At 46.8% G+C, this 1153433-nt stretch overlaps 2 protein-coding genes and 3 long non-coding RNA genes across 5 annotated transcripts; 1 reads left to right on the top strand and 4 right to left on the bottom strand.

The window, feature by feature from the left end:
- Nucleotides 1-53883: 53883 nt before the first annotated feature.
- LOC146756836 (uncharacterized) lies at nucleotides 53884-61561 on the bottom strand. The gene is made up of 3 exons (XR_014937158.1): nucleotides 61434-61561; nucleotides 59502-59672; nucleotides 53884-54126 (listed from the first exon to the last, which is right to left on the bottom strand). It is a non-coding gene; the product is annotated as an uncharacterized LOC146756836 (long non-coding RNA).
- A 360235-nt stretch (nucleotides 61562-421796) lies between these two features.
- On the top strand, nucleotides 421797-423488 carry LOC146756835 (uncharacterized). Its single transcript, XM_085523821.1, has one exon. The coding sequence runs from the start codon at nucleotides 421797-421799 to the stop codon at nucleotides 423456-423458; it is 1662 nt and encodes a 553-aa protein (XP_085379947.1). The 3' UTR covers nucleotides 423459-423488.
- A 46071-nt stretch (nucleotides 423489-469559) lies between these two features.
- Nucleotides 469560-474970, bottom strand: LOC146756834 (uncharacterized). The gene is made up of 4 exons (XR_014937203.1): nucleotides 474772-474970; nucleotides 473037-473108; nucleotides 472442-472596; nucleotides 469560-469605 (listed from the first exon to the last, which is right to left on the bottom strand). It is a non-coding gene; the product is annotated as an uncharacterized LOC146756834 (long non-coding RNA).
- A 402028-nt stretch (nucleotides 474971-876998) lies between these two features.
- LOC146756833 (uncharacterized) lies at nucleotides 876999-877552 on the bottom strand. The gene is made up of 2 exons (XR_014937217.1): nucleotides 877413-877552; nucleotides 876999-877296 (listed from the first exon to the last, which is right to left on the bottom strand). It is a non-coding gene; the product is annotated as an uncharacterized LOC146756833 (long non-coding RNA).
- Nucleotides 877553-878482: 930 nt separating this feature from the next.
- Nucleotides 878483-881789, bottom strand: LOC146756832 (uncharacterized). The gene is made up of 2 exons (XM_085523929.1): nucleotides 881381-881789; nucleotides 878483-881264 (listed from the first exon to the last, which is right to left on the bottom strand). The coding sequence occupies exon 2, from the start codon at nucleotides 880233-880235 to the stop codon at nucleotides 879255-879257; it is 981 nt and encodes a 326-aa protein (XP_085380055.1). The 5' UTR covers nucleotides 880236-881264; nucleotides 881381-881789; the 3' UTR covers nucleotides 878483-879254.
- Nucleotides 881790-1153433: the final 271644 nt, after the last annotated feature.

Raw genomic sequence — 1153433 nt, 5'->3', positions numbered from 1 at the left:
ATCACCTCCCTATCCCTGCTGACCACCCCTCTCCTGATGGAGCCCAGGATCCCATTTGCTTTCCGGGCTGCCAGAGCGCACTGCTGGCTCATGTTAAGTTTCTCATCTATCAGGACCCCTAGGTCTTTTTCAGCCGAGCTGCTCTCAAGGACAACTCCTCCCAGCCTGTACAGGTGCCTGGGGTTCTTCCGGCCCAAGTGCAAAACCTTGCACTTTGCCGTGTTGAACCTCATTAGGTTCACCCGAGCCCAGCTTTCCAGCCTGTCAAGGTCCCTCTGAATGGCATCTGTTCCCTCCACCGTATCGACTGCACCACTCAGCTTGGTGTCATCAGCAAACTTGCTGAGGGTGCACTCCATTCCCTCATCGATGTCATTAATAAAGATGTTAAAGAGCACCGGTCCCAAGACAGACCCTTGAGGGACGCCGCTCGTTACCGGCCTCCACCTGGACATAGAGCCATTGACCACCACCCTCTGTCTGCGGCCTTTCAACCAATTGCTTATCCATCTAGTTGTCCACCCATCAAATCCACCTCCCTCCAATTTGGAGATGAGGATGTGATGGGGGACCATGTCAAAGGCCTTGCTCAGGTCCAGGTAAATGACATCGGTCGCCTTCCCTTCATCCACCAACGCCGTCACTCCATCATAGAAGGCCATAAGATTAGTTAAGCATGACCTTCCCCTGGTGAAGCCATGCTGGCTGTCTCGGATCACATGCTTATTCTTTATGCGATCAAGCATGTTGTCCAGGAGGATCTGTTCCATAATCTTCCCAGGCACAGAGGTGAGACTCACCGGCCTGTAGTTACCCGGGTCGTCCCTGCTCCCCTTCTTGTAAATGGGAGTGACGTGACCCTTCCTCCAATCATCCGGGACCTCACCTGACAGCCACGACTTCTCAAATATGATGGAGAGCGACTCAGCAACCACCTCAGCCAGCTCCTTCAGGACCCTGGGATGCACGCCATCTGGCCCCATAGACTTATACTCATTCAGTCTAAGGAGGCACTCTCGGACTTGCTCTACCCTTACAGTGGGGAGGGATTTACCTCCTTGGTCCCCACATGGAGGTATGGGGGTGCAAGACTTAGGGACGTGAAAAAGACTAGAATCCTGGCCACCAGTGAAGACCGAGGTGAAGAACTCATTCAGCACCTCAGCTTTCTCTTCATCTGTTGAAGCCATTTCTCCTTTTAAATTTACCAGAGTAGGCACGCCCATTTTGGCCTGTCTCTTCTGGCCAATGTACCTGTAGAAGGTTTTCTTGTTGTTTTTCACATCCCTCGCCAAGTTCAGTTCTGCCTGAGCCTTGGCTTTCCTGATCCCACATCTGCAAGTTCGGACGGCATCCCTGTATTCTTCCCGGGTGACACAGCCTTGTTTCCAGAGCTTGTACACCCCTTTCTTCACCCTCAGTTCTCTTAGCAGGTCCTTGCTGAGCCATGCCGGTTTTCTACCTCTCCTGCCCACTTTCTTAATCAGGGGAATGGAGACCTCTTGTGCTGCCAGGAGGGCATCCTTGAACAGTAGCCAGCTCTCCTCAACGTCCTTATCTTTGAGGGCAGCGCGCCAGGGGATCTTGGCCAGCATTCCATTGAGTAGCTTGAAGTCTGCTCTTCTAAAGTTGAGCATCCTGGTCCTGCTCTTTGCCAGGCCCACATCGCTTGAGATCACAAACTCAACCAGGGCATGATCGCTGGAGCCCAGGCAGCCTCCAACCTTGACGCCTTTGATGATCTCCTCAGCGTTGGTGAGCAGCAGGTCCAGCAACGCTTGACCTCTGGTCGGTCTGTCCAATACCTTCCCTTCTGCTTGGTGTGCTTAATGCTTGGCCCACAAAGTTATTCCCAGTGCAGTCCAGCAGTCTCTCAGACAGCTTGCAGCCAGCCATGCTGATTTCCCAGCCTGACTGGAATCCCCCATCAAGTTGAGAGTCAGTGAGCGCGGTGCTTCTGGTAGCTGCAGTAAGCAGGGCCCAAGAACAGGCTCCCTTGACCAGGCGGCCTGGAGCAGACCCTCACCTCCAGAAGCCCATTATTGGTTCAGTCCCGAATTTTACCCGCAAGTTCTCAACGTGATCGTGGCTGTTCTTAGTCCTTTGCAGTCAGCTTCTTCATAGAGAGGGCAAATACCTTGCCCTCCGGAATTCCATAGTAACAATCATGTCTCCTTTATGTCAGGTGAGGTGTTTTTTGTTGTTGTTGTTTTTTGTTTGCTTGTTTGTTTGTTTTCCATTTTCTAGGTAGAAAATTTAATTTCTGAGCCAGGAGAAGAAGAAGTGCAACATGTAACAATCTTCCTGGCACTGTGCAGTTTGCATGAGTAGCCAAGTGCTCCTCAGGTAACGTGTGCTGCAGAGCTGACCTTGGTGGCAGGGGTTGTGTCTTCATTTTCTTCCTGTCATGTGGGAACATAAGAAGACTCTTCAGAGCAGGAGCTGCAGAGGAAGATGAACGGCATGAGAAGGTAAGGCTAGGAACCAAGGACACCTCCAGAAAGAACAGAAAAACTAAGTCATTTAAGATGCATTATGGCCGTGTGATACTGTCCGTGACTGGAGGAGAAGCACATGGCTAGGAATGACTGATGGCTCTGGTGGGATGAGTGCCTACGTGCGCCATAAAGGAGAGTTTGTGGGATGTTCTGTGGACATGTGAAGGCTGTGGGAAAGTTAAGAGAGAAAACGTGTGAATTCACAGAAGTGGTATTAGAACCTGGAAACCATTTGGATCACTCACATCTGAGTCCGTGCCAGATTGTCGCACTGTCAGAACCTGAGGCCTGGGATTTTCCTTTAGTAGTGCCAACTGCCTGTTGTAAATGAGAAAAGATATTACTAAACATAGCTTCCCTCCTTGTAGTTTTGATATTTCTGTCTTTGCATTCCTTTAGCACCCAGGGTGTTGATGCAGCTGCACAAATCCGCTGTACTGTCCTCCTGTTTTGCATGGAAGAATGGTAAAATAGCAATCTCTGGGTGAAATTTTGTTCAGGCGTTTTCCTTTCTGTGCCCCTAGGAAGCAATGGCTTGGAAATGGCAGTGCCGCCTGGGAACCCACACAGCAACCCAGTATCTCATTGTCTGGGTCTGTGAAAAACCACAATGATGACAAAAGATGTTTCAATTCTGTCTGTGCTGTCAGTGCAGCCCTGAGGAGCGGTGTGGGCATGGCATGGCAGGGAGAAGGGATTTCCCTTCCAATGGGAAAGTGCCTGTTCATGTGTTGGTATGTAACCGCTCCATGGCCTGCTCCATGTGCTTCTGAATGGGCAGCTCAACTTTTGTGTCACTTAGCCACCTGTGGCAGAGGTCAGGATTAGTGCCTTTCAAGGAGCTGAGAAGCATTTCTTGCTCAAGTCCTGCTTCCAAGCTTAACCACCTACAATGAAGTAGATGTCGTTTTTCTGGTGTCCTTCAATTCCGTGTCCGCATTTTCCCAAAAGCAAAAGAATTTGGAGTTAACCAGCTGCAGTGAAGTGAGCGATTTCAGTGCCTATTTCTGATGGTGGCAATGAGTTCAGAGGTCACACTTAATTGACGGTGCCTGTTTCCATTCTGACAAAGGCTGTAGTTTCAGCTGACTTCCCGAGGCTGCCATGTGTGGTGGTGACACAGCCTTGGGCTTGTGCGTTTGCATGACTCCCACCTTTCCTTTCTGTGTCTTGCAGGTCAGCTGGTGCTGGAAGCGGCCGGTATCTGAGTAGGAATGAAGGTGAGTGCAGGAGCAGCTGCTGAGGGGAGGAAGGAAGTCCCTGCTAATGAGCTCTGAAGCATCTGCGGGTCCGGTACCAGAATAGGCAGCAGTGATGCAGGGGGCTCCTCGGCAGGAAGCTGGCTGATCCAAATGCTTGCTGAGAGTTTGGAAGCCCAAACCCTTATGGTCTCTGTAAGGGTGGTTAATAAAAAGATATTAACCAAGATGGTGGTAAATAGCCTAAGGTTATTAGCAAAGGGAAACTCACCAATATCGATACCTTGACTAGAAAGCTGAGGCAGCCTCAACTAGGGAGCAATCTCTAAGACATGCTGTCTCAGTGGTGGTCAGCCTTTAAATGAGGTCTCAGAGGAGGTTGAGTCGAGGTCCACCCCTTCTGGGAGCACAGCTAGATTACTCTCACCTGTGCTCCCGCAGCTGACCCAATACTTGCCTCAGCTGATTAATCAGAGGTTCAAGCTGTGATTTCCCATACAGTCTCTAAGCTGAAGGCAGCATCTCCTTGATCTGATGGTGGTGTGCCTGAGTGAGGGAGTGATCCAAGCTGGATGCAGAAGAGTCATCTTAATTTCTCTGCTATTTTACTTCAGATGACACCTATTGGGTGTTGGTTTCTTAAAATTTGGATCTAGGAGGTGGTCTCTTCCTTTGCTTCTGATGAAAGCACAGAAGTGCAGCAGGAGTAGAAGACAAAGAGGTTTTCTTGGTGACAGGAACACCAATTATTTGATTCAAATGTGTAACTGATGTAGATGGTGAAGAACAGATCTGCCTCAAAGACATGCTTGATCACATAAGAAATGAGCATGTGATCCAAGACAGGCAGCGTGGCTTTAGCAGGGGAAGGCCATGCCTAACCAGTCTGGTGGCCTTCTATGATGGAGTGACGGCATTTGTGGACAAAAGGAAGGTAACAGATGTCATTGACCTGGACTTGAGCAAGATCTTTGACATTGCCCTCCACCACATCCTTATCTCTAAACTGGAGGGATGTGGATTTGACAGGTGGACCACCTGGTGGATAAGGGATTGGTTGAAAGGCCACAGACAGAGGGTGGTGATTCATGGTTCTATGTCCAGGTGGAGGCCGATAACAAGTGGTGTCATCCAGGAGTCTGTCTTGGGACCAGTGCTTTTTTACATGGTTATCAGAGACACCAATGATGCAATGGAGTGCACCCTCTGCTGTTTGCTGAGTGGTGCGGCTGACGCAGTGGAAGGAAGGGATGCCATTCAGAGGGAGCTCAACCGAGAGGTTGGCCTACGTGAATCTAATGAGGTTGAACACAGCAAAGTGCAAGGTTTTGCACTTGGGCTGGAGGAATCCCAGGCATTTCTACAGACTGGGAGGAGCAGTCCTTAAGAGAAGCCCCGCAGAGAAGGACCTGGGGGTCCTGGTGGATGAAAAACAGAACGTGAGCCATCAGCGTGCTCTTGCAGCTCAGAGAGCAAATGGTCCCCTGGGCTCCATCAGAAGAGGGGATGGCCAGCAGGGACAGGGAGGTGATTGATCTTCATGATCCTTGAGGTCCCTTCCAACCCGGGCCATTCTATGATTCTGTGATTACACTCGCTGTCAGAAAGAATGGCAGCTGTACAGAAGCTGGATATATTTTGGGACAGTTCTTGTAACCAGTTGATTTTAAGACCTTGCCCGAGTCAAGAGTCTAAATTGAGTGTCAGAAGAAAGCTGGTAAAGTGGCTATTGCTCATTCTTTTTCATTTGCTGATTCTTTCATTCGGGTTCCTTTTCCAAAGGAGATTCTGGTGATGGAAGCAATTGAAGAAAGAACCAAAGCAGCTCTTGCCAAGAGTGCTTGAAGTCCCTGTGGAGAGAAGCAAAGAACTTGGGCTTCCTCTGGGATGCTCCCCACCATGTCTCAGGAAGGAGACAACTGCTGTTCCACTTTCTGCTCTGTGTGTGGAAAGGTACGTCTGGGTTTCTTCTGCTTGTTTATTCTTTCTTTTTCAGGCTTTGAAGGAGAAGGGGTGGAGCAACGGGAGACTCACTGGTCGTTTGTTACCTCAAGAACAGGATGGATTCTGCATTCACTGTGAGAAACCTGGGCTAGTAGCATGGGCATGTTTCAGGCTGGACTTTTCCTTCTTGGTTTCCTTTTGGCTACAGGGAGACAGCTGTCTAAAGGTGTGTTTTCATACCCACTCTCCAAAACCATGTTTCATTGTTGCAGGTGGTTCAGTGTGCTCTTGCAGTGCAGATGCTGTAGTTTGCTGTAGAATCTGAATTGTTTCTGTTCCTAGGGGAGGACTGGGAGGAGGTAGTGAGAAGAGAATTCAATGCCTTAGGTGTATCTTAGTGAGAAATGTTGGCATGAGGTGCTGAAAGTCTTGAGTTGTCAAAGGCCAGTGAGGCTCAGACTCCTTAACCTGCTGGAGCAGGGTGGAAGCAAGGAGTGGGCACTGCCGTCCCACAAGCTGCACTTGGTTCTGGTCTGCCAGGTCTGTGCTGGCCTGGATTTCTTCTGAGAAGTTTGTTGGAGCTGCTTGGAGTAGTGAAGGGTGGGGAGGAAGTGCTGCTCAAGAGCTAAGGCTCTGCATGATCATCTTGGATGGTTTTAACCATGATATCTGAAGACATAGTTTCCATCAGAATGATCCCAACATTGTGCGAGTGTCTCAGATGTATGAGAGCACCCGCCTCCTCCAGCTGAGCCATAGGAAAGCTAACTGTGCCCAGTAATTACAGCTTCTGCAGATTGAATATGCTTCCAAGTGTTTTCCTTAGTGATCAATAATGTCCCAGCACTCTGAGATTCCATCTCTGGCACAGTCTGGAGCATCTCTGCAATCCTTGGTTGCTGGAGGGCACGTGGTGAGTGCATGGCCAGGGTGGCACAAACGCGTGCGTGTGCTGAGGAGTTGGGTTGCACACAGGTGCACACAAAGGGGTGTTTGTGGAAGGTGTAGGCACGTAGGTGTTCCCAGGGATGGTTTGCACACGTCTGTGAATGCAAAGGAGGGCACACGATGCAGAGTGTGCATGGGGGTGTGCAAAGCAGGCAGGGTGGTGAATGGGTGTGCGTGTGCACATGGATAGGGGAAGGTTGGGGTTACAGGTTGACCTGTGCTGAGGTGAGTGGGGACTCACGGTGTTGCTCAGTGGTAGATTGGTTCACACTGAGTGCTAACAGGAAACTCGCACACCCTTTTTGTTTCAGCTGTGCCAGCGCTGTGATCCCTTGCTGCAGGGATGGGGTGTTGGAAGGATGGTGTGCGTGCCGAGCTCCCATCTCTTGCAGGAATCAAGTGTAGAGCAAAAGGGATGTTTGGGCCAGGTGACTGTAAGAAGGCTGGCTGCTTTGGATGGTGGTAGCTGATGGAAACAGGTGCTCTGGGGACCGTTCAGCTTTTAACAGAAGACAGGGGTCCTGCAGCAAGAACGACTAGGTTCTCAAATGGCTTCAGACGTGCACACCGACTACATCCCCGCAGACATTTACCGGTAGGTGGCTCTTGCAGAAGAAGATTCAAGCAGCAGAACCTTTTGCTCAGCTACAGCACACAAATGCTACAAAAGCAGGAACAACCTGCAAGCTCTGGGTCTGTTTGTCTTGCACAGGCATGCACTAACTGCGTTTGATGGTACCCCCCATCCTTGATTTCCTTCCCTGCTTCTTGTCTGATGACGCTGCTGAGCCAGGAACAAGCTGCCCAGTGTGGCAGAGCATGGTGCAGAGCTGTGCTGGGACCTCCTCCCCTTCATCTGCTGCAGATCAGTGCCCCACACGTGCCATTGGGATGCTCTGGCACGGGATGTGCCTCCAACCCAAAGCTCCTTCCCACCTCCCAAGGAAAAACAAAGCAACCCAAGCATCTCCAGCAAAGCTGCCCAGCAGACAGCAGGGAATGCAAACAGCTTCTGGCTGCTCCCCTACACTCCCGTCCTAAGTAAGAGACCCTATGAGGACTGGCTGGGAAATCAGTGCATGACACACGTGAGTGTGCACAGGATTGTGCAAAGCAGTGGGGTTCCACGAGTTTGTGTGTGTGTGTATCTCAGCTGTTATGAAAGCATGGGAAGACTTACTGAGTCCCAGATAATTACTTATCCTCAAATGATTTTTCCTGGCCAAAGTTAGAGCCTCTCACAGGTAATCGAGATCAACAGGCTGTTGTTGCACAATCAACAGACACAATCTAGATGATCAGCTGAGGAAAATAAAGCATCATACGAAGGGTACTAGATAAGTGAGCAGCTTGAGATCTGCACATTTATGTGATGCTCATGGTCTTAGACAATATTTGCCTAGAGAGGTCACATTGAATGAAAGCAAACTCTAAGATGAATGAAAATATGCACAGGAGAAGAAGCCTCTGAGGCTTCTCAAGTGTTATGACCAGAAGACATAAACTCTGTTAAAGCAAACGTTTCTCTCTATTTTTTGTGTTATTCCAGGCAGGCCTTGATTACCGCCTGAACACATGCTGTGGAAGCCCAGCTTATGCAGCACCAGAGCTAATCCAGGGCAAAGTGTCTATTGGCTCAGAGGGATGTAGAGTGGTGTTTGTTTTCCCCTCTTTCCCTTCCCTCTCCACAGAGCATTTAAAGGCAGTGGAGCTCAGGTAGGCTCTCTTGGTTTCCCTTCTGAATTCTGCTAGGTTGCATCGCTTGGTAGCTCTCAGAAGCTGTCAGTGGCCACAGACTAGAAAAGTGCAATTGGTCTCAGTTCACACAGCTGGCTGGTTTGTCTCAGGCTAATCCTGAACTGCCTCAAGCGACTGCTTTGGTGCTCTACAGAACAGCAACTTCAGAGATCTCTTTCTATTACTAAGTTTTTGAAAGAGCAATTTGCTCTGTTAATTATCCATCATTTTTGTGCAGTCTGTTTTGTCAGACTTGTCTTTAGCTTCCAAGTTGTATGTGAAGAATTGTTTCCGTTGTAATGCACAATGTACTAAAAATTGAGAGATGAAAATGTGAAGAGTTTTTCCAGCTTTGATTTCATGTCTGGAATTTTGGAACCCACTACTTGCAGTTGTTAATCTGTCCAAACTGGTCTGGTTTGGAATGCCCTCATCCTTCTTGAATCGCTGTTAAAGGCGGAGCAATTCCTACAAGTGCCATGGCCCCACTGTTGTTCTAATTCTTGTTTCTTTGTTTTCCACACGCTGCTTTTCAAGCCTCCTTTTTCTTTACAGTCAAAGTGAGAACTGCACTGTGAGGTGTCTGAACCTTGTTGTGCCTCTACATAAAGAGAACCGAACAGCAGCAAAGCCAGACAGGTGACTGTGCTGACAGCTCTCGTAGCCAGTAACACGTAACTGTGCTAAATCCCTTGTGACGGCTTTGATTTCATTTTTGCCAGTGAAATCCTTGTAAAAGGAACTGCAGCAGTGTGATGAGCTAAGGTGAAGATGCTGGTTTTAGTAGTGCTCTAAGCTGAGTGAAAGGGCAATTGAATGAGGGTTATATGCTTTCTCTGGGACGATAAGGTTTTATTTCCTGAGGGAAAGAGCCAGCTTTTCATGGGCTATATGTGGGCTTTGGCAAGGGCAGACAATCCAGTCTGTCAGGAAGCCATTTGAGGTGCTTCAGGTTTGTAAGCTTGTCTTTTTGTTTTTCAGGCGGATATTTGGAGCATGGGTGTAGTGCTGTATGCTCTGCTGTGTGGGTTTTTCCTTTGGATGATGACAATATGATGGCACTCTACAGGAGGATACCAGTGGGTATCAGTGGTGCTAGAATACACTGAGAAGGGAAATAGCTGAGCTTGACAAGAGGCCTTGCTTTTCGGATGGCAGAACATGCTGAGCTGTGGGTAGAAAGGCCACAGCACAGTCTGCTGAATATTGTCCCTGTTTTTGCTGCTTTGTCTACCAGTATTTTGTGGATTTGGTTCTACGCTTGGTTGGCCTATGTGGCACTGTAGCCTAATTCTGTACCATGATAGCATACAGAATTTAAGGAGAAGTATTTTCCTGCCAATGGGCTGGATTTTTTTGTATCTGGTTCTTCAACTGGCTGCTCCCTATACTATCTGTAGTAAAAATATAGACACATCATTTGATTTCCCTGAAATGAATGTTCCTAAATGCCAGCTCTTCTCATGTCTACAAAGATCAAAGTTCTGCATTTGCTATTAGAATTTCCTCTTCCAGAATCAGGAGGTAATGTAGGACCCCACAGATTGCCTTCAGAATCCAACAGTTAGTTCTGTTTCCTTTCGGAGTGCATAACAACCTGAGCACATGAATTGAATGACGTGGCTTGTTAGTCTGGTACAAACTCTGCTGTACACTGAAACCTGGTCCATTTGTAAGCAGGACTTTGTCCATCTCTGCAGGACAGCAGAAAACCCTTTGTGCTAATCATGATGCCAAGAAGCAGAATGCGGCAAATGGCAGATGATCCAACTGCTTCAGGTGTTCATTTCCTTAAAACTGTGAATAGTTTTGGACTGAGAGTTTGTAAGCAGAACAGAGCTCTTAAAGCTGTCAGAGATTATTTCTGCACTGTTCAATTCTATCTGCCTAACATACACCGGATCTCAGAACTGCATTGCTTGAACTGGTGGAACTTGTTGAAGTGAACTGGGATGAGCAAGTTTTAGAACTTAGTCAGAATGCAGTAAAAAATGGATAATCTCATGAGTATTAAGGTACAGGCTTGCTATTTCTGCACTGAATTTGTTTTTATTTTACATGGCTGTGATCTGAAAGTTGCTTGAAACGCAGGCACCTAGGCACTGTTGTGTAACTGAATTTCACACGATAGGTCCTGAAATATCCTGGAATCAAAAACTCTGACTTGTTTTAAGTCTGCTGCTTGAGTCTAATCAGGGTCATAGTGTCTGTGTGCAGTGTTTCTTTCCCTGTAATGCTCCACATCATTTCATTTTGGGAATATTGAAGGAAATGGACTATGTGCCATAACTGTTGTTAGAACAAAGTATGTCTGGTGTGATCTTATGCATAGGTTCTGTAACTGCTCTTCACAGCTCAGGTGTTTGACCTTCCTTTTGGTGAAGTGATGAAATACTGCTGGTTTCTATTTGTGCTTCTAGGCACCTTGAAGCTCTTAGGAATAGAACAATTGTCTCCAGTTCTTTTCAATGATATCAGTAACAGCTCGAGTGTTGCTGCCCACTAGGTAGACCCAAAGAAGCAGATTACAGTGAAACAACACACGAGCTGGACCTGAATGAGGATCACTTTCAAGACAGTGGCTATGCTGCTTCAAGCCTACTTGCTTCTTCCTGCCGCCACTCTATTACCAAGTATCAACAACCTTTCATGATTCAACTTGCAAATGTTTGAAACTAACCCTTGTGTTTCTATGCCTTCCTAGGTGATTCGAGCCCTTGTCAACCCCAAAGATCCAAACCAAGCAGTGTCTTTCCATCAATGGAGAGTTCTTATTAAGCATGAATCGCTGCAATTCGGATGACAGCCTTCCACATGGTAACAGTGATGGACACAAGGGGCTCATCCACGTTCATGCTCTCATATCTCCTGGCTCTGCTGAAGCTCCTGACCTGAGCCTGCCAGACACAGCAGTCACCTGCCTGGATTGTGACCCAGCGCCTTTGCAGTGCTGCCCATCCCAAGCACAGCCCGAGTGTCCCAGCAGCAGCACCACCATGCAGGAGCAGGGCAGCATCAGTGAGGTGAAGCTGAGCATCTTAGATGGGGACTTAGAGTCAGGCTGACAGTCCCAGGCACCAGGCAGCAGCACCAGCTCTGAGCCACTCTCATCTTGACAAGAGGAGTCCCATCTTCACCCTTGACCTCTCAAGCCCTCCTGTCTTTTATTGAATAAAGTCACTCTCATGCTCAGTCATCGCCTCGACTGCATTCTGAGTCTTCAATCACAGGGATTGGGATGAATGCAACAAACAGCAAGGCAGCTCAGCTTGCAATGCTATGGCTGTGGGGTTCGTGCAGGCAGAGCTCTGGGTTCCCATTTTGCCTGGCTTTGGGATGTCTGCAGCAAGATCTCTACCATTTTGTATGGGAGCAAATAATCTCTAGCATCCAGGTTGCTGCTCATGATATATCCCAGTCTTCCTGGCTGTCACTTTGTGATACTTTTCAAAGCCTTCTGATACTCTTTGATGCCTTGGCTGCTCCCTAACACCTCTGCCCTCCTGCCATGTTGACTCACGTCTCCCACTTTTAAGCTGGCTTTGCAGATCATCTCCAGCCCTGTCATCATCACGCTGCAGCAGGAGGTGCTCACCTGGCCCAATGTCTGGCAGTACTGCTTGTTCTGCAGATGAGCAGCTGCCTCCTCATCTCTTCAGCTACAGTAGTTTTTCTCAGGGCAGTTAGATGCAGTCATGCTCCTCTGGATTTGGTGTGTTAAATCCATGCTGCATGGCAGCAGTCAGTGCAATACAAAGGTGTTCTGTGTGCCATAGCATTTCTCCAGGGGCTGCCAAAGGTAGAAGCACAACACAGCACCATCCTTCTGACAGTAATGTCTGTGAGTGTTAGACATGTGAGCACTGCATCATCCCCAGCGTGTCAGTGCTTTTCCACACCAACCTGACTCTCACACTCTGCACTGAATGTAACTCTGCTCTTGTGGAGACAAATGCTTTCTGTCACATCCTCCATCCCTGCAACCATTTGCCGGTAGGCAGCTCTTGCAGAAGAATCAAGCAGCAGAACCTTGTGCTCACCCTACAGCATGCAAATGCTATGAAAGCAGAAATAACCTGGCATGCTCTGGGTCTGCAAGGCTGCACAGATGGGAGAGGTAGATTGTGTTTTTGCAGTGGAAGTTTCCAGTATTTTCAGTACATAGTGTAGGCCCTAACTGAATGTATAACCCTCTTGTAAAACAGCTGTATAAGTAGTTTTTCCACCAAGAAAGTTGCTGAACAGAATTAAGTTCAGACTGGGGGCATTCTGACATGGGGAGAATTGAGACAAGCACAAGATAAATACAGGGTGGGTAGAGCCCAGCACAGGACAGAATGAATGTACTGACTTTTGGAAACATTGCCCTTCTCTGTCCGCAGAAAAGTACAAGGCAGACCTAAAAACAAGAGGTTGGTAATTGACCTTCTATGGAAATGAATCCTAGCCACAGTCTCGAGGAGTCTGTGAGCCTGAGATGCTCAACCAATGAGAGCCATGAGAGCATCACCTGCAGTGGGTTTAGGGCACAGAACAGAATTGATTTCACTGACTGGTGTGCAGTTTCTCCCTTGCCAATAGGGGATGTGCGCGCAGTATTGCAATAATGAATAAGCACTGCTGCTATCGCTGCCATCTTTGCCTAACTAGAAATCTTTGACTTTGAGAGTTTCTCACACAAGGGGAGAGGGTAAGAAAGTAAAGAGGCACAGAAAACTAAGGGAAACTGCTCTTCTTTATCTTATCTATAAAAATTGATACGATGCTGTTGTGCATTTTTTTTAATTTTATTTTTAATTTTTTGCTAATGTCAGTTAGATTGTTTTAAAATATCCACACACCAAAATCTGACTACCAAGCAAATGTAATGAAAATGAAATGAAGGTGAGTTAGTGGAAAGCACAAGGCCATATTATATTAGGCTCCAGCAAATTTACAGGCAGTCACTGCACGAAGAGGTAGATCTGAGTTGCACATTATATGATTCCCACAAAGATTAAGGAAATCTGAAGCTTTCAATATATTTTTTTAATTCTTTTTTCATTTCATTTTTAAACACCTGACCCAGACCCCAACCCTCACAGGAGCTGTAAAGATTACAGCATTAACCAGCAATGTAACTCTAATCCTAACCCTTACCCTGATTCTAAAATCGTCCCTAACTCCAAATGTAACAAAAAAAAATGATGCTAGAAGTTTGTAGCAAAAGGAACCTTAACCCTGATCATAATCCAAAAAAAAAATCATTATGGTAACAATAATCTTTACCTTAAGAGTAATATTAATCAGAGCCCAGATGATGCCTGCATCCAATCAGAAGCATGCTTTGCATTATTTAAGAGTTGTATTTTTTCCAATGAACTCTCTCTATTATCACGTTTATAAAGTAACAGAGTCTGTTCTTTTTCTCCTGACACTGTGCCTTACTCCTGACATCCCCTGGAAATGACCCAGATAGGGCACCATCAAAGTAATGCTAATAGTAATGTCAATCCTAAGGGTATCTCTAGCCTCAGTGTTAATGGGACGCTAACAACAATCCCAACAGCCTTAAACATTCTGGTGGTGTGAAAGAGGTGCTGCCTTGCACATGCTGGGCAGTCCCATTGCCTGTTAAATGCAGGCGGCAGCGTAGAAACATGATGCCCGTGGTCAGAATGCCCTGTGGCAGATCCTGGCACCGGAGAACTGACCGGAGAACCATGAGAGAACTGACAACAAATCACGCGACATCAGAACCGACCCAGTGGTTATTTACAAGCCTTGGGAGACCCAGACAGGATCTCAGAGTGGTGAATGTAGGTACAGAAGTTGTTACTACTCTGTTTTCTTCTAAAAGAAGTGTTTTTTTTTCATCTCAGAAGTTGGGGGGGGGGGGGGGGGGGGGGGGGGGGGGCGGGAAAGGGATATCAATTTAATTACTCATTAATTTATTGACAGACATTCACGTTTGCTACGTTTGGAGAAGTTTTTATTTGTTTGCTGTGGTTTGATTTTTTTTTTTCTTTTTTTTTTCCCCCTTCCCTCCTCTTCCATCTTTGTGTTCTTCCCCTATAATCAAAAGAACGGATCCCCAGGGATTGTCCCGCAGACGTTCTTTCCGTGGTCTCTGCTGCCACCTGCTGGCCAATAAGCGGAACTGCCACTGTTGGGCGTTTGGTGCCGCAGGAAGCACAACGCAGATCTGAGTTCTGACCGGTCTACGCAGCAAATCCGCCAATCTTTATTGCGATAAGCCCTCCAGACAAGAGCATAAAGTCTTTGCCTGAGGGCAGGGTTAGTAGTAATGGATGTCAGTTTTGAAATTTCCAGTCCATTCACCATAGCACTTTCTGCCTCCATGTCCCATAACCAGAGCAGCTATGCTGGCATGCTCTCTTGGTTTCTGTCTAAACCACTGTACTATATCCATCAGTTCAGCTGCTGTATTATGGGCAGCAGGGTTTGGGGGGTGGACACTGGTCAGGGCACTCCCACCAGCCTATCCTGCATTTTTTTATTTTTTTTTTTTTCATTTTTGGGTTACAATCAGTCAGATCTCAAATAGATCTAGTCCAAATGGAACCTCAAAATCTGACCTTTTAGTGCCTTCATTTACAGAGTCCATTTTATACAGATTCCCTTGTACAGGGCCCCCATGGTCCTCCAGACAGTTGTTACTGATCTTCCATAGGAGAATGATTGAATTAGGTTTTTTCCCATCAAAACTGCCACCTGTCTTTCCAATTTTTCAACACTATCATTCAATAGCTGATTTGCATCAGCCTGAGCCTTTTCAGTTATGTTCAGACAGTTCAAGGCCATTAAAAGTGGCCATGCCACCATGAACACAGCTAACTGTCATTCTCAAGTTGTAAGTATGTCTTTGCTAAGACCATGGAAATACTCAGTCAGGTGGGCCAGGGACTCATGGACCCTCCCTCCGTCCCACACAGGGCCCCATTTTTCAGTGACAGAAGCAGTGCTGCATTTTGAGGATCCTAGGAATCCCAGGACATGCCCTGACAAAAGGTCATTCAAAGGGGTAGTCTTTCCCCATCCAAACAACTCCATGATATTCACAGAATCACAGAATTGTAGGGGTTGGAAGGGACCTCCAGAGACCACTGAGTCCAGTCCCCCTGCCAAAGCAGGTTCCCTACACCACGTTGCACAGCTCAGCATCCAGGCAGGTCTTGAATATCTCCAGAGAAGGAGATTCCACAACCACCCTAGGCAGCCTGTTCCAGTGCTCTGTCACTCTCACCATAAAGAAGTTATTGCACACATTAGTGCAGAATTTCCTATGGTGCAGTTTCTGTCTGTTTCCCATTGTCCCTCCTCGACACACTGCTGAAAAGAGTCTGGCCTCACCTCTTTGCCCCCCACACCTCAAATATTTATAGACCTGGATCAGGTCCCCTCTCAGCCTTCTTTTCTCAAGGCTAAACAGACCCAGTTCCCTAAGTCTCTCCTCATAGGGGAGATGCTCCAGGCCCTTCACCATCTTTGTGGTCCTCCACTGGACTCTTTCCAAGAGATCCCTGTCTTTTTTGTACTGGGGAGCCCAGAACTGGACACAATATTCCAGATGAGGCCTCACCAGGGCAGAGTAGAGGGGGAGGATCACCTCCTTCGACCTGCTGGACACGCTCTTTTTAATGCACCCCAGGATGCCATTGGCTTTTTTGGCTACAAGGGCACACTGCTGGCTCATGGTCAATCTGTCGTCCACCAGGACGCCCAGATCCCTCTCAGCAGAGCTCCTCCCCAGCAGCTCTTCCCCCAGCCTGTACTGGTGCATGCAATTATTTCTACCCAGGTGCAAGACTCTACACTTGCTTTTGTTAAACCTCATCCGGTGTCTTACTGCCCAGCTCTCCAGCCTGTCCAGGTCTCGCTGAATGGCAGCACAGCCTTCAGGCGTGTCAGCCAATCCTCCCAACTTCGTGTCATCAGCAAACTTGCTGAGGGTGGTCACTATCCCCTCATCAAGGTCGTTGATGAAGATGTTGAACAAGACCGGACCCAGCACAGACCCCTGGGGGACGCCGCTAGTTACAGCCCTGCAGCCAGACACTGCATCGCCAACGACAACCCTCTGCACTCTGCCAGTCAGCCAGTTCTCGACCCACTTCACTGTCCAATCACCTATCCCATACTTCCTCAGCTTTGGTATAAGTATGTCATGGGAGACTGTATCAGTTATAGAGGTTATAGAGTTCAATTCCTGTAGTCAATTTGGCGGCCCAGGTGGGACCAGCTCTGTTCGCTGCAGGACCAGCTGAGAGGGAGACACTTTTGGCGCACCCTGAGATTTCTCTGAAGGACTCCCTTCCTCACCTGATCACTGCAGGGACAGACAAGGACCACCCATAGGTGGACCAGGTATGTGTATGGTAAGTGGAGCCCATATGTCTTGAGGAGACATCCTACACAGTTTACAGCCATACGTGCTGCTCCCAGGGAGGTGAGCTCATGGCTTTGGTTGCCAGCTGGGTAGGAAGACTCCTTGGGTGAGTTCCTATGAAAGGGAACTGTATGTCATATGAATGGAAACAAGAACAAATACTCTCTCCCAGGTAGTTGACAATAGGAGGGACCTAGGTTGGTCTCTCCTACGGGTATGGGATATAGTGGATAGCCTGTCAAATGGTAGCCTGGGTTCTCCAAGTTGTAATCACGGGGGTTATAGGTTGTATGTTCAATATTATCATCTGCTTTAAGTGTTTGGTACCGTGTGTCAAGCCGACTCTGGGAAAAACATTAACGTTTGCAACTGGTCGACCAGAGTATGAGTGTTATTAAGATTCCAGCTAGAAAACGTTGTCAGCATTGTGTAGTATGAATAAACCATGGTTTTTGATCTAAATGTCAGAGTGAGTGTGGTGTGAGTGAGACACAGAACAGCTGCAGGGTGAGTGCCGAGTCCCGATCCATGTTTCCTTCCTCCTGTGAGGGAAATGGCCAGACACGGACAAAGTGAAAGACTGTGTTGTCTGTCCACTCATATGTACTTTCTGCTTGTATGTAAGAAGACGGGAGTTTGTACTCTGTAGATTAGTAAGATTGTCCTGAGGAGAGGTGTACATTCCACGCGACCAATGAATGTCAACCCATTTATGTAATACTATGTACTGCTTGCGAGGAAGTGTGTGAGGGAGGTGGTTCAATCAGTGCTGGTTCTGTGGCACAGTGTTTATAACTGAAGAATACAGACTGTATTAAGGGAGTTTATGTGAACTGAAGAACTGTACTGTTTGACAAACAGTTTTGATGGTATAAGAAAGTGTAATTGTTAATGATATATGGAAGTGTAGTTGAGGGAATGTGGAAGTGTATCTGAGCATAGAAATAGAGGAAGCATTTACAGAGTGAGTTTACCTGCACTGACATGAGAGCAACACCCTGAACCTCTGCCCTGTGAGCTGAGCAGAGCAGAGCAGAGACACAGTCCTCATGTATCAGGTAGTGTTATTCTGCTTACCAAATGAATGAGTTCACTACAGAAGAGGCAAATCTTCCCCTCTGCTCCATTTGTGGCATACTCTGGAGTTCAAGACATTGCAAAGCTATGGCACATCTGCTTTCTTTCAATGATGACGCCTTAGTATGCTCTGGGCTGTCATTTCAATTGCATCTAAAGAAGTCTAGGGTCATGCCAGCTGACAGGAAGCTGGCAAATGTTGTCTCATTGTAAGGAAGAGCAAGAAAGATGACATGGGCAATTATGGACCTGTCAGTCCAGAGCCTGGTAAAATTATGGAGAAAATGATGGTGGGAGTTATGGAAAAACAGCTGAAGGACAATTCTGTCATTGGTTGCAGCCAACACAAGTTTGTGAGGCGAAGGTCCTGTTTAATTTAAGCTCATTCTGTGACACAGTTATCCGTTTAGTTGACCAAGGGAAGCCAGTTGATGTAATCCTTGAGGATTTCAGTGGAGATTTTGATACTGTTTCTCACAACAACCTTCTGGACAGAATGTTCTGCATATGGCTAGACAGAAACACAATGTGGTGGGTGAGCAGTTGGCCAGTAGGTCAGTCCCAAAGGATTATAGTCAGTTTTTTCCATCAGGCTGGTAGATGGTCACTGTCGGGGTCCCCAGGGTTCCATTTTGGGGCCACTTTCCTTTCATGTTTATGCAGATGACTTGAATGCAGGACTAGAAGAAGTTCTGAGCAAGTTTGCTGATGAGACCAGATGAGGAGGTGCTGTTGCCTCCACTGAGGGTGGAGAGGACTTGCAGAGAGATGTGGACAAGTCAGAGAAGTGGGTACCAGTTGGTATTAAGCACCAAGTGCATAACGTATAACAAGAACAAGTGCCTGATTGTGCACCGCAGAACATAAAGGACTTCAAACTCTGGGAGAATGTGCAAACGAGGGCACTGGAACTGAGAGATCTGAAGTTCAGAGTTTCACAGGGATTGACTGCTTGTTCAGACTGGGCCCTTCTCACATCCCTTCTCACATCCTGCAATGAAACATAGGTCTCATATGGGACATGAACCTCACAGCGTCCTTGCACCACATGTAGAGCCTGGGATCTTCTGTCCCCATGTCTTTCATTTAACATCATACAAAATTCCAACACATTGCCCCAGGAAATGCCCAGAGCCAACATGACATACAGGACCTCTCTACCACTGGTCTTGCAATCAGGGCTTGACCTGTCTGCTTTGTAAGGCAAAGGAGAGGTTTCTTAGCATGCCAGTGCCTTTGCCTGCCTGTAGTCATGGCTTCCAGTTATCTTCTCTAACAAGTCCCTTGGGAAGCTTACTTGGTAATGTTCCTCAGCGGGCCCATTAATACTCCAAGAAACTTCACTGTTACTTCTGACTTTGTCTTGTTGAGCACTTTGTGCAAACTTCTCTCTGCACTAGAGGCTGATGAACTCAGCATCAAATGCACCCTGGGACCATTATAACCTAAAGAATCTCCTGTGCCTTATGCCATCTTGTTATCTTCTTCAGGTTATCAGAACTTGTTCAGCAAAAAGGAGGGATATCTGGAGAGAGCTTAAAGAATCCAGTATAAATTTATTGTCTATTTATTTATAGTTGGGTTTAAAGAAGACATTAAAGCAGCACTGTGCAACTGATACCAATCCAGGATGTCCCAATGAGTTCTGTACTGTTACTGTGTTTACAAAGGTCCTTATCAACCTCCCCACACAATTTCTGCTCACAATGGACCTATGGGACTTGCATCACTTTTCTTCACATCACTCTTCTCCTCTGCATTCATCCGCTCAGTGTTAAAACTGCTTTGCAGCAACTCCCACTGGCTTTCCTCAGAGAACCAGCTACACATGGAAAAGGAAAGATTTCTCTTTTTTATCTGGCCAGCAAATGGAAAGAAAGGTGATGCAATTGAATGAACAGTAAAACACAGTGATCAACTGCATGCCATGTTCAAGCGGCATCTATTGAAGTTTGTCTTTCATATGAAATATTTTTAAAAGAAATGATTTATTCTGAGGTAGGATAGGATAGATTGAATCACAGTGAAGTAGTTGACAACAGAGGCCATCAGACTCTGAGAGATGGAGCAAATTCCAGTAATCTTCCTGGGGTAGATCAGCCAGGTAGTTGAGAGGTATCAACTTAAAACTGATCAGGACTTGTGAGTATTTCACACATCGAGATGGGTTAACACATTCTCATTGATTTATATCTTTGTCTCCAACTCTGTTTTTCACTTTTACTGACATTAATGAACATCTTTCAGACTTCGTGCCTTAATAAAAAAGAGACAGTGATTGAGAAAAAGAAAAAGTATAAGAAGAAAAAGAAAAAGAATAGATAGGAAGGGATAGATCAAATCACAGTGAAGGAGTTGACAACACATTCCATCAGACTTTGGGGAGATGGAACAAATTCCAGTAATCCCCCTGAAGGTCAGAAATCAGACAGATAATTGGGAGGTATCTGACTGAACAAAGAGCAAGGGATGGAGAAATCTGGAGGGCGGTGGGAGTAGTGTGTGCCCAAATGGCCTGCTGAAAACATGCCCTTAACCATGGCCATTTCTTTAGGAGAGCTGAAAAAACTTGGAGGATGAGGCACATCAAATAGGCAGCAGGGAAGAGTAGTGCTGGGCACCAGGCTACAGTCACAGGGCATTGGCACTGGCACCGCTGTCTGTGTCTCTGAACCTGAAGGCATTTGTGTCCAGCGAACACAGTTCTGGAAAACATTGTAGTTTCAGTAAAAGAAAAAAAAAGACATCAAATCACCTCAAAGATTCATATTTACAACTTAAAATGGAACAAGACTCATGAGAATTTTTCATGTTGAGAAGGGTTAACACATTTTCATTGATTTCCATCTTTGTCTTCAATTATTTGTTTCAGTTTTATTGACATTTATGATCAACTATTAAGCTTACAGCCTCAAAATAAATAAATAAATTAAAAGAGATACATTTGCATCTTGCACATGGCCTGATGCCCCTTTCACCTTCACAGTTCCCACAAGTCCTTCCATGCCGGAGAGTATGAGATCCAGCAGAGCACCTCTCCTCTTTGGTTCCTCCACTGCTTGGTCAAGAAGCTGCCATCTGTGCTCTCCATGGATCTGCTGGATGCCACATGCCCTGCTGTGCTGTCCCTGCCACAGATAATGGAGTGACAAAGGCCACCAAATGGGACAAGGGACAGACAACATCAGATTCCCATCTGTCTGCAGAGGGCACCTTCCATTTACTCTCCCTGATCAGGAAGACAGGAAAAGACACTGATGGTCTCCTCTGTTTGCCATTTCCATTAGCTCTGACCTGTCTGCTCTTCCATCCCCAGGCAGAGCTCAGTGCACTCTCACAGAGGGCAGTCGCCCTTCTTTGTCTCCTCGCCCATCCATCCTAAAGACTCGGTATCCCCCTTGTGCTACAGTGCAGTTGTGGAAACCATTAAACTGTGTCCCCATGGTCCAAACAGGAGCTCAGGCCTGCAGCTCTACCAAGATTTCTAGCTTCTTGTGTGTTGGTGTTTGCATTAGTGCAAAAGCACAGAAGTAAATATCCTAATTGAAAAGCATCACTGGACATTGCCTGACTGGATAGCTCATCTATAGAATCAGTGTGCAGAAGGTGGCACACAAACATTAGACCGATCGTGGGTCTTGGAGGTGACGTAGCAGCACGGACACACCATGGGCATGGCTTTCCTGAAGGCCCTGTGCTGCTCTTGCAGCTGTGAGTGAATTCACCGGACAGCCGGTGCTATCCCCTCTCTGGCCCTCAGCTGATGCCCAGGAAGGAGGTGTCTATCTCAGGGATTTCCCACACGGTTTACAAGCACTTGCAAACATCAGGAGCAGCCCAGGCACCTTGGGCATCACCCAGTGTCTGTGTGTGAGCTGCTGCCTCCCAGCTGAAGGACCGAGGACTCAGAGCAGGAGCTCACATGCAGGCAACTCCTTGTGCACTTCTGAACTGAACCAGAGAAATCCCAGCTCCTGTGGTTCTGTGGGGAGCCGAATCCCATTTCAGCTCCAGGATTTCTGTCAAGGGATGAGACTCCTGCGCTGCCTCAGCTGGATCACTGCCCTGCACAGGGAAAGTCCAAACCTCGCCTTCCTTGTCTGGTTGCCCTTATTGTTTCATCAAACGATCTCTGGGAGCACTCCCCATATGTCTCCAATCAGTCACTGACCACTGGACATGTGGTGGTTAATTGAGTGGATTTCAAAGCACAGTCATGATGCTGTTGTCTTTCAGGAGCTGTTGGCCATGAGGACCCAGGGACATGTCAGGGGAAATGAGTGGGAAGGATAAAAATGACATAATCTGCTGCTTGCTTGTCCAGGTTCCTGGGACACAGGGAGCTCATAAAAGTGGGCAGAGCTGCAGAGAGACAGCTGTGCCCAGGAGCAGATCTCGTGCACAGCACAGCCTGCAGGTGACAGAAGGAGAGGAGAGAAATTGGAGAGAGCTTGCAGGATGTGTGTGGTGTGAGCGGGCTGTGAACTCACTGCAGGAGCATTGCTCACAGACCATGACAAGGTAAGTCTCACAGCTGACCATGAGCTGCTTTTAATTAAGGGGTAACTATAACTGGGACATCCCATAGGAGATCTGACTGCAGGCACTGCATGTTTCTTTACAGTGGAAAAAGCTTTCTGCTCCAGCTGAGACGGGTGCCCAGGGCTGTCCTGCAGAGCAGGGTCCCTGCTGTGCCCCAGGGGCTGTGTGCCGGGTATGGGACTCTGCCGCCTGCCAGGCTCAGCACTCAGCCTGCCCGGGGAGCTGCCCAGGGCGCTGCGGGGAGACGTGTGGGGTAAGGAGCCCCCGGCAGGGTTTGTGCTGCCACAGCTGCTGCCTGGGGCAGGGGATCACAACTCCACTGCACAACTGAATGTTTCTGAGGGCACTTTGCAAGAGGAGAGCCAAGGCAGGGGGTTTCCATTTCCTGTTCTGAGGCAAAGAGGTTTGGAGTCAGAAATCTAAAAGGGGCAATAAGAGTTCTGAGAATTTTTCATCAATCAATTGCTTGTTTTGTGAACACTCACACATGATGTGCTTTCAGTCTCCCCTTTCTCGAAGGATGGAATTATCATCATTTTCTGTAGGCATGAATAATTCACTTATCCTACAAACAGGCAGCATTTTCTAACTGAAACTGAATGCCACAGAAGCTCGGGTAGGGGGCTCTAAGAGCACTTGGGGTAAAGATATGAGACATGAAACAGATGAAAATATCCAGGGAGAAGGCATAAGAAAATAAAAGGAAGGTTAGAGCTCCATATGCTGCTTCTGCTTAAGGAATGCTGATCTACATGAAATTAAATGCAAGTAATGGTGCTAAATGTACACTGTTGTAAGAGAATAAAAACATTTCATATTATAGCAGGAGGAGTGTGTCTGAGAATGGTCTGGACTTGTCATTATCTTCTGCACTCTGAGCAGGACTCCAAGCCCAACAACAGCAGATGCCCAACAGCAGCTCCATCAGTGAGTTCCTCCTGCTGCCGTTGGCAGACACGCGGCAGCTGCAGCTCCTGCACTTCTGGCTCTTCCTGGGCATCTACCTGGCTGCCCTCCTGGGCAACGGCCTCATCAGCACAGCCGTAGCCTGCGACCGCCGCCTGCACACCCCCATGTACTTCTTCCTCCTCAACCTGGCCCTCCTCGACCTGGGCAGCATCTCCACCACTCTCCCCAAAGCCATGCCCAACGCCCTCTGGGACAACAGGGCCATCTCCTACACAGGATGTGCTGCACAGCTCTTTTTCTTTACCTTCTTCATGTCAGCAGAGTATTCCCTTCTCACCATCATGTCCTATGACCGCTACGTTGCCATCTGCAAGCCCCTGCACTACGGGACCTTGATGGACAGCAGAGCTTGTGCCACCATGGCAGCAGCTGCCTGGGGCACTGGGGTTCTCAATTCCCTGCTGCACACTGCCAGTACGTTTTCACTGCCTCTCTGCCAAGGCAATGTTGTCAACCAGTTTTTCTGTGAAATTCCCCAGATCCTCAAGCTCTCCTGCTCAGAATCAAATCTCAGGGAAGTTGTGTTTCTCATTTTTACTATCAGTTTAGACGTAGGCTGCTATGTTTTCATAGTTGTGTCCTATGTGCAGATCTTCGTGGCTGTGCTGAGGATGCCCTCTGAGCAGGGACGGCGCAAAGCCTTCTCCACGTGCCTCCCTCACCTGGCCGTGGTCTCCCTGTTTCTCAGCACTGGTGCTTTTGCCTACCTGAAGCCCCCCTCCATTCCCTCCCCACTCCTGGATCTGACAGTGGCACTTCTGTACTCAGTGGTTCCTCCAACACTGAACCCTATTATCTACAGCATGAGGAACAGGGAGATCAAGCACGCTCTCAGGAAGGTGTTGCAATACTCACTATTCCCGCTTCAATAAAGTGCACATCTTCATCGCATGATTCCCAGTGATGGTTCTTCATCTTTTATGCATCTTTGATTGATTGATTATGTGAGATATAGCAACGTGCAAAAAAATGTTATTGAACTTATAAATAAAAATTTGTTTCACTTCTTTCACACCTACTATCCATTTTCTCACTCCAAGAGCTCATGTAAACATGGAACCAGATTCCCCGAATAGGTTAAGAGAAAAATAAATAGCATTCAAAATACGCTTTTCCTTAGCTCTTCTCTTATCCAGCTTTGTCTGGATTTGGGGAAGGTACAGCCACAGATAGAAGCACAACTAGTTCTTTTCATTCCTCCTCTCTTTACACTGATACAGTGCACAGAGGATTCGAGTCCTCTCATTTCTACAGGCCTGAAGGTCTTGTGTGTCTCACAGCAGTCCCGTCGTCTCTACAGCAGCACTCAGTGGTTTGCTTAATTTTCTTATCTCAATACTTGGAACAGCTACAGGACCTGTAGCATAAGTGACCGCAGAGCTCCTTATGAGGGGTGGAGTGACAGTGGGATCTGTCCAGAGCTTGGAGCAACTGCAGGATGTGTAGCAAAAACTTGGAGCTATTGCAGGGACTGTGCCAGGAGTTGCAGAGGCTGCAGCAATGTCAGCAGATCCAGCTCTCTTCCCCTTGAAGATGCTGAATAGTGTTGAACACAGCTCAGTAGGTGTGGGCCAGGCCCTGGCACACTGCAGTCATTTGGGCCTTTTTAGGATTACCAGTGCCACAGCAGACCTGTCTCCAATATTCTACCAGTTTCTCAGGATCCTGCAGTTGCTCGGAGATGAAGTTCCAAAGCCCTGGGGGTGCCCACCACTCCAGGCAGCTGCCCAGACTGTCCCACACCCCCTGCCATGCAGAGCCTTCTCACCTTGGGGCAGATCTCTCACTGATATTCCTGAATAATTGTTTAACCTCAATCCTAGAATCATAGAATCACCAAGGCTGGAAAAGGCCTGAAAGATCATCCAATCCAACCGTTCACCTATTACCTATAGCTCCCACTTAACCATGTCCCTCAACACAATATCCAGTCTCTCCTTGAATACCCCTGGTCTCCCAGAGACGACAGTGTAAAATGTGTAATTCCTAATCATACCAACAATATTACTTCCAAAACCCAAAGATGTCCAAAGAGCTGAATGTGCACAAAACTTCACTTTGCCAATTTTATCGTGGTACAAACCAAGGTCAAACAGCATAGCAAAATAAATACCCTAATCCAGCATCCAGAGTTGACAAATGATGCAGCAGGGAAAACAAGCAGCAAGCAAGGAGCTGTGAAATGCAGCTTCATGAGAAGACTCAGCAAGCTTCACAAATAGGGAAACTATCAGCACCATGGCCTGCACATCTCCAACTCCCACAAAGCCCTGTCCACTCTGGACAGATGTGCTGTTACCACAACCCTTGGAGCCTCACATCAGGCACCAAAATGACTGTGGTTGTTGAACCCAACATGTGGCTCAGCAGCTCACAGTGCTTTGTGCACTGCCCCATTCCCAGTGGGATGGGGATGAGAACTGGGAAAAAGAGTACAACTTCTGGGTTGTAACAAAGCAGTTTACTAAGAGAGATAAAAGGAGAGGAGTAATAGTAATCACTATATATCCGTTGATATAGAATCGTATGTAACAACTGATGCACAAGCACTTGCTCAGCACCACCAGACTGATGCTCAGCTGGGCCCTGAGCAGTGAAGAGACTGAGATGAACTCCCACCCCTTTCAATACAATTTCTGCTTGCTGTCAGCTGATAGAGAACGTCCCTTTGGCCACTATCAGTCAGCTGTCCTCACTCTGTTCCCTCCCAGCTCCATGTGCCCTCCACTGACCATGGCCTTGGCTCTGTACAACACTGCTTAGCAGCAGCTGTAAACATCAGAGTGTTATCAATGGTTTTCTCCTAGAACCAAAACACTGCACCACAGCAGACAGTCTGAAGAAAACAATTCCATCCCAGCTGTAACTCAGATTCCTGCCTGTCCCCTCTTCTTGTTCTTCCTGATCAGGAAGCAAGGAACAGAATCTGCCGCTCTCCTCTCTGAGCCCTTTCCATCAGTTCTCAGCTGGCTCCTCTGCCATCCCCAGGCAGAGCTCAGTGCCCTCTCATGGATGGCAGCAGCCTTTTCTCTTCTTCCTTGCCCATCCGTCATGCAGAATCTGTACCCCATTTGCTACAGTACAGAGCTGAGAATCAACCCACCGTGTCTCTGTGAACCAAACAAGACCCTAGGCCTGCAAAGGCACAGAGATTTGGAGTTCGCTGAGTGAATGTTTGTGGTCCTCTCATTAGTGTAAGGATTCTTCAGAAAGCATCCCCTTCCAGAAGCATGCTTTGATTTAGCCTGTCTGGGTCTTGCATCTACACTGTGGTACTGATGTTCAGGGCCTTGCTCAGAATCAGCAGCCTGCATGAAAGGAAAAGCTCTGTGGTTTTCTCTTGATTTGTCCCGTTTATTTCCCATGCTACCCGCACTGGTCTACAGGCACTTTAGGGCAGCAGTAGGTTGGGGTTACCCCCAGAGGGTACACAGTAAGATTTAGGACGGGGTATTGGCAACAAGACTTTCTCTGAGGAATCCTCACACAATCCTATAGAACAACTCAGAGGCTTTCCATTCAATCTCCAACAGCAACAATATCCCTCAGCCCTTCTCTGTCACATCCAATTCCCCACCCTTCCCCATTTGGACCTGGTTTAAAGCCCTATAATCAATCAGTGCAGGAGCATTTCAGATGGGGTCATGGAGGAGGCAGACTGCCATTCTTGGGGTGGCCATTTTCCCAGGAGGGCGTGGTGGGAGGGCTTTGTCCCATCTGGTTCCACCAACACTTGCATCCACCCAGCAGAAGGCTGTGCCCTCTGTGTCCCACTTGAACTCTGCATGGAGCTTACAGTTGGCAGTGACATGGCTGAGAAGCTCTGGGCATGGATTAAGGGACAGGGAATTAATGTGCCTTCCTAACTTCCTCCCTGCATGCTTTAGCAACTTCCTTGTAATCTCCCCAAGTACCCAGCCCCTTCTTCCAGAGGACGGAGATTCTCTTTTTCTTCCTGAGTCTCAATAGTTTTCCCCAGTTCATCTGCACTGGTCTTCTTCCCCTATGGCTCACCTTATGGCATTCAGGGACAGCCTGATCTCGTGCCTTTAAGATTTCCATCTTGAGGAGTGTCCAGGCTTCCTGGACCCCTTTACCCATAAGGAGCGACTCCCAAGGGACCTGTGCTACAAGTGTCCTGAACAGGTCAAAGTCCGCCCTCTAGAAGTTCAGGATAGTAGTTTTGCTAGTCACCCTTCTGACATCTCCAAGAATAGAGAATTCTACCATTTCATGGCCACTCTGCCCAAGACAGTCCCCAACCTTCTCAACTCCTACCAGTCCTTCACTGTTAGTGAAGAGCAGGTCTAGCAAGGAACCACCCCTGGTAGGACTTCATACCAGCTGTGTAAGGAAGCTGTCTTGCATGCAATCTATAAACCTCTTGGACTGATTCCTCTGCTATTTATTATATTCCCAGCATATATCAGAGAAGTTGTAGTCTCCCAAGAAAATGAGTGCTGGCAATCTTGCGACTTCAGTAAGCTGCTCATAGAATGCCTCACCCATCAATTAGGCGGTCTATAAGAAACCTTTAGCAAGATGTCACACTTACAGGCCTTTCCCCCGATCCTTACAAACATGCACTTCATTCTGAAGCCCAAGCTCTTCAACATCAAAACTCTCTTTAATATAAAGGGCCACACCACCACCCTTCCTTCTTCCTCTATCCCTTCTGAAGAGCTTGTAACCATCCATCACAGCACTCCAGTCATGGCAGTGGTCCCACCATGGGTCGGTAATAGCAACTAGGTCATGGTTTGTCAGATGCACAGTTGCTTCCAGCTCCTCTTGCTTGTTGACCAAGCTGCGTGCGTTGGTGTAGACGCACTTCAGCTGAGGCATCTGCCTCTCTCCCAGCTCAAACAGCATTTCCCTAGGCTTATCTCTGGTAAGCCCTGTTTTGTCCACTCCCCCATCGTAGCTAGTTTAAAGCTCTTTCGATAAGCCCCGCTACCGTCTATGCTAGGATTCACTTCCCCCTTTGAGACAGTTGGGTTCCATTCATGGATAACAGACCATGGGCCAAGTAAACTGTCCTGTGATCAAAGAACTCAAAGTTTCTGGCTCAGTACCAACCTCTGAGACAATTGTTCATTGCTTTGCTTTCCAAGCCTGCTCTGTGTCCCTCACTGCCACTGAAGGTATAGAACAAAAAATCACTTGATCTCCCACTTTGTGAACTAAATGGCCTAAATTCCTGAAATCTCTTTTTATAGTTTGTAGTCTTATCTAAGAAATTTCATCACTGCCCACCTAAACTATGAGTAGTGGAAAATAATCAGTGGACCTAACCAGCATTGGGAGTTTCCTCATTATGTCCCTGACCTGAAACCAAGAAGGCAGCAGACTTACTGACAACTGGGGTCCAGTCTGCAAATGGGGCCCTCTATTCCTCTGAGAAGGGAGTCACCCACCACGGCCACCCTTCTTTCTTTCATGGCAGAGGAAGTCACAAGGCTTGGTAGTGACTGCCTTGCATTAGGTTTCCTCCTAGGCAGATCCTCCATTGCCTCCCCATTCTTATCTCCTTCAGATTTCAGAGTGTCAAACCTGTTGCTTAGATGGATCAGGGGTCGAGGGCTAGGCAGGCATGGGGGAGCTCCTGTGATGTTGAGTTGGGACTCTCTTCCAACCCTTCTCATCAGTCAGGTCTGTCTGACTGTGACAGGGCAGGGAGTCAACCACTTTTCTGGGGGTATCTGCCTGGCAGCCTTCCCTCGGGGATGCCAGCAAGTCACTCCACCAGCCCATCTCCCGATCACACTCCCTGATGGTAAACTGTGAGTAAAACCTTGAGTAAAGTGAGAGTTCACCTAGACAAAAGTATGAGTAGAAACATGGACTGACGTGAGGGTAAACCCAGAGTAAACCCAGGATCCCATCCATTGGGCATGCACAGCCTCTGAGGGCAACTTTTTCCAGTGTTGCTGTGTAAAAATATAGGTTCCTCACATCTAACCTATGTCTCCCCTTTTTAATTTAAATCCGTTTCCATTTGTCCTGTTATCAACAGACCATCCCATCCTTATTCTAGCGTTAGGCATCTCATCCTCAGATGGAAACCCTGGGGCTGAATTGGGATCAGTTTTTCAAAGAACCACAGGAGCTACAAGTTCACCTAGCTGAGTTCAGATGTGCACAGTGAGGTGTCTGTGTGTGAGTCCCTCATCTGAATCCTTGGTTTTTATTCCACAGGGACTGCACTACTCATACACAGTCTCTCAGTGATGCCCAAGATGCCTTGGGTGATCCTAGTTTTGTGCTAGTGCTTGTAAACTGTGACGGAAAATCTATGAGATAGACACCTCCTTCTGGAGCATCAGCTGAGGGCCAGAAGGGAGGTATTCTTGGCCATCCTAAATACCACCTCAGCCACGTGCTTAGGGCACCCATTGTGTCTTTTGCACCTGACCCCATGGAGTATGTAGTGATATTCAGCTTATCAAAAGGATGAGCTCAGAACAGAAGAGGCAGATCTTCCTCTCTGCTCCATCTGTGGCATAGTCTGGATTTCAAGGCATTGCAAAGCTATGGCACATCTACGTTCTTGCACTGATGACACTTTAGCATGCTCTGGGCTCGCATTTCAATGGCATCTAATAAATCTAGGGTCATACCTGTTGACAGGAAGCTGGCAAATGTTGTCTCATTGTAAGGAAGAGCAAGAAAGATGACACGGGCAACTATGGACCTGTCAGTCTCACTACAGTGCTTGGTAAAATTATGGAGAAAATGATGGTGGGAGTTATGGAAAAACAACTGAAGGACAGGTCACAGACAACACAAGATACAGAGGGGAAGGTCCTATTTAATTTCAGGTCTTTTTATGACACCTTTATCCATTGAGCTGAACAAGGGAAGGCAGTTGATGTAATCCTTGAGGATTTCAGTAGAGCTTTTGATACTATTTCTCCAGCACCCTTCTGGACAGAAATTCCTGCATACAGCTAGACAGAAACAGAACGTGGTGTGTTGTAATACAAGAAGAATTTTACAGAGCAGCAGCCATGGATTGAGATAAGGAGTTCACAGAGCAGCAGCTGCGGAGCAGGATAAACAGCATGAGAACAAAGGACATCTCTAGGAAAAGAATGAATGGCTCGTGGCTTTGAAGGGGGGTTATAGGGTTGTTATTGCAGTAGCTTTCCTCCAACTAGCGTGTGTGATTTTTGGACACCCTTGTCTGTCTCCTATAAAAGTCTGGCTTTCGGGCAATAAATTGATGCAGCTATATGTAACTATATTGGTGTTTCTCTGTTTGACCCAGCACGCTGACATTTTGCCTTTCAGGTTCACCAGCAGTGGTGGGTGAGCAGTTGGCCAGTAGTTCTGTCCCAAAGGATTATAGTCAGTGGGTTCCATTGGGCTGGTAGATGGTCACTGTCAGAGCTCCCCAGGGTTCCATTTTAGGGCCACTTTCCTTTCATGTTTATGCAGATGACTTGCATGCAGGACTAGAAGATGTTCTGAGCAAGTTTGCTGATGAGACCAGATGAGGAGGTGTTGTTGCCTCCACTGAGGGTGGAGAGGACTTGCAGAGAGATGTGGACAAGTCAGAGAAGTGGGTACCAGTTGGTACTAAGCACCAAGTGCATAAAGTATAACAAGAACAAGTGCCTGATTGTGCACCTGGGTATGGGCAACCCTGGACATAAACACTGTCTGTATATTGGACACATGAGAGACGTCTGACTGAAAAGGATTGGGGGTCCTGCTCAACATAAAATTTTAAGTGAGTCAGCAGTGTGCCCAGCCAGCCAAGAAGGCCAACAGTCCCCTAAAGTGCATCAAGCAATTTATTGCCAGCTGGGTGGGAGAAAGGTTTGTCCCTCTTTGCTCTGCATTGCTACTGCCTCACCTGGAGCAGTGGGTGCACTTCTGGGCAATGCAGAACATAAAGAACATCAAACTATGGGAGAGTGTGCACAGGAGGGCACTGGAACTGAGAGATCTGAAGTTCAGAGTTTCACTGGGATTGACTGCTTGTTCAGACTGGGCCCTTCTCACACCCCACATCCTGTGATGAGACACAGGGCACATGTGGGATATGAACTTTAACAGCATCCTTGCACCACATGCAAATGCTTTTCCCAGTGCTTCAGTGTTCCACCACCCATTGCTTTCAACATAGTTTTCGACACCCCATTGTATCTTTTAATTTTACCAGAAGCTGGTGCATGGTAGGGGATATGATAAATCCACTCAATGCCATGAACTTTGGCCCAAGTATTTATTAAGGGAATTTTTGAAATGTGTCCCATTATGAGACTCAGTTCTTTCTGAGGTGTCATGTCTCTATAGGACTTGTTTCTAACAACCCAATATTGTGTTTCTGGCAGTAGCATGGGGTACTGCGTATGTTTCAAGCCACCCAGTGGTTGCTTCCACCATGGTAAGCACAAAACGCTTATCATTATGAGATCCTGGCAAGGTGACATCATTCACCTGTCACTCCTCCCCATATTTATACTTTTGCCTTGGCCTTCCCCCCAGAGAGGCTTCATATTCTTGGCTTGTTTAATTATGGCACATGATTCACAGTCATGAATAACCAGTGCAATAGCATCCATAGTTAAGTCCACCCCTCAGTCTCTAGCCCAATTATATGTTATGTCCATTCCTTGATGGCCTGAGGTCTCATGGAACCATCAAGCTTGAAATAATTCACTCTTGTTCTGCCAGTCCAAGTCTATTTGAGCCACCTCAATTCTGGCAGCTCGACCTACCTGATGGTTGTTTTGTTGTTCTGCAATAGCCCGACTCTTGGGCAAGTGTGCATCCACGTGACACACCTTTACAATCATATCTTTTTTTTGAGCAGTTATGTTTTTCTACAGTTCAGCAGCCCAAATAGGTTTACACCTCCGTTGCCAGTTATTTTGTTCCCACTGCTGTAACAACCCCCATAAGGCATTTGCCACCATCCATGAGTCAGTATAAAGATAAAGCATTGGCCACCTCTCCCGTTCAGCCACATCTAAGGTCAGCTGGACAGCTTTTACCTCTGCAAACTGACTTGATTCTCCTTTACCTTCAGTGGCCTCTGCGACCTGTCGTGTGGGGCTCCAAACAGCAGCTTTCCATCTCCGATGCTTCCCTACAATATGAAATGATCCATCAGTGAAAAGAGCATATTTCTTTTCATTTTCTGGTAGTTCGATGTATGGTGGGGCCGCTTTAGCACATGACACCTCTTCTCCTGGTGATGTTCCAAACTTTTTATCTTCAGTCCAGTTCATGATCACTTCTAAAATTCCTGGACGATTGAGGTTCCCCATCCGCGCTTGTTGTCTAATCAGTGCAATCCACTTGCTCCAGGTGGCATCGGTAGCATGATGGGTGGAGAGAACCTCCCCTTTCAACATCCGGTTCATCATTGACAGTCGAGGTGCCAGAAAGAGCTGCATTTCAGTACCAGCTACTTCGGAAGCAGCCCGAGCCCCCTCATACGCGGCTAAGATCTCCTTCTCAGTTGGAGTGTAGCACTCTTCAGACCCCTTGTACGCTCAGCTCCAGAATCCCAGGGGTCGGCCTTGGGTCCCTCCTGAGGCTCTTTGCCACAAACTCCAAGTGGGACCTTTCTCTCCAGCAGCAGTATAGAGGATGTTCTTTACATCCTGTCCAGTCCGTACTGGCCCCAGGTCCATGGCACAGGCTATCTCCTGTTTAATCTGTTCAAAAGCCTGCTGCTGCTCTGGGCCCTATGCAAAATCATTCTTCTTCTGCATCACCTGATAAAGGGGGTTTACAATGAGGCTGTAGTTTGGAATGTGCATCCTCCAAAAGCCCACTGCACCCAGGAAAGATTGTGTCTCTTTCTTGCTAGTTGGTGGAGACATGGCAGTGATTTTGTCAGTCACTGTTGGGATGTGATGACATCCATCCTGCCACTTTATACCTAAGAACTGAATTTCCTGGGCAGGCCCTTTTACTTTGCTTCACTTAATAGCAAAACTGGCTCATAGAAGAATTTGAATTATTTGCTCTCCAGCACAGCAGCACTCAGTGGGGGTGTGACCTCATTCAGGCCACGGTAGTCTACTGTCAGCCTCCATTCTCCACTGGCTTTACGCACTGGCCATATGGAGCTGTTAAAAGGTGAGTGAGTTTTACTGATCACTCCCTGATTCTCCAACTGGCGAATCAAATCATGAATGGGGAGCAAGGAATCCCTGTTGGTGCGATACTGCCGTCTGTGCACTGTCTTTGTAGCAATCGGTACCTGCTGCTCTTTTATTTTTACTCGTAGCAGCCTCACAACAGACGGGTCCTCTGACAGGCCAGGCAAAACAGACAGCTGCTTAATGTTGTCCATATCTACAGCAGCGATTCCAAAGGCCCAGTGATACCCCTTAGTATCCTTGAAATGCCCTCTTCTGAGGTATCCTCAATACCAAGTATGAACGGAAACCCTGGACCACTCACATAGGATGTTTTTTCCAGTCTTTACCAGTGAGGCTTATTTCAGCTTCCAACACAGTCAATTCTTGAGAGATATCCAGAAATATGGATTGATTCTGTCCCTTCATGACTGGAGGGCATTAGGGTGCACTGTGCACCAGTATCCACCAGTGCCTTATATTTCTGTGGTTCTGATGTGCTAGGCCATCAAATCCACACAGTCCAATAAACTCTATTATCCCTTCCACTCCCTTGAATGAGGGCAGGGCCCCTCTATTGGTTACCTGTGATAACTGGAGCAGCCGTACTGGTGGTTGGACTGTTTTGTAGTTCCCTCACCCGTGCTCATAGTACAGGAGTAGGCTGGTCATGCCACTTCCTCGTGTCTTCTCTGTGGTCACGTAGGTAACACCACAAGGAAACACACAGTGCAATTTACTGTTGTTCCTTGCTCAATCTGGAAAGCGCTTGTGTCTAATAGCTGAGAATTTTAATGATACACATGAAGGCTTTATGGTCGTTAATTTCTTTACGTTCTCTCGCCTTCAACTGAAGCAGCAGCTAGGCCAATTACCAAGTGACACCAAGGAGATGAAGTGGCAAAATGGCGATTTATTGAAACAGACACATCCTTATATAACCTACGCCTTTTTGTCTACACCCACTGTATTACACTAAGATTCTTCCAGAATATGGGGAAGGGCCTGTCACATCACAACAAGCTACCGTCCCAGCTGTCCCAACAGCGAAGCAACCAGGTAACAAGAGATTCATTCTGGTGCCGTGTGAACTCCTTTCTTACGCCTTCGATTTCAGTCATCTTCAGGGATCGACAAACAGTAACAGAGATTTCCTCCTCATCACTCTCTTCTTCATGACACTTTTCCTTTTTCCTTTCTCGGTACTTATCCAGACCTGTCACCTGGATCTTCTGTTGCCTCCTCCTCCACTTCTTTTTTCCGTTCTAGACGTGAGGACACCCATTTCCATTTCTTGCCTTCCACAAGGGCAACTGATATTGTTACTGGTGCCTCCTGTGACTGATCAAAATTGACTTGGGGATTTCCCTTTTTGGCTAGAACCTCAGCTCGGAAATTCTCTCTTTTTGGAACAGTGTTATATAGAGCACGGTAAGCACAAGCCAAGCCCCAAATAAGTCATACCCCCTTAGATCTATCTAGGCTGCGCCATCCCTGACTCAAATACTGGCTTAGTTTCTCGGGATCCCACAGGTGTTCAAGAGTTAAATCCCATGACATTGCGGGCCCCCATGTGTTGGCGAACCTGAAGGCAAAAGTCAGCGTTCTAGGACAAACAACCACACACCAATATAGTTAAATATAGCTGTGTCCATCTATTGCCTGAAGAGCCGTACTTTTATAGCAAACAAACAAGGGTGTTCAAAAATCACACGTACTAATTGGAAGAAAGCTTCTGCAATAAGAACCCTAAAACCCCGCTTCAAAGCCACGAGCCTTTCACTCTTTTGCTAGAGGTGTCCTTGGTTCTCATGCTGTTTATCCTGCTCTGCAGCTGCTGCTCTGTAAAGTGCTTATCTTGATCCATGGCTGCTGCTCTGTAAAATTCTTCTTGTATTACAACAGAATGGCAGTTCCCTGGGGTCTCCAGCACACCCCCAGCCAGCTGGCAAATGCCACTGAGGACCTTTAGGAAAGACATGCCCTGGGTAGTGACAATGTTCACTGGACAACTGTGAGCCCCACAATGGGTCTCGTACCTGTGTGCCATCTTCTGAACACCAGTAGCACGGTGTAGATGCAAGGCCCAGCCAGGCAAAATCAAAACATGCTTCTGGAAGGGGATCCTTTCTGAAGAGTCGTTACACTAATGAGAGGACCACAAACATTCACTCAGCGAACTCCAAATCTCTGTGCCTTTGCAGGCCTAGGGTCTTGTTTGGTTCACAGAGACATGGTGGGTTGATTCTCAGCTCTGTACTGTAGCAAATGGGGTACAGATTCTGCATGACGGATGGGCAAGGAAGAAGAGAAAAGGCTGCTGCCATCCATGAGAGGGCACTGAGCTCTGCCTGGGGATGGCAGAGGAGCCAGCTGAGAACTGATGGAAAGGGCTCAGAGAGGAGAGCGGCAGATTCTGTTCCTTGCTTCCTGATCAGGAAGAACAAGAAGAGGGGACAGGCAGGAATCTGAGTTACAGCTGGAATGGAATTGTTTTCTTCAGACTGTCTGCTGTGGTGCAGTGTTTTGGTTCTAGGAGAAAACCATTGATAACACTCTGATGTTTACAGCTGCTGCTAAGCAGTGTTGTACAGAGCCAAGGCCATGGTCAGTGGAGGGCACATGGAGCTGGGAGGGAACAGAGTGAGGACAGCTGACTGATAGTGGCCAAAGGGACGTTCTCTATCAGCTGACAGCAAGCAGAAATTGTATTGAAAGGGGTGGGAGTTCATCTCAGTCTCTTCACTGCTCAGGGCCCAGCTGAGCATCAGTCTGGTGGTGCTGAGCAAGTGCTTGTGCATCAGTTGTTACATACAATTCCATATCAACGGATATATAGTGATAACTATTACTCCACTTCTTTTATCTCTCTTAGTAAACTGCTTTGTTACATCCCAGAAGTTGTACTCTTTTTCCCAGTTCTCATCCCCATCCCACTGGGAATTGGGCAGTGCACAAAGCACTGTGTGCTGCTGAGCCACATGTTGGGTTCAACAACCACTGTCATTTTGGTGCCTGATGTGAGGCTCCAAGGGTTGAGATAGCAGCACATCTGTCCAGAGCGGACAGGGCTTTGTGGGAGCTGGAGAAGTGCAGGCCATGGTGCTGATATGTGTGGATGTGCTCCCTATGTGTGGAGCTTGTTGAGTCTTCTCATGAAGCTTCACTGCACAGCTCCTTACTTGGTGCTTGGATGCTGCATTAGGGTATTTATTTTGCTATGCTGTTTGACCTCAGTTTGTACCACGATAAAATTGGCAGCTGACAAAGTGAAGTTTTGTGCACATTCAGCTCTGCGGTCATCTTTGGGTTTTGGAAGTAATATTGTCCATATGATTAGGAATTACACAATTTACATTGTCGCCTCTGTGAGTCCGGGGGTGTACTGGATATTGTGTTGAGGGACATGGTTTAGTGGGAGCTATAGGTAATAGGTGAACGGTTGGACTGGATGATCTTTTAGGCCTTTTCCAACCTTGGTGATTCTATGAATCTATGATTGAGGTTAAACAATTATTCAGGAATATCAGTGAGAGATCTGCCCCAAGGTGAGAAGGCTCTGCATGGCAGAGGGTGTGGGACGGTCTGGGCAGCTGCCTGGAGTGGTGGGCACCCCCAGGGCTTTGGAACTTCATCTCCGAGCAACTGCAGGATCCTGAGAAACTGGTAGAATATTGGGGGCAGGTCTGCTGTGGCACTGGTAACCCCCAAGAGGCACAAATGACTGCAGTGTGCCAGATCCAGAGAGCTGGATCTGCTGACAGTGCTGCAGCCTCTGCAACTCCTGGCACAGACCATGCAGCAGCTCCAAGGTTTTGCTACACGTCCTGCAGTTGCTCCAAGCTCTGGGCAGATCCCTCTGTCACTCCACCCCTCATAATGAGCTCTGCAGTTACTCCTGCTACGGGTCCTGTAGCTGTTCCAAGTATGGTAATAAGAAAATGGTACAAATTCCTCCCAAGGGAGGAAGTACAGCCCTGCGGTGGCTCCAACCCCTCCAATGAGCCCAGTGGCTGCTCCAACATAGTCACAGGTCCTGTGGTGGTTCCAGCTCTGGCAATGAACTCTGAGGTCACTTCAACTCCTGCAACAGCCCAACAGCCACTTCAGCTCCTACAGTGAACCCTGTGGCTGTTAAAACCCCTGCAACTAATCCTGGACTTGCAGACAGATGCGCATAGGGATTAGTTCATATATGTTTGCAACTGCATATGTTGTATATGTGTGAAAATACACTAAATATATTATATATGTATAAATACATTTGTCATAATTATTATCCTTTTCTTTTTCTCTTTGTCTCAACCCATAAACCTTAAACCACAGCACTGCCTTGAGATGCTTACGGATCTCCTTGGGACTATTCAATCTGATCTGGTCACACAGTGAAGAGCACCTGAAGATCTCAAGGTTTTCTCAGGGAGCAGCTCCTGAGGTATATTCCTTACACCAGCTTTGGAAGAGGCCTCCCTCCAGTTCTCTGGTCCTGCTCTAAAGGGGCCCTCTTGTTATGGCAGTGCCAGCAAGGAGACCAGCTCTGACAGACCTGTTCATATTGCCGGCTACTGACTGCAGCCCTGGATTGCTGCTGTAGAGGCAACAGGACTGTTGTGAGACACACAAGACCTTCAGGACTGCACAAATGAGAGGACTCAAGAGCACTGCAGCACTGGTAAGAGCACATGAATGAAAAGAGCACGTTGAGCTGCTGTCTGTGGCTGTACCTCCCCAAATCCAGGCAAAGTAGGAAGAAAGAAAATCTAAGTAAGTCTATTTTGAAAGCTTTTTAGGTATCTTATAACATATTCAGGGAATCTGGTTCCATGTTTACATGAGTTCTTGGAGTGAGAAAATGGAAATTAGGTAGGAAAGAATTTAAATACATTTTTATTTATAAGTTCAATAACATTTTTTTTTTGCACATTCCTATATCTCACATAATCAAACAGACAAAGATGCATAAAACATAAAGAACCACCACTGGGAATCCTATTGAGGAAGTTGTGCATTTTATTGTAGCTGGAATAGTGCTTATTGCAACACCTTCCTGAAAGCGTGCTTGATCTCCCTGTTCCTCATGCTGTAGATAATAGGGTTTAGTGTTGGAGGAACCACTGCATACAGAAGTGCCACTGTCAGATCCAGGAGTGGGGAGGAAATGGACGGGGGCTTCAGGTAGGCAAAAGCACCAGTGCTGAGAAACAGGGAGACCACAGCCAGGTGAGGGAGGCACATGGAGAAGGCTTTGTGCCGTCCCTGCTTAGAGGGCATCCTCAGCACAGCCATGAAGATGTGCACATAGGACACAACTATGAAAACAAAGCAACCAAAGCCTAAACTGACACCAAAAAAGAGAAATACAAATTCCATGAGGTAGGAGCCAGAGCAGGAGAGCTTGAGGATCTGTGGGATTTCACAGAAAAACTGGTTGACAACATTGCCTTGGCAGAGAGGCAGTGAAAACGTACTGGCAGTGTGCAGCAGGGAATAGAGAACCCCAGTGCCCCAGGCAGCTGCTGCCATGGTGGCACAAGCTCTGCTGTCCATCAAGGTCCCGTAGTGCAGGGGCTTGCAGATGGCAACGTAGCGGTCATAGGACATGATGGTGAGAAGGGAATACTCTGCTGAGAGGAAGAAGGAAAAGAAAAAGAGCTGTGCAGCACATCCTGTGTAGGAGATGGCCCTGGTGTCCCAGAGGGCGTTGGCCATGGCTTTGGGGAGAGTGGTGGAGATGCTGCCCAGGTCGAGGAGGGCCAGGTTGAGGAGGAAGAAGCACATGGGGGTGTGCAGGCGGCGGTCGCAGGCTACGGCTGTGCTGATGAGGTCGTTGCCCAGGAGGGCAGCCAGGTAGATGCCCAGGAAGAGCCAGAAGTGCAGGAGCTGCAGCTGCCGCGTGTCTGCCAACGGCAGCAGGAGGAACTCGCTGATGGAGCTGCTGTTGGACATCTGCTGTTGTTGGGCTTGGAGTCCTGCTCAGAGTGCAGAAGATAATGACAAGTCCAGACCATTCTCAGACACACTCCTCCTGCTATAATATGAAATGTTTTTATTCTCTTACAACAGTGTACATTTAGCACCATTACTTGCATTTAATTTCATGTATTTCAGCATTCCTTAAGCAGAAGCAGCATATGGAGCTCTAACCTTCCTTTTATTTTCTTATGCCTTCTCCCTGGATATTTTCATCTGTTTCATGTCTCATATCTTTACCCCAAGTGCTCTTAGAGCCCCCTACCCGAGCTTCTGTGGCATTCAGTTTCAGTTAGAAAATGCTGACTGTTTGTAGGATAAGTGAATTATTCATGCCTACAGAAAATGATGATAATTCCATCCTTCGAGAAAGGGGAGACTGAAAGCACATCATGTGTGAGTGTTCACAAAACAAGCAATTGATTGATGAAAAATTCTCAGAACTCTTATTGCCCCTTTTAGATTTCTGACTCCAAACCTCTTTGCCTCAGAACAGGAAATGGAAACCCCCTGCCTTGGCTCTCCTCTTGCAAAGTGCCCTCAGAAACATTCCGTTGTGCAGTGGAGTTGTGATCCCCTGCCCCAGGCAGCAGCTGTGGCAGCACAAGCCCTGCCGGGGGGCTCCTTCCCCCCACCCGTCTCCCCGCAGCACCCTGGGCAGCTCCCCGGGCAGGCTCAGTGCTGAGCCTGGCAGGCGGCAGAGTCCCATACCCGGCACACAGCCGCTGGGGCACAGCAGGGACCCTGCTCTGCAGGACAGCCCTGGGCACCCGCCTGCAGCCCCGGCTGCACAGCCTGCAGCCGTGCTGGGACATGCAGCCCTCAGGGCTGTGATTTCATACTGCAGTATGGAAGCCCTCAGCTGGAGCAGAAGGCTTTTTCCACAGTAAAGAAACATGCAGTGCCTGCATCCAGATCTCCTATGGGATATCCCAAATTAAGTTGACCCTCTATGAAAAGCAGCTCATGGTCTGCAGTGAGACTTACCCTGTCATGGTCTGTGAGCAATGCTCCTGCAGTGAGCTCACAGCCCGCTCACACCACACACATCCTGCAAGCTCTCTTCAGTTTCTCTCCTCTCCTTCTGTCACCTGCAGGCTGTGCTGTGCACAAGAGCTGCTCCTGGGCACAGCTGTCTCTCTGCAGCTCTGCCCACTTTTATGAGCTCCCTGTGTCCCAGGAGCCTGGACAGGCAAGCAGCAGATTATGTCATTTTTATCTTTCCGACTTGTCTCCCCTGACATGTCCCTGGGTCCTCATGGCCAACAGCTCCTGAAAGACAACAGCATCATGACTGTGCTTTGAAATTCGCTCAATTAACCACCACATGTCCAGTGGTCAGTGACTGATTGGAGACATATGGGGAGTGCTCCCAGAGATCGTTTGATGAAACAATAAGGGCAACCAGACAAGGAAGGCAAGGTTTGGACTTTCCCTGTGCAGGGCAGTGATCCAGCTGAGGCAGTGCAGGAGTCTCATCCCTTGACAGAAATCCTGGAGCTGAAATGGGATTCAGCTCCCTACACACCCACAGGAGCTGGGATTCCTCTGGTTCAGTTCAGAAGAGCACAAGGAGTTGCCTGCATGTGAGCTCCTGCTCTGAGTCCTCGGACCTTCAGCTGGGAGGCAGCTGCTCACACACAGACACTGGGTGATGCCCAAGGTGCCTGGGCTGCTCCTGATGTGTGCCAGTGCTTGTAAACCATGTGGGAAATCCGTGAGATAGACAGCTTTTTCCTGGGCATCAGCCGAGGGCCAGAGAGGGGATAGCACTGGCTGTCTGGTGAATTCACTCACAGCTGCAAGAGCAGCACAGGGCCTTCAGGAAAGCCATGCCCATGGTGTGACCATGTTGCTGTGTCAACTCCAAGGCCCACGATCAGTCTAATGTTTGTGTGCCACCTTCTGCACACTGATACCATAGATGAGCTATCCAGTCAGGCTATGTCCAGTGATGCTTTCCAATTAGGATGTTTACTTCTGTGGTTTTGCACTAATGCAAACACCAACACACAAGAAGCTAGAAATCTTGATAGAGCTGCAGGCCTGAGCTCCTGTTTGGACCATGGGGACACAGTTTAATGGCTTCCACAACTGCACTGTAGCACAAGGGGGATACCGAGTCTTTAGGATGGATGGGCGAGGAGATAAAGAAGGGTGAATGCCCTCTGTGAGAGTGCACTGAGCTCTGCCTGGGGATGGAAGAGCAGACAGGTCAGAGCTAATGGAAATGGCAAACAGAGGAGACCATCAGTGTCTTTTCCTGTCTTCCTGATCAGGGAGAGTAAATGGAAGGTGCCCTCTGCAGACAGATGGGAATCTGATGTTGTCTGTCCCTTGTCCCATTTGGTGGCCTTTGTCACTCCATTATCTGCAGCAGGGACAGCACAGCAGGGCATGTGGCATCCAGCAGATCCCTGGAGAGCACAGATGGCAGCTTCTTGACCAAGCAGTGGAGGAACCAAAGAGGAGAGGTGCTCTGCTGGATCTCATACTCTCCGGCATGGAAGGACTTGTGGGAACTGCGAAGGTGAAAGGGGCATCAGGCCACGTGCAAGATGCAAATGTATCTCTTTTTATTTATTTTGAGGCTGTAAGCTTAATAGTTGATCATAAATGTCAATAAAACTGAAACAAATAATTGAAGACAAAGATGGAAATCAATGAAAATGTGTTAACCCTTCTCAACATGAAAAATTCTCATGAGTCTTGTTCCATTTTAAGTTGTAAATATGAATCTTTGAGGTGATTTGATGTCTTTTTTTTTTCTTTTACTGAAACTACAATGTTTTCCAGAACTGTGTTCGCTGGACACAAATGTCTTCAGATTCAGAGACACAGACAGTGGTGCCAGTGCCAATGCCCTGTGACTATAGCCCGGTGCCCAGCACTACTCTTCCCTGCTGCCTATTTGATGTGTCTCATCCTCCAAGTTTTTTCAGCTCTCCTAAAGAAATGGCCATGGTTAAGGGCATGTTTTCAGCAGGCCATTTGGGCACAAACTACTCCCACTGCCCTCCAGATTTCTCCATCCCTTGCTCTTTGTTCAGTCAGATACCTCCCAATTATCTGTCTGATTTCTGACTTTCAGGGGGATTACTGGAATTTGTTCCATCTCCCCAAAGTCTGAGAATCAGTGAGAATGTGTTAACCCGTCTCAATGTGTGAAATACTCACAAGTCCTGATCAATTTTAAGTTGATACCTCTCAACTACCTGGCTGATCTATCCCAGGGAGATTACTGGAATTTGCTCTATCTACCAGAGTCTGATGGCCTCTGTTGTCAACTACTTCACTGTGATTCAATCTATCCTATCCTACCTCAGAATAAATCATTTCTTTTAAAAGTATTCCATATTGAAGACAAACTTCAATAGATGCAGCTTGAACATGGCATGCAGTTGATCACTGTGTTTTACTGTTCATTCAATTGCATCACCTTTCTTTCCATTTGCTGGCCAGATAAAAAAGAGAAATCTTTCCTTTTCCATGTGTAGCTGGTTCTCTGAGGAAAGCCAGTGGGAGTTGGTGCAAAGCAGTTTTAACACTGAGCGGATGAATGCAGAGGAGAAGAGTGATGTGAAGAAAAGTGATGCAAGTCCCATAGGTCCATTGTGAGCAGAAATTGGGTGGGGAGGTTGAGAAGGACCTTTGTCAACACAGTAACAGTACAGAACTCATTGGGACATCCTGGATTGGTATCAGTTGCACAGTGCTGCTTTAATGTCTTCTTTAAACCCAACTATAAATAAATAGACAATAAATTTATACTGGATTCTTTAAGCTCTCTCCAGATATCCCTCCTTTTTGCTGAACAAGTTCTGATAACCTGAAGAAGATAACAAGATGGCATAAGGCACAGGAGATTCTTTAGGTTATAATGGTCCCAGGGTGCATTTGATGCTGAGTTCATCAGCCTCTAGTGCAGAGAGAAGTTTGCACAAAGTGCTCAACAAGACAAAGTCAGAAGTAACAGTGAAGTTTCTTGGAGTATTAATGGGCCAGCTGAGGAACATTACCAAGTAAGCTTCCCAAGGGACTTGTTAGAGAAGATAACTGGAAGCCATGACTACAGGCAGGCAAAGGCACTGGCATGCTAAGAAACCTCTCCTTTGCCTTACAAAGCAGACAGGTCAAGCCCTGATTGCAAGACCAGTGGTAGAGAGGTCCTGTATGTCATGTTGGCTCTGGGCATTTCCTGAGGCAATGTGTTGGAATTTTGTATGATGTTAAATGAAAGACATGGGGACAGAAGATCCCAGGCTCTACATGTGGTGCAAGGACGCTGTGAGGTTCATGTCCCATATGAGACCTATGTTTCATTGCAGGATGTGAGCAGGGATGTGAGAAGGGCCCAGTCTGAACAAGCAGCCAATCCTTGTGAAACTCTGAACTTCAGATCTCTCGGTTTCAGTGCCCTCCTTTGCACATTCTCCCAGAGTTTGAAGTCCTTTATGTTCTGTGGTGCCCAGAACATAGTGAGGCAGTAGCAATGCAGAGCAGAGGGACAACCCTTTCCCTCACCCAGCTGGCAATAAGTTGCTTCATGCACTCCAGGGGACTGTTGTCTTTCCTGGCTGCCTTGGCACACTGCTGACTCACATTCAGTGTGATGCTGACCAGCACCCCAACCCTTTCCAGTCAGAATCCTCTCCAGTGTCCCATATCCAGTCAGTGTGTATGTCCAGCATTGCCCCTACCCAGGTGCACAATCAGGCACTTGTTCTTGTTATACGTTATGCACTTGGTGCTTAATACCAACTGGTACCCACTTCTCTGACTTGTCCACATCTCTCTGCAAGTCCTCTCCACCCTCAGTGGAGGCAACAGCACCTCCTCATCTGGTCTCATCAGCAAACTTGCTCAGAACGTCTTCTAGTCCTGCATGCAAGTCATCTGCATAAACATGAAAGGAAAGTGGCCCCAAAATGGAACCCTGGGGACCCCGACAGTGACCATCTACCAGCCTGATGGAAAAAACTGACTATAATCCTTTGGGACTGACCTACTGGCCAACTGCTCACCCACCACATTGTGTTTCTGTCTAGCCATATGCAGAACATTCTGTCCAGAAGGTTGTTGTGAGAAACAGTATCAAAATCTCCACTGAAATCCTCAAGGATTACATCAACTGGCTTCCCTTGGTCAACTAAACGGATAACTGTGTCACAAAATGAGCTTAAATTAAACAGGACCTTTGCCTCACAAACTTGTGTTGGCTGCGACCAATGACAGAATTGTCCTTCAGCTGTTTTTCCATAACCCCCACCATCATTTTCTCCATAATTTTACCAGGCTCTGGACTGACAGGTCCATAATTGCCCATGTCATCTTTCTTGCTCTTCCTTACAATGAGACAACATTTGCCAGCTTCCTGTCAGCTGGCATGACCCTAGACTTCTTTAGATGCAATTGAAATGAGAGCCCAGAGCACACTAAGTTTTCATCATTGAAAGAAAGTAGATGTGCCATAGCTTTGCAATGCCTTGAACTCCAGAGTATGCCACAGATGGAGCAGAGGGGAAGATTTGCCTCTTCTGTAGTGAACTCATTCTTTTGGTAAGCAGAATAACACTACCTGATACATGGGGACTGTGTCTCTGCTCTGCTCTGCTCAGCTCACAGGGCAGCGGTCTGGCAGGGTGTTGCTCTCATGTCAATGCAGGTAAACTCACTTTAATCCTTTTTCCTCTGTAAATGCTTCCTCTATTTCTATGCTCAGATACACTTCCACATTCCCTCAACTACACTTTCATATATCATTAACAATTACACTTTCTTATACCATCAAAACAGTTTGTCAAAACGTACAGTTCTTCAGTTCACATAAACTCCCTTAATACAGTCTGTATTCTTCAGTTATAAACACTGTGCCACAGAACCAGCACTGATTGAACCACCTCCCTCACACACTTCCTCGCAAGCAGTACATAGTATTACATAAATGGGTTGACACTCATTGGTCGGGTGGAATGTACACCTCTCCTCAGGACAATCTTACTAATCTACAGAGTACAAACTCCCGTCTTCTTACATACAAGCAGAAAGTACATATGAGTGGACAGACAACACAGTCTTTCACTTTGTCCGTGTCTGGCCATTTCCCTCACAGGAGGAAGGAAACATGGATCGGGACTCGGCACTCACCCTGCAGCTGTTCTGTGTCTCACTCACACCACACTCACTCTGACATTTAGATCAAAAACCATGGTTTATTCATACTACACAATGCTGACAACGTTTTCTAGCTGGAATCTTAATAACACTCATACTCTGGTCGACCAGTTGCAAACGTTAATGTTTTTCCCAGAGTCGGCTTGACACACGGTACCAAACACTTAAAGCAGATGATAATATTGAACATACAACCTATAACCCCCGTGATTACAACTTGGAGAACCCAGGCTACCATTTGACAGGCTATCCACTATATCCCATACCCGTAGGAGAGACCAACCTAGGTCCCTCCTATTGTCACCCACCTGGGAGAGAGTACTTGTTCTTGTTTCCATTCATATGACATACAGTTCCCTTTCATAGGAACACACCCAAGGAGTCTTCCTACCCCAGCTGGCAACCAAAGCCATGAGCTCACCTCCCTGGGAGCAGCACGTATGGCTGTAAACTGTGTAGGATGTCTCCTCAAGACATATGGGCTCCACTTACCATACACATACCTGGTCCACCTATGGGTGGTCCTTGTCTGTCCCTGCAGTGATCAGGTGAGGAAGGGAGTCCTTCAGAGAAATCTCAGGGTGCGCCAAAAGTGTCTCCCTCTCAGCTGGTCCTGCAGCGAACAGAGCTGGTCCCACCTGGGCCGCCAAATTGACTACAGGAATTGAACTCTATAACCTCTATAACTGATACAGTCTCCCATGACAGCCTTATAACAAAGCTGAGGAAGTATGGGATAGGTGATTGGACAGTGAAGTGGGTCGAGAATTGGCTGACTGGCAGAGTGCAGAGTGTTGTCGTTGGCGGTGCAGTGTCTGGCTGAGGGCCTGTAACGAGCGGCATCCCCCAGGGGTCTGTGCTCAGTCCGGTCTTGTTCAACATCTTCATCAATGACCACCCTCAGCAAGTTTGCTGATGACACGAAGTTGGGAGGATTGGCTGACACGCCTGAAGGCTGTGCTGCCATTCAGCGAGACCTGGACAGGCTGGAGAGCCGGGCAGTAAGAAACCGGATGAGGTTTAACAAAAGCAAGTGTAGAGTCTTGCACCTAGGGAGAAATAATTGCATGCACCGGTACAGGCTGGGGGAAGAGCTGCTGGGGAGGAGCTCTGCTGAGAGGGACCTGGGCGTCCTGGTGGACGACAGATTAACCATGAGCCAGCAGTGTGCCCTTGTAGCCAAAAAAGCCAATGGCATCCTGGGGTGCATTAAAAAGAGCGTGTCCAGCAGGTCGAAGGAGGTGATCCTCCCCCTCTACTCTGCCCTGGTGAGGCCTCATCTGGAATATTGTGTCCAGTTCTGGGCTCCCCAGTAAAAAAAAGACAGGGATTTCTTAGAAAGAGTCCAGCAGAGGGCCACTAAGATGGTGAAGGGCCTGGAGCATCTCCCCAATGAGGAGAGACTGAGGGAACTGGGTCTGTTTAGCCTTGAGAAAAGAAGGCTGAGAGGGGACAGGATCCAGGTTCTATAAATATTTGAGGTGTGGGGGGCAAAGTGTTGAGGCCAGACTCTTTTCAGCAGTGTGTGGAGACGGGACAAGGGGAAACAGACAGAAACTGCACCATAGGAAGTTCTGCACTAATGTGTGCAATAACTTCTTTACGGTGAGAGTGACAGAGCACTGGAACAGGCTGCCTAGGGTGGTTGTGGAATCTCCTTCTCTGGAGATATTCAAGACCTGCCTGGATGCTGAGCTGTGCAACGTGGTGTAGGGAACCTGCTTTGGCAGGGGGCTGGACTCAGTGGTCTCTGGAGGTCCCTTCCAACCCCTACAATTCTGTGATTCTGTGAATATCATGGAGTTGTTTGGATGGGGAAAGACTACCCCTTTGAATGACCTTTTGTCAGGGCATGTCCTGGGATTCCTAGGATCCTCAAAATGCAGCACTGCTTCTGTCACTGAAAAATGGGGCCCTGTGTGGGACGGAGGGAGGGTCCATGAGTCCCTGGCCCACCTGACTGAGTATTTCCATGGTCTTAGCAAAGACATACTTACAACTTGAGAATGACAGTTAGCTGTGTTCATGGTGGCATGGCCACTTTTAATGGCCTTGAACTGTCTGAACATAACTGAAGAGGCTCAGGCTGATGCAAATCAGCTATTGAATGATAGTGTTGAAAAACTGGAAAGACAGGTGGCAGTTTTGATGGGGAAAAAACCTAATTCAATCATTCTCCTATGGAAGATCAGGAACATCTCTCTGGAAGACCATGGGGACCCTGTACAAGGGAATCTGTATAAAATGGACTCTGTAAATGAAGGCACTAAAAGGTCAGATTTTGAGGTTCCATTTGGTCTAGATCTATTTGAGATCTGACTGATTGTAACCCAAAAATGAAAAAAAAAAAAAAAAAAAATGCAGGATAGGCTGGTGGGAGTGCCCTGACCAGTATCCAACCCCCCAAACCCTGCTGCCCATAATACAGCAGCTGAACTGATGGATATAGTACAGTGGTTTAGACAGAAACCAAGAGAGCATGCCAGCATAGCTGCTCTGGTTATGGGACATGGAGGCAGAAAGCGCTGTGGTGAATGGACTGGAAATTTCAAAACTGACATCCATTACTACTCACCCTGCCCTCAGGCAAAGACTGTATGCTCTGTCCAACATAATGAGGATAGCCATTTGATCAGTGAATGATTTATGGCTGTGTGTCATATAACATGGCCAAATAAGAATGACATACCATTAAATATCAGCCTGTGGTCCTCTATGGAGGACTAACAAAATTATATTAGAGAATTAGGCATGAAAGAGGCAATCTATGAAGATGATTTTGAGAGCCCAGTCAATAAATTTTTCATCAGGAACGAGGGATCTCATCCTACAGCCATCACCTTTACATCAGTATGGGTCTATGTTATCCATACTGAACCCCCCAGTGGCCCTCAGGTGCTGTAATACAACAGGCTGCCCAATTGATGGGGAGACAAGAGTGCCTACGGCCAGATGCAGGCTCTGAATGGTGGTGGAAAGGTCTGAGAAAGGCAGAGAACCATCTGCTGCCATGACTTAGGCGTCCAGCCCCTAAGGTAATCCAGTCTGGATCCATTAGGGTCTTGAGACAACAAATGTTTAAAGACCAGATTAGAGCAGGAGTTCAGTTTAAAAAGATTGATGGACAGCATAATCAGGAAAAAATATCTGTTAAACAGGCCCAAGCACTGAGTATTTATAGTCCAACCTTTTCAGCCAAACTAGATGTGAATGTAACTCAAGAAGGGTCTGGATGGGGGCTCTGGCAGAGCCAGAGTTCTTTGTGAACCCCTATGAGGTTTTGGCCACAGGTTTGGCATGGAGCAGAATAAAGATACATCACAGTTGAAAAGCATTTATTGGCTACCTATTCTACACTACAGGTGGTAGAACCAGTAGCTCAGATTTCAGAGGTTATCGTTAAACAACAAGGCCAGTCCAGGGGTGGGTAAAAGATCTAACACACATCTCTATGATGGGGGTGGCCCAATCACAAGCAGTGGTGCGCTCAGTTGTTCTGCTTGCCTGCTCCTCAAGGAGTTAAGAGAAATCTATGCCTGTTGCGTGTTCGAGTGCATGCGCAATGCCATGTGGAGGGCTTATCACAATAAAGATTGGCGGATTTGCTGCGTAGACCGGTCAGAACTCAGATCTGCGTTGTGCTTCCTGTGGCACCAAACGCCCAACAGTGGCAGTTCCGTGTATTGGCCAGCAGGTGGCAGCAGAGACCACGGAAAGAACGTCTGAGGGCCAGACCCTGGGGATCCGTTCTCTTTTGATTATAGGGGAAGAACACAAAGATGGAAGAGGAGGGAAGGGGGAAAAAAAAAAGAAAAAAAGAAAAAACCAAACCACAGCAAACAAATAAAAACTTCTCTAAATGTAGCAAACTTGAATGTCTGTCAATAAATAAATGAGTAATTGAATTGATGTCCGTTTCAGACAGTCCCCTGTAGAATCAGGGTAAGGGTTAGGATTAGAGTTACATTGCAGGTTAATGCTGTTATCTTTAGAGCTCCTGTGAGGGTTGGGGTCTGGGTCAGGTGTTTAAAAAATGAAATGAAAAAAGAATTAAAAAAATATATTGAAAGCTTCAGATTTCCTTAATCTTTGTGGGAATCATATAATGTGCAACTCAGATCTACCTCTTCGTACCTCTTTTGTGGTGTAGGGAACCTGCTTTGGCAGGGGGACTGGACTCAGTGGTCTCTGGAGGTCCCTTCCAACCCCTACAATTCTGTGATTCTGTGAATATCATGGAGTTGTTTGGATGGGGAAAGACTACCCCTTTGAATGACCTTTTGTCAGGGCATGTCCTGGGATTCCTAGGATCCTCAAAATGCAGCACTGCTTCTGTCACTGAAAAATGGGGCCCTGTGTGGGACGGAGGGAGGGTCCATGAGTCCCTGGCCCACCTGACTGAGTATTTCCATGGTCTTAGCAAAGACATACTTACAACTTGAGAATGACAGTTAGCTGTGTTCATGGTGGCATGGCCACTTTTAATGGCCTTGAACTGTCTGAACATAACTGAAGAGGCTCAGGCTGATGCAAATCAGCTATTGAATGATAGTGTTGAAAAATTGGAAAGACAGGTGGCAGTTTTGATGGGAAAAAACCTAATTCAATCATTCTCCTATGGAAGATCAGTAACAACTGTCTGGAGGACCATGGGGGCCCTGTACAAGGGAATCTGTATAAAATGGACTCTGTAAATGAAGGCACTAAAAGGTCAGATTTTGAGGTTCCATTTGGACTAGATCTATTTGAGATCTGACTGATTGTAACCCAAAAATGAAAAAAAAAAAAAAAAAAAAATGCAGGATAGGCTGGTGGGAGTGCCCTGACCAGTGTCCACCCCCCAAACCCTGCTGCCCATAATACAGCATCTGAACTGATGGATATAGTACAGTGGTTTAGACAGAAACCAAGAGAGCATGCCAGCATAGCTGCTCTGGTTATGGGACATGGAGGCAGAAAGTGCTATGGTGAATGGACTGGAAATTTCAAAACTGACATCCATTACTACTAACCCTGCCCTCAGGCAAAGACTTTATGCTCTTGTCTGGAGGGCTTATCGCAATAAAGATTGGCGGATTTGCTGCGTAGACCGGTCAGAACTCAGATCTGCGTTGTGCTTCCTGCGGCACCAAACGCCCAACAGTGGCAGTTCCGCTTATTGGCCAGCAGGTGGCAGCAGAGACCACGGAAAGAACGTCTGCGGGACAAACCCTGGGGATCCGTTCTTTTGATTATAGGGGAAGAACACAAAGATGGAAGAGGAGGGAAGGGGGAAAAAAAAAAGAAAAAAAAAAATCAAACCACAGCAAACAAATAAAAACTTCTCCAAACGTAGCAAACGTGAATGTCTGTCAATAAATTAATGAGTAATTAAATTGATATCCCTTTCCCGCCCCCCCCCCCCCCCCCCCCCCCAACTTCTGAGATGAAAAAAAAACACTTCTTTTAGAAGAAAACAGAGTAGTAACAACTTCTGTACCTACATTCACCACTCTGAGATCCTGTCTGGGTCTCCCAAGGCTTGTAAATAACCACTGGGTCGGTTCTGATGTCGCGTGATTTGTTGTCAGTTCTCTCATGGTTCTCCGGTCAGTTCTCCGGTGCCAGGATCTGCCACAGGGCATTCTGACCACGGGCATCATGTTTCTACGCTGCCGCCTGCATTTAACAGGCAATGGGACTGCCCAGCATGTGCAAGGCAGCACCTCTTTCACACCACCAGAATGTTTAAGGCTGTTGGGATTGTTGTTAGCGTCCCATTAACACTGAGGCTAGAGATACCCTTAGGATTGACATTACTATTAGCATTACTTTGATGGTGCCCTATCTGGGTCATTTCCAGGGGATGTCAGGAGTAAGGCACAGTGTCAGGAGAAAAAGAACAGACTCTGTTACTTTATAAACGTGATAATAGAGAGAGTTCATTGGAAAAAATACAACTCTTAAATAATGCAAAGCATGCTTCTGATTGGATGCAGGCATCATCTGGGCTCTGATTAATATTACTCTTAAGGTAAAGATTATTGTTACCATAATGATTTTTTTTTTGGATTATGATCAGGGTTAAGGTTCCTTTTGCTACAAACTTCTAGCATCATTTTTGTTGTTGCATTTGGAGTTAGGGACGATTTTAGAATCAGGGTAAGGGTTAGGATTAGAGTTACATTGCTGGTTAATGCTGTTATCTTTACAGCTCCTGTGAGGGTTGGGGTCTGGGTCAGGTGTTTAAAAATGAAATGAAAAAAGAATTAAAAAAATATATTGAAAGCTTCAGATTTCCTTAATCTTTGTGGGAATCATATAATCTGCAACTCAGATCTACCTCTTCGTGCAGTGACTGCCTGTAAATTTGCTGGAGCCTAATATAATATGGCCTTGTGCTTTCCACTAACTCACCTTCATTTCATTTTCATTACATTTGCTTGGTAGTCAGATTTTGGTGTGTGGATATTTTAAAACAATCTGACTGACATTAGCAAAAAATTAAAAATAAAATTAAAAAAAATGCACAACAGCATCGTATCAATTTTTATAGATAAGATAAAGAAGAGCAGTTTCCCTTAGTTTTCTGTGCCTCTTTACTTTCTTACCCTCTCCCCTTGTGTGAGAAACTCTCAAAGTCAAAGATTTCTAGTTAGGCAAAGATGGCAGCGATAGCAGCAGTGCTTATTCATTATTGCAATACTGCGCGCACATCCCCTATTGGCAAGGGAGAAACTGCACACCAGTCAGTGAAATCAATTCTGTTCTGTGCCCTAAACCCACTGCAGGTGATGCTCTCATGGCTCTCATTGGTTGAGCATCTCAGGCTCACAGACTCCTCGAGACTGTGGCTAGGATTCATTTCCATAGAAGGTCAATTACCAACCTCTTGTTTTTAGGTCTGCCTTGTACTTTTCTGCGGACAGAGAAGGGCAATGTTTCCAAAAGTCACTACATTCATTCTGTCCTGTGCTGGGCTCTACCCACCCTGTATTTATCTTGTGCTTGTCTCAATTCTCCCCATGTCAGAATGCCCCCAGTCTGAACTTAATTCTGTTCAGCAACTTTCTTGGTGGAAAAACTACTTATACAGCTGTTTTACAAGAGGGTTATACATTCAGTTAGGGCCTACACTATGTACTGAAAATACTGGAAACTTCCACTGCAAAAACACAATCTACCTCTCCCATCTGTGCAGCCTTGCAGACCCAGAGCATGCCAGGTTATTTCTGCTTTCATAGCATTTGCATGCTGTAGGGTGAGCACAAGGTTCTGCTGCTTGATTCTTCTGCAAGAGCTGCCTACCGGCAAATGGTTGCAGGGATGGAGGATGTGACAGAAAGCATTTGTCTCCACAAGAGCAGAGTTACATTCAGTGCAGAGTGTGAGCGTCAGGTTGGTGTGGAAAAGCACTGACACGCTGGGGATGATGCAGTGCTCACATGTCTAACACTCACAGACATTACTGTCAGAAGGATGGTGCTGTGTTGTGCTTCTACCTTTGGCAGCCCCTGGAGAAATGCTATGGCACACAGAACACCTTTGTATTGCACTGACTGCTGCCATGCAGCATGGATTTAACACACCAAATCCAGAGGAGCATGACTGCATCTAACTGCCCTGAGAAAAACTACTGTAGCTGAAGAGATGAGGAGGCAGCTGCTCATCTGCAGAACAAGCAGTACTGCCAGACATTGGGCCAGGTGAGCACCTCCTGCTGCAGCGTGATGATGACAGGGCTGGAGATGATCTGCAAAGCCAGCTTAAAAGTGGGAGACGTGAGTCAACATGGCAGGAGGACAGAGGTGTTAGGGAGCAGCCAAGGCATCAAAGAGTATCAGAAGGCTTTGAAAAGTATCACAAAGTGACAGCCAGGAAGACTGGGATATATCATGAGCAGCAACCTGGATGCTAGAGATTATTTGCTCCCATACAAAATGGTAGAGATCTTGCTGCAGACATCCCAAAGCCAGGCAAAATGGGAACCCAGAGCTCTGCCTGCACGAACCCCACAGCCATAGCATTGCAAGCTGAGCTGCCTTGCTGTTTGTTGCATTCATCCCAATCCCTGTGATTGAAGACTCAGAATGCAGTCGAGGCGATGACTGAGCATGAGAGTGACTTTATTCAATAAAAGACAGGAGGGCTTGAGAGGTCAAGGGTGAAGATGGGACTCCTCTTGTCAAGATGAGAGTGGCTCAGAGCTGGTGCTGCTGCCTGGTGCCTGGGACTGGCAGCCTGACTCTAAGTCCCCATCTAAGATGCTCAGCTTCACCTCACTGATGCTGCCCTGCTCCTGCATGGTGGTGCTGCTGCTGGGACACTCGGGCTGTGCTTGGGATGGGCAGCACTGCAAAGGCGCTGGGTCACAATCCAGGCAGGTGACTGCTGTGTCTGGCAGGCTCAGGTCAGGAGCTTCAGCAGAGCCAGGAGATATGAGAGCATGAACGTGGATGAGCCCCTTGTGTCCATCACTGTTACCATGTGGAAGGCTGTCATCCGAATTGCAGCGATTCATGCTTAATAAGAACTCTCCATTGATGGAAAGACACTGCTTGGTTTGGATCTTTGGGGTTGACAAGGGCTCGAATCACCTAGGAAGGCATAGAAACACAAGGGTTAGTTTCAAACATTTGCAAGTTGAATCATGAAAGGTTGTTGATACTTGGTAATAGAGTGGCGGCAGGAAGAAGCAAGTAGGCTTGAAGCAGCATAGCCACTGTCTTGAAAGTGATCCTCATTCAGGTCCAGCTCGTGTGTTGTTTCACTGTAATCTGCTTCTTTGGGTCTACCTAGTGGGCAGCAACACTCGAGCTGTTACTGATATCATTGAAAAGAACTGGAGACAATTGTTCTATTCCTAAGAGCTTCAAGGTGCCTAGAAGCACAAATAGAAACCAGCAGTATTTCATCACTTCACCAAAAGGAAGGTCAAACACCTGAGCTGTGAAGAGCAGTTACAGAACCTATGCATAAGATCACACCAGACATACTTTGTTCTAACAACAGTTATGGCACATAGTCCATTTCCTTCAATATTCCCAAAATGAAATGATGTGGAGCATTACAGGGAAAGAAACACTGCACACAGACACTATGACCCTGATTAGACTCAAGCAGCAGACTTAAAACAAGTCAGAGTTTTTGATTCCAGGATATTTCAGGACCTATCGTGTGAAATTCAGTTACACAACAGTGCCTAGGTGCCTGCGTTTCAAGCAACTTTCAGATCACAGCCATGTAAAATAAAAACAAATTCAGTGCAGAAATAGCAAGCCTGTACCTTAATACTCATGAGATTATCCATTTTTTACTGCATTCTGACTAAGTTCTAAAACTTGCTCATCCCAGTTCACTTCAACAAGTTCCACCAGTTCAAGCAATGCAGTTCTGAGATCCGGTGTATGTTAGGCAGATAGAATTGAACAGTGCAGAAATAATCTCTGACAGCTTTAAGAGCTCTGTTCTGCTTACAAACTCTCAGTCCAAAACTATTCACAGTTTTAAGGAAATGAACACCTGAAGCAGTTGGATCATCTGCCATTTGCCGCATTCTGCTTCTTGGCATCATGATTAGCACAAAGGGTTTTCTGCTGTCCTGCAGAGATGGACAAAGTCCTGCTTACAAATGGACCAGGTTTCAGTGTACAGCAGAGTTTGTACCAGACTAACAAGCCACGTCATTCAATTCATGTGCTCAGGTTGTTATGCACTCCGAAAGGAAACAGAACTAACTGTTGGATTCTGAAGGCAATCTGTGGGGTCCTACATTACCTCCTGATTCTGGAAGAGGAAATTCTAATAGCAAATGCAGAACTTTGATCTTTGTAGACATGAGAAGACCTGGCATTTAGGAACATTCATTTCAGGGAAATCAAATGATGTGTCTATATTTTTACTACAGATAGTATAGGGAGCAGCCAGTTGAAGAACCAGATACAAAAAAATCCAGCCCATTGGCAGGAAAATACTTCTCCTTAAATTCTGTATGCTATCATGGTACAGAATTAGGCTACAGTGCCACATAGGCCAACCAAGCGTAGAACCAAATCCACAAAATACTGGTAGACAAAGCAGCAAAAACAGGGACAATATTCAGCAGACTGTGCTGTGGCCTTTCTACCCACAGCTCAGCATGTTCTGCCATCCGAAAAGCAAGGCCTCTTGTCAAGCTCAGCTATTTCCCTTCTCAGTGTATTCTAGCACCACTGATACCCACTGGTATCCTCCTGTAGAGTGCCATCATATTGTCATCATCCAAAGGAAAAACCCACACAGCAGAGCATACAGCACTACACCCATGCTCCAAATATCCGCCTGAAAAACAAAAAGACAAGCTTACAAACCTGAAGCACCTCAAATGGCTTCCTGACAGACTGGATTGTCTGCCCTTGCCAAAGCCCACATATAGCCCATGAAAAGCTGGCTCTTTCACTCAGGAAAAAGAGCCTTATCGTCCCAGAGAAAGCATATAACCCTCATTCAATTGCCCTTCCACTCAGCTTAGAGCACTACTAAAACCAGCATCTTCACCTTAGCTCATCACACTGCTGCACTTCCTTTTACAAGGATTTCACTGGCAAAAATGAAATCAAAGCCGTCACAAGGGATTTAGCACAGTTACGTGTTACTGGCTACGAGAGCTGTCAGCACAGTCACCTGTCTGGCTTTGCTGCTGTTCGGTTCTCTTTATGTAGAGGCACAACAAGGTTCAGACACAGTGCAGTTCTCACTTTGACTGTAAAGAAAAAGGAGGCTTGAAAAGCAGCGTGTGGAAAACAAAGAAACAAGAATTAGAACAACAGTGGGGCCATGGCACTTGTAGGAATTGCTCCGCCTTTAACAGCGATTCAAGAAGTACGAGGGCATCCCAAACCAGACCAGTTTGGACAGATTAACAACTGCAAGTAGTGGGTTCCAAAATTCCAGACATGAAATCAAAGCTGGAAAAACTCTTCACATTTTCATCTCTCAATTTTTAGTACATTGTGCATTACAACGGAAACAATTCTTCACATACAACTTGGAAGCTAAAGACAAGTCTGACAAAACAGACTGCACAGAAATGATGGATAATTAACAGAGCAAATTGCTCTTTCAAACACTTAGTAATAGAAAGAGATCTCTGAAGTTGCTGTTCTGTAGAGCCCCAAAGCAGTCGCTTGAGGCAGTTCAGGATTAGCCAGAGACAAACCAGCCAGCTGTGTGAACTGAGACCAATTGCACTTTTCTAGTCTGTGGCCACTGACAGCTTCTGAGAGCTACCAAGCGATGCAACCTAGCAGAATTCAGAAGGGAAACCAAGAGAGCCTACCTGAGCTCCACTGCCTTTAAATGCTCTGTGGAGAGGGAAGGGAAAGAGGGGAAAACAAACACCGCTCTACATCCCTCTGAGCCAACAGACACTTTGCCCTGGATTAGCTCTGGTGCTGCATAAGCTGGGCTTCCACAGCATGTGTTCAGGCGGTAATCAAGGCCTGCCTGGAATAACACAAAAAATAGAGAGAAACGTTTGCTTTAACAGAGTTTATGTCTTCTGGTCATAACACTTGAGAAGCCTCAGAGGCTTCTTCTCCTGTGCATATTTTCATTCATCTTAGAGTTTGCTTTCATTCAATGTGACCTCTCTAGGCAAATATTGTCTAAGACCATGAGCATCACATAAATGTGCAGATCTCAAGCTGCTCACTTATCTAGTACCCTTCGCATGATGCTTTATTTTCCTCAGCTGATCATCTAGATTTTGTCTGTTGATTGTGCAACAACAGCCTGTTGATCTCGATTACCTGTGAGAGGCTCTAACTTTGGCCAGGAAAAATCATTTGAGGATCAGTAATTATCTGGGACTCAGTAAGTCTTCCCATGCTTTCATAACAGCAGAGATACACACACACACAAACTCGTGGAACCCCACTGCTTTGCACAATCCTGTGCACACTCACGTGTGTCATGCACTGATTTCCCAGCCAGTCCTCATAGGGTCTCTTACTTAGGACGGGAGTGTAGGGGAGCAGCCAGAAGCTGTTTGCATTCCCTGCTGTCTGCTGGGCAGCTTTGCTGGAGATGCTTGGGTTGCTTTGTTTTTCCTTGGGAGGTGGGAAGGAGCTTTGGGTTGGAGGCACATCCCGTGCCAGAGCATCCCAATGGCACGTGTGGGGCACTGATCTGCAGCAGATGAAGGGGAGGAGGTCCCAGCACAGCTCTGCACCATGCTCTGCCACACTGGGCAGCTTGTTCCTGGCTCAGCAGCGTCATCAGACAAGAAGCAGGGAAGGAAATCAAGGATGGGGGGTACCATCAAACGCAGTTAGTGCATGCCTGTGCAAGACAAACAGACCCAGAGCTTGCAGGTTGTTCCTGCTTTTGTAGCATTTGTGTGCTGTAGCTGAGCAAAAGGTTCTGCTGCTTGAATCTTCTTCTGCAAGAGCCACCTACCGGTAAATGTCTGCGGGGATGTAGTCGGTGTGCACATCTGAAGCCATTTGAGAACCTAGTCGTTCTTGCTGCAGGACCCCTGTCTTCTGTTAAAAGCTGAACGGTCCCCAGAGCACCTGTTTCCATCAGCTACCACCATCCAAAGCAGCCAGCCTTCTTACAGTCACCTGGCCCAAACATCCCTTTTGCTCTACACTTGATTCCTGCAAGAGATGGGAGCTCGGCACGCACACCATCCTTCCAACACCCCATCCCTGCAGCAAGGGATCACAGCGCTGGCACAGCTGAAACAAAAAGGGTGTGCGAGTTTCCTGTTAGCACTCAGTGTGAACCAATCTACCACTGAGCAACACCGTGAGTCCCCACTCACCTCAGCACAGGTCAACCTGTAACCCCAACCTTCCCCTATCCATGTGCACACGCACACCCATTCACCACCCTGCCTGCTTTGCACACCCCCATGCACACTCTGCATCGTGTGCCCTCCTTTGCATTCACAGACGTGTGCAAACCATCCCTGGGAACACCTACGTGCCTACACCTTCCACAAACACCCCTTTGTGTGCACCTGTGTGCAACCCAACTCCTCAGCACACGCACGCGTTTGTGCCACCCTGGCCATGCACTCACCACGTGCCCTCCAGCAACCAAGGATTGCAGAGATGCTCCAGACTGTGCCAGAGATGGAATCTCAGAGTGCTGGGACATTATTGATCACTAAGGAAAACACTTGGAAGCATATTCAATCTGCAGAAGCTGTAATTACTGGGCACAGTTAGCTTTCCTATGGCTCAGCTGGAGGAGGCGGGTGCTCTCATACATCTGAGACACTCGCACAATGTTGGGATCATTCTGATGGAAACTATGTCTTCAGATATCATGGTTAAAACCATCCAAGATGATCATGCAGAGCCTTAGCTCTTGAGCAGCACTTCCTCCCCACCCTTCACTACTCCAAGCAGCTCCAACAAACTTCTCAGAAGAAATCCAGGCCAGCACAGACCTGGCAGACCAGAACCAAGTGCAGCTTGTGGGACGGCAGTGCCCACTCCTTGCTTCCACCCTGCTCCAGCAGGTTAAGGAGTCTGAGCCTCACTGGCCTTTGACAACTCAAGACTTTCAGCACCTCATGCCAACATTTCTCACTAAGATACACCTAAGGCATTGAATTCTCTTCTCACTACCTCCTCCCAGTCCTCCCCTAGGAACAGAAACAATTCAGATTCTACAGCAAACTACAGCATCTGCACTGCAAGAGCACACTGAACCACCTGCAACAATGAAACATGGTTTTGGAGAGTGGGTATGAAAACACACCTTTAGACAGCTGTCTCCCTGTAGCCAAAAGGAAACCAAGAAGGAAAAGTCCAGCCTGAAACATGCCCATGCTACTAGCCCAGGTTTTTCACAGTCAATGCAGAATCCATCCTGTTCTTGAGGTAACAAACGACCAGTGAGTCTCCCGTTGCTCCACCCCTTCTCCTTCAAAGCCTGAAAAAGAAAGAATAAACAAGCAGAAGAAACCCAGACGTACCTTTCCACACACAGAGCAGAAAGTGGAACAGCAGTTGTCTCCTTCCTGAGACATGGTGGGGAGCATCCCAGAGGAAGCCCAAGTTCTTTGCTTCTCTCCACAGGGACTTCAAGCACTCTTGGCAAGAGCTGCTTTGGTTCTTTCTTCAATTGCTTCCATCACCAGAATCTCCTTTGGAAAAGGAACCCGAATGAAAGAATCAGCAAATGAAAAAGAATGAGCAATAGCCACTTTACCAGCTTTCTTCTGACACTCAATTTAGACTCTTGACTCGGGCAAGGTCTTAAAATCAACTGGTTACAAGAACTGTCCCAAAATATATCCAGCTTCTGTACAGCTGCCATTCTTTCTGACAGCGAGTGTAATCACAGAATCATAGAATGGCCCGGGTTGGAAGGGACCTCAAGGATCATGAAGATCAATCACCTCCCTGTCCCTGCTGGCCATCCCCTCTTCTGATGGAGCCCAGGGGACCATTTGCTCTCTGAGCTGCAAGAGCACGCTGATGGCTCACGTTCTGTTTTTCATCCACCAGGACCCCCAGGTCCTTCTCTGCGGGGCTTCTCTTAAGGACTGCTCCTCCCAGTCTGTAGAAATGCCTGGGATTCCTCCAGCCCAAGTGCAAAACCTTGCACTTTGCTGTGTTCAACCTCATTAGATTCACGTAGGCCAACCTCTCGGTTGAGCTCCCTCTGAATGGCATCCCTTCCTTCCACTGCGTCAGCCGCACCACTCAGCAAACAGCAGAAGGTGCACTCCATTGCATCATTGGTGTCTCTGATAACCATGTAAAAAAGCACTGGTCCCAAGACAGACTCCTGGATGACACCACTTGTTATCGGCCTCCACCTGGACATAGAACCATGAATCACCACCCTCTGTCTGTGGCCTTTCAACCAATCCCTTATCCACCAGGTGGTCCACCTGTCAAATCCACATCCCTCCAGTTTAGAGATAAGGATGTGGTGGAGGGCAATGTCAAAGATCTTGCTCAAGTCCAGGTCAATGACATCTGTTACCTTCCTTTTGTCCACAAATGCCGTCACTCCATCATAGAAGGCCACCAGACTGGTTAGGCATGGCCTTCCCCTGCTAAAGCCACGCTGCCTGTCTTGGATCACATGCTCATTTCTTATGTGATCAAGCATGTCTTTGAGGCAGATCTGTTCTTCACCATCTACATCAGTTACACATTTGAATCAAATAATTGGTGTTCCTGTCACCAAGAAAACCTCTTTGTCTTCTACTCCTGCTGCACTTCTGTGCTTTCATCAGAAGCAAAGGAAGAGACCACCTCCTAGATCCAAATTTTAAGAAACCAACACCCAATAGGTGTCATCTGAAGTAAAATAGCAGAGAAATTAAGATGACTCTTCTGCATCCAGCTTGGATCACTCCCTCACTCAGGCACACCACCATCAGATCAAGGAGATGCTGCCTTCAGCTTAGAGACTGTATGGGAAATCACAGCTTGAACCTCTGATTAATCAGCTGAGGCAAGTATTGGGTCAGCTGCGGGAGCACAGGTGAGAGTAATCTAGCTGTGCTCCCAGAAGGGGTGGACCTCGACTCAACCTCCTCTGAGACCTCATTTAAAGGCTGACCACCACTGAGACAGCATGTCTTAGAGATTGCTCCCTAGTTGAGGCTGCCTCAGCTTTCTAGTCAAGGTATCGATATTGGTGAGTTTCCCTTTGCTAATAACCTTAGGCTATTTACCACCATCTTGGTTAATATCTTTTTATTAACCACCCTTACAGAGACCATAAGGGTTTGGGCTTCCAAACTCTCAGCAAGCATTTGGATCAGCCAGCTTCCTGCCGAGGAGCCCCCTGCATCACTGCTGCCTATTCTGGTACCGGACCCGCAGATGCTTCAGAGCTCATTAGCAGGGACTTCCTTCCTCCCCTCAGCAGCTGCTCCTGCACTCACCTTCATTCCTACTCAGATACCGGCCGCTTCCAGCACCAGCTGACCTGCAAGACACAGAAAGGAAAGGTGGGAGTCATGCAAACGCACAAGCCCAAGGCTGTGTCACCACCACACATGGCAGCCTCGGGAAGTCAGCTGAAACTACAGCCTTTGTCAGAATGGAAACAGGCACCGTCAATTAAGTGTGACCTCTGAACTCATTGCCACCATCAGAAATAGGCACTGAAATCGCTCACTTCACTGCAGCTGGTTAACTCCAAATTCTTTTGCTTTTGGGAAAATGCGGACACGGAATTGAAGGACACCAGAAAAACGACATCTACTTCATTGTAGGTGGTTAAGCTTGGAAGCAGGACTTGAGCAAGAAATGCTTCTCAGCTCCTTGAAAGGCACTAATCCTGACCTCTGCCACAGGTGGCTGAGTGACACAAAAGTTGAGCTGCCCATTCAGAAGCACATGGAGCAGGCCATGGAGCGGTTACATACCAACACATGAACAGGCACTTTCCCATTGGAAGGGAAATCCCTTCTCCCTGCCATGCCATGCCCACACCGCTCCTCAGGGCTGCACTGACAGCACAGACAGAATTGAAACATCTTTTGTCATCATTGTGGTTTTTCACAGACCCAGACAATGAGATACTGGGTTGCTGTGTGGGTTCCCAGGCGGCACTGCCATTTCCAAGCCATTGCTTCCTAGGGGCACAGAAAGGAAAACGCCTGAACAAAATTTCACCCAGAGATTGCTATTTTACCATTCTTCCATGCAAAACAGGAGGACAGTACAGCGGATTTGTGCAGCTGCATCAACACCCTGGGTGCTAAAGGAATGCAAAGACAGAAATATCAAAACTACAAGGAGGGAAGCTATGTTTAGTAATATCTTTTCTCATTTACAACAGGCAGTTGGCACTACTAAAGGAAAATCCCAGGCCTCAGGTTCTGACAGTGCGACAATCTGGCACGGACTCAGATGTGAGTGATCCAAATGGTTTATTCCAGGTTCTAATACCACTTCTGTGAATTCACACGTTTTCTCTCTTAACTTTCCCACAGCCTTCACATGTCCACAGAACATCCCACAAACTCTCCTTTACGGCGCACGTAGGCACTCATCCCACCAGAGCCATCAGTCATTCCTAGCCATGTGCTTCTCCTCCAGTCACGGACAGTATCACACGGCCATAATGCATCTTAAATGACTTAGTTTTTCTGTTCTTTCTGGAGGTGTCCTTGGTTCCTAGCCTTACCTTCTCATGCCGTTCATCTTCCTCTGCAGCTCCTGCTCTGAAGAGTCTTCTTATGTTCCCACATGACAGGAAGAAAATGAAGACACAACCCCTGCCACCAAGGTCAGCTCTGCAGCACACGTTACCTGAGGAGCACTTGGCTACTCATGCAAACTGCACAGTGCCAGGAAGATTGTTACATGTTGCACTTCTTCTTCTCCTGGCTCAGAAATTAAATTTTCTACCTAGAAAATGGAAAACAAACAAACAAGCAAACAAAAAACAACAACAACAAAAAACACCTCACCTGACATAAAGGAGACATGATTGTTACTATGGAATTCCGGAGGGCAAGGTATTTGCCCTCTCTATGAAGAAGCTGACTGCAAAGGACTAAGAACAGCCACGATCACGTTGAGAACTTGCGGGTAAAATTCGGGACTGAACCAATAATGGGCTTCTGGAGGTGAGGGTCTGCTCCAGGCCGCCTGGTCAAGGGAGCCTGTTGATGGGCCCTGCTTACTGCAGCTACCAGAAGCACCGCGCTCACTGACTCTCAACTTGATGGGGGATTCCAGTCAGGCTGGGAAATCAGCATGGCTGGCTGCAAGCTGTCTGAGAGACTGCTGGACTGCACTGGGAATAACTTTGTGGGCCAAGCATTAAGCACACCAAGCAGAAGGGAAGGTATTGGACAGACCGACCAGAGGTCAAGCGTTGCTGGACCTGCTGCTCACCAACGCTGAGGAGATCATCAAAGGCGTCAAGGTTGGAGGCTGCCTGGGCTCCAGCGATCATGCCCTGGTTGAGTTTGTGATCTCAAGCGATGTGGGCCTGGCAAAGAGCAGGACCAGGATGCTCAACTTTAGAAGAGCAGACTTCAAGCTACTCAATGGAATGCTGGCCAAGATCCCCTGGCGCGCTGCCCTCAAAGATAAGGACGTTGAGGAGAGCTGGCTACTGTTCAAGGATGCCCTCCTGGCAGCACAAGAGGTCTCCATTCCCCTGATTAAGAAAGTGGGCAGGAGAGGTAGAAAACCGGCATGGCTCAGCAAGGACCTGCTAAGAGAACTGAGGGTGAAGAAAGGGGTGTACAAGCTCTGGAAACAAGGCTGTGTCACCCGGGAAGAATACAGGGATGCCGTCCGAACTTGCAGATGTGGGATCAGGAAAGCCAAGGCTCAGGCAGAACTGAACTTGGCGAGGGATGTGAAAAACAACAAGAAAACCTTCTACAGGTACATTGGCCAGAAGAGACAGGCCAAAATGGGCGTGCCTACTCTGGTAAATTTAAAAGGAGAAATGGCTTCAACAGACGAAGAGAAAGCTGAGGTGCTGAATGAGTTCTTCACCTCGGTCTTCACTGGTGGCCAGGATTCTAGTCTTTTTCACGTCCCTAAGTCTTGCACCCCCATACCTCCATGTGGGGACCAAGGAGGTAAATCCCTCCCACTGTAAGGGTAGAGCAAGTCCGAGAGTGCCTCCTTAGACTGAATGAGTATAAGTCTATGGGGCCAGATGGCGTGCATCCCAGGGTCCTGAAGGAGCTGGCTGAGGTGGTTGCTGAGCCGCTCTCCATCATATTTGAGAAGTCATGGCTGTCAGGTGAGGTCCCGGATGATTGGAGGAAGGGTCACGTCACTCCCATTTACAAGAAGGGGAGCAGGGACGACCCGGGTAACTACAGGCCGGTGAGTCTCACCTCTGTGCCTGGGAAGATTATGGAACAGATCCTCCTGGACAACATGCTTGATCGCATAAAGAACAAGCATGTGATCCGAGACAGCCAGCATGGCTTCACCAGGGGAAGGTCATGCTTAACTAATCTTGTGGCCTTCTATGATGGAGTGGTGGCGTTGGTGGATGAAGGGAAGGCGACCGATGTCATTTACCTGGACCTGAGCAAGGCCTTTGACATGGTCCCCCATCACATCCTCATCTCCAAATTGGAGGGAGGTGGATTTGATGGGTGGACAACTAGATGGATAAGCAATTGGTTGAAAGGCCGCAGACAGAGGGTGGTGGTCAATGGCTCTATGTCCAGGTGGAGGCCGGTAACGAGCGGCGTCCCTCAAGGGTCTGTCTTGGGACCGGTGCTCTTTAACATCTTTATTAATGACATCGATGAGGGAATGGAGTGCACCCTCAGCAAGTTTGCTGATGACACCAAGCTGAGTGGTGCAGTCGATACGGTGGAGGGAACAGATGCCATTCAGAGGGACCTTGACAGGCTGGAAAGCTGGGCTCGGGTGAACCTAATGAGGTTCAACACGGCAAAGTGCAAAGTTTTGCACTTGGGCCGGAAGAACCCCAGGCACCTGTACAGGCTGGGAGGAGTTGTCCTTGAGAGCAGCTCGGCTGAAAAAGACCTAGGGGTCCTGATAGATGAGAAACTTAACATGAGCCAGCAGTGCGCTCTGGCAGCCCGGAAAGCAAATGGGATCCTGGGCTCCATCAGGAGAGGGGTGGTCAGCAGGGATAGGGAGGTGATCGTCCCTCTCTACTCTGCTCTTGTGAGGCCCCATCTGGAGTACTGTGTCCAGGTGTGGAGCCCTCAGTACAAAAAAGATATGGAAATTTTGGAAAGGGTCCAGAGGAGGGCCACAAAGATGATCAGGGGGCTGGAGCACCTCCCCTATGAGGACAGGCTGAGGGAGTTGGGTTTGTTCAGCCTGGAGAAGAGAAGGTTGCGAGGTGACCTCATTGCAGCCTTTCAGTACCTGAAGGGAACTTACTCGCAGGAGGGGAGTAAACTCTTCGAAAGGGCTGATAATAGCAGGACTAGGGGAAATGGTTTTAAGTTGAAGGAGGGAAGATTTAGGTTGGATGTTAGGGGAAAGTTCTTTACTAGAAGGGTGGTTAGGTCCTGGAACAGGCTGCCCAGTGAGGTTGTGGATGCCCCGTCCTTGGAGGTGTTCAAGACCAGGTTGGACAGGGCCCTGGGCAACCTGATCTAGTAAATGTGTATGTTTGGTGGCCCTGCTAGGCACGGGGGTTGGAACTACATGATCCTTGAGGTCCCTTCCAACCTGGGTAATTCTGTGATTCTGTGAAGGGAAGCATTACTGGACATGCTGCACAGCAGGGGTTAAGACTGGAGGTGGTCAGGGCTGTAGTGACCATGCCCTCCTAGAGTTCCTCATCTCAAGGAATGCGGGCCTGGCAAAAAGCAAAGTCAGGACCCTGAGCTTCAGGAGAGTCAGCTGCAGCCTGTTCAAAGAATTCTTGGACGAGAGACACTGGAAAACTGTTCTTAGGGGCAAAGGGTTCAAACATCCCTTTGTGTGCACCTGTGTGCAGCCCAACTCCTCAGCACAGCCCTGTGCAAGCACACATTTGTGCCACCGCATCCACGCACTATCTATGTGCTCACACACACTCACACAACCACATCCCTTAGTGCAGCCCTGTGCGCACACACACTCACACATGTGTAACCCCTTCCTTTCACTCCCAAAGTGCACGCACACACCGGTACCACAATGTCCTTGTGCAGCTCCAACACTCTGCACACCCCTGTGCACGTACATATATGTGCATGCTCGTCCTTGCACACATACCCACAGACCTACACACACCTGAGCAACACCACTGGTTTGTACACTCATGGACACAAATGTGTGTACAACACCATCCATGCACAAATACACACACACACACACGGATCCCCACTGCTTTGCACAATGCTGTGCACACTCACGTGTGTCATGCACTGATTTCCCATCCAGTCCTCGAGGGGTCACTTACTTAGGACAGGAGTGCAGGGGAGCAGCCAGAAGCTGTTTGCATTCCCTGCTGTCTGCTGGGCAGCTTTGCTGGAGATGCTTGAGTTGCTTTGCTTTTCCTTGGGAGGTGGGAAGGAGCTTTGAATTTGAGGCACATCCCGTGCCAGAGCATCCCGATGGCACAAGGGGGATCAGGGCCCCTCTATTGGTTACCTCGGTGGCTTGCAGCAACTGGAACTTTTTGCCTATTGAGAAAGCTAAAAAGTGTGAGTTCCTCCTGACCCATATCAACAAAAATCTCAACCATAAAAAAGAGACGTCTTCGTATTCAAGCAAATGACAACAGTAAGACCATGCATGTTGTTTTGTTGTATTTCCTCTGTAATCATGGGGAGGATATGAAGAAGTGGTATAATTCATCCACTTCTGCACTTCAGGCACAAGTTCCTTAGAATTGGAAGAGACCCTTAAAGGCCATCTAGCCCAGCTCCCCTGCAATAAAAAGGGACATTCACAGCTAGATCAGGTTGCTCACAGCCTGGTCATTAGTCATCCCAGAGGCAAAACACACACTGAATGATCTCTCCTTCAGTCATAAATCCTTGGAGACAACAGCATTGACACTGCATGTTACTGAAGCAGTAAAAGAAATTGCTCCTGTAACTCTCCTTGTGTTAAGTAAAATGATGATAAAAAGCAATGGAATGCTTTGGCAGGACACCAAAACCATCCTCCTTCCTTGATATCTGCTGCAATGGAACCTTCCACTGGAAGAAAGCCTCTGATGACTTGTCACCCCAGAGAGGTCAGCTTTAGAAGCAGGACTGCTGCACAATAGAATGAACTGGAGCTCCTTAGCATCTCTTACATCCAGGAGGGGTGTGATCAGACCCACCTATCACCTTCAGGTGCGCTTTCTGACACCTTGTCTGACTTCACTGTCACTGTGCCAGCATCCTCAGGCTTAACCTGCTTCATTGTCAGTGTGCAGCAATTGCCAACGTTCTTGATGTCATTGTAATTGTTGGTGTAAAGGAGGTTGCCATTCAGGAACCATTCCACGTCCTCGTCATTATGGGACAGCTCGCAGGAGAAGACAGCAGAGCTCTCTTCTTCAATTTCTACATCCTGCAGGTGCTTCGTTACTTCTACATTGCGGGCTGTGGGGAAACAAGGTGAACTGTTACCACTGTTACTATAAATCATACTGGGATGTGGTAGAATGGTTGGACTAGATGATCTTTGTGTAATCATCTATGTGAAGATAATACATGTATAAAGTTAGCAGGAGAGAACGGCAGAAGTCAACCTCAAGAAGAGAAATCTGAAGTGAAATAGGACATGGAAGAGGCCACCCTCCCTGCTCATACCTTCAGCTGTCAGCGTGGCCTCAGTCTCTGCAATTCCTGCCTTGCACTTGTACACACCAGCATCATCGGGCTTCAGCTTCAGAATTCTGAGCTCTACTGAATGCTTATCCCTCTTGATCTTGTACTTCTCAGAGGGCTCGATGGGTGTGCGGCCCTTGAACCATTTCACAACCTTTGGAGAAGGCCTGAAGTCACAGGACAGGATGACAGAATGACGTTCCAAAGCTGTCTTGTCCTCCAACTTCCTGGTGATTTCTATATGGTAATCTGCAAAGCAGGGGTGGAAGAGAAGAAAGGATGAGGACAATTGGAAGAAGAGGAAAGTCTCTTGCGTGTATTCCATTCCAATTAATGTCAAGTTCACAATGGTTCTTTGAACGACTCTAAAGATAAAACAAACGATTGTCTATAGGGAATGCCATTGACTACATTTCTATGAAGTAATACTGTACAGTATCTACCAAATGCAAGGTCCAGCTCTTGTTCTGTGCTTATTAAATTGCTCCCAATTGTTGAGGCTTTTATTCAAATAAGAGTGAGTTGAAAATATAACAAGTACTTTAGGATGTGAATGGATAATCTTACGCTGGGGACAACAGCAGATAAAAAGCCTGCAAGTTTCTTTCAGATGAAATCAATGACAAACCGCACCAAATTTAGGTGCTACCAAACTTAAACTTGTCTAGTTCAGAAATACAATTAATTTCACCTGATTTGACTTCTTTGCTATAGCCAAGGACAAAACCTCAGCTCTGTAAATCTGAATAGTAAGCACATCACAGCTATTCAAACACATCTTTTACTGAGATGCAGCTGTCTCATTTAGTGTCCAACGACTTTGAACTGGAAATGGAGCAGACCAAAGCAGAATCTAAACATGGCTTCTACAAGGACTGATCAAATGCGGCCACCGTCAAATTCAAAGTATCTGATACAGAAGGATCACACTCACTGTCAGACAAAACCTCTTTGGAGAGGTGAACTGACTGCCCTGTTCACCCCCACTTTGGAAATAACTGCACTCATTTCCTACCTGCTCCCAGCAGTGTGGGATGGTGGGATAGCATCACACTTCCCACACTAAGCATCCCACCATGTCACTTGTTCCACCTAAACCTCAGTCCCAAAACAAAAGGGGAACTCGCTTCTGAACCCTCTTCACTTCATTTCAGATGTCTTATATGCTTGATCTCCAACCCACCCCCCACTCAGGAGAAAGACCCCCCGCTTACACCCTACCATCTTGTTGCATTCTGATGTTGTCATCAGCCTTCAGCTTGTTGTCCTCTTTGTACCACTGGGTCTGAACCTCATCGTGTGAAATCTCACAGACAAAAGATGCACTCCCATATTCATTCACTTCCACATCTTCCAGTGCTTTAACAATCTTGATATCTCCAGCTGTGAAACAGTAGAGATATATTTGTCAGGGTATTTCCAGAACTGAGTGCAGCATCTTTTCCTTACACATATTTGCATAGAAAATAAGTAGGATTATGTTTTATTCTAAACCATCATCCATTCCTGAGTCATTTCTCTCTTCAACACAGTCAATGCATTATTGCCCTTGAACTTAAAGACAGACCTACTAGCTACAATGGAGCTCCCTGAAAACAGTTTTCATGGAAACCAGAATCTCATTTATTCTAAAACCTTTCAAGCAAAATTAAGGGTAGAAAAACAATAGAACTGACTGAATCTTTAAGGTCATTTAGTTCCAGTCCCCCTGCTATAGGCAGGGACACCTCCCTCCACACCAACTCTTCTCCTCAGGGTCAAGGCTTCTCTCAAATCATTCTCCTCTAAGCCTGTGCCTGTGCTTGGGATTGCCCTGACCCAGGTGCAGGGCCTTGTACTTGGCCACACTCAAGTTCATGAGGCTGCCAAGGGCCCACCTCTCCAGCCTGTCCAGGTCCCTCTGAGTAGCATCCCTTCCCTCTAGCACATCAACAGCACCGCTCAGCTTGGTGTCATCTGCAAACTTGCTGAGGCTGCATTTGATTCCACTCTCCATGTTGCCTACAAAAATGTTAAATAACACTGGTCCCAACACCACCCTCCACCTGGACACTGAGCTATTGACTGCAGCTCTCTGAGTGTGACCATCCAGACAGTTCCCTATCCTGCAACTGGTCCATCCATCAAAACCATTTTTCTCCAGTTTGGTGACCAGGATGTCATGCAGGACGGGATCAAATGCTCTGCACAAGTCCAAGTAGATGATGTCAGTTGCTCTCCCATTATCCACTGATGCTGTTACTCCATCATGAAAGGCCACCAAGTTTGTCAGACATGGCTTGACCTTGATGAAGCCATATTGGTTACCACCAATTACCTCATCTTTATTTTCCAAACTATGCCAAGGAGAACTAGACAGAACTCTACAGTGTTGTGTCACTACAAACCTGTCTGAACCATTGGCTTCTCTGCATGCTCATCACTAGTCTCTCCTTAGCTTGTGTGCCTACAAACAATGTATGGGGAATGTCAGCCACAAATCTTACCTAGGGGACATCTTTGCTTCAAAATCCTTTGAACATCACACAATCCCTTTTAACTCTCCAGGTCTGCATTTAGTTATGTCAGAATCAGGCCATATTTCTGTGCTGCTATATCCCTTTCCTTCTGAAGGGCCTGGATACAACTTGGATTAACCTCAGGAGAAGAGTTCCTGCATAGAATCATAGATTTACCCAGGTTGGAAAAGACATTGAAGATCATCAAGTCCAACCGCAGCCTAACCAGTACCCTAACTCTAAAAACCCTACACTAAATCACATCCCTGAGTACCACATCCAAAAGGCTCTTAAATACAACCAGGGATGGTGATTCAACCACCTTTCTGGGGAGCCTATTCCAGTACCTAAAATCTCTAGTATCTAAATCTCTCTAAAAGAGCACAGGTATTAATCTGACCAGAAAGGTTCCTGTTTGTTTATAAAATGAGCCTTTTCTGCTCCATCTTGCATAGGCCACTGGGCACAGGGTAGCTGGGAGACCACAGAAAAAGTGGTTCTGTGAGCAATAGGGAAACTACTGCCTAATCCAACTCCTCCAATCTCTGCGCTCTGCCAGCATGTCTAAATAGGGTGGCAGATACACACAGGAGATAAATATTTCCACTTCCCTCAGCCAACACTGCTCTGAATTTCTATGGGACACACAGTTAGATGAAAAGGCATTTGACAAAGAAGGAAATGAAAGAGTTTAATCTGCTGTGTCATTCTCTCGGTAGCCAGAATAACTAACCCTCGCCAGTGTTAGTTCAAAGAATAGGCAGATTTTATCTCCTGACATGAGCAGTAATTCAAAGAAGCTGGTATATGATCCAGTATCCTGCATATTCACTGCAGGCAGGAAAAGACATTATGAGATAAGGGAGATCTACACATCACTTGTTATGAACACCTCATAAAGATAAAACCACACACAAGAGGAGAGTTTAGGAAGAGGACCACTCTTGGACTACTTTCCAAGAGGCATCAATTAGTAACTCTCTTCGCTCATTTTTCACACTACTCCACAGTGTCCTCCTGAGCCCCCTTACTCCTGTTGCCAACTGCTGATGCAGGGAATCCTGAGGAACCAAGGATTCATAGTTGTTCCATCAGTAGTCCTTGGTCAGCTCTCCCTCCCTGCCCCTTCTGTTTTGATCCCACTAACCAAATTTTAGTTAGTCTGAAAAGAGGATGGAAACCTCCGCAGCAATTAGTTTCTAAATATCTTGCAATGGGCAGCTTGTAGGAGCCCCATCTCAATGCCCACAGCACAGGAGGCAGGACTGCTTAGCCCATGCACTAGTGCATTTACCAGCACAGATGTAAGCCCAGATCTATGCACACCAAATACAGGCTCTCAGTTTGCACAAGGAGGCATCCATGGAGCTGAAGTATTAGGCAGATATTGTGGTGGGGCAGCAGTTATTGAGACGCCAGACAGAAAGGACACAGATAACGTGGCAACTCAGCTTTACCATTATGACTGATGATGGAACATCTAATTTCACTGCTCAAAAGAGAACTTCCATATAACTGGAAAGAATGAAATTCACAGGGGAAACCACACACAGACACACACAAAAGCAATACAAAGGAGATGAAGGATGGTTCACATACTAGTGATTCACTCTGAGACGCAAGCAAATGAAAGAGTATCCCCAACCATTTGCCTCCTAAAATGCTAAGTACATAAACTCATTGCTGTGATAACTCTGCCAGACGTGAGTCATACACTGTAAAACCTTATGGGGTCAATCAGTTTAACTTCATAAATTCATTACACCAACAAAAACAGACCATCGTGTCCAGGCTGGTTCATTTCAGCTCTTCAAAGCTGTTGGTAAAACTGCCTGAGAGCTGAAATGCTTACCAGCAAAAGCTAAAAACTGTAAATCAAATGTAATAGGCTGGCTTTGTCTACTGTATAGAAATGATGCCTGAAAAAAAGAAAATAAAAAAGAACGTAAACCAGAACAAATGGAATGGCTACATAAAACAGCCAGTACTGAAACAGCAACCCAACCTGGTTGCAGAATGAGAGAGAAAATGAGAGTTCACCAAAGTCATGGGACAGGACACATGTTCATGTTCATGCTAACACTGAACCCAAGTGGCCACATGAGGACAGCATCTAGTAGGAAATCAGAAAAAAGCATCCTTTCATACGTCCCTTGGGAAGGTGGCATCTACCAGGGCACAACAGACCCATGTGTTCAGTAACAAGTCTGATGCTTCAGAGCCCAATGATGAGCTACAAACTGGGGTTTAACCAATGCAACACATGGAGGGAAAATCTGTCTTGAGCATAAAGAAGAAAGAGAAAGGTATCCAAAAGGACTAACCAAGAAATGCCCAAACTGCCCATGAAGCATTTCTTCCCGTGGTGCAAAATACCACAAGAGGATTTATTTGCTCTTTCAGTTAAACATAAAATGAACCTTTAGGGTAGCTGATGTCTTGTCTTAGGCTGCTCAGCATGTGGATGTTCCCTGATCTTCATATTCACACTTGTGAATAATGAGACTTCTCTTATTTCCCTGGGAAGTAATGCCCACTTTTTTACTTTGACAGAGCTCCTTCCCATCCTAGAAGGGAAAATATCAAGTCAGATCTCCATTAGTCCTTCCATCTCTGCACTCAGCAAAGGGAGCCTTCAGATCTATGCTTAATTCACCCACTCCCCTAGAATTAATGGAACTGTGCTTACTGGAACATATGCTGAAGCTTAAGCACAGTGCAGTGTTTTCAACATGAAGGAATGGCTATAGAACATGCATAAATTCTGGCTGACCTATGACAGCTTAAAGCACTGCGGAGGACTGTTAACAAGCCTGTTTGGACATCACCTTGAATAAATGACGTTATCCCCAAGTAAGGGAAGGAACAGCTGAGCACCGGGGAGGTACACAAAGTGCCAGAGCAAATTCTCACACTGTCAGGTGCAAAGAAAACTGAGATTTCACCCCAAAAACCCAGTTCACAACAAGGCTACAAAATCCCGGCTGAGAATTTCTGTGTTAGACTTGAAGCTCAAGACTGTACTGTAGTTCAACCAACAATATTTTGTGCAGCATGACCTAAAAAGTTCACAATAAAACCAAAACAAACTTCAATTTCAACTTGATAAATGAACTCAGGACATAATAACAAAGAGTGCTGATCTGGGCAAATAAAAGAGCATAAAGAAAAGAGAGCAGTGAAAAAGCTATCAAGGAAAAGCTCAGACTCGCATCCCTTGGAAGTGAAATTAAAGGCTCTCATTCATTTCCAGAGAAGTCAGAAAGGAAAATACCATTACATGCCATACCTTGAACCACTTGACGTCCATGTTGGGCCTGGACAGCTCACACTCAAATGTGACCTTGTCCTTCTCAATGACGCTACTGTCTGCCAATGGTTTGCTGATTTTCACAGGCAATTCTGAGAAGGAGAAAGAAGAATGTGGATTTAGTTGGGAACTTAGTTTTGTTCATAACCAGGTCCATGGGTGCTGTTAAATGGATCCTTCCAGATGGAAAAAACATTTCAGGTGGCCTCCTAGATTTTACCCCTTTTTGTGTTGCACGCAAGACTGAAAAAAAAAATTACTTCTGCAAAGTTCTTCTTGTCATAAGGAAACAAATATTTGGGGAATGGCAGAACCAGGTAAAATTTTCCTTCACGTCAAGAAAGTATAAATTTCACTCTCATGCTCTTGGTGTGGTTTCTGCTATGATTATTTGGACTAATTAAGCTTCTCCCTGATGAAAGCCTAGAAGTATATCACAAGAAGGACCAACTTACCCGTGACCTTTTATTTGTCTTACTCAAGCATCTCCTCCTGACCAAAACTGACAATAAAAGATTCAGCCAGACTACAGGTTTGAGCAGCTGAGTTGTTTCTAGGATCTCCTGCAATCTCAAGCTTGGAACACACACTTGTCTTTTGACTAAGTGTCTCTTATAGTGCAGTAAAACAACAGGTTTTCACACGGCGATTCCTCATTTACCTTGATCTGAAATCATTCTCAAACCATGTGGGATCAGTCCAGGGAGAAGGGGAGGAGAGGGGAAGGGAAAGGGGAAGTCCACAGTCCTCTAAAATCAGGCTTCTTAGCCTAAAGCTCAACAGCAAATAGCAGTCCACTTCCCCACATTGCTAGACTCCGAGCATTTAAAGAACATCAGCTGACCTCATTATGAGCTCTAACATAGCCAAAGGAATTCATATATTCAAATATTCTCTTGAGTGATGAGAAATATGGAGCATAACTTCAGACTTCTGCTGTTAAACTCTCACTTCTATCATAAACCAGAGTAAGAGTTCAATGCTGTTTTAGATGGAGGACTCATATTTTAAATAACTCATCTCATTAAGGCTTGGATTCCCTACTACAATTAGTTAAATTCCAGTTTGGATCATGCTTCACCTTGGATCACTTAGGGCTTCAGCCACTTATTGGAACTAACTCAATTTGTCTACAGAGAAGCTGTTTTCTATAGCAACAATAAGCTGTGATTGCAACTGGATGTCGGGAGAGCACAAATCCCGCAGTTATCCTGTACCAACATCCTCTCCTTCCATCAGAACAGCAAGTTTTTAAACCAGACTCATGCAAGCTTGCATGACACACCTTGTGTAAAACTGTTGGCAGCCATCAGGACAGCCAGTTGCTTCCTGTATAGACACTGTTCCATCAGTTTTGTTTTTTTGTCTCGCTAGAACAACAGCCAGTGTCTGAAAACTCCCACAACTGAAGCAACCACGCTGATATACCGCAGTCACTGGAGGTGCTCAAGAGCCACGGGTATGTGGCACTGGGGACGTGGTTAGTAAGTCCAGTGAGGGTGGGCTGGGTTGGACTCAGCTATCTCAGTGGTCTTTTCCAGCCTTGGGTGCAACTTGTAAGAGGGAATGAAGCAGCAAACTGCCCAGCACTGAGCTGCATTCTTCTGACACATGGTATCAGTGAACTGCTGTATTTCCCTATCTTCTCTGGAGCTATTGATCTAACCTAACTGAAAAAGTAAGCCTGAACCTAGATATAAATCAGGATCATAGTCACCCATGGTTGCTTATATATTCAGAAAGACACTCCAGAGGGTAATTCAGCGCATCTAGAAATTAAAGTAGAAGTTCCTTAGTCAAAAATATTCCACAGCCAGATTTTCACCTCGCTACCACTACATTAAAAAGGAGAATCCAACTTGTGGTGTGGGTCATTGATGTTGTTCCGGGGGGAATTGTGGCTGTTCCATGCCCACAGGGTAGAAGACAGCCAGTCTTCCTCTAAGCCACATAAAAAGCTGCTTAGTGCTCCCAAAGCGAATGCTCACCAGTTGTTTCCAACTTGAAGGTCATCTTCTGGCCAGCAGCCTCGCAGATGTATTCTCCAGCATCTTTCTTCTCCAGCTGCTCCACAACCAGACGCCGTGTTTTGCCCACAGATTCCATTCTGAACTTTCTGGAGGAGGCAAGCAGTCTTCCATCCTTGTACCATTTTACTTCTGTTGGATCCTGTGCTACTTCACAGCTGAGGGAGGCACTTGCTGCCAGGGCAGCACTCACCTCTTTCTGCACCTGCTCCTGGTTTATAAACACAGGTTTTGGCTCTGAGGGAAGAAAAGAAAAAGTATTGACTGAAGGACCGAAATGAGACCAACTTGCAGGTTTGTATGTACAGGTTGGAACAGGTTTAGGTTACCACTTGTGCCCAAACTAATAGCCTTCACTAGAGAATATCAGCTCTTCTGTTGAAACAAAGTGTCAAATCTAGGCAAGAAAGAACCTAGGAACTGAAGGAACCAAGAGGGTCCTTGAACACCAGTCCCATGGTTGCAAGTCACTATGCAAACATATTGAACCCAAAAGAACATCTGTCCTGCAGGCAACCAAAACCTGAGTTCCTTTTACTTAAGACCCACTGTGAAACATCAAAACACATAAACATGTGATAGTCAAACCACTGGCTGCCTTTTCATGACCCAGAACAGTACTCCTGGCTTCCTGAACAGACTCCTCATGGCCTCTACCATTGCCACAACTGTGACTGTCAAAGGCACAAAGGAAATATGCTCACCAACGCAGTCCTTTGTTCTTTGTGTGTGATTTGCAGATATCTATCTTACTTTGAGCTCTGGCAATAGTCAGCTCTACCAGGTCTCTTACTGTGAGTAGCAGACTCACCTATCCAGATGCAGCCTCCAACATAAAGGCATAGTAAAAAGGCAGTGTACTACTAGGAGAAGTTCCTGCTTCTCCTGCCATGAAAGGCTGCACGTAGAACATGCACTCCAGCCTCACTGCACATACTTATCTTAGTCAAATGTTTAGGTGAACAAGAATTACAGTTTGGGATCTCAGGCACAGGAGAGATTTGAATAATATCTTGAATATTGCTTCCACTGTACATATATTACTAATTATTGCTCTACAGACAGACTGAAACAGGTCTTTGTGTCATACTGAAACCAAATACTTTCTACAAACCCAGGCAATCAAGTCTAGGGAAAAAACCTCAGCACAGACTACAGTGATCCAGGTGCAGTATAATAGAAACTAGATTTTACTTTACTGTTCTCTGCTGTATTTCATACAACACCTGTCTTACCTGTGACATGAATCTTGAAGGTGAGTTTCTGGCCAGCAGCCTCGCAGCTGTACTCCCCTGCATCTTTCTTCTCCACCTGGCTCACCACCAGCCGACGCTGTTTGCCCTCTGACTCTACCTTGAACTTCTTGCTCGAGGTGATCAGTTTCCCCTCCTTTTATCACTTGACCTCTGTGATAAAATGTTTGCTCATTAAGACCGGGATGTGGTAGCATTGTGGTGGAGTGCTTGTTCATTAGGACCGGGATATAATGGTGGAATATGGAGGCCACAAAGGTTGCAGAACACTCTAATTTTATGGGTAGATTGTGTACTCTGCGTAGTTACAGGCAAAGCGCGCCCCGAAGGATACAAAGTTCCACGGAAGGACCAACCAAGGAACGACACACCAAGTCGCACGATCACAACCGACCAATTAAAGGACAATACGCTCGGGATGGACAATAAAAAAGAAGTTGCAAGGGATGGGACAGCGCGGCAGTTGGAGGAACAATAAACCCCCTGTCGCCCAGCGCTGAATTGCCTTTTAGTTTTACCCGCTACAATTAATAAAAGTTTATAATTGGAACATTATTGGCTCATTGCTTATAAATTGATGACAACCTCCATCTTCTCCTGGGCCACCTCGCAGCTCAGCGTGGCATTTTTCTGTTGTGCAGCCTTCACCACCTTCTGTACCTTCTCCTTGTTTGTAAATACAAATTCTGGCTCTGAAAAGAGAGAGATACATTAGTTTGGCCTCTTGAAAGAAGAGCAGGTTTTGGGGAAGGAGTCAGAAAAATGAATCAGTTCTCCCAGTCTGATGCCCCAAGAGAATGATGTGGAGAGAAGTTGTGCAATTTATGGATGCCCCATCCCTGAAAACATTCAAGTCTAGGCTGGATGGGTGTTAGAGCAACCTAGTCTCAAAGAATGTGTTCCTTTCCAGGACAGAGATTGGAACTGGATGATCCTCCAGGTCCCTTCCAACAAAAGGCATTCTGTGATGCTTCTTGTATGACTCTCATGACTCTTTCGTCCCCTAGCTGCCATTTACTTATGTCTTCAAAACATCAACTTATACAAAACATTCCTGTAGTATTCTCTCCCATGCTAAATGAGCCCTTCCAAGACAAAAACATGTTACATAGAGCACACCCCCTAGTGCTTGACACAAAGCCCCTGTTCTGAAACTTCCTGAGACGCAGCTGCATTGCAGAGTTGTTCTAGTGGTACAGGCACGTGGGAATGGAGAAGTGCAATCAGAACTTTCTTGTCTATGGCCTCATTCCCACAGCAAAAGGAAATTCCTGAAGATTTTAAAAGATGGAGCTGCCTCACAACTGTATTTAGAATAATTTGTTCAATTTCCTCATCAGAAATTAACCACCCCAAAGTTCAGCTCCAAAAATTTTAAGCATAGCAGGGAAAACTTACAAACTAATGACCGTTTTCTAAAACATTCTAGAATGAAAGGCCAAAATGTGTTCTCTCTCACCTGTGACATGAATCTTGAAGGTGAGTTTCTGGCCAGCAGCCTCGCAGCTGTACTCCCCTGCATCTTTCTTCTCTACCTGGATCACCACCAGCCGACACTGTTTGCCCTCTGACTCCACCTTGAACTTCTTGCTCGAGGTGATCAGTTTCCCCTCCTTGTACCACTTCACCTCCATCTTCTCCTGGGCCACCTCGCAGCTCAGCGTGGCATTTTGAGTCAGTGCAGCCTTCACCTCCTTTTGTACCTTGTCCTTGTTTGTAAACACGTCTTCTTTCTCTGCAGGGACATCACAACAGTCACACCATTTTGCTGTAGTCTGCTGCAGAGCTTACTCCAGTTCCCCATTTTCATTATACTTGCCCTTCACAGGGACCATCATGATGCCTCATTAAGACAGGAAAATACTTTCCCCTCTATTTTGCCTTGGGAAATGAATAGGCATATCATTTCATATCATATCATAAATCTAAACATTTCGCAGTCTGATAGCAGATTTGGACATGAGATTTAGAACACCTGCATGCACTGCTGAACCTCCTCCCTTCTCTTTGTTTCTTCTGATGTCTCTCTACATTTCCAGTAAATCAGAAGGGAATGGCCCTCTAGAACAGGTTGCCCAAGGAGACTGTGGATGCTCCATCCCTGCAGGCATTCAAGGCCAGGCTGGATGTGGTTCTGGGCAGCCTGGGCTGCTGGTTGGCAACCCTGCACATAGGAAGAAGGGGGTTGGAACTGGATGAGCACTGTGGGCCTTTGCAACCCAGGCCATTTATGAGTCTGATTAGTGGCATTTTCCACCTCATTGTGTCATTCAAATTTTGTAACCAGATCTCATCAAACACCTCCCCTTTTCTCACTCCTTGCATGCCTGGTGTGCTCTTGCACTGTAACCCTGCAGACACCAGCTGACTACAAGAGCTGCACAAGTTACCCTCCTTGCCTATTGTTTGTTGCAGTAATTCATTCCTGGATGGAAAAGCACATGTAGAAAAGTGTTGCTATGACACTAGATGACAAAGAAAGTCCTATAGCCAAAATGTTTTGCACCAGAGAGGCTGTAAGTTGATCCTCCAAATGCAAGACACACAAAATGAAGTGTTCCTTTATCTCTGGGATTCCAAGCATTTTCTCACCTCTGACTTTCACTTGGAATGTTGCTTTGTCATCTTTTGTTTCACAGCTGTAGCTCCCTTGGTCTTTCAGGGTCACATTTTTGACCATGAGCTTGCGGTGCGTCCCCTGGGAGATGATGGTTGTCCTCTGGTCCTGCTTCACCTCTATTTGATCTTTCTTCTATACGACAGCTCCGCTTGCAGCTGACACCTCACACACCAGCTCCAGGTCTTCAGAAGGACTGACTGATATTTCTGGAGTCGTTTTGGACTTGCTGACAAAATTAATGGCTTCATCTGAAGAAAAAAAGAGAAAGTGGTTTACATCCTGACTCAGGCTTATTCAGCACAGCATTAAGATACAGTTTGAACTGATTGTAATGTCTCTGCTCATTACATCTGGGGGATCAAGTTTCACCTCTGGAGGTACTCACATACAAACGTGTGCTTGATTCTCCTGTGTAAGGAAAGAGTAAGTTCTATGCAGACAGTTCTTATTTCTTCTAATCAATTCTGTATTCTGCACATGTTCTTCTGAAGCTAAAATGAAGGCAGCTAAGTAACCTGTTTGCAATACATGAACAAACCAATTCAACACCTTGTCTCTAAGCTAACTAGCAGCGTTTGATGAGCACATCAGTATTTCATGCCCTTCATTCCATCCAGACTGTATTGGCAATAACTATGCTGGTATTAACAAGGATAGCAATTACAAGCAAAATGGTAGAAATACAGAAGATATAAGGAAAAGGGAACTCACCAGAGCTGCGGCGATCCTCCCTGGTGAGCGATCTCCAAGAGATGCTGCCTCAGTGAGGGTCAACCCTTAAATGAGGTCTCAGAGGAGGTGGAGTCGAACTCCACCCCTCCAGGGAGCACAGCTACATAACTTTCACCTGTGCTCCCACAGCTGACCCCACACTTGCCTCAGCTGATCAATCAGTGGTTCACATTGTGATCTCCCATACACTCCACCCCTTCACAACGTGAACCAATGATTAGGTGAGTTCCCCTTATTACAGAGACCCAATCACGACGCTGATACAATCTCCCGTCGCATTAGATGTTGATATTATTCAAATGATGATGATTGGATGGGTGTTTATGATCTTCCATGGGCCAGTGCTTGATAGATGTTACCGGAGACAAATCATCTTGAAGTGCAGGTCCGTCTGCGTTTCATCAGTCCAGAGTAATGGTCCTAGAGGCTTAGAATCAATCTTAAGGGGAGTAATATAGATGTTTCAAGGGTACTAGGAGGGGAAGATCCGCCCTCCAGGGCAAGATACAGGCCGTATTCTTATCTTGGGTCAATACTTCTGCTTGTACTGGATTATGTCCCGGCCTCCGATACCATACCCTCTGGCCAGATATCTGTGGCTGTATAACTATATCTGGCACCAGAGGAGGAGTCTTGATCTGCCATAGGGACATAATAGGTGTTCCTTTAGCAATAAAGGCCGGAGTATTGACCACGATGTCAGTAGGCCATGTACCTATCACCGAGGGGGTGACTGAACCTCCCACCTCCAATAATCTCCCCCAAGGTGCAAGTAGGCCACACCATTTGGGTCCTACCTGCACCTTCCAAGGCCAATTTATCTTATGGATTCCCGGTTCTAAATTCTCAGGGGCAGGGAGCAGAAGATTATTTTCAGTACCAACCTGCGGTTTTACCTTATTATCGGTGCCTGTAATTTGGATCCTAAGAGGGGAGGCCCATATAGTTTGTAACATTTTCAGGGCACTGGGTCTGCCATCCCGAGGTCTTTCATTCAGGTCCTGCACGGTTTCATATAATCTTTTTGTCCACCCCTGCAGGGACTGAGAGTCTGTTTTCAGGGCAGCCTTAAGGATACCATTATAACGTTCAATAAGGCCTGCCCCTGTTGGGTTATATGGCAGGTGGAATCGCCATTCAATGTTGTTTTCTTCTGCCCAGCGCTGTATCATCGCTCCAGTGAAGTGAGTCCCTTGGTCACTCTCGATAACTTGAGGTGTCCCGTATGCAGACATCAGTTTAGTAAGTGCCTTAATTGTGTATGCTTGATTTGCCTTTGGTACAGGATAGGCTTGCAGCAGTCCACTTACAGTGTCAACGCAGGTCAGGGCATATCTCGCCCCCTCAGACCGAGGGAGGGGCCCAATGTAGTCGACCTGCCATCTCTGAAGAGGACTATATCCTCTAGCAATGTGGGATGTTGTTTCAGGCAACGGTCTCGGTCTCATCTTTGAGCAAGCATCGCAATCCTGACATGCTTGAACGATATCAGATAGTTGTACAGGCAGCCCCCATGCTTTAGCAGCTGCCCACATTATCTTCTGTCCAGCATGCCGTAGCTTCTGATGTAACCAACGGGCAATATTTTCAGATTGTGAATTCTCAATCCATCGGATTCGGGCCAGTGTGTCAGCTTCATCATTTCCTGGTGACTGCAAGGGTTGATGACCAGAGACATGGTAGACACATACTGTCCTGTGTTTGACCGTATTCCAAATGTCTACCCACATGTCTTTACCCCAAATCGGTCGGGCGTGGATAGTCCATTCCTGGGTAGCCCATTGCGTAATCCACAGAGTGAGCCCCCGGTACACAGCCCAACTATCTGTACAGATGTTCAGGACGCCGTCACCAGGTTCTTTAGTTATAACCATCCACACGGCTCGCAATTCTGCCCATTGGCTGCTTTGACCATCCCCCTCATCAAACCAGATGGTCTCAGTAGAGGGATGGTATGCTATTGCTCGCCACTTGCTCGGGTTGCCTCTGCTGGACCCATCCGTATACCAGGCATCTTCAGGAATAGGATATCTTCCTTCCTGAACGGGACTCTTCTCTGGTGGAGCAACCATCGGTTCTTTTGATGTATCACTGTGATACGTCACTGGGCCTAGGATCTTCTGTAGTTCTTCTTTAAGTGGAGATGAAGACAGACTGCTTCTCTGGCTTAGATAGGCGACCCATCGTGCCACCGTTTGTGCTTGGGCCACCCCCGTCTTAGGAAGGTGAGTCAAATCTCTCACCCACCCCTGGATTGGTAATGAAGTCTTAACTATGACCTCTGCTGTTTGCGTTATCGGCTCTACTGCTTGTAATGCCGAATAGGCAGCCAATAACTGTTTCTCAATCATGCTATATCGTTCTTCTGCTCCGTGCCAAACCTGAGACCAGAATCCAATGGGGGTTCGAACAGAACTCTGGCGTTGCCACAGGCCCCAGCCAAAACCATCTTGAGTAACATGAACATCTAGTTCAGCTGGGAGGGTCGGATCAAATATACCCAACGCCTGAGCTTGTTTAACTGCCAGTTTTGCCTGTTGGAAAGCATCCTGTTCTATCTTTCCCCAATTCCATGATTGACCCTTCTTTGTAAGCTTGTATAATGGCCTTAATAGCTGAGCTAAATGAGGTATAAAGGAGCGCCAATACCCCAATATACCCAAACATTCTTGCAATTGTTTTGATGTTGTAGGGACTGGAAACGCTTGGACTTTATCTACTACCGCACTGGGTAGTACTTTGGTTTTCCCGGACCAAATCACTCCCAGGAATTTTACAGATAGCCCCGGACCTTGCACCTTCTGTGGGTTTATAGCCCACCCTCTTTTCTGCAGGTAAGCTATCAACAAATCTGCTGCTTGTCTCACCGCCTCTAACGAATCGGATGTTAACAGGAGGTCATCAATATAATGATATAAATTGACATTATTTGGCTTTTCCCACTTAGCCAGATCACGTGCCACTAAATTATGACAAAAAGTGGGCGAATGTACGTACCCTTGGGGTAGGACCTGGAAAGTCCATTGCCTCCCTTCCCATGTAAATGCAAACTGATCTTGCGATTCTTCACTGATTGGAATACTGAAGAATGCATTCGCCAAATCCAAGACACAGTGATATGTTTTGATTTCCCTGCTTAGTGTGTCCATTAGGGAGGCAATATTGGGTACAGCTGCATGAACAGGTGGCGTGACCTTATTTAATTCCCTATAGTCTACTGTCATCCTCCATGTTCCATCCAGTTTTCGCACTGGCCATATTGGGGAGTTATATGGGCTATGTGCAGGCCTTATAATACCCACTCTTTCTAATTCCTGCACCGTCTTTGTTATTTCATCCTGCCCACCCGGGAGTCTGTACTGTTTCACATTAGTAATCCGGCGTGGCTTCGGCAAACAAATAGGCTCATGTTTTGCATGGCCTCTCAATATTGTCTGGATTGCCCGGATACTAATGCATCTCTGCCGCAATCGGAACTCTCCCACTGTTGTATGGAGAGCCAGACCCCACAGGATATCAATTCCTAATATATACTCTGGAATTGGGGCAATGGATACCTTGTACTCCCGTGGTGGAAGACGCCCGACCCCCAGTTTTACCCAGGTTTGGGTGACCGGAATGGTTTGTCCCCCAAAACCTCCAATCATCACTCTATTACCTTTAAATTTAGTTGGGTCTCCATATATTATAGATGTCTCTGCCCCGGTATCAACTAGGGCCATAACCTTCTGTATATTCTTTCGGGACCAGTATATCGTCAGTTCCACATAGGGCCTCCGGTCCCGTCTAGAGGCCCTAGGAGGACTGACATCCCTCGTCAAGCCATGAACTGAGCCAGATTCAAGTCTTTTACCTCCGATACCTCCGGTGTCATAACCCGAGGCACCTGAGGTGGCTTCTTTTTCCTATTTGGAACTATAAAATCTTCTAAATTCCATGTTGTTGTTGGTCGCCGCTCTATAAATCTTATCCCTGGCCTTTTGGGTTTATTCTGAAATTTTTGTTCATCCTTCAGTTGCTTCCACAACTGAAGGAGAACCTGATTGGGCTGCCCATCAATTTTTGAAAACTGAACGCCTGCCCGGAGCAGATCATTAAACATTTGTTTCCGGGATACCCTAACAGGTCCTGCCCGAGAAGTTCGCGGGGCCGATCTTCTGGCTCGCACTATTGGAAAAGCCTCGGCATCCTCAATCACCCTGATATTGCACTTAGCTCGTAAACGCTCAGTTTCTCCGAGGTCTGCTACCAATTGGGCGGCTTGTTGGACTACTGCCTCTGCGGATACTACTGGATTAAGTATGGAAACCAAGGTTCCATACATATGAGAGGGTGCTTACTGTAAAATTAGGTCCCTCATTCCCGCAGAAAATTTAACCATATCAGGGCTATCGAATGTGTCTTCGTAGATAGCCTCTCTCATACCTAATTCGCGTATATAATTTTGAAGGTCTTCCATAGAAGACCACATCCCTGTGTTTACTGGCATGTCAGTTTTATTTGTCCACACCATGCGGCAAGCAGCCATTATCCATTCTACAATTGAATGGTTTTCTTCAGGGAACTGAGTCCCAGCATACAGTCTCTGCCGAAGGGCAGGATGTACTGTTATTGTGGCCAACTTAGATACTTCGGGGCCACTAACCAGTACACTATCTGCCCCTGAATCCCATAACCGTAATAACCAAGCCGGAACACTTTCCCTTGGCCTTTGCCTAAATCGTTGCACTAGGTCCATGAGTTCAGTAGGCGTATATGGACGGGCTGTTACATGTAAAACAGATTCGGCAGGGGGCCATTGATCAGGAGGCACTCCTGCTGGTCGATCTTGAATTTTCTTTGTTTTTTGAGTTATTACTGGACGGACTTCTAGTGAGTCCGTCTCAGATGGTTTTTCTAGATCAGATTTAGTGATCTTATTTTGATTCATTTCTTCAGGATCTTGATCGTCATTAAATGAAATGTATCTAATTTGAGGGTTGGAGGAAGAAAATGACGGTTTTTTTCCTGTCAATAGATTGATCTCACCCTCCAATTTTTCAATACGGGCCTTTAACAATTCATTTTCATGTGCAATGTTGTTTGATTTTAACTCTGCCCGATTTAAAGCATTTAATAATGGCCAGGCTGCCATAGATGCAGCCATTCGCTTTTCTTTTGTAATTAAGATATCTTTTTGTAGTCCTAGAAAGTAATCAGTTAGACAATAGGCGTCCATGTTATTTGGTACTCTTAAAGGGCCCCATTGTTCAATAATTGTTGCTAATTGGTAATATGGGGACGCCTCAAAACCTGGAATTTGTCCAGGAAGGCATGTCCCTAAGGGGGTGGTCTTCTCCCCCTTGTACCAATTAAAGATTTTCCACACAAAGGACATTTTTTTTTTTCCTTATATTTCTAGATGCCAAGTCAGTGGCTCCTGCCTGGCTTGCCAAATGTATTGGCAATAACTATGCTGGTATTAACAAGGATAGCAATTACAAGTAAAATGGTAGAAATACAGAAGATATAAGGAAAAGGGAACTCACCAGAGCTGAGGTGATCCTCCCTGGTGAGCAATCCCCAAGAGATGCTGCCTCAGTGAGGGTCAGCCCTTAAATGAGGTCTCAGAGGAGGTGGAGTCGAACTCCACCCCTCCAGGGAGCACAGCTACATAACTTTCACCTGTGCTCCCACAGCTGACCCCACACTTGCCTCAGCTGATCAATCAGTGGTTCACATTGTGATCTCCCATACACAGACAGAACCTGCCTGAGGAGCAAGCTGATGGCTGTCAGCTACAGGCAGACCTAGCTTTGTACTGCATTTCTTAGAGCAACAACTGTTGCTTTCAGTCACTGAATATACCAAGGCCAATTACGATGCCAGGAACATTTATGGCATCAGTGAACAAAAAATGCGTTAAAAATTGTAATAGACAGGAGCCATTTATTCTTTTATAACTAGGTGACCAAAGAACAACAGTCCTTCTAGAGTCAAGCTGTTAAGAACTAATAGCATCAATCAATATCACATAGATAGATTACTTCCCTGCCCTAAGACCATCTTGCGACCATTTGGTGCTCCTAATTAAGCCCTCTTGATGGCATTTTGTCTGAGCCTGCGACATTTTGTGATAGGAGTTACTGCTAGTGTTCCCTTAACCCTACACCAAAGTAGGAGGCATCCATTCTCAGGGAATCATGCAGGCTTCCTCTGTATTTGATGCTCAGAGACAGCCCCAGAACTTTTTAAATCTTAGCTTAGCTCTCATCCAATAATGTTCATCAAACAGTGCAACTTGTCCTTTGGGGATGCCTTTGTTCTGCATCAACCAGTTCCAACGGAGTCTTCTTGGCTTGTTTTAGATCAGTTTTTCAACAGATAAAGCCAGGGTCTTTGAATTACAAAGTGAAATTGCAGAATGCATGATTCTCAACCAAACAGAACAGCAGGTGGGATGCAGGGTGAATACCTGAACCAACACCACCTGCAAGCAATCCTTCAATATCTTAGGAATCTCTAGCCACCCCAAATCCAGTGTTGTGCTTGATCTATCATCTCTGCTGAGTTTTTAGCTAAGCTGATGGTGAGCATCACGGTGGTGATGGGTGAGCAGTCAGACTAGAGGGTCTTAATCAACCGTAAGGATCCTGTGATCAGAGGAACGTGAATGTGCTGTTAAAGGTCACAAGCGCTGCACTGCAGCATGAGCATACACAGCGAAAGGCTTTCAGTAGAGCTTCAGTTCATAAATGAGGACTGGGTTATGGAAAATAGGCTCAAGATATAAAACAGAAAACAGATCTTAACGCCAGGTTCTGTGAATGCAACCAGCTGAATTTCACAGATATTGAATTTCAATGACAATTTCTTGTGTTATTTTACCCTCCAGCTCCACCCTGAACAGGAACATGTCAGTGACAAGCATTACTCCTCCAGGCTTGACCTAACAGTGCTTTACTTGCACTATGAGCTAATGGCTGTGCTTACAGCACCTCAGGGAGACACCTCAGAGATCACAATGTCCTTCGGGTACAGCAGGAGACACTCAACTCTCCAAATGTGGAGTTTAATTTGTCCAAAGAGGAGACAGGATTCCCATGCTAATAACTTAGGACCATTTCAGTCATAGGTTTAAAGATGATGTAAGTGCTGAGGCAATACATGAACTAGATGAATGAAGCCCAGATGTCAGGGCTCAAGTCGTGACTCCAGCCCCAGCTGGAGCTAAGGCTGTCTTGAATTCATCACAACACAGTTACATTATTTGCTCATACTGTGGATTTGCATAGGGACAACAGGAAGGTCAGAATTGCTTCAATAGAGCTATGCAATCTTTGTCCTAAATACTGGAAACCCACAGCGTTGGACAAATAAAATGAATTAAGTCTGAAGTGCTTTACATGGATTGTGATCCTATGTTTGCCTCACAAACTTACCTGAGACTTTCCAATCAAAAATCAGAGTGTCATCTCCAATTGTGTAGATGTATGTTCCCTCGTCTTCTTTCGTTACAGCTGAAGCCACAAGCTTATGCAGTTTCCCTTTATCTTCCATTGTGAATTTCTTACTGGTCTTGATTTCTTTGCCATTTTTGTACCACTTCACCATGACATTGGCTTCAGAGGTCTCAGAAACAAATTCAGCTTGTTTTCCAGCAACGGCCCTGATTACTCCTCCACTTGTCTCTTTGATTACGAAGTTTGCCAGTGCTGAAACAAAATATGAAGACACAAAATACATATGATGGTAAAGAACTGCAGGGACATTGGTGACCATGAGGCATTCATTTATCATAAGATCAAACGTGCACGTTTAGTCCTAGTTCTAATTGCTAGATTCTAATTCAGAAGCTGGCAAATTGGCAGCTTTTATAAACCACGTGCCAGATTACCTTATCTCCACAAGTTGAAGGACGTACACTGTACAGGGGACAGAGCCAAAGGAAGAAGCCCAAGGCTTCAAGAAAATGTCTAAAATAGGAAAACTGAGGAAAGAATTGGAACAAGCAAACTAGAAGGAAATCAATGGAGGGGGTATCTATTACTGCACTGTAACCCCCTGGCAAACAAATCGAGCCTAAAAGATAGAGATATCACTTAGGACTGAAAAGAAAAAAGAAAAAAAAGAATTCCTTTATGGAAATTAATTGGAGTGCAAAAGTTAGATGATAAAACTGGCCCTTATTAACACACAGTGGAATAATTGACTTCAAAGATTCAAAATCTCACCACTGTCTTAGCCAAAAGTTCAAGCCTAAGTCCACGGTCCTATTTTACTGAGGGTAATTGAGCTTGTTTTCCAACTTCTTGTTAACATATCATTTCAAAACAGCGCACACAACTGAGTTGGGTCTGTTGAGACAGCGCAGTCAGAGCTGCTAAAATCAAAGTCTGGATTATGCATGCATTTGTTCTGCAGTTCCAAGAACACGCATGTATAATACAAATTCAACAACGTTCTACAGAATGCCTGTATTTAGGAGCTCGAGAGCCAGCTGATGGACACTGGGATGACTGAGATCCTGTCAATACATTTAACTCCATCCTATCATACAGTCAAATTTCATTCATTTTTTCAGGAACTGTCTCTTATCATTGTAGTCCCGTCACCACTGCTGGATGTGAGCCCAACCACACAAAAGCAGCTGCTGGTTTTCACTGCAGATACTGCAGTAAGGAGAAACAGCCTCCAGACTGGACCAGCTGAGCGTGGCCCTACCAGGATTTGCTCCAAAGGTCTTATTACCAGTAGTGCTTCCCGATGAAATACATGGGGGTCCTCCTTTGATTCCAACCCCAACCCACCCCACCATGCCCCCTGATAACAACCATCAGGGCCACATCTCGACAGCTCCTGAACACCTCCAGGGATCCCACCACCTACCTGGGCAGCCTGTGCCAGTTAATTCTATGGGCAGACCTGCCAGTATGAAATATTATGCTAACATGACAAAGAGAGAGAAGAAAAGCAAAATTAAGACTAGCTGACAAGCCTTGGCAGGAAGTTCTGCTCTCCATCAATTTAGTCCCTGTGACTCTTCACAGGTGTTTTCTACATTTGGGATCACTGCTACAAAAAGAGATGTTGACATCATCTCTTGTGGCCACCCTGACAGAAGAGCAGGAAGGCTGGGATGCTCTTTTTCCTGTCTTTCCCTTGATTTCCTCTATATCTTAGGGACGAATCACAGGACAGAACACAGAAATCAAATGGCTCTACAAAGCAGATTGGCCAGTTCAAGTCAAAACAGCCACTGAAAACACCCCAGATGCTGTCTGACAACAGCTGGACTGTCGGGGAGTCAGGTGAATGCAGTCTGCTGGCCCTGGGCAGGAAGAGGACAGCCCAGACTGTCACATACCTTTCACTGAAAGCTGATAGAGCATTTTATCCCCCTCACAGATGCACTGATAACTTGCAGCATCATCCATTGAGTCGTTGTGAATTTTCAGGGTGTGTTTCTTCCCCACAATTTGCAGTTCATAATTTTCACTGGCCTTGAGCTCCTTCCCATCCTTCATCCACTCCACAGTAGCGCCTGTGTCTGAAAGCTCAGCCTGCAGTTTGGCTTCCTCACGCAGCCAAGCGCAGATCTTTTCTACATCTTTGCTCTTCTTGGTAAATCTCACTGCAGCACCTGTCAGGAGCAAAGGCCTCGTTATTTCAATTTAGATCAGGCTAACGTGGTCAATGTTTGCTGCAACATCTCTGAAAAAGTATCACCTTCTGTTCCTGCACTCATCATTGTGTCAGTGCTGAGCAATTCACGATATTTCATTTGGTCTTCTTGCTGGATTTACTAAGTAAAAATCAACCAAACATCTCCTTCTACTGATTAATAATGCTCTAAACATGCTTCTGCAGAGGTTTCCACCCAATGACAAACAGGTCCTCCCATCATGAATGTTTATTTGTTCTACTTTGTCATGCAAAGCTGATTGATAGAGATATTATTGGAATGATTGCTCCCCTACTTCTAAACTATTCCAGTGCAATCAGAAAGGCTGTCTGAACCTGCAGCTGAAAGTACTTCTCTATGGTCATGCAGTGGTAAACCTGGTGACTGAATGCACTGGCCAATAGCTGTGAACTGCAGACATTCATCAGCTGGCATGCTTGCACGTTGTTGTAAGGTCAATAGTAAACATGGCATCCCCTCCAGGTACAGCTTCACCAGTTGTTAGGGGGGATTTCACAGCCAGGACTGGGTCTGAGGAAGAACATGTATGTCTTAATGCTCTTTAGATGCAAGTCTGGTATCTCATTTAGAGATGGAAGATTAAATCATAGGTACATTTCTACTTCTCCCTTTGCATGAGTGCTAGAAGAAGCACTTCTGTGCTTAAGATCTGTTACAGAAAGTTCTGCCTCTTGCACATGTGAGATATCAAAAGATAAGGATATTCATGTCTCTGTCACAGAAACAACTCGTATCACTTTAGTGGTAGCTGGAGGTTGATAGGAGATAGGAGAACTAGGAATAAAGGAAAGCCTTTGGTGTGTTAATGCACTGCTAACCTTAAAGTCAAAGGAAGCATCTTTAGGGAACCAACACAGCTGCTCAGCACACACTGACCCATTTCCATTGGGGTTTTTGTGCTTACCAAGGTGCACGCTCCCTGGGAATTCCAGAGACGGGCTCTGTCCATGCGCATTGGCTGCAGACACTCGGAACTGATCATCAGTCTCTTCAGACAGATTGCTCACCGTGAACTCTGGGACGGGGACATGAGACTCGTGGCACCTCACCCAGGTGAAGCCAGTTAGTTTCTTGCATTCCACAATGTAGCCATCGACTGGAATGGGGCGGTGCATCTTCGGAGGGGACCATGCCAGCGTCACTGAGGTTTCTGTTTTATTTTTCACCACGGGGTCAGTTGGGGGCTGGGTGGGAGGTTTTCTGGGAGCTGAACAGAAATAAATTTCAGAAATATTAGCATAAGGTCATGTAGGCTGGAAAAGACCTTCAAAAGACCTTCAAAATCAGCAGACTCAACTTTCAGCATGACCTACTGAGTCCCACCATTAACTACTGTGGTACCTGAGGACATACATGACAAGCTTATTCCTGCAGGTATTTACATAGTGAATATATTCACCCTCTGGTTGCTTTGGAACATTTTAGAGGTTAAAATCCCATCAGACTTTTTCACTGTGTGCAGCCACTGATACAGGCAGGAGGCTGGGAATTACCTGATGGGCTCTAGTTACAGACTACTGACACAGTAAAGGATTGATTTCATTTAATTTTGGCCATCAGAAAGTTTGGTGTCTGGTTTCAGTCACCCATCTGGACTCCAATTATAATCATATGGAGAACAGCACATTCAGGAGAACTCATCTCAATAAACCTGAATGAAATCACAGAATCATAGGATCATGGGAGGGCTTGGGTTGGAAGAAACCTTCAAGATCATTAAGTGCTAGATGCCAAAGGTCCCACTAACACAGTATTAAGCCAAAAGCTAGATGCTGGAATCAGATCTCCTGACCTTACCATCAGAAACTGAGATGTCATATTTTGCTCAGAGGTGCCTGCTTGTAGGAGGGACAGCTTCCGAGCTTTTTCTGCTCCAGGAACCAGCTCGAGCTTCAGAATTTAAACAGCAGTCAGAAATTAAACTGAGCTTTGTCACCTCCATCAAATAGAAGGAGTGGTTGGGTGGTACAGCTTTCCAAATCACTTAGAAACTGTCACAACAATCAGATGCCTACCTTTCCTTTTTTAACTTGTTAATACATAGAGCTTAATAGCATCAGAATGCCCCAAGCACTTCAGACAACAGGACAGCTGTAAACCCTTCTTTAAGGATTCCTTTGTTTAACCACTGAGTAACTGTAATTCAGTGGTGCTGGTAGGAGAAGGGAAGTCCTAATCTTCCCAGATGGTGAACAGAGTTGATGTTCACATGCAGACTGGTGCTGCAGCAGAGCCAGAAACCACTCATTTGGGAAACACAGCACCAAGAAAATAATGGGAATAGCTTCATAAAATCAGGAGCTTCACTCAAATTTCATGTCAGATCTATAATTCTTCCTATTTTCAGGAAGAAATGATTTCCCTTTTTCTTGTAGTTTTATTTTCTTTTCCTTTCCAGCAAGCAGCTTTGTAGCTTACAAATTGTTTTCTAATCACCTCCTGGTGTGGACAAATCACACAGGTCTGACTCCATGTTTTACATAGTTAGCATATTATATTTGTTCCACTATGGAACTGTACAGTCATAGAATGGCCTGGGTTGAAAAGGATCCCAAAGATCATCCAGTTCCAACCCCCTGCTATGTGCAGGGACGCCATCCACCAGACCAGGCTGCCCAGAGCCACATCCAGCCTGGCCTTGAATGCCTGCAGGGATGGGGCATCCACAGCCTCCTTGGGCAACCTGTTCCAGTGCGTCACCACCCTCTGAGTGAAAAACATCTTCCTAAGATCCAACCTGATCCACAACCCCTACACACCCTCAGAGCCCCCTAGAGCCCCTAGTCCTCCTATTGCCCACCACAGCCCCATATGCCCACTAGAGTCCCCCTCAACTCTCTTTACAGGCCCTGCACAGCTCTATATAACAGTCTTATAGAACTACCTCTAGTAGAAGCAATCTCCACACAGAGATCCTTTCCCAGCACACTGCGCCACGGGGGGAGCAAAACGGGGGGGGGGCACATACACACACAGCGCCGGGGGGGCCCGTAACCGACCCCCACCCATCCTTTAAAGGGGTGGGGGGTCCGTTTTAATGGGGGGGGGGGCGAGATCACCTTCACCCCCCACCCCCCCATCCCCACCCCATCCTTTAAAAGGGGGGTGTCCATTTTGGTGTTGGGGGGCAGTGACAATCCGCCCCCCCACCCCATCGTTTAAAGGAGGGGGGGTCCGAGACCACCCCCCCCACCCCATCTTTTAAGGGGGGGGGTCAGGGGCTCATGGGGGGCAGCACATCGTGCACAACATTGTGGGGGGGGGGGCTTTAAAAGGGGGGGGTTACAAAAAGCATAGCTCTCAACTATAGATGGGATTGGGGGGGGCTCAATCGATGGGGGGGGGCCCTTCATGCAGGGGGGGCACAGCGTAAGTCAGCGGCTTTGAGGGGGGGTGTTGGGGCTGTTTGGCCTTTGGGGGGGTTATTGTGTGCCCCACCCCCACCACCCCCACACACAATGGGGTGTTAATGTGGGGGGGGGGGGCTTAGATTAGTTGCGTTCCCTATAGCACTGCCCCCCCCCGTCATTAACCCCCCCGCTTTATCCTTACGGCTGAGCCCCCCCCCGACAGCGCCCCATTCATCTTGATGGGGGGGGGGTTTGTCACACGACCCCGGCGCGGCTTACGGGACATCTTCGACCCCACCCCACCCCCCATAACCCCACCCGGGGGGGGAGGGGGCGATGTGGTGAGTGGGGGGGGGTTCCGGAGGTGGGGGTGAGCAAAGCGCAATATGGGGGGGGGGGTCCTATAACTGGAGGGCAGCGGCTGCACAAAGAGCCCGCGGGGGTCGGAGAGCAGCACTTTGGCTGGGGGGGGTCCACGGGGTCCGGGGGTAATGCTGCCCCACCCCCTCCCCCACCCCCCACTGCCGACCCCCCCCCCGCGTTGCCCCCCCGCCCCAACGTCAGCTCCTGCGGCAGCTCCTCGTCGCTCTCCTCCTCCTCTTCCTCGTCTGGGGGGTCAATATGTGGGGGGGGGGGTCCCATCGGGCAGCGGCAGCTCCGCCGGCTCCGATTGGCTGAGCCGCAGTGCGCGGGAGCGGCTGTTGTGTGCCGGTCGGTGGAGGGGAGGCTCTTCATGGAGCTGCCCCGCAGCCAACAACAGCCTGAATGAGATCCTGGAGTCCCAGACGCTGGAGGATGAGCTGGGAAAGAGCAGAGGCTCCCCACAGAAGGGCAAATCACGTCTGATAACGTGAGTGTGGAGCACAGCCAGCCCCTTCCTCACATGTGTGGGGCTTCCATGTTCCTCTGTGCCCATTGCAATGTGCCACCCCAATCCTGCTGCCCAGCCAGGAGTGGATGGGATGAGCAGGTTGGGATGCACAGAGCAGTGCTCAGACATTGCTGGGACATTTGTGCACTGCTGTTGAGCTTCCCTTTGTGCAGCAGGGGAGAGGATGGAGGTTTACAGGTGGATGGTTGTTATTTCTATGGCATTGCACAGGTGGTAGAACCATGTCCATTCCCAAACTTATTCCAGGGCATGCGGGAATTTGTGCAGTTGTAGTTCCTGAATTGTGCTATTTAAAACCCTCCTGTAAATGGGGATGTTTTGTAATGCCTGCTGGGGCTGCAGGCAGCATTGCCTTCCTCCTTAGGGGGCAGGTTTAATCACAAGCCTCCCTATTTCCTATCACAAACGTCCTACAAACCATGTCTGGGCATTGCTGTCTCGGCCTGGATCTCAGCTCCTGAGACTGTCAGATGTGAAGCAGCAGCAGCTGGGACAGGGCTGGCTCTGTGTGCCCTCTCTGGGTCTGTGGGCACAGAGTGGGGCAGAGGGATGACTGTGAGAGGGAGGAATTGCCCAGCCACAAGAAAGAGGAAATCAGCTGAAAAGGGGAGATTTGAGAAGCACTGAGGCTGTGGCTGCTTTGACAGTAAGAAGAAACCAAGCTGTCACTGTGCAGATGGGAACTCCAGTAGGAGAGCTGTGGTGGCTTTACAGATGGCAGACAGCAGCTGGAGTGTAGAGCCAAGGGTAGGGGGGGGATCTTCCTCTTAGCAATGCCATGCAAAGAATGATGCAGACTCCTGCAGGGTCGGCTTTGCTGTGTGACCCTGGGTGGAAGCAGCTGGAAGGTCTCAGCCCTTCTGCATTATCCCAGGAGCTGGGGCAGTGCTCGGTCTCATCCCACCTCTGCTAATAGCAAATGCAGAATCCCTTATCTGAGTGCCCTTTTCTCTCATGTAGAGTCACCAACCCTGGGAAGTTCACAAAAAGTTTGGGTGTTGTGTTGAGGGATGTGATTTAACTGGGAAGTATTGGTGATGGTTGGACTGGATGATCATAAGATCATCCAGATCATAAGATCTGAGATCATAAGATCATAAGATCATCCAGGTCTTTTCCAACCTTGAAAATTCTATGGAGTTGTAGCAGATTGTGGGGGTGTAGGTGTGGTATATATATGTACACAGATGGGAATATCCGTATGGAAAAGATAGATCCATGTGTGTTCTGGGCTGCACTGAAAAAGGGGTGGCCAGCAGGAGAGGGAGGTGATTGTCCACTCCTGCTCAGCTCTTGTGAGGCCATATTTGCAGCACTGTGTCCAGGCCTGGGAAGGATGTGGAGCTGTTGGGGGGGGTCCAGAGGAGGGCCACTGTGATGATCAGAGGGCTGGAGCAGCTCTCCTATGTGGAAAGGTGGAGGGATCTGGGCTTGTTTAGCCTGGAGAATGGAAGGCTGTGGGGAGACCTCATTGTGGCCTTTGAGTACTTGAAGGGAGCGTATAAACAGGAGGGGGAATGGCTGTTTATGAGGGTGGATAATGATAGGACAAGGGGGAATGGTTTAAAACTGAGACTGGGGAGGTATAGGTTGGATCTTAGGTAGATGTTTTTTGCTCAGAGGGTGGTGACACACTGGAACAGGTTGCCCAAGGAGGCTGTGGATGCCCCATTCAAGGCCTGCAGGCATTCAAGGCCAGGTTGGATGGGCTCTGTCCATGAGCATTGACTGCAGACACTTGGAACTGATCATCACCCTCTGCAGACAGATTTACAGCCCCTGCACAGCTCTATATAACAGTCTTATAGAACTACCTCTAGTAGAAGCAATCTCCACACAGAGATCTTTTCCCAGCGCCCCTTTGTGACATCATAATGCCCCTTTGTGACATCATAACACCCTTTGTGACATCATAATGCACCTTTCTGATGTCATAATGCCCCTTTCTGACGTCATAATGACCCATTGTGATGTCTTAATGCCCCTTTGTGACGTCATAATGCCCTTTGTGATGTCATAATGCCATTTGAGACGTCATAAGGCTCCTTTGTTTTCATAATGCCTCTTTGTGACGTGATAATGCCTCTTTGTGACGTCATAATGCCCTTTGTGACGTCTTAATTCCCCTTTGTGATGTCTTAATGCTCTTTTGTGATGTCACAATACCCCTTTGTGATGTCATAACACCCCTTTGTGACATCATAATGCCCCTTTCAGACGTCATAATGACCCTTTTTTGACGTCATAATTCCCCTTTGTGATGTCATAATGCTTCTTTGTGGTGTCATAACGCCCTTTGTGACGTCATAATGCCCTTTGAGACGTCATAATGCTCCTTTGTGATGTCATAATGCTCCTTTGTGATTCATAATGCCCTTTGTGATGTCATAATGCCCTTTCTGACGTCATAATGCCCCTTTGTGGTGTCATAATGCTTCTTTGTGAGGTATCTGTGGTGCCATTGATAATGAAGTGTGATGAACTGGAAGGCTTTCAGTAGAATTGCAGCCCTAACATAAACAATGACTTGAACTCTGGAATTCTGTGTAAAATCATTAGCTAGCTTGTGGTCCGGGTCTTCAAACCAAAGGCTGTGAGGTGCTGCTCTTGTTGACGCAGGCTGTGAAAGATGACTTGAGCTCTAAGAGTAATTTCCCTTCTGCTCTTTATATGAACGTCAAATCCACAATTAGAATATTAAGAAGATAATATAAAATTTTGTGCTGCTGGACTGAGGACTTCCATTAGCTGTTAGCCATAGTTTGGAACTTGCAAAGCAATCATATTGGAGCCTTGCTGGGCAACCTGCTCCAGTGTCTCACCACACCCACAGTAAAGCATTTCTTCCTAATATCCAATCCTAATCTACCTTCTTCCCATGTAAAGCCATTTCCCCTCATTCTGTTGCTACCTGCCCTTATGAAAAGTCCCTCCCCAGCCTTCCCTGTAGGCCCTCTTCAGATACTGGAAGGCCACTCTAAGGTCTCCTTGGAGTCTTCTCCAGGCTGAAGAGCCCCATCTCTCTCAGCCTGTGCACATAGTAGAGGTGCTTTCAGCCCTCTCTGATCACCTTCATGGCCCTCCTCTGGACCTGCCTGAACATCTCCAAGTCCTTCTTGTGTTGAGGGCTCCAGAACTGCGTGCAGTGCTCCAGATGGGGTTTCAATGAGAGGAGTGTGGAGGGGGAGCACCACCTCCCTCGACCTGCTGGTCATGCTTCTGTGCTTTAAGCTTATGCTTTAAGGTCCTATATGCTTTAAGGTTTAGATAGTGCAGTCGCCTCACCTCTTCAGGTTTATCTGTGAAGGTCCCTTCCAAGTGAACCGTGCTGATCCAGACAGTTCGGATTGCTCATTAAAGTGTTTTAGTAAGTTGGGCTGGTCCTACGAAGCAGTATGACTGCAGTAAGCAGTGTACATGGTGCGCTGTGAGTACTGCACACATTCCTCTTGGCAGCTTGTGGAACAGAAACTGTGCATTGTTTGGATTGTGTAAGTATTCCTGTTGGTCTCTTGTGATGCTTACCTTCTTAGAGCACCTTTCCTCGTTTGGCTCTACATATTTTGGTACCTTACTTGTTCTGTTTGGCTTAGCAGGGAAGGTCTTCTTCTGAAGCATCCTCAGTCTTGGTCTGGGCAGCATACTTAGAAATGACATGGACGTTACATGAGTGGGTGGTCAAAGGGGGGAAGAACTCACCTTTCTGATCTGTTTCCTTTTAGAACACAGTCCTGGAGAGGATTTGCTTTCCTTGTTTCCTGGAGACTTGGATTCTTAGATGGTTTTGACTGCAGCTATTTCTGATGTTAATTCCTTTTTCTGTACTTTAGTAGCCAAGTGCAAGTGGAGTGCTTTGGGAATTGTCTGAAGTTGCCAGGTTGCGTGTGATCACATATGTAACGTGGAGTTATGTGTGGTGCCAGTGATAATTAAGTGTGATGAACTTGAAGGCTTTCAGTACAATTTCAGCCCTAATGTAAACAGTGACTTGAACTCTGGAATTCTGTGTAAAATCATTAGCTAGCTTGTGGTCCAGGTCTTGAAACCAAAGGCTATGAGGTGCTGCTCTTGTTGACGCAGGCTGTGAAAGATGACTTGAGCTCTAAGAGTAATTTCCCTTCTGCTCTTTATATGAACGTCATATCAACAATTAGAATATTAAGAACATAATATAAAAGTTGTTGCTGCTGGCCTGTGGACTTCCATTAGCTGTTAGCCATAGTTTGGAACTTGCAAACCAATCTTATTTAGACTTTAGTGGTGAAATCTTCTGATGAAATCTTCCTTCTAATTCTGCAAAAGAATCTCGGTGGAACATTTCTGTCTGAAAAGGCTCTGGCATATGAAGATGTGCCAGACTGCAGCCATGTGCCAGATGCGTTTGGATCCATGGAATTTTCTGATGTAGCTTCAGTGTTTGAAGAATCTCCACTCGATCTAAATACTCAGAAAACAAAGCAGGTGTGTGAAGATGTACAGCTAGTTTCTTACAGAAAAAATACAGCTCTTAATCTAGAAATCTGCTTCTCATTGTATCTAGTGCTTACTCCATATTTAAGTATCTAGTGGACCTTGACCAAAGGAAGATAAAGATAGAGCAAAGAAGTATGTTAAGCATAAATTTTGTTGCCTTCTACCTGTAGGCCATGGTTGGTTTGACGTGATCCCTAACTCCAGTGTTTGGTTTGCACAGAAACAGCAAGCAAGGGAACAAGTAAAGGAGTCAGTGAGGATTTTAAAACACAATGGGAAGCGATAAGGCACAGTTAATAAGATTCTGGAGTTAGGCTGGAGGTAGGCAGAGGTTGAAAGGTACCGAAAGAAATTCAATCTTACTGTGTTGGACAACAAAATCCACTGTGATATTATTCAAATTTTTAACTAAACCAAGTGATAATTCATATTTATGTTTAGATAAGCTGGTGAGGGTTAATCCTCAATGGAGAATTGAGATGAACAAATAAAAAAATGGTGTTTGACAGTCTATAAGAAACGAACTTATTCTAGGAGAGAATCAGAGTTTTCAACTGTTTTGTTCAATAGCCAAATAATGTATGATATTTTTATAAGCATTGTGTCTGACCTTCTCAGCTGTTAGAATTTCTTTGACAGTAACTTCTCCGGCTGTGATCAGAAAACCTTTTGTTCCGTCTCTGGCACCATTCGAGGCATGATACTCAACTGGGTGATATGGAATTCACACTGTCAACTCCAGTGACAAGAAAAGTGGCATCTAAGAAGCGTGCAAACACAGAGAATGTTGATGCAGAGTCAGTGTTAAGAAATGAGCTGCCCTTTGCATTTCCTGCTCCAAAGGCCTTCTTTTCGAAGAGCCAGACAGAGAAGCAAGTAGAAGGCATATCTTTTTAGGCGCCTACTTCCAAAGGTATGTTGTATCTAACAAATGGAAACCTAGAACATGTGTAGCTTAGGAATTTTTTACTTTTAATATGAATGCAGTACTTGTAGGTCCTAAAATTCTGAAAGGTTTCAGTGTGGGGTTTATTTGGTCACAGCACATACAGCTGCCATCCTGTACATCTGACAGTGCACTGCAAGCGGTTTAACCATATATCAGGGCATGGTACACGTCTGTTAATGATAGAAGTTCTCACAGTTTCACAAGGAGCATGCCTTGAGATGCATTCAGATAATGAGATAAGTGCTGTGTTCCTAAAACTAGCATGTGTCTCCACTCTCCATCGAGATTTAGTAGATAATTTCTTTAACAATTATGATGAGAGTTTTGTTTTGTTTTTATTTTTTTCTGGGCTATTATTTTGAGTGAAAGAAAAGGGTATGCTTTTATTTAAGCGAGCTTTTGATTGCATCATGCTTCTAAATTAAATGTAACCTACCTAATTCCTCATGATAGCATACGAGTACTTGCGTGTATCTGTTCTCCCTAATAGAGGGAGAAGAGACTCAGTGAACCTGGACAGTGTTACCCAGGGTTGTGAGAACAGCTAAATGATTGTTGAGAACTGGTCAACTCGTGAGCCTGAGACCTGGGATCCTCCATCCTAGGGTGGAACTTTACTGGAGCACGTGGGTGCCACAGCAAAAAAAGGACTGTGTACAATAGACTGAGAGTTTGCTGAGTTTCTTGGTTTACAGAAAGCACAAATAACTCAGCAGCAAGTGACGTATTTGGGATAGGAGATGACAGCTGGACTTTGAACCTTAAGGACTGCCAAGAAAGAAGCCATCTGCTCAACCCCTGAGCTGCAAACTGCCAAGGAACTCCATACGTTGCCAGGAATGACAGGAGGGTGTCAACCATGGATACACAGCTACGGACTGATGGTAAACTTGAAACAGCTTGAAGTGAGTAAGGGATATCCAGGGTGCACTGGTGCTCAATATTCAAGAAGCCCATCAATCTACACTGGGCCAAAGGATACCAGTTTTAATATCTCATGCAGTGTTTACTGTATTGGAGGCAAAAGGGGGACATTGGCTTTCACCCCACAGAATCACAGAATCACAGAATTACCCGGGTTGGAAGGGACCTCAAGGATCATGTAGTTCCAACCCCCCTGCCTAGCAGGGCCACCAAACATACACATTTACTAGATCAGGTTGCCCAGGGCCCCGTCCAACCTGGTCTTGAACACCTCCAAGGACGGGGCATCCACAACCTCACTGGGCAGCCTGTTCCAGGACCTAACCACCCTTCTAGTAAAGAACTTTCCCCTAACATCCAACCTAAATCTTCCCTCCTTCAACTTAAAACCATTTCCCCTAGTCCTGCTATTATCAGCCCTTTCGAAGAGTTTACTCCCCTCCTGGGAGTAAGTTCCCTTCAGGTACTGAAAGGCTGCAATGAGGTCACCCCGCAACCTTCCCTTCTCCAGGCTGAACAAACCCAACTCCCTCAGCCTGTCCTCATAGGGGAGGTGCTCCAGCCCCCTGATCATCTTCCTGTACCTCCTCTGGACCCTTTCCAAAATCTCCATATCTTTTTTGTACTGAGGGCTCCACACCTGGACACAGTACTCCAGATGGGGCCTCACAAGAGCAGAGTAGAGAGGGACGATCACCTCCCTATCCCTGCTGACCACCCCTCTCCTGATGGAGCCCAGGATCCCATTTGCTTTCTGGGCTGCCAGAGCGCACTGCTGGCTCATGTTAAGTTTCTCATCTATCAGGACCCCTAGGTCTTTTTCAGCCGAGCTGCTCTCAAGGACAACTCCTCCCAGCCTGTACAGGTGCCTGGGGTTCTTCCGGCCCAAGTGCAAAACCTTGCACTTTGCTGTGTTGAACCTCATTAGGTTCACCCGAGCCCAGCTTTCCAGCCTGTCAAGGTCCCTCTGAATGGCATCTGTTCACCCCAAAGATTCCCGAAATACCAGGCCATCCTGGTAGAGCAGGGTGATATAGAAATAATTGTAACTACTATTGCCAACCCAGTATCTTTCCTTAGCAGAACTCCCCTGGTGGAGAACCAGGATGACATCACTGCTTTGAAACAACTGATGCTGCACATTACATCCAGTCGGTTGGAGCTGAAGGACGAACCCTTAGAAGATGCAGAAGACGCCTGATTTACCAGCAGCTGCAGTTTTGTGAGACAAGGAGGCTTTAAGGCAGGACATGCAGTAACTGCTACTGAGCAGGGAATGGAAGCACAACCATCAGCCATGGGGACTACCCCTCAGAAGGCTGAAATAACTGCCTTGACGAGAGCCTTAATGATATGGACAGATGCTAAATATGTGTTTGGGGTGTCACACGCTCATAGTACCATCTGAAAAGAGCAAGGATTGCTCACACACAAGGAAAAGAGCGTGATGTAAATGTACCTATGTTGTAGGGCACAGTTCTCTATCCAGGCCCAAGTCTGTGTGGGTGTCTCCTCTATCCACAAAGCTGCTCACACTGCAGGAGGCACAGGCTGAGAGGAGAGGCCAGAGCAGCTCTCCCACTGTGACACGGAGCAGCAGAATACAAGTAAAGGAAGGCCCCACAGCTGTACTGGGAAGATTCCACACAGTCATCAATTTTTCATCTGAAAGGTAAAGAGGAATTCCCTTTTCTGCCCCTATCATCATTGGTCGGGTGAGTAGCAATGATGCCCGGTGTGCTTCCATCAATGGAGCAGAATAGGCGGAAGGCTGGGGTGCAGGCTGACCTCTGCTGAGGTGAGTGGGGGCTCAGGGTGTTGCTCAGTGGTAGATTTGTTCACACTGAGTTCTAACAGGAAACTTGCTCAACATCGAAGGCCTTGCAAAAGTCTGGCTGAGTGATGTCAGTTGCTTTTCCTTTCCCTACTGATGCTGTCACTCCACTGTAGAAGGCCACCAAAGCGACCAGGCTGCATGTCTCCGTTTCCGCTGTTTCTCCATTTCCTTCTTGTTGCTCCCTGTAACCAGCAGGTTCAGCCATGCTGCTTTCCTGCCTCCTCTACTGTGTTTCATGTGGTCGGGATGGAGCTCAGAGCTCCAGCTCTGAGTAAGGTTTTCTGAGAAAGTTACCATCTCTTTTCCATTCCTTTACCCCTAAAAACAGTTTTCCAGTGTCTCTCATGCAAGAATTCTTTGAACAGCCTGCAGCTGACTCTCCTGAAGCTCAGGATCCTGACTTTGCTTTTTGCCAGGCCTGCATTCCTTGAGATGAGGAACTCTAGGAGGGCATGGTCACTACAGCCCTGACCACCTCCAGTCTTAACCCCTGCTGTGCACCATGTCCAGTAATGCTTCCCTTCTGCTTGGTGTGCTTAATACTTGACCCACAAAGTTATTGTCAGTGCACTCCAGCAGGCTCTCAGACAGCTTGCAGCAACTGGGATTGGTGCTGGGTGGTTGCTGGGAGGTGTCTCAGCAGAAAAGCTGGGCTGGGGTGGGTGTGCTATGTCAGTCCTCATCGCAGCTGGCAGAGAGAGTTAGAGGAGGGTGATGGGTGCTGCCTGCTCTCAGTGCTACTGCACTGCATTTGGGGCACAGCAGCACACTGGTGAGTGAGCTGGGAGGGAGACGGACTGCTGCTGTGCATGGCTAGGCCAGAGCTGGAGGATTGTCAAACGTGAGTCATGCTGGTGCAGCCATTTCAGCTGCAGCAGGAGTAGAAGACAAAGAGGTTTTGTAGAGGACAGAGGGTGGTGATTCATGGTTTGATGTCCAGGTGGAGGCCGATAACAAGTGGTGTCATCCAGGAGTCTGTCTTGGGACCAGTGCTTTTTTACATGGTTATCAGAGACACCAATGATGCAATGGAGTGCACCCTCTGCTGTTTGCTGAGTGGTGCGGCTGACGCAGTGGAAGGAAGGGATGCCATTCAGAGGGAGCTCAACCGAGAGGTTGGCCTACGTGAATCTAATGAGGTTGAACACAGCAAAGTGCAAGGTTTTGCACTTGGGCTGGAGGAATCCCAGGCATTTCTACGGACTGGGAGGAGCAGTCCTTAAGAGAAGCCCCGCAGAGAAGGACCTGGGGGTCCTGGTGGATGAAAAACAGAACGTGAGCCATCAGCGTGCTCTTGCAGCTCAGAGAGCAAATGGTCCCCTGGGCTCCATCAGAAGAGGGGATGGCCAGCAGGGACAGGGAGGTGATTGATCTTCATGATCCTTGAGGTCCCTTCCAACCCGGGCCATTCTATGATTCTGTGATTACACTCGCTGTCAGAAATAACAGCAGCTGTACAGAAGCTGGATATATTTTGGGACAGTTCTTGTAACCAGCTGATTTTAAGACCTTGCCCGAATTGGGGGTCTAAATTGCATGTTAGGAGAAAGCTGGTAAAGTGGCTATTGCTCATTCTTTTTCATTTGCTGATTCTTTCATTCGGGTTCCTTTTCCAAAGGAGATTCTGGTGATGGAAGCAATTGAAGAAAGAACAAAAGCAGCTCTTGCCAAGAATGCTTGAAGTCCCTGTGGAGAGAAGCAAAGAACTTGGGCTTCCTCTGGGATGCTCCCCACCATGTCTCAGGAAGGAGACAACTGCTGTTCCACTTTCTGCTCTTTGTGTGGAAAGGTACGTCTGGGTTTTCTTCTACCTGTTTTTCTTTTTCTGGCTTTGAAGGAGAAGGGGAGGAGCAAGAGGAGAATCACTGGTCATTTGTTACCTCAAGAACAGGATGGATTCTGCATTCACTGTGAGAAACTTGGGCTAGTAGCATGGGCATGTTTCAGGCTGGACTCTTCTTTTGCTACTTGGTTTCCTTTTGGCTACAGGGAGACAGCTGTCTAAAGGCGTGTTTTCAGACCCACTCTCCAAAACCATGTTTCATTGTTGCAGGTGGTTCAGTGTGCTCTTGCAGGGTAGATGCTGTAGTTTGCTGTAGAATCTAAATGGTTTCTGTTCCTAGGGGAGGACTGAGAGGAGGTAGTGAGAAGAGAATTCAATGCCTTAGGTGTATCTTAGTGAGAAATGTTGGCATGAGGTGCTGAAAGTCTTGAGTTGTCAAAGGCCAGTGATGCTCAGACTCCTTAACCTGCTGGAGCAGGGTGGAAGCAAGGAGTGGGCACTGCCGTCCCACAAGCTGCACTTGGTTCTGGTCTGCCAGGTCTGTGCTGGCCTGGATTTCTTCTGAGAAGTTTGTTGGAGCTGCTTGGAGTAGTGAAGGGTGGGGAAGAAGTGCTGCTCCAGAGCTATGAGACGTGCAGCTCCTTCTGAAGTGCTCCTGATAAGGACGGAGCGCATTTGCTGCAGCTTTCTCTGCAGATGTGCTCCTCACCTTGAAATCCTCCTGGTTTGTCCTCAGCTCCTGACCACGGCCTGTTCTCTGTTTTGCAGGCTGATAACATGCAGAAGCCGCAGCTGGTGCGTGCTATGTCATCTTTAAACGTACCAGCATTTGCGGCAGCCCATGTTATTAAGAGCCACGTCACCCAGGGGCCAGATGAGCTCTCTCTGGAGGTAAGCAGTTCCAGGCATTCCGTGTTGTCGTGCATAGAAGAGGGCAGTCCTTTCTGCTTTGTTTTCCTACCAGATTAGCTGAATCTGGGATTGATGTTTCAATCTCTTTCAGGTCAGAGATCTGGTGAGCATTGTTGATATGAGGACATATCAACAGGCTGAGCCCCTGGTGGAGAGGCAAGCGTGGCTTTGAGGTAGGCACACGTTTTTGACTAGAGAGCACAACTTCAGTAGAGTTGGGAATCTCAGCTTGGAGCTGCTCTGCCTGCAACGGATGGCTGCTGGATGCAAACAGTTGCCCTGTGTCACTGTCAGTGGACCTTCCCTTTGGCTCTGGGCTCGGGCTAATGCTCACCTGTCTTTTTGTTCTAATTACAGGTTGGGCTTTTCCCTGGTGAGTGCATGGAACTCATCAGCGGAAAAGTTCCCGATTCCCTCCTCAATTCATTGCCAAAGCCAGGTGCGTAATTTACATTTGATAACGCGAGTTAGTCAAATAGGGTCAGAATGTTACTTTCAGGGGGTTTGTTTATGCCCAAGTTCAGCAAGCTTAGAAAGAGAACTACAGTAATCTCCTTGGGCACCTCCAGGGATGGGGAAAATCCATTCTTACGTGTCCTTGTTGGGAATGTTCTTCCCGTTGTTACATGCTCTGTCGAATGCATTGCGCTCAGCTTCGTCCAACCGAGCCAGGCCTGAAATGAACTGGTTTCTTTGTTTTGTTGCGCAGAGCCAAAGAAATGGGGCAAGCTCATCAACGGCCTTTGTTCCCTGGTGAAGGCCAGCCCCGGGAGAGCAAAGCAGCCTGAGCCTCCGACATTCTCCGGATCCATGTCCTTGCTTGACATCGTTGAGAGGTATTTAGCCTTGAGGACTTGAGGGCTGAGCTGTAGGAATGGAAGCATCCTCTGCTGTTTGAAACAGAGGGCGTTTCTAAGCTGTGTTTCAGCAGAAAGCAGGCAGTGCCCAGAACAGGCAACTTTTGGCCAGGGCTCGGTGCAGCTCTTCCATCACCCTGCACCACGTCTGACAGCATGCTCTGTTTTCTCTGCAGAATTAGTTCTCCCAGTAAGAGGGCAGAGTCAGCAGCTGGCAGTTGGTGTTCCTGCTTCTGCCTGGGCAAACCATCCCCTGTGGCCAAACACCAACTGCAGAGCAGTGCCAGGGAGCCCTCTGAAGCAGAAGTCTTGGTCCTGGCAGGTAAGGGTGCAAGTCCAGCTTACAAAACACTGCTTGTCAGCAACACAGGTAGAATTCATGCTTTCAGTGGGCTTGTACCTCCTTCTGGCATTCAAGCCCGTCTTGATCCCTGTCTTTCCCAAATGAGTCTCTTGTCAACACAAGAGCTGGACCTGCACGTGGATCACTTTCAAGACAGTGACACTGTTGCTAGAAGCCTATTTGCTTCTGCCCACCACCACTACATAGCCAAATGTCAAGAATCTCCATGGTTCATCTTATGAACGTTCGACACTAACTGCTGTACATCTGCTCCTTCCTAGGTGACCCGAGCCCTTGTATATCCCCAAGACGCAGGGCATGTTATGATGACGCATCTTCCATCAATGAAGAGTTGTTACTAAGCACAGAATGCTGCAGTTCAGATGAAAGCCTTCCGTATAACATCAGCTATCAAGAGAAGAAGGTCATCATCGTTGAAGCCTTCATTCATCCCATCCCTACTGAAGCTGCTGACCTGAGCCCACCAGACACCTCAGGCACCAGCCTGGACTCAATGTCTCTGCAGTGCAGCCCAGCCCAAGCACAGCCCGAGTGCCCCGACAGCAGCACCACCATGCAGGCTCAGGTCAGCATCACCGAGGAGAAGCTGAGCATCTCGCAGGGGGGCACAGAATCAGGACACGAGTCCCAGGCTCTGGGCAACAGCACGGTCTCTGAGCAGCTCTCATGATTACAAGAGAGGATGAGTCCCATCTTTCCTCCAGACCTCACACCCCCTCCTTTCTCCTATTGAATAAAGGCACGCTCGTGCTCAATCAACGCCTTGACTGAATTCCGAGTTTTCATTCGCAGAGATTGGGATGAGTGCAAGAAACTGCAAGGCAGCTCAGCTTACAACACTCTGGCTGTGGGGTTTGTGCAGCCGAGCTCTGGGTGTGTTCCCATTTTGCCTGACTTTGGGATGCCTGCAGCGAGAGCTCTGCTGCCGTTGTGTATGGCAGCAAATAGTCTCTAGCATCCTGGATGCTGCTCATGAAAACCCCAAGCTTCCTGGCTGTGGCTGTGATGCTTTTCAGGGCCTTTTGATGCTCTTTGATGCCGTGGCTGCTCCCTAACACCTCTGTCCTCCCGCCGTGTCCATTCCTGGCTCTCACCTGTGAGCTGTCCCTGCAGATCATCTCCAGCCCTGCCATCATCGTGCTGCGGCAGGAGGAACTCGCCCTGACCAACATCAGGCAGTGCTGCCTGCCTCTCTCACTCTCTAGACCAAGTGTAACTACGCTGTCATGGAGACAAATGCTTCTGTCACATCCTCCATCCCTGCAGACATTTACCGGTAGGTGGCTCTTGCAGAAGAAGATTCAAGCAGCAGAACCTTTTGCTCAGCTACAGCACACAAATGCTACAAAAGCAGGAATAACCCGCAAGCTCTGGGTCTGTTTGTCTTGCACAGGCATGCACTAACTGCGTTTGATGGTACCCCCCATCCTTGATTTCCTTCCCTGCTCCTTGTCTGATGGCGCTGCTGAGCCAGGAACAAGCTGCCCAGTGTGGCAGAGCATGGTGCAGGGCTGTGCTGGGACCTCCTCCCCTTCATCTGCTGCAGATCAGTGCCACACACGTGCCATCGAGATGCTCTGGCACGGGATGTGCCTCCAACCCAAAGCTCCTTCCCACCTCCCAAGGAAAAGCAAAGCAACCCAAGCATCTCCAGCAAAGCTGCCCAGCAGACAGCAGGGAATGCAAACAGCTTCTGGCTGCTCCCCTACACTCCTGTCCTAAGTAATAGACCCCATGAGGACTGGCTGGGAAATCAGTGCATGACACATGTGAGTGTGCACAGGATTGTGCAAAGCAGTGGGGTTCCATGAGTTTGTGTGTGTGTGTATCTCTGCTGTTATGAAAGCATGGGAAGACTGCCTTACTGAGTCCCAGATAATTACTTATCCTCAAATGATTTTTCCTGGCCAAAGTTAGAGCCTCTCACAGGTAATCGAGACCAACAGGCTGTTGTTGCACAATCAACAGACACAATCTAGATGAATAGCTGAGGAAAATAAAGCATCATGCCAAGGGTACTAGATAAGTGAGCAGCTTGAGATCTGCACATTTATGTGATACTCATGGTCTTAGACAATATTTGCTTAGTGAGGTCACATAGAATGAAAGTAAAATAGAAGAAGTGCAATTGGTCTCAGTTCACAGCTGGCTGGTTCGTCTCAGGCTAATCCTGAACTGCCTCAAGCGACTGCTTTGGTGCTCTACAGAACAGCAACTTCAGAGATCTCTTTCTATTACTAAGTGTTTGAAAGAGCAATTTGCTCTGTTAATTATCCATCATTTCTGTGCAGTCTGTTTTGTCAGACTTGTCTTTAGTTTCCAAGTTGTATGTGAAGAATTGTTTCCGTTGTAATGCACAATGTACTAAAAATTGAGAGATGAAAATGTGAAGAGTTTTTCCAGCTTTGATTTCATGTCTGGAATTTTGGAACCCACTACTTGCAGTTGTTAATCTGTCCAAACTGGTCTGGTTTGGAATGCCCTCATCCTTCTTGAATCGCTGTTAAAGGCGGAGCAATTCCTACAAGTGCCATGGCCCCACTGTTGTTCTAATTCTTGTTTCTTTGTTTTCCACACGCTGCTTTTCAAGCCTCCTTTTTCTTTACAGTCAAAGTGAGAACTGCACTGTGTCTGAACCTTGTTGTGCCTCTACATAAAGAGAACCGAACAGCAGCAAAGCCAGACAGGTGACTGTGCTGACAGCTCTCGTAGCCAGTAACACGTAACTGTGCTAAATCCCTTGTGACGGCTTTGATTTAATTTTTGCCAGTGAAATCCTTGTAAAAGGAACTGCAGCAGTGTGATGAGCTAAGGTGAAGATGCTGGTTTTAGTAGTGCTCTAAGCTGAGTGAAAGGGCAATTGAATGAGGGTTATATGCTTTCTCTGGGACGATAAGGTTTTATTTCCTGAGTGAAAGAGCCAGCTTTTCATGGGCTATATGTGGGCTTTGGCAAGGGCAGACAATCCAGTCTGTCAGGAAGCCATTTGAGGTGCTTCAGGTTTGTAAGCTTGTCTTTTTGTTTTTCAGGCGGATATTTGGAGCATGGGTGTACTGCTGTATGCTCTGCTGTGTGGGTTTTTCCTTTGGATGATGACAATATGATGGCACTCTACAGGAGGATACCAGTGGGTATCAGTGGTGCTAGAATACACTGAGAAGGGAAATAGCTGAGCTTGACAAGAGGCCTTGCTTTTCGGATGGCAGAACATGCTGAGCTGTGGGTAGAAAGGCCTGTCTGCTGAATATTGTCCCTGTTTTTGCTGCTTTGTCTACCAGTATTTTGTGGATTTGGTTCTACACTTGGTTGGCCTATGTGGCACTGTAGCCTAATTCTGTACCATGATAGCATACAGAATTTAAGGAGAAGTATTTTCTTGCCAATGGGCTGGATTTTTTGTATCTGGTTCTTCAACTGGCTGCTCCCTATACTATCTGTAGTAAAAAATACAGACACATCATTTGATTTCCCTGAAATGAATGTTCCTAAATGCCAGCTCTTCTCATGTCTACAAAGATCAAAGTTCTGCATTTGCTATTAGAATTTCCTCTTCCAGAATCAGGAGGTAATGTAGGACCCCACAGATTGCCTTCAGAATCCAACAGTTAGTTCTGTTTCCTTTCGGAGTGCATAACAACCTGAGCACATGAATTGAATGGCATGGCTTTTTAGTCTGGTACAAACTCTGCTGTACACTGAAACTTGGTCCATTTGTAAGCAGGACTTTTTCCATCTCTGCAGGACAGCAGAAAACCCTTTGTGCTAATCATGATGCCAAGAAGCAGAATGCGGCAGATGATCCAACTGCTTCAGGTGTTCATTTCCTTAAAACTGAGAATAGTTTTGGACTGAGAGTTTGTAAGCAGAACAGAGCTCTTAAAGCTGTCAGAGATTATTTCTGCACTGTTCAATTCTATCTGCACAACATACACAGGATCTCAGAACTGCGTTGCTTGAATTGGTGGAACTTGCTGAAGTGAACTGGGATGAGCAAGTTTTAGAACTTAGTCAGAGTGCTGTAAAAAATGGATAATCTCATGAGTATTAAGGTACAGGCTTGCTATTTCTGCACTGAATTTGTTTTTATTTTACATGGCTGTGATCTGAAAGTTGCTTGAAACGCAGGCACCTAGGCACTGTTGTATAACTGAATTTCACACGATAGGTCCTGAAATATCCTGGAATCAAAAACTCTGACTTGTTTTAAGTCTGCTGCTTGAGTCTAATCAGGGTCATAGTGTCTGTGTGCAGTGTTTCTTTCCCTGTAATGCTCCACATCATTTCATTTTGGGAATATTGAAGGAAATGGACTATGTGCCATAACTGTTGTTAGAACAAAGTATGTCTGGTGTGATCTTATGCATAGGTTCTGTAACTGCTCTTCACAGCTCAGGTGTTTGACCTTCCTTTTGGTGAAGTGATGAAATACTGCTGGTTTCTATTTGTGCTTCTAGGCACCTTGAAGCTCTTAGGAATAGAACAATTGTCTCCAGTTCTTTTCAATGATATCAGTAACAGCTCGAGTGTTGCTGCCCACTAGGTAGACCCAAAGAAGCAGATTACAGTGAAACAACACACGAGCTGGACCTGAATGAGGATCACTTTCAAGACAGTGGCTATGCTGCTTCAAGCCTACTTGCTTCTTCCTGCCGCCACTCTATTACCAAGTATCAACAACCTTTCATGATTCAACTTGCAAATGTTTGAAACTAACCCTTGTGTTTCTATGCCTTCCTAGGTGATTCGAGCCCTTGTCAACCCCAAAGATCCAAACCAAGCAGTGTCTTTCCATCAATGGAGAGTTCTTATTAAGCATGAATCGCTGCAATTCGGATGACAGCCTTCCACATGGTAACAGTGATGGACACAAGGGGCTCATCCACGTTCATGCTCTCATATCTCCTGGCTCTGCTGAAGCTCCTGACCTGAGCCTGCCAGACACAGCAGTCACCTGCCTGGATTGTGACCCAGCGCCTTTGCAGTGCTGCCCATCCCAAGCACAGCCCGAGTGTCCCAGCAGCAGCACCACCATGCAGGAGCAGGGCAGCATCAGTGAGGTGAAGCTGAGCATCTTAGATGGGGACTTAGAGTCAGGCTGCCAGTCCCAGGCACCAGGCAGCAGCACCAGCTCTGAGCCACTCTCATCTTGACAAGAGGAGTCCCATCTTCACCCTTGACCTCTCAAGCCCTCCTGTCTTTTATTGAATAAAGTCACTCTCATGCTCAGTCATCGCCTCGACTGCATTCTGAGTCTTCAATCACAGGGATTGGGATGAATGCAACAAACAGCAAGGCAGCTCAGCTTGCAATGCTATGGCTGTGGGGTTCGTGCAGGCAGAGCTCTGGGTTCCCATTTTGCCTGGCTTTGGGATGTCTGCAGCAAGATCTCTACCATTTTGTATGGGAGCAAATAATCTCTAGCATCCAGGTTGCTGCTCATGATATATCCCAGTCTTCCTGGCTGTCACTTTGTGATACTTTTCAAAGCCTTCTGATACTCTTTGATGCCTTGGCTGCTCCCTAACACCTCTGTCCTCCTGCCATGTTGACTCACGTCTCCCACTTTTAAGCTGGCTTTGCAGATCATCTCCAGCCCTGTCATCATCACGCTGCAGCAGGAGGTGCTCACCTGGCCCAATGTCTGGCAGTACTGCTTGTTCTGCAGATGAGCAGCTGCCTCCTCATCTCTTCAGCTACAGTAGTTTTTCTCAGGGCAGTTAGATGCAGTCATGCTCCTCTGGATTTGGTGTGTTAAATCCATGATGCATGGCAGCAGTCAGTGCAATACAAAGGTGTTCTGTGTGCCATAGCATTTCTCCAGGGGCTGCCAAAGGTAGAAGCACAACACAGCACCATCCTTCTGACAGTAATGTCTGTGAGTGTTAGACATGTGAGCACTGCATCATCCCCAGCGTGTCAGTGCTTTTCCACACCAACCTGACTCTCACACTCTGCACTGAATGTAACTCTGCTCTTGTGGAGACAAATGCTTTCTGTCACATCCTCCATCCCTGCAACCATTTGCCGGTAGGCAGCTCTTGCAGAAGAATCAAGCAGCAGAACCTTGTGCTCACCCTACAGCATGCAAATGCTATGAAAGCAGAAATAACCTGGCATGCTCTGGGTCTGCAAGGCTGCACAGATGGGAGAGGTAGATTGTGTTTTTGCAGTGGAAGTTTCCAGTATTTTCAGTACATAGTGTAGGCCCTAACTGAATGTATAACCCTCTTGTAAAACAGCTGTATAAGTAGTTTTTCCACCAAGAAAGTTGCTGAACAGAATTAAGTTCAGACTGGGGGCATTCTGACATGGGGAGAATTGAGACAAGCACAAGATAAATACAGGGTGGGTAGAGCCCAGCACAGGACAGAATGAATGTACTGACTTTTGGAAACATTGCCCTTCTCTGTCCGCAGAAAAGTACAAGGCAGACCTAAAAACAAGAGGTTGGTAATTGACCTTCTATGGAAATGAATCCTAGCCACAGTCTCGAGGAGTCTGTGAGCCTGAGATGCTCAACCAATGAGAGCCATGAGAGCATCACCTGCAGTGGGTTTAGGGCACAGAACAGAATTGATTTCACTGACTGGTGTGCAGTTTCTCCCTTGCCAATAGGGGATGTGCGCGCAGTATTGCAATAATGAATAAGCACTGCTGCTATCGCTGCCATCTTTGCCTAACTAGAAATCTTTGACTTTGAGAGTTTCTCACACAAGGGGAGAGGGTAAGAAAGTAAAGAGGCACAGAAAACTAAGGGAAACTGCTCTTCTTTATCTTATCTATAAAAATTGATACGATGCTGTTGTGCATTTTTTTTAATTTTATTTTTAATTTTTTGCTAATGTCAGTCAGATTGTTTTAAAATATCCACACACCAAAATCTGACTACCAAGCAAATGTAATGAAAATGAAATGAAGGTGAGTTAGTGGAAAGCACAAGGCCATATTATATTAGGCTCCAGCAAATTTACAGGCAGTCACTGCACGAAGAGGTAGATCTGAGTTGCACATTATATGATTCCCACAAAGATTAAGGAAATCTGAAGCTTTCAATATATTTTTTTAATTCTTTTTTCATTTCATTTTTAAACACCTGACCCAGACCCCAACCCTCACAGGAGCTGTAAAGATAACAGCATTAACCAGCAATGTAACTCTAATCCTAACCCTTACCCTGATTCTAAAATCGTCCCTAACTCCAAATGCAACAACAAAAATGATGCTAGAAGTCTGTAGCAAAAGGAACCTTAACCCTGATCATAATCCAAAAAAAAAATCATTATGGTAACAATAATCTTTACCTTAAGAGTAATATTAATCAGAGCCCAGATGATGCCTGCATCCAATCAGAAGCATGCTTTGCATTATTTAAGAGTTGTATTTTTTCCAATGAACTCTCTCTATTATCACGTTTATAAAGTAACAGAGTCTGTTCTTTTTCTCCTGACACTGTGCCTTACTCCTGACATCCCCTGGAAATGACCCAGATAGGGCACCATCAAAGTAATGCTAATAGTAATGTCAATCCTAAGGGTATCTCTAGCCTCAGTGTTAATGGGACGCTAACAACAATCCCAACAGCCTTAAACATTCTGGTGGTGTGAAAGAGGTGCTGCCTTGCACATGCTGGGCAGTCCCATTGCCTGTTAAATGCAGGCGGCAGCGTAGAAACATGATGCCCGTGGTCAGAATGCCCTGTGGCAGATCCTGGCACCGGAGAACTGACCGGAGAACCATGAGAGAACTGACAACAAATCACGCGACATCAGAACCGACCCAGTGGTTATTTACAAGCCTTGGGAGACCCAGACAGGATCTCAGAGTGGTGAATGTAGGTACAGAAGTTGTTACTACTCTGTTTTCTTCTAAAAGAAGTGGTTTTTTTTCATCTCAGAAGTTGGGGGGGGGGGGGGGGGGGGGGGGGCGGGAAAGGGATATCAATTTAATTACTCATTAATTTATTGACAGACATTCACGTTTGCTACGTTTGGAGAAGTTTTTATTTGTTTGCTGTGGTTTGGTTTTTCTTTTTTTCTTTTTTTTTTCCCCCTTCCCTCCTCTTCCATCTTTGTGTTCTTCCCCTATAATCAAAAGAACGGATCCCCAGGGTTTGTCCCGCAGACGTTCTTTCCGTGGTCTCTGCTGCCACCTGCTGGCCAATAAGCGGAACTGCCACTGTTGGGCGTTTGGTGCCGCAGGAAGCACAACGCAGATCTGAGTTCTGACCGGTCTACGCAGCAAATCCGCCAATCTTTATTGCGATAAGCCCTCCAGACAAGAGCATAAAGTCTTTGCCTGAGGGCAGGGTTAGTAGTAATGGATGTCAGTTTTGAAATTTCCAGTCCATTCACCATAGCACTTTCTGCCTCTATGTCCCATAACCAGAGCAGCTATGCTGGCATGCTCTCTTGGTTTCTGTCTAAACCACTGTACTATATCCATCAATTCAGCTGCTGTATTATGGGCAGCAGGGTTTGGGGGGTGGACACTGGTCAGGGCACTCCCACCAGCCTATCCTGCATTTTTTTTTTTTTTTTTTCATTTTTGGGTTACAATCAGTCAGATCTCAAATAGATCTAGTCATAATGGAACCTCAAAATCTGACCTTTTAGTGCCTTCATTTACAGAGTCCATTTTATACAGATTCCCTTGTACAGGGCCCCCATGGTCCTCCAGACAGTTGTTACTGATCTTCCATAGGAGAATGATTGAATTAGGTTTTTTCCCATCAAAACTGCCACCTGTCTTTCCAATTTTTCAACACTATCATTCAATAGCTGATTTGCATCAGCCTGAGCCTTTTCAGTTATGTTCAGACAATTCAAGGCCATTAAAAGTGGCCATGCCACCATGAATACAGCTAACTGTCATTCTCAAGTTGTAAGTATGTCTTTGCTAAGACCATGGAAATACTCAGTCAGGTGGGCCAGGGACTCATGGACCCTCCCTCCGTCCCACACAGGGCCCCATTTTTCAGTGACAGAAGCAGTGCTGCATTTTGAGGATCCTAGGAATCCCAGGACATGCCCTGACAAAAGGTCATTCAAAGGGGTAGTCTTTCCCCATCCAAACAACTCCATGATATTCACAGAATCACAGAATTGTAGGGGTTGGAAGGGACCTCCAGAGACCACTGAGTCCAGTCCCCCTGCCAAAGCAGGTTCCCTACACCACAAAAGAGGTACGAAGAGGTAGATCTGAGTTGCACATTATATGATTCCCACAAAGATTAAGGAAATCTGAAGCTTTCAATATATTTTTTTAATTCTTTTTTCATTTCATTTTTTAAACACCTGACCCATACCCCAACCCTCACAGGAGCTGTAAAGATAACAGCATTAACCTGCAATGTAACTCTAATCCTAACCCTTACCCTGATTCTACAGGGGACTGTCTGAAACGGACATCAATTCAATTACTCATTTATTTATTGACAGACATTCAAGTTTGCTACGTTTGGAGAAGTTTTTATTTGTTTGCTGTGGTTTGGTTTTTTCTTTTTTTCTTTTTTTTTCCCCCCTTCCCTCCTCTTCCATCTTTGTGTTCTTCCCCTATAATCAAAAGAGAACGGATCCCCAGGGTCTGTCCCGCAGACGTTCTTTCCGTGGTCTCTGCTGCCACCTGCTGGCCAATACACGGAACTGCCACTGTTGGGCGTTTGGTGCCACAGGAAGCACAACGCAGATCTGAGTTCTGACCGGTCTACGCAGCAAATCCGCCAATCTTTATTGTGATAAGCCCTCCACATGGCATTGCGCATGCACTCGAACACGCAACAGGCATAGATTTCTCTTAACTCCTTGAGGAGCAGGCAAGCAGAACAACTGAGCGCACCACTGCTTGTGATTGGGCCACCCCCATCATAGAGATGTGTGTTAGATCTTTTACCCACCCCTGGACTGGCCTTGTTGTTTAACGATAACCTCTGAAATCTGAGCTACTGGTTCTACCACCTGTAGTGTAGAATAGGTAGCCAATAAATGCTTTTCAACTGTGATGTATCTTTATTCTGCTCCATGCCAAACCTGTGGCCAAAACCTCATAGGGGTTCACAAAGAACTCTGGCTCTGCCAGAGCCCCCATCCAGACCCTTCTTGAGTTACATTCACATCTAGTTTGGCTGAAAAGGTTGGACTATAAATACTCAGTGCTTGGGCCTGTTTAACAGATATTTTTTCCTGATTATGCTGTCCATCGATCTTTTTAAACTGAACTCCTGCTCTAATCTGGTCTTTAAACATTTGTTGTCTCAAGACCCTAATGGGTCCAGACTGGATTACCTTAGGGGCTGGACGCCTAAGTCATGGCAGCAGATGGTTCTCTGCCTTTCTCAGACCTTTCCACCACCATTCAGAGCCTGCATCTGGCCGTAGGCACTCTTGTCTCCCCATCAATTGGGCAGCCTGTTGTATTACAGCACCTGAGGGCCACTGGGGGGTTCAGTATGGATAACATAGACCCATACTGATGTAAAGGTGATGGCTGTAGGATGAGATCCCTCGTTCCTGATGAAAAATTTATTGACTGGGCTCTCAAAATCATCTTCATAGATTGCCTCTTTCATGCCTAATTCTCTAATATAATTTTGTTAGTCCTCCATAGAGGACCACAGGCTGATATTTAATGGTATGTCATTCTTATTTGGCCATGTTATATGACACACAGCCATAAATCATTCACTGATCAAATGGCTATCCTCATTATGTTGGACAGAGCATACAGTCTTTGCCTGAGGGCAGGGTGAGTAGTAATGGATGTCAGTTTTGAAATTTCCAGTCCATTCACCACAGCGCTTTCTGCCTCCATGTCCCATAACCAAAGCAGCTATGCTGACATGCTCTCTTGGTTTCTGTCTAAACCACTGTACTATATCCATCAGTTCAGCTGCTGTATTATGGGCAGCAGGGTTTGGGGGGTTGGATACTGGTCAGGGCACTCCCACCAGCCTATCCTGCATTTTTTTTTTTTTTTTTTTTCATTTTTGGGTTACAATCAGTCAGATCTCAAATAGATCTAGACCAAATGGAACCTCAAAATCTGACCTTTTAGTGCCTTCATTTACAGAGTCCATTTTATACAGATTCCCTTGTACAGGGTCCCCATGGTCTTCCAGAGAGATGTTCCTGATCTTCCATAGGAGAATGATTGAATTAGGTTTTTTCCCCATCAAAACTGCCACCTGTCTTTCCAGTTTTTCAACACTATCATTCAATAGCTGATTTGCATCAGCCTGAGCCTCTTCAGTTATGTTCAGACAATTCAAGGCCATTAAAAGTGGCCATGCCACCATGAACACAGCTAACTGTCATTCTCAAGTTGTAAGTATGTCTTTGCTAAGACCATGGAAATACTCAGTCAGGTGGGCCAGGGACTCATGGACCCTCCCTCCGTCCCACACACGGCCCCATTTTTCAGTGACAGAAGCAGTGCTGCATTTTGAGGATCCTAGGAATCCCAGGACATGCCCTGACAAAAGGTCATTCAAAGGGGTAGTCTTTCCCCATCCAAACAACTCCATGATATTCACAGAATCACAGAATTGTAGGGGTTGGAAGGGACCTCCAGAGACCACTGAGTCCAGCCCCCTGCCAAAGCAGGTTCCCTACACCACGTTGCACAGCTCAGCATCCAGGCAGGTCTTGAATATCTCCAGAGAAGGAGATTCCACAACCACCCTAGGCAGCCTGTTCCAGTGCCCTGTCACTCTCACCGTAAAGAAGTTATTGCACACATTAGTGCAGAACTTCCTATGGTGCAGTTTCTGTCTGTTTCCCCTTGTCCCGTCTCCACACACTGCTGAAAAGAGTCTGGCCTCAACACTTTGCCCCCCACACCTCAAATATTTATAGAACCTGGATCCTGTCCCCTCTCAGCCTTCTTTTCTCAAGGCTAAACAGACCCAGTTCCCTCAGTCTCTCCTCATTGGGGAGATGCTCCAGGCCCTTCACCATCTTAGTGGCCCTCTGCTGGACTCTTTCTAAGAAATCCCTGTCTTTTTTTTACTGGGGAGCCCAGAACTGGACACAATATTCCAGATGAGGCCTCACCAGGGCAGAGTAGAGGGGGAGGATCACCTCCTTCGACCTGCTGGACACGCTCTTTTTAATGCACCCCAGGATGCCATTGGCTTTTTTGGCTACAAGGGCACACTGCTGGCTCATGGTTAATCTGTCGTCCACCAGGACGCCCAGGTCCCTCTCAGCAGAGCTCCTCCCCAGCAGCTCTTCCCCCAGCCTGTACCGGTGCATGCAATTATTTCTCCCTAGGTGCAAGACTCTACACTTGCTTTTGTTAAACCTCATCCGGTTTCTTACTGCCCGGCTCTCCAGCCTGTCCAGGTCTCGCTGAATGGCAGCACAGCCTTCAGGCGTGTCAGCCAATCCTCCCAACTTCGTGTCATCAGCAAACTTGCTGAGGGTGGTCATTGATGAAGATGTTGAACAAGACCGGACTGAGCACAGACCCCTGGGGGATGCCGCTCGTTACAGGCCCTCAGCCAGACACTGCACCGCCAACGACAACACTCTGCACTCTGCCAGTCAGCCAATTCTCGACCCACTTCACTGTCCAATCACCTATCCCATACTTCCTCAGCTTTGTTATAAGGATGTCATGGGAGACTGTATCAGTTATAGAGGTTATAGAGTTCAATTCCTGTAGTCAATTTGGCGGCCCAGGTGGGACCAGCTCTGTTCGCTGCAGGACCAGCTGAGAGGGAGACACTTTTGGCGCACCCTGAGATTTCTCTGAAGGACTCCCTTCCTCACCTGATCACTGCAGGGACAGACAAGGACCACCCATAGGTGGACCAGGTATGTGTATGGTAAGTGGAGCCCATATGTCTTGAGGAGACATCCTACACAGTTTACAGCCATACGTGCTGCTCCCAGGGAGGTGAGCTCATGGCTTTGGTTGCCAGCTGGGGTAGGAAGACTCCTTGGGTGTGTTCCTATGAAAGGGAACTGTATGTCATATGAATGGAAACAAGAACAAGTACTCTCTCCCAGGTGGGTGACAATAGGAGGGACCTAGGTTGGTCTCTCCTACGGGTATGGGATATAGTGGATAGCCTGTCAAATGGTAGCCTGGGTTCTCCAAGTTGTAATCACGGGGGTTATAGGTTGTATGTTCAATATTATCATCTGCTTTAAGTGTTTGGTACCGTGTGTCAAGCCGACTCTGGGAAAAACATTAACGTTTGCAACTGGTCGACCAGAGTATGAGTGTTATTAAGATTCCAGCTAGAAAACGTTGTCAGCATTGTGTAGTATGAATAAACCATGGTTTTTGATCTAAATGTCAGAGTGAGTGTGGTGTGAGTGAGACACAGAACAGCTGCAGGGTGAGTGCCGAGTCCCGATCCATGTTTCCTTCCTCCTGTGAGGGAAATGGCCAGACACGGACAAAGTGAAAGACTGTGTTGTCTGTCCACTCATATGTACTTTCTGCTTGTATGTAAGAAGACGGGAGTTTGTACTCTGTAGATTAGTAAGATTGTCCTGAGGAGAGGTGTACATTCCACCCGACCAATGAGTGTCAACCCATTTATGTAATACTATGTACTGCTTGCGAGGAAGTGTGTGAGGGAGGTGGTTCAATCAGTGCTGGTTCTGTGGCACAGTGTTTATAACTGAAGAATACAGACTGTATTAAGGGAGTTTATGTGAACTGAAGAACTGTACGTTTTGACAAACTGTTTTGATGGTATAAGAAAGTGTAATTGTTAATGATATATGAAAGTGTAGTTGAGGGAATGTGGAAGTGTATCTGAGCATAGAAATAGAGGAAGCATTTACAGAGGAAAAAGGATTAAAGTGAGTTTACCTGCATTGACATGAGAGCAACACCCTGCCAGACCGCTGCCCTGTGAGCTGAGCAGAGCAGAGCAGAGACACAGTCCCCATGTATCAGGTAGTGTTATTCTGCTTACCAAAAGAATGAGTTCACTACAGAAGAGGCAAATCTTCCCCTCTGCTCCATCTGTGGCATACTCTGGAGTTCAAGGCATTGCAAAGCTATGGCACATCTACTTTCTTTCAATGATGAAAACTTAGTGTGCTCTGGGCTCTCATTTCAATTGCATCTAAAGAAGTCTAGGGTCATGCCAGCTGACAGGAAGCTGGCAAATGTTGTCTCATTGTAAGGAAGAGCAAGAAAGATGACATGGGCAATTATGGACCTGTCAGTCCAGAGCCTGGTAAAATTATGGAGAAAATGATGGTGGGAGTTATGGAAAAACAGCTGAAGGACAATTCTGTCATTGGTCGCAGCCAACACAAGTTTGTGAGGCAAAGGTCCTGTTTAATTTAAGCTCATTTTGTGACACAGTTATCCGTTTAGTTGACCAAGGGAAGCCAGTTGATGTAATCCTTGAGGATTTCAGTGGAGATTTTGATACTGTTTCTCACAACAACCTTCTGGACAGAATGTTCTGCATATGGCTAGACAGAAACACAATGTGGTGGGTGAGCAGTTGGCCAGTAGGTCAGTCCCAAAGGATTATAGTCAGTTTTTTCCATCAGGCTGGTAGATGGTCACTGTCGGGGTCCCCAGGGTTCCATTTTGGGGCCACTTTCCTTTCATGTTTATGCAGATGACTTGAATGCAGGACTAGAAGACGTTCTGAGCAAGTTTGCTGATGAGACCAGATGAGGAGGTGCTGTTGCCTCCACTGAGGGTGGAGAGGACTTGCAGAGAGATGTGGACAAGTCAGAGAAGTGGGTACCAGTTGGTACTAAGCACCAAGTGCATAAAGTATAACAAGAACAAGTGCCTGATTGTGCACCTGGGTAGGGGCAATGCTGGACATACACACTGACTGGATATGGGACACTGGAGAGGATTCTGACTGGAAAGGGTTGGGGTGCTGGTCAGCATCACACTGAATGTGAGTCAGCAGTGTGCCAAGGCAGCCAGGAAAGACAACAGTCCCCTGGAGTGCATGAAGCAACTTATTGCCAGCTGGGTGAGGGAAAGGGTTGTCCCTCTGCTCTGCATTGCTACTGCCTCACTATGTTCTGGGCACCACAGAACATAAAGGACTTCAAACTCTGGGAGAATGTGCAAAGGAGGGCACTGAAACCGAGAGATCTGAAGTTCAGAGTTTCACAGGGATTGGCTGCTTGTTCAGACTGGGCTCTTCTCACATCCCTGCTCACATCCTGCAATGAAACATAGGTCTCATATGGGACATGAACCTCACAGCGTCCTTGCACCACATGTAGAGCCTGGGATCTTCTGTCCCCATGTCTTTCATTTAACATCATACAAAATTCCAACACATTGCCCCAGGAAATGCCCAGAGCCAACATGACATACAGGACCTCTCTACCACTGGTCTTGCAATCAGGGCTTGACCTGTCTGCTTTGTAAGGCAAAGGAGAGGTTTCTTAGCATGCCAGTGCCTTTGCCTGCCTGTAGTCATGGCTTCCAGTTATCTTCTCTAACAAGTCCCTTGGGAAGCTTACTTGGTAATGTTCCTCAGCGGGCCCATTAATACTCCAAGAAACTTCACTGTTACTTCTGACTTTGTCTTGTTGAGCACTTTGTGCAAACTTCTCTCTGCACTAGAGGCTGATGAACTCAGCATCAAATGCACCCTGGGACCATTATAACCTAAAGAATCTCCTGTGCCTTATGCCATCTTGTTATCTTCTTCAGGTTATCAGAACTTGTTCAGCAAAAAGGAGGGATATCTGGAGAGAGCTTAAAGAATCCAGTATAAATTTATTGTCTATTTATTTATAGTTGGGTTTAAAGAAGACATTAAAGCAGCACTGTGCAACTGATACCAATCCAGGATGTCCCAATGAGTTCTGTACTGTTACTGTGTTGACAAAGGTCCTTCTCAACCTCCCCACCCAATTTCTGCTCACAATGGACCTATGGGACTTGCATCACTTTTCTTCACATCACTCTTCTCCTCTGCATTCATCCGCTCAGTGTTAAAACTGCTTTGCACCAACTCCCACTGGCTTTCCTCAGAGAACCAGCTACACATGGAAAAGGAAAGATTTCTCTTTTTTATCTGGCCAGCAAATGGAAAGAAAGGTGATGCAATTGAATGAACAGTAAAACACAGTGATCAACTGCATGCCATGTTCAAGCTGCATCTATTGAAGTTTGTCTTTCATATGGAATACTTTTAAAAGAAATGATTTATTCTGAGGTAGGATAGGATAGATTGAATCACAGTGAAGTAGTTGACAACAGAGGCCATCAGACTCTGGTAGATAGAGCAAATTCCAGTAATCTCCCTGGGATAGATCAGCCAGGTAGTTGAGAGGTATCAACTTAAAATTGATCAGGACTTGTGAGTATTTCACACATTGAGACGGGTTAACACATTCTCACTGATTCTCAGACTTTGGGGAGATGGAACAAATTCCAGTAATCCCCCTGAAAGTCAGAAATCAGACAGATACTTGGGAGGTATCTGACTGAACAAAGAGCAAGGGATGGAGAAATCTGGAGGGCAGTGGGAGTAGTTTGTGCCCAAATGGCCTGCTGAAAACATGCCCTTAACCATGGCCATTTCTTTAGGAGAGCTGAAAAAACTTGGAGGATGAGACACATCAAATAGGCAGCAGGGAAGAGTAGTGCTGGGCACCGGGCTATAGTCACAGGGCATTGGCACTGGCACCACTGTCTGTGTCTCTGAATCTGAAGACATTTGTGTCCAGCGAACACAGTTCTGGAAAACATTGTAGTTTCAGTAAAAGAAAAAAAAAGACATCAAATCACCTCAAAGATTCATATTTACAACTTAAAATGGAACAAGACTCATGAGAATTTTTCATGTTGAGAAGGGTTAACACAATTTCAATGATTTCCATCTTTGTCTTCAATTATTTGTTTCAGTTTTATTGACATTTATGATCAACTATTAAGCTTACAGCCTCAAAATAAATAAAAAGAGATACATTTGCATCTTGCACGTGGCCTGATGCCCCTTTCACCTTCGCAGTTCCCACAAGTCCTTCCATGCCGGAGAGTATGAGATCCAGCAGAGCACCTCTCCTCTTTGGTTCCTCCACTGCTTGGTCAAGAAGCTGCCATCTGTGCTCTCCATGGATCTGCTGGATGCCACATGCCCTGCTGTGCTGTCCCTGCTGCAGATAATGGAGTGACAAAGGCCACCAAATGGGACAAGGGACAGACAACATCAGATTCCCATCTGTCTGCAGAGGGCACCTTCCATTTACTCTCCCTGATCAGGAAGACAGGAAAAGACACTGATGGTCTCCTCTGTTTGCCATTTCCATTAGCTCTGACCTGTCTGCTCTTCCATCCCCAGGCAGAGCTCAGTGCACTCTCACAGAGGGCATTCACCCTTCTTTATCTCCTCGCCCATCCATCCTAAAGACTCGGTATCCCCCTTGTGCTACAGTGCAGTTGTGGAAGCCATTAAACTGTGTCCCCATGGTCCAAACAGGAGCTCAGGCCTGCAGCTCTATCAAGATTTCTAGCTTCTTGTGTGTTGGTGTTTGCATTAGTGCAAAACCACAGAAGTAAACATCCTAATTGGAAAGCATCACTGGACATAGCCTGACTGGATAGCTAATCTATGGTATCAGTGTGCAGAAGGTGGCACACAAACATTAGACTGATCGTGGGTCTTGGAGTTGACACAGCAACATGGTCACACCATGGGCATGGCTTTCCTGAAGGCCCTGTGCTGCTCTTGCAGCTGTGAGTGAATTCACCAGACAGCCAGTGCTATCCCCTCTCTGGCCCTCGGCTGATGCCCAGGAAGGAGCTGTCTATCTCAGGGATTTCCCACATGGTTTACAAGCACTGGCACACATCAGGAGCAGCCCAGGCACCTTGGGCATCACCCAGTGTCTGTGTGTGAGCAGCTGCCTCCCAGCTGAAGGTCCGAGGACTCAGAGCAGGAGCTCACATGCAGGCAACTCCTTGTGCTCTTCTGAACTGAACCAGAGGAATCCCAGCTCCTGTGGGTGTGTAGGGAGCTGAATCCCATTTCAGCTCCAGGATTTCTGTCAAGGGATGAGACTCCTGCACTGCCTCAGCTGGATCACTGCCCTGCACAGGGAAAGTCCAAACCTTGCCTTCCTTGTCTGGTTGCCCTTATTGTTTCATCAAACGATCTCTGGGAGCACTCCCCATATGTCTCCAATCAGTCACTGACCACTGGACATGTGGTGGTTAATTGAGCGAATTTCAAAGCACAGTCATGATGCTGTTGTCTTTCAGGAGCTGTTGGCCATGAGGACCCAGGGACATGTCAGGGGAGACAAGTCGGAAAGATAAAAATGACATAATCTGCTGCTTGCCTGTCCAGGCTCCTGGGACACAGGGAGCTCATAAAAGTGTGCAGGGCTGCAGAGAGACAGCTGTGCCCAGGAGCAGCTCTTGTGCACAGCACAGCCTGCAGGTGACAGAAGGAGAGGAGAGAAACTGAAGAGAGCTTGCAGGATGTGTGTGGTGTGAGCGGGCTGTGAGCTCACTGCAGGAGCATTGCTCACAGACCATGACAGGGTAAGTCTCACTGCAGACCATGAGCTGCTTTTCATAGAGGGTCAACTTAATTTGGGACATCCCATAGGAGATCTGGATGCAGGCACTGCATGTTTCTTTACTGTGGAAAAAGCCTTCTGCTCCAGCTGAGGGCTTCCATACTGCAGTATGAAATCACAGCCCTGAGGGCTGCATGTCCCAGCACGGCTGCAGGCTGTGCAGCCGGGGCTGCAGGCGGGTGCCCAGGGCTGTCCTGCAGAGCAGGGTCCCTGCTGTGCCCCAGGGGCTGTGTGCCGGGTATGGGACTCTGCCGCCTGCCAGGCTCAGCACTCAGCCTGCCCGGGGAGCTGCCCAGGGTGCTGCAGGGAGACGGGTGGGGGGAAGGAGCCCCCCGGCAGGGCTTGTGCTGCCACAGCTGCTGCCTGGGGCAGGGGATCACAACTCCACTGCACAACGGAATGTTTCTGAGGGCACTTTGCAAGAGGAGAGCCAAGGCAGGGGGTTTCCATTTCCTGTTCTGAGGCAAAGAGGTTTGGAGTCAGAAATCTAAAAGGGGCAATAAGAGTTCTGAGAATTTTTCATCAATCAATTGCTTGTTTTGTGAACACTCACACATGATGTGCTTTCAGTCTCCCCTTTCTCGAAGGATGGAATTATCATCATTTTCTGTAGGCATGAATAATTCACTTATCCTACAAACAGGCAGCATTTTCTAACTGAAACTGAATGCCACAGAAGCTCGGGTAGGGGGCTCTAAGAGCACTTGGGGTAAAGATATGAGACATGAAACAGATGAAAATATCCAGGGAGAAGGCATAAGAAAATAAAAGGAAGGTTAGAGCTCCATATGCTGCTTCTGCTTAAGGAATGCTGAAATACATGAAATTAAATGCAAGTAATGGTGCTAAATGTACACTGTTGTAAGAGAATAAAAACATTTCATATTATAGCAGGAGGAGTGTGTCTGAGAATGGTCTGGACTTGTCATTATCTTCTGCACTCTGAGCAGGACTCCAAGCCCAACAACAGCAGATGTCCAACAGCAGCTCCATCAGCGAGTTCCTCCTGCTGCCGTTGGCAGACACGCAGCAGCTGCAGCTCCTGCACTTCTGGCTCTTCCTGGGCATCTACCTGGCTGCCCTCCTGGGCAACGGCCTCATCAGCACAGCCGTAGCCTGCGACCGCCGCCTGCACACCCCCATGTACTTCTTCCTCCTCAACCTGGCCCTCCTCGACCTGGGCTGCATCTCCACCACTCTCCCCAAAGCCATGGCCAACGCCCTCTGGGACACCAGGGCCATCTCCTACACAGGATGTGCTGCACAGCTCTTTTTCTTTTCCTTCTTCCTCTCAGCAGAGTATTCCCTTCTCACCATCATGTCCTATGAACGCTACGTTGCGATCTGCAAGCCCCTGCACTACGGGACCTTGATGGACAGCAGAGCTTGTGCCACCATGGCAGCAGCTGCCTGGGGCACTGGGGTTCTCTATTCCCTGCTGCACACTGCCAGTACGTTTTCACTGCCTCTCTGCCAAGGCAATGTTGTCAACCAGTTTTTCTGTGAAATCCCACAGATCCTCAAGCTCTCCTGCTCTGGCTCCTACCTCATGGAATTTTTATTTCTCTTTTTTGGTGTCAGTTTAGGCTTTGGTTGCTTTGTTTTCATAGTTGTGTCCTATGTGCACATCTTCATGGCTGTGCTGAGGATGCCCTCTGAGCAGGGACGGCACAAAGCCTTCTCCATGTGCCTCCCTCACCTGGCTGTGGTCTCCCTGTTTCTCAGCACTGGTGCTTTTGCCTACCTGAAGCCCCCGTCCATTTCCTCCCCACTCCTGGATCTGACAGTGGCACTTCTGTATGCAGTGGTTCCTCCAACACTAAACCCTATTATCTACAGCATGAGGAACAGGGAGATCAAGCACGCTTTCAGGAAGGTGTTGCAATAAGCACTATTCCAGCTACAATAAAATGCACAACTTCCTCAATAGGATTCCCAGTGGTGGTTCTTTATGTTTTATGCATCTTTGTCTGTTTGATTATGTGAGATATAGGAATGTGCAAAAAAAAAAATGTTATTGAACTTATAAATAAAAATGTATTTAAATTCTTTCCTACCTAATTTCCATTTTCTCACTCCAAGAACTCATGTAAACATGGAACCAGATTCCCTGAATATGTTATAAGATACCTAAAAAGCTTTCAAAATAGACTTACTTAGATTTTCTTTCTTCCTACTTTGCCTGGATTTGGGGAGGTACAGCCACAGACAGCAGCTCAACGTGCTCTTTTCATTCATGTGCTCTTACCAGTGCTGCAGTGCTCTTGAGTCCTCTCATTTGTGCAGTCCTGAAGGTCTTGTGTGTCTCACAACAGTCCTGTTGCCTCTACAGCAGCAATCCAGGGCTGCAGTCAGTAGCCGGCAATATGAACAGGTCTGTCAGAGCTGGTCTCCTTGCTGGCACTGCCATAACAAGAGGGCCCCTTTAGAGCAGGACCAGAGAACTGGAGGGAGGCCTCTTCCAAAGCTGGTGTAAGGAATATACCTCAGGAGCTGCTCCCTGAGAAAACCTTGAGATCTTCAGGTGCTCTTCACTGTGTGACCAGATCAGATTGAATAGTCCCAAGGAGATCCGTAAGCATCTCAAGGCAGTGCTGTGGTTTAAGGTTTATGGGTTGAGACAAAGAGAAAAAGAAAAGGATAATAATTATGACAAATGTATTTATACATATATAATATATTTAGTGTATTTTCACACATATACAACATATGCAGTTGCAAACATATATGAACTAATCCCTATGCGCATCTGTCTGCAAGTCCAGGATTAGTTGCAGGGGTTTTAACAGCCACAGGGTTCACTGTAGGAGCTGAAGTGGCTGTTGGGCTGTTGCAGGAGTTGAAGTGACCTCAGAGTTCATTGCCAGAGCTGGAACCACCACAGGACCTGTGACTATGTTGGAGCAGCCACTGGGCTCATTGGAGGGGTTGGAGCCACCGCAGGGCTGTACTTCCTCCCTTGGGAGGAATTTGTACCATTTTCTTATTACCATACTTGGAACAGCTACAGGACCCGTAGCAGGAGTAACTGCAGAGCTCATTATGAGGGGTGGAGTGACAGAGGGATCTGCCCAGAGCTTGGAGCAACTGCAGGACGTGTAGCAAAACCTTGGAGCTGCTGCATGGTCTGTGCCAGGAGTTGCAGAGGCTGCAGCACTGTCAGCAGATCCAGCTCTCTGGATCTGGCACACTGCAGTCATTTGTGCCTCTTGGGGGTTACCAGTGCCACAGCAGACCTGCCCCCAATATTCTACCAGTTTCTCAGGATCCTGCAGTTGCTCGGAGATGAAGTTCCAAAGCCCTGGGGGTGCCCACCACTCCAGGCAGCTGCCCAGACCGTCCCACACCCTCTGCCATGCAGAGCCTTCTCACCTTGGGGCAGATCTCTCACTGATATTCCTGAATAATTGTTTAACCTCAATCATAGATTCATAGAATCACCAAGGTTGGAAAAGGCCTAAAAGATCATCCAGTCCAACCGTTCACCTATTACCTATAGCTCCCACTAAACCATGTCCCTCAACACAATATCCAGTACACCCCCGGACTCACAGAGGCGACAATGTAAATTGTGTAATTCCTAATCATATGGACAATATTACTTCCAAAACCCAAAGATGACCGCAGAGCTGAATGTGCACAAAACTTCACTTTGTCAGCTGCCAATTTTATCGTGGTACAAACTGAGGTCAAACAGCATAGCAAAATAAATACCCTAATGCAGCATCCAAGCACCAAGTAAGGAGCTGTGCAGTGAAGCTTCATGAGAAGACTCAACAAGCTCCACACATAGGGAGCACATCCACACATATCAGCACCATGGCCTGCACTTCTCCAGCTCCCACAAAGCCCTGTCCGCTCTGGACAGATGTGCTGCTATCTCAACCCTTGGAGCCTCACATCAGGCACCAAAATGACAGTGGTTGTTGAACCCAACATGTGGCTCAGCAGCACACAGTGCTTTGTGCACTGCCCAATTCCCAGTGGGATGGGGATGAGAACTGGGAAAAAGAGTACAACATCTGGGATGTAACAAAGCAGTTTACTAAGTGAGATAAAAGAAGTGGAGTAATAGTTATCACTATATATCCGTTGATATGGAATTGTATGTAACAACTGATGCACAAGCACTTGCTCAGCACCACCAGACTGATGCTCAGCTGGGCCCTGAGCAGTGAAGAGACTGAGATGAACTCCCACCCCTTTCAATACAATTTCTGCTTGCTGTCAGCTGATAGAGAACGTCCCTTTGGCCACTATCAGTCAGCTGTCCTCACTCTGTTCCCTCCCAGCTCCATGTGCCCTCCACTGACCATGGCCTTGGCTCTGTACAACACTGCTTAGCAGCAGCTGTAAACATCAGAGTGTTATCAATGGTTTTCTCCTAGAACCAAAACACTGCACCACAGCAGACAGTCTGAAGAAAACAATTCCATCCCAGCTGTAACTCAGATTCCTGCCTGTCCCCTCTTCTTGTTCTTCCTGATCAGGAAGCAAGGAACAGAATCTGCCGCTCTCCTCTCTGAGCCCTTTCCATCAGTTCTCAGCTGGCTCCTCTGCCATCCCCAGGCAGAGCTCAGTGCCCTCTCATGGATGGCAGCAGCCTTTTCTCTTCTTCCTTGCCCATCCGTCATGCAGAATCTGTACCCCATTTGCTACAGTACAGAGCTGAGAATCAACCCACCATGTCTCTGTGAACCAAACAAGACCCTAGGCCTGCAAAGGCACAGAGATTTGGAGTTCGCTGAGTGAATGTTTGTGGTCCTCTCATTAGTGTAACGACTCTTCAGAAAGGATCCCCTTCCAGAAGCATGTTTTGATTTTGCCTGGCTGGGCCTTGCATCTACACCGTGCTACTGGTGTTCAGAAGATGGCACACAGGTACGAGACCCATTGTGGGGCTCACAGTTGTCCAGTGAACATTGTCACTACCCAGGGCATGTCTTTCCTAAAGGTCCTCAGTGGCATTTGCCAGCTGGCTGGGGGTGTGCTGGAGACCCCAGGGAACTGCCATTCTGTTGTAATACAAGAAGAATTTTACAGAGCAGCAGCCATGGATCAAGATAAGCACTTTACAGAGCAGCAGCTGCAGAGCAGGATAAACAGCATGAGAACCAAGGACACCTCTAGCAAAAGAGTGAAAGGCTCGTGGCTTTGAAGCGGGGTTTTAGGGTTCTTATTGCAGAAGCTTTCTTCCAATTAGTACGTGTGATTTTTGAACACCCTTGTTTGTTTGCTATAAAAGTACGGCTCTTCAGGCAATAGATGGACACAGCTATATTTAACTATATTGGTGTGTGGTTGTTTGTCCTAGAACGCTGACTTTTGCCTTCAGGTTCGCCAACACATGGGGGCCCGCAATGTCATGGGATTTAACTCTTGAACACCTGTGGGATCCCGAGAAACTAAGCCAGTATTTGAGTCAGGGATGGTGCAGCCTAGATAGATCTAAGGGGGTATGACTTATTTGGGGCTTGGCTTGTGCTTACCGTGCTCTATATAACACTGTTCCGAAAAGAGAGAATTTCCGAGCTGAGGTTCTAGCCAAAAAGGGAAATCCCCAAGTCAATTTTGATCAGTCACAGGAGGCACCAGTAACAATATCAGTTGCCCTTGTGGAAGGCAAGAAATGGAAATGGGTGTCCTCACGTCTAGAACGGAAAAAAGAAGTGGAGGAGGAGGCAACAGAAGATCCAGGTGACAGGTCTGGATAAGTACCGAGAAAGGAAAAAGGAAAAGTGTCATGAAGAAGAGAGTGATGAGGAGGAAATCTCTGTTACTGTTTGTCGATCCCTGAAGATGACTGAAATCGAAGGCGTAAGAAAGGAGTTCACACGGCACCAGAATGAATCTCTTGTTACCTGGTTGCTTCGCTGTTGGGACAGCTGGGACGGTAGCTTGTTGTGATGTGACAGGCCCTTCCCCATATTCTGGAAGAATCTTAGTGTAATACAGTGGGTGTAGACAAAAAGGCGTAGGTTATATAAGGATGTGTCTGTTTCAATAAATCGCCATTTTGCCACTTCATCTCCTTGGTGTCACTTGGTAATTGGCCTAGCTGCTGCTTCAGTTGAAGGCGAGAGATCGTAAAGAAATTAACGACCATAAAGCCTTCATGTGTATCATTAAAATTCTCAGCTATTAGACACAAGCGCTTTCCAGATTGAGCAAGGAACAACAGTAAATTGCACTGTGTGTTTCCTTGTGGTGTTACCTACGTGACCACAGAGAAGACACGAGGAAGTGGCATGACCAGCCTACTCCTGTACTATGAGCACGGGTGAGGGAACTACAAAACAGTCCAACCACCAGTACGGCTGCTCCAGTTATCACAGGTAACCAATAGAGGGGCCCTGCCCTCATTCAAGGGAGTGGAAGGGATAATAGAGTTTATTGGACTGTGTGGATTTGATGGCCTAGCACATCAGAACCACAGAAATATAAGGCACTGGTGGATACTGGTGCACAGTGCACCCTAATGCCCTCCAGTCATGAAGGGACAGAATCAATCCATATTTCTGGATATCTCTCAAGAATTGACTGTGTTGGAGGCTGAAATAAGCCTCACTGGTAAAGACTGGAAAAAACATCCTATGTGAGTGGTCCAGGGTTTCCGTTCATACTTGGTATTGAGGATACCTCAGAAGAGGGCATTTCAAGGATACTAAGGGGTATCACTGGGCCTTTGGAATCGCTGCTGTAGATATGGACAACATTAAGCAGCTGTCTGTTTTGCCTGGCCTGTCAGAGGACCCGTCTGTTGTGAGGCTGCTACGAGTAAAAATAAAAGAGCAGCAGGTACCGATTGCTACAAAGACAGTGCACAGACGGCAGTATCGCACCAACAGGGATTCCTTGCTCCCCATTCATGATTTGATTCGCCAGTTGGAGAATCAGGGAGTGATCAGTAAAACTCACTCACCTTTTAACAGCTCCATATGGCCAGTGCATAAAGCCAGTGGAGAATGGAGGCTGACAGTAGACTACCGTGGCCTGAATGAGGTCACACCCCCACTGAGTGCTGCTGTGCTGGAGAGCAAATAATTCAAATTCTTCTATGAGCCAGTTTTGCTATTAAGTGAAGCAAAGTAAAAGGGCCTGCCCAGGAAATTCAGTTCTTAGGTATAAAGTGGCAGGATGGATGTCATCACATCCAAACAGTGATTGACAAAATCACTGCCATGTCTCCACCAACTAGCAAGAAAGAGACACAATCTTTCCTGGGTGCAGTGGGCTTTTGGAGGATGCACATTCCAAACTACAGCCTCATTGTAAGCCCCCTTTATCAGGTGATGCAGAAGAAGAATGATTTTGCATAGGGCCCAGAGCAGCAGCAGGCTTTTGAACAGATTAAACAGGAGATAGCCTGTGCCATGGACCTGGGGCCAGTACGGACTGGACAGGATGTAAAGAACATCCTCTATACTGCTGCTGGAGAGAAAGGTCCCACTTGGAGTTTGTGGCAAAGAGCCTCAGGAGGGACCCAAGGCCGACCCCTGGGATTCTGGAGCTGAGCGTACAAGGGGTCTGAAGAGTGCTACACTCCAACTGAGAAGGAGATCTTAGCCGCGTATGAGGGGGCTCGGGCTGCTTCCGAAGTAGCTGGTACTGAAATGCAGCTCTTTCTGGCACCTCGACTGTCAATGATGAACCGGATGTTGAAAGGGGAGGTTCTCTCCACCCATCATGCTACCGATGCCACCTGGAGCAAGTGGATTGCACTGATTAGACAACAAGCGCGGATGGGGAACCTCAATCGTCCAGGAATTTTAGAAGTGATCATGAACTGGACTGAAGATAAAAAGTTTGGAACATCACCAGGAGAAGAGGTGTCATGTGCTAAAGCGGCCCCACCATACATCGAACTACCAGAAAATGAAAAGAAATATGCTCTTTTCACTGATGGATCATTTCATATTGTAGGGAAGCATCGGAGATGGAAAGCTGCTGTTTGGAGCCCCACACGACAGGTCGCAGAGGCCACTGAAGGTAAAGGAGAATCAAGTCAGTTTGCAGAGGTAAAAGCTGTCCAGCTGACCTTAGATGTGGCTGAACGGGAGAGGTGGCCAATGCTTTATCTTTATACTGACTCATGGATGGTGGCAAATGCCTTATGGGGGTTGTTACAGCAGTGGGAACAAAATAACTGGCAACGGAGGTGTAAACCTATTTGGGCTGCTGAACTGTAGAAAAACATAACTGCTCAAAAAAAAGATATGATTGTAAAGGTGTGTCACGTGGATGCACACTTGCCCAAGAGTCGGGCTATTGCAGAACAACAAAACAACCATCAGGTAGGTCGAGCTGCCAGAATTGAGGTGGCTCAAATAGACTTGGACTGGCAGAACAAGAGTGAATTATTTCAAGCTTGATGGTTCCATGAGACCTCAGGCCATCAAGGAATGGACATAACATATAATTGGGCTAGAGACTGAGGGGTGGACTTAACTATGGATGCTATTGCACTGGTTATTCATGACTGTGAATCATGTGCCATAATTAAACAAGCCAAGAATATGAAGCCTCTCTGGGGGGAAGGCCAAGGCAAAAGTATAAATATGGGGAGGAGTGACAGGTGAATGATGTCACCTTGCCAGGATCTCATAATGATAAGCGTTTTGTGCTTACCATGGTGGAAGCAACCACTGGGTGGCTTGAAACATACGCAGTACCCCATGCTACTGCCAGAAACACAATATTGGGTTGTTAGAAACAAGTCCTATAGAGACATGACACCTCAGAAAGAACTGAGTCTCATAATGGGACACATTTCAAAAATTCCCTTAATAAATACTTGGGCCAAAGTTCATGGCATTGAGTGGATTTATCATATCCCCTACCATGCACCAGCTTCTGGTAAAATTAAAAGATACAATGGGGTGTTGAAAACTATGTTGAAAGCAATGGGTGGTGGAACACTGAAGCACTGGGAAAAGCATTTGCATGTGGTGCAAGGATGCTGTTAAAGTTCATATCCCACATGTGCCCTGTGTCTCATCACAGGATGTGGGGTGTGAGAAGGGCCCAGTCTGAACAAGCAGTCAATCCCAGTGAAACTCTGAACTTCAGATCTCTCAGTTCCAGTGCCCTCCTGTGCACACTCTCCCATAGTTTGATGTTCTTTATGTTCTGCATTGCCCAGAAGTGCACCCAGTGCTCCAGGTGAGGCAGTAGCAATGCAGAGCAAAGAGGGACAAACCTTTCTCCCACCCAGCTGGCAATAAATTGCTTGATGCACTTTAGGGGACTGTTGGCCTTCTTGGCTGGCTGGGCACACTGCTGACTCACTTAAAATTTTATGTTGAGCAGGACCCCCAATCCTTTTCAGTCAGACGTCTCTCATGTGTCCAATATACAGACAGTGTTTATGTCCAGGGTTGCCCATACCCAGGTGCACAATCAGGCACTTGTTCTTGTTATACTTTATGCACTTGGTGCTTAGTACCAACTGGTACCCACTTCTCTGACTTGTCCACATCTCTCTGCAAGTCCTCTCCACCCTCAGTGGAGGCAACAACACCTCCTCATCTGGTCTCATCAGCAAACTTGCTCAGAACATCTTCTAGTCCTGCATGCAAGTCATCTGCATAAACATGAAAGGAAAGTGGCCCTAAAATGGAACCCTGGGGAGCTCTGACAGTGACCATCTACCAGCCCAATGGAACCCACGGACTATAATCCTTTGGGACAGAACTACTGGCCAACTGCTCACCCACCACTGCTGGTGAACCTGAAAGGCAAAATGTCAGCGTGCTGGGTCAAACAGAGAAACACCAATATAGTTACATATAGCTGCATCAATTTATTGCCCGAAAGCCAGACTTTTATAGGAGACAGACAAGGGTGTCCAAAAATCACACACGCTAGTTGGAGGAAAGCTACTGCAATAACAACCCTATAACCCCCCTTCAAAGCCACGAGCCATTCATTCTTTTCCTAGAGATGTCCTTTGTTCTCATGCTGTTTATCCTGCTCCGCAGCTGCTGCTCTGTGAACTCCTTATCTCAATCCATGGCTGCTGCTCTGTAAAATTCTTCTTGTATTACAACACACCACGTTCTGTTTCTGTCTAGCTGTATGCAGGAATTTCTGTCCAGAAGGGTGCTGGAGAAATAGTATCAAAAGCTCTACTGAAATCCTCAAGGATTACATCAACTGCCTTCCCTTGTTCAGCTCAATGGATAAAGGTGTCATAAAAAGACCTGAAATTAAATAGGACCTTCCCCTCTGTATCTTGTGTTGTCTGTGACCTGTCCTTCAGTTGTTTTTCCATAACTCCCACCATCATTTTCTCCATAATTTTACCAAGCACTGTAGTGAGACTGACAGGTCCATAGTTGCCCGTGTCATCTTTCTTGCTCTTCCTTACAATGAGACAACATTTGCCAGCTTCCTGTCAACAGGTATGACCCTAGATTTATTAGATGCCATTGAAATGCGAGCCCAGAGCATGCTAAAGTGTCATCAGTGCAAGAACGTAGATGTGCCATAGCTTTGCAATGCCTTGAAATCCAGACTATGCCACAGATGGAGCAGAGAGGAAGATCTGCCTCTTCTGTTCTGAGCTCATCCTTTTGATAAGCTGAATATCACTACATACTCCATGGGGTCAGGTGCAAAAGACACAATGGGTGCCCTAAGCACGTGGCTGAGGTGGTATTTAGGATGGCCAAGAATACCTCCCTTCTGGCCCTCAGCTGATGCTCCAGAAGGAGGTGTCTATCTCATAGATTTTCCGTCACAGTTTACAAGCACTAGCACAAAACTAGGATCACCCAAGGCATCTTGGGCATCACTGAGAGACTGTGTATGAGTAGTGCAGTCCCTGTGGAATAAAAACCAAGGATTCAGATGAGGGACTCACACACAGACACCTCACTGTGCACATCTGAACTCAGCTAGGTGAACTTGTAGCTCCTGTGGTTCTTTGAAAAACTGATCCCAATTCAGCCCCAGGGTTTCCATCTGAGGATGAGATGCCTAACGCTAGAATAAGGATGGGATGGTCTGTTGATAACAGGACAAATGGAAACGGATTTAAATTAAAAAGGGGAGACATAGGTTAGATGTGAGGAACCTATATTTTTACACAGCAACACTGGAAAAAGTTGCCCTCAGAGGCTGTGCATGCCCAATGGATGGGATCCTGGGTTTACTCTGGGTTTACCCTCACGTCAGTCCATGTTTCTACTCATACTTTTGTCTAGGTGAACTCTCACTTTACTCAAGGTTTTACTCACAGTTTACCATCAGGGAGTGTGATCGGGAGATGGGCTGGTGGAGTGACTTGCTGGCATCCCCGAGGGAAGGCTGCCAGGCAGATACCCCCAGAAAAGTGGTTGACTCCCTGCCCTGTCACAGTCAGACAGACCTGACTGATGAGAAGGGTTGGAAGAGAGTCCCAACTCAACATCACAGGAGCTCCCCCATGCCTGCCTAGCCCTCGACCCCTGATCCATCTAAGCAACAGGTTTGACACTCTGAAATCTGAAGGAGATAAGAATGGGGAGGCAATGGAGGATCTGCCTAGGAGGAAACCTAATGCAAGGCAGTCACTACCAAGCCTTGTGACTTCCTCTGCCATGAAAGAAAGAAGGGTGGCCGTGGTGGGTGACTCCCTTCTCAGAGGAATAGAGGGCCCCATTTGCAGACTGGACCCCAGTTGTCAGTAAGTCTGCTGCCTTCTTGGTTTCAGGTCAGGGACATAATGAGGAAACTCCCAGTGCTGGTTAGGTCCACTGATTATTTTCCACTACTCATAGTTTAGGTGGGCAGTGATGAAATTTCTTAGATAAGACTACAAACTATAAAAAGAGATTTCAGGAATTTAGGCCATTTAGTTCACAAAGTGGGAGATCAAGTGATTTTTTGTTCTATACCTTCAGTGGCAGTGAGGGACACAGAGCAGGCTTGGAAAGCAAAGCAATGAACAATTGTCTCAGAGGTTGGTACTGAGCCAGAAACTTTGAGTTCTTTGATCACAGGACAGTTTACTTGGCCCATGGTCTGTTATCCATGAATGGAACCCAACTGTCTCAAAGGGGGAAGTGAATCCTAGCATAGACGGTAGCGGGGCTTATCGAAAGAGCTTTAAACTAGCTACGATGGGGGAGTGGACAAAACAGGGCTTACCAGAGATAAGCCTAGGGAAATGCTGTTTGAGCTGGGAGAGAGGCAGATGCCTCAGCTGAAGTGCATCTACACCAACGCACGCAGCTTGGTCAACAAGCAAGAGGAGCTGGAAGCAACTGTGCATCTGACAAACCATGACCTAGTTGCTATTACCGACCCATGGTGGGACCACTGCCATGACTGGAGTGCTGTGATGGATGGTTACAAGCTCTTCAGAAGGGATAGAGGAGGAAGGAAGGGTGGTGGTGTGGCCCTTTATATTAAAGAGAGTTTTGATGTTGAAGAGCTTGGGCTTCAGAATGAAGTGCATGTTTGTAAGGATCGGGGGAAAGGCCTGTAAGTGTGACATCTTGCTAAAGGTTTCTTATAGACCGCCTAATTGATGGGTGAGGCATTCTATGAGCAGCTTACTGAAGTCGCAAGATTGCCAGCACTCATTTTCTTGGGAGACTACAACTTCTCTGATATATGCTGGGAATATAATAAATAGCAGAGGAATCAGTCCAAGAGGTTTATAGATTGCATGCAAGACAGCTTCCTTACACAGCTGGTATGAAGTCCTACCAGGGGTGGTTCCTTGCTAGACCTGCTCTTCACTAACAGTGAAGGACTGGTAGGAGTTGAGAAGGTTGGGGACTGTCTTGGGCAGAGTGGCCATGAAATGGTAGAATTCTCTATTCTTGGAGATGTCAGAAGGGTGACTAGCAAAACTACTATCCTGAACTTCTAGAGGGCGGACTTTGACCTGTTCAGGACACTTGTAGCACAGGTCCCTTGGGAGTCGCTCCTTATGGGTAAAGGGGTCCAGGAAGCCTGGACACTCCTCAAGATGGAAATCTTAAAGGCACGAGATCAGGCTGTCCCTGAATGCCATAAGGTGAGCCATAGGGGAAGAAGACCAGTGCAGATGAACTGGGAAAAACTATTGAGACTCAGGAAGAAAAAGAGAATCTCCGTCCTCTGGAAGAAGGGGCTGGGTACTTGGGGAGATTACAAGGAAGTTGCTAAGGCATGCAGGGAGGAAGTTAGGAAGGCACATTAATTCCCTGTCCCTTAATCCATGCCCAGAGCTTCTCAGCCATGTCACTGCCAACTGTAAGCTCCATGCAGAGTTCAAGTGGGACACAGAGGGCACAGCCTTCTGCTGGGTGGATGCAAGTGTTGGTGGAACCAGATGGGACAAAGCCCTCCCACCATGCCCTCCTGGGAAAATGGCCACCCCAAGAATGGCAGTCTGCCTCCTCCATGACCCCATCTGAAATGCTCCTGCACTGATTGATTATAGGGCTTTAAACCAGGTCCAAATGGGGAAGGGTGGGGAATTGGATGTGACAGAGAAGGGCTGAGGGATATTGTTGCTGTTGGAGATTGAATGGAAAGCCTCTGAGTTGTTCTATAGGATTGTGTGAGGATTCCTCAGAGAAAGTCTTGTTGCCAATACCCCGTCCTAAATCTTACTGTGTACCCTCTGGGGGTAACCCCAACCTACTGCTGCCCTAAAGTGCCTGTAGACCAGTGCGGGTAGCATGGGAAATAAACGGGACAAATCAAGAGAAAACCACAGAGCTTTTCCTTTCATGCAGGCTGCTGATTCTGAGCAAGGCCCTGAACATCAGTACCACAGTGTAGATGCAAGACCCAGACAGGCTAAATCAAAGCATGCTTCTGGAAGGGGATGCTTTCTGAAGAATCCTTACACTAATGAGAGGACCACAAACATTCACTCAGCGAACTCCAAATCTCTGTGCCTTTGCAGGCCTAGGGTCTTGTTTGGTTCACAGAGACACGGTGGGTTGATTCTCAGCTCTGTACTGTAGCAAATGGGGTACAGATTCTGCATGACGGATGGGCAAGGAAGAAGAGAAAAGGCTGCTGCCATCCATGAGAGGGCACTGAGCTCTGCCTGGGGATGGCAGAGGAGCCAGCTGAGAACTGATGGAAAGGGCTCAGAGAGGAGAGCGGCAGATTCTGTTCCTTGCTTCCTGATCAGGAAGAACAAGAAGAGGGGACAGGCAGGAATCTGGGTTACAGCTGGGATGGAATTGTTTTCTTCAGACTGTCTGCTGTGGTGCAGTGTTTTGGTTCTAGGAGAAAACCATTGATAACACTCTGATGTTTACAGCTGCTGCTAAGCAGTGTTGTACAGAGCCAAGGCCATGGTCAGTGGAGGGCACATGGAGCTGGGAGGGAACAGAGTGAGGACAGCTGACTGATAGTGGCCAAAGGGACGTTCTCTATCAGCTGACAGCAAGCAGAAATTGTATTGAAAGGGGTGGGAGTTCATCTCAGTCTCTTCACTGCTCAGGGCCCAGCTGAGCATCAGTCTGGTGGTGCTGAGCAAGTGCTTGTGCATCAGTTGTTACATACGATTCTATATCAACGGATATATAGTGATTACTATTACTCCTCTCCTTTTATCTCTCCTAGTAAACTGCTTTGTTACAACCCAGAAGTTGTACTCTTTTTCCCAGTTCTCATCCCCATCCCACTGGGAATGGGGCAGTGCACAAAGCACTGTGAGCTGCTGAGCCACATGTTGGGTTCAACAACCACAGTCATTTTGGTGCCTGATGTGAGGCTCCAAGGGTTGTGGTAACAGCACATCTGTCCAGAGTGGACAGGGCTTTGTGGGAGTTGGAGATGTGCAGGCCATGGTGCTGATAGTTTCCCTATTTGTGAAGCTTGCTGAGTCTTCTCATGAAGCTGCATTTCACAGCTCCTTGCTTGCTGCTTGTTTTCCCTGCTGCATCATTTGTCAACTCTGGATGCTGGATTAGGGTATTTATTTTGCTATGCTGTTTGACCTTGGTTTGTACCACGATAAAATTGGCAAAGTGAAGTTTTGTGCACATTCAGCTCTTTGGACATCTTTGGGTTTTGGAAGTAATATTGTTGGTATGATTAGGAATTACACATTTTACACTGTCGTCCCTGGGAGACCAGGGGTATTCAAGGAGAGACTGGATATTGTGTTGAGGGACATGGTTAAGTGGGAGCTATTGGTAATAGGTGAACGGTTGGATTGGATGATCTTTCAGGCCTTTTCCAGCCTTGGTGATTCTATGATTCTAGGATGGAGGTTAAACAATTATTCAGGAATATCAGTGAGAGATCTGCCCCAAGGTGAGAAGGCTCTGCATGGCAGGGGGTGTGGGACAGTCTGGGCAGCTGCCTGGAGTGGTGGGCACCCCCAGGGCTTTGGAACTTCATCTCCGAGCAACTGCAGGATCCTGAGAAACTGGTAGAATATTGGAGACAGGTCTGCTGTGGCACTGGTAATCCTAAAAAGGCCCAAATGACTGCAGTGTGCCAGGGCCTGGCCCACACCTACTGAGCTGTGTTCAACACTATTCAGCATCTTCAAGGGGAAGAGAGCTGGATCTGCTGACATTGCTGCAGCTTCTGCAACTCCTGGCACAGTCCCTGCAATAGCTCCAAGTTTTTGCTACACATCCTGCAGTTGCTCCAAGCTCTGGACAGATCCCACTGTCACTCCACCCCTCATAAGGAGCTCTGCGGTCACTTATGCTACAGGTCCTGTAGCTGTTCCAAGTATTGAGATAAGAAAATTAAGCAAACCACTGAGTGCTGCTGTAGAGACGACGGGACTGCTGTGAGACACACAAGACCTTCAGGCCTGTAGAAATGAGAGGACTCGAATCCTCTGTGCACTGTATCAGTGTAAAGAGAGGAGGAATGAAAAGAACTAGTTGTGCTTCTATCTGTGGCTGTACCTTCCCCAAATCCAGACAAAGTTGGATAAGATAAGAGCTAAGGAAAAGCGTATTTTGAATGCTATTTATTTATCTCTTAACCTATTCGGGGAATCTGGTTCCATGTTTACATGAGCTCTTGGAGTGAGAAAATGGATAGTAGGTGTGAAAGAAGTGAAACAAATTTTTATTTATAAGTTCAATAACATTTTTTTGCACATTGCTTTATCTCACATAATCAATCAATCAAAGATGCATAAAAGATGAAGAACCATCACTGGGAATCATGCGATGAAGATGTGCACTTTATTGAAGCGGGAATAGTGAGTATTGCAACACCTTCCTGAGAGCGTGCTTGATCTCCCTGTTCCTCATGCTGTAGATAATAGGGTTCAGTGTTGGAGGAACCACTGAGTACAGAAGTGCCACTGTCAGATCCAGGAGTGGGGAGGGAATGGAGGGGGGCTTCAGGTAGGCAAAAGCACCAGTGCTGAGAAACAGGGAGACCACGGCCAGGTGAGGGAGGCACGTGGAGAAGGCTTTGCGCCGTCCCTGCTCAGAGGGCATCCTCAGCACAGCCACGAAGATCTGCACATAGGACACAACTATGAAAACATAGCAGCCTACGTCTAAACTGATAGTAAAAATGAGAAACACAACTTCCCTGAGATTTGATTCTGAGCAGGAGAGCTTGAGGATCTGGGGAATTTCACAGAAAAACTGGTTGACAACATTGCCTTGGCAGAGAGGCAGTGAAAACGTACTGGCAGTGTGCAGCAGGGAATTGAGAACCCCAGTGCCCCAGGCAGCTGCTGCCATGGTGGCACAAGCTCTGCTGTCCATCAAGGTCCCGTAGTGCAGGGGCTTGCAGATGGCAACATAGCGGTCATAGGACATGATGGTGAGAAGGGAATACTCTGCTGAGAGGAAGAAGGTAAAGAAAAAGAGCTGTGCAGCACATCCTGTGTAGGAGATGGCCCTGTTGTCCCAGAGGGCGTTGGGCATGGCTTTGGGGAGAGTGGTGGAGATGCTGCCCAGGTCGAGGAGGGCCAGGTTGAGAAGGAAGAAGTACATGGGGGTGTGCAGGCGGCGGTCGCAGGCTACGGCTGTGCTGATGAGGCCGTTGCCCAGGAGGGCAGCCAGGTAGATGCCCAGGAAGAGCCAGAAGTGCAGGAGCTGCAGCTGCCGCGTGTCTGCCAACGGCAGCAGGAGGAACCCACTGATGGAGCTGCTGTTGGGCATCTGCTGTTGTTGGGCTTGGAGTCCTGCTCAGAGTGCAGAAGATAATGACAAGTCCAGACCATTCTCAGAGGCACTACTCCTGCTATACTATGAAATGTTTTAATTCTCCTACAACAGTGTACATTTAGCACCATTACTTGCATTTAATTTCATGTATTTCAGCATTCCTTAAGCAGAAGCAGCATATGGAGCTCTAACCTTCCTCTTATTTTCTTATCCCTTCTCCCTGGATATTTTCATCTGTTTCATGTCTCATATCTTTACCCCAAGTGCTCTTAGAGCCCCCTACCCGAGCTTCTGTGGCATTCAGTTTCAGTTAGAAAATGCTGCCTGTTTGTAGGATAAGTGAATTATTCATGCCTACAGAAAATGAAGATAATTCCATCCTTCGAGAAAGGGGAGACTGAAAGCACATCATGTGTGAGTGTTCACAAAACAAGCAATTGATTGATGAAAAATTCTCAGAACTCTTATTGCCCCTTTTAGATTTCTGACTCCAATCCTCTTTGCCTCAGAACAGGAAATGGAAACCCCCTGCCTTGGCTCTCCTCTTGCAAAGTGCCCTCAGAAACATTCAGTTGTGCAGTGGAGCTGTGATCCCCTGCCCCAGGCAGCAGCTGTGGCAGCACAAACCCTGCCGGGGGCTCCTTACCCCACACGTCTCCCCGCAGCGCCCTGGGCAGCTCCCCGGGCAGGCTGAGTGCTGAGCCTGGCAGGCGGCAGAGTCCCATACCCGGCACACAGCCCCTGGGGCACAGCAGGGACCCTGCTCTGCAGGACAGCCCTGGGCACCCGTCTCAGCTGGAGCAGAAAGCTTTTTCCACAGTAAAGAAACATGCAGTGCCTGCAGTCAGATCTCCTATGGGATGTCCCAGTTATAGTTACCCCTTAATTAAAAGCAGCTCATGGTCAGCTGTGAGACTTACCTTGTCATGGTCTGTGAGCAATGCTCCTGCAGTGAGTTCACAGCCCGCTCACACCACACACATCCTGCAAGCTCTCTCCAATTTCTCTCCTCTCCTTCTGTCACCTGCAGGCTGTGCTGTGCACGGGATCTGCTCCTGGGCACAGCTGTCTCTCTGCAGCTCTGCCCACTTTTATGAGCTCCCTGTGTCCCAGGAACCTGGACAAGCAAGCAGCAGATTATGTCATTTTTATCCTTCCCACTCATTTCCCCTGACATGTCCCTGGGTCCTCATGGCCAACAGCTCCTGAAAGACAACAGCATCATGACTGTGCTTTGAAATCCACTCAATTAACCACCACATGTCCAGTGGTCAGTGACTGATTGGAGACATATGGGGAGTGCTCCCAGAGATCGTTTGATGAAACAATAAGGGCAACCAGACAAGGAAGGCGAGGTTTGGACTTTCCCTGTGCAGGGCAGTGATCCAGCTGAGGCAGCGCAGGAGTCTCATCCCTTGACAGAAATCCTGGAGCTGAAATGGGATTCGGCTCCCCACAGAACCACAGGAGCTGGGATTTCTCTGGTTCAGTTCAGAAGTGCACAAGGAGTTGCCTGCATGTGAGCTCCTGCTCTGAGTCCTCGGTCCTTCAGCTGGGAGGCAGCAGCTCACACACAGACACTGGGTGATGCCCAAGGTGCCTGGGCTGCTCCTGATGTTTGCAAGTGCTTGTAAACCGTGTGGGAAATCCCTGAGATAGACACCTCCTTCCTGGGCATCAGCTGAGGGCCAGAGAGGGGATAGCACCGGCTGTCCGGTGAATTCACTCACAGCTACAAGAGCAGCACAGGGCCTTCAGGAAAGCCATGCCCATGGTGTGTCCGTGCTGCTACGTCACCTCCAAGACCCACGATCGGTCTAATGTTTGTGTGCCACCTTCTGCACACTGATTCTATAGATGAGCTATCCAGTCAGGCAATGTCCAGTGATGCTTTTCAATTAGGATATTTACTTCTGTGCTTTTGCACTAATGCAAACACCAACACACAAGAAGCTAGAAATCTTGGTAGAGCTGCAGGCCTGAGCTCCTGTTTGGACCATGGGGACACAGTTTAATGGTTTCCACAACTGCACTGTAGCACAAGGGGGATACCGAGTCTTTAGGATGGATGGGCGAGGAGACAAAGAAGGGCGACTGCCCTCTGTGAGAGTGCACTGAGCTCTGCCTGGGGATGGAAGAGCAGACAGGTCAGAGCTAATGGAAATGGCAAACAGAGGAGACCATCAGTGTCTTTTCCTGTCTTCCTGATCAGGGAGAGTAAATGGAAGGTGCCCTCTGCAGACAGATGGGAATCTGATGTTGTCTGTCCCTTGTCCCATTTGGTGGCCTTTGTCACTCCATTATCTGTGGCAGGGACAGCACAGCAGGGCATGTGGCATCCAGCAGATCCATGGAGAGCACAGATGGCAGCTTCTTGACCAAGCAGTGGAGGAACCAAAGAGGAGAGGTGCTCTGCTGGATCTCATACTCTCCGGCATGGAAGGACTTGTGGGAACTGTGAAGGTGAAAGGGGCATCAGGCCATGTGCAAGATGCAAATGTATCTCTTTTAATTTATTTATTTATTTTGAGGCTGTAAGCTTAATAGTTGATCATAAATGTCAATAAAACTGAAACAAATAATTGAAGACAAAGATGGAAATCAATGAAAATGTGTTAACCCTTCTCAACATGAAAAATTCTCATGAGTCTTGTTCCATTTTAAGTTGTAAATATGAATCTTTGAGGTGATTTGATGTCTTTTTTTTTCTTTTACTGAAACTACAATGTTTTCCAGAACTGTGTTCGCTGGACACAAATGCCTTCAGGTTCAGAGACACAGACAGCGGTGCCAGTGCCAATGCCCTGTGACTGTAGCCTGGTGCCCAGCACTACTCTTCCCTGCTGCCTATTTGATGTGCCTCATCCTCCAAGTTTTTTCAGCTCTCCTAAAGAAATGGCCATGGTTAAGGGCATGTTTTCAGCAGGCCATTTGGGCACACACTACTCCCACTGCCCTCCAGATTTCTCCATCCCTTGCTCTTTGTTCAGTCAGATACCTCCCAATTATCTGTCTGATTTCTGACTTTCAGGGGGATTACTGGAATTTGTTCCATCTCCCCAAAGTCTGATGGAATGTGTTGTCAACTCCTTCACTGTGATTTGATCTATCCCTTCCTATCTATTCTTTTTCTTTTTCTTCTTATACTTTTTCTTTTTCTCAATCACTGTCTCTTTTTTATTAAGGCACGAAGTCTGAAAGATGTTCATTAATGTCAGTAAAAGTGAAAAACAGAGTTGGAGACAAAGATATAAATCAATGAGAATGTGTTAACCCATCTCAATGTGTGAAATACTCACAAGTCCTGATCAGTTTTAAGTTGATACCTCTCAACTACCTGGCTGATCTATCCCAGGAAGATTACTGGAATTTGCTCCATCTCTCAGAGTCTGATGGCCTCTGTTGTCAACTACTTCACTGTGATTCAATCTATCCTATCCTACCTCAGAATAAATCATTTCTTTTAAAAATATTCCATATGAAAGACAAACTTCAATAGATGCCGCTTGAACATGGCATGCAGTTGATCACTGTGTTTTACTGTTCATTCAATTGCATCACCTTTCTTTCCATTTGCTGGCCAGATAAAAAAGAGAAATCTTTCCTTTTCCATGTGTAGCTGGTTCTCTGAGGAAAGCCAGTGGGAGTTGGTGCAAAGCAGTTTTAACACTGAGCGGATGAATGCAGAGGAGAAGAGTGATGTGAAGAAAAGTGATGCAAGTCCCATAGGTCCATTGTGAGCAGAAATTGGGTGGGGAGGTTGAGAAGGACCTTTGTCAACACAGTAACAGTACAGAACTCATTGGGACATCCTGGATTGGTATCAGTTGCACAGTGCTGCTTTAATGTCTTCTTTAAACCCAACTATAAATAAATAGACAATAAATTTATACTGGATTCTTTAAGCTCTCTCCAGATATCCCTCCTTTTTGCTGAACAAGTGTCACGGGTTACTTAGATTTACCTATGCCCGTGACAGGGGAAGCCACCCCGTGGGCCCCCCTCCCGGGGCCCGGAAAGGAGGGGGAAAAAGGGAGTGGGATAAAACAGCGACAATCTAAGGAGGAAAAACTTATTTTACTAAATATGATACCGAAATACAAGATAACACAATATAATATAATTGAGGCTAACAAATTGAACGAAACAGAGAGAGAGAGTCCCCGAAAACCGAGAGGCCTACTGTGAACTCTAGGCGACACGGCTGGAACGCTTCCCACTCACCGAGAAGTTCGAGAGAAGGAGGAGGGCACTCCAGCCTGGGAACGAGATTATACAGCATCCTGGTCCCGTGACTTATCATTAACCCTGTTGTTCTCTGGGATATGTAGTCTTCTTCTGTGGACTGCACATTCAATAGAAGTATCCATACTTTACATGATGTTATGATGTGGAATACTGATAGCAGAATTACAAAATTACAAAACCATGACAACAAGTTCTGATAACCTGAAGAAGATAACAAGATGGCATAAGGCACAGGAGACTCTTTAGGTTATAATGGGCCCCAGGGTGCATTTGATGCTGAGTTCATCAGCCTCTAGTGCAGAGAGAAGTTTGCACAAAGTGCTCAACAAGACAAAGTCAGAAGTAACAGTGAAGTTTCTTGGAGTATTAATGGGCCCACTGAGGGCCATTACCAAGTAAGCTTCCCAAGGGACTTGTTAGAGAAGATAACTGGAAGCCATGACTACAGGCAGGCAAAGGCACTGGCATGCTAAGAAACCTCTCCTTTGCCTTACGAAGCAGACAGGTCAAGCCCTGATTGCAAGACCAGTGGTAGAGAGATCCTGTCTCTCATGTTGGCTCCTGGCATTTCCTGGGGCAATGGGTTGGAGGTCCGTATGATGTTAAATGAAAGACATGGGGACAGAAGATCCCAGGCTCTACATGTGGTGCAAGGACGCTGTGAGGTTCATGTCCCATATGAGACCTATGTTTCATTGCAGGATGTGAGAAGGGATGTGAGAAGGGCCCAGTCTGAACAAGCAGTCAATCCCTGTGAAACTCTGAACTTCAGATCTCTCAGTTCCAGTGCCCTCGTTTGCACATTCTCCCAGAGTTTGAAGTCCTTTATGTTCTGCGGTGCACAATCAGGCACTTGTTCTTGTTATACGTTATGCACTTGGTGCTTAGTACCAACTGGTACCCACTTCTCTGACTTGTCCACATCTCTCTGCAAGTCCTCTCCACCCTCAGTGGAGGCAACAGCACCTCCTCATCTGGTCTCATCAGCAAACTTGCTCAGAACGTCTTCTAGTCCTGCATTCAAGTCATCTGCATAAACATGAAAGGAAAGTGGCCCCAAAATGGAACCCTGGGGACCCCGACAGTGACCATCTACCAGCCTGATGGAAAAAACTGACTATAATCCTTTGGGACTGACCTACTGGCCAACTGCTCACCCACCACATTGTGTTTCTGTCTAGCCATATGCAGAACATTCTGTCCAGAAGGTTGTTGTGAGAAACAGTATCAAAATCTCCACTGAAATCCTCAAGGATTACATCAACTGGCTTCCCTTGGTCAACTAAACGGATAACTGTGTCACAGAATGAGCTTAAATTAAACAGGACCTTCGCCTCACAAACTTGTGTTGGCTGCAACCAATGACAGAATTGTCCTTCAGCTGTTTTTCCATAACTCCCACCATCATTTTCTCCATAATTTTACCAGGCTCTGGACTGACAGGTCCATAATTGCCCATGTCATCTTTCTTGCTCTTCCTTACAATGAGACAACATTTGCCAGCTTCCTGTCAGCTGGCATGACCCTAGACTTCTTTAGATGCAATTGAAATGACAGCCCAGAGCATACTAAGGCGTCATCATTGAAAGAAAGTAGATGTGCCATAGCTTTGCAATGTCTTGAACTCCAGAGTATGCCACAAATGGAGCAGAGGGGAAGATTTGCCTCTTCTGTAGTGAACTCATTCATTTGGTAAGCAGAATAACACTACCTGATACATGAGGACTGTGTCTCTGCTCTGCTCTGCTCAGCTCACAGGGCAGAGGTTCAGGGTGTTGCTCTCATGTCAGTGCAGGTAAACTCACTTTAACCTTTTTTCTTCTGTAAATGCTTCCTCTGTTTGTATGCTCAGATACACTTCCACATTCCCTCAAGTACACTTCCATATATCATTAACAATTAAACTTTCTTATACCATCAAAAATGTTTGTCAAACAGTACAGTTCTACAGTTCACATAAACTCCCTTAATACAGTCTGTATTCTTCAGTTATAAACACTGTGCCACAGAACCAGCACTGATTGAACCACCTCCCTCACACACTTCCTCGCAAGCAGTACATAGTATTACATAAATGGGTTGACATTCATTGGTCGCGTGGAATGTACACCTCTCCTCAGGACAATCTTACTAATCTACAGAGTACAAACTCCCGTCTTCTTACATACAAGCAGAAAGTACATATGAGTGGACAGACAACACAGTCTTTCACTTTGTCCGTGTCTGGCCATTTCCCTCACAGGAGGAAGGAAACATGGATCGGGACTCGGCACTCACCCTGCAGCTGTTCTGTGTCTCACTCACACCACACTCACTCTGACATTTAGATCAAAAACCATGGTTTATTCATACTACACAATGCTGACAACGTTTTCTAGCTGGAATCTTAATAACACTCATACTCTGGTCGACCAGTTGCAAACGTTAATGTTTTTCCCAGAGTCGGCTTGACACACGGTACCAAACACTTAAAGCAGATGATAATATTGAACATACAACCTATAACCCCCGTGATTACAACTTGGAGAACCCAGGCTACCATTTGACAGGCTATCCACTATATCCCATACCCGTAGGAGAGACCAACCTAGGTCCCTCCTATTGTCAACTACCTGGGAGAGAGTATTTGTTCTTGTTTCCATTCATATGACATACAGTTCCCTTTCATAGGAACTCACCCAAGGAGTCTTCCTACCCAGCTGGCAACCAAAGCCATGAGCTCACCTCCCTGGGAGCAGCACGTATGGCTGTAAACTGTGTAGGATGTCTCCTCAAGACATATGGGCTCTACTTACCATACACATACCTGGTCCACCTATGGGTGGTCCTTGTCTGTCCCTGCAGTGATCAGGTGAGGAAGGGAGTCCTTCAGAGAAATCTCAGGGTGCGCCAAAAGTGTCTCCCTCTCAGCTGGTCCTGCAGCGAACAGAGCTGGTCCCACCTGGGCCGCCAAATTGACTACAGGAATTGAACTCTATAACCTCTATAACTGATACAGTCTCCCATGACATACTTATAACAAAGCTGAGGAAGTATGGGATAGGTGATTGGACAGTGAAGTGGGTCGAGAACTGGCTGACTGGCAGAGTGCAGAGGGTTGTCGTTGGCGATGCAGTGTCTGGCTGCAGGGCTGTAACTAGCGGCGTCCCCCAGGGGTCTGTGCTGGGTCCGGTCTTGTTCAACATCTTCATCAACGACCTTGATGAGGGGATAGTGACCACCCTCAGCAAGTTTGCTGATGACACGAAGTTGGGAGGATTGGCTGACACGCCTGAAGGCTGTGCTGCCATTCAGCGAGACCTGGATAGGCTGGAGAGCTGGGCAGTAAGACACCGGATGAGGTTTAACAAAAGCAAGTGTAGAGTCTTGCACCTGGGTAGAAATAATTGCATGCACCAGTACAGGCTGGGGGAAGAGCTGCTGGAGAGGAGCTCTGCTGAGAGGGATCTGGGCGTCCTGGTGGACGACAGATTGACCATGAGCCAGCAGTGTGCCCTTGTAGCCAAAAAAGCCAATGGCATCCTGGGGTGCATTAAAAAGAGCGTGTCCAGCAGGTCGAAGGAGGTGATCCTCCCCCTCTACTCTGCCCTGGTGAGGCCTCATCTGGAATATTGTGTCCAGTTCTGGGCTCCCCAGTACAAAAAAGACAGGGATCTCTTGGAAAGAGTCCAGTGGAGGACCACAAAGATGGTGAAGGGCCTGGAGCATCTCCCCTATGAGGAGAGACTTAGGGAACTGGGTCTGTTTAGCCTTGAGAAAAGAAGGCTGAGAGGGGACCTGATCCAGGTCTATAAATATTTGAGGTGTGGGGGGCAAAGAGGTGAGGCCAGACTCTTTTCAGCAGTGTGTGGAGGAGGGACAAGGGGAAACAGACAGAAACTGCACCATAGGAAATTCTGCACTAATGTGTGCAATAACTTCTTTATGGTGAGAGTGACAGAGCACTGGAACAGGCTGCCTAGGGTGGTTGTGGAATCTCCTTCTCTGGAGATATTCAAGACCTGCCTGGATGCTGAGCTGTGCAACGTGGTGTAGGGAACCTGCTTTGGCAGGGGGACTGGACTCAGTGGTCTCTGGAGGTCCCTTCCAACCCCTACAATTCTGTGATTCTGTGAATATCATGGAGTTGTTTGGATGGGGAAAGACTACCCCTTTGAATGACCTTTTGTCAGGGCATGTCCTGGGATTCCTAGGATCCTCAAAATGCAGCACTGCTTCTGTCACTGAAAAATGGGGCCCTGTGTGGGACGGAGGGAGGGTCCATGAGTCCCTGGCCCACCTGACTGAGTATTTCCATGGTCTTAGCAAAGACATACTTACAACTTGAGAATGACAGTTAGCTGTGTTCATGGTGGCATGGCCACTTTTAATGGCCTTGAACTGTCTGAACATAACTGAAGAGGCTCAGGCTGATGCAAATCAGCTATTGAATGATAGTGTTGAAAAACTGGAAAGACAGGTGGCAGTTTTGATGGGGAAAAAACCTAATTCAATCATTCTCCTATGGAAGATCAGGAACATCTCTCTGGAAGACCATGGGGACCCTGTACAAGGGAATCTGTATAAAATGGACTCTGTAAATGAAGGCACTAAAAGGTCAGATTTTGAGGTTCCATTTGGTCTAGATCTATTTGAGATCTGACTGATTGTAACCCAAAAATGAAAAAAAAAAAAAAAAAAAATGCAGGATAGGCTGGTGGGAGTGCCCTGACCAGTATCCAACCCCCCAAACCCTGCTGCCCATAATACAGCAGCTGAACTGATGGATATAGTACAGTGGTTTAGACAGAAACCAAGAGAGCATGTCAGCATAGCTGCTTTGGTTATGGGACATGGAGGCAGAAAGCGCTGTGGTGAATGGACTGGAAATTTCAAAACTGACATCCATTACTACTCACCCTGCCCTCAGGCAAAGACTGTATGCTCTGTCCAACATAATGAGGATAGCCATTTGATCAGTGAATGATTTATGGCTGTGTGTCATATAACATGGCCAAATAAGAATGACATACCATTAAATATCAGCCTGTGGTCCTCTATGGAGGACTAACAAAATTATATTAGAGAATTAGGCATGAAAGAGGCAATCTATGAAGATGATTTTGAGAGCCCAGTCAATAAATTTTTCATCAGGAACGAGGGATCTCATCCTACAGCCATCACCTTTACATCAGTATGGGTCTATGTTATCCATACTGAACCCCCCAGTGGCCCTCAGGTGCTGTAATACAACAGGCTGCCCAATTGATGGGGAGACAAGAGTGCCTACGGCCAGATGCAGGCTCTGAATGGTGGTGGAAAGGTCTGAGAAAGGCAGAGAACCATCTGCTGCCATGACTTAGGCGTCCAGCCCCTAAGGTAATCCAGTCTGGACCCATTAGGGTCTTGAGACAACAAATGTTTAAAGACCAGATTAGAGCAGGAGTTCAGTTTAAAAAGATCGATGGACAGCATAATCAGGAAAAAATATCTGTTAAACAGGCCCAAGCACTGAGTATTTATAGTCCAACCTTTTCAGCCAAACTAGATGTGAATGTAACTCAAGAAGGGTCTGGATGGGGGCTCTGGCAGAGCCAGAGTTCTTTGTGAACCCCTATGAGGTTTTGGCCACAGGTTTGGCATGGAGCAGAATAAAGATACATCACAGTTGAAAAGCATTTATTGGCTACCTATTCTACACTACAGGTGGTAGAACCAGTAGCTCAGATTTCAGAGGTTATCGTTAAACAACAAGGCCAGTCCAGGGGTGGGTAAAAGATCTAACACACATCTCTATGATGGGGGTGGCCCAATCACAAGCAGTGGTGCGCTCAGTTGTTCTGCTTGCCTGCTCCTCAAGGAGTTAAGAGAAATCTATGCCTGTTGCGAGTTCGAGTGCATGCGCAATGCCATGTGGAGGGCTTATCACAATAAAGATTGGCGGATTTGCTGCGTAGACCGGTCAGAACTCAGATCTGCGTTGTGCTTCCTGTGGCACCAAACGCCCAACAGTGGCAGTTCCGTGTATTGGCCAGCAGGTGGCAGCAGAGACCACGGAAAGAACGTCTGCGGGACAGACCCTGGGGATCCGTTCTCTTTTGATTATAGGGGAAGAACACAAAGATGGAAGAGGAGGGAAGGGGGGAAAAAAAAAGAAAAAAAGAAAAAACCAAACCACAGCAAACAAATAAAAACTTCTCCAAACGTAGCAAACTTGAATGTCTGTCAATAAATAAATGAGTAATTGAATTGATGTCCGTTTCAGACAGTCCCCTGTAGAATCAGGGTAAGGGTTAGGATTAGAGTTACATTGCAGGTTAATGCTGTTATCTTTACAGCTCCTGTGAGGGTTGGGGTATGGGTCAGGTGTTTAAAAAATGAAATGAAAAAAGAATTAAAAAAATATATTGAAAGCTTCAGATTTCCTTAATCTTTGTGGGAATCATATAATGTGCAACTCAGATCTACCTCTTCGTGCAGTGACTGCCTGTAAATTTGCTGGAGCCTAATATAATATGGCCTTGTGCTTTCCACTAACTCACCTTCATTTCATTTTCATTACATTTGCTTGGTAGTCAGATTTTGGTGTGTGGATATTTTAAAACAATCTGACTGACATTAGCAAAAAATTAAAAATAAAATTAAAAAAAATGCACAACAGCATCGTATCAATTTTTATAGATAAGATAAAGAAGAGCAGTTTCCCTTAGTTTTCTGTGCCTCTTTACTTTCTTACCCTCTCCCCTTGTGTGAGAAACTCTCAAAGTCAAAGATTTCTAGTTAGGCAAAGATGGCAGCGATAGCAGCAGTGCTTATTCATTATTGCAATACTGCGCGCACATCCCCTATTGGCAAGGGAGAAACTGCACACCAGTCAGTGAAATCAATTCTGTTCTGTGCCCTAAACCCACTGCAGGTGATGCTCTCATGGCTCTCATTGGTTGAGCATCTCAGGCTCACAGACTCCTCGAGACTGTGGCTAGGATTCATTTCCATAGAAGGTCAATTACCAACCTCTTGTTTTTAGGTCTGCCTTGTACTTTTCTGCGGACAGAGAAGGGCAATGTTTCCAAAAGTCAGTACATTCATTCTGTCCTGTGCTGGGCTCTACCCACCCTGTATTTATCTTGTGCTTGTCTCAATTCTCCCCATGTCAGAATGCCCCCAGTCTGAACTTAATTCTGTTCAGCAACTTTCTTGGTGGAAAAACTACTTATACAGCTGTTTTACAAGAGGGTTATACATTCAGTTAGGGCCTACACTATGTACTGAAAATACTGGAAACTTCCACTGCAAAAACACAATCTACCTCTCCCATCTGTGCAGCCTTGCAGACCCAGAGCATGCCAGGTTATTTCTGCTTTCATAGCATTTGCATGCTGTAGGGTGAGCACAAGGTTCTGCTGCTTGATTCTTCTGCAAGAGCTGCCTACCGGCAAATGGTTGCAGGGATGGAGGATGTGACAGAAAGCATTTGTCTCCACAAGAGCAGAGTTACATTCAGTGCAGAGTGTGAGAGTCAGGTTGGTGTGGAAAAGCACTGACACGCTGGGGATGATGCAGTGCTCACATGTCTAACACTCACAGACATTACTGTCAGAAGGATGGTGCTGTGTTGTGCTTCTACCTTTGGCAGCCCCTGGAGAAATGCTATGGCACACAGAACACCTTTGTATTGCACTGACTGCTGCCATGCATCATGGATTTAACACACCAAATCCAGAGGAGCATGACTGCATCTAACTGCCCTGAGAAAAACTACTGTAGCTGAAGAGATGAGGAGGCAGCTGCTCATCTGCAGAACAAGCAGTACTGCCAGACATTGGGCCAGGTGAGCACCTCCTGCTGCAGCGTGATGATGACAGGGCTGGAGATGATCTGCAAAGCCAGCTTAAAAGTGGGAGACGTGAGTCAACATGGCACGAGGACAGAGGTGTTAGGGAGCAGCCAAGGCATCAAAGAGTATCAGAAGGCTTTGAAAAGTATCACAAAGTGACAGCCAGGAAGACTGGGATATATCATGAGCAGCAACCTGGATGCTAGAGATTATTTGCTCCCATACAAAATGGTAGAGATCTTGCTGCAGACATCCCAAAGCCAGGCAAAATGGGAACCCAGAGCTCTGCCTGCACGAACCCCACAGCCATAGCATTGCAAGCTGAGCTGCCTTGCTGTTTGTTGCATTCATCCCAATCCCTGTGATTGAAGACTCAGAATGCAGTCGAGGCGATGACTGAGCATGAGAGTGACTTTATTCAATAAAAGACAGGAGGGCTTGAGAGGTCAAGGGTGAAGATGGGACTCCTCTTGTCAAGATGAGAGTGGCTCAGAGCTGGTGCTGCTGCCTGGTGCCTGGGACTGGCAGCCTGACTCTAAGTCCCCATCTAAGATGCTCAGCTTCACCTCACTGATGCTGCCCTGCTCCTGCATGGTGGTGCTGCTGCTGGGACACTCGGGCTGTGCTTGGGATGGGCAGCACTGCAAAGGCGCTGGGTCACAATCCAGGCAGGTGACTGCTGTGTCTGGCAGGCTCAGGTCAGGAGCTTCAGCAGAGCCAGGAGATATGAGAGCATGAACGTGGATGAGCCCCTTGTGTCCATCACTGTTACCATGTGGAAGGCTGTCATCCGAATTGCAGCGATTCATGCTTAATAAGAACTCTCCATTGATGGAAAGACACTGCTTGGTTTGGATCTTTGGGGTTGACAAGGGCTCGAATCACCTAGGAAGGCATAGAAACACAAGGGTTAGTTTCAAACATTTGCAAGTTGAATCATGAAAGGTTGTTGATACTTGGTAATAGAGTGGCGGCAGGAAGAAGCAAGTAGGCTTGAAGCAGCATAGCCACTGTCTTGAAAGTGATCCTCATTCAGGTCCAGCTCGTGTGTTGTTTCACTGTGATCTGCTTCTTTGGGTCTACCTAGTGGGCAGCAACACTCGAGCTGTTACTGATATCATTGAAAAGAACTGGAGACAATTGTTCTATTCCTAAGAGCTTCAAGGTGCCTAGAAGCACAAATAGAAACCAGCAGTATTTCATCACTTCACCAAAAGGAAGGTCAAACACCTGAGCTGTGAAGAGCAGTTACAGAACCTATGCATAAGATCACACCAGACATACTTTGTTCTAACAACAGTTATGGCACATAGTCCATTTCCTTCAATATTCCCAAAATGAAATGATGTGGAGCATTACAGGGAAAGAAACACTGCACACAGACACTATGACCCTGATTAGACTCAAGCAGCAGACTTAAAACAAGTCAGAGTTTTTGATTCCAGGATATTTCAGGACCTATCGTGTGAAATTCAGTTACACAACAGTGCCTAGGTGCCTGCGTTTCAAGCAACTTTCAGATCACAGCCATGTAAAATAAAAACAAATTCAGTGCAGAAATAGCAAGCCTGTACCTTAATACTCATGAGATTATCCATTTTTTACAGCACTCTGACTAAGTTCTAAAACTTGCTCATCCCAGTTCACTTCAGCAAGTTCCACCAATTCAAGCAACGCAGTTCTGAGATCCTGTGTATGTTGTGCAGATAGAATTGAACAGTGCAGAAATAATCTCTGACAGCTTTAAGAGCTCTGTTCTGCTTACAAACTCTCAGTCCAAAACTATTCTCAGTTTTAAGGAAATGAACACCTGAAGCAGTTGGATCATCTGCCGCATTCTGCTTCTTGGCATCATGATTAGCACAAAGGGTTTTCTGCTGTCCTGCAGAGATGGACAAAGTCCTGCTTACAAATGGACCAGGTTTCAGTGTACAGCAGAGTTTGTACCAGACTAACAAGCCACGTCATTCAATTCATGTGCTCAGGTTGTTATGCACTCCGAAAGGAAACAGAACTAACTGTTGGATTCTGAAGGCAATCTGTGGGGTCCTACATTACCTCCTGATTCTGGAAGAGGAAATTCTAATAGCAAATGCAGAACTTTGATCTTTGTAGACATGAGAAGAGCTGGCATTTAGGAACATTCATTTCAGGGAAATCAAATGATGTGTCTATATTTTTACTACAGATAGTATAGGGAGCAGCCAGTTGAAGAACCAGATACAAAAAAATCCAGCCCATTGGCAGGAAAATACTTCTCCTTAAATTCTGTATGCTATCATGGTACAGAATTAGGCTACAGTGCCACATAGGCCAACCAAGCGTAGAACCAAATCCACAAAATACTGGTAGACAAAGCAGCAAAAACAGGGACAATATTCAGCAGACTGTGCTGTGGCCTTTCTACCCACAGCTCAGCATGTTCTGCCATCCGAAAAGCAAGGCCTCTTGTCAAGCTCAGCTATTTCCCTTCTCAGTGTATTCTAGCACCACTGATACACACTGGTATCCTCCTGTAGAGTGCCATCATATTGTCATCATCCAAAGGAAAAACCCACACAGCAGAGCATACAGCAGTACACCCATGCTCCAAATATCCGCCTGAAAAACTAAAAGACAAGCTTACAAACCTGAAGCACCTCAAATGGCTTCCTGACAGACTGGATTGTCTGCCCTTGCCAAAGCCCACATATAGCCCATGAAAAGCTGGCTCTTTCCCTCAGGAAATAAAACCTTATCGTCCCAGAGAAAGCATATAACCCTCATTCAATTGCCCTTTCACTCAGCTTAGAGCACTACTAAAACCAGCATCTTCACCTTAGCTCATCACACTGCTGCACTTCCTTTTACAAGGATTTCACTGGCAAAAATTAAATCAAAGCCGTCACAAGGGATTTAGCACAGTTACGTGTTACTGGCTATGAGAGCTGTCAGCACAGTCACCTGTCAGGCTTTGCTGCTGTTCTATTTATGTAGAGGCACAACAAGGTTCAGACACCTCACAGTGCAGTTCTCACTTTGACTGTAAAGAAAAAGGAGGCTTGAAAAGCAGTGTGTGGAAAACAAAGAAACAAGAATTAGAACAACAGTGGGGCAATGGCACTTGTAGGAATTGCTCCGCCTTTAACAGCGATTCAAGAAGGATGAGGGCATTCCAAACCAGACCAGTTTGGACAGATTAACAACTGCAAGTAGTGGGTTCCAAAATTCCAGACATGAAATCAAAGCTGGAAAAACTCTTCACATTTTTATCTCTCAATTTTTAGTACATAGTGCATTACAACGGAAACAATTCTTCACATACAACTTGGAAGCTAAAGACAAGTCTGACAAAACAGACTGCACAGAAATGATGGATAATTAACAGAGCAAATTGCTCTTTCAAACACTTAGTAATAGAAAGAGATCTCTGAAGTTGCTGTTCTGTAGAGCACCAAAGCAGTCGCTTGAGGCAGTTCAGAATTAGCCTGAGGCGAACCAGCCAGCTGTGAACTGAGACCAATTGCACTTCTTCTATTTTACTTTCATTCTATGTGACCTCACTAAGCAAATATTGTCTAAGACCATGAGTATCACATAAATGTGCAGATCTCAAGCTGCTCACTTATCTAGTACCCTTGGCATGATGCTTTATTTTCCTCAGCTATTCATCTAGATTGTGTCTGTTGATTGTGCAACAACAGCCTGTTGGTCTCGATTACCTGTGAGAGGCTCTAACTTTGGCCAGGAAAAATCATTTGAGGATAAGTAATTATCTGGGACTCTGTAAGGCAGTCTTCCCATGCTTTCATAACAGCAGAGATACACACACACACAAACTCGTGGAACCCCACTGCTTTGCACAATCCTGTGCACACTCACATGTGTCATGCACTGATTTCCCAGCCAGTCCTCATGGGGTCTATTACTTAGGACAGGAGTGTAGGGGAGCAGCCAGAAGCTGTTTGCATTCCCTGCTGTCTGCTGGGCAGCTTTGCTGGAGATGCTTGGGTTGCTTTGCTTTTCCTTGGGAGGTGGGAAGGAGCTTTGGGTTGGAGGCACATCCCGTGCCAGAGCATCTCGATGGCACGTGTGTGGCACTGATCTGCAGCAGATGAAGGGGAGGAGGTCCCAGCACAGCCCTGCACCATGCTCTGCCACACTGGGCAGCTTGTTCCTGGCTCAGCAGCGCCATCAGACAAGGAGCAGGGAAGGAAATCAAGGATGGGGGGTACCATCAAACGCAGTTAGTGCATGCCTGTGCAAGACAAACAGACCCAGAGCTTGCGGGTTATTCCTGCTTTTGTAGCATTTGTGTGCTGTAGCTGAGCAAAAGGTTCTGCTGCTTGAATCTTCTTCTGCAAGAGCCACCTACCGGTAAATGTCTGCAGGGATGGAGGATGTGACAGAAGCATTTGTCTCCATGACAGCGTAGTTACACTTGGTCTAGAGAGTGAGAGAGGCAGGCAGCACTGCCTGATGTTGGTCAGGGCGAGTTCCTCCTGCCGCAGCACGATGATGGCAGGGCTGGAGATGATCTGCAGGGACAGCTCACAGGTGAGAGCCAGGAATGGACACGGCGGGAGGACAGAGGTGTTAGGGAGCAGCCACAGCATCAAAGAGCATCAAAAGGCCCTGAAAAGCATCACAGCCACAGCCAGGAAGCTTGGGGTTTTCATGAGCAACATCCAGGATGCTAGAGACTATTTGCTGCCATACACAACGGCAGCAGAGCTCTCGCTGCAGGCATCCCAAAGTCAGGCAAAATGGGAACACACCCAGAGCTCGGCTGCACAAACCCCACAGCCAGAGTGTTGTAAGCTGAGCTGCCTTGCAGTTTCTTGCACTCATCCCAATCTCTGCGAATGAAAACTCGGAATTCAGTCAAGGCGTTGATTGAGCACGAGCGTGCCTTTATTCAATAGGAGAAAGGAGGGGGTGTGAGGTCTGGAGGAAAGATGGGACTCATCCTCTCTTGTAATCATGAGAGCTGCTCAGAGACCGTGCTGTTGCCCGGAGCCTGGGACTCGTGTCCTGATTCTGTGCCCCCCTGCGAGATGCTCAGCTTCTCCTCGGTGATGCTGACCTGAGCCTGCATGGTGGTGCTGCTGTCGGGGCACTCGGGCTGTGCTTGGGCTGGGCTGCACTGCAGAGACATTGAGTCCAGGCTGGTGCCTGAGGTGTCTGGTGGGCTCAGGTCAGCAGCTTCAGTAGGGATGGGATGAATGAAGGCTTCAACGATGATGACCTTCTTCTCTTGATAGCTGATGTTATACGGAAGGCTTTCATCTGAACTGCAGCATTCTGTGCTTAGTAACAACTCTTCATTGATGGAAGATGTGTCATCGTAACATGCCCTGCGTCTTGGGGATATACAAGGGCTCGGGTCACCTAGGAAGGAGCAGATGTACAGCAGTTAGTGTCGAACGTTCATAAGATGAACCATGGAGATTCTTGACATTTGGCTATGTAGTGGTGGTGGGCAGAAGCAAATAGGCTTCTAGCAACAGTGTCACTGTCTTGAAAGTGATCCACGTGCAGGTCCAGCTCTTGTGTTGACAAGAGACTCATTTGGGAAAGACAGGGATCAAGACGGGCTTGAACGCCAGAAGGAGGTACAAGCCCACTGAAAGCATGAATTCTACCTGTGTTGCTGACAAGCAGTGTTTTGTAAGCTGGACTTGCACCCTTACCTGCCAGGACCAAGACTTCTGCTTCAGAGGGCTCCCTGGCACTGCTCTGCAGTTGGCGTTTGGCCACAGGGGATGGTTTGCCCAGGCAGAAGCAGGAACACCAACTGCCAGCTGCTGACTCTGCCCTCTTACTGGGAGAACTCATTCTGCAGAGAAAACAGAGCATGCTGTCAGACGTGGTGCAGGGTGATGGAAGAGCTGCACCGAGCCCTGGCCAAAAGTTGCCTGTTCTGGGCACTGCCTGCTTTCTGCTGAAACACAGCTTAGAAACGCCCTCTGTTTCAAACAGCAGAGGATGCTTCCATTCCTACAGCTCAGCCCTCAAGTCCTGAAGGCTAAATACCTCTCAACGATGTCAAGCAAGGACATGGATCCGGAGAATGTCGGAGGCTCAGGCTGCTTTGCTCTCCCGGGGCTGGCCTTCACCAGGGAACAAAGGCCGTTGATGAGCTTGCCCCATTTCTTTGGCTCTGCGCAACAAAACAAAGAAACCAGTTCATTTCAGGCCTGGCTCGGTTGGACGAAGCTGAGCGCAATGCATTCGACAGAGCATGTAACAACGGGAAGAACATTCCCAACAAGGACACGCAAGAATGGATTTTCCCCATCCCTGGAGGTGCCCAAGGAGATTACTGTAGTTCTCTTTCTAAGCTTGCTGAACTTGGGCATAAACAAACCCCCTGAAAGTAACGTTCTGACTCTATTTGACTAACTCGCGTTGTCAAATGTAAATTACGCACCTGGCTTTGGCAATGAATTGAGGAGGGAATCGGGAACTTTTCCGCTGATGAGTTCCATGCACTCACCAGGGAAAAGCCCAACCTGTAATTAGAACAAAAAGACAGGTGAGCATTAGCCCGAGCCCAGAGCCAAAGGGAAGGTCCACTGACAGTGACACAGGGCAACTGTTTGCATCCAGCAGCCATCCGTTGCAGGCAGAGCAGCTCCAAGCTGAGATTCCCAAGTCTACTGAAGTTGCGCTCTCTAGTCAAAAACGTGTGCCTACCTCAAAGCCACGCTTGCCTCTCCACCAGGGGCTCAGCCTGTTGATATGTCCTCATATCAACAATGCTCACCAGATCTCTGACCTGAAAGAGATTGAAACATCAATCCCAGATTCAGCTAATCTGGTAGGAAAACAAAGCAGAAAGGACTGCCCTCTTCTATGCACGACAACACGGAATGTCTGGAACTGCTTACCTCCAGAGAGAGCTCATCTGGCCCCTGGGTGACGTGGCTCTTAATAACATGGTCTGCCGCAAATGCTGGTACGTTTAAAGATGACATAGCACGCACCAGCTGCGGCTTCTGCATGTTATCAGCCTGCAAAACAGAGAACAGGCCGTGGTCAGGAGCTGAGGACAAACCAGGAGGATTTCAAGGTGAGGAGCACATCTGCAGAGAAAGCTGCAGCAAATGCGCTCCGTCCTTATCAGGAGCACTTCAGAAGGAGCTGCACGTCTCATAGCTCTGGAGCAGCACTTCTTCCCCACCCTTCACTACTCCAAGCAGCTCCAACAAACTTCTCAGAAGAAATCCAGGCCAGCACAGACCTGGCAGACCAGAACCAAGTGCAGCTTGTGTGACGGCAGTGCCCACTCCTTGCTTCCACCCTGCTCCAGCAGGTTAAGGAGTCTGAGCATCACTGGCCTTTGACAACTCAAGACTTTCAGCACCTCATGCCAACATTTCTCACTAAGATACACCTAAGGCATTGAATTCTCTTCTCACTACCTCCTCTCAGTCCTCCCCTAGGAACAGAAACCATTTAGATTCTACAGCAAACTACAGCATCTACCCTGCAAGAGCACATTGAACCACCTGCAACAATGAAACATGGTTTTGGAGAGTGGGTCTGAAAACACACCTTTAGACAGCTGTCTCCCTGTAGCCAAAAGGAAACCAAGTAGCAAAAGAAGAGTCCAGCCTGAAACATGCCCATGCTACTAGCCCAAGTTTCTCACAGTGAATGCAGAATCCATCCTGTTCTTGAGGTAACAAATGACCAGTGGGTCTCCTCTTGCTCCACCCCTTCTCCTTCAAAGCCAGAAAAAGAAAAACAGGTAGAAGAAAACCCAGACGTACCTTTCCACACAAAGAGCAGAAAGTGGAACAGCAGTTGTCTCCTTCCTGAGACATGGTGGGGAGCATCCCAGAGGAAGCCCAAGTTCTTTGCTTCTCTCCACAGGGACCTCAAGCATTCTTGGCAAGAGCTGCTTTTGTTCTTTCTTCAATTGCTTCCATCACCAGAATCTCCTTTGGAAAAGGAACCCGAATGAAAGAATCAGCAAATGAAAAAGAATGAGCAATAAAACCACTTTACCAGCTTTCTCCTAACATGCAATTTAGACCTCCAATTCGGGCAAGGTCTTAAAATCAGCTGGTTACAAGAACTGTCCCAAAATATATCCAGCTTCTGTACAGCTGCTGTTATTTCTGACAGTGAGTGTAATCACAGAATCATAGAATGGCCCGGGTTGGAAGGGACCTCAAGGATCATGAAGATCAATCACCTCCCTGTCCCTGCTGGCCATCCCCTCTTCTGATGGAGCCCAGGGGACCATTTGCTCTCTGAGCTGCAAGAGCACGCTGATGGCTCACGTTCTGTTTTTCATCCACCAGGACCCCCAGGTCCTTCTCTGCGGGGCTTCTCTTAAGGACTGCTCCTCCCAGTCTGTAGAAATGCCTGGGATTCCTCCAGCCCAAGTGCAAAACCTTGCACTTTGCTGTGTTCAACCTCATTAGATTCACGTAGGCCAACCTCTCGGTTGAGCTCCCTCTGAATGGCATCCCTTCCTTCCACTGCGTCAGCCGCACCACTCAGCAAACAGCAGAGGGTGCACTCCATTGCATCATTGGTGTCTCTGATAACCATGTAAAAAAGCACTGGTCCCAAGACAGACTCCTGGATGACACCACTTGTTATCGGCCTCCACCTGGACATCAAACCATGAATCACCACCCTCTGTCCTCTACAAAACCTCTTTGTCTTCTACTCCTGCTGCAGCTGCAATGGCTGCACCAGCATGACTCACGTTTGACAATCCTCCAGCTCTGGCCTAGCCATGCACAGCAGCAGTCCGTCTCCCTCCCAGCTCACTCACCAGTGTGCTGCTGTGCCCCAAATTCAGTGCAGTAGCACTGAGAGCAGGCAGCACCCATCACCCTCCTCTAACTCTCTCTGCCAGCTGCGATGAGGACTGACATAGCACGCCCACCCCAGCCCAGCTTTTCTGCTGAGACACCTCCCAGCAACCACCCAGCACCAATCCCAGTTGCTGCAAGCTGTCTGAGAGCCTGCTGGAGTGCACTGACAATAACTTTGTGGGTCAAGTATTAAGCACACCAAGCAGAAGGGAAGCATTACTGGACATGGTGCACAGCAGGGGTTAAGACTGGAGGTGGTCAGGGCTGTAGTGACCATGCCCTCCTAGAGTTCCTCATCTCAAGGAATGCAGGCCTGGCAAAAAGCAAAGTCAGGATCCTGAGCTTCAGGAGAGTCAGCTGCAGGCTGTTCAAAGAATTCTTGCATGAGAGACACTGGAAAACTGTTTTTAGGGGTAAAGGAATGGAAAAGAGATGGTAACTTTCTCAGAAAACCTTACTCAGAGCTGGAGCTCTGAGCTCCATCCCGACCACACGAAACACAGTAGAGGAGGCAGGAAAGCAGCATGGCTGAACCTGCTGGTTACAGGGAGCAACAAGAAGGAAATGGAGAAACAGCGGAAACGGAGACATGCAGCCTGGTCGCTTTGGTGGCCTTCTACAGTGGAGTGACAGCATCAGTAGGGAAAGGAAAAGCAACTGACATCACTCAGCCAGACTTTTGCAAGGCCTTCGATGTTGAGCAAGTTTCCTGTTAGAACTCAGTGTGAACAAATCTACCACTGAGCAACACCCTGAGCCCCTACTCACCTCAGCAGAGGTCAGCCTGCACCCCAGCCTTCCGCCTATTCTGCTCCATTGATGGAAGCACACCGGGCATCATTGCTACTCACCCGACCAATGATGATAGGGGCAGAAAAAGGTATTCCTCTTTACCTTTCAGATGAAAAATTGATGACTGTGTGGAATCTTCCCAGTACAGCTGTGGGGCCTTCCTTTACTTGTATCCTGCTGCTCCGTGTCACAGTGGGAGAGCTGCTCTGGCCTCTCCTCTCAGCCTGTGCCTCCTGCAGTGTGAGCAGCTTTGTGGATAGAGGAGACACCCACACAGACTTGGGCCTGGATAGAGAACTGTGCCCTACAACATAGGTACATTTACATCACGCTCTTTTCCTTGTGTGTGAGCAATCCTTGCTCTTTTCAGATGGTACTATGAGCGTGTGACACCCCAAACACATATTTAGCATCTGTCCATATCATTAAGGCTCTCGTCAAGGCAGTTATTTCAGCCTTCTGAGGGGTAGTCCCCATGGCTGATGGTTGTGCTTCCATTCCCTGCTCAGTAGCAGTTACTGCATGTCCTGCCTTAAAGCCTCCTTGTCTCACAAAACTGCAGCTGCTGGTAAATCAGGCGTCTTCTGCATCTTCTAAGGGTTCGTCCTTCAGCTCCAACCGACTGGATGTAATGTGCAGCATCAGTTGTTTCAAAGCAGTGATGTCATCCTGGTTCTCCACCAGGGGAGTTCCGCTAAGGAAAGATACTGGGTTGGCAATAGTAGTTACAATTATTTCTATATCACCCTGCTCTACCAGGATGGCCTGGTATTTCGGGAATCTTTGGGGTGAACAGATGCCATTCAGAGGGACCTTGACAGGCTGGAAAGCTGGACTCGGGTGAACCTAATGAGGTTCAACACAGCAAAGTGCAAGGTTTTGCACTTGGGCCGGAAGAACCCCAGGCACCTGTACAGGCTGGGAGGAGTTGTCCTTGAGAGCAGCTCGGCTGAAAAAGACCTAGGGGTCCTGATAGATGAGAAACTTAACATGAGCCAGCAGTGCGCTCTGGCAGCCCGGAAAGCAAATGGGATCCTGGGCTCCATCAGGAGAGGGGTGGTCAGCAGGGATAGGGAGGTGATCGTCCCTCTCTACTCTGCTCTTGTGAGGCCCCATCTGGAGTACTGTGTCCAGGTGCGGAGCCCTCAGTACAAAAAAGATATGGAGATTTTGGAAAGGGTCCAGAGGAGGGACAGGAAGATGATCAGGGGGCTGGAGCACCTCCCCTATGAGGACAGGCTGAGGGAGTTGGGTTTGTTCAGCCTGGAGAAGAGAAGGTTGCGGGGTGACCTCATTGCAGCCTTTCAGTACCTGAAGGGAACTTACTCCCAGGAGGGGAGTAAACTCTTCGAAAGGGCTGATAATAGCAGGACTAGGGGAAATGGTTTTAAGTTGAAGGAGGGAAGATTTAGGTTGGATGTTAGGGGAAAGTTCTTTACTAGAAGGGTGGTTAGGTCCTGGAACAGGCTGCCCAGTGAGGTTGTGGATGCCCCGTCCTTGGAGGTGTTCAAGACCAGGTTGGACGGGGCCCTGGGCAACCTGATCTAGTAAAGGCGTATGTTTGGTGGCCCTGCTAGGCAGGGGGGTTGGAACTACATGATCCTTGAGGTCCCTTCCAACCCGGGTAATTCTGTGATTCTGTGATTCTGTGGGGTGAAAGCCAATGTCCCCCTTTTGCCTCCAATACAGTAAACACTGCATGAGATATTAAAACTGGTATCCTTTGGCCCAGTGTAGATTGATGGGCTTCTTGAATATTGAGCACCAGTGCACCCTGGATATCCCTTACTCACTTCAAGCTGTTTCAAGTTTACCATCAGTCCGTAGCTGTGTATCCATGGTTGGCACCCTCCTGTCATTCCTGGCAACGTATGGAGTTCCTTGGCAGTTTGCAGCTCAGGGGTTGAGCAGATGGCTTCTTTCTTGGCAGTCCTTAAGGTTCAAAGTCCAGCTGTCATCTCCTATCCCAAATACGTCACTTGCTGCTGAGTTATTTGTGCTTTCTGTAAACCAAGAAACTCAGCAAACTCTCAGTCTATTGTACACAGTCCTTTTTTTGCTGTGGCACCCACGTGCTCCAGTAAAGTTCCACCCTAGGATGGAGGATCCCAGGTCTCAGGCTCACGAGTTGACCAGTTCTCAACAATCATTTAGCTGTTCTCACAACCCTGGGTAACACTGTCCAGGTTCACTGAGTCTCTTCTCCCTCTATTAGGGAGAACAGATACACGCAAGTACTCGTATGCTATCATGAGGAATTCAGTAGGTTACATTTAATTTAGAAGCATGATGCAATCAAAAGCTCGCTTAAATAAAAGCATACCCTTTTCTTTCACTCAAAATAATAGCCCAGAAAAAAATAAAAACAAAACAAAACTCTCATCATAATTGTTAAAGAAATTATCTACTAAATCTCGATGGAGAGTGGAGACACATGCTAGTTTTAGGAACACAGCACTTATCTCATTATCTGAATGCATCTCAAGGCATGCTCCTTGTGAAACTGTGAGAACTTCTATCATTAACAGACGTGTACCATGCCCTGATATATGGTTAAACCGCTTGCAGTGCACTGTCAGATGTACAGGATGGCAGCTGTATGTGCTGTGACCAAATAAACCCCACACTGAAACCTTTCAGAATTTTAGGACCTACAAGTACTGCATTCATATTAAAAGTAAAAAATTCCTAAGCTACACATGTTCTAGGTTTCCATTTGTTAGATACAACATACCTTTGGAAGTAGGCGCCTAAAAAGATATGCCTTCTACTTGCTTCTCTGTCTGGCTCTTCGAAAAGAAGGCCTTTGGAGCAGGAAATGCAAAGGGCAGCTCATTTCTTAACACTGACTCTGCATCAACATTCTCTGTGTTTGCACGCTTCTTAGATGCCACTTTTCTTGTCACTGGAGTTGACAGTGTGAATTCCATATCACCCAGTTGAGTATCATGCCTCGAATGGTGCCAGAGACGGAACAAAAGGTTTTCTGATCACAGCCGGAGAAGTTACTGTCAAAGAAATTCTAACAGCTGAGAAGGTCAGACACAATGCTTATAAAAATATCATACATTATTTGGCTATTGAACAAAACAGCTGAAAACTCTGATTCTCTCCTAGAATAAGTTCGTTTCTTATAGACTGTCAAACACCATTTTTTTATTTGTTCATCTCAATTCTCCATTGAGGATTAACCCTCACCAGCTTATCTAAACATAAATATGAATTATCACTTGGTTTAGTTAAAAATTTGAATAATATCACAGTGGATTTTGTTGTCCAACACAGTAAGATTGAATTTCTTTCGGTACCTTTCAACCTCTGCCTACCTCCAGCCTAACTCCAGAATCTTATTAACTGTGCCTTATCGCTTCCCATTGTGTTTTAAAATCCTCACTGACTCCTTTACTTGTTCCCTTGCTTGCTGTTTCTGTGCAAACCAAACACTGGAGTTAGGGATCACGTCAAACCAACCATGGCCTACAGGTAGAAGGCAACAAAATTTATGCTTAACATACTTCTTTGCTCTATCTTTATCTTCCTTTGGTCAAGGTCCACTAGATACTTAAATATGGAGTAAGCACTAGATACAATGAGAAGCAGATTTCTAGATTAAGAGCTGTATTTTTTCTGTAAGAAACTAGCTGTACATCTTCACACACCTGCTTTGTTTTCTGAGTATTTAGATCGAGTGGAGATTCTTCAAACACTGAAGCTACATCAGAAAATTCCATGGATCCAAACGCATCTGGCACATGGCTGCAGTCTGGCACATCTTCATATGCCAGAGCCTTTTCAGACAGAAATGTTCCACCGAGATTCTTTTGCAGAATTAGAAGGAAGATTTCATCAGAAGATTTCACCACTAAAGTCTAAATATGATTGGTTTGCAAGTTCCAAACTATGGCTAACAGCTAATGGAAGTCCACAGGCCAGCAGCAACAACTTTTATATTATGTTCTTAATATTCTAATTGTTGATATGACGTTCATATAAAGAGCAGAAGGGAAATTACTCTTAGAGCTCAAGTCATCTTTCACAGCCTGCGTCAACAAGAGCAGCACCTCATAGCCTTTGGTTTCAAGACCTGGACCACAAGCTAGCTAATGATTTTACACAGAATTCCAGAGTTCAAGTCACTGTTTACATTAGGGCTGAAATTGTACTGAAAGCCTTCAAGTTCATCACACTTAATTATCACTGGCACCACACATAACTCCACGTTACATATGTGATCACACGCAACCTGGCAACTTCAGACAATTCCCAAAGCACTCCACTTGCACTTGGCTACTAAAGTACAGAAAAAGGAATGAACATCAGAAATAGCTGCAGTCAAAACCATCTAAGAATCCAAGTCTCCAGGAAACAAGGAAAGCAAATCCTCTCCAGGACTGTGTTCTAAAAGGAAACAGATCAGAAAGGTGAGTTCTTCCCCCCTTTGACCACCCACTCATGTAACGTCCATGTCATTTCTAAGTATGCTGCCCAGACCAAGACTGAGGATGCTTCAGAAGAAGACCTTCCCTGCTAAGCCAAACAGAACAAGTAAGGTACCAAAATATGTAGAGCCAAACGAGGAAAGGTGCTCTAAGAAGGTAAGCATCACAAGAGACCAACAGGAATACTTACACAATCCAAACAATGCACAGTTTCTGTTCCACAAGCTGCCAAGAGGAATGTGTGCAGTACTCACAGCGCACCATGTACACTGCTTACTGCAGTCATACTGCTTCGTAGGACCAGCCCAACTTACTAAAACACTTTAATGAGCAATCCGAACTGTCTGGATCAGCACGGTTCACTTGGAAGGGACCTTCACAGATAAACCTGAAGAGGTGAGGCGACTGCACTATCTAAACCTTAAAGCATATAGGACCTTAAAGCATAAGCTTAAAGCACAGAAGCATGACCAGCAGGTCGAGGGAGGTGGTGCTGCCCCTCCACACTCCTCTCATTGAAACCCCATCTGGAGCACTGCACGCAGTTCTGGAGCCCTCAACACAAGAAGGACTTGGAGATGTTCAGGCAGGTCCAGAGGAGGGCCATGAAGGTGATCAGAGAGGGCTGAAAGCACCTCTACTATGTGCACAGGCTGAGAGAGATGGGGCTCTTCAGCCTGGAGAAGACTCCAAGGAGACCTTAGAGTGGCCTTCCAGTATCTGAAGAGGGCCTACAGGGAAGGCTGGGGAGGGACTTTTCATAAGGGCAGGTAGCAACAGAATGAGGGGAAATGGCTTTACATGGGAAGAAGGTAGATTAGGATTGGATATTAGGAAGAAATGCTTTACTGTGGGTGTGGTGAGACACTGGAGCAGGTTGCCCAGCAAGGCTCCAATATGATTGCTTTGCAAGTTCCAAACTATGGCTAACAGCTAATGGAAGTCCTCAGTCCAGCAGCACAAAATTTTATATTATCTTCTTAATATTCTAATTGTGGATTTGACGTTCATATAAAGAGCAGAAGGGAAATTACTCTTAGAGCTCAAGTCATCTTTCACAGCCTGCGTCAACAAGAGCAGCACCTCACAGCCTTTGGTTTGAAGACCCGGACCACAAGCTAGCTAATGATTTTACACAGAATTCCAGAGTTCAAGTCATTGTTTATGTTAGGGCTGCAATTCTACTGAAAGCCTTCCAGTTCATCACACTTCATTATCAATGGCACCACAGATACCTCACAAAGAAGCATTATGACACCACAAAGGGGCATTATGACGTCAGAAAGGGCATTATGACATCACAAAGGGCATTATGAATCACAAAGGAGCATTATGACATCACAAAGGAGCATTATGACGTCTCAAAGGGCATTATGACGTCACAAAGGGCGTTATGACACCACAAAGAAGCATTATGACATCACAAAGGGGAATTATGACGTCAAAAAGGGTCATTATGACGTCTGAAAGGGGCATTATGATGTCACAAAGGGGTGTTATGACATCACAAAGGGGTATTGTGACATCACAAAAGAGCATTAAGACATCACAAAGGGGAATTAAGACGTCACAAAGGGCATTATGACGTCACAAAGAGGCATTATCACGTCACAAAGAGGCATTATGAAAACAAAGGAGCCTTATGACGTCTCAAATGGCATTATGACATCACAAAGGGCATTATGACGTCACAAAGGGGCATTAAGACATCACAATGGGTCATTATGACGTCAGAAAGGGGCATTATGACATCAGAAAGGTGCATTATGATGTCACAAAGGGTGTTATGATGTCACAAAGGGGCATTATGATGTCACAAAGGGGCGCTGGGAAAAGATCTCTGTGTGGAGATTGCTTCTACTAGAGGTAGTTCTATAAGACTGTTATATAGAGCTGTGCAGGGGCTGTAAATCTGTCTGCAGAGGGTGATGATCAGTTCCAAGTGTCTGCAGTCAATGCTCATGGACAGAGCCCATCCAACCTGGCCTTGAATGCCTGCAGGCCTTGAATGGGGCATCCACAGCCTCCTTGGGCAACCTGTTCCAGTGTGTCACCACCCTCTGAGCAAAAAACATCTACCTAAGATCCAACCTATACCTCCCCAGTCTCAGTTTTAAACCATTCCCCCTTGTCCTATCATTATCCACCCTCATAAACAGCCATTCCCCCTCCTGTTTATACGCTCCCTTCAAGTACTCAAAGGCCACAATGAGGTCTCCCCACAGCCTTCCATTCTCCAGGCTAAACAAGCCCAGATCCCTCCACCTTTCCACATAGGAGAGCTGCTCCAGCCCTCTGATCATCACAGTGGCCCTCCTCTGGACCCCCCCCAACAGCTCCACATCCTTCCCAGGCCTGGACACAGTGCTGCAAATATGGCCTCACAAGAGCTGAGCAGGAGTGGACAATCACCTCCCTCTCCTGCTGGCCACCCCTTTTTCAGTGCAGCCCAGAACACACATGGATCTATCTTTTCCATACGGATATTCCCATCTGTGTACATATATATACCACACCTACACCCCCACAATCTGCTACAACTCCATAGAATTTTCAAGGTTGGAAAAGACCTGGATGATCTTATGATCTTATGATCTCAGATCTTATGATCTGGATGATCTTATGATCATCCAGTCCAACCATCACCAATACTTCCCAGTTAAATCACATCCCTCAACACAACACCCAAACTTTTTGTGAACTTCCCAGGGTTGGTGACTCTACATGAGAGAAAAGGGCACTCAGATAAGGGATTCTGCATTTGCTATTAGCAGAGGTGGGATGAGACCGAGCACTGCCCCAGTTCCTGGGATAATGCAGAAGGGCTGAGACCTTCCAGCTGCTTCCACCCAGGGTCACACAGCAAAGCCGACCCTGCAGGAGTCTGCATCATTCTTTGCATGGCATTGCTAAGAGGAAGATCCCCCCCCTACCCTTGGCTCTACACTCCAGCTGCTGTCTGCCATCTGTAAAGCCACCACAGCTCTCCTACTGGAGTTCCCATCTGCACAGTGACAGCTTGGTTTCTTCTTACTGTCAAAGCAGCCACAGCCTCAGTGCTTCTCAAATCTCCCCTTTTCAGCTGATTTCCTCTTTCTTGTGGCTGGGCAATTCCTCCCTCTCACAGTCATCCCTCTGCCCCACTCTGTGCCCACAGACCCAGAGAGGGCACACAGAGCCAGCCCTGTCCCAGCTGCTGCTGCTTCACATCTGACAGTCTCAGGAGCTGAGATCCAGGCCGAGACAGCAATGCCCAGACATGGTTTGTAGGACGTTTGTGATAGGAAATAGGGAGGCTTGTGATTAAACCTGCCCCCTAAGGAGGAAGGCAATGCTGCCTGCAGCCCCAGCAGGCATTACAAAACATCCCCATTTACAGGAGGGTTTTAAATAGCACAATTCAGGAACTACAACTGCACAAATTCCCGCATGCCCTGGAATAAGTTTGGGAATGGACATGGTTCTACCACCTGTGCAATGCCATAGAAATAACAACCATCCACCTGTAAACCTCCATCCTCTCCCCTGCTGCACAAAGGGAAGCTCAACAGCAGTGCACAAATGTCCCAGCAATGTCTGAGCACTGCTCTGTGCATCCCAACCTGCTCATCCCATCCACTCCTGGCTGGGCAGCAGGATTGGGGTGGCACATTGCAATGGGCACAGAGGAACATGGAAGCCCCACACATGTGAGGAAGGGGCTGGCTGTGCTCCACACTCACGTTATCAGACGTGATTTGCCCTTCTGTGGGGAGCCTCTGCTCTTTCCCAGCTCATCCTCCAGCGTCTGGGACTCCAGGATCTCATTCAGGCTGTTGTTGGCTGCGGGGCAGCTCCATGAAGAGCCTCCCCTCCACCGACCGGCACACAACAGCCGCTCCCGCGCACTGCGGCTCAGCCAATCGGAGCCGGCGGAGCTGCCGCTGCCCGATGGGACCCCCCCCCCCACATATTGACCCCCCAGACGAGGAAGAGGAGGAGGAGAGCGACGAGGAGCTGCCGCAGGAGCTGACGTTGGGGCGGGGGGGCAACGCGGGGGGGGGGTCGGCAGTGGGGGGTGGGGGAGGGGGTGGGGCAGCATTACCCCCGGACCCCGTGGACCCCCCCCAGCCAAAGTGCTGCTCTCCGACCCCCGCGGGCTCTTTGTGCAGCCGCTGCCCTCCAGTTATAGGACCCCCCCCCCCATATTGCGCTTTGCTCACCCCCACCTCCGGAACCCCCCCCCACTCACCACATCGCCCCCTCCCCCCCCGGGTGGGGTTATGGGGGGTGGGGTGGGGTCGAAGATGTCCCGTAAGCCGCGCCGGGGTCGTGTGACAAACCCCCCCCCCATCAAGATGAATGGGGCGCTGTCGGGGGGGGGCTCAGCCGTAAGGATAAAGCGGGGGGGTTAATGACGGGGGGGGGCAGTGCTATAGGGAACGCAACTAATCTAAGCCCCCCCCCCCCACATTAACACCCCATTGTGTGTGGGGGTGGTGGGGGTGGGGCACACAATAACCCCCCCAAAGGCCAAACAGCCCCAACACCCCCCCTCAAAGCCGCTGACTTACGCTGTGCCCCCCCTGCATGAAGGGCCCCCCCCCATTGATTGAGCCCCCCCCAATCCCATCTATAGTTGAGAGCTATGCTTTTTGTAACCCCCCCCTTTTAAAGCCCCCCCCCCCACAATGTTGTGCACGATGTGCTGCCCCCCATGAGCCCCTGACCCCCCCCCTTAAAAGATGGGGTGGGGGGGGTGGTCTCGGACCCCCCCTCCTTTAAACGATGGGGTGGGGGGGCGGATTGTCACTGCCCCCCAACACCAAAATGGACACCCCCCTTTTAAAGGATGGGGTGGGGATGGGGGGGTGGGGGGTGAAGGTGATCTCGCCCCCCCCCCCATTAAAACGGACCCCCCACCCCTTTAAAGGATGGGTGGGGGTCGGTTACGGGCCCCCCCGGCGCTGTGTGTGTATGTGCCCCCCCCCCGTTTTGCTCCCCCCGTGGCGCAGTGTGCTGGGAAAGGATCTCTGTGTGGAGATTGCTTCTACTAGAGGTAGTTCTATAAGACTGTTATATAGAGCTGTGCAGGGCCTGTAAAGAGAGTTGAGGGGGACTCTAGTGGGCATATGGGGCTGTGGTGGGCAATAGGAGGACTAGGGGCTCTAGGGGGCTCTGAGGGTGTGTAGGGGTTGTGGATCAGGTTGGATCTTAGGAAGATGTTTTTCACTCAGAGGGTGGTGACGCACTGGAACAGGTTGCCCAAGGAGGCTGTGGATGCCCCATCCCTGCAGGCATTCAAGGCCAGGCTGGATGTGGCTCTGGGCAGCCTGGTCTGGTGGATGGCGTCCCTGCACATAGCAGGGGGTTGGAACTGGATGATCTTTGGGATCCTTTTCAACCCAGGCCATTCTATGACTGTACAGTTCCATAGTGGAACAAATATAATATGCTAACTATGTAAAACATGGAGTCAGACCTGTGTGATTTGTCCACACCAGGAGGTGATTAGAAAACAATTTGTAAGCTACAAAGCTGCTTGCTGGAAAGGAAAAGAAAATAAAACTACAAGAAAAAGGGAAATCATTTCTTCCTGAAAATAGGAAGAATTATAGATCTGACATGAAATTTGAGTGAAGCTCCTGATTTTATGAAGCTATTCCCATTATTTTCTTGGTGCTGTGTTTCCCAAATGAGTGGTTTCTGGCTCTGCTGCAGCACCAGTCTGCATGTGAACATCAACTCTGTTCACCATCTGGGAAGATTAGGACTTCCCTTCTCCTACCAGCACCACTGAATTACAGTTACTCAGTGGTTAAACAAAGGAATCCTTAAAGAAGGGTTTACAGCTGTCCTGTTGTCTGAAGTGCTTGGGGCATTCTGATGCTATTAAGCTCTATGTATTAACAAGTTAAAAAAGAAAAGGTAGGCATCTGATTGTTGTGACAGTTTCTAAGCGATTTGGAAAGCTGTACCACCCAACCACTCCTTCTATTTGATGGAGGTGACAAAGCTCAGTTTAATTTCTGACTGCTGTTTAAATTCTGAAGCTCGAGCTGGTTCCTGGAGCAGAAAAAGCTCGGAAGCTGTCCCTCCTACAAGCAGGCACCTCTGAGCAAAATATGACATCTCAGTTTCTGATGGTAAGGTCAGGAGATCTGATTCCAGCATCTAGCTTTTGGCTTAATACTGTGTTAGTGGGACCTTTGGCATCTAGCACTTAATGATCTTGAAGGTTTCTTCCAACCCAAGCCCTCCCATGATCCTATGATTCTGTGATTTCATTCAGGTTTATTGAGATGAGTTCTCCTGAATGTGCTGTTCTCCATATGATTATAATTGGAGTCCAGATGGGTGACTGAAACCAGACACCAAACTTTCTGATGGCCAAAATTAAATGAAATCAATCCTTTACTGTGTCAGTAGTCTGTAACTAGAGCCCATCAGGTAATTCCCAGCCTCCTGCCTGTATCAGTGGCTGCACACAGTGAAAAAGTCTGATGGGATTTTAACCTCTAAAATGTTCCAAAGCAACCAGAGGGTGAATATATTCACTATGTAAATACCTGCAGGAATAAGCTTGTCATGTATGTCCTCAGGTACCACAGTAGTTAATGGTGGGACTCAGTAGGTCATGCTGAAAGTTGAGTCTGCTGATTTTGAAGGTCTTTTGAAGGTCTTTTCCAGCCTACATGACCTTATGCTAATATTTCTGAAATTTATTTCTGTTCAGCTCCCAGAAAACCTCCCACCCAGCCCCCAACTGACCCCGTGGTGAAAAATAAAACAGAAACCTCAGTGACGCTGGCATGGTCCCCTCCGAAGATGCACCGCCCCATTCCAGTCGATGGCTACATTGTGGAATGCAAGAAACTAACTGGCTTCACCTGGGTGAGGTGCCACGAGTCTCATGTCCCCGTCCCAGAGTTCACGGTGAGCAATCTGTCTGAAGAGGCTGATGATCAGTTCCGAGTGTCTGCAGTCAATGCGCATGGACAGAGCCCGTCTCTGGAATTCCCAGGGAGCGTGCACCTTGGTAAGCACAAAAACCCCAATGGAAATGGGTCAGTGTGTGCTGAGCAGCTGTGTTGGTTCCCTAAAGATGCTTCCTTTGACTTTAAGGTTAGCAGTGCATTAACACACCAAAGGCTTTCCTTTATTCCTAGTTCTCCTATCTCCTATCAACCTCCAGCTACCACTAAAGTGATACGAGTTGTTTCTGTGACAGAGACATGAATATCCTTATCTTTTGATATCTCACATGTGCAAGAGGCAGAACTTTCTGTAACAGATCTTAAGCACAGAAGTGCTTCTTCTAGCACTCATGCAAAGGGAGAAGTAGAAATGTACCTATGATTTAATCTTCCATCTCTAAATGAGATACCAGACTTGCATCTAAAGAGCATTAAGACATACATGTTCTTCCTCAGACCCAGTCCTGGCTGTGAAATCCCCCCTAACAACTGGTGAAGCTGTACCTGGAGGGGATGCCATGTTTACTATTGACCTTACAACAACGTGCAAGCATGCCAGCTGATGAATGTCTGCAGTTCACAGCTATTGGCCAGTGCATTCAGTCACCAGGTTTACCACTGCATGACCATAGAGAAGTACTTTCAGCTGCAGGTTCAGACAGCCTTTCTGATTGCACTGGAATAGTTTAGAAGTAGGGGAGCAATCATTCCAATAATATCTCTATCAATCAGCTTTGCATGACAAAGTAGAACAAATAAACATTCATGATGGGAGGACCTGTTTGTCATTGGGTGGAAACCTCTGCAGAAGCATGTTTAGAGCATTATTAATCAGTAGAAGGAGATGTTTGGTTGATTTTTACTTAGTAAATCCAGCAAGAAGACCAAATGAAATATCGTGAATTGCTCAGCACTGACACAATGATGAGTGCAGGAACAGAAGGTGATACTTTTTCAGAGATGTTGCAGCAAACATTGACCACGTTAGCCTGATATAAATTGAAATAACGAGGCCTTTGCTCCTGACAGGTGCTGCAGTGAGATTTACCAAGAAGAGCAAAGATGTAGAAAAGATCTGCGCTTGGCTGCGTGAGGAAGCCAAACTGCAGGCTGAGCTTTCAGACACAGGCGCTACTGTGGAGTGGATGAAGGATGGGAAGGAGCTCAAGGCCAGTGAAAATTATGAACTGCAAATTGTGGGGAAGAAACACACCCTGAAAATTCACAACGACTCAATGGATGATGCTGCAAGTTATCAGTGCATCTGTGAGGGGGATAAAATGCTCTATCAGCTTTCAGTGAAAGGTATGTGACAGTCTGGGCTGTCCTCTTCCTGCCCAGGGCCAGCAGACTGCATTCACCTGACTCCCCGACAGTCCAGCTGTTGTCAGACAGCATCTGGGGTGTTTTCAGTGGCTGTTTTGACTTGAACTGGCCAATCTGCTTTGTAGAGCCATTTGATTTCTGTGTTCTGTCCTGTGATTCGTCCCTAAGATATAGAGGAAATCAAGGGAAAGACAGGAAAAAGAGCATCCCAGCCTTCCTGCTCTTCTGTCAGGGTGGCCACAAGAGATGATGTCAACATCTCTTTTTGTAGCAGTGATCCCAAATGTAGAAAACACCTGTGAAGAGTCACAGGGACTAAATTGATGGAGAGCAGAACTTCCTGCCAAGGCTTGTCAGCTAGTCTTAATTTTGCTTTTCTTCTCTCTCTTTGTCATGTTAGCATAATATTTCATACTGGCAGGTCTGCCCATAGAATTAACTGGCACAGGCTGCCCAGGTAGGTGGTGGGATCCCTGGAGGTGTTCAGGAGCTGTCGAGATGTGGCCCTGATGGATGTTATCAGGGGGCATGGTGGGGTGGGTTGGGGTTGGAATCAAAGGAGGACCCCCATGTATTTCATCGGGAAGCACTACTGGTAATAAGACCTTTGGAGCAAATCCTGGTAGGGCCACGCTCAGCTGGTCCAGTCTGGAGGCTGTTTCTCCTTACTGCAGTATCTGCAGTGAAAACCAGCAGCTGCTTTTGTGTGGTTGGGCTCACATCCAGCAGTGGTGACGGGACTACAATGATAAGAGACAGTTCCTGAAAAAATGAATGAAATTTGACTGTATGATAGGATGGAGTTAAATGTATTGACAGGATCTCAGTCATCCCAGTGTCCATCAGCTGGCTCTCGAGCTCCTAAATACAGGCATTCTGTAGAACGTTGTTGAATTTGTATTATACATGCATGTTCTTGGAACTGCAGAACAAATGCATGCATAATCCAGACTTTGATTTTAGCAGCTCTGACTGCGCTGTCTCAACAGACCCAACTCAGTTGTGTGCGCTGTTTTGAAATGATATGTTAACAAGAAGTTGGAAAACAAGCTCAATTACCCTCAGTAAAATAGGACCGTGGACTTAGGCTTGAACTTTTGGCTAAGACAGTGGTGAGATTTTGAATCTTTGAAGTCAATTATTCCACTGTGTGTTAATAAGGGCCAGTTTTATCATCTAACTTTTGCACTCCAATTAATTTCCATAAAGGAATTCTTTTTTTTCTTTTTTCTTTTCAGTCCTAAGTGATATCTCTATCTTTTAGGCTTGATTTGTTTGCCAGGGGGTTACAGTGCAGTAATAGATACCCCCTCCATTGATTTCCTTCTAGTTTGCTTGTTCCAATTCTTTCCTCAGTTTTCCTATTTTAGACATTTTCTTGAAGCCTTGGGCTTCTTCCTTTGGCTCTGTCCCCTGTACAGTGTATGTCCTTCAACTTGTGGAGATAAGGTAATCTGGTACGTGGTTTATAAAAGCTGCCAATTTGCCAGCTTCTGAATTAGAATCTAGCAATTAGAACTAGGACTAAACGTGCACGTTTGATCTTATGATAAATGAATGCCTCATGGTCACCAATGTCCCTGCAGTTCTTTACCATCATATGTATTTTGTGTCTTCATATTTTGTTTCAGCACTGGCAAACTTCGTAATCAAAGAGACAAGTGGAGGAGTAATCAGGGCCGTTGCTGGAAAACAAGCTGAATTTGTTTCTGAGACCTCTGAAGCCAATGTCATGGTGAAGTGGTACAAAAATGGCAAAGAAATCAAGACCAGTAAGAAATTCACAATGGAAGATAAAGGGAAACTGCATAAGCTTGTGGCTTCAGCTGTAACGAAAGAAGACGAGGGAACATACATCTACACAATTGGAGATGACACTCTGATTTTTGATTGGAAAGTCTCAGGTAAGTTTGTGAGGCAAACATAGGATCACAATCCACGTAAAGCACTTCAGACTTAATTCATTTTATTTGTCCAACGCTGTGGGTTTCCAGTATTTAGGACAAAGATTGCATAGCTCTATTGAAGCAATTCTGACCTTCCTGTTGTCCCTATGCAAATCCACAGTATGAGCAAATAATGTAACTGTGTTGTGATGAATTCAAGACAGCCTTAGCTCCAGCTGGGGCTGGAGTCACGACTTGAGCCCTGACATCTGGGCTTCATTCATCTAGTTCATGTATTGCCTCAGCACTTACATCATCTTTAAACCTATGACTGAAATGGTCCTAAGTTATTAGCATGGGAATCCTGTCTCCTCTTTGGACAAATTAAACTCCACATTTGGAGAGTTGAGTGTCTCCTGCTGTACCCGAAGGACATTGTGATCTCTGAGGTGTCTCCCTGAGGTGCTGTAAGCACAGCCATTAGCTCATAGTGCAAGTAAAGCACTGTTAGGTCAAGCCTGGAGGAGTAATGCTTGTCACTGACATGTTCCTGTTCAGGGTGGAGCTGGAGGGTAAAATAACACAAGAAATTGTCATTGAAATTCAATATCTGTGAAATTCAGCTGGTTGCATTCACAGAACCTGGCGTTAAGATCTGTTTTCTGTTTTATATCTTGAGCCTATTTTCCATAACCCAGTCCTCATTTATGAACTGAAGCTCTACTGAAAGCCTTTCGCTGTGTATGCTCATGCTGCAGTGCAGCGCTTGTGACCTTTAACAGCACATTCACGTTCCTCTGATCACAGGATCCTTACGGTTGATTAAGACCCTCTAGTCTGACTGCTCACCCATCACCACCGTGATGCTCACCATCAGCTTAGCTAAAAACTCAGCAGAGATGATAGATCAAGCACAACACTGGATTTGGGGTGGCTAGAGATTCCTAAGATATTGAAGGATTGCTTGCAGGTGGTGTTGGTTCAGGTATTCACCCTGCATCCCACCTGCTGTTCTGTTTGGTTGAGAATCATGTATTCTGCAATTTCACTTTGTAATTCAAAGACCCTGGCTTTATCTGTTGAAAAACTGATCTAAAACAAGCCAAGAAGACTCCGTTGGAACTGGTTGATGCAGAACAAAGGCATCCCCAAAGGACAAGTTGCACTGTTTGATGAACATTATTGGATGAGAGCTAAGCTAAGATTTAAAAAGTTCTGGGGCTGTCTCTGAGCATCAAATACAGAGGAAGCCTGCATGATTCCCTGAGAATGGATACCTTAATCCTACTTTGGTGTAGGGTTAAGGGAACACTAGCAGTAACTCCTATCACAAAATGTCGCATGGCTCAGACAAAATGCCATCAAGAGGGCTTAATTAGGAGCACCAAATGGTCGCAAGATGGTCTTAGGGCAGGGAAGTAATCTATCTATGTGATATTGATTGATGCTATTAGTTCTTAACAGCTTGACTCTAGAAGGACTGTTGTTCTTTGGTCACCTAGTTATAAAAGAATAAATGGCTCCTGTCTATTACAATTTTTAACGCATTTTTTGTTCACTGATGCCATAAATGTTCCTGGCATAGTAATTGGCCTTGGTATATTCAGTGACTGAAAGCAACAGTTGTTGCTCTAAGAAATGCAGTACAAAGCTAGGTCTGCCTGTAGCTGACAGCCATCAGCTTGCTCCTCAGGCAGGTTCTGTCTGTGTATGGGAGATCACAATGTGAACCACTGATTGATCAGCTGAGGCAAGTGTGGGGTCAGCTGTGGGAGCACAGGTGAAAGTTATGTAGCTGTGCTCCCTGGAGGGGTGGAGTTCGACTCCACCTCCTCTGAGACCTCATTTAAGGGCTGACCCTCACTGAGGCAGCATCTCTTGGAGATTGCTCACCAGGGAGGATCGCCTCAGCTCTGGTGAGTTCCCTTTTCCTTATATCTTCTGTATTTCTACCATTTTACTTGTAATTGCTATCCTTGTTAATACCAGCATAGTTATTGCCAATACATTTGGCAAGCCAGGCAGGAGCCACTGACTTGGCATCTAGAAATATAAGGAAAAAAAAAAATGTCCTTTGTGTGGAAAATCTTTAATTGGTACAAGGGGGAGAAGACCACCCCCTTAGGGACATGCCTTCCTGGACAAATTCCAGGTTTTGAGGCGTCCCCATATTACCAATTAGCAACAATTATTGAACAATGGGGCCCTTTAAGAGTACCAAATAACATGGACGCCTATTGTCTAACTGATTACTTTCTAGGACTACAAAAAGATATCTTAATTACAAAAGAAAAGCGAATGGCTGCATCTATGGCAGCCTGGCCATTATTAAATGCTTTAAATCGGGCAGAGATAAAATCAAACAACATTGCACATGAAAATGAATTGTTAAAGGCCCGTATTGAAAAATTGGAGGGTGAGATCAATCTATTGACAGGAAAAAAACCGTCATTTTCTTCCTCCAACCCTCAAATTAGATACATTTCATTTAATGACGATCAAGATCCTGAAGAAATGAATCAAAATAAGATCACTAAATCTGATCTAGAAAAACCATCTGAGACGGACTCACTAGAAGTCCGTCCAGTAATAACTCAAAAAACAAAGAAAATTCAAGATCGACCAGCAGGAGTGCCTCCTGATCAATGCCCCCCTGCCGAATCTGTTTTACATGTAACAGCCCGTCCATATACGCCTACTGAACTCATGGACCTAGTGCAACGATTTAGGCAAAGGCCAAGGGAAAGTGTTCCGGCTTGGTTATTACGGTTATGGGATTCAGGGGCAGATAGTGTACTGGTTAGTGGCCCCGAAGTATCTAAGTTGGCCACAATAACAGTACATCCTGCCCTTCGGCAGAGACTGTATGCTGGGACTCAGTTCCCTGAAGAAAACCATTCAATTGTAGAATGGATAATGGCTGCTTGCCGCATGGTGTGGACAAATAAAACTGACATGCCAGTAAACACAGGGATGTGGTCTTCTATGGAAGACCTTCAAAATTATATACGCGAATTAGGTATGAGAGAGGCTATCTACGAAGACACATTCGATAGCCCTGATATGGTTAAATTTTCTGCGGGAATGAGGGACCTAATTTTACAGTAAGCACCCTCTCATATGTATGGAACCTTGGTTTCCATACTTAATCCAGTAGTATCCGCAGAGGCAGTAGTCCAACAAGCCGCCCAATTGGTAGCAGACCTCGGAGAAACTGAGCGTTTACGAGCTAAGTGCAATATCAGGGTGATTGAGGATGCCGAGGCTTTTCCAATAGTGCGAGCCAGAAGATCGGCCCCGCGAACTTCTCGGGCAGGACCTGTTAGGGTATCCCGGAAACAAATGTTTAATGATCTGCTCCGGGCAGGCGTTCAGTTTTCAAAAATTGATGGGCAGCCCAATCAGGTTCTCCTTCAGTTGTGGAAGCAACTGAAGGATGAACAAAAATTTCAGAATAAACCCAAAAGGCCAGGGATAAGATTTATAGAGCGGCGACCAACAACAACATGGAATTTAGAAGATTTTATAGTTCCAAATAGGAAAAAGAAGCCACCTCAGGTGCCTCGGGTTATGACACCGGAGGTATCGGAGGTAAAAGACTTGAATCTGGCTCAGTTCATGGCTTGACGAGGGATGTCAGTCCTCCTAGGGCCTCTAGACGGGACCGGAGGCCCTATGTGGAACTGACGATATACTGGTCCCGAAAGAATATACAGAAGGTTATGGCCCTAGTTGATACCGGGGCAGAGACATCTATAATATATGGAGACCCAACTAAATTTAAAGGTAATAGAGTGATGATTGGAGGTTTTGGGGGACAAACCATTCCGGTCACCCAAACCTGGGTAAAACTGGGGGTCGGGCGTCTTCCACCACGGGAGTACAAGGTATCCATTGCCCCAATTCCAGAGTATATATTAGGAATTGATATCCTGTGGGGTCTGGCTCTCCATACAACAGTGGGAGAGTTCCGATTGCGGCAGAGATGCATTAGTATCCGGGCAATCCAGACAATATTGAGAGGCCATGCAAAACATGAGCCTATTTGTTTGCCGAAGCCACGCCGGATTACTAATGTGAAACAGTACAGACTCCCGGGTGGGCAGGATGAAATAACAAAGACGGTGCAGGAATTAGAAAGAGTGGGTATTATAAGGCCTGCACATAGCCCATATAACTCCCCAATATGGCCAGTGCGAAAACCGGATGGAACATGGAGGATGACAGTAGACTATAGGGAATTAAATAAGGTCACGCCACCTGTTCATGCGGCTGTACCCAATATTGCCTCCCTAATGGACACACTAAGCAGGGAAATCAAAACATATCACTGTGTCTTGGATTTGGCGAATGCATTCTTCAGTATTCCAATCAGTGAAGAATCGCAAGATCAGTTTGCATTTACATGGGAAGGGAGGCAATGGACTTTCCAGGTCCTACCCCAAGGGTACGTACATTCGCCCACTTTTTGTCATAATTTAGTGGCACGTGATCTGGCTAAGTGGGAAAAGCCAAATAATGTCAATTTATATCATTATATTGATGACCTCCTGTTAACATCCGATTCGTTAGAGGCGGTGAGACAAGCAGCAGATTTGTTGATAGCTTACCTGCAGAAAAGAGGGTGGGCTATAAACCCACAGAAGGTGCAAGGTCCGGGGCTATCTGTAAAATTCCTGGGAGTAATTTGGTCCGGGAAAACCAAAGTACTACCCAGTGCAGTAGTAGATAAAGTCCAAGCGTTTCCAGTCCCTACAACATCAAAACAATTGCAAGAATGTTTGGGTATATTGGGGTATTGGCGCTCCTTTATACCTCATTTAGCTCAGCTATTAAGGCCATTATACAAGCTTACAAAGAAGGGTCAATCATGGAATTGGGGAAAGATAGAACAGGATGCTTTCCAACAGGCAAAACTGGCAGTTAAACAAGCTCAGGCGTTGGGTATATTTGATCCGACCCTCCCAGCTGAACTAGATGTTCATGTTACTCAAGATGGTTTTGGCTGGGGCCTGTGGCAACGCCAGAGTTCTGTTCGAACCCCCATTGGATTCTGGTCTCAGGTTTGGCACGGAGCAGAAGAACGATATAGCATGATTGAGAAACAGTTATTGGCTGCCTATTCGGCATTACAAGCAGTAGAGCCGATAACGCAAACAGCAGAGGTCATAGTTAAGACTTCATTACCAATCCAGGGGTGGGTGAGAGATTTGACTCACCTTCCTAAGACGGGGGTGGCCCAAGCACAAACGGTGGCACGATGGGTCGCCTATCTAAGCCAGAGAAGCAGTCTGTCTTCATCTCCACTTAAAGAAGAACTACAGAAGATCCTAGGCCCAGTGACGTATCACAGTGATACATCAAAAGAACCGATGGTTGCTCCACCAGAGAAGAGTCCCGTTCAGGAAGGAAGATATCCTATTCCTGAAGATGCCTGGTATACGGATGGGTCCAGCAGAGGCAACCCGAGCAAGTGGCGAGCAATAGCATACCATCCCTCTACTGAGACCATCTGGTTTGATGAGGGGGATGGTCAAAGCAGCCAATGGGCAGAATTGCGAGCCGTGTGGATGGTTATAACTAAAGAACCTGGTGACGGCGTCCTGAACATCTGTACAGATAGTTGGGCTGTGTACCGGGGGCTCACTCTGTGGATTACGCAATGGGCTACCCAGGAATGGACTATCCACGCCCGACCGATTTGGGGTAAAGACATGTGGGTAGACATTTGGAATACGGTCAAACACAGGACAGTATGTGTCTACCATGTCTCTGGTCATCAACCCTTGCAGTCACCAGGAAATGATGAAGCTGACACACTGGCCCGAATCCGATGGATTGAGAATTCACAATCTGAAAATATTGCCCGTTGGTTACATCAGAAGCTACGGCATGCTGGACAGAAGATAATGTGGGCAGCTGCTAAAGCATGGGGGCTGCCTGTACAACTATCTGATATCGTTCAAGCATGTCAGGATTGCGATGCTTGCTCAAAGATGAGACCGAGACCGTTGCCTGAAACAACATCCCACATTGCTAGAGGATATAGTCCTCTTCAGAGATGGCAGGTCGACTACATTGGGCCCCTCCCTCGGTCTGAGGGGGCGAGATATGCCCTGACCTGCGTTGACACTGTAAGTGGACTGCTGCAAGCCTATCCTGTACCAAAGGCAAATCAAGCATACACAATTAAGGCACTTACTAAACTGATGTCTGCATACGGGACACCTCAAGTTATCGAGAGTGACCAAGGGACTCACTTCACTGGAGCGATGATACAGCGCTGGGCAGAAGAAAACAACATTGAATGGCGATTCCACCTGCCATATAACCCAACAGGGGCAGGCCTTATTGAACGTTATAATGGTATCCTTAAGGCTGCCCTGAAAACAGACTCTCAGTCCCTGCAGGGGCGGACAAAAAGATTATATGAAACCGTGCGGGACCTGAATGAAAGACCTCGGGATGGCAGACCCAGTGCCCTGAAAATGTTACAAACTATATGGGCCTCCCCTCTTAGGATTCAAATTACAGGCACCGATAATAAGGTAAAACCGCAGGTTGGTACTGAAAATAATCTTCTGCTCCCTGCCCCTGAGAATTTAGAACCGGGAATCCATAAGATAAATTGGCCTTGGAAGGTGCAGGTAGGACCCAAATGGTGTGGCCTACTTGCACCTTGGGGGAGATTATTGGAGGTGGGAGGTTCAGTCACCCCCTCGGTGATAGGTACATGGCCTACTGACATCGTGGTCAATACTCCGGCCTTTATTGCTAAAGGAACACCTATTATGTCCCTATGGCAGATCAAGACTCCTCCTCTGGTGCCAGATATAGTTATACAGCCACAGATATCTGGCCAGAGGGTATGGTATCGGAGGCCGGGACATAATCCAGTACAAGCAGAAGTATTGACCCAAGATAAGAATACGGCCTGTATCTTGCCCTGGAGGGCGGATCTTCCCCTCCTAGTACCCTTGAAACATCTATATTACTCCCCTTAAGATTGATTCTAAGCCTCTAGGACCATTACTCTGGACTGATGAAACGCAGACAGACCTGCACTTCAAGATGATTTGTCTCCGGTAACATCTATCAAGCACTGGCCCATGGAAGATCATAAACACCCATCCAATCATCATCATTTGAATAATATCAACATCTAATGCGACGGGAGATTGTATCAGCGTCGTGATTGGGTCTCTGTAATAAGGGGAACTCACCTAATCATTGGTTCACGTTGTGAAGGGGTGGAGTGTATGGGAGATCACAATGTGAACCACTGATTGATCATCTGAGGCAAGTGTGGGGTCAGCTGTGGGAGCACAGGTGAAAGTTATGTAGCTGTGCTCCCTGGAGGGGTGGAGTTCGACTCCACCTCCTCTGAGACCTCATTTAAGGGCTGACCCTCACTGAGGCAGCATCTCTTGGAGATCGCTCACCAGGGAGGATCGCCTCAGCTCTGGTGAGTTCCCTTTTCCTTATATCTTCTGTATTTCTACCATTTTGCTTGTAATTGCTATCCTTGTTAATACCAGCATAGTTATTGCCAATACAGTCTGGATGGAATGAAGGGCATGAAATACTGATGTGCTCATCAAACGCTGCTTGTTAGCTTAGAGACAAGGTGTTGAATTGGTTTGTTCATGTATTGCAAACAGGTTACTTAGCTGCCTTCATTTTAGCTTCAGAAGAACATGTGCAGAATACAGAATTGATTAGAAGAAATAAGAACTGTCTGCATAGAACTTACTCTTTCCTTACACAGGAGAATCAAGCACACGTTTGTATGTGAGTACCTTCAGAGGTGAAACTTGATCCCCCAGATGTAATGAGCAGAGACATTACAATCAGTTCAAACTGTATCTTAATGCTGTGCTGAATAAGCCTGAGTCAGGATGTAAACCACTTTCTCTTTTTTTCTTCAGATGAAGCCATTAATTTTGTCAGCAAGTCCAAAACGACTCCAGAAATATCAGTCAGTCCTTCTGAAGACCTGGAGCTGGTGTGTGAGGTGTCAGCTGCAAGCGGAGCTGTCGTATAGAAGAAAGATCAAATAGAGGTGAAGCAGGACCAGAGGACAACCATCATCTCCCAGGGGACACACCGCAAGCTCATGGTCAAAAATGTGACCCTGAAAGACCAAGGGAGCTACAGCTGTGAAACAAAAGATGACAAAGCAACATTCCAAGTGAAAGTCAGAGGTGAGAAAATGCTTGGAATCCCAGAGATAAAGGAACACTTCATTTTGTGTGTCTTGCATTTGGAGGATCAACTTACAGCCTCTCTGGTGCAAAACATTTTGGCTATAGGACTTTCTTTGTCATCTAGTGTCATAGCAACACTTTTCTACATGTGCTTTTCCATCCAGGAATGAATTACTGCAACAAACAATAGGCAAGGAGGGTAACTTGTGCAGCTCTTGTAGTCAGCTGGTGTCTGCAGGGTTACAGTGCAAGAGCACACCAGGCATGCAAGGAGTGAGAAAAGGGGAGGTGTTTGATGAGATCTGGTTACAAAATTTGAATGACACAATGAGGTGGAAAATGCCACTAATCAGACTCATAAATGGCCTGGGTTGCAAAGGCCCACAGTGCTCATCCAGTTCCAACCCCCTTCTTCCTATGTGCAGGGTTGCCAACCAGCAGCCCAGGCTGCCCAGAACCACATCCAGCCTGGCCTTGAATGCCTGCAGGGATGGAGCATCCACAGTCTCCTTGGGCAACCTGTTCTAGAGGGCCATTCCCTTCTGATTTACTGGAAATGTAGAGAGACATCAGAAGAAACAAAGAGAAGGGAGGAGGTTCAGCAGTGCATGCAGGTGTTCTAAATCTCATGTCCAAATCTGCTATCAGACTGCGAAATGTTTAGATTTATGATATGATATGAAATGATATGCCTATTCATTTCCCAAGGCAAAATAGAGGGGAAAGTATTTTCCTGTCTTAATGAGGCATCATGATGGTCCCTGTGAAGGGCAAGTATAATGAAAATGGGGAACTGGAGTAAGCTCTGCAGCAGACTACAGCAAAATGGTGTGACTGTTGTGATGTCCCTGCAGAGAAAGAAGCCGTGTTTACAAACAAGGACAAGGTACAAAAGGAGGTGAAGGCTGCACTGACTCAAAATGCCACGCTGAGCTGCGAGGTGGCCCAGGAGAAGATGGAGGTGAAGTGGTACAAGGAGGGGAAACTGATCACCTCGAGCAAGAAGTTCAAGGTGGAGTCAGAGGGCAAACAGTGTTGGCTGGTGGTGATCCAGGTAGAGAAGAAAGATGCAGGGGAGTACAGCTGCGAGGCTGCTGGCCAGAAACTCACCTTCAAGATTCATGTCACAGGTGAGAGAGAACACATTTTGGCCTTTCATTCTAGAATGTTTTAGAAAACGGTCATTAGTTTGTAAGTTTTCCCTGCTATGCTTAAAATTTTTGGAGCTGAACCTTGGGGTGGTTAATTTCTGATGAGGAAATTGAACAAATTATTCTAAATACAGTTGTGAGGCAGCTCCATCTTTTAAAATCTTCAGGAATTTCCTTTTGCTGTGGGAATGAGGCCATAGACAAGAAAGTTCTGATTGCACTTCTCCATTCCCACGTGCCTGTACCACTAGAACAACTCTGCAATGCAGCTGCGTCTCAGGAAGTTTCAGAACAGGGGCTTTGTGTCAAGCACTAGGGGGTTTGCTCTATGTAACATGTTTTTGTCTTGGAAGGGCTCATTTAGCATGGGAGAGAATACTACAGGAATGTTTTGTATAAGTTGATGTTTTGAAGACATAAGTAAATGGCAGCTAGGGGACGAAAGAGTCATGAGAGTCATACAAGAAGCATCACAGAATGCCTTTTGTTGGAAGGGACCTGGAGGATCATCCAGTTCCAATCTCTGTCCTGGAAAGGAACACATTCTTTGAGACTAGGTTGCTCTAACACCCATCCAGCCTAGACTTGAATGTTTTCAGGGATGGGGCATCCATAAATTGCACAACTTCTCTCCACATCATTCTCTTGGGGCATCAGACTGGGAGAACTGATTCATTTTTCTGACTCCTTCCCCAAAACCTGCTCTTCTTTCAAGAGGCCAAACTAATGTATCTCTCTCTTTTCAGAGCCAGAATTTGTATTTACAAACAAGGAGAAGGTACAGAAGGTGGTGAAGGCTGCAACAACAGAAAAATGCCACGCTGAGCTGCGAGGTGGCCCAGGAGAAGATGGAGGTTGTCATCAATTTATAAGCAATGAGCCAATAATGTTCCAATTATAAACTTTTATTAATTGTAGCGGGTAAAACTAAAAGGCAATTCAGCGCTGGGCGACAGGGGAATCCTCGTTCCTCCAACTGCCGCGCCTTCCCGTCCCTTGCAACTTCTTTTGTAAGGTCCATCCCGAGTGTATTGTCCTTTAATTGGTCGGTCGTGATCGTGCCACTTGGTGTGTCGTTCCTTGGTTGGTCCTTCCGTGAAACTTTGTATCCATCGGGGCGCGCTTTGCCTGTAACTACGCAGAGTACACAATCTACCCATAAAATTAGAGTGTTCTGCAACCTTTGTGGCCTCCATATTCCACCATTATATCCTGGTCCTAATGAACAAGCACTCCACCACAATGCTACCACATCCCGGTCTTAATGAGCAAACATTTTATCACAGAGGTCAAGTGATAAAAGGAGGGGAAACTGATCACCTCGAGCAAGAAGTTCAAGGTAGAGTCAGAGGGCAAACAGCGTCGGCTGGTGGTGAGCCAGGTGGAGAAGAAAGATGCAGGGGAGTACAGCTGCGAGGCTGCTGGCCAGAAACTCACCTTCAAGATTCATGTCACAGGTAAGACAGGTGTTGTATGAAATACAGCAGAGAACAGTAAAGTAAAATCTAGTTTCTATTATACTGCACCTGGATCACTGTAGTCTGTGCTGAGGTTTTTTCCCTAGACTTGATTGCCTGGGTTTGTAGAAAGTATTTGGTTTCAGTATGACACAAAGACCTGTTTCAGTCTGTCTGTAGAGCAATAATTAGTAATATATGTACAGTGGAAGCAATATTCAAGATTGTGATAAAATGTTTGCTCATTAAGACCGGGATGTAGTAGCATTGTGGTGGAGTGCTTGTTCATTAGGACCGGGATGTGATGGTGGAATATGGAGGCCACAAGGGTTGCAGAACACTCTAATTTTATGGGTAGATTGTGTACTCTGCATAGTTACAGGCAAAGCGCGCCCCGATGGATACAAAGTTTCACGGAAGGACCAACCAAGGAACGACACACCAAGTGGCACGATCACGACCGACCAATTAAAGGACAATACACTCGGGATGGACCTTACAAAAGAAGTTGCAAGGGACGGGAAGGCGCGGCAGTTGGAGGAACGAGGATTCCCCTGTCGCCCAGCGCTGAATTGCCTTTTTGTTTTACCCGCTACAATTAATAAAAGTTTCTAATTGGAACATTATCGGCTCATTGCTTATAAATTGATGACAAAGATATTATTCAAATCTCTCCTGTGCCTGAGATCCCAAACTGTAATTCTTGTTCACCTAAACATTTGACTAAGATAAGTATGTGCAGTGAGGCTGGAGTGCATGTTCTACGTGCAGCCTTTCATGGCAGGAGAAGCAGGAACTTCTCCTAGTAGTACACTGCCTTTTTACTATGCCTTTATGTTGGAGGCTGCATCTGGATAGGTGAGTCTGCTACTCACAGTAAGAGACCTGGTAGAGCTGACTATTGCCAGAGCTCAAAGTAAGATAGATATCTGCAAATCACACACAAAGAACAAAGGACTGCGTTGGTGAGCATATTTCCTTTGTGCCTTTGACAGTCACAGTTGTGGCAATGGTAGAGGCCATGAGGAGTCTGTTCAGGAAGCCAGGAGTACTGTTCTGGGTCATGAAAAGGCAGCCAGTGGTTTGACTATCACATGTTTATGTGTTTTGATGTTTCACAGTGGGTCTTAAGTAAAAGGAACTCAGGTTTTGGTTGCCTGCAGGACAGATGTTCTTTTGGGTTCAATATGTTTGCATAGTGACTTGCAACCATGGGACTGGTGTTCAAGGACCCTCTTGGTTCCTTCAGTTCCTAGGTTCTTTCTTGCCTAGATTTGACACTTTGTTTCAACAGAAGAGCTGATATTCTCTAGTGAAGGCTATTAGTTTGGGCACAAGTGGTAACCTAAACCTGTTCCAACCTGTACATACAAACCTGCAAGTTGGTCTCATTTCGGTCCCTCAGTCAATACTTTTTCTTTTCTTCCCTCAGAGCCAAAACCTGTGTTTATAAACCAGGAGCAGGTGCAGAAAGAGGTGAGTGCTGCCCTGGCAGCAAGTGCCTCCCTCAGCTGTGAAGTAGCACAGGATCCAACAGAAGTAAAATGGTACAAGGATGGAAGACGGCTTGCCTCCTCCATAAAGTTCAGAATGGAATCTGTGGGCAAAACACGGCGTCTGGTTGTGGAGCAGCTGGAGAAGAAAGATGCTGGAGAATACATCTGCGAGGCTGCTGGCCAGAAGATGACCTTCAAGTTGGAAACAACTGGTGAGCATTCGCTTTGGGAGCACTAAGCAGCTTTTTATGTGGCTTAGAGGAAGACTGGCTGTCTTCTACCCTGTGGGCATGGAACAGCCACAATTCCCCCCGGAACAACATCAATGACCCACACCACAAGTTGGATTCTCCTTTTTAATGTAGTGGTAGCGAGGTGAAAATCTGGCTGTGGAATATTTTTGACTAAGGAACTTCTACTTTAATTTCTAGATGCGCTGAATTACCCTCTGGAGTGTCTTTCTGAATATATAAGCAACCATGGGTGACTATGATCCTGATTTATATCTAGGTTCAGGCTTACTTTTTCAGTTAGGTTAGATCAATAGCTCCAGAGAAGATAGGGAAATACAGCAGTTCACTGATACCATGTGTCAGAAGAATGCAGCTCAGTGCTGGGCAGTTTGCTGCTTCATTCCCTCTTACAAGTTGCACCCAAGGCTGGAAAAGACCACTGAGATAGCTGAGTCCAACCCAGCCCACCCTCACTGGACTTACTAACCACGTCCCCAGTGCCACATACCCGTGGCTCTTGAGCACCTCCAGTGACTGCGGTATATCAGCGTGGTTGCTTCAGTTGTGGGAGTTTTCAGACACTGGCTGTTGTTCTAGCGAGACAAAAAACCAAAACTGATGGAACAGTGTCTATACAGGAAGCAACTGGCTGTCCTGATGGCTGCCAACAGTTTTACACAAGGTGTGTCATGCAAGCTTGCATGAGTCTGGTTTAAAAACTTGCTGTTCTGATGGAAGGAGAGGATGTTGGTACAGGATAACTGCGGGATTTGTGCTCTCCCGACATCCAGTTGCAATCACAGCTTATTGTTGCTATAGAAAACAGCTTCTCTGTAGACAAATTGAGTTAGTTCCAATAAGTGGCTGAAGCCCTAAGTGATCCAAGGTGAAGCATGATCCAAACTGGAATTTAACTAATTGTAGTAGGGAATCCAAGCCTTAATGAGATGAGTTATTTAAAATATGAGTCCTCCATCTAAAACAGCATTGAACTCTTACTCTGGTTTATGATAGAAGTGAGAGTTTAACAGCAGAAGTCTGAAGTTATGCTCCATATTTCTCATCACTCAAGAGAATATTTGAATATATGAATTCCTTTGGCTATGTTAGAGCTCATCATGAGGTCAGCTGATGTTCTTTAAATGCTCGGAGTCTAGCAATGTGGGGAAGTGGACTGCTATTTGCTGTTGAGCTTTAGGCTAAGAAGCCTGATTTTAGAGGACTGTGGACTTCCCCTTTCCCTTCCCCTCTCCTCCCCTTCTCCCTGGACTGATCCCACATGGTTTGAGAATGATTTCAGATCAAGGTAAATGAGGAATCGCCGTGTGAAAACCTGTTGTTTTACTGCACTATAAGAGACACTTAGTCAAAAGACAAGTGTGTGTTCCAAGCTTGAGATTGCAGGAGATCCTAGAAACAACTCAGCTGCTCAAACCTGTAGTCTGGCTGAATCTTTTATTGTCAGTTTTGGTCAGGAGGAGATGCTTGAGTAAGACAAATAAAAGGTCACGGGTAAGTTGGTCCTTCTTGTGATATACTTCTAGGCTTTCATCAGGGAGAAGCTTAATTAGTCCAAATAATCATAGCAGAAACCACACCAAGAGCATGAGAGTGAAATTTATACTTTCTTGACGTGAAGGAAAATTTTACCTGGTTCTGCCATTCCCCAAATATTTGTTTCCTTATGACAAGAAGAACTTTGCAGAAGTAATTTTTTTTTTCAGTCTTGCGTGCAACACAAAAAGGGGTAAAATCTAGGAGGCCACCTGAAATGTTTTTTCCATCTGGAAGGATCCATTTAACAGCACCCATGGACCTGGTTATGAACAAAACTAAGTTCCCAACTAAATCCACATTCTTCTTTCTCCTTCTCAGAACTGCCTGTGAAAATCAGCAAACCATTGGCAGACAGTAGCGTCATTGAGAAGGACAAGGTCACATTTGAGTGTGAGCTGTCCAGGCCCAACATGGACGTCAAGTGGTTCAAGGTATGGCATGTAATGGTATTTTCCTTTCTGACTTCTCTGGAAATGAATGAGAGCCTTTAATTTCACTTCCAAGGGATGCGAGTCTGAGCTTTTCCTTGATAGCTTTTTCACTGCTCTCTTTTCTTTATGCTCTTTTATTTGCCCAGATCAGCACTCTTTGTTATTATGTCCTGAGTTCATTTATCAAGTTGAAATTGAAGTTTGTTTTGGTTTTATTGTGAACTTTTTAGGTCATGCTGCACAAAATATTGTTGGTTGAACAATACAATTGGTTGAACTGTACAATTGAACTACAGTACAGTCTTGAGCTTCAAGTCTAACACAGAAATTCTCAGCCGGGATTTTGTAGCCTTGTTGTGAACTGGGTTTTTGGGGTGAAATCTCAGTTTTCTTTGCACCTGACAGTGTGAGAATTTGCTCTGGCACTTTGTGTACCTCCCTGGTGCTCAGCTGTTCCTTCCCTTACTTGGGGATAACGTCATTTATTCAAGGTGATGTCCAAACAGGCTTGTTAACAGTCCTCCGCAGTGCTTTAAGCTGTCATAGGTCAGCCAGAATTTATGCATGTTCTATAGCCATTCCTTCATGTTGAAAACACTGCACTGTGCTTAAGCTTCAGCATATGTTCCAGTAAGCACAGTTCCATTAATTCTAGGGGAGTGGGTGAATTAAGCATAGATCTGAAGGCTCCCTTTGCTGAGTGCAGAGATGGAAGGACTAATGGAGATCTGACTTGATATTTTTTCTTCTAGGATGGGAAGGAGCTCTGTCAAAGTAAAAAAGTGGGCATTACTTCCCAGGGAAATAAGAGAAGTCTCATTATTCACAAGTGTGAATATGAAGATCAGGGAACATCCACATGCTGAGCAGCCTAAGACAAGACATCAGCTACCCTAAAGGTTCATTTTATGTTTAACTGAAAGAGCAAATAAATCCTCTTGTGGTATTTTGCACCACGGGAAGAAATGCTTCATGGGCAGTTTGGGCATTTCTTGGTTAGTCCTTTTGGATACCTTTCTCTTTCTTCTTTATGCTCAAGACAGATTTTCCCTCCATGTGTTGCATTGGTTAAACCCCAGTTTGTAGCTCATCATTGGGCTCTGAAGCATCAGACTTGTTACTGAACACATGGGTCTGCTGTGCCCTGGTAGATGCCACCTTCCCAAGGGACGTATGAAAGGATGCTTTTTTCTGATTTCCTACTAGATGCTGTCCTCATGTGGCCACTTGGGTTCAGTGTTAGCATGAACATGAACATGTGTCCTGTCCCATGACTTTGGTGAACTCTCATTTTCTCTCTCATTCTGCAACCAGGTTGGGTTGCTGTTTCAGTACTGGCTGTTTTATGTAGCCATTCCATTTGTTCTGGTTTACGTTCTTTTTTATTTTCTTTTTTTCAGGCATCATTTCTATACAGTAGACAAAGCCAGCCTATTACATTTGATTTACAGTTTTTAGCTTTTGCTGGTAAGCATTTCAGCTCTCAGGCAGTTTTACCAACAGCTTTGAAGAGCTGAAATGAACCAGCCTGGACACGATGGTCTGTTTTTGTTGGTGTAATGAATTTATGAAGTTAAACTGATTGACCCCATAAGGTTTTACAGTGTATGACTCACGTCTGGCAGAGTTATCACAGCAATGAGTTTATATACTTAGCATTTCAGGAGGCAAATGGTTGGGGATACTCTTTCATTTGCTTGCGTCTCAGAGTGAATCACTAGTATGTGAACCATCCTTCATCTCCTTTGTATTGCTTTTGTGTGTGTCTGTGTGTGGTTTCCCCTGTGAATTTCATTCTTTCCAGTTATATGGAAGTTCTCTTTTGAGCAGTGAAATTAGATGTTCCATCATCAGTCATAATGGTAAAGCTGAGTTGCCACGTTATCTGTGTCCTTTCTGTCTGGCGTCTCAATAACTGCTGCCCCACCACAATATCTGCCTAATACTTCAGCTCCATGGATGCCTCCTTGTGCAAACTGAGAGCCTGTATTTGGTGTGCATAGATCTGGGCTTACATCTGTGCTGGTAAATGCACTAGTGCATGGGCTAAGCAGTCCTGCCTCCTGTGCTGTGGGCATTGAGATGGGGCTCCTACAAGCTGCCCATTGCAAGATATTTAGAAACTAATTGCTGCGGAGGTTTCCATCCTCTTTTCAGACTAACTAAAATTTGGTTAGTGGGATCAAAACAGAAGGGGCAGGGAGGGAGAGCTGACCAAGGACTACTGATGGAACAACTATGAATCCTTGGTTCCTCAGGATTCCCTGCATCAGCAGTTGGCAACAGGAGTAAGGGGGCTCAGGAGGACACTGTGGAGTAGTGTGAAAAATGAGCGAAGAGAGTTACTAATTGATGCCTCTTGGAAAGTAGTCCAAGAGTGGTCCTCTTCCTAAACTCTCCTCTTGTGTGTGGTTTTATCTTTATGAGGTGTTCATAACAAGTGATGTGTAGATCTCCCTTATCTCATAATGTCTTTTCCTGCCTGCAGTGAATATGCAGGATACTGGATCATATACCAGCTTCTTTGAATTACTGCTCATGTCAGGAGATAAAATCTGCCTATTCTTTGAACTAACACTGGCGAGGGTTAGTTATTCTGGCTACCGAGAGAATGACACAGCAGATTAAACTCTTTCATTTCCTTCTTTGTCAAATGCCTTTTCATCTAACTGTGTGTCCCATAGAAATTCAGAGCAGTGTTGGCTGAGGGAAGTGGAAATATTTATCTCCTGTGTGTATCTGCCACCCTATTTAGACATGCTGGCAGAGCGCAGAGATTGGAGGAGTTGGATTAGGCAGTAGTTTCCCTATTGCTCACAGAACCACTTTTTCTGTGGTCTCCCAGCTACCCTGTGCCCAGTGACCTATGCAAGATGGAGCGGAAAAGGCTCATTTTATGAACAAACAGGAACCTTTCTGGTCAGATTAATACCTGTGCTCTTTTAGAGAGATTTAGATACTAGAGATTTTAGGTACTGGAATAGGCTCCCCAGAAAGGTGGTTGAATCACCATCCCTGGTTGTGTTTAAGAGCCTTTTGGATGTGGTACTCAGGGATATGATTTAGTGTAGGGTTTTTAGAGTTAGGGTACTGGTTAGGCTGCGGTTGGACTTGATGATCTTCAATGTCTTTTCCAACCTGGGTAAATCTATGATTCTATGCAGGAACTCTTCTCCTGAGGTTAATCCAAGTTGTATCGAGGCCCTTCAGAAGGAAAGGGATATAGCAGCACAGAAATATGGCCTGATTCTGACATAACTAAATGCAGACCTGGAGAGTTAAAAGGGATTGTGTGATGTTCAAAGGATTTTGAAGCAAAGATGTCCCCTAGGTAAGATTTGTGGCTGACATTCCCCATACATTGTTTGTAGGCACACAAGCTAAGGAGAGACTAGTGATGAGCATGCAGAGAAGCCAATGGTTCAGACAGGTTTGTAGTGACACAACACTGTAGAGTTCTGTCTAGTTCTCCTTGGCATAGTTTGGAAAATAAAGATGAGGTAATTGGTGGTAACCAATATGGCTTCATCAAGGTCAAGCCATGTCTGACAAACTTGGTGGCCTTTCATGATGGAGTAACAGCATCAGTGGATAATGGGAGAGCAACTGACATCATCTACTTGGACTTGTGCAGAGCATTTGATCCCGTCCTGCATGACATCCTGGTCACCAAACTGGAGAAAAATGGTTTTGATGGATGGACCAGTTGCAGGATAGGGAACTGTCTGGATGGTCACACTCAGAGAGCTGCAGTCAATAGCTCAGTGTCCAGGTGGAGGGTGGTGTTGGGACCAGTGTTATTTAACATTTTTGTAGGCAACATGGAGAGTGGAATCAAATGCAGCCTCAGCAAGTTTGCAGATGACACCAAGCTGAGCGGTGCTGTTGATGTGCTAGAGGGAAGGGATGCTACTCAGAGGGACCTGGACAGGCTGGAGAGGTGGGCCCTTGGCAGCCTCATGAACTTGAGTGTGGCCAAGTACAAGGCCCTGCACCTGGGTCAGGGCAATCCCAAGCACAGGCACAGGCTTAGAGGAGAATGATTTGAGAGAAGCCTTGACCCTGAGGAGAAGAGTTGGTGTGGAGGGAGGTGTCCCTGCCTATAGCAGGGGGACTGGAACTAAATGACCTTAAAGATTCAGTCAGTTCTATTGTTTTTCTACCCTTAATTTTGCTTGAAAGGTTTTAGAATAAATGAGATTCTGGTTTCCATGAAAACTGTTTGCAGGGAGCTCCATTGTAGCTAGTAGGTCTGTCTTTAAGTTCAAGGGCAATAATGCATTGACTGTGTTGAAGAGAGAAATGACTCAGGAATGGATGATGGTTTAGAATAAAACATAATCCTACTTATTTTCTATGCAAATATGTGTAAGGAAAAGATGCTGCACTCAGTTCTGGAAATACCCTGACAAATATATCTCTACTGTTTCACAGCTGGAGATATCAAGATTGTTAAAGCACTGGAAGATGTGGAAGTGAATGAATATGGGAGTGCATCTTTTGTCTGTGAGATTTCACACGATGAGGTTCAGACCCAGTGGTACAAAGAGGACAACAAGCTGAAGGCTGATGACAACATCAGAATGCAACAAGATGGTAGGGTGTAAGCGGGGGGTCTTTCTCCTGAGTGGGGGGTGGGTTGGAGATCAAGCATATAAGACATCTGAAATGAAGTGAAGAGGGTTCAGAAGCGAGTTCCTCTTTTGTTTTGGGACTGAGGTTTAGGTGGAACAAGTGACATGGTGGGATGCTTAGTGTGGGAAGTGTGATGCTATCCCACCATCCCACACTGCTGGGAGCAGGTAGGAAATGAGTGCAGTTATTTCCAAAGTGGGGGTGAACAGGGCAGTCAGTTCACCTCTCCAAAGAGGTTTTGTCTGACAGTGAGTGTGATCCTTCTGTATCAGATACTTTGAATTTGACGGTGGCCGCATTTGATCAGTCCTTGTAGAAGCCATGTTTAGATTCTGCTTTGGTCTGCTCCATTTCCAGTTCAAAGTCGTTGGACACTAAATGAGACAGCTGCATCTCAGTAAAAGATGTGTTTGAATAGCTGTGATGTGCTTACTATTCAGATTTACAGAGCTGAGGTTTTGTCCTTGGCTATAGCAAAGAAGTCAAATCAGGTGAAATTAATTGTATTTCTGAACTAGACAAGTTTAAGTTTGGTAGCACCTAAATTTGGTGCGGTTTGTCATTGATTTCATCTGAAAGAAACTTGCAGGCTTTTTATCTGCTGTTGTCCCCAGCGTAAGATTATCCATTCACATCCTAAAGTACTTGTTATATTTTCAACTCACTCTTATTTGAATAAAAGCCTCAACAATTGGGAGCAATTTAATAAGCACAGAACAAGAGCTGGACCTTGCATTTGGTAGATACTGTACAGTATTACTTCATAGAAATGTAGTCAATGGCATTCCCTATAGACAATCGTTTGTTTTATCTTTAGAGTCGTTCAAAGAACCATTGTGAACTTGACATTAATTGGAATGGAATACACGCAAGAGACTTTCCTCTTCTTCCAATTGTCCTCATCCTTTCTTCTCTTCCACCCCTGCTTTGCAGATTACCATATAGAAATCACCAGGAAGTTGGAGGACAAGACAGCTTTGGAACGTCATTCTGTCATCCTGTCCTGTGACTTCAGGCCTTCTCCAAAGGTTGTGAAATGGTTCAAGGGCCGCACACCCATCGAGCCCTCTGAGAAGTACAAGATCAAGAGGGATAAGCATTCAGTAGAGCTCAGAATTCTGAAGCTGAAGCCCGATGATGCTGGTGTGTACAAGTGCAAGGCAGGAATTGCAGAGACTGAGGCCACGCTGACAGCTGAAGGTATGAGCAGGGAGGGTGGCCTCTTCCATGTCCTATTTCACCTCAGATTTCTCTTCTTGAGGTTGACTTCTGCCGTTCTCTCCTGCTAACTTTATACATGTATTATCTTCACATAGATGATTACACAAAGATCATCTAGTCCAACCATTCTACCACATCCCAGTATGATTTATAGTAACAGTGGTAACAGTTCACCTTGTTTCCCCACAGCCCGCAATGTAGAAGTAACGAAGCACCTGCAGGATGTAGAAATTGAAGAAGAGAGCTCTGCTGTCTTCTCCTGCGAGCTGTCCCATAATGACGAGGACGTGGAATGGTTCCTGAATGGCAACCTCCTTTACACCAACAATTACAATGACATCAAGAACGTTGGCAATTGCTGCACACTGACAATGAAGCAGGTTAAGCCTGAGGATGCTGGCACAGTGACAGTGAAGTCAGACAAGGTGTCAGAAAGCGCACCTGAAGGTGATAGGTGGGTCTGATCACACCCCTCCTGGATGTAAGAGATGCTAAGGAGCTCCAGTTCATTCTATTGTGCAGCAGTCCTGCTTCTAAAGCTGACCTCTCTGGGGTGACAAGTCATCAGAGGCTTTCTTCCAGTGGAAGGTTCCATTGCAGCAGATATCAAGGAAGGAGGATGGTTTTGGTGTCCTGCCAAAGCATTCCATTGCTTTTTATCATCATTTTACTTAACACAAGGAGAGTTACAGGAGCAATTTCTTTTACTGCTTCAGTAACATGCAGTGTCAATGCTGTTGTCTCCAAGGATTTATGACTGAAGGAGAGATCATTCAGTGTGTGTTTTGCCTCTGGGATGACTAATGACCAGGCTGTGAGCAACCTGATCTAGCTGTGAATGTCCCTTTTTATTGCAGGGGAGCTGGGCTAGATGGCCTTTAAGGGTCTCTTCCAATTCTAAGGAACTTGTGCCTGAAGTGCAGAAGTGGATGAATTACACCACTTCTTCATATCCTCCCCATGATTACAGAGGAAATACAACAAAACAACATGCATGGTCTTACTGTTGTCATTTGCTTGAATACGAAGACGTCTCTTTTTTATGGTTGAGATTTTTGTTGATATGGGTCAGGAGGAACTCACACTTTTTAGCTTTCTCAATAGGCAAAAAGTTCCAGTTGCTGCAAGCCACCGAGGTAACCAATAGAGGGGCCCTGATCCCCCTTGTGCCATCGGGATGCTCTGGCACGGGATGTGCCTCAAATTCAAAGCTCCTTCCCACCTCCCAAGGAAAAGCAAAGCAACTCAAGCATCTCCAGCAAAGCTGCCCAGCAGACAGCAGGGAATGCAAACAGCTTCTGGCTGCTCCCCTGCACTCCTGTCCTAAGTAAGTGACCCCTCGAGGACTGGATGGGAAATCAGTGCATGACACACGTGAGTGTGCACAGCATTGTGCAAAGCAGTGGGGATCCGTGTGTGTGTGTGTGTATTTGTGCATGGATGGTGTTGTACACACATTTGTGTCCATGAGTGTACAAACCAGTGGTGTTGCTCAGGTGTGTGTAGGTCTGTGGGTATGTGTGCAAGGACGAGCATGCACATATATGTACGTGCACAGGGGTGTGCAGAGTGTTGGAGCTGCACAAGGACATTGTGGTACCGGTGTGTGCGTGCACTTTGGGAGTGAAAGGAAGGGGTTACACATGTGTGAGTGTGTGTGCGCACAGGGCTGCACTAAGGGATGTGGTTGTGTGAGTGTGTGTGAGCACATAGATAGTGCGTGGATGCGGTGGCACAAATGTGTGCTTGCACAGGGCTGTGCTGAGGAGTTGGGCTGCACACAGGTGCACACAAAGGGATGTTTGAACCCTTTGCCCCTAAGAACAGTTTTCCAGTGTCTCTCGTCCAAGAATTCTTTGAACAGGCTGCAGCTGACTCTCCTGAAGCTCAGGGTCCTGACTTTGCTTTTTGCCAGGCCCGCATTCCTTGAGATGAGGAACTCTAGGAGGGCATGGTCACTACAGCCCTGACCACCTCCAGTCTTAACCCCTGCTGTGCAGCATGTCCAGTAATGCTTCCCTTCACAGAATCACAGAATCACAGAATTACCCGGGTTGGAAGGGACCTCAAGGATCATGTAGTTCCAACCCCCCTGCCTAGCAGGGCCACCAAACTTACACATTTACTAGATCAGGTTGCCCAGGGCCCTGTCCAACCTGGTCTTGAACACCTCCAAGGACGGGGCATCCACAACCTCACTGGGCAGCCTGTTCCAGGACCTAACCACCCTTCTAGTAAAGAACTTTCCCCTAACATCCAACCTAAATCTTCCCTCCTTCAACTTAAAACCATTTCCCCTAGTCCTGCTATTATCAGCCCTTTCGAAGAGTTTACTCCCCTCCTGGGAGTAAGTTCCCTTCAGGTATTGAAAGGCTGCAATGAGGTCACCTCGCAACCTTCTCTTCTCCAGGCTGAACAAACCCAACTCCCTCAGCCTGTCCTCATAGGGGAGGTGCTCCAGCCCCCTGATCATCTTTGTGGCCCTCCTCTGGACCCTTTCCAAAATTTCCATATCTTTTTTGTACTGAGGGCTCCACACCTGGACACAGTACTCCAGATGGGGCCTCACAAGAGCAGAGTAGAGAGGGACGATCACCTCCCTATCCCTGCTGACCACCCCTCTCCTGATGGAGCCCAGGATCCCATTTGCTTTCCGGGCTGCCAGAGCGCACTGCTGGCTCATGTTAAGTTTCTCATCTATCAGGACCCCTAGGTCTTTTTCAGCCGAGCTGCTCTCAAGGACAACTCCTCCCAGCCTGTACAGGTGCCTGGGGTTCTTCCGGCCCAAGTGCAAAACCTTGCACTTTGCCGTGTTGAACCTCATTAGGTTCACCCGAGCCCAGCTTTCCAGCCTGTCAAGGTCCCTCTGAATGGCATCTGTTCCCTCCACCGTATCGACTGCACCACTCAGCTTGGTGTCATCAGCAAACTTGCTGAGGGTGCACTCCATTCCCTCATCGATGTCATTAATAAAGATGTTAAAGAGCACCGGTCCCAAGACAGACCCTTGAGGGACGCCGCTCGTTACCGGCCTCCACCTGGACATAGAGCCATTGACCACCACCCTCTGTCTGCGGCCTTTCAACCAATTGCTTATCCATCTAGTTGTCCACCCATCAAATCCACCTCCCTCCAATTTGGAGATGAGGATGTGATGGGGGACCATGTCAAAGGCCTTGCTCAGGTCCAGGTAAATGACATCGGTCGCCTTCCCTTCATCCACCAACGCCGTCACTCCATCATAGAAGGCCACAAGATTAGTTAAGCATGACCTTCCCCTGGTGAAGCCATGCTGGCTGTCTCGGATCACATGCTTGTTCTTTATGCGATCAAGCATGTTGTCCAGGAGGATCTGTTCCATAATCTTCCCAGGCACAGAGGTGAGACTCACCGGCCTGTAGTTACCCGGGTCGTCCCTGCTCCCCTTCTTGTAAATGGGAGTGACGTGACCCTTCCTCCAATCATCCGGGACCTCACCTGACAGCCACGACTTCTCAAATATGATGGAGAGCGGCTCAGCAACCACCTCAGCCAGCTCCTTCAGGACCCTGGGATGCACGCCATCTGGCCCCATAGACTTATACTCATTCAGTCTAAGGAGGCACTCTCGGACTTGCTCTACCCTTACAGTGGGGAGGGATTTACCTCCTTGGTCCCCACATGGAGGTATGGGGGTGCAAGACTTAGGGACGTGGAAAAGACTAGAATCCTGGCCACCAGTGAAGACCGAGGTGAAGAACTCATTCAGCACCTCAGCTTTCTCTTCATCTGTTGAAGCCATTTCTCCTTTTAAATTTACCAGAGTAGGCACGCCCATTTTGGCCTGTCTCTTCTGGCCAATGTACCTGTAGAAGGTTTTCTTGTTGTTTTTCACATCCCTCGCCAAGTTCAGTTCTGCCTGAGCCTTGGCTTTCCTGATCCCACATCTGCAAGTTCGGACGGCATCCCTGTATTCTTCCCGGGTGACACAGCCTTGTTTCCAGAGCTTGTACACCCCTTTCTTCACCCTCAGTTCTCTTAGCAGGTCCTTGCTGAGCCATGCCGGTTTTCTACCTCTCCTGCCCACTTTCTTAATCAGGGGAATGGAGACCTCTTGTGCTGCCAGGAGGGCATCCTTGAACAGTAGCCAGCTCTCCTCAACGTCCTTATCTTTGAGGGCAGCGCGCCAGGGGATCTTGGCCAGCATTCCATTGAGTAGCTTGAAGTCTGCTCTTCTAAAGTTGAGCATCCTGGTCCTGCTCTTTGCCAGGCCCACATCGCTTGAGATCACAAACTCAACCAGGGCATGATCGCTGGAGCCCAGGCAGCCTCCAACCTTGACGCCTTTGATGATCTCCTCAGCGTTGGTGAGCAGCAGGTCCAGCAACGCTTGACCTCTGGTCGGTCTGTCCAATACCTTCCCTTCTGCTTGGTGTGCTTAATGCTTGGCCCACAAAGTTATTCCCAGTGCAGTCCAGCAGTCTCTCAGACAGCTTGCAGCCAGCCATGCTGATTTCCCAGCCTGACTGGAATCCCCCATCAAGTTGAGAGTCAGTGAGCGCGGTGCTTCTGGTAGCTGCAGTAAGCAGGGCCCATCAACAGGCTCCCTTGACCAGGCGGCCTGGAGCAGACCCTCACCTCCAGAAGCCCATTATTGGTTCAGTCCCGAATTTTACCCGCAAGTTCTCAACGTGATCGTGGCTGTTCTTAGTCCTTTGCAGTCAGCTTCTTCATAGAGAGGGCAAATACCTTGCCCTCCGGAATTCCATAGTAACAATCATGTCTCCTTTATGTCAGGTGAGGTGTTTTTTGTTGTTGTTGTTTTTTGTTTGCTTGTTTGTTTGTTTTCCATTTTCTAGGTAGAAAATTTAATTTCTGAGCCAGGAGAAGAAGAAGTGCAACATGTAACAATCTTCCTGGCACTGTGCAGTTTGCATGAGTAGCCAAGTGCTCCTCAGGTAACGTGTGCTGCAGAGCTGACCTTGGTGGCAGGGGTTGTGTCTTCATTTTCTTCCTGTCATGTGGGAACATAAGAAGACTCTTCAGAGCAGGAGCTGCAGAGGAAGATGAACGGCATGAGAAGGTAAGGCTAGGAACCAAGGACACCTCCAGAAAGAACAGAAAAACTAAGTCATTTAAGATGCATTATGGCCGTGTGATACTGTCCGTGACTGGAGGAGAAGCACATGGCTAGGAATGACTGATGGCTCTGGTGGGATGAGTGCCTACGTGCGCCGTAAAGGAGAGTTTGTGGGATGTTCTGTGGACATGTGAAGGCTGTGGGAAAGTTAAGAGAGAAAACGTGTGAATTCACAGAAGTGGTATTAGAACCTGGAATAAACCATTTGGATCACTCACATCTGAGTCCGTGCCAGATTGTCGCACTGTCAGAACCTGAGGCCTGGGATTTTCCTTTAGTAGTGCCAACTGCCTGTTGTAAATGAGAAAAGATATTACTAAACATAGCTTCCCTCCTTGTAGTTTTGATATTTCTGTCTTTGCATTCCTTTAGCACCCAGGGTGTTGATGCAGCTGCACAAATCCGCTGTACTGTCCTCCTGTTTTGCATGGAAGAATGGTAAAATAGCAATCTCTGGGTGAAATTTTGTTCAGGCGTTTTCCTTTCTGTGCCCCTAGGAAGCAATGGCTTGGAAATGGCACTGCCGCCTGGGAACCCACACAGCAACCCAGTATCTCATTGTCTGGGTCTGTGAAAAACCACAATGATGACAAAAGATGTTTCAATTCTGTCTGTGCTGTCAGTGCAGCCCTGAGGAGCGGTGTGGGCATGGCATGGCAGGGAGAAGGGATTTCCCTTCCAATGGGAAAGTGCCTGTTCATGTGTTGGTATGTAACCGCTCCATGGCCTGCTCCATGTGCTTCTGAATGGGCAGCTCAACTTTTGTGTCACTCAGCCACCTGTGGCAGAGGTCAGGATTAGTGCCTTTCAAGGAGCTGAGAAGCATTTCTTGCTCAAGTCCTGCTTCCAAGCTTAACCACCTACAATGAAGTAGATGTCGTTTTTCTGGTGTCCTTCAATTCCGTGTCCGCATTTTCCCAAAAGCAAAAGAATTTGGAGTTAACCAGCTGCAGTGAAGTGAGCGATTTCAGTGCCTATTTCTGATGGTGGCAATGAGTTCAGAGGTCACACTTAATTGACGGTGCCTGTTTCCATTCTGACAAAGGCTGTAGTTTCAGCTGACTTCCCGAGGCTGCCATGTGTGGTGGTGACACAGCCTTGGGCTTGTGCGTTTGCATGACTCCCACCTTTCCTTTCTGTGTCTTGCAGGTCAGCTGGTGCTGGAAGCGGCCGGTATCTGAGTAGGAATGAAGGTGAGTGCAGGAGCAGCTGCTGAGGGGAGGAAGGAAGTCCATGCTAATGAGCTCTGAAGCATCTGCGGGTCCAGTACCAGAATAGGCAGCAGTGATGCAGGGGGCTCCTCGGCAGGAAGCTGGCTGATTCAAATGCTTGCTGAGAGTTTGGAAGCCCAAACCCTTATGGTCTCTGTAAGGGTGGTTAATAAAAAGATATTAACCAAGATGGTGGTAAATAGCCTAAGGTTATTAGCAAAGGGAAACTCACCAATATCGATACCTTGACTAGAAAGCTGAGGCAGCCTCAACTAGGGAGCAATCTCTAAGACATGCTGTCTAAGTGGTGGTCAGCCTTTAAATGAGGTCTCAGAGGAGGTTGAGTCGAGGTCCACCCCTTCTGGGAGCACAGCTAGATTACTCTCACCTGTGCTCCCGCAGCTGACCCAATACTTGCCTCAGCTGATTAATCAGAGGTTCAAGCTGTGATTTCCCATACAGTCTCTAAGCTGAAGGCAGCATCTCCTTGATCTGATGGTGGTGTGCCTGAGTGAGGGAGTGATCCAAGCTGGATGCAGAAGAGTCATCTTAATTTCTCTGCTATTTTACTTCAGATGACACCTATTGGGTGTTGGTTTCTTAAAATTTGGATCTAGGAGGTGGTCTCTTCCTTTGCTTCTGATGAAAGCACAGAAGTGCAGCAGGAGTAGAAGACAAAGAGGTTTTCTTGGTGACAGGAACACCAATTATTTGATTCAAATGTGTAACTGATGTAGATGGTGAAGAACAGATCTGCCTCAAAGACATGCTTGATCACATAAGAAATGAGCATGTGATCCAAGACAGGCAGCGTGGCTTTAGCAGGGGAAGGCCATGCCTAACCAGTCTGGTGGCCTTCTATGATGGAGTGACGGCATTTGTGGACAAAAGGAAGGTAACAGATGTCATTGACCTGGACTTGAGCAAGATCTTTGACATTGCCCTCCACCACATCCTTATCTCTAAACTGGAGGGATGTGGATTTGACAGGTGGACCACCTGGTGGATAAGGGATTGGTTGAAAGGCCACAGACAGAGGGTGGTGATTCATGGTTCTATGTCCAGGTGGAGGCCGATAACAAGTGGTGTCATCCAGGAGTCTGTCTTGGGACCAGTGCTTTTTTACATGGTTATCAGAGACACCAATGATGCAATGGAGTGCACCTTCTGCTGTTTGCTGAGTGGTGCGGCTGATGCAGTGGAAGGAAGGGATGCCATTCAGAGGGAGCTCAACCGAGAGGTTGGCCTACGTGAATCTAATGAGGTTGAACACAGCAAAGTGCAAGGTTTTGCACTTGGGCTGGAGGAATCCCAGGCATTTCTACAGACTGGGAGGAGCAGTCCTTAAGAGAAGCCCCGCAGAGAAGGACCTGGGGGTCCTGGTGGATGAAAAACAGAACGTGAGCCATCAGCGTGCTCTTGCAGCTCAGAGAGCAAATGGTCCCCTGGGCTCCATCAGAAGAGGGGATGGCCAGCAGGGACAGGGAGGTGATTGATCTTCATGATCCTTGAGGTCCCTTCCAACCCGGGCCATTCTATGATTCTGTGATTACACTCGCTGTCAGAAAGAATGGCAGCTGTACAGAAGCTGGATATATTTTGGGACAGTTCTTGTAACCAGTTGATTTTAAGACCTTGCCCGAGTCAAGAGTCTAAATTGAGTGTCAGAAGAAAGCTGGTAAAGTGGCTATTGCTCATTCTTTTTCATTTGCTGATTCTTTCATTCGGGTTCCTTTTCCAAAGGAGATTCTGGTGATGGAAGCAATTGAAGAAAGAACCAAAGCAGCTCTTGCCAAGAGTGCTTGAAGTCCCTGTGGAGAGAAGCAAAGAACTTGGGCTTCCTCTGGGATGCTCCCCACCATGTCTCAGGAAGGAGACAACTGCTGTTCCACTTTCTGCTCTGTGTGTGGAAAGGTACGTCTGGGTTTCTTCTGCTTGTTTATTCTTTCTTTTTCAGGCTTTGAAGGAGAAGGGGTGGAGCAACGGGAGACTCACTGGTCGTTTGTTACCTCAAGAACAGGATGGATTCTGCATTGACTGTGAAAAACCTGGGCTAGTAGCATGGGCATGTTTCAGGCTGGACTTTTCCTTCTTGGTTTCCTTTTGGCTACAGGGAGACAGCTGTCTAAAGGTGTGTTTTCATACCCACTCTCCAAAACCATGTTTCATTGTTGCAGGTGGTTCAGTGTGCTCTTGCAGTGCAGATGCTGTAGTTTGCTGTAGAATCTGAGTTGTTTCTGTTCCTAGGGGAGGACTGGGAGGAGGTAGTGAGAAGAGAATTCAATGCCTTAGGTGTATCTTAGTGAGAAATGTTGGCATGAGGTGCTGAAAGTCTTGAGTTGTCAAAGGCCAGTGAGGCTCAGACTCCTTAACCTGCTGGAGCAGGGTGGAAGCAAGGAGTGGGCACTGCCGTCCCACAAGCTGCACTTGGTTCTGGTCTGCCAGGTCTGTGCTGGCCTGGATTTCTTCTGAGAAGTTTGTTGGAGCTGCTTGGAGTAGTGAAGGGTGGGGAGGAAGTGCTGCTCAAGAGCTAAGGCTCTGCATGATCATCTTGGATGGTTTTAACCATGATATCTGAAGACATAGTTTCCATCAGAATGATCCCAACATTGTGCGAGTGTCTCAGATGTATGAGAGCACCCGCCTCCTCCAGCTGAGCCATAGGAAAGCTAACTGTGCCCAGTAATTACAGCTTCTGCAGATTGAATATGCTTCCAAGTGTTTTCCTTAGTGATCAATAATGTCCCAGCACTCTGAGATTCCATCTCTGGCACAGTCTGGAGCATCTCTGCAATCCTTGGTTGCTGGAGGGCACGTGGTGAGTGCATGGACAGGGTGGCACAAACGCGTGCGTGTGCTGAGGAGTTGGGTTGCACACAGGTGCACACAAAGGGGTGTTTGTGGAAGGTGTAGGCACATAGGTGTTCCCAGGGATGGTTTGCACACGTCTGTGAATGCAAAGGAGGGCTCACGATGCAGAGTGTGCATGGGGGTGTGCAAAGCAGGCAGGGTGGTGAATGGGTGTGCGTGTGCACATGGATAGGGGAAGGTTGGGGTTACAGGTTGACCTGTGCTGAGGTGAGTGGGGACTCACGGTGTTGCTCAGTGGTAGATTGGTTCACACTGAGTGCTAACAGGAAACTCGCACACCCTTTTTGTTTCAGCTGTGCCAGCGCTGTGATCCCTTGCTGCAGGGATGGGGTGTTGGAAGGATGGTGTGCGTGCCGAGCTCCCATCTCTTGCAGGAATCAAGTGTAGAGCAAAAGGGATGTTTGGGCCAGGTGACTGTAAGAAGGCTGGCTGCTTTGGATGGTGGTAGCTGATGGAAACAGGTGCTCTGGGGACCGTTCAGCTTTTAACAGAAGACAGGGGTCCTGCAGCAAGAACGACTAGGTTCTCAAATGGCTTCAGACGTGCACACCGACTACATCCCCGCAGACATTTACCGGTAGGTGGCTCTTGCAGAAGAAGATTCAAGCAGCAGAACCTTTTGCTCAGCTACAGCACACAAATGCTACAAAAGCAGGAACAACCTGCAAGCTCTGGGTCTGTTTGTCTTGCACAGGCATGCACTAACTGCGTTTGATGGTACCCCCCATCCTTGATTTCCTTCCCTGCTTCTTGTCTGATGACGCTGCTGAGCCAGGAACAAGCTGCCCAGTGTGGCAGAGCATGGTGCAGAGCTGTGCTGGGACCTCCTCCCCTTCATCTGCTGCAGATCAGTGCCCCACACGTGCCATTGGGATGCTCTGGCACGGGATGTGCCTCCAACCCAAAGCTCCTTCCCACCTCCCAAGGAAAAACAAAGCAACCCAAGCATCTCCAGCAAAGCTGCCCAGCAGACAGCAGGGAATGCAAACAGCTTCTGGCTGCTCCCCTACACTCCCGTCCTAAGTAAGAGACCCTATGAGGACTGGCTGGGAAATCAGTGCATGACACACGTGAGTGTGCACAGGATTGTGCAAAGCAGTGGGGTTCCACGAGTTTGTGTGTGTGTGTATCTCTGCTGTTATGAAAGCATGGGAAGACTTACTGAGTCCCAGATAATTACTGATCCTCAAATGATTTTTCCTGGCCAAAGTTAGAGCCTCTCACAGGTAATCGAGATCAACAGGCTGTTGTTGCACAATCAACAGACACAATCTAGATGATCAGCTGAGGAAAATAAAGCATCATGCGAAGGGTACTAGATAAGTGAGCAGCTTGAGATCTGCACATTTATGTGATGCTCATGGTCTTAGACAATATTTGCCTAGAGAGGTAACATTGAATGAAAGCAAACTCTAAGATGAATGAAACTATGCACAGGAGAAGAAGCCTCTGAGGCTTCTCAAGTGTTATGACCAGAAGACATAAACTCTGTTAAAGCAAACGTTTCTCTCTATTTTTTGTGTTATTCCAGGCAGGCCTTGATTACCGCCTGAACACATGCTGTGGAAGCCCAGCTTATGCAGCACCAGAGCTAATCCAGGGCAAAGTGTCTATTGGCTCAGAGGGATGTAGAGCGGTGTTTGTTTTCCCCTCTTTCCCTTCCCTCTCCACAGAGCATTTAAAGGCAGTGGAGCTCAGGTAGGCTCTCTTGGTTTCCCTTCTGAATTCTGCTAGGTTGCATCGCTTGGTAGCTCTCAGAAGCTGTCAGTGGCCACAGACTAGAAAAGTGCAATTGGTCTCAGTTCACACAGCTGGCTGGTTTGTCTCAGGCTAATCCTGAACTGCCTCAAGCGACTGCTTTGGGGCTCTACAGAACAGCAACTTCAGAGATCTCTTTCTATTACTAAGTGTTTGAAAGAGCAATTTGCTCTGTTAATTATCCATCATTTCTGTGCAGTCTGTTTTGTCAGACTTGTCTTTAGCTTCCAAGTTGTATGTGAAGAATTGTTTCCGTTGTAATGCACAATGAACTAAAAATTGAGAGATGAAAATGTGAAGAGTTTTTCCAGCTTTGATTTCATGTCTGGAATTTTGGAACCCACTACTTGCAGTTGTTAATCTGTCCAAACTGGTCTGGTTTGGGATGCCCTCATCCTTCTTGAATCGCTTTTAAAGGCGGAGCAATTCCTACAAGTGCCATGGCCCCACTGTTGTTCTAATTCTTGTTTCTTTGTTTTCCACACGCTGCTTTTCAAGCCTCCTTTTTCTTTACAGTCAAAGTGAGAACTGCACTGTGTCTGAACCTTGTTGTGCCTCTACATAAAGAGAACCGAACAGCAGCAAAGCCAGACAGGTGACTGTGCTGACAGCTCTCGTAGCCAGTAACACGTAACTGTGCTAAATCCCTTGTGACGGCTTTGATTTAATTTTTGCCAGTGAAATCCTTGTAAAAGGAACTGCAGCAGTGTGATGAGCTAAGGTGAAGATGCTGGTTTTAGTAGTGCTCTAAGCTGAGTGAAAGGGCAATTGAATGAGGGTTATATGCTTTCTCTGGGACGATAAGGTTTTATTTCCTGAGTGAAAGAGCCAGCTTTTCATGGGCTATATGTGGGCTTTGGCAAGGGCAGACAATCCAGTCTGTCAGGAAGCCATTTGAGGTGCTTCAGGTTTGTAAGCTTGTCTTTTTGTTTTTCAGGCGGATATTTGGAGCATGGGTGTACTGCTGTATGCTCTGCTGTGTGGGTTTTTCCTTTGGATGATGACAATATGATGGCACTCTACAGGAGGATACCAGTGGGTATCAGTGGTGCTAGAATACACTGAGAAGGGAAATAGCTGAGCTTGACAAGAGGCCTTGCTTTTCGGATGGCAGAACATGCTGAGCTGTGGGTAGAAAGGCCACAGCACAGTCTGCTGAATATTGTCCCTGTTTTTGCTGCTTTGTCTACCAGTATTTTGTGGATTTGGTTCTACGCTTGGTTGGCCTATGTGGCACTGTAGCCTAATTCTGTACCATGATAGCATACAGAATTTAAGGAGAAGTATTTTCCTGCCAATGGGCTGGATTTTTTTGTATCTGGTTCTTCAACTGGCTGCTCCCTATACTATCTGTAGTAAAAATATAGACACATCATTTGATTTCCCTGAAATGAATGTTCCTAAATGCCAGCTCTTCTCATGTCTACAAAGATCAAAGTTCTGCATTTGCTATTAGAATTTCCTCTTCCAGAATCAGGAGGTAATGTAGGACCCCACAGATTGCCTTCAGAATCCAACAGTTAGTTCTGTTTCCTTTCGGAGTGCATAACAACCTGAGCACATGAATTGAATGACGTGGCTTGTTAGTCTGGTACAAACTCTGCTGTACACTGAAACCTGGTCCATTTGTAAGCAGGACTTTGTTCATCTCTGCAGGTCAGCAGAAAACCCTTTGTGCTAATCATGATGCCAAGAAGCAGAATGCGGCAAATGGCAGATGATCCAACTGCTTCAGGTGTTCATTTCCTTAAAACTGTGAATAGTTTTGGACTGAGAGTTTGTAAGCAGAACAGAGCTCTTAAAGCTGTCAGAGATTATTTCTGCACTGTTCAATTCTATCTGCCTAACATACACCGGATCTCAGAACTGCATTGCTTGAACTGGTGGAACTTGTTGAAGTGAACTGGGATGAGCAAGTTTTAGAACTTAGTCAGAATGCAGTAAAAAATGGATAATCTCATGAGTATTAAGGTACAGGCTTGCTATTTCTGCACTGAATTTGTTTTTATTTTACATGGCTGTGATCTGAAAGTTGCTTGAAACGCAGGCACCTAGGCACTGTTGTGTAACTGAATTTCACACGATAGGTCCTGAAATATCCTGGAATCAAAAACTCTGACTTGTTTTAAGTCTGCTGCTTGAGTCTAATCAGGGTCATAGTGTCTGTGTGCAGTGTTTCTTTCCCTGTAATGCTCCACATCATTTCATTTTGGGAATATTGAAGGAAATGGACTATGTGCCATAACTGTTGTTAGAACAAAGTATGTCTGGTGTGATCTTATGCATAGGTTCTGTAACTGCTCTTCACAGCTCAGGTGTTTGACCTTCCTTTTGGTGAAGTGATGAAATACTGCTGGTTTCTATTTGTGCTTCTAGGCACCTTGAAGCTCTTAGGAATAGAACAATTGTCTCCAGTTCTTTTCAATGATATCAGTAACAGCTCGAGTGTTGCTGCCCACTAGGTAGACCCAAAGAAGCAGATTACAGTGAAACAACACACGAGCTGGACCTGAATGAGGATCACTTTCAAGACAGTGGCTATGCTGCTTCAAGCCTACTTGCTTCTTCCTGCCGCCACTCTATTACCAAGTATCAACAACCTTTCATGATTCAACTTGCAAATGTTTGAAACTAACCCTTGTGTTTCTATGCCTTCCTAGGTGATTCGAGCCCTTGTCAACCCCAAAGATCCAAACCAAGCAGTGTCTTTCCATCAATGGAGAGTTCCTATTAAGCATGAATCGCTGCAATTCGGATGACAGCCTTCCACATGGTAACAGTGATGGACACAAGGGGCTCATCCACGTTCATGCTCTCATATCTCCTGGCTCTGCTGAAGCTCCTGACCTGAGCCTGCCAGACACAGCAGTCACCTGCCTGGATTGTGACCCAGCGCCTTTGCAGTGCTGCCCATCCCAAGCACAGCCCGAGTGTCCCAGCAGCAGCACCACCATGCAGGAGCAGGGCAGCATCAGTGAGGTGAAGCTGAGCATCTTAGATGGGGACTTAGAGTCAGGCTGCCAGTCCCAGGCACCAGGCAGCAGCACCAGCTCTGAGCCACTCTCATCTTGACAAGAGGAGTCCCATCTTCACCCTTGACCTCTCAAGCCCTCCTGTCTTTTATTGAATAAAGTCACTCTCATGCTCAGTCATCGCCTCGACTGCATTCTGAGTCTTCAATCACAGGGATTGGGATGAATGCAACAAACAGCAAGGCAGCTCAGCTTGCAATGCTATGGCTGTGGGGTTCGTGCAGGCAGAGCTCTGGGTTCCCATTTTGCCTGGCTTTGGGATGTCTGCAGCAAGATCTCTACCATTTTGTATGGGAGCAAATAATCTCTAGCATCCAGGTTGCTGCTCATGATATATCCCAGTCTTCCTGGCTGTCACTTTGTGATACTTTTCAAAGCCTTTTGATACTCTTTGATGCCTTGGCTGCTCCCTAACACCTCTGTCCTCCTGCCATGTTGACTCGCGTCTCCCACTTTTAAGCTGGCTTTGCAGATCATCTCCAGCCCTGTCATCATCACGCTGCAGCAGGAGGTGCTCACCTGGCCCAATGTCTGGCAGTACTGCTTGTTCTGCAGATGAGCAGCTGCCTCCTCATCTCTTCAGCTACAGTAGTTTTTCTCAGGGCAGTTAGATGCAGTCATGCTCCTCTGGATTTGGTGTGTTAAATCCATGCTGCATGGCAGCAGTCAGTGCAATACAAAGGTGTTCTGTGTGCCATAGCATTTCTCCAGGGGCTGCCAAAGGTAGAAGCACAACACAGCACCATCCTTCTGACAGTAATGTCTGTGAGTGTTAGACATGTGAGCACTGCATCATCCCCAGCGTGTCAGTGCTTTTCCACACCAACCTGACTCTCATACTCTGCACTGAATGTAACTCTGCTCTTGTGGAGACAAATGCTTTCTGTCACATCCTCCATCCCTGCAACCATTTGCTGGTAGGCAGCTCTTGCAGAAGAATCAAGCAGCAGAACCTTGTGCTCACCCTACAGCATGCAAATGCTATGAAAGCAGAAATAACCTGGCATGCTCTGGGTCTGCAAGGCTGCACAGATGGGAGAGGTAGATTGTGTTTTTGCAGTGGAAGTTTCCAGTATTTTCAGTACATAGTGTAGGCCCTAACTGAATGTATAACCCTCTTGTAAAACAGCTGTATAAGTAGTTTTTCCACCAAGAAAGTTGCTGAACAGAATTAAGTTCAGACTGGGGGCATTCTGACATGGGGAGAATTGAGACAAGCACAAGATAAATACAGGGTGGGTAGAGCCCAGCACAGGACAGAATGAATGTACTGACTTTTGGAAACATTGCCCTTCTCTGTCCGCAGAAAAGTACAAGGCAGACCTAAAAACAAGAGGTTGGTAATTGACCTTCTATGGAAATGAATCCTAGCCACAGTCTCGAGGAGTCTGTGAGCCTGAGATGCTCAACCAATGAGAGCCATGAGAGCATCACCTGCAGTGGGTTTAGGGCACAGAACAGAATTGATTTCACTGACTGGTGTGCAGTTTCTCCCTTGCCAATAGGGGATGTGCGCGCAGTATTGCAATAATGAATAAGCACTGCTGCTATCGCTGCCATCTTTGCCTAACTAGAAATCTTTGACTTTGAGAGTTTCTCACACAAGGGGAGAGGGTAAGAAAGTAAAGAGGCACAGAAAACTAAGGGAAACTGCTCTTCTTTATCTTATCTATAAAAATTGATACGATGCTGTTGTGCATTTTTTTTAATTTTATTTTTAATTTTTTGCTAATGTCAGTTAGATTGTTTTAAAATATCCACACACCAAAATCTGACTACCAAGCAAATGTAATGAAAATGAAATGAAGGTGAGTTAGTGGAAAGCACAAGGCCATATTATATTAGGCTCCAGCAAATTTACAGGCAGTCACTGCACGAAGAGGTAGATCTGAGTTGCACATTATATGATTCCCACAAAGATTAAGGAAATCTGAAGCTTTCAATATATTTTTTTAATTCTTTTTTCATTTCATTTTTAAACACCTGACCCAGACCCCAACCCTCACAGGAGCTGTAAAGATAACAGCATTAACCAGCAATGTAACTCTAATCCTAACCCTTACCCTGATTCTAAAATCGTCCCTAACTCCAAATGCAACAACAAAAATGATGCTAGAAGTTTGTAGCAAAAGGAACCTTAACCCTGATCATAATCCAAAAAAAAAATCATTATGGTAACAATAATCTTTACCTTAAGAGTAATATTAATCAGAGCCCAGATGATGCCTGCATCCAATCAGAAGCATGCTTTGCATTATTTAAGAGTTGTATTTTTTCCAATGAACTCTCTCTATTATCACGTTTATAAAGTAACAGAGTCTGTTCTTTTTCTCCTGACACTGTGCCTTACTCCTGACATCCCCTGGAAATGACCCAGATAGGGCACCATCGAAGTAATGCTAATAGTAATGTCAATCCTAAGGGTATCTCTAGCCTCAGTGTTAATGGGACGCTAACAACAATCCCAACAGCCTTAAACATTCTGGTGGTGTGAAAGAGGTGCTGCCTTGCACATGCTGGGCAGTCCCATTGCCTGTTAAATGCAGGCGGCAGCGTAGAAACATGATGCCCGTGGTCAGAATGCCCTGTGGCAGATCCTGGCACCGGAGAACTGACCTGAGAACCATGAGAGAACTGACAACAAATCACGCGACATCAGAACCGACCCAGTGGTTATTTACAAGCCTTGGGAGACCCAGACAGGATCTCAGAGTGGTGAATGTAGGTACAGAAGTTGTTACTACTCTGTTTTCTTCTAAAAGAATTGGTTTTTTTTCATCTCAGAAGTTTGGGGGGGGGGGGGGGGGGGGGGGGCGGGAAAGGGATATCAATTTAATTACTCATTAATTTATTGACAGACATTCACGTTTGCTACGTTTGGAGAAGTTTTTATTTGTTTGCTGTGGTTTGATTTTTTTTTCTTCTTTTTTTTTTCCCCCTTCCCTCCTCTTCCATCTTTGTGTTCTTCCCCTATAATCAAAAGAACGGATCCCCAGGGTCTGTCCCGCAGACGTTCTTTCCGTGGTCTCTGCTGCCACCTGCTGGCCAATAAGCGGAACTGCCACTGTTGGGCGTTTGGTGCCGCAGGAAGCACGACGCAGATCTGAGTTCTGACCGGTCTACGCAGCAAATCCGCCAATCTTTATTGCGATAAGCCCTCCAGACAAGAGCATAACGTCTTTGCCCGAGGGCAGGGTTAGTAGTAATGGATGTCAGTTTTGAAATTTCCAGTCCATTCACCATAGCACTTTCTGCCTCCATGTCCCATAACCAAAGCAGCTATGCTGGCATGCTCTCTTGGTTTCTGTCTAAACCACTGTACTATATCCATCAGTTCAGCTGCTGTATTATGGGCAGCAGGGTTTGGGGGGTGGACACTGGTCAGGGCACTCCCACCAGCCTATCCTGCATTTTTTTTTTTTTTTTTTTTTCATTTTTGGGTTACAATCAGTCAGATCTCAAATAGATCTAGTCCAAATGGAACCTCAAAATCTGACCTTTTAGTGCCTTCATTTACAGAGTCCATTTTATACAGATTCCCTTGTACAGGGCCCCCACGGTCCTCCAGACAGTTGTTACTGATCTTCCATAGGAGAATGATTGAATTAGGTTTTTTCCCATCAAAACTGCCACCTGTCTTTCCAATTTTTCAACACTATCATTCAATAGCTGATTTGCATCAGCCTGAGCCTCTTCAGTTATGTTCAGACAGTTCAAGGCCATTAAAAGTGGCCATGCCACCATGAACACAGCTAACTGTCATTCTCAAGTTGTAAGTATGTCTTTGCTAAGACCATGGAAATACTCAGTCAGGTGGGCCAGGGACTCATGGACCCTCCCTCCGTCCCACACAGGGCCCCATTTTTCAGTGACAGAAGCAGTGCTGCATTTTGAGGATCCTAGGAATCCCAGGACATGCCCTGACAAAAGGTCATTCAAAGGGGTAGTCTTTCCCCATCCAAACAACTCCATGATATTCACAGAATCACAGAATTGTAGGGGTTGGAAGGGACCTCCAGAGACCTCTGAGTCCAGTCCCCCTGCCACAGCAGGTTCCCTACACCACGTTGCACAGCTCAGCATCCAGGCAGGTCTTGAATATCTCCAGAGAAGGAGATTCCACAACCACCCTAGGCAGCCTGTTCCAGTGCTCTGTCACTCTCACCATAAAGAAGTTATTGCACACATTAGTGCAGAATTTCCTATGGTGCAGTTTCTGTCTGTTTCCCATTGTCCCTCCTCCACACACTGCTGAAAAGAGTCTGGCCTCACCTCTTTGCCCCCCACACCTCAAATATTTATAGACCTGGATCAGGTCCCCTCTCAGCCTTCTTTTCTCAAGGCTAAACAGACCCAGTTCCCTAAGTCTCTCCTCATAGGGGAGATGCTCCAGGCCCTTCACCATCTTTGTGGTCCTCCACTGGACTCTTTCCAAGAGATCCCTGTCTTTTTTGTACTGGGGAGCCCAGAACTGGACACAATATTCCAGATGAGGCCTCACCAGGGCAGAGTAGAGGGGGAGGATCACCTCCTTCGACCTGCTGGACACGCTCTTTTTAATGCACCCCAGGATGCCATTGGCTTTTTTGGCTACAAGGGCACACTGCTGGCTCATGGTCAATCTGTCATCCACCAGGACGACCAGATCCCTCTCAGCAGAGCTCCTCTCCAGCAGCTCTTCCCCCAGCCTGTACTGGTGCATGCAATTATTTCTACCCAGGTGCAAGACTCTACACTTGCTTTTGTTAAACCTCATCCGGTGTCTTACTGCCCAGCTCTCCAGCCTGTCCAGGTCTCGCTGAATGGCAGCACAGCCTTCAGGCATGTCAGCCAATCCTCCCAACTTCGTGTCATCAGCAAACTTGCTGAGGGTGGTCACACAGCTAGAAAACGTTGTCAGCATTGTGTAGTATGAATAAACCATGGTTTTTGATCTAAATGTCAGAGTGAGTGTGGTGTGAGTGAGACACAGAACAGCTGCAGGGTGAGTGCCGAGTCCCGATCCATGTTTCCTTCCTCCTGTGAGGGAAATGGCCAGACACGGACAAAGTGAAAGACTGTGTTGTCTGTCCACTCATATGTACTTTCTGCTTGTATGTAAGAAGACGGGAGTTTGTACTCTGTAGATTAGTAAGATTGTCCTGAGGAGAGGTGTACATTCCACCCGACCAATGAGTGTCAACCCATTTATGTAATACTATGTACTGCTTGCGAGGAAGTGTGTGAGGGAGGTGGTTCAATCAGTGCTGGTTCTGTGGCACAGTGTTTATAACTGAAGAATACAGACTGTATTAAGGGAGTTTATGTGAACTGAAGAACTGTACGTTTTGACAAACTGTTTTGATGGTATAAGAAAGTGTAATTGTTAATGATATATGGAAGTGTACTTGAGGGAATGTGGAAGTGTATCTGAGCATACAAACAGAGGAAGCATTTACAGAAGAAAAAAGGTTAAAGTGAGTTTACCTGCACTGACATGAGAGCAACACCCTGAACCTCTGCCCTGTGAGCTGAGCAGAGCAGAGCAGAGACACAGTCCTCATGTATCAGGTAGTGTTATTCTGCTTACCAAAAGAATGAGTTCACTACAGAAGAGGCAAATCTTCCCCTCTGCTCCATTTGTGGCATACTCTGGAGTTCAAGACATTGCAAAGCTATGGCACATCTACTTTCTTTCAATGATGACGCCTTAGTATGCTCTGGGCTGTCATTTCAATTGCATCTAAAGAAGTCTAGGGTCATGCCAGCTGACAGGAAGCTGGCAAATGTTGTCTCATTGTAAGGAAGAGCAAGAAAGATGACATGGGCAATTATGGACCTGTCAGTCCAGAGCCTGGTAAAATTATGGAGAAAATGATGGTGGGAGTTATGGAAAAACAGCTGAAGGACAATTCTGTCATTGGTTGCAGCCAACACAAGTTTGTGAGGCGAAGGTCCTGTTTAATTTAAGCTCATTCTGTGACACAGTTATCCGTTTAGTTGACCAAGGGAAGCCAGTTGATGTAATCCTTGAGGATTTCAGTGGAGATTTTGATACTGTTTCTCACAACAACCTTCTGGACAGAATGTTCTGCATATGGCTAGACAGAAACACAATGTGGTGGGTGAGCAGTTGGCCAGTAGGTCAGTCCCAAAGGATTATAGTCAGTTTTTTCCATCAGGCTGGTAGATGGTCACTGTCGGGGTCCCCAGGGTTCCATTTTGGGGCCACTTTCCTTTCATGTTTATGCAGATGACTTGAATGCAGGACTAGAAGACGTTCTGAGCAAGTTTGCTGATGAGACCAGATGAGGAGGTGCTGTTGCCTCCACTGAGGGTGGAGAGGACTTGCAGAGAGATGTGGACAAGTCAGAGAAGTGGGTACCAGTTGGTACTAAGCACCAAGTTCATAACGTATAACAAGAACAAGTGCCTGATTGTGCACCGCAGAACATAAAGGACTTCAAACTCTGGGAGAATGTGCAAACGAGGGCACTGGAACTGAGAGATCTGAAGTTCAGAGTTTCACAGGGATTGACTGCTTGTTCAGACTGGGCCCTTCTCACATCCCTGCTCACATCCTGCAATGAAACATAGGTCTCATATGGGACATGAACCTCACAGCGTCCTTGCACCACATGTAGAGCCTGGGATCTTCTGTCCCCATGTCTTTCATTTAACATCATACGGACCTCCAACCCATTGCCCCAGGAAATGCCAGGAGCCAACATGAGAGACAGGATCTCTCTACCACTGGTCTTGCAATCAGGGCTTGACCTGTCTGCTTCGTAAGGCAAAGGAGAGGTTTCTTAGCATGCCAGTGCCTTTGCCTGCCTGTAGTCATGGCTTCCAGTTATCTTCTCTAACAAGTCCCTTGGGAAGCTTACTTGGTAATGGCCCTCAGTGGGCCCATTAATACTCCAAGAAACTTCACTGTTACTTCCGACTTTGTCTTGTTGAGCACTTTGTGCAAACTTCTCTCTGCACTAGAGGCTGATGAACTCAGCATCAAATGCACCCTGGGGCCCATTATAACCTAAAGAATCTCCTGTGCCTTATGCCATCTTGTTATCTTCTTCAGGTTATCAGAACTTGTTCAGCAAAAAGGAGGGATATCTGGAGAGAGCTTAAAGAATCCAGTATAAATTTATTGTCTATTTATTTATAGTTGGGTTTAAAGAAGACATTAAAGCAGCACTGTGCAACTGATACCAATCCAGGATGTCCCAATGAGTTCTGTACTGTTACTGTGTTGACAAAGGTCCTTCTCAACCTCCCCACCCAATTTCTGCTCACAATGGACCTATGGGACTTGCATCACTTTTCTTCACATCACTCTTCTCCTCTGCATTCATCCGCTCAGTGTTAAAACTGCTTTGCACCAACTCCCACTGGCTTTCCTCAGAGAACCAGCTACACATGGAAAAGGAAAGATTTCTCTTTTTTATCTGGCCAGCAAATGGAAAGAAAGGTGATGCAATTGAATGAACAGTAAAACACAGTGATCAACTGCATGCCATGTTCAAGCGGCATCTATTGAAGTTTGTCTTTCATATGGAATATTTTTAAAAGAAATGATTTATTCTGAGGTAGGATAGGATAGATTGAATCACAGTGAAGTAGTTGACAACAGAGGCCATCAGACTCTGAGAGATGGAGCAAATTCCAGTAATCTTCCTGGGATAGATCAGCCAGGTAGTTGAGAGGTATCAACTTAAAACTGATCAGGACTTGTGAGTATTTCACACATTGAGATGGGTTAACACATTCTCATTGATTTATATCTTTGTCTCCAACTCTGTTTTTCACTTTTACTGACATTAATGAACATCTTTCAGACTTCGTGCCTTAATAAAAAAGAGACAGTGATTGAGAAAAAGAAAAAGTATAAGAAGAAAAAGAAAAAGAATAGATAGGAAGGGATAGATCAAATCACAGTGAAGGAGCTGACAACACATTCCATCAGACTTTGGGGAGATGGAACAAATTCCAGTAATCCCCCTGAAAGTCAGAAATCAGACAGATAATTGGGAGGTATCTGACTGAACAAAGAGCAAGGGATGGAGAAATCTGGAGGGCAGTGGGAGTAGTGTGTGCCCAAATGGCCTGCTGAAAACATGCCCTTAACCATGGCCATTTCTTTAGGAGAGCTGAAAAAACTTGGAGGATGAGGCACATCAAATAGGCAGCAGGGAAGAGTAGTGCTGGGCACCAGGCTACAGTCACAGGGCATTGGCACTGGCACCGCTGTCTGTGTCTCTGAACCTGAAGGCATTTGTGTCCAGCGAACACAGTTCTGGAAAACATTGTAGTTTCAGTAAAAGAAAAAAAAAGACATCAAATCACCTCAAAGATTCATATTTACAACTTAAAATGGAACAAGACTCATGAGAATTTTTCATGTTGAGAAGGGTTAACACATTTTCATTGATTTCCATCTTTGTCTTCAATTATTTGTTTCAGTTTTATTGACATTTATGATCAACTATTAAGCTTACAGCCTCAAAATAAATAAATAAATTAAAAGAGATACATTTGCATCTTGCACATGGCCTGATGCCCCTTTCACCTTCACAGTTCCCACAAGTCCTTCCATGCCGGAGAGTATGAGATCCAGCAGAGCACCTCTCCTCTTTGGTTCCTCCACTGCTTGGTCAAGAAGCTGCCATCTGTGCTCTCCATGGATCTGCTGGATGCCACATGCCCTGCTGTGCTGTCCCTGCCACAGATAATGGAGTGACAAAGGCCACCAAATGGGACAAGGGACAGACAACATCAGATTCCCATCTGTCTGCAGAGGGCACCTTCCATTTACTCTCCCTGATCAGGAAGACAGGAAAAGACACTGATGGTCTCCTCTGTTTGCCATTTCCATTAGCTCTGACCTGTCTGCTCTTCCATCCCCAGGCAGAGCTCAGTGCACTCTCACAGAGGGCAGTCGCCCTTCTTTGTCTCCTCGCCCATCCATCCTAAAGACTCGGTATCCCCCTTGTGCTACAGTGCAGTTGTGGAAACCATTAAACTGTGTCCCCATGGTCCAAACAGGAGCTCAGGCCTGCAGCTCTACCAAGATTTCTAGCTTCTTGTGTGTTGGTGTTTGCATTAGTGCAAAAGCACAGAAGTAAACATCCTAATTGAAAAGCATCACTGGACATTGCCTGACTGGATAGCTCATCTATAGAATCAGTGTGCAGAAGGTGGCACACAAACATTAGACCGATCGTGGGTCTTGGAGGTGACGTAGCAGCACGGACACACCATGGGCATGGCTTTCCTGAAGGCCCTGTGCTGCTCTTGTAGCTGTGAGTGAATTCACCGGACAGCCGGTGCTATCCCCTCTCTGGCCCTCAGCTGATGCCCAGGAAGGAGGTGTCTATCTCAGGGATTTCCCACACGGTTTACAAGCACTTGCAAACATCAGGAGCAGCCCAGGCACCTTGGGCATCACCCAGTGTCTGTGTGTGAGCTGCTGCCTCCCAGCTGAAGGACCGAGGACTCAGAGCAGGAGCTCACATGCAGGCAACTCCTTGTGCACTTCTGAACTGAACCAGAGAAATCCCAGCTCCTGTGGTTCTGTGGGGAGCCGAATCCCATTTCAGCTCCAGGATTTCTGTCAAGGGATGAGACTCCTGCGCTGCCTCAGCTGGATCACTGCCCTGCACAGGGAAAGTCCAAACCTCGCCTTCCTTGTCTGGTTGCCCTTATTGTTTCATCAAACGATCTCTGGGAGCACTCCCCATATGTCTCCAATCAGTCACTGACCACTGGACATGTGGTGGTTAATTGAGTGGATTTCAAAGCACAGTCATGATGCTGTTGTCTTTCAGGAGCTGTTGGCCATGAGGACCCAGGGACATGTCAGGGGAAATGAGTGGGAAGGATAAAAATGACATAATCTGCTGCTTGCTTGTCCAGGTTCCTGGGACACAGGGAGCTCATAAAAGTGGGCAGAGCTGCAGAGAGACAGCTGTGCCCAGGAGCAGATCTCGTGCACAGCACAGCCTGCAGGTGACAGAAGGAGAGGAGAGAAATTGGAGAGAGCTTGCAGGATGTGTGTGGTGTGAGCGGGCTGTGAACTCACTGCAGGAGCATTGCTCACAGACCATGACAAGGTAAGTCTCACAGCTGACCATGAGCTGCTTTTAATTAAGGGGTAACTATAACTGGGACATCCCATAGGAGATCTGACTGCAGGCACTGCATGTTTCTTTACTGTGGAAAAAGCTTTCTGCTCCAGCTGAGACGGGTGCCCAGGGCTGTCCTGCAGAGCAGGGTCCCTGCTGTGCCCCAGGGGCTGTGTGCCGGGTATGGGACTCTGCCGCCTGCCAGGCTCAGCACTCAGCCTGCCCAGGGAGCTGCCCAGGGCGCTGCGGGGAGACGTGTGGGGTAAGGAGCCCCCGGCAGGGTTTGTGCTGCCACAGCTGCTGCCTGGGGCAGGGGATCACAGCTCCACTTCACAACTGAATGTTTCTGAGGGCACTTTGCAAGAGGAGAGCCAAGGCAGGGGGTTTCCATTTCCTGTTCTGAGGCAAAGAGGTTTGGAGTCAGAAATCTAAAAGGGGCAATAAGAGTTCTGAGAATTTTTCATCAATCAATTGCTTGTTTTGTGAACACTCACACATGATGTGCTTTCAGTCTCCCCTTTCTCGAAGGATGGAATTATCTTCATTTTCTGTAGGCATGAATAATTCACTTATCCTACAAACAGGCAGCATTTTCTAACTGAAACTGAATGCCACAGAAGCTCGGGTAGGGGGCTCTAAGAGCACTTGGGGTAAAGATATGAGACATGAAACAGATGAAAATATCCAGGGAGAAGGGATAAGAAAATAAGAGGAAGGTTAGAGCTCCATATGCTGCTTCTGCTTAAGGAATGCTGATCTACATGAAATTAAATGCAAGTAATGGTGCTAAATGTACACTGTTGTAGGAGAATTAAAACATTTCATAGTATAGCAGGAGTAGTGCCTCTGAGAATGGTCTGGACTTGTCATTATCTTCTGCACTCTGAGCAGGACTCCAAGCCCAACAACAGCAGATGCCCAACAGCAGCTCCATCAGCGAGTTCCTCCTGCTGCCGTTGGCAGACACGCGGCAGCTGCAGCTCCTGCACTTCTGGCTCTTCCTGGGCATCTACCTGGCTGCCCTCCTGGGCAACGGCCTCATCAGCACAGCCGTAGCCTGCGACCGCCGCCTGCACACCCCCATGTACTTCTTCCTCCTCAACCTGGCCCTCCTCGACCTGGGCAGCATCTCCACCACTCTCCCCAAAGCCATGCCCAACGCCCTCTGGGACAACAGGGCCATCTCCTACACAGGATGTGCTGCACAGCTCTTTTTCTTTACCTTCTTCATGTCAGCAGAGTATTCCCTTCTCACCATCATGTCCTATGACCGCTATGTTGCCATCTGCAAGCCCCTGCACTACGGGACCTTGATGGACAGCAGAGCTTGTGCCACCATGGCAGCAGCTGCCTGGGGCACTGGGGTTCTCAATTCCCTGCTGCACACTGCCAGTACGTTTTCACTGCCTCTCTGCCAAGGCAATGTTGTCAACCAGTTTTTCTGTGAAATTCCCCAGATCCTCAAGCTCTCCTGCTCAGAATCAAATCTCAGGGAAGTTGTGTTTCTCATTTTTACTATCAGTTTAGACGTAGGCTGCTATGTTTTCATAGTTGTGTCCTATGTGCAGATCTTCATGGCTGTGCTGAGGATGCCCTCTGAGCAGGGACGGCGCAAAGCCTTCTCCATGTGCCTCCCTCACCTGGCCGTGGTCTCCCTGTTTCTCAGCACTGGTGCTTTTGCCTACCTGAAGCCCCCCTCCATTCCCTCCCCACTCCTGGATCTGACAGTGGCACTTCTGTACTCAGTGGTTCCTCCAACACTGAACCCTATTATCTACAGCATGAGGAACAGGGAGATCAAGCACGCTCTCAGGAAGGTGTTGCAATACTCACTATTCCCGCTTCAATAAAGTGCACATCTTCATCGCATGATTCCCAGTGATGGTTCTTCATCTTTTATGCATCTTTGATTGATTGATTATGTGAGATATAGCAACGTGCAAAAAAATGTTATTGAACTTATAAATAAAAATTTGTTTCACTTCTTTCACACCTACTATCCATTTTCTCACTCCAAGAGCTCATGTAAACATGGAACCAGATTCCCCGAATAGGTTAAGAGATAAATAAATAGCATTCAAAATACGCTTTTCCTTAGCTCTTCTCTTATCCAACTTTGTCTGGATTTGGGGAAGGTACAGCCACAGATAGAAGCACAACTAGTTCTTTTCATTCCTCCTCTCTTTACACTGATACAGTGCACAGAGGATTCGAGTCCTCTCATTTCTACAGGCCTGAAGGTCTTGTGTGTCTCACAGCAGTCCCGTCGTCTCTACAGCAGCACTCAGTGGTTTGCTTAATTTTCTTATCTCAATACTTGGAACAGCTACAGGACCTGTAGCATAAGTGACCGCAGAGCTCCTTATGAGGGGTGGAGTGACAGTGGGATCTGTCCAGAGCTTGGAGCAACTGCAGGATGTGTAGCAAAAACTTGGAGCTATTGCAGGGACTGTGCCAGGAGTTGCAGAGGCTGCAGCAATGTCAGCAGATCCAGCTCTCTTCCCCTTGAAGATGCTGAATAGTGTTGAACACAGCTCAGTAGGTGTGGGCCAGGCCCTGGCACACTGCAGTCATTTGGGCCTTTTTAGGATTACCAGTGCCACAGCAGACCTGTCTCCAATATTCTACCAGTTTCTCAGGATCCTGCAGTTGCTCGGAGATGAAGTTCCAAAGCCCTGGGGGTGCCCACCACTCCAGGCAGCTGCCCAGACTGTCCCACACCCCCTGCCATGCAGAGCCTTCTCACCTTGGGGCAGATCTCTCACTGATATTCCTGAATAATTGTTTAACCTCAATCCTAGAATCATAGAATCACCAAGGCTGGAAAAGGCCTGAAAGATCATCCAATCCAACCGTTCACCTATTACCAATAGCTCCCACTTAACCATGTCCCTCAACACAATATCCAGTCTCTCCTTGAATACCCCTGGTCTCCCAGAGACGACAGTGTAAAATGTGTAATTCCTAATCATACCAACAATATTACTTCCAAAACCCAAAGATGTCCAAAGAGCTGAATGTGCACAAAACTTCACTTTGCCAATTTTATCGTGGTACAAACCAAGGTCAAACAGCATAGCAAAATAAATACCCTAATCCAGCATCCAGAGTTGACAAATGATGCAGCAGGGAAAACAAGCAGCAAGCAAGGAGCTGTGAAATGCAGCTTCATGAGAAGACTCAGCAAGCTTCACAAATAGGGAAACTATCAGCACCATGGCCTGCACATCTCCAACTCCCACAAAGCCCTGTCCACTCTGGACAGATGTGCTGTTACCACAACCCTTGGAGCCTCACATCAGGCACCAAAATGACTGTGGTTGTTGAACCCAACATGTGGCTCAGCAGCTCACAGTGCTTTGTGCACTGCCCCATTCCCAGTGGGATGGGGATGAGAACTGGGAAAAAGAGTACAACTTCTGGGTTGTAACAAAGCAGTTTACTAAGAGAGATAAAAGGAGAGGAGTAATAGTAATCACTATATATCCGTTGATATAGAATCGTATGTAACAACTGATGCACAAGCACTTGCTCAGCACCACCAGACTGATGCTCAGCTGGGCCCTGAGCAGTGAAGAGACTGAGATGAACTCCCACCCCTTTCAATACAATTTCTGCTTGCTGTCAGCTGATAGAGAACGTCCCTTTGGCCACTATCAGTCAGCTGTCCTCACTCTGTTCCCTCCCAGCTCCATGTGCCCTCCACTGACCATGGCCTTGGCTCTGTACAACACTGCTTAGCAGCAGCTGTAAACATCAGAGTGTTATCAATGGTTTTCTCCTAGAACCAAAACACTGCACCACAGCAGACAGTCTGAAGAAAACAATTCCATCCCAGCTGTAACTCAGATTCCTGCCTGTCCCCTCTTCTTGTTCTTCCTGATCAGGAAGCAAGGAACAGAATCTGCCGCTCTCCTCTCTGAGCCCTTTCCATCAGTTCTCAGCTGGCTCCTCTGCCATCCCCAGGCAGAGCTCAGTGCCCTCTCATGGATGGCAGCAGCCTTTTCTCTTCTTCCTTGCCCATCCGTCATGCAGAATCTGTACCCCATTTGCTACAGTACAGAGCTGAGAATCAACCCACCGTGTCTCTGTGAACCAAACAAGACCCTAGGCCTGCAAAGGCACAGAGATTTGGAGTTCGCTGAGTGAATGTTTGTGGTCCTCTCATTAGTGTAAGGATTCTTCAGAAAGCATCCCCTTCCAGAAGCATGCTTTGATTTAGCCTGTCTGGGTCTTGCATCTACACTGTGGTACTGATGTTCAGGGCCTTGCTCAGAATCAGCAGCCTGCATGAAAGGAAAAGCTCTGTGGTTTTCTCTTGATTTGTCCCGTTTATTTCCCATGCTACCCGCACTGGTCTACAGGCACTTTAGGGCAGCAGTAGGTTGGGGTTACCCCCAGAGGGTACACAGTAAGATTTAGGACGGGGTATTGGCAACAAGACTTTCTCTGAGGAATCCTCACACAATCCTATAGAACAACTCAGAGGCTTTCCATTCAATCTCCAACAGCAACAATATCCCTCAGCCCTTCTCTGTCACATCCAATTCCCCACCCTTCCCCATTTGGACCTGGTTTAAAGCCCTATAATCAATCAGTGCAGGAGCATTTCAGATGGGGTCATGGAGGAGGCAGACTGCCATTCTTGGGGTGGCCATTTTCCCAGGAGGGCATGGTGGGAGGGCTTTGTCCCATCTGGTTCCACCAACACTTGCATCCACCCAGCAGAAGGCTGTGCCCTCTGTGTCCCACTTGAACTCTGCATGGAGCTTACAGTTGGCAGTGACATGGCTGAGAAGCTCTGGGCATGGATTAAGGGACAGGGAATTAATGTGCCTTCCTAACTTCCTCCCTGCATGCCTTAGCAACTTCCTTGTAATCTCCCCAAGTACCCAGCCCCTTCTTCCAGAGGACGGAGATTCTCTTTTTCTTCCTGAGTCTCAATAGTTTTTCCCAGTTCATCTGCACTGGTCTTCTTCCCCTATGGCTCACCTTATGGCATTCAGGGACAGCCTGATCTCGTGCCTTTAAGATTTCCATCTTGAGGAGTGTCCAGGCTTCCTGGACCCCTTTACCCATAAGGAGCGACTCCCAAGGGACCTGTGCTACAAGTGTCCTGAACAGGTCAAAGTCCGCCCTCTAGAAGTTCAGGATAGTAGTTTTGCTAGTCACCCTTCTGACATCTCCAAGAATAGAGAATTCTACCATTTCATGGCCACTCTGCCCAAGACAGTCCCCAACCTTCTCAACTCCTACCAGTCCTTCACTGTTAGTGAAGAGCAGGTCTAGCAAGGAACCACCCCTGGTAGGACTTCATACCAGCTGTGTAAGGAAGCTGTCTTGCATGCAATCTATAAACCTCTTGGACTGATTCCTCTGCTATTTATTATATTCCCAGCATATATCAGAGAAGTTGTAGTCTCCCAAGAAAATGAGTGCTGGCAATCTTGCGACTTCAGTAAGCTGCTCATAGAATGCCTCACCCATCAATTAGGCGGTCTATAAGAAACCTTTAGCAAGATGTCACACTTACAGGCCTTTCCCCCGATCCTTACAAACATGCACTTCATTCTGAAGCCCAAGCTCTTCAACATCAAAACTCTCTTTAATATAAAGGGCCACACCACCACCCTTCCTTCCTCCTCTATCCCTTCTGAAGAGCTTGTAACCATCCATCACAGCACTCCAGTCATGGCAGTGGTCCCACCATGGGTCGGTAATAGCAACTAGGTCATGGTTTGTCAGATGCACAGTTGCTTCCAGCTCCTCTTGCTTGTTGACCAAGCTGCGTGCGTTGGTGTAGACGCACTTCAGCTGAGGCATCTGCCTCTCTCCCAGCTCAAACAGCATTTCCCTAGGCTTATCTCTGGTAAGCCCTGTTTTGTCCATTCCCCCATCGTAGCTAGTTTAAAGCTCTTTCGATAAGCCCCGCTACCGTCTATGCTAGGATTCACTTCCCCCTTTGAGACAGTTGGGTTCCATTCATGGATAACAGACCATGGGCCAAGTAAACTGTCCTGTGATCAAAGAACTCAAAGTTTCTGGCTCAGTACCAACCTCTGAGACAATTGTTCATTGCTTTGCTTTCCAAGCCTGCTCTGTGTCCCTCACTGCCACTGAAGGTATAGAACAAAAAATCACTTGATCTCCCACTTTGTGAACTAAATGGCCTAAATTCCTGAAATCTCTTTTTATAGTTTGTAGTCTTATCTAAGAAATTTCATCACTGCCAACCTAAACTATGAGTAGTGGAAAATAATCAGTGGACCTAGCCAGCATTGGGAGTTTCCTCATTATGTCCCTGACCTGAAACCAAGAAGGCAGCAGACTTACTGACAACTGGGGTCCAGTCTGCAAATGGGGCCCTCTATTCCTCTGAGAAGGGAGTCACCCACCACGGCCACCCTTCATTCTTTCATGGCAGAGGAAGTCACAAGGCTTGGTAGTGACTGCCTTGCATTAGGTTTCCTCCTAGGCAGATCCTCCATTGCCTCCCCATTCTTATCTCCTTCAGATTTCAGAGTGTCAAACCTGTTGCTTAGATGGATCAGGGGTCGAGGGCTAGGCAGGCATGGGGGGGCTCCTGTGATGTTGAGTTGGGACTCTCTTCCAACCCTTCTCATCAGTCAGGTCTGTCTGACTGTGACAGGGCAGGGAGTCAACCACTTTTCTGGGGGTATCTGCCTGGCAGCCTTCCCTCGGGGATGCCAGCAAGTCACTCCACCAGCCCATCTCCCGATCACACTCCCTGATGGTAAACTGTGAGTAAAACCTTGAGTAAAGTGAGAGTTCACCTAGACAAAAGTATGAGTAGAAACATGGACTGACGTGAGGGTAAACCCAGAGTAAACCCAGGATCCCATCCATTGGGCATGCACAGCCTCTGAGGGCAACTTTTTCCAGTGTTGCTGTGTAAAAATATAGGTTCCTCACATCTAACCTATGTCTCCCCTTTTTAATTTAAATCCGTTTCCATTTGTCCTGTTATCAACAGACCATCCCATCCTTATTCTAGCGTTAGGCATCTCATCCTCAGATGGAAACCCTGGGGCTGAATTGGGATCAGTTTTTCAAAGAACCACAGGAGCTACAAGTTCACCTAGCTGAGTTCAGATGTGCACAGTGAGGTGTCTGTGTGTGAGTCCCTCATCTGAATCCTTGGTTTTTATTCCACAGGGACTGCACTACTCATACACAGTCTCTCAGTGATGCCCAAGATGCCTTGGGTGATCCTAGTTTTGTGCTAGTGCTTGTAAACTGTGACGGAAAATCTATGAGATAGACACCTCCTTCTGGAGCATCAGCTGAGGGCCAGAAGGGAGGTATTCTTGGCCATCCTAAATACCACCTCAGCCACGTGCTTAGGGCACCCATTGTGTCTTTTGCACCTGACCCCATGGAGTATGTAGTGATATTCAGCTTATCAAAAGGATGAGCTCAGAACAGAAGAGGCAGATCTTCCTCTCTGCTCCATCTGTGGCATAGTCTGGATTTCAAGGCATTGCAAAGCTATGGCACATCTACGTTCTTGCACTGATGACACTTTAGCATGCTCTGGGCTCGCATTTCAATGGCATCTAATAAATCTAGGGTCATACCTGTTGACAGGAAGCTGGCAAATGTTGTCTCATTGTAAGGAAGAGCAAGAAAGATGACACGGGCAACTATGGACCTGTCAGTCTCACTACAGTGCTTGGTAAAATTATGGAGAAAATGATGGTGGGAGTTATGGAAAAACAACTGAAGGACAGGTCACAGACAACACAAGATACAGAGGGGAAGGTCCTATTTAATTTCAGGTCTTTTTATGACACCTTTATCCATTGAGCTGAACAAGGGAAGGCAGTTGATGTAATCCTTGAGGATTTCAGTAGAGCTTTTGATACTATTTCTCCAGCACCCTTCTGGACAGAAATTCCTGCATACAGCTAGACAGAAACAGAACGTGGTGTGTTGTAATACAAGAAGAATTTTACAGAGCAGCAGCCATGGATTGAGATAAGGAGTTCACAGAGCAGCAGCTGCGGAGCAGGATAAACAGCATGAGAACAAAGGACATCTCTAGGAAAAGAATGAATGGCTCGTGGCTTTGAAGGGGGGTTATAGGGTTGTTATTGCAGTAGCTTTCCTCCAACTAGCGTGTGTGATTTTTGGACACCCTTGTCTGTCTCCTATAAAAGTCTGGCTTTCGGGCAATAAATTGATGCAGCTATATGTAACTATATTGGTGTTTCTCTGTTTGACCCAGCACGCTGACATTTTGCCTTTCAGGTTCACCAGCAGTGGTGGGTGAGCAGTTGGCCAGTAGTTCTGTCCCAAAGGATTATAGTCCGTGGGTTCCATTGGGCTGGTAGATGGTCACTGTCAGAGCTCCCCAGGGTTCCATTTTAGGGCCACTTTCCTTTCATGTTTATGCAGATGACTTGCATGCAGGACTAGAAGATGTTCTGAGCAAGTTTGCTGATGAGACCAGATGAGGAGGTGTTGTTGCCTCCACTTAGGGTGGAGAGGACTTGCAGAGAGATGTGGACAAGTCAGAGAAGTGGGTACCAGTTGGTACTAAGCACCAAGTGCATAACGCATAACAAGAACAAGTGCCTGATTGTGCACCTGGGTATGGGCAACCCTGGACATAAACACTGTCTGTATATTGGACACATGAGAGACGTCTGACTGAAAAGGATTGGGGGTCCTGCTCAACATAAAATTTTAAGTGAGTCAGCAGTGTGCCCAGCCAGCCAAGAAGGCCAACAGTCCCCTAAAGTGCATCAAGCAATCTATTGCCAGCTGGGTGGGAGAAAGGTTTGTCCCTCTTTGCTCTGCATTGCTACTGCCTCACCTGGAGCACTGGGTGCACTTCTGGGCAATGCAGAACATAAAGAACATCAAACTATGGGAGAGTGTGCACAGGAGGGCACTGGAACTGAGAGATCTGAAGTTCAGAGTTTCACTGGGATTGACTGCTTGTTCAGACTGGGCCCTTCTCACACCCCACATCCTGTGATGAGACACAGGGCACATGTGGGATATGAACTTTAACAGCATCCTTGCACCACATGCAAATGCTTTTCCCAGTGCTTCAGTGTTCCACCACCCATTGCTTTCAACATAGTTTTCAACACCCCATTGTATCTTTTAATTTTACCAGAAACTGGTGCATGGTAGGGGATATGATAAATCCACTCAATGCCATGAACTTTGGCCCAAGTATTTATTAAGGGAATTTTTGAAATGTGTCCCATTATGAGACTCAGTTCTTTCTGAGGTGTCATGTCTCTATAGGACTTGTTTCTAACAACCCAATATTGTGTTTCTGGCAGTAGCATGGGGTACTGCGTATGTTTCAAGCCACCCAGTGGTTGCTTCCACCATGGTAAGCACAAAACGCTTATCATTATGAGATCCTGGCAAGGTGACATCATTCACCTGTCACTCCTCCCCATATTTATACTTTTGCCTTGGCCTTCCCCCCAGAGAGGCTTCATATTCTTGGCTTGTTTAATTATGGCACATGATTCACAGTCATGAATAACCAGTGCAATAGCATCCATAGTTAAGTCCACCCCTCAGTCTCTAGCCCAATTATATGTTATGTCCATTCCTTGATGGCCTGAGGTCTCATGGAACCATCAAGCTTGAAATAATTCACTCTTGTTCTGCCAGTCCAAGTCTATTTGAGCCACCTCAATTCTGGCAAAACTACCTGATGGTTGTTTTGTTGTTCTGCAATAGCCCGACTCTTGGGCAAGTGTGCATCCACGTGACACACCTTTACAATCATATCTTTTTTTTGAGCAGTTATGTTTTTCTACAGTTCAGCAGCCCAAATAGGTTTACACCTCCGTTGCCAGTTATTTTGTTCCCACTGCTGTAACAACCCCCATAAGGCATTTGCCACCATCCATGAGTCAGTATAAAGATAAAACATTGGCCACCTCTCCCGTTCAGCCACATCTAAGGTCAGCTGGACAGCTTTTACCTCTGCAAACTGACTTGATTCTCCTTTACCTTCAGTGGCCTCTGCGACCTGTCGTGTGGGGCTCCAAACAGCAGCTTTCCATCTCCGATGCTTCCCTACAATATGAAATGATCCATCAGTGAAAAGAGCATATTTCTTTTCATTTTCTGGTAGTTCGATGTATGGTGGGGCCGCTTTAGCACATGACACCTCTTCTCCTGGTGATGTTCCAAACTTTTTATCTTCAGTCCAGTTCATGATCACTTCTAAAATTCCTGGACGATTGAGGTTCCCCATCCGCGCTTGTTGTCTAATCAGTGCAATCCACTTGCTCCAGGTGGCATCGGTAGCATGATGGGTGGAGAGAACCTCCCCTTTCAACATCCGGTTCATCATTGACAGTCGAGGTGCCAGAAAGAGCTGCATTTCAGTACCAGCTACTTCGGAAGCAGCCCGAGCCCCCTCATACGCGGCTAAGATCTCCTTCTCAGTTGGAGTGTAGCACTCTTCAGACCCCTTGTACGCTCAGCTCCAGAATCCCAGGGGTCGGCCTTGGGTCCCTCCTGAGGCTCTTTGCCACAAACTCCAAGTGGGACCTTTCCCTCCAGCAGCAGTATAGAGGATGTTCTTTACATCCTGTCCAGTCCGTACTGGCCCCAGGTCCATGGCACAAGCTATCTCCTGTTTAATCTGTTCAAAAGCCTGCTGCTGCTCTGGGCCCTATGCAAAATCATTCTTCTTCTGCATCACCTGATAAAGGGGGCTTACAATGAGGCTGTAGTTTGGAATGTGCATCCTCCAAAAGCCCACTGCACCCAGGAAAGATTGTGTCTCTTTCTTGCTAGTTGGTGGAGACATGGCAGTGATTTTGTCAATCACTGTTGGGATGTGATGACATCCATCCTGCCACTTTATACCTAAGAACTGAATTTCCTGGGCAGGCCCTTTTACTTTGCTTCACTTAATAGCAAAACTGGCTCATAGAAGAATTTGAATTATTTGCTCTCCAGCACAGCAGCACTCAGTGGGGGTGTGACCTCATTCAGGCCACGGTAGTCTACTGTCAGCCTCCATTCTCCACTGGCTTTACGCACTGGCCATATGGAGCTGTTAAAAGGTGAGTGAGTTTTACTGATCACTCCCTGATTCTCCAACTGGCGAATCAAATCATGAATGGGGAGCAAGGAATCCCTGTTGGTGCGATACTGCCGTCTGTGCACTGTCTTTGTAGCAATCGGTACCTGCTGCTCTTTTATTTTTACTCGTAGCAGCCTCACAACAGACGGGTCCTCTGACAGGCCAGGCAAAACAGACAGCTGCTTAATGTTGTCCATATCTACAGCAGCGATTCCAAAAGCCCAGTGATACCCCTTAGTATCCTTGAAATGCCCTCTTCTGAGGTATCCTCAATACCAAGTATGAACGGAAACCCTGGACCACTCACATAGGATGTTTTTTCCAGTCTTTACCAGTGAGGCTTATTTCAGCCTCCAACACAGTCAATTCTTGAGAGATATCCAGAAATATGGATTGATTCTGTCCCTTCATGACTGGAGGGCATTAGGGTGCACTGTGCACCAGTATCCACCAGTGCCTTATATTTCTGTGGTTCTGATGTGCTAGGCCATCAAATCCACACAGTCCAATAAACTCTATTATCCCTTCCACTCCCTTGAATGAGGGCAGGGCCCCTCTATTGGTTACCTGTGATAACTGGAGCAGCCGTACTGGTGGTTGGACTGTTTTGTAGTTCCCTCACCCGTGCTCATAGTACAGGAGTAGGCTGGTCATGCCACTTCCTCGTGTCTTCTCTGTGGTCACGTAGGTAACACCACAAGGAAACACACAGTGCAATTTACTGTTGTTCCTTGCTCAATCTGGAAAGCGCTTGTGTCTAATAGCTGAGAATTTTAATGATACACATGAAGGCTTTATGGTCGTTAATTTCTTTACGATCTCTCGCCTTCAACTGAAGCAGCAGCTAGGCCAATTACCAAGTGACACCAAGGAGATGAAGTGGCAAAATGGCGATTTATTGAAACAGACACATCCTTATATAACCTACGCCTTTTTGTCTACACCCACTGTATTACACTAAGATTCTTCCAGAATATGGGGAAGGGCCTGTCACATCACAACAAGCTACCGTCCCAGCTGTCCCAACAGCGAAGCAACCAGGTAACAAGAGATTCATTCTGGTGCCGTGTGAACTCCTTTCTTACGCCTTCGATTTCAGTCATCTTCAGGGATCGACAAACAGTAACAGAGATTTCCTCCTCATCACTCTCTTCTTCATGACACTTTTCCTTTTTCCTTTCTCGGTACTTATCCAGACCTGTCACCTGGATCTTCTGTTGCCTCCTCCTCCACTTCTTTTTTCCGTTCTAGACATGAGGACACCCATTTCCATTTCTTGCCTTCCACAAGGGCAACTGATATTGTTACTGGTGCCTCCTGTGACTGATCAAAATTGACTTGGGGATTTCCCTTTTTGGCTAGAACCTCAGCTCGGAAATTCTCTCTTTTCGGAACAGTGTTATATAGAGCACGGTAAGCACAAGCCAAGCCCCAAATAAGTCATACCCCCTTAGATCTATCTAGGCTGCGCCATCCCTGACTCAAATACTGGCTTAGTTTCTCGGGATCCCACAGGTGTTCAAGAGTTAAATCCCATGACATTGCGGGCCCCCATGTGTTGGCGAACCTGAAGGCAAAAGTCAGCGTTCTAGGACAAACAACCACACACCAATATAGTTAAATATAGCTGTGTCCATCTATTGCCTGAAGAGCCGTACTTTTATAGCAAACAAACAAGGGTGTTCAAAAATCACACGTACTAATTGGAAGAAAGCTTCTGCAATAAGAACCCTAAAACCCCACTTCAAAGCCACGAGCCTTTCACTCTTTTGCTAGAGGTGTCCTTGGTTCTCATGCTGTTTATCCTGCTCTGCAGCTGCTGCTCTGTAAAGTGCTTATCTTGATCCATGGCTGCTGCTCTGTAAAATTCTTCTTGTATTACAACAGAATGGCAGTTCCCTGGGGTCTCCAGCACACCCCCAGCCAGCTGGCAAATGCCACTGAGGACCTTTAGGAAAGACATGCCCTGGGTAGTGACAATGTTCACTGGACAACTGTGAGCCCCACAATAGGTCTCGTACCTGTGTGCCATCTTCTGAACACCAGTAGCACGGTGTAGATGCAAGGCCCAGACAGGCAAAATCAAAACATGCTTCTGGAAGGGGATCCTTTCTGAAGAGTCGTTACACTAATGAGAGGACCACAAACATTCACTCAGCGAACTCCAAATCTCTGTGCCTTTGCAGGCCTAGGGTCTTGTTTGGTTCACAGAGACATGGTGGGTTGATTCTCAGCTCTGTACTGTAGCAAATGGGGTACAGATTCTGCATGACGGATGGGCAAGGAAGAAGAGAAAAGGCTGCTGCCATCCATGAGAGGGCACTGAGCTCTGCCTGGGGATGGCAGAGGAGCCAGCTGAGAACTGATGGAAAGGGCTCAGAGAGGAGAGCGGCAGATTCTGTTCCTTGCTTCCTGATCAGGAAGAACAAGAAGAGGGGACAGGCAGGAATCTGAGTTACAGCTGGGATGGAATTGTTTTCTTCAGACTGTCTGCTGTGGTGCAGTGTTTTGGTTCTAGGAGAAAACCATTGATAACACTCTGATGTTTACAGCTGCTGCTAAGCAGTGTTGTACAGAGCCAAGGCCATGGTCAGTGGAGGGCACATGGAGCTGGGAGGGAACAGAGTGAGGACAGCTGACTGATAGTGGCCAAAGGGACGTTCTCTATCAGCTGACAGCAAGCAGAAATTGTATTGAAAGGGGTGGGAGTTCATCTCAGTCTCTTCACTGCCCAGGGTCCAGCTGAGCATCAGTCTGGTGGTGCTGAGCAAGTGCTTGTGCATCAGTTGTTACATACAATTCCATATCAACGGATATATAGTGATAACTATTACTCCACTTCTTTTATCTCTCTTAGTAAACTGCTTTGTTACATCCCAGAAGTTGTACTCTTTTTCCCATTTCTCATCCCCATCCCACTGGGAATTGGGCAGTGCACAAAGCACTGTGTGCTGCTGAGCCACATGTTGGGTTCAACAACCACTGTCATTTTGGTGCCTGATGTGAGGCTCCAAGGGTTGAGATAGCAGCACATCTGTCCAGAGCGGACAGGGCTTTGTGGGAGCTGGAGAAGTGCAGGCCATGGTGCTGATATGTGTGGATGTGCTCCCTATGTGTGGAGCTTGTTGAGTCTTCTCATGAAGCTTCACTGCACAGCTCCTTACTTGGTGCTTGGATGCTGCATTAGGGTATTTATTTTGCTATGCTGTTTGACCTCAGTTTGTACCACGATAAAATTGGCAGCTGACAAAGTGAAGTTTTGTGCACATTCAGCTCTGCGGTCATCTTTGGGTTTTGGAAGTAATATTGTCCATATGATTAGGAATTACACAATTTACATTGTCGCCTCTGTGAGTCCGGGGGTGTACTGGATATTGTGTTGAGGGACATGGTTTAGTGGGAGCTATAGGTAATAGGTGAACGGTTGGACTGGATGATCTTTTAGGCCTTTTCCAACCTTGGTGATTCTATGAATCTATGATTGAGGTTAAACAATTATTCAGGAATATCAGTGAGAGATCTGCCCCAAGGTGAGAAGGCTCTGCATGGCAGAGGGTGTGGGACGGTCTGGGCAGCTGCCTGGAGTGGTGGGCACCCCCAGGGCTTTGGAACTTCATCTCCGAGCAACTGCAGGATCCTGAGAAACTGGTAGAATATTGGGGGCAGGTCTGCTGTGGCACTGGTAACCCCCAAGAGGCACAAATGACTGCAGTGTGCCAGATCCAGAGAGCTGGATCTGCTGACAGTGCTGCAGCCTCTGCAACTCCTGGCACAGACCATGCAGCAGCTCCAAGGTTTTGCTACACGTCCTGCAGTTGCTCCAAGCTCTGGGCAGATCCCTCTGTCACTCCACCCCTCATAATGAGCTCTGCAGTTACTCCTGCTACGGGTCCTGTAGCTGTTCCAAGTATGGTAATAAGAAAATGGTACAAATTCCTCCCAAGGGAGGAAGTACAGCCCTGCGGTGGCTCCAACCCCTCCAATGAGCCCAGTGGCTGCTCCAACATAGTCACAGGTCCTGTGGTGGTTCCAGCTCTGGCAATGAACTCTGAGGTCACTTCAACTCCTGCAACAGCCCAACAGCCACTTCAGCTCCTACAGTGAACCCTGTGGCTGTTAAAACCCCTGCAACTAATCCTGGACTTGCAGACAGATGCGCATAGGGATTAGTTCATATATGTTTGCAACTGCATATGTTGTATATGTGTGAAAATACACTAAATATATTATATATGTATAAATACATTTGTCATAATTATTATCCTTTTCTTTTTCTCTTTGTCTCAACCCATAAACCTTAAACCACAGCACTGCCTTGAGATGCTTACGGATCTCCTTGGGACTATTCAATCTGATCTGGTCACACAGTGAAGAGCACCTGAAGATCTCAAGGTTTTCTCAGGGAGCAGCTCCTGAGGTATATTCCTTACACCAGCTTTGGAAGAGGCCTCCCTCCAGTTCTCTGGTCCTGCTCTAAAGGGGCCCTCTTGTTATGGCAGTGCCAGCAAGGAGACCAGCTCTGACAGACCTGTTCATATTGCCGGCTACTGACTGCAGCCCTGGATTGCTGCTGTAGAGGCAACAGGACTGTTGTGAGACACACAAGACCTTCAGGACTGCACAAATGAGAGGACTCAAGAGCACTGCAGCACTGGTAAGAGCACATGAATGAAAAGAGCACGTTGAGCTGCTGTCTGTGGCTGTACCTCCCCAAATCCAGGCAAAGTAGGAAGAAAGAAAATCTAAGTAAGTCTATTTTGAAAGCTTTTTAGGTATCTTATAACATATTCAGGGAATCTGGTTCCATGTTTACATGAGTTCTTGGAGTGAGAAAATGGAAATTAGGTAGGAAAGAATTTAAATACATTTTTATTTATAAGTTCAATAACATTTTTTTTTTTGCACATTCCTATATCTCACATAATCAAACAGACAAAGATGCATAAAACATAAAGAACCACCACTGGGAATCCTATTGAGGAAGTTGTGCATTTTATTGTAGCTGGAATAGTGCTTATTGCAACACCTTCCTGAAAGCGTGCTTGATCTCCCTGTTCCTCATGCTGTAGATAATAGGGTTTAGTGTTGGAGGAACCACTGCATACAGAAGTGCCACTGTCAGATCCAGGAGTGGGGAGGAAATGGACGGGGGCTTCAGGTAGGCAAAAGCACCAGTGCTGAGAAACAGGGAGACCACAGCCAGGTGAGGGAGGCACATGGAGAAGGCTTTGTGCCGTCCCTGCTCAGAGGGCATCCTCAGCACAGCCATGAAGATGTGCACATAGGACACAACTATGAAAACAAAGCAACCAAAGCCTAAACTGACACCAAAAAAGAGAAATACAAATTCCATGAGGTAGGAGCCAGAGCAGGAGAGCTTGAGGATCTGTGGGATTTCACAGAAAAACTGGTTGACAACATTGCCTTGGCAGAGAGGCAGTGAAAACGTACTGGCAGTGTGCAGCAGGGAATAGAGAACCCCAGTGCCCCAGGCAGCTGCTGCCATGGTGGCACAAGCTCTGCTGTCCATCAAGGTCCCGTAGTGCAGGGGCTTGCAGATGGCAACATAGCGGTCATAGGACATGATGGTGAGAAGGGAATACTCTGCTGAGAGGAAGAAGGAAAAGAAAAAGAGCTGTGCAGCACATCCTGTGTAGGAGATGGCCCTGGTGTCCCAGAGGGCGTTGGCCATGGCTTTGGGGAGAGTGGTGGAGATGCAGCCCAGGTCGAGGAGGGCCAGGTTGAGGAGGAAGAAGTACATGGGGGTGTGCAGGCGGCAGTCGCAGGCTACGGCTGTGCTGATGAGGCCGTTGCCCAGGAGGGCAGCCAGGTAGATGCCCAGGAAGAGCCAGAAGTGCAGGAGCTGCAGCTGCCGCGTGTCTGCCAACGGCAGCAGGAGGAACTCGCTGATGGAGCTGCTGTTGGACATCTGCTGTTGTTGGGCTTGGAGTCCTGCTCAGAGTGCAGAAGATAATGACAAGTCCAGACCATTCTCAGACACACTCCTCCTGCTATAATATGAAATGTTTTTATTCTCTTACAACAGTGTACATTTAGCACCATTACTTGCATTTAATTTCATGTATTTCAGCATTCCTTAAGCAGAAGCAGCATATGGAGCTCTAACCTTCCTTTTATTTTCTTATGCCTTCTCCCTGGATATTTTCATTTGTTTCATGTCTCTTATCTTTACCCCAAGTGCTCTTAGAGCCCCCTACCCGAGCTTCTGTGGCATTCAGTTTCAGTTAGAAAATGCTGCCTGTTTGTAGGATAAGTGAATTATTCATGCCTACAGAAAATGAAGATAATTCCATCCTTCGAGAAAGGGGAGACTGAAAGCACATCATGTGTGAGTGTTCACAAAACAAGCAATTGATTGATGAAAAATTCTCAGAACTCTTATTGCCCCTTTTAGATTTCTGACTCCAAACCTCTTTGCCTCAGAACAGGAAATGGAAACCCCCTGCCTTGGCTCTCCTCTTGCAAAGTGCCCTCAGAAACATTCCGTTGTGCAGTGGAGTTGTGATCCCCTGCCCCAGGCAGCAGCTGTGGCAGCACAAGCCCTGCCGGGGGGCTCCTTCCCCCCACCCGTCTCCCTGCAGCACCCTGGGCAGCTCCCCGGGCAGGCTGAGTGCTGAGCCTGGCAGGCGGCAGAGTCCCATACCCGGCACACAGCCCCTGGGGCACAGCAGGGACCCTGCTCTGCAGGACAGCCCTGGGCACCCGCCTGCAGCCCCGGCTGCACAGCCTGCAGCCGTGCTGGGACATGCAGCCCTCAGGGCTGTGATTTCATACTGCAGTATGGAAGCCCTCAGCTGGAGCAGAAGGCTTTTTCCACAGTAAAGAAACATGCAGTGCCTGCATCCAGATCTCCTATGGGATGTCCCAAATTAAGTTGACCCTCTATGAAAAGCAGCTCATGGTCTGCAGTGAGACTTACCCTGTCATGGTCTGTGAGCAATGCTCCTGCAGTGAGTTCACAGCCCGCTCACACCACACACATCCTGCAAGCTCTCTTCAGTTTCTCTCCTCTCCTTCTGTCACCTGCAGGCTGTGCTGTGCACAAGAGCTGCTCCTGGGCACAGCTGTCTCTCTGCAGCCCTGCACACTTTTATGAGCTCCCTGTGTCCCAGGAGCCTGGACAGGCAAGCAGCAGATTATGTCATTTTTATCTTTCCGACTTGTCTCCCCTGACATGTCCCTGGGTCCTCATGGCCAACAGCTCCTGAAAGACAACAGCATCATGACTGTGCTTTGAAATTCGCTCAATTAACCACCACATGTCCAGTGGTCAGTGACTGATTGGAGACATATGGGGAGTGCTCCCAGAGATCGTTTGATGAAACAATAAGGGCAACCAGACAAGGAAGGCAAGGTTTGGACTTTCCCTGTGCAGGGCAGTGATCCAGCTGAGGCAGTGCAGGAGTCTCATCCCTTGACAGAAATCCTGGAGCTGAAATGGGATTCAGCTCCCTACACACCCACAGGAGCTGGGATTCCTCTGGTTCAGTTCAGAAGAGCACAAGGAGTTGCCTGCATGTGAGCTCCTGCTCTGAGTCCTCGGACCTTCAGCTGGGAGGCAGCTGCTCACACACAGACACTGGGTGATGCCCAAGGTGCCTGGGCTGCTCCTGATGTGTGCCAGTGCTTGTAAACCATGTGGGAAATCCCTGAGATAGACAGCTCCTTCCTGGGCATCAGCCGAGGGCCAGAGAGGGGATAGCACTGGCTGTCTGGTGAATTCACTCACAGCTGCAAGAGCAGCACAGGGCCTTCAGGAAAGCCATGCCCATGGTGGGACCATGTTGCTGTGTCAACTCCAAGGCCCACGATCAGTCTAATGTTTGTGTGCCACCTTCTGCACACTGATACCATAGATTAGCTATCCAGTCAGGCTATGTCCAGTGATGCTTTCCAATTAGGATGTTTACTTCTGTGGTTTTGCACTAATGCAAACACCAACACACAAGAAGCTAGAAATCTTGATAGAGCTGCAGGCCTGAGCTCCTGTTTGGACCATGGGGACACAGTTTAATGGCTTCCACAACTGCACTGTAGCACAAGGGGGATACCGAGTCTTTAGGATGGATGGGCGAGGAGATAAAGAAGGGTGAATGCCCTCTGTGAGAGTGCACTGAGCTCTGCCTGGGGATGGAAGAGCAGACAGGTCAGAGCTAATGGAAATGGCAAACAGAGGAGACCATCAGTGTCTTTTCCTGTCTTCCTGATCAGGGAGAGTAAATGGAAGGTGCCCTCTGCAGACAGATGGGAATCTGATGTTGTCTGTCCCTTGTCCCATTTGGTGGCCTTTGTCACTCCATTATCTGCGGCAGGGACAGCACAGCAGGGCATGTGGCATCCAGCAGATCCCTGGAGAGCACAGATGGCAGCTTCTTGACCAAGCAGTGGAGGAACCAAAGAGGAGAGGTGCCCTGCTGGATCTCATACTCTCCGGCATGGAAGGACTTGTGGGAACTGCGAAGGTGAAAGGGGCATCAGGCCACGTGCAAGATGCAAATGTATCTCTTTTTATTTATTTTGAGGCTGTAAGCTTAATAGTTGATCATAAATGTCAATAAAACTGAAACAAATAATTGAAGACAAAGATGGAAATCATTGAAATTGTGTTAACCCTTCTCAACATGAAAAATTCTCATGAGTCTTGTTCCATTTTAAGTTGTAAATATGAATCTTTGAGGTGATTTGATGTCTTTTTTTTTCTTTTACTGAAACTACAATGTTTTCCAGAACTCTGTTCGCTGGACACAAATGTCTTCAGATTCAGAGACACAGACAGTGGTGCCAGTGCCAATGCCCTGTGACTATAGCCCGGTGCCCAGCACTACTCTTCCCTGCTGCCTATTTGATGTGTCTCATCCTCCAAGTTTTTTCAGCTCTCCTAAATAAATGGCCATGGTTAAGGGCATGTTTTCAGCAGGCCATTTGGGCACAAACTACTCCCACTGCCCTCCAGATTTCTCCATCCCTTGCTCTTTGTTCAGTCAGATACCTCCCAATTATCTGTCTGATTTCTGACTTTCAGGGGGATTACTGGAATTTGTTCCATCTCCCCAAAGTCTGAGAATCAGTGAGAATGTGTTAACCCGTCTCAATGTGTGAAATACTCAGAAGTCCTGATCAATTTTAAGTTGATATCTCTCAACTACCTGGCTGATCTATCCCAGGGAGATTACTGGAATTTGCTCTATCTACCAGAGTCTGATGGCCTCTGTTGTCAACTACTTCACTGTGATTCAATCTATCCTATCCTACCTCAGAATAAATCATTTCTTTTAAAAGTATTCCATATGAAAGACAAACTTCAATAGATGCAGCTTGAACATGGCATGCAGTTGATCACTGTGTTTTACTGTTCATTCAATTGCATCACCTTTCTTTCCATTTGCTGGCCAGATAAAAAAGAGAAATCTTTCCTTTTCCATGTGTAGCTGGTTCTCTGAGGAAAGCCAGTGGGAGTTGGTGCAAAGCAGTTTTAACACTGAGCGGATGAATGCAGAGGAGAAGAGTGATGTGAAGAAAAGTGATGCAAGTCCCATAGGTCCATTGTGAGCAGAAATTGTGTGGGGAGGTTGAGAAGGACCTTTGTCAACACAGTAACAGTACAGAACTCATTGGGACATCCTGGATTGGTATCAGTTGCACAGTGCTGCTTTAATGTCTTCTTTAAACCCAACTATAAATAAATAGACAATAAATTTATACTGGATTCTTTAAGCTCTCTCCAGATATCCCTCCTTTTTGCTGAACAAGTTCTGATAACCTGAAGAAGATAACAAGATGGCATAAGGCACAGGAGATTCTTTAGGTTATAATGGTCCCAGGGTGCATTTGATGCTGAGTTCATCAGCCTCTAGTGCAGAGAGAAGTTTGCACAAAGTGCTCAACAAGACAAAGTCAGAAGTAACAGTGAAGTTTCTTGGAGTATTAATGGGCCCGCTGAGGAACATTACCAAGTAAGCTTCCCAAGGGACTTGTTAGAGAAGATAACTGGAAGCCATGACTACAGGCAGGCAAAGGTACTGGCATGCTAAGAAACCTCTCCTTTGCCTTACAAAGCAGACAGGTCAAGCCCTGATTGCAAGACCAGTGGTAGAGAGGTCCTGTATGTCATGTTGGCTCTGGGCATTTCCTGGGGCAATGTGTTGGAATTTTGTATGATGTTAAATGAAAGACATGGGGACAGAAGATCCCAGGCTCTACATGTGGTGCAAGGATGCTGTGAGGTTCATGTCCCATATGAGACCTATGTTTCATTGCAGGATGTGAGCAGGGATGTGAGAAGGGCCCAGTCTGAACAAGCAGCCAATCCCTGTGAAACTCTGAACTTCAGATCTCTCGGTTTCAGTGCCCTCCTTTGCACATTCTCCCAGAGTTTGAAGTCCTTTATGTTCTGTGGTGCCCAGAACATAGTGAGGCAGTAGCAATGCAGAGCAGAGGGACAACCCTTTCCCTCACCCAGCTGGCTATAAGTTGCTTCATGCACTCCAGGGGACTGTTGTCTTTCCTGGCTGCCTTGGCACACTGCTGACTCACATTCAGTGTGATGCTGACCAGCACCCCAACCCTTTCCAGTCAGAATCCTCTCCAGTGTCCCATATCCAGTCAGTGTGTATGTCCAGCATTGCCCCTACCCAGGTGCACAATCAGGCACTTGTTCTTGTTATACTTTATGCACTTGGTGCTTAGTACCAACTGGTACCCACTTCTATGACTTGTCCACATCTCTCTGCAAGTCCTCTCCACCCTCAGTGGAGGCAACAGCACCTCCTCATCTGGTCTCATCAGCAAACTTGCTCAGAACGTCTTCTAGTCCTGCATTCAAGTCATCTGCATAAACATGAAAGGAAAGTGGCCCCAAAATGGAACCCTGGGGACCCCGACAGTGACCATCTACCAGCCTGATGGAAAAAACTGACTATAATCCTTTGGGACTGACCTACTGGCCAACTGCTCACCCACCACATTGTGTTTCTGTCTAGCCATATGCAGAACATTCTGTCCAGAAGGTTGTTGTGAGAAACAGAATCAAAATCTCCACTGAAATCCTCAAGGATTACATCAACTGGCTTCCCTTGGTCAACTAAACGGATAACTGTGTCACAAAATGAGCTTAAATTAAACAGGACCTTTGCCTCACAAACTTGTGTTGTCTGCGACCAATGACAGAATTGTCCTTCAGCTGTTTTTCCATAACTCCCACCATCATTTTCTCCATAATTTTACCAGGCTCTGGACTGACAGGTCCATAATTGCCCATGTCATCTTTCTTGCTTTTCCTTACAATGAGACAACATTTGCCAGCTTCCTGTCAGCTGGCATGACCCTAGACTTCTTTAGATGCAATTGAAATGAGAGCCCAGAGCACACTAAGTTTTCATCATTGAAAGAAAGTAGATGTGCCATAGCTTTGCAATGCCTTGAACTCCAGAGTATGCCACAGATGGAGCAGAGGGGAAGATTTGCCTCTTCTGTAGTGAACTCATTCTTTTGGTAAGCAGAATAACACTACCTGATACATGGGGACTGTGTCTCTGCTCTGCTCTGCTCAGCTCACAGGGCAGCGGTCTGGCAGGGTGTTGCTCTCATGTCAATGCAGGTAAACTCACTTTAATCCTTTTTCCTCTGTAAATGCTTCCTCTATTTCTATGCTCAGATACACTTCCACATTCCCTCAAGTACACTTTCATATATCATTAACAATTACACTTTCTTATACCATCAAAACAGTTTGTCAAAACGTACAGTTCTTCAGTTCACATAAACTCCCTTAATACAGTCTGTATTCTTCAGTTATAAACACTGTGCCACAGAACCAGCACTGATTGAACCACCTCCCTCACACACTTCCTCGCAAGCAGTACATAGTATTACATAAATGGGTTGACACTCATTGGTCGGGTGGAATGTACACCTCTCCTCAGGACAATCTTACTAATCTACAGAGTACAAACTCCCGTCTTCTTACATACAAGCAGAAAGTACATATGAGTGGACAGACAACACAGTCTTTCACTTTGTCCGTGTCTGGCCATTTCCCTCACAGGAGGAAGGAAACATGGATCGGGACTCGGCACTCACCCTGCAGCTGTTCTGTGTCTCACTCACACCACACTCACTCTGACATTTAGATCAAAAACCATGGTTTATTCATACTACACAATGCTGACAACGTTTTCTAGCTGGAATCTTAATAACACTCATACTCTGGTCGACCAGTTGCAAACGTTAATGTTTTTCCCAGAGTCGGCTTGACACACGGTACCAAACACTTAAAGCAGATGATAATATTGAACATACAACCTATAACCCCCGTGATTACAACTTGGAGAACCCAGGCTACCATTTGACAGGCTATCCACTATATCCCATACCCGTAGGAGAGACCAACCTAGGTCCCTCCTATTGTCACCCACCTGGGAGAGAGTACTTGTTCTTGTTTCCATTCATATGACATACAGTTCCCTTTCATAGGAACTCACCCAAGGAGTCTTCCTACCCCAGCTGGCAACCAAAGCCATGAGCTCACCTCCCTGGGAGCAGCACGTATGGCTGTAAACTGTGTAGGATGTCTCCTCAAGACATATGGGCTCCACTTACCATACACATACCTGGTCCACCTATGGGTGGTCCTTGTCTGTCCCTGCAGTGATCAGGTGAGGAAGGGAGTCCTTCAGAGAAATCTCAGGGTGCGCCAAAAGTGTCTCCCTCTCAGCTGGTCCTGCAGCGAACAGAGCTGGTCCCACCTGGGCCGCCAAATTGACTACAGGAATTGAACTCTATAACCTCTATAACTGATACAGTCTCCCATGACATACTTATACCAAAGCTGAGGAAGTATGGGATAGGTGATTGGACAGTGAAGTGGGTCGAGAATTGGCTGACTGGCAGAGTGCAGAGTGTTGTCGTTGGCGGTGCAGTGTCTGGCTGAGGGCCTGTAACGAGCGGCATCCCCCAGGGGTCTGTGCTCAGTCCGGTCTTGTTCAACATCTTCATCAATGACCACCCTCAGCAAGTTTGCTGATGACACGAAGTTGGGAGGATTGGCTGACACACCTGAAGGCTGTGCTGCCATTCAGCGAGACCTGGACAGGCTGGAGAGCCGGGCAGTAAGAAACCGGATGAGGTTTAACAAAAGCAAGTGTAGAGTCTTGCACCTAGGGAGAAATAATTGCATGCACCGGTACAGGCTGGGAGAAGAGCTGCTGGGGAGGAGCTCTGCTGAGAGGGACCTGGGCGTCCTGGTGGACGACAGATTGACCATGAGCCAGCAGTGTGCCCTTGTAGCCAAAAAAGCCAATGGCATCCTGGGGTGCATTAAAAAGAGCGTGTCCAGCAGGTCGAAGGAGGTGATCCTCCCCCTCTACTCTGCCCTGGTGAGGCCTCATCTGGAATATTGTGTCCAGTTCTGGGCTCCCCAGTACAAAAAAGACAGGGATCTCTTGGAAAGAGTCCAGTGGAGGACCACAAAGATGGTGAAGGGCCTGGAGCATCTCCCCAATGAGGAGAGACTGAGGGAACTGGGTCTGTTTAGCCTTGAGAAAAGAAGGCTGAGAGGGGACAGGATCCAGGTTCTATAAATATTTGAGGTGTGGGGGGCAAAGTGTTGAGGCCAGACTCTTTTCAGCAGTGTGTGGAGACGGGACAAGGGGAAACAGACAGAAACTGCACCATAGGAAGTTCTGCACTAATGTGTGCAATAACTTCTTTACGGTGAGAGTGACAGAGCACTGGAACAGGCTGCCTAGGGTGGTTGTGGAATCTCCTTCTCTGGAGATATTCAAGACCTGCCTGGATGCTGAGCTGTGCAACGTGGTGTAGGGAACCTGCTTTGGCAGGGGGACTGGACTCAGTGGTCTCTGGAGGTCCCTTCCAACCCCTACAATTCTGTGATTCTGTGAATATCATGGAGTTGTTTGGATGGGGAAAGACTACCCCTTTGAATGACCTTTTGTCAGGGCATGTCCTGGGATTCCTAGGATCCTCAAAATGCAGCACTGCTTCTGTCACTGAAAAATGGGGCCCTGTGTGGGACGGAGGGAGGGTCCATGAGTCCCTGGCCCACCTGACTGAGTATTTCCATGGTCTTAGCAAAGACATACTTACAACTTGAGAATGACAGTTAGCTGTGTTCATGGTGGCATGGCCACTTTTAATGGCCTTGAACTGTCTGAACATAACTGAAGAGGCTCAGGCTGATGCAAATCAGCTATTGAATGATAGTGTTGAAAAACTGGAAAGACAGGTGGCAGTTTTGATGGGGAAAAAACCTAATTCAATCATTCTCCTATGGAAGATCAGGAACATCTCTCTGGAAGACCATGGGGACCCTGTACAAGGGAATCTGTATAAAATGGACTCTGTAAATGAAGGCACTAAAAGGTCAGATTTTGAGGTTCCATTTGGACTAGATCTATTTGAGATCTGACTGATTGTAACCCAAAAATGAAAAAAAAAAAAAAAAAAATGCAGGATAGGCTGGTGGGAGTGCCCTGACCAGTATCCAACCCCCCAAACCCTGCTGCCCATAATACAGTAGCTGAACTGATGGATATAGTACAGTGGTTTAGACAGAAACCAAGAGAGCATGCCAGCATAGCTGCTCTGGTTATGGGACATGGAGGCAGAAAGCGCTGTGGTGAATGGACTGGAAATTTCAAAACTGACATCCATTACTACTCACCCTGCCCTCAGGCAAAGACTGTATGCTCTGTCCAACATAATGAGGATAGCCATTTGATCAGTGAATGATTTATGGCTGTGTGTCATATAACATGGCCAAATAAGAATGACATACCATTAAATATCAGCCTGTGGTCCTCTATGGAGGACTAACAAAATTATATTAGAGAATTAGGCATGAAAGAGGCAATCTATGAAGATGATTTTGAAAGCCCAGTCAATAAATTTTTCATCAGGAACGAGGGATCTCATCCTACAGCCATCACCTTTACATCAGTATGGGTCTATGTTATCCATACTGAACCCCCCAGTGGCCCTCAGGTGCTGTAATACAACAGGCTGCCCAATTGATGGGGAGACAAGAGTGCCTACGGCCAGATGCAGGCTCTGAATGGTGGTGGAAAGGTCTGAGAAAGGCAGAGAACCATCTGCTGCCATGACTTAGGCGTCCAGCCCCTAAGGTAATCCAGTCTGGACCCATTAGGGTCTTGAGACAACAAATGTTTAAAGACCAGATTAGAGCAGGAGTTCAGTTTAAAAAGATCGATGGACAGCATAATCAGGAAAAAATATCTGTTAAACAGGCCCAAGCACTGAGTATTTATAGTCCAACCTTTTCAGCCAAACTAGATGTGAATGTAACTCAAGAAGGGTCTGGATGGGGGCTCTGGCAGAGCCAGAGTTCTTTGTGAACCCCTATGAGGTTTTGGCCACAGGTTTGGCATGGAGCAGAATAAAGATACATCACAGTTGAAAAGCATTTATTGGCTACCTATTCTACACTACAGGTGGTAGAACCAGTAGCTCAGATTTCAGAGGTTATCGTTAAACAACAAGGCCAGTCCAGGGGTGGGTAAAAGATCTAACACACATCTCTATGATGGGGGTGGCCCAATCACAAGCAGTGGTGCGCTCAGTTGTTCTGCTTGCCTGCTCCTCAAGGAGTTAAGAGAAATCTATGCCTGTTGCGTGTTCGAGTGCATGCGCAATGCCATGTGGAGGGCTTATCACAATAAAGATTGGCGGATTTGCTGCGTAGACCGGTCAGAACTCAGATCTGCGTTGTGCTTCCTGTGGCACCAAACGCCCAACAGTGGCAGTTCCGTGTATTGGCCAGCAGGTGGCAGCAGAGACCACGGAAAGAACGTTTGCGGGACAGACCCTGGGGATCCGTTCTCTTTTGATTATAGGGGAAGAACACAAAGATGGAAGAGGAGGGAAGGGGGAAAAAAAAAAGAAAAAAAGAAAAAACCAAACCACAGCACACAAATAAAAACTTCTCCAAACGTAGCAAACTTGAATGTCTGTCAATAAATAAATGAGTAATTGAATTGATGTCCGTTTCAGACAGTCCCCTGTAGAATCAGGGTAAGGGTTAGGATTAGAGTTACATTGCAGGTTAATGCTGTTATCTTTACAGCTCCTGTGAGGGTTGGGGTCTGGGTCAGGTGTTTAAAAAATGAAATGAAAAAAGAATTAAAAAAATATATTGAAAACTTCAGATTTCCTTAATCTTTGTGGGAATCATATAATGTGCAACTCAGACCTACCTCTTCGTGCAGTGACTGCCTGTAAATTTGCTAGAGCCCAATATAATATGGCCTTGTGCTTTACGCTAACTCACCTTCATTTCATTTTCATTAAATTTGCTTGGTAGTCAGATTTTGGTGTGTGGATATTTTAAAACAATCTGACATTGGCAAAAAATTAAAAATAAATAAATAAATGCACGACAGCATCAATTGTATCAATTTTTATAGATAAGAAGAGCAGTTTTCCTTAGTTTTCTGTGCCTCTTTACTTTCTTACCCTCTCCCCTTGTGTGAGAAACTCTCAAAGTCAAAGATTTCTAGTTAGGCAAAGATGGCAGCGATAGCAGCAGTGCTTATTCATTATTGCAATACTGCGCGCACATCCCCTATTGGCAAGGGAGAAACTGCACACCAGTCAGTGAAATCAATTCTGTTCTGTGCCCTAAACCCACTGCAGGTGACGCTCTCATGGCTCTCATTGGTTGAGCATCTCAGGCTCACAGACTCCTCGAGACTGTGGCTAGGATTCATTTCCATAGAAGGTCAATTACCAACCTCTTGTTTTTAGGTCTGCCTTGTACTTTTCTGCGGACAGAGAAGGGCAATGTTTCCAAAAGTCAGTACATTCATTCTGTCCTGTGCTGGGCTCTACCCACCCTGTATTTATCTTGTGCTTGTCTCAATTCTCCCCATGTCAGAATGCCCCCAGTCTGAACTTAACTCTGTTCAGCAACTTTCTTGGTGGAAAAACTACTTATACAGCTGTTTTACAAGAGGGTTATACATTCAGTTAGGGCCTACACTATGTACTGAAAATACTGGAAACTTCCACTGCAAAAACACAATCTACCTCTCCCATCTGTGCAGCCTTGCAGACCCAGAGCATGCCAGGTTATTTCTGCTTTCATAGCATTTGCATGCTGTAGGGTGAGCACAAGGTTCTGCTGCTTGATTCTTCTGCAAGAGCTGCCTACCGGCAAATGGTTGCAGGGATGGAGGATGTGACAGAAAGCATTTGTCTCCACAAGAGCAGAGTTACATTCAGTGCAGAGTGTGAGAGTCAGGTTGGTGTGGAAAAGCACTGACACGCTGGGGATGATGCAGTGCTCACATGTCTAACACTCACAGACATTACTGTCAGAAGGATGGTGCTGTGTTGTGCTTCTACCTTTGGCAGCCCCTGGAGAAATGCTATGGCACACAGAACACCTTTGTATTGCACTGACTGCTGCCATGCAACATGGATTTAACACACCAAATCCAGAGGAGCATGACTGCATCTAACTGCCCTGAGAAAAACTACTGTAGCTGAAGAGATGAGGAGGCAGCTGCTCATCTGCAGAACAAGCAGTACTGCCAGACATTGGGCTTGGTGAGCACCTCCTGCTGCAGCGTGATGATGACAGTGCTGGAGATCTGCAAAGCCAGCTTAAAAGTGGGAGACGTGAGTCAACATGGCAGGAGGACAGAGGTGTTAGGGAGCAGCCAAGGCATCAAAGAGTATCAGAAGGCTTTGAAAGGTATCACAAAGCAACAGCCAGGAAGACTGGGATTATCATGAGCAGCAACCTGGATGCTAGAGATTATTTGCTCCCATACAAAATGGTAGAGATCTTGCTGCAGACATCCCAAAGCCAGGCAAAATGGGAACCCAGAGCTCTGCCTGCACGAACCCCACAGCCAGAGTGTTGCAAGCTGAGCTGCCTTGCTGTTTGTTGCATTCATCCCAATCCCTGTGAATGAAGACTCAGAATGCAGTCAAGGCGATGATTGAGCATGTAAGTGACTTAATTCAATAAAAGACAGGAGGGCTTGAGAGGTCAAGGGTGAAGATGGGACTCCTCTTGTCAAGATGAGAGTGGCTCAGAGCTTGTGCTGCTGCCTGGTGCCTGGGACTGGCAGCCTGACTCTAAGTCCCCATCTAAGATGCTCAGCTTCACCTCACTGATGCTGCCCTGCTCCTGCATGGTGGTGCTGCTGCTGGGGCACTCGGGCTGTGCTTGGGATGGGCAGCACTGCAAAGGCGCTGGGTCACAATCCAGGCAGGTGACTGCTGTGTCTGGCAGGCTCAGGTCAGCATCTTCAGCAGAGCCAGGAGATATGAGAGAATGAACGTGGATGAGCCCCTTGTGTCCATCACTGTTACCATGTGGAAGGCTGTCATCCAAATTGCAGCGATTCGTGCTTAATAAGAACTCTCCATTGATGGAAACACACTGCACATCACTACTTGGTTTGGATCTTTGGGGTTGACAAGGGCTCGAATTACCTAGGAAGGCATAGAAACACAAGGGTTAGTGTCAAACGTTTGCAAGTTGAATCATGAAAGAGGTTGTTGATATTTGGTAATAGAGTGGCGGCAGGAAGAAGCAAATAGGCTTCAAGCAACAGAGCCACTGTCTTGAAAGTGATCCTCATTCAGGTCCAGCTCGTGTGTTGTTTCACTGTAATCTGCTTCTTTGGGTCTACCTAGTGGGCAGCAGCACTCGAGCTGTTACTGATATCACTGAAAAGAACTGGAGACAATTGTTCTATTCCTAAGAGCTTCAAGGTGCCCAGAAGCACAAATAGAAACCAGCAGTATTTAATCACTTCACCAAAAGGAAGGTCAAACACCTGAGCTGTGAAGAGCAGTTACAGAACCTATGCATAAGATCACACCAGACATACTTTGTTCTAACAACAGTTATGGCACATAGTCCATTTCCTTCAATATTCCCAAAATGAAATGATGTGGAGCATTACAGGGAAAGAAACACTGCACACAGACACTATGACCCTGATTATACTCAAGCAGCAGACTTAAAACAAGTCAGAGTTTTTGATTCCAGGATATTTCAGGACCTATCACGTGTGAAATTCAGTTACACAACAGTGCCTAGGTGCCTGCGTTTCAAGCAACTTTCAGATCACAGCCATGTAAAATAAAAACAAATTCAGTGCAGAAATAGCAATCCTGTACCTTAATACTCATGAGATTATCCATTTTTTACTGCATTCTGACTAAGTTCTAAAACTTGCTCATCCCAGTTCACTTCAACAAGTTCCACCAATTCAAGCAACGCAGTTCTGAGATCCTGTGTATGTTGTGCAGATAGAATTGAACAGTGCAGAAATAGTCTCTGACAGCTTTAAGAGCTCCGTTCTGCTTACAAACTCTCAGTCCAAAACTATTCAGTTTTAAGGAAATGAACACCTGAAGCAGTTGGATCATCTGCCGCATTCTGCTTCTTGGCATCATGATTAGCACAAAGGGTTTTCTGCTGTCCTGCAGAGATGGAAAAAGTCCTGCTTACAAATGGACCAAGTTTCAGTGTACAGCAGAGTTTGTACCAGACTAATAAGCCACGTCATTCAATTCATGTGCTCAGGTTGTTATGCACTCCGAAAGGAAACAGAACTAACTGCTGGATTCTGAAGGCAATCTGTGGGGTCCTACATTACCTCCTGATTCTGGAAGAGGAAATTCTAATAGCAAATGCAGAACTTCGATCTTTGTAGACATGAGAAGAGCTGGCATTTAGGAACATTCATTTCAGGGAAATCAAATGATGTGTCTGTATTTTTACTACAGATAGTATAGGGAGCAGCCAGTTGAAGAACCAGATACAAAAAATCCAGACCATTGGCAAGAAAATACTTCTCCTTAAATTCTGTATGCTATCATGGTACAGAATTAGGCTACAGTGCCACATAGGCCAACCAAGCGTAGAACAAATTCCACTAAATACTGGGAGACAAAGCAGCAAAAACAGGGACAATATTCAGCAGACAGGCCTTTCTACTCACAGCTCAGCATGTTCTGCCATCCGAAAAGCAAGGCCTCTTGTCAAGCTCAGCTATTTCCCTTCTCAGTGTATTCTAGCACCACTGATACCCACTGGTATCCTCCTGTAGAGTGCCATCATATTGTCATCATCCAAAGGAAAAACCCACACAGCAGAGCATACAGCACTACACCCATGCTCCAAATATCCGCCTGAAAAACAAAAAGACAAGCTTACAAACCTGAAGCACCTCAAATGGCTTCCTGACAGACTGTATTGTCTGCCCTTGCCAAAGCCCACATATAGCCCATGAAAAGCTGGCTCTTTCCCTCAGGAAAAAAAACCTTATCGTCCCAGAGAAAGCATATAACCCTCATTCAATTGCCCTTCCACTCAGCTTAGAGCACTACTAAAACCAGCATCTTCACCTTAGCTCATCACACTGCTGCAGTTCCTTTTACAAGGATCTCACTGGCAAAAATGAAATCAAAGCTGTCACAAGGGATTTAGCACAGTTACGTGTTACTGGCTACGAGAGCTGTCAGCACAGTCACCTGTCAGGCTTTGCTGCTGTTCTCTTTATGTAGAGGCACAACAAGGTTCAGACACCTCACAGTGCAGTTCTCACTTTGACTGTAAAGAAAAAGGAGGCTTGAAAAGCATTGTGTGGAAAACAAAGAAACAAGAATTAGAACAACAGTGGGGCCAAGGCACTTGTAGGAATTGCTTCGCCTTTAACAGCAGAGCGATTCAAGAAGGATGAGGGCATTCCAAACCAAACCAGTTTGGACAGATTAACAACTGCAAGTAGTGGGTTCCAAAATTCCAGACATGAAATCAAAGCTGGAAAAACTCTTTGCATTTACATCTCTCAATTTTTAGTACATTGTGCATTACAACGGAAACAATTCTTCACATACAACTTGGAAGCTAAAGACAAGTCTGACAACACAGACTGCACAGAAATGATGGATAATTAACAGAGCAAATTGCTCTTTCAAACACTTAGTAATAGAAAGAGATCTCTGAAGCTGCTGTTCTGTAGAGACCCAAAGCAGTCACTTGAGGCAGTTCATGATTAGCCAGAGACAAACCAGCCAGCTGTGTGAACTGAGACCAATTGCACTTTTCTAGTCTGTGGCCACTGACAGCTTCTGAGATCTACCAAGCGATGCAACCTAGCAGAATTCAGAAGGGAAACCAAGAGAGCCTACCTGAGCTCCACTGCCTTTAAATGCTCTGTGGAGAGGGAAGGGAAAGAGGGGAAAACAAACACCGCTCTACATCCCTCTGAGCCAATAGACGCTTTGCCCTGGATTAGCTCTGGTGCTGCATAAGCTGGGCTTCCACAGCATGTGTTCAGGCGGTAATCAAGGCCTGCCTGGAATAACACAAAAAATAGAGAGAAACGTTTGCTTTAACAGAGTTTATGTCTTCTGGTCATAACACTTGAGAAGCCTCAGAGGCTTCTTCTCCTGTGCATATTTTCATTCATCTTAGATTTTGCTTTCATTCAATGTGACCTCTCTAGGCAAATATTGTCTAAGACCATGAGTATCACATAAATGTGCAGATCTCAAGCTGCTCACTTATCTAGTACCCTTTGCATGATGCTTTATTTTCCTCAGCTAATCATCTAGATTGTGCCTGTTGATTGTGCAACAACAGCTTGTTGGTCTCGATTACCTGTGAGAGGCTCTAAATTTGGCCAGGAAAAATCATTTGAGGATAAGTAATTATCTGGGACTCAGTAAGTCTTCCCATGCTTTCATAACAGCAGAGATACACACACACACAAACTCGTGGAACCCCACTGCTTTGCACAATCCTGTGCACACTCACGTGTGTCATGCACTGATTTCCCATCCAGTCCTCGAGGGGTCACTTACTTAGGACAGGAGTGCAGGGGAGCAGCCAGAAGCTGTTTGCATTCCCTGCTGTCTGCTGGGCAGCTTTGCTGGAGATGCTTGGGTTGCTTTGTTTTTCCTTGGGAGGTGGGAAGGAGCTTTGGGTTGGAGGCACATCCCGTGCCAGAGCATCCCAATGGCACGTGTGGGGCACTGATCTGCAGCAGATGAAGGGGAGGAGGTCCCAGCACAGCTCTGCACCATGCTCTGCCACACTGGGCAGCTTGTTCCTGGCTCAGCAGCGTCATCAGACAAGAAGCAGGGAAGGAAATCAAGGATGGGGGGTACTATCAAACGCAGTTAGTGCATGCCTGTGCAAGACAAACAGACCCAGAGCTTGCGGGTTGTTCCTGCTTTTGTACCATTTGTGTGCTGTAGCTGAGCAAAAGGTTCTGCTGCTTGAATCTTCTTCTGCAAGAGCCACCTACCGGTAAATGTCTGCGGGGATGTACTCGGTGTGCACTTCTGAAGCCATTTGAGAACCTAGTCGTTCTTGCTGCAGGACCCCTGTCTTCTGTTAAAAGCTGAACGGTCCCCAGAGCACCTGTTTCCATCAGCTACCACCATCCAAAGCAGCCAGCCTTCTTACAGTCACCTGGCCCAAACATCCCTTTTGCTCTACACTTGATTCCTGCAAGAGATGGGAGCTTGGCACGCACACCATCATTCCAACACCCCACCCCAGCAGCAAGGGATCACAGCGCTGGCACAGCTGAAACAAAAAGGGTGTGTGAGTTTCCTGTTAGCACTCAGTGTGAACAAATCTACCACTGAGCAACACCGTGAACCCCCACTCACCTCAGCACAGGTCAACCTGTAACCCCAGCCTTCCCCTATCCATGTACACACGCACACCCATTCACCACCCTGCCTGCTTTGCACACCCCCATGCACGCACTGCATCGTGTGCCCTCCTTTGCATTCACAGACATGTGCCAACCACCCCTGGGAACACGTACGTGCCTACACCTTCCACAAACACCCCTTTGTGTGCACCTGTGTGCAACCCAACTCCTCAGCACACGCACACGTTTGTGCCACACTGTCTACGCACTCACCACGTGCCCTCCAGCACCCAAGGATTGCAGAGATGCTCCAGACTGTGCCAGAGATGAAATATCACAGTGCTGGGACATGATTGATCACTAAGGAAAACACTTGGAAGCATATTCAATCTGTGGAAGCTGTAATTACTGGGCACAGTTAGCTTTCCTATGGCTCAGCTGGAGGAGGCGGGTGCTCTCAGACATCTGAGACACTTCCACAATGCTGGGATCATTCTGACGGAAACTATGTCTTCAGATATCATGGTTAAAACCATCCAAGATGATCATGCAGAGCCTTAGCTCTTGAGCAGCACTTCTTCCCCACCCTTCACTACTCCAAGCAGCTCCAACAAACTTCTCAGAAGAAATCCAGGCCAGCACAGACCTGGCAGACCAGAACCAAGTGCAGCTTGCGGGAGGGCAGTGCCCACTCCTTGCTTCCACCCTGCTCCAGCAGGTTAAGGAGTCTGAGCCTCACTGGCCTTTGACAGCTCAAGACTTTCAGCACCTCATGCCAACATTTCTCACTAAGATACACCTCAGGCATTGAATTCTCTTCTCACTACCTCCTCCCAGTCCCCCCCTAACAACCGAAACAATTCAGATTCTACAGCAAACACATCTACCTTGCAAGAGCACACTGAACTACCTGCAACAATGAAACATGGTTTTGGAGAGTGGGTTTGAAAACACACCTTTAGACAGCTGTCTCCCTGTAGCCAAAAGGAAACCAAGTAGCAAAAGATGAGTCCAGCCTGAAACATGCCCGTGCTACTAGCCCAGGTTTTTCACAGTGAATGCAGAATCCATCCTGTTCTTGAGGTAACAAACGACCAGTGAGTCTCCCGTTGCTCCACCCCTTCTCCTTCAAAGCCTGAAAAAGAAAGAAAAAACAAGCAGAAGAAACCCAGACGCACCTTTCCACACACAGAGCAGAAAGTGAAACAGCAGTTGTCTCCTTCCTGAGACATGGTGGGGAGCACCCCAGAGGAAGCCCAAGTTCTTTGCTTCTCTCCACAGGGACTTCAAGCACTCTTGGCAAGAGCTGCTTTGGTTCTTTCTTCAACTGCTTCCATCACCAGAATCTCCTTTGGAAAAGGAACCCTAGAGAAAGAATCAGCAAATGAAAAAGAATGAGCAATAACCACTTTCCCAGCATTCTTCTGACATGCAATTAATACTCTTGACTCGGGCAAGGTCTTAAAATCAGCTGGTTACAAGAACTGTCCCAAAATATATCCAGCTTCTGTACAGCTGCCGTTATTTCTGACAGCGAGTGTAATCACAGAATCATAGATTGGCCTGGGTTGGAAGGGACCTCAAGGATCATGAAGATCAATCACCTCCCTGTCCCTGCTGGCCATCCCCTCTTCTGATGGAGCCCAGGGGACCATTTGCTCTCTGAGCTGCAAGAGCACGCTGATAGCTCACGTTCTGTTTTTCATCCACCAGGACCCCCAGGTCCTTCTCTGCGGGGCTTCTCTTAAGGACTGCTCCTCCCAGTCTGTAGAAATGCCTGGGATTCCTCCAGCCCAAGTGCAAAACCTTGCACTTTGCTGTGTTGAACCTCATTAAATTCACCTAGGCCAACCTCTCGGTTGAGCTCCCTCTGAATGGCATCCCTTCCTTCCACTGCGTCAGCCGCACCACTCAGCAAACAGCAGTGGGTGCACTCCATTGCATCATTGGTGTCTCTGATAACCATGTAAAAAAGCACTGGTCCCAAGACAGACTCCTGGATGACACCACTTGTTATCGGCCTCCACCTGGACATCAAACCATGAGTCACCACCCTCTGTCCTTTACAAAACCTCTTTGTCTTCTACTCCTGCTGCAGCTGCAATGGCTGCACCAGCATGACTCACGTGTTTGACAATCCTCCAGCTCTGGCCTAGCCATGCACAGCAGCAGTCCGTCTCCCTCCCAGCTCACTCACCAGTGTGCTGCTGTGCCCCAAATTCAGTGCAGCAGCATTGAGAGCAGGCAGCACCCATCACCCTCCTCTAACTCTCTCTGCCAGCTGCGATGAGGACTGACACAGCACGCCCACCCCAGCCCAGCTTTTCTGCTGAGACACCTCCCAGCAACCACCCAGCACCAATCCCAGTTGCTGCAAACTGTCTGAGAGCCTGCTGGAGTGCACTGACAATAACTTTGTGGGCCAAGCATTAAGCACACCAAGCAGAAGGGAAGCATTACTGGACATGCTGAACAGCAGGGGTTAAGACTGGAGGTGGTCAGGGCTGTAGTGACCATGCCCTCCTAGAGTTCCTCATCTCAAGGAATGTGTGCCTGGCAAAAAGCAAAGTCAGGACCCTGAGCTTCAGGAGAGTCAGCTGCAGGCTGTTCAAAGAATTCTTGCATGAGAGACACTGGAAAACTGTTTTTAGGGGTAAAGGAATGGAAAAGAGATGGTAACTTTCTCAGAAAACCTTTCTCAGAGCTGGAGCTCTGAGCTCCATCCCGACCACACGAAACACAGCAGAGGAGGCAGGAAAGCAGCATGGCTGAACCTGCTGGTTACAGGGAGCAACAAGAAGGAAATGGAGAAACAGCGGAAACGGAGACATGCAGCCTGGTCGCTTTGGTGGCCTTCTACAGTGGAGTGACAGCATCAGTAGGGAAAGGAAAAGCAACTGACATCACTCAGCCAGACTTTTGCAAGGCCTTCGATGTTGAGCAAGTTTCCTGTTAGAACTCAGTGTGAACAAATCTACTACTGAGCAACACCCTGAGCCCCCACTCACCTCAGCAGAGGAAAGCCTGCACCCCAGCCTTCCGCCTATTCTGCTCCATTGATGGAAGCACACCGGGCATCATTGCTACTCACCCGACCAATGATGATAGGGGCAGAAAAGGGAATTCCTCTTTACCTTTCAGATGAAAAATTGATGACTGTGTGGAATCTTCCCAGTACCGCTGCGGGGCCTTCCTTTACTTGTATCCTGCTGCTCCGTGTCACAGTGGGAGAGCTGCTCTGGCCTCTCCTCTCAGCCTGTGCCTCCTGCAGTGTGAGCAGCTTTGTGGATAGAGGAGAAACCCACACAGACTTGGGCCTGGATAGAGAACTGTGCCCTACAACATAGGTACATTTACATCATGCTCTTTTCCTTGTGTGTGAGCAATCCTTGCTCTTTTCAGATGGTACTATGAGCGTGTGACACCCCAAACACATAGTTAGCATCTGTCCATATCATTAAGGCTCTCGTCAAGGCAGTTATTTCAGCCTTCTGAGGGGTAGTCCCCACGGCTGATGGTTGTGCTTCCATTCCCTGCTCAGTAGCAGTTACTGCATGTCCTGCCTTACAGCCTCCTTGTCTCACAAAACTGCAGCTGCTGGTAAACCAGGCGTCTTCTGTATCTTCTAAGGGTTCGTCCTTCAGCTCCGACCGACTGGATGTAATGTGCAGCATCAGTTGTTTCAAAGCAGTGATGTCATCCTGGTTCTCCACCAGGGGAGTTCCACTAAGGAAAGATACTGGGTTGGCAATAGTAGTTACAATTATTTCTATATCACCCTGCTCTACCAGGATGGCCTGGTATTTCGGGAATCTTTGGGGTGAAAGCCAATGTCCCCCTTTTGCCTCCAATACAGTAAACACTGCATGAGATATTAAAACTGGTATCCTTTGGCCCAGTGTAGATTGATGGGCTTCTTGAATATTGAGCACCAGTGCACCCTGGATATCCCTTACTCACTTCAAGCTGTTTCAAGTTTACCATCAGTCCATAGCTGTGTATCCATGGTCGGCACCCTCCTGTCATTCCTGGCAACGTATGGAGTTCCTTGGCAGTTTGCAGCTCAGGGGTTGAGCAGATGGCTTCTTTCTTGGCAGTCCTTAAGGTTCAAAGTCCAGCTGTCATCTCCTATCCCAAATACGTCACTTGCTGCTGAGTTATTTGTGCTTTCTGTCAACCAAGAAACTCAGCAAACTCTCAGTCTATTGTACACAGTCCTTTTGTTGCTGTGGCACCCACGTGCTCCAGTAAAGTTCCACCCTAGGATGGAGGATGCCAGGTCTCAGGCTCACGAGTTGACCAGTTCTCAACAATCATTCAGCTGTTCTCACAACCCTGGGTAACACTGTCCAGGTTCACTGAGTCTCTTCTCCCTCTATTAGGGAGAACAGATACACGCAAGTACTCGTATGCTATCATGAGGAATCCAGTAGGTTACATTTAATTTAGAAGCATGATGCAATCAAAAGCTCGCTTAAATAAAAGCATACCCTTTTCTTTCACTCAAAATAATAGCCCAGAAAAAAATAAAAACAAAACAAAACCCTCATCATAATTGTTAAAGAAATTATCTACTAGATCTCAATGGAGAGTGGAGACACATGCTAGTTTTAGGAACACAGCGCTTATCTCATTATCTGAATGCATCTCAAGGCATGCTCCTTGTGAAACTGTGAGAACTTCTATCATTAACAGACATGTACCGTGCCCTGATATATGGTTAAACCGCTTGCAGTGCACTGTCAGATGTACAGGCTGGCAGCTGTATGTGCTGTGACCAAATAAACCCCACACTGAAACCTTTCAGAATTTTAGGATCTACAAGTATTGCATTCATATTTAAAGTAAAAAATTCCTAAGCTACACATGTTCTAGGTTTCCATTTGTTAGATACAACATACCTTTGGAAGTAGGCGCCTGAAAGGATATGCCTTCTACTTGCTTCTCTGTCTGGCTCTTCGAAAAGAAGGCCTTTGGAGCAGGAAATGCAAAGGGCAGCTCATTTCTTAACGCTGACTCTGCATCAACATTCTCTGTGTTTGCACGCTGCTTAGATGCCACTTTTCTTGTCACTGGAGTTGACAGTGTGAATTCCATATCACCCAGTTGAGTATCATGCCTCGAATGCTGCCAGAGACGGAACAAAAGGTTTTCTGATCACAGCCGGAGAAGTTACTGTCAAAGAAATTCTAACAGCTGAGAAGGTCAGACACAATGCTTATAAAAATATCATACATTATTTGGCTATTGAACAAAACAGTTGAAAACTCTGATTCTCTCCTAGAATAAGTTCGTTTCTTATAGACTGTCAAACAACATTTTTTTATTTGTTCATCTCAATTCTCCATTGAGGATTAACCCTAACCAGCTTATCTAACCATAAATATGAATTATCACTTGGTTTAGTTAAAAATTTGAATAATATCACAGTGGATTTTTTTGTCCAACACAGTAAGATTGAATTTCTTTCGATACCTTTCAACCTCTGCCTACCTCCAGCCTAACTCCAGAATCTTATTAACTGTGCCTTATCTCTTCCCATTGTGTTTTAAAATCCTCACTGACTCCTTTACTTGTTCCCTTGCTTGCTGTTTCTGTGCAAACCAAACACTGGAGTTAGGGATCACGTCAAACCAACCATGGCCTACAGGTAGAAGGCAACAAAATTTATGCTTAACATACTTCTTTGCTCTATCTTTATCTTCCTTTGGTCAAGGTCCACTAGATACTTAAATATGGAGTAAGCACTAGATACAATGAGAAGCAGATTTCTAGATTAAGAGCTGTATTTTTTCTGTAAGAAACTAGCTGTACATCTTCACACACCTGCTTTGTTTTCTGAGTATTTAGATCGAGTGGAGATTCTTCAAACACTGAAGCTACATCAGAAAATTCCATGGATCCAAACGCATCTGGCACATGGCTACAGTCTGGCACATCTTCATATGCCAGAGCCTTTTCAGACGGAAATGTTCCATCGAGATTCTTTTGCAGAATTAGAAGGAAGATTTCATCAGAAGATTTCATCACCAAAGTCTAAATACGATTGCTTTGCAAGTTCCAAACTATGGCTAACAGCTAATGGAAGCCCACAGGCCAGCAGCACAAACTTTTATATTATGTTCTTAATATTCTAATTGTTGATATGACGTTCCTATCAAGAGCAGAAGGGAAATTACTCTTAGAGCTCAAGTCATCTTTCACAGCCTGTGTCAACAAGAGCAGCACCTCATACCCTTTGGTTTCAAGACCCGGACCACAAGCTAGCTAATGATTTTACACAGAATTCCAGAGTTCATGTCACTGTTTACATTAGGGCTGAAATTGTACTGAAAGCCTTCAAGTTCATCACACTTAATTATCACTGGCACCACACATAACTCCATGTTACATATGTGATCACACGCAACCTGGCAACTTCAGACAATTTCCAAAGCACTCCACTTGCACTTGGCTACTAAAGTACAGAAAAAGGAATTAACATCAGAAATAGCTGCAGTCAAAACCATCTAACAATCCAAGTCTCCAGGAAACAAGGAAAGCAAATCCTCTCCAGGACTGTGTTCTAAAAGGAAACAGATCAGAAAGGTGAGTTCTTCCCCCCTTTGACCACCCACTCATGTAACGTCCATGTCATTTCTAAGTATGCTGCCCAGACCAAGACTGAGGATGCTTCAGAAGAAGACCTTCCCTGCTAAGCCAAACAGAACAAGTAAGGTACCAAAATATGTAGAGCCAAACGAGGAAAGGTGCTCTAAGAAGGTAAGCATCACAAGAGACCAACAGGAATACTTACACAATCCAAACAATGCACAATTTCTGTTCCACAAGCTGCCAAGAGGAATGTGTGCAGTACTCACAGCGCACCATGTACACTGCTTACTGCAGTCATACTGCTTCGTAGGACCAGCCCAACTTACTAAAACATTTTAATGAGCAGTCCGAACTGTCTGGGTCAGCACGGTTCACTTGGAAGGGACCTTCACAGATAAACCTGAAGAGGTGAGGCGACTGCACTATCTAAACCTTAAAGCATATAGGACCTTAAAGCATAAGCTTAAAGCACAGAAGCATGACCAGCAGGTCGAGGGAGGTGGTGCTGCCCCTCCACACTCCTCTCATTGAAACCCCATCTGGAGCACTGCACGCAGTTCTGGAGCCCTCAACACAAGAAGGACTTGGAGATGTTCAGGCAGGTCCAGAGGAGGGCCATGAAGGTGATCAGAGAGGGCTGAAAGCACCTCTACTATGTGCACAGGCTGAGAGAGATGGGGCTCTTCAGCCTGGAGAAGACTCCAAGGAGACCTTAGAGTGGCCTTCCAGTATCTGAAGAGGGCCTACAGGGAAGGCTGGGGAGGGACTTTTCATAAGGGCAGGTAGCAACAGAATGAGGGGAAATGGCTTTACATGGGAAGAAGGTAGATTAGGATTGGATATTAGGAAGAAATGCTTTACTGTGGGTGTGGTGAGACACTGGAGCAGGTTGCCCAGCAAGGCTCCAATATGATTGCTTTGCAAGTTCCAAACTATGGCTAACAGCTAATGGAAGTCCTCAGTCCAGCAGCACAAAATTTTATATTATCTTCTTAATATTCTAATTGTGGATTTGACGTTCATATAAAGAGCAGAAGGGAAATTACTCTTAGAGCTCAAGTCATCTTTCACAGCCTGCGTCAACAAGAGCAGCACCTCACAGCCTTTGGTTTGAAGACCCGGACCACAAGCTAGCTAATGATTTTACACAGAATTCCAGAGTTCAAGTCATTGTTTATGTTAGGGCTGCAATTCTACTGAAAGCCTTCCAGTTCATCACACTTCATTATCAATGGCACCACAGATACCTCACAAAGAAGCATTATGACACCACAAAGGGGCATTATGACGTCAGAAAGGGCATTATGACATCACAAAGGGCATTATGAATCACAAAGGAGCATTATGACATCACAAAGGAGCATTATGACGTCTCAAAGGGCATTATGACGTCACAAAGGGCGTTATGACACCACAAAGAAGCATTATGACATCACAAAGGGGAATTATGACGTCAAAAAAGGGTCATTATGACGTCTGAAAGGGGCATTGTGATGTCACAAAGGGGTGTTATGACATCACAAAGGGGTATTGTGACATCACAAAAGAGCATTAAGACATCACAAAGGGGAATTAAGACGTCACAAAGGGCATTATGACGTCACAAAGAGGCATTATCACGTCACAAAGAGGCATTATGAAAACAAAGGAGCCTTATGACGTCTCAAATGGCATTATGACATCACAAAGGGCATTATGACGTCACAAAGGGGCATTAAGACATCACAATGGGTCATTATGACGTCAGAAAGGGGCATTATGGCATCAGAAAGGTGCATTATGATGTCACAAAGGGTGTTATGATGTCACAAAGGGGCATTATGATGTCACAAAGGGGCGCTGGGAAAAGATCTCTGTGTGGAGATTGCTTCTACTAGAGGTAGTTCTATAAGACTGTTATATAGAGCTGTGCAGGGGCTGTAAATCTGTCTGCAGAGGGTGATGATCAGTTCCAAGTGTCTGCAGTCAATGCTCATGGACAGAGCCCATCCAACCTGGCCTTGAATGCCTGCAGGCCTTGAATGGGGCATCCACAGCCTCCTTGGGCAACCTGTTCCAGTGTGTCACCACCCTCTGAGCAAAAAACATCTACCTAAGATCCAACCTATACCTCCCCAGTCTCAGTTTTAAACCATCCCCCCTTGTCCTATCATTATCCACCCTCATAAACAGCCATTCCCCCTCCTGTTTATACGCTCCCTTCAAGTACTCAAAGGCCACAATGAGGTCTCCCCACAGCCTTCCATTCTCCAGGCTAAACAAGCCCAGATCCCTCCACCTTTCCTCATAGGAGAGCTGCTCCAGCCCTCTGATCATCACAGTGGCCCTCCTCTGGACCCCCCCCAACAGCTCCACATCCTTCCCAGGCCTGGACACAGTGCTGCAAATATGGCCTCACAAGAGCTGAGCAGGAGTGGACAATCACCTCCCTCTCCTGCTGGCCACCCCTTTTTCAGTGCAGCCCAGAACACACATGGATCTATCTTTTCCATACGGATATTCCCATCTGTGTACATATATATACCACACCTACACCCCCACAATCTGCTACAACTCCATAGAATTTTCAAGGTTGGAAAAGACCTGGATGATCTTATGATCTTATGATCTCAGATCTTATGATCTGGATGATCTTATGATCATCCAGTCCAACCATCACCAATACTTCCCAGTTAAATCACATCCCTCAACACAACACCCAAACTTTTTGTGAACTTCCCAGGGTTGGTGACTCTACATGAGAGAAAAGGGCACTCAGATAAGGGATTCTGCATTTGCTATTAGCAGAGGTGGGATGAGACCGAGCACTGCCCCAGCTCCTGGGATAATGCAGAAGGGCTGAGACCTTCCAGCTGCTTCCACCCAGGGTCACACAGCAAAGCCGACCCTGCAGGAGTCTGCATCATTCTTTGCATGGCATTGCTAAGAGGAAGATCCCCCCCCTACCCTTGGCTCTACACTCCAGCTGCTGTCTGCCATCTGTAAAGCCACCACAGCTCTCCTACTGGAGTTCCCATCTGCACAGTGACAGCTTGGTTTCTTCTTACTGTCAAAGCAGCCACAGCCTCAGTGCTTCTCAAATCTCCCCTTTTCAGCTGATTTCCTCTTTCTTGTGGCTGGGCAATTCCTCCCTCTCACAGTCATCCCTCTGCCCCACTCTGTGCCCACAGACCCAGAGAGGGCACACAGAGCCAGCCCTGTCCCAGCTGCTGCTGCTTCACATCTGACAGTCTCAGGAGCTGAGATCCAGGCCGAGACAGCAATGCCCAGACATGGTTTGTAGGACGTTTGTGATAGGAAATAGGGAGGCTTGTGATTAAACCTGCCCCCTAAGGAGGAAGGCAATGCTGCCTGCAGCCCCAGCAGGCATTACAAAACATCCCCATTTACAGGAGGGTTTTAAATAGCACAATTCAGGAACTACAACTGCACAAATTCCCGCATGCCCTGGAATAAGTTTGGGAATGGACATGGTTCTACCACCTGTGCAATGCCATAGAAATAACAACCATCCACCTGTAAACCTCCATCCTCTCCCCTGCTGCACAAAGGGAAGCTCAACAGCAGTGCACAAATGTCCCAGCAATGTCTGAGCACTGCTCTGTGCATCCCAACCTGCTCATCCCATCCACTCCTGGCTGGGCAGCAGGATTGGGGTGGCACATTGCAATGGGCACAGAGGAACATGGAAGCCCCACACATGTGAGGAAGGGGCTGGCTGTGCTCCACACTCACGTTATCAGACGTGATTTGCCCTTCTGTGGGGAGCCTCTGCTCTTTCCCAGCTCATCCTCCAGCGTCTGGGACTCCAGGATCTCATTCAGGCTGTTGTTGGCTGCGGGGCAGCTCCATGAAGAGCCGCCCCTCCACCGACCGGCACACAACAGCCGCTCCCGCGCACTGCGGCTCAGCCAATCGGAGCCGGCGGAGCTGCCGCTGCCCGATGGGAGCCCCCCCTCCACATATTGACCCCCCAGACGAGGAAGAGGAGGAGGAGAGTGACGAGGAGCTGCCGCAGGAGCTGACGTTGGGGCGGGGGGGCAACGCGGGGGGGGGGTCGGCAGTGGGGGGTGGGGGAGGGGGTGGGGCAGCATTACCCCCGGACCCCGTGGACCCCCCCCAGCCAAAGTGCTGCTCTCCGACCCCCGCGGGCTCTTTGTGCAGCCGCTGCCCTCCAGTTATAGGACCCCCCCCCATATTGCGCTTTGCTCACCCCCACCTCCGGAACCCCCCCCCCCACTCACCACATCGCCCCCTCCCCCCCCGGGTGGGGTTATGGGGGGTGGGGTGGTGTTGACGATGTGCCGTAAGCCGCGCCGGGGTCGTGTGACAAACCCCCCCCCCCATCAAGATGAATGGGGCGCTGTCGGGGGGGGGGCTCAGCCGTAAGGATAAAGCGGGGGGGTTAATGACGGGGGGGGGCAGTGCTATAGGGAACGCAACTAATCTAAGCCCCCCCCCCCCACATTAACACCCCATTGTGTGTGGGGGTGGTGGGGGTGGGGCACACAATAACCCCCCCAAAGGCCAAACAGCCCCAACACCCTCCCTCAAAGCCGCTGACTTACGCTGTGCCCCCCCTGCATGAAGGGCCCCCCCCCATCGATTGAGCCCCCCCCAATCCCATCTATAGTTGAGAGCTATGCTTTTTGTAACCCCCTGCTTTTAAAGCCCCCCCCCCCCACAATGTTGTGCACGATGTGCTGCCCCCCATGAGCCCCTGACCCCCCCCCTTAAAAGATGGGGTGGGGGGGGTGGTCTTGGACCCCCCCTCCTTTAAATGATGGGGTGGGGGGGCGGATTGTCACTGCCCCCCAACACCAAAATGGACACCCCCCTTTTAAAGGATGGGGTGGGGATGGGGGGGTGGGGGTTGAAGGTGATCTCGGCCCCCCCCCCATTAAAACGGACCCCCCACCCCTTTAAAGGATGGGTGGGGGTCGGTTACGGGCCCCCCCGGCGCTGTGTATGTGCCCCCCCCCGTTTTGCTCCCCCCGTGGCGCAGTGTGCTGGGAAAGGATCTCTGTGTGGAGATTGCTTCTACTAGAGGTAGTTCTATAAGACTGTTATATAGAGCTGTGCAGGGCCTGTAAAGAGAGTTGAGGGGGACTCTAGTGGGCATATGGGGCTGTGGTGGGCAATAGGAGGACTAGGGGCTCTAGGGGGCTCTGAGGGTGTGTAGGGGTTGTGGATCAGGTTGGATCTTAGGAAGATGTTTTTCACTCAGAGGGTGGTGACGCACTGGAACAGGTTGCCCAAGGAGGCTGTGGATGCCCCATCCCTGCAGGCATTCAAGGCCAGGCTGGATGTGGCTCTGGGCAGCCTGGTCTGGTGGATGGCGTCCCTGCACATAGCAGGGGGTTGGAACTGGATGATCTTTGGGATCCTTTTCAACCCAGGCCATTCTATGACTGTACAGTTCCATAGTGGAACAAATATAATATGCTAACTATGTAAAACATGGAGTCAGACCTGTGTGATTTGTCCACACCAGGAGGTGATTAGAAAACAATTTGTAAGCTACAAAGCTGCTTGCTGGAAAGGAAAAGAAAATAAAACTACAAGAAAAAGGGAAATCATTTCTTCCTGAAAATAGGAAGAATTATAGATCTGACATGAAATTTGAGTGAAGCTCCTGATTTTATGAAGCTATTCCCATTATTTTCTTGGTGCTGTGTTTCCCAAATGAGTGGTTTCTGGCTCTGCTGCAGCACCAGTCTGCATGTGAACATCAACTCTGTTCACCATCTGGGAAGATTAGGACTTCCCTTCTCCTACCAGCACCACTGAATTACAGTTACTCAGTGGTTAAACAAAGGAATCCTTAAAGAAGGGTTTACAGCTGTCCTGTTGTCTGAAGTGCTTGGGGCATTCTGATGCTATTAAGCTCTATGTATTAACAAGTTAAAAAAGAAAAGGTAGGCATCTGATTGTTGTGACAGTTTCTAAGCGATTTGGAAAGCTGTACCACCCAACCACTCCTTCTATTTGATGGAGGTGACAAAGCTCAGTTTAATTTCTGACTGCTGTTTAAATTCTGAAGCTCGAGCTGGTTCCTGGAGCAGAAAAAGCTCGGAAGCTGTCCCTCCTACAAGCAGGCACCTCTGAGCAAAATATGACATCTCAGTTTCTGATGGTAAGGTCAGGAGATCTGATTCCAGCATCTAGCTTTTGGCTTAATTCTGTGTTAGTGGGACCTTTGGCATCTAGCACTTAATGATCTTGAAGGTTTCTTCCAACCCAAGCCCTCCCATGATCCTATGATTCTGTGATTTCATTCAGGTTTATTGAGATGAGTTCTCCTGAATGTGCTGTTCTCCATATGATTATAATTGGAGTCCAGATGGGTGACTGAAACCAGACACCAAACTTTCTGATGGCCAAAATTAAATGAAATCAATCCTTTACTGTGTCAGTAGTCTGTAACTAGAGCCCATCAGGTAATTCCCAGCCTCCTGCCTGTATCAGTGGCTGCACACAGTGAAAAAGTCTGATGGGCTTTTAACCTCTAAAATGTTCCAAAGCAACCAGAGGGTGAATATATTCACTATGTAAATACCTGCAGGAATAAGCTTGTCATGTATGTCCTCAGGTACCACAGTAGTTAATGGTGGGACTCAGTAGGTCATGCTGAAAGTTGAGTCTGCTGATTTTGAAGGTCTTTTGAAGGTCTTTTCCAGCCTACATGACCTTATGCTAATATTTCTGAAATTTATTTCTGTTCAGCTCCCAGAAAACCTCCCACCCAGCCCCCAACTGACCCCGTGGTGAAAAATAAAACAGAAACCTCAGTGACGCTGGCATGGTCCCCTCCGAAGATGCACCGCCCCATTCCAGTCGATGGCTACATTGTGGAATGCAAGAAACTAACTGGCTTCACCTGGGTGAGGTGCCACGAGTCTCATGTCCCCGTCCCAGAGTTCACGGTGAGCAATCTGTCTGAAGAGGCTGATGATCAGTTCCGAGTGTCTGCAGTCAATGCGCATGGACAGAGCCCGTCTCTGGAATTCCCAGGGAGCGTGCACCTTGGTAAGCACAAAAACCCCAATGGAAATGGGTCAGTGTGTGCTGAGCAGCTGTGTTGGTTCCCTAAAGATGCTTCCTTTGACTTTAAGGTTAGCAGTGCATTAACACACCAAAGGCTTTCCTTTATTCCTAGTTCTCCTATCTCCTATCAACCTCCAGCTACCACTAAAGTGATACGAGTTGTTTCTGTGACAGAGACATGAATATCCTTATCTTTTGATATCTCACATGTGCAAGAGGCAGAACTTTCTGTAACAGATCTTAAGCACAGAAGTGCTTCTTCTAGCACTCATGCAAAGGGAGAAGTAGAAATGTACCTATGATTTAATCTTCCATCTCTAAATGAGATACCAGACTTGCATCTAAAGAGCATTAAGACATACATGTTCTTCCTCAGACCCAGTCCTGGCTGTGAAATCCCCCCTAACAACTGGTGAAGCTGTACCTGGAGGGGATGCCATGTTTACTATTGACCTTACAACAACGTGCAAGCATGCCAGCTGATGAATGTCTGCAGTTCACAGCTATTGGCCAGTGCATTCAGTCACCAGGTTTACCACTGCATGACCATAGAGCAGTACTTTCAGCTGCAGGTTCAGACAGCCTTTCTGATTGCACTGGAATAGTTTAGAAGTAGGGGAGCAATCATTCCAATAATATCTCTATCAATCAGCTTTGCATGACAAAGTAGAACAAATAAACATTCATGATGGGAGGACCTGTTTGTCATTGGGTGGAAACCTCTGCAGAAGCATGTTTAGAGCATTATTAATCAGTAGAAGGAGATGTTTGGTTGATTTTTACTTAGTAAATCCAGCAAGAAGACCAAATGAAATATCGTGAATTGCTCAGCACTGACACAATGATGAGTGCAGGAACAGAAGGTGATACTTTTTCAGAGATGTTGCAGCAAACATTGACCACGTTAGCCTGATATAAATTGAAATAACGCGGCCTTTGCTCCTGACAGGTGCTGCAGTGAGATTTACCAAGAAGAGCAAAGATGTAGAAAAGATCTGCGCTTGGCTGCGTGAGGAAGCCAAACTGCAGGCTGAGCTTTCAGACACAGGCGCTACTGTGGAGTGGATGAAGGATGGGAAGGAGCTCAAGGCCAGTGAAAATTATGAACTGCAAATTGTGGGGAAGAAACACACCCTGAAAATTCACAACGACTCAATGGATGATGCTGCAAGTTATCAGTGCATCTGTGAGGGGGATAAAATGCTCTATCAGCTTTCAGTGAAAGGTATGTGACAGTCTGGGCTGTCCTCTTCCTGCCCAGGGCCAGCAGACTGTATTCACCTGACTCCCCGACAGTCCAGCTGTTGTCAGACAGCATCTGGGGTGTTTTCAGTGGCTGTTTTGACTTGAACTGGCCAATCTGCTTTGTAGAGCCATTTGATTTCTGTGTTCTGTCCTGTGATTCGTCCCTAAGATATAGAGGAAATCAAGGGAAAGACAGGAAAAAGAGCATCCCAGCCTTCCTGCTCTTCTGTCAGGGTGGCCACAAGAGATGATGTCAACATCTCTTTTTGTAGCAGTGATCCCAAATGTAGAAAACACCTGTGAAGAGTCACAGGGACTAAATTGATGGAGAGCAGAACTTCCTGCCAAGGCTTGTCAGCTAGTCTTAATTTTGCTTTTCTTCTCTCTCTTTGTCATGTTAGCATAATATTTCATACTGGCAGGTCTGCCCATAGAATTAACTGGCACAGGCTGCCCAGGTAGGTGGTGGGATCCCTGGAGGTGTTCAGGAGCTGTCGAGATGTGGCCCTGATGGATGTTATCAGGGGGCATGGTGGGGTGGGTTGGGGTTGGAATCAAAGGAGGACCCCCATGTATTTCATCGGGAAGCACTACTGGTAATAAGACCTTTGGAGCAAATCCTGGTAGGGCCACGCTCAGCTGGTCCAGTCTGGAGGCTGTTTCTCCTTACTGCAGTATCTGCAGTGAAAACCAGCAGCTGCTTTTGTGTGGTTGGGCTCACATCCAGCAGTGGTGACGGGACTACAATGATAAGAGACAGTTCCTGAAAAAATGAATGAAATTTGACTGTATGATAGGATGGAGTTAAATGTATTGACAGGATCTCAGTCATCCCAGTGTCCATCAGCTGGCTCTCGAGCTCCTAAATACAGGCATTCTGTAGAACGTTGTTGAATTTGTATTATACATGCGTGTTCTTGGAACTGCAGAACAAATGCATGCATAATCCAGACTTTGATTTTAGCAGCTCTGACTGCGCTGTCTCAACAGACCCAACTCAGTTGTGTGCGCTGTTTTGAAATGATATGTTAACAAGAAGTTGGAAAACAAGCTCAATTACCCTCAGTAAAATAGGACCGTGGACTTAGGCTTGAACTTTTGGCTAAGACAGTGGTGAGATTTTGAATCTTTGAAGTCAATTATTCCACTGTGTGTTAATAAGGGCCAGTTTTATCATCTAACTTTTGCACTCCAATTAATTTCCATAAAGGAATTCTTTTTTTTCTTTTTTCTTTTCAGTCCTAAGTGATATCTCTATCTTTTAGGCTTGATTTGTTTGCCAGGGGGTTACAGTGCAGTAATAGATACCCCCTCCATTGATTTCCTTCTAGTTTGCTTGTTCCAATTCTTTCCTCAGTTTTCCTATTTTAGACATTTTCTTGAAGCCTTGGGCTTCTTCCTTTGGCTCTGTCCCCTGTACAGTGTACGTCCTTCAACTTGTGGAGATAAGGTAATCTGGTACGTGGTTTATAAAAGCTGCCAATTTGCCAGCTTCTGAATTAGAATCTAGCAATTAGAACTAGGATTAAACGTGCACGTTTGATCTTATGATAAATGAATGCCTCATGGTCACCAATGTCCCTGCAGTTCTTTACCATCATATGTATTTTGTGTCTTCATATTTTGTTTCAGCACTGGCAAACTTCGTAATCAAAGAGACAAGTGGAGGAGTAATCAGGGCCGTTGCTGGAAAACAAGCTGAATTTGTTTCTGAGACCTCTGAAGCCAATGTCATGGTGAAGTGGTACAAAAATGGCAAAGAAATCAAGACCAGTAAGAAATTCACAATGGAAGATAAAGGGAAACTGCATAAGCTTGTGGCTTCAGCTGTAACGAAAGAAGACGAGGGAACATACATCTACACAATTGGAGATGACACTCTGATTTTTGATTGGAAAGTCTCAGGTAAGTTTGTGAGGCAAACATAGGATCACAATCCATGTAAAGCACTTCAGACTTAATTCATTTTATTTGTCCAACGCTGTGGGTTTCCAGTATTTAGGACAAAGATTGCATAGCTCTATTGAAGCAATTCTGACCTTCCTGTTGTCCCTATGCAAATCCACAGTATGAGCAAATAATGTAACTGTGTTGTGATGAATTCAAGACAGCCTTAGCTCCAGCTGGGGCTGGAGTCACGACTTGAGCCCTGACATCTGGGCTTCATTCATCTAGTTCATGTATTGCCTCAGCACTTACATCATCTTTAAACCTATGACTGAAATGGTCCTAAGTTATTAGCATGGGAATCCTGTCTCCTCTTTGGACAAATTAAACTCCACATTTGGAGAGTTGAGTGTCTCCTGCTGTACCCGAAGGACATTGTGATCTCTGAGGTGTCTCCCTGAGGTGCTGTAAGCACAGCCATTAGCTCATAGTGCAAGTAAAGCACTGTTAGGTCAAGCCTGGAGGAGTAATGCTTGTCACTGACATGTTCCTGTTCAGGGTGGAGCTGGAGGGTAAAATAACACAAGAAATTGTCATTGAAATTCAATATCTGTGAAATTCAGCTGGTTGCATTCACAGAACCTGGCGTTAAGATCTGTTTTCTGTTTTATATCTTGAGCCTATTTTCCATAACCCAGTCCTCATTTATGAACTGAAGCTCTACTGAAAGCCTTTCGCTGTGTATGCTCATGCTGCAGTGCAGCGCTTGTGACCTTTAACAGCACATTCACGTTCCTCTGATCACAGGATCCTTACGGTTGATTAAGACCCTCTAGTCTGACTGCTCACCCATCACCACCGTGATGCTCACCATCAGCTTAGCTAAAAACTCAGCAGAGATGATAGATCAAGCACAATACTGGATTTGGGGTGGCTAGAGATTCCTAAGATATTGAAGGATTGCTTGCAGGTGGTGTTGGTTCAGGTATTCACCCTGCATCCCACCTGCTGTTCTGTTTGGTTGAGAATCATGCATTCTGCAATTTCACTTTGTAATTCAAAGACCCTGGCTTTATCTGTTGAAAAACTGATCTAAAACAAGCCAAGAAGACTCCGTTGGAACTGGTTGATGCAGAACAAAGGCATCCCCAAAGGACAAGTTGCACTGTTTGATGAACATTATTGGATGAGAGCTAAGCTAAGATTTAAAAAGTTCTGGGGCTGTCTCTGAGCATCAAATACAGAGGAAGCCTGCATGATTCCCTGAGAATGGATACCTCCTACTTTGGTGTAGGGTTAAGGGAACACTAGCAGTAACTCCTATCACAAAATGTCGCATGGCTCAGACAAAATGCCATCAAGAGGGCTTAATTAGGAGCACCAAATGGTCGCAAGATGGTCTTAGGGCAGGGAAGTAATCTATCTATGTGATATTGATTGATGCTATTAGTTCTTAACAGCTTGACTCTAGAAGGACTGTTGTTCTTTGGTCACCTAGTTATAAAAGAATAAATGGCTCCTGTCTATTACAATTTTTAACGCATTTTTTGTTCACTGATGCCATAAATGTTCCTGGCATAGTAATTGGCCTTGGTATATTCAGTGACTGAAAGCAACAGTTGTTGCTCTAAGAAATGCAGTACAAAGCTAGGTCTGCCTGTAGCTGACATCCATCAGCTTGCTCCTCAGGCAGGTTCTGTCTGTGTATGGGAGATCACAATGTGAACCACTGATTGATCAGCTGAGGCAAGTGTGGGGTCAGCTGTGGGAGCACAGGTGAAAGTTATGTAGCTGTGCTCCCTGGAGGGGTGGAGTTCGACTCCACCTCCTCTGAGACCTCATTTAAGGGCTGACCCTCACTGAGGCAGCATCTCTTGGAGATTGCTCACCAGGGAGGATCACCTCAGCTCTGGTGAGTTCCCTTTTCCTTATATCTTCTGTATTTCTACCATTTTACTTGTAATTGCTATCCTTGTTAATACCAGCATAGTTATTGCCAATACATTTGGCAAGCCAGGCAGGAGCCACTGACTTGGCATCTAGAAATATAAGGAAAAAAAAAAATGTCCTTTGTGTGGAAAATCTTTAATTGGTACAAGGGGGAGAAGACCACCCCCTTAGGGACATGCCTTCCTGGACAAATTCCAGGTTTTGAGGCGTCCCCATATTACCAATTAGCAACAATTATTGAACAATGGGGCCCTTTAAGAGTACCAAATAACATGGACGCCTATTGTCTAACTGATTACTTTCTAGGACTACAAAAAGATATCTTAATTACAAAAGAAAAGCGAATGGCTGCATCTATGGCAGCCTGGCCATTATTAAATGCTTTAAATCGGGCAGAGATAAAATCAAACAACATTGCACATGAAAATGAATTGTTAAAGGCCCATATTGAAAAATTGGAGGGTGAGATCAATCTATTGACAGGAAAAAAACCGTCATTTTCTTCCTCCAACCCTCAAATTAGATACATTTCATTTAATGACGATCAAGATCCTGAAGAAATGAATCAAAATAAGATCACTAAATCTGATCTAGAAAAACCATCTGAGACGGACTCACTAGAAGTCCGTCCAGTAATAACTCAAAAAACAAAGAAAATTCAAGATCGACCAGCAGGAGTGCCTCCTGATCAATGGCCCCCTGCCGAATCTGTTTTACATGTAACAGCCCGTCCATATACACCTACTGAACTCATGGACCTAGTGCAACGATTTAGGCAAAGGCCAAGGGAAAGTGTTCCGGCTTGGTTATTACGGTTATGGGATTCAGGGGCAGATAGTGTACTGGTTAGTGGCCCCGAAGTATCTAAGTTGGCCACAATAACAGTACATCCTGCCCTTCGGCAGAGACTGTATGCTGGGACTCAGTTCCCTGAAGAAAACCATTCAATTGTAGAATGGATAATGGCTGCTTGCCGCATGGTGTGGACAAATAAAACTGACATGCCAGTAAACACAGGGATGTGGTCTTCTATGGAAGACCTTCAAAATTATATACGCGAATTAGGTATGAGAGAGGCTATCTACGAAGACACATTCGATAGCCCTGATATGGTTAAATTTTCTGCGGGAATGAGGGACCTAATTTTACAGCAAGCACCCTCTCATATGTATGGAACCTTGGTTTCCATACTTAATCCAGTAGTATCCGCAGAGGCAGTAGTCCAACAAGCCGCCCAATTGGTAGCAGACCTCGGAGAAACTGAGCGTTTACGAGCTAAGCGCAATATCAGGGTGATTGAGGATGCCGAGGCTTTTCCAATAGTGCGAGCCAGAAGATCGGCCCCGCGAACTTCTCGGGCAGGACCTGTTAGGGTATCCCGGAAACAAATGTTTAATGATCTGCTCCGGGCAGGCGTTCAGTTTTCAAAAATTGATGGGCAGCCCAATCAGGTTCTCCTTCAGTTGTGGAAGCAACTGAAGGATGAACAAAAATTTCAGAATAAACCCAAAAGGCCAGGGATAAGATTTATAGAGCGGCGACCAACAACAACATGGAATTTAGAAGATTTTATAGTTCCAAATAGGAAAAAGAAGCCACCTCAGGTGCCTCGGGTTATGACACCGGAGGTATCGGAGGTAAAAGACTTGAATCTGGCTCAGTTCATGGCTTGACGAGGGATGTCAGTCCTCCTAGGGCCTCTAGACGGGACCGGAGGCCCTATGTGGAACTGACGATATACTGGTCCCGAAAGAATATACAGAAGGTTATGGCCCTAGTTGATACCGGGGCAGAGACATCTATAATATATGGAGACCCAACTAAATTTAAAGGTAATAGAGTGATGATTGGAGGTTTTGGGGGACAAACCATTCTGGTCACCCAAACCTGGGTAAAACTGGGGGTCGGGCGTCTTCCACCACGGGAGTACAAGGTATCCATTGCCCCAATTCCAGAGTATATATTAGGAATTGATATCCTGTGGGGTCTGGCTCTCCATACAACAGTGGGAGAGTTCCGATTGCAGCAGAGATGCATTAGTATCCGGGCAATCCAGACAATATTGAGAGGCCATGCAAAACATGAGCCTATTTGTTTGCCGAAGCCACGCCGGATTACTAATGTGAAACAGTACAGACTCCCGGGTGGGCAGGATGAAATAACAAAGACGGTGCAGGAATTAGAAAGAGTGGGTATTATAAGGCCTGCACATAGCCCATATAACTCCCCAATATGGCCAGTGCGAAAACCGGATGGAACATGGAGGATGACAGTAGACTATAGGGAATTAAATAAGGTCACGCCACCTGTTCATGCGGCTGTACCCAATATTGCCTCCCTAATGGACACACTAAGCAGGGAAATCAAAACATATCACTGTGTCTTGGATTTGGCGAATGCATTCTTCAGTATTCCAATCAGTGAAGAATCGCAAGATCAGTTTGCATTTACATGGGAAGGGAGGCAATGGACTTTCCAGGTCCTACCCCAAGGGTACGTACATTCGCCCACTTTTTGTCATAATTTAGTGGCACGTGATCTGGCTAAGTGGGAAAAGCCAAATAATGTCAATTTATATCATTATATTGATGACCTCCTGTTAACATCCGATTCGTTAGAGGCGGTGAGACAAGCAGCAGATTTGTTGATAGCTTACCTGCAGAAAAGAGGGTGGGCTATAAACCCACAGAAGGTGCAAGGTCCGGGGCTATCTGTAAAATTCCTGGGAGTAATTTGGTCCGGGAAAACCAAAGTACTACCCAGTGCGGTAGTAGATAAAGTCCAAGCGTTTCCAGTCCCTACAACATCAAAACAATTGCAAGAATGTTTGGGTATATTGGGGTATTGGCGCTCCTTTATACCTCATTTAGCTCAGCTATTAAGGCCATTATACAAGCTTACAAAGAAGGGTCAATCATGGAATTGGGGAAAGATAGAACAGGATGCTTTCCAACAGGCAAAACTGGCAGTTAAACAAGCTCAGGCGTTGGGTATATTTGATCCGACCCTCCCAGCTGAACTAGATGTTCATGTTACTCAAGATGGTTTTGGCTGGGGCCTGTGGCAACGCCAGAGTTCTGTTCGAACCCGCATTGGATTCTGGTCTCAGGTTTGGCACGGAGCAGAAGAACGATATAGCATGATTGAGAAACAGTTATTGGCTGCCTATTCGGCATTACAAGCAGTAGAGCCGATAACGCAAACAGCAGAGGTCATAGTTAAGACTTCATTACCAATCCAGGGGTGGGTGAGAGATTTGACTCACCTTCCTAAGACGGGGGTGGCCCAAGCACAAACGGTGGCACGATGGGTCGCCTATCTAAGCCAGAGAAGCAGTCTGTCTTCATCTCCACTTAAAGAAGAACTACAGAAGATCCTAGGCCCAGTGACGTATCACAGTGATACATCAAAAGAACCGATGGTTGCTCCACCAGAGAAGAGTCCCGTTCAGGAAGGAAGATATCCTATTCCTGAAGATGCCTGGTATACGGATGGGTCCAGCAGAGGCAACCCGAGCAAGTGGCGAGCAATAGCATACCATCCCTCTACTGAGACCATCTGGTTTGATGAGGGGGATGGTCAAAGCAGCCAATGGGCAGAATTGCGAGCCGTGTGGATGGTTATAACTAAAGAACCTGGTGACGGCGTCCTGAACATCTGTACAGATAGTTGGGCTGTGTACCGGGGGCTCACTCTGTGGATTACGCAATGGGCTACCCAGGAATGGACTATCCACGCCCGACCGATTTGGGGTAAAGACATGTGGGTAGACATTTGGAATACGGTCAAACACAGGACAGTATGTGTCTACCATGTCTCTGGTCATCAACCCTTGCAGTCACCAGGAAATGATGAAGCTGACACACTGGCCCGAATCCGATGGATTGAGAATTCACAATCTGAAAATATTGCCCGTTGGTTACATCAGAAGCTATGGCATGCTGGACAGAAGATAATGTGGGCAGCTGCTAAAGCATGGGGGCTGCCTGTACAACTATCTGATATCGTTCAAGCATGTCAGGATTGCGATGCTTGCTCAAAGATGAGACCGAGACCGTTGCCTGAAACAACATCCCACATTGCTAGAGGATATAGTCCTCTTCAGAGATGGCAGGTCGACTACATTGGGCCCCTCCCTCGGTCTGAGGGGGCGAGATATGCCCTGACCTGCGTTGACACTGTAAGTGGACTGCTGCAAGCCTATCCTGTACCAAAGGCAAATCAAGCATACACAATTAAGGCACTTACTAAACTGATGTCTGCATACGGGACACCTCAAGTTATCGAGAGTGACCAAGGGACTCACTTCACTGGAGCGATGATACAGCGCTGGGCAGAAGAAAACAACATTGAATGGCGATTCCACCTGCCATATAACCCAACAGGGGCAGGCCTTATTGAGCGTTATAATGGTATCCTTAAGGCTGCCCTGAAAACAGACTCTCAGTCCCTGCAGGGGTGGACAAAAAGATTATATGAAACCGTGCGGGACCTGAATGAAAGACCTTGGGATGGCAGACCCAGTGCCCTGAAAATGTTACAAACTATATGGGCCTCCCCTCTTAGGATCCAAATTACAGGCACCGATAATAAGGTAAAACCGCAGGTTGGTACTGAAAATAATCTTCTGCTCCCTGCCCCTGAGAATTTAGAACCGGGAATCCATAAGATAAATTGGCCTTGGAAGGTGCAGGTAGGACCCAAATGGTGTGGCCTACTTGCACCTTGGGGGAGATTATTGGAGGTGGGAGGTTCAGTCACCCCCTCGGTGATAGGTACATGGCCTACTGACATCGTGGTCAATACTCCGGCCTTTATTGCTAAAGGAACACCTATTATGTCCCTATGGCAGATCAAGACTCCTCCTCTGGTGCCAGATATAGTTATACAGCCACAGATATCTGGCCAGAGGGTATGGTATCGGAGGCCGGGACATAATCCAGTACAAGCAGAAGTATTGACCCAAGATAAGAATACGGCCTGTATCTTGCCCTGGAGGGCGGATCTTCCCCTCCTAGTACCCTTGAAACATCTATATTACTCCCCTTAAGATTGATTCTAAGCCTCTAGGACCATTACTCTGGACTGATGAAACGCAGACAGACCTGCACTTCAAGATGATTTGTCTCCGGTAACATCTATCAAGCACTGGCCCATGGAAGATCATAAACACCCATCCAATCATCATCATTTGAATAATATCAACATCTAATGCGACGGGAGATTGTATCAGCGTCGTGATTGGGTCTCTGTAATAAGGGGAACTCACCTAATCATTGGTTCACGTTGTGAAGGGGTGGAGTGTATGGGAGATCACAATGTGAACCACTGATTGATCAGCTGAGGCAAGTGTGGGGTCAGCTGTGGGAGCACAGGTGAAAGTTATGTAGCTGTGCTCCCTGGAGGGGTGGAGTTCGACTCCACCTCCTCTGAGACCTCATTTAAGGGCTGACCCTCACTGAGGCAGCATCTCTTGGAGATTGCTCACCAGGGAGGATCGCCTCAGCTCTGGTGAGTTCCCTTTTCCTTATATCTTCTGTATTTCTACCATTTTGCTTGTAATTGCTATCCTTGTTAATACCAGCATAGTTATTGCCAATACAGTCTGGATGGAATGAAGGGCATGAAATACTGATGTGCTCATCAAACGCTGCTTGTTAGCTTAGAGACAAGGTGTTGAATTGGTTTGTTCATGTATTGCAAACAGGTTACTTAGCTGCCTTCATTTTAGCTTCAGAAGAACATGTGCAGAATACAGAATTGATTAAAAGAAATAAGAACTGTCTGCATAGAACTTACTCTTTCCTTACACAGGAGAATCAAGCACACGTTTGTATGTGAGTACCTCCAGAGGTGAAACTTGATCCCCCAGATGTAATGAGCAGAGACATTACAATCAGTTCTAACTGTATCTTAATGCTGTGCTGAATAAGCCTGAGTCAGGATGTAAACCACTTTCTCTTTTTTTCTTCAGATGAAGCCATTAATTTTGTCAGCAAGTCCAAAACGACTCCAGAAATATCAGTCAGTCCTTCTGAAGACCTGGAGCTGGTGTGTGAGGTGTCAGCTGCAAGCGGAGCTGTCGTATAGAAGAAAGATCAAATAGAGGTGAAGCAGGACCAGAGGACAACCATCATCTCCCAGGGGACGCACCGCAAGCTCATGGTCAAAAATGTGACCCTGAAAGACCAAGGGAGCTACAGCTGTGAAACAAAAGATGACAAAGCAACATTCCAAGTGAAAGTCAGAGGTGAGAAAATGCTTGGAATCCCAGAGATAAAGGAACACTTCATTTTGTGTGTCTTGCATTTGGAGGATCAACTTACAGCCTCTCTGGTGCAAAACATTTTGGCTATAGGACTTTCTTTGTCATCTAGTGTCATAGCAACACTTTTCTACATGTGCTTTTCCATCCAGGAATGAATTACTGCAACAAACAATAGGCAAGGAGGGTAACTTGTGCAGCTCTTGTAGTCAGCTGGTGTCTGCAGGGTTACAGTGCAAGAGCACACCAGGCATGCAAGGAGTGAGAAAAGGGGAGGTGTTTGATGAGATCTGGTTACAAAATTTGAATGACACAATGAGGTGGAAAATGCCACTAATCAGACTCATAAATGGCCTGGGTTGCAAAGGCCCACAGTGCTCATCCAGTTCCAACCCCCTTCTTCCTATGTGCAGGGTTGCCAACCAGCAGCCCAGGCTGCCCAGAACCACATCCAGCCTGGCCTTGAATGCCTGCAGGGATGGAGCATCCACAGTCTCCTTGGGCAACCTGTTCTAGAGGGCCATTCCCTTCTGATTTACTGGAAATGTAGAGAGACATCAGAAGAAACAAAGAGAAGGGAGGAGGTTCAGCAGTGCATGCAGGTGTTCTAAATCTCATGTCCAAATCTGCTATCAGACTGCGAAATGTTTAGATTTATGATATGATATGAAATGATATGCCTATTCATTTCCCAAGGCAAAATAGAGGGGAAAGTATTTTCCTGTCTTAATGAGGCATCATGATGGTCCCTGTGAAGGGCAAGTATAATGAAAATGGGGAACTGGAGTAAGCTCTGCAGCAGACTACAGCAAAATGGTGTGACTGTTGTGATGTCCCTGCAGAGAAAGAAGACGTGTTTACAAACAAGGACAAGGTACAAAAGGAGGTGAAGGCTGCACTGACTCAAAATGCCGCGCTGAGCTGCGAGGTGGCCCAGGAGAAGATGGAGGTGAAGTGGTACAAGGAGGGGAAACTGATCACCTCGAGCAAGAAGTTCAAGGTGGAGTCAGAGGGCAAACAGTGTCGGCTGGTGGTGATCCAGGTAGAGAAGAAAGATGCAGGGGAGTACAGCTGCGAGGCTGCTGGCCAGAAACTCACCTTCAAGATTCATGTCACAGGTGAGAGAGAACACATTTTGGCCTTTCATTCTAGAATGTTTTAGAAAACGGTCATTAGTTTGTAAGTTTTCCCTGCTATGCTTAAAATTTTTGGAGCTGAACTTTGGGGTGGTTAATTTCTGATGAGGAAATTGAACAAATTATTCTAAATACAGTTGTGAGGCAGCTCCATCTTTTAAAATCTTCAGGAATTTCCTTTTGCTGTGGGAATGAGGCCATAGACAAGAAAGTTCTGATTGCACTTCTCCATTCCCACGTGCCTGTACCACTAGAACAACTCTGCAATGCAGCTGCGTCTCAGGAAGTTTCAGAACAGGGGCTTTGTGTCAAGCACTAGGGGGTGTGCTCTATGTAACATGTTTTTGTCTTGGAAGGGCTCATTTAGCATGGGAGAGAATACTACAGGAATGTTTTGTATAAGTTGATGTTTTGAAGACATAAGTAAATGGCAGCTAGGGGACGAAAGAGTCATGAGAGTCATACAAGAAGCATCACAGAATGCCTTTTGTTGGAAGGGACCTGGAGGATCATCCAGTTCCAATCTCTGTCCTGGAAAGGAACACATTCTTTGAGACTAGGTTGCTCTAACACCCATCCAGCCTAGACTTGAATGTTTTCAGGGATGGGGCATCCATAAATTGCACAACTTCTCTCCACATCATTCTCTTGGGGCATCAGACTGGGAGAACTGATTCATGTTTCTGACTCCTTCCCCAAAACCTGCTCTTCTTTCAAGAGGCCAAACTAATGTATCTCTCTCTTTTCAGAGCCAGAATTTGTATTTACAAACAAGGAGAAGGTACAGAAGGTGGTGAAGGCTGCAACAACAGAAAAATGCCACGCTGAGCTGCGAGGTGGCGCAGGAGAAGATGGAGGTTGTCATCAATTTATAAGCAATGAGCCAATAATGTTCCAATTATAAACTTTTATTAATTGTAGCGGGTAAAACTAAAAGGCAATTCAGCGCTGGGCGACAGGGGGATTATTGTTCCTCCAACTGCCGCGCCGTCCCGTCCCTTGCAACTTCTTTTGTATTGTCCATCCCGAGCGTATTGTCCTTTAATTGGTCGGTTGTGATCGTGCGACTTGGTGTGTCGTTCCTTGGTTGGTCCTTCCGTGGAACTTTGTATCCATCGGGGCGCGCTTTGCCTGTAACTACGCAGAGTACACAATCTACCCATAAAATTAGAGTGTTCTGCAACCTTTGTGGCCTCCATATTCCACCATTATATCCCGGTCCTAATGAACAAGCACTCCACCACAATGCTACCACATCCCGGTCTTAATGAGCAAACATTTTATCACAGAGGTCAAGTGATAAAAGGAGGGGAAACTGATCACCTCGAGCAAGAAGTTCAAGGTAGAGTCAGAGGGCAAACAGCGTCGGCTGGTGGTGAGCCAGGTGGAGAAGAAAGATGCAGGGGAGTACAGCTGCGAGGCTGCTGGCCAGAAACTCACCTTCAAGATTCATGTCACAGGTAAGACAGGTGTTGTATGAAATACAGCAGAGAACAGTAAAGTAAAATCTAGTTTCTATTATACTGCACCTGGATCACTGTAGTCTGTGCTGAGGTTTTTTCCCTAGACTTGATTGCCTGGGTTTGTAGAAAGTATTTGGTTTCAGTATGACACAAAGACCTGTTTCAGTCTGTCTGTAGAGCAATAATTAGTAATATATGTACAGTGGAAGCAATATTCAAGATATTATTCAAATCTCTCCTGTGCCTGAGATCCCAAACTGTAATTCTTGTTCACCTAAACATTTGACTAAGATAAGTATGTGCAGTGAGGCTGGAGTGCATGTTCTACGTGCAGCCTTTCATGGCAGGAGAAGCAGGAACTTCTCCTAGTAGTACACTGCCTTTTTACTATGCCTTTATGTTGGAGGCTGCATCTGGATAGGTGAGTCTGCTACTCACAGTAAGAGACCTGGTAGAGCTGACTATTGCCAGAGCTCAAAGTAAGATAGATATCTGCAAATCACACACAAAGAACAAAGGACTGCGTTGGTGAGCATATTTCCTTTGTGCCTTTGACAGTCACAGTTGTGGCAATGGTAGAGGCCATGAGGAGTCTGTTCAGGAAGCCAGGAGTACTGTTCTGGGTCATGAAAAGGCAGCCAGTGGTTTGACTATCACATGTTTATGTGTTTTGATGTTTCACAGTGGGTCTTAAGTAAAAGGAACTCAGGTTTTGGTTGCCTGCAGGACAGATGTTCTTTTGGGTTCAATATGTTTGCATAGTGACTTGCAACCATGGGACTGGTGTTCAAGGACCCTCTTGGTTCCTTCAGTTCCTAGGTTCTTTCTTGCCTAGATTTGACACTTTGTTTCAACAGAAGAGCTGATATTCTCTAGTGAAGGCTATTAGTTTGGGCACAAGTGGTAACCTAAACCTGTTCCAACCTGTACATACAAACCTGCAAGTTGGTCTCATTTCGGCCCCTCAGTCAATACTTTTTCTTTTCTTCCCTCAGAGCCAAAACCTGTGTTTATAAACCAGGAGCAGGTGCAGAAAGAGGTGAGTGCTGCCCTGGCAGCAAGTGCCTCCCTCAGCTGTGAAGTAGCACAGGATCCAACCGAAGTAAAATGGTACAAGGATGGAAGACTGCTTGCCTCCTCCAGAAAGTTCAGAATGGAATCTGTGGGCAAAACACGGCGTCTGGTTGTGGAGCAGCTGGAGAAGAAAGATGCTGGAGAATACATCTGCGAGGCTGCTGGCCAGAAGATGACCTTCAAGTTGGAAACAACTGGTGAGCATTCGCTTTGGGAGCACTAAGCAGCTTTTTATGTGGCTTAGAGGAAGACTGGCTGTCTTCTACCCTGTGGGCATGGAACAGCCACAATTCCCCCCGGAACAACATCAATGACCCACACCACAAGTTGGATTCTCCTTTTTAATGTAGTGGTAGCGAGGTGAAAATCTGGCTGTGGAATATTTTTGACTAAGGAACTTCTACTTTAATTTCTAGATGCGCTGAATTACCCTCTGGAGTGTCTTTCTGAATATATAAGCAACCATGGGTGACTATGATCCTGATTTATATCTAGGTTCAGGCTTACTTTTTCAGTTAGGTTAGATCAATAGCTCCAGAGAAGATAGGGAAATACAGCAGTTCACTGATACCATGTGTCAGAAGAATGCAGCTCAGTGCTGGGCAGTTTGCTGCTTCATTCCCTCTTACAAGTTGCACCCAAGGCTGGAAAAGACCACTGAGATAGCTGAGTCCAACCCAGCCCACCCTCACTGGACTTACTAACCACGTCCCCAGTGCCACATACCCGTGGCTCTTGAGCACCTCCAGTGACTGCGGTATATCAGCGTGGTTGCTTCAGTTGTGGGAGTTTTCAGACACTGGCTGTTGTTCTAGCGAGACAAAAAACCAAAACTGATGGAACAGTGTCTATACAGGAAGCAACTGGCTGTCCTGATGGCTGCCAACAGTTTTACACAAGGTGTGTCATGCAAGCTTGCATGAGTCTGGTTTAAAAACTTGCTGTTCTGATGGAAGGAGAGGATGTTGGTACAGGATAACTGCGGGATTTGTGCTCTCCCGACATCCAGTTGCAATCACAGCTTATTGTTGCTATAGAAAACAGCTTCTCTGTAGACAAATTGAGTTAGTTCCAATAAGTGGCTGAAGCCCTAAGTGATCCAAGGTGAAGCATGATCCAAACTGGAATTTAACTAATTGTAGTAGGGAATCCAAGCCTTAATGAGATGAGTTATTTAAAATATGAGTCCTCCATCTAAAACAGCATTGAACTCTTACTCTGGTTTATGATAGAAGTGAGAGTTTAACAGCAGAAGTCTGAAGTTATGCTCCATATTTCTCATCACTCAAGAGAATATTTGAATATATGAATTCCTTTGGCTATGTTAGAGCTCATAATGAGGTCAGCTGATGTTCTTTAAATGCTCGGAGTCTAGCAATGTGGGGAAGTGGACTGCTATTTGCTGTTGAGCTTTAGGCTAAGAAGCCTGATTTTAGAGGACTGTGGACTTCCCCTTTCCCTTCCCCTCTCCTCCCCTTCTCCCTGGACTGATCCCACATGGTTTGAGAATGATTTCAGATCAAGGTAAATGAGGAATCGCTGTGTGAAAACCTGTTGTTTTACTGCACTATAAGAGACACTTAGTCAAAAGACAAGTGTGTGTTCCAAGCTTGAGATTGCAGGAGATCCTAGAAACAACTCAGCTGCTCAAACCTGTAGTCTGGCTGAATCTTTTATTGTCAGTTTTGGTCAGGAGGAGATGCTTGAGTAAGACAAATAAAAGGTCACGGGTAAGTTGGTCCTTCTTGTGATATACTTCTAGGCTTTCATCAGGGAGAAGCTTAATTAGTCCAAATAATCATAGCAGAAACCACACCAAGAGCATGAGAGTGAAATTTATACTTTCTTGACGTGAAGGAAAATTTTACCTGGTTCTGCCATTCCCCAAATATTTGTTTCCTTATGACAAGAAGAACTTTGCAGAAGTAATTTTTTTTTTCAGTCTTGCGTGCAACACAAAAAGGGGTAAAATCTAGGAGGCCACCTGAAATGTTTTTTCCATCTGGAAGGATCCATTTAACAGCACCCATGGACCTGGTTATGAACAAAACTAAGTTCCCAACTAAATCCACATTCTTCTTTCTCCTTCTCAGAATTGCCTGTGAAAATCAGCAAACCATTGGCAGACAGTAGCGTCATTGAGAAGGACAAGGTCACATTTGAGTGTGAGCTGTCCAGGCCCAACATGGACGTCAAGTGGTTCAAGGTATGGCATGTAATGGTATTTTCCTTTCTGACTTCTCTGGAAATGAATAAGAGCCTTTAATTTCACTTCCAAGGGATGCGAGTCTGAGCTTTTCCTTGATAGCTTTTTCACTGCTCTCTTTTCTTTATGCTCTTTTATTTGCCCAGATCAGCACTCTTTGTTATTATGTCCTGAGTTCATTTATCAAGTTGAAATTGAAGTTTGTTTTGGTTTTATTGTGAACTTTTTAGGTCATGCTGCACAAAATATTGTTGGTTGAACTACAGTACAGTCTTGAGCTTCAAGTCTAACACAGAAATTCTCAGCCGGGATTTTGTAGCCTTGTTGTGAACTGGGTTTTTGGGGTGAAATCTCAGTTTTCTTTGCACCTGACAGTGTGAGAATTTGCTCTGGCACTTTGTGTACCTCCCCGATGCTCAGCTGTTCCTTCCCTTACTTGGGGATAACGTCATTTATTCAAGGTGATGTCCAAACAGGCTTGTTAACAGTCCTCCGCAGTGCTTTAAGCTGTCATAGGTCAGCCAGAATTTATGCATGTTCTATAGCCATTCCTTCATGTTGAAAACACTGCACTGTGCTTAAGCTTCAGCATATGTTCCAGTAAGCACAGTTCCATTAATTCTAGGGGAGTGGGTGAATTAAGCATAGATCTGAAGGCTCCCTTTGCTGAGTGCAGAGATGGAAGGACTAATGGAGATCTGACTTGATATTTTCCCTTCTAGGATGGGAAGGAGCTCTGTCAAAGTAAAAAAGTGGGCATTACTTCCCAGGGAAATAAGAGAAGTCTCATTATTCACAAGTGTGAATATGAAGATCAGGGAACATCCACATGCTGAGCAGCCTAAGACAAGACATCAGCTACCCTAAAGGTTCATTTTATGTTTAACTGAAAGAGCAAATAAATCCTCTTGTGGTATTTTGCACCACGGGAAGAAATGCTTCATGGGCAGTTTGGGCATTTCTTGGTTAGTCCTTTTGGATACCTTTCTCTTTCTTCTTTATGCTCAAGACAGATTTTCCCTCCATGTGTTGCATTGGTTAAACCCCAGTTTGTAGCTCATCATTGGGCTCTGAAGCATCAGACTTGTTACTGAACACATGGGTCTGCTGTGCCCTGGTAGATGCCACCTTCCCAAGGGACGTATGAAAGGATGCTTTTTTCTGATTTCCTACTAGATGCTGTCCTCATGTGGCCACTTGGGTTCAGTGTTAGCATGAACATGAACATGTGTCCTGTCCCATGACTTTGGTGAACTCTCATTTTCTCTCTCATTCTGCAACCAGGTTGGGTTGCTGTTTCAGTACTGGCTGTTTTATGTAGCCATTCCATTTGTTCTGGTTTACGTTCTTTTTTATTTTCTTTTTTTCAGGCATCATTTCTATACAGTAGACAAAGCCAGCCTATTACATTTGATTTACAGTTTTTAGCTTTTGCTGGTAAGCATTTCAGCTCTCAGGCAGTTTTACCAACAGCTTTGAAGAGCTGAAATGAACCAGCCTGGACACGATGGTCTGTTTTTGTTGGTGTAATGAATTTATGAAGTTAAACTGATTGACCCCATAAGGTTTTACAGTGTATGACTCACGTCTGGCAGAGTTATCACAGCAATGAGTTTATATACTTAGCATTTCAGGAGGCAAATGGTTGGGGATACTCTTTCATTTGCTTGCATCTCAGAGTGAATCACTAGTATGTGAACCATCCTTCATCTCCTTTGTATTGCTTTTGTGTGTGTCTGTGTGTGGTTTCCCCTGTGAATTTCATTCTTTCCAGTTATATGGAAGTTCTCTTTTGAGCAGTGAAATTAGATGTTCCATCATCAGTCATAATGGTAAAGCTGAGTTGCCACGTTATCTGTGTCCTTTCTGTCTGGCGTCTCAATAACTGCTGCCCCACCACAATATCTGCCTAATACTTCAGCTCCATGGATGCCTCCTTGTGCAAACTGAGAGCCTGTATTTGGTGTGCATAGATCTGGGCTTACATCTGTGCTGGTAAATGCACTAGTGCATGGGCTAAGCAGTCCTGCCTCCTGTGCTGTGGGCATTGAGATGGGGCTCCTACAAGCTGCCCATTGCAAGATATTTAGAAACTAATTGCTGCGGAGGTTTCCATCCTCTTTTCAGACTAACTAAAATTTGGTTAGTGGGATCAAAACAGAAGGGGCAGGGAGGGAGAGCTGACCAAGGACTACTGATGGAACAACTATGAATCCTTGGTTCCTCAGGATTCCCTGCATCAGCAGTTGGCAACAGGAGTAAGGGGGCTCAGGAGGACACTGTGGAGTAGTGTGAAAAATGAGCGAAGAGAGTTACTAATTGATGCCTCTTGGAAAGTAGTCCAAGAGTGGTCCTCTTCCTAAACTCTCCTCTTGTGTGTGGTTTTATCTTTATGAGGTGTTCATAACAAGTGATGTGTAGATCTCCCTTATCTCATAATGTCTTTTCCTGCCTGCAGTGAATATGCAGGATACTGGATCATATACCAGCTTCTTTGAATTACTGCTCATGTCAGGAGATAAAATCTGCCTATTCTTTGAACCAACACTGGCGAGGGTTAGTTATTCTGGCTACCGAGAGAATGACACAGCAGATTAAACTCTTTCATTTCCTTCTTTGTCAAATGCCTTTTCATCTAACTGTGTGTCCCATAGAAATTCAGAGCAGTGTTGGCTGAGGGAAGTGGAAATATTTATCTCCTGTGTGTATCTGCCACCCTATTTAGACATGCTGGCAGAGCGCAGAGATTGGAGGAGTTGGATTAGGCAGTAGTTTCCCTATTGCTCACAGAACCACTTTTTCTGTGGTCTCCCAGCTACCCTGTGCCCAGTGGCCTATGCAAGATGGAGCGGAAAAGGCTCATTTTATGAACAAACAGGAACCTTTCTGGTCAGATTAATACCTGTGCTCTTTTAGAGAGATTTAGATACTAGAGATTTTAGGTACTGGAATAGGCTCCCCAGAAAGGTGGTTGAATCACCATCCCTGGTTGTGTTTAAGAGCCTTTTGGATGTGGTACTCAGGGATATGATTTAGTGTAGGGTTTTTAGAGTTAGGGTACTGGTTAGGCTGCGGTTGGACTTGATAATCTTCAATGTCTTTTCCAACCTGGGTAAATCTATGATTCTATGCAGGAACTCTTCTCCTGAGGTTAATCCAAGTTGTATCCAGGCCCTTCAGAAGGAAAGGGATATAGCAGCACAAAAATATGGCCTGATTCTGACATAACTAAATGCAGACCTGGAGAGTTAAAAGGGATTGTGTGATGTTCAAAGGATTTTGAAGCAAAGTTGTCCCCTAGGTAAGATTTGTGGCTGACATTCCCCATACATTGTTTGTAGGCACACAAGCTAAGGAGAGACTAGTGATGAGCATGCAGAGAAGCCAATGGTTCAGACAGGTTTGTAGTGACACAACACTGTAGAGTTCTGTCTAGTTCTCCTTGGCATAGTTTGGAAAATAAAGATGAGGTAATTGGTGGTAACCAATATGGCTTCATCAAGGTCAAGCCATGTCTGACAAACTTGGTGGCCTTTCATGATGGAGTAACAGCATCAGTGGATAATGGGAGAGCAACTGACATCATCTACTTGGACTTGTGCAGAGCATTTGATCCCGTCCTGCATGACATCCTGGTCACCAAACTGGAGAAAAATGGTTTTGATGGATGGACCAGTTGCAGGATAGGGAACTGTCTGGATGGTCACACTCAGAGAGCTGCAGTCAATAGCTCAGTGTCCAGGTGGAGGGTGGTGTTGGGACCAGTGTTATTTAACATTTTTGTAGGCAACATGGAGAGTGGAATCAAATGCAGCCTCAGCAAGTTTGCAGATGACACCAAGCTGAGCGGTGCTGTTGATGTGCTAGAGGGAAGGGATGCTACTCAGAGGGACCTGGACAGGCTGGAGAGGTGGGCCCTTGGCAGCCTCATGAACTTGAGTGTGGCCAAGTACAAGGCCCTGCACCTGGGTCAGGGCAATCCCAAGCACAGGCACAGGCTTAGAGGAGAATGATTTGAGAGAAGCCTTGACCCTGAGGAGAAGAGTTGTTGTGGAGGGAGGTGTCCCTGCCTATAGCAGGGGGACTGGAACTAAATGACCTTAAAGATTCAGTCAGTTATATTGTTTTTCTACCCTTAATTTTGCTTGAAAGGTTTTAGAATAAATGAGATTCTGGTTTCCATGAAAACTGTTTGCAGGGAGCTCCATTGTAGCTAGTAGGTCTGTCTTTAAGTTCAAGGGCAATAATGCATTGACTGTGTTGAAGAGAGAAATGACTCAGGAATGGATGATGGTTTAGAATAAAACATAATCCTACTTATTTTCTATGCAAGTATGTGTAAGGAAAAGATGCTGCACTCAGTTCTGGAAATACCCTGACAAATATATCTCTACTGTTTCACAGCTGGAGATATCAAGATTGTTAAAGCACTGGAAGATGTGGAAGTGAATGAATATGGGAGTGCATCTTTTGTCTGTGAGATTTCACACGATGAGGTTCAGACCCAGTGGTACAAAGAGGACAACAAGCTGAAGGCTGATGACAACATCAGAATGCAACAAGACGGTAGGGTGTAAGCGGGGGGTCTTTCTCCTGAGTGGGGGGTGGGTTGGAGATCAAGCATATAAGACATCTGAAATGAAGTGAAGAGGGTTCAGAAGCGAGTTCCCCTTTTGTTTTGGGACTGAGGTTTAGGTGGAACAAGTGACATGGTGGGATGCTTAGTGTGGGACGTGTGATGCTATCCCACCATCCCACACTGCTGGGAGCAGGTAGGAAATGAGTGCAGTTATTTCCAAAGTGGGGGTGAACAGGGCAGTCAGTTCACCTCTCCAAAGAGGTTTTGTCTGACAGTGAGTGTGATCCTTCTGTATCAGATACTTTGAATTTGACGGTGGCCGCATTTGATCAGTCCTTGTGGAAGCCATGTTTAGATTCTGCTTTGGTCTGCTCCATTTCCAGTTCAAAGTCGTTGGACACTAAATGAGACAGCTGCATCTCAGTAAAAGATGTGTTTGAATAGCTGTGATGTGCTTACTATTCAGATTTACAGAGCTGAGGTTTTGTCCTTGGCTATAGCAAAGAAGTCAAATCAGGTGAAATTAATTGTATTTCTGAACTAGACAAGTTTAAGTTTGGTAGCACCTAAATTTGGTGCGGTTTGTCATTGATTTCATCTGAAAGAAACTTGCAGGCTTTTTATCTGCTGTTGTCCCCAGCGTAAGATTATCCATTCACATCCTAAAGTACTTGTTATATTTTCAACTCACTCTTATTTGAATAAAAGCCTCAACAATTGGGAGCAATTTAATAAGCACAGAACAAGAGCTGGACCTTGCATTTGGTAGATACTGTACAGTATTACTTCATAGAAATGTAGTCAATGGCATTCCCTATAGACAATCGTTTGTTTTATCTTTAGAGTCGTTCAAAGAACCATTGTGAACTTGACATTAATTGGAATGGAATACACGCAAGAGACTTTCCTCTTCTTCCAATTGTCCTCATCCTTTCTTCTCTTCCACCCCTGCTTTGCAGATTACCATATAGAAATCACCAGGAAGTTGGAGGACAAGACAGCTTTGGAACGTCATTCTGTCATCCTGTCCTGTGACTTCAGGCCTTCTCCAAAGGTTGTGAAATGGTTCAAGGGCCGCACACCCATCGAGCCCTCTGAGAAGTACAAGATCAAGAGGGATAAGCATTCAGTAGAGCTCAGAATTCTGAAGCTGAAGCCCGATGATGCTGGTGTGTACAAGTGCAAGGCAGGAATTGCAGAGACTGAGGCCACGCTGACAGCTGAAGGTATGAGCAGGGAGGGTGGCCTCTTCCATGTCCTATTTCACCTCAGATTTCTCTTCTTGAGGTTGACTTCTGCCGTTCTCTCCTGCTAACTTTATATATGTATTATCTTCACATAGATGATTACACAAAGATCATCTAGTCCAACCATTCTACCACATCCCAGTATGATTTATAGTAACAGTGGTAACAGTTCACCTTGTTTCCCCACAGCCCGCAATGTAGAAGTAACGAAGCACCTGCAGGATGTAGAAATTGAAGAAGAGAGCTCTGCTGTCTTCTCCTGCGAGCTGTCCCATAATGACGAGGACGTGGAATGGTTCCTGAATGGCAACCTCCTTTACACCAACAATTACAATGACATCAAGAACGTTGGCAATTGCTGCACACTGACAATGAAGCAGGTTAAGCCTGAGGATGCTGGCACAGTGACAGTGAAGTCAGACAAGGTGTCAGAAAGCGCACCTGAAGGTGATAGGTGGGTCTGATCACACCCCTCCTGGATGTAAGAGATGCTAAGGAGCTCCAGTTCATTCTATTGTGCAGCAGTCCTGCTTCTAAAGCTGACCTCTCTGGGGTGACAAGTCATCAGAGGCTTTCTTCCAGTGGAAGGTTCCATTGCAGCAGATATCAAGGAAGGAGGATGGTTTTGGTGTCCTGCCAAAGCATTCCATTGCTTTTTATCATCATTTTACTTAACACAAGGAGAGCTACAGGAGCAATTTCTTTTACTGCTTCAGTAACATGCAGTGTCAATGCTGTTTTCTCCAAGGATTTATGACTGAAGGAGAGATCATTCAGTGTGTGTTTTGCCTCTGGGATGACTAATGACCAGGCTGTGAGCAACCTGATCTAGCTGTGAATGTCCCTTTTTATTGCAGGGGAGCTGGGCTAGATGGCCTTTAAGGGTCTCTTCCAATTCTAAGGAACTTGTGCCTGAAGTGCAGAAGTGGATGAATTATACCACTTCTTCATATCCTCCCCATGATTACAGAGGAAATACAACAAAACAACATGCATGGTCTTACTGTTGTCATTTGCTTGAATACGAAGACGTCTCTTTTTTATGGTTGAGATTTTTGTTGATATGGGTCAGGAGGAACTCACACTTTTTAGCTTTCTCAATAGGCAAAAAGTTCCAGTTGCTGCAAGCCACCGAGGTAACCAATAGAGGGGCCCTGATCCCCCTTGTGCCATCGGGATGCTCTGGCACGGGATATGCCTCAAATTCAAAGCTCCTTCCCACCTCCCAAGGAAAAGCAAAGCAACTCAAGCATCTCCAGCAAAGCTGCCCAGCAGACAGCAGGGAATGCAAACAGCTTCTGGCTGCTCCCCTGCACTCCTGTCCTAAGTAAGTGACCCCTCGAGGACTGGATGGGAAATCAGTGCATGACACACGTGAGTGTGCACAGCATTGTGCAAAGCAGTGGGGATCCATGTGTGTGTGTGTGTGTGTGTATTTGTTCATGGATGGTGTTGTACACACATTTGTGTCCATGAGTGTACAAACCAGTGGTGTTGCTCAGGTGTGTGTAGGTCTGTGGGTATGTGTGCAAGGACGAGCATGCACATATATGTACGTGCACAGGGGTGTGCAGAGTGTTGGAGCTGCACAAGGACATTGTGGTACCGGTGTGTGCGTGCACTTTGGGAGTGAAAGGAAGGGGTTACACATGTGTGAGTGTGTGTGCGCACAGGGCTGCACTAAGGGATGTGGTTGTGTGAGTGTGTGTGAGCACATAGATAGTGCGTGGATGCGGTGGCACAAATGTGTGCTTGCACAGGGCTGTGCTGAGGAGTTGGGCTGCACACAGGTGCACACAAAGGGATGTTTGAACCCTTTGCCCCTAAGAACAGTTTTCCAGTGTCTCTCGTCCAAGAATTCTTTGAACAGCCTGCAGCTGACTCTCCTGAAGCTCAGGGTCCTGACTTTGCTTTTTGCCAGGCCCGCATTCCTTGAGATGAGGAACTCTAGGAGGGCATGGTCACTACAGCCCTGACCACCTCCAGTCTTAACCCCTGCTGTGCAGCATGTCCAGTAATGCTTCCCTTCACAGAATCACAGAATCACAGAATTACCCGGGTTGGAAGGGACCTCAAGGATCATGTAGTTCCAACCCCCCTGCCTAGCAGGGCCACCAAACATACACATTTACTAGATCAGGTTGCCCAGGGCCCTGTCCAACCTGGTCTTGAACACCTCCAAGGACGGGGCATCCACAACCTCACTGGGCAGCCTGTTCCAGGACCTAACCACCCTTCTAGTAAAGAACTTTCCCCTAACATCCAACCTAAATCTTCCCTCCTTCAACTTAAAACCATTTCCCCTAGTCCTGCTATTATCAGCCCTTTCGAAGAGTTTACTCCCCTCCTGGGAGTAAGTTCCCTTCAGGTATTGAAAGGCTGCAATGAGGTCACCTCGCAACCTTCTCTTCTCCAGGCTGAACAAACCCAACTCCCTCAGCCTGTCCTCATAGGGGAGGTGCTCCAGCCCCCTGATCATCTTTGTGGCCCTCTTCTGGACCCTTTCCAAAATTTCCATATCTTTTTTGTACTGAGGGCTCCACACCTGGACACAGTACTCCAGATGGGGCCTCACAAGAGCAGAGTAGAGAGGGACGATCACCTCCCTATCCCTGCTGACCACCCCTCTCCTGATGGAGCCCAGGATCCCATTTGCTTTCCGGGCTGCCAGAGCGCACTGCTGGCTCATGTTAAGTTTCTCATCTATCAGGACCCCTAGGTCTTTTTCAGCCGAGCTGCTCTCAAGGACAACTCCTCCCAGCCTGTACAGGTGCCTGGGGTTCTTCCGGCCCAAGTGCAAAACCTTGCACTTTGCCGTGTTGAACCTCATTAGGTTCACCCGAGCCCAGCTTTCCAGCCTGTCAAGGTCCCTCTGAATGGCATCTGTTCCCTCCACCGTATCGACTGCACCACTCAGCTTGGTGTCATCAGCAAACTTGCTGAGGGTGCACTCCATTCCCTCATCGATGTCATTAATAAAGATGTTAAAGAGCACCGGTCCCAAGACAGACCCTTGAGGGACGCCGCTCGTTACCGGCCTCCACCTGGACATAGAGCCATTGACCACCACCCTCTGTCTGCGGCCTTTCAACCAATTGCTTATCCATCTAGTTGTCCACCCATCAAATCCACCTCCCTCCAATTTGGAGATGAGGATGTGATGGGGGACCATGTCAAAGGCCTTGCTCAGGTCCAGGTAAATGACATCGGTCGCCTTCCCTTCATCCACCAACGCCGTCACTCCATCATAGAAGGCCACAAGATTAGTTAAGCATGACCTTCCCCTGGTGAAGCCATGCTGGCTGTCTCGGATCACATGCTTGTTCTTTATGCGATCAAGCATGTTGTCCAGGAGGATCTGTTCCATAATCTTCCCAGGCACAGAGGTGAGACTCACCGGCCTGTAGTTACCCGGGTCGTCCCTGCTCCCCTTCTTGTAAATGGGAGTGACGTGACCCTTCCTCCAATCATCCGGGACCTCACCTGACAGCCACGACTTCTCAAATATGATGGAGAGCGGCTCAGCAACCACCTCAGCCAGCTCCTTCAGGACCCTGGGATGCACGCCATCTGGCCCCATAGACTTATACTCATTCAGTCTAAGGAGGCGCTCTCGGACTTGCTCTACCCTTACAGTGGGGAGGGATTTACCTCCTTGGTCCCCACATGGAGGTATGGGGGTGCAAGACTTAGGGACGTGAAAAAGACTAGAATCCTGGCCACCAGTGAAGACCGAGGTGAAGAACTCATTCAGCACCTCAGCTTTCTCTTCATCTGTTGAAGCCATTTCTCCTTTTAAATTTACCAGAGTAGGCACGCCCATTTTGGCCTGTCTCTTCTGGCCAATGTACCTGTAGAAGGTTTTCTTGTTGTTTTTCACATCCCTCGCCAAGTTCAGTTCTGCCTGAGCCTTGGCTTTCCTGATCCCACATCTGCAAGTTCGGACGGCATCCCTGTATTCTTCCCGGGTGACACAGCCTTGTTTCCAGAGCTTGTACACCCCTTTCTTCACCCTCAGTTCTCTTAGCAGGTCCTTGCTGAGCCATGCCGGTTTTCTACCTCTCCTGCCCACTTTCTTAATCAGGGGAATGGAGAACTCTTGTGCTGCCAGGAGGGCATCCTTGAACAGTAGCCAGCTCTCCTCAACGTCCTTATCTTTGAGGGCAGCGCGCCAGGGGATCTTGGCCAGCATTCCATTGAGTAGCTTGAAGTCTGCTCTTCTAAAGTTGAGCATCCTGGTCCTGCTCTTTGCCAGGCCCACATCGCTTGAGATCACAAACTCAACCAGGGCATGATCGCTGGAGCCCAGGCAGCCTCCAACCTTGACGCCTTTGATGATCTCCTCAGCGTTGGTGAGCAGCAGGTCCAGCAACGCTTGACCTCTGGTCGGTCTGTCCAATACCTTCCCTTCTGCTTGGTGTGCTTAATGCTTGGCCCACAAAGTTATTCCCAGTGCAGTCCAGCAGTCTCTCAGACAGCTTGCAGCCAGCCATGCTGATTTCCCAGCCTGACTGGAATCCCCCATCAAGTTGAGAGTCAGTGAGCGCGGTGCTTCTGGTAGCTGCAGTAAGCAGGGCCCATCAACAGGCTCCCTTGACCAGGCGGCCTGGAGCAGACCCTCACCTCCAGAAGCCCATTATTGGTTCAGTCCCGAATTTTACCCGCAAGTTCTCAACGTGATCATGGCTGTTCTTAGTCCTTTGCAGTCAGCTTCTTCATAGAGAGGGCAAATACCTTGCCCTCCGGAATTCCATAGTAACAATCATGTCTCCTTTATGTCAGGTGAGGTGTTTTTTGTTGTTGTTGTTTTTTGTTTGCTTGTTTGTTTGTTTTCCATTTTCTAGGTAGAAAATTTAATTTCTGAGCCAGGAGAAGAAGAAGTGCAACATGTAACAATCTTCCTGGCACTGTGCAGTTTGCATGAGTAGCCAAGTGCTCCTCAGGTAACGTGTGCTGCAGAGCTGACCTTGGTGGCAGGGGTTGTGTCTTCATTTTCTTCCTGTCATGTGGGAACATAAGAAGACTCTTCAGAGCAGGAGCTGCAGAGGAAGATGAACGGCATGAGAAGGTAAGGCTAGGAACCAAGGACACCTCCAGAAAGAACAGAAAAACTAAGTCATTTAAGATGCATGATGGCCGTGTGATACTGTCCGTGACTGGAGGAGAAGCACATGGCTAGGAATGACTGATGGCTCTGGTGGGATGAGTGCCTACGTGCGCCGTAAAGGAGAGTTTGTGGGATGTTCTGTGGACATGTGAAGGCTGTGGGAAAGTTAAGAGAGAAAACGTGTGAATTCACAGAAGTGGTATTAGAACCTGGAATAAACCATTTGGATCACTCACATCTGAGTCCGTGCCAGATTGTCGCACTGTCAGAACCTGAGGCCTGGGATTTTCCTTTAGTAGTGCCAACTGCCTGTTGTAAATGAGAAAAGATATTACTAAACATAGCTTCCCTCCTTGTAGTTTTGATATTTCTGTCTTTGCATTCCTTTAGCACCCAGGGTGTTGATGCAGCTGCACAAATCCGCTGTACTGTCCTCCTGTTTTGCATGGAAGAATGGTAAAATAGCAATCTCTGGGTGAAATTTTGTTCAGGCGTTTTCCTTTCTGTGCCCCTAGGAAGCAATGGCTTGGAAATGGCAGTGCCGCCTGGGAACCCACACAGCAACCCAGTATCTCATTGTCTGGGTCTGTGAAAAACCACAATGATGACAAAAGATGTTTCAATTCTGTCTGTGCTGTCAGTGCAGCCCTGAGGAGCGGTGTGGGCATGGCATGGCAGGGAGAAGGGATTTCCCTTCCAATGGGAAAGTTGCTGTTCATGTGTTGGTATGTAACCGCTCCATGGCCTGCTCCATGTGCTTCTGAATGGGCAGCTCAACTTTTGTGTCACTCAGCCACCTGTGGCAGAGGTCAGGATTAGTGCCTTTCAAGTAGCTGAGAAGCATTTCTTGCTCAAGTCCTGCTTCCAAGCTTAACCACCTACAATGAAGTAGATGTCGTTTTTCTGGTGTCCTTCAAGTCCGTGTCCGCATTTTCCCAAAAGCAAAAGAATTTGGAGTTAACCAGCTGCAGTGAAGTGAGCGATTTCAGTGCCTATTTCTGATGGTGGCAATGAGTTCAGAGGTCACACTTAATTGACGGTGCCTGTTTCCATTCTGACAAAGGCTGTAGTTTCAGCTGACTTCCCGAGGCTGCCATGTGTGGTGGTGACACAGCCTTGGGCTTGTGCGTTTGCATGACTCCCACCTTTCCTTTCTGTGTCTTGCAGGTCAGCTGGTGCTGGAAGCGGCCGGTATCTGAGTAGGAATGAAGGTGAGTGCAGGAGCAGCTGCTGAGGGGAGGAAGGAAGTCCATGCTAATGAGCTCTGAAGCATCTGCGGGTCCGGTACCAGAATAGGCAGCAGTGATGCAGGGGGCTCCTCGGCAGGAAGCTGGCTGATCCAAATGCTTGCTGAGAGTTTGGAAGCCCAAACCCTTATGGTCTCTGTAAGGGTGGTTAATAAAAAGATATTAACCAAGATGGTGGTAAATAGCCTAAGGTTATTAGCAAAGGGAAACTCACCAATATCGATACCTTGACTAGAAAGCTGAGGCAGCCTCAACTAGGGAGCAATCTCTAAGACATGCTGTCTCAGTGGTGGTCAGCCTTTAAATGAGGTCTCAGAGGAGGTTGAGTCGAGGTCCACCCCTTCTGGGAGCACAGCTAGATTACTCTCACCTGTGCTCCCGCAGCTGACCCAATACTTGCCTCAGCTGATTAATCAGAGGTTCAAGCTGTGATTTCCCATACAGTCTCTAAGCTGAAGGCAGCATCTCCTTGATCTGATGGTGGTGTGCCTGAGTGAGGGAGTGATCCAAGCTGGATGCAGAAGAGTCATCTTAATTTCTCTGCTATTTTACTTCAGATGACACCTATTGGGTGTTGGTTTCTTAAAATTTGGATCTAGGAGGTGGTCTCTTCCTTTGCTTCTGATGAAAGCACAGAAGTGCAGCAGGAGTAGAAGACAAAGAGGTTTTCTTGGTGACAGGAACACCAATTATTTGATTCAAATGTGTAACTGATGTAGATGGTGAAGAACAGATCTGCCTCAAAGACATGCTTGATCACATAAGAAATGAGCATGTGATCCAAGACAGGCAGCATGGCTTTAGCAGGGGAAGGCCATGCCTAACCAGTCTGGTGGCCTTCTATGATGGAGTGACGGCATTTGTGGACAAAAGGAAGGTAACAGATGTCATTGACCTGGACTTGAGCAAGATCTTTGACATTGCCCTCCACCACATCCTTATCTCTAAACTGGAGGGATGTGGATTTGACAGGTGGACCACCTGGTGGATAAGGGATTGGTTGAAAGGCCACAGACAGAGGGTGGTGATTCATGGTTCTATGTCCAGGTGGAGGCCGATAACAAGTGGTGTCATCCAGGAGTCTGTCTTGGGACCAGTGCTTTTTTACATGGTTATCAGAGACACCAATGATGCAATGGAGTGCACCTTCTGCTGTTTGCTGAGTGGTGCGGCTGACGCAGTGGAAGGAAGGGATGCCATTCAGAGGGAGCTCAACTGAGAGGTTGGCCTACGTGAATCTAATGAGGTTGAACACAGCAAAGTGCAAGGTTTTGCACTTGGGCTGGAGGAATCCCAGGCATTTCTACAGACTGGGAGGAGCAGTCCTTAAGAGAAGCCCCGCAGAGAAGGACCTGGGGGTCCTGGTGGATGAAAAACAGAACGTGAGCCATCAGCGTGCTCTTGCAGCTCAGAGAGCAAATGGTCCCCTGGGCTCCATCAGAAGAGGGGATGGCCAGCAGGGACAGGGAGGTGATTGATCTTCATGATCCTTGAGGTCCCTTCCAACCCGGGCCATTCTATGATTCTGTGATTACACTCGCTGTCAGAAAGAATGGCAGCTGTACAGAAGCTGGATATATTTTGGGACAGTTCTTGTAACCAGTTGATTTTAAGACCTTGCCCGAGTCAAGAGTCTAAATTGAGTGTCAGAAGAAAGCTGGTAAAGTGGCTATTGCTCATTCTTTTTCATTTGCTGATTCTTTCATTCGGGTTCCTTTTCCAAAGGAGATTCTGGTGATGGAAGCAATTGAAGAAAGAACCAAAGCAGCTCTTGCCAAGAGTGCTTGAAGTCCCTGTGGAGAGAAGCAAAGAACTTGGGCTTCCTCTGGGATGCTCCCCACCATGTCTCAGGAAGGAGACAACTGCTGTTCCACTTTCTGCTCTGTGTGTGGAAAGGTACGTCTGGGTTTCTTCTGCTTGTTTATTCTTTCTTTTTCAGGCTTTGAAGGAGAAGGGGTGGAGCAACGGGAGACTCACTGGTCGTTTGTTACCTCAAGAACAGGATGGATTCTGCATTGACTGTGAAAAACCTGGGCTAGTAGCATGGGCATGTTTCAGGCTGGACTTTTCCTTCTTGGTTTCCTTTTGGCTACAGGGAGACAGCTGTCTAAAGGTGTGTTTTCATACCCACTCTCCAAAACCATGTTTCATTGTTGCAGGTGGTTCAGTGTGCTCTTGCAGTGCAGATGCTGTAGTTTGCTGTAGAATCTGAATTGTTTCTGTTCCTAGGGGAGGACTGGGAGGAGGTAGTGAGAAGAGAATTCAATGCCTTAGGTGTATCTTAGTGAGAAATGTTGGCATGAGGTGCTGAAAGTCTTGAGTTGTCAAAGGCCAGTGAGGCTCAGACTCCTTAACCTGCTGGAGCAGGGTGGAAGCAAGGAGTGGGCACTGCCGTCCCACAAGCTGCACTTGGTTCTGGTCTGCCAGGTCTGTGCTGGCCTGGATTTCTTCTGAGAAGTTTGTTGGAGCTGCTTGGAGTAGTGAAGGGTGGGGAGGAAGTGCTGCTCAAGAGCTAAGGCTCTGCATGATCATCTTGGATGGTTTTAACCATGATATCTGAAGACATAGTTTCCATCAGAATGATCCCAACATTGTGCGAGTGTCTCAGATGTATGAGAGCACCCGCCTCCTCCAGCTGAGCCATAGGAAAGCTAACTGTGCCCAGTAATTACAGCTTCTGCAGATTGAATATGCTTCCAAGTGTTTTCCTTAGTGATCAATAATGTCCCAGCACTCTGAGATTCCATCTCTGGCACAGTCTGGAGCATCTCTGCAATCCTTGGTTGCTGGAGGGCACGTGGTGAGTGCATGGACAGGGTGGCACAAACGCGTGCGTGTGCTGAGGAGTTGGGTTGCACACAGGTGCACACAAAGGGGTGTTTGTGGAAGGTGTAGGCACGTAGGTGTTCCCAGGGATGGTTTGCACACGTCTGTGAATGCAAAGGAGGGCACACGATGCAGAGTGTGCATGGGGGTGTGCAAAGCAGGCAGGGTGGTGAATGGGTGTGCGTGTGCACATGGATAGGGGAAGGTTGGGGTTACAGGTTGACCTGTGCTGAGGTGAGTGGGGACTCACGGTGTTGCTCAGTGGTAGATTGGTTCACACTGAGTGCTAACAGGAAACTCGCACACCCTTTTTGTTTCAGCTGTGCCAGCGCTGTGATCCCTTGCTGCAGGGATGGGGTGTTGGAAGGATGGTGTGCGTGCCGAGCTCCCATCTCTTGCAGGAATCAAGTGTAGAGCAAAAGGGATGTTTGGGCCAGGTGACTGTAAGAAGGCTGGCTGCTTTGGATGGTGGTAGCTGATGGAAACAGGTGCTCTGGGGACCGTTCAGCTTTTAACAGAAGACAGGGGTCCTGCAGCAAGAACGACTAGGTTCTCAAATGGCTTCAGACGTGCACACCGACTACATCCCCGCAGACATTTACCGGTAGGTGGCTCTTGCAGAAGAAGATTCAAGCAGCAGAACCTTTTGCTCAGCTACAGCACACAAATGCTACAAAAGCAGGAACAACCTGCAAGCTCTGGGTCTGTTTGTCTTGCACAGGCATGCACTAACTGCGTTTGATGGTACCCCCCATCCTTGATTTCCTTCCCTGCTTCTTGTCTGATGACGCTGCTGAGCCAGGAACAAGCTGCCCAGTGTGGCAGAGCATGGTGCAGAGCTGTGCTGGGACCTCCTCCCCTTCATCTGCTGCAGATCAGTGCCCCACACGTGCCATTGGGATGCTCTGGCACGGGATGTGCCTCCAACCCAAAGCTCCTTCCCACCTCCCAAGGAAAAACAAAGCAACCCAAGCATCTCCAGCAAAGCTGCCCAGCAGACAGCAGGGAATGCAAACAGCTTCTGGCTGCTCCCCTACACTCCCGTCCTAAGTAAGAGACCCTATGAGGACTGGCTGGGAAATCAGTGCATGACACACGTGAGTGTGCACAGGATTGTGCAAAGCAGTGGGGTTCCACGAGTTTGTGTGTGTGTGTATCTCGGCTGTTATGAAAGCATGGGAAGACTGCCTTACTGAGTCCCAGATAATTACTTATCCTCAAATGATTTTTCCTGGCCAAAGTTAGAGCCTCTCACAGGTAATCGAGATCAACAGGCTGTTGTTGCACAATCAACAGACACAATCTAGATGATCAGCTGAGGAAAATAAAGCATCATGCGAAGGGTACTAGATAAGTGAGCAGCTTGAGATCTGCACATTTATGTGATGCTCATGGTCTTAGACAATATTTGCCTAGAGAGGTCACATTGAATGAAAGCAAACTCTAAGATGAATGAAAATATGCACAGGAGAAGAAGCCTCTGAGGCTTCTCAAGTGTTATGACCAGAAGACATAAACTCTGTTAAAGCAAGCGTTTCTCTCTATTTTTTGTGTTATTCCAGGCAGGCCTTGATTACCGCCTGAACACATGCTGTGGAAGCCCAGCTTATGCAGCACCAGAGCTAATCCAGGGCAAAGTGTCTATTGGCTCAGAGGGATGTAGAGCGGTGTTTGTTTTCCCCTCTTTCCCTTCCCTCTCCACAGAGCATTTAAAGGCAGTGGAGCTCAGGTAGGCTCTCTTGGTTTCCCTTCTGAATTCTGCTAGGTTGCACACTTCTTTTAGAAGTATTTCGCACATTGAGATGGGTTAACACATTCTCATTGATTTATATCTTTGTCTCCAACTCTGTTTTTCACTTTTACTGACATTAATGAACATCTTTCAGACTTCGTGCCTTAATAAAAAAGAGACAGTGATTGAGAAAAAGAAAAAGTATAAGAAGAAAAAGAAAAAGAATAGATAGGAAGGGATAGATCAAATCACAGTGAAGGAGTTGACAACACATTCCATCAGACTTTGGGGAGATGGAACAAATTCCAGTAATCCCCCTGAAAGTCAGAAATCAGACAGATAATTGGGAGGTATCTGACTGAACAAAGAGCAAGGGATGGAGAAATCTGGAGGGCAGTGGGAGTAGGTTGTGCCCAAATGGCCTGCTGAAAACATGCCCTTAACCATGGCCATTTCTTTAGGAGAGCTGAAAAAACTTGGAGGATGAGACACATCAAATAGGCAGCAGGGAAGAGTAGTGCTGGGCACCGGGCTATAGTCACAGGGCATTGGCACTGGCACCACTGTCTGTGTCTCTGAATCTGAAGACATTTGTGTCCAGCGAACACAGTTCTGGAAAACATTGTAGTTTCAGTAAAAGAAAAAAAAAGACATCAAATCACCTCAAAGATTCATATTTACAACTTAAAATGGAACAAGACTCATGAGAATTTTTCATGTTGAGAAGGGTTAACACAATTTCAATGATTTCCATCTTTGTCTTCAATTATTTGTTTCAGTTTTATTGACATTTATGATCAACTATTAAGCTTACAGCCTCAAAATTTATAAAAAGAGATACATTTGCATCTTGCACGTGGCCTGATGCCCCTTTCACCTTCGCAGTTCCCACAAGTCCTTCCATGCCGGAGAGTATGAGATCCAGCAGAGCACCTCTCCTCTTTGGTTCCTCCACTGCTTGGTCAAGAAGCTGCCATCTGTGCTCTCCAGGGATCTGCTGGATGCCACATGCCCTGCTGTGCTGTCCCTGCTGCAGATAATGGAGTGACAAAGGCCACCAAATGGGACAAGGGACAGACAACATCAGATTCCCATCTGTCTGCAGAGGGCACCTTCCATTTACTCTCCCTGATCAGGAAGACAGGAAAAGACACTGATGGTCTCCTCTGTTTGCCATTTCCATTAGCTCTGACCTGTCTGCTCTTCCATCCCCAGGCAGAGCTCAGTGCACTCTCACAGAGGGTATTCACCCTTCTTTATCTCCTTGCCCATCCATCCTAAAGACTTGGTATCCCCCTTGTGCTACAGTGCAGTTGTGGAAGCCATTAAACTGTGTCCCCATGGTCCAAACAGGAGCTCAGGCCTGCAGCTCTATCAAGATTTCTAGCTTCTTGTGTGTTGGTGTTTGCATTAGTGCAAAACCACAGAAGTAAACATCCTAATTGGAAAGCATCACTGGACATAGCCTGACTGGATAGCTAATCTATGGTATCAGTGTGCAGAAGGTGGCACACAAACATTAGACTGATCGTGGGCCTTGGAGTTGACACAGCAACATGGTCACACCATGGGCATGGCTTTCCTGAAGGCCCTGTGCTGCTCTTGCAGCTGTGAGTGAATTCACCAGACAGCCAGTGCTATCCCCTCTCTGGCCCTCGGCTGATGCCCAGGAAGGAGCTGTCTATCTCAGGGATTTCCCACATGGTTTACAAGCACTGGCACACATCAGGAGCAGCCCAGGCACCTTGGGCATCACCCAGTGTCTGTGTGTGAGCAACTGCCTCCCAGCTGAAGGTCCGAGGACTCAGAGCAGGAGCTCACATGCAGGCAACTCCTTGTGCTCTTCTGAACTGAACCAGAGGAATCCCAGCTCCTGTGGGTGTGTAGGGAGCTGAATCCCATTTCAGCTCCAGGATTTCTGTCAAGGGATGAGACTCCTGCGCTGCCTCAGCTGGATCACTGCCCTGCACAGGGAAAGTCCAAACCTTGCCTTCCTTGTCTGGTTGCCCTTATTGTTTCATCAAACGATCTCTGGGAGCACTCCCCATATGTCTCCAATCAGTCACTGACCACTGGACATGTGGTGGTTAATTGAGCGAATTTCAAAGCACAGTCATGATGCTGTTGTCTTTCAGGAGCTGTTGGCCATGAGGACCCAGGGACATGTCAGGGGAGACAAGTTGGAAAGATAAAAATGACATAATCTGCTGCTTGCTTGTCCAGGCTCCTGGGACACAGGGAGCTCATAAAAGTGTGCAGGGCTGCAGAGAGACAGCTGTGCCCAGGAGCAGCTCTTGTGCACAGCACAGCCTGCAGGTGACAGAAGGAGAGGAGAGAAACTGAAGAGAGCTTGCAGGATGTGTGTGGTGTGAGCGGGCTGTGAGCTCACTGCAGGAGCATTGCTCACAGACCATGACAGGGTAAGTCTCACTGCAGACCATGAGCTGCTTTTCATAGAGGGTCAACTTAATTTGGGACATCCCATAGGAGATCTGGATGCAGGCACTGCATGTTTCTTTACTGTGGAAAAAGCCTTCTGCTCCAGCTGAGGGCTTCCATACTGCAGTATGAAATCACAGCCCTGAGGGCTGCATGTCCCAGCACGGCTGCAGGCTGTGCGGCCGGGGCTGCAGGCGGGTGCCCAGGGCTGTCCTGCAGAGCAGGGTCCCTGCTGTGCCCCAGGGGCTGTGTGCCGGGTATGGGACTCTGCCGCCTGCCAGGCTCAGCACTCAGCCTGCCCGGGGAGCTGCCCAGGGTGCTGCAGGGAGACAGGTGGGGGGAAGGAGCCCCCCGGCAGGGCTTGTGCTGCCACAGCTGCTGCCTGGGGCAGGGGATCACAACTCCACAACACAAGGGAATGTTTCTGAGGGCACTTTGCAAGAGGAGAGCCAAGGCAGGGGGTTTCCATTTCCTGTTCTGAGGCAAAGAGGTTTGGAGTCAGAAATCTAAAAGGGGCAATAAGAGTTCTGAGAATTTTTCATCAATCAATTGCTTGTTTTGTGAACACTCACACATGATGTGCTTTCAGTCTCCCCTTTCTCGAAGGATGGAATTATCATCATTTTCTGTAGGCATGAATAATTCACTTATCCTACAAACAGGCAGCATTTTCTAACTGAAACTGAATGCCACAGAAGCTCGGGTAGGGGGCTCTAAGAGCACTTGGGGTAAAGATATGAGACATGAAACAGATGAAAATATCCAGGGAGAAGGCATAAGAAAATAAAAGGAAGGTTAGAGCTCCATATGCTGCTTCTGCTTAAGGAATGCTGAAATACATGAAATTAAATGCAAGTAATGGTGCTAAATGTACACTGTTGTAAGAGAATAAAAACATTTCATATTATAGCAGGAGGAGTGTGTCTGAGAATGGTCTGGACTTGTCATTATCTTCTGCACTCTGAGCAGGACTCCAAGCCCAACAACAGCAGATGTCCAACAGCAGCTCCATCAGCGAGTTCCTCCTGCTGCCGTTGGCAGACACGCGGCAGCTGCAGCTCCTGCACTTCTGGCTCTTCCTGGGCATCTACCTGGCTGCCCTCCTGGGCAACGGCCTCATCAGCACAGCCGTAGCCTGCGACCGCCGCCTGCACACCCCCATGTACTTCTTCCTCCTCAACCTGGCCCTCCTCGACCTGGGCAGCATCTCCACCACTCTCCCCAAAGCCATGCCCAACGCCCTCTGGGACACCAGGGCCATCTCCTACACAGGATGTGCTGCACAGCTCTTTTTCTTTACCTTCTTCCTCTCAGCAGAGTATTCCCTTCTCACCATCATGTCCTATGAACGCTACGTTGCGATCTGCAAGCCCCTGCACTACGGGACCTTGATGGACAGCAGAGCTTGTGCCACCATGGCAGCAGCTGCCTGGGGCACTGGGGTTCTCTATTCCCTGCTGCACACTGCCAGTACGTTTTCACTGCCTCTCTGCCAAGGCAATGTTGTCAACCAGTTTTTCTGTGAAATCCCACAGATCCTCAAGCTCTCCTGCTCTGGCTCCTACCTCATGGAATTTGTATTTCTCTTTTTTGGTGTCAGTTTAGGCTTTGGTTGCTTTGTTTTCATAGTTGTGTCCTATGTGCACATCTTCATGGCTGTGCTGAGGATGCCCTCTGAGCAGGGACGGCACAAAGCCTTCTCCATGTGCCTCCCTCACCTGGCTGTGGTCTCCCTGTTTCTCAGCACTGGTGCTTTTGCCTACCTGAAGCCCCCGTCCATTTCCTCCCCACTCCTGGATCTGACAGTGGCACTTCTGTATGCAGTGATTCCTCCAACACTAAACCCTATTATCTACAGCATGAGGAACAGGGAGATCAAGCACGCTTTCAGGAAGGTGTTGCAATAAGCACTATTCCAGCTACAATAAAATGCACAACTTCCTCAATAGGATTCCCAGTGGTGGTTCTTTATGTTTTATGCATCTTTGTCTGTTTGATTATGTGAGATATAGGAATGTGCAAAAAAAAAATGTTATTGAACTTATAAATAAAAATGTATTTAAATTCTTTCCTACCTAATTTCCATTTTCTCACTCCAAGAACTCATGTAAACATGGAACCAGATTCCCTGAATATGTTATAAGATACCTAAAAAGCTTTCAAAATAGACTTACTTAGATTTTCTTTCTTCCTACTTTGCCTGGATTTGGGGAGGTACAGCCACAGACAGCAGCTCAACGTGCTCTTTTCATTCATGTGCTCTTACCAGTGCTGCAGTGCTCTTGAGTCCTCTCATTTGTGCAGTCCTGAAGGTCGTGTGTGTCTCACAACAGTCCTGTTGCCTCTACAGCAGCAATCCAGGGCTGCAGTCAGTAGCCGGCAATATGAACAGGTCTGTCAGAGCTGGTCTCCTTGCTGGCACTGCCATAACAAGAGGGCCCCTTTAGAGCAGGACCAGAGAACTGGAGGGAGGCCTCTTCCAAAGCTGGTGTAAGGAATATACCTCAGGAGCTGCTCCCTGAGAAAACCTTGAGATCTTCAGGTGCTCTTCACTGTGTGACCAGATCAGATTGAATAGTCCCAAGGAGATCCGTAAGCATCTCAAGGCAGTGCTGTGGTTTAAGGTTTATGGGTTGAGACAAAGAGAAAAAGAAAAGGATAATAATTATGACAAATGTATTTATACATATATAATATATTTAGTGTATTTTCACACATATACAACATATGCAGTTGCAAACATATATGAACTAATCCCTATGCGCATCTGTCTGCAAGTCCAGGATTAGTTGCAGGGGTTTTAACAGCCACAGGGTTCACTGTAGGAGCTGAAGTGGCTGTTGGGCTGTTGCAGGAGTTGAAGTGACCTCAGAGTTCATTGCCAGAGCTGGAACCACCACAGGACCTGTGACTATGTTGGAGCAGCCACTGGGCTCATTGGAGGGGTTGGAGCCACCGCAGGGCTGTACTTCCTCCCTTGGGAGGAATTTGTACCATTTTCTTATTACCATACTTGGAACAGCTACAGGACCCGTAGCAGGAGTAACTGCAGAGCTCATTATGAGGGGTGGAGTGACAGAGGGATCTGCCCAGAGCTTGGAGCAACTGCAGGACATGTAGCAAAACCTTGGAGCTGCTGCATGGTCTGTGCCAGGAGTTGCAGAGGCTGCAGCACTGTCAGCAGATCCAGCTCTCTGGATCTGGCACACTGCAGTCATTTGTGCCTCTTGGGGGTTACCAGTGCCACAGCAGACCTGCCCCCAATATTCTACCAGTTTATCAGGATCCTGCAGTTGCTCGGAGATGAAGTTCCAAAGCCCTGGGGGTGCCCACCACTCCAGGCAGCTGCCCAGACCGTCCCACACCCTCTGCCATGCAGAGCCTTCTCACCTTGGGGCAGATCTCTCACTGATATTCCTGAATAATTGTTTAACCTCAATCATAGATTCATAGAATCACCAAGGTTGGAAAAGGCCTAAAAGATCATCCAGTCCAACCGTTCACCTATTACCTATAGCTCCCACTAAACCATGTCCCTCAACACAATATCCAGTACACCCCCGGACTCACAGAGGCGACAATGTAAATTGTGTAATTCCTAATCATATGGACAATATTACTTCCAAAACCCAAAGATGACCGCAGAGCTGAATGTGCACAAAACTTCACTTTGTCAGCTGCCAATTTTATCGTGGTACAAACTGAGGTCAAACAGCATAGCAAAATAAATACCCTAATGCAGCATCCAAGCACCAAGTAAGGAGCTGTGCAGTGAAGCTTCATGAGAAGACTCAACAAGCTCCACACATAGGGAGCACATCCACACATATCAGCACCATGGCCTGCACTTCTCCAGCTCCCACAAAGCCCTGTCCGCTCTGGACAGATGTGCTGCTATCTCAACCCTTGGAGCCTCACATCAGGCACCAAAATGACAGTGGTTGTTGAACCCAACATGTGGCTCAGCAGCACACAGTGCTTTGTGCACTGCCCAATTCCCAGTGGGATGGGGATGAGAACTGGGAAAAAGAGTACAACTTCTGGGATGTAACAAAGCAGTTTACTAAGAGAGATAAAAGAAGTGGAGTAATAGTTATCACTGTATATCCGTTGATATGGAATTGTATGTAACAACTGATGCACAAGCACTTGCTCAGCACCACCAGACTGATGCTCAGCTGGACCCTGGGCAGTGAAGAGACTGAGATGAACTCCCACCCCTTTCAATACAATTTCTGCTTGCTGTCAGCTGATAGAGAACGTCCCTTTGGCCACTATCAGTCAGCTGTCCTCACTCTGTTCCCTCCCAGCTCCATGTGCCCTCCACTGACCATGGCCTTGGCTCTGTACAACACTGCTTAGCAGCAGCTGTAAACATCAGAGTGTTATCAATGGTTTTCTCCTAGAACCAAAACACTGCACCACAGCAGACAGTCTGAAGAAAACAATTCCATTCCAGCTGTAACTCAGATTCCTGCCTGTCCCCTCTTCTTGTTCTTCCTGATCAGGAAGCAAGGAACAGAATCTGCCGCTCTCCTCTCTGAGCCCTTTCCATCAGTTCTCAGCTGGCTCCTCTGCCATCCCCAGGCAGAGCTCAGTGCCCTCTCATGGATGGCAGCAGCCTTTTCTCTTCTTCCTTGCCCATCCGTCATGCAGAATCTGTACCCCATTTGCTACAGTACAGAGCTGAGAATCAACCCACCATGTCTCTGTGAACCAAACAAGACCCTAGGCCTGCAAAGGCACAGAGATTTGGAGTTCGCTGAGTGAATGTTTGTGGTCCTCTCATTAGTGTAAGGATTCTTCAGAAAGGATCCCCTTCCAGAAGCATGTTTTGATTTTGCCTGGCTGAGCCTTGCATCTACACCGTGCTACTGGTGTTCAGAAGATGGCACACAGATACGAGACCCATTGTGGGGCTCACAGTTGTCCAGTGAACATTGTCACTACCCAGGGCATGTCTTTCCTAAAGGTCCTCAGTGGCATTTGCCAGCTGGCTGGGGGTGTGCTGGAGACCCCAGGGAACTGCCATTCTGTTGTAATACAAGAAGAATTTTACAGAGCAGCAGCCATGGATCAAGATAAGCACTTTACAGAGCAGCAGCTGCAGAGCAGGATAAACAGCATGAGAACCAAGGACACCTCTAGCAAAAGAGTGAAAGGCTCGTGGCTTTGAAGCGGGGTTTTAGGGTTCTTATTGCAGAAGCTTTCTTCCAATTAGTACGTGTGATTTTTGAACACCCTTGTTTGTTTGCTATAAAAGTACGGCTCTTCAGGCAATAGATGGACACAGCTATATTTAACTATATTGGTGTGTGGTTGTTTGTCCTAGAACGCTGACTTTTGCCTTCAGGTTCGCCAACACATGGGGGCCCGCAATGTCATGGGATTTAACTCTTGAACACCTGTGGGATCCCGAGAAACTAAGCCAGTATTTGAGTCAGGGATGGCGCAGCCTAGATAGATCTAAGGGGGTATGACTTATTTGGGGCTTGGCTTGTGCTTACCGTGCTCTATATAACACTGTTCCGAAAAGAGAGAATTTCCGAGCTGAGGTTCTAGCCAAAAAGGGAAATCCCCAAGTCAATTTTGATCAGTCACAGGAGGCACCAGTAACAATATCAGTTGCCCTTGTGGAAGGCAAGAAATGGAAATGGGTGTCCTCACGTCTAGAACGGAAAAAAGAAGTGGAGGAGGAGGCAACAGAAGATCCAGGTGACAGGTCTGGATAAGTACCGAGAAAGGAAAAAGGAAAAGTGTCATGAAGAAGAGAGTGATGAGGAGGAAATCTCTGTTACTGTTTGTCGATCCCTGAAGATGACTGAAATCGAAGGCGTAAGAAAGGAGTTCACACGGCACCAGAATGAATCTCTTGTTACCTGGTTGCTTCGCTGTTGGGACAGCTGGGACGGTAGCTTGTTGTGATGTGACAGGCCCTTCCCCATATTCTGGAAGAATCTTAGTGTAATACAGTGGGTGTAGACAAAAAGGCGTAGGTTATATAAGGATGTGTCTGTTTCAATAAATCGCCATTTTGCCACTTCATCTCCTTGGTGTCACTTGGTAATTGGCCTAGCTGCTGCTTCAGTTGAAGGCGAGAGATCGTAAAGAAATTAACGACCATAAAGCCTTCATGTGTATCATTAAAATTCTCAGCTATTAGACACAAGCGCTTTCCAGATTGAGCAAGGAACAACAGTAAATTGCACTGTGTGTTTCCTTGTGGTGTTACCTACGTGACCACAGAGAAGACACGAGGAAGTGGCATGACCAGCCTACTCCTGTACTATGAGCACGGGTGAGGGAACTACAAAACAGTCCAACCACCAGTACGGCTGCTCCAGTTATCACAGGTAACCAATAGAGGGGCCCTGCCCTCATTCAAGGGAGTGGAAGGGATAATAGAGTTTATTGGACTGTGTGGATTTGATGGCCTAGCACATCAGAACCACAGAAATATAAGGCACTGGTGGATACTGGTGCACAGTGCACCCTAATGCCCTCCAGTCATGAAGGGACAGAATCAATCCATATTTCTGGATATCTCTCAAGAATTGACTGTGTTGGAGGCTGAAATAAGCCTCACTGGTAAAGACTGGAAAAAACATCCTATGTGAGTGGTCCAGGGTTTCCGTTCATACTTGGTATTGAGGATACCTCAGAAGAGGGCATTTCAAGGATACTAAGGGGTATCACTGGGCCTTTGGAATCGCTGCTGTAGATATGGACAACATTAAGCAGCTGTCTGTTTTGCCTGGCCTGTCAGAGGACCCGTCTGTTGTGAGGCTGCTACGAGTAAAAATAAAAGAGCAGCAGGTACCGATTGCTACAAAGACAGTGCACAGACGGCAGTATCGCACCAACAGGGATTCCTTGCTCCCCATTCATGATTTGATTCGCCAGTTGGAGAATCAGGGAGTGATCAGTAAAACTCACTCACCTTTTAACAGCTCCATATGGCCAGTGCGTAAAGCCAGTGGAGAATGGAGGCTGACAGTAGACTACCGTGGCCTGAATGAGGTCACACCCCCACTGAGTGCTGCTGTGCTGGAGAGCAAATAATTCAAATTCTTCTATGAGCCAGTTTTGCTATTAAGTGAAGCAAAGTAAAAGGGCCTGCCCAGGAAATTCAGTTCTTAGGTATAAAGTGGCAGGATGGATGTCATCACATCCCAACAGTGATTGACAAAATCACTGCCATGTCTCCACCAACTAGCAAGAAAGAGACACAATCTTTCCTGGGTGCAGTGGGCTTTTGGAGGATGCACATTCCAAACTACAGCCTCATTGTAAGCCCCCTTTATCAGGTGATGCAGAAGAAGAATGATTTTGCATAGGGCCCAGAGCAGCAGCAGGCTTTTGAACAGATTAAACAGGAGATAGCCTGTGCCATGGACCTGGGGCCAGTACGGACTGGACAGGATGTAAAGAACATCCTCTATACTGCTGCTGGAGAGAAAGGTCCCACTTGGAGTTTGTGGCAAAGAGCCTCAGGAGGGACCCAAGGCCGACCCCTGGGATTCTGGAGCTGAGCGTACAAGGGGTCTGAAGAGTGCTACACTCCAACTGAGAAGGAGATCTTAGCCGCGTATGAGGGGGCTCGGGCTGCTTCCGAAGTAGCTGGTACTGAAATGCAGCTCTTTCTGGCACCTCGACTGTCAATGATGAACCGGATGTTGAAAGGGGAGGTTCTCTCCACCCATCATGCTACCGATGCCACCTGGAGCAAGTGGATTGCACTGATTAGACAACAAGCGCGGATGGGGAACCTCAATCGTCCAGGAATTTTAGAAGTGATCATGAACTGGACTGAAGATAAAAAGTTTGGAACATCACCAGGAGAAGAGGTGTCATGTGCTAAAGCGGCCCCACCATACATCGAACTACCAGAAAATGAAAAGAAATATGCTCTTTTCACTGATGGATCATTTCATATTGTAGGGAAGCATCGGAGATGGAAAGCTGCTGTTTGGAGCCCCACACGACAGGTCGCAGAGGCCACTGAAGGTAAAGGAGAATCAAGTCAGTTTGCAGAGGTAAAAGCTGTCCAGCTGACCTTAGATGTGGCTGAACGGGAGAGGTGGCCAATGCTTTATCTTTATACTGACTCATGGATGGTGGCAAATGCCTTATGGGGGTTGTTACAGCAGTGGGAACAAAATAACTGGCAACGGAGGTGTAAACCTATTTGGGCTGCTGAACTGTAGAAAAACATAACTGCTCAAAAAAAAGATATGATTGTAAAGGTGTGTCACGTGGATGCACACTTGCCCAAGAGTCGGGCTATTGCAGAACAACAAAACAACCATCAGGTAGGTCGAGCTGCCAGAATTGAGGTGGCTCAAATAGACTTGGACTGGCAGAACAAGAGTGAATTATTTCAAGCTTGATGGTTCCATGAGACCTCAAGCCATCAAGGAATGGACATAACATATAATTGAGCTAGAGACTGAGGGGTGGACTTAACTATGGATGCTATTGCACTGGTTATTCATGACTGTGAATCATGTGCCATAATTAAACAAGCCAAGAATATGAAGCCTCTCTGGGGGGAAGGCCAAGGCAAAAGTATAAATATGGGGAGGAGTGACAGGTGAATGATGTCACCTTGCCAGGATCTCATAATGATAAGCGTTTTGTGCTTACCATGGTGGAAGCAACCACTGGGTGGCTTGAAACATACGCAGTACCCCATGCTACTGCCAGAAACACAATATTGGGTTGTTAGAAACAAGTCCTATAGAGACATGACACCTCAGAAAGAACTGAGTCTCATAATGGGACACATTTCAAAAATTCCCTTAATAAATACTTGGGCCAAAGTTCATGGCATTGAGTGGATTTATCATATCCCCTACCATGCACCAGCTTCTGGTAAAATTAAAAGATACAATGGGGTGTTGAAAACTATGTTGAAAGCAATGGGTGGTGGAACACTGAAGCACTGGGAAAAGCATTTGCATGTGGTGCAAGGATGCTGTTAAAGTTCATATCCCACATGTGCCCTGTGTCTCATCACAGGATGTGGGGTGTGAGAAGGGCCCAGTCTGAACAAGCAGTCAATCCCAGTGAAACTCTGAACTTCAGATCTCTCAGTTCCAGTGCCCTCCTGTGCACACTCTCCCATAGTTTGATGTTCTTTATGTTCTGCATTGCCCAGAAGTGCACCCAGTGCTCCAGGTGAGGCAGTAGCAATGCAGAGCAAAGAGGGACAAACCTCTCTCCCACCCAGCTGGCAATAAATTGCTTGATGCACTTTAGGGGACTGTTGGCCTTCTTGGCTGGCTGGGCACACTGCTGACTCACTTAAAATTTTATGTTGAGCAGGACCCCCAATCCTTTTCAGTCAGACGTCTCTCATGTGTCCAATATACAGACAGTGTTTATGTCCAGGGTTGCCCATACCCAGGTGCACAATCAGGCACTTGTTCTTGTTATACTTTATGCACTTGGTGCTTAGTACCAACTGGTACCCACTTCTCTGACTTGTCCACATCTCTCTGCAAGTCCTCTCCACCCTCAGTGGAGGCAACAACACCTCCTCATCTGGTCTCATCAGCAAACTTGCTCAGAACATCTTCTAGTCCTGCATGCAAGTCATCTGCATAAACATGAAAGGAAAGTGGCCCTAAAATGGAACCCTGGGGAGCTCTGACAGTGACCATCTACCAGCCCAATGGAACCCACGGACTATAATCCTTTGGGACAGAACTACTGGCCAACTGCTCACCCACCACTGCTGGTGAACCTGAAAGGCAAAATGTCAGCGTGCTGGGTCAAACAGAGAAACACCAATATAGTTACATATAGCTGCATCAATTTATTGCCCGAAAGCCAGACTTTTATAGGAGACAGACAAGGGTGTCCAAAAATCACACACGCTAGTTGGAGGAAAGCTACTGCAATAACAACCCTATAACCCCCCTTCAAAGCCACGAGCCATTCATTCTTTTCCTAGAGATGTCCTTTGTTCTCATGCTGTTTATCCTGCTCCGCAGCTGCTGCTCTGTGAACTCCTTATCTCAATCCATGGCTGCTGCTCTGTAAAATTCTTCTTGTATTACAACACACCACGTTCTGTTTCTGTCTAGCTGTATGCAGGAATTTCTGTCCAGAAGGGTGCTGGAGAAATAGTATCAAAAGCTCTACTGAAATCCTCAAGGATTACATCAACTGCCTTCCCTTGTTCAGCTCAATGGATAAAGGTGTCATAAAAAGACCTGAAATTAAATAGGACCTTCCCCTCTGTATCTTGTGTTGTCTGTGACCTGTCCTTCAGTTGTTTTTCCATAACTCCCACCATCATTTTCTCCATAATTTTACCAAGCACTGTAGTGAGACTGACAGGTCCATAGTTGCCCGTGTCATCTTTCTTGCTCTTCCTTACAATGAGACAACATTTGCCAGCTTCCTGTCAACAGGTATGACCCTAGATTTATTAGATGCCATTGAAATGCGAGCCCAGAGCATGCTAAAGTGTCATCAGTGCAAGAACGTAGATGTGCCATAGCTTTGCAATGCCTTGAAATCCAGACTATGCCACAGATGGAGCAGAGAGGAAGATCTGCCTCTTCTGTTCTGAGCTCATCCTTTTGATAAGCTGAATATCACTACATACTCCATGGGGTCAGGTGCAAAAGACACAATGGGTGCCCTAAGCACGTGGCTGAGGTGGTATTTAGGATGGCCAAGAATACCTCCCTTCTGGCCCTCAGCTGATGCTCCAGAAGGAGGTGTCTATCTCATAGATTTTCCGTCACAGTTTACAAGCACTAGCACAAAACTAGGATCACCCAAGGCATCTTGGGCATCACTGAGAGACTGTGTATGAGTAGTGCAGTCCCTGTGGAATAAAAACCAAGGATTCAGATGAGGGACTCACACACAGACACCTCACTGTGCACATCTGAACTCAGCTAGGTGAACTTGTAGCTCCTGTGGTTCTTTGAAAAACTGATCCCAATTCAGCCCCAGGGTTTCCATCTGAGGATGAGATGCCTAACGCTAGAATAAGGATGGGATGGTCTGTTGATAACAGGACAAATGGAAACGGATTTAAATTAAAAAGGGGAGACATAGGTTAGATGTGAGGAACCTATATTTTTACACAGCAACACTGGAAAAAGTTGCCCTCAGAGGCTGTGCATGCCCAATGGATGGGATCCTGGGTTTACTCTGGGTTTACCCTCACGTCAGTCCATGTTTCTACTCATACTTTTGTCTAGGTGAACTCTCACTTTACTCAAGGTTTTACTCACAGTTTACCATCAGGGAGTGTGATCGGGAGATGGGCTGGTGGAGTGACTTGCTGGCATCCCCGAGGGAAGGCTGCCAGGCAGATACCCCCAGAAAAGTGGTTGACTCCCTGCCCTGTCACAGTCAGACAGACCTGACTGATGAGAAGGGTTGGAAGAGAGTCCCAATTCAACATCACAGGAGCCCCCCCATGCCTGCCTAGCCTTCGACCCCTGATCCATCTAAGCAACAGGTTTGACACTCTGAAATCTGAAGGAGATAAGAATGGGGAGGCAATGGAGGATCTGCCTAGGAGGAAACCTAATGCAAGGCAGTCACTACCAAGCCTTGTGACTTCCTCTGCCATGAAAGAAAGAAGGGTGGCCGTGGTGGGTGACTCCCTTCTCAGAGGAATAGAGGGCCCCATTTGCAGACTGGACCCCAGTTGTCAGTAAGTCTGCTGCCTTCTTGGTTTCAGGTCAGGGACATAATGAGGAAACTCCCAATGCTGGTTAGGTCCACTGATTATTTTCCACTACTCATAGTTTAGGTGGGCAGTGATGAAATTTCTTAGATAAGACTACAAACTATAAAAAGAGATTTCAGGAATTTAGGCCATTTAGTTCACAAAGTGGGAGATCAAGTGATTTTTTGTTCTATACCTTCAGTGGCAGTGAGGGACACAGAGCAGGCTTGGAAAGCAAAGCAATGAACAATTGTCTCAGAGGTTGGTACTGAGCCAGAAACTTTGAGTTCTTTGATCACAGGACAGTTTACTTGGCCCATGGTCTGTTATCCATGAATGGAACCCAACTGTCTCAAAGGGGGAAGTGAATCCTAGCATAGACGGTAGCGGGGCTTATCGAAAGAGCTTTAAACTAGCTACGATGGGGGAGTGGACAAAACAGGGCTTACCAGAGATAAGCCTAGGGAAATGCTGTTTGAGCTGGGAGAGAGGCAGATGCCTCAGCTGAAGTGCGTCTACACCAACGCACGCAGCTTGGTCAACAAGCAAGAGGAGCTGGAAGCAACTGTGCATCTGACAAACCATGACCTAGTTGCTATTACCGACCCATGGTGGGACCACTGCCATGACTGGAGTGCTGTGATGGATGGTTACAAGCTCTTCAGAAGGGATAGAGGAGGAAGGAAGGGTGGTGGTGTGGCCCTTTATATTAAAGAGAGTTTTGATGTTGAAGAGCTTGGGCTTCAGAATGAAGTGCATGTTTGTAAGGATCGGGGGAAAGGCCTGTAAGTGTGACATCTTGCTAAAGGTTTCTTATAGACCGCCTAATTGATGGGTGAGGCATTCTATGAGCAGCTTACTGAAGTCGCAAGATTGCCAGCACTCATTTTCTTGGGAGACTACAACTTCTCTGATATATGCTGGGAATATAATAAATAGCAGAGGAATCAGTCCAAGAGGTTTATAGATTGCATGCAAGACAGCTTCCTTACACAGCTGGTATGAAGTCCTACCAGGGGTGGTTCCTTGCTAGACCTGCTCTTCACTAACAGTGAAGGACTGGTAGGAGTTGAGAAGGTTGGGGACTGTCTTGGGCAGAGTGGCCATGAAATGGTAGAATTCTCTATTCTTGGAGATGTCAGAAGGGTGACTAGCAAAACTACTATCCTGAACTTCTAGAGGGCGGACTTTGACCTGTTCAGGACACTTGTAGCACAGGTCCCTTGGGAGTCGCTCCTTATGGGTAAAGGGGTCCAGGAAGCCTGGACACTCCTCAAGATGGAAATCTTAAAGGCACGAGATCAGGCTGTCCCTGAATGCCATAAGGTGAGCCATAGGGGAAGAAGACCAGTGCAGATGAACTGGGAAAAACTATTGAGACTCAGGAAGAAAAAGAGAATCTCCGTCCTCTGGAAGAAGGGGCTGGGTACTTGGGGAGATTACAAGGAAGTTGCTAAGGCATGCAGGGAGGAAGTTAGGAAGGCACATTAATTCCCTGTCCCTTAATCCATGCCCAGAGCTTCTCAGCCATGTCACTGCCAACTGTAAGCTCCATGCAGAGTTCAAGTGGGACACAGAGGGCACAGCCTTCTGCTGGGTGGATGCAAGTGTTGGTGGAACCAGATGGGACAAAGCCCTCCCACCATGCCCTCCTGGGAAAATGGCCACCCCAAGAATGGCAGTCTGCCTCCTCCATGACCCCATCTGAAATGCTCCTGCACTGATTGATTATAGGGCTTTAAACCAGGTCCAAATGGGGAAGGGTGGGGAATTGGATGTGACAGAGAAGGGCTGAGGGATATTGTTGCTGTTGGAGATTGAATGGAAAGCCTCTGAGTTGTTCTATAGGATTGTGTGAGGATTCCTCAGAGAAAGTCTTGTTGCCAATACCCCGTCCTAAATCTTACTGTGTACCCTCTGGGGGTAACCCCAACCTACTGCTGCCCTAAAGTGCCTGTAGACCAGTGCGGGTAGCATGGGAAATAAACGGGACAAATCAAGAGAAAACCACAGAGCTTTTCCTTTCATGCAGGCTGCTGATTCTGAGCAAGGCCCTGAACATCAGTACCACAGTGTAGATGCAAGACCCAGACAGGCTAAATCAAAGCATGCTTCTGGAAGGGGATGCTTTCTGAAGAATCCTTACACTAATGAGAGGACCACAAACATTCACTCAGCGAACTCCAAATCTCTGTGCCTTTGCAGGCCTAGGGTCTTGTTTGGTTCACAGAGACACGGTGGGTTGATTCTCAGCTCTGTACTGTAGCAAATGGGGTACAGATTCTGCATGACGGATGGGCAAGGAAGAAGAGAAAAGGCTGCTGCCATCCATGAGAGGGCACTGAGCTCTGCCTGGGGATGGCAGAGGAGCCAGCTGAGAACTGATGGAAAGGGCTCAGAGAGGAGAGCGGCAGATTCTGTTCCTTGCTTCCTGATCAGGAAGAACAAGAAGAGGGGACAGGCAGGAATCTGAGTTACAGCTGGGATGGAATTGTTTTCTTCAGACTGTCTGCTGTGGTGCAGTGTTTTGGTTCTAGGAGAAAACCATTGATAACACTCTGATGTTTACAGCTGCTGCTAAGCAGTGTTGTACAGAGCCAAGGCCACGGTCAGTGGAGGGCACATGGAGCTGGGAGGGAACAGAGTGAGGACAGCTGACTGATAGTGGCCAAAGGGACGTTCTCTATCAGCTGACAGCAAGCAGAAATTGTATTGAAAGGGGTGGGAGTTCATCTCAGTCTCTTCACTGCCCAGGGTCCAGCTGAGCATCAGTCTGGTGGTGCTGAGCAAGTGCTTGTGCATCAGTTGTTACATACGATTCTATATCAACGGATATATAGTGATTACTATTACTCCTCTCCTTTTATCTCTCTTAGTAAACTGTTTTGTTACAACCCAGAAGTTGTACTCTTTTTCCCAGTTCTCATCCCCATCCCACTGGGAATGGGGCAGTGCACAAAGCACTGTGAGCTGCTGAGCCACATGTTGGGTTCAACAACCACAGTCATTTTGGTGCCTGATGTGAGGCTCCAAGGGTTGTGGTAACAGCACATCTGTCCAGAGTGGACAGGGCTTTGTGGGAGTTGGAGATGTGCAGGCCATGGTGCTGATAGTTTCCCTATTTGTGAAGCTTGCTGAGTCTTCTCATGAAGCTGCATTTCACAGCTCCTTGCTTGCTGCTTGTTTTCCCTGCTGCATCATTTGTCAACTCTGGATGCTGGATTAGGGTATTTATTTTGCTATGCTGTTTGACCTTGGTTTGTACCACGATAAAATTGGCAAAGTGAAGTTTTGTGCACATTCAGCTCTTTGGACATCTTTGGGTTTTGGAAGTAATATTGTTGGTATGATTAGGAATTACACATTTTACACTGTCGTCTCTGGGAGACCAGGGGTATTCAAGGAGAGACTGGATATTGTGTTGAGGGACATGGTTAAGTGGGAGCTATTGGTAATAGGTGAACGGTTGGATTGGATGATCTTTCAGGCCTTTTCCAGCCTTGGTGATTCTATGATTCTAGGATTGAGGTTAAACAATTATTCAGGAATATCAGTGAGAGATCTGCCCCAAGGTGAGAAGGCTCTGCATGGCAGGGGGTGTGGGACAGTCTGGGCAGCTGCCTGGAGTGGTGGGCACCCCCAGGGCTTTGGAACTTCATCTCCGAGCAACTGCAGGATCCTGAGAAACTGGTAGAATATTGGAGACAGGTCTGCTGTGGCACTGGTAATCCTAAAAAGGCCCAAATGACTGCAGTGTGCCAGGGCCTGGCCCACACCTACTGAGCTGTGTTCAACACTATTCAGCATCTTCAAGGGGAAGAGAGCTGGATCTGCTGACATTGCTGCAGCCTCTGCAACTCCTGGCACAGTCCCTGCAATAGCTCCAAGTTTTTGCTACACATCCTGCAGTTGCTCCAAGCTCTGGACAGATCCCACTGTCACTCCACCCCTCATAAGGAGCTCTGCGGTCACTTATGCTACAGGTCCTGTAGCTGTTCCAAGTATTGAGATAAGAAAATTAAGCAAACCCCTGAGTGCTGCTGTAGAGACGACGGGACTGCTGTGAGACACACAAGACCTTCAGGCCTGTAGAAATGAGAGGACTCGAATCCTCTGTGCACTGTATCAGTGTAAAGAGAGGAGGAATGAAAAGAACTAGTTGTGCTTCTATCTGTGGCTGTACCTTCCCCAAATCCAGACAAAGTTGGATAAGATAAGAGCTAAGGAAAAGCGTATTTTGAATGCTATTTATTTATCTCTTAACCTATTCGGGGAATCTGGTTCCATGTTTACATGAGCTCTTGGAGTGAGAAAATGGATAGTAGGTGTGAAAGAAGTGAAACAAATTTTTATTTATAAGTTCAATAACATTTTTTTGCACGTTGCTATATCTCACATAATCAATCAATCAAAGATGCATAAAAGATGAAGAACCATCACTGGGAATCATGCGATGAAGATGTGCACTTTATTGAAGCGGGAATAGTGAGTATTGCAACACCTTCCTGAGAGCGTGCTTGATCTCCCTGTTCCTCATGCTGTAGATAATAGGGTTCAGTGTTGGAGGAACCACTGAGTACAGAAGTGCCACTGTCAGATCCAGGAGTGGGGAGGGAATGGAGGGGGGCTTCAGGTAGGCAAAAGCACCAGTGCTGAGAAACAGGGAGACCACGGCCAGGTGAGGGAGGCACGTGGAGAAGGCTTTGCGCCGTCCCTGCTCAGAGGGCATCCTCAGCACAGCCACGAAGATCTGCACATAGGACACAACTATGAAAACATAGCAGCCTACGTCTAAACTGATAGTAAAAATGAGAAACACAACTTCCCTGAGATTTGATTCTGAGCAGGAGAGCTTGAGGATCTGGGGAATTTCACAGAAAAACTGGTTGAAAAAAATTGCCTTGGCAGAGAGGCAGTGAAAACGTACTGGCAGTGTGCAGCAGGGAATTGAGAACCCCAGTGCCCCAGGCAGCTGCTGCCATGGTGGCACAAGCTCTGCTGTCCATCAAGGTCCCGTAGTGCAGGGGCTTGCAGATGGCAACATAGCGGTCATAGGACATGATGGTGAGAAGGGAATACTCTGCTGACATGAAGAAGGTAAAGAAAAAGAGCTGTGCAGCACATCCTGTGTAGGAGATGGCCCTGTTGTCCCAGAGGGCGTTGGCCATGGCTTTGGGGAGAGTGGTGGAGATGCTGCCCAGGTTGAGGAGGGCCAGGTTGAGGAGGAAGAAGTACATGGGGGTGTGCAGGCGGCGGTCGCAGGCTACGGCTGTGCTGATGAGGCCGTTGCCCAGGAGGGCAGCCAGGTAGATGCCCAGGAAGAGCCAGAAGTGCAGGAGCTGCAGCTGCCGCGTGTCTGCCAACGGCAGCAGGAGGAACTCACTGATGGAGCTGCTGTTGGGCATCTGCTGTTGTTGGGCTTGGAGTCCTGCTCAGAGTGCAGAAGATAATGACAAGTCCAGACCATTCTCAGAGGCACTACTCCTGCTATACTATGAAATGTTTTAATTCTCCTACAACAGTGTACATTTAGCACCATTACTTGCATTTAATTTCATGTAGATCAGCATTCCTTAAGCAGAAGCAGCATATGGAGCTCTAACCTTCCTCTTATTTTCTTATCCCTTCTCCCTGGATATTTTCATCTGTTTCATGTCTCATATCTTTACCCCAAGTGCTCTTAGAGCCCCCTACCCGAGCTTCTGTGGCATTCAGTTTCAGTTAGAAAATGCTGCCTGTTTGTAGGATAAGTGAATTATTCATGCCTACAGAAAATGAAGATAATTCCATCCTTCGAGAAAGGGGAGACTGAAAGCACATCATGTGTGAGTGTTCACAAAACAAGCAATTGATTGATGAAAAATTCTCAGAACTCTTATTGCCCCTTTTAGATTTCTGACTCCAAACCTCTTTGCCTCAGAACAGGAAATGGAAACCCCCTGCCTTGGCTCTCCTCTTGCAAAGTGCCCTCAGAAACATTCAGTTGTGCAGTGGAGCTGTGATCCCCTGGCCCAGGCAGCAGCTGTGGCAGCACAAACCCTGCCGGGGGCTCCTTACCCCACACGTCTCCCCGCAGCGCCCTGGGCAGCTCCCCGGGCAGGCTGAGTGCTGAGCCTGGCAGGCGGCAGAGTCCCATACCCGGCACACAGCCCCTGGGGCACAGCAGGGACCCTGCTCTGCAGGACAGCCCTGGGCACCCGTCTCAGCTGGAGCAGAAAGCTTTTTCCACAGTAAAGAAACATGCAGTGCCTGCAGTCAGATCTCCTATGGGATGTCCCAGTTATAGTTACCCCTTAATTAAAAGCAGCTCATGGTCAGCTGTGAGACTTACCTTGTCATGGTCTGTGAGCAATGCTCCTGCAGTGAGTTCACAGCCCGCTCACACCACACACATCCTGCAAGCTCTCTCCAATTTCTCTCCTCTCCTTCTGTCACCTGCAGGCTGTGCTGTGCACGAGATCTGCTCCTGGGCACAGCTGTCTCTCTGCAGCTCTGCCCACTTTTATGAGCTCCCTGTGTCCCAGGAACCTGGACAAGCAAGCAGCAGATTATGTCATTTTTATCCTTCCCACTCATTTCCCCTGACATGTCCCTGGGTCCTCATGGCCAACAGCTCCTGAAAGACAACAGCATCATGACTGTGCTTTGAAATCCACTCAATTAACCACCACATGTCCAGTGGTCAGTGACTGATTGGAGACATATGGGGAGTGCTCCCAGAGATCGTTTGATGAAACAATAAGGGCAACCAGACAAGGAAGGCGAGGTTTGGACTTTCCCTGTGCAGGGCAGTGATCCAGCTGAGGCAGCGCAGGAGTCTCATCCCTTGACAGAAATCCTGGAGCTGAAATGGGATTCGGCTCCCCACAGAACCACAGGAGCTGGGATTTCTCTGGTTCAGTTCAGAAGTGCACAAGGAGTTGCCTGCATGTGAGCTCCTGCTCTGAGTCCTCGGTCCTTCAGCTGGGAGGCAGCTGCTCACACACAGACACTGGGTGATGCCCAAGGTGCCTGGGCTGCTCCTGATGTTTGCAAGTGCTTGTAAACCGAGTGGGAAATCCCTGAGATAGACACCTCCTTCCTGGGCATCAGCTGAGGGCCAGAGAGGGGATAGCACCGGCTGTCCGGTGAATTCACTCACAGCTACAAGAGCAGCACAGGGCCTTCAGGAAAGCCATGCCCATGGTGTGTCCGTGATGCTACGTCACCTCCAAGACCCACGATCGGTCTAATGTTTGTGTGCCACCTTCTGCACACTGATTCTATAGATGAGCTATCCAGTCAGGCAATGTCCAGTGATGCTTTTCAATTAGGATATTTACTTCTGTGCTTTTGCACTAATGCAAACACCAACACACAAGAAGCTAGAAATCTTGGTAGAGCTGCAGGCCTGAGCTCCTGTTTGGACCATGGGGACACAGTTTAATGGTTTCCACAACTGCACTGTAGCACAAGGGGGATACCGAGTCTTTAGGATGGATGGGCGAGGAGACAAAGAAGGGCGACTGCCCTCTGTGAGAGTGCACTGAGCTCTGCCTGGGGATGGAAGAGCAGACAGGTCAGAGCTAATGGAAATGGCAAACAGAGGAGACCATCAGTGTCTTTTCCTGTCTTCCTGATCAGGGAGAGTAAATGGAAGGTGCCCTCTGCAGACAGATGGGAATCTGATGTTGTCTGTCCCTTGTCCCATTTGGTGGCCTTTGTCACTCCATTATCTGTGGCAGGGACAGCACAGCAGGGCATGTGGCATCCAGCAGATCCATGGAGAGCACAGATGGCAGCTTCTTGACCAAGCAGTGGAGGAACCAAAGAGGAGAGGTGCTCTGCTGGATCTCATACTCTCCGGCATGGAAGGACTTGTGGGAACTGTGAAGGTGAAAGGGGCATCAGGCCATGTGCAAGATGCAAATGTATCTCTTTTAATTTATTTATTTATTTTGAGGCTGTAAGCTTAATAGTTGATCATAAATGTCAATAAAACTGAAACAAATAATTGAAGACAAAGATGGAAATCAATGAAAATGTGTTAACCCTTCTCAACATGAAAAATTCTCATGAGTCTTGTTCCATTTTAAGTTGTAAATATGAATCTTTGAGGTGATTTGATGTCTTTTTTTTTCTTTTACTGAAACTACAATGTTTTCCAGAACTGTGTTCGCTGGACACAAATGCCTTCAGGTTCAGAGACACAGACAGCGGTGCCAGTGCCAATGCCCTGTGACTGTAGCCTGGTGCCCAGCACTACTCTTCCCTGCTGCCTATTTGATGTGTCTCATCCTCCAAGTTTTTTCAGCTCTCCTAAAGAAATGGCCATGGTTAAGGGCATGTTTTCAGCAGGCCATTTGGGCACAAACTACTCCCACTGCCCTCCAGATTTCTCCATCCCTTGCTCTTTGTTCAGTCAGATACCTCCCAATTATCTGTCTGATTTCTGACTTTCAGGGGGATTACTGGAATTTGTTCTATCTCCCCAAAGTCTGATGGAATGTGTTGTCAACTCCTTCACTGTGATTTGATCTATCCCTTCCTATCTATTCTTTTTCTTTTTCTTCTTATACTTTTTCTTTTTCTCAATCACTGTCTCTTTTTTATTAAGGCACGAAGTCTGAAAGATGTTCATTAATGTCAGTAAAAGTGAAAAACAGAGTTGGAGACAAAGATATAAATCAATGAGAATGTGTTAACCCATCTCAATGTGTGAAATACTCACAAGTCCTGATCAGTTTTAAGTTGATACCTCTCAACTACCTGGCTGATCTATCCCAGGAAGATTACTGGAATTTGCTCCATCTCTCAGAGTCTGATGGCCTCTGTTGTCAACTACTTCACTGTGATTCAATCTATCCTATCCTACCTCAGAATAAATCATTTCTTTTAAAAGTATTCCATATGAAAGACAAACTTCAATAGATGCCGCTTGAACATGGCATGCAGTTGATCACTGTGTTTTACTGTTCATTCAATTGCATCACCTTTCTTTCCATTTGCTGGCCAGATAAAAAAGAGAAATCTTTCCTTTTCCATGTGTAGCTGGTTCTCTGAGGAAAGCCAGTGGGAGTTGGTGCAAAGCAGTTTTAACACTGAGCGGATGAATGCAGAGGAGAAGAGTGATGTGAAGAAAAGTGATGCAAGTCCCATAGGTCCATTGTGAGCAGAAATTGGGTGGGGAGGTTGAGAAGGACCTTTGTCAACACAGTAACAGTACAGAACTCATTGGGACATCCTGGATTGGTATCAGTTGCACAGTGCTGCTTTAATGTCTTCTTTAAACCCAACTATAAATAAATAGACAATAAATTTATACTGGATTCTTTAAGCTCTCTCCAGATATCCCTCCTTTTTGCTGAACAAGTTCTGATAACCTGAAGAAGATAACAAGATGGCATAAGGCACAGGAGATTCTTTAGGTTATAATGGGCCCCAGGGTGCATTTGATGCTGAGTTCATCAGCCTCTAGTGCAGAGAGAAGTTTGCACAAAGTGCTCAACAAGACAAAGTCAGAAGTAACAGTGAAGTTTCTTGGAGTATTAATGGGCCCGCTGAGGAACATTACCAAGTAAGCTTCCCAAGGGACTTGTTAGAGAAGATAACTGGAAGCCATGACTACAGGCAGGCAAAGGCACTGGCATGCTAAGAAACCTCTCCTTTGCCTTACGAAGCAGACAGGTCAAGCCCTGATTGCAAGACCAGTGGTAGAGAGATCCTGTCTCTCATGTTGGCTCCTGGCATTTCCTGGGGCAATGGGTTGGAGGTCCGTATGATGTTAAATGAAAGACATGGGGACAGAAGATCCCAGGCTCTACATGTGGTGCAAGGACGCTGTGAGGTTCATGTCCCATATGAGACCTATGTTTCATTGCAGGATGTGAGCAGGGATGTGAGAAGGGCCCAGTCTGAACAAGCAGCCAATCCCTGTGAAACTCTGAACTTCAGATCTCTCAGTTCCAGTGCCCTCGTTTGCACATTCTCCCAGAGTTTGAAGTCCTTTATGTTCTGCGGTGCACAATCAGGCACTTGTTCTTGTTATACGTTATGCACTTGGTGCTTAGTACCAACTGGTACCCACTTCTCTGACTTGTCCACATCTCTCTGCAAGTCCTCTCCACCCTCAGTGGAGGCAACAGCACCTCCTCATCTGGTCTCATCAGCAAACTTGCTCAGAACGTCTTCTAGTCCTGCATTCAAGTCATCTGCATAAACATGAAAGGAAAGTGGCCCCAAAATGGAACCCTGGGGACCCCGACAGTGACCATCTACCAGCCTGATGGAAAAAACTGACTATAATCCTTTGGGACTGACCTACTGGCCAACTGCTCACCCACCACATTGTGTTTCTGTCTAGCCATATGCAGAACATTCTGTCCAGAAGGTTGTTGTGAGAAACAGTATCAAAATCTCCACTGAAATCCTCAAGGATTACATCAACTGGCTTCCCTTGGTCAACTAAACGGATAACTGTGTCACAAAATGAGCTTAAATTAAACAGGACCTTTGCCTCACAAACTTGTGTTGGCTGCGACCAATGACAGAATTGTCCTTCAGCTGTTTTTCCATAACTCCCACCATCATTTTCTCCATAATTTTACCAGGCTCTGGACTGACAGGTCCATAATTGCCCATGTCATCTTTCTTGCTCTTCCTTACAATGAGACAACATTTGCCAGCTTCCTGTCAGCTGGCATGACCCTAGACTTCTTTAGATGCAATTGAAATGACAGCCCAGAGCATACTAAGGCGTCATCATTGAAAGAAAGTAGATGTGCCATAGCTTTGCAATGCCTTGAACTCCAGAGTATGCCACAAATGGAGCAGAGGGGAAGATTTGCCTCTTCTGTAGTGAACTCGTTCTTTTGGTAAGCAGAATAACACTACCTGATACATGAGGACTGTGTCTCTGCTCTGCTCTGCTCAGCTCACAGGGCAGAGGTTCAGGGTGTTGCTCTCATGTCAGTGCAGGTAAACTCACTTTAACCTTTTTTCTTCTGTAAATGCTTCCTCTGTTTGTATGCTCAGATACACTTCCACATTCCCTCAAGTACACTTCTATATATCATTAACAATTAAACTTTCTTATACCATCAAAACTGTTTGTCAAACAGTACAGTTCTACAGTTAACATAAACTCCCTTAATACAGTCTGTATTCTTCAGTTATAAACACTGTGCCACAGAACCAGCACTGATTGAACCACCTCCCTCACACACTTCCTCGCAAGCAGTACATAGTATTACATAAATGGGTTGACATTCATTGGTTGGGTGGAATGTACACCTCTCCTCAGGACAATCTTACTAATCTACAGACTACAAACTCCCGTCTTCTTACATACAAGCAGAAAGTACATATGAGTGGACAGACAACACAGTCTTTCACTTTGTCCGTGTCTGGCCATTTCCCTCACAGGAGGAAGGAAACATGGATCGGGACTCGGCACTCACCCTGCAGCTGTTCTGTGTCTCACTCACACCACACTCACTCTGACATTTAGATCAAAAACCATGGTTTATTCATACTACACAATGCTGACAACGTTTTCTAGCTGGAATCTTAATAACACTCATACTCTGGTCGACCAGTTGCAAACGTTAATGTTTTTCCCAGAGTCGGCTTGACACACGGTACCAAACACTTAAAGCAGATGATAATATTGAACATACAACCTATAACCCCCGTGATTACAACTTGGAGAACCCAGGCTACCATTTGACAGGCTATCCACTATATCCCATACCCGTAGGAGAGACCAACCTAGGTCCCTCCTATTGTCAACTACCTGGGAGAGAGTATTTGTTCTTGTTTCCATTCATATGACATACAGTTCCCTTTCATAGGAACACACCCAAGGAGTCTTCCTACCCCAGCTGGCAACCAAAGCCATGAGCTCACCTCCCTGGGAGCAGCACGTATGGCTGTAAACTGTGTAGGATGTCTCCTCAAGACATATGGGCTCCACTTACCATACACATACCTGGTCCACCTATGGGTGGTCCTTGTCTGTCCCTGCAGTGATCAGGTGAGGAAGGGAGTCCTTCAGAGAAATCTCAGGGTGCGCCAAAAGTGTCTCCCTCTCAGCTGGTCCTGCAGCGAACAGAGCTGGTCCCACCTGGGCCGCCAAATTGACTACAGGAATTGAACTCTATAACCTCTATAACTGATACAGTCTCCCATGACATACTTATACCAAAGCTGAGGAAGTATGGGATAGGTGATTGGACAGTGAAGTGGGTCGAGAACTGGCTGACTGGCAGAGTGCAGAGGATTGTCGTTGGCGGTGCAGTGTCTGGCTGCAGGGCTGTAACTAGCGGCGTCCCCCAGGGGTCTGTGCTCAGTCCGGTCTTGTTCAACATCTTCATCAACGACCTTGATGAGGGGATAGTGACCACCCTCAGCAAGTTTGCTGATGACACGAAGTTGGGAGGATTGGCTGACACGCCTGAAGGCTGTGCTGCCATTCAGCGAGACCTGGACAGGCTGGAGAGCCGGGCAGTAAGAAACCGGATGAGGTTTAACAAAAGCAAGTGTAGAGTCTTGCACCTGGGTAGAAATAATTGCATGCACCAGTACAGGCTGGGGGAAGAGCTGCTGGAGAGGAGCTCTGCTGAGAGGGACCTGGGCGTCCTGGTGGACGACAGATTGACCATGAGCCAGCAGTGTGCCCTTGTAGCCAAAAAAGCCAATGGCATCCTGGGGTGCATTTAAAAGAGCGTGTCCAGCAGGTCGAAGGAGGTGATCCTCCCCCTCTACTCTGCCCTGGTGAGGCCTCATCTGGAATATTGTGTCCAGTTTTGGGCTCCCCAGTACAAAAAAGACAGGGATCTCTTGGAAAGAGTCCAGTGGAGGACCACAAAGATGGTGAAGGGCCTGGAGCATCTCCCCTATGAGGAGAGACTTAGGGAACTGGGTCTGTTTAGCCTTGAGAAAAGAAGGCTGAGAGGGGACCTGATCCAGGTCTAAAATATTTGAGGTGTGGGGGGCAAAGAGGTGAGGCCAGACTCTTTTCAGCAGTGTGTGGAGGAGGGACAAGGGGAAACAGACAGAAACTGCACCATAGGAAATTCTGCACTAATGTGTGCAATAACTTCTTTACGGTGAGAGTGACAGAGCACTGGAACAGGCTGCCTAGGGTGGTTGTGGAATCTCCTTCTCTGGAGATATTCAAGACCTGCCTGGATGCTGAGCAACGTAGTGTAGGGAACCTGCTTTGGCAGGGGGCTGGACTCAGTGGTCTCTGGAGGTCCCTTCCAACCCCTACAATTCTGTGATTCTGTGAATATCATGGAGTTGTTTGGATGGGGAAAGACTACCCCTTTGAATGACCTTTTGTCAGGGCATGTCCTGGGATTCCTAGGATCCTCAAAATGCAGCACTGCTTCTGTCACTGAAAAATGGGGCCCTGTGTGGGACGGAGGGAGGGTCCATGAGTCCCTGGCCCACCTGACTGAGTATTTCCATGGTCTTAGCAAAGACATACTTACAACTTGAGAATGATAGTTAGCTGTGTTCATGGTGGCATGGCCACTTTTAATGGCCTTGAACTGTCTGAACATAACTGAAGAAGCTCAGGCTGATGCAAATCAGCTATTGAATGATAGTGTTGAAAAATTGGAAAGACAGGTGGCAGTTTTGATGGGAAAAAACCTAATTCAATCATTCTCCTATGGAAGATCAGTAACAACTGTCTGGAGGACCATGGGGGCCCTGTACAAGGGAATCTGTATAAAATGGACTCTGTAAATGAAGGCACTAAAAGATCAGATTTTGAGGTTCCATTTGGACTAGATCTATTTGAGATCTGACTGATTGTAACCCAAAAATGAAAAAAAAAAAAAAAAAAAATGCAGGATAGGCTGGTGGGAGTGCCCTGACCAGTGTCCACCCCCCAAACCCTGCTGCCCATAATACAGCAGCTGAACTGATGGATATAGTACAGTGGTTTAGACAGAAACCAAGAGAGCATGCCAGCATAGCTGCTCTGGTTATGGGACATGGAGCCAGAAAGTGCTATGGTGAATGGACTGGAAATTTCAAAACTGACATCCATTACTACTAACCCTGCCCTCAGGCAAAGACTTTATGCTCTTGTCTGGAGGGCTTATCGCAATAAAGATTGGCGGATTTGCTGCGTAGACCGGTCAGAACTCAGATCTGCGTTGTGCTTCCTGCGGCACCAAACGCCCAACAGTGGCAGTTCCGTGTATTGGCCAGCAGGTGGCAGCAGAGACCACGGAAAGAACGTCTCCTCTGTGGAAGAGGAGGGAAGGGGGAAAAAAAAAAGAAAAAAAAAAAATCAAACCACAGCAAACAAATAAAAACTTCTCCAAACGTAGCAAACGTGAATGTCTGTCAATAAATTAATGAGTAATTAAATTGATATCCCTTTCCCGCCCCCCCCCCCCCCCCCCCCCAACTTCTGAGATGAAAAAAAAACACTTCTTTTAGAAGAAAACAGAGTAGTAACAACTTCTGTATCTACATTCCCCACTCTGAGATTCTGTCTGGGTCTCCCAAGGCTTGTAAATAACCACTGGGTCGGTTCTGATGTCGCGTGATTTGTTGTCAGTTCTCTCATGGTTCTCCGGTCAGTTCTCCGGTGCCAGGATCTGCCACAGGGCATTCTGACCACGGGCATCATGTTTCTACGCTGCCGCCTGCATTTAACAGGCAATGGGACTGCCCAGCATGTGCAAGGCAGCACCTCTTTCACACCACCAGAATGTTTAAGGCCTTTGGGATTGTTGTTAGCGTCCCATTAACACTGAGGCTAGAGATACCTTTAGGATTGACATTACTATTAGCATTACTTTGATGGTGCCCTATCTGGGTCATTTCCAGGGGATGTCAGGAGTAAGGCACAGTGTCAGGAGAAAAAGAACAGACTCTGTTACTTTATAAACGTGATAATAGAGAGAGTTCATTGGAAAAAATACAACTCTTAAATAATGCAAAGCATGCTTCTGATTGGATGCAGGCATCATCTGGGCTCTGATTAATATTACTCTTAAGGTAAAGAGTAATACCATAATGTAAAGTGTTACCATAATGATTTTTTTTTTGGATTATGATCAGGGTTAAGGTTCCTTTTGCTACAAACTTCTAGCATCATTTTTGTTGTTGCATTTGGAGTTAGGGACGATTTTAGAATCAGGGTAAGGGTTAGGATTAGAGTTACATTGCTGGTTAATGCTGTTATCTTTACAGCTCCTGTGAGGGTTGGGGTCTGGGTCAGGTGTTTAAAAATGAAATGAAAAAAGAATTAAAAAAATATATTGAAAGCTTCAGATTTCCTTAATCTTTGTGGGAATCATATAATGTGCAACTCAGATCTACCTCTTCGTGCAGTGACTGCCTGTAAATTTGCTGGAGCCTAATATAATATGGCCTTGTGCTTTCCACTAACTCACCTTCATTTCATTTTCATTACATTTGCTTGGTAGTCAGATTTTGGTGTATGGATATTTTAAAACAATCTAACTGACATTAGCAAAAAATTAAAAATAAAATTAAAAAAAATGCACAACAGCATCGTATCAATTTTTATAGATAAGATAAAGAAGAGCAGTTTCCCTTAGTTTTCTGTGCCTCTTTACTTTCTTACCCTCTCCCCTTGTGTGAGAAACTCTCAAAGTCAAAGATTTCTAGTTAGGCAAAGATGGCAGCGATAGCAGCAGTGCTTATTCATTATTGCAATACTGCGCGCACATCCCCTATTGGCAAGGGAGAAACTGCACACCAGTCAGTGAAATCAATTCTGTTCTGTGCCCTAAACCCACTGCAGGTGATGCTCTCATGGCTCTCATTGGTTGAGCATCTCAGGCTCACAGACTCCTCGAGACTGTGGCTAGGATTCATTTCCATAGAAGGTCAATTACCAACCTCTTGTTTTTAGGTCTGCCTTGTACTTTTCTGCGGACAGAGAAGGGCAATGTTTCCAAAAGTCAGTACATTCATTCTGTCCTGTGCTGGGCTCTACCCACCCTGTATTTATCTTGTGCTTGTCTCAATTCTCCCCATGTCAGAATGCCCCCAGTCTGAACTTAATTCTGTTCAGCAACTTTCTTGGTGGAAAAACTACTTATACAGCTGTTTTACAAGAGGGTTATACATTCAGTTAGGGCCTACACTATGTACTGAAAATACTGGAAACTTCCACTGCAAAAACACAATCTACCTCTCCCATCTGTGCAGCCTTGCAGACCCAGAGCATGCCAGGTTATTTCTGCTTTCATAGCATTTGCATGCTGTAGGGTGAGCACAAGGTTCTGCTGCTTGATTCTTCTGCAAGAGCTGCCTACCGGCAAATGGTTGCAGGGATGGAGGATGTGACAGAAAGCATTTGTCTCCACAAGAGCAGAGTTACATTCAGTGCAGAGTGTGAGAGTCAGGTTGGTGTGGAAAAGCACTGACACGCTGGGGATGATGCAGTGCTCACATGTCTAACACTCACAGACATTACTGTCAGAAGGATGGTGCTGTGTTGTGCTTCTACCTTTGGCAGCCCCTGGAGAAATGCTATGGCACACAGAACACCTTTGTATTGCACTGACTGCTGCCATGCAGCATGGATTTAACACACCAAATCCAGAGGAGCATGACTGCATCTAACTGCCCTGAGAAAAACTACTGTAGCTGAAGAGATGAGGAGGCAGCTGCTCATCTGCAGAACAAGCAGTACTGCCAGACATTGGGCCAGGTGAGCACCTCCTGCTGCAGCGTGATGATGACAGGGCTGGAGATGATCTGCAAAGCCAGCTTAAAAGTGGGAGACGTGAGTCAACATGGCAGGAGGACAGAGGTGTTAGGGAGCAGCCAAGGCATCAAAGAGTATCAGAAGGCTTTGAAAAGTATCACAAAGTGACAGCCAGGAAGACTGGGATATATCATGAGCAGCAACCTGGATGCTAGAGATTATTTGCTCCCATACAAAATGGTAGAGATCTTGCTGCAGACATCCCAAAGCCAGGCAAAATGGGAACCCAGAGCTCTGCCTGCACGAACCCCACAGCCATAGCATTGCAAGCTGAGCTGCCTTGCTGTTTGTTGCATTCATCCCAATCCCTGTGATTGAAGACTCAGAATGCAGTCGAGGCGATGACTGAGCATGAGAGTGACTTTATTCAATAAAAGACAGGAGGGCTTGAGAGGTCAAGGGTGAAGATGGGACTCCTCTTGTCAAGATGAGAGTGGCTCAGAGCTGGTGCTGCTGCCTGGTGCCTGGGACTGGCAGCCTGACTCTAAGTCCCCATCTAAGATGCTCAGCTTCACCTCACTGATGCTGCCCTGCTCCTGCATGGTGGTGCTGCTGCTGGGACACTCGGGCTGTGCTTGGGATGGGCAGCACTGCAAAGGCGCTGGGTCACAATCCAGGCAGGTGACTGCTGTGTCTGGCAGGCTCAGGTCAGGAGCTTCAGCAGAGCCAGGAGATATGAGAGCATGAACGTGGATGAGCCCCTTGTGTCCATCACTGTTACCATGTGGAAGGCTGTCATCCGAATTGCAGCGATTCATGCTTAATAAGAACTCTCCATTGATGGAAAGACACTGCTTGGTTTGGATCTTTGGGGTTGACAAGGGCTCGAATCACCTAGGAAGGCATAGAAACACAAGGGTTAGTTTCAAACATTTGCAAGTTGAATCATGAAAGGTTGTTGATACTTGGTAATAGAGTGGCGGCAGGAAGAAGCAAGTAGGCTTGAAGCAGCATAGCCACTGTCTTGAAAGTGATCCTCATTCAGGTCCAGCTCGTGTGTTGTTTCACTGTAATCTGCTTCTTTGGGTCTACCTAGTGGGCAGCAACACTCGAGCTGTTACTGATATCATTGAAAAGAACTGGAGACAATTGTTCTATTCCTAAGAGCTTCAAGGTGCCTAGAAGCACAAATAGAAACCAGCAGTATTTCATCACTTCACCAAAAGGAAGGTCAAACACCTGAGCTGTGAAGAGCAGTTACAGAACCTATGCATAAGATCACACCAGACATACTTTGTTCTAACAACAGTTATGGCACATAGTCCATTTCCTTCAATATTCCCAAAATGAAATGATGTGGAGCATTACAGGGAAAGAAACACTGCACACAGACACTATGACCCTGATTAGACTCAAGCAGCAGACTTAAAACAAGTCAGAGTTTTTGATTCCAGGATATTTCAGGACCTATCGTGTGAAATTCAGTTACACAACAGTGCCTAGGTGCCTGCGTTTCAAGCAACTTTCAGATCACAGCCATGTAAAATAAAAACAAATTCAGTGCAGAAATAGCAAGCCTGTACCTTAATACTCATGAGATTATCCATTTTTTACTGCACTCTGACTAAGTTCTAAAACTTGCTCATCCCAGTTCACTTCAGCAAGTTCCACCAATTCAAGCAACGCAGTTCTGAGATCCTGTGTATGTTGTGCAGATAGAATTGAACAGTGCAGAAATAATCTCTGACAGCTTTAAGAGCTCTGTTCTGCTTACAAACTCTCAGTCCAAAACTATTCTCAGTTTTAAGGAAATGAACACCTGAAGCAGTTGGATCATCTGCCGCATTCTGCTTCTTGGCATCATGATTAGCACAAAGGGTTTTCTGCTGTCCTGCAGAGATGGAAAAAGTCCTGCTTACAAATGGACCAAGTTTCAGTGTACAGCAGAGTTTGTACCAGACTAAAAAGCCACGCCATTCAATTCATGTGCTCAGGTTGTTATGCACTCCGAAAGGAAACAGAACTAACTGTTGGATTCTGAAGGCAATCTGTGGGGTCCTACATTACCTCCTGATTCTGGAAGAGGAAATTCTAATAGCAAATGCAGAACTTTGATCTTTGTAGACATGAGAAGAGCTGGCATTTAGGAACATTCATTTCAGGGAAATCAAATGATGTGTCTGCATTTTTTACTACAGATAGTATAGGGAGCAGCCAGTTGAAGAACCAGATACAAAAAATCCAGCCCATTGGCAAGAAAATACTTCTCCTTAAATTCTGTATGCTATCATGGTACAGAATTAGGCTACAGTGCCACATAGGCCAACCAAGTGTAGAACCAATTCCACTAAATACTGGTAGACAAAGCAGCAAAAACAGGGACAATATTCAGCAGACAGGCCTTTCTACCCACAGCTCAGCATGTTCTGCCATCCGAAAAGCAAGGCCTCTTGTCAAGCTCAGCTATTTCCCTTCTCAGTGTATTCTAGCACCACTGATACCCACTGGTATCCTCCTGTATAGTGCCATCATATTGTCATCATCCAAAGGGAAAACCCACACAGCAGAGCATACAGCACTACACCCATGCTCCAAATATCCGCCTGAAAAACAAAAAGACAAGCTTACAAACCTGAAGCACCTCAAATGGCTTCCTGACAGACTGGATTGTCTGCCCTTGCCAAAGCCCACATATAGCCCATGAAAAGCTGGCTCTTTCCCTCAGGAAATAAAACCTTATCGTCCCAGAGAAAGCATATAACCCTCATTCAATTGCCCTTTCACTCAGCTTAGAGCACTACTAAAACCAGCATCTTCACCTTAGCTCATCACACTGCTGCAGTTCCTTTTACAAGGATTTCACTGGCAAAAATGAAATCAAAGCCGTCACAAGGGATTTAGCACAGTTACATGTTACTGGCTACGAGAGCTGTCAGCACAGTCACCTGTCAGGCTTTGCTGCTGTTCTATTTATGTAGAGGCACAACAAGGTTCAGACACCTCACAGTGCAGTTCTCACTTTGACTGTAAAGAAAAAGGAGGCTTGAAAAGCAGTGTGTGGAAAACAAAGAAACAAGAATTAGAACAACAGTGGGGCCATGGCACTTGTAGGAATTGCTCCGCCTTTAACAGCGATTCAAGAAGGATGAGGGCATTCCAAACCAGACCAGTTTGGACAGATTAACAACTGCAAGTAGTGGGTTCCAAAATTCCAGACATGAAATCAAAGCTGGAAAAACTCTTCACATTTTCATCTCTCAATTTTTAGTTCATTGTGCATTACAACGGAAACAATTCTTCACATACAACTTGGAAGCTAAAGACAAGTCTGACAAAACAGACTGCACAGAAATGATGGATAATTAACAGAGCAAATTGCTCTTTCAAACACTTAGTAATAGAAAGAGATCTCTGAAGTTGCTGTTCTGTAGAGCACCAAAGCAGTCGCTTGAGGCAGTTCAGGATTAGCCTGAGACGAACCAGCCAGCTGTGAACTGAGACCAATTGCACTTCTTCTATTTTACTTTCATTCTATGTGACCTCACTAAGCAAATATTGTCTAAGACCATGAGTATCACATAAATGTGCAGATCTCAAGCTGCTCACTTATCTAGTACCCTTGGCATGATGCTTTATTTTCCTCAGCTATTCATCTAGATTGTGTCTGTTGATTGTGCAACAACAGCCTGTTGGTCTCGATTACCTGTGAGAGGCTCTAACTTTGGCCAGGAAAAATCATTTGAGGATAAGTAATTATGTGGGACTCAGTAAGGCAGTCTTCCCATGCTTTCATAACAGCAGAGATACACACACACACAAACTCATGGAACCCCACTGCTTTGCACAATCCTGTGCACACTCACATGTGTCATGCACTGATTTCCCAGCCAGTCCTCATGGGGTCTATTACTTAGGACAGGAGTGCAGGGGAGCAGCCAGAAGCTGTTTGCATTCCCTGCTGTCTGCTGGGCAGCTTTGCTGGAGATGCTTGGGTTGCTTTGCTTTTCCTTGGGAGGTGGGAAGGAGCTTTGGGTTGGAGGCACATCCCGTGCCAGAGCATCTCGATGGCACGTGTGTGGCACTGATCTGCAGCAGATGAAGGGGAGGAGGTCCCAGCACAGCCCTGCACCATGCTCTGCCACACTGGGCAGCTTGTTCCTGGCTCAGCAGCGCCATCAGACAAGGAGCAGGGAAGGAAATCAAGGATGGGGGGTACCATCAAACGCAGTTAGTGCATGCCTGTGCAAGACAAACAGACCCAGAGCTTGCGGGTTATTCCTGCTTTTGTAGCATTTGTGTGCTGTAGCTGAGCAAAAGGTTCTGCTGCTTGAATCTTCTTCTGCAAGAGCCACCTACCGGTAAATGTCTGCAGGGATGGAGGATGTGACAGAAGCATTTGTCTCCATGACAGCGTAGTTACACTTGGTCTAGAGAGTGAGAGAGGCAGGCAGCACTGCCTGATGTTGGTCAGGGCGAGTTCCTCCTGCCGCAGCACGATGATGGCAGGGCTGGAGATGATCTGCAGGGACAGCTCACAGGTGAGAGCCAGGAATGGACACGGCGGGAGGACAGAGGTGTTAGGGAGCAGCCACGGCATCAAAGAGCATCAAAAGGCCCTGAAAAGCATCACAGCCACAGCCAGGAAGCTTGGGGTTTTCATGAGCAGCATCCAGGATGCTAGAGACTATTTGCTGCCATACACAACGGCAGCAGAGCTCTCGCTGCAGGCATCCCAAAGTCAGGCAAAATGGGAACACACCCAGAGCTCGGCTGCACAAACCCCACAGCCAGAGTGTTGTAAGCTGAGCTGCCTTGCAGTTTCTTGCACTCATCCCAATCTCTGCGAATGAAAACTCGGAATTCAGTCAAGGCGTTGATTGAGCACGAGCGTGCCTTTATTCAATAGGAGAAAGGAGGGGGTGTGAGGTCTGGAGGAAAGATGGGACTCATCCTCTCTTGTAATCATGAGAGCTGCTCAGAGACCGTGCTGTTGCCCGGAGCCTGGGACTCGTGTCCTGATTCTGTGCCCCCCTGCGAGATGCTCAGCTTCTCCTCGGTGATGCTGACCTGAGCCTGCATGGTGGTGCTGCTGTCGGGGTACTCGGGCTGTGCTTGGGCTGGGCTGCACTGCACAGACATTGAGTCCAGGCTGGTGCCTGAGGTGTCTGGTGGGCTCAGGTCAGCAGCTTCAGTAGGGATGGGATGAATGAAGGCTTCAACGATGATGACCTTCTTCTCTTGATAGCTGATGTTATACGGAAGGCTTTCATCTGAACTGCAGCATTCTGTGCTTAGTAACAACTCTTCATTGATGGAAGATGCGTCATCGTAACATGCCCTGCGTCTTGGGGATATACAAGGGCTCGGGTCACCTAGGAAGGAGCAGATGTACAGCAGTTAGTGTCGAACGTTCACAAGATGAACCATGGAGATTCTTGACATTTGGCTATGTAGTGGTGGTGGGCAGAAGCAAATAGGCTTCTAGCAACAGTGTCACTGTCTTGAAAGTGATCCACGTGCAGGTCCAGCTCTTGTGTTGACAAGAGACTCATTTGGGAAAGACAGGGATCAAGACGGGCTTGAACGCCAGAAGGAGGTACAAGCCCACTGAAAGAATGAATTCTACCTGTGTTGCTGACAAGCAGTGTTTTGTAAGCTGGACTTGCACCCTTACCTGCCAGGACCAAGACTTCTGCTTCAGAGGGCTCCCTGGCACTGCTCTGCAGTTGGCGTTTGGCCACAGGGGATGGTTTGCCCAGGCAGAAGCAGGAACACCAACTGCCAGCTGCTGACTCTGCCCTCTTACTGGGAGAACTCATTCTGCAGAGAAAACAGAGCATGCTGTCAGACGTGGTGCAGGGTGATGGAAGAGCTGCACCGAGCCCTGGCCAAAAGTTGCCTGTTCTGGGCACTGCCTGCTTTCTGCTGAAACACAGCTTAGAAACGCCCTCTGTTTCAAACAGCAGAGGATGCTTCCATTCCTACAGCTCAGCCCTCAAGTCCTGAAGGCTAAATACCTCTCAACGATGTCAAGCAAGGACATGGATCCGGAGAATGTCGGAGGCTCAGGCTGCTTTGCTCTCCCGGGGCTGGCCTTCACCAGGGAACAAAGGCCGTTGATGAGCTTGCCCCATTTCTTTGGCTCTGCGCAACAAAACAAAGAAACCAGTTCATTTCAGGCCTGGCTCGGTTGGACGAAGCTGAGCGCAATGCATTCGACAGAGCATGTAACAACGGGAAGAACATTCCCAACAAGGACACGCAAGAATGGATTTTCCCCATCCCTGGAGGTGCCCAAGGAGATTACTGTAGTTCTCTTTCTAAGCTTGCTGAACTTGGGCATAAACAAACCCCCTGAAAGTAACGTTCTGACTCTATTTGACTAACTCGCGTTGTCAAATGTAAATTACGCACCTGGCTTTGGCAATGAATTGAGGAGGGAATCGGGAACTTTTCCGCTGATGAGTTCCATGCACTCACCAGGGAAAAGCCCAACCTGTAATTAGAACAAAAAGACAGGTGAGCATTAGCCCGAGCCCAGAGCCAAAGGGAAGGTCCACTGACAGTGACACAGGGCAACTGTTTGCATCCAGCAGCCATCCTGTGCAGGCAGAGCAGCTCCAAGCTGAGATTCCCAACTCTACTGAAGTTGTGCTCTCTAGTCAAAAACGTGTGCCTACCTCAAAGCCACGCTTGCCTCTCCACCAGGGGCTCAGCCTGTTGATATGTCCTCATATCAACAATGCTCACCAGATCTCTGACCTGAAAGAGATTGAAACATCAATCCCAGATTCAGCAAATCTGGTAGGAAAACAAAGCAGAAAGGACTGCCCTCTTCTATGCACGACAACACGGAATGCCTGGAACTGCTTACCTCCAGAGAGAGCTCATCTGGCCCCTGGGTGACGTGGCTCTTAATAACATGGGCTGCCGCAAATGCTGGTACGTTTAAAGATGACATAGCACGCACCAGCTGCGGCTTCTGCATGTTATCAGCCTGCAAAACAGAGAACAGGCCGTGGTCAGGAGCTGAGGACAAACCAGGAGGATTTCAAGGTGAGGAGCACATCTGCAGAGAAAGCTGCAGCAAATGCGCTCCGTCCTTATCAGGAGCACTTCAGAAGGAGCTGCACGTCTCATAGCTCTGGAGCAGCACTTCTTCCCCACCCTTCACTACTCCAAGCAGCTCCAACAAACTTCTCAGAAGAAATCCAGGCCAGCACAGACCTGGCAGACCAGAACCAAGTGCAGCTTGTGTGACGGCAGTGCCCACTCCTTGCTTCCACCCTGCTCCAGCAGGTTAAGGAGTCTGAGCATCACTGGCCTTTGACAACTCAAGACTTTCAGCACCTCATGCCAACATTTCTCACTAAGATACACCTAAGGCATTGAATTCTCTTCTCACTACCTCCTCTCAGTCCTCCCCTAGGAACAGAAACCATTTAGATTCTACAGCAAACTACAGCATCTACCCTGCAAGAGCACACTGAACCACCTGCAACAATGAAACATGGTTTTGGAGAGTGGGTCTGAAAACACGCCTTTAGACAGCTGTCTCCCTGTAGCCAAAAGGAAACCAAGTAGCAAAAGAAGAGTCCAGCCTGAAACATGCCCATGCTACTAGCCCAAGTTTCTCACAGTGAATGCAGAATCCATCCTGTTCTTGAGGTAACAAATGACCAGTGGGTCTCCTCTTGCTCCACCCCTTCTCCTTCAAAGCCAGAAAAAGAAAAACAGGTAGAAGAAAACCCAGACGTACCTTTCCACACAAAGAGCAGAAAGTGGAACAGCAGTTGTCTCCTTCCTGAGACATGGTGGGGAGCATCCCAGAGGAAGCCCAAGTTCTTTGCTTCTCTCCACAGGGACTTCAAGCATTCTTGGCAAGAGCTGCTTTGGTTCTTTCTTCAATTGCTTCCATCACCAGAATCTCCTTTGGAAAAGGAACCCGAATGAAAGAATCAGCAAATGAAAAAGAATGAGCAATAGCCACTTTACCAGCTTTCTCCTAACATGCAATTTAGACCCCCAATTCGGGCAAGGTCTTAAAATCAGCTGGTTACAAGAACTGTCCCAAAATATATCCAGCTTCTGTACAGCTGCTGTTATTTCTGACAGCAAGTGTAATCACAGAATCATAGAATGGCCCGGGTTGGAAGGGACCTCAAGGATCATGAAGATCAATCACCTCCCTGTCCCTGCTGGCCATCCCCTCTTCTGATAGAGCCCAGGGGACCATTTGCTCTCTGAGCTGCAAGAGCACGCTGATGGCTCACGTTCTGTTTTTCATCCACCAGGACCCCCAGGTCCTTCTCTGCGGGGCTTCTCTTAAGGACTGCTCCTCCCAGGCTGTAGAAATGCCTGGGATTCCTCCAGCCCAAGTGCAAAACCTTGCACTTTGCTGTGTTCAACCTCATTAGATTCACGTAGGCCAACCTCTCGGTTGAGCTCCCTCTGAATGGCATCCCTTCCTTCCACTGCGTCAGCCGCACCACTCAGCAAACAGCAGAGGGTGCACTCCATTGCATCATTGGTGTCTCTGATAACCATGTAAAAAAGCACTGGTCCCAAGACAGACTCCTGGATGACACCACTTGTTATCGGCCTCCACCTGGACATCAAACCATGAATCACCACCCTCTGTCCTCTACAAAACCTCTTTGTCTTCTACTCCTGCTGCAGCTGCAATGGCTGCACCAGCATGACTCACGTTTGACAATCCTCCAGCTCTGGCCTAGCCATGCACAGCAGCAGTCCATCTCCCTCCCAGCTCACTCACCAGTGTGCTGCTGTGCCCCAAATTCAGTGCAGTAGCACTGAGAGCAGGCAGCACCCATCACCCTCCTCTAACTCTCTCTGCCAGCTGCGATGAGGACTGACATAGCACGCCCACCCCAGCCCAGCTTTTCTGCTGAGACACCTCCCAGCAACCACCCAGCACCAATCCCAGTTGCTGCAAGCTGTCTGAGAGCCTGCTGGTGTGCACTGACAATAACTTTGTGGGTCAAGTATTAAGCACACCAAGCAGAAGGGAAGCATTACTGGACATGGTGCACAGCAGGGGTTAAGACTGGAGGTGGTCAGGGCTGTAGTGACCATGCCCTCCTAGAGTTCCTCATCTCAAGGAATGCGGGCCTGGCAAAAAGCAAAGTCAGGATCCTGAGCTTCAGGAGAGTCAGCTGCAGGCTGTTCAAAGAATTCTTGCATGAGAGACACTGGAAAACTGTTTTTAGGGGTAAAGGAATGGAAAAGAGATGGTAACTTTCTCAGAAAACCTTACTCAGAGCTGGAGCTCTGAGCTCCATCCCGACCACACGAAACACAGTAGAGGAGGCAGGAAAGCAGCATGGCTGAACCTGCTGGTTACAGGGAGCAACAAGAAGGAAATGGAGAAACAGCGGAAACGGAGACATGCAGCCTGGTCGCTTTGGTGGCCTTCTACAGTGGAGTGACAGCATCAGTAGGGAAAGGAAAAGCAACTGACATCACTCAGCCAGACTTTTGCAAGGCCTTCGATGTTGAGCAAGTTTCCTGTTAGAACTCAGTGTGAACAAATCTACCACTGAGCAACACCCTGAGCCCCCACTCACCTCAGCAGAGGTCAGCCTGCACCCCAGCCTTCCGCCTATTCTGCTCCATTGATGGAAGCACACCGGGCATCATTGCTACTCACCCGACCAATGATGATAGGGGCAGAAAAGGGAATTCCTCTTTACCTTTCAGATGAAAAATTGATGACTGTGTGGAATCTTCCCAGTACAGCTGTGGGGCCTTCCTTTACTTGTATCCTGCTGCTCCGTGTCACAGTGGGAGAGCTGCTCTGGCCTCTCCTCTCAGCCTGTGCCTCCTGCAGTGTGAGCAGCTTTGTGGATAGAGGAGACACCCACACAGACTTGGGCCTGGATAGAGAACTGTGCCCTACAACATAGGTACATTTACATCACGCTCTTTTCCTTGTGTGTGAGCAATCCTTGCTCTTTTCAGATGGTACTATGAGCGTGTGACACCCCAAACACATAGTTAGCATCTGTCCATATCATTAAGGCTCTCGTCAAGGCAGTTATTTCAGCCTTCTGAGGGGTAGTCCCCATGGCTGATGGTTGTGCTTCCATTCCCTGCTCAGTAGCAGTTACTGCATGTCCTGCCTTAAAGCCTCCTTGTCTCACAAAACTGCAGCTGCTGGTAAATCAGGCGTCTTCTGCATCTTCTAAGGGTTCGTCCTTCAGCTCCAACCGACTGGATGTAATGTGCAGCATCAGTTGTTTCAAAGCAGTGATGTCATCCTGGTTCTCCACCAGGGGAGTTCCGCTAAGGAAAGATACTGGGTTGGCAATAGTAGTTACAATTATTTCTATATCACCCTGCTCTACCAGGATGGCCTGGTATTTCGGGAATCTTTGGGGTGAACAGATGCCATTCAGAGGGACCTTGACAGGCTGGAAAGCTGGGCTCGGGTGAACCTAATGAGGTTCAACACAGCAAAGTGCAAGGTTTTGCACTTGGGCCGGAAGAACCCCAGGCACCTGTACAGGCTGGGAGGAGTTGTCCTTGAGAGCAGCTCGGCTGAAAAAGACCTAGGGGTCCTGATAGATGAGAAACTTAACATGAGCCAGCAGTGCGCTCTGGCAGCCCGGAAAGCAAATGGGATCCTGGGCTCCATCAGGAGAGGGGTGGTCAGCAGGGATAGGGAGGTGATCGTCCCTCTCTACTCTGCTCTTGTGAGGCCCCATCTGGAGTACTGTGTCCAGGTGCGGAGCCCTCAGTACAAAAAAGATATGGAGATTTTGGAAAGGGTCCAGAGGAGGGACAGGAAGATGATCAGGGGGCTGGAGCACCTCCCCTATGAGGACAGGCTGAGGGAGTTGGGTTTGTTCAGCCTGGAGAAGAGAAGGTTGCGGGGTGACCTCATTGCAGCCTTTCAGTACCTGAAGGGAACTTACTCCCAGGAGGGGAGTAAACTCTTCGAAAGGGCTGATAATAGCAGGACTAGGGGAAATGGTTTAAAGTTGAAGGAGGGAAGATTTAGGTTGGATGTTAGGGGAAAGTTCTTTACTAGAAGGGTGGTTAGGTCCTGGAACAGGCTGCCCAGTGAGGTTGTGGATGCCCCGTCCTTGGAGGTGTTCAAGACCAGGTTGGACGGGGCCCTGGGCAACCTGATCTAGTAAAGGCGTATGTTTGGTGGCCCTGCTAGGCAGGGGGGTTGGAACTACATGATCCTTGAGGTCCCTTCCAACCCGGGTAATTCTGTGATTCTGTGATTCTGTGGGGTGAAAGCCAATGTCCCCCTTTTGCCTCCAATACAGTAAACACTGCATGAGATATTAAAACTGGTATCCTTTGGCCCAGTGTAGATTGATGGGCTTCTTGAATATTGAGCACCAGTGCACCCTGGATATCCCTTACTCACTTCAAGCTGTTTCAAGTTTACCATCAGTCCGTAGCTGTGTATCCATGGTTGGCACCCTCCTGTCATTCCTGGCAACGTATGGAGTTCCTTGGCAGTTTGCAGCTCAGGGGTTGAGCAGATGGCTTCTTTCTTGGCAGTCCTTAAGGTTCAAAGTCCAGCTGTCATCTCCTATCCCAAATACGTCACTTGCTGCTGAGTTATTTGTGCTTTCTGTAAACCAAGAAACTCAGCAAACTCTCAGTCTATTGTACACAGTCCTTTTTTTGCTGTGGCACCCACGTGCTCCAGTAAAGTTCCACCCTAGGATGGAGGATCCCAGGTCTCAGGCTCACGAGTTGACCAGTTCTCAACAATCATTTAGCTGTTCTCACAACCCTGGGTAACACTGTCCAGGTTCACTGAGTCTCTTCTCCCTCTATTAGGGAGAACAGATACACGCAAGTACTCGTATGCTATCATGAGGAATTCAGTAGGTTACATTTAATTTAGAAGCATGATGCAATCAAAAGCTCGCTTAAATAAAAGCATACCCTTTTCTTTCACTCAAAATAATAGCCCAGAAAAAAATAAAAACAAAACAAAACTCTCATCATAATTGTTAAAGAAATTATCTACTAAATCTCGATGGAGAGTGGAGACACATGCTAGTTTTAGGAACACAGCACTTATCTCATTATCTGAATGCATCTCAAGGCATGCTCCTTGTGAAACTGTGAGAACTTCTATCATTAACAGACGTGTACCATGCCCTGATATATGGTTAAACCGCTTGCAGTGCACTGTCAGATGTACAGGATGGCAGCTGTATGTGCTGTGACCAAATAAACCCCACACTGAAACCTTTCAGAATTTTAGGACCTACAAGTACTGCATTCATATTAAAAGTAAAAAATTCCTAAGCTACACATGTTCTAGGTTTCCATTTGTTAGATACAACATACCTTTGGAAGTAGGCGCCTAAAAAGATATGCCTTCTACTTGCTTCTCTGTCTGGCTCTTCGAAAAGAAGGCCTTTGGAGCAGGAAATGCAAAGGGCAGCTCATTTCTTAACACTGACTCTGCATCAACATTCTCTGTGTTTGCACGCTTCTTAGATGCCACTTTTCTTGTCACTGGAGTTGACAGTGTGAATTCCATATCACCCAGTTGAGTATCATGCCTCGAATGGTGCCAGAGACGGAACAAAAGGTTTTCTGATCACAGCCGGAGAAGTTACTGTCAAAGAAATTCTAACAGCTGAGAAGGTCAGACACAATGCTTATAAAAATATCATACATTATTTGGCTATTGAACAAAACAGTTGAAAACTCTGATTCTCTCCTAGAATAAGTTCGTTTCTTATAGACTGTCAAACACCATTTTTTTATTTGTTCATCTCAATTCTCCATTGAGGATTAACCCTCACCAGCTTATCTAAACATAAATATGAATTATCACTTGGTTTAGTTAAAAATTTGAATAATATCACAGTGGATTTTGTTGTCCAACACAGTAAGATTGAATTTCTTTCGGTACCTTTCAACCTCTGCCTACCTCCAGCCTAACTCCAGAATCTTATTAACTGTGCCTTATCGCTTCCCATTGTGTTTTAAAATCCTCACTGACTCCTTTACTTGTTCCCTTGCTTGCTGTTTCTGTGCAAACCAAACACTGGAGTTAGGGATCACGTCAAACCAACCATGGCCTACAGGTAGAAGGCAACAAAATTTATGCTTAACATACTTCTTTGCTCTATCTTTATCTTCCTTTGGTCAAGGTCCACTAGATACTTAAATATGGAGTAAGCACTAGATACAATGAGAAGCAGATTTCTAGATTAAGAGCTGTATTTTTTCTGTAAGAAACTAGCTGTACATCTTCACACACCTGCTTTGTTTTCTGAGTATTTAGATCGAGTGGAGATTCTTCAAACACTGAAGCTACATCAGAAAATTCCATGGATCCAAACGCATCTGGCACATGGCTACAGTCTGGCACATCTTCATATGCCAGAGCCTTTTCAGACAGAAATGTTCCACCGAGATTCTTTTGCAGAATTAGAAGGAAGATTTCATCAGAAGATTTCACCACTAAAGTCTAAATAAGATTGGTTTGCAAGTTCCAAACTATGGCTAACAGCTAATGGAAGTCCACAGGCCAGCAGCAACAACTTTTATATTATGTTCTTAATATTCTAATTGTTGATATGACGTTCATATAAAGAGCAGAAGGGAAATTACTCTTAGAGCTCAAGTCATCTTTCACAGCCTGCGTCAACAAGAGCAGCACCTCATAGCCTTTGGTTTCAAGACCTGGACCACAAGCTAGCTAATGATTTTACACAGAATTCCAGAGTTCAAGTCATTGTTTACATTAGGGCTGAAATTGTACTGAAAGCCTTCAAGTTCATCACACTTAATTATCACTGGCACCACACATAACTCCACGTTACATATGTGATCACACGCAACCTGGCAACTTCAGACAATTCCCAAAGCACTCCACTTGCACTTGGCTACTAAAGTACAGAAAAAGGAATTAACATCAGAAATAGCTGCAGTCAAAACCATCTAAGAATCCAAGTCTCCAGGAAACAAGGAAAGCAAATCCTCTCCAGGACTGTGTTCTAAAAGGAAACAGATCAGAAAGGTAAGTTCTTCCCCCCTTTGACCACCCACTCATGTAACGTCCATGTCATTTCTAAGTATGCTGCCCAGACCAAGACTGAGGATGCTTCAGAAGAAGACCTTCCCTGCTAAGCCAAACAGAACAAGTAAGGTACCAAAATATGTAGAGCCAAACGAGGAAAGGTGCTCTAAGAAGGTAAGCATCACAAGAGACCAACAGGAATACTTACACAATCCAAACAATGCACAGTTTCTGTTCCACAAGCTGCCAAGAGGAATGTGTGCAGTACTCACAGCGCACCATGTACACTGCTTACTGCAGTCATACTGCTTCGTAGGACCAGCCCAACTTACTAAAACACTTTAATGAGCAATCCGAACTGTCTGGATCAGCACGGTTCACTTGGAAGGGACCTTCACAGATAAACCTGAAGAGGTGAGGCGACTGCACTATCTAAACCTTAAAGCATATAGGACCTTAAAGCATAAGCTTAAAGCACAGAAGCATGACCAGCAGGTCGAGGGAGGTGGTGCTGCCCCTCCACACTCCTCTCATTGAAACCCCATCTGGAGCACTGCACGCAGTTCTGGAGCCCTCAACACAAGAAGGACTTGGAGATGTTCAGGCAGGTCCAGAGGAGGGCCATGAAGGTGATCAGAGAGGGCTGAAAGCACCTCTACTATGTGCACAGGCTGAGAGAGATGGGGCTCTTCAGCCTGGAGAAGACTCCAAGGAGACCTTAGAGTGGCCTTCCAGTATCTGAAGAGGGCCTACAGGGAAGGCTGGGGAGGGACTTTTCATAAGGGCAGGTAGCAACAGAATGAGGGGAAATGGCTTTACATGGGAAGAAGGTAGATTAGGATTGGATATTAGGAAGAAATGCTTTACTGTGGGTGTGGTGAGACACTGGAGCAGGTTGCCCAGCAAGGCTCCAATATGATTGCTTTGCAAGTTCCAAACTATGTCTAACAGCTAATGGAAGTCCTCAGTCCAGCAGCACAAAATTTTATATTATCTTCTTAATATTCTAATTGTGGATTTGACGTTCATATAAAGAGCAGAAGGGAAATTACTCTTAGAGCTCAAGTCACCTTTCACAGCCTGCGTCAACAAGAGCAGCACCTCACAGCCTTTGGTTTGAAGACCCGGACCACAAGCTAGCTAATGATTTTACACAGAATTCCAGAGTTCAAGTCATTGTTTATGTTAGGGCTGCAATTCTACTGAAAGCCTTCCAGTTCATCACACTTCATTATCAATGGCACCACAGATACCTCACAAAGAAGCATTATGACACCACAAAGGGGCATTATGACGTCAGAAAGGGCATTATGACATCACAAAGGGCATTATGAATCACAAAGGAGCATTATGACATCACAAAGGAGCATTATGACGTCTCAAAGGGCATTATGACGTCACAAAGGGCGTTATGACGTCACAAAGTAGCATTATGACATCACAAAGAAGCATTATGACACCACAAAGAAGCATTATGACATCACAAAGGGGAACTATGACGTCAAAAAGGGTCATTATGACGTCTGAAAGGGGCATTATGATGTCACAAAGGGGTGTTATGACATCACAAAGGGGTATTGTGACATCACAAAAGAGCATTAAGACCTCACAAAGGGGAATTAAGACGTCACAAAGGGCATTATGACGTCACAAAGAGGCATTATCACGTCACAAAGAGGCATTATGAAAACAAAGGAGCCTTATGACGTCTCAAATGGCATTATGACATCACAAAGGGCATTATGACGTCACAAAGGGGCATTAAGACATCACAATGGGTCATTATGACGTCAGAAAGGGGCATTATGACATCAGAAAGGTGCATTATGATGTCACAAAGGGTGTTATGATGTCACAAAGGGGCATTATGATGTCACAAAGGGGCGCTGGGAAAAGATCTCTGTGTGGAGATTGCTTCTACTAGAGGTAGTTCTATAAGACTGTTATATAGAGCTGTGCAGGGGCTGTAAATCTGTCTGCAGAGGGTGATGATCAGTTCCAAGTGTCTGCAGTCAATGCTCATGGACAGAGCCCATCCAACCTGGCCTTGAATGCCTGCAGGCCTTGAATGGGGCATCCACAGCCTCCTTGGGCAACCTGTTCCAGTGTGTCACCACCCTCTGAGCAAAAAACATCTACCTAAGATCCAACCTATACCTCCCCAGTCTCAGTTTTAAACCATCCCCCCTTGTCCTATCATTATCCACCCTCATAAACAGCCATTCCCCCTCCTGTTTATACGCTCCCTTCAAGTACTCAAAGGCCACAATGAGGTCTCCCCACAGCCTTCCATTCTCCAGGCTAAACAAGCCCAGATCCCTCCACCTTTCCTCATAGGAGAGCTGCTCCAGCCCTCTGATCATCACAGTGGCCCTCCTCTGGACCCCCCCCAACAGCTCCACATCCTTCCCAGGCCTGGACACAGTGCTGCAAATATGGCCTCACAAGAGCTGAGCAGGAGTGGACAATCACCTCCCTCTCCTGCTGGCCACCCCTTTTTCAGTGCAGCCCAGAACACACATGGATCTATCTTTTCCATACGGATATTCCCATCTGTGTACATATATATACCACACCTACACCCCCACAATCTGCTACAACTCCATAGAATTTTCAAGGTTGGAAAAGACCTGGATGATCTTATGATCTTATGATCTCAGATCTTATGATCTGGATGATCTTATGATCATCCAGTCCAACCATCACCAATACTTCCCAGTTAAATCACATCCCTCAACACAACACCCAAACTTTTTGTGAACTTCCCAGGGTTGGTGACTCTACATGAGAGAAAAGGGCACTCAGATAAGGGATTCTGCATTTGCTATTAGCAGAGGTGGGATGAGACCGAGCACTGCCCCAGCTCCTGGGATAATGCAGAAGGGCTGAGACCTTCCAGCTGCTTCCACCCAGGGTCACACAGCAAAGCCGACCCTGCAGGAGTCTGCATCATTCTTTGCATGGCATTGCTAAGAGGAAGATCCCCCCCCTACCCTTGGCTCTACACTCCAGCTGCTGTCTGCCATCTGTAAAGCCACCACAGCTCTCCTACTGGAGTTCCCATCTGCACAGTGACAGCTTGGTTTCTTCTTACTGTCAAAGCAGCCACAGCCTCAGTGCTTCTCAAATCTCCCCTTTTCAGCTGATTTCCTCTTTCTTGTGGCTGGGCAATTCCTCCCTCTCACAGTCATCCCTCTGCCCCACTCTGTGCCCACAGACCCAGAGAGGGCACACAGAGCCAGCCCTGTCCCAGCTGCTGCTGCTTCACATCTGACAGTCTCAGGAGCTGAGATCCAGGCCGAGACAGCAATGCCCAGACATGGTTTGTAGGACGTTTGTGATAGGAAATAGGGAGGCTTGTGATTAAACCTGCCCCCTAAGGAGGAAGGCAATGCTGCCTGCAGCCCCAGCAGGCATTACAAAACATCCCCATTTACAGGAGGGTTTTAAATAGCACAATTCAGGAACTACAACTGCACAAATTCCCGCATGCCCTGGAATAAGTTTGGGAATGGACATGGTTCTACCACCTGTGCAATGCCATCGAAATAACAACCATCCACCTGTAAACCTCCATCCTCTCCCCTGCTGCACAAAGGGAAGCTCAACAGCAGTGCACAAATGTCCCAGCAATGTCTGAGCACTGCTCTGTGCATCCCAACCTGCTCATCCCATCCACTCCTGGCTGGGCAGCAGGATTGGGGTGGCACATTGCAATGGGCACAGAAGAACATGGAAGCCCCACACATGTGAGGAAGGGGCTGGCTGTGCTCCACACTCACGTTATCAGACGTGATTTGCCCTTCTGTGGGGAGCCTCTGCTCTTTCCCAGCTCATCCTCCAGCATCTGGGACTCCAGGATCTCATTCAGGCTGTTGTTGGCTGCGGGGCAGCTCCATGAAGAGCCGCCCCTCCACCGACCGGCACACAACAGCCGCTCCCGCGCACTGCGGCTCAGCCAATCGGAGCCGGCGGAGCTGCCGCTGCCCGATGGGACCCCCCCCCCACATATTGACCCCCCAGACGAGGAAGAGGAGGAGGAGAGCGACGAGGAGCTGCCGCAGGAGCTGACGTTGGGGCGGGGGGGCAACGCGGGGGGGGGGTCGGCAGTGGGGTGTGGGGGAGGGGGTGGGGCAGCATTACCCCCAGACCCCGTGGACCCCCCCCAGCCAAAGTGCTGCTCTCCGACCCCCGCGGGCTCTTTGTGCAGCCGCTGCCCTCCAGTTATAGGACCCCCCCCCCCATATTGCGCTTTGCTCACCCCCACCTCCGGAACCCCCCCCCCCACTCACCACATCACCCCCTCCCCCCCCGGGTGGGGTTATGGGGGGTGGGGTGGGGTCGACGATGTGCCGTAAGCCGCGCCGGGGTCGTGTGACAAACCCCCCACCCCATCAAGATGAATGGGGCGCTGTCGGGGGGGGGCTCAGCCGTAAGGATAAAGCGGGGGGGTTAATGACGGGGGGGGGCAGTGCTATAGGGAATGCAACTAATCTAAGCCCCCCCCCCCCACATTAACACCCCATTGTGTGTGGGGGTGGTGGGGGTGGGGCACACAATAACCCCCCCAAAAGGCCAAACAGCCCCAACACCCCCCCTCAAAGCCGCTGACTTACGCTGTGCCCCCCCTGCATGAAGGGGCCCCCCCCATCGATTGAGCCCCCCCCAATCCCATCTATAGTTGAGAGCTATGCTTTTTGTAACCCCCCCCTTTTAAAGCCCCCCCCCCCCACAATGTTGTGCACGATGTGCTGCCCCCCATGAGCCCCTGACCCCCCCCCTTAAAAGATGGGGTGGGGGGGGTGGTCTTGGACCCCCCCTCCTTTAAACGATGGGGTGGGGGGGCGGATTGTCACTGCCCCCCAACACCAAAATGGACACCCCCCTTTTAAAGGATGGGGTGGGGATGGGGGGGTGGGGGGTGAAGGTGATCTCGGCCCCCCCCCCATTAAAACGGACCCCCCACCCCTTTAAAGGATGGGTGGGGGTCGGTTACGGGCCCCCCCGGCGCTGTGTGTGTATGTGCCCCCCCCCGTTTTGCTCCCCCCGTGGCGCAGTGTGCTGGGAAAGGATCTCTGTGTGGAGATTGCTTCTACTAGAGGTAGTTCTATAAGACTGTTATATAGAGCTGTGCAGGGCCTGTAAAGAGAGTTGAGGGGGACTCTAGTGGGCATATGGGGCTGTGGTGGGCAATAGGAGGACTAGGGGCTCTAGGGGGCTCTGAGGGTGTGTAGGGGTTGTGGATCAGGTTGGATCTTAGGAAGATGTTTTTCGCTCAGAGGGTGGTGACGCACTGGAACAGGTTGCCCAAGGAGGCTGTGGATGCCCCATCCCTGCAGGCATTCAAGGCCAGGCTGGATGTGGCTCTGGGCAGCCTGGTCTGGTGGATGGCGTCCCTGCACATAGCAGGGGGTTGGAACTGGATGATCTTTGGGATCCTTTTCAACCCAGGCCATTCTATGACTGTACAGTTCCATAGTGGAACAAATATAAAATGCTAACTATGTAAAACATGGAGTCAGACCTGTGTGATTTGTCCACACCAGGAGGTGATTAGAAAACAATTTGTAAGCTACAAAGCTGCTTGCTGGAAAGGAAAAGAAAATAAAACTACAAGAAAAAGGGAAATCATTTCTTCCTGAAAATAGGAAGAATTATAGATCTGACATGAAATTTGAGTGAAGCTCCTGATTTTATGAAGCTATTCCCATTATTTTCTTGGTGCTGTGTTTCCCAAATGAGTGGTTTCTGGCTCTGCTGCAGCACCAGTCTGCATGTGAACATCAACTCTGTTCACCATCTGGGAAGATTAGAACTTCCCTTCTCCTACCAGCACCACTGAATTACAGTTACTCAGTGGTTAAACAAAGGAATCCTTAAAGAAGGGTTTACAGCTGTCCTGTTGTCTGAAGTGCTTGGGGCATTCTGATGCTATTAAGCTCTATGTATTAACAAGTTAAAAAAGAAAAGGTAGGCATCTGATTGTTGTGACAGTTTCTAAGCGATTTGGAAAGCTGTAGAACCCAACCACTCCTTCTATTTGATGGAGGTGACAAAGCTCAGTTTAATTTCTGACTGCTGTTTAAATTCTGAAGCTCGAGCTGGTTCCTGGAGCAGAAAAAGCTCGGAAGCTGTCCCTCCTACAAGCAGGCACCTCTGAGCAAAATATGACATCTCAGTTTCTGATGGTAAGGTCAGGAGATCTGATTCCAGCATCTAGCTTTTGGCTTAATACTGTGTTAGTGGGACCTTTGGCATCTAGCACTTAATGATCTTGAAGGTTTCTTCCAACCCAAGCCCTCCCATGATCGTATGATTCTGTGATTTCATTCAGGTTTATTGAGATGAGTTCTCCTGAATGTGCTGTTCTCCATATGATTATAATTGGAGTCCAGATGGGTGACTGAAACCAGACACCAAACTTTCTGATGGCCAAAATTAAATGAAATCAATCCTTTACTGTGTCAGTAGTCTGTAACTAGAGCCCATCAGGTAATTCCCAGCCTCCTGCCTGTATCAGTGGCTGCACACAGTGAAAAAGTCTGATGGGATTTTAACCTCTAAAATGTTCCAAAGCAACCAGAGGGTGAATATATTCACTATGTAAATACCTGCAGGAATAAGCTTGTCATGTATGTCCTCAGGTACCACAGTAGTTAATGGTGGGACTCAGTAGGTCATGCTGAAAGTTGAGTCTGCTGATTTTGAAGGTCTTTTGAAGGTCTTTTCCAGCCTACATGACCTTATGCTAATATTTCTGTATTTATTTCTGTTCAGCTCCCAGAAAACCTCCTACCCAGCCCCCAACTGACCCCGTGGTGAAAAATAAAACAGAAACCTCAGTGACGCTGGCATGGTCCCCTCCGAAGATGCACCGCCCCATTCCAGTCGATGGCTACATTGTGGAATGCAAGAAACGAACTGGCTTCACCTGGGTGAGGTGCCACGAGTCTCATGTCCCCGTCCCAGAGTTCACTGTGAGCAATCTGTCTGAAGAGGCTGATGATCAGTTCCGAGTGTCTGCAGTCAATGCGCATGGACAGAGCCCGTCTCTGGAATTCGCAGGGAGCGTGCACCTTGGTAAGCACAAAAACCCCAATGGAAATGGGTCAGTGTGTGCTGAGCAGCTGTGTTGGTTCCCTAAAGATGCTTCAATTGACTTTAAGGATAGCAGTGCATTAACACACCAAAGGCTTTCCTTTATTCCTAGTTCTCCTATCTCCTATCAACCTCCAGCTACCACTAAAGTGATACGAGTTGTTTCTGTGACAGAGACATGAATATCCTTATCTTTTGATATCTCACATGTGCAAGAGGCAGAACTTTCTGTAACAGATCTTAAGCACAGAAGTGCTTCTTCTAGCACTCATGCAAAGGGAGAAGTAGAAATGTACCTATGATTTAATCTTCCATCTCTAAATGAGATACCAGACTTGCATCTAAAGAGCATTAAGACATACATGTTCTTCCTCAGACCCAGTCCTGGCTGTGAAATCCCCCCTAACAACTGGTGAAGCTGTACCTGGAGGGGATGCCATGTTTACTATTGACCTTACAACAACGTGCAAGCATGCCAGCTGATGAATGTCTGCAGTTCACAGCTATTGGCCAGTGCATTCAGTCACCAGGTTTACCACTGCATGACCATAGAGCAGTACTTTCAGCTGCAGGTTCAGACAGCCTTTCTGATTGCACTGGAATAGTTTAGAAGTAGGGGAGCAATCATTCCAATAATATCTCTATCAATCAGCTTTGCATGACAAAGTAGAACAAATAAACATTCATGATGGGAGGACCTGTTTGTCATTGGGTGGAAACCTCTGCAGAAGCATGTTTAGAGCATTATTAATCAGTAGAAGGAGATGTTTGGTTGATTTTTACTTAGTAAATCCAGCAAGAAGACCAAATGAAATATCGTGAATTGCTCAGCACTGACACAATGATGAGTGCAGGAACAGAAGGTGATACTTTTTCAGAGATGTTGCAGCAAACATTGACCACGTTAGCCTGATATCAATTGAAATAACGAGGCCTTTGCTCCTGACAGGTGCTGCAGTGAGATTTACCAAGAAGAGCAAAGATGTAGAAAAGATCTGCGCTTGGCTGCGTGAGGAAGCCAAACTGCAGGCTGAGCTTTCAGACACAGGTGCTACTGTGGAGTGGATGAAGGATGGGAAGGAGCTCAAGGCCAGTGAAAATTATGAACTGCAAATTGTGGGGAAGAAACACACCCTGAAAATTCACAACGACTCAATGGATGATGCTGCAAGTTATCAGTGCATCTGTGAGGGGGATAAAATGCTCTATCAGCTTTCAGTGAAAGGTATGTGACAGTCCGGGCTGTCCTCTTCCTGCCCAGGGCCAGCAGACTGCATTCACCTGACTCCCCGACAGTCCAGCTGTTGTCAGACAGCATCTGGGGTGTTTTCAGTGGCTGTTTTGACTTGAACTGGCCAATCTGCTTTGTAGAGCCATTTGATTTCTGTGTTCTGTCCTGTGATTTGTCCCTAAGATATAGAGGAAATCAAGGGAAAGACAGGAAAAAGAGCATCCCAGCCTTCCTGCTCTTCTGTCAGGGTGGCCACAAGAGATGATGTCAACATCTCTTTTTGTAGCAGTGATCCCAAATGTAGAAAACACCTGTGAAGAGTCACAGGGACTAAATTGATGGAGAGCAGAACTTCCTGCCAAGGCTTGTCAGCTAGTCTTAATTTTGCTTTTCTTCTCTCTCTTTGTCATGTTAGCATAATATTTCATACTGGCAGGTCTGCCCACAGAATTAACTGGCACAGGCTGCCCAGGGAGATGGTGGGATCCCTGGAGGTGTTCAGGAGCTGTCGAGATGTGGCCCTGATGGATGTTATCAGGGGGCATGGTGGGGTGGGTTGGGGTTGGAATCAAAGGAGGACCCCCATGTATTTCATCAGGAAGCACTACTGGTAATAAGACCTGTGGAGCAAATCCTGGTAGGGCCACGCTCAGCTGGTCCAGTCTGGAGGCTGTTTCTCCTTACTGCAGTATCTGCAGTGAAAACCAGCAGCTGCTTTTGTGTGGTTGGGCTCACATCCAGCAGTGGTGACGGGACTACAATGATAAGAGACAGTTCCTGAAAAAATGAATGAAATTTGACTATATGATAGGATGGAGTTAAATGTATTGACAGGATCTCAGTCATCCCAGTGTCCATCAGCTGGCTCTCGAGCTCCTAAATACAGGCATTCTGTAGAACGTAGTTGAATTTGTATTATACATGCGTGTTCTTGGAACTGCAGAACAAATGCATGCATAATCCAGACTTTGATTTTAGCAGCTCTGACTGCGCTGTCTCAACAGACCCAACTCAGTTGTGTGCGCTGTTTTGAAATGATATGTTAACAGGAAGTTGGAAAACAAGCTCAATTACCCTCAGTAAAATAGGACCGTGGACTTAGGCTTGAACTTTTGGCTAAGACAGTGGTGAGATTTTGAATCTTTGAAGTCAATTATTCCACTGTGTGTTAATAAGGGCCAGTTTTATCATCTAACTTTTGCACTCCAATTAATTTCCATAAAGGAATTCTTTTTTTTCTTTTTCCTTTTCAGTCCTAAGTGATATCTCTATCTTTTAGGATGATTTGTTTGCCAGGGGGTTACAGTGCAGTAATAGATACCCCCTCCATTGATTTCCTTCTAGTTTGCTTGTTCCAATTCTTTCCTCAGTTTTCCTATTTTAGACATTTTCTTGAAGCCTTGGGCTTCTTCCTTTGGCTCTGTCCCCTGTACAGTGTACGTCCTTCAACTTGTGGAGATAAGGTAATCTGGTACGTGGTTTATAAAAGCTGCCAATTTGCCAGCTTCTGAATTAGAATCTAGCAATTAGAACTAGGATTAAACGTGCACGTTTGATCTTATGATAAATGAATGCCTCATGGTCACCAATGTCCCTGCAGTTCTTTACCATCATATGTATTTTGTGTCTTCATATTTTGTTTCAGCACTGGCAAACTTTGTAATCAAAGAGACAACTGGAGGAGTAATCAGGGCCGTTGCTGGAAAACAAGCTGAATTTGTTTCTGAGACCTCTGAAGCCAATGTCATGGTGAAGTGGTACAAAAATGGCAAAGAAATCAAGACCAGTAAGAAATTCACAATGGAAGATAAAGGGAAACTGCATAAGCTTGTGGCTTCAGCTGTAACGAAAGAAGACGAGGGAACATACATCTACACAATTGGAGATGACACTCTGATTTTTGATTGGAAAGTCTCAGGTAAGTTTGTGAGGCAAACATAGGATCACAATCCATGTAAAGCACTTCAGAGTTAATTCATTTTATTTGTCCAACGCTGTGGGTTTCCAGTATTTAGGACAAAGATTGCATAGCTCTATTGAAGCAATTCTGACCTTCCTGTTGTCCCTATGCAAATCCACAGGATGAGCAAATAATGTAACTGTGTTGTGATGAATTCAAGACAGCCTTAGCTCCAGCTGGGGCTGGAGTCACGACTTGAGCCCTGACATCTGGGCTTCATTCATCTAGTTCATGTATTGCCTCAGCACTTACATCATCTTTAAACCTATGACTGAAATGGTCCTAAGTTATTAGCATGGGAATCCTGTCTCCTCTTTGGACAAATTAAACTCCACATTTGGAGAGTTGAGTGTCTCCTGCTGTACCCGAAGGACATTGTGATCTCTGAGGTGTCTCCCTGAGGTGCTGTAAGCACAGCCATTAGCTCATAGTGCAAGTAAAGCACTGTTAGGTCAAGCCTGGAGGAGTAATGCTTGTCACTGACATGTTCCTGTTCAGGGTGGAGCTGGAGGGTAAAATAACACAAGAAATTGTCATTGAAATTCAATATCTGTGAAATTCAGCTGGTTGCATTCACAGAACCTGGCGTTAAGATCTGTTTTCTGTTTTATATCTTGAGCCTATTTTCCATAACCCAGTCCTCATTTATGAACTGAAGCTCTACTGAAAGCCTTTCGCTGTGTATGCTCATGCTGCAGTGCAGCGCTTGTGACCTTTAACAGCACATTCACGTTCCTCTGATCACAGGATCCTTACGGTTGATTAAGACCCTTTAGTCCGACTGCTCACCCATCACCACCGTGATGCTCACCATCAGCTTAGCTAAAAACTCAGCAGAGATGATAGATCAAGCACAACACTGGATTTGGGGTGGCTAGAGATTCCTAAGATACTGAAGGATTGCTTGCAGGTGGTGTTGGCTCAGGTATTCACCCTGCATCCCACCTGCTGTTCTGTTTGGTTGAGAATCATGCATTCTGCAATTTCACTTTGTAATTCAAAGACCCTGGCTTTATCTGTTGAAAAACTGATCTAAAACAAGCCAAGAAGACTCCGTTGGAACTGGTTGATGCAGAACAAAGGCATCCCCAAAGGACAAGTTGCACTGTTTGATGAACATTATTGGATGAGAGCTAAGCTAAGATTTAAAAAGTTCTGGGGCTGTCTCTGAGCATCAAATACAGAGGAAGCCTGCATGATTCCCTGAGAATGGATACCTCCTACTTTGGTGTAGGGTTAAGGGAACACTAGCAGTAACTCCTATCACAAAATGTCGCATGGCTCAGACAAAATGCCATCAAGAGGGCTTAATTAGGAGCACCAAATGGTCGCAAGATGGTCTTAGGGCAGGGAAGTAATCTATCTATGTGATATTGATTGATGCTATTAGTTCTTAACAGCTTGACTCTAGAAGGACTGTTGTTCTTTGGTCACCTAGTTATAAAAGAATAAATGGCTCCTGTCTATTACAATTTTTAACGCATTTTTTGTTCACTGATGCCATAAATGTTCCTAGCATAGTAATTGGCCTTGGTATATTCAGTGACTGAAAGCAACAGTTGTTGCTCTAAGAAATGCAGTACAAAGCTAGGTCTGCCTGTAGCTGACAGCCATCAGCTTGCTCCTCAGGCAGGTTCTGTCTGTGTATGGGAGATCACAATGTGAACCACTGATTGATCAGCTGAGGCAAGTGTGGGGTCAGCTGTGGGAGCACAGGTGAAAGTTATGTAGCTGTGCTCCCTGGAGGGGTGGAGTTCGACTCCACCTCCTCTGAGACCTCATTTAAGGGCTGACCCTCACTGAGGCAGCATCTCTTGGAGATTGCTCACCAGGGAGGATCGCCTCAGCTCTGGTGAGTTCCCTTTTCCTTATATCTTCTGTATTTCTACCATTTTGCTTGTAATTGCTATCCTTGTTAATACCAGCATAGTTATTGCCAATACATTTGGCGAGCCAGGCAGGAGCCACTGACTTGGCATCTAGAAATATAAGGAAAAAAAAAATGTCCTTTGTGTGGAAAATCTTTAATTGGTACAAGGGGGAGAAGACCACCCCCTTAGGGACATGCCTTCCTGGACAAATTCCAGGTTTTGAGGCGTCCCCATATTACCAATTAGCAACAATTATTGAACAATGGGGCCCTTTAAGAGTACCAAATAACATGGACGCCTATTGTCTAACTGATTACTTTCTAGGACTACAAAAAGATATCTTAATTACAAAAGAAAAGCGAATGGCTGCATCTATGGCAGCCTGGCCATTATTAAATGCTTTAAATCGGGCAGAGATAAAATCAAACAACATTGCACATGAAAATGAATTGTTAAAGGCCCGTATTGAAAAATTGGAGGGTGAGATCAGTCTATTGACAGGAAAAAAAACGTCATTTTCTTCCTCCAACCCTCAAATTAGATACATTTCATTTAATGACGATCAAGATCCTGAAGAAATGAATCAAAATAAGATCACTAAATCTGATCTAGAAAAACCATCTGAGACGGACTCACTAGAAGTCCGTCCAGTAATAACTCAAAAAACAAAGAAAATTCAAGATCGACCAGCAGGAGTGCCTCCTGATCAATGGCCCCCTGCCGAATCTGTTTTACATGTAACAGCCCGTCCATATACGCCTACTGAACTCATGAACCTAGTGCAACGATTTAGGCAAAGGCCAAGGGAAAGTGTTCCGGCTTGGTTATTACGGTTATGGGATTCAGGGGCAGATAGTGTACTGGTTAGTGGCCCCGAAGTATCTAAGTTGGCCACAATAACAGTACATCCCGCCCTTTGGCAGAGACTGTATGCTGGGACTCAGTTCCCTGAAGAAAACCATTCAATTGTAGAATGGATAACGGCTGCTTGCCGCATGGTGTGGACAAATAAAACTGACATGCCAGTAAACACAGGGATGTGGTCTTCTATGGAAGACCTTCAAAATTATATACGCGAATTAGGTATGAGAGAGGCTATCTACGAAGACACATTCGATAGCCCTGATATGGTTAAATTTTCTGCGGGAATGAGGGACCTAATTTTACAGCAAGCACCCTCTCATATGTATGGAACCTTGGTTTCCATACTTAATCCAGTAGTATCCGCAGAGGCAGTAGTCCAACAAGCCGCCCAATTGGTAGCAGACCTCGGAGAAACTGAGCGTTTACGAGCTAAGCGCAATATCAGGGTGATTGAGGATGCCGAGGCTTTTCCAATAGTGCGAGCCAGAAGATCGGCCCCGCGAACTTCTTGGGCAGGACCTGTTAGGGTATCCCGGAAACAAATGTTTAATGATCTGTTCCGGGCAGGCGTTCAGTTTTCAAAAATTGATGGGCAGCCCAATCAGGTTCTCCTTCAGTTGTGGAAGCAACTGAAGGATGAACAAAAATTTCAGAATAAACCCAAAAGGCCAGGGATAAGATTTATAGAGCGGCAACCAACAACAACATGGAATTTAGAAGATTTTATAGTTCCAAATAGGAAAAAGAAGCCACCTCAGGTGCCTCGGGTTACGACACCGGAGGTATCGGAGGTAAAAGGCTTGAATCTGGCTCAGTTCATGGCTTGACGAGGGATGTCAGTCCTCCTAGGGCCTCTAGACGGGACCGGAGGCCCTATGTGGAACTGACGATATACTGGTCCCGAAAGAATATACAGAAGGTTATGGCCCTAGTTGATACCGGGGCAGAGACATCTATAATATATGGAGACCCAACTAAATTTAAAGGTAATAGAGTGATGATTGGAGGTTTTGGGGGACAAACCATTCCGGTCACCCAAACCTGGGTAAAACTGGGGGTCGGGCGTCTTCCACCACGGGAGTACAAGGTATCCATTGCCCCAATTCCAGAGTATATATTAGGAATTGATATCCTGTGGGGTCTGGCTCTCCATACAACAGTGGGAGAGTTCCGATTGCGGCAGAGATGCATTAGTATCCGGGCAATCCAGACAATATTGAGAGGCCATGCAAAACATGAGCCTATTTGTTTGCCGAAGCCACGCCGGATTACTAATGTGAAACAGTACAGACTCCCGGGTGGGCAGGATGAAATAACAAAGACGGTGCAGGAATTAGAAAGAGTGGGTATTATAAGGCCTGCACATAGCCCATATAACTCCCCAATATGGCCAGTGCGAAAACCGGATGGAACATGGAGGATGACAGTAGACTATAGGGAATTAAATAAGGTCACGCCACCTGTTCATGCGGCTGTACCCAATATTGCCTCCCTAATGGACACACTAAGCAGGGAAATCAAAACATACCACTGTGTCTTGGATTTGGCGAATGCATTCTTCAGTATTCCAATCAGTGAAGAATCGCAAGATCAGTTTGCATTTACATGGGAAGGGAGGCAATGGACTTTCCAGGTCCTACCCCAAGGGTACGTACATTCGCCCACTTTTTGTCATAATTTAGTGGCACGTGATCTGGCTAAGTGGGAAAAGCCAAATAATGTCAATTTATATCATTATATTGATGACCTCCTGTTAACATCCGATTCGTTAGAGGCGGTGAGACAAGCAGCAGATTTGTTGATAGCTTACCTGCAGAAAAGAGGGTGGGCTATAAACCCACAGAAGGTGCAAGGTCCAGGGCTATCTGTAAAATTCCTGGGAGTAATTTGGTCCGGGAAAACCAAAGTACTACCCAGTGCGGTAGTAGATAAGGTCCAAGCGTTTCCAGTCCCTACAACATCAAAACAATTGCAAGAATGTTTGGGTATATTGGGGTATTGGCGCTCCTTTATACCTCATTTAGCTCAGCTATTAAGGCCATTATACAAGCTTACAAAGAAGGGTCAATCATGGAATTGGGGAAAGATAGAACAGGATGCTTTCCAACAGGCAAAACTGGCAGTTAAACAAGCTCAGGCGTTGGGTATATTTGATCCGACCCTCCCAGCTGAACTAGATGTTCATGTTACTCAAGATGGTTTTGGCTGGGGCCTGTGGCAACGCCAGAGTTCTGTTCGAACCCCCATTGGATTCTGGTCTCAGGTTTGGCACGGAGCAGAAGAACGATATAGCATGATTGAGAAACAGTTATTGGCTGCCTATTCGGCATTACAAGCAGTAGAGCCGATAATGCAAACAGCAGAGGTCATAGTTAAGACTTCATTACCAATCCAGGGGTGGGTGAGAGATTTGACTCACCTTCCTAAGACGGGGGTGGCCCAAGCACAAACGGTGGCACGATGGGTCGCCTATCTAAGCCAGAGAAGCAGTCTGTCTTCATCTCCACTTAAAGAAGAACTACAGAAGATCCTAGGCCCAGTGACGTATCACAGTGATACATCAAAAGAACCGATGGTTGCTCCACCAGAGAAGAGTCCCGTTCAGGAAGGAAGATATCCTATTCCTGAAGATGCCTGGTATACGGATGGGTCCAGCAGAGGCAACCCGAGCAAGTGGCGAGCAATAGCATACCATCCCTCTACTGAGACCATCTGGTTTGATGAGGGGGATGGTCAAAGCAGCCAATGGGCAGAATTGCGAGCCGTGTGGATGGTTATAACTAAAGAACCTGGTGACGGCGTCCTGAACATCTGTACAGATAGTTGGGCTGTGTACCGGGGGCTCACTCTGTGGATTACGCAATGGGCTACCCAGGAATGGACTATCCACGCCCGACCGATTTGGGGTAAAGACATGTGGGTAGACATTTGGAATACGGTCAAACACAGGACAGTATGTGTCTACCATGTCTCTGGTCATCAACCCTTGCAGTCACCAGGAAATGATGAAGCTGACACACTGGCCCGAATCCGATGGATTGAGAATTCACAATCTGAAAATATTGCCCGTTGGTTACATCAGAAGCTACGGCATGCTGGACAGAAGATAATGTGGGCAGCTGCTAAAGCATGGGGGCTGCCTGTACAACTATCTGATATCGTTCAAGCATGTCAGGATTGCGATGCTTGCTCAAAGATGAGACCGAGACCGTTGCCTGAAACAACATCCCACATTGCTAGAGGATATAGTCCTCTTCAGAGATGGCAGATCGACTACATTGGGCCCCTCCCTCGGTCTGAGGGGGCGAGATATGCCCTGACCTGCGTTGACACTGTAAGTGGACTGCTGCAAGCCTATCCTGTACCAAAGGCAAATCAAGCATACACAATTAAGGCACTTACTAAACTGATGTCTGCATACGGGACACCTCAAGTTATCGAGAGTGACCAAGGGACTCACTTCACTGGAGCGATGATACAGCGCTGGGCAGAAGAAAACAACATTGAATGGCAATTCCACCTGCCATATAACCCAACAGGGGCAGGCCTTATTGAACGTTATAATGGTATCCTTAAGGCTGCCCTGAAAACAGACTCTCAGTCCCTGCAGGGGTGGACAAAAAGATTATATGAAACCGTGCGGGACCTGAATGAAAGACCTCGGGATGGCAGACCCAGTGCCCTGAAAATGTTACAAACTATATGGGCCTCCCCTCTTAGGATCCAAATTACAGGCACCGATAATAAGGTAAAACCGCAGGTTGGTACTGAAAATAATCTTCTGCTCCCTGCCCCTGAGAATTTAGAACCGGGAATCCATAAGATAAATTGGCCTTGGAAGGTGCAGGTAGGACCCAAATGGTGTGGCCTACTTGCACCTTGGGGGAGATTATTGGAGGTGGGAGGTTCAGTCACCCCCTCGGTGATAGGTACATGGCCTACTGACATCGTGGTCAATACTCCGGCCTTTATTGCTAAAGGAACACCTATTATGTCCCTATGGCAGATCAAGACTCCTCCTCTGGTGCCAGATATAGTTATACAGCCACAGATATCTGGCCAGAGGGTATGGTATCGGAGGCCGGGACATAATCCAGTACAAGCAGAAGTATTGACCCAAGATAAGAATACGGCCTGTATCTTGCCCTGGAGGGCGGATCTTCCCCTCCTAGTACCCTTGAAACATCTATATTACTCCCCTTAAGATTGATTCTAAGCCTCTAGGACCATTACTCTGGACTGATGAAACTCAGACGGACCTGCACTTCAAGATGATTTGTCTCCGGTAACATCTATCAAGCACTGGCCCATGGAAGATCATAAACACCCATCCAATCATCATCATTTGAATAATATCAACATCTAATGCGACGGGAGATTGTATCAGCGTCGTGATTGGGTCTCTGTAATAAGGGGAACTCACCTAATCATTGGTTCACGTTGTGAAGGGGTGGAGTGTATGGGAGATCACAATGTGAACCACTGATTGATCAGCTGAGGCAAGTGTGGGGTCAGCTGTGGGAGCACAGGTGAAAGTTATGTAGCTGTGCTCCCTGGAGGGGTGGAGTTCGACTCCACCTCCTCTGAGACCTCATTTAAGGGCTGACCCTCACTGAGGCAGCATCTCTTGGAGATCGCTCACCAGGGAGGATCGCCTCAGCTCTGGTGAGTTCCCTTTTCCTTATATCTTCTGTATTTCTACCATTTTGCTTGTAATTGCTATCCTTGTTAATACCAGCATAGTTATTGCCAATACAGTCTGGATGGAATGAAGGGCATGAAATACTGATGTGCTCATCAAACGCTGCTTGTTAGCTTAGAGACAAGGTGTTGAATGTTACCTCGATCTGGTAAGCTGCAAAGTCAAGTCCCTTTGTGAATGTGTATCGACGGCCCCGACCAAGTCACAGCTGTTTGTTACACCATTATGGTGAGCTGTAAAATGGCGTTTATTGGAATGTGAGGGTCCCTTATATAGGTATCCAGTTTCATCCTTACCTTTTTTACATATGCATGACCCAGCAGGGGAGGGCCTATCACGTTACATCCCGAGGGTCCGATTTCGCCTAATACAACATCTCCCTCTCCCCATGCTTAACAAAACCATGCCCCGTTACAACGCAAGCTCCAATCCTAATCCTAGTATATAAAAGTGTTAGTACTTATATAAATTTTTGTGGTGAGTTATTTAAAAAGTGACGTAAACATGCAGAGGTATGTGGTGCAGAGTGTAATAATGTTAGTGCTTCTTTAGTTAGTATTTTCAAGGCATCTTGGGCTATATTATACAGTTCATCCTTCTGCTCAAAGCTTCTCATATATCTGCTGGAACTCCATTTTCTCATTCAAAGTCCTTTCACCTGTGCCTCTTGAGCCAGCAGCAGGAAATCTATTGCAGCTCTTTTCTGTAAAACAGCATGCCTGAAAGAAAAGTACTCAGCATTCGATTAGTTTTCTGTTTCTCCCAGACCGCCCTTTTGGGTGATCACTGCATCAGGTTTTACTTTTCTCGATGGGACCCATAAAATTTTTCCCGATTCTCTGTCCTTTACTGTGGCATAACCTCTTCGTTCAAAATGATTGATTGCATAATGTGCTGTGCCAATACTTCAGCCTGCTGGGCTACCAGGATCCTACCTCTGTGACCCTCCCGCTCCCCAAGGACACGTATCTTGTCCTTCAGGAGACGGTTGGTCCTTTCCACAATTGCTTGTCCCTGGGAATTCCCAGCGATGCCTGTTGAATGAGATATTCCCCAATGCTCCTTGAGTAGATCTCGAGATGAAGCACGAGCCATTGTCTGTCTTGATGTGTCGCAGCACACCAAGGACCATGATGGCAGTGGCCCAGTGTCGCTGAGCTGCAGGGGACTTAAATGTTAACATAACCATCACTCAATCAAAACCTTCACTGATAATACACTAAACAGAAGATTACATGTAACGTCATAATTTTTGAGTTGACATATTGTCACGGGTTACTTAGATTTACCTATGCCCGTGACAGGGGAAGCCACCCCACGCCCCCCCCCCGGGGCCCGGAAAGGAGGGGGAAGGGGAGTGGGATAAAACAGCGACAATCTAAGGAGGAAAAACTTATTTTACTAAATATGATATCGAAATACAAGATAACACAATATAATATAATTAAGGCTAACAAAATCGAACGAAACAGAGAGAGAGAGAGTCTCCGAAAACCGAGAGGCCTACTGTGAACTCTAGGCGACACGGCTGGAACGCTTCCCACTCTCCGAGAAGTTCGAGAGAAGAAGGAGAGCACTCCAGCCTGGGAACGAGATTATATAGAGTCCTGGTCCCGTGACTTATTGTTACTCCTGTTGTTCTCTGGGATATGTAGTCTTCTTCTGTGGACTGCACATTCAACAGAAGTATCCATACTTGACATGATGTTATGATGTGGAATACTGATAGCAAAATTACAAAATTACAAAACCATGACATTCCACCCCTTATTCTACATTATTACATCATGGTTAATATATACATATATATACATATATATACACGTATGTAAAATTGTGATAGCTAAATAGTAGAATTGCATGTAACATAACTAAATGTACAACTATAATAACTAAAATACACTACACATGCAAACATATATATATATATATAGATACATAAAATTATTGACTGCATTCCCCCAGCATCAAATTCCCTTGTGGCACACATTGAACATCCCCATCCTTCTGCATTACCCACCAAGTGCACCCAGGTCCCTGGGCAAAGACAGTTCCACGGATAGGTTTGCCCTTTCCAGAAGCTGGAAGGACCCAAACAGCTTTTCCCAACATGTTCTTTACATGTATAACAGGGACCTTATCTCCTTCTACAGTGTGTAGGGGGCTAGATTGACTAGGACCATCACGATTGACAGATCCTCTAGTATTGACCAACCAAGTGGCTTCTGCCAGATTCTTCTCCCAGTGCTTAAATGTTCCACCACCCATTGCTTTCAACATAGTTTTCAACAACCCATTATATCGTTCAATTTTACCAGAAGCTGGTGCATGGTAGGGAATATGATAAATCCACTCAATGCCATGATCTTTGGCCCAAGTATTTATAAGAGAATTTTTGAAATGTGTCCCATTATCAGATTCAATTCTTTCTGGGGTGCCATGTCGCCACAGGACTTGTTTCTCAAGACCTAATATGGTGTTTCGAGCAGTAGCATGGGGTACTGCGTATGTTTCAAGCCACCCAGTGGTTGCCTCTACCATAGTGAGTACATAACACTTACCACTGCGAGATCGTGGCAAGGTGATATAATCAACCTGCCACGCCTCCCCATATTTATACTTTTGCCATCGCCCTTCCTCCCAGAGAGGTTTCATCCTTCTGGCTTGTTTAATTATGGCACATGTTTCACAATCATGAATAACCTGCGCAATAGCGTCCATGGTTAAGTCCACCCCTCGGTCTCTGGCCCACTTATATGTCGCGTCTCTTCCTTGATGACCTGAGGTCTCATGAGCCCATCGAGCTAGAAATAATTCACCCTTATTCTGCCAGTCCAAGTCAATTTGAGCCACCTCAATTTTGGCAGCTTTATCTACCTGATGGTTGTTTTGTTGTTCTTCAGTAGCCCGACTTTTGGGCACATGTGCATCCACATGACGCACCTTTACAACCATATTCTTTGTTCGGGAAGCAATGTCCTTCCATAGTTCAGCGGCCCAAACAGATTTTCCCCTCCGTTGCCAGTTATTTTGTTCCCACCGCTGTAACCACCCCCATAAGGCATTTGCCACCATCCATGAGTCAGTATAAAGATACAGCATTGGCCACCTCTCCCGTTCAGCAACATCTAAGGCCAGCTGGACAGCTTTTACCTCTGCAAACTGACTTGATTCTCCCTTACCTTCGGTGGCCTCTGCAACCTGTCGTGTGGGGCTCCACACAGCAGCTTTCCATTTGCGATGCTTCCCTACAATGCGACATGATCCGTCAGTGAATAGGGCATATTTCTTTTCATTTTCTGGTAATTCGTTGTATGGTGGGGCCTCTTTAGCACGTGATACCTCTTCTGCTGGTGATGTTCCAAACTTTTTATCTTCAGGCCAGTCCATGATTACCTCTAGGATTCCTGGACGATTGAGGTTTCCCATTCGCGCTCGCTGTGTAATCAGCGTAATCCACTTGCTCCAGGTGACATCGGTAGCATGATGGGTGGAGGGAACCTGTCCTTTGAACATCCAGTTCAGCACTGGCAGTCGAGGTGCCAACAGGAGCTGTGTTTCAGTCCCGACTACTTCGGAAGCAGCCCGAACCCCCTCATACGCGGCTAAGATCTCCTTCTCAGTTGGAGTGTAGCACTCTTCAGACCCCTTATATGATCGACTCCAGAATCCCAGGGGTCGGCCTCGGGTCTCTCCTGAGGCTCTTTGCCACAAACTCCAAGTGGGGCCTTTCTCTCCAGCAGCAGTATAGAGGATGTTCTTTACATCCTGTCCAGTCCGTACTGGCCCCAGGGCTACAGCACGGGCTATCTCTTGTTTAATCTGTTCAAAAGCCTGCTGCTGCTCAGGGCCCCATGCAAAATCATTCTTCTTCCGCGTTACCTGATAAAGGGGGCTTACAATGAGGCTGTAGTTTGGAATGTGCATCCTCCAAAAGCCCACTGCACCCAGGAAAGATTGTGTCTCTTTCTTGCTAGTTGGTGGAGACATGGCAGTGATTTTGTCGATCACATCTGCTGGGATGTGACGACGTCCATCCTGCCACTTAATACCTAAGAACTGAATTTCCTGGGCAGGTCCTTTTACTTTGCTTCGCTTAATAGCAAAGCCAGCTTGTAGAAGAATCCGGATTATCTGCTCTCCTTTTGTAAAAACTTCTTCTGCTGTATCGCCCCACACAACAATGTCATCAATGTACTGCAGGTGTTCAGGAGCACCACCCTGTTCCAGTACAGTTTGGACCAACCCATGGCAAATGGTTGGGCTGTGTTTCCACCCCTGGGGCAAACGGTTCCAAGTATACTGAATGCCCCTCCAGGTGAAGGCAAACTGTGGCTTGCATTCTGCGGCCAAAGGAATAGAGAAGAAGGCATTGGCAATGTCAATGGTGGCATACCATTTGGCTGCTTTTGACTCCAGCTCGTACTGGAGTTCCAACATGTCCGGCACAGCAGCGCTCAATGGGGGTGTGACCTCATTCAGGCCACGGTAGTCTACTGTCAGCCTCCATTCTCCACTGGCTTTACGCACTGGCCATATGGGACTGTTAAAAGGTGAGTGAGTTTTACTGATCACTCCCTGATTCTCCAACTGGCGAATCAAATCATGAATGGGGAGCAAGGAATCCCTGTTGGTGCGATACTGCCGTCTGTGCACTGTCTTTGTAGCAATCGGTACCTGCTGCTCTTTTACTCGTAGCAGCCCCACAACAGACGGGTCCTCTGACAGGCCAGGCAAAACAGACAGCTGCTTAATGTTGTCCATGTCTACAGCAGCTATCCCAAAGGCCCATCGATACCCCTTAGGATCCTTGAAATGCCCCGTTCTGAGGTAATCAATACCCAGTATACATGGAGCCCCTGGGCCAGTCACAATAGGATGTTTTTGCCAGTCTTTGCCAGTGAGGCTTATTTCAGCCTCCAGCACAGTCAATTCTTGAGAGCCCCCAGTCACTCCAGAAATATGGATTGATTCTGTCCCTTCATGACTGGAGGGCATTAGGGTGCACTGTGCACCGGTATCCACCAGTGCCTTATATTTCTGTGGTTCTGATGTGCCAGGCCATCGAATCCACACAGTCCAATAAACTCTATTATCCCTTTCCCTCCCCTGACTGAGGGCAGGGCCCCTCTATTGGTTACCTGTGATGACTGGAGCAACTCCACTGGTGGTTGGTATGTCTAGTAGTTCTTTCACCCGTGCTCGTAGTGCAGACGTGGGCTGATCATGCCACTTCCTCATGTCTTCTCCACGGTCACGTAGGTAGCGCCACATGGAAACACGCGGTGCAATCGTACTGTTGTTCTTTGCTCGAGCTGGGAAGCGTGTGCGTTTAACAGCTGAGACCTTTGATGATGCAGGTGGGGAGTAGGACTGGACTAGTTTGATCAGATCCTTCATTAGACCTGGTGGCCCGTACGAGGATTGACCTTCATCAGTTGTTTCTGATACTGTTACGGGATCATTACAATTAGTTGATGGAAACAATTTCTTGCACATTTCATCTACTCGGTTTTCTAGCCGTGAGATGGCAGAAACTGCGGCATGCAGTTGGGGGAGCTGCTGATCGGTGGTTTGAAGCATTATAATCAGCTCAACAACTCGGGGCCATCTGTCCACGAACCCTTTAGAACCTGTTACCAATGACTGTGCCATTCTCTCTGGTGCTGTACTTGTGATTTTCTGCCACATGTCAGGATCGGCCCTCACTCTCTCAGGGTCAAGTTCGCTTGGATCAGGGCTGTACAACATTTTCGCCATGGCCAATTCCCTCAGGCGCTGAGTACCTTTTTGGACGGTATTCCAACTATCAAATTTAGGCTTCAAAGCATCCTTATAGGGGTACCTTTCTCTCACGGCTTCTAACAGCCGCAACCAGAGAGTGGCAGCTCCATCCGAACATCTGCTAATCCCTCTGTCGATACCTGCATCTTGGGCAATGCTTCCTAGTTGGCGAGCTTCATTACCATCTAGAGACAAGCTGTTGGCCCCGTTGTCCCAGCAGCGAAGCAACCAAGCAAGGATACCTTCATCTTGACGCCGTGTGAACTCCTTTCTTGAGCCTTGGATTTCAGTCAGCTTCAGAGGTCGACAATAGGTGATTTCCTCCTCATCATCAGTCTCTTCTTCATGCCTCTTGGTTTTTGCCTTTGCTTTTTTCGGTACTGCTCCATGCCCGGCACCTGGGTCTTCTGCAGCCCCCCCCTGTGCTTCTCCTTCTTTTCGTTCTAGACGCGTGGACACCCGTTTCCATTTCTTGCCTTCCACAGGGGCAACTGATATTGCTACTGATGCCTCCTGTGACTGATCAGAATTAACTTGGGCTTGAATCTCAGATCGGAAACTCTCTCTCTCCAGAATAGTATGATACAAAGCACGGTATGCATAAGCCAAACCCCACATAAGGTTTACCTCCTTAGATCTCTGACCCAAATACTCACTTAATTTTTTAGGGTCCCTTAGGTGTTCAAGAGTGAAATCCCATGACACTGCGGGTCCCCATGCTTCTAAGACTTTTCCTAAACCTTTCCATATTCCCTGCCAGTCATCATTCTCTGGTTCTGGAGGAGACTTCCGCATAGAACGAATGCATAGGAACATATATGCATGCATTGATAGTGATAACATGAATGCAAGTATGAACCCTATCTCAGTTATTGAAAAGCGTGTGGAAATCTGAGAGTACAACCTAAATAAAAAGGGTTTTTTTAGCCTGTACAATGAATTAAACATGGTGGTGTTTGTAAAATTGCCTGTTCCATCTGGGATGCAAGTATTTGTAAAATTGCCTGTTCCATCTGGGATGCAAGTGTTTGTAAGATTCACAATTCCATCTGGGGTGTAGATGCCAAAATTCTGACCATACCACATCTCGTAAAAGTACCAGGCAGGTGTCTCCATCAGTATCCACCTTATTAGGCTATATATCTGCACAATTCCACAACACCAAATTATGGTGTTAATAGTTGACCAATACTTTAAGAAGATCATAATTGCTTTCAATCCCTTAAACAGAGCAACTGGGATGAAGAGTGGATTCATAGCTGGCAGGCTCTGTAAAAGTCAGAGCTAGCTAGCTTTGCTCTAAGGGAGAAAGAAATCCCTTTGTTTTCTACACAAAAGTTAGATAGCGGTGCTGAGAATGTGCAGCAGCCCTTAATGTTGACAATTTGTCTGGTATTTCAAGGTCACGTTCTCTGTGAGCAGCTACGGAAAGATAACACTCCCAACACTCCCGTAACGAAGCTCTTTAAGAGCAAAGAGAGAGTTGTTCTAAAAGCTAAAAAGCTCTATGCCCGCATTCTCCACCAAAAAATCTGTCACGGGTTACTTAGATTTACCTATGCCCGTGACAGGGGAAGCCACCCCACGCCCCCCCCCCGGGGCCCGGAAAGGAGGGGGAAGGGGAGTGGGATAAAACAGCGACAATCTAAGGAGGAAAAACTTATTTTACTAAATATGATATCGAAATACAAGATAACACAATATAATATAATTAAGGCTAACAAAATTGAACGAAACAGAGAGAGAGAGAGTCTCCGAAAACCGAGAGGCCTACTGTGAACTCTAGGCGACACGGCTGGAACGCTTCCCACCCTCCGAGAAGTTCGAGAGAAGAAGGAGAGCACTCCAGCCTGGGAACGAGATTATATAGAGTCCTGGTCCCGTGACTTATTGTTACTCCTGTTGTTCTCTGGGATATGTAGTCTTCTTCTGTGGACTGCACATTCAACAGAAGTATCCATACTTGACATGATGTTATGATGTGGAATACTGATAGCAAAATTACAAAATTACAAAACCATGACACATATACACACTCATTCCAGCATTCATTTTAGACAATTCTATAAATGAAAATTTCTAAGCTAATGTATTATTACTTATCGATAACTATGAGGTGGCAAACCACCAAAAGGAGAGAGAAGGAACACAGTAGTGGTGGATGCGATAGGCAGTGCCTGCAGGGCGTCCCCTGCTTCAAAGTGCAGTTTGCCTTTCTCACCCATCACAGATTCTCTCCTGTGCAGGTTTTTTTTTTCACATGTACTCCATATATGCATGGCCAGTGCATGATACAGAGCCCAGGTGGAACACCTGCTCTGAAAAGATAACAAACCACTATATTAGATCTCTCTACAATACAAACTACTCAGAAAAGTTATTAACAGCTATAGTCACTTATTTCTATTGTTACTTGCTTCACCCTTAGCTTTCTTCTTTTTTCTTTTAATTGGTAAGCTTTTTCTTGTTGACCTACTCCTACTATAGTTACAAAAATCATCTATGGGTAATAATTCTTGATGCAGTATAGAGTGAGATGCACCTGAAACTGTCAGAAAACAAATATCTTTGCACTGCTGTGAGCACATTGCATTCAGCCCACTACGGGCAAAACTCATCCTGGGATCTTCAGGACCTGCTCTAGTACGGCTGCCACCGTTCCATCCAACTCCACCACCACAATTCCCCCTCCATTCAATTTCAAGCTCCATCAACAAATTTGTCCAAGTCCCTACCCTAGTTCCCTAAATGTGTATATTATTGGGAGAAAATGAAGGCATTCTTGCTCCGACTAGCAAGAGATACTTCTAATGTCTTGCTTTTGTCCCCATTCGGAAGTAACGATTTGTTTACTTTCACAAGCGGCGGAGCCGAGGGGTGGGGGGGGGGTAAGCAGTGAGGGGGGGGCAGCGCGGGGGTTTGCATTCTCTTGCTGGCACTTAAACTTCTCAGGCTAGAGCAGATCACATTCAATATTTTAACTCACTGTTCTTCTGTAACCTTTTGCTGTTTTTTGTTTTTCATAATTCCACTACTCGAACCCTCAATTACACTTCCATGTAACATTAATAATTCCACTTCCATATAGCATTCATGTTTACACATCCCTATAACATTAACAGTTCCATATACCATTTGCATTTATACTTTCATATACCATAAACATTTAACAATCACAAAGACAGTGACAATAATCAATACAGTTTATCCTAAGTATTCTTCCTCTCCTCCAAGTTGTCAGCAGGAGTTTAACCGACTCCAACTCGGGCTAAAGTAGCTCGCTCGTCAGCTGATCTTGTTTCTGCTTCAGAGACTCCACTCCAGCCCGGGGCCCCCTGACCGGGCCCCCAATTAACGATAAAAAGGAATGCCTCCCTTATCTTTGACCAATCCGAGACTTGGTCGCTCTTGTTCTCCCCTCTCCCTCCCCCCAGGTAGAGCTGGACCAGTAGCCCACCCTCTTGGGGAAGGGTTATGATGATTAGGAACGCCTCTGCCTCCGCCCCCGCTGATGCGGATTGGCTTCCATCTTGGTTAGTCCTATCCACCCCGCCCCACGGGGCGGAACCACACCCACTACCCATCCCATCTCGAGGAAAGGACCCATCCTCCCGCCCCTGCTGACTCCCCTTCCCCACCCCCAAGGATGGGCGAAGGAGTGCAGAAGATACCGGTTGCTTTGGATACCGATATGGGGCCTCAGAGGAAGGCTTCTCCTGCTCAAGAGATAAGGATGTGGAATGTGTGGAATGCTGTGGGACGGGGCCATCTGCTCGTTGTTCAGCCGGAGTGATGGGTGCGGTCGGGATGGCTCGCGCCACCTTGTCTTTGTCTTTCAAATCCTCACATCTGCAAGAGAAAAAGCTTCCCGACCCACATTCCGCCGTCCCAACCTGAGTTTCAGTCTTCCCCTCTTTCCGAGCCGCTTTCAATGCCCGTAGCACCAATGCCCACGTTTTGAGCTCAGAAGCTTTTTGCTCATTCATTGCGCGCTCAAAGAGCGAAAAAGTTAAAGAGTCCCGCTTATTGTGATCCAAAATCACCCGAGGAGAGGAAAGCTCCCTCTCCTTTTCAAGACAACTAATGACGACTGTAATGTCCTTCTTAGAAGGCGTATCTTTCCTACCATAGTAGGTTTTACAAAGTTGCAATACTACTCTAATGACGGAATACATTTACCCAGAGACCTGAAGTCTTCCTGGTCTTCTACGAACTATCGGCCATAGGATAGGCGCAGCGCTGCATTCCCCTTTGCACCCCACCGAGAGTGCTTCCACGGGCTCGAACCGTGGATACCGCATCCGTCAGCGCGGTTTTAGCCGTCGCACACTCACCTCCAGGACTTTGCCTCACACGGGGCACCATTTGTTACCTCGATCTGGTAACCTGGAAAGTCAAGTCCCTTTGTGAATGTGTATCGACGGCCCCGACCAAGTCACAGCTGTTTGTTACACCATTATGGTGAGCTGTAAAATGGCGTTTATTGGAATGTGAGGGTCCCTTATATAGGTATCCAGTTTCATCCTTACCTTTTTTACATATGCATGACCCAGCAGGGGAGGGCCTATCACGTTACATCCCGAGGGTCCGATTTCGCCTAATACAACAGTTGAATTGGTTTGTTCATGTATTGCAAACAGGTTACTTAGCTGCCTTAATTTTAGCTTCAGAAGAACATGTGCAGAATACAGAATTGATTAAAAGAAATAAGAACTGTCTGCATAGAACTTACTCTTTCCTTACACAGGAGAATCAAGCACACGTTTGTATGTGAGTACCTCCAGAGGTGAAACTTGATCCCCCAGATGTAATGAGCAGAGACATTACAATCAGTTCTAACTGTATCTTAATGCTGTGCTGAATAAGCCTGAGTCAGGATGTAAACCACTTTCTCTTTTTTTCTTCAGATGAAGCCATTAATTTTGTCAGCAAGTCCAAAACGACTCCAGAAATATCAGTCAGTCCTTCTGAAGACCTGGAGCTGGTGTGTGAGGTGTCAGCTGCAAGCGGAGCTGTCGTATAGAAGAAAGATCAAATAGAGGTGAAGCAGGACCAGAGGACAACCATCATCTCCCAGGGGACGCACCGCAAGCTCATGGTCAAAAATGTGACCCTGAAAGACCAAGGGAGCTACAGCTGTGAAACAAAAGATGACAAAGCAACATTCCAAGTGAAAGTCAGAGGTGAGAAAATGCTTGGAATCCCAGAGATAAAGGAACACTTCATTTTGTGTGTCTTGCATTTGGAGGATCAACTTACAGCCTCTCTGGTGCAAAACATTTTGGCTATAGGACTTTCTTTGTCATCTAGTGTCATAGCAACACTTTTCTACATGTGCTTTTCCATCCAGGAATGAATTACTGCAACAAACAATAGGCAAGGAGGGTAACTTGTGCAGCTCTTGTAGTCAGCTGGTGTCTGCAGGGTTACAGTGCAAGAGCACACCAGGCATGCAAGGAGTGAGAAAAGGGGAGGTGTTTGATGAGATCTGGTTACAAAATTTGAATGACACAATGAGGTGGAAAATGCCACTAATCAGACTCATAAATGGCCTGGGTTGCAAAGGCCCACAGTGCTCATCCAGTTCCAACCCCCTTCTTCCTATGTGCAGGGTTGCCAACCAGCAGCCCAGGCTGCCCAGAACCACATCCTTGAATGCCTGCAGGGATGGAGCATCCACAGTCTCCTTGGGCAACCTGTTCTAGAGGGCCATTCCCTTCTGATTTACTGGAAATGTAGAGAGACATCAGAAGAAACAAAGAGAAGGGAGGAGGTTCAGCAGTGCATGCAGGTGTTCTAAATCTCATGTCCAAATCTGCTATCAGACTGCGAAATGTTTAGATTTATGATATGATATGAAATGATATGCCTATTCATTTCCCAAGGTAAAATAGAGGGGAAAGTATTTTCCTGTCTTAATGAGGCATCATGATGGTCCCTGTGAAGGGCAAGTATAATGAAAATGGGGAACTGGAGTAAGCTCTGCAGCAGACTACAGCAAAATGGTGTGACTGTTGTGATGTCCCTACAGAGAAAGAAGACGTGTTTACAAACAAGGACAAGGTACAAAAGGAGGTGAAGGCTGCACTGACTCAAAATGCCGCGCTGAGCTGCGAGGTGGCCCAGGAGAAGATGGAGGTGAAGTGGTACAAGGAGGGGAAACTGATCACCTCGAGCAAGAAGTTCAAGGTGGAGTCAGAGGGCAAACAGTGTCGGCTGGTGGTGATCCAGGTAGAGAAGAAAGATGCAGGGGAGTACAGCTGCGAGGCTGCTGGCCAGAAACTCACCTTCAAGATTCATGTCACAGGTGAGAGAGAACACATTTTGGCCTTTCATTCTAGAATGTTTTAGAAAACGGTCATTAGTTTGTAAGTTTTCCCTGCTATGCTTAAAATTTTTGGAGCTGAACTTTGGGGTGGTTAATTTCTGATGAGGAAATTGAACAAATTATTCTAAATACAGTTGTGAGGCAGCTCCATCTTTTAAAATCTTCAGGAATTTCCTTTTGCTGTGGGAATGAGGCCATAGACAAGAAAGTTCTGATTGCACTTCTCCATTCCCACGTGTCTGTACCACTAGAACAACTCTGCAATGCAGCTGCGTCTCAGGAAGTTTCAGAACAGGGGCTTTGTGTCAAGCACTAGGGGGTGTGCTCTATGTAACATGTTTTTGTCTTGGAAGGGCTCATTTAGCATGGGAGAGAATACTACAGGAATGTTTTGTATAAGTTGATGTTTTGAAGACATAAGTAAATGGCAGCTAGGGGACGAAAGAGTCATGAGAGTCATACAAGAAGCATCACAGAATGCCTTTTGTTGGAAGGGACCTGGAGGATCATCCAGTTCCAATCTCTGTCCTGGAAAGGAACACATTCTTTGAGACTAGCTTGCTCTAACACCCATCCAGCCTAGACTTGAACGTTTTCAGGGATGGGGCATCCATAAATTGCACAACTTCTCTCCACATCATTCTCTTGGGGCATCAGACTGGGAGAACTGATTCATTTTTCTGACTCCTTCCCCAAAACCTGCTCTTCTTTCAAGAGGCCAAACTAATGTATCTCTCTCTTTTCAGAGCCAGAATTTGTATTTACAAACAAGGAGAAGGTACAGAAGGTGGTGAAGGCTGCAACAACAGAAAATGCCACGCTGAGCTGCGAGGTGGCCCAGGAGAAGATGGAGGTTGTCACCAATTTATAAGCAATGAGCCAATAATGTTCCAATTATAAACTTTTATTAATTGTAGCGGGTAAAACAAAAAGGCAATTCAGCGCTGGGCGACAGGGGGATTATTGTTCCTCCAACTGCCGCGCCGTCCCGTCCCTTGCAACTTCTTTTGTATTGTCCATCCCGAGCGTATTGTCCTTTAATTGGTCGGTTGTGATCGTGCGACTTGGTGTGTCGTTCCTTGGTTGGTCCTTCCGTGGAACTTTGTATCCATCGGGGCGCGCTTTGCCTGTAACTATGCAGAGTACACAATCTACCCATAAAATTAGAGTGTTCTGCAACCCTTGTGGCCTCCATATTCCACCATCATATCCCGGTCCTAATGAACAAGCACTCCACCACAATGCTACCACATCCCGGTCTTAATGAGCAAACATTTTATCACAGAGGTCAAGTGATAAAAGGAGGGGAAACTGATCACCTCGAGCAAGGAGTTCAAGGTAGAGTCAGAGGGCAAACAGCGTCGGCTGGTGGTGAGCCAGGTGGAGAAGAAAGATGCAGGGGAGTACAGCTGCGAGGCTGCTGGCCAGAAACTCACCTTCAAGATTCATGTCACAGGTAAGACAGGTGTTGTATGAAATACAGCAGAGAACAGTAAAGTAAAATCTAGTTTCTATTATACAGTGATCCAGGTGCAGTAGTCTGTGCTGAGGTTTTTTCCCTAGACTTGATTGCCTGGGTTTGTAGAAAGTATTTGGTTTCAGTATGACACAAAGACCTGTTTCAGTCTGTCTGTAGAGCAATAATTAGTAATATATGTACAGTGGAAGCAATATTCAAGATATTATTCAAATCTCTCCTGTGCCTGAGATCCCAAACTGTAATTCTTGTTCACCTAAATATTTGACTAAGCTAAGTATGTGCAGTGAGGCTGGAGTGCATGTTCTACGTGCAGCCTTTCATGGCAGGAGAAGCAGGAACTTCTCCTAGTAGTACACTGCCTTTTTACTATGCCTTTATGTTGGAGGCTGCATCTGGATAGGTGAGTCTGCTACTCACAGTAAGAGACCTGGTAGAGCTGACTATTCCCAGAGCTCAAAGTAAGATAGATATCTGCAAATCACACACAAAGAACAAAGGACTGCGTTGGTGAGCATATTTCCTTTGTGCCTTTGACAGTCACAGTTGTGGCAATGGTAGAGGCCATGAGGAGTCTGTTCAGGAAGCCAGGAGTACTGTTCTGGGTCATGAAAAGGCAGCCAGTGGTTTGACTATCACATGTTTATGTGTTTTGATGTTTCACAGTGGGTCTTAAGTAAAAGGAACTCAGGTTTTGGTTGCCTGCAGGACAGATGTTCTTTTGGGTTCAATATGTTTGCATAGTGACTTGCAACCATGGGACTGGTGTTCAAGGACCCTCTTGGTTCCTTCAGTTCCTAGGTTCTTTCTTGCCTAGATTTGACACTTTGTTTCAACAGAAGAGCTGATATTCTCTAGTGAAGGCTATTAGTTTGGGCACAAGTGGTAACCTAAACCTGTTCCAACCTGTACATACAAACCTGCAAGTTGGTCTCATTTCGGTCCCTCAGTCAATACTTTTTCTTTTCTTCCCTCAGAGCCAAAACCTGTGTTTATAAACCAGGAGCAGGTGCAGAAAGAGGTGAGTGCTGCCCTGGCAGCAAGTGCCTCCCTCAGCTGTGAAGTAGCACAGGATCCAACCGAAGTAAAATGGTACAAGGATGGAAGACTGCTTGCCTCCTCCAGAAAGTTCAGAATGGAATCTGTGGGCAAAACACGGCGTCTGGTTGTGGAGCAGCTGGAGAAGAAAGATGCTGGAGAATACATCTGCGAGGCTGCTGGCCAGAAGATGACCTTCAAGTTGGAAACAACTGGTGAGCATTCGCTTTGGGAGCACTAAGCAGCTGTTTATGTGGCTTAGAGGAAGACTGGCTGTCTTCTACCCTGTGGGCATGGAACAGCCACAATTCCCCCCGGAACAACATCAATGACCCACACCACAAGTTGGATTCTCCTTTTTAATGTAGTGGTAGCGAGGTGAAAATCTGGCTGTGGAATATTTTTGACTAAGGAACTTCTACTTTAATTTCTAGATGCGCTGAATTACCCTCTGGAGTGTCTTTCTGAATATATAAGCAACCATGGGTGACTATGATCCTGATTTATATCTAGGTTCAGGCTTACTTTTTCAGTTAGGTTAGATCAATAGCTCCAGAGAAGATAGGGAAATACAGCAGTTCACTGATACCATGTGTCAGAAGAATGCAGCTCAGTGCTGGGCAGTTTGCTGCTTCATTCCCTCTTACAAGTTGCACCCAAGGCTGGAAAAGACCACTGAGATAGCTGAGTCCAACCCAGCCCACCCTCACTGGACTTACTAACCACGTCCCCAGTGCCACATACCCGTGGCTCTTGAGCACCTCCAGTGACTGCGGTATATCAGCGTGGTTGCTTCAGTTGTGGGAGTTTTCAGACACTGGCTGTTGTTCTAGCGAGACAAAAAACCAAAACTGATGGAACAGTGTCTATACAGGAAGCAACTGGCTGTCCTGATGGCTGCCAACAGTTTTACACAAGGTGTGTCATGCAAGCTTGCATGAGTCTGGTTTAAAAACTTGCTGTTCTGATGGAAGGAGAGGATGTTGGTACAGGATAACTGCGGGATTTGTGCTCTCCCGACATCCAGTTGCAATCACAGCTTATTGTTGCTATAGAAAACAGCTTCTCTGTAGACAAATTGAGTTAGTTCCAATAAGTGGCTGAAGCCCTAAGTGATCCAAGGTGAAGCATGATCCAAACTGGAATTTAACTAATTGTAGTAGGGAATCCAAGCCTTAATGAGATGAGTTATTTAAAATATGAGTCCTCCATCTAAAACAGCATTGAACTCTTACTCTGGTTTATGATAGAAGTGAGAGTTTAACAGCAGAAGTCTGAAGTTATGCTCCATATTTCTCATCACTCAAGAGAATATTTGAATATATGAATTCCTTTGGCTATGTTAGAGCTCATAATGAGGTCAGCTGATGTTCTTTAAATGCTCGGAGTCTAGCAATGTGGAGAAGTGGACTGCTATTTGCTGTTGAGCTTTAGGCTAAGAAGCCTGATTTTAGAGGACTGTGGACTTCCCCTTTCCCTTCCCCTCTCCTCCCCTTCTCCCTAGACTGATCCCACATGGTTTGAGAATGATTTCAGATCAAGGTAAATGAGGAATCGCCGTGTGAAAACCTGTTGTTTTACTGCACTATAAGAGACACTTAGTCAAAAGACAAGTGTGTGTTCCAAGCTTGAGATTGCAGGAGATCCGAGAAACAACTCAGCTGCTCAAACCTGTAGTCTGGCTGAATCTTTTATTGTCAGTTTTGGTCAGGAGGAGATGCTTGAGTAAGACAAATAAAAGGTCACGGGTAAGTTGGTCCTTCTTGTGATATACTTCTAGGCTTTCATCAGGGAGAAGCTTAATTAGTCCAAATAATCATAGCAGAAACCACACCAAGAGCATGAGAGTGAAATTTATACTTTCTTGACGTGATGGAAAATTTTACCTGGTTCTGCCATTCCCCAAATATTTGTTTCCTTATGACAAGAAGAACTTTGCAGAAGTAATTTTTTTTTTCAGTCTTGCGTGCAACACAAAAAGGGGTAAAATCTAGGAGGCCACCTGAAATGTTTTTTCCATCTGGAAGGATCCATTTAACAGCACCCATGGACCTGGTTATGAACAAAACTAAGTTCCCAACTAAATCCACATTCTTCTTTCTCCTTCTCAGAATTGCCTGTGAAAATCAGCAAACCATTGGCAGACAGTAGCGTCATTGAGAAGGACAAGGTCACATTTGAGTGTGAGCTGTCCAGGCCCAACATGGACGTCAAGTGGTTCAAGGTATGGCATGAAATGGTATTTTCCTTTCTGACTTCTCTGGAAATGAATGAGAGCCTTTAATTTCACTTCCAAGGGATGCGAGTCTGAGCTTTTCCTTGATAGCTTTTTCACTGCTCTCTTTTCTTTATGCTCTTTTATTTGCCCAGATCAGCACTCTTTGTTATTATGTCCTGAGTTCATTTATCAAGTTGAAATTGAAGTTTGTTTTGGTTTTATTGTGAACTTTTTAGGTCATGCTGCACAAAATATTGTTGGTTGAACTACAGTACAGTCTTGAGCTTCAAGTCTAACACAGAAATTCTCAGCCGGGATTTTGTAGCCTTGTTGTGAACTGGGTTTTTGGGGTGAAATCTCAGTTTTCTTTGCACCTGACAGTGTGAGAATTTGCTCTGGCACTTTGTGTACCTCCCTGGTGCTCAGCTGTTCCTTCCCTTACTTGGGGATAACGTCATTTATTCAAGGTGATGTCCAAACAGGCTTGTTAACAGTCCTCCGCAGTGCTTTAAGCTGTCATAGGTCAGCCAGAATTTATGCATGTTCTATAGCCATTCCTTCATGTTGAAAACACTGCACTGTGCTTAAGCTTCAGCATATGTTCCAGTAAGCACAGTTCCATTAATTCTAGGGGAGTGGGTGAATTAAGCATAGATCTGAAGGCTCCCTTTGCTGAGTGCAAAGATGGAAGGACTAATGGAGATCTGACTTGATATTTTCCCTTCTAGGATGGGAAGGAGCTCTGTCAAAGTAAAAAAGTGGGCATTACTTCCCAGGGAAATAAGAGAAGTCTCATTATTCACAAGTGTGAATATGAAGATCAGGGAACATCCACATGCTGAGCAGCCTAAGACAAGACATCAGCTACCCTAAAGGTTCATTTTATGTTTAACTGAAAGAGCAAATAAATCCTCTTGTGGTATTTTGCACCACGGGAAGAAATGCTTCATGGGCAGTTTGGGCATTTCTTGGTTAGTCCTTTTGGATACCTTTCTCTTTCTTCTTTATGCTCAAGACAGATTTTCCCTCCATGTGTTGCATTGGTTAAACCCCAGTTTGTAGCTCATCATTGGGCTCTGAAGCATCAGACTTGTTACCGAACACACGGGTCTGCTGTGCCCTGGTAGATGCCACCTTCCCAAGGGACGTATGAAAGGATGCTTTTTTCTGATTTCCTACTAGATGCTGTCCTCATGTGGCCACTTGGGTTCAGTGTTAGCATGAACATGAACATGTGTCCTGTCCCATGACTTTGGTGAACTCTCATTTTCTCTCTCATTCTGCAACCAGGTTGGGTTGCTGTTTCAGTACTGGCTGTTTTATGTAGCCATTCCATTTGTTCTGGTTTACGTTCTTTTTTATTTTCTTTTTTTCAGGCATCATTTCTATACAGTAGACAAAGCCAGCCTATTACATTTGATTTACAGATTTTAGCTTTTGCTGGTAAGCATTTCAGCTCTCAGGCAGTTTTACCAACAGCTTTGAAGAGCTGAAATGAACCTGCCTGGACACGATGGTCTGTTTTTGTTGGTGTAATGAATTTATGAAGTTAAACTGATTGACCCCATAAGGTTTTACAGTGTATGACTCACGTCTGGCGGAGTTATCACAGCAACGAGTTTATATATTTAGCATTTCAGGAGGCAAATGGTTGGGGATACTCTTTCATTTGCTTGCGTCTCAGAGTGAATCACTAGTATGTGAACCATCCTTCATCTCCTTTGTATTGCTTTTGTGTGTGTCTGTGTGTGGTTTCCCCTGTGAATTTCATCCTTTCCAGTTATATGGAAGTTCTCTTTTGAGCAGTGAAATTAGATGTTCCATCAGCAGTCATAATGGTAAAGCTGAGTTGCCACGTTATCTGTGTCCTTTCTGTCTGGCGTCTTAATAACTGCTGCCCCACCACAATATCTGTCTAATACTTCAGCTCCATGGATGCCTCCTTGTGCAAACTGAGAGCCTGTATTTGGTGTGCATAGATCTGGGCTTACATCTGTGCTGGTAAATGCACTAGTGCATGGGCTAAGCAGTCCTGCCTCCTGTGCTGTGGGCATTGAGATGGGGCTCCTACAAGCTGCCCATTGCAAGATATTTAGAAACTAATTGCTGCGGAGGTTTCCATCCTCTTTTCAGACTAACTAAAATTTGGTTAGTGGGATCAAAACAGAAGGGGCAGGGAGGGAGAGCTGACCAAGGACTACTGATGGAACAACTATGAATCCTTGGTTCCTCAGGATTCCCTGCATCAGCAGTTGGCAACAGGAGTAAGGGGGCTCAGGAGGACACTGTAGAGTAGTGTGAAAAATGAGCGAAGAGAGTTACTAATTGATGCCTCTTGGAAAGTAGTCCAAGAGTAGTCCTCTTCATAAACTCTCCTCTTGTGTGTGGTTTTATCTTTATGAGGTGTTCATAACAAGTGATGTGTAGATCTCCCTTATCTCATAATGTCTTTTCCTGCCTGCAGTGAATATGCAGGATACTGGATCATATACCAGCTTCTTTGAATTACTGCTCATGTCAGGAGATAAAATCTGCCTATTCTTTGAACTAACACTGGCGAGGGTTAGTTATTCTGGCTACCGAGAGAATGACACAGCAGATTAAACTCTTTCATTTCCTTCTTTGTCAAATGCCTTTTCATCCAACTGTGTGTCCCATAGAAATTCAGAGCAGTGTTGGCTGAGGGAAGTGGAAATATTTATCTCCTGTGTGTATCTGCCACCCTATTTAGACATGCTGGCAGAGCGCAGAGATTGGAGGAGTTGGATTAGGCAGTAGTTTCCCTATTGCTCACAGAACCACTTTTTCTGTGGTCTCCCAGCTACCCTGTGCCCAGTGGCCTATGCAAGATGGAGCAGAAAAGGCTCATTTTATGAACAAACAGGAACCTTTCTGGTCAGATTAATACCTGTGCTCTTTTAGAGAGATTTAGGTACTAGAGATTTTAGGTACTGGAATAGGCTCCCCAGAAAGGTGGTTGAATCGCCATCCCTGGTTGTGTTTAAGAGCCTTTTGGATGTGGTACTCAGGGATATGATTTAGTGTAGGGTTTTTAGAGTTAGGGTACTGGTTAGGCTGCGATTGGACTTGATGATCTTCAATGTCTTTTCCAACCTGGGTAAATCTATGATTCTATACAGGAACTCTTCTCCTGAGGTTAATCCAAGTTGTATCCAGGCCCTTCAGAAGGAAAGGGATATAGCAGCACAGAAATATGGCCTGATTCTGACATAAATAAATGCAGACCTGGAGAGTTAAAAGGGATTGTGTGATGTTCAAGGGATTTTGAAGCAAAGATGTCCCCTAGGTAAGATTTGTGGCTGACATTCCCCATACATTGTTTGTGGGCACACAAGCTAAGGAGAGACTAGTGATGAGCATGCAGAGAAGCCAATGGTTCAGACAGGTTTGTAGTGACACGACATTGTAGAGTTCTGTCTATTTCTCCTTGGCATAGTTTGGAAAATAAAGATGAGGTAATTGGTGGTAACCAATATGGCTTCCTCAAAGTCAAGCCATGCCTGACAAACTTGGTGGCCTTTCATGATGGAGTAACAGCATCAGTGGATAATGGGAGAGCAACTGACATCATCTACTGGGACTTGTGCTGAGCATTTGATCCCGTCCTGCATGACATCCTGGTCACCAAACTGGAGAAAAATGGTTTTGATGGATGGACCAGTTGCAGGATAGGGAACTGTCTGGATGGTCACACTCAGAGAGTTGCAGTGAGTAGCTGAGTGTCCAGGTGGAGGGTGGTGTTGGGACCAGTGTTCTTTAACATTTTTGTAGGCAACATGGAGAGTGGAATCAAATGCAGCCTCAGCAAGTTTGCAGATGACACCAAGCTGAGCGGTGCTGTTGATGTGCTAGAGGGAAGGGATGCTACCCAGAGGGACCTGGACAGGCTGGAGAGGTGGGCCCTTGGCAGCCTCATGAACTTGAGTGAGGCCAAGTACAAGGCCCTGCACCTGGGTCAGGGCAATCCCAAGCACGGGCACAGGCTTAGAGGAGAATGATTTGAGAGAAGCCTTGACCCTGAGGAGAAGAGATGGTCTGGAGGGAGGTGTCCCTGCCTATAGCAGGGGGACTGGAACTAAATGACCTTAAAGATTCAGTCAGTTCTATTGTTTTTCTACCCTTAATTTTGCTTGAAAGGTTTTAGAATAAATGAGATTCTGGTTTCCATGAAAACTGTTTGCAGGGAGCTCCATTGTAGCTAGTAAGTCTGTCTTTAAGTTCAAGGGCAATAATGCATTGACTGTGTTGAAGAGAGAAATGACTCAGGAATGGATGATGGTTTAGAATAAAACATAATCCTACTTATTTTCTATGCAAATATGCGTAAGGAAAAGATGCTGCACTCAGTTCTGGAAATACCCTGACAAATATGTCTCTACTGTTTCACAGCTGGAGATATCAAGATTGTTAAACCACTGGAAGATGTGGAAGTGAATGAATATGGGAGTGCATCTTTTGTCTGTGAGATTTCACACGATGAGGTTCAGACCCAGTGGTACGAAGAGGACAACAAGCTGAAGGCTGATGACAACATCAGAATGCAACAAGATGGTAGGGTGTAAGCGGGGGATCGTTCTCCTGAGTGGGGGGTGGGTTGGAGATCAAGCATATAAGACATCTGAAATGAAGTGAAGAGGGTTCAGAAGCGAGTTCCCCTTTTGTTTTGGGACTGAGGTTTAGGTGGAACAAGTGACATGGTGGGATGCTTAGTGTGGGAAGTGTGATGCTATCCCACCATCCCACACTGCTGGGAGCAGGTAGGAAATGAGTGCAGTTATTTCCAAAGTGGGGGTGAACAGGGCAGTCAGTTCACCTCTCCAAAGAGGTTTTGTCTGACAGTGAGTGTGATCCTTCTGTATCAGGTACTTTGATGGTGACGACAGCCACATTTGGTCAGTCCTTGTAGAAGCCATGTTTAGATTCTGCTTTGGTCTGCTCCATTTCCAGTTCAAAGTCGTTGGACACTAAATGAGACAGCTGCATCTCAGTAAAAGATCTGTTTGAATAGCTGTGATGTGCTTACTATTCAGATTTACAGAGCTGAGGTTTTGTCCTTGGCTATAGCAAAGAAGTCAAATCAGGTGAAATTAATTGTATTTCTGAACTAGACAAGTTTAAGTTCGGTAGCACCTAAATTTGGTGCGGTTTGTCATTGATTTCATCTGAAAGAAACTTGCAGGCTTTTTATCTGCTGTTGTCCCCAGCGTAAGATTATCCATTCACATCCTAAAGTACTTGTTATATTTTCAACTCACTCTTATTTGAATAAAAGCCTCAACTGGGAGCAATTTAATACGCACAAAACAAGAGCTGGACCTTGCATTTGGTAGATACTGTACAGTATTACTTCATAGAAATGTAGTCAATGGCATTCCCTATAGACAATCGTTTGTTTTATCTTTAGAGTCGTTCAAAGAACCGATGTGAACATGAAATTAAATGGAATGGAATACACGCAAGGGACTTTCCTCTTCTTCCAATTGTCCTCATCCTTTCTTCTCTTCCACCCCTGCTTTGCAGATTACCATATAGAAATCACCAGGAAGTTGGAGGACAAGACAGCTTTGGAATGTCATTCTGTCATCCTGTCCTGTGACTTCAGGCCTTCTCCAAAGGTTGTGAAATGGTTCAAGGGCCGCACACCCATCGAGCCCTCTGAGAAGTACAAGATCAAGAGGGATAAGCATTCAGTAGAGCTCAGAATTCTGAAGCTGAAGCCCGATGATGCTGGTGTGTACGAGTGCAAGGCAGGAATTGCAGAGACTGAGGCCACGCTGACAGCTGAAGGTATGAGCAGGGAGGGTGGCCTCTTCCATGTCCTATTTCACCTCAGATTTCTCTTCTTGAGGTTGACTTCTGCCATTCTCTCCTGCTAACTTTATAAATGTATTATCTTCACATAGATGATTACACAAAGATCATCTAGTCCAACCATTCTACCACATCCCAGTATCATTTATAGTAACAGTGGTAACAGTTCACCTTGTTTCCCCACAGCCCGCAATGTAGAAGTAACGAAGCACCTGCAGGATGTAGAAATTGAAGAAGAGAGCTCTGCTGTCTTCTCCTGCGAGCTGTCCCATAATGACGAGGACGTGGAATGGTTCCTGAATGGCAACTTCCTTTACACCAACAATTACAATGACATCAAGAACGTTGGCAATTGCTGCACACTGACAATGAAGCAGGTTAAGCCTGAGGATGCTGGCACAGTGACAGTGAAGTCAGACAAGGTGTCAGAAAGCGCACCTGAAGGTGATAGGTGGGTCTGATCACACCCCTCCTGGATGTAAGAGATGCTAAGGAGCTCCAGTTCATTCTATTGTGCAGCAGTCCTGCTTCTAAAGCTGACCTCTCTGGGGTGACAAGTCATCAGAGGCTTTCTTCCAGTGGAAGGTTCCATTGCAGCAGATATCAAGGAAGGAGGATGGTTTTGGTGTCCTGCCAAAGCATTCCATTGCTTTTTATCATCATTTTACTTAACACAAGGAGAGTTACACGAGCAATTTCTTCTACTGCTTCAGTAACATGCAGTGTCAATGCTGTTGTCTCCAAGGATTTATGACTGAAGGAGAGATCATTCAGTGTGTGTTTTGCCTCTGGGATGACTAATGACCAGGCTGTGAGCAACCTGATCTAGCTGTGAATGTCCCTTTTTATTGCAGGGGAGCTGGGCTAGATGGCCTTTAAGGGTCTCTTCCAATTCTAAGGAACTTGTGCCTGAAGTGCAGAAGTGGATGAATTATACCACTTCTTCATAACCTCCCCATGATTACAGAGGAAATACAACAAAACAACATGCATGGTCTTACTGTTGTCATTTGCTTGAATACGAAGACGTCTCTTTTTTATGGTTGAGATTTTTGTTGATATGGGTCAGGAGGAACTCACACTTTTTAGCTTTCTCAATAGGCAAAAAGTTCCAGTTGCTGCAAGCCACCGAGGTAACCAATAGAGGGGCCCTGATCCCCCTTGTGCCATCGGGATGCTCTGGCACGGGATGTGCCTCAAATTCAAAGCTCCTTCCCACCTCCCAAGGAAAAGCAAAGCAACTCAAGCATCTCCAGCAAAGCTGCCCAGCAGACAGCAGGGAATGCAAACAGCTTCTGGCTGCTCCCCTGCACTCCTGTCCTAAGTAAGTGACCCCTTGAGGACTGGATGGGAAATCAGTGCATGACACACGTGAGTGTGCACAGCATTGTGCAAAGCAGTGGGGATCCATGTGTGTGTGTGTGTGTATTTGTGCATGGATGGTGTTGTACACACATTTGTGTCCATGAGTGTACAAACCAGTGGTGTTGCTCAGGTGTGTGTAGGTCTGTGGGTATGTGTGCAAGGACGAGCATGCACATATATGTACGTGCACAGGGGTGTGCAGAGTGTTGGAGCTGCACAAGGACATTGTGGTACCGGTGTGTGCGTGCACTTCGGGAGTGAAAGGAAGGGGTTACACATGTGTGAGTGTGTGTGCGCACAGGGCTGCACTAAGGGATGTGGTTGTGTGAGTGTGTGTGAGCACATAGATAGTGCGTGGATGCGGTGGCACAAATGTGTGCTTGCACAGGGCTGTGCTGAGGAGTTGGGCTGCACACAGGTGCACACAAAGGGATGTTTGAACCCTTTGCCCCTAAGAACAGTTTTCCAGTGTCTCTCGTCCAAGAATTCTTTGAACAGCCTGCAGCTGACTCTCCTGAAGCTCAGGGTCCTGACTTTGCTTTTTGCCAGGCCCGCATTCCTTGAGATGAGGAACTCTAGGAGGGCATGGTCACTACAGCCCTGACCACCTCCAGTCTTAACCCCCGCTGTGCAGCATGTCCAGTAATGCTTCCCTTCTGCTTGGTGTGCTTAATGCTTGGCCCACAAAGTTATTCCCAGTGCAGTCCAGCAGTCTCTCAGACAGCTTGCAGCCAGCCATGCTGATTTCCCAGCCTGACTGGAATCCCCCAGCAAGTTGAGAGTCAGTGAGCGCAGTGCTTCTGGTAGCTGCAGTAAGCAGGGCCCATCAACAGGCTCCCTTGACCAGGCGGCCTGGAGCAGACCCTCACCTCCAGAAGCCCATTATTGGTTCAGTCCCGAATTTTACCCGCAAGTTCTCAACGTGATCATGGCTGTTCTTAGTCCTTTGCAGTCAGCTTCTTCATAGAGAGGGCAAATACCTTGCCCTCCGGAATTCCATAGTAACAATCATGTCTCCTTTATGTCAGGTGAGGTGTTTTTTGTTGTTGTTGTTTTTTGTTTGCTTGTTTGTTTGTTTTCCATTTTCTAGGTAGAAAATTTAATTTCTGAGCCAGGAGAAGAAGAAGTGCAACATGTAACAATCTTCCTGGCACTGTGCAGTTTGCATGAGTAGCCAAGTGCTCCTCAGGTAACGTGTGCTGCAGAGCTGACCTTGGTGGCAGGGGTTGTGTCTTCATTTTCTTCCTGTCATGTGGGAACATAAGAAGACTCTTCAGAGCAGGAGCTGCAGAGGAAGATGAACGGCATGAGAAGGTAAGGCTAGGAACCAAGGACACCTCCAGAAAGAACAGAAAAACTAAGTCATTTAAGATGCATGATGGCCGTGTGATACTGTCCGTGACTGGAGGAGAAGCACATGGCTAGGAATGACTGATGGCTCTGGTGGGATGAGTGCCTTCGTGCGCCGTAAAGGAGAGTTTGTGGGATGTTCTGTGGACATGTGAAGGCTGTGGGAAAGTTAAGAGAGAAAACGTGTGAATTCACAGAAGTGGTATTAGAACCTGGAATAAACCATTTGGATCACTCACATCTGAGTCCGTGCCAGATTGTCGCACTGTCAGAACCTGAGGCCCGGGATTTTACTTTAGTAGTGCCAACTGCCTGTTGTAAATGAGAAAAGATATTACTAAACATAGCTTCCCTCCTTGTAGGTTTGATATTTCTGTCTTTGCATTCCTTTAGCACCCAGGGTGTTGATGCAGCTGCACAAATCCGCTGTACTGTCCTCCTGTTTTGCATGGAAGAATGGTAAAATAGCAATCTCTGGGTGAAATTTTGTTCAGGCGTTTTCCTTTCTGTGCCCCTAGGAAGCAATGGCTTGGAAATGGCAGTGCCGCCTGGGAACCCACACAGCAACCCAGTATCTCATTGTCTGGGTCTGTGAAAAACCACAATGATGACAAAAGATGTTTCAATTCTGTCTGTGCTGTCAGTGCAGCCCTGAGGAGCGGTGTGGGCATGGCATGGCAGGGAGAAGGGATTTCCCTTCCAATGGGAAAGTGCCTGTTCATGTGTTGGTATGTAACCGCTCCATGGCCTGCTCCACGTGCTTCTGAATGGGCAGCTCAACTTTTGTGTCACTCAGCCACCTGTGGCAGAGGTCAGGATTAGTGCCTTTCAAGGAGCTGAGAAGCATTTCTTGCTCAAGTCCTGCTTCCAAGCTTAACCACCTACAATGAAGTAGATGTCGTTTTTCTGGTGTCCTTCAATTCCGTGTCCGCATTTTCCCAAAAGCAAAAGAATTTGGAGTTAACCAGCTGCAGTGAAGTGAGCGATTTCAGTGCCTATTTCTGATGGTGGCAATGAGTTCAGAGGTCACACTTAATTGACGGTGCCTGTTTCCATTCTGACAAAGGCTGTAGTTTCAGCTGACTTCCCGAGGCTGCCATATGTGGTGGTGACACAGCCTTGGGCTTGTGCGTTTGCATGACTCCCACCTTTCCTTTCTGTGTCTTGCAGGTCAGCTGGTGCTGGAAGCGGCCGGTATCTGAGTAGGAATGAAGGTGAGTGCAGGAGCAGCTGCTGAGGGGAGGAAGGAAGTCCATGCTAATGAGCTCTGAAGCATCTGCGGGTCCGGTACCAGAATAGGCAGCAGTGATGCAGGGGGCTCCTCGGCAGGAAGCTGGCTGATCCAAATGCTTGCTGAGAGTTTGGAAGCCCAAACCCTTATGGTCTCTGTAAAGGTGGTTAATAAAAAGATATTAACCAAGATGGTGGTAAATAGCCTAAGGTTATTAGCAAAGGGAAACTCACCAATATCGATACCTTGACTAGAAAGCTGAGGCAGCCTCAACTAGGGAGCAATCTCTAAGACATGCTGTCTCAGTGGTGGTCAGCCTTTAAATGAGGTCTCAGAGGAGGTTGAGTCGAGGTCCACCCCTTCTGGGAGCACAGCTAGATTACTCTCACCTGTGCTCCCGCAGCTGACCCAACACTTGCCTCAGCTGATTAATCAGAGGTTCAAGCTATGATTTCCCATACAGTCTCTAAGCTGAAGGCAGCATCTCCTTGATCTGATGGTGGTGTGCCTGAGTGAGGGAGTGATCCAAGCTGGATGCAGAAGAGTCATCTTAATTTCTCTGCTATTTTACTTCAGATGACACCTATTGGGTGTTGGTTTCTTAAAATTTGGATCTAGGAGGTGGTCTTTTCCTTTGCTTCTGATGAAAGCACAGAAGTGCAGCAGGAGTAGAAGACAAAGAGGTTTTCTTGGTGACAGGAACACCAATTATTTGATTCAAATGTGTAACTGATGTAGATGGTGAAGAACAGATCTGCCTCAAAGACATGCTTGATCACATAAGAAATGAGCATTTGATCCAAGACAGCCAGCGTGGCTTTCGCAGGGGAAGGCCATGCCTAACCAGTCTGGTGGCCTTCTATGATGGAGTGACGGCATTTGTGGACAAAAGGAAGGTAACAGATGTCATTGACCTGGACTTGAGCAAGATCTTTGACATTGCCCTCCACCACATCCTTATCTCTAAACTGGAGGGATGTGGATTTGACAGGTGGACCACCTGGTGGATAAGGGATTGGTTGAAAGGCCACAGACAGAGGGTGGTGATTCATGGTTCTATGTCCAGGTGGAGGCCGATAACAAGTGGTGTCATCCAGGAGTCTGTCTTGGGACCAGTGCTTTTTTACATGGTTATCAGAGACACCAATGATGCAATGGAGTGCACCCTCTGCTGTTTGCTGAGTGGTGCGGCTGACGCAGTGGAAGGAAGGGATGCCATTCAGAGGGAGCTCAACCGAGAGGTTGGCCTACGTGAATCTAATGAGGTTGAACACAGCAAAGGTTTTGCACTTGGGCTGGAGGAATCCCAGGCATTTCTACAGCCTGGGAGGAGCAGTCCTTAAGAGAAGCCCCGCAGAGAAGGACCTGGGGGTCCTGGTGGATGAAAAACAGAACGTGAGCCATCAGCGTGCTCTTGCAGCTCAGAGAGCAAATGGTCCCCTGGGCTCCATCAGAAGAGGGGATGGCCAGCAGGGACAGGGAGGTGATTGATCTTCATGATCCTTGAGGTCCCTTCCAACCCGGGCCATTCTATGATTCTGTGATTACACTCGCTGTCAGAAAGAATAGCAGCTGTACAGATGTTGGATATATTTTGGGACAGTTCTTGTAACCAGTTGATTTTAAGACCTTGCCCGAGTCAAGTGTCTAAATTGAGTGTCAGAAGAAAGCTGGTAAAGTGGCTATTGCTCATTCTTTTTCATTTGCTGATTCTTTCATTCGGGTTCCTTTTCCAAAGGAGATTCTGGTGATGGAAGCAATTGAAGAAAGAACCAAAGCAGCTCTTGCCAAGAGTGCTTGAAGTCCCTGTGGAGAGAAGCAAAGAACTTGGGCTTCCTCTGGGATGCTCCCCACCATGTCTCAGGAAGGAGACAACTGCTGTTCCACTTTCTGCTCTGTGTGTGGAAAGGTACGTCTGGGTTTCTTCTGCTTGTTTATTCTTTCTTTTTCAGGCTTTGAAGGAGAAGGGGTGGAGCAACGGGAGACTCACTGGTCGTTTGTTACCTCAAGAACAGGATGGATTCTGCATTGACTGTGAAAAACCTGGGCTAGTAGCATGGGCATGTTTCAGGCTGGACTTTTCCTTCTTGGTTTCCTTTTGGCTACAGGGAGACAGCTGTCTAAAGGTGTGTTTTCATACCCACTCTCCAAAACCATGTTTCATTGTTGCAGGTGGTTCAGTGTGCTCTTGCAGGGTAGATGCTGTAGTTTGCTGTAGAATCTGAATGGTTTCTGTTCCTAGGGGAGGACTGGGAGGAGGTAGTGAGAAGAGAATTCAATGCCTTAGGTGTATCTTAGTGAGAAATGTTGGCATGAGGTGCTGAAAGTCTTGAGTTGTCAAAGGCCAGTGAGGCTCAGACTCCTTAACCTGCTGGAGCAGGGTGGAAGCAAGGAGTGGGCACTGCCGTCCCACAAGCTGCACTTGGTTCTGGTCTGCCAGGTCTGTGCTGGCCTGGATTTCTTCTGAGAAGTTTGTTGGAGCTGCTTGGAGTAGTGAAGGGTGGGGAGGAAGTGCTGCTCAAGAGCTAAGGCTCTGCATGATCATCTTGGATGGTTTTAACCATGATATCTGAAGACATAGTTTCCATCAGAATGATCCCAACATTGTGCGAGTGTCTCAGATGTATGAGAGCACCCGCCTCCTCCAGCTGAGCCATAGGAAAGCTAACTGTGCCCAGTAATTACAGCTTCTGCAGATTGAATATGCTTCCAAGTGTTTTCCTTAGTGATCAATCATGTCCCAGCACTCTGAGATTCCATCTCTGGCACAGTCTGGAGCATCTCTGCAATCCTTGGTTGCTGGAGTGCACGTGGTGAGTGCATGGACAGGGTGGCACAAACGCGTGCGTGTGCTGAGGAGTTGGGTTGCACACAGGTGTACACAAAGGGGTGTTTGTGGAAGGTGTAGGCACGTACGTGTTCCCAGGGGTGGTTGGCACACGTCTGTGAATGCAAAGGAGGGCACACGATGCAGAGTGTGCATGGGGGTGTGCAAAGCAGGCAGGGTGGTGAATGGGTGTGCGTGTGCACATGGATAGGGGAAGGTTGGGGTTACAGGTTGACCTGTGCTGAGGTGAGTGGGGACTCACGGTGTTGCTCAGTGGTAGATTGGTTCACACTGAGTGCTAACAGGAAACTCGCACACCCTTTTTGTTTCAGCTGTGCCAGCGCTGTGATCCCTTGCTGCAGGGATGGGGTGTTGGAAGGATGGTGTGCGTGCCGAGCTCCCATCTCTTGCAGGAATCAAATGTAGAGCAAAAGGGATGTTTGGGCCAGGTGACTGTAAGAAGGCTGGCTGCTTTGGATGGTGGTAGCTGATGGAAACAGGTGCTCTGGGGACCGTTCAGCTTTTAACAGAAGACAGGGGTCCTGCAGCAAGAACGACTAGGTTCTCAAATGGCTTCAGACGTGCACACCGAGTACATCCCCGCAGACATTTACCGGTAGGCGGCTCTTGCAGAAGAAGATTCAAGCAGCAGAACCTTTTGCTCAGCTACAGCACACAAATGCTACAAAAGCAGGAACAACCTGCAAGCTCTGGGTCTGTTTGTCTTGCACAGGCATGCACTAACTGCGTTTGATGGTACCCCCCATCCTTGATTTCCTTCCCTGCTTCTTGTCTGATGATGCTGCTGAGCCAGGAACAAGCTGCCCAGTGTGGGAGAGCATGGTGCAGGGCTGTGCTGGGACCTCCTCCCCTTCATCTGCTGCAGATCAGTGCCCCACACGTGCCATTGGGATGCTCTGGCACGGGATGTGCCTCCAACCCAAAGCTCCTTCCCACCTCCCAAGGAAAAACAAAGCAACCCAAGCATCTCCAGCAAAGCTGCCCAGCAGACAGCAGGGAATGCAAACAGCTTCTGGCTGCTCCCCTACACTCCCGTCCTAAGTAAGAGACCCTATGAGGACTGGCTGGGAAATCAGTGCATGACACACGTGAGTGTGCACAGGATTGTGCAAAGCAGTGGGGTTCCACGAGTTTGTGTGTGTGTGTATCTCTGCTGTTATGAAAGCATGGGAAGACTTACTGAGTCCCAGATAATTACTTATCCTCAAATGATTTTTCCTGGCCAAAGTTAGAGCCTCTCACAGGTAATCGAGATCGACAGGCTGTTGTTGCACAATCAACAGGCACAATCTAGATGATCAGCTGAGGAAAATAAAGCATCATGCGAAGGGTACTAGATAAGTGAGCAGCTTGAGATCTGCACATTTATGTGATGCTCATGGTCTTAGACAATATTTGCCTAGAGAGGTCACATTGAATGAAAGCAAACTCTAAGATGAATGAAAATATGCACAGGAGAAGAAGCCTCTGAGGCTTCTCAAGTGTTATGACCAGAAGACATAAACTCTGTTAAAGCAAACGTTTCTCTCTATTTTTTGTGTTATTCCAGGCAGGCCTTGATTACCGCCTGAATACATGCTGTGGAAGCCCAGCTTATGCAGCACCAGAGCTAATCCAGGGCAAAGCGTCTATTGGCTCAGAGGGATGTAGAGCGGTGTTTGTTTTCCCCTCTTTCCCTTCCCTCTGCACAGAGCATTGAAAGGCAGTGGAGCTCAGGTAGGCTCTCTTGGTTTCCCTTCTGAATTCTGCTAGGTTGCATCGCTTGGTAGCTCTCAGAAGCTGTCAGTGGCCACAGACTAGAAAAGTGCAATTGGTCTCAGTTCACACAGCTGGCTGGTTTGTCTCAGGCTAATCCTGAACTGCCTCAAGCGACTGCTTTGGGGCTCTACAAAACAGCAGCTTCAGAGATCTCTTTCTATTACTAAGTTTTTGAAAGAGCAATTTTCTCTGTTAATTATCCATCATTTCTGTGCAGTCTGTTTTGTCAGACTTGTCTTTAGCTTCCAAGTTGTATGTGAAGACTTGTTTCCGTTGTAATGCACAATGTACTAAAAATTGAGAGATGAAAATGTGAAGAGTTTTTCCAGCTTTGATTTCATGTCTGGAATTTTGGAACCCACTACTTGCAGTTGTTAATCTGTCCAAACTGGTCTGGTTTGGGATGCCCTCATCCTTCTTGAATCGCTGTTAAAGGCGGAGCAATTCCTACAAGTGCCATGGCCCCACTGTTGTTCTATTTCTTGTTTCTTTGTTTTCCACACGCTGCTTTTCAAGCCTCCTTTTTCTTTACAGTCAAAGTGAGAATTGCACTGTGAGGTGTCTGAACCTTGTTGTGCCTGTACATAAATAGAACAGCAGCAAAGCCAGACAGGTGACTGTGCTGACAGCTCTCGTAGCCAGTAACACGTAACTGTGCTAAATCCCTTGTGACGGCTTTGATTTCATTTTTGCCAGTGAAATCCTTGTAAAAGGAACTGCAGCAGTGTGATGAGCTAAGGTGAAGATGCTGGTTTTAGTATTGCTCTGAGCTGAGTGGAAGGGCAATTGAATGAGGGTTATATGCTTTCTCTGGGACGATAAGGTTTTATTTCCTGAGGGAAAGAGCCAGCTTTTCATGGGCTATATGTGGGCTTTGGCAAGGGCAGACAATCCAGTCTGTCAGGAAGCCATTTGAGGTGCTTCAGGTTTGTAAGCTTGTCTTTTAGTTTTTCAGGCGGATATTTGGAGCATGGGTGTACTGCTGTATGCTCTGCTGTGTGGGTTTTTCCTTTGGATGATGACAATATGATGGCACTCTACAGGAGGATACCAGTGGGTATCAGTGGTGCTAGAATACACTGAGAAGGGAAATAGCTGAGCTTGACAAGAGGCCTTGCTTTTCGGATGGCAGAACATGCTGAGCTGTGGGTAGAAAGGCCACAGCACAGTCTGCTGAATATTGTCCCTGTTTTTGCTGCTTTGTCTACCAGTATTTTGTGGATTTGGTTCTACGCTTGGTTGGCCTATGTGGCACTGTAGCCTAATTCTGTACCATGATAGCATACAGAATTTAAGGAGAAGTATTTTCCTGCCAATGGGCTGGATTTTTTTGTATCTGGTTCTTCAACTGGCTGCTCCCTATACTATCTGTAGTAAAAATATAGACAGATCATTTGATTTCCCTGAAATGAATGTTCCTAAATGCCAGCTCTTCTCATGTCTACAAAGATCAAAGTTCTGCATTTGCTATTAGAATTTCCTCTTCCAGAATCAGGAGGTAATGTAGGACCCCACAGATTGCCTTCAGAATCCAACAGTTAGTTCTGTTTCCTTTCGGAGTGCATAACAACCTGAGCACATGAATTGAATGACGTGGCTTGTTAGTCTGGTACAAACTCTGCTGTACACTGAAACCTGGTCCATTTGTAAGCAGGACTTTGTCCATCTCTGCAGGACAGCAGAAAACCCTTCGTGCTAATCATGATGCCAAGAAGCAGAATGCGGCAAATGGCAGATGATCCAACTGCTTCAGGTGTTCATTTCCTTAAAACTGAGAATAGTTTTGGACTGAGAGTTTGTAAGCAGAACGGAGCTCTTAAAGCTGTCAGAGACTATTTCTGCACTGTTCAATTCTATCTGCCTAACATACAGAGGATCTCAGAACTGCATTTCTTGAACTGGTGGAACTTGTTGAAGTGAACTGGGATGAGCAAGTTTTAGAACTTAGTCAGAATGCAGTAAAAAATGGATAATCTCATGAGTATTAAGGTACAGGCTTGCTATTTCTGCACTGAATTTGTTTTTATTTTACATGGCTGTGATCTGAAAGTTGCTTGAAACGCAGGCACCTAGGCACTGTTGTGTAACTGAATTTCACACGATAGGTCCTGAAATATCCTGGAATCAAAAACTCTGACTTGTTTTAAGTCTGCTGCTTGAGTCTAATCAGGGTCATAGTGTCTGTGTGCAGTGTTTCTTTCCCTGTAATGCTCCACATCATTTCATTTTGGGAATATTGAAGGAAATGGACTATGTGCCATAACTGTTGTTAGAACAAAGTATGTCTGGTGTGATCTTATGCATAGGTTCTGTAACTGCTCTTCACAGCTCAGGTGTTTGACCTTCCTTTTGGTGAAGTGATGAAATACTGCTGGTTTCTATTTGTGCTTCTAGGCACCTTGAAGCTCTTAGGAATAGAACAATTGTCTCCAGTTCTTTTCAATGATATCAGTAACAGCTCGAGTGTTGCTGCCCACTAGGTAGACCCAAAGAAGCAGATTACAGTGAAACAACACACGAGCTGGACCTGCATGAGGATCACTTTCAAGACAGTGGCTATGCTGCTTCAAGCCTACTTGCTTCTTCCTGCCGCCACTCTATTACCAAGTATCAACAACCTTTCATGATTCAACTTGCAAATGTTTGAAACTAACCCTTGTGTTTCTATGCCTTCCTAGGTGATTCGAGCCCTTGTCAACCCCGAAGATCCAAACCAAGCAGTGTCTTTCCATCAATGGAGAGTTCTTATTAAGCATGAATCGCTGCAATTCGGATGACAGCCTTCCACATGGTAACAGTGATGGACACGAGCGGCTCATCCACGTTCATGCTCTCATATCTCCTGGCTCTGCTGAAGCTCCTGACCTGAGCCTGCCAGACACAGCAGTCACCTGCCTGGATTGTGACCCAGCGCCTTTGCAGTGCTGCCCATCCCAAGCACAGCCCGAGTGTCCCAGCAGCAGCACCACCATGCAGGAGCAGGGCAGCATCAGTGAGGTGAAGCTGAGCATCTTAGATGGGGACTTAGAGTCAGGCTGCCAGTCCCAGGCACCAGGCAGCAGCACCAGCTCTGAGCCACTCTCATCTTGACAAGAGGAGTCCCATCTTCACCCTTGACCTCTCAAGCCCTCCTGTCATTTATTGAATAAAGTCACTCTCATGCTCAATCATCGCCTTGGCTGCATTCCGAGTCTTCAATCACAGGGATTGGGATGAATGCAACAAACAGCAAGGCAGCTCAGCTTGCAATGCTATGGCTGTGGGGTTCGTGCAGGCAGAGCTCTGGGTTCCCATTTTGCCTGGCTTTGGGATGTCTGCAGCAAGATCTCTACCATTTTGTATGGGAGCAAATAATCTCTAGCATCCAGGTTGCTGCTCATGATAATCCCAGTCTTCCTGGCTGTCACTTTGTGATACTTTTCAAAGCCTTTTGATACTCTTTGATGCCTTGGCTGCTCCCTAACACCTCTGTCCTCCTGCCATGTTGACTCACGTCTCCCACTTTTAAGCTGGCTTTGCAGATCATCTCCAGCACTGTCATCATCACGCTGCAGCAGGAGGTGCTCACCTGGCCCAATGTCTGGCAGTACTGCTTGTTCTGCAGATGAGCAGCTGCCTCCTCATCTCTTCAGCTACAGTAGTTTTTCTCAGGGCAGTTAGATGCAGTCATGCTCCTCTGGATTTGGTGTGTTAAATCCATGCTGCATGGCAGCAGTCAGTGCAATACAAAGGTGTTCTGTGTGCCATAGCATTTCTCCAGGGGCTGCCAAAGGTAGAAGCACAACACAGCACCATCCTTCTGACAGTAATGTCTGTGAGTGTTAGACATGTGAGCACTGCATCATCCCCAGCGTGTCAGTGCTTTTCCACACCAACCTGAATCTCACACTCTGCACTGAATGTAACTCTGCTCTTGTGGAGACAAATGCTTTCTGTCACATCCTCCATCCCTGCAACCATTTGCCGGTAGGCAGCTCTTGCAGAAGAATCAAGCAGCAGAACCTTGTGCTCACCCTACAGCATGCAAATGCTATGAAAGCAGAAATAACCTGGCATGCTCTGGGTCTGCAAGGCTGCACAGATGGGAGAGGTAGATTGTGTTTTTGCAGTGGAAGTTTCCAGTATTTTCAGTACATAGTGTAGGCCCTAACTGAATGTATAACCCTCTTGTAAAACAGCTGTATAAGTAGTTTTTCCACCAAGAAAGTTGCTGAACAGAATTAAGTTCAGACTGGGGGCATTCTGACATGGGGAGAATTGAGACAAGCACAAGATAAATACAGGGTGGGTAGAGCCCAGCACAGGACAGAATGAATGTACTGACTTTTGGAAACATTGCCCTTCTCTGTCCGCAGAAAAGTACAAGGCAGACCTAAAAACAAGAGGTTGGTAATTGACCTTATATGGAAATGAATCCTAGCCACAGTCTCGAGGAGTCTGTGAGCCTGAGATGCTCAACCAATGAGAGCCATGAGAGCATCACCTGCATTGGGTTTAGGGCACAGAACAGAATTGATTTCACTGACTGGTGTGCAGTTTCTCCCTTGCCAATAGGGGATGTGCGCGCAGTATTACAATAATGAATAAGCACTGCTGCTATCGCTGCCATCTTTGCCTAACTAGAAATCTTTGACTTTGAGAGTTTCTCACACAAGGGGAGAGGGTAAGAAAGTAAAGAGGCACAGAAAACTAAGGGAAACTGCTCTTCTTTATCTTATCTATAAAAATTGATACGATGCTGTTGTGCATTTTTTTAATTTTATTTTTAATTTTTTGCCAATGTCAGTTAGATTGTTTTAAAATATCCACACACCAAAATCTGACTACCAAGCAAATTTAATGAAAATGAAATGAAGGTGAGTTAGTGGAAAGCACAAGGCCATATTATATTAGGCTCCAGCAAATTTACAGGCAGTCACTGCACGAAGAGGTAGATCTGAGTTGCACATTATATGATTCCCACAAAGATTAAGGAAATCTGAAGCTTTCAATATATTTTTTTAATTCTTTTTTCATTTCATTTTTAAACACCTGACCCAGACCCCAACCCTCACAGGAGCTGTAAAGATAACAGCATTAACCAGCAATGTAACTCTAATCCTAACCCTTACCCTGATTCTAAAATCGTCCCTAACTCCAAATGTAACAACAAAAATGATGCTAGAAGTTTGTAGCAAAAGGAACCTTAACCCTGATCATAATCCAAAAAAAAAATCATTATGGTAACAATAATCTTTACCTTAAGAGTAATATTAATCAGAGCCCAGATGATGCCTGCATCCAATCAGAAGCATGCTTTGCATTATTTAAGAGTTGTATTTTTTCCAATGAACTCTCTCTATTATCACGTTTATAAAGTAACAGAGTCTGTTCTTTTTCTCCTGACACTGTGCCTTACTCCTGACATCCCCTGGAAATGACCCAGATAGGGCACCATCAAAGTAATGCTAATAGTAATGTCAATCCTAAAGGTATCTCTAGCCTCAGTGTTAATGGGATGCTAACAACAATCCCAACAGCCTTAAACATTCTGGTGGTGTGAAAGAGGTGCTGCCTTGCACATGCTGGGCAGTCCCATTGCCTGTTAAATGCAGGCGGCAGCGTAGAAACATGATGCCCGTGGTCAGAATGCCCTGTGGCAGATCCTGATCTCTCTCCGGAGAACTGACCGGAGAACCATGAGAGAACTGACACCAAATCACGCGACATCAGAACCGACCCAGTGGTTATTTACAAGCCTTGGGTGACCCAGACAGGATCTCAGAGTGGTGAATGTAGGTACAGAAGTTGTTACTACTCTGTTCTCTTCTAAAAGAAGTGTTTTTTTTTCATCTCAGAAGTTGGGGGGGGGGGGGGGGGGGGGGGGGGCGGGAAAGGGATATCAATTTAATTACTCATTAATTTATTGACAGACATTCACGTTTGCTACGTTTGGAGAAGTTTTTATTTGTTTGCTGTGGTTTGATTTTTTTTTTTCTTTTTTTTTTCCCCCTTCCCTCCTCTTTTATCTTTGTGTTCTTCCCCTATAATCAAAAGAGAACGGATCCCCAGGGTCTGTCCCGCAGACGTTCTTTCCGTGGTCTCTGCTGCCACCTGCTGGCCAATACGCGGAACTGCCACTGTTGGGCGTTTGGTGCCGCAGGAAGCACAACGCAGATCTGAGTTCTGACCGGTCTACGCAGCAAATCCGCCAATCTTTATTGCGATAAGCCCTCCAGACAAGAGCATAAAGTCTTTGCCTGAGGGCAGGGTTAGTAGTAATGGATGTCAGTTTTGAAATTTCCAGTCCATTCACCATAGCACTTTCTGCCTCCATGTCCCATAACCAGAGCAGCTATGCTGGCATGCTCTCTTGGTTTCTGTCTAAACCACTGTACTATATCCATCAGTTCAGCTGCTGTATTATGGGCAGCAGGGTTTGGGGGGTGGACACTGGTCAGGGCACTCCCACCAGCCTATCCTGCATTTTTTTTTTTTTTTTTTTTTCATTTATGGGTTACAATCAGTCAGATCTCAAATAGATCTAGTCCAAATGGAACCTCAAAATCTGACCTTCTAGTGCCTTCATTTACAGAGTCCATTTTATACAGATTCCCTTGTACAGGGCCCCCATGGTCCTCCAGACAGTTGTTACTGATCTTCCATAGGAGAATGATTGAATTAGGTTTTTTTCCCATCAAAACTGCCACCTGTCTTTCCAGTTTTTCAACACTATCATTCAATAGCTGATTTGCATCAGCCTGAGCCTCTTCAGTTATGTTCAGACAGTTCAAGGCCATTAAAAGTGGCCATGCCACCATGAACACAGCTAACTGTCATTCTCAAGTTGTAAGTATGTCTTTGCTAAGACCATGGAAATACTCAGTCAGGTGGGCCAGGGACTCATGGACCCTCCCTCCGTCCCACACAGGGCACCATTTTTCAGTGACAGAAGCAGTGTTGCATTTTGAGGATCCTAGGAATCCCAGGACATGCCCTGACAAAAGGTCATTCAAAGGGGTAGTCTTTCCCCATCCAAACCACCCCATGATATTCACAGAATCACAGAATTGTAGGGGTTGGAAGGGACCTCCAGAGACCACTGAGTCCAGTCCCCCTGCCAAAGCAGGTTCCCTACACCACGTTGCACAGCTCAGCATCCAGGCAGGTCTTGAATATCTCCAGAGAAGGAGATTCCACAACCACCCTAGGCAGCCTGTTCCAGTGCTCTGTCAATCTCACCATAAAGAAGTTATTGCACACATTAGTGCAGAACTTCCTATGGTGCAGTTTCTGTCTGTTTCCCCTTGTCCCTCCTCCACACACTGCTGAAAAGAGTCTGGCCTCACCTCTTTGCCCCCCCCACCTCAAATATTTATAAACCTGGATCAGGTCCCCTCTCAGCCTTCTTTTCTCAAGGCTAAACAGACCCAGTTCCCTAAGTCTCTCCTCATAGGGGAGATGCTCCAGGCCCTTCACCATCTTTGTGGTCCTCCACTGGACTCTTTCCAAGAGATCCCTGTCTTTTTTGTACTGGGGAGCCCAGAACTGGATACAGTATTCCATATGAGGCCTCACCAGGGCAGAGTAGAGGGGGAGGATCACCTCCTTCGACCTGCTGGACATGCTCTTTTTAATGCACCCCAGGATGCCATTGGCTTTTTTGGCTACAAGGGCACACTGCTGGCTCATGGTCAATCTGTCGTCCACCAGGACGCCCAGATCCCTCTCAGCAGAGCTCCTCTCCAGCAGCTCTTCCCCCAGCCTGTACTGGTGCATGCAATTATTTCTACCCAGGTGCAAGACTCTACACTTGCTTTTGTTAAACCTCATCTGGTTTCTTACTGCCCAGCTCTCCAGCCTGTCCAGGTCTCGCTGAATGGCAGCACAGCCTTCAGGCGTGTCAGCCAATCCTCCCAACTTCGTGTCATCAGCAAACTTGCTGAGGGTGGTCACTATCCCCTCATCAAGGTCGTTGATGAAGATGTTGAACAAGACCGGACCCAGCACAGACCCCTGGGGGACGCCGCTAGTTACAGCCCTGCAGCCAGACACTGCACCGCCAACGACAACCCTCTGCACTCTGCCAGTCAGCCAGTTCTCGACCCACTTCACTGTCCAATCACCTATCCCATACTTCCTCAGCTTTGGTATAAGTATGTCATGGGAGACTGTATCAGTTATAGAGGTTATAGAGTTCAATTCCTGTAGTCAATTTGGCGGCCCAGGTGGGACCAGCTCTGTTCGCTGCAGGACCAGCTGAGAGGGAGACACTTTTGGCGCACCCTGAGATTTCTCTGAAGGACTCCCTTCCTCACCTGATCACTGCAGGGACAGACAAGGACCACCCATAGGTGGACCAGGTATGTGTATGGTAAGTGGAGCCCATATGTCTTGAGGAGACATCCTACACAGTTTACAGCCATACGTGCTGCTCCCAGGGAGGTGAGCTCATGGCTTTGGTTGCCAGCTGGGTAGGAAGACTCCTTGGGTGAGTTCCTATGAAAGGGAACTGTATGTCATATGAATGGAAACAAGAACAAATACTCTCTCCCAGGTAGTTGACAATAGGAGGGACCTAGGTTGGTCTCTCCTACGGGTATGGGATATAGTGGATAGCCTGTCAAATGGTAGCCTGGGTTCTCCAAGTTGTAATCACGGGGGTTATAGGTTGTATGTTCAATATTATCATCTGCTTTAAGTGTTTGGTACCGTGTGTCAAGCCGACTCTGGGAAAAACATTAACGTTTGCAACTGGTCGACCAGAGTATGAGTGTTATTAAGATTCCAGCTAGAAAACGTTGTCAGCATTGTGTAGTATGAATAAACCATGGTTTTTGATCTAAATGTCAGAGTGAGTGTGGTGTGAGTGAGACACAGAACAGCTGCAGGGTGAGTGCCGAGTCCCGATCCATGTTTCCTTCCTCCTGTGAGGGAAATGGCCAGACACGGACAAAGTGAAAGACTGTGTTGTCTGTCCACTCATATGTACTTTCTGCTTGTATGTAAGAAGACGGGAGTTTGTACTCTGTAGATTAGTAAGATTGTCCTGAGGAGAGGTGTACATTCCACCCAACCAATGAATGTCAACCCATTTATGTAATACTATGTACTGCTTGCGAGGAAGTGTGTGAGGGAGGTGGTTCAATCAGTGCTGGTTCTGTGGCACAGTGTTTATAACTGAAGAATACAGACTGTATTAAGGGAGTTTATGTGAACTGAAGAACTGTACTGTTTGACAAACTGTTTTGATGGTATAAGAAAGTGTAATTGTTAATGATATATGGAAGTGTACGTGAGGGAATGTGGAAGTATATCTGAGCATAGAAATAGAGGAAGCATTTACAGAAGAAAAAAGGTTAAAGTGAGTTTACCTGCACTGACATGAGAGCAACACCCTGCACTGCAGCCCTGTGAGCTGAGCAGAGCAGAGCAGAGACACAGTCCTCATGTATCAGGTAGTGTTATTCTGCTTACCAAATGAATGAGTTCACTACAGAAGAGGCAAATCTTCCCCTCTGCTCCATTTGTGGCATACTCTGGAGTTCAAGGCATTGCAAAGCTATGGCACATCTACTTTCTTTCAATGATGACACCTTAGTATGCTCTGGGCTGTCATTTCAATTGCATCTAAAGAAGTCTAGGGTCATACCAGCTGACAGGAAGCTGGCAAATGTTGTCTCATTGTAAGGAAGAGCAAGAAAGATGACATGGGCAATTATGGACCTGTCAGTCCAGAGCCTGGTAAAATTATGGAGAAAATGATGGTGGGAGTTATGGAAAAACAGCTGAAGGACAATTCTGTCATTGGTTGCAGCCAACACAAGTTTGTGAGGCGAAGGTCCTGTTTAATTTAAGCTCATTCTGTGACACAGTTATCCGTTTAGTTGACCAAGGGAAGCCAGTTGATGTAATCCTTGAGGATTTCAGTGGAGATTTTGATACTGTTTCTCACAACAACCTTCTGGACAGAATGTTCTGCATATGGCTAGACAGAAACACAATGTGGTGGGTGAGCAGTTGGCCAGTAGGTCAGTCCCAAAGGATTATAGTCAGTTTTTTCCATCAGGCTGGTAGATGGTCACTGTCGGGGTCCCCAGGGTTCCATTTTGGGGCCACTTTCCTTTCATGTTTATGCAGATGACTTGCATGCAGGACTAGAAGATGTTCTGAGCAAGTTTGCTGATGAGACCAGATGAGGAGGTGCTGTTGCCTCGACTGAGGGTGGAGAGGACTTGCAGAGAGATGTGGACAAGTCAGAGAAGTGGGTACCAGTTGGTACTAAGCACCAAGTGCATAACGTATAACAAGAACAAGTGCCTGATTGTGCACCGCAGAACATAAAGGACATCAAACTCTGGGAGAATGTGCAAACGAGGGCACTGGAACTGAGAGATCTGAAGTTCAGAGTTTCACAGGGATTGACTGCTTGTTCAGACTGGGCCCTTCTCACATCCCTTCTCACATCCTGCAATGAAACATAGGTCTCATATGGGACATGAACCTCACAGCGTCCTTGCACCACATGTAGAGCCTGGGATCTTCTGTCCCCATGTCTTTCATTTAACATCATACGGACCTCCAACCCATTGCCCCAGGAAATGCCAGGAGCCAACATGAGAGACAGGATCTCTCTACCACTGGTCTTGCAATCAGGGCTTGACCTGTCTGCTTCGTAAGGCAAAGGAGAGGTTTCTTAGCATGCCAGTGCCTTTGCCTGCCTGTAGTCATGGCTTCCAGTTATCTTCTCTAACAAGTCCCTTGGGAAGCTTACTTGGTAATGGCCCTCAGTGGGCCCATTAATACTCCAAGAAACTTCACTGTTACTTCTGACTTTGTCTTGTTGAGCACTTTGTGCAAACTTCTCTCTGCACTAGAGGCTGATGAACTCAGCATCAAATGCACCCTGGGGCCCATTATAACCTAAAGAATCTCCTGTGCCTTATGCCATCTTGTTATCTTCTTCAGGTTATCAGAACTTGTTCAGCAAAAAGGAGGGATATCTGGAGAGAGCTTAAAGAATCCAGTATAAATTTATTGTCTATTTATTTATAGTTGGGTTTAAAGAAGACATTAAAGCAGCACTGTGCAACTGATACCAATCCAGGTTGTCCCAATGAGTTCTGTACTGTTACTGTGTTGACAAAGGTCCTTCTCAACCTCCCCACCCAATTTCTGCTCACAATGGACCTATGGGACTTGCATCACTTTTCTTCACATCACTCTTCTCCTCTGCATTCATCCGCTCAGTGTTAAAACTGCTTTGCACCAACTCCCACTGTCTTTCCTCAGAGAACCAGCTACACATGGAAAAGGAAAGATTTCTCTTTTTTATCTGGCCAGCAAATGGAAAGAAAGGTGATGCAATTGAATGAACAGTAAAACACAGTGATCAACTGCATGCCATGTTCAAGCGGCATCTATTGAAGTTTGTCTTTCGTATGGAATATTTTTAAAAGAAATGATTTATTCTGAGGTAGGATAGGATAGATTGAATCACAGTGAAGTAGTTGACAACAGAGGCCATCAGACTCTCAGAGATGGAGCAAATTCCAGTAATCTTCCTGGAATAGATCAGCCAGGTAGTTGAGAGGTATCAACTTAAAATTGATCAGGACTTGTGAGTATTTCACACATTGAGATGGGTTAACACATTCTCATTGATTTATATCCTTGTCTCCAACTCTGTTTTTCACTTTTACTGACATTAATGAACATCTTTCAGACTTCGTGCCTTAATAAAAAAGAGACAGTGATTGAGAAAAAGAAAAAGTATAAGAAGAAAAAGAAAAAGAATAGATAGGAAGGGATAGATCAAATCACAGTGAAGGAGTTGACAACACATTCCATCAGACTTTGGGGAGATGGAACAAATTCCAGTAATCCCCCTGAAAGTCAGAAATCAGACAGATAATTGGGAGGTATCTGACTGAACAAAGAGCAAGGGATGGAGAAATCTGGAGGGCAGTGGGAGTAGTGTGTGCCCAAATGGCCTGCTGAAAACATGCCCTTAACCATGGCCATTTCTTTAGGAGAGCTGAAAAAACTTGGAGGATGAGGCACATCAAATAGGAAGCAGGGAAGAGTAGTGCTGGGCACCGGGCTATAGTCACAGGGCATTGGCACTGGCACCGCTGTCTGTGTCTCTGAATCTGAAGACATTTGTGTCCAGCGAACACAGTTCTGGAAAACATTGTAGTTTCAGTAAAAGAAAAAAAAAGATATCAAATCACCTCAAAGATTCATATTTACAACTTAAAATGGAACAAGACTCATGAGAATTTTTCATGTTGAGAAGGGTTAACACAATTTCAATGATTTCCATCTTTGTCTTCAATTATTTGTTTCAGTTTTATTGACATTTATGATCAACTATTAAGCTTACAGCCTCAAAATAAATAAATAAATTAAAAGAGATACATTTGCATCTTGCACATGGCCTGATGCCCCTTTCACCTTTGCAGTTCCCACAAGTCCTTCCATGCCGGAGAGTATGAGATCCAGCAGAGCACCTCTCCTCTTTGGTTCCTCCATGGCTTGGTCAAGAAGCTTCCATCTGTGCTCTCCAGGGATCTGCTGGATGCCACATGCCCTGCTGTGCTGTCCCTGCCACAGATAATGGAGTGACAAAGGCCACCAAATGGGACAAGGGACAGACAACATCAGATTCCCATCTGTCTGCAGAGGGCACCTTCCATTTATTCTCCCTGATCAGGAAGACAGGAAAAGACACTGATGGTCTCCTCTGTTTGCCATTTCCATTAGCTCTGACCTGTCTGCTCTTCCATCCCCAGGCAGAGCTCAGTGCACTCTCACAGAGGGCAGTCGCCCTTCTTTGTCTCCTCGCCCATCCATCCTAAAGACTCGGTATCCCCCTTGTGCTACAGTGCAGTTGTGGAAACCATTATTTGGCGAGGGATGTGAAAAACAACAAGAAAACCTTCTACAGGTACATTGGCCAGAAGAGACAGGCCAAAATGGGCGTGCCTACTCTGGTAAATTTAAAAGGAGAAATGGCTTCAACAGATGAAGAGAAAGCTGAGGTGCTGAATGAGTTCTTCACCTCGGTCTTCACTGGTGGCCAGGATTCTAGTCTTTTTCACGTCCCTAAGTCTTGCACCCCCATACCTCCATGTGGGGACCAAGGAGGTAAATCCCTCCCCACTGTAAGGGTAGAGCAAGTCCGAGAGTGCCTCCTTAGACTGAATGAGTATAAGTCTATGGGGCCAGATGGCGTGCATCCCAGGGTCCTGAAGGTGCTGGCTGAGGTGGTTGCTGAGCCGCTCTCCATCATATTTGAGAAGTCGTGGCTGTCAGGTGAGGTCCCGGATGATTGGAGGAAGGGTCACATCACTCCCATTTACAAGAAGGGGAGCAGGGACGACCCGGGTAACTACAGGCCGGTGAGTCTCACCTCTGTGCCTGGGAAGATTATGGAACAGATCCTCCTGGACAACATGCTTGATCGCATAAAGAACAAGCATGTGATCCGAGACAGCCAGCATGGCTTCACCAGGGGAAGGTCATGCTTAACTAATCTTGTGGCCTTCTATGATGGAGTGACGGCGTTGGTGGATGAAGGGAAGGCGACCGATGTCATTTACCTGGACCTGAGCAAGGCCTTTGACATGGTCCCCCATCACATCCTCATCTCCAAATTGGAGGGAGGTGGATTTGATGGGTGGACAACTAGATGGATAAGCAATTGGTTGAAAGGCCGCAGACAGAGGGTGGTGGTCAATGGCTCTATGTCCAGGTGGAGGCCGGTAACGAGCGGCGTCCCTCAAGGGTCTGTCTTGGGACCGGTGCTCTTTAACATCGTTATTAATGACATCGATGAGGGAATGGAGTGCACCCTCAGCAAGTTTGCTGATGACACCAAGCTGAGTGGTGCAGTCGATACGGTGGAGGGAACAGATGCCATTCAGAGGGACCTTGACAGGCTGGAAAGCTGGGCTCGGGTGAACCTAATGAGGTTCAACACGGCAAAGTGCAAGGTTTTGCACTTGGGCCGGAAGAACCCCAGGCACCTGTACAGGCTGGGAGGAGTTGTCCTTGAGAGCAGCTCGGCTGAAAAAGACCTAGGGGTCCTGATAGATGAGAAACTTAACATGAGCCAGCAGTGCGCTCTGGCAGCCCGGAAAGCAAACGGGATCCTGGGCTCCATCAGGAGAGGGGTGGTCAGCAGGGATAGGGAGGTGATTGTCCCTCTCTACTCTGCTCTTGTGAGGCCCCATCTGGAGTACTGTGTCCAGGTGTGGAGCCCTCAGTACAAAAAAGATATGGAGATTTTGGAAAGGGTCCAGAGGAGGGCCACAAAGATGATCAGGGGGCTTGAGCACCTCCCCTATGAGGACAGGCTGAGGGAGTTGGGTTTGTTCAGCCTGGAGAAGAGAAGGTTGCGAGGTGACCTCATTGCAGCCTTTCAATACCTGAAGGGAACTTACTCCCAGGAGGGGAGTAAACTCTTCGAAAGGGCTGATAATAGCAGGACTAGGGGAAATGGTTTTAAGTTGAAGGAGGGAAGATTTAGGTTGGATGTTAGGGGAAAGTTCTTTACTAGAAGGGTGGTTAGGTCCTGGAACAGGCTGCCCAGTGAGGTTGTGGATGCCCCATCCTTGGAGGTGTTCAAGACCAGGTTGGACAGGGCCCTGGGCAACCTGATCTAGTAAATGTGTATTGTTTGGTGGCCCTGCTAGGCAGGGGGGTTGGAACTACATGATCCTTGAGGTCCCTTCCAACCCGGGTAATTCTGTGATTCTGTGATTCTGTGATTCTGTGATTAAACTGTGTCCCCATGGTCCAAACAGGAGCTCAGGCCTGCAGCTCTACCAAGATTTCTAGCTTCTTGTGTGTTGCTGTTTGCATTAGTGCAAAAGCACAGAAGTAAATATCCTAATTGAAAAGCATCACTGGACATTGCCTGACTGGATAGCTCATCTATAGAAGCAGTGTGCAGAAGGTGGCACACAAACATTAGACCGATCGTGGGTCTTGGAGGTGACGTAGCAGCATGGACACACCATGGGCATGGCTTTCCTGAAGGCCCTGTGCTGCTCTTGTAGCTGTGAGTGAATTCACCGGACAGCCAGTACTATCCCCTCTCTGGCCCTCAGCTGATGCCCAGGAAGGAGGTGTCTATCTCAGGGATTTCCCACACGGTTTACAAGCACTTGCAAACATCAGGAGCAGCCCAGGCACCTTGGGCATCACCCAGTGTCTGTGTGTGAGCAGCTGCCTCCCAGCTGAAGGACCGAGGACTCAGAGCAGGAGCTCACATGCAGGCAACTCCTTGTGCACTTCTGAGCTGAACCAGAGGAATCCCAGCTCCTGTGGTTCTGTGGGGAGTTGAATCCCATTTCAGCTCCAGGATTTCTGTCAAGGGATGAGACTTCTGCGCTGCCTCAGCTGGATCACTGCCCTGCACAGGGAAAGTCCAAACCTCGCCTTCCTTGTCTGGTTGCCCTTATTGTTTCATCAAACGATCTCTGGGAGCACTCCCCATATGTCTCCAATCAGTCACTGACCACTGGACATGTGGTGGTTAATTGAGCGGATTTCAAAGCACAGTCATGATGCTGTTGTCTTTCAGGAGCTGTTGGCCATGAGGACCCAGGGACATGTCAGGGGAAATGAGTGGGAAGGATAAAAATGACATAATCTGCTGCTTGCTTGTCCAGGTTCCTGGGACACAGGAGCTCATAAAAGTGGGCAGAGCTGCAGAGAGACAGCTGTGCCCAGGAGCAGATCTCGTGCACAGCACAGCCTGCAGGTGACAGAAGGAGAGGAGAGAAATTGGAGAGAGCTTGCAGGATGTGTGTGGTGTGAGCGGGCTGTGAACTCACTGCAGGAGCATTGCTCACAGACCATGACAGGGTAAGTCTCACAGCTGACCATGAGCTGCTTTTAATTAAGGGGTAACTATAACTGGGACATCCCATAGGAGATCTGACTGCAGGCACTGCATGTTTCTTTACTGTGGAAAAAGCTTTCTGCTCCAGCTGAGACGGGTGCCCAGGGCTGTCCTGCAGAGCAGGGTCCCTGCTGTGCCCCAGGGGCTGTGTGCCGGGTATGGGACTCTGCCGCCTGCCAGGCTCAGCACTCAGCCTGCCCGGGGAGCTGCCCAGGGCGCTGCGGGGAGACGGGTGGGGGGAAGGAGCCCCCGGCAGGGTTTGTGCTGCCACAGCTGCTGCCTGGGGCAGGGGATCACAGCTCCACTGCACAACTGAATGTTTCTGAGGGCACTTTGCAAGAGGAGAACCAAGGCAGGGGGTTTTCATTTCCTGTTCTGAGGCAAAGAGGTTTGGAGTCAGAAATCTAAAAGGGGCAATAAGAGTTCTGAGAATTTTTCATCAATCAATTGCTTGTTTTGTGAACACTCACACATGATGTGCTTTCACTCTCCCCTTTCTCGAAGGATGGAATTATCATCATTTTCTGTAGGCATGAATAATTCACTTATCCTACAAACAGGCAGCTCTAAGAGCACTTGGGGTAAAGATATGAGACTTGAAACAGATGAAAATATCCAGGGAGAAGGGATAAGAAAATAAGAGGAAGGTTAGAGCTCCATATGCTGCTTCTGCTTAAGGAATGCTGATCTACATGAAATTAAATGCAAGTAATGGTGCTAAATGTACACTGTTGTAGGAGAATTAAAACATTTCATAGTATAGCAGGAGTAGTGCCTCTGAGAATGGTCTGGACTTGTCATTATCTTCTGCACTCTGAGCAGGACTCCAAGCCCAACAACAGCAGATGCCCAACAGCAGCTCCATCAGTGAGTTCCTCCTGCTGCCGTTGGCAGACACGCGGCAGCTGCAGCTCCTGCACTTCTGGCTCTTCCTGGGCATCTACCTGGCTGCCCTCCTGGGCAACGGCCTCATCAGCACAGCCGTAGCCTGCGACCGCCGCCTGCACACCCCCATGTACTTCTTCCTCCTCAACCTGGCCCTCCTCGACCTGGGCAGCATCTCCACCACTCTCCCCAAAGCCATGCCCAACGCCCTCTGGGTCAACAGGGCCATCTCCTACACAGGATGTGCTGCACAGCTCTTTTTCTTCTCCTTCTTCCTCTCAGCAGAGTATTCCCTTCTCACCATCATGTCCTATAACCGCTACGTTGCCATCTGCAAGCCCCTGCACTACGGGACCTTGATGGACAGCAGAGCTTGTGCCACCATGGCAGCAGCTGCCTGGGGCACTGGGGTTCTCAATTCCCTGCTGCACACTGCCAGTACATTTTCACTGCCTCTCTGCCAAGGCAATGTTGTCAACCAGTTTTTCTGTGAAATTCCCCAGATCCTCAAGCTCTCCTGCTCAGAATCAAATCTCAGGGAAGTTGTGTTTCTCATTTTTACTATCAGTTTAGACGTAGGCTGCTATGTTTTCATAGTTGTGTCCTATGTGCAGATCTTCGTGGCTGTGCTGAGGATGCCCTCTGAGCAGGGACGGCACAAAGCCTTCTCCACGTGCCTCCCTCACCTGGCCGTGGTCTCCCTGTTTCTCAGCACTGGTGCTTTTGCCTACCTGAAGCCCCCCTCCATTCCCTCCACACTCCTGGATCTGACAGTGGCACTTCTGTACTCAGTGGTTCCTCCAACACTGAACCCTATTATCTACAGCATGAGGAACAGGGAGATCAAGCACGCTCTCAGGAAGGTGTTGCAATACTCACTATTCCCGCTTCAATAAAGTGCACATCTTCATCGCATGATTCCCAGTGATGGTTCTTCATCTTTTATGCATCTTTGATTGATTGATTATGTGAGATATAGCAACGTGCAAAAAAATGTTATTGAACTTATAAATAAAAATTTGTTTCACTTCTTTCACACCTACTATCCATTTTCTCACTCCAAGAACTCATGTAAACATGGAACCAGATTCCCCGAATAGGTTAAGAGATAAATAAATAGCATTCAAAATACGCTTTTCCTTAGCTCTTCTCTTATCCAACTTTGTCTGGATTTGGGGAAGGTACAGCCACAGATAGAAGCACAACTAATTCTTTTCATTCCTCCTCTCTTTACACTGATACAGTGCACAGAGGATTCGAGTCCTCTCATTTCTACAGGCCTGAAGGTCTTGTGTGTCTCACAGCAGTCCCGTCGTCTCTACAGCAGCACTCAGGGGTTTGCTTAATTTTCTTATCTCAATACTTGGAACAGCTACAGGACCTGTAGCATAAGTGACCGCAGAGCTCCTTATGAGGGGTGGAGTGACAGTGGGATCTGTCCAGAGCTTGGAGCAACTGCAGGATGTGTAGCAAAAACTTGGAGCTATTGCAGGGACTGTGCCAGGAGTTGCAGAGGCTGCAGCACTGTCAGCAGATCCAGCTCTCTTCCCCTTGAAGATGCTGAATAGTGTTGAACACAGCTCAGTAGGTGTGGGCCAGGCCCTGGCACACTGCAGTCATTTGGGCCTTTTCAGGATTACCAGTGCCACAGCAGACCTGTCTCCAATATTCTACCAGTTTCTCAGGATCCTGCAGTTGCTCGGAGATGAAGTTCCAAAGCCCTGGGGGTGCCCACCACTCCAGGCAGCTGCCCAGACTGTCCCACACCCCCTGCCATGCAGAGCCTTCTCACCTTGGGGCAGATCTCTCACTGATATTCCTGAATAATTGTTTAACCTCAATCCTAGAATCATAGAATCACCAAGGCTGGAAAAGGCCTGAAAGATCATCCAATCCAACCGTTCACCTATTACCAATAGCTCCCACTTAACCATGTCCCTCAACACAATATCCAGTCTCTCCTTGAATACCCCTGGTCTCCCAGAGACGACAGTGTAAAATGTGTAATTCCTAATCATACCAACAATATTACTTCCAAAACCCAAAGATGTCCAAAGAGCTGAATGTGCACAAAACTTCACTTTGCCAATTTTATCGTGGTACAAACCAAGGTCAAACAGCATAGCAAAATAAATACCCTAATCCAGCATCCAGAGTTGACAAATGATGCAGCAGGGAAAACAAGCAGCAAGCAAGGAGCTGTGAAATGCAGCTTCATGAGAAGACTCAGCAAGCTTCACACATAGGGAAACTATCAGCACCATGGCCTGCACATCTCCAACTCCCACAAAGCCCTGTCCACTCTGGACAGATGTGCTGTTACCACAACCCTTGGAGCCTCACATCAGGCACCAAAATGACTGTGGTTGTTGAACCCAACATGTGGCTCAGCAGCTCACAGTGCTTTGTGCACTGCCCCATTCCCAGTGGGATGGGGATGAGAACTGGGAAAAAGAGTACAACTTCTGGGTTGTAACAAAACAGTTTACTAAGAGATAAAAGGAGAGGAGTAATAGTTATCACTATAAATCCGTTGATATAGAATCGTATGTAACAACTGATGCACAAGCACTTGCTCAGCACCACCAGACTGATGCTCAGCTGGGCCCTGAGCAGTGAAGAGACTGAGATGAACTCCCACCCATTTCAATACAATTTCTGCTTGCTGTCAGCTGATAGACAACATCTCTTTGGCCACTATCAGTCAGCTGTCCTCACTCTGTTCCCTCCCAGCTCCATGTGCCCTTTACTGACCATGGCCTTGGCTCCGTACAACACTGCTTAGCAGCAGCTGTAAACATCAGAGTGTTATCAATGGTTTTCTCCTAGAACCAAAACACTGCACCATAGCAGGCAGTCTGAAGAAAAAAAATTCTTCTGAGCTGTAACTCAGATTCCTGCCTGTCCCCCTCCTCTTGTTCTTCCTGATCAGGAAGCAAGGAACAAAATATGCTGCTCTTCTTTTTGAAACCTTTTCATAAGTTCTCAGCTGGCTCCTCTGCCATCCCCGGGCAGAGCTCAGTGCACTCTCACAGATGGCAGCAGCCTTTCTTCATCTTCATTGCCTACTCATAATGAAGAGTCTGTACCTACTTTGCTACAGTTCAGAGGTGGGAACCATTCCACCATGTCTCTGTGAGACAAACAAGACCCTAGGCCTGCAAAGGCACGGAGATTTGGAGTTCACTGAGTGAATGTTTGTGGTCCTCTCATTAGTGTAAGGATTCTTCAGAAAGCATCCCCTTCCAGAAGCATGTTTTGATTTAGCCTGTCTGGGTCTTGCATCTACACTGTGGTACTGATGTTCAGGGCCTTGCTCAGAATCAGCAGCCTGCATGGAAGGAAAAGCTCTGTGGTTTTCTCTTGATTTGTCCCGTTTATTTCCCATGCTACCCGCACTGGTCTACAGGCACTTTAGGGCAGCAGTAGGTTGGGGTTACCCCCAGAGGGTACACAGTAAGATTTAGGACGGGGTATTGGCAACAAGACTTTCTCTGAGGAATCCTCACACAATCCTATAGAACAACTCAGAGGCTTTCCATTCAATCTCCAACAGCAACAATATCCCTCAGCCCTTCTCTGTCACATCCAATTCCCCACCCTTCCCCATTTGGACCTGGTTTAAAGCCCTATAATCAATCAGTGCAGGAGCATTTCAGATGGGGTCATGGAGGAGGCAGACTGCCATTCTTGGGGTGGCCATTTTCCCAGGAGGGGATGGTGGGAGGGCTTTGTCCCATCTGGTTCCACCAACACTTGCATCCACCCAGCAGAAGGCTGTGCCCTCTGTGTCCCACTTGACCTCTGCATGGAGCTTACAGTTGGCAGTGACATGGCTGAGAGGCTCTGGGCATGGATTAAGGGACAGGGAAGTAATGTGCCTTCCTAACTTCCTCCCTGCATACCTTAGCAACTTCCTTGTAATCTCCCCAAGCATCCTGCCCCTTCTTCCAGAGGCCGTAGATTCTCTTTTTCTTCCTGAGTCTCAATAGTTTTTCCCAGTTCATCTGCACTGGTCTTCTTCCCCTATGGCTCACCTTATGGCATTCAGGGACAGCCTGATCTCGTGCCTTTAAGATTTCCATCTTGAGGAGTGTCCAGGCTTCCTGGACCCCTTTACCCATAAGGAGCGACTCCCAAGGGACCTGTGCTACAAGTGTCCTGAACAGGTCAAAGTCCGCCCTCTAGAAGTTCAGGATAGTAGTTTTGCTAGTCACCCTTCTGACATCTCCAAGAATAGAGAATTCTACCATTTCATGGCCACTCTGCCCAAGACAGTCCCCAACCTTCTCAACTCCTACCAGTCCTTCACTGTTAGTGAAGAGCAGGTCTAGCAAGGAACCACCCCTGGTAGGACTTCATACCAGCTGCATAAGGAAGCTGTCTTCCATACAATCTAGAAACCTCTTGGACTGATTCCTCTGCTCTTTATTATATTCCCAGCATATATCAGGGAGGTTGAAGTCTCCCAAGAGAATGAATGCTGGCGATTGTGCGACTTCAGTAAGCTGCTCATAGAATGCCTCACCCATCAATTAGGCGGTCTATAAGAAACCTTTAGCAAGATGTCACACTTACAGGCCTTTCCCCCGATCCTTACAAACATGCACTTCATTCTGAAGCCCAAGCTCTACAACATCAAAACTCTCTTTAATATAAAGGGCCACACCACCACCCTTCCTTCCTCCTCTATCCCTTCTGAAGAGCTTGTAACCATCCATCACAGCACTCCAGTCATGGCAGTGGTCCCACCATGGGTCGGTAATAGCAACTAGGTTATGGTTTGTCAGATGCACAGTTGCTTCCAGCTCCTCCTGCTTGTTGACCAAGCTGCATGCGTTGGTGTAGACGCACTTCAGCTGAGGCATCTGCCTCTCTCCCAGTTCAAACAGCATTTCCCTAGGCTTATCTCTGGTAAGCCTTGTTTTGTCCACTCCCCCATCATAGCTAGTTTAAAGCTCTTTCGATAAGCCCCGCTACCGTCTGTGCTAGGATTCATTTCCCCCTTTGAGACAGTTGGGTTCCATTCATGGATAACAGACCATGGGCCAAGTAAACTGTCCTGTGATCAAAGAACTCAAAGTTTCTGGCTCAGTACCAACCTCTGAGACAATTGTTCATTGCTTTGCTTTCCAAGCCTGCTCCGTGTCCCTCACTGCCCCTGAAGGTATAGAACAAAAAATCACTTGATCTCCCACTTTGTGAACTAAATGGCCTAAATTCCTGAAATCTCTTTTTATAGTTTGTAGTCTTATCTAAGAAATTTCATCACTGCCCACCTAAACTATGAGTAGTGGAAAATAATCAGTGGACCTAACCAGCATTGGGAGTTTCCTCATTATGTCCCTGACCTGAAGCCAAGAAGGCAGCAGACTTCCTGACGGCTCGGGTCCAGTCTGCAAATGGGGCCCTCTATTCCTCTGAGAAGGGAGTCACCCACCACTGCCACCCTTCTTTCTTTCATGGCAGAGGAAGTCACAAGGCTTGGTAGTGACTGCCTTGCATTAGGTTCCCTCCTAGGCAGATCCTCCATTGCCTCCCCATTCTTATCTCCTTCAGATTTCAGAGTGTCAAAACTGTTGCTTAGATGGATCAGGGGTCGAGGGCTAGGCAGGCATGGGGGGGCTCCTGTGACGTTGAGTTGGGACTCTCTTCCAACCCTCCTCATCAGTCAGGTCTGTCTGACTGTGACAGGGCAGGGAGTCAACCACTTTTCTGGGGGTATCTGCCTGGCAGCCTTCCCTCGGGGATGCCAGCAAGTCACTCCACCAGCCCATCTCCCGATCACACACCCTGATGGTAAATTGTGAGTAAAACCTTGAGTAAAGTGAGAGTTCAGCTAGAGAAAAGTATGAGTAGAAACCTGGATTGACGTGAGGGTAAACCCAGAGTAAAACCAGGATCCCATCCATCATCATGCTCAGCCTCTAAGGGGAACATTTTCCAGTGTTGCTGTGTAAAAAAATAGGTTCCTCACATCTAACCTATGTCTCCCCTTTTTAATTTAAATCCATTTCCATTTGTCCTGTTATCATCAGACCATCCCATCCTTATTCTAGTGTTAGGCATCTCATCCTCAGATGGAAACCCTGGGGCTGAATTGGGATCAGTTTTTCAAAGAACCACAGGAGTTGCAAATTCACCTAGCTGAGTTCAGATGTGCACAGTGAGGTGTCTGTGTGTGAGTCCCTCATCTGAATCCTTGGTTTTTATTCCACAGGGACTGCACTGCTCATACACAGTCTCTCAGTGATGCCCAAGGTGCCTTGGGTGATCCTAGTTTTGTGCCAGTGCTTGTAAACTGTGACGGAAAATCTATGAGATAGACACCTCCTTCTGAAGCATCAGCTGAGGGCCAGAATGGAGGTATTCTTGGCCATCCTAAATACCACTGCAGCCCCGTGCTTAGGGCACCCATTGTGTCTTTTGCACCTGTCCCTATGGAGCATGTAGTGATATTCTGCTTACCAAATGGATGAGATCAGAACAGAAGAGGCAGATTTTCCTCTCTGCTCCATCTGTGGCATAGTCTGGATTTCAAGGCTTTGCAAAGCTATGGCACATCTACGTTCTTGCACTGATGACACTTTAGCATGCTCTGGGCTCGCATTTCAATGGCATCTAATAAATCTAGGGTCATACCAGTGTTGTATTAGGCGAAATACGGGGATGTTATCGGGCTGTGACGTGACAGGCCCTTCCCCATATTCTGGAAGAATCTTGCTACGTGTAATACAGTAGGAGTAGACGAAGTGGACAAAGGTTATATAAGGTCGTGTGTGCTTCAATAAATCGCCATTTTACCACGCTACCACCTTGGTGTCACTTGGTAATTGGTCTAACTACTGCTTCAGTTGGAGGCGAGAGATCGTAAAGCCATTAACGATCATAAAGCCTTCAAATGGTGACCGCCGACGTGATTCGTCACGATTAGGCGTGATTAGGGACTTTAGGAGGAAGGTAGTTGTCTGCTAAACGGCAGCAGGATCCCACTGCGGTAGCGAATCCTCTCGTCGCGGAGTAGTGGAAGCCCAGGGTCGAAGAGGAGTGGCCATCACTCTTCGACTGGTGGGAGAGCGAGCTCGGAATCCCGGAATCTCGGAATCTCGGGGACCCCCAGGAACCTTCGGGGAAGCGCCAGGGAGCGGCCAGGAGAACTACGTTCGGCCGGGGCGACATGGAAGCCGTTATCAAGGTAATTCTTCACGCTTGCAAACTTCACTGTGGGAAACAGGCTCCTTCCAAAAAGGAGGTAACAGCAGTTCTTTCGCTGCTGGAAAAGGAAGGGCTTTTAACAAACCCGTCTGATTTATACAATCCTGGCAGATGGGATGGAATTACGGCCGCACTATCTCAAAGGTCGCTGGCCACTCGAAAAGTATCAGAATTCAAAGTATGGGGACTTATCTTGGAGGCGCTGAAAGCAGCACGGGAGGAGAAGCTAGCAAAACAACGTGCTAGAGACATTCTGGGTTTGGAGACGGGGGGAGGCCGGGGGGGGAGTCTTGACTCTCTTACAGATTCAGTGCAAGGCAAGATGGCGCCAGCTCCCCCGAACACACCTGTTCCTTCGCCTGAGACGGACATTCCAGAAGGCAGCCCTGAACAGGAGGACACCCCGCCTCCGCCCCCCTATCCTAACTCCTCGTATCCTTCATTGGACGCCTACAGGGATGAAGGGGGAGGGAAGCCCCTCGAGGAATGCGATGTTGCTACTGTACCTGATAAGAACAAGGACAAGGGAGAGAGAAAGGGGGGAGGCATGGTGGTGCCACCAGAGCTGAAAGGAGGAGGTGTGGTCCCACCAGAGCTGAAAGGGGGAGGTGTGGTGTCACCAAGGAAAAGTGTAAGGAGGGGTGGTACTTCTTCGTTGTCGGGTCCCGCCTGTTGCTGTGCGTATGCCGAGAAAGGGGGGGATTGTGCCAACCCATGTGATAGTGAAGGTGAATGTGGGTGTGATGATTTCATGTGGCCCGCCCAAGGGGCTGGCCAAGCCGCCCAAGGTGCCACCCAAGGGGGATGTGGTCCTGCGTGGGCCGCCCAGGGGGCCGCCCAAGGGGGATGTGGCCCCACGGCACCCGTACCGTGGAGCCCACCCACTTTCACTGATTGGGCCCAGACAAGGGAGGACCTCCAGACAGCCGACCCGGAAACAACAGCTTTTGCCCTCCCGATAATAGTGAAACAGGACGGTCCGGCTTGGACCCCTCTGGATTCCAAGGCGATTACTCGCCTTGCAGAGTTAGTTAAGAACAAGGGCTTGCGTTCTCCGGTAACTATGTCAGCAATTGAGGCTCTCATGGCCTCAAGTCTCCTGCCGTACGATGTGGTCAGTCTCATGAGAGTGATTCTTGAGCCCGTGCAGTACACGCTGTGGTATGATGAATGGAATAGATTGCTTCAGGCTGTTGTCGCTGAGGCAGCTCGTAATAACAATCATCCGGCTAATGCGCATACAGGTCAGGGCCGTGGAGCTAGGGTTGAAAGAACTACTCTCTTGCGCCTTCAGGGACTAGCAGATGGTATGGTGGGGTCCCCGGAGGGTCAAGCAAGAGGGCTGAGAGCGGGGGAGTTAGCTGCGCTTACAAAGGCAGCCCTTCAGGCGCTGCGGACAGTGGCTAAAGTTGCGGAGCCTGTGCTCCCGTGGTCCGACATCAAACAGGAGCCTTCTGAGTCATTTTCTGATTTTGCAAATCGCTTGATTCGTGCCATTGAAGGGTCTGACCTCCCGAAGGGAGTCCAGCCTTTGGTTGTGATAGACTGTCTCAAGCAAAAGTCGCTCCCGGACGTTCAGCAGATAATTAGGGCAGCTCCTGGAACTTTGAACACCCCAGGGTAGATTATCAAATATGTGCTAGATCATCAGAAAAATACTCCCTCCAATAATGATGGCTTGGCAACTGCCGTGCAGGGAATGGCTGCCGAAGTCAGCTCTGCGATTAAATCTGCAGTGATGATGGCAGCTCACACTGGGGATGAGAAGGGAAAAGGTCCGTGTTTCAAGTGTGGGCAGCATGGTCATTTTAAAGCACAATGCCCCAAGAAAGCTGGGCAGAGCAAGCCGCAAGGAAAACGTTGTCAGTTGTGCAATGGGGTTGGACATGTTGCGCGTCACTGTCGAAAATTTGAGGTTTTGCCGCAGGGAAACTGGAACGGGAGGGTGCCAGCGGCACGGTGGCGCTGACCATGGATCTAAGTGATAGGCCATTGGTGAGGGTCATGATGACGTTGGACCCTGGAGTGCCTACACTAGGTCCTAGGACGGTGTACCTTACAGCTTTGTTGGACTCTGGTGCAGATGTTACTGTTATTGCAGAGCGCGATTGGCCATTCCAGTGGCCAAAGGTTGCAACATCAAAGGTCCTGATAGGGGTGGGGGGTGAAATGACCACCTCTGTGTCGGATGCGGAAGTGGGAATTTCAATCATCAATCGAGATGGCTCAATAGAAAAAACTGTTTTCATCACCCCCAATATAGCTCCGATCAGGGGATCTCTGCTAGGCAGAGATCTTCTTCTTCTCATTGGGTTACGGCTGACAAATTTATCCTAAGGGCCACTGTCCACCACTTGGCGCTGCAGCATGCGATTCCGCTGCGTTGGAAACAGGATACATCTCCTGTTTGGGTGGATCAGTGGCCCATTCCTGCTAAAAAATTGGCAGCGCTCATACAGCTTGTTTCCAGAGAACTTGCACTAGGCCATATAGAGTCATCGCTTAGCAATTGGAACACGCCCATCTTTGTCATTCAGAAGGCCTCTGGATCGTTTCGGCTGCTCCACGATCTCCGAGCAGTCAATTCACAGATCATCCCCTTTGGTCCTGTCCAGCAAGGGGGACCTTTGTTGTCAGCAGTCCCACAGGGATGGCCTCTGATGGTCATTGATCTAAAGGATTGTTTCTTCTCTATCCCATTGGCTAAACAGGATAGGGAAGCCTTTGCATTCACAGTTCCGGTTGTAAATAATCGAGAGCCAGCTCAGAGGTACCAGTGGAAGGTTCTTCCGCAAGGTATGGTCTGTTCACCTACGATCTGTCAACTTGTGGTGAGCAGAGTCATAGAACCAGTGAGAAAGGCACTGCCAGGATGCCAAATCGCCCATTACATGGATGATTTGCTGCTTGTTGCACCTGATGATGCTCAGTTGAAAACGTTGGAGGGGCAGATCGTCCGCACCCTCATCTCTGCAGGGTTTGTGATCTCTCAGGAAAAGATCCAGAGAGAACCAGGGATTGAATTCCTGGGCTATAAATTTGGATCTTCCACAGTAATCCCGGAGGGGCTGGAGATTAAGCCTCAAATTACAAACTTATGGGATGTGCAGAAGTTGGTGGGGGCACTGCAATGGGTGAGGAATGCCATTGGCATCCCTCCGCGCCTCATGAAACCTTTCTATGATCAACTGAAGGGATCAGTCCCACAAGAGGAGAGGCATTGGAATCCAGAGATGGAGTCAGCCTGGCAGGAGATACTGTCAGCCTGCTCCACCAATGCCCTTGCCAGGTGGGAACCTGATCGCCCGTTGGAGGCTGCGGTCACTAGGTGCCAGCATGGTTCAGCTGCAGTGATTGGGCATGCTTTGAACTCTCGGCCACGCCCACTGTCATGGTTATTTTCTGCTCAGCCGGTGAGAGCATTTACCACATGGCTAGAACAGCTGTCATATTTGCTGCGAAAGGCTCGCCTCACTGCGATCAGAGCTTTCGGGAAGGACTTGGAAGTCATCTATTTACCAGGAGCTTTTCGAAATGTGCAACCTCTGCCAGATGAGGTGTCATTGGCTGTTTATGACTTCAGCGGAAAGTTTTGCTATTCAGACTCACTGCCAATTTTTGAACTGGCAAAACCCCTCCAGATATCATTGCGACACAGGGTCCTGGACACCCCTGTGAACGGTCCTACAGTCTTCACTGATGCTTCGTCATCAACGGGCCAGGGGGTGGCTGTGTGGCAAACAGTTGAGGGTGGCTGGAGTTACAAGATGATAACAGACAAGACAGCAAGTGTTCAGATGCTCGAGGCTAGGGCTATGGCAGTGGCACTACATCTTTGGCCCACGAAGCCTTGCAATGCTGTCACGGATTCTGTGTTCGTGGCAAAAATGCTGCTACGGATGGGAAAGGAAGGGCAACCGAGTACAGCAGCTGCAGCCCTGTTAGAGGATGCTTTAGCTATCAGGGTTGCACCCGTTGCCATCCTTCATGTTCGCAGCCACTCTGAGGTGCCAGGTTTCTTTACAGCAGGAAACGACATGGCTGATCGGATAGCAGGGAACCAGGTGTGCACTTTGCAGGAAGCTCGTGATCTTCATTCAGCACTTCACATAGGGGCCAAGGCACTGGCTCGAGCCTGTTCTATCCCGATTACAGTCGCTAGGGAGGTAGTGCAAACCTGCCCTCACTGTAATTCTGCGCCAGCTTTAGGAGCGGGGGTTAATCCTCGTGGTCTCGCTCCATTAGACGTCTGGCAAACAGACTTCACAATGGAACCACGGATGGCCCCACGACAGTGGCTGGCTGTGACTATTGACACGTCCTCTACCGTCATTGTAGCCACACAACATGGTCGTGTCAGTTCTACAGCAGCACGACACCATTGGGCCACGGCTATAGCAGTTTTGGGAATGCCGCGCCACATAAAAACAGACAATGGTTCTTGCTTTATTTCGCGTTCGTCCAAAGATTGGTTAGCTCGCTGGAATATCACACACACCACAGGCATTCCGGGAAATTCGCAGGGCCAAGCTATCGTCGAAAGGGCTAACCGCCTCCTCAAAGAAAAGATTCGTGTCCTTGGGGAGGGGGAAGGCTATTCGGGAAAGATCCCAGTATCACAACAAGGGGAAATCTTGGCCCGCGCACTGTATGCACTAAATCACTTTGAGCGAGGAGAAAATTCCAGGACCCCCACCCAGAAACATTGGCGGCCAAGAATCATTGAAGAAGGCCCGCCAGTAAAGATCAAGGTGGATAATGGGTCCTGGGAGTCGGGATGGTCCATACTAGTCTGGGGAAGGGGGTACGCAGCAGTAAAATGCAAAGGCACAGGAGACATACGTTGGGTGCCATCGAGAAAAATTAAGCCAGAGGTTGGTGGTGAAAAAGAAAATGTCAGGGAAATAACAAGAGCTGAGTATCCTCTTCCAGGACCTCTTGATCGGCCGCCCAAGGAATCCTGAACTGGTGGAGCGCAGAAGAAGATCTTTCATCTGGATACCGAAGAAATTCTTGAGACTCAAGAACCCAAAGGACCCAGAGAAACAACCCCTGCTGCCAACGAGAGACACCATTTTGATGCTGCTATGTCTTTTGTCTTTATGTTGGTCGCCGGTGGGGGGTGTTCACTTGATCCAACAACCTGGGAATCTGTGGGTTACTTGGGCGAAACAAACAGGCAGGACGGATTTCTGTCTTAGCCTGCAATCAACTACCTCGCCATTTCAAACATGTTTAATTGGGATTCCTATATGGGGGAACTCCTCTGAGTTTCAGGGATACGTAAGATCATATAATCCCATACAAGATCCATGCAGAGAATTCTGTGCACTAACAGCTATTAACATCACACGCAGAGATTTAGGGAATGACACTGTAATCCTTGTGAAACAAGGTCCGTGAAACAAGCTAACATGACTTCCACACTGCTGAGTGAGCTACTTGAAGACACTGACAGTATTAGATATGCTATGCTTCAAAACAGAGCAGCAATTGATTTCTTGCTTCTCGCACAGGGTCATGGTTGTAAAGACTTTGATGGGATGTGTTGTTTTAACTTGAGTGATCATAGTGAGTCATTGCACAAGAAGTTGGAGTGGTTAAAAGATCACACCAAGAAGATTGGCATCCAAGATGATCCTTTTGGTAACTGGTTGGAGAGTTGGTTTGGTGGTATTGCACCATGGTTCAAGCAATTGCTTAAGGTAGTGCTGATAGGGCTTCTCATATTCCTCGCATTTATGGCTTGTGTGCCGTGTGTGTTTCAATGCTTGCTAGGCTGCCTGCAACGCATGGCTGAAAGAATGGTTAATACGCAAATAGAGTATCATAAGATGCAAGATAGGCTTTAAGGTGAGATTTAGGTGTTAAGATTTAAAGAGAACTTTATACATTTTATAAGTCTATAGAGTTTGTAGATTTCACACATATATACAAGGTCACACATTTATAGGTCTATAAGTTTATAGATTTATATTGTTGCGTATTGTAACGGGTTAAGCCTTTTAAGCATGGGGAGGGGGAAATGTTGTATTAGGCGAAATACGGGGATGTTATCGGGCTGTGACGTGACAGGCCCTTCCCCATATTCTGGAAGAATCTTGCTACGTGTAATACAGTAGGCGTAGACGAAGTGGACAAAGGTTATATAAGGTCGTGTGTGCTTCAATAAATCGCCATTTTACCACGCTACCACCTTGGTGTCACTTGGTAATTGGTCTAACTACTGCTTCAGTTGGAGGCGAGAGATCGTAAAGCCATTAACGATCATAAAGCCTTCATACCAGTTGACAGGAAGCTGGAAAATGTTGTCACATTGTAAGGAAGAACAAGAAAGATGACACGCCAATTATGGACCTGTCAGTCTCACTACAGTGCCTGGTAAAATTATGGAGAAAATGATGGTGGGAGTTATGGAAAAACACCTGAAGGACAATTCTGTCATTGGTCACAGACAACACAAGATCCTGAGAGGAAGGTCCTATTTAATTTCAGGTCTTTTTATGATACCTTTATCCATTGAGCTGAACAAGGGAAGGCAGTTGATGTAATCCTTGAGGATTTCAGTAGAGATTTTGATACTATTTCTCCAGCACCCTTCTGGACAGAAATTCCTGCATACAGCTAGACAGAAACATTACGTGGTGTGTTGTAATACAAGAAGAATTTTACAGAGCAGCAGCCATGGATTGAGATAAGGAGTTCACAGAGCAGCAGCTGCGGAGCAGGATAAACAGCATGAGAACAAAGGACATCTCTAGGAAAAGAATGAATGGCTCGTGGCTTTGAAGGGGGGTTATAGGGTTGTTAATGCAGTAGCTTTCCTCCAATTAGCGTGTGTGATTTTTGGACGCCCCTGTCTGTCTCCTATAAAAGTATGGCTTTTCGGGTAATAAATTGATGCAGCTATATGTAACCATATTGGTGTTTGTCTGTTTGTCCCAGCACGCTGACATTTTGCCTTTCAGGTTCACCAGCAGTGGTGGGTGAGCAGTTGGACAGTAGTTCTGTCCCAAAGGATTATAGTCAGTGGGTTCCATTGGGCTGGTATATGGTCACTGTCAGAGTTTCCCAGGGCTCCACTTTAGGGCCACTTTCCTTTAATGTTTATGCAGATGACTTGCATGCAGGACTAGAAGATGTTCTGAGCAAGTTTGCTGATGAGACCAGATGAGGAGGTGCTGTTGCCTCCACTGAGGGTGGAGAGGACTTGCAGAGAGATGTGGACAAGTCAGAGAAGTGGGTATCAGTTGGTACTAAGCACCAAGTGCATAACACATAACAAGAACAAGTGCCTGATTGTGCACCTGGGTATGGGCAACCCTGGACATACACACTGACTGGATATGGGACACATGAGAGAGGTCTGACTGAAAAGCATTGGGGGTCCTTCTCAACATAAAATTGGAAGTGAGTCAGCAGTGTGCCCAGGCAGCCAAGAAGGCCAACGGTACCCTGGAGCGCATAAAGCAATTTATTGCCAGCTGGGTGAGAGAAAGGGTTGTCCCTCTTTGCTCTGCATTGCTACAGCCTCACCTGGAGCACTGGGTGCACTTCTGCTCACTGCATAACATAAAGGACATAAAACTATGGGAGAGTGTGCACTGGAGGGCATTGGAACTGAGAGATCTGAAGTTCAGAGTTTCACAGGGATTGACTGCTTGTTCAGACTGGGCCCTTCTCACATCCCACATCCTGCAATGAGACACAGGGCACATGTGGGATAGGAACTTAACAGCATCCTTGCACCACATGCAGAGCCTGGGATCTTCCGTTCCTATGTCTTTCACTTAACATCATATAGACTTCCAACTCACTGCCACAGGAAGTGCCCTGAGCCAACATGAGAGACAGGATTTCCCTACTTCTGGTCTTGCAATTGGGGCTTGACCAGTCTGCTTCGTAAGGCAAAGGAGATGTTTCTTAGCATGCCAGTGCCTTTGCCTGCCTGTAGTCATGGCTTCCAGTTATCTTCTCTAACTAGTCTGTTGGGAAGCTTGCTTGTTAATGTTCCTCAGTGGGCCCATTAATACTCCAAGAAACTTCACTGTTACTTCTGACTTTGTCTTCTTGAGCACTTTGTGCAAACTTCTCTCTGCACTGGAGGTTGATGGACTCAGCACCAAATGCTCACTGGGGCCCATTATAACCTAAAGAGCCTCTTGTGCCTTGTACCTTCCTGTTCTCTCCTTCAGGTTTTCAGAATGTGCTCAGCAAAATGGAGAGAGCTTAAAGAGCAATTATCCAAAATGCATTTATTGTCTATTTATTTATAGTTTGTTTTATACAAGAAGTTAAAGAAGCACTTTGCAAATGATGTCTATCCAGGATGTCCCAATGAGTTCTGTACTGTTACTGTGTTGACAAAGTTCCTCCTCAACCTCCCCATCCCACTCCTACTCACACTGGCCCCATGGGACTTGCATCACTTTTCCTCACATCACTCTTCTCCTCTACTGTCACCCGCTCAGTGTTAAACCTCCTTTGTACCAACTCCCACTGGCTTTCCACAGAGAACCAGCTGCACACAGAAAAAGAAAGAATTCTCTTTATTTACGGCCAACAAACAGAAGTAAATGTGATGCAATTGAATGAACAGTAAAACACAGTGATCAACTGCATGCCATGTCCAAGCAGCTTCTATCGAGGTTTATTTTTCATAGGGAATATTTGCACAAGAAATGAGTTAGAAACAGATAGGATGGGATAGATAGATAGAATCACGGTGAAGGATTTGACAACAGACTTTTGAGGAATGGAGCAAATTTCAGTAATCTCCCTTGGATAGATCAGCCAGCGAGTTGGGAGTTATCAACTTAGAATTGAACAGGACTCGTGAGTATTTCACACACTGAGACGGGTTAACACTTTATTCTTGATTTCTATCTTTGTCTTCAACTCTTTTTTTCACTTTTACTGACATTAATGAACATCTTTCAGAATTCATGCTTTCTTTAAAGCATGAAAAAATGAAAGAGAGAAAGAGAAAAAAAAAGAAATGGAAATAGAAAAATGAAAAAAAAGGATATGGAAAGGGAAAAGGAAAAAGAAAAGGAAAAGGAAAAAGAAAACGAAAAGGAAAAGGAAAAGCAAAAGGAGAAGAAAACGACATAGAAAAAGAAAAAGTAAGAGAAAAAGAAAAAGTAAGAGAAAAAGAAAAGATAGGAAGGGATAGATAGAATCACAGTGAAGGAGTTGACAACACAGTCCATCAGTCTTTGGTGAGATGGAGCAAATTTTAGTCATCCCCCTTAAAGTCAGAAATCAGACAGAAAATTGGGAGGTATCTAACTGAACAATAAGAAAGGGATGGGGAAATCTGGCAGGCTGTGGCAGGAGCATGTGTCTAAATGGCCTGCTGAAAACATGCCTTTAACCACGACCATTTATTTAGGACAGCTGGAGACACCTGGAGGATGAGGGACATCAAATAGGCAGCAGGGAAGAGCAGCGGTGGGCGCCGGGATTTAGTCACAGGGCAATGATGGCACTGGCATCGCCGTCTGTGTCTCTGTACCTGAAAGCATCTGAATTAAAGGAAAAAAAGAAAAAAAAAAAAAAAAAAAAAGACACAAAATCCCTACAAAGACTCATATTTACAACTAAAAATGGAACAAGACTCATGAGAATTTCTCATGTTAAAAAGGGTTAACACATTTTCATTGATTTCTATCTTTGTCTTCAATTCTTTGTTTCAGTTTTATTGACATATATGTTCATCTTTTAAGCTTACAGCCTCAAAATAAATAAATAAATACATAAATAAAATTAGATCCTTTTGTCTTTTGCACGTGGCCTGATGCCCCTTTCATTTTCACAGTTCCCACCAGACCTTCCATGCTGGAGAGTATGAGATCCAGCAGAGCACCTCTCCTCTTTGGTTCCTCCACTGCTTGGTCAAGAAGCTGCCATCTGTGCTCTCCATGGATCTGCTGGATGGCACATGCCCTGCTGTGCTGTCCCTGCAGCACATACTGGAGTGAAAAAGGCTCCCAAAGGGGACAATGGCCAGACAACATGAGACTCCCATCTGTCTGCAGAGGGCACCATCCACTTGCTCTCCCTGATCAGGAAGACAGGTACAGACACTGTTGGTCTCCTCTGTTTGTCATTTCCATTAGGTCTGACCTGGCTGCTCTGCCATCCCCAGGCAGTGCTCAGTGCACTCTCACAGAGGGCAGTCGCTCTTCCTTGTCTCCTCGCCCATCCATCCTAAAGACTCTGTATCCCCCTTGTGCTACAGTGCAGTTGTGGAAGCCATTAAACTGTGTCCCTGTGGTCCAAACAGGAGCTCAGGCCTGCAGCTCTATCAAGATTTCTAGCTTACTGTTTATTGGTGTTTGCATTAGTGCAAAACCACAAAAGTAAACATCCTAATTGAAAAGCATCACTGGACATAGCCTGACTGGATAGCTCATCTATGGTATCAGTGTGCAGAAGGTGGTACACAGACATTAGAGCAATTGTGGGTCTTGGAGGTGACGTAGCAGCACGGACACACCATGGGCATGGCTTCCTGAAGGCCCTGTGCTGCACTTGCAGCTGAGTGTGAATTCACCAGACAGCCGGTGCTATCCCCTCTCTGGCCCTCAGCTGATGCCCAGGAAGGAGGTGTCTATCTCAGGGATTTCCCACATGGTTTACAAGCTCTAGCACACATCAGGAGCAGCCCAGGCACCTTGGGCATCACCCAGTGTCTGTGTGTGAGCAACTGCCTCCCAGCTGAAGAACCGAGGACTCAGAGCAGGAGCTCACATGCAGGCAACTCCTTGTGCACTTCTGAACTGAACCAGAGGAATCCCAGCTCCTGTGGGTGTGTAGGGAGCTGAATCCCATTTCAGCTCCAGGATTTCTGTCAACGGATGACACTCCTGCACTGCCTCAGCTGGATCACTGTCCTGCACAGGGAAAGTCCAAACCTCGCCTTCCTTGTCTGGGTGCCCTTATTGTTTCATCAAACGAACTCTGGGAGCACTCCCCATATGTCTCCAATCAGTCACTGACCACTGGACATGTGGTGGTTAATTGAGCAGATTTCAAAGCACAGTCATGACGCTGTTGTCTTTCAGGAGCTGTTGGCCATGAGGACCCAGGGACATGTCAGGGGAGACGAGTGGGAAGGATAAAAATGACATCATCTGCTGCTTGCCTGTCCAGGCTCCTGGGACACAGGGAGCTCATAAAAGTGGGCAGAGCTGCAGAGAGACAGCTGTGCCCAGGAGCAGATCTCGTGCAAAGCACAGCCTGCAGCTGACAGAAGGAGAGGAGAGAAACTGGAGAGAGCTTGCAGGATGTGTGTGGTGTGAGCGGGCTGTGAGCTCACTGCAGGAGCATTGCTCACAGACCATGACAGGGTAAGTCTCACTGCAGACCATGAGCTGCTTTTCATAGAGGGTCAACTTAATTTGGGATATCCCATAGCAAATCTGGATGTAGGCACCGCATGTTTCTTTACTATGTTAAAAGCCTTCTGCTCCAGCTGAGGGCTTCCATACTGCAGTGTCAGAGCACAGCCCTGAGGGCTGCGTGTCCCAGCACGGCTGCAGGCTGTGCAGCCGGGGCTGCAGGCGGGTGCCCAGGGCTGTCCTGCAGAGCAGGGTCCCTGCTGTGCCCCAGGGGTTGTGTGCCGGGTATGGGACTCTGCCGCCTGCCAGGCTCAGCACTCAGCCTGCCCGGGGAGTTGCCCAGGGGAGACGTGTGGGGGGAAGGAGGCCCCCAGCAGCGCTTGTGCTGCCACAGCTGCTGCCTGGGGCAGGGGGATCACAGCTCCACTGCACAACGGATTGTTTTTTAAGGTACTTTGCAAGAGGAGTGCCACGGCAGGAGGTTTCCATTTCCTGTTCTGAGGAAAAGAGGATTGGAAAGAGAAATGTAAAAGGAGCTATCAGAGATCTGTGAATTTTTCTTCAATAAATTGCTTGTGGCCTGAACAGACAGACGTGATGTGCATTCAGTCCCCCCTTTCTCAGAAGATGGAACCAGTTGTAATTATCATCATTTTCTGTAGGCATGAATAATTCACTTATCCTACAAACAGGCAGCATTTTCTAACTGAAACTGAAAGTCACAGATGCTGGGGTAGGGGGCACTAAGGGGGGCACTTGGGGTAAAGATATGAGACATGAAACAGATGAAAATATACAGGGAGAAGGGATAAGAAAATAAAAGGAAGGTTAGAGCTCCATATGCTGCTTCTGCTTAAGGAATGTTGAAATACATGAAATTAAATGCAAGTAATGGTGCTAAATGTACACTGTTGTAAGAGAATAAAAACATTTCATAGTATAGTAGGAGGAGTGTCTCTGAGAATGGTTTGGACTTGTCATTACCTTCTGCACTCTGAGCAGGACTTCAAGCCCAGGAACAACAGCAGATGCCCAACAGCAGCTCCATCAGCGAGTTCCTCCTGCTGCTGTTGGCAGACACGCGGCAGCTGCAGCTCCTGCACTTCTGGCTCTTCCTGGGCATCTACCTGGCTGCCCTCCTGGGCAACGGCCTCATCAGCACAGCCGTAGCCTGCGACCGCCGCCTGCACACCCCCATGTACTTCTTCCTCCTCAACCTGGCCCTCCTCGACCTGGGCTGCATCTCCACCACTCTCCCCAAAGCCATGGCCAACGCCCTCTGGGACACCAGGGCCATCTCCTACACAGGATGTGCTGCACAGCTCTTTTTCTTTGTCTTCTTCATGTCAGCAGAGTTGTCCCTTCTCACCATCATGTCCTATGACCGCTATGTTGCCATCTGCAAGCCCCTGCACTACGGGACCTTGATGGACAGCAGAGCTTGTGCCACCATGGCAGCAGCTGCCTGGGGCACTGGGGTTCTCAATTCCCTGCTGCACACTGCCAGTACGTTTTCACTGCCTCTCTGCCAAGGCAATGTTGTCAACCAGTTTTTCTGTGAAATCCCACAGATCCTCAAGCTCTCCTGCTCAGAATCAAATCTCAGGGAAATTGTGATTCTCATTTTTGGTTCCAGCTTAGCCTTTGGCTGCTTTGTTTTCATAGTGTTGTCCTATGTGCAGATCTTCCTGGCTGTGCTGAGGATGCCCTCTGAGCAGGGACGGCACAAAGCCTTCTCCACGTGCCTCCCTCACCTGGCCGTGGTCTCCCTCTTTCTCAGCACTGGCTTTTTTGCCCACCTGAAGCCTCAATCCATTTCCTCCCCACTCCTAGATCTGACAATTGCACTTCTGTACGCAGTGGTTCCTCCAACACTGAACCCTGTTATCTACAGCATGAGGAACAGGGAGATCAAGCACGCTCTAAGGAAGGTGTTGCAATAAGCACTATTCCAGCTTCCATAAAATGGACAACTTCCTCATAGGATTCCCAGTGATGGTTCTTCATGTTTTATGCATCTTTGATTGTTTGATTATGTGAGATATCGCAACGTGCAAAAAATCTGTTATTGGACTTATAAATAAAAATGTATTACACTTCTTTCCTACCTAATTTCCATTTTGTCACTTTAGGAGCTCATGTAAACATGTATCCAGATTCCCCGAATACGTTAAAATATACCTAAAAATGTTTCAAAATAGACTTTTACTTAGCTTTTCTTTTTTCCTATTTTGTCTGGATTTGGGGAGGTACAGCCACAGACAGCAGCTCAATGTGGTCTTTTCATTTCTGATCTCTTTACACCATCACAGTGCTCTCAACCCCTCTCATTTGTGCAGTCCTGAAGGTCTTGTGTGTCTCACGACAGTCCTGTTGTCTCTACAGCAGCACTCCAGGGCTGCAGTCAGTAGCCGGCAATATGAACAGGTCTGTCAGAGCTGGTCTCCTTGCTGGCACTGCCATAACAAGAGGGCCCCTTTAGAGCAGGACCAGAGAACTGGAGGGAGGCCTCTTCCAAAGCTGGTGTAAGGAATATACCTGAGGAGCTGCTCCCTGAGAAAACCTTGAGATCTTCAGGTGCTCTTCAGTGTGTGACCAGATCAGATTGAATAGCCCCAAGGAAATACTTAAGCGTCTCGGGACAGTGCTGTGGTTTAAATTTTATGGGTTGAGACAAGGAGAAAAAGAAAAGGATAATAATTATGACAAATGTATTTATACATATATAATATATTTAGTGTATTTTCACACATATACAACATATGCAGTTGCAAACGTATATGAACTAATCCCTATGCGCATCTGTTTGCAAGTCCACGACTAATTGCAGGGGTTTTAACAGCCACAGGGTTCACTGTAGGAGCTGAAGTGGTTGTTGGGCTGTTGCAGGAGTTGAAGTGACCTCAGAGTTCATTGCCAGAGCTGGAATCACCACAGGACCTGTGACTATGTTGGAGCAGCCACTGGGCTCATTGGAGGGGTTGGAGCCACCGCAGGGCTGTATTTCCTCCCTTGGGGGGAATTTGTTTCATTTTCTTATAGCAATACTTGGAACAGCTACAGGACCCATAGCAGGAGTGACTGCTGAGCTCATATGAGGGGTGGAGTGACAGGGGGATCTGTCCCAGAGCATGGAGCAACTGCAGGACGTGTAGCAAAACCTTGGAGCTGCTGCAAGGTCTGTGCCAGGAGTTGCAGAGGCTGCAGCACTCTCAGCAGATCCAGCTCTCTGGATCTGGCACACTGCAGTCATTTGTGTTCCTTGGGGGTTACCAGTGCCACAGCAGACCTGCCCCCACTATTCTACCAGTTTATCAGGATCCTGCAGTTGCTCGGAGATGAAGTTCCAAAGCCCTGGGGGTGCCCACCGCTCCAGGGAGCTGCCCAGACCGTCCCACACCCTCTGCCATGCAGAGCCTTCTCACCTTGGGGCAGATCTCTCAGTGATATTCCTGAATAATTGTTTAACATCAATCCTAGAATCATAGAATCACCAAGGCTGGAAAAGGCCTGAAAGATCATCCAGTCCAACCGTTCACCTATTACCAATAGCTCCCACTTAACTATGTCCCTCAACACATTATCCAGTCTCTCCTTGAATACCCCTGGGCTCCCAGAGACGACAGTGTAAAATGTGTAATTCCTAATCATATGGACAATATTACTTCCAAAACCCAAAGATGTCCAAAGAGCTGAATGTGCACAAAAGTTCACTTTGCCAATTTTATTGTGGTACAAACCAAGGTCAAACAGCATAGCAAAATAAATACCCTAATCCAGCATCCAGAGTTGACAAATAATGCAGCAGGGAAAACAAGCAGCAAGCAAGGAGCTGTGAAATGCAGCTTCATGAGAAGACTCAGCAAGCTTCACAAATAGGGAAACTATTATAGGGAAACCATGGCCTGCACATCTCCAACTCCCACAAAGCCCTATCTGCTCAGGACAGATGTGCTGTTACCACAACCCTTGGAGCCTCACATCAGGCACCAAAATGACTGTGGTTGTTGAACCCAACATGTGGCTCAGCAGCTCACAGTGCTTTGTGCACTGCCCCATTCCCAGTGGGATAGGGATGAGAACTGGGAAAAACAGTACAACTTCTGGGTTGTAACAAAGCAATTTACTAAGAGAGATAAAAGGAAAGGAGTAATAGTTATCACTATATATCCGTTGATATGGAATCGTATGTAACAACTGATGCACAAGCACTTGCTCAGCACCACCAGACTGATGCTCAGCTGGACCCTGGGCAGTGAAGAGACTGAGATGAACTCCCACCCGTTTCAATACAATTTCTGCTTGCTGTCAGGTGATAGAGAACGGCCCTTTGGCCACTATCAGTCAGCTGTCCTCACTCTGTTCCCTCCCAGCTCCATGTGCCCTCCACTGACCATGGCCTTGGCTCTGTACAACACTGCTTAGCAGCAGCTGTAAACATCAGAGTGTTATCAATGGTTTTCTCCAAGAACCAAAACACTGCACCGTAGCAGGAAGTCTGAAGAAAACAATTCCATCCCAGCTGTAACTCAGATTCCTGCCTGTCCCCTCTTCTTGTTCTTCCTGATCAGGAAGCAAACAGAATCTGCTGCTCTCCTTTCTGAGCCCTTTCCATCAGTTCTCAGCTGGCTCCTCTGCCATCCCCAGGCAGAGCTCAGTGCCCTCTCATGGATGGCAGCAGCCTTTCTTCTTCTTCCTTGCCCATCCGTCATGCAGAATCTGTACCCCATTTGCTACAGTACAGAGCTGAGAATCAACCCACCATGTCTCTGTGAACCAAACAAGACCCTAGGCCTGCAAAGGCACAGAGATTTGGAGTTAGCTGAGTGAATGTTTGTGGCCCTCTCATTAGTGTAAGGATTCTTCAGAATGCATCCCCTTCCAGAAGCATGTTTTGATTTTGCCTGGCTGGGCCTTGCATCTACACCGTGCTACTGGTGTTCAGAAGATGGCACACAGGTACCAGACCCATTGTGGGGCTCACAGTTGTCCAGTGGACATTGTCATTACCCAGGGCATTTCTTTCCTGAAGGTCCTCAGCAGCATTTGCCAGCTGGCTGGGGGTGTGCTGGAGACCCCAGGGAACTGCCATTCTGTTGTAATACAAGAAGAATTTTACAGAGCAGCAACCATGGATCAAGATAAGCACTTTTCAGAGCAGCAGCTGCGGAGCAGGATAAACAGCATGAGAACCAAGGACACCTCTAGCAAAAGAGTGAAAGGCTCGTGGCTTTGAAGCGGGGTTTTAAGATTCTTATTGCAGAAGCTTTCTTCCAATTAGTACGTGTGATTTTTGAACACCCTTGTTTGTTTGCTATAAAAGTACGGCTTTTCAGGCAATAGATGGACACAGCTATATTGAAATATATTGGTGTGTGGTTGTTTGTCCTAGAACGCTGACTTTTGCCTTCAGGTTCGCCAAGACGTGGGGGCCCGCAATGGGATTTGACTCTTGAACACCTGTGGGATCCCGAGAAACTAAGCCAGTATTTGAGTCAGGGATGGTGCAGCCTAGATAGATCTATGGGGGTACGACTTATTTGGGGCTTGGCTTGTGCTCACCGTGCTCTATAGAACACTGTTCCGAAAAGAGAGAGTTTCCGAGCTGAGGTTCAAGCCAAAAAGGGAAATCCCCAAGTCAATTTTGATCAGTCACAGGAGGCACCAGTAACAATATCAGTTGCCCTTGTGGAAGGCAAGAAATGGAAATGGATGTCCTCACGTCTAGAACGGAAAAAAGAAGTGGAGGAGGAGGCAACAGAAGATCCAGGTGACAGGTCTGGATCAGTACCGAGAAAGGCAAAAGGAAAAGTGGCATGAAGAAGAGAATGATGAGGAGGAAATCTCTATTACTGTTTGTCGACCCCTGAAGATGACTGAAATCGAAGGCGTAAGAAAGGAGTTCACACGGCACCAGAATGAATCTCTTGTTACCTGGTTGCTTCGCTGTTGGGACAGCTGGGACGGTAGCTTGTTGTGATGTGACAGGCCCTTCCCCATATTCTGGAAGAATCTTAGTGTAATACAGTGGGTGTAGACAAAAAGGGGGTAGGTTATATAAGGATGTGTCTGTTTCAATAAATCGCCATTTTGCCACTTCATCTCCTTGGTGTCACTTGGTAATTGGCCTAGCTGCTGCTTCAGTTGAAGGCGAGAGATCGTAAAGAAATTAACGACCATAAAGCCTTCATGTGTATCATTAAAAATCTCAGCTATTAGACATATGCGCTTTCCAGATCGAGCAAGGAACAACAGTAAATTGCACTGCGTGTTTCCTTGTGGCGTTACCTACGTGACCACAGAGAAGACATGAGGAAGTGGCATGACCAGCCTACTCCTGTACTATGAGCACGGGTGAGGGAACTACAAAACAGTCCAACCACCAGTACGGCTGCTCCAGTTATCACAGGTAACCAATAGAGGGGCCCTGCCCTCAGTCAAGGGAGTGGAAGGGATAATAGAGTTTATTGGACTGTGTGGATTTGATGGCCTGGCACATCAGAACCACAGAAATATAAGGCACTGGTGGATACGGGTGCACAGTGCACCCTAATGCCCTCCAGTCATGAAGGGACAGAATCAATCCATATTTCTGGATATCTCTCAAGAATTGACTGTGTTGGAGGCTGAAATAAGCCTCACTGGTAAAGACTGGCAAAAACATCCTATTGTGACTGGCCCAGGGGCTCCATGTATACTGGGTATTGATTACCTCAGAAGGGGCCATTTCTAGGATCCTAAGGGGTATCGATGGGCCTTTGGGATAGCTGCTGTAGACATGGACAACATTAAGCAGCTGTCTGTTTTGCCTGGCCTGTCAGAGGACCCGTCTGTTGTGGGGCTGCTACGAGTAAAAGAGCAGCAGGTACCGATTGCTACAAAGACAGTGCACAGACGGCAGTATCGCACCAACAGGGATTCCTTGCTCCCCATTCATGATTTGATTCGCCAGTTGGAGAATCAGGGAGTGATCAGTAAAACTCACTCACCTTTTAACAGCTCCATATGGCCAGTGCATAAAGCCAGTGGAGAATGGATGCTGACAGTAGACTACCGTGGCCTGAATGAAATCACACCCCCACTGAGCGCTGCTGTGCTGGAGAGCAAATAATTCAAATTCTTCTATGAGCCAGTTTTGCTATTAAGTGAAGCAAAGTAAAAGGGCCTGCCCAGGAAATTCAGTTCTTAGGTATAAAGTGGCAGGATGGATGTCATCACATCCCAACAGTGATCGACAAAATCACTGCCATGTCTCCACCAACTAGCAAGAAAGAGACACAATCTTTCCTGGGTGCAGTGGGCTTTTGGAGGATGCACATTCCAAACTACAGCCTCATTGTAAGCCCCCTTTATCAGGTGATGCAGAAGAAGAATGATTTTGCATAGGGCCCAGAGCAGCAGCAGGCTTTTGAACAGATTAAACAGGAGATAGCCTGTGCCGTGGACCTGGGGCCAGTACGGACTGGACAGGATGTGAAGAACATCCTCTATACTGCTGCTGGAGAGAAAGGTCCCACTTGGAGTTTGTGGCAAAGAGCCTCAGGAGGGACCCAAGGCCGACCCCTGGGATTTTGGAGCTGAGCGTACAAGGGGTCTGAAGAGTGCTACACTCCAACTGAGAAGGAGATCTTAGCCACGTATAAGGGGGCTCGGGCTGCTTCCGAAGTAGCTGGTACTGAAATGCAGCTCTTTCTGGCACCTCGACTGTCAATGATGAACCGGATGTTGAAAGGGGAGGTTCCCTCCACCCATCATGCTACCGATGCCACCTGGAGCAAGTGGATTGCACTGATTAGACAACAAGCGCGGATGGGGAACCTCAATCGTCCAGGAATTTTAGAAGTGATCATGAACTGGCCTGAAGATAAAAAGTTTGGAACATCACCAGGAGAAGAGGTGTCATGTGCTAAAGCGGCCCCACCATACATCGAACTACCAGAAAATGAAAAGAAATATGCTCTTTTCACTGATGGATCATTTCATATTGTAGGGAAGCATCGGAGATGGAAAGCTGCTGTTTGGAGCCCCACACGACAGGTTGCAGAGGCCACTGAAGGTAAAGGAGAATCAAGTCAGTTTGCAGAGGTAAAAGCTGTCCAGCTGACCTTAGATGTTGCTAAACGGGAGAGGTGGCCAATGCTTTATCTTTATACTGACTCATGGATGGTGGCAAGTGCCTTATGGGGGTTGTTACAGCAGTGGGAACAAAATAACTGGCAACGGAGGTGTAAACCTATTTGGGCTGCTGAACTGTAGAAAAACATAACTGCTCAAAAAAAAGATATGATTGTAAAGGAGTGTCACGTGGATGCACACTTGCCCAAGAGTCGGGCTATTGCAGAACAACAAAACAACCATCAGGTAGATCGAGCTGCCAGAATTGAGGTGGCTCAAATAGACTTGGACTGGCAGAACAAGAGTGAATTATTTCAAGCTTGATGGTTCCATGAGACCTCAGGCCATCAAGGAATGGACATAACATATAATTGGGCTAGAGACTGAGGGGTGGACTTAACTATGGATGCTATTGCACTGGTTATTCATGACTGTGAATCATGTGCCATAATTAAACAAGCCAAGAATATGAAGCCTCTCTGGAGGGAAGGCCAAGGCAAAAGTATAAATATGGGGAGGAGTGACAGGTGAATGATGTCACCTTGCCAGGATCTCATAATGATAAGCGTTTTGTGCTTACCATGGTGGAAGCAACCACTGGGTGGCTTGAAACATACGCAGTACCCCATGCTACTGCCAGAAACACAATATTGGGTTGTTAGAAACAAGTCCTATAGAGACATGACACCTCAGAAAGAACTGAGTCTCATAATGGGACACATTTCAAAAATTCCCTTAATAAATACTTGGGCCAAAGTTCATGGCATTGAGTGGATTTATCATATCTCCTACCATGCGCCAGCTTCTGGTAAAATTAAAAGATACAATGGGGTGTTGAAACTATGTTGAAAGCAATGGGTGGTGGAACACTGAAGCACTGGGAAAAGCATTTGCATGTGGTGCAAGGATGCTGTTAAAGTTCATATCCCACATGTGCCCTGTGTCTCATCACAGGATGTGGGGTGTGAGAAGGGCCCAGTCTGAACAAGCAGTCAATCCCTGTGAAACTCTGAACTTCAGATCTCTCAGTTCCAGTGCCCTCCTGTGCACACTCTCCCATAGTTTGATGTTCTTTATGTTCTGCATTGCCCAGAAGTGCACCCAGTGCTCCAGGTGAGGCTGTAGCAATGCAGAGCAGAGAGGGACAAACCTCTCTCCCACCCAGCTGGCAATAAATTGCTTGATGCACTTTAGGGGACTGTTGGCCTTCTTGGCTGGCTGGGCACACTGCTGACTCACTTAAAATTTTATGTTGAGCAGGACCCCCAATCCTTTTCAGTCAGACGTCTCTCATGTGTCCAATATGCAGACAGTGTTTATGTCCAGGGTTGCCCATACCCAGGTGCACAATCAGGCACTTGTTCTTGTTATACGTTATGCACTTGGTGCTTAGTACCAACTGATACCCACTTCTCTGACTTGTCCACATCTCTCTGCAAGTCCTCTCCACCCTCAGTGGAGGCAACAGCACCTCCTCATCTGGTCTCATCAGCAAACTTGCTCAGAACATCTTCTAGTCCTGCATGCAAGTCATCTGCATAAACATGAAAGGAAAGTGGCCCTAAAATGGAACCCTGGGGAACTCTGGAAGTGACCATCTACCAGCCCGATGGAACCCACTGACTATAATCCTTTGGGACAGAACTACTGGCCAACTGCTCACCCACCACTGCTGGTGAACCTGAAAGGCAAAATGTCAGCGTGCTGGGACAAACAGACAAACACCAATATGGTTACATATAGCTGCGTCAATTTATTGCCCGAAAAGCCATGATTTTAAAGGAGACAGACAAGGGTGTCCAAAAATCACACACGCTAATTGGAGGAAAGCTACTGCAATAACAACCCTATAACCCCCCTTCAAAGCCACGAGCCATTCATTCTTTTCCTAGAGATGTCCTTTGTTCTCATTCTGTTTATCCTGCTCTGCAGCTGCTGCTCTGTAAAATTCTTCTTGTATTACAACACACCACGTTCTGTTTCTGTCTAGCTGTATGCAGGAATTTCTGTCCAGAAGGGTGCTGGAGAAATAGTATCAAAAGCTCTACTGAAATCCTCAAGGATTACATCAACTGCCTTCCCTTGTTCAGCTCAATGGATAAAGGTGTCATAAAAAGACCTGAAATTAAATAGGACCTTTCTCTCAGGATCTTGTGTTGTCTGTGACCAATGACAGAATTGTCCTTCAGCTGTTTTTCCATAACTCCCACCATCATTTTCTCCATAATTTTACCAGGCACTGGAGTGAGACTGACAGGTCCATAATTGGCGTGTCATCTTTCTTGTTCTTCCTTACAATGAGACAACATTTGCCAGCTTCCTGTCAACAGGTATGACCCTAGATTTATTAGATGCCATTGAAATGCGAGCCCAGAGCATGCTAAAGTGTCATCAGTGCAAGAACGTAGATGTGCCATAGCTTTGCAATGCCTTGAAATCCAGACTATGCCACAGATGGAGCAGAGAGGAAGATCTGCCTCTTCTGTTGTGAGCTCATCCTTTCAGTAAGCTGAATATCACTACGTACTCCATGGGGACAGGTGCAAAAGACACACTGGGTGCCCTAAGCACGGGGCTGCAGTGGTATTTAGGATGGCCAAGAATACCTCCCTTCTGGCCCTCAGCTGATGCTCCAGAAGGAGGTGTCTATCTCATAGATTTTCCGTCACAGTTTACAAGCACTAGCACAAAACTAGGATCACCCAAGGAAGCTTGGGCATCTCTGAGAGACTGTGTACGAGCAGTGCAGTCCCTGTGGAATAAAAACCAAGGATTCAGATGAGGGACTCACACACAGACACCTCACTGTGCACATCTGAACTCAGCTAGGTGAATTTGCAGCTCCCGCGGTTCTTTGAAAAACTGATCCCAATTCAGCCCCAGGGTTTCCATCTGAGGATGAGATGCCTAACACTAGAATAAGGATGGGATGGTCTGTTGATAACAGGACAAATGGAAATGGATTTAAATTAAAAAGGGGAGACATAGGTTAGATGTGAGGAACCTATTTTTTTACACAGCAACACTGGAAAAGGTTGCCCTTAGAGGCTGTGCATGCCCGATGGATGGGATCCTGGGTTTACTCTGGGTTTACCCTCACGTAAATCCAGGTTTCTACTCATACTTTTCTCTAGCTGAACTCTCACTTTACTCAAGGTTTTACTCACAATTCACCATCAGGGTGTGTGATCGGGAGATGGGCTGGTGGAGTGACTTGCTGGCATCCCCGAGGGAAGGCTGCCAGGCAGATACCCCCAGAAAAGTGGTTGACTCCCTGCCCTGTCACAGTCGGACAGACCTGACTGATGAGGAGGGTTGGAAGAGAGTCCCAACTCAACATCACAGGAGCCCCCCCATGCCTGCCTAGCCCTCGACCCCTGATCCATCTAATCAACAGGTTTGACACTCTGAAATCTGAAGGAGATAAGAATAGGGAGGCAATGGAGGATCTGCCTAGGAGGGAACCTAATGCACGGCAGTCACTACCAAGCCTTGTGACTTCCTCTGCCATGAAAGAAAGAAGGGTGGCCGTGGTGGGTGACTCCCTTCTCAGAGGAATAGAGGGTTCCATTTGCAGACTGGACCCGAGTTGTCAGGAAGTCTGCTGCCTTCTTGGCTTCAGGTCAGGGACATAATGAGGAAACTCCCAATGCTGGTTAGGTCCACTGATTATTTTCCACTACTTATAGTTTAGGTGGGCAGTGATGAAATTTCTTAGATAAGACTACAAACTATAAAAAGAGATTTCAGGAATTTAGGCCATTTAGTTCACAAAGTGGGAGATCAAGTGATTTTTTGTTCTATACCTTCAGGGGCAGTGAGGGACATGGAGCAGGCTTGGAAAGCAAAGCAATGAACAGTTGTCTCAGAGGTTGGTAACTGATCCAGAAACTTTGGGTTCTTTGATCACAGGACAGTTTACTTGGCCCATGGCCTGTTATCCATGAATGGAACCCAACTGTCTCAAAGGGGGAAGTGAATCCTAGCACAGACGGTAGCGGGGCTTATCAAAAGAGAATTTATTTTCTTCAGACTGCCTGCTGTGGTGCAGTGTTTTGGTTCTAGGAGAAAATCAATGATAACACTCTGATGTTTACAGCTGCTGCTAAGCAGCGTTGTACAGAGCCAAGGCCATGGTCAGTAAAGGGCACATGGAGCTGGGAGGGAACAGAGTGAGGACAGCTGACTGATAGTGGCCAAAGGGACGTTCTCTATCAGCTGACAGCAAGCAGAAATTGTATTGAAATGGGTGGGAGTTCATCTCAGTCTCTTCACTGCCCAGGGCCCAGCTGAGCATCAGTCTGGTGGTGCTGAGTAAGTGCTTATGCATCAGTTGTTACATACGATTCCATATCAACGGATATATAGTGATAACTATTACTCCTCTCCTTTTATCTCTCTTAGTAAACTGCTTTGTTACAACCCAGAAGTTGTACTTTTTTTCCCAGTTCTCATCCCCATCCCACTGGGAATTGGGCAGTGCACAAAGCACTGTGTGCTGCTGAGCCACATGTTGGGTTCAACAACCAACGTCATTTTGGTGCCTGATGTGAGACTCCAAGGGTTGAGATAGCAGCACAACTGTCCAGAGCGAGATAACTCAGGGCTTTGTGGGAGCTGGACAAGTGCAGGCCATAGTGCTGATATGTGTGGATGTGCTCCCTATGTGTGGAGCTTGTTGAGTCTTCTCATGAAGCTTCACTGCACAGCTCCTTACTTGGTGCTTGGATGCTTGATTAGGGTATTTATTTTGCTATGCTGTTTGACCTCAGTTTGTACCACGATAAATTTGGCAGCTGACAAAGTGAAGTTTTGTGCACATTCAGCTCTGCGGTCATCTTTGGGTTTTGGAAATAATATTGTCCATATGATTAGGAATTACACAATTTACATTGTCGCCTATGTGAGTCCGGGGGTGTACTGGATATTGTGTTGAGGGACATGGTTAAGTGGGAGCTATAGGTAATAGGTGAACGGTTGGACTGGATGATCTTTTAGGCCTTTTTCAATCTTGGTGATTCTATGATTCTAGGTTTGATGTTAAACAATTATTCAGGAATATCACTGAGAGATCTGCCCCAAGGTGAGAAGGCTCTGCATGGCAGAGGGTGTGGGACGGTCTGGGCAGCTCCCTGGAGCGGTGGGCACCCCCAGGGCTTTGGAACTTCATCTCCGAGCAACTGCAGGATCCTGAGAAACTGGTAGAATATTGGGGGCAGGTCTGCTGTGGCTCTGGTAATCCCAAACAGGCACAAATGACTGCAGTGTGCCAGATCCAGAGAGCTGGAAATGCTGACAGTGCTGCAGCCTCTGCAGCTCCTGGCACAGACCCTGCAGCAGCTCCAAGGTTTTGCTACACGTCCTGCAGTTTCTCCAAGCTCTGGGACAGATCCCACTGTCACTCCATCCCTCATAATGAGCTCTGCAGTTACTCGTGCTATGGGTCCTGTAGCTGTTCCAAGTATGGTAATAAGAAAATGGTACAAATTCCTCCCAAGGGAGGAAGTACAGCCCTGCGGTGGCTCCAACCCCTCCAATGAGCCCAGTGGCTGCTCCAACATAGTCACAGGTCCTGTGGTGGTTCCAGCTCTGGCAATGAACTCTGAGGTCACTTCAACTCCTGCAACAGCCCAACAGCCATTTCAGCTCCTACAGTGAACCCTGTGGCTGTTAAAACCCCTGCAACTTGTCCTGGCCTTGCAAACAGATATGCATATGTATTAGTATCTGTGCATATGTGTTTGCAACTGCATATGTTGTATATGTGTGAAAATACACTAAATATATTATATGTGTATAAATACATTTGTCATAATTATTATCCTTTTCTTTTTCTCTTTGTCTCAACCCATAAACCTTAAACCACAGCACTGCCCCGAGACGCTTACGGATTTCCTTGGGACTATTCAATCTGATCTGGTCACACAGTGAAGAACACTAGATGATCTCGAGGTTTTCTCAGCGAGCAGCTCCTGAGGTATATTCCTTATACCAGCTTTGGAAGAGGCCTCTTTCATATTCTCTGGTCCTGCACTAAAGGGGCCCTCTTGTTATGGCAGTGCCAGCAAGGAGACCAGCTCTGACAGACCTGTTCATATTGCCGGCTACTGACTGCAGCCCCAGAGTGCAGCTGTAGAGGCAACAGGACTGTCGTGAGACACACAAGACCTTCAGGCCTGCACAAATGAGAGAACTTGAGAGCACTGTGGTGGTGTAAAGAGATCAGAAATGAAAAGAGCACGTTGAGCTGCTGTCTGTGGCTGTACCTCCCCAAATCCAGACAAAGTAGGAAAAAAGAAAAGCTAAGTAAAAGTCTATTTTGAAACCTTTTTAGGTATACTTTAACGTATTCGGGGAATCTGGATACATGTTTACATGAGCTCTTGGAGTGAAAAAATGGAAATTAGGTAGGAAAAAAGTGTAATACATTTTTATTTATAAGTTCAATAACATTTTTTTGCATGTTGCTATATCACACACAATCGAACAATCAAAGATGCATAAAACATGAAGAACCATCACTGGGAATCCTATGAGGAAGTTGTGCATTTTATGGAAGCTGGAATAGTGCGTATTGCAAGATCTTCCTGAGAACGTGCTTGATCTCCCTGTTCCTCATGCTGTAGATAATAGGGTTCAGTGTTGGAGGAACCACTGAGTACAGAAGTGCCACTGTCAGATCCAGGAGTGGGGAGGAAATGGATGGGGGCTTCAGGTAGGCAAAAAAGCCAGTGCTGAGAAACAGGGAGACCACAGCCAGGTAAGGGAGACACGTGGAGAAGGCTTTGTGCCGTCCCTGCTCAGAGGGCATCTTCAGCACAGCCACGAAGATCTGCACATAGGACACAACTATGAAAACAAAGCAGCCTACGTCTAAACTGACAGTAAAAATGAGAAACACAACTTCCCTGAGATTTGATTCTGAGCAGGAGAGCTTGAGGATCTGTGGGATTTCACAGAAAAACTGGTTGACAACATTGCCTTGGCAGAGAGGCAGTGAAAACGTACTGGCAGTGTGCAGCAGGGAACAGAGTACCCCAGTGCCCCAGGCAGCTGCTGCCATGGTGGCACAAGCTCTGCTGTCCATCAAGGTCCCGTAGTGCAGGGGCTTGCAGATGGCAACGTAGCGGTCATAGGACATGATGGTGAGAAGGGAATACTCTGCTGAGATGAAGAAGAGAAAGAAAAAGAGCTGTGCAGCACATCCTGCATAGGAGATGGCCCTGGTGTCCCAGAGGGCGTTGGCCATGGCTTTGGGGAGAGTGGTGGAGATGCTGCCCAGGTCGAGGAGGGCCAGGTTGAGGAGGAAGAAGTACATGGGGGTGTGCAGGCGGCGGTCGCAGGCTACGGCTGTGCTGATGAGGCCGTTGCCCAGGAGGGCAGCCAGGTAGATGCCCAGGAAGAGCCAGAAGTGCAGGAGCTGCAGCTGCCGCGTGTCTGCCAACGGCAGCAGGAGGAACTCGCTGATGGAGCTGCTGTTGGGCATCTGCTGTTGTTGGGCTTGGAGTCCTGCTCAGAGTGCAGAAGATAATGACAAGCCCAGACCATTCTGAGAGACACTCCTCCTGCTATAATATGAAATGTTTTCATTCTCCTACAACAGTGTACATTTAGCACCATTACTTGCATTTAATTTCATGTAGTTCAGCATTCCTTAAGCAGAAGCAGCAGATGGAGCTCTAACCTTCCTCTTATAATCTTATCCCTTCTCCCTGGATATTTCCTTCTGTTTCTTGTCTTATCTTTACCCCAAGTGCTCTTAGAGCCCCCTACCCCAGCTTCAGTGGCATTCAGTTTCAGTTAGATAATGCTACCTGTTTTTATGATAAGTGAATTATTCATGCCTGCAGAAAATGAAGATAATTACAACTGGTTCCATCCTTAGGGAAGGGGTAGACTGAGAGCACATCATGTGTGACTGTTCACAAAACAAGCAATTGATTGATGAAAAATTCTCAGATATCTGACAGCCCCTTTTAGATTTCTGACTCCAATCCTTTTTGCCTCAGAACAGGAAATGGAAACCTCCTGCCTTCACTCTCCTCTTGCCAAGGGCCTTCGCAAACATACTATTGTGCAGTGGAGATGCAGTCTCCCTGCCCCAGGCAGCAGCTGTGGCAGCACAAGCCCTGCTGGGGGCTCCTTCCCCCCACCCGTCTCCCCGCAGCGCCCTGGGCAGGTCCCCGGGCAGGCTGAGTGCTGAGCCTGGCAGGCGGCAGAGTCCCATACCCGGCACACAGCCCCTAGGGCACAGCAGGGACCCTGCTCTGCAGGACAGCCCTGGGCACCCGCCTGCAGCCCCGGCTGCACGGCCTGCAGCCGTGCTGGGACACGCAGCCCTCAGGGCTGTGCTCTGACACTGCAGCATGGTAACCCTGAGCTGGAGCGAAAGGCTTTTTCCACAGTAAAAAGCATGCAGTACCTGCAGATGGATGTGCTATGGAATGACCAAGATTAAGTTAACCCTCTATGAAAAGCAGCTGCATGGTCTTCATTGAGACTTACCCTGTCATGGTCTGTGAGCAAACCTCCTGCAGTGAGCCCGAAGCCCTCTCACACCACACACATCCTGTAAGCTCTCTCCAGTTTCTCTCCTCTTCTTCTGTCAGCTGCAGGCTGTGCTGTGCACAAGAGCTGCTCCTGGGCACAGCTGTCTCTCTGCAGCTCTGCTCAGTTTTATGAGCTCCCTGTGTCCCAGGAGCCTGGACAAGCAAGCAGCAGATGATGTCATTTTTATCCTTCCCACTCATCTCCCCTGACATGTCCCTGGGTCCTCATGGCCAACAGCTCCTGAAAGACAACAGCGTCATAACTGTGCTTTGAAATCCGCTCAATTAACCTCCACATGTCCAGTGGTCAGTGACTGATTGGAGACATATAGCGAGTACTATCAGAGTTCGTTTGATGAAGCACAAAGAGCACCTAGACAAAGACGGGGAGGTTTGGACTTTCCCTGTGCAGGGCAGTGATCCAGCTGAGGCAGTGCAGGAGTCTCATCCCTTGACAGAAATCCTGGAGCTGAAATGGGATTCAGCTCCGTACACACCCACAGGATCTGGGATTCCTCTGGTTCAGTTCAGAAGTGCACAAGGAGTTGCCTGCATGTGAGCTCCTGCTCTCAATCCTCGGCCATTCAGCAGGGACGTAGCTGCTTGCACACAGACACTGGGTGATGCCCAAGGTGCCTGGGCTGCTCCTGATGTGTGCCAGTGCTTGTAAACTGTGTGGGAAGTCTCTGTTCTCTGCTGGATCTCATACTCTCCGGCAATGACAGTCTGGTGGGAACTGTGAAGGTCAATGAGGCATCAGGCCAAGTGCAAGACGCAAATGGATCTCTTTTTATTTATTTATTTATCTATCTATCTATTTATTTATTTGTTTGTTTGTTTGTTTGTTTGTATTTAGGCCGTAAGCTTAAAAGATGTTCATTAATGTCAGTCAAACTGAGACAAAAAATTGAAAACAGATATCAAAATCAATGAATATGTGTTAACCCTTCTCAACATGAGAAATTCTCATGAGTCTTGTTTAATTTTAAGTTGTACATATGAATCTTTGGCGTGATATGATGACTTTTTTTTTTATTTTTTAGTTCTTTTTCTGAAACTACGATGTTTTCCACAACTGTGTTTGTTGGACACAAATGCCTTCAGGTTCAGGGACACAGACAGTGGTGCCAGTGCCAATGCCCTGTTATGAAGTCCTGGCGTGGCCATTGCTCTTCCCTGCTGCCTATTTGATGTCCCTCATCCTCCAGATGTCTTCAGCTCTCCTAAATAAATGGCCGAGGTTAAGGGCATGTTTTCAGCAGGCCACTTAGACACATGCTCCTGCCACAGCCTGCCAGATTTCCCCATCCCTTTCTCTTTGTTCAGTCAGATACCTCCCAATTATCTGTCTGATTTCAGATTTTTAGGGGGATGACTCAAATTTGCTCCATCTCGCTAAGGTCTGATGGACTGTGTTGTCAACTCCTTTACTGTGATTCTATCTAGCCCTTCCTATCTTTTCTTTTTCTCTTTCTTTATTTTTCTATGTCATTTCCTTTTCCTTTTTCACTTTCTTTTTTTCCCTTTTTCTCTTTCTCTTTCTCTTTCTCTTTCTCTTTCTATTTCTCTTTCTCTTTATCTTTCTCTTTCTCTTTCTCTTTCTTTTTCTCTTCTCTTTCTCTTCTCTTTTTTTTTTTATTTTTCATGCTTTTAAAAAAAGCATGAATTCTGAAAGATGTTCATTAATGTCAGTAAAAGTGAAAAAAAGTTGAAGATAAATAGAAATCAAGAAGAATGTGTTAGCCCGTCTCAATTTCTGAAATACTCACGGGTCCTGTTCAATTTTAAGTTGATACCTCCCAACTCCCTGGCTGATCTATCCAGGGTGATTACTGGAATTTGCTCCATTCCTCAAAAGTCTGCTTTCAACTCCTTCACCGTGATTCTATCTATCCCATCCTATCTGTGTCTAACTCATTTCTTGTGCAGATATTCCCTATGAAAGATAAACCTCAATAGAAGCTGCTTGGACATGGCATGCAGTTGATCACTGTGTCTGACTGTTCATTCAATTGCATCACCTTTCCGTCTGTTTGTTGGACGTAAATAAAGAGAACTCTTTCTTCTTCCATGTGCAGCTGGTTCTCTTTGGAAAGCCAGTGGGAGTTGGTACAAAGGAGGTTTAATACTGAGCGGGTGACTGCAGAGGAGAAGAGTGATGTGAGGAAAAGTGATGCAAGTCCCATGAGGCCAATGTGAGTAGAAGTTGGGTAGATTGGTTGAGGAGGAACTTTGTCCACACAGAAACGGAATAGAACTCATTGGGGACATCCTGGATTGACATCAGTTGCAAAGTGCTTCTTTTACTTCGTGTATAGAACAAACAATAAATAAATAGACAATAAATGCATTTTGGATTCTTGCTCTTTAAGCTGTCTCCATTTTGCTGAACAAGTTCTGAAAACCTGGAGAACAGGAAGGCACAAGGCACAGGAGGCTCTTTAAGTTTTAATGGGCCCCAGGGAGCATTTGGTGCTGCATCCATCAACTTCCAGTGCAGACAGAAGTTTGCACAAAGAACTCAGCAAGACAAAGTCAGAAGCAATAGTGAAGTTTCTTGGAGTATTAATGGGCCCACTGAGGGCCATTAGCAAGCAACCTTCCTTAGTCGCTAGATAGGGCAGATAATTGGAAGCCATGACTCCAGTGAGGCAAAGGCACTGGCATGGTGGCTCTGATGCTAAGAAAATCCTTCTTTATCTTAAGAAGCAAACAGGACAAGCCCTGATTCCCAGACCCTTGGCAGGGAGATCCTGTCTCTCATGTTGGCTCAGGGCCCTTCCTGGGGCAGTGGGATGGAGGTCTGTATGAAGTTAAATGAAAGACATGGGGACAGAAGATCCCAGGCTCTACATGCGGTGCACGGATACTGTGAAGTTCATATCCCACTTGTGTCCTGTGTCTTATCGCAGGATGTCGGATGTGAGAAGGGCACAGTCTGAAGAAGCAATCAGTTCCAATGAAACTCTGAACTTCAGATCTCTCAGTTCCAGTGCCCTCCTGTGCACACCCTCCCATAGTTTGATGTTTTCTATGTTCCGCTTTGCCCAGAAGTGCACCCAGTGCTCCATGTGAAGCTGCATCAGCGCAGAGCAGAGAGGGACAATCCTTTCCCTTACCCAGCTTGCAAGAAATTGCTTTATGCACTCCAGGGGACCGTTGGCTATCCTGGCTGCCTGGGCACACTGCTGACTCACTTCCAAATTGATGTTGAGCAGGACCCCCAATCCTTCTCATTCAGACCACTCTCCAGTGTCCCATATCCAGTCAGTGTTTATGTCCAGTGTTGCCCATACCCAGGTGTACAATCAGGCACTTGTTATGCTTTATGCACTTGGTGCTTAGTACCAACTGGTACCCACTTCTCTGACTTGTCAACATCTCTTTGCAAGTTTTGTCCACCCTCAGTGGGGGCAACAGCACCTCCTCATCTAGTCTCATCAGCAAACTTGCTGAGAACATCTTCTAGTCCTGCATGCAAGTCATCTGCATAAACATGGAAGAGAAGTGGCCCTACAATGGAGCCCTGGGGAACCCTGATAGTGACCGTCTACCAGGCTGATGGAACCCATTGACTATAATCCTTTGAGCCTGACCTATTGGCCAATTGCTCACCCACCACATTTTGTTTCTGTCTAGCCGTATGAAGGACATTCTGCCCAGAAGGTTGTTGTGAGAAACAGTATCAAAGGCTCTACTGTAATCCTCAAGAATAACATCATCTGGCTTCCCTGGTACAACTAAATGGACAACTGTGTCATAAAGGGACCTGAAGTTAAACAGGACCTTCCCCTCGGGAACTTGCGTTGGCTGCAACCAATGACAGAATTGTCCTTCAGCTGTTTTTCCATAACTCCCACCATCAATTTCTCCTTAATTTTATCAAGTGCTGGAGTGAGACTGACAGGTCCATAATTACCCCTGTCATCTTTCTTGCTCTTCCTTACAATGAGACAACATTTGCCAGATTCCCGTCAACTGGTATGACCCTAGACTTAATTAGATGCAATTGAAATGCAAGCCCAGAGCATACTAAGGTGTCATTATTGCAAGAACATAGATGTGCCATAGCTTTGCAGTGTATTGAACTCTGGAGTATGCCACAGATGGAGCATAGAGAAAGACTGGCCTCTTCTGTTGGTAAGCAGAGTAACACTGCGTGATACATGGGGACTGTGTCTCTTCTGCTATGCTCTGCTCGCAGGGGAAAGGTGCAGGGGGCTGCTCTCATGTCAGTGCTCATATCTGAGGTGTGGGGTCAAAGTGGAGAGACCAGGCTCTTTTCAGCAGTGTGTGGAGCCAAGACAAGGGGAAATGGAACAGAAACTGGAGCATAGGAAGTTCTGCACAAATGTGTGCAAGAACATCTTTACAGTGAGGGTGATGGAGCCCTGGAACATACTGCCCAAGGTGTTGGGGAGTCTCCTTCTCTGGAGATATTCAAGACCAGCCTGGACACCCACCTGTGTGCCTACCTGGTGTTCCCCAGGGGTCTGTGCTGGGACCTTTCCTCTTCAGTATCTTTACTGATGACCTGGATGAGGGCACTGCGTGCATCCTATGTAGGTTTGCAGACTACACCAAATTGGCTGGGAGTGTGGATGTGCCTGAAGTTAGCAAGGCCCTACTGAGGGATCTGGACAGGCTGGAGAGCTGGGCTGAAGCCAATGGGATGAGGTTCACCAAGACCAAATGCCACGTCCTGAACTTTGGGACCTGGAATGGACTTCCTAGGTTGGAGGTGGTGGATTCAGTGACCCTGGAGGCGTTCAAGGAATGATTGGATGTTGTGTTGAGGGCCATGGATTTGTGGGAGCTATTGGTGATAGGTGACCAGCTGGACTGGATGATCTTTTAGGTCTTTTCCTACCTTGGTGATTCTATGATATCCCATCCTTGTATGAGTGCCCTCTTTGAGCAAACACTCTCTGGGAGGACTCAGCACATGTCTGGAATTAGTCACTGACCACTAAATCTGTTGAATTTAACACCATATTGGGTCATGAGAAACAAGTCCTGTGGCAGCATGGCACCCCAGAAAGAAGAGTCTGATAACGGGATGATTTTCAAAAATTCCCTTATAAATACTTGGGCGAAAGATCATGGCATTGTTTGGATTTATCATATCCCCTACCATGCACCAGCTTCTGGTAAAAAAGATCAATACAATGGGTTGTTGAAATCTATGTTGTAAGCAATGGGTGGTGGAACACTGAAGCACTGGGTAAAGCATTTGGCAGAAGCCACTTGGTTGGTCAGTACTAGAGGATCAGTCAGTTGTGATGGTCCTAGCCAATCCAGCCCCTGTATACTGCAGAGGGAGATAAGGTCACTGTTGTTCATGTAAAGAACATGTTGGGAAAAGCTGTTTGGGTCCTTCCAGCCTCTGTAAAGGGCAAACCTGTCCGTGGAACTGTTTTTGCCCAGGGACCTGGGTGCGCTTGGTGGGCGTTGCAGAGAGATGGGGATGTTCAGTGTGTACCACAAGGGAATTTGATGTTGGGGGAGTGCAGTCAGTAATTCCGTGTATATATATGTCTCATAGTCTCATAGTCTCGTGCGGGTAGGAAGGGACCTTAGAGATCATCGAGTCCAACCCCCGAGATTTGAGTTTCTGTGTAGCACAGTGGCACTTCTACCACTTGCGCCACAGGGGGGATTCGAACCCGGGCCACAGTGTTGCAAGGCGGCATTCCTACCACTGCACCACTGGGGTAGTATAAAGAACTGTGTGCGTAATGCATTTTAATTACTGTTTATTTGCATTCAGATGTGTTTTCTAAGCATGATATAGTGATGTGGAAATGAGGGTGGAATATCTTGGTTTTGTCATTTTTCCTATTGGTATTCCATATATAGTAGTTAGTAAGACAAGTTTTCCTTCTTAGGTCGTTGCTGCTGCTCTGTTTGTTTCCTTCAGCCCAGCTCCCATCTCCCCCATTCCTTTTTCCCTTCCCATTTTTTTGGGGCCATGGGGCCCACGGGCCTACTGCTCCCCCTGTCGTGGACACAGACTGATCTAGACAACTCCATGACAGTGCCAGCAAGGAGACAAGCCATGATACAGCCATTCATATTGCTGGCTACTGACTGCTGTCCCAAAGTGCTGCTGTAGAGACAACAGGACTGTTGTCAGACATGCAAAACCTTCAGGACTGCACAAATGTGAGGACTTGAGGGCACTGTGGCAGTGAAAATAGAACAGGACTGAAAAAGAGCACGTTCTGCTGCTGTCCATGGCTGTACATCCCCCAGACCGAAACAAGGAAGGAAGAAAGAAGAGCAAAGGAAAAGTTTATTTTAAAAGATTTTTATGAAGATTTTAAACAATTCAGGGAATCTGGTTTCATGTTTGCATGAGCATTTAGAGTGAGAAAACGGAAAGAGTATTGGAAAGAAAAAGTGAAATAAATTGCAAAAATACAAACAATAATAAACTATAAAGAACCATCACAGGGAATCATGTGAGGAAGTTGTGCATTTTAATGAAGCTGGAATAGTGCGTATTGCAACAGTTTGCTGAGAGCCTGCTTGATCTCCCTGTTTCTCATGCTGTAGATAATAGGGTTCAGTGCTGGAGGAGCCACTGCATAAAGAAGTGCCACTGTCAGATCCAGGAGTGGGGAGGAAATGGAGAAGGGCTTCAGGCAGGCAAAAGAAGCAGTGCTGAGAAACATGGAGACCACAGCCAGGTGAGGGAGGCATGTGGAGAAGGCTTTGTGCCGTCCCTGCTCAGAGGGCTTTCTCAGCACAGCAAGGAAGATCTGCACATAGGACACCACTATGAAAACGAAGCATCCAAAGAATAAACTGGCACTAAAAATTATAAACACAACTTCCCTGAGGTAGGAGTCTGAGCAGGAGAGCTTGAGGATCTGGGGGATTTCACAGAAAAACTGGTTGACAACATTGCCTTGGCAGAGAGGCAGTGAAAACGTACTGGCAGTGTGCAGCAGGGAATTGAGAACCCCAGTGCCCCAGGCAGCTACTGCCATGGTGGCACAAGCTCTGCTGTCCATCAAGGTCCCGTAGTGCAGGGGCTTGCAGATAGCAACATAGCGGTCATAGGACATGATGGTGAGAAGGGAATACTCTGCTGAGAGGAAGAAGAAAATGAAGAACACCTGTGCAGCACATCCTGTGTAGGAGATGGCCCTGGTGTCCCAGAGGGCGTTGGCCAAGGCTTTGGGGATTGTGGTGGAGATGCTGCCCAGGTCGAGGAGGGCCAGGTTGAGGAGGAAGAAGTACATGGGGGTGTGCAGGCGGCGGTCGCAGGCTACGGCTGTGCTGATGAGGCCGTTGCCCAGGAGGGCAGCCAGGTAGATGCCCAGGAAGAGCCAGAAGTGCAGGAGCTGCAGCTGCCGCGTGTCTGCCAATGGCAGCAGGAGGAACTCACTGATGGAGCTGCTGTTGGGCATCTGCTTTTGTTCCTGGGCTTGGAGTCCTGTTCAGAGTGCAGAAGGTAATGACAAGTCCAGACCATTCTCAGACACACTCCTCCTGCTATAATATGAAATGTTTTAATTCTCCTACAACAGTGTACATTTAGCACCATTACTTGCATTTAATTTCATATATTTCAGCATTCCTTAAGCAGAAGCAGCATTTGGAGCTCTAACCATTCCTCTTACTTTCTTACCTTATCCTGTCTCCCTGGACTTTTGTTTCCTGTCTCATATCTTTACCCCAACTGCTCTTAGTGCCCCAAAAGCAGCCTCTGTGCCATTCAACTTCAGTATAGAAAAAGCTACCTGTTTGCAGCTAAAGTGAATTATTCATACCTACAGAAAATGATGATAATTAATATTGTTTCCATCCTTCAAGAGATGGGAGACTGGAAGCAGATCACGTATGACTGTTCACAAAACAAGCAACTGACGGATGAAAAATTCTCAGAAGTCTGACTGCCACTTTCTGCCTCCAATTCGTTTTATCTCAGAACAGGAAAATGGAATCTCCTGCCTTGGATCTCCTCTTCCAAGTGCCCTAGAAAACAGAGTTGTGCAATAGTTCTGTGATACCCCTGCCCCAGGCAGCAGCTGTGGCAGCACAAGCCCTGCCGGGGGGCTCCTTCCCCCCACAAGTCTCCCCGCAGCGCCCTGGGCAGCTCCCCGGGCAGGCTGAGTGCTGAGCCTGGCAGGCGGCAGAGTCCCATACCCGGCACACAGCCCCTGGGGCACAGCAGGGACCCTGCTCTGCAGGACAGCCCTGGGCACCCGCCTGCAGCCCCGGCTGCACAGCCTGCAGCCGTGCTGGGACACGCAGCCCTCAGGGCTGTGATTTCATACTGCAGCACAGAAGCCCTCAGCTGGAACCGAAGTCTTTTTCCACAGTAAAGGAACATGCAGTGCCTGTGGCCATGTCTTCTATGGGATGTCCCACATTTATATAATCCTCTATTAAAAGCAGCTGCCTTACCTACTGCAAAAGACTTACCATGTCATGGTCTGTGAGCTTTGTTCCTGCTGCGTGCTCACAGCTTTCTCACACAGTACCCATCCTCCAAGTTCTCTCCAATTTTTCTCCTCTCCTCTGTCACCTGCAGGCTGTGCTATGCACAAGAGCTGCTCCTGGGCACAGCTGCCTCTCTAAAGAGCTGCACACTTTTATGAGCTCCCTGTGTCCCAGGAGCCTGGTCCAGCTCAGCATAAGATGATGTCAGTTTTTATGTTTCCCACTCACCTCCCCTGAGATGTCCCTGGGTCCTCATGGCCATCAGCTCCTGAAAGACAACAGTGTGCTTTGAAATCTGCTCAATTATCCACCAGACAATTCCTGACATGAGGTGAATCGTACCAGGGAGTGTTTGATGAAACAAAAATTGCACCCAGACAACAAGAAGGAGGGTTGGACTTCCCCTGTGCAGGGCAGTGATCCAGCAGAGGCTGTACAGGCACCTCATCCCCAGATGGAAACCTTGGGGCTGAAATAGGATTCAGCGCCCCACGGACCCACAGGAGCTGGGATTCCTCTGGTTCAGCTAAGATGTGTACAAGGAGTTGTACAGAGTGGCTTTAATATCTTCTTTATAACTGTAAATTAATAAACTATAAATGTCTGCTGGATTCTGGCTCTTTAAGCTCTCTCTAGATAACTCTCCATTTTGCTGAACAAGTTTGAAAACCTGAAGAAGATTACAAAAAGGCACAAGACACAGGACGCTCTTTAGGTTATAATGGGCCCCAGGGCGCATTTGATGTTTAGTCCATCAACCTCCAGTGCAGAGAGAAGTTTGCACATAGTGCTCAGCAAGACAAAGTCATAAGTAACAGTGAAGTTTCTTGGAGTATTAATGGGCCCACTGAGGGACATTACAGGCAAGATTCCCAAGGGACTTGTTAGAGAAGATAATTGGAAGACAAGATTACAGGCAATGAAAGGCACTGGCATGGTGGCTCTAATGCTAAGAAACCCCTCCTTTGCCTTACGAAATAGACAGGCCAAGCCCTGATCCCCATACCTTTGTCGTGGAGATCTGGTCTCATGTTGGCTCAGGACCCTTCCTGGGGCAGTGGGATGGAGGTCTATATGATGTTAAATGAAAGACATGGGGACAGAAGATCCCAGGCTCTGCATGGCGTGCAAGGATACTGTCAAGTTCATGTCCCATGTGTGCCCTGTGTTTCATTGCAGGTTGTGGGTTGTGAGAAGGGCCCAGTCTGAGCAAGCAGTCTATCCCAATGAAACTCTGAACTTCAGATCTCTCAGTTCCAGTGCCCTCCTGTGCACACTCTCTCATAGTTTGATGTTTTTGATGTTCTGCATTGCCCAGAAGTGCACCCAGTGCTCCAGGTGAGGCTGCAGCAGTGCAGAGAATACAGTGACAATCTTTTCCCTCACCCAGCTGGCAATAACTTGCTTGATGCACTCCAGGGGACTGTTGGCTTTCCTGGCTGCCTGGGTACACTGCTGACTCACATTCAGTGTGATGCTGACCAGCACCCCAACCCTTTCCAGTCAGACTCCTCTCCAGTGTCCCATATCCAGTCAGTGTGTATGTCCAGCATTGACCCTACCCAGGTGCACAATCAGGCACTTGTTCTTGTTATACTTTATGCACTTGGTGCTTAGTACCAACTGGTACCCACTTCTCTGACTTGTCCACATCTCTCTGCAAGTCCTCTCCACCCTCAGTGGAGGCAACAGCACCTCCTCATCTGGTCTTATCAGCAAACTTGCTCAGAACGTCTTCTAGTCCTTCATTCAAGTCATCTGCATAAACATGAAAGGAAAGTGGCCCCAAAATGGAACCCTGGGGACCCCGACAGTGACCATCTATCAGCCTGATGGAACCCACTGACTATAATCCTTTGGGACTGACCTACTGGCCAACTGCTCACCCACCACATTGTGTTTCTGTCTAGCCATATGCAGAACATTCTGTCCAGAAGGTTGTTGTGAGAAACAGTATCAAAATTTCCACTGAAATCCTCAAGGATTACATCAACTGGCTTCCCTTGGTCAACTACACGGATAACTGTGTCACAGAATGAGCTTAAATTAAACAGGACCTTCGCCTCACAAACTTGTGTTGGCTGTGACCAATGACAGAATTGTCCTTCAGCTGTTTTTCCATAACTCCCACCATCATTTTCTCCATAATTTTACCAGGCTCTGGACTGGCAGGTCCATAATTGCTCATGTCATCTTTCTTGTTCTTCCTTACAATGAGACAACATTTGCCAGCTTCCTGTTAGCTGGCATGACCCTAGACTTCTAGAGATGCAATTGAAATGAGAGCCCAGAGCATACTAAGGTGTCATCATTGAAAGAAAGTAGATGTGCCATAGCTTTGCAATGCCTTGAACTCCAGAGTATGCCACAAATGGAGCAGAGGGGAAGATTTGCCTCTTCTGTAGTGAACTCATTCATTTGGTAAGCAGAATAACACTACCTGATACATGGGGACTGTGTCTCTGCTCTGCTCAGCTCACAGGACAGTGGTGCAGGGTGTTGCGCTCATGTCAGTGCAAGTAAACACACTTTAATCCTTTTTCCTCTGTAAATGCTTCCTCTATTTCTATGCTCACATACACTTCCACACTCCCTCAAGTACACTTTCATATATCATTAACAATTACACTTTCTTATACCATCAAAACAGTTCGTCAAACAATACAGTTCTTCTGTTCACATAAACTCCCTTAATACAGTCTGTATTCTTCAGCTATAAACACTGTGCCACAGAACCAGCACTGATTGAACCACCTCCCTCACACACTTCCTCACAAGCAGTACATAGTATTACATAAATGGGTTGACACTCATTTGTTGGGTGGAATGTACACCTCTCCTCAGGACCATCTTATTAATCTACAGAGTACAAACTCCCATCTTCTTACATACAAGGAGAAAGTACTTATGAGTGGACAGACAACACAGTCTTTCACTTTGTCCGTGTCTGGCCATTTCCCTCACAGGAGGAAGGAAACATGGATCGGGACTTGGCTTGTTTCCATTCATATGACATACAGTTCCCTTTCATAGGAACTCACCCAAGGAGTCTTCCTACCCCAACTGGCAACCAAAGCCATGAGCTCACCTCCCTGGGAGCAGCACGTATGGCTGTAAACTGTGTAGGATGTCTCCTCAAGACATATGGGCTCCACTTACCATACACATACCTGGTCCACCTATGGGTGGTCCTTGTCTGTCCCTGCAGTGATCAGGTGAGGAAGGGAGTCCTTCAGAGAAATCTCAGGGTGCGCCAAAAGTGTCTCCCTCTCAGCTGGTCCCACCTGGGCCGCCAAATTGACTACGGGAATTGAACTCTATAACCTCTATAACTGATACAGTCTCCCATGACATACTTATACCAAAGTTGAGGAAGTATGGGATAGATGAGCGGATAGTGAAGTGGGTCGAGAGGGACCTGGGCGTCCTGGTGGACGACGCATTGGCCATGAGCCAGCAGTGTGCCCTTGTAGCCAAAAAAGCCAATGGCATACTGGGGTGCATTAAAAAGAGCGTGTCCAGCAGGTCGAAGGAGGTGATCCTCCCCCTCTACTCTGCCCTGGTGAGGCCTCATCTGGAATATTGTGTCCAGTTCTGGGCTCCCCAGTACAAAAAAGAAAGGGATCTCTTGGAAAGAGTCCAGCGGAGGACCACAAAGATGGTGAAGGGCCTGGAGCATCTCCCCTATGAGGAGAGACTTAGGGAACTGGGTCTGTTTAGCCTTGAGAAAAGAAGGCTGAGAGGGGACAGGATCCAGGTCTATAAATATTTGAGGTGTGGGGGGCAAAGTGGTGAGGCCAGACTCTTTTCAGCAGTGTGTGGAGGAGGGACAAGGGGAAACAGACAGAAGCTGGACCATAGGAAGTTCTGCACTAATGTGTGCAATAAATTCTTTATGGTGAGAGTGACAGAGCACTGGAACAGGCTGCCCAGGGTGGTTGTGGAATCTCCTTCTCTGGAGATATTCAAGACCTGCCTGGATGCCGAGCTGTGTGACGTGGTGTAGGGAACCTGCTTTGGCAGGGGGCTGGACTCAGTGGTCTCTGGAGGTCCCTTCCAACCCCTACAATTCTGTGATTCTGTGAATATCATGGGGTGGTTTGGATGGGGAAAGACTACCCCTTTGAATGACCTTTTGTCAGGGCATGTCCTGGGATTCCTAGGATCCTCAAAATGCAGAACTGCTTCTGTCACTGAAAAATGGGGCCCTGTGTGGGACGGAGGGAGGGACCATGAGTCCCTGGCCCACCTGACTGAGTATTTCCATGGTCTTAGCAAAGACATACTTACAACTTGAGAATGACAGTTAGCTGTGTTCATGGTGGCATGGCCACTGCTGATGGCCTTGAACTGTCTGAACATAACTGAAGAGGCTCAGGCTGATGCAAATCAGCTATTGAATGACAGTGTTGAAAAACTGGAAAGACAGGTGGCAGTTTTGATGGGGAAAAAACCTAATTCAATCATTCTCCTATGGAAGATCAGGGACATCTCTCTGGAAGACCATGGGGACCCTGTACAAGGGAATCTGTATAAAATGGACTCTGTAAATGAAGGCACTAAAAGGTCAGATTTTGAGGTTCCCTTTGGACTAGATCTATTTGAGATCTGACTGATTGTAACCAAAAAATGAAAAAAAAAATGCAGGATAGGCTGGTGGGAGTGCCCTGACCAGTGTCCAACCCCCCAAACCCTGCTGCCCATAATACAGCAGCTGAACTGTTGGATATAGTACAGTGGTTTAGACAGAAACCAAGAGAGCATGCCAGCATAGCTGCTCTGGTTATGGGACATGGAGGCAGAAAGCGCTGTGGTGTATGGACTGGAAATTTCAAAACTGACATCCATTACTACTCACCCTGCCCTCAGGCAAAGACTGTATGCTCTGTCCAACATAATGAGGATAGCCATTTGATCAGTGAATGATTTATGGCTGTGTGTCATATAACATGGCCAAATAAGAATGACATACCATTAAATATCAGCCTGTGGTCCTCTATGGAGGACTAACAAAATTATATTAGAGAATTAGGCATGAAAGAGGCAATCTATGAAGATGATTTTGAGAGCCCAGTCAATAAATTTTTCATCAGGAACGAGGGATCTCATCCTACAGCCATCACCTTTACATCAGTATGGGTCTATGTTATCCATACTGAACCCCCCAGTGGCCCTCAGGTGCTGTAATACAACAGGCTGCCCAATTGATGGGGAGACAAGAGTGCCTACGGCCAGATGCAGGCTCTGAATGGTGGTGGAAAGGTCAGAGAACCATCTGCTGCCATGACTTAGGCATCCAGCCCCTAAGGTAATCCAGTCTGGACCCATTAGGGTCTTGAGACAACAAATGTTTAAAGACCAGATTAGAGCAGGAGTTCAGTTTAAAAAGATCGATGGACAGCATAATCAGGAAAAAATATCTGTTAAACAGGCCCAAGCACTGAGTATTTATAGTCCAACCTTTTCAGCCAAACTAGATGTGAATGTAACTCAAGAAGGGTCTGGATGGGGGCTCTGGCAGAGCCAGAGTTCTTTGTGAACCCCTATGAGGTTTTGGTCACAGGTTTGGCATGGAGCAGAATAAAGATACATCACAGTTGAAAAGCATTTATTGGCTACCTATTATACACTACAGGTGGTAGATCCAGTAACTCAGATTTCAGAGGTTATCGTTAAACAACTAGGCCAGTCCAGGGGTGGGTAAAAGATCTAACACACATCTCTATGATGGGGGTGGCCCAATCACAAGCAGTGGTGCGCTCAGTTGTTCTGCTTGCCTGCTCCTCAAGGAGTTAGGAGAAATCTGTGCCTGTTGCGTGTTCGAGTGCATGCGCAACGCCATGTGGAGGGCTTATCACAATAAAGATTGGCGGATTTGCTGCGTAGACCGGTCAGAACTCAGATCTGCGTTGTGCTTCCTGCGGCACCAAACGCCCAACAGTGGCAGTTCCATGTATTGGCCAGCAGGTGGCAGCAGAGACCACGGAAAGAACGTCTGCGGGACAGACCCTGGGGATCCATTCTCTTTTGATTATAGGGGAAGAACACAAAGATAGATTAAAAAAAAAAAGGGGGGGGGGGGGGGGGGAGGAGGAGTGGGAAAAGAAAAAAAGAAAAAATCAAACCACAGCAAACAAATAAATCTTCTCCAAACGTAGCAAACGTGAATGTCTGTCAATAAATAAATGAGTAATTAATTGAATTGATGTCTGTTTCCCCTCTCCCCCGCCCCCCCCAACTTCCGAGATGAAAAAACACCTGGTATCAATTGGACAGATGCACACAGTGAAGCCAGGGATGGTCTGAAACGCAAAGCAGCTGAGCAGCTTTTAGAAGAAAACAGAGTAGTAACAACTTCTGTACCTACATTCACCACTCTGAGATCCTGTCTGGGTCACCCAAGGCTTGTAAATAACCACTGGGTCGGTTCTGATGTCGAGTGATTTGTTGTCAGTTCTCTCATGGTTCTCCGGTCAGTTCTCCGGTGCCAGGATCTGCCACAGGGCATTCTGACCACGGGCATCATGTTTCTACGCTGCCGCCTGCATTTAACAGGCAATGGGACTGCCCAGCATGTGCAAGGCAGCACCTCTTTCACACCACCAGAATGTTTAAGGCTGTTGGGATTGTTGTTAGCGTCCCATTAACACTGAGGCTAGAGATACCCTTAGGATTGACATTACTATTAGCATTACTTTGATGGTGCCCTATCTGGGTCATTTCCAGGGGATGTCAGGAGTAAGGCACAGTGTCAGGAGAAAAAGAACAGACTCTGTTACTTTATAAACGTGATAATAGAGAGAGTTCATTGGAAAAAATACAACTCTTAAATAATACAAAGCATGCTTCTGATTGGATGCAGGCATCATCTGGGCTCTGATTAATATTACTCTTAAGGTAAAGATTATTGTTACCATAATGATTTTTTTTTTTTTTGGATTATGATCAGGGTTAAGGTTCCTTTTGCTACAAACTTCTAGCATCATTTTTGTTGTTACATTTGGAGTTAGAGACGATTTTAGAATCAGGGTAAGGGTTAGGATTAGAGTTACATTGCGGGTTAATGCTGTTATCTTTACAGCTCCTGTGAGGGTTGGGGTCTGGTTCAGTTGTTTAAAAATGAAATGAAAAAAGAATTATAAAAAAAAAAAATTGAAAGCTTCAGATTTCATTAATCTTTGTGGGAATCATATAATGTGCAACTCAGATCTACCTCTTCATGCAGTGACTGCCTGTAAATTTGCTAGAGCCTGATATAATATGGCCTTGTGCTTCCGGCTAACTCACCTTCATTTCATTTCCATTACATTTGCTTGGTAGTCAGATTTTGGTGTGTAGATATTTTAAAACAATCTAACTGACATTGGCAAAAAATTAAAAATAAATAAATTTTAAAAAAAATGCACGACAGCATCAATTGTATCAATTTTTATAGATAAGATAAAGAAGAGCAGTTTCCCTTAGTTTTCTGTGCCTCTTTACTTTCTTACCCTCTCCCCTTGTGTGAGAAACTCTCAAAGTCAAAGATTTCTAGTTAGGCAAAGATGGCAGCGATAGCAGCAGTGCTTATTCATTACTGCAATACTGCGCGCACATCCCCTGTTGGCAAGGGAGAAACTGCACACCAGTCAGTGACATTAATTCTGTTCTATGCCCTAAACCCAATGCAGGTGATGCTCTCATGGCTCTCATTGGTTGAGCATCTCAGGCTCACAGACTCCTCGAGACTGTTGCTAGGATTCATTTCCATAGAAGGTCAATTACCAACCTCTTGTTTTTAGGTCTGCCTTGTACTTTTCTGCGGAGAGAGAAGGGCAATGTTTCCAACAGTCAGTACATTCATTCTGTGCTGTGCTGGGCTCTACCCACCCTGCGTATTTATCTTGTGCTTGTCTCAATTCTACCCATGTCAGAATGCCCCCAGTCTGAACTTAACTCTGTTCAGCAACTTTCTTGGTGGAAAAACTACTTATACAGCTGTTTTACAAGAGGGTTATACATTCAGTTAGGGCCTACACTATGTACTGAAAATACTGGAAACTTCCACTGCAAAAACACAATCTACCTCTCCCATCTGTGCAGCCTTGCAGACCCAGAGCACGCCAGGTTATTTCTGCTTTCATAGCATTTGCATGCTGTAGGGTGAGCAAAAGGTTCTGCTGCTTGATTCTTCTGCAAGAGCTGCCTACCGGCAAATGGTTGCAGGGATGGAGGATGTGACAGAAAGCATTTGTCTCCACAAGAGCAGAGTTACATTCAGTGCAGAGTGTGAGAGTCAGGTTGGTGTGGAAAAGCACTGACACGCTGGGGATGATGCAGTGCTCACATGTCTAACACTCACAGAATTACTGTCAGAAGGATGGTGCTGTGTTGTGCTTCTACCTTTGGCAGCCCCTGGAGAAATGCTGTGGCACACAGAACACCTTTGTATTGCACTGACTGCTGCCATGCAGCATGGATTTAACACACCAAATCCAGAGGAGCATGACTGCATCTAACTGCCCTGAGAAAAACTACTGTAGCTGAAGAGATGAGGAGGCAGCTGCTCATCTGCAGAACAAGCAGTACTGCCAGACATTGGGCCAGGTGAGCACCTCCTGCTGCAGCGTGATGATGACAGGGCTGGAGATGATCTGCAAAGCCAGCTTAAAAGTGGGAGACATGAGTCAACATGGCAGGAGGACAGAGGTGTTAGGGAGCAGCCAAGGCATCAAAGAGTATCAAAAGGCTTTGAAAGGTATCACAAAGCGACAGCCAGGAAGACTGGGATTATCATGAGCAGCAACCTGGATGCTAGATATTATTTGCTGCCATACAAAATGGTAGAGATCTTGCTGCTGACATCCCAAAGCCAGGCAAAATGGGAACCCAGAGCTCTGCCTGCACGAACCCCACAGCCATAGCATTGCAAGCTGAGCTGCCTTGCTGTTTGTTGCATTCATCCCAATCCCTGTGAATGAAGACTTGGAATGCAGCCAAGGCAATGATTGAGCATGAGAGTGACTTTATTCAATAAAAGACAGGAGGTCTTGAGAGGTCAAGGGTGAAGATGGGACTCCTCTTGTCAAGATGTGAGTGGCTCAGAGCTGGTGCTGCTGCCTGGTGCCTGGGACTGGCAGCCTGACTCTAAGTCCCCATCTAAGATGCTCAGCTTCACCTCACTGATGCTGACCTGCTCCTGCATGGTGCTGCTGCTGTTGGGGCACTCGGGCTGTGCTTGGGATGGGCAGCACTGCAAAGGCGCTGGGTCACAATCCAGGCAGGTGACTGTGGTGTCTGGCAGGCTCAGGTCAGGAGCTTCAGCAGAGCCAGGAGATATGAGAGCATGAACGTGGATGAGCCCCTTGTGTCCATCACTGTTACCATGTGGAAGGCTGTCATCCGAATTGCAGCGATTTGTGCTTAATAAGAACTCTCCATTGATGGAAACACACTGCACATCACTACTTGGTTTGGATCATTGGGGTTGACAAGGGCTCAAATCACCTAGGAAGGCATAGAAACACAAGGGTTAGTGTGAAATGTTTGCAAGTTCAATCATGAAAGAGGTTGTTGATATTTGGTAGTAGAGTGGCGGCAGGACGAAGCAAATAGGCTTGAAGCAACAGAGCCACTGTCTTGAAAGTGATCCTCGTGCAGGTCCATAAGTTTTGACTCTGTCTGGACTTCATATGGGGCAGTATGACATCACAAAGGGGTGATATGATGTCACAAAGGGGCATCATGACGTCACAAATAAGCATTATGACATCACAAAGGGGCATTATGACTTTAAAAAGGTGCATTATGACGTCACTAAGGGGCATTATGATATCAGAAAAGGACATTATGACGTCACAAAGGGGCATTATGATGTAACAAAGAAGCATTATGACATCACAAAGGGGCATTATAACATCACAAAAGAACATTATGATATCAGAAAAGAACATTATGATGTCACAAAGGGGCATTATGACATCACAAAGGAGCTTTATGACGTCACAAAGAGCATTATGACGTCACAAAGGAATATTATGACATCACAAAGGGGCATTATGATATCAGAAAAGGACATTATGATGTCACAAAGGGGCATTATGACGTCACAAAGGAGCTTTATGATGTCACAAAAGGCATTATGATGTCACAAAGGGGCATTATGATGTCACAAAGGAGCTTTATGACATCACAAAAGAGCTTTATGACGTCACAAAGGGGCTTTACGACGTCACAAAGGAGCTTTATGACGTCACAAAGGAGCACTGCGACGTCACAAAGGGGTATTATGACATCACAAAGGGGCATTATGACATCACAAAGGGGCATTATGACATCCGAAACTGACATTATGACGTCATAAAGGGGCATTATGATGTCACAATGGAGCTTCATGATGTCACAAAGGGCATCATGACGTCAAAAGGCGCATTATGACGTCACAGAGGGCATTATGACGTCACAAAGGGACATTATGACGTCACGAAGAAGCATTATGACATCACAAAGGAGCTTCATGACGTCACAAAAGGACATTATGATGTCACAGAGGGGCATTATGACGTCACAAAGGAGCTTTATGACATCACAAAGGAGCTATATGATGTCACAAAGGGGCATTACGACGTCACAAAGGAGCTTTATGATGTCACAAAGGAGCATTATGACATCACAAAGCGGCATTATGACATCAGAAAAGGACATTATGACGTCACAAAGGGGCATTATGACGTCACAAAGGGACATTATGACGTCACAAAGGGGGCATTATGATGTCACAAAGGGGCATTATGATGTAACAAAGAAGCATTATGACGTCACAAAGGGGCATTATGACGTCACAAAGGGGTGTTAACATCACCCTGTGCCCAACTCCTCTCTACCTCCTATTGGCTCCCTCTCCCACCAATCCCCGCTCTCCCCTCCCCTTAGCCCCGCCCCCCGCCCCCGTTAGGCCCCGCCCTGCCCCTCACACCCCACTCCCTGCCGCCATCTTGCCCCGCTCCGCTCACCCACCTGCCCGGTGTCGCCCGGCCCGAACCGGGAACGGCTGAAGGGACGGGGAGGGCAGCAGAGATGGGGACGGGGTCTAGGGCGGCCATTCTGAGAGACAGCCCTTCTGAGGGCTGAGCTGCAGGGCAGTGGAGAAACCCACCCGTGACCAGGGTCACATCAAAGCTGCATGAGGCTGTGTTACTAAACACGGTGCCACACGGCCTGCAAAACCATGCGGGCGGGACAAAACATGGCACGTACCTGGCAGTGAGATCACCTCAAGCTATCTGCAGCAGTTCCTTGTCGCTTTGCTCGGATGAAATGAGAGCAAAAGCTGCACCGAGGCAGTGGGTGGAGGGCGAGGAGAGGAGAGAGAAAGAGCAGGTCAGTGAGCAGGGCTAAGACAGTCATGGAATAACACACACAGCACAACCGTCCCATCCACTTGCTGCAAGTCATGCTGAGTCTCAGGCTACGTGATGCCTGTCCGCCCAGCAACTTTACGATGCTTCCACAACTGAGCAAAGAAGAGCTGCACCAAGCCCTTGGATGATGGATTCCCTGCTCCTGCTGGCTTCAGCCTTCTGCATTCCAATTCCAATCTAAACCATTCCTGCGGTGGTAGTACTTGAATCCTCATTTGGGGCTGGACCTCAACAGGTCAACACATCAGAAATAACACAACGTGCATCTGGAAGACATGTCTCAAAGCCCAGAAAATCCAACTCTCTGACCTTGGCACAATTCACCAACCAAGAGCCAGGCCTTGACAACTTGACTGATCTGGGCATGCGGGAGGGGGGCAGACAGTGGACCACAAGTGTCCATTTCCACTGCAGCTCCCTGTAGAGAACAGCACCAATCAGCAGGCGTGAATCAATTCATTCACAAGCTGCACAATGACTCTGTTCTTTACATGATAAAAAAACACACAGAGATTCCTGACCAAAAAGTTGGGAGTTAATAACGACCAAAGAGGTTCCTGTTCCTACGCCTCATCCTCTCACCCCAACTCCTGGGTGATGCCCACAGGCTTCAAGTCAGCTCTCAAATCCACTGAACTCCCGTCACGGAACTCCATCAAAAAGGATGTCACACATGTGACACTTACATACATGAGAATGTATGTATCAGAAACACTGATGCCAGCAGGAGCAGAGAGGCGATTGTCCCCCTGTACTCAGCACTGGTGAGGCCACAACTCTAATTCTGTGTCCAGTTTGTGGCCCCTCACTGAGAAAAAGACACTGAGGCATTGGAAAGTGTTCAAAGAAGGGCAACAAAGCTGGTGAGGGGTCTGGAGCACAATGGAGCCATATGAGAAGAGGCTGCGGGAGCTGGGAATGTCCAGCCTGGAGAAGAGGTGGCTCAGGGGAGACCTCATTGCTCTCTAAAACTTCCTGAAGGGAGGTTGCAGTGAGCTGGGGGTCGGCCTCTTCTCTCATGTCATTACTGATAGAACTAGAGGGAATGGTTTCAAGCTGCGGCAGGAGAGGTTCAGGCTGGACATTAGGAAATATTACTTCTCAGAAAGGGTGGCCAGGCACTGGAATGGACTGCCCAGGGAGGTGGTGGAGCCATCCCACCTGGGGGTGTTCAAGGAATGACTGGATGTTGTGTTGAAGGACGTGGTTTATTGGGAGCTATTGGTAATAAGAGAACGGTTGGACTGTTCTTTTAGGTCTTTCCCAACCCTGGTGATTCTATGATTCTGTGATTCATACACTAAGAAGCAAGGAGAGGCTCTTTTGTTAAATCTTTCAATAGAGAGAAGAGTTGATATCTGCTTCTCCCAACAACAGAAACACGGAAACAACTTTCCAAGCCCACCTGCCATACAGTAGGCAGAAAACGCACATTGTAAAGGAGCACGCACATCCCCTCTGGCATAAGTCGAGCCCAAAACCCACCTTCAGATCTCTGTGCATTTCCCTTGTTTTACACCAATGCAGCCTCGCTGCAGCTCCGTGGGTGTCACACAAGGCCTGCATGTCCTCTTTCTCCGCAAACCCCACCCTCAGGCCTTGCTCTGTGAGGATTGACACCTGAGCAAAAACAAGCACTAAGAACGAGAGTAAAGCACACTGGATTCGCCCTGGCCTGGCCCAAGCCACAGTCCTACCAGACAGACCCTGGAATGAAAACTGCTCCACAAACCACAGATGGACACCAGCACACAAGAAGTTGATCGGATACAATCCCATGCAAGCACCAAGCCTCCTAAGGAAGCTCTGTGCCATCAGCTCCTTCATCGCCTTTCCTTCTCACCTCAATCTTAAAGTGGCTTCAACATCTGCCAGCACGTCTTACCACGCACCTGCTCATCACACAGTGCTTCAACAGCAACAAATTTGCTTCCGGGGCCCTCCTTCAACTCACTGTGCTAACACTCATGATTCAAATTACACAGAAATCCTAGCAGAAGTTCTCAGTGAGAACTGCACCTAACATTCCTCCTTCTACAAGCAACAGCCACAACAAGTGGTCATGAAAATGCTTTCATCAAAAAGAAGCAGAGACGGCACGGCAGGACAGATGTACTCTGTGTGCACGTCTGAAGCCTTTTGAGAACCTAGTCGTTCTTCCTGCAGGACCCCTGTCTTCTGTTAAAAGCTGAACGGTCCCCAGAGCACCTGTTTCCATCAGCTGCCACCATCCAAAGTAGCCAGCCTTCTTACAGTCACCTGGCCCAAACATCCCTTTTGCTCTACACTTGATTCACAGAATCACAGAATTGTAGGGCTTGGAAGTGATGGGAGCTCGGCATGCACACCATCCTTCCAACAGCACATCCCAGCAGCAAGGGATCACAGCGCTGGCACAGCTGAAACAAAAAGGGTGTGCGAGTTTCCTGTTAGCACTCAGTGTAAACAAATCTACCACTGAGCAACACCGTGAGCCCCCACTCACCTCAGCACAGGTCAACCTGTAACCCCAGCCTTCCCCTATCCATGTGCACATGCACACCCGTGTGCCACCCTGCCTGCTTTGCACACCTCCATGCACACACCGCATCGTGTGCCCTCCTTTGTATTCACAGACGTGTGCAAACCACCCCTGGGAACACGTACGTGCCTACACCTTCCACAAACACCCCTTTGTGTGCACCTGTGTGCAACCCAACTCCTCAGCACACGCACACGTTTGTGCCACCCTGTCCACGCACTCACCACGTGCCCTCCAGCATCACTGCTGCCTCCTCTGGTACCAGACCCGCAGATGCTCCAGAGCTCATTAGCATGGACTTCCTTCCTCCCCTCAGCAGCTGCTCCTGCACTCACCTTCATTCCTACTCAGATACCGGCTGCTTCCAGCACCAGCTGACCTGCAAGACACAGAAAGGAAAGGAAGGAGTCATGCAAATCCCCAAGAAGCCCAAGGCTGCATCACCACCACGTATGGCAGCCTCAGGAAGTCAGCTGCAACTACAGACTTTGTCAGAATGGAAACAGGAATCGTCAGTTAATTGTGACCTCTGAACTCATTGCCACCATCAGAAACAGGTACTGAAATCGCTCACTTCACTGCAGCTGGTTACCTCCTGATTTTGGGAAAATGCAGACACGGAATTGAAGGACACCAGCAAAGTGACATCTACTTCATTGTAGGTGGTTAAGCTTGGAAGCAGGACTTGAGCAAGAAAAGCTTCTCAGCTCCTTGTAAGACACTAAGTGATGGGATGATTTCCCATCCCTGCAGAAATCCTGACCTCTGCCACAGGTGGCTGAGTGACACAAAAGCTGTGTCCTTGGTTCCCAGCCTTACCTTCTCATGTCGTTCATCTTGCTCTGCAGCTCCTGCTCTGAATAGTCTTCTTATATTCCCACATGATGTACCCTGAAATACATCATTTAGTGAGTCTGAACAAAACATAAGACATTAATTGGAACTGTGAAGAAATGTCTTTTGCACTTTACTTGGAGAATGTTCCATCCTATAACTTCTGCTCTCAATTGTAACACATGATTTTTTATAAAAAGAAAGATAACAAGTCAGCTCTTCAGTGTGCACATTGATGAAACTTGGTGAAATACAACTTTAAGAAAAGGTAATTTGAAAACTTCAATATTCTTATCAGAATCTCTGCTATTAGTTACCGTTCCAATGTTCTGATCTGATGATGTGTCTCTCAGAGCTGTTTTGTCACTCCCCCCCTCAAATGCACTTCAAGTGCTTTAGGAGCATCACTGGAATTTTGAATAAACTCGATATATCTTAGCAAAGCTGCTACAGCTGCACAACTGAAGTACTTTGGAAAAAAAAGAAATCTTTAATGAACGCTGAACAGTGTTATTTAATTATAATCCAGGTAATTAAATTAATTAAACCAAGGAAATCACCTTCCAGTCACTCAGCTCTCACCAGGGAAATCGCTTCCCTGCCAAGCAGATGCAACCAACACAAGCTGCTACATCACTCTAGGGCCCCACTGAGTCTTCCCAAGGGGTCTCCAAAGGCTTCCCTGTTGACTTCTGGGAACCTGGGAACACTCACATGGAAGCCAGTGCCCCCTAATGTGCCCCAGACGTTTCTCAGGGCCCCACAATTAGCTCTACAGACATCCAGACATGCCCCAGAGCAAGTATGTGTGCTGTAGGGAGCCCAAGAGACATTCCAGAGCACCCTAGTACTCCTCAGTGCACTCATGGATGCTTCACCTGTCTCTAAATATGCCCTACTGGACTTTGTTTTCTCTTCTGGAGCTTTCCTTAGTTCTCAGCTTTGCTTTCTCATGCCATTTATCTCGCTCCACAGCTTTTGCTCGCAATATTCTCTCTTGCATTCCCACCTTCCAACAGAATCACAGAATTGTAGGGGTTGGAAGGGACCTCTAGTGATCATTGAGTCCAACCCCCCTGCCATGGCAGGTTCCCTACACCACGTCGCACAGGTAGGTGTTCAGGCGGGTCTTGAATATCTCCAGAGAAGGAGACTCCACCACCTCCCTGGGAAGCCTGTTCCAGTACTCCGTCAGCCTCACTGTAAAGAGGTTCTTGCACACATTTGTGCGGAACTTCCTATGCAGAAGTTTCAGCCCATTACCCCTAGTCCTGTCCCCACGCACTACTGAAAAGAGACCAGCCGTGCCACTATGGCCCCCACACCTCAGGTATTTATAAACCTGGATCAAATCCCCTCTCAGCACCGCCAACGACAACCCTCTGCACTCTGCCAGTCAGACAGTTCACGACCCACTTCACTGTCCACTCATCTATCCCATACTTCCTCAGCTTTGTTATAAGGATGTCGTGGGGGACAGTATCAAAAACCTTTCTGAAATCAAGGTAGACTACATCTACCACTCTAGCCCCGTCCACCCAGCTAGTGACATCTTCATAAAAGGCCACCAGGTTGGTCAAGCACGACCTCCCCTTGGTGAACCCATGCTGAGTACTCCTGATAACCTCCTTATCACCCAGTTCTCTGGAGATGGCATCCAGCACAAGCTGTTCCATCACCTTCCCTGGGACAGAGGTGAGGCTGACTGGCCTATAGTTACCTGGCTCTTCCTTCTTGCCCTTTTTGAAGACTGCAGTGACACTGGTCATCCTCCAGTCTTCAGGCACCTCCCCAGTTCTCCAAGACCTCTGAAAGATTACAGAGAGCAGCTCAGCAATGACCTCCACCAGTTCTCTCAGCACCCGTGGATGCACCCCATGCACCCATCCCATGTATTTATGGACATTAATGTTTCCTAGGCAATCACAGACCACCTCTTCCCTGACTAAAGAGAAATCTCCTATTGTCCAGACTCTCTCATTAACCTCCAGGGTCTGGGATTTCTGAGGGAGAGCCTTTTCACTAAAGACAGAAGCAAAGAAGGCATTCAGTGTTTCTGCCGTCTCAGCATCCTCTGTTATCAGAACGCCTTCCTCCCCCCCTTGTTTTTTGTTTATTAGCAAACTATTAATATACTACAAAATAATAGCACTAATTACTAAGTAACATCACCATGCCAGCATCCCGACCACCTGCTTTAGAGATTTCTCCTTCATTTTGTGCAACACTTCAAAAACTGCAAAGGAAAAAAGCAAGTACAGAACCAGTGCACCACTTCCCTCAGGATTTTACAGTCTCATTCATGTCTCACAGATGGAGGCCCTGACAACAAGAGCTGTGTCTGTCCATAACAAGGACTCACCTCTGCAGGTGCAGGGGCAGCTCTCAGAGAAGCCTTCTTCATTTCTGCTTTCTTCTCTTTTTGTCTTTTGACTGGGAGGTGGTGTTGATCTGCCTGAGGGAAGGGAGGCCCCTTCAGAGGGATCTAGATAAGCTGGATCAACCTCACTGGGCTGAGGTGAATGGGATGTGGTACACCCAGGCCAAGTGCCAGGTCCTGCACTTTGGCCACAATAACCCCATGCAGCGCTATAGGCCTGGGGCTGAGTGGCTGCAGGACTGTGCAGAGGAAATGGACCTGGGGCTGTTGGTCGATGCTCAGCTGAACATGAGCCAACAGTGTGCCCAGGTGGCCAAGAAGGCCAACGGCATCCTGGCCTGTCTAAGAAATAGTGTGGCCAGCAGGAGCAGAGAGGTAATCATCCCCTTGGACTCAACACTGGGGAGGCTGCACCTCAAGTCTTATGTTCAGTTTGGGGTTCCTCGCTACAAGAAAGTCATTGAGGCACTGGAACTTGTACATGGAAGTCTGTCCCTCGAGCAGCTCCCATTCATCATCAGCTCCCATTCTGAACCCCACTGTGCAAAACAGCAAAACTTCTACTGCAAATGGCTGCAGTCACCAAAGCTCAGCCCACTATCCAGGTATCAGCCTTCTCCCTTCTGTTTTCCATCTTAGCCCATAGTTTTGCTTCCAGAAATGGAACTCCTCTTTAACAGCCAAAACACAAACTAATACATCACTTTCACTGCTCCTTCCCGCACCCCCATAGGAATGGTTACCTGACATCCCCTACAGCACAGCACCTGCACACAAGTATCATTCAAACTCTATTCTTTCAAACTTCTTGAGAGAGGACGGTAAAAACTCACGTATGCATGGCGGTAAGGACAGTCTGTCCCCATCACATCCCTCTGTGTGCTGAAAGCTGCCATTGGATCTCTTGCAGCCTGCTGGCTGCTGCTCACAAACACAGGGAACTGCACCGCACTGATTCTAAAGAGAGAAAGGAAGAAACTCTGGCGGGAATGAGCACCCAAGGTTTGCAGAGATGCTCCAGATTGTGACAGAGATGGAATATCAGAGTGCTGGGACATGATTGATCACTAAGGAAAACACTTGGAAGCACATTCAATCTGCAGAAGCTGTAATTACTGGGCACAGTCAGCTTTCCTATGGCTCATCTGGAGGAGGCGGGTGCTCTCAGACATCTGCTCAGGGGCTTCAGCTGAGACACTTGCACAATGCTGGGATCATTCTGATGGAAACTATGTCTTCAGATACCATGGTTAAATCCATCCAAAATGATCAAGCCGAGCCTTAGCTCTTGAGCAGCACTTCTTCCCCACCCTTCACTACTCCAAGCAGCTCCAACAAACTTCTCAGAAGAAATCCAGGCCAGCACAGACCTGGAAGACCAGAACCAAGTGCCGCTTGTGTGACGGCAGTGCCCACTCCTTGCTTCCACCCTGCTCCAGCAGGTTAAGGAGTCTGAGCCTCACTGGCCTTTGACAGCTCAAGACTTTCAGCACCTCATGCCAACATTTCTCACTAAGATACACCTCAGGCATTGAATTCTCTTCTCACTACCTCCTCCCAGTCCTCTCCTAGGAACAGAAACAATTCAGATTCTACAGCAAACTACAGCATCTGCACTGCAAGAGCACACTGAACCACCTGCAACAATGAAACATGGTTTTGGAGAGTGGGTTTGAAAACACACCTTTAGACAGCTGTCTCCCTGTAGCCAAAAGGAAACCAAGCAGCAAAAGAAGAGTCCAGCCTGAAACATGCCCATGCTACTAGCCCAGGTTTTTCACAATGAATGTAAAATCCATCCTGTTCTTGAGGTAACAAATGACCAGTGGGTCTCCCCTTGCTCCACCCCTTCTCCTTCAAAGCCAGAAAAAGAAAGAAAAAACAAGCAGAAGAAACCCAGATGTACCTTTCCACACACAGAGCAGAAAGTGGAACAGCAGATGGTCTCCTTCCTGAGACATGGTGGGGAGCATCCCAGAGGAAGCCCAAGTTCTTTGCTTCTCCCCACAGGGACTTCAAGCACTCTTGGCAAGAGCTGCTTTGGTTCTTTCTTCAACTGCTTCCATCACCAGAATCTCCTTTGGAAAAGGAACACTAAAGAAAGAATCAGCAAATGAGAAAGAATGAGCAATAACCACTTTCCCAGCTTTCTTCTGACATGCAATTAAGACTCACGACTTGGGCAAGGTCTTAAAATCAGCTGGTTACAAGAACTGTCCCAAAATATATCCAGCTTCTGTACAGCTGCCGTTATTTCTGTCAGTGAGTGTAATCACAGAATCATAGAATGGCCCGGGCTGGAAGGGACCTCAAGGATCATGAAGATCAATCGCCTCCCTGTCCCTGCTGGCCATCCCCTCTTCTGATGGAGCCCAGGGGACCATTTGCTCTCTGAGCTGCAAGAGCACGCTGATGGCTCACGTTCTGTTGTTCATCCACCAGGACCCCCAGGTCCTTCTCTGCGGGGCTTCTCTTAAGGACTGCTCCTCCCAGGCTGTAGAAATGCCTGGGATTCCTCCAGCCCAAGTGCAAAACCTTGCACTTTGCTGTCTTGAACCTCATTAGATTCACCTAGGCCAACCTCTCGGTTGAGCTCCCTCTGAATGGCATCCCTTCCTTCCACTGCATCAGCCGCACCACTCAGCAAACAGCAGAGGGTGCACTCCATTGCATCATTGGTGTCACTGATAACCATGTTAAAAAGCACTGGTCCCAAGACAGACTCCTGGATGACACCACTTGTTATCAGCCTTCACCTGGACATCGAACCATGAATCACCACCCTCTGTCTGTGGCCTTTCAACCAATCCCTTATCCACCAGGTGGTCCACCTGTCAAATCCATATCCCTCCAGTTTAGAGATAAGGATGTGGTGGAGGGCCATGTCAAAGATCTCGCTCAAGTCCAGGTCAATGAAATCTGTTACCTTCCTTTTGTCCACAAATGCCGTCACTCCATCATAGAAGAGCACCAGATTGGTTAGGCATGGCCCTCCCCTGATAAAGCCACGCTGGCTGTCTTGGATCACATGCTCATTCCTTATATGATCAAGCATGTCTTTGAGGCAGATCTGTTCTTCAGCATTTTCATCACAGTTCTACATTTGAATCAAATAATTGGTGTTGCTGCCACCAAGAAAACCTCTTTGTCTTCTACTCCTGCTGCAGCTTTCACCAGAAGCAAAGGGAGAGGCCACCTCCTAGATCCAAATTTTAAGAAACCAACACCCAATAGGTGTCATCTGAAGTAAAATAGGAGAGAAATCAAGATGACTCTTCTGCATCCAGCTTGGATCACTCCCTCACTCAGGCACACCACCATCAGATCAAGCAGATGCTGCCTTCAGCTTAGAGACTGTATGGGAAATCACACCTTGAACCTCTGATTAATCAGCTGAGGCAAGTGTTGGGTCAGCTGCGGGAGCACAGGTGAGAGTAATGGAGCTGTGCTCACAGAAGGGGTGGACCTCGACTCCACCTCCTCTGAGACCTCATTTAAAGGCTGACCACCACTGAGGCAGCATCTCTTGGAGATTGCTCCCCAGTTGAGACTGCCTCAGCTTTCTGGTCAAAACATCGACATTGGTGAGTTTTCCTTTGCTAACAACCTTTGACTATTTACCACCATCTTGGTTAACATCTTTTTATTAGCCACCCTTACAGAGACCATTAGGGTTTGGGCTTCCAAACTCTCAGCAAGCATTTGGATCAGCCAGCTTCCTGCTGGGGAGCCCCCTGCATCACTGCTGCCTCCTTTGGTACCGTACCTGCAGATGCTTCAGAGCTCATTAGCATGGACTTCCTTCCTCCCCTCAGCAGCTGCTCCTGCACTCACCTTCATTCCTGCTCAGATACCGGCCGCTTCCAGCACCAGCTGACCTGCAAGACACAGAAAGGAAAGGTGGGAGTCATGCAAATCCCCAGGAAGCCCAAGGCTGCATCACCACCACGTATGGCAGCCTCAGGAAGTCAGCTGCAACTACAGCCTTTGTCAGAATGGAAACAGGAATCGTCAATTAAGTATGACCTCTGAACTCATTGCCACCATCAGAAACAGGCACTGAAATCGCTCACTTCACTGCAGCTGGTTACCTCCAAATTCTTTTACTTTTAGGAAAATGCGGACACGGAATTGAAGGACACTAGAAAAGTGACATCTACTTCCCCATAGGTGGTTAAACTTGGAAGCAGGACTTGAGCAAGACAAGCTTCTCAGCTCAGAATCACAGAATTATCAAGGTTGGAAAAGACCTAGAAGATCATCTGGTCCAAACATTGCCAATACTTCCCGGATAAATCATATTCCATACATCACATCCAAACGTTTCTTGAACACTCCCATGGTCGGTGACTCCACCACCTCTCTGGGCAGTTCATTCCAGTGCCTGACTACCCTTTCTGAGAAGTAATATTTCCTAATGTCCAGCCTGAATCTTCCCTGGTGCAGCTTAAAACCATTCCCTCTAGTTCTATCACTGATTACTCGAGAGAAGAGGCCAACCCCCAGCTCACTACAACCTACCTTCAGGAAGTTATAGAGAGTTATAAGGTCTCCCCTGAGCCTCCTCTTCTACAGGCTGAACAATCCCAACAAAGTCAGCTGCTCCTTGTAAGGCCTGTGCTCCAAATCCCTCACTACCTTCGTAGGTGAAGACATTCCAGAACCGCAAGGTTTTCCTGCATGGAGAGGCTCAAAACTGAATAGGTCAGACCTCCTCCTCTCCATCATTGCTGTCACGTGAAAGGCTGTCCTTGGAACTGCAGTGACTCATGCATCCTAACTGCACTCCATTGATGGAAGCACACCGTGCATCATCGCTACTTGCCGGGGTGTTCCTGCACTGGCAAGGGATGGATTCACCTGGAAAGAGTAGATACACAGCAGTTAGTGTAAACTTTCACTATCCAAGGAGGCAAAGGCTTGGTGCTGCCTGTCAAGCAGGTTTCAAGCAGCTTGCGAGACTCATTTGGGAAAGACAAGTGTCAACCAAAGATGTCAGGCACGGCTCGAACGCAGGAATACAGAAAGAGGTACAAGCCCACTGAAAGCATGAATTCTACCTGTGTTGCTGACAAGCAGTGTTTTGAAAGCTGGATTTGCACCCTTACCTGCCAGGACCAAGACTTCAGCTTCAGAGGGCTCCCTGGCACTGCTCTGCAGTTGGTTCTCGGCCACAGGGGATGGTTTGCCCAGGCAGAAGCAGGAACGCCAACTGCCAGCTGCTGACTCTGCCCTCTTACTGGGAGAACTCAGTCTGGAGAGAAAACAGAGCATGCTGTCAGTTGTGGTGCAGGGTGAGGGAAGAGCTGCACTGAGCCCTTGCCAATAGTTGCCTGTTCCCAGCACTACCTGGTTTCTGCTGAAACACAGCTTAGAAAAGCCCTCTGTTTCAAACAGCAGAGGACGCTTCCATTCCTACAGCTCAGCCCTCAAGTCCTGCTGGCTACATTTGCTTTTCTCTGGGGCTGGATTCTATATGAATTTGGTCTTGTCCCACATAACACAGCCAAACAACTTCTCAGCCTGACATTTTATTGAGTCTGGCCCTCCAGAATAATTGGTGCACTAACAAGCTCACAACATGCTTGATTAAAGCACGGAATTAAAAAGAAAGTCAGCCAAACAGAGGGTCACATAGAACAAGAAATGACAAATAAACACTCCTGAAAGGCTACGTACTGCAAACAGAGGGAACGGTGCGGAACAGGCTGGGTAGGGTTTATTCCACATCGAGCACAACAAAATCTGCACTAAAATGGGATGGGGGAATTCCATTCCACCACCAAATACAGGTGTCTCCAAGAGGCAAAAAAAAAAAAAAAAAGAAAAAAAACAACCCAGAAGTTTGAACTTCAGAAGTTCAGTTCCTTTTCCCATTTCTGTTACTGTGAAGAAAATAATGCCATTTGTGTCCAAACTAAGGGCAAAAGAAATAAGTAACTCACATGACAAATGCACAGGTGTTGAATCTTCAGCATCCATTAAATCCAAGTTCCTTGTTTTTGTGGGTTTTTGTGTGTGTGTTCTGCTTTGTGTTGTGGCATTTATTTATTTATTTATTTTGTTATTTTTTAGTCAAAAGTTATTAGCAAAGGAAAACTCACCAATGTCGATGCCTTGACCAGAAAGCTGAGGTAGTCTCAACTGGGAAGCAGTCCCCACATCCCCCTCTGCCCCCCCCCACAATGGCCACTCCCGCGCACTGCAGCTCAGCCAATCGGACCCGGCGGAGCTGCCACTGCCCAATGGGAGGCCGGGGGAGGCCGGCGCTGGGACGGGGAGAGGAGAGAAGAGACAGAGGCAGCACTGAGGTGGGATGGGCTGATGGGGAGTGCGGGGAGGACAGGGGGGTGTGGGGCTGTGGGGGGGCAGAGGGGGGTGTGGGGCTGCAATGTGTCAGCGTCTGGAGCACAGGTGAAGGCAGCTGAGCTGTGTGAGCTGAGCTGTGTGTTTGAGTCTGGCTGCAGCTCTCTTAGACCCCACTGAAGGGCTGAGTGCCACAGGGAAAGGGTCTCTGTGTGGAGATTGCTTCTACTAGAGGTAGTTCTATCAGACTGTTCTATAGAGCTGTGCAGGGGCTGTAAAAGGAGCTGAGGGGGACTGTAGGGGGGATATGGGGCTGTGGTGGGCCATAGGAGGACTAGGGGCTCTAGGGGGCTCTGAGGGTGTGTAGGGGTTGTGGGGAGCTATTGGAGGATATGGGCAGGTATGGGGCTTGAAGGGGTGGTGTATGGAGAGATAGAGGGTTGTGGGGGCCTTAGGGTGATATGGGGCTACTGGGGGCTGTCGGGGGCAAATATGGGGAGGAATATGGAGTTGTAACAGATTGTGGGGGTGTAGGTGTGGTGTATATATATATCTATATATATAGATCTGTCATTGTCTTCATTCGAAGAAATCTGAAAATAAAGAGTCCCAGCTGATAGTAAAGACTACCCAGAGGGATGGGATGACCATATGGACTGTGCTGAGGATGCTTTATAATGTGTGATAAACACTGTGAAGCAGTGTTGCTCCAGGAAATGGCCCAATACGACACAGAAGCAACTTTAAATATCTTCCAGTCACAAGCTGTTCATATCTAATGTCTATTTTACCCAATGTTTTCCAGTTCCAGAAGCAGAGGATGCCTTTATCAACAAGCAGAAGGTGCAGAAGGAGGTGAAGGCTGCACCAACAGAAAATGCCACGCTGAGCTGCGAGGTGGCCCAGGAGAAGACGGAGGTGAAGTGGTACAAGGAGGGGAAACTGATCACCTGGTGCAAGAAGTTCAGGGTGGAGTCAGAGGGCAAACAGCGTCGGCTGGTGCTGAGCCAGGTGGAGAAGAAAGATGCAGGGGAGTACAGCTGCGAGGCTGCTGGCCAGAAACTCACCTTCAAGATTCATGTCACAGGTAAGACAGGTGTTGTCTGAAATACAGCAGAGAACAGTAAAGTAAAATCTAGTTTCTATTATACAGTGATCCAGTTGCAGTAGTCTGTGCTGAGGTTTTTTCCCTAGACTTGATTGCCTGGGTTTGTAGAAAGTATTTGGTTTTAGTATGGCACAAAGACCTGTTTCAGTCTGTCTGTAGAATAATAATTACTGATATATGTACAGTGGAAGCAATATTCAAGATATTATTCAAATCTCTCCTGTGCCTGAGATCCCAAACTGTAATTCCTGTTCACAGAAACATTTGACTAAGGTAAGTATGTGCAGTGAGGCTGGAGTGCATGTTGTACGTGCAGCCTTTCATGGCAGGAGAAGCAGGAACTTCTCCTAGTAGTACACTGACTTTTTACTATGCCTTTATGTTGGAGGCTGCATCTGGATAGGTGAGTCTGCTACTCACAGTAAGAGACCTGGTAGAGCTGACTATTCCCAGAGCTCAAAGCAAAATAGATAGCTGCAAATCACACACAAAGAAGAAAGGACTGCGTTGGTGAGCATATTTCCTTTGTGCCTTTGACAGTCACAGTTGTGGCAATGGTAGAGGCCATGAGGAGTCTGTTCAGGAAGCCAGGAGTACTGTTCTGGGTCATGAAAAGGCAGCCAGTGATTTGACTATCACACGTTTATGTGTTTTGATGTTTCACAGTGGGTCTTAAGTAAAAGGAACTCAGGTTTTGGTTGCCTGCAGGACAGATGTTCTTTTGGGTTCAATATGTTTGCATAGTGACTTGCAACCATGGGACTGGTGTTCAAGGACCCTCTTGGTTCCTTCAGTTCCTGGGTTCTTTCTTGCCTAGATTTGACACTTAGTTTTAACAGAAGAGCTGATATTCTCTAGTGAAGGCTATTAGTTTGGGCACAAGTGATAACCTAAACCTGTTCCAACCTGTACATACAAACCTGCAAGATGGTCTCATTTCAGTCCCTCAGCCAATACTTTTTCTTTTCTTCCCTCAGAGCCAAAACCTGTGTTTATAAACCAGGAGCAGGTGCAGAAAGAGGTGAGTGCTGCCCTGGCAGCAAGTGCCTCCCTGAGCTGTGAAGTAGCACAGGATCCAACCGAAGTAAAATGGTACAAGGATGTAAGACTGCTTGCCTCCTCCAGAAAGTTCAGAATGGAATCTGTGGGCAAAACACGGCGTCTGGTTGTGGAGCAGCTGGAGAAGAAAGATGCTGGAGAATACATCTGCGAGGCTGCTGGCCAGAAGATGACCTTCAAGTTGGAAACAACTGGTGAGCATTCGCTTTGGGAGCACTAAGCAGCTTTGGTGGGATGTGGATGTGAGGGAATGGGTGGTTTCATTGACATGAGAGAACAGGCAGTGATGCTGTGAAACCAGTTGGATGATGCTCAGCCTGGCCATGTGCCTCAGAGCTCTTTGCTCAAGGAAGCCAAGTGTAGTTGTGGGTTTGCTCTCAAGAGCACAGTTTGGTAGGGATGAGTTGGCGGTTGGACTAGATGACCTTAGTGGTCTTTTCCAGCCTTAGTGACTCTGTGGTTCTCTGCTTCAGGAAAGACCTACTCGCTGACTTACACACGCGTCCAAGTCAAGGATGCAGCAGAAATAAAATCTATAGCAGAAAAGGCAGAATCTCGTGCCCATCTTAAAGTTAAAGGTAATTATGCTTCTGATGATCATTTTGCTTAAATTATCTTATGTTATAAACCAGCTAACATCCTTTGCTTGAATGTCAAGGAAGTTAAACACCACCAGGACCTTTCACAGAAATAAATACTCCTACCTACCTACCTTTCTGCCCTCAAAATATCCAGCTTGTCTTTTGGGATTTACTTTTGCTAAGTAAAACAGATTATTTTCTTAGGAGGTTGATTTTCTACCGCTAGACTTCAGATTTATGTTTGAACGTTGAGGGATAAAAAACATAGCTTGTCTTTTTCTTCACTTTCTCATGCTGTTTGAAAAGAGCACAGAGTTTGTTTGTTTTTTTTACTATATACAATGTTAGGGTATATATATGATGTTAAGTGTGATTAAGAAAAGGGAGACATTTGAGTTAGCACACTACTCAAGAGTTCAGTCCCCAGCTTCGTAATGCGAGGAGTTTGATATCGGGTTGGGAAGGTCATGTTTTGATTTGGATGTTGGACTGGGAATCAGAAGATCTGGGCTCTCTTCAGGTTGTCAGTCATATTGTCTGACTTCTTAACAACATTCCTTTCTTTCTAGTATTTTTTAATGATGTTTTAAGGCATTTTGAGGTGATAGGTGTAGTGTTCATGTGCAGTAATGCTGACGTGAGTAAGTAGGGTGATAATGTAAGGGTTTTTTACATTCCTTCTAAATCTCTGCTTTCTCTCCTTCCATCCTTCTTAAAGAGCAATCCATTAATCTAGTAAAGGAGCTGTGTGATGAGGATGTGACTGAGCCTGAAGAAGCCAAATTTGAATGCGAGATATCCATTCCTTCTGTGAAACCTCCCAAGTAGTATCTACGTGGGGAAGTCTAACAGGCTGGCAGAAACTTGATTATGCATCAAGAAGGCACCATCCACCGGCTGACCATACTGAAAACCACCACTGATATGACAGGCACCATTCAGTTCTCAATTGGCAAATCCAAATCCACAGCCAATCTGCTCGTCAGAGGTAACATATCCTGGCTTGGTTTACATCATGAAGATGGAGAATTAATTAATGTACAGTCTTCCTTCACTGGGGGTCTTTGAAATATTGTGTGTGTGTCTGGAGGTTCTGCTCCATTTCCAGTTCAAAGTCGTTGGACACTAAATGAGACAGCTGCATCTCAGTAAAATATGTGTTTGAATAGCTGTGATGTGCTTACTATTCAGATCTACAGAGCTGAGGTTTTGTCCTTGGCTATACCAAAGAAGTCAAATCAGGTGAAATTAATTGTATTTCTGAAGTAGACAAGTTTAAGTTTGGTAGCACCTAAATTTGATGCAGTTTGTCATTGATTTTATCTGAAAGAAATTTGCAGGCTTTTTATCTCCTGTTGTCCCCAGTGTAAGAGTCTCCATTCACATCCTAAAGTACTTATTATATTTTCAAGTCACTCTTATTTGAATAAAAGCCTCAACTGGGAGCAATTTAATAAGCACAGAGCAAGAGCTGGAGCTTGCATTTGGTAGATACTATACAGTATTACTTTATAGAAATGTAATCAATGGCCTTCCCTATAGACAATCATTTGTTTTATCTTTAGAGTTGTTCAAAGAACCATTGTGAACATGAAATTAATTGGAATGGAATAGATGCAAGAGACTTTCCTCTTCTTCCAATTGTCCTCATCCTTTCTTCTCTTCCACCCCTGCTTTTCAGATTACCATATACAAATCACCAGGAAGTTGGAGGACAAGACAGCTTTGGAATGTCATTCTGTCATCCTGTCCTGTGACTTCAGGCCTTCTCCAAAGGTTGTGAAATGGTTCAAGGGCCACACACCCATCGAGCCCTCTGAGAAGTACAAGATCAAGAGGGATAAGCATTCAGCAGAGCTCCAGATTCTGAAGCTGAAGCCCGATGATGCTGGTGTGTACAAGTGCAAGGCGGGAATTGCAGAGACTGAGGCCACGCTGACAGCTGAAGGTATGAGCAGGGAGGGTGGCCTCTTCCATGTCCTATTTCACCTCAGATTTCTCTTCTTGAGGTTGATTTCTGCCGTTCTCTCCTGCTAACTTTGCAAATGTATAAACTTCACTGAGAAGATTACACAAAGATTATCTAGTCCAGCCATTCTACCACATCCCAGTATGCTTTATAGTAACAGTGGTAACAGTTCACCTTGTTTCCCTACAGCCCACGATGTAGAAGTAAGGAAGCACCTGCAGGATGTGGAAATTGAAGAAGAGAGCTCTGCTGTCTTCTCCTGCGAGCTGTCCCATGATGACGAGGATGTGGAATGGTTTCTGAATGGCAACCTCCTTTACACCAACAATTACAATGACATCAAGAACGTTGGCAACTGCTGCACACTGACAGTGAAGCAGGTTAAGCCTGAGGATGCTGGCCCAGTGACAGTGAAGTCAGACAAGGTGTCAGAAAGCGCGCGCCTGAAGGTGAGAGGTGGGTCTGATCACAGCCCTCCTGGATGTAAGAGATGCTAAGGAGCGACAGTTCATTCCATTGTGCAGCAATCCTGCTTCTAAAGCTCACCTCTCTGGGGTGACAAGTCATCAGGGGCTTTCTTCCAGTGGAAGGTTCCATTGCAGCAGATATCAACGAAGGAGGATGGTTTTGGTGTCCTGCCAAAGCATTCAATTGCTTTTTATCATCATTTTACTTAACACAAGGAGAGTTACAGGAGCAAATTTTTTTACTGCTTCAGTGCCATGCAGTGTCAATGCTGTTGTCTCCAAGGATTTATGACTGCAGGGAGAGATCATTCAGTGTGTGTTTTGCCTCTGGAATGACTAATGACCAGGCTGTGAGCAACCCGATCTAGCTGTGAATGTCCCTGTTTATTGCAGGGGAGCTGGGCTAGATGGCCTTTAAGGGTCTCTTCCAATTCTAAGGATACTGTGATTCTAATCTGCTCTCCCCAGTAATTAAGCTCTTTTACTCTACGCGCTCAGAGTTTGAAGGATTTCCTCTTTCTCCTTTCTTTTGCATTTGGTGGATCTTTTTTCCCCAGTGTAAACCTCTGATGTGTGAAATAGAAGATAGATAAAAGGAGTCAATAAAGAGGAAAATCAAAAGTGTTCAGCAGCTTATCCTCTTAATACTGTGGCCTGCTGTATGAGCTCTGCTCCACGTGAGGGCAATGCCAGCTCTCCAGCTTTAGAAGAGCTACATCCCAATTTTTTCATATATCAGTCCCACCCACGGCAATGCAGGCTGTCCCTCCTGTTCCCTGTATTCTCCTACTGAATACTTGAGAATTCCATAAAGCGTATTCAGTCAACAGACATGAAACCACTTTAGGTTCTATATTGGTGTCGTCAGTAATGGTAAAGATTTATTGATACCTCTTTAAAAATCTGAACACAACTGGAAATGTCTCAACTTCTGTATCACGTTGTTCTGTTTTGCCTGTTTAATTGCAGAGAAGCCTGCTGTCTTCATGAAGTGTTTGAATGATGCTTTTGTTGAGGAGTGGGGTGTGATTAAATTGGAATGCGAAGTCTCTAAAGAGAAGGTCAAACCAGTGTGGAAAAAGGACGGTGTTGTGCTCACTTCTGGCAACAAGTTTGAGCTGCTACAGTCTGGGAAGACCCTATGTCTCCTTCTCCATGACCTCAAGAAGTCAGATGCAGGTTTATATACCTGTGATATTGGCACTGATGTTGCCAAGTCAAATGTCGGCGTTCAGGGTAAGTACTATGGAAAGTGAAGGAGTGCTAAAAGCACATTCAGTGTGGTCACTATGTCTTACACCTATTCCCCCACGAGCCTTAATAGTTTCTACAATAGAACTGTATTTCTGCAATTTAGCGCAGTGATGTCTGGAAAATTCCCATTGCTTTTGAAGTAAATGTATCTCCTTTTGCCATGAAAATCACAAAACACGTCAAGAATGTCCTGGAAATGTTTCCTTTCTAAACATCCCTAAAATGGAGAAATGGTTTGAACACCAGTAGGGGTAGGATGGTAACAAATTAGCTAATAGAAACATTTAATGTCTTGTCGTAGGCAAAACCCTTTTTCTCACGCAGCATCCTAGAGTTGTCCTCTCTGTTAGGTTTTTCCCTCTGTAGCTCATTGAATCTTCATTGTGCTCCATGGACTGAGCTGCTCTCCTTGTAGTTCTTCCAGAGCAAAGCCAAGAGATTCACGTCTCTTTTTTTTTATAGCTTTCTGGTAATTCTGAGAGGAGAATGTCTTAGAGAATACATCAGTGAGGAACGCAGCCATGATCTGCAAATCCTGAGTTCAGAAACCAGTCCTGCTACTCACGTCATCACAAATGCCTTTTCTCCATCTAAACCTCATACTAACCTATCTCTTATCTTCCAGAGCTGAATATTGGCATTAGCAAACGGCTGAAAAACAATGAAATCCAGGAGGTAGAAGATGGCACTTTTGAATGCATTCTGTCCCATGAAAGCATTGATGAGTTCAAGTGGACACTGAATGGAAGCAGAGTGGAAAGTGGTGGGCGATTTAAAGCTTCTAACGTGGGTTGGTAAGAGACTCTCCTTATCAAAAGTGTGACTCCTACTGACTCTGGGGAAGTCGTTTTTATTGCCCGTGGTCTAACCTCCAAAGCCTCTCTGTCTGTGAAAGGTAATGAGATGGGAGAGATTCTGGGGTCTGATTCCTTCAACTGTCTTCTGATAAGATTGTCATGAGAGCTAACTCATAATATGGTTAAAGTGAATAGCAACCTTCTACTTGAACCTTGAAGCACTGAGAATTTCTCTTAAAAATAAGTAAAAGGAGGAACCATTTGACACAAATGTGAGAACTACCCAAAGCACTGGGGTAGTGTTGGAAATGGGCATCTCACTACAGCTTGTTCCATTAACAGTAAATCAGGAATGATCTGTTGAGGGAACTGTGGGAGCAATATCCTCTAAGTATAAGCTGAAGGGATGGCCTTCACATCATCTAGCTGTACAACAAATTCCTATCTAGAACATGTGCATCTGAGAGCATCATCTGAGGCTCCCAGTGTGATCAGTGGAGAGAAGGAAGAGGCAGTTTTCAGACATGGTTCATCATCCTCAATGGGGTAGATTTAAGAGAGAATTAATGGTGCCTGGAATTCTATTGTCTGTACTTTACAGATTACTGCTGGCTGTAGGATGGCCTCTGTTGCAAGTGCCTCTCTAACTTATCTCCAGCATGTAGATGCGTGTATTTTGAGAGAGGCATCCTACCCTAAGTGTATGTTACTCAAAAAGCAATGTTTTCTTTCAGAAAAACCTACTGAGGTAACAAAACAGCTGGAGGATAAGACAGCAGCAGCAGGGCAGGACATCAGCCTGAGCCGTGAGCTGTCAAAACCAGATGTGAACATCAGGTGGTACAAGGATGGCAAAGCAATCAGAAAAAGCCAGGAGTACGACTTGCAGCAGGAGGGAACTGGGGCCATTCTGATCATCCATGACTCTACCGCCAAGGACAGCGGGGAGTACACCTGTGAGACAGAGGACTCTGAAACAAAAGCCAGGGTCACTGTGCAAGGTGAGTTGAAAAGCACACTGGGGAAGGCATGTAGAGAAGTCGAGGTAAATATCTGCAGCCTGTGGGTGATGTTTTTCTCTTCTGTTTCCTTGAGCGGGATCAATTCTTAGTTTTCAGAAAATATGGTGGATTAAAATATTTTAGTTAAAATAATCTCTAAACTGAATGATAAATGGCATGAGAAAGCAAAGCTGAGAACTAAGCTCCAGAAGAGAAAACAAAGTCAAGTATGGCATATTTAGAGACAGGTGAAGAACCCTTGAGCGCACTGAGGAGTACTAGCATACTCTGGAATGTCTCTTGGGCTCCCTACAGCACACATACTTGCTCTGGGGCATGTCTGGATGTCTGTAGAGCTAATTGCAGGGCCCTGAGAAACCTCTGGGGCACATTAGGGGGCACTGGTTTCCATGTGAGTGTTTCCAGGTTCCCAGAAGTCAACAGGGAAGCCTTTGGAGACCCCTTGGGAAGACTCAGTGGGGCCCTAGAGTGATGTAGCAGCTTGTGTTGGTTGCATCTGCTTGGCAGGGAAGCGAGTTCCCTGGTGGGAGCTGACTGACTGGGAGGTGATTCCCTTGGTTTAATTAATTTAATTACCTGGATTATAATTAAATAACACTGTTCAGCGTTCATTAAAGATTTCTTTTTTTTCCAAAGTACTGCAATCGTGCATCTGTAGCAGCTTTCCTAAAATATATCGAGTTTATTCAAAATTCCAGTGATGCTCCTAAAGCACTTGAAGTGCATTTGAGGTGGCGATTGACAAAACAGCTCTGAGAGAATCATCATCAAATCAGAACATTGGAACGGTAACTAATAGCAGAGATTCTGATAAGAATATTTAAATTTTCAAATTACCTTTTTCTAAAGTTGTATTTCACCAAGTTTCATCAATATGCACACTGAAGAGCTGACTTGCTATGTTTCTTTTTATAAAAAATCATGTGTTACAATTGAGAGCAGAAGTTATAGGATGGAACATTCTCCAAGTAAAGTGCAAAAGACATTTCTTCACAGTTCCAATTAATGTCTTATGTTTTGTTCAGACTCACTAAATGATGTATTTCAGGGTACATCACATGGGAATATAAGAAGACTATTCAGAACGGGAGCTGCAGAGCAAGATGAACAGCATGTGAAGGTAAGGCCGGGAACCAAGGACACAGCTTTTGTGTCACTCAGCCACCTGTGGCAGAGGTCAGGATTTCAGCAGGGATTTCTGCAGACGTTCCTTGAACACCCCCAGGGTGGGTGACTCCACCACCTCCCTGGGCAGTCCATTCCAGTGCCTGGCCACTCTTTCTGAGAAGTAATATTTCCTAATGTTCAGCCTGAACCTCTCCTGCCGCAGCTTGAAAACATTCCCTCTAGTTCTATCAGTAATGACACGAGAGAAGAGGCCGACCCCCAGCTCACTGCAACCTCCCTTCAGGAAGTTATAGAGAGCAATGAGGTTTCCCCTGAGCCACCTCTTCTCCAGGCTGGACATTCCCATCTCCTGCAGCCTCTCCTCATATGGCCCCATTGTGCTCCAGACTCCTCACCAGCTTTGTTGCCCTTCTTTGAACACGTTCCAATGCCTCAGTGTCTTTTTCTCAGTGAGGGGCCACAAACTGGACACAGAATTAGAGTTGTGGCCTCACCAGTGCTGAGTACAGGGGGACAGTCACCTCTCTGCTCCTGCTGGCGTCACTGTTTCTGATGCAAAATGTATGTAAGTGTCACATGTGTGACATCCTTTTTGATGGAGTTCTGTGACTGGAGTTCAATGGATTTGAGAGCTGACTTGAAGCCTGTGGGCATCACCCAGGAGTTGGGGTGAGAGGATGAGGCGTAGGAACAGGAACCTCTTTGGTCGTTATTAACTCCCAACTTTTTGGTCAGGAATCTCTGTGTGTTTCTTTATCATGTAAAGAACAGAGTCATTGTGCAGCTTGTGAATGAATTGATTCACGCCTGCTGATTGGTGCTGTTCTCTACAGGGAGCTGCAATGGAAATGGACACTTGTGGTCCACTGTCCAGCCCCCTCCCGTGTTGGATTTTCTGGGCTTTGAGACACGTCTTCCAGATGCACTTTGTGTTATTTCTGATGTGTTGACCTGTTGAGCTCCAGCCCCAAAGGAGGATTCAAGTACTACCATTGGGAATGTAGTATTTCTTGCTAAACAGAATTCGTGTGCACCCTTGTCTTTCGTCTGCACAAAGGATCTTGTAATCATCTCTGTCTGTGTTTCTTTTAGACCCAGAGATGGAGCAGAGAGGAACACAGACTTGGGAGCAGGGACACGTCATGCTCATCTGAGGTGTCTGACTGACAGCAAGAGCAGAGAGGTAAGTTTCATAGGGTCGCGTGCCCATTTTATTTTATTTTTCATTCATGATGCATAGAGGCGTTCCCCAGACAAAGTGAGCATTTCTCAACTGGACTTTCTAGAAATGAGCTAGGCAGTGAAAATGGGTTTGAAGCATTCCTAAGAGCCCCGCAAGAGAATGCTGAGAGTTAATCTGGCACCCTCCTTTGGAAACGTCCGTTGTCTGTCAGCTCTTCAGCTGTGCCCTAACACCTCCCATTGTGCTGCCACACCAGGATAGAATTCCAAGCCCACACTGAGTCCTGGAATGTTGTGGTGCCGTGTTGGAATCAGATGTGACCACGTGGTCTTGGCTCCCCGCCTTGTGGGGGGTCATGGTGGACCAGGCTGTTGGCCGTTGGTGATGTCATAAGCGGCTGGAATGAGGGGAGGAGCGGTGCGTTCTGTGTTCCTTTGTGGGTGAGCTAGTGGTCGGAGTGGTTGGTTGTCTTGTTGTTCTTGTGCCTTTTGTGCCGTTAGTTAGTTAGTTTTGTTAGTTAGTTAGTTTTGTTAGTTAGTTAGTGTTGTTAGTTAGCGTTGTTAGTTAGTTACTGTTGTTAGTTAGTGCCGTTAGTTAGTTAGTTCCGTTAGTTAGTTAGTGCCTTTAGTTAGTTAGTGCCGTTAGTTAGTTAGTGCCTTTAGTTAGTGGCTTTAGTTAGTATCTTTAGTGCTTTTTCTTCTCACCGTCGTGTGCAGCAGCTTGTAGGTAAGCTGAGCTGACGTGGGATGGATGGGTGGGCAGTGAGGTGTTGAGAACTGCTGGCTGTTTGAGCTCACAGCACCGTATTGCTTACTCTTGACCATCAGACGTAATTTTCCCCGGTACACACGTTCCAAAGGGGGTATCAGTAAAGTTGGCACCTGTCCCGTGCTTCTTCCATTGTCTTTACTCAGTAGTGGAAGCATTGTAAAGTTGCTGGGCGGACAGGCATCACGTAGCCTGAGACTCAGCATGTCTTGCAGCAAGTGGGTGGGACAGTTGTGCTGTGTGTGTTATTCCATGACTGTCTTAGCCCTGCTCACTGACCTGCTCTTTCTCTCTCCTCTCCTCACCCTCCGCCCACTGCCTCGGTGCAGCTTTTGCTCTCATTTCATCCGAGCAAAGCAACAAGGAACTGCTGCAGATAGCTTGAGGTGATCTCACTGCCAGGTACGTGCCATGTTTTGTCCCCCCGCATGGTTTTGCCGCAGGGTATGCGCGGGTAGCTCTGAAGAAGTCTGTCCATACTGTGCTGTGTGAATAGAGAAAACAGAAGTGTGTTTCTGCTCTGTTCCAGCTGTTCACACTTGCTGTGATGGGTGCTGCGTGCAGTGGGATCAGCTGTGAGCCTGAGTTGGCGGCGACGGAGGTACAGTATGAAGCTCTGGCCGGTCTTTTTTCCCTGTGTTGAGCCATTAGAAGGAGCTGCAGGTGTACTCTCCTGCAGGAAAGAATGGGCCAAAAAGGCACCTGTCTGTGCCAGTGCCATTGCTGATTAGTCTGGGTAGAGAGAGATGCATCTTTGCATGGCCTGGCAATGCACGCCAGAAAGGGAAATAACTGTGATGAGACGTGCAGCTCCTTCTGAAGTGCTCCTGATAAGGACGGAGCGCATTTGCTGCAGCTTTCTTTGCAGATGTGCTCCTCACCTTGAAATCCTCCTGGTTTGTCCTCAGTGCCCTGACCACGGCCTGTGCTCTGTTTTGCAGGCTGATAACATGCGGGAGCCGCAGCTGGTGCGTGCTATGTCATCTTTAAACGTACCAGCGATTGCGGCAGCCCATGTTATTAGGAGCCACGTCGCCCAGGGGCCGGATGAGCTCTCTCTGGAGGTAAGCAGTTCCAGGCGTTCCTTGTTGTTGTGCACAGAATTAGTATAGAGTGTGAACGCCTCGGGAATACTCTCATATTTTGTGTCGTAGAAGAAGGCTTTTGTTTTAGCTGTGCTGAAGCTGGGATTGATGTTTCAATCTTTTGCAGGTTGGAGACATCGTGTGCATTGTTGATATGCCACCAAAGGAGATGAGCCCCTGGTGGAGAGGCAAGCGTGGCTTTGAGGTAGGCACACATTTTTGACTAGAGAGCACAGCTTCAGTAGAGTCGGGAATCTCCGGTTGGAGCTGCTCTGCCTGCACAGGATGGCTTCTGGATGCAAACAGTTGCCCTGTGTCGGTGTCAGAGGACCTTCCCTTTGGCTCTGGGCTTGGGCTAATGCCCACCTGTCTTTTTGTTCTTATTACAGGTTGGTTTTTTCCCTGGTGAGTGCGTGGAACTCATCAGGGGAAAACTGCCCGAGTCCATCCTACATTCGTTGCCAAAGCCAGGTGCGTATTTTACATTTGACAATGCGGGTTAGTAAAATGGGGTCTGAACGTGGCTTTCAGGGGGTTCATTAATGCCCGAGTTGAGCAAGCTTAGAAAGAGAACTGCATTAAGCTTCTTGGGCACCTCCAGGGATGGGGAAAATCCGTTCTTGCGTGTCTTTGTTGGGAACATGCTTTCTGTTGTTACGTGTTCTGTTGAATGTGTTGCACTCGGCCTCGTCCAACCGAGCCAGGGCTGAAATGAACTTGTTTTTTTGTTTTGTTGCACAGAGCCAAAGAAACGGGGCAAGTTCATCTCCTGCCTTCGTTCCCTGTTGAAGGCCTGCCCCAGGAGAGCGAAGCAGCCTGAGCCTCCAACATTCTCGGGATCCATGTCCCTGCTTGACATCGTTGAGAGGTATTTAGCCAACAGGACTTGAGGGCTGAGCTGTAGGAATGGAAGCATCCTCTGCTGTTTAAAACAGAGCGCTTTTCTAAGCTGTGTTTCAGCAGAAACCAGGCATTGCCAGGAACAGGCAACTATTGGCAAGGGTTCGGTGCAGCTCTTCCCTCACCCTGCACCACGACTGACAGCATGCTCTGTTTTCTCTGCAGAATGAGTTCTCCCAGTAAGAGGGCAGAGTCAGCAGCTTGCAGTTGGCGTTCCTGCTTCTGCCTGGGCAAACCATCCCCTGTGGCCAAACGCCAACTGCAGAGCAGTGCCAGGGAGCCCTCTGAAGCTGAAGTCTTGGTCCTGGCAGGTAAGCATGCAAATCCAGCTTTCAAATCACTGCTTGTCAGCAACAAAGGTAGAATTCATGCTTTCAGTGGGCTTGTACATCCTTCTGGCATTCAAGCCTGTGCCTGACATCTTCAGTTGACCCCTGTCTTTCCCAAATGAGTCTCTTGTCAACACAAGAGCTGGACCTGCACGAGGATCACTTTCAAGACAGTGACACTGTTGCTAGAAGCCTATTTGCTTCTGCCCACCATCACTGCATAGCCAAATGTCAAGAACCTGTTTCATGATTCATCTTGTGAAACTTTGACACTAACTGCTGTGCATCTACTCCTTCCTAGGTGACCCGAGCCCTTGTATATCTCCAAGACGCCAGGCATGTTACGATGCAGCATCCTGTGATTCCATCAATGAAGAACTGTTACTAAGCACAGGATGCTGCAGTTCAGATGAAAGCCTTCCGTATAACATCAGTTATAAAGAGAAGAATGCCATCATCGTTGAAGCTCTCGTTCATCCCATACCTGTTGAAGCTGCTGACCTGAGCCTGCCAGACTCCTCAGGCACCAGCCTGAACCGAGTGCCTTTCGAGGACAGCCCAGCCCAAGCACAGCACGAGTGCCCCGACAGCAGCACAACCATGCAGGCTAAGGTCAGCATTACAGAGGAGAAGCCAAACATCTTGGAGGGGGAGGTAGAATCAGGCCAAGAGTCCCAGGCTCCGGGCAACAGCACGACTTCTGCGACACTCTCGTCAGACAACAGAGAATGAGTCCCATCTTTCCTCCAGACCTCACACCCCCTCCTTTTTCCTATTGAATAAAGGCACGCTCGTGCTCAATCAACGCCTTGACTGAATTCTGAGTTTTCATTCTGTCACGGGTTACTTAGATTTACCTATGCCCGTGACAGGGGAAGCCACCCTGTGGGCCCCCCCCCCGGGGCCCGGAAAGGAGGGGGAAAAAGGGAGTGGGATAAAACAGCGACAATCTAAGGAGGAAAAACTTATTTTACTAAATATGATACCGAAATACAAGATAACACAATATAATATAATTGAGGCTAACAAATCGAACGAAACAGAGAGAGAGAGTCCCCGAAAACCGAGAGGCCTACTGTGAACTCTAGGCGACACGGCTGGAACGCTTCCCACTCTCCGAGAAGTTCGAGAGAAGAAGGAGGGCACTCCAGCCTGGAAACGAGATTATATAGAGTCCTGGTCCCGTGACTTATCATTAACCCTGTTGTTCTCTGGGATATGTAGTCTTCTTCTGTGGACTGCACATTCAATAGAAGTATCCATACTTTACATGATGTTATGATGTGGAATACTGATAGCAAAATTACAAAATTAAAAAACCATGACATTCCACCCCTTATTCTACATTATTACATCATAGTAAATATATATATACATATATATACACATATGTAAAATTATGATAGCTAAACAGTAGAATTACATGTAACATAACTAAATGTACAACTATAATAACTAAAATACACTACACATGCAAACATATATATATAAATACATAAAATTATTGACTGCACTCCCCCAGCATTAAATTCCCTTGTGGCACACATTGAACATCCCCATCCTTCTGCATTACCCACCAAGTGCACCCAGGTCCCTGGGCAAAGACAGTTCCACGGATAGGTTTGCCCTTTCCAGAAGCCGGAAGGACCCAAACAGCTTTTCCCAACATGTTCTTTACATGTACAACAGGGACCTTATCTCCTTCTACAGTGTGTAGGGGGCTAGATTGACTAGGACCATCACGATTGACAGATCCTCTAGTATTCACCAACCAAGTGGCTTCTGCCAGATTCTTCTCCCAGTGCTTAAATGTTCCACCACCCATTGCTTTCAACATAGTTTTCAACAACCCATTATATCGTTCAATTTTACCAGAAGCTGGTGCATGGTAGGGAATATGATAAATCTACTCAATGCCATGATCTTTGGCCCAAGTATTTATAAGGGAATTTTTAAAATGTGTCCCATTATCAGATTCAATTCTTTCTGGGGTGCCATGTCGCCATAGGACTTGTTTCTCAAGACCTAATATGGTGTTTCGAGCAGTTGCATGGGGTACTGCGTATGTTTCAAGCCACCCAGTGGTTGCCTCTACCATGGTGAGTACATAACACTTACCACTGCGAGATCGTGGCAAGGTGATATAATCAACCTGCCACGCCTCCCCATATTTATACTTTTGCCACCGCCCTTCCTCCCAGAGAGGTTTCATCCTTTTGGCTTGTTTAATTATGGCACATGTTTCACAATCATGAATAATCTGCGCAATAGCGTCCATGGTTAAGTCCACCCCTCGGTCTCTGGCCCACTTATATGTCGCGTCTCTTCCTTGATGACCTGAGGTCTCATGAGCCCATCGAGCTAGAAATAATTCACCCTTATTCTGCCAGTCCAAGTCAATTTGAGCCACCTCAATTTTGGCAGCTTTATCTACCTGATGGTTGTTTTGTTGTTCTTCAGTAGCCCGACTTTTGGGCACATGTGCATCCACATGACGCACCTTTACAACCATATTCTTTGTTCGGGCAGCAATGTCCTTCCATAATTCAGCGGCCCAAACAGATTTACCCTTCCGTTGCCTGTTGTTTTGTTCCCACCTCTGTAACCACCCCCATAAGGCATTTGCCACCATCCATGAGTCAGTATAAAGATACAGCATTGGCCACCTCTCCCGTTCAGCAACATCTAAGGCCAGCTGGACAGCTTTTACCTCTGCAAACTGACTTGATTCTCCCTTACCTTCGGTGGCCTCTGCAACCTGTCGTGTGGGGCTCCACACAGCAGCTTTCCATTTGCGATGCTTCCCTACAATGCGACATGATCCGTCTGTGAATAGGGCATATTTCTTTTCATTTTCTGGTAATTCGTTGTATGGTGGGGCCTCTTTAGCACGTGATACCTCTTCTGCTGGTGATGTTCCAAACCTTTTATCTTCAGGCCAGTCCATGATTACCTCTAGGATTCCTGGACGATTGAGGTTTCCCATTCGCGCTCGCTGTGTAATCAGCGTAATCCACTTGCTCCAGGTGACATCGGTAGCATGATGAGTGGAGGGAACCTGTCCTTTGAACATCCAGTTCAGCACTGGCAGTCGAGGTGCCAAAAGGAGCTGTGTTTCAGTCCCAACTACTTCGGAAGCAGCCCGAACCCCCTCATACGCGGCTAAGATCTCCTTCTCAGTTGGAGTGTAGCACTCTTCAGACCCCTTATATGATCGACTCCAGAATCCCAGGGGTCGGCCTCGGGTCTCTCCTGAGGCTCTTTGCCACAAACTCCAAGTGGGGCCTTTCTCTCCAGCAGCAGTATAGAGGATGTTCTTTACATCCTGTCCAGTCCGTACTGGCCCCAGAGCTACAGCTCGGGCTATCTCTTGTTTAATCTGTTCGAAAGCCTGCTGCTGCTCAGGGCCCCATGCAAAATCGTTCTTCTTCCGCGTCACCTGATAAAGGGGGCTTACAATGAGGCTGTAGTTTGGAATGTGCATCCTCCAAAAGCCTACTGCACCCAGGAAAGATTGTGTCTCTTTCTTGCTAGTTGGTGGAGACATGGCAGTGATTTTGTCGATCACATCTGTTGGGATGTGACGACGTCCATCCTGCCACTTTATACCTAAGAACTGAATTTCCTGGGCAGGTCCTTTTACTTTGCTTCGCTTAATAGCAAAGCCGGCTTGTAGAAGAATTTGCATGATCTGCTCTCCTTTTGTGAAAACCTCTTCTGCTGTATCACCCCACACAACAATGTCATCAATGTACTGCAGGTGTTCAGGAGCACCACCCTGTTCCAATACAGTTTGGACCAACCCATGGCAAATGGTTGGGCTGTGTTTCCACCCCTGGGGCAAACGGTTCCAAGTATACTGAATGCCCCTCCAGGTGAAGGCAAACTGTGGCTTACATTCTGCAGCCAAAGGAATAGAAAAGAAGGCATTGGCAATGTCAATGGTGGCATACCATTTGGCTGCTTTTGACTCCAGCTCGTACTGGAGTTCCAACATGTCCGGCACAGCAGCGCTCAATGGGGGTGTGACCTCATTCAGGCCACGGTAGTCTACTGTCAGCCTCCATTCTCCACTGGCTTTACGCACTGGCCATATGGGACTGTTAAAAGGTGAGTGAGTTTTACTGATCACTCCCTGATTCTCCAATTGGCGAATCAAATCATGAATGGGGAGCAAGGAATCCCTGTTGGTGCGATACTGCCGTCTGTGCACTGTCTTTGTAGCAATCGGTACCTGCTGCTCTTTTACTCGTAGCAGCCCCACAACAGACGGGTCCTCTGACAGGCCAGGCAAAACAGACAGCTGCTTAATGTTGTCCATATCTACAGCAGCTATCCCAAAGGCCCATCGATACCCCTTAGGATCCTTGAAATGCCCCCTTCTGAGGTAATCAATACCCAGTATACATGGAGCCCCTGGGCCAGTCACAATAGGATGTTTTTGCCAGTCTTTGCCAGTGAGGCTTATTTCAGCCTCCAGCACAGTCAATTCTTGAGAGCCCCCAGTCACTCCAGAAATATGGATTGATTCTGTCCCTTCATGACTGGAGGGCATTAGGGTGCACTGTGCACCGGTATCCACCAGTGCCTTATATTTCTGTGGTTCTGATGTGCCAGGCCATCGAATCCACACAGTCCAATAAACTCTATTATCCCTTTCCCTCCCCTGACTGAGGGCAGGGCCCCTCTATTGGTTACCTGTGATGACTGGAGCAGCTCCACTGGTGGTTGGTATGTCTAGTAGTTCTTTCACCCGTGCTCGTAGTGCAGAAGTAGGCTGATCATGCCACTTCCTCATGTCTTCTCCACGGTCACGTAGGTAGCGCCACATGGAAACACGCGGTGCAATCGTACTGTTGTTCTTTGCTCGAGCTGGGAAGCGTGTGCGTTTAACAGCTGAGACTTTTGATGATGCAGGTGAGGAGTAGGACTGGAATACTTTGATCAGATCCTTCATTAGACCTGGTGGCCCGTACGAGGATTGACCTTCATCAGTTGTTTCTGATACTATTACGGGATCATTGCAATTAGTTGATGGAAACAATTTCTTGCACATTTCATCTACTCGGTTTTCTAGCCGTGAGATGGCAGAAACTGCGGCATGCAGTTGAGGGAGCTGCTGATCGGTGGTTTGAAGCATTATAATCAGCTCAACAACTCGGGGCCATCTGTCCACGAACCCTTTAGAACCTGTTACCAATGACTGTGCCATTCTCTCTGGTGCTGTACTTGTGATTTTCTGCCACATGTCAGGATCGGCCCTCACTCTCTCAGGGTCAAGTTCGCTTGGATCAGGGCTGTACAACATTTTCGCCATGGCCAATTCCCTCAAGCGCTGAATACCTTTTTGGACGGTATTCCAACTATCAAATTTAGGCTTCAAAGCATCCTTATAAGGGTACCTTTCTCTCACAGCTTCTAACAGCCGCAACCAGAGAGTGGCAGCTCCATCCGAACATCTGCTAATCCCTCTGTCGATACCTGCATCTTGGGCAATGCTTCCTAGTTGGCGAGCTTCATTACCATCTAGAGACAAGCTGTTGGCCCCGTTGTCCCAGCAGCGAAGCAACCAAGCAAGGATACCTTCATCTTGACGCCGTGTGAACTCCTTTCTTGAGCCTTGGATTTCAGTCAGTTTCAGAGGTCGACAATAGGTGATTTCCTCCTCATCATCAGTCTCTTCTTCATGCCTCTTGGTTTTTGCCTTTGCTTTTTTCGGTACTGCTCCATGCCCGGCACCTGGGTCTTCTGCAGCCCCCCCCCCCCCTGTGCTTCTCCTTCTTTTCGTTCTAGACGCATGGACACTCGTTTCCATTTCTTGCCTTCCACAGGGGCAACTGATATTGCTACTGATGCCTCCTGTGACTGATCAGAATTAACTTGGGCTTGAATCTCAGATCGGAAACTCTCTCTCTCCAGAATAGTATGATACAAAGCACGGTATGCATAAGCCAAACCCCACATAAGGTTTACCTCCTTAGATCTCTGACCCAAATACTCACTTAATTTCTTAGGGTCCCTTAGGTGTTCAAGAGTGAAATCCCATGACACTGCGGGTCCCCATGCTTCCAAGACTTTTCCTAAACCTTTCCATATTCCCTGCCAGTCATCATTCTCTGGTTCTGGAGGAGACTTCCGCATAGAACGAATGCATAGGAACATATATGCATTCATTAATAGTGATAACATGGATGCAAGTATGAACCCTATCTCAGTTACTGAAAGGCGTGTGGAAACCTGAGAGTACAACCTAAATAAAAAGGGTTTTTTTAGCCTGTACAATGAATTAAACATGGTGCTGTTTGTAAAATTGCCTGTTCCATCTGGGATGCAAGTACTTGTAAGATTCGCAATTCCATCTGGGATGCAAGTGTTTGTAAGATTCACAATTCCATCTGGGGTGTAGGTGCCAAAATTCTGACCATACCACATCTCATAAAAGTACCAGGCAGGTGTCTCCATCAGTATCCACCTTATTAGGCTATATACCTGCACAATTCCACAACACCAAATTATGGTGTTAATAGTTGACCAGTACTTTAAGAAGATCATAATTGCTTTCAATCCCTTAAACAGAGCAACTGGGATGAAGAGTGGATTCATAGCTGGCAGGCTCTGTAAAAGTCAGAGCTAGCTAGCTTTGCTCTAAGGGAGAAAGAAATCCCTTTGTTTTCTACACAAAAGTTAGATAGCAGTGCTGAGAATGTACAGCAGCCCTTAATGTTGACAATTTGTCTGGTATTTCAAGGTCACATTCTCAGTGAGCAGCTACGAAAAGATAACACTCCCCTAACGAAGCTCTTTAAGAGTAAAGAGAGAGTCGTTCTAAAAGCTAAAAAGCTCTATGCCCGCATTCTCCACCAAAAAATCTGTCACGGGTCTCTTAGATTTACCTATGCCCGTGACAGGGGAAGCCACCCCGTGGGCCCCCCCCCCGGGGCCCGGAAAGGAGGGGGAAAAAGGGAGTGGGATAAAACAGCGACAATCTAAGGAGGAAAAACTTATTTTACTAAATATGATACCGAAATACAAGATAACACAATATAATATAATTGAGGCTAACAAATCGAACGAAACAGAGAGAGAGAGTCCCCGAAAACCGAGAGGCCTACTGTGAACTCTAGGCGACACGGCTGGAACGCTTCCCACTCTCCGAGAAGTTCGAGAGAAGAAGGAGGGCACTCCAGCCTGGAAACGAGATTATATAGAGTCCTGGTCCCGTGACTTATCATTAACCCTGTTGTTCTCTGGGATATGTAGTCTTCTTCTGTGGACTGCACATTCAATAGAAGTATCCATACTTTACATGATGTTATGATGTGGAATACTGATAGCAAAATTACAAAATTAAAAAACCATGACAGAGATTGGGATGAGTACAAGAAACAGCAAGACAGCTCAGCTTGCAATGCTCTGGCTGTGGGGTGCGTGCAGGGACACTGTAACCATACAGGGAAAGGCTTCCACTGCTTCCTCAAGCTGTAGTCCAGCCCTGCTACTGCTCTGTGGCACAAAGCCCTGAGGGATGTTCCATATTGTTAACCTAAGTGAAGCCAGCTTCATGCACTGTGTTTTGTTGTTGCTGGGTGAGAGGGGGATGCACGTTGGTGAGAAGATGAGCATTGCTGGATCTGCCACGAGTGTCCCTTCTGCCTCTAAGAATATGTCCTAAGTAGGATGTGAACACTGCTGGCACTTCCTCATTGCACGTGCTTGGAGGATCTTCAGTTCTTGCACATTTCAGGATGTCTGTCAGTGACTACGAGGAAATTCTCAAGTACTAGGAATTCCATGAAACAGTTGGAACGGGTAAGTGTCATCTTTGTACAGAAACAGCACGCCTAACAGTCTGTCTCACCACTCTAGAATTAATCTGAGAATAGATTAACAGCTCTTGTCAGTTCTCTAAGTCAGGTTTCATTTGTATAAATTTGAAATTCGTTTTTTAAACCAGTTGGAAATTGTAATGTTATATTAGAGAAGAATTCACACTCAACTTTAAGCATCTGTGTTTTGATTTGTAGGTGGTTTTGCCAAGGTAAAACTCGGGCGGCATCTTCTGTCTGGTGAAAAAGTTGCACTAAAAATCATGGAGAAAGTTACTGTAGGGGTAAGCCAAAAGGCATTTAAATATGATAATATCTTCTGTTGGAGTTGTGGAGTTCTCAAGAACACGGGGGCAGGTGGGATGGTACATACGAATGCAGCCTACTGGTCCCATTGCCTTTTGAAAGATGCTGTAGAGCTGGAAAAAGTTTAACAGAGCACCACAAATCTTGTTGCTGGTTGTTCAGAGGGCAGAATTCTCTGGCTTTAAAATGGAGGAAGTTATTACATCATTACATTACATTACATTATTGTTACATTATTACAGCAACTTTACCAAAATGCCAATGAAAATGCTGAATGTTTTACTTTTCATTTTTCACAGCTCTGTTTCAGAATTTCTATGGGAGTGATGTCAGTCATTGCTGAGTTGATGTTGAATTGTGTACTGTCCCATATGAGCTTGTTCTGTTCCACAGCAGTCAGATGTGGTACCTGGTATGTCACAGTAGTTAGCGATTTCATCGCTTGCTTTTATGGTCTCTTAAGGATGACTTGCCTCATGCTAAAACAGAAATTGATGCCATGAAGAACTGAAGTCATCAACATGTTTGCCCATTGGATCACGTAAGAGAGACATCAAAGAAATATTTATAGTCATAGAGGTAAGAAATAGTTTCTGCTTTCTGTGCTGTCATTGTTACTTACCTTTCTCTGATACTCTCTAAATGCATTTTCAGATAACCTTATCTTACAGGGAAGCTGTTTGATTGCATTGTTTCTAAGGACCGCCTTTTGGAAGAGGAAGCTCCAGTCTTTTTTTGACAGACTGTTTCAGCAATTGCTTCTGTTCACAGTCAGGGTTATGCCCAGAGACCTCAAACCAGTGAGCCTGAACTGCAGTCAGTCTTCCATAAATAATAATGAATGTGTTTTTATTTTTCTGTTGGCAGAGAGAGTTACAGTACTCCACTCCATTCCAGTGGATTGCAGGAGAGAACTGAAGGGGGGAGAAGTAACACAAAGTAGAACTCATGGGTTGAGATAGAATTATGTACTGAGATAGAGAAAAGGATAATAGTTATGATGAATGCAAAAGCAATTGCTCACCACCTACCAATCAGTGTCCAGTTAGCCTCCTAGTAGTGGAAGAGATTTACATGAAGTTCTACCCCCTTCAAAACTCCTTCCACAATATGTCATATAGTATGGAATATCCTTTGGCCAGTTTAAGTCAGCTGTCCTAGTTCTGTTCCTTCTCACTTCCTTGGGCTCTCAGCTGAGATTGACTGTGGCTCTGTACAACGCTGCCTGGCAGCAACTGTTTCTCTAGAATGAAAACGTAGTATTATATCAGACACTGAAGAAGATAATTCAGTCCCAGCTGAAACTCAGACAATAACTTGTGCTTAGGATTCTTTCCCTACAGGAAATGTTAGATATTTATTGCTATGTGGTACTGTGTTCTGTAGCTGAGCTGGATTTTGTTATCCTTGAAGAAGTATCTTCCTCTGAAAGGGGAGTAAAACATGATGCTCCTAATGAGCGGAGCAGAGACACAGATCTGATCTGAGTGTTGGTTTCACATTTTTGTGATGCTCTTTGCTGCAGTTTGTATCTCGAGAGAAGCCCTTGTGGTGTCAGTCTGTTGTGTAACCTGCTCTAGTTTTGTGCCTCAAGGAAGAGTGATCCTTTAAACAAATGGTGGCTGTACAGAGGGTATGGGGTGAGATGCATTCCTCTGGCCCCATCCAATGGATTTTCTGTCACAAAGATCATTCTCCCCAGCTTCTCTTCTCTGAGTGGGAGCTTCAGCCCCCTGCACAGGCTGGAGGTCATCCATAGAACTTGCTTCAGAGTTTGTTTCAGGTTGTTATCCTTCCTGGCCAAAAACCAGATACAGTATTGTAGATGTGGTGCAATGAGTGTTGAAGCAGGAATGACTTGTCCTGGTCTGGTTGTGCTGCTTTTTAATGCAGCTGATGATCTTGTTGTACTTCTTTTCTGTCAGAGCACACTGCATTCAGCCTGTGGTCTCTCACCACTTGTCCTCCTAGTCCCCAGGTCCTTTCCAACAGATACAAGCTAGTATTTCCCACCTGGGATATTGGAAGATGGGAACTTGCCAGCAGTCAGTGAAGATCTCTGAGACAGCGAGAGCGAGCGAGCTTTGAGTAGACTGGAACCACTGTCCACAGCAGGAAATAAGAGAAAAGATGTTTCCTTGGGCATTTGGGTGGAAATCATTCCTGACTGCTTTCTCATCCACCGGGAAAATCTGCTGATTGACAATTTGAAGCTGATAGACTTTGGACTCTGTGCAAAGCCAAAGGTAAGAGTATCTGTTAAATCAAATACAATGTGCCCCCAAGTAATGCATGTTTGACCACCGTATGCAACAGGGGCTTGTCCAAACAAACTCCTTAAAATCAAGCTGTTTCTGTGGCTGACATGTCATTGCATCTTGTTTGGATTGGCCTGAACTGTATGAGAGTGGTTAACAGATTGCTCAGAAGCACAGGTAGATAATTTTCTCTAGCTAGACTCCCTGTTTTCATAGTCTAAGCTGTAGATAATCTTGTAGGTATATCACCTGTCTTATGCAAGGGTCTGTAATAGGAGCATGGGATTGGTGTGCCTAAGGAACCCTCTAAGGAACTGCATGTAGGATGAGATTGTGGATAGAATAAAATGACTTTTGCAGGTGACGTACAAATCCTGTGATTGCATATGCTTGAACTGAATTGTTTCTTGATCTTCAAACTGATTTCCAGAATCCTTTATTAACATGTAAGATGGGTGCTGGTAAGAAAGAATGGGAAGACTGCCTTACTGATTCCATGAGAATTACTTGTCCTCAAATGATTTTTCCTGGCCAAAGTTAGAGCCTCTCACAGGTAATCGAGACCAACAGGCTGTTGTTGCACAATCAACAGGCACAATCTAGATGATCAGCTGAGGAAAAGAAAGCATCATGCCAAGGGTACTAGATAAGTGAGCAGCTTGAGATCTGCACATTTATGTGATACTCATGGTCTTAGACAATATTTGTTTAGTGAGGTCACATTGAATGAAAACAAAATCTAAGATTAATGAAAATATACAAAGGAGAAGAAGCCTCTGAGGCTTCTGAAGTGTTATGACCAGAAGACATAAACTCTGTTTTTGAAAGAGCAATTTGCTCTGTTAATTATCCATCATTTTTGTGCAGTCTGTTTTGTCAGACTTGTCTTTAGCTTCCAAGTTGTATGTGAAGACTTGTTTGCACTGTAATGCACAATGTACGAAAAATTGAGAGATGAAAATGTGAAGAGTTTTTCTATCTTTGATTTCATGTCTGGAATTTTGGAACCCACTACTTGCAGTTGTTAATCTGTCCAAACTGGTCTGGTTTGCAATGCCCTCATACTTCTTGAAAAGCTCTGCTGCTAAAGGCAGAACAATTCCTACAAGTGCCATGGCCCCACTGTTGTTCTAATTCTTGTTTCTTTGTTTTCCACACACTGCTTTTCAAGCCTCCTTTTTCTTTACAGTCCAAGTGAGAATTGCACTGTGAGGTGTCTGAACCTTGTTGTGCCTCTACATAAAGAGAACAGCAGCAAAGCCTGACAGGTGACTGTGCTGACAGCTCTCGTAACCAGTAACACGTAACTGTGCTAAATCCCTTGTGATGGCTTTGATTTAATTTTTGCCAGTGAAATCCTTGTAAAAGGAACTGCAGCAGTGTGATGAGCTAAGGTGAAGATGCTGGTTTTAGTAGTGCTCTAAGCTGAGTGGAAGGGCAATTGAATGAGGGTTATATGCTTTCTGTGGACAATAAGGTTGTGGTGCTGTTGGGGTGGGTCCAGAGGAGGGGCCACTGTGATGATCAGAGGGTTGGAGCAGCTCTCCTATGAGGAAAGGCTGGATTGTGGCTCTGGGCAGCCTGGTCTGGTGGTTGGCGACCCTGCACATAGCAGGGGGTTGGAACTGGATGATCTTTGAGATCCTTTTCAACCCAGGCCATTCTATGGCTGTACAGTTCCATACTGGAACAAATATAAAATGCTAACTATGTAAAACATGGAGTCAAACCTGTGTGATTTGTCCACACCAGGAGGTGATTAGAAAACAATTTTTTAAGCTACAAAGCTGCTTGCATGAAAGGAAAAGAAAATAAAACTACAAGAAAAAGGGAAAACCTTTCTTCCTGAAAATAGGAAGAATAATGGACCTGACATGAAATTTGGGTGAAGCTGCCTGATTTTATGAAGCTATTCCCATTATTTTCTTGGTGCTGTGTTTCCCAAATGAGTGGTTTCTGGCTGTGCTGCAGCACCAGTCTGCATGTGAACATCAACTCTATTCACCATCTGGGAAGATTAGGACTTCCCTTCTCCCACCAGCACCACTGAATTACAGTTACTCAGTGGTTAAACAAAGGAATCCTTAAAGAAGGGTTTACAGCTGTCATGTTATCTGAAGTGCTTGGGGCATTCTGATGCTATTAAGCTCTATGTATTAACAAGTTCAAAAAGAAAAGGTAGGCATCTGATTGTTGTGACAGTTTCTAAGTTATTTGGAAAGCTGTACCACCCAACCACTCCTTCTATTTGATGGAGGTGACAAAGCTCAGTTTAATTTCTGACTGCTGTTTAAATTCTGAAGCTCGAGCTGGTTCCTGGAGCAGAAAAAGCTCGGAAGCTGTCCCTCCTACAAGCAGGCACCTCTGAGCAAAATATGACATCTCGATTTCTGATGGTAAGGTCAGGAGATCTGATTCCAGCGTCTAGCTTTCGGCTTCATGCTATGTTAGTGGGACCTTTGGAATCTAGCACTGACCAACAGCAACTGACAGGCTGGTAACAGTGCACCCCAAAACAGTTATGTGTCTATTTATGTTATGAGGGAAAATTGCATTGCATTGAGATTTCCTATTCTTACACTTTGCAGATCTAACTCGCTGCTGGAAGAATCCTGTACTCCTTGTTCACACCATTTTCAATGAGCTGGATGAGTCTGTTGTTGGCATTTTAATACCATTGACCAGGCAGGCAATATGTATGGAGTATTTGGCTCTCTCTACAGTCATGAATGTTTGAGTATCTTCAACATGTGGCTCATTGCTTCCATTTCAGGCTGCCCAGAGAAGCTGTGGGTGCCTGTCCTTGGTGTTGAAGGCGAGGTTGGATGGGTGATGGGCAGCCTGAGCTGGTTAGTGGGCAGCCAGCCCATGGCAGGGTGTTTAGAACTTAATGATCTTGAAGGTTTCTTCCAACCCAAGCCCTCCCGTGATCCTATGATTCTGTGATTTCATTCAGGTTTATTAAGATGAGATGAGTTCTCCTAAATGCGCTGTTCTCCATATGATTATAATTGGAGTCTAGATGGATGACTTAAACCAGACTCCAAACTTTTTGATGGCCAAAATGAAATGAAATCAATCCTTTACTGTGTCAGTAGTCTGTAACCAGAGCCCATCAGGTAATTCCCAGCCTCCTGCCTGTATCAGTGGCTGCACACAGTGAAAAAGTCTGATGGGATTTTAACCTCTAAAATGTTCAGAAGCAACCAGAGGGTGAATATATTCACTATGCAAATACCTGCAGGAATAAGCTTGTCATGTATGTCCTCAGGTACCACAGTAGTTAATGGTGGGACTCAGTAGGTCATGCTGAAAGTTGAGTCTGCTGATCTTGAAGGTCTTTTCCAGCCTACATGACCTTATGCTAATATTTCTGTATTTATTTCTGTTCAGCTCCCAGAAAACCTCCCACCCAGCCCCCAGCTGACCCCGTGGTGAAAAATAAAACAGAAACCTCAGTGACGCTGGCATGGTCCCCTCCAAAGATGCAACGCCCCATTCCAATCGATGGCTACATTGTGGAAGGCAATAAACTAACTGGCTTCACCTGGGTGAGGTGCCACGAGTCTCATGTCCCCGTCCCAGAGTTCACGGTGAGCAATCTGTCTGAAGAGGCTGATGATCAGTTCCGAGTGTCTGCAGTCAATGCGCATGGACAGAGCCCGTCTCTGGAATTCCCAGGGAGCGTGCACCTTGGTAAACACAAAAACCCCAATGGAAATGGGTCAGTGTGAGCTGAGCAGCTGTGTTGGTTCCCTAAAGATGTTTCCTTTGACTTTAAGAATAGTAGTGCATTAACACACCAAAGGCTTTCCTTTATTCCTAGTTCTCCTGTCAACCTCCAGCTACCACTAAAGTGATACAAGTTCTGTTTCTGTGACAGAGACATGAATATCCTTATCTTTTGATATCACACATGTGCAAGAGGCAGAACTTTCTGTAACAGATCTTAAGCATAGAAGTGCTTCTTCCAGCACTCATGCAAAGGGAGAAGTAGAAATGTACCTATGATTTAATCTTCCATCTCTAAATGAGATACCAGACTTGCATCTAAAGAGCATTAAGACATCCATGTTGTTCTTCCTCAGACCCAGTCCTGGCTGTGAAATCCCCCCTAACAGCTGGTGAAGCTGTACCTGGAGGGGATGCCATGTTTACTACTGATCTTACAACAATGTGTTGCAGCACTTGGTACTTCAGTGGTAAAGTCTTACAGGAAAGCGAGACCTGCATCATCAAGAGAACCCAAACTACTCACAGCCTAATCATAAAGAACGTCACCAAGAACGATGATGGAGCCGAAGTGAAATTTGTTGCCAAAAATGTTGATGTCAGCAGCAAGATGAGAGTGAGAGGTATTTGCTTTGATCCTTCTCCTTCCCTCTTACAGTCAAGGCATAGTTGCTGTGATCTGATGATTAGAACTGGGGCTGCAGGCATTCACTGACTGTACCAAATACCTGAAATTGCATCCCATGGACTGACGTGAGTCCTGGTAATGACCTAAACATGATAGCACAGAGTGTAGGGTAAGCCAATCTACCCAGCTGCTTGGTATCTGAACCAGATTGCTTCATGCCAGCTGATGAATGTCTGCAGTTCACAGCTCTTGGCCAGTGCATTCAGTCACCAGGTTTACCACTGCATCACCATAGAGCAGTACTTTCAGCTCCAGGTTCAGACAGCCTTTCTGATTGCACTGGAATAGTTTAGAAGTAGGGGAGCAATCATTCCAATAATATCTCTATCAATCAGCTTTGCATGACAAAATAGAACAAGTAAACATTCATGATGGGAGGACCTGTTTGTCATTGGGTGGAAACCTCTGCAGAAGCATGTTTAGAGCATTATTAATCAGTAGAAGGAGATGTTTGGTTGATTTTTACTTAGTAAATCCGGCAAGAAGACCAAATGAAATATCTTGAATTGCTCAGCACTGACACAATGATGAGTGCAGGAACAGAAGGTGATACTTTTTTAGGGATCTTGCAGCAAACATTGACCACGTTAGCCTGATCTAAATTGAACTAACGAGGCCTTTGCTCCTGACAGGTGCTGCAGTGAGATTTACCAATAAGAGCAAAGATGTAGAAAAGATCTGCGCTCGGCTGCGTGAGGAAGCCAAACTGCAGGCTGAGCTTTCAGACACAGGCGCTACTGTGGAGTGGATGAAGGATGGGAAGGAGCTCAAGGCCAGTGAAAAATATGAACTGCACATTGTGGGGAAGAAACACACCCTGAAAATTCACAACGTCTCAATGGATGATGCTGTAAGTTGTCAGTGCATCTGTGAGGGGGATAAAATGCATGAGTTTGCATGATGAGGCTCTTCATCATATTCTGCTGGCTTGTCACCCTTGTTGATCCATGGAGAAACAAGAAAGGCCTAGAGTAGTGTATGCACTTTGGCATTGGAGAGCTTACTTAATTGCTTCTTCTCAAAGAACAAACTCCAGAGAGTCATGGAGACATCTCCAAACAGAATTGAATAATGGGACTAAATTGATGGAGAGCAGAACTTCCTGCCACGGCTTGTCAGCTAGTCTTAATTTTGCTTTTCTTCTCTCTGTCATGTTAGCATAATATTTCATACTGGCAGGTCTGCCCAAAGAATTAAATGAATTAGCTGATGGACGTTTCCATGTGCTTTGCACTGTAATGTGACTATCAAATGAGTAATCAATGCTGTTATTTTAAAAGCTGTGTTGGCAAGCTGTAAGACAAACAGCTGCTGTTGGTAGCTTGGTTACTGCAGAATCAGCTTTCGTGTATCTCATAGATAGGGAAGAGACCCTTAAGGGTCAGCTAGTTGGACTCCCTTGCAATGAACAGGGGCACCGCAGCTCCATCAGGTGCTCTGAGCCCTGTCCAGCCTGACTTTGAACATCCTCAGGCTCACCAATCTTATACCCATGCCACACACTCGCAGTATTTCACCATTCAGCATCACCACTTGTATCTTCTCTTGCTGTAAATCAGAGCTAGCTGGTAAATCATCTGCTGTGCGGGTCAGCTGTGTCTCTCCCATGGGCATCACGTGGCTGCTGGGAGGCTCTGAAGAGCTGCAGCCAGAGGTGTGTCACCCGCTGGGCCTCGTGCCCAAAGGAGCCCACAGGAAAGTGTTGTTGCAGTTTGTCATGCACTGCACTGCCATGAGACTTGACGTGCCAGACATCCTCTGACACGTGAGCTCCTGCATCCAGGCAGGACATCTGAGACGTCTCCTTCAGCCTGACGTGGCTGCAGTTTCACACTGGTTTTACTAAGGAAGGAGAAGGCACGTGGATGAAACTCTTTTCCTGCTCTTCCTGGCATTAGCTCACAGTACAAGTAAAGCACTGTCAGGTCAAGCCTGGAGGAGTAATGCTTGTCACTGACCTGTTCCTGTTCAGGGTGGAGCTGGAGGGTAAAATAACACAAGAAATTGTCATTGAAATTCAAGATCTGTGAAATTCAGCTGGCTGCATTCACAGAACCTGGCGTTAAGATCTGTTTTCTGGTTTATTTCTTGAGCCTATTTTCCATAACCCAGTCCTCATTTATGAACCGAAGCTCTACTGAAAACCTTTCGCTGTGTATGCTCATGCTGCAGTGCAGCGCTTGTGACCTTTAACAGCACATTCAAGTTCCTCTGATCACAGGATCCTTAAGGTTGATTAAGACCCTCTAGTCTGACTGCTCACCCATCTCCACCAAGATGCTCACCATCAGCTAGCTAAAAACTCAGCAGAGATGATAGATCAAGCCCAACACTGGATTTGGGATGGCTAGAGATTCCTAAGATATTGAAGGATTGCTTGCAGGTGGTGTTGGCTCAGGTATTCACCCTGCATCCCACCTCCCGTTCTGTTTGGTTGAGAATCATGCATTCTGCAATTTCACTTTGTAATTCAAAGACCCTGGCTTTATCTGTTGAAAAACTGATCTAAAACAAGCCGAGAAGACTCCGTTGGAACTGGTTGATGCAGAACAAAAGCATCCCCAAAGGACAAGTTGCACTGTTTGATGAACATTATTGGATGAGAGTTAAGCTAAGATTTAAAAAGTTCTGGGGCTGTCTCTGAGCATCAAATCCAGAGGAAGCCTGCATGATTCCCTGAGAATGGATACCTCCTACTTTGGTGTAGGGTGAAGGGAACACTAGCAGTAACTCCTATCACAAAATGTCACATGGCTCAGACAAAAAAGCCATCAAGAGGGCTTAATTAGGAGCACCAAATGGTCACAAGATGGTCTTAGGGCAGGGAAGTAATCTATCTACGTGACATTGATTGATGCTATTAGTTCTAAACAGCTTGACTCTAGAGGGACTGTTCTTCTTTGGTCACCTAGTTTTACAAGAATAGATGACTCCTGTCTATTACAATTTTTAACTCATTATTTGTTCACTGATGCCATAAATGTGCCTGGCATAGCAATTGGCCTTGGTATATTCAGTGACTGAAAGCAACAGTTGTTGCTGTAAGAAATGCAGTACTAAGCTAGGTCTGCCTGTAGCTGACAGCCATCAGCTTGCTCCTCAGGCAGGTTCTGTCTGGATGGAATGAAGGGCATGAAATACTGATGTGCTCTTCAAACGCTGCTTGTTAGCTTAGAGACAAAGTGTTGAATAGGTTTGTTCATGCATTGCAAACACGTTACTTATCTGCCTTCATTTTAGCTTCAGAAGAACGTGTGCAGAATACAGAACTGATTAAAAGAAATAAGAACTGTCTGCATAGAACTTACTCTTTCCTTACACAGGAGAATCAAGCACACGTTTGTATGTGAGTACCTCCAGAGGTGAAACTCAATCACCCAAATGTAATGAGCAGAGACATTACAATCAGTTCTAACTGTATCTTCATGCTGTGCTGAATAAGCCTGAGTCAGGATGTAAACCACTTTCTCTTTTTTTCTTCAGATGAAGCCATTAATGTTGTCAGCAAGCCCAAAACCACTTCAGAAATATCAGTCAGTCCTTCTGAAGACCTGGAGCTGGTGTGTGAGGTGTCAGCTGCAAGCGGAGCTGTCGTATGGAAGAAAGATGAAACAGAGGTGAAGCAGGACCAGAGGACAACCATCATCTCCAAGGGGACGCACCGCAAGCTCATGGTCAAAAATGTGACCCTGAAAGACCAAGGGAGCTACAGCTGTGAAACAAAAGATGACAAAGCAACATTCCAAGTGAAAGTCAGAGGTGAGAAAATGCTTGGAATCCCAGAGATAAAGGAACGCTTCATTTTGTGTGTCTTGCATTTGGAGGATCAACTGACAGCCTCTCTGGTGCAAAACATTTTGGCTATAGGACTTTCTTGGTCATCTAGTATCATAGCAACACTTTTCTACATGTGATTTACATCCAGGAATGAATTACTGCAACAAAGGGGAGTACAGCTGCGAGGCTGCTGGCTAGAAACTCACCTTCAAGATTCATGTAACTGGTAGGAAACACGTTTTGGTTGATATTCTTTGATTATTCCCTAGTCTGGCTGTGGAAATGTCTGTGTGAACGTGTCCTCTTTATTCTGCCATGAAACTGTTTTGAGAAGGATGAAAAGAAATGCTTACAAACGTGCAGCTAAAATGATTATTTGTTTTTAACAATATTTCATCCAGCTCTTCCCCTACAATTACTTTTATCATCAGCTGTCCATGGATGTCCAACTGTGATTTGTACAATGTGCAACACTGCTCTACCAGTTGATATTTCAACAGTACTATTTACACAGACGTCCTTTTCTGCTCCAAATCCACACCAGCCATGGGAGAGGGAGTAGGTGAGCATCTTCCTCCATTAGCTTGATCTAAATCTGACAGCTTCATCCAATCCAGGGCTTCTCCAAGACCTTTGAAAATTCTGTTACTGTTGAGGAGACAGCAGGCTTCTGGGCTTAGGTTAGAATATGGTGCCCTGTTGATGGGTCCTGAGAGTGTCCAAGCCTTACATAGAGAAAACCATCACTGCTCTTAAGATGTTTTGCAAGCAGGTGAAACTTGATTGAAGTGTGGCAGTGATGCTTTCTGAGATCTCTGGCCCCTAGTTTTTCTAGGCTTTTTGTTTGCCTCTTAAGATACAGTGAGCTGCTCTTAATTGTGGCTGTGTCCTTTGCCACGAGCATACCTCTGAGCACACAGTTATTTTGAGCTCCTCTTCTTCCAGTGGCTCGGATGAGCAATTCTGAGAGATATGCAGAATGGGGATGGCTGTGCTGCTGCTTCCTTTTCTGTCTTAGCTGTGGTTTTCCCTTGCAGGGCACAGTTCTCTGCCTGGGCCCAAGTCTGTGTGGGTCTCTCCATCCACAAAGCTGCTCACCGTGCAGGCGGCACAGGCTGAGAGGAGAGGCCAGAGCAGCTCTCCTGTTGCAACACGGAGCAGCAAGATACAAGTGGAGGAAGGGCCTGCAGCTGTACTGAGGAACTTCAACGCAATCATTGATTTTCCATCTGAAAGATAAAGAAAGAGGAATTCCCTTTCCATCCCCTACCATCATTGTTCGGATGATTTTTATTGGTTTATTTTTTGTCCATTATATCTTTGAGGATTCAACTAACACACAGTTGCCCTATGGCCTCAGTGGAGCCACACAAGGTGCCTTTCCTTCCTGGTTGGGCAGGCAGTCACAAGATGCAGAAAGCCATGCTGGCGTCTATCCTGTTCTGTGCTGGCTGTACATGGAAATCTTGGGGTTTTCCAGATTTCAGGGCCATGTGCCTGAAACCAACTGTGCTTCTCCTGTAAGCAGAGCTGTTGGTCAGACTTGCTGGCACTAGAAATTAAAGGTGGCAGTGAGCTGAGGCCGAGGAGGTGTTAATGTAAGAGTCAGAGATGCTTTTGAGCTTCCCTTATAACTGTACGGTTCCTCAGAAAGCAGTTAGGCCTGCCAGCTCCTTTCCTGTCCGGCTGTGGAGCCTTTGCTCACATGCTCCGAATCTTGCTTGAAATCATTGAGAGGAATGTAGCCAGCAGGACTTGAGGGCTGAGCTGTAGGAATGGAAGCATCCTCTGCTGTTTGAAACAGAGGGTGTTTCTAGGCTGTGTTTCAGCAGAAAGCAGGCAGTGGCGGGAACAGGCAACTATTGGCAAGGGCTCGGTGCAGCTCGTCCCTCACCCTGCACCACGACTGACAGCATGCTCTGTTTTCTCTCCAGACTGAGTTCTCCCAGTAAGAGGGCAGAGTCAGCAGCTGGCAGTTGGCGTTCCTGCTTCTGCCTGGGCAAACCATCCCCTGTGGCCAAACACCAACTGCAGAGCAGTGCCAGGGAGCCCTCTGAAGTAGAAGTCTTGGTTTTGGCAGGTAAGGGTGCAAATCCAGCTTTCAAAACACTGCTTGTCAGCAACACAGGTAGAATTCATGCTTTCAGTGGGCTTGTACCTCCTTCTGGCATTCAAGCCTGTGCCTGACATCTTTGGTTGACTCCTGTCTTTCCCAGATGAGGCTCACAAGCTGCTTGAAACCTGCCTGACAGGCAGCACCAAGCCTTTGCCTCCTTGGACAGTGAAAGTTTGACGCTAAATGCTGTGTATCTACTCTTTCCAGGTGAATCGATCCCTTGCCAATACAGGAACCCACCAGCAAGTTGCAATGATGCACGTTGTGCTTCCATCAATGGAGTGCAGTTAGGATGCATGAGTCACTGCAGTTCCAAGGACAGCCTTCCACGTGACAGCAATGATGGAGAGAAGGATGTTTGACCTATTCAGTTTTGGGCCCCTCCCTGCAAGAAAACCTTGCGGTTCTGGAACGTCTTCAGCTACGAAGGTAGTGAGGGGTCTGGAGCACAAACCTTACGAGGAGCTGCTGAGGGAACTAGGATTGTTCAGCTTGGAAAAGAGCAGGCTCAGGGGAGACCTTATAACTCTCTATAACGTCCTGAAGGGAGGTTGTAGTGAGCTGGGGTTTGGCCTCTTCTCTCGTGTGATCAGTTATAGATCTAGAGGGAATGGTTTTAAGCTGTGCCAGGAAAGATTCAGGCTGGACATTAGGAAATATTACTTCCCCTAAAGGGTATTCAGGCATTGGATAGCACTGCCCAGGGAGGTGGTGGAGTCACCGACCATGGGAGTGCTCAAGAAACGTTTGGATGTTGTGTTGAGAGGTATGATTTATCCGGGAAGTATTGGTAATGGTTGGACCAGATGATTTTGTAGGTCTTCTCCAACCTTGATAATTCTGTGATTCTGAGCTGAGAAACTTTTCTTGCTCAAGTCCAGCTTCCAAGCTTAACCACCTACAATGAAGTTGATGTCGTTTTTCTGGTAGCCCTCAAGACAGTGTCTGCATTTACCCAAAATCAGGAGGTAACCAGCTGCAGTGAAGTGAGCAATTTCAGTGCCTATTTCTGATGGTGGCAATGAGTTCAGAGGTCACACTTAATTGACGGTGCCTGTTTCCATTCTGACAAAGGATGTAGTTGCAGCTGACTTCCCGAGGCTGCCATACGTGGTGGTGACGCAGCCTTGGGCTTCTGCGTTTGCATGACTCCCACCTTTCCTTTCTGTGTCTTGCAGGTCAGCTGGTGCTGGAAGCGGCCGGTATCTGAGTAGGAATGAAGGTGAGTGCAGGAGCAGCTGCTGAGGGGAGGAAGGAAGTCCATGCTAATGAGCTCTGAAGCATCTGCGGGTACGGAACACGAGGAGGCAGCAGTGATGCAGGGGGCTCCCCAGCAGGAAGCTGTCTGATCCAAATGCTTGCTGAGAGTTTGGAAGCCCAAGACCTTATGGTCTCTGTAAGGGTGGCTAGTAAAAAGATGTTAACCAAGATGGTGGTAAATAGTCAAAGATTATTAGCAAAGGAAAACTGACCAATGTTGATGCCTTGACCAGAAAGCTGAGGCAGTCTCAACTGGGGAGCAGTCTCCAAGAGATTCTGCCTTAGTGGTGGTCAGCGTTTAAATGAGGTGAGGTCTCAGAAGAGGTGCAGTCGAGGTCCACCCCTTCTGGGAGCACAGCTAGATTACTCTCACCTGTGCTCCCGCAGCTGGCCCAACACTTGCCACAGCTGATTAATCAGAGGTTCAAGCTGTGATTTCCCATACAGTCTCTAAGCTGAAGGCAGCATCTCCTTGATCTGATGGTGGTGTGCCTGAGTGAGGGAGTGATCCAAGCTGGATGAAAAAGAGTCATCTTAATTTCTCTCCTATTTTACTTCAGATGACACCTATTGGGTGTTGGTTTCTTAAAATTTGGATCTAGGAGGTGGCCTCTCCCTTTGCTTCTGGTGAAAGCACAGATGTGCAACAGGAGTAGAAGACAAAGAGGTTTTCTTGGTGACAGCAACACCAATTATTTGATTCAAATGTAGAACTGTGATGAAGATGGTGAAGAACAGATCCGCCTCAAAGACATGCTTGATCACATAAGGAATGAGCATGTGATCCAAGACAGTCAGCGTGGCTTTAGCAGGGGAAGGCCATGCCTAACCAATCTGGTGGTCTTCTATGATGGAGTGACGGCATTTGTGGACAAAAGGAAGGAAACTGATGTCATTGACCTGGACTTGAGCAAGATCTTTTACATGGCCCTCCACCACATCCTTATCTCTAAACTGGAGGGATGTGGATTTGACAGGTGGACCACCTGGTGGATAAGGGATTGGTTGAAAGGCCACAGACAGAGGGTGGTGATTCATGGTTCTGTGTCCAGGTGGAGGCCGATAACAAGTGGTGTCATCCAGGAGTCTGTCTTGGGACCAGAGCTTTTTTACATGGTTATCAGTGACACCAATGATGCAATGGAGTGCACCCTCTGCTGTTTGCTGAGTGGTGGGGCTGATGCAGTGGAAGGAAGGGATGCCATTCAGAGGGAGCTCAACCGAGAGGTTGGCCTAGGTGAATCTAATGAGGTTGAACACAGCAAAGTGCAAGGTTTTGCACTTGGGCTGGAGGAATCCCAGGCATCTGTACAGCCTGGGAGGAGCAGTCCTTAAGAGAAGCCCCGCAGAGAAGGACCTGGGGGTCCTGGTGGATGAAAAACAGAACGTGAGCCATCAGCGTGCTCTTGCAGCTCAGAGAGCAAATGGTCCCCTGGGCTCCATCAGAAGAGGGGATGGCCAGCAGGGACAGGGAGGTGATTGATCTTCATGATCCTTGAGGTCCCTTCCAGCCCGGGCCATTCTATGATTCTGTGATTACACTCGCTGTCAGAAATAACGGCAGCTGTACAGAAGCTTGTTTTTTCTTTCTTTTTCTGGCTTTGAAGGAGAAGGGGTGGAGCAAGGGGAGACCCACTGGTCATTTGTCACCTCATGAACAGGATGGATTCTGCATTGACTGTGAAAAACCTGGGCTAGTAGCATGGGCATGTTTCAGGCTGGACTCATCTTTTGCTGCTTGGTTTCCTTTTGGCTACAGGGAGACAGCTGTCTAAAGGTGTGTTTTCAAACCCACTCTCCAAAACCGTGTTTCATTATTGCAGGTGGTTCGGTGAGCTCTTGCAGTGCAGATGCTGTAGTTTGCTGTAGAATCTGAATGGTTTCTGTTCCTAGGGGAGGACTGGGAGGAGGTAGTGAGAAGAGAATTCAATGCCTAAGGGGAGGGGAGATCAGGGATTGGTGGGAGAGGGAGCCAATAGGAGGGAGAGAGGAGTTGGGCGCAGGGTGATGGTAACACCCCTTTGTGATGTCATAATGCCCCTTTGTGACGTTATAATGCTTCTTTGTGATGTCATAATGCCCTTTGTGATGTCATAATGCTCCTTTCTGACATCACGATGCCCCTTTCTGACGTCACGATGCCCCTTTGTGATGTCATAATGCCTCTTTGTGACGTCATAATGATCCTTTGTGACGTCACAATGCCCCTTTGTGATGTCATAATGCCCTTTGTGACGTCATAATGCTTATTTGTGATGTCATAATGCCCCTTTTTGACATTATAGTGCCCCTTTATGACATCATAATGCTTATTTGTGACGTCATAATGCCCATTTGTGACATCATATCACCCCTTTGTGATGTCATACTGCCCCATATGAAGTCCAGGCAGAGTCAAAACTTATGGACCTGCACGAGGATCACTTTCAAGACAGTGGCTCTGTTGCTTCAAGCTTATTTGCTTCGTCCTGCCGCCACTCTATTACCAAGTATCAGCAACCTCTTGCATGATTCAACTTGCAAACGTTTGACACTAACCCTTGTGTTTCTGTGCCTTCCTAGATAATTCGAGCCCTTGTCAACCCCAAAGATCCAAACCAAGTAGTGATGTGCAGTGTGTTTCCATCAATGGAGAGTTCTTATTAAGCACAAATCGCTGCAATTCGGATGACAGCCTTCCACATGGTAACAGTGATGGACACAAGGGGCTCATCCACGTTCATGCTCTCATATCTCCTGGCTCTGCTGAAGCTCCTGACCTGAGCCTGCCAGACACCACAGTCACCTGCCTGGATTGTGACCCAGTGCCTTTGCAGTGCTGCCCATCCCAAGCACAGCCCGAGTGCCCCAACAGCAGCACCACCATGCAGGAGCAGGGCAGCATCAGTGAGGTGAAGCTGAGCATCTTAGATGGGGACTTAGAGTCAGGCTGCCAGTCCCAGGCACCAGGCAGCAGCACCAGCTCTGAGCCACTCTCATCTTGACAAGAGGAGTCCTATCTTCACCCTTGACCTCTCAAGCCCTCCTGTCTTTTATTGAATAAAGTCACTCTCATGCTCAATCATCGCCTTGGCTGCATTCCGAGTCTTCATTCACAGGGATTGGGATGAATGCAACAAACAGCAAGGCAGCTCAGCTTGCAATGCTATGGCTGTGGGGTTCGTGCAGGCAGAGCTCTGGGTTCCCATTTTGCCTGGCTTTGGGATGTCTGCAGCAAGATCTCTACCATTTTGTATGGGAGCAAATAATCTCTAGCATCCAGGTTGCTGCTCATGATAATCCCAGTCTTCCTGGCTGTCGCTTTGTGATACCTTTCAAAGCCTTTTGATACTCTTTGATGCCTTGGCTGCTCCCTAACACCTCTGTCCTCCTGCCATGTTGACTCATGTCTCCCACTTTTAAGCTGGCTTTGCAGATCATCTCCAGCCCTGTCATCATCACGCTGCAGCAGGAGGTGCTCACCTGGCCCAGTGTCTGGCAGTGCTGCTTGTTCTGCAGATGAGCAGCTGCCTCCTCATCTCTTCAGCTACAGTAGTTTTTCTCAGGGCAGTTAGATGCAGTCATGCTCCTCTGGATTTGGTGTGTTAAATCCATGCTGCATGGCAGCAGTCAGTGCAATACAAAGGTGTTCTGTGTGCCACAGCATTTCTCCAGGGGCTGCCAAAGGTAGAAGCACAACACAGCACCATCCTTCTGACAGTAATGTCTGTGAGTGTTAGACATGTGAGCACTGCATCATCCCCAGCGTGTCAGTGCTTTTCCACACCAACCTGACTCTCACACTCTGCACTGAATGTAACTCTGCTCTTGTGGAGACAAATGCTTTCTGTCACATCCTCCATCCCTGCAACCATTTGCCGGTCGGCAGCTCTTGCAGAAGAATCAAGCAGCAGAACCTTTTGCTCACCCTACAGCATGCAAATGCTATGAAAGCAGAAATAACCTGGCGTGCTCTGGGTCTGCAAGGCTGCACAGATGGGAGAGGTAGATTGTGTTTTTGCAGTGGAAGTTTCCAGTATTTTCAGAACATAGTGTAGGCCGTAACTGAATGTATAACCCTCTTGTAAAACAGCTGTATAAGTAGTTTTTCCACCAAGAAAGTTGCTGAACAGAGTTAAGTTCAGACTGGGGGCATTCTGACATGGGGAGAATTGAGACAAGTACAAGATAAATACAGGGTGGGTAGAGCCCAGCACAGGACAGAATGAATGTACTGACTGTTGGAAACATTGCCCTTCTCTGTCCGCAGAAAAGTACAAGGCAGACCTAAAAACAAGAGGTTGGTAATTGACCTTCTATGGAAATGAATCCTAGCCACAGTCTCGAGGAGTCTGTGAGCCTGAGATGCTCAACCAATGAGAGCCATGAGAGCATCACCTGCATTGGGTTTAGGGCATAGAACAGAATTAATGTCACTGACTGGTGTGCAGTTTCTCCCTTGCCAATAGGGGATGTGCGCGCAGTATTGCAATAATGAATAAGCACTGCTGCTATCGCTGCCATCTTTGCCTAACTAGAAATCTTTGACTTTGAGAGTTTCTCACACAAGGGGAGAGGGTAAGAAAGTAAAGAGGCACAGAAAACTAAGGGAAACTGCTCTTCTTTATCTTATCTATAAAAATTGATACGATGCTGTTGTGCATTTTTTTTAATTTTATTTTTAATATTTTGCTAATGTCAGTTAGATTGTTTTAAAATATCCACACACCAAAATCTGACTACCAAGCAAATGTAATGAAAATGAAATGAAGGTGAGTTAGTGGAAAGCACAAGGCCATATTATATTAGCCTCCAGCAAATTTACAGGCAGTCACTGCACGAAGAGGTAGATCTGAGTTGCACATTATATGATTCCCACAAAAATTAAGGAAATCTGAAGCTTTCAATATATTTTTTTAATTCTTTTTTCATTTCATTTTTAAACACCTGACCCAGACCCCAACCCTCACAGGAGCTGTAGAGATAACAGCATTAACCAGCAATGTAACTCTAATCCTAACCCTTACCCTGATTCTAAAATCGTCCCTAACTCCAAATGCAACAACAAAAATGATGCTAGAAGTTTGTAGCAAAAGGAACCTTAACCCTGATCATAATCCAAAAAAAAAATCATTATGGTAACAATAATCTTTACCTTAAGAGTAATATTAATCAGAGCCCAGATGATGCCTGCATCCAATCAGAAGCATGCTTTGCATTATTTAAGAGTTGTATTTTTTCCAATGAACTCTCTCTATTATCACGTTTATAAAGTAACAGAGTCTGTTCTTTTCCTCCTGACACTGTGCCTTACTCCTGACATCCCCTGGAAATGACCCAGATAGGGCACCTTCAAAGTAATGCTAACAGTAATGTCAATCCTAAGGGTATCTCTAGCCTCAGTGTTAATGGGACGCTAACAACAATCCCAACAGCCTTAAACATTCTGGTGGTGTGAAAGAGGTGCTGCCTTGCACATGCTGGGCAGTCCCATTGCCTGTTAAATGCAGGCGGCAGCGTAGAAACATGATGCCCGTGGTCAGAATGCCCTGTGGCAGATCCTGGCACCGGAGAACTGACCGGAGAACCATGAGAGAACTGACAACAAATCACGCGTCATCAGAACCGACCCAGTGGTTATTTACAAGCCTTGGGTGACCCAGACAGGATCTCAGAGTGGGGAATGTAGATACAGAAGTTGTTACTACTCTGTTTTCTTCTAAAAGAAGTGTTTTTTTTTCATCTCAGATGTTGGGGGGGGAGGGGAGGGGGGGGCGGGAAAGGGACATCAATTTAATTACTCATTAATTTATTGACAGACATTCACGTTTGCTACGTTTGGAGAAGTTTTTATTTGTTTGCTGTGGTTTGATTTTTATTTTTTCTTTTTTTTTTCCCCCTTCCCTCCTCTTCCATCTTTGTGTTCTTCCCCTATAATCAAAAGAGAACGGATCCCCAGGGTCTGTCCCGCAGACGTTCTTTCCGTGGTCTCTGCTGCCACCTGCTGGCCAATACACGGAACTGCCACTGTTGGGCGTTTGGTGCCGCAGGAAGCACAACGCAGATCTGAGTTCTGACCGGTCTACGCAGCAAATCCGCCAATCTTTATTGCGATAAGCCCTCCAGACAAGAGCATAAAGTCTTTGCCTGAGGGCAGGGTTAGTAGTAATGGTGTCAGTTTTGAAATTTCCAGTCCATTCACCATAGCACTTTCTGCCTCCATGTCCCATAACCAGAGCAGCTATGCTGGCATGCTCTCTTGGTTTCTGTCTAAACCACTGTACTATATCCAACAGTTCAGCTGCTGTATTATGGGCAGCAGGGTTTGGGGGGTGGACACTGGTCAGGGCACTCCCACCAGCCTATCCTGCATTTATTTTTTTTCATTTATGGGTTACAATCAGTCAGATCTCAAATAGATCTAGTCCAAATGGAACCTCAAAATCTGACCTTTTAGTGCCTTCATTTACAGAGTCCATTTTATACAGATTCCCTTGTACAGGGCCCCCATGGTCCTCCAGACAGTTGTTACTGATCTTCCATAGGAGAATGATTGAATTAGGTTTTTTTCCCATCAAAACTGCCACCTGTCTTTCCAATTTTTCAACATTATCATTCAATAGCTGATTTGCATCAGCCTGAGCCTCTTCAGTTATGTTCAGACAGTTCAAGGCCATTAAAAGTGGCCATGCCACCATGAACGCAGCTAACTGTCATTCTCAAGTTGTAAGTATGTCTTTGCTAAGACCATGGAAATACTCAGTCAGGTGGGCCAGGGACTCATGGACCCTCCCTCCGTCCCACACAGGGCCCCATTTTTCAGTGACAGAAGCAGTGCTGCATTTTGAGGATCCTAGGAATCCCAGGACATGCCCTGACAAAAGGTCATTCAAAGGGGTAGTCTTTCCCCATCCAAACAACTCCATGATATTCACAGAATCACAGAATTGTAGGGGTTGGAAGGGACCTCCAGAGACCACTGAGTCCAGCCCCCTGCCAAAGCAGGTTCCCTACACCACGTTGCACAGCTCGGCATCCAGGCAGGTCTTGAATATCTCCAGAGAAGGAGATTCCACAACCACCCTAGGCAGCCTGTTCCAGTGCTCTGTCACTCTCACCATAAAGAAGTTATTGCACACATTAGTGCAGAATTTCCTATGGTCCAGTTTCTGTCTGTTTCCCCTTGTCCCTCCTCCACACACTGCTGAAAAGAGTCTGGCCTCACCTCTTTGCCCCCCACACCTTAAATATTTATAGACCTGGATCAGGTCCCCTCTCAGCCTTCTTTTCTCAAGGCTAAACAGACCCAGTTCCCTAAGTCTCTCCTCATAGGGGAGATGCTCCAGGCCCTTCACCATCTTTGTGGTCCTCCACTGGACTCTTTCCAAGAGATCCCTGTCTTTTTTGTACTGGGGAGCCCAGAACTGGATACAATATTTCATATGAGGCCTCACCAGGGCAGAGTAGAGGGGGAGGATCACCTCCTTCAACCTGCTGGACACGCTCTTTTTAATGCACCCCAGGATGCCATTGGCTTTTTTGGCTACAAGGGCACACTGCTGGCTCATGGTCAATCTGTCGTCCACCAGGACGCCCAGGTCCCTCTCAGCAGAGCTCCTCTCCAGCAGCTCTTCCCCCAGCCTGTACTGGTGCATGCAATTATTTCTACCCAGGTGCAAGACTCAACACTTGCTTTTGTTAAACCTCATCCGGTGTCTTACTGCCCAGCTCTCCAGCCTGTCCAGGTCTCGCTTAATGGCAGCACAGCCTTCAGGCGTGTCAGCCAATCCTCCCAACTTCGTGTCATCAGCAAACTTGCTGAGGGTGGTCACTATCCCCTCATCAAGGTCGTTGATGAAGATGTTGAACAAGACCGGACTCAGCACAGACCCCTGGGGGACGCCGCTAGTTACAGCCCTGCAGCCAGACACTGCACCGCCAACGACAACACTCTGCACTCTGCCAGTCAGCCAGTTCTCGACCCACTTCACTGTCCAATCACCTATCCCATACTTCCTCAGCTTTGGTATAAGTATGTCATGGGAGACTGTATCAGTTATAGAGGTTATAGAGTTCAATTCCTGTAGTCAATTTGGCGGCCCAGGTGGGACCAGCTCTGTTCGCTGCAGGACCAGCTGAGAGGGAGACACTTTTGGCGCACCCTGAGATTTCTCTGAAGGACTCCCTTCCTCACCTGATCACTGCAGGGACAGACAAGGACCACCCATAGGTGGACCAGGTATGTGTATGGTAAGTGGAGCCCATATGTCTTGAGGAGACATCCTACACAGTTTACAGCCATACGTGCTGCTCCCAGGGAGGTGAGCTCATGGCTTTGGTTGCCAGCTGGGGTAGGAAGACTCCTTGGGTGAGTTCCTATGAAAGGGAATTGTATGTCATATGAATGGAAACAAGAACAAATACTCTCTCCCAAGTAGTTGACAATAGGAGGGACCTAGGTTGGTCTCTCCTACGGGTATGGGATATAGTGGATAGCCTGTCAAATGGTAGCCTGGGTTCTCCAAGGTGTAATCATGGGGCTTATAGGTTGTATGTCCAAGATTATCATCTGCTTTAAGTGTTTGGTACCGTGTGTCAAGCTGACTCTGGGAAAAACCTTAAAGTTTGCAACTGGTTGACCAGGGTATGAGTGTTATTAAGATTCCAGCTAGAAAATGTTGTCAGCATTGTGTAGTATGAATAAACCATGGTTTTTGATCTAAATGTCAGAGTGAGTGTGGTGTGAGTGAGACACAGAACAGCTGCAGGGTGAGTGCTGAGTCCCGATCCATGTTTCCTTCCTCCTGTGAGGGAAATGGCCAGACACGGACAAAGTGAAAGACTGTGTTGTCTGTCCACTCATAAGTACTTTCTGCTTGTATGTAAGAAGACAAGAGTTTGTACTCTGTAGATTAGTAAGATTGTCCTGAGGAGAGGTGTACATTCCACCCGACCAATGAATATCAACCCATTTATGTAATACTATGTACTGCTTGTGAGGAAGTGTGTGAGGGAGGTGGTTCAGTCAGTGCTGGTTCTGTGGCACAGTGTTTATAACTGAAGAATTCAGACTGTATTAAGGGAGTTTATGTGAACTGAAGAACTGTATTGTTTGATGGACTGTTTTGATGGTATAAGAAAGTGTAATTGTTAATGATATATGGAAGTATATTGAGGGAATGTGGAAGTGTATGTGAGCATAGAAATAGAGGGAGCATTTACAGAGGAAAAAGGGTTAAAGTGAGTTTACCTGCACTGACATGAGAGCAACGCCCTGAACCTCTGCCCTGTGAGATGAGCAGAGCAGAGCAGAGACACAGTCCCCGTGTATCAGGTAGTGTTATTCTGCTTACCAAATGAATGAGTTCACTACAGAAGAGGCAAATCTTCCCCTCTGCTCCATTTGTGGCATACTCTGGAGTTCAAGACATTGCAAATCTATGGCACATCTACTTTCTTTCAATGATGACGCCTTAGTGTGCTCTGGGCTCTCATTTCAATTGCATCTAAAGAAGTCTAGGGTCATGCCAGCTGACAGGAAGCTGGCAAATGTTGTCTCATTGTAAGGAAGAGCAAGAAAGATGACATGGGCAATTATGGTCCTGTCAGTCCAGGGCCTGGTAAAATTATGGAGAAAATGATGGTGGGAGTTATGGAAAAACAGCTGAAGGACAATTCTGTCATTGGTCGCAGCCAACACAAGTTTTTGAGGCAAAGGTCCTGTTTAATTTAAGCTCATTCTGTGACACAGTTGTCCGTTTAGTTGACCAAGGGAAGCCAGTTGATGTAATCCTTGAGGATTTCAGTGGAGATTTTGATACTGTTTCTCACAACAACCTTCTGGACAGAATGTTCTGCATATGGCTAGACAGAAACACAATGTGGTGGGTGAGCAGTTGGCCAGTAGGTCAGTCCCAAAGGATTATAGTCAGTGGGTTCCATCAGGCTTGTAGATGGTCACTGTCGGGGTCCCCAGGGTTCCATTTTGGGGCCACTTTTCTTTCATGTTTATGCAGATGACTTGCATGCAGGACTAGAAGATGTTCTGAGCAAGTTTGCTGATAAGACCAGATGAGGAGGTGCTGTTGCCTCCACTGAGGGTGGAGAGGACTTGCAGAGAGATGTGGACAAGTCAGAGAAGTGGGTACCAGTTGGTACTAAGCACCAAGTGCATAAAGTATAACAAGAACAAGTGCCTGATTGTGCACCTGGGTAGGGGCAACGCTGGACATACACACTGACTGGATATGGGACACTGGAGAGGTGTCTGACTGGAAAGGATTGGGGGTCCTGGTCTGCATCAAATTGAATGTGAGTCAGCAGTGTGCCAAGGCAGCCAGGAAAGACAACAGTCCCCTGGAGTGCATGAAGCAACTTATTGCCAGCTGGGTGAGGGAAAGGATCATCCCTCTCTGCTCTGCATTGCTACTGCCTCACTAGCAGCACTAGGTGCACTTCTGGGCACCGCAGAACACAAAGGACATTAAACTCTGGGAGAATGTGCAAAGGAGGGCACTGGAACTGAGAGATGTGAAGTTCAGAGTTTCACAGGGATTGACTGCTTGTTCACACTGGGCCCTTCTCACATCCCACATCCTGCAATGAAACATAGGTCTCATATGGGACATGAACCTCACAGCGTCCTTGCACCACATGTAGAGCCTGGGATCTTCTGTCCCCATGTCTTTCATTTAACATTATATAGACCTCCAACCCATTGCCCCAGGAAATGCCAGGAGCCAACATGAGATACAGGATCTCTCTACCACTGGTCTTGCAATCAGGGCTTGACCTGTCTGCTTCGTAAGGCAAAGGAGAGGTTTCTTAGCATGCCAGTGCCTTTGCCTGCCTGTAGTCATGGCTTCCAGTTATCTTCTCTAACAAGTCCCTTGGGAAGCTTGCTTGGTAATGGCCCTCACTGGGCCCATTAATACTCCAAGAAACTTCACTGTTACTTCCGACTTTGTCTTGTTGAGCACTTTGTGCAAACTTCTCTCTGCACTGGAGGCTGATGAACTCAGCATCAAATGCACCCTGGGACCATTATAACCTAAAGAATCTCCTGTGCCTTATGCCATCTTGTTATCTTCTTCAGGTTATCAGAACTTGTTCAGCAAAAAGGAGGGATATCTGGAGAGAGCTTAAAGAGAAAGAATCCATTATAAATTTATTGTCTCTTTATTTATAGCTGGGTTTAAAGCAGCACTGTGCAACTGATACCAATCCAGGATGTCCCAATGAGTTCTGTACTGTTACTGTGTTGACAAAGGTCCTTCTCAACCTCCCCACCCAATTTCTGCTGACATTGGACCTATGGGACTTGCATCACTTTTCTTCACATCACTCTTCTCCTCTGCATTCATCCACTCAGTATTAAAACTGCTTTGCACCAACTCCCACTGGCTTTCCTCAGAGAACCAGCTGCACATGGAAAAGGAAAGATTTCTCTTTTTTATCTGGCCAGCAAATGGAAGGAAAGGTGATGCAATTGAATGAACAGTAAAACACAGTGATCAACTGCTTGCCATGTTCAAGCTGCATCTATTGAAGTTTGTCTTTCATATGGAATACTTTTAAAAGAAATGATTTATACTGAGGTAGGATAGGATAGATTGAATCACAGTGAAGTAGTTGACAACAGAGGCCATCGGACTCTGGTAGATAGAGCAAATTCCAGTAATCTCCCTGGGATAGATCAGCCAGGTAGTTGAGAGGTATCAACTTAAAACTGATCAGGACTTCTGAGTATTTCACACATTGAGACGGGTTAACACATTCTCACTGATTCTCAGACTTTGGGGAGATGGAACAAATTCCAGTAATCCCCCTGAAAGTCAGAAATCAGACAGATAATTGGGAGGTATCTGACTGAACAAAGAGCAAGGGATGGAGAAATCTGGAGGGCAGTGGGAGTAGTGTGTGCCCAAATGGCCTGCTGAAAACATGCCCTTAACCATGGCCATTTCTTTAGGAGAGCTGAAAAAACTTGGAGGATGAGGCACATCAAATAGGCAGCAGGGAAGAGTAGTGCTGGGCACCAGGCTACAGTCACAGGGCATTGGCACTGGCACCGCTGTCTGTGTCTCTGAACCTGAAGGCATTTGTGTCCAGCGAACACAGTTCTGGAAAACATTGTAGTTTCAGTAAAAGAAAAAAAAAGACATCAAATCACCTCAAAGATTCATATTTACAACTTAAAATGGAACAAGACTCATGAGAATTTTTCATGTTGAGAAGGGTTAACACATTTTCATTGATTTCCATCTTTGTCTTCAATTATTTGTTTCAGTTTTATTGACATTTATGATCAACTATTAAGCTTACAGCCTCAAAATAAATAAATAAATTAAAAGAGATACATTTGCATCTTGCACATGGCCTGATGCCCCTTTCACCTTCACAGTTCCCACAAGTCCTTCCATGCCGGAGAGTATGAGATCCAGCAGAGCACCTCTCCTCTTTGGTTCCTCAACTGCTTGGTCAAGAAGCTGCCATCTGTGCTCTCCATGGATCTGCTGGATGCCACATGCCCTGCTGTGCTGTCCCTGCAGCACATACTGGAGTGAAAAAGGCTCCCAAAGGGCACAAGGGACAGACAACATCAGATTCCCATCTGTCTGCAGAGGGCACCTTCCATTGACTCTCCCTGATCAGGAAGACAGGTACAGACACTGTTGGTCTCCTCTGTTGGCCATTTCCATTAGCTCTGACCTGTCTGTTCTTCCATCCCCAGGCAGAGCTCAGTGCACTCTCACCGAGGGCATTCACCCTTCTTTATCTCCTCGCCCATCCATCCTAAAGACTCTGTATCCCCCTTGTGCTACATTGCAGTTGTGGAAGCCATTCAACTGTGTCCCCATGGTCCAAACAGGAGCTCAGGCCTGCAGCTCTACCAAGATTTCTAGCTTCTTGTGCGTTGGTGTTTGCATTAGTGCAAAAATACAGGAGTAAACATCCTCACTGGAAAGCATCACTGGATATAGCCTGACTGGATAGCTAATCTATTGTACTAGTGCGCAGAAGGTGGCACACAGGCATTAGACCTATCGTAGGTCTTGGAGGTGACGTAGCAGCATGGACACACCATGGGCATGGCTTTGCTGAAGGCCCTGTGCTGCACTTGCAGCTGTGAGTGAATTCATCAGACAGCCGGTGCTATCCCCTCTCTGGCCCTCGGCTGAAGCCCAGGAAGGAGCTGTCTGTCTCAGGGATTTCCCACATGGTTTACAAGCACTGGCACACATCAGGAGCAGCCCAGGCACCTTGGGCATCACCCAGTGTCTGTGTGTGAGCAGCTGCGTCTCTGCTGAAGGGCCGAGGACTCAGAGCAGGAGCTCACATGCAGGCAACTCCTTGTGCACTTCTGAACGGAACCAGAGGAATCCCAGCACCTGTGGGTGTGTAGGGAGCTGAATCCCATTTCAGCTCCAGGATTTCTGTCAACGGATGAGGCTCCTGCACTGCCTCAACTGGATCACTGCCCTGCACAGGGAAAGTCCAAACCTCGCCTTCCTTGTCTGGGTGCCCTTTGTGCATTGTCAAACGAACTCTGGGAGCACTCCCCATATGTCTCCAATCAGTCACTGACCACTGGACATGTGGTGGTTAATTGAGCAAATTTCAACGCACAGTCATGATGCTGTTGTCTTTCAGGAGCTGTTGGCCATGAGGACCCAGGGATGTGTCAGGGGACATGAGTGGGAAGGATAAAAATGACATCATCTGCTGCTTGCTTGTCCAGGCTCCTGGGACACAGGGAGCTCATACAAGTGGGCAGAGCTGCAGTGAGACAGCTGTGCCCAGGAGCAGCTCTTGTGCACAGCACAGCCTGCAGGTGACAGAAGGAGAGGAGAGAAACTGGAGAGAGCTTGCAGGATGTGTGTGGTGTGAGCGGGCTGTGAGCTCACTGCAGGAGCATTGCTCACAGACCATGACAGGGTAAGTCTCACTGCAGACCGTGAGCTGCTTTTCCTGGAGGGATCACCAAATCTGGGACATCTCATAGCAGATCTGGATGCAGGCACTGCATGTTTCTTTACTGTGGAAAAAGCCTTCTGCTCCAGCTGAGGGCTTCCATACTGCAGTGTCAGAGCACAGCCCTGAGGGCTGTGTGCCCCTGTATGGCTGCAGGCTGTGCAGCCGGGGCTGCAGGCGGGTGCCCAGGGCTGTCCTGCAGAGCAGGGTCCCTGCTGTGCCCCAGGGGCTGTGTGCCGGGTATGGGACTCTGCCGCCTGCCAGGCTCAGCACTCAGCCTGCCCGGGGAGCTGCCCAGGGCGCTGCGGGGAGACGTGTGGGGGGAAGGAGCCCCCGGCAGGACTTGTGCTGCCACAGCTGCTGCCTGGGGCAGGGGATCACAGCTCCACTGCACAACAGTATGTTTCCTAGGGTACTTTGCAAAAGGAGAGCCAAGGCAGGGGTTTTACATTTCCTCTTCTGAGGCAAAGAGGTTTGGAGTCAGAAATCTAAAAGGGGCAATAAGAGTTCTGAGAATTTTTCGTCAATCAATTGCTTGTTTTGTGAACAGTCACACATGATATGCTTTCAGTCTCCCCTTTCTCGAAGGATGGAATTATCATCATTTTCTGTAGGCATGAATAATTCACTTATCCTACAAACAGGCAGCATTTTCTAACTGAAACTGAATGCCACAGAAGCTGGGGTAAAGGGCTCTAAGAGCACTTGGGGTAAAGATATGAGACATGAAACAGATGAAAATATCCAGGGAGAAGGCATAAGAAAATAAAAGGAAGGTTAGAGCTCCATATGCTGCTTCTGCTTAAGGAATGCTGAAATACATGAAATCAAATGCAAGTAATGGTGTTAAATGTACACTGTTGTAAGAGAATATAAACATTTCATAGTATAGCAAGAGGATTGTCTCTGAGAATGGTCTGGACTTGTCATTACCTTCTGCACTCTGAACAGGACTCCAAGCCCAGAAGCAGCAGATGCCCAACAGCAGCTCCATCAGTGAGTTCCTCCTGCTGCCGTTGGCAGACACGCGGCAGCTGCAGCTCCTGCACTTCTGGCTCTTCCTGGGCATCTACCTGGCTGCCCTCCTGGGCAACGGCCTCATCAGCACAGCCGTAGTCTGCGACCGCCGCCTGCACACCCCATGTACTTCTTCCTCCTCAACCTGGCCCTCCTCGACCTGGGCTGCATCTCCACCACTCTCCCCAAAGCCATGGCCAATGCCCTCTGGGACAACAGGGCCATCTCCTACACAGGATGTGCTGCACAGCTCTTTTTCTTTACCTTCTTCATGTCAGCAGAGTTGTCCCTTCTCACCATCATGTCCTATGACCGCTATGTTGCCATCTGCAAGCCCCTGCACTACGGGACCTTGATGGACAGCAGAGCTTGTGCCACCATGGCAGCAGCTGCCTGGGGCACTGGGGTTCTCTATTCCCTGCTGCACACTGCCAGTACGTTTTCACTGCCTCTCTGCCAAGGCAATGTTGTTAACCAGTTTTTCTGTGAAATCCCACAGATCCTCAAGCTCTCCTGCTCAGAATCAAATCTCATGGAAGTTGTGTTTCTCATTTTTAGTGCCAGTTTAGCCTTTGGGTGCTTTGTTTTCATAGTGGTGTCCTATGTGCAGATCTTCCTTGCTGTGCTGAGGATGCCCTCTGAGCAGGGACGGCACAAAGCCTTCTCCACGTGCCTCCCTCACCTGGCTGTGGTCTCCTTATTTGTCAGCACTGGCATTTTTTCCTACCTGAAGCCCCCCTCCATCTCCTCCCCATCCATGGACCTGGTGGTGGCACTTTTGTACTCAGTAGTGCCTTCAACACTGAACCCTATTATCTACAGCATGAGGAATAGAGAGATCAAGCAGGCTCTCTGGAAGGTGTTGCAATACGCACTATTCCAGCTTCAATAATGTGCACATCATCCTCACATAGTTCCCAGTGATGGTTCTTTATGTTTTATTGATACATCATTGTTTGATTGTGAATGGTACAGCAATCTGTAGGAAAAAAATTTGCAAATTATTTCACTTCTTTCCTACCCACTTTCTTTTTTCTCACTCCAAGAGCTCATGTAAACAGATCTCCTGAATAGGTTAAAAGATACCTAAAAAGCTTTCAAAATTTGCTATTCCTTAGCCCTTCTCTCTTGCTACCTTGTTTGGGTCTTAGGGAGGTACAGCCGCAGACAGCAGAACATAGTGCTCTTTTAAATCCTGCTCTATTTACACTACCACAATGCTCTGAAGTCCTCTCATTTGTGCAGGCCTGAAGGTCCTATGTATCTCAAAACTGTCCAGTTGTCTCTACTGCAGCACTCCAGCACAGCAGTCAGTAGCCAGCAATACGAACGGCTGTGTCAGAGCTGGTCTCCTTCCTGGTACTGCCATAACAACAGGGCCCCTTCAGAGAAGGACCAGAGAACTGGAGGCCTCTTCCAATTCTGGTGTAAGGAATATATTTCAGGAGCTGCTCCCTGAGAATGCTTCGAGATGTTTTGGTGCTCTTTACTGCGTGACTAGGTCAGATTGAAGAGTCCCAAGGAGATCTGTAAGGGACTCAGGGCAGTGCTGTGGTTTAAAGTTTATGGGTTGAGATAAAGAGAAAAAGAAAATGATAATAATTATGACAAATGTATTTATATATACATAATATATTTAGAATATTTTCTCATATATACAACATATGAATTACCAAACATATATGCACAGATAATAATACGTATGCAAAGCTGTTTGCAAGTCCAGGACTTGTTGCAGGGGTTTTAACAGCCACAGGGTTCACTGTAGGAGCTGAAGCGGCTGTCGGGGTATTGCAGGAACTGGAACAACTGCAGAGCTCATTGCCAAAGCTGCAATCACCACAGGACCTGTGACTGAATTGGAGCAGCCATTGGGCTCTTTGGAGGGGTTGGAGTGACCACAGGGCTGAACCTCCTGGCACAGTTCACCTCCCTTTGGAGGAATTTGTTTCATTTCCTTATCACAATACCTGGAACAGCTACAGGACCTGTAGCAGGAGTGACTGCAGAGCTCATTATGAGGGGTGGAGTGACAGCGGGAGCTGTCCAGAGCATGGAGCAACTGCAGAACATGTAGCAAAAACATGCATCTACTGGTTTATAAACACAGGTTTTGGCTCTGAGGGAAGAAAAGAAAAAGTATTGACTGAGGGACCGAAATGAGACCAACTTGCAGGTTTGTATGTACAGGTTGGAACAGGTTTAGGTTACCACTTGTGCCCAAACTAATAGCCTTCACTAGAGAATATCAGCTCTTCTGTTGAAACAAAGTGTCAAATCTAGGCAAGAAAGAACCTAGGAACTGAAGGAACCAAGAGGGTCCTTGAACACCAGTCCCATGGTTGCAAGTCACTATGCAAACATATTGAACCCAAAAGAACATCTGTCCTGCAGGCAACCAAAACCTGAGTTCCTTTTACTTAAGACCCACTGTGAAACATCAAAACACATAAACATGTGATAGTCAAACCACTGGCTGCCTTTTCATGACCCAGAACAGTACTCCTGGCTTCCTGAACAGACTCCTCATGGCCTCTACCATTGCCACAACTGTGACTGTCAAAGGCACAAAGGAAATATGCTCACCAACGCAGTCCTTTGTTCTTTGTGTGTGATTTGCAGATATCTATCTTACTTTGAGCTCTGGCAATAGTCAGCTCTACCAGGTCTCTTACTGTGAGTAGCAGACTCACCTATCCAGATGCAGCCTCCAACATAAAGGCATAGTAAAAAGGCAGTGTACTACTAGGAGAAGTTCCTGCTTCTCCTGCCATGAAAGGCTGCACGTAGAACATGCACTCCAGCCTCACTGCACATACTTATCTTAGTCAAATGTTTCGGTGAACAAGAATTACAGTTTGGGATCTCAGGCACAGGAGAGATTTGAATAATATCTTGAATATTGCTTCCACTGTACATATATTACTAATTATTGCTCTACAGACAGACTGAAACAGGTCTTTGTGTCATACTGAAACCAAATACTTTCTACAAACCCAGGCAATCAAGTCTAGGGAAAAAACCTCAGCACAGACTACAGTGATCCAGGTGCAGTATAATAGAAACTAGATTTTACTTTACTGTTCTCTGCTGTATTTCATACAACACCTGTCTTACCTGTGACATGAATCTTGAAGGTGAGTTTCTGGCCAGCAGCCTCGCAGCTGTACTCCCCTGCATCTTTCTTCTCCACCTGGCTCACCACCAGCCGACGCTGTTTGCCCTCTGACTCTACCTTGAACTTCTTGCTCGAGGTGATCAGTTTCCCCTCCTTTTATCACTTGACCTCTGTGATAAAATGTTTGCTCATTAAGACCGGGATGTGGTAGCATTGTGGTGGAGTGCTTGTTCATTAGGACCGGGATATAATGGTGGAATATGGAGGCCACAAAGGTTGCAGAACACTCTAATTTTATGGGTAGATTGTGTACTCTGCGTAGTTACAGGCAAAGCGCGCCCCGATGGATACAAAGTTCCACGGAAGGACCAACCAAGGAACGACACACCAAGTCGCACGATCACAACCGACCAATTAAAGGACAATACGCTCGGGATGGACAATACAAAAGAAGTTGCAAGGGACGGGACAGCGCGGCAGTTGGAGGAACAATAATCCCCCTGTCGCCCAGCGCTGAATTGCCTTTTAGTTTTACCCGCTACAATTAATAAAAGTTTATAATTGGAACATTATTGGCTCATTGCTTATAAATTGATGACAACCTCCATCTTCTCCTGCGCCACCTCGCAGCTCAGCGTGGCATTTTTCTGTTGTTGCAGCCTTCACCACCTTCTGTACCTTCTCCTTGTTTGTAAATACAAATTCTGGCTCTGAAAAGAGAGAGATACATTAGTTTGGCCTCTTGAAAGAAGAGCAGGTTTTGGGGAAGGAGTCAGAAAAATGAATCAGTTCTCCCAGTCTGATGCCCCAAGAGAATGATGTGGAGAGAAGTTGTGCAATTTATGGATGCCCCATCCCTGAAAACATTCAAGTCTAGGCTGGATGGGTGTTAGAGCAACCTAGTCTCAAAGAATGTGTTCCTTTCCAGGACAGAGATTGGAACTGGATGATCCTCCAGGTCCCTTCCAACAAAAGGCATTCTGTGATGCTTCTTGTATGACTCTCATGACTCTTTCGTCCCCTAGCTGCCATTTACTTATGTCTTCAAAACATCAACTTATACAAAACATTCCTGTAGTATTCTCTCCCATGCTAAATGAGCCCTTCCAAGACAAAAACATGTTACATAGAGCACACCCCCTAGTGCTTGACACAAAGCCCCTGTTCTGAAACTTCCTGAGACGCAGCTGCATTGCAGAGTTGTTCTAGTGGTACAGGCACGTGGGAATGGAGAAGTGCAATCAGAACTTTCTTGTCTATGGCCTCATTCCCACAGCAAAAGGAAATTCCTGAAGATTTTAAAAGATGGAGCTGCCTCACAACTGTATTTAGAATAATTTGTTCAATTTCCTCATCAGAAATTAACCACCCCAAAGTTCAGCTCCAAAAATTTTAAGCATAGCAGGGAAAACTTACAAACTAATGACCGTTTTCTAAAACATTCTAGAATGAAAGGCCAAAATGTGTTCTCTCTCACCTGTGACATGAATCTTGAAGGTGAGTTTCTGGCCAGCAGCCTCGCAGCTGTACTCCCCTGCATCTTTCTTCTCTACCTGGATCACCACCAGCCGACACTGTTTGCCCTCTGACTCCACCTTGAACTTCTTGCTCGAGGTGATCAGTTTCCCCTCCTTGTACCACTTCACCTCCATCTTCTCCTGGGCCACCTCGCAGCTCAGCGTGGCATTTTGAGTCAGTGCAGCCTTCACCTCCTTTTGTACCTTGTCCTTGTTTGTAAACACGTCTTCTTTCTCTGCAGGGACATCACAACAGTCACACCATTTTGCTGTAGTCTGCTGCAGAGCTTACTCCAGTTCCCCATTTTCATTATACTTGCCCTTCACAGGGACCATCATGATGCCTCATTAAGACAGGAAAATACTTTCCCCTCTATTTTGCCTTGGGAAATGAATAGGCATATCATTTCATATCATATCATAAATCTAAACATTTCGCAGTCTGATAGCAGATTTGGACATGAGATTTAGAACACCTGCATGCACTGCTGAACCTCCTCCCTTCTCTTTGTTTCTTCTGATGTCTCTCTACATTTCCAGTAAATCAGAAGGGAATGGCCCTCTAGAACAGGTTGCCCAAGGAGACTGTGGATGCTCCATCCCTGCAGGCATTCAAGGCCAGGCTGGATGTGGTTCTGGGCAGCCTGGGCTGCTGGTTGGCAACCCTGCACATAGGAAGAAGGGGGTTGGAACTGGATGAGCACTGTGGGCCTTTGCAACCCAGGCCATTTATGAGTCTGATTAGTGGCATTTTCCACCTCATTGTGTCATTCAAATTTTGTAACCAGATCTCATCAAACACCTCCCCTTTTCTCACTCCTTGCATGCCTGGTGTGCTCTTGCACTGTAACCCTGCAGACACCAGCTGACTACAAGAGCTGCACAAGTTACCCTCCTTGCCTATTGTTTGTTGCAGTAATTCATTCCTGGATGGAAAAGCACATGTAGAAAAGTGTTGCTATGACACTAGATGACAAAGAAAGTCCTATAGCCAAAATGTTTTGCACCAGAGAGGCTGTAAGTTGATCCTCCAAATGCAAGACACACAAAATGAAGTGTTCCTTTATCTCTGGGATTCCAAGCATTTTCTCACCTCTGACTTTCACTTGGAATGTTGCTTTGTCATCTTTTGTTTCACAGCTGTAGCTCCCTTGGTCTTTCAGGGTCACATTTTTGACCATGAGCTTGCGGTGCGTCCCCTGGGAGATGATGGTTGTCCTCTGGTCCTGCTTCACCTCTATTTGATCTTTCTTCTATACGACAGCTCCGCTTGCAGCTGACACCTCACACACCAGCTCCAGGTCTTCAGAAGGACTGACTGATATTTCTGGAGTCGTTTTGGACTTGCTGACAAAATTAATGGCTTCATCTGAAGAAAAAAAGAGAAAGTGGTTTACATCCTGACTCAGGCTTATTCAGCACAGCATTAAGATACAGTTAGAACTGATTGTAATGTCTCTGCTCATTACATCTGGGGGATCAAGTTTCACCTCTGGAGGTACTCACATACAAACGTGTGCTTGATTCTCCTGTGTAAGGAAAGAGTAAGTTCTATGCAGACAGTTCTTATTTCTTCTAATCAATTCTGTATTCTGCACATGTTCTTCTGAAGCTAAAATGAAGGCAGCTAAGTAACCTGTTTGCAATACATGAACAAACCAATTCAACACCTTGTCTCTAAGCTAACAAGCAGCGTTTGATGAGCACATCAGTATTTCATGCCCTTCATTCCATCCAGACTGTATTGGCAATAACTATGCTGGTATTAACAAGGATAGCAATTACAAGTAAAATGGTAGAAATACAGAAGATATAAGGAAAAGGGAACTCACCAGAGCTGAGGTGATCCTCCCTGGTGAGCGATCTCCAAGAGATGCTGCCTCAGTGAGGGTCAGCCCTTAAATGAGGTCTCAGAGGAGGTGGAGTCGAACTCCACCCCTCCAGGGAGCACAGCTACATAACTTTCACCTGTGCTCCCACAGCTGACCCCACACTTGCCTCAGCTGATCAATCAGTGGTTCATATTGTGATCTCCCATACACTCCACCCCTTCACAACGTGAACCAATGATTAGGTGAGTTCCCCTTATTACAGAGACCCAATCACGACGCTGATACAATCTCCCGTCGCATTAGATGTTGATATTATTCAAATGATGATGATTGGATGGGTGTTTATGATCTTCCATGGGCCAGTGCTTGATAGATGTTACCGGAGACAAATCATCTTGAAGTGCAGGTCCGTCTGCGTTTCATCAGTCCAGAGTAATGGTCCTAGAGGCTTAGAATCAATCTTAAGGGGAGTAATATAGATGTTTCAAGGGTACTAGGAGGGGAAGATCCGCCCTCCAGGCCAAGATACAGGCCGTATTCTTATCTTGGGTCAATACTTCTGCTTGTACTGGATTATGTCCCGGCCTCCGATACCATACCCTCTGGCCAGATATCTGTGGCTGTATAACTATATCTGGCACCAGAGGAGGAGTCTTGATCTGCCATAGGGACATAATAGGTGTTCCTTTAGCAATAAAGGCCGGAGTATTGACCACGATGTCAGTAGGCCATGTACCTATCACCGAGGGGGTGACTGAACCTCCCACCTCCAATAATCTCCCCCAAGGTGCAAGTAGGCCACACCATTTGGGTCCTACCTGCACCTTCCAAGGCCAATTTATCTTATGGATTCCCGGTTCTAAATTCTCAGGGGCAGGGAGCAGAAGATTATTTTCAGTACCAACCTGCGGTTTTACCTTATTATCGGTGCCTGTAATTTGGATCCTAAGAGGGGAGGCCCATATAGTTTGTAACATTTTCAGGGCACTGGGTCTGCCATCCCGAGGTCTTTCATTCAGGTCCCGCACGGTTTCATATAATCTTTTTGTCCACCCCTGCAGGGACTGAGAGTCTGTTTTCAGGGCAGCCTTAAGGATACCATTATAACGTTCAATAAGGCCTGCCCCTGTTGGGTTATATGGCAGGTGGAATCGCCATTCAATGTTGTTTTCTTCTGCCCAGCGCTGTATCATCGCTCCAGTGAAGTGAGTCCCTTGGTCACTCTCGATAACTTGAGGTGTCCCGTATGCAGACATCAGTTTAGTAAGTGCCTTAATTGTGTATGCTTGATTTGCCTTTGGTACAGGATAGGCTTGCAGCAGTCCACTTACAGTGTCAACGCAGGTCAGGGCATATCTCGCCCCCTCAGACCGAGGGAGGGGCCCAATGTAGTCGACCTGCCATCTCTGAAGAGGACTATATCCTCTAGCAATGTGGGATGTTGTTTCAGGCAACGGTCTCGGTCTCATCTTTGAGCAAGCATCGCAATCCTGACATGCTTGAACGATATCAGATAGTTGTACAGGCAGCCCCCATGCTTTAGCAGCTGCCCACATTATCTTCTGTCCAGCATGCCGTAGCTTCTGATGTAACCAACGGGCAATATTTTCAGATTGTGAATTCTCAATCCATCGGATTCGGGCCAGTGTGTCAGCTTCATCATTTCCTGGTGACTGCAAGGGTTGATGACCAGAGACATGGTAGATACATACTGTCCTGTGTTTGACCGTATTCCAAATGTCTACCCACATGTCTTTACCCCAAATCGGTCGGGCGTGGATAGTCCATTCCTGGGTAGCCCATTGCGTAATCCACAGAGTGAGCCCCCGGTACACAGCCCAACTATCTGTACAGATGTTCAGGACGCCGTCACCAGGTTCTTTAGTTATAACCATCCACACGGCTCGCAATTCTGCCCATTGGCTGCTTTGACCATCCCCCTCATCAAACCAGATGGTCTCAGTAGAGGGATGGTATGCTATTGCCCGCCACTTGCTCGGGTTGCCTCTGCTGGACCCATCCGTATACCAGGCATCTTCAGGAATAGGATATCTTCCTTCCTGAACGGGACTCTTCTCTGGTGGAGCAACCATCGGTTCTTTTGATGTATCACTGTGATACGTCACTGGGCCTAGGATCTTCTGTAGTTCTTCTTTAAGTGGAGATGAAGACAGACTGCTTCTCTGGCTTAGATAGGCGACCCATCGTGCCACCGTTTGTGCTTGGGCCACCCCCGTCTTAGGAAGGTGAGTCAAATCTCTCACCCACCCCTGGATTGGTAATGAAGTCTTAACTATGACCTCTGCTGTTTGCGTTATCGGCTCTACTGCTTGTAATGCCGAATAGGCAGCCAATAACTGTTTCTCAATCATGCTATATCGTTCTTCTGCTCCGTGCCAAACCTGAGACCAGAATCCAATGGGGGTTCGAACAGAACTCTGGCGTTGCCACAGGCCCCAGCCAAAACCATCTTGAGTAACATGAACATCTAGTTCAGCTGGGAGGGTCGGATCAAATATACCCAACGCCTGAGCTTGTTTAACTGCCAGTTTTGCCTGTTGGAAAGCATCCTGTTCTATCTTTCCCCAATTCCATGATTGACCCTTCTTTGTAAGCTTGTATAATGGCCTTAATAGCTGAGCTAAATGAGGTATAAAGGAGCGCCAATACCCCAATATACCCAAACATTCTTGCAATTGTTTTGATGTTGTAGGGACTGGAAACGCTTGGACTTTATCTACTACCGCACTGGGTAGTACTTTGGTTTTCCCGGACCAAATTACTCCCAGGAATTTTACAGATAGCCCCGGACCTTGCACCTTCTGTGGGTTTATAGCCCACCCTCTTTTCTGCAGGTAAGCTATCAACAAATCTGCTGCTTGTCTCACCGCCTCTAACGAATCGGATGTTAACAGGAGGTCATCAATATAATGATATAAATTGACATTATTTGGCTTTTCCCACTTAGCGAGATCACGTGCCACTAAATTATGACAAAAAGTGGGCGAATGTACGTACCCTTGGGGTAGGACCTGGAAAGTCCATTGCCTCCCTTCCCATGTAAATGCAAACTGATCTTGCGATTCTTCACTGATTGGAATACTGAAGAATGCATTCGCCAAATCCAAGACACAGTGATATGTTTTGATTTCCCTGCTTAGTGTGTCCATTAGGGAGGCAATATTGGGTACAGCCGCATGAACAGGTGGCGTGACCTTATTTAATTCCCTATAGTCTACTGTCATCCTCCATGTTCCATCCGGTTTTCGCACTGGCCATATTGGGGAGTTATATGGGCTATGTGCAGGCCTTATAATACCCACTCTTTCTAATTCCTGCACCGTCTTTGTTATTTCATCCTGCCCACCCGGGAGTCTGTACTGTTTCACATTAGTAATCCGGCGTGGCTTCGGCAAACAAATAGGCTCATGTTTTGCATGGCCTCTCAATATTGTCTGGATTGCCCGGATACTAATGCATCTCTGCCGCAATCGGAACTCTCCCACTGTTGTATGGAGAGCCAGACCCCACAGGATATCAATTCCTAATATATACTCTGGAATTGGGGCAATGGATACCTTGTACTCCCGTGGTGGAAGACGCCCGACCCCCAGTTTTACCCAGGTTTGGGTGACCGGAATGGTTTGTCCCCCAAAACCTCCAATCATCACTCTATTACCTTTAAATTTAGTTGGGTCTCCATATATTATAGATGTCTCTGGCCCGGTATCAACTAGGGCCATAACCTTCTGTATATTCTTTCGGGACCAGTATATCGTCAGTTCCACATAGGGCCTCCGGTCCCGTCTAGAGGCCCTAGGAGGACTGACATCCCTCGTCAAGCCATGAACTGAGCCAGATTCAAGTCTTTTACCTCCGATACCTCCGGTGTCATAACCCGAGGCACCTGAGGTGGCTTCTTTTTCCTATTTGGAACTATAAAATCTTCTAAATTCCATGTTGTTGTTGGTCGCCGCTCTATAAATCTTATCCCTGGCCTTTTGGGTTTATTCTGAAATTTTTGTTCATCCTTCAGTTGCTTCCACAACTGAAGGAGAACCTGATTGGGCTGCCCATCAATTTTTGAAAACTGAACGCCTGCCCGGAGCAGATCATTAAACATTTGTTTCCGGGATACCCTAACAGGTCCTGCCCGAGAAGTTCGCGGGGCCGATCTTCTGGCTCGCACTATTGGAAAAGCCTCGGCATCCTCAATCACCCTGATATTGCGCTTAGCTCGTAAACGCTCAGTTTCTCCGAGGTCTGCTACCAATTGGGCGGCTTGTTGGACTACTGCCTCTGCGGATACTACTGGATTAAGTATGGAAACCAAGGTTCCATACATATGAGAGGGTGCTTACTGTAAAATTAGGTCCCTCATTCCCGCAGAAAATTTAACCATATCAGGGCTATTGAATGTGTCTTCGTAGATAGCCTCTCTCATACCTAATTCGCGTATATAATTTTGAAGGTCTTCCATAGAAGACCACATCCCTGTGTTTACTGGCATGTCAGTTTTATTTGTCCACACCATGCGGCAAGCAGCCATTATCCATTCTACAATTGAATGGTTTTCTTCAGGGAACTGAGTCCCAGCATACAGTCTCTGCCGAAGGGCAGGATGTACTGTTATTGTGGCCAACTTAGATACTTCGGGGCCACTAACCAGTACACTATCTGCCCCTGAATCCCATAACCGTAATAACCAAGCCGGAACACTTTCCCTTGGCCTTTGCCTAAATCGTTGCACTAGGTCCATGAGTTCAGTAGGCGTATATGGACGGGCTGTTACATGTAAAACAGATTCGGCAGGGGGCCATTGATCAGGAGGCACTCCTGCTGGTCGATCTTGAATTTTCTTTGTTTTTTGAGTTATTACTGGACGGACTTCTAGTGAGTCCGTCTCAGATGGTTTTTCTAGATCAGATTTAGTGATCTTATTTTGATTCATTTCTTCAGGATCTTGATCGTCATTAAATGAAATGTATCTAATTTGAGGGTTGGAGGAAGAAAATGACGGTTTTTTTCCTGTCAATAGATTGATCTCACCCTCCAATTTTTCAATACGGGCCTTTAACAATTCATTTTCATGTGCAATGTTGTTTGATTTTATCTCTGCTCGATTTAAAGCATTTAATAATGGCCAGGCTGCCATAGATGCAGCCATTCGCTTTTCTTTTGTAATTAAGATATCTTTTTGTAGTCCTAGAAAGTAATCAGTTAGACAATAGGCGTCCATGTTATTTGGTACTCTTAAAGGGCCCCATTGTTCAATAATTGTTGCTAATTGGTAATATGGGGACGCCTCAAAACCTGGAATTTGTCCAGGAAGGCATGTCCCTAAGGGGGTGGTCTTCTCCCCCTTGTACCAATTAAAGATTTTCCACACAAAGGACATTTTTTTTTTCCTTATATTTCTAGATGCCAAGTCAGTGGCTCCTGCCTGGCTTGCCAAATGTATTGGCAATAACTATGCTGGTATTAACAAGGATAGCAATTACAAGTAAAATGGTAGAAATACAGAAGATATAAGGAAAAGGGAACTCACCAGAGCTGAGGTGATCCTCCCTGGTGAGCAATCTCCAAGAGATGCTGCCTCAGTGAGGGTCAGCCCTTAAATGAGGTCTCAGAGGAGGTGGAGTCGAACTCCACCCCTCCAGGGAGCACAGCTACATAACTTTCACCTGTGCTCCCACAGCTGACCCCACACTTGCCTCAGCTGATCAATCAGTGGTTCACATTGTGATCTCCCATACACAGACAGAACCTGCCTGAGGAGCAAGCTGATGGCTGTCAGCTACAGGCAGACCTAGCTTTGTACTGCATTTCTTAGAGCAACAACTGTTGCTTTCAGTCACTGAATATACCAAGGCCTATTACTATGCCAGGAACATTTATGGCATCAGTGAACAAAAAATGCGTTAAAAATTGTAATAGACAGGAGCCATTTATTCTTTTATAACTAGGTGACCAAAGAACAACAGTCCTTCTAGAGTCAAGCTGTTAAGAACTAATAGCATCAATCAATATCACATAGATAGATTACTTCCCTGCCCTAAGACCATCTTGCGACCATTTGGTGCTCCTAATTAAGCCCTCTTGATGGCATTTTGTCTGAGCCATGCGACATTTTGTGATAGGAGTTACTGCTAGTGTTCCCTTAACCCTACACCAAAGTAGGAGGTATCCATTCTCAGGGAATCATGCAGGCTTCCTCTGTATTTGATGCTCAGAGACAGCCCCAGAACTTTTTAAATCTTAGCTTAGCTCTCATCCAATAATGTTCATCAAACAGTGCAACTTGTCCTTTGGGGATGCCTTTGTTCTGCATCAACCAGTTCCAACGGAGTCTTCTTGGCTTGTTTTAGATCAGTTTTTCAACAGATAAAGCCAGGGTCTTTGAATTACAAAGTGAAATTGCAGAATGCATGATTCTCAACCAAACAGAACAGCAGGTGGGATGCAGGGTGAATACCTGAACCAACACCACCTGCAAGCAATCCTTCAATATCTTAGGAATCTCTAGCCACCCCAAATCCAGTGTTGTGCTTGATCTATCATCTCTGCTGAGTTTTTAGCTAAGCTGATGGTGAGCATCACGGTGGTGATGGGTGAGCAGTCAGACTAGAGGGTCTTAATCAACCGTAAGGATCCTGTGATCAGAGGAACGTGAATGTGCTGTTAAAGGTCACAAGCGCTGCACTGCAGCATGAGCATACACAGCGAAAGGCTTTCAGTAGAGCTTCAGTTCATAAATGAGGACTGGGTTATGGAAAATAGGCTCAAGATATAAAACAGAAAACAGATCTTAACGCCAGGTTCTGTGAATGCAACCAGCTGAATTTCACAGATATTGAATTTCAATGACAATTTCTTGTGTTATTTTACCCTCCAGCTCCACCCTGAACAGGAACATGTCAGTGACAAGCATTACTCCTCCAGGCTTGACCTAACAGTGCTTTACTTGCACTATGAGCTAATGGCTGTGCTTACAGCACCTCAGGGAGACACCTCAGAGATCACAATGTCCTTCGGGTACAGCAGGAGACACTCAACTCTCCAAATGTGGAGTTTAATTTGTCCAAAGAGGAGACAGGATTCCCATGCTAATAACTTAGGACCATTTCAGTCATAGGTTTAAAGATGATGTAAGTGCTGAGGCAATACATGAACTAGATGAATGAAGCCCAGATGTCAGGGCTCAAGTCGTGACTCCAGCCCCAGCTGGAGCTAAGGCTGTCTTGAATTCATCACAACACAGTTACATTATTTGCTCATACTGTGGATTTGCATAGGGACAACAGGAAGGTCAGAATTGCTTCAATAGAGCTATGCAATCTTTGTCCTAAATACTGGAAACCCACAGCGTTGGACAAATAAAATGAATTAAGTCTGAAGTGCTTTACATGGATTGTGATCCTATGTTTGCCTCACAAACTTACCTGAGACTTTCCAATCAAAAATCAGAGTGTCATCTCCAATTGTGTAGATGTATGTTCCCTCGTCTTCTTTCGTTACAGCTGAAGCCACAAGCTTATGCAGTTTCCCTTTATCTTCCATTGTGAATTTCTTACTGGTCTTGATTTCTTTGCCATTTTTGTACCACTTCACCATGACATTGGCTTCAGAGGTCTCAGAAACAAATTCAGCTTGTTTTCCAGCAACGGCCCTGATTACTCCTCCACTTGTCTCTTTGATTACGAAGTTTGCCAGTGCTGAAACAAAATATGAAGACACAAAATACATATGATGGTAAAGAACTGCAGGGACATTGGTGACCATGAGGCATTCATTTATCATAAGATCAAACGTGCACGTTTAATCCTAGTTCTAATTGCTAGATTCTAATTCAGAAGCTGGCAAATTGGCAGCTTTTATAAACCACGTACCAGATTACCTTATCTCCACAAGTTGAAGGACGTACACTGTACAGGGGACAGAGCCAAAGGAAGAAGCCCAAGGCTTCAAGAAAATGTCTAAAATAGGAAAACTGAGGAAAGAATTGGAACAAGCAAACTAGAAGGAAATCAATGGAGGGGGTATCTATTACTGCACTGTAACCCCCTGGCAAACAAATCAAGCCTAAAAGATAGAGATATCACTTAGGACTGAAAAGAAAAAAGAAAAAAAAGAATTCCTTTATGGAAATTAATTGGAGTGCAAAAGTTAGATGATAAAACTGGCCCTTATTAACACACAGTGGAATAATTGACTTCAAAGATTCAAAATCTCACCACTGTCTTAGCCAAAAGTTCAAGCCTAAGTCCACGGTCCTATTTTACTGAGGGTAATTGAGCTTGTTTTCCAACTTCTTGTTAACATATCATTTCAAAACAGCGCACACAACTGAGTTGGGTCTGTTGAGACAGCGCAGTCAGAGCTGCTAAAATCAAAGTCTGGATTATGCATGCATTTGTTCTGCAGTTCCAAGAACACGCATGTATAATACAAATTCAACAACGTTCTACAGAATGCCTGTATTTAGGAGCTCGAGAGCCAGCTGATGGACACTGGGATGACTGAGATCCTGTCAATACATTTAACTCCATCCTATCATACAGTCAAATTTCATTCATTTTTTCAGGAACTGTCTCTTATCATTGTAGTCCTGTCACCACTGCTGGATGTGAGCCCAACCACACAAAAGCAGCTGCTGGTTTTCACTGCAGATACTGCAGTAAGGAGAAACAGCCTCCAGACTGGACCAGCTGAGCGTGGCCCTACCAGGATTTGCTCCAAAGGTCTTATTACCAGTAGTGCTTCCTGATGAAATACATGGGGGTCCTCCTTTGATTCCAACCCCAACCCACCCCACCATGCCCCCTGATAACATCCATCAGGGCCACATCTCGACAGCTCCTGAACACCTCCAGGGATCCCACCACCTACCTGGGCAGCCTGTGCCAGTTAATTCTATGGGCAGACCTGCCAGTATGAAATATTATGCTAACATGACAAAGAGAGAGAAGAAAAGCAAAATTAAGACTAGCTGACAAGCCTTGGCAGGAAGTTCTGCTCTCCATCAATTTAGTCCCTGTGACTCTTCACAGGTGTTTTCTACATTTGGGATCACTGCTACAAAAAGAGATGTTGACATCATCTCTTGTGGCCACCCTGACAGAAGAGCAGGAAGGCTGGGATGCTCTTTTTCCTGTCTTTCCCTTGATTTCCTCTATATCTTAGGGACGAATCACAGGACAGGACACAGAAATCAAATGGCTCTACAAAGCAGATTGGCCAGTTCAAGTCAAAACAGCCACTGAAAACACCCCAGATGCTGTCTGACAACAGCTGGACTGTCGGGGAGTCAGGTGAATGCAGTCTGCTGGCCCTGGGCAGGAAGAGGACAGCCCAGACTGTCACATACCTTTCACTGAAAGCTGATAGAGCATTTTATCCCCCTCACAGATGCACTGATAACTTGCAGCATCATCCATTGAGTCGTTGTGAATTTTCAGGGTGTGTTTCTTCCCCACAATTTGCAGTTCATAATTTTCACTGGCCTTGAGTTCCTTCCCATCCTTCATCCACTCCACAGTAGCGCCTGTGTCTGAAAGCTCAGCCTGCAGTTTGGCTTCCTCACGCAGCCAAGCGCAGATCTTTTCTACATCTTTGCTCTTCTTGGTAAATCTCACTGCAGCACCTGTCAGGAGCAAAGGCCTCGTTATTTCAATTGATATCAGGCTAACGTGGTCAATGTTTGCTGCAACATCTCTGAAAAAGTATCACCTTCTGTTCCTGCACTCATCATTGTGTCAGTGCTGAGCAATTCACGATATTTCATTTGGTCTTCTTGCTGGATTTACTAAGTAAAAATCAACCAAACATCTCCTTCTACTGATTAATAATGCTCTAAACATGCTTCTGCAGAGGTTTCCACCCAATGACAAACAGGTCCTCCCATCATGAATGTTTATTTGTTCTACTTTGTCATGCAAAGCTGATTGATAGAGATATTATTGGAATGATTGCTCCCCTACTTCTAAACTATTCCAGTGCAATCAGAAAGGCTGTCTGAACCTGCAGCTGAAAGTACTTCTCTATGGTCATGCAGTGGTAAACCTGGTGACTGAATGCACTGGCCAATAGCTGTGAACTGCAGACATTCATCAGCTGGCATGCTTGCACGTTGTTGTAAGGTCAATAGTAAACATGGCATCCCCTCCAGGTACAGCTTCACCAGTTGTTAGGGGGGATTTCACAGCCAGGACTGGGTCTGAGGAAGAACATGTATGTCTTAATGCTCTTTAGATGCAAGTCTGGTATCTCATTTAGAGATGGAAGATTAAATCATAGGTACATTTCTACTTCTCCCTTTGCATGAGTGCTAGAAGAAGCACTTCTGTGCTTAAGATCTGTTACAGAAAGTTCTGCCTCTTGCACATGTGAGATATCAAAAGATAAGGATATTCATGTCTCTGTCACAGAAACAACTCGTATCACTTTAGTGGTAGCTGGAGGTTGATAGGAGATAGGAGAACTAGGAATAAAGGAAAGCCTTTGGAGTGTTAATGCACTGCTAACCTTAAAGTCAAAGGAAGCATCTTTAGGGAACCAACACAGCTGCTCAGCACACACTGACCCGTTTCCATTGGGGTTTTTGTGCTTACCAAGGTGCACGCTCCCTGGGAATTCCAGAGACGGGCTCTGTCCATGCGCATTGACTGCAGACACTCGGAACTGATCATCAGCCTCTTCAGACAGATTGCTCACCGTGAACTCTGGGACGGGGACATGAGACTCGTGGCACCTCACCCAGGTGAAGCCAGTTAGTTTCTTGCATTCCACAATGTAGCCATCGACTGGAATGGGGCGGTGCATCTTCGGAGGGGACCATGCCAGCGTCACTGAGGTTTCTGTTTTATTTTTCACCACGGGGTCAGTTGGGGGCTGGGTGGGAGGTTTTCTGGGAGCTGAACAGAAATAAATTTCAGAAATATTAGCATAAGGTCATGTAGGCTGGAAAAGACCTTCAAAAGACCTTCAAAATCAGCAGACTCAACTTTCAGCATGACCTACTGAGTCCCACCATTAACTACTGTGGTACCTGAGGACATACATGACAAGCTTATTCCTGCAGGTATTTACATAGAAAATATATTCACCCTCTGGTTGCTTTGGAACATTTTAGAGGTTAAAATCCCATCAGACTTTTTCACTGTGTGCAGCCACTGATACAGGCAGGAGGCTGGGAATTACCTGATGGGCTCTAGTTACAGACTACTGACACAGTAAAGGATTGATTTCATTTAATTTTGGCCATCAGAAAGTTTGGTGTCTGGTTTCAGTCACCCATCTGGACTCCAATTATAATCATATGGAGAACAGCACATTCAGGAGAACTCATCTCAATAAACCTGAATGAAATCACAGAATCATACGATCATGGGAGGGCTTGGGTTGGAAGAAACCTTCAAGATCATTAAGTGCTAGATGCCAAAGGTCCCACTAACACAGTATTAAGCCAAAAGCTAGATGCTGGAATCAGATCTCCTGACCTTACCATCAGAAACTGAGATGTCATATTTTGCTCAGAGGTGCCTGCTTGTAGGAGGGACAGCTTCCGAGCTTTTTCTGCTCCAGGAACCAGCTCGAGCTTCAGAATTTAAACAGCAGTCAGAAATTAAACTGAGCTTTGTCACCTCCATCAAATAGAAGGAGTGGTTGGGTGGTACAGCTTTCCAAATCGCTTAGAAACTGTCACAACAATCAGATGCCTACCTTTTCTTTTTGAACTTGTTAATACATAGAGCTTAATAGCATCAGAATGCCCCAAGCACTTCAGACAACAGGACAGCTGTAAACCCTTCTTTAAGGATTCCTTTGTTTAACCACTGAGTAACTGTAATTCAGTGGTGCTGGTAGGAGAAGGGAAGTCCTAATCTTCCCAGATGGTGAACAGAGTTGATGTTCACATGCAGACTGGTGCTGCAGCAGAGCCAGAAACCACTCATTTGGGAAACACAGCACCAAGAAAATAATGGGAATAGCTTCATAAAATCAGGAGCTTCACTCAAATTTCATGTCAGATCTATAATTCTTCCTATTTTCAGGAAGAAATGATTTCCCTTTTTCTTGTAGTTTTATTTTCTTTTCCTTTCCAGCAAGCAGCTTTGTAGCTTACAAATTGTTTTCTAATCACCTCCTGGTGTGGACAAATCACACAGGTCTGACTCCATGTTTTACATAGTTAGCATATTATATTTGTTCCACTATGGAACTGTACAGTCATAGAATGGCCTGGGTTGAAAAGGATCCCAAAGATCATCCAGTTCCAACCCCCTGCTATGTGCAGGGACGCCATCCACCAGACCAGGCTGCCCAGAGCCACATCCAGCCTGGCCTTGAATGCCTGCAGGGATGGGGCATCCACAGCCTCCTTGGGCAACCTGTTCCAGTGCGTCACCACCCTCTGAGTGAAAAACATCTTCCTAAGATCCAACCTGATCCACAACCCCTACACACCCTCAGAGCCCCCTAGAGCCCCTAGTCCTCCTATTGCCCACCACAGCCCCATATGCCCACTAGAGTCCCCCTCAACTCTCTTTACAGGCCCTGCACAGCTCTATATAACAGTCTTATAGAACTACCTCTAGTAGAAGCAATCTCCACACAGAGATCCTTTCCCAGCACACTGCGCCACGGGGGGAGCAAAACGGGGGGGGGGCACATACACACACAGCGCCGGGGGGGCCCGTAACCGACCCCCACCCATCCTTTAAAGGGGTGGGGGGTCCGTTTTAATGGGGGGGGGGGCGAGATCACCTTCACCCCCCACCCCCCCATCCCCACCCCATCCTTTAAAAGGGGGGTGTCTATTTTGGTGTTGGGGGGCAGTGACAATCCGCCCCCCCACCCCATCGTTTAAAGGAGGGGGGGTCCGAGACCACCCCCCCCACCCCATCTTTCAAGGGGGGGGGTCAGGGGCTCATGGGGGGCAGCACATCGTGCACAACATTGGGGGGGGGGGGGCTTTAAAAGGGGGGGGTTACAAAAAGCATAGCTCTCAACTACAGATGGGATTGGGGGGGGCTCAATCGATGGGGGGGGGCCCTTCATGCAGGGGGGGCACAGCGTAAGTCAGCGGCTTTGAGGGGGGGTGTTGGGGCTGTTTGGCCTTTGGGGGGGTTATTGTGTGCCCCACCCCCACCACCCCCACACACAATGGGGTGTTAATGTGGGGGGGGGGGGCTTAGATTAGTTGCGTTCCCTATAGCACTGCCCCCCCCCGTCATTAACGCCCCCGCTTTATCCTTACGGCTGAGCCCCCCCCCGACAGCGCCCCATTCATCTTGATGGGGTGGGGGGTTTGTCACACGACCCTGGCGCGGCTTACGGCACATCGTCGACCCCACCCCACCCCCCATAACCCCACCCGGGGGGGGAGGGGGCGATGTGGTGAGTGGGGGGGGGGTTCCGGAGGTGGGGGTGAGCAAAGCGCAATATGGGGGGGGGGGTCCTATAACTGGAGGGCAGCGGCTGCACAAAGAGCCCGCGGGGGTCGGAGAGCAGCACTTTGGCTGGGGGGGGTCCACGGGGTCCGGGGGTAATGCTGCCCCACCCCCTCCCCCACCCCCCACTGCCGACCCCCCCCCCCGCGTTGCCCCCCCGCCCCAACGTCAGCTCCTGCGGCAGCTCCTCGTCGCTCTCCTCCTCCTCTTCCTCGTCTGGGGGGTCAATATGTGGGGGGGGGGGTCCCATCGGGCAGCGGCAGCTCCGCCGGCTCCGATTGGCTGAGCCGCAGTGCGCGGGAGCGGCTGTTGTGTGCCGGTCGGTGGAGGGGAGGCTCTTCATGGAGCTGCCCCGCAGCCAACAACAGCCTGAATGAGATCCTGGAGTCCCAGACGCTGGAGGATGAGCTGGGAAAGAGCAGAGGCTCCCCACAGAAGGGCAAATCACGTCTGATAACGTGAGTGTGGAGCACAGCCAGCCCCTTCCTCACATGTGTGGGGCTTCCATGTTCCTCTGTGCCCATTGCAATGTGCCACCCCAATCCTGCTGCCCAGCCAGGAGTGGATGGGATGAGCAGGTTGGGATGCACAGAGCAGTGCTCAGACATTGCTGGGACATTTGTGCACTGCTGTTGAGCTTCCCTTTGTGCAGCAGGGGAGAGGATGGAGGTTTACAGGTGGATGGTTGTTATTTCTATGGCATTGCACAGGTGGTAGAACCATGTCCATTCCCAAACTTATTCCAGGGCATGCGGGAATTTGTGCAGTTGTAGTTCCTGAATTGTGCTATTTAAAACCCTCCTGTAAATGGGGATGTTTTGTAATGCCTGCTGGGGCTGCAGGCAGCATTGCCTTCCTCCTTAGGGGGCAGGTTTAATCACAAGCCTCCCTATTTCCTATCACAAACGTCCTACAAACCATGTCTGGGCATTGCTGTCTCGGCCTGGATCTCAGCTCCTGAGACTGTCAGATGTGAAGCAGCAGCAGCTGGGACAGGGCTGGCTCTGTGTGCCCTCTCTGGGTCTGTGGGCACAGAGTGGGGCAGAGGGATGACTGTGAGAGGGAGGAATTGCCCAGCCACAAGAAAGAGGAAATCAGCTGAAAAGGGGAGATTTGAGAAGCACTGAGGCTGTGGCTGCTTTGACAGTAAGAAGAAACCAAGCTGTCACTGTGCAGATGGGAACTCCAGTAGGAGAGCTGTGGTGGCTTTACAGATGGCAGACAGCAGCTGGAGTGTAGAGCCAAGGGTAGGGGGGGGATCTTCCTCTTAGCAATGCCATGCAAAGAATGATGCAGACTCCTGCAGGGTCGGCTTTGCTGTGTGACCCTGGGTGGAAGCAGCTGGAAGGTCTCAGCCCTTCTGCATTATCCCAGGAGCTGGGGCAGTGCTCGGTCTCATCCCACCTCTGCTAATAGCAAATGCAGAATCCCTTATCTGAGTGCCCTTTTCTCTCATGTAGAGTCACCAACCCTGGGAAGTTCACAAAAAGTTTGGGTGTTGTGTTGAGGGATGTGATTTAACTGGGAAGTATTGGTGATGGTTGGACTGGATGATCATAAGATCATCCAGATCATAAGATCTGAGATCATAAGATCATAAGATCATCCAGGTCTTTTCCAACCTTGAAAATTCTATGGAGTTGTAGCAGATTGTGGGGGTGTAGGTGTGGTATACATATGTACACAGATGGGAATATCCGTATGGAAAAGATAGATCCATGTGTGTTCTGGGCTGCACTGAAAAAGGGGTGGCCAGCAGGAGAGGGAGGTGATTGTCCACTCCTGCTCAGCTCTTGTGAGGCCATATTTGCAGCACTGTGTCCAGGCCTGGGAAGGATGTGGAGCTGTTGGGGGGGGTCCAGAGGAGGGCCACTGTGATGATCAGAGGGCTGGAGCAGCTCTCCTATGAGGAAAGGTGGAGGGATCTGGGCTTGTTTAGCCTGGAGAATGGAAGGCTGTGGGGAGACCTCATTGTGGCCTTTGAGTACTTGAAGGGAGCGTATAAACAGGAGGGGGAATGGCTGTTTATGAGGGTGGATAATGATAGGACAAGGGGGGATGGTTTAAAACTGAGACTGGGGAGGTATAGGTTGGATCTTAGGTAGATGTTTTTTGCTCAGAGGGTGGTGACACACTGGAACAGGTTGCCCAAGGAGGCTGTGGATGCCCCATTCAAGGCCTGCAGGCATTCAAGGCCAGGTTGGATGGGCTCTGTCCATGAGCATTGACTGCAGACACTTGGAACTGATCATCACCCTCTGCAGACAGATTTACAGCCCCTGCACAGCTCTATATAACAGTCTTATAGAACTACCTCTAGTAGAAGCAATCTCCACACAGAGATCTTTTCCCAGCGCCCCTTTGTGACATCATAATGCCCCTTTGTGACATCATAACACCCTTTGTGACATCATAATGCCCCTTTCTGACGTCATAATGACCCATTGTGATGTCTTAATGCCCCTTTGTGACGTCATAATGCCCTTTGTGATGTCATAATGCCATTTGAGACGTCATAAGGCTCCTTTGTTTTCATAATGCCTCTTTGTGACGTGATAATGCCTCTTTGTGACGTCATAATGCCCTTTGTGACGTCTTAATTCCCCTTTGTGATGTCTTAATGCTCTTTTGTGATGTCACAATACCCCTTTGTGATGTCATAACACCCCTTTGTGACATCATAATGCCCCTTTCAGACGTCATAATGACCCTTTTTGACGTCATAATTCCCCTTTGTGATGTCATAATGCTTCTTTGTGGTGTCATAACGCCCTTTGTGACGTCATAATGCCCTTTGAGACGTCATAATGCTCCTTTGTGATGTCATAATGCCCTTTGTGATGTCATAATGCTCCTTTGTGATGTCATAATGCTCCTTTGTGATTCATAATGCCCTTTGTGATGTCATAATGCCCTTTCTGACGTCATAATGCCCCTTTGTGGTGTCATAATGCTTCTTTGTGAGGTATCTGTGGTGCCATTGATAATGAAGTGTGATGAACTGGAAGGCTTTCAGTAGAATTGCAGCCCTAACATAAACAATGACTTGAACTCTGGAATTCTGTGTAAAATCATTAGCTAGCTTGTGGTCCGGGTCTTCAAACCAAAGGCTGTGAGGTGCTGCTCTTGTTGACGCAGGCTGTGAAAGATGACTTGAGCTCTAAGAGTAATTTCCCTTCTGCTCTTTATATGAACGTCAAATCCACAATTAGAATATTAAGAAGATAATATAAAATTTTGTGCTGCTGGACTGAGGACTTCCATTAGCTGTTAGCCATAGTTTGGAACTTGCAAAGCAATCATATTGGAGCCTTGCTGGGCAACCTGCTCCAGTGTCTCACCACACCCACAGTAAAGCATTTCTTCCTAATATCCAATCCTAATCTACCTTCTTCCCATGTAAAGCCATTTCCCCTCATTCTGTTGCTACCTGCCCTTATGAAAAGTCCCTCCCCAGCCTTCCCTGTAGGCCCTCTTCAGATACTGGAAGGCCACTCTAAGGTCTCCTTGGAGTCTTCTCCAGGCTGAAGAGCCCCATCTCTCTCAGCCTGTGCACATAGTAGAGGTGCTTTCAGCCCTCTCTGATCACCTTCATGGCCCTCCTCTGGACCTGCCTGAACATCTCCAAGTCCTTCTTGTGTTGAGGGCTCCAGAACTGCGTGCAGTGCTCCAGATGGGGTTTCAATGAGAGGAGTGTGGAGGGGCAGCACCACCTCCCTCGACCTGCTGGTCATGCTTCTGTGCTTTAAGCTTATGCTTTAAGGTCCTATATGCTTTAAGGTTTAGATAGTGCAGTCGCCTCACCTCTTCAGGTTTATCTGTGAAGGTCCCTTCCAAGTGAACCGTGCTGATCCAGACAGTTCGGATTGCTCATTAAAGTGTTTTAGTAAGTTGGGCTGGTCCTACGAAGCAGTATGACTGCAGTAAGCAGTGTACATGGTGCGCTGTGAGTACTGCACACATTCCTCTTGGCAGCTTGTGGAACAGAAACTGTGCATTGTTTGGATTGTGTAAGTATTCCTGTTGGTCTCTTGTGATGCTTACCTTCTTAGAGCACCTTTCCTCGTTTGGCTCTACATATTTTGGTACCTTACTTGTTCTGTTTGGCTTAGCAGGGAAGGTCTTCTTCTGAAGCATCCTCAGTCTTGGTCTGGGCAGCATACTTAGAAATGACATGGACGTTACATGAGTGGGTGGTCAAAGGGGGGAAGAACTCACCTTTCTGATCTGTTTCCTTTTAGAACACAGTCCTGGAGAGGATTTGCTTTCCTTGTTTCCTGGAGACTTGGATTCTTAGATGGTTTTGACTGCAGCTATTTCTGATGTTAATTCCTTTTTCTGTACTTTAGTAGCCAAGTGCAAGTGGAGTGCTTTGGGAATTGTCTGAAGTTGCCAGGTTGCGTGTGATCACATATGTAACGTGGAGTTATGTGTGGTGCCAGTGATAATTAAGTGTGATGAACTTGAAGGCTTTCAGTACAATTTCAGCCCTAATGTAAACAGTGACTTGAACTCTGGAATTCTGTGTAAAATCATTAGCTAGCTTGTGGTCCAGGTCTTGAAACCAAAGGCTATGAGGTGCTGCTCTTGTTGACGCAGGCTGTGAAAGATGACTTGAGCTCTAAGAGTAATTTCCCTTCTGCTCTTTATATGAACGTCATATCAACAATTAGAATATTAAGAACATAATATAAAAGTTGTTGCTGCTGGCCTGTGGACTTCCATTAGCTGTTAGCCATAGTTTGGAACTTGCAAACCAATCTTATTTAGACTTTAGTGGTGAAATCTTCTGATGAAATCTTCCTTCTAATTCTGCAAAAGAATCTCGGTGGAACATTTCTGTCTGAAAAGGCTCTGGCATATGAAGATGTGCCAGACTGCAGCCATGTGCCAGATGCGTTTGGATCCATGGAATTTTCTGATGTAGCTTCAGTGTTTGAAGAATCTCCACTCGATCTAAATACTCAGAAAACAAAGCAGGTGTGTGAAGATGTACAGCTAGTTTCTTACAGAAAAAATACAGCTCTTAATCTAGAAATCTGCTTCTCATTGTATCTAGTGCTTACTCCATATTTAAGTATCTAGTGGACCTTGACCAAAGGAAGATAAAGATAGAGCAAAGAAGTATGTTAAGCATAAATTTTGTTGCCTTCTACCTGTAGGCCATGGTTGGTTTGACGTGATCCCTAACTCCAGTGTTTGGTTTGCACAGAAACAGCAAGCAAGGGAACAAGTAAAGGAGTCAGTGAGGATTTTAAAACACAATGGGAAGCGATAAGGCACAGTTAATAAGATTCTGGAGTTAGGCTGGAGGTAGGCAGAGGTTGAAAGGTACCGAAAGAAATTCAATCTTACTGTGTTGGACAACAAAATCCACTGTGATATTATTCAAATTTTTAACTAAACCAAGTGATAATTCATATTTATGTTTAGATAAGCTGGTGAGGGTTAATCCTCAATGGAGAATTGAGATGAACAAATAAAAAAATGGTGTTTGACAGTCTATAAGAAACGAACTTATTCTAGGAGAGAATCAGAGTTTTCAACTGTTTTGTTCAATAGCCAAATAATGTATGATATTTTTATAAGCATTGTGTCTGACCTTCTCAGCTGTTAGAATTTCTTTGACAGTAACTTCTCCGGCTGTGATCAGAAAACCTTTTGTTCCGTCTCTGGCACCATTCGAGGCATGATACTCAACTGGGTGATATGGAATTCACACTGTCAACTCCAGTGACAAGAAAAGTGGCATCTAAGAAGCGTGCAAACACAGAGAATGTTGATGCAGAGTCAGTGTTAAGAAATGAGCTGCCCTTTGCATTTCCTGCTCCAAAGGCCTTCTTTTCGAAGAGCCAGACAGAGAAGCAAGTAGAAGGCATATCTTTTTAGGCGCCTACTTCCAAAGGTATGTTGTATCTAACAAATGGAAACCTAGAACATGTGTAGCTTAGGAATTTTTTACTTTTAATATGAATGCAGTACTTGTAGGTCCTAAAATTCTGAAAGGTTTCAGTGTGGGGTTTATTTGGTCACAGCACATACAGCTGCCATCCTGTACATCTGACAGTGCACTGCAAGCGGTTTAACCATATATCAGGGCATGGTACACATCTGTTAATGATAGAAGTTCTCACAGTTTCACAAGGAGCATGCCTTGAGATGCATTCAGATAATGAGATAAGTGCTGTGTTCCTAAAACTAGCATGTGTCTCCACTCTCCATCGAGATTTAGTAGATAATTTCTTTAACAATTATGATGAGAGTTTTGTTTTGTTTTTATTTTTTTCTGGGCTATTATTTTGAGTGAAAGAAAAGGGTATGCTTTTATATAAGTGAGCTTTTGATTGCTTCATGCTTCTAAATTAAATGTAACCTACTGAATTCCTCATGATAGCATACGAGTACTTGCGTGTATCTGTTCTCCCTAATAGAGGGAGAAGAGACTCAGTGAACCTGGACAGTGTTACCCAGGGTTGTGAGAACAGCTAAATGATTGTTGAGAACTGGTCAACTCGTGAGCCTGAGACCTGGGATCCTCCATCCTAGGGTGGAACTTTACTGGAGCACGTGGGTGCCACAGCAACAAAAGGACTGTGTACAATAGACTGAGAGTTTGCTGAGTTTCTTGGTTTACAGAAAGCACAACTAACTCAGCAGCAAGTGACGTATTTGGGATAGGAGATGACAGCTGGACTTTGAACCTTAAGGACTGCCAAGAAAGAAGCCATCTGCTCAACCCCTGAGCTGCAAACTGCCAAGGAACTCCATACGTTGCCAGGAATGACAGGAGGGTGCCAACCATGGATACACAGCTACGGACTGATGGTAAACTTGAAACAGCTTGAAGTGAGTAAGGGATATCCAGGGTGCACTGGTGCTCAATATTCAAGAAGCCCATCAATCTACACTGGGCCAAAGGATACCAGTTTTAATATCTCATGCAGTGTTTACTGTATTGGAGGCAAAAGGGGGACATTGGCTTTCACCCCACAGAATCACAGAATCACAGAATTACCCGGGTTGGAAAGGACCTCAAGGATCATGTAGTTCCAACCCCCCTGCCTAGCAGGGCCACCAAACATACGCCTTTACTAGATCAGGTTGCCCAGGGCCCCGTCCAACCTGGTCTTGAACACCTCCAAGGACGGGGCATCCACAACCTCACTGGGCAGCCTGTTCCAGGACCTAACCACCCTTCTAGTAAAGAACTTTCCCCTAACATCCAACCTAAATCTTCCCTCCTTCAACTTAAAACCATTTCCCCTAGTCCTGCTATTATCAGCCCTTTCGAAGAGTTTACTCCCCTCCTGGGAGTAAGTTCCCTTCATGTACTGAAAGGCTGCAATGAGGTCACCCCGCAACCTTCTCTTCTCCAGGCTGAACAAACCCAACTCCCTCAGCCTGTCCTCATAGGGGAGGTGCTCCAGCCCCCTGATCATCTTTCTGTCCCTCCTCTGGACCCTTTCCAAAATCTCCATATCTTTTTTGTACTGAGGGCTCCGCACCTGGACACAGTACTCCAGATGGGGCCTCACAAGAGCAGAGTAGAGAGGGACGATCACCTCCCTATCCCTGCTGACCACCCCTCTCCTGATGGAGCCCAGGATCCCATTTGCTTTCCGGGCTGCCAGAGCGCACTGCTGGCTCATGTTAAGTTTCTCATCTATCAGGACCCCTAGGTCTTTTTCAGCCGAGCTGCTCTCAAGGACAACTCCTCCCAGCCTGTACAGGTGCCTGGGGTTCTTCCGGCCCAAGTGCAAAACCTTGCACTTTGCTGTGTTGAACCTCATTAGGTTCACCCGAGCCCAGCTTTCCAGCCTGTCAAGGTCCCTCTGAATGGCATCTGTTCACCCCAAAGATTCCCGAAATACCAGGCCATCCTGGTAGAGCAGGGTGATATAGAAATAATTGTAACTACTATTGCCAACCCAGTATCTTTCCTTAGCGGAACTCCCCTGGTGGAGAACCAGGATGACATCACTGCTTTGAAACAACTGATGCTGCACATTACATCCAGTCGGTTGGAGCTGAAGGACGAACCCTTAGAAGATGCAGAAGACGCCTGATTTACCAGCAGCTGCAGTTTTGTGAGACAAGGAGGCTTTAAGGCAGGACATGCAGTAACTGCTACTGAGCAGGGAATGGAAGCACAACCATCAGCCATGGGGACTACCCCTCAGAAGGCTGAAATAACTGCCTTGACGAGAGCCTTAATGATATGGACAGATGCTAAATATGTGTTTGGGGTGTCACACGCTCATAGTACCATCTGAAAAGAGCAAGGATTGCTCACACACAAGGAAAAGAGCGTGATGTAAATGTACCTATGTTGTAGGGCACAGTTCTCTATCCAGGCCCAAGTCTGTGTGGGTGTCTCCTCTATCCACAAAGCTGCTCACACTGCAGGAGGCACAGGCTGAGAGGAGAGGCCAGAGCAGCTCTCTCACTGTGACACGGAGCAGCAGGATACAAGTAAAGGAAGGCCCCACAGCTGTACTGGGAAGATTCCACACAGTCATCAATTTTTCATCTGAAAGGTAAAGAGGAATTCCCTTTTCTGCCCCTATCATCATTGGTCGGGTGAGTAGCAATGATGCCCGGTGTGCTTCCATCAATGGAGCAGAATAGGCGGAAGGCTGGGGTGCAGGCTTTCCTCTGCTGAGGTGAGTGGGGGCTCAGGGTGTTGCTCAGTGGTAGATTTGTTCACACTGAGTTCTAACAGGAAACTTGCTCAACATCGAAGGCCTTGCAAAAGTCTGGCTGAGTGATGTCAGTTGCTTTTCCTTTCCCTACTGATGCTGTCACTCCACTGTAGAAGGCCACCAAAGCGACCAGGCTGCATGTCTCCGTTTCCGCTGTTTCTCCATTTCCTTCTTGTTGCTCCCTGTAACCAGCAGGTTCAGCCATGCTGCTTTCCTGCCTCCTCTACTGTGTTTCGTGTGGTCGGGATGGAGCTCAGAGCTCCAGCTCTGAGTAAGGTTTTCTGAGAAAGTTACCATCTCTTTTCCATTCCTTTACCCCTAAAAACAGTTTTCCAGTGTCTCTCATGCAAGAATTCTTTGAACAGCCTGCAGCTGACTCTCCTGAAGCTCAGGATCCTGACTTTGCTTTTTGCCAGGCCTGCATTCCTTGAGATGAGGAACTCTAGGAGGGCATGGTCACTACAGCCCTGACCACCTCCAGTCTTAACCCCTGCTGTGCACCATGTCCAGTAATGCTTCCCTTCTGCTTGGTGTGCTTAATACTTGACCCACAAAGTTATTGTCAGTGCACTCCAGCAGGCTCTCAGACAGCTTGCAGCAACTGGGATTGGTGCTGGGTGGTTGCTGGGAGGTGTCTCAGCAGAAAAGCTGGGCTGGGGTGGGCGTGCTATGTCAGTCCTCATCGCAGCTGGCAGAGAGAGTTAGAGGAGGGTGATGGGTGCTGCCTGCTCTCAGTGCTACTGCACTGAATTTGGGGCACAGCAGCACACTGGTGAGTGAGCTGGGAGGGAGACGGACTGCTGCTGTGCATGGCTAGGCCAGAGCTGGAGGATTGTCAAACGTGAGTCATGCTGGTGCAGCCATTGCAGCTGCAGCAGGAGTAGAAGACAAAGAGGTTTTGTAGAGGACAGAGGGTGGTGACTCATGGTTTGATGTCCAGGTGGAGGCCGATAACAAGTGGTGTCATCCAGGAGTCTGTCTTGGGACCAGTGCTTTTTTACATGGTTATCAGAGACACCAATGATGCAATGGAGTGCACCCTCTGCTGTTTGCTGAGTGGTGCGGCTGACGCAGTGGAAGGAAGGGATGCCATTCAGAGGGAGCTCAACCGAGAGGTTGGCCTACGTGAATCTAATGAGGTTGAACACAGCAAAGTGCAAGGTTTTGCACTTGGGCTGGAGGAATCCCAGGCATTTCTACAGACTGGGAGGAGCAGTCCTTAAGAGAAGCCCCGCAGAGAAGGACCTGGGGGTCCTGGTGGATGAAAAACAGAACGTGAGCCATCAGCGTGCTCTTGCAGCTCAGAGAGCAAATGGTCCCCTGGGCTCCATCAGAAGAGGGGATGGCCAGCAGGGACAGGGAGGTGATTGATCTTCATGATCCTTGAGGTCCCTTCCAACCCGGGCCATTCTATGATTCTGTGATTACACTCGCTGTCAGAAAGAATGGCAGCTGTACAGAAGCTGGATATATTTTGGGACAGTTCTTGTAACCAGCTGATTTTAAGACCTTGCCCGAATTGGGGGTCTAAATTGCATGTTAGGAGAAAGCTGGTAAAGTGGCTATTGCTCATTCTTTTTCATTTGCTGATTCTTTCATTCGGGTTCCTTTTCCAAAGGAGATTCTGGTGATGGAAGCAATTGAAGAAAGAACAAAAGCAGCTCTTGCCAAGAATGCTTGAAGTCCCTGTGGAGAGAAGCAAAGAACTTGGGCTTCCTCTGGGATGCTCCCCACCATGTCTCAGGAAGGAGACAACTGCTGTTCCACTTTCTGCTCTTTGTGTGGAAAGGTACGTCTGGGTTTTCTTCTACCTGTTTTTCTTTTTCTGGCTTTGAAGGAGAAGGGGTGGAGCAAGAGGAGACCCACTGGTCATTTGTTACCTCAAGAACAGGATGGATTCTGCATTCACTGTGAGAAACTTGGGCTAGTAGCATGGGCATGTTTCAGGCTGGACTCTTCTTTTGCTACTTGGTTTCCTTTTGGCTACAGGGAGACAGCTGTCTAAAGGTGTGTTTTCAGACCCACTCTCCAAAACCATGTTTCATTGTTGCAGGTGGTTCAATGTGCTCTTGCAGGGTAGATGCTGTAGTTTGCTGTAGAATCTAAATGGTTTCTGTTCCTAGGGGAGGACTGAGAGGAGGTAGTGAGAAGAGAATTCAATGCCTTAGGTGTATCTTAGTGAGAAATGTTGGCATGAGGTGCTGAAAGTCTTGAGTTGTCAAAGGCCAGTGATGCTCAGACTCCTTAACCTGCTGGAGCAGGGTGGAAGCAAGGAGTGGGCACTGCCGTCACACAAGCTGCACTTGGTTCTGGTCTGCCAGGTCTGTGCTGGCCTGGATTTCTTCTGAGAAGTTTGTTGGAGCTGCTTGGAGTAGTGAAGGGTGGGGAAGAAGTGCTGCTCCAGAGCTATGAGACGTGCAGCTCCTTCTGAAGTGCTCCTGATAAGGACGGAGCGCATTTGCTGCAGCTTTCTCTGCAGATGTGCTCCTCACCTTGAAATCCTCCTGGTTTGTCCTCAGCTCCTGACCACGGCCTGTTCTCTGTTTTGCAGGCTGATAACATGCAGAAGCCGCAGCTGGTGCGTGCTATGTCATCTTTAAACGTACCAGCATTTGCGGCAGCCCATGTTATTAAGAGCCACGTCACCCAGGGGCCAGATGAGCTCTCTCTGGAGGTAAGCAGTTCCAGGCATTCCGTGTTGTCGTGCATAGAAGAGGGCAGTCCTTTCTGCTTTGTTTTCCTACCAGATTTGCTGAATCTGGGATTGATGTTTCAATCTCTTTCAGGTCAGAGATCTGGTGAGCATTGTTGATATGAGGACATATCAACAGGCTGAGCCCCTGGTGGAGAGGCAAGCGTGGCTTTGAGGTAGGCACACGTTTTTGACTAGAGAGCACAACTTCAGTAGAGTTGGGAATCTCAGCTTGGAGCTGCTCTGCCTGCAACGGATGGCTGCTGGATGCAAACAGTTGCCCTGTGTCACTGTCAGTGGACCTTCCCTTTGGCTCTGGGCTCGGGCTAATGCTCACCTGTCTTTTTGTTCTAATTACAGGTTGGGCTTTTCCCTGGTGAGTGCATGGAACTCATCAGCGGAAAAGTTCCCGATTCCCTCCTCAATTCATTGCCAAAGCCAGGTGCGTAATTTACATTTGACAACGCGAGTTAGTCAAATAGAGTCAGAACGTTACTTTCAGGGGGTTTGTTTATGCCCAAGTTCAGCAAGCTTAGAAAGAGAACTACAGTAATCTCCTTGGGCACCTCCAGGGATGGGGAAAATCCATTCTTGCGTGTCCTTGTTGGGAATGTTCTTCCCGTTGTTACATGCTCTGTCGAATGCATTGCGCTCAGCTTCGTCCAACCGAGCCAGGCCTGAAATGAACTGGTTTCTTTGTTTTGTTGCGCAGAGCCAAAGAAATGGGGCAAGCTCATCAACGGCCTTTGTTCCCTGGTGAAGGCCAGCCCCGGGAGAGCAAAGCAGCCTGAGCCTCCGACATTCTCCGGATCCATGTCCTTGCTTGACATCGTTGAGAGGTATTTAGCCTTCAGGACTTGAGGGCTGAGCTGTAGGAATGGAAGCATCCTCTGCTGTTTGAAACAGAGGGCGTTTCTAAGCTGTGTTTCAGCAGAAAGCAGGCAGTGCCCAGAACAGGCAACTTTTGGCCAGGGCTCGGTGCAGCTCTTCCATCACCCTGCACCACGTCTGACAGCATGCTCTGTTTTCTCTGCAGAATGAGTTCTCCCAGTAAGAGGGCAGAGTCAGCAGCTGGCAGTTGGTGTTCCTGCTTCTGCCTGGGCAAACCATCCCCTGTGGCCAAACGCCAACTGCAGAGCAGTGCCAGGGAGCCCTCTGAAGCAGAAGTCTTGGTCCTGGCAGGTAAGGGTGCAAGTCCAGCTTACAAAACACTGCTTGTCAGCAACACAGGTAGAATTCATGCTTTCAGTGGGCTTGTACCTCCTTCTGGCGTTCAAGCCCGTCTTGATCCCTGTCTTTCCCAAATGAGTCTCTTGTCAACACAAGAGCTGGACCTGCACGTGGATCACTTTCAAGACAGTGACACTGTTGCTAGAAGCCTATTTGCTTCTGCCCACCAGCACTACATAGCCAAATGTCAAGAATCTCCATGGTTCATCTTGTGAACGTTCGACACTAACTGCTGTACATCTGCTCCTTCCTAGGTGACCCGAGCCCTTGTATATCCCCAAGACGCAGGGCATGTTACGATGACGCATCTTCCATCAATGAAGAGTTGTTACTAAGCACAGAATGCTGCAGTTCAGATGAAAGCCTTCCGTATAACATCAGCTATCAGGAGAAGAAGGTCATCATCGTTGAAGCCTTCATTCATCCCATCCCTACTGAAGCTGCTGACCTGAGCCCACCAGACACCTCAGGCACCAGCCTGGACTCAATGTCTCTGCAGTGCAGCCCAGCCCAAGCACAGCCCGAGTACCCCGACAGCAGCACCACCATGCAGGCTCAGGTCAGCATCACCGAGGAGAAGCTGAGCATCTCGCAGGGGAGGACAGAATCAGGACACGAGTCCCAGGCTCTGGGCAACAGCACGGTCTCTGAGCAGCTCTCATGATTACAAGAGAGGATGAGTCCCATCTTTCCTCCAGACCTCACACCCCCTCCTTTCTCCTATTGAATAAAGGCACGCTCGTGCTCAATCAACGCCTTGACTGAATTCCGAGTTTTCATTCGCAGAGATTGGGATGAGTGCAAGAAACTGCAAGGCAGCTCAGCTTACAACACTCTGGCTGTGGGGTTTGTGCGGCCGAGCTCTGGGTGTGTTCCCATTTTGCCTGACTTTGGGATGCCTGCAGCGAGAGCTCTGCTGCCATTGTGTATGGCAGCAAATAGTCTCTAGCATCCTGGATGCTGCTCATGAAAACCCCAAGCTTCCTGGCTGTGGCTGTGATGCTTTTCAGGGCCTTTTGATGCTCTTTGATGCCGTGGCTGCTCCCTAACACCTCTGTCCTCCCGCCGTGTCCATTCCTGGCTCTCACCTGTGAGCTGTCCCTGCAGATCATCTCCAGCCCTGCCATCATCGTGCTGCGGCAGGAGGAACTCGCCCTGACCAACATCAGGCAGTGCTGCCTGCCTCTCTCACTCTCTAGACCAAGTGTAACTATGCTGTCATGGAGACAAATGCTTCTGTCACATCCTCCATCCCTGCAGACATTTACCGGTAGGTGGCTCTTGCAGAAGAAGATTCAAGCAGCAGAACCTTTTGCTCAGCTACAGCACACAAATGCTACAAAAGCAGGAATAACCCGCAAGCTCTGGGTCTGTTTGTCTTGCACAGGCATGCACTAACTGCGTTTGATGGTACCCCCCATCCTTGATTTCCTTCCCTGCTCCTTGTCTGATGGCGCTGCTGAGCCAGGAACAAGCTGCCCAGTGTGGCAGAGCATGGTGCAGGGCTGTGCTGGGACCTCCTCCCCTTCATCTGCTGCAGATCAGTGCCACACACGTGCCATCGAGATGCTCTGGCACGGGATGTGCCTCCAACCCAAAGCTCCTTCCCACCTCCCAAGGAAAAGCAAAGCAACCCAAGCATCTCCAGCAAAGCTGCCCAGCAGACAGCAGGGAATGCAAACAGCTTCTGGCTGCTCCCCTACACTCCTGTCCTAAGTAATAGACCCCATGAGGACTGGCTGGGAAATCAGTGCATGACACATGTGAGTGTGCACAGGATTGTGCAAAGCAGTGGGGTTCCATGAGTTTGTGTGTGTGTGTATCTCTGCTGTTATGAAAGCATGGGAAGACTGCCTTACTGAGTCCCAGATAATTACTTATCCTCAAATGATTTTTCCTGGCCAAAGTTAGAGCCTCTCACAGGTAATCGAGACCAACAGGCTGTTGTTGCACAATCAACAGACACAATCTAGATGAATAGCTGAGGAAAATAAAGCATCATGCCAAGGGTACTAGATAAGTGAGCAGCTTGAGATCTGCACATTTATGTGATACTCATGGTCTTAGACAATATTTGCTTAGTGAGGTCACATAGAATGAAAGTAAAATAGAAGAAGTGCAATTGGTCTCAGTTCACAGCTGGCTGGTTCGTCTCAGGCTAATCCTGAACTGCCTCAAGCGACTGCTTTGGTGCTCTACAGAACAGCAACTTCAGAGATCTCTTTCTATTACTAAGTGTTTGAAAGAGCAATTTGCTCTGTTAATTATCCATCATTTCTGTGCAGTCTGTTTTGTCAGACTTGTCTTTAGCTTCCAAGTTGTATGTGAAGAATTGTTTCCGTTGTAATGCACAATGTACTAAAAATTGAGAGATAAAAATGTGAAGAGTTTTTCCAGCTTTGATTTCATGTCTGGAATTTTGGAACCCACTACTTGCAGTTGTTAATCTGTCCAAACTGGTCTGGTTTGGAATGCCCTCATCCTTCTTGAATCGCTGTTAAAGGCGGAGCAATTCCTACAAGTGCCATGGCCCCACTGTTGTTCTAATTCTTGTTTCTTTGTTTTCCACACACTGCTTTTCAAGCCTCCTTTTTCTTTACAGTCAAAGTGAGAACTGCACTGTGAGGTGTCTGAACCTTGTTGTGCCTCTACATAAATAGAACAGCAGCAAAGCCTGACAGGTGACTGTGCTGACAGCTCTCGTAGCCAGTAACATGTAACTGTGCTAAATCCCTTGTGACGGCTTTGATTTCATTTTTGCCAGTGAAATCCTTGTAAAAGGAAGTGCAGCAGTGTGATGAGCTAAGGTGAAGATGCTGGTTTTAGTAGTGCTCTAAGCTGAGTGAAAGGGCAATTGAATGAGGGTTATATGCTTTCTCTGGGACGATAAGGCTCTTTTTCCTGAGGGAAAGAGCCAGCTTTTCATGGGCTATATGTGGGCTTTGGCAAGGGCAGACAATCCAGTCTGTCAGGAAGCCATTTGAGGTGCTTCAGGTTTGTAAGCTTGTCTTTTTGTTTTTCAGGCGGATATTTGGAGCATGGGTGTAGTGCTGTATGCTCTGCTGTGTGGGTTTTCCCTTTGGATGATGACAATATGATGGCACTCTACAGGAGGATACCAGTGGGTATCAGTGGTGCTAGAATACACTGAGAAGGGAAATAGCTGAGCTTGACAAGAGGCCTTGCTTTTCGGATGGCAGAACATGCTGAGCTGTGGGTAGAAAGGCCACAGCACAGTCTGCTGAATATTGTCCCTGTTTTTGCTGCTTTGTCTACCAGTATTTTGTGGATTTGGTTCTACGCTTGGTTGGCCTATGTGGCACTGTAGCCTAATTCTGTACCATGATAGCATACAGAATTTAAGGAGAAGTATTTTCCTGCCAATGGGCTGGATTTTTTTGTATCTGGTTCTTCAACTGGCTGCTCCCTATACTATCTGTAGTAAAAATATAGACACATCATTTGATTTCCCTGAAATGAATGTTCCTAAATGCCAGCTCTTCTCATGTCTACAAAGATCAAAGTTCTGCATTTGCTATTAGAATTTCCTCTTCCAGAATCAGGAGGTAATGTAGGACCCCACAGATTGCCTTCAGAATCCAACAGTTAGTTCTGTTTCCTTTCGGAGTGCATAACAACCTGAGCACATGAATTGAATGGCGTGGCTTGTTAGTCTGGTACAAACTCTGCTGTACACTGAAACTTGGTCCATTTGTAAGCGGGACTTTTTCCATCTCTGCAGGACAGCAGAAAACCCTTTGTGCTAATCATGATGCCAAGAAGCAGAATGCGGCAGATGATCCAACTGCTTCAGGTGTTCATTTCCTTAAAACTGAGAATAGTTTTGGACTGAGAGTTTGTAAGCAGAACAGAGCTCTTAAAGCTGTCAGAGATTATTTCTGCACTGTTCAATTCTATCTGCCTAACATACACCGGATCTCAGAACTGCATTGCTTGAACTAGTGGAACTTGTTGAAGTGAACTGGGATGAGCAAGTTTTAGAACTTAGTCAGAATGCAGTAAAAAATGGATAATCTCATGAGTATTAAGGTACAGGCTTGCTATTTCTGCACTGAATTTGTTTTTATTTTACATGGCTGTGATCTGAAAGTTGCTTGAAACGCAGGCACCTAGGCACTGTTGTGTAACTGAATTTCACACGATAGGTCCTGAAATATCCTGGAATCAAAAACTCTGACTTGTTTTAAGTCTGCTGCTTGAGTCTAATCAGGGTCATAGTGTCTGTGTGCAGTGTTTCTTTCCCTGTAATGCTCCACATCATTTCATTTTGGGAATATTGAAGGAAATGGACTATGTGCCATAACTGTTGTTAGAACAAAGTATGTCTGGTGTGATCTTATGCATAGGTTCTGTAACTGCTCTTCACAGCTCAGGTGTTTGACCTTCCTTTTGGTGAAGTGATGAAATACTGCTGGTTTCTATTTGTGCTTCTAGGCACCTTGAAGCTCTTAGGAATAGAACAATTGTCTCCAGTTCTTTTCAGTGATATCAGTAACAGCTCGAGTGTTGCTGCCCACTAGGTAGACCCAAAGAAGCAGATTACAGTGAAACAACACACGAGCTGGACCTGAATGAGGATCACTTTCAAGACAGTGGCTATGCTGCTTCAAGCCTACTTGCTTCTTCCTGCCGCCACTCTATTACCAAGTATCAACAACCTTTCATGATTCAACTTGCAAATGTTTGAAACTAACCCTTGTGTTTCTATGCCTTCCTAGGTGATTCGAGCCCTTGTCAACCCCAAAGATCCAAACCAAGCAGTGTCTTTCCATCAATGGAGAGTTCTTATTAAGCATGAATCGCTGCAATTCGGATGACAGCCTTCCACATGGTAACAGTGATGGACACAAGGGGCTCATCCACGTTCATGCTCTCATATCTCCTGGCTCTGCTGAAGCTCCTGACCTGAGCCTGCCAGACACAGCAGTCACCTGCCTGGATTGTGACCCAGCGCCTTTGCAGTGCTGCCCATCCCAAGCACAGCCCGAGTGTCCCAGCAGCAGCACCACCATGCAGGAGCAGGGCAGCATCAGTGAGGTGAAGCTGAGCATCTTAGATGGGGACTTAGAGTCAGGCTGCCAGTCCCAGGCACCAGGCAGCAGCACCAGCTCTGAGCCACTCTCATCTTGACAAGAGGAGTCCCATCTTCACCCTTGACCTCTCAAGCCCTCCTGTCTTTTATTGAATAAAGTCACTCTCATGCTCAGTCATCGCCTCGACTGCATTCTGAGTCTTCAATCACAGGGATTGGGATGAATGCAACAAACAGCAAGGCAGCTCAGCTTGCAATGCTATGGCTGTGGGGTTCGTGCAGGCAGAGCTCTGGGTTCCCATTTTGCCTGGCTTTGGGATGTCTGCAGCAAGATCTCTACCATTTTGTATGGGAGCAAATAATCTCTAGCATCCAGGTTGCTGCTCATGATATATCCCAGTCTTCCTGGCTGTCACTTTGTGATACTTTTCAAAGCCTTTTGATACTCTTTGATGCCTTGGCTGCTCCCTAACACCTCTGTCCTCCTGCCATGTTGACTCACGTCTCCCACTTTTAAGCTGGCTTTGCAGATCATCTCCAGCCCTGTCATCATCACGCTGCAGCAGGAGGTGCTCACCTGGCCCAATGTCTGGCAGTACTGCTTGTTCTGCAGATGAGCAGCTGCCTCCTCATCTCTTCAGCTACAGTAGTTTTTCTCAGGGCAGTTAGATGCAGTCATGCTCCTCTGGATTTGGTGTGTTAAATCCATGCTGCATGGCAGCAGTCAGTGCAATACAAAGGTGTTCTGTGTGCCATAGCATTTCTCCAGGGGCTGCCAAAGGTAGAAGCACAACACAGCACCATCCTTCTGACAGTAATGTCTGTGAGTGTTAGACATGTGAGCACTGCATCATCCCCAGCGTGTCAGTGCTTTTCCACACCAACCTGAATCTCACACTCTGCACTGAATGTAACTCTGCTCTTGTGGAGACAAATGCTTTCTGTCACATCCTCCATCCCTGCAACCATTTGCCGGTAGGCAGCTCTTGCAGAAGAATCAAGCAGCAGAACCTTGTGCTCACCCTACAGCATGCAAATGCTATGAAAGCAGAAATAACCTGGCATGCTCTGGGTCTGCAAGGCTGCACAGATGGGAGAGGTAGATTGTGTTTTTGCAGTGGAAGTTTCCAGTATTTTCAGTACATAGTGTAGGCCCTAACTGAATGTATAACCCTCTTGTAAAACAGCTGTATAAGTAGTTTTTCCACCAAGAAAGTTGCTGAACAGAATTAAGTTCAGACTGGGGGCATTCTGACATGGGGAGAATTGAGACAAGCACAAGATAAATACAGGGTGGGTAGAGCCCAGCACAGGACAGAATGAATGTACTGACTTTTGGAAACATTGCCCTTCTCTGTCCGCAGAAAAGTACAAGGCAGACCTAAAAACAAGAGGTTGGTAATTGACCTTCTATGGAAATGAATCCTAGCCACAGTCTCGAGGAGTCTGTGAGCCTGAGATGCTCAACCAATGAGAGCCATGAGAGCATCACCTGCAGTGGGTTTAGGGCACAGAACAGAATTGATTTCACTGACTGGTGTGCAGTTTCTCCCTTGCCAATAGGGGATGTGCGCGCAGTATTGCAATAATGAATAAGCACTGCTGCTATCGCTGCCATCTTTGCCTAACTAGAAATCTTTGACTTTGAGAGTTTCTCACACAAGGGGAGAGGGTAAGAAAGTAAAGAGGCACAGAAAACTAAGGGAAACTGCTCTTCTTTATCTTATCTATAAAAATTGATATGATGCTGTTGTGCATGTTTTTTAATTTTATTTTTAATTTTTTGCTAATGTCAGTTAGATTGTTTTAAAATATCCACACACCAAAATCTGACTACCAAGCAAATGTAATGAAAATGAAATGAAGGTGAGTTAGTGGAAAGCACAAGGCCATATTATATTAGGCTCCAGCAAATTTACAGGCAGTCACTGCACGAAGAGGTAGATCTGAGTTGCACATTATATGATTCCCACAAAGATTAAGGAAATCTGAAGCTTTCAATATATTTTTTTAATTCTTTTTTCATTTCATTTTTAAACACCTGACCCAGACCCCAACCCTCACAGGAGCTGTAAAGATAACAGCATTAACCAGCAATGTAACTCTAATCCTAACCCTTACCCTGATTCTAAAATCGTCCCTAACTCCAAATGCAACAACAAAAATGATGCTAGAAGTTTGTAGCAAAAGGAACCTTAACCCTGATCATAATCCAAAAAAAAAATCATTATGGTAACAATAATCTTTACCTTAAGAGTAATATTAATCAGAGCCCAGATGATGCCTGCATCCAATCAGAAGCATGCTTTGCATTATTTAAGAGTTGTATTTTTTCCAATGAACTCTCTCTATTATCACGTTTATAAAGTAACAGAGTCTGTTCTTTTTCTCCTGACACTGTGCCTTACTCCTGACATCCCCTGGAAATGACCCAGATAGGGCACCATCAAAGTAATGCTAATAGTAATGTCAATCCTAAAGGTATCTCTAGCCTCAGTGTTAATGGGACGCTAACAACAATCCCAAAGGCCTTAAACATTCTGGTGGTGTGAAAGAGGTGCTGCCTTGCACATGCTGGGCAGTCCCATTGCCTGTTAAATGCAGGCGGCAGCGTAGAAACATGATGCCCGTGGTCAGAATGCCCTGTGGCAGATCCTGGCACCGGAGAACTGACCGGAGAACCATGAGAGAACTGACAACAAATCACGCGACATCAGAACCGACCCAGTGGTTATTTACAAGCCTTGGGAGACCCAGACAGGATCTCAGAGTGGTGAATGTAGGTACAGAAGTTGTTACTACTCTGTTTTCTTCTAAAAGAAGTGTATTTTTTTCATCTCAGAAGTTGGGGGGGGGGAAGGGGGGGGGGGGGGGGGGCGGGAAAGGGATATCATAGTTTCATAGTTTCATAGTTTCGTGCGGGTTGGAAGGGACCTTAGAGATCATCGAGTCCAGCCTCCGGAATTCGAGCCTCTGTGTAGCAGAGCGGCACTTCTACGACTTGCGCCACAGGGGGGATTCGATTTAATTACTCATTAATTTATTGACAGACATTCACGTTTGCTACGTTTGGAGAAGTTTTTATTTGTTTGCTGTGGTTTGATTTTTTTTTTTTCTTTTTTTTTTCCCCCTTCCCTCCTCTTCCATCTTTGTGTTCTTCCCCTATAATCAAAAGAACGGATCCCCAGGGTCTGTCCCGCAGACGTTCTTTCCGTGGTCTCTGCTGCCACCTGCTGGCCAATACACGGAACTGCCACTGTTGGGCGTTTGGTGCCGCAGGAAGCACAACGCAGATCTGAGTTCTGACCGGTCTACGCAGCAAATCCGCCAATCTTTATTGCGATAAGCCCTCCAGACAAGAGCATAAAGTCTTTGCCTGAGGGCAGGGTTAGTAGTAATGGATGTCAGTTTTGAAATTTCCAGTCCATTCACCATAGCACTTTCTGGCTCCATGTCCCATAACCAGAGCAGCTATGCTGGCATGCTCTCTTGGTTTCTGTCTAAACCACTGTACTATATCCATCAGTTCAGCTGCTGTATTATGGGCAGCAGGGTTTGGGGGGTGGACACTGGTCAGGGCACTCCCACCAGCCTATCCTGCATTTTTTTTTTTTTTTTTTTTCATTTTTGGGTTACAATCAGTCAGATCTCAAATAGATCTAGTCCAAATGGAACCTCAAAATCTGATCTTTTAGTGCCTTCATTTACAGAGTCCATTTTATACAGATTCCCTTGTACAGGGCCCCCATGGTCCTCCAGACAGTTGTTACTGATCTTCCATAGGAGAATGATTGAATTAGGTTTTTTCCCATCAAAACTGCCACCTGTCTTTCCAATTTTTCAACACTATCATTCAATAGCTGATTTGCATCAGCCTGAGCCTCTTCAGTTATGTTCAGACAGTTCAAGGCCATTAAAAGTGGCCATGCCACCATGAACACAGCTAACTGTCATTCTCAAGTTGTAAGTATGTCTTTGCTAAGACCATGGAAATACTCAGTCAGGTGGGCCAGGGACTCATGGACCCTCCCTCCGTCCCACACAGAGCCCCATTTTTCAGTGACAGAAGCAGTGCTGCATTTTGAGGATCCTAGGAATCCCAGGACATGCCCTGACAAAAGGTCATTCAAAGGGGTAGTCTTTCCCCATCCAAACAACTCCATGATATTCACAGAATCACAGAATTGTAGGGGTTGGAAGGGACCTCCAGAGACCACTGAGTCCAGTCCCCCTGCCAAAGCAGGTTCCCTACACCACAAAAGAGGTACGAAGAGGTAGATCTGAGTTGCACATTATATGATTCCCACAAAGATTAAGGAAATCTGAAGCTTTCAATATATTTTTTTTTATTCTTTTTTCATTTCATTTTTTAAACACCTGACCCAGACCCCAACCCTCACAGGAGCTGTAAAGATAACAGCATTAACCTGCAATGTAACTCTAATCCTAACCCTTACCCTGATTCTACAGGGGACTGTCTGAAACGGACATCAATTCAATTACTCATTTATTTATTGACAGACATTCAAGTTTGCTACGTTTGGAGAAGTTTTTATTTGTTTGCTGTGGTTTGGTTTTTTCTTTTTTTCTTTTTTTTCCCCCCCTTCCCTCCTCTTCCATCTTTGTGTTCTTCCCCTATAATCAAAAGAGAACGGATCCCCAGGGTCTGTCCCGCAGACGTTCTTTCCGTGGTCTCTGCTGCCACCTGCTGGCCAATACACGGAACTGCCACTGTTGGGCGTTTGGTGCCACAGGAAGCACAACGCAGATCTGAGTTCTGACCGGTCTACGCAGCAAATCCGCCAATCTTTATTGTGATAAGCCCTCCACATGGCATTGCGCATGCACTCGAACACGCAACAGGCATAGATTTCTCTTAACTCCTTGAGGAGCAGGCAAGCAGAACAACTGAGCGCACCACTGCTTGTGATTGGGCCACCCCCATCATAGAGATGTGTGTTAGATCTTTTACCCACCCCTGGACTGGCCTTGTTGTTTAACGATAACCTCTGAAATCTGAGCTACTGGTTCTACCACCTGTAGTGTAGAATAGGTAGCCAATAAATGCTTTTCAACTGTGATGTATCTTTATTCTGCTCCATGCCAAACCTGTGGCCAAAACCTCATAGGGGTTCACAAAGAACTCTGGCTCTGCCAGAGCCCCCATCCAGACCCTTCTTGAGTTACATTCACATCTAGTTTGGCTGAAAAGGTTGGACTATAAATACTCAGTGCTTGGGCCTGTTTAACAGATATTTTTTCCTGATTATGCTGTCCATCGATCTTTTTAAACTGAACTCCTGCTCTAATCTGGTCTTTAAACATTTGTTGTCTCAAGACCCTAATGGGTCCAGACTGGATTACCTTAGGGGCTGGACGCCTAAGTCATGGCAGCAGATGGTTCTCTGCCTTTCTCAGACCTTTCCACCACCATTCAGAGCCTGCATCTGGCCGTAGGCACTCTTGTCTCCCCATCAATTGGGCAGCCTGTTGTATTACAGCACCTGAGGGCCACTGGGGGGTTCAGTATGGATAACATAGACCCATACTGATGTAAAGGTGATGGCTGTAGGATGCGATCCCTCGTTCCTGATGAAAAATTTATTGACGGGGCTCTCAAAATCATCTTCATAGATTGCCTCTTTCATGCCTAATTCTCTAATATAATTTTGTTAGTCCTCCATAGAGGACCACAGGCTGATATTTAATGGTATGTCATTCTTATTTGGCCATGTTATATGACACACAGCCATAAATCATTCACTGATCAAATGGCTATCCTCATTATGTTGGACAGAGCATACAGTCTTTGCCTGAGGGCAGGGTGAGTAGTAATGGATGTCAGTTTTGAAATTTCCAGTCCATTCACCACAGCGCTTTCTGCCTCCATGTCCCATAACCAGAGCAGCTATGCTGGCATGCTCTCTTGGTTTCTGTCTAAACCACTGTACTATATCCATCAGTTCAGCTGCTGTATTATGGGCAGCAGGGTTTGGGGGGTTGGATACTGGTCAGGGCACTCCCACCAGCCTATCCTGCATTTTTTTTTTTTTTTTTTTCATTTTTGGGTTACAATCAGTCAGATCTCAAATAGATCTAGTCCAAATGGAACCTCAAAATCTGACCTTTTAGTGCCTTCATTTACAGAGTCCATTTTATACAGATTCCCTTGTACAGGGTCCCCATAGTCTTCCAGAGAGATGTTCCTGATCTTCCATAGGAGAATGATTGAATTAGGTTTTTTCCCCATCAAAACTGCCACCTGTCTTTCCAGTTTTTCAACACTATCATTCAATAGCTGATTTGCATCAGCCTGAGCCTCTTCAGTTATGTTCAGACAGTTCAAGGCCATTAAAAGTGGCCATGCCACCATGAACACAGCTAACTGTCATTCTCAAGTTGTAAGTATGTCTTTGCTAAGACCATGGAAATACTCAGTCAGGTGGGCCAGGGACTCATGGACCCTCCCTCCGTCCCACACAGGGCCCCATTTTTCAGTGACAGAAGCAGTGCTGCATTTTGAGGATCCTAGGAATCCCAGGACATGCCCTGACAAAAGGTCATTCAAAGGGGTAGTCTTTCCCCATCCAAACAACTCCATGATATTCACAGAATCACAGAATTGTAGGGGTTGGAAGGGACCTCCAGAGACCACTGAGTCCAGCCCCCTGCCAAAGCAGGTTCCCTACACCACGTTGCACAGCTCAGCATCCAGGCAGGTCTTGAATATCTCCAGAGAAGGAGATTCCACAACCACCCTAGGCAGCCTGTTCCAGTGCTCTGTCACTCTCACCGTAAAGAAGTTATTGCACACATTAGTGCAGAACTTCCTATGGTGCAGTTTCTGTCTGTTTCCCCTTGTCCCGTCTCCACACACTGCTGAAAAGAGTCTGGCCTCAACACTTTGCCCCCCACACCTCAAATATTTATAGAACCTGGATCCTGTCCCCTCTCAGCCTTCTTTTCTCAAGGCTAAACAGACCCAGTTCCCTCAGTCTCTCCTCATTGGGGAGATGCTCCAGGCCCTTCACCATCTTAGTGGCCCTCTGCTGGACTCTTTCTAAGAGATCCCTGTCTTTTTTTTACTGGGGAGCCCAGAACTGGACACAATATTCCAGATGAGGCCTCACCAGGGCAGAGTAGAGGGGGAGGATCACCTCCTTCGACCTGCTGGACACGCTCTTTTTAATGCACCCCAGGATGCCATTGGCTTTTTTGGCTACAAGGGCACACTGCTGGCTCATGGTTAATCTGTCGTCCACCAGGACGCCCAGGTCCCTCTCAGCAGAGCTCCTCCCCAGCAGCTCTTCCCCCAGCCTGTACCGGTGCATGCAATTATTTCTCCCTAGGTGCAAGACTCTACACTTGCTTTTGTTAAACCTCATCCGGTTTCTTACTGCCCGGCTCTCCAGCCTGTCCAGGTCTCGCTGAATGGCAGCACAGCCTTCAGGTGTGTCAGCCAATCCTCCCAACTTCGTGTCATCAGCAAACTTGCTGAGGGTGGTCATTGATGAAGATGTTGAACAAGACCGGACTGAGCACAGACCCCTGGGGGATGCCGCTCGTTACAGGCCCTCAGCCAGACACTGCACTGCCAACGACAACACTCTGCACTCTGCCAGTCAGCCAATTCTCGACCCACTTCACTGTCCAATCACCTATCCCATACTTCCTCAGCTTTGTTATAAGGATGTCATGGGAGACTGTATCAGTTATAGAGGTTATAGAGTTCAATTCCTGTAGTCAATTTGGCGGCCCAGGTGGGACCAGCTCTGTTCGCTGCAGGACCAGCTGAGAGGGAGACACTTTTGGCGCACCCTGAGATTTCTCTGAAGGACTCCCTTCCTCACCTGATCACTGCAGGGACAGACAAGGACCACCCATAGGTGGACCAGGTATGTGTATGGTAAGTGGAGCCCATATGTCTTGAGGAGACATCCTACACAGTTTACAGCCATACGTGCTGCTCCCAGGGAGGTGAGCTCATGGCTTTGGTTGCCAGCTGGGGTAGGAAGACTCCTTGGGTGAGTTCCTATGAAAGGGAACTGTATGTCATATGAATGGAAACAAGAACAAGTACTCTCTCCCAGGTGGGTGACAATAGGAGGGACCTAGGTTGGTCTCTCCTACGGGTATGGGATATAGTGGATAGCCTGTCAAATGGTAGCCTGGGTTCTCCAAGTTGTAATCACGGGGGTTATAGGTTGTATGTTCAATATTATCATCTGCTTTAAGTGTTTGGTACCGTGTGTCAAGCCGACTCTGGGAAAAACATTAACGTTTGCAACTGGTCGACCAGAGTATGAGTGTTATTAAGATTCCAGCTAGAAAACGTTGTCAGCATTGTGTAGTATGAATAAACCATGGTTTTTGATCTAAATGTCAGAGTGAGTGTGGTGTGAGTGAGACACAGAACAGCTGCAGGGTGAGTGCCGAGTCCCGATCCATGTTTCCTTCCTCCTGTGAGGGAAATGGCCAGACACGGACAAAGTGAAAGACTGTGTTGTCTGTCCACTCATATGTACTTTCTGCTTGTATGTAAGAAGGCAGGAGTTTGTACTCTGTAGATTAGTAAGATTGTCCTGAGGAGAGGTGTACATTCCACCCGACCAATGAGTGTCAACCCATTTATGTAATACTATGTACTGCTTGCGAGGAAGTGTGTGAGGGAGGTGGTTCAATCAGTGCTGGTTCTGTGGCACAGTGTTTATAACTGAAGAATACAGACTGTATTAAGGGAGTTTATGTGAACTGAAGAACTGTACGTTTTGACAAACTGTTTTGATGGTATAAGAAAGTGTAATTGTTAATGATATATGAAAGTGTAGTTGAGGGAATGTGGAAGTGTATCTGAGCATAGAAATAGAGGAAGCATTTACAGAGGAAAAAGGATTAAAGTGAGTTTACCTGCATTGACATGAGAGCAACACCCTGCCAGACCGCTGCCCTGTGAGCTGAGCAGAGCAGAGCAGAGACACAGTCCCCATGTATCAGGTAGTGTTATTCTGCTTACCAAATGAATGAGTTCACTACAGAAGAGGCAAATCTTCCCCTCTGCTCCATCTGTGGCATACTCTGGAGTTCAATGCATTGCTAAGCTATGGCACATCTACTTTCTTTCAATGATGAAAACTTAGTGTGCTCTGGGCTCTCATTTCAATTGCATCTAAAGAAGTCTAGGGTCATGCCAGCTGACAGGAAGCTGGCAAATGTTGTCTCATTGTAAGGAAGAGCAAGAAAGATGACATGGGCAATTATGGACCTGTCAGTCCAGAGCCTGGTAAAATTATGGAGAAAATGATGGTGGGAGTTATGGAAAAACAGCTGAAGGACAATTCTGTCATTGGTCGCAGCCAACACAAGTTTGTGAGGCAAAGGTCCTGTTTAATTTAAGCTCATTTTGTGACACAGTTATCCGTTTAGTTGACCAAGGGAAGCCAGTTGATGTAATCCTTGAGGATTTCAGTGGAGATTTTGATACTGTTTCTCACAACAACCTTCTGGACAGAATGTTCTGCATATGGCTAGACAGAAACACAATGTGGTGGGTGAGCAGTTGGCCAGTAGGTCAGTCCCAAAGGATTATAGTCAGTTTTTTCCATCAGGCTGGTAGATGGTCACTGTCGGGGTCCCCAGGGTTCCATTTTGGGGCCACTTTCCTTTCATGTTTATGCAGATGACTTGAATGCAGGACTAGAAGACGTTCTGAGCAAGTTTGCTGATGAGACCAGATGAGGAGGTGCTGTTGCCTCCACTGAGGGTGGAGAGGACTTGCAGAGAGATGTGGACAAGTCAGAGAAGTGGGTACCAGTTGGTACTAAGCACCAAGTGCATAAAGTATAACAAGAACAAGTGCCTGATTGTGCACCTGGGTAGGGGCAATGCTGGACATACACACTGACTGGATATGGGACACTGGAGAGGATTCTGACTGGAAAGGGTTGGGGTGCTGGTCAGCATCACACTGAATGTGAGTCAGCAGTGTGCCAAGGCAGCCAGGAAAGACAACAGTCCCCTGGAGTGCATGAAGCAACTTATTGCCAGCTGGGTGAGGGAAAGGGTTGTCCCTCTGCTCTGCATTGCTACTGCCTCACTATGTTCTGGGCACCACAGAACATAAAGGACTTCAAACTCTGGGAGAATGTGCAAAGGAGGGCACTGAAACCGAGAGATCTGAAGTTCAGAGTTTCACAGGGATTGGCTGCTTGTTCAGACTGGGCCCTTCTCACATCCCTGCTCACATCCTGCAATGAAACATAGGTCTCATATGGGACATGAACCTCACAGCGTCCTTGCACCACATGTAGAGCCTGGGATCTTCTGTCCCCATGTCTTTCATTTAACATCATACAAAATTCCAACACATTGCCCCAGGAAATGCCCAGAGCCAACATGACATACAGGACCTCTCTACCACTGGTCTTGCAATCAGGGCTTGACCTGTCTGCTTTGTAAGGCAAAGGAGAGGTTTCTTAGCATGCCAGTGCCTTTGCCTGCCTGTAGTCATGGCTTCCAGTTATCTTCTCTAACAAGTCCCTTGGGAAGCTTACTTGGTAATGTTCCTCAGCGGGCCCATTAATACTCCAAGAAACTTCACTGTTACTTCTGACTTTGTCTTGTTGAGCACTTTGTGCAAACTTCTCTCTGCACTAGAGGCTGATGAACTCAGCATCAAATGCACCCTGGGACCATTATAACCTAAAGAATCTCCTGTGCCTTATGCCATCTTGTTATCTTCTTCAGGTTATCAGAACTTGTTCAGCAAAAAGGAGGGATATCTGGAGAGAGCTTAAAGAATCCAGTATAAATTTATTGTCTATTTATTTATAGTTGGGTTTAAAGAAGACATTAAAGCAGCACTGTGCAACTGATACCAATCCAGGATGTCCCAATGAGTTCTGTACAGTTACTGTGTTGACAAAGGTCCTTCTCAACCTCCCCACCCAATTTCTGCTCACAATGGACCTATGGGACTTGCATCACTTTTCTTCACATCACTCTTCTCCTCTGCATTCATCCGCTCAGTGTTAAAACTGCTGCTTTGCACCAACTCCCACTGGCTTTCCTCAGAGAACCAGCTACACATGGAAAAGGAAAGATTTCTCTTTTTTATCTGGCCAGCAAATGGAAAGAAAGGTGATGCAATTGAATGAACAGTAAAACACAGTGATCAACTGCATGCCATGTTCAAGCTGCATCTATTGAAGTTTGTCTTTCATATGGAATACTTTTAAAAGAAATGATTTATTCTGAGGTAGGATAGGATAGATTGAATCACAGTGAAGTAGTTGACAACAGAGGCCATTAGACTCTGGTAGATAGAGCAAATTCCAGTAATCTCCCTGGGATAGATCAGCCAGGTAGTTGAGAGGTATCAACTTAAAATTGATCAGGACTTGTGAGTATTTCACACATTGAGACGGGTTAACACATTCTCACTGATTCTCAGACTTTGGGGAGATGGAACAAATTCCAGTAATCCCCCTGAAAGTCAGAAATCAGACAGATAATTGGGAGGTATCTGACTGAACAAAGAGCAAGGGATGGAGAAATCTGGAGGGCAGTGGGAGTAGTTTGTGCCCAAATGGCCTGCTGAAAACATGCCCTTAACCATGGCCATTTATTTAGGAGAGCTGAAAAAACTTGGAGGATGAGACACATCAAATAGGCAGCAGGGAAGAGTAGTGCTGGGCACCGGGCTATAGTCACAGGGCATTGGCACTGGCACCACTGTCTGTGTCTCTGAATCTGAAGACATTTGTGTCCAGCGAACACAGTTCTGGAAAACATTGTAGTTTCAGTAAAAGAAAAAAAAAGACATCAAATCACCTCAAAGATTCATATTTACAACTTAAAATGGAACAAGACTCATGAGAATTTTTCATGTTGAGAAGGGTTAACACAATTTCAATGATTTCCATCTTTGTCTTCAATTATTTGTTTCAGTTTTATTGACATTTATGATCAACTATTAAGCTTACAGCCTCAAAATAAATAAAAAGAGATACATTTGCATCTTGCATGTGGCCTGATGCCCCTTTCACCTTCGCAGTTCCCACAAGTCCTTCCATGCCGGAGAGTATGAGATCCAGCAGAGCACCTCTCCTCTTTGGTTCCTCCACTGCTTGGTCAAGAAGCTGCCATCTGTGCTCTCCAGGGATCTGCTGGATGCCACATGCCCTGCTGTGCTGTCCCTGCTGCAGATAATGGAGTGACAAAGGCCACCAAATGGGACAAGGGACAGACAACATCAGATTCCCATCTGTCTGCAGAGGGCACCTTCCATTTACTCTCCCTGATCAGGAAGACAGGAAAAGACACTGATGGTCTCCTCTGTTTGCCATTTCCATTAGCTCTGACCTGTCTGCTCTTCCATCCCCAGGCAGAGCTCAGTGCACTCTCACAGAGGGCATTCACCCTTCTTTATCTCCTCGCCCATCCATCCTAAAGACTCGGTATCCCCCTTGTGCTACAGTGCAGTTGTGGAAGCCATTAAACTGTGTCCCCATGGTCCAAACAGGAGCTCAGGCCTGCAGCTCTATCAAGATTTCTAGCTTCTTGTGTGTTGGTGTTTGCATTAGTGCAAAACCACAGAAGTAAACATCCTAATTGGAAAGCATCACTGGACATAGCCTGACTGGATAGCTAATCTATGGTATCAGTGTGCAGAAGGTGGCACACAAACATTAGACTGATCGTGGGCCTTGGAGTTGACACAGCAACATGGTCACACCATGGGCATGGCTTTCCTGAAGGCCCTGTGCTGCTCTTGCAGCTGTGAGTAAATTCACCAGACAGCCAGTGCTATCCCCTCTCTGGCCCTCGGCTGATGCCCAGGAAGGAGCTGTCTATCTCAGGGATTTCCCACATGGTTTACAAGCACTGGCACACATCAGGAGCAGCCCAGGCACCTTGGGCATCACCCAGTGTCTGTGTGTGAGCAGCTGCCTCCCAGCTGAAGGTCCGAGGACTCAGAGCAGGAGCTCACATGCAGGCAACTCCTTGTGCTCTTCTGAACTGAACCAGAGGAATCCCAGCTCCTGTGGGTGTGTAGGGAGCTGAATCCCATTTCAGCTCCAGGATTTCTGTCAAGGGATGAGACTCCTGCACTGCCTCAGCTGGATCACTGCCCTGCACAGGGAAAGTCCAAACCTTGCCTTCCTTGTCTGGTTGCCCTTATTGTTTCATCAAACGATCTCTGGGAGCACTCCCCATATGTCTCCAATCAGTCACTGACCACTGGACATGTGGTGGTTAATTGAGCGAATTTCAAAGCACAGTCATGATGCTGTTGTCTTTCAGGAGCTGTTGGCCATGAGGACCCAGGGACATGTCAGGGGAGACAAGTCGGAAAGATAAAAATGACATAATCTGCTGCTTGCCTGTCCAGGCTCCTGGGACACAGGGAGCTCATAAAAGTGTGCAGGGCTGCAGAGAGACAGCTGTGCCCAGGAGCAGCTCTTGTGCACAGCACAGCCTGCAGGTGACAGAAGGAGAGGAGAGAAACTGAAGAGAGCTTGCAGGATGTGTGTGGTGTGAGCGGGCTGTGAGCTCACTGCAGGAGCATTGCTCACAGACCATGACAGGGTAAGTCTCACTGCAGACCATGAGCTGCTTTTCATAGAGGGTCAACTTAATTTGGGACATCCCATAGGAGATCTGGATGCAGGCACTGCATGTTTCTTTACTGTGGAAAAAGCCTTCTGCTCCAGCTGAGGGCTTCCATACTGCAGTACGAAATCACAGCCCTGAGGGCTGCATGTCCCAGCACGGCTGCAGGCTGTGCAGCCGGGGCTGCAGGCGGGTGCCCAGGGCTGTCCTGCAGAGCAGGGTCCCTGCTGTGCCCCAGGGGCTGTGTGCCGGGTATGGGACTCTGCCGCCTGCCAGGCTCAGCACTCAGCCTGCCCGGGGAGCTGCCCAGGGTGCTGCAGGGAGACGGGTGGGGGGAAGGAGCCCCCCGGCAGGGCTTGTGCTGCCACAGCTGCTGCCTGGGGCAGGGGATCACAACTCCACTGCACAACGGAATGTTTCTGAGGGCACTTTGCAAGAGGAGAGCCAAGGCAGGGGGTTTCCATTTCCTGTTCTGAGGCAAAGAGGTTTGGAGTCAGAAATCTAAAAGGGGCAATAAGAGTTCTGAGAATTTTTCATCAATCAATTGCTTGTTTGGTGAACACTCACACATGATGTGCTTTCAGTCTCCCCTTTCTCGAAGGATGGAATTATCATCATTTTCTGTAGGCATGAATAATTCACTTATCCTACAAACAGGCAGCATTTTCTAACTGAAACTGAATGCCACAGAAGCTCGGGTAGGGGGCTCTAAGAGCACTTGGGGTAAAGATATGAGACATGAAACAGATGAAAATATCCAGGGAGAAGGCATAAGAAAATAAAAGGAAGGTTAGAGCTCCATATGCTGCTTCTGCTTAAGGAATGCTGATCTACATGAAATTAAATGCAAGTAATGGTGCTAAATGTACACTGTTGTAAGAGAATAAAAACATTTCATATTATAGCAGGAGGAGTGTGTCTGAGAATGGTCTGGACTTGTCATTATCTTCTGCACTCTGAGCAGGACTCCAAGCCCAACAACAGCAGATGCCCAACAGCAGCTCCATCAGCGAGTTCCTCCTGCTGCCGTTGGCAGACACGCGGCAGCTGCAGCTCCTGCACTTCTGGCTCTTCCTGGGCATCTACCTGGCTGCCCTCCTGGGCAACGGCCTCATCAGCACAGCCGTAGCCTGCGACCGCCGCCTGCACACCCCCATGTACTTCTTCCTCCTCAACCTGGCCCTCCTCGACCTGGGCTGCATCTCCACCACTCTCCCCAAAGCCATGGCCAACGCCCTCTGGGACAACAGGGCCATCTCCTACACAGGATGTGCTGCACAGCTCTTTTTCTTTTCCTTCTTCCTCTCAGCAGAGTATTCCCTTCTCACCATCATGTCCTATGACCGCTACGTTGCTATCTGCAAGCCCCTGCACTACGGGACCTTGATGGACAGCAGAGCTTGTGCCACCATGGCAGCAGCTGCCTGGGGCACTGGGGTTCTCTATTCCCTGCTGCACACTGCCAGTACGTTTTCACTGCCTCTCTGCCAAGGCAATGTTGTCAACCAGTTTTTCTGTGAAATCCCACAGATCCTCAAGCTCTCCTGCTCTGGCTCCTACCTCATGGAATTTGTATTTCTCTTTTTTGGTGTCAGTTTAGGCTTTGGTTGCTTTGTTTTCATAGTTGTGTCCTATGTGCACATCTTCATGGCTGTGCTGAGGATGCCCTCTGAGCAGGGACGGCACAAAGCCTTCTCCATGTGCCTCCCTCACCTGGCTGTGGTCTCCCTGTTTCTCAGCACTGGTGCTTTTGCCTACCTGAAGCCCCCGTCCATTTCCTCCCCACTCCTGGATCTGACAGTGGCACTTCTGTATGCAGTGGTTCCTCCAACACTAAACCCTATTATCTACAGCATGAGGAACAGTGAGATCAAGCACGCTTTCAGGAAGGTGTTGCAATAAGCACTATTCCAGCTACAATAAAATGCACAACTTCCTCAATAGGATTCCCAGTGGTGGTTCTTTATGTTTTATGCATCTTTGTCTGTTTGATTATGTGAGATATAGGAATGTGCAAAAAAAAAATGTTATTGAACTTATAAATAAAAATGTATTGAAATTCTTTCCTACCTAATTTCCATTTTCTCACTCCAAGAACTCATGTAAACATGGAACCAGATTCCCTGAATATGTTATAAGATACCTAAAAAGCTTTCAAAATAGACTTACTTAGATTTTCTTTCTTCCTACTTTGCCTGGATTTGGGGAGGTACAGCCACAGACAGCAGCTCAACGTGCTCTTTTCATTCATGTGCTCTTACCAGTGCTGCAGTGCTCTTGAGTCCTCTCATTTGTGCAGTCCTGAAGGTCTTGTGTGTCTCACAACAGTCCTGTTGCCTCTACAGCAGCAATCCAGGGCTGCAGTCAGTAGCCGGCAATATGAACAGGTCTGTCAGAGCTGGTCTCCTTGCTGGCACTGCCATAACAAGAGGGCCCCTTTAGAGCAGGACCAGAGAACTGGAGGGAGGCCTCTTCCAAAGCTGGTGTAAGGAATATACCTCAGGAGCTGCTCCCTGAGAAAACCTTGAGATCTTCAGGTGCTCTTCACTGTGTGACCAGATCAGATTGAATAGTCCCAAGGAGATCCGTAAGCATCTCAAGGCAGTGCTGTGGTTTAAGGTTTATGGGTTGAGACAAAGAGAAAAAGAAAAGGATAATAATTATGACAAATGTATTTATACATATATAATATATTTAGTGTATTTTCACACATATACAACATATGCAGTTGCAAACATATATGAACTAATCCCTATGCGCATCTGTCTGCAAGTCCAGGATTAGTTGCAGGGGTTTTAACAGCCACAGGGTTCACTGTAGGAGCTGAAGTGGCTGTTGGGCTGTTGCAGGAGTTGAAGTGACCTCAGAGTTCATTGCCAGAGCTGGAACCACCACAGGACCTGTGACTATGTTGGAGCAGCCACTGGGCTCATTGGAGGGGTTGGAGCCACCGCAGGGCTGTACTTCCTCCCTTGGGAGGAATTTGTACCATTTTCTTATTACCATACTTGGAACAGCTACAGGACCCGTAGCAGGAGTAACTGCAGAGCTCATTATGAGGGGTGGAGTGACAGAGGGATCTGCCCAGAGCTTGGAGCAACTGCAGGACGTGTAGCAAAACCTTGGAGCTGCTGCATGGTCTGTGCCAGGAGTTGCAGAGGCTGCAGCACTGTCAGCAGATCCAGCTCTCTGGATCTGGCACACTGCAGTCATTTGTGCCTCTTGGGGGTTACCAGTGCCACAGCAGACCTGCCCCCAATATTCTACCAGTCTATCAGGATCCTGCAGTTGCTCGGAGATGAAGTTCCAAAGCCCTGGGGGTGCCCACCACTCCAGGCAGCTGCCCAGACCGTCCCACACCCTCTGTCATGCAGAGCCTTCTCACCTTGGGGCAGATCTCTCACTGATATTCCTGAATAATTGTTTAACCTCAATCATAGATTCATAGAATCACCAAGGTTGGAAAAGGCCTAAAAGATCATCCAGTCCAACCGTTCACCTATTACCTATAGCTCCCACTAAACCATGTCCCTCAACACAATATCCAGTACACCCCCGGACTCACAGAGGCGACAATGTAAATTGTGTAATTCCTAATCATATGGACAATATTACTTCCAAAACCCAAAGATGACCGCAGAGCTGAATGTGCACAAAACTTCACTTTGTCAGCTGCCAATTTTATCGTGGTACAAACTGAGGTCAAACAGCATAGCAAAATAAATACCCTAATGCAGCATCCAAGCACCAAGTAAGGAGCTGTGCAGTGAAGCTTCATGAGAAGACTCAACAAGCTCCACACATAGGGAGCACATCCACACATATCAGCACCATGGCCTGCACTTCTCCAGCTCCCACAAAGCCCTGTCCGCTCTGGACAGATGTGCTGCTATCTCAACCCTTGGAGCCTCACATCAGGCACCAAAATGACAGTGGTTGTTGAACCCAACATGTGGCTCAGCAGCACACAGTGCTTTGTGCACTGCCCAATTCCCAGTGGGATGGGGATGAGAACTGGGAAAAAGAGTACAACTTCTGGGATGTAACAAAGCAGTTTACTAAGAGAGATAAAAGAAGTGGAGTAATAGTTATCACTATATATCCGTTGATATGGAATTGTATGTAACAACTGATGCACAAGCACTTGCTCAGCACCACCAGACTGATGCTCAGCTGGACCCTGGGCAGTGAAGAGACTGAGATGAACTCCCACCCCTTTCAATACAATTTCTGCTTGCTGTCAGCTGATAGAGAACGTCCCTTTGGCCACTATCAGTCAGCTGTCCTCACTCTGTTCCCTCCCAGCTCCATGTGCCCTCCACTGACCATGGCCTTGGCTCTGTACAACACTGCTTAGCAGCAGCTGTAAACATCAGAGTGTTATCAATGGTTTTCTCCTAGAACCAAAACACTGCACCACAGCAGACAGTCTGAAGAAAACAATTCCATCCCAGCTGTAACTCAGATTCCTGCCTGTCCCCTCTTCTTGTTCTTCCTGATCAGGAAGCAAGGAACAGAATCTGCCGCTCTCCTCTCTGAGCCCTTTCCATCAGTTCTCAGCTGGCTCCTCTGCCATCCCCAGGCAGAGCTTAGTGCCCTCTCATGGATGGCAGCAGCCTTTTCTCTTTTCCTTGCCCATCCATCATGCAGAATCTGTACCCCATTTGCTACAGTACAGAGCTGAGAATCAACCCACCATGTCTCTGTGAACCAAACAAGACCCTAGGCCTGCAAAGGCACAGAGATTTGGAGTTCGCTGAGTGAATGTTTGTGGTCCTCTCATTAGTGTAACGACTCTTCAGAAAGGATCCCCTTCCAGAAGCATGTTTTGATTTTGCCTGGCTGGGCCTTGCATCTACACCGTGCTACTGGTGTTCAGAAGATGGCACACAGGTACGAGACCCATTGTGGGGCTCACAGTTGTCCAGTGAACATTGTCACTACCCAGGGCATGTCTTTCCTAAAGGTCCTCAGTGGCATTTGCCAGCTGGCTGGGGGTGTGCTGGAGACCCCAGGGAACTGCCATTCTGTTGTAATACAAGAAGAATTTTACAGAGCAGCAGCCATGGATCAAGATAAGCACTTTACAGAGCAGCAGCTGCAGAGCAGGATAAACAGCATGAGAACCAAGGACACCTCTAGCAAAAGAGTGAAAGGCTCGTGGCTTTGAAGCGGGGTTTTAGGGTTCTTATTGCAGAAGCTTTCTTCCAATTAGTACGTGTGATTTTTGAACACCCTTGTTTGTTTGCTATAAAAGTATGGCTCTTCGGGCAATAGATGGACACAGCTATATTTAACTATATTGGTGTGTGGTTGTTTGTCCTAGAACGCTGACTTTTGCCTTCAGGTTCGCCAACACATGGGGGCCCACAATGTCATGGGATTTAACTCTTGAACACCTGTGGGATCCCGAGAAACTAAGCCAGTATTTTAGTCAGGGATGGCGCAGCCTAGATAGATCTAAGGGGGTATGACTTATTTGGGGCTTGGCTTGTGCTTACCGTGCTCTATATAACACTGTTCCGAAAAGAGAGAATTTCCGAGCTGAGGTTCTAGCCAAAAAGGGAAATCCCCAAGTCAATTTTGATCAGTCACAGGAGGCACCAGTAACAATATCAGTTGCCCTTGTGGAAGGCAAGAAATGGAAATGGGTGTCCTCACGTCTAGAACGGAAAAAAGAAGTGGAGGAGGAGGCAACAGAAGATCCAGGTGACAGGTCTGGATAAGTACCGAGAAAGGAAAAAGGAAAAGTGTCATGAAGAAGAGAGTGATGAGGAGGAAATCTCTGTTACTGTTTGTCGATCCCTGAAGATGACTGAAATCGAAGGCGTAAGAAAGGAGTTCACACGGCACCAGAATGAATCTCTTGTTACCTGGTTGCTTCGCTGTTGGGACAGCTGGGACGGTAGCTTGTTGTGATGTGACAGGCCCTTCCCCATATTCTGGAAGAATCTTAGTGTAATACAGTGGGTGTAGACAAAAAGGCGTAGGTTATATAAGGATGTGTCTGTTTCAATAAATCGCCATTTTGCCACTTCATCTCCTTGGTGTCACTTGGTAATTGGCCTAGCTGCTGCTTCAGTTGAAGGCGAGAGATCGTAAAGAAATTAACGACCATAAAGCCTTCATGTGTATCATTAAAATTCTCAGCTATTAGACACAAGCGCTTTCCAGATTGAGCAAGGAACAACAGTAAATTGCACTGTGTGTTTCCTTGTGGTGTTACCTACGTGACCACAGAGAAGACACGAGGAAGTGGCATGACCAGCCTACTCCTGTACTATGAGCACGGGTGAGGGAACTACAAAACAGTCCAACCACCAGTACGGCTGCTCCAGTTATCACAGGTAACCAATAGAGGGGCCCTGCCCTCATTCAAGGGAGTGGAAGGGATAATAGAGTTTATTGGACTGTGTGGATTTGATGGCCTAGCACATCAGAACCACAGAAATATAAGGCACTGGTGGATACTGGTGCACAGTGCACCCTAATGCCCTCCAGTCATGAAGGGACAGAATCAATCCATATTTCTGGATATCTCTCAAGAATTGACTGTGTTGGAGGCTGAAATAAGCCTCACTGGTAAAGACTGGAAAAAACATCCTATGTGAGTGGTCCAGGGTTTCCGTTCATACTTGGTATTGAGGATACCTCAGAAGAGGGCATTTCAAGGATGCTAAGGGGTATCACTGGGCCTTTGGAATCGCTGCTGTAGATATGGACAACATTAAGCAGCTGTCTGTTTTGCCTGGCCTGTCAGAGGACCCGTCTGTTGTGAGGCTGCTACGAGTAAAAATAAAAGAGCAGCAGGTACCGATTGCTACAAAGACAGTGCACAGACGGCAGTATCGCACCAACAGGGATTCCTTGCTCCCCATTCATGATTTGATTCGCCAGTTGGAGAATCATGGAGTGATCAGTAAAACTCACTCACCTTTTAACAGCTCCATATGGCCAGTGCGTAAAGCCAGTGGAGAATGGAGGCTGACAGTAGACTACCGTGGCCTGAATGAGGTCACACCCCCACTGAGTGCTGCTGTGCTGGAGAGCAAATAATTCAAATTCTTCTATGAGCCAGTTTTGCTATTAAGTGAAGCAAAGTAAAAGGGCCTGCCCAGGAAATTCAGTTCTTAGGTATAAAGTGGCAGGATGGATGTCATCACATCCCAACAGTGATTGACAAAATCACTGCCATGTCTCCACCAACTAGCAAGAAAGAGACACAATCTTTCCTGGGTGCAGTGGGCTTTTGGAGGATGCACATTCCAAACTACAGCCTCATTGTAAGCCCCCTTTATCAGGTGATGCAGAAGAAGAATGATTTTGCATAGGGCCCAGAGCAGCAGCAGGCTTTTGAACAGATTAAACAGGAGATAGCCTGTGCCATGGACCTGGGGCCAGTACGGACTGGACAGGATGTAAAGAACATCCTCTATACTGCTGCTGGAGAGAAAGGTCCCACTTGGAGTTTGTGGCAAAGAGCCTCAGGAGGGACCCAAGGCCGACCCCTGGGATTCTGGAGCTGAGCGTACAAGGGGTCTGAAGAGTGCTACACTCCAACTGAGAAGGAGATCTTAGCCGCGTATGAGGGGGCTCGGGCTGCTTCCGAAGTAGCTGGTACTGAAATGCAGCTCTTTCTGGCACCTCGACTGTCAATGATGAACCGGATGTTGAAAGGGGAGGTTCTCTCCACCCATCATGCTACCGATGCCACCTGGAGCAAGTGGATTGCACTGATTAGACAACAAGCGCGGATGGGGAACCTCAATCGTCCAGGAATTTTAGAAGTGATCATGAACTGGACTGAAGATAAAAAGTTTGGAACATCACCAGGAGAAGAGGTGTCATGTGCTAAAGCGGCCCCACCATACATCGAACTACCAGAAAATGAAAAGAAATATGCTCTTTTCACTGATGGATCATTTCATATTGTAGGGAAGCATCGGAGATGGAAAGCTGCTGTTTGGAGCCCCACACGACAGGTCGCAGAGGCCACTGAAGGTAAAGGAGAATCAAGTCAGTTTGCAGAGGTAAAAGCTGTCCAGCTGACCTTAGATGTGGCTGAACGGGAGAGGTGGCCAATGCTTTATCTTTATACTGACTCATGGATGGTGGCAAATGCCTTATGGGGGTTGTTACAGCAGTGGGAACAAAATAACTGGCAACGGAGGTGTAAACCTATTTGGGCTGCTGAACTGTAGAAAAACATAACTGCTCAAAAAAAAGATATGATTGTAAAGGTGTGTCACGTGGATGCACACTTGCCCAAGAGTCGGGCTATTGCAGAACAACAAAACAACCATCAGGTAGGTCGAGCTGCCAGAATTGAGGTGGCTCAAATAGACTTGGACTGGCAGAACAAGAGTGAATTATTTCAAGCTTGATGGTTCCATGAGACCTCAGGCCATCAAGGAATGGACATAACATATAATTGGGCTAGAGACTGAGGGGTGGACTTAACTATGGATGCTATTGCACTGGTTATTCATGACTGTGAATCATGTGCCATAATTAAACAAGCCAAGAATATGAAGCCTCTCTGGGGGGAAGGCCAAGGCAAAAGTATAAATATGGGGAGGAGTGACAGGTGAATGATGTCACCTTGCCAGGATCTCATAATGATAAGCGTTTTGTGCTTACCATGGTGGAAGCAACCACTGGGTGGCTTGAAACATACGCAGTACCCCATGCTACTGCCAGAAACACAATATTGGGTTGTTAGAAACAAGTCCTATAGAGACATGACACCTCAGAAAGAACTGAGTCTCATAATGGGACACATTTCAAAAATTCCCTTAATAAATACTTGGGCCAAAGTTCATGGCATTGAGTGGATTTATCATATCCCCTACCATGCACCAGCTTCTGGTAAAATTAAAAGATACAATGGGGTGTTGAAAACTATGTTGAAAGCAATGGGTGGTGGAACACTGAAGCACTGGGAAAAGCATTTGCATGTGGTGCAAGGATGCTGTTAAAGTTCATATCCCACATGTGCCCTGTGTCTCATCACAGGATGTGGGGTGTGAGAAGGGCCCAGTCTGAACAAGCAGTCAATCCCAGTGAAACTCTGAACTTCAGATCTCTCAGTTCCAGTGCCCTCCTGTGCACACTCTCCCATAGTTTGATGTTCTTTATGTTCTGCATTGCCCAGAAGTGCACCCAGTGCTCCAGGTGAGGCAGTAGCAATGCAGAGCAAAGAGGGACAAACCTTTCTCCCACCCAGCTGGCAATAAATTGCTTGATGCACTTTAGGGGACTGTTGGCCTTCTTGGCTGGCTGGGCACACTGCTGACTCACTTAAAATTTTATGTTGAGCAGGACCCCCAATCCTTTTCAGTCAGACGTCTCTCATGTGTCCAATATACAGACAGTGTTTATGTCCAGGGTTGCCCATACCCAGGTGCACAATCAGGCACTTGTTCTTGTTATACTTTATGCACTTGGTGCTTAGTACCAACTGGTACCCACTTCTCTGACTTGTCCACATCTCTCTGCAAGTCCTCTCCACCCTCAGTGGAGGCAACAACACCTCCTCATCTGGTCTCATCAGCAAACTTGCTCAGAACATCTTCTAGTCCTGCATGCAAGTCATCTGCATAAACATGAAAGGAAAGTGGCCCTAAAATGGAACCCTGGGGAGCTCTGACAGTGACCATCTACCAGCCCAATGGAACCCACTGACTATAATCCTTTGGGACAGAACTACTGGCCAACTGCTCACCCACCACTGCTGGTGAACCTGAAAGGCAAAATGTCAGCGTGCTGGGTCAAACAGAGAAACACCAATATAGTTACATATAGCTGCATCAATTTATTGCCCGAAAGCCAGACTTTTATAGGAGACAGACAAGGGTGTCCAAAAATCACACACGCTAATTGGAGGAAAGCTACTGCAATAACAACCCTATAACCCCCCTTCAAAGCCACGAGCCATTCATTCTTTTCCTAGAGATGTCCTTTGTTCTCATGCTGTTTATCCTGCTCCGCAGCTGCTGCTCTGTGAACTCCTTATCTCAATCCATGGCTGCTGCTCTGTAAAATTCTTCTTGTATTACAACACACCACGTTCTGTTTCTGTCTAGCTGTATGCAGGAATTTCTGTCCAGAAGGGTGCTGGAGAAATAGTATCAAAAGCTCTACTGAAATCCTCAAGGATTACATCAACTGCCTTCCCTTGTTCAGCTCAATGGATAAAGGTGTCATAAAAAGACCTGAAATTAAATAGGACCTTCCCCTCTGTATCTTGTGTTGTCTGTGACCTGTCCTTCAGTTGTTTTTCCATAACTCCCACCATCATTTTCTCCATAATTTTACCAAGCACTGTAGTGAGACTGACAGGTCCATAGTTGCCCGTGTCATCTTTCTTGCTCTTCCTTACAATGAGACAACATTTGCCAGCTTCCTGTCAACAGGTATGACCCTAGATTTATTAGATGCCATTGAAATGCGAGCCCAGAGCATGCTAAAGTGTCATCAGTGCAAGAACGTAGACGTGCCATAGCTTTGCAATGCCTTGAAATCCAGACTATGCCACAGATGGAGCAGAGAGGAAGATCTGCCTCTTCTGTTCTGAGCTCATCCTTTTGATAAGCTGAATATCACTACATACTCCATGGGGTCAGGTGCAAAAGACACAATGGGTGCCCTAAGCACGTGGCTGAGGTGGTATTTAGGATGGCCAAGAATACCTCCCTTCTGGCCCTCAGCTGATGCTCCAGAAGGAGGTGTCTATCTCATAGATTTTCCGTCACAGTTTACAAGCACTAGCACAAAACTAGGATCACCCAAGGCATCTTGGGCATCACTGAGAGACTGTGTATGAGTAGTGCAGTCCCTGTGGAATAAAAACCAAGGATTCAGATGAGGGACTCACACACAGACACCTCACTGTGCACATCTGAACTCAGCTAGGTGAACTTGTAGCTCCTGTGGTTCTTTGAAAAACTGATCCCAATTCAGCCCCAGGGTTTCCATCTGAGGATGAGATGCCTAACGCTAGAATAAGGATGGGATGGTCTGTTGATAACAGGACAAATGGAAACGGATTTAAATTAAAAAGGGGAGACATAGGTTAGATGTGAGGAACCTATATTTTTACACAGCAACAATGGAAAAAGTTGCCCTCAGAGGCTGTGCATGCCCAATGGATGGGATCCTGGGTTTACTCTGGGTTTACCCTCACGTCAGTCCATGTTTCTACTCATACTTTTGTCTAGGTGAACTCTCACTTTACTCAAGGTTTTACTCACAGTTTACCATCAGGGAGTGTGATCGGGAGATGGGCTGGTGGAGTGACTTGCTGGCATCCCCGAGGGAAGGCTGCCAGGCAGATACCCCCAGAAAAGTGGTTGACTCCCTGCCCTGTCACAGTCAGACAGACCTGACTGATGAGAAGGGTTGGAAGAGAGTCCCAACTCAACATCACAGGAGCCCCCCCATGCCTGCCTAGCCCTCGACCCCTGATCCATCTAAGCAACAGGTTTGACACTCTGAAATCTGAAGGAGATAAGAATGGGGAGGCAATGGAGGATCTGCCTAGGAGGAAACCTAATGCAAGGCAGTCACTACCAAGCCTTGTGACTTCCTCTGCCATGAAAGAAAGAAGGGTGGCCGTGGTGGGTGACTCCCTTCTCAGAGGAATAGAGGGCCCCATTTGCAGACTGGACCCCAGTTGTCAGTAAGTCTGCTGCCTTCTTGGTTTCAGGTCAGGGACATTATGAGGAAACTCCCAATGCTGGTTAGGTCCACTGATTATTTTCCACTACTCATAGTTTAGGTGGGCAGTGATGAAATTTCTTAGATAAGACTACAAACTATAAAAAGAGATTTCAGGAATTTAGGCCATTTAGTTCACAAAGTGGGAGATCAAGTGATTTTTTGTTCTATACCTTCAGTGGCAGTGAGGGACACAGAGCAGGCTTGGAAAGCAAAGCAATGAACAATTGTCTCAGAGGTTGGTACTGAGCCAGAAACTTTGAGTTCTTTGATCACAGGACAGTTTACTTGGCCCATGGTCTGTTATCCATGAATGGAACCCAACTGTCTCAAAGGGGGAAGTGAATCCTAGCATAGACGGTAGCGGGGCTTATCGAAAGAGCTTTAAACTAGCTACGATGGGGGAGTGGACAAAACAGGGCTTACCAGAGATAAGCCTAAGGAAATGCTGTTTGAGCTGGGAGAGAGGCAGATGCCTCAGCTGAAGTGCGTCTACACCAACGCACGCAGCTTGGTCAACAAGCAAGAGGAGCTGGAAGCAACTGTGCATCTGACAAACCATGACCTAGTTGCTATTACCGACCCATGGTGGGACCACTGCCATGACTGGAGTGCTGTGATGGATGGTTACAAGCTCTTCAGAAGGGATAGAGGAGGAAGGAAGGGTGGTGGTGTGGCCCTTTATATTAAAGAGAGTTTTGATGTTGAAGAGCTTGGGCTTCAGAATGAAGTGCATGTTTGTAAGGATCGGGGGAAAGGCCTGTAAGTGTGACATCTTGCTAAAGGTTTCTTATAGACCGCCTAATTGATGGGTGAGGCATTCTATGAGCAGCTTACTGAAGTCGCAAGATTGCCAGCACTCATTTTCTTGGGAGACTACAACTTCTCTGATATATGCTGGGAATATAATAAATAGCAGAGGAATCAGTCCAAGAGGTTTATAGATTGCATGCAAGACAGCTTCCTTACACAGCTGGTATGAAGTCCTACCAGGGGTGGTTCCTTGCTAGACCTGCTCTTCACTAACAGTGAAGGACTGGTAGGAGTTGAGAAGGTTGGGGACTGTCTTGGGCAGAGTGGCCATGAAATGGTAGAATTCTCTATTCTTGGAGATGTCAGAAGGGTGACTAGCAAAACTACTATCCTGAACTTCTAGAGGGCGGACTTTGACCTGTTCAGGACACTTGTAGCACAGGTCCCTTGGGAGTCGCTCCTTATGGGTAAAGGGGTCCAGGAAGCCTGGACACTCCTCAAGATGGAAATCTTAAAGGCACGAGATCAGGCTGTCCCTGAATGCCATAAGGTGAGCCATAGGGGAAGAAGACCAGTGCAGATGAACTGGGAAAAACTATTGAGACTCAGGAAGAAAAAGAGAATCTCCGTCCTCTGGAAGAAGGGGCTGGGTACTTGGGGAGATTACAAGGAAGTTGCTAAGGCATGCAGGGAGGAAGTTAGGAAGGCACATTAATTCCCTGTCCCTTAATCCATGCCCAGAGCTTCTCAGCCATGTCACTGCCAACTGTAAGCTCCATGCAGAGTTCAAGTGGGACACAGAGGGCACAGCCTTCTGCTGGGTGGATGCAAGTGTTGGTGGAACCAGATGGGACAAAGCCCTCCCACCATGCCCTCCTGGGAAAATGGCCACCCCAAGAATGGCAGTCTGCCTCCTCCATGACCCCATCTGAAATGCTCCTGCACTGATTGATTATAGGGCTTTAAACCAGGTCCAAATGGGGAAGGGTGGGGAATTGGATGTGACAGAGAAGGGCTGAGGGATATTGTTGCTGTTGGAGATTGAATGGAAAGCCTCTGAGTTGTTCTATAGGATTGTGTGAGGATTCCTCAGAGAAAGTCTTGTTGCCAATACCCCGTCCTAAATCTTACTGTGTACCCTCTGGGGGTAACCCCAACCTACTGCTGCCCTAAAGTGCCTGTAGACCAGTGCGGGTAGCATGGGAAATAAACGGGACAAATCAAGAGAAAACCACAGAGCTTTTCCTTTCATGCAGGCTGCTGATTCTGAGCAAGGCCCTGAACATCAGTACCACAGTGTAGATGCAAGACCCAGACAGGCTAAATCAAAGCATGCTTCTGGAAGGGGATGCTTTCTGAAGAATCCTTACACTAATGAGAGGACCACAAACATTCACTCAGCGAACTCCAAATCTCTGTGCCTTTGCAGGCCTAGGGTCTTGTTTGGTTCACAGAGACACGGTGGGTTGATTCTCAGCTCTGTACTGTAGCAAATGGGGTACAGATTCTGCATGACGGATGGGCAAGGAAGAAGAGAAAAGGCTGCTGCCATCCATGAGAGGGCACTGAGCTCTGCCTGGGGATGGCAGAGGAGCCAGCTGAGAACTGATGGAAAGGGCTCAGAGAGGAGAGCGGCAGATTCTGTTCCTTGCTTCCTGATCAGGAAGAACAAGAAGAGGGGACAGGCAGGAATCTGAGTTACAGCTGGGATGGAATTGTTTTCTTCAGACTGTCTGCTGTGGTGCAGTGTTTTGGTTCTAGGAGAATACCATTGATAACACTCTGATGTTTACAGCTGCTGCTAAGCAGTGTTGTACAGAGCCAAGGCCATGGTCAGTGGAGGGCACATGGAGCTGGGAGGGAACAGAGTGAGGACAGCTGACTGATAGTGGCCAAAGGGACGTTCTCTATCAGCTGACAGCAAGCAGAAATTGTATTGAAAGGGGTGGGAGTTCATCTCAGTCTCTTCACTGCTCAGGGCCCAGCTGAGCATCAGTCTGGTGGTGCTGAGCAAGTGCTTGTGCATCAGTTGTTACATACGATTCTATATCAACGGATATATAGTGATTACTATTACTCCTCTCCTTTTATCTCTCTTAGTAAACTGCTTTGTTACAACCCAGAAGTTGTACTCTTTTTCCCAGTTCTCATCCCCATCCCACTGGGAATGGGGCAGTGCACAAAGCACTGTGAGCTGCTGAGCCACATGTTGGGTTCAACAACCACAGTCATTTTGGTGCCTGATGTGAGGCTCCAAGGGTTGTGGTAACAGCACATCTGTCCAGAGTGGACAGGGCTTTGTGGGAGTTGGAGATGTGCAGGCCATGGTGCTGATAGTTTCCCTATTTGTGAAGCTTGCTGAGTCTTCTCATGAAGCTGCATTTCACAGCTCCTTGCTTGCTGCTTGTTTTCCCTGCTGCATCATTTGTCAACTCTGGATGCTGGATTAGGGTATTTATTTTGCTATGCTGTTTGACCTTGGTTTGTACCACGATAAAATTGGCAAAGTGAAGTTTTGTGCACATTCAGCTCTTTGGACATCTTTGGGTTTTGGAAGTAATATTGTTGGTATGATTAGGAATTACACATTTTACACTGTCGTCTCTGGGAGACCAGGGGTATTCAAGGAGAGACTGGATATTGTGTTGAGGGACATGGTTAAGTGGGAGCTATTGGTAATAGGTGAACGGTTGGATTGGATGATCTTTCAGGCCTTTTCCAGCCTTGGTGATTCTATGATTCTAGGATTGAGGTTAAACAATTATTCAGGAATATCAGTGAGAGATCTGCCCCAAGGTGAGAAGGCTCTGCATGGCAGGGGGTGTGGGACAGTCTGGGCAGCTGCCTGGAGTGGTGGGCACCCCCAGGGCTTTGGAACTTCATCTCCGAGCAACTGCAGGATCCTGAGAAACTGGTAGAATATTGGAGACAGGTCTGCTGTGGCACTGGTAATCCTAAAAAGGCCCAAATGACTGCAGTGTGCCAGGGCCTGGCCCACACCTACTGAGCTGTGTTCAACACTATTCAGCATCTTCAAGGGGAAGAGAGCTGGATCTGCTGACATTGCTGCAGCCTCTGCAACTCCTGGCACAGTCCCTGCAATAGCTCCAAGTTTTTGCTACACATCCTGCAGTTGCTCCAAGCTCTGGACAGATCCCACTGTCACTCCACCCCTCATAAGGAGCTCTGCGGTCACTTATGCTACAGGTCCTGTAGCTGTTCCAAGTATTGAGATAAGAAAATTAAGCAAACCACTGAGTGCTGCTGTAGAGACGACGGGACTGCTGTGAGACACACAAGACCTTCAGGCCTGTAGAAATGAGAGGACTCGAATCCTCTGTGCACTGTATCAGTGTAAAGAGAGGAGGAATGAAAAGAACTAGTTGTGCTTCTATCTGTGGCTGTACCTTCCCCAAATCCAGACAAAGTTGGATAAGATAAGAGCTAAGGAAAAGCGTATTTTGAATGCTATTTATTTATCTCTTAACCTATTCGGGGAATCTGGTTCCATGTTTACATGAGCTCTTGGAGTGAGAAAATGGATAGTAGGTGTGAAAGAAGTGAAACAAATTTTTATTTATAAGTTCAATAACATTTTTTTGCACGTTGCTATATCTCACATAATCAATCAATCAAAGATGCATAAAAGATGAAGAACCATCACTGGGAATCATGCGATGAAGATGTGCACTTTATTGAAGCGGGAATAGTGAGTATTGCAACACCTTCCTGAGAGCGTGCTTGATCTCCCTGTTCCTCATGCTGTAGATAATAGGGTTCAGTGTTGGAGGAACCACTGAGTACAGAAGTGCCACTGTCAGATCCAGGAGTGGGGAGGGAATGGAGGGGGGCTTCAGGTAGGCAAAAGCACCAGTGCTGAGAAACAGGGAGACCACGGCCAGGTGAGGGAGGCACGTGGAGAAGGCTTTGCGCCGTCCCTGCTCAGAGGGCATCCTCAGCACAGCCACGAAGATCTGCACATAGGACACAACTATGAAAACATAGCAGCCTACGTCTAAACTGATAGTAAAAATGAGAAACACAACTTCCCTGAGATTTGATTCTGAGCAGGAGAGCTTGAGGATCTGGGGAATTTCACAGAAAAACTGGTTGACAACATTGCCTTGGCAGAGAGGCAGTGAAAACGTACTGGCAGTGTGCAGCAGGGAATTGAGAACCCCAGTGCCCCAGGCAGCTGCTGCCATGGTGGCACAAGCTCTGCTGTCCATCAAGGTCCCGTAGTGCAGGGGCTTGCAGATGGCAACATAGCGGTCATAGGACATGATGGTGAGAAGGGAATACTCTGCTGACATGAAGAAGGTAAAGAAAAAGAGCTGTGCAGCACATCCTGTGTAGGAGATGGCCCTGTTGTCCCAGAGGGCGTTGGGCATGGCTTTGGGGAGAGTGGTGGAGATGCTGCCCAGGTCGAGGAGGGCCAGGTTGAGGAGGAAGAAGTACATGGGGGTGTGCAGGCGGCGGTCGCAGGCTACGGCTGTGCTGATGAGGCCGTTGCCCAGGAGGGCAGCCAGGTAGATGCCCAGGAAGAGCCAGAAGTGCAGGAGCTGCAGCTGCCGCGTGTCTGCCAACGGCAGCAGGAGGAACTCACTGATGGAGCTGCTGTTGGGCATCTGCTGTTGTTGGGCTTGGAGTCCTGCTCAGAGTGCAGAAGATAATGACAAGTCCAGACCATTCTCAGAGGCACTACTCCTGCTATACTATGAAATGTTTTAATTCTCCTACAACAGTGTACATTTAGCACCATTACTTGCATTTAATTTCATGTAGATCAGCATTCCTTAAGCAGAAGCAGCATATGGAGCTCTAACCTTCCTCTTATTTTCTTATCCCTTCTCCCTGGATATTTTCATCTGTTTCATGTCTCATATCTTTACCCCAAGTGCTCTTAGAGCCCCCTACCCGAGCTTCTGTGGCATTCAGTTTCAGTTAGAAAATGCTGCCTGTTTGTAGGATAAGTGAATTATTCATGCCTACAGAAAATGAAGATAATTCCATCCTTCGAGAAAGGGGAGACTGAAAGCACATCATGTGTGAGTGTTCACAAAACAAGCAATTGATTGATGAAAAATTCTCAGAACTCTTATTGCCCCTTTTAGATTTCTGACTCCAAACCTCTTTGCCTCAGAACAGGAAATGGAAACCCCCTGCCTTGGCTCTCCTCTTGCAAAGTGCCCTCAGAAACATTCAGTTGTGCAGTGGAGCTGTGATCCCCTGCCCCAGGCAGCAGCTGTGGCAGCACAAACCCTGCCGGGGGCTCCTTACCCCACACGTCTCCCCGCAGCGCCCTGGGCAGCTCCCCGGGCAGGCTGAGTGCTGAGCCTGGCAGGCGGCAGAGTCCCAGACCCGGCACACAGCCCCTGGGGCACAGCAGGGACCCTGTCTGCAGGACAGCCCTGGGCACCCGTCTCAGCTGGAGCAGAAAGCTTTTTCCACAGTAAAGAAACATGCAGTGCCTGCAGTCAGATCTCCTATGGGATGTCCCAGTTATAGTTACCCCTTAATTAAAAGCAGCTCATGGTCAGCTGTGAGACTTACCTTGTCATGGTCTGTGAGCAATGCTCCTGCAGTGAGTTCACAGCCCGCTCACACCACACACATCCTGCAAGCTCTCTCCAATTTCTCTCCTCTCCTTCTGTCACCTGCAGGCTGTGCTGTGCACGAGATCTGCTCCTGGGCACAGCTGTCTCTCTGCAGCTCTGCCCACTTTTATGAGCTCCCTGTGTCCCAGGAACCTGGACAAGCAAGCAGCAGATTATGTCATTTTTATCCTTCCCACTCATTTCCCCTGACATGTCCCTGGGTCCTCATGGCCAACAGCTCCTGAAAGACAACAGCATCATGACTGTGCTTTGAAATCCACTCAATTAACCACCACATGTCCAGTGGTCAGTGACTGATTGGAGACATATGGGGAGTGCTCTCAGAGATCGTTTGATGAAACAATAAGGGCAACCAGACAAGGAAGGCGAGGTTTGGACTTTCCCTGTGCAGGGCAGTGATCCAGCTGAGGCAGCGCAGGAGTCTCATCCCTTGACAGAAATCCTGGAGCTGAAATGGGATTCGGCTCCCCACAGAACCACAGGAGCTGGGATTTCTCTGGTTCAGTTCAGAAGTGCACAAGGAGTTGCCTGCATGTGAGCTCCTGCTCTGAGTCCTCGGTCCTTCAGCTGGGAGGCAGCAGCTCACACACAGACACTGGGTGATGCCCAAGGTGCCTGGGCTGCTCCTGATGTTTGCAAGTGCTTGTAAACCGTGTGGGAAATCCCTGAGATAGACAGCTCCTTCCTGGGCATCAGCTGAGGGCCAGAGAGGGGATAGCACCGGCTGTCCGGTGAATTCACTCACAGCTACAAGAGCAGCACAGGGCCTTCAGGAAAGCCATGCCCATGGTGTGTCCGTGCTGCTACGTCACCTCCAAGACCCACGATCGGTCTAATGTTTGTGTGCCACCTTCTGCACACTGACTCTATAGATGAGCTATCCAGTCAGGCAATGTCCAGTGATGCTTTTCAATTAGGATATTTACTTCTGTGCTTTTGCACTAATGCAAACACCAACACACAAGAAGCTAGAAATCTTGGTAGAGCTGCAGGCCTGAGCTCCTGTTTGGACCATGGGGACACAGTTTAATGGTTTCCACAACTGCACTGTAGCACAAGGGGGATACCGAGTCTTTAGGATGGATGGGCGAGGAGACAAAGAAGGGCGACTGCCCTCTGTGAGAGTGCACTGAGCTCTGCCTGGGGATGGAAGAGCAGACAGGTCAGAGCTAATGGAAATGGCAAACAGAGGAGACCATCAGTGTCTTTTCCTGTCTTCCTGATCAGGGAGAGTAAATGGAAGGTGCCCTCTGCAGACAGATGGGAATCTGATGTTGTCTGTCCCTTGTCCCATTTGGTGGCCTTTGTCACTCCATTATCTGTGGCAGGGACAGCACAGCAGGGCATGTGGCATCCAGCAGATCCATGGAGAGCACAGATGGCAGCTTCTTGACCAAGCAGTGGAGGAACCAAAGAGGAGAGGTGCTCTGCTGGATCTCATACTCTCCGGCATGGAAGGACTTGTGGGAACTGCGAAGGTGAAAGGGGCATCAGGCCATGTGCAAGATGCAAATGTATCTCTTTTAATTTATTTATTTATTTTGAGGCTGTAAGCTTAATAGTTGATCATAAATGTCAATAAAACTGAAACAAATAATTGAAGACAAAGATGGAAATCAATGAAAATGTGTTAACCCTTCTCAACATGAAAAATTCTCATGAGTCTTGTTCCATTTTAAGTTGTAAATATGAATCTTTCAGGTGATTTGATGTCTTTTTTTTTCTTTTACTGAAACTACAATGTTTTCCAGAACTGTGTTCGCTGGACACAAATGCCTTCAGGTTCAGAGACACAGACAGTGGTGCCAGTGCCAATGCCCTGTGACTGTAGCCTGGTGCCCAGCACTACTCTTCCCTGCTGCCTATTTGATGTGCCTCATCCTCCAAGTTTTTTCAGCTCTCCTAAAGAAATGGCCATGGTTAAGGGCATGTTTTCAGCAGGCCATTTGGGCACACACTACTCCCACTGCCCTCCAGATTTCTCCATCCCTTGCTCTTTGTTCAGTCAGATACCTCCCAATTATCTGTCTGATTTCTGACTTTCAGGGGGATTACTGGAATTTGTTCCATCTCCCCAAAGTCTGATGGAATGTGTTGTCAACTCCTTCACTGTGATTTGATCTATCCCTTCCTATCTATTCTTTTTCTTTTTCTTCTTATACTTTTTCTTTTTCTCAATCACTGTCTCTTTTTTATTAAGGCACGAAGTCTGAAAGATGTTCATTAATGTCAGTAAAAGTGAAAAACAGAGTTGGAGACAAAGATATAAATCAATGAGAATGTGTTAACCCATCTCAATGTGTGAAATACTCACAAGTCCTGATCAGTTTTAAGTTGATACCTCTCAACTACCTGGCTGATCTATCCCAGGAAGATTACTGGAATTTGCTCCATCTCTCAGAGTCTGATGGCCTCTGTTGTCAACTACTTCACTGTGATTCAATCTATCCTATCCTACCTCAGAATAAATCATTTCTTTTAAAAATATTCCATATGAAAGACAAACTTCAATAGATGCCGCTTGAACATGGCATGCAGTTGATCACTGTGTTTTACTGTTCATTCAATTGCATCACCTTTCTTTCCATTTGCTGGCCAGATAAAAAAGAGAAATCTTTCCTTTTCCATGTGTAGCTGGTTCTCTGAGGAAAGCCAGTGGGAGTTGGTGCAAAGCAGTTTTAACACTGAGCGGATGAATGCAGAGGAGAAGAGTGATGTGAAGAAAAGTGATGCAAGTCCCATAGGTCCATTGTGAGCAGAAATTGGGTGGGGAGGTTGAGAAGGACCTTTGTCAACACAGTAACAGTACAGAACTTATTGGGACATCCTGGATTGGTATCAGTTGCACAGTGCTGCTTTAATGTCTTCTTTAAACCCAACTATAAATAAATAGACAATAAATTTATACTGGATTCTTTAAGCTCTCTCCAGATATCCCTCCTTTTTGCTGAACAAGTTCTGATAACCTGAAGAAGATAACAAGATGGCATAAGGCACAGGAGATTCTTTAGGTTATAATGGGCCCCAGGGTGCATTTGATGCTGAGTTCATCAGCCTCTAGTGCAGAGAGAAGTTTGCACAAAGTGCTCAACAAGACAAAGTCGGAAGTAACAGTGAAGTTTCTTGGAGTATTAATGGGCCCACTGAGGGCCATTACCAAGTAAGCTTCCCAAGGGACTTGTTAGAGAAGATAACTAGAAGCCATGACTACAGGCAGGCAAAGGCACTGGCATGCTAAGAAACCTCTCCTTTGCCTTACGAAGCAGACAGGTCAAGCCCTGATTGCAAGACCAGTGGTAGAGAGATCCTGTCTCTCATGTTGGCTCTGGGCATTTCCTGGGGCAATGGGTTGGAGGTCCGTATGATGTTAAATGAAAGACATGGGGACAGAAGATCCCAGGCTCTACATGTGGTGCAAGGAGGCTGTGAGGTTCATGTCCCATATGAGACCTATGTTTCATTGCAGGATGTGAGAAGGGATGTGAGAAGGGCCCAGTGTGAACAAGCAGTCAATCCCTGTGAAACTCTGAACTTCAGATCTCTCAGTTCCAGTGCCCTCGTTTGCACATTCTCCCAGAGTTTGAAGTCCTTTATGTTCTGCGGTGCACAATCAGGCACTTGTTCTTGTTATACGTTATGCACTTGGTGCTTAGTACCAACTGGTACCCACTTCTCTGACTTGTCCACATCTCTCTGCAAGTCCTCTCCACCCTCAGTGGAGGCAACAGCACCTCCTCATCTGGTCTCATCAGCAAACTTGCTCAGAACGTCTTCTAGTCCTGCATTCAAGTCATCTGCATAAACATGAAAGGAAAGTGACCCCAAAATGGAACCCTGGGGACCCCGACAGTGACCATCTACCAGCCTGATGGAAAAAACTGACTATAATCCTTTGGGACTGACCTACTGGCCAACTGCTCACCCACCACATTGTGTTTCTGTCTAGCCATATGCAGAACATTCTGTCCAGAAGGTTGTTGTGAGAAACAGTATCAAAATCTCCACTGAAATCCTCAAGGATTACATCAACTGGCTTCCCTTGGTCAACTAAACGGATAACTGTGTCACAAAATGAGCTTAAATTAAATAGGACCTTTGCCTCACAAACTTGTGTTGGCTGCGACCAATGACAGAATTGTCCTTCAGCTGTTTTTCCATAACTCCCACCATCATTTTCTCCATAATTTTACCAGGCTCTGGACTGACAGGTCCATAATTGCCCATGTCATCTTTCTTGCTCTTCCTTACAATGAGACAACATTTGCCAGCTTCCTGTCAGCTGGCATGACCCTAGACTTCTTTAGATGCAATTGAAATGAGAGCCCAGAGCACACTAAGTTTTCATCATTGAAAGAAAGTAGATGTGCCATAGCTTTGCAATGCCTTGAACTCCAGAGTATGCCACAGATGGAGCAGAGGGGAAGATTTGCCTCTTCTGTAGTGAACTCATTCTTTTGGTAAGCAGAATAACACTACCTGATACATGGGGACTGTGTCTCTGCTCTGCTCTGCTCAGCTCACAGGGCAGCGGTCTGGCAGGGTGTTGCTCTCATGTCAATGCAGGTAAACTCACTTTAATCCTTTTTCCTCTGTAAATGCTTCCTCTATTTCTATGCTCAGATACACTTCCACATTCCCTCAACTACACTTTCATATATCATTAACAATTACACTTTCTTATACCATCAAAACAGTTTGTCAAAACGTACAGTTCTTCAGTTCACATAAACTCCCTTAATACAGTCTGTATTCTTCAGTTATAAACACTGTGCCACAGAACCAGCACTGATTGAACCACCTCCCTCACACACTTCCTCGCAAGCAGTACATAGTATTACATAAATGGGTTGACACTCATTGGTCGGGTGGAATGTACACCTCTCCTCAGGACAATCTTACTAATCTACAGAGTACAAACTCCTGCCTTCTTACATACAAGCAGAAAGTACTTATGAGTGGACACACAACACAGTCTTTCACTTTGTCCGTGTCTGGCCATTTCCCTCACAGGAGGAAGGAAACATGGATCGGGACTCGGCACTCACCCTGCAGCTGTTCTGTGTCTCACTCACACCACACTCACTCTGACATTTAGATCAAAAACCATGGTTTATTCATACTACACAATGCTGACAACGTTTTCTAGCTGGAATCTTAATAACACTCATACTCTGGTCGACCAGTTGCAAACGTTAATGTTTTTCCCAGAGTCGGCTTGACACACGGTACCAAACACTTAAAGCAGATGATAATATTGAACATACAACCTATAACCCCCGTGATTACAACTTGGAGAACCCAGGCTACCATTTGACAGGCTATCCACTATATCCCATACCCGTAGGAGAGACCAACCTAGGTCCCTCCTATTGTCAACTACCTGGGAGAGAGTATTTGTTCTTGTTTCCATTCATATGACATACAGTTCCCTTTCATAGGAACTCACCCAAGGAGTCTTCCTACCCAGCTGGCAACCAAAGCCATGAGCTCACCTCCCTGGGAGCAGCACGTATGGCTGTAAACTGTGTAGGATGTCTCCTCAAGACATATGGGCTCCACTTACCATACACATACCTGGTCCACCTATGGGTGGTCCTTGTCTGTCCCTGCAGTGATCAGGTGAGGAAGGGAGTCCTTCAGAGAAATCTCAGGGTGCGCCAAAAGTGTCTCCCTCTCAGCTGGTCCTGCAGCGAACAGAGCTGGTCCCACCTGGGCCGCCAAATTGACTACAGGAATTGAACTCTATAACCTCTATAACTGATACAGTCTCCCATGACATACTTATACCAAAGCTGAGGAAGTATGGGATAGGTGATTGGACAGTGAAGTGGGTCGAGAACTGGCTGACTGGCAGAGTGCAGAGGGTTGTCGTTGGCGGTGCAGTGTCTGGCTGCAGGGCTGTAACTAGCGGCGTCCCCCAGGGGTCTGTGCTGGGTCCGGTCTTGTTCAGCATCTTCATCAACGACCTTGATGAGGGGATAGTGACCACCCTCAGCAAGTTTGCTGATGACACGAAGTTGGGAGGATTGGCTGACACGCCTGAAGGCTGTGCTGCCATTCAGCGAGACCTGGACAGGCTGGAGAGCTGGGCAGTAAGACACCAGATGAGGTTTAACAAAAGCAAGTGTAGAGTCTTGCACCTGGGTAGAAATAATTGCATGCACCAGTACAGGCTGGGGGAAGAGCTGCTGGAGAGGAGCTCTGCTGAGAGGGATCTGGGCGTCCTGGTGGATGACAGATTGACCATGAGCCAGCAGTGTGCCCTTGTAGCCAAAAAAGCCAATGGCATCCTGGGGTGCATTAAAAAGAGCGTGTCCAGCAGGTCGAAGGAGGTGATCCTCCCCCTCTACTCTGCCCTGGTGAGGCCTCATCTGGAATATTGTGTCCAGTTCTGGGCTCCCCAGTACAAAAAAGACAGGGATCTCTTGGAAAGAGTCCAGTGGAGGACCACAAAGATGGTGAAGGGCCTGGAGCATCTCCCCTATGAGGAGAGACTTAGGGAACTGGGTCTGTTTAGCCTTCAGAAAAGAAGGCTGAGAGGGGACCTGATCCAGGTCTATAAATATTTGAGGTGTGGGGGGCATAGAGGTGAGGCCAGACTCTTTTCAGCAGTGTGTGGAGGAGGGACAATGGGAAACAGACAGAAACTGCACCATAGGAAATTCTGCACTAATGTGTGCAATAACTTCTTTACGGTGAGAGTGACAGAGCACTGGAACAGGCTGCCTAGGGTGGTTGTGGAATCTCCTTCTCTGGAGATATTCAAGACCTGCCTGGATGCTGAGCTGTGCAACGTGGTGTAGGGAACCTGCTTTGGCAGGGGGACTGGACTCAGTGGTCTCTGGAGGTCCCTTCCAACCCCTACAATTCTGTGATTCTGTGAATATCATGGAGTTGTTTGGATGGGGAAAGACTACCCCTTTGAATGACCTTTTGTCAGGGCATGTCCTGGGATTCCTAGGATCCTCAAAATGCAGCACTGCTTCTGTCACTGAAAAATGGGGCCCTGTGTGGGACGGAGGGAGGGTCCATGAGTCCCTGGCCCACCTGACTGAGTATTTCCATGGTCTTAGCAAAGACATACTTACAACTTGAGAATAACAGTTAGCTGTGTTCATGGTGGCATGGCCACTTTTAATGGCCTTGAACTGTCTGAACATAACTGAAGAGGCTCAGGCTGATGCAAATCAGCTATTGAATGATAGTGTTGAAAAATTGGAAAGACAGGTGGCAGTTTTGATGGGAAAAAACCTAATTCAATCATTCTCCTATGGAAGATCAGTAACAACTGTCTGGAGGACCATGGGGGCCCTGTACAAGGGAATCTGTATAAAATGGACTCTGTAAATGAAGGCACTAAAAGGTCAGATTTTGAGGTTCCATTTGGACTAGATCTATTTGAGATCTGACTGATTGTAACCCAAAAATGAAAAAAAAAAAAAAAAAAAAAATGCAGGATAGGCTGGTGGGAGTGCCCTGACCAGTGTCCACCCCCCAAACCCTGCTGCCCATAATACAGCAGCTGAACTGATGGATATAGTACAGTGGTTTAGACAGAAACCAAGAGAACATGCCAGCATAGCTGCTCTGGTTATGGGACATGGAGGCAGAAAGTGCTATGGTGAATGGACTGGAAATTTCAAAACTGACATCCATTACTACTAACCCTGCCCTCAGGCAAAGACTTTATGCTCTTGTCTGGAGGGCTTATCGCAATAAAGATTGGCGGATTTGCTGCGTAGACCGGTCAGAACTCAGATCTGCGTTGTGCTTCCTGCGGCACCAAACGCCCAACAGTGGCAGTTCCGCTTATTGGCCAGCAGGTGGCAGCAGAGACCACGGAAAGAACGTCTGCGGGACAGACCCTGGGGATCCGTTCTTTTGATTATAGGGGAAGAACACAAAGATGGAAGAGGAGGGAAGGGGGAAAAAAAAAAGAAAAAAAAAAAATCAAACCACAGCAAACAAATAAAAACTTCTCCAAACGTAGCAAACGTGAATGTCTGTCAATAAATTAATGAGTAATTAAATCGAATCCCCCCTGTGGCGCAAGTCGTAGAAGTGCCGCTCTGCTACACAGAGGCTCGAATTCCGGAGGCTGGACTCGATGATCTCTAAGGTCCCTTCCAACCCGCACGAAACTATGAAACTATGAAACTATGATATCCCTTTCCCGCCCCCCCCCCCCCCCCCCCTTCCCCCCCCCCAACTTCTGAGATGAAAAAAATACACTTCTTTTAGAAGAAAACAGAGTAGTAACAACTTCTGTACCTACATTCACCACTCTGAGATCCTGTCTGGGTCTCCCAAGGCTTGTAAATAACCACTGGGTCGGTTCTGATGTCGCGTGATTTGTTGTCAGTTCTCTCATGGTTCTCCGGTCAGTTCTCCGGTGCCAGGATCTGCCACAGGGCATTCTGACCACAGGCATCATGTTTCTACGCTGCCGCCTGCATTTAACAGGCAATGGGACTGCCCAGCATGTGCAAGGCAGCACCTCTTTCACACCACCAGAATGTTTAAGGCTGTTGGGATTGTTGTTAGCGTCCCATTAACACTGAGGCTAGAGATACCCTTAGGATTGACATTACTATTAGCATTACTTTGATGGTGCCCTATCTGGGTCATTTCCAGGGGATGTCAGGAGTAAGGCACAGTGTCAGGAGAAAAAGAACAGACTCTGTTACTTTATAAACGTGATAATAGAGAGAGTTCATTGGAAAAAATACAACTCTTAAATAATGCAAAGCATGCTTCTGATTGGATGCAGGCATCATCTGGGCTCTGATTAATATTACTCTTAAGGTAAAGATTATTGTTACCATAATGATTTTTTTTTTTGGATTATGATCAGGGTTAAGGTTCCTTTTGCTACAAACTTCTAGCATCATTTTTGTTGTTGCATTTGGAGTTAGGGACGATTTTAGAATCAGGGTAAGGGTTAGGATTAGAGTTACATTGCTGGTTAATGCTGTTATCTTTACAGCTCCTGTGAGGGTTGGGGTCTGGGTCAGGTGTTTAAAAATGAAATGAAAAAAGAATTAAAAAAATATATTGAAAGCTTCAGATTTCCTTAATCTTTGTGGGAATCATATAATGTGCAACTCAGATCTACCTCTTCGTGCAGTGACTGCCTGTAAATTTGCTGGAGCCTAATATAATATGGCCTTGTGCTTTCCACTAACTCACCTTCATTTCATTTTCATTACATTTGCTTGGTAGTCAGATTTTGGTGTGTGGATATTTTAAAACAATCTAACTGACATTAGCAAAAAATTAAAAATAAAATTAAAAAACATGCACAACAGCATCATATCAATTTTAATAGATAAGATAAAGAAGAGCAGTTTCCCTTAGTTTTCTGTGCCTCTTTACTTTCTTACCCTCTCCCCTTGTGTGAGAAACTCTCAAAGTCAAAGATTTCTAGTTAGGCAAAGATGGCAGCGATAGCAGCAGTGCTTATTCATTATTGCAATACTGCGCGCACATCCCCTATTGGCAAGGGAGAAACTGCACACCAGTCAGTGAAATCAATTCTGTTCTGTGCCCTAAACCCACTGCAGGTGATGCTCTCGTGGCTCTCATTGGTTGAGCATCTCAGGCTCACAGACTCCTCGAGACTGTGGCTAGGATTCATTTCCATAGAAGGTCAATTACCAACCTCTTGTTTTTAGGTCTGCCTTGTACTTTTCTGCGGACAGAGAAGGGCAATGTTTCCAAAAGTCAGTACATTCATTCTGTCCTGTGCTGGGCTCTACCCACCCTGTATTTATCTTGTGCTTGTCTCAATTCTCCCCATGTCAGAATGCCCCCAGTCTGAACTTAATTCTGTTCAGCAACTTTCTTGGTGGAAAAACTACTTATACAGCTGTTTTACAAGAGGGTTATACATTCAGTTAGGGCCTACACTATGTACTGAAAATACTGGAAACTTCCACTGCAAAAACACAATCTACCTCTCCCATCTGTGCAGCCTTGCAGACCCAGAGCATGCCAGGTTATTTCTGCTTTCATAGCATTTGCATGCTGTAGGGTGAGCACAAGGTTCTGCTGCTTGATTCTTCTGCAAGAGCTGCCTACCGGCAAATGGTTGCAGGGATGGAGGATGTGACAGAAAGCATTTGTCTCCACAAGAGCAGAGTTACATTCAGTGCAGAGTGTGAGAGTCAGGTTGGTGTGGAAAAGCACTGACACGCTGGGGATGATGCAGTGCTCACATGTCTAACACTCACAGACATTACTGTCAGAAGGATGGTGCTGTGTTGTGCTTCTACCTTTGGCAGCCCCTGGAGAAATGCTATGGCACACAGAACACCTTTGTATTGCACTGACTGCTGCCATGCAGCATGGATTTAACACACCAAATCCAGAGGAGCATGACTGCATCTAACTGCCCTGAGAAAAACTACTGTAGCTGAAGAGATGAGGAGGCAGCTGCTCATCTGCAGAACAAGCAGTACTGCCAGACATTGGGCCAGGTGAGCACCTCCTGCTGCAGCGTGATGATGACAGGGCTGGAGATGATCTGCAAAGCCAGCTTAAAAGTGGGAGACGTGAGTCAACACGGCAGGAGGACAGAGGTGTTAGGGAGCAGCCAAGGCATCAAAGAGTATCAAAAGGCTTTGAAAAGTATCACAAAGTGACAGCCAGGAAGACTGGGATATATCATGAGCAGCAACCTGGATGCTAGAGATTATTTGCTCCTATACAAAATGGTAGAGATCTTGCTGCAGACATCCCAAAGCCAGGCAAAATGGGAACCCAGAGCTCTGCCTGCACGAACCCCACAGCCATAGCATTGCAAGCTGAGCTGCCTTGCTGTTTGTTGCATTCATCCCAATCCCTGTGATTGAAGACTCAGAATGCAGTCGAGGCGATGACTGAGCATGAGAGTGACTTTATTCAATAAAAGACAGGAGGGCTTGAGAGGTCAAGGGTGAAGATGGGACTCCTCTTGTCAAGATGAGAGTGGCTCAGAGCTGGTGCTGCTGCCTGGTGCCTGGGACTGGCAGCCTGACTCTAAGTCCCCATCTAAGATGCTCAGCTTCACCTCACTGATGCTGCCCTGCTCCTGCATGGTGGTGCTGCTGCTGGGACACTCGGGCTGTGCTTGGGATGGGCAGCACTGCAAAGGCGCTGGGTCACAATCCAGGCAGGTGACTGCTGTGTCTGGCAGGCTCAGGTCACGAGCTTCAGCAGAGCCAGGAGATATGAGAGCATGAACGTGGATGAGCCCCTTGTGTCCATCACTGTTACCATGTGGAAGGCTGTCATCCGAATTGCAGCGATTCATGCTTAATAAGAACTCTCCATTGATGGAAAGACACTGCTTGGTTTGGATCTTTGGGGTTGACAAGGGCTCGAATCACCTAGGAAGGCATAGAAACACAAGGGTTAGTTTCAAACATTTGCAAGTTGAATCATGAAAGGTTGTTGATACTTGGTAATAGAGTGGCGGCAGGAAGAAGCAAGTAGGCTTGAAGCAGCATAGCCACTGTCTTGAAAGTGATCCTCATTCAGGTCCAGCTCGTGTGTTGTTTCACTGTAATCTGCTTCTTTGGGTCTACCTAGTGGGCAGCAACACTCGAGCTGTTACTGATATCACTGAAAAGAACTGGAGACAATTGTTCTATTCCTAAGAGCTTCAAGGTGCCTAGAAGCACAAATAGAAACCAGCAGTATTTCATCACTTCACCAAAAGGAAGGTCAAACACCTGAGCTGTGAAGAGCAGTTACAGAACCTATGCATAAGATCACACCAGACATACTTTGTTCTAACAACAGTTATGGCACATAGTCCATTTCCTTCAATATTCCCAAAATGAAATGATGTGGAGCATTACAGGGAAAGAAACACTGCACACAGACACTATGACCCTGATTAGACTCAAGCAGCAGACTTAAAACAAGTCAGAGTTTTTGATTCCAGGATATTTCAGGACCTATCGTGTGAAATTCAGTTACACAACAGTGCCTAGGTGCCTGCGTTTCAAGCAACTTTCAGATCACAGCCATGTAAAATAAAAACAAATTCAGTGCAGAAATAGCAAGCCTGTACCTTAATACTCATGAGATTATCCATTTTTTACTGCATTCTGACTAAGTTCTAAAACTTGCTCATCCCAGTTCACTTCAACAAGTTCCACCAATTCAAGCAACGCAGTTCTGAGATCCTGTGTATGTTGTTCAGATAGAATTGAACAGTGCAGAAATAGTCTCTGACAGCTTTAAGAGCTCCGTTCTGCTTACAAACTCTCAGTCTAAAACTATTCAGTTTTAAGGAAATGAACACCTGAAGCAGTTGGATCATCTGCCGCATTCTGCTTCTTGGCATCATGATTAGCACAAAGGGTTTTCTGCTGTCCTGCAGAGATGGAAAAAGTCCTGCTTACAAATGGACCAAGTTTCAGTGTACAGCAGAGTTTGTACCAGACTAATAAGCCATGTCATTCAATTCATGTGCTCAGGTTGTTATGCACTCCGAAAGGAAACAGAACTAACTGCTGGATTCTGAAGGCAATCTGTGGGGTCCTACATTACCTCCTGATTCTGGAAGAGGAAATTCTAATAGCAAATGCAGAACTTTGATCTTTGTAGACATGAGAAGAGCTGGCATTTAGGAACATTCATTTCAGGGAAATCAAATGATGTGTCTGTATTTTTAGTACAGATAGTATAGGGAGCAGCCAGTTGAAGAACCAGATACAAAAAATCCAGACCATTGGCAAGAAAATACTTCTCCTTAAATTCTGTATGCTATCATGGTACAGAATTAGGCTACAGTGCCACATAGGCCAACCAAGCGTAGAACCAATTCCACTAAATACTGGTAGACAAAGCAGCAAAAACAGGGACAATATTCAGCAGACAGGCCTTTCTACTCACAGCTCAGCATGTTCTGCCATCCGAAAAGCAAGGCCTCTTGTCAAGCTCAGCTATTTCCCTTCTCAGTGTATTCTAGCACCACTGATACCCACTGGTATCCTCCTGTAGAGTGCCATCATATTGTCATCATCCAAAGGGAAAACCCACACAGCAGAGCATACAGCACTACACCCATGCTCCAAATATCCGCCTGAAAAACAAAAAGACAAGCTTACAAACCTGAAGCACCTCAAATGGCTTCCTGACAGACTGGATTGTCTGCCCTTGCCAAAGCCCACATATAGCCCATGAAAAGCTGGCTCTTTCCCTCAGGAAAAAGAGCCTTATCGTCCCAGAGAAAGCATATAACCCTCATTCAATTGCCCTTTCACTCAGCTTAGAGCACTACTAAAACCAGCATCTTCACCTTAGCTCATCACACTGCTGCAGTTCCTTTTACAAGGATTTCACTGGCAAAAATGAAATCAAAGCCGTCACAAGGGATTTAGCACAGTTACGTGTTACTGGCTACGAGAGCTGTCAGCACAGTCACCTGTCTGGCTTTGCTGCTGTTCTATTTATGTACAGGCACAACAAGGTTCAGACACCTCACAGTGCAGTTCTCACTTTGACTGTAAAGAAAAAGGAGGCTTGAAAAGCAGTGTGTGGAAAACAAAGAAACAAGAATTAGAACAACAGTGGGGCCATGGCACTTGTAGGAATTGCTCCGCCTTTAACAGCGATTCAAGAAGGATGAGGGCATTCCAAACCAGACCAGTTTGGACAGATTAACAACTGCAAGTAGTGGGTTCCAAAATTCCAGACATGAAATCAAAGCTGGAAAAACTCTTCACATTTTCATCTCTCAATTTTTAGTACATTGTGCATTACAACGGAAACAATTCTTCACATACAACTTGGAAGCTAAAGACAAGTCTGACAAAACAGACTGCACAAAAATGATGGATAATTAACAGAGCAAATTGCTCTTTCAAACACTTAGTAATAGAAAGAGATCTCTGAAGTTGCTGTTCTGTAGAGCACCAAAGCAGTCGCTTGAGGCAGTTCAGGATTAGCCTGAGACAAACCAGCCAGCTGTGTGAACTGAGACCAATTGCACTTCTTCTATTTTACTTTCATTCTATGTGACCTCACTAAGCAAATATTGTCTAAGACCATGAGTATCACATAAATGTGCAGATCTCAAGCTGCTCACTTATCTAGTACCCTTGGCATGATGCTTTATTTTCCTCAGCTATTCATCTAGTTTGTGCCTGTTGATTGTGCAACAACAGCCTGTTGGTCTCGATTACCTGTAAGAGGCTTTAAATTTGGCCAGGAAAAATCATTTGAGGATAAGTAATTATCTGGGACTCAGTAAGGCAGTCTTCCCATGCTTTCATAACAGCCGAGATACACACACACACAAACTCATGGAACCCCACTGCTTTGCACAATCCTGTGCACACTCACATGTGTCATGCACTGATTTCCCAGCCAGTCCTCATGGGGTCTATTACTTAGGACAGGAGTGCAGGGGAGCAGCCAGAAGCTGTTTGCATTCCCTGCTGTCTGCTGGGCAGCTTTGCTGGAGATGCTTGGGTTGCTTTGCTTTTCCTTGGGAGGTGGGAAGGAGCTTTGGGTTGGAGGCACATCCCGTGCCAGAGCATCTCGATGGCACGTGTGTGGCACTGATCTGCAGCAGATGAAGGGGAGGAGGTCCCAGCACAGCCCTGCACCATGCTCTGCCACACTGGGCAGCTTGTTCCTGGCTCAGCAGCGTCATCAGACAAGAAGCAGGGAAGGAAATCAAGGATGGGGGGTACCATCAAACGCAGTTAGTGCATGCCTGTGCAAGACAAACAGACCCAGAGCTTGCAGGTTATTCCTGCTTTTGTAGCATTTGTGTGCTGTAGCTGAGCAAAAGGTTCTGCTGCTTGAATCTTCTTCTGCAAGAGCCACCTACCGGTAAATGTCTGCAGGGATGGAGGATGTGACAGAAAGCATTTGTCTCCATGACAGCGTAGTTACACTTGGTCTAGAGAGTGAGAGAGGCAGGCAGCACTGCCTGATGTTGGTCAGGGCGAGCTCCTCCTGCTGCAGCGCGATGATGGCAGGGCTAGAGATGATCTGCAGGGACAGCTCACAGGTGGGAGCCAGGAATGGACACGGCGGGAGGACAGAGGTGTTAGGGAGCAGCCACGGCATCAAAGAGCATCAAAAGGCCCTGAAAAGCATCACAGCCACAGCCAGGAAGCTTGGGGTTTTCATGAGCAGCATCCAGGATGCTAGAGACTATTTGCTGCCATACACAACGGCAGCAGAGCTCTCGCTGCAGGCATCCCAAAGTCAGGCAAAATGGGAACACACCCAGAGCTCGGCCGCACAAACCCCACAGCCAGAGTGTTGTAAGCTGAGCTGCCTTGCAGTTTCTTGCACTCATCCCAATCTCTGCGAATGAAAACTCGGAATTCAGTCAAGGCATTGATTGAGCACGAGCGTGCCTTTATTCAATAGGAGAAAGGAGGGGGTGTGAGGTCTGGAGGAAAGATGGGACTCATCCTCTCTTGTAATCATGAGAGCTGCTCAGAGACCGTGCTGTTGCCCGGAGCCTGGGACTCGTGTCCTGATTCTGTGCCCCCCTGCGAGATGCTCAGCTTCTCCTCGGTGATGCTGACCTGAGCCTGCATGGTGGTGCTGCTGTCGGGGCACTCAGGCTGTGCTTGGGCTGGGCTGCACTGCAGAGACATTGAGTCCAGGCTGGTGCCTGAGGTGTCTGGTGGGCTCAGGTCAGCAGCTTCAGTAGGGATGGGATGAATGAAGGCTTCAACGATGATGACCTTCTTCTCTTGATAGCTGATGTTATACGGAAGGCTTTCATCTGAACTGCAGCATTCTGTGCTTAGTAACAACTCTTCATTGATGGAAGATGCGTCATCGTAACATGCCCTGCGTCTTGGGGATATACAAGGGCTCGGGTCACCTAGGAAGGAGCAGATGTACAGCAGTTAGTGTCGAACGTTCGCAAGATGAACCATGGAGATTCTTGACATTTGGCTATGTAGTGGTGGTGGGCAGAAGCAAATAGGCTTCTAGCAACAGTGTCACTGTCTTGAAAGTGATCCACGTGCAGGTCCAGCTCTTGTGTTGACAAGAGACTCATTTGGGAAAGACAGGGATCAACTGAAGATGTCAGGCACGGGCTTGAACGCCAGAAGGAGGTACAAGCCCACTGAAAGCATGAATTCTACCTGTGTTGCTGACAAGCAGTGTTTTGTAAGCTGGACTTGCACCCTTACCTGCCAGGACCAAGACTTCTGCTTCAGAGGGCTCCCTGGCACTGCTCTGCAGTTGGCGTTTGGCCACAGGGGATGGTTTGCCCAGGCAGAAGCAGGAACACCAACTGCCAGCTGCTGACTCTGCCCTCTTACTGGGAGAACTCATTCTGCAGAGAAAACAGAGCATGCTGTCAGACGTGGTGCAGGGTGATGGAAGAGCTGCACCGAGCCCTGGCCAAAAGTTGCCTGTTCTGGGCACTGCCTGCTTTCTGCTGAAACACAGCTTAGAAACGCCCTCTGTTTCAAACAGCAGAGGATGCTTCCATTCCTACAGCTCAGCCCTCAAGTCCTGAAGGCTAAATACCTCTCAACGATGTCAAGCAAGGACATGGATCCGGAGAATGTCGGAGGCTCAGGCTGCTTTGCTCTCCCGGGGCTGGCCTTCACCAGGGAACAAAGGCCGTTGATGAGCTTGCCCCATTTCTTTGGCTCTGCGCAACAAAACAAAGAAACCAGTTCATTTCAGGCCTGGCTCGGTTGGACGAAGCTGAGCGCAATGCATTCGACAGAGCATGTAACAACGGGAAGAACATTCCCAACAAGGACACGCAAGAATGGATTTTCCCCATCCCTGGAGGTGCCCAAGGAGATTACTGTAGTTCTCTTTCTAAGCTTGCTGAACTTGGGCATAAACAAACCCCCTGAAAGTAACGTTCTGACTCTATTTGACTAACTCGCGTTGTCAAATGTAAATTACGCACCTGGCTTTGGCAATGAATTGAGGAGGGAATCGGGAACTTTTCCGCTGATGAGTTCCATGCACTCACCAGGGAAAAGCCCAACCTGTAATTAGAACAAAAAGACAGGTGAGCATTAGCCCGAGCCCAGAGCCAAAGGGAAGGTCCACTGACAGTGACACAGGGCAACTGTTTGCATCCAGCAGCCATCCGTTGCAGGCAGAGCAGCTCCAAGCTGAGATTCCCAACTCTACTGAAGTTGTGCTCTCTAGTCAAAAACGTGTGCCTACCTCAAAGCCACGCTTGCCTCTCCACCAGGGGCTCAGCCTGTTGATATGTCCTCATATCAACAATGCTCACCAGATCTCTGACCTGAAAGAGATTGAAACATCAATCCCAGATTCAGCAAATCTGGTAGGAAAACAAAGCAGAAAGGACTGCCCTCTTCTATGCACGACAACACGGAATGCCTGGAACTGCTTACCTCCAGAGAGAGCTCATCTGGCCCCTGGGTGACGTGGCTCTTAATAACATGGGCTGCCGCAAATGCTGGTACGTTTAAAGATGACATAGCACGCACCAGCTGCGGCTTCTGCATGTTATCAGCCTGCAAAACAGAGAACAGGCCGTGGTCAGGAGCTGAGGACAAACCAGGAGGATTTCAAGGTGAGGAGCACATCTGCAGAGAAAGCTGCAGCAAATGCGCTCCGTCCTTATCAGGAGCACTTCAGAAGGAGCTGCACGTCTCATAGCTCTGGAGCAGCACTTCTTCCCCACCCTTCACTACTCCAAGCAGCTCCAACAAACTTCTCAGAAGAAATCCAGGCCAGCACAGACCTGGCAGACCAGAACCAAGTGCAGCTTGTGTGACGGCAGTGCCCACTCCTTGCTTCCACCCTGCTCCAGCAGGTTAAGGAGTCTGAGCATCACTGGCCTTTGACAACTCAAGACTTTCAGCACCTCATGCCAACATTTCTCACTAAGATACACCTAAGGCATTGAATTCTCTTCTCACTACCTCCTCTCAGTCCTCCCCTAGGAACAGAAACCATTTAGATTCTACAGCAAACTACAGCATCTACCCTGCAAGAGCACATTGAACCACCTGCAACAATGAAACATGGTTTTGGAGAGTGGGTCTGAAAACACACCTTTAGACAGCTGTCTCCCTGTAGCCAAAAGGAAACCAAGTAGCAAAAGAAGAGTCCAGCCTGAAACATGCCCATGCTACTAGCCCAAGTTTCTCACAGTGAATGCAGAATCCATCCTGTTCTTGAGGTAACAAATGACCAGTGGGTCTCCTCTTGCTCCACCCCTTCTCCTTCAAAGCCAGAAAAAGAAAAACAGGTAGAAGAAAACCCAGACGTACCTTTCCACACAAAGAGCAGAAAGTGGAACAGCAGTTGTCTCCTTCCTGAGACATGGTGGGGAGCATCCCAGAGGAAGCCCAAGTTCTTTGCTTCTCTCCACAGGGACTTCAAGCATTCTTGGCAAGAGCTGCTTTTGTTCTTTCTTCAATTGCTTCCATCACCAGAATCTCCTTTGGAAAAGGAACCCGAATGAAAGAATCAGCAAATGAAAAAGAATGAGCAATAGCCACTTTACCAGCTTTCTCCTAACATGCAATTTAGACCCCCAATTCGGGCAAGGTCTTAAAATCAGCTGGTTACAAGAACTGTCCCAAAATATATCCAGCTTCTGTACAGCTGCCATTCTTTCTGACAGCGAGTGTAATCACAGAATCATAGAATGGCCCGGGTTGGAAGGGACCTCAAGGATCATGAAGATCAATCACCTCCCTGTCCCTGCTGGCCATCCCCTCTTCTGATGGAGCCCAGGGGACCATTTGCTCTCTGAGCTGCAAGAGCACGCTGATGGCTCACGTTCTGTTTTTCATCCACCAGGACCCCCAGGTCCTTCTCTGCGGGGCTTCTCTTAAGGACTGCTCCTCCCAGTCTGTAGAAATGCCTGGGATTCCTCCAGCCCAAGTGCAAAACCTTGCACTTTGCTGTGTTGAACCTCATTAAATTCACCTAGGCCAACCTCTCGGTTGAGCTCCCTCTGAATGGCATCCCTTCCTTCCACTGCGTCAGCCGCACCACTCAGCAAACAGCAGAGGGTGCACTCCATTGCATCATTGGTGTCTCTGATAACCATGTAAAAAAGCACTGGTCCCAAGACAGACTCCTGGATGACACCACTTGTTATCGGCCTCCACCTGGACATCAAACCATGAGTCACCACCCTCTGTCCTCTACAAAACCTCTTTGTCTTCTACTCCTGCTGCAGCTGCAATGGCTGCACCAGCATGACTCACGTGTTTGACAATCCTCCAGCTCTGGCCTAGCCATGCACAGCAGCAGTCCGTCTCCCTCCCAGCTCACTCACCAGTGTGCTGCTGTGCCCCAAATTCAGTGCAGCAGCATTGAGAGCAGGCAGCACCCATCACCCTCCTCTAACTCTCTCTGCCAGCTGCGATGAGGACTGACACAGCACGCCCACCCCAGCCCAGCTTTTCTGCTGAGACACCTCCCAGCAACCACCCAGCACCAATCCCAGTTGCTGCAAACTGTCTGAGAGCCTGCTGGAGTGCACTGACAATAACTTTGTGGGCCAAGCATTAAGCACACCAAGCAGAAGGGAAGCATTACTGGACATGCTGAACAGCAGGGGTTAAGACTGGAGGTGGTCAGGGCTGTAGTGACCATGCCCTCCTAGAGTTCCTCATCTCAAGGAATGTGTGCCTGGCAAAAAGCAAAGTCAGGATCCTGAGCTTCAGGAGAGTCAGCTGCAGGCTGTTCAAAGAATTCTTGCATGAGAGACACTGGAAAACTGTTTTTAGGGGTAAAGGAATGGAAAAGAGATGGTAACTTTCTCAGAAAACCTTTCTCAGAGCTGGAGCTCTGAGCTCCATCCCGACCACACGAAACACAGCAGAGGAGGCAGGAAAGCAGCATGGCTGAACCTGCTGGTTACAGGGAGCAACAAGAAGGAAATGGAGAAACAGCGGAAACGGAGACATGCAGCCTGGTCGCTTTGGTGGCCTTCTACAGTGGAGTGACAGCATCAGTAGGGAAAGGAAAAGCAACTGACATCACTCAGCCAGACTTTTGCAAGGCCTTCGATGCTGAGCAAGTTTCCTGTTAGAACTCAGTGTGAACAAATCTACCACTGAGCAACACCCTGAGCCCCCACTCACCTCAGCAGAGGAAAGCCTGCACCCCAGCCTTCCGCCTATTCTGCTCCATTGATGGAAGCACACCGGGCATCATTGCTACTCACCCGACCAATGATGATAGGGGCAGAAAAGGGAATTCCTCTTTACCTTTCAGATGAAAAATTGATGACTGTGTGGAATCTTCCCAGTACCGCTGCGGGGCCTTCCTTTACTTGTATCCTGCTGCTCCGTGTCACAGTGGGAGAGCTGCTCTGGCCTCTCCTCTCAGCCTGTGCCTCCTGCAGTGTGAGCAGCTTTGTGGATAGAGGAGACACCCACACAGACTTGGGCCTGGATAGAGAACTGTGCCCTACAACATAGGTACATTTACATCATGCTCTTTTCCTTGTGTGTGAGCAATCCTTGCTCTTTTCAGATGGTACTATGAGCGTGTGACACCCCAAACACATAGTTAGCATCTGTCCATATCATTAAGGCTCTCGTCAAGGCAGTTATTTCAGCCTTCTGAGGGGTAGTCCCCACGGCTGATGGTTGTGCTTCCATTCCCTGCTCAGTAGCAGTTACTGCATGTCCTGCCTTAAAGCCTCCTTGTCTCACAAAACTGCAGCTGCTGGTAAACCAGGCGTCTTCTGCATCTTCTAAGGGTTCGTCCTTCAGCTCCGACCGACTGGATGTAATGTGCAGCATCAGTTGTTTCAAAGCAGTGATGTCATCCTGGTTCTCCACCAGGGGAGTTCCGCTAAGGAAAGATACTGGGTTGGCAATAGTAGTTACAATTATTTCTATATCACCCTGCTCTACCAGGATGGCCTGGTATTTCGGGAATCTTTGGGGTGAACAGATGCCATTCAGAGGGACCTTGACAGGCTGGAAAGCTGGGCTCGGGTGAACCTAATGAGGTTCAACACAGCAAAGTGCAAGGTTTTGCACTTGGGCCGGAAGAACCCCAGGCACCTGTACAGGCTGGGAGGAGTTGTCCTTGAGAGCAGCTTGGCTGAAAAAGACCTAGGGGTCCTGATAGATGAGAAACTTAACATGAGCCAGCAGTGCGCTCTGGCAGCCCTGAAAGCAAATGGGATCCTGGGCTCCATCAGGAGAGGGGTGGTCAGCAGGGATAGGGAGGTGATCGTCCCTCTCTACTCTGCTCTTGTGAGGCCCCATCTGGAGTACTGTGTCCAGGTGCGGAGCCCTCAGTACAAAAAAGATATGGAGATTTTGGAAAGGGTCCAGAGGAGGGACAGGAAGATGATCAGGGGGCTGGAGCACCTCCCCTATGAGGACAGGCTGAGGGAGTTGGGTTTGTTCAGCCTGGAGAAGAGAAGGTTGCGGGGTGACCTCATTGCAGCCTTTCAGTACATGAAGGGAACTTACTCCCAGGAGGGGAGTAAACTCTTCGAAAGGGCTGATAATAGCAGGACTAGGGGAAATGGTTTTAAGTTGAAGGAGGGAAGATTTAGGTTGGATGTTAGGGGAAAGTTCTTTACTAGAAGGGTGGTTAGGTCCTGGAACAGGCTGCCCAGTGAGGTTGTGGATGCCCCGTCCTTGGAGGTGTTCAAGACCAGGTTGGACGGGGCCCTGGGCAACCTGATCTAGTAAAGGCGTATGTTTGGTGGCCCTGCTAGGCAGGGGGGTTGGAACTACATGATCCTTGAGGTCCCTTCCAACCCGGGTAATTCTGTGATTCTGTGATTCTGTGGGGTGAAAGCCAATGTCCCCCTTTTGCCTCCAATACAGTAAACACTGCATGAGATATTAAAACTGGTATCCTTTGGCCCAGTGTAGATTGATGGGCTTCTTGAATATTGAGCACCAGTGCACCCTGGATATCCCTTACTCACTTCAAGCTGTTTCAAGTTTACCATCAGTCCGTAGCTGTGTATCCATGGTTGGCACCCTCCTGTCATTCCTGGCAACGTATGGAGTTCCTTGGCAGTTTGCAGCTCAGGGGTTGAGCAGATGGCTTCTTTCTTGGCAGTCCTTAAGGTTCAAAGTCCAGCTGTCATCTCCTATCCCAAATACGTCACTTGCTGCTGAGTTAGTTGTGCTTTCTGTAAACCAAGAAACTCAGCAAACTCTCAGTCTATTGTACACAGTCCTTTTGTTGCTGTGGCACCCACGTGCTCCAGTAAAGTTCCACCCTAGGATGGAGGATCCCAGGTCTCAGGCTCACGAGTTGACCAGTTCTCAACAATCATTTAGCTGTTCTCACAACCCTGGGTAACACTGTCCAGGTTCACTGAGTCTCTTCTCCCTCTATTAGGGAGAACAGATACACGCAAGTACTCGTATGCTATCATGAGGAATTCAGTAGGTTACATTTAATTTAGAAGCATGATGCAATCAAAAGCTCGCTTAAATAAAAGCATACCCTTTTCTTTCACTCAAAATAATAGCCCAGAAAAAAATAAAAACAAAACAAAACTCTCATCATAATTGTTAAAGAAATTATCTACTAAATCTCGATGGAGAGTGGAGACACATGCTAGTTTTAGGAACACAGCACTTATCTCATTATCTGAATGCATCTCAAGGCATGCTCCTTGTGAAACTGTGAGAACTTCTATCATTAACAGACGTGTACCATGCCCTGATATATGGATAAACCGCTTGCAGTGCACTGTCAGATGTACAGGATGGCAGCTGTATGTGCTGTGACCAAATAAACCCCACACTGAAACCTTTCAGAATTTTAGGACCTACAAGTACTGCATTCATATTAAAAGTAAAAAATTCCTAAGCTACACATGTTCTAGGTTTCCATTTGTTAGATACAACATACCTTTGGAAGTAGGCGCCTAAAAAGATATGCCTTCTACTTGCTTCTCTGTCTGGCTCTTCGAAAAGAAGGCCTTTGGAGCAGGAAATGCAAAGGGCAGCTCATTTCTTAACACTGACTCTGCATCAACATTCTCTGTGTTTGCACGCTTCTTAGATGCCACTTTTCTTGTCACTGGAGTTGACAGTGTGAATTCCATATCACCCAGTTGAGTATCATGCCTCGAATGGTGCCAGAGACGGAACAAAAGGTTTTCTGATCACAGCCGGAGAAGTTACTGTCAAAGAAATTCTAACAGCTGAGAAGGTCAGACACAATGCTTATAAAAATATCATACATTATTTGGCTATTGAACAAAACAGTTGAAAACTCTGATTCTCTCCTAGAATAAGTTCGTTTCTTATAGACTGTCAAACACCATTTTTTTATTTGTTCATCTCAATTCTCCATTGAGGATTAACCCTCACCAGCTTATCTAAACATAAATATGAATTATCACTTGGTTTAGTTAAAAATTTGAATAATATCACAGTGGATTTTGTTGTCCAACACAGTAAGATTGAATTTCTTTCGGTACCTTTCAACCTCTGCCTACCTCCAGCCTAACTCCAGAATCTTATTAACTGTGCCTTATCGCTTCCCATTGTGTTTTAAAATCCTCACTGACTCCTTTACTTGTTCCCTTGCTTGCTGTTTCTGTGCAAACCAAACACTGGAGTTAGGGATCACGTCAAACCAACCATGGCCTACAGGTAGAAGGCAACAAAATTTATGCTTAACATACTTCTTTGCTCTATCTTTATCTTCCTTTGGTCAAGGTCCACTAGATACTTAAATACGGAGTAAGCACTAGATACAATGAGAAGCAGATTTCTAGATTAAGAGCTGTATTTTTTCTGTAAGAAACTAGCTGTACATCTTCACACACCTGCTTTGTTTTCTGAGTATTTAGATCGAGTGGAGATTCTTCAAACACTGAAGCTACATCAGAAAATTCCATGGATCCAAACGCATCTGGCACATGGCTGCAGTCTGGCACATCTTCATATGCCAGAGCCTTTTCAGACAGAAATGTTCCACCGAGATTCTTTTGCAGAATTAGAAGGAAGATTTCATCAGAAGATTTCACCACTAAAGTCTAAATAAGATTGGTTTGCAAGTTCCAAACTATGGCTAACAGCTAATGGAAGTCCACAGGCCAGCAGCAACAACTTTTATATTATGTTCTTAATATTCTAATTGTTGATATGACGTTCATATAAAGAGCAGAAGGGAAATTACTCTTAGAGCTCAAGTCATCTTTCACAGCCTGCGTCAACAAGAGCAGCACCTCATAGCCTTTGGTTTCAAGACCTGGACCACAAGCTAGCTAATGATTTTACACAGAATTCCAGAGTTCAAGTCACTGTTTACATTAGGGCTGAAATTGTACTGAAAGCCTTCAAGTTCATCACACTTAATTATCACTGGCACCACACATAACTCCACGTTACATATGTGATCACACGCAACCTGGCAACTTCAGACAATTCCCAAAGCACTCCACTTGCACTTGGCTACTAAAGTACAGAAAAAGGAATTAACATCAGAAATAGCTGCAGTCAAAACCATCTAAGAATCCAAGTCTCCAGGAAACAAGGAAAGCAAATCCTCTCCAGGACTGTGTTCTAAAAGGAAACAGATCAGAAAGGTGAGTTCTTCCCCCCTTTGACCACCCACTCATGTAACGTCCATGTCATTTCTAAGTATGCTGCCCAGACCAAGACTGAGGATGCTTCAGAAGAAGACCTTCCCTGCTAAGCCAAACAGAACAAGTAAGGTACCAAAATATGTAGAGCCAAACGAGGAAAGGTGCTCTAAGAAGGTAAGCATCACAAGAGACCAACAGGAATACTTACACAATCCAAACAATGCACAGTTTCTGTTCCACAAGCTGCCAAGAGGAATGTGTGCAGTACTCACAGCGCACCATGTACACTGCTTACTGCAGTCATACTGCTTCGTAGGACCAGCCCAACTTACTAAAACACTTTAATGAGCAATCCGAACTGTCTGGATCAGCACGGTTCACTTGGAAGGGACCTTCACAGATAAACCTGAAGAGGTGAGGCGACTGCACTATCTAAACCTTAAAGCATATAGGACCTTAAAGCATAAGCTTAAAGCACAGAAGCATGACCAGCAGGTCGAGGGAGGTGGTGCTGCCCCTCCACACTCCTCTCATTGAAACCCCATCTGGAGCACTGCACGCAGTTCTGGAGCCCTCAACACAAGAAGGACTTGGAGATGTTCAGGCAGGTCCAGAGGAGGGCCATGAAGGTGATCAGAGAGGGCTGAAAGCACCTCTACTATGTGCACAGGCTGAGAGAGATGGGGCTCTTCAGCCTGGAGAAGACTCCAAGGAGACCTTAGAGTGGCCTTCCAGTATCTGAAGAGGGCCTACAGGGAAGGCTGGGGAGGGACTTTTCATAAGGGCAGGTAGCAACAGAATGAGGGGAAATGGCTTTACATGGGAAGAAGGTAGATTAGGATTGGATATTAGGAAGAAATGCTTTACTGTGGGTGTGGTGAGACACTGGAGCAGGTTGCCCAGCAAGGCTCCAATATGATTGCTTTGCAAGTTCCAAACTATGGCTAACAGCTAATGGAAGTCCTCAGTCCAGCAGCACAAAATTTTATATTATCTTCTTAATATTCTAATTGTGGATTTGACGTTCATATAAAGAGCAGAAGGGAAATTACTCTTAGAGCTCAAGTCATCTTTCACAGCCTGCGTCAACAAGAGCAGCACCTCACAGCCTTTGGTTTGAAGACCCGGACCACAAGCTAGCTAATGATTTTACACAGAATTCCAGAGTTCAAGTCATTGTTTATGTTAGGGCTGCAATTCTACTGAAAGCCTTCCAGTTCATCACACTTCATTATCAATGGCACCACAGATACCTCACAAAGAAGCATTATGACACCACAAAGGGGCATTATGACGTCAGAAAGGGCATTATGACATCACAAAGGGCATTATGAATCACAAAGGAGCATTATGACATCACAAAGGAGCATTATGACGTCTCAAAGGGCATTATGACCTCACAAAGGGCGTTATGACGTCACAAAGTAGCATTATGACATCACAAAGAAGCATTATGACACCACAAAGAAGCATTATGACATCACAAAGGGGAATTATGACGTCAAAAAGGGTCATTATGACGTCTGAAAGGGGCATTATGATGTCACAAAGGGGTGTTATGACATCACAAAGGGGTATTGTGACATCACAAAAGAGCATTAAGACATCACAAAGGGGAATTAAGACGTCACAAAGGGCATTATGACGTCACAAAGAGGCATTATCACGTCACAAAGAGGCATTATGAAAACAAAGGAGCCTTATGACGTCTCAAATGGCATTATGACATCACAAAGGGCATTATGACGTCACAAAGGGGCATTAAGACATCACAATGGGTCATTATGACGTCAGAAAGGGGCATTATGGCATCAGAAAGGTGCATTATGATGTCACAAAGGGTGTTATGATGTCACAAAGGGGCATTATGATGTCACAAAGGGGCGCTGGGAAAAGATCTCTGTGTGGAGATTGCTTCTACTAGAGGTAGTTCTATAAGACTGTTATATAGAGCTGTGCAGGGGCTGTAAATCTGTCTGCAGAGGGTGATGATCAGTTCCAAGTGTCTGCAGTCAATGCTCATGGACAGAGCCCATCCAACCTGGCCTTGAATGCCTGCAGGCCTTGAATGGGGCATCCACAGCCTCCTTGGGCAACCTGTTCCAGTGTGTCACCACCCTCTGAGCAAAAAACATCTACCTAAGATCCAACCTATACCTCCCCAGTCTCAGTTTTAAACCATTCCCCCTTGTCCTATCATTATCCACCCTCATAAACAGCCATTCCCCCTCCTGTTTATACACTCCCTTCAAGTACTCAAAGGCCACAATGAGGTCTCCCCACAGCTTTCCATTCTCCAGGCTAAACAAGCCCAGATCCCTCCACCTTTCCTCATAGGAGAGCTGCTCCAGCCCTCTGATCATCACAGTGGCCCTCCTCTGGACCCCCCCCAACAGCTCCACATCCTTCCCAGGCCTGGACACAGTGCTGCAAATATGGCCTCACAAGAGCTGAGCAGGAGTGGACAATCACCTCCCTCTCCTGCTGGCCACCCCTTTTTCAGTGCAGCCCAGAACACACATGGATCTATCTTTTCCATACGGATATTCCCATCTGTGTACATATATATACCACACCTACACCCCCACAATCTGCTACAACTCCATAGAATTTTCAAGGTTGGAAAAGACCTGGATGATCTTATGATCTTATGATCTCAGATCTTATGATCTGGATGATCTTATGATCATCCAGTCCAACCATCACCAATACTTCCCAGTTAAATCACATCCCTCAACACAACACCCAAACTTTTTGTGAACTTCCCAGGGTTGGTGACTCTACATGAGAGAAAAGGGCACTCAGATAAGGGATTCTGCATTTGCTATTAGCAGAGGTGGGATGAGACCGAGCACTGCCCCAGCTCCTGGGATAATGCAGAAGGGCTGAGACCTTCCAGCTGCTTCCACCCAGGGTCACACAGCAAAGCCGACCCTGCAGGAGTCTGCATCATTCTTTGCATGGCATTGCTAAGAGGAAGATCCCCCCCCTACCCTTGGCTCTACACTCCAGCTGCTGTCTGCCATCTGTAAAGCCACCACAGCTCTCCTACTGGAGTTCCCATCTGCACAGTGACAGCTTGGTTTCTTCTTACTGTCAAAGCAGCCACAGCCTCAGTGCTTCTCAAATCTCCCCTTTTCAGCTGATTTCCTCTTTCTTGTGGCTGGGCAATTCCTCCCTCTCACAGTCATCCCTCTGCCCCACTCTGTGCCCACAGACCCAGAGAGGGCACACAGAGCCAGCCCTGTCCCAGCTGCTGCTGCTTCACATCTGACAGTCTCAGGAGCTGAGATCCAGGCCGAGACAGCAATGCCCAGACATGGTTTGTAGGACGTTTGTGATAGGAAATAGGGAGGCTTGTGATTAAACCTGCCCCCTAAGGAGGAAGGCAATGCTGCCTGCAGCCCCAGCAGGCATTACAAAACATCCCCATTTACAGGAGGGTTTTAAATAGCACAATTCAGGAACTACAACTGCACAAATTCCCGCATGCCCTGGAATAAGTTTGGGAATGGACATGGTTCTACCACCTGTGCAATGCCATAGAAATAACAACCATCCACCTGTAAACCTCCATCCTCTCCCCTGCTGCACAAAGGGAAGCTCAACAGCAGTGCACAAATGTCCCAGCAATGTCTGAGCACTGCTCTGTGCATCCCAACCTGCTCATCCCATCCACTCCTGGCTGGGCAGCAGGATTGGGGTGGCACATTGCAATGGGCACAGAGGAACATGGAAGCCCCACACATGTGAGGAAGGGGCTGGCTGTGCTCCACACTCACGTTATCAGACGTGATTTGCCCTTCTGTGGGGAGCCTCTGCTCTTTCCCAGCTCATCCTCCAGCGTCTGGGACTCCAGGATCTCATTCAGGCTGTTGTTGGCTGCGGGGCAGCTCCATGAAGAGCCTCCCCTCCACCGACCGGCACACAACAGCCGCTCCCGCGCACTGCGGCTCAGCCAATCGGAGCCGGCGGAGCTGCCGCTGCCCGATGGGACCCCCCCCCCACATATTGACCCCCCAGACGAGGAAGAGGAGGAGGAGAGCGACGAGGAGCTGCCGCAGGAGCTGACGTTGGGGCGGGGGGGCAACACGGGGGGGGGGTCGGCAGTGGGGGGTGGGGGAGGGGGTGGGGCAGCATTACCCCCGGACCCCGTGGACCCCCCCCAGCCAAAGTGCTGCTCTCCGACCCCCGCGGGCTCTTTGTGCAGCCGCTGCCCTCCAGTTATAGGACCCCCCCCCCCATATTGCGCTTTGCTCACCCCCACCTCTGGAACCCCCCCCCCACTCACCACATCGCCCCCTCCCCCCCCGGGTGGGGTTATGGGGGGTGGGGTGGGGTCGACGATGTGCCGTAAGCCGCGCCGGGGTCGTGTGACAAACCCCCCACCCCATCAAGATGAATGGGGCGCTGTCGGGGGGGGGCTCAGCCGTAAGGATAAAGCGGGGGGGTTAATGACGGGGGGGGGCAGTGCTATAGGGAACGCAACTAATCTAAGCCCCCCCCCCCCACATTAACACCCCATTGTGTGTGGGGGTGGTGGGGGTGGGGCACACAATAACCCCCCCAAAGGCCAAACAGCCCCAACACCCCCCCTCAAAGCCGCTGACTTACGCTGTGCCCCCCCTGCATGAAGGGCCCCCCCATCGATTGAGCCCCCCCCAATCCCATCTATAGTTGAGAGCTATGCTTTTTGTAACTCCCCCCTTTTAAGGCCCCCCCCCCCCCACAATGTTGTGCACGATGTGCTGCCCCCCATGAGCCCCTGACCCCCCCCCCTTAAAAGATGGGGTGGGGGGGGTGGTCTCGGACCCCCCCTCCTTTAAACGATGGGGTGGGGGGGCGGATTGTCACTGCCCCCCAACACCAAAATGGACACCCCCCTTTTAAAGGATGGGGTGGGGATGGGGGGGTGGGGGGTGAAGGTGATCTCGCCCCCCCCCCCATTAAAACGGACCCCCCACCCCTTTAAAGGATGGGTGGGGGTCGGTTACGGGCCCCCCCGGTGCTGTGTGTGTATGTGCCCCCCCCCCATTTTGCTCCCCCCGTGGCGCAGTGTGCTGGGAAAGGATCTCTGTGTGGAGATTGCTTCTACTAGAGGTAGTTCTATAAGACTGTTATATAGAGCTGTGCAGGGCCTGTAAAGAGAGTTGAGGGGGACTCTAGTGGGCATATGGGGCTGTGGTGGGCAATAGGAGGACTAGGGGCTCTAGGGGGCTCTGAGGGTGTGTAGGGGTTGTGGATCAGGTTGGATCTTAGGAAGATGTTTTTCACTCAGAGGGTGGTGACGCACTGGAACAGGTTGCCCAAGGAGGCTGTGGATGCCCCATCCCTGCAGGCATTCAAGGCCAGGCTGGATGTGGCTCTGGGCAGCCTGGTCTGGTGGATGGCGTCCCTGCACATAGCAGGGGGTTGGAACTGGATGATTTTTGGGATCCTTTTCAACCCAAGCCATTCTATGACTGTACAGTTCCATAGTGGAACAAATATAATATGCTAACTATGTAAAACATGGAGTCAGACCTGTGTGATTTGTCCACACCAGGAGGTGATTAGAAAACAATTTGTAAGCTACAAAGCTGCTTGCTGGAAAGGAAAAGAAAATAAAACTACAAGAAAAAGGGAAATCATTTCTTCCTGAAAATAGGAAGAATTATAGATCTGACATGAAATTTGAGTGAAGCTCCTGATTTTATGAAGCTATTCCCATTATTTTCTTGGTGCTGTGTTTCCCAAATGAGTGGTTTCTGGCTCTGCTGCAGCACCAGTCTGCATGTGAACATCAACTCTGTTCACCATCTGGGAAGATTAGGACTTCCCTTCTCCTACCAGCACCACTGAATTACAGTTACTCAGTGGTTAAACAAAGGAATCCTTAAAGAAGGGTTTACAGCTGTCCTGTTGTCTGAAGTGCTTGGGGCATTCTGATGCTATTAAGCTCTATGTATTAACAAGTTAAAAAAGAAAAGGTAGGCATCTGATTGTTGTGACAGTTTCTAAGCGATTTGGAAAGCTGTACCACCCAACCACTCCTTCTATTTGATGGAGGTGACAAAGCTCAGTTTAATTTCTGACTGCTGTTTAAATTCTGAAGCTCGAGCTGGTTCCTGGAGCAGAAAAAGCTCGGAAGCTGTCCCTCCTACAAGCAGGCACCTCTGAGCAAAATATGACATCTCAGTTTCTGATGGTAAGGTCAGGAGATCTGATTCCAGCATCTAGCTTTTGGCTTAATACTGTGTTAGTGGGACCTTTGGCATCTAGCACTTAATGATCTTGAAGGTTTCTTCCAACCCAAGCCCTCCCATGATCCTATGATTCTGTGATTTCATTCAGGTTTATTGAGATGAGTTCTCCTGAATGTGCTGTTCTCCATATGATTATAATTGGAGTCCAGATGGGTGACTGAAACCAGACACCAAACTTTCTGATGGCCAAAATTAAATGAAATCAATCCTTTACTGTGTCAGTAGTCTGTAACTAGAGCCCATCAGGTAATTCCCAGCCTCCTGCCTGTATCAGTGGCTGCACACAGTGAAAAAGTCTGATGGGATTTTAACCTCTAAAATGTTCCAAAGCAACCAGAGGGTGAATATATTCACTATGTAAATACCTGCAGGAATAAGCTTGTCATGTATGTCCTCAGGTACCACAGTAGTTAATGGTGGGACTCAGTAGGTCATGCTGAAAGTTGAGTCTGCTGATTTTGAAGGTCTTTTGAAGGTCTTTTCCAGCCTACATGACCTTATGCTAATATTTCTGAAATTTATTTCTGTTCAGCTCCCAGAAAACCTCCCACCCAGCCCCCAACTGACCCCGTGGTGAAAAATAAAACAGAAACCTCAGTGACGCTGGCATGGTCCCCTCCGAAGATGCAATGCCCCATTCCAGTCGATGGCTACATTGTGGAATGCAAGAAACTAACTGGCTTCACCTGGGTGAGGTGCCACGAGTCTCATGTCCCCGTCCCAGAGTTCACGGTGAGCAATCTGTCTGAAGAGGCTGATGATCAGTTCCGAGTGTCTGCAGTCAATGCGCATGGACAGAGCCCGTCTCTGGAATTCCCAGGGAGCGTGCACCTTGGTAAGCACAAAAACCCCAATGGAAATGGGTCAGTGTGTGCTGAGCAGCTGTGTTGGTTCCCTAAAGATGCTTCCTTTGACTTTAAGGTTAGCAGTGCATTAACACACCAAAGGCTTTCCTTTATTCCTAGTTCTCCTATCTCCTATCAACCTCCAGCTACCACTAAAGTGATACGAGTTGTTTCTGTGACAGAGACATGAATATCCTTATCTTTTGATATCTCACATGTGCAAGAGGCAGAACTTTCTGTAACAGATCTTAAGCACAGAAGTGCTTCTTCTAGCACTCATGCAAAGGGAGAAGTAGAAATGTACCTATGATTTAATCTTCCATCTCTAAATGAGATACCAGACTTGCATCTAAAGAGCATTAAGACATACATGTTCTTCCTCAGACCCAGTCCTGGCTGTGAAATCCCCCCTAACAACTGGTGAAGCTGTACCTGGAGGGGATGCCATGTTTACTATTGACCTTACAACAACGTGCAAGCATGCCAGCTGATGAATGTCTGCAGTTCACAGCTATTGGCCAGTGCATTCAGTCACCAGGTTTACCACTGCATGACCATAGAGCAGTACTTTCAGCTGCAGGTTCAGACAGCCTTTCTGATTGCACTGGAATAGTTTAGAAGTAGGGGAGCAATCATTCCAATAATATCTCTATCAATCAGCTTTGCATGACAAAGTAGAACAAATAAACATTCATGATGGGAGGACCTGTTTGTCATTGGGTGGAAACCTCTGCAGAAGCATGTTTAGAGCATTATTAATCAGTAGAAGGAGATGTTTGGTTGATTTTTACTTAGTAAATCCAGCAAGAAGACCAAATGAAATATCGTGAATTGCTCAGCACTGACACAATGATGAGTGCAGGAACAGAAGGTGATACTTTTTCAGAGATGTTGCAGCAAACATTGACCACGTTAGCCTGATATAAATTGAAATAACGAGGCCTTTGCTCCTGACAGGTGCTGCAGTGAGATTTACCAAGAAGAGCAAAGATGTAGAAAAGATCTGCGCTTGGCTGCGTGTGGAAGCCAAACTGCAGTCTGAGCTTTCAGACACAGGCGCTACTGTGGAGTGGATGAAGGATGGGAAGGAGCTCAAGGCCAGTGAAAATTATGAACTGCAAATTGTGGGGAAGAAACACACCCTGAAAATTCACAACGACTCAATGGATGATGCTGCAAGTTATCAGTGCATCTGTGAGGGGGATAAAATGCTCTATCAGCTTTCAGTGAAAGGTATGTGACAGTCTGGGCTGTCCTCTTCCTGCCGAGGGCCAGCAGACTGCATTCACCTGACTCCCCGACAGTCCAGCTGTTGTCAGACAGCATCTGGGGTGTTTTCAGTGGCTGTTTTGACTTGAACTGGCCAATCTGCTTTGTAGAGCCATTTGATTTCTGTGTTCTGTCCTGTGATTCGTCCCTAAGATATAGAGGAAATCAAGGGAAAGACAGGAAAAAGAGCATCCCAGCCTTCCTGCTCTTCTGTCAGGGTGGCCACAAGAGATGATGTCAACATCTCTTTTTGTAGCAGTGATCCCAAATGTAGAAAACACCTGTGAAGAGTCACAGGGACTAAATTGATGGAGAGCAGAACTTCCTGCCAAGGCTTGTCAGCTAGTCTTAATTTTGCTTTTCTTCTCTCTCTTTGTCATGTTAGCATAATATTTCATACTGGCAGGTCTGCCCATAGAATTAACTGGCACAGGCTGCCCAGGTAGGTGGTGGGATCCCTGGAGGTGTTCAGGAGCTGTCGAGATGTGGCCCTGATGGATGTTATCAGGGGGCATGGTGGGGTGGGTTGGGGTTGGAATCAAAGGAGGACCCCCATGTATTTCATCGGGAAGCACTACTGGTAATAAGACCTTTGGAGCAAATCCTGGTAGGGCCACGCTCAGCTGGTCCAGTCTGGAGGCTGTTTCTCCTTACTGCAGTATCTGCAGTGAAAACCAGCAGCTGCTTTTGTGTGGTTGGGCTCACATCCAGCAGTGGTGACGGGACTACAATGATAAGAGACAGTTCCTGAAAAAATGAATGAAATTTGACTGTATGATAGGATGGAGTTAAATGTATTGACAGGATCTCAGTCATCCCAGTGTCCATCAGCTGGCTCTCGAGCTCCTAAATACAGGCATTCTGTAGAACGTTGTTGAATTTGTATTATACATGCGTGTTCTTGGAACTGCAGAACAAATGCATGCATAATCCAGACTTTGATTTTAGCAGCTCTGACTGCGCTGTCTCAACAGACCCAACTCAGTTGTGTGCGCTGTTTTGAAATGATATGTTAACAAGAAGTTGGAAAACAAGCTCAATTACCCTCAGTAAAATAGGACCGTGGACTTAGGCTTGAACTTTTGGCTAAGACAGTGGTGAGATTTTGAATCTTTGAAGTCAATTATTCCACTGTGTGTTAATAAGGGCCAGTTTTATCATCTAACTTTTGCACTCCAATTAATTTCCATAAAGGAATTCTTTTTTTTCTTTTTTCTTTTCAGTCCTAAGTGATATCTCTATCTTTTAGGCTTGATTTGTTTGCCAGGGGGTTACAGTGCAGTAATAGATACCCCCTCCATTGATTTCCTTCTAGTTTGCTTGTTCCAATTCTTTCCTCAGTTTTCCTATTTTAGACATTTTCTTGAAGCCTTGGGCTTCTTCCTTTGGCTCTGTCCCCTGTACAGTGTACGTCCTTCAACTTGTGGAGATAAGGTAATCTGGTACGTGGTTTATAAAAGCTGCCAATTTGCCAGCTTCTGAATTAGAATCTAGCAATTAGAACTAGGATTAAACGTGCACGTTTGATCTTATGATAAATGAATGCCTCATGGTCACCAATGTCCCTGCAGTTCTTTACCATCATATGTATTTTGTGTCTTCATATTTTGTTTCAGCACTGGCAAACTTCGTAATCAAAGAGACAAGTGGAGGAGTAATCAGGGCCGTTGCTGGAAAACAAGCTGAATTTGTTTCTGAGACCTCTGAAGCCAATGTCATGGTGAAGTGGTACAAAAATGGCAAAGAAATCAAGACCAGTAAGAAATTCACAATGGAAGATAAAGGGAAACTGCATAAGCTTGTGGCTTCAGCTGTAACGAAAGAAGACGAGGGAACATACATCTACACAATTGGAGATGACACTCTGATTTTTGATTGGAAAGTCTCAGGTAAGTTTGTGAGGCAAACATAGGATCACAATCCATGTAAAGCACTTCAGACTTAATTCATTTTATTTGTCCAACGCTGTGGGTTTCCAGTATTTAGGACAAAGATTGCATAGCTCTATTGAAGCAATTCTGACCTTCCTGTTGTCCCTATGCAAATCCACAGTATGAGCAAATAATGTAACTGTGTTGTGATGAATTCAAGACAGCCTTAGCTCCAGCTGGGGCTGGAGTCACGACTTGAGCCCTGACATCTGGGCTTCATTCATCTAGTTCATGTATTGCCTCAGCACTTACATCATCTTTAAACCTATGACTGAAATGGTCCTAAGTTATTAGCATGGGAATCCTGTCTCCTCTTTGGACAAATTAAACTCCACATTTGGAGAGTTGAGTGTCTCCTGCTGTACCCGAAGGACATTGTGATCTCTGAGGTGTCTCCCTGAGGTGCTGTAAGCACAGCCATTAGCTCATAGTGCAAGTAAAGCACTGTTAGGTCAAGCCTGGAGGAGTAATGCTTGTCACTGACATGTTCCTGTTCAGGGTGGAGCTGGAGGGTAAAATAACACAAGAAATTGTCATTGAAATTCAATATCTGTGAAATTCAGCTGGTTGCATTCACAGAACCTGGCGTTAAGATCTGTTTTCTGTTTTATATCTTGAGCCTATTTTCCATAACCCAGTCCTCATTTATGAACTGAAGCTCTACTGAAAGCCTTTCGCTGTGTATGCTCATGCTGCAGTGCAGCGCTTGTGACCTTTAACAGCACATTCACGTTCCTCTGATCACAGGATCCTTACGGTTGATTAAGACCCTCTAGTCTGACTGCTCACCCATCACCACCGTGATGCTCACCATCAGCTTAGCTAAAAACTCAGCAGAGATGATAGATCAAGCACAACACTGGATTTGGGGTGGCTAGAGATTCCTAAGATATTGAAGGATTGCTTGCAGGTGGTGTTGGTTCAGGTATTCACCCTGCATCCCACCTGCTGTTCTGTTTGGTTGAGAATCATGCATTCTGCAATTTCACTTTGTAATTCAAAGACCCTGGCTTTATCTGTTGAAAAACTGATCTAAAACAAGCCAAGAAGACTCCGTTGGAACTGGTTGATGCAGAACAAAGGCATCCCCAAAGGACAAGTTGCACTGTTTGATGAACATTATTGGATGAGAGCTAAGCTAAGATTTAAAAAGTTCTGGGGCTGTCTCTGAGCATCAAATACAGAGGAAGCCTGCATGATTCCCTGAGAATGGATACCTTAATCCTACTTTGGTGTAGGGTTAAGGGAACACTAGCAGTAACTCCTATCACAAAATGTCGCATGGCTCAGACAAAATGCCATCAAGAGGGCCTAATTAGGAGCACCAAATGGTCGCAAGATGGTCTTAGGGCAGGGAAGTAATCTATCTATGTGATATTGATTGATGCTATTAGTTCTTAACAGCTTGACTCTAGAAGGACTGTTGTTCTTTGGTCACCTAGTTATAAAAGAATAAATGGCTCCTGTCTATTACAATTTTTAACGCATTTTTTGTTCACTGATGCCATAAATGTTCCTGGCATAGTAATTGGCCTTGGTATATTCAGTGACTGAAAGCAACAGTTGTTGCTCTAAGAAATGCAGTACAAAGCTAGGTCTGCCTGTAGCTGACAGCCATCAGCTTGCTCCTCAGGCAGGTTCTGTCTGTGTATGGGAGATCACAATGTGAACCACTGATTGATCAGCTGAGGCAAGTGTGGGGTCAGCTGTGGGAGCACAGGTGAAAGTTATGTAGCTGTGCTCCCTGGAGGGGTGGAGTTCGACTCCACCTCCTCTGAGACCTCATTTAAGGGCTGACCCTCACTGAGGCAGCATCTCTTGGAGATTGCTCACCAGGGAGGATCACCTCAGCTCTGGTGAGTTCCCTTTTCCTTATATCTTCTGTATTTCTACCATTTTACTTGTAATTGCTATCCTTGTTAATACCAGCATAGTTATTGCCAATACATTTGGCAAGCCAGGCAGGAGCCACTGACTTGGCATCTAGAAATATAAGGAAAAAAAAAAATGTCCTTTGTGTGGAAAATCTTTAATTGGTACAAGGGGGAGAAGACCACCCCCTTAGGGACATGCCTTCCTGGACAAATTCCAGGTTTTGAGGCGTCCCCATATTACCAATTAGCAACAATTATTGAACAATGGGGCCCTTTAAGAGTACCAAATAACATGGATGCCTATTGTCTAACTGATTACTTTCTAGGACTACAAAAAGATATCTTAATTACAAAAGAAAAGCGAATGGCTGCATCTATGGCAGCCTGGCCATTATTAAATGCTTTAAATCGGGCAGAGATAAAATCAAACAACATTGCACATGAAAATGAATTGTTAAAGGCCCGTATTGAAAAATTGGAGGGTGAGATCAATCTATTGACAGGAAAAAAACCGTCATTTTCTTCCTCCAACCCTCAAATTAGATACATTTCATTTAATGACGATCAAGATCCTGAAGAAATGAATCAAAATAAGATCACTAAATCTGATCTAGAAAAACCATCTGAGACGGACTCACTAGAAGTCCGTCCAGTAATAACTCAAAAAACAAAGAAAATTCAAGATCGACCAGCAGGAGTGCCTCCTGATCAATGGCCCCCTGCCGAATCTGTTTTACATGTAACAGCCCGTCCATATACGCCTACTGAACTCATGGACCTAGTGCAACGATTTAGGCAAAGGCCAAGGGAAAGTGTTCTGGCTTGGTTATTACGGTTATGGGATTCAGGGGCAGATAGTGTACTGGTTAGTGGCCCCGAAGTATCTAAGTTGGCCACAATAACAGTACATCCTGCCCTTCGGCAGAGACTGTATGCTGGGACTCAGTTCCCTGAAGAAAACCATTCAATTGTAGAATGGATAATGGCTGCTTGCCGCATGGTGTGGACAAATAAAACTGACATGCCAGTAAACACAGGGATGTGGTCTTCTATGGAAGACCTTCAAAATTATATACGCGAATTAGGTATGAGAGAGGCTATCTACGAAGACACATTCGATAGCCCTGATATGGTTAAATTTTCTGCGGGAATGAGGGACCTAATTTTACAGTAAGCACCCTCTCATATGTATGGAACCTTGGTTTCCATACTTAATCCAGTAGTATCCGCAGAGGCAGTAGTCCAACAAGCCGCCCAATTGGTAGCAGACCTCGGAGAAACTGAGCGTTTACGAGCTAAGCGCAATATCAGGGTGATTGAGGATGCCGAGGCTTTTCCAATAGTGCGAGCCAGAAGATCGGCCCCGCGAACTTCTCGGGCAGGACCTGTTAGGGTATCCCGGAAACAAATGTTTAATGATCTGCTCCGGGCAGGCGTTCAGTTTTCAAAAATTGATGGGCAGCCCAATCAGGTTCTCCTTCAGTTGTGGAAGCAACTGAAGGATGAACAAAAATTTCAGAATAAACCCAAAAGGCCAGGGATAAGATTTATAGAGCGGCGACCAACAACAACATGGAATTTAGAAGATTTTATAGTTCCAAATAGGAAAAAGAAGCCACCTCAGGTGCCTCGGGTTATGACACCGGAGGTATCGGAGGTAAAAGACTTGAATCTGGCTCAGTTCATGGCTTGACGAGGGATGTCAGTCCTCCTAGGGCCTCTAGACGGGACCGGAGGCCCTATGTGGAACTGACGATATACTGGTCCCGAAAGAATATACAGAAGGTTATGGCCCTAGTTGATACCGGGGCAGAGACATCTATAATATATGGAGACCCAACTAAATTTAAAGGTAATAGAGTGATGATTGGAGGTTTTGGGGGACAAACCATTCCGGTCACCCAAACCTGGGTAAAACTGGGGGTCGGGCGTCTTCCACCACGGGAGTACAAGGTATCCATTGCCCCAATTCCAGAGTATATATTAGGAATTGATATCCTGTGGGGTCTGGCTCTCCATACAACAGTGGGAGAGTTCCGATTGCGGCAGAGATGCATTAGTATCCGGGCAATCCAGACAATATTGAGAGGCCATGCAAAACATGAGCCTATTTGTTTGCCGAAGCCACGCCGGATTACTAATGTGAAACAGTACAGACTCCCGGGTGGGCAGGATGAAATAACAAAGACGGTGCAGGAATTAGAAAGAGTGGGTATTATAAGGCCTGCACATAGCCCATATAACTCCCCAATATGGCCAGTGCGAAAACCGGATGGAACATGGAGGATGACAGTAGACTATAGGGAATTAAATAAGGTCACGCCACCTGTTCATGCGGCTGTACCCAATATTGCCTCCCTAATGGACACACTAAGCAGGGAAATCAAAACATATCACTGTGTCTTGGATTTGGCGAATGCATTCTTCAGTATTCCAATCAGTGAAGAATCGCAAGATCAGTTTGCATTTACATGGGAAGGGAGGCAATGGACTTTCCAGGTCCTACCCCAAGGGTATGTACATTCGCCCACTTTTTGTCATAATTTAGTGGCACGTGATCTGGCTAAGTGGGAAAAGCCAAATAATGTCAATTTATATCATTATATTGATGACCTCCTGTTAACATCCGATTCGTTAGAGGCGGTGAGACAAGCAGCAGATTTGTTGATAGCTTACCTGCAGAAAAGAGGGTGGGCTATAAACCCACAGAAGGTGCAAGGTCTGGGGCTATCTGTAAAATTCCTGGGAGTAATTTGGTCCGGGAAAACCAAAGTACTACCCAGTGCGGTAGTAGATAAAGTCCAAGCGTTTCCAGTCCCTACAACATCAAAACAATTGCAAGAATGTTTGGGTATATTGGGGTATTGGCGCTCCTTTATACCTCATTTAGCTCAGCTATTAAGGCCATTATACAAGCTTACAAAGAAGGGTCAATCATGGAATTGGGGAAAGATAGAACAGGATGCTTTCCAACAGGCAAAACTGGCAGTTAAACAAGCTCAGGCGTTGGGTATATTTGATCCGACCCTCCCAGCTGAACTAGATGTTCATGTTACTCAAGATGGTTTTGGCTGGGGCCTGTGGCAACGCCAGAGTTCTGTTCGAACCCCCATTGGATTCTGGTCTCAGGTTTGGCACGGAGCAGAAGAACGATATAGCATGATTGAGAAACAGTTATTGGCTGCCTATTCGGCATTACAAGCAGTAGAGCCGATAACGCAAACAGCAGAGGTCATAGTTAAGACTTCATTACCAATCCAGGGGTGGGTGAGAGATTTGACTCACCTTCCTAAGACGGGGGTGGCCCAAGCACAAACGGTGGCACGATGGGTCGCCTATCTAAGCCAGAGAAGCAGTCTGTCTTCATCTCCACTTAAAGAAGAACTACAGAAGATCCTAGGCCCAGTGACGTATCACAGTGATACATCAAAAGAACCGATGGTTGCTCCACCAGAGAAGAGTCCCGTTCAGGAAGGAAGATATCCTATTCCTGAAGATGCCTGGTATACGGATGGGTCCAGCAGAGGCAACCCGAGCAAGTGGCGAGCAATAGCATACCATCCCTCTACTGAGACCATCTGGTTTGATGAGGGGGATGGTCAAAGCAGCCAATGGGCAGAATTGCGAGCCGTGTGGATGGTTATAACTAAAGAACCTGGTGACGGCGTCCTGAACATCTGTACAGATAGTTGGGCTGTGTACCGGGGGCTCACTCTGTGGATTACGCAATGGGCTACCCAGGAATGGACTATCCACGCCCGACCGATTTGGGGTAAAGACATGTGGGTAGACATTTGGAATACGGTCAAACACAGGACAGTATGTGTCTACCATGTCTCTGGTCATCAACCCTTGCAGTCACCAGGAAATGATGAAGCTGACACACTGGCCCGAATCCGATGGATTGAGAATTCACAATCTGAAAATATTGCCCGTTGGTTACATCAGAAGCTACGGCATGCTGGACAGAAGATAATGTGGGCAGCTGCTAAAGCATGGGGGCTGCCTGTACAACTATCTGATATCGTTCAAGCATGTCAGGATTGCGATGCTTGCTCAAAGATGAGACCGAGACCGTTGCCTGAAACAACATCCCACATTGCTAGAGGATATAGTCCTCTTCAGAGATGGCAGGTCGACTACATTGGGCCCCTCCCTCGGTCTGAGGGGGCGAGATATGCCCTGACCTGCGTTGACACTGTAAGTGGACTGCTGCAAGCCTATCCTGTACCAAAGGCAAATCAAGCATACACAATTAAGGCACTTACTAAACTGATGTCTGCATACGGGACACCTCAAGTTATCGAGAGTGACCAAGGGACTCACTTCACTGGAGCGATGATACAGCGCTGGGCAGAAGAAAACAACATTGAATGGCGATTCCACCTGCCATATAACCCAACAGGGGCAGGCCTTATTGAACGTTATAATGGTATCCTTAAGGCTGCCCTGAAAACAGACTCTCAGTCCCTGCAGGGGTGGACAAAAAGATTATATGAAACCGTGCGGGACCTGAATGAAAGACCTCGGGATGGCAGACCCAGTGCCCTGAAAATGTTACAAACTATATGGGCCTCCCCTCTTAGGATCCAAATTACAGGCACCGATAATAAGGTAAAACCGCAGGTTGGTACTGAAAATAATCTTCTGCTCCCTGCCCCTGAGAATTTAGAACCGGGAATCCATAAGATAAATTGGCCTTGGAAGGTGCAGGTAGGACCCAAATGGTGTGGCCTACTTGCACCTTGGGGGAGATTATTGGAGGTGGGAGGTTCAGTCACCCCCTCGGTGATAGGTACATGGCCTACTGACATCGTGGTCAATACTCTGGCCTTTATTGCTAAAGGAACACCTATTATGTCCCTATGGCAGATCAAGACTCCTCCTCTGGTGCCAGATATAGTTATACAGCCACAGATATCTGGCCAGAGGGTATGGTATCGGAGGCCGGGACATAATCCAGTACAAGCAGAAGTATTGACCCAAGATAAGAATACGGCCTGTATCTTGGCCTGGAGGGCGGATCTTCCCCTCCTAGTACCCTTGAAACATCTATATTACTCCCCTTAAGATTGATTCTAAGCCTCTAGGACCATTACTCTGGACTGATGAAACGCAGACGGACCTGCACTTCAAGATGATTTGTCTCCGGTAACATCTATCAAGCACTGGCCCATGGAAGATCATAAACACCCATCCAATCATCATCATTTGAATAATATCAACATCTAATGCGACGGGAGATTGTATCAGCGTCGTGATTGGGTCTCTGTAATAAGGGGAACTCACCTAATCATTGGTTCACGTTGTGAAGGGGTGGAGTGTATGGGAGATCACAATGTGAACCACTGATTGATCAGCTGAGGCAAGTGTGGGGTCAGCTGTGGGAGCACAGGTGAAAGTTATGTAGCTGTGCTCCCTGGAGGGGTGGAGTTCGACTCCACCTCCTCTGAGACCTCATTTAAGGGCTGACCCTCACTGAGGCAGCATCTCTTGGAGATCGCTCACCAGGGAGGATCGCCTCAGCTCTGGTGAGTTCCCTTTTCCTTATATCTTCTGTATTTCTACCATTTTGCTTGTAATTGCTATCCTTGTTAATACCAGAATAGTTATTGCCAATACAGTCTGGATGGAATGAAGGGCATGAAATACTGATGTGCTCATCAAACGCTGCTTGTTAGCTTAGAGACAAGGTGTTGAATTGGTTTGTTCATGTATTGCAAACAGGTTACTTAGCTGCCTTCATTTTAGCTTCAGAAGAACATGTGCAGAATACAGAATTGATTAGAAGAAATAAGAACTGTCTGCATAGAACTTACTCTTTCCTTACACAGGAGAATCAAGCACACGTTTGTATGTGAGTACCTCCAGAGGTGAAACTTGATCCCCCAGATGTAATGAGCAGAGACATTACAATCAGTTCTAACTGTATCTTAATGCTGTGCTGAATAAGCCTGAGTCAGGATGTAAACCACTTTCTCTTTTTTTCTTCAGATGAAGCCATTAATTTTGTCAGCAAGTCCAAAACGACTCCAGAAATATCAGTCAGTCCTTCTGAAGACCTGGAGCTGGTGTGTGAGGTGTCAGCTGCAAGCGGAGCTGTCGTATAGAAGAAAGATCAAATAGAGGTGAAGCAGGACCAGAGGACAACCATCATCTCCCAGGGGACGCACCGCAAGCTCATGGTCAAAAATGTGACCCTGAAAGACCAAGGGAGCTACAGCTGTGAAACAAAAGATGACAAAGCAACATTCCAAGTGAAAGTCAGAGGTGAGAAAATGCTTGGAATCCCAGAGATAAAGGAACACTTCATTTTGTGTGTCTTGCATTTGGAGGATCAACTTACAGCCTCTCTGGTGCAAAACATTTTGGCTATAGGACTTTCTTTGTCATCTAGTGTCATAGCAACACTTTTCTACATGTGCTTTTCCATCCAGGAATGAATTACTGCAACAAACAATAGGCAAGGAGGGTAACTTGTGCAGCTCTTGTAGTCAGCTGGTGTCTGCAGGGTTACAGTGCAAGAGCACACCAGGCATGCAAGGAGTGAGAAAAGGGGAGGTGTTTGATGAGATCTGGTTACAAAATTTGAATGACACAATGAGGTGGAAAATGCCACTAATCAGACTCATAAATGGCCTGGGTTGCAAAGGCCCACAGTGCTCATCCAGTTCCAACCCCCTTCTTCCTATGTGCAGGGTTGCCAACCAGCAGCCCAGGCTGCCCAGAACCACATCCAGCCTGGCCTTGAATGCCTGCAGGGATGGAGCATCCACAGTCTCCTTGGGCAACCTGTTCTAGAGGGCCATTCCCTTCTGATTTACTGGAAATGTAGAGAGACATCAGAAGAAACAAAGAGAAGGGAGGAGGTTCAGCAGTGCATGCAGGTGTTCTAAATCTCATGTCCAAATCTGCTATCAGACTGCGAAATGTTTAGATTTATGATATGATATGAAATGATATGCCTATTCATTTCCCAAGGCAAAATAGAGGGGAAAGTATTTTCCTGTCTTAATGAGGCATCATGATGGTCCCTGTGAAGGGCAAGTATAATGAAAATGGGGAACTGGAGTAAGCTCTGCAGCAGACTACAGCAAAATGGTGTGACTGTTGTGATGTCCCTGCAGAGAAAGAAGACGTGTTTACAAACAAGGACAAGGTACAAAAGGAGGTGAAGGCTGCACTGACTCAAAATGCCACGCTGAGCTGCGAGGCGGCCCAGGAGAAGATGGAGGTGAAGTGGTACAAGGAGGGGAAACTGATCACCTCGAGCAAGAAGTTCAAGGTGGAGTCAGAGGGCAAACAGTGTCGGCTGGTGGTGATCCAGGTAGAGAAGAAAGATGCAGGGGAGTACAGCTGCGAGGCTGCTGGCCAGAAACTCACCTTCAAGATTCATGTCACAGGTGAGAGAGAACACATTTTGGCCTTTCATTCTAGAATGTTTTAGAAAACGGTCATTAGTTTGTAAGTTTCCCCTGCTATGCTTAAAATTTTTGGAGCTGAACCTTGGGGTGGTTAATTTCTGATGAGGAAATTGAACAAATTATTCTAAATACAGTTGTGAGGCAGCTCCATCTTTTAAAATCTTCAGGAATTTCCTTTTGCTGTGGGAATGAGGCCATAGACAAGAAAGTTCTGATTGCTCTTCTCCATTCCCACGTGCCTGTACCACTAGAACAACTCTGCAATGCAGCTGCGTCTCAGGAAGTTTCAGAACAGGGGCTTTGTGTCAAGCACTAGGGGGTGTGCTCTATGTAACATGTTTTTGTCTTGGAAGGGCTCATTTAGCATGGGAGAGAATACTACAGGAATGTTTTGTATAAGTTGATGTTTTGAAGACATAAGTAAATGGCAGCTAGGGGACGAAAGAGTCATGAGAGTCATACAAGAAGCATCACAGAATGCCTTTTGTTGGAAGGGACCTGGAGGATCATCCAGTTCCAATCTCTGTCCTGGAAAGGAACACATTCTTTGAGACTAGGTTGCTCTAACACCCATCCAGCCTAGACTTGAATGTTTTCAGGGATGGGGCATCCATAAATTGCACAACTTCTCTCCACATCATTCTCTTGGGGCATCAGACTGGGAGAACTGATTCATTTTTCTGACTCCTTCCCCAAAACCTGCTCTTCTTTCAAGAGGCCAAACTAATGTATCTCTCTCTTTTCAGAGCCAGAATTTGTATTTACAAACAAGGAGAAGGTACAGAAGGTGGTGAAGGCTGCAACAACAGAAAAATGCCACGCTGAGCTGCGAGGTGGCCCAGGAGAAGATGGAGGTTGTCATCAATTTATAAGCAATGAGCCAATAATGTTCCAATTATAAACTTTTATTAATTGTAGCGGGTAAAACTAAAAGGCAATTCAGCGCTGGGCGACAGGGGGATTATTGTTCCTCCAACTGCCGCGCCATCCCGTCCCTTGCAACTTCTTTTGTATTGTCCATCCCGAGCGTATTGTCCTTTAATTGGTCGGTTGTGATCATGCGACTTGGTGTGTCGTTCCTTGGTTGGTCCTTCCGTGGAACTTTGTATCCATCGGGGCGCGCTTTGCCTGTAACTACGCAGAGTACACAATCTACCCATAAAATTAGAGTGTTCTGCAACCTTTGTGGCCTCCATATTCCACCATTATATCCCGGTCCTAATGAACAAGCACTCCACCACAATGCTACCACATCCCGGTCTTAATGAGCAAACATTTTATCACAGAGGTCAAGTGATAAAAGGAGGGGAAACTGATCACCTCGAGCAAGAAGTTCAAGGTAGAGTCAGAGGGCAAACAGCGTCGGCTGGTGGTGAGCCAGGTGGAGAAGAAAGATGCAGGGGAGTACAGCTGCGAGGCTGCTGGCCAGAAACTCACCTTCAAGATTCATGTCACAGGTAAGACAGGTGTTGTATGAAATACAGCAGAGAACAGTAAAGTAAAATCTAGTTTCTATTATACTGCACCTGGATCACTGTAGTCTGTGCTGAGGTTTTTTCCCTAGACTTGATTGCCTGGGTTTGTAGAAAGTATTTGGTTTCAGTATGACACAAAGACCTGTTTCAGTCTGTCTGTAGAGCAATAATTAGTAATATATGTACAGTGGAAGCAATATTCAAGATATTATTCAAATCTCTCCTGTGCCTGAGATCCCAAACTGTAATTCTTGTTCACCTAAACATTTGACTAAGATAAGTATGTGCAGTGAGGCTGGAGTGCATGTTCTACGTGCAGCCTTTCATGGCAGGAGAAGCAGGAACTTCTCCTAGTAGTACACTGCCTTTTTACTATGCCTTTATGTTGGAGGCTGCATCTGGATAGGTGAGTCTGCTACTCACAGTAAGAGACCTGGTAGAGCTGACTATTGCCAGAGCTCAAAGTAAGATAGATATCTGCAAATCACACACAAAGAACAAAGGACTGCGTTGGTGAGCATATTTCCTTTGTGCCTTTGACAGTCACAGTTGTGGCAATGGTAGAGGCCATGAGGAGTCTGTTCAGGAAGCCAGGAGTACTGTTCTGGGTCATGAAAAGGCAGCCAGTGGTTTGACTATCACATGTTTATGTGTTTTGATGTTTCACAGTGGGTCTTAAGTAAAAGGAACTCAGGTTTTGGTTGCCTGCAGGACAGATGTTCTTTTGGGTTCAATATGTTTGCATAGTGACTTGCAACCATGGGACTGGTGTTCAAGGACCCTCTTGGTTCCTTCAGTTCCTAGGTTCTTTCTTGCCTAGATTTGACACTTTGTTTCAACAGAAGAGCTGATATTCTCTAGTGAAGGTTATTAGTTTGGGCACAAGTGGTAACCTAAACCTGTTCCAACCTGTACATACAAACCTGCAAGTTGGTCTCATTTCGGTCCCTCAGTCAATACTTTTTCTTTTCTTCCCTCAGAGCCAAAACCTGTGTTTATAAACCAGGAGCAGGTGCAGAAAGAGGTGAGTGCTGCCCTGGCAGCAAGTGCCTCCCTCAGCTGTGAAGTAGCACAGGATCCAACCGAAGTAAAATGGTACAAGGATGGAAGACTGCTTGCCTCCTCCAGAAAGTTCAGAATGGAATCTGTGGGCAAAACACGGCGTCTGGTTGTGGAGCAGCTGGAGAAGAAAGATGCTGGAGAATACATCTGCGAGGCTGCTGGCCAGAAGATGACCTTCAAGTTGGAAACAACTGGTGAGCATTCGCTTTGGGAGCACTAAGCAGCTTTTTATGTGGCTTAGAGGAAGACTGGCTGTCTTCTACCCTGTGGGCATGGAACAGCCACAATTCCCCCCGGAACAACATCAATGACCCACACCACAAGTTGGATTCTCCTTTTTAATGTAGTGGTAGCGAGGTGAAAATCTGGCTGTGGAATATTTTTGACTAAGGAACTTCTACTTTAATTTCTAGATGCGCTGAATTACCCTCTGGAGTGTCTTTCTGAATATATAAGCAACCATGGGTGACTATGATCCTGATTTATATCTAGGTTCAGGCTTACTTTTTCAGTTAGGTTAGATCAATAGCTCCAGAGAAGATAGGGAAATACAGCAGTTCACTGATACCATGTGTCAGAAGAATGCAGCTCAGTGCTGGGCAGTTTGCTGCTTCATTCCCTCTTACAAGTTGCACCCAAGGCTGGAAAAGACCACTGAGATAGCTGAGTCCAACCCAGCCCACCCTCACTGGACTTACTAACCACGTCCCCAGTGCCACATACCCGTGGCTCTTGAGCACCTCCAGTGACTGCGGTATATCAGCGTGGTTGCTTCAGTTGTGGGAGTTTTCAGACACTGGCTGTTGTTCTAGCGAGACAAAAAACCAAAACTGATGGAACAGTGTCTATACAGGAAGCAACTGGCTGTCCTGATGGCTGCCAACAGTTTTACACAAGGTGTGTCATGCAAGCTTGCATGAGTCTGGTTTAAAAACTTGCTGTTCTGATGGAAGGAGAGGATGTTGGTACAGGATAACTGCGGGATTTGTGCTCTCCCGACATCCAGTTGCAATCACAGCTTATTGTTGCTATAGAAAACAGCTTCTCTGTAGACAAATTGAGTTAGTTCCAATAAGTGGCTGAAGCCCTAAGTGATCCAAGGTGAAGCATGATCCAAACTGGAATTTAACTAATTGTAGTAGGGAATCCAAGCCTTAATGAGATGAGTTATTTAAAATGAGTCCTCCATCTAAAACAGCATTGAACTCTTACTCTGGTTTATGATAGAAGTGAGAGTTTAACAGCAGAAGTCTGAAGTTATGCTCCATATTTCTCATCACTCAAGAGAATATTTGAATATATGAATTCCTTTGGCTATGTTAGAGCTCATAATGAGGTCAGCTGATGTTCTTTAAATGCTCGGAGTCTAGCAATGTGGGGAAGTGGACTGCTATTTGCTGTTGAGCTTTAGGCTAAGAAGCCTGATTTTAGAGGACTGTGGACTTCCCCTTTCCCTTCCCCTCTCCTCCCCTTCTCCCTGGACTGATCCCACATGGTTTGAGAATGATTTCAGATCAAGGTAAATGAGGAATCGCTGTGTGAAAACCTGTTGTTTTACTGCACTATAAGAGACACTTAGTCAAAAGACAAGTGTGTGTTCCAAGCTTGAGATTGCAGGAGATCCTAGAAACAACTCAGCTGCTCAAACCTGTAGTCTGGCTGAATCTTTTATTGTCAGTTTTGGTCAGGAGGAGATGCTTGAGTAAGACAAATAAAAGGTCACGGGTAAGTTGGTCCTTCTTGTGATATACTTCTAGGCTTTCATCAGGGAGAAGCTTAATTAGTCCAAATAATCATAGCAGAAACCACACCAAGAGCATGAGAGTGAAATTTATACTTTCTTGACGTGAAGGAAAATTTTACCTGGTTCTGCCATTCCCCAAATATTTGTTTCCTTATGACAAGAAGAACTTTGCAGAAGTAATTTTTTTTTTCAGTCTTGCGTGCAACACAAAAAGGGGTAAAATCTAGGAGGCCACCTGAAATGTTTTTTCCATCTGGAAGGATCCATTTAACAGCACCCATGGACCTGGTTATGAACAAAACTAAGTTCCCAACTAAATCCACATTCTTCTTTCTCCTTCTCAGAATTGCCTGTGAAAATCAGCAAACCATTGGCAGACAGTAGCGTCATTGAGAAGGACAAGGTCACATTTGAGTGTGAGCTGTCCAGGCCCAACATGGACGTCAAGTGGTTCAAGGTATGGCATGTAATGGTATTTTCCTTTCTGACTTCTCTGGAAATGAATGAGAGCCTTTAATTTCACTTCCAAGGGATGCGAGTCTGAGCTTTTCCTTGATAGCTTTTTCACTGCTCTCTTTTCTTTATGCTCTTTTATTTGCCCAGATCAGCACTCTTTGTTATTATGTCCTGAGTTCATTTATCAAGTTGAAATTGAAGTTTGTTTTGGTTTTATTGTGAACTTTTTAGGTCATGCTGCACAAAATATTGTTGGTTGAACTACAGTACAGTCTTGAGCTTCAAGTCTAACACAGAAATTCTCAGCCGGGATTTTGTAGCCTTGTTGTGAACTGGGTTTTTGGGGTGAAATCTCAGTTTTCTTTGCACCTGACAGTGTGAGAATTTGCTCTGGCACTTTGTGTACCTCCCCGGTGCTCAGCTGTTCCTTCCCTTACTTGGGGATAACGTCATTTATTCAAGGTGATGTCCAAACAGGCTTGTTAACAGTCCTCCGCAGTGCTTTAAGCTGTCATAGGTCAGCCAGAATTTATGCATGTTCTATAGCCATTCCTTCATGTTGAAAACACTGCACTGTGCTTAAGCTTCAGCATATGTTCCAGTAAGCACAGTTCCATTAATTCTAGGGGAGTGGGTGAATTAAGCATAGATCTGAAGGCTCCCTTTGCTGAGTGCAGAGATGGAAGGACTAATGGAGATCTGACTTGATATTTTCCCTTCTAGGATGGGAAGGAGCTCTGTCAAAGTAAAAAAGTGGGCATTACTTCCCAGGGAAATAAGAGAAGTCTCATTATTCACAAGTGTGAATATGAAGATCAGGGAACATCCACATGCTGAGCAGCCTAAGACAAGACATCAGCTACCCTAAAGGTTCATTTTATGTTTAACTGAAAGAGCAAATAAATCCTCTTGTGGTATTTTGCACCATGGGAAGAAATGCTTCATGGGCAGTTTGGGCATTTCTTGGTTAGTCCTTTTGGATACCTTTCTCTTTCTTCTTTATGCTCAAGACAGATTTTCCCTCCATGTGTTGCATTGGTTAAACCCCAGTTTGTAGCTCATCATTGGGCTCTGAAGCATCAGACTTGTTACTGAACACACGGGTCTGCTGTGCCCTGGTAGATGCCACCTTCCCAAGGGACGTATGAAAGGATGCTTTTTTCTGATTTCCTACTAGATGCTGTCCTCATGTGGCCACTTGGGTTCAGTGTTAGCATGAACATGAACATGTGTCCTGTCCCATGACTTTGGTGAACTCTCATTTTCTCTCTCATTCTGCAACCAGGTTGGGTTGCTGTTTCAGTACTGGCTGTTTTATGTAGCCATTCCATTTGTTCTGGTTTACGCTCTTTTTTATTTTCTTTTTTTCAGGCATCATTTCTATACAGTAGACAAAGCCAGCCTATTACATTTGATTTACAGTTTTTAGCTTTTGCTGGTAAGCATTTCAGCTCTCAGGCAGTTTTACCAACAGCTTTGAAGAGCTGAAATGAACCAGCCTGGACACGATGGTCTGTATTTGTTGGTGTAATGAATTTATGAAGTTAAACTGATTGACCCCATAAGGTTTTACAGTGTATGACTCACGTCTGGCAGAGTTATCACAGCAATGAGTTTATATACTTAGCATTTCAGGAGGCAAATGGTTGGGGATACTCTTTCATTTGCTTGCGTCTCAGAGTGAATCACTAGTATGTGAACCATCCTTCATCTCCTTTGTATTGCTTTTGTGTGTGTCTGTGTGTGGTTTCCCCTGTGAATTTCATTCTTTCCAGTTATATGGAAGTTCTCTTTTGAGCAGTGAAATTAGATGTTCCATCATCAGTCATAATGGTAAAGCTGAGTTGCCACGTTATCTGTGTCCTTTCTGTCTGGCGTCTCAATAACTGCTGCCCCACCACAATATCTGCCTAATACTTCAGCTCCATGGATGCCTCCTTGTGCAAACTGAGAGCCTGTATTTGGTGTGCATAGATCTGGGCTTACATCTGTGCTGGTAAATGCACTAGTGCATGGGCTAAGCAGTCCTGCCTCCTGTGCTGTGGGCATTGAGATGGGGCTCCTACAAGCTGCCCATTGCAAGATATTTAGAAACTAATTGCTGCGGAGGTTTCCATCCTCTTTTCAGACTAACTAAAATTTGGTTAGTGGGATCAAAACAGAAGGGGCAGGGAGGGAGAGCTGACCAAGGACTACTGATGGAACAACTATGAATCCTTGGTTCCTCAGGATTCCCTGCATCAGCAGTTGGCAACAGGAGTAAGGGGGCTCAGGAGGACACTGTGGAGTAGTGTGAAAAATGAGCGAAGAGAGTTACTAATTGATGCCTCTTGGAAAGTAGTCCAAGAGTGGTCCTCTTCCTAAACTCTCCTCTTGTGTGTGGTTTTATCTTTATGAGGTGTTCATAACAAGTGATGTGTAGATCTCCCTTATCTCATAATGTCTTTTCCTGCCTGCAGTGAATATGCAGGATACTGGATCATATACCAGCTTCTTTGAATTACTGCTCATGTCAGGAGATAAAATCTGCCTATTCTTTGAACTAACACTGGCGAGGGTTAGTTATTCTGGCTACCGAGAGAATGACACAGCAGATTAAACTCTTTCATTTCCTTCTTTGTCAAATGCCTTTTCATCTAACTGTGTGTCCCATAGAAATTCAGAGCAGTGTTGGCTGAGGGAAGTGGAAATATTTATCTCCTGTGTGTATCTGCCACCCTATTTAGACATGCTGGCAGAGCGCAGAGATTGGAGGAGTTGGATTAGGCAGTAGTTTCCCTATTGCTCACAGAACCACTTTTTCTGTGGTCTCCCAGCTACCCTGTGCCCAGTGACCTATGCAAGATGGAGCGGAAAAGGCTCATTTTATGAACAAACAGGAACCTTTCTGGTCAGATTAATACCTGTGCTCTTTTAGAGAGATTTAGATACTAGAGATTTTAGGTACTGGAATAGGCTCCCCAGAAAGGTGGTTGAATCACCATCCCTGGTTGTGTTTAAGAGCCTTTTGGATGTGGTACTCAGGGATATGATTTAGTGTAGGGTTTTTAGAGTTAGGGTACTGGTTAGGCTGCGGTTGGACTTGATGATCTTCAATGTCTTTTCCAACCTGGGTAAATCTATGATTCTATGCAGGAACTCTTCTCCTGAGGTTAATCCAAGTTGTATCCAGGCCCTTCAGAAGGAAAGGGATATAGCAGCACAGAAATATGGCCTGATTCTGACATAACTAAATGCAGACCTGGAGAGTTAAAAGGGATTGTGTGATGTTCAAAGGATTTTGAAGCAAAGATGTCCCCTAGGTAAGATTTGTGGCTGACATTCCCCATACATTGTTTGTAGGCACACAAGCTAAGGAGAGACTAGTGATGAGCATGCAGAGAAGCCAATGGTTCAGACAGGTTTGTAGTGACACAACACTGTAGAGTTCTGTCTAGTTCTCCTTGGCATAGTTTGGAAAATAAAGATGAGGTAATTGGTGGTAACCAATATGGCTTCATGAAGGTCAAGCCATGTCTGACAAACTTGGTGGCCTTTCATGATGGAGTAACAGCATCAGTGGATAATGGGAGAGCAACTGACATCATCTACTTGGACTTGTGTAGAGCATTTGATCCTGTCCTGCATGACATCCTGGTCACCAAACTGGAGAAAAATGGTTTTGATGGATGGACCAGTTGCAGGATAGGGAACTGTCTGGATGGTCACACTCAGAGAGCTGCAGTCAATAGCTCAGTGTCCAGGTGGAGGGTGGTGTTGGGACCAGTGTTATTTAACATTTTTGTAGGCAACATGGAGAGTGGAATCAAATGCAGCCTCAGCAAGTTTGCAGATGACACCAAGCTGAGCGGTGCTGTTGATGTGCTAGAGGGAAGGGATGCTACTCAGAGGGACCTGGACAGGCTGGAGAGGTGGGCCCTTGGCAGCCTCATGAACTTGAGTGTGGCCAAGTACAAGGCCCTGCACCTGGGTCAGGGCAATCCCAAGCACAGGCACAGGCTTAGAGGAGAATGATTTGAGAGAAGCCTTGACCCTGAGGAGAAGAGTTGGTGTGGAGGGAGGTGTCCCTGCCTATAGCAGGGGGACTGGAACTAAATGACCTTAAAGATTCAGTCAGTTCTATTGTTTTTCTACCCTTAATTTTGCTTGAAAGGTTTTAGAATAAATGAGATTCTGGTTTCCATGAAAACTGTTTGCAGGGAGCTCCATTGTAGCTAGTAGGTCTGTCTTTAAGTTCAAGGGCAATAATGCATTGACTGTGTTGAAGAGAGAAATGACTCAGGAATGGATGATGGTTTAGAATAAAACATAATCCTACTTATTTTCTATGCAAATATGTGTAAGGAAAAGATGCTGCACTCAGTTCTGGAAATACCCTGACAAATATATCTCTACTGTTTCACAGCTGGAGATATCAAGATTGTTAAAGCACTGGAAGATGTGGAAGTGAATGAATATGGGAGTGCATCTTTTGTCTGTGAGATTTCACACGATGAGGTTCAGACCCAGTGGTACAAAGAGGACAACAAGCTGAAGGCTGATGACAACATCAGAATGCAACAAGATGGTAGGGTGTAAGCGGGGGGTCTTTCTCCTGAGTGGGGGGTGGGTTGGAGATCAAGCATATAAGACATCTGAAATGAAGTGAAGAGGGTTCAGAAGCGAGTTCCTCTTTTGTTTTGGGACTGAGGTTTAGGTGGAACAAGTGACATGGTGGGATGCTTAGTGTGGGACGTGTGATGCTATCCCACCATCCCACACTGCTGGGAGCAGGTAGGAAATGAGTGCAGTTATTTCCAAAGTGGGGGTGAACAGGGCAGTCAGTTCACCTCTCCAAAGAGGTTTTGTCTGACAGTGAGTGTGATCCTTCTGTATCAGATACTTTGAATTTGACGGTGGCCGCATTTGATCAGTCCTTGTAGAAGCCATGTTTAGATTCTGCTTTGGTCTGCTCCATTTCCAGTTCAAAGTCGTTGGACACTAAATGAGACAGCTGCATCTCAGTAAAAGATGTGTTTGAATAGCTGTGATGTGCTTACTATTCAGATTTACAGAGCTGAGGTTTTGTCCTTGGCTATAGCAAAGAAGTCAAATCAGGTGAAATTAATTGTATTTCTGAACTAGACAAGTTTAAGTTTGGTAGCGCCTAAATTTGGTGCGGTTTGTCATTGATTTCATCTGAAAGAAACTTGCTGGCTTTTTATCTGCTGTTGTCCCCAGCGTAAGATTATCCATTCACATCCTAAAGTACTTGTTATATTTTCAACTCACTCTTATTTGAATAAAAGCCTCAACAATTGGGAGCAATTTAATAAGCACAGAACAAGAGCTGGACCTTGCATTTGGTAGATACTGTACAGTATTACTTCATAGAAATGTAGTCAATGGCATTCCCTATAGACAATCGTTTGTTTTATCTTTAGAGTCGTTCAAAGAACCATTGTGAACTTGACATTAATTGGAATGGAATACACGCAAGAGACTTTCCTCTTCTTCCAATTGTCCTCATCCTTTCTTCTCTTCCACCCCTGCTTTGCAGATTACCATATAGAAATCACCAGGAAGTTGGAGGACAAGACAGCTTTGGAACGTCATTCTGTCATCCTGTCCTGTGACTTCAGGCCTTCTCCAAAGGTTGTGAAATGGTTCAAGGGCCGCACACCCATCGAGCCCTCTGAGAAGTACAAGATCAAGAGGGATAAGCATTCAGTAGAGCTCAGAATTCTGAAGCTGAAGCCCGATGATGCTGGTGTGTACAAGTGCAAGGCAGGAATTGCAGAGACTGAGGCCACGCTGACAGCTGAAGGTATGAGCAGGGAGGGTGGCCTCTTCCATGTCCTATTTCACCTCAGATTTCTCTTCTTGAGGTTGACTTCTGCCGTTCTCTCCTGCTAACTTTATACATGTATTATCTTCACATAGATGATTACACAAAGATCATCTAGTCCAACCATTCTACCACATCCCAGTATGATTTATAGTAACAGTGGTAACAGTTCACCTTGTTTCCCCACAGCCCGCAATGTAGAAGTAACGAAGCACCTGCAGGATGTAGAAATTGAAGAAGAGAGCTCTGCTGTCTTCTCCTGCGAGCTGTCCCATAATGACGAGGACGTGGAATGGTTCCTGAATGGCAACCTCCTTTACACCAACAATTACAATGACATCAAGAACGTTGGCAATTGCTGCACACTGACAATGAAGCAGGTTAAGCCTGAGGATGCTGGCACAGTGACAGTGAAGTCAGACAAGGTGTCAGAAAGCGCACCTGAAGGTGATAGGTGGGTCTGATCACACCCCTCCTGGATGTAAGAGATGCTAAGGAGCTCCAGTTCATTCTATTGTGCAGCAGTCCTGCTTCTAAAGCTGACCTCTCTGGGGTGACAAGTCATCAGAGGCTTTCTTCCAGTGGAAGGTTCCATTGCAGCAGATATCAAGGAAGGAGGATGGTTTTGGTGTCCTGCCAAAGCATTCCATTGCTTTTTATCATCATTTTACTTAACACAAGGAGAGTTACAGGAGCAATTTCTTTTACTGCTTCAGTAACATGCAGTGTCAATGCTGTTGTCTCCAAGGATTTATGACTGAAGGAGAGATCATTCAGTGTGTGTTTTGCCTCTGGGATGACTAATGACCAGGCTGTGAGCAACCTGATCTAGCTGTGAATGTCCCTTTTTATTGCAGGGGAGCTGGGCTAGATGGCCTTTAAGGGTCTCTTCCAATTCTAAGGAACTTGTGCCTGAAGTGCAGAAGTGGATGAATTATACCACTTCTTCATATCCTCCCCATGATTACAGAGGAAATACAACAAAACAACATGCATGGTCTTACTGTTGTCATTTGCTTGAATACGAAGACGTCTCTTTTTTATGGTTGAGATTTTTGTTGATATGGGTCAGGAGGAACTCACACTTTTTAGCTTTCTCAATAGGCAAAAAGTTCCAGTTGCTGCAAGCCACCGAGGTAACCAATAGAGGGGCCCTGATCCCCCTTGTGCCATCGGGATGCTCTGGCACGGGATGTGCCTCAAATTCAAAGCTCCTTCCCACCTCCCAAGGAAAAGCAAAGCAACTCAAGCATCTCCAGCAAAGCTGCCCAGCAGACAGCAGGGAATGCAAACAGCTTCTGGCTGCTCCCCTGCACTCCTGTCCTAAGTAAGTGATCCCTCGAGGACTGGATGGGAAATCAGTGCATGACACACGTGAGTGTGCACAGCATTGTGCAAAGCAGTGGGGATCCATGTGTGTGTGTGTGTGTATTTGTGCATGGATGGTGTTGTACACACATTTGTGTCCATGAGTGTACAAACCAGTGGTGTTGCTCAGGTGTGTGTAGGTCTGTGGGTATGTGTGCAAGGACGAGCATGCACATATATGTACGTGCACAGGGGTGTGCAGAGTGTTGGAGCTGCACAAGGACATTGTGGTACCGGTGTGTGCGTGCACTTTGGGAGTGAAAGGAAGGGGTTACACACGTGTGAGTGTGTGTGCGCACAGGGCTGCACTAAGGGATGTGGTTGTGTGAGTGTGTGTGAGCACATAGTGCGTGGATGCGGTGGCACAAATGTGTGCTTGCACAGGGCTGTGCTGAGGAGTTGGGCTGCACACAGGTGCACACAAAGGGATGTTTGAACCCTTTGCCCCTAAGAACAGTTTTCCAGTGTCTCTCGTCCAAGAATTCTTTGAACAGCCTGCAGCTGACTCTCCTGAAGCTCAGGGTCCTGACTTTGCTTTTTGCCAGGCCCGCATTCCTTGAGATGAGGAACTCTAGGAGGGCATGGTCACTACAGCCCTGACCACCTCCAGCCTTAACCCCTGCTGTGCAGCATGTCCAGTAATGCTTCCCTTCACAGAATCACAGAATTACCCGGGTTGGAAGGGACCTCAAGGATCATGTAGTTCCAACCCCCCTGCCTAGCAGGGCCACCAAACATACACATTTACTAGATCAGGTTGCCCAGGGCCCTGTCCAACCTGGTCTTGAACACCTCCAAGGACGGGGCATCCACAACCTCACTGGGCAGCCTGTTCCAGGACCTAACCACCCTTCTAGTAAAGAACTTTCCCCTAACATCCAACCTAAATCTTCCCTCCTTCAACTTAAAACCATTTCCCCTAGTCCTGCTATTATCAGCCCTTTCGAAGAGTTTACTCCCCTCCTGGGAGTAAGTTCCCTTCAGGTATTGAAAGGCTGCAATGAGGTCACCTCGCAACCTTCTCTTCTCCAGGCTGAACAAACCCAACTCCCTCAGCCTGTCCTCATAGGGGAGGTGCTCCAGCCCCCTGATCATCTTTGTGGCCCTCCTCTGGACCCTTTCCAAAATTTCCATATCTTTTTTGTACTGAGGGCTCCACACCTGGACACAGTACTCCAGATGGGGCCTCACAAGAGCAGAGTAGAGAGGGACGATCACCTCCCTATCCCTGCTGACCACCCCTCTCCTGATGGAGCCCAGGATCCCATTTGCTTTCCGGGCTGCCAGAGCGCACTGCTGGCTCATGTTAAGTTTCTCATCTATCAGGACCCCTAGGTCTTTTTCAGCCGAGCTGCTCTCAAGGACAACTCCTCCCAGCCTGTACAGGTGCCTGGGGTTCTTCCGGCCCAAGTGCAAAACCTTGCACTTTGCCGTGTTGAACCTCATTAGGTTCACCCGAGCCCAGCTTTCCAGCCTGTCAAGGTCCCTCTGAATGGCATCTGTTCCCTCCACCGTATCGACTGCACCACTCAGCTTGGTGTCATCAGCAAACTTGCTGAGGGTGCACTCCATTCCCTCATCGATGTCATTAATAAAGATGTTAAAGAGCACCGGTCCCAAGACAGACCCTTGAGGGACGCCGCTCGTTACCGGCCTCCACCTGGACATAGAGCCATTGACCACCACCCTCTGTCTGCGGCCTTTCAACCAATTGCTTATCCATCTAGTTGTCCACCCATCAAATCCACCTCCCTCCAATTTGGAGACGAGGATGTGATGGGGGACCATGTCAAAGGCCTTGCTCAGGTCCAGGTAAATGACATCGGTCGCCTTCCCTTCATCCACCAACGCCGTCACTCCATCATAGAAGGCCACAAGATTAGTTAAGCATGACCTTCCCCTGGTGAAGCCATGCTGGCTGTCTCGGATCACATGCTTGTTCTTTATGCGATCAAGCATGTTGTCCAGGAGGATCTGTTCCATAATCTTCCCAGGCACAGAGGTGAGACTCACCGGCCTGTAGTTACCCGGGTCGTCCCTGCTCCCCTTCTTGTAAATGGGAGTGACGTGACCCTTCCTCCAATCATCCGGGACCTCACCTGACAGCCACGACTTCTCAAATATGATGGAGAGCGGCTCAGCAACCACCTCAGCCAGCTCCTTCAGGACCCTGGGATGCACGCCATCTGGCCCCATAGACTTATACTCATTCAGTCTAAGGAGGCACTCTCGGACTTGCTCTACCCTTACAGTGGGGAGGGATTTACCTCCTTGGTCCCCACATGGAGGTATGGGGGTGCAAGACTTAGGGACGTGAAAAAGACTAGAATCCTGGCCACCAGTGAAGACCGAGGTGAAGAACTCATTCAGCACCTCAGCTTTCTCTTCATCTGTTGAAGCCATTTCTCCTTTTAAATTTACCAGAGTAGGCACGCCCATTTTGGCCTGTCTCTTCTGGCCAATGTACCTGTAGAAGGTTTTCTTGTTGTTTTTCACATCCCTCGCCAAGTTCAGTTCTGCCTGAGCCTTGGCTTTCCTGATCCCACATCTGCAAGTTCGGACGGCATCCCTGTATTCTTCCCGGGTGACACAGCCTTGTTTCCAGAGCTTGTACACCCCTTTCTTCACCCTCAGTTCTCTTAGCAGGTCCTTGCTGAGCCATGCCGGTTTTCTACCTCTCCTGCCCACTTTCTTAATCAGGGGAATGGAGACCTCTTGTGCTGCCAGGAGGGCATCCTTGAACAGTAGCCAGCTCTCCTCAACGTCCTTATCTTTGAGGGCAGCGCGCCAGGGGATCTTGGCCAGCATTCCATTGAGTAGCTTGAAGTCTGCTCTTCTAAAGTTGAGCATCCTGGTCCTGCTCTTTGCCAGGCCCACATCGCTTGAGATCACAAACTCAACCAGGGCATGATCGCTGGAGCCCAGGCAGCCTCCAACCTTGACGCCTTTGATGATCTCCTCAGCGTTGGTGAGCAGCAGGTCCAGCAACGCTTGACCTCTGGTCGGTCTGTCCAATACCTTCCCTTCTGCTTGGTGTGCTTAATGCTTGGCCCACAAAGTTATTCCCAGTGCAGTCCAGCAGTCTCTCAGACAGCTTGCAGCCAGCCATGCTGATTTCCCAGCCTGACTGGAATCCCCCATCAAGTTGAGAGTCAGTGAGTGCGGTGCTTCTGGTAGCTGCAGTAAGCAGGGCCCATCAACAGGCTCCCTTGACCAGGCGGCCTGGAGCAGACCCTCACCTCCAGAAGCCCATTATTGGTTCAGTCCCGAATTTTACCCGCAAGTTCTCAACGTGATCATGGCTGTTCTTAGTCCTTTGCAGTCAGCTTCTTCATAGAGAGGGCAAATACCTTGCCCTCCGGAATTCCATAGTAACAATCATGTCTCCTTTATGTCAGGTGAGGTGTTTTTTGTTGTTGTTGTTTTTTGTTTGCTTGTTTGTTTGTTTTCCATTTTCTAGGTAGAAAATTTAATTTCTGAGCCAGGAGAAGAAGAAGTGCAACATGTAACAATCTTCCTGGCACTGTGCAGTTTGCATGAGTAGCCAAGTGCTCCTCAGGTAACGTGTGCTGCAGAGCTGACCTTGGTGGCAGGGGTTGTGTCTTCATTTTCTTCCTGTCATGTGGGAACATAAGAAGACTCTTCAGAGCAGGAGCTGCAGAGGAAGATGAACGGCATGAGAAGGTAAGGCTAGGAACCAAGGACACCTCCAGAAAGAACAGAAAAACTAAGTCATTTAAGATGCATGATGGCCGTGTGATACTGTCCGTGACTGGAGGAGAAGCACATGGCTAGGAATGACTGATGGCTCTGGTGGGATGAGTGCCTACGTGCGCCGTAAAGGAGAGTTTGTGGGATGTTCTGTGGACATGTGAAGGCTGTGGGAAAGTTAAGAGAGAAAACGTGTGAATTCACAGAAGTGGTATTAGAACCTGGAATAAACCATTTGGATCACTCACATCTGAGTCCGTGCCAGATTGTCGCACTGTCAGAACCTGAGGCCTGGGATTTTCCTTTAGTAGTGCCAACTGCCTGTTGTAAATGAGAAAAGATATTACTAAACATAGCTTCCCTCCTTGTAGTTTTGATATTTCTGTCTTTGCATTCCTTTAGCACCCAGGGTGTTGATGCAGCTGCACAAATCCACTGTACTGTCCTCCTGTTTTGCATGGAAGAATGGTAAAATAGCAATCTCTGGGTGAAATTTTGTTCAGGCGTTTTCCTTTCTGTGCCCCTAGGAAGCAATGGCTTGGAAATGGCAGTGCCGCCTGGGAACCCACACAGCAACCCAGTATCTCATTGTCTGGGTCTGTGAAAAACCACAATGATGACAAAAGATGTTTCAATTCTGTCTGTGCTGTCAGTGCAGCCCTGAGGAGCGGTGTGGGCATGGCATGGCAGGGAGAAGGGATTTCCCTTCCAATGGGAAAGTGCCTGTTCATGTGTTGGTATGTAACCGCTCCATGGCCTGCTCCATGTGCTTCTGAATGGGCAGCTCAACTTTTGTGTCACTCAGCCACCTGTGGCAGAGGTCAGGATTAGTGCCTTTCAAGGAGCTGAGAAGCATTTCTTGCTCAAGTCCTGCTTCCAAGCTTAACCACCTACAATGAAGTAGATGTCGTTTTTCTGGTGTCCTTCAATTCCGTGTCCGCATTTTCCCAAAAGCAAAAGAATTTGGAGTTAACCAGCTGCAGTGAAGTGAGCGATTTCAGTGCCTATTTCTGATGGTGGCAATGAGTTCAGAGGTCACACTTAATTGACGGTGCCTGTTTCCATTCTGACAAAGGCTGTAGTTTCAGCTGACTTCCCGAGGCTGCCATGTGTGGTGGTGACGCAGCCTTGGGCTTCTGCGTTTGCATGACTCCCACCTTTCCTTTCTGTGTCTTGCAGGTCAGCTGGTGCTGGAAGCGGCCGGTATCTGAGTAGGAATGAAGGTGAGTGCAGGAGCAGCTGCTGAGGGGAGGAAGGAAGTCCATGCTAATGAGCTCTGAAGCATCTGCGGGTCCGGTACCAGAATAGGCAGCAGTGATGCAGGGGGCTCCTCGGCAGGAAGCTGGCTGATCCAAATGCTTGCTGAGAGTTTGGAAGCCCAAACCCTTATGGTCTCTGTAAGGGTGGTTAATAAAAAGATATTAACCAAGATGGTGGTAAATAGCCTAAGGTTATTAGCAAAGGGAAACTCACCAATATCGATACCTTGACTAGAAAGCTGAGGCAGCCTCAACTAGGGAGCAATCTCTAAGACATGCTGTCTCAGTGGTGGTCAGCCTTTAAATGAGGTCTCAGAGGAGGTTGAGTCGAGGTCCACCCCTTCTGGGAGCACAGCTAGATTACTCTCACCTGTGCTCCCGCAGCTGACCCAATACTTGCCTCAGCTGATTAATCAGAGGTTCAAGCTGTGATTTCCCATACAGTCTCTAAGCTGAAGGCAGCATCTCCTTGATCTGATGGTGGTGTGCCTGAGTGAGGGAGTGATCCAAGCTGGATGCAGAAGAGTCATCTTAATTTCTCTGCTATTTTACTTCAGATGACACCTACTGGGTGTTGGTTTCTTAAAATTTGGATCTAGGAGGTGGTCTCTTCCTTTGCTTCTGATGAAAGCACAGAAGTGCAGCAGGAGTAGAAGACAAAGAGGTTTTCTTGGTGACAGGAACACCAATTATTTGATTCAAATGTATAACTGATGTAGATGGTGAAGAACAGATCTGCCTCAAAGACATGCTTGATCACATAAGAAATGAGCATGTGATCCAAGACAGGCAGCGTGGCTTTAGCAGGGGAAGGCCATGCCTAACCAGTCTGGTGGCCTTCTATGATGGAGTGACGGCATTTGTGGACAAAAGGAAGGTAACAGATGTCATTGACCTGGACTTGAGCAAGATCATTGACATTGCCCTCCACCACATCCTTATCTCTAAACTGGAGGGATGTGGATTTGACAGGTGGACCACCTGGTGGATAAGGGATTGGTTGAAAGGCCACAGACAGAGGGTGGTGATTCATGGTTCTACGTCCAGGTGGAGGCCGATAACAAGTGGTGTCATCCAGGAGTCTGTCTTGGGACCAGTGCTTTTTTACATGGTTATCAGAGACACCAATGATGCAATGGAGTGCACCTTCTGCTGTTTGCTGAGTGGTGCGGCTGACGCAGTGGAAGGAAGTGATGCCATTCAGAGGGAGCTCAACCGAGAGGTTGGCCTACGTGAATCTAATGAGGTTGAACACAGCAAAGTGCAAGGTTTTGCACTTGGGCTGGAGGAATCCCAGGCATTTCTACAGACTGGGAGGAGCAGTCCTTAAGAGAAGCCCCGCAGAGAAGGACCTGGGGGTCCTGGTGGATGAAAAACAGAACGTGAGCCATCAGCGTGCTCTTGCAGCTCAGAGAGCAAATGGTCCCCTGGGCTCCATCAGAAGAGGGGATGGCCAGCAGGGACAGGGAGGTGATTGATCTTCATGATCCTTGAGGTCCCTTCCAACCCGGGCCATTCTATGATTCTGTGATTACACTCGCTGTCAGAAAGAATGGCAGCTGTACAGAAGCTGGATATATTTTGGGACAGTTCTTGTAACCAGTTGATTTTAAGACCTTGCCCGAGTCAAGAGTCTAAATTGAGTGTCAGAAGAAAGCTGGTAAAGTGGCTATTGCTCATTCTTTTTCATTTGCTGATTCTTTCATTCGGGTTCCTTTTCCAAAGGAGATTCTGGTGATGGAAGCAATTGAAGAAAGAACCAAAGCAGCTCTTGCCAAGAGTGCTTGAAGTCCCTGTGGAGAGAAGCAAAGAACTTGGGCTTCCTCTGGGATGCTCCCCACCATGTCTCAGGAAGGAGACAACTGCTGTTCCACTTTCTGCTCTGTGTGTGGAAAGGTACGTCTGGGTTTCTTCTGCTTGTTTATTCTTTCTTTTTCAGGCTTTGAAGGAGAAGGGGTGGAGCAACGGGAGACTCACTGGTCGTTTGTTACCTCAAGAACAGGATGGATTCTGCATTGACTGTGAAAAACCTGGGCTAGTAGCATGGGCATGTTTCAGGCTGGACTTTTCCTTCTTGGTTTCCTTTTGGCTACAGGGAGACAGCTGTCTAAAGGTGTGTTTTCAAACCCACTCTCCAAAACCATGTTTCATTGTTGCAGGTGGTTCAGTGTGCTCTTGCAGTGCAGATGCTGTAGTTTGCTGTAGAATCTGAATTGTTTCTGTTCCTAGGGGAGGACTGGGAGGAGGTAGTGAGAAGAGAATTCAATGCCTGAGGTGTATCTTAGTGAGAAATGTTGGCATGAGGTGCTGAAAGTCTTGAGTTGTCAAAGGCCAGTGAGGCTCAGACTCCTTAACCTGCTGGAGCAGGGTGGAAGCAAGGAGTGGGCACTGCCGTCCCACAAGCTGCACTTGGTTCTGGTCTGCCAGGTCTGTGCTGGCCTGGATTTTTTCTGAGAAGTTTGTTGGAGCTGCTTGGAGTAGTGAAGGGTGGGGAGGAAGTGCTGCTCAAGAGCTAAGGCTCTGCATGATCATCTTGGATGGTTTTAACCATGATATCTGAAGACATAGTTTCCATCAGAATGATCCCAACATTGTGCGAGTGTCTCAGATGTATGAGAGCACCCGCCTCCTCCAGCTGAGCCATAGGAAAGCTAACTGTGCCCAGTAATTACAGCTTCTGCAGATTGAATATGCTTCCAAGTGTTTTCCTTAGTGATCAATAATGTCCCAGCACTCTGAGATTCCATCTCTGGCACAGTCTGGAGCATCTCTGCAATCCTTGGTTGCTGGAGGGCACGTGGTGAGTGCATGGACAGGGTGGCACAAACGCGTGCGTGTGCTGAGGAGTTGGGTTGCACACAGGTGCACACAAAGGGGTGTTTGTGGAAGGTGTAGGCACATAGGTGTTCCCAGGGATGGTTTGCACACGTCTGTGAATGCAAAGGAGGGCACACGATGCAGAGTGTGCATGGGGGTGTGCAAAGCAGGCAGGGTGGTGAATGGGTGTGCGTGTGCACATGGATAGGGGAAGGTTGGGGTTACAGGTTGACCTGTGCTGAGGTGAGTGGGGACTCACGGTGTTGCTCAGTGGTAGATTGGTTCACACTGAGTGCTAACAGGAAACTCGCACACCCTTTTTGTTTCAGCTGTGCCAGCGCTGTGATCCCTTGCTGCAGGGATGGGGTGTTGGAAGGATGGTGTGCGTGCCGAGCTCCCATCTCTTGCAGGAATCAAGTGTAGAGCAAAAGGGATGTTTGGGCCAGGTGACTGTAAGAAGGCTGGCTGCTTTGGATGGTGGTAGCTGATGGAAACAGGTGCTCTGGGGACCGTTCAGCTTTTAACAGAAGACAGGGGTCCTGCAGCAAGAACGACTAGGTTCTCAAATGGCTTCAGACGTGCACACCGACTACATCCCCGCAGACATTTACCAGTAGGTGGCTCTTGCAGAAGAAGATTCAAGCAGCAGAACCTTTTGCTCAGCTACAGCACACAAATGCTACAAAAGCAGGAACAACCTGCAAGCTCTGGGTCTGTTTGTCTTGCACAGGCATGCACTAACTGCGTTTGATGGTACCCCCCATCCTTGATTTCCTTCCCTGCTTCTTGTCTGATGACGCTGCTGAGCCAGGAACAAGCTGCCCAGTGTGGCAGAGCATGGTGCAGAGCTGTGCTGGGACCTCCTCCCCTTCATCTGCTGCAGATCAGTGCCCCACACGTGCCATTGGGATGCTCTGGCACGGGATGTGCCTCCAACCCAAAGCTCCTTCCCACCTCCCAAGGAAAAACAAAGCAACCCAAGCATCTCCAGCAAAGCTGCCCAGCAGACAGCAGGGAATGCAAACAGCTTCTGGCTGCTCCCCTACACTCCCGTCCTAAGTAAGAGACCCTATGAGGACTGGCTGGGAAATCAGTGCATGACACACGTGAGTGTGCACAGGATTGTGCAAAGCAGTGGGGTTCCACGAGTTTGTGTGTGTGTGTATCTCTGCTGTTATGAAAGCATGGGAAGACTTACTGAGTCCCAGATAATTACTGATCCTCAAATGATTTTTCCTGGCCAAAGTTAGAGCCTCTCACAGGTAATCGAGATCAACAGGCTGTTGTTGCACAATCAACAGACAAAATCTAGATGATCAGCTGAGGAAAATAAAGCATCATGCGAAGGGTACTAGATAAGTGAGCAGCTTGAGATCTGCACATTTATGTGATGCTCATGGTCTTAGACAATATTTGCCTAGAGAGGTCACATTGAATGAAAGCAAACTCTAAGATGAATGAAAATATGCACAGGAGAAGAAGCCTCTGAGGCTTCTCAAGTGTTATGACCAGAAGACATAAACTCTGTTAAAGCAAACGTTTCTCTCTATTTTTTGTGTTATTCCAGGCAGGCCTTGATTACCGCCTGAACACATGCTGTGGAAGCCCAGCTTATGCAGCACCAGAGCTAATCCAGGGCAAAGTGTCTATTGGCTCAGAGGGATGTAGAGCGGTGTTTGTTTTCCCCTCTTTCCCTTCCCTCTCCACAGAGCATTTAAAGGCAGTGGAGCTCAGGTAGGCTCTCTTGGTTTCCCTTCTGAATTCTGCTAGGTTGCATCGCTTGGTAGCTCTCAGAAGCTGTCAGTGGCCACAGACTAGAAAAGTGCAATTGGTCTCAGTTCACACAGCTGGCTGGTTTGTCTCTGGCTAATCCTGAACTGCCTCAAGCGACTGCTTTGGGGCTCTACAGAACAGCAACTTCAGAGATCTCTTTCTATTACTAAGTGTTTGAAAGAGCAATTTGCTCTGTTAATTATCCATCATTTCTGTGCAGTCTGTTTTGTCAGACTTGTCTTTAGCTTCCAAGTTGTATGTGAAGAATTGTTTCCGTTGTAATGCACAATGAACTAAAAATTGAGAGATGAAAATGTGAAGAGTTTTTCCAGCTTTGATTTCATGTCTGGAATTTTGGAACCCACTACTTGCAGTTGTTAATCTGTCCAAACTGGTCTGGTTTGGGATGCCCTCATCCTTCTTGAATCGCCGTTAAAGGCGGAGCAATTCCTACAAGTGCCATGGCCCCACTGTTGTTCTAATTCTTGTTTCTTTGTTTTCCACACGCTGCTTTTCAAGCCTCCTTTTTCTTTACAGTCAAAGTGAGAACTGCACTGTGTCTGAACCTTGTTGTGCCTCTACATAAAGAGAACCGAACAGCAGCAAAGCCAGACAGGTGACTGTGCTGACAGCTCTCGTAGCCAGTAACACGTAACTGTGCTAAATCCCTTGTGACGGCTTTGATTTCATTTTTGCCAGTGAAATCCTTGTAAAAGGAACTGCAGCAGTGTGATGAGCTAAGGTGAAGATGCTGGTTTTAGTAGTGCTCTAAGCTGAGTGAAAGGGCAATTGAATGAGGGTTATATGCTTTCTCTGGGACGATAAGGTTTTATTTCCTGAGGGAAAGAGCCAGCTTTTCATGGGCTATATGTGGGCTTTGGCAAGGGCAGACAATCCAGTCTGTCAGGAAGCCATTTGAGGTGCTTCAGGTTTGTAAGCTTGTCTTTTTGTTTTTCAGGCGGATATTTGGAGCATGGGTGTACTGCTGTATGCTCTGCTGTGTGGGTTTTTCCTTTGGATGATGACAATATGATGGCACTCTACAGGAGGATACCAGTGGGTATCAGTGGTGCTAGAATACACTGAGAAGGGAAATAGCTGAGCTTGACAAGAGGCCTTGCTTTTCGGATGGCAGAACATGCTGAGCTGTGGGTAGAAAGGCCACAGCACAGTCTGCTGAATATTGTCCCTGTTTTTGCTGCTTTGTCTACCAGTATTTTGTGGATTTGGTTCTACGCTTGGTTGGCCTATGTGGCACTGTAGCCTAATTCTGTACCATGATAGCATACAGAATTTAAGGAGAAGTATTTTCCTGCCAATGGGCTGGATTTTTTTGTATCTGGTTCTTCAACTGGCTGCTCCCTATAGTATCTGTAGTAAAAATATAGACACATCATTTGATTTCCCTGAAATGAATGTTCCTAAATGCCAGCTCTTCTCATGTCTACAAAGATCAAAGTTCTGCATTTGCTATTAGAATTTCCTCTTCCAGAATCAGGAGGTAATGTAGGACCCTACAGATTGCCTTCAGAATCCAACAGTTAGTTCTGTTTCCTTTCGGAGTGCATAACAACCTGAGAACATGAATTGAATGACGTGGCTTGTTAGTCTGGTACAAACTCTGCTGTACACTGAAACCTGGTCCATTTGTAAGCAGGACTTTGTCCATCTCTGCAGGACAGCAGAAAACCCTTTGTGCTAATCATGATGCCAAGAAGCAGAATGCGGCAAATGGCAGATGATCCAACTGCTTCAGGTGTTCATTTCCTTAAAACTGTGAATAGTTTTGGACTGAGAGTTTGTAAGCAGAACAGAGCTCTTAAAGCTGTCAGAGATTATTTCTGCACTGTTCAATTCTGTCTGCCTAACATACACCAGATCTCAGAACTGCATTGCTTGAACTGGTGGAACTTGTTGAAGTGAACTGGGATGAGCAAGTTTTAGAACTTAGTCAGAATGCAGTAAAAAATGGATAATCTCATGAGTATTAAGGTACAGGCTTGCTATTTCTGCACTGAATTTGTTTTTATTTTACATGGCTGTGATCTGAAAGTTGCTTGAAACGCAGGCACCTAGGCACTGTTGTGTAACTGAATTTCACACGATAGGTCCTGAAATATCCTGGAATCAAAAACTCTGACTTGTTTTAAGTCTGCTGCTTGAGTCTAATCAGGGTCATAGTGTCTGTGTGCAGTGTTTCTTTCCCTGTAATGCTCCACATCATTTCATTTTGGGAATATTGAAGGAAATGGACTATGTGCCATAACTGTTGTTAGAACAAAGTATGTCTGGTGTGATCTTATGCATAGGTTCTGTAACTGCTCTTCACAGCTCAGGTGTTTGACCTTCCTTTTGGTGAAGTGATGAAATACTGCTGGTTTCTATTTGTGCTTCTAGGCACCTTGAAGCTCTTAGGAATAGAACAATTGTCTCCAGTTCTTTTCAATGATATCAGTAACAGCTCGAGTGTTGCTGCCCACTAGGTAGACCCAAAGAAGCAGATTACAGTGAAACAACACACGAGCTGGACCTGAATGAGGATCACTTTCAAGACAGTGGCTATGCTGCTTCAAGCCTACTTGCTTCTTCCTGCCGCCACTCTATTACCAAGTATCAACAACCTTTCATGATTCAACTTGCAAATGTTTGAAACTAACCCTTGTGTTTCTATGCCTTCCTAGGTGATTCGAGCCCTTGTCAACCCCAAAGATCCAAACCAAGCAGTGTCTTTCCATCAATGGAGAGTTCTTATTAAGCATGAATCGCTGCAATTCGGATGACAGCCTTCCACATGGTAACAGTGATGGACACAAGGGGCTCATCCACGTTCATGCTCTCATATCTCCTGGCTCTGCTGAAGCTCGTGACCTGAGCCTGCCAGACACAGCAGTCACCTGCCTGGATTGTGACCCAGCGCCTTTGCAGTGCTGCCCATCCCAAGCACAGCCCGAGTGTCCCAGCAGCAGCACCACCATGCAGGAGCAGGGCAGCATCAGTGAGGTGAAGCTGAGCATCTTAGATGGGGACTTAGAGTCAGGCTGCCAGTCCCAGGCACCAGGCAGCAGCACCAGCTCTGAGCCACTCTCATCTTGACAAGAGGAGTCCCATCTTCACCCTTGACCTCTCAAGCCCTCCTGTCTTTTATTGAATAAAGTCACTCTCATGCTCAGTCATCGCCTCGACTGCATTCTGAGTCTTCAATCACAGGGATTGGGATGAATGCAACAAACAGCAAGGCAGCTCAGCTTGCAATGCTATGGCTGTGGGGTTCGTGCAGGCAGAGCTCTGGGTTCCCATTTTGCCTGGCTTTGGGATGTCTGCAGCAAGATCTCTACCATTTTGTATGGGAGCAAATAATCTCTAGCATCCAGGTTGCTGCTCATGATATATCCCAGTCTTCCTGGCTGTCACTTTGTGATACTTTTCAAAGCCTTCTGATACTCTTTGATGCCTTGGCTGCTCCCTAACACCTCTGTCCTCCTGCCATGTTGACTCACGTCTCCCACTTTTAAGCTGGCTTTGCAGATCATCTCCAGCCCTGTCATCATCACGCTGCAGCAGGAGGTGCTCACCTGGCCCAATGTCTGGCAGTACTGCTTGTTCTGCAGATGAGCAGCTGCCTCCTCATCTCTTCAGCTACAGTAGTTTTTCTCAGGGCAGTTAGATGCAGTCATGCTCCTCTGGATTTGGTGTGTTAAATCCATGCTGCATGGCAGCAGTCAGTGCAATACAAAGGTGTTCTGTGTGCCATAGCATTTCTCCAGGGGCTGCCAAAGGTAGAAGCACAACACAGCACCATCCTTCTGACAGTAATGTCTGTGAGTGTTAGACATGTGAGCACTGCATCATCCCCAGCGTGTCAGTGCTTTTCCACACCAACCTGACTCTCACACTCTGCACTGAATGTAACTCTGCTCTTGTGGAGACAAATGCTTTCTGTCACATCCTCCATCCCTGCAACCATTTGCCGGTAGGCAGCTCTTGCAGAAGAATCAAGCAGCAGAACCTTGTGCTCACCCTACAGCATGCAAATGCTATGAAAGCAGAAATAACCTGGCATGCTCTGGGTCTGCAAGGCTGCACAGATGGGAGAGGTAGATTGTGTTTTTGCAGTGGAAGTTTCCAGTATTTTCAGTACATAGTGTAGGCCCTAACTGAATGTATAACCCTCTTGTAAAACAGCTGTATAAGTAGTTTTTCCACCAAGAAAGTTGCTGAACAGAATTAAGTTCAGACTGGGGGCATTCTGACATGGGGAGAATTGAGACAAGCACAAGATAAATACAGGGTGGGTAGAGCCCAGCACAGGACAGAATGAATGTACTGACTTTTGGAAACATTGCCCTTCTCTGTCCGCAGAAAAGTACAAGGCAGACCTAAAAACAAGAGGTTGGTAATTGACCTTCTATGGAAATGAATCCTAGCCACAGTCTCGAGGAGTCTGTGAGCCTGAGATGCTCAACCAATGAGAGCCATGAGAGCATCACCTGCAGTGGGTTTAGGGCACAGAACAGAATTGATTTCACTGACTGGTGTGCAGTTTCTCCCTTGCCAATAGGGGATGTGCGCGCAGTATTGCAATAATGAATAAGCACTGCTGCTATCGCTGCCATCTTTGCCTAACTAGAAATCTTTGACTTTGAGAGTTTCTCACACAAGGGGAGAGGGTAAGAAAGTAAGGAGGCACAGAAAACTAAGGGAAACTGCTCTTCTTTATCTTATCTATAAAAATTGATACGATGCTGTTGTGCATTTTTTTTAATTTTATTTTTAATTTTTTGCTAATGTCAGTTAGACTGTTTTAAAATATCCACACACCAAAATCTGACTACCAAGCAAATGTAATGAAAATGAAATGAAGGTGAGTTAGTGGAAAGCACAAGGCCATATTATATTAGGCTCCAGCAAATTTACAGGCAGTCACTGCACGAAGAGGTAGATCTGAGTTGCACATTATATGATTCCCACAAAGATTAAGGAAATCTGAAGCTTTCAATATATTTTTTTAATTCTTTTTTCATTTCATTTTTAAACACCTGACCCAGACCCCAACCCTCACAGGAGCTGTAAAGATAACAGCATTAACCAGCAATGTAACTCTAATCCTAACCCTTACCCTGATTCTAAAATCGTCCCTAACTCCAAATGCAACAACAAAAATGATGCTAGAAGTTTGTAGCAAAAGGAACCTTAACCCTGATCATAATCCAAAAAAAAAAATCATTATGGTAACAATAATCTTTACCTTAAGAGTAATATTAATCAGAGCCCAGATGATGCCTGCATCCAATCAGAAGCATGCTTTGCATTATTTAAGAGTTGTATTTTTTCCAATGAACTCTCTCTATTATCACGTTTATAAAGTAACAGAGTCTGTTCTTTTTCTCCTGACACTGTGCCTTACTCCTGACATCCCCTGGAAATGACCCAGATAGGGCACCATCAAAGTAATGCTAATAGTAATGTCAATCCTAAGGGTATCTCTAGCCTCAGTGTTAATGGGACGCTAACAACAATCCCAACAGCCTTAAACATTCTGGTGGTGTGAAAGAGGTGCTGCCTTGCACATGCTGGGCAGTCCCATTGCCTGTTAAATGCAGGCGGCAGCGTAGAAACATGATGCCCGTGGTCAGAATGCCCTGTGGCAGATCCTGGCACCGGAGAACTGACCGGAGAACCATGAGAGAACTGACAACAAATCACGCGACATCGGAACCTACCCAGTGGTTATTTACAAGCCTTGGGAGACCCAGACAGGATCTCAGAGTGGTGAATGTAGGTACAGAAGTTGTTACTACTCTGTTTTCTTCTAAAAGAAGTGTTTTTTTTTCATCTCAGAAGTTGGGGGGGGGGGGGGGGGGGGGGGGGGGGGGGGCGGGAAAGGGATATCAATTTAATTACTCATTAATTTATTGACAGATATTCACGTTTGCTACGTTTGGAGAAGTTTTTATTTGTTTGCTGTGGTTTGATTTTTTTTTTCTTTTTTTTTTCCCCCTTCCCTCCTCTTCCATCTTTGTGTTCTTCCCCTATAATCAAAAGAACGGATCCCCAGGGTCTGTCCCGCAGACGTTCTTTCCGTGGTCTCTGCTGCCACCTGCTGGCCAATAAGCGGAACTGCCACTGTTGGGCGTTTGGTGCCGCAGGAAGCACAACGCAGATCTGAGTTCTGACCGGTCTACGCAGCAAATCCGCCAATCTTTATTGCGATAAGCCCTCCAGACAAGAGCATAAAGTCTTTGCCTGAGGGCAGGGTTAGTAGTAATGGATGTCAGTTTTGAAATTTCCAGTCCATTCACCATAGCACTTTCTGCCTCCATGTCCCATAACCAGAGCAGCTATGCTGGCATGCTCTCTTGGTTTCTGTCTAAACCACTGTACTATATCCATCAGTTCAGCTGCTGTATTATGGGCAGCAGGGTTTGGGGGGTGGACACTGGTCAGGGCACTCCCACCAGCCTATCCTGCATTTTTTTTTTTTTTTTTTTTCATTTTTGGGTTACAATCAGTCAGATCTCAAATAGATCTAGTCCAAATGGAACCTCAAAATCTGACCTTTTAGTGCCTTCATTTACAGAGTCCATTTTATACAGATTCCCTTGTACAGGGCCCCCATGGTCCTCCAGACAGTTGTTACTGATCTTCCATAGGAGAATGATTGAATTAGGTTTTTTCCCATCAAAACTGCCACCTGTCTTTCCAATTTTTCAACACTATCATTCAATAGCTGATTTGCATCAGCCTGAGCCTCTTCAGTTATGTTCAGACAGTTCAAGGCCATTAAAAGTGGCCATGCCACCATGAACACAGCTAACTGTCATTCTCAAGTTGTAAGTATGTCTTTGCTAAGACCATGGAAATACTCAGTCAGGTGGGCCAGGGACTCATGGACCCTCCCTCCGTCCCACACAGGGCCCCATTTTTCAGTGACAGAAGCAGTGCTGCATTTTGAGGATCCTAGGAATCCCAGGACATGCCCTGACAAAAGGTCATTCAAAGGGGTAGTCTTTCCCCATCCAAACAACTCCATGATATTCACAGAATCACAGAATTGTAGGGGTTGGAAGGGACCTCCAGAGACCACTGAGTCCAGTCCCCCTGCCAAAGCAGGTTCCCTACACCACAAAAGAGGTACGAAGAGGTAGATCTGAGTTGCACATTATATGATTCCCACAAAGATTAAGGAAATCTGAAGCTTTCAATATATTTTTTTAATTCTTTTTTCATTTCATTTTTTAAACACCTGACCCAGACCCCAACCCTCACAGGAGCTCTAAAGATAACAGCATTAACCTGCAATGTAACTCTAATCCTAACCCTTACCCTGATTCTACAGGGGACTGTCTGAAACAGACATCAATTCAATTACTCATTTATTTATTGACAGACATTCAAGTTTGCTACGTTTGGAGAAGTTTAATTTGTTTGCTGTGGTTTGGTTTTTTCTTTTTTTCTTTTTTTTTCCCCCCTTCCCTCCTCTTCCATCTTTGTGTTCTTCCCCTATAATCAAAAGAGAACGGATCCCCAGGGTCTGTCCCGCAGACGTTCTTTCCGTGGTCTCTGCTGCCACCTGCTGGCCAATACACGGAACTGCCACTGTTGGGCGTTTGGTGCCACAGGAAGCACAACGCAGATCTGAGTTCTGACCGGTCTACGCAGCAAATCCGCCAATCTTTATTGTGATAAGCCCTCCACATGGCATTGCGCATGCACTCGAACACGCAACAGGCATAGATTTCTCTTAACTCCTTGAGGAGCAGGCAAGCAGAACAACTGAGCGCACCACTGCTTGTGATTGGGCCACCCCCATCATAGAGATGTGTGTTAGATCTTTTACCCACCCCTGGACTGGCCTTGTTGTTTAACGATAACCTCTGAAATCTGAGCTACTGGTTCTACCACCTGTAGTGTAGAATAGGTAGCCAATAAATGCTTTTCAACTGTGATGTATCTTTATTCTGCTCCATGCCAAACCTGTGGCCAAAACCTCATAGGGGTTCACAAAGAACTCTGGCTCTGCCAGAGCCCCCATCCAGACCCTTCTTGAGTTACATTCACATCTAGTTTGGCTGAAAAGGTTGGACTATAAATACTCAGTGCTTGGGCCTGTTTAACAGATATTTTTTCCTGATTATGCTGTCCATCGATCTTTTTAAACTGAACTCCTGCTCTAATCTGGTCTTTAAACATTTGTTGTCTCAAGACCCTAATGGGTCCAGACTGGATTACCTTAGGGGCTGGACGCCTAAGTCATGGCAGCAGATGGTTCTCTGCCTTTCTCAGACCTTTCCACCACCATTCAGAGCCTGCATCTGGCCGTAGGCACTCTTGTCTCCCCATCAATTGGGCAGCCTGTTGTATTACAGCACCTGAGGGCCACTGGGGGGTTCAGTATGGATAACATAGACCCATACTGATGTAAAGGTGATGGCTGTAGGATGAGATCCCTCGTTCCTGATGAAAAATTTATTGACTGGGCTCTCAAAATCACCTTCATAGATTGCCTCTTTCATGCCTAATTCTCTAATATAATTTTGTTAGTCCTCCATAGAGGACCACAGGCTGATATTTAATGGTATGTCATTCTTATTTGGCCATGTTATATGACACACAGCCATAAATCATTCACTGATCAAATGGCTATCCTCATTATGTTGGACAGAGCATACAGTCTTTGCCTGAGGGCAGGGTGAGTAGTAATGGATGTCAGTTTTGAAATTTCCAGTCCATTCACCACAGCGCTTTCTGCCTCCATGTCCCATAACCAGAGCAGCTATGCTGGCATGCTCTCTTGGTTTCTGTCTAAACCACTGTACTATATCCATCAGTTCAGCTGCTGTATTATGGGCAGCAGGGTTTGGGGGGTTGGATACTGGTCAGGGCACTCCCACCAGCCTATCCTGCATTTTTTTTTTTTTTTTTTTTCATTTTTGGGTTACAATCAGTCAGATCTCAAATAGATCTAGTCCAAATGGAACCTCAAAATCTGACCTTTTAGTGCCTTCATTTACAGAGTCCATTTTATACAGATTCCCTTGTACAGGGTCCCCATGGTCTTCCAGAGAGATGTTCCTGATCTTCCATAGGAGAATGATTGAATTAGGTTTTTTCCCCATCAAAACTGCCACCTGTCTTTCCAGTTTTTCAACACTATCATTCAATAGCTGATTTGCATCAGCCTGAGCCTCTTCAGTTATGTTCAGACAGTTCAAGGCCATTAAAAGTGGCCATGCCACCATGAACACAGCTAACTGTCATTCTCAAGTTGTAAGTATGTCTTTGCTAAGACCATGGAAATACTCAGTCAGGTGGGCCAGGGACTCATGGACCCTCCCTCCGTCCCACACAGGGCCCCATTTTTCAGTGACAGAAGCAGTGCTGCATTTTGAGGATCCTAGGAATCCCAGGACATGCCCTGACAAAAGGTCATTCAAAGGGGTAGTCTTTCCCCATCCAAACAACTCCATGATATTCACAGAATCACAGAATTGTAGGGGTTGGAAGGGACCTCCAGAGACCACTGAGTCCAGCCCCCTGCCAAAGCAGGTTCCCTACACCACGTTGCACAGCTCAGCATCCAGGCAGGTCTTGAATATCTCCAGAGAAGGAGATTCCACAACCACCCTAGGCAGCCTGTTCCAGTGCTCTGTCACTCTCACCGTAAAGAAGTTATTGCACACATTAGTGCAGAACTTCCTATGGTGCAGTTTCTGTCTGTTTCCCCTTGTCCCGTCTCCACACACTGCTGAAAAGAGTCTGGCCTCAACACTTTGCCCCCCACACCTCAAATATTTATAGAACCTGGATCCTGTCCCCTCTCAGCCTTCTTTTCTCAAGGCTAAGCAGACCCAGTTCCCTCAGTCTCTCCTCATTGGGGAGATGCTCCAGGCCCTTCACCATCTTAGTGGCCCTCTGCTGGACTCTTTCTAAGAGATCCCTGTCTTTTTTTTACTGGGGAGCCCAGAACTGGACACAATATTCCAGATGAGGCCTCACCAGGGCAGAGTAGAGGGGGAGGATCACCTCCTTCGACCTGCTGGACACGCTCTTTTTAATGCACCCCAGGATGCCATTGGCTTTTTTGGCTACAAGGGCACACTGCTGGCTCATGGTTAATCTGTCGTCCACCAGGACGCCCAGGTCCCTCTCAGCAGAGCTCCTCTCCAGCAGCTCTTCCCCCAGCCTGTACCGGTGCATGCAATTATTTCTCCCTAGGTGCAAGACTCTACACTTGCTTTTGTTAAACCTCATCCGGTGTCTTACTGCCCGGCTCTCCAGCCTGTCCAGGTCTCGCTGAATGGCAGCACAGCCTTCAGGTGTGTCAGCCAATCCTCCCAACTTCGTGTCATCAGCAAACTTGCTGAGGGTGGTCATTAATGAAGATGTTGAACAAGACCGGACTGAGCACAGACCCCTGGGGGATGCCGCTCGTTACAGGCCCTCAGCCAGACACTGCACCGCCAACGACAACACTCTGCACTCTGCCAGTCAGCCAATTCTCGACCCACTTCACTGTCCAATCACCTATCCCATACTTCCTCAGCTTTGTTATAAGGATGTCATGGGAGACTGTATCAGTTATAGAGGTTATAGAGTTCAATTCCTGTAGTCAATTTGGCGGCCCAGGTGGGACCAGCTCTGTTCGCTGCAGGACCAGCTGAGAGGGAGACACTTTTGGCGCACCCTGAGATTTCTCTGAAGGACTCCCTTCCTCACCTGATCACTGCAGGGACAGACAAGGACCACCCATAGGTGGACCAGGTATGTGTATGGTAAGTGGAGCCCATATGTCTTGAGGAGACATCCTACACAGTTTACAGCCATACGTGCTGCTCCCAGGGAGGTGAGCTCATGGCTTTGGTTGCCAGCTGGGGTAGGAAGACTCCTTGGGTGAGTTCCTATGAAAGGGAACTGTATGTCATATGAATGGAAACAAGAACAAGTACTCTCTCCCAGGTGGGTGACAATAGGAGGGACCTAGGTTGGTCTCTCCTACGGGTATGGGATATAGTGGATAGCCTGTCAAATGGTAGCCTGGGTTCTCCAAGTTGTAATCACGGGGGTTATAGATTGTATGTTCAATATTATCATCTGCTTTAAGTGTTTGGTACCGTGTGTCAAGCCGACTCTGGGAAAAACATTAACGTTTGCAACTGGTCGACCAGAGTATGAGTGTTATTAAGATTCCAGCTAGAAAACGTTGTCAGCATTGTGTAGTATGAATAAACCATGGTTTTTGATCTAAATGTCAGAGTGAGTGTGGTGTGAGTGAGACACAGAACAGCTGCAGGGTGAGTGCCGAGTCCCGATCCATGTTTCCTTCCTCCTGTGAGGGAAATGGCCAGACACGGACAAAGTGAAAGACTGTGTTGTCTGTCCACTCATAAGTACTTTCTGCTTGTATGTAAGAAGACAGGAGTTTGTACTCTGTAGATTAGTAAGATTGTCCTGAGGAGAGGTGTACATTCCACCCGACCAATGAGTGTCAACCCATTTATGTAATACTATGTACTGCTTGCGAGGAAGTGTGTGAGGGAGGTGGTTCAATCAGTGCTGGTTCTGTGGCACAGTGTTTATAACTGAAGAATACAGACTGTATTAAGGGAGTTTGTGTGAACTGAAGAACTGTACGTTTTGACAAACTGTTTTGATGGTATAAGAAAGTGTAATTGTTAATGATATATGAAAGTGTAGTTGAGGGAATGTGGAAGTGTATCTGAGCATAGAAATAGAGGAAGCATTTACAGAGGAAAAAGGATTAAAGTGAGTTTATCTGCATTGACATGAGAGCAACACCCTGCCAGACTGCTGCCCTGTGAGCTGAGCAGAGCAGAGCAGAGACACAGTCCCCATGTATCAGGTAGTGTTATTCTGCTTACCAAAAGAATGAGTTCACTACAGAAGAGGCAAATCTTCCCCTCTGCTCCATCTGTGGCATACTCTGGAGTTCAAGGCATTGCAAAGCTATGGCACATCTACTTTCTTTCAATGATGAAAACTTAGTGTGCTCTGGGCTCTCATTTCAATTGCATCTAAAGAAGTCTAGGGTCATGCCAGCTGACAGGAAGCTGGCAAATGTTGTCTCATTGTAAGGAAGAGCAAGAAAGATGACATGGGCAATTATGGACCTGTCAGTCCAGAGCCTGGTAAAATTATGGAGAAAATGATGGTGGGAGTTATGGAAAAACAGCTGAAGGACAATTCTGTCATTGGTCGCAGCCAACACAAGTTTGTGAGGCAAAGGTCCTGTTTAATTTAAGCTCATTTTGTGACACAGTTATCCGTTTAGTTGACCAAGGGAAGCCAGTTGATGTAATCCTTGAGGATTTCAGTGGAGATTTTGATACTGTTTCTCACAACAACCTTCTGGACAGAATGTTCTGCATATGGCTAGACAGAAACACAATGTGGTGGGTGAGCAGTTGGCCAGTAGGTCAGTCCCAAAGGATTATAGTCAGTTTTTTCCATCAGGCTGGTAGATTGTCACTGTCGGGGTCCCCAGGGTTCCATTTTGGGGCCACTTTCCTTTCATGTTTATGCAGATGACTTGAATGCAGGACTAGAAGACGTTCTGAGCAAGTTTGCTGATGAGACCAGATGAGGAGGTGCTGTTGCCTCCACTGAGGGTGGAGAGGACTTGCAGAGAGATGTGGACAAGTCAGAGAAGTGGGTACCAGTTGGTACTAAGCACCAAGTGCATAACGTATAACAAGAACAAGTGCCTGATTGTGCACCTGGGTAGGGGCAATGCTGGACATACACACTGACTGGATATGGGACACTGGAGAGGATTCTGACTGGAAAGGGTTGGGGTGCTGGTCAGCATCACACTGAATGTGAGTCAGCAGTGTGCCAAGGCAGCCAGGAAAGACAACAGTCCCCTGGAGTGCATGAAGCAACTTATTGCCAGCTGGGTGAGGGAAAGGGTTGTCCCTCTGCTCTGCATTGCTACTGCCTCACTATGTTCTGGGCACCACAGAACATAAAGGACTTCAAACTCTGGGAGAATGTGCAAAGGAGGGCACTGAAACCGAGAGATCTGAAGTTCAGAGTTTCACAGGGATTGGATGCTTGTTCAGACTGGGCCCTTCTCACATCCCTGCTCACATCCTGCAATGAAACATAGGTCTCATATGGGACATGAACCTCACAGCGTCCTTGCACCACATGTAGAGCCTGGGATCTTCTGTCCCCATGTCTTTCATTTAACATCATACAAAATTCCAACACATTGCCCCAGGAAATGCCAGGAGCCAACATGAGAGACAGGATCTCTCCACCACTGGTCTTGCAATCAGGGCTTGACCTGTCTGCTTCGTAAGGCAAAGGAGAGGTTTCTTAGCATGCCAGTGCCTTTGCCTGCCTGTAGTCATGGCTTCCAGTTATCTTCTCTAACAAGTCCCTTGGGAAGCTTACTTGGTAATGGCCCTCAGTGGGCCCATTAATACTCCAAGAAACTTCACTGTTACTTCCGACTTTGTCTTGTTGAGCACTTTGTGCAAACTTCTCTCTGCACTAGAGGCTGATGAACTCAGCATCAAATGCACCCTGGGGCCCATTATAACCTAAAGAATCTCCTGTGCCTTATGCCATCTTGTTATCTTCTTCAGGTTATCAGAACTTGTTCAGCAAAAAGGAGGGATATCTGGAGAGAGCTTAAAGAATCCAGTATAAATTTATTGTCTATTTATTTATAGTTGGGTTTAAAGAAGACATTAAAGCAGCACTGTGCAACTGATACCAATCCAGGATGTCCCAATGAGTTCTGTACTGTTACTGTGTTGACAAAGGTCCTTCTCAACCTCCCCACCCAATTTCTGCTCACAATGGACCTATGGGACTTGCATCACTTTTCTTCACATCACTCTTCTCCTCTGCATTCATCCGCTCAGTGTTAAAACTGCTTTGCACCAACTCCCACTGGCTTTCCTCAGAGAACCAGCTACACATGGAAAAGGAAAGATTTCTCTTTTTTATCTGGCCAGCAAATGGAAAGAAAGGTGATGCAATTGAATGAACAGTAAAACACAGTGATCAACTGCATGCCATGTTCAAGCTGCATCTATTGAAGTTTGTCTTTCATATGGAATACTTTTAAAAGAAATGATTTATTCTGAGGTATGATAGGATAGATTGAATCGCAGTGAAGTAGTTGACAACAGAGGCCATCAGACTCTGGTAGATAGAGCAAATTCCAGTAATCTCCCTGGGATAGATCAGCCAGGTAGTTGAGAGGTATCAACTTAAAATTGATCAGGACTTGTGAGTATTTCACACATTGAGACGGGTTAACACATTCTCACTGATTCTCAGACTTTGGGGAGATGGAACAAATTCCAGTAATCCCCCTGAAAGTCAGAAATCAGACAGATAATTGGGAGGTATCTGACTGAACAAAGAGCAAGGGATGGAGAAATCTGGAGGGCAGTGGGAGTAGGTTGTGCCCAAATGGCCTGCTGAAAACATGCCCTTAACCATGGCCATTTATTTAGGAGAGCTGAAAAAACTTGGAGGATGAGACACATCAAATAGGCAGCAGGGAAGAGTAGTGCTGGGCACCAGGCTACAGTCACAGGGCATTGGCACTGGCACCGCTGTCTGTGTCTCTGAATCTGAAGACATTTGTGTCCAGCGAACACAGTTCTGGAAAACATTGTAGTTTCAGTAAAAGAAAAAAAAAGACATCAAATCACCTCAAAGATTCATATTTACAACTTAAAATGGAACAAGACTCATGAGAATTTTTCATGTTGAGAAGGGTTAACACAATTTCAATGATTTCCATCTTTGTCTTCAATTATTTGTTTCAGTTTTATTGACATTTATGATCAACTATTAAGCTTACAGCCTCAAAATAAATAAATAAATTAAAAGAGATACATTTGCATCTTGCACGTGGCCTGATGCCCCTTTCACCTTCGCAGTTCCCACAAGTCCTTCCATGCCGGAGAGTATGAGATCCAGCAGAGCACCTCTCCTCTTTGGTTCCTCCACTGCTTGGTCAAGAAGCTGCCATCTGTGCTCTCCAGGGATCTGCTGGATGCCACATGCCCTGCTGTGCTGTCCCTGCTGCAGATAATGGAGTGACAAAGGCCACCAAATGGGACAAGGGACAGACAACATCAGATTCCCATCTGTCTGCAGAGGGCACCTTCCATTTACTCTCCCTGATCAGGAAGACAGGAAAAGACACTGATGGTCTCCTCTGTTTGCCATTTCCATTAGCTCTGACCTGTCTGCTCTTCCATCCCCAGGCAGAGCTCAGTGCACTCTCACAGAGGGCATTCACCCTTCTTTATCTCCTCGCCCATCCATCCTAAAGACTCGGTATCCCCCTTGTGCTACAGTGCAGTTGTGGAAACCATTAAACTGTGTCCCCATGGTCCAAACAGGAGCTCAGGCCTGCAGCTCTATCAAGATTTCTAGCTTCTTGTGTGTTGGTGTTTGCATTAGTGCAAAACCACAGAAGTAAATATCCTTATTGGAAAGCATCACTGGACATTGCCTGACTGGATAGCTAATCTATGGTATCAGTGTGCAGAAGGTGGCACACAAACATTAGACTGATCGTAGGCCTTGGAGTTGACACAGCAACATGGTCACACCATGGGCATGGCTTTCCTGAAGGCCCTGTGCTGCTCTTGCAGCTGTGAGTGAATTCACCGGACAGCCAGTGCTATCCCCTCTCTTGCCCTCGGCTGATGCCCAGGAAGGAGCTGTCTATCTCAGGGATTTCCCACATGGTTTACAAGCACTGGCACACATCAGGAGCAGCCCAGGCACCTTGGGCATCACCCAGTGTCTGTGTGTGAGCAGCTGCCTCCCAGCTGAAGGTCCGAGGACTCAGAGCAGGAGCTCACATGCAGGCAACTCCTTGTGCTCTTCTGAACTGAACCAGAGGAATCCCAGCTCCTGTGGGTGTGTAGGGAGCTGAATCCCATTTCAGCTCCAGGATTTCTGTCAAGGGATGAGACTCCTGCACTGCCTCAGCTGGATCACTGCCCTGCACAGGGAAAGTCCAAACCTTGCCTTCCTTGTCTGGTTGCCCTTATTGTTTCATCAAACGATCTCTGGGAGCACTCCCCATATGTCTCCAATCAGTCACTGACCACTGGACATGTGGTGGTTAATTGAGCGAATTTCAAAGCACAGTCATGATGCTGTTGTCTTTCAGGAGCTGTTGGCCATGAGGACCCAGGGACATGTCAGGGGAGACAAGTCGGAAAGATAAAAATGACATAATCTGCTGCTTGCCTGTCCAGGCTCCTGGGACACAGGGAGCTCATAAAAGTGTGCAGGGCTGCAGAGAGACAGCTGTGCCCAGGAGCAGCTCTTGTGCACAGCACAGCCTGCAGGTGACAGAAGGAGAGGAGAGAAACTGAAGAGAGCTTGCAGGATGTGTGTGGTGTGAGCGGGCTGTGAGCTCACTGCAGGAGCATTGCTCACAGACCATGACAGGGTAAGTCTCACTGCAGACCATGAGCTGCTTTTCATAGAGGGTCAACTTAATTTGGGACATCCCATAGGAGATCTGGATGCAGGCACTGCATGTTTCTTTACTGTGGAAAAAGCCTTCTGCTCCAGCTGAGGGCTTCCATACTGCAGTATGAAATCACAGCCCTGAGGGCTGCATGTCCCAGCACGGCTGCAGGCTGTGCAGCCGGGGCTGCAGGCAGGTGCCCAGGGCTGTCCTGCAGAGCAGGGTCCCTGCTGTGCCCCAGGGGCTGTGTGCCGGGTATGGGACTCTGCCGCCTGCCAGGCTCAGCACTCAGCCTGCCCGGGGAGCTGCCCAGGGTGCTGCAGGGAGACGGGTGGGGGGAAGGAGCCCCCCGGCAGGGCTTGTGCTGCCACAGCTGCTGCCTGGGGCAGGGGATCACAACTCCACTGCACAACGGAATGTTTCTGAGGGCACTTTGCAAGAGGAGAGCCAAGGCAGGGGGTTTCCATTTCCTGTTCTGAGGCAAAGAGGTTTGGAGTCAGAAATCTAAAAGGGGCAATAAGAGTTCTGAGAATTTTTCATCAATCAATTGCTTGTTTTGTGAACACTCACACATGATGTGCTTTCAGTCTCCCCTTTCTCGAAGGATGGAATTATCTTCATTTTCTGTAGGCATGAATAATTCACTTATCCTACAAACAGGCAGCATTTTCTAACTGAAACTGAATGCCACAGAAGCTCGGGTAGGGGGCTCTAAGAGCACTTGGGGTAAAGATATGAGACATGAAACAGATGAAAATATCCAGGGAGAAGGCATAAGAAAATAAAAGGAAGGTTAGAGCTCCATATGCTGCTTCTGCTTAAGGAATGCTGAAATACATGAAATTAAATGCAAGTAATGGTGCTAAATGTACACTGTTGTAAGAGAATAAAAACATTTCATATTATAGCAGGAGGAGTGTGTCTGAGAATGGTCTGGACTTGTCATTATCTTCTGCACTCTGAGCAGGACTCCAAGCCCAACAACAGCAGATGTCCAACAGCAGCTCCATCAGCGAGTTCCTCCTGCTGCCGTTGGCAGACACGCGGCAGCTGCAGCTCCTGCACTTCTGGCTCTTCCTGGGCATCTACCTGGCTGCCCTCCTGGGCAACGGCCTCATCAGCACAGCCGTAGCCTGCGACCGCCGCCTGCACACCCCCATGTACTTCTTCCTCCTCAACCTGGCCCTCCTCGACCTGGGCTGCATCTCCACCACTCTCCCCAAAGCCATGGCCAACGCCCTCTGGGACACCAGGGCCATCTCCTACACAGGATGTGCTGCACAGCTCTTTTTCTTTTCCTTCTTCCTCTCAGCAGAGTATTCCCTTCTCACCATCATGTCCTATGACCGCTACGTTGCCATCTGCAAGCCCCTGCACTACGGGACCTTGATGGACAGCAGAGCTTGTGCCACCATGGCAGCAGCTGCCTGGGGCACTGGGGTTCTCTATTCCCTGCTGCACACTGCCAGTACGTTTTCACTGCCTCTCTGCCAAGGCAATGTTGTCAACCAGTTTTTCTGTGAAATCCCACAGATCCTCAAGCTCTCCTGCTCTGGCTCCTACCTCATGGAATTTGTATTTCTCTTTTTTTGTGTCAGTTTAGGCTTTGGTTGCTTTGTTTTCATAGTTGTGTCCTATGTGCACATCTTCATGGCTGTGCTGAGGATGCCCTCTGAGCAGGGACGGCACAAAGCCTTCTCCATGTGCCTCCCTCACCTGGCTGTGGTCTCCCTGTTTCTCAGCACTGGTGCTTTTGCCTACCTGAAGCCCCCGTCCATTTCCTCCCCACTCCTGGATCTGACAGTGGCACTTCTGTATGCAGTGGTTCCTCCAACACTAAACCCTATTATCTACAGCATGAGGAACAGGGAGATCAAGCACGCTTTCAGGAAGGTGTTGCAATAAGCACTATTCCAGTTACAATAAAATGCACAACTTCCTCAATAGGATTCCCAGTGGTGGTTCTTTATGTTTTATGCATCTTTGTCTGTTTGATTATGTGAGATATAGGAATGTGCAAAAAAAAAATGTTATTGAACTTATAAATAAAAATGTATTTAAATTCTTTCCTACCTAATTTCCATTTTCTCACTCCAAGAACTCATGTAAACATGGAACCAGATTCCCTGAATATGTTATAAGATACCTAAAAAGCTTTCAAAATAGACTTACTTAGATTTTCTTTCTTCCTACTTTGCCTGGATTTGGGGAGGTACAGCCACAGACAGCAGCTCAACGTGCTCTTTTCATTCATGTGCTCTTACCAGTGCTGCAGTGCTCTTGAGTCCTCTCATTTGTGCAGTCCTGAAGGTCTTGTGCGTCTCACAACAGTCCTGTTGCCTCTACAGCAGCAATCCAGGGCTGCAGTCAGTAGCCGGCAATATGAACAGGTCTGTCAGAGCTGGTCTCCTTGCTGGCACTGCCATAACAAGAGGGCCCCTTTAGAGCAGGACCAGAGAACTGGAGGGAGGCCTCTTCCAAAGCTGGTGTAAGGAATATACCTCAGGAGCTGCTCCCTGAGAAAACCTTGAGATCTTCAGGTGCTCTTCACTGTGTGACCAGATCAGATTGAATAGTCCCAAGGAGATCCGTAAGCATCTCAAGGCAGTGCTGTGGTTTAAGGTTTATGGGTTGAGACAAAGAGAAAAAGAAAAGGATAATAATTATGACAAATGTATTTATACATATATAATATATTTAGTGTATTTTCACACATATACAACATATGCAGTTGCAAACATATATGAACTAATCCCTATGCGCATCTGTCTGCAAGTCCAAGATTAGTTGCAGGGGTTTTAACAGCCACAGGGTTCACTGTAGGAGCTGAAGTGGCTGTTGGGCTGTTGCAGGAGTTGAAGTGACCTCAGAGTTCATTGCCAGAGCTGGAACCACCACAGGACCTGTGACTATGTTGGAGCAGCCACTGGGCTCATTGGAGGGGTTGGAGCCACCGCAGGGCTGTACTTCCTCCCTTGGGAGGAATTTGTACCATTTTCTTATTACCATACTTGGAACAGCTACAGGACCCGTAGCAGGAGTAACTGCAGAGCTCATTATGAGGGGTGGAGTGACAGAGGGATCTGCCCAGAGCTTGGAGCAACTGCAGGACGTGTAGCAAAACCTTGGAGCTGCTGCATGGTCTGTGCCAGGAGTTGCAGAGGCTGCAGCACTGTCAGCAGATCCAGCTCTCTGGATCTGGCACACTGCAGTCATTTGTGCCTCTTGGGGGTTACCAGTGCCACAGCAGACCTGCCCCCAATATTCTACCAGTTTATCAGGATCCTGCAGTTGCTCGGAGATGAAGTTCCAAAGCCCTGGGGGTGCCCACCACTCCAGGCAGCTGCCCAGACCGTCCCACACCCTCTGCCATGCAGAGCCTTCTCACCTTGGGGCAGATCTCTCACTGATATTCCTGAATAATTGTTTAACCTCAATCATAGATTCATAGAATCACCAAGGTTGGAAAAGGCCTAAAAGATCATCCAGTCCAACCGTTCACCTATTACCTATAGCTCCCACTAAACCATGTCCCTCAACACAATATCCAGTACACCCCCGGACTCACAGAGGCGACAATGTAAATTGTGTAATTCCTAATCATATGGACAATATTACTTCCAAAACCCAAAGATGACCGCAGAGCTGAATGTGCACAAAACTTCACTTTGTCAGCTGCCAATTTTATCGTGGTACAAACTGAGGTCAAACAGCATAGCAAAATAAATACCCTAATGCAGCATCCAAGCACCAAGTAAGGAGCTGTGCAGTGAAGCTTCATGAGAAGACTCAACAAGCTCCACACATAGGGAGCACATCCACACATATCAGCACCATGGCCTGCACTTCTCCAGCTCCCACAAAGCCCTGTCCGCTCTGGACAGATGTGCTGCTATCTCAACCCTTGGAGCCTCACATCAGGCACCAAAATGACAGTGGTTGTTGAACCCAACATGTGGCTCAGCAGCACACAGTGCTTTGTGCACTGCCCAATTCCCAGTGGGATGGGGATGAGAACTGGGAAAAAGAGTACAACTTCTGGGATGTAACAAAGCAGTTTACTAAGAGAGATAAAAGAAGTGGAGTAATAGTTATCACTATATATCCGTTGATATGGAATTGTATGTAACAACTGATGCACAAGCACTTTCTCAGCACCACCAGACTGATGCTCAGCTGGGCCCTGAGCAGTGAAGAGACTGAGATGAACTCCCACCCCTTTCAATACAATTTCTGCTTGCTGTCAGCTGATAGAGAACGTCCCTTTGGCCACTATCAGTCAGCTGTCCTCACTCTGTTCCCTCCCAGCTCCATGTGCCCTCCACTGACCATGGCCTTGGCTCTGTACAACACTGCTTAGCAGCAGCTGTAAACATCAGAGTGTTATCAATGGTTTTCTCCTAGAACCAAAACACTGCACCACAGCAGACAGTCTGAAGAATACAATTCCATTCCAGCTGTAACTCAGATTCCTGCCTGTCCCCTCTTCTTGTTCTTCCTGATCAGGAAGCAAGGAACAGAATCTGCCGCTCTCCTCTCTTAGCCCTTTCCATCAGTTCTCAGCTGGCTCCTCTGCCATCCCCAGGCAGAGCTCAGTGCCCTCTCATGGATGGCAGCAGCCTTTTCTCTTCTTCCTTGCCCATCCGTCATGCAGAATCTGTACCCCATTTGCTACAGTACAGAGCTGAGAATCAACCCACCATGTCTCTGTGAACCAAACAAGACCCTAGGCCTGCAAAGGCACAGAGATTTGGAGTTCGCTGAGTGAATGTTTGTGGTCCTCTCATTAGTGTAACGACTCTTCAGAAAGGATCCCCTTCCAGAAGCATGTTTTGATTTTGCCTGGCTGGGCCTTGCATCTACACCGTGCTACTGGTGTTCAGAAGATGGCACACAGGTACGAGACCCATTGTGGGGCTCACAGTTGTCCAGTGAACATTGTCACTACCCAGGGCATGTCTTTCCTAAAGGTCCTCAGTGGCATTTGCCAGCTGGCTGGGGGTGTGCTGGAGACCCCAGGGAACTGCCATTCTGTTGTAATACAAGAAGAATTTTACAGAGCAGCAGCCATGGATCAAGATAAGCACTTTACAGAGCAGCAGCTGCAGAGCAGGATAAACAGCATGAGAACCAAGGACACCTCTAGCAAAAGAGTGAAAGGCTCGTGGCTTTGAAGCGGGGTTTTAGGGTTCTTATTGCAGAAGCTTTCTTCCAATTAGTACGTGTGATTTTTGAACACCCTTGTTTGTTTGCTATAAAAGTACGGCTCTTCAGGCAATAGATGGACACAGCTATATTTAACTATATTGGTGTGTGGTTGTTTGTCCTAGAACGCTGACTTTTGCCTTCAGGTTCGCCAACACATGGGGGCCCGCAATGTCATGGGATTTAACTCTTGAACACCTGTGGGATCCCGAGAAACTAAGCCAGTATTTGAGTCAGGGATGGCGCAGCCTAGATAGATCTAAGGGGGTATGACTTATTTGGGGCTTGGCTTGTGCTTACCGTGCTCTATATAACACTGTTCCGAAAAGAGAGAATTTCCGAGCTGAGGTTCTAGCCAAAAAGGGAAATCCCCAAGTCAATTTTGATCAGTCACAGGAGGCACCAGTAACAATATCAGTTGCCCTTGTGGAAGGTAAGAAATGGAAATGGGTGTCCTCACGTCTAGAACGGAAAAAAGAAGTGGAGGAGGAGGCAACAGAAGATCCAGGTGACAGGTCTGGATAAGTACCGAGAAAGGAAAAAGGAAAAGTGTCATGAAGAAGAGAGTGATGAGGAGGAAATCTCTGTTACTGTTTGTCGATCCCTGAAGATGACTGAAATCGAAGGCGTAAGAAAGGAGTTCACACGGCACCAGAATGAATCTCTTGTTACCTGGTTGCTTCGCTGTTGGGACAGCTGGGACGGTAGCTTGTTGTGATGTGACAGGCCCTTCCCCATATTCTGGAAGAATCTTAGTGTAATACAGTGGGTGTAGACAAAAAGGCGTAGGTTATATAAGGATGTGTCTGTTTCAATAAATCGCCATTTTGCCACTTCATCTCCTTGGTGTCACTTGGTAATTGGCCTAGCTGCTGCTTCAGTTGAAGGCGAGAGATCGTAAAGAAATTAACGACCATAAAGCCTTCATGTGTATCATTAAAATTCTCAGCTATTAGAACAAGCGCTTTCCAGATTGAGCAAGGAACAACAGTAAATTGCACTGTGTGTTTCCTTGTGGTGTTACCTACGTGACCACAGAGAAGACACGAGGAAGTGGCATGACCAGCCTACTCCTGTACTATGAGCACGGGTGAGGGAACTACAAAACAGTCCAACCACCAGTACGGCTGCTCCAGTTATCACAGGTAACCAATAGAGGGGCCCTGCCCTCATTCAAGGGAGTGGAAGGGATAATAGAGTTTATTGGACTGTGTGGATTTGATGGCCTAGCACATCAGAACCACAGAAATATAAGGCACTGGTGGATACTGGTGCACAGTGCACCCTAATGCCCTCCAGTCATGAAGGGACAGAATCAATCCATATTTCTGGATATCTCTCAAGAATTGACTGTGTTGGAGGCTGAAATAAGCCTCACTGGTAAAGACTGGAAAAAACATCCTATGTGAGTGGTCCAGGGTTTCCGTTCATACTTGGTATTGAGGATACCTCAGAAGAGGGCATTTCAAGGATACTAAGGGGTATCACTGGGCCTTTGGAATCGCTGCTGTAGATATGGACAACATTAAGCAGCTGTCTGTTTTGCCTGGCCTGTCAGAGGACCCGTCTGTTGTGAGGCTGCTACGAGTAAAAATAAAAGAGCAGCAGGTACCGATTGCTACAAAGACAGTGCACAGACGGCAGTATCGCACCAACAGGGATTCCTTGCTCCCCATTCATGATTTGATTCGCCAGTTGGAGAATCAGGGAGTGATCAGTAAAACTCACTCACCTTTTAACAGCTCCATATGGCCAGTGCGTAAAGCCAGTGGAGAATGGAGGCTGACAGTAGACTACCGTGGCCTGAATGAGGTCACACCCCCACTGAGTGCTGCTGTGCTGGAGAGCAAATAATTCAAATTCTTCTATGAGCCAGTTTTGCTATTAAGTGAAGCAAAGTAAAAGGGCCTGCCCAGGAAATTCAGTTCTTAGGTATAAAGTGGCAGGATGGATGTCATCACATCCCAACAGTGATTGACAAAATCACTGCCATGTCTCCACCAACTAGCAAGAAAGAGACACAATCTTTCCTGGGTGCAGTGGGCTTTTGGAGGATGCACATTCCAAACTACAGCCTCATTGTAAGCCCCCTTTATCAGGTGATGCAGAAGAAGAATGATTTTGCATAGGGCCCAGAGCAGCAGCAGGCTTTTGAACAGATTAAACAGGAGATAGCCTGTGCCATGGACCTGGGGCCAGTACGGACTGGACAGGATGTAAAGAACATCCTCTATACTGCTGCTGGAGAGAAAGGTCCCACTTGGAGTTTGTGGCAAAGAGCCTCAGGAGGGACCCAAGGCCGACCCCTGGGATTCTGGAGCTGAGCGTACAAGGGGTCTGAAGAGTGCTACACTCCAACTGAGAAGGAGATCTTAGCCGCGTATGAGGGGGCTCGGGCTGCTTCCGAAGTAGCTGGTACTGAAATGCAGCTCTTTCTGGCACCTCGACTGTCAATGATGAACCGGATGTTGAAAGGGGAGGTTCTCTCCACCCATCATGCTACCGATGCCACCTGGAGCAAGTGGATTGCACTGATTAGACAACAAGCGCGGATGGGGAACCTCAATCGTCCAGGAATTTTAGAAGTGATCATGAACTGGACTGAAGATAAAAAGTTTGGAACATCACCAGGAGAAGAGGTGTCATGTGCTAAAGCGGCCCCACCATACATCGAACTACCAGAAAATGAAAAGAAATATGCTCTTTTCACTGATGGATCATTTCATATTGTAGGGAAGCATCGGAGATGGAAAGCTGCTGTTTGGAGCCCCACACGACAGGTCGCAGAGGCCACTGAAGGTAAAGGAGAATCAAGTCAGTTTGCAGAGGTAAAAGCTGTCCAGCTGACCTTCGATGTGGCTGAACGGGAGAGGTGGCCAATGCTTTATCTTTATACTGACTCATGGATGGTGGCAAATGCCTTATGGGGGTTGTTACAGCAGTGGGAACAAAATAACTGGCAACGGAGGTGTAAACCTATTTGGGCTGCTGAACTGTAGAAAAACATAACTGCTCAAAAAAAAGATATGATTGTAAAGGTGTGTCACGTGGATGCACACTTGCCCAAGAGTCGGGCTATTGCAGAACAACAAAACAACCATCAGGTAGGTCGAGCTGCCAGAATTGAGGTGGCTCAAATAGACTTGGACTGGCAGAACAAGAGTGAATTATTTCAAGCTTGATGGTTCCATGAGACCTCAGGCCATCAAGGAATGGACATAACATATAATTGGGCTAGAGACTGAGGGGTGGACTTAACTATGGATGCTATTGCACTGGTTATTCATGACTGTGAATCATGTGCCATAATTAAACAAGCCAAGAATATGAAGCCTCTCTGGGGGGAAGGCCAAGGCAAAAGTATAAATATGGGGAGGAGTGACAGGTGAATGATGTCACCTTGCCAGGATCTCATAATGATAAGCGTTTTGTGCTTACCATGGTGGAAGCAACCACTGGGTGGCTTGAAACATACGCAGTACCCCATGCTACTGCCAGAAACACAATATTGGGTTGTTAGAAACAAGTCCTATAGAGACATGACACCTCAGAAAGAACTGAGTCTCATAATGGGACACATTTCAAAAATTCCCTTAATAAATACTTGGGCCAAAGTTCATGGCATTGAGTGGATTTATCATATCCCCTACCATGCACCAGCTTCTGGTAAAATTAAAAGATACAATGGTGTGTTGAAAACTATGTTGAAAGCAATGGGTGGTGGAACACTGAAGCACTGGGAAAAGCATTTGCATGTGGTGCAAGGATGCTGTTAAAGTTCATATCCCACATGTGCCCTGTGTCTCAACACAGGATGTGGGGTGTGAGAAGGGCCCAGTCTGAACAAGCAGTCAATCCCAGTGAAACTCTGAACTTCAGATCTCTCAGTTCCAGTGCCCTCCTGTGCACACTCTCCCATAGTTTGATGTTCTTTATGTTCTGCATTGCCCAGAAGTGCACCCAGTGCTCCAGGTGAGGCAGTAGCAATGCAGAGCAAAGAGGGACAAACCTTTCTCCCACCCAGCTGGCAATAAATTGCTTGATGCACTTTAGGGGACTGTTGGCCTTCTTGGCTGGCTGGGCACACTGCTGACTCACTTAAAATTTTATGTTGAGCAGGACCCCCAATCCTTTTCAGTCAGACGTCTCTCATGTGTTCAATATACAGACAGTGTTTATGTCCAGGGTTGCCCATACCCAGGTGCACAATCAGGCACTTGTTCTTGTTATACTTTATGCACTTGGTGCTTAGTACCAACTGGTACCCACTTCTCTGACTTGTCCACATCTCTCTGTAAGTCCTCTCCACCCTAAGTGGAGGCAACAACACCTCCTCATCTGGTCTCATCAGCAAACTTGCTCAGAACATCTTCTAGTCCTGCATGCAAGTCATCTGCATAAACATGAAAGGAAAGTGGCCCTAAAATGGAACCCTGGGGAGCTCTGACAGTGACCATCTACCAGCCCAATGGAACCCACTGACTATAATCCTTTGGGACAGAACTACTGGCCAACTGCTCACCCACCACTGCTGGTGAACCTGAAAGGCAAAATGTCAGCGTGCTGGGTCAAACAGAGAAACACCAATATAGTTACATATAGCTGCATCAATTTATTGCCCGAAAGCCAGACTTTTATAGGAGACAGACAAGGGTGTCCAAAAATCACACACGCTAATTGGAGGAAAGCTACTGCAATAACAACCCTATAACCCCCCTTCAAAGCCACGAGCCATTCATTCTTTTCCTAGAGATGTCCTTTGTTCTCATGCTGTTTATCCTGCTCCGCAGCTGCTGCTCTGTGAACTCCTTATCTCAATCCATGGCTGCTGCTCTGTAAAATTCTTCTTGTATTACAACACACCACGTTCTGTTTCTGTCTAGCTGTATGCAGGAATTTCTGTCCAGAAGGGTGCTGGAGAAATAGTATCAAAAGCTCTACTGAAATCCTCAAGGATTACATCAACTGCCTTCCCTTGTTCAGCTCAATGGATAAAGGTGTCATAAAAAGACCTGAAATTAAATAGGACCTTCCCCTCTGTATCTTGTGTTGTCTGTGACCTGTCCTTCAGTTGTTTTTCCATAACTCCCACCATCATTTTCTCCATAATTTTACCAAGCACTGTAGTGAGACTGACAGGTCCATAGTTGCCCGTGTCATCTTTCTTGCTCTTCCTTACAATGAGACAACATTTGCCAGCTTCCTGTCAACAGGTATGACCCTAGATTTATTAGATGCCATTGAAATGCGAGCCCAGAGCATGCTAAAGTGTCATCAGTGCAAGAACGTAGATGTGCCATAGCTTTGCAATGCCTTGAAATCCAGACTATGCCACAGATGGAGCAGAGAGGAAGATCTGCCTCTTCTGTTCTGAGCTCATCCTTTTGATAAGCTGAATATCACTACATACTCCATGGGGTCAGGTGCAAAAGACACAATGGGTGCCCTAAGCACGTGGCTGAGGTGGTATTTAGGATGGCCAAGAATACCTCCCTTCTGGCCCTCAGCTGATGCTCCAGAAGGAGGTGTCTATCTCATAGATTTTCCGTCACAGTTTACAAGCACTAGCACAAAACTAGGATCACCCAAGGCATCTTGGGCATCACTGAGAGACTGTGTATGAGTAGTGCAGTCCCTGTGGAATAAAAACCAAGGATTCATATGAGGGACTCACACACAGACACCTCACTGTGCACATCTGAACTCAGCTAGGTGAACTTGTAGCTCCTGTGGTTCTTTGAAAAACTGATCCCAATTCAGCCCCAGGGTTTCCATCTGAGGATGAGATGCCTAACGCTAGAATAAGGATGGGATGGTCTGTTGATAACAGGACAAATGGAAACGGATTTAAATTAAAAAGGGGAGACATAGGTTAGATGTGAGGAACCTATATTTTTACACAGCAACACTGGAAAAAGTTGCCCTCAGAGGCTGTGCATGCCCAATGGATGGGATCCTGGGTTTACTCTGGGTTTACCCTCACGTCAGTCCATGTTTCTACTCATACTTTTGTCTAGGTGAACTCTCACTTTACTCAAGGTTTTACTCACAGTTTACCATCAGGGAGTGTGATCGGGAGATGGGCTGGTGGAGTGACTTGCTGGCATCCCCGAGGGAAGGCTGCCAGGCAGATACCCCCAGAAAAGTGGTTGACTCCCTGCCCTGTCACAGTCAGACAGACCTGACTGATGAGAAGGGTTGGAAGAGAGTCCCAACTCAACATCACAGGAGCCCCCCCATGCCTGCCTAGCCCTCGACCCCTGATCCATCTAAGCAACAGGTTTGACACTCTGAAATCTGAAGGAGATAAGAATGGGGAGGCAATGGAGGATCTGCCTAGGAGGAAACCTAATGCAAGGCAGTCACTACCAAGCCTTGTGACTTCCTCTGCCATGAAAGAAAGAAGGGTGGCCGTGGTGGGTGACTCCCTTCTCAGAGGAATAGAGGGCCCCATTTGCAGACTGGACCCCAGTTGTCAGTAAGTCTGCTGCCTTCTTGGTTTCAGGTCAGGGACATAATGAGGAAACTCCCAATGCTGGTTAGGTCCACTGATTATTTTCCACTACTCATAGTTTAGGTGGGCAGTGATGAAATTTCTTAGATAAGACTACAAACTATAAAAAGAGATTTCAGGAATTTAGGCCATTTAGTTCACAAAGTGGGAGATCAAGTGATTTTTTGTTCTATACCTTCAGTGGCAGTGAGGGACACAGAGCAGGCTTGGAAAGCAAAGCAATGAACAATTGTCTCAGAGGTTGGTACTGAGCCAGAAACTTTGAGTTCTTTGATCACAGGACAGTTTACTTGGCCCATGGTCTGTTATCCATGAATGGAACCCAACTGTCTCAAAGGGGGAAGTGAATCCTAGCATAGACGGTAGCGGGGCTTATCGAAAGAGCTTTAAACTAGCTACGATGGGGGAGTGGACAAAACAGGGCTTACCAGAGATAAGCCTAGGGAAATGCTGTTTGAGCTGGGAGAGAGGCAGATGCCTCAGCTGAAGTGCGTCTACACCAACGCACGCAGCTTGGTCAACAAGCAAGAGGAGCTGGAAGCAACTGTGCATCTGACAAACCATGACCTAGTTGCTATTACCGACCCATGGTGGGACCACTGCCATGACTGGAGTGCTGTGATGGATGGTTACAAGCTCTTCAGAAGGGATAGAGGAGGAAGGAAGGGTGGTGGTGTGGCCCTTTATATTAAAGAGAGTTTTGATGTTGAAGAGCTTGGGCTTCAGAATGAAGTGCATGTTTGTAAGGATCGGGGGAAAGGCCTGTAAGTGTGACATCTTGCTAAAGGTTTCTTATAGACCGCCTAATTGATGGGTGAGGCATTCTATGAGCAGCTTACTGAAGTCGCAAGATTGCCAGCACTCATTTTCTTGGGAGACTACAACTTCTCTGATATATGCTGGGAATATAATAAATAGCAGAGGAATCAGTCCAAGAGGTTTATAGATTGCATGCAAGACAGCTTCCTTACACAGCTGGTATGAAGTCCTACCAGGGGTGGTTCCTTGCTAGACCTGCTCTTCACTAACAGTGAAGGACTGGTAGGAGTTGAGAAGGTTGGGGACTGTCTTGGGCAGAGTGGCCATGAAATGGTAGAATTCTCTATTCTTGGAGATGTCAGAAGGGTGACTAGCAAAACTACTATCCTGAACTTCTAGAGGGCGGACTTTGACCTGTTCAGGACACTTGTAGCACAGGTCCCTTGGGAGTCGCTCCTTATGGGTAAAGGGGTCCAGGAAGCCTGGACACTCCTCAAGATGGAAATCTTAAAGGCACGAGATCAGGCTGTCCCTGAATGCCATAAGGTGAGCCATAGGGGAAGAAGACCAGTGCAGATGAACTGGGAAAAACTATTGAGACTCAGGAAGAAAAAGAGAATCTCCGTCCTCTGGAAGAAGGGGCTGGGTACTTGGGGAGATTACAAGGAAGTTGCTAAGGCATGCAGGGAGGAAGTTAGGAAGGCACATTAATTCCCTGTCCCTTAATCCATGCCCAGAGCTTCTCAGCCATGTCACTGCCAACTGTAAGCTCCATGCAGAGTTCAAGTGGGACACAGAGGGCACAGCCTTCTGCTGGGTGGATGCAAGTGTTGGTGGAACCAGATGGGACAAAGCCCTCCCACCATGCCCTCCTGGGAAAATGGCCACCCCAAGAATGGCAGTCTGCCTCCTCCATGACCCCATCTGAAATGCTCCTGCACTGATTGATTATAGGGCTTTAAACCAGGTCCAAATGGGGAAGGGTGGGGAATTGGATGTGACAGAGAAGGGCTGAGGGATATTGTTGCTGTTGGAGATTGAATGGAAAGCCTCTGAGTTGTTCTATAGGATTGTGTGAGGATTCCTCAGAGAAAGTCTTGTTGCCAATACCCCGTCCTAAATCTTACTGTGTACCCTCTGGGGGTAACCCCAACCTACTGCTGCCCTAAAGTGCCTGTAGACCAGTGCGGGTAGCATGGGAAATAAACGGGACAAATCAAGAGAAAACCACAGAGCTTTTCCTTTCATGCAGGCTGCTGATTCTGAGCAAGGCCCTGAACATCAGTACCACAGTGTAGATGCAAGACCCAGACAGGCTAAATCAAAGCATGCTTCTGGAAGGGGATGCTTTCTGAAGAATCCTTACACTAATGAGAGGACCACAAACATTCACTCAGCGAACTCCAAATCTCTGTGCCTTTGCAGGCCTAGGGTCTTGTTTGGTTCACAGAGACACGGTGGGTTGATTCTCAGCTCTGTACTGTAGCAAATGGGGTACAGATTCTGCATGACGGATGGGCAAGGAAGAAGAGAAAAGGCTGCTGCCATCCATGAGAGGGCACTGAGCTCTGCCTGGGGATGGCAGAGGAGCCAGCTGAGAACTGATGGAAAGGGCTCAGAGAGGAGAGCGGCAGATTCTGTTCCTTGCTTCCTGATCAGGAAGAACAAGAAGAGGGGACAGGCAGGAATCTGAGTTACAGCTGGGATGGAATTGTTTTCTTCAGACTGTCTGCTGTGGTGCAGTGTTTTGGTTCTAGGAGAATACCATTGATAACACTCTGATGTTTACAGCTGCTGCTAAGCAGTGTTGTACAGAGCCAAGGCCATGGTCAGTGGAGGGCACATGGAGCTGGGAGGGAACAGAGTGAGGACAGCTGACTGATAGTGGCCAAAGGGACGTTCTCTATCAGCTGACAGCAAGCAGAAATTGTATTGAAAGGGGTGGGAGTTCATCTCAGTCTCTTCACTGCTCAGGGCCCAGCTGAGCATCAGTCTGGTGGTGCTGAGCAAGTGCTTGTGCATCAGTTGTTACATACGATTCTATATCAACGGATATATAGTGATTACTATTACTCCTCTCCTTTTATCTCTCTTAGTAAACTGCTTTGTTACAACCCAGAAGTTGTACTCTTTTTCCCAGTTCTCATCCCCATCCCACTGGGAATGGGGCAGTGCACAAAGCACTGTGAGCTGCTGAGCCACATGTTGGGTTCAACAACCACAGTCATTTTGGTGCCTGATGTGAGGCTCCAAGGGTTGTGGTAACAGCACATCTGTCCAGAGTGGACAGGGCTTTGTGGGAGTTGGAGATGTGCAGGCCATGGTGCTGATAGTTTCCCTATTTGTGAAGCTTGCTGAGTCTTCTCATGAAGCTGCATTTCACAGCTCCTTGCTTGCTGCTTGTTTTCCCTGCTGCATCATTTGTCAACTCTGGATGCTGGATTAGGGTATTTATTTTGCTATGCTGTTTGACCTTGGTTTGTACCACGATAAAATTGGCAAAGTGAAGTTTTGTGCACATTCAGCTCTTTGGACATCTTTGGGTTTTGGAAGTAATATTGTTGGTATGATTAGGAATTACACATTTTACACTGTCGTCTCTGGGAGACCAGGGGTATTCAAGGAGAGACTGGATATTGTGTTGAGGGACATGGTTAAGTGGGAGCTATTGGTAATAGGTGAACGGTTGGATTGGATGATCTTTCAGGCCTTTTCCAGCCTTGGTGATTCTATGATTCTAGGATTGAGGTTAAACAATTATTCAGGAATATCAGTGAGAGATCTGCCCCAAGGTGAGAAGGCTCTGCATGGCAGGGGGTGTGGGACAGTCTGGGCAGCTGCCTGGAGTGGTGGGCACCCCCAGGGCTTTGGAACTTCATCTCCGAGCAACTGCAGGATCCTGAGAAACTGGTAGAATATTGGAGACAGGTCTGCTGTGGCACTGGTAATCCTAAAAAGGCCCAAATGACTGCAGTGTGCCAGGGCCTGGCCCACACCTACTGAGCTGTGTTCAACACTATTCAGCATCTTCAAGGGGAAGAGAGCTGGATCTGCTGACATTGCTGCAGCCTCTGCAACTCCTGGCACAGTCCCTGCAATAGCTCCAAGTTTTTGCTACACATCCTGCAGTTGCTCCAAGCTCTGGACAGATCCCACTGTCACTCCACCCCTCATAAGGAGCTCTGCGGTCACTTATGCTACAGGTCCTGTAGCTGTTCCAAGTATTGAGATAAGAAAATTAAGCAAACCACTGAGTGCTGCTGTAGAGACGACGGGACTGCTGTGAGACACACAAGACCTTCAGGCCTGTAGAAATGAGAGGACTCGAATCCTCTGTGCACTGTATCAGTGTAAAGAGAGGAGGAATGAAAAGAACTAGTTGTGCTTCTATCTGTGGCTGTACCTTCCCCAAATCCAGACAAAGTTGGATAAGAGAAGAGCTAAGGAAAAGCGTATTTTGAATGCTATTTATTTAAATCTTAACCTATTCGGGGAATCTGGTTCCATGTTTACATGAGCTCTTGGAGTGAGAAAATGGATAGTAGGTGTGAAAGAAGTGAAACAAATTTTTATTTATAAGTTCAATAACATTTTTTTGCACGTTGCTATATCTCACATAATCAATCAATCAAAGATGCATAAAAGATGAAGAACCATCACTGGGAATCATGCGATGAAGATGTGCACTTTATTGAAGCGGGAATAGTGAGTATTGCAACACCTTCCTGAGAGCGTGCTTGATCTCCATGTTCCTCATGCTGTAGATAATAGGGTTCAGTGTTGGAGGAACCACTGAGTACAGAAGTGCCACTGTCAGATCCAGGAGTGGGGAGGGAATGGAGGGGGGCTTCAGGTAGGCAAAAGCACCAGTGCTGAGAAACAGGGAGACCACGGCCAGGTGAGGGAGGCACGTGGAGAAGGCTTTGCGCCGTCCCTGCTCAGAGGGCATCCTCAGCACAGCCACGAAGATCTGCACATAGGACACAACTATGAAAACATAGCAGCCTACGTCTAAACTGATAGTAAAAATGAGAAACACAACTTCCCTGAGATTTGATTCTGAGCAGGAGAGCTTGAGGATCTGGGGAATTTCACAGAAAAACTGGTTGACAACATTGCCTTGGCAGAGAGGCAGTGAAAACGTACTGGCAGTGTGCAGCAGGGAATTGAGAACCCCAGTGCCCCAGGCAGCTGCTGCCATGGTGGCACAAGCTCTGCTGTCCATCAAGGTCCCGTAGTGCAGGGGCTTGCAGATGGCAACGTAGCGGTCATAGGACATGATGGTGAGAAGGGAATACTCTGCTGACATGAAGAAGGTAAAGAAAAAGAGCTGTGCAGCACATCCTGTGTAGGAGATGGCCCTGTTGTCCCAGAGGGCGTTGGGCATGGCTTTGGGGAGAGTGGTGGAGATGCTGCCCAGGTCGAGGAGGGCCAGGTTGAGGAGGAAGAAGTACATGGGGGTGTGCAGGCGGCGGTCGCAGGCTACGGCTGTGCTGATGAGGCCGTTGCCCAGGAGGGCAGCCAGGTAGATGCCCAGGAAGAGCCAGAAGTGCAGGAGCTGCAGCTGCCGCGTGTCTGCCAACGGCAGCAGGAGGAACTCACTGATGGAGCTGCTGTTGGGCATCTGCTGTTGTTGGGCTTGGAGTCCTGCTCAGAGTGCAGAAGATAATGACAAGTCCAGACCATTCTCAGAGGCACTACTCCTGCTATACTATGAAATGTTTTAATTCTCCTACAACAGTGTACATTTAGCACCATTACTTGCATTTAATTTCATGTAGATCAGCATTCCTTAAGCAGAAGCAGCATATGGAGCTCTAACCTTCCTCTTATTTTCTTATCCCTTCTCCCTGGATATTTTCATCTGTTTCATGTCTCATATCTTTACCCCAAGTGCTCTTAGAGCCCCCTACCCGAGCTTCTGTGGCATTCAGTTTCAGTTAGAAAATGCTGCCTGTTTGTAGGATAAGTGAATTATTCATGCCTACAGAAAATGAAGATAATTCCATCCTTCGAGAAAGGGGAGACTGAAAGCACATCATGTGTGAGTGTTCACAAAACAAGCAATTGATTGATGAAAAATTCTCAGAACTCTTATTGCCCCTTTTAGATTTCTGACTCCAAACCTCTTTGCCTCAGAACAGGAAATGGAAACCCCCTGCCTTGGCTCTCCTCTTGCAAAGTGCCCTCAGAAACATTCAGTTGTGCAGTGGAGCTGTGATCCCCTGCCCCAGGCAGCAGCTGTGGCAGCACAAACCCTGCCGGGGGCTCCTTACCCCACACGTCTCCCCGCAGCGCCCTGGGCAGCTCCCCGGGCAGGCTGAGTGCTGAGCCTGGCAGGCGGCAGAGTCCCATACCCGGCACACAGCCCCTGGGGCACAGCAGGGACCCTGCTCTGCAGGACAGCCCTGGGCACCCGTCTCAGCTGGAGCAGAAAGCTTTTTCCACAGTAAAGAAACATGCAGTGCCTGCAGTCAGATCTCCTATGGGATGTCCCAGTTATAGTTACCCCTTAATTAAAAGCAGCTCATGGTCAGCTGTGAGACTTACCTTGTCATGGTCTGTGAGCAATGCTCCTGCAGTGAGCTCACAGCCCGCTCACACCACACACATCCTGCAAGCTCTCTCCAATTTCTCTCCTCTCCTTCTGTCACCTGCAGGCTGTGCTGTGCACGAGATCTGCTCCTGGGCACAGCTGTCTCTCTGCAGCTCTGCCCACTTTTATGAGCTCCCTGTGTCCCAGGAACCTGGACAAGCAAGCAGCAGATTATGTCATTTTTATCCTTCCCACTCATTTCCCCTGACATGTCCCTGGGTCCTCATGGCCAACAGCTCCTGAAAGACAACAGCATCATGACTGTGCTTTGAAATCCACTCAATTAACCACCACATGTCCAGTGGTCAGTGACTGATTGGAGACATATGGGGAGTGCTCCCAGAGATCGTTTGATGAAACAATAAGGGCAACCAGACAAGGAAGGCGAGGTTTGGACTTTCCCTGTGCAGGGCAGTGATCCAGCTGAGGCAGCGCAGGAGTCTCATCCCTTGACAGAAATCCTGGAGCTGAAATGGGATTCGGCTCCCCACAGAACCACAGGAGCTGGGATTTCTCTGGTTCAGTTCAGAAGTGCACAAGGAGTTGCCTGCATGTGAGCTCCTGCTCTGAGTCCTCGGTCCTTCAGCTGGGAGGCAGCTGCTCACACACAGACACTGGGTGATGCCCAAGGTGCCTGGGCTGCTCCTGATGTTTGCAAGTGCTTGTAAACCGTGTGGGAAATCCCTGAGATAGACACCTCCTTCCTGGGCATCAGCTGAGGGCCAGAGAGGGGATAGCACCGGCTGTCCGGTGAATTCACTCACAGCTACAAGAGCAGCACAGGGCCTTCAGGAAAGCCATGCCCATGGTGTGTCCGTGCTGCTACGTCACCTCCAAGACCCACGATCGGTCTAATGTTTGTGTGCCACCTTCTGCACACTGATACCATAGATTAGCTATCCAGTCAGGCAATGTCCAGTGATGCTTTTCAATTAGGATATTTACTTCTGTGCTTTTGCACTAATGCAAACACCAACACACAAGAAGCTAGAAATCTTGGTAGAGCTGCAGGCCTGAGCTCCTGTTTGGACCATGGGGACACAGTTTAATGGTTTCCACAACTGCACTGTAGCACAAGGGGGATACCGAGTCTTTAGGATGGATGGGCGAGGAGACAAAGAAGGGCGACTGCCCTCTGTGAGAGTGCACTGAGCTCTGCCTGGGGATGGAAGAGCAGACAGGTCAGAGCTAATGGAAATGGCAAACAGAGGAGACCATCAGTGTCTTTTCCTGTCTTCCTGATCAGGGAGAGTAAATGGAAGGTGCCCTCTGCAGACAGATGGGAATCTGATGTTGTCTGTCCCTTGTCCCATTTGGTGGCCTTTGTCACTCCATTATCTGTGGCAGGGACAGCACAGCAGGGCATGTGGCATCCAGCAGATCCCTGGAGAGCACAGATGGCAGCTTCTTGACCAAGCAGTGGAGGAACCAAAGAGGAGAGGTGCTCTGCTGGATCTCATACTCTCCGGCATGGAAGGACTTGTGGGAACTGTGAAGGTGAAAGGGGCATCAGGCCATGTGCAAGATGCAAATGTATCTCTTTTAATTTATTTATTTATTTTGAGGCTGTAAGCTTAATAGTTGATCATAAATGTCAATAAAACTGAAACAAATAATTGAAGACAAAGATGGAAATCATTGAAATTGTGTTAACCCTTCTCAACATGAAAAATTCTCATGAGTCTTGTTCCATTTTAAGTTGTAAATATGAATCTTTGAGGTGATTTGATGTCTTTATTTTTCTTTTACTGAAACTACAATGTTTTCCAGAACTGTGTTCGCTGGACACAAATGCCTTCAGGTTCAGAGACACAGACAGCGGTGCCAGTGCCAATGCCCTGTGACTGTAGCCTGGTGCCCAGCACTACTCTTCCCTGCTGCCTATTTGATGTGCCTCATCCTCCAAGTTTTTTCAGCTCTCCTAAAGAAATGGCCATGGTTAAGGGCATGTTTTCAGCAGGCCATTTGGGCACACACTACTCCCACTGCCCTCCAGATTTCTCCATCCCTTGCTCTTTGTTCAGTCAGATACCTCCCAATTATCTGTCTGATTTCTGACTTTCAGGGGGATTACTGGAATTTGTTCCATCTCCCCAAAGTCTGATGGAATGTGTTGTCAACTCCTTCACTGTGATTTGATCTATCCCTTCCTATCTATTCTTTTTCTTTTTCTTCTTATACTTTTTCTTTTTCTCAATCACTGTCTCTTTTTTATTAAGGCACGAAGTCTGAAAGATGTTCATTAATGTCAGTAAAAGTGAAAAACAGAGTTGGAGACAAAGATATAAATCAATGAGAATGTGTTAACCCATCTCAATGTGTGAAATACTCACAAGTCCTGATCAGTTTTAAGTTGATACCTCTCAACTACCTGGCTGATCTATCCCAGGAAGATTACTGGAATTTGCTCCATCTCTCAGAGTCTGATGGCCTCTGTTGTCAACTACTTCACTGTGATTCAATCTATCCTATCCTACCTCAGAATAAATCATTTCTTTTAAAAATATTCCATATGAAAGACAAACTTCAATAGATGCAGCTTGAACATGGCATGCAGTTGATCACTGTGTTTTACTGTTCATTCAATTGCATCACCTTTCTTTCCATTTGCTGGCCAGATAAAAAAGAGAAATCTTTCCTTTTCCATGTGTAGCTGGTTCTCTGAGGAAAGCCAGTAGGAGTTGGTGCAAAGCAGTTTTAACACTGAGCGGATGAATGCAGAGGAGAAGAGTGATGTGAAGAAAAGTGATGCAAGTCCCATAGGTCCATTGTGAGCAGAAATTGGGTGGGGAGGTTGAGAAGGACCTTTGTCAACACAGTAACAGTACAGAACTCATTGGGACATCCTGGATTGGTATCAGTTGCACAGTGCTGCTTTAATGTCTTCTTTAAACCCAACTATAAATAAATAGACAATAAATTTATACTGGATTCTTTAAGCTCTCTCCAGATATCCCTCCTTTTTGCTGAACAAGTTCTGATAACCTGAAGAAGATAACAAGATGGCATAAGGCACAGGAGATTCTTTAGGTTATAATGGGCCCCAGGGTGCATTTGATGCTGAGTTCATCAGCCTCTAGTGCAGAGAGAAGTTTGCACAAAGTGCTCAACAAGACAAAGTCGGAAGTAACAGTGAAGTTTCTTGGAGTATTAATGGGCCCACTGAGGGCCATTACCAAGTAAGCTTCCCAAGGGACTTGTTAGAGAAGATAACTGGAAGCCATGACTACAGGCAGGCAAAGGCACTGGCATGCTAAGAAACCTCTCCTTTGCCTTACGAAGCAGACAGGTCAAGCCCTGATTGCAAGACCAGTGGTAGAGAGATCCTGTCTCTCATGTTGGCTCCTGGCATTTCCTGGGGCAATGGGTTGGAGGTCCGTATGATGTTAAATGAAAGACATGGGGACAGAAGATCCCAGGCTCTACATGTGGTGCAAGGACGCTGTGAGGTTCATGTCCCATATGAGACCTATGTTTCATTGCAGGATGTGAGAAGGGATGTGAGAAGGGCCCAGTCTGAACAAGCAGTCAATCCCTGTGAAACTCTGAACTTCAGATCTCTCAGTTCCAGTGCCCTCGTTTGCACATTCTCCCAGAGTTTGAAGTCCTTTATGTTCTGCGGTGCACAATCAGGCACTTGTTCTTGTTATACGTTATGCACTTGGTGCTTAGTACCAACTGGTACCCACTTCTCTGACTTGTCCACATCTCTCTGCAAGTCCTCTCCACCCTCAGTGGAGGCAACAGCACCTCCTCATCTGGTCTCATCAGCAAACTTGCTCAGAACGTCTTCTAGTCCTGCATTCAAGTCATCTGCATAAACATGAAAGGAAAGTGGCCCCAAAATGGAACCCTGGGGACCCCGACAGTGACCATCTACCAGCCTGATGGAAAAAACTGACTATAATCCTTTGGGACTGACCTACTGGCCAACTGCTCACCCACCACATTGTGTTTCTGTCTAGCCATATGCAAAACATTCTGTCCAGAAGGTTGTTGTGAGAAACAGTATCAAAATCTCCACTGAAATCCTCAAGGATTACATCAACTGGCTTCCCTTGGTCAACTAAACGGATAACTGTGTCACAGAATGAGCTTAAATTAAACAGGACCTTCGCCTCACAAACTTGTGTTGGCTGCGACCAATGACAGAATTGTCCTTCAGCTGTTTTTCCATAACTCCCACCATCATTTTCTCCATAATTTTACCAGGCTCTGGACTGACAGGTCCATAATTGCCCATGTCATCTTTCTTGCTCTTCCTTACAATGAGACAACATTTGCCAGCTTCCTGTCAGCTGGCATGACCCTAGACTTCTTTAGATGCAATTGAAATGACAGCCCAGAGCATACTAAGGCGTCATCATTGAAAGAAAGTAGATGTGCCATAGCTTTGCAATGTCTTGAACTCCAGAGTATGCCACAAATGGAGCAGAGGGGAAGATTTGCCTCTTCTGTAGTGAACTCATTCATTTGGTAAGCAGAATAACACTACCTGATACATGAGGACTGTGTCTCTGCTCTGCTCTGCTCAGCTCACAGGGCAGAGGTTCAGGGTGTTGCTCTCATGTCAGTGCAGGTAAACTCACTTTAACCTTTTTTCTTCTGTAAATGCTTCCTCTGTTTGTATGCTCAGATACACTTCCACATTCCCTCAACTACACTTCCATATATCATTAACAATTACACTTTCTTATACCATCAAAACTGTTTGTCAAACAGTACAGTTCTTCAGTTCACATAAACTCCCTTAATACAGTCTGTATTCTTCAGTTATAAACACTGTGCCACAGAACCAGCACTGATTGAACCACCTCCCTCACACACTTCCTCGCAAGCAGTACATAGTATTACATAAATGGGTTGACATTCATTGGTCGGGTGGAATGTACACCTCTCCTCAGGACAATCTTACTAATCTACAGAGTACAAACTCCCGTCTTCTTACATACAAGCAGAAAGTACATATGAGTGGACAGACAACGCAGTCTTTCACTTTGTCCGTGTCTGGCCATTTCCCTCACAGGAGGAAGGAAACATGGATCGGGACTCGGCACTCACCCTGCAGCTGTTCTGTGTCTCACTCACACCACACTCACTCTGACATTTAGATCAAAAACCATGGTTTATTCATACTACACAATGCTGACAACGTTTTCTAGCTGGAATCTTAATAACACTCATACTCTGGTCGACCAGTTGCAAACGTTAATGTTTTTCCCAGAGTCGGCTTGACACACGGTACCAAACACTTAAAGCAGATGATAATATTGAACATACAACCTATAACCCCCGTGATTACAACTTGGAGAACCCAGGCTACCATTTGACAGGCTATCCACTATATCCCATACCCGTAGGAGAGACCAACCTAGGTCCCTCCTATTGTCAACTACCTGGGAGAGAGTATTTGTTCTTGTTTCCATTCATATGACATACAGTTCCCTTTCATAGGAACTCACCCAAGGAGTCTTCCTACCCAGCTGGCAACCAAAGCCATGAGCTCACCTCCCTGGGAGCAGCACGTATGGCTGTAAACTGTGTAGGATGTCTCCTCAAGACATATGGGCTCCACTTACCATACACATACCTGGTCCACCTATGGGTGGTCCTTGTCTGTCCCTGCAGTGATCAGGTGAGGAAGGGAGTCCTTCAGAGAAATCTCAGGGTGCGCCAAAAGTGTCTCCCTCTCAGCTGGTCCTGCAGCGAACAGAGCTGGTCCCACCTGGGCCGCCAAATTGACTACAGGAATTGAACTCTATAACCTCTATAACTGATACAGTCTCCCATGACATACTTATACCAAAGCTGAGGAAGTATGGGATAGGTGATTGGACAGTGAAGTGGGTCGAGAATTGGCTGACTGGCAGAGTGCATAGGGTTGTCGTTGGCGGTGCAGTGTCTGGCTGAGGGCCTGTAACGAGCGGCATCCCCCAGGGGTCTGTGCTCAGTTCGGTCTTGTTCAACATCTTCATCAATGACCACCCTCAGCAAGTTTGCTGATGACACGAAGTTGGGAGGATTGGCTGACACACCTGAAGGCTGTGCTGCCATTCAGCGAGACCTGGACAGGCTGGAGAGCCGGGCAGTAAGACACCGGATGAGGTTTAACAAAAGCAAGTGTAGAGTCTTGCACCTGGGTAGAAATAATTGCATGCACCAGTACAGGCTGGGGGAAGAGCTGCTGGAGAGGAGCTCTGCTGAGAGGGATCTGGGCGTCCTGGTGGACGACAGATTGACCATGAGCCAGTAGTGTGCCCTTGTAGCCAAAAAAGCCAATGGCATCCTGGGGTGCATTAAAAAGAGCGTGTCCAGCAGGTCGAAGGAGGTGATCCTCCCCCTCTACTCTGCCCTGGTGAGGCCTCATCTGGAATATTGTGTCCAGTTCTGGGCTCCCCAGTACAAAAAAGACAGGGATCTCTTGGAAAGAGTCCAGTGGAGGACCACAAAGATGGTGAAGGGCCTGGAGCATCTCCCCTATGAGGAGAGACTGAGGGAACTGGGTCTGTTTAGCCTTGAGAAAAGAAGGCTGAGAGGGGACCTGATCCAGGTCTATAAATATTTGAGGTGTGGGGGGCAAAGAGGTGAGGCCAGACTCTTTTCAGCAGTGTGTGGAGGAGGGACAATGGGAAACAGACAGAAACTGCACCATAGGAAATTCTGCACTAATGTGTGCAATAACTTCTTTACGGTGAGAGTGACAGAGCACTGGAACAGGCTGCCTAGGGTGGTTGTGGAATCTCCTTCTCTGGAGATATTCAAGACCTGCCTGGATGCTGAGCTGTGCAACGTGGTGTAGGGAACCTGCTTTGGCAGGGGGCTGGACTCAGTGGTCTCTGGAGGTCCCTTCCAACCCCTACAATTCTGTGATTCTGTGAATATCATGGAGTTGTTTGGATGGGGAAAGACTACCCCTTTGAATGACCTTTTGTCAGGGCATGTCCTGGGATTCCTAGGATCCTCAAAATGCAGCACTGCTTCTGTCACTGAAAAATGGGGCCCTGTGTGGGACGGAGGGAGGGTCCATGAGTCCCTGGCCCACCTGACTGAGTATTTCCATGGTCTTAGCAAAGACATACTTACAACTTGAGAATGACAGTTAGCTGTGTTCATGGTGGCATGGCCACTTTTAATGGCCTTGAACTGTCTGAACATAACTGAAGAGGCTCAAACTGATGCAAATCAGCTATTGAATGATAGTGTTGAAAAACTGGAAAGACAGGTGGCAGTTTTGATGGGGAAAAAACCTAATTCAATCATTCTCCTATGGAAGATCAGTAACAACTGTCTGAAGGACCATGGGGGCCCTGTACAAGGGAATCTGTATAAAATGGACTCTGTAAATGAAGGCACTAAAAGGTCAGATTTTGAGGTTCCATTTGGACTAGATCTATTTGAGATCTGACTGATTGTAACCCAAAAATGAAAAAAAAAAAAAAAAAAAATGCAGGATAGGCTGGTGGGAGTGCCCTGACCAGTGTCCACCCCCCAAACCCTGCTGCCCATAATACAGCAGCTGAACTGATGGATATAGTACAGTGGTTTAGACAGAAACCAAGAGAGCATGCCAGCATAGCTGCTCTGGTTATGGGACATGGAGGCAGAAAGTGCTATGGTGAATGGACTGGAAATTTCAAAACTGACATCCATTACTACTAACCCTGCCCTCAGGCAAAGACTTTATGCTCTTGTCTGGAGGGCTTATCGCAATAAAGATTGGCGGATTTGCTGCGTAGACCGGTCAGAACTCAGATCTGCGTTGTGCTTCCTGCGGCACCAAACGCCCAACAGTGGCAGTTCCGCTTATTGGCCAGCAGGTGGCAGCAGAGACCACGGAAAGAACGTCTGCAGGACAAACCCTGGGGATCCGTTCTTTTGATTATAGGGGAAGAACACAAAGATGGAAGAGGAGGGAAGGGGGAAAAAAAAAAGAAAAAAAAAAAATCAAACCACAGCAAACAAATAAAAACTTCTCCAAACGTAGCAAACGTGAATGTCTGTCAATAAATTAATGAGTAATTAAATTGATATCCCTTTCCCGCCCCCCCCCCCCCCCCCCCCCCCCCCCCCAACTTCTGAGATGAAAAAAAAAACACTTCTTTTAGAAGAAAACAGAGTAGTAACAACTTCTGTACCTACATTCACCACTCTGAGATCCTGTCTGGGTCTCCCAAGGCTTGTAAATAACCACTGGGTCGGTTCTGATGTCGCGTGATTTGTTGTCAGTTCTCTCATGGTTCTCCGGTCAGTTCTCCGGTGCCAGGATCTGCCACAGGGCATTCTGACCACGGGCATCATGTTTCTACGCTGCCGCCTGCATTTAACAGGCAATGGGACTGCCCAGCATGTGCAAGGCAGCACCTCTTTCACACCACCAGAATGTTTAAGGCTGTTGGGATTGTTGTTAGCGTCCCATTAACACTGAGGCTAGAGATACCCTTAGGATTGACATTACTATTAGCATTACTTTGATGGTGCCCTATCTGGGTCATTTCCAGGGGATGTCAGGAGTAAGGCACAGTGTCAGGAGAAAAAGAACAGACTCTGTTACTTTATAAACGTGATAATAGAGAGAGTTCATTGGAAAAAATACAACTCTTAAATAATGCAAAGCATGCTTCTGATTGGATGCAGGCATCATCTGGGCTCTGATTAATATTACTCTTAAAATAAAGATTATTGTTACCATAATGATTTTTTTTTTGGATTATGATCAGGGTTAAGGTTCCTTTTGCTACAAACTTCTAGCATCATTTTTGTTGTTGCATTTGGAGTTAGGGACGATTTTAGAATCAGGGTAAGGGTTAGGATTAGAGTTACATTGCTGGTTAATGCTGTTATCTTTACAGCTCCTGTGAGGGTTGGGGTCTGGGTCAGGTGTTTAAAAATGAAATGAAAAAAGAATTAAAAAAATATATTGAAAGCTTCAGATTTCCTTAATCTTTGTGGGAATCATATAATGTGCAACTCAGATCTACCTCTTCGTGCAGTGACTGCCTGTAAATTTGCTGGAGCCTAATATAATATGGCCTTGTGCTTTCCACTAACTCACCTTCATTTCATTTTCATTACATTTGCTTGGTAGTCAGATTTTGGTGTGTGGATATTTTAAAACAGTCTAACTGACATTAGCAAAAAATTAAAAATAAAATTAAAAAAAATGCACAACAGCATCGTATCAATTTTTATAGATAAGATAAAGAAGAGCAGTTTCCCTTAGTTTTCTGTGCCTCTTTACTTTCTTACCCTCTCCCCTTGTGTGAGAAACTCTCAAAGTCAAAGATTTCTAGTTAGGCAAAGATGGCAGCGATAGCAGCAGTGCTTATTCATTATTGCAATACTGCGCGCACATCCCCTATTGGCAAGGGAGAAACTGCACACCAGTCAGTGAAATCAATTCTGTTCTGTGCCCTAAACCCACTGCAGGTGATGCTCTCGTGGCTCTCATTGGTTGAGCATCTCAGGCTCACAGACTCCTCGAGACTGTGGCTAGGATTCATTTCCATAGAAGGTCAATTACCAACCTCTTGTTTTTAGGTCTGCCTTGTACTTTTCTGCGGACAGAGAAGGGCAATGTTTCCAAAAGTCAGTACATTCATTCTGTCCTGTGCTGGGCTCTACCCACCCTGTATTTATCTTGTGCTTGTCTCAATTCTCCCCATGTCAGAATGCCCCCAGTCTGAACTTAATTCTGTTCAGCAACTTTCTTGGTGGAAAAACTACTTATACAGCTGTTTTACAAGAGGGTTATACATTCAGTTAGGGCCTACACTATGTACTGAAAATACTGGAAACTTCCACTGCAAAAACACAATCTACCTCTCCCATCTGTGCAGCCTTGCAGACCCAGAGCATGCCAGGTTATTTCTGCTTTCATAGCATTTGCATGCTGTAGGGTGAGCACAAGGTTCTGCTGCTTGATTCTTCTGCAAGAGCTGCCTACCGGCAAATGGTTGCAGGGATGGAGGATGTGACAGAAAGCATTTGTCTCCACAAGAGCAGAGTTACATTCAGTGCAGAGTGTGAGAGTCAGGTTGGTGTGGAAAAGCACTGACACGCTGGGGATGATGCAGTGCTCACATGTCTAACACTCACAGACATTACTGTCAGAAGGATGGTGCTGTGTTGTGCTTCTACCTTTGGCAGCCCCTGGAGAAATGCTATGGCACACAGAACACCTTTGTATTGCACTGAGTGCTGCCATGCAGCATGGATTTAACATACCAAATCCAGAGGAGCATGACTGCATCTAACTGCCCTGAGAAAAACTACTGTAGCTGAAGAGATGAGGAGGCAGCTGCTCATCTGCAGAACAAGCAGTACTGCCAGACATTGGGCCAGGTGAGCACCTCCTGCTGCAGCGTGATGATGACAGGGCTGGAGATGATCTGCAAAGCCAGCTTAAAAGTGGGAGACGTGAGTCAACATGGCAGGAGGGCAGAGGTGTTAGGGAGCAGCCAAGGCATCAAAGAGTATCAGAAGGCTTTGAAAAGTATCACAAAGTGACAGCCAGGAAGACTGGGATATATCATGAGCAGCAACCTGGATGCTAGAGATTATTTGCTCCCATACAAAATGGTAGAGATCTTGCTGCAGACATCCCAAAGCCAGGCAAAATGGGAACCCAGAGCTCTGCCTGCACGAACCCCACAGCCATAGCATTGCAAGCTGAGCTGCCTTGCTGTTTGTTGCTGTCATGGTTTAATAATTTTGTAATTTTTGCTATCAGTATTCCACATCATAACATCATATAAAGCATGAATAATTTTACTGAATCTGCAACTTATCAGAAGAAGACTACATCTCCCAGGGAACAACACGATAGGTCACGGGACCTGGACTCTATATTAACTCTGTCGCAGAACAGACTGACGTCTTTCGAGTTCTGGCGTTCAGGGGAGTGTGTGGGAGCCTTCAGCCGTTCGCCTAGATTTACAGTAGGCCTCTCGGTTACGGGACTCATTCTCTCTCCTATTTTGCTTGATTCGTTAGCTCAGTTTCAATTATATTGTATTATATTGTGTTATCCTGTATTTCGATATAGTATTTAGTAAATAAGTGTGCCTCCTTAGATCGTTGCCGCTGTTTTCTTTTCCTAATTAATTTTTTTCCTTTCGGCCTAGGGCCCCTCCGGGGCCTACGGCCCCCTGTCACGGACGCAGGTGGATTTTTAGTTCAAACCGTGACAGATTTTTGGTGGAGAATGCGGGCATATTGAGTTGCTGTTTTTCTGTGTTTTCTTCTGTTGCTCTTTTAGCTTTTAACAGAGCTACGAGTTTTTTTTTTTCCCTGTTAAGGAGTTATCTCGTGTTTGCGATTCTGCACCTGCGAGCTTGACCTTGAAAGTCCAGGCGGACTGCCAATACTCCAGTATATTTTATAAACACTGCTGAGCTTTGTTTTCTTTTACTTTTTTCTCTCTATTGGAGGAAAAAAGATGTTTTCTCTACTAAATTTGTTTTACCAGGGACTGTGTGCCATTGGTTCCTTTTTTGAGACGCTCCGAACATATTGGGCCATGTTTAAGCTAGCCACTTTTTCTTATGGAGCTATACAATTGTATAATGAATTGAAAGCATGGTTAGCAATGCTCACTTCGTATCTGTATACAGCTCCAGAGGGAGCAACTAATGCAACTAATTATACAGAAATGGTGATTTTTAAGCGTGCTCCTCTTTCTTTCTATGAATCCTTTATGCAGTTTTTGAATGATCAGTGGGTCACACTCTTAATCTCCCTGATCTTACTGTTGATTATTGTAATAATCTCACTCAGTATCTGGATTTATAACATCCGGAGGAAGTCTTCCCTAGAACCAGAGAATACTGAGTGGCAGGGAGTGTGGAGAGGTTTTGAAGAGATTCTCAAAGGACAGACATCTTCAGTGTTATGGAGCTTCACTCCTGAACACTTGAAGAATCCTGAGAGTTTGATTGCATATTTGAGGCAGGAATGTTGTGGCTCAGGCAGATCTCAGGAGGCACAAATGATTTTGGGCCTAGCTAATGCTTATCGGGCCTTAGTCAATACCATTCCTGAGAGGGAAGTTTTAGAAGCTGAGAGAGAGAGTCTCAGGGCCGAGAAGGAGAGTCTTAGAGCTGAGGCAGAAAAACTTTGGACTGAGAAGGTAGAGAGAGAAAAAGCTTTTGAAGCTGAGAGAAAAGATCTCCTGTACCAACGAGACTCAATCTGGTACGAGAGAGAGAGTCTTAGAGCTGACGCAGCAAAACTTTGGGATGAGAAGGTAGAGAGAGAAAAAGTTTTTGAAGCTGAGAGAAAAGATCTCCTGTACCAACGAGACTCAATCTGGTACGAGAAAGAGAGTCTTAGAGCTGACGCAGAAAAACTTTGGGATGAGAAAAGCTCCCTGCAATCCCAACTCAACACTCTCCGGTCCGAGTACAGCGCCCTCCGGTCCGAGCACGACGCTCTCCAGTCCGAGCACGGCGCCCTCCGGTCCGAGCACGACGCTCTCCAGTCCGAGCACGGCGCCCTCCGGTCCGAGCATGACACTCTCCAGACTGAGCGCGATGCCCTCCGGTCCGAGCATGACACTCTCCAGACTGAGCATGATGCCTTCCAATCCAACTGCGACACCCTCCAGTCCGAGCACAACACTCTTCAGTCTGTGCATAATGCCCTCCAGTCCGAGCATAACGCTCTTCAGACTGAGCACAATGCCCTCCAGACCGAGCACAACACTCTTCAGTCCGAGCATAATGCCCTCCGGTCCGAGCATAACGCTCTTCAGACTGAGCACAATGCCCTTCGGACCGAGCACAACACTCTTCAGTCCGAGCATAACACTCTTCAGACCGAGCACAATGCCCTCCAGACCAAGCTCAACACTCTCCAGACTGAGCGCGATGCCCTCCGGTCCGAGCATGACACTCTCCAGACTGAGCGCGATGCCCTCCGGTCCGAGCACGACACTCTCCAGTCCGAGCACAGCGCCCTCCTGTGTAAGTGCGTCGATCTCCAGGTCAAACATGACTCTATTGACTCGTTGTACACTGACCTCAAGGCCGACTACAACGCCCTCAAAGCCAGTCGCAGCACCCTCCGGTCTGTGTACGACGAGCTCCTGTCTGACTACGACGCTCTCCAGTCTGAGCACGACGCCCTCCAGTCTAGTTATAACGTCCTCCGGGCAGAATGCGACACCCTCAAGTCTGAACCGTATGTACTCCAACTTAACCAACCACCGGGGGCACCAGATACAATGCTGGTTGCCCCTGTAAGAGGGCGAAAAACAAAACGAGTTTCAACTCAGATAGAGAAAATGCAGAAGGAGTTAGAAGAGCGGAGGGAGTTAGGAGAGCAGGACTCAGGAGAGCAGGGGGACTCAGGAGAGCAGGGGGACTCAGGAGGTCAGGGGGACTCAGGAGAGCAGGAGGAGTCAGAAGACCAGAGGAAGTCGGCGGAGCAGAGGTTGTTAGAGCAGTATAAGAAGATGTTAGAGGAGGAGAAGAAGTCAGAGGAGCAGAGAAAGTTAGGAGAGAGAAAGTTAGGAGAGAGGAAGAAGGAGGAAGGTCGCCTGGAGGAAATAACACAAGCGTCAGAGTCAGGGTCAGAGTCAGACGAGGAGCCAAAAGCTAAATTTTCTTTACGAGAATTTCTCGAGTCCAAACTTATAGATGGGGCAGCCTCATCAACACAGCTGCCAACATTAACACCTGGGACTCCTGATAGAGCAAAAGGTGAGCAAAGTATTACGACCATTATTGATCGATCTTTTAAACTGAGTGAAATTCGAGATCTGAGAAAGGATTTCACACGTCAGCCAAAAGAAAATATGGTCACTTGGTTACTTCGCTGCTGGGACAATGGTGCCAACAGTGCGTGGCTCGATGGCAGTGAAGCTCGCCAACTGGGTAGCATTTCCAGGGACTCACGTGTGGACAGAGGTATAGGCACATGCCAAAATCAGTCCTACACCCTCTGGAAGCGGATGTTGATAGCGGTAAGAGATAGATTCCCCTTTAAACGGGACTTGGAGCCTGAGAAAAAGAAATGGACTGATATGGAGAAAGGTATCCAATTTTTGAGAGAAAGGGCTCTGGTGGAAATGCTCTACAGCCCCCAGTTCAATCGTAACAATCCAAACCAATTACATGATCCTGAAGCAGTCCACGTTCCACGACAAATGTGGCGTGACTTTACAAAGGCAGCTCCAGAAAAGCATGCCAGTGCACTTGCATTGGTATATGGCAAAGGGGAAAGAAAGCCCCTTGTAAATGAGCTAATTAGCAGACTTCAGGAGCTTGAATTATTTATAAGCGCTACAGAAGTTAAGCTTTATACTTCAGCCATTGTCCAAATGGGAAAAAAAATAGTGGAAAGGTTAGACAAAGTGGAGGAAACACAAAGTGATATTATTGACAAATTGGCTAATGTGCCTGATGTAGATGAATCCACGGTGGTACCAGATGATGGAAACCAGGATTTCCACGATCGCCTATTGAGAGAGCTAAACAACATGAGTTCCCCTCGACCTGTATCATCGAAAATCTCAACCATAAAAAAGAGACGACCTCGTATTCAAGCAAACGACAATGATAAGACCATACGTTTTGCTTTGTTGTATTTCTTGAGTAATCATGGGGAGGATATAAAGAAGTGGTATAACTCATCCACTTCTGCACTTCAGGCACGAGTGAAAGAATTACAATCCAAAACAACCACCAAGGTGAACTCTTCCAAACGGGGGAGAGTTCCAGTTGCTGCAAGTCAACGAGGTAAACAATAGAGGGGCCCTGCCCCCAGCCAGGGGGGGGAAAGGGACAACAGAGTATACTGGACTGTGTGGATTAAGTGGCCTGGCACATCTCAACCACAGAAATATAAAGCCTTGGTGGACACTGGTGCACAATGCACCCTAATGCCCTCAAGTCACCAAGGGACACAACCAATTTATATCCATGGAGTGACTGGGGGTTCCCAAGAATTGACTATGTTGGAGGCCGAAATAAGCCTCACTGGTAAAAACTGGCGAATGCACCCTATTGTGACTGGTCCAGAGGCTCCATGTATACTGGGAATCGATTACCTTAGGATGGGATATTTCAAGGATCCCAAGGGGTATCGATGGGCCTTTGGGATAGCTGCTGTAAACACAAATGGTGTTAAGCAGCTGTCAACTTTACCTGGTCTGTCAGATGATCCTTCTGCTGTGGGGTTGCTCCAGGTAAAAGACCAAGAGGTACCAATTGCCACCAAAGTGGTTCACAGACGGCAGTACCGCACCAATAGGGACTCATTGCTCCCCATTCAAAAGCTAATTCGCCAATTAGAAAATCAGGGAGTGATTAGCAAAACGCACTCGCCTTTTAACAGCCCCATATGGCCAGTGCGTAAAACCAGTGGGGAATGGAGGCTGACGGTAGATTACCGTGGCCTGAATGAAGTTACACCTCCATTAAGTGCTGCTGTACCAGACATGCTAGAACTCCAGTATGAATTGGGGTCAAAAGAAGCTAGGTGGTATGCCACCATTGATATTGCTAATGCCTTCTTTTCCATCCCATTGGCTGCAAAATGTAGGCCACAGTTTGCTTTTACCTGGAGAGGTATTCAGTATACCTGGAACCGTTTACCCCAGGGGTGGAAGCACAGCCCAACAATTTGCCATGGATTGATCCAAGCTGTTTTGGAACAGGGTAATGCTCCTGAGCACTTGCAGTATATTGATGACATTGTGGTGTGGGGCCATACAGCAGCAGAGGTTTCCAAGAAAGGGAAACAGATAATCCAAATTCTTTTGCAAGCTGGTTTTGCCATTAAGCGCAGCAAGGTGAAGGGGCCTGCCCAGGAAATCCAGTTCTTAGGCATAAAATGGCAAGATGGACGTCGTCACATCCCAGCAGATGTGATTGACAAAATCACTGCTATGTCTCCGCCCACAAATAAAACAGAGACCCAATCTTTTCTGGGAGTAGTGGGCTTTTGGAGAATGCATGTCCCAAACTACAGCCACATAGTGAGCCCTCTCTATCAGGTAACACGGAAGAAGAATAATTTCTCATGGGGTCCTGAGCAGCAGCAGGCTTTTGAGCAGATAAAACAAGAAATAGCCCGTGCCGTGGCCTTGGGGCCAGTACGGACGGGACAGGATGTGAAGAACATCCTCTACACTGCTGCTGGAGAGAAAGGTCCCACCTGGAGTTTGTGGCAAAGAGCCTCAGGAGAGACCCGAGGCCGACCCCTAGGATTTTGGAGTCGAGCATATAAAGGGTCTGAGGAGCGCTACACTCCGACTGAGAAGGAGATCTTAGCCGTGTATGAGGGGGTTCGGGCTGCTTCTGAAGTAGTTGGGACAGAGGTTCAGCTTCTTCTAGCACCTCGCTTGCCAGTAATAAACTGGATGTTTAAAGGACAGGTTCCCTCCACCCATCATGCTACTGATGCCACTTGGAGTAAGTGGATTTCATTAATTACTCAACGAGCTCGAATGGGAAAACTCAGCCGTCCTGGAATTCTAGAAGTGATCATGGACTGGCCTGAGAGTAAAAAAATTGAAACACCACCTACAGAAGAGGTATCACGTGCTAAAGAGGCACCACCATACAATGAGCTACCAGAAAACGAAAAGAAATTTGCCCTATTCACAGACGGATCATGTCGTATTGTAGGGAAGCATCGCAGATGGAAAGCTGCTGTATGGAGCCCCACACGACAAGTTGCAGAGGCCACCGAAGGTAAAGGAGAATCAAGTCAATTCGCAGAGGTAAAGGCTGTTCAGCTGGCTTTAGATGTGGCTGAACGGGAGAGGTGGCCAATGCTTCATCTTTATACTGATTCATGGATGGTGGCAAATGCCTTATGGGGGTGGTTGCAACAGTGGGAAAATGATAATTGGCAACGAAAGGGTAAACCTGTTTGGGCTGCTGAACTGTGGAAAGACATTGCTGCCCGAATAAGGAACATTGTTGTAAAGGTGCGCCATGTAGATGCTCATGTGCCTAAAAGTAAGGCTACTGAAGAACATAAAAATAACCATCAGGTTGATCGAGCTGCCAAAATTGAGGTGGCTCAAATAGACTTGGACTGGCAGAACAAGGGTGAATTATTCCTAGCTCGGTGGGCCCATGAGACTTCAGGTCATCAAGGAAGGGATGCAACATATAAGTGGGCCAGAGACCGAGGGGTGGACTTAACTATGGACGCTATTGCTCAAGTTATTCATGATTGTGAAACATGCGCCATAATTAAACAAGCCAAGAGGATGAAACCTATTTGGGGGGAAGGGCGATGGCAAAAGTATAAATATGGAGAGGCATGGCAGGTTGATTATATCACCTTGCCGCGATCTCGCAATGGTAAGCGTTATGTACTCACCATGGTGGAGGCAACCACTGGGTGGCTCGAAACATACGCAGTACCCCATGCTACCGCCCGAAACACCATATTAGGGTTGGAAAAGCAAATCCTGTGGCGGCATGGCACTCCGGAAAGAATTGAATCAGATAATGGGACCCATTTTAAAAATTCCCTTGTAACCACTTGGGCCAAAAATCATGGCATTGAGTGGATTTACCATATTCCCTATCATGCACCAGCTTCTGGTAAGATTGAACGATTCAATGGGTTATTGAAAACTATGTTGAAAGCAATGGGTGGCGGAACGTATAAAAATTGGGAGAACCATTTAGCAGAAGCCACCTGGTTGGTCAACACTCGAGGATCCAGTAATCGCAATGGTCCTAACCAATCCAGCTCCCTACGTACCGTGGAGGGAGATAAGGTTCCTGTAGTACACATAAAGAGTGTGTTGGGAAAAACAGTTTGGGTCCTTCCAGCGTCTGGAAAGGGCAAACCTCTCCGGGGTACTGTCTTTGCCCAGGGACCTGGGTGCACATGGTGGGTGATGGACAAAAATGGGAATGTTCAATGTGTACCACAAGGGAATTTGATGTTGGGGGAGTGCAGCCAATGATTTTCCTGTAGATATATAGGTAGAGTCTCAGAAAATATTTCAATTGGTTACAGAATAGTTCAATTAGGTATAGGACTTAAGATAGAGTGGATCAATGTTAAGGAAACACTTTTCTCTATATACCTTAATTAGGCATTCTGTAAGCAAGTTTTCCATCTGGACTCTATATCCTGCACTGGCCATGCATGTGTAGAGCACACATGGAAAGAAGTATAAGTCAAAAGGAAATCTGCTGTGGTGGCTGGGAAAGGATGAGTGCACCTTGATGTGGGGGACGCCCTACCAGCGCTGCCTTTCCCCTCTACCGCTGACATGTTTTCCTTTTTCTGGCAGTTTTGCCATTTTCTCAAAATTAATAAATAGTAAATTAGGTTATAGAGTTTTGTTCTCAACTTAGGGATTTGTATGGAATAAATATAGATTGTTGAGAAAAAAAAAGGTTGCTGATTATTCACAATTATACATATGAGTGTGTATGTATGTATAAATATAATGTAATGATGTAGAATAAGGGGTGGAATGTCATGGTTTAATAATTTTGTAATTTTTGCTATCAGTATTCCACATCATAACATCATATAAAGCATGAATAATTTTACTGAATCTGCAACTTATCAGAAGAAGACTACATCTCCCAGGGAACAACACGATAGGTCACGGGACCTGGACTCTATATTAACTCTGTCGCAGAACAGACTGACGTCTTTCGAGTTCTGGCGTTCAGGGGAGTGTGTGGGAGCCTTCAGCCGTTCGCCTAGATTTACAGTAGGCCTCTCGGTTACGGGACTCATTCTCTCTCCTATTTTGCTTGATTCGTTAGCTCAATTTCAATTATATTGTATTATATTGTGTTATCCTGTATTTCGATATAGTATTTAGTAAATAAGTGTGCCTCCTTAGATCGTTGCCGCTGTTTTCTTTTCCTAATTAATTTTTTTCCTTTCGGCCTAGGGACCCTCCGGGGCCTACGGCCCCCTGTCACGGACGCAGGTGGATTTTTAGTTCAAACCGTGACAGTTGCATTCATCCCAATCCCTGTGATTGAAGACTCAGAATGCAGTCGAGGCGATGACTGAGCATGAGAGTGACTTTATTCAATAAAAGACAGGAGGGCTTGAGAGGTCAAGGGTGAAGATGGGACTCCTCTTGTCAAGATGAGAGTGGCTCAGAGCTGGTGCTGCTGCCTGGTGCCTGGGACTGGCAGCCTGACTCTAAGTCCCCATCTAAGATGCTCAGCTTCACCTCACTGATGCTGCCCTGCTCCTGCATGGTGGTGCTGCTGCTGGGACACTCGGGCTGTGCTTGGGATGGGCAGCACTGCAAAGGCGCTGGGTCACAATCCAGGCAGGTGACTGCTGTGTCTGGCAGGCTCAGGTCAGGAGCTTCAGCAGAGCCAGGAGATATGAGAGCATGAACGTGGATGAGCCCCTTGTGTCCATCACTGTTACCATGTGGAAGGCTGTCATCCGAATTGCAGCGATTCATGCTTAATAAGAACTCTCCATTGATGGAAAGACACTGCTTGGTTTGGATCTTTGGGGTTGACAAGGGCTCGAATCACCTAGGAAGGCATAGAAACACAAGGGTTAGTTTCAAACATTTGCAAGTTGAATCATGAAAGGTTGTTGATACTTGGTAATAGAGTGGCGGCAGGAAGAAGCAAGTAGGCTTGAAGCAGCATAGCCACTGTCTTGAAAGTGATCCTCATTCAGGTCCAGCTCGTGTGTTGTTTCACTGTAATCTGCTTCTTTGGGTCTACCTAGTGGGCAGCAACACTCGAGCTGTTACTGATATCACTGAAAAGAACTGGAGACAATTGTTCTATTCCTAAGAGCTTCAAGGTGCCTAGAAGCACAAATAGAAACCAGCAGTATTTCATCACTTCACCAAAAGGAAGGTCAAACACCTGAGCTGTGAAGAGCAGTTACAGAACCTATGCATAAGATCACACCAGACATACTTTGTTCTAACAACAGTTATGGCACATAGTCCATTTCCTTCAATATTCCCAAAATGAAATGATGTGGAGCATTACAGGGAAAGAAACACTGCACACAGACACTATGACCCTGATTAGACTCAAGCAGCAGACTTAAAACAAGTCAGAGTTTTTGATTCCAGGATATTTCAGGACCTATCGTGTGAAATTCAGTTACACAACAGTGCCTAGGTGCCTGCGTTTCAAGCAACTTTCAGATCACAGCCATGTAAAATAAAAACAAATTCAGTGCAGAAATAGCAAGCCTGTACCTTAATACTCATGAGATTATCCATTTTTTACTGCATTCTGACTAAGTTCTAAAACTTGCTCATCCCAGTTCACTTCAACAAGTTCCACCAGTTCAAGCAATGCAGTTCTGAGATCCGGTGTATGTTAGGCAGATAGAATTGAACAGTGCAGAAATAGTCTCTGACAGCTTTAAGAGCTCTGTTCTGCTTACAAACTCTCAGTCCAAAACTATTCACAGTTTTAAGGAAATGAACACCTGAAGCAGTTGGATCATCTGCCATTTGCCGCATTCTGCTTCTTGGCATCATGATTAGCACAAAGGGTTTTCTGCTGTCCTGCAGAGATGGACAAAGTCCTGCTTACAAATGGACCAGGTTTCAGTGTACAGCAGAGTTTGTACCAGACTAACAAGCCACGCCATTCAATTCATGTGCTCAGGTTGTTATGCACTCCGAAAGGAAACAGAACTAACTGTTGGATTCTGAAGGCAATCTGTGGGGTCCTACATTACCTCCTGATTCTGGAAGAGGAAATTCTAATAGCAAATGCAGAACTTTGATCTTTGTAGACATGAGAAGAGCTGGCATTTAGGAACATTCATTTCAGGGAAATCAAATGATGTGTCTATATTTTTACTACAGATACTATAGGGAGCAGCCAGTTGAAGAACCAGATACAAAAAAATCCAGCCCATTGGCAGGAAAATACTTCTCCTTAAATTCTGTATGCTATCATGGTACAGAATTAGGCTACAGTGCCACATAGGCCAACCAAGCGTAGAACCAAATCCACAAAATACTGGTAGACAAAGCAGCAAAAACAGGGACAATATTCAGCAGACTGTGCTGTGGCCTTTCTCCCCACAGCTCAGCATGTTCTGCCATCCGAAAAGCAAGGCCTCTTGTCAAGCTCAGCTATTTCCCTTCTCAGTGTATTCTAGCACCACTGATACCCACTGGTATCCTCCTGTAGAGTGCCATCATATTGTCATCATCCAAAGGAAAAACCCACACAGCAGAGCATACAGCAGTACACCCATGCTCCAAATATCCGCCTGAAAAACAAAAAGACAAGCTTACAAACCTGAAGCACCTCAAATGGCTTCCTGACAGACTGGATTGTCTGCCCTTGCCAAAGCCCACATATAGCCCATGAAAAGCTGGCTCTTTCCCTCAGGAAATAAAACCTTATCGTCCCAGAGAAAGCATATAACCCTCATTCAATTGCCCTTTCACTCAGCTTAGAGCACTACTAAAACCAGCATCTTCACCTTAGCTCATCACACTGCTGCAGTTCCTTTTACAAGGATTTCACTGGCAAAAATGAAATCAAAGCCGTCACAAGGGATTTAGCACAGTTACGTGTTACTGGCTACGAGAGCTGTCAGCACAGTCACCTGTCTGGCTTTGCTGCTGTTCGGTTCTCTTTATGTAGAGGCACAACAAGGTTCAGACACAGTGCAGTTCTCACTTTGACTGTAAAGAAAAAGGAGGCTTGAAAAGCAGCGTGTGGAAAACAAAGAAACAAGAATTAGAACAACAGTGGGGCCATGGCACTTGTAGGAATTGCTCCGCCTTTAACAGCGATTCAAGAAGTACGAGGGCATCCCAAACCAGACCAGTTTGGACAGATTAACAACTGCAAGTAGTGGGTTCCAAAATTCCAGACATGAAATCAAAGCTGGAAAAACTCTTCACATTTTCATCTCTCAATTTTTAGTTCATTGTGCATTACAACGGAAACAATTCTTCACATACAACTTGGAAGCTAAAGACAAGTCTGACAAAACAGACTGCACAGAAATGATGGATAATTAACAGAGCAAATTGCTCTTTCAAACACTTAGTAATAGAAAGAGATCTCTGAAGTTGCTGTTCTGTAGAGCACCAAAGCAGTCGCTTGAGGCAGTTCAGGATTAGCCTGAGACAAACCAGCCAGCTGTGTGAACTGAGACCAATTGCACTTTTCTAGTCTGTGGCCACTGACAGCTTCTGAGAGCTACCAAGCGATGCAACCTAGCAGAATTCAGAAGGGAAACCAAGAGAGCCTACCTGAGCTCCACTGCCTTTAAATGCTCTGTGGAGAGGGAAGGGAAAGAGGGGAAAACAAACACCGCTCTACATCCCTCTGAGCCAATAGACACTTTGCCCTGGATTAGCTCTGGTGCTGCATAAGCTGGGCTTCCACAGCATGTGTTCAGGCGGTAATCAAGGCCTGCCTGGAATAACACAAAAAATAGAGAGAAACGTTTGCTTTAACAGAGTTTATGTCTTCTGGTCATAACACTTGAGAAGCCTCAGAGGCTTCTTCTCCTGTGCATATTTTCATTCATCTTAGAGTTTGCTTTCATTCAATGTGACCTCTCTAGGCAAATATTGTCTAAGACCATGAGCATCACATAAATGTGCAGATCTCAAGCTGCTCACTTATCTAGTACCCTTCGCATGATGCTTTATTTTCCTCAGCTGATCATCTAGATTGTGTCTGTTGATTGTGCAACAACAGCCTGTTGATCTCGATTACCTGTGAGAGGCTCTAACTTTGGCCAGGAAAAATCATTTGAGGATAAGTAATTATCTGGGACTCAGTAAGTCTTCCATGCTTTCATAACAGCAGAGATACACACACACACAAACTCGTGGAACCCCACTGCTTTGCACAATCCTGTGCACACTCACGTGTGTCATGCACTGATTTCCCAGCCAGTCCTCATAGGGTCTCTTACTTAGGACGGGAGTGTAGGGGAGCAGCCAGAAGCTGTTTGCATTCCCTGCTGTCTGCTGGGCAGCTTTGCTGGAGATGCTTGGGTTGCTTTGTTTTTCCTTGGGAGGTGGGAAGGAGCTTTGGGTTGGAGGCACATCCCGTGCCAGAGCATCCCAATGGCACGTGTGGGGCACTGATCTGCAGCAGATGAAGGGGAGGAGGTCCCAGCACAGCTCTGCACCATGCTCTGCCACACTGGGCAGCTTGTTCCTGGCTCAGCAGCGTCATCAGACAAGAAGCAGGGAAGGAAATCAAGGATGGGGGGTACCATCAAACGCAGTTAGTGCATGCCTGTGCAAGACAAACAGACCCAGAGCTTGCAGGTTGTTCCTGCTTTTGTAGCATTTGTGTGCTGTAGCTGAGCAGAAGGTTCTGCTGCTTGAATCTCCTTCTGCAAGAGCCACCTACCGGTAAATGTCTGCGGGGATGTAGTCGGTGTGCACGTCTGAAGCCATTTGAGAACCTAGTCGTTCTTGCTGCAGGACCCCTGTCTTCTGTTAAAAGCTGAACGGTCCCCAGAGCACCTGTTTCCATCAGCTACCACCATCCAAAGCAGCCAGCCTTCTTACAGTCACCTGGCCCAAACATCCCTTTTGCTCTACACTTGATTCCTGCAAGAGATGGGAGCTCGGCACGCACACTATCCTTCCAACACCCCATCCCTGCAGCAAGGGATCACAGCGCTGGCACAGCTGAAACAAAAAGGGTGTGCGAGTTTCCTGTTAGCACTCAGTGTGAACCAATCTACCACTGAGCAACACCGTGAGTCCCCACTCACCTCTGCACAGGTCAACCTGTAACCCCAACCTTCCCCTATCCATGTGCACACGCACACCCATTCACCACCCTGCCTGCTTTGCACACCCCCATGCACACTCTGCATCGTGTGCCCTCCTTTGCATTCACAGACGTGTGCAAACCATCCCTGGGAACACCTACGTGCCTACACCTTCCACAAACACCCCTTTGTGTGCACCTGTGTGCAACCCAACTCCTCAGCACACGCACGCGTTTGTGCCACCCTGTCCATGCACTCACCACGTGCCCTCCAGCAACCAAGGATTGCAGAGATGCTCCAGACTGTGCCAGAGATGGAATCTCAGAGTGCTGGGACATTATTGATCACTAAGGAAAACACTTGGAAGCATATTCAATCTGCAGAAGCTGTAATTACTGGGCACAGTTAGCTTTCCTATGGCTCAGCTGGAGGAGGCGGGTGCTCTCATACATCTGAGACACTCGCACAATGTTGGGATCATTCTGATGGAAACTATGTCTTCAGATATCATGGTTAAAACCATCCAAGATGATCATGCAGAGCCTTAGCTCTTGAGCAGCACTTCCTCCCCACCCTTCACTACTCCAAGCAGCTCCAACAAACTTCTCAGAAGAAATCCAGGCCAGCACAGACCTGGCAGACCAGAACCAAGTGCAGCTTGTGTGACGGCAGTGCCCACTCCTTGCTTCCACCCTGCTCCAGCAGGTTAAGGAGTCTGAGCCTCACTGGCCTTTGACAACTCAAGACTTTCAGCACCTCATGCCAACATTTCTCACTAAGATACACTTAAGGCATTGAATTCTCTTCTCACTACCTCCTCCCAGTCCTCCCCTAGGAACAGAAACAATTCAGATTCTACAGCAAACTACAGCATCTGCACTGCAAGAGCACACTGAACCACCTGCAACAATGAAACATGGTTTTGGAGAGTGGGTATGAAAACACACCTTTAGACAGCTGTCTCCCTGTAGCCAAAAGGAAACCAAGAAGGAAAAGTCCAGCCTGAAACATGCCCATGCTACTAGCCCAGGTTTTTCACAGTCAATGCAGAATCCATCCTGTTCTTGAGGTAACAAACGACCAGTGAGTCTCCCGTTGCTCCACCCCTTCTCCTTCAAAGCCTGAAAAAGAAAGAATAAACAAGCAGAAGAAACCCAGACGTACCTTTCCACACACAGAGCAGAAAGTGGAACAGCAGTTGTCTCCTTCCTGAGACATGGTGGGGAGCATCCCAGAGGAAGCCCAAGTTCTTTGCTTCTCTCCACAGGGACTTCAAGCACTCTTGGCAAGAGCTGCTTTGGTTCTTTCTGCAATTGCTTCCATCACCAGAATCTCCTTTGGAAAAGGAACCCGAATGAAAGAATCAGCAAATGAAAAAGAATGAGCAATAGCCACTTTACCAGCTTTCTTCTGACACTCAATTTAGACTCTTGACTCGGGCAAGGTCTTAAAATCAACTGGTTACAAGAACTGTCCCAAAATATATCCAGCTTCTGTACAGCTGCCATTCTTTCTGACAGCGAGTGTAATCACAGAATCATAGAATGGCCCGGGTTGGAAGGGACCTCAAGGATCATGAAGATCAATCACCTCCCTGTCCCTGCTGGCCATCCCCTCTTCTGATGGAGCCCAGGGGACCATTTGCTCTCTGAGCTGCAAGAGCACGCTGATGGCTCACGTTCTGTTTTTCATCCACCAGGACCCCCAGGTCCTTCTCTGCGGGGCTTCTCTTAAGGACTGCTCCTCCCAGTCTGTAGAAATGCCTGGGATTCCTCCAGCCCAAGTGCAAAACCTTGCACTTTGCTGTGTTCAACCTCATTAGATTCACGTAGGCCAACCTCTCGGTTGAGCTCCCTCTGAATGGCATCCCTTCCTTCCACTGCGTCAGCCGCACCACTCAGCAAACAGCAGAGGGTGCACTCCATTGCATCATTGGTGTCTCTGATAACCATGTAAAAAAGCACTGGTCCCAAGACAGACTCCTGGATGACACCACTTGTTATCGGCCTCCACCTGGACATAGAACCATGAATCACCACCCTCTGTCTGTGGCCTTTCAACCAATCCCTTATCCACCAGGTGGTCCACCTGTCAAATCCACATCCCTCCAGTTTAGAGATAAGGATGTGGTGGAGGGCAATGTCAAAGATCTTGCTCAAGTCCAGGTCAATGACATCTGTTACCTTCCTTTTGTCCACAAATGCCGTCACTCCATCATAGAAGGCCACCAGACTGGTTAGGCATGGCCTTCCCCTGCTAAAGCCACGCTGCCTGTCTTGGATCACATGCTCATTTCTTATGTGATCAAGCATGTCTTTGAGGCAGATCTGTTCTTCACCATCTACATCAGTTACACATTTGAATCAAATAATTGGTGTTCCTGTCACCAAGAAAACCTCTTTGTCTTCTACTCCTGCTGCACTTCTGTGCTTTCATCAGAAGCAAAGGAAGAGACCACCTCCTAGATCCAAATTTTAAGAAACCAACACCCAATAGGTGTCATCTGAAGTAAAATAGCAGAGAAATTAAGATGACTCTTCTGCATCCAGCTTGGATCACTCCCTCACTCAGGCACACCACCATCAGATCAAGGAGATGCTGCCTTCAGCTTAGAGACTGTATGGGAAATCACAGCTTGAACCTCTGATTAATCAGCTGAGGCAAGTATTGGGTCAGCTGCGGGAGCACAGGTGAGAGTAATCTAGCTGTGCTCCCAGAAGGGGTGGACCTCGACTCAACCTCCTCTGAGACCTCATTTAAAGGCTGACCACCACTGAGACAGCATGTCTTAGAGATTGCTCCCTAGTTGAGGCTGCCTCAGCTTTCTAGTCAAGGTATCGATATTGGTGAGTTTCCCTTTGCTAATAACCTTAGGCTATTTACCACCATCTTGGTTAATATCTTTTTATTAACCACCCTTACAGAGACCATAAGGGTTTGGGCTTCCAAACTCTCAGCAAGCATTTGGATCAGCCAGCTTCCTGCCGAGGAGCCCCCTGCATCACTGCTGCCTATTCTGGTACCGGACCCGCAGATGCTTCAGAGCTCATTAGCATGGACTTCCTTCCTCCCCTCAGCAGCTGCTCCTGCACTCACCTTCATTCCTACTCAGATACCGGCCGCTTCCAGCACCAGCTGACCTGCAAGACACAGAAAGGAAAGGTGGGAGTCATGCAAACGCACAAGCCCAAGGCTGTGTCACCACCACACATGGCAGCCTCGGGAAGTCAGCTGAAACTACAGCCTTTGTCAGAATGGAAACAGGCACCGTCAATTAAGTGTGACCTCTGAACTCATTGCCACCATCAGAAATAGGCACTGAAATCGCTCACTTCACTGCAGCTGGTTAACTCCAAATTCTTTTGCTTTTGGGAAAATGCGGACACGGAATTGAAGGACACCAGAAAAACGACATCTACTTCATTGTAGGTGGTTAAGCTTGGAAGCAGGACTTGAGCAAGAAATGCTTCTCAGCTCCTTGAAAGGCACTAATCCTGACCTCTGCCACAGGTGGCTGAGTGACACAAAAGTTGAGCTGCCCATTCAGAAGCACATGGAGCAGGCCATGGAGCGGTTACATACCAACACATGAACAGGCACTTTCCCATTGGAAGGGAAATCCCTTCTCCCTGCCATGCCATGCCCACACCGCTCCTCAGGGCTGCACTGACAGCACAGACAGAATTGAAACATCTTTTGTCATCATTGTGGTTTTTCACAGACCCAGACAATGAGATACTGGGTTGCTGTGTGGGTTCCCAGGCGGCACTGCCATTTCCAAGCCATTGCTTCCTAGGGGCACAGAAAGGAAAACGCCTGAACAAAATTTCACCCAGAGATTGCTATTTTACCATTCTTCCATGCAAAACAGGAGGACAGTACAGCGGATTTGTGCAGCAGCATCAACACCCTGGGTGCTAAAGGACTGCAAAGACAGAAATATCAAAACTACAAGGAGGGAAGCTATGTTTAGTAATATCTTTTCTCATTTACAACAGGCAGTTGGCACTACTAAAGGAAAATCCCAGGCCTCAGGTTCTGACAGTGCGACAATCTGGCACGGACTCAGATGTGAGTGATCCAAATGGTTTATTCCAGGTTCTAATACCACTTCTGTGAATTCACACGTTTTCTCTCTTAACTTTCCCACAGCCTTCACATGTCCACAGAACATCCCACAAACTCTCCTTTACGGCGCACGTAGGCACTCATCCCACCAGAGCCATCAGTCATTCCTAGCCATGTGCTTCTCCTCCAGTCACGGACAGTATCACACGGCCATCATGCATCTTAAATGACTTAGTTTTTCTGTTCTTTCTGGAGGTGTCCTTGGTTCCTAGCCTTACCTTCTCATGCCGTTCATCTTCCTCTGCAGCTCCTGCTCTGAAGAGTCTTCTTATGTTCCCACATGACAGGAAGAAAATGAAGACACAACCCCTGCCACCAAGGTCAGCTCTGCAGCACACGTTACCTGAGGAGCACTTGGCTACTCATGCAAACTGCACAGTGCCAGGAAGATTGTTACATGTTGCACTTCTTCTTCTCCTGGCTCAGAAATTAAATTTTCTACCTAGAAAATGGAAAACAAACAAACAAGCAAACAAAAAACAACAACAACAAAAAACACCTCACCTGACATAAAGGAGACATGATTGTTACTATGGAATTCCGGAGGGCAAGGTATTTGCCCTCTCTATGAAGAAGCTGACTGCAAAGGACTAAGAACAGCCATGATCACGTTGAGAACTTGCGGGTAAAATTCGGGACTGAACCAATAATGGGCTTCTGGAGGTGAGGGTCTGCTCCAGGCCGCCTGGTCAAGGGAGCCTGTTGATGGGCCCTGCTTACTGCAGCTACCAGAAGCACCGCGCTCACTGACTCTCAACTTGATGGGGGATTCCAGTCAGGCTGGGAAATCAGCATGGCTGGCTGCAAGCTGTCTGAGAGACTGCTGGACTGCACTGGGAATAACTTTGTGGGCCAAGCATTAAGCACACCAAGCAGAAGGGAAGGTATTGGACAGACCGACCAGAGGTCAAGCGTTGCTGGACCTGCTGCTCACCAACGCTGAGGAGATCATCAAAGGCGTCAAGGTTGGAGGCTGCCTGGGCTCCAGCGATCATGCCCTGGTTGAGTTTGTGATCTCAAGCGATGTGGGCCTGGCAAAGAGCAGGACCAGGATGCTCAACTTTAGAAGAGCAGACTTCAAGCTACTCAATGGAATGCTGGCCAAGATCCCCTGGCGCGCTGCCCTCAAAGATAAGGACGTTGAGGAGAGCTGGCTACTGTTCAAGGATGCCCTCCTGGCAGCACAAGAGGTCTCCATTCCCCTGATTAAGAAAGTGGGCAGGAGAGGTAGAAAACCGGCATGGCTCAGCAAGGACCTGCTAAGAGAACTGAGGGTGAAGAAAGGGGTGTACAAGCTCTGGAAACAAGGCTGTGTCACCCGGGAAGAATACAGGGATGCCGTCCGAACTTGCAGATGTGGGATCAGGAAAGCCAAGGCTCAGGCAGAACTGAACTTGGCGAGGGATGTGAAAAACAAGAAAACCTTCTACAGGTACATTGGCCAGAAGAGACAGGCCAAAATGGGCGTGCCTACTCTGGTAAATTTAAAAGGAGAAATGGCTTCAACAGATGAAGAGAAAGCTGAGGTGCTGAATGAGTTCTTCACCTCGGTCTTCACTGGTGGCCAGGATTCTAGTCTTTTTCACGTCCCTAAGTCTTGCACCCCCATACCTCCATGTGGGGACCAAGGAGGTAAATCCCTCCCCACTGTAAGGGTAGAGCAAGTCCGAGAGTGCCTCCTTAGACTGAATGAGTATAAGTCTATGGGGCCAGATGGCGTGCATCCCAGGGTCCTGAAGGAGCTGGCTGAGGTGGTTGCTGAGCCGCTCTCCATCATATTTGAGAAGTCGTGGCTGTCAGGTGAGGTCCCGGATGATTGGAGGAAGGGTCACGTCACTCCCATTTACAAGAAGGGGAGCAGGGACGACCCGGGTAACTACAGGCCGGTGAGTCTCACCTCTGTGCCTGGGAAGATTATGGAACAGATCCTCCTGGACAACATGCTTGATCGCATAAAGAACAAGCATGTGATCCGAGACAGCCAGCATGGCTTCACCAGGGGAAGGTCATGCTTAACTAATCTTGTGGCCTTCTATGATGGAGTGACGGCGTTGGTGGATGAAGGGAAGGCGACCGATGTCATTTACCTGGACCTGAGCAAGGCCTCTGACATGGTCCCCCATCACATCCTCATCTCCAAATTGGAGGGAGGTGGATTTGATGGGTGGACAACTAGATGGATAAGCAATTGGTTGAAAGGCCGCAGACAGAGGGTGGTGGTCAATGGCTCTATGTCCAGGTGGAGGCCGGTAACGAGCGGCGTCCCTCAAGGGTCTGTCTTGGGACCGGTGCTCTTTAACATCTTTATTAATGACATCGATGAGGGAATGGAGTGCATCCTCAGCAAGTTTGCTGATGACACCAAGCTGAGTGGTGCAGTCGATACGGTGGAGGGAACAGATGCCATTCAGAGGGACCTTGACAGGCTGGAAAGCTGGGCTCGGGTGAACCTAATGAGGTTCAACACGGCAAAGTGCAAGGTTTTGCACTTGGGCCGGAAGAACCCCAGGCACCTGTACAGGCTGGGAGGAGTTGTCCTTGAGAGCAGCTCGGCTGAAAAAGACCTAGGGGTCCTGATAGATGAGAAACTTAACATGAGCCAGCAGTGCGCTCTGGCAGCCCGGAAAGCAAATGGGATCCTGGGCTCCATCAGGAGAGGGGTGGTCAGCAGGGATAGGGAGGTGATCGTCCCTCTCTACTCTGCTCTTGTGAGGCCCCATCTGGAGTACTGTGTCCAGGTGTGGAGCCCTCAGTACAAAAAAGATATGGAAATTTTGGAAAGGGTCCAGAGGAGGGCCACAAAGATGATCAGGGGGCTGGAGCACCTCCCCTATGAGGACAGGCTGAGGGAGTTGGGTTTGTTCAGCCTGGAGAAGAGAAGGTTGCGAGGTGACCTCATTGCAGCCTTTCAATACCTGAAGGGAACTTACTCCCAGGAGGGGAGTAAACTCTTCGAAAGGGCTGATAATAGCAGGACTAGGGGAAATGGTTTTAAGTTGAAGGAGGGAAGATTTAGGTTGGATGTTAGGGGAAAGTTCTTTACTAGAAGGGTGGTTAGGTCCTGGAACAGGCTGCCCAGTGAGGTTGTGGATGCCCCGTCCTTGGAGGTGTTCAAGACCAGGTTGGACAGGGCCCTGGGCAACCTGATCTAGTAAATGTGTATGTTTGGTGGCCCTGCTAGGCAGGGGGGTTGGAACTACATGATCCTTGAGGTCCCTTCCAACCCGGGTAATTCTGTGATTCTGTGATTCTGTGAAGGGAAGCATTACTGGACATGCTGCACAGCAGGGGTTAAGACTGGAGGTGGTCAGGGCTGTAGTGACCATGCCCTCCTAGAGTTCCTCATCTCAAGGAATGCGGGCCTGGCAAAAAGCAAAGTCAGGACCCTGAGCTTCAGGAGAGTCAGCTGCAGGCTGTTCAAAGAATTCTTGGACGAGAGACACTGGAAAACTGTTCTTAGGGGCAAAGGGTTCAAACATCCCTTTGTGTGCACCTGTGTGCAGCCCAACTCCTCAGCACAGCCCTGTGCAAGCACACATTTGTGCCACCGCATCCACGCACTATCTATGTGCTCACACACACTCACACAACCACATCCCTTGGTGCAGCCCTGTGCGCACACACACTCACACATGTGTAACCCCTTCCTTTCACTCCCAAAGTGCACGCACACACCGGTACCACAATGTCCTTGTGCAGCTCCAACACTCTGCACACCCCTGTGCACGTACATATATGTGCATGCTCGTCCTTGCACACATACCCACAGACCTACACACACCTGAGCAACACCACTGGTTTGTACACTCATGGACACAAATGTGTGTACAACACCATCCATGCACAAATACACACACACACACACGGATCCCCACTGCTTTGCACAATGCTGTGCACACTCACGTGTGTCATGCACTGATTTCCCATCCAGTCCTCGAGGGGTCACTTACTTAGGACAGGAGTGCAGGGGAGCAGCCAGAAGCTGTTTGCATTCCCTGCTGTCTGCTGGGCAGCTTTGCTGGAGATGCTTGAGTTGCTTTGCTTTTCCTTGGGAGGTGGGAAGGAGCTTTGAATTTGAGGCACATCCCGTGCCAGAGCATCCCGATGGCACAAGGGGGATCAGGGCCCCTCTATTGGTTACCTCGGTGGCTTGCAGCAACTGGAACTTTTTGCCTATTGAGAAAGCTAAAAAGTGTGAGTTCCTCCTGACCCATATCAACAAAAATCTCAACCATAAAAAAGAGACGTCTTCGTATTCAAGCAAATGACAACAGTAAGACCATGCATGTTGTTTTGTTGTATTTCCTCTGTAATCATGGGGAGGATATGAAGAAGTGGTATAATTCATCCACTTCTGCTCTTCAAGCACGAGTTCCTTAGAATTGGAAGAGACCCTTAAAGGCCATCTAGCCCAGCTCCCCTGCAATAAAAAGGGACATTCACAGCTAGATCAGGTTGCTCACAGCCTGGTCATTAGTCATCCAAGAGGCAAAACACACACTGAATGATCTCTCCTTCAGTCATAAATCCTTGGAGACAACAGCATTGACACTGCATGTTACTGAAGCAGTAAAAGAAATTGCTCCTGTAACTCTCCTTGTGTTAAGTAAAATGATGATAAAAAGCAATGGAATGCTTTGGCAGGACACCAAAACCATCCTCCTTCCTTGATATCTGCTGCAATGGAACCTTCCACTGGAAGAAAGCCTCTGATGACTTGTCACCCCAGAGAGGTCAGCTTTAGAAGCAGGACTGCTGCACAACAGAATGAACTGGAGCTCCTTAGCATCTCTTACATCCAGGAGGGGTGTGATCAGACCCACCTATCACCTTCAGGTGCGCTTTCTGACACCTTGTCTGACTTCACTGTCACTGTGCCAGCATCCTCAGGCTTAACCTGCTTCATTGTCAGTGTGCAGCAATTGCCAACGTTCTTGATGTCATTGTAATTGTTGGTGTAAAGGAGGTTGCCATTCAGGAACCATTCCACGTCCTCGTCATTATGGGACAGCTCGCAGGAGAAGACAGCAGAGCTCTCTTCTTCAATTTCTACATCCTGCAGGTGCTTCGTTACTTCTACATTGCGGGCTGTGGGGAAACAAGGTGAACTGTTACCACTGTTACTATAAATCATACTGGGATGTGGTAGAATGGTTGGACTAGATGATCTTTGTGTAATCATCTATGTGAAGATAATACATGTATAAAGTTAGCAGGAGAGAACGGCAGAAGTCAACCTCAAGAAGAGAAATCTGAGGTGAAATAGGACATGGAAGAGGCCACCCTCCCTGCTCATACCTTCAGCTGTCAGCGTGGCCTCAGTCTCTGCAATTCCTGCCTTGCACTTGTACACACCAGCATCATCGGGCTTCAGCTTCAGAATTCTGAGCTCTACTGAATGCTTATCCCTCTTGATCTTGTACTTCTCAGAGGGCTCGATGGGTGTGCGGCCCTTGAACCATTTCACAACCTTTGGAGAAGGCCTGAAGTCACAGGACAGGATGACAGAATGACGTTCCAAAGCTGTCTTGTCCTCCAACTTCCTGGTGATTTCTATATGGTAATCTGCAAAGCAGGGGTGGAAGAGAAGAAAGGATGAGGACAATTGGAAGAAGAGGAAAGTCTCTTGCGTGTATTCCATTCCAATTAATGTCAAGTTCACAATGGTTCTTTGAACGACTCTAAAGATAAAACAAACGATTGTCTATAGGGAATGCCATTGACTACATTTCTATGAAGTAATACTGTACAGTATCTACCAAATGCAAGGTCCAGCTCTTGTTCTGTGCTTATTAAATTGCTCCCAATTGTTGAGGCTTTTATTCAAATAAGAGTGAGTTGAAAATATAACAAGTACTTTAGGATGTGAATGGATAATCTTACGCTGGGGACAACAGCAGATAAAAAGCCTGCAAGTTTCTTTCAGATGAAATCAATGACAAACCGCACCAAATTTAGGTGCTACCAAACTTAAACTTGTCTAGTTCAGAAATACAATTAATTTCACCTGATTTGACTTCTTTGCTATAGCCAAGGACAAAACCTCAGCTCTGTAAATCTGAATAGTAAGCACATCACAGCTATTCAAACACATCTTTTACTGAGATGCAGCTGTCTCATTTAGTGTCCAACGACTTTGAACTGGAAATGGAGCAGACCAAAGCAGAATCTAAACATGGCTTCTACAAGGACTGATCAAATGCGGCCACCGTCAAATTCAAAGTATCTGATACAGAAGGATCACACTCACTGTCAGACAAAACCTCTTTGGAGAGGTGAACTGACTGCCCTGTTCACCCCCACTTTGGAAATAACTGCACTCATTTCCTACCTGCTCCCAGCAGTGTGGGATGGTGGGATAGCATCACACTTCCCACACTAAGCATCCCACCATGTCACTTGTTCCACCTAAACCTCAGTCCCAAAACAAAAGGGGAACTCGCTTCTGAACCCTCTTCACTTCATTTCAGATGTCTTATATGCTTGATCTCCAACCCACCCCCCACTCAGGAGAAAGACCCCCCGCTTACACCCTACCATCTTGTTGCATTCTGATGTTGTCATCAGCCTTCAGCTTGTTGTCCTCTTTGTACCACTGGGTCTGAACCTCATCGTGTGAAATCTCACAGACAAAAGATGCACTCCCATATTCATTCACTTCCACATCTTCCAGTGCTTTAACAATCTTGATATCTCCAGCTGTGAAACAGTAGAGATATATTTGTCAGGGTATTTCCAGAACTGAGTGCAGCATCTTTTCCTTACACATATTTGCATAGAAAATAAGTAGGATTATGTTTTATTCTAAACCATCATCCATTCCTGAGTCATTTCTCTCTTCAACACAGTCAATGCATTATTGCCCTTGAACTTAAAGACAGACCTACTAGCTACAATGGAGCTCCCTGCAAACAGTTTTCATGGAAACCAGAATCTCATTTATTCTAAAACCTTTCAAGCAAAATTAAGGGTAGAAAAACAATAGAACTGACTGAATCTTTAAGGTCATTTAGTTCCAGTCCCCCTGCTATAGGCAGGGACACCTCCCTCCACACCAACTCTTCTCCTCAGGGTCAAGGCTTCTCTCAAATCATTCTCCTCTAAGCCTGTGCCTGTGCTTGGGATTGCCCTGACCCAGGTGCAGGGCCTTGTACTTGGCCACACTCAAGTTCATGAGGCTGCCAAGGGCCCACCTCTCCAGCCTGTCCAGGTCCCTCTGAGTAGCATCCCTTCCCTCTAGCACATCAACAGCACCGCTCAGCTTGGTGTCATCTGCAAACTTGCTGAGGCTGCATTTGATTCCACTCTCCATGTTGCCTACAAAAATGTTAAATAACACTGGTCCCAACACCACCCTCCACCTGGACACTGAGCTATTGACTGCAGCTCTCTGAGTGTGACCATCCAGACAGTTCCCTATCCTGCAACTGGTCCATCCATCAAAACCATTTTTCTCCAGTTTGGTGACCAGGATGTCATGCAGGACGGGATCAAATGCTCTGCACAAGTCCAAGTAGATGATGTCAGTTGCTCTCCCATTATCCACTGATGCTGTTACTCCATCATGAAAGGCCACCAAGTTTGTCAGACATGGCTTGACCTTGATGAAGCCATATTGGTTACCACCAATTACCTCATCTTTATTTTCCAAACTATGCCAAGGAGAACTAGACAGAACTCTACAGTGTTGTGTCACTACAAACCTGTCTGAACCATTGGCTTCTCTGCATGCTCATCACTAGTCTCTCCTTAGCTTGTGTGCCTACAAACAATGTATGGGGAATGTCAGCCACAAATCTTACCTAGGGGACATCTTTGCTTCAAAATCCTTTGAACATCACACAATCCCTTTTAACTCTCCAGGTCTGCATTTAGTTATGTCAGAATCAGGCCATATTTCTGTGCTGCTATATCCCTTTCCTTCTGAAGGGCCCGGATACAACTTGGATTAACCTCAGGAGAAGAGTTCCTGCATAGAATCATAGATTTACCCAGGTTGGAAAAGACATTGAAGATCATCAAGTCCAACCGCAGCCTAACCAGTACCCTAACTCTAAAAACCCTACACTAAATCATATCCCTGAGTACCACATCCAAAAGGCTCTTAAACACAACCAGGGATGGTGATTCAACCACCTTTCTGGGGAGCCTATTCCAGTACCTAAAATCTCTAGTATCTAAATCTCTCTAAAAGAGCACAGGTATTAATCTGACCAGAAAGGTTCCTGTTTGTTCATAAAATGAGCCTTTTCCGCTCCATCTTGCATAGGCCACTGGGCACAGGGTAGCTGGGAGACCACAGAAAAAGTGGTTCTGTGAGCAATAGGGAAACTACTGCCTAATCCAACTCCTCCAATCTCTGCGCTCTGCCAGCATGTCTAAATAGGGTGGCAGATACACACAGGAGATAAATATTTCCACTTCCCTCAGCCAACACTGCTCTGAATTTCTATGGGACACACAGTTAGATGAAAAGGCATTTGACAAAGAAGGAAATGAAAGAGTTTAATCTGCTGTGTCATTCTCTCGGTAGCCAGAATAACTAACCCTCGCCAGTGTTAGTTCAAAGAATAGGCAGATTTTATCTCCTGACATGAGCAGTAATTCAAAGAAGCTGGTATATGATCCAGTATCCTGCATATTCACTGCAGGCAGGAAAAGACATTATGAGATAAGGGAGATCTACACATCACTTGTTATGAACACCTCATAAAGATAAAACCACACACAAGAGGAGAGTTTAGGAAGAGGACCACTCTTGGACTACTTTCCAAGAGGCATCAATTAGTAACTCTCTTCGCTCATTTTTCACACTACTCCACAGTGTCCTCCTGAGCCCCCTTACTCCTGTTGCCAACTGCTGATGCAGGGAATCCTGAGGAACCAAGGATTCATAGTTGTTCCATCAGTAGTCCTTGGTCAGCTCTCCCTCCCTGCCCCTTCTGTTTTGATCCCACTAACCAAATTTTAGTTAGTCTGAAAAGAGGATGGAAACCTCCGCAGCAATTAGTTTCTAAATATCTTGCAATGGGCAGCTTGTAGGAGCCCCATCTCAATGCCCACAGCACAGGAGGCAGGACTGCTTAGCCCATGCACTAGTGCATTTACCAGCACAGATGTAAGCCCAGATCTATGCACACCAAATACAGGCTCTCAGTTTGCACAAGGAGGCATCCATGGAGCTGAAGTATTAGGCAGATATTGTGGTGGGGCAGCAGTTATTGAGACGCCAGACAGAAAGGACACAGATAACGTGGCAACTCAGCTTTACCATTATGACTGATGATGGAACATCTAATTTCACTGCTCAAAAGAGAACTTCCATATAACTGGAAAGAATGAAATTCACAGGGGAAACCACACACAGACACACACAAAAGCAATACAAAGGAGATGAAGGATGGTTCACATACTAGTGATTCACTCTGAGACGCAAGCAAATGAAAGAGTATCCCCAACCATTTGCCTCCTGAAATGCTAAGTATATAAACTCATTGCTGTGATAACTCTGCCAGACGTGAGTCATACACTGTAAAACCTTATGGGGTCAATCAGTTTAACTTCATAAATTCATTACACCAACAAAAACAGACCATCGTGTCCAGGCTGGTTCATTTCAGCTCTTCAAAGCTGTTGGTAAAACTGCCTGAGAGCTGAAATGCTTACCAGCAAAAGCTAAAAACTGTAAATCAAATGTAATAGGCTGGCTTTGTCTACTGTATAGAAATGATGCCTGAAAAAAAGAAAATAAAAAAGAACGTAAACCAGAACAAATGGAATGGCTACATAAAACAGCCAGTACTGAAACAGCAACCCAACCTGGTTGCAGAATGAGAGAGAAAATGAGAGTTCACCAAAGTCATGGGACAGGACACATGTTCATGTTCATGCTAACACTGAACCCAAGTGGCCACATGAGGACAGCATCTAGTAGGAAATCAGAAAAAAGCATCCTTTCATACGTCCCTTGGGAAGGTGGCATCTACCAGGGCACAGCAGACCCGTGTGTTCGGTAACAAGTCTGATGCTTCAGAGCCCAATGATGAGCTACAAACTGGGGTTTAACCAATGCAACACATGGAGGGAAAATCTGTCTTGAGCATAAAGAAGAAAGAGAAAGGTATCCAAAAGGACTAACCAAGAAATGCCCAAACTGCCCATGAAGCATTTCTTCCCGTGGTGCAAAATACCACAAGAGGATTTATTTGCTCTTTCAGTTAAACATAAAATGAACCTTTAGGGTAGCTGATGTCTTGTCTTAGGCTGCTCAGCATGTGGATGTTCCCTGATCTTCATATTCACACTTGTGAATAATGAGACTTCTCTTATTTCCCTGGGAAGTAATGCCCACTTTTTTACTTTGACAGAGCTCCTTCCCATCCTAGAAGGGAAAATATCAAGTCAGATCTCCATTAGTCCTTCCATCTCTGCACTCAGCAAAGGGAGCCTTCAGATCTATGCTTAATTCACCCACTCCCCTAGAATTAATGGAACTGTGCTTACTGGAACATATGCTGAAGCTTAAGCACAGTGCAGTGTTTTCAACATGAAGGAATGGCTATAGAACATGCATAAATTCTGGCTGACCTATGACAGCTTAAAGCACTGCGGAGGACTGTTAACAAGCCTGTTTGGACATCACCTTGAATAAATGACGTTATCCCCAAGTAAGGGAAGGAACAGCTGAGCACCGGGGAGGTACACAAAGTGCCAGAGCAAATTCTCACACTGTCAGGTGCAAAGAAAACTGAGATTTCACCCCAAAAACCCAGTTCACAACAAGGCTACAAAATCCCGGCTGAGAATTTCTGTGTTAGACTTGAAGCTCAAGACTGTACTGTAGTTCAACCAACAATATTTTGTGCAGCATGACCTAAAAAGTTCACAATAAAACCAAAACAAACATCAATTTCAACTTGATAAATGAACTCAGGACATAATAACAAAGAGTGCTGATCTGGGCAAATAAAAGAGCATAAAGAAAAGAGAGCAGTGAAAAAGCTATCAAGGAAAAGCTCAGACTCGCATCCCTTGGAAGTGAAATTAAAGGCTCTCATTCATTTCCAGAGAAGTCAGAAAGGAAAATACCATTACATGCCATACCTTGAACCACTTGACGTCCATGTTGGGCCTGGACAGCTCACACTCAAATGTGACCTTGTCCTTCTCAATGACGCTACTGTCTGCCAATGGTTTGCTGATTTTCACAGGCAATTCTGAGAAGGAGAAAGAAGAATGTGGATTTAGTTGGGAACTTAGTTTTGTTCATAACCAGGTCCATGGGTGCTGTTAAATGGATCCTTCCAGATGGAAAAAACATTTCAGGTGGCCTCCTAGATTTTACCCCTTTTTGTGTTGCACGCAAGACTGAAAAAAAAAATTACTTCTGCAAAGTTCTTCTTGTCATAAGGAAACAAATATTTGGGGAATGGCAGAACCAGGTAAAATTTTCCTTCACGTCAAGAAAGTATAAATTTCACTCTCATGCTCTTGGTGTGGTTTCTGCTATGATTATTTGGACTAATTAAGCTTCTCCCTGATGAAAGCCTAGAAGTATATCACAAGAAGGACCAACTTACCCGTGACCTTTTATTTGTCTTACTCAAGCATCTCCTCCTGACCAAAACTGACAATAAAAGATTCAGCCAGACTACAGGTTTGAGCAGCTGAGTTGTTTCTAGGATCTCCTGCAGTCTCAAGCTTGGAACACACACTTGTCTTTTGACTAAGTGTCTCTTATAGTGCAGTAAAACAACAGGTTTTCACACGGCGATTCCTCATTTACCTTGATCTGAAATCATTCTCAAACCATGTGGGATCAGTCCAGGGAGAAGGGGAGGAGAGGGGAAGGGAAAGGGGAAGTCCACAGTCCTCTAAAATCAGGCTTCTTAGCCTAAAGCTCAACAGCAAATAGCAGTCCACTTCCCCACATTGCTAGACTCCGAGCATTTAAAGAACATCAGCTGACCTCATTATGAGCTCTAACATAGCCAAAGGAATTCATATATTCAAATATTCTCTTGAGTGATGAGAAATATGGAGCATAACTTCAGACTTCTGCTGTTAAACTCTCACTTCTATCATTAACCAGAGTAAGAGTTCAATGCTGTTTTAGATGGAGGACTCATATTTTAAATAACTCATCTCATTAAGGCTTGGATTCCCTACTACAATTAGTTAAATTCCAGTTTGGATCATGCTTCACCTTGGATCACTTAGGGCTTCAGCCACTTATTGGAACTAACTCAATTTGTCTACAGAGAAGCTGTTTTCTATAGCAACAATAAGCTGTGATTGCAACTGGATGTCGGGAGAGCACAAATCCCGCAGTTATCCTGTACCAACATCCTCTCCTTCCATCAGAACAGCAAGTTTTTAAACCAGACTCATGCAAGCTTGCATGACACACCTTGTGTAAAACTGTTGGCAGCCATCAGGATAGCCAGTTGCTTCCTGTATAGACACTGTTCCATCAGTTTTGGTTTTTTGTCTCGCTAGAACAACAGCCAGTGTCTGAAAACTCCCACAACTGAAGCAACCACGCTGATATACCGCAGTCACTGGAGGTGCTCAAGAGCCACGGGTATGTGGCACTGGGGACGTGGTTAGTAAGTCCAGTGAGGGTGGGCTGGGTTGGACTCAGCTATCTCAGTGGTCTTTTCCAGCCTTGGGTGCAACTTGTAAGAGGGAATGAAGCAGCAAACTGCCCAGCACTGAGCTGCATTCTTCTGACACATGGTATCAGTGAACTGCTGTATTTCCCTATCTTCTCTGGAGCTATTGATCTAACCTAACTGAAAAAGTAAGCCTGAACCTAGATATAAATCAGGATCATAGTCACCCATGGTTGCTTATATATTCAGAAAGACACTCCAGAGGGTAATTCAGCGCATCTAGAAATTAAAGTAGAAGTTCCTTAGTCAAAAATATTCCACAGCCAGATTTTCACCTCGCTACCACTACATTAAAAAGGAGAATCCAACTTGTGGTGTGGGTCATTGATGTTGTTCCGGGGGGAATTGTGGCTGTTCCATGCCCACAGGGTAGAAGACAGCCAGTCTTCCTCTAAGCCACATAAAAAGCTGCTTAGTGCTCCCAAAGCGAATGCTCACCAGTTGTTTCCAACTTGAAGGTCATCTTCTGGCCAGCAGCCTCGCAGATGTATTCTCCAGCATCTTTCTTCTCCAGCTGCTCCACAACCAGACGCCGTGTTTTGCCCACAGATTCCATTCTGAACTTTCTGGAGGAGGCAAGCAGTCTTCCATCCTTGTACCATTTTACTTCGGTTGGATCCTGTGCTACTTCACAGCTGAGGGAGGCACTTGCTGCCAGGGCAGCACTCACCTCTTTCTGCACCTGCTCCTGGTTTATAAACACAGGTTTTGGCTCTGAGGGAAGAAAAGAAAAAGTATTGACTGAGGGACCGAAATGAGACCAACTTGCAGGTTTGTATGTACAGGTTGGAACAGGTTTAGGTTACCACTTGTGCCCAAACTAATAGCCTTCACTAGAGAATATCAGCTCTTCTGTTGAAACAAAGTGTCAAATCTAGGCAAGAAAGAACCTAGGAACTGAAGGAACCAAGAGGGTCCTTGAACACCAGTCCCATGGTTGCAAGTCACTATGCAAACATATTGAACCCAAAAGAACATCTGTCCTGCAGGCAACCAAAACCTGAGTTCCTTTTACTTAAGACCCACTGTGAAACATCAAAACACATAAACATGTGATAGTCAAACCACTGGCTGCCTTTTCATGACCCAGAACAGTACTCCTGGCTTCCTGAACAGACTCCTCATGGCCTCTACCATTGCCACAACTGTGACTGTCAAAGGCACAAAGGAAATATGCTCACCAACGCAGTCCTTTGTTCTTTGTGTGTGATTTGCAGATATCTATCTTACTTTGAGCTCTGGCAATAGTCAGCTCTACCAGGTCTCTTACTGTGAGTAGCAGACTCACCTATCCAGATGCAGCCTCCAACATAAAGGCATAGTAAAAAGGCAGTGTACTACTAGGAGAAGTTCCTGCTTCTCCTGCCATGAAAGGCTGCACGTAGAACATGCACTCCAGCCTCACTGCACATACTTATCTTAGTCAAATGTTTCGGTGAACAAGAATTACAGTTTGGGATCTCAGGCACAGGAGAGATTTGAATAATATCTTGAATATTGCTTCCACTGTACATATATTACTAATTATTGCTCTACAGACAGACTGAAACAGGTCTTTGTGTCATACTGAAACCAAATACTTTCTACAAACCCAGGCAATCAAGTCTAGGGAAAAAACCTCAGCACAGACTACAGTGATCCAGGTGCAGTATAATAGAAACTAGATTTTACTTTACTGTTCTCTGCTGTATTTCATACAACACCTGTCTTACCTGTGACATGAATCTTGAAGGTGAGTTTCTGGCCAGCAGCCTCGCAGCTGTACTCCCCTGCATCTTTCTTCTCCACCTGGCTCACCACCAGCCGACGCTGTTTGCCCTCTGACTCTACCTTGAACTTCTTGCTCGAGGTGATCAGTTTCCCCTCCTTTTATCACTTGACCTCTGTGATAAAATGTTTGCTCATTAAGACCGGGATGTGGTAGCATTGTGGTGGAGTGCTTGTTCATTAGGACCGGGATATAATGGTGGAATATGGAGGCCACAAAGGTTGCAGAACACTCTAATTTTATGGGTAGATTGTGTACTCTGCGTAGTTACAGGCAAAGCGCGCCCCGATGGATACAAAGTTCCACGGAAGGACCAACCAAGGAACGACACACCAAGTCGCACGATCACAACCAACCAATTAAAGGACAATACGCTCGGGATGGACAATACAAAAGAAGTTGCAAGGGACGGGACGGCGCGGCAGTTGGAGGAACAATAATCCCCCTGTCGCCCAGCGCTGAATTGCCTTTTAGTTTTACCCGCTACAATTAATAAAAGTTTATAATTGGAACATTATTGGCTCATTGCTTATAAATTGATGACAACCTCCATCTTCTCCTGGGCCACCTCGCAGCTCAGCGTGGCATTTTTCTGTTGTTGCAGCCTTCACCACCTTCTGTACCTTCTCCTTGTTTGTAAATACAAATTCTGGCTCTGAAAAGAGAGAGATACATTAGTTTGGCCTCTTGAAAGAAGAGCAGGTTTTGGGGAAGGAGTCAGAAAAATGAATCAGTTCTCCCAGTCTGATGCCCCAAGAGAATGATGTGGAGAGAAGTTGTGCAATTTATGGATGCCCCATCCCTGAAAACATTCAAGTCTAGGCTGGATGGGTGTTAGAGCAACCTAGTCTCAAAGAATGTGTTCCTTTCCAGGACAGAGATTGGAACTGGATGATCCTCCAGGTCCCTTCCAACAAAAGGCATTCTGTGATGCTTCTTGTATGACTCTCATGACTCTTTCGTCCCCTAGCTGCCATTTACTTATGTCTTCAAAACATCAACTTATACAAAACATTCCTGTAGTATTCTCTCCCATGCTAAATGAGCCCTTCCAAGACAAAAACATGTTACATAGAGCACACCCCCTAGTGCTTGACACAAAGCCCCTGTTCTGAAACTTCCTGAGACGCAGCTGCATTGCACAGTTGTTCTAGTGGTACAGGCACGTGGGAATGGAGAAGTGCAATCAGAACTTTCTTGTCTATGGCCTCATTCCCACAGCAAAAGGAAATTCCTGAAGATTTTAAAAGATGGAGCTGCCTCACAACTGTATTTAGAATAATTTGTTCAATTTCCTCATCAGAAATTAACCACCCCAAGGTTCAGCTCCAAAAATTTTAAGCATAGCAGGGAAAACTTACAAACTAATGACCGTTTTCTAAAACATTCTAGAATGAAAGGCCAAAATGTGTTCTCTCTCACCTGTGACATGAATCTTGAAGGTGAGTTTCTGGCCAGCAGCCTCGCAGCTGTACTCCCCTGCATCTTTCTTCTCTACCTGGATCACCACCAGCCGACACTGTTTGCCCTCTGACTCCACCTTGAACTTCTTGCTCGAGGTGATCAGTTTCCCCTCCTTGTACCACTTCACCTCCGTCTTCTCCTGGGCCACCTCGCAGCTCAGCGTGGCATTTTGAGTCAGTGCAGCCTTCACCTCCTTTTGTACCTTGTCCTTGTTTGTAAACACGTCTTCTTTCTCTGCAGGGACATCACAACAGTCACACCATTTTGCTGTAGTCTGCTGCAGAGCTTACTCCAGTTCCCCATTTTCATTATACTTGCCCTTCACAGGGACCATCATGATGCCTCATTAAGACAGGAAAATACTTTCCCCTCTATTTTGCCTTGGGAAATGAATAGGCATATCATTTCATATCATATCATAAATCTAAACATTTCGCAGTCTGATAGCAGATTTGGACATGAGATTTAGAACACCTGCATGCACTGCTGAACCTCCTCCCTTCTCTTTGTTTCTTCTGATGTCTCTCTACATTTCCAGTAAATCAGAAGGGAATGGCCCTCTAGAACAGGTTGCCCAAGGAGACTGTGGATGCTCCATCCCTGCATCCATCCCTGCAGGCATTCAAGGCCAGGCTGGATGTGGTTCTGGGCAGCCTGGGCTGCTGGTTGGCAACCCTGCACATAGGAAGAAGGGGGTTGGAACTGGATGAGCACTGTGGGCCTTTGCAACCCAGGCCATTTATGAGTCTGATTAGTGGCATTTTCCACCTCATTGTGTCATTCAAATTTTGTAACCAGATCTCATCAAACACCTCCCCTTTTCTCACTCCTTGCATGCCTGGTGTGCTCTTGCACTGTAACCCTGCAGACACCAGCTGACTACAAGAGCTGCACAAGTTACCCTCCTTGCCTATTGTTTGTTGCAGTAATTCATTCCTGGATGGAAAAGCACATGTAGAAAAGTGTTGCTATGACACTAGATGACAAAGAAAGTCCTATAGCCAAAATGTTTTGCACCAGAGAGGCTGTAAGTTGATCCTCCAAATGCAAGACACACAAAATGAAGTGTTCCTTTATCTCTGGGATTCCAAGCATTTTCTCACCTCTGACTTTCACTTGGAATGTTGCTTTGTCATCTTTTGTTTCACAGCTGTAGCTCCCTTGGTCTTTCAGGGTCACATTTTTGACCATGAGCTTGCGGTGCGTCCCCTGGGAGATGATGGTTGTCCTCTGGTCCTGCTTCACCTCTATTTGATCTTTCTTCTATACGACAGCTCCGCTTGCAGCTGACACCTCACACACCAGCTCCAGGTCTTCAGAAGGACTGACTGATATTTCTGGAGTCGTTTTGGACTTGCTGACAAAATTAATGGCTTCATCTGAAGAAAAAAAGAGAAAGTGGTTTACATCCTGACTCAGGCTTATTCAGCACAGCATTAAGATACAGTTAGAACTGATTGTAATGTCTCTGCTCATTACATCTGGGGGATCAAGTTTCACCTCTGGAGGTACTCACATACAAACGTGTGCTTGATTCTCCTGTGTAAGGAAAGAGTAAGTTCTATGCAGACAGTTCTTATTTCTTTTAATCAATTCTGTATTCTGCACATGTTCTTCTGAAGCTAAAATGAAGGCAGCTAAGTAACCTGTTTGCAATACATGAACAAACCAATTCAACACCTTGTCTCTAAGCTAACAAGCAGCGTTTGATGAGCACATCAGTATTTCATGCCCTTCATTCCATCCAGACTGTATTGGCAATAACTATGCTGGTATTAACAAGGATAGCAATTACAAGCAAAATGGTAGAAATACAGAAGATATAAGGAAAAGGGAACTCACCAGAGCTGAGGCGATCCTCCCTGGTGAGTGATCTCCAAGAGATGCTGCCTCAGTGAGGGTCAGCCCTTAAATGAGGTCTCAGAGGAGGTGGAGTCGAACTCCACCCCTCCAGGGAGCACAGCTACATAACTTTCACCTGTGCTCCCACAGCTGACCCCACACTTGCCTCAGCTGATCAATCAGTGGTTCACATTGTGATCTCCCATACACTCCACCCCTTCACAACGTGAACCAATGATTAGGTGAGTTCCCCTTATTACAGAGACCCAATCACGACGCTGATACAATCTCCCGTCGCATTAGATGTTGATATTATTCAAATGATGATGATTGGATGGGTGTTTATGATCTTCCATGGGCCAGTGCTTGATAGATGTTACCGGAGACAAATCATCTTGAAGTGCAGGTCTGTCTGCGTTTCATCAGTCCAGAGTAATGGTCCTAGAGGCTTAGAATCAATCTTAAGGGGAGTAATATAGATGTTTCAAGGGTACTAGGAGGGGAAGATCCGCCCTCCAGGGCAAGATACAGGCCGTATTCTTATCTTGGGTCAATACTTCTGCTTGTACTGGATTATGTCCCGGCCTCCGATACCATACCCTCTGGCCAGATATCTGTGGCTGTATAACTATATCTGGCACCAGAGGAGGAGTCTTGATCTGCCATAGGGACATAATAGGTGTTCCTTTAGCAATAAAGGCCGGAGTATTGACCACGATGTCAGTAGGCCATGTACCTATCACCGAGGGGGTGACTGAACCTCCCACCTCCAATAATCTCCCCCAAGGTGCAAGTAGGCCACACCATTTGGGTCCTACCTGCACCTTCCAAGGCCAATTTATCTTATGGATTCCCGGTTCTAAATTCTCAGGGGCAGGGAGCAGAAGATTATTTTCAGTACCAACCTGCGGTTTTACCTTATTATCGGTGCCTGTAATTTGGATCCTAAGAGGGGAGGCCCATATAGTTTGTAACATTTTCAGGGCACTGGGTCTGCCATCCCGAGGTCTTTCATTCAGGTCCCGCACGGTTTCATATAATCTTTTTGTCCACCCCTGCAGGGACTGAGAGTCTGTTTTCAGGGCAGCCTTAAGGATACCATTATAACGTTCAATAAGGCCTGCCCCTGTTGGGTTATATGGCAGGTGGAATCGCCATTCAATGTTGTTTTCTTCTGCCCAGCGCTGTATCATCGCTCCAGTGAAGTGAGTCCCTTGGTCACTCTCGATAACTTGAGGTGTCCCGTATGCAGACATCAGTTTAGTAAGTGCCTTAATTGTGTATGCTTGATTTGCCTTTGGTACAGGATAGGCTTGCAGCAGTCCACTTACAGTGTCAACGCAGGTCAGGGCATATCTCGCCCCCTCAGACCGAGGGAGGGGCCCAATGTAGTCGACCTGCCATCTCTGAAGAGGACTATATCCTCTAGCAATGTGGGATGTTGTTTCAGGCAACGGTCTCGGTCTCATCTTTGAGCAAGCATCGCAATCCTGACATGCTTGAACGATATCAGATAGTTGTACAGGCAGCCCCCATGCTTTAGCAGCTGCCCACATTATCTTCTGTCCAGCATGCCGTAGCTTCTGATGTAACCAACGGGCAATATTTTCAGATTGTGAATTCTCAATCCATCGGATTCGGGCCAGTGTGTCAGCTTCATCATTTCCTGGTGACTGCAAGGGTTGATGACCAGAGACATGGTAGACACATACTGTCCTGTGTTTGACCGTATTCCAAATGTCTACCCACATGTCTTTACCCCAAATCGGTCGGGCGTGGATAGTCCATTCCTGGGTAGCCCATTGCGTAATCCACAGAGTGAGCCCCCGGTACACAGCCCAACTATCTGTACAGATGTTCAGGACGCCGTCACCAGGTTCTTTAGTTATAACCATCCACACGGCTCGCAATTCTGCCCATTGGCTGCTTTGACCATCCCCCTCATCAAACCAGATGGTCTCAGTAGAGGGATGGTATGCTATTGCTCGCCACTTGCTCGGGTTGCCTCTGCTGGACCCATCCGTATACCAGGCATCTTCAGGAATAGGATATCTTCCTTCCTGAACGGGACTCTTCTCTGGTGGAGCAACCATCGGTTCTTTTGATGTATCACTGTGATACGTCACTGGGCCTAGGATCTTCTGTAGTTCTTCTTTAAGTGGAGATGAAGACAGACTGCTTCTCTGGCTTAGATAGGCGACCCATCGTGCCACCGTTTGTGCTTGGGCCACCCCCGTCTTAGGAAGGTGAGTCAAATCTCTCACCCACCCCTGGATTGGTAATGAAGTCTTAACTATGACCTCTGCTGTTTGCGTTATCGGCTCTACTGCTTGTAATGCCGAATAGGCAGCCAATAACTGTTTCTCAATCATGCTATATCGTTCTTCTGCTCCGTGCCAAACCTGAGACCAGAATCCAATGGGGGTTCGAACAGAACTCTGGCGTTGCCACAGGCCCCAGCCAAAACCATCTTGAGTAACATGAACATCTAGTTCAGCTGGGAGGGTCGGATCAAATATACCCAACGCCTGAGCTTGTTTAACTGCCAGTTTTGCCTGTTGGAAAGCATCCTGTTCTATCTTTCCCCAATTCCATGATTGACCCTTCTTTGTAAGCTTGTATAATGGCCTTAATAGCTGAGCTAAATGAGGTATAAAGGAGCGCCAATACCCCAATATACCCAAACATTCTTGCAATTGTTTTGATGTTGTAGGGACTGGAAACGCTTGGACTTTATCTACTACCGCACTGGGTAGTACTTTGGTTTTCCCGGACCAAATTACTCCCAGGAATTTTACAGATAGCCCCAGACCTTGCACCTTCTGTGGGTTTATAGCCCACCCTCTTTTCTGCAGGTAAGCTATCAACAAATCTGCTGCTTGTCTCACCGCCTCTAACGAATCGGATGTTAACAGGAGGTCATCAATATAATGATATAAATTGACATTATTTGGCTTTTCCCACTTAGCCAGATCACGTGCCACTAAATTATGACAAAAAGTGGGCGAATGTACGTACCCTTGGGGTAGGACCTGGAAAGTCCATTGCCTCCCTTCCCATGTAAATGCAAACTGATCTTGCGATTCTTCACTGATTGGAATACTGAAGAATGCATTCGCCAAATCCAAGACACAGTGATATGTTTTGATTTCCCTGCTTAGTGTGTCCATTAGGGAGGCAATATTGGGTACAGCCGCATGAACAGGTGGCGTGACCTTATTTAATTCCCTATAGTCTACTGTCATCCTCCATGTTCCATCCGGTTTTCGCACTGGCCATATTGGGGAGTTATATGGGCTATGTGCAGGCCTTATAATACCCACTCTTTCTAATTCCTGCACCGTCTTTGTTATTTCATCCTGCCCACCCGGGAGTCTGTACTGTTTCACATTAGTAATCCGGCGTGGCTTCGGCAAACAAATAGGCTCATGTTTTGCATGGCCTCTCAATATTGTCTGGATTGCCCGGATACTAATGCATCTCTGCCGCAATCGGAACTCTCCCACTGTTGTATGGAGAGCCAGACCCCACAGGATATCAATTCCTAATATATACTCTGGAATTGGGGCAATGGATACCTTGTACTCCCGTGGTGGAAGACGCCCGACCCCCAGTTTTACCCAGGTTTGGGTGACCGGAATGGTTTGTCCCCCAAAACCTCCAATCATCACTCTATTACCTTTAAATTTAGTTGGGTCTCCATATATTATAGATGTCTCTGCCCCGGTATCAACTAGGGCCATAACCTTCTGTATATTCTTTCGGGACCAGTATATCGTCAGTTCCACATAGGGCCTCCGGTCCCGTCTAGAGGCCCTAGGAGGACTGACATCCCTCGTCAAGCCATGAACTGAGCCAGATTCAAGTCTTTTACCTCCGATACCTCCGGTGTCATAACCCGAGGCACCTGAGGTGGCTTCTTTTTCCTATTTGGAACTATAAAATCTTCTAAATTCCATGTTGTTGTTGGTCGCCGCTCTATAAATCTTATCCCTGGCCTTTTGGGTTTATTCTGAAATTTTTGTTCATCCTTCAGTTGCTTCCACAACTGAAGGAGAACCTGATTGGGCTGCCCATCAATTTTTGAAAACTGAACGCCTGCCCGGAGCAGATCATTAAACATTTGTTTCCGGGATACCCTAACAGGTCCTGCCCGAGAAGTTCGCGGGGCCGATCTTCTGGCTCACACTATTGGAAAAGCCTCGGCATCCTCAATCACCCTGATATTGCGCTTAGCTCGTAAACGCTCAGTTTCTCCGAGGTCTGCTACCAATTGGGCGACCTGTTGGACTACTGCCTCTGCGGATACTACTGGATTAAGTATGGAAACCAAGGTTCCATACATATGAGAGGGTGCTTACTGTAAAATTAGGTCCCTCATTCCCGCAGAAAATTTAACCATATCAGGGCTATCGAATGTGTCTTCGTAGATAGCCTCTCTCATACCTAATTCGCGTATATAATTTTGAAGGTCTTCCATAGAAGACCACATCCCTGTGTTTACTGGCATGTCAGTTTTATTTGTCCACACCATGCGGCAAGCAGCCATTATCCATTCTACAATTGAATGGTTTTCTTCAGGGAACTGAGTCCCAGCATACAGTCTCTGCCGAAGGGCAGGATGTACTGTTATTGTGGCCAACTTAGATACTTCGGGGCCACTAACCAGTACACTATCTGCCCCTGAATCCCATAACCGTAATAACCAAGCCGGAACACTTTCCCTTGGCCTTTGCCTAAATCGTTGCACTAGGTCCATGAGTTCAGTAGGTGTATATGGACGGGCTGTTACATGTAAAACAGATTCGGCAGGGGGCCATTGATCAGGAGGCACTCCTGCTGGTCGATCTTGAATTTTCTTTGTTTTTTGAGTTATTACTGGACAGACTTCTAGTGAGTCCGTCTCAGATGGTTTTTCTAGATCAGATTTAGTGATCTTATTTTGATTCATTTCTTCAGGATCTTGATCGTCATTAAATGAAATGTATCTAATTTGAGGGTTGGAGGAAGAAAATGACGGTTTTTTTCCTGTCAATAGATTGATCTCACCCTCCAATTTTTCAATACGGGCCTTTAACAATTCATTTTCATGTGCAATGTTGTTTGATTTTATCTCTGCCCGATTTAAAGCATTTAATAATGGCCAGGCTGCCATAGATGCAGCCATTCGCTTTTCTTTTGTAATTAAGATATCTTTTTGTAGTCCTAGAAAGTAATCAGTTAGACAATAGGCGTCCATGTTATTTGGTACTCTTAAAGGGCCCCATTGTTCAATAATTGTTGCTAATTGGTAATATGGGGACGCCTCAAAACCTGGAATTTGTCCAGGAAGGCATGTCCCTAAGGGGGTGGTCTTCTCCCCCTTGTACCAATTAAAGATTTTCCACACAAAGGACATTTTTTTTTTTCCTTATATTTCTAGATGCCAAGTCAGTGGCTCCTGCCTGGCTTGCCAAATGTATTGGCAATAACTATGCTGGTATTAACAAGGATAGCAATTACAAGTAAAATGGTAGAAATACAGAAGATATAAGGAAAAGGGAACTCACCAGAGCTGAGGTGATCCTCCCTGGTGAGCAATCTCCAAGAGATGCTGCCTCAGTGAGGGTCAGCCCTTAAATGAGGTCTCAGAGGAGGTGGAGTCGAACTCCACCCCTCCAGGGAGCACAGCTACATAACTTTCACCTGTGCTCCCACAGCTGACCCCACACTTGCCTCAGCTGATCAATCAGTGGTTCACATTGTGATCTCCCATACACAGACAGAACCTGCCTGAGGAGCAAGCTGATGGCTGTCAGCTACAGGCAGACCTAGCTTTGTACTGCATTTCTTAGAGCAACAACTGTTGCTTTCAGTCACTGAATATACCAAGGCCAATTACTATGCCAGGAACATTTATGGCATCAGTGAACAAAAAATGCGTTAAAAATTGTAATAGACAGGAGCCATTTATTCTTTTATAACTAGGTGACCAAAGAACAACAGTCCTTCTAGAGTCAAGCTGTTAAGAACTAATAGCATCAATCAGTATCACATAGATAGATTACTTCCCTGCCCTAAGACCATCTTGCGATCATTTGGTGCTCCTAATTAAGCCCTCTTGATGGCATTTTGTCTGAGCCATGCGACATTTTGTGATAGGAGTTACTGCTAGTGTTCCCTTAACCCTACACCAAAGTAGGAGGTATCCATTCTCAGGGAATCATGCAGGCTTCCTCTGTATTTTAATGCTCAGAGACAGCCCCAGAACTTTTTAAATCTTAGCTTAGCTCTCATCCAATAATGTTCATCAAACAGTGCAACTTGTCCTTTGGGGATGCCTTTGTTCTGCATCAACCAGTTCCAACGGAGTCTTCTTGGCTTGTTTTAGATCAGTTTTTCAACAGATAAAGCCAGGGTCTTTGAATTACAAAGTGAAATTGCAGAATGCATGATTCTCAACCAAACAGAACAGCAGGTGGGATGCAGGGTGAATACCTGAACCAACACCACCTGCAAGCAATCCTTCAATATCTTAGGAATCTCTAGCCACCCCAAATCCAGTGTTGTGCTTGATCTATCATCTCTGCTGAGTTTTTAGCTAAGCTGATGGTGAGCATCACGGTGGTGATGGGTGAGCAGTCAGACTAGAGGGTCTTAATCAACCGTAAGGATCCTGTGATCAGAGGAACGTGAATGTGCTGTTAAAGGTCACAAGCGCTGCACTGCAGCATGAGCATACACAGCGAAAGGCTTTCAGTAGAGCTTCAGTTCATAAATGAGGACTGGGTTATGGAAAATAGGCTCAAGATATAAAACAGAAAACAGATCTTAACGCCAGGTTCTGTGAATGCAACCAGCTGAATTTCACAGATATTGAATTTCAATGACAATTTCTTGTGTTATTTTACCCTCCAGCTCCACCCTGAACAGGAACATGTCAGTGACAAGCATTACTCCTCCAGGCTTGACCTAACAGTGCTTTACTTGCACTATGAGCTAATGGCTGTGCTTACAGCACCTCAGGGAGACACCTCAGAGATCACAATGTCCTTCGGGTACAGCAGGAGACACTCAACTCTCCAAATGTGGAGTTTAATTTGTCCAAAGAGGAGACAGGATTCCCATGCTAATAACTTAGGACCATTTCAGTCATAGGTTTAAAGATGATGTAAGTGCTGAGGCAATACATGAACTAGATGAATGAAGCCCAGATGTCAGGGCTCAAGTCGTGACTCCAGCCCCAGCTGGAGCTAAGGCTGTCTTGAATTCATCACAACACAGTTACATTATTTGCTCATACTGTGGATTTGCATAGGGACAACAGGAAGGTCAGAATTGCTTCAATAGAGCTATGCAATCTTTGTCCTAAATACTGGAAACCCACAGCGTTGGACAAATAAAATGAATTAAGTCTGAAGTGCTTTACATGGATTGTGATCCTATGTTTGCCTCACAAACTTACCTGAGACTTTCCAATCAAAAATCAGAGTGTCATCTCCAATTGTGTAGATGTATGTTCCCTCGTCTTCTTTCGTTACAGCTGAAGCCACAAGCTTATGCAGTTTCCCTTTATCTTCCATTGTGAATTTCTTACTGGTCTTGATTTCTTTGCCATTTTTGTACCACTTCACCATGACATTGGCTTCAGAGGTCTCAGAAACAAATTCAGCTTGTTTTCCAGCAACGGCCCTGATTACTCCTCCACTTGTCTCTTTGATTACGAAGTTTGCCAGTGCTGAAACAAAATATGAAGACACAAAATACATATGATGGTAAAGAACTGCAGGGACATTGGTGACCATGAGGCATTCATTTATCATAAGATCAAACGTGCACGTTTAATCCTAGTTCTAATTGCTAGATTCTAATTCAGAAGCTGGCAAATTGGCAGCTTTTATAAACCACGTACCAGATTACCTTATCTCCACAAGTTGAAGGACGTACACTGTACAGGGGACAGAGCCAAAGGAAGAAGCCCAAGGCTTCAAGAAAATGTCTAAAATAGGAAAACTGAGGAAAGAATTGGAACAAGCAAACTAGAAGGAAATCAATGGAGGGGGTATCTATTACTGCACTGTAACCCCCTGGCAAACAAATCAAGCCTAAAAGATAGAGATATCACTTAGGACTGAAAAGAAAAAAGAAAAAAAAGAATTCCTTTATGGAAATTAATTGGAGTGCAAAAGTTAGATGATAAAACTGGCCCTTATTAACACACAGTGGAATAATTGACTTCAAAGATTCAAAATCTCACCACTGTCTTAGCCAAAAGTTCAAGCCTAAGTCCACGGTCCTATTTTACAGAGGGTAATTGAGCTTGTTTTCCAACTTCTTGTTAACATATCATTTCAAAACAGCGCACACAACTGAGTTGGGTCTGTTGAGACAGCGCAGTCAGAGCTGCTAAAATCAAAGTCTGGATTATGCATGCATTTGTTCTGCAGTTCCAAGAACACGCATGTATAATACAAATTCAACAACGTTCTACAGAATGCCTGTATTTAGGAGCTCGAGAGCCAGCTGATGGACACTGGGATGACTGAGATCCTGTCAATACATTTAACTCCATCCTATCATACAGTCAAATTTCATTCATTTTTTCAGGAACTGTCTCTTATCATTGTAGTCCCGTCACCACTGCTGGATGTGAGCCCAACCACACAAAAGCAGCTGCTGGTTTTCACTGCAGATACTGCAGTAAGGAGAAACAGCCTCCAGACTGGACCAGCTGAGCGTGGCCCTACCAGGATTTGCTCCAAAGGTCTTATTACCAGTAGTGCTTCCCGATGAAATACATGGGGGTCCTCCTTTGATTCCAACCCCAACCCACCCCACCATGCCCCCTGATAACATCCATCAGGGCCACATCTCGACAGCTCCTGAACACCTCCAGGGATCCCACCACCTACCTGGGCAGCCTGTGCCAGTTAATTCTATGGGCAGACCTGCCAGTATGAAATATTATGCTAACATGACAAAGAGAGAGAAGAAAAGCAAAATTAAGACTAGCTGACAAGCCTTGGCAGGAAGTTCTGCTCTCCATCAATTTAGTCCCTGTGACTCTTCACAGGTGTTTTCTACATTTGGGATCACTGCTACAAAAAGAGATGTTGACATCATCTCTTGTGGCCACCCTGACAGAAGAGCAGGAAGGCTGGGATGCTCTTTTTCCTGTCTTTCCCTTGATTTCCTCTATATCTTAGGGACGAATCACAGGACAGAACACAGAAATCAAATGGCTCTACAAAGCAGATTGGCCAGTTCAAGTCAAAACAGCCACTGAAAACACCCCAGATGCTGTCTGACAACAGCTGGACTGTCGGGGAGTCAGGTGAATGCAGTCTGCTGGCCCTGGGCAGGAAGAGGACAGCCCAGGCTGTCACATACCTTTCACTGAAAGCTGATAGAGCATTTTATCCCCCTCACAGATGCACTGATAACTTGCAGCATCATCCATTGAGTCGTTGTGAATTTTCAGGGTGTGTTTCTTCCCCACAATTTGCAGTTCATAATTTTCACTGGCCTTGAGCTCCTTCCCATCCTTCATCCACTCCACAGTAGCGCCTGTGTCTGAAAGCTCAGCCTGCAGTTTGGCTTCCTCACGCAGCCAAGCGCAGATCTTTTCTACATCTTTGCTCTTCTTGGTAAATCTCACTGCAGCACCTGTCAGGAGCAAAGGCCTCGTTATTTCAATTTATATCAGGCTAACGTGGTCAATGTTTGCTGCAACATCTCTGAAAAAGTATCACCTTCTGTTCCTGCACTCATCATTGTGTCAGTGCTGAGCAATTCACGATATTTCATTTGGTCTTCTTGCTGGATTTACTAAGTAAAAATCAACCAAACATCTCCTTCTACTGATTAATAATGCTCTAAACATGCTTCTGCAGAGGTTTCCACCCAATGACAAACAGGTCCTCCCATCATGAATGTTTATTTGTTCTACTTTGTCATGCAAAGCTGATTGATAGAGATATTATTGGAATGATTGCTCCCCTACTTCTAAACTATTCCAGTGCAATCAGAAAGGCTGTCTGAACCTGCAGCTGAAAGTACTTCTCTATGGTCATGCAGTGGTAAACCTGGTGACTGAATGCACTGGCCAATAGCTGTGAACTGCAGACATTCATCAGCTGGCATGCTTGCACGTTGTTGTAAGGTCAATAGTAAACATGGCATCCCCTCCAGGTACAGCTTCACCAGTTGTTAGGGGGGATTTCACAGCCAGGACTGGGTCTGAGGAAGAACATGTATGTCTTAATGCTCTTTAGATGCAAGTCTGGTATCTCATTTAGAGATGGAAGATTAAATCATAGGTACATTTCTACTTCTCCCTTTGCATGAGTGCTAGAAGAAGCACTTCTGTGCTTAAGATCTGTTACAGAAAGTTCTGCCTCTTGCACATGTGAGATATCAAAAGATAAGGATATTCATGTCTCTGTCACAGAAACAACTCGTATCACTTTAGTGGTAGCTGGAGGTTGATAGGAGATAGGAGAACTAGGAATAAAGGAAAGCCTTTGGTGTGTTAATGCACTGCTAACCTTAAAGTCAAAGGAAGCATCTTTAGGGAACCAACACAGCTGCTCAGCACACACTGACCCATTTCCATTGGGGTTTTTGTGCTTACCAAGGTGCACGCTCCCTGGGAATTCCAGAGACGGGCTCTGTCCATGCGCATTGACTGCAGACACTCGGAACTGATCATCAGCCTCTTCAGACAGATTGCTCACCGTGAACTCTGGGACGGGGACATGAGACTCGTGGCACCTCACCCAGGTGAAGCCAGTTAGTTTCTTGCATTCCACAATGTAGCCATCGACTGGAATGGGGCGGTGCATCTTCGGAGGAGACCATGCCAGCGTCACTGAGGTTTCTGTTTTATTTTTCACCACGGGGTCAGTTGGGGGCTGGGTGGGAGGTTTTCTGGGAGCTGAACAGAAATAAATTTCAGAAATATTAGCATAAGGTCATGTAGGCTGGAAAAGACCTTCAAAAGACCTTCAAAATCAGCAGACTCAACTTTCAGCATGACCTACTGAGTCCCACCATTAACTACTGTGGTACCTGAGGACATACATGACAAGCTTATTCCTGCAGGTATTTACATAGTGAATATATTCACCCTCTGGTTGCTTTGGAACATTTTAGAGGTTAAAATCCCATCAGACTTTTTCACTGTGTGCAGCCACTGATACAGGCAGGAGGCTGGGAATTACCTGATGGGCTCTAGTTACAGACTACTGACACAGTAAAGGATTGATTTCATTTAATTTTGGCCATCAGAAAGTTTGGTGTCTGGTTTCAGTCACCCATCTGGACTCCAATTATAATCATATGGAGAACAGCACATTCAGGAGAACTCATCTCAATAAACCTGAATGAAATCACAGAATCATAGGATCATGGGAGGGCTTGGGTTGGAAGAAACCTTCAAGATCATTAAGTGCTAGATGCCAAAGGTCCCACTAACACAGTATTAAGCCAAAAGCTAGATGCTGGAATCAGATCTCCTGACCTTACCATCAGAAACTGAGATGTCATATTTTGCTCAGAGGTGCCTGCTTGTAGGAGGGACAGCTTCCGAGCTTTTTCTGCTCCAGGAACCAGCTCGAGCTTCAGAATTTAAACAGCAGTCAGAAATTAAACTGAGCTTTGTCACCTCCATCAAATAGAAGGAGTGGTTGGGTGGTACAGCTTTCCAAATCGCTTAGAAACTGTCACAACAATCAGATGCCTACCTTTTCTTTTTTAACTTGTTAATACATAGAGCTTAATAGCATCAGAATGCCCCAAGCACTTCAGACAACAGGACAGCTGTAAACCCTTCTTTAAGGATTCCTTTGTTTAACCACTGAGTAACTGTAATTCAGTGGTGCTGGTAGGAGAAGGGAAGTCCTAATCTTCCCAGATGGTGAACAGAGTTGATGTTCACATGCAGACTGGTGCTGCAGCAGAGCCAGAAACCACTCATTTGGGAAACACAGCACCAAGAAAATAATGGGAATAGCTTCATAAAATCAGGAGCTTCACTCAAATTTCATGTCAGATCTATAATTCTTCCTATTTTCAGGAAGAAATGATTTCCCTTTTTCTTGTAGTTTTATTTTCTTTTCCTTTCCAGCAAGCAGCTTTGTAGCTTACAAATTGTTTTCTAATCACCTCCTGGTGTGGACAAATCACACAGGTCTGACTCCATGTTTTACATAGTTAGCATATTATATTTGTTCCACTATGGAACTGTACAGTCATAGAATGGCCTGGGTTGAAAAGGATCCCAAAAATCATCCAGTTCCAACCCCCTGCTATGTGCAGGGACGCCATCCACCAGACCAGGCTGCCCAGAGCCACATCCAGCCTGGCCTTGAATGCCTGCAGGGATGGGGCATCCACAGCCTCCTTGGGCAACCTGTTCCAGTGCGTCACCACCCTCTGAGTGAAAAACATCTTCCTAAGATCCAACCTGATCCACAACCCCTACACACCCTCAGAGCCCCCTAGAGCCCCTAGTCCTCCTATTGCCCACCACAGCCCCATATGCCCACTAGAGTCCCCCTCAACTCTCTTTACAGGCCCTGCACAGCTCTATATAACAGTCTTATAGAACTACCTCTAGTAGAAGCAATCTCCACACAGAGATCCTTTCCCAGCACACTGCGCCACGGGGGGAGCAAAACGGGGGGGGGCACATACACACACAGCGCCGGGGGGGCCCGTAACCGACCCCCACCCATCCTTTAAAGGGGTGGGGGGTCCGTTTTAATGGGGGGGGGGGGCGAGATCACCTTCACCCCCCACCCCCCCATCCCCACCCCATCCTTTAAAAGGGGGGTGTCCATTTTGGTGTTGGGGGGCAGTGACAATCCGCCCCCCCACCCCATCGTTTAAAGGAGGGGGGGTCCGAGACCACCCCCCCCACCCCATCTTTTAAGGGGGGGGGGTCAGGGGCTCATGGGGGGCAGCACATCGTGCACAACATTGTGGGGGGGGGGGGCTTTAAACGGGGGGGGTTACAAAAAGCATAGCTCTCAACTATAGATGGGATTGGGGGGGGCTCAATCGATGGGGGGGGGCCCTTCATGCAGGGGGGGCACAGCGTAAGTCAGCGGCTTTGAGGGGGGGTGTTGGGGCTGTTTGGCCTTTGGGGGGGTTATTGTGTGCCCCACCCCCACCACCCCCACACACAATGGGGTGTTAATGTGGGGGGGGGGGGGCTTAGATTAGTTGCGTTCCCTATAGCACTGCCCCCCCCCCGTCATTAACCCCCCCGCTTTATCCTTACGGCTGAGCCCCCCCCCGACAGTGCCCCATTCATCTTGATGGGGTGGGGGGTTTGTCACACGACCCCGGCGCGGCTTACGGCACATCGTCGACCCCACCCCACCCCCCATAACCCCACCCGGGGGGGGAGGGGGCGATGTGGTGAGTGGGGGGGGGTTCCGGAGGTGGGGGTGAGCAAAGCGCAATATGGGGGGGGGGGTCCTATAACTGGAGGGCAGCGGCTGCACAAAGAGCCCGCGGGGGTCGGAGAGCAGCACTTTGGCTGGGGGGGGTCCACGGGGTCCGGGGGTAATGCTGCCCCACCCCCTCCCCCACCCCCCACTGCCGACCCCCCCCCCGCGTTGCCCCCCCGCCCCAACGTCAGCTCCTGCGGCAGCTCCTCGTCGCTCTCCTCCTCCTCTTCCTCGTCTGGGGGGTCAATATGTGGGGGGGGGGGGTCCCATCGGGCAGCGGCAGCTCCGCCGGCTCCGATTGGCTGAGCCGCAGTGCGCGGGAGCGGCTGTTGTGTGCCGGTCGGTGGAGGGGAGGCTCTTCATGGAGCTGCCCCGCAGCCAACAACAGCCTGAATGAGATCCTGGAGTCCCAGACGCTGGAGGATGAGCTGGGAAAGAGCAGAGGCTCCCCACACAAGGGCAAATCACGTCTGATAACGTGAGTGTGGAGCACAGCCAGCCCCTTCCTCACATGTGTGGGGCTTCCATGTTCCTCTGTGCCCATTGCAATGTGCCACCCCAATCCTGCTGCCCAGCCAGGAGTGGATGGGATGAGCAGGTTGGGATGCACAGAGCAGTGCTCAGACATTGCTGGGACATTTGTGCACTGCTGTTGAGCTTCCCTTTGTGCAGCAGGGGAGAGGATGGAGGTTTACAGGTGGATGGTTGTTATTTCTATGGCATTGCACAGGTGGTAGAACCATGTCCATTCCCAAACTTATTCCAGGGCATGCGGGAATTTGTGCAGTTGTAGTTCCTGAATTGTGCTATTTAAAACCCTCCTGTAAATGGGGATGTTTTGTAATGCCTGCTGGGGCTGCAGGCAGCATTGCCTTCCTCCTTAGGGGGCAGGTTTAATCACAAGCCTCCCTATTTCCTATCACAAACGTCCTACAAACCATGTCTGGGCATTGCTGTCTCGGCCTGGATCTCAGCTCCTGAGACTGTCAGATGTGAAGCAGCAGCAGCTGGGACAGGGCTGGCTCTGTGTGCCCTCTCTGGGTCTGTGGGCACAGAGTGGGGCAGAGGGATGACTGTGAGAGGGAGGAATTGCCCAGCCACAAGAAAGAGGAAATCAGCTGAAAAGGGGAGATTTGAGAAGCACTGAGGCTGTGGCTGCTTTGACAGTAAGAAGAAACCAAGCTGTCACTGTGCAGATGGGAACTCCAGTAGGAGAGCTGTGGTGGCTTTACAGATGGCAGACAGCAGCTGGAGTGTAGAGCCAAGGGTAGGGGGGGGATCTTCCTCTTAGCAATGCCATGCAAAGAATGATGCAGACTCCTGCAGGGTCGGCTTTGCTGTGTGACCCTGGGTGGAAGCAGCTGGAAGGTCTCAGCCCTTCTGCATTATCCCAGGAGCTGGGGCAGTGCTCGGTCTCATCCCACCTCTGCTAATAGCAAATGCAGAATCCCTTATCTGAGTGCCCTTTTCTCTCATGTAGAGTCACCAACCCTGGGAAGTTCACAAAAAGTTTGGGTGTTGTGTTGAGGGATGTGATTTAACTGGGAAGTATTGGTGATGGTTGGACTGGATGATCATAAGATCATCCAGATCATAAGATCTGAGATCATAAGATCATAAGATCATCCAGGTCTTTTCCAACCTTGAAAATTCTATGGAGTTGTAGCAGATTGTGGGGGTGTAGGTGTGGTATATATATGTACACAGATGGGAATATCCGTATGGAAAAGATAGATCCATGTGTGTTCTGGGCTGCACTGAAAAAGGGGTGGCCAGCAGGAGAGGGAGGTGATTGTCCACTCCTGCTCAGCTCTTGTGAGGCCATATTTGCAGCACTGTGTCCAGGCCTGGGAAGGATGTGGAGCTGTTGGGGGGGGTCCAGAGGAGGGCCACTGTGATGATCAGAGGGCTGGAGCAGCTCTCCTATGAGGAAAGGTGGAGGGATCTGGGCTTGTTTAGCCTGGAGAATGGAAGGCTGTGGGGAGACCTCATTGTGGCCTTTGAGTACTTGAAGGGAGCGTATAAACAGGAGGGGGAATGGCTGTTTATGAGGGTGGATAATGATAGGACAAGGGGGGATGGTTTAAAACTGAGACTGGGGAGGTATAGGTTGGATCTTAGGTAGATGTTTTTTGCTCAGAGGGTGGTGACACACTGGAACAGGTTGCCCAAGGAGGCTGTGGATGCCCCATTCAAGGCCTGCAGGCATTCAAGGCCAGGTTGGATGGGCTCTGTCCATGAGCATTGACTGCAGACACTTGGAACTGATCATCACCCTCTGCAGACAGATTTACAGCCCCTGCACAGCTCTATATAACAGTCTTATAGAACTACCTCTAGTAGAAGCAATCTCCACACAGAGATCTTTTCCCAGCGCCCCTTTGTGACATCATAATGCCCCTTTGTGACATCATAACACCCTTTGTGACATCATAATGCACCTTTCTGATGCCATAATGCCCCTTTCTGACGTCATAATGACCCATTGTGATGTCTTAATGCCCCTTTGTGACGTCATAATGCCCTTTGTGATGTCATAATGCCATTTGAGACGTCATAAGGCTCCTTTGTTTTCATAATGCCTCTTTGTGACGTGATAATGCCTCTTTGTGACGTCATAATGCCCTTTGTGACGTCTTAATTCCCCTTTGTGATGTCTTAATGCTCTTTTGTGATGTCACAATACCCCTTTGTGATGTCATAACACCCCTTCGTGACATCATAATGCCCCTTTCAGACGTCATAATGACCCTTTTTGACGTCATAATTCCCCTTTGTGATGTCATAATGCTTCTTTGTGGTGTCATAATGCTTCTTTGTGATGTCATAATGCTACTTTGTGACGTCATAACGCCCTTTGTGACGTCATAATGCCCTTTGAGACGTCATAATGCTCCTTTGTGATGTCATAATGCTCCTTTGTGATTCATAATGCCCTTTGTGATGTCATAATGCCCTTTCTGACGTCATAATGCCCCTTTGTGGTGTCATAATGCTTCTTTGTGAGGTATCTGTGGTGCCATTGATAATGAAGTGTGATGAACTGGAAGGCTTTCAGTAGAATTGCAGCCCTAACATAAACAATGACTTGAACTCTGGAATTCTGTGTAAAATCATTAGCTAGCTTGTGGTCCGGGTCTTCAAACCAAAGGCTGTGAGGTGCTGCTCTTGTTGACGCAGGCTGTGAAAGATGACTTGAGCTCTAAGAGTAATTTCCCTTCTGCTCTTTATATGAACGTCAAATCCACAATTAGAATATTAAGAAAATAATATAAAATTTTGTGCTGCTGGACTGAGGACTTCCATTAGCTGTTAGCCATAGTTTGGAACTTGCAAAGCAATCATATTGGAGCCTTGCTGGGCAACCTGCTCCAGTGTCTCACCACACCCACAGTAAAGCATTTCTTCCTAATATCCAATCCTAATCTACCTTCTTCCCATGTAAAGCCATTTCCCCTCATTCTGTTGCTACCTGCCCTTATGAAAAGTCCCTCCCCAGCCTTCCCTGTAGGCCCTCTTCAGATACTGGAAGGCCACTCTAAGGTCTCCTTGGAGTCTTCTCCAGGCTGAAGAGCCCCATCTCTCTCAGCCTGTGCACATAGTAGAGGTGCTTTCAGCCCTCTCTGATCACCTTCATGGCCCTCCTCTGGACCTGCCTGAACATCTCCAAGTCCTTCTTGTGTTGAGGGCTCCAGAACTGCGTGCAGTGCTCCAGATGGGGTTTCAATGAGAGGAGTGTGGAGGGGCAGCACCACCTCCCTCGACCTGCTGGTCATGCTTCTGTGCTTTAAGCTTATGCTTTAAGGTCCTATATGCTTTAAGGTTTAGATAGTGCAGTCGCCTCACCTCTTCAGGTTTATCTGTGAAGGTCCCTTCCAAGTGAACCGTGCTGATCCAGACAGTTCGGATTGCTCATTAAAGTGTTTTAGTAAGTTGGGCTGGTCCTACGAAGCAGTATGACTGCAGTAAGCAGTGTACATGTTGCGCTGTGAGTACTGCACACATTCCTCTTGGCAGCTTGTGGAACAGAAACTGTGCATTGTTTGGATTGTGTAAGTATTCCTGTTGGTCTCTTGTGATGCTTACCTTCTTAGAGCACCTTTCCTCGTTTGGCTCTACATATTTTGGTACCTTACTTGTTCTGTTTGGCTTAGCAGGGAAGGTCTTCTTCTGAAGCATCCTCAGTCTTGGTCTGGGCAGCATACTTAGAAATGACATGGACGTTACATGAGTGGGTGGTCAAAGGGGGGAAGAACTCACCTTTCTGATCTGTTTCCTTTTAGAACACAGTCCTGGAGAGGATTTGCTTTCCTTGTTTCCTGGAGACTTGGATTCTTAGATGGTTTTGACTGCAGCTATTTCTGATGTTAATTCCTTTTTCTGTACTTTAGTAGCCAAGTGCAAGTGGAGTGCTTTGGGAATTGTCTGAAGTTGCCAGGTTGCGTGTGATCACATATGTAACGTGGAGTTATGTGTGGTGCCAGTGATAATTAAGTGTGATGAACTTGAAGGCTTTCAGTACAATTTCAGCCCAAATGTAAACAGTGACTTGAACTCTGGAATTCTGTGTAAAATCATTAGCTAGCTTGTGGTCCAGGTCTTGAAACCAAAGGCTATGAGGTGCTGCTCTTGTTGACGCAGGCTGTGAAAGATGACTTGAGCTCTAAGAGTAATTTCCCTTCTGCTCTTTATATGAACGTCATATCAACAATTAGAATATTAAGAACATAATATAAAAGTTGTTGCTGCTGGCCTGTGGACTTCCATTAGCTGTTAGCCACAGTTTGGAACTTGCAAACCAATCTTATTTAGACTTTAGTGGTGAAATCTTCTGATGAAATCTTCCTTCTAATTCTGCAAAAGAATCTCGGTGGAACATTTCTGTCTGAAAAGGCTCTGGCATATGAAGATGTGCCAGACTGCAGCCATGTGCCAGATGCGTTTGGATCCATGGAATTTTCTGATGTAGCTTCAGTGTTTGAAGAATCTCCACTCGATCTAAATACTCAGAAAACAAAGCAGGTGTGTGAAGATGTACAGCTAGTTTCTTACAGAAAAAATACAGCTCTTAATCTAGAAATCTGCTTCTCATTGTATCTAGTGCTTACTCCATATTTAAGTATCTAGTGGACCTTGACCAAAGGAAGATAAAGATAGAGCAAAGAAGTATGTTAAGCATAAATTTTGTTGCCTTCTACCTGTAGGCCATGGTTGGTTTGACGTGATCCCTAACTCCAGTGTTTGGTTTGCACAGAAACAGCAAGCAAGGGAACAAGTAAAGGAGTCAGTGAGGATTTTAAAACACAATGGGAAGCGATAAGGCACAGTTAATAAGATTCTGGAGTTAGGCTGGAGGTAGGCAGAGGTTGAAAGGTACCGAAAGAAATTCAATCTTACTGTGTTGGACAACAAAATCCACTGTGATATTATTCAAATTTTTAACTAAACCAAGTGATAATTCATATTTATGTTTAGATAAGCTGGTGAGGGTTAATCCTCAATGGAGAATTGAGATGAACAAATAAAAAAATGGTGTTTGACAGTCTATAAGAAACGAACTTATTCTAGGAGAGAATCAGAGTTTTCAACTGTTTTGTTCAATAGCCAAATAATGTATGATATTTTTATAAGCATTGTGTCTGACCTTCTCAGCTGTTAGAATTTCTTTGACAGTAACTTCTCCGGCTGTGATCAGAAAACCTTTTGTTCCGTCTCTGGCACCATTCGAGGCATGATACTCAACTGGGTGATATGGAATTCACACTGTCAACTCCAGTGACAAGAAAAGTGGCATCTAAGAAGCGTGCAAACACAGAGAATGTTGATGCAGAGTCAGTGTTAAGAAATGAGCTGCCCTTTGCATTTCCTGCTCCAAAGGCCTTCTTTTCGAAGAGCCAGACAGAGAAGCAAGTAGAAGGCATATCTTTTTAGGCGCCTACTTCCAAAGGTATGTTGTATCTAACAAATGGAAACCTAGAACATGTGTAGCTTAGGAATTTTTTACTTTTAATATGAATGCAGTACTTGTAGGTCCTAAAATTCTGAAAGGTTTCAGTGTGGGGTTTATTTGGTCACAGCACATACAGCTGCCATCCTGTACATCTGACAGTGCACTGCAAGCGGTTTAACCATATATCAGGGCATGGTACACGTCTGTTAATGACAGAAGTTCTCACAGTTTCACAAGGAGCATGCCTTGAGATGCATTCAGATAATGAGATAAGTGCTGTGTTCCTAAAACTAGCATGTGTCTCCACTCTCCATTGAGATTTAGTAGATAATTTCTTTAACAATTATGATGAGAGTTTTGTTTTGTTTTTATTTTTTTCTGGGCTATTATTTTGAGTGAAAGAAAAGGGTATGCTTTTATTTAAGCGAGCTTTTGATTGCATCATGCTTCTAAATTAAATGTAACCTACTGAATTCCTCATGATAGTATACGAGTACTTGCGTGTATCTGTTCTCCCTAATAGAGGGAGAAGAGACTCAGTGAACCTGGACAGTGTTACCCAGGGTTGTGAGAACAGCTAAATGATTGTTGAGAACTGGTCAACTCGTGAGCCTGAGACCTGGGATCCTCCATCCTAGGGTGGAACTTTACTGGAGCACGTGGGTGCCACAGCAACAAAAGGACTGTGTACAATAGACTGAGAGTTTGCTGAGTTTCTTGGTTTACAGAAAGCACAAATAACTCAGCAGCAAGTGACGTATTTGGGATAGGAGATGACAGCTGGACTTTGAACCTTAAGGACTGCCAAGAAAGAAGCCATCTGCTCAACCCCTGAGCTGGAAACTGCCAAGGAACTCCATACGTTGCCAGGAATGACAGGAGGGTGCCAACCATGGATACACAGCTACGGACTGATGGTAAACTTGAAACAGCTTGAAGTGAGTAAGGGATATCCAGGGTGCACTGGTGCTCAATATTCAAGAAGCCCATCAATCTACACTGGGCCAAAGGATACCAGTTTTAATATCTCATGCAGTGTTTACTGTATTGGAGGCAAAAGGGGGACATTGGCTTTCACCCCACAGAATCACAGAATCACAGAATTACCCGGGTTGGAAGGGACCTCAAGGATCATGTAGTTCCAACCCCCCTGCCTAGCAGGGCCACCAAACATACGCCTTTACTAGATCAGGTTGCCCAGGGCCCCGTCCAACCTGGTCTTGAACACCTCCAAGGACGGGGCATCCACAACCTCACTGGGCAGCCTGTTCCAGGACCTAACCACCCTTCTAGTAAAGAACTTTCCCCTAACATCCAACCTAAATCTTCCCTCCTTCAACTTAAAACCATTTCCCCTAGTCCTGCTATTATCAGCCCTTTCAAAGAGTTTACTCCCCTCCTGGGAGTAAGTTCCCTTCAGGTACTGAAAGGCTGCAATGAGGTCACCCCGCAACCTTCTCTTCTCCAGGCTGAACAAACCCAACTCCCTCAGCCTGTCCTCATAGGGGAGGTGCTCCAGCCCCCTGATCATCTTCCTGTCCCTCCTCTGGACCCTTTCCAAAATCTCCATATCTTTTTTGTACTGAGGGCTCCGCACCTGGACACAGTACTCCAGATGGGGCCTCACAAGAGCAGAGTAGAGAGGGACGATCACCTCCCTATTGCTCACACACAAGGAAAAGAGCATGATGTAAATGTACCTATGTTGTAGGGCACAGTTCTCTATCCAGGCCCAAGTCTGTGTGGGTGTCTCCTCTATCCACAAAGCTGCTCACACTGCAGGAGGCACAGGCTGAGAGGAGAGGCCAGAGCAGCTCTCCCACTGTGACACGGAGCAGCAGGATACAAGTAAAGGAAGGCCCCGCAGCGGTACTGGGAAGGTTCCACACAGTCATCAATTTTTCATCTGAAAGGTAAAGAGGAATTCCCTTTTCTGCCCCTATCATCATTGGTCGGGTGAGTAGCAATGATGCCCGGTGTGCTTCCATCAATGGAGCAGAATAGGCGGAAGGCTGGGGTGCAGGCTTTCCTCTGCTGAGGTGAGTGGGGGCTCAGGGTGTTGCTCAGTGGTAGATTTGTTCACACTGAGTTCTAACAGGAAACTTGCTCAACATCGAAGGCCTTGCAAAAGTCTGGCTGAGTGATGTCAGTTGCTTTTCCTTTCCCTACTGATGCTGTCACTCCACTGTAGAAGGCCACCAAAGCGACCAGGCTGCATGTCTCCGTTTCCGCTGTTTCTCCATTTCCTTCTTGTTGCTCCCTGTAACCAGCAGGTTCAGCCATGCTGCTTTCCTGCCTCCTCTGCTGTGTTTCGTGTGGTCGGGATGGAGCTCAGAGCTCCAGCTCTGAGAAAGGTTTTCTGAGAAAGTTACCATCTCTTTTCCATTCCTTTACCCCTAAAAACAGTTTTCCAGTGTCTCTCATGCAAGAATTCTTTGAACAGCCTGCAGCTGACTCTCCTGAAGCTCAGGATCCTGACTTTGCTTTTTGCCAGGCCTGCATTCCTTGAGATGAGGAACTCTAGGAGGGCATGGTCACTACAGCCCTGACCACCTCCAGTCTTAACCCCTGCTGTTCAGCATGTCCAGTAATGCTTCCCTTCTGCTTGGTGTGCTTAATGCTTGGCCCACAAAGTTATTGTCAGTGCACTCCAGCAGGCTCTCAGACAGTTTGCAGCAACTGGGATTGGTGCTGGGTGGTTGCTGGGAGGTGTCTCAGCAGAAAAGCTGGGCTGGGGTGGGCGTGCTGTGTCAGTCCTCATCGCAGCTGGCAGAGAGAGTTAGAGGAGGGTGATGGGTGCTGCCTGCTCTCAATGCTGCTGCACTGAATTTGGGGCACAGCAGCACACTGGTGAGTGAGCTGGGAGGGAGACGGACTGCTGCTGTGCATGGCTAGGCCAGAGCTGGAGGATTGTCAAACACGTGAGTCATGCTGGTGCAGCCATTGCAGCTGCAGCAGGAGTAGAAGACAAAGAGGTTTTGTAGAGGACAGAGGGTGGTGACTCATGGTTTGATGTCCAGGTGGAGGCCGATAACAAGTGGTGTCATCCAGGAGTCTGTCTTGGGACCAGTGCTTTTTTACATGGTTATCAGAGACACCAATGATGCAATGGAGTGCACCCTCTGCTGTTTGCTGAGTGGTGCGGCTGACGCAGTAGAAGGAAGGGATGCCATTCAGAGGGAGCTCAACCGAGAGGTTGGCCTACGTGAATCTAATGAGGTTGAACACAGCAAAGTGCAAGGTTTTGCACTTGGGCTGGAGGAATCCCAGGCATTTCTACAGACTGGGAGGAGCAGTCCTTAAGAGAAGCCCCGCAGAGAAGGACCTGGGGGTCCTGGTGGATGAAAAACAGAACGTGAGCCATCAGCGTGCTCTTGCAGCTCAGAGAGCAAATGGTCCCCTGGGCTCCATCAGAAGAGGGGATGGCCAGCAGGGACAGGGAGGTGATTGATCTTCATGATCCTTGAGGTCCCTTCCAACCCGGGCCATTCTATGATTCTGTGATTACACTCGCTGTCAGAAATAACGGCAGCTGTACAGATGTTGGATATATTTTGGGACAGTTCTTGTAACCAGCTGATTTTAAGACCTTGCCCGAGTCAAGAGTCTAAATTGAGTGTCAGAAGAAAGCTGGTAAAGTGGCTATTGCTCATTCTTTTTCATTTGCTGATTCTTTCATTCGGGTTCCTTTTCCAAAGGAGATTCTGGTGATGGAAGCAATTGAAGAAAGAACCAAAGCAGCTCTTGCCAAGAGTGCTTGAAGTCCCTGTGGAGAGAAGCAAAGAACTTGGGCTTCCTCTGGGATGCGCCCCACCATGTCTCAGGAAGGAGACAACTGCTGTTCCACTTTCTGCTTTGTGTGTGGAAAGGTACGTCTGGGTTTTCTTCTACTTGTTTTTCTTTCTTTTTCTGGCTTTGAAGGAGAAGGGGTGGAGCAAGGGGAGACCCACTGGTCATTTGTTAACTCAAGAGCAGGATGGATTCTGCATTGACTGTGAAAAACCTGGGCTAGTAGCATGGGCATATTTCAGGCTGGACTCTTCTTTTGCTGCTTGGTTTCCTTTTGGCTACAGGGAGACAGCTGTCTAAAGGTGTGTTTTCAAACCCACTCTCCAAAACCATGTTTCATTGTTGCAGGTGGTTCAGTGTGCTCTTGCAGGGTAGATGTGTTTGCTGTAGAATCTGAATGGTTTCTGTTCCTAGGGGACGACTGGGAGGAGGTAGTGAGAAGAGAATTCAATGCCTGAGGTGTATCTTAGTGAGAAATGTTGGCATGAGGTGCTGAAAGTCTTGAGTTGTCAAAGGCCAGTGAGGCTCAGACTCCTTAACCTGCTGGAGCAGGGTGGAAGCAAGGAGTGGGCACTGCCGTCACACAAGCTGCACTTGGTTCTGGTCTGCCAGGTCTGTGCTGGCCTGGATTTCTTCTGAGAAGTTTGTTGGAGCTGCTTGGAGTAGTGAAGGGTGGGGAAGAAGTGCTGCTCCAGAGCTATGAGACATGCAGCTCCTTCTGAAGTGCTCCTGATAAGGACGGAGCGCATTTGCTGCAGCTTTCTCTGCAGATGTGCTCCTCACCTTGAAATCCTCGTGGTTTGTCCTCAGCTCCTGACCACGGCCTGTTCTCTGTTTTGCAGGCTGATAACATGCAGAAGCCGCAGCTGGTGCGTGCTATGTCATCTTTAAACGTACCAGCATTTGCGGCAGCCCATGTTATTAAGAGCCACGTCGCCCAGGGGCCAGATGAGCTCTCTCTGGAGGTAAGCAGTTCCAGGCGTTCCGTGTTGTCGTGCATAGAAGAGGGCAGTCCTTTCTGCTTTGTTTTCCTACCAGATTTGCTGAATCTGGGATTGATGTTTCAATCTCTTTCAGGTCGGAGATCTGGTGAGCATTGTTGATATGAGGACATATCAACAGGCTGAGCCCCTGGTGGAGAGGCAAGCGTGGCTTTGAGGTAGGCACACGTTTTTGACTAGAGAGCACAACTTCAGTAGAGTTGGGAATCTCAGCTTGGAGCTGCTCTGCCTGCACAGGATGGCTGCTGGATGCAAACAGTTGCCCTGTGTCACTGTCAGTGGACCTTCCCTTTGGCTCTGGGCTCGGGCTAATGCTCACCTGTCTTTTTGTTCTAATTACAGGTTGGGCTTTTCCCTGGTGAGTGCATGGAACTCATCAGCGGAAAAGTTCCCGATTCCCTCCTCAATTCATTGCCAAAGCCAGGTGCGTAATTTACATTTGACAATGCGAGTTAGTCAAATAGGGTCAGAACGTTACTTTCAGGGGGCTTGTTTATGCCCAAGTTCAGCAAGCTTAGAAAGAGAACTACAGTAATCTCCTTGGGCACCTCCAGGGATGGGGAAAATCCATTCTTGCGTGTCCTTGTTGGGAATGTTCTTCCCGTTGTTACATGCTCTGTCGAATGCATTGCGCTCAGCTTCGTCCAACCGAGCCAGGCCTGAAATGAACTGGTTTCTTTGTTTTGTTGCGCAGAGCCAAAGAAATGGGGCAAGCTCATCAACGGCCTTTGTTCCCTGGTGAAGGTCAGCCCTGGGAGAGCAAAGCAGCCTGAGCCTCCGACATTCTCCGGATCCATGTCCTTGCTTGACATCGTTGAGAGGTATTTAGCCTTCAGGACTTGAGGGCTGAGCTGTAGGAATGGAAGCATCCTCTGCTGTTTGAAACAGAGGGCGTTTCTAAGCTGTGTTTCAGCAGAAAGCAGGCAGTGCCCAGAACAGGCAACTTTTGGCCAGGGCTCGGTGCAGCTCTTCCATCACCCTGCACCACGTCTGACAGCATGCTCTGTTTTCTCTGCAGAATGAGTTCTCCCAGGAAGAGGGCAGAGTCAGCAGCTGGCAGTTGGTGTTCCTGCTTCTGCCTGGGCAAACCATCCCCTGTGGCCAAACACCAACTGCAGAGCAGTGCCAGGGAGCCCTCTGAAGCAGAAGTCTTGGTCCTGGCAGGTAAGGGTGCAAGTCCAGCTTACAAAACACTGCTTGTCAGCAACACAGGTAGAATTCATGCTTTCAGTGGGCTTGTACCTCCTTCTGGCGTTCAAGCCCGTGCCTGGCATCTTCAGTTGATCCCTGTCTTTCCCAAATGAGTCTCTTGTCAACACAAGAGCTGGACCTGCACGTGGATCACTTTCAAGACAGTGACACTGTTGCTAGAAGCCTATTTGCTTCTGCCCACCACCACTACATAGCCAAATGTCAAGAATCTCCATGGTTCATCTTGCGAACGTTCGACACTAACTGCTGTACATCTGCTCCTTCCTAGGTGACCCGAGCCCTTGTATATCCCCAAGACGCAGGGCATGTTACGATGACGCATCTTCCATCAATGAAGAGTTGTTACTAAGCACAGAATGCTGCAGTTCAGATGAAAGCCTTCCGTATAACATCAGCTATCAAGAGAAGAAGGTCATCATCGTTGAAGCCTTCATTCATCCCATCCCTACTGAAGCTGCTGACCTGAGCCCACCAGACACCTCAGGCACCAGCCTGGACTCAATGTCTCTGCAGTGCAGCCCAGCCCAAGCACAGCCTGAGTGCCCCGACAGCAGCACCACCATGCAGGCTCAGGTCAGCATCACTGAGGAGAAGCTGAGCATCTCGCAGGGGGGCACAGAATCAGGACACGAGTCCCAGGCTCCGGGCAACAGCACGGTCTCTGAGCAGCTCTCATGATTACAAGAGAGGATGAGTCCCATCTTTCCTCCAGACCTCACACCCCCTCCTTTCTCCTATTGAATAAAGGCACGCTCGTGCTCAATCAATGCCTTGACTGAATTCCGAGTTTTCATTCGCAGAGATTGGGATGAGTGCAAGAAACTGCAAGGCAGCTCAGCTTACAACACTCTGGCTGTGGGGTTTGTGCGGCCGAGCTCTGGGTGTGTTCCCATTTTGCCTGACTTTGGGATGCCTGCAGCGAGAGCTCTGCTGCCGTTGTGTATGGCAGCAAATAGTCTCTAGCATCCTGGATGCTGCTCATGAAAACCCCAAGCTTCCTGGCTGTGGCTGTGATGCTTTTCAGGGCCTTTTGATGCTCTTTGATGCCGTGGCTGCTCCCTAACACCTCTGTCCTCCCGCCGTGTCCATTCCTGGCTCCCACCTGTGAGCTGTCCCTGCAGATCATCTCTAGCCCTGCCATCATCGCGCTGCAGCAGGAGGAGCTCGCCCTGACCAACATCAGGCAGTGCTGCCTGCCTCTCTCACTCTCTAGACCAAGTGTAACTACGCTGTCATGGAGACAAATGCTTTCTGTCACATCCTCCATCCCTGCAGACATTTACCGGTAGGTGGCTCTTGCAGAAGAAGATTCAAGCAGCAGAACCTTTTGCTCAGCTACAGCACACAAATGCTACAAAAGCAGGAATAACCCGCAAGCTCTGGGTCTGTTTGTCTTGCACAGGCATGCACTAACTGCGTTTGATGGTACCCCCCATCCTTGATTTCCTTCCCTGCTTCTTGTCTGATGACGCTGCTGAGCCAGGAACAAGCTGCCCAGTGTGGCAGAGCATGGTGCAGGGCTGTGCTGGGACCTCCTCCCCTTCATCTGCTGCAGATCAGTGCCACACACGTGCCATCGAGATGCTCTGGCACGGGATGTGCCTCCAACCCAAAGCTCCTTCCCACCTCCCAAGGAAAAGCAAAGCAACCCAAGCATCTCCAGCAAAGCTGCCCAGCAGACAGCAGGGAATGCAAACAGCTTCTGGCTGCTCCCCTGCACTCCTGTCCTAAGTAATAGACCCCATGAGGACTGGCTGGGAAATCAGTGCATGACACATGTGAGTGTGCACAGGATTGTGCAAAGCAGTGGGGTTCCATGAGTTTGTGTGTTTGTGTATCTCGGCTGTTATGAAAGCATGGGAAGACTGCCTTACTGAGTCCCAGATAATTACTTATCCTCAAATGATTTTTCCTGGCCAAATTTAAAGCCTCTTACAGGTAATCGAGACCAACAGGCTGTTGTTGCACAATCAACAGGCACAAACTAGATGAATAGCTGAGGAAAATAAAGCATCATGCCAAGGGTACTAGATAAGTGAGCAGCTTGAGATCTGCACATTTATGTGATACTCATGGTCTTAGACAATATTTGCTTAGTGAGGTCACATAGAATGAAAGTAAAATAGAAGAAGTGCAATTGGTCTCAGTTCACACAGCTGGCTGGTTTGTCTCAGGCTAATCCTGAACTGCCTCAAGCGACTGCTTTGGTGCTCTACAGAACAGCAACTTCAGAGATCTCTTTCTATTACTAAGTTTTTGAAAGAGCAATTTGCTCTGTTAATTATCCATCATTTTTGTGCAGTCTGTTTTGTCAGACTTGTCTTTAGCTTCCAAGTTGTATGTGAAGAATTGTTTCCGTTGTAATGCACAATGTACTAAAAATTGAGAGATGAAAATGTGAAGAGTTTTTCCAGCTTTGATTTCATGTCTGGAATTTTGGAACCCACTACTTGCAGTTGTTAATCTGTCCAAATTGGTCTGGTTTGGGATGCCCTCATCCTTCTTGAATCGCTGTTAAAGGCGGAGCAATTCCTACAAGTGCCATGGCCCCACTGTTGTTCTAATTCTTGTTTCTTTGTTTTCCACACGCTGCTTTTCAAGCCTCCTTTTTCTTTACAGTCAAAGTGAGAACTGCACTGTGAGGTGTCTGAACCTTGTTGTGCCTGTACATAAATAGAACAGCAGCAAAGCCAGACAGGTGACTGTGCTGACAGCTCTCGTAGCCAGTAACACATAACTGTGCTAAATCCCTTGTGACGGCTTTGATTTCATTTTTGCCAGTGAAATCCTTGTAAAAGGAAGTGCAGCAGTGTGATGAGCTAAGGTGAAGATGCTGGTTTTAGTAGTGCTCTAAGCTGAGTGAAAGGGCAATTGAATGAGGGTTATATGCTTTCTCTGGGACGATAAGGCTCTTTTTCCTGAGTGAAAGAGCCAGCTTTTCATGGGCTATATGTGGGCTTTGGCAAGGGCAGACAATCCAGTCTGTCAGGAAGCCATTTGAGGTGCTTCAGGTTTGTAAGCTTGTCTTTTTGTTTTTCAGGCGGATATTTGGAGCATGGGTGTAGTGCTGTATGCTCTGCTGTGTGGGTTTTCCCTTTGGATGATGACAATATGATGGCACTCTACAGGAGGATACCAGTGGGTATCAGTGGTGCTAGAATACACTGAGAAGGGAAATAGCTGAGCTTGACAAGAGGCCTTGCTTTTCGGATGGCAGAACATGCTGAGCTGTGAGTAGAAAGGCCTGTCTGCTGAATATTGTCCCTGTTTTTGCTGCTTTGTCTCCCAGTATTTAGTGGAATTGGTTCTACGCTTGGTTGGCCTATGTGGCACTGTAGCCTAATTCTGTACCATGATAGCATACAGAATTTAAGGAGAAGTATTTTCTTGCCAATGGTCTGGATTTTTTGTATCTGGTTCTTCAACTGGCTGCTCCCTATACTATCTGTAGTAAAAATACAGACACATCATTTGATTTCCCTGAAATGAATGTTCCTAAATGCCAGCTCTTCTCATGTCTACAAAGATCAAAGTTCTGCATTTGCTATTAGAATTTCCTCTTCCAGAATCAGGAGGTAATGTAGGACCCCACAGATTGCCTTCAGAATCCAGCAGTTAGTTCTGTTTCCTTTCGGAGTGCATAACAACCTGAGCAAATGAATTGAATGACGTGGCTTATTAGTCTGGTACAAACTCTGCTGTACACTGAAACTTGGTCCATTTGTAAGCAGGACTTTTTCCATCTCTGCAGGACAGCAGAAAACCCTTTGTGCTAATCATGATGCCAAGAAGCAGAATGCGGCAGATGATCCAACTGCTTCAGGTGTTCATTTCCTTAAAACTGAGAATAGTTTTGGACTGAGAGTTTGTAAGCAGAACAGAGCTCTTAAAGCTGTCAGAGATTATTTCTGCACTGTTCAATTCTATCTGCCTAACATACACCGGATCTCAGAACTGCGTTGCTTGAACTGGTGGAACTTGTTGAAGTGAACTGGGATGAGCAAGTTTTAGAACTTAGTCAGAGTGCTGTAAAAAATGGATAATCTCATGAGTATTAAGGTACAGGCTTGCTATTTCTGCACTGAATTTGTTTTTATTTTACATGGCTGTGATCTGAAAGTTGCTTGAAACGCAGGCACCTAGGCACTGTTGTGTAACTGAATTTCACACGATAGGTCCTGAAATATCCTGGAATCAAAAACTCTGACTTGTTTTAAGTCTACTGCTTGAGTATAATCAGGGTCATAGTGTCTGTGTGCAGTGTTTCTTTCCCTGTAATGCTCCACATCATTTCATTTTGGGAATATTGAAGGAAATGGACTATGTGCCATAACTGTTGTTAGAACAAAGTATGTCTGGTGTGATCTTATGCATAGGTTCTGTAACTGCTCTTCACAGCTCAGGTGTTTGACCTTCCTTTTGGTGAAGTGATGAAATACTGCTGGTTTCTATTTGTGCTTCTAGGCACCTTGAAGCTCTTAGGAATAGAACAATTGTCTCCAGTTCTTTACAATGATATCAGTAACAGCTCGAGTGTTGCTGCCCACTAGGTAGACCCAAAGAAGCAGATTACAGTGAAACAACACACGAGCTGGACCTGAATGAGGATCACTTTCAAGACAGTGGCTATGCTGCTTCAAGCCTACTTGCTTCTTCCTGCCGCCACTCTATTACCAAGTATCAACAACCTTTCATGATTCAACTTGCAAATGTTTGAAACTAACCCTTGTGTTTCTATGCCTTCCTAGGTGATTCGAGCCCTTGTCAACCCCAAAGATCCAAACCAAGCAGTGTCTTTCCATCAATGGAGAGTTCTTATTAAGCATGAATCGCTGCAATTCGGATGACAGCCTTCCACATGGTAACAGTGATGGACACAAGGGGCTCATCCACGTTCATGCTCTCATATCTCCTGGCTCTGCTGAAGCTCCTGACCTGAGCCTGCCAGACACAGCAGTCACCTGCCTGGATTGTGACCCAGCGCCTTTGCAGTGCTGCCCATCCCAAGCACAGCCCGAGTGTCCCAGCAGCAGCACCACCATGCAGGAGCAGGGCAGCATCAGTGAGGTGAAGCTGAGCATCTTAGATGGGGACTTAGAGTCAGGCTGCCAGTCCCAGGCACCAGGCAGCAGCACCAGCTCTGAGCCACTCTCATCTTGACAAGAGGAGTCCCATCTTCACCCTTGACCTCTCAAGCCCTCCTGTCTTTTATTGAATAAAGTCACTCTCATGCTCAGTCATCGCCTCGACTGCATTCTGAGTCTTCAATCACAGGGATTGGGATGAATGCAACAAACAGCAAGGCAGCTCAGCTTGCAATGCTATGGCTGTGGGGTTCGTGCAGGCAGAGCTCTGGGTTCCCATTTTGCCTGGCTTTGGGATGTCTGCAGCAAGATCTCTACCAGTTTGTATGGGAGCAAATAATCTCTAGCATCCAGGTTGCTGCTCATGATATATCCCAGTCTTCCTGGCTGTCACTTTGTGATACTTTTCAAAGCCTTCTGATACTCTTTGATGCCTTGGCTGCTCCCTAACACCTCTGCCCTCCTGCCATGTTGACTCACGTCTCCCACTTTTAAGCTGGCTTTGCAGATCATCTCCAGCCCTGTCATCATCACGCTGCAGCAGGAGGTGCTCACCTGGCCCAATGTCTGGCAGTACTGCTTGTTCTGCAGATGAGCAGCTGCCTCCTCATCTCTTCAGCTACAGTAGTTTTTCTCAGGGCAGTTAGATGCAGTCATGCTCCTCTGGATTTGGTATGTTAAATCCATGCTGCATGGCAGCACTCAGTGCAATACAAAGGTGTTCTGTGTGCCATAGCATTTCTCCAGGGGCTGCCAAAGGTAGAAGCACAACACAGCACCATCCTTCTGACAGTAATGTCTGTGAGTGTTAGACATGTGAGCACTGCATCATCCCCAGCGTGTCAGTGCTTTTCCACACCAACCTGACTCTCACACTCTGCACTAAATGTAACTCTGCTCTTGTGGAGACAAATGCTTTCTGTCACATCCTCCATCCCTGCAACCATTTGCCGGTAGGCAGCTCTTGCAGAAGAATCAAGCAGCAGAACCTTGTGCTCACCCTACAGCATGCAAATGCTATGAAAGCAGAAATAACCTGGCATGCTCTGGGTCTGCAAGGCTGCACAGATGGGAGAGGTAGATTGTGTTTTTGCAGTGGAAGTTTCCAGTATTTTCAGTACATAGTGTAGGCCCTAACTGAATGTATAACCCTCTTGTAAAACAGCTGTATAAGTAGTTTTTCCACCAAGAAAGTTGCTGAACAGAATTAAGTTCAGACTGGGGGCATTCTGACATGGGGAGAATTGAGACAAGCACAAGATAAATACAGGGTGGGTAGAGCCCAGCACAGGACAGAATGAATGTACTGACTTTTGGAAACATTGCCCTTCTCTGTCCGCAGAAAAGTACAAGGCAGACCTAAAAACAAGAGGTTGGTAATTGACCTTCTATGAATCCTAGCAACAGTCTCGAGGAGTCTGTGAGCCTGAGATGCTCAACCAATGAGAGCCATGAGAGCATCACCTGCAGTGGGTTTAGGGCACAGAACAGAATTGATTTCACTGACTGGTGTGCAGTTTCTCCCTTGCCAATAGGGGATGTGCGCGAAGTATTGCAATAATGAATAAGCACTGCTGCTATCGCTGCCATCTTTGCCTAACTAGAAATCTTTGACTTTGAGAGTTTCTCACACAAGGGGAGAGGGTAAGAAAGTAAAGAGGCACAGAAAACTAAGGGAAACTGCTCTTCTTTATCTTATCTATAAAAATTGATACGATGCTGTTGTGCATTTTTTTTAATTTTATTTTTAATTTTTTGCTAATGTCAGTTAGATTGTTTTAAAATATCCACACACCAAAATCTGACTACCAAGCAAATGTAATGAAAATGAAATGAAGGTGAGTTAGTGGAAAGCACAAGGCCATATTATATTAGGCTCCAGCAAATTTACAGGCAGTCACTGCACGAAGAGGTAGATCTGAGTTGCACATTATATGATTCCCACAAAGATTAAGGAAATCTGAAGCTTTCAATATATTTTTTTAATTCTTTTTTCATTTCATTTTTAAACACCTGACCCAGACCCCAACCCTCACAGGAGCTGTAAAGATAACAGCATTAACCAGCAATGTAACTCTAATCCTAACCCTTACCCTGATTCTAAAATCGTCCCTAACTCCAAATGCAACAACAAAAATGATGCTAGAAGTTTGTAGCAAAAGGAACCTTAACCCTGATCATAATCCAAAAAAAAAATCATTATGGTAACAATAATCTTTACCTTAAGAGTAATATTAATCAGAGCCCAGATGATGCCTGCATCCAATCAGAAGCATGCTTTGCATTATTTAAGAGTTGTATTTTTTCCAATGAACTCTCTCTATTATCACTTTTATAAAGTAACAGAGTCTGTTCTTTTTCTCCTGACACTGTGCCTTACTCCTGACATCCCCTGGAAATGACCCAGATAGGGCACCATCAAAGTAATGCTAATAGTAATGTCAATCCTAAGGGTATCTCTAGCCTCAGTGTTAATGGGACGCTAACAACAATCCCAACAGCCTTAAACATTCTGGTGGTGTGAAAGAGGTGCTGCCTTGCACATGCTGGGCAGTCCCATTGCCTGTTAAATGCAGGCGGCAGCGTAGAAACATGATGCCCGTGGTCAGAATGCCCTGTGGCAGATCCTGGCACCGGAGAACTGACCGGAGAACCATGAGAGAACTGACAACAAATCACGCGACATCAGAACCGACCCAGTGGTTATTTACAAGCCTTGGGAGACCCAGACAGGATCTCAGAGTGGTGAATGTAGGTACAGAAGTTGTTACTACTCTGTTTTCTTCTAAAAGAAGTGTTTTTTTTTCATCTCAGAAGTTTGGGGGGGGGGGGGGGGGGGGGGGGGGCGGGAAAGGGATATCAATTTAATTACTCATTAATTTATTGACAGACATTCACGTTTGCTACGTTTGGAGAAGTTTTTATTTGTTTGCTGTGGTTTGATTTTTTTTTTTTCTTTTTTTTTTCCCCCTTCCCTCCTCTTCCATCTTTGTGTTCTTCCCCTATAATCAAAAGAACGGATCCCCAGGGTCTGTCCCGCAGACGTTCTTTCCGTGGTCTCTGCTGCCACCTGCTGGCCAATAAGCGGAACTGCCACTGTTGGGCGTTTGGTGCCGCAGGAAGCACAACGCAGATCTGAGTTCTGACCGGTCTACGCAGCAAATCCGCCAATCTTTATTGCGATAAGCCCTCCAGACAAGAGCATAAAGTCTTTGCCTGAGGGCAGGGTTAGTAGTAATGGATGTCAGTTTTGAAATTTCCAGTCCATTCACCATAGCACTTTCTGCCTCCATGTCCCATAACCAGAGCAGCTATGCTGGCATGTTCTCTTGGTTTCTGTCTAAACCACTGTACTATATCCATCAGTTCAGCTGCTGTATTATGGGCAGCAGGGTTTGGGGGCTGGACACTGGTCAGGGCACTCCCACCAGCCTATCCTGCATTTTTTTTTTTTTTTTTTTTCATTTTTGGGTTACAATCAGTCAGATCTCAAATAGATCTAGTCCAAATGGAACCTCAAAATCTGACCTTTTAGTGCCTTCATTTACAGAGTCCATTTTATACAGATTCCCTTGTACAGGGCCCCCATGGTCCTCCAGACAGTTGTTACTGATCTTCCATAGGAGAATGATTGAATTAGGTTTTTTCCCATCAAAACTGCCACCTGTCTTTCCAATTTTTCAACACTATCATTCAATAGCTGATTTGCATCAGCCTGAGCCTCTTCAGTTATGTTCAGACAGTTCAAGGCCATTAAAAGTGGCCATGCCACCATGAACACAGCTAACTGTCATTCTCAAGTTGTAAGTATGTCTTTGCTAAGACCATGGAAATACTCAGTCAGGTGGGCCAGGGACTCATGGACCCTCCCTCCGTCCCACACAGGGCCCCATTTTTCAGTGACAGAAGCAGTGCTGCATTTTGAGGATCCTAGGAATCCCAGGACATGCCCTGACAAAAGGTCATTCAAAGGGGTAGTCTTTCCCCATCCAAACAACTCCATGATATTCACAGAATCACAGAATTGTAGGGGTTGGAAGGGACCTCCAGAGACCACTGAGTCCAGTCCCCCTGCCAAAGCAGGTTCCCTACACCACAAAAGAGGTACGAAGAGGTAGATCTGAGTTGCACATTATATGATTCCCACAAAGATTAAGGAAATCTGAAGCTTTCAATATATTTTTTTAATTCTTTTTTCATTTCATTTTTTAAACACCTGACCCAGACCCCAACCCTCACAGGAGCTGTAAAGATAACAGCATTAACCTGCAATGTAACTCTAATCCTAACCCTTACCCTGATTCTACAGGGGACTGTCTGAAACGGACATCAATTCAATTACTCATTTATTTATTGACAGACATTCAAGTTTGCTACGTTTGGAGAAGTTTTTATTTGTTTTCTGTGGTTTGGTTTTTTCTTTTTTTCTTTTTTTTTTCCCCCTTCCCTCCTCTTCCATCTTTGTGTTCTTCCCCTATAATCAAAAGAGAACGGATCCCCAGGGTCTGTCCCGCAGACGTTCTTTCCGTGGTCTCTGCTGCCACCTGCTGGCCAATACACGGAACTGCCACTGTTGGGCGTTTGGTGCCACAGGAAGCACAACGCAGATCTGAGTTCTGACCGGTCTACGCAGCAAATCCGCCAATCTTTATTGTGATAAGCCCTCCACATGGCATTGCGCATGCACTCGAACACGCAACAGGCATAGATTTCTCTTAACTCCTTGAGGAGCAGGCAAGCAGAACAACTGAGCGCACCACTGCTTGTGATTGGGCCACCCCCATCATGGAGATGTGTGTTAGATCTTTTACCCACCCCTGGACTGGCCTTGTTGTTTAACGATAACCTCTGAAATCTGAGCTACTGGTTCTACCACCTGTAGTGTAGAATAGGTAGCCAATAAATGCTTTTCAACTGTGATGTATCTTTATTCTGCTCCATGCCAAACCTGTGGCCAAAACCTCATAGGGGTTCACAAAGAACTCTGGCTCTGCCAGAGCCCCCATCCAGACCCTTCTTGAGTTACATTCACATCTAGTTTGGCTGAAAAGGTTGGACTATAAATACTCAGTGCTTGGGCCTGTTTAACAGATATTTTTTCCTGATTATGCTGTCCATCGATCTTTTTAAACTGAACTCCTGCTCTAATCTGGTCTTTAAACATTTGTTGTCTCAAGACCCTAATGGGTCCAGACTGGATTACCTTAGGGGCTGGACGCCTAAGTCATGGCAGCAGATGGTTCTCTGCCTTTCTCAGATCTTTCCACCACCATTCAGAGCCTGCATCTGGCCGTAGGCACTCTTGTCTCCCCATCAATTGGGCAGCCTGTTGTATTACAGCACCTGAGGGCCACTGGGGGGTTCAGTATGGATAACATAGACCCATACTGATGTAAAGGTGATGGCTGTAGGATGAGATCCCTCGTTCCTGATGAAAAATTTATTGACTGGGCTCTCAAAATCATCTTCATAGATTGCCTCTTTCATGCCTAATTCTCTAATATAATTTTGTTAGTCCTCCATAGAGGACCACAGGCTGATATTTAATGGTATGTCATTCTTATTTGGCCATGTTATATGACACACAGCCATAAATCATTCACTGATCAAATGGCTATCCTCATTATGTTGGACAGAGCATACAGTCTTTGCCTGAGGGCAGGGTGAGTAGTAATGGATGTCAGTTTTGAAATTTCCAGTCCATTCACCACAGCGCTTTCTGCCTCCATGTCCCATAACCAGAGCAGCTATGCTGGCATGCTCTCTTGGTTTCTGTCTAAACCACTGTACTATATCCATCAGTTCAGCTGCTGTATTATGGGCAGCAGGGTTTGGGGGGTTGGATACTGGTCAGGGCACTCCCACCAGCCTATCCTGCATTTTTTTTTTTTTTTTTTTTTCATTTTTGGGTTACAATCAGTCAGATCTCAAATAGATCTAGTCCAAATGGAACCTCAAAATCTGACCTTTTAGTGCCTTCATTTACAGAGTCCATTTTATACAGATTCCCTTGTACAGGGTCCCCATGGTCTTCCAGAGAGATGTTCCTGATCTTCCATAGGAGAATGATTGAATTAGGTTTTTTCCCCATCAAAACTGCCACCTGTCTTTCCAGTTTTTCAACACTATCATTCAATAGCTGATTTGCATCAGCCTGAGCCTCTTCAGTTATGTTCAGAAAGTTCAAGGCCATTAAAAGTGGCCATGCCACCATGAACACAGCTAACTGTCATTCTCAAGTTGTAAGTATGTCTTTGCTAAGACCATGGAAATACTCAGTCAGGTGGGCCAGGGACTCATGGACCCTCCCTCCGTCCCACACAGGGCCCCATTTTTCAGTGACAGAAGCAGTGCTGCATTTTGAGGATCCTAGGAATCCCAGGACATGCCCTGACAAAAGGTCATTCAAAGGGGTAGTCTTTCCCCATCCAAACAACTCCATGATATTCACAGAATCACAGAATTGTAGGGGTTGGAAGGGACCTCCAGAGACCACTGAGTCCAGCCCCCTGCCAAAGCAGGTTCCCTGCACCACGTTGCACAGCTCAGCATCCAGGCAGGTCTTGAATATCTCCAGAGAAGGAGATTCCACAACCACCCTAGGCAGCCTGTTCCAGTGCTCTGTCACTCTCACCTTAAAGAAGTTATTGCACACATTAGTGCAGAACTTCCTATGGTGCAGTTTCTGTCTGTTTCCCCTTGTCCCGTCTCCACACACTGCTGAAAAGAGTCTGGCCTCAACACTTTGCCCCCCACACCTCAAATATTTATAGAACCTGGATCCTGTCCCCTCTCAGCCTTCTTTTCTCAAGGCTAAACAGACCCAGTTCCCTCAGTCTCTCCTCATTGGGGAGATGCTCCAGGCCTTTCACCATCTTAGTGGCCCTCTGCTGGACTCTTTCTAAGAGATCCCTGTCTTTTTTTTACTGGGGAGCCCAGAACTGGACACAATATTCCAGATGAGGCCTCACCAGGGCAGAGTAGAGGGGGAGGATCACCTCCTTCGACCTGCTGGACACGCTCTTTTTAATGCACCCCAGGATGCCATTGGCTTTTTTGGCTACAAGGGCACACTGCTGGCTCATGGTTAATCTGTCGTCCACCAGGACGCCCAGGTCCCTCTCAGCAGAGCTCCTCCCCAGCAGCTCTTCCCCCAGCCTGTACCGGTGCATGCAATTATTTCTCCCTAGGTGCAAGACTCTACACTTGCTTTTGTTAAACCTCATCCGGTTTCTTACTGCCCGGCTCTCCAGCCTGTCCAGGTCTCGCTGAATGGCAGCACAGCCTTCAGGCGTGTCAGCCAATCCTCCCAACTTCGTGTCATCAGCAAACTTGCTGAGGGTGGTCATTGATGAAGATGTTGAACAAGACCGGACTGAGCACAGACCCCTGGGGGATGCCGCTCGTTACAGGCCCTCAGCCAGACACTGCACCGCCAATGACAACACTCTGCACTCTGCCAGTCAGCCAATTCTCGACCCACTTCACTGTCCAATCACCTATCCCATACTTCCTCAGCTTTGTTATAAGGATGTCATGGGAGACTGTATCAGTTATAGAGGTTATAGAGTTCAATTCCTGTAGTCAATTTGGCGGCCCAGGTGGGACCAGCTCTGTTCGCTGCAGGACCAGCTGAGAGGGAGACACTTTTGGCGCACCCTGAGATTTCTCTGAAGGACTCCCTTCCTCACCTGATCACTGCAGGGACAGACAAGGACCACCCATAGGTGGACCAGGTATGTGTATGGCAAGTGGAGCCCATATGTCTTGAGGAGACATCCTACACAGTTTACAGCCATACGTGCTGCTCCCAGGGAGGTGAGCTCATGGCTTTGGTTGCCAGCTGGGGTAGGAAGACTCCTTGGGTGAGTTCCTATGAAAGGGAACTGTATGTCATATGAATGGAAACAAGAACAAGTACTCTCTCCCAGGTGGGTGACAATAGGAGGGACCTAGGTTGGTCTCTCCTACGGGTATGGGATATAGTGGATAGCCTGTCAAATGGTAGCCTGGGTTCTCCAAGTTGTAATCACGGGGGTTATAGGTTGTATGTTCAATATTATCATCTGCTTTAAGTGTTTGGTACCGTGTGTCAAGCCGACTCTGGGAAAAACATTAACGTTTGCAACTGGTCGACCAGAGTATGAGTGTTATTAAGATTCCAGCTAGAAAACGTTGTCAGCATTGTGTAGTATGAATAAACCATGGTTTTTGATCTAAATGTCAGAGTGAGTGTGGTGTGAGTGAGACACAGAACAGCTGCAGGGTGAGTGCCGAGTCCCGATCCATGTTTCCTTCCTCCTGTGAGGGAAATGGCCAGACACGGACAAAGTGAAAGACTGTGTTGTCTGTCCACTCATATGTACTTTCTGCTTGTATGTAAGAAGACGGGAGTTTGTACTCTGTAGATTAGTAAGATTGTCCTGAGGAGAGGTGTACATTCCACCCGACCAATGAGTGTCAACCCATTTATGTAATACTATGTACTGCTTGCGAGGAAGTGCGTGAGGGAGGTGGTTCAATCAGTGCTGGTTCTGTGGCACAGTGTTTATAACTGAAGAATACAGACTGTATTAAGGGAGTTTATGTGAACTGAAGAACTGTACGTTTTGACAAACTGTTTTGATGGTATAAGAAAGTGTAATTGTTAATGATATATGGAAGTGTACTTGAGGGAATGTGGAAGTGTATCTGAGCATACAAACAGAGGAAGCATTTACAGAAGAAAAAAGGTTAAAGTGAGTTTACCTGCACTGACATGAGAGCAACACCCTGAACCTCTGCCCTGTGAGCTGAGCAGAGCAGAGCAGAGACACAGTCCTCATGTATCAGGTAGTGTTATTCTGCTTACCAAATGAATGAGTTCACTACAGAAGAGGCAAATCTTCCCCTCTGCTCCATTTGTGGCATACTCTGGAGTTCAAGACATTGCAAAGCTATGGCACATCTACTTTCTTTCAATGATGACGCCTTAGTATGCTCTGGGCTGTCATTTCAATTGCATCTAAAGAAGTCTAGGGTCATGCCAGCTGACAGGAAGCTGGCAAATGTTGTCTCATTGTAAGGAAGAGCAAGAAAGATGACATGGGCAATTATGGACCTGTCAGTCCAGAGCCTGGTAAAATTATGGAGAAAATGATGGTGGGAGTTATGGAAAAACAGCTGAAGGACAATTCTGTCATTGGTTGCAGCCAACACAAGTTTGTGAGGCGAAGGTCCTGTTTAATTTAAGCTCATTCTGTGACACAGTTATCCGTTTAGTTGACCAAGGGAAGCCAGTTGATGTAATCCTTGAGGATTTCAGTGGAGATTTTGATACTGTTTCTCACAACAACCTTCTGGACAGAATGTTCTGCATATGGCTAGACAGAAACACAATGTGGTGGGTGAGCAGTTGGCCAGTAGGTCAGTCCCAAAGGATTATAGTCAGTTTTTTCCATCAGGCTGGTAGATGGTCACTGTCGGGGTCCCCAGGGTTCCATTTTGGGGCCACTTTCCTTTCATGTTTATGCAGATGACTTGAATGCAGGACTAGAGGACGTTCTGAGCAAGTTTGCTGATGAGACCAGATGAGGAGGTGCTGTTGCCTCCACTGAGGGTGGAGAGGACTTGCAGAGAGATGTGGACAAGTCAGAGAAGTGGGTACCAGTTGGTACTAAGCACCAAGTGCATAACGTATAACAAGAACAAGTGCCTGATTGTGCACCGCAGAACATAAAGGACTTCAAACTCTGGGAGAATGTGCAAACGAGGGCACTGGAACTGAGAGATCTGAAGTTCAGAGTTTCACAGGGATTGACTGCTTGTTCAGACTGGGCCCTTCTCACATCCCTTCTCACATCCTGCAATGAAACATAGGTCTCATATGGGACATGAACCTCACAGCGTCCTTGCACCACATGTAGAGCCTGGGATCTTCTGTCCCCATGTCTTTCATTTAACATCATACGGACCTCCAACCCATTGCCCCAGGAAATGCCAGGAGCCAACATGAGAGACAGGATCTCTCTACCACTGGTCTTGCAATCAGGGCTTGACCTGTCTGCTTCGTAAGGCAAAGGAGAGGTTTCTTAGCATGCCAGTGCCTTTGCCTGCCTGTAGTCATGGCTTCCAGTTATCTTCTCTAACAAGTCCCTTGGGAAGCTTACTTGGTAATGGCCCTCAGTGGGCCCATTAATACTCCAAGAAACTTCACTGTTACTTCCGACTTTGTCTTGTTGAGCACTTTGTGCAAACTTCTCTCTGCACTAGAGGCTGATGAACTCAGCATCAAATGCACCCTGGGGCCCATTATAACCTAAAGAATCTCCTGTGCCTTATGCCATCTTGTTATCTTCTTCAGGTTATCAGAACTTGTTCAGCAAAAAGGAGGGATATCTGGAGAGAGCTTAAAGAATCCAGTATAAATTTATTGTCTATTTATTTATAGTTGGGTTTAAAGAAGACATTAAAGCAGCACTGTGCAACTGATACCAATCCAGGATGTCCCAATGAGTTCTGTACTGTTACTGTGTTGACAAAGGTCCTTCTCAACCTCCCCACCCAATTTCTGCTCACAATGGACCTATGGGACTTGCATCACTTTTCTTCACATCACTCTTCTCCTCTGCATTCATCCGCTCAGTGTTAAAACTGCTTTGCACCAACTCCCACTGGCTTTCCTCAGAGAACCAGCTACACATGGAAAAGGAAAGATTTCTCTTTTTTATCTGGCCAGCAAATGGAAAGAAAGGTGATGCAATTGAATGAACAGTAAAACACAGTGATCAACTGCATGCCATGTTCAAGCGGCATCTATTGAAGTTTGTCTTTCATATGGAATATTTTTAAAAGAAATGATTTATTCTGAGGTAGGATAGGATAGATTGAATCACAGTGAAGTAGTTGACAACAGAGGCCATCAGACTCTGAGAGATGGAGCAAATTCCAGTAATCTTCCTGGGATAGATCAGCCAGGTAATTGAGAGGTATCAACTTAAAACTGATCAGGACTTGTGAGTATTTCACACATTGAGATGGGTTAACACATTCTCATTGATTTATATCTTTGTCTCCAACTCTGTTTTTCACTTTTACTGACATTAATGAACATCTTTCAGACTTCGTGCCTTAATAAAAAAGAGACAGTGATTGAGAAAAAGAAAAAGTATAAGAAGAAAAAGAAAAAGAATAGATAGGAAGGGATAGATCAAATCACAGTGAAGGAGTTGACAACACATTCCATCAGACTTTGGGGAGATGGAACAAATTCCAGTAATCCCCCTGAAAGTCAGAAATCAGACAGATAATTGGGAGGTATCTGACTGAACAAAGAGCAAGGGATGGAGAAATCTGGAGGGCAGTGGGAGTAGTGTGTGCCCAAATGGCCTGCTGAAAACATGCCCTTAACCATGGCCATTTCTTTAGGAGAGCTGAAAAAACTTGGAGGATGAGGCACATCAAATAGGCAGCAGGGAAGAGTAGTGCTGGGCACCAGGCTACAGTCACAGGGCATTGGCACTGGCACCGCTGTCTGTGTCTCTGAACCTGAAGGCATTTGTGTCCAGCGAACACAGTTCTGGAAAACATTGTAGTTTCAGTAAAAGAAAAAAAAAGACATCAAATCACCTGAAAGATTCATATTTACAACTTAAAATGGAACAAGACTCATGAGAAGTTTTCATGTTGAGAAGGGTTAACACATTTTCATTGATTTCCATCTTTGTCTTCAATTATTTGTTTCAGTTTTATTGACATTTATGATCAACTATTAAGCTTACAGCCTCAAAATAAATAAATAAATTAAAAGAGATACATTTGCATCTTGCACATGGCCTGATGCCCCTTTCACTTTCACAGTTCCCACAAGTCCTTCCATGCCGGAGAGTATGAGATCCAGCAGAGCACCTCTCCTCTTTGGTTCCTCCACTGCTTGGTCAAGAAGCTGCCATCTGTGCTCTCCATGGATCTTCTGGATGCCACATACCCTGCTGTGCTGTCCCTGCCACAGATAATGGAGTGACAAAGGCCACCAAATGGGACAAGGGACAGACAACATCAGATTCCCATTTGTCTGCAGAGGGCACCTTCCATTTACTCTCCCTGATCAGGAAGACAGGAAAAGACACTGATGGTCTCCTCTGTTTGCCATTTCCATTAGCTCTGACCTGTCTGCTCTTCCATCCCCAGGCAGAGCTCAGTGCACTCTCACAGAGGGCAGTCGCCCTTCTTTGTCTCCTCGCCCATCCATCCTAAAGACTTGGTATCCCCCTTGTGCTACAGTGCAGTTGTGGAAACCATTAAACTGTGTCCCCATGGTCCAAACAGGAGCTCAGGCCTGCAGCTCTACCAAGATTTCTAGCTTCTTGTGTGTTGGTGTTTGCATTAGTGCAAAAGCACAGAAGTAAATATCCTAATTGAAAAGCATCACTGGACATTGCCTGACTGGATAGCTCATCTATAGAATCAGTGTGCAGAAGGTGGCACACAAACATTAGACCGATCGTGGGAGGTGACGTAGCAGCACGGACACACCATGGGCATGGCTTTCCTGAAGGCCCTGTGCTGCTCTTGTAGCTGTGAGTGAATTCACCGGACAGCCGGTGCTATCCCCTCTCTGGCCCTCAGCTGATGCCCAGGAAGGAGGTGTCTATCTCAGGGATTTCCCACACGGTTTACAAGCACTTGCAAACATCAGGAGCAGCCCAGGCACCTTGGGCATCACCCAGTGTCTGTGTGTGAGCTGCTGCCTCCCAGCTGAAGGACCGAGGACTCAGAGCAGGAGCTCACATGCAGGCAACTCCTTGTGCACTTCTGAACTGAACCAGAGAAATCCCAGCTCCTGTGGTTCTGTGGGGAGCCGAATCCCATTTCAGCTCCAGGATTTCTGTCAAGGGATGAGACTCCTGCGCTGCCTCAGCTGGATCACTGCCCTGCACAGGGAAAGTCCAAACCTCGCCTTCCTTGTCTGGTTGCCCTTATTGTTTCATCAAACGATCTCTGGGAGCACTCCCCATATGTCTCCAATCAGTCACTGACCACTGGACATGTGGTGGTTAATTGAGTGGATTTCAAAGCACAGTCATGATGCTGTTGTCTTTCAGGAGCTGTTGGCCATGAGGACCCAGGGACATGTCAGGGGAAATGAGTGGGAAGGATAAAAATGACATAATCTGCTGCTTGCTTGTCCAGGTTCCTGGGACACAGGGAGCTCATAAAAGTGGGCAGAGCTGCAGAGAGACAGCTGTGCCCAGGAGCAGATCTCGTGCACAGCACAGCCTGCAGGTGACAGAAGGAGAGGAGAGAAATTGGAGAGAGCTTGCAGGATGTGTGTGGTGTGAGCGGGCTGTGAACTCACTGCAGGAGCATTGCTCACAGACCATGACAAGGTAAGTCTCACAGCTGACCATGAGCTGCTTTTAATTAAGGGGTAACTATAACTGGGACATCCCATAGGAGATCTGACTGCAGGCACTGCATGTTTCTTTACTGTGGAAAAAGCTTTCTGCTCCAGCTGAGACGGGTGCCCAGGGCTGTCCTGCAGAGCAGGGTCCCTGCTGTGCCCCAGGGGCTGTGTGCCGGGTATGGGACTCTGCCGCCTGCCAGGCTCAGCACTCAGCCTGCCCGGGGAGCTGCCCAGGGCGCTGCGGGGAGACGTGTGGGGTAAGGAGCCCCCGGCAGGGTTTGTGCTGCCACAGCTGCTGCCTGGGGCAGGGGATCACAGCTCCACTGCACAACTGAATGTTTCTGAGGGCACTTTGCAAGAGGAGAGCCAAGGCAGGGGGTTTCCATTTCCTGTTCTGAGGCAAAGAGGTTTGGAGTCAGAAATCTAAAAGGGGCAATAAGAGTTCTGAGAATTTTTCATCAATCAATTGCTTGTTTTGTGAACACTCACACATGATGTGCTTTCAGTCTCCCCTTTCTCGAAGGATGGAATTATCTTCATTTTCTGTAGGCATGAATAATTCACTTATCCTACAAACAGGCAGCATTTTCTAACTGAAACTGAATGCCACAGAAGCTCGGGTAGGGGGCTCTAAGAGCACTTGGGGTAAAGATATGAGACATGAAACAGATGAAAATATCCAGGGAGAAGGGATAAGAAAATAAGAGGAAGGTTAGAGCTCCATATGCTGCTTCTGCTTAAGGAATGCTGATCTACATGAAATTAAATGCAAGTAATGGTGCTAAATGTACACTGTTGTAGGAGAATTAAAACATTTCATAGTATAGCAGGAGTAGTGCCTCTGAGAATGGTCTGGACTTGTCATTATCTTCTGCACTCTGAGCAGGACTCCAAGCCCAACAACAGCAGATGTCCAACAGCAGCTCCATCAGTGAGTTCCTCCTGCTGCCGTTGGCAGACACGCGGCAGCTGCAGCTCCTGCACTTCTGGCTCTTCCTGGGCATCTACCTGGCTGCCCTCCTGGGCAACGGCCTCATCAGCACAGCCGTAGCCTGCGACCGCCGCCTGCACACCCCCATGTACTTCTTCCTCCTCAACCTGGCCCTCCTCAACCTGGGCAGCATCTCCACCACTCTCCCCAAAGCCATGGCCAACGCCCTCTGGGACAACAGGGCCATCTCCTACACAGGATGTGCTGCACAGCTCTTTTTCTTTACCTTCTTCATGTCAGCAGAGTATTCCCTTCTCACCATCATGTCCTATGACCGCTATGTTGCCATCTGCAAGCCCCTGCACTACGGGACCTTGATGGACAGCAGAGCTTGTGCCACCATGGCAGCAGCTGCCTGGGGCACTGGGGTTCTCAATTCCCTGCTGCACACTGCCAGTACGTTTTCACTGCCTCTCTGCCAAGGCAATGTTGTCAACCAGTTTTTCTGTGAAATTCCCCAGATCCTCAAGCTCTCCTGCTCAGAATCAAATCTCAGGGAAGTTGTGTTTCTCATTTTTACTATCAGTTTAGACGTAGGCTGCTATGTTTTCATAGTTGTGTCCTATGTGCAGATCTTCGTGGCTGTGCTGAGGATGCCCTCTGAGCAGGGACAGCACAAAGCCTTCTCCACGTGCCTCCCTCACCTGGCCGTGGTCTCCCTGTTTCTCAGCACTGGTGCTTTTGCCTACCTGAAGCCCCCCTCCATTCCCTCCCCACTCCTGGATCTGACAGTGGCACTTCTGTACTCAGTGGTTCCTCCAACACTGAACCCTATTATCTACAGCATGAGGAACAGGGAGATCAAGCACGCTCTCAGGAAGGTGTTGCAATACTCACTATTCCCGCTTCAATAAAGTGCACATCTTCATCGCATGATTCCCAGTGATGGTTCTTCATCTTTTATGCATCTTTGATTGATTGATTATGAGAGATATAGCAACGTGCAAAAAAATGTTATTGAACTTATAAATAAAAATTTGTTTCACTTCTTTCACACCTACTATCCATTTTCTCACTCCAAGAGCTCATGTAAACATGGAACCAGATTCCCCGAATAGGTTAAGAGATAAATAAATAGCATTCAAAATACGCTTTTCCTTAGCTCTTCTCTTATCCAACTTTGTCTGGATTTGGGGAAGGTACAGCCACAGATAGAAGCACAACTAGTTCTTTTCATTCCTCCTCTCTTTACACTGATACAGTGCACAGAGGATTCGAGTCCTCTCATTTCTACAGGCCTGAAGGTCTTGTGTGTCTCACAGCAGTCCCGTCGTCTCTACAGCAGCACTCAGTGGTTTGCTTAATTTTCTTATCTCAATACTTGGAACAGCTACAGGACCTGTAGCATAAGTGACCGCAGAGCTCCTTATGAGGGGTGGAGTGACAGTGGGATCTGTCCAGAGCTTGGAGCAACTGCAGGATGTGTAGCAAAAACTTGGAGCTATTGCAGGGACTGTGCCAGGAGTTGCAGAGGCTGCAGCAATGTCAGCAGATCCAGCTCTCTTCCCCTTGAAGATGCTGAATAGTGTTGAACACAGCTCAGTAGGTGTGGGCCAGGCCCTGGCACACTGCAGTCATTTGGGCCTTTTTAGGATTACCAGTGCCACAGCAGACCTGTCTCCAATATTCTACCAGTTTCTCAGGATCCTGCAGTTGCTCGGAGATGAAGTTCCAAAGCCCTGGGGGTGCCCACCACTCCAGGCAGCTGCCCAGACTGTCCCACACCCCCTGCCATGCAGAGCCTTCTCACCTTGGGGCAGATCTCTCACTGATATTCCTGAATAATTGTTTAACCTCAATCCTAGAATCATAGAATCACCAAGGCTGGAAAAGGCCTGAAAGATCATCCAATCCAACCGTTCACCTATTACCAATAGCTCCCACTTAACCATGTCCCTCAACACAATATCCAGTCTCTCCTTGAATACCCCTGGTCTCCCAGAGACGACAGTGTAAAATGTGTAATTCCTAATCATACCAACAATATTACTTCCAAAACCCAAAGATGTCCAAAGAGCTGAATGTACACAAAACTTCACTTTGCCAATTTTATCGTGGTACAAACCAAGGTCAAACAGCATAGCAAAATAAATACCCTAATCCAGCATCCAGAGTTGACAAATGATGCAGCAGGGAAAACAAGCAGCAAGCAAGGAGCTGTGAAATGCAGCTTCATGAGAAGACTCAGCAAGCTTCACAAATAGGGAAACTATCAGCACCATGGCCTGCACATCTCCAACTCCCACAAAGCCCTGTCCACTCTGGACAGATGTGCTGTTACCACAACCCTTGGAGCCTCACATCAGGCACCAAAATGACTGTGGTTGTTGAACCCAACATGTGGCTCAGCAGCTCACAGTGCTTTGTGCACTGCCCCATTCCCAGTGGGATGGGGATGAGAACTGGGAAAAAGAGTACAACTTCTGGGTTGTAACAAAGCAGTTTACTAAGAGAGATAAAAGGAGAGGAGTAATAGTAATCACTATATATCCGTTGATATAGAATCGTATGTAACAACTGATGCACAAGCACTTGCTCAGCACCACCAGACTGATGCTCAGCTGGGCCCTGAGCAGTGAAGAGACTGAGATGAACTCCCACCCCTTTCAATACAATTTCTGCTTGCTGTCAGCTGATAGAGAACGTCCCTTTGGCCACTATCAGTCAGCTGTCCTCACTCTGTTCCCTCCCAGCTCCATGTGCCCTCCACTGACCATGGCCTTGGCTCTGTACAACACTGCTTAGCAGCAGCTGTAAACATCAGAGTGTTATCAATGGTTTTCTCCTAGAACCAAAACACTGCACCACAGCAGACAGTCTGAAGAAAACAATTCCATCCCAGCTGTAACTCAGATTCCTGCCTGTCCCCTCTTCTTGTTCTTCCTGATCAGGAAGCAAGGAACAGAATCTGCCGCTCTCCTCTCTGAGCCCTTTCCATCAGTTCTCAGCTGGCTCCTCTGCCATCCCCAGGCAGAGCTCAGTGCCCTCTCATGGATGGCAGCAGCCTTTTCTCTTCTTCCTTGCCCATCCGTCATGCAGAATCTGTACCCCATTTGCTACAGTACAGAGCTGAGAATCAACCCACCGTGTCTCTGTGAACCAAACAAGACCCTAGGCCTGCAAAGGCACAGAGATTTGGAGTTCGCTGAGTGAATGTTTGTGGTCCTCTCATTAGTGTAAGGATTCTTCAGAAAGCATCCCCTTCCAGAAGCATGCTTTGATTTAGCCTGTCTGGGCCTTGCATCTACACCTTGGTACTGATGTTCAGGGCCTTGCTCAGAATCAGCAGCCTGCATGAAAGGAAAAGCTCTGTGGTTTTCTCTTGATTTGTCCCGTTTATTTCCCATGCTACCCGCACTGGTCTACAGGCACTTTAGGGCAGCAGTAGGTTGGGGTTACCCCCAGAGGGTACACAGTAAGATTTAGGACGGGGTATTGGCAACAAGACTTTCTCTGAGGAATCCTCACACAATCCTATAGAACAACTCAGAGGCTTTCCATTCAATCTCCAACAGCAACAATATCCCTCAGCCCTTCTCTGTCACATCCAATTCCCCACCCTTCCCCATTTGGACCTGGTTTAAAGCCCTATAATCAATCAGTGCAGGAGCATTTCAGATGGGGTCATGGAGGAGGCAGACTGCCATTCTTGGGGTGGCCATTTTCCCAGGAGGGCATGGTGGGAGGGCTTTGTCCCATCTGGTTCCACCAACACTTGCATCCACCCAGCAGAAGGCTGTGCCCTCTGTGTCCCACTTGAACTCTGCATGGAGCTTACAGTTGGCAGTGACATGGCTGAGAAGCTCTGGGCATGGATTAAGGGACAGGGAATTAATGTGCCTTCCTAACTTCCTCCCTGCATGCCTTAGCAACTTCCTTGTAATCTCCCCAAGTACCCAGCCCCTTCTTCCAGAGGACGGAGATTCTCTTTTTCTTCCTGAGTCTCAATAGTTTTTCCCAGTTCATCTGCACTGGTCTTCTTCCCCTATGGCTCACCTTATGGCATTCAGGGACAGCCTGATCTCGTGCCTTTAAGATTTCCATCTTGAGGAGTGTCCAGGCTTCCTGGACCCCTTTACCCATAAGGAGCGACTCCCAAGGGACCTGTGCTACAAGTGTCCTGAACAGGTCAAAGTCCGCCCTCTAGAAGTTCAGGATAGTAGTTTTGCTAGTCACCCTTCTGACATCTCCAAGAATAGAGAATTCTACCATTTCATGGCCACTCTGCCCAAGACAGTCCCCAACCTTCTCAACTCCTACCAGTCCTTCACTGTTAGTGAAGAGCAGGTCTAGCAAGGAACCACCCCTGGTAGGACTTCATACCAGCTGTGTAAGGAAGCTGTCTTGCATGCAATCTATAAACCTCTTGGACTGATTCCTCTGCTATTTATTATATTCCCAGCATATATCAGAGAAGTTGTAGTCTCCCAAGAAAATGAGTGCTGGCAATCTTGCGACTTCAGTAAGCTGCTCATAGAATGCCTCACCCATCAATTAGGCGGTCTATAAGAAACCTTTAGCAAGATGTCACACTTACAGGCCTTTCCCCCGATCCTTACAAACATGCACTTCATTCTGAAGCCCAAGCTCTTCAACATCAAAACTCTCTTTAATATAAAGGGCCACACCACCACCCTTCCTTCCTCCTCTATCCCTTCTGAAGAGCTTGTAACCATCCATCACAGCACTCCAGTCATGGCAGTGGTCCCACCATGGGTCGGTAATAGCAACTAGGTCATGGTTTGTCAGATGCACAGTTGCTTCCAGCTCCTCTTGCTTGTTGACCAAGCTGCGTGCGTTGGTGTAGACGCACTTCAGCTGAGGCATCTGCCTCTCTCCCAGCTCAAACAGCATTTCCCTAGGCTTATCTCTGGTAAGCCCTGTTTTGTCCACTCCCCCATCGTAGCTAGTTTAAAGCTCTTTCGATAAGCCCCGCTACCGTCTATGCTAGGATTCACTTCCCCCTTTGAGACAGTTGGGTTCCATTCATGGATAACAGACCATGGGCCAAGTAAACTGTCCTGTGATCAAAGAACTCAAAGTTTCTGGCTCAGTACCAACCTCTGAGACAATTGTTCATTGCTTTGCTTTCCAAGCCTGCTCTGTGTCCCTCACTGCCACTGAAGGTATAGAACAAAAAATCACTTGATCTCCCACTTTGTGAACTAAATGGCCTAAATTCCTGAAATCTCTTTTTATAGTTTGTAGTCTTATCTAAGAAATTTCATCACTGCCCACCTAAACTATGAGTAGTGGAAAATAATCAGTGGACCTAACCAGCATTGGGAGTTTCCTCATTATGTCCCTGACCTGAAACCAAGAAGGCAGCAGACTTACTGACAACTGGGGTCCAGTCTGCAAATGGGGCCCTCTATTCCTCTGAGAAGGGAGTCACCCACCACGGCCACCCTTCTTTCTTTCATGGCAGAGGAAGTCACAAGGCTTGGTAGTGACTGCCTTGCATTAGGTTTCCTCCTAGGCAGATCCTCCATTGCCTCCCCATTCTTATCTCCTTCAGATTTCAGAGTGTCAAACCTGTTGCTTAGATGGATCAGGGGTCGAGGGCTAGGCAGGCATGGGGGGGCTCCTGTGATGTTGAGTTGGGACTCTCTTCCAACCCTTCTCATCAGTCAGGTCTGTCTGACTGTGACAGGGCAGGGAGTCAACCACTTTTCTGGGGGTATCTGCCTGGCAGCCTTCCCTCGGGGATGCCAGCAAGTCACTCCACCAGCCCATCTCCCGATCACACTCCCTGATGGTAAACTGTGAGTAAAACCTTGAGTAAAGTGAGAGTTCACCTAGACAAAAGTATGAGTAGAAACATGGACTGACGTGAGGGTAAACCCAGAGTAAACCCAGGATCCCATCCATTGGGCATGCACAGCCTCTGAGGGCAACTTTTTCCAGTGTTGCTGTGTAAAAATATAGGTTCCTCACATCTAACCTATGTCTCCCCTTTTTAATTTAAATCCGTTTCCATTTGTCCTGTTATCAACAGACCATCCCATCCTTATTCTAGCATTAGGCATCTCATCCTCAGATGGAAACCCTGGGGCTGAATTGGGATCAGTTTTTCAAAGAACCACAGGAGCTACAAGTTCACCTAGCTGAGTTCAGATGTGCACAGTGAGGTGTCTGTGTGTGAGTCCCTCATCTGAATCCTTGGTTTTTATTCCACAGGGACTGCACTACTCATACACAGTCTCTCAGTGATGCCCAAGATGCCTTGGGTGATCCTAGTTTTGTGCTAGTGCTTGTAAACTGTGACGGAAAATCTATGAGATAGACACCTCCTTCTGGAGCATCAGCTGAGGGCCAGAAGGGAGGTATTCTTGGCCATCCTAAATACCACCTCAGCCACGTGCTTAGGGCACCCATTGTGTCTTTTGCACCTGACCCCATGGAGTATGTAGTGATATTCAGCTTATCAAAAGGATGAGCTCAGAACAGAAGAGGCAGATCTTCCTCTCTGCTCCATCTGTGGCATAGTCTGGATTTCAAGGCATTGCAAAGCTATGGCACGTCTACGTTCTTGCACTGATGACACTTTAGCATGCTCTGGGCTCGCATTTCAATGGCATCTAATAAATCTAGGGTCATACCTGTTGACAGGAAGCTGGCAAATGTTGTCTCATTGTAAGGAAGAGCAAGAAAGATGACACGGGCAACTATGGACCTGTCAGTCTCACTACAGTGCTTGGTAAAATTATGGAGAAAATGATGGTGGGAGTTATGGAAAAACAACTGAAGGACAGGTCACAGACAACACAAGATACAGAGGGGAAGGTCCTATTTAATTTCAGGTCTTTTTATGACACCTTTATCCATTGAGCTGAACAAGGGAAGGCAGTTGATGTAATCCTTGAGGATTTCAGTAGAGCTTTTGATACTATTTCTCCAGCACCCTTCTGGACAGAAATTCCTGCATACAGCTAGACAGAAACAGAACGTGGTGTGTTGTAATACAAGAAGAATTTTACAGAGCAGCAGCCATGGATTGAGATAAGGAGTTCACAGAGCAGCAGCTGCGGAGCAGGATAAACAGCATGAGAACAAAGGACATCTCTAGGAAAAGAATGAATGGCTCGTGGCTTTGAAGGGGGGTTATAGGGTTGTTATTGCAGTAGCTTTCCTCCAACTAGCGTGTGTGATTTTTGGACACCCTTGTCTGTCTCCTATAAAAGTCTGGCTTTCGGGCAATAAATTGATGCAGCTATATGTAACTATATTGGTGTTTCTCTGTTTGACCCAGCACGCTGACATTTTGCCTTTCAGGTTCACCAGCAGTGGTGGGTGAGCAGTTGGCCAGTAGTTCTGTCCCAAAGGATTATAGTCCGTGGGTTCCATTGGGCTGGTAGATGGTCACTGTCAGAGCTCCCCAGGGTTCCATTTTAGGGCCACTTTCCTTTCATGTTTATGCAGATGACTTGCATGCAGGACTAGAAGATGTTCTGAGCAAGTTTGCTGATGAGACCAGATGAGGAGGTGTTGTTGCCTCCACTGAGGGTGGAGAGGACTTGCAGAGAGATGTGGACAAGTCAGAGAAGTGGGTACCAGTTGGTACTAAGCACCAAGTGCATAAAGTATAACAAGAACAAGTGCCTGATTGTGCACCTGGGTATGGGCAACCCTGGACATAAACACTGTCTGTATATTGGACACATGAGAGACGTCTGACTGAAAAGGATTGGGGGTCCTGCTCAACATAAAATTTTAAGTGAGTCAGCAGTGTGCCCAGCCAGCCAAGAAGGCCAACAGTCCCCTAAAGTGCATCAAGCAATTTATTGCCAGCTGGGTGGGAGAAAGGTTTGTCCCTCTTTGCTCTGCATTGCTACTGCCTCACCTGGAGCACTGGGTGCACTTCTGGGCAATGCAGAACATAAAGAACATCAAACTATGGGAGAGTGTGCACAGGAGGGCACTGGAACTGAGAGATCTGAAGTTCAGAGTTTCACTGGGATTGACTGCTTGTTCAGACTGGGCCCTTCTCACACCCCACATCCTGTGATGAGACACAGGGCACATGTGGGATATGAACTTTAACAGCATCCTTGCACCACATGCAAATGCTTTTCCCAGTGCTTCAGTGTTCCACCACCCATTGCTTTCAACATAGTTTTCAACACCCCATTGTATCTTTTAATTTTACCAGAAGCTGGTGCATGGTAGGGGATATGATAAATCCACTCAATGCCATGAACTTTGGCCCAAGTATTTATTAAGGGAATTTTTGAAATGTGTCCCATTATGAGACTCAGTTCTTTCTGAGGTGTCATGTCTCTATAGGACTTGTTTCTAACAACCCAATATTGTGTTTCTGGCAGTAGCATGGGGTACTGCGTATGTTTCAAGCCACCCAGTGGTTGCTTCCACCATGGTAAGCACAAAACGCTTATCATTATGAGATCCTGGCAAGGTGACATCATTCACCTGTCACTCCTCCCCATATTTATACTTTTGCCTTGGCCTTCCCCCCAGAGAGGCTTCATATTCTTGGCTTGTTTAATTATGGCACATGATTCACAGTCATGAATAACCAGTGCAATAGCATCCATAGTTAAGTCCACCCCTCAGTCTCTAGCCCAATTATATGTTATGTCCATTCCTTGATGGCCTGAGGTCTCATGGAACCATCAAGCTTGAAATAATTCACTCTTGTTCTGCCAGTCCAAGTCTATTTGAGCCACCTCAATTCTGGCAGCTCGACCTACCTGATGGTTGTTTTGTTGTTCTGCAATAGCCCGACTCTTGGGCAAGTGTGCATCCACGTGACACACCTTTACAATCATATCTTTTTTTTGAGCAGTTATGTTTTTCTACAGTTCAGCAGCCCAAATAGGTTTACACCTCCGTTGCCAGTTATTTTGTTCCCACTGCTGTAACAACCCCCATAAGGCATTTGCCACCATCCATGAGTCAGTATAAAGATAAAGCATTGGCCACCTCTCCCGTTCAGCCACATCTAAGGTCAGCTGGACAGCTTTTACCTCTGCAAACTGACTTGATTCTCCTTTACCTTCAGTGGCCTCTGCGACCTGTCGTGTGGGGCTCCAAACAGCAGCTTTCCATCTCCGATGCTTCCCTACAATATGAAATGATCCATCAGTGAAAAGAGCATATTTCTTTTCATTTTCTGGTAGTTCGATGTATGGTGGGGCCGCTTTAGCACATGACACCTCTTCTCCTGGTGATGTTCCAAACTTTTTATCTTCAGTCCAGTTCATGATCACTTCTAAAATTCCTGGACGATTGAGGTTCCCCATCCGCGCTTGTTGTCTAATCAGTGCAATCCACTTGCTCCAGGTGGCATCGGTAGCATGATGGGTGGAGAGAACCTCCCCTTTCAACATCCGGTTCATCATTGACAGTCGAGGTGCCAGAAAGAGCTGCATTTCAGTACCAGCTACTTCGGAAGCAGCCCGAGCCCCCTCATACGCGGCTAAGATCTCCTTCTCAGTTGGAGTGTAGCACTCTTCAGACCCCTTGTACGCTCAGCTCCAGAATCCCAGGGGTCGGCCTTGGGTCCCTCCTGAGGCTCTTTGCCACAAACTCCAAGTGGGACCTTTCTCTCCAGCAGCAGTATAGAGGATGTTCTTTACATCCTGTCCAGTCCGTACTGGCCCCAGGTCCATGGCACAGGCTATCTCCTGTTTAATCTGTTCAAAAGCCTGCTGCTGCTCTGGGCCCTATGCAAAATCATTCTTCTTCTGCATCACCTGATAAAGGGGGCTTACAATGAGGCTGTAGTTTGGAATGTGCATCCTCCAAAAGCCCACTGCACCCAGGAAAGATTGTGTCTCTTTCTTGCTAGTTGGTGGAGACATGGCAGTGATTTTGTCAATCACTGTTGGGATGTGATGACATCCATCCTGCCACTTTATACCTAAGAACTGAATTTCCTGGGCAGGCCCTTTTACTTTGCTTCACTTAATAGCAAAACTGGCTCATAGAAGAATTTGAATTATTTGCTCTCCAGCACAGCAGCACTCAGTGGGGGTGTGACCTCATTCAGGCCACGGTAGTCTACTGTCAGCCTCCATTCTCCACTGGCTTTACGCACTGGCCATATGGAGCTGTTAAAAGGTGAGTGAGTTTTACTGATCACTCCCTGATTCTCCAACTGGCGAATCAAATCATGAATGGGGAGCAAGGAATCCCTGTTGGTGCGATACTGCCGTCTGTGCACTGTCTTTGTAGCAATCGGTACCTGCTGCTCTTTTATTTTTACTCGTAGCAGCCTCACAACAGACGGGTCCTCTGACAGGCCAGGCAAAACAGACAGCTGCTTAATGTTGTCCATATCTACAGCAGCGATTCCAAAGGCCCAGTGATACCCCTTAGTATCCTTGAAATGCCCTCTTCTGAGGTATCCTCAATACCAAGTATGAACGGAAACCCTGGACCACTCACATAGGATGTTTTTTCCAGTCTTTACCAGTGAGGCTTATTGCAGCCTCCAACACAGTCAATTCTTGAGAGATATCCAGAAATATGGATTGATTCTGTCCCTTCATGACTGGAGGGCATTAGGGTGCACTGTGCACCAGTATCCACCAGTGCCTTATATTTCTGTGGTTCTGATGTGCTAGGCCATCAAATCCACACAGTCCAATAAACTCTATTATCCCTTCCACTCCCTTGACTGAGGGCAGGGCCCCTCTATTGGTTACCTGTGATAACTGGAGCAGCCGTACTGGTGGTTGGACTGTTTTGTAGTTCCCTCACCCGTGCTCATAGTACAGGAGTAGGCTGGTCATGCCACTTCCTCGTGTCTTCTCTGTGGTCACGTAGGTAACACCACAAGGAAACACACAGTGCAATTTACTGTTGTTCCTTGCTCAATCTGGAAAGCGCTTGTGTCTAATAGCTGAGAATTTTAATGATACACATGAAGGCTTTATGGTCGTTAATTTCTTTACGATCTCTCGCCTTCAACTGAAGCAGCAGCTAGGCCAATTACCAAGTGACACCAAGGAGATGAAGTGGCAAAATGGCGATTTATTGAAACAGACACATCCTTATATAACCTACGCCTTTTTGTCTACACCCACTGTATTACACTAAGATTCTTCCAGAATATGGGGAAGGGCCTGTCACATCACAACAAGCTACCGTCCCAGCTGTCCCAACAGCGAAGCAACCAGGTAACAAGAGATTCATTCTGGTGCCGTGTGAACTCCTTTCTTACGCCTTCGATTTCAGTCATCTTCAGGGATCGACAAACAGTAACAGAGATTTCCTCCTCATCACTCTCTTCTTCATGACACTTTTCCTTTTTCCTTTCTCGGTACTTATCCAGACCTGTCACCTGGATCTTCTGTTGCCTCCTCCTCCACTTCTTTTTTCCGTTCTAGACGTGAGGACACCCATTTCCATTTCTTGCCTTCCACAAGGGCAACTGATATTGTTACTGGTGCCTCCTGTGACTGATCAAAATTGACTTGGGGATTTCCCTTTTTGGCTAGAACCTCAGCTCGGAAATTCTCTCTTTTCGGAACAGTGTTATATAGAGCACGGTAAGCACAAGCCAAGCCCCAAATAAGTCATACCCCCTTAGATCTATCTAGGCTGCGCCATCCCTGACTCAAATACTGGCTTAGTTTCTCGGGATCCCACAGGTGTTCAAGAGTTAAATCCCATGACATTGCGGGCCCCCATGTGTTGGCGAACCTGAAGGCAAAAGTCAGCGTTCTAGGACAAACAACCACACACCAATATAGTTAAATATAGCTGTGTCCATCTATTGCCTGAAGAGCCGTACTTTTATAGCAAACAAACAAGGGTGTTCAAAAATCACACGTACTAATTGGAAGAAAGCTTCTGCAATAAGAACCCTAAAACCCCGCTTCAAAGCCACGAGCCTTTCACTCTTTTGCAAGAGGTGTCCTTGGTTCTCATGCTGTTTATCCTTCTCTGCAGCTGCTGCTCTGTAAAGTGCTTATCTTGATCCATGGCTGCTGCTCTGTAAAATTCTTCTTGTATTACAACAGAATGGCAGTTCCCTGGGGTCTCCAGCACACCCCCAGCCAGCTGGCAAATGCCACTGAGGACCTTTAGGAAAGACATGCCCTGGGTAGTGACAATGTTCACTGGACAACTGTGAGCCCCACAATGGGTCTCGTACCTGTGTGCCATCTTCTGAACACCAGTAGCACGGTGTAGATGCAAGGCCCAGCCAGGCAAAATCAAAACATGCTTCTGGAAGGGGATCCTTTCTGAAGAGTCGTTACACTAATGAGAGGACCACAAACATTCACTCAGCGAACTCCAAATCTCTGTGCCTTTGCAGGCCTAGGGTCTTGTTTGGTTCACAGAGACATGGTGGGTTGATTCTCAGCTCTGTACTGTAGCAAATGGGGTACAGATTCTGCATGACGGATGGGCAAGGAAGAAGAGAAAAGGCTGCTGCCATCCATGAGAGGGCACTGAGCTCTGCCTGGGGATGGCAGAGGAGCCAGCTGAGAACTGATGGAAAGGGCTCAGAGAGGAGAGCGGCAGATTCTGTTCCTTGCTTCCTGATCAGGAAGAACAAGAAGAGGGGACAGGCAGGAATCTGAGTTACAGCTGGGATGGAATTGTTTTCTTCAGACTGTCTGCTGTGGTGCAGTGTTTTGGTTCTAGGAGAAAACCATTGATAACACTCTGATGTTTACAGCTGCTGCTAAGCAGTGTTGTACAGAGCCAAGGCCATGGTCAGTGGAGGGCACATGGAGCTGGGAGGGAACAGAGTGAGGACAGCTGACTGATAGTGGCCAAAGGGACGTTCTCTATCAGCTGACAGCAAGCAGAAATTGTATTGAAAGGGGTGGGAGTTCATCTCAGTCTCTTCACTGCCCAGGGTCCAGCTGAGCATCAGTCTGGTGGTGCTGAGCAAGTGCTTGTGCATCAGTTGTTACATACAATTCCATATCAACGGATATATAGTGATAACTATTACTCCACTTCTTTTATCTCTCTTAGTAAACTGCTTTGTTACATCCCAGAAGTTGTACTCTTTTTCCCAGTTCTCATCCCCATCCCACTGGGAATTGGGAAGTGCACAAAGCACTGTGTGCTGCTGAGCCACATGTTGGGTTCAACAACCACTGTCATTTTGGTGCCTGATGTGAGGCTCCAAGGGTTGAGATAGCAGCACATCTGTCCAGAGCGGACAGAGCTTTGTGGGAGCTGGAGAAGTGCAGGCCATGGTGCTGATATGTGTGGATGTGCTCCCTATGTGTGGAGCTTGTTGAGTCTTCTCATGAAGCTTCACTGCACAGCTCCTTACTTGGTGCTTGGATGCTGCATTAGGGTATTTATTTTGCTATGCTGTTTGACCTCAGTTTGTACCACGATAAAATTGGCAGCTGACAAAGTGAAGTTTTGTGCACATTCAGCTCTGCGGTCATCTTTGGGTTTTGGAAGTAATATTGTCCATATGATTAGGAATTACACAATTTACATTGTCGCCTCTGTGAGTCCGGGGGTGTACTGGATATTGTGTTGAGGGACATGGTTTAGTGGGAGCTATAGGTAATAGGTGAACGGTTGGACTGGATGATCTTTTAGGCCTTTTCCAACCTTGGTGATTCTATGAATCTATGATTGAGGTTAAACAATTATTCAGGAATATCAGTGAGAGATCTGCCCCAAGGTGAGAAGGCTCTGCATGGCAGAGGGTGTGGGACGGTCTGGGCAGCTGCCTGGAGTGGTGGGCACCCCCAGGGCTTTGGAACTTCATCTCCGAGCAACTGCAGGATCCTGATAAACTGGTAGAATATTGGGGGCAGGTCTGCTGTGGCACTGGTAACCCCCAAGAGGCACAAATGACTTCAGTGTGCCAGATCCAGAGAGCTGGATCTGCTGACAGTGCTGCAGCCTCTGCAACTCCTGGCACAGACCATGCAGCAGCTCCAAGGTTTTGCTACACGTCCTGCAGTTGCTCCAAGCTCTGGGCAGATCCCTCTGTCACTCCACCCCTCATAATGAGCTCTGCAGTTACTCCTGCTACGGGTCCTGTAGCTGTTCCAAGTATGGTAATAAGAAAATGGTACAAATTCCTCCCAAGGGAGGAAGTACAGCCCTGCGGTGGCTCCAACCCCTCCAATGAGCCCAGTGGCTGCTCCAACATAGTCACAGGTCCTGTGGTGGTTCCAGCTCTGGCAATGAACTCTGAGGTCACTTCAACTCCTGCAACAGCCCAACAGCCACTTCAGCTCCTACAGTGAACCCTGTGGCTGTTAAAACCCCTGCAACTAATCCTGGACTTGCAGACAGATGCGCATAGGGATTAGTTCATATATGTTTGCAACTGCATATGTTGTATATGTGTGAAAATACACTAAATATATTATATATGTATAAATACATTTGTCATAATTATTATCCTTTTCTTTTTCTCTTTGTCTCAACCCATAAACCTTAAACCACAGCACTGCCTTGAGATGCTTACGGATCTCCTTGGGACTATTCAATCTGATCTGGTCACACAGTGAAGAGCACCTGAAGATCTCAAGGTTTTCTCAGGGAGCAGCTCCTGAGGTATATTCCTTACACCAGCTTTGGAAGAGGCCTCCCTCCAGTTCTCTGGTCCTGCTCTAAAGGGGCCCTCTTGTTATGGCAGCGCCAGCAAGGAGACCAGCTCTGACAGACCTGTTCATATTGCCGGCTACTGACTGCAGCCCTGGATTGCTGCTGTAGAGGCAACAGGACTGTTGTGAGACACACAAGACCTTCAGGACTGCACAAATGAGAGGACTCAAGAGCACTGCAGCACTGGTAAGAGCACATGAATGAAAAGAGCACGTTGAGCTGCTGTCTGTGGCTGTACCTCCCCAAATCCAGGCAAAGTAGGAAGAAAGAAAATCTAAGTAAGTCTATTTTGAAAGCTTTTTAGGTATCTTATAACATATTCAGGGAATCTGGTTCCATGTTTACATGAGTTCTTGGAGTGAGAAAATGGAAATTAGGTAGGAAAGAATTTAAATACATTTTTATTTATAAGTTCAATAACATTTTTTTTTTGCACATTCCTATATCTCACATAATCAAACAGACAAAGATGCATAAAACATAAAGAACCACCACTGGGAATCCTATTGAGGAAGTTGTGCATTTTATTGTAGCTGGAATAGTGCTTATTGCAACACCTTCCTGAAAGCGTGCTTGATCTCCCTGTTCCTCATGCTGTAGATAATAGGGTTTAGTGTTGGAGGAACCACTGCATACAGAAGTGCCACTGTCAGATCCAGGAGTGGGGAGGAAATGGACGGGGGCTTCAGGTAGGCAAAAGCACCAGTGCTGAGAAACAGGGAGACCACAGCCAGGTGAGGGAGGCACATGGAGAAGGCTTTGTGCCGTCCCTGCTCAGAGGGCATCCTCAGCACAGCCATGAAGATGTGCACATAGGACACAACTATGAAAACAAAGCAACCAAAGCCTAAACTGACACCAAAAAAGAGAAATACAAATTCCATGAGGTAGGAGCCAGAGCAGGAGAGCTTGAGGATCTGTGGGATTTCACAAAAAAACTGGTTGACAACATTGCCTTGGCAGAGAGGCAGTGAAAACGTACTGGCAGTGTGCAGCAGGGAATAGAGAACCCCAGTGCCCCAGGCAGCTGCTGCCATGGTGGCACAAGCTCTGCTGTCCATCAAGGTCCCGTAGTGCAGGGGCTTGCAGATGGCAACGTAGCGTTCATAGGACATGATGGTGAGAAGGGAATACTCTGCTGAGAGGAAGAAGGAAAAGAAAAAGAGCTGTGCAGCACATCCTGTGTAGGAGATGGCCCTGGTGTCCCAGAGGGCGTTGGCCATGGCTTTGGGGAGAGTGGTGGAGATGCAGCCCAGGTCGTGGAGGGCCAGGTTGAGGAGGAAGAAGTACATGGGGGTGTGCAGGCGGCGGTCGCAGGCTACGGCTGTGCTGATGAGGCCGTTTCCCAGGAGGACAGCCAGGTAGATGCCCAGGAAGAGCCAGAAGTGCAGGAGCTGCAGCTGCCGCGTGTCTGCCAACGGCAGCAGGAGGAACTCGCTGATGGAGCTGCTGTTGGACATCTGCTGTTGTTGGGCTTGGAGTCCTGCTCAGAGTGCAGAAGATAATGACAAGTCCAGACCATTCTCAGACACACTCCTCCTGCTATAATATGAAATGTTTTTATTCTCTTACAACAGTGTACATTTAGCACCATTACTTGCATTTAATTTCATGTATTTCAGCATTCCTTAAGCAGAAGCAGCATATGGAGCTCTAACCTTCCTCTTATTTTCTTATCCCTTCTCCCTGGATATTTTCATCTGTTTCATGTCTCATATCTTTACCCCAAGTGCTCTTAGAGCCCCCTACCCGAGCTTCTGTGGCATTCAGTTTCAGTTAGAAAATGCTGCCTGTTTGTAGGATAAGTGAATTATTCATGCCTACAGAAAATGAAGATAATTCCATCCTTCGAGAAAGGGGAGACTGAAAGCACATCATGTGTGACTGTTCACAAAACAAGCAATTGATTGATGAAAAATTCTCAGAACTCTTATTGCCCCTTTTAGATTTCTGACTCCAAACCTCTTTGCCTCAGAACAGGAAATGGAAACCCCCTGCCTTGGCTCTCCTCTTGCAAAGTGCCCTCAGAAACATTCCGTTGTGCAGTGGAGTTGTGATCCCCTGCCCCAGGCAGCAGCTGTGGCAGCACAAGCCCTGCCGGGGGGCTCCTTCCCCCCACCCGTCTCCCCGCAGCACCCTGGGCAGCTCCCCGGGCAGGCTGAGTGCTGAGCCTGGCAGGCGGCAGAGTCCCATACCCGGCACACAGCCCCTGGGGCACAGCAGGGACCCTGCTCTGCAGGACAGCCCAGGGCACCCGCCTGCAGCCCCGGCTGCACAGCCTGCAGCCGTGCTGGGACATGCAGCCCTCAGGGCTGTGATTTCATACTGCAGTATGGAAGCCCTCAGCTGGAGCAGAAGGCTTTTTCCACAGTAAAGAAACATGCAGTGCCTGCATCCAGATCTCCTATGGGATGTCCCAAATTAAGTTGACCCTCTATGAAAAGCAGCTCATGGTCTGCAGTGAGACTTACCCTGTCATGGTCTGTGAGCAATGCTCCTGCAGTGAGCTCACAGCCCGCTCACACCACACACATCCTGCAAGCTCTCTTCAGTTTCTCTCCTCTCCTTCTGTCACCTGCAGGCTGTGCTGTGCACAAGAGCTGCTCCTGGGCACAGCTGTCTCTCTGCAGCCCTGCACACTTTTATGAGCTCCCTGTGTCCCAGGAGCCTGGACAGGCAAGCAGCAGATTATGTCATTTTTATCTTTCCGACTTGTCTCCCCTGACATGTCCCTGGGTCCTCATGGCCAACAGCTCCTGAAAGACAACAGCATCATGACTGTGCTTTGAAATTCGCTCAATTAACCACCACATGTCCAGTGGTCAGTGACTGATTGGAGACATATGGGGAGTGCTCCCAGAGATCGTTTGATGAAACAATAAGGGCAACCATACAAGGAAGGCAAGGTTTGGACTTTCCCTGTGCAGGGCAGTGATCCAGCTGAGGCAGTGCAGGAGTCTCATCCCTTGACAAAAATCCTGGAGCTGAAATGGGATTCAGCTCCCTACACACCCACAGGAGCTGGGATTCCTCTGGTTCAGTTCAGAAGAGCACAAGGAGTTGCCTGCATGTGAGCTCCTGCTCTGAGTCCTCGGACCTTCAGCTGGGAGGCAGCTGCTCACACACAGACACTGGGTGATGCCCAAGGTGCCTGGGCTGCTCCTGATGTGTGCCAGTGCTTGTAAACCATGTGGGAAATCCCTGAGATAGACAGCTCCTTCCTGGGCATCAGCCGAGGGCCAGAGAGGGGATAGCACTGGCTGTCTGGTGAATTCACTCACAGCTGCAAGAGCAGCACAGGGCCTTCAGGAAAGCCATGCCCATGGTGTGACCATGTTGCTGTGTCAACTCCAAGGCCCACGATCAGTCTAATGTTTGTGTGCCACCTTCTGCACACTGATACCATAGATTAGCTATCCAGTCAGGCTATGTCCAGTGATGCTTTCCAATTAGGATGTTTACTTCTGTGGTTTTGCACTAATGCAAACACCAACACACAAGAAGCTAGAAATCTTGATAGAGCTGCAGGCCTGAGCTCCTGTTTGGACCATGAGGACACAGTTTAATGGCTTCCACAACTGCACTGTAGCACAAGGGGGATACCGAGTCTTTAGGATGGATGGGCGAGGAGATAAAGAAGGGTGAATGCCCTCTGTGAGAGTGCACTGAGCTCTGCCTGGGGATGGAAGAGCAGACAGGTCAGAGCTAATGGAAATGGCAAACAGAGGAGACCATCAGTGTCTTTTCCTGTCTTCCTGATCAGGGAGAGTAAATGGAAGGTGCCCTCTGCAGACAGATGGGAATCTGATGTTGTCTGTCCCTTGTCCCATTTGGTGGCCTTTGTCACTCCATTATCTGCAGCAGGGACAGCACAGCAGGGCATGTGGCATCCAGCAGATCCCTGGAGAGCACAGATGGCAGCTTCTTGACCAAGCAGTGGAGGAACCAAAGAGGAGAGGTGCTCTGCTGGATCTCATACTCTCCGGCATGGAAGGACTTGTGGGAACTGCGAAGGTGAAAGGGGCATCAGGCCACGTGCAAGATGCAAATGTATCTCTTTTTATTTATTTTGAGGCTGTAAGCTTAATAGTTGATCATAAATGTCAATAAAACTGAAACAAATAATTGAAGACAAAGATGGAAATCATTGAAATTGTGTTAACCCTTCTCAACATGAAAAATTCTCATGAGTCTTGTTCCATTTTAAGTTGTAAATATGAATCTTTCAGGTGATTTGATGTCTTTTTTTTTCTTTTACTGAAACTACAATGTTTTCCAGAACTGTGTTCGCTGGACACAAATGCCTTCAGGTTCAGAGACACAGACAGCAGTGCCAGTGCCAATGCCCTGTGACTGTAGCCTGGTGCCCAGCACTACTCTTCCCTGCTGCCTATTTGATGTGCCTCATCCTCCAAGTTTTTTCAGCTCTCCTAAAGAAATGGCCATGGTTAAGGGCATGTTTTCAGCAGGCCATTTGGGCACACACTACTCCCACTGCCCTCCAGATTTCTCCATCCCTTGCTCTTTGTTCAGTCAGATACCTCCCAATTATCTGTCTGATTTCTGACTTTCAGGGGGATTACTGGAATTTGTTCCATCTCCCCAAAGTCTGAGAATCAGTGAGAATGTGTTAACCCGTCTCAATGTGTGAAATACTCACAAGTCCTGATCAATTTTAAGTTGATACCTCTCAACTACCTGGCTGATCTATCCCAGGGAGATTACTGGAATTTGCTCTATCTACCAGAGTCTGATGGCCTCTGTTGTCAACTACTTCACTGTGATTCAATCTATCCTATCCTACCTCAGAATAAATCATTTCTTTTAAAAGTATTCCATATGAAAGACAAACTTCAATAGATGCAGCTTGAACATGGCATGCAGTTGATCACTGTGTTTTACTGTTCATTCAATTGCATCACCTTTCTTTCCATTTGCTGGCCAGATAAAAAAGAGAAATCTTTCCTTTTCCATGTGTAGCTGGTTCTCTGAGGAAAGCCAGTGGGAGTTGGTGCAAAGCAGTTTTAACACTGAGCGGATGAATGCAGAGGAGAAGAGTGATGTGAAGAAAAGTGATGCAAGTCCCATAGGTCCATTGTGAGCAGAAATTGGGTGGGGAGGTTGAGAAGGACCTTTGTCAACACAGTAACAGTACAGAACTCATTGGGACATCCTGGATTGGTATCAGTTGCACAGTGCTGCTTTAATGTCTTCTTTAAACCCAACTATAAATAAATAGACAATAAATTTATACTGGATTCTTTAAGCTCTCTCCAGATATCCCTCCTTTTTGCTGAACAAGTTCTGATAACCTGAAGAAGATAACAAGATGGCATAAGGCACAGGAGATTCTTTAGGTTATAATGGGCCCCAGGGTGCATTTGATGCTGAGTTCATCAGCCTCTAGTGCAGAGAGAAGTTTGCACAAAGTGCTCAACAAGACAAAGTCGGAAGTAACAGTGAAGTTTCTTGGAGTATTAATGGGCCCACTGAGGGCCATTACCAAGTAAGCTTCCCAAGGGACTTGTTAGAGAAGATAACTGGAAGCCATGACTACAGGCAGGCAAAGGCACTGGCATGCTAAGAAACCTCTCCTTTGCCTTACGAAGCAGACAGGTCAAGCCCTGATTGCAAGACCAGTGGTAGAGAGATCCTGTCTCTCATGTTGGCTCCTGGCATTTCCTGGGGCAATGGGTTGGAGGTCCGTATGATGTTAAATGAAAGACATGGGGACAGAAGATCCCAGGCTCTACATGTGGTGCAAGGACGCTGTGAGGTTCATGTCCCATATGAGACCTATGTTTCATTGCAGGATGTGAGCAGGGATGTGAGAAGGGCCCAGTCTGAACAAGCATCCAATCCCTGTGAAACTCTGAACTTCAGATCTCTCGGTTTCAGTGCCCTCCTTTGCACATTCTCCCAGAGTTTGAAGTCCTTTATGTTCTGTGGTGCCCAGAACATAGTGAGGCAGTAGCAATGCAGAGCAGAGGGACAACCCTTTCCCTCACCCAGCTGGCAATAAGTTGCTTCATGCACTCCAGGGGACTGTTGTCTTTCCTGGCTGCCTTGGCACACTGCTGACTCACATTCAGTGTGATGCTGACCAGCACCCCAACCCTTTCCAGTCAGAATCCTCTCCAGTGTCCCATATCCAGTCAGTGTGTATGTCCAGCATTGCCCCTACCCAGGTGCACAATCAGGCACTTGTTCTTGTTATACGTTATGCACTTGGTGCTTAGTACCAACTGGTACCCACTTCTCTGACTTGTCCACATCTCTCTGCAAGTCCTCTCCACCCTCAGTGGAGGCAACAGCACCTCCTCATCTGGTCTCATCAGCAAACTTGCTCAGAACGTCTTCTAGTCCTGCATTCAAGTCATCTGCATAAACATGAAAGGAAAGTGGCCCCAAAATGGAACCCTGGGGACCCCGACAGTGACCATCTACCAGCCTGATGGAAAAAACTGACTATAATCCTTTGGGACTGACCTACTGGCCAACTGCTCACCCACCACATTGTGTTTCTGTCTAGCCATATGCAGAACATTCTGTCCAGAAGGTTGTTGTGAGAAACAGTATCAAAATCTCCACTGAAATCCTCAAGGATTACATCAACTGGCTTCCCTTGGTCAACTAAACGGATAACTGTGTCACAAAATGAGCTTAAATTAAACAGGACCTTTGCCTCACAAACTTGTGTTGGCTGCGACCAATGACAGAATTGTCCTTCAGCTGTTTTTCCATAACTCCCACCATCATTTTCTCCATAATTTTACCAGGCTCTGGACTGACAGGTCCATAATTGCCCATGTCATCTTTCTTGCTCTTCCTTACAATGAGACAATATTTGCCAGCTTCCTGTCAGCTGGCATGACCCTAGACTTCTTTAGATGCAATTGAAATGAGAGCCCAGAGCACACTAAGTTTTCATCATTGAAAGAAAGTAGATGTGCCATAGCTTTGCAATGCCTTGAACTCCAGAGTATGCCACAGATGGAGCAGAGGGGAAGATTTGCCTCTTCTGTAGTGAACTCATTCTTTTGGTAAGCAGAATAACACTACCTGATACATGGGGACTGTGTCTCTGCTCTGCTCTGCTCAGCTCACAGGGCAGCGGTCTGGCAGGGTGTTGCTCTCATGTCAATGCAGGTAAACTCACTTTAATCCTTTTTCCTCTGTAAATGCTTCCTCTATTTCTATGCTCAGATACACTTCCACATTCCCTCAACTACACTTTCATATATCATTAACAATTACACTTTCTTATACCATCAAAACAGTTTGTCAAAACGTACAGTTCTTCAGTTCACATAAACTCCCTTAATACAGTCTGTATTCTTCAGTTATAAACACTGTGCCACAGAACCAGCACTGATTGAACCACCTCCCTCACACACTTCCTCGCAAGCAGTACATAGTATTACATAAATGGGTTGACACTCATTGGTCGGGTGGAATGTACACCTCTCCTCAGGACAATCTTACTAATCTACAGAGTACAAACTCCCGTCTTCTTACATACAAGCAGAAAGTACATATGAGTGGACAGACAACACAGTCTTTCACTTTGTCCGTGTCTGGCCATTTCCCTCACAGGAGGAAGGAAACATGGATCGGGACTCGGCACTCACCCTGCAGCTGTTCTGTGTCTCACTCACACCACACTCACTCTGACATTTAGATCAAAAACCATGGTTTATTCATACTACACAATGCTGACAACGTTTTCTAGCTGGAATCTTAATAACACTCATACTCTGGTCGACCAGTTGCAAACGTTAATGTTTTTCCCAGAGTCGGCTTGACACACGGTACCAAACACTTAAAGCAGATGATAATATTGAACATACAACCTATAACCCCCGTGATTACAACTTGGAGAACCCAGGCTACCATTTGACAGGCTATCCACTATATCCCATACCCGTAGGAGAGACCAACCTAGGTCCCTCCTATTGTCACCCACCTGGGAGAGAGTACTTGTTCTTGTTTCCATTCATATGACATACAGTTCCCTTTCATAGGAACTCACCCAAGGAGTCTTCCTACCCCAGCTGGCAACCAAAGCCATGAGCTCACCTCCCTGGGAGCAGCACGTATGGCTGTAAACTGTGTAGGATGTCTCCTCAAGACATATGGGCTCCACTTACCATACACATACCTGGTCCACCTATGGGTGGTCCTTGTCTGTCCCTGCAGTGATCAGGTGAGGAAGGGAGTCCTTCAGAGAAATCTCAGGGTGCGCCAAAAGTGTCTCCCTCTCAGCTGGTCCTGCAGCGAACAGAGCGGGTCCCACCTGGGCCGCCAAATTGACTACAGGAATTGAACTCTATAACCTCTATAACTGATACAGTCTCCCATGACATCCTTATAACAAAGCTGAGGAAGTATGGGATAGGTGATTGGACAGTGAAGTGGGTTGAGAATTGGCTGACTGGCAGAGTGCAGAGTGTTGTCGTTGGCGGTGCAGTGTCTGGCTGAGGGCCTGTAACGAGCGGCATCCCCCAGGGGTCTGTGCTCAGTCCGGTCTTGTTCAACATCTTCATCAATGACCACCCTCAGCAAGTTTGCTGATGACACGAAGTTGGGAGGATTGGCTGACACACCTGAAGGCTGTGCTGCCATTCAGCGAGACCTGGACAGGCTGGAGAGCCGGGCAGTAAGAAACCGGATGAGGTTTAACAAAAGCAAGTGTAGAGTCTTGCACCTAGGGAGAAATAATTGCATGCACCGGTACAGGCTGGGGGAAGAGCTGCTGGGGAGGAGCTCTGCTGAGAGGGACCTGGGCGTCCTGGTGGACGACAGATTAACCATGAGCCAGCAGTGTGCCCTTGTAGCCAAAAAAGCCAATGGCATCCTGGGGTGCATTAAAAAGAGCGTGTCCAGCAGGTCGAAGGAGGTGATCCTCCCCCTCTACTCTGCCCTGGTGAGGCCTCATCTGGAATATTGTGTCCAGTTCTGGGCTCCCCAGTAAAAAAAAGACAGGGATCTCTTAGAAAGAGTCCAGCAGAGGGCCACTAAGATGGTGAAGGGCCTGGAGCATCTCCCCAATGAGGAGAGACTGAGGGAACTGGGTCTGTTTAGCCTTGAGAAAAGAAGGCTGAGAGGGGACAGGATCCAGGTTCTATAAATATTTGAGGGGTGGGGGGCAAAGTGTTGAGGCCAGACTCTTTTCAGCAGTGTGTGGAGACGGGACAAGGGGAAACAGACAGAAACTGCACCATAGGAAGTTCTGCACTAATGTGTGCAATAACTTCTTTACGGTGAGAGTGACAGAGCACTGGAACAGGCTGCCTAGGGTGGTTGTGGAATCTCCTTCTCTGGAGATATTCAAGACCTGCCTGGATGCTGAGCTGTGCAACGTGGTGTAGGGAACCTGCTTTGGCAGGGGGCTGGACTCAGTGGTCTCTGGAGGTCCCTTCCAACCCCTACAATTCTGTGATTCTGTGAATATCATGGAGTTGTTTGGATGGGGAAAGACTACCCCTTTGAATGACCTTTTGTCAGGGCATGTCCTGGGATTCCTAGGATCCTCAAAATGCAGCACTGCTTCTGTCACTGAAAAATGGGGCCCTGTGTGGGACGGAGGGAGGGTCCATGAGTCCCTGGCCCACCTGACTGAGTATTTCCATGGTCTTAGCAAAGACATACTTACAACTTGAGAATGACAGTTAGCTGTGTTCATGGTGGCATGGCCACTTTTAATGGCCTTGAACTGTCTGAACATAACTGAAGAGGCTCAGGCTGATGCAAATCAGCTATTGAATGATAGTGTTGAAAAACTGGAAAGACAGGTGGCAGTTTTGATGGGGAAAAAACCTAATTCAATCATTCTCCTATGGAAGATCAGGAACATCTCTCTGGAAGACCATGGGGACCCTGTACAAGGGAATCTGTATAAAATGGACTCTGTAAATGAAGGCACTAAAAGGTCAGATTTTGAGGTTCCATTTGGACTAGATCTATTTGAGATCTGACTGATTGTAACCCAAAAATGAAAAAAAAAAAAAAAAAAAATGCAGGATAGGCTGGTGGGAGTGCCCTGACCAGTATCCAACCCCCCAAACCCTGCTGCCCATAATACAGCAGCTGAACTGATGGATATAGTACAGTGGTTTAGACAGAAACCAAGAGAGCATGCCAGCATAGCTGCTCTGGTTATGGGACATGGAGGCAGAAAGCGCTGTGGTGAATGGACTGGAAATTTCAAAACTGACATCCATTACTACTCACCCTGCCCTCAGGCAAAGACTGTATGCTCTGTCCAACATAATGAGGATAGCCATTTGATCAGTGAATGATTTATGGCTGTGTGTCATATAACATGGCCAAATAAGAATGACATACCATTAAATATCAGCCTGTGGTCCTCTATGGAGGACTAACAAAATTATATTAGAGAATTAGGCATGAAAGAGGCAATCTATGAAGATGATTTTGAGAGCCCAGTCAATAAATTTTTCATCAGGAACGAGGGATCTCATCCTACAGCCATCACCTTTACATCAGTATGGGTCTATGTTATCCATACTGAACCCCCCAGTGGCCCTCAGGTGCTGTAATACAACAGGCTGCCCAATTGATGGGGAGACAAGAGTGCCTACGGCCAGATGCAGGCTCTGAATGGTGGTGGAAAGGTCTGAGAAAGGCAGAGAACCATCTGCTGCCATGACTTAGGCGTCCAGCCCCGAAGGTAATCCAGTCTGGACCCATTAGGGTCTTGAGACAACAAATGTTTAAAGACCAGATTAGAGCAGGAGTTCAGTTTAAAAAGATCGATGGACAGCATAATCAGGAAAAAATATCTGTTAAACAGGCCCAAGCACTGAGTATTTATAGTCCAACCTTTTCAGCCAAACTAGATGTGAATGTAACTCAAGAAGGGTCTGGATGGGGGCTCTGGCAGAGCCAGAGTTCTTTGTGAACCCCTATGAGGTTTTGGCCACAGGTTTGGCATGGAGCAGAATAAAGATACATCACAGTTGAAAAGCATTTATTGGCTACCTATTCTACACTACAGGTGGTAGAACCAGTAGCTCAGATTTCAGAGGTTATCGTTAAACAACAAGGCCAGTCCAGGGGTGGGTAAAAGATCTAACACACATCTCTATGATGGGGGTGGCCCAATCACAAGCAGTGGTGCGCTCAGTTGTTCTGCTTGCCTGCTCCTCAAGGAGTTAAGAGAAATCTATGCCTGTTGCGTGTTCGAGTGCATGCGCAATGCCATGTGGAGGGCTTATCACAATAAAGATTGGCGGATTTGCTGCGTAGACCGGTCAGAACTCAGATCTGCGTTGTGCTTCCTGTGGCACCAAACGCCCAACAGTGGCAGTTCCGTGTATTGGCCAGCAGGTGGCAGCAGAGACCACGGAAAGAACGTCTGCGGGACAGACCCTGGGGATCCGTTCTTTTGATTATAGGGGAAGAACACAAAGATGGAAGAGGAGGGAAGGGGGAAAAAAAAAAGAAAAAAAGAAAAAACCAAACCACAGCAAACAAATAAAAACTTCTCCAAACGTAGCAAACTTGAATGTCTGTCAATAAATAAATGAGTAATTGAATTGATGTCCGTTTCAGACAGTCCCCTGTAGAATCAGGGTAAGGGTTAGGATTAGAGTTACATTGCAGGTTAATGCTGTTATCTTTACAGCTCCTGTGAGGGTTGGGGTCTGGGTCAGGTGTTTAAAAAATGAAATGAAAAAAGAATTAAAAAAATATATTGAAAGCTTCAGATTTCCTTAATCTTTGTGGGAATCATATAATGTGCAACTCAGATCTACCTCTTCGTACCTCTTTTGTGGTGTAGGGAACCTGCTTTGGCAGGGGGACTGGACTCAGTGGTCTCTGGAGGTCCCTTCCAACCCCTACAATTCTGTGATTCTGTGAATATCATGGAGTTGTTTGGATGGGGAAAGACTACCCCTTTGAATGACCTTTTGTCAGGGCATGTCCTGGGATTCCTAGGATCCTCAAAATGCAGCACTGCTTCTGTCACTGAAAAATGGGGCCCTGTGTGGGACGGAGGGAGGGTCCATGAGTCCCTGGCCCACCTGACTGAGTATTTCCATGGTCTTAGCAAAGACATACTTACAACTTGAGAATGACAGTTAGCTGTGTTCATGGTGGCATGGCCACTTTTAATGGCCTTGAACTGTCTGAACATAACTGAAGAGGCTCAGGCTGATGCAAATCAGCTATTGAATGATAGTGTTGAAAAATTGGAAAGACAGGTGGCAGTTTTGATGGGAAAAAACCTAATTCAATCATTCTCCTATGGAAGATCAGTAACAACTGTCTGGAGGACCATGGGGGCCCTGTACAAGGGAATCTGTATAAAATGGACTCTGTAAATGAAGGCACTAAAAGGTCAGATTTTGAGGTTCCATTTGGACTAGATCTATTTGAGATCTGACTGATTGTAACCCAAAAATGAAAAAAAAAAAAAAAAAAAATGCAGGATAGGCTGGTGGGAGTGCCCTGATCAGTGTCCACCCCCCAAACCCTGCTGCCCATAATACAGCAGCTGAACTGATGGATATAGTACAGTGGTTTAGACAGAAACCAAGAGAGCATGCCAGCATAGCTGCTCTGGTTATGGGACATGGAGGCAGAAAGTGCTATGGTGAATGGACTGGAAATTTCAAAACTGACATCCATTACTACTAACCCTGCCCTCAGGCAAAGACTTTATGCTCTTGTCTGGAGGGCTTATCGCAATAAAGATTGGCGGATTTGCTGCGTAGACCGGTCAGAACTCAGATCTGCGTTGTGCTTCCTGCGGCACCAAACGCCCAACAGTGGCAGTTCCGCTTATTGGCCAGCAGGTGGCAGCAGAGACCACGGAAAGAACGTCTGCGGGACAGACCCTGGGGATCCGTTCTTTTGATTATAGGGGAAGAACACAAAGATGGAAGAGGAGGGAAGGGGGAAAAAAAAAAGAAAAAAAAAAATCAAACCACAGCAAACAAATAAAAACTTCTCCAAACGTAGCAAACGTGAATGTCTGTCAATAAATTAATGAGTAATTAAATTGATATCCCTTTCCGGCCCCCCCCCCCCCAACTTCTGAGATGAAAAAAAACCACTTCTTTTAGAAGAAAACAGAGTAGTAACAACTTCTGTACCTACATTCACCACTCTGAGATCCTGTCTGGGTCTCCCAAGGCTTGTAAATAACCACTGGGTCGGTTCTGATGTCGCGTGATTTGTTGTCAGTTCTCTCATGGTTCTCCGGTCAGTTCTCCGGTGCCAGGATCTGCCACAGGGCATTCTGACCACGGGCATCATGTTTCTACGCTGCCGCCTGCATTTAACAGGCAATGGGACTGCCCAGCATGTGCAAGGCAGCACCTCTTTCACACCACCAGAATGTTTAAGGCTGTTGGGATTGTTGTTAGCGTCCCATTAACACTGAGGCTAGAGATACCCTTAGGATTGACATTACTATTAGCATTACTTTGATGGTGCCCTATCTGGGTCATTTCCAGGGGATGTCAGGAGTAAGGCACAGTGTCAGGAGAAAAAGAACAGACTCTGTTACTTTATAAACGTGATAATAGAGAGAGTTCATTGGAAAAAATACAACTCTTAAATAATGCAAAGCATGCTTCTGATTGGATGCAGGCATCATCTGGGCTCTGATTAATATTACTCTTAAGGTAAAGATTATTGTTACCATAATGATTTTTTTTTTGGATTATGATCAGGGTTAAGGTTCCTTTTGCTACAAACTTCTAGCATCATTTTTGTTGTTGCATTTGGAGTTAGGGACGATTTTAGAATCAGGGTAAGGGTTAGGATTAGAGTTACATTGCTGGTTAATGCTGTTATCTTTACAGCTCCTGTGAGGGTTGGGGTCTGGGTCAGGTGTTTAAAAATGAAATGAAAAAAGAATTAAAAAAATATATTGAAAGCTTCAGATTTCCTTAATCTTTGTGGGAATCATATAATGTGCAACTCAGATCTACCTCTTCGTGCAGTGACTGCCTGTAAATTTGCTGGAGCCTAATATAATATGGCCTTGTGCTTTCCACTAACTCACCTTCATTTCATTTTCATTACATTTGCTTGGTAGTCAGATTTTGGTGTGTGGATATTTTAAAACAATCTAACTGACATTAGCAAAAAATTAAAAATAAAATTAAAAAAAATGCACAACAGCATCGTATCAATTTTTATAGATAAGATAAAGAAGAGCAGTTTCCCTTAGTTTTCTGTGCCTCTTTACTTTCTTACCCTCTCCCCTTGTGTGAGAAACTCTCAAAGTCAAAGATTTCTAGTTAGGCAAAGATGGCAGCGATAGCAGCAGTGCTTATTCATTATTGCAATACTGCGCGCACATCCCCTATTGGCAAGGGAGAAACTGCACACCAGTCAGTGAAATCAATTCTGTTCTGTGCCCTAAACCCACTGCAGGTGATGCTCTCATGGCTCTCATTGGTTGAGCATCTCAGGCTCACAGACTCCTCGAGACTGTGGCTAGGATTCATTTCCATATAAGGTCAATTACCAACCTCTTGTTTTTAGGTCTGCCTTGTACTTTTCTGCGGACAGAGAAGGGCAATGTTTCCAAAAGTCAGTACATTCATTCTGTCCTGTGCTGGGCTCTACCCACCCTGTATTTATCTTGTGCTTGTCTCAATTCTCCCCATGTCAGAATGCCCCCAGTCTGAACTTAATTCTGTTCAGCAACTTTCTTGGTGGAAAAACTACTTATACAGCTGTTTTACAAGAGGGTTATACATTCAGTTAGGGCCTACACTATGTACTGAAAATACTGGAAACTTCCACTGCAAAAACACAATCTACCTCTCCCATCTGTGCAGCCTTGCAGACCCAGAGCATGCCAGGTTATTTCTGCTTTCATAGCATTTGCATGCTGTAGGGTGAGCACAAGGTTCTGCTGCTTGATTCTTCTGCAAGAGCTGCCTACCGGCAAATGGTTGCAGGGATGGAGGATGTGACAGAAAGCATTTGTCTCCACAAGAGCAGAGTTACATTCAGTGCAGAGTGTGAGAGTCAGGTTGGTGTGGAAAAGCACTGACACGCTGGGGATGATGCAGTGCTCACATGTCTAACACTCACAGACATTACTGTCAGAAGGATGGTGCTGTGTTGTGCTTCTACCTTTGGCAGCCCCTGGAGAAATGCTATGGCACACAGAACACCTTTGTATTGCACTGACTGCTGCCATGCAGCATGGATTTAACACACCAAATCCAGAGGAGCATCACTGCATCTAACTGCCCTGAGAAAAACTACTGTAGCTGAAGAGATGAGGAGGCAGCTGCTCATCTGCAGAACAAGCAGTACTGCCAGACATTGGGCCAGGTGAGCACCTCCTGCTGCAGCGTGATGATGACAGGGCTGGAGATGATCTGCAAAGCCAGCTTAAAAGTGGGAGACGTGAGTCAACATGGCAGGAGGACAGAGGTGTTAGGGAGCAGCCAAGGCATCAAAGAGTATCAGAAGGCTTTGAAAAGTATCACAAAGTGACAGCCAGGAAGACTGGGATATATCATGAGCAGCAACCTGGATGCTAGAGATTATTTGCTCCCATACAAAATGGTAGAGATCTTGCTGCAGACATCCCAAAGCCAGGCAAAATGGGAACCCAGAGCTCTGCCTGCACGAACCCCACAGCCATAGCATTGCAAGCTGAGCTGCCTTGCTGTTTGTTGCATTCATCCCAATCCCTGTGATTGAAGACTCAGAATGCAGTCGAGGCGATGACTGAGCATGAGAGTGACTTTATTCAATAAAAGACAGGAGGGCTTGAGAGGTCAAGGGTGAAGATGGGACTCCTCTTGTCAAGATGAGAGTGGCTCAGAGCTGGTGCTGCTGCCTGGTGCCTGGGACTGGCAGCCTGACTCTAAGTCCCCATCTAAGATGCTCAGCTTCACCTCACTGATGCTGCCCTGCTCCTGCATGGTGGTGCTGCTGCTGGGACACTCGGGCTGTGCTTGGGATGGGCAGCACTGCAAAGGCACTGGGTCACAATCCAGGCAGGTGACTGCTGTGTCTGGCAGGCTCAGGTCAGGAGCTTCAGCAGAGCCAGGAGATATGAGAGCATGAACGTGGATGAGCCCCTTGTGTCCATCACTGTTACCATGTGGAAGGCTGTCATCCGAATTGCAGCGATTCATGCTTAATAAGAACTCTCCATTGATGGAAAGACACTGCTTGGTTTGGATCTTTGGGGTTGACAAGGGCTCGAATCACCTAGGAAGGCATAGAAACACAAGGGTTAGTTTCAAACATTTGCAAGTTGAATCATGAAAGGTTGTTGATACTTGGTAATAGAGTGGCGGCAGGAAGAAGCAAGTAGGCTTGAAGCAGCATAGCCACTGTCTTGAAAGTGATCCTCATTCAGGTCCAGCTCGTGTGTTGTTTCACTGTAATCTGCTTCTTTGGGTCTACCTAGTGGGCAGCAACACTCGAGCTGTTACTGATATCATTGAAAAGAACTGGAGACAATTGTTCTATTCCTAAGAGCTTCAAGGTGCCTAGAAGCACAAATAGAAACCAGCAGTATTTCATCACTTCACCAAAAGGAAGGTCAAACACCTGAGCTGTGAAGAGCAGTTACAGAACCTATGCATAAGATCACACCAGACATACTTTGTTCTAACAACAGTTATGGCACATAGTCCATTTCCTTCAATATTCCCAAAATGAAATGATGTGGAGCATTACAGGGAAAGAAACACTGCACACAGACACTATGACCCTGATTAGACTCAAGCAGCAGACTTAAAACAAGTCAGAGTTTTTGATTCCAGGATATTTCAGGACCTATCGTGTGAAATTCAGTTATACAACAGTGCCTAGGTGCCTGCGTTTCAAGCAACTTTCAGATCACAGCCATGTAAAATAAAAACAAATTCAGTGCAGAAATAGCAAGCCTGTACCTTAATACTCATGAGATTATCCATTTTTTACAGCACTCTGACTAAGTTCTAAAACTTGCTCATCCCAGTTCACTTCAGCAAGTTCCACCAATTCAAGCAACGCAGTTCTGAGATCCTGTGTATGTTGTGCAGATAGAATTGAACAGTGCAGAAATAATCTCTGACAGCTTTAAGAGCTCTGTTCTGCTTACAAACTCTCAGTCCAAAACTATTCTCAGTTTTAAGGAAATGAACACCTGAAGCAGTTGGATCATCTGCCATTTGCCGCATTCTGCTTCTTGGCATCATGATTAGCACAAAGGGTTTTCTGCTGTCCTGCAGAGATGGAAAAAGTCCTGCTTACAAATGGACCAGGTTTCAGTGTACAGCAGAGTTTGTACCAGACTAACAAGCCACGTCATTCAATTCATGTGCTCAGGTTGTTATGCACTCCGAAAGGAAACAGAACTAACTGTTGGATTCTGAAGGCAATCTGTGGGGTCCTACATTACCTCCTGATTCTGGAAGAGGAAATTCTAATAGCAAATGCAGAACTTTGATCTTTGTAGACATGAGAAGAGCTGGCATTTAGGAACATTCATTTCAGGGAAATCAAATGATGTGTCTATATTTTTACTACAGATAGTATAGGGAGCAGCCAGTTGAAGAACCAGATACAAAAAAATCCAGCCCATTGGCAGGAAAATACTTCTCCTTAAATTCTGTATGCTATCATGGTACAGAATTAGGCTACAGTGCCACATAGGCCAACCAAGCGTAGAACCAAATCCACAAAATACTGGTAGACAAAGCAGCAAAAACAGGGACAATATTCAGCAGACTGTGCTGTGGCCTTTCTACCCACAGCTCAGCATGTTTTGCCATCCGAAAAGCAAGGCCTCTTGTCAAGCTCAGCTATTTCCCTTCTCAGTGTATTCTAGCACCACTGATACCCACTGGTATCCTCCTGTAGAGTGCCATCATATTGTCATCATCCAAAGGAAAAACCCACGCAGCAGAGCATACAGCAGTACACCCATGCTCCAAATATCCGCCTGAAAAACAAAAAGACAAGCTTACAAACCTGAAGCACCTCAAATGGCTTCCTGACAGACTGGATTGTCTGCCCTTGCCAAAGCCCACATATAGCCCATGAAAAGCTGGCTCTTTCCCTCAGGAAATAAAACCTTATCGTCCCAGAGAAAGCATATAACCCTCATTCAATTGCCCTTTCACTCAGCTTAGAGCACTACTAAAACCAGCATCTTCACCTTAGCTCATCACACTGCTGCACTTCCTTTTACAAGGATTTCACTGGCAAAAATTAAATCAAAGCCGTCACAAGGGATTTAGCACAGTTACGTGTTACTGGCTATGAGAGCTGTCAGCACAGTCACCTGTCAGGCTTTGCTGCTGTTCTATTTATGTAGAGGCACAACAAGGTTCAGACACCTCACAGTGCAGTTCTCACTTTGACTGTAAAGAAAAAGGAGGCTTGAAAAGCAGCGTGTGGAAAACAAAGAAACAAGAATTAGAACAACAGTGGGGCAATGGCACTTGTAGGAATTGCTCCGCCTTTAACAGCGATTCAAGAAGGATGAGGGCATTCCAAACCAGACCAGTTTGGACAGATTAACAACTGCAAGTAGTGGGTTCCAAAATTCCAGACATGAAATCAAAGCTGGAAAAACTCTTCACATTTTTATCTCTCAATTTTTAGTACATTGTGCATTACAACGGAAACAATTCTTCACATACAACTTGGAAGCTAAAGACAAGTCTGACAAAACAGACTGCACAGAAATGATGGATAATTAACAGAGCAAATTGCTCTTTCAAACACTTAGTAATAGAAAGAGATCTCTGAAGTTGCTGTTCTGTAGAGCACCAAAGCAGTCGCTTGAGGCAGTTCAGGATTAGCCTGAGACGAACCAGCCAGCTGTGAACTGAGACCAATTGCACTTCTTCTATTTTACTTTCATTCTATGTGACCTCACTAAGCAAATATTGTCTAAGACCATGAGTATCACATAAATGTGCAGATCTCAAGCTGCTCACTTATCTAGTACCCTTGGCATGATGCTTTATTTTCCTCAGCTATTCATCTAGATTGTGTCTGTTGATTGTGCAACAACAGCCTGTTGGTCTCGATTACCTGTGAGAGGCTCTAACTTTGGCCAGGAAAAATCATTTGAGGATAAGTAATTATCTGGGACTCTGTAAGGCAGTCTTCCCATGCTTTCATAACAGCAGAGATACACACACACACAAACTCGTGGAACCCCACTGCTTTGCACAATCCTGTGCACACTCACATGTGTCATGCACTGATTTCCCAGCCAGTCCTCATGGGGTCTATTACTTAGGAAAGGAGTGTAGGGGAGCAGCCAGAAGCTGTTTGCATTCCCTGCTGTCTGCTGGGCAGCTTTGCTGGAGATGCTTGGGTTGCTTTGCTTTTCCTTGGGAGGTGGGAAGGAGCTTTGGGTTGGAGGCACATCCCGTGCCAGAGCATCTCGATGGCACGTGTGTGGCACTGATCTGCAGCAGATGAAGGGGAGGAGGTCCCAGCACAGCCCTGCACCATGCTCTGCCACACTGGGCAGCTTGTTCCTGGCTCAGCAGCGCCATCAGACAAGGAGCAGGGAAGGAAATCAAGGATGGGGGGTACCATCAAACGCAGTTAGTGCATGCCTGTGCAAGACAAACAGACCCAGAGCTTGCGGGTTATTCCTGCTTTTGTAGCATTTGTGTGCTGTAGCTGAGCAAAAGGTTCTGCTGCTTGAATCTTCTTCTGCAAGAGCCACCTACCGGTAAATGTCTGCAGGGATGGAGGATGTGACAGAAGCATTTGTCTCCATGACAGCGTAGTTACACTTGGTCTAGAGAGTGAGAGAGGCAGGCAGCACTGCCTGATGTTGGTCAGGGCGAGTTCCTCCTGCCGCAGCACGATGATGGCAGGGCTGGAGATGATCTGCAGGGACAGCTCACAGGTGAGAGCCAGGAATGGACACGGCGGGAGGACAGAGGTGTTAGGGAGCAGCCACAGCATCAAAGAGCATCAAAAGGCCCTGAAAAGCATCACAGCCACAGCCAGGAAGCTTGGGGTTTTCATGAGCAACATCCAGGATGCTAGAGACTATTTGCTGCCATACACAACGGCAGCAGAGCTCTCGCTGCAGGCATCCCAAAGTCAGGCAAAATGGGAACACACCCAGAGCTCGGCTGCACAAACCCCACAGCCAGAGTGTTGTAAGCTGAGCTGCCTTGCAGTTTCTTGCACTCATCCCAATCTCTGCGAATGAAAACTCGGAATTCAGTCAAGGCGTTGATTGAGCACGAGCGTGCCTTTATTCAATAGGAGAAAGGAGGGGGTGTGAGGTCTGGAGGAAAGATGGGACTCATCCTCTCTTGTAATCATGAGAGCTGCTCAGAGACCGTGCTGTTGCCCGGAGCCTGGGACTCGTGTCCTGATTCTGTGCCCCCCTGCGAGATGCTCAGCTTCTCCTCGGTGATGCTGACCTGAGCCTGCATGGTGGTGCTGCTGTCGGGGCACTCGGGCTGTGCTTGGGCTGGGCTGCACTGCAGAGACATTGAGTCCAGGCTGGTGCCTGAGGTGTCTGGTGGGCTCAGGTCAGCAGCTTCAGTAGGGATGGGATGAATGAAGGCTTCAACGATGATGACCTTCTTCTCTTGATAGCTGATGTTATACGGAAGGCTTTCATCTGAACTGCAGCATTCTGTGCTTAGTAACAACTCTTCATTGATGGAAGATGTGTCATCGTAACATGCCCTGCGTCTTGGGGATATACAAGGGCTCGGGTCACCTAGGAAGGAGCAGATGTACAGCAGTTAGTGTCGAACGTTCATAAGATGAACCATGGAGATTCTTGACATTTGGCTATGTAGTGGTGGTGGGCAGAAGCAAATAGGCTTCTAGCAACAGTGTCACTGTCTTGAAAGTGATCCACGTGCAGGTCCAGCTCTTGTGTTGACAAGAGACTCATTTGGGAAAGACAGGGATCAAGACGGGCTTGAACGCCAGAAGGAGGTACAAGCCCACTGAAAGCATGAATTCTACCTGTGTTGCTGACAAGCAGTGTTTTGTAAGCTGGACTTGCACCCTTACCTGCCAGGACCAAGACTTCTGCTTCAGAGGGCTCCCTGGCACTGCTCTGCAGTTGGCGTTTGGCCACAGGGGATGGTTTGCCCAGGCAGAAGCAGGAACACCAACTGCCAGCTGCTGACTCTGCCCTCTTACTGGGAGAACTCATTCTGCAGAGAAAACAGAGCATGCTGTCAGACGTGGTGCAGGGTGATGGAAGAGCTGCACCGAGCCCTGGCCAAAAGTTGCCTGTTCTGGGCACTGCCTGCTTTCTGCTGAAACACAGCTTAGAAACGCCCTCTGTTTCAAACAGCAGAGGATGCTTCCATTCCTACAGCTCAGCCCTCAAGTCCTGAAGGCTAAATACCTCTCAACGATGTCAAGCAAGGACATGGATCCGGAGAATGTCGGAGGCTCAGGCTGCTTTGCTCTCCCGGGGCTGGCCTTCACCAGGGAACAAAGGCCGTTGATGAGCTTGCCCCATTTCTTTGGCTCTGCGCAACAAAACAAAGAAACCAGTTCATTTCAGGCCTGGCTCGGTTGGACGAAGCTGAGCGCAATGCATTCGACAGAGCATGTAACAACGGGAAGAACATTCCCAACAAGGACACGCAAGAATGGATTTTCCCCATCCCTGGAGGTGCCCAAGGAGATTACTGTAGTTCTCTTTCTAAGCTTGCTGAACTTGGGCATAAACAAACCCCCTGAAAGTAACGTTCTGACTCTATTTGACTAACTCGCGTTGTCAAATGTAAATTACGCACCTGGCTTTGGCAATGAATTGAGGAGGGAATCGGGAACTTTTCCGCTGATGAGTTCCATGCACTCACCAGGGAAAAGCCCAACCTGTAATTAGAACAAAAAGACAGGTGAGCATTAGCCCGAGCCCAGAGCCAAAGGGAAGGTCCACTGACAGTGACACAGGGCAACTGTTTGCATCCAGCAGCCATCCGTTGCAGGCAGAGCAGCTCCAAGCTGAGATTCCCAACTCTACTGAAGTTGTGCTCTCTAGTCAAAAACGTGTGCCTACCTCAAAGCCACGCTTGCCTCTCCACCAGGGGCTCAGCCTGTTGATATGTCCTCATATCAACAATGCTCACCAGATCTCTGACCTGAAAGAGATTGAAACATCAATCCCAGATTCAGCTAATCTGGTAGGAAAACAAAGCAGAAAGGACTGCCCTCTTCTATGCACGACAACACGGAATGTCTGGAACTGCTTACCTCCAGAGAGAGCTCATCTGGCCCCTGGGTGACGTGGCTCTTAATAACATGGTCTGCCGCAAATGCTGGTACGTTTAAAGATGACATAGCACGCACCAGCTGCGGCTTCTGCATGTTATCAGCCTGCAAAACAGAGAACAGGCCGTGGTCAGGAGCTGAGGACAAACCAGGAGGATTTCAAGGTGAGGAGCACATCTGCAGAGAAAGCTGCAGCAAATGCGCTCTGTCCTTATCAGGAGCACTTCAGAAGGAGCTGCACGTCTCATAGCTCTGGAGCAGCACTTCTTCCCCACCCTTCACTACTCCAAGCAGCTCCAACAAACTTCTCAGAAGAAATCCAGGCCAGCACAGACCTGGCAGACCAGAACCAAGTGCAGCTTGTGTGACGGCAGTGCCCACTCCTTGCTTCCACCCTGCTCCAGCAGGTTAAGGAGTCTGAGCATCACTGGCCTTTGACAACTCAAGACTTTCAGCACCTCATGCCAACATTTCTCACTAAGATACACCTAAGGCATTGAATTCTCTTCTCACTACCTCCTCTCAGTCCTCCCCTAGGAACAGAAACCATTTAGATTCTACAGCAAACTACAGCATCTACCCTGCAAGAGCACACTGAACCACCTGCAACAATGAAACATGGTTTTGGAGAGTGGGTCTGAAAACACACCTTTAGACAGCTGTCTCCCTGTAGCCAAAAGGAAACCAAGTAGCAAAAGAAGAGTCCAGCCTGAAACATGCCCATGCTACTAGCCCAAGTTTCTCACAGTGAATGCAGAATCCATCCTGTTCTTGAGGTAACAAATGACCAGTGGGTCTCCTCTTGCTCCACCCCTTCTCCTTCAAAGCCAGAAAAAGAAAAACAGGTAGAAGAAAACCCAGACGTACCTTTCCACACAAAGAGCAGAAAGTGGAACAGCAGTTGTCTCCTTCCTGAGACATGGTGGGGAGCATCCCAGAGGAAGCCCAAGTTCTTTGCTTCTCTCCACAGGGACCTCAAGCATTCTTGGCAAGAGCTGCTTTTGTTCTTTCTTCAATTGCTTCCATCACCAGAATCTCCTTTGGAAAAGGAACCCGAATGAAAGAATCAGCAAATGAAAAAGAATGAGCAATAAAACCACTTTACCAGCTTTCTCCTAACATGCAATTTAGACCTCCAATTCGGGCAAGGTCTTAAAATCAGCTGGTTACAAGAACTGTCCCAAAATATATCCAGCTTCTGTACAGCTGCTGTTATTTCTGACAGCGAGTGTAATCACAGAATCATAGAATGGCCCGGGTTGGAAGGGACCTCAAGGATCATGAAGATCAATCACCTCCCTGTCCCTGCTGGCCATCCCCTCTTCTGATGGAGCCCAGGGGACCATTTGCTCTCTGAGCTGCAAGAGCACGCTGATGGCTCACGTTCTGTTTTTCATCCACCAGGACCCCCAGGTCCTTCTCTGCGGGGCTTCTCTTAAGGACTGCTCCTCCCAGTCTGTAGAAATGCCTGGGATTCCTCCAGCCCAAGTGCAAAACCTTGCACTTTGCTGTGTTCAACCTCATTAGATTCACGTAGGCCAACCTCTCGGTTGAGCTCCCTCTGAATGGCATCCCTTCCTTCCACTGCGTCAGCCGCACCACTCAGCAAACAGCAGAGGGTGCACTCCATTGCATCATTGGTGTCTCTGATAACCATGTAAAAAAGCACTGGTCCCAAGACAGACTCCTGGATGACACCACTTGTTATCGGCCTCCACCTGGACATCAAACCATGAATCACCACCCTCTGTCCTCTACAAAACCTCTTTGTCTTCTACTCCTGCTGCAGCTGAAATGGCTGCACCAGCATGACTCACGTTTGACAATCCTCCAGCTCTGGCCTAGCCATGCACAGCAGCAGTCCGTCTCCCTCCCAGCTCACTCACCAGTGTGCTGCTGTGCCCCAAATTCAGTGCAGTAGCACTGAGAGCAGGCAGCACCCATCACCCTCCTCTAACTCTCTCTGCCAGCTGCGATGAGGACTGACATAGCACGCCCACCCCAGCCCAGCTTTTCTGCTGAGACACCTCCCAGCAACCACCCAGCACCAATCCCAGTTGCTGCAAGCTGTCTGAGAGCCTGCTGGAGTGCACTGACAATAACTTTGTGGGTCAAGTATTAAGCACACCAAGCAGAAGGGAAGCGTTACTGGACATGGTGCACAGCAGGGGTTAAGACTGGAGGTGGTCAGGGCTGTAGTGACCATGCCCTCCTAGAGTTCCTCATCTCAAGGAATGCAGGCCTGGCAAAAAGCAAAGTCAGGATCCTGAGCTTCAGGAGAGTCAGCTGCAGGCTGTTCAAAGAATTCTTGCATGAGAGACACTGGAAAACTGTTTTTAGGGGTAAAGGAATGGAAAAGAGATGGTAACTTTCTCAGAAAACCTTACTCAGAGCTGGAGCTCTGAGCTCCATCCCGACCACACGAAACACAGTAGAGGAGGCAGGAAAGCAGCATGGCTGAACCTGCTGGTTACAGGGAGCAACAAGAAGGAAATGGAGAAACAGCGGAAACGGAGACATGCAGCCTGGTCGCTTTGGTGGCCTTCTACAGTGGAGTGACAGCATCAGTAGGGAAAGGAAAAGCAACTGACATCACTCAGCCAGACTTTTGCAAGGCCTTCGATGTTGAGCAAGTTTCCTGTTAGAACTCAGTGTGAACAAATCTACCACTGAGCAACACCCTGAGCCCCTACTCACCTCAGCAGAGGTCAGCCTGCACCCCAGCCTTCCGCCTATTCTGCTCCATTGATGGAAGCACACCGGGCATCATTGCTACTCACCCGACCAATGATGATAGGGGCAGAAAAGGGAATTCCTCTTTACCTTTCAGATGAAAAATTGATGACTGTGTGGAATCTTCCCAGTACAGCTGTGGGGCCTTCCTTTACTTGTATCCTGCTGCTCCGTGTCACAGTGGGAGAGCTGCTCTGGCCTCTCCTCTCAGCCTGTGCCTCCTGCAGTGTGAGCAGCTTTGTGGATAGAGGAGACACCCACACAGACTTGGGCCTGGATAGAGAACTGTGCCCTACAACATAGGTACATTTACATCACGCTCTTTTCCTTGTGTGTGAGCAATCCTTGCTCTTTTCAGATGGTACTATGAGCGTGTGACACCCCAAACACATAGTTAGCATCTGTCCATATCATTAAGGCTCTCGTCAAGGCAGTTATTTCAGCCTTCTGAGGGGTAGTCCCCATGGCTGATGGTTGTGCTTCCATTCCCTGCTCAGTAGCAGTTACTGCATGTCCTGCCTTAAAGCCTCCTTGTCTCACAAAACTGCAGCTGCTGGTAAATCAGGCGTCTTCTGCATCTTCTAAGGGTTCGTCCTTCAGCTCCAACCGACTGGATGTAATGTGCAGCATCAGTTGTTTCAAAGCAGTGATGTCATCCTGGTTCTCCACCAGGGGAGTTCCGCTAAGGAAAGATACTGGGTTGGCAATAGTAGTTACAATTATTTCTATATCACCCTGCTCTACCAGGATGGCCTGGTATTTCGGGAATCTTTGGGGTGAACAGATGCCATTCAGAGGGACCTTGACAGGCTGGAAAGCTGGACTCGGGTGAACCTAATGAGGTTCAACACAGCAAAGTGCAAGGTTTTGCACTTGGGCCGGAAGAACCCCAGGCACCTGTACAGGCTGGGAGGAGTTGTCCTTGAGAGCAGCTCGGCTGAAAAAGACCTAGGGGTCCTGATAGATGAGAAACTTAACATGAGCCAGCAGTGCGCTCTGGCAGCCCGGAAAGCAAATGGGATCCTGGGCTCCATCAGGAGAGGGGTGGTCAGCAGGGATAGGGAGGTGATCGTCCCTCTCTACTCTGCTCTTGTGAGGCCCCATCTGGAGTACTGTGTCCAGGTGCGGAGCCCTCAGTACAAAAAAGATATGGAGATTTTGGAAAGGGTCCAGAGGAGGGACAGGAAGATGATCAGGGGGCTGGAGCACCTCCCCTATGAGGACAGGCTGAGGGAGTTGGGTTTGTTCAGCCTGGAGAAGAGAAGGTTGCGGGGTGACCTCATTGCAGCCTTTCAGTACCTGAAGGGAACTTATTCCCAGGAGGGGAGTAAACTCTTCGAAAGGGCTGATAATAGCAGGACTAGGGGAAATGGTTTTAAGTTGAAGGAGGGAAGATTTAGGTTGGATGTTAGGGGAAAGTTCTTTACTAGAAGGGTGGTTAGGTCCTGGAACAGGCTGCCCAGTGAGGTTGTGGATGCCCCGTCCTTGGAGGTGTTCAAGACCAGGTTGGACGGGGCCCTGGGCAACCTGATCTAGTAAAGGCGTATGTTTGGTGGCCCTGCTAGGCAGGGGGGTTGGAACTACATGATCCTTGAGGTCCCTTCCAACCCGGGTAATTCTGTGATTCTGTGATTCTGTGGGGTGAAAGCCAATGTCCCCCTTTTGCCTCCAATACAGTAAACACTGCATGAGATATTAAAACTGGTATCCTTTGGCCCAGTGTAGATTGATGGGCTTCTTGAATATTGAGCACCAGTGCACCCTGGATATCCCTTACTCACTTCAAGCTGTTTCAAGTTTACCATCAGTCCGTAGCTGTGTATCCATGGTTGGCACCCTCCTGTCATTCCTGGCAACGTATGGAGTTCCTTGGCAGTTTGCAGCTCAGGGGTTGAGCAGATGGCTTCTTTCTTGGCAGTCCTTAAGGTTCAAAGTCCAGCTGTCATCTCCTATCCCAAATACGTCACTTGCTGCTGAGTTATTTGTGCTTTCTGTAAACCAAGAAACTCAGCAAACTCTCAGTCTATTGTACACAGTCCTTTTTTTGCTGTGGCACCCACGTGCTCCAGTAAAGTTCCACCCTAGGATGGAGGATCCCAGGTCTCAGGCTCACGAGTTGACCAGTTCTCAACAATCATTTAGCTGTTCTCACAACCCTGGGTAACACTGTCCAGGTTCACTGAGTCTCTTCTCCCTCTATTAGGGAGAACAGATACACGCAAGTACTCGTATGCTATCATGAGGAATTCAGTAGGTTACATTTAATTTAGAAGCATGATGCAATCAAAAGCTCGCTTAAATAAAAGCATACCCTTTTCTTTCACTCAAAATAATAGCCCAGAAAAAAATAAAAACAAAACAAAACTCTCATCATAATTGTTAAAGAAATTATCTACTAAATCTCAATGGAGAGTGGAGACACATGCTAGTTTTAGGAACACAGCACTTATCTCATTATCTGAATGCATCTCAAGGCATGCTCCTTGTGAAACTGTGAGAACTTCTATCATTAACAGACGTGTACCATGCCCTGATATATGGTTAAACCGCTTGCAGTGCACTGTCAGATGTACAGGATGGCAGCTGTATGTGCTGTGACCAAATAAACCCCACACTGAAACCTTTCAGAATTTTAGGACCTACAAGTACTGCATTCATATTAAAAGTAAAAAATTCCTAAGCTACACATGTTCTAGGTTTCCATTTGTTAGATACAACATACCTTTGGAAGTAGGCGCCTAAAAAGATATGCCTTCTACTTGCTTCTCTGTCTGGCTCTTCGAAAAGAAGGCCTTTGGAGCAGGAAATGCAAAGGGCAGCTCATTTCTTAACACTGACTCTGCATCAACATTCTCTGTGTTTGCACGCTTCTTAGATGCCACTTTTCTTGTCACTGGAGTTGACAGTGTGAATTCCATATCACCCAGTTGAGTATCATGCCTCGAATGGTGCCAGAGACGGAACAAAAGGTTTTCTGATCACAGCCGGAGAAGTTACTGTCAAAGAAATTCTAACAGCTGAGAAGGTCAGACACAATGCTTATAAAAATATCATACATTATTTGGCTATTGAACAAAACAGTTGAAAACTCTGATTCTCTCCTAGAATAAGTTCGTTTCTTATAGACTGTCAAACACCATTTTTTTATTTGTTCATCTCAATTCTCCATTGAGGATTAACCCTCACCAGCTTATCTAAACATAAATATGAATTATCACTTGGTTTAGTTAAAAATTTGAATAATATCACAGTGGATTTTGTTGTCCAACACAGTAAGATTGAATTTCTTTCGGTACCTTTCAACCTCTGCCTACCTCCAGCCTAACTCCAGAATCTTATTAACTGTGCCTTATCGCTTCCCATTGTGTTTTAAAATCCTCACTGACTCCTTTACTTGTTCCCTTGCTTGCTGTTTCTGTGCAAACCAAACACTGGAGTTAGGGATCACGTCAAACCAACCATGGCCTACAGGTAGAAGGCAACAAAATTTATGCTTAACATACTTCTTTGCTCTATCTTTATCTTCCTTTGGTCAAGGTCCACTAGATACTTAAATATGGAGTAAGCACTAGATACAATGAGAAGCAGATTTCTAGATTAAGAGCTGTATTTTTTCTGTAAGAAACTAGCTGTACATCTTCACACACCTGCTTTGTTTTCTGAGTATTTAGATCGAGTGGAGATTCTTCAAACACTGAAGCTACATCAGAAAATTCCATGGATCCAAACGCATCTGGCACATGGCTGCAGTCTGGCACATCTTCATATGCCAGAGCCTTTTCAGACAGAAATGTTCCACCGAGATTCTTTTGCAGAATTAGAAGGAAGATTTCATCAGAAGATTTCACCACTAAAGTCTAAATATGATTGGTTTGCAAGTTCCAAACTATGGCTAACAGCTAATGGAAGTCCACAGGCCAGCAGCAACAACTTTTATATTATGTTCTTAATATTCTAATTGTTGATATGACGTTCATATAAAGAGCAGAAGGGAAATTACTCTTAGAGCTCAAGTCATCTTTCACAGCCTGCGTCAACAAGAGCAGCACCTCATAGCCTTTGGTTTCAAGACCTGGACCACAAGCTAGCTAATGATTTTACACAGAATTCCAGAGTTCAAGTCACTGTTTACATTAGGGCTGAAATTGTACTGAAAGCCTTCAAGTTCATCACACTTAATTATCACTGGCACCACACATAACTCCACGTTACATATGTGATCACACGCAACCTGGCAACTTCAGACAATTCCCAAAGCACTCCACTTGCACTTGGCTACTAAAGTACAGAAAAAGGAATGAACATCAGAAATAGCTGCAGTCAAAACCATCTAAGAATCCAAGTCTCCAGGAAACAAGGAAAGCAAATCCTCTCCAGGACTGTGTTCTAAAAGGAAACAGATCAGAAAGGTGAGTTCTTCCCCCCTTTGACCACCCACTCATGTAACGTCCATGTCATTTCTAAGTATGCTGCCCAGACCAAGACTGAGGATGCTTCAGAAGAAGACCTTCCCTGCTAAGCCAAACAGAACAAGTAAGGTACCAAAATATGTAGAGCCAAACGAGGAAAGGTGCTCTAAGAAGGTAAGCATCACAAGAGACCAACAGGAATACTTACACAATCCAAACAATGCACAGTTTCTGTTCCACAAGCTGCCAAGAGGAATGTGTGCAGTACTCACAGCGCAACATGTACACTGCTTACTGCAGTCATACTGCTTCGTAGGACCAGCCCAACTTACTAAAACACTTTAATGAGCAATCCGAACTGTCTGGATCAGCACGGTTCACTTGGAAGGGACCTTCACAGATAAACCTGAAGAGGTGAGGCGACTGCACTATCTAAACCTTAAAGCATATAGGACCTTAAAGCATAAGCTTAAAGCACAGAAGCATGACCAGCAGGTCGAGGGAGGTGGTGCTGCCCCTCCACACTCCTCTCATTGAAACCCCATCTGGAGCACTGCACGCAGTTCTGGAGCCCTCAACACAAGAAGGACTTGGAGATGTTCAGGCAGGTCCAGAGGAGGGCCATGAAGGTGATCAGAGAGGGCTGAAAGCACCTCTACTATGTGCACAGGCTGAGAGAGATGGGGCTCTTCAGCCTGGAGAAGACTCCAAGGAGACCTTAGAGTGGCCTTCCAGTATCTGAAGAGGGCCTACAGGGAAGGCTGGGGAGGGACTTTTCATAAGGGCAGGTAGCAACAGAATGAGGGGAAATGGCTTTACATGGGAAGAAGGTAGATTAGGATTGGATATTAGGAAGAAATGCTTTACTGTGGGTGTGGTGAGACACTGGAGCAGGTTGCCCAGCAAGGCTCCAATATGATTGCTTTGCAAGTTCCAAACTATGGCTAACAGCTAATGGAAGTCCTCAGTCCAGCAGCACAAAATTTTATATTATCTTCTTAATATTCTAATTGTGGATTTGACGTTCATATAAAGAGCAGAAGGGAAATTACTCTTAGAGCTCAAGTCATCTTTCACAGCCTGCGTCAACAAGAGCAGCACCTCACAGCCTTTGGTTTGAAGACCCGGACCACAAGCTAGCTAATGATTTTACACAGAATTCCAGAGTTCAAGTCATTGTTTATGTTAGGGCTGCAATTCTACTGAAAGCCTTCCAGTTCATCACACTTCATTATCAATGGCACCACAGATACCTCACAAAGAAGCATTATGACACCACAAAGGGGCATTATGACGTCAGAAAGGGCATTATGACATCACAAAGGGCATTATGAATCACAAAGGAGCATTATGACATCACAAAGGAGCATTATGACGTCTCAAAGGGCATTATGACATCACAAAGGGCGTTATGACACCACAAAGAAGCATTATGACATCACAAAGGGGAATTATGACGTCAAAAAGGGTCATTATGACGTCTGAAAGGGGCATTATGATGTCACAAAGGGGTGTTATGACATCACAAAGGGGTATTGTGACATCACAAAAGAGCATTAAGACATCACAAAGGGGAATTAAGACGTCACAAAGGGCATTATGACGTCACAAAGAGGCATTATCACGTCACAAAGAGGCATTATGAAAACAAAGGAGCCTTATGACGTCACAAATGGCATTATGACATCACAAAGGGCATTATGACGTCACAAAGGGGCATTAAGACATCACAATGGGTCATTATGACGTCAGAAAGGGGCATTATGACATCAGAAAGGTGCATTATGATGTCACAAAGGGTGTTATGATGTCACAAAGGGGCATTATGATGTCACAAAGGGGCGCTGGGAAAAGATCTCTGTGTGGAGATTGCTTCTACTAGAGGTAGTTCTATAAGACTGTTATATAGAGCTGTGCAGGGGCTGTAAATCTGTCTGCAGAGGGTGATGATCAGTTCCAAGTGTCTGCAGTCAATGCTCATGGACAGAGCCCATCCAACCTGGCCTTGAATGCCTGCAGGCCTTGAATGGGGCATCCACAGCCTCCTTGGGCAACCTGTTCCAGTGTGTCACCACCCTCTGAGCAAAAAACATCTACCTAAGATCCAACCTATACCTCCCCAGTCTCAGTTTTAAACCATCCCCCCTTGTCCTATCATTATCCACCCTCATAAACAGCCATTCCCCCTCCTGTTTATACGCTCCCTTCAAGTACTCAAAGGCCACAATGAGGTCTCCCCACAGCCTTCCATTCTCCAGGCTAAACAAGCCCAGATCCCTCCACCTTTCCTCATAGGAGAGCTGCTCCAGCCCTCTGATCATCACAGTGGCCCTCCTCTGGACCCCCCCCAACAGCTCCACATCCTTCCCAGGCCTGGACCCAGTGCTGCAAATATGGCCTCACAAGAGCTGAGCAGGAGTGGACAATCACCTCCCTCTCCTGCTGGCCACCCCTTTTTCAGTGCAGCCCAGAACACACATGGATCTATCTTTTCCATACGGATATTCCCATCTGTGTACATATATATACCACACCTACACCCCCACAATCTGCTACAACTCCATAGAATTTTCAAGGTTGGAAAAGACCTGGATGATCTTATGATCTTATGATCTCAGATCTTATGATCTGGATGATCTTATGATCATCCAGTCCAACCATCACCAATACTTCCCAGTTAAATCACATCCCTCAACACAACACCCAAACTTTTTGTGAACTTCCCAGGGTTGGTGACTCTACATGAGAGAAAAGGGCACTCAGATAAGGGATTCTGCATTTGCTATTAGCAGAGGTGGGATGAGACCGAGCACTGCCCCAGTTCCTGGGATAATGCAGAAGGGCTGAGACCTTCCAGCTGCTTCCACCCAGGGTCACACAGCAAAGCCGACCCTGCAGGAGTCTGCATCATTCTTTGCATGGCATTGCTAAGAGGAAGATCCCCCCCCTACCCTTGGCTCTACACTCCAGCTGCTGTCTGCCATCTGTAAAGCCACCACAGCTCTCCTACTGGAGTTCCCATCTGCACAGTGACAGCTTGGTTTCTTCTTACTGTCAAAGCAGCCACAGCCTCAGTGCTTCTCAAATCTCCCCTTTTCAGCTGATTTCCTCTTTCTTGTGGCTGGGCAATTCCTCCCTCTCACAGTCATCCCTCTGCCCCACTCTGTGCCCACAGACCCAGAGAGGGCACACAGAGCCAGCCCTGTCCCAGCTGCTGCTGCTTCACATCTGACAGTCTCAGGAGCTGAGATCCAGGCCGAGACAGCAATGCCCAGACATGGTTTGTAGGACGTTTGTGATAGGAAATAGGGAGGCTTGTGATTAAACCTGCCCCCTAAGGAGGAAGGCAATGCTGCCTGCAGCCCCAGCAGGCATTACAAAACATCCCCATTTACAGGAGGGTTTTAAATAGCACAATTCAGGAACTACAACTGCACAAATTCCCGCATGCCCTGGAATAAGTTTGGGAATGGACATGGTTCTACCACCTGTGCAATGCCATAGAAATAACAACCATCCACCTGTAAACCTCCATCCTCTCCCCTGCTGCACAAAGGGAAGCTCAACAGCAGTGCACAAATGTCCCAGCAATGTCTGAGCACTGCTCTGTGCATCCCAACCTGCTCATCCCATCCACTCCTGGCTGGGCAGCAGGATTGGGGTGGCACATTGCAATGGGCACAGAGGAACATGGAAGCCCCACACATGTGAGGAAGGGGCTGGCTGTGCTCCACACTCACGTTATCAGACGTGATTTGCCCTTCTGTGGGGAGCCTCTGCTCTTTCCCAGCTCATCCTCCAGCGTCTGGGACTCCAGGATCTCATTCAGGCTGTTGTTGGCTGCGGGGCAGCTCCATGAAGAGCCTCCCCTCCACCGACCGGCACACAACAGCCGCTCCCGCGCACTGCGGCTCAGCCAATCGGAGCCGGCGGAGCTGCCGCTGCCCGATGGGACCCCCCCCCCCACATATTGACCCCCCAGACGAGGAAGAGGAGGAGGAGAGCGACGAGGAGCTGCCGCAGGAGCTGACAATGGGGCGGGGGGGCAACGCGGGGGGGGGGTCGGCAGTGGGGGGTGGGGGAGGGGGTGGGGCAGCATTACCCCCGGACCCCGTGGACCCCCCCCAGCCAAAGTGCTGCTCTCCGACCCCCGCGGGCTCTTTGTGCAGCCGCTGCCCTCCAGTTATAGGACCCCCCCCCCCATATTGCGCTTTGCTCACCCCCACCTCCGGAACCCCCCCCCACTCACCACATCGCCCCCTCCCCCCCCGGGTGGGGTTATGGGGGGTGGGGTGGGGTCGACGATGTGCCGTAAGCCGCGCCGGGGTCGTGTGACAAACCCCCCACCCCATCAAGATGAATGGGGTGCTGTCGGGGGGGGGCTCAGCCGTAAGGATAAAGCGGGGGGGTTAATGACGGGGGGGGGCAGTGCTATAGGGAACGCAACTAATCTAAGCCCCCCCCCCCCACATTAACACCCCATTGTGTGTGGGGGTGGTGGGGGTGGGGCACACAATAACCCCCCCAAAGGCCAAACAGCCCCAACACCCCCCCTCAAAGCCGCTGACTTACGCTGTGCCCCCCCTGCATGAAGGGCCCCCCCCCATCGATTGAGCCCCCCCCAATCCCATCTATAGTTGAGAGCTATGCTTTTTGTAACCCCCCCCTTTTAAAGCCCCCCCCCCCACAATGTTGTGCACGATGTGCTGCCCCCCATGAGCCCCTGACCCCCCCCCTTAAAAGATGGGGTGGGGGGGGTGGTCTCGGACCCCCCCTCCTTTAAACGATGGGGTGGGGGGGCGGATTGTCACTGCCCCCCAACACCAAAATGGACACCCCCCTTTTAAAGGATGGGGTGGGGATGGGGGGGTGGGGGGTGAAGGTGATCTCGCCCCCCCCCCCATTAAAACGGACCCCCCACCCCTTTAAAGGATGGGTGGGGGTCGGTTACGGGCCCCCCCGGCGCTGTGTGTGTATGTGCCCCCCCCCCGTTTTGCTCCCCCCGTGGCGCAGTGTGCTGGGAAAGGATCTCTGTGTGGAGATTGCTTCTACTAGAGGTAGTTCTATAAGACTGTTATATAGAGCTGTGCAGGGCCTGTAAAGAGAGTTGAGGGGGACTCTAGTGGGCATATGGGGCTGTGGTGGGCAATAGGAGGACTAGGGGCTCTAGGGGGCTCTGAGGGTGTGTAGGGGTTGTGGATCAGGTTGGATCTTAGGAAGATGTTTTTCACTCAGAGGGTGGTGACGCACTGGAACAGGTTGCCCAAGGAGGCTGTGGATGCCCCATCCCTGCAGGCATTCAAGGCCAGGCTGGATGTGGCTCTGGGCAGCCTGGTCTGGTGGATGGCATCCCTGCACATAGCAGGGGGTTGGAACTGGATGATCTTTGGGATCCTTTTCAACCCAGGCCATTCTATGACTGTACAGTTCCATAGTGGAACAAATATAATATGCTAACTATGTAAAACATGGAGTCAGACCTGTGTGATTTGTCCACACCAGGAGGTGATTAGAAAACAATTTGTAAGCTACAAAGCTGCTTGCTGGAAAGGAAAAGAAAATAAAACTACAAGAAAAAGGGAAATCATTTCTTCCTGAAAATAGGAAGAATTATAGATCTGACATGAAATTTGAGTGAAGCTCCTGATTTTATGAAGCTATTCCCATTATTTTCTTGGTGCTGTGTTTCCCAAATGAGTGGTTTCTGGCTCTGCTGCAGCACCAGTCTGCATGTGAACATCAACTCTGTTCACCATCTGGGAAGATTAGGACTTCCCTTCTCCTACCAGCACCACTGAATTACAGTTACTCAGTGGTTAAACAAAGGAATCCTTAAAGAAGGGTTTACAGCTGTCCTGTTGTCTGAAGTGCTTGGGGCATTCTGATGCTATTAAGCTCTATGTATTAACAAGTTAAAAAAGAAAAGGTAGGCATCTGATTGTTGTGACAGTTTCTAAGCGATTTGGAAAGCTGTACCACCCAACCACTCCTTCTATTTGATGGAGGTGACAAAGCTCAGTTTAATTTCTGACTGCTGTTTAAATTCTGAAGCTCGAGCTGGTTCCTGGAGCAGAAAAAGCTCGGAAGCTGTCCCTCCTACAAGCAGGCACCTCTGAGCAAAATATGACATCTCAGTTTCTGATGGTAAGGTCAGGAGATCTGATTCCAGCATCTAGCTTTTGGCTTAATACTGTGTTAGTGGGACCTTTGGCATCTAGCACTTAATGATCTTGAAGGTTTCTTCCAACCCAAGCCCTCCCATGATCCTATGATTCTGTGATTTCATTCAGGTTTATTGAGATGAGTTCTCCTGAATGTGCTGTTCTCCATATGATTATAATTGGAGTCCAGATGGGTGACTGAAACCAGACACCAAACTTTCTGATGGCCAAAATTAAATGAAATCAATCCTTTACTGTGTCAGTAGTCTGTAACTAGAGCCCATCAGGTAATTCCCAGCCTCCTGCCTGTATCAGTGGCTGCACACAGTGAAAAAGTCTGATGGGATTTTAACCTCTAAAATGTTCCAAAGCAACCAGAGGGTGAATATATTCACTATGTAAATACCTGCAGGAATAAGCTTGTCATGTATGTCCTCAGGTACCACAGTAGTTAATGGTGGGACTCAGTAGGTCATGCTGAAAGTTGAGTCTGCTGATTTTGAAGGTCTTTTGAAGGTCTTTTCCAGCCTACATGACCTTATGCTAATATTTCTGAAATTTATTTCTGTTCAGCTCCCAGAAAACCTCCCACCCAGCCCCCAACTGACCCCGTGGTGAAAAATAAAACAGAAACCTCAGTGACGCTGGCATGGTCCCCTCCGAAGATGCACCGCCCCATTCCAGTCGATGGCTACATTGTGGAATGCAAGAAACTAACTGGCTTCACCTGGGTGAGGTGCCACGAGTCTCATGTCCCCGTCCCAGAGTTCACGGTGAGCAATCTGTCTGAAGAGGCTGATGATCAGTTCCGAGTGTCTGCAGTCAATGCGCATGGACAGAGCCCGTCTCTGGAATTCCCAGGGAGCGTGCACCTTGGTAAGCACAAAAACCCCAATGGAAATGGGTCAGTGTGTGCTGAGCAGCTGTGTTGGTTCCCTAAAGATGCTTCCTTTGACTTTATGGTTAGCAGTGCATTAACACACCAAAGGCTTTCCTTTATTCCTAGTTCTCCTATCTCCTATCAACCTCCAGCTACCACTAAAGTGATACGAGTTGTTTCTGTGACAGAGACATGAATATCCTTATCTTTTGATATCTCACATGTGCAAGAGGCAGAACTTTCTGTAACAGATCTTAAGCACAGAAGTGCTTCTTCTAGCACTCATGCAAAGGGAGAAGTAGAAATGTACCTATGATTTAATCTTCCATCTCTAAATGAGATACCAGACTTGCATCTAAAGAGCATTAAGACATACATGTTCTTCCTCAGACCCAGTCCTGGCTGTGAAATCCCCCCTAACAACTGGTGAAGCTGTACCTGGAGGGGATGCCATGTTTACTATTGACCTTACAACAACGTGCAAGCATGCCAGCTGATGAATGTCTGCAGTTCACAGCTATTGGCCAGTGCATTCAGTCACCAGGTTTACCACTGCATGACCATAGAGAAGTACTTTCAGCTGCAGGTTCAGACAGCCTTTCTGATTGCACTGGAATAGTTTAGAAGTAGGGGAGCAATCATTCCAATAATATCTCTATCAATCAGCTTTGCATGACAAAGTAGAACAAATAAACATTCATGATGGGAGGACCTGTTTGTCATTGGGTGGAAACCTCTGCAGAAGCATGTTTAGAGCATTATTAATCAGTAGAAGGAGATGTTTGGTTGATTTTTACTTAGTAAATCCAGCAAGAAGACCAAATGAAATATCGTGAATTGCTCAGCACTGACACAATGATGAGTGCAGGAACAGAAGGTGATACTTTTTCAGAGATGTTGCAGCAAACATTGACCACGTTAGCCTGATATAAATTGAAATAACGCGGCCTTTGCTCCTGACAGGTGCTGCAGTGAGATTTACCAAGAAGAGCAAAGATGTAGAAAAGATCTGCGCTTGGCTGCGTGAGGAAGCCAAACTGCAGGCTGAGCTTTCAGACACAGGCGCTACTGTGGAGTGGATGAAGGATGGGAAGGAGCTCAAGGCCAGTGAAAATTATGAACTGCAAATTGTGGGGAAGAAACACACCCTGAAAATTCACAACAACTCAATGGATGATGCTGCAAGTTATCAGTGCATCTGTGAGGGGGATAAAATGCTCTATCAGCTTTCAGTGAAAGGTATGTGACAGTCTGGGCTGTCCTCTTCCTGCCCAGGGCCAGCAGACTGCATTCACCTGACTCCCCGACAGTCCAGCTGTTGTCAGACAGCATCTGGGGTGTTTTCAGTGGCTGTTTTGACTTGAACTGGCCAATCTGCTTTGTAGAGCCATTTGATTTCTGTGTTCTGTCCTGTGATTCGTCCCTAAGATATAGAGGAAATCAAGGGAAAGACAGGAAAAAGAGCATCCCAGCCTTCCTGCTCTTCTGTCAGGGTGGCCACAAGAGATGATGTCAACATCTCTTTTTGTAGCAGTGATCCCAAATGTAGAAAACACCTGTGAAGAGTCACAGGGACTAAATTGATGGAGAGCAGAACTTCCTGCCAAGGCTTGTCAGCTAGTCTTAATTTTGCTTTTCTTCTCTCTCTTTGTCATGTTAGCATAATATTTCATACTGGCAGGTCTGCCCATAGAATTAACTGGCACAGGCTGCCCAGGTAGGTGGTGGGATCCCTGGAGGTGTTCAGGAGCTGTCGAGATGTGGCCCTGATGGATGTTATCAGGGGGCATGGTGGGGTGGGTTGGGGTTGGAATCAAAGGAGGACCCCCATGTATTTCATCGGGAAGCACTACTGGTAATAAGACCTTTGGAGCAAATCCTGGTAGGGCCACGCTCAGCTGGTCCAGTCTGGAGGCTGTTTCTCCTTACTGCAGTATCTGCAGTGAAAACCAGCAGCTGCTTTTGTGTGGTTGGGCTCACATCCAGCAGTGGTGACGGGACTACAATGATAAGAGACAGTTCCTGAAAAAATGAATGAAATTTGACTGTATGATAGGATGGAGTTAAATGTATTGACAGGATCTCAGTCATCCCAGTGTCCATCAGCTGGCTCTCGAGCTCCTAAATACAGGCATTCTGTAGAACGTTGTTGAATTTGTATTATACATGCGTGTTCTTGGAACTGCAGAACAAATGCATGCATAATCCAGACTTTGATTTTAGCAGCTCTGACTGCGCTGTCTCAACAGACCCAACTCAGTTGTGTGCGCTGTTTTGAAATGATATGTTAACAAGAAGTTGGAAAACAAGCTCAATTACCCTCTGTAAAATAGGACCGTGGACTTAGGCTTGAACTTTTGGCTAAGACAGTGGTGAGATTTTGAATCTTTGAAGTCAATTATTCCACTGTGTGTTAATAAGGGCCAGTTTTATCATCTAACTTTTGCACTCCAATTAATTTCCATAAAGGAATTCTTTTTTTTCTTTTTTCTTTTCAGTCCTAAGTGATATCTCTATCTTTTAGGCTTGATTTGTTTGCCAGGGGGTTACAGTGCAGTAATAGATACCCCCTCCATTGATTTCCTTCTAGTTTGCTTGTTCCAATTCTTTCCTCAGTTTTCCTATTTTAGACATTTTCTTGAAGCCTTGGGCTTCTTCCTTTGGCTCTGTCCCCTGTACAGTGTACGTCCTTCAACTTGTGGAGATAAGGTAATCTGGTACGTGGTTTATAAAAGCTGCCAATTTGCCAGCTTCTGAATTAGAATCTAGCAATTAGAACTAGGATTAAACGTGCACGTTTGATCTTATGATAAATGAATGCCTCATGGTCACCAATGTCCCTGCAGTTCTTTACCATCATATGTATTTTGTGTCTTCATATTTTGTTTCAGCACTGGCAAACTTCGTAATCAAAGAGACAAGTGGAGGAGTAATCAGGGCCGTTGCTGGAAAACAAGCTGAATTTGTTTCTGAGACCTCTGAAGCCAATGTCATGGTGAAGTGGTACAAAAATGGCAAAGAAATCAAGACCAGTAAGAAATTCACAATGGAAGATAAAGGGAAACTGCATAAGCTTGTGGCTTCAGCTGTAACGAAAGAAGACGAGGGAACATACATCTACACAATTGGAGATGACACTCTGATTTTTGATTGGAAAGTCTCAGGTAAGTTTGTGAGGCAAACATAGGATCACAATCCATGTAAAGCACTTCAGACTTAATTCATTTTATTTGTCCAACGCTGTGGGTTTCCAGTATTTAGGACAAAGATTGCATAGCTCTATTGAAGCAATTCTGACCTTCCTGTTGTCCCTATGCAAATCCACAGTATGAGCAAATAATGTAACTGTGTTGTGATGAATTCAAGACAGCCTTAGCTCCAGCTGGGGCTGGAGTCACGACTTGAGCCCTGACATCTGGGCTTCATTCATCTAGTTCATGTATTGCCTCAGCACTTACATCATCTTTAAACCTATGACTGAAATGGTCCTAAGTTATTAGCATGGGAATCCTGTCTCCTCTTTGGACAAATTAAACTCCACATTTGGAGAGTTGAGTGTCTCCTGCTGTACCCGAAGGACATTGTGATCTCTGAGGTGTCTCCCTGAGGTGCTGTAAGCACAGCCATTAGCTCATAGTGCAAGTAAAGCACTGTTAGGTCAAGCCTGGAGGAGTAATGCTTGTCACTGACATGTTCCTGTTCAGGGTGGAGCTGGAGGGTAAAATAACACAAGAAATTGTCATTGAAATTCAATATCTGTGAAATTCAGCTGGTTGCATTCACAGAACCTGGCGTTAAGATCTGTTTTCTGTTTTATATCTTGAGCCTATTTTCCATAACCCAGTCCTCATTTATGAACTGAAGCTCTACTGAAAGCCTTTCGCTGTGTATGCTCATGCTGCAGTGCAGCGCTTGTGACCTTTAACAGCACATTCACGTTCCTCTGATCACAGGATCCTTACGGTTGATTAAGACCCTCTAGTCTGACTGCTCACCCATCACCACCGTGATGCTCACCATCAGCTTAGCTAAAAACTCAGCAGAGATGATAGATCAAGCACAACACTGGATTTGGGGTGGCTAGAGATTCCTAAGATATTGAAGGATTGCTTGCAGGTGGTGTTGGTTCAGGTATTCACCCTGCATCCCACCTGCTGTTCTGTTTGGTTGAGAATCATGCATTCTGCAATTTCACTTTGTAATTCAAAGACCCTGGCTTTATCTGTTGAAAAACTGATCTAAAACAAGCCAAGAAGACTCCGTTGGAACTGGTTGATGCAGAACAAAGGCATCCCCAAAGGACAAGTTGCACTGTTTGATGAACATTATTGGATGAGAGCTAAGCTAAGATTTAAAAAGTTCTGGGGCTGTCTCTGAGCATCAAATACAGAGGAAGCCTGCATGATTCCCTGAGAATGGATACCTTAATCCTACTTTGGTGTAGGGTTAAGGGAACACTAGCAGTAACTCCTATCACAAAATGTCGCATGGCTCAGACAAAATGCCATCAAGAGGGCTTAATTAGGAGCACCAAATGGTCGCAAGATGGTCTTAGGGCAGGGAAGTAATCTATCTATGTGATACTGATTGATGCTATTAGTTCTTAACAGCTTGACTCTAGAAGGACTGTTGTTCTTTGGTCACCTAGTTATAAAAGAATAAATGGCTCCTGTCTATTACAATTTTTAACGCATTTTTTGTTCACTGATGCCATAAATGTTCCTGGCATAGTAATTGGCCTTGGTATATTCAGTGACTGAAAGCAACAGTTGTTGCTCTAAGAAATGCAGTACAAAGCTAGGTCTGCCTGTAGCTGACAGCCATCAGCTTGCTCCTCAGGCAGGTTCTGTCTGTGTATGGGAGATCACAATGTGAACCACTGATTGATCAGCTGAGGCAAGTGTGGGGTCAGCTGTGGGAGCACAGGTGAAAGTTATGTAGCTGTGCTCCCTGGAGGGGTGGAGTTCGACCTCCTCCTCACCAGGGAGGATCACCTCAGCTCTGGTGAGTTCCCTTTTCCTCATATCTTCTGTATTTCTACCATTTTACTTGTAATTGCTATCCTTGTTAATACCAGCATAGTTATTGCCAATACATTTGGCAAGCCAGGCAGGAGCCACTGACTTGGCATCTAGAAATATAAGGAAAAAAAAAAATGTCCTTTGTGTGGAAAATCTTTAATTGGTACAAGGGGGAGAAGACCACCCCCTTAGGGACATGCCTTCCTGGACAAATTCCAGGTTTTGAGGCGTCCCCATATTACCAATTAGCAACAATTATTGAACAATGGGGCCCTTTAAGAGTGCCAAATAACATGGACGCCTATTGTCTAACTGATTACTTTCTAGGACTACAAAAAGATATCTTAATTACAAAAGAAAAGTGAATGGCTGCATCTATGGCAGCCTGGCCATTATTAAATGCTTTAAATCGGGCAGAGATAAAATCAAACAACATTGCACATGAAAATGAATTGTTAAAGGCCCGTATTGAAAAATTGGAGGGTGAGATCAATCTATTGACAGGAAAAAAACCGTCATTTTCTTCCTCCAACCCTCAAATTAGATACATTTCATTTAATGATGATCAAGATCCTGAAGAAATGAATCAAAATAAGATCACTAAATCTGATCTAGAAAAACCATCTGAGACGGACTCACTAGAAGTCCGTCCAGTAATAACTCAAAAAACAAAGAAAATTCAAGATCGACCAGCAGGAGTGCCTCCTGATCAATGGCCCCCTGCCGAATCTGTTTTACATGTAACAGCCCGTCCATATACACCTACTGAACTCATGGACCTAGTGCAACGATTTAGGCAAAGGCCAAGGGAAAGTGTTCCGGCTTGGTTATTACGGTTATGGGATTCAGGGGCAGATAGTGTACTGGTTAGTGGCCCCGAAGTATCTAAGTTGGCCACAATAACAGTACATCCTGCCCTTTGGCAGAGACTGTATGCTGGGACTCAGTTCCCTGAAGAAAACCATTCAATTGTAGAATGGATAATGGCTGCTTGCCGCGTGGTGTGGACAAATAAAACTGACATGCCAGTAAACACAGGGATGTGGTCTTCTATGGAAGACCTTCAAAATTATATACGCGAATTAGGTATGAGAGAGGCTATCTACGAAGACACATTCGATAGCCCTGATATGGTTAAATTTTCTGCGGGAATGAGGGACCTAATTTTACAGTAAGCACCCTCTCATATGTATGGAACCTTGGTTTCCATACTTAATCCAGTAGTATCCGCAGAGGCAGTAGTCCAACAAGCCGCCCAATTGGTAGCAGACCTCGGAGAAACTGAGCGTTTACGAGCTAAGCGCAATATCAGGGTGATTGAGGATGCCGAGGCTTTTCCAATAGTGCGAGCCAGAAGATCGGCCCCGCGAACTTCTCGGGCAGGACCTGTTAGGGTATCCCGGAAACAAATGTTTAATGATCTGCTCCGGGCAGGCGTTCAGTTTTCAAAAATTGATGGGCAGCCCAATCAGGTTCTCCTTCAGTTGTGGAAGCAACTGAAGGATGAACAAAAATTTCAGAATAAACCCAAAAGGCCAGGGATAAGATTTATAGAGCGGCGACCAACAACAACATGGAATTTAGAAGATTTTATAGTTCCAAATAGGAAAAAGAAGCCACCTCAGGTGCCTCGGGTTATGACACCGGAGGTATCGGAGGTAAAAGACTTGAATCTGGCTCAGTTCATGGCTTGACGAGGGATGTCAGTCCTCCTAGGGCCTCTAGACGGGACCGGAGGCCCTATGTGGAACTGACGATATACTGGTCCCGAAAGAATATACAGAAGGTTATGGCCCTAGTTGATACCGGGGCAGAGACATCTATAATATATGGAGACCCAACTAAATTTAAAGGTAATAGAGTGATGATTGGAGGTTTTGGGGGACAAACCATTCCGGTCACCCAAACCTGGGTAAAACTGGGGGTCGGGCGTCTTCCACCACGGGAGTACAAGGTATCCATTGCCCCAATTCCAGAGTATATATTAGGAATTGATATCCTGTGGGGTCTGGCTCTCCATACAACAGTGGGAGAGTTCCGATTGCGGCAGAGATGCATTAGTATCCGGGCAATCCAGACAATATTGAGAGGCCATGCAAAACATGAGCCTATTTGTTTGCCGAAGCCACGCCGGATTACTAATGTGAAACAGTACAGACTCCCGGGTGGGCAGGATGAAATAACAAAGACGGTGCAGGAATTAGAAAGAGTGGGTATTATAAGGCCTGCACATAGCCCATATAACTCCCCAATATGGCCAGTGCGAAAACCGGATGGAACATGGAGGATGACAGTAGACTATAGGGAATTAAATAAGGTCACGCCACCTGTTCATGTGGCTGTACCCAATATTGCCTCCCTAATGGACACACTAAGCAGGGAAATCAAAACATATCACTGTGTCTTGGATTTGGCGAATGCATTCTTCAGTATTCCAATCAGTGAAGAATTGCAAGATCAGTTTGCATTTACATGGGAAGGGAGGCAATGGACTTTCCAGGTCCTACCCCAAGGGTACGTACATTCGCCCACTTTTTGTCATAATTTAGTGGCACGTGATCTGGCTAAGTGGGAAAAGCCAAATAATGTCAATTTATATCATTATATTGATGACCTCCTGTTAACATCCGATTCGTTAGAGGCGGTGAGACAAGCAGCAGATTTGTTGATAGCTTACCTGCAGAAAAGAGGGTGGGCTATAAACCCACAGAAGGTGCAAGGTCCGGGGCTATCTGTAAAATTCCTGGGAGTAATTTGGTCCGGGAAAACCAAAGTACTACCCAGTGCGGTAGTAGATAAAGTCCAAGCGTTTCCAGTCCCTACAACATCAAAACAATTGCAAGAATGTTTGGGTATATTGGGGTATTGGCGCTCCTTTATACCTCATTTAGCTCAGCTATTAAGGCCATTATACAAGCTTACAAAGAAGGGTCAATCAATTGGGGAAAGATAGAACAGGATGCTTTCCAACAGGCAAAACTGGCAGTTAAACAAGCTCAGGCGTTGGGTATATTTGATCCGACCCTCCCAGCTGAACTAGATGTTCATGTTACTCAAGATGGTTTTGGCTGGGGCCTGTGGCAACGCCAGAGTTCTGTTCGAACCCCCATTGGATTCTGGTCTCAGGTTTGGCACGGAGCAGAAGAACGATATAGCATGATTGAGAAACAGTTATTGGCTGCCTATTCGGCATTACAAGCAGTAGAGCCGATAACGCAAACAGCAGAGGTCATAGTTAAGACTTCATTACCAATCCAGGGGTGGGTGAGAGATTTGACTCACCTTCCTAAGACAGGGGTGGCCCAAGCACAAACGGTGGCACGATGGGTCGCCTATCTAAGCCAGAGAAGCAGTCTGTCTTCATCTCCACTTAAAGAAGAACTACAGAAGATCCTAGGCCCAGTGACGTATCACAGTGATACATCAAAAGAACCGATGGTTGCTCCACCAGAGAAGAGTCCCGTTCAGGAAGGAAGATATCCTATTCCTGAAGATGCCTGGTATACGGATGGGTCCAGCAGAGGCAACCCGAGCAAGTGGCGAGCAATAGCATACCATCCCTCTACTGAGACCATCTGGTTTGATGAGGGGGATGGTCAAAGCAGCCAATGGGCAGAATTGCGAGCCGTGTGGATGGTTATAACTAAAGAACCTGGTGACGGCGTCCTGAACATCTGTACAGATAGTTGGGCTGTGTACCGGGGGCTCACTCTGTGGATTACGCAATGGGCTACCCAGGAATGGACTATCCACGCCCGACCGATTTGGGGTAAAGACATGTGGGTAGACATTTGGAATACGGTCAAACACAGGACAGTATGTGTCTACCATGTCTCTGGTCATCAACCCTTGCAGTCACCAGGAAATGATGAAGCTGACACACTGGCCCGAATCCGATGGATTGAGAATTCACAATCTGAAAATATTGCCCGTTGGTTACATCAGAAGCTACGGCATGCTGGACAGAAGATAATGTGGGCAGCTGCTAAAGCATGGGGGCTGCCTGTACAACTATCTGATATCGTTCAAGCATGTCAGGATTGCGATGCTTGCTCAAAGATGAGACCGAGACCGTTGCCTGAAACAACATCCCACATTGCTAGAGGATATAGTCCTCTTCAGAGATGGCAGGTCGACTACATTGGGCCCCTCCCTCGGTCTGAGGGGGCGAGATATGCCCTGACCTGCGTTGACACTGTAAGTGGACTGCTGCAAGCCTATCCTGTACCAAAGGCAAATCAAGCATACACAATTAAGGCACTTACTAAACTGATGTCTGCATACGGGACACCTCAAGTTATCGAGAGTGACCAAGGGACTCACTTCACTGGAGCGATGATACAGCGCTGGGCAGAAGAAAACAACATTGAATGGCGATTCCACCTGCCATATAACCCAACAGGGGCAGGCCTTATTGAACGTTATAATGGTATCCTTAAGGCTGCCCTGAAAACAGACTCTCAGTCCCTGCAGGGGTGGACAAAAAGATTATATGAAACCGTGCAGGACCTGAATGAAAGACCTCGGGATGGCAGACCCAGTGCCCTGAAAATGTTACAAACTATATGGGCCTCCCCTCTTAGGATCCAAATTACAGGCACCGATAATAAGGTAAAACCGCAGGTTGGTACTGAAAATAATCTTCTGCTCCCTGCCCCTGAGAATTTAGAACCGGGAATCCATAAGATAAATTGGCCTTGGAAGGTGCAGGTAGGACCCAAATGGTGTGGCCTACTTGCACCTTGGGGGAGATTATTGGAGGTGGGAGGTTCAGTCACCCCCTCGGTGATAGGTACATGGCCTACTGACATCGTGGTCAATACTCCGGCCTTTATTGCTAAAGGAACACCTATTATGTCCCTATGGCAGATCAAGACTCCTCCTCTGGTGCCAGATATAGTTATACAGCCACAGATATCTGGCCAGAGGGTATGGTATCGGAGGCCGGGACATAATCCAGTACAAGCAGAAGTATTGACCCAAGATAAGAATACGGCCTGTATCTTGCCCTGGAGGGCGGATCTTCCCCTCCTAGTACCCTTGAAACATCTATATTACTCCCCTTAAGATTGATTCTAAGCCTCTAGGACCATTACTCTGGACTGATGAAACGCAGACGGACCTGCACTTCAAGATGATTTGTCTCCGGTAACATCTATCAAGCACTGGCCCATGGAAGATCATAAACACCCATCCAATCATCATCATTTGAATAATATCAACATCTAATGCGACGGGAGATTGTATCAGCGTCGTGATTGGGTCTCTGTAATAAGGGGAACTCACCTAATCATTGGTTCACGTTGTGAAGGGGTGGAGTGTATGGGAGATCACAATGTGAACCACTGATTGATCAGCTGAGGCAAGTGTGGGGTCAGCTGTGGGAGCACAGGTGAAAGTTATGTAGCTGTGCTCCCTGGAGGGGTGGAGTTCGACTCCACCTCCTCTGAGACCTCATTTAAGGGCTGACCCTCACTGAGGCAGCATCTCTTGGAGATCGCTCACCAGGGAGGATCGCCTCAGCTCTGGTGAGTTCCCTTTTCCTTATATCTTCTGTATTTCTACCATTTTGCTTGTAATTGCTATCCTTGTTAATACCAGCATAGTTATTGCCAATACAGTCTGGATGGAATGAAGGGCATGAAATACTGATGTGCTCATCAAACGCTGCTTGTTAGCTTAGAGACAAGGTGTTGAATTGGTTTGTTCATGTATTGCAAACAGGTTACTTAGCTGCCTTCATTTTAGCTTCAGAAGAACATGTGCAGAATACAGAATTGATTAAAAGAAATAAGAACTGTCTGCATAGAACTTACTCTTTCCTTACACAGGAGAATCAAGCACACGTTTGTATGTGAGTACCTCCAGAGGTGAAACTTGATCCCCCAGATGTAATGAGCAGAGACATTACAATCAGTTCTAACTGTATCTTAATGCTGTGCTGAATAAGCCTGAGTCAGGATGTAAACCACTTTCTCTTTTTTTCTTCAGATGAAGCCATTAATTTTGTCAGCAAGTCCAAAACGACTCCAGAAATATCAGTCAGTCCTTCTGAAGACCTGGAGCTGGTGTGTGAGGTGTCAGCTGCAAGCGGAGCTGTCGTATAGAAGAAAGATCAAATAGAGGTGAAGCAGGACCAGAGGACAACCATCATCTCCCAGGGGACGCACCGCAAGCTCATGGTCAAAAATGTGACCCTGAAAGACCAAGGGAGCTACAGCTGTGAAACAAAAGATGACAAAGCAACATTCCAAGTGAAAGTCAGAGGTGAGAAAATGCTTGGAATCCCAGAGATAAAGGAACACTTCATTTGGTGTGTCTTGCATTTGGAGGATCAACTTACAGCCTCTCTGGTGCAAAACATTTTGGCTATAGGACTTTCTTTGTCATCTAGTGTCATAGCAACACTTTTCTACATGTGCTTTTCCATCCAGGAATGAATTACTGCAACAAACAATAGGCAAGGAGGGTAACTTGTGCAGCTCTTGTAGTCAGCTGGTGTCTGCAGGGTTACAGTGCAAGAGCACACCAGGCATGCAAGGAGTGAGAAAAGGGGAGGTGTTTGATGAGATCTGGTTACAAAATTTGAATGACACAATGAGGTGGAAAATGCCACTAATCAGACTCATAAATGGCCTGGGTTGCAAAGGCCCACAGTGCTCATCCAGTTCCAACCCCCTTCTTCCTATGTGCAGGGTTGCCAACCAGCAGCCCAGGCTGCCCAGAACCACATCCAGCCTGGCCTTGAATGCCTGCAGGGATGGAGCATCCACAGTCTCCTTGGGCAACCTGTTCTAGAGGGCCATTCCCTTCTGATTTACTGGAAATGTAGAGAGACATCAGAAGAAACAAAGAGAAGGGAGGAGGTTCAGCAGTGCATGCAGGTGTTCTAAATCTCATGTCCAAATCTGCTATCAGACTGCGAAATGTTTAGATTTATGATATGATATGAAATGATATGCCTATTCATTTCCCAAGGCAAAATAGAGGGGAAAGTATTTTCCTGTCTTAATGAGGCATCATGATGGTCCCTGTGAAGGGCAAGTATAATGAAAATGGGGAACTGGAGTAAGCTCTGCAGCAGACTACAGCAAAATGGTGTGACTGTTGTGATGTCCCTGCAGAGAAAGAAGACGTGTTTACAAACAAGGACAAGGTACAAAAGGAGGTGAAGGCTGCACTGACTCAAAATGCCACGCTGAGCTGCGAGGTGGCCCAGGAGAAGATGGAGGTGAAGTGGTACAAGGAGGGGAAACTGATCACCTCGAGCAAGAAGTTCAAGGTGGAGTCAGAGGGCAAACAGTGTCGGCTGGTGGTGATCCAGGTAGAGAAGAAAGATGCAGGGGAGTACAGCTGCGAGGCTGCTGGCCAGAAACTCACCTTCAAGATTCATGTCACAGGTGAGAGAGAACACATTTTGGCCTTTCATTCTAGAATGTTTTAGAAAACGGTCATTAGTTTGTAAGTTTTCCCTGCTATGCTTAAAATTTTTGGAGCTGAACCTTGGGGTGGTTAATTTCTGATGAGGAAATTGAACAAATTATTCTAAATACAGTTGTGAGGCAGCTCCATCTTTTAAAATCTTCAGGAATTTCCTTTTGCTGTGGGAATGAGGCCATAGACAAGAAAGTTCTGATTGCACTTCTCCATTCCCACGTGCCTGTACCACTAGAACAACTCTGCAATGCAGCTGCGTCTCAGGAAGTTTCAGAACAGGGGCTTTGTGTCAAGCACTAGGGGGTGTGCTCTATGTAACATGTTTTTGTCTTGGAAGGGCTCATTTAGCATGGGAGAGAATACTACAGGAATGTTTTGTATAAGTTGATGTTTTGAAGACATAAGTAAATGGCAGCTAGGGGACGAAAGAGTCATGAGAGTCATACAAGAAGCATCACAGAATGCCTTTTGTTGGAAGGGACCTGGAGGATCATCCAGTTCCAATCTCTGTCCTGGAAAGGAACACATTCTTTGAGACTAGGTTGCTCTAACACCCATCCAGCCTAGACTTGAATGTTTTCAGGGATGGGGCATCCATAAATTGCACAACTTCTCTCCACATCATTCTCTTGGGGCATCAGACTGGGAGAACTGATTCATTTTTCTGACTCCTTCCCCAAAACCTGCTCTTCTTTCAAGAGGCCAAACTAATGTATCTCTCTCTTTTCAGAGCCAGAATTTGTATTTACAAACAAGGAGAAGGTACAGAAGGTGGTGAAGGCTGCAACAACAGAAAAATGCCACGCTGAGCTGCGAGGTGGCGCAGGAGAAGATGGAGGTTGTCATCAATTTATAAGCAATGAGCCAATAATGTTCCAATTATAAACTTTTATTAATTGTAGCGGGTAAAACTAAAAGGCAATTCAGCGCTGGGCGACAGGGGGATTATTGTTCCTCCAACTGCCGCGCCGTCCCGTCCCTTGCAACTTCTTTTGTATTGTCCATCCCGAGCGTATTGTCCTTTAATTGGTCGGTTGTGATCGTGCGACTTGGTGTGTCGTTCCTTGGTTGGTCCTTCCGTGGAACTTTGTATCCATCGGGGCGCGCTTTGCCTGTAACTACGCAGAGTACACAATCTACCCATAAAATTAGAGTGTTCTGCAACCTTTGTGGCCTCCATATTCCACCATTATATCCCGGTCCTAATGAACAAGCACTCCACCCCAATGCTACCACATCCCGGTCTTAATGAGCAAACATTTTATCACAGAGGTCAAGTGATAAAAGGAGGGGAAACTGATCACCTCGAGCAAGAAGTTCAAGGTAGAGTCAGAGGGCAAACAGCGTCGGCTGGTGGTGAGCCAGGTGGAGAAGAAAGATGCAGGGGAGTACAGCTGCGAGGCTGCTGGCCAGAAACTCACCTTCAAGATTCATGTCACAGGTAAGACAGGTGTTGTATGAAATACAGCAGAGAACAGTAAAGTAAAATCTAGTTTCTATTATACTGCACCTGGATCACTGTAGTCTGTGCTGAGGTTTTTTCCCTAGACTTGATTGCCTGGGTTTGTAGAAAGTATTTGGTTTCAGTATGACACAAAGACCTGTTTCAGTCTGTCTGTAGAGCAATAATTAGTAATATATGTACAGTGGAAGCAATATTCAAGATATTATTCAAATCTCTCCTGTGCCTGAGATCCCAAACTGTAATTCTTGTTCACCTAAACATTTGACTAAGATAAGTATGTGCAGTGAGGCTGGAGTGCATGTTCTACGTGCAGCCTTTCATGGCAGGAGAAGCAGGAACTTCTCCTAGTAGTACACTGCCTTTTTACTATGCCTTTATGTTGGAGGCTGCATCTGGATAGGTGAGTCTGCTACTCACAGTAAGAGACCTGGTAGAGCTGACTATTGCCAGAGCTCAAAGTAAGATAGATATCTGCAAATCACACACAAAGAACAAAGGACTGCGTTGGTGAGCATATTTCCTTTGTGCCTTTGACAGTCACAGTTGTGGCAATGGTAGAGGCCATGAGGAGTCTGTTCAGGAAGCCAGGAGTACTGTTCTGGGTCATGAAAAGGCAGCCAGTGGTTTGACTATCACATGTTTATGTGTTTTGATGTTTCACAGTGGGTCTTAAGTAAAAGGAACTCAGGTTTTGGTTGCCTGCAGGACAGATGTTCTTTTGGGTTCAATATGTTTGCATAGTGACTTGCAACCATGGGACTGGTGTTCAAGGACCCTCTTGGTTCCTTCAGTTCCTAGGTTCTTTCTTGCCTAGATTTGACACTTTGTTTCAACAGAAGAGCTGATATTCTCTAGTGAAGGCTATTAGTTTGGGCACAAGTGGTAACCTAAACCTGTTCCAACCTGTACATACAAACCTGCAAGTTGGTCTCATTTCGGTCCCTCAGTCAATACTTTTTCTTTTCTTCCCTCAGAGCCAAAACCTGTGTTTATAAACCAGGAGCAGGTGCAGAAAGAGGTGAGTGCTGCCCTGGCAGCAAGTGCCTCCCTCAGCTGTGAAGTAGCACAGGATCCAACAGAAGTAAAATGGTACAAGGATGGAAGACTGCTTGCCTCCTCCAGAAAGTTCAGAATGGAATCTGTGGGCAAAACACGGCGTCTGGTTGTGGAGCAGCTGGAGAAGAAAGATGCTGGAGAATACATCTGCGAGGCTGCTGGCCAGAAGATGACCTTCAAGTTGGAAACAACTGGTGAGCATTCGCTTTGGGAGCACTAAGCAGCTTTTTATGTGGCTTAGAGGAAGACTGGCTGTCTTCTACCCTGTGGGCATGGAACAGCCACAATTCCCCCCGGAACAACATCAATGACCCACACCACAAGTTGGATTCTCCTTTTTAATGTAGTGGTAGCGAGGTGAAAATCTGGCTGTGGAATATTTTTGACTAAGGAACTTCTACTTTAATTTCTAGATGCGCTGAATTACCCTCTGGAGTGTCTTTCTGAATATATAAGCAACCATGGGTGACTATGATCCTGATTTATATCTAGGTTCAGGCTTACTTTTTCAGTTAGGTTAGATCAATAGCTCCAGAGAAGATAGGGAAATACAGCAGTTCACTGATACCATGTGTCAGAAGAATGCAGCTCAGTGCTGGGCAGTTTGCTGCTTCATTCCCTCTTACAAGTTGCACCCAAGGCTGGAAAAGACCACTGAGATAGCTGAGTCCAACCCCTGCCCACCCTCACTGGACTTACTAACCACGTCCCCAGTGCCACATACCCGTGGCTCTTGAGCACCTCCAGTGACTGCGGTATATCAGCGTGGTTGCTTCAGTTGTGGGAGTTTTCAGACACTGGCTGTTGTTCTAGCGAGACAAAAACCAAAACTGATGGAACAGTGTCTATACAGGAAGCAACTGGCTGTCCTGATGGCTGCCAACAGTTTTACACAAGGTGTGTCATGCAAGCTTGCATGAGTCTGGTTTAAAAACTTGCTGTTCTGATGGAAGGAGAGGATGTTGGTACAGGATAACTGCGGGATTTGTGCTCTCCCGACATCCAGTTGCAATCACAGCTTATTGTTGCTATAGAAAACAGCTTCTCTGTAGACAAATTGAGTTAGTTCCAATAAGTGGCTGAAGCCCTAAGTGATCCAAGGTGAAGCACTTAAATGGCTCATGTGTCTGTACCTCTGTACCCCAACCCTCATTAATGAGACTTAATATTATTATCAATTGAGCTAGTTTTAGATAGGCAGTTTTCCCACTGCAGTAGTGAGTCTTTAATTGTTCGGGGGAGTTATTTCCAGTCTTGGGGTATCTTCTGGATCCTAAATCTTTGGATTCATTCATAATGGAGCAGACCCCTCCACATGTTTTATCTCCTCTGCCTCGCCCATCGACTCGGTTGCCTCGAGCCATGGGGTGTATAATCTTCTCGGCAGCAAGAGTATTCTTCAGGAGGGGCTGGTTTTGCTTCCCTTTTAAGTGGGTCTTTGGGGTACTGCACCCTATTCTTTTTCCCACTGGTTATACACTTAAGTGATGCTGGTAAGGATCCAAATTCACCCCCAAGTTTACTCCCTTCTATTAAAATTTCCACGGCCACTCTGAAGGCTAATAACCAATTTGTGTATCCCTGTTCCCGCAGTGGGTCCACTACCTTTCTAAAACATATCCCAACAGTTGCATTCACAATAGTCAAAATATTCCCTTCTACATTAAATTCTATACTGATACGTTTATACAATCATTGTTAATTCATGTTCTCATTTTCCTTGACGGAGGGTTTCGTGACAGTTTTACTTTCAAATCACCCGCTGGACTAGTGACTCTCCATTCGTGATTTTGTACTGGACCCTTAACACGACTAGCATGTGTCCATCCTTTTTCAGCAGTTCTGATGGCAGTATTGGTAGTCAATAATACCAGATAGGGACCTTCCCAGCGAGGCTGCAGTGTGGTTTCTCTCCAGGTCTTTATCAGAACCCAATCTCCAGGCTTTATTCGATGGAGGGTAATGTCCAGAGGGGGTCTTTGAGTCAATTGTCCCTTTTTCCACAATTCCTGTTTATACTTCATTAATTCCGTGATATAAGCTTGAATGTTCTTATCTAACACCCCCGGGTGATCTTTAGGGGTTCCCGCATCATATGGCATATTCCTATGTCAGCCCGGGGCTGGGCCCTAAGGTTTAAGAGGGCAAGGGGAATGCATTTTATCCATGAGAGCTTAGTTTCTAGTGTTAATTTGGCCAATTGCTTTTTTAGTTCCCCATTCATTCTCTCTACTCGCCCTGAACTCTGTGGGTGCCAGGGAGTATGTTCTTCCCATTTTATTCCCAAGGCTTCAGCTATATTTCTAGTGATTCTTGATGTAAAGTGTGGTCCTTGATCTGAATCTATTACTTCTGTTACCCCATACCTAGGGATGATTTGTTCGAGTAATATTTTTGTTACTACCTGAGCTGTTGCTTTAGTTGTGGGGAATGCCTCTACATAATGTGTGAGGTGGTCTATTATGACTAATACATATTTATATCTTCCTACTTTAGGAAATTCGGTATAGATAGTGCCCTCTTTTCCCTGTAATCTTTTTAGTGCCTGTAAAACAGCATACAGCTTGCAAGCTTGAGCTGACCAAGTGTTACTCAAGGGTCCTGATTCCAATACCCGGAGGGTCTTTCCATCTACTATTGCATAACCTGATCTTCTCTTTCCCTCCACTACTCTAGAGGATCCATCCACAAATAATTTTTCCCCTTCTCTTAATTCTTCTTCCCTGCCCAATCCTGTGTTAAAACCCCATACGCTGTACCACTGTCTATGTTAACGAATAAATAAAAGGGTCTTTTTAAGTCAGGCAGGCTCAAGACAGGGGCATTGATGAGATCCTCCTTCAGCTTTTGTAGATTCTCTTCATCTTGTCTATCCCACTTTATTAATCCATCGGTACTGAGCTTTTGATATAGGAACTTTACTTTACTGCTATAATTTTCGATCCATTGTCTACAATATCCCACTAATCCCAGCAATTGTCTTATTTGTCTCTTATTGCTTGGCAACGTCAGAGACAATATTCCTTGTATCCTTTCAGGATCTATCTTCTTTTCTCCTTTACTCAGGTAATGCCCTAGATATCTAACCTCCTCTTCCACAAATTGCAATTTCCTTTTTGATACTTTAAGTCCTTTCAGTCCCAAAAAGTTCAGCAATTTAATACTTTCTTTCTGAACCTTTCCCTCATCCTCTCCAGCAATTAATAGATCATCTACATACTGTATTAATTTGGTATCAGGATCTAGCTGATACTCTTGCAGGATCTGTTCTAGGGCTTGCCCAAACAAATTAGGGGATTCTGTGAAGCCTTGGGGGAGTACAGTCCATCTTAATTGCTGTTTTCTGTTAGTATCTGGGTCTTCCCACTCAAATGCAAAAAAATCGCGGCATGTCTCATCTAAAGGGCAAGCCCAAAAAGCATCTTTTAAGTCTATGACACTATACCACAAGTTGTCGGGCCCTAATTTACTTAGCAACGTATAGGGATTAGCTACAACTGGGAACCTAGATACAGTGCGCTTGTTAATTTCCCTCAGATCATGAACCAACCGATATGTTCCATCAGGTTTCTTTACCGGTAATATAGGGGTATTAAATGGGGACATACAGGGTTCCAGTAATCCTTTGCTCACTAATCTATCTATTTCTGGTTTGAGACCCCTCCTTCCTTCCAGGGAAATAGGATATTGTTTTATTTTACTGGGATTTCAGGATTCTTGATTTTTACCGTGAAAGGGGGTATTTTTAGTTGTCCCACACTCTCGGGGGTATACCAAACATCAGAATTGATCTCTTGTTCATCCTCTACCCTAAGAGGGCAGAGTTTGATTCTCAATTCTTTATTCTCTACTTCTAGTCCTATGCCTAATGCAATAATCAGATCCCGTCCTAACAAATTGAACTCCGCTTCAGGCAGTATCAAGAAATCACCCAACCCCACTTTGGACTCTGCTTCTATCATTACATTTTTAACTATTCCTACTGTAAAAGGTTCTCCCTTTGCTCCTATTACTTTGGTAGTTTCCCGGGAAGGTTTGCATCCGAGGGGGATCTGTTGTATAGTAGACCTTTCTGCTCCTGAATCTACTAGAAACTCTACCTCCTCAGCTTGGGGACCAATTTTCAATTTTATCAAGGGCTCCTGTTGTTTCTGGGTCCCCAATATATAGAGCCCCTGACACCCCTAGTCTTCTTGGAAGGACTTTTCGTCTCTCATTCTAACCCTGCAGTCCCTCTTCAGGTGTCCCTTTTTCCTGCAATAATAGCATATTCTCTCCTCCTCCCTGTTTTCAGGCTTCCTAAATTTTTGCTGTCCTGGAATTCGATTTTGCGTCCATCCCCCCATTTTCCTTTCCAATTCCCTACTTTCTCTGACCGCTGCTACCATCATCCTAACCTGCCTATTATGTCTTTCTTCCTCCCTTCTTACATATACCTTCTGAGCTTCCCTCAAAAGTTCATCAAGCCCCTGATCCTGCCAATTTTCTATCTTTTCTAGTTTCTTGCGGATATCTTCCCAAGCCTTAGCTACGAACTGTGTTTTGAGCAGAGCCTGGCCTATCGGTGTATCGGGATCCAATCCTGAATATAGTTGTAAATTCTTGAGTAACCTTTCTAGCCATTCAGTGGGTGTTTCCTCCTTCTTTTGTCTTTCATTAAAAGCTTTATTTATATTCTGACCTCTTGGGACTGCCTCCCTAATGATCTGGCTAATGATAGTTCGCAGGTCCTGCATGTGAGTCCTATGATGTTGATTTTGATGGTCCAATTGCGGATTCTGTAAGGGCCATTTAATATCCGCAGCGGGCCCGTGGGCATGTTGAGCATCCCAAATGCGCATCCCTGCACGCCTAATCATACCTCTCTCTTCTGCTGTGAACAGTATACTTAGAATAGATTGTAGTTCCTCCCAGGTATAAACATTTGGCCCTAAGAACTGATCTACTCTGTCTGCCACCCCCAGGGGATCTTCTAGTATATTACCCATTTCCTTCTTAAAATCTCTAACATCCCCTGAATTTAAGGGCACTGATATAAACCCCATCTGAGGTTGTGGACCTCCCATGGGCATTTCTCTTAAAGGGTAGAGGTTATTTTGTCGTGCCTTTGCCCGTGTCACAGGCCCTCCCCCTTCTATCTTTTGTACTTCTCCCTCTCTCGAATCCATCTGCCCATGATCCAACTGAGGAGGAGAAGGCAGGGGAATTGCTGGTGGTAAAGCATATGGTGGGGGTCCCACTAAGGCCTCCTCTTCCCTTCGAGGCTTACGTTTTTCGACATCTTTTTCTGTTCGTGTCAAATTAAAAATGGGGACTCCTAAACCCTCCGGGCGAGTGACCCATACTGCTGCATAGTCACTTTCTTCTTGATTGAAAGGGGTTTTGGAGTTTACCCAAAAATTTAATTGCTGTTGTACCCAATCTTCATTAGAACCATACTTAGGCCACCATACTGCCGGGCCAATTTGTTGTCCGCTCCAAATTTCTACACAATAATAAATCATCTTTGCCTTATCTTTATTTCTTGTTCCTGGATAGTGCGTCCAGACACTTAGCATGAACCCTAGAGGTGAGTCCTTAGGAATGGATGGTCGTTTAGAAGAGGCGGATGGTTTAGTTTTACACTGCCCCATCTCGTTCTTTACTTCTTGCTCTCTTGTTTTATTCAACGTCTGTAGCTCCCCCTAGTGCCCGTAGCTCTAGGATGCGATCTTATAATATCCTTCCCTAGAGCCCGTAGCTCTAGGGGTACACCTAATAGTAATCCTCCTCCCTAGTGCCCATAGCTCTAGGGGTACACCTAATAGTAATCCTCCTCCCTAGTGCCCGTAGCTCTAGGGGTACACCTAATAGTAATCCTCCTCCCTAGTGCCCGTAGCTCTAGGGGAACACCTAAATAATAATCCTCCCTAGAGCCCGTAGCTCTAGGGGAACACCTAATAGTAATCATCCCTAGTGCCCGTAGCTCTAGGGGAACACCAAAGAATAACCCTCCATAGAGCCCGTAGCTCTAGGGGAATACCAAAGAATAACCCTCCATAGAGCCCGTAGCTCTAGGGGAATACCAAAGAATAACCCTCCATAGAGCCCCTAGCCCTAGGGGTTGTGGTGGTGAAAGGGTCCCGCTTATACCCTGTACCCACCCTTCGGCGTGCCCTCACTCAGTGTTGCATTCACTTGCTTCCCCCAGGTCGTGGCCCACGCCCTCGCGGGCAATGGGAACCGCACTACTGTGGGGTCCACACTCGCTCGGGTTAGTGCCGGCTGCCGGCCCCCCTTCACAAGCACACAACACTCGCCACACGCCGGATTCCCAACCCAGACCGGACTATACTCACCTGTCCTGCGTCTTCGTCCGGACTTTCGTGCACGAAATTTAAAGGGTTAACTGGTTTTTCCTTGCCTTTGTGTTTTAAATTTCGGATCGTCGGTGGGAGTAGGGCGGGAGGATAGGAGCCGAGGCCGCCTATTTAGGCGGGGCGCCCCCTCAGGCTCTTCATACCTACGCCAGTATTCCCGTCCGAGTCACGGCGCCAAATTGTCATCAATTTATAAGCAATGAGCCAATAATTTGTGCTCTCCCGACATCCAGTTGCAATCACAGCTTATTGTTGCTATAGAAAACAGCTTCTCTGTAGACAAATTGAGTTAGTTCCAATAAGTGGCTGAAGCCCTAAGTGATCCAAGGTGAAGCATGATCCAAACTGGAATTTAACTAATTGTAGTAGGGAATCCAAGCCTTAATGAGATGAGTTATTTAAAATATGAGTCCTCCATCTAAAACAGCATTGAACTCTTACTCTGGTTTATGATAGAAGTGAGAGTTTAACAGCAGAAGTCTGAAGTTATGCTCCATATTTCTCATCACTCAAGAGAATATTTGAATATATGAATTCCTTTGGCTATGTTAGAGCTCATAATGAGGTCAGCTGATGTTCTTTAAATGCTCGGAGTCTAGCAATGTGGGGAAGTGGACTGCTATTTGCTGTTGAGCTTTAGGCTAAGAAGCCTGATTTTAGAGGACTGTGGACTTCCCCTTTCCCTTCCCCTCTCCTCCCCTTCTCCCTGGACTGATCCCACATGGTTTGAGAATGATTTCAGATCAAGGTAAATGAGGAATCGCCGTGTGAAAACCTGTTGTTTTACTGCACTATAAGAGACACTTAGTCAAAAGACAAGTGTGTGTTCCAAGCTTGAGATTGCAGGAGATCCTAGAAACAACTCAGCTGCTCAAACCTGTAGTCTGGCTGAATCTTTTATTGTCAGTTTTGGTCAGGAGGAGATGCTTGAGTAAGACAAATAAAAGGTCACGGGTAAGTTGGTCCTTCTTGTGATATACTTCTAGGCTTTCATCAGGGAGAAGCTTAATTAGTCCAAATAATCATAGCAGAAACCACACCAAGAGCATGAGAGTGAAATTTATACTTTCTTGACGTGAAGGAAAATTTTACCTGGTTCTGCCATTCCCCAAATATTTGTTTCCTTATGACAAGAAGAACTTTGCAGAAGTAATTTTTTTTTTCAGTCTTGCGTGCAACACAAAAAGGGGTAAAATCTAGGAGGCCACCTGAAATGTTTTTTCCATCTGGAAGGATCCATTTAACAGCACCCATGGACCTGGTTATGAACAAAACTAAGTTCCCAACTAAATCCACATTCTTCTTTCTCCTTCTCAGAATTGCCTGTGAAAATCAGCAAACCATTGGCAGACAGTAGCGTCGTTGAGAAGGACAAGGTCACATTTGAGTGTGAGCTGTCCAGGCCCAACATGGACGTCAAGTGGTTCAAGGTATGGCATGTAATGGTATTTTCCTTTCTGACTTCTCTGGAAATGAATGAGAGCCTTTAATTTCACTTCCAAGGGATGCGAGTCTGAGCTTTTCCTTGATAGCTTTTTCACTGCTCTCTTTTCTTTATGCTCTTTTATTTGCCCAGATCAGCACTCTTTGTTATTATGTCCTGAGTTCATTTATCAAGTTGAAATTGAAGTTTGTTTTGGTTTTATTGTGAACTTTTTAGGTCATGCTGCACAAAATATTGTTGGTTGAACTACAGTACAGTCTTGAGCTTCAAGTCTAACACAGAAATTCTCAGCCGGGATTTTGTAGCCTTGTTGTGAACTGGGTTTTTGGGGTGAAATCTCAGTTTTCTTTGCACCTGACAGTGTGAGAATTTGCTCTGGCACTTTGTGTACCTCCCCGGTGCTCAGCTGTTCCTTCCCTTACTTGGGGATAACGTCATTTATTCAAGGTGATGTCCAAACAGGCTTGTTAACAGTCCTCCGCAGTGCTTTAAGCTGTCATAGGTCAGCCAGAATTTATGCATGTTCTATAGCCATTCCTTCATGTTGAAAACACTGCACTGTGCTTAAGCTTCAGCATATGTTCCAGTAAGCACAGTTCCATTAATTCTAGGGGAGTGGGTGAATTAAGCATAGATCTGAAGGCTCCCTTTGCTGAGTGCAGAGATGGAAGGACTAATGGAGATCTGACTTGATCTTTTCCCTTCTAGGATGGGAAGGAGCTCTGTCAAAGTAAAAAAGTGGGCATTACTTCCCAGGGAAATAAGAGAAGTCTCATTATTCACAAGTGTGAATATGAAGATCAGGGAACATCCACATGCTGAGCAGCCTAAGACAAGACATCAGCTACCCTAAAGGTTCATTTTATGTTTAACTGAAAGAGCAAATAAATCCTCTTGTGGTATTTTGCACCACGGGAAGAAATGCTTCATGGGCAGTTTGGGCATTTCTTGGTTAGTCCTTTTGGATACCTTTCTCTTTCTTCTTTATGCTCAAGACAGATTTTCCCTCCATGTGTTGCATTGGTTAAACCCCAGTTTGTAGCTCATCATTGGGCTCTGAAGCATCAGACTTGTTACTGAACACATGGGTCTGCTGTGCCCTGGTAGATGCCACCTTCCCAAGGGACGTATGAAAGGATGCTTTTTTCTGATTTCCTACTAGATGCTGTCCTCATGTGGCCACTTGGGTTCAGTGTTAGCATGAACATGAACATGTGTCCTGTCCCATGACTTTGGTGAACTCTCATTTTCTCTCTCATTCTGCAACCAGGTTGGGTTGCTGTTTCAGTACTGGCTGTTTTATGTAGCCATTCCATTTGTTCTGGTTTACGTTCTTTTTTATTTTCTTTTTTTCAGGCATCATTTCTATACAGTAGACAAAGCCAGCCTATTACATTTGATTTACAGTTTTTAGCTTTTGCTGGTAAGCATTTCAGCTCTCAGGCAGTTTTACCAACAGCTTTGAAGAGCTGAAATGAACCAGCCTGGACACGATGGTCTGTTTTTGTTGGTGTAATGAATTTATGAAGTTAAACTGATTGACCCCATAAGGTTTTACAGTGTATGACTCACGTCTGGCAGAGTTATCACAGCAATGAGTTTATATACTTAGCATTTCAGGAGGCAAATGGTTGGGGATACTCTTTCATTTGCTTGCGTCTCAGAGTGAATCACTAGTATGTGAACCATCCTTCATCTCCTTTGTATTGCTTTTGTGTGTGTCTGTGTGTGGTTTCCCCTGTGAATTTCATTCTTTCCAGTTATATGGAAGTTCTCTTTTGAGCAGTGAAATTAGATGTTCCATCATCAGTCATAATGGTAAAGCTGAGTTGCCACGTTATCTGTGTCCTTTCTGTCTGGCGTCTCAATAACTGCTGCCCCACCACAATATCTGCCTAATACTTCAGCTCCATGGATGCCTCCTTGTGCAAACTGAGAGCCTGTATTTGGTGTGCATAGATCTGGGCTTACATCTGTGCTGGTAAATGCACTAGTGCATGGGCTAAGCAGTCCTGCCTCCTGTGCTGTGGGCATTGAGATGGGGCTCCTACAAGCTGCCCATTGCAAGATATTTAGAAACTAATTGCTGCGGAGGTTTCCATCCTCTTTTCAGACTAACTAAAATTTGGTTAGTGGGATCAAAACAGAAGGGGCAGGGAGGGAGAGCTGACCAAGGACTACTGATGGAACAACTATGAATCCTTGGTTCCTCAGGATTCCCTGCATCAGCAGTTGGCAACAGGAGTAAGGGGGCTCAGGAGGACACTGTGGAGTAGTGTGAAAAATGAGCGAAGAGAGTTACTAATTGATGCCTCTTGGAAAGTAGTCCAAGAGTGGTCCTCTTCCTAAACTCTCCTCTTGTGTGTGGTTTTATCTTTATGAGGTGTTCATAACAAGTGATGTGTAGATCTCCCTTATCTCATAATGTCTTTTCCTGCCTGCAGTGAATATGCAGGATACTGGATCATATACCAGCTTCTTTGAATTACTGCTCATGTCAGGAGATAAAATCTGCCTATTCTTTGAACTAACACTGGCGAGGGTTAGTTATTCTGGCTACCGAGAGAATGACACAGCAGATTAAACTCTTTCATTTCCTTCTTTGTCAAATGCCTTTTCATCTAACTGTGTGTCCCATAGAAATTCAGAGCAGTGTTGGCTGAGGGAAGTGGAAATATTTATCTCCTGTGTGTATCTGCCACCCTATTTAGACATGCTGGCAGAGCGCAGAGATTGGAGGAGTTGGATTAGGCAGTAGTTTCCCTATTGCTCACAGAACCACTTTTTCTGTGGTCTCCCAGCTACCCTGTGCCCAGTGGCCTATGCAAGATGGAGCGGAAAAGGCTCATTTTATGAACAAACAGGAACCTTTCTGGTCAGATTAATACCTGTGCTCTTTTAGAGAGATTTAGATACTAGAGATTTTAGGTACTGGAATAGGCTCCCCAGAAAGGTGGTTGAATCACCATCCCTGGTTGTGTTTAAGAGCCTTTTGGATGTGGTACTCAGGGATATGATTTAGTGTAGGGTTTTTAGAGTTAGGGTACTGGTTAGGCTGCGGTTGGACTTGATGATCTTCAATGTCTTTTCCAACCTGGGTAAATCTATGATTCTATGCAGGAACTCTTCTCCTGAGGTTAATCCAAGTTGTATCCAGGCCCTTCAGAAGGAAAGGGATATAGCAGAACAGAAATATGGCCTGATTCTGACATAACTAAATGCAGACCTGGAGAGTTAAAAGGGATTGTGTGATGTTCAAAGGATTTTGAAGCAAAGATGTCCCCTAGGTAAGATTTGTGGCTGACATTCCCCATACATTGTTTGTAGGCACACAAGCTAAGGAGAGACTAGTGATGAGCATGCAGAGAAGCCAATGGTTCAGACAGGTTTGTAGTGACACAACACTGTAGAGTTCTGTCTAGTTCTCCTTGGCATAGTTTGGAAAATAAAGATGAGGTAATTGGTGGTAACCAATATGGCTTCATGAAGGTCAAGCCATGTCTGACAAACTTGGTGGCCTTTCATGATGGAGTAACAGCATCAGTGGATAATGGGAGAGCAACTGACATCATCTACTTGGACTTGTGCAGAGCATTTGATCCCGTCCTGCATGGCATCCTGGTCACCAAACTGGAGAAAAATGGTTTTGATGGATGGACCAGTTGCAGGATAGGGAACTGTCTGGATGGTCACACTCAGAGAGCTGCAGTCAATAGCTCAGTGTCCAGGTGGAGGGTGGTGTTGGGACCAGTGTTATTTAACATTTTTGTAGGCAACATGGAGAGTGGAATCAAATGCAGCCTCAGCAAGTTTGCAGATGACACCAAGCTGAGCGGTGCTGTTGATGTGCTAGAGGGAAGGGATGCTACTCAGAGGGACCTGGACAGGCTGGAGAGGTGGGCCCTTGGCAGCCTCATGAACTTGAGTGTGGCCAAGTACAAGGCCCTGCACCTGGGTCAGGGCAATCCCAAGCACAGGCACAGGCTTAGAGGAGAATGATTTGAGAGAAGCCTTGACCCTGAGGAGAAGAGTTGGTGTGGAGGGAGGTGTCGCTGCCTATAGCAGGGGGACTGGAACTAAATGACCTTAAAGATTCAGTCAGTTCTATTGTTTTTCTACCCTTAATTTTGCTTGAAAGGTTTTAGAATAAATGAGATTCTGGTTTCCATGAAAACTGTTTGCAGGGAGCTCCATTGTAGCTAGTAGGTCTGTCTTTAAGTTCAAGGGCAATAATGCATTGACTGTGTTGAAGAGAGAAATGACTCAGGAATGGATGATGGTTTAGAATAAAACATAATCCTACTTATTTTCTATGCAAATATGTGTAAGGAAAAGATGCTGCACTCAGTTCTGGAAATACCCTGACAAATATATCTCTACTGTTTCACAGCTGGAGATATCAAGATTGTTAAAGCACTGGAAGATGTGGAAGTGAATGAATATGGGAGTGCATCTTTTGTCTGTGAGATTTCACACGATGAGGTTCAGACCCAGTGGTACAAAGAGGACAACAAGCTGAAGGCTGATGACAACATCAGAATGCAACAAGATGGTAGGGTGTAAGCGGGGGGTCTTTCTCCTGAGTGGGGGGTGGGTTGGAGATCAAGCATATAAGACATCTGAAATGAAGTGAAGAGGGTTCAGAAGCGAGTTCCCCTTTTGTTTTGGGACTGAGGTTTAGGTGGAACAAGTGACATGGTGGGATGCTTAGTGTGGGAAGTGTGATGCTATCCCACCAACCCACACTGCTGGGAGCAGGTAGGAAATGAGTGCAGTTATTTCCAAAGTGGGGGTGAACAGGGCAGTCAGTTCACCTCTCCAAAGAGGTTTTGTCTGACAGTGAGTGTGATCCTTCTGTATCAGATACTTTGAATTTGACGGTGGCCGCATTTGATCAGTCCTTGTAGAAGCCATGTTTAGATTCTGCTTTGGTCTGCTCCATTTCCAGTTCAAAGTCGTTGGACACTAAATGAGATGGCTGCATCTCAGTAAAAGATGTGTTTGAATAGCTGTGATGTGCTTACTATTCAGATTTACAGAGCTGAGGTTTTGTCCTAGGCTATAGCAAAGAAGTCAAATCAGGTGAAATTAATTGTATTTCTGAACTAGACAAGTTTAAGTTTGGTAGCACCTAAATTTGGTGCGGTTTGTCATTGATTTCATCTGAAAGAAACTTGCAGGCTTTTTATCTGCTGTTGTCCCCAGCGTAAGATTATCCATTCACATCCTAAAGTACTTGTTATATTTTCAACTCACTCTTATTTGAATAAAAGCCTCAACAATTGGGAGCAATTTAATAAGCACAGAACAAGAGCTGGACCTTGCATTTGGTAGATACTGTACAGTATTACTTCATAGAAATGTAGTCAATGGCATTCCCTATAGACAATCGTTTGTTTTATCTTTAGAGTCGTTCAAAGAACCATTGTGAACTTGACATTAATTGGAATGGAATACACGCAAGAGACTTTCCTCTTCTTCCAATTGTCCTCATCCTTTCTTCTCTTCCACCCCTGCTTTGCAGATTACCACATAGAAATCACCAGGAAGTTGGAGGACAAGACAGCTTTGGAACGTCATTCTGTCATCCTGTCCTGTGACTTCAGGCCTTCTCCAAAGGTTGTGAAATGGTTCAAGGGCCGCACACCCATCGAGCCCTCTGAGAAGTACAAGATCAAGAGGGATAAGCATTCAGTAGAGCTCAGAATTCTGAAGCTGAAGCCCGATGATGCTGGTGTGTACAAGTGCAAGGCAGGAATTGCAGAGACTGAGGCCACGCTGACAGCTGAAGGTATGAGCAGGGAGGGTGGCCTCTTCCATGTCCTATTTCACCTCAGATTTCTCTTCTTGAGGTTGACTTCTGCCGTTCTCTCCTGCTAACTTTATACATGTATTATCTTCACATAGATGATTACACAAAGATCATCTAGTCCAACCATTCTACCACATCCCAGTATGATTTATAGTAACAGTGGTAACAGTTCACCTTGTTTCCCCACAGCCCGCAATGTAGAAGTAACGAAGCACCTGCAGGATGTAGAAATTGAAGAAGAGAGCTCTGCTGTCTTCTCCTGCGAGCTGTCCCATAATGACGAGGACGTGGAATGGTTCCTGAATGGCAACCTCCTTTACACCAACAATTACAATGACATCACGAACGTTGGCAATTGCTGCACACTGACAATGAAGCAGGTTAAGCCTGAGGATGCTGGCACAGTGACAGTGAAGTCAGACAAGGTGTCAGAAAGAGCGCACCTGAAGGTGATAGGTGGGTCTGATCACACCCCTCCTGGATGTAAGAGATGCTAAGGAGCTCCAGTTCATTCTATTGTGCAGCAGTCCTGCTTCTAAAGCTGACCTCTCTGGGGTGACAAGTCATCAGAGGCTTTCTTCCAGTGGAAGGTTCCATTGCAGCAGATATCAAGGAAGGAGGATGGTTTTGGTGTCCTGCCAAAGCATTCCATTGCTTTTTATCATCATTTTACTTAACACAAGGAGAGTTACAGGAGCAATTTCTTTTACTGCTTCAGTAACATGCAGTGTCAATGCTGTTGTCTCCAAGGATTTATGACTGAAGGAGAGATCATTCAGTGTGTGTTTTGCCTCTGGGATGACTAATGACCAGGCTGTGAGCAACCTGATCTAGCTGTGAATGTCCCTTTTTATTGCAGGGGAGCTGGGCTAGATGGCCTTTAAGGGTCTCTTCCAATTCTAAGGAACTTGTGCCTGAAGTGCAGAAGTGGATGAATTATACCACTTCTTCATATCCTCCCCATGATTACAGAGGAAATACAACAAAACAACATGCATGGTCTTACTGTTGTCATTTGCTTGAATACGAAGACGTCTCTTTTTTATGGTTGAGATTTTTGTTGATATGGGTCAGGAGGAACTCACACTTTTTAGCTTTCTCAATAGGCAAAAAGTTCCAGTTGCTGCAAGCCACCGAGGTAACCAATAGAGGGGCCCTGATCCCCCTTGTGCCATCGGGATGCTCTGGCACGGGATGTGCCTCAAATTCAAAGCTCCTTCCCACCTCCCAAGGAAAAGCAAAGCAACTCAAGCATCTCCAGCAAAGCTGCCCAGCAGACAGCAGGGAATGCAAACAGCTTCTGGCTGCTCCCCTGCACTCCTGTCCTAAGTAAGTGACCCCTCGAGGACTGGATGGGAAATCAGTGCATGACACACGTGAGTGTGCACAGCATTGTGCAAAGCAGTGGGGATCCATGTGTGTGTGTGTGTGTGTATTTGTGCATGGATGGTGTTGTACACACATTTGTGTCCATGAGTGTACAAACCAGTGGTGTTGCTCAGGTGTGTGTAGGTCTGTGGGTATGTGTGCAAGGACGAGCATGCACATATATGTACGTGCACAGGGGTGTGCAGAGTGTTGGAGCTGCACAAGGACATTGTGGTACCGGTGTGTGCGTGCACTTTGGGAGTGAAAGGAAGGGGTTACACATGTGTGAGTGTGTGTGCGCACAGGGCTGCACTAAGGGATGTGGTTGTGTGAGTGTGTGTGAGCACATAGATAGTGCGTGGATGCGGTGGCACAAATGTGTGCTTGCACAGGGCTGTGCTGAGGAGTTGGGCTGCACACAGGTGCACACAAAGGGATGTTTGAACCCTTTGCCCCTAAGAACAGTTTTCCAGTGTCTCTCGTCCAAGAATTCTTTGAACAGCCTGCAGCTGACTCTCCTGAAGCTCAGGGTCCTGACTTTGCTTTTTGCCAGGCCCGCATTCCTTGAGATGAGGAACTCTAGGAGGGCATGGTCACTACAGCCCTGACCACCTCCAGTCTTAACCCCTGCTGTGCAGCATGTCCAGTAATGCTTCCCTTCACAGAATCACAGAATTACCCGGGTTGGAAGGGACCTCAAGGATCATGTAGTTCCAACCCCCCTGCCTAGCAGGGCCACCAAACATACACATTTACTAGATCAGGTTGCCCAGGGCCCTGTCCAACCTGGTCTTGAACACCTCCAAGGACGGGGCATCCACAACCTCACTGGGCAGCCTGTTCCAGGACCTAACCACCCTTCTAGTAAAGAACTTTCCCCTAACATCCAACCTAAATCTTCCCTCCTTCAACTTAAAACCATTTCCCCTAGTCCTGCTATTATCAGCCCTTTCGAAGAGTTTACTCCCCTCCTGGGAGTAAGTTCCCTTCAGGTATTGAAAGGCTGCAATGAGGTCACCTCGCAACCTTCTCTTCTCCAGGCTGAACAAACCCAACTCCCTCAGCCTGTCCTCATAGGGGAGGTGCTCCAGCCCCCTGATCATCTTTGTGGCCCTCCTCTGGACCCTTTCCAAAATTTCCATATCTTTTTTGTACTGAGGGCTCCACACCTGGACACAGTACTCCAGAGGGGCCTCACAAGAGCAGAGTAGAGAGGGACGATCACCTCCCTATCCCTGCTGACCACCCCTCTCCTGATGGAGCCCAGGATCCCATTTGCTTTCCGGGCTGCCAGAGCGCACTGCTGGCTCATGTTAAGTTTCTCATCTATCAGGACCCCTAGGTCTTTTTCAGCCGAGCTGCTCTCAAGGACAACTCCTCCCAGCCTGTACAGGTGCCTGGGGTTCTTCCGGCCCAAGTGCAAAACCTTGCACTTTGCCGTGTTGAACCTCATTAGGTTCACCCGAGCCCAGCTTTCCAGCCTGTCAAGGTCCCTCTGAATGGCATCTGTTCCCTCCACCGTATCGACTGCACCACTCAGCTTGGTGTCATCAGCAAACTTGCTGAGGGTGCACTCCATTCCCTCATCGATGTCATTAATAAAGATGTTAAAGTGCACCGGTCCCAAGACAGACCCTTGAGGGACGCCGCTCGTTACCGGCCTCCACCTGGACATAGAGCCATTGACCACCACCCTCTGTCTGCGGCCTTTCAACCAATTGCTTATTCATCTAGTTGTCCACCCATCAAATCCACCTCCCTCCAATTTGGAGATGAGGATGTGATGGGGGACCATGTCAAAGGCCTTGCTCAGGTCCAGGTAAATGACATCGGTTGCCTTCCCTTCATCCACCAACGCCGTCACTCCATCATAGAAGGCCACAAGATTAGTTAAGCATGACCTTCCCCTGGTGAAGCCATGCTGGCTGTCTCGGATCACATGCTTGTTCTTTATGCGATCAAGCATGTTGTCCAGGAGGATCTGTTCCATAATCTTCCCAGGCACAGAGGTGAGACTCACCGGCCTGTAGTTACCCGGGTCGTCCCTGCTCCCCTTCTTGTAAATGGGAGTGACGTGACCCTTCCTCCAATCATCCGGGACCTCACCTGACAGCCACGACTTCTCAAATATGATGGAGAGCGGCTCAGCAACCACCTCAGCCAGCTCCTTCAGGACCCTGGGATGCACGCCATCTGGCCCCATAGACTTATACTCATTCAGTCTAAGGAGGCACTCTCGGACTTGCTCTACCCTTACAGTGGGGAGGGATTTACCTCCTTGGTCCCCACATGGAGGTATGGGGGTGCAAGACTTAGGGACGTGAAAAAGACTAGAATCCTGGCCACCAGTGAAGACCGAGGTGAAGAACTCATTCAGCACCTCAGCTTTCTCTTCATCTGTTGAAGCCATTTCTCCTTTTAAATTTACCAGAGTAGGCACGCCCATTTTGGCCTGTCTCTTCTGGCCAATGTACCTGTAGAAGGTTTTCTTGTTGTTTTTCACATCCCTCGCCAAGTTCAGTTCTGCCTGAGCCTTGGCTTTCCTGATCCCACATCTGCAAGTTCGGACGGCATCCCTGTATTCTTCCCGGGTGACACAGCCTTGTTTCCAGAGCTTGTACACCCCTTTCTTCACCCTCAGTTCTCTTAGCAGGTCCTTGCTGAGCCATGCCGGTTTTCTACCTCTCCTGCCCACTTTCTTAATCAGGGGAATGGAGACCTCTTGTGCTGCCAGGAGGGCATCCTTGAACAGTAGCCAGCTCTCCTCAACGTCCTTATCTTTGAGGGCAGCGCGCCAGGGGATCTTGGCCAGCATTCCATTGAGTAGCTTGAAGTCTGCTCTTCTAAAGTTGAGCATCCTGGTCCTGCTCTTTGCCAGGCCCACATCGCTTGAGATCACAAACTCAACCAGGGCATGATCGCTGGAGCCCAGGCAGCCTCCAACCTTGACGCCTTTGATGATCTCCTCAGCGTTGGTGAGCAGCAGGTCCAGCAACGCTTGACCTCTGGTCGGTCTGTCCATTACCTTCCCTTCTGCTTGGTGTGCTTAATGCTTGGCCCACAAAGTTATTCCCAGTGCAGTCCAGCAGTCTCTCAGACAGCTTGCAGCCAGCCATGCTGATTTCCCAGCCTGACTGGAATCCCCCATCAAGTTGAGAGTCAGTGAGCGCGGTGCTTCTGGTAGCTGCAGTAAGCAGGGCCCATCAACAGGCTCCCTTGACCAGGCGGCCTGGAGCAGACCCTCACCTCCAGAAGCCCATTATTGGTTCAGTCCCGAATTTTACCCGCAAGTTCTCAACGTGATCGTGGCTGTTCTTAGTCCTTTGCAGTCAGCTTCTTCATAGAGAGGGCAAATACCTTGCCCTCCGGAATTCCATAGTAACAATCATGTCTCCTTTATGTCAGGTGAGGTGTTTTTTGTTGTTGTTGTTTTTTGTTTGCTTGTTTGTTTGTTTTCCATTTTCTAGGTAGAAAATTTAATTTCTGAGCCAGGAGAAGAAGAAGTGCAACATGTAACAATCTTCCTGGCACTGTGCAGTTTGCATGAGTAGCCAAGTGCTCCTCAGGTAACGTGTGCTGCAGAGCTGACCTTGGTGGCAGGGGTTGTGTCTTCATTTTCTTCCTGTCATGTGGGAACATAAGAAGACTCTTCAGAGCAGGAGCTGCAGAGGAAGATGAACGGCATGAGAAGGTAAGGCTAGGAACCAAGGACACCTCCAGAAAGAACAGAAAAACTAAGTAATTTAAGATGCATGATGGCCGTGTTTCTCGCTCCAATTTAGGAGTGAGGCAAAGGTTCTTTTAATAATGTTATGCCCGGCGTGAGATTAAGAAGAAGAGCATTCAAATGTTGATCCGACCAGTTTATTGGAAATAATAGACAATTGAGGGGATGGGGAAGAGAGAGTGACGAATGCCAAAATTAGGGTGATGGGGAAGGGAAAGTAGGCGATAGAAAAAGGTAGAAAAGAGCAAGAATTACGTTAAAGCGGGGAATAGTCACCTCCTGGATGCAGCAGCGTCCCGTAGCACGTTGTTAACGTTGGTCCGGGGCAAAATAAGCGTAGGGGAGAGCAGCAACGGAGTAGCAGGCTGCAAGCAGCAGATCGGCGAATCGCAGAAAAGATGGTCAGAGTATCGTGGTCTCTAGAAGCAGAGTCTCGGGCAGCGAGGTCCCTCGGAGCAGAGTCTCGAGCAGCAATCCCAGAAGAGAGAATATAGGCAGCAGTAGGACAACGGTGGAGGAATCTGAGATCGGATACCTAGATGCCCAGAAAGGTTCTTCAGCATGCAGCCATCTTCTTCAGCATGCAGGCGCTCGCGTAGAGAGGCATCTGGTGTCAGAAAACCTCTCCCCAAAATTCGGGGTTTGTCCGTGCCCTTTTTATCCTTCTTTCCAGCCTTCGAGACATTTCGGGACGGCTCGGGTCAGAGTCTTGTGACTTCCTCAGAGCTGTCAATCTTCCTTGAGATGGGCCAACAGGAAAGACCACTTAAGGGCCATTAGTCCTCAGGGATGGCCATCTTCCTTGAGATAGGCCAACACAAAAAGACCACTCAAGGGCCATTGATCAGTATCTTATCTCCCTTTCGTAGCTCCCGGACTTGTCCATCTCCTGCGTGTCTCCATTTCAGCAAACTTTGAGACAGTAATGTAAAAAGCATGGCTTCTTACACCACCCCGTGACTCAAAGTTTGCTTAAAAAATTGACCACTGCTGATCCAGGATGGTGAGAAAAAGATAGCAAGCATGAGGGTAAAGGAAGGTGAGGGTGGGGAATTAAAATGTTTAATACAATCATTACGAAAGATTTCTTGATGTGCTCCACTTCTCCATCACTTGAGGAGGTTACAAAATACATGGACAATACAACACATTGGAACATTGGATAAGTTCAATGAAACATGGTATCATACACAAGACAAACATGAAAATTGCGACAACACACAATAGATAAAATAAGATGCATTTTACCCACAGTACACCTGGAAGACAGGGAAAAAGGTCAAGGTCTGGACTTTTCCAAGTTTGGACAGGAACACGTATACCATCAGCAATTAGTTTAACTTTACCATTATAAATCTTTAGACAACAGGTGGAATCATTTAATTTGACACAGGCATCTCCCAGTGATTCTTCAGGAGGGGTTGACACAAATATTACATAATGAATAAAAGATAGAAATTGAGAAAAAACAACCGTACATTGAAAACAACCATACATTTAACAATGACCAATAGTAAAAAATAAACAAGTAAAACAATAGGGATATTTGTGTCAGGAGAACTTTCCACTTGAGCATTTCCAAAACAGTTCAATTGCTGAGAGATATATACTAGTCTGGCAAGTCTAAGAACTGTTATAGTCACAACATAGTGTAGGATACCCCAGAATTTAAATCGTAGGGAGTAATCCCAGAAACATACACATTTCTTATCAAAAACGAAGACACTTTCCAACAACAGTGTTTTGAATGGAACTCCTGTACTGATGAGACACTGGAAAGCATCAGTGCAAAGGGTTTTATAATAAATTTCACTTTAGTGACCACATCTAACAGATATATTATAGGTCCCATTGCTCATTTCCCAATTCATTAGGAATTTGGAAACACCATGGAGTTACATGCAAATCACCATCAAGTTTGACCAAAAGAGGTGAAAGAAGGGGTCAAAAGAAATGATTATCACTGTGCAAAGAGTACAAGAAAGCCAGGATAACCTGAAAAAAAAAAAACTTGGAACCCAATTGTGAAGTTTAAACAGATCCAAAGACTGATACCAATCACAACTCATAAGTACAGCAAACAAAACATAATACTATTGCAACCAAAATATGAAATAAAGAGGTATATCAGTATTCTAGCATGATCACATCTTCAATTTTTCTGTCACAAAACACAAATGGTTAAAATCAGCTACAAGCCATTCTGTTCCGTGAAGGTCCTGCGGGGATCTTCTGTAAAAGAAAACAAGACAACTCGCCCTTTGGGGGCTTTGTTAATACAATTATCTTCTCCTTTTAGTCGTGAGCCTCCTAACAAACATCCATCCTTCACCCCCCCCCCCCACCTCCCTCTCATCTGGGGGAGGGGGCGAAAGTATCAACTTTCCTTGGGCTTTTGTTCTGGCCACAAGTTAACTAATTTCTCTAGCCTGACTGTGGGTAATCCATTCATCAAATCTCGTGGAACGCCCTTTTGCCAGCCCAGTGTCCAGAGACGATTACGTTTATGATCAATATTTCTCCTACCTGTTCTTACTGGCAATGAGACCCTTCCAGTTCCACAGAGTTTTGGGCTAGGTGGCCTAGGAGCAAGGGTGGTTGCTGCGAGCCTTACTTCCCTTGGCTCAGATTTACTGGAAGAAGCCACAGGCCCATATTTCCTTTCATAATTAATCAACTCTTGGGCAACCTCCCCCCATGTCCATACCTTATACCCTGATTGCAAATGGCCTGAGGTGCCAGTTCTTTCTAATTCTGTGGCAGAAAAGGGAATTTCTTTAACATTCATTTGAGGATCCAGGTCCTCTCCATTATCAAAGGTATATTCTGTTTTTATTAGAGGGCGCAGAGGGGCTATTGGGGTTTCAAACTTATCAAAATTTTCTTTCGTTTCTTTCAGTTCTTCCTGAGGATACAGTTTTTCTTGTGGTGCACCATGAATATCAGTGTCACCCGTATCTTTATATGTTAAAATTTCCTTAAAAGCCATCTGTAACAAGGCCGAATTATGTCTCTCTCTTTCCAATTGTACTTCTAGATTTCCAATTTGGTTTTGCAAGGCTTTCACGAGTTCTTGGGTTGTTTTAACTGTTTCTTGTAACGACTGTATAGTCTGGTTTTCCGCCTCAAACTGCTGATCTCGGAACTCCACGGCTGCTTTTAAAGCAGCACCGAGTACTGCACAAATAAATGATTTGCCTTTCCCGGCTCGGGTACGAGCCCCATGTTGTAAAACACAAATGCGGTCAGAAACAGCCTGCAAATTATACCAATTTTCACGTGCCCAGTCCATCCCTGATGACGATGGCCGAGACGCGTGCTTTTCAAGGATATCAAACAACATATTTTCACCTTCCATATCAGATGTAATTTTACTCACAACCAAAAATCTACAGGCAACGAAATCTACGCTGAGGGAGGAGGCGATTCCTTATCTCCTCAGAGAGGCAAACACTCAACAAAACGAACAACTGCTCAAAACACTCCTTTACACAAAAGACCAAATGACTCAATCAACACTTCCAAAGAAAGTGTAAACACCTCAATCGGTCCTGGCTATTCTGGCAAGCCACAACGAAAAACTTCAACCTCCAAGCAAAAAAAAAAAAAGTTAGAAATAACTTCTAAGTTTCTCAAAAGTAATAAACTTCTTGGAGAAGCACACACCACTTCCACAAGAGGCACACACACAAAACTTTTAAAGCCAAAGGTACGTCACAAGATACTTAAAACCACCACAATGCAAAATGGTCTTCCCAGGGAGGCACACACGTGTAAAACAAAAGCAAACAGTCAAAATTAATTCACTCGTCCCCGAGAGGTAGACACGTAAGAAAGAAAGTTTCAGAATGTGGAGCGGTCTTCCTGGAGAGGTGCACACGTTAAATTAAGTTATCAAAACAATCGCTCCTTGCAACTCCAGGAGAAAAAGACAGAAAAGTTTTAGAGAAACTGGAAGGATAACACTCTCACGACGGGTATCCTGCCGACTACGCCAATAAAAAATGTCTCGCTCCAATTTAGGAGTGAGGCAAAGGTTCTTTTAATAATGTTATGCCCGGCGTGAGATTAAGAAGAAGAGCATTCAAATGTTGATCCGACCAGTTTATTGGAAATAATAGACAATTGAGGGGATGGGGAAGAGAGAGTGACGAATGCCAAAATTAGGGTGATGGGGAAGGGAAAGTAGGCGATAGAAAAAGGTAGAAAAGAGCAAGAATTACGTTAAAGCGGGGAATAGTCACCTCCTGGATGCAGCAGCGTCCCGTAGCACGTTGTTAACGTTGGTCCGGGGCAAAATAAGCGTAGGGGAGAGCAGCAACGGAGTAGCAGGCTGCAAGCAGCAGATCGGCGAATCGCAGAAAAGATGGTCAGAGTATCGTGGTCTCTAGAAGCAGAGTCTCGGGCAGCGAGGTCCCTCGGAGCAGAGTCTCGAGCAGCAATCCCAGAAGAGAGAATATAGGCAGCAGTAGGACAACGGTGGAGGAATCTGAGATCGGATACCTAGATGCCCAGAAAGGTTCTTCAGCATGCAGCCATCTTCTTCAGCATGCAGGCGCTCGCGTAGAGAGGCATCTGGTGTCAGAAAACCTCTCCCCAAAATTCGGGGTTTGTCCGTGCCCTTTTTATCCTTCTTTCCAGCCTTCGAGACATTTCGGGACGGCTCGGGTCAGAGTCTTGTGACTTCCTCAGAGCTGTCAATCTTCCTTGAGATGGGCCAACAGGAAAGACCACTTAAGGGCCATTAGTCCTCAGGGATGGCCATCTTCCTTGAGATAGGCCAACACAAAAAGACCACTCAAGGGCCATTGATCAGTATCTTATCTCCCTTTCGTAGCTCCCGGACTTGTCCATCTCCTGCGTGTCTCCATTTCAGCAAACTTTGAGACAGTAATGTAAAAAGCATGGCTTCTTACACCGTGTGATACTGTCCGTGACTGGAGGAGAAGCACATGGCTAGGAATGACTGATGGCTCTGGTGGGATGAGTGCCTACGTGCGCCGTAAAGGAGAGTTTGTGGGATGTTCTGTGGACATGTGAAGGCTGTGGGAAAGTTAAGAGAGAAAACGTGTGAATTCACAGAAGTGGTATTAGAACCTGGAATAAACCATTTGGATCACTCACATCTGAGTCCGTGCCAGATTGTCGCACTGTCAGAACCTGAGGCCTGGGATTTTCCTTTAGTAGTGCCAACTGCCTGTTGTAAATGAGAAAAGGTATTACTAAACATAGCTTCCCTCCTTGTAGTTTTGATATTTCTGTCTTTGCATTCCTTTAGCACCCAGGGTGTTGATGCAGCTGCACAAATCCGCTGTACTGTCCTCCTGTTTTGCATGGAAGAATGGTAAAATAGCAATCTCTGGGTGAAATTTTGTTCAGGCGTTTTCCTTTCTGTGCCCCTAGGAAGCAATGGCTTGGAAATGGCAGTGCCGCCTGGGAACCCACACAGCAACCCAGTATCTCATTGTCTGGGTCTGTGAAAAACCACAATGATGACAAAAGATGTTTCAATTCTGTCTGTGCTGTCAGTGCAGCCCTGAGGAGCGGTGTGGGCATGGCATGGCAGGGAGAAGGGATTTCCCTTCCAATGGGAAAGTGCCTGTTCATGTGTTGGTATGTAACCGCTCCATGGCCTGCTCCATGTGCTTCTGAATGGGCAGCTCAACTTTTGTGTCACTCAGCCACCTGTGGCAGAGGTCAGGATTAGTGCCTTTCAAGGAGCTGAGAAGCATTTCTTGCTCAAGTCCTGCTTCCAAGCTTAACCACCTACAATGAAGTAGATGTCGTTTTTCTGGTGTCCTTCAATTCCGTGTCCGCATTTTCCCAAAAGCAAAAGAATTTGGAGTTAACCAGCTGCAGTGAAGTGAGCGATTTCAGTGCCTATTTCTGATGGTGGCAATGAGTTCAGAGGTCACACTTAATTGACGGTGCCTGTTTCCATTCTGACAAAGGCTGTAGTTTCAGCTGACTTCCCGAGGCTGCCATGTGTGGTGGTGACACAGCCTTGGGCTTGTGCGTTTGCATGACTCCCACCTTTCCTTTCTGTGTCTTGCAGGTCAGCTGGTGCTGGAAGCGGCCGGTATCTGAGTAGGAATGAAGGTGAGTGCAGGAGCAGCTGCTGAGGGGAGGAAGGAAGTCCATGCTAATGAGCTCTGAAGCATCTGCGGGTCCGGTACCAGAATAGGCAGCAGTGATGCAGGGGGCTCCTCGGCAGGAAGCTGGCTGATCCAAATGCTTGCTGAGAGTTTGGAAGCCCAAACCCTTATGGTCTCTGTAAGGGTGGTTAATAAAAAGATATTAACCAAGATGGTGGTAAATAGCCTAAGGTTATTAGCAAAAGGAAACTCACCAATATCGATACCTTGACTAGAAAGCTGAGGCAGCCTCAACTAGGGAGCAATCTCTAAGACATGCTGTCTCAGTGGTGGTCAGCCTTTAAATGAGGTCTCAGAGGAGGTTGAGTCGAGGTCCACCCCTTCTGGGAGCACAGCTAGATTACTCTCACCTGTGCTCCCGCAGCTGACCCAATACTTGCCTCAGCTGATTAATCAGAGGTTCAAGCTGTGATTTCCCATACAGTCTCTAAGCTGAAGGCAGCATCTCCTTGATCTGATGGTGGTGTGCCTGAGTGAGGGAGTGATCCAAGCTGGATGCAGAAGAGTCATCTTAATTTCTCTGCTATTTTACTTCAGATGACACCTATTGGGTGTTGGTTTCTTAAAATTTGGATCTAGGAGGTGGTCTCTTCCTTTGCTTCTGATGAAAGCACAGAAGTGCAGCAGGAGTAGAAGACAAAGAGGTTTTCTTGGTGACAGGAACACCAATTATTTGATTCAAATGTGTAACTGATGTAGATGGTGAAGAACAGATCTGCCTCAAAGACATGCTTGATCACATAAGAAATGAGCATGTGATCCAAGACAGGCAGCGTGGCTTTAGCAGGGGAAGGCCATGCCTAACCAGTCTGGTGGCCTTCTATGATGGAGTGACGGCATTTGTGGACAAAAGGAAGGTAACAGATGTCATTGACCTGGACTTGAGCAAGATCTTTGACATTGCCCTCCACCACATCCTTATCTCTAAACTGGAGGGATGTGAATTTGACAGGTGGACCACCTGGTGGATAAGGGATTGGTTGAAAGGCCACAGACAGAGGGTGGTGATTCATGGTTCTATGTCCAGGTGGAGGCCGATAACAAGTGGTGTCATCCAGGAGTCTGTCTTGGGACCAGTGCTTTTTTACATGGTTATCAGAGACACCAATGATGCAATGGAGTGCACCTTCTGCTGTTTGCTGAGTGGTGCGGCTGACACAGTGGAAGGAAGGGATGCCATTCAGAGGGAGCTCAACCGAGAGGTTGGCCTACGTGAATCTAATGAGGTTGAACACAGCAAAGTGCAAGGTTTTGCACTTGGGCTGGAGGAATCCCAGGCATTTCTACAGACTGGGAGGAGCAGTCCTTAAGAGAAGCCCCGCAGAGAAGGACCTGGGGGTCCTGGTGGATGAAAAACAGAACGTGAGCCATCAGCGTGCTCTTGCAGCTCAGAGAGCAAATGGTCCCCTGGGCTCCATCAGAAGAGGGGATGGCCAGCAGGGACAGGGAGGTGATTGATCTTCATGATCCTTGAGGTCCCTTCCAACCCGGGCCATTCTATGATTCTGTGATTACACTCGCTGTCAGAAAGAATGGCAGCTGTACAGAAGCTGGATATATTTTGGGACAGTTCTTGTAACCAGTTGATTTTAAGACCTTGCCCGAGTCAAGAGTCTAAATTGAGTGTCAGAAGAAAGCTGGTAAAGTGGCTATTGCTCATTCTTTTTCATTTGCTGATTCTTTCATTCGGGTTCCTTTTCCAAAGGAGATTCTGGTGATGGAAGCAATTGAAGAAAGAACCAAAGCAGCTCTTGCCAAGAGTGCTTGAAGTCCCTGTGGAGAGAAGCAAAGAACTTGGGCTTCCTCTGGGATGCTCCCCACCATGTCTCAGGAAGGAGACAACTGCTGTTCCACTTTCTGCTCTGTGTGTGGAAAGGTACGTCTGGGTTTCTTCTGCTTGTTTATTCTTTCTTTTTCAGGCTTTGAAGGAGAAGGGGTGGAGCAACGGGAGACTCACTGGTCGTTTGTTACCTCAAGAACAGGATGGATTCTGCATTGACTGTGAAAAACCTGGGCTAGTAGCATGGGCATGTTTCAGGCTGGACTTTTCCTTCTTGGTTTCCTTTTGGCTACAGGGAGACAGCTGTCTAAAGGTGTGTTTTCATACCCACTCTCCAAAACCATGTTTCATTGTTGCAGGTGGTTCAGTGTGCTCTTGCAGTGCAGATGCTGTAGTTTGCTGTAGAATCTGAATTGTTTCTGTTCCTAGGGGAGGACTGGGAGGAGGTAGTGAGAAGAGAATTCAATGCCTTAGGTGTATCTTAGTGAGAAATGTTGGCATGAGGTGCTGAAAGTCTTGAGTTGTCAAAGGCCAGTGAGGCTCAGACTCCTTAACCTGCTGGAGCAGGGTGGAAGCAAGGAGTGGGCACTGCCGTACCACAAGCTGCACTTGGTTCTGGTCTGCCAGGTCTGTGCTGGCCTGGATTTCTTCTGAGAAGTTTGTTGGAGCTGCTTGGAGTAGTGAAGGGTGGGGAGGAAGTGCTGCTCAAGAGCTAAGGCTCTGCATGATCATCTTGGATGGTTTTAACCATGATATCTGAAGACATAGTTTCCATCAGAATGATCCCAACATTGTGCGAGTGTCTCAGATGTATGAGAGCACCCGCCTCCTCCAGCTGAGCCATAGGAAAGCTAACTGTGCCCAGTAATTACAGCTTCTGCAGATTGAATATGCTTCCAAGTGTTTTCCTTAGTGATCAATAATGTCCCAGCACTCTGAGATTCTGGCACAGTCTGGAGCATCTCTGCAATCCTTGGTTGCTGGAGGGCACGTGGTGAGTGCATGGACAGGGTGGCACAAACGCGTGCGTGTGCTGAGGAGTTGGGTTGCACACAGGTGCACACAAAGGGGTGTTTGTGGAAGGTGTAGGCACGTAGGTGTTCCCAGGGATGGTTTGCACACGTCTGTGAATGCAAAGGAGGGCACACGATGCAGAGTGTGCATGGGGGTGTGCAAAGCAGGCAGGGTGGTGAATGGGTGTGCGTGTGCACATGGATAGGGGAAGGTTGGGGTTACAGGTTGACCTGTGCTGAGGTGAGTGGGGACTCACGGTGTTGCTCAGTGGTAGATTGGTTCACACTGAGTGCTAACAGGAAACTCGCACACCCTTTTTGTTTCAGCTGTGCCAGCGCTGTGATCCCTTGCTGCAGGGATGGGGTGTTGGAAGGATGGTGTGCGTGCCGAGCTCCCATCTCTTGCAGGAATCAAGTGTAGAGCAAAAGGGATGTTTGGGCCAGGTGACTGTAAGAAGGCTGGCTGCTTTGGATGGTGGTAGCTGATGGAAACAGGTGCTCTGGGGACCGTTCAGCTTTTAACAGAAGACAGGGGTCCTGCAGCAAGAACGACTAGGTTCTCAAATGGCTTCAGACGTGCACACCGACTACATCCCCGCAGACATTTACCGGTAGGTGGCTCTTGCAGAAGAAGATTCAAGCAGCAGAACCTTTTGCTCAGCTACAGCACACAAATGCTACAAAAGCAGGAACAACCTGCAAGCTCTGGGTCTGTTTGTCTTGCACAGGCATGCACTAACTGCGTTTGATGGTACCCCCCATCCTTGATTTCCTTCCCTGCTTCTTGTCTGATGACGCTGCTGAGCCAGGAACAAGCTGCCCAGTGTGGCAGAGCATGGTGCAGAGCTGTGCTGGAACCTCCTCCCCTTCATCTGCTGCAGATCAGTGCCCCACACGTGCCATTGGGATGCTCTGGCACGGGATGTGCCTCCAACCCAAAGCTCCTTCCCACCTCCCAAGGAAAAACAAAGCAACCCAAGCATCTCCAGCAAAGCTGCCCAGCAGACAGCAGGGAATGCAAACAGCTTCTGGCTGCTCCCCTACACTCCCGTCCTAAGTAAGAGACCCTATGAGGACTGGCTGGGAAATCAGTGCATGACACACGTGAGTGTGCACAGGATTGTGCAAAGCAGTGGGGTTCCACGAGTTTGTGTGTGTGTGTATCTCTGCTGTTATGAAAGCATGGGAAGACTTACTGAGTCCCAGATAATTACTGATCCTCAAATGATTTTTCCTGGCCAAAATTAGAGCCTCTCACAGGTAATCGAGATCAACAGGCTGTTGTTGCACAATCAACAGACAAAATCTAGATGATCAGCTGAGGAAAATAAAGCATCATGCGAAGGGTACTAGATAAGTGAGCAGCTTGAGATCTGCACATTTATGTGATGCTCATGGTCTTAGACAATATTTGCCTAGAGAGGTCACATTGAATGAAAGCAAACTCTAAGATGAATGAAAATATGCACAGGAGAAGAAGCCTCTGAGGCTTCTCAAGTGTTATGACCAGAAGACATAAACTCTGTTAAAGCAAACGTTTCTCTCTATTTTTTGTGTTATTCCAGGCAGGCCTTGATTACCGCCTGAACACATGCTGTGGAAGCCCAGCTTATGCAGCACCAGAGCTAATCCAGGGCAAAGTGTCTATTGGCTCAGAGGGATGTAGAGTGGTGTTTGTTTTCCCCTCTTTCCCTTCCCTCTCCACAGAGCATTTAAAGGCAGTGGAGCTCAGGTAGGCTCTCTTGGTTTCCCTTCTGAATTCTGCTAGGTTGCATCGCTTGGTAGCTCTCAGAAGCTGTCAGTGGCCACAGACTAGAAAAGTGCAATTGGTCTCAGTTCACAGCTGGCTGGTTCGTCTCAGGCTAATCCTGAACTGCCTCAAGCGACTGCTTTGGGGCTCTACAGAACAGCAACTTCAGAGATCTCTTTCTATTACTAAGTGTTTGAAAGAGCAATTTGCTCTGTTAATTATCCATCATTTTTGTGCAGTCTGTTTTGTCAGACTTGTCTTTAGCTTCCAAGTTGTATGTGAAGAATTGTTTCCGTTGTAATGCACAATGTACTAAAAATTGAGAGATGAAAATGTGAAGAGTTTTTCCAGCTTTGATTTCATGTCTGGAATTTTGGAACCCACTACTTGCAGTTGTTAATCTGTCCAAACTGGTCTGGTTTGGAATGCCCTCATCCTTCTTGAATCGCTGTTAAAGGCGGAGCAATTCCTACAAGTGCCATGGCCCCACTGTTGTTCTAATTCTTGTTTCTTTGTTTTCCACACACTGCTTTTCAAGCCTCCTTTTTCTTTACAGTCAAAGTGAGAACTGCACTGTGTCTGAACCTTGTTGTGCCTCTACATAAAGAGAACCGAACAGCAGCAAAGCCAGACAGGTGACTGTGCTGACAGCTCTCGTAGCCAGTAACACGTAACTGTGCTAAATCCCTTGTGACGGCTTTGATTTCATTTTTGCCAGTGCAATCCTTGTAAAAGGAACTGCAGCAGTGTGATGAGCTAAGGTGAAGATGCTGGTTTTAGTAGTGCTCTAAGCTGAGTGGAAGGGCAATTGAATGAGGGTTATATGCTTTCTCTGGGACGATAAGGTTTTATTTCCTGAGGGAAAGAGCCAGCTTTTCATGGGCTATATGTGGGCTTTGGCAAGGGCAGACAATCCAGTCTGTCAGGAAGCCATTTGAGGTGCTTCAGGTTTGTAAGCTTGTCTTTTGTTTTTCAGGCGGATATTTGGAGCATGGGTGTAGTGCTGTATGCTCTGCTGTGTGGGTTTTCCCTTTGGATGATGACAATATGATGGCACTCTACAGGAGGATACCAGTGGGTATCAGTGGTGCTAGAATACACTGAGAAGGGAAATAGCTGAGCTTGACAAGAGGCCTTGCTTTTCGGATGGCAGAACATGCTGAGCTGTGGGTAGAAAGGCCACAGCACAGTCTGCTGAATATTGTCCCTGTTTTTGCTGCTTTGTCTACCAGTATTTTGTGGATTTGGTTCTACACTTGGTTGGCCTATGTGGCACTGTAGCCTAATTCTGTACCATGATAGCATACAGAATTTAAGGAGAAGTATTTTCTTGCCAATGGGCTGGATTTTTTGTATCTGGTTCTTCAACTGGCTGCTCCCTATACTATCTGTAGTAAAAAATACAGACACATCATTTGATTTCCCTGAAATGAATGTTCCTAAATGCCAGCTCTTCTCATGTCTACAAAGATCAAAGTTCTGCATTTGCTATTAGAATTTCCTCTTCCAGAATCAGGAGGTAATGTAGGACCCCACAGATTGCCTTCAGAATCCAACAGTTAGTTCTGTTTCCTTTCGGAGTGCATAACAACCTGAGCACATGAATTGAATGGCATGGCTTTTTAGTCTGGTACAAACTCTGCTGTACACTGAAACTTGGTCCATTTGTAAGCAGGACTTTTTCCATCTCTGCAGGACAGCAGAAAACCCTTTGTGCTAATCATGATGCCAAGAAGCAGAATGCGGCAGATGATCCAACTGCTTCAGGTGTTCATTTCCTTAAAACTGTGAATAGTTTTGGACTGAGAGTTTGTAAGCAGAACAGAGCTCTTAAAGCTGTCAGAGATTATTTCTGCACTGTTCAATTCTATCTGCACAACATACACAGGATCTCAGAACTGCGTTGCTTGAATTGGTGGAACTTGCTGAAGTGAACTGGGATGAGCAAGTTTTAGAACTTAGTCAGAGTGCTGTAAAAAATGGATAATCTCATGAGTATTAAGGTACAGGCTTGCTATTTCTGCACTGAATTTGTTTTTATTTTACATGGCTGTGATCTGAAAGTTGCTTGAAACGCAGGCACCTAGGCACTGTTGTGTAACTGAATTTCACACGATAGGTCCTGAAATATCCTGGAATCAAAAACTCTGACTTGTTTTAAGTCTGCTGCTTGAGTCTAATCAGGGTCATAGTGTCTGTGTGCAGTGTTTCTTTCCCTGTAATGCTCCACATCATTTCATTTTGGGAATATTGAAGGAAATGGACTATGTGCCATAACTGTTGTTAGAACAAAGTATGTCTGGTGTGATCTTATGCATAGGTTCTGTAACTGCTCTTCACAGCTCAGGTGTTTGACCTTCCTTTTGGTGAAGTGATGAAATACTGCTGGTTTCTATTTGTGCTTCTAGGCACCTTGAAGCTCTTAGGAATAGAACAATTGTCTCCAGTTCTTTTCAGTGATATCAGTAACAGCTCGAGTGTTGCTGCCCACTAGGTAGACCCAAAGAAGCAGATTACAGTGAAACAACACACGAGCTGGACCTGAATGAGGATCACTTTCAAGACAGTGGCTATGCTGCTTCAAGCCTACTTGCTTCTTCCTGCCGCCACTCTATTACCAAGTATCAACAACCTTTCATGATTCAACTTGCAAATGTTTGAAACTAACCCTTGTGTTTCTATGCCTTCCTAGGTGATTCGAGCCCTTGTCAACCCCAAAGATCCAAACCAAGCAGTGTCTTTCCATCAATGGAGAGTTCTTATTAAGCATGAATCGCTGCAATTCGGATGACAGCCTTCCACATGGTAACAGTGATGGACACAAGGGGCTCATCCACGTTCATGCTCTCATATCTCCTGGCTCTGCTGAAGCTCCTGACCTGAGCCTGCCAGACACAGCAGTCACCTGCCTGGATTGTGACCCAGCGCCTTTGCAGTGCTGCCCATCCCAAGCACAGCCCGAGTGTCCCAGCAGCAGCACCACCATGCAGGAGCAGGGCAGCATCAGTGAGGTGAAGCTGAGCATCTTAGATGGGGACTTAGAGTCAGGCTGCCAGTCCCAGGCACCAGGCAGCAGCACCAGCTCTGAGCCACTCTCATCTTGACAAGAGGAGTCCCATCTTCACCCTTGACCTCTCAAGCCCTCCTGTCTTTTATTGAATAAAGTCACTCTCATGCTCAGTCATCGCCTCGACTGCATTCTGAGTCTTCAATCACAGGGATTGGGATGAATGCAACAAACAGCAAGGCAGCTCAGCTTGCAATGCTATGGCTGTGGGGTTCGTGCAGGCAGAGCTCTGGGTTCCCATTTTGCCTGGCTTTGGGAGATCTCTACCATTTTGTATGGGAGCAAATAATCTCTAGCATCCAGGTTGCTGCTCATGATATATCCCAGTCTTCCTGGCTGTCACTTTGTGATACTTTTCAAAGCCTTCTGATACTCTTTGATGCCTTGGCTGCTCCCTAACACCTCTGTCCTCCTGCCATGTTGACTCACGTCTCCCACTTTTAAGCTGGCTTTGCAGATCATCTCCAGCCCTGTCATCATCACGCTGCAGCAGGAGGTGCTCACCTGGCCCAATGTCTGGCAGTACTGCTTGTTCTGCAGATGAGCAGCTGCCTCCTCATCTCTTCAGCTACAGTAGTTTTTCTCAGGGCAGTTAGATGCAGTCATGCTCCTCTGGATTTGGTGTGTTAAATCCATGCTGCATGGCAGCAGTCAGTGCAATACAAAGGTGTTCTGTGTGCCATAGCATTTCTCCAGGGGCTGCCAAAGGTAGAAGCACAACACAGCACCATCCTTCTGACAGTAATGTCTGTGAGTGTTAGACATGTGAGCACTGCATCATCCCCAGCGTGTCAGTGCTTTTCCACACCAACCTGACTCTCACACTCTGCACTAAATGTAACTCTGCTCTTGTGGAGACAAATGCTTTCTGTCACATCCTCCATCCCTGCAACCATTTGCCGGTAGGCAGCTCTTGCAGAAGAATCAAGCAGCAGAACCTTGTGCTCACCCTACAGCATGCAAATGCTATGAAAGCAGAAATAACCTGGCATGCTCTGGGTCTGCAAGGCTGCACAGATGGGAGAGGTAGATTGTGTTTTTGCAGTGGAAGTTTCCAGTATTTTCAGTACATAGTGTAGGCCCTAACTGAATGTATAACCCTCTTGTAAAACAGCTGTATAAGTAGTTTTTCCACCAAGAAAGTTGCTGAACAGAATTAAGTTCAGACTGGGGGCATTCTGACATGGGGAGAATTGAGACAAGCACAAGATAAATACAGGGTGGGTAGAGCCCAGCACAGGACAGAATGAATGTACTGACTTTTGGAAACATTGCCCTTCTCTGTCCGCAGAAAAGTACAAGGCAGACCTAAAAACAAGAGGTTGGTAATTGACCTTCTATGGAAATGAATCCTAGCCACAGTCTCGAGGAGTCTGTGAGCCTGAGATGCTCAACCAATGAGAGCCATGAGAGCATCACCTGCAGTGGGTTTAGGGCACAGAACAGAATTGATTTCACTGACTGGTGTGCAGTTTCTCCCTTGCCAATAGGGGATGTGCGCGCAGTATTGCAATAATGAATAAGCACTGCTGCTATCGCTGCCATCTTTGCCTAACTAGAAATCTTTGACTTTGAGAGTTTCTCACACAAGGGGAGAGGGTAAGAAAGTAAAGAGGCACAGAAAACTAAGGGAAACTGCTCTTCTTTATCTTATCTATAAAAATTGATACGATGCTGTTGTGCATTTTTTTTAATTTTATTTTTAATTTTTTGCTAATGTCAGTTAGATTGTTTTAAAATATCCACACACCAAAATCTGACTACCAAGCAAATGTAATGAAAATGAAATGAAGGTGAGTTAGTGGAAAGCACAAGGCCATATTATATTAGGCTCCAGCAAATTTACAGGCAGTCACTGCACGAAGAGGTAGATCTGAGTTGCACATTATATGATTCCCACAAAGATTAAGGAAATCTGAAGCTTTCAATATATTTTTTTAATTCTTTTTTCATTTCATTTTTAAACACCTGACCCAGACCCCAACCCTCACAGGAGCTGTAAAGATAACAGCATTAACCAGCAATGTAACTCTAATCCTAACCCTTACCCTGATTCTAAAATCGTCCCTAACTCCAAATGCAACAACAAAAATGATGCTAGAAGTTTGTAGCAAAAGGAACCTTAACCCTGATCATAATCCAAAAAAAAAATCATTATGGTAACAATAATCTTTACCTTAAGAGTAATATTAATCAGAGCCCAGATGATGCCTGCATCCAATCAGAAGCATGCTTTGCATTATTTAAGAGTTGTATTTTTTCCAATGAACTCTCTCTATTATCACGTTTATAAAGTAACAGAGTCTGTTCTTTTTCTCCTGACACTGTGCCTTACTCCTGACATCCCCTGGAAATGACCCAGATAGGGCACCATCAAAGTAATGCTAACAGTAATGTCAATCCTAAGGGTATCTCTAGCCTCAGTGTTAATGGGACGCTAACAACAATCCCAACAGCCTTAAACATTCTGGTGGTGTGAAAGAGGTGCTGCCTTGCACATGCTGGGCAGTCCCATTGCCTGTTAAATGCAGGCGGCAGCGTAGAAACATGATGCCCGTGGTCAGAATGCCCTGTGGCAGATCCTGGCACCGGAGAACTGACCGGAGAACCATGAGAGAACTGACAACAAATCACGCGACATCAGAACCGACCCAGTGGTTATTTACAAGCCTTGGGAGACCCAGACAGGATCTCAGAGTGGTGAATGTAGGTACAGAAGTTGTTACTACTCTGTTTTCTTCTAAAAGAAGTGGTTTTTTTTCATCTCAGAAGTTTGGGGGGGGGGGGGTGGGGGGGGGGCGGGAAAGGGATATCAATTTAATTACTCATTAATTTATTGAGAGACATTCACGTTTGCTACGTTTGGAGAAGTTTTTATTTGTTTGCTGTGGTTTGATTTTTTTTTTTCTTTTTTTTTTCCCCCTTCCCTCCTCTTCCATCTTTGTGTTCTTCCCCTATAATCAAAAGAACGGATCCCCAGGGTCTGTCCCGCAGAAGTTCTTTCCGTGGTCTCTGCTGCCACCTGCTGGCCAATAAGCGGAACTGCCACTGTTGGGCGTTTGGTGCCGCAGGAAGCACAACGCAGATCTGAGTTCTGACCGGTCTACGCAGCAAATCCGCCAATCTTTATTGCGATAAGCCCTCCAGACAAGAGCATAAAGTCTTTGCCTGAGGGCAGGGTTAGTAGTAATGGATGTCAGTTTTGAAATTTCCAGTCCATTCACCATAGCACTTTCTGCCTCCATGTCCCATAACCAGAGCAGCTATGCTGGCATGCTCTCTTGGTTTCTGTCTAAACCACTGTACTATATCCATCAGTTCAGCTGCTGTATTATGGGCAGCAGGGTTTGGGGGGTGGACACTGGTCAGGGCACTCCCACCAGCCTATCCTGCATTTTTTTTTTTTTTTTTTTTTCATTTTTGGGTTACAATCAGTCAGATCTCAAATAGATCTAGTCCAAATGGAACCTCAAAATCTGACCTTTTAGTGCCTTCATTTACAGAGTCCATTTTATACAGATTCCCTTGTACAGGGCCCCCATGGTCCTCCAGACAGTTGCTACTGATCTTCCATAGGAGAATGATTGAATTAGGTTTTTTCCCATCAAAACTGCCACCTGTCTTTCCAATTTTTCTACACTATCATTCAATAGCTGATTTGCATCAGCCTGAGCCTCTTCAGTTATGTTCAGACAGTTCAAGGCCATTAAAAGTGGCCATGCCACCATGAACACAGCTAACTGTCATTCTCAAGTTGTAAGTATGTCTTTGCTAAGACCATGGAAATACTCAGTCAGGTGGGCCAGGGACTCATGGACCCTCCCTCCATCCCACACAGGGCCCCATTTTTCAGTGACAGAAGCAGTGCTGCATTTTGAGGATCCTAGGAATCCCAGGACATGCCCTGACAAAAGGTCATTCAAAGGGGTAGTCTTTCCCCATCCAAACAACTCCATGATATTCACAGAATCACAGAATTGTAGGGGTTGGAAGGGACCTCCAGAGACCACTGAGTCCAGTCCCCCTGCCAAAGCAGGTTCCCTACACCACAAAAGAGGTACGAAGAGGTAGATCTGAGTTGCACATTATATGATTCCCACAAAGATTAAGGAAATCTGAAGCTTTCAATATATTTTTTTAATTCTTTTTTCATTTCATTTTTTAAACACCTGACCCAGACCCCAACCCTCACAGGAGCTGTAAAGATAACAGCATTAACCTGCAATGTAACTCTAATCCTAACCCTTACCCTGATTCTTCAGGGGACTGTCTGAAACGGACATCAATTCAATTACTCATTTATTTATTGACAGACATTCAAGTTTGCTACGTTTGGAGAAGTTTTTATTTGTTTGCTGTGGTTTGGTTTTTTCTTTTTTTCTTTTTTTTTCCCCCCTTCCCTCCTCTTCCATCTTTGTGTTCTTCCCCTATAATCAAAAGAGAACGGATCCCCAGGGTCTGTCCCGCAGACGTTCTTTCCGTGGTCTCTGCTGCCACCTGCTGGCCAATACACGGAACTGCCACTGTTGGGCGTTTGGTGCCACAGGAAGCACAACGCAGATCTGAGTTCTGACCGGTCTACGCAGCAAATCCGCCAATCTTTATTGTGATAAGCCCTCCACATGGCATTGCGCATGCACTCGAACACGCAACAGGCATAGATTTCTCTTAACTCCTTGAGGAGCAGGCAAGCAGAACAACTGAGCGCACCACTGCTTGTGATTGGGCCACCCCCATCATAGAGATGTGTGTTAGATCTTTTACCCACCCCTGGACTGGCCTTGTTGTTTAACGATAACCTCTGAAATCTGAGCTACTGGTTCTACCACCTGTAGTGTAGAATAGGTAGCCAATAAATGCTTTTCAACTGTGATGTATCTTTATTCTGCTCCATGCCAAACCTGTGGCCAAAACCTCATAGGGGTTCACAAAGAACTCTGGCTCTGCCAGAGCCCCCATCCAGACCCTTCTTGAGTTACATTCACATCTAGTTTGGCTGAAAAGGTTGGACTATAAATACTCAGTGCTTGGGCCTGTTTAACAGATATTTTTTCCTGATTATGCTGTCCATCGATCTTCTTAAACTGAACTCCTGCTCTAATCTGGTCTTTAAACATTTGTTGTCTCAAGACCCTAATGGGTCCAGACTGGATTACCTTAGGGGCTGGACGCCTAAGTCATGGCAGCAGATGGTTCTCTGCCTTTCTCAGACCTTTCCACCACCATTCAGAGCCTGCATCTGGCCGTAGGCACTCTTGTCTCCCCATCAATTGGGCAGCCTGTTGTATTACAGCACCTGAGGGCCACTGGGGGGTTCAGTATGGATAACATAGACCCATACTGATGTAAAGGTGATGGCTGTAGGATGAGATCCCTCGTTCCTGATGAAAAATTTATTGACTGGGCTCTCAAAATCATCTTCATAGATTGCCTCTTTCATGCCTAATTCTCTAATATAATTTTGTTAGTCCTCCATAGAGGACCACAGGCTGATATTTAATGGTATGTCATTCTTATTTGGCCATGTTATATGACACACAGCCATAAATCATTCACTGATCAAATGGCTATCCTCATTATGTTGGACAGAGCATACAGTCTTTGCCTGAGGGCAGGGTGAGTAGTAATGGATGTCAGTTTTGAAATTTCCAGTCCATTCACCACAGCGCTTTCTGCCTCCATGTCCCATAACCAGAGCAGCTATGCTGGCATGCTCTCTTGGTTTCTGTCTAAACCACTGTACTATATCCATCAGTTCAGCTGCTGTATTATGGGCAGCAGGGTTTGGGGGGTTGGATACTGGTCAGGGCACTCCCACCAGCCTATCCTGCATTTTTTTTTTTTTTTTTTTTTTTTTTTCATTTTTGGGTTACAATCAGTCAGATCTCAAATAGATCTAGTCCAAATGGAACCTCAAAATCTGACCTTTTAGTGCCTTCATTTACAGAGTCCATTTTATACAGATTCCCTTGTACAGGGTCCCCATGGTCTTCCAGAGAGATGTTCCTGATCTTCCATAGGAGAATGATTGAATTAGGTTTTTTCCCCATCAAAACTGCCACCTGTCTTTCCAGTTTTTCTACACTATCATTCAATAGCTGATTTGCATCAGCCTGAGCCTCTTCAGTTATGTTCAGACAGTTCAAGGCCATTAAAAGTGGCCATGCCACCATGAACACAGCTAACTGTCATTCTCAAGTTGTAAGTATGTCTTTGCTAAGACCATGGAAATACTCAGTCAGGTGGGCCAGGGACTCATGGACCCTCCCTCCGTCCCACACAGGGCCCCATTTTTCAGTGACAGAAGCAGTGCTGCATTTTGAGGATCCTAGGAATCCCAGGACATGCCCTGACAAAAGGTCATTCAAAGGGGTAGTCTTTCCCCATCCAAACAACTCCATGATATTCACAGAATCACAGAATTGTAGGGGTTGGAAGGGACCTCCAGAGACCACTGAGTCCAGCCCCCTGCCAAAGCAGGTTCCCTACACCACGTTGCACAGCTCAGCATCCAGGCAGGTCTTGAATATCTCCAGAGAAGGAGATTCCACAACCACCCTAGGCAGCCTGTTCCAGTGCTCTGTCACTCTCACCGTAAAGAAGTTATTGCACACATTAGTGCAGAACTTCCTATGGTGCAGTTTCTGTCTGTTTCCCCTTGTCCCGTCTCCACACACTGCTGAAAAGAGTCTGGCCTCAACACTTTGCCCCCCACCCCTCAAATATTTATAGAACCTGGATCCTGTCCCCTCTCAGCCTTCTTTTCTCAAGGCTAAACAGACCCAGTTCCCTCAGTCTCTCCTCATTGGGGAGATGCTCCAGGCCCTTCACCATCTTAGTGGCCCTCTGCTGGACTCTTTCTAAGAGATCCCTGTCTTTTTTTTACTGGGGAGCCCAGAACTGGACACAATATTCCAGATGAGGCCTCACCAGGGCAGAGTAGAGGGGGAAGATCACCTCCTTCGACCTGCTGGACACGCTCTTTTTAATGCACCCCAGGATGCCATTGGCTTTTTTGGCTACAAGGGCACACTGCTGGCTCATGGTCAATCTGTCGTCCACCAGGACGCCCAGGTCCCTCTCAGCAGAGCTCCTCCCCAGCAGCTCTTCCCCCAGCCTGTACCGGTGCATGCAATTATTTCTCCCTAGGTGCAAGACTCTACACTTGCTTTTGTTAAACCTCATCCGGTTTCTTACTGCCCGGCTCTCCAGCCTGTCCAGGTCTCGCTGAATGGCAGCACAGCCTTCAGGTGTGTCAGCCAATCCTCCCAACTTCGTGTCATCAGCAAACTTGCTGAGGGTGGTCATTGATGAAGATGTTGAACAAGACCGGACTGAGCACAGACCCCTGGGGGATGCCGCTCGTTACAGGCCCTCAGCCAGACACTGCACCGCCAATGACAACACTCTGCACTCTGCCAGTCAGCCAATTCTCGACCCACTTCACTGTCCAATCACCTATCCCATACTTCCTCAGCTTTGTTATAAGGATGTCATGGGAGACTGTATCAGTTATAGAGGTTATAGAGTTCAATTCCTGTAGTCAATTTGGCGGCCCAGGTGGGACCAGCTCTGTTCGCTGCAGGACCAGCTGAGAGGGAGACACTTTTGGCGCACCCTGAGATTTCTCTGAAGGACTCCCTTCCTCACCTGATCACTGCAGGGACAGACAAGGACCACCCATAGGTGGACCAGGTATGTGTATGGTAAGTGGAGCCCATATGTCTTGAGGAGACATCCTACACAGTTTACAGCCATACGTGCTGCTCCCAGGGAGGTGAGCTCATGGCTTTGGTTGCCAGCTGGGGTAGGAAGACTCCTTGGGTGAGTTCCTATGAAAGGGAACTGTATGTCATATGAATGGAAACAAGAACAAGTACTCTCTCCCAGGTGGGTGACAATAGGAGGGACCTAGGTTGGTCTCTCCTACGGGTATGGGATATAGTGGATAGCCTGTCAAATGGTAGCCTGGGTTCTCCAAGTTGTAATCACGGGGGTTATAGATTGTATGTTCAATATTATCATCTGCTTTAAGTGTTTGGTACCGTGTGTCAAGCCGACTCTGGGAAAAACATTAACGTTTGCAACTGGTCGACCAGAGTATGAGTGTTATTAAGATTCCAGCTAGAAAACGTTGTCAGCATTGTGTAGTATGAATAAACCATGGTTTTTGATCTAAATGTCAGAGTGAGTGTGGTGTGAGTGAGACACAGAACAGCTGCAGGGTGAGTGCCGAGTCCCGATCCATGTTTCCTTCCTCCTGTGAGGGAAATGGCCAGACACGGACAAAGTGAAAGACTGTGTTGTGTGTCCACTCATAAGTACTTTCTGCTTGTATGTAAGAAGACAGGAGTTTGTACTCTGTAGATTAGTAAGATTGTCCTGAGGAGAGGTGTACATTCCACCCGACCAATGAGTGTCAACCCATTTATGTAATACTATGTACTGCTTGCGAGGAAGTGTGTGAGGGAGGTGGTTCAATCAGTGCTGGTTCTGTGGCACAGTGTTTATAACTGAAGAATACAGACTGTATTAAGGGAGTTTATGTGAACTGAAGAACTGTACGTTTTGACAAACTGTTTTGATGGTATAAGAAAGTGTAATTGTTAATGATATATGAAAGTGTAGTTGAGGGAATGTGGAAGTGTATCTGAGCATAGAAATAGAGGAAGCATTTACAGAGGAAAAAGGATTAAAGTGAGTTTACCTGCATTGACATGAGAGCAACACCCTGCCAGACCGCTGCCCTGTGAGCTGAGCAGAGCAGAGCAGAGACACAGTCCCCATGTATCAGGTAGTGTTATTCTGCTTACCAAAAGAATGAGTTCACTACAGAAGAGGCAAATCTTCCCCTCTGCTCCATCTGTGGCATACTCTGGAGTTCAAGGCATTGCAAAGCTATGGCACATCTACTTTCTTTCAATGATGAAAACTTAGTGTGCTCTGGGCTCTCATTTCAATTGCATCTAAAGAAGTCTAGGGTCATGCCAGCTGACAGGAAGCTGGCAAATATTGTCTCATTGTAAGGAAGAGCAAGAAAGATGACATGGGCAATTATGGACCTGTCAGTCCAGAGCCTGGTAAAATTATGGAGAAAATGATGGTGGGAGTTATGGAAAAACAGCTGAAGGACAATTCTGTCATTGGTCGCAGCCAACACAAGTTTGTGAGGCAAAGGTCCTGTTTAATTTAAGCTCATTTTGTGACACAGTTATCCGTTTAGTTGACCAAGGGAAGCCAGTTGATGTAATCCTTGAGGATTTCAGTGGAGATTTTGATACTGTTTCTCACAACAACCTTCTGGACAGAATGTTCTGCATATGGCTAGACAGAAACACAATGTGGTGGGTGAGCAGTTGGCCAGTAGGTCAGTCCCAAAGGATTATAGTCAGTTTTTTCCATCAGGCTGGTAGATGGTCACTGTCGGGGTCCCCAGGGTTCCATTTTGGGGCCACTTTCCTTTCATGTTTATGCAGATGACTTGAATGCAGGACTAGAAGACGTTCTGAGCAAGTTTGCTGATGAGACCAGATGAGGAGGTGCTGTTGCCTCCACTGAGGGTGGAGAGGACTTGCAGAGAGATGTGGACAAGTCAGAGAAGTGGGTACCAGTTGGTACTAAGCACCAAGTGCATAAAGTATAACAAGAACAAGTGCCTGATTGTGCACCTGGGTAGGGGCAATGCTGGACATACACACTGACTGGATATGGGACACTGGAGAGGATTCTGACTGGAAAGGGTTGGGGTGCTGGTCAGCATCACACTGAATGTGAGTCAGCAGTGTGCCAAGGCAGCCAGGAAAGACAACAGTCCCCTGGAGTGCATGAAGCAACTTATTGCCAGCTGGGTGAGGGAAAGGGTTGTCCCTCTGCTCTGCATTGCTACTGCCTCACTATGTTCTGGGCACCACAGAACATAAAGGACTTCAAACTCTGGGAGAATGTGCAAAGGAGGGCACTGAAACCGAGAGATCTGAAGTTCAGAGTTTCACAGGGATTGGATGCTTGTTCAGACTGGGCCCTTCTCACATCCCTGCTCACATCCTGCAATGAAACATAGGTCTCATATGGGACATGAACCTCACAGCGTCCTTGCACCACATGTAGAGCCTGGGATCTTCTGTCCCCATGTCTTTCATTTAACATCATACAAAATTCCAACACATTGCCCCAGGAAATGCCCAGAGCCAACATGACATACAGGACCTCTCTACCACTGGTCTTGCAATCAGGGCTTGACCTGTCTGCTTTGTAAGGCAAAGGAGAGGTTTCTTAGCATGCCAGTGCCTTTGCCTGCCTGTAGTCATGGCTTCCAGTTATCTTCTCTAACAAGTCCCTTGGGAAGCTTACTTGGTAATGTTCCTCAGCGGGCCCATTAATACTCCAAGAAACTTCACTGTTACTTCCGACTTTGTCTTGTTGAGCACTTTGTGCAAACTTCTCTCTGCACTAGAGGCTGATGAACTCAGCATCAAATGCACCCTGGGACCATTATAACCTAAAGAATCTCCTGTGCCTTATGCCATCTTGTTATCTTCTTCAGGTTATCAGAACTTGTTCAGCAAAAAGGAGGGATATCTGGAGAGAGCTTAAAGAATCCAGTATAAATTTATTGTCTATTTATTTATAGTTGGGTTTAAAGAAGACATTAAAGCAGCACTGTGCAACTGATACCAATCCAGGATGTCCCAATGAGTTCTGTACTGTTACTGTGTTGACAAAGGTCCTTCTCAACCTCCCCACCCAATTTCTGCTCACAATGGACCTATGGGACTTGCATCACTTTTCTTCACATCACTCTTCTCCTCTGCATTCATCCGCTCAGTGTTAAAACTGCTTTGCACCAACTCCCACTGGCTTTCCTCAGAGAACCAGCTACACATGGAAAAGGAAAGATTTCTCTTTTTTATCTGGCCAGCAAATGGAAAGAAAGGTGATGCAATTGAATGAACAGTAAAACACAGTGATCAACTGCATGCCATGTTCAAGCTGCATCTATTGAAGTTTGTCTTTCATATGGAATACTTTTAAAAGAAATGATTTATTCTGAGGTAGGATAGGATAGATTGAATCACAGTGAAGTAGTTGACAACAGAGGCCATCAGACTCTGGTAGATAGAGCAAATTCCAGTAATCTCCCTGGGATAGATCAGCCAGGTAGTTGAGAGGTATCAACTTAAAATTGATCAGGACTTTGAGTATTTCACACATTGAGACGGGTTAACACATTCTCACTGATTCTCAGACTTTGGGGAGATGGAACAAATTCCAGTAATCCCCCTGAAAGTCAGAAATCAGACAGATAATTGGGAGGTATCTGACTGAACAAAGAGCAAGGGATGGAGAAATCTGGAGGGCAGTGGGAGTAGTTTGTGCCCAAATGGCCTGCTGAAAACATGCCCTTAACCATGGCCATTTCTTTAGGAGAGCTGAAAAAACTTGGAGGATGAGACACATCAAATAGGCAGCAGGGAAGAGTAGTGCTGGGCACCGGGCTATAGTCACAGGGCATTGGCACTGGCACCACTGTCTGTGTCTCTGAATCTGAAGACATTTGTGTCCAGCGAACACAGTTCTGGAAAACATTGTAGTTTCAGTAAAAGAAAAAAAAAGACATCAAATCACCTCAAAGATTCATATTTACAACTTAAAATGGAACAAGACTCATGAGAATTTTTCATGTTGAGAAGGGTTAACACAATTTCAATGATTTCCATCTTTGTCTTCAATTATTTGTTTCAGTTTTATTGACATTTATGATCAACTATTAAGCTTACAGCCTCAAAATAAATAAAAAGAGATACATTTGCATCTTGCACGTGGCCTGATGCCCCTTTCACCTTCGCACTTCCCACAAGTCCTTCCATGCCGGAGAGTATGAGATCCAGCAGAGCACCTCTCCTCTTTGGTTCCTCCACTGCTTGGTCAAGAAGCTGCCATCTGTGCTCTCCATGGATCTGCTGGATGCCACATGCCCTGCTGTGCTGTCCCTGCTGCAGATAATGGAGTGACAAAGGCCACCAAATGGGACAAGGGACAGACAACATCAGATTCCCATCTGTCTGCAGAGGGCACCTTCCATTTACTCTCCCTGATCAGGAAGACAGGAAAAGACACTGATGGTCTCCTCTGTTTGCCATTTCCATTAGCTCTGACCTGTCTGCTCTTCCATCCCCAGGCAGAGCTCAGTGCACTCTCACAGAGGGCATTCACCCTTCTTTATCTCCTCGCCCATCCATCCTAAAGACTCGGTATTCCCCTTGTGCTACAGTGCAGTTGTGGAAGCCATTAAACTGTGTCCCCATGGTCCAAACAGGAGCTCAGGCCTGCAGCTCTATCAAGATTTCTAGCTTCTTGTGTGTTGGTGTTTGCATTAGTGCAAAACCACAGAAGTAAACATCCTAATTGGAAAGCATCACTGGACATAGCCTGACTGGATAGCTAATCTATGGTATCAGTGTGCAGAAGGTGGCACACAAACATTAGACTGATCGTGGGCCTTGGAGTTGACACAGCAACATGGTCACACCATGGGCATGGCTTTCCTGAAGGCCCTGTGCTGCTCTTGCAGCTGTGAGTGAATTCACCAGACAGCCAGTGCTATCCCCTCTCTGGCCCTCGGCTGATGCCCAGGAAGGAGCTGTCTATCTCAGGGATTTCCCACATGGTTTACAAGCACTGGCACACATCAGGAGCAGCCCAGGCACCTTGGGCATCACCCAGTGTCTGTGTGTGAGCAGCTGCCTCCCAGCTGAAGGTCCGAGGACTCAGAGCAGGAGCTCACATGCAGGCAACTCCTTGTGCTCTTCTGAACTGAACCAGAGGAATCCCAGCTCCTGTGGGTGTGTAGGGAGCTGAATCCCATTTCAGCTCCAGGATTTTTGTCAAGGGATGAGACTCCTGCACTGCCTCAGCTGGATCACTGCCCTGCACAGGGAAAGTCCAAACCTTGCCTTCCTTGTATGGTTGCCCTTATTGTTTCATCAAACGATCTCTGGGAGCACTCCCCATATGTCTCCAATCAGTCACTGACCACTGGACATGTGGTGGTTAATTGAGCGAATTTCAAAGCACAGTCATGATGCTGTTGTCTTTCAGGAGCTGTTGGCCATGAGGACCCAGGGACATGTCAGGGGAGACAAGTCGGAAAGATAAAAATGACATAATCTGCTGCTTGCCTGTCCAGGCTCCTGGGACACAGGGAGCTCATAAAAGTGTGCAGGGCTGCAGAGAGACAGCTGTGCCCAGGAGCAGCTCTTGTGCACAGCACAGCCTGCAGGTGACAGAAGGAGAGGAGAGAAACTGAAGAGAGCTTGCAGGATGTGTGTGGTGTGAGCGGGCTGTGAGCTCACTGCAGGAGCATTGCTCACAGACCATGACAGGGTAAGTCTCACTGCAGACCATGAGCTGCTTTTCATAGAGGGTCAACTTAATTTGGGACATCCCATAGGAGATCTGGATGCAGGCACTGCATGTTTCTTTACTGTGGAAAAAGCCTTCTGCTCCAGCTGAGGGCTTCCATACTGCAGTATGAAATCACAGCCCTGAGGGCTGCATGTCCCAGCACGGCTGCAGGCTGTGCAGCCGGGGCTGCAGGCGGGTGCCCAGGGCTGTCCTGCAGAGCAGGGTCCCTGCTGTGCCCCAGGGGCTGTGTGCCGGGTATGGGACTCTGCCGCCTGCCAGGCTCAGCACTCAGCCTGCCCGGGGAGCTGCCCAGGGTGCTGCGGGGAGACGGGTGGGGGGAAGGAGCCCCCCGGCAGGGCTTGTGCTGCCACAGCTGCTGCCTGGGGCAGGGGATCACAACTCCACTGCACAACGGAATGTTTCTGAGGGCACTTTGCAAGAGGAGAGCCAAGGCAGGGGGTTTCCATTTCCTGTTCTGAGGCAAAGAGGTTTGGAGTCAGAAATCTAAAAGGGGCAATAAGAGTTCTGAGAATTTTTCATCAATCAATTGCTTGTTTTGTGAACACTCACACATGATGTGCTTTCAGTCTCCCCTTTCTCGAAGGATGGAATTATCTTCATTTTCTGTAGGCATGAATAATTCACTTATCCTACAAACAGGCAGCATTTTCTAACTGAAACTGAATGCCACAGAAGCTCGGGTAGGGGGCTCTAAGAGCACTTGGGGTAAAGATATGAGACATGAAACAGATGAAAATATCCAGGGAGAAGGCATAAGAAAATAAAAGGAAGGTTAGAGCTCCATATGCTGCTTCTGCTTAAGGAATGCTGAAATACATGAAATTAAATGCAAGTAATGGTGCTAAATGTACACTGTTGTAAGAGAATAAAAACATTTCATATTATAGCAGGAGGAGTGTGTCTGAGAATGGTCTGGACTTGTCATTATCTTCTGCACTCTGAGCAGGACTCCAAGCCCAACAACAGCAGATGTCCAACAGCAGCTCCATCAGCGAGTTCCTCCTGCTGCCGTTGGCAGACACGCGGCAGCTGCAGCTCCTGCACTTCTGGCTCTTCCTGGGCATCTACCTGGCTGCCCTCCTGGGCAACGGCCTCATCAGCACAGCCGTAGCCTGCGACCGCCGCCTGCACACCCCCATGTACTTCTTCCTCCTCAACCTGGCTCTCCTCGACCTGGGCTGCATCTCCACCACTCTCCCCAAAGCCATGGCCAACGCCCTCTGGGACACCAGGGCCATCTCCTACACAGGATGTGCTGCACAGCTCTTTTTCTTTTCCTTCTTCCTCTCAGCAGAGTATTCCCTTCTCACCATCATGTCCTATGAACGCTACGTTGCCATCTGCAAGCCCCTGCACTACGGGACCTTGATGGACAGCAGAGCTTGTGCCACCATGGCAGCAGCTGCCTGGGGCACTGGGGTTCTCTATTCCCTGCTGCACACTGCCAGTACGTTTTCACTGCCTCTCTGCCAAGGCAATGTTGTCAACCAGTTTTTCTGTGAAATCCCACAGATCCTCAAGCTCTCCTGCTCTGGCTCCTACCTCATGGAATTTGTATTTCTCTTTTTTGGTGTCAGTTTAGGCTTTGGTTGCTTTGTTTTCATAGTTGTGTCCTATGTGCACATCTTCATGGCTGTGCTGAGGATGCCCTCTGAGCAGGGACGGCACAAAGCCTTCTCCATGTGCCTCCCTCACCTGGCTGTGGTCTCCCTGTTTCTCAGCACTGGTGCTTTTGCCTACCTGAAGCCCCCGTCCATTTCCTCCCCACTCCTGGATCTGACAGTGGCACTTCTGTATGCAGTGGTTCCTCCAACACTAAACCCTATTATCTACAGCATGAGGAACAGGGAGATCAAGCACGCTTTCAGGAAGGTGTTGCAATAAGCACTATTCCAGCTACAATAAAATGCACAACTTCCTCAATAGGATTCCCAGTGGTGGTTCTTTATGTTTTATGCATCTTTGTCTGTTTGATTATGTGAGATATAGGAATGTGAAAAAAAAAAAGGTTATTGAACTTATAAATAAAAATGTATTTAAATTCTTTCCTACCTAATTTCCATTTTCTCACTCCAAGAACTCATGTAAACATGGAACCAGATTCCCTGAATATGTTATAAGATACCTAAAAAGCTTTCAAAATAGACTTACTTAGATTTTCTTTCTTCCTACTTTGCCTGGATTTGGGGAGGTACAGCCACAGACAGCAGCTCAACGTGCTCTTTTCATTCATGTGCTCTTACCAGTGCTGCAGTGCTCTTGAGTCCTCTCATTTGTGCAGTCCTGAAGGTCTTGTGTGTCTCACAACAGTCCTGTTGCCTCTACAGCAGCAATCCAGGGCTGCAGTCAGTAGCCGGCAATATGAACAGGTCTGTCAGAGCTGGTCTCCTTGCTGGCACTGCCATAACAAGAGGGCCCCTTTAGAGCAGGACCAGAGAACTGGAGGGAGGCCTCTTCCAAAGCTGGTGTAAGGAATATACCTCAGGAGCTGCTCCCTGAGAAAACCTTGAGATCTTCAGGTGCTCTTCACTGTGTGACCAGATCAGATTGAATAGTCCCAAGGAGATCCGGAAGCATCTCAAGGCAGTGCTGTGGTTTAAGGTTTATGGGTTGAGACAAAGAGAAAAAGAAAAGGATAATAATTATGACAAATGTATTTATACATATATAATATATTTAGTGTATTTTCACACATATACAACATATGCAGTTGCAAACATATATGAACTAATCCCTATGCGCATCTGTCTGCAAGTCCAGGATTAGTTGCAGGGGTTTTAACAGCCACAGGGTTCACTGTAGGAGCTGAAGTGGCTGTTGGGCTGTTGCAGGAGTTGAAGTGACCTCAGAGTTCATTGCCAGAGCTGGAACCACCACAGGACCTGTGACTATGTTGGAGCAGCCACTGGGCTCATTGGAGGGGTTGGAGCCACCGCAGGGCTGTACTTCCTCCCTTGGGAGGAATTTGTACCATTTTCTTATTACCATACTTGGAACAGCTACAGGACCCGTAGCAGGAGTAACTGCAGAGCTCATTATGAGGGGTGGAGTGACAGAGGGATCTGCCCAGAGCTTGGAGCAACTGCAGGACGTGTAGCAAAACCTTGGAGCTGCTGCATGGTCTGTGCCAGGAGTTGCAGAGGCTGCAGCACTGTCAGCAGATCCAGCTCTCTGGATCTGGCACACTGCAGTCATTTGTGCCTCTTGGGGGTTACCAGTGCCACAGCAGACCTGCCCCCAATATTCTACCAGTTTATCAGGATCCTGCAGTTGCTCGGAGATGAAGTTCCAAAGCCCTGGGGGTGCCCACCACTCCAGGCAGCTGCCCAGACCGTCCCACACCCTCTGCCATGCAGAGCCTTCTCACCTTGGGGCAGATCTCTCACTGATATTCCTGAATAATTGTTTAACCTCAATCATAGATTCATAGAATCACCAAGGTTGGAAAAGGCCTAAAAGTTCATCCAGTCCAACCGTTCACCTATTACCTATAGCTCCCACTAAACCATGTCCCTCAACACAATATCCAGTACACCCCCGGACTCACAGAGGCGACAATGTAAATTGTGTAATTCCTAATCATATGGACAATATTACTTCCAAAACCCAAAGATGACCGCAGAGCTGAATGTGCACAAAACTTCACTTTGTCAGCTGCCAATTTTATCGTGGTACAAACTGAGGTCAAACAGCATAGCAAAATAAATACCCTAATGCAGCATCCAAGCACCAAGTAAGGAGCTGTGCAGTGAAGCTTCATGAGAAGACTCAACAAGCTCCACACATAGGGAGCACATCCACACATATCAGCACCATGGCCTGCACTTCTCCAGCTCCCACAAAGCCCTGTCCGCTCTGGACAGATGTGCTGCTATCTCAACCCTTGGAGCCTCACATCAGGCACCAAAATGACAGTGGTTGTTGAACCCAACATGTGGCTCAGCAGCACACAGTGCTTTGTGCACTGCCCAATTCCCAGTGGGATGGGGATGAGAACTGGGAAAAAGAGTACAACTTCTGGGATGTAACAAAGCAGTTTACTAAGAGAGATAAAAGAAGTGGAGTAATAGTTATCACTATATATCCGTTGATATGGAATTGTATGTAACAACTGATGCACAAGCACTTGCTCAGCACCACCAGACTGATGCTCAGCTGGACCCTGGGCAGTGAAGAGACTGAGATGAACTCCCACCCCTTTCAATACAATTTCTGCTTGCTGTCAGCTGATAGAGAACGTCCCTTTGGCCACTATCAGTCAGCTGTCCTCACTCTGTTCCCTCCCAGCTCCATGTGCCCTCCACTGACCATGGCCTTGGCTCTGTACAACACTGCTTAGCAGCAGCTGTAAACATCAGAGTGTTATCAATGGTTTTCTCCTAGAACCAAAACACTGCACCACAGCAGACAGTCTGAAGAAAACAATTCCATTCCAGCTGTAACTCAGATTCCTGCCTGTCCCCTCTTCTTGTTCTTCCTGATCAGGAAGCAAGGAACAGAATCTGCCGCTCTCCTCTCTGAGCCCTTTCCATCAGTTCTCAGCTGGCTCCTCTGCCATCCCCAGGCAGAGCTCAGTGCCCTCTCATGGATGGCAGCAGCCTTTTCTCTTCTTCCTTGCCCATCCGTCATGCAGAATCTGTACCCCATTTGCTACAGTACAGAGCTGAGAATCAACCCACCATGTCTCTGTGAACCAAACAAGACCCTAGGCCTGCAAAGGCACAGAGATTTGGAGTTCGCTGAGTGAATGTTTGTGGTCCTCTCATTAGTGTAACGACTCTTCAGAAAGCATCCCCTTCCAGAAGCATGTTTTGATTTTGCCTGGCTGGGCCTTGCATCTACACCGTGCTACTGGTGTTCAGAAGATGGCACACAGGTACGAGACCCATTGTGGGGCTCACAGTTGTCCAGTGAACATTGTCACTACCCAGGGCATGTCTTTCCTAAAGGTCCTCAGTGGCATTTGCCAGCTGGCTGGGGGTGTGCTGGAGACCCCAGGGAACTGCCATTCTGTTGTAATACAAGAAGAATTTTACAGAGCAGCAGCCATGGATCAAGATAAGCACTTTACAGAGCAGCAGCTGCAGAGCAGGATAAACAGCATGAGAACCAAGGACACCTCTAGCAAAAGAGTGAAAGGCTCGTGGCTTTGAAGCGGGGTTTTAGGGTTCTTATTGCAGAAGCTTTCTTCCAATTAGTACGTGTGATTTTTGAACACCCTTGTTTGTTTGCTATAAAAGTACGGCTCTTCAGGCAATAGATGGACACAGCTATATTTAACTATATTGGTGTGTGGTTGTTTGTCCTAGAACGCTGACTTTTGCCTTCAGGTTCGCCAACACATGGGGGCCCGCAATGTCATGGGATTTAACTCTTGAACACCTGTGGGATCCCGAGAAACTAAGCCAGTATTTGAGTCAGGGATGGCGCAGCCTAGATAGATCTAAGGGGGTATGACTTATTTGGGGCTTGGCTTGTGCTTACCGTGCTCTATATAACACTGTTCCGAAAAGAGAGAATTTCCGAGCTGAGGTTCTAGCCAAAAAGGGAAATCCCCAAGTCAATTTTGATCAGTCACAGGAGGCACCAGTAACAATATCAGTTGCCCTTGTGGAAGGCAAGAAATGGAAATGGGTGTCCTCACGTCTAGAACGGAAAAAAGAAGTGGAGGAGGAGGCAACAGAAGATCCAGGTGACAGGTCTGGATAAGTACTGAGAAAGGAAAAAGGAAAAGTGTCTTGAAGAAGAGAGTGATGAGGAGGAAATCTCTGTTACTGTTTGTCGATCCCTGAAGATGACTGAAATCGAAGGCGTAAGAAAGGAGTTCACACGGCACCAGAATGAATCTCTTGTTACCTGGTTGCTTCGCTGTTGGGACAGCTGGGACGGTAGCTTGTTGTGATGTGACAGGCCCTTCCCCATATTCTGGAAGAATCTTAGTGTAATACAGTGGGTGTAGACAAAAAGGCGTAGGTTATATAAGGATGTGTCTGTTTCAATAAATCGCCATTTTGCCACTTCATCTCCTTGGTGTCACTTGGTAATTGGCCTAGCTGCTGCTTCAGTTGAAGGCGAGAGATCGTAAAGAAATTAACGACCATAAAGCCTTCATGTGTATCATTAAAATTCTCAGCTATTAGACACAAGCGCTTTCCAGATTGAGCAAGGAACAACAGTAAATTGCACTGTGTGTTTCCTTGTGGTGTTACCTACGTGACCACAGAGAAGACACGAGGAAGTGGCATGACCAGCCTACTCCTGTACTATGAGCACGGGTGAGGGAACTACAAAACAGTCCAACCACCAGTACGGCTGCTCCAGTTATCACAGGTAACCAATAGAGGGGCCCTGCCCTCATTCAAGGGAGTGGAAGGGATAATAGAGTTTATTGGACTGTGTGGATTTGATGGCCTAGCACATCAGAACCACAGAAATATAAGGCACTGGTGGATACTGGTGCACAGTGCACCCTAATGCCCTCCAGTCATGAAGGGACAGAATCAATCCATATTTCTGGATATCTCTCAAGAATTGACTGTGTTGGAGGCTGAAATAAGCCTCACTGGTAAAGACTGGAAAAAACATCCTATGTGAGTGGTCCAGGGTTTCCGTTCATACTTGGTATTGAGGATACCTCAGAAGAGGGCATTTCAAGGATACTAAGGGGTATCACTGGGCCTTTGGAATCGCTGCTGTAGATATGGACAACATTAAGCAGCTGTCTGTTTTGCCTGGCCTGTCAGAGGACCCGTCTGTTGTGAGGCTGCTACGAGTAAAAATAAAAGAGCAGCAGGTACCGATTGCTACAAAGACAGTGCACAGACGGCAGTATCGCACCAACAGGGATTCCTTGCTCCCCATTCATGATTTGATTCGCCAGTTGGAGAATCAGGGAGTGATCAGTAAAACTCACTCACCTTTTAACAGCTCCATATGGCCAGTGCGTAAAGCCAGTGGAGAATGGAGGCTGACAGTAGACTACCGTGGCCTGAATGAGGTCACACCCCCACTGAGTGCTGCTGTGCTGGAGAGCAAATAATTCAAATTCTTCTATGAGCCAGTTTTGCTATTAAGTGAAGCAAAGTAAAAGGGCCTGCCCAGGAAATTCAGTTCTTAGGTATAAAGTGGCAGGATGGATGTCATCACATCCCAACAGTGATTGACAAAATCACTGCCATGTCTCCACCAACTAGCAAGAAAGAGACACAATCTTTCCTGGGTGCAGTGGGCTTTTGGAGGATGCACATTCCAAACTACAGCCTCATTGTAAGCCCCCTTTATCAGGTGATGCAGAAGAAGAATGATTTTGCATAGGGCCCAGAGCAGCAGCAGGCTTTTGAACAGATTAAACAGGAGATAGCCTGTGCCATGGACCTGGGGCCAGTACGGACTGGACAGGATGTAAAGAACATCCTCTATACTGCTGCTGGAGAGAAAGGTCCCACTTGGAGTTTGTGGCAAAGAGCCTCAGGAGGGACCCAAGGCCGACCCCTGGGATTCTGGAGCTGAGCGTACAAGGGGTCTGAAGAGTGCTACACTCCAACTGAGAAGGAGATCTTAGCCGCGTATGAGGGGGCTCGGGCTGCTTCCGAAGTAGCTGGTACTGAAATGCAGCTCTTTCTGGCACCTCGACTGTCAATGATGAACCGGATGTTGAAAGGGGAGGTTCTCTCCACCCATCATGCTACCGATGCCACCTGGAGCAAGTGGATTGCACTGATTAGACAACAAGCGCGGATGGGGAACCTCAATCGTCCAGGAATTTTAGAAGTGATCATGAACTGGACTGAAGATAAAAAGTTTGGAACATCACCAGGAGAAGAGGTGTCATGTGCTAAAGCGGCCCCACCATACATCGAACTACCAGAAAATGAAAAGAAATATGCTCTTTTCACTGATGGATCATTTCATATTGTAGGGAAGCATCGGAGATGGAAAGCTGCTGTTTGGAGCCCCACACGACAGGTCGCAGAGGCCACTGAAGGTAAAGGAGAATCAAGTCAGTTTGCAGAGGTAAAAGCTGTCCAGCTGACCTTAGATGTGGCTGAACGGGAGAGGTGGCCAATGCTTTATCTTTATACTGACTCATGGATGGTGGCAAATGCCTTATGGGGGTTGTTACAGCAGTGGGAACAAAATAACTGGCAACGGAGGTGTAAACCTATTTGGGCTGCTGAACTGTAGAAAAACATAACTGCTCAAAAAAAAGATATGATTGTAAAGGTGTGTCACGTGGATGCACACTTGCCCAAGAGTCGGGCTATTGCAGAACAACAAAACAACCATCAGGTAGGTCGAGCTGCCAGAATTGAGGTGGCTCAAATAGACTTGGACTGGCAGAACAAGAGTGAATTATTTCAAGCTTGATGGTTCCATGAGACCTCAGGCCATCAAGGAATGGACATAACATATAATTGGGCTAGAGACTGAGGGGTGGACTTAACTATGGATGCTATTGCACTGGTTATTCATGACTGTGAATCATGTGCCATAATTAAACAAGCCAAGAATATGAAGCCTCTCTGGGGGGAAGGCCAAGGCAAAAGTATAAATATGGGGAGGAGTGACAGGTGAATGATGTCACCTTGCCAGGATCTCATAATGATAAGCGTTTTGTGCTTACCATGGTGGAAGCAACCACTGGGTGGCTTGAAACATACGCAGTACCCCATGCTACTGCCAGAAACACAATATTGGGTTGTTAGAAACAAGTCCTATAGAGACATGACACCTCAGAAAGAACTGAGTCTCATAATGGGACACATTTCAAAAATTCCCTTAATAAATACTTGGGCCAAAGTTCATGGCATTGAGTGGATTTATCATATCCCCTACCATGCACCAGCTTCTGGTAAAATTAAAAGATACAATGGGGTGTTGAAAACTATGTTGAAAGCAATGGGTGGTGGAACACTGAAGCACTGGGAAAAGCATTTGCATGTGGTGCAAGGATGCTGTTAAAGTTCATATCCCACATGTGCCCTGTGTCTCATCACAGGATGTGGGGTGTGAGAAGGGCCCAGTCTGAACAAGCAGTCAATCCCAGTGAAACTCTGAACTTCAGATCTCTCAGTTCCAGTGCCCTCCTGTGCACACTCTCCCATAGTTTGATGTTCTTTATGTTCTGCATTGCCCAGAAGTGCACCCAGTGCTCCAGGTGAGGCAGTAGCAATGCAGAGCAAAGAGGGACAAACCTTTCTCCCACCCAGCTGGCAATAAATTGCTTGATGCACTTTAGGGGACTGTTGGCCTTCTTGGCTGGCTGGGCACACTGCTGACTCACTTAAAATTTTATGTTGAGCAGGACCCCCAATCCTTTTCAGTCAGACGTCTCTCATGTGTCCAATATACAGACAGTGTTTATGTCCAGGGTTGCCCATACCCAGGTGCACAATCAGGCACTTGTTCTTGTTATACTTTATGCACTTGGTGCTTAGTACCAACTGGTACCCACTTCTCTGACTTGTCCACATCTCTCTGCAAGTCCTCTCCACCCTAAGTGGAGGCAACAACACCTCCTCATCTGGTCTCATCAGCAAACTTGCTCAGAACATCTTCTAGTCCTGCATGCAAGTCATCTGCATAAACATGAAAGGAAAGTGGCCCTAAAATGGAACCCTGGGGAGCTCTGACAGTGACCATCTACCAGCCCAATGGAACCCACTGACTATAATCCTTTGGGACAGAACTACTGGCCAACTGCTCACCCACCACTGCTGGTGAACCTGAAAGGCAAAATGTCAGCGTGCTGGGTCAAACAGAGAAACACCAATATAGTTACATATAGCTGCATCAATTTATTGCCCGAAAGCCAGACTTTTATAGGAGACAGACAAGGGTGTCCAAAAATCACACACGCTAGTTGGAGGAAAGCTACTGCAATAACAACCCTATAACCCCCCTTCAAAGCCACGAGCCATTCATTCTTTTCCTAGAGATGTCCTTTGTTCTCATGCTGTTTATCCTGCTCCGCAGCTGCTGCTCTGTGAACTCCTTATCTCAATCCATGGCTGCTGCTCTGTAAAATTCTTCTTGTATTACAACACACCACGTTCTGTTTGTGTCTAGCTGTATGCAGGAATTTCTGTCCAGAAGGGTGCTGGAGAAATAGTATCAAAAGCTCTACTGAAATCCTCAAGGATTACATCAACTGCCTTCCCTTGTTCAGCTCAATGGATAAAGGTGTCATAAAAAGACCTGAAATTAAATAGGACCTTCCCCTCTGTATCTTGTGTTGTCTGTGACCTGTCCTTCAGTTGTTTTTCCATAACTCCCACCATCATTTTCTCCATAATTTTACCAAGCACTGTAGTGAGACTGACAGGTCCATAGTTGCCCGTGTCATCTTTCTTGCTCTTCCTTACAATGAGACAACATTTGCCAGCTTCCTGTCAACAGGTATGACCCTAGATTTATTAGATGCCATTGAAATGCGAGCCCAGAGCATGCTAAAGTGTCATCAGTGCAAGAACGTAGATGTGCCATAGCTTTGCAATGCCTTGAAATCCAGACTATGCCACAGATGGAGCAGAGAGGAAGATCTGCCTCTTCTGTTCTGAGCTCATCCTTTTGATAAGCTGAATATCACTACATACTCCATGGGGTCAGGTGCAAAAGACACAATGGGTGCCCTAAGCACGTGGCTGAGGTGGTATTTAGGATGGCCAAGAATACCTCCCTTCTGGCCCTCAGCTGATGCTCCAGAAGGAGGTGTCTATCTCATAGATTTTCCGTCACAGTTTACAAGCACTAGCACAAAACTAGGATCACCCAAGGCATCTTGGGCATCACTGAGAGACTGTGTATGAGTAGTGCAGTCCCTGTGGAATAAAAACCAAGGATTCATATGAGGGACTCACACACAGACACCTCACTGTGCACATCTGAACTCAGCTAGGTGAACTTGTAGCTCCTGTGGTTCTTTGAAAAACTGATCCCAATTCAGCCCCAGGGTTTCCATCTGAGGATGAGATGCCTAACGCTAGAATAAGGATGGGATGGTCTGTTGATAACAGGACAAATGGAAACGGATTTAAATTAAAAAGGGGAGACATAGGTTAGATGTGAGGAACCTATATTTTTACACAGCAACACTGGAAAAAGTTGCCCTCAGAGGCTGTGCATGCCCAATGGATGGGATCCTGGGTTTACTCTGGGTTTACCCTCACGTCAGTCCATGTTTCTACTCATACTTTTGTCTAGGTGAACTCTCACTTTACTCAAGGTTTTACTCACAGTTTACCATCAGGGAGTGTGATCGGGAGATGGGCTGGTGGAGTGACTTGCTGGCATCCCCGAGGGAAGGCTGCCAGGCAGATACCCCCAGAAAAGTGGTTGACTCCCTGCCCTGTCACAGTCAGACAGACCTGACTGATGAGAAGGGTTGGAAGAGAGTCCCAACTCAACATCACAGGAGCCCCCCCATGCCTGCCTAGCCCTCGACCCCTGATCCATCTAAGCAACAGGTTTGACACTCTGAAATCTGAAGGAGATAAGAATGGGGAGGCAATGGAGGATCTGCCTAGGAGGAAACCTAATGCAAGGCAGTCACTACCAAGCCTTGTGACTTCCTCTGCCATGAAAGAAAGAAGGGTGGCCGTGGTGGGTGACTCCCTTCTCAGAGGAATAGAGGGCCCCATTTGCAGACTGGACCCCAGTTGTCAGTAAGTCTGCTGCCTTCTTGGTTTCAGGTCAGGGACATAATGAGGAAACTCCCAATGCTGGTTAGGTCCACTGATTATTTTCCACTACTCATAGTTTAGGTGGGCAGTGATGAAATTTCTTAGATAAGACTACAAACTATAAAAAGAGATTTCAGGAATTTAGGCCATTTAGTTCACAAAGTGGGAGATCAAGTGATTTTTTGTTCTATACCTTCAGTGGCAGTGAGGGACACAGAGCAGGCTTGGAAAGCAAAGCAATGAACAATTGTCTCAGAGGTTGGTACTGAGCCAGAAACTTTGAGTTCTTTGATCACAGGACAGTTTACTTGGCCCATGGTCTGTTATCCATGAATGGAACCCAACTGTCTCAAAGGGGGAAGTGAATCCTAGCATAGACGGTAGCGGGGCTTATCGAAAGAGCTTTAAACTAGCTACGATGGGGGAGTGGACAAAACAGGGCTTACCAGAGATAAGCCTAGGGAAATGCTGTTTGAGCTGGGAGAGAGGCAGATGCCTCAGCTGAAGTGCGTCTACACCAACGCACGCAGCTTGGTCAACAAGCAAGAGGAGCTGGAAGCAACTGTGCATCTGACAAACCATGACCTAGTTGCTATTACCGACCCATGGTGGGACCACTGCCATGACTGGAGTGCTGTGATGGATGGTTACAAGCTCTTCAGAAGGGATAGAGGAGGAAGGAAGGGTGGTGGTGTGGCCCTTTATATTAAAGAGAGTTTTGATGTTGAAGAGCTTGGGCTTCAGAATGAAGTGCATGTTTGTAAGGATCGGGGGAAAGGCCTGTAAGTGTGACATCTTGCTAAAGGTTTCTTATAGACCGCCTAATTGATGGGTGAGGCATTCTATGAGCAGCTTACTGAAGTCGCAAGATTGCCAGCACTCATTTTCTTGGGAGACTACAACTTCTCTGATATATGCTGGGAATATAATAAATAGCAGAGGAATCAGTCCAAGAGGTTTATAGATTGCATGCAAGACAGCTTCCTTACACAGCTGGTATGAAGTCCTACCAGGGGTGGTTCCTTGCTAGACCTGCTCTTCACTAACAGTGAAGGACTGGTAGGAGTTGAGAAGGTTGGGGACTGTCTTGGGCAGAGTGGCCATGAAATGGTAGAATTCTCTATTCTTGGAGATGTCAGAAGGGTGACTAGCAAAACTACTATCCTGAACTTCTAGAGGGCGGACTTTGACCTGTTCAGGACACTTGTAGCACAGGTCCCTTGGGAGTCGCTCCTTATGGGTAAAGGGGTCCAGGAAGCCTGGACACTCCTCAAGATGGAAATCTTAAAGGCACGAGATCAGGCTGTCCCTGAATGCCATAAGGTGAGCCATAGGGGAAGAAGACCAGTGCAGATGAACTGGGAAAAACTATTGAGACTCAGGAAGAAAAAGAGAATCTCCGTCCTCTGGAAGAAGGGGCTGGGTACTTGGGGAGATTACAAGGAAGTTGCTAAGGCATGCAGGGAGGAAGTTAGGAAGGCACATTAATTCCCTGTCCCTTAATCCATGCCCAGAGCTTCTCAGCCATGTCACTGCCAACTGTAAGCTCCATGCAGAGTTCAAGTGGGACACAGAGGGCACAGCCTTCTGCTGGGTGGATGCAAGTGTTGGTGGAACCAGATGGGACAAAGCCCTCCCACCATGCCCTCCTGGGAAAATGGCCACCCCAAGAATGGCAGTCTGCCTCCTCCATGACCCCATCTGAAATGCTCCTGCACTGATTGATTATAGGGCTTTAAACCAGGTCCAAATGGGGAAGGGTGGGGAATTGGATGTGACAGAGAAGGGCTGAGGGATATTGTTGCTGTTGGAGATTGAATGGAAAGCCTCTGAGTTGTTCTATAGGATTGTGTGAGGATTCCTCAGAGAAAGTCTTGTTGCCAATACCCCGTCCTAAATCTTACTGTGTACCCTCTGGGGGTAACCCCAACCTACTGCTGCCCTAAAGTGCCTGTAGACCAGTGCGGGTAGCATGGGAAATAAACGGGACAAATCAAGAGAAAACCACAGAGCTTTTCCTTTCATGCAGGCTGCTGATTCTGAGCAAGGCCCTGAACATCAGTACCACAGTGTAGATGCAAGACCCAGACAGGCTAAATCAAAGCATGCTTCTGGAAGGGGATGCTTTCTGAAGAATCCTTACACTAATGAGAGGACCACAAACATTCACTCAGCGAACTCCAAATCTCTGTGCCTTTGCAGGCCTAGGGTCTTGTTTGGTTCACAGAGACACGGTGGGTTGATTCTCAGCTCTGTACTGTAGCAAATGGGGTACAGATTCTGCATGACGGATGGGCAAGGAAGAAGAGAAAAGGCTGCTGCCATCCATGAGAGGGCACTGAGCTCTGCCTGGGGATGGCAGAGGAGCCAGCTGAGAACTGATGGAAAGGGCTCAGAGAGGAGAGCGGCAGATTCTGTTCCTTGCTTCCTGATCAGGAAGAACAAGAAGAGGGGACAGGCAGGAATCTGAGTTACAGCTGGGATGGAATTGTTTTCATCAGACTGTCTGCTGTGGTGCAGTGTTTTGGTTCTAGGAGAATACCATTGATAACACTCTGATGTTTACAGCTGCTGCTAAGCAGTGTTGTACAGAGCCAAGGCCATGGTCAGTGGAGGGCACATGGAGCTGGGAGGGAACAGAGTGAGGACAGCTGACTGATAGTGGCCAAAGGGACGTTCTCTATCAGCTGACAGCAAGCAGAAATTGTATTGAAAGGGGTGGGAGTTCATCTCAGTCTCTTCACTGCTCAGGGCCCAGCTGAGCATCAGTCTGGTGGTGCTGAGCAAGTGCTTGTGCATCAGTTGTTACATACGATTCTATATCAACGGATATATAGTGATTACTATTACTCCTCTCCTTTTATCTCTCTTAGTAAACTGCTTTGTTACAACCCAGAAGTTGTACTCTTTTTCCCAGTTCTCATCCCCATCCCACTGGGAATGGGGCAGTGCACAAAGCACTGTGAGCTGCTGAGCCACATGTTGGGTTCAACAACCACAGTCATTTTGGTGCCTGATGTGAGGCTCCAAGGGTTGTGGTAACAGCACATCTGTCCAGAGTGGACAGGGCTTTGTGGGAGTTGGAGATGTGCAGGCCATGGTGCTGATAGTTTCCCTATTTGTGAAGCTTGCTGAGTCTTCTCATGAAGCTGCATTTCACAGCTCCTTGCTTGCTGCTTGTTTTCCCTGCTGCATCATTTGTCAACTCTGGATGCTGGATTAGGGTATTTATTTTGCTATGCTGTTTGACCTTGGTTTGTACCACGATAAAATTGGCAAAGTGAAGTTTTGTGCACATTCAGCTCTTTGGACATCTTTGGGTTTTGGAAGTAATATTGTTGGTATGATTAGGAATTACACATTTTACACTGTCGTCTCTGGGAGACCAGGGGTATTCAAGGAGAGACTGGATATTGTGTTGAGGGACATGGTTAAGTGGGAGCTATTGGTAATAGGTGAACGGTTGGATTGGATGATCTTTCAGGCCTTTTCCAGCCTTGGTGATTCTATGATTCTAGGATTGAGGTTAAACAATTATTCAGGAATATCAGTGAGAGATCTGCCCCAAGGTGAGAAGGCTCTGCATGGCAGGGGGTGTGGGACAGTCTGGGCAGCTGCCTGGAGTGGTGGGCACCCCCAGGGCTTTGGAACTTCATCTCCGAGCAACTGCAGGATCCTGAGAAACTGGTAGAATATTGGAGACAGGTCTGCTGTGGCACTGGTAATCCTAAAAAGGCCCAAATGACTGCAGTGTGCCAGGGCCTGGCCCACACCTACTGAGCTGTGTTCAACACTATTCAGCATCTTCAAGGGGAAGAGAGCTGGATCTGCTGACATTGCTGCAGCCTCTGCAACTCCTGGCACAGTCCCTGCAATAGCTCCAAGTTTTTGCTACACATCCTGCAGTTGCTCCAAGCTCTGGACAGATCCCACTGTCACTCCACCCCTCATAAGGAGCTCTGCGGTCACTTATGCTACAGGTCCTGTAGCTGTTCCAAGTATTGAGATAAGAAAATTAAGCAAACCACTGAGTGCTGCTGTAGAGACGACGGGACTGCTGTGAGACACACAAGACCTTCAGGCCTGTAGAAATGAGAGGACTCGAATCCTCTGTGCACTGTATCAGTGTAAAGAGAGGAGGAATGAAAAGAACTAGTTGTGCTTCTATCTGTGGCTGTACCTTCCCCAAATCCAGACAAAGTTGGATAAGAGAAGAGCTAAGGAAAAGCGTATTTTGAATGCTATTTATTTATCTCTTAACCTATTCGGGGAATCTGGTTCCATGTTTACATGAGCTCTTGGAGTGAGAAAATGGATAGTAGGTGTGAAAGAAGTGAAACAAATTTTTATTTATAAGTTCAATAACATTTTTTTGCACGTTGCTATATCTCACATAATCAATCAATCAAAGATGCATAAAAGATGAAGAACCATCACTGGGAATCATGCGATGAAGATGTGCACTTTATTGAAGCGGGAATAGTGAGTATTGCAACACCTTCCTGGGAGCGTGCTTGATCTCCCTGTTCCTCATGCTGTAGATAATAGGGTTCAGTGTTGGAGGAACCACTGAGTACAGAAGTGCCACTGTCAGATCCAGGAGTGGGGAGGGAATGGAGGGGGGCTTCAGGTAGGCAAAAGCACCAGTGCTGAGAAACAGGGAGACCACGGCCAGGTGAGGGAGGCACGTGGAGAAGGCTTTGCGCCGTCCCTGCTCAGAGGGCATCCTCAGCACAGCCACGAAGATCTGCACATAGGACACAACTATGAAAACATAGCAGCCTACGTCTAAACTGATAGTAAAAATGAGAAACACAACTTCCCTGAGATTTGATTCTGAGCAGGAGAGCTTGAGGATCTGGGGAATTTCACAGAAAAACTGGTTGACAACATTGCCTTGGCAGAGAGGCAGTGAAAACGTACTGGCAGTGTGCAGCAGGGAATTGAGAACCCCAGTGCCCCAGGCAGCTGCTGCCATGGTGGCACAAGCTCTGCTGTCCATCAAGGTCCCGTAGTGCAGGGGCTTGCAGATGGCAACATAGCGGTCATAGGACATGATGGTGAGAAGGGAATACTCTGCTGACATGAAGAAGGTAAAGAAAAAGAGCTGTGCAGCACATCCTGTGTAGGAGATGGCCCTGTTGTCCCAGAGGGCGTTGGGCATGGCTTTGGGGAGAGTGGTGGAGATGCTGCCCAGGTTGAGGAGGGCCAGGTTGAGGAGGAAGAAGTACATGGGGGTGTGCAGGCGGCGGTCGCAGGCTACGGCTGTGCTGATGAGGCCGTTGCCCAGGAGGGCAGCCAGGTAGATGCCCAGGAAGAGCCAGAAGTGCAGGAGCTGCAGCTGCCGCGTGTCTGCCAACGGCAGCAGGAGGAACTCACTGATGGAGCTGCTGTTGGGCATCTGCTGTTGTTGGGCTTGGAGTCCTGCTCAGAGTGCAGAAGATAATGACAAGTCCAGACCATTCTCAGAGGCACTACTCCTGCTATACTATGAAATGTTTTAATTCTCCTACAACAGTGTACATTTAGCACCATTACTTGCATTTAATTTCATGTAGATCAGCATTCCTTAAGCAGAAGCAGCATATGGAGCTCTAACCTTCCTCTTATTTTCTTATCCCTTCTCCCTGGATATTTTCATCTGTTTCATGTCTCATATCTTTACCCCAAGTGCTCTTAGAGCCCCCTACCCGAGCTTCTGTGGCATTCAGTTTCAGTTAGAAAATGCTGCCTGTTTGTAGGATAAGTGAATTATTCATGCCTACAGAAAATGAAGATAATTCCATCCTTCGAGAAAGGGGAGACTGAAAGCACATCATGTGTGAGTGTTCACAAAACAAGCAATTGATTGATGAAAAATTCTCAGAACTCTTATTGCCCCTTTTAGATTTCTGACTCCAAACCTCTTTGCCTCAGAACAGGAAATGGAAACCCCCTGCCTTGGCTCTCCTCTTGCAAAGTGCCCTCAGAAACATTCAGTTGTGCAGTGGAGCTGTGATCCCCTGCCCCAGGCAGCAGCTGTGGCAGCACAAACCCTGCCGGGGGCTCCTTACCCCACACGTCTCCCCGCAGCGCCCTGGGCAGCTCCCCGGGCAGGCTGAGTGCTGAGCCTGGCAGGCGGCAGAGTCCCATACCCGGCACACAGCCCCTGGGGCACAGCAGGGACCCTGCTCTGCAGGACAGCCCTGGGCACCCGTCTCAGCTGGAGCAGAAAGCTTTTTCCACAGTAAAGAAACATGCAGTGCCTGCAGTCAGATCTCCTATGGGATGTCCCAGTTATAGTTACCCCTTAATTAAAAGCAGCTCATGGTCAGCTGTGAGACTTACCTTGTCATGGTCTGTGAGCAATGCTCCTGCAGTGAGTTCACAGCCCGCTCACACCACACACATCCTGCAAGCTCTCTCCAATTTCTCTCCTCTCCTTCTGTCACCTGCAGGCTGTGCTGTGCACGAGATCTGCTCCTGGGCACAGCTGTCTCTCTGCAGCTCTGCCCACTTTTATGAGCTCCCTGTGTCCCAGGAACCTGGACAAGCAAGCAGCAGATTATGTCATTTTTATCCTTCCCACTCATTTCCCCTGACATGTCCCTGGGTCCTCATGGCCAACAGCTCCTGAAAGACAACAGCATCATGACTGTGCTTTGAAATCCACTCAATTAACCACCACATGTCCAGTGGTCAGTGACTGATTGGAGACATATGGGGAGTGCTCCCAGAGATCGTTTGATGAAACAATAAGGGCAACCAGACAAGGAAGGCGAGGTTTGGACTTTCCCTGTGCAGGGCAGTGATCCAGCTGAGGCAGCGCAGGAGTCTCATCCCTTGACAGAAATCCTGGAGCTGAAATGGGATTCGGCTCCCCACAGAACCACAGGAGCTGGGATTTCTCTGGTTCAGTTCAGAAGTGCACAAGGAGTTGCCTGCATGTGAGCTCCTGCTCTGAGTCCTCGGTCCTTCAGCTGGGAGGCAGCAGCTCACACACAGACACTGGGTGATGCCCAAGGTGCCTGGGCTGCTCCTGATGTTTGCAAGTGCTTGTAAACCGTGTGGGAAATCCCTGAGATAGACACCTCCTTCCTGGGCATCAGCTGAGGGCCAGAGAGGGGATAGCACCGGCTGTCCGGTGAATTCACTCACAGCTACAAGAGCAGCACAGGGCCTTCAGGAAAGCCATGCCCATGGTGTGTCCGTGCTGCTACGTCACCTCCAAGACCCACGATCGGTCTAATGTTTGTGTGCCACCTTCTGCACACTGATTCTATAGATGAGCTATCCAGTCAGGCAATGTCCAGTGATGCTTTTCAATTAGGATATTTACTTCTGTGCTTTTGCACTAATGCAAACACCAACACACAAGAAGCTAGAAATCTTGGTAGAGCTGCAGGCCTGAGCTCCTGTTTGGACCATGGGGACACAGTTTAATGGTTTCCACAACTGCACTGTAGCACAAGGGGGATACCGAGTCTTTAGGATGGATGGGCGAGGAGACAAAGAAGGGCGACTGCCCACTGTGAGAGTGCACTGAGCTCTGCCTGGGGATGGAAGAGCAGACAGGTCAGAGCTAATGGAAATGGCAAACAGAGGAGACCATCAGTGTCTTTTCCTGTCTTCCTGATCAGGGAGAGTAAATGGAAGGTGCCCTGTGCAGACAGATGGGAATCTGATGTTGTCTGTCCCTTGTCCCATTTGGTGGCCTTTGTCACTCCATTATCTGTGGCAGGGACAGCACAGCAGGGCATGTGGCATCCAGCAGATCCATGGAGAGCACAGATGGCAGCTTCTTGACCAAGCAGTGGAGGAACCAAAGAGGAGAGGTGCTCTGCTGGATCTCATACTCTCCGGCATGGAAGGACTTGTGGGAACTGTGAAGGTGAAAGGGGCATCAGGCCATGTGCAAGATGCAAATGTATCTCTTTTAATTTATTTATTTATTTTGAGGCTGTAAGCTTAATAGTTGATCATAAATGTCAATAAAACTGAAACAAATAATTGAAGACAAAGATGGAAATCAATGAAAATGTGTTAACCCTTCTCAACATGAAAAATTCTCATGAGTCTTGTTCCATTTTAAGTTGTAAATATGAATCTTTGAGGTGATTTGATGTCTTTTTTTTTCTTTTACTGAAACTACAATGTTTTCCAGAACTGTGTTCGCTGGACACAAATGCCTTCAGATTCAGAGACACAGACAGCGGTGCCAGTGCCAATGCCCTGTGACTGTAGCCTGGTGCCCAGCACTACTCTTCCCTGCTGCCTATTTGATGTGCCTCATCCTCCAAGTTTTTTCAGCTCTCCTAAAGAAATGGCCATGGTTAAGGGCATGTTTTCAGCAGGCCATTTGGGCACACACTACTCCCACTGCCCTCCAGATTTCTCCATCCCTTGCTCTTTGTTCAGTCAGATACCTCCCAATTATCTGTCTGATTTCTGACTTTCAGGGGGATTACTGGAATTTGTTCCATCTCCCCAAATTCTGATGGAATGTGTTGTCAACTCCTTCACTGTGATTTGATCTATCCCTTCCTATCTATTCTTTTTCTTTTTCTTCTTATACTTTTTCTTTTTCTCAATCACTGTCTCTTTTTTATTAAGGCACGAAGTCTGAAAGATGTTCATTAATGTCAGTAAAAGTGAAAAACAGAGTTGGAGACAAAGATATAAATCAATGAGAATGTGTTAACCCATCTCAATGTGTGAAATACTCACAAGTCCTGATCAGTTTTAAGTTGATACCTCTCAACTACCTGGCTGATCTATCCCAGGGAGATTACTGGAATTTGCTCCATCTCTCAGAGTCTGATGGCCTCTGTTGTCAACTACTTCACTGTGATTCAATCTATCCTATCCTACCTCAGAATAAATCATTTCTTTTAAAAATATTCCATATGAAAGACAAACTTCAATAGATGCCGCTTGAACATGGCATGCAGTTGATCACTGTGTTTTACTGTTCATTCAATTGCATCACCTTTCTTTCCATTTGCTGGCCAGATAAAAAAGAGAAATCTTTCCTTTTCCATGTGTAGCTGGTTCTCTGAGGAAAGCCAGTGGGAGTTGGTGCAAAGCAGTTTTAACACTGAGCGGATGAATGCAGAGGAGAAGAGTGATGTGAAGAAAAGTGATGCAAGTCCCATAGGTCCATTGTGAGCAGAAATTGGGTGGGGAGGTTGAGAAGGACCTTTGTCAACACAGTAACAGTACAGAACTCATTGGGACATCCTGGATTGGTATCAGTTGCACAGTGCTGCTTTAATGTCTTCTTTAAACCCAACTATAAATAAATAGACAATAAATTTATACTGGATTCTTTAAGCTCTCTCCAGATATCCCTCCTTTTTGCTGAACAAGTTCTGATAACCTGAAGAAGATAACAAGATGGCATAAGGCACAGGAGATTCTTTAGGTTATAATGGGCCCCAGGGTGCATTTGATGCTGAGTTCATCAGCCTCTAGTGCAGAGAGAAGTTTGCACAAAGTGCTCAACAAGACAAAGTCGGAAGTAACAGTGAAGTTTCTTGGAGTATTAATGGGCCCACTGAGGGCCATTACCAAGTAAGCTTCCCAAGGGACTTGTTAGAGAAGATAACTGGAAGCCATGACTACAGGCAGGCAAAGGCACTGGCATGCTAAGAAACCTCTCCTTTGCCTTACGAAGCAGACAGGTCAAGCCCTGATTGCAAGACCAGTGGTAGAGAGATCCTGTCTCTCATGTTGGCTCCTGGCATTTCCTGGGGCAATGGGTTGGAGGTCCGTATGATGTTAAATGAAAGACATGGGGACAGAAGATCCCAGGCTCTACATGTGGTGCAAGGACGCTGTGAGGTTCATGTCCCATATGAGACCTATGTTTCATTGCAGGATGTGAGAAGGGATGTGAGAAGGGCCCAGTCTGAACAAGCAGTCAATCCCTGTGAAACTCTGAACTTCAGATCTCTCAGTTCCAGTGCCCTCGTTTGCACATTCTCCCAGAGTTTGAAGTCCTTTATGTTCTGCGGTGCACAATCAGGCACTTGTTCTTGTTATACGTTATGCACTTGGTGCTTAGTACCAACTGGTACCCACTTCTCTGACTTGTCCACATCTCTCTGCAAGTCCTCTCCACCCTCAGTGGAGGCAACAGCACCTCCTCATCTGGTCTCATCAGCAAACTTGCTCAGAACGTCTTCTAGTCCTGCATTCAAGTCATCTGCATAAACATGAAAGGAAAGTGGCCCCAAAATGGAACCCTGGGGACCCCGACAGTGACCATCTACCAGCCTGATGGAAAAAACTGACTATAATCCTTTGGGACTGACCTACTGGCCAACTGCTCGCCCACCACATTGTGTTTCTGTCTAGCCATATGCAGAACATTCTGTCCAGAAGGTTGTTGTGAGAAACAGTATCAAAATCTCCACTGAAATCCTCAAGGATTACATCAACTGGCTTCCCTTGGTCAACTAAACGGATAACTGTGTCACAGAATGAGCTTAAATTAAACAGGACCTTCGCCTCACAAACTTGTGTTGGCTGCAACCAATGACAGAATTGTCCTTCAGCTGTTTTTCCATAACTCCCACCATCATTTTCTCCATAATTTTACCAGGCTCTGGACTGACAGGTCCATAATTGCCCATGTCATCTTTCTTGCTCTTCCTTACAATGAGACAACATTTGCCAGCTTCCTGTCAGCTGGCATGACCCTAGACTTCTTTAGATGCAATTGAAATGACAGCCCAGAGCATACTAAGGCGTCATCATTGAAAGAAAGTAGATGTGCCATAGCTTTGCAATGTCTTGAACTCCAGAGTATGCCACAAATGGAGCAGAGGGGAAGATTTGCCTCTTCTGTAGTGAACTCATTCATTTGGTAAGCAGAATAACACTACCTGATACATGAGGACTGTGTCTCTGCTCTGCTCTGCTCAGCTCACAGGGCAGAGGTTCAGGGTGTTGCTCTCATGTCAGTGCAGGTAAACTCACTTTAACCTTTTTTCTTCTGTAAATGCTTCCTCTGTTTGTATGCTCAGATACACTTCCACATTCCCTCAAGTACACTTCCATATATCATTAACAATTACACTTTCTTATACCATCAAAACAGTTTGTCAAAACGTACAGTTCTTCAGTTCACATAAACTCCCTTAATACAGTCTGTATTCTTCAGTTATAAACACTGTGCCACAGAACCAGCACTGATTGAACCACCTCCCTCACACACTTCCTCGCAAGCAGTACATAGTATTACATAAATGGGTTGACATTCATTGGTCGGGTGGAATGTACACCTCTCCTCAGGACAATCTTACTAATCTACAGAGTACAAACTCCCGTCTTCTTACATACAAGCAGAAAGTACATATGAGTGGACAGACAACACAGTCTTTCACTTTGTCCGTGTCTGGCCATTTCCCTCACAGGAGGAAGGAAACATGGATCGGGACTCGGCACTCACCCTGCAGCTGTTCTGTGTCTCACTCACACCACACTCACTCTGACATTTAGATAAAAAACCATGGTTTATTCATACTACACAATGCTGACAACGTTTTCTAGCTGTGTGACCACCCTCAGCAAGTTTGCTGATGACACGAAGTTGGGAGGATTGGCTGACATGCCTGAAGGCTGTGCTGCCATTCAGCGAGACCTGGACAGGCTGGAGAGCTGGGCAGTAAGACACCGGATGAGGTTTAACAAAAGCAAGTGTAGAGTCTTGCACCTGGGTAGAAATAATTGCATGCACCAGTACAGGCTGGGGGAAGAGCTGCTGGAGAGGAGCTCTGCTGAGAGAGATCTGGGCGTCCTGGTGGATGACAGATTGACCATGAGCCAGCAGTGTGCCCTTGTAGCCAAAAAAGCCAATGGCATCCTGGGGTGCATTAAAAAGAGCGTGTCCAGCAGGTCGAAGGAGGTGATCCTCCCCCTCTACTCTGCCCTGGTGAGGCCTCATCTGGAATATTGTGTCCAGTTCTGGGCTCCCCAGTAAAAAAAAGACAGGGATCTCTTGGAAAGAGTCCAGTGGAGGACCACAAAGATGGTGAAGGGCCTGGAGCATCTCCCCTATGAGGAGAGACTTAGGGAACTGGGTCTGTTTAGCCTTGAGAAAAGAAGGCTGAGAGGGGACCTGATCCAGGTCTATAAATATTTGAGGTGTGGGGGGCAAAGAGGTGAGGCCAGACTCTTTTCAGCAGTGTGTGGAGGAGGGACAAGGGGAAACAGACAGAAACTGCACCATAGGAAATTCTGCACTAATGTGTGCAATAAGTTCTTTATGGTGAGAGTGACAGAGCACTGGAACAGGCTGCCTAGGGTGGTTGTGGAATCTCCTTCTCTGGAGATATTCAAGACCTGCCTGGATGCTGAGCTGTGCAACGTGGTGTAGGGAACCTGCTTTGGCAGGGGGACTGGACTCAGTGGTCTCTGGAGGTCCCTTCCAACCCCTACAATTCTGTGATTCTGTGAATATCATGGAGTTGTTTGGATGGGGAAAGACTACCCCTTTGAATGACCTTTTGTCAGGGCATGTCCTGGGATTCCTAGGATCCTCAAAATGCAGCACTGCTTCTGTCACTGAAAAATGGGGCCGTGTGTGGGACGGAGGGAGGGTCCATGAGTCCCTGGCCCACCTGACTGAGTATTTCCATGGTCTTAGCAAAGACATACTTACAACTTGAGAATGACAGTTAGCTGTGTTCATGGTGGCATGGCCACTTTTAATGGCCTTGAACTGTCTGAACATAACTGAAGAGGCTCAGGCTGATGCAAATCAGCTATTGAATGATAGTGTTGAAAAATTGGAAAGACAGGTGGCAGTTTTGATGGGAAAAAACCTAATTCAATCATTCTCCTATGGAAGATCAGTAACAACTGTCTGGAGGACCATGGGGGCCCTGTACAAGGGAATCTGTATAAAATGGACTCTGTAAATGAAGGCACTAAAAGGTCAGATTTTGAGGTTCCATTTGGACTAGATCTATTTGAGATCTGACTGATTGTAACCCAAAAATGAAAAAAAAAAAAAAAAAAAATGCAGGATAGGCTGGTGGGAGTGCCCTGACCAGTGTCCACCCCCCAAACCCTGCTGCCCATAATACAGCAGCTGAACTGATGGATATAGTACAGTGGTTTAGACAGAAACCAAGAGAGCATGCCAGCATAGCTGCTTTGGTTATGGGACATGGAGGCAGAAAGTGCTATGGTGAATGGACTGGAAATTTCAAAACTGACATCCATTACTACTAACCCTGCCCTCAGGCAAAGACTTTATGCTTTATGCCCCCCCCCCCCAAACTTCTGAGATGAAAAAAAAACACTTCTTTTAGAAGAAAACAGAGTAGTAACAACTTCTGTACCTACATTCACCACTCTGAGATCCTGTCTGGGTCTCCCAAGGCTTGTAAATAACCACTGGGTCGGTTCTGATGTCGCGTGATTTGTTGTCAGTTCTCTCATGGTTCTCCGGTCAGTTCTCCGGTGCCAGGATCTGCCACAGGGCATTCTGACCACGGGCATCATGTTTCTACGCTGCCGCCTGCATTTAACAGGCAATGGGACTGCCCAGCATGTGCAAGGCAGCACCTCTTTCACACCACCAGAATGTTTAAGGCTGTTGGGATTGTTGTTAGCGTCCCATTAACACTGAGGCTAGAGATACCCTTAGGATTGACATTACTATTAGCATTACTTTGATGGTGCCCTATCTGGGTCATTTCCAGGGGATGTCAGGAGTAAGGCACAGTGTCAGGAGAAAAAGAACAGACTCTGTTACTTTATAAACGTGATAATAGAGAGAGTTCATTGGAAAAAATACAACTCTTAAATAATGCAAAGCATGCTTCTGATTGGATGCAGGCATCATCTGGGCTCTGATTAATATTACTCTTAAGGTAAAGATTATTGTTACCATAATGATTTTTTTTTTGGATTATGATCAGGGTTAAGGTTCCTTTTGCTACAAACTTCTAGCATCATTTTTGTTGTTGCATTTGGAGTTAGGGACGATTTTAGAATCAGGGTAAGGGTTAGGATTAGAGTTACATTGCTGGTTAATGCTGTTATCTTTACAGCTCCTGTGAGGGTTGGGGTCTGGGTCAGGTGTTTAAAAATGAAATGAAAAAAGAATTAAAAAAATATATTGAAAGCTTCAGATTTCCTTAATCTTTGTGGGAATCATATAATGTGCAACTCAGATCTACCTCTTCGTGCAGTGACTGCCTGTAAATTTGCTGGAGCCTAATATAATATGGCCTTGTGCTTTCCACTAACTCACCTTCATTTCATTTTCATTACATTTGCTTGGTAGTCAGATTTTGGTGTGTGGATATTTTAAAACAATCTAACTGACATTAGCAAAAAATTAAAAATAAAATTAAAAAAAATGCACAACAGCATCGTATCAATTTTTATAGATAAGATAAAGAAGAGCAGTTTCCCTTAGTTTTCTGTGCCTCTTTACTTTCTTACCCTCTCCCCTTGTGTGAGAAACTCTCAAAGTCAAAGATTTCTAGTTAGGCAAAGATGGCAGCGATAGCAGCAGTGCTTATTCATTATTGCAATACTGCGCGCACATCCCCTATTGGCAAGGGAGAAACTGCACACCAGTCAGTGAAATCAATTCTGTTCTGTGCCCTAAACCCACTGCAGGTGATGCTCTCATGGCTCTCATTGGTTGAGCATCTCAGGCTCACAGACTCCTCGAGACTGTGGCTAGGATTCATTTCCATAGAAGGTCAATTACCAACCTCTTGTTTTTAGGTCTGCCTTGTACTTTTCTGCGGACAGAGAAGGGCAATGTTTCCAAAAGTCAGTACATTCATTCTGTCCTGTGCTGGGCTCTACCCACCCTGTATTTATCTTGTGCTTGTCTCAATTCTCACCATGTCAGAATGCCCCCAGTCTGAACTTAATTCTGTTCAGCAACTTTCTTGGTGGAAAAACTACTTATACAGCTGTTTTACAAGAGGGTTATACATTCAGTTAGGGCCTACACTATGTACTGAAAATACTGGAAACTTCCACTGCAAAAACACAATCTACCTCTCCCATCTGTGCAGCCTTGCAGACCCAGAGCATGCCAGGTTATTTCTGCTTTCATAGCATTTGCATGCTGTAGGGTGAGCACAAGGTTCTGCTGCTTGATTCTTCTGCAAGAGCTGCCTACCGGCAAATGGTTGCAGGGATGGAGGATGTGACAGAAAGCATTTGTCTCCACAAGAGCAGAGTTACATTCAGTGCAGAGTGTGAGAGTCAGGTTGGTGTGGAAAAGCACTGACACGCTGGGGATGATGCAGTGCTCACATGTCTAACACTCACAGACATTACTGTCAGAAGGATGGTGCTGTGTTGTGCTTCTACCTTTGGCAGCCCCTGGAGAAATGCTATGGCACACAGAACACCTTTGTATTGCACTGACTGCTGCCATGCAGCATGGATTTAACACACCAAATCCAGAGGAGCATGACTGCATCTAACTGCCCTGAGAAAAACTACTGTAGCTGAAGAGATGAGGAGGCAGCTGCTCATCTGCAGAACAAGCAGTACTGCCAGACATTGGGCCAGGTGAGCACCTCCTGCTGCAGCGTGATGATGACAGGGCTGGAGATGATCTGCAAAGCCAGCTTAAAAGTGGGAGACGTGAGTCAACATGGCAGGAGGACAGAGGTGTTAGGGAGCAGCCAAGGCATCAAAGAGTATCAAAAGGCTTTGAAAAGTATCACAAAGTGACAGCCAGGAAGACTGGGATATATCATGAGCAGCAACCTGGATGCTAGAGATTATTTGCTCCCATACAAAATGGTAGAGATCTTGCTGCAGACATCCCAAAGCCAGGCAAAATGGGAACCCAGAGCTCTGCCTGCACGAACCCCACAGCCATAGCATTGCAAGCTGAGCTGCCTTGCTGTTTGTTGCATTCATCCCAATCCCTGTGATTGAAGACTCAGAATGCAGTCGAGGCGATGACTGAGCATGAGAGTGACTTTATTCAATAAAAGACAGGAGGGCTTGAGAGGTCAAGGGTGAAGATGGGACTCCTCTTGTCAAGATGAGAGTGGCTCAGAGCTGGTGCTGCTGCCTGGTGCCTGGGACTGGCAGCCTGACTCTAAGTCCCCATCTAAGATGCTCAGCTTCACCTCACTGATGCTGCCCTGCTCCTGCATGGTGGTGCTGCTGCTGGGACACTCGGGCTGTGCTTGGGATGGGCAGCACTGCAAAGGCGCTGGGTCACAATCCAGGCAGGTGACTGCTGTGTCTGGCAGGCTCAGGTCACGAGCTTCAGCAGAGCCAGGAGATATGAGAGCATGAACGTGGATGAGCCCCTTGTGTCCATCACTGTTACCATGTGGAAGGCTGTCATCCGAATTGCAGCGATTCATGCTTAATAAGAACTCTCCATTGATGGAAAGACACTGCTTGGTTTGGATCTTTGGGGTTGACAAGGGCTCGAATCACCTAGGAAGGCATAGAAACACAAGGGTTAGTTTCAAACATTTGCAAGTTGAATCATGAAAGGTTGTTGACACTTGGTAATAGAGCGGCGGCAGGAAGAAGCAAGTAGGCTTGAAGCAGCATAGCCACTGTCTTGAAAGTGATCCTCATTCAGGTCCGGCTCGTGTGTTGTTTCACTGTAATCTGCTTCTTTGGGTCTACCTAGTGGGCAGCAACACTCGAGCTGTTACTGATATCATTGAAAAGAACGGGAGACAATTGTTCTATTCCTAAGAGCTTCAAGGTGCCTAGAAGCACAAATAGAAACCAGCAGTATTTCATCACTTCACCAAAAGGAAGGTCAAACACCTGAGCTGTGAAGAGCAGTTACAGAACCTATGCATAAGATCACACCAGACATACTTTGTTCTAACAACAGTTATGGCACATAGTCCATTTCCTTCAATATTCCCAAAATGAAATGATGTGGAGCATTACAGGGAAAGAAACACTGCACACAGACACTATGACCCTGATTAGACTCAAGCAGCAGACTTAAAACAAGTCAGAGTTTTTGATTCCAGGATATTTCAGGACCTATCGTGTGAAATTCAGTTACACAACAGTGCCTAGGTGCCTGCGTTTCAAGCAACTTTCAGATCACAGCCATGTAAAATAAAAACAAATTCAGTGCAGAAATAGCAAGCCTGTACCTTAATACTCATGAGATTATCCATTTTTTACAGCACTCTGACTAAGTTCTAAAACTTGCTCATCCCAGTTCACTTCAGCAAGTTCCACCAATTCAAGCAACGCAGTTCTGAGATCCTGTGTATGTTGTGCAGATAGAATTGAACAGTGCAGAAATAGTCTCTGACAGCTTTAAGAGCTCTGTTCTGCTTACAAACTCTCAGTCCAAAACTATTCTCAGTTTTAAGGAAATGAACACCTGAAGCAGTTGGATCATCTGCCGCATTCTGCTTCTTGGCATCATGATTAGCACAAAGGGTTTTCTGCTGTCCTGCAGAGATGGAAAAAGTCCTGCTTACAAATGGACCAAGTTTCAGCGTACAGCAGAGTTTGTACCAGACTAAAAAGCCATGCCATTCAATTCATGTGCTCAGGTTGTTATGCACTCCGAAAGGAAACAGAACTAACTGTTGGATTCTGAAGGCAATCTGTGGGGTCCTACATTACCTCCTGATTCTGGAAGAGGAAATTCTAATAGCAAATGCAGAACTTTGATCTTTGTAGACATGAGAAGAGCTGGCATTTAGGAACATTCATTTCAGGGAAATCAAATGATGTGTCTGTATTTTTTACTACAGATAGTATAGGGAGCAGCCAGTTGAAGAACCAGATACAAAAAATCCAGCCCATTGGCAAGAAAATACTTCTCCTTAAATTCTGTATGCTATCATGGTACAGAATTAGGCTACAGTGCCACATAGGCCAACCAAGTGTAGAACCAAATCCACAAAATACTGGTAGACAAAGCAGCAAAAACAGGGACAATATTTAGCAGACAGGCCTTTCTACCCACAGCTCAGCATGTTCTGCCATCCGAAAAGCAAGGCCTCTTGTCAAGCTCAGCTATTTCCCTTCTCAGTGTATTCTAGCACCACTGATACCCACTGGTATCCTCCTGTAGAGTGCCATCATATTGTCATCATCCAAAGGGAAAACCCACACAGCAGAGCATACAGCACTACACCCGTGCTCCAAATATCCGCCTGAAAAACAAAAAGACAAGCTTACAAACCTGAAGCACCTCAAATGGCTTCCTGACAGACTGGATTGTCTGCCCTTGCCAAAGCCCACATATAGCCCATGAAAAGCTGGCTCTTTCCCTCAGGAAATAAAACCTTATCGTCCCAGAGAAAGCATATAACCCTCATTCAATTGCCCTTCCACTCAGCTTAGAGCACTACTAAAACCAGCATCTTCACCTTAGCTCATCACACTGCTGCAGTTCCTTTTACAAGGATTTCACTGGCAAAAATGAAATCAAAGCCGTCACAAGGGATTTAGCACAGTTACGTGTTACTGGCTACGAGAGCTGTCAGCACAGTCACCTGTCTGGCTTTGCTGCTGTTCGGTTCTCTTTATGTAGAGGCACAACAAGGTTCAGACACAGTGCAGTTCTCACTTTGACTGTAAAGAAAAAGGAGGCTTGAAAAGCAGCGTGTGGAAAACAAAGAAACAAGAATTAGAACAACAGTGGGGCCATGGCACTTGTAGGAATTGCTCCGCCTTTAAAAGCGATTCAAGAAGGATGAGGGCATCCCAAACCAGACCAGTTTGGACAGATTAACAACTGCAAGTAGTGGGTTCCAAAATTCCAGACATGAAATCAAAGCTGGAAAAACTCTTCACATTTTCATCTCTCAATTTTTAGTTCATTGTGCATTACAACGGAAACAATTCTTCACATACAACTTGGAAGCTAAAGACAAGTCTGACAAAACAGACTGCACAGAAATGATGGATAATTAACAGAGCAAATTGCTCTTTCAAACACTTAGTAATAGAAAGAGATCTCTGAAGTTGCTGTTCTGTAGAGCCCCAAAGCAGTCGCTTGAGGCAGTTCAGGATTAGCCAGAGACAAACCAGCCAGCTGTGTGAACTGAGACCAATTGCACTTTTCTAGTCTGTGGCCACTGACAGCTTCTGAGAGCTACCAAGCGATGCAACCTAGCAGAATTCAGAAGGGAAACCAAGAGAGCCTACCTGAGCTCCACTGCCTTTAAATGCTCTGTGGAGAGGGAAGGGAAAGAGGGGAAAACAAACACCGCTCTACATCCCTCTGAGCCAATAGACACTTTGCCCTGGATTAGCTCTGGTGCTGCATAAGCTGGGCTTCCACAGCATGTGTTCAGGCGGTAATCAAGGCCTGCCTGGAATAACACAAAAAATAGAGAGAAACGTTTGCTTTAACAGAGTTTATGTCTTCTGGTCATAACACTTGAGAAGCCTCAGAGGCTTCTTCTCCTGTGCATATTTTCATTCATCTTAGAGTTTGCTTTCATTCAATGTGACCTCACTAAACAAATATTGTCTAAGACCATGAGCATCACATAAATGTGCAGATCTCAAGCTGCTCACTTATCTAGTACCCTTCGCATGATGCTTTATTTTCCTCAGCTGATCATCTAGATTGTGTCTGTTGATTGTGCAACAACAGCCTGTTGATCTCGATTACCTGTGAGAGGCTCTAACTTTGGCCAGGAAAAATCATTTGAGGATAAGTAATTATCTGGGACTCAGTAAGTCTTCCCATGCTTTCATAACAGCAGAGATACACACACACACAAACTCGTGGAACCCCACTGCTTTGCACAATCCTGTGCACACTCACGTGTGTCATGCACTGATTTCCCAGCCAGTCCTCATAGGGTCTCTTACTTAGGACGGGAGTGTAGGGGAGCAGCCAGAAGCTGTTTGCATTCCCTGCTGTCTGCTGGGCAGCTTTGCTGGAGATGCTTGGGTTGCTTTGTTTTTCCTTGGGAGGTGGGAAGGAGCTTTGGGTTGGAGGCACATCCCGTGCCAGAGCATCCCAATGGCACGTGTGGGGCACTGATCTGCAGCAGATGAAGGGGAGGAGCTCCCAGCACAGCTCTGCACCATGCTCTGCCACACTGGGCAGCTTGTTCCTGGCTCAGCAGCGTCATCAGACAAGAAGCAGGGAAGGAAATCAAGGATGGGGGGTACCATCAAACGCAGTTAGTGCATGCCTGTGCAAGACAAACAGACCCAGAGCTTGCAGGTTGTTCCTGCTTTTGTAGCATTTGTGTGCTGTAGCTGAGCAAAAGGTTCTGCTGCTTGAATCTTCTTCTGCAAGAGCCACCTACCGGTAAATGTCTGCGGGGATGTAGTCGGTGTGCACGTCTGAAGCCATTTGAGAACCTAGTCGTTCTTGCTGCAGGACCCCTGTCTTCTGTTAAAAGCTGAACGGTCCCCAGAGCACCTGTTTCCATCAGCTACCACCATCCAAAGCAGCCAGCCTTCTTACAGTCACCTGGCCCAAACATCCCTTTTGCTCTACACTTGATTCCTGCAAGAGATGGGAGCTCGGCACGCACACCATCCTTCCAACACCCCATCCCTGCAGCAAGGGATCACAGCGCTGGCACAGCTGAAACAAAAAGGGTGTGCGAGTTTCCTGTTAGCACTCAGTGTGAACCAATCTACCACTGAGCAACACCGTGAGTCCCCACTCACCTCAGCACAGGTCAACCTGTAACCCCAACCTTCCCCTATCCATGTGCACACGCACACCCATTCACCACCCTGCCTGCTTTGCACACCCCCATGCACACTCTGCATCGTGTGCCCTCCTTTGCATTCACAGACGTGTGCAAACCATCCCTGGGAACACCTACGTGCCTACACCTTCCACAAACACCCCTTTGTGTGCACCTGTGTGCAACCCAACTCCTCAGCACACGCACGCGTTTGTGCCACCCTGTCCATGCACTCACCACGTGCCCTCCAGCAACCAAGGATTGCAGAGATGCTCCAGACTGTGCCAGAGATGGAATCTCAGAGTGCTGGGACATTATTGATCACTAAGGAAAACACTTGGAAGCATATTCAATCTGCAGAAGCTGTAATTACTGGGCACAGTTAGCTTTCCTATGGCTCAGCTGGAGGAGGCGGGTGCTCTCATACATCTGAGACACTCGCACAATGTTGGGATCATTCTGATGGAAACTATGTCTTCAGATATCATGGTTAAAACCATCCAAGATGATCATGCAGAGCCTTAGCTCTTGAGCAGCACTTCCTCCCCACCCTTCACTACTCCAAGCAGCTCCAACAAACTTCTCAGAAGAAATCCAGGCCAGCACAGACCTGGCAGACCAGAACCAAGTGCAGCTTGTGTGACGGCAGTGCCCACTCCTTGCTTCCACCCTGCTCCAGCAGGTTAAGGAGTCTGAGCCTCACTGGCCTTTGACAACTCAAGACTTTCAGCACCTCATGCCAACATTTCTCACTAAGATACACCTAAGGCATTGAATTCTCTTCTCACTACCTCCTCCCAGTCCTCCCCTAGGAACAGAAACAATTCAGATTCTACAGCAAACTACAGCATCTGCACTGCAAGAGCACACTGAACCACCTGCAACAATGAAACATGGTTTTGGAGAGTGGGTATGAAAACACACCTTTAGACAGCTGTCTCCCTGTAGCCAAAAGGAAACCAAGAAGGAAAAGTCCAGCCTGAAACATGCCCATGCTACTAGCCCAGGTTTTTCACAGTCAATGCAGAATCCATCCTGTTCTTGAGGTAACAAACGACCAGTGAGTCTCCCGTTGCTCCACCCCTTCTCCTTCAAAGCCTGAAAAAGAAAGAATAAACAAGCAGAAGAAACCCAGACGTACCTTTCCACACACAGAGCAGAAAGTGGAACAGCAGTTGTCTCCTTCCTGAGACATGGTGGGGAGCATCCCAGAGGAAGCCCAAGTTCTTTGCTTCTCTCCACAGGGACTTCAAGCACTCTTGGCAAGAGCTGCTTTTGTTCTTTCTTCAATTGCTTCCATCACCAGAATCTCCTTTGGAAAAGGAACCCGAATGAAAGAATCAGCAAATGAAAAAGAATGAGCAATAGCCACTTTACCAGCTTTCTTCTGACACTCAATTTAGACTCTTGACTCGGGCAAGGTCTTAAAATCAACTGGTTACAAGAACTGTCCCAAAATATATCCAGCTTCTGTACAGCTGCCATTCTTTCTGACAGCGAGTGTAATCACAGAATCATAGAATGGCCCGGGTTGGAAGGGACCTCAAGGATCATGAAGATCAATCACCTCCCTGTCCCTGCTGGCCATCCCCTCTTCTGATGGAGCCCAGGGGACCATTTGCTCTCTGAGCTGCAAGAGCACGCTGATGGCTCACGTTCTGTTTTTCATCCACCAGGACCCCCAGGTCCTTCTCTGCGGGGCTTCTCTTAAGGACTGCTCCTCCCAGTCTGTAGAAATGCCTGGGATTCCTCCAGCCCAAGTGCAAAACCTTGCACTTTGCTGTGTTCAACCTCATTAGATTCACGTAGGCCAACCTCTCGGTTGAGCTCCCTCTGAATGGCATCCCTTCCTTCCACTGCGTCAGCCGCACCACTCAGCAAACAGCAGAAGGTGCACTCCATTGCATCATTGGTGTCTCTGATAACCATGTAAAAAAGCACTGGTCCCAAGACAGACTCCTGGATGACACCACTTGTTATCGGCCTCCACCTGGACATAGAACCATGAATCACCACCCTCTGTCTGTGGCCTTTCAACCAATCCCTTATCCACCAGGTGGTCCACCTGTCAAATCCACATCCCTCCAGTTTAGAGATAAGGATGTGGTGGAGGGCAATGTCAAAGATCTTGCTCAAGTCCAGGTCAATGACATCTGTTACCTTCCTTTTGTCCACAAATGCCGTCACTCCATCATAGAAGGCCACCAGACTGGTTAGGCATGGCCTTCCCCTGCTAAAGCCACGCTGCCTGTCTTGGATCACATGCTCATTTCTTATGTGATCAAGCATGTCTTTGAGGCAGATCTGTTCTTCACCATCTACATCAGTTACACATTTGAATCAAATAATTGGTGTTCCTGTCACCAAGAAAACCTCTTTGTCTTCTACTCCTGCTGCACTTCTGTGCTTTCATCAGAAGCAAAGGAAGAGACCACCTCCTAGATCCAAATTTTAAGAAACCAACACCCAATAGGTGTCATCTGAAGTAAAATAGCAGAGAAATTAAGATGACTCTTCTGCATCCAGCTTGGATCACTCCCTCACTCAGGCACACCACCATCAGATCAAGGAGATGCTGCCTTCAGCTTAGAGACTGTATGGGAAATCACAGCTTGAACCTCTGATTAATCAGCTGAGGCAAGTATTGGGTCAGCTGCGGGAGCACAGGTGAGAGTAATCTAGCTGTGCTCCCAGAAGGGGTGGACCTCGACTCAACCTCCTCTGAGACCTCATTTAAAGGCTGACCACCACTGAGACAGCATGTCTTAGAGATTGCTCCCTAGTTGAGGCTGCCTCAGCTTTCTAGTCAAGGTATCGATATTGGTGAGTTTCCCTTTGCTAATAACCTTAGGCTATTTACCACCATCTTGGTTAATATCTTTTTATTAACCACCCTTACAGAGACCATAAGGGTTTGGGCTTCCAAACTCTCAGCAAGCATTTGGATCAGCCAGCTTCCTGCCGAGGAGCCCCCTGCATCACTGCTGCCTATTCTGGTACCGGACCCGCAGATGCTTCAGAGCTCATTAGCATGGACTTCCTTCCTCCCCTCAGCAGCTGCTCCTGCACTCACCTTCATTCCTACTCAGATACCGGCCGCTTCCAGCACCAGCTGACCTGCAAGACACAGAAAGGAAAGGTGGGAGTCATGCAAACGCACAAGCCCAAGGCTGTGTCACCACCACACATGGCAGCCTCAGGAAGTCAGCTGAAACTACAGCCTTTGTCAGAATGGAAACAGGCACCGTCAATTAAGTGTGACCTCTGAACTCATTGCCACCATCAGAAATAGGCACTGAAATCGCTCACTTCACTGCAGCTGGTTAACTCCAAATTCTTTTGCTTTTGGGAAAATGCGGACACGGAATTGAAGGACACCAGAAAAACGACATCTACTTCATTGTAGGTGGTTAAGCTTGGAAGCAGGACTTGAGCAAGAAATGCTTCTCAGCTCCTTGAAAGGCACTAATCCTGACCTCTGCCACAGGTGGCTGAGTGACACAAAAGTTGAGCTGCCCATTCAGAAGCACATGGAGCAGGCCATGGAGCGGTTACATACCAACACATGAACAGGCACTTTCCCATTGGAAGGGAAATCCCTTCTCCCTGCCATGCCATGCCCACACCGCTCCTCAGGGCTGCACTGACAGCACAGACAGAATTGAAACATCTTTTGTCATCATTGTGGTTTTTCACAGACCCAGACAATGAGATACTGGGTTGCTGTGTGGGTTCCCAGGCGGCACTGCCATTTCCAAGCCATTGCTTCCTAGGGGCACAGAAAGGAAAACGCCTGAACAAAATTTCACCCAGAGATTGCTATTTTACCATTCTTCCATGCAAAACAGGAGGACAGTACAGCGGATTTGTGCAGCTGCATCAACACCCTGGGTGCTAAAGGAATGCAAAGACAGAAATATCAAAACTACAAGGAGGGAAGCTATGTTTAGTAATATCTTTTCTCATTTACAACAGGCAGTTGGCACTACTAAAGGAAAATCCCAGGCCTCAGGTTCTGACAGTGCGACAATCTGGCACGGACTCAGATGTGAGTGATCCAAATGGTTTATTCCAGGTTCTAATACCACTTCTGTGAATTCACATGTTTTCTCTCTTAACTTTCCCACAGCCTTCACATGTCCACAGAACATCCCACAAACTCTCCTTTACGGCGCACGTAGGCACTCATCCCACCAGAGCCATCAGTCATTCCTAGCCATGTGCTTCTCCTCCAGTCACGGACAGTATCACACGGCCATCATGCATCTTAAATGACTTAGTTTTTCTGTTCTTTCTGGAGGTGTCCTTGGTTCCTAGCCTTACCTTCTCATGCCTTTCATCTTCCTCTGCAGCTCCTGCTCTGAAGAGTCTTCTTATGTTCCCACATGACAGGAAGAAAATGAAGACACAACCCCTGCCACCAAGGTCAGCTCTGCAGCACACGTTACCTGAGGAGCACTTGGCTACTCATGCAAACTGCACAGTGCCAGGAAGATTGTTACATGTTGCACTTCTTCTTCTCCTGGCTCAGAAATTAAATTTTCTACCTAGAAAATGGAAAACAAACAAACAAGCAAACAAAAAACAACAACAACAAAAAACACCTCACCTGACATAAAGGAGACATGATTGTTACTATGGAATTCCGGAGGGCAAGGTATTTGCCCTCTCTATGAAGAAGCTGACTGCAAAGGACTAAGAACAGCCACGATCACGTTGAGAACTTGCGGGTAAAATTCGGGACTGAACCAATAATGGGCTTCTGGAGGTGAGGGTCTGCTCCAGGCCGCCTGGTCAAGGGAGCCTGTTGATGGGCCCTGCTTACTGCAGCTACCAGAAGCACCGCGCTCACTGACTCTCAACTTGATGGGGGATTCCAGTCAGGCTGGGAAATCAGCATGGCTGGCTGCAAGCTGTCTGAGAGACTGCTGGACTGCACTGGGAATAACTTTGTGGGCCAAGCATTAAGCACACCAAGCAGAAGGGAAGGTATTGGACAGACCGACCAGAGGTCAAGCGTTGCTGGACCTGCTGCTCACCAACGCTGAGGAGATCATCAAAGGCGTCAAGGTTGGAGGCTGCCTGGGCTCCAGCGATCATGCCCTGGTTGAGTTTGTGATCTCAAGCGATGTGGGCCTGGCAAAGAGCAGGACCAGGATGCTCAACTTTAGAAGAGCAGACTTCAAGCTACTCAATGGAATGCTGGCCAAGATCCCCTGGCGCGCTGCCCTCAAAGATAAGGACGTTGAGGAGAGCTGGCTACTGTTCAAGGATGCCCTCCTGGCAGCACAAGAGGTCTCCATTCCCCTGATTAAGAAAGTGGGCAGGAGAGGTAGAAAACCGGCATGGCTCAGCAAGGACCTGCTAAGAGAACTGAGGGTGAAGAAAGGGGTGTACAAGCTCTGGAAACAAGGCTGTGTCACCCGGGAAGAATACAGGGATGCCGTCCGAACTTGCAGATGTGGGATCAGGAAAGCCAAGGCTCAGGCAGAACTGAACTTGGCGAGGGATGTGAAAAACAACAAGAAAACCTTCTACAGGTACATTGGCCAGAAGAGACAGGCCAAAATGGGCGTGCCTACTCTGGTAAATTTAAAAGGAGAAATGGCTTCAACAGATGAAGAGAAAGCTGAGGTGCTGAATGAGTTCTTCACCTCGGTCTTCACTGGTGGCCAGGATTCTAGTCTTTTTCACGTCCCTAAGTCTTGCACCCCCATACCTCCATGTGGGGACCAAGGAGGTAAATCCCTCCCCACTGTAAGGGTAGAGCAAGTCCGAGAGTGCCTCCTTAGACTGAATGAGTATAAGTCTATGGGGCCAGATGGCGTGCATCCCAGGGTCCTGAAGGAGCTGGCTGAGGTGGTTGCTGAGCCGCTCTCCATCATATTTGAGAAGTCGTGGCTGTCAGGTGAGGTCCCGGATGATTGGAGGAAGGGTCACGTCACTCCCATTTACAAGAAGGGGAGCAGGGACGACCCGGGTAACTACAGGCCGGTGAGTCTCACCTCTGTGCCTGGGAAGATTATGGAACAGATCCTCCTGGACAACATGCTTGATCGCATAAAGAACAAGCATGTGATCCGAGACAGCCAGCATGGCTTCACCAGGGGAAGGTCATGCTTAACTAATCTTGTGGCCTTCTATGATGGAGTGACGGCGTTGGTGGATGAAGGGAAGGCGACCGATGTCATTTACCTGGACCTGAGCAAGGCCTTTGACATGGTCCCCCATCACATCCTCATCTCCAAATTGGAGGGAGGTGGATTTGATGGGTGGACAACTAGATGGATAAGCAATTGGTTGAAAGGCCGCAGACAGAGGGTGGTGGTCAATGGCTCTATGTCCAGGTGGAGGCCGGTAACGAGCGGCGTCCCTCAAGGGTCTGTCTTGGGACCGGTGCTCTTTAACATCTTTATTAATGACATCGATGAGGGAATGGAGTGCACCCTCAGCAAGTTTGCTGATGACACCAAGCTGAGTGGTGCAGTCGATACGGTGGAGGGAACAGATGCCATTCAGAGGGACCTTGACAGGCTGGAAAGCTGGGCTCGGGTGAACCTAATGAGGTTCAACACGGCAAAGTGCAAGGTTTTGCACTTGGGCCGGAAGAACCCCAGGCACCTGTACAGGCTGGGAGGAGTTGTCCTTGAGAGCAGCTCGGCTGAAAAAGACCTAGGGGTCCTGATAGATGAGAAACTTAACATGAGCCAGCAGTGCGCTCTGGCAGCCCGGAAAGCAAATGGGATCCTGGGCTCCATCAGGAGAGGGGTGGTCAGCAGGGATAGGGAGGTGATCGTCCCTTGTGAGGCCCCATCTGGAGTACTGTGTCCAGGTGTGGAGCCCTCAGTACAAAAAAGATATGGAAATTTTGGAAAGGGTCCAGAGGAGGGCCACAAAGATGATCAGGGGGCTGGAGCACCTCCCCTATGAGGACAGGCTGAGGGAGTTGGGTTTGTTCAGCCTGGAGAAGAGAAGGTTGCGAGGTGACCTCATTGCAGCCTTTCAATACCTGAAGGGAACTTACTCCCAGGAGGGGAGTAAACTCTTCGAAAGGGCTGATAATAGCAGGACTAGGGGAAATGGTTTTAAGTTGAAGGAGGGAAGATTTAGGTTGGATGTTAGGGGAAAGTTCTTTACTAGAAGGGTGGTTAGGTCCTGGAACAGGCTGCCCAGTGAGGTTGTGGATGCCCCGTCCTTGGAGGTGTTCAAGACCAGGTTGGACAGGGCCCTGGGCAACCTGATCTAGTAAATGTGTATGTTTGGTGGCCCTGCTAGGCAGGGGGGTTGGAACTACATGATCCTTGAGGTCCCTTCCAACCCGGGTAATTCTGTGATTCTGTGAAGGGAAGCATTACTGGACATGCTGCACAGCAGGGGTTAAGACTGGAGGTGGTCAGGGCTGTAGTGACCATGCCCTCCTAGAGTTCCTCATCTCAAGGAATGCGGGCCTGGCAAAAAGCAAAGTCAGGACCCTGAGCTTCAGGAGAGTCAGCTGCAGGCTGTTCAAAGAATTCTTGGACGAGAGACACTGGAAAACTGTTCTTAGGGGCAAAGGGTTCAAACATCCCTTTGTGTGCACCTGTGTGCAGCCCAACTCCTCAGCACAGCCCTGTGCAAGCACACATTTGTGCCACCGCATCCACGCACTATCTATGTGCTCACACACACTCACACAACCACATCCCTTAGTGCAGCCCTGTGCGCACACACACTCACACATGTGTAACCCCTTCCTTTCACTCCCAAAGTGCACGCACACACCGGTACCACAATGTCCTTGTGCAGCTCCAACACTCTGCACACCCCTGTGCACGTACATATATGTGCATGCTCGTCCTTGCACACATACCCACAGACCTACACACACCTGAGCAACACCACTGGTTTGTACACTCATGGACACAAATGTGTGTACAACACCATCCATGCACAAATACACACACACACACACACGGATCCCCACTGCTTTGCACAATGCTGTGCACACTCACGTGTGTCATGCACTGATTTCCCATCCAGTCCTCGAGGGATCACTTACTTAGGACAGGAGTGCAGGGGAGCAGCCAGAAGCTGTTTGCATTCCCTGCTGTCTGCTGGGCAGCTTTGCTGGAGATGCTTGAGTTGCTTTGCTTTTCCTTGGGAGGTGGGAAGGAGCTTTGAATTTGAGGCACATCCCGTGCCAGAGCATCCCGATGGCACAAGGGGGATCAGGGCCCCTCTATTGGTTACCTCGGTGGCTTGCAGCAACTGGAACTTTTTGCCTATTGAGAAAGCTAAAAAGTGTGAGTTCCTCCTGACCCATATCAACAAAAATCTCAACCATAAAAAAGAGACTTCTTCGTATTCAAGCAAATGACAACAGTAAGACCATGCATGTTGTTTTGTTGTATTTCCTCTGTAATCATGGGGAGGATATGAAGAAGTGGTATAATTCATCCACTTCTGCACTTCAGGCACAAGTTCCTTAGAATTGGAAGAGACCCTTAAAGGCCATCTAGCCCAGCTCCCCTGCAATAAAAAGGGACATTCACAGCTAGATCAGGTTGCTCACAGCCTGGTCATTAGTCATCCCAGAGGCAAAACACACACTGAATGATCTCTCCTTCAGTCATAAATCCTTGGAGACAACAGCATTGACACTGCATGTTACTGAAGCAGTAAAAGAAATTGCTCCTGTAACTCTCCTTGTGTTAAGTAAAATGATGATAAAAAGCAATGGAATGCTTTGGCAGGACACCAAAACCATCCTCCTTCCTTGATATCTGCTGCAATGGAACCTTCCACTGGAAGAAAGCCTCTGATGACTTGTCACCCCAGAGAGGTCAGCTTTAGAAGCAGGACTGCTGCACAATAGAATGAACTGGAGCTCCTTAGCATCTCTTACATCCAGGAGGGGTGTGATCAGACCCACCTATCACCTTCAGGTGCGCTTTCTGACACCTTGTCTGACTTCACTGTCACTGTGCCAGCATCCTCAGGCTTAACCTGCTTCATTGTCAGTGTGCAGCAATTGCCAACGTTCTTGATGTCATTGTAATTGTTGGTGTAAAGGAGGTTGCCATTCAGGAACCATTCCACGTCCTCGTCATTATGGGACAGCTCGCAGGAGAAGACAGCAGAGCTCTCTTCTTCAATTTCTACATCCTGCAGGTGCTTCGTTACTTCTACATTGCGGGCTGTGGGGAAACAAGGTGAACTGTTACCACTGTTACTATAAATCATACTGGGATGTGGTAGAATGGTTGGACTAGATGATCTTTGTGTAATCATCTATGTGAAGATAATACATGTATAAAGTTAGCAGGAGAGAACGGCAGAAGTCAACCTCAAGAAGAGAAATCTGAGGTGAAATAGGACATGGAAGAGGCCACCCTCCCTGCTCATACCTTCAGCTGTCAGCGTGGCCTCAGTCTCTGCAATTCCTGCCTTGCACTTGTACACACCAGCATCATCGGGCTTCAGCTTCAGAATTCTGAGCTCTACTGAATGCTTATCCCTCTTGATCTTGTACTTCTCAGAGGGCTCGATGGGTGTGCGGCCCTTGAACCATTTCACAACCTTTGGAGAAGGCCTGAAGTCACAGGACAGGATGACAGAATGACGTTCCAAAGCTGTCTTGTCCTCCAACTTCCTGGTGATTTCTATATGGTAATCTGCAAAGCAGGGGTGGAAGAGAAGAAAGGATGAGGACAATTGGAAGAAGAGGAAAGTCTCTTGCGTGTATTCCATTCCAATTAATGTCAAGTTCACAATGGTTCTTTGAACGACTCTAAAGATAAAACAAACGATTGTCTATAGGGAATGCCATTGACTACATTTCTATGAAGTAATACTGTACAGTATCTACCAAATGCAAGGTCCAGCTCTTGTTCTGTGCTTATTAAATTGCTCCCAATTGTTGAGGCTTTTATTCAAATAAGAGTGAGTTGAAAATATAACAAGTACTTTAGGATGTGAATGGATAATCTTACGCTGGGGACAACAGCAGATAAAAAGCCTGCAAGTTTCTTTCAGATGAAATCAATGACAAACCGCACCAAATTTAGGTGCTACCAAACTTAAACTTGTCTAGTTCAGAAATACAATTAATTTCACCTGATTTGACTTCTTTGCTATAGCCAAGGACAAAACCTCAGCTCTGTAAATCTGAATAGTAAGCACATCACAGCTATTCAAACACATCTTTTACTGAGATGCAGCTGTCTCATTTAGTGTCCAACGACTTTGAACTGGAAATGGAGCAGACCAAAGCAGAATCTAAACATGGCTTCTACAAGGACTGATCAAATGCGGCCACCGTCAAATTCAAAGTATCTGATACAGAAGGATCACACTCACTGTCAGACAAAACCTCTTTGGAGAGGTGAACTGACTGCCCTGTTCACCCCCACTTTGGAAATAACTGCACTCATTTCCTACCTGCTCCCAGCAGTGTGGGATGGTGGGATAGCATCACACTTCCCACACTAAGCATCCCACCATGTCACTTGTTCCACCTAAACCTCAGTCCCAAAACAAAAGGGGAACTCGCTTCTGAACCCTCTTCACTTCATTTCAGATGTCTTATATGCTTGATCTCCAACCCACCCCCCACTCAGGAGAAAGACCCCCCGCTTACACCCTACCATCTTGTTGCATTCTGATGTTGTCATCAGCCTTCAGCTTGTTGTCCTCTTTGTACCACTGGGTCTGAACCTCATCGTGTGAAATCTCACAGACAAAAGATGCACTCCCATATTCATTCACTTCCACATCTTCCAGTGCTTTAACAATCTTGATATCTCCAGCTGTGAAACAGTAGAGATATATTTGTCAGGGTATTTCCAGAACTGAGTGCAGCATCTTTTCCTTACACATATTTGCATAGAAAATAAGTAGGATTATGTTTTATTCTAAACCATCATCCATTCCTGAGTCATTTCTCTCTTCAACACAGTCAATGCATTATTGCCCTTGAACTTAAAGACAGACCTACTAGCTACAATGGAGCTCCCTGCAAACAGTTTTCATGGAAACCAGAATCTCATTTATTCTAAAACCTTTCAAGCAAAATTAAGGGTAGAAAAACAATAGAACTGACTGAATCTTTAAGGTCATTTAGTTCCAGTCCCCCTGCTATAGGCAGGGACACCTCCCTCCACACCAACTCTTCTCCTCAGGGTCAAGGCTTCTCTCAAATCATTCTCCTCTAAGCCTGTGCCTGTGCTTGGGATTGCCCTGACCCAGGTGCAGGGCCTTGTACTTGGCCACACTCAAGTTCATGAGGCTGCCAAGGGCCCACCTCTCCAGCCTGTCCAGGTCCCTCTGAGTAGCATCCCTTCCCTCTAGCACATCAACAGCACCGCTCAGCTTGGTGTCATCTGCAAACTTGCTGAGGCTGCATTTGATTCCACTCTCCATGTTGCCTACAAAAATGTTAAATAACACTGGTCCCAACACCACCCTCCACCTGGACACTGAGCTATTGACTGCAGCTCTCTGAGTGTGACCATCCAGACAGTTCCCTATCCTGCAACTGGTCCATCCATCAAAACCATTTTTCTCCAGTTTGGTGACCAGGATGTCATGCAGGACGGGATCAAATGCTCTGCACAAGTCCAAGTAGATGATGTCAGTTGCTCTCCCATTATCCACTGATGCTGTTACTCCATCATGAAAGGCCACCAAGTTTGTCAGACATGGCTTGACCTTCATGAAGCCATATTGGTTACCACCAATTACCTCATCTTTATTTTCCAAACTATGCCAAGGAGAACTAGACAGAACTCTACAGTGTTGTGTCACTACAAACCTGTCTGAACCATTGGCTTCTCTGCATGCTCATCACTAGTCTCTCCTTAGCTTGTGTGCCTACAAACAATGTATGGGGAATGTCAGCCACAAATCTTACCTAGGGGACATCTTTGCTTCAAAATCCTTTGAACATCACACAATCCCTTTTAACTCTCCAGGTCTGCATTTAGTTATGTCAGAATCAGGCCATATTTCTGTGCTGCTATATCCCTTTCCTTCTGAAGGGCCTGGATACAACTTGGATTAACCTCAGGAGAAGAGTTCCTGCATAGAATCATAGATTTACCCAGGTTGGAAAAGACATTGAAGATCATCAAGTCCAACCGCAGCCTAACCAGTACCCTAACTCTAAAAACCCTACACTAAATCATATCCCTGAGTACCACATCCAAAAGGCTCTTAAACACAACCAGGGATGGTGATTCAACCACCTTTCTGGGGAGCCTATTCCAGTACCTAAAATCTCTAGTATCTAAATCTCTCTAAAAGAGCACAGGTATTAATCTGACCAGAAAGGTTCCTGTTTGTTCATAAAATGAGCCTTTTCCGCTCCATCTTGCATAGGTCACTGGGCACAGGGTAGCTGGGAGACCACAGAAAAAGTGGTTCTGTGAGCAATAGGGAAACTACTGCCTAATCCAACTCCTCCAATCTCTGCGCTCTGCCAGCATGTCTAAATAGGGTGGCAGATACACACAGGAGATAAATATTTCCACTTCCCTCAGCCAACACTGCTCTGAATTTCTATGGGACACACAGTTAGATGAAAAGGCATTTGACAAAGAAGGAAATGAAAGAGTTTAATCTGCTGTGTCATTCTCTCGGTAGCCAGAATAACTAACCCTCGCCAGTGTTAGTTCAAAGAATAGGCAGATTTTATCTCCTGACATGAGCAGTAATTCAAAGAAGCTGGTATATGATCCAGTATCCTGCATATTCACTGCAGGCAGGAAAAGACATTATGAGATAAGGGAGATCTACACATCACTTGTTATGAACACCTCATAAAGATAAAACCACACACAAGAGGAGAGTTTAGGAAGAGGACCACTCTTGGACTACTTTCCAAGAGGCATCAATTAGTAACTCTCTTCGCTCATTTTTCACACTACTCCACAGTGTCCTCCTGAGCCCCCTTACTCCTGTTGCCAACTGCTGATGCAGGGAATCCTGAGGAACCAAGGATTCATAGTTGTTCCATCAGTAGTCCTTGGTCAGCTCTCCCTCCCTGCCCCTTCTGTTTTGATCCCACTAACCAAATTTTAGTTAGTCTGAAAAGAGGATGGAAACCTCCGCAGCAATTAGTTTCTAAATATCTTGCAATGGGCAGCTTGTAGGAGCCCCATCTCAATGCCCACAGCACAGGAGGCAGGACTGCTTAGCCCATGCACTAGTGCATTTACCAGCACAGATGTAAGCCCAGATCTATGCACACCAAATACAGGCTCTCAGTTTGCACAAGGAGGCATCCATGGAGCTTAGGTATTAGGCAGATATTGTGGTGGGGCAGCAGTTATTGAGACGCCAGACAGAAAGGACACAGATAACGTGGCAACTCAGCTTTACCATTATGACTGATGATGGAACATCTAATTTCACTGCTCAAAAGAGAACTTCCATATAACTGGAAAGAATGAAATTCACAGGGGAAACCACACACAGACACACACAAAAGCAATACAAAGGAGATGAAGGATGGTTCACATACTAGTGATTCACTCTGAGACGCAAGCAAATGAAAGAGTATCCCCAACCATTTGCCTCCTGAAATGCTAAGTATATAAACTCATTGCTGTGATAACTCTGCCAGATGTGAGTCATACACTGTAAAACCTTATGGGGTCAATCAGTTTAACTTCATAAATTCATTACACCAACAAAAACAGACCATCGTGTCCAGGCTGGTTCATTTCAGCTCTTCAAAGCTGTTGGTAAAACTGCCTGAGAGCTGAAATGCTTACCAGCAAAAGCTAAAAACTGTAAATCAAATGTAATAGGCTGGCTTTGTCTACTGTATAGAAATGATGCCTGAAAAAAAGAAAATAAAAAAGAACGTAAACCAGAACAAATGGAATGGCTACATAAAACAGCCAGTACTGAAACAGCAACCCAACCTGGTTGCAGAATGAGAGAGAAAATGAGAGTTCACCAAAGTCATGGGACAGGACACATGTTCATGTTCATGCTAACACTGAACCCAAGTGGCCACATGAGGACAGCATCTAGTAGGAAATCAGAAAAAAGCATCCTTTCATACGTCCCTTGGGAAGGTGGCATCTACCAGGGCACAGCAGACCCATGTGTTCAGTAACAAGTCTGATGCTTCAGAGCCCAATGATGAGCTACAAACTGGGGTTTAACCAATGCAACACATGGAGGGAAAATCTGTCTTGAGCATAAAGAAGAAAGAGAAAGGTATCCAAAAGGACTAACCAAGAAATGCCCAAACTGCCCATGAAGCATTTCTTCCCGTGGTGCAAAATACCACAAGAGGATTTATTTGCTCTTTCAGTTAAACATAAAATGAACCTTTAGGGTAGCTGATGTCTTGTCTTAGGCTGCTCAGCATGTGGATGTTCCCTGATCTTCATATTCACACTTGTGAATAATGAGACTTCTCTTATTTCCCTGGGAAGTAATGCCCACTTTTTTACTTTGACAGAGCTCCTTCCCATCCTAGAAGGGAAAATATCAAGTCAGATCTCCATTAGTCCTTCCATCTCTGCACTCAGCAAAGGGAGCCTTCAGATCTATGCTTAATTCACCCACTCCCCTAGAATTAATGGAACTGTGCTTACTGGAACATATGCTGAAGCTTAAGCACAGTGCAGTGTTTTCAACATGAAGGAATGGCTATAGAACATGCATAAATTCTGGCTGACCTATGACAGCTTAAAGCACTGCGGAGGACTGTTAACAAGCCTGTTTGGACATCACCTTGAATAAATGACGTTATCCCCAAGTAAGGGAAGGAACAGCTGAGCACCGGGGAGGTACACAAAGTGCCAGAGCAAATTCTCACACTGTCAGGTGCAAAGAAAACTGAGATTTCACCCCAAAAACCCAGTTCACAACAAGGCTACAAAATCCCGGCTGAGAATTTCTGTGTTAGACTTGAAGCTCAAGACTGTACTGTAGTTCAACCAACAATATTTTGTGCAGCATGACCTAAAAAGTTCACAATAAAACCAAAACAAACATCAATTTCAACTTGATAAATGAACTCAGGACATAATAACAAAGAGTGCTGATCTGGGCAAATAAAAGAGCATAAAGAAAAGAGAGCAGTGAAAAAGCTATCAAGGAAAAGCTCAGACTCGCATCCCTTGGAAGTGAAATTAAAGGCTCTCATTCATTTCCAGAGAAGTCAGAAAGGAAAATACCATTGCATGCCATACCTTGAACCACTTGACGTCCATGTTGGGCCTGGACAGCTCACACTCAAATGTGACCTTGTCCTTCTCAATGACGCTACTGTCTGCCAATGGTTTGCTGATTTTCACAGGCAATTCTGAGAAGGAGAAAGAAGAATGTGGATTTAGTTGGGAACTTAGTTTTGTTCATAACCAGGTCCATGGGTGCTGTTAAATGGATCCTTCCAGATGGAAAAAACATTTCAGGTGGCCTCCTAGATTTTACCCCTTTTTGTGTTGCACGCAAGACTGAAAAAAAAAATTACTTCTGCAAAGTTCTTCTTGTCATAAGGAAACAAATATTTGGGGAATGGCAGAACCAGGTAAAATTTTCCTTCACGTCAAGAAAGTATAAATTTCACTCTCATGCTCTTGGTGTGGTTTCTGCTATGATTATTTGGACTAATTAAGCTTCTCCCTGATGAAAGCCTAGAAGTATATCACAAGAAGGACCAACTTACCCGTGACCTTTTATTTGTCTTACTCAAGCATCTCCTCCTGACCAAAACTGACAATAAAAGATTCAGCCAGACTACAGGTTTGAGCAGCTGAGTTGTTTCTAGGATCTCCTGCAATCTCAAGCTTGGAACACACACTTGTCTTTTGACTAAGTGTCTCTTATAGTGCAGTAAAACAACAGGTTTTCACACAGCGATTCCTCATTTACCTTGATCTGAAATCATTCTCAAACCATGTGGGATCAGTCCAGGGAGAAGGGGAGGAGAGGGGAAGGGAAAGGGGAAGTCCACAGTCCTCTAAAATCAGGCTTCTTAGCCTAAAGCTCAACAGCAAATAGCAGTCCACTTCCCCACATTGCTAGATTCCGAGCATTTAAAGAACATCAGCTGACCTCATTATGAGCTCTAACATAGCCAAAGGAATTCATATATTCAAATATTCTCTTGAGTGATGAGAAATATGGAGCATAACTTCAGACTTCTGCTGTTAAACTCTCACTTCTATCATAAACCAGAGTAAGAGTTCAATGCTGTTTTAGATGGAGGACTCATATTTTAAATAACTCATCTCATTAAGGCTTGGATTCCCTACTACAATTAGTTAAATTCCAGTTTGGATCATGCTTCACCTTGGATCACTTAGGGCTTCAGCCACTTATTGGAACTAACTCAATTTGTCTACAGAGAAGCTGTTTTCTATAGCAACAATAAGCTGTGATTGCAACTGGATGTCGGGAGAGCACAAATCCCGCAGTTATCCTGTACCAACATCCTCTCCTTCCATCAGAACAGCAAGTTTTTAAACCAGACTCATGCAAGCTTGCATGACACACCTTGTGTAAAACTGTTGGCAGCCATCAGGACAGCCAGTTGCTTCCTGTATAGACACTGTTCCATCAGTTTTGGTTTTTTGTCTCGCTAGAACAACAGCCAGTGTCTGAAAACTCCCACAACTGAAGCAACCACGCTGATATACTGCAGTCACTGGAGGTGCTCAAGAGCCACGGGTATGTGGCACTGGGGACGTGGTTAGTAAGTCCAGTGAGGGTGGGCTGGGTTGGACTCAGCTATCTCAGTGGTCTTTTCCAGCCTTGGGTGCAACTTGTAAGAGGGAATGAAGCAGCAAACTGCCCAGCACTGAGCTGCATTCTTCTGACACATGGTATCAGTGAACTGCTGTATTTCCCTATCTTCTCTGGAGCTATTGATCTAACCTAACTGAAAAAGTAAGCCTGAACCTAGATATAAATCAGGATCATAGTCACCCATGGTTGCTTATATATTCAGAAAGACACTCCAGAGGGTAATTCAGCGCATCTAGAAATTAAAGTAGAAGTTCCTTCAAAAAGTCAAAAATATTCCACAGCCAGATTTTCACCTCGCTACCACTACATTAAAAAGGAGAATCCAACTTGTGGTGTGGGTCATTGATGTTGTTCCGGGGGGAATTGTGGCTGTTCCATGCCCACAGGGTAGAAGACAGCCAGTCTTCCTCTAAGCCACATAAAAAGCTGCTTAGTGCTCCCAAAGCGAATGCTCACCAGTTGTTTCCAACTTGAAGGTCATCTTCTGGCCAGCAGCCTCGCAGATGTATTCTCCAGCATCTTTCTTCTCCAGCTGCTCCACAACCAGACGCCGTGTTTTGCCCACAGATTCCATTCTGAACTTTCTGGAGGAGGCAAGCAGTCTTCCATCCTTGTACCATTTTACTTCTGTTGGATCCTGTGCTACTTCACAGCTGAGGGAGGCACTTGCTGCCAGGGCAGCACTCACCTCTTTCTGCACCTGCTCCTGGTTTATAAACACAGGTTTTGGCTCTGAGGGAAGAAAAGAAAAAGTATTGACTGAGGGACCGAAATGAGACCAACTTGCAGGTTTGTATGTACAGGTTGGAACAGGTTTAGGTTACCACTTGTGCCCAAACTAATAGCCTTCACTAGAGAATATCAGCTCTTCTGTTGAAACAAAGTGTCAAATCTAGGCAAGAAAGAACCTAGGAACTGAAGGAACCAAGAGGGTCCTTGAACACCAGTCCCATGGTTGCAAGTCACTATGCAAACATATTGAACCCAAAAGAACATCTGTCCTGCAGGCAACCAAAACCTGAGTTCCTTTTACTTAAGACCCACTGTGAAACATCAAAACACATAAACATGTGATAGTCAAACCACTGGCTGCCTTTTCATGACCCAGAACAGTACTCCTGGCTTCCTGAACAGACTCCTCATGGCCTCTACCATTGCCACAACTGTGACTGTCAAAGGCACAAAGGAAATATGCTCACCAACGCAGTCCTTTGTTCTTTGTGTGTGATTTGCAGATATCTATCTTACTTTGAGCTCTGGCAATAGTCAGCTCTACCAGGTCTCTTACTGTGAGTAGCAGACTCACCTATCCAGATGCAGCCTCCAACATAAAGGCATAGTAAAAAGGCAGTGTACTACTAGGAGAAGTTCCTGCTTCTCCTGCCATGAAAGGCTGCACGTAGAACATGCACTCCAGCCTCACTGCACATACTTATCTTAGTCAAATGTTTAGGTGAACAAGAATTACAGTTTGGGATCTCAGGCACAGGAGAGATTTGAATAATATCTTGAATATTGCTTCCACTGTACATATATTACTAATTATTGCTCTACAGACAGACTGAAACAGGTCTTTGTGTCATACTGAAACCAAATACTTTCTACAAACCCAGGCAATCAAGTCTAGGGAAAAAACCTCAGCACAGTACAGTGATCCAGGTGCAGTATAATAGAAACTAGATTTTACTTTTCTGTTCTCTGCTGTATTTCATACAACACCTGTCTTACCTGTGACATGAATCTTGAAGGTGAGTTTCTGGCCAGCAGCCTCGCAGCTGTACTCCCCTGCATCTTTCTTCTCCACCTGGCTCACCACCAGCCGACGCTGTTTGCCCTCTGACTCTACCTTGAACTTCTTGCTCGAGGTGATCAGTTTCCCCTCCTTTTATCACTTGACCTCTGTGATAAAATGTTTGCTCATTAAGACCGGGATGTGGTAGCATTGGGGTGGAGTGCTTGTTCATTAGGACCGGGATATAATGGTGGAATATGGAGGCCACAAAGGTTGCAGAACACTCTAATTTTATGGGTAGATTGTGTACTCTGCGTAGTTACAGGCAAAGCGCGCCCCGATGGATACAAAGTTCCACGGAAGGACCAACCAAGGAACGACACACCAAGTCGCACGATCACAACCGACCAATTAAAGGACAATACGCTCGGGATGGACAATACAAAAGAAGTTGCAAGGGACGGGACGGCGCGGCAGTTGGAGGAACAATAATCCCCCTGTCGCCCAGCGCTGAATTGCCTTTTAGTTTTACCCGCTACAATTAATAAAAGTTTATAATTGGAACATTATTGGCTCATTGCTTATAAATTGATGACAACCTCCATCTTCTCCTGCGCCACCTCGCAGCTCAGCGTGGCATTTTTCTGTTGTTGCAGCCTTCACCACCTTCTGTACCTTCTCCTTGTTTGTAAATACAAATTCTGGCTCTGAAAAGAGAGAGATACATTAGTTTGGCCTCTTGAAAGAAGAGCAGGTTTTGGGGAAGGAGTCAGAAAAATGAATCAGTTCTCCCAGTCTGATGCCCCAAGAGAATGATGTGGAGAGAAGTTGTGCAATTTATGGATGCCCCATCCCTGAAAACATTCAAGTCTAGGCTGGATGGGTGTTAGAGCAACCTAGTCTCAAAGAATGTGTTCCTTTCCAGGACAGAGATTGGAACTGGATGATCCTCCAGGTCCCTTCCAACAAAAGGCATTCTGTGATGCTTCTTGTATGACTCTCATGACTCTTTCGTCCCCTAGCTGCCATTTACTTATGTCTTCAAAACATCAACTTATACAAAACATTCCTGTAGTATTCTCTCCCATGCTAAATGAGCCCTTCCAAGACAAAAACATGTTACATAGAGCACACCCCCTAGTGCTTGACACAAAGCCCCTGTTCTGAAACTTCCTGAGACGCAGCTGCATTGCAGAGTTGTTCTAGTGGTACAGGCACGTGGGAATGGAGAAGTGCAATCAGAACTTTCTTGTCTATGGCCTCATTCCCACAGCAAAAGGAAATTCCTGAAGATTTTAAAAGATGGAGCTGCCTCACAACTGTATTTAGAATAATTTGTTCAATTTCCTCATCAGAAATTAACCACCCCAAAGTTCAGCTCCAAAAATTTTAAGCATAGCAGGGAAAACTTACAAACTAATGACCGTTTTCTAAAACATTCTAGAATGAAAGGCCAAAATGTGTTCTCTCTCACCTGTGACATGAATCTTGAAGGTGAGTTTCTGGCCAGCAGCCTCGCAGCTGTACTCCCCTGCATCTTTCTTCTCTACCTGGATCACCACCAGCCGACACTGTTTGCCCTCTGACTCCACCTTGAACTTCTTGCTCGAGGTGATCAGTTTCCCCTCCTTGTACCACTTCACCTCCATCTTCTCCTGGGCCACCTCGCAGCTCAGCGTGGCATTTTGAGTCAGTGCAGCCTTCACCTCCTTTTGTACCTTGTCCTTGTTTGTAAACACGTCTTCTTTCTCTGCAGGGACATCACAACAGTCACACCATTTTGCTGTAGTCTGCTGCAGAGCTTACTCCAGTTCCCCATTTTCATTATACTTGCCCTTCACAGGGACCATCATGATGCCTCATTAAGACAGGAAAATACTTTCCCCTCTATTTTGCCTTGGGAAATGAATAGGCATATCATTTCATATCATATCATAAATCTAAACATTTCGCAGTCTGATAGCAGATTTGGACATGAGATTTAGAACACCTGCATGCACTGCTGAACCTCCTCCCTTCTCTTTGTTTCTTCTGATGTCTCTCTACATTTCCAGTAAATCAGAAGGGAATGGCCCTCTAGAACAGGTTGCCCAAGGAGACTGTGGATGCTCCATCCCTGCAGGCATTCAAGGCCAGGCTGGATGTGGTTCTGGGCAGCCTGGGCTGCTGGTTGGCAACCCTGCACATAGGAAGAAGGGGGTTGGAACTGGATGAGCACTGTGGGCCTTTGCAACCCAGGCCATTTATGAGTCTGATTAGTGGCATTTTCCACCTCATTGTGTCATTCAAATTTTGTAACCAGATCTCATCAAACACCTCCCCTTTTCTCACTCCTTGCATGCCTGGTGTGCTCTTGCACTGTAACCCTGCAGACACCAGCTGACTACAAGAGCTGCACAAGTTACCCTCCTTGCCTATTGTTTGTTGCAGTAATTCATTCCTGGATGGAAAAGCACATGTAGAAAAGTGTTGCTATGACACTAGATGACAAAGAAAGTCCTATAGCCAAAATGTTTTGCACCAGAGAGGCTGTAAGTTGATCCTCCAAATGCAAGACACACAAAATGAAGTGTTCCTTTATCTCTGGGATTCCAAGCATTTTCTCACCTCTGACTTTCACTTGGAATGTTGCTTTGTCATCTTTTGTTTCACAGCTGTAGCTCCCTTGGTCTTTCAGGGTCACATTTTTGACCATGAGCTTGCGGTGCGTCCCCTGGCAGATGATGGTTGTCCTCTGGTCCTGCTTCACCTCTATTTGATCTTTCTTCTATACGACAGCTCCGCTTGCAGCTGACACCTCACACACCAGCTCCAGGTCTTCAGAAGGACTGACTGATATTTCTGGAGTCGTTTTGGACTTGCTGACAAAATTAATGGCTTCATCTGAAGAAAAAAAGAGAAAGTGGTTTACATCCTGACTCAGGCTTATTCAGCACAGCATTAAGATACAGTTAGAACTGATTGTAATGTCTCTGCTCATTACATCTGGGGGATCAAGTTTCACCTCTGGAGGTACTCACATACAAACGTGTGCTTGATTCTCCTGTGTAAGGAAAGAGTAAGTTCTATGCAGACAGTTCTTATTTCTTCTAATCAATTCTGTATTCTGCACATGTTCTTCTGAAGCTAAAATGAAGGCAGCTAAGTAACCTGTTTGCAATACATGAACAAACCAATTCAACACCTTGTCTCTAAGCTAACAAGCAGCGTTTGATGAGCACATCAGTATTTCATGCCCTTCATTCCATCCAGACTGTATTGGCAATAACTATGCTGGTATTAACAAGGATAGCAATTACAAGCAAAATGGTAGAAATACAGAAGATATGAGGAAAAGGGAACTCACCAGAGCTGAGGCGATCCTCCCTGGTGAGCGATCTCCAAGAGATGCTGCCTCAGTGAGGGTCAGCCCTTAAATGAGGTCTCAGAGGAGGTGGAGTCGAACTCCACCCCTCCAGGGAGCACAGCTACATAACTTTCACCTGTGCTCCCACAGCTGACCCCACACTTGCCTCAGCTGATCAATCAGTGGTTCACATTGTGATCTCCCATACACTCCACCCCTTCACAACGTGAACCAATGATTAGGTGAGTTCCCCTTATTACAGAGACCCAATCACGACGCTGATACAATCTCCCGTCGCATTAGATGTTGATATTATTCAAATGATGATGATTGGATGGGTGTTTATGATCTTCCATGGGCCAGTGCTTGATAGATGTTACCGGAGACAAATCATCTTGAAGTGCAGGTCCGTCTGCGTTTCATCAGTCCAGAGTAATGGTCCTAGAGGCTTAGAATCAATCTTAAGGGGAGTAATATAGATGTTTCAAGGGTACTAGGAGGGGAAGATCCGCCCTCCAGGGCAAGATACAGGCCATATTCTTATCTTGGGTCAATACTTCTGCTTGTACTGGATTATGTCCCGGCCTCCGATACCATACCCTCTGGCCAGATATCTGTGGCTGTATAACTATATCTGGCACCAGAGGAGGAGTCTTGATCTGCCATAGGGACATAATAGGTGTTCCTTTAGCAATAAAGGCCGGAGTATTGACCACGATGTCAGTAGGCCATGTACCTATCACCGAGGGGGTGACTGAACCTCCCACCTCCAATAATCTCCCCCAAGGTGCAAGTAGGCCACACCATTTGGGTCCTACCTGCACCTTCCAAGGCCAATTTATCTTATGGATTCCCGGTTCTAAATTCTCAGGGGCAGGGAGCAGAAGATTATTTTCAGTACCAACCTGCGGTTTTACCTTATTATCGGTGCCTGTAATTTGGATCCTAAGAGGGGAGGCCCATATAGTTTGTAACATTTTCAGGGCACTGGGTCTGCCATCCCGAGGTCTTTCATTCAGGTCCCGCACGGTTTCATATAATCTTTTTGTCCACCCCTGCAGGGACTGAGAGTCTGTTTTCAGGGCAGCCTTAAGGATACCATTATAACGTTCAATAAGGCCTGCCCCTGTTGGGTTATATGGCAGGTGGAATCGCCATTCAATGTTGTTTTCTTCTGCCCAGCGCTGTATCATCGCTCCAGTGAAGTGAGTCCCTTGGTCACTCTCGATAACTTGAGGTGTCCCGTATGCAGACATCAGTTTAGTAAGTGCCTTAATTGTGTATGCTTGATTTGCCTTTGGTACAGGATAGGCTTGCAGCAGTCCACTTACAGTGTCAACGCAGGTCAGGGCATATCTCGCCCCCTCAGACCGAGGGAGGGGCCCAATGTAGTCGACCTGCCATCTCTGAAGAGGACTATATCCTCTAGCAATGTGGGATGTTGTTTCAGGCAACGGTCTCGGTCTCATCTTTGAGCAAGCATCGCAATCCTGACATGCTTGAACGATATCAGATAGTTGTACAGGCAGCCCCCATGCTTTAGCAGCTGCCCACATTATCTTCTGTCCAGCATGCCGTAGCTTCTGATGTAACCAACGGGCAATATTTTCAGATTGTGAATTCTCAATCCATCGGATTCGGGCCAGTGTGTCAGCTTCATCATTTCCTGGTGACTGCAAGGGTTGATGACCAGAGACATGGTAGACACATACTGTCCTGTGTTTGACCGTATTCCAAATGTCTACCCACATGTCTTTACCCCAAATCGGTCGGGCGTGGATAGTCCATTCCTGGGTAGCCCATTGCGTAATCCACAGAGTGAGCCCCCGGTACACAGCCCAACTATCTGTACAGATGTTCAGGACGCCGTCACCAGGTTCTTTAGTTATAACCATCCACACGGCTCGCAATTCTGCCCATTGGCTGCTTTGACCATCCCCCTCATCAAACCAGATGGTCTCAGTAGAGGGATGGTATGCTATTGCTCGCCACTTGCTCGGGTTGCCTCTGCTGGACCCATCCGTATACCAGGCATCTTCAGGAATAGGATATCTTCCTTCCTGAACGGGACTCTTCTCTGGTGGAGCAACCATCGGTTCTTTTGATGTATCACTGTGATACGTCACTGGGCCTAGGATCTTCTGTAGTTCTTCTTTAAGTGGAGATGAAGACAGACTGCTTCTCTGGCTTAGATAGGCGACCCATCGTGCCACCGTTTGTGCTTGGGCCACCCCCGTCTTAGGAAGGTGAGTCAAATCTCTCACCCACCCCTGGATTGGTAATGAAGTCTTAACTATGACCTCTGCTGTTTGCGTTATCGGCTCTACTGCTTGTAATGCCGAATAGGCAGCCAATAACTGTTTCTCAATCATGCTATATCGTTCTTCTGCTCCGTGCCAAACCTGAGACCAGAATCCAATGGGGGTTCGAACAGAACTCTGGCGTTGCCACAGGCCCCAGCCAAAACCATCTTGAGTAACATGAACATCTAGTTCAGCTGGGAGGGTCGGATCAAATATACCCAACGCCTGAGCTTGTTTAACTGCCAGTTTTGCCTGTTGGAAAGCATCCTGTTCTATCTTTCCCCAATTCCATGATTGACCCTTCTTTGTAAGCTTGTATAATGGCCTTAATAGCTGAGCTAAATGAGGTATAAAGGAGCGCCAATACCCCAATATACCCAAACATTCTTGCAATTGTTTTGATGTTGTAGGGACTGGAAACGCTTGGACTTTATCTACTACCGCACTGGGTAGTACTTTGGTTTTCCCGGACCAAATTACTCCCAGGAATTTTACAGATAGCCCCGGACCTTGCACCTTCTGTGGGTTTATAGCCCACCCTCTTTTCTGCAGGTAAGCTATCAACAAATCTGCTGCTTGTCTCACCGCCTCTAACGAATCGGATGTTAACAGGAGGTCATCAATATAATGATATAAATTGACATTATTTGGCTTTTCCCACTTAGCCAGATCACGTGCCACTAAATTATGACAAAAAGTGGGCGAATGCACGTACCCTTGGGGTAGGACCTGGAAAGTCCATTGCCTCCCTTCCCATGTAAATGCAAACTGATCTTGCGATTCTTCACTGATTGGAATACTGAAGAATGCATTCGCCAAATCCAAGACACAGTGATATGTTTTGATTTCCCTGCTTAGTGTGTCCATTAGGGAGGCAATATTGGGTACAGCCGCATGAACAGGTGGCGTGACCTTATTTAATTCCCTATAGTCTACTGTCATCCTCCATGTTCCATCCAGTTTTCGCACTGGCCATATTGGGGAGTTATATGGGCTATGTGCAGGCCTTATAATACCCACTCTTTCTAATTCCTGCACCGTCTTTGTTATTTCATCCTGCCCACCCGGGAGTCTGTACTGTTTCACATTAGTAATCCGGCGTGGCTTCGGCAAACAAATAGGCTCATGTTTTGCATGGCCTCTCAATATTGTCTGGATTGCCCGGATACTAATGCATCTCTGCCGCAATCGGAACTCTCCCACTGTTGTATGGAGAGCCAGACCCCACAGGATATCAATTCCTAATATATACTCTGGAATTGGAGCAATGGATACCTTGTACTCCCGTGGTGGAAGACGCCCGACCCCCAGTTTTACCCAGGTTTGGGTGACCGGAATGGTTTGTCCCCCAAAACCTCCAATCATCTCTCTATTACCTTTAAATTTAGTTGGGTCTCCATATATTATAGATGTCTCTGCCCCGGTATCAACTAGGGCCATAACCTTCTGTATATTCTTTCGGGACCAGTATATCGTCAGTTCCACATAGGGCCTCCGGTCCCGTCTAGAGGCCCTAGGAGGACTGACATCCCTCGTCAAGCCATGAACTGAGCCAGATTCAAGTCTTTTACCTCCGATACCTCCGGTGTCATAACCCGAGGCACCTGAGGTGGCTTCTTTTTCCTATTTGGAACTATAAAATCTTCTAAATTCCATGTTGTTGTTGGTCGCCGCTCTATAAATCTTATCCCTGGCCTTTTGGGTTTATTCTGAAATTTTTGTTCATCCTTCAGTTGCTTCCACAACTGAAGGAGAACCTGATTGGGCTGCCCATCAATTTTTGAAAACTGAACGCCTGCCCGGAGCAGATCATTAAACATTTGTTTCCGGGATACCCTAACAGGTCCCGCCCGAGAAGTTCGCGGGGCCGATCTTCTGGCTCGCACTATTGGAAAAGCCTCAGCATCCTCAATCACCCTGATATTGCGCTTAGCTCGTAAACGCTCAGTTTCTCCGAGGTCTGCTACCAATTGGGCGGCTTGTTGGACTACTGCCTCTGCGGATACTACTGGATTAAGTATGGAAACCAAGGTTCCATACATATGAGAGGGTGCTTACTGTAAAATTAGGTCCCTCATTCCCGCAGAAAATTTAACCATATCAGGGCTATCGAATGTGTCTTCGTAGATAGCCTCTCTCATACCTAATTCGCGTATATAATTTTGAAGGTCTTCCATAGAAGACCACATCCCTGTGTTTACTGGCATGTCAGTTTTATTTGTCCACACCATGCGGCAAGCAGCCATTATCCATTCTACAATTGAATGGTTTTCTTCAGGGAACTGAGTCCCAGCATACAGTCTCTGCCGAAGGGCAGGATGTACTGTTATTGTGGCCAACTTAGATACTTCGGGGCCACTAACCAGTACACTATCTGCCCCTGAATCCCATAACTGTAATAACCAAGCCGGAACACTTTCCCTTGGCCTTTGCCTAAATCGTTGCACTAGGTCCATGAGTTCAGTAGGTGTATATGGACAGGCTGTTACATGTAAAACAGATTCGGCAGGGGGCCATTGATCAGGAGGCACTCCTGCTGGTCGATCTTGAATTTTCTTTGTTTTTTGAGTTATTACTGGACGGACTTCTAGTGAGTCTGTCTCAGATGGTTTTTCTAGATCAGATTTAGTGATCTTATTTTGATTCATTTCTTCAGGATCTTGATCGTCATTAAATGAAATGTATCTAATTTGAGGGTTGGAGGAAGAAAATGACGGTTTTTTTCCTGTCAATAGATTGATCTCACCCTCCAATTTTTCAATACGGGCCTTTAACAATTCATTTTCATGTGCAATGTTGTTTGATTTTATCTCTGCCCGATTTAAAGCATTTAATAATGGCCAGGCTGCCATAGATGCAGCCATTCGCTTTTCTTTTGTAATTAAGATATCTTTTTGTAGTCCTAGAAAGTAATCAGTTAGACAATAGGCGTCCATGTTATTTGGTTCTCTTAAAGGGCCCCATTGTTCAATAATTGTTGCTAATTGGTAATATGGGGACGCCTCAAAACCTGGAATTTGTCCAGGAAGGCATGTCCCTAAGGGGGTGGTCTTCTCCCCCTTGTACCAATTAAAGATTTTCCACACAAAGGACATTTTTTTTTTTCCTTATATTTCTAGATGCCAAGTCAGTGGCTCCTGCCTGGCTTGCCAAATGTATTGGCAATAACTATGCTGGTATTAACAAGGATAGCAATTACAAGTAAAATGGTAGAAATACAGAAGATATAAGGAAAAGGGAACTCACCAGAGCTGAGGTGATCCTCCCTGGTGAGCAATCTCCAAGAGATGCTGCCTCAGTGAGGGTCAGCCCTTAAATGAGGTCTCAGAGGAGGTGGAGTCGAACTCCACCCCTCCAGGGAGCACAGCTACATAACTTTCACCTGTGCTCCCACAGCTGACCCCACACTTACCTCAGCTGATCAATCAGTGGTTCACATTGTGATCTCCCATACACAGACAGAACCTGCCTGAGGAGCAAGCTGATGGCTGTCAGCTACAGGCAGACCTAGCTTTGTACTGCATTTCTTAGAGCAACAACTGTTGCTTTCAGTCACTGAATATACCAAGGCCAATTACTATGCCAGGAACATTTATGGCATCAGTGAACAAAAAATGCGTTAAAAATTGTAATAGACAGGAGCCATTTATTCTTTTATAACTAGGTGACCAAAGAACAACAGTCCTTCTAGAGTCAAGCTGTTAAGAACTAATAGCATCAATCAATATCACATAGATAGATTACTTCCCTGCCCTAAGACCATCTTGCGACCATTTGGTGCTCCTAATTAAGCCCTCTTGATGGCATTTTGTCTGAGCCATGCAACATTTTGTGATAGGAGTTACTGCTAGTGTTCCCTTAACCCTACACCAAAGTAGGAGGCATCCATTCTCAGGGAATCATGCAGGCTTCCTCTGTATTTGATGCTCAGAGACAGCCCCAGAACTTTTTAAATCTTAGCTTAGCTCTCATCCAATAATGTTCATCAAACAGTGCAACTTGTCCTTTGGGGATGCCTTTGTTCTGCATCAACCAGTTCCAACGGAGTCTTCTTGGCTTGTTTAAGATCAGTTTTTCAACAGATAAAGCCAGGGTCTTTGAATTACAAAGTGAAATTGCAGAATGCATGATTCTCAACCAAACAGAACAGCAGGTGGGATGCAGGGTGAATACCTGAACCAACACCACCTGCAAGCAATCCTTCAATATCTTAGGAATCTCTAGCCACCCCAAATCCAGTGTTGTGCTTGATCTATCATCTCTGCTGAGTTTTTAGCTAAGCTGATGGTGAGCATCACGGTGGTGATGGGTGAGCAGTCAGACTAGAGGGTCTTAATCAACCGTAAGGATCCTGTGATCAGAGGAACGTGAATGTGCTGTTAAAGGTCACAAGCGCTGCACTGCAGCATGAGCATACACAGCGAAAGGCTTTCAGTAGAGCTTCAGTTCATAAATGAGGACTGGGTTATGGAAAATAGGCTCAAGATATAAAACAGAAAACAGATCTTAACGCCAGGTTCTGTGAATGCAACCAGCTGAATTTCACAGATATTGAATTTCAATGACAATTTCTTGTGTTATTTTACCCTCCAGCTCCACCCTGAACAGGAACATGTCAGTGACAAGCATTACTCCTCCAGGCTTGACCTAACAGTGCTTTACTTGCACTATGAGCTAATGGCTGTGCTTACAGCACCTCAGGGAGACACCTCAGAGATCACAATGTCCTTCGGGTACAGCAGGAGACACTCAACTCTCCAAATGTGGAGTTTAATTTGTCCAAAGAGGAGACAGGATTCCCATGCTAATAACTTAGGACCATTTCAGTCATAGGTTTAAAGATGATGTAAGTGCTGAGGCAATACATGAACTAGATGAATGAAGCCCAGATGTCAGGGCTCAAGTCGTGACTCCAGCCCCAGCTGGAGCTAAGGCTGTCTTGAATTCATCACAACACAGTTACATTATTTGCTCATACTGTGGATTTGCATAGGGACAACAGGAAGGTCAGAATTGCTTCAATAGAGCTATGCAATCTTTGTCCTAAATACTGGAAACCCACAGCGTTGGACAAATAAAATGAATTAAGTCTGAAGTGCTTTACATGGATTGTGATCCTATGTTTGCCTCACAAACTTACCTGAGACTTTCCAATCAAAAATCAGAGTGTCATCTCCAATTGTGTAGATGTATGTTCCCTCGTCTTCTTTCGTTACAGCTGAAGCCACAAGCTTATGCAGTTTCCCTTTATCTTCCATTGTGAATTTCTTACTGGTCTTGATTTCTTTGCCATTTTTGTACCACTTCACCATGACATTGGCTTCAGAGGTCTCAGAAACAAATTCAGCTTGTTTTCCAGCAACGGCCCTGATTACTCCTCCACTTGTCTCTTTGATTACGAAGTTTGCCAGTGCTGAAACAAAATATGAAGACACAAAATACATATGATGGTAAAGAACTGCAGGGACATTGGTGACCATGAGGCATTCATTTATCATAAGATCAAACGTGCACATTTAGTCCTAGTTCTAATTGCTAGATTCTAATTCAGAAGCTGGCAAATTGGCAGCTTTTATAAACCACGTGCCAGATTACCTTATCTCCACAAGTTGAAGGACGTACACTGTACAGGGGACAGAGCCAAAGGAAGAAGCCCAAGGCTTCAAGAAAATGTCTAAAATAGGAAAACTGAGGAAAGAATTGGAACAAGCAAACTAGAAGGAAATCAATGGAGGGGGTATCTATTACTGCACTGTAACCCCCTGGCAAACAAATCAAGCCTAAAAGATAGAGATATCACTTAGGACTGAAAAGAAAAAAGAAAAAAAAGAATTCCTTTATGGAAATTAATTGGAGTGCAAAAGTTAGATGATAAAACTGGCCCTTATTAACACACAGTGGAATAATTGACTTCAAAGATTCAAAATCTCACCACTGTCTTAGCCAAAAGTTCAAGCCTAAGTCCACGGTCCTATTTTACTGAGGGTAATTGAGCTTGTTTTCCAACTTCTTGTTAACATATCATTTCAAAACAGCGCACACAACTGAGTTGGGTCTGTTGAGACAGCGCAGTCAGAGCTGCTAAAATCAAAGTCTGGATTATGCATGCATTTGTTCTGCAGTTCCAAGAACACGCATGTATAATACAAATTCAACAACGTTCTACAGAATGCCTGTATTTAGGAGCTCGAGAGCCAGCTGATGGACACTGGGATGACTGAGATCCTGTCAATACATTTAACTCCATCCTATCATACAGTCAAATTTCATTCATTTTTTCAGGAACTGTCTCTTATCATTGTAGTCCCGTCACCACTGCTGGATGTGAGCCCAACCACACAAAAGCAGCTGCTGGTTTTCACTGCAGATACTGCAGTAAGGAGAAACAGCCTCCAGACTGGACCAGCTGAGCGTGGCCCTACCAGGATTTGCTCCAAAGGTCTTATTACCAGTAGTGCTTCCCGATGAAATACATGGGGGTCCTCCTTTGATTCCAACCCCAACCCACCCCACCATGCCCCCTGATAACATCCATCAGGGCCACATCTCGACAGCTCCTGAACACCTCCAGGGATCCCACCACCTACCTGGGCAGCCTGTGCCAGTTAATTCTATGGGCAGACCTGCCAGTATGAAATATTATGCTAACATGACAAAGAGAGAGAAGAAAAGCAAAATTAAGACTAGCTGACAAGCCTTGGCAGGAAGTTCTGCTCTCCATCAATTTAGTCCCTGTGACTCTTCACAGGTGTTTTCTACATTTGGGATCACTGCTACAAAAAGAGATGTTGACATCATCTCTTGTGGCCACCCTGACAGAAGAGCAGGAAGGCTGGGATGCTCTTTTTCCTGTCTTTCCCTTGATTTCCTCTATATCTTAGGGACGAATCACAGGACAGAACACAGAAATCAAATGGCTCTACAAAGCAGATTGGCCAGTTCAAGTCAAAACAGCCACTGAAAACACCCCAGATGCTGTCTGACAACAGCTGGACTGTCGGGGAGTCAGGTGAATGCAGTCTGCTGGCCCTGGGCAGGAAGAGGACAGCCCAGACTGTCACATACCTTTCACTGAAAGCTGATAGAGCATTTTATCCCCCTCACAGATGCACTGATAACTTGCAGCATCATCCATTGAGTCGTTGTGAATTTTCAGGGTGTGTTTCTTCCCCACAATTTGCAGTTCATAATTTTCACTGGCCTTGAGCTCCTTCCCATCCTTCATCCACTCCACAGTAGCGCCTGTGTCTGAAAGCTCAGCCTGCAGTTTGGCTTCCTCACGCAGCCAAGCGCAGATCTTTTCTACATCTTTGCTCTTCTTGGTAAATCTCACTGCAGCACCTGTCAGGAGCAAAGGCCTCGTTATTTCAATTTATATCAGGCTAACGTGGTCAATGTTTGCTGCAACATCTCTGAAAAAGTATCACCTTCTGTTCCTGCACTCATCATTGTGTCAGTGCTGAGCAATTCACGATATTTCATTTGGTCTTCTTGCTGGATTTACTAAGTAAAAATCAACCAAACATCTCCTTCTACTGATTAATAATGCTCTAAACATGCTTCTGCAGAGGTTTCCACCCAATGACAAACAGGTCCTCCCATCATGAATGTTTATTTGTTCTACTTTGTCATGCAAAGCTGATTGATAGAGATATTATTGGAATGATTGCTCCCCTACTTCTAAACTATTCCAGTGCAATCAGAAAGGCTGTCTGAACCTGCAGCTGAAAGTACTGCTCTATGGTCATGCAGTGGTAAACCTGGTGACTGAATGCACTGGCCAATAGCTGTGAACTGCAGACATTCATCAGCTGGCATGCTTGCACGTTGTTGTAAGGTCAATAGTAAACATGGCATCCCCTCCAGGTACAGCTTCACCAGTTGTTAGGGGGGATTTCACAGCCAGGACTGGGTCTGAGGAAGAACATGTATGTCTTAATGCTCTTTAGATGCAAGTCTGGTATCTCATTTAGAGATGGAAGATTAAATCATAGGTACATTTCTACTTCTCCCTTTGCATGAGTGCTAGAAGAAGCACTTCTGTGCTTAAGATCTGTTACAGAAAGTTCTGCCTCTTGCACATGTGAGATATCAAAAGATAAGGATATTCATGTCTCTGTCACAGAAACAACTCGTATCACTTTAGTGGTAGCTGGAGGTTGATAGGAGATAGGAGAACTAGGAATAAAGGAAAGCCTTTGGTGTGTTAATGCACTGCTAACCTTAAAGTCAAAGGAAGCATCTTTAGGGAACCAACACAGCTGCTCAGCACACACTGACCCATTTCCATTGGGGTTTTTGTGCTTACCAAGGTGCACGCTCCCTGGGAATTCCAGAGACGGGCTCTGTCCATGCGCATTGACTGCAGACACTCGGAACTGATCATCAGCCTCTTCAGACAGATTGCTCACCGTGAACTCTGGGACGGGGACATGAGACTCGTGGCACCTCACCCAGGTGAAGCCAGTTAGTTTCTTGCATTCCACAATGTAGCCATCGACTGGAATGGGGCGGTGCATCTTCGGAGGGGACCATGCCAGCGTCACTGAGGTTTCTGTTTTATTTTTCACCACGGGGTCAGTTGGGGGCTGGGTGGGAGGTTTTCTGGGAGCTGAACAGAAATAAATTTCAGAAATATTAGCATAAGGTCATGTAGGCTGGAAAAGACCTTCAAAAGACCTTCAAAATCAGCAGACTCAACTTTCAGCATGACCTACTGAGTCCCACCATTAACTACTGTGGTACCTGAGGACATACATGACAAGCTTATTCCTGCAGGTATTTACATAGTGAATATATTCACCCTCTGGTTGCTTTGGAACATTTTAGAGGTTAAAATCCCATCAGACTTTTTCACTGTGTGCAGCCACTGATACAGGCAGGAGGCTGGGAATTACCTGATGGGCTCTAGTTACAGACTACTGACACAGTAAAGGATTGATTTCATTTAATTTTGGCCATCAGAAAGTTTGGTGTCTGGTTTCAGTCACCCATCTGGACTCCAATTATAATCATATGGAGAACAGCACATTCAGGAGAACTCATCTCAATAAACCTGAATGAAATCACAGAATCATAGGATCATGGGAGGGCTTGGGTTGGAAGAAACCTTCAAGATCATTAAGTGCTAGATGCCAAAGGTCCCACTAACACAGTATTAAGCCAAAAGCTAGATGCTGGAATCAGATCTCCTGACCTTACCATCAGAAACTGAGATGTCATATTTTGCTCAGAGGTGCCTGCTTGTAGGAGGGACAGCTTCCGAGCTTTTTCTGCTCCAGGAACCAGCTCGAGCTTCAGAATTTAAACAGCAGTCAGAAATTAAACTGAGCTTTGTCACCTCCATCAAATAGAAGGAGTGGTTGGGTGGTACAGCTTTCCAAATCGCTTAGAAACTGTCACAACAATCAGATGCCTACCTTTTCTTTTTTAACTTGTTAATACATAGAGCTTAATAGCATCAGAATGCCCCAAGCACTTCAGACAACAGGACAGCTGTAAACCCTTCTTTAAGGATTCCTTTGTTTAACCACTGAGTAACTGTAATTCAGTGGTGCTGGTAGGAGAAGGGAAGTCCTAATCTTCCCAGATGGTGAACAGAGTTGATGTTCACATGCAGACTGGTGCTGCAGCAGAGCCAGAAACCACTCATTTGGGAAACACAGCACCAAGAAAATAATGGGAATAGCTTCATAAAATCAGGAGCTTCACTCAAATTTCATGTCAGATCTATAATTCTTCCTATTTTCAGGAAGAAATGATTTCCCTTTTTCTTGTAGTTTTATTTTCTTTTCCTTTCCAGCAAGCAGCTTTGTAGCTTACAAATTGTTTTCTAATCACCTCCTGGTGTGGACAAATCACACAGGTCTGACTCCATGTTTTACATAGTTAGCATATTATATTTGTTCCACTATGGAACTGTACAGTCATAGAATGGCCTGGGTTGAAAAGGATCCCAAAAATCATCCAGTTCCAACCCCCTGCTATGTGCAGGGACGCCATCCACCAGACCAGGCTGCCCAGAGCCACATCCAGCCTGGCCTTGAATGCCTGCAGGGATGGGGCATCCACAGCCTCCTTGGGCAACCTGTTCCAGTGCGTCACCACCCTCTGAGTGAAAAACATCTTCCTAAGATCCAACCTGATCCACAACCCCTACACACCCTCAGAGCCCCCTAGAGCCCCTAGTCCTCCTATTGCCCACCACAGCCCCATATGCCCACTAGAGTCCCCCTCAACTCTCTTTACAGGCCCTGCACAGCTCTATATAACAGTCTTATAGAACTACCTCTAGTAGAAGCAATCTCCACACAGAGATCCTTTCCCAGCACACTGCGCCACGGGGGGAGCAAAACGGGGGGGGGGCACATACACACACAGCGCCGGGGGGGCCCGTAACCGACCCCCACCCATCCTTTAAAGGGGTGGGGGGTCCGTTTTAATGGGGGGGGGGGCGAGATCACCTTCACCCCCCACCCCCCCATCCCCACCCCATCCTTTAAAAGGGGGGTGTCCATTTTGGTGTTGGGGGGCAGTGACAATCCGCCCCCCCACCCCATCGTTTAAAGGAGGGGGGGTCCGAGACCACCCCCCCCACCCCATCTTTTAAGGGGGGGGGGTCAGGGGCTCATGGGGGGCAGCACATCGTGCACAACATTGTGGGGGGGGGGGCTTTAAAAGGGGGGGGTTACAAAAAGCATAGCTCTCAACTATAGATGGGATTGGGGGGGGCTCAATCGATGGGGGGGGGCCCTTCATGCAGGGGGGGCACAGCGTAAGTCAGCGGCTTTGAGGGGGGGTGTTGGGGCTGTTTGGCCTTTGGGGGGGTTATTGTGTGCCCCACCCCCACCACCCCCACACACAATGGGGTGTTAATGTGGGGGGGGGGGGGCTTAGATTAGTTGCGTTCCCTATAGCACTGCCCCCCCCCGTCATTAACCCCCCCGCTTTATCCTTACGGCTGAGCCCCCCCCCGACAGCGCCCCATTCATCTTGATGGGGTGGGGGGTTTCTCACACGACCCCGGCGCGGCTTACGGCACATCGTCGACCCCACCCCACCCCCCATAACCCCACCCGGGGGGGGAGGGGGCGATGTGGTGAGTGGGGGGGGGGTTCCGGAGGTGGGGGTGAGCAAAGCGCAATATGGGGGGGGGGGTCCTATAACTGGAGGGCAGCGGCTGCACAAAGAGCCCGCGGGGGTCGGAGAGCAGCACTTTGGCTGGGGGGGGTCCACGGGGTCCGGGGGTAATGCTGCCCCACCCCCTCCCCCACCCCCCACTGCCGACCCCCCCCCCCGCGTTGCCCCCCCGCCCCAACGTCAGCTCCTGCGGCAGCTCCTCGTCGCTCTCCTCCTCCTCTTCCTCGTCTGGGGGGTCAATATGTGTGGGGGGGGGTCCCATCGGGCAGCGGCAGCTCCGCCGGCTCCGATTGGCTGAGCCGCAGTGCGCGGGAGCGGCTGTTGTGTGCCGGTCGGTGGAGGGGAGGCTCTTCATGGAGCTGCCCCGCAGCCAACAACAGCCTGAATGAGATCCTGGAGTCCCAGACGCTGGAGGATGAGCTGGGAAAGAGCAGAGGCTCCCCACAGAAGGGCAAATCACGTCTGATAACGTGAGTGTGGAGCACAGCCAGCCCCTTCCTCACATGTGTGGGGCTTCCATGTTCCTCTGTGCCCATTGCAATGTGCCACCCCAATCCTGCTGCCCAGCCAGGAGTGGATGGGATGAGCAGGTTGGGATGCACAGAGCAGTGCTCAGACATTGCTGGGACATTTGTGCACTGCTGTTGAGCTTCCCTTTGTGCAGCAGGGGAGAGGATGGAGGTTTACAGGTGGATGGTTGTTATTTCTATGGCATTGCACAGGTGGTAGAACCATGTCCATTCCCAAACTTATTCCAGGGCATGTGGGAATTTGTGCAGTTGTAGTTGCTGAATTGTGCTATTTAAAACCCTCCTGTAAATGGGGATGTTTTGTAATGCCTGCTGGGGCTGCAGGCAGCATTGCCTTCCTCCTTAGGGGGCAGGTTTAATCACAAGCCTCCCTATTTCCTATCACAAACGTCCTACAAACCATGTCTGGGCATTGCTGTCTCGGCCTGGATCTCAGCTCCTGAGACTGTCAGATGTGAAGCAGCAGCAGCTGGGACAGGGCTGGCTCTGTGTGCCCTCTCTGGGTCTGTGGGCACAGAGTGGGGCAGAGGGATGACTGTGAGAGGGAGGAATTGCCCAGCCACAAGAAAGAGGAAATCAGCTGAAAAGGGGAGATTTGAGAAGCACTGAGGCTGTGGCTGCTTTGACAGTAAGAAGAAACCAAGCTGTCACTGTGCAGATGGGAACTCCAGTAGGAGAGCTGTGGTGGCTTTACAGATGGCAGACAGCAGCTGGAGTGTAGAGCCAAGGGTAGGGGGGGGATCTTCCTCTTAGCAATGCCATGCAAAGAATGATGCAGACTCCTGCAGGGTCGGCTTTGCTGTGTGACCCTGGGTGGAAGCAGCTGGAAGGTCTCAGCCCTTCTGCATTATCCCAGGAACTGGGGCAGTGCTCGGTCTCATCCCACCTCTGCTAATAGCAAATGCAGAATCCCTTATCTGAGTGCCCTTTTCTCTCATGTAGAGTCACCAACCCTGGGAAGTTCACAAAAAGTTTGGGTGTTGTGTTGAGGGATGTGATTTAACTGGGAAGTATTGGTGATGGTCGGACTGGATGATCATAAGATCATCCAGATCATAAGATCTGAGATCATAAGATCATAAGATCATCCAGGTCTTTTCCAACCTTGAAAATTCTATGGAGTTGTAGCAGATTGTGGGGGTGTAGGTGTGGTATATATATGTACACAGATGGGAATATCCGTATGGAAAAGATAGATCCATGTGTGTTCTGGGCTGCACTGAAAAAGGGGTGGCCAGCAGGAGAGGGAGGTGATTGTCCACTCCTGCTCAGCTCTTGTGAGGCCATATTTGCAGCACTGTGTCCAGGCCTGGGAAGGATGTGGAGCTGTTGGGGGGGGTCCAGAGGAGGGCCACTGTGATGATCAGAGGGCTGGAGCAGCTCTCCTATGAGGAAAGGTGGAGGGATCTGGGCTTGTTTAGCCTGGAGAATGGAAGGCTGTGGGGAGACCTCATTGTGGCCTTTGAGTACTTGAAGGGAGCGTATAAACAGGAGGGGGAATGGCTGTTTATGAGGGTGGATAATGATAGGACAAGGGGGAATGGTTTAAAACTGAGACTGGGGAGGTATAGGTTGGATCTTAGGTAGATGTTTTTTGCTCAGAGGGTGGTGACACACTGGAACAGGTTGCCCAAGGAGGCTGTGGATGCCCCATTCAAGGCCTGCAGGCATTCAAGGCCAGGTTGGATGGGCTCTGTCCATGAGCATTGACTGCAGACACTTGGAACTGATCATCACCCTCTGCAGACAGATTTACAGCCCCTGCACAGCTCTATATAACAGTCTTATAGAACTACCTCTAGTAGAAGCAATCTCCACACAGAGATCTTTTCCCAGCGCCCCTTTGTGACATCATAATGCCCCTTTGTGACATCATAACACCCTTTGTGACATCATAATGCACCTTTCTGATGCCATAATGCCCCTTTCTGACGTCATAATGACCCATTGTGATGTCTTAATGCCCCTTTGTGACGTCATAATGCCCTTTGTGATGTCATAATGCCATTTGAGACGTCATAAGGCTCCTTTGTTTTCATAATGCGTCTTTGTGACGTGATAATGCCTCTTTGTGACGTCATAATGCCCTTTGTGACGTCTTAATTCCCCTTTGTGATGTCTTAATGCTCTTTTGTGATGTCACAATACCCCTTTGTGATGTCATAACACCCCTTTGTGACATCACAATGCCCCTTTCAGACGTCATAATGACCCTTTTTGACGTCATAATTCCCCTTTGTGATGTCATAATGCTTCTTTGTGATGTCATAATGCTACTTTGTGACGTCATAACGCCCTTTGTGACGTCATAATGCCCTTTGAGACGTCATAATGCTCCTTTGTGATGTCATAATGCTCCTTTGTGATTCATAATGCCCTTTGTGATGTCATAATGCCCTTTCTGACGTCATAATGCCCCTTTGTGGTGTCATAATGCTTCTTTGTGAGGTATCTGTGGTGCCATTGATAATGAAGTGTGATGAACTGGAAGGCTTTCAGTAGAATTGCAGCCCTAACATAAACAATGACTTGAACTCTGGAATTCTGTGTAAAATCATTAGCTAGCTTGTGGTCCGGGTCTTCAAACCAAAGGCTGTGAGGTGCTGCTCTTGTTGACGCAGGCTGTGAAAGATGACTTGAGCTCTAAGAGTAATTTCCCTTCTGCTCTTTATATGAACGTCAAATCCACAATTAGAATATTAAGAAGATAATATAAAATTTTGTGCTGCTGGACTGAGGACTTCCATTAGCTGTTAGCCATAGTTTGGAACTTGCAAAGCAATCATATTGGAGCCTTGCTGGGCAACCTGCTCCAGTGTCTCACCACACCCACAGTAAAGCATTTCTTCCTAATATCCAATCCTAATCTACCTTCTTCCCATGTAAAGCCATTTCCCCTCATTCTGTTGCTACCTGCCCTTATGAAAAGTCCCTCCCCAGCCTTCCCTGTAGGCCCTCTTCAGATACTGGAAGGCCACTCTAAGGTCTCCTTGGAGTCTTCTCCAGGCTGAAGAGCCCCATCTCTCTCAGCCTGTGCACATAGTAGAGGTGCTTTCAGCCCTCTCTGATCACCTTCATGGCCCTCCTCTGGACCTGCCTGAACATCTCCAAGTCCTTCTTGTGTTGAGGGCTCCAGAACTGCGTGCAGTGCTCCAGATGGGGTTTCAATGAGAGGAGTGTGGAGGGGCAGCACCACCTCCCTCGACCTGCTGGTCATGCTTCTGTGCTTTAAGCTTATGCTTTAAGGTCCTGTATGCTTTAAGGTTTAGATAGTGCAGTCGCCTCACCTCTTCAGGTTTATCTGTGAAGGTCCCTTCCAAGTGAACCGTGCTGATCCAGACAGTTCGGATTGCTCATTAAAGTGTTTTAGTAAGTTGGGCTGGTCCTACGAAGCAGTATGACTGCAGTAAGCAGTGTACATGGTGTGCTGTGAGTACTGCACACATTCCTCTTGGCAGCTTGTGGAACAGAAACTGTGCATTGTTTGGATTGTGTAAGTATTCCTGTTGGTCTCTTGTGATGCTTACCTTCTTAGAGCACCTTTCCTCGTTTGGCTCTACATATTTTGGTACCTTACTTGTTCTGTTTGGCTTAGCAGGGAAGGTCTTCTTCTGAAGCATCCTCAGTCTTGGTCTGGGCAGCATACTTAGAAATGACATGGACGTTACATGAGTGGGTGGTCAAAGGGGGGAAGAACTCACCTTTCTGATCTGTTTCCTTTTAGAACACAGTCCTGGAGAGGATTTGCTTTCCTTGTTTCCTGGAGACTTGGATTCTTAGATGGTTTTGACTGCAGCTATTTCTGATGTTAATTCCTTTTTCTGTACTTTAGTAGCCAAGTGCAAGTGGAGTGCTTTGGGAATTGTCTGAAGTTGCCAGGTTGCGTGTGATCACATATGTAACGTGGAGTTATGTGTGGTGCCAGTGATAATTAAGTGTGATGAACTTGAAGGCTTTCAGTACAATTTCAGCCCTAATGTAAACAGTGACTTGAACTCTGGAATTCTGTGTAAAATCATTAGCTAGCTTGTGGTCCAGGTCTTGAAACCAAAGGCTATGAGGTGCTGCTCTTGTTGACGCAGGCTGTGAAAGATGACTTGAGCTCTAAGAGTAATTTCCCTTCTGCTCTTTATATGAACGTCATATCAACAATTAGAATATTAAGAACATAATATAAAAGTTGTTGCTGCTGGCCTGTGGACTTCCATTAGCTGTTAGCCATAGTTTGGAACTTGCAAACCAATCTTATTTAGACTTTAGTGGTGAAATCTTCTGATGAAATCTTCCTTCTAATTCTGCAAAAGAATCTCGGTGGAACATTTCTGTCTGAAAAGGCTCTGGCATATGAAGATGTGCCAGACTGCAGCCATGTGCCAGATGCGTTTGGATCCATGGAATTTTCTGATGTAGCTTCAGTGTTTGAAGAATCTCCACTCGATCTAAATACTCAGAAAACAAAGCAGGTGTGTGAAGATGTACAGCTAGTTTCTTACAGAAAAAATACAGCTCTTAATCTAGAAATCTGCTTCTCATTGTATCTAGTGCTTACTCCATATTTAAGTATCTAGTGGACCTTGACCAAAGGAAGATAAAGATAGAGCAAAGAAGTATGTTAAGCATAAATTTTGTTGCCTTCTACCTGTAGGCCATGGTTGGTTTGACGTGATCCCTAACTCCAGTGTTTGGTTTGCACAGAAACAGCAAGCAAGGGAACAAGTAAAGGAGTCAGTGAGGATTTTAAAACACAATGGGAAGCGATAAGGCACAGTTAATAAGATTCTGGAGTTAGGCTGGAGGTAGGCAGAGGTTGAAAGGTACCGAAAGAAATTCAATCTTACTGTGTTGGACAACAAAATCCACTGTGATATTATTCAAATTTTTAACTAAACCAAGTGATAATTCATATTTATGTTTAGATAAGCTGGTGAGGGTTAATCCTCAATGGAGAATTGAGATGAACAAATAAAAAAATGGTGTTTGACAGTCTATAAGAAACGAACTTATTCTAGGAGAGAATCAGAGTTTTCAACTGTTTTGTTCAATAGCCAAATAATGTATGATATTTTTATAAGCATTGTGTCTGACCTTCTCAGCTGTTAGAATTTCTTTGACAGTAACTTCTCCGGCTGTGATCAGAAAACCTTTTGTTCCGTCTCTGGCACCATTCGAGGCATGATACTCAACTGGGTGATATGGAATTCACACTGTCAACTCCAGTGACAAGAAAAGTGGCATCTAAGAAGCGTGCAAACACAGAGAATGTTGATGCAGAGTCAGTGTTAAGAAATGAGCTGCCCTTTGCATTTCCTGCTCCAAAGGCCTTCTTTTCGAAGAGCCAGACAGAGAAGCAAGTAGAAGGCATATCTTTTTAGGCGCCTACTTCCAAAGGTATGTTGTATCTAACAAATGGAAACCTAGAACATGTGTAGCTTAGGAATTTTTTACTTTTAATATGAATGCAGTACTTGTAGGTCCTAAAATTCTGAAAGGTTTCAGTGTGGGGTTTATTTGGTCACAGCACATACAGCTGCCATCCTGTACATCTGACAGTGCACTGCAAGCGGTTTAACCATATATCAGGGCATGGTACACGTCTGTTAATGATAGAAGTTCTCACAGTTTCACAAGGAGCATGCCTTGAGATGCATTCAGATAATGAGATAAGTGCTGTGTTCCTAAAACTAGCATGTGTCTCCACTCTCCATCGAGATTTAGTAGATAATTTCTTTAACAATTATGATGAGAGTTTTGTTTTGTTTTTATTTTTTTCTGGGCTATTATTTTGAGTGAAAGAAAAGGGTATGCTTTTATTTAAGCGAGCTTTTGATTGCATCATGCTTCTAAATTAAATGTAACCTACTGAATTCCTCATGATAGCATACGAGTACTTGCGTGTATCTGTTCTCCCTAATAGAGGGAGAAGAGACTCAGTGAACCTGGACAGTGTTACCCAGGGTTGTGAGAACAGCTAAATGATTGTTGAGAACTGGTCAACTCGTGAGCCTGAGACCTGGGATCCTCCATCCTAGGGTGGAACTTTACTGGAGCACGTGGGTGCCACAGCAAAAAAAGGACTGTGTACAATAGACTGAGAGTTTGCTGAGTTTCTTGGTTTACAGAAAGCACAAATAACTCAGCAGCAAGTGACGTATTTGGGATAGGAGATGACAGCTGGACTTTGAACCTTAAGGACTGCCAAGAAAGAAGCCATCTGCTCAACCCCTGAGCTGCAAACTGCCAAGGAACTCCATACGTTGCCAGGAATGACAGGAGGGTGCCGACCATGGATACACAGCTACGGACTGATGGTAAACTTGAAACAGCTTGAAGTGAGTAAGGGATATCCAGGGTGCACTGGTGCTCAATATTCAAGAAGCCCATCAATCTACACTGGGCCAAAGGATACCAGTTTTAATATCTCATGCAGTGTTTACTGTATTGGAGGCAAAAGGGGGACATTGGCTTTCACCCCACAGAATCACAGAATCACAGAATTACCCGGGTTGGAAGGGACCTCAAGGATCATGTAGTTCCAACCCCCCTGCCTAGCAGGGCCACCAAACATACGCCTTTACTAGATCAGGTTGCCCAGGGCCCCGTCCAACCTGGTCTTGAACACCTCCAAGGACGGGGCATCCACAACCTCACTGGGCAGCCTGTTCCAGGACCTAACCACCCTTCTAGTAAAGAACTTTCCCCTAACATCCAACCTAAATCTTCCCTCCTTCAACTTAAAACCATTTCCCCTAGTCCTGCTATTATCAGCCCTTTCGAAGAGTTTACTCCCCTCCTGGGAGTAAGTTCCCTTCAGGTACTGAAAGGCTGCAATGAGGTCACCCCGCAACCTTCTCTTCTCCAGGCTGAACAAACCCAACTCCCTCAGCCTGTCCTCATAGGGGAGGTGCTCCAGCCCCCTGATCATCTTCCTGTCCCTCCTCTGGACCCTTTCCAAAATCTCCATATCTTTTTTGTACTGAGGGCTCCGCACCTGGACACAGTACTCCAGATGGGGCCTCACAAGAGCAGAGTAGAGAGGGACGATCACCTCCCTATCCCTGCTGACCACCCCTCTCCTGATGGAGCCCAGGATCCCATTTGCTTTCCGGGCTGCCAGAGCGCACTGCTGGCTCATGTTAAGTTTCTCATCTATCAGGACCCCTAGGTCTTTTTCAGCCGAGCTGCTCTCAAGGACAACTCCTCCCAGCCTGTACAGGTGCCTGGGGTTCTTCCGGCCCAAGTGCAAAACCTTGCACTTTGCTGTGTTGAACCTCATTAGGTTCACCCGAGCCCAGCTTTCCAGCCTGTCAAGGTCCCTCTGAATGGCATCTGTTCACCCCAAAGATTCCCGAAATACCAGGCCATCCTGGTAGAGCAGGGTGATATAGAAATAATTGTAACTACTATTGCCAACCCAGTATCTTTCCTTAGCGGAACTCCCCTGGTGGAGAACCAGGATGACATCACTGCTTTGAAACAACTGATGCTGCACATTACATCCAGTCGGTCGGAGCTGAAGGAAGAACCCTTAGAAGATGCAGAAGACGCCTGGTTTACCAGCAGCTGCAGTTTTGTGAGACAAGGAGGCTTTAAGGCAGGACATGCAGTAACTGCTACTGAGCAGGGAATGGAAGCACAACCATCAGCCATGGGGACTACCCCTCAGAAGGCTGAAATAACTGCCTTGACGAGAGCCTTAATGATATGGACAGATGCTAAATATGTGTTTGGGGTGTCACACGCTCATAGTACCATCTGAAAAGAGCAAGGATTGCTCACACACAAGGAAAAGAGCGTGATGTAAATGTACCTATGTTGTAGGGCACAGTTCTCTATCCAGGCCCAAGTCTGTGTGGGTGTCTCCTCTATCCACAAAGCTGCTCACACTGCAGGAGGCACAGGCTGAGAGGAGAGGCCAGAGCAGCTCTCCCACTGTGACACGGAGCAGCAGGATACAAGTAAAGGAAGGCCCCACAGCTGTACTGGGAAGATTCCACACAGTCATCAATTTTTCATCTGAAAGGTAAAGAGGAATTCCCTTTTCTGCCCCTATCATCATTGGTCGGGTGAGTAGCAATGATGCCCGGTGTGCTTCCATCAATGGAGCAGAATAGGCGGAAGGCTGGGGTGCAGGCTGACCTCTGCTGAGGTGAGTGGGGGCTCAGGGTGTTGCTCAGTGGTAGATTTGTTCACACTGAGTTCTAACAGGAAACTTACTCAACATCGAAGGCCTTGCAAAAGTCTGGCTGTGTGATGTCAGTTGCTTTTCCTTTCCCTACTGATGCTGTCACTCCACTGTAGAAGGCCACCAAAGCGACCAGGCTGCATGTCTCCGTTTCCGCTGTTTCTCCATTTCCTTCTTGTTGCTCCCTGTAACCAGCAGGTTCAGCCATGCTGCTTTCCTGCCTCCTCTACTGTGTTTCGTGTGGTCGGGATGGAGCTCAGAGCTCCAGCTCTGAGTAAGGTTTTCTGAGAAAGTTACCATCTCTTTTCCATTCCTTTACCCCTAAAAACAGTTTTCCAGTGTCTCTCATGCAAGAATTCTTTGAACAGCCTGCAGCTGACTCTCCTGAAGCTCAGGGTCCTGACTTTGCTTTTTGCCAGGCCTGCATTCCTTGAGATGAGGAACTCTAGGAGGGCATGGTCACTACAGCCCTGACCACCTCCAGTCTTAACCCCTGCTGTGCACCATGTCCAGTAATGCTTCCCTTCTGCTTGGTGTGCTTAATACTTGACCCACAAAGTTATTGTCAGTGCACTCCAGCAGGCTCTCAGACAGCTTGCAGCAACTGGGATTGGTGCTGGGTGGTTGCTGGGAGGTGTCTCAGCAGAAAAGCTGGGCTGGGGTGGGCGTGCTATGTCAGTCCTCATCGCAGCTGGCAGAGAGAGTTAGAGGAGGGTGATGGGTGCTGCCTGCTCTCAGTGCTAGTGCACTGAATTTGGGGCACAGCAGCACACTGGTGAGTGAGCTGGGAGGGAGACGGACTGCTGCTGTGCATGGCTAGGCCAGAGCTGGAGGATTGTCAAACGTGAGTCATGCTGGTGCAGCCATTGCAGCTGCAGCAGGAGTAGAAGACAAAGAGGTTTTGTAGAGGACAGAGGGTGGTGATTCATGGTTTGATGTCCAGGTGGAGGCCGATAACAAGTGGTGTCATCCAGGAGTCTGTCTTGGGACCAGTGCTTTTTTACATGGTTATCAGAGACACCAATGATGCAATGGAGTGCACCCTCTGCTGTTTGCTGAGTGGTGCGGCTGACGCAGTGGAAGGAAGGGATGCCATTCAGAGGGAGCTCAACCGAGAGGTTGGCCTACGTGAATCTAATGAGGTTGAACACAGCAAAGTGCAAGGTTTTGCACTTGGGCTGGAGGAATCCCAGGCATTTCTACAGACTGGGAGGAGCAGTCCTTAAGAGAAGCCCCGCAGAGAAGGACCTGGGGGTCCTGGTGGATGAAAAACAGAACGTGAGCCATCAGCGTGCTCTTGCAGCTCAGAGAGCAAATGGTCCCCTGGGCTCCATCAGAAGAGGGGATGGCCAGCAGGGACAGGGAGGTGATTGATCTTCATGATCCTTGAGGTCCCTTCCAACCCGGGCCATTCTATGATTCTGTGATTACACTCGCTGTCAGAAATAACAGCAGCTGTACAGAAGCTGGATATATTTTGGGACAGTTCTTGTAACCAGCTGATTTTAAGACCTTGCCCAAATTGGGGGTCTAAATTGCATGTTAGGAGAAAGCTGGTAAAGTGGCTATTGCTCATTCTTTTTCATTTGCTGATTCTTTCATTCGGGTTCCTTTTCCAAAGGAGATTCTGGTGATGGAAGCAATTGAAGAAAGAACAAAAGCAGCTCTTGCCAAGAGTGCTTGAAGTCCCTGTGGAGAGAAGCAAAGAACTTGGGCTTCCTCTGGGATGCTCCCCACCATGTCTCAGGAAGGAGACAACTGCTGTTCCACTTTCTGCTCTTTGTGTGGAAAGGTACGTCTGGGTTTTCTTCTACCTGTTTTTCTTTTTCTGGCTTTGAAGGAGAAGGGGTGGAGCAAGAGGAGACCCACTGGTCATTTGTTACCTCAAGAACAGGATGGATTCTGCATTCACTGTGAGAAACTTGGGCTAGTAGCATGGGCATGTTTCAGGCTGGACTCTTCTTTTGCTACTTGGTTTCCTTTTGGCTACAGGGAGACAGCTGTCTAAAGGTGTGTTTTCAGACCCACTCTCCAAAACCATGTTTCATTGTTGCAGGTGGTTCAGTGTGCTCTTGCAGGGTAGATGCTGTAGTTTGCTGTAGAATCTAAATGGTTTCTGTTCCTAGGGGAGGACTGAGAGGAGGTAGTGAGAAGAGAATTCAATGCCTTAGGTGTATCTTAGTGAGAAATGTTGGCATGAGGTGCTGAAAGTCTTGAGTTGTCAAAGGCCAGTGATGCTCAGACTCCTTAACCTGCTGGAGCAGGTTGGAAGCAAGGAGTGGGCACTGCCGTCACACAAGCTGCACTTGGTTCTGGTCTGCCAGGTCTGTGCTGGCCTGGATTTCTTCTGAGAAGTTTGTTGGAGCTGCTTGGAGTAGTGAAGGGTGGGGAAGAAGTGCTGCTCCAGAGCTATGAGACGTGCAGCTCCTTCTGAAGTGCTCCTGAGAAGGACGGAGCGCATTTGCTGCAGCTTTCTCTGCAGATGTGCTCCTCACCTTGAAATCCTCCTGGTTTGTCCTCAGCTCCTGACCACGGCCTGTTCTCTGTTTTGCAGGCTGATAACATGCAGAAGCCTCAGCTGGTGCGTGCTATGTCATCTTTAAACGTACCAGCATTTGCGGCAGCCCATGTTATTAAGAGCCACGTCACCCAGGGGCCAGATGAGCTCTCTCTGGAGGTAAGCAGTTCCAGGCATTCCGTGTTGTCGTGCATAGAAGAGGGCAGTCCTTTCTGCTTTGTTTTCCTACCAGATTTGCTGAATCTGGGATTGATGTTTCAATCTCTTTCAGGTCAGAGATCTGGTGAGCATTGTTGATATGAGGACATATCAACAGGCTGAGCCCCTGGTGGAGAGGCAAGCGTGGCTTTGAGGTAGGCACACGTTTTTGACTAGAGAGCACAACTTCAGTAGAGTTGGGAATCTCAGCTTGGAGCTGCTCTGCCTGCAACGGATGGCTGCTGGATGCAAACAGTTGCCCTGTGTCACTGTCAGTGGACCTTCCCTTTGGCTCTGGGCTCGGGCTAATGCTCACCTGTCTTTTTGTTCTAATTACAGGTTGGGCTTTTCCCTGGTGAGTGCATGGAACTCATCAGCGGAAAAGTTCCCGATTCCCTCCTCAATTCATTGCCAAAGCCAGGTGCGTAATTTACATTTGACAACGCGAGTTAGTCAAATAGGGTCAGAACGTTACTTTCAGGGGGTTTGTTTATGCCCAAGTTCAGCAAGCTTAGAAAGAGAACTACAGTAATCTCCTTGGGCACCTCCAGGGATGGGGAAAATCCATTCTTACGTGTCCTTGTTGGGAATGTTCTTCCCGTTGTTACATGCTCTGTCGAATGCATTGCGCTCAGCTTCGTCCAACCGAGCCAGGCCTGAAATGAACTGGTTTCTTTGTTTTGTTGCGCAGAGCCAAAGAAATGGGGCAAGCTCATCAACGGCCTTTGTTCCCTGGTGAAGGCCAGCCCCGGGAGAGCAAAGCAGCCTGAGCCTCCGACATTCTCCGGATCCATGTCCTTGCTTGACATCGTTGAGAGGTATTTAGCCTTCAGGACTTGAGGGCTGAGCTGTAGGAATGGAAGCATCCTCTGCTGTTTGAAACAGAGGGCGTTTCTAAGCTGTGTTTCAGCAGAAAGCAGGCAGTGCCCAGAACAGGCAACTTTTGGCCAGGGCTTGGTGCAGCTCTTCCATCACCCTGCACCACGTCTGACAGCATGCTCTGTTTTCTCTGCAGAATGAGTTCTCCCAGTAAGAGGGCAGAGTCAGCAGCTTGCAGTTGGTGTTCCTGCTTCTGCCTGGGCAAACCATCCCCTGTGGCCAAACGCCAACTGCAGAGCAGTGCCAGGGAGCCCTCTGAAGCAGAAGTCTTGGTCCTGGCAGGTAAGGGTGCAAGTCCAGCTTACAAAACACTGCTTGTCAGCAACACAGGTAGAATTCATGCTTTCAGTGGGCTTGTACCTCCTTCTGGCGTTCAAGCCCATCTTGATCCCTGTCTTTCCCAAATGAGTCTCTTGTCAACACAAGAGCTGGACCTGCACGTGGATCACTTTCAAGACAGTGACACTGTTGCTAGAAGCCTATTTGCTTCTGCCCACCACCACTACATAGCCAAATGTCAAGAATCTCCATGGTTCATCTTGTGAACGTTCGACACTAACTGCTGTACATCTGCTCCTTCCTAGGTGACCCGAGCCCTTGTATATCCCCAAGACGCAGGGCATGTTACGATGACGCATCTTCCATCAATGAAGAGTTGTTACTAAGCACAGAATGCTGCAGTTCAGATGAAAGCCTTCCGTATAACATCAGCTATCAAGAGAAGAAGGTCATCATCGTTGAAGCCTTCATTCATCCCATCCCTACTGAAGCTGCTGACCTGAGCCCACCAGACACCTCAGGCACCAGCCTGGACTCAATGTCTCTGCAGTGCAGCCCAGCCCAAGCACAGCCCGAGTACCCCGACAGCAGCACCACCATGCAGGCTCAGGTCAGCATCACCGAGGAGAAGCTGAGCATCTCGCAGGGGGGCACAGAATCAGGACACAAGTCCCAGGCTCCGGGCAACAGCACGGTCTCTGAGCAGCTCTCATGATTACAAGAGAGGATGAGTCCCATCTTTCCTCCAGACCTCACACCCCCTCCTTTCTCCTATTGAATAAAGGCACGCTCGTGCTCAATCAACGCCTTGACTGAATTCCGAGTTTTCATTCGCAGAGATTGGGATGAGTGCAAGAAACTGCAAGGCAGCTCAGCTTACAACACTCTGGCTGTGGGGTTTGTGCGGCCGAGCTCTGGGTGTGTTCCCATTTTGCCTGACTTTGGGATGCCTGCAGCGAGAGCTCTGCTGCCGTTGTGTATGGCAGCAAATAGTCTCTAGCATCCTGGATGCTGCTCATGAAAACCCCAAGCTTCCTGGCTGTGGCTGTGATGCTTTTCAGGGCCTTTTGATGCTCTTTGATGCCGTGGCTGCTCCCTAACACCTCTGTCCTCCCGCCGTGTCCATTCCTGGCTCTCACCTGTGAGCTGTCCCTGCAGATCATCTCCAGCCCTGCCATCATCGTGCTGCGGCAGGAGGAACTCGCCCTGACCAACATCAGGCAGTGCTGCCTGCCTCTCTCACTCTCTAGACCAAGTGTAACTACGCTGTCATGGAGACAAATGCTTCTGTCACATCCTCCATCCCTGCAGACATTTACCGGTAGGTGGCTCTTGCAGAAGAAGATTCAAGCAGCAGAACCTTTTGCTCAGCTACAGCACACAAATGCTACAAAAGCAGGAATAACCCGCAAGCTCTGGGTCTGTTTGTCTTGCACAGGCATGCACTAACTGCGTTTGATGGTACCCCCCATCCTTGATTTCCTTCCCTGCTCCTTGTCTGATGGCGCTGCTGAGCCAGGAACAAGCTGCCCAGTGTGGCAGAGCATGGTGCAGAGCTGTGCTGGGACCTCCTCCCCTTCATCTGCTGCAGATCAGTGCCACACACGTGCCATCGAGATGCTCTGGCACGGGATGTGCCTCCAACCCAAAGCTCCTTCCCACCTCCCAAGGAAAAACAAAGCAACCCAAGCATCTCCAGCAAAGCTGCCCAGCAGACAGCAGGGAATGCAAACAGCTTCTGGCTGCTCCCCTACACTCCTGTCCTAAGTAATAGACCCCATGAGGACTGGCTGGGAAATCAGTGCATGACACATGTGAGTGTGCACAGGATTGTGCAAAGCAGTGGGGTTCCATGAGTTTGTGTGTGTGTGTATCTCTGCTGTTATGAAAGCATGGGAAGACTGCCTTACTGAGTCCCAGATAATTACTTATCCTCAAATGATTTTTCCTGGCCAAAGTTAGAGCCTCTCACAGGTAATCGAGACCAACAGGCTGTTGTTGCACAATCAACAGACACAATCTAGATGAATAGCTGAGGAAAATAAAGCATCATGCCAAGGGTACTAGATAAGTGAGCAGCTTGAGATCTGCACATTTATGTGATACTCATGGTCTTAGACAATATTTGCTTAGTGAGGTCACATAGAATGAAAGTAAAATAGAAGAAGTGCAATTGGTCTCAGTTCACAGCTGGCTGGTTCGTCTCAGGCTAATCCTGAACTGCCTCAAGCGACTGCTTTGGTGCTCTACAGAACAGCAACTTCAGAGATCTCTTTCTATTACTAAGTGTTTGAAAGAGCAATTTGCTCTGTTAATTATCCATCATTTCTGTGCAGTCTGTTTTGTCAGACTTGTCTTTAGCTTCCAAGTTGTATGTGAAGAATTGTTTCCGTTGTAATGCACAATGTACTAAAAATTGAGAGATAAAAATGTGAAGAGTTTTTCCAGCTTTGATTTCATGTCTGGAATTTTGGAACCCACTACTTGCAGTTGTTAATCTGTCCAAACTGGTCTGGTTTGGAATGCCCTCATCCTTCTTGAATCGCTGTTAAAGGCGAAGCAATTCCTACAAGTGCCATGGCCCCACTGTTGTTCTAATTCTTGTTTCTTTGTTTTCCACACACTGCTTTTCAAGCCTCCTTTTTCTTTACAGTCAAAGTGAGAACTGCACTGTGAGGTGTCTGAACCTTGTTGTGCCTCTACATAAATAGAACAGCAGCAAAGCCTGACAGGTGACTGTGCTGACAGCTCTCGTAGCCAGTAACACGTAACTGTGCTAAATCCCTTGTGACGGCTTTGATTTCATTTTTGCCAGTGAAATCCTTGTAAAAGGAAGTGCAGCAGTGTGATGAGCTAAGGTGAAGATGCTGGTTTTAGTAGTGCTCTAAGCTGAGTGGAAGGGCAATTGAATGAGGGTTATATGCTTTCTCTGGGACGATAAGGTTTTATTTCCTGAGGGAAAGAGCCAGCTTTTCATGGGCTATATGTGGGCTTTGGCAAGGGCAGACAATCCAGTCTGTCAGGAAGCCATTTGAGGTGCTTCAGGTTTGTAAGCTTGTCTTTTTGTTTTTCAGGCGGATATTTGGAGCACGGGTGTAGTGCTGTATGCTCTGCTGTGTGGGTTTTCCCTTTGGATGATGACAATATGATGGCACTCTACAGGAGGATACCAGTGGGTATCAGTGGTGCTAGAATACACTGAGAAGGGAAATAGCTGAGCTTGACAAGAGGCCTTGCTTTTCGGATGGCAGAACATTGAAAATTGAATGGCATGGCTTTTTAGTCTGGTACAAACTCTGCTGTACACTGAAACTTGGTCCATTTGTAAGCAGGACTTTTTCCATCTCTGCAGGACAGCAGAAAACCCTTTGTGCTAATCATGATGCCAAGAAGCAGAATGCGGCAGATGATCCAACTGCTTCAGGTGTTCATTTCCTTAAAACTGTGAATAGTTTTGGACTGAGAGTTTGTAAGCAGAACAGAGCTCTTAAAGCTGTCAGAGATTATTTCTGCACTGTTCAATTCTATCTGCACAACATACACAGGATCTCAGAACTGCGTTGCTTGAATTGGTGGAACTTGCTGAAGTGAACTGGGATGAGCAAGTTTTAGAACTTAGTCAGAGTGCTGTAAAAAATGGATAATCTCATGAGTATTAAGGTACAGGCTTGCTATTTCTGCACTGAATTTGTTTTTATTTTACATGGCTGTGATCTGAAAGTTGCTTGAAACGCAGGCACCTAGGCACTGTTGTGTAACTGAATTTCACACGATAGGTCCTGAAATATCCTGGAATCAAAAACTCTGACTTGTTTTAAGTCTGCTGCTTGAGTCTAATCAGGGTCATAGTGTCTGTGTGCAGTGTTTCTTTCCCTGTAATGCTCCACATCATTTCATTTTGGGAATATTGAAGGAAATGGACTATGTGCCATAACTGTTGTTAGAACAAAGTATGTCTGGTGTGATCTTATGCATAGGTTCTGTAACTGCTCTTCACAGCTCAGGTGTTTGACCTTCCTTTTGGTGAAGTGATGAAATACTGCTGGTTTCTATTTGTGCTTCTAGGCACCTTGAAGCTCTTAGGAATAGAACAATTGTCTCCAGTTCTTTTCAATGATATCAGTAACAGCTTGAGTGTTGCTGCCCACTAGGTAGACCCAAAGAAGCAGATTACAGTGAAACAACACACGAGCTGGACCTGAATGAGGATCACTTTCAAGACAGTGGCTATGCTGCTTCAAGCCTACTTGCTTCTTCCTGCCGCCACTCTATTACCAAGTATCAACAACCTTTCATGATTCAACTTGCAAATGTTTGAAACTAACCCTTGTGTTTCTATGCCTTCCTAGGTGATTCGAGCCCTTGTCAACCCCAAAGATCCAAACCAAGCAGTGTCTTTCCATCAATGGAGAGTTCTTATTAAGCATGAATCGCTGCAATTCGGATGACAGCCTTCCACATGGTAACAGTGATGGACACAAGGGGCTCATCCACGTTCATGCTCTCATATCTCCTGGCTCTGCTGAAGCTCGTGACCTGAGCCTGCCAGACACAGCAGTCACCTGCCTGGATTGTGACCCAGCGCCTTTGCAGTGCTGCCCATCCCAAGCACAGCCCGAGTGTCCCAGCAGCAGCACCACCATGCAGGAGCAGGGCAGCATCAGTGAGGTGAAGCTGAGCATCTTAGATGGGGACTTAGAGTCAGGCTGCCAGTCCCAGGCACCAGGCAGCAGCACCAGCTCTGAGCCACTCTCATCTTGACAAGAGGAGTCCCATCTTCACCCTTGACCTCTCAAGCCCTCCTGTCTTTTATTGAATAAAGTCACTCTCATGCTCAGTCATCGCCTCGACTGCATTCTGAGTCTTCAATCACAGGGATTGGGATGAATGCAACAAACAGCAAGGCAGCTCAGCTTGCAATGCTATGGCTGTGGGGTTCGTGCAGGCAGAGCTCTGGGTTCCCATTTTGCCTGGCTTTGGGATGTCTGCAGCAAGATCTCTACCATTTTGTATGGGAGCAAATAATCTCTAGCATCCAGGTTGCTGCTCATGATATATCCCAGTCTTCCTGGCTGTCACTTTGTGATACTTTTCAAAGCCTTCTGATACTCTTTGATGCCTTGGCTGCTCCCTAACACCTCTGTCCTCCTGCCATGTTGACTCACGTCTCCCACTTTTAAGCTGGCTTTGCAGATCATCTCCAGCCCTGTCATCATCACGCTGCAGCAGGAGGTGCTCACCTGGCCCAATGTCTGGCAGTACTGCTTGTTCTGCAGATGAGCAGCTGCCTCCTCATCTCTTCAGCTACAGTAGTTTTTCTCAGGGCAGTTAGATGCAGTCATGCTCCTCTGGATTTGGTGTGTTAAATCCATGCTGCATGGCAGCAGTCAGTGCAATACAAAGGTGTTCTGTGTGCCATAGCATTTCTCCAGGGGCTGCCAAAGGTAGAAGCACAACACAGCACCATCCTTCTGACAGTAATGTCTGTGAGTGTTAGACATGTGAGCACTGCATCATCCCCAGCGTGTCAGTGCTTTTCCACACCAACCTGACTCTCACACTCTGCACTGAATGTAACTCTGCTCTTGTGGAGACAAATGCTTTCTGTCACATCCTCCATCCCTGCAACCATTTGCCGGTAGGCAGCTCTTGCAGAAGAATCAAGCAGCAGAACCTTGTGCTCACCCTACAGCATGCAAATGCTATGAAAGCAGAAATAACCTGGCATGCTCTGGGTCTGCAAGGCTGCACAGATGGGAGAGGTAGATTGTGTTTTTGCAGTGGAAGTTTCCAGTATTTTCAGTACATAGTGTAGGCCCTAACTGAATGTATAACCCTCTTGTAAAACAGCTGTATAAGTAGTTTTTCCACCAAGAAAGTTGCTGAACAGAATTAAGTTCAGACTGGGGGCATTCTGACATGGGGAGAATTGAGACAAGCACAAGATAAATACAGGGTGGGTAGAGCCCAGCACAGGACAGAATGAATGTACTGACTTTTGGAAACATTGCCCTTCTCTGTCCGCAGAAAAGTACAAGGCAGACCTAAAAACAAGAGGTTGGTAATTGACCTTCTATGGAAATGAATCCTAGCCACAGTCTCGAGGAGTCTGTGAGCCTGAGATGCTCAACCAATGAGAGCCATGAGAGCATCACCTGCAGTGGGTTTAGGGCACAGAACAGAATTGATTTCACTGACTGGTGTGCAGTTTCTCCCTTGCCAATAGGGGATGTGCGCGCAGTATTGCAATAATGAATAAGCACTGCTGCTATCGCTGCCATCTTTGCCTAACTAGAAATCTTTGACTTTGAGAGTTTCTCACACAAGGGGAGAGGGTAAGAAAGTAAAGAGGCACAGAAAACTAAGGGAAACTGCTCTTCTTTATCTTATCTATAAAAATTGATACAATTGATGCTGTTGTGCATTTTTTTTAATTTTATTTTTAATTTTTTGCTAATGTCAGTTAGATTGTTTTAAAATATCCACACACCAAAATCTGACTACCAAGCAAATGTAATGAAAATGAAATGAAGGTGAGTTAGTGGAAAGCACAAGGCCATATTATATTAGCCTCCAGCAAATTTACGGGCAGTCACTGCACGAAGAGGTAGATCTGAGTTGCACGTTATATGATTCCCACAAAGATTAAGGAAATCTGAAGCTTTCAATATATTTTTTTAATTCTTTTTTCATTTCATTTTTAAACACCTGACCCAGACCCCAACCCTCACAGGAGCTGTAAAGATAACAGCATTAACCAGCAATGTAACTCTAATCCTAACCCTTACCCTGATTCTAAAATCGTCCCTAACTCCAAATGCAACAACAAAAATGATGCTAGAAGTTTGTAGCAAAAGGAACCTTAACCCTGATCATAATCCAAAAAAAAAAATCATTATGGTAACAATAATCTTTACCTTAAGAGTAATATTAATCAGAGCCCAGATGATGCCTGCATCCAATCAGAAGCATGCTTTGCATTATTTAAGAGTTGTATTTTTTCCAATGAACTCTCTCTATTATCACGTTTATAAAGTAACAGAGTCTGTTCTTTTTCTCCTGACACTGTGCCTTACTCCTGACATCCCCTGGAAATGACCCAGATAGGGCACCATCAAAGTAATGCTAATAGTAATGTCAATCCTAAGGGTATCTCTAGCCTCAGTGTTAATGGGACGCTAACAACAATCCCAACAGCCTTAAACATTCTGGTGGTGTGAAAGAGGTGCTGCCTTGCACATGCTGGGCAGTCCCATTGCCTGTTAAATGCAGGCGGCAGCGTAGAAACATGATGCCCGTGGTCAGAATGCCCTGTGGCAGATCCTGGCACCGGAGAACTGACCGGAGAACCATGAGAGAACTGACAACAAATCACGCGACATCAGAACCGACCCAGTGGTTATTTACAAGCCTTGGGAGACCCAGACAGGATCTGAGAGTGGTGAATGTAGGTACAGAAGTTGTTACTACTCTGTTTTCTTCTAAAAGAAGTGTTTTTTTTTCATCTCAGAAGTTGGGGGGGGGAGGGGGGGAGGGGCGGGAAAGGGATGTCAATTTAATTACTCATTAATTTATTGACAGACATTCACGTTTGCTACGTTTGGAGAAGTTTTTATTTGTTTGCTGTGGTTTGATTTTTTTTTTTCTTTTTTTTTTCCCCCTTCCCTCCTCTTCCATCTTTGTGTTCTTCCCCTATAATCAAAAGAGAACGGATCCCCAGGATCTGTCCCGCAGACGTTCTTTCCGTGGTCTCTGCTGCCACCTGCTGGCCAATAAGCGGAACTGCCACTGTTGGGCGTTTGGTGCCGCAGGAAGCACAACGCAGATCTGAGTTCTGACCGGTCTACGCAGCAAATCCGCCAATCTTTATTGCGATAAGCCCTCCAGACAAGAGCATAAAGTCTTTGCCTGAGGGCAGGGTTAGTAGTAATGGATGTCAGTTTTGAAATTTCCAGTCCATTCACCATAGCACTTTCTGCCTCCATGTCCCATAACCAAAGCAGCTATGCTGGCATGCTCTCTTGGTTTCTGTCTAAACCACTGTACTATATCCATCAGTTCAGCTGCTGTATTATGGGCAGCAGGGTTTGGGGGGTGGACACTGGTCAGGGCACTCCCACCAGCCTATCCTGCATTTTTTTTTTTTTTTTTTTTCATTTTTGGGTTACAATCAGTCAGATCTCAAATAGATCTAGTCCAAATGGAACCTCAAAATCTGACCTTTTAGTGCCTTCATTTACAGAGTCCATTTTATACAGATTCCCTTGTACAGGGCCCCCATGGTCCTCCAGACAGTTGTTACTGATCTTCCATAGGAGAATGATTGAATTAGGCTTTTTCCCATCAAAACTGCCACCTGTCTTTCCAATTTTTCAACACTATCATTCAATAGCTGATTTGCATCAGCCTGAGCCTCTTCAGTTATGTTCAGACAGTTCAAGGCCATTAAAAGTGGCTATGCCACCATGAACACAGCTAACTGTCATTCTCAAGTTGTAAGTATGTCTTTGCTAAGACCATGAAAATACTCAGTCAGGTGGGCCAGGGACTCATGGACCCTCCCTCCGTCCCACACAGGGCCCCATTTTTCAGTGACAGAAGCAGTGCTGCATTTTGAGGATCCTAGGAATCCCAGGACATGCCCTGACAAAAGGTCATTCAAAGGGGTAGTCTTTCCCCATCCAAACAACTCCATGATATTCACAGAATCACAGAATTGTAGGGGTTGGAAGGGACCTCCAGAGACCACTGAGTCCAGTCCCCCTGCCAAAGCAGGTTCCCTACACCACAAAAGAGGTACGAAGAGGTAGATCTGAGTTGCACATTATATGATTCCCACAAAGATTAAGGAAATCTGAAGCTTTCAATATATTTTTTTAATTCTTTTTTCATTTCATTTTTTAAACACCTGACCCAGACCCCAACCCTCACAGGAGCTGTAAAGATAACAGCATTAACCTGCAATGTAACTCTAATCCTAACCCTTACCCTGATTCTACAGGGGACTGTCTGAAACGGACTTCAATTCAATTACTCATTTATTTATTGACAGACATTCAAGTTTGCTACGTTTGGAGAAGTTTTTATTTGTTTTCTGTGGTTTGGTTTTTTCTTTTTTTCTTTTTTTTTTCCCCCTTCCCTCCTCTTCCATCTTTGTGTTCTTCCCCTATAATCAAAAGAGAACGGATCCCCAGGGTCTGTCCCGCAGACGTTCTTTCTGTGGTCTCTGCTGCCACCTGCTGGCCAATACACGGAACTGCCACTGTTGGGCGTTTGGTGCCGCAGGAAGCACAACGCAGATCTGAGTTCTGACCGGTCTACGCAGCAAATCCGCCAATCTTTATTGTGATAAGCCCTCCACATGGCATTGCGCATGCACTCGAACACGCAACAGGCATAGATTTCTCTTAACTCCTTGAGGAGCAGGCAAGCAGAACAACTGAGCGCACCACTGCTTGTGATTGGGCCACCCCCATCATAGAGATGTGTGTTAGATCTTTTACCCACCCCTGGACTGGCCTTGTTGTTTAACGATAACCTCTGAAATCTGAGCTACTGGTTCTACCACCTGTAGTGTAGAATAGGTAGCCAATAAATGCTTTTCAACTGTGATGTATCTTTATTCTGCTCCATGCCAAACCTGTGGCCAAAACCTCATAGGGGTTCACAAAGAACTCTGGCTCTGCCAGAGCCCCCATCCAGACCCTTCTTGAGTTACATTCACATCTAGTTTGGCTGAAAAGGTTGGACTATAAATACTCAGTGCTTGGGCCTGTTTAACAGATATTTTTTCCTGATTATGCTGTCCATCGATCTTTTTAAACTGAACTCCTGCTCTAATCTGGTCTTTAAACATTTGTTGTCTCAAGACCCTAATGGGTCCAGACTGGATTACCTTAGGGGCTGGACGCCTAAGTCATGGCAGCAGATGGTTCTCTGCCTTTCTCAGACCTTTCCACCACCATTCAGAGCCTGCATCTGGCCGTAGGCACTCTTGTCTCCCCATCAATTGGGCAGCCTGTTGTATTACAGCACCTGAGGGCCACTGGGGGGTTCAGTATGGATAACATAGACCCATACTGATGTAAAGGTGATGGCTGTAGGATGAGATCCCTCGTTCCTGATGAAAAATTTATTGACTGGGCTCTCAAAATCATCTTTATAGATTGCCTCTTTCATGCCTAATTCTCTAATATAATTTTGTTAGTCCTCCATAGAGGACCACAGGCTGATATTTAATGGTATGTCATTCTTATTTGGCCATGTTATATGACACACAGCCATAAATCATTCACTGATCAAATGGCTATCCTCATTATGTTGGACAGAGCATACAGTCTTTGCCTGAGGGCAGGGTGAGTAGTAATGGATGTCAGTTTTGAAATTTCCAGTCCATTCACCACAGCGCTTTCTGCCTCCATGTCCCATAACCAGAGCAGCTATGCTGGCATTCTCTCTTGGTTTCTGTCTAAACCACTGTACTATATCCATCAGTTCAGCTGCTGTATTATGGGCAGCAGGGTTTGGGGGGTTGGATACTGGTCAGGGCACTCCCACCAGCCTATCCTGCATTTTTTTTTTTTTTTTTTTTTTTCATTTTTGGGTTACAATCAGTCAGATCTCAAATAGATCTAGTCCAAATGGAACCTCAAAATCTGACCTTTTAGTGCCTTCATTTACAGAGTCCATTTTATACAGATTCCCTTGTACAGGGTCCCCATGGTCTTCCAGAGAGATGTTCCTGATCTTCCATAGGAGAATGATTGAATTAGGTTTTTTCCCCATCAAAACTGCCACCTGTCTTTCCAGTTTTTCAACACTATCATTCAATAGCTGATTTGCATCAGCCTGAGCCTCTTCAGTTATGTTCAGACAGTTCAAGGCCATTAAAAGTGGCCATGCCACCATGAACACAGCTAACTGTCATTCTCAAGTTGTAAGTATGTCTTTGCTAAGACCATGGAAATACTCAGTCAGGTGGGCCAGGGACTCATGGACCCTCCCTCCGTCCCACACAGGGCCCCATTTTTCAGTGACAGAAGCAGTGCTGCATTTTGAGGATCCTAGGAATCCCAGGACATGCCCTGACAAAAGGTCATTCAAAGGGGTAGTCTTTCCCCATCCAAACAACTCCATGATATTCACAGAATCACAGAATTGTAGGGGTTGGAAGGGACCTCCAGAGACCACTGAGTCCAGTCCCCCTGCCAAAGCAGGTTCCCTACACCACGTTGCACAGCTCAGCATCCAGGCAGGTCTTGAATATCTCCAGAGAAGGAGATTCCACAACCACCCTAGGCAGCCTGTTCCAGTGCTCTGTCACTCTCACCATAAAGAAGTTATTGCACACATTAGTGCAGAATTTCCTATGGTGCAGTTTCTGTCTGTTTCCCCTTGTCCCTCCTCCACACACTGCTGAAAAGAGTCTGGCCTCACCACTTTGCCCCCCACACCTCAAATATTTATAGACCTGGATCAGGTCCCCTCTCAGCCTTCTTTTCTCAAGGCTAAACAGACCCAGTTCCCTAAGTCTCTCCTCATAGGGGAGATGCTCCAGGCCCTTCACCATCTTTGTGGTCCTCCACTGGACTCTTTCCAAGAGATCCCTGTCTTTTTTGTACTGGGGAGCCCAGAACTGGACACAATATTCCAGATGAGGCCTCACCAGGGCAGAGTAGAGGGGGAGGATCACCTCCTTCGACCTGCTGGACACGCTCTTTTTAATGCACCCCAGGATGCCATTGGCTTTTTTGGCTACAAGGGCACACTGCTGGCTCATGGTCAATCTGTCGTCCACCAGGACGCCCAGATCCCTCTCAGCAGAGCTCCTCTCCAGCAGCTCTTCCCCCAGCCTGTACTGGTGCATGCAATTATTTCTACCCAGGTGCAAGACTCTACACTTGCTTTTGTTAAACCTCATCCGGTGTCTTACTGCCCAGCTTTCCAGCCTGTCCAGGTCTCGCTGAATGGCAGCACAGCCTTCAGGCGTGTCAGCCAATCCTCCCAACTTCGTGTCATCAGCAAACTTGCTGAGGGTGGTCACTATCCCCTCATCAAGGTCGTTGATGAAGATGTTGAACAAGACCGGACCCAGCACAGACCCCTGGGGGACGCCACTAGTTACAGCCCTGCAGCCAGACACTGCACCGCCAACGACAACCCTCTGCACTCTGCCAGTCAGCCAGTTCTCGACCCACTTCACTGTCCAATCACCTATCCCATACTTCCTCAGCTTTGTTATAAGGATGTCATGGGAGACTGTATCAGTTATAGAGGTTATAGAGTTCAATTCCTGTAGTCAATTTGGCGGCCCAGGTGGGACCAGCTCTGTTCGCTGCAGGACCAGCTGAGAGGGAGACACTTTTGGCGCACCCTGAGATTTCTCTGAAGGACTCCCTTCCTCACCTGATCACTGCAGGGACAGACAAGGACCACCCATAGGTGGACCAGGTATGTGTATGGTAAGTGGAGCCCATATGTCTTGAGGAGACATCCTACACAGTTTACAGCCATACGTGCTGCTCCCAGGGAGGTGAGCTCATGGCTTTGGTTGCCAGCTGGGTAGGAAGACTCCTTGGGTGAGTTCCTATGAAAGGGAACTGTATGTCATATGAATGGAAACAAGAACAAATACTCTCTCCCAGGTAGTTGACAATAGGAGGGACCTAGGTTGGTCTCTCCTACGGGTATGGGATATAGTGGATAGCCTGTCAAATGGTAGCCTGGGTTCTCCAAGTTGTAATCACGGGGGTTATAGGTTGTATGTTCAATATTATCATCTGCTTTAAGTGTTTGGTACCGTGTGTCAAGCCGACTCTGGGAAAAACATTAACGTTTGCAACTGGTCGACCAGAGTATGAGTGTTATTACGATTCCAGCTAGAAAACGTTGTCAGCATTGTGTAGTATGAATAAACCATGGTTTTTGATCTAAATGTCAGAGTGAGTGTGGTGTGAGTGAGACACAGAACAGCTGCAGGGTGAGTGCCGAGTCCCGATCCATGTTTCCTTCCTCCTGTGAGGGAAATGGCCAGACACGGACAAAGTGAAAGACTGTGTTGTCTGTCCACTCATATGTACTTTCTGCTTGTATGTAAGAAGACGGGAGTTTGTACTCTGTAGATTAGTAAGATTGTCCTGAGGAGAGGTGTACATTCCACCCGACCAATGAATGTCAACACATTTATGTAATACTATGTACTGCTTGCGAGGAAGTGTGTGAGGGAGGTGGTTCAATCAGTGCTGGTTCTGTGGCACAGTGTTTATAACTGAAGAATACAGACTGTATTAAGGGAGTTTATGTGAACTGTAGAACTGTACTGTTTGACAAACAGTTTTGATGGTATAAGAAAGTTTAATTGTTAATGATATATGGAAGTGTACTTGAGGGAATGTGGAAGTGTATCTGAGCATACAAACAGAGGAAGCATTTACAGAAGAAAAAAGGTTAAAGTGAGTTTACCTGCACTGACATGAGAGCAACACCCTGAACCTCTGCCCTGTGAGCTGAGCAGAGCAGAGCAGAGACACAGTCCTCATGTATCAGGTAGTGTTATTCTGCTTACCAAATGAATGAGTTCACTACAGAAGAGGCAAATCTTCCCCTCTGCTCCATTTGTGGCATACTCTGGAGTTCAAGACATTGCAAAGCTATGGCACATCTACTTTCTTTCAATGATGACGCCTTAGTATGCTCTGGGCTGTCATTTCAATTGCATCTAAAGAAGTCTAGGGTCATGCCAGCTGACAGGAAGCTGGCAAATGTTGTCTCATTGTAAGGAAGAGCAAGAAAGATGACATGGGCAATTATGGACCTGTCAGTCCAGAGCCTGGTAAAATTATGGAGAAAATGATGGTGGGAGTTATGGAAAAACAGCTGAAGGACAATTCTGTCATTGGTTGCAGCCAACACAAGTTTGTGAGGCGAAGGTCCTGTTTAATTTAAGCTCATTCTGTGACACAGTTATCCGTTTAGTTGACCAAGGGAAGCCAGTTGATGTAATCCTTGAGGATTTCAGTGGAGATTTTGATACTGTTTCTCACAACAACCTTCTGGACAGAATGTTCTGCATATGGCTAGACAGAAACACAATGTGGTGGGTGAGCAGTTGGCCAGTAGGTCAGTCCCAAAGGATTATAGTCAGTTTTTTCCATCAGGCTGGTAGATGGTCACTGTCGGGGTCCCCAGGGTTCCATTTTGGGGCCACTTTCCTTTCATGTTTATGCAGATGACTTGAATGCAGGACTAGAAGACGTTCTGAGCAAGTTTGCTGATGAGACCAGATGAGGAGGTGCTGTTGCCTCCACTGAGGGTGGAGAGGACTTGCAGAGAGATGTGGACAAGTCAGAGAAGTGGGTACCAGTTGGTACTAAGCACCAAGTGCATAAAGTATAACAAGAACAAGTGCCTGATTGTGCACCGCAGAACATAAAGGACTTCAAACTCTGGGAGAATGTGCAAACGAGGGCACTGGAACTGAGAGATCTGAAGTTCAGAGTTTCACAGGGATTGACTGCTTGTTCAGACTGGGCCCTTCTCACATCCCTTCTCACATCCTACAATGAAACATAGGTCTCATATGGGACATGAACCTCACAGCGTCCTTGCACCACATGTAGAGCCTGGGATCTTCTGTCCCCATGTCTTTCATTTAACATCATACAAAATTCCAACACATTGCCCCAGGAAATGCCCAGAGCCAACATGACATACAGGACCTCTCTACCACTGGTCTTGCAATCAGGGCTTGACCTGTCTGCTTCGTAAGGCAAAGGAGAGGTTTCTTAGCATGCCAGTGCCTTTGCCTGCCTGTAGTCATGGCTTCCAGTTATCTTCTCTAACAAGTCCCTTGGGAAGCTTACTTGGTAATGGCCCTCAGTGGGCCCATTAATACTCCAAGAAACTTCACTGTTACTTCTGACTTTGTCTTGTTGAGCACTTTGTGCAAACTTCTCTCTGCACTAGAGGCTGATGAACTCAGCATCAAATGCACCCTGGGGCCCATTATAACCTAAAGAATCTCCTGTGCCTTATGCCATCTTGTTATCTTCTTCAGGTTATCAGAACTTGTTCAGCAAAAAGGAGGGATATCTGGAGAGAGCTTAAAGAATCCAGTATAAATTTATTGTCTATTTATTTATAGTTGGGTTTAAAGAAGACATTAAAGCAGCACTGTGCAACTGATACCAATCCAGGATGTCCCAATGAGTTCTGTACTGTTACTGTGTTGACAAAGGTCCTTCTCAACCTCCCCACCCAATTTCTGCTCACAATGGACCTATGGGACTTGCATCACTTTTCTTCACATCACTCTTCTCCTCTGCATTCATCCGCTCAGTGTTAAAACTGCTTTGCACCAACTCCCACTGGCTTTCCTCAGAGAACCAGCTACACATGGAAAAGGAAAGATTTCTCTTTTTTATCTGGCCAGCAAATGGAAAGAAAGGTGATGCAATTGAATGAACAGTAAAACACAGTGATCAACTGCATGCCATGTTCAAGCGGCATCTATTGAAGTTTGTCTTTCATATGGAATATTTTTAAAAGAAATGATTTATTCTGAGGTAGGATAGGATAGATTGAATCACAGTGAAGTAGTTGACAACAGAGGCCATCAGACTCTGAGAGATGGAGCAAATTCCAGTAATCTCCCTGGGATAGATCAGCCAGGTAGTTGAGAGGTATCAACTTAAAACTGATCAGGACTTGTGAGTATTTCACACATTGAGATGGGTTAACACATTCTCATTGATTTATATCTTTGTCTCCAACTCTGTTTTTCACTTTTACTGACATTAATGAACATCTTTCAGACTTCGTGCCTTAATAAAAAAGAGACAGTGATTGAGAAAAAGAAAAAGTATAAGAAGAAAAAGAAAAAGAATAGATAGGAAGGGATAGATCAAATCACAGTGAAGGAGTTGACAACACATTCCATCAGAATTTGGGGAGATGGAACAAATTCCAGTAATCCCCCTGAAAGTCAGAAATCAGACAGATAATTGGGAGGTATCTGACTGAACAAAGAGCAAGGGATGGAGAAATCTGGAGGGCAGTGGGAGTAGTGTGTGCCCAAATGGCCTGCTGAAAACATGCCCTTAACCATGGCCATTTCTTTAGGAGAGCTGAAAAAACTTGGAGGATGAGGCACATCAAATAGGCAGCAGGGAAGAGTAGTGCTGGGCACCAGGCTACAGTCACAGGGCATTGGCACTGGCACCGCTGTCTGTGTCTCTGAATCTGAAGGCATTTGTGTCCAGCGAACACAGTTCTGGAAAACATTGTAGTTTCAGTAAAAGAAAAAAAAAGACATCAAATCACCTCAAAGATTCATATTTACAACTTAAAATGGAACAAGACTCATGAGAATTTTTCATGTTGAGAAGGGTTAACACATTTTCATTGATTTCCATCTTTGTCTTCAATTATTTGTTTCAGTTTTATTGACATTTATGATCAACTATTAAGCTTACAGCCTCAAAATAAATAAATAAATTAAAAGAGATACATTTGCATCTTGCACATGGCCTGATGCCCCTTTCACCTTCACAGTTCCCACAAGTCCTTCCATGCCGGAGAGTATGAGATCCAGCAGAGCACCTCTCCTCTTTGGTTCCTCCACTGCTTGGTCAAGAAGCTGCCATCTGTGCTCTCCATGGATCTGCTGGATGCCACATGCCCTGCTGTGCTGTCCCTGCCACAGATAATGGAGTGACAAAGGCCACCAAATGGGACAAGGGACAGACAACATCAGATTCCCATCTGTCTGCACAGGGCACCTTCCATTTACTCTCCCTGATCAGGAAGACAGGAAAAGACACTGATGGTCTCCTCTGTTTGCCATTTCCATTAGCTCTGACCTGTCTGCTCTTCCATCCCCAGGCAGAGCTCAGTGCACTCTCACAGTGGGCAGTCGCCCTTCTTTGTCTCCTCGCCCATCCATCCTAAAGACTCGGTATCCCCCTTGTGCTACAGTGCAGTTGTGGAAACCATTAAACTGTGTCCCCATGGTCCAAACAGGAGCTCAGGCCTGCAGCTCTACCAAGATTTCTAGCTTCTTGTGTGTTGGTGTTTGCATTAGTGCAAAAGCACAGAAGTAAATATCCTAATTGAAAAGCATCACTGGACATTGCCTGACTGGATAGCTCATCTATAGAATCAGTGTGCAGAAGGTGGCACACAAACATTAGACCGATCGTGGGTCTTGGAGGTGACGTAGCAGCACGGACACACCATGGGCATGGCTTTCCTGAAGGCCCTGTGCTGCTCTTGTAGCTGTGAGTGAATTCACCGGACAGCCGGTGCTATCCCCTCTCTGGCCCTCGGCTGATGCCCAGGAAGGAGGTGTCTATCTCAGGGATTTCCCACACGGTTTACAAGCACTTGCAAACATCAGGAGCAGCCCAGGCACCTTGGGCATCACCCAGTGTCTGTGTGTGAGCTGCTGCCTCCCAGCTGAAGGACCGAGGACTCAGAGCAGGAGCTCACATGCAGGCAACTCCTTGTGCACTTCTGAACTGAACCAGAGAAATCCCAGCTCCTGTGGTTCTGTGGGGAGCTGAATCCCATTTCAGCTCCAGGATTTCTGTCAAGGGATGAGACTCCTGCGCTGCCTCAGCTGGATCACTGCCCTGCACAGGGAAAGTCCAAACCTCGCCTTCCTTGTCTGGTTGCCCTTATTGTTTCATCAAACGATCTCTGGGAGCACTCCCCATATGTCTCCAATCAGTCACTGACCACTGGACATGTGGTGGTTAATTGAGTGGATTTCAAAGCACAGTCATGATGCTGTTGTCTTTCAGGAGCTGTTGGCCATGAGGACCCAGGGACATGTCAGGGGAAATGAGTGGGAAGGATAAAAATGACATAATCTGCTGCTTGCTTGTCCAGGTTCCTGGGACACAGGGAGCTCATAAAAGTGGGCAGAGCTGCAGAGAGACAGCTGTGCCCAGGAGCAGATCTCGTGCACAGCACAGCCTGCAGGTGACAGAAGGAGAGGAGAGAAATTGGAGAGAGCTTGCAGGATGTGTGTGGTGTGAGCGGGCTGTGAACTCACTGCAGGAGCATTGCTCACAGACCATGACAAGGTAAGTCTCACAGCTGACCATGAGCTGCTTTTAATTAAGGGGTAACTATAACTGGGACATCCCATAAGAGATCTGACTGCAGGCACTGCATGTTTCTTTACTGTGGAAAAAGCTTTCTGCTCCAGCTGAGACGGGTGCCCAGGGCTGTCCTGCAGAGCAGGGTCCCTGCTGTGCCCCAGGGGCTGTGTGCCGGGTATGGGACTCTGCCGCCTGCCAGGCTCAGCACTCAGCCTGCCCGGGGAGCTGCCCAGGGCGCTGCGGGGAGACGTGTGGGGTAAGGAGCCCCCGGCAGGGTTTGTGCTGCCACAGCTGCTGCCTGGGGCAGGGGATCACAGCTCCACTGCACAACTGAATGTTTCTGAGGGCACTTTGCAAGAGGAGAGCCAAGGCAGGGGGTTTCCATTTCCTGTTCTGAGGCAAAGAGGTTTGGAGTCAGAAATCTAAAAGGGGCAATAAGAGTTCTGAGAATTTTTCATCAATCAATTGCTTGTTTTGTGAACACTCACACATGATGTGCTTTCAGTCTCCCCTTTCTCGAAGGATGGAATTATCTTCATTTTCTGTAGGCATGAATAATTCACTTATCCTACAAACAGGCAGCATTTTCTAACTGAAACTGAATGCCACAGAAGCTCGGGTAGGGGGCTCTAAGAGCACTTGGGGTAAAGATATGAGACATGAAACAGATGAAAATATCCAGGGAGAAGGGATAAGAAAATAAGAGGAAGGTTAGAGCTCCATATGCTGCTTCTGCTTAAGGAATGCTGATCTACATGAAATTAAATGCAAGTAATGGTGCTAAATGTACACTGTTGTAGGAGAATTAAAACATTTCATAGTATAGCAGGAGTAGTGCCTCTGAGAATGGTCTGGACTTGTCATTATCTTCTGCACTCTGAGCAGGACTCCAAGCCCAACAACAGCAGATGCCCAACAGCAGCTCCATCAGTGAGTTCCTCCTGCTGCCGTTGGCAGACACGCGGCAGCTGCAGCTCCTGCACTTCTGGCTCTTCCTGGGCATCTACCTGGCTGCCCTCCTGGGCAACGGCCTCATCAGCACAGCCGTAGCCTGCGACCGCCGCCTGCACACCCCCATGTACTTCTTCCTCCTCAACCTGGCCCTCCTCAACCTGGGCAGCATCTCCACCACTCTCCCCAAAGCCATGCCCAACGCCCTCTGGGACAACAGGGCCATCTCCTACACAGGATGTGCTGCACAGCTCTTTTTCTTTACCTTCTTCATGTCAGCAGAGTATTCCCTTCTCACCATCATGTCCTATGACCGCTATGTTGCCATCTGCAAGCCCCTGCACTACGGGACCTTGATGGACAGCAGAGCTTGTGCCACCATGGCAGCAGCTGCCTGGGGCACTGGGGTTCTCTATTCCCTGCTGCACACTGCCAGTACGTTTTCACTGCCTCTCTGCCAAGGCAATGTTGTCAACCAGTTTTTCTGTGAAATCCCACAGATCCTCAAGCTCTCCTGCTCAGAATCAAATCTCAGGGAAGTTGTGTTTCTCATTTTTACTATCAGTTTAGACGTAGGCTGCTATGTTTTCATAGTTGTGTCCTATGTGCAGATCTTCGTGGCTGTGCTGAGGATGCCCTCTGAGCAGGGACGGCGCAAAGCCTTCTCCACGTGCCTCCCTCACCTGGCCGTGGTCTCCCTGTTTCTCAGCACTGGTGCTTTTGCCTACCTGAAGCCCCCCTCCATTCCCTCCCCACTCCTGGATCTGACAGTGGCACTTCTGTACTCAGTGGTTCCTCCAACACTGAACCCTATTATCTACAGCATGAGGAACAGGGAGATCAAGCACGCTCTCAGGAAGGTGTTGCAATACTCACTATTCCCGCTTCAATAAAGTGCACATCTTCATCGCATGATTCCCAGTGATGGTTCTTCATCTTTTATGCATCTTTGATTGATTGATTATGTGAGATATAGCAACGTGCAAAAAAATGTTATTGAACTTATAAATAAAAATTTGTTTCACTTCTTTCACACCTACTATCCATTTTCTCACTCCAAGAGCTCATGTAAACATGGAACCAGATTCCCCGAATAGGTTAAGAGATAAATAAATAGCATTCAAAATACGCTTTTCCTTAGCTCTTCTCTTATCCAACTTTGTCTGGATTTGGGGAAGGTACAGCCACAGATAGAAGCACAACTAGTTCTTTTCATTCCTCCTCTCTTTACACTGATACAGTGCACAGAGGATTCGAGTCCTCTCATTTCTACAGGCCTGAAGGTCTTGTTTGTCTCACAGCAGTCCCGTCGTCTCTACAGCAGCACTCAGTGGTTTGCTTAATTTTCTTATCTCAATACTTGGAACAGCTACAGGACCTGTAGCATAAGTGACCGCAGAGCTCCTTATGAGGGGTGGAGTGACAGTGGGATCTGTCCAGAGCTTGGAGCAACTGCAGGATGTGTAGCAAAAACTTGGAGCTATTGCAGGGACTGTGCCAGGAGTTGCAGAGGCTGCAGCAATGTCAGCAGATCCAGCTCTCTTCCCCTTGAAGATGCTGAATAGTGTTGAACACAGCTCAGTAGGTGTGGGCCAGGCCCTGGCACACTGCAGTCATTTGGGCCTTTTTAGGATTACCAGTGCCACAGCAGACCTGTCTCCAATATTCTACCAGTTTCTCAGGATCCTGCAGTTGCTCGGAGATGAAGTTCCAAAGCCCTGGGGGTGCCCACCACTCCAGGCAGCTGCCCAGACTGTCCCACACCCCCTGCCATGCAGAGCCTTCTCACCTTGGGGCAGATCTCTCACTGATATTCCTGAATAATTGTTTAACCTCAATCCTAGAATCATAGAATCACCAAGGCTGGAAAAGGCCTGAAAGATCATCCAATCCAACCGTTCACCTATTACCAATAGCTCCCACTTAACCATGTCCCTCAACACAATATCCAGTCTCTCCTTGAATACCCCTGGTCTCCCAGAGACGACAGTGTAAAATGTGTAATTCCTAATCATACCAACAATATTACTTCCAAAACCCAAAGATGTCCAAAGAGCTGAATGTGCACAAAACTTCACTTTGCCAATTTTATCGTGGTACAAACCAAGGTCAAACAGCATAGCAAAATAAATACCCTAATCCAGCATCCAGAGTTGACAAATGATGCAGCAGGGAAAACAAGCAGCAAGCAAGGAGCTGTGAAATGCAGCTTCATGAGAAGACTCAGCAAGCTTCACAAATAGGGAAACTATCAGCACCATGGCCTGCACATCTCCAACTCCCACAAAGCCCTGTCCACTCTGGACAGATGTGCTGTTACCACAACCCTTGGAGCCTCACATCAGGCACCAAAATGACTGTGGTTGTTGAACCCAACATGTGGCTCAGCAGCTCACAGTGCTTTGTGCACTGCCCCATTCCCAGTGGGATGGGGATGAGAACTGGGAAAAAGAGTACAACTTCTGGGTTGTAACAAAGCAGTTTACTAAGAGAGATAAAAGGAGAGGAGTAATAGTAATCACTATATATCCGTTGATATAGAATCGTATGTAACAACTGATGCACAAGCACTTGCTCAGCACCACCAGACTGATGCTCAGCTGGGCCCTGAGCAGTGAAGAGACTGAGATGAACTCCCACCCCTTTCAATACAATTTCTGCTTGCTGTCAGCTGATAGAGAACGTCCCTTTGGCCACTATCAGTCAGCTGTCCTCACTCTGTTCCCTCCCAGCTCCATGTGCCCTCCACTGACCATGGCCTTGGCTCTGTACAACACTGCTTAGCAGCAGCTGTAAACATCAGAGTGTTATCAATGGTATTCTCCTAGAACCAAAACACTGCACCACAGCAGACAGTCTGAAGAAAACAATTCCATCCCAGCTGTAACTCAGATTCCTGCCTGTCCCCTCTTCTTGTTCTTCCTGATCAGGAAGCAAGGAACAGAATCTGCCGCTCTCCTCTCTGAGCCCTTTCCATCAGTTCTCAGCTGGCTCCTCTGCCATCCCCAGGCAGAGCTCAGTGCCCTCTCATGGATGGCAGCAGCCTTTTCTCTTCTTCCTTGCCCATCCGTCATGCAGAATCTGTACCCCATTTGCTACAGTACAGAGCTGAGAATCAACCCACCGTGTCTCTGTGAACCAAACAAGACCCTAGGCCTGCAAAGGCACAGAGATTTGGAGTTCGCTGAGTGAATGTTTGTGGTCCTCTCATTAGTGTAAGGATTCTTCAGAAAGCATCCCCTTCCAGAAGCATGCTTTGATTTAGCCTGTCTGGGTCTTGCATCTACACTGTGGTACTGATGTTCAGGGCCTTGCTCAGAATCAGCAGCCTGCATGAAAGGAAAAGCTCTGTGGTTTTCTCTTGATTTGTCCCGTTTATTTCCCATGCTACCCGCACTGGTCTACAGGCACTTTAGGGCAGCAGTAGGTTGGGGTTACCCCCAGAGGGTACACAGTAAGATTTAGGACGGGGTATTGGCAACAAGAGTTTCTCTGAGGAATCCTCACACAATCCTATAGAACAACTCAGAGGCTTTCCATTCAATCTCCAACAGCAACAATATCCCTCAGCCCTTCTCTGTCACATCCAATTCCCCACCCTTCCCCATTTGGACCTGGTTTAAAGCCCTATAATCAATCAGTGCAGGAGCATTTCAGATGGGGTCATGGAGGAGGCAGACTGCCATTCTTGGGGTGGCCATTTTCCCAGGAGGGCATGGTGGGAGGGCTTTGTCCCATCTGGTTCCACCAACACTTGCATCCACCCAGCAGAAGGCTGTGCCCTCTGTGTCCCACTTGAACTCTGCATGGAGCTTACAGTTGGCAGTGACATGGCTGAGAAGCTCTGGGCATGGATTAAGGGACAGGGAATTAATGTGCCTTCCTAACTTCCTCCCTGCATGCCTTAGCATGTAATCTCCCCAAGTACCCAGCCCCTTCTTCCAGAGGACGGAGATTCTCTTTTTCTTCCTGAGTCTCAATAGTTTTTCCCAGTTCATCTGCACTGGTCTTCTTCCCCTATGGCTCACCTTATGGCATTCAGGGACAGCCTGATCTCATGCCTTTAAGATTTCCATCTTGAGGAGTGTCCAGGCTTCCTGGACCCCTTTACCCATAAGGAGCGACTCCCAAGGGACCTGTGCTACAAGTGTCCTGAACAGGTCAAAGTCCGCCCTCTAGAAGTTCAGGATAGTAGTTTTGCTAGTCACCCTTCTGACATCTCCAAGAATAGAGAATTCTACCATTTCATGGCCACTCTGCCCAAGACAGTCCCCAACCTTCTCAACTCCTACCAGTCCTTCACTGTTAGTGAAGAGCAGGTCTAGCAAGGAACCACCCCTGGTAGGACTTCATACCAGCTGTGTAAGGAAGCTGTCTTGCATGCAATCTATAAACCTCTTGGACTGATTCCTCTGCTATTTATTATATTCCCAGCATATATCAGAGAAGTTGTAGTCTCCCAAGAAAATGAGTGCTGGCAATCTTGCGACTTCAGTAAGCTGCTCATAGAATGCCTCACCCATCAATTAGGCGGTCTATAAGAAACCTTTAGCAAGATGTCACACTTACAGGCCTTTCCCCCGATCCTTACAAACATGCACTTCATTCTGAAGCCCAAGCTCTTCAACATCAAAACTCTCTTTAATATAAAGGGCCACACCACCACCCTTCCTTCCTCCTCTATCCCTTCTGAAGAGCTTGTAACCATCCATCACAGCACTCCAGTCATGGCAGTGGTCCCACCATGGGTCGGTAATAGCAACTAGGTCATGGTTTGTCAGATGCACAGTTGCTTCCAGCTCCTCTTGCTTGTTGACCAAGCTGCGTGCGTTGGTGTAGACGCACTTCAGCTGAGGCATCTGCCTCTCTCCCAGCTCAAACAGCATTTCCCTAGGCTTATCTCTGGTAAGCCCTGTTTTGTCCACTCCCCCATCGTAGCTAGTTTAAAGCTCTTTCGATAAGCCCCGCTACCGTCTATGCTAGGATTCACTTCCCCCTTTGAGACAGTTGGGTTCCATTCATGGATAACAGACCATGGGCCAAGTAAACTGTCCTGTGATCAAAGAACTCAAAGTTTCTGGCTCAGTACCAACCTCTGAGACAATTGTTCATTGCTTTGCTTTCCAAGCCTGCTCTGTGTCCCTCACTGCCACTGAAGGTATAGAACAAAAAATCACTTGATCTCCCACTTTGTGAACTAAATGGCCTAAATTCCTGAAATCTCTTTTTATAGTTTGTAGTCTTATCTAAGAAATTTCATCACTGCCCACCTAAACTATGAGTAGTGGAAAATAATCAGTGGACCTAACCAGCATTGGGAGTTTCCTCATTATGTCCCTGACCTGAAACCAAGAAGGCAGCAGACTTACTGACAACTGGGGTCCAGTCTGCAAATGGGGCCCTCTATTCCTCTGAGAAGGGAGTCACCCACCACGGCCACCCTTCTTTCTTTCATGGCAGAGGAAGTCACAAGGCTTGGTAGTGACTGCCTTGCATTAGGTTTCCTCCTAGGCAGATCCTCCATTGCCTCCCCATTCTTATCTCCTTCAGATTTCAGAGTGTCAAACCTGTTGCTTAGATGGATCAGGGGTCGAGGGCTAGGCAGGCATGGGGGGGCTCCTGTGATGTTGAGTTGGGACTCTCTTCCAACCCTTCTCATCAGTCAGGTCTGTCTGACTGTGACAGGGCAGGGAGTCAACCACTTTTCTGGGGGTATCTGCCTGGCAGCCTTCCCTCGGGGATGCCAGCAAGTCACTCCACCAGCCCATCTCCCGATCACACTCCCTGATGGTAAACTGTGAGTAAAACCTTGAGTAAAGTGAGAGTTCACCTAGACAAAAGTATGAGTAGAAACATGGACTGACGTGAGGGTAAACCCAGAGTAAACCCAGGATCCCATCCATTGGGCATGCACAGCCTCTGAGGGCAACTTTTTCCAGTGTTGCTGTGTAAAAATATAGGTTCCTCACATCTAACCTATGTCTCCCCTTTTTAATTTAAATCCGTTTCCATTTGTCCTGTTATCAACAGACCATCCCATCCTTATTCTAGCGTTAGGCATCTCATCCTCAGATGGAAACCCTGGGGCTGAATTGGGATCAGTTTTTCAAAGAACCACAGGAGCTACAAGTTCACCTAGCTGAGTTCAGATGTGCACAGTGAGGTGTCTGTGTGTGAGTCCCTCATCTGAATCCTTGGTTTTTATTCCACAGGGACTGCACTACTCATACACAGTCTCTCAGTGATGCCCAAGATGCCTTGGGTGATCCTAGTTTTGTGCTAGTGCTTGTAAACTGTGACGGAAAATCTATGAGATAGACACCTCCTTCTGGAGCATCAGCTGAGGGCCAGAAGGGAGGTATTCTTGGCCATCCTAAATACCACCTCAGCCACGTGCTTAGGGCACCCATTGTGTCTTTTGCACCTGACCCCATGGAGTATGTAGTGATATTCAGCTTATCAAAAGGATGAGCTCAGAACAGAAGAGGCAGATCTTCCTCTCTGCTCCATCTGTGGCATAGTCTGGATTTCAAGGCATTGCAAAGCTATGGCACGTCTACGTTCTTGCACTGATGACACTTTAGCATGCTCTGGGCTCGTATTTCAATGGCATCTAATAAATCTAGGGTCATACCTGTTGACAGGAAGCTGGCAAATGTTGTCTCATTGTAAGGAAGAGCAAGAAAGATGACACGGGCAACTATGGACCTGTCAGTCTCACTACAGTGCTTGGTAAAATTATGGAGAAAATGATGGTGGGAGTTATGGAAAAACAACTGAAGGACAGGTCACAGACAACACAAGATACAGAGGGGAAGGTCCTATTTAATTTCAGGTCTTTTTATGACACCTTTATCCATTGAGCTGAACAAGGGAAGGCAGTTGATGTAATCCTTGAGGATTTCAGTAGAGCTTTTGATACTATTTCTCCAGCACCCTTCTGGACAGAAATTCCTGCATACAGCTAGACAGAAACAGAACGTGGTGTGTTGTAATACAAGAAGAATTTTACAGAGCAGCAGCCATGGATTGAGATAAGGAGTTCACAGAGCAGCAGCTGCGGAGCAGGATAAACAGCATGAGAACAAAGGACATCTCTAGGAAAAGAATGAATGGCTCGTGGCTTTGAAGGGGGGTTATAGGGTTGTTATTGCAGTAGCTTTCCTCCAACTAGCGTGTGTGATTTTTGGACACCCTTGTCTGTCTCCTATAAAAGTCTGGCTTTCGGGCAATAAATTGATGCAGCTATATGTAACTATATTGGTGTTTCTCTGTTTGACCCAGCACGCTGACATTTTGCCTTTCAGGTTCACCAGCAGTGGTGGGTGAGCAGTTGGCCAGTAGTTCTGTCCCAAAGGATTATAGTCCGTGGGTTCCATTGGGCTGGTAGATGGTCACTGTCAGAGCTCCCCAGGGTTCCATTTTAGGGCCACTTTCCTTTCATGTTTATGCAGATGACTTGCATGCAGGACTAGAAGATGTTCTGAGCAAGTTTGCTGATGAGACCAGATGAGGAGGTGTTGTTGCCTCCACTGAGGGTGGAGAGGACTTGCAGAGAGATGTGGACAAGTCAGAGAAGTGGGTACCAGTTGGTACTAAGCACCAAGTGCATAAAGTATAACAAGAACAAGTGCCTGATTGTGCACCTGGGTATGGGCAACCCTGGACATAAACACTGTCTGTATATTGGACACATGAGAGACGTCTGACTGAAAAGGATTGGGGGTCCTGCTCAACATAAAATTTTAAGTGAGTCAGCAGTGTGCCCAGCCAGCCAAGAAGGCCAACAGTCCCCTAAAGTGCATCAAGCAATTTATTGCCAGCTGGGTGGGAGAAAGGTTTGTCCCTCTTTGCTCTGCATTGCTACTGCCTCACCTGGAGCACTGGGTGCACTTCTGGGCAATGCAGAACATAAAGAACATCAAACTATGGGAGAGTGTGCACAGGAGGGCACTGGAACTGAGAGATCTGAAGTTCAGAGTTTCACTGGGATTGACTGCTTGTTCAGACTGGGCCCTTCTCACACCCCACATCCTGTGATGAGACACAGGGCACATGTGGGATATGAACTTTAACAGCATCCTTGCACCACATGCAAATGCTTTTCCCAGTGCTTCAGTGTTCCACCACCCATTGCTTTCAACATAGTTTTCAACACCCCATTGTATCTTTTAATTTTACCAGAAGCTGGTGCATGGTAGGGGATATGATAAATCCACTCAATGCCATGAACTTTGGCCCAAGTATTTATTAAGGGAATTTTTGAAATGTGTCCCATTATGAGACTCAGTTCTTTCTGAGGTGTCATGTCTCTATAGGACTTGTTTCTAACAACCCAATATTGTGTTTCTGGCAGTAGCATGGGGTACTGCGTATGTTTCAAGCCACCCAGTGGTTGCTTCCACCATGGTAAGCACAAAACGCTTATCATTATGAGATCCTGGCAAGGTGACATCATTCACCTGTCACTCCTCCCCATATTTATACTTTTGCCTTGGCCTTCCCCCCAGAGAGGCTTCATATTCTTGGCTTGTTTAATTATGGCACATGATTCACAGTCATGAATAACCAGTGCAATAGCATCCATAGTTAAGTCCACCCCTCAGTCTCTAGCCCAATTATATGTTATGTCCATTCCTTGATGGCCTGAGGTCTCATGGAACCATCAAGCTTGAAATAATTCACTCTTGTTCTGCCAGTCCAAGTCTATTTGAGCCACCTCAATTCTGGCAGCTCGACCTACCTGATGGTTGTTTTGTTGTTCTGCAATAGCTCGACTCTTGGGCAAGTGTGCATCCACGTGACACACCTTTACAATCATATCTTTTTTTTGAGCAGTTATGTTTTTCTACAGTTCAGCAGCCCAAATAGGTTTACACCTCCGTTGCCAGTTATTTTGTTCCCACTGCTGTAACAACCCCCATAAGGCATTTGCCACCATCCATGAGTCAGTATAAAGATAAAGCATTGGCCACCTCTCCCGTTCAGCCACATCTAAGGTCAGCTGGACAGCTTTTACCTCTGCAAACTGACTTGATTCTCCTTTACCTTCAGTGGCCTCTGCGACCTGTCGTGTGGGGCTCCAAACAGCAGCTTTCCATCTCCGATGCTTCCCTACAATATGAAATGATCCATCAGTGAAAAGAGCATATTTCTTTTCATTTTCTGGTAGTTCGATGTATGGTGGGGCCGCTTTAGCACATGACACCTCTTCTCCTGGTGATGTTCCAAACTTTTTATCTTCAGTCCAGTTCATGATCACTTCTAAAATTCCTGGACGATTGAGGTTCCCCATCCGCGCTTGTTGTCTAATCAGTGCAATCCACTTGCTCCAGGTGGCATCGGTAGCATGATGGGTGGAGAGAACCTCCCCTTTCAACATCCGGTTCATCATTGACAGTCGAGGTGCCAGAAAGAGCTGCATTTCAGTACCAGCTACTTCGGAAGCAGCCCGAGCCCCCTCATACGCGGCTAAGATCTCCTTCTCAGTTGGAGTGTAGCACTCTTCAGACCCCTTGTACGCTCAGCTCCAGAATCCCAGGGGTCGGCCTTGGGTCCCTCCTGAGGCTCTTTGCCACAAACTCCAAGTGGGACCTTTCTCTCCAGCAGCAGTATAGAGGATGTTCTTTACATCCTGTCCAGTCCGTACTGGCCCCAGGTCCATGGCACAGGCTATCTCCTGTTTAATCTGTTCAAAAGCCTGCTGCTGCTCTGGGCCCTATGCAAAATCATTCTTCTTCTGCATCACCTGATAAAGGGGGCTTACAATGAGGCTGTAGTTTGGAATGTGCATCCTCCAAAAGCCCACTGCACCCAGGAAAGATTGTGTCTCTTTCTTGCTAGTTGGTGGAGACATGGCAGTGATTTTGTCAATCACTGTTGGGATGTGATGACATCCATCCTGCCACTTTATACCTAAGAACTGAATTTCCTGGGCAGGCCCTTTTACTTTGCTTCACTTAATAGCAAAACTGGCTCATAGAAGAATTTGAATTATTTGCTCTCCAGCACAGCAGCACTCAGTGGGGGTGTGACCTCATTCAGGCCACGGTAGTCTACTGTCAGCCTCCATTCTCCACTGGCTTTACGCACTGGCCATATGGAGCTGTTAAAAGGTGAGTGAGTTTTACTGATCACTCCCTGATTCTCCAACTGGCGAATCAAATCATGAATGGGGAGCAAGGAATCCCTGTTGGTGCGATACTGCCGTCTGTGCACTGTCTTTGTAGCAATCGGTACCTGCTGCTCTTTTATTTTTACTCGTAGCAGCCTCACAACAGACGGGTCCTCTGACAGGCCAGGCAAAACAGACAGCTGCTTAATGTTGTCCATATCTACAGCAGCGATTCCAAAGGCCCAGTGATACCCCTTAGTATCCTTGAAATGCCCTCTTCTGAGGTATCCTCAATACCAAGTATGAACGGAAACCCTGGACCACTCACATAGGATGTTTTTTCCAGTCTTTACCAGTGAGGCTTATTTCAGCCTCCAACACAGTCAATTCTTGAGAGATATCCAGAAATATGGATTGATTCTGTCCCTTCATGACTGGAGGGCATTAGGGTGCACTGTGCACCAGTATCCACCAGTGCCTTATATTTCTGTGGTTCTGATGTGCTAGGCCATCAAATCCACACAGTCCAATAAACTCTATTATCCCTTCCACTCCCTTGAATGAGGGCAGGGCCCCTCTATTGGTTACCTGTGATAACTGGAGCAGCCGTACTGGTGGTTGGACTGTTTTGTAGTTCCCTCACCCGTGCTCATAGTACAGGAGTAGGCTGGTCATGCCACTTCCTCGTGTCTTCTCTGTGGTCACGTAGGTAACACCACAAGGAAACACACAGTGCAATTTACTGTTGTTCCTTGCTCAATCTGGAAAGCGCTTGTGTCTAATAGCTGAGAATTTTAATGATACACATGAAGGCTTTATGGTCGTTAATTTCTTTACGATCTCTCGCCTTCAACTGAAGCAGCAGCTAGGCCAATTACCAAGTGACACCAAGGAGATGAAGTGGCAAAATGGCGATTTATTGAAACAGACACATCCTTATAACCTACGCCTTTTTGTCTACACCCACTGTATTACACTAAGATTCTTCCAGAATATGGGGAAGGGCCTGTCACATCACAACAAGCTACTGTCCCAGCTGTCCCAACAGCGAAGCAACCAGGTAACAAGAGATTCATTCTGGTGCCGTGTGAACTCCTTTCTTACGCCTTCGATTTCAGTCATCTTCAGGGATCGACAAACAGTAACAGAGATTTCCTCCTCATCACTCTCTTCTTCATGACACTTTTCCTTTTTCCTTTCTCGGTACTTATCCAGACCTGTCACCTGGATCTTCTGTTGCCTCCTCCTCCACTTCTTTTTTCCGTTCTAGACGTGAGGACACCCATTTCCATTTCTTGCCTTCCACAAGGGCAACTGATATTGTTACTGGTGCCTCCTGTGACTGATCAAAATTGACTTGGGGATTTCCCTTTTTGGCTAGAACCTCAGCTCGGAAATTCTCTCTTTTCGGAACAGTGTTATATAGAGCACGGTAAGCACAAGCCAAGCCCCAAATAAGTCATACCCCCTTAGATCTATCTAGGCTGCGCCATCCCTGACTCAAATACTGGCTTAGTTTCTCGGGATCCCACAGGTGTTCAAGAGTTAAATCCCATGACATTGCGGGCCCCCATGTGTTGGCGAACCTGAAGGCAAAAGTCAGCGTTCTAGGACAAACAACCACACACCAATATAGTTAAATATAGCTGTGTCCATCTATTGCCTGAAGAGCCGTACTTTTATAGCAAACAAACAAGGGTGTTCAAAAATCACACGTACTAATTGGAAGAAAGCTTCTGCAATAAGAACCCTAAAACCCCGCTTCAAAGCCACGAGCCTTTCACTCTTTTGCTAGAGGTGTCCTTGGTTCTCATGCTGTTTATCCTGCTCTGCAGCTGCTGCTCTGTAAAGTGCTTATCTTGATCCATGGCTGCTGCTCTGTAAAATTCTTCTTGTATTACAACAGAATGGCAGTTCCCTGGGGTCTCCAGCACACCCCCAGCCAGCTGGCAAATGCCACTGAGGACCTTTAGGAAAGATATGCCCTGGGTAGTGACAATGTTCACTGGACAACTGTGAGCCCCACAATGGGTCTCGTACCTGTGTGCCATCTTCTGAACACCAGTAGCACGGTGTAGATGCAAGGCCCAGCCAGGCAAAATCAAAACATGCTTCTGGAAGGGGATCCTTTCTGAAGAGTCGTTACACTAATGAGAGGACCACAAACATTCACTCAGCGAACTCCAAATCTCTGTGCCTTTGCAGGCCTAGGGTCTTGTTTGGTTCACAGAGACATGGTGGGTTGATTCTCAGCTCTGTACTGTAGCAAATGGGGTACAGATTCTGCATGACGGATGGGCAAGGAAGAAGAGAAAAGGCTGCTGCCATCCATGAGAGGGCACTGAGCTCTGCCTGGGGATGGCAGAGGAGCCAGCTGAGAACTGATGGAAAGGGCTCAGAGAGGAGAGCGGCAGATTCTGTTCCTTGCTTCCTGATCAGGAAGAACAAGAAGAGGGGACAGGCAGGAATCTGAGTTACAGCTGGGATGGAATTGTTTTCTTCAGACTGTCTGCTGTGGTGCAGTGTTTTGGTTCTAGGAGAAAACCATTGATAACACTCTGATGTTTACAGCTGCTGCTAAGCAGTGTTGTACAGAGCCAAGGCCATGGTCAGTGGAGGGCACATGGAGCTGGGAGGGAACAGAGTGAGGACAGCTGACTGATAGTGGCCAAAGGGACGTTCTCTATCAGCTGACAGCAAGCAGAAATTGTATTGAAAGGGGTGGGAGTTCATCTCAGTCTCTTCACTGCCCAGGGTCCAGCTGAGCATCAGTCTGGTGGTGCTGAGCAAGTGCTTGTGCATCAGTTGTTACATACAATTCCATATCAACAGATATATAGTGATAACTATTACTCCACTTCTTTTATCTCTCTTAGTAAACTGCTTTGTTACATCCCAGAAGTTGTACTCTTTTTCCCAGTTCTCATCCCCATCCCACTGGGAATTGGGCAGTGCACAAAGCACTGTGTGCTGCTGAGCCACATGTTGGGTTCAACAACCACTGTCATTTTGGTGCCTGATGTGAGGCTCCAAGGGTTGAGATAGCAGCACATCTGTCCAGAGCGGACAGGGCTTTGTGGGAGCTGGAGAAGTGCAGGCCATGGTGCTGATATGTGTGGATGTGCTCCCTATGTGTGGGGCTTGTTGAGTCTTCTCATGAAGCTTCACTGCACAGCTCCTTACTTGGTGCTTGGATGCTGCATTAGGGTATTTATTTTGCTATGCTGTTTGACCTCAGTTTGTACCACGATAAAATTGGCAGCTGACAAAGTGAAGTTTTGTGCACATTCAGCTCTGCGGTCATCTTTGGGTTTTGGAAGTAATATTGTCCATATGATTAGGAATTACACAATTTACATTGTCGCCTCTGTGAGTCCGGGGGTGTACTGGATATTGTGTTGAGGGACATGGTTTAGTGGGAGCTATAGGTAATAGGTGAACGGTTGGACTGGATGATCTTTTAGGCCTTTTCCAACCTTGGTGATTCTATGAATCTATGATTGAGGTTAAACAATTATTCAGGAATATCAGTGAGAGATCTGCCCCAAGGTGAGAAGGCTCTGCATGGCAGAGGGTGTGGGACGGTCTGGGCAGCTGCCTGGAGTGGTGGGCACCCCCAGGGCTTTGGAACTTCATCTCCGAGCAACTGCAGGATCCTGATAAACTGGTAGAATATTGGGGGCAGGTCTGCTGTGGCACTGGTAACCCCCAAGAGGCACAAATGACTGCAGTGTGCCAGATCCAGAGAGCTGGATCTGCTGACAGTGCTGCAGCCTCTGCAACTCCTGGCACAGACCATGCAGCAGCTCCAAGGTTTTGCTACACGTCCTGCAGTTGCTCCAAGCTCTGGGCAGATCCCTCTGTCACTCCACCCCTCATAATGAGCTCTGCAGTTACTCCTGCTACGGGTCCTGTAGCTGTTCCAAGTATGGTAATAAGAAAATGGTACAAATTCCTCCCAAGGGAGGAAGTACAGCCCTGCGGTGGCTCCAACCCCTCCAATGAGCCCAGTGGCTGCTCCAACATAGTCACAGGTCCTGTGGTGGTTCCAGCTCTGGCAATGAACTCTGAGGTCACTTCAACTCCTGCAACAGCCCAACAGCCACTTCAGCTCCTACAGTGAACCCTGTGGCTGTTAAAACCCCTGCAACTAATCCTGGACTTGCAGACAGATGCGCATAGGGATTAGTTCATATATGTTTGCAACTGCATATGTTGTATATGTGTGAAAATACACTAAATATATTATATATGTATAAATACATTTGTCATAATTATTATCCTTTTCTTTTTCTCTTTGTCTCAACCCATAAACCTTAAACCACAGCACTGCCTTGAGATGCTTCCGGATCTCCTTGGGACTATTCAATCTGATCTGGTCACACAGTGAAGAGCACCTGAAGATCTCAAGGTTTTCTCAGGGAGCAGCTCCTGAGGTATATTCCTTACACCAGCTTTGGAAGAGGCCTCCCTCCAGTTCTCTGGTCCTGCTCTAAAGGGGCCCTCTTGTTATGGCAGTGCCAGCAAGGAGACCAGCTCTGACAGACCTGTTCATATTGCCGGCTACTGACTGCAGCCCTGGATTGCTGCTGTAGAGGCAACAGGACTGTTGTGAGACACACAAGACCTTCAGGACTGCACAAATGAGAGGACTCAAGAGCACTGCAGCACTGGTAAGAGCACATGAATGAAAAGAGCACGTTGAGCTGCTGTCTGTGGCTGTACCTCCCCAAATCCAGGCAAAGTAGGAAGAAAGAAAATCTAAGTAAGTCTATTTTGAAAGCTTTTTAGGTATCTTATAACATATTCAGGGAATCTGGTTCCATGTTTACATGAGTTCTTGGAGTGAGAAAATGGAAATTAGGTAGGAAAGAATTTAAATACATTTTTATTTATAAGTTCAATAACCTTTTTTTTTTTCACATTCCTATATCTCACATAATCAAACAGACAAAGATGCATAAAACATAAAGAACCACCACTGGGAATCCTATTGAGGAAGTTGTGCATTTTATTGTAGCTGGAATAGTGCTTATTGCAACACCTTCCTGAAAGCGTGCTTGATCTCCCTGTTCCTCATGCTGTAGATAATAGGGTTTAGTGTTGGAGGAACCACTGCATACAGAAGTGCCACTGTCAGATCCAGGAGTGGGGAGGAAATGGACGGGGGCTTCAGGTAGGCAAAAGCACCAGTGCTGAGAAACAGGGAGACCACAGCCAGGTGAGGGAGGCACATGGAGAAGGCTTTGTGCCGTCCCTGCTCAGAGGGCATCCTCAGCACAGCCATGAAGATGTGCACATAGGACACAACTATGAAAACAAAGCAACCAAAGCCTAAACTGACACCAAAAAAGAGAAATACAAATTCCATGAGGTAGGAGCCAGAGCAGGAGAGCTTGAGGATCTGTGGGATTTCACAGAAAAACTGGTTGACAACATTGCCTTGGCAGAGAGGCAGTGAAAACGTACTGGCAGTGTGCAGCAGGGAATAGAGAACCCCAGTGCCCCAGGCAGCTGCTGCCATGGTGGCACAAGCTCTGCTGTCCATCAAGGTCCCGTAGTGCAGGGGCTTGCAGATGGCAACATAGCGGTCATAGGACATGATGGTGAGAAGGGAATACTCTGCTGAGAGGAAGAAGGAAAAGAAAAAGAGCTGTGCAGCACATCCTGTGTAGGAGATGGCCCTGGTGTCCCAGAGGGCGTTGGGCATGGCTTTGGGGAGAGTGGTGGAGATGCAGCCCAGGTCGAGGAGGGCCAGGTTGAGGAGGAAGAAGTACATGGGGGTGTGCAGGCGGCGGTCGCAGGCTACGGCTGTGCTGATGAGGCCGTTGCCCAGGAGGGCAGCCAGGTAGATGCCCAGGAAGAGCCAGAAGTGCAGGAGCTGCAGCTGCCGCGTGTCTGCCAACGGCAGCAGGAGGAACTCGCTGATGGAGCTGCTGTTGGACATCTGCTGTTGTTGGGCTTGGAGTCCTGCTCAGAGTGCAGAAGATAATGACAAGTCCAGACCATTCTCAGACACACTCCTCCTGCTATAATATGAAATGTTTTTATTCTCTTACAACAGTGTACATTTAGCACCATTACTTGCATTTAATTTCATGTATTTCAGCATTCCTTAAGCAGAAGCAGCATATGGAGCTCTAACCTTCCTTTTATTTTCTTATGCCTTCTCCCTGGATATTTTCATCTGTTTCATGTCTCATATCTTTACCCCAAGTGCTCTTAGAGCCCCCTACCCGAGCTTCTGTGGCATTCAGTTTCAGTTAGAAAATGCTGCCTGTTTGTAGGATAAGTGAATTATTCATGCCTACAGAAAATGATGATAATTCCATCCTTCGAGAAAGGGGAGACTGAAAGCACATCATGTGTGAGTGTTCACAAAACAAGCAATTGATTGATGAAAAATTCTCAGAACTCTTATTGCCCCTTTTAGATTTCTGACTCCAAACCTCTTTGCCTCAGAACAGGAAATGGAAACCCCCTGCCTTGGCTCTCCTCTTGCAAAGTGCCCTCAGAAACATTCCGTTGTGCAGTGGAGTTGTGATCCCCTGCCCCAGGCAGCAGCTGTGGCAGCACAAGCCCTGCCGGGGGGCTCCTTCCCCCCACCCGTCTCCCTGCAGCACCCTGGGCAGCTCCCCGGGCAGGCTGAGTGCTGAGCCTGGCAGGCGGCAGAGTCCCATACCCGGCACACAGCCCCTGGGGCACAGCAGGGACCCTGCTCTGCAGGACAGCCCTGGGCACCCGCCTGCAGCCCCGGCTGCACAGCCTGCAGCCGTGCTGGGACATGCAGCCCTCAGGGCTGTGATTTCATACTGCAGTATGGAAGCCCTCAGCTGGAGCAGAAGGCTTTTTCCACAGTAAAGAAACATGCAGTGCCTGCATCCAGATCTCCTATGGGATGTCCCAAATTAAGTTGACCCTCTATGAAAAGCAGCTCATGGTCTGCAGTGAGACTTACCCTGTCATGGTCTGTGAGCAATGCTCCTGCAGTGAGCTCACAGCCCGCTCACACCACACACATCCTGCAAGCTCTCTTCAGTTTCTCTCCTCTCCTTCTGTCACCTGCAGGCTGTGCTGTGCACAAGAGCTGCTCCTGGGCACAGCTGTCTCTCTGCAGCCCTGCACACTTTTATGAGCTCCCTGTGTCCCAGGAGCCTGGACAGGCAAGCAGCAGATTATGTCATTTTTATCTTTCCGACTTGTCTCCCCTGACATGTCCCTGGGTCCTCATGGCCAACAGCTCCTGAAAGACAACAGCATCATGACTGTGCTTTGAAATTCGCTCAATTAACCACCACATGTCCAGTGGTCAGTGACTGATTGGAGACATATGGGGAGTGCTCCCAGAGATCGTTTGATGAAACAATAAGGGCAACCAGACAAGGAAGGCAAGGTTTGGACTTTCCCTGTGCAGGGCAGTGATCCAGCTGAGGCAGTGCAGGAGTCTCATCCCTTGACAGAAATCCTGGAGCTGAAATTGGATTCAGCTCCCTACACACCCACAGGAGCTGGGATTCCTCTGGTTCAGTTCAGAAGAGCACAAGGAGTTGCCTGCATGTGAGCTCCTGCTCTGAGTCCTCGGACCTTCAGCTGGGAGGCAGCTGCTCACACACAGACACTGGGTGATGCCCAAGGTGCCTGGGCTGCTCCTGATGTGTGCCAGTGCTTGTAAACCATGTGGGAAATCCCTGAGATAGACAGCTCCTTCCTGGGCATCAGCCGAGGGCCAGAGAGGGGATAGCACTGGCTGACTGGTGAATTCACTCACAGCTGCAAGAGCAGCACAGGGCCTTCAGGAAAGCCATGCCCATGGTGTGACCATGTTGCTGTGTCAACTCCAAGGCCCACGATCAGTCTAATGTTTGTGTGCCACCTTCTGCACACTGGTACCATAGATTAGCTATCCAGTCAGGCTATGTCCAGTGATGCTTTCCAATTAGGATGTTTACTTCTGTGGTTTTGCACTAATGCAAACACCAACACACAAGAAGCTAGAAATCTTGATAGAGCTGCAGGCCTGAGCTCCTGTTTGGACCATGGGGACACAGTTTAATGGCTTCCACAACTGCACTGTAGCACAAGGGGGATACCGAGTCTTTAGGATGGATGGGCGAGGAGATAAAGAAGGGTGAATGCCCTCTGTGAGAGTGCACTGAGCTCTGCCTGGGGATGGAAGAGCAGACAGGTCAGAGCTAATGGAAATGGCAAACAGAGGAGACCATCAGTGTCTTTTCCTGTCTTCCTGATCAGGGAGAGTAAATGGAAGGTGCCCTCTGCAGACAGATGGGAATCTGATGTTGTCTGTCCCTTGTCCCATTTGGTGGCCTTTGTCACTCCATTATCTGCAGCACAGCAGCACAGCAGGGCATGTGGCATCCAGCAGATCCCTGGAGAGCACAGATGGCAGCTTCTTGACCAAGCAGTGGAGGAACCAAAGAGGAGAGGTGCTCTGCTGGATCTCATACTCTCCGGCATGGAAGGACTTGTGGGAAGTGCGAAGGTGAAAGGGGCATCAGGCCACGTGCAAGATGCAAATGTATCTCTTTTTATTTATTTTGAGGCTGTAAGCTTAATAGTTGATCATAAATGTCAATAAAACTGAAACAAATAATTGAAGACAAAGATGGAAATCATTGAAATTGTGTTAACCCTTCTCAACATGAAAAATTCTCATGAGTCTTGTTCCATTTTAAGTTGTAAATATGAATCTTTGAGGTGATTTGATGTCTTTTTTTTTCTTTTACTGAAACTACAATGTTTTCCAGAACTGTGTTCGCTGGACACAAATGTCTTCAGATTCAGAGACACAGACAGTGGTGCCAGTGCCAATGCCCTGTGACTATAGCCCGGTGCCCAGCACTACTCTTCCCTGCTGCCTATTTGATGTGTCTCATCCTCCAAGTTTTTTCAGCTCTCCTAAATAAATGGCCATGGTTAAGGGCATGTTTTCAGCAGGCCATTTGGGCACAAACTACTCCCACTGCCCTCCAGATTTCTCCATCCCTTGCTCTTTGTTCAGTCAGATACCTCCCAATTATCTGTCTGATTTCTGACTTTCAGGGGGATTACTGGAATTTGTTCCATCTCCCCAAAGTCTGAGAATCAGTGAGAATGTGTTAACCCGTCTCAATGTGTGAAATACTCACAAGTCCTGATCAATTTTAAGTTGATACCTCTCAACTACCTGGCTGATCTATCCCAGGGAGATTACTGGAATTTGCTCTATCTACCAGAGTCTGATGGCCTCTGTTGTCAACTACTTCACTGTGATTCAATCTATCCTATCCTACCTCAGAATAAATCATTTCTTTTAAAAGTATTCCATATGAAAGACAAACTTCAATAGATGCAGCTTGAACATGGCATGCAGTTGATCACTGTGTTTTACTGTTCATTCAATTGCATCACCTTTCTTTCCATTTGCTGGCCAGATAAAAAAGAGAAATCTTTCCTTTTCCATGTGTAGCTGGTTCTCTGAGGAAAGCCAGTGGGAGTTGGTGCAAAGCAGTTTTAACACTGAGCGGATGAATGCAGAGGAGAAGAGTGATGTGAAGAAAAGTGATGCAAGTCCCATAGGTCCATTGTGAGCAGAAATTGGGTGGGGAGGTTGAGAAGGACCTTTGTCAACACAGTAACAGTACAGAACTCATTGGGACATCCTGGATTGGTATCAGTTGCACAGTGCTGCTTTAATGTCTTCTTTAAACCCAACTATAAATAAATAGACAATAAATTTATACTGGATTCTTTAAGCTCTCTCCAGATATCCCTCCTTTTTGCTGAACAAGTTCTGATAACCTGAAGAAGATAACAAGATGGCATAAGGCACAGGAGATTCTTTAGGTTATAATGGTCCCAGGGTGCATTTGATGCTGAGTTCATCAGCCTCTAGTGCAGAGAGAAGTTTGCACAAAGTGCTCAACAAGACAAAGTCAGAAGTAACAGTGAAGTTTCTTGGAGTATTAATGGGCCCGCTGAGGAACATTACCAAGTAAGCTTCCCAAGGGACTTGTTAGAGAAGATAACTGGAAGCCGTGACTACAGGCAGGCAAAGGCACTGGCATGCTAAGAAACCTCTCCTTTGCCTTACAAAGCAGACAGGTCAAGCCCTGATTGCAAGACCAGTGGTAGAGAGGTCCTGTATGTCATGTTGGCTCTGGGCATTTCCTGGGGCAATGTGTTGGAATTTTGTATGATGTTAAATGAAAGACATGGGGACAGAAGATCCCAGGCTCTACATGTGGTGCAAGGACGCTGTGAGGTTCATGTCCCATATGAGACCTATGTTTCATTGCAGGATGTGAGCAGGGATGTGAGAAGGGCCCAGTCTGAACAAGCATCCAATCCCTGTGAAACTCTGAACTTCAGATCTCTCGGTTTCAGTGCCCTCCTTTGCACATTCTCCCAGAGTTTGAAGTCCTTTATGTTCTGTGGTGCCCAGAACATAGTGAGGCAGTAGCAATGCAGAGCAGAGGGACAACCCTTTCCCTCACCCAGCTGGCAATAAGTTGCTTCATGCACTCCAGGGGACTGTTGTCTTTCCTGGCTGCCTTGGCACACTGCTGACTCACATTCAGTGTGATGCTGACCAGCACCCCAACCCTTTCCAGTCAGAATCCTCTCCAGTGTCCCATATCCAGTCAGTGTGTATGTCCAGCATTGCCCCTACCCAGGTGCACAATCAGGCACTTGTTCTTGTTATACGTTATGCACTTGGTGCTTAGTACCAACTGGTACCCACTTCTCTGACTTGTCCACATCTCTCTGCAAGTCCTCTCCACCCTCAGTGGAGGCAACAGCACCTCCTCATCTGGTCTCATCAGCAAACTTGCTCAGAACGTCTTCTAGTCCTGCATTCAAGTCATCTGCATAAACATGAAAGGAAAGTGGCCCAAAAATGGAACCCTGGGGACCCCGACAGTGACCATCTACCAGCCTGATGGAAAAAACTGACTATAATCCTTTGGGACTGACCTACTGGCCAACTGCTCACCCACCACATTGTGTTTCTGTCTAGCCATATGCAGAACATTCTGTCCAGAAGGTTGTTGTGAGAAACAGTATCAAAATCTCCACTGAAATCCTCAAGGATTACATCAACTGGCTTCCCTTGGTCAACTAAACGGATAACTGTGTCACAAAATGAGCTTAAATTAAACAGGACCTTTGCCTCACAAACTTGTGTTGGCTGCGACCAATGACAGAATTGTCCTTCAGCTGTTTTTCCATAACTCCCACCATCATTTTCTCCATAATTTTACCAGGCTCTGGACTGACAGGTCCATAATTGCCCATGTCATCTTTCTTGCTCTTCCTTACAATGAGACAACATTTGCCAGCTTCCTGTCAGCTGGCATGACCCTAGACTTCTTTAGATGCAATTGAAATGAGAGCCCAGAGCACACTAAGTTTTCATCATTGAAAGAAAGTAGATGTGCCATAGCTTTGCAATGCCTTGAACTCCAGAGTATGCCACAGATGGAGAAGAGGGGAAGATTTGCCTCTTCTGCAGTGAACTCATTCTTTTGGTAAGCAGAATAACACTACCTGATACATGGGGACTGTGTCTCTGCTCTGCTCTGCTCAGCTCACAGGGCAGCGGTCTGGCAGGGTGTTGCTCTCATGTCAATGCAGGTAAACTCACTTTAATCCTTTTTCCTCTGTAAATGCTTCCTCTATTTCTATGCTCAGATACACTTCCACATTCCCTCAAGTACACTTTCATATATCATTAACAATTACACTTTCTTATACCATCAAAACAGTTTGTCAAAACGTACAGTTCTTCAGTTCACATAAACTCCCTTAATACAGTCTGTATTCTTCAGTTATAAACACTGTGCCACAGAACCAGCACTGATTGAACCACCTCCCTCACACACTTCCTCGCAAGCAGTACATAGTATTACATAAATGGGTTGACACTCATTGGTCGGGTGGAATGTACACCTCTCCTCAGGACAATCTTACTAATCTACAGAGTACAAACTCCTGTCTTCTTACATACAAGCAGAAAGTACATATGAGTGGACAGACAACACAGTCTTTCACTTTGTCCGTGTCTGGCCATTTCCCTCACAGGAGGAAGGAAACATGGATCGGGACTCGGCACTCACCCTGCAGCTGTTCTGTGTCTCACTCACACCACACTCACTCTGACATTTAGATCAAAAACCATGGTTTATTCATACTACACAATGCTGACAACGTTTTCTAGCTGGAATCTTAATAACACTCATACTCTGGTCGACCAGTTGCAAACGTTAATGTTTTTCCCAGAGTCGGCTTGACACACGGTACCAAACACTTAAAGCAGATGATAATATTGAACATACAACCTATAACCCCCGTGATTACAACTTGGAGAACCCAGGCTACCATTTGACAGGCTATCCACTATATCCCATACCCGTAGGAGAGACCAACCTAGGTCCCTCCTATTGTCACCCACCTGGGAGAGAGTACTTGTTCTTGTTTCCATTCATATGACATACAGTTCCCTTTCATAGGAACTCACCCAAGGAGTCTTCCTACCCCAGCTGGCAACCAAAGCCATGAGCTCACCTCCCTGGGAGCAGCACGTATGGCTGTAAACTGTGTAGGATGTCTCCTCAAGACATATGGGCTCCACTTACCATACACATACCTGGTCCACCTATGGGTGGTCCTTGTCTGTCCCTGCAGTGATCAGGTGAGGAAGGGAGTCCTTCAGAGAAATCTCAGGGTGCGCCAAAAGTGTCTCCCTCTCAGCTGGTCCTGCAGCGAACAGAGCTGGTCCCACCTGGGCCGCCAAATTGACTACAGGAATTGAACTCTATAACCTCTATAACTGATACAGTCTCCCATGACATCCTTATAACAAAGCTGAGGAAGTATGGGATAGGTGAGTGGACAGTGAAGTGGGTCGAGAATTGGCTGACTGGCAGAGTGCAGAGTGTTGTCGTTGGCGGTGCAGTGTCTGGCTGAGGGCCTGTAACGAGCGGCATCCCCCAGGGCTCTGTGCTCAGTCCGATCTTGTTCAACATCTTCATCAATGACCACCCTCAGCAAGTTTGCTGATGACACGAAGTTGGGAGGATTGGCTGACACACCTGAAGGCTGTGCTGCCATTCAGCGAGACCTGGACAGGCTGGAGAGCCGGGCAGTAAGAAACCGGATGAGGTTTAACAAAAGCAAGTGTAGAGTCTTGCACCTAGGGAGAAATAATTGCATGCACCGGTACAGGCTGGGGGAAGAGCTGCTGGGGAGGAGCTCTGCTGAGAGGGACCTGGGCGTCCTGGTGGACGACAGATTAACCATGAGCCAGCAGTGTGCCCTTGTAGCCAAAAAAGCCAATGGCATCCTGGGGTGCATTAAAAAGAGCGTGTCCAGCAGGTCGAAGGAGGTGATCCTCCCCCTCTACTCTGCCCTGGTGAGGCCTCATCTGGAATATTGTGTCCAGTTCTGGGCTCCCCAGTAAAAAAAAAGACAGGGATCTCTTAGAAAGAGTCCAGCAGAGGGCCACTAAGATGGTGAAGGGCCTGGAGCATCTCCCCAATGAGGAGAGACTGAGGGAACTGGGTCTGTTTAGCCTTGAGAAAAGAAGGCTGAGAGGGGACAGGATCCAGGTTCTATAAATATTTGAGGTGTGGGGGGCAAAGTGTTGAGGCCAGACTCTTTTCAGCAGTGTGTGGAGACGGGACAAGGGGAAACAGACAGAAACTGCACCATAGGAAGTTCTGCACTAATGTGTGCAATAACTTCTTTACGGTGAGAGTGACAGAGTACTGGAACAGGCTGCCTAGGGTGGTTGTGGAATCTCCTTCTCTGGAGATATTCAAGACCTGCCTGGATGCTGAGCTGTGCAACGTGGTGTAGGGAACCTGCTTTGGCAGGGGGCTGGACTCAGTGGTCTCTGGAGGTCCCTTCCAACCCCTACAATTCTGTGATTCTGTGAATATCATGGAGTTGTTTGGATGGGGAAAGACTACCCCTTTGAATGACCTTTTGTCAGGGCATGTCCTGGGATTCCTAGGATCCTCAAAATGCAGCACTGCTTCTGTCACTGAAAAATGGGGCCGTGTGTGGGACGGAGGGAGGGTCCATGAGTCCCTGGCCCACCTGACTGAGTATTTCCATGGTCTTAGCAAAGACATACTTACAACTTGAGAATGACAGTTAGCTGTGTTCATGGTGGCATGGCCACTTTTAATGGCCTTGAACTGTCTGAACATAACTGAAGAGGCTCAGGCTGATGCAAATCAGCTATTGAATGATAGTGTTGAAAAACTGGAAAGACAGGTGGCAGTTTTGATGGGGAAAAAACCTAATTCAATCATTCTCCTATGGAAGATCAGGAACATCTCTCTGGAAGACCATGGGGACCCTGTACAAGGGAATCTGTATAAAATGGACTCTGTAAATGAAGGCACTAAAAGGTCAGATTTTGAGGTTCCATTTGGACTAGATCTATTTGAGATCTGACTGATTGTAACCCAAAAATGAAAAAAAAAAAAAAAAAAAAAAATGCAGGATAGGCTGGTGGGAGTGCCCTGACCAGTATCCAACCCCGCAAACCCTGCTGCCCATAATACAGCAGCTGAACTGATGGATATAGTACAGTGGTTTAGACAGAAACCAAGAGAGCATGCCAGCATAGCTGCTCTGGTTATGGGACATGGAGGCAGAAAGCGCTGTGGTGAATGGACTGGAAATTTCAAAACTGACATCCATTACTACTCACCCTGCCCTCAGGCAAAGACTGTATGCTCTGTCCAACATAATGAGGATAGCCATTTGATCAGTGAATGATTTATGGCTGTGTGTCATATAACATGGCCAAATAAGAATGACATACCATTAAATATCAGCCTGTGGTCCTCTATGGAGGACTAACAAAATTATATTAGAGAATTAGGCATGAAAGAGGCAATCTATGAAGATGATTTTGAGAGCCCAGTCAATAAATTTTTCATCAGGAACGAGGGATCTCATCCTACAGCCATCACCTTTACATCAGTATGGGTCTATGTTATCCATACTGAACCCCCCAGTGGCCCTCAGGTGCTGTAATACAACAGGCTGCCCAATTGATGGGGAGACAAGAGTGCCTACGGCCAGATGCAGGCTCTGAATGGTGGTGGAAAGGTCTGAGAAAGGCAGAGAACCATCTGCTGCCATGACTTAGGCGTCCAGCCCCTAAGGTAATCCAGTCTGGACCCATTAGGGTCTTGAGACAACAAATGTTTAAAGACCAGATTAGAGCAGGAGTTCAGTTTAAAAAGATCGATGGACAGCATAATCAGGAAAAAATATCTGTTAAACAGGCCCAAGCACTGAGTATTTATAGTCCAACCTTTTCAGCCAAACTAGATGTGAATGTAACTCAAGAAGGGTCTGGATGGGGGCTTTGGCAGAGCCAAAGTTCTTTGTGAACCCCTATGAGGTTTTGGCCACAGGTTTGGCATGGAGCAGAATAAAGATACATCACAGTTGAAAAGCATTTATTGGCTACCTATTCTACACTACAGGTGGTAGAACCAGTAGCTCAGATTTCAGAGGTTATCGTTAAACAACAAGGCCAGTCCAGGGGTGGGTAAAAGATCTAACACACATCTCTATGATGGGGGTGGCCCAATCACAAGCAGTGGTGCGCTCAGTTGTTCTGCTTGCCTGCTCCTCAAGGAGTTAAGAGAAATCTATGCCTGTTGCGTGTTCGAGTGCATGCGCAATGCCATGTGGAGGGCTTATCACAATAAAGATTGGCGGATTTGCTGCGTAGACCGGTCAGAACTCAGATCTGCGTTGTGCTTCCTGTGGCACCAAACGCCCAACAGTGGCAGTTCCGTGTATTGGCCAGCAGGTGGCAGCAGAGACCACGGAAAGAACGTCTGCGGGACAGACCCTGGGGATCCGTTCTCTTTTGATTATAGGGGAAGAACACAAAGATGGAAGAGGAGGGAAGGGGGGAAAAAAAAAGAAAAAAAGAAAAAACCAAACCACAGCAAACAAATAAAAACTTCTCCAAACGTAGCAAACTTGAATGTCTGTCAATAAATAAATGAGTAATTGAATTGATGTCCGTTTCAGACAGTCCCCTGTAGAATCAGGGTAAGGGTTAGGATTAGAGTTACATTGCAGGTTAATGCTGTTATCTTTACAGCTCCTGTGAGGGTTGGGGTCTGGGTCAGGTGTTTAAAAAATGAAATGAAAAAAGAATTAAAAAAATATATTGAAAGCTTCAGATTTCCTTAATCTTTGTGGGAATCATATAATGTGCAACTCAGATCTACCTCTTCGTACCTCTTTTGTGGTGTAGGGAACCTGCTTTGGCAGGGGGACTGGACTCAGTGGTCTCTGGAGGTCCCTTCCAACCCCTACAATTCTGTGATTCTGTGAATATCATGGAGTTGTTTGGATGGGGAAAGACTACCCCTTTGAATGACCTTTTGTCAGGGCATGTCCTGGGATTCCTAGGATCCTCAAAATGCAGCACTGCTTCTGTCACTGAAAAATGGGGCCCTGTGTGGGATGGAGGGAGGGTCCATGAGTCCCTGGCCCACCTGACTGAGTATTTCCATGGTCTTAGCAAAGACATACTTACAACTTGAGAATGACAGTTAGCTGTGTTCATGGTGGCATGGCCACTTTTAATGGCCTTGAACTGTCTGAACATAACTGAAGAGGCTCAGGCTGATGCAAATCAGCTATTGAATGATAGTGTTGAAAAATTGGAAAGACAGGTGGCAGTTTTGATGGGAAAAAACCTAATTCAATCATTCTCCTATGGAAGATCAGTAACAACTGTCTGGAGGACCATGGGGGCCCTGTACAAGGGAATCTGTATAAAATGGACTCTGTAAATGAAGGCACTAAAAGGTCAGATTTTGAGGTTCCATTTGGACTAGATCTATTTGAGATCTGACTGATTGTAACCCAAAAATGAAAAAAAAAAAAAAAAAAAAAATGCAGGATAGGCTGGTGGGAGTGCCCTGACCAGTGTCCACCCCCCAAACCCTGCTGCCCATAATACAGCAGCTGAACTGATGGATATAGTACAGTGGTTTAGACAGAAACCAAGAGAGCATGCCAGCATAGCTGCTCTGGTTATGGGACATGGAGGCAGAAAGTGCTATGGTGAATGGACTGGAAATTTCAAAACTGACATCCATTACTACTAACCCTGCCCTCAGGCAAAGACTTTATGCTCTTGTCTGGAGGGCTTATCGCAATAAAGATTGGCGGATTTGCTGCGTAGACCGGTCAGAACTCAGATCTGCGTTGTGCTTCCTGCGGCACCAAACGCCCAACAGTGGCAGTTCCGCTTATTGGCCAGCAGGTGGCAGCAGAGACCACGGAAAGAACGTCTGCGGGACAGACCCTGGGGATCCGTTCTTTTGATTATAGGGGAAGAACACAAAGATGGAAGAGGAGGGAAGGGGGAAAAAAAAAAGAAAAAAAAAAATCAAACCACAGCAAACAAATAAAAACTTCTCCAAACGTAGCAAACGTGAATGTCTGTCAATAAATTAATGAGTAATTAAATTGATATCCCTTTCCCGCCCCCCGCCCCCCCCCCCCCCCCAACTTCTGAGATGAAAAAAAACCACTTCTTTTAGAAGAAAACAGAGTAGTAACAACTTCTGTACCTACATTCACCACTCTGAGATCCTGTCTGGGTCTCCCAAGGCTTGTAAATAACCACTGGGTCGGTTCTGATGTCGCGTGATTTGTTGTCAGTTCTCTCATGGTTCTCCGGTCAGTTCTCCGGTGCCAGGATCTGCCACAGGGCATTCTGACCACGGGCATCATGTTTCTACGCTGCCGCCTGCATTTAACAGGCAATGGGACTGCCCAGCATGTGCAAGGCAGCACCTCTTTCACACCACCAGAATGTTTAAGGCTGTTGGGATTGTTGTTAGCGTCCCATTAACACTGAGGCTAGAGATACCCTTAGGATTGACATTACTATTAGCATTACTTTGATGGTGCCCTATCTGGGTCATTTCCAGGGGATGTCAGGAGTAAGGCACAGTGTCAGGAGAAAAAGAACAGACTCTGTTACTTTATAAACGTGATAATAGAGAGAGTTCATTGGAAAAAATACAACTCTTAAATAATGCAAAGCATGCTTCTGATTGGATGCAGGCATCATCTGGGCTCTGATTAATATTACTCTTAAGGTAAAGATTATTGTTACCATAATGATTTTTTTTTTGGATTATGATCAGGGTTAAGGTTCCTTTTGCTACAAACTTCTAGCATCATTTTTGTTGTTGCATTTGGAGTTAGGGACGATTTTAGAATCAGGGTAAGGGTTAGGATTAGAGTTACATTGCTGGTTAATGCTGTTATCTTTACAGCTCCTGTGAGGGTTGGGGTCTGGGTCAGGTGTTTAAAAATGAAATGAAAAAAGAATTAAAAAAATATATTGAAAGCTTCAGATTTCCTTAATCTTTGTGGGAATCATATAATGTGCAACTCAGATCTACCTCTTCGTGCAGTGACTGCCTGTAAATTTGCTGGAGCCTAATATAATATGGCCTTGTGCTTTCCACTAACTCACCTTCATTTCATTTTCATTACATTTGCTTGGTAGTCAGATTTTGGTGTGTGGATATTTTAAAACAATCTAACTGACATTAGCAAAAAATTAAAAATAAAATTAAAAAAAATGCACAACAGCATCGTATCAATTTTTATAGATAAGATAAAGAAGAGCAGTTTCCCTTAGTTTTCTGTGCCTCTTTACTTTCTTACCCTCTCCCCTTGTGTGAGAAACTCTCAAAGTCAAAGATTTCTAGTTAGGCAAAGATGGCAGCGATAGCAGCAGTGCTTATTCATTATTGCAATACTGCGCGCACATCCCCTATTGGCAAGGGAGAAACTGCACACCAGTCAGTGAAATCAATTCTGTTCTGTGCCCTAAACCCACTGCAGGTGATGCTCTCATGGCTCTCATTGGTTGAGCATCTCAGGCTCACAGACTCCTCGAGACTGTGGCTAGGATTCATAGAAGGTCAATTACCAACCTCTTGTTTTTAGGTCTGCCTTGTACTTTTCTGCGGACAGAGAAGGGCAATGTTTCCAAAAGTCAGTACATTCATTCTGTCCTGTGCTGGGCTCTACCCACCCTGTATTTATCTTGTGCTTGTCTCAATTCTCCCCATGTCAGAATGCCCCCAGTCTGAACTTAATTCTGTTCAGCAACTTTCTTGGTGGAAAAACTACTTATACAGCTGTTTTACAAGAGGGTTATACATTCAGTTAGGGCCTACACTATGTACTGAAAATACTGGAAACTTCCACTGCAAAAACACAATCTACCTCTCCCATCTGTGCAGCCTTGCAGACCCAGAGCATGCCAGGTTATTTCTGCTTTCATAGCATTTGCATGCTGTAGGGTGAGCACAAGGTTCTGCTGCTTGATTCTTCTGCAAGAGCTGCCTACCGGCAAATGGTTGCAGGGATGGAGGATGTGACAGAAAGCATTTGTCTCCACAAGAGCAGAGTTACATTCAGTGCAGAGTGTGAGAGTCAGGTTGGTGTGGAAAAGCACTGACACGCTGGGGATGATGCAGTGCTCACGTCTAACACTCACAGACATTACTGTCAGAAGGATGGTGCTGTGTTGTGCTTCTACCTTTGGCAGCCCCTGGAGAAATGCTATGGCACACAGAACACCTTTGTATTGCACTGACTGCTGCCATGCAGCATGGATTTAACACACCAAATCCAGAGGAGCATGACTGCATCTAACTGCCCTGAGAAAAACTACTGTAGCTGAAGAGATGAGGAGGCAGCTGCTCATCTGCAGAACAAGCAGTACTGCCAGACATTGGGCCAGGTGAGCACCTCCTGCTGCAGCGTGATGATGACAGGGCTGGAGATGATCTGCAAAGCCAGCTTAAAAGTGGGAGACGTGAGTCAACATGGCAGGAGGACAGAGGTGTTAGGGAGCAGCCAAGGCATCAAAGAGTATCAGAAGGCTTTGAAAAGTATCACAAAGTAACAGCCAGGAAGACTGGGATATATCATGAGCAGCAACCTGGATGCTAGAGATTATTTGCTCCCATACAAAATGGTAGAGATCTTGCTGCAGACATCCCAAAGCCAGGCAAAATGGGAACCCAGAGCTCTGCCTGCACGAACCCCACAGCCATAGCATTGCAAGCTGAGCTGCCTTGCTGTTTGTTGCATTCATCCCAATCCCTGTGATTGAAGACTCAGAATGCAGTCGAGGCGATGACTGAGCATGAGAGTGACTTTATTCAATAAAAGACAGGAGGGCTTGAGAGGTCAAGGGTGAAGATGGGACTCCTCTTGTCAAGATGAGAGTGGCTCAGAGCTGGTGCTGCTGCCTGGTGCCTGGGACTGGCAGCCTGACTCTAAGTCCCCATCTAAGATGCTCAGCTTCACCTCACTGATGCTGCCCTGCTCCTGCATGGTGGTGCTGCTGCTGGGACACTCGGGCTGTGCTTGGGATGGGCAGCACTGCAAAGGCGCTGGGTCACAATCCAGGCAGGTGACTGCTGTGTCTGGCAGGCTCAGGTCAGGAGCTTCAGCAGAGCCAGGAGATATGAGAGCATGAACGTGGATGAGCCCCTTGTGTCCATCACTGTTACCATGTGGAAGGCTGTCATCCGAATTGCAGCGATTCATGCTTAATAAGAACTCTCCATTGATGGAAAGACACTGCTTGGTTTGGATCTTTGGGGTTGACAAGGGCTCGAATCACCTAGGAAGGCATAGAAACACAAGGGTTAGTTTCAAACATTTGCAAGTTGAATCATGAAAGGTTGTTGATACTTGGTAATAGAGTGGCGGCAGGAAGAAGCAAGTAGGCTTGAAGCAGCATAGCCACTGTCTTGAAAGTGATCCTCATTCAGGTCCAGCTCGTGTGTTGTTTCACTGTAATCTGCTTCTTTGGGTCTACCTAGTGGGCAGCAACACTCGAGCTGTTACTGATATCATTGAAAAGAACTGGAGACAATTGTTCTATTCCTAAGAGCTTCAAGGTGCCTAGAAGCACAAATAGAAACCAGCAGTATTTCATCACTTCACCAAAAGGAAGGTCAAACACCTGAGCTGTGAAGAGCAGTTACAGAACCTATGCATAAGATCACACCAGACATACTTTGTTCTAACAACAGTTATGGCACATAGTCCATTTCCTTCAATATTCCCAAAATGAAATGATGTGGAGCATTACAGGGAAAGAAACACTGCACACAGACACTATGACCCTGATTAGACTCAAGCAGCAGACTTAAAACAAGTCAGAGTTTTTGATTCCAGGATATTTCAGGACCTATCATGTGTGAAATTCAGTTACACAACAGTGCCTAGGTGCCTGCGTTTCAAGCAACTTTCAGATCACAGCCATGTAAAATAAAAACAAATTCAGTGCAGAAATAGCAAGCCTGTACCTTAATACTCATGAGATTATCCATTTTTTACTGCATTCTGACTAAGTTCTAAAACTTGCTCATCCCAGTTCACTTCAACAAGTTCCACCAATTCAAGCAACGCAGTTCTGAGATCCTGTGTATGTTGTGCAGATAGAATTGAACAGTGCAGAAATAGTCTCTTACAGCTTTAAGAGCTCCGTTCTGCTTACAAACTCTCAGTCCAAAACTATTCAGTTTTAAGGAAATGAACACCTGAAGCAGTTGGATCATCTGCCATTTGCCGCATTCTGCTTCTTGGCATCATGATTAGCACAAAGGGTTTTCTGCTGTCCAGCAGAGATGGAAAAAGTCCTGCTTACAAATGGACCAAGTTTCAGTGTACAGCAGAGTTTGTACCAGACTAACAAGCCACGTCATTCAATTCATGTGCTCAGGTTGTTATGCACTCCGAAAGGAAACAGAACTAACTGTTGGATTCTGAAGGCAATCTGTGGGGTCCTACATTACCTCCTGATTCTGGAAGAGGAAATTCTAATAGCAAATGCAGAACTTTGATCTTTGTAGACATGAGAAGAGCTGGCATTTAGGAACATTCATTTCAGGGAAATCAAATGATGTGTCTGTATTTTTACTACAGATAGTATAGGGAGCAGCCAGTTGAAGAACCAGATACAAAAAATCCAGACCATTGGCAAGAAAATACTTCTCCTTAAATTCTGTATGCTATCATGGTACAGAATTAGGCTACAGTGCCACATAGGCCAACCAAGCGTAGAACCAATTCCACTAAATACTGGTAGACAAAGCAGCAAAAACAGGGACAATATTCAGCAGACAGGCCTTTCTACTCACAGCTCAGCATGTTCTGCCATCCGAAAAGCAAGGCCTCTTGTCAAGCTCAGCTATTTCCCTTCTCAGTGTATTCTAGCACCACTGATACCCACTGGTATCCTCCTGTAGAGTGCCATCATATTGTCATCATCCAAAGGGAAAACCCACACAGCAGAGCATACAGCACTACACCCATGCTCCAAATATCCGCCTGAAAAACAAAAAGACAAGCTTACAAACCTGAAGCACCTCAAATGGCTTCCTGACAGACTGGATTGTCTGCCCTTGCCAAAGCCCACATATAGCCCATGAAAAGCTGGCTCTTTCCCTCAGGAAAAAGAGCCTTATCGTCCCAGAGAAAGCATATAACCCTCATTCAATTGCCCTTTCACTCAGCTTAGAGCACTACTAAAACCAGCATCTTCACCTTAGCTCATCACACTGCTGCAGTTCCTTTTACAAGGATTTCACTGGCAAAAATGAAATCAAAGCCGTCACAAGGGATTTAGCACAGTTACGTGTTACTGGCTACGAGAGCTGTCAGCACAGTCACCTGTCTGGCTTTGCTGCTGTTCTATTTATGTACAGGCACAACAAGGTTCAGACACCTCACAGTGCAGTTCTCACTTTGACTGTAAAGAAAAAGGAGGCTTGAAAAGCAGCGTGTGGAAAACAAAGAAACAAGAATTAGAACAACAGTGGGGCCATGGCACTTGTAGGAATTGCTCCGCCTTTAACAGCGATTCAAGAAGGATGAGGGCATCCCAAACCAGACCAGTTTGGACAGATTAACAACTGCAAGTAGTGGGTTCCAAAATTCCAGACATGAAATCAAAGCTGGAAAAACTCTTCACATTTTCATCTCTCAATTTTTAGTACATTGTGCATTACAACGGAAACAATTCTTCACATACAACTTGGAAGCTAAAGACAAGTCTGACAAAACAGACTGCACAAAAATGATGGATAATTAACAGAGCAAATTGCTCTTTCAAACACTTAGTAATAGAAAGAGATCTCTGAAGTTGCTGTTCTGTAGAGCACCAAAGCAGTCGCTTGAGGCAGTTCAGGATTAGCCTGAGACAAACCAGCCAGCTGTGTGAACTGAGACCAATTGCACTTCTTCTATTTTACTTTCATTCTATGTGACCTCACTAAGCAAATATTGTCTAAGACCATGAGTATCACATAAATGTGCAGATCTCAAGCTGCTCACTTATCTAGTACCCTTGGCATGATGCTTTATTTTCCTCAGCTATTCATCTAGTTTGTGCCTGTTGATTGTGCAACAACAGCCTGTTGGTCTCGATTACCTGTAAGAGGCTTTAAATTTGGCCAGGAAAAATCATTTGAGGATAAGTAATTATCTGGGACTCAGTAAGGCAGTCTTCCCATGCTTTCATAACAGCCGAGATACACACACACACAAACTCATGGAACCCCACTGCTTTGCACAATCCTGTGCACACTCACATGTGTCATGCACTGATTTCCCAGCCAGTCCTCATGGGGTCTATTACTTAGGACAGGAGTGCAGGGGAGCAGCCAGAAGCTGTTTGCATTCCCTGCTGTCTGCTGGGCAGCTTTGCTGGAGATGCTTGGGTTGCTTTGCTTTTCCTTGGGAGGTGGGAAGGAGCTTTGGGTTGGAGGCACATCCCGTGCCAGAGCATCTCGATGGCACGTGTGTGGCACTGATCTGCAGCAGATGAAGGGGAGGAGGTCCCAGCACAGCCCTGCACCATGCTCTGCCACACTGGGCAGCTTGTTCCTGGCTCAGCAGCGTCATCAGACAAGAAGCAGGGAAGGAAATCAAGGATGGGGGGTACCATCAAACGCAGTTAGTGCATGCCTGTGCAAGACAAACAGACCCAGAGCTTGCGGGTTATTCCTGCTTTTGTAGCATTTGTGTGCTGTAGCTGAGCAAAAGGTTCTGCTGCTTGAATCTTCTTCTGCAAGAGCCACCTACCGGTAAATGTCTGCAGGGATGGAGGATGTGACAGAAAGCATTTGTCTCCATGACAGCGTAGTTACACTTGGTCTAGAGAGTGAGAGAGGCAGGCAGCACTGCCTGATGTTGGTCAGGGCGAGCTCCTCCTGCTGCAGCGCAATGATGGCAGGGCCAGAGATGATCTGCAGGGACAGCTCACAGGTGGGAGCCAGGAATGTACACGGCGGGAGGACAGAGGTGTTAGGGAGCAGCCACGGCATCAAAGAGCATCAAAAGGCCCTGAAAAGCATCACAGCCACAGCCAGGAAGCTTGGGGTTTTCATGAGCAGCATCCAGGATGCTAGAGACTATTTGCTGCCATACACAACGGCAGCAGAGCTCTCGCTGCAGGCATCCCAAAGTCAGGCAAAATGGGAACACACCCAGAGCTCGGCCGCACAAACCCCACAGCCAGAGTGTTGTAAGCTGAGCTGCCTTGCAGTTTCTTGCACTCATCCCAATCTCTGCGAATGAAAACTCGGAATTCAGTCAAGGCATTGATTGAGCACGAGCGTGCCTTTATTCAATAGGAGAAAGGAGGGGGTGTGAGGTCTGGAGGAAAGATGGGACTCATCCTCTCTTGTAATCATGAGAGCTGCTCAGAGACCGTGCTGTTGCCCGGAGCCTGGGACTCGTGTCCTGATTCTGTGCCCCCCTGCGAGATGCTCAGCTTCTCCTCGGTGATGCTGACCTGAGCCTGCATGGTGGTGCTGCTGTCGGGGCACTCAGGCTGTGCTTGGGCTGGGTTGCACTGCAGAGACATTGAGTCCAGGCTGGTGCCTGAGGTGTCTGGTGGGCTCAGGTCAGCAGCTTCAGTAGGGATGGGATGAATGAAGGCTTCAACGATGATGACCTTCTTCTCTTGATAGCTGATGTTATACGGAAGGCTTTCATCTGAACTGCAGCATTCTGTGCTTAGTAACAACTCTTCATTGATGGAAGATGCGTCATCGTAACATGCCCTGCGTCTTGGGGATATACAAGGGCTCGGGTCACCTAGGAAGGAGCAGATGTACAGCAGTTAGTGTCGAACGTTCGCAAGATGAACCATGGAGATTCTTGACATTTGGCTATGTAGTGGTGGTGGGCAGAAGCAAATAGGCTTCTAGCAACAGTGTCACTGTCTTGAAAGTGATCCACGTGCAGGTCCAGCTCTTGTGTTGACAAGAGACTCATTTGGGAAAGACAGGGATCAACTGAAGATGCCAGGCACGGGCTTGAACGCCAGAAGGAGGTACAAGCCCACTGAAAGCATGAATTCTACCTGTGTTGCTGACAAGCAGTGTTTTGTAAGCTGGACTTGCACCCTTACCTGCCAGGACCAAGACTTCTGCTTCAGAGGGCTCCCTGGCACTGCTCTGCAGTTGGTGTTTGGCCACAGGGGATGGTTTGCCCAGGCAGAAGCAGGAACACCAACTGCCAGCTGCTGACTCTGCCCTCTTCCTGGGAGAACTCATTCTGCAGAGAAAACAGAGCATGCTGTCAGACGTGGTGCAGGGTGATGGAAGAGCTGCACCAAGCCCTGGCCAAAAGTTGCCTGTTCTGGGCACTGCCTGCTTTCTGCTGAAACACAGCTTAGAAACGCCCTCTGTTTCAAACAGCAGAGGATGCTTCCATTCCTACAGCTCAGCCCTCAAGTCCTGAAGGCTAAATACCTCTCAACGATGTCAAGCAAGGACATGGATCCGGAGAATGTCGGAGGCTCAGGCTGCTTTGCTCTCCCAGGGCTGACCTTCACCAGGGAACAAAGGCCGTTGATGAGCTTGCCCCATTTCTTTGGCTCTGCGCAACAAAACAAAGAAACCAGTTCATTTCAGGCCTGGCTCGGTTGGACGAAGCTGAGCGCAATGCATTCGACAGAGCATGTAACAACGGGAAGAACATTCCCAACAAGGACACGCAAGAATGGATTTTCCCCATCCCTGGAGGTGCCCAAGGAGATTACTGTAGTTCTCTTTCTAAGCTTGCTGAACTTGGGCATAAACAAACCCCCTGAAAGTAACGTTCTGACCCTATTTGACTAACTCGCATTGTCAAATGTAAATTACGCACCTGGCTTTGGCAATGAATTGAGGAGGGAATCGGGAACTTTTCCGCTGATGAGTTCCATGCACTCACCAGGGAAAAGCCCAACCTGTAATTAGAACAAAAAGACAGGTGAGCATTAGCCCGAGCCCAGAGCCAAAGGGAAGGTCCACTGACAGTGACACAGGGCAACTGTTTGCATCCAGCAGCCATCCTGTGCAGGCAGAGCAGCTCCAAGCTGAGATTCCCAACTCTACTGAAGTTGTGCTCTCTAGTCAAAAACGTGTGCCTACCTCAAAGCCACGCTTGCCTCTCCACCAGGGGCTCAGCCTGTTGATATGTCCTCATATCAACAATGCTCACCAGATCTCCGACCTGAAAGAGATTGAAACATCAATCCCAGATTCAGCAAATCTGGTAGGAAAACAAAGCAGAAAGGACTGCCCTCTTCTATGCACGACAACACGGAACGCCTGGAACTGCTTACCTCCAGAGAGAGCTCATCTGGCCCCTGGGCGACGTGGCTCTTAATAACATGGGCTGCCGCAAATGCTGGTACGTTTAAAGATGACATAGCACGCACCAGCTGCGGCTTCTGCATGTTATCAGCCTGCAAAACAGAGAACAGGCCGTGGTCAGGAGCTGAGGACAAACCACGAGGATTTCAAGGTGAGGAGCACATCTGCAGAGAAAGCTGCAGCAAATGCGCTCCGTCCTTCTCAGGAGCACTTCAGAAGGAGCTGCACGTCTCATAGCTCTGGAGCAGCACTTCTTCCCCACCCTTCACTACTCCAAGCAGCTCCAACAAACTTCTCAGAAGAAATCCAGGCCAGCACAGACCTGGCAGACCAGAACCAAGTGCAGCTTGTGTGACGGCAGTGCCCACTCCTTGCTTCCACCCTGCTCCAGCAGGTTAAGGAGTCTGAGCCTCACTGGCCTTTGACAACTCAAGACTTTCAGCACCTCATGCCAACATTTCTCACTAAGATACACCTCAGGCATTGAATTCTCTTCTCACTACCTCCTCCCAGTCCTCCCCTAGGAACAGAAACCATTCAGATTCTACAGCAAACACATCTACCCTGCAAGAGCACACTGAACCACCTGCAACAATGAAACATGGTTTTGGAGAGTGGGTTTGAAAACACACCTTTGGACAGCTGTCTCCCTGTAGCAAAAAGGAAACCAAGCAGCAAAAGAAGAGTCCAGCCTGAAATATGCCCATGCTACTAGCCCAGGTTTTTCACAGTCAATGCAGAATCCATCCTGCTCTTGAGTTAACAAATGACCAGTGGGTCTCCCCTTGCTCCACCCCTTCTCCTTCAAAGCCAGAAAAAGAAAGAAAAACAAGTAGAAGAAAACCCAGACGTACCTTTCCACACACAAAGCAGAAAGTGGAACAGCAGTTGTCTCCTTCCTGAGACATGGTGGGGCACATCCCAGAGGAAGCCCAAGTTCTTTGCTTCTCTCCACAGGGACTTCAAGCACTCTTGGCAAGAGCTGCTTTGGTTCTTTCTTCAATTGCTTCCATCACCAGAATCTCCTTTGGAAAAGGAACCCGAATGAAAGAATCAGCAAATGAAAAAGAATGAGCAATAGCCACTTTACCAGCTTTCTTCTGACACTCAATTTAGACTCTTGACTCGGGCAAGGTCTTAAAATCAGCTGGTTACAAGAACTGTCCCAAAATATATCCAACATCTGTACAGCTGCCGTTATTTCTGACAGCGAGTGTAATCACAGAATCATAGAATGGCCCGGGTTGGAAGGGACCTCAAGGCTCATGAAGATCAATCACCTCCCTGTCCCTGCTGGCCATCCCCTCTTCTGATGGAGCCCAGGGGACCATTTGCTCTCTGAGCTGCAAGAGCACGCTGATGGCTCACGTTCTGTTTTTCATCCACCAGGACCCCCAGGTCCTTCTCTGCGGGGCTTCTCTTAAGGACTGCTCCTCCCAGTCTGTAGAAATGCCTGGGATTCCTCCAGCCCAAGTGCAAAACCTTGCACTTTGCTGTGTTCAACCTCATTAAATTCACCTAGGCCAACCTCTCGGTTGAGCTCCCTCTGAATGGCATCCCTTCCTTCCACTGCGTCAGCCGCACCACTCAGCAAACAGCAGAGGGTGCACTCCATTGCATCATTGGTGTCTCTGATAACCATGTAAAAAAGCACTGGTCCCAAGACAGACTCCTGGATGACACCACTTGTTATCGGCCTCCACCTGGACATCAAACCATGAGTCACCACCCTCTGTCCTCTACAAAACCTCTTTGTCTTCTACTCCTGCTGCAGCTGAAATGGCTGCACCAGCATGACTCACGTGTTTGACAATCCTCCAGCTCTGGCCTAGCCATGCACAGCAGCAGTCCGTCTCCCTCCCAGCTCACTCACCAGTGTGCTGCTGTGCCCCAAATTCAGAGCAGCAGCATTGAGAGCAGGCAGCACCCATCACCCTCCTCTAACTCTCTCTGCCAGCTGCGATGAGGACTGACACAGCACGCCCACCCCAGCCCAGCTTTTCTGCTGAGACACCTCCCAGCAACCACCCAGCACCAATCCCAGTTGCTGCAAACTGTCTGAGAGCCTGCTGGAGTGCACTGACAATAACTTTGTGGGCCAAGCATTAAGCACACCAAGCAGAAGGGAAGCATTACTGGACATGCTGAACAGCAGGGGTTAAGACTGGAGGTGGTCAGGGCTGTAGTGACCATGCCCTCCTAGAGTTCCTCATCTCAAGGAATGTGTGCCTGGCAAAAAGCAAAGTCAGGACCCTGAGCTTCAGGAGAGTCAGCTGCAGGCTGTTCAAAGAATTCTTGCATGAGAGACACTGGAAAACTGTTTTTAGGGGTAAAGGAATGGAAAAGAGATGGTAACTTTCTCAGAAAACCTTTCTCAGAGCTGGAGCTCTGAGCTCCATCCCGACCACACGAAACACAGCAGAGGAGGCAGGAAAGCAGCATGGCTGAACCTGCTGGTTACAGGGAGCAACAAGAAGGAAATGGAGAAACAGCGGAAACGGAGACATGCAGCCTGGTCGCTTTGGTGGCCTTCTACAGTGGAGTGACAGCATCAGTAGGGAAAGGAAAAGCAACTGACATCACTCAGCCAGACTTTTGCAAGGCCTTCGATGTTGAGCAAGTTTCCTGTTAGAACTCAGTGTGAACAAATCTACCACTGAGCAACACCCTGAGCCCCCACTCACCTCAGCAGAGGAAAGCCTGCACCCCAGCCTTCCGCCTATTCTGCTCCATTGATGGAAGCACACCGGGCATCATTGCTACTCACCCGACCAATGATGATAGGGGCAGAAAAGGGAATTCCTCTTTACCTTTCAGATGAAAAATTGATGACTGTGTGGAACCTTCCCAGTACCGCTGCGGGGCCTTCCTTTACTTGTATCCTGCTGCTCCGTGTCACAGTGGGAGAGCTGCTCTGGCCTCTCCTCTCAGCCTGTGCCTCCTGCAGTGTGAGCAGCTTTGTGGATAGAGGAGACACCCACACAGACTTGGGCCTGGATAGAGAACTGTGCCCTACAACATAGGTACATTTACATCATGCTCTTTTCCTTGTGTGTGAGCAATAGGGAGGTGATCGTCCCTCTCTACTCTGCTCTTGTGAGGCCCCATCTGGAGTACTGTGTCCAGGTGCGGAGCCCTCAGTACAAAAAAGATATGGAGATCTTGGAAAGGGTCCAGAGGAGGGACAGGAAGATGATCAGGGGGCTGGAGCACCTCCCCTATGAGGACAGGCTGAGGGAGTTGGGTTTGTTCAGCCTGGAGAAGAGAAGGTTGCGGGGTGACCTCATTGCAGCCTTTCAGTACCTGAAGGGAACTTACTCCCAGGAGGGGAGTAAACTCTTCGAAAGGGCTGATAATAGCAGGACTAGGGGAAATGGTTTTAAGTTGAAGGAGGGAAGATTTAGGTTGGATGTTAGGGGAAAGTTCTTTACTAGAAGGGTGGTTAGGTCCTGGAACAGGCTGCCCAGTGAGGTTGTGGATGCCCCGTCCTTGGAGGTGTTCAAGACCAGGTTGGACGGGGCCCTGGGCAACCTGATCTAGTAAATGTGTATGTTTGGTGGCCCTGCTAGGCAGGGGGGTTGGAACTACATGATCCTTGAGGTCCCTTCCAACCCGGGTAATTCTGTGATTCTGTGATTCTGTGGGGTGAAAGCCAATGTCCCCCTTTTGCCTCCAATACAGTAAACACTGCATGAGATATTAAAACTGGTATCCTTTGGCCCAGTGTAGATTGATGGGCTTCTTTAATATTGAGCACCAGTGCACCCTGGATATCCCTTACTCACTTCAAGCTGTTTCAAGTTTACCATCAGTCCGTAGCTGTGTATCCATGGTCGGCACCCTCCTGTCATTCCTGGCAACGTATGGAGTTCCTTGGCAGTTTGCAGCTCAGGGGTTGAGCAGATGGCTTCTTTCTTGGCAGTCCTTAAGGTTCAAAGTCCAGCTGTCATCTCCTATCCCAAATACGTCACTTGCTGCTGAGTTAGTTGTGCTTTCTGTAAACCAAGAAACTCAGCAAACTCTCAGTCTATTGTACACAGTCCTTTTGTTGCTGTGGCACCCACGTGCTCCAGTAAAGTTCCACCCTAGGATGGAGGATCCCAGGTCTCAGGCTCACGAGTTGACCAGTTCTCAACAATCATTTAGCTGTTCTCACAACCCTGGGTAACACTGTCCAGGTTCACTGAGTCTCTTCTCCCTCTATTAGGGAGAACAGATACACGCAAGTACTCGTATGCTATCATGAGGAATTCAGTAGGTTACATTTAATTTAGAAGCATGATGCAATCAAAAGCTCGCTTAAATAAAAGCATACCCTTTTCTTTCACTCAAAATAATAGCCCAGAAAAAAATAAAAACAAAACAAAACTCTCATCATAATTGTTAAAGAAATTATCTACTAAATCTCAATGGAGAGTGGAGACACATGCTAGTTTTAGGAACACAGCACTTATCTCATTATCTGAATGCATCTCAAGGCATGCTCCTTGTGAAACTGTGAGAACTTCTATCATTAACAGACATGTACCATGCCCTGATATATGGTTAAACCGCTTGCAGTGCACTGTCAGATGTACAGGATGGCAGCTGTATGTGCTGTGACCAAATAAACCCCACACTGAAACCTTTCAGAATTTTAGGACCTACAAGTACTGCATTCATATTAAAAGTAAAAAATTCCTAAGCTACACATGTTCTAGGTTTCCATTTGTTAGATACAACATACCTTTGGAAGTAGGCGCCTAAAAAGATATGCCTTCTACTTGCTTCTCTGTCTGGCTCTTCGAAAAGAAGGCCTTTGGAGCAGGAAATGCAAAGGGCAGCTCATTTCTTAACACTGACTCTGCATCAACATTCTCTGTGTTTGCACGCTTCTTAGATGCCACTTTTCTTGTCACTGGAGTTGACAGTGTGAATTCCATATCACCCAGTTGAGTATCATGCCTCGAATGGTGCCAGAGACGGAACAAAAGGTTTTCTGATCACAGCCGGAGAAGTTACTGTCAAAGAAATTCTAACAGCTGAGAAGGTCAGACACAATGCTTATAAAAATATCATACATTATTTGGCTATTGAACAAAACAGTTGAAAACTCTGATTCTCTCCTAGAATAAGTTCGTTTCTTATAGACTGTCAAACACCATTTTTTTATTTGTTCATCTCAATTCTCCATTGAGGATTAACCCTCACCAGCTTATCTAAACATAAATATGAATTATCACTTGGTTTAGTTAAAAATTTGAATAATATCACAGTGGATTTTGTTGTCCAACACAGTAAGATTGAATTTCTTTCGGTACCTTTCAACCTCTGCCTACCTCCAGCCTAACTCCAGAATCTTATTAACTGTGCCTTATCGCTTCCCATTGTGTTTTAAAATCCTCACTGACTCCTTTACATGTTCCCTTGCTTGCTGTTTCTGTGCAAACCAAACACTGGAGTTAGGGATCACGTCAAACCAACCATGGCCTACAGGTAGAAGGCAACAAAATTTATGCTTAACATACTTCTTTGCTCTATCTTTATCTTCCTTTGGTCAAGGTCCACTAGATACTTAAATATGGAGTAAGCACTAGATACAATGAGAAGCAGATTTCTAGATTAAGAGCTGTATTTTTTCTGTAAGAAACTAGCTGTACATCTTCACACACCTGCTTTGTTTTCTGAGTATTTAGATCGAGTGGAGATTCTTCAAACACTGAAGCTACATCAGAAAATTCCATGGATCCAAACGCATCTGGCACATGGCTGCAGTCTGGCACATCTTCATATGCCAGAGCCTTTTCAGACAGAAATGTTCCACCGAGATTCTTTTGCAGAATTAGAAGGAAGATTTCATCAGAAGATTTCACCACTAAAGTCTAAATAAGATTGGTTTGCAAGTTCCAAACTATGGCTAACAGCTAATGGAAGTCCACAGGCCAGCAGCAACAACTTTTATATTATGTTCTTAATATTCTAATTGTTGATATGACGTTCATATAAAGAGCAGAAGGGAAATTACTCTTAGAGCTCAAGTCATCTTTCACAGCCTGCGTCAATAAGAGCAGCACCTCATAGCCTTTGGTTTCAAGACCTGGACCACAAGCTAGCTAATGATTTTACACAGAATTCCAGAGTTCAAGTCACTGTTTACATTAGGGCTGAAATTGTACTGAAAGCCTTCAAGTTCATCACACTTAATTATCACTGGCACCACACATAACTCCACGTTACATATGTGATCACACGCAACCTGGCAACTTCAGACAATTCCCAAAGCACTCCACTTGCACTTGGCTACTAAAGTACAGAAAAAGGAATTAACATCAGAAATAGCTGCAGTCAAAACCATCTAAGAATCCAAGTCTCCAGGAAACAAGGAAAGCAAATCCTCTCCAGGACTGTGTTCTAAAAGGAAACAGATCAGAAAGGTGAGTTCTTCCCCCCTTTGACCACCCACTCATGTAACGTCCATGTCATTTCTAAGTATGCTGCCCAGACCAAGACTGAGGATGCTTCAGAAGAAGACCTTCCCTGCTAAGCCAAACAGAACAAGTAAGGTACCAAAATATGTAGAGCCAAACGAGGAAAGGTGCTCTAAGAAGGTAAGCATCACAAGAGACCAACAGGAATACTTACACAATCCAAACAATGCACAGTTTCTGTTCCACAAGCTGCCAAGAGGAATGTGTGCAGTACTCACAGCGCACCATGTACACTGCTTACTGCAGTCATACTGCTTCGTAGGACCAGCCCAACTTACTAAAACACTTTAATGAGCAATCCGAACTGTCTGGATCAGCACGGTTCACTTGGAAGGGACCTTCACAGATAAACCTGAAGAGGTGAGGCGACTGCACTATCTAAACCTTAAAGCATATAGGACCTTAAAGCATAAGCTTAAAGCACAGAAGCATGACCAGCAGGTCGAGGGAGGTGGTGCTGCCCCTCCACACTCCTCTCATTGAAACCCCATCTGGAGCACTGCACGCAGTTCTGGAGCCCTCAACACAAGAAGGACTTGGAGATGTTCAGGCAGGTCCAGAGGAGGGCCATGAAGGTGATCAGAGAGGGCTGAAAGCACCTCTACTATGTGCACAGGCTGAGAGAGATGGGGCTCTTCAGCCTGGAGAAGACTCCAAGGAGACCTTAGAGTGGCCTTCCAGTATCTGAAGAGGGCCTACAGGGAAGGCTGGGGAGGGACTTTTCATAAGGGCAGGTAGCAACAGAATGAGGGGAAATGGCTTTACATGGGAAGAAGGTAGATTAGGATTGGATATTAGGAAGAAATGCTTTACTGTGGGTGTGGTGAGACACTGGAGCAGGTTGCCCAGCAAGGCTCCAATATGATTGCTTTGCAAGTTCCAAACTATGGCTAACAGCTAACGGAAGTCCTCAGTCCAGCAGCACAAAATTTTATATTATCTTCTTAATATTCTAATTGTGGATTTGACGTTCATATAAAGAGCAGAAGGGAAATTACTCTTAGAGCTCAAGTCATCTTTCACAGCCTGCGTCAACAAGAGCAGCACCTCACAGCCTTTGGTTTGAAGACCCGGACCACAAGCTAGCTAATGATTTTACACAGAATTCCAGAGTTCAAGTCATTGTTTATGTTAGGGCTGCAATTCTACTGAAAGCCTTCCAGTTCATCACACTTCATTATCAATGGCACCACAGATACCTCACAAAGAAGCATTATGACACCACAAAGGGGCATTATGACGTCAGAAAGGGCATTATGACATCACAAAGGGCATTATGAATCACAAAGGAGCATTATGACATCACAAAGGAGCATTATGACGTCTCAAAGGGCATTATGACGTCACAAAGGGCGTTATGACGTCACAAAGTAGCATTATGACATCACAAAGAAGCATTATGACACCACAAAGAAGCATTATGACATCACAAAGGGGAATTATGACGTCAAAAAGGGTCATTATGACGTCTGAAAGGGGCATTGTGATGTCACAAAGGGGTGTTATGACATCACAAAGGGGTATTGTGACATCACAAAAGAGCATTAAGACATCACAAAGGGGAATTAAGACGTCACAAAGGGCATTATGACGTCACAAAGAGGCATTATCACGTCACAAAGACGCATTATGAAAACAAAGGAGCCTTATGACGTCTCAAATGGCATTATGACATCACAAAGGGCATTATGACGTCACAAAGGGGCATTAAGACATCACAATGGGTCACTATGACGTCAGAAAGGGGCATTATGGCATCAGAAAGGTGCATTATGATGTCACAAAGGGTGTTATGATGTCACAAAGGGGCATTATGATGTCACAAAGGGGCGCTGGGAAAAGATCTCTGTGTGGAGATTGCTTCTACTAGAGGTAGTTCTATAAGACTGTTATATAGAGCTGTGCAGGGGCTGTAAATCTGTCTGCAGAGGGTGATGATCAGTTCCAAGTGTCTGCAGTCAATGCTCATGGACAGAGCCCATCCAACCTGGCCTTGAATGCCTGCAGGCCTTGAATGGGGCATCCACAGCCTCCTTGGGCAACCTGTTCCAGTGTGTCACCACCCTCTGAGCAAAAAACATCTACCTAAGATCCAACCTATACCTCCCCAGTCTCAGTTTTAAACCATTCCCCCTTGTCCTATCATTATCCACCCTCATAAACAGCCATTCCCCCTCCTGTTTATACGCTCCCTTCAAGTACTCAAAGGCCACAATGAGGTCTCCCCACAGCCTTCCATTCTCCAGGCTAAACAAGCCCAGATCCCTCCACCTTTCCTCATAGGAGAGCTGCTCCAGCCCTCTGATCATCACAGTGGCCCTCCTCTGGACCCCCCCCAACAGCTCCACATCCTTCCCAGGCCTGGACACAGTGCTGCAAATATGGCCTCACAAGAGCTGAGCAGGAGTGGACAATCACCTCCCTCTCCTGCTGGCCACCCCTTTTTCAGTGCAGCCCAGAACACACATGGATCTATCTTTTCCATACGGATATTCCCATCTGTGTACATATATATACCACACCTACACCCCCACAATCTGCTACAACTCCATAGAATTTTCAAGGTTGGAAAAGACCTGGATCTCAGATCTTATGATCTGGATGATCTTATGATCATCCAGTCCAACCATCACCAATACTTCCCAGTTAAATCACATCCCTCAACACAACACCCAAACTTTTTGTGAACTTCCCAGGGTTGGTGACTCTACATGAGAGAAAAGGGCACTCAGATAAGGGATTCTGCATTTGCTATTAGCAGAGGTGGGATGAGACCGAGCACTGCCCCAGTTCCTGGGATAATGCAGAAGGGCTGAGACCTTCCAGCTGCTTCCACCCAGGGTCACACAGCAAAGCCGACCCTGCAGGAGTCTGCATCATTCTTTGCATGGCATTGCTAAGAGGAAGATCCCCCCCCTACCCTTGGCTCTACACTCCAGCTGCTGTCTGCCATCTGTAAAGCCACCACAGCTCTCCTACTGGAGTTCCCATCTGCACAGTGACAGCTTGGTTTCTTCTTACTGTCAAAGCAGCCACAGCCTCAGTGCTTCTCAAATCTCCCCTTTTCAGCTGATTTCCTCTTTCTTGTGGCTGGGCAATTCCTCCCTCTCACAGTCATCCCTCTGCCCCACTCTGTGCCCACAGACCCAGAGAGGGCACACAGAGCCAGCCCTGTCCCAGCTGCTGCTGCTTCACATCTGACAGTCTCAGGAGCTGAGATCCAGGCCGAGACAGCAATGCCCAGACATGGTTTGTAGGACGTTTGTGATAGGAAATAGGGAGGCTTGTGATTAAACCTGCCCCCTAAGGAGGAAGGCAATGCTGCCTGCAGCCCCAGCAGGCATTACAAAACATCCCCATTTACAGGAGGGTTTTAAATAGCACAATTCAGGAACTACAACTGCACAAATTCCCGCATGCCCTGGAATAAGTTTGGGAATGGACATGGTTCTACCACCTGTGCAATGCCATAGAAATAACAACCATCCACCTGTAAACCTCCATCCTCTCCCCTGCTGCACAAAGGGAAGCTCAACAGCAGTGCACAAATGTCCCAGCAATGTCTGAGCACTGCTCTGTGCATCCCAACCTGCTCATCCCATCCACTCCTGGCTGGGCAGCAGGATTGGGGTGGCACATTGCAATGGGCACAGAGGAACATGGAAGCCCCACACATGTGAGGAAGGGGCTGGCTGTGCTCCACACTCACGTTATCAGACGTGATTTGCCCTTCTGTGGGGAGCCTCTGCTCTTTCCCAGCTCATCCTCCAGCGTCTGGGACTCCAGGATCTCATTCAGGCTGTTGTTGGCTGCGGGGCAGCTCCATGAAGAGCCTCCCCTCCACCGACCGGCACACAACAGCCGCTCCCGCGCACTGCGGCTCAGCCAATCGGAGCCGGCGGAGCTGCCGCTGCCCGATGGGACCCCCCCCCCCACATATTGACCCCCCAGACGAGGAAGAGGAGGAGGAGAGCGACGAGGAGCTGCCGCAGGAGCTGACGTTGGGGCGGGGGGGCAACGCGGGGGGGGGGGTCGGCAGTGGGGGGTGGGGGAGGGGGTGGGGCAGCATTACCCCCGGACCCCGTGGACCCCCCCCAGCCAAAGTGCTGCTCTCCGACCCCCGCGGGCTCTTTGTGCAGCCGCTGCCCTCCAGTTATAGGACCCCCCCCCCCATATTGCGCTTTGCTCACCCCCACCTCCGGAACCCCCCCCCCCACTCACCACATCGCCCCCTCCCCCCCCGGGTGGGGTTATGGGGGGTGGGGTGGGGTCGACGATGTGCCGTAAGCCGCGCCGGGGTCGTGTGACAAACCCCCCACCCCATCAAGATGAATGGGGCGCTGTCGGGGGGGGCTCAGCCGTAAGGATAAAGCGGGGGGGTTAATGACGGGGGGGGGCAGTGCTATAGGGAACGCAACTAATCTAAGCCCCCCCCCCCCACATTAACACCCCATTGTGTGTGGGGGTGGTGGGGGTGGGGCACACAATAACCCCCCCAAAGGCCAAACAGCCCCAACACCCCCCCTCAAAGCCGCTGACTTACGCTGTGCCCCCCCTGCATGAAGGGCCCCCCCCCATCGATTGAGCCCCCCCCAATCCCATCTATAGTTGAGAGCTATGCTTTTTGTAACCCCCCCCTTTTAAAGCCCCCCCCCCCACAATGTTGTGCACGATGTGCTGCCCCCCATGAGCCCCTGACCCCCCCCCTTAAAAGATGGGGTGGGGGGGGTGGTCTCGGACCCCCCCTCCTTTAAACGATGGGGTGGGGGGGCGGATTGTCACTGCCCCCCAACACCAAAATGGACACCCCCCTTTTAAAGGATGGGGTGGGGATGGGGGGGTGGGGGGTGAAGGTGATCTCGCCCCCCCCCCCATTAAAACGGACCCCCCACCCCTTTAAAGGATGGGTGGGGGTTGGTTACGGGCCCCCCCGGCGCTGTGTGTGTATGTGCCCCCCCCCCGTTTTGCTCCCCCCGTGGCGCAGTGTGCTGGGAAAGGATCTCTGTGTGGAGATTGCTTCTACTAGAGGTAGTTCTATAAGACTGTTATATAGAGCTGTGCAGGGCCTGTAAAGAGAGTTGAGGGGGACTCTAGTGGGCATATGGGGCTGTGGTGGGCAATAGGAGGACTAGGGGCTCTAGGGGGCTCTGAGGGTGTGTAGGGGTTGTGGATCAGGTTGGATCTTAGGAAGATGTTTTTCACTCAGAGGGTGGTGACGCACTGGAACAGGTTGCCCAAGGAGGCTGTGGATGCCCCATCCCTGCAGGCATTCAAGGCCAGGCTGGATGTGGCTCTGGGCAGCCTGGTCTGGTGGATGGCGTCCCTGCACATAGCAGGGGGTTGGAACTGGATGATTTTTGGGATCCTTTTCAACCCAGGCCATTCTATGACTGTACAGTTCCATAGTGGAACAAATATAATATGCTAACTATGTAAAACATGGAGTCAGACCTGTGTGATTTGTCCACACCAGGAGGTGATTAGAAAACAATTTGTAAGCTACAAAGCTGCTTGCTGGAAAGGAAAAGAAAATAAAACTACAAGAAAAAGGGAAATCATTTCTTCCTGAAAATAGGAAGAATTATAGATCTGACATGAAATTTGAGTGAAGCTCCTGATTTTATGAAGCTATTCCCATTATTTTCTTGGTGCTGTGTTTCCCAAATGAGTGGTTTCTGGCTCTGCTGCAGCACCAGTCTGCATGTGAACATCAACTCTGTTCACCATCTGGGAAGATTAGGACTTCCCTTCTCCTACCAGCACCACTGAATTACAGTTACTCAGTGGTTAAACAAAGGAATCCTTAAAGAAGGGTTTACAGCTGTCCTGTTGTCTGAAGTGCTTGGGGCATTCTGATGCTATTAAGCTCTATGTATTAACAAGTTAAAAAAGAAAAGGTAGGCATCTGATTGTTGTGACAGTTTCTAAGCGATTTGGAAAGCTGTACCACCCAACCACTCCTTCTATTTGATGGAGGTGACAAAGCTCAGTTTAATTTCTGACTGCTGTTTAAATTCTGAAGCTCGAGCTGGTTCCTGGAGCAGAAAAAGCTCAGAAGCTGTCCCTCCTACAAGCAGGCACCTCTGAGCAAAATATGACATCTCAGTTTCTGATGGTAAGGTCAGGAGATCTGATTCCAGCATCTAGCTTTTGGCTTAATACTGTGTTAGTGGGACCTTTGGCATCTAGCACTTAATGATCTTGAAGGTTTCTTCCAACCCAAGCCCTCCCATGATCCTATGATTCTGTGATTTCATTCAGGTTTATTGAGATGAGTTCTCCTGAATGTGCTGTTCTCCATATGATTATAATTGGAGTCCAGATGGGTGACTGAAACCAGACACCAAACTTTCTGATGGCCAAAATTAAATGAAATCAATCCTTTACTGTGTCAGTAGTCTGTAACTAGAGCCCATCAGGTAATTCCCAGCCTCCTGCCTGTATCAGTGGCTGCACACAGTGAAAAAGTCTGATGGGATTTTAACCTCTAAAATGTTCCAAAGCAACCAGAGGGTGAATATATTCACTATGTAAATACCTGCAGGAATAAGCTTGTCATGTATGTCCTCAGGTACCACAGTAGTTAATGGTGGGACTCAGTAGGTCATGCTGAAAGTTGAGTCTGCTGATTTTGAAGGTCTTTTGAAGGTCTTTTCCAGCCTACATGACCTTATGCTAATATTTCTGAAATTTATTTCTGTTCAGCTCCCAGAAAACCTCCCACCCAGCCCCCAACTGACCCCGTGGTGAAAAATAAAACAGAAACCTCAGTGACGCTGGCATGGTCCCCTCCGAAGATGCACCGCCCCATTCCAGTCGATGGCTACATTGTGGAATGCAAGAAACTAACTGGCTTCACCTGGGTGAGGTGCCACGAGTCTCATGTCCCCGTCCCAGAGTTCACGGTGAGCAATCTGTCTGAAGAGGCTGATGATCAGTTCCGAGTGTCTGCATTCAATGCGCATGGACAGAGCCCGTCTCTGGAATTCCCAGGGAGCGTGCACCTTGGTAAGCACAAAAACCCCAATGGAAATGGGTCAGTGTGTGCTGAGCAGCTGTGTTGGTTCCCTAAAGATGCTTCCTTTGACTTTAAGGTTAGCAGTGCATTAACACACCAAAGGCTTTCCTTTATTCCTAGTTCTCCTATCTCCTATCAACCTCCAGCTACCACTAAAGTGATACGAGTTGTTTCTGTGACAGAGACATGAATATCCTTATCTTTTGATATCTCACATGTGCAAGAGGCAGAACTTTCTGTAACAGATCTTAAGCACAGAAGTGCTTCTTCTAGCACTCATGCAAAGGGAGAAGTAGAAATGTACCTATGATTTAATCTTCCATCTCTAAATGAGATACCAGACTTGCATCTAAAGAGCATTAAGACATACATGTTCTTCCTCAGACCCAGTCCTGGCTGTGAAATCCCCCCTAACAACTGGTGAAGCTGTACCTGGAGGGGATGCCATGTTTACTATTGACCTTACAACAACGTGCAAGCATGCCAGCTGATGAATGTCTGCAGTTCACAGCTATTGGCCAGTGCATTCAGTCACCAGGTTTACCACTGCATGACCATAGAGCAGTACTTTCAGCTGCAGGTTCAGACAGCCTTTCTGATTGCACTGGAATAGTTTAGAAGTAGGGGAGCAATCATTCCAATAATATCTCTATCAATCAGCTTTGCATGACAAAGTAGAACAAATAAACATTCATGATGGGAGGACCTGTTTGTCATTGGGTGGAAACCTCTGCAGAAGCATGTTTAGAGCATTATTAATCAGTAGAAGGAGATGTTTGGTTGATTTTTACTTAGTAAATCCAGCAAGAAGACCAAATGAAATATCGTGAATTGCTCAGCACTGACACAATGATGAGTGCAGGAACAGAAGGTGATACTTTTTCAGAGATGTTGCAGCAAACATTGACCACGTTAGCCTGATATAAATTGAAATAACGAGGCCTTTGCTCCTGACAGGTGCTGCAGTGAGATTTACCAAGAAGAGCAAAGATGTAGAAAAGATCTGCGCTTGGCTGCGTGAGGAAGCCAAACTGCAGGCTGAGCTTTCAGACACAGGCGCTACTGTGGAGTGGATGAAGGATGGGAAGGAGCTCAAGGCCAGTGAAAATTATGAACTGCAAATTGTGGGGAAGAAACACACCCTGAAAATTCACAACGACTCAATGGATGATGCTGCAAGTTATCAGTGCATCTGTGAGGGGGATAAAATGCTCTATCAGCTTTCAGTGAAAGGTATGTGACAGTCTGGGCTGTCCTCTTCCTGCCCAGGGCCAGCAGACTGCATTCACCTGACTCCCCGACAGTCCAGCTGTTGTCAGACAGCATCTGGGGTGTTTTCAGTGGCTGTTTTGACTTGAACTGGCCAATCTGCTTTGTAGAGCCATTTGATTTCTGTGTTCTGTCCTGTGATTCGTCCCTAAGATATAGAGGAAATCAAGGGAAAGACAGGAAAAAGAGCATCCCAGCCTTCCTGCTCTTCTGTCAGGGTGGCCACAAGAGATGATGTCAACATCTCTTTTTGTAGCAGTGATCCCAAATGTAGAAAACACCTGTGAAGAGTCACAGGGACTAAATTGATGGAGAGCAGAACTTCCTGCCAAGGCTTGTCAGCTAGTCTTAATTTTGCTTTTCTTCTCTCTCTTTGTCATGTTAGCATAATATTTCATACTGGCAGGTTGTCATGGTTTTGTAATTTTGTAATTTTGCTATCAGTATTCCACATCATAACATCATGTCAAGTATGGATACTTCTGTTGAATGTGCAGTCCACAGAAGAAGACTACATATTCCAGAGAACAACGGGAGTAACAATAAGTCACGGGACCAGGACTCTATATAATCTCGTTCCCAGGCTGGAGTGCCCTCCTTCTTCTCTCGAACTTCTCGGAGAGTGGGAAGCGTTCCAGCCGTGTCGCCTAGAGTTCACAGTAGGCCTCTCGGTTTTCGGAGACTCTCTCTCTCTCTGTTTCGTTCGATTTTGTTAGCCTTAATTATATTATATTGTGTTATCTTGTATTTCGATATCATATTTAGTAAAATAAGTTTTTCCTCCTTAGATTGTCGCTGTTTTATCCCACTCCCCTTTTCCCCCTCCTTTCCGGGCCCCGGGGGGGGAGCGTGGGGTGGCTTCCCCTGTCACGGGCATAGGTAAATCTAAGTAACCCGTGACAGATTTTTTGGTGGAGAATGCGGGCATAGAGCTTTTTAGCTTTTAGAACAACTCTCTCTTTGCTCTTAAAGAGCTTCGTTACGGGAGTGTTGGGAGTGTTATCTTTCCGTAGCTGCTCACGGAGAACGTGACCTTGAAATACCAGACAAATTGTCAACATTAAGGGCTGCTGCACATTCTCAGCACTGCTATCTAACTTTTGTGTAGAAAACAAAGGGATTTCTTTCTCCCTTAGAGCAAAGCTAGCTAGCTCTGACTTTTACAGAGCCTGCCAGCTATGAATCCACTCTTCATCCCAGTTGCTCTGTTTAAGGGATTGAAAGCAATTATGATCTTCTTAAAGTATTGGTCAACTATTAACACCATAATTTGGTGTTGTGGAATTGTGCAGATATATAGCCTAATAAGGTGGATACTGATGGAGACACCTGCCTGGTACTTTTACGAGATGTGGTATGGTCAGAATTTTGGCATCTACACCCCAGATGGAATTGTGAATCTTACAAACACTTGCATCCCAGATGGAACAGGCAATTTTACAAATACTTGCATCCCAGATGGAACAGGCAATTTTACAAACACCACCATGTTTAATTCATTGTACGGGCTAAAAAAACCCTTTTTATTTAGGTTGTACTCTCAGATTTCCACACGCTTTTCAATAACTGAGATAGGGTTCATACTTGCATTCATGTTATCACTATCAATGCATGCATATATGTTCCTATGCATTCGTTCTATGCGGAAGTCTCCTCCAGAACCAGAGAATGATGACTGGCAGGGAATATGGAAAGGTTTAGGAAAAGTCTTAGAAGCATGGGGACCCGCAGTGTCATGGGATTTCACTCTTGAACACCTAAGGGACCCTAAGAAATTAAGTGAGTATTTGGGTCAGAGATCTAAGGAGGTAAACCTTATGTGGGGTTTGGCTTATGCATACCGTGCTTTGTATCATACTATTCTGGAGAGAGAGAGTTTCCGATCTGAGATTCAAGCCCGAGTTAATTCTGATCAGTCACAGGAGGCATCAGTAGCAATATCAGTTGCCCCTGTGGAAGGCAAGAAATGGAAACGGGTGTCCATGCGTCTAGAACGAAAAGAAGGAGAAGCACAGGGGGGGGCAGCAGAAGACCCAGGTGCCGGGCATGGAGCAGTACCGAAAAAAGCAAAGGCAAAAACCAAGAGGCATGAAGAAGAGACTGATGATGAGGAGGAAATCACCTATTGTCGACCTCTGAAGCTGACTGAAATCCAAGGCTCAAGAAAGGAGTTCACACGGCGTCAAGATGAAGGTATCCTTGCTTGGTTGCTTCGCTGCTGGGACAACGGGGCCAACAGCTTGTCTCTAGATGGTAATGAAGCTCGCCAACTAGGAAGCATTGCCCAAGATGCAGGTATCAACAGAGGGATTAGCAGATGTTCGGATGGAGCTGCCACTCTCTGGTTGCGGCTGTTAGAAGCCGTGAGAGAAAGGTACCCCTATAAGGATGCTTTGAAGCCTAAATTTGATAGTTGGAATACCGTCCAAAAAGGTATTCAGCGCCTGAGGGAATTGGCTATGGCGAAAATGTTGTACAGCCCTGATCCAAGCGAACTTGACCCTGAGAGAGTGAGGGCCGATCCTGACATGTGGCAGAAAATCACAAGTACAGCACCAGAGAGAATTGCACAGTCATTGGTATCAGGATCTAAAGGATTCGTGGACAGATGGCCCCGAGTTGTTGAGCTGATTATAATGCTTCAAACCACCGATCAGCAGCTCCCCCAACTGCATGCCGCAGTTTCTGCCATCTCACGGCTAGAAAACCGAGTAGATGAAATGTGCAAGAAATTGTTTCCATCAACTAATTGTAATGATCCCGTAATAGTATCAGAAACAACTGATGAAGGTCAATCCTCGTACGGGCCACCAGGTCTAATGAAGGATCTGATCAAACTAGTCCAGTCCTACTCCTCACCTGCATCATCAAAAGTCTCAGCTGTTAAACGTACACGCTTCCCAGCTCGAGCAAAGAACAACAGTACGATTGCACCGCGTGTTTCCATGTGGCGCTACCTACGTGACTGTGGAGAAGACATGAGGAAGTGGCATGATCAGCCCACGTCTGCACTACGAGCACGGGTGAAAGAACTACTAGACATACCAACCACCAGTGGAGTTGCTCCAGTCATCACAGGTAACCAATAGAGGGGCCCTGCCCTCAGTCAGGGGAGGGAAAGGGATAATAGAGTTTATTGGACTGTGTGGATTCGATGGCCTGGCACATCAGAACCACAGGAATATAAGGCGCTGGTGGATACCGGTGCACAGTGCACCCTAATGCCCTCCAGTCATGAAGGGACAGAATCAATCCATATTTCTGGAGTGACTGGGGGCTCTCAAGAATTGACTGTGCTGGAGGCTGAAATAAGCCTCACTGGCAAAGACTGGCAAAAACATCCTATTGTGACTGGCCCAGGGGCTCCATGTATACTGGGTATTGATTACCTCAGAAGGGGGCATTTCAAGGATCCTAAGGGGTATCGATGGGCCTTTGGGATAGCTGCTGTAGACATGGACAACATTAAGCAGCTGTCTGTTTTGCCTGGCCTGTCAGAGGACCCGTCTGTTGTGGGGCTGCTACGAGTAAAAGAGCAGCAGGTACCGATTGCTACAAAGACAGTGCACAGACGGCAGTATCGCACCAACAGGGATTCCTTGCTCCCCATTCATGATTTGATTCGCAAGTTGGAGAATCAGGGAGTGATCAGTAAAACTCACTCACCTTTTAACAGCCCCATATGGCCAGTGCGTAAAGCCAGTGGAGAATGGAGGCTGACAGTAGACTACCGTGGCCTGAATGAGGTCACACCCCCATTGAGCGCTGCTGTGCCGGACATGTTGGAACTCCAGTACGAGCTGGAGTCAAAAGCAGCCAAATGGTATGCCACCATTGACATTGCCAATGCCTTCTTCTCTATTCCTTTGGCCGCAGAATGCAAGCCACAGTTTGCCTTCACCTGGAGGGGCATTCAGTATACTTGGAACCGTTTGCCCCAGGGGTGGAAACACAGCCCAACCATTTGCCATGGGTTGGTCCAAATTGTACTGGAACAGGGTGGTGCTCCTGAACACCTGCAGTACATTGATGACATTGTTGTGTGGGGCGATACAGCAGAAGAAGTTTTCACAAAAGGAGAGCAGATAATCCGGATTCTTCTACAAGCTGGCTTTGCTATTAAGAGAAGCAAAGTAAAAGGACCTGCCCAGGAAATTCAGTTCTTAGGTATAAAGTGGCAGGATGGACGTCGTCACATCCCAGCAGATGTGATCGACAAAATCACTGCCATGTCTCCACCAACTAGCAAGAAAGAGACACAATCTTTCCTGGGTGCAGTGGGCTTTTGGAGGATGCACATTCCAAACTACAGCCTCATTGTAAGCCCCCTTTATCAGGTAACGCGGAAGAAGAATGATTTTGCATGGGGCCCTGAGCAGCAGCAGGCTTTTGAACAGATTAAACAAGAGATAGCCCGTGCTGTAGCCCTGGGGCCAGTACGGACTGGACAGGATGTAAAGAACATCCTCTATACTGCTGCTGGAGAGAAAGGCCCCACTTGGAGTTTGTGGCAAAGAGCCTCAGGAGAGACCCGAGGCCGACCCCTAGGATTCTGGAGTCGATCATATAAGGGGTCTGAAGAGTGCTACACTCCAACTGAGAAGGAGATCTTAGCCGCGTATGAGGGGGTTCGGGCTGCTTCCGAAGTAGTCGGGACTGAAACACAGCTCCTTTTGGCACCTCGACTGCCAGTGCTGAACTGGATGTTCAAAGGACAGGTTCCCTCCACCCATCATGCTACCGATGTCACCTGGAGCAAGTGGATTACGCTGATTACACAGCGAGCGCGAATGGGAAACCTCAATCGTCCAGGAATCCTAGAGGTAATCATGGACTGGCCTGAAGATAAAAAGTTTGGAACATCACCAGCAGAAGAGGTATCACGTGCTAAAGAGGCCCCACCATACAACGAATTACCAGAAAATGAAAAGAAATATGCCCTATTCACTGACGGATCATGTCGCATTGTAGGGAAGCATCGCAAATGGAAAGCTGCTGTGTGGAGCCCCACACGACAGGTTGCAGAGGCCACTGAAGGTAAGGGAGAATCAAGTCAGTTTGCAGAGGTAAAAGCTGTCCAGCTGGCCTTAGATGTTGCTGAACGGGAGAGGTGGCCAATGCTGTATCTTTATACTGACTCATGGATGGTGGCAAATGCCTTATGGGGGTGGTTTCAGTGGTGGGAACAAAATAACTGGCAACGGAGGGGAAAATCTGTTTGGGCCGCTGAACTATGGAAGGACATTGCTTCCCGAACAAAGAATATGGTTGTAAAGGTGCGTCATGTGGATGCACATGTGCCCAAAAGTCGGGCTACTGAAGAACAACAAAACAACCATCAGGTAGATAAAGCTGCTAGAATTGAGGTGGCTCAAATCGACTTGGATTGGCAGAATAAGGGCGAATTATTTCTAGCTCGATGGGCTCATGAGACCTCAGGCCATCAAGGAAGAGACGCAACATATAAGTGGGCCAGAGACCGAGGGGTGGACTTAACCATGGACGCTATTGCGCAGATTATTCATGATTGTGAAACATGTGCCATAATTAAACAAGCCAGAAGGATGAAACCTCTCTGGGAGGAAGGGCGATGGCAAAAGTATAAATATGGGGAGGCGTGGCAGGTTGATTATATCACCTTACCACGATCTCGCAGTGGTAAGTGTTATGTACTCACTATGGTAGAGGCAACCACTGGGTGGCTTGAAACATACGCAGTACCCCATGCAACTGCTCGAAACACCATATTAGGTCTTGAGAAACAAGTCCTGTGGCAACATGGCACCCCAGAAAGAATTGAATCTGATAATGGGACACATTTCAAAAATTCTCTTATAAATGCTTGGGCCAAAGATCATGGCATTGAGTGGATTTATCATATTCCCTACCATGCACCAGCTTCTGGTAAAATTGAACGATATAATGGGTTGTTGAAAACTATGTTGAAAGCAATGGGTGGTGGAACATTTAAGCACTGGGAGAAGAATCTGGCAGAAGCCACTTGGTTGGTCAATACTAGAGGATCTGTCAATCGTGATGGTCCTAGTCAATCTAGCCCCCTACACACTGTAGAAGGAGATAAGGTCCCTGTTATACATGTAAAGAACATGTTGGGAAAAGCTGTTTGGGTCCTTCCAGCTTCTGGAAAGGGCAAACCTATCCGTGGAACTGTCTTTGCCCAAGGACCTGGGTGCACTTGGTGGGTAATGCAGAAGGATGGGGATGTTCAATGTGTGCCACATGGGAATTTGATGCTGGGGGAGTGCAGTCAATAATTTTATGTATCTATATATATATATATATATATATGTTTGCATGTGTAGTGTATTTTAGTTATTATAGTTGTACATTTAGTTATGTTACATGCAATTCTACTATTTAACTATCACAATTTTACATACGTGTATATATATGTATATATATGTATATATTAACCATGATGTAATAATGTAGAATAAGGGGTGGAATGTCATGGTTTTGTAATTTTGTAATTTTGCTATCAGTATTCCACATCATAACATCATGTCAAGTATGGATACTTCTGTTGAATGTGCAGTCCACAGAAGAAGACTACATATTCCAGAGAACAACGGGAGTAACAATAAGTCACGGGACCAGGACTCTATATAATCTCGTTCCCAGGCTGGAGTGCCCTCCTTCTTCTCTCGAACTCCTCGGAGAGTGGGAAGCGTTCCAGCCGTGTCGCCTAGAGTTCACAGTAGGCCTCTCGGTTTTCGGAGACTCTCTCTCTCTCTGTTTCGTTCGATTTTGTTAGCCTTAATTATATTATATTGTGTTATCTTGTATTTCGATATCATATTTAGTAAAATAAGTTTTTCCTCCTTAGATTGTCGCTGTTTTATCCCACTCCCCTTTTCCCCCTCCTTTCCGGGCCCCGGGGGGGGGGCGTGGGGTGGCTTCCCCTGTCACGGGCATAGGTAAATCTAAGTAACCCGTGACACAGGTCTGCCCATAGAATTAACTGGCACAGGCTGCCCAGGTAGGTGGTGGGATCCCTGGAGGTGTTCAGGAGCTGTCGAGATGTGGCCCTGATGGATGTTATCAGGGGGCATGGTGGGGTGGGTTGGGGTTGGAATCAAAGGAGGACCCCCATGTATTTCATCGGGAAGCACTACTGGTAATAAGACCTTTGGAGCAAATCCTGGTAGGGCCACGCTCAGCTGGTCCAGTCTGGAGGCTGTTTCTCCTTACTGCAGTATCTGCAGTGAAAACCAGCAGCTGCTTTTGTGTGGTTGGGCTCACATCCAGCAGTGGTGACGGGACTACAATGATAAGAGACAGTTCCTGAAAAAATGAATGAAATTTGACTGTATGATAGGATGGAGTTAAATGTATTGACAGGATCTCAGTCATCCCAGTGTCCATCAGCTGGCTCTCGAGCTCCTAAATACAGGCATTCTGTAGAACGTTGTTGAATTTGTATTATACATGCGTGTTCTTGGAACTGCAGAACAAATGCATGCATAATCCAGACTTTGATTTTAGCAGCTCTGACTGCGCTGTCTCAACAGACCCAACTCAGTTGTGTGCGCTGTTTTGAAATGATATGTTAACAAGAAGTTGGAAAACAAGCTCAATTACCCTCAGTAAAATAGGACCGTGGACTTAGGCTTGAACTTTTGGCTAAGACAGTGGTGAGATTTTGAATCTTTGAAGTCAATTATTCCACTGTGTGTTAATAAGGGCCAGTTTTATCATCTAACTTTTGCACTCCAATTAATTTCCATAAAGGAATTCTTTTTTTTCTTTTTTCTTTTCAGTCCTAAGTGATATCTCTATCTTTTAGGCTTGATTTGTTTGCCAGGGGGTTACAGTGCAGTAATAGATACCCCCTCCATTGATTTCCTTCTAGTTTGCTTGTTCCAATTCTTTCCTCAGTTTTCCTATTTTAGACATTTTCTTGAAGCCTTGGGCTTCTTCCTTTGGCTCTGTCCCCTGTACAGTGTACGTCCTTCAACTTGTGGAGATAAGGTAATCTGGCACGTGGTTTATAAAAGCTGCCAATTTGCCAGCTTCTGAATTAGAATCTAGCAATTAGAACTAGGACTAAATGTGCACGTTTGATCTTATGATAAATGAATGCCTCATGGTCACCAATGTCCCTGCAGTTCTTTACCATCATATGTATTTTGTGTCTTCATATTTTGTTTCAGCACTGGCAAACTTCGTAATCAAAGAGACAAGTGGAGGAGTAATCAGGGCCGTTGCTGGAAAACAAGCTGAATTTGTTTCTGAGACCTCTGAAGCCAATGTCATGGTGAAGTGGTACAAAAATGGCAAAGAAATCAAGACCAGTAAGAAATTCACAATGGAAGATAAAGGGAAACTGCATAAGCTTGTGGCTTCAGCTGTAACGAAAGAAGACGAGGGAACATACATCTACACAATTGGAGATGACACTCTGATTTTTGATTGGAAAGTCTCAGGTAAGTTTGTGAGGCAAACATAGGATCACAATCCATGTAAAGCACTTCAGACTTAATTCATTTTATTTGTCCAACGCTGTGGGTTTCCAGTATTTAGGACAAAGATTGCATAGCTCTATTGAAGCAATTCTGACCTTCCTGTTGTCCCTATGCAAATCCACAGTATGAGCAAATAATGTAACTGTGTTGTGATGAATTCAAGACAGCCTTAGCTCCAGCTGGGGCTGGAGTCACGACTTGAGCCCTGACATCTGGGCTTCATTCATCTAGTTCATGTATTGCCTCAGCACTTACATCATCTTTAAACCTATGACTGAAATGGTCCTAAGTTATTAGCATGGGAATCCTGTCTCCTCTTTGGACAAATTAAACTCCACATTTGGAGAGTTGAGTGTCTCCTGCTGTACCCGAAGGACATTGTGATCTCTGAGGTGTCTCCCTGAGGTGCTGTAAGCACAGCCATTAGCTCATAGTGCAAGTAAAGCACTGTTAGGTCAAGCCTGGAGGAGTAATGCTTGTCACTGACATGTTCCTGTTCAGGGTGGAGCTGGAGGGTAAAATAACACAAGAAATTGTCATTTAAATTCAATATCTGTGAAATTCAGCTGGTTGCATTCACAGAACCTGGCGTTAAGATCTGTTTTCTGTTTTATATCTTGAGCCTATTTTCCATAACCCAGTCCTCATTTATGAACTGAAGCTCTACTGAAAGCCTTTCGCTGTGTATGCTCATGCTGCAGTGCAGCGCTTGTGACCTTTAACAGCACATTCACGTTCCTCTGATCACAGGATCCTTACGGTTGATTAAGACCCTCTAGTCTGACTGCTCACCCATCACCACCGTGATGCTCACCATCAGCTTAGCTAAAAACTCAGCAGAGGTGATAGATCAAGCACAACACTGGATTTGGGGTGGCTAGAGATTCCTAAGATATTGAAGGATTGCTTGCAGGTGGTGTTGGTTCAGGTATTCACCCTGCATCCCACCTGCTGTTCTGTTTGGTTGAGAATCATGCATTCTGCAATTTCACTTTGTAATTCAAAGACCCTGGCTTTATCTGTTGAAAAACTGATCTAAAACAAGCCAAGAAGACTCCGTTGGAACTGGTTGATGCAGAACAAAGGCATCCCCAAAGGACAAGTTGCACTGTTTGATGAACATTATTGGATGAGAGCTAAGCTAAGATTTAAAAAGTTCTGGGGCTGTCTCTGAGCATCAAATACAGAGGAAGCCTGCATGATTCCCTGAGAATGGATACCTCCTACTTTGGTGTAGGGTTAAGGGAACACTAGCAGTAACTCCTATCACAAAATGTCGCATGGCTCAGACAAAATGCCATCAAGAGGGCTTAATTAGGAGCACCAAATGGTCGCAAGATGGTCTTAGGGCAGGGAAGTAATCTATCTATGTGATATTGATTGATGCTATTAGGTCTTAACAGCTTGACTCTAGAAGGACTGTTGTTCTTTGGTCACCTAGTTATAAAAGAATAAATGGCTCCTGTCTATTACAATTTTTAACGCATTTTTTGTTCACTGATGCCATAAATGTTCCTGGCATAGTAATTGGCCTTGGTATATTCAGTGACTGAAAGCAACAGTTGTTGCTCTAAGAAATGCAGTACAAAGCTAGGTCTGCCTGTAGCTGACAGCCATCAGCTTGCTCCTCAGGCAGGTTCTGTCTGTGTATGGGAGATCACAATGTGAACCACTGATTGATCAGCTGAGGCAAGTGTGGGGTCAGCTGTGGGAGCACAGGTGAAAGTTATGTAGCTGTGCTCCCTGGAGGGGTGGAGTTCGACTCCACCTCCTCTGAGACCTCATTTAAGGGCTGACCCTCACTGAGGCAGCATCTCTTGGAGATTGCTCACCAGGGAGGATCGCCTCAGCTCTGGTGAGTTCCCTTTTCCTTATATCTTCTGTATTTCTACCATTTTACTTGTAATTGCTATCCTTGTTAATACCAGCATAGTTATTGCCAATACATTTGGCAAGCCAGGCAGGAGCCACTGACTTGGCATCTAGAAATATAAGGAAAAAAAAAAATGTCCTTTGTGTGGAAAATCTTTAATTGGTACAAGGGGGAGAAGACCACCCCCTTAGGGACATGCCTTCCTGGACAAATTCCAGGTTTTGAGGCGTCCCCATATTACCAATTAGCAACAATTATTGAACAATGGGGCCCTTTAAGAGTACCAAATAACATGGACGCCTATTGTCTAACTGATTACTTTCTAGGACTACAAAAAGATATCTTAATTACAAAAGAAAAGCGAATGGCTGCATCTATGGCAGCCTGGCCATTATTAAATGCTTTAAATCGGGCAGAGATAAAATCAAACAACATTGCACATGAAAATGAATTGTTAAAGGCCCGTATTGAAAAATTGGAGGGTGAGATCAATCTATTGACAGGAAAAAAACCGTCATTTTCTTCCTCCAACCCTCAAATTAGATACATTTCATTTAATGACGATCAAGATCCTGAAGAAATGAATCAAAATAAGATCACTAAATCTGATCTAGAAAAACTATCTGAGACGGACTCACTAGAAGTCCGTCCAGTAATAACTCAAAAAACAAAGAAAATTCAAGATCGACCAGCAGGAGTGCCTCCTGATCAATGGCCCCCTGCCAAATCTGTTTTACATGTAACAGCCCGTCCATATACGCCTACTGAACTCATGGACCTAGTGCAACGATTTAGGCAAAGGCCAAGGGAAAGTGTTCCGGCTTGGTTATTACGGTTATGGGATTCAGGGGCAGATAGTGTACTGGTTAGTGGCCCCGAAGTATCTAAGTTGGCCACAATAACAGTACATCCTGCCCTTCGGCAGAGACTGTATGCTGGGACTCAGTTCCCTGAAGAAAACCATTCAATTGTAGAATGGATAATGGCTGCTTGCCGCATGGTGTGGACAAATAAAACTGACATGCCAGTAAACACAGGGATGTGGTCTTCTATGGAAGACCTTCAAAATTATATACGCGAATTAGGTATGAGAGAGGCTATCTACGAAGACACATTCGATAGCCCTGATATGGTTAAATTTTCTGCGGGAATGAGGGACCTAATTTTACAGTAAGCACCCTCTCATATGTATGGAACCTTGGTTTCCATCCTTAATCCAGTAGTATCCGCAGAGGCAGTAGTCCAACAAGCCGCCCAATTGGTAGCAGACCTCGGAGAAACTGAGCGTTTACGAGCTAAGCGCAATATCAGGGTGATTGAGGATGCCGAGGCTTTTCCAATAGTGCGAGCCAGAAGATCGGCCCCGCGAACTTCTCGGGCAGGACCTGTTAGGGTATCCCGGAAACAAATGTTTAATGATCTGCTCCGGGCAGGCGTTCAGTTTTCAAAAATTGATGGGCAGCCCAATCAGGTTCTCCTTCAGTTGTGGAAGCAACTGAAGGATGAACAAAAATTTCAGAATAAACCCAAAAGGCCAGGGATAAGATTTATAGAGCGGCGACCAACAACAACATGGAATTTAGAAGATTTTATAGTTCCAAATAGGAAAAAGAAGCCACCTCAGGTGCCTCGGGTTATGACACCGGAGGTATCGGAGGTAAAAGACTTGAATCTGGCTCAGTTCATGGCTTGATGAGGGATGTCAGTCCTCCTAGGGCCTCTAGACGAGACCGGAGGCCCTATGTGGAACTGACGATATACTGGTCCCGAAAGAATATACAGAAGGTTATGGCCCTAGTTGATACCGGGGCAGAGACATCTATAATATATGGAGACCCAACTAAATTTAAAGGTAATAGAGTGATGATTGGAGGTTTTGGGGGACAAACCATTCCGGTCACCCAAACCTGGGTAAAACTGGGGGTCGGGCGTCTTCCACCACGGGAGTACAAGGTATCCATTGCCCCAATTCCAGAGTATATATTAGGAATTGATATCCTGTGGGGTCTGGCTCTCCATACAACAGTGGGAGAGTTCCGATTGCGGCAGAGATGCATTAGTATCCGGGCAATCCAGACAATATTGAGAGGCCATGCAAAACATGAGCCTATTTGTTTGCCGAAGCCACGCCGGATTACTAATGTGAAACAGTACAGACTCCCGGGTGGGCAGGATGAAATAACAAAGACGGTGCAGGAATTAGAAAGAGTGGGTATTATAAGGCCTGCACATAGCCCATATAACTCCCCAATATGGCCAGTGCGAAAACCGGATGGAACATGGAGGATGACAGTAGACTATAGGGAATTAAATAAGGTCACGCCACCTGTTCATGCGGCTGTACCCAATATTGCCTCCCTAATGGACACACTAAGCAGGGAAATCAAAACATATCACTGTGTCTTGGATTTGGCGAATGCATTCTTCAGTATTCCAATCAGTGAAGAATCGCAAGATCAGTTTGCATTTACATGGGAAGGGAGGCAATGGACTTTCCAGGTCCTACCCCAAGGGTACGTACATTCGCCCACTTTTTGTCATAATTTAGTGGCACGTGATCTGGCTAAGTGGGAAAAGCCAAATAATGTCAATTTATATCATTATATTGATGACCTCCTGTTAACATCCGATTCGTTAGAGGCGGTGAGACAAGCAGCAGATTTGTTGATAGCTTACCTGCAGAAAAGAGGGTGGGCTATAAACCCACAGAAGGTGCAAGGTCCGGGGCTATCTGTAAAATTCCTGGGAGTAATTTGGTCCGGGAAAACCAAAGTACTACCCAGTGCGGTAGTAGATAAAGTCCAAGCGTTTCCAGTCCCTACAACATCAAAACAATTGCAAGAATGTTTGGGTATATTGGGGTATTGGCGCTCCTTTATACCTCATTTAGCTCAGCTATTAAGGCCATTATACAAGCTTACAAAGAAGGGTCAATCATGGAATTGGGGAAAGATAGAACAGGATGCTTTCCAACAGGCAAAACTGGCAGTTAAACAAGCTCAGGCGTTGGGTATATTTGATCCGACCCTCCCAGCTGAACTAGATGTTCATGTTACTCAAGATGGTTTTGGCTGGGGCCTGTGGCAACGCCAGAGTTCTGTTCGAACCCCCATTGGATTCTGGTCTCAGGTTTGGCACGGAGCAGAAGAACGATATAGCATGATTGAGAAACAGTTATTGGCTGCCTATTCGGCATTACAAGCAGTAGAGCCGATAACGCAAACAGCAGAGGTCATAGTTAAGACTTCATTACCAATCCAGGGGTGGGTGAGAGATTTGACTCACCTTCCTAAGACGGGGGTGGCCCAAGCACAAACGGTGGCACGATGGGTCGCCTATCTAAGCCAGAGAAGCAGTCTGTCTTCATCTCCACTTAAAGAAGAACTACAGAAGATCCTAGGCCCAGTGACGTATCACAGTGATACATCAAAAGAACCGATGGTTGCTCCACCAGAGAAGAGTCCCGTTCAGGAAGGAAGATATCCTATTCCTGAAGATGCCTGGTATACGGATGGGTCCAGCAGAGGCAACCCGAGCAAGTGGCGAGCAATAGCATACCATCCCTCTACTGAGACCATCTGGTTTGATGAGGGGGATGGTCAAAGCAGCCAATGGGCAGAATTGCGAGCCGTGTGGATGGTTATAACTAAAGAACCTGGTGACGGCGTCCTGAACATCTGTACAGATAGTTGGGCTGTGTACCGGGGGCTCACTCTGTGGATTACGCAATGGGCTACCCAGGAATGGACTATCCACGCCCGACCGATTTGGGGTAAAGACATGTGGGTAGACATTTGGAATACGGTCAAACACAGGACAGTATGTGTCTACCATGTCTCTGGTCATCAACCCTTGCAGTCACCAGGAAATGATGAAGCTGACACACTGGCCCGAATCCGATGGATTGAGAATTCACAATCTGAAAATATTGCCCGTTGGTTACATCAGAAGCTACGGCATGCTGGACAGAAGATAATGTGGGCAGCTGCTAAAGCATGGGGGCTGCCTGTACAACTATCTGATATCGTTCAAGCATGTCAGGATTGCGATGCTTGCTCAAAGATGAGACCGAGACCGTTGCCTGAAACAACATCCCACATTGCTAGAGTATATAGTCCTCTTCAGAGATGGCAGGTCGACTACATTGGGCCCCTCCCTCAGTCTGAGGGGGCGAGATATGCCCTGACCTGCGTTGACACTGTAAGTGGACTGCTGCAAGCCTATCCTGTACCAAAGGCAAATCAAGCATACACAATTAAGGCACTTACTAAACTGATGTCTGCATACGGGACACCTCAAGTTATCGAGAGTGACCAAGGGACTCACTTCACTGGAGCGATGATACAGCGCTGGGCAGAAGAAAACAACATTGAATGGCGATTCCACCTGCCATATAACCCAACAGGGGCAGGCCTTATTGAACGTTATAATGGTATCCTTAAGGCTGCCCTGAAAACAGACTCTCAGTCCCTGCAGGGGTGGACAAAAAGATTATATGAAACCGTGCGGGACCTGAATGAAAGACCTCGGGATGGCAGACCCAGTGCCCTGAAAATGTTACAAACTATATGGGCCTCCCCTCTTAGGATCCAAATTACAGGCACCGATAATAAGGTAAAACCGCAGGTTGGTACTGAAAATAATCTTCTGCTCCCTGCCCCTGAGAATTTAGAACCGGGAATCCATAAGATAAATTGGCCTTGGAAGGTGCAGGTAGGACCCAAATGGTGTGGCCTACTTGCACCTTGGGGGAGATTATTGGAGGTGGGAGGTTCAGTCACCCCCTCGGTGATAGGTACATGGCCTACTGACATCGTGGTCAATACTCCGGCCTTTTTTGCTAAAGGAACACCTATTATGTCCCTATGGCAGATCAAGACTCCTCCTCTGGTGCCAGATATAGTTATACAGCCACAGATATCTGGCCAGAGGGTATGGTATCGGAGGCCGGGACATAATCCAGTACAAGCAGAAGTATTGACCCAAGATAAGAATACGGCCTGTATCTTGCCCTGGAGGGCGGATCTTCCCCTCCTAGTACCCTTGAAACATCTATATTACTCCCCTTAAGATTGATTCTAAGCCTCTAGGACCATTACTCTGGACTGATGAAACGCAGACGGACCTGCACTTCAAGATGATTTGTCTCCGGTAACATCTATCAAGCACTGGCCCATGGAAGATCATAAACACCCATCCAATCATCATCATTTGAATAATATCAACATCTAATGCGACGGGAGATTGTATCAGCGTCGTGATTGGGTCTCTGTAATAAGGGGAACTCACCTAATCATTGGTTCACGTTGTGAAGGGGTGGAGTGTATGGGAGATCACAATGTGAACCACTGATTGATCAGCTGAGGCAAGTGTGGGGTCAGCTGTGGGAGCACAGGTGAAAGTTATGTAGCTGTGCTCCCTGGAGGGGTGGAGTTCGACTCCACCTCCTCTGAGACCTCATTTAAGGGCTGACCCTCACTGAGGCAGCATCTCTTGGAGATCGCTCACCAGGGAGGATCGCCTCAGCTCTGGTGAGTTCCCTTTTCCTTATATCTTCTGTATTTCTACCATTTTGCTTGTAATTGCTATCCTTGTTAATACCAGCATAGTTATTGCCAATACAGTCTGGATGGAATGAAGGGCATGAAATACTGATGTGCTCATCAAACACTGCTTGTTAGCTTAGAGACAAGGTGTTGAATTGGTTTGTTCATGTATTGCAAACAGGTTACTTAGCTGCCTTCATTTTAGCTTCAGAAGAACATGTGCAGAATACAGAATTGATTAGAAGAAATAAGAACTGTCTGCATGGAACTTACTCTTTCCTTACACAGGAGAATCAAGCACACGTTTGTATGTGAGTACCTCCAGAGGTGAAACTTGATCCCCCAGATGTAATGAGCAGAGACATTACAATCAGTTCTAACTGTATCTTAATGCTGTGCTGAATAAGCCTGAGTCAGGATGTAAACCACTTTCTCTTTTTTTCTTCAGATGAAGCCATTAATTTTGTCAGCAAGTCCAAAACGACTCCAGAAATATCAGTCAGTCCTTCTGAAGACCTGGAGCTGGTGTGTGAGGTGTCAGCTGCAAGCGGAGCTGTCGTATAGAAGAAAGATCAAATAGAGGTGAAGCAGGACCAGAGGACAACCATCATCTCCCAGGGGACGCACCGCAAGCTCATGGTCAAAAATGTGACCCTGAAAGACCAAGGGAGCTACAGCTGTGAAACAAAAGATGACAAAGCAACATTCCAAGTGAAAGTCAGAGGTGAGAAAATGCTTGGAATCCCAGAGATAAAGGAACACTTCATTTTGTGTGTCTTGCATTTGGAGGATCAACTTACAGCCTCTCTGGTGCAAAACATTTTGGCTATAGGACTTTCTTTGTCATCTAGTGTCATAGCAACACTTTTCTACATGTGCTTTTCCATCCAGGAATGAATTACTGCAACAAACAATAGGCAAGGAGGGTAACTTGTGCAGCTCTTGTAGTCAGCTGGTGTCTGCAGGGTTACAGTGCAAGAGCACACCAGGCATGCAAGGAGTGAGAAAAGGGGAGGTGTTTGATGAGATCTGGTTACAAAATTTGAATGACACAATGAGGTGGAAAATGCCACTAATCAGACTCATAAATGGCCTGGGTTGCAAAGGCCCACAGTGCTCATCCAGTTCCAACCCCCTTCTTCCTATGTGCAGGGTTGCCAACCAGCAGCCCAGGCTGCCCAGAACCACATCCAGCCTGGCCTTGAATGCCTGCAGGGATGGAGCATCCACAGTCTCCTTGGGCAACCTGTTCTAGAGGGCCATTCCCTTCTGATTTACTGGAAATGTAGAGAGACATCAGAAGAAACAAAGAGAAGGGAGGAGGTTCAGCAGTGCATGCAGGTGTTCTAAATCTCATGTCCAAATCTGCTATCAGACTGCGAAATGTTTAGATTTATGATATGATATGAAATGATATGCCTATTCATTTCCCAAGGCAAAATAGAGGGGAAAGTATTTTCCTGTCTTAATGAGGCATCATGATGGTCCCTGTGAAGGGCAAGTATAATGAAAATGGGGAACTGGAGTAAGCTCTGCAGCAGACTACAGCAAAATGGTGTGACTGTTGTGATGTCCCTGCAGAGAAAGAAGACGTGTTTACAAACAAGGACAAGGTACAAAAGGAGGTGAAGGCTGCACTGACTCAAAATGCCACGCTGAGCTGCGAGGTGGCCCAGGAGAAGATGGAGGTTGTCATCAATTTATAAGCAATGAGCCAATAATGTTCCAATTATAAACTTTTATTAATTGTAGCGGGTAAAACTAAAAGGCAATTCAGCGCTGGGCGACAGGGGGATTATTGTTCCTCCAACTGCCGCGCCGTCCCGTCCCTTGCAACTTCTTTTGTATTGTCCATCCCGAGCGTATTGTCCTTTAATTGGTCGGTTGTGATCGTGCGACTTGGTGTGTCGTTCCTTGGTTGGTCCTTCCGTGGAACTTTGTATCCATCGGGGCGCGCTTTGCCTGTAACTACGCAGAGTACACAATCTACCCATAAAATTAGAGTGTTCTGCAACCTTTGTGGCCTCCATATTCCACCATTATATCCCGGTCCTAATGAACAAGCACTCCACCCCAATGCTACCACATCCCGGTCTTAATGAGCAAACATTTTATCACAGAGGTCAAGTGATAAAAGGAGGGGAAACTGATCACCTCGAGCAAGAAGTTCAAGGTAGAGTCAGAGGGCAAACAGCGTCGGCTGGTGGTGAGCCAGGTGGAGAAGAAAGATGCAGGGGAGTACAGCTGCGAGGCTGCTGGCCAGAAACTCACCTTCAAGATTCATGTCACAGGTAAGACAGGTGTTGTATGAAATACAGCAGAGAACAGTAAAGTAAAATCTAGTTTCTATTATACTGCACCTGGATCACTGTAGTCTGTGCTGAGGTTTTTTCCCTAGACTTGATTGCCTGGGTTTGTAGAAAGTATTTGGTTTCAGTATGACACAAAGACCTGTTTCAGTCTGTCTGTAGAGCAATAATTAGTAATATATGTACAGTGGAAGCAATATTCAAGATATTATTCAAATCTCTCCTGTGCCTGAGATCCCAAACTGTAATTCTTGTTCACCTAAACATTTGACTAAGATAAGTATGTGCAGTGAGGCTGGAGTGCATGTTCTACGTGCAGCCTTTCATGGCAGGAGAAGCAGGAACTTCTCCTAGTAGTACACTGCCTTTTTACTATGCCTTTATGTTGGAGGCTGCATCTGGATAGGTGAGTCTGCTACTCACAGTAAGAGACCTGGTAGAGCTGACTATTGCCAGAGCTCAAAGTAAGATAGATATCTGCAAATCACACACAAAGAACAAAGGACTGCGTTGGTGAGCATATTTCCTTTGTGCCTTTGACAGTCACAGTTGTGGCAATGGTAGAGGCCATGAGGAGTCTGTTCAGGAAGCCAGGAGTACTGTTCTGGGTCATGAAAAGGCAGCCAGTGGTTTGACTATCACATGTTTATGTGTTTTGATGTTTCACAGTGGGTCTTAAGTAAAAGGAACTCAGGTTTTGGTTGCCTGCAGGACAGATGTTCTTTTGGGTTCAATATGTTTGCATAGTGACTTGCAACCATGGGACTGGTGTTCAAGGACCCTCTTGGTTCCTTCAGTTCCTAGGTTCTTTCTTGCCTAGATTTGACACTTTGTTTCAACAGAAGAGCTGATATTCTCTAGTGAAGGCTATTAGTTTGGGCACAAGTGGTAACCTAAACCTGTTCCAACCTGTACATACAAACCTGCAAGTTGGTCTCATTTCGGTCCCTCAGTCAATACTTTTTCTTTTCTTCCCTCAGAGCCAAAACCTGTGTTTATAAACCAGGAGCAGGTGCAGAAAGAGGTGAGTGCTGCCCTGGCAGCAAGTGCCTCCCTCAGCTGTGAAGTAGCACAGGATCCAACCGAAGTAAAATGGTACAAGGATGGAAGACTGCTTGCCTCCTCCAGAAAGTTCAGAATGGAATCTGTGGGCAAAACACGGCGTCTGGTTGTGGAGCAGCTGGAGAAGAAAGATGCTGGAGAATACATCTGCGAGGCTGCTGGCCAGAAGATGACCTTCAAGTTGGAAACAACTGGTGAGCATTCGCTTTGGGAGCACTAAGCAGCTTTTTATGTGGCTTAGAGGAAGACTGGCTGTCTTCTACCCTGTGGGCATGGAACAGCCACAATTCCCCCCGGAACAACATCAATGACCCACACCACAAGTTGGATTCTCCTTTTTAATGTAGTGGTAGCGAGGTGAAAATCTGGCTGTGGAATATTTTTGACTAAGGAACTTCTACTTTAATTTCTAGATGCGCTGAATTACCCTCTGGAGTGTCTTTCTGAATATATAAGCAACCATGGGTGACTATGATCCTGATTTATATCTAGGTTCAGGCTTACTTTTTCAGTTAGGTTAGATCAATAGCTCCAGAGAAGATAGGGAAATACAGCAGTTCACTGATACCATGTGTCAGAAGAATGCAGCTCAGTGCTGGGCAGTTTGCTGCTTCATTCCCTCTTACAAGTTGCACCCAAGGCTGGAAAAGACCACTGAGATAGCTGAGTCCAACCCAGCCCACCCTCACTGGACTTACTAACCACGTCCCCAGTGCCACATACCCGTGGCTCTTGAGCACCTCCAGTGACTGCGGTATATCAGCGTGGTTGCTTCAGTTGTGGGAGTTTTCAGACACTGGCTGTTGTTCTAGCGAGACAAAAAACCAAAACTGATGGAACAGTGTCTATACAGGAAGCAACTGGCTGTCCTGATGGCTGCCAACAGTTTTACACAAGGTGTGTCATGCAAGCTTGCATGAGTCTGGTTTAAAAACTTGCTGTTCTGATGGAAGGAGAGGATGTTGGTACAGGATAACTGCGGGATTTGTGCTCTCCCGACATCCAGTTGCAATCACAGCTTATTGTTGCTATAGAAAACAGCTTCTCTGTAGACAAATTGAGTTAGTTCCAATAAGTGGCTGAAGCCCTAAGTGATCCAAGGTGAAGCATGATCCAAACTGGAATTTAACTAATTGTAGTAGGGAATCCAAGCCTTAATGAGATGAGTTATTTAAAATATGAGTCCTCCATCTAAAACAGCATTGAACTCTTACTCTGGTTTATGATAGAAGTGAGAGTTTAACAGCAGAAGTCTGAAGTTATGCTCCATATTTCTCATCACTCAAGAGAATATTTGAATATATGAATTCCTTTGGCTATGTTAGAGCTCATAATGAGGTCAGCTGATGTTCTTTAAATGCTCGGAGTCTAGCAATGTGGGGAAGTGGACTGCTATTTGCTGTTGAGCTTTAGGCTAAGAAGCCTGATTTTAGAGGACTGTGGACTTCCCCTTTCCCTTCCCCTCTCCTCCCCTTCTCCCTGGACTGATCCCACATGGTTTGAGAATGATTTCAGATCAAGGTAAATGAGGAATCGCCGTGTGAAAACCTGTTGTTTTACTGCACTATAAGAGACACTTAGTCAAAAGACAAGTGTGTGTTCCAAGCTTGAGATTGCAGGAGATCCTAGAAACAACTCAGCTGCTCAAACCTGTAGTCTGGCTGAATCTTTTATTGTCAGTTTTGGTCAGGAGGAGATGCTTGAGTAAGACAAATAAAAGGTCACGGGTAAGTTGGTCCTTCTTGTGATATACTTCTAGGCTTTCATCAGGGAGAAGCTTAATTAGTCCAAATAATCATAGCAGAAACCACACCAAGAGCATGAGAGTGAAATTTATACTTTCTTGACGTGAAGGAAAATTTTACCTGGTTCTGCCATTCCCCAAATATTTGTTTCCTTATGACAAGAAGAACTTTGCAGAAGTAATTTTTTTTTTCAGCCTTGCGTGCAACACAAAAAGGGGTAAAATCTAGGAGGCCACCTGAAATGTTTTTTCCATCTGGAAGGATCCATTTAACAGCACCCATGGACCTGGTTATGAACAAAACTAAGTTCCCAACTAAATCCACATTCTTCTTTCTCCTTCTCAGAATTGCCTGTGAAAATCAGCAAACCATTGGCAGACAGTAGCGTCGTTGAGAAGGACAAGGTCACATTTGAGTGTGAGCTGTCCAGGCCCAACATGGACGTCAAGTGGTTCAAGGTATGGCATGTAATGGTATTTTCCTTTCTGACTTCTCTGGAAATGAATGAGAGCCTTTAATTTCACTTCCAAGGGATGCGAGTCTGAGCTTTTCCTTGATAGCTTTTTCACTGCTCTCTTTTCTTTATGCTCTTTTATTTGCCCAGATCAGCACTCTTTGTTATTATGTCCTGAGTTCATTTATCAAGTTGAAATTGAAGTTTGTTTTGGTTTTATTGTGAACTTTTTAGGTCATGCTGCACAAAATATTGTTGGTTGAACTACAGTACAGTCTTGAGCTTCAAGTCTAACACAGAAATTCTCAGCCGGGATTTTGTAGCCTTGTTGTGAACTGGGTTTTTGGGGTGAAATCTCAGTTTTCTTTGCACCTGACAGTGTGAGAATTTGCTCTGGCACTTTGTGTACCTCCCCGGTGCTCAGCTGTTCCTTCCCTTACTTGGGGATAACGTCATTTATTCAAGGTGATGTCCAAACAGGCTTGTTAACAGTCCTCCGCAGTGCTTTAAGCTGTCATAGGTCAGCCAGAATTTATGCATGTTCTATAGCCATTCCTTCATGTTGAAAACACTGCACTGTGCTTAAGCTTCAGCATATGTTCCAGTAAGCACAGTTCCATTAATTCTAGGGGAGTGGGTGAATTAAGCATAGATCTGAAGGCTCCCTTTGCTGAGTGCAGAGATGGAAGGACTAATGGAGATCTGACTTGATATTTTCCCTTCTAGGATGGGAAGGAGCTCTGTCAAAGTAAAAAAGTGGGCATTACTTCCCAGGGAAATAAGAGAAGTCTCATTATTCACAAGTGTGAATATGAAGATCAGGGAACATCCACATGCTGAGCAGCCTAAGACAAGACATCAGCTACCCTAAAGGTTCATTTTATGTTTAACTGAAAGAGCAAATAAATCCTCTTGTGGTATTTTGCACCACGGGAAGAAATGCTTCATGGGCAGTTTGGGCATTTCTTGGTTAGTCCTTTTGGATACCTTTCTCTTTCTTCTTTATGCTCAAGACAGATTTTCCCTCCATGTGTTGCATTGGTTAAACCCCAGTTTGTAGCTCATCATTGGGCTCTGAAGCATCAGACTTGTTACTGAACACATGGGTCTGCTGTGCCCTGGTAGATGCCACCTTCCCAAGGGACGTATGAAAGGATGCTTTTTTCTGATTTCCTACTAGATGCTGTCCTCATGTGGCCACTTGGGTTCAGTGTTAGCATGAACATGAACATGTGTCCTGTCCCATGACTTTGGTGAACTCTCATTTTCTCTCTCATTCTGCAACCAGGTTGGGTTGCTGTTTCAGTACTGGCTGTTTTATGTAGCCATTCCATTTGTTCTGGTTTACGTTCTTTTTTATTTTCTTTTTTTCAGGCATCATTTCTATACAGTAGACAAAGCCAGCCTATTACATTTGATTTACAGTTTTTAGCTTTTGCTGGTAAGCATTTCAGCTCTCAGGCAGTTTTACCAACAGCTTTGAAGAGCTGAAATGAACCAGCCTGGACACGATGGTCTGTTTTTGTTGGTGTAATGAATTTATGAAGTTAAACTGATTGACCCCATAAGGTTTTACAGTGTATGACTCACGTCTGGCAGAGTTATCACAGCAATGAGTTTATATACTTAGCATTTCAGGAGGCAAATGGTTGGGGATACTCTTTCATTTGCTTGCGTCTCAGAGTGAATCACTAGTATGTGAACCATCCTTCATCTCCTTTGTATTGCTTTTGTGTGTGTCTGTGTGTGGTTTCCCCTGTGAATTTCATTCTTTCCAGTTATATGGAAGTTCTCTTTTGAGCAGTGAAATTAGATGTTCCATCATCAGTCATAATGGTAAAGCTGAGTTGCCACGTTATCTGTGTCCTTTCTGTCTGGCGTCTCAATAACTGCTGCCCCACCACAATATCTGCCTAATACTTCAGCTCCATGGATGCCTCCTTGTGCAAACTGAGAGCCTGTATTTGGTGTGCATAGATCTGGGCTTACATCTGTGCTGGTAAATGCACTAGTGCATGGGCTAAGCAGTCCTGCCTCCTGTGCTGTGGGCATTGAGATGGGGCTCCTACAAGCTGCCCATTGCAAGATATTTAGAAACTAATTGCTGCGGAGGTTTCCATCCTCTTTTCAGACTAACTAAAATTTGGTTAGTGGGATCAAAACAGAAGGGGCAGGGAGGGAGAGCTGACCAAGGACTACTGATGGAACAACTATGAATCCTTGGTTCCTCAGGATTCCCTGCATCAGCAGTTGGCAACAGGAGTAAGGGGGCTCAGGAGGACACTGTGGAGTAGTGTGAAAAATGAGCGAAGAGAGTTACTAATTGATGCCTCTTGGAAAGTAGTCCAAGAGTGGTCCTCTTCCTAAACTCTCCTCTTGTGTGTGGTTTTATCTTTATGAGGTGTTCATAACAAGTGATGTGTAGATCTCCCTTATCTCATAATGTCTTTTCCTGCCTGCAGTGAATATGCAGGATACTGGATCATATACCAGCTTCTTTGAATTACTGCTCATGTCAGGAGATAAAATCTGCCTATTCTTTGAACTAACACTGGCGAGGGTTAGTTATTCTGGCTACCGAGAGAATGACACAGCAGATTAAACTCTTTCATTTCCTTCTTTGTCAAATGCCTTTTCATCTAACTGTGTGTCCCATAGAAATTCAGAGCAGTGTTGGCTGAGGGAAGTGGAAATATTTATCTCCTGTGTGTATCTGCCACCCTATTTAGACATGCTGGCAGAGCGCAGAGATTGGAGGAGTTGGATTAGGCAGTAGTTTCCCTATTGCTCACAGAACCACTTTTTCTGTGGTCTCCCAGCTACCCTGTGCCCAGTGGCCTATGCAAGATGGAGCGGAAAAGGCTCATTTTATGAACAAACAGGAACCTTTCTGGTCAGATTAATACCTGTGCTCTTTTAGAGAGATTTAGATACTAGAGATTTTAGGTACTGGAATAGGCTCCCCAGAAAGGTGGTTGAATCACCATCCCTGGTTGTGTTTAAGAGCCTTTTGGATGTGGTACTCAGGGATATGATTTAGTGTAGGGTTTTTAGAGTTAGGGTACTGGTTAGGCTGCGGTTGGACTTGATGATCTTCAATGTCTTTTCCAACCTGGGTAAATCTATGATTCTATGCAGGAACTCTTCTCCTGAGGTTAATCCAAGTTGTATCCAGGCCCTTCAGAAGGAAAGGGATATAGCAGCACAGAAATATGGCCTGATTCTGACATAACTAAATGCAGACCTGGAGAGTTAAAAGGGATTGTGTGATGTTCAAAGGATTTTGAAGCAAAGATGTCCCCTAGGTAAGATTTGTGGCTGACATTCCCCATACATTGTTTGTAGGCACACAAGCTAAGGAGAGACTAGTGATGAGCATGCAGAGAAGCCAATGGTTCAGACAGGTTTGTAGTGACACAACACTGTAGAGTTCTGTCTAGTTCTCCTTGGCATAGTTTGGAAAATAAAGATGAGGTAATTGGTGGTAACCAATATGGCTTCATGAAGGTCAAGCCATGTCTGACAAACTTGGTGGCCTTTCATGATGGAGTAACAGCATCAGTGGATAATGGGAGAGCAACTGACATCATCTACTTGGACTTGTGCAGAGCATTTGATCCCGTCCTGCATGATATCCTGGTCACCAAACTGGAGAAAAATGGTTTTGATGGATGGACCAGTTGCAGGATAGGGAACTGTCTGGATGGTCACACTCAGAGAGCTGCAGTCAATAGCTCAGTGTCCAGGTGGAGGGTGGTGTTGGGACCAGTGTTATTTAACATTTTTGTAGGCAACATGGAGAGTGGAATCAAATGCAGCCTCAGCAAGTTTGCAGATGACACCAAGCTGAGCGGTGCTGTTGATGTGCTAGAGGGAAGGGATGCTACTCAGAGGGACCTGGACAGGCTGGAGAGGTGGGCCCTTGGCAGCCTCATGAACTTGAGTGTGGCCAAGTACAAGGCCCTGCACCTGGGTCAGGGCAATCCCAAGCACAGGCACAGGCTTAGAGGAGAATGATTTGAGAGAAGCCTTGACCCTGAGGAGAAGAGTTGGTGTGGAGGGAGGTGTCCCTGCCTATAGCAGGGGGACTGGAACTAAATGACCTTAAAGATTCAGTCAGTTCTATTGTTTTTCTACCCTTAATTTTGCTTGAAAGGTTTTAGAATAAATGAGATTCTGGTTTCCATGAAAACTGTTTGCAGGGAGCTCCATTGTAGCTAGTAGGTCTGTCTTTAAGTTCAAGGGCAATAATGCATTGACTGTGTTGAAGAGAGAAATGACTCAGGAATGGATGATGGTTTAGAATAAAACATAATCCTACTTATTTTCTATGCAAATATGTGTAAGGAAAAGATGCTGCACTCAGTTCTGGAAATACCCTGACAAATATATCTCTACTGTTTCACAGCTGGAGATATCAAGATTGTTAAAGCACTGGAAGATGTGGAAGTGAATGAATATGGGAGTGCATCTTTTGTCTGTGAGATTTCACACGATGAGGTTCAGACCCAGTGGTACAAAGAGGACAACAAGCTGAAGGCTGATGACAACATCAGAATGCAACAAGATGGTAGGGTGTAAGCGGGGGGTCTTTCTCCTGAGTGGGGGGTGGGTTGGAGATCAAGCATATAAGACATCTGAAATGAAGTGAAGAGGGTTCAGAAGCGAGTTCCCCTTTTGTTTTGGGACTGAGGTTTAGGTGGAACAAGTGACATGGTGGGATGCTTAGTGTGGGACGTGTGATGCTATCCCACCATCCCACACTGCTGGGAGCAGGTAGGAAATGAGTGCAGTTATTTCCAAAGTGGGGGTGAACAGGGCAGTCAGTTCACCTCTCCAAAGAGGTTTTGTCTGACAGTGAGTGTGATCCTTCTGTATCAGATACTTTGAATTTGACGGTGGCCGCATTTGATCAGTCCTTGTAGAAGCCATGTTTAGATTCTGCTTTGGTCTGCTCCATTTCCAGTTCAAAGTCGTTGGACACTAAATGAGACAGCTGCATCTCAGTAAAAGATGTGTTTGAATAGCTGTGATGTGCTTACTATTCAGATTTACAGAGCTGAGGTTTTGTCCTTGGCTATAGCAAAGAAGTCAAATCAGGTGAAATTAATTGTATTTCTGAACTAGACAAGTTTAAGTTTGGTAGCACCTAAATTTGGTGCGGTTTGTCATTGATTTCATCTGAAAGAAACTTGCAGGCTTTTTATCTGCTGTTGTCCCCAGCGTAAGATTATCCATTCACATCCTAAAGTACTTGTTATATTTTCAACTCACTCTTATTTGAATAAAAGCCTCAACAATTGGGAGCAATTTAATAAGCACAGAACAAGAGCTGGACCTTGCATTTGGTAGATACTGTACAGTATTACTTCATAGAAATGTAGTCAATGGCATTCCCTATAGACAATCGTTTGTTTTATCTTTAGAGTCGTTCAAAGAACCATTGTGAACTTGACATTAATTGGAATGGAATACACGCAAGAGACTTTCCTCTTCTTCCAATTGTCCTCATCCTTTCTTCTCTTCCACCCCTGCTTTGCAGATTACCATATAGAAATCACCAGGAAGTTGGAGGACAAGACAGCTTTGGAACGTCATTCTGTCATCCTGTCCTGTGACTTCAGGCCTTCTCCAAAGGTTGTGAAATGGTTCAAGGGCCGCACACCCATCGAGCCCTCTGAGAAGTACAAGATCAAGAGGGATAAGCATTCAGTAGAGCTCAGAATTCTGAAGCTGAAGCCCGATGATGCTGGTGTGTACAAGTGCAAGGCAGGAATTGCAGAGACTGAGGCCACGCTGACAGCTGAAGGTATGAGCAGGGAGGGTGGCCTCTTCCATGTCCTATTTCACCTCAGATTTCTCTTCTTGAGGTTGACTTCTGCCGTTCTCTCCTGCTAACTTTATACATGTATTATCTTCACATAGATGATTACACAAAGATCATCTAGTCCAACCATTCTACCACATCCCAGTATGATTTATAGTAACAGTGGTAACAGTTCACCTTGTTTCCCCACAGCCCGCAATGTAGAAGTAACGAAGCACCTGCAGGATGTAGAAATTGAAGAAGAGAGCTCTGCTGTCTTCTCCTGCGAGCTGTCCCATAATGACGAGGACGTGGAATGGTTCCTGAATGGCAACCTCCTTTACACCAACAATTACAATGACATCACGAACGTTGGCAATTGCTGCACACTGACAATGAAGCAGGTTAAGCCTGAGGATGCTGGCACAGTGACAGTGAAGTCAGACAAGGTGTCAGAAAGCGCACCTGAAGGTGATAGGTGGGTCTGATCACACCCCTCCTGGATGTAAGAGATGCTAAGGAGCTCCAGTTCATTCTATTGTGCAGCAGTCCTGCTTCTAAAGCTGACCTCTCTGGGGTGACAAGTCATCAGAGGCTTTCTTCCAGTGGAAGGTTCCATTGCAGCAGATATCAAGGAAGGAGGATGGTTTTGGTGTCCTGCCAAAGCATTCCATTGCTTTTTATCATCATTTTACTTAACACAAGGAGAGTTACAGGAGCAATTTCTTTTACTGCTTCAGTAACATGCAGTGTCAATGCTGTTGTCTCCAAGGATTTATGACTGAAGGAGAGATCATTCAGTGTGTGTTTTGCCTCTGGGATGACTAATGACCAGGCTGTGAGCAACCTGATCTAGCTGTGAATGTCCCTTTTTATTGCAGGGGAGCTGGGCTAGATGGCCTTTAAGGGTCTCTTCCAATTCTAAGGAACTTGTGCCTGAAGTGCAGAAGTGGATGAATTATACCACTTCTTCATATCCTCCCCATGATTACAGAGGAAATACAACAAAACAACATGCATGGTCTTACTGTTGTCATTTGCTTGAATACGAAGACGTCTCTTTTTTATGGTTGAGATTTTTGTTGATATGGGTCAGGAGGAACTCACACTTTTTAGCTTTCTCAATAGGCAAAAAGTTCCAGTTGCTGCAAGCCACCGAGGTAACCAATAGAGGGGCCCTGATCCCCCTTGTGCCATCGGGATGCTCTGGCACGGGATGTGCCTACAATTCAAAGCTCCTTCCCACCTCCCAAGGAAAAGCAAAGCAACTCAAGCATCTCCAGCAAAGCTGCCCAGCAGACAGCAGGGAATGCAAACAGCTTCTGGCTGCTCCCCTGCACTCCTGTCCTAAGTAAGTGACCCCTCGAGGACTGGATGGGAAATCAGTGCATGACACACGTGAGTGTGCACAGCATTGTGCAAAGCAGTGGGGATCCATGTGTGTGTGTGTGTGTATTTGTGCATGGATGGTGTTGTACACACATTTGTGTCCATGAGTGTACAAACCAGTGGTGTTGCTCAGGTGTGTGTAGGTCTGTGGGTATGTGTGCAAGGACGAGCATGCACATATATGTACGTGCACAGGGGTGTGCAGAGTGTTGGAGCTGCACAAGGACATTGTGGTACCGGTGTGTGCGTGCACTTTGGGAGTGAAAGGAAGGGGTTACACATGTGTGAGTGTGTGTGCGCACAGGGCTGCACTAAGGGATGTGGTTGTGTGAGTGTGTGTGAGCACATAGATAGTGCGTGGATGCGGTGGCACAAATGTGTGCTTGCACAGGGCTGTGCTGAGGAGTTGGGCTGCACACAGGTGCACACAAAGGGATGTTTGAACCCTTTGCCCCTAAGAACAGTTTTCCAGTGTCTCTCGTCCAAGAATTCTTTGAACAGCCTGCAGCTGACTCTCCTGAAGCTCAGGGTCCTGACTTTGCTTTTTGCCAGGCCCGCATTCCTTGAGATGAGGAACTCTAGGAGGGCATGGTCACTACAGCCCTGACCACCTCCAGTCTTAACCCCTGCTGTGCAGCATGTCCAGTAATGCTTCCCTTCACAGAATCACAGAATTACCCGGGTTGGAAGGGACCTCAAGGATCATGTAGTTCCAACCCCCCTGCCTAGCAGGGCCACCAAACATACACATTTACTAGATCAGGTTGCCCAGGGCCCTGTCCAACCTGGTCTTGAACACCTCCAAGGACGGGGCATCCACAACCTCACTGGGCAGCCTGTTCCAGGACCTAACCACCCTTCTAGTAAAGAACTTTCCCCTAACATCCAACCTAAATCTTCCCTCCTTCAACTTAAAACCATTTCCCCTAGTCCTGCTATTATCAGCCCTTTCGAAGAGTTTACTCCCCTCCTGGGAGTAAGTTCCCTTCAGGTATTGAAAGGCTGCAATGAGGTCACCTCGCAACCTTCTCTTCTCCAGGCTGAACAAACCCAACTCCCTCAGCCTGTCCTCATAGGGGAGGTGCTCCAGCCCCCTGATCATCTTTGTGGCCCTCCTCTGGACCCTTTCCAAAATTTCCATATCTTTTTTGTACTGAGGGCTTCGCACCTGGACACAGTACTCCAGATGGGGCCTCACAAGAGCAGAGTAGAGAGGGACGATCACCTCCCTATCCCTGCTGACCACCCCTCTCCTGATGGAGCCCAGGATCCCATTTGCTTTCCGGGCTGCCAGAGCGCACTGCTGGCTCATGTTAAGTTTCTCATCTATCAGGACCCCTAGGTCTTTTTCAGCCGAGCTGCTCTCAAGGACAACTCCTCCCAGCCTGTACAGGTGCCTGGGGTTCTTCCGGCCCAAGTGCAAAACCTTGCACTTTGCCGTGTTGAACCTCATTAGGTTCACCCGAGCCCAGCTTTCCAGCCTGTCAAGGTCCCTCTGAATGGCATCTGTTCCCTCCACCGTATCGACTGCACCACTCAGCTTGGTGTCATCAGCAAACTTGCTGAGGGTGCACTCCATTCCCTCATCGATGTCATTAATAAAGATGTTAAAGAGCACCGGTCCCAAGACAGACCCTTGAGGGACGCCGCTCGTTACCGGCCTCCACCTGGACATAGAGCCATTGACCACCACCCTCTGTCTGCGGCCTTTCAACCAATTGCTTATCCATCTAGTTGTCCACCCATCAAATCCACCTCCCTCCAATTTGGAGATGAGGATGTGATGGGGGACCATGTCAAAGGCCTTGCTCAGGTCCAGGTAAATGACATCGGTTGCCTTCCCTTCATCCACCAACGCCGTCACTCCATCATAGAAGGCCACAAGATTAGTTAAGCATGACCTTCCCCTGGTGAAGCCATGCTGGCTGTCTCGGATCACATGCTTGTTCTTTATGCGATCAAGCATGTTGTCCAGGAGGATCTGTTCCATAATCTTCCCAGGCACAGAGGTGAGACTCACCGGCCTGTAGTTACCCGGGTCGTCCCTGCTCCCCTTCTTGTAAATGGGAGTGACGTGACCCTTCCTCCAATCATCCGGGACCTCACCTGACAGCCACGACTTCTCAAATATGATGGAGAGCGGCTCAGCAACCACCTCAGCCAGCTCCTTCAGGACCCTGGGATGCACGCCATCTGGCCCCATAGACTTATACTCATTCAGTCTAAGGAGGCACTCTCGGACTTGCTCTACCCTTACAGTGGGGAGGGATTTACCTCCTTGGTCCCCACATGGAGGTATGGGGGTGCAAGACTTAGGGACGTGAAAAAGACTAGAATCCTGGCCACCAGTGAAGACCGAGGTGAAGAACTCATTCAGCACCTCAGCTTTCTCTTCATCTGTTGAAGCCATTTCTCCTTTTAAATTTACCAGAGTAGGCACGCCCATTTTGGCCTGTCTCTTCTGGCCAATGTACCTGTAGAAGGTTTTCTTGTTGTTTTTCACATCCCTCGCCAAGTTCAGTTCTGCCTGAGCCTTGGCTTTCCTGATCCCACATCTGCAAGTTCGGACGGCATCCCTGTATTCTTCCCGGGTGACACAGCCTTGTTTCCAGAGCTTGTACACCCCTTTCTTCACCCTCAGTTCTCTTAGCAGGTCCTTGCTGAGCCATGCCGGTTTTCTACCTCTCCTGCCCACTTTCTTAATCAGGGGAATGGAGACCTCTTGTGCTGCCAGGAGGGCATCCTTGAACAGTAGCCAGCTCTCCTCAACGTCCTTATCTTTGAGGGCAGCGCGCCAGGGGATCTTGGCCAGCATTCCATTGAGTAGCTTGAAGTCTGCTCTTCTAAAGTTGAGCATCCTGGTCCTGCTCTTTGCCAGGCCCACATCGCTTGAGATCACAAACTCAACCAGGGCATGATCGCTGGAGCCCAGGCAGCCTCCAACCTTGACGCCTTTGATGATCTCCTCAGCGTTGGTGAGCAGCAGGTCCAGCAACGCTTGACCTCTGGTCGGTCTGTCCAATACCTTCCCTTCTGCTTGGTGTGCTTAATGCTTGGCCCACAAAGTTATTCCCAGTGCAGTCCAGCAGTCTCTCAGACAGCTTGCAGCCAGCCATGCTGATTTCCCAGCCTGACTGGAATCCCCCATCAAGTTGAGAGTCAGTGAGCGCGGTGCTTCTGGTAGCTGCAGTAAGCAGGGCCCATCAACAGGCTCCCTTGACCAGGCGGCCTGGAGCAGACCCTCACCTCCAGAAGCCCATTATTGGTTCAGTCCCGAATTTTACCCGCAAGTTCTCAACGTGATCGTGGCTGTTCTTAGTCCTTTGCAGTCAGCTTCTTCATAGAGAGGGCAAATACCTTGCCCTCCGGAATTCCATAGTAACAATCATGTCTCCTTTATGTCAGGTGAGGTGTTTTTTGTTGTTGTTGTTTTTTGTTTGCTTGTTTGTTTGTTTTCCATTTTCTAGGTAGAAAATTTAATTTCTGAGCCAGGAGAAGAAGAAGTGCAACATGTAACAATCTTCCTGGCACTGTGCAGTTTGCATGAGTAGCCAAGTGCTCCTCAGGTAACGTGTGCTGCAGAGCTGACCTTGGTGGCAGGGGTTGTGTCTTCATTTTCTTCCTGTCATGTGGGAACATAAGAAGACTCTTCAGAGCAGGAGCTGCAGAGGAAGATGAACGGCATGAGAAGGTAAGGCTAGGAACCAAGGACACCTCCAGAAAGAAAAACTAAGTCATTTAAGATGCATTATGGCTGTGTGATACTGTCCGTGACTGGAGGAGAAGCACATGGCTAGGAATGACTGATGGCTCTGGTGGGATGAGTGCCTACGTGCGCCGTAAAGGAGAGTTTGTGGGATGTTCTGTGGACATGTGAAGGCTGTGGGAAAGTTAAGAGAGAAAACGTGTGAATTCACAGAAGTGGTATTAGAACCTGGAATAAACCATTTGGATCACTCACATCTGAGTCCGTGCCAGATTGTCGCACTGTCAGAACCTGAGGCCTGGGATTTTCCTTTAGTAGTGCCAACTGCCTGTTGTAAATGAGAAAAGATATTACTAAACATAGCTTCCCTCCTTGTAGTTTTGATATTTCTGTCTTTGCATTCCTTTAGCACCCAGGGTGTTGATGCAGCTGCACAAATCCGCTGTACTGTCCTCCTGTTTTGCATGGAAGAATGGTAAAATAGCAATCTCTGGGTGAAATTTTGTTCAGGCGTTTTCCTTTCTGTGCCCCTAGGAAGCAATGGCTTGGAAATGGCAGTGCCGCCTGGGAACCCACACAGCAACCCAGTATCTCATTGTCTGGGTCTGTGAAAAACCACAATGATGACAAAAGATGTTTCAATTCTGTCTGTGCTGTCAGTGCAGCCCTGAGGAGCGGTGTGGGCATGGCATGGCAGGGAGAAGGGATTTCACTTCCAATGGGAAAGTGCCTGTTCATGTGTTGGTATGTAACCGCTCCATGGCCTGCTCCATGTGCTTCTGAATGGGCAGCTCAACTTTTGTGTCACTCAGCCACCTGTGGCAGAGGTCAGGATTAGTGCCTTTCAAGGAGCTGAGAAGCATTTCTTGCTCAAGTCCTGCTTCCAAGCTTAACCACCTACAATGAAGTAGATGTCGTTTTTCTGGTGTCCTTCAATTCCGTGTCCGCATTTTCCCAAAAGCAAAAGAATTTGGAGTTAACCAGCTGCAGTGAAGTGAGCGATTTCAGTGCCTATTTCTGATGGTGGCAATGAGTTCAGAGGTCACACTTAATTGACGGTGCCTGTTTCCATTCTGACAAAGGCTGTAGTTTCAGCTGACTTCCCGAGGCTGCCATGTGTGGTGGTGACACAGCCTTGGGCTTGTGCGTTTGCATGACTCCCACCTTTCCTTTCTGTGTCTTGCAGGTCAGCTGGTGCTGGAAGCGGCCGGTATCTGAGTAGGAATGAAGGTGAGTGCAGGAGCAGCTGCTGAGGGGAGGAAGGAAGTCCATGCTAATGAGCTCTGAAGCATCTGCGGGTCCGGTACCAGAATAGGCAGCAGTGATGCAGGGGGCTCCTCGGCAGGAAGCTGGCTGATCCAAATGCTTGCTGAGAGTTTGGAAGCCCAAACCCTTATGGTCTCTGTAAGGGTGGTTAATAAAAAGATATTAACCAAGATGGTGGTAAATAGCCTAAGGTTATTAGCAAAGGGAAACTCACCAATATCGATACCTTGACTAGAAAGCTGAGGCAGCCTCAACTAGGGAGCAATCTCTAAGACATGCTGTCTCAGTGGTGGTCAGCCTTTAAATGAGGTCTCAGAGGAGGTTGAGTCGAGGTCCACCCCTTCTGGGAGCACAGCTAGATTACTCTCACCTGTGCTCCCGCAGCTGACCCAATACTTGCCTCAGCTGATTAATCAGAGGTTCAAGCTGTGATTTCCCATACAGTCTCTAAGCTGAAGGCAGCATCTCCTTGATCTGATGGTGGTGTGCCTGAGTGAGGGAGTGATCCAAGCTGGATGCAGAAGAGTCATCTTAATTTCTCTGCTATTTTACTTCAGATGACACCTATTGGGTGTTGGTTTCTTAAAATTTGGATCTAGGAGGTGGTCTCTTCCTTTGCTTCTGATGAAAGCACAGAAGTGCAGCAGGAGTAGAAGACAAAGAGGTTTTCTTGGTGACAGGAACACCAATTATTTGATTCAAATGTGTAACTGATGTAGATGGTGAAGAACAGATCTGCCTCAAAGACATGCTTGATCACATAAGAAATGAGCATGTGATCCAAGACAGGCAGCGTGGCTTTAGCAGGGGAAGGCCATGCCTAACCAGTCTGGTGGCCTTCTATGATGGAGTGACGGCATTTGTGGACAAAAGGAAGGTAACAGATGTCATTGACCTGGACTTGAGCAAGATCTTTGACATTGCCCTCCACCACATCCTTATCTCTAAACTGGAGGGATGTGGATTTGACAGGTGGACCACCTGGTGGATAAGGGATTGGTTGAAAGGCCACAGACAGAGGGTGGTGATTCATGGTTCTATGTCCAGGTGGAGGCCGATAACAAGTGGTGTCATCCAGGAGTCTGTCTTGGGACCAGTGCTTTTTTACATGGTTATCAGAGACACCAATGATGCAATGGAGTGCACCTTCTGCTGTTTGCTGAGTGGTGCGGCTGACGCAGTGGAAGGAAGGGATGCCATTCAGAGGGAGCTCAACCGAGAGGTTGGCCTACGTGAATCTAATGAGGTTGAACACAGCAAAGTGCAAGGTTTTGCACTTGGGCTGGAGGAATCCCAGGCATTTCTACAGACTGGGAGGAGCAGTCCTTAAGAGAAGCCCCGCAGAGAAGGACCTGGGGGTCCTGGTGGATGAAAAACAGAACGTGAGCCATCAGTGTGCTCTTGCAGCTCAGAGAGCAAATGGTCCCCTGGGCTCCATCAGAAGAGGGGATGGCCAGCAGGGACAGGGAGGTGATTGATCTTCATGATCCTTGAGGTCCCTTCCAACCCGGGCCATTCTATGATTCTGTGATTACACTCGCTGTCAGAAAGAATGGCAGCTGTACAGAAGCTGGATATATTTTGGGACAGTTCTTGTAACCAGTTGATTTTAAGACCTTGCCCGAGTCAAGAGTCTAAATTGAGTGTCAGAAGAAAGCTGGTAAAGTGGCTATTGCTCATTCTTTTTCATTTGCTGATTCTTTCATTCGGGTTCCTTTTCCAAAGGAGATTCTGGTGATGGAAGCAATTGAAGAAAGAACCAAAGCAGCTCTTGCCAAGAGTGCTTGAAGTCCCTGTGGAGAGAAGCAAAGAACTTGGGCTTCCTCTGGGATGCTCCCCACCATGTCTCAGGAAGGAGACAACTGCTGTTCCACTTTCTGCTCTGTGTGTGGAAAGGTACGTCTGGGTTTCTTCTGCTTGTTTATTCTTTCTTTTTCAGGCTTTGAAGGAGAAGGGGTGGAGCAACGGGAGACTCACTGGTCGTTTGTTACCTCAAGAACAGGATGGATTCTGCATTGACTGTGAAAAACCTGGGCTAGTAGCATGGGCATGTTTCAGGCTGGACTTTTCCTTCTTGGTTTCCTTTTGGCTACAGGGAGACAGCTGTCTAAAGGTGTGTTTTCATACCCACTCTCCAAAACCATGTTTCATTGTTGCAGGTGGTTCAGTGTGCTCTTGCAGTGCAGATGCTGTAGTTTGCTGTAGAATCTGAATGGTTTCTGTTCCTAGGGGAGGACTGGGAGGAGGTAGTGAGAAGAGAATTCAATGCCTGAGGTGTATCTTAGTGAGAAATGTTGGCATGAGGTGCTGAAAGTCTTGAGTTGTCAAAGGCCAGTGAGGCTCAGACTCCTTAACCTGCTGGAGCAGGGTGGAAGCAAGGAGTGGGCACTGCCGTCACACAAGCTGCACTTGGTTCTGGTCTGCCAGGTCTGTGCTGGCCTGGATTTCTTCTGAGAAGTTTGTTGGAGCTGCTTGGAGTAGTGAAGGGTGGGGAGGAAGTGCTGCTCAAGAGCTAAGGCTCTGCATGATCATCTTGGATGGTTTTAACCATGATATCTGAAGACATAGTTTCCATCAGAATGATCCCAACATTGTGCGAGTGTCTCAGATATATGAGAGCACCCGCCTCCTCCAGCTGAGCCATAGGAAAGCTAACTGTGCCCAGTAATTACAGCTTCTGCAGATTGAATATGCTTCCAAGTGTTTTCCTTAGTGATCAATAATGTCCCAGCACTCTGAGATTCCATCTCTGGCACAGTCTGGAGCATCTCTGCAATCCTTGGTTGCTGGAGGGCACGTGGTGAGTGCATGGACAGGGTGGCACAAACGCGTGCGTGTGCTGAGGAGTTGGGTTGCACACAGGTGCACACAAAGGGGTGTTTGTGGAAGGTGTAGGCACGTAGGTGTTCCCAGGGATGGTTTGCACACGTCTGTGAATGCAAAGGAGGGCACACGATGCAGAGTGTGCATGGGGGTGTGCAAAGCAGGCAGGGTGGTGAATGGGTGTGCGTGTGCACATGGATAGGGGAAGGTTGGGGTTACAGGTTGACCTGTGCTGAGGTGAGTGGGGACTCACGGTGTTGCTCAGTGGTAGATTGGTTCACACTGAGTGCTAACAGGAAACTCGCACACCCTTTTTGTTTCAGCTGTGCCAGCGCTGTGATCCCTTGCTGCAGGGATGGGGTGTTGGAAGGATGGTGTGCGTGCCGAGCTCCCATCTCTTGCAGGAATCAAGTGTAGAGCAAAAGGGATGTTTGGGCCAGGTGACTGTAAGAAGGCTGGCTGCTTTGGATGGTGGTAGCTGATGGAAACAGGTGCTCTGGGGACCGTTCAGCTTTTAACAGAAGACAGGGGTCCTGCAGCAAGAACGACTAGGTTCTCAAATGGCTTCAGACGTGCACACCGACTACATCCCCGCAGACATTTACCGGTAGGTGGCTCTTGCAGAAGAAGATTCAAGCAGCAGAACCTTTTGCTCAGCTACAGCACACAAATGCTACAAAAGCAGGAACAACCTGCAAGCTCTGGGTCTGTTTGTCTTGCACAGGCATGCACTAACTGCGTTTGATGGTACCCCCCATCCTTGATTTCCTTCCCTGCTTCTTGTCTGATGACGCTGCTGAGCCAGGAACAAGCTGCCCAGTGTGGCAGAGCATGGTGCAGAGCTGTGCTGGGACCTCCTCCCCTTCATCTGCTGCAGATCAGTGCCCCACACGTGCCATTGGGATGCTCTGGCACGGGATGTGCCTCCAACCCAAAGCTCCTTCCCACCTCCCAAGGAAAAACAAAGCAACCCAAGCATCTCCAGCAAAGCTGCCCAGCAGACAGCAGGGAATGCAAACAGCTTCTGGCTGCTCCCCTACACTCCCGTCCTAAGTAAGAGACCCTATGAGGACTGGCTGGGAAATCAGTGCATGACACACGTGAGTGTGCACAGGATTGTGCAAAGCAGTGGGGTTCCACGAGTTTGTGTGTGTGTGTATCTCTGCTGTTATGAAAGCATGGGAAGACTTACTGAGTCCCAGATAATTACTTATCCTCAAATGATTTTTCCTGGCCAAAGTTAGAGCCTCTCACAGGTAATCGAGATCAACAGGCTGTTGTTGCACAATCAACAGACACAATCTAGATGATCAGCTGAGGAAAATAAAGCATCATGCGAAGGGTACTAGATAAGTGAGCAGCTTGAGATCTGCACATTTATGTGATGCTCATGGTCTTAGACAATATTTGCCTAGAGAGGTCACATTGAATGAAAGCAAACTCTAAGATGAATGAAAATATGCACAGGAGAAGAAGCCTCTGAGGCTTCTCAAGTGTTATGACCAGAAGACATAAACTCTGTTAAAGCAAACGTTTCTCTCTATTTTTTGTGTTATTCCAGGCAGGCCTTGATTACCGCCTGAACACATGCTGTGGAAGCCCAGCTTATGCAGCACCAGAGCTAATCCAGGGCAAAGTGTCTATTGGCTCAGAGGGATGTAGAGCGGTGTTTGTTTTCCCCTCTTTCCCTTCCCTCTCCACAGAGCATTTAAAGGCAGTGGAGCTCAGGTAGGCTCTCTTGGTTTCCCTTCTGAATTCTGCTAGGTTGCATCGCTTGGTAGCTCTCAGAAGCTGTCAGTGGCCACAGACTAGAAAAGTGCAATTGGTCTCAGTTCACACAGCTGGCTGGTTTGTCTCAGGCTAATCCTGAACTGCCTCAAGCGACTGCTTTGGGGCTCTACAGAACAGCAACTTCAGAGATCTCTTTCTATTACTAAGTGTTTGAAAGAGCAATTTGCTCTGTTAATTATCCATCATTTCTGTGCAGTCTGTTTTGTCAGACTTGTCTTTAGCTTCCAAGTTGTATGTGAAGAATTGTTTCCGTTGTAATGCACAATGAACTAAAAATTGAGAGATGAAAATGTGAAGAGTTTTTCCAGCTTTGATTTCATGTCTGGAATTTTGGAACCCACTACTTGCAGTTGTTAATCTGTCCAAACTGGTCTGGTTTGGGATGCCCTCGTACTTCTTGAATCGCTGTTAAAGGCGGAGCAATTCCTACAAGTGCCATGGCCCCACTGTTGTTCTAATTCTTGTTTCTTTGTTTTCCACACGCTGCTTTTCAAGCCTCCTTTTTCTTTACAGTCAAAGTGAGAACTGCACTGTGTCTGAACCTTGTTGTGCCTCTACATAAAGAGAACCGAACAGCAGCAAAGCCAGACAGGTGACTGTGCTGACAGCTCTCGTAGCCAGTAACACGTAACTGTGCTAAATCCCTTGTGACGGCTTTGATTTCATTTTTGCCAGTGAAATCCTTGTAAAAGGAACTGCAGCAGTGTGATGAGCTAAGGTGAAGATGCTGATTTTAGTAGTGCTCTAAGCTGAGTGAAAGGGCAATTGAATGAGGGTTATATGCTTTCTCTGGGACGATAAGGTTTTATTTCCTGAGGGAAAGAGCCAGCTTTTCATGGGCTATATGTGGGCTTTGGCAAGGGCAGACAATCCAGTCTGTCAGGAAGCCATTTGAGGTGCTTCAGGTTTGTAAGCTTGTCTTTTTGTTTTTCAGGCGGATATTTGGAGCATGGGTGTACTGCTGTATGCTCTGCTGTGTGGGTTTTTCCTTTGGATGATGACAATATGATGGCACTCTACAGGAGGATACCAGTGGGTATCAGTGGTGCTAGAATACACTGAGAAGGGAAATAGCTGAGCTTGACAAGAGGCCTTGCTTTTCGGATGGCAGAACATGCTGAGCTGTGGGTAGAAAGGCCACAGCACAGTCTGCTGAATATTGTCCCTGTTTTTGCTGCTTTGTCTACCAGTATTTTGTGGATTTGGTTCTACGCTTGGTTGGCCTATGTGGCACTGTAGCCTAATTCTGTACCATGATAGCATACAGAATTTAAGGAGAAGTATTTTCCTGCCAATGGGCTGGATTTTTTTGTATCTGGTTCTTCAACTGGCTGCTCCCTATACTATCTGTAGTAAAAATATAGACACATCATTTGATTTCCCTGAAATGAATGTTCCTAATTGCCAGCTCTTCTCATGTCTACAAAGATCAAAGTTCTGCATTTGCTATTAGAATTTCCTCTTCCAGAATCAGGAGGTAATGTAGGACCCCACAGATTGCCTTCGGAATCCAACAGTTAGTTCTGTTTCCTTTCGGAGTGCATAACAACCTGAGCACATGAATTGAATGACGTGGCTTGTTAGTCTGGTACAAACTCTGCTGTACACTGAAACTTGGTCCATTTGTAAGCAGGACTTTGTCCATCTCTGCAGGACAGCAGAAAACCCTTTGTGCTAATCATGATGCCAAGAAGCAGAATGCGGCAAATGGCAGATGATCCAACTGCTTCAGGTGTTCATTTCCTTAAAACTGTGAATAGTTTTGGACTGAGAGTTTGTAAGCAGAACAGAGCTCTTAAAGCTGTCAGAGATTATTTCTGCACTGTTCAATTCTATCTGCCTAACATACACCGGATCTCAGAACTGCATTGCTTGAACTGGTGGAACTTGTTGAAGTGAACTGGGATGAGCAAGTTTTAGAACTTAGTCAGAATGCAGTAAAAAATGGATAATCTCATGAGTATTAAGGTACAGGCTTGCTATTTCTGCACTGAATTTGTTTTATTTTACATGGCTGTGATCTGAAAGTTGCTTGAAACGCAGGCACCTAGGCACTGTTGTGTAACTGAATTTCACACGATAGGTCCTGAAATATCCTGGAATCAAAAACTCTGACTTGTTTTAAGTCTGCTGCTTGAGTCTAATCAGGGTCATAGTGTCTGTGTGCAGTGTTTCTTTCCCTGTAATGCTCCACATCATTTCATTTTGGGAATATTGAAGGAAATGGACTATGTGCCATAACTGTTGTTAGAACAAAGTATGTCTGGTGTGATCTTATGCATAGGTTCTGTAACTGCTCTTCACAGCTCAGGTGTTTGACCTTCCTTTTGGTGAAGTGATGAAATACTGCTGGTTTCTATTTGTGCTTCTAGGCACCTTGAAGCTCTTAGGAATAGAACAATTGTCTCCAGTTCTTTTCAATGATATCAGTAACAGCTCGAGTGTTGCTGCCCACTAGGTAGACCCAAAGAAGCAGATTACAGTGAAACAACACACGAGCTGGACCTGAATGAGGATCACTTTCAAGACAGTGGCTATGCTGCTTCAAGCCTACTTGCTTCTTCCTGCCGCCACTCTATTACCAAGTATCAACAACCTTTCATGATTCAACTTGCAAATGTTTGAAACTAACCCTTGTGTTTCTATGCCTTCCTAGGTGATTCGAGCCCTTGTCAACCCCAAAGATCCAAACCAAGCAGTGTCTTTCCATCAATGGAGAGTTCTTATTAAGCATGAATCGCTGCAATTCGGATGACAGCCTTCCACATGGTAACAGTGATGGACACAAGGGGCTCATCCACGTTCATGCTCTCATATCTCCTGGCTCTGCTGAAGCTCCTGACCTGAGCCTGCCAGACACAGCAGTCACCTGCCTGGATTGTGACCCAGCGCCTTTGCAGTGCTGCCCATCCCAAGCACAGCCCGAGTGTCCCAGCAGCAGCACCACCATGCAGGAGCAGGGCAGCATCAGTGAGGTGAAGCTGAGCATCTTAGATGGGGACTTAGAGTCAGGCTGCCAGTCCCAGGCACCAGGCAGCAGCACCAGCTCTGAGCCACTCTCATCTTGACAAGAGGAGTCCCATCTTCACCCTTGACCTCTCAAGCCCTCCTGTCTTTTATTGAATAAAGTCACTCTCATGCTCAGTCATCGCCTCGACTGCATTCTGAGTCTTCAATCACAGGGATTGGGATGAATGCAACAAACAGCAAGGCAGCTCAGCTTGCAATGCTATGGCTGTGGGGTTCGTGCAGGCAGAGCTCTGGGTTCCCATTTTGCCTGGCTTTGGGATGTCTGCAGCAAGATCTCTACCATTTTGTATGGGAGCAAATAATCTCTAGCATCCAGGTTGCTGCTCATGATATATCCCAGTCTTCCTGGCTGTCACTTTGTGATACTTTTCAAAGCCTTCTGATACTCTTTGATGCCTTGGCTGCTCCCTAACACCTCTGTCCTCCTGCCATGTTGACTCACGTCTCCCACTTTTAAGCTGGCTTTGCAGATCATCTCCAGCCCTGTCATCATCACGCTGCAGCAGGAGGTGCTCACCTGGCCCAATGTCTGGCAGTACTGCTTGTTCTGCAGATGAGCAGCTGCCTCCTCATCTCTTCAGCTACAGTAGTTTTTCTCAGGGCAGTTAGATGCAGTCATGCTCCTCTGGATTTGGTGTGTTAAATCCATGCTGCATGGCAGCAGTCAGTGCAATACAAAGGTGTTCTGTGTGCCATAGCATTTCTCCAGGGGCTGCCAAAGGAAGAAGCACAACACAGCACCATCCTTCTGACAGTAATGTCTGTGAGTGTTAGACATGTGAGCACTGCATCATCCCCAGCGTGTCAGTGCTTTTCCACACCAACCTGACTCTCACACTCTGCACTGAATGTAACTCTGCTCTTGTGGAGACAAATGCTTTCTGTCACATCCTCCATCCCTGCAACCATTTGCCGGTAGGCAGCTCTTGCAGAAGAATCAAGCAGCAGAACCTTGTGCTCACCCTACAGCATGCAAATGCTATGAAAGCAGAAATAACCTGGCATGCTCTGGGTCTGCAAGGCTGCACAGATGGGAGAGGTAGATTGTGTTTTTGCAGTGGAAGTTTCCAGTATTTTCAGTACATAGTGTAGGCCCTAACTGAATGTATAACCCTCTTGTAAAACAGCTGTATAAGTAGTTTTTCCACCAAGAAAGTTGCTGAACAGAATTAAGTTCAGACTGGGGGCATTCTGACATGGGGAGAATTGAGACAAGCACAAGATAAATACAGGGTGGGTAGAGCCCAGCACAGGACAGAATGAATGTACTGACTTTTGGAAACATTGCCCTTCTCTGTCCGCAGAAAAGTACAAGGCAGACCTAAAAACAAGAGGTTGGTAATTGACCTTCTATGAATCCTAGCCACAGTCTCGAGGAGTCTGTGAGCCTGAGATGCTCAACCAATGAGAGCCATGAGAGCATCACCTGCAGTGGGTTTAGGGCACAGAACAGAATTGATTTCACTGACTGGTGTGCAGTTTCTCCCTTGCCAATAGGGGATGTGCGCGCAGTATTGCAATAATGAATAAGCACTGCTGCTATCGCTGCCATCTTTGCCTAACTAGAAATCTTTGACTTTGAGAGTTTCTCACACAAGGGGAGAGGGTAAGAAAGTAAAGAGGCACAGAAAACTAAGGGAAACTGCTCTTCTTTATCTTATCTATAAAAATTGATACGATGCTGTTGTGCATTTTTTTTAATTTTATTTTTAATTTTTTGCTAATGTCAGTTAGATTGTTTTAAAATATCCACACACCAAAATCTGACTACCAAGCAAATGTAATGAAAATGAAATGAAGGTGAGTCAGTGGAAAGCACAAGGCCATATTATATTAGGCTCCAGCAAATTTACAGGCAGTCACTGCACGAAGAGGTAGATCTGAGTTGCACATTATATGATTCCCACAAAGATTAAGGAAATCTGAAGCTTTCAATATATTTTTTTAATTCTTTTTTCATTTCATTTTTAAACACCTGACCCAGACCCCAACCCTCACAGGAGCTGTAAAGATAACAGCATTAACCAGCAATGTAACTCTAATCCTAACCCTTACCCTGATTCTAAAATCGTCCCTAACTCCAAATGCAACAACAAAAATGATGCTAGAAGTTTGTAGCAAAAGGAACCTTAACCCTGATCATAATCCAAAAAAAAAATCATTATGGTAACAATAATCTTTACCTTAAGAGTAATATTAATCAGAGCCCAGATGATGCCTGCATCCAATCAGAAGCATGCTTTGCATTATTTAAGAGTTGTATTTTTTCCAATGAACTCTCTCTATTATCACGTTTATAAAGTAACAGAGTCTGTTCTTTTTCTCCTGACACTGTGCCTTACTCCTGACATCCCCTGGAAATGACCCAGATAGGGCACCATCAAAGTAATGCTAATAGTAATGTCAATCCTAAGGGTATCTCTAGCCTCAGTGTTAATGGGACGCTAACAACAATCCCAACAGCCTTAAACATTCTGGTGGTGTGAAAGAGGTGCTGCCTTGCACATGCTGGGCAGTCCCATTGCCTGTTAAATGCAGGCGGCAGCGTAGAAACATGATGCCCGTGGTCAGAATGCCCTGTGGCAGATCCTGGCACCGGAGAACTGACCGGAGAACCATGAGAGAACTGACAACAAATCACGCGACATCAGAACCGACCCAGTGGTTATTTACAAGCCTTGGGAGACCCAGACAGGATCTCAGAGTGGTGAATGTAGGTACAGAAGTTGTTACTACTCTGTTTTCTTCTAAAAGAAGTGGTTTTTTTTCATCTCAGAAGTTGGGGGGGGGGGGGGGGCGGGGGGCGGGAAAGGGATATCAATTTAATTACTCATTAATTTATTGACAGACATTCACGTTTGCTACGTTTGGAGAAGTTTTTATTTGTTTGCTGTGGTTTGATTTTTTTTTTTCTTTTTTTTTTCCCCCTTCCCTCCTCTTCCATCTTTGTGTTCTTCCCCTATAATCAAAAGAACGGATCCCCAGGGTCTGTCCCGCAGACGTTCTTTCCGTGGTCTCTGCTGCCACCTGCTGGCCAATAAGCGGAACTGCCACTGTTGGGCGTTTGGTGCCGCAGGAAGCACAACGCAGATCTGAGTTCTGACCGGTCTACGCAGCAAATCCGCCAATCTTTATTGCGATAAGCCCTCCAGACAAGAGCATAAAGTCTTTGCCTGAGGGCAGGGTTAGTAGTAATGGATGTCAGTTTTGAAATTTCCAGTCCATTCACCATAGCACTTTCTGCCTCCATGTCCCATAACCAGAGCAGCTATGCTGGCATGCTCTCTTGGTTTCTGTCTAAACCACTGTACTATATCCATCAGTTCAGCTGCTGTATTATGGGCAGCAGGGTTTGGGGGGTGGACACTGGTCAGGGCACTCCCACCAGCCTATCCTGCATTTTTTTTTTTTTTTTTTTCATTTTTGGGTTACAATCAGTCAGATCTCAAATAGATCTAGTCCAAATGGAACCTCAAAATCTGACCTTTTAGTGCCTTCATTTACAGAGTCCATTTTATACAGATTCCCTTGTACAGGGCCCCCATGGTCCTCCAGACAGTTGTTACTGATCTTCCATAGGAGAATGATTGAATTAGGTTTTTTCCCATCAAAACTGCCACCTGTCTTTCCAATTTTTCAACACTATCATTCAATAGCTGATTTGCATCAGCCTGAGCCTCTTCAGTTATGTTCAGACAGTTCAAGGCCATTAAAAGTGGCCATGCCACCATGAACACAGCTAACTGTCATTCTCAAGTTGTAAGTATGTCTTTGCTAAGACCATGGAAATACTCAGTCAGGTGGGCCAGGGACTCATGGACCCTCCCTCCGTCCCACACAGGGCCCCATTTTTCAGTGACAGAAGCAGTGCTGCATTTTGAGGATCCTAGGAATCCCAGGACATGCCCTGACAAAAGGTCATTCAAAGGGGTAGTCTTTCCCCATCCAAACAACTCCATGATATTCACAGAATCACAGAATTGTAGGGGTTGGAAGGGACCTCCAGAGACCACTGAGTCCAGTCCCCCTGCCAAAGCAGGTTCCCTACACCACGTTGCACTGCTCAGCATCCAGGCAGGTCTTGAATATCTCCAGAGAAGGAGATTCCACAACCACCCTAGGCAGCCTGTTCCAGTGCTCTGTCACTCTCACCATAAAGAAGTTATTGCACACATTAGTGCAGAATTTCCTATGGTGCAGTTTCTGTCTGTTTCCCATTGTCCCTCCTCCACACACTGCTGAAAAGAGTCTGGCCTCACCTCTTTGCCCCCCACACCTCAAATATTTATAGACCTGGATCAGGTCCCCTCTCAGCCTTCTTTTCTCAAGGCTAAACAGACCCAGTTCCCTAAGTCTCTCCTCATAGGGGAGATGCTCCAGGCCCTTCACCATCTTTGTGGTCCTCCACTGGACTCTTTCCAAGAGATCCCTGTCTTTTTTGTACTGGGGAGCCCAGAACTGGACACAATATTCCAGATGAGGCCTCACCAGGGCAGAGTAGAGGGGGAGGATCACCTCCTTCGACCTGCTGGACACGCTCTTTTTAATGCACCCCAGGATGCCATTGGCTTTTTTGGCTACAAGGGCACACTGCTGGCTCATGGTCAATCTGTCATCCACCAGGACGCCCAGATCCCTCTCAGCAGAGCTCCTCTCCAGCAGCTCTTCCCCCAGCCTGTACTGGTGCATGCAATTATTTCTACCCAGGTGCAAGACTCTACACTTGCTTTTGTTAAACCTCATCCGGTGTCTTACTGCCCAGCTCTCCAGCCTGTCCAGGTCTCGCTGAATGGCAGCACAGCCTTCAGGCGTGTCAGCCAATCCTCCCAACTTCGTGTCATCAGCAAACTTGCTGAGTGTGGTCACACAGCTAGAAAACGTTGTCAGCATTGTGTAGTATGAATAAACCATGGTTTTTGATCTAAATGTCAGAGTGAGTGTGGTGTGAGTGAGACACAGAACAGCTGCAGGGTGAGTGCCGAGTCCCGATCCATGTTTCCTTCCTCCTGTGAGGGAAATGGCCAGACACGGACAAAGTGAAAGACTGTGTTGTCTGTCCACTCATATGTACTTTCTGCTTGTATGTAAGAAGACGGGAGTTTGTACTCTGTAGATTAGTAAGATTGTCCTGAGGAGAGGTGTACATTCCACCCGACCAATGAATGTCAACCCATTTATGTAATACTATGTACTGCTTGCGAGGAAGTGTGTGAGGGAGGTGGTTCAATCAGTGCTGGTTCTGTGGCACAGTGTTTATAACTGAAGAATACAGACTGTATTAAGGGAGTTTATGTGAACTGAAGAACTGTACGTTTTGACAAACTGTTTTGATGGTATAAGAAAGTGTAATTGTTAATGATATATGGAAGTGTACTTGAGGGAATGTGGAAGTGTATCTGAGCATACAAACAGAGGAAGCATTTACAGAAGAAAAAAGGTTAAAGTGAGTTTACCTGCACTGACATGAGAGCAACACCCTGAACCTCTGCCCTGTGAGCTGAGCAGAGCAGAGCAGAGACACAGTCCTCATGTATCAGGTAGTGTTATTCTGCTTACCAAATGAATGAGTTCACTACAGAAGAGGCAAATCTTCCCCTCTGCTCCATTTGTGGCATACTCTGGAGTTCAAGACATTGCAAAGCTATGGCACATCTACTTTCTTTCAATGATGACGCCTTAGTATGCTCTGGGCTGTCATTTCAATTGCATCTAAAGAAGTCTAGGGTCATGCCAGCTGACAGGAAGCTGGCAAATGTTGTCTCATTGTAAGGAAGAGCAAGAAAGATGACATGGGCAATTATGGACCTGTCAGTCCAGAGCCTGGTAAAATTATGGAGAAAATGATGGTGGGAGTTATGGAAAAACAGCTGAAGGACAATTCTGTCATTGGTTGCAGCCAACACAAGTTTGTGAGGCGAAGGTCCTGTTTAATTTAAGCTCATTCTGTGACACAGTTATCCGTTTAGTTGACCAAGGGAAGCCAGTTGATGTAATCCTTGAGGATTTCAGTGGAGATTTTGATACTGTTTCTCACAACAACCTTCTGGACAGAATGTTCTGCATATGGCTAGACAGAAACACAATGTGGTGGGCGAGCAGTTGGCCAGTAGGTCAGTCCCAAAGGATTATAGTCAGTTTTTTCCATCAGGCTGGTAGATGGTCACTGTCGGGGTCCCCAGGGTTCCATTTTGGGGCCACTTTCCTTTCATGTTTATGCAGATGACTTGAATGCAGGACTAGAAGACGTTCTGAGCAAGTTTGCTGATGAGACCAGATGAGGAGGTGCTGTTGCCTCCACTGAGGGTGGAGAGGACTTGCAGAGAGATGTGGACAAGTCAGAGAAGTGGGTACCAGTTGGTACTAAGCACCAAGTGCATAACGTATAACAAGAACAAGTGCCTGATTGTGCACCGCAGAACATAAAGGACTTCAAACTCTGGGAGAATGTGCAAACGAGGGCACTGGAACTGAGAGATCTGAAGTTCAGAGTTTCACAGGGATTGACTGCTTGTTCAGACTGGGCCCTTCTCACATCCCTTCTCACATCCTGCAATGAAACATAGGTCTCATATGGGACATGAACCTCACAGCGTCCTTGCACCACATGTAGAGCCTGGGATCTTCTGTCCCCATGTCTTTCATTTAACATCATACGGACCTCCAACCCATTGCCCCAGGAAATGCCAGGAGCCAACATGAGAGACAGGATCTCTCTACCACTGGTCTTGCAATCAGGGCTTGACCTGTCTGCTTCGTAAGGCAAAGGAGAGGTTTCTTAGCATGCCAGTGCCTTTGCCTGCCTGTAGTCATGGCTTCCAGTTATCTTCTCTAACAAGTCCCTTGGGAAGCTTACTTGGTAATGGCCCTCAGTGGGCCCATTAATACTCCAAGAAACTTCACTGTTACTTCCGACTTTGTCTTGTTGAGCACTTTGTGCAAACTTCTCTCTGCACTAGAGGCTGATGAACTCAGCATCAAATGCACCCTGGGGCCCATTATAACCTAAAGAATCTCCTGTGCCTTATGCCATCTTGTTATCTTCTTCAGGTTATCAGAACTTGTTCAGCAAAAAGGAGGGATATCTGGAGAGAGCTTAAAGAATCCAGTATAAATTTATTGTCTATTTATTTATAGTTGGGTTTAAAGAAGACATTAAAGCAGCACTGTGCAACTGATACCAATCCAGGATGTCCCAATGAGTTCTGTACTGTTACTGTGTTGACAAAGGTCCTTCTCAACCTCCCCACCCAATTTCTGCTCACAATGGACCTATGGGACTTGCATCACTTTTCTTCACATCACTCTTCTCCTCTGCATTCATCCGCTCAGTGTTAAAACTGCTTTGCACCAACTCCCACTGGCTTTCCTCAGAGAACCAGCTACACATGGAAAAGGAAAGATTTCTCTTTTTTATCTGGCCAGCAAATGGAAAGAAAGGTGATGCAATTGAATGAACAGTAAAACACAGTGATCAACTGCATGCCATGTTCAAGCGGCATCTATTGAAGTTTGTCTTTCATATGGAATATTTTTAAAAGAAATGATTTATTCTGAGGTAGGATAGGATAGATTGAATCACAGTGAAGTAGTTGACAACAGAGGCCATCAGACTCTGAGAGATGGAGCAAATTCCAGTAATCTCCCTGGGATAGATCAGCCAGGTAGTTGAGAGGTATCAACTTAAAACTGATCAGGACTTGTGAGTATTTCACACATTGAGATGGGTTAACACATTCTCATTGATTTATATCTTTGTCTCCAACTCTGTTTTTCACTTTTACTGACATTAATGAACATCTTTCAGACTTCGTGCCTTAATAAAAAAGAGACAGTGATTGAGAAAAAGAAAAAGTATAAGAAGAAAAAGAAAAAGAATAGATAGGAAGGGATAGATCAAATCACAGTGAAGGAGTTGACAACACATTCCATCAGACTTTGGGGAGATGGAACAAATTCCAGTAATCCCCCTGAAAGTCAGAAATCAGACAGATAATTGGGAGGTATCTGACTGAACAAAGAGCAAGGGATGGAGAAATCTGGAGGGCAGTGGGAGTAGTGTGTGCCCAAATGGCCTGCTGAAAACATGCCCTTAACCATGGCCATTTCTTTAGGAGAGCTGAAAAAACTTGGAGGATGAGGCACATCAAATAGGCAGCAGGGAAGAGTAGTGCTGGGCACCAGGCTACAGTCACAGGGCATTGGCACTGGCACCGCTGTCTGTGTCTCTGAATCTGAAGGCATTTGTGTCCAGCGAACACAGTTCTGGAAAACATTGTAGTTTCAGTAAAAGAAAAAAAAAGACATCAAATCACCTCAAAGATTCATATTTACAACTTAAAATGGAACAAGACTCATGAGAATTTTTCATGTTGAGAAGGGTTAACACATTTTCATTGATTTCCATCTTTGTCTTCAATTATTTGTTTCAGTTTTATTGACATTTATGATCAACTATTAAGCTTACAGCCTCAAAATAAATAAATAAATTAAAAGAGATACATTTGCATCTTGCACATGGCCTGATGCCCCTTTCACCTTCACAGTTCCCACAAGTCCTTCCATGCCGGAGAGTATGAGATCCAGCAGAGCACCTCTCCTCTTTGGTTCCTCCACTGCTTGGTCAAGAAGCTGCCATCTGTGCTCTCCATGGATCTGCTGGATGCCACATGCCCTGCTGTGCTGTCCCTGCCACAGATAATGGAGTGACAAAGGCCACCAAATGGGACAAGGGACAGACAACATCAGATTCCCATCTGTCTGCACAGGGCACCTTCCATTTACTCTCCCTGATCAGGAAGACAGGAAAAGACACTGATGGTCTCCTCTGTTTGCCATTTCCATTAGCTCTGACCTGTCTGCTCTTCCATCCCCAGGCAGAGCTCAGTGCACTCTCACAGTGGGCAGTCGCCCTTCTTTGTCTCCTCGCCCATCCATCCTAAAGACTCGGTATCCCCCTTGTGCTACAGTGCAGTTGTGGAAACCATTAAACTGTGTCCCCATGGTCCAAACAGGAGCTCAGGCCTGCAGCTCTACCAAGATTTCTAGCTTCTTGTGTGTTGGTGTTTGCATTAGTGCAAAAGCACAGAAGTAAATATCCTAATTGAAAAGCATCACTGGACATTGCCTGACTGGATAGCTCATCTATAGAATCAGTGTGCAGAAGGTGGCACACAAACATTAGACCGATCGTGGGTCTTGGAGGTGACGTAGCAGCACGGACACACCATGGGCATGGCTTTCCTGAAGGCCCTGTGCTGCTCTTGTAGCTGTGAGTGAATTCACCGGACAGCCGGTGCTATCCCCTCTCTGGCCCTCAGCTGATGCCCAGGAAGGAGCTGTCTATCTCAGGGATTTCCCACACGGTTTACAAGCACTTGCAAACATCAGGAGCAGCCCAGGCACCTTGGGCATCACCCAGTGTCTGTGTGTGAGCTGCTGCCTCCCAGCTGAAGGACCGAGGACTCAGAGCAGGAGCTCACATGCAGGCAACTCCTTGTGCACTTCTGAACTGAACCAGAGAAATCCCAGCTCCTGTGGTTCTGTGGGGAGCCGAATCCCATTTCAGCTCCAGGATTTCTGTCAAGGGATGAGACTCCTGCGCTGCCTCAGCTGGATCACTGCCCTGCACAGGGAAAGTCCAAACCTCGCCTTCCTTGTCTGGTTGCCCTTATTGTTTCATCAAACGATCTCTGGGAGCACTCCCCATATGTCTCCAATCAGTCACTGACCACTGGACATGTGGTGGTTAATTGAGTGGATTTCAAAGCACAGTCATGATGCTGTTGTCTTTCAGGAGCTGTTGGCCATGAGGACCCAGGGACATGTCAGGGGAAATGAGTGGGAAGGATAAAAATGACATAATCTGCTGCTTGCTTGTCCAGGTTCCTGGGACACAGGGAGCTCATAAAAGTGGGCAGAGCTGCAGAGAGACAGCTGTGCCCAGGAGCAGATCTCGTGCACAGCACAGCCTGCAGGTGACAGAAGGAGAGGAGAGAAATTGGAGAGAGCTTGCAGGATGTGTGTGGTGTGAGCGGGCTGTGAACTCACTGCAGGAGCATTGCTCACAGACCATGACAAGGTAAGTCTCACAGCTGACCATGAGCTGCTTTTAATTAAGGGGTAACTATAACTGGGACATCCCATAGGAGATCTGACTGCAGGCACTGCATGTTTCTTTACTGTGGAAAAAGCTTTCTGCTCCAGCTGAGACGGGTGCCCAGGGCTGTCCTGCAGAGCAGGGTCCCTGCTGTGCCCCAGGGGCTGTGTGCCGGGTATGGGACTCTGCCGCCTGCCAGGCTCAGCACTCAGCCTGCCCGGGGAGCTGCCCAGGGCGCTGCGGGGAGACGTGTGGGGTAAGGAGCCCCCGGCAGGGTTTGTGCTGCCACAGCTGCTGCCTGGGGCAGGGGATCACAGCTCCACTGCACAACTGAATGTTTCTGAGGGCACTTTGCAAGAGGAGAGCCAAGGCAGGGGGTTTCCATTTCCTGTTCTGAGGCAAAGAGGTTTGGAGTCAGAAATCTAAAAGGGGCAATAAGAGTTCTGAGAATTTTTCATCAATCAATTGCTTGTTTTGTGAACACTCACACATGATGTGCTTTCAGTCTCCCCTTTCTCGAAGGATGGAATTATCTTCATTTTCTGTAGGCATGAATACTTCACTTATCCTACAAACAGGCAGCATTTTCTAACTGAAACTGAATGCCACAGAAGCTCGGGTAGGGGGCTCTAAGAGCACTTGGGGTAAAGATATGAGACATGAAACAGATGAAAATATCCAGGGAGAAGGGATAAGAAAATAAAAGGAAGGTTAGAGCTCCATATGCTGCTTCTGCTTAAGGAATGCTGATCTACATGAAATTAAATGCAAGTAATGGTGCTAAATGTACACTGTTGTAGGAGAATTAAAACATTTCATAGTATAGCAGGAGTAGTGCCTCTGAGAATGGTCTGGACTTGTCATTATCTTCTGCACTCTGAGCAGGACTCCAAGCCCAACAACAGCAGATGCCCAACAGCAGCTCCATCAGTGAGTTCCTCCTGCTGCCGTTGGCAGACACGCGGCAGCTGCAGCTCCTGCACTTCTGGCTCTTCCTGGGCATCTACCTGGCTGCCCTCCTGGGCAACGGCCTCATCAGCACAGCCGTAGCCTGCGACCGCCGCCTGCACACCCCCATGTACTTCTTCCTCCTCAACCTGGCCCTCCTCGACCTGGGCTGCATCTCTACCATTCTCCCCAAAGCCATGCCCAACGCCCTCTGGGACACCAGGGCCATCTCCTACACAGGATGTGCTGCACAGCTCCTTTTCTTTACCTTCTTCATGTCAGCAGAGTATTCCCTTCTCACCATCATGTCCTATGACCGCTATGTTGCCATCTGCAAGCCCCTGCACTACGGGACCTTGATGGACAGCAGAGCTTGTGCCACCATGGCAGCAGCTGCCTGGGGCACTGGGGTTCTCAATTCCCTGCTGCACACTGCCAGTACGTTTTCACTGCCTCTCTGCCAAGGCAATGTTGTCAACCAGTTTTTCTGTGAAATTCCCCAGATCCTCAAGCTCTCCTGCTCAGAATCAAATCTCAGGGAAGTTGTGTTTCTCATTTTTACTGTCAGTTTAGACGTAGGCTGCTATGTTTTCATAGTTGTGTCCTATGTGCAGATCTTCGTGGCTGTGCTGAGGATGCCCTCTGAGCAGGGACGGCGCAAAGCCTTCTCCACGTGCCTCCCTCACCTGGCCGTGGTCTCCCTGTTTCTCAGCACTGGTGCTTTTGCCTACCTGAAGCCCCCCTCCATTCCCTCCCCACTCCTGGATCTGACAGTGGCACTTCTGTACTCAGTGGTTCCTCCAACACTGAACCCTATTATCTACAGCATGAGGAACAGGGAGATCAAGCACGCTCTCAGGAAGGTGTTGCAATACTCACTATTCCCGCTTCAATAAAGTGCACATCTTCATCGCATGATTCCCAGTGATGGTTCTTCATCTTTTATGCATCTTTGATTGATTGATTATGTGAGATAAAGCAACGTGCAAAAAAATGTTATTGAACTTATAAATAAAAATTTGTTTCACTTCTTTCACACCTACTATCCATTTTCTCACTCCAAGAGCTCATGTAAACATGGAACCAGATTCCCCGAATAGGTTAAGAGATAAATAAATAGCATTCAAAATACGCTTTTCCTTAGCTCTTCTCTTATCCAACTTTGTCTGGATTTGGGGAAGGTACAGCCACAGATAGAAGCACAACTAGTTCTTTTCATTCCTCCTCTCTTTACACTGATACAGTGCACAGAGGATTCGAGTCCTCTCATTTCTACAGGCCTGAAGGTCTTGTGTGTCTCACAGCAGTCCCGTCGTCTCTACAGCAGCACTCAGTGGTTTGCTTAATTTTCTTATCTCAATACTTGGAACAGCTACAGGACCTGTAGCATAAGTGACCGCAGAGCTCCTTATGAGGGGTGGAGTGACAGTGGGATCTGTCCAGAGCTTGGAGCAACTGCAGGATGTGTAGCAAAAACTTGGAGCTATTGCAGGGACTGTGCCAGGAGTTGCAGAGGCTGCAGCAATGTCAGCAGATCCAGCTCTCTTCCCCTTGAAGATGCTGAATAGTGTTGAACACAGCTCAGTAGGTGTGGGCCAGGCCCTGGCACACTGCAGTCATTTGGGCCTTTTTAGGATTACCAGTGCCACAGCAGACCTGTCTCCAATATTCTACCAGTTTCTCAGGATCCTGCAGTTGCTCGGAGATGAAGTTCCAAAGCCCTGGGGGTGCCCACCACTCCAGGCAGCTGCCCAGACTGTCCCACACCCCCTGCCATGCAGAGCCTTCTCACCTTGGGGCAGATCTCTCACTGATATTCCTGAATAATTGTTTAACCTCAATCCTAGAATCATAGAATCACCAAGGCTGGAAAAGGCCTGAAAGATCATCCAATCCAACCGTTCACCTATTACCAATAGCTCCCACTTAACCATGTCCCTCAACACAATATCCAGTCTCTCCTTGAATACCCCTGGTCTCCCAGAGACGACAGTGTAAAATGTGTAATTCCTAATCATACCAACAATATTACTTCCAAAACCCAAAGATGTCCAAAGAGCTGAATGTGCACAAAACTTCACTTTGCCAATTTTATCGTGGTACAAACCAAGGTCAAACAGCATAGCAAAATAAATACCCTAATCCAGCATCCAGAGTTGACAAATGATGCAGCAGGGAAAACAAGCAGCAAGCAAGGAGCTGTGAAATGCAGCTTCATGAGAAGACTCAGCAAGCTTCACAAATAGGGAAACTATCAGCACCATGGCCTGCACATCTCCAACTCCCACAAAGCCCTGTCCACTCTGGACAGATGTGCTGTTACCACAACCCTTGGAGCCTCACATCAGGCACCAAAATGACTGTGGTTGTTGAACCCAACATGTGGCTCAGCAGCTCACAGTGCTTTGTGCACTGCCCCATTCCCAGTGGGATGGGGATGAGAACTGGGAAAAAGAGTACAACTTCTGGGTTGTAACAAAGCAGTTTACTAAGAGAGATAAAAGGAGAGGAGTAATAGTAATCACTATATATCCGTTGATATAGAATCGTATGTAACAACTGATGCACAAGCACTTGCTCAGCACCACCAGACTGATGCTCAGCTGGGCCCTGAGCAGTGAAGAGACTGAGATGAACTCCCACCCCTTTCAATACAATTTCTGCTTGCTGTCAGCTGATAGAGAACGTCCCTTTGGCCACTATCAGTCAGCTGTCCTCACTCTGTTCCCTCCCAGCTCCATGTGCCCTCCACTGACCATGGCCTTGGCTCTGTACAACACTGCTTAGCAGCAGCTGTAAACATCAGAGTGTTATCAATGGTATTCTCCTAGAACCAAAACACTGCACCACAGCAGACAGTCTGATGAAAACAATTCCATCCCAGCTGTAACTCAGATTCCTGCCTGTCCCCTCTTCTTGTTCTTCCTGATCAGGAAGCAAGGAACAGAATCTGCCGCTCTCCTCTCTGAGCCCTTTCCATCAGTTCTCAGCTGGCTCCTCTGCCATCCCCAGGCAGAGCTCAGTGCCCTCTCATGGATGGCAGCAGCCTTTTCTCTTCTTCCTTGCCCATCCGTCATGCAGAATCTGTACCCCATTTGCTACAGTACAGAGCTGAGAATCAACCCACCGTGTCTCTGTGAACCAAACAAGACCCTAGGCCTGCAAAGGCACAGAGATTTGGAGTTCGCTGAGTGAATGTTTGTGGTCCTCTCATTAGTGTAAGGATTCTTCAGAAAGCATCCCCTTCCAGAAGCATGCTTTGATTTAGCCTGTCTGGGTCTTGCATCTACACTGTGGTACTGATGTTCAGGGCCTTGCTCAGAATCAGCAGCCTGCATGAAAGGAAAAGCTCTGTGGTTTTCTCTTGATTTGTCCCGTTTATTTCCCATGCTACCCGCACTGGTCTACAGGCACTTTAGGGCAGCAGTAGGTTGGGGTTACCCCCAGAGGGTACACAGTAAGATTTAGGACGGGGTATTGGCAACAAGACTTTCTCTGAGGAATCCTCACACAATCCTATAGAACAACTCAGAGGCTTTCCATTCAATCTCCAACAGCAACAATATCCCTCAGCCCTTCTCTGTCACATCCAATTCCCCACCCTTCCCCATTTGGACCTGGTTTAAAGCCCTATAATCAATCAGTGCAGGAGCATTTCAGATGGGGTCATGGAGGAGGCAGACTGCCATTCTTGGGGTGGCCATTTTCCCAGGAGGGCATGGTGGGAGGGCTTTGTCCCATCTGGTTCCACCAACACTTGCATCCACCCAGCAGAAGGCTGTGCCCTCTGTGTCCCACTTGAACTCTGCATGGAGCTTACAGTTGGCAGTGACATGGCTGAGAAGCTCTGGGCATGGATTAAGGGACAGGGAATTAATGTGCCTTCCTAACTTCCTCCCTGCATGCCTTAGCAACTTCCTTGTAATCTCCCCAAGTACCCAGCCCCTTCTTCCAGAGGACGGAGATTCTCTTTTTCTTCCTGAGTCTCAATAGTTTTTCCCAGTTCATCTGCACTGGTCTTCTTCCCCTATGGCTCACCTTATGGCATTCAGGGACAGCCTGATCTCGTGCCTTTAAGATTTCCATCTTGAGGAGTGTCCAGGCTTCCTGGACCCCTTTACCCATAAGGAGCGACTCCCAAGGGACCTGTGCTACAAGTGTCCTGAACAGGTCAAAGTCCGCCCTCTAGAAGTTCAGGATAGTAGTTTTGCTAGTCACCCTTCTGACATCTCCAAGAATAGAGAATTCTACCATTTCATGGCCACTCTGCCCAAGACAGTCCCCAACCTTCTCAACTCCTACCAGTCCTTCACTGTTAGTGAAGAGCAGGTCTAGCAAGGAACCACCCCTGGTAGGACTTCATACCAGCTGTGTAAGGAAGCTGTCTTGCATGCAATCTATAAACCTCTTGGACTGATTCCTCTGCTATTTATTATATTCCCAGCATATATCAGAGAAGTTGTAGTCTCCCAAGAAAATGAGTGCTGGCAATCTTGCGACTTCAGTAAGCTGCTCATAGAATGCCTCACCCATCAATTAGGCGGTCTATAAGAAACCTTTAGCAAGATGTCACACTTACAGGCCTTTCCCCCGATCCTTACAAACATGCACTTCATTCTGAAGCCCAAGCTCTTCAACATCAAAACTCTCTTTAATATAAAGGGCCACACCACCACCCTTCCTTCCTCCTCTATCCCTTCTGAAGAGCTTGTAACCATCCATCACAGCACTCCAGTCATGGCAGTGGTCCCACCATGGGTCGGTAATAGCAACTAGGTCATGGTTTGTCAGATGCACAGTTGCTTCCAGCTCCTCTTGCTTGTTGACCAAGCTGCGTGCGTTGGTGTAGACGCACTTCAGCTGAGGCATCTGCCTCTCTCCCAGCTCAAACAGCATTTCCCTAGGCTTATCTCTGGTAAGCCCTGTTTTGTCCACTCCCCCATCGTAGCTAGTTTAAAGCTCTTTCGATAAGCCCCGCTACCGTCTATGCTAGGATTCACTTCCCCCTTTGAGACAGTTGGGTTCCATTCATGGATAACAGACCATGGGCCAAGTAAACTGTCCTGTGATCAAAGAACTCAAAGTTTCTGGCTCAGTACCAACCTCTGAGACAATTGTTCATTGCTTTGCTTTCCAAGCCTGCTCTGTGTCCCTCACTGCCACTGAAGGTATAGAACAAAAAATCACTTGATCTCCCACTTTGTGAACTAAATGGCCTAAATTCCTGAAATCTCTTTTTATAGTTTGTAGTCTTATCTAAGAAATTTCATCACTGCCCACCTAAACTATGAGTAGTGGAAAATAATCAGTGGACCTAACCAGCATTGGGAGTTTCCTCATTATGTCCCTGACCTGAAACCAAGAAGGCAGCAGACTTACTGACAACTGGGGTCCAGTCTGCAAATGGGGCCCTCTATTCCTCTGAGAAGGGAGTCACCCACCACGGCCACCCTTCTTTCTTTCATGGCAGAGGAAGTCACAAGGCTTGGTAGTGACTGCCTTGCATTAGGTTTCCTCCTAGGCAGATCCTCCATTGCCTCCCCATTCTTATCTCCTTCAGATTTCAGAGTGTCAAACCTGTTGCTTAGATGGATCAGGGGTCGAGGGCTAGGCAGGCATGGGGGGGCTCCTGTGATGTTGAGTTGGGACTCTCTTCCAACCCTTCTCATCAGTCAGGTCTGTCTGACTGTGACAGGGCAGGGAGTCAACCACTTTTCTGGGGGTATCTGCCTGGCAGCCTTCCCTCGGGGATGCCAGCAAGTCACTCCACCAGCCCATCTCCCGATCACACTCCCTGATGGTAAACTGTGAGTAAAACCTTGAGTAAAGTGAGAGTTCACCTAGACAAAAGTATGAGTAGAAACATGGACTGACGTGAGGGTAAACCCAGAGTAAACCCAGGATCCCATCCATTGGGCATGCACAGCCTCTGAGGGCAACTTTTTCCAGTGTTGCTGTGTAAAAATATAGGTTCCTCACATCTAACCTATGTCTCCCCTTTTTAATTTAAATCCGTTTCCATTTGTCCTGTTATCAACAGACCATCCCATCCTTATTCTAGCGTTAGGCATCTCATCCTCAGATGGAAACCCTGGGGCTGAATTGGGATCAGTTTTTCAAAGAACCACAGGAGCTACAAGTTCACCTAGCTGAGTTCAGATGTGCACAGTGAGGTGTCTGTGTGTGAGTCCCTCATCTGAATCCTTGGTTTTTATTCCACAGGGACTGCACTACTCATACACAGTCTCTCAGTGATGCCCAAGATGCCTTGGGTGATCCTAGTTTTGTGCTAGTGCTTGTAAACTGTGACGGAAAATCTATGAGATAGACACCTCCTTCTGGAGCATCAGCTGAGGGCCAGAAGGGAGGTATTCTTGGCCATCCTAAATACCACCTCAGCCACGTGCTTAGGGCACCCATTGTGTCTTTTGCACCTGACCCCATGGAGTATGTAGTGATATTCAGCTTATCAAAAGGATGAGCTCAGAACAGAAGAGGCAGATCTTCCTCTCTGCTCCATCTGTGGCATAGTCTGGATTTCAAGGCATTGCAAAGCTATGGCACATCTACGTTCTTGCACTGATGACACTTTAGCATGCTCTGGGCTCGCATTTCAATGGCATCTAATAAATCTAGGGTCATACCTGTTGACAGGAAGCTGGCAAATGTTGTCTCATTGTAAGGAAGAGCAAGAAAGATGACACGGGCAACTATGGACCTGTCAGTCTCACTACAGTGCTTGGTAAAATTATGGAGAAAATGATGGTGGGAGTTATGGAAAAACAACTGAAGGACAGGTCACAGACAACACAAGATACAGAGGGGAAGGTCCTATTTAATTTCAGGTCTTTTTATGACACCTTTATCCATTGAGCTGAACAAGGGAAGGCAGTTGATGTAATCCTTGAGGATTTCAGTAGAGCTTTTGATACTATTTCTCCAGCACCCTTCTGGACAGAAATTCCTGCATACAGCTAGACAGAAACAGAACGTGGTGTGTTGTAATACAAGAAGAATTTTACAGAGCAGAAGCCATGGATTGAGATAAGGAGTTCACAGAGCAGCAGCTGCGGAGCAGGATAAACAGCATGAGAACAAAGGACATCTCTAGGAAAAGAATGAATGGCTCGTGGCTTTGAAGGGGGGTTATAGGGTTGTTATTGCAGTAGCTTTCCTCCAATTAGCGTGTGTGATTTTTGGACACCCTTGTCTGTCTCCTATAAAAGTCTGGCTTTCGGGCAATAAATTGATGCAGCTATATGTAACTATATTGGTGTTTCTCTGTTTGACCCAGCACGCTGACATTTTGCCTTTCAGGTTCACCAGCAGTGGTGGGTGAGCAGTTGGCCAGTAGTTCTGTCCCAAAGGATTATAGTCCGTGAGTTCCATTGGGCTGGTAGATGGTCACTGTCAGAGCTCCCCAGGGTTCCATTTTAGGGCCACTTTCCTTTCATGTTTATGCAGATGACTTGCATGCAGGACTAGAAGATGTTCTGAGCAAGTTTGCTGATGAGACCAGATGAGGAGGTGTTGTTGCCTCCACTGAGGGTGGAGAGGACTTGCAGAGAGATGTGGACAAGTCAGAGAAGTGGGTACCAGTTGGTACTAAGCACCAAGTGCATAAAGTATAACAAGAACAAGTGCCTGATTGTGCACCTGGGTATGGGCAACCCTGGACATAAACACTGTCTGTATATTGGACACATGAGAGACGTCTGACTGAAAAGGATTGGGGGTCCTGCTCAACATAAAATTTTAAGTGAGTCAGCAGTGTGCCCAGCCAGCCAAGAAGGCCAACAGTCCCCTAAAGTGCATCAAGCAATTTATTGCCAGCTGGGTGGGAGAAAGGTTTGTCCCTCTTTGCTCTGCATTGCTACTGCCTCACCTGGAGCACTGGGTGCACTTCTGGGCAATGCAGAACATAAAGAACATCAAACTATGGGAGAGTGTGCACAGGAGGGCACTGGAACTGAGAGATCTGAAGTTCAGAGTTTCACTGGGATTGACTGCTTGTTCAGACTGGGCCCTTCTCACACCCCACATCCTGTGATGAGACACAGGGCACATGTGGGATATGAACTTTAACAGCATCCTTGCACCACATGCAAATGCTTTTCCCAGTGCTTCAGTGTTCCACCACCCATTGCTTTCAACATAGTTTTCAACACCCCATTGTATCTTTTAATTTTACCAGAAGCTGGTGCATGGTAGGGGATATGATAAATCCACTCAATGCCATGAACTTTGGCCCAAGTATTTATTAAGGGAATTTTTGAAATGTGTCCCATTATGAGACTCAGTTCTTTCTGAGGTGTCATGTCTCTATAGGACTTGTTTCTAACAACCCAATATTGTGTTTCTGGCAGTAGCATGGGGTACTGCGTATGTTTCAAGCCACCCAGTGGTTGCTTCCACCATGGTAAGCACAAAACGCTTATCATTATGAGATCCTGGCAAGGTGACATCATTCACCTGTCACTCCTCCCCATATTTATACTTTTGCCTTGGCCTTCCCCCCAGAGAGGCTTCATATTCTTGGCTTGTTTAATTATGGCACATGATTCACAGTCATGAATAACCAGTGCAATAGCATCCATAGTTAAGTCCACCCCTCAGTCTCTAGCCCAATTATATGTTATGTCCATTCCTTGATGGCCTGAGGTCTCATGGAACCATCAAGCTTGAAATAATTCACTCTTGTTCTGCCAGTCCAAGTCTATTTGAGCCACCTCAATTCTGGCAGCTCGACCTACCTGATGGTTGTTTTGTTGTTCTGCAATAGCCCGACTCTTGGGCAAGTGTGCATCCACGTGACACACCTTTACAATCATATCTTTTTTTTGAGCAGTTATGTTTTTCTACAGTTCAGCAGCCCAAATAGGTTTACACCTCCGTTGCCAGTTATTTTGTTCCCACTGCTGTAACAACCCCCATAAGGCATTTGCCACCATCCATGAGTCAGTATAAAGATAAAGCATTGGCCACCTCTCCCGTTCAGCCACATCTAAGGTCAGCTGGACAGCTTTTACCTCTGCAAACTGACTTGATTCTCCTTTACCTTCAGTGGCCTCTGCGACCTGTCGTGTGGGGCTCCAAACAGCAGCTTTCCATCTCCGATGCTTCCCTACAATATGAAATGATCCATCAGTGAAAAGAGCATATTTCTTTTCATTTTCTGGTAGTTCGATGTATGGTGGGGCCGCTTTAGCGCATGACACCTCTTCTCCTGGTGATGTTCCAAACTTTTTATCTTCAGTCCAGTTCATGATCACTTCTAAAATTCCTGGACGATTGAGGTTCCCCATCCGCGCTTGTTGTCTAATCAGTGCAATCCACTTGCTCCAGGTGGCATCGGTAGCATGATGGGTGGAGAGAACCTCCCCTTTCAACATCCGGTTCATCATTGACAGTCGAGGTGCCAGAAAGAGCTGCATTTCAGTACCAGCTACTTCGGAAGCAGCCCGAGCCCCCTCATACGCGGCTAAGATCTCCTTCTCAGTTGGAGTGTAGCACTCTTCAGACCCCTTGTACGCTCAGCTCCAGAATCCCAGGGGTCGGCCTTGGGTCCCTCCTGAGGCTCTTTGCCACAAACTCCAAGTGGGACCTTTCTCTCCAGCAGCAGTATAGAGGATGTTCTTTACATCCTGTCCAGTCCGTACTGGCCCCAGGTCCATGGCACAGGCTATCTCCTGTTTAATCTGTTCAAAAGCCTGCTGCTGCTCTGGGCCCTATGCAAAATCATTCTTCTTCTGCATCACCTGATAAAGGGGGCTTACAATGAGGCTGTAGTTTGGAATGTGCATCCTCCAAAAACCCACTGCACCCAGGAAAGATTGTGTCTCTTTCTTGCTAGTTGGTGGAGACATGGCAGTGATTTTGTCAATCACTGTTGGGATGTGATGACATCCATCCTGCCACTTTATACCTAAGAACTGAATTTCCTGGGCAGGCCCTTTTACTTTGCTTCACTTAATAGCAAAACTGGCTCATAGAAGAATTTGAATTATTTGCTCTCCAGCACAGCAGCACTCAGTGGGGGTGTGACCTCATTCAGGCCACGGTAGTCTACTGTCAGCCTCCATTCTCCACTGGCTTTACGCACTGGCCATATGGAGCTGTTAAAAGGTGAGTGAGTTTTACTGATCACTCCCTGATTCTCCAACTGGCGAATCAAATCATGAATGGGGAGCAAGGAATCCCTGTTGGTGCGATACTGCCGTCTGTGCACTGTCTTTGTAGCAATCGGTACCTGCTGCTCTTTTATTTTTACTCGTAGCAGCCTCACAACAGACGGGTCCTCTGACAGGCCAGGCAAAACAGACAGCTGCTTAATGTTGTGCATATCTACAGCAGCGATTCCAAAGGCCCAGTGATACCCCTTAGTATCCTTGAAATGCCCTCTTCTGAGGTATCCTCAATACCAAGTATGAACGGAAACCCTGGACCACTCACATAGGATGTTTTTTCCAGTCTTTACCAGTGAGGCTTATTTCAGCCTCCAACACAGTCAATTCTTGAGAGATATCCAGAAATATGGATTGATTCTGTCCCTTCATGACTGGAGGGCATTAGGGTGCACTGTGCACCAGTATCCACCAGTGCCTTATATTTCTGTGGTTCTGATGTGCTAGGCCATCAAATCCACACAGTCCAATAAACTCTATTATCCCTTCCACTCCCTTGAATGAGGGCAGGGCCCCTCTATTGGTTACCTGTGATAACTGGAGCAGCCGTACTGGTGGTTGGACTGTTTTGTAGTTCCCTCACCCGTGCTCATAGTACAGGAGTAGGCTGGTCATGCCACTTCCTCGTGTCTTCTCTGTGGTCACGTAGGTAACACCACAAGGAAACACACAGTGCAATTTACTGTTGTTCCTTGCTCAATCTGGAAAGCGCTTGTGTCTAATAGCTGAGAATTTTAATGATACACATGAAGGCTTTATGGTCGTTAATTTCTTTACGATCTCTCGCCTTCAACTGAAGCAGCAGCTAGGCCAATTACCAAGTGACACCAAGGAGATGAAGTGGCAAAATGGCGATTTATTGAAACAGACACATCCTTATAACCTACGCCTTTTTGTCTACACCCACTGTATTACACTAAGATTCTTCCAGAATATGGGGAAGGGCCTGTCACATCACAACAAGCTACTGTCCCAGCTGTCCCAACAGCGAAGCAACCAGGTAACAAGAGATTCATTCTGGTGCCGTGTGAACTCCTTTCTTACGCCTTCGATTTCAGTCATCTTCAGGGATCGACAAACAGTAACAGAGATTTCCTCCTCATCACTCTCTTCTTCATGACACTTTTCCTTTTTCCTTTCTCGGTACTTATCCAGACCTGTCACCTGGATCTTCTGTTGCCTCCTCCTCCACTTCTTTTTTCCGTTCTAGACGTGAGGACACCCATTTCCATTTCTTGCCTTCCACAAGGGCAACTGATATTGTTACTGGTGCCTCCTGTGACTGATCAAAATTGACTTGGGGATTTCCCTTTTTGGCTAGAACCTCAGCTCGGAAATTCTCTCTTTTCGGAACAGTGTTATATAGAGCACGGTAAGCACAAGCCAAGCCCCAAATAAGTCATACCCCCTTAGATCTATCTAGGCTGCGCCATCCCTGACTCAAATACTGGCTTAGTTTCTCGGGATCCCACAGGTGTTCAAGAGTTAAATCCCATGACATTGCGGGCCCCCATGTGTTGGCGAACCTGAAGGCAAAAGTCAGCGTTCTAGGACAAACAACCACACACCAATATAGTTAAATATAGCTGTGTCCATCTATTGCCTGAAGAGCCGTACTTTTATAGCAAACAAACAAGGGTGTTCAAAAATCACACGTACTAATTGGAAGAAAGCTTCTGCAATAAGAACCCTAAAACCCCGCTTCAAAGCCACGAGCCTTTCACTCTTTTGCTAGAGGTGTCCTTGGTTCTCATGCTGTTTATCCTGCTCTGCAGCTGCTGCTCTGTAAAGTGCTTATCTTGATCCATGGCTGCTGCTCTGTAAAATTCTTCTTGTATTACAACAGAATGGCAGTTCCCTGGGGTCTCCAGCACACCCCCAGCCAGCTGGCAAATGCCACTGAGGACCTTTAGGAAAGACATGCCCTGGATAGTGACAATGTTCACTGGACAACTGTGAGCCCCACAATGGGTCTCGTACCTGTGTGCCATCTTCTGAACACCAGTAGCACGGTGTAGATGCAAGGCCCAGCCAGGCAAAATCAAAACATGCTTCTGGAAGGGGATCCTTTCTGAAGAGTCGTTACACTAATGAGAGGACCACAAACATTCACTCAGCGAACTCCAAATCTCTGTGCCTTTGCAGGCCTAGGGTCTTGTTTGGTTCACAGAGACATGGTGGGTTGATTCTCAGCTCTGTACTGTAGCAAATGGGGTACAGATTCTGCATGACGGATGGGCAAGGAAGAAGAGAAAAGGCTGCTGCCATCCATGAGAGGGCACTGAGCTCTGCCTGGGGATGGCAGAGGAGCCAGCTGAGAACTGATGGAAAGGGCTCAGAGAGGAGAGCGGCAGATTCTGTTCCTTGCTTCCTGATCAGGAAGAACAAGAAGAGGGGACAGGCAGGAATCTGAGTTACAGCTGGGATGGAATTGTTTTCTTCAGACTGTCTGCTGTGGTGCAGTGTTTTGGTTCTAGGAGAAAACCATTGATAACACTCTGATGTTTACAGCTGCTGCTAAGCAGTGTTGTACAGAGCCAAGGCCATGGTCAGTGGAGGGCACATGGAGCTGGGAGGGAACAGAGTGAGGACAGCTGACTGATAGTGGCCAAAGGGACGTTCTCTATCAGCTGACAGCAAGCAGAAATTGTATTGAAAGGGGTGGGAGTTCATCTCAGTCTCTTCACTGCCCAGGGTCCAGCTGAGCATCAGTCTGGTGGTGCTGAGCAAGTGCTTGTGCATCAGCTGTTACATACAATTCCATATCAACGGAAATATAGTGATAACTATTACTCCACTTCTTTTATCTCTCTTAGTAAACTGCTTTGTTACATCCCAGAAGTTGTACTCTTTTTCCCAGTTCTCATCCCCATCCCACTGGGAATTGGGCAGTGCACAAAGCACTGTGTGCTGCTGAGCCACATGTTGGGTTCAACAACCACTGTCATTTTGGTGCCTGATGTGAGGCTCCAAGGGTTGAGATAGCAGCACATCTGTCCAGAGCGGACAGAGCTTTGTGGGAGCTGGAGAAGTGCAGGCCATGGTGCTGATATGTGTGGATGTGCTCCCTATGTGTGGGGCTTGTTGAGTCTTCTCATGAAGCTTCACTGCACAGCTCCTTACTTGGTGCTTGGATGCTGCATTAGGGTATTTATTTTGCTATGCTGTTTGACCTCAGTTTGTACCACGATAAAATTGGCAGCTGACAAAGTGAAGTTTTGTGCACATTCAGCTCTGCGGTTATCTTTGGGTTTTGGAAGTAATATTGTCCATATGATTAGGAATTACACAATTTACATTGTCGCCTCTGTGAGTCCGGGGGTGTACTGGATATTGTGTTGAGGGACATGGTTTAGTGGGAGCTATAGGTAATAGGTGAACGGTTGGACTGGATGATCTTTTAGGCCTTTTCCAACCTTGGTGATTCTATGAATCTATGATTGAGGTTAAACAATTATTCAGGAATATCAGTGAGAGATCTGCCCCAAGGTGAGAAGGCTCTGCATGGCAGAGGGTGTGGGACGGTCTGGGCAGCTGCCTGGAGTGGTGGGCACCCCCAGGGCTTTGGAACTTCATCTCCGAGCAACTGCAGGATCCTGATAAACTGGTAGAATATTGGGGGCAGGTCTGCTGTGGCACTGGTAACCCCCAAGAGGCACAAATGACTGCAGTGTGCCAGATCCAGAGAGCTGGATCTGCTGACAGTGCTGCAGCCTCTGCAACTCCTGGCACAGACCATGCAGCAGCTCCAAGGTTTTGCTACACGTCCTGCAGTTGCTCCAAGCTCTGGGCAGATCCCTCTGTCACTCCACCCCTCATAATGAGCTCTGCAGTTACTCCTGCTACGGGTCCTGTAGCTGTTCCAAGTATGGTAATAAGAAAATGGTACAAATTCCTCCCAAGGGAGGAAGTACAGCCCTGCGGTGGCTCCAACCCCTCCAATGAGCCCAGTGGCTGCTCCAACATAGTCACAGGTCCTGTGGTGGTTCCAGCTCTGGCAATGAACTCTGAGGTCACTTCAACTCCTGCAACAGCCCAACAGCCACTTCAGCTCCTACAGTGAACCCTGTGGCTGTTAAAACCCCTGCAACTAATCCTGGACTTGCAGACAGATGCGCATAGGGATTAGTTCATATATGTTTGCAACTGCATATGTTGTATATGTGTGAAAATACACTAAATATATTATATATGTATAAATACATTTGTCATAATTATTATCCTTTTCTTTTTCTCTTTGTCTCAACCCATAAACCTTAAACCACAGCACTGCCTTGAGATGCTTACGGATCTCCTTGGGACTATTCAATCTGATCTGGTCACACAGTGAAGAGCACCTGAAGATCTCAAGGTTTTCTCAGGGAGCAGCTCCTGAGGTATATTCCTTACACCAGCTTTGGAAGAGGCCTCCCTCCAGTTCTCTGGTCCTGCTCTAAAGGGGCCCTCTTGTTATGGCAGTGCCAGCAAGGAGACCAGCTCTGACAGACCTGTTCATATTGCCGGCTACTGACTGCAGCCCTGGATTGCTGCTGTAGAGGCAACAGGACTGTTGTGAGACACACAAGACCTTCAGGACTGCACAAATGAGAGGACTCAAGAGCACTGCAGCACTGGTAAGAGCACATGAATGAAAAGAGCACGTTGAGCTGCTGTCTGTGGCTGTACCTCCCCAAATCCAGGCAAAGTAGAAAGAAAGAAAATCTAAGTAAGTCTATTTTGAAAGCTTTTTAGGTATCTTATAACATATTCAGGGAATCTGGTTCCATGTTTACATGAGTTCTTGGAGTGAGAAAATGGAAATTAGGTAGGAAAGAATTTAAATACATTTTTATTTACAAGTTCAATAACATTTTTTTTTTGCACATTCCTATATCTCACATAATCAAACAGACAAAGATGCATAAAACATAAAGAACCACCACTGGGAATCCTATTGAGGAAGTTGTGCATTTTATTGTAGCTGGAATAGTGCTTATTGCAACACCTTCCTGAAAGCGTGCTTGATCTCCCTGTTCCTCATGCTGTAGATAATAGGGTTTAGTGTTGGAGGAACCACTGCATACAGAAGTGCCACTGTCAGATCCAGGAGTGGGGAGGAAATGGACGGGGGCTTCAGGTAGACAAAAGCACCAGTGCTGAGAAACAGGGAGACCACAGCCAGGTGAGGGAGGCACATGGAGAAGGCTTTGTGCCGTCCCTGCTCAGAGGGCATCCTCAGCACAGCCATGAAGATGTGCACATAGGACACAACTATGAAAACAAAGCAACCAAAGCCTAAACTGACACCAAAAAAGAGAAATACAAATTCCATGAGGTAGGAGCCAGAGCAGGAGAGCTTGAGGATCTGTGGGATTTCACAGAAAAACTGGTTGACAACATTGCCTTGGCAGAGAGGCAGTGAAAACGTACTGGCAGTGTGCAGCAGGGAATAGAGAACCCCAGTGCCCCAGGCAGCTGCTGCCATGGTGGCACAAGCTCTGCTGTCCATCAAGGTCCCGTAGTGCAGGGGCTTGCAGATGGCAACGTAGCGGTCATAGGACATGATGGTGAGAAGGGAATACTCTGCTGAGAGGAAGAAGGAAAAGAAAAAGAGCTGTGCAGCACATCCTGTGTAGGAGATGGCCCTGGTGTCCCAGAGGGCGTTGGCCATGGCTTTGGGGAGAGTGGTGGAGATGCAGCCCAGGTCGAGGAGGGCCAGGTTGAGGAGGAAGAAGTACATGGGGGTGTGCAGGCGGCGGTCGCAGGCTACGGCTGTGCTGATGAGGCCGTTGCCCAGGAGGGCAGCCAGGTAGATGCCCAGGAAGAGCCAGAAGTGCAGGAGCTGCAGCTGCCGCGTGTCTGCCAACGGCAGCAGGAGGAACTCGCTGATGGAGCTGCTGTTGGACATCTGCTGTTGTTGGGCTTGGAGTCCTGCTCAGAGTGCAGAAGATAATGACAAGTCCAGACCATTCTCAGACACACTCCTCTTGCTATAATATGAAATGTTTTTATTCTCTTACAACAGTGTACATTTAGCACCATTACTTGCATTTAATTTCATGTATTTCAGCATTCCTTAAGCAGAAGCAGCATATGGAGCTCTAACCTTCCTTTTATTTTCTTATGCCTTCTCCCTGGATATTTTCATCTGTTTCATGTCTCATATCTTTACCCCAAGTGCTCTTAGAGCCCCCTACCCGAGCTTCTGTGGCATTCAGTTTCAGTTAGAAAATGCTGCCTGTTTGTAGGATAAGTGAATTATTCATGCCTACAGAAAATGATGATAATTCCATCCTTCGAGAAAGGGGAGACTGAAAGCACATCATGTGTGAGTGTTCACAAAACAAGCAATTGATTGATGAAAAATTCTCAGAACTCTTATTGCCCCTTTTAGATTTCTGACTCCAAACCTCTTTGCCTCAGAACAGGAAATGGAAACCCCCTGCCTTGGCTCTCCTCTTGCAAAGTGCCCTCAGAAACATTCAGTTGTGCAGTGGAGCTGTGATCCCCTGCCCCAGGCAGCAGCTGTGGCAGCACAAGCCCTGCCGGGGGGCTCCTTCCCCCCACCCGTCTCCCCGCAGCACCCTGGGCAGCTCCCCGGGCAGGCTGAGTGCTGAGCCTGGCAGGCGGCAGAGTCCCATACCCGGCACACAGCCCCTGGGGCACAGCAGGGACCCTGCTCTGCAGGACAGCCCTGGGCACCCGCCTGCAGCCCCGGCTGCACAGCCTGCAGCCGTGCTGGGACATGCAGCCCTCAGGGCTGTGATTTCATACTGCAGTATGGAAGCCCTCAGCTGGAGCAGAAGGCTTTTTCCACAGTAAAGAAACATGCAGTGCCTGCATCCAGATCTCCTATGGGATGTCCCAAATTAAGTTGACCCTCTATGAAAAGCAGCTCATGGTCTGCAGTGAGACTTACCCTGTCATGGTCTGTGAGCAATGCTCCTGCAGTGAGCTCACAGCCCGCTCACACCACACACATCCTGCAAGCTCTCTTCAGTTTCTCTCCTCTCCTTCTGTCACCTGCAGGCTGTGCTGTGCACAAGAGCTGCTCCTGGGCACAGCTGTCTCTCTGCAGCCCTGCACACTTTTATGAGCTCCCTGTGTCCCAGGAGCCTGGACAGGCAAGCAGCAGATTATGTCATTTTTATCTTTCCGACTTGTCTCCCCTGACATGTCCCTGGGTCCTCATGGCCAACAGCTCCTGAAAGACAACAGCATCATGACTGTGCTTTGAAATTCGCTCAATTAACCACCACATGTCCAGTGGTCAGTGACTGATTGGAGACATATGGGGAGTGCTCCCAGAGATTGTTTGATGAAACAATAAGGGCAACCAGACAAGGAAGGCAAGGTTTGGACTTTCCCTGTGCAGGGCAGTGATCCAGCTGAGGCAGTGCAGGAGTCTCATCCCTTGACAGAAATCCTGGAGCTGAAATGGGATTCAGCTCCCTACACACCCACAGGAGCTGGGATTCCTCTGGTTCAGTTCAGAAGAGCACAAGGAGTTGCCTGCATGTGAGCTCCTGCTCTGAGTCCTCGGACCTTCAGCTGGGAGGCAGCTGCTCACACACAGACACTGGGTGATGCCCAAGGTGCCTGGGCTGCTCCTGATGTGTGCCAGTGCTTGTAAACCATGTGGGAAATCCCTGAGATAGACAGCTCCTTCCTGGGCATCAGCCGAGGGCCAGAGAGGGGATAGCACTGGCTGTCTGGTGAATTCACTCACAGCTGCAAGAGCAGCACAGGGCCTTCAGGAAAGCCATGCCCATGGTGTGACCATGTTGCTGTGTCAACTCCAAGGCCCACGATCAGTCTAATGTTTGTGTGCCACCTTCTGCACACTGATACCATAGATTAGCTATCCAGTCAGGCTATGTCCAGTGATGCTTTCCAATTAGGATGTTTACTTCTGTGGTTTTGCACTAATGCAAACACCAACACACAAGAAGCTAGAAATCTTGATAGAGCTGCAGGCCTGAGCTCCTGTTTGGACCATGGGGACACAGTTTAATGGCTTCCACAACTGCACTGTAGCACAAGGGGGATACCGAGTCTTTAGGATGGATGGGCGAGGAGATAAAGAAGGGTGAATGCCCTCTGTGAGAGTGCACTGAGCTCTGCCTGGGGATGGAAGAGCAGACAGGTCAGAGCTAATGGAAATGGCAAACAGAGGAGACCATCAGTGTCTTTTCCTGTCTTCCTGATCAGGGAGAGTAAATGGAAGGTGCCCTCTGCAGACAGATGGGAATCTGATGTTGTCTGTCCCTTGTCCCATTTGGTGGCCTTTGTCACTCCATTATCTGTGGCAGGGACAGCACAGCAGGGCATGTGGCATCCAGCAGATCCATGGAGAGCACAGATGGCAGCTTCTTGACCAAGCAGTGGAGGAACCAAAGAGGAGAGGTGCTCTGCTGGATCTCATACTCTCCGGCATGGAAGGACTTGTGAGGACTGCGAAGGTGAAAGGGGCATCAGGCCACGTGCAAGATGCAAATGTATCTCTTTTTATCTATTTTGAGGCTGTAAGCTTAATAGTTGATCATAAATGTCAATAAAACTGAAACAAATAATTGAAGACAAAGATGGAAATCATTGAAATTGTGTTAACCCTTCTCAACATGAAAAATTCTCATGAGTCTTGTTCCATTTTAAGTTGTAAATATGAATCTTTGAGGTGATTTGATGTCTTTTTTTTTCTTTTACTGAAACTACAATGTTTTCCAGAACTGTGTTCGCTGGACACAAATGTCTTCAGATTCAGAGACACAGACAGTGGTGCCAGTGCCAATGCCCTGTGACTATAGCCCGGTGCCCAGCACTACTCTTCCCTGCTGCCTATTTGATGTGTCTCATCCTCCAAGTTTTTTCAGCTCTCCTAAATAAATGGCCATGGTTAAGGGCATGTTTTCAGCAGGCCATTTGGGCACAAACTACTCCCACTGCCCTCCAGATTTCTCCATCCCTTGCTCTTTGTTCAGTCAGATACCTCCCAATTATCTGTCTGATTTCTGACTTTCAGGGGGATTACTGGAATTTGTTCCATCTCCCCAAAGTCTGAGAATCAGTGAGAATGTGTTAACCCGTCTCAATGTGTGAAATACTCACAAGTCCTGATCAATTTTAAGTTGATACCTCTCAACTACCTGGCTGATCTATCCCAGGGAGATTACTGGAATTTGCTCTATCTACCAGAGTCTGATGGCCTCTGTTGTCAACTACTTCACTGTGATTCAATCTATCCTATCCTACCTCAGAATAAATCATTTCTTTTAAAAGTATTCCATATGAAAGACAAACTTCAATAGATGCAGCTTGAACATGGCATGCAGTTGATCACTGTGTTTTACTGTTCATTCAATTGCATCACCTTTCTTTCCATTTGCTGGCCAGATAAAAAAGAGAAATCTTTCCTTTTCCATGTGTAGCTGGTTCTCTGAGGAAAGCCAGTGGGAGTTGGTGCAAAGCAGTTTTAACACTGAGCGGATGAATGCAGAGGAGAAGAGTGATGTGAAGAAAAGTGATGCAAGTCCCATAGGTCCATTGTGAGCAGAAATTGGGTGGGGAGGTTGAGAAGGACCTTTGTCAACACAGTAACAGTACAGAACTCATTGGGACATCCTGGATTGGTATCAGTTGCACAGTGCTGCTTTAATGTCTTCTTTAAACCCAACTATAAATAAATAGACAATAAATTTATACTGGATTCTTTAAGCTCTCTCCAGATATCCCTCCTTTTTGCTGAACAAGTTCTGATAACCTGAAGAAGATAACAAGATGGCATAAGGCACAGGAGATTCTTTAGGTTATAATGGTCCCAGGGTGCATTTGATGCTGAGTTCATCAGCCTCTAGTGCAGAGAGAAGTTTGCACAAAGTGCTCAACAAGACAAAGTCAGAAGTAACAGTGAAGTTTCTTGGAGTATTAATGGGCCCGCTGAGGAACATTACCAAGTAAGCTTCCCAAGGGACTTGTTAGAGAAGATAACTGGAAGCCATGACTACAGGCAGGCAAAGGCACTGGCATGCTAAGAAACCTCTCCTTTGCCTTACAAAGCAGACAGGTCAAGCCCTGATTGCAAGACCAGTGGTAGAGAGGTCCTGTATGTCATGTTGGCTCTGGGCATTTCCTGGGGCAATGTGTTGGAATTTTGTATGATGTTAAATGAAAGACATGGGGACAGAAGATCCCAGGCTCTACATGTGGTGCAAGGACGCTGTGAGGTTCATGTCCCATATGAGACCTATGTTTCATTGCAGGATGTGAGCAGGGATGTGAGAAGGGCCCAGTCTGAACAAGCAGCCAATCCTTGTGAAACTCTGAACTTCAGATCTCTCGGTTTCAGTGCCCTCCTTTGCACATTCTCCCAGAGTTTGAAGTCCTTTATGTTCTGTGGTGCCCAGAACATAGTGAGGCAGTAGCAATGCAGAGCAGAGGGACAACCCTTTCCCTCACCCAGCTGGCAATAAGTTGCTTCATGCACTCCAGGGGACTGTTGTCTTTCCTGGCTGCCTTGGCACACTGCTGACTCACATTCAGTGTGATGCTGACCAGCACCCCAACCCTTTCCAGTCAGAATCCTCTCCAGTGTCCCATATCCAGTCAGTGTGTATGTCCAGCATTGCCCCTACCCAGGTGCACAATCAGGCACTTGTTCTTGTTATACGTTATGCACTTGGTGCTTAGTACCAACTGGTACCCACTTCTCTGACTTGTCCACATCTCTCTGCAAGTCCTCTCCACCCTCAGTGGAGGCAACAGCACCTCCTCATCTGGTCTCATCAGCAAACTTGCTCAGAACGTCTTCTAGTCCTGCATGCAAGTCATCTGCATAAACATGAAAGGAAAGTGGCCCCAAAATGGAACCCTGGGGACCCCGACAGTGACCATCTACCAGCCTGATGGAAAAAACTGACTATAATCCTTTGGGACTGACCTACTGGCCAACTGCTCACCCACCACATTGTGTTTCTGTCTAGCCATATGCAGAACATTCTGTCCAGAAGGTTGTTGTGAGAAACAGTATCAAAATCTCCACTGAAATCCTCAAGGATTACATCAACTGGCTTCCCTTGGTCAACTAAACGGATAACTGTGTCACAGAATGAGCTTAAATTAAACAGGACCTTCGCCTCACAAACTTGTGTTGGCTGCAACCAATGACAGAATTGTCCTTCAGCTGTTTTTCCATAACTCCCACCATCATTTTCTCCATAATTTTACCAGGCTCTGGACTGACAGGTCCATAATTGCCCATGTCATCTTTCTTGCTCTTCCTTACAATGAGACAACATTTGCCAGCTTCCTGTCAGCTGGCATGACCCTAGACTTCTTTAGATGCAATTGAAATGACAGCCCAGAGCATACTAAGGCGTCATCATTGAAAGAAAGTAGATGTGCCATAGCTTTGCAATGTCTTGAACTCCAGAGTATGCCACAAATGGAGCAGAGGGGAAGATTTGCCTCTTCTGTAGTGAACTCATTCATTTGGTAAGCAGAATAACACTACCTGATACATGAGGACTGTGTCTCTGCTCTGCTCTGCTCAGCTCACAGGGCAGAGGTTCAGGGTGTTGCTCTCATGTCAGTGCAGGTAAACTCACTTTAACCTTTTTTCTTCTGTAAATGCTTCCTCTGTTTGTATGCTCAGATACACTTCCACATTCCCTCAAGTACACTTTCATATATCATTAACAATTACACTTTCTTATACCATCAAAACAGTTTGTCAAAACGTACAGTTCTTCAGTTCACATAAACTCCCTTAATACAGTCTGTATTCTTCAGTTATAAACACTGTGCCACAGAACCAGCACTGATTGAACCACCTCCCTCACACACTTCCTCGCAAGCAGTACATAGTATTACATAAATGGGTTGACACTCATTGGTCGGGTGGAATGTACACCTCTCCTCAGGACAATCTTACTAATCTACAGAGTACAAACTCCCGTCTTCTTACATACAAGCAGAAAGTACATATGAGTGGACAGACAACACAGTCTTTCACTTTGTCCGTGTCTGGCCATTTCCCTCACAGGAGGAAGGAAACATGGATCGGGACTCGGCACTCACCCTGCAGCTGTTCTGTGTCTCACTCACACCACACTCACTCTGACATTTAGATCAAAAACCATGGTTTATTCATACTACACAATGCTGACAACGTTTTCTAGCTGGAATCTTAATAACACTCATACTCTGGTCGACCAGTTGCAAACGTTAATGTTTTTCCCAGAGTCGGCTTGACACACGGTACCAAACACTTAAAGCAGATGATAATATTGAACATACAATCTATAACCCCCGTAATTACAACTTGGAGAACCCAGGCTACCATTTGACAGGCTATCCACTATATCCCATACCCGTAGGAGAGACCAACCTAGGTCCCTCCTATTGTCACCCACCTGGGAGAGAGTACTTGTTCTTGTTTCCATTCATATGACATACAGTTCCCTTTCATAGGAACTCACCCAAGGAGTCTTCCTACCCCAGCTGGCAACCAAAGCCATGAGCTCACCTCCCTGGGAGCAGCACGTATGGCTGTAAACTGTGTAGGATGTCTCCTCAAGACATATGGGCTCCACTTACCATACACATACCTGGTCCACCTATGGGTGGTCCTTGTCTGTCCCTGCAGTGATCAGGTGAGGAAGGGAGTCCTTCAGAGAAATCTCAGGGTGCGCCAAAAGTGTCTCCCTCTCAGCTGGTCCTGCAGCGAACAGAGCTGGTCCCACCTGGGCCGCCAAATTGACTACAGGAATTGAACTCTATAACCTCTATAACTGATACAGTCTCCCATGACATCCTTATAACAAAGCTGAGGAAGTATGGGATAGGTGATTGGACAGTGAAGTGGGTCGAGAATTGGCTGACTGGCAGAGTGCAGAGTGTTGTCGTTGGCGGTGCAGTGTCTGGCTGCAGGGCTGTAACTAGCGGTGTCCCCCAGGGGTCTGTGCTGGGTCCGGTCTTGTTCAACATCTTCATCAATGACCACCCTCAGCAAGTTTGCTGATGACACGAAGTTGGGAGGATTGGCTGACACGCCTGAAGGCTGTGCTGCCATTCAGCGAGACCTGGACAGGCTGGAGAGCCGGGCAGTAAGAAACCGGATGAGGTTTAACAAAAGCAAGTGTAGAGTCTTGCACCTAGGGAGAAATAATTGCATGCACCGGTACAGGCTGGGGGAAGAGCTGCTGGGGAGGAGCTCTGCTGAGAGGGACCTGGGCGTCCTGGTGGACGACAGATTAACCATGAGCCAGCAGTGTGCCCTTGTAGCCAAAAAAGCCAATGGCATCCTGGGGTGCATTAAAAAGAGCGTGTCCAGCAGGTCGAAGGAGGTGATCCTCCCCCTCTACTCTGCCCTGGTGAGGCCTCATCTGGAATATTGTGTCCAGTTCTGGGCTCCCCAGTAAAAAAAAGACAGGGATCTCTTAGAAAGAGTCCAGCAGAGGGCCACTAAGATGGTGAAGGGCCTGGAGCATCTCCCCAATGAGGAGAGACTGAGGGAACTGGGTCTGTTTAGCCTTGAGAAAAGAAGGCTGAGAGGGGACAGGATCCAGGTTCTATAAATATTTGAGGTGTGGGGGGCAAAGTGTTGAGGCCAGACTCTTTTCAGCAGTGTGTGGAGACGGGACAAGGGGAAACAGACAGAAACTGCACCATAGGAAGTTCTGCACTAATGTGTGCAATAACTTCTTTACGGTGAGAGTGACAGAGCACTGGAACAGGCTGCCTAGGGTGGTTGTGGAATCTCCTTCTCTGGAGATATTCAAGACCTGCCTGGATGCTGAGCTGTGCAACGTGGTGTAGGGAACCTGCTTTGGCAGGGGGCTGGACTCAGTGGTCTCTGGAGGTCCCTTCCAACCCCTACAATTCTGTGATTCTGTGAATATCATGGAGTTGTTTGGATGGGGAAAGACTACCCCTTTGAATGACCTTTTGTCAGGGCATGTCCTGGGATTCCTAGGATCCTCAAAATGCAGCACTGCTTCTGTCACTGAAAAATGGGGCCCTGTGTGGGACGGAGGGAGGGTCCATGAGTCCCTGGCCCACCTGACTGAGTATTTCCATGGTCTTAGCAAAGACATACTTACAACTTGAGAATGACAGTTAGCTGTGTTCATGGTGGCATGGCCACTTTTAATGGCCTTGAACTGTCTGAACATAACTGAAGAGGCTCAGGCTGATGCAAATCAGCTATTGAATGATAGTGTTGAAAAATTGGAAAGACAGGTGGCAGTTTTGATGGGAAAAAACCTAATTCAATCATTCTCCTATGGAAGATCAGTAACAACTGTCTGGAGGACCATGGGGGCCCTGTACAAGGGAATCTGTATAAAATGGACTCTGTAAATGAAGGCACTAAAAGGTCAGATTTTGAGGTTCCATTTGGACTAGATCTATTTGAGATCTGACTGATTGTAACCCAAAAATTAAAAAAAAAAAAAAAAAAAAATGCAGGATAGGCTGGTGGGAGTGCCCTGACCAGTGTCCACCCCCCAAACCCTGCTGCCCATAATACAGCAGCTGAACTGATGGATATAGTACAGTGGTTTAGACAGAAACCAAGAGAGCATGCCAGCATAGCTGCTCTGGTTATGGGACATGGAGGCAGAAAGTGCTATGGTGAATGGACTGGAAATTTCAAAACTGACATCCATTACTACTAACCCTGCCCTCAGGCAAAGACTTTATGCTCTTGTCTGGAGGGCTTATCGCAATAAAGATTGGCGGATTTGCTGCGTAGACCGGTCAGAACTCAGATCTGCGTTGTGCTTCCTGCGGCACCAAACGCCCAACAGTGGCAGTTCCGTGTATTGGCCAGCAGGTGGCAGCAGAGACCACGGAAAGAACGTCTGCGGGACAGACCCTGGGGATCCGTTCTTTTGATTATAGGGGAAGAACACAAAGATGGAAGAGGAGGGAAGGGGGAAAAAAAAAAGAAAAAAAAAAAATCAAACCACAGCAAACAAATAAAAACTTCTCCAAATGTAGCAAACTTGAATGTCTGTCAATAAATTAATGAGTAATTAAATTGATATCCCTTCCCCCCCCCCCCCCCCCCAACTTCTGAGATGAAAAAAAAACACTTCTTTTAGAAGAAAACAGAGTAGTAACAACTTCTGTACCTACATTCACCACTCTGAGATCCTGTCTGGGTCTCCCAAGGCTTGTAAATAACCACTGGGTCGGTTCTGATGTCGCGTGATTTGTTGTCAGTTCTCTCATGGTTCTCCGGTCAGTTCTCCGGTGCCAGGATCAGCCACAGGGCATTCTGACCACGGGCATCATGTTTCTACGCTGCCGCCTGCATTTAACAGGCAATGGGACTGCCCAGCATGTGCAAGGCAGCACCTCTTTCACACCACAAGAATGTTTAAGGCTGTTGGGATTGTTGTTAGCGTCCCATTAACACTGAGGCTAGAGATACCCTTAGGATTGACATTACTGTTAGCATTACTTTGATGGTGCCCTATCTGGGTCATTTCCAGGGGATGTCAGGAGTAAGGCACAGTGTCAGGAGAAAAAGAACAGACTCTGTTACTTTATAAACGTGATAATAGAGAGAGTTCATTGGAAAAAATACAACTCTTAAATAATGCAAAGCATGCTTCTGATTGGATGCAGGCATCATCTGGGCTCTGATTAATATTACTCTTAAGGTAAAGATTATTGTTACCATAATGATTTTTTTTTTGGATTATGATCAGGGTTAAGGTTCCTTTTGCTACAAACTTCTAGCATCATTTTTGTTGTTGCATTTGGAGTTAGGGACGATTTTAGAATCAGGGTAAGGGTTAGGATTAGAGTTACATTGCTGGTTAATGCTGTTATCTTTACAGCTCCTGTGAGGGTTGGGGTCTGGGTCAGGTGTTTAAAAATGAAATGAAAAAAGAATTAAAAAAATATATTGAAAGCTTCAGATTTCCTTAATCTTTGTGGGAATCATATAATGTGCAACTCAGATCTACCTCTTCGTGCAGTGACTGCCTGTAAATTTGCTGGAGCCTAATATAATATGGCCTTGTGCTTTCCACTAACTCACCTTCATTTCATTTTCATTACATTTGCTTGGTAGTCAGATTTTGGTGTGTGGATATTTTAAAACAATCTAACTGACATTAGCAAAAAATTAAAAATAAAATTAAAAAAAATGCACAACAGCATCGTATCAATTTTTATAGATAAGATAAAGAAGAGCAGTTTCCCTTAGTTTTCTGTGCCTCTTTACTTTCTTACCCTCTCCCCTTGTGTGAGAAACTCTCAAAGTCAAAGATTTCTAGTTAGGCAAAGATGGCAGCGATAGCAGCAGTGTTTATTCATTATTGCAATACTGCGCGCACATCCCCTATTGGCAAGGGAGAAACTGCACACCAGTCAGTGAAATCAATTCTGTTCTGTGCCCTAAACCCACTGCAGGTGATGCTCTCATGGCTCTCATTGGTTGAGCATCTCAGGCTCACAGACTCCTCGAGACTGTGGCTAGGATTCATTTCCATAGAAGGTCAATTACCAACCTCTTGTTTTTAGGTCTGCCTTGTACTTTTCTGCGGACAGAGAAGGGCAATGTTTCCAAAAGTCAGTACATTCATTCTGTCCTGTGCTGGGCTCTACCCACCCTGTATTTATCTTGTGCTTGTCTCAATTCTCCCCATGTCAGAATGCCCCCAGTCTGAACTTAATTCTGTTCAGCAACTTTCTTGGTGGAAAAACTACTTATACAGCTGTTTTACAAGAGGGTTATACATTCAGTTAGGGCCTACACTATGTACTGAAAATACTGGAAACTTCCACTGCAAAAACACAATCTACCTCTCCCATCTGTGCAGCCTTGCAGACCCAGAGCATGCCAGGTTATTTCTGCTTTCATAGCATTTGCATGCTGTAGGGTGAGCACAAGGTTCTGCTGCTTGATTCTTCTGCAAGAGCTGCCTACCGGCAAATGGTTGCAGGGATGGAGGATGTGACAGAAAGCATTTGTCTCCACAAGAGCAGAGTTACATTCAGTGCAGAGTGTGAGAGTCAGGTTGGTGTGGAAAAGCACTGACACGCTGGGGATGATGCAGTGCTCACATGTCTAACACTCACAGACATTACTGTCAGAAGGATGGTGCTGTGTTGTGCTTCTTCCTTTGGCAGCCCCTGGAGAAATGCTATGGCACACAGAACACCTTTGTATTGCACTGACTGCTGCCATGCAGCATGGATTTAACACACCAAATCCAGAGGAGCATGACTGCATCTAACTGCCCTGAGAAAAACTACTGTAGCTGAAGAGATGAGGAGGCAGCTGCTCATCTGCAGAACAAGCAGTACTGCCAGACATTGGGCCAGGTGAGCACCTCCTGCTGCAGCGTGATGATGACAGGGCTGGAGATGATCTGCAAAGCCAGCTTAAAAGTGGGAGACGTGAGTCAACATGGCAGGAGGACAGAGGTGTTAGGGAGCAGCCAAGGCATCAAAGAGTATCAGAAGGCTTTGAAAAGTATCACAAAGTGACAGCCAGGAAGACTGGGATATATCATGAGCAGCAACCTGGATGCTAGAGATTATTTGCTCCCATACAAAATGGTAGAGATCTTGCTGCAGACATCCCAAAGCCAGGCAAAATGGGAACCCAGAGCTCTGCCTGCACGAACCCCACAGCCATAGCATTGCAAGCTGAGCTGCCTTGCTGTTTGTTGCATTCATCCCAATCCCTGTGATTGAAGACTCAGAATGCAGTCGAGGCGATGACTGAGCATGAGAGTGACTTTATTCAATAAAAGACAGGAGGGCTTGAGAGGTCAAGGGTGAAGATGGGACTCCTCTTGTCAAGATGAGAGTGGCTCAGAGCTGGTGCTGCTGCCTGGTGCCTGGGACTGGCAGCCTGACTCTAAGTCCCCATCTAAGATGCTCAGCTTCACCTCACTGATGCTGCCCTGCTCCTGCATGGTGGTGCTGCTGCTGGGACACTCGGGCTGTGCTTGGGATGGGCAGCACTGCAAAGGCGCTGGGTCACAATCCAGGCAGGTGACTGCTGTGTCTGGCAGGCTCAGGTCAGGAGCTTCAGCAGAGCCAGGAGATATGAGAGCATGAACGTGGATGAGCCCCTTGTGTCCATCACTGTTACCATGTGGAAGGCTGTCATCCGAATTGCAGCGATTCATGCTTAATAAGAACTCTCCATTGATGGAAAGACACTGCTTGGTTTGGATCTTTGGGGTTGACAAGGGCTCGAATCACCTAGGAAGGCATAGAAACACAAGGGTTAGTTTCAAACATTTGCAAGTTGAATCATGAAAGGTTGTTGATACTTGGTAATAGAGTGGCGGCAGGAAGAAGCAAGTAGGCTTGAAGCAGCATAGCCACTGTCTTGAAAGTGATCCTCATTCAGGTCCAGCTCGTGTGTTGTTTCACTGTAATCTGCTTCTTTGGGTCTACCTAGTGGGCAGCAACACTCGAGCTGTTACTGATATCATTGAAAAGAACTGGAGACAATTGTTCTATTCCTAAGAGCTTCAAGGTGCCTAGAAGCACAAATAGAAACCAGCAGTATTTCATCACTTCACCAAAAGGAAGGTCAAACACCTGAGCTGTGAAGAGCAGTTACAGAACCTATGCATAAGATCACACCAGACATACTTTGTTCTAACAACAGTTATGGCACATAGTCCATTTCCTTCAATATTCCCAAAATGAAATGATGTGGAGCATTACAGGGAAAGAAACACTGCACACAGACACTATGACCCTGATTAGACTCAAGCAGCAGACTTAAAACAAGTCAGAGTTTTTGATTCCAGGATATTTCAGGACCTATCGTGTGAAATTCAGTTACACAACAGTGCCTAGGTGCCTGCGTTTCAAGCAACTTTCAGATCACAGCCATGTAAAATAAAAACAAATTCAGTGCAGAAATAGCAAGCCTGTACCTTAATACTCATGAGATTATCCATTTTTTACTGCATTCTGACTAAGTTCTAAAACTTGCTCATCCCAGTTCACTTCAACAAGTTCCACCAATTCAAGCAATGCAGTTCTGAGATCCTGTGTATGTTGTGCAGATAGAATTGAACAGTGCAGAAATAGTCTCTGACAGCTTTAAGAGCTCCGTTCTGCTTACAAACTCTCAGTCCAAAACTATTCAGTTTTAAGGAAATGAACACCTGAAGCAGTTGGATCATCTGCCGCATTCTGCTTCTTGGCATCATGATTAGCACAAAGGGTTTTCTGCTGTCCTGCAGAGATGGAAAAAGTCCTGCTTACAAATGGACCAAGTTTCAGTGTACAGCAGAGTTTGTACCAGACTAATAAGCCACGTCATTCAATTCATTTGCTCAGATTGTTATGCACTCCGAAAGGAAACAGAACTAACTGCTGGATTCTGAAGGCAATCTGTGGGGTCCTACATTACCTCCTGATTCTGGAAGAGGAAATTCTAATAGCAAATGCAGAACTTTGATCTTTGTAGACATGAGAAGAGCTGGCATTTAGGAACATTCATTTCAGGGAAATCAAATGATGTGTCTGTATTTTTACTACAGATAGTATAGGGAGCAGCCAGTTGAAGAACCAGATACAAAAAAATCCAGCCCATTGGCAAGAAAATACTTCTCCTTAAATTCTGTATGCTATCATGGTACAGAATTAGGCTACAGTGCCACATAGGCCAACCAAGCGTAGAACCAATTCCACAAAATACTGGTAGACAAAGCAGCAAAAACAGGGACAATATTCAGCAGACAGGCCTTTCTACTCACAGCTCAGCATGTTCTGCCATCCGAAAAGCAAGGCCTCTTGTCAAGCTCAGCTATTTCCCTTCTCAGTGTATTCTAGCACCACTGATACCCACTGGTATCCTCCTGTAGAGTGCCATCATATTGTCATCATCCAAAGGGAAAACCCACACAGCAGAGCATACAGCACTACACCCATGCTCCAAATATCCGCCTGAAAAACAAAAAGACAAGCTTACAAACCTGAAGCACCTCAAATGGCTTCCTGACAGACTGGATTGTCTGCCCTTGCCAAAGCCCACATATAGCCCATGAAAAGCTGGCTCTTTCCCTCAGGAAATAAAACCTTATCGTCCCAGAGAAAGCATATAACCCTCATTCAATTGCCCTTTCACTCAGCTTAGAGCACTACTAAAACCAGCATCTTCACCTTAGCTCATCACACTGCTGCAGTTCCTTTTACAAGGATTTCACTGGCAAAAATGAAATCAAAGCCGTCACAAGGGATTTAGCACAGTTACGTGTTACTGGCTACAAGAGCTGTCAGCACAGTCACCTGTCTGGCTTTGCTGCTGTTCTATTTATGTACAGGCACAACAAGGTTCAGACACCTCACAGTGCAGTTCTCACTTTGACTGTAAAGAAAAAGGAGGCTTGAAAAGCAGCGTGTGGAAAACAAAGAAACAAGAATTAGAACAACAGTGGGGCCATGGCACTTATAGGAATTGCTCCGCCTTTAACAGCGATTCAAGAAGGATGAGGGCATTCCAAACCAGACCAGTTTGGACAGATTAACAACTGCAAGTAGTGGGTTCCAAAATTCCAGACATGAAATCAAAGCTGGAAAAACTCTTCACATTTTCATCTCTCAATTTTTAGTACATTGTGCATTACAACGGAAACAATTCTTCACATACAACTTGGAAGCTAAAAACAAGTCTGACAAAACAGACTGCACAAAAATGATGGATAATTAACAGAGCAAATTGCTCTTTCAAACACTTAGTAATAGAAAGAGATCTCTGAAGTTGCTGTTCTGTAGAGCACCAAAGCAGTCGCTTGAGGCAGTTCAGGATTAGCCTGAGACAAACCAGCCAGCTGTGTGAACTGAGACCAATTGCACTTCTTCTATTTTACTTTCATTCTATGTGACCTCACTAAGCAAATATTGTCTAAGACCATGAGTATCACATAAATGTGCAGATCTCAAGCTGCTCACTTATCTAGTACCCTTGGCATGATGCTTTATTTTCCTCAGCTATTCATCTAGTTTGTGCCTGTTGATTGTGCAACAACAGCCTGTTGGTCTCGATTACCTGTAAGAGGCTTTAAATTTGGCCAGGAAAAATCATTTGAGGATAAGTAATTATCTGGGACTCAGTAAGGCAGTCTTCCCATGCTTTCATAACAGCCGAGATACACACACACACAAACTCATGGAACCCCACTGCTTTGCACAATCCTGTGCACACTCACATGTGTCATGCACTGATTTCCCAGCCAGTCCTCATGGGGTCTATTACTTAGGACAGGAGTGCAGGGGAGCAGCCAGAAGCTGTTTGCATTCCCTGCTGTCTGCTGGGCAGCTTTGCTGGAGATGCTTGGGTTGCTTTGCTTTTCCTTGGGAGGTGGGAAGGAGCTTTGGGTTGGAGGCACATCCCGTGCCAGAGCATCTCGATGGCACGTGTGTGGCACTGATCTGCAGCAGATGAAGGGGAGGAGGTCCCAGCACAGCCCTGCACCATGCTCTGCCACACTGGGCAGCTTGTTCCTGGCTCAGCAGCGTCATCAGACAAGAAGCAGGGAAGGAAATCAAGGATGGGGGGTACCATCAAACGCAGTTAGTGCATGCCTGTGCAAGACAAACAGACCCAGAGCTTGCGGGTTATTCCTGCTTTTGTAGCATTTGTGTGCTGTAGCTGAGCAAAAGGTTCTGCTGCTTGAATCTTCTTCTGCAAGAGCCACCTACCGGTAAATGTCTGCAGGGATGGAGGATGTGACAGAAAGCATTTGTCTCCATGACAGCGTAGTTACACTTGGTCTAGAGAGTGAGAGAGGCAGGCAGCACTGCCTGATGTTGGTCAGGGCGAGCTCCTCCTGCTGCAGCGCAATGATGGCAGGGCCAGAGATGATCTGCAGGGACAGCTCACAGGTGGGAGCCAGGAATGTACACGGCGGGAGGACAGAGGTGTTAGGGAGCAGCCACGGCATCAAAGAGCATCAAAAGGCCCTGAAAAGCATCACAGCCACAGCCAGGAAGCTTGGGGTTTTCATGAGCAGCATCCAGGATGCTAGAGACTATTTGCTGCCATACACAACGGCAGCAGAGCTCTCGCTGCAGGCATCCCAAAGTCAGGCAAAATGGGAACACACCCAGAGCTCGGCCGCACAAACCCCACAGCCAGAGTGTTGTAAGCTGAGCTGCCTTGCAGTTTCTTGCACTCATCCCAATCTCTGCGAATGAAAACTCGGAATTCAGTCAAGGCATTGATTGAGCACGAGCGTGCCTTTATTCAATAGGAGAAAGGAGGGGGTGTGAGGTCTGGAGGAAAGATGGGACTCATCCTCTCTTGTAATCATGAGAGCTGCTCAGAGACCGTGCTGTTGCCCGGAGCCTGGGACTCGTGTCCTGATTCTGTGCCCCCCTGCGAGATGCTCAGCTTCTCCTCGGTGATGCTGACCTGAGCCTGCATGGTGGTGCTGCTGTCGGGGCACTCAGGCTGTGCTTGGGCTGGGCTGCACTGCAGAGACATTGAGTCCAGGCTGGTGCCTGAGGTGTCTGGTGGGCTCAGGTCAGCAGCTTCAGTAGGGATGGGATGAATGAAGGCTTCAACGATGATGACCTTCTTCTCTTGATAGCTGATGTTATACGGAAGGCTTTCATCTGAACTGCAGCATTCTGTGCTTAGTAACAACTCTTCATTGATGGAAGATGCGTCATCGTAACATGCCCTGCGTCTTGGGGATATACAAGGGCTCGGGTCACCTAGGAAGGAGCAGATGTACAGCAGTTAGTGTCGAACGTTCGCAAGATGAACCATGGAGATTCTTGACATTTGGCTATGTAGTGGTGGTGGGCAGAAGCAAATAGGCTTCTAGCAACAGTGTCACTGTCTTGAAAGTGATCCACGTGCAGGTCCAGCTCTTGTGTTGACAAGAGACTCATTTGGGAAAGACAGGGATCAACTGAAGATGCCAGGCACGGGCTTGAACGCCAGAAGGAGGTACAAGCCCACTGAAAGCATGAATTCTACCTGTGTTGCTGACAAGCAGTGTTTTGTAAGCTGGACTTGCACCCTTACCTGCCAGGACCAAGACTTCTGCTTCAGAGGGCTCCCTGGCACTGCTCTGCAGTTGGTGTTTGGCCACAGGGGATGGTTTGCCCAGGCAGAAGCAGGAACACCAACTGCCAGCTGCTGACTCTGCCCTCTTCCTGGGAGAACTCATTCTGCAGAGAAAACAGAGCATGCTGTCAGACGTGGTGCAGGGTGATGGAAGAGCTGCACCGAGCCCTGGCCAAAAGTTGCCTGTTCTGGGCACTGCCTGCTTTCTGCTGAAACACAGCTTAGAAACGCCCTCTGTTTCAAACAGCAGAGGATGCTTCCATTCCTACAGCTCAGCCCTCAAGTCCTGAAGGCTAAATACCTCTCAACGATGTCAAGCAAGGACATGGATCCGGAGAATGTCGGAGGCTCAGGCTGCTTTGCTCTCCCAGGGCTGACCTTCACCAGGGAACAAAGGCCGTTGATGAGCTTGCCCCATTTCTTTGGCTCTGCGCAACAAAACAAAGAAACCAGTTCATTTCAGGCCTGGCTCGGTTGGACGAAGCTGAGCGCAATGCATTCGACAGAGCATGTAACAACGGGAAGAACATTCCCAACAAGGACACGCAAGAATGGATTTTCCCCATCCCTGGAGGTGCCCAAGGAGATTACTGTAGTTCTCTTTCTAAGCTTGCTGAACTTGGGCATAAACAAACCCCCTGAAAGTAACGTTCTGACCCTATTTGACTAACTCGCATTGTCAAATGTAAATTACGCACCTGGCTTTGGCAATGAATTGAGGAGGGAATCGGGAACTTTTCCGCTGATGAGTTCCATGCACTCACCAGGGAAAAGCCCAACCTGTAATTAGAACAAAAAGACAGGTGAGCATTAGCCCGAGCCCAGAGCCAAAGGGAAGGTCCACTGACAGTGACACAGGGCAACTGTTTGCATCCAGCAGCCATCCTGTGCAGGCAGAGCAGCTCCAAGCTGAGATTCCCAACTCTACTGAAGTTGTGCTCTCTAGTCAAAAACGTGTGCCTACCTCAAAGCCACGCTTGCCTCTCCACCAGGGGCTCAGCCTGTTGATATGTCCTCATATCAACAATGCTCACCAGATCTCCGACCTGAAAGAGATTGAAACATCAATCCCAGATTCAGCAAATCTGGTAGGAAAACAAAGCAGAAAGGACTGCCCTCTTCTATGCACGACAACACGGAACGCCTGGAACTGCTTACCTCCAGAGAGAGCTCATCTGGCCCCTGGGCGACGTGGCTCTTAATAACATGGGCTGCCGCAAATGCTGGTACGTTTAAAGATGACATAGCACGCACCAGCTGCGGCTTCTGCATGTTATCAGCCTGCAAAACAGAGAACAGGCCGTGGTCAGGAGCTGAGGACAAACCACGAGGATTTCAAGGTGAGGAGCACATCTGCAGAGAAAGCTGCAGCAAATGCGCTCCGTCCTTCTCAGGAGCACTTCAGAAGGAGCTGCACGTCTCATAGCTCTGGAGCAGCACTTCTTCCCCACCCTTCACTACTCCAAGCAGCTCCAACAAACTTCTCAGAAGAAATCCAGGCCAGCACAGACCTGGCAGACCAGAACCAAGTGCAGCTTGTGTGACGGCAGTGCCCACTCCTTGCTTCCACCCTGCTCCAGCAGGTTAAGGAGTCTGAGCCTCACTGGCCTTTGACAACTCAAGACTTTCAGCACCTCATGCCAACATTTCTCACTAAGATACACCTCAGGCATTGAATTCTCTTCTCACTACCTCCTCCCAGTCCTCCCCTAGGAACAGAAACCATTCAGATTCTACAGCAAACACATCTACCCTGCAAGAGCACACTGAACCACCTGCAACAATGAAACATGGTTTTGGAGAGTGGGTTTGAAAACACACCTTTGGACAGCTGTCTCCCTGTAGCAAAAAGGAAACCAAGCAGCAAAAGAAGAGTCCAGCCTGAAATATGCCCATGCTACTAGCCCAGGTTTTTCACAGTCAATGCAGAATCCATCCTGCTCTTGAGTTAACAAATGACCAGTGGGTCTCCCCTTGCTCCACCCCTTCTCCTTCAAAGCCAGAAAAAGAAAGAAAAACAAGTAGAAGAAAACCCAGACGTACCTTTCCACACACAAAGCAGAAAGTGGAACAGCAGTTGTCTCCTTCCTGAGACATGGTGGGGCGCATCCCAGAGGAAGCCCAAGTTCTTTGCTTCTCTCCACAGGGACTTCAAGCACTCTTGGCAAGAGCTGCTTTGGTTCTTTCTTCAATTGCTTCCATCACCAGAATCTCCTTTGGAAAAGGAACCCGAATGAAAGAATCAGCAAATGAAAAAGAATGAGCAATAGCCACTTTACCAGCTTTCTTCTGACACTCAATTTAGACTCTTGACTCGGGCAAGGTCTTAAAATCAGCTGGTTACAAGAACTGTCCCAAAATATATCCAACATCTGTACAGCTGCCGTTATTTCTGACAGCGAGTGTAATCACAGAATCATAGAATGGCCCGGGTTGGAAGGGACCTCAAGGATCATGAAGATCAATCACCTCCCTGTCCCTGCTGGCCATCCCCTCTTCTGATGGAGCCCAGGGGACCATTTGCTCTCTGAGCTGCAAGAGCACGCTGATGGCTCACGTTCTGTTTTTCATCCACCAGGACCCCCAGGTCCTTCTCTGCGGGGCTTCTCTTAAGGACTGCTCCTCCCAGTCTGTAGAAATGCCTGGGATTCCTCCAGCCCAAGTGCAAAACCTTGCACTTTGCTGTGTTCAACCTCATTAGATTCACCTAGGCCAACCTCTCGGTTGAGCTCCCTCTGAATGGCATCCCTTCCTTCCACTGCGTCAGCCGCACCACTCAGCAAACAGCAGAGGGTGCACTCCATTGCATCATTGGTGTCTCTGATAACCATGTAAAAAAGCACTGGTCCCAAGACAGACTCCTGGATGACACCACTTGTTATCGGCCTCCACCTGGACATCAAACCATGAGTCACCACCCTCTGTCCTCTACAAAACCTCTTTGTCTTCTACTCCTGCTGCAGCTGAAATGGCTGCACCAGCATGACTCACGTGTTTGACAATCCTCCAGCTCTGGCCTAGCCATGCACAGCAGCAGTCCGTCTCCCTCCCAGCTCACTCACCAGTGTGCTGCTGTGCCCCAAATTCAGTGCAGCAGCATTGAGAGCAGGCAGCACCCATCACCCTCCTCTAACTCTCTCTGCCAGCTGCGATGAGGACTGACACAGCACGCCCACCCCAGCCCAGCTTTTCTGCTGAGACACCTCCCAGCAACCACCCAGCACCAATCCCAGTTGCTGCAAACTGTCTGAGAGCCTGCTGGAGTGCACTGACAATAACTTTGTGGGCCAAGCATTAAGCACACCAAGCAGAAGGGAAGCATTACTGGACATGCTGAACAGCAGGGGTTAAGACTGGAGGTGGTCAGGGCTGTAGTGACCATGCCCTCCTAGAGTTCCTCATCTCAAGGAATGTGTGCCTGGCAAAAAGCAAAGTCAGGACCCTGAGCTTCAGGAGAGTCAGCTGCATGCTGTTCAAAGAATTCTTGCATGAGAGACACTGGAAAACTGTTTTTAGGGGTAAAGGAATGGAAAAGAGATGGTAACTTTCTCAGAAAACCTTTCTCAGAGCTGGAGCTCTGAGCTCCATCCCGACCACACGAAACACAGCAGAGGAGGCAGGAAAGCAGCATGGCTGAACCTGCTGGTTACAGGGAGCAACAAGAAGGAAATGGAGAAACAGCGGAAACGGAGACATGCAGCCTGGTCGCTTTGGTGGCCTTCTACAGTGGAGTGACAGCATCAGTAGGGAAAGGAAAAGCAACTGACATCACTCAGCCAGACTTTTGCAAGGCCTTCGATGTTGAGCAAGTTTCCTGTTAGAACTCAGTGTGAACAAATCTACCACTGAGCAACACCCTGAGCCCCCACTCACCTCAGCAGAGGAAAGCCTGCACCCCAGCCTTCCGCCTATTCTGCTCCATTGATGGAAGCACACCGGGCATCATTGCTACTCACCCGACCAATGATGATAGGGGCAGAAAAGGGAATTCCTCTTTACCTTTCAGATGAAAAATTGATGACTGTGTGGAACCTTCCCAGTACCGCTGCGGGGCCTTCCTTTACTTGTATCCTGCTGCTCCGTGTCACAGTGGGAGAGCTGCTCTGGCCTCTCCTCTCAGCCTGTGCCTCCTGCAGTGTGAGCAGCTTTGTGGATAGAGGAGACACCCACACAGACTTGGGCCTGGATAGAGAACTGTGCCCTACAACATAGGTACATTTACATCATGCTCTTTTCCTTGTGTGTGAGCAATAGGGAGGTGATCGTCCCTCTCTACTCTGCTCTTGTGAGGCCCCATCTGGAGTACTGTGTCCAGGTGCGGAGCCCTCAGTACAAAAAAGATATGGAGATCTTGGAAAGGGTCCAGAGGAGGGACAGGAAGATGATCAGGGGGCTGGAGCACCTCCCCTATGAGGACAGGCTGAGGGAGTTGGGTTTGTTCAGCCTGGAGAAGAGAAGGTTGCGGGGTGACCTCATTGCAGCCTTTCAGTACCTGAAGGGAACTTACTCCCAGGAGGGGAGTAAACTCTTCGAAAGGGCTGATAATAGCAGGACTAGGGGAAATGGTTTTAAGTTGAAGGAGGGAAGATTTAGGTTGGATGTTAGGGGAAAGTTCTTTACTAGAAGGGTGGTTAGGTCCTGGAACAGGCTGCCCAGTGAGGTTGTGGATGCCCCGTCCTTGGAGGTGTTCAAGACCAGGTTGGACGGGGCCCTGGGCAACCTGATCTAGTAAAGGCGTATGTTTGGTGGCCCTGCTAGGCAGGGGGGTTGGAACTACATGATCCTTGAGGTCCCTTCCAACCCGGGTAATTCTGTGATTCTGTGATTCTGTGGGGTGAAAGCCAATGTCCCCCTTTTGCCTCCAATACAGTAAACACTGCATGAGATATTAAAACTGGTATCCTTTGGCCCAGTGTAGATTGATGGGCTTCTTGAATATTGAGCACCAGTGCACCCTGGATATCCCTTACTCACTTCAAGCTGTTTCAAGTTTACCATCAGTCCGTAGCTGTGTATCCATGGTCGGCACCCTCCTGTCATTCCTGGCAACGTATGGAGTTCCTTGGCAGTTTGCAGCTCAGGGGTTGAGCAGATGGCTTCTTTCTTGGCAGTCCTTAAGGTTCAAAGTCCAGCTGTCATCTCCTATCCCAAATACGTCACTTGCTGCTGAGTTAGTTGTGCTTTCTGTAAACCAAGAAACTCAGCAAACTCTCAGTCTATTGTACACAGTCCTTTTGTTGCTGTGGCACCCACGTGCTCCAGTAAAGTTCCACCCTAGGATGGAGGATCCCAGGTCTCAGGCTCACGAGTTGACCAGTTCTCAACAATCATTTAGCTGTTCTCACAACCCTGGGTAACACTGTCCAGGTTCACTGAGTCTCTTCTCCCTCTATTAGGGAGAACAGATACACGCAAGTACTCGTATGCTATCATGAGGAATTCAGTAGGTTACATTTAATTTAGAAGCATGATGCAATCAAAAGCTCGCTTAAATAAAAGCATACCCTTTTCTTTCACTCAAAATAATAGCCCAGAAAAAAATAAAAACAAAACAAAACTCTCATCATAATTGTTAAAGAAATTATCTACTAAATCTCAATGGAGAGTGGAGACACATGCTAGTTTTAGGAACACAGCACTTATCTCATTATCTGAATGCATCTCAAGGCATGCTCCTTGTGAAACTGTGAGAACTTCTATCATTAACAGACATGTACCATGCCCTGATATATGGTTAAACCGCTTGCAGTGCACTGTCAGATGTACAGGATGGCAGCTGTATGTGCTGTGACCAAATAAACCCCACACTGAAACCTTTCAGAATTTTAGGACCTACAAGTACTGCATTCATATTAAAAGTAAAAAATTCCTAAGCTACACATGTTCTAGGTTTCCATTTGTTAGATACAACATACCTTTGGAAGTAGGCGCCTAAAAAGATATGCCTTCTACTTGCTTCTCTGTCTGGCTCTTCAAAAAGAAGGCCTTTGGAGCAGGAAATGCAAAGGGCAGCTCATTTCTTAACACTGACTCTGCATCAACATTCTCTGTGTTTGCACGCTTCTTAGATGCCACTTTTCTTGTCACTGGAGTTGACAGTGTGAATTCCATATCACCCAGTTGAGTATCATGCCTCGAATGGTGCCAGAGACGGAACAAAAGGTTTTCTGATCACAGCCGGAGAAGTTACTGTCAAAGAAATTCTAACAGCTGAGAAGGTCAGACACAATGCTTATAAAAATATCATACATTATTTGGCTATTGAACAAAACAGTTGAAAACTCTGATTCTCTCCTAGAATAAGTTCGTTTCTTATAGACTGTCAAACACCATTTTTTTATTTGTTCATCTCAATTCTCCATTGAGGATTAACCCTCACCAGCTTATCTAAACATAAATATGAATTATCACTTGGTTTAGTTAAAAATTTGAATAATATCACAGTGGATTTTGTTGTCCAACACAGTAAGATTGAATTTCTTTCGGTACCTTTCAACCTCTGCCTACCTCCAGCCTAACTCCAGAATCTTATTAACTGTGCCTTATCGCTTCCCATTGTGTTTTAAAATCCTCACTGACTCCTTTACTTGTTCCCTTGCTTGCTGTTTCTGTGCAAACCAAACACTGGAGTTAGGGATCACGTCAAACCAACCATGGCCTACAGGTAGAAGGCAACAAAATTTATGCTTAACATACTTCTTTGCTCTATCTTTATCTTCCTTTGGTCAAGGTCCACTAGATACTTAAATATGGAGTAAGCACTAGATACAATGAGAAGCAGATTTCTAGATTAAGAGCTGTATTTTTTCTGTAAGAAACTAGCTGTACATCTTCACACACCTGCTTTGTTTTCTGAGTATTTAGATCGAGTGGAGATTCTTCAAACACTGAAGCTACATCAGAAAATTCCATGGATCCAAACGCATCTGGCACATGGCTGCAGTCTGGCACATCTTCATATGCCAGAGCCTTTTCAGACAGAAATGTTCCACCGAGATTCTTTTGCAGAATTAGAAGGAAGATTTCATCAGAAGATTTCACCACTAAAGTCTAAATAAGATTGGTTTGCAAGTTCCAAACTATGGCTAACAGCTAATGGAAGTCCACAGGCCAGCAGCAACAACTTTTATATTATGTTCTTAATATTCTAATTGTTGATATGACGTTCATATAAAGAGCAGAAGGGAAATTACTCTTAGAGCTCAAGTCATCTTTCACAGCCTGCGTCAACAAGAGCAGCACCTCATAGCCTTTGGTTTCAAGACCTGGACCACAAGCTAGCTAATGATTTTACACAGAATTCCAGAGTTCAAGTCACTGTTTACATTAGGGCTGAAATTGTACTGAAAGCCTTCAAGTTCATCACACTTAATTATCACTGGCACCACACATAACTCCACGTTACATATGTGATCACACGCAACCTGGCAACTTCAGACAATTCCCAAAGCACTCCACTTGCACTTGGCTACTAAAGTACAGAAAAAGGAATTAACATCAGAAATAGCTGCAGTCAAAACCATCTAAGAATCCAAGTCTCCAGGAAACAAGGAAAGCAAATCCTCTCCAGGACTGTGTTCTAAAAGGAAACAGATCAGAAAGGTGAGTTCTTCCCCCCTTTGACCACCCACTCATGTAACGTCCATGTCATTTCTAAGTGTGCTGCCCAGACCAAGACTGAGGATGCTTCAGAAGAAGACCTTCCCTGCTAAGCCAAACAGAACAAGTAAGGTACCAAAATATGTAGAGCCAAACGAGGAAAGGTGCTCTAAGAAGGTAAGCATCACAAGAGACCAACAGGAATACTTACACAATCCAAACAATGCACAGTTTCTGTTCCACAAGCTGCCAAGAGGAATGTGTGCAGTACTCACAGCGCACCATGTACACTGCTTACTGCAGTCATACTGCTTCGTAGGACCAGCCCAACTTACTAAAACACTTTAATGAGCAATCCGAACTGTCTGGATCAGCACGGTTCACTTGGAAGGGACCTTCACAGATAAACCTGAAGAGGTGAGGCGACTGCACTATCTAAACCTTAAAGCATATAGGACCTTAAAGCATAAGCTTAAAGCACAGAAGCATGACCAGCAGGTCGAGGGAGGTGGTGCTGCCCCTCCACACTCCTCTCATTGAAACCCCATCTGGAGCACTGCACGCAGTTCTGGAGCCCTCAACACAAGAAGGACTTGGAGATGTTCAGGCAGGTCCAGAGGAGGGCCATGAAGGTGATCAGAGAGGGCTGAAAGCACCTCTACTATGTGCACAGGCTGAGAGAGATGGGGCTCTTCAGCCTGGAGAAGACTCCAAGGAGACCTTAGAGTGGCCTTCCAGTATCTGAAGAGGGCCTACAGGGAAGGCTGGGGAGGGACTTTTCATAAGGGCAGGTAGCAACAGAATGAGGGGAAATGGCTTTACATGGGAAGAAGGTAGATTAGGATTGGATATTAGGAAGAAATGCTTTACTGTGGGTGTGGTGAGACACTGGAGCAGGTTGCCCAGCAAGGCTCCAATATGATTGCTTTGCAAGTTCCAAACTATGGCTAACAGCTAATGGAAGTCCTCAGTCCAGCAGCACAAAATTTTATATTATCTTCTTAATATTCTAATTGTGGATTTGACGTTCATATAAAGAGCAGAAGGGAAATTACTCTTAGAGCTCAAGTCATCTTTCACAGCCTGCGTCAACAAGAGCAGCACCTCACAGCCTTTGGTTTGAAGACCCGGACCACAAGCTAGCTAATGATTTTACACAGAATTCCAGAGTTCAAGTCATTGTTTATGTTAGGGCTGCAATTCTACTGAAAGCCTTCCAGTTCATCACACTTCATTATCAATGGCACCACAGATACCTCACAAAGAAGCATTATGACACCACAAAGGGGCATTATGACGTCAGAAAGGGCATTATGACATCACAAAGGGCATTATGAATCACAAAGGAGCATTATGACATCACAAAGGAGCATTATGACGTCTCAAAGGGCATTATGACGTCACAAAGGGCGTTATGACGTCACAAAGTAGCATTATGACATCACAAAGAAGCATTATGACACCACAAAGAAGCATTATGACATCACAAAGGGGAATTATGACGTCAAAAAGGGTCATTATGACGTCTGAAAGGGGCATTGTGATGTCACAAAGGGGTGTTATGACATCACAAAGGGGTATTGTGACATCACAAAAGAGCATTAAGACATCACAAAGGGGAATTAAGACGTCACAAAGGGCATTATGACGTCACAAAGAGGCATTATCACGTCACAAAGACGCATTATGAAAACAAAGGAGCCTTATGACGTCTCAAATGGCATTATGACATCACAAAGGGCATTATGACGTCACAAAGGGGCATTAAGACATCACAATGGGTCACTATGACGTCAGAAAGGGGCATTATGGCATCAGAAAGGTGCATTATGATGTCACAAAGGGTGTTATGATGTCACAAAGGGGCATTATGATGTCACAAAGGGGCGCTGGGAAAAGATCTCTGTGTGGAGATTGCTTCTACTAGAGGTAGTTCTATAAGACTGTTATATAGAGCTGTGCAGGGGCTGTAAATCTGTCTGCAGAGGGTGATGATCAGTTCCAAGTGTCTGCAGTCAATGCTCATGGACAGAGCCCATCCAACCTGGCCTTGAATGCCTGCAGGCCTTGAATGGGGCATCCACAGCCTCCTTGGGCAACCTGTTCCAGTGTGTCACCACCCTCTGAGCAAAAAACATCTACCTAAGATCCAACCTATACCTCCCCAGTCTCAGTTTTAAACCATTCCCCCTTGTCCTATCATTATCCACCCTCATAAACAGCCATTCCCCCTCCTGTTTATACGCTCCCTTCAAGTACTCAAAGGCCACAATGAGGTCTCCCCACAGCCTTCCATTCTCCAGGCTAAACAAGCCCAGATCCCTCCACCTTTCCTCATAGGAGAGCTGCTCCAGCCCTCTGATCATCACAGTGGCCCTCCTCTGGACCCCCCCCCAACAGCTCCACATCCTTCCCAGGCCTGGACACAGTGCTGCAAATATGGCCTCACAAGAGCTGAGCAGGAGTGGACAATCACCTCCCTCTCCTGCTGGCCACCCCTTTTTCAGTGCAGCCCAGAACACACATGGATCTATCTTTTCCATACGGATATTCCCATCTGTGTACATATATATACCACACCTACACCCCCACAATCTGCTACAACTCCATAGAATTTTCAAGGTTGGAAAAGACCTGGATGATCTTATGATCTTATGATCTCAGATCTTATGATCTGGATGATCTTATGATCATCCAGTCCAACCATCACCAATACTTCCCAGTTAAATCACATCCCTCAACACAACACCCAAACTTTTTGTGAACTTCCCAGGGTTGGTGACTCTACATGAGAGAAAAGGGCACTCAGATAAGGGATTCTGCATTTGCTATTAGCAGAGGTGGGATGAGACCGAGCACTGCCCCAGCTCCTGGGATAATGCAGAAGGGCTGAGACCTTCCCGCTGCTTCCACCCAGGGTCACACAGCAAAGCCGACCCTGCAGGAGTCTGCATCATTCTTTGCATGGCATTGCTAAGAGGAAGATCCCCCCCCTACCCTTGGCTCTACACTCCAGCTGCTGTCTGCCATCTGTAAAGCCACCACAGCTCTCCTACTGGAGTTCCCATCTGCACAGTGACAGCTTGGTTTCTTCTTACTGTCAAAGCAGCCACAGCCTCAGTGCTTCTCAAATCTCCCCTTTTCAGCTGATTTCCTCTTTCTTGTGGCTGGGCAATTCCTCCCTCTCACAGTCATCCCTCTGCCCCACTCTGTGCCCACAGACCCAGAGAGGGCACACAGAGCCAGCCCTGTCCCAGCTGCTGCTGCTTCACATCTGACAGTCTCAGGAGCTGAGATCCAGGCCGAGACAGCAATGCCCAGACATGGTTTGTAGGACGTTTGTGATAGGAAATAGGGAGGCTTGTGATTAAACCTGCCCCCTAAGGAGGAAGGCAATGCTGCCTGCAGCCCCAGCAGGCATTACAAAACATCCCCATTTACAGGAGGGTTTTAAATAGCACAATTCAGGAACTACAACTGCACAAATTCCCGCATGCCCTGGAATAAGTTTGGGAATGGACATGGTTCTACCACCTGTGCAATGCCATAGAAATAACAACCATCCACCTGTAAACCTCCATCCTCTCCCCTGCTGCACAAAGGGAAGCTCAACAGCAGTGCACAAATGTCCCCACAATGTCTGAGCACTGCTCTGTGCATCCCAACCTGCTCATCCCATCCACTCCTGGCTGGGCAGCAGGATTGGGGTGGCACATTGCAATGGGCACAGAGGAACATGGAAGCCCCACACATGTGAGGAAGGGGCTGGCTGTGCTCCACACTCACGTTATCAGACGTGATTTGCCCTTCTGTGGGGAGCCTCTGCTCTTTCCCAGCTCATCCTCCAGCGTCTGGGACTCCAGGATCTCATTCAGGCTGTTGTTGGCTGCGGGGCAGCTCCATGAAGAGCCTCCCCTCCACCGACCGGCACACAACAGCCGCTCCCGCGCACTGCGGCTCAGCCAATCGGAGCCGGCGGAGCTGCCGCTGCCCGATGGGACCCCCCCCCCCACATATTGACCCCCCAGACGAGGAAGAGGAGGAGGAGAGCGACGAGGAGCTGCCGCAGGAGCTGACGTTGGGGCGGGGGGGCAACGCGGGGGGGGGGTCGGCAGTGGGGGGTGGGGGAGGGGGTGGGGCAGCATTACCCCCGGACCCCGTGGACCCCCCCCAGCCAAAGTGCTGCTCTCCGACCCCCGCGGGCTCTTTGTGCAGCCGCTGCCCTCCAGTTATAGGACCCCCCCCCCCATATTGCGCTTTGCTCACCCCCACCTCCGGAACCCCCCCCCACTCACCACATCGCCCCCTCCCCCCCCGGGTGGGGTTATGGGGGGTGGGGTGGGGTCGACGATGTGCCGTAAGCCGCGCCGGGGTCGTGTGACAAACCCCCCCCCATCAAGATGAATGGGGCGCTGTCGGGGGGGGGCTCAGCCGTAAGGATAAAGCGGGGGGGTTAATGACGGGGGGGGGCAGTGCTATAGGGAACGCAACTAATCTAAGCCCCCCCCCCCACATTAACACCCCATTGTGTGTGGGGGTGGTGGGGGTGGGGCACACAATAACCCCCCCAAAGGCCAAACAGCCCCAACACCCCCCCTCAAAGCCGCTGACTTACGCTGTGCCCCCCCTGCATGAAGGGCCCCCCCCCATCAATTGAGCCCCCCCCCAATCCCATCTATAGTTGAGAGCTATGCTTTTTGTAGCCCCCCCCTTTTAAAGCCCCCCCCCCACACAATGTTGTGCACGATGTGCTGCCCCCCATGAGCCCCTGACCCCCCCCTTAAAAGATGGGGTGGGGGGGGTGGTCTCGGACCCCCCCTCCTTTAAACGATGGGGTGGGGGGGCGGATTGTCACTGCCCCCCAACACCAAAATGGACACCCCCCTTTTAAAGGATGGGGTGGGGATGGGGGGGTGGGGGGTGAAGGTGATCTCGCCCCCCCCCCCATTAAAACGGACCCCCCACCCCTTTAAAGGATGGGTGGGGGTCGGTTACGGGCCCCCCCGGCGCTGTGTGTGTATGTGCCCCCCCCCCCGTTTTGCTCCCCCCGTGGCGCAGTGTGCTGGGAAAGGATCTCTGTGTGGAGATTGCTTCTACTAGAGGTAGTTCTATAAGACTGTTATATAGAGCTGTGCAGGGCCTGTAAAGAGAGTTGAGGGGGACTCTAGTGGGCATATGGGGCTGTGGTGGGCAATAGGAGGACTAGGGGCTCTAGGGGGCTCTGAGGGTGTGTAGGGGTTGTGGATCAGGTTGGATCTTAGGAAGATGTTTTTCACTCAGAGGGTGGTGACGCACTGGAACAGGTTGCCCAAGGAGGCTGTGGATGCCCCATCCCTGCAGGCATTCAAG

This window comes from Coturnix japonica, chromosome 25, assembly GCF_054131305.1.
Source record: "Coturnix japonica strain WE chromosome 25, WE-NBRP24, whole genome shotgun sequence".
NCBI lineage: Eukaryota > Metazoa > Chordata > Aves > Galliformes > Phasianidae > Coturnix > Coturnix japonica.
This window is presented reverse-complemented; position numbering and strand designations above follow the sequence as displayed.

Excerpts from the sequence above, each read along its gene's own strand:
- LOC146756835 (XM_085523821.1), top strand. The coding sequence starts at position 421,797 with ATGGAAGCCGTTATCAAGGTAATTCTTCACGCTTGCAAACTTCACTGT.
- LOC146756832 (XM_085523929.1), bottom strand. The coding sequence starts at position 880,235 with ATGGAAGGTGAAAATATGTTGTTTGATATCCTTGAAAAGCACGCGTCT.